The sequence below is a fragment of the Desmodus rotundus genome, chromosome X (genome assembly GCF_022682495.2).
Source record: "Desmodus rotundus isolate HL8 chromosome X, HLdesRot8A.1, whole genome shotgun sequence".
NCBI classification, from domain to species: domain Eukaryota; kingdom Metazoa; phylum Chordata; class Mammalia; order Chiroptera; family Phyllostomidae; genus Desmodus; species Desmodus rotundus.
The window spans coordinates 97130586-98241312 of NC_071400.1; the positions used below are offsets into that span (position 1 = coordinate 97130586).

The 1110727-nt window shown below is 42.6% G+C and overlaps 7 protein-coding genes, 1 long non-coding RNA gene and 2 pseudogenes across 27 annotated transcripts; 3 read left to right on the top strand and 7 right to left on the bottom strand.

The window, feature by feature from the left end:
• Positions 1 to 3075: 3075 nt before the first annotated feature.
• On the bottom strand, positions 3076 to 12881 carry HCCS (holocytochrome c synthase). 2 transcript variants are annotated; one of them, XM_053917561.2, is made up of 7 exons: positions 12753 to 12881; positions 11790 to 11933; positions 9348 to 9490; positions 6901 to 7049; positions 6519 to 6638; positions 5041 to 5127; positions 3076 to 4498 (listed from the first exon to the last, which is right to left on the bottom strand). In XM_053917561.2, exons 2-7 carry the CDS (start codon positions 11899 to 11901, stop codon positions 4300 to 4302), a joined length of 810 nt encoding a protein of 269 aa, XP_053773536.1. In that variant the 5' UTR covers positions 11902 to 11933; positions 12753 to 12881; the 3' UTR covers positions 3076 to 4299. The 2 variants fall into 2 exon arrangements, with proteins under 2 accessions (XP_053773536.1, XP_053773535.1); XM_053917560.2 differs by having other exon boundaries at positions 12707 to 12859.
• Positions 12882 to 98243: 85362 nt separating this feature from the next.
• Positions 98244 to 242019, top strand: LOC123480693 (uncharacterized). Its single transcript, XR_006656770.3, has 5 exons — positions 98244 to 98375; positions 102906 to 103022; positions 123741 to 123849; positions 158310 to 158451; positions 241935 to 242019. It is a non-coding gene; the product is annotated as an uncharacterized lncRNA (long non-coding RNA).
• A 7674-nt stretch (positions 242020 to 249693) lies between these two features.
• MID1 (midline 1) lies at positions 249694 to 601910 on the top strand. 5 transcript variants are annotated; one of them, XM_045203216.2, is made up of 10 exons: positions 249694 to 249781; positions 497997 to 498712; positions 539421 to 539516; positions 562027 to 562134; positions 568852 to 569000; positions 575081 to 575208; positions 583193 to 583336; positions 591215 to 591376; positions 592497 to 592704; positions 597950 to 601910. In XM_045203216.2, exons 2-10 carry the CDS (start codon positions 498053 to 498055, stop codon positions 598296 to 598298), a joined length of 2004 nt encoding a protein of 667 aa, XP_045059151.1. In that variant the 5' UTR covers positions 249694 to 249781; positions 497997 to 498052; the 3' UTR covers positions 598299 to 601910. The 5 variants fall into 5 exon arrangements, with proteins under 5 accessions (XP_045059151.1, XP_045059152.1, XP_045059153.1 ...); XM_045203217.2 differs by lacking the exon at positions 249694 to 249781 and adding an exon at positions 379484 to 379553; XM_045203218.3 differs by lacking the exon at positions 249694 to 249781 and adding an exon at positions 438339 to 438851 and having other exon boundaries at positions 497997 to 498598.
• On the bottom strand, positions 417925 to 420325 carry LOC112313386 (small ribosomal subunit protein eS8 pseudogene; annotated as a pseudogene).
• Positions 601911 to 754484: 152574 nt separating the features above from the next.
• CLCN4 (chloride voltage-gated channel 4) lies at positions 754485 to 805781 on the bottom strand. 3 transcript variants are annotated; one of them, XM_024569809.4, is made up of 13 exons: positions 805623 to 805781; positions 804205 to 804454; positions 787567 to 787722; positions 786818 to 786917; positions 782380 to 782567; positions 780532 to 780654; positions 775096 to 775302; positions 774906 to 774986; positions 773456 to 774001; positions 771714 to 771900; positions 769606 to 770004; positions 763460 to 763676; positions 754485 to 756563 (listed from the first exon to the last, which is right to left on the bottom strand). In XM_024569809.4, exons 3-13 carry the CDS (start codon positions 787690 to 787692, stop codon positions 756473 to 756475), a joined length of 2265 nt encoding a protein of 754 aa, XP_024425577.1. In that variant the 5' UTR covers positions 787693 to 787722; positions 804205 to 804454; positions 805623 to 805781; the 3' UTR covers positions 754485 to 756472. The 3 variants fall into 3 exon arrangements, with proteins under 3 accessions (XP_024425577.1, XP_024425576.1, XP_053773272.1); XM_024569808.4 differs by having other exon boundaries at positions 804172 to 804454; XM_053917297.2 differs by lacking the exon at positions 763460 to 763676 and having other exon boundaries at positions 804172 to 804454.
• Positions 804237 to 811585, bottom strand: LOC112313305 (protein SET-like; annotated as a pseudogene).
• Positions 811586 to 819783: 8198 nt separating this feature from the next.
• On the bottom strand, positions 819784 to 920028 carry WWC3 (WWC family member 3). Of its 8 annotated transcripts, none has more exons than XM_053917218.2 (26): positions 919428 to 920028; positions 885052 to 885161; positions 879463 to 879666; positions 879186 to 879335; positions 876673 to 876792; positions 875356 to 875445; positions 870250 to 870326; positions 869284 to 869363; positions 858274 to 858403; positions 855275 to 855412; positions 853462 to 853535; positions 843703 to 843945; positions 843174 to 843263; positions 841777 to 842342; positions 836835 to 836952; positions 836007 to 836081; positions 835082 to 835168; positions 833798 to 833990; positions 832380 to 832697; positions 831831 to 831982; positions 830553 to 830718; positions 827917 to 828081; positions 824880 to 824972; positions 824450 to 824677; positions 823908 to 824035; positions 819784 to 822385 (listed from the first exon to the last, which is right to left on the bottom strand). In XM_053917218.2, exons 1-26 carry the CDS (start codon positions 919706 to 919708, stop codon positions 822319 to 822321), a joined length of 4143 nt encoding a protein of 1380 aa, XP_053773193.1. In that variant the 5' UTR covers positions 919709 to 920028; the 3' UTR covers positions 819784 to 822318. The 8 variants fall into 8 exon arrangements, with proteins under 8 accessions (XP_053773193.1, XP_053773192.1, XP_053773195.1 ...); XM_053917217.2 differs by having other exon boundaries at positions 836835 to 836955; XM_053917220.2 differs by lacking the exon at positions 879186 to 879335 and having other exon boundaries at positions 836835 to 836955.
• Positions 920029 to 963277: 43249 nt separating this feature from the next.
• Positions 963278 to 964497, bottom strand: CLDN34 (claudin 34). The gene has a single exon (XM_024569841.4). The coding sequence runs from the start codon at positions 964414 to 964416 to the stop codon at positions 963769 to 963771; it is 648 nt and encodes a 215-aa protein (XP_024425609.1). The 5' UTR covers positions 964417 to 964497; the 3' UTR covers positions 963278 to 963768.
• Positions 964498 to 977606: 13109 nt separating this feature from the next.
• Positions 977607 to 1074176, bottom strand: SHROOM2 (shroom family member 2). 6 transcript variants are annotated; one of them, XM_053916870.2, is made up of 10 exons: positions 1073842 to 1074176; positions 1025112 to 1025263; positions 1014885 to 1015010; positions 1010541 to 1012950; positions 1009191 to 1009288; positions 990287 to 991036; positions 986987 to 987526; positions 985664 to 985835; positions 982229 to 982498; positions 977607 to 980319 (listed from the first exon to the last, which is right to left on the bottom strand). In XM_053916870.2, exons 1-10 carry the CDS (start codon positions 1074004 to 1074006, stop codon positions 980053 to 980055), a joined length of 4950 nt encoding a protein of 1649 aa, XP_053772845.1. In that variant the 5' UTR covers positions 1074007 to 1074176; the 3' UTR covers positions 977607 to 980052. The 6 variants fall into 6 exon arrangements, with proteins under 6 accessions (XP_053772845.1, XP_053772844.1, XP_053772849.1 ...); XM_053916869.2 differs by having other exon boundaries at positions 982229 to 982501; XM_053916874.2 differs by lacking the exon at positions 1073842 to 1074176 and adding an exon at positions 1068679 to 1069872 and having other exon boundaries at positions 982229 to 982501.
• Positions 1074177 to 1086721: 12545 nt separating this feature from the next.
• Positions 1086722 to 1106155, top strand: GPR143 (G protein-coupled receptor 143). The gene is made up of 9 exons (XM_071220237.1): positions 1086722 to 1087118; positions 1090483 to 1090598; positions 1091353 to 1091447; positions 1095815 to 1095907; positions 1096810 to 1096919; positions 1098535 to 1098643; positions 1099826 to 1099943; positions 1101092 to 1101335; positions 1105903 to 1106155. Exons 1-9 carry the CDS (start codon positions 1086746 to 1086748, stop codon positions 1105995 to 1105997), a joined length of 1353 nt encoding a protein of 450 aa, XP_071076338.1. The 5' UTR covers positions 1086722 to 1086745; the 3' UTR covers positions 1105998 to 1106155.
• The last annotated feature ends 4572 nt before the right edge of the window (positions 1106156 to 1110727 follow it).

A 1110727-nucleotide genomic window follows, 5' to 3' on the forward strand; every position in this document is an offset into this window, starting at 1 on the left:
GCTTTATGCAAAGAAACTTTATGCTGGCACTCACTCATAAAGAATGCCAAATTCTGGAGGGGTCAGGTAAGGAGAAAAATGGCAAGTGTGAAGGGAAATCTATACCCTTCTAATATCTACCAAAATTGCATCTCTATGCCTTTTATCTTTCATTACTTACTTTCCCACTTAGTGTGAAGTTTTTAACAAACTCTCAGAAACCTCAATTTTATTTGAGAATAGAAACAAAATCTAAAGCAAAGACAGAGTTTCAAAAAAAGAAGGGGGACTAGAACTAGCCTTAGAATCTTGGGAGGCAAGACCATTGGGAGGTGATTATGGCATGGGGTGGAGCCTCATGATGGGATTAGTGCTCTCATACAAAGCACCTGAGAGCTCCCTCCCCCTTCCAACACAGGAGGGTCCAAGGAGAAGATGGCCGGCTGTGAACCGCAAAGCGGGCCCTCCTTATGACAAACCACGTCTGCCAGCACCTTGATCTTGGACTTCCCAAGACTCCACAACTGTAAGAAATACACTCTGTTGTTTGTAAGCCACCATGTTGATGGTATTTTTTTAGTAGCAGCCTGAACAGACTAAAACAGTATTTTGTTATTCTTGTTACAGCTGACAAAGCTGAGGCCTAGAGATATTAAGATCACACAGCAAGTGAAGGCTTGAGCCTTGACTCTGAGCCAGCCATCTGTCTCCAGGACACACAATCTTTTTTTCTTTTTTATAATTGAGGTATAATTGACAGTATATAAGATTCAGGTGTAAGAAGTAATGACTCATTATTTGTGTATATATTGTGAAATGATCACAATATGCCTAGTTAACATCCGTTATCTTACAGTTACAATTTTTTTCTTTCTTGAGATGAGGACTTTTAAGATCTAGTCTTAGGGACTTTCAAATAGGCAACACAGCATTGGTAACTATAACGACCATGCCGTGCATTACATCGCTATGACACGTTTGTCTTATAATTAGAGGTTTGTACTTTTGACTGTCTTCACAAATTGCCCCCACACCCTAACCCCAACCCCTGGCAACCAGCAATTTTTTCTGTATCTATGAGCTTGGTTTTGGGGGCTATATTTGTTAACATTGCACATGTGAGATCATATGGTATGTCTTTCTCTGAATTACTCACTTAGCATAATGCCCTCAAGGTTCATTCATGGTTTTACAAATAGTAAGATTCTTTTTTTAATTTTTATGGTTGTTCAAGTACAGTTCTCTGCCTTTTCCCCCCACCCCAGCCTAACCCCCATCCCTCCACATTTCCCTCCCATTTCCCCCCCCATCCCTGTTATTGTCCATGTGTCCTTTACAGTTGTTCCTACAAACCCTTCACCCTTTTCCCCTGAAATTCCCTCCCCTCTCCCCTCTGGTCATTGTCAACCTTTTCTCAATTTCAGTGTCTTTGGTTATATTTTACTTATTAGTTTGTTTTGTGGATTATGTTCCAGATAAAGGTGAGATCATATGGTATTTGTCCCTCACCTTCTGGCTTGTTTCGCTTAGTATGATGCTCTCCAGTTGCATCCATGCTGTCGCGAAGAGTAGGAGCTCCTTCGTTCTCTCTGCTGCATAGAATTCCATTGTGTAAATGTACCAGTTTTTTGATCCACTCATTTACTGATGGGCACCTAGGTTGCTTCCAGCACTTGGCTATTGTAAATTGTGCTGCTATGAACATTGGGGTGCATGGGTTCTTTTGGATGGGTGTTTCAGGGTTCTTAGGGTATAATCCCAGCAGCAGAATTGCTGGGTCAAAAGGCAGTTCCATTTTTAGTTTTCTGAGGAAATTCCATACTGTTCTTTTTAATGGGCAAATAATATTATGTATGTGTATATATCACATTCTCTTTATCCACTAATCTGTCAGTGGACACTCAGGTTGTTTCCGTATCTTGGCTATTGTGAATAATTTTTCAAGGAACATGGGGGTGCAGGTACCTTTTTGAGGACATTCTTGGTGACCACACAGCCTAAAGCCTACAAAGGACAAATGATCTACAGTGCAAGTCCCACCGTCACCACAGAAGTGAGGCATGAAATGTGCCTCTTCAGCTAAGGAAGAATAACTATGGTAGAGGACAAACTATATTGGTGACAGTACAGAAACTGGAACTACATATTCAAAAATATGTATGAGAACTTGCCCACCTGGATGACAAGGCTGTCTCAATTCTAGTACTTAACTACTTCATTGATAAACTGTCCCGTTTCAGGTCGGGCTGCACTGTTTGCTCTTTGGCATGCCCATGATGATGCAGGGAACATGAATGAATGGATTTTAGTTAGGTAATTAGTAGCAATACACCATGTTAATATGCAATCCCAGTTCAACCCCCTACCTTGTTTGCTAACGCTTAGCCCAGTGTACAGTAGTTTGTTCTGATCCTAAATACAGCCGTTTCCATAGACAAAAGACTTAGTTTCAAACACTGGAGAATATCCAAAATGAATTTCGTTATAAATGAAACCTCCTACCAGAGCAGAGCGGTATTGATCCTTGAATATGATCATGTATAATGTAGACACAAAACAGCTGTGAGCTCAGGCTGTCGTCCTTTCCAGGAGTGGTAGGTGTGTAAGCTGTTGATCTTGTCGTCAGGTTTGCTTGCTAGTTTACTTACAGGTTTTCTCAATACTAAAGCCCTGTGAAAGAGGTGCCTGCCTGGGGCTTACTTTTCAGTTTTTGGTTACAACACTACTTCTCACGATGCCTTACCCTGTACTTTTAAAAGATGCCAACAGTAATGATTTTCCTTAGTACAGGCACACGTTCTATTGTGATTCGCTTTATTGCACCCCATAGCTGTTGTGTTTTTTGTTTTTGTTTACAAATTGAAGGCAAGACCCTCTGCCCCAGCAAAAAGATCACAACTCACTTTGTGGTGCTTGTTTATTGCGGTGGCCTGGCACTAGGCCCGCAGTGTCTCTGAGCTGTGCCTGTGAAGTGTGGTCGGCGGAGGAGAAGATGCCTGCCTCCAGCAGGGAGACCGTGGCATCATTTCTGTAAAGGTCACTGTTGTCTGAAGAAATGACTGTTAAGTGTAATGTTACTCTTAAGAGATTTTCAAAGCCAGTTAACTATAAGCTTTATTTTAAAATATACAAATATCTTGAAATGTAGAAGACCTTAAGGTTGTTGGATTTAAAATAAACTCCACGCAAAGCTGTCACAACAAAGAAATCCATACCAAATTAATCACTGTGGACTGCTAATTCCATCTACTCATTTAACAATTCTAGTATTTAGGAGAAATGAAAGGAGTTACTATTATCAACTCAAAAAAAAGAAAAACCCCAACAGTTACTTATCACATGCTGTTCTAAGAGGAACGACCAGTTTATGGACTACTGGTACCAAGAATTTCAATGGCAAACTTAGAGCTCCCTTAAAGTCTGAACTGAGACAGGGAGTTGATGCAAATACTATCATTTGGGAAAAATATTCTCTGTGAATTCTAACACTCAACAAAATATAGTCATGTTTTAGAGAGGGACCATCCCTAACACTGCCAACTGCAGGCAGAAGGAATGGGACTCCAAAGTGGGCCACCTTGTCAAACACCAGGGACAATGAGACCTGCTTGTTGGGAACAGTTACATATCAGAACAATGAGAGTTCAAATGAAAATTAAAATGTTAAAACATGTATTCTAATGCACATGCACCACCAAATCATGGGGGAATTGAAACTGTGCTGCAAGGTCCAATGGGAAAAATACATGGGGATTTGGAGAGCCAAGACTCATCTCAGTTTTGCCAAGTGTGTTCCAGCGTAAACCTCTGCATTTCCTTCAGGGGTCACTACTATATCGCAGGGACTTTAGAAAGGCTGGTAACACTTTAAAAAGCATAAGTGAACAGCTCTAATTAAAATATTTGACCAGGTAAAAGCTCCTGAGGATCACATGGGTTTTCAGGTCTATATCTCAAGTATTTAAGAGAACACAGTAACAAAAAGAGCAGCTCTCCATATTTTAAGGAAAAGTACTGTTTCAGAGGTTGCTCACTTTTCTAGATTAAATACACAGGCAATACTGCCATTAAAGGGAAAATGAAGGGACTGCCTCCCATCTAAGCTAACTTAAACTTAAAATGACCCGCAATAAACGGCGGGGTGGAAACAGAACTCTAAAGGGCATGTGCATGCTATCTTTCGCTCACTGAAGTGTTAGGCCATTACCCACTTGACCTTCCCGTTACAGCATAAGTGCAATTTAGTTTGGGGAAAATAGTTTAATGTATCCCTCAAGAAAAAAATAGTTTAATATTTTCCCATCTCTAACAAAGCAGTGGTTATGAGGTCCAGCGCCACCAGGCGACCCTCATTCTGTCCCACACCGCTGAAAGCGAATCCATTGCTGGCCGGACGTCCAGGATGGTGAACTGGTAGTCCTCGTTGACCATGCCACCATCGTAGTAGTCAATGACGTATCTGACTTCCGTCCCACAACGGTTGATGATCCAGTCGTGCCTGTCGAAAGGCAACTCATACCTGGAGAGAAGACATGCTGGTGAGTGCTCCTGCTCGCGGTGCCTCCAGCTCTGGTCTGGAAAAGCTGTGAGAAAGGCGGAGACGCAGCACATGGCAAGGCCTGCTCTGACAGTCAAACATCTAAGTGGGGAAGTGAGCCTCAGAACCACAGCCCACAGCACCGAAGGAAGGTGGAGCTGAAGGTCTGTGATGAGTCCAGGTGTAACGACAGCCAGTCCGTCTACAGAGGAACAAGGTCCATGGGAAAGAGTGGGGTTCTGCCTACGCTGGGAGAAAAGGGAGGAGCCCCAAGTGTACAGTCCCAAAGAGGAGTAAGAGGACAGCTCAGTTCGATCCTGTGGTCATCAGATAGGAAGCAACCCAGGAAACCCGAATGAATCTGCCCACCACCAGGCAAACTTCCGGGAGAGGAAGAAACCTAGAGCTGCTCGCTGACCAAGTCGTGGAAGATGGCCCTACAGTTCTCAGACTGCCTGGTCTAGGAGCCCAGGGAGAGTGACCCTGACACAGGAGTGCCAATCACCTTTCCGCATCACACTCACCCCATCCAGGAGCGGATTCTTGCCCGCGGAGAGTACTCCTTGGCTTTACCTCCAAACCGGACCAACGAGGGACCACAAGGACACTCCCTAGAAAGCCCCGAATAAGAAAAGTGTATATAAAGATGTTATTTCCTTTGAAAAATAAATGTTGTAGTTTATCAATAATATGCATTTTTCTTTATGCATTTTACAAGTCAAATTTACAAAGAAAGGTGACTTTGCAAAAGTCAAATATCCCTATTCATTAAAAATGAATTCTTCGGTCACTGATCAGGTATGTTCCCCTCCCTCCACTTCCTTCCAAGTATCTGCACTGCTCTTTGCAGGAGTCAGGAACCAGGGCCTTTCCATTTGGCGTGGGGACAAAGGCCTACTCTCAGGGAAAAAAAGAAGGGTGAAGTATTGGGCATCATGCTTCTCTTTCACATAGAGCACCTGGGATTACTTTTTTTCCAGATGAACATAAGAAAATCCTATACTCTTCTTGGATTTGAAACTAGTGAATGGCCTGCATGAAGAAATAAAATGCAGGATGAATCCCTAGGAACTAATGTAGTTAGTGTCAGTCCAGCTCCTTAAGGAAGTAACTGCACACAAGCAGCTGGGTGACCAGGCCCTGGCTACAAAACCGCTCGCTCTCTGCAGAGCCTTGGCGAGGACTTCCTCGGTGCCAGCCAGCCCACTCCCAGGCGCAGGGAGTACGGGGGAGCAGCACCACACAAGACCCTCCTGCACTGGCAGAGCTCATGGTCAGCCCGCTCCCCCAGAGAAAGGCCTGTGTGCTAGGTGTCTCCTGATCTTGAGGCCTGCTGTGGACTCAGTAAATGTTGTAGAGTGAACATCTCCCTGGGGCCAGAGAACAACTTAGTGTCTGTCCCCTGTCCCACATGCTCTTCTTTCAGTGGACTCTGACACTCCTGTTAAGAGGTGGAGGTCTCTGACCCCTCCCCTTGAACTTGGAAGGCCAGTGACACTCTGAGGCTTCCCCTAGGTCATCAAAGGAGATGCAGCTTCCACCAGGAGCTTTTTGGAACCCCAAGTCTGGGAACCCAGACACTACAGTGTGAGGAAGCCAAAGCAGCCACATTTACAGGCTGTGGGCAGATGTCACGGCCAACAGCCGGCATCACTCACCAGACAAGCAAATGGGGCCATCAGAGGATTCCAGCCCACGACTTTGAAGCCGACCCTGACCACTGGGGTGGGTGAGGCCCCAGACACTGGGGAGCAGAGATGAGCCATCCCTACTCCGCACTTTCTGCACTCGGGACCCACCGACTCCATGAGCATAATGACGTGGTTGCCGTCCTCCACGGCTGCGTGGGGGTGGTCTGCCACAGGACAGTCACTGGAACAGACCTGCTACCTAAAGTGTTTTATTAAAATGACACATCTGAATAAATAGTAAAACTCCAGAAAGCGGACATAAACTAAGAAAGAGGCTGGAGGGATTTTTTAAAGATCTCAAACATACTTACGCAGCATGAAGGGCTTCCCACTTCAAAATCTCCTTCCAAGCCTGCTCGTTGTTCTGATTGTGGATTCTAATGATATTGTACATGTCTTTCTGACTGATGTCGTCATCCTTCCACTTCCACCTAGGAAAGAATGGCCGGTGAGAGTGGACAAACCCCAGTGTCTGTGTGGGCACACGCCCTGTTAGTTCTGTTTCTCCGTAGAATCCTGAGTAAACTGCGGTGGCCTTGCGCTTATCCTCCGGTAAGTCTGAGAATTATTCTAAACAAATTAACTTTTTAAATAAAAACTTACTGTATGTTTGGGGGATAAAAACCTCTTTGGCATTTATTCTTAGATGAATGTGACAAATTTATGTTCTCAGCCATGTGCTCCCTCACTTACCCTTTCTTTAACATCGCGTTCCAGAACATCTGTTCAGAAGGATAAACCCACTTTTTCTCGGAATCTGCTCTTGGAATGGATGACTCCTCTCTCACAGTAGAGAGTGGAAATGGCTGATCAGGGGCCGGTGTCTGGTTAGGTGGCGGCATCTAAATAAAATAATGGAATATTTTTTAAATATTGTAAATGTGTTCTCAAGAAGAAACAAGCAATATAATTAACTACTTCCTGGGAAGCAACACGTGACACAGGTTCTCTTTTGAAGCACTGCCGTCCAAGTTTCAGACGGCTCAGATCCCTTGGCTGTCTTGAAGAGTCAGTGCTGAAGGTGTTTTTCCTTCTTGTCCAAGTTCTCCTACATGGTCAATATGCCTTCTGGTTATATTTTTGGTCTCCTTCTCCTTAAGGATTAAGAAGTGAAAACAAAGACGCACCACAATCCGTAGGCACCTGTACAATATACGTACACCACCACTTCCTATTGCAAAATCCGTTACTTTTGGGATCTTGCTTATGCTTTCAGCTTTTGGGCTGAAGACATTATGGATGAGAGGTGCTGTCCCCACACCAGCATACTGCAGGGAGGGGGACAATGCTTTCTCCCAGACACAGGGACAGCAGTACCATTATGCAAACACTTAGCCTGGCCCAGGGTTTTCTCACTCTTGGCAGTATTGCCATTTCAGCTGGACAACACCTGGGTATCAGGCTCTGCTCCAGCACTGCAGGATGTTCAGCGACATGCCTGACCTCTACCCAATAGTACCTCTTCCCCACTTATGACAACCAATGGCCCCCAAGGGCCAAAACTGCCCCAGGTTGAGAACCACTGGCCTAGAACTCCCTTTTGTAGTGAAAGTATGGAGGATTTCCTAGCAGGTGTGCATAAATTAGGATGTCTCAACATGACCCCTGGTTAGAAAGATGGCAGGAGAGCTGGGTGTGCTGGCCCCACACCAAGCATTTTACTGCATTTTTACCAAAGCAAGTTTAAGAACACAGGTCGGAGGCAGGTGGGGATTCAGTCTGGGCTCTCCCACTTCCTAGGTGAATGATGTGGGGCAAATGGCTTCCTCTCTCACTCTTGGTGTCATCAGCTCTAAAATGGTGACATGAAGACACCTGACTGCACAGAGTTGTGACAAGGATTACAGGAGAGAGTGTATGGTGCTCAGCATACTCCAAAAGATGTGAGCAAAAAAAAAAAAAAAAAAAAAAAAAAAACCAAAAAAACACACCAAACTTCGCTGTTTTTCATAGTCTCACTACATGTCAGAATCCCATGGGGTAAGAGTCAAGGTCTGCAGGATTCCAAAGGCTCATGTTCTGAACCACTAGGGTATCTGAGATGATCTAGACCAGCGGTCTAACAGGGGTGCTTTTGGAAATGTCTGGAGACGCTTTTGTCTGTCACAACTGAGCTAAGCGGGAGCGACTGGCATCTAGTGGGTGGTGACCAGGGGTGCTACTAAATGTCCCACAGTACGCAGGGCAGCACCCTCCGCAAGGAATCATCTGGCCCCAGGTGTCACTAGCGGCAACAGGGAGAAACCCGGGTCTAGTCCACCTTCTTCCTCAACACAGCGGTCTCCTTATAGCTCCTGGGGTCATTACTGAGTGCCACGGAGGAAGTGTTCGTGCCTCCGCCCACAAGACTCACCGAATCTGCCAGCACCTTGACGCTGGATTTCCCAGCCTCCAGAACTGTGAGAAACAAACGTCTGTTGTTTGTAAGCCACCAGTTCATGGTACTGTTATATATGCTACGTTATATTACATATTGCTGCATATATACCTTCCACACCTTTTCTTTTCCAGACTAAATATCTCTAAGTTCCCTGAAATCTTGGTTTGCCAAGATTTCTAAATACTTTTTGAGAATCCTGTGGCCTTCTAAACGACAGGCCCCAGTCTGTCTATCTCTCCATTAAAATGCAATTCCAAACACGAAACCTCAATTCCCTGTGTGGTCTGACCATCACAAAATGGAGCGATGCTGCGCTTGCCCTGTCCCTGCTTTCTCAATGGCATACCACTGCTGGCTGCCACGTGATGCTGCGCCACTCCAGTGACTCACGTGCAGGCTGGCACCCAGCTGTTCCCGAGGCAGCCCCCACAGTCTTACAGTGTACCTACAACGTTGCCCCAGACCAGAAACACCTTTACTAACTCTAGTTGCACTCCTAATGGAACTTCCCTTCTACTATCCCAAGAGGAGATGTTCTCTCGGGATGGCTTATTCCCAGTCCACCCTCTCTGGTACTTTGTGATCACCATTTTCTTTCTCTTCGTAACACATTTGAGATTTTCCCTGTGGATGGACTATGAGATTTCTTTGATTTAAAAGAACAAAAGAATAAACCCTAGCAGAGTGCAGTTTGTCTTGAAATTCCATAAAAGCACGTCTGCATACAAAGTTCCAGGAAGAGGAGCCGAGGGCGGATTACCAGATTAGAAGGATCGAGGTTCTCCTTATTCACAGTCACAGCGCCCGTAACAGGACACTCCACATACTCATACGCGCGTTCTTGGTGGGCAGGCTCGGAGTAGGTTTTGGTCTCATTGGTTGGCTGTGCACTCACTGGACAACCTGAAATAAATCAAGTATAAAAACGGTGTCACCACAAAGGCAGTACATCTGGCTCCCTCAACCTGGGCCCTAAAGAGCTGGATTTCTGACCAGCGATGATCACACGCAAAGTCAGGTGTCTACTGCTAAAAGCTGCCAAAAGCTAAGCTAGCTAACATTCTAATACCCTAAACACCAGGAGAAGGTTCTATAAATTTACTTTCCCTTTGAAAGAGAAACCAGTAGCCCTTCTCTTATTGTGTCATGCCCCAAGCAAAAATACCCCTCCCAAATAACTCAACATTTGCAAGGGAATGCCACGGTTTCAGTAATGGGCTAGAAGGTACCTACCTGGACTTGCAGCTGTGAGCTGCTACAGCGGAACCTAAGTGGGGGCTGGGCCACATTTCACCCTTCTCTCCCTGACTACCTAGTCCCAAGTTCCAGACAAGGCCCAGCCCCAGTCAGGACACAGGAGATGAAAATGAGCAGAGGAACCCTCAAAAAGGCTTCTGGAGAAAAGTCTCAATGCACTCTGCTTGTGCTCTGCCCTAGGACTAAAACAAACCACAGAAAACTACCTCTTGGCTGAGGTTCTAGTCCCCATTAGAAGACAGCCAAGCATTTAGGAAGAAAAGGCAGACATTATAGAAAACATTCCATAATCCATGTAGGATCCAGAGGCCGCTTAGGAGAGGAGGTCTGAACCTAGGAGAGCAGCAGCAGAAGGGCAGTCAATGCCCAAAGATACTGGGTACTGACAGAAGCAAGTGTGGGGACTGAGAAGCTGGTCTATGGCTTAGGGGAGGGGGCAAGTGTCGGGTGAGCTACAGCCCAGGAAGACAGCTGTGCATGTAACAAAATCCTTGTCTGAGGCAGCAGCAATAACACCAGGAATACACTGGATGCTGGATGTCCCCCACAAAAAAAGACAAGTTTCCTTTCACCTGCTTTCCTCTGCTTCTCCTTCCAGATCCATATTATACTTGAGGAGTGAAGGCAGACTTGCTATACCTCCTCTCCTCTCTCCCACTCCCAGTGTCAATCTTTTCTGGGTCACTGATCCCAGCTGGGCATTAATAAAAAATACTGTTTACATTTTTCATGTTATAGAACCCCCAGCCCCTTCAATCTCCTACAACTATCCACATCTTTTACTAATGAAAAAATCTGAGTGACAGCTCTTCTGGATACACAGCAAATGAAATCAAACTGATACACAGGGCTATGATCTCCCTGGGGATGCTCAGGACAGAAGCACACTCAACCTGTGTCAATTCGTCCTGTTTGGAGAGACCCTGCAAGAGAGCTGGATCTGCCCTTGTCCAAGGTGACGGAGCTTTCACTGGCCTTGCTACTTATGAGCTGCATGAGCTCTAAGTTTCCTTAACTATAATACAGGGAGAAAACCCACCACACAGGGTTGAGGATGAGAATGTTAATTCTATCAGGAAAGGGCTTTTGTCTGTTTTATACATTGCTGTTCTCTCGATGCAAACACAAACAAGTGAGACCCATCAGTGCTTGGCACAGAGTGGGCAGTGACTAAGTCCTTGCTGACTGACCAGGGGAATGAAGTGTTAGCACTCAGTAAGCAGGCTGTGTGGATTCCTCCCCTCATGTCTTGCAACAAGAAGTCACACATCAGGCTGATTCAGGCTTGCTTTATATAAACAATCTTTTCCATTTGCACCTAAAGAATGAACAGCAAGTCCATCAGGCAATAACTTATTTTTACATAGATGAATACTACCATGGATACAGCAGTAAAGTTGTCTAGATAAATAAAGATAGCTAGATTGAGACCAAGGTTTCTCAACCACAGCCCTCTTGACATTTGGGGCCAGATGATTTTTAGTTCGGGGGTTGTCCTGTGCACTGTAGGTTGTTTAGCAGAACTACTGGCTTCTACTCACTAGATATACCCACTCCTCTCGGTTGTAAAAAGCTAAAAGGTCTCCAGACATTTCCCTGAGGGGAGAGGGAATCACCCCCCAAGTTGAGAACCACTGATGGAGACACACGCAAACTTTGGGGGTGGAGCTGTTGTGCGGAACAAACATTAAACCCCCACAAATTATTTCAGTTGATCGTCATAATAACCCTGTAAAGTAGCATTATCCTCATCTTACAGATGATGGGTTGAGAAGTAACTCGTCTGTAGTCACATAACCTGTAAATAGCAAGCAACATAAGGACCCAGCCCAGGCTGCCTCACTCGCGGGCCTAGGAGCCTCACTAGTGTGCTGTACTGCCTCTTCCCTAAAATCCTTTTGAGGATTCTCTTTTGTTTTTATATTCTAGACAAAGAGTCGATTACCTTTCATTTTCTCTTCATGCATTGGACATCCTGAAGGTGGGGATGTAGTCTGGTGATCTGAAGCACTTGAGGTCTGGACTGTAGCAGCAGGGACAGATGCAGACAAACCCATGGTTGGAAGCGCAGTGTTGAAACCGAACAATTCTAAATTCACACGTGTCAAAGCAGAGACAGATTAATGCTGATGTGTGGGTTTGACTACTCCCTGGGAATTTTTTTTACGGTTTTATTTATTTTTTGAGAGAGGGGAAGGGAGGGAGAAAGAGAGGGGGAGAAACATCAACGGGTGGTTGCCTCTCACGTAACCCCCACTGGGGAAGCAGCCGGAACCCAGGCCTGTGCCCTGACTGGGAATGGAACCAACGACCCTTCAATTTGCAGGCTGGCGCTCAAACCACTGAGCCACACCAGCCAGGGCTCCCTGGGAATTCTTAATCTGGCCAACCCTTGTTATTCCTGCTTGCGATCCTTACCGGCATTTACAGACAGGGCAGAGTACACTTCCAGCGACAGCTTTAATATATTACCGCCTCTGGGCATTACTAGTGTGACCTGTACACCAGCCTTTGGGGAAATGTTTCTAAAGGTGTGTGGATTCTGAGGGTGAGGTGAGGTGGCCCCTGAGAAACTACGTCACAGTAAGGGGGTTAGGCCGGGGGACAGAGGGTCCTAGGTGGTGATCGCACGGGAGAGGAGAGGTCCACAGGGCAGACTAGACCCCCGGCCCCAAGGCTTAGCGGGGTTTGCGAGTCTGGGAAAAGTGCCGCTAAGTCTGGGAAAGGGATATAGGGAAGGAAGGAAAGGACCGCAGAGGGCAAGGTGCTAACGGTCCTCCTCGCGAGGTCCCCCTGTGTTCCGCCCGCTCCGGCCCCCGGCCTCCAGACCCCCACTGGCCTCGGCGAGCGCGCCCCCCGCACCTGCCCCCCGTCCGGGCCGCTCTGGGCGGCTGGCCCCGCCTCTCACTTCCAACTCCGGCCTGGAGCGGCAGCGCCCCTCCGCCACCGACGCCGCCTTCCCCTCGCTCGGTCACCGCTGTCGCCGCGGTCACCGCCGTCAACGCCGGCACTCGCGCGCGCCGCGACTTCCTTTTCTGAAGGCGGGACTTCCGTGTGTACGGTAGTCAAAGCGCGAGCTGAGGGGCAAGAGCTTCCGTCAATCACGAAGGAGTTAGGCGTGCCCCTCCCTCCTCGGCCGACCAGTGGGAGCGCCTCGCTCTGGCCCCGCCCCTCCAGGCGGAGCGCTTTCCACGCCGGGGCGGAGCGCTTTCCACGCCGGGGCGGAGCGCTTTCCACGTGGGGGCAGATCCCGCAGGCTGAATTTGGTCCGCGCCAGCGATTTCCCTGGAGCAAGGCTTTCACTACAGATGCTTTAAGAGCAGAGGAGTTGCTTTGGTTTTAAAAAGCTCTGTCTTTTAAGTTGTATCTCATCAGTTTTAATCATAGTAATGACTCAAAAAACCTCAGTAGGTGTCCAGAACTGTGGCGGACCCTGGAGATCCAAAGATGAACACAAGACTCCCCCTCCCCAGGTCTTCTTAACTGGGGTTGTGCACTTCAAGGTCTGTATTTTCACTTAACTCTAACAGAAATGGAGTGTTTCTTTTTTTCCATCAGGGATGCAGGCAACAAATCTTAGCAGTGTTAGCCATATGTGGCATAGTTGAAATTACAGAGAAATGATGTCCCATGATTGTTGTTTTTGTCTCAAAATATTAGTCTACACTACTTTGAAATTAAGATAATTTTATCTTGTTATTTAAAAAGTGTTAATGAGAAGCACATGCCTTTCTGCATCACTGCAGTAAATCTGTGAAGTACACTCAGGTGCCCCATTTAGGGCCAGGCAGTCCCAGCACCCCAGGGGTGCTGGGAGTGTTGGCAGGGGACAGCTCAGGGCTTTCTCCAGGATTTGCCCTCAGCCTAAGAGTCCTGCCTCAGACAAATTCACATTCCGTCCCTGTGGCAGGTTGCAGCCGATGAGTGGTCTCTGCAAGGGTACATAAGCACAGGCCCCTAGCCTCAAGGGGCACAACTCAGAAGGGCCAACCAACCCAGCTTCAGAGCTGCTCAGAGAGGATCAGCTGAAGCTTCTATCGCTATGCACGGCAATTCTTTTGCCCAGTCCTTCCATCACTCTCTTAACAGCTGTTCAGGAGAGCACACCTACGTGCAAATCTTTTAATAAGTTCAATTATTATTTAGGTTTGTTAAGGCCAGAAGATTGGGAAAGGACTGCCACTCAAAAGCACAGATTCCAAGAAAGGGAGTACACATCACAGCACAGGGCGCCACACACATGAGGAAGCACTGGGGTCCATCAGTGGGCAGAGGGAGGGGGAGACTGTGGGCAACAGTACTGTGGTTTCCGTGGGAAGGAAGAGGTGAGATAGGGTAAGCAGGTTTAGGATTGGCTAATAGGAATTACTGTCAGCAGGCTCCGGAGTACAGAGTACAGGGGCTGTCCCCAGTTGTGTTGTTCCTGTCCCCGGGGCAATTAGGGCAGGTGTGTAGTGGCCCAGATTGTGAGAACCCAATAGGGGAAGTGGTTGGGGGTGTGTACTCAGCTGCTCAAGAAGAGGGAGCTGACCAGTCTCCTGCCAGGGCCTCAAACCTGAAGACAGCATTTCAAATACTATGATGTATAAAGGCACTGTATATTTCCTGGGGAACCTGGCCTTCAACAGTTAAAATCTGTTTTTTTTTTTTTTTAAAATGTTGATAACTGTACTTCAGTACAATTGGTTTCTTTTGTAAATTCTTGTATTTTGTTTCCTGCATGTAAAAGTATTATTCTGGAAAGATAGAAACCACCAGACTCCAAAGGGGCATACGACACAAAAAAAGCAAAAAGTTTTAGTAATGGTTGAGACAGTCATGCAATTTGCATCTCAACAGACCGACGTGTAGACTATTCTGGAGTGAAAAGGAAGAAGTGGCTGTTGTGAGTGTGCTGTGCACGTACTGGATAGAAAGGAAAGAGTAAGTAGCAAGAATGTTTTACTTACAGATAGAAAAGAAACTAATGCAGAGTGTTAAAGGAAGAGATGTCGGTGCCCAAGACTGGATGGGATGCCTTCTACCCATTTCCCTTCTCTGCGGGCAGTGCTATTTAACTGTTTCTTCTAATTTATCAATCCAAGTTCCAAGAAACATGCACACAAATGCACATTTCCAGTAGTTACACAATTTGGGGGAAAAAACATGGTTTAATATTTACATTACTATGAGTGTAGAGATATTCATAATGATTTATGATAAATTTCTTACTCGTGCAACTTTTTCACTAGATTTTAATATTTACCTTGTTTTTCCCCTTTGTCTGATTTTTAATTTTTATCCTTAAATTTTCTGCCAGCGTTGTAAATCTCCTTTCATTGCACTCAAAGATATCAACTACTCTATATGTCTCATTTTTCCCCTTGAAATCTTACTCTTACATAAGCACCTCACCTCTGTCAGTGCCCAATTCTAGACTGCTTGGAAATGACTTCTGCCAGTTATCTTCCAGCGATTGCCATTCATACTTTTCCTCGATATGTTGGATCTCTAGTTCTTGGGGACCATGTATTCTTCTTCGCATTGTTTTGGGAGCATATCAGTTTTGGAGGTTTCGAAAACCAGAAAATGTCAGTGCTGTACCCTCCCACCTGCTTGGTAGTTTGGATATATAATTCTAGGTTTAGAAATATTTCTCTCAGAATTGTTAAATGGGTGCTTCATTGTCTTCTGGTTTCCATTGTTGATGTTAAGAAGTCAAATGTCATTTCTTCCCCCCCCCCCTTTCTCAATGTTTTCAACATCTTCTCTTTCTTCCAGTGGCCTGAGAAGGTGCGCCTTGACATAGACCTGTTTGCTTTCTTTGGCTTGGCACTTGATGGGAGCATTCATTCTGGAAACCTATGTCCTTCCATGTTGGGCTGTGTCCGTGTATTATTGATTTTCTGGATAACGTGCTTCCCTCTCCATTTCATCATTCGCTCTTTCTGGGAACCTAGATTACTCTTAATGCTGCATTCCTACACTGACACTAATTATCTTACATTTTTCTCTTATTTTCCATGACTTTTTCATTTTTTTCCCTATTCTTTAGGAATTTAAAAAATCCACAATGATTTTGCTTGGTTTATTTTTGCTATCGTGTTTGGAATTTCCCAAGCATATGCGTATGTATGTGTATGTGTGCACATGCGTGTGTATTTGTGTGAGTGTGCATGTGTGTATATGTGTGTGTACACGACCATATACAAGGCAGTGATGTGGGTTTTCCAACCCATGGTGATGTGATATGAACTGCTGCTGTCACACCCAAGGCTTCAGCAGAGGAAGAAACACTGAAGCTGTTTTGGAGTTACAAACTGAATTTACGACTGGTCCTGGGAAAATGAGTCTGCTTTCCAAACCTACAGTTGCTTATGTTTGTAGAGTGCTACCTTTGCATTTCTTTTTTTTAATTAATTAATTTATTTTTATTCAGTTATAATTGTCTGCATTTTCTCCCCATCCCTCCACCCCACCCCAGCCAGTCCCACCTCCCTCCCCCACCTCTACCCTCCCCCTTGATTTTGTCCTTGTGTCCTTTATAGTAGCTCCTATAGACCCCTCTCCCCACTATCCCCTCCCCACTCCCCTCTGGCTATTGTTACATTGTTCTTAATTTCAATGTCTCTGGTTATATTTTGTTTGCTTTTTTCTTTTGCTGATTATGTTCCAGTTAAAGTTGAGATCATGTGGTATTTGTCCCTCACCACCTGGCTTATTTCACTTAGCATAATGCTCTCCAGTTCCATCCATGCTGTTGCAAAGGGTATAAGCTCCTTCTTTCTCTCTGCTGTGTAGAATTCCATTGTGGGATTGGCTGAGGTGGGGTGGAGGGATGGGGAGAAAATGCAGACAATTGTAACTGAATAAAAATAAAAAAAAATTTAAAAATGTAAAAAAATAAAACATAAAACTTAAAATAAATAAATAAATAAAAGAGGGTGGGAGGTGGGGGTGGGAGGGGTGGGGGAAAGTGGTGGTAGGCAAATGGTGACAACTGTATCTGACATTAATAAAAAATGATTAAAAAATAAGAGTGATTTTCAATGGAATTCTATGCAGCAGAGAGAAAGAAGGAGCTCCTACCCTTTGCAACAGCATGTATGGAACTGGAGAGCATTATGCAAAGTGAAATAAGCCAGGCAGTGAAAGACAAATACCATATGATCTCACCTTTAACAGGAACCTAATCAACAACACAAACAAACAAGCAAAATATAATCAAAGACACTGAAATTGAGAACAGGCTGACAGTGACCAGAGGGGAGAAGGGAGGGAATTTCAGGGGAAAAGGGGAAAGGGTTCGCAGGAACAGTTATAAAGGACACGTGGACAATAATGGGGAGGGGTGGTGAAAATGGGAGGGAGGTGGGGAGGGCTGGAGTGTTGGGCTGGGGTGGAGGGAAAAGGCAGAAAACTGTACTTGAACAATTAAAAATAAATAAAATAAAAATAAGAGTGATTTTATATCTGATGAATCGGATAATAAAGAAATTGGGCTTGCATTTTGTTTGTTTCCTCTTTATTTAATTTTATCAATAATTTTTCTTTTTTAAAAAATTTATTTTTCTAGAGAGAGGGGAAAGGAGGGAGAAAGGGGAGAGAAACATCAATGTGTGGTTGCCTCTCGCACGCCCTCTACTGGGGACCTGGCCTGCAACCCAGGCATGTACCCTGACTGGGAATCAAATTGGCCAGCGACCCTTTGGTTTGCAGACAGGCCGTCAATCCACTGAGCCACACCAGCCAGGACTATTAGTAACTTTTCTTGTTTTTTTTTTTTGTACAAAAAATATCGGTCTGTGATTGATTACAAATTTTAAAAATCCAGTCATTCACTACAGATAGTTCAAGTACAAATAGTGAGAGAAGATCGCTTACCTCTCCTGTCAAGTGGAAGCAACAGCATTTGTCTAAAGTTTTCAGTTACCCCAGGTGAATTCAGCTTTATAATAGATTTACTGAATCAACGAGATGAGTACAACTATTCTATTATTTGCAGTAATCATGTAATCAGCCCCTAAGTTTATTTAAGTAATCATTTCAATAATAATGTACTTGATTTACTTTGTGAAGTTGCTTTATGATCGCTCAGATTGTCCTTACACTTTATTTTCTTGCCTTTTGCAGCACTGTAGTGCTGAGCACTGAGCCACCTGAGGTGCTGCCCCCGTGCGCCTTGAGGTCACCTGCAAGGGCTCCACTGCCCCAGCACTCTCATCCTCAGGTGGGTCTGCTGTGATGCTGGTAACTCTAGCACTGACAAGTGATTGCTGAAATGACAGTGTGCCAGTACTCCTTGTGAAACATCGTGAAGTATATATTCTATTGCGTCAGGTAAAATAGAAGCAATGGATTGCAGATTATGCTAGCAGTTAACTATTTAAAAGAAAGTCCAGTTTCTGGGAACTTCTTTAAATTTTTTTGGTTGTAGTGGGTTCATATGCTTTGCTCTGTGTGAGCCCTTGACAATATGTATGTTCTGTGTGGTGGAAGAAGGGTTAAAATTAAGAATATCCTATCTGTTAATTTAAAGACTTCCTGAAAATCGGGCGTGTGGGGCTACTATTTTATTTTCACAGGGAATGTCAGTCTGGCCCCCAAAGTACTGCAGGAAAGCTCCGTGAAAACCATGGTTTCAACCTTTAACTAGATTACATTTGTTTCACGAAAGTTACATCACTAAAATCAAACTTCAGAAGCGTGGTTTGGATGTTCCTTAAGGAGGACAAGTGAGCATTCCATTGTTGATGGTGTTTACCAAAGAGAATACTGGGTCCTTGTAAAAGAATTCTTTTCTCTGCCTCTCTTTCTTTATTGATCTCTCTTCTGCTTTGTTCTCTCCTATCCCTCTGTTCTTCCTCCCTTTTCCCATCACCTTCTCTCCCTTTTGTTCCCTCTTCCCTTGCTTTTAACCAATTATTGCACCAATCTTGCACCTACTATGTGCAAGATATTATGCTAGACACAAAAAGAGAGAGAAACGATGCGCTTTGGTGCCAATAAGGAGGCCCCCAGGCCCCTGGGATGGAAGATCTTGAACAAAAGAGATGTGATGAAGTTTATCCTGCAAAGGCAAGGGGAGAAGGGTGGTCAGAGGAGAATGTTCTGGCGGGAAAGGAGACAAGATCTGAGGAAAGGAAGCGGAAGGACATACATTTCCACTCAGGATTTGGGAGTGTGGCAGGAATGCTTGGTGTGGAGGAGGTTAGCACTGGTTAGTGTTGTTTAAAGGACTAGGAGCCTGGTCTGTAATTTAAAGGGGCATGGGGGTGGGGTATAGCAGGTGGGGAACCAAAGGAATTTACTGTGATTTGAAAAATAAGCTGAAGTGCTAATTCCATTGTGAATGGGGAGACGGGAACCTTCCCTTTTTGAGTTCAAGATAAGTCTCTTCAGTCTTGGCTTGCTTTCCTACATTCCCCTTCCTTTTTTTTTCTGGAAAATGAGAGGAATTCTTTATTCCAGCCACCAAAAAGCATTGACTGTATTTAACATGAATTCGTGAGCTTATTATGCTGTAAGTTCCTTGGCTGTGTCCTATGTATACATGCTTGGCTACAAAATTATTCCTGCAGTGAAGATACGCTTTTTCCTCCTTTGTTTTCCATAGGATACCTTTCTGACCCGGTCTAAACAGATGAGTGGGAGGATGGACTGATGGGTGGGCGGGCACATGGATGAGGGGTTGGGATGATAGGTGGGGGATGAATTAAATATTATACATCAGTTCCCACTGACCATCGAGACTATTCAGTGTCAATAAAACTACCCATATCTCAGGGCAACTCTGCCACCTATTTCTGAGTTTCATCTGGGTGAAGTTTAAAATCACTAAAACTTTTATTCATTTGATTTTTGCCACTTTATATATAATCTGAAATTTGGACAACTTGACAGTGATATTTCTACTTACTTTGTGTGTGTTTGATGTTGCCTTTTGCAAAGTTGTACATATATGGTTTATAAACCTTCATGTTTGGGGGCTTTATATGTTTTCTCACCTCTTTGGAAAATGTTACAAAACATGTCATGATGAAAAAGTTTGCAAACAGAGAACATGAGTTAAAAAATCATAGTTAATCAGAGTGATTTAATTGAACCAGAAAATGGAAGCCCAGATCTAGATCCTCTACATTAAAAAGGAAGTGATTTGGGGTGATCACTTTAATACTGGACATTGCAGCTTTGATAGGTAGAAATTTATTGCAAGGGGCACCCTGATTGGTGAGATCTGCCGATTGCGTGATTCTTGTCAAGTGCAGGAACCAATGACCCTGTGACCCAGAACCTATGAAGTCTACCTTACTAACGCACCTCCACACAAACATTTCATGATCTGCAGTGTGAGAGTTTTAAAAAAAAATTTTAAAAACAGCTTTGGAGGGAAGAAGCATAACCCAAAACCAAATTTTTTGGAGTAAGAAAATCTCCAACAGAAATTGCCACTGGGGGGCGATGGAAGTTCAGAAATTGCTCTGTAGTCCCTGAGGCAACCTAGCACTTCAGCTAGTTTATTTATTCAACTGGAATTTGAACGTGCGAAACACCAAGCTCAGAGAAACTCCTGGATGAGGAACACAGTCCTGGAGAAAACCTACCAAAGATGGAATTAGCACGTTGGCGGACTGCCTTTAGCACAAAGAGCTTTCTTTCCTTGTGCATTTTAAAAATTGACTTCAGTTCCCATCAGTCAGAAACAGAGGGAATCAAGTTAAACCGCAAAGAAATGAGACAACAAAGAACCGTGCCTATTTATCATTACCTGCAAGTGCATATAACTACACAGTTCTCACGTCGTTAAGGGTCACGAGAGCATCTCCCAGCCACTTGGATCAGAGTTTGGGCTGGTGCGGGTGGGCCTAAATCAGGAACTTTCCTGGGAGGAGGAGGGAGTTTGTAGAGTTTATCTTAGGAACCTCCAAGCCATAGCTAACACTTCAGGTGACAGTTAAAGAATCTACTGAGACAGAGTTTAGACAGGTTTAGAAAAGTATCTTTTAGAAAACGAAGGAGAAAAAATGTGGCTTCACCGAAGAGATAATTTTGCAGCCACCTGGTGGTGTCCTGTGGGCTTTGTTTCTCCTTCCCGCTTTCCTCTGCAGAGCTTGGGACCACTGGTAGGGCTTGGACCCAACCCTGGCACCAGACTTTGGCCAGCCTGTGCCCTCAAGCATTATCAATGTTGGGGTTCCAGCCACTTATCGTCCTTGGTCTTTTTTTCTTTCCCAAGACTGATTCCATCCAAGTGTCACCAGCACCAAGGATTTTGTCCTGCTTTGGCTCCAAAGGACAGGGAGACGTGGAACTTAAGAAAGCAATTCCTGGATGTACTTGTGTGCATAACAAGGCATAAATATGTCCCAAGAAATTATGTTGCATCCCATGTCCCATAGGCTTTCCATGTCTAAAGTCCTCTGACCTGGCCGAGGGGTGGCCTGGGAGTTCTGAGTTTGTAGCTAAGATGAAGAGTCATGGATCCCAATGCCCAGTGCCCTGGGCCTTCTAGAAGTTGCTGATGTATGTTTCTGACGATACTCAGAATATCTGGAAGTATGTTTGTATTAGTGAAGACATATGGGTTTTGAGTGAGAAGCCCAATTTGAATTTGTTAAACAGAGCAAGGAATATATTGGTTCACATCCTCAGGAAGTCTGGGGTTGAGTATGGCATCAGGAAGGGCTGGATCTGGGGAATCTGCCTGTCTCAGCCCAGTGTCCCTCTGTGTGATGGCCTCTCTCCCAACTTCTTTAACATTCTGGGCACTTAGCTCCTGTGGGGGGACACACTTTCCCTTGCTCAGTCACTATGTCTGGGGGTAGAATGGGGCAATATGATTTGCGGGGCCTGGGGTGTTATAACTGATAGCCCCCTACCATAGAACCACATGAAGGGGGTGAGAGGGTGTTCCTCAGAGGAAATACTGCTGGACAGACTGAGCAGCATGAATCTACATGCAAATAATTTGTATAGACAGGGAGATCAAGAAGCCAAGTCGTAGTAAGACCCTGTTAGCCAATAGTAAAATTACCCCCAATTGCAGTCTTGTGTCCCTAAATTCTACCATAGGCCCAATGAAGATGGTCTGGATTCCTATATAAATAATTCCCTACTAATTCAAAGAGGACCTAAGAACTGTTTTCTATTGACACATGCCTCTACGGAAAGGGATTCCGAGTTGGAATCAATACAATAGGGAAAGCACCATCAATTCAATAGTGGATGCTGAAAAGAAAAGGAAACATAGTGTCTAATAATGAAAAGGGCCAACAATTGCATTTGGGAGCAACAATCTGAAATGACCCCTGGCAACCCCTTAAGGTCCACAACATAATTATTTGCAAGGTTCCCTGAATGCAAGTGTTCTGCTCACTGTGTATATCCTAATCATTACAAATGCATGCCCTGGTGCAAAACGTAAACTGAAACAAAGTAAAACTTCCAGGAACTCAGGGCCTAAAATAGCTATAAGCAAACACTGATAAGGTATAAATGGAGACAGCAGGACGTTCAAGCTTGAGTGACAACAGCCCGCAAGGCTGACAGGGTTGCCTGAAGCCATTGTGCTGACAAGAAGAATTACTGAGGTCGTAGGCCTGGCCATCACATCTACACAGAATTCCAAGGTCTAGGAAAAAAACTCCAGGCCCAGGGGTGGGGTGGCTTAGAAAGTTCCAGTTCTTCTTCAGGCTCTGAACGTGGAAGTCACTTTGCTTTTCACGATCTCCACAGCCTCATCGGTGAAGTGGCACTTGTTTGGTAATGGGCCAGAAAGGAACTGTTTTGGGCTTTGTGAGCCATTGCCTCAGTCCCAGCACTGCTAAAACCCAAACCCAGATAATCCTGGGGAAACCCTGGTGGTGGGCCAGCCGACCACAGGGCTGCTGTGTATTGCTAGCACCTTGCAATCTGCTTTCAAATCCAGGAGATCATTCCAAACACAGAAGTCTGAGAGCCACTCCATCAGCTGTGGGAAGGAATAGCTGAAAGAATTGGAGATGAGTTTTCAGGAGATAGGGAGAAAACATCGAGTTTCATCAGGTTAGGTGTGTTTGGCTCTGCCTGCCGTTCAGGTAGAACACTAGCGGCCAGGCTCCTGCGCAGTCCTCATCAGTGCAGACGCTTTTTCACTCTAGGTGAGAAGCAGACACTGCTTCTCCAACGCAACATTTCAGTGAGGAATGATGGGAGGTCCCAAAAGATACGAGGTCCTTATGAGGCCATCATTTGTCATCTTGGATCAATGGCTCTATTTTAATCCGGGCCACCGCTTCTCAGCCTTGGCAGCTCAATGCATTCACCTGGGGCAGTTTAGAAATCTGAATGCCCAGCCCAGATTTCATCAGAATCTCTGGGACTCAGGAGCCAGTAATGTTACAGTTTGAGAACCGCGGAGCTACAGCACACTGCCCAAGAGAAAATATGTGAGCTGTGATTTTCTAGTAGTCGTATTATAAAAAGTAAAACAGAGACACATGAATTTTTATGACATATTGAATTTAATACAACATATCTGAACTTTGTCATTTTAACCTATAAGCATGATAAAAATATGAATGGTGCATTTTACATAATTGTTTTTCATGCTAAGTCTTTGAAATCTGGTGTGTATTTTATACTTATAGCACTTCTGAAATTGGATGTGAAATTTTCATAAGAAATACTTTATCTGTATTTAGATTCATATGCCTGAATTATTTCAAACTTATTTTAAAATATTCCAATAACAGATTCAGGTATTCATTTTAATTTAAATTTTAATTAAAAGGAAAAATGCAGTTTCTGTCTTACTAATCACATTTTAATTTCCGAATAGACATTTGTGGCAAATAGCTTTGGTAATGGACCGCCCACATGCAGGGCAGTGTGTCTCAAACTCTAACTTGGGCATAGAGACCACTGGGAAGTTTGGTTCAAATCTAGGTGTGGAGTGGACCCTAAGGCTGCATTTCTAACAACCTCCTACATGATGCTAATGATGCTGCTCCAGGTACCATACTTTGAATAGCAAGGGACTATAGTAACCTTGAATCACAGGCACCTGAACTCTGATTGATTTCTCCACCGGCTTAGTGGTCTTCTCTCACTTCAAAGGCTAGGTAATGTGGGCGTTCATATAAATAAGTAAGTAAGTAAATAAATAAAATATATAGGTATACATACATACACACATATGTATGTTTATGTATCTGAATATATGTGTCGTAACTTGTCTAGGCACATAAGTAGGCTTTGCAAATATAAAGAACACTTCACTTTATTGTCATTCTCACTATTTTCAGTTCACCAGTCTTCTTTGGTTCACTGGAACTAAACAATAGCTGAGTGTTTCATCTTGATTTAGGTCCCTACTGTATTCATTTGTTTGCTTTTTTTAAATGTACGCCATAGGTTCCTGCATTGTCTTTCAATGCTTGAAGGTATTTAAAAGTATTTGATGACCTGGGCTCTCTGTGGTTTTGTGTACAGTGTGAGTAAATCCCAGTTCTGTTTGGTTCCCTTTGTACTAGTAGGTGGAGACTTTGTGTCCCAGTATTTGTGGTTCTTCCTAGAGATGCTTTTTCATTCTTCTTTAGACCTCAGTTTGGAAAGGTTATGAATTACTTCTGAAGTGTTGTTTTAATATTTATCCACTTCATCTTGTCTCCCTGAGCCAAAGCTGATGCAACTCCTAAGCCAGGTTCTAAAAAACAGGCAAATAAACAAAAAAGTCCAAAGAAATTTAAAATTGACTGAGATCTTTTTGAGGAATTATAATCTGAGAAAGTACTTTGAGCATAAATAGCAACCAAAATTGTAGTGAAATTGAAAAAATTTGTTATGCTTTTCCCTTTATTGCCCTTTAGTTTCTTTTACTGGACAAGTTGTTATTTTTTGTGTGGGAAAACACCATTATTTTTAGCAGTTATTGAAATCAGACAAAGGAAGATATTAAGGACATAGCTATTAAAACTTTTGAAAAAACCTAGAGAATTATCCACTAAAGTTGAAGGAAATAAAATGAGGCCTAACAATTGGGTATAACAAAGCAGGATGGAAAGGAAAAATACTGATTTTTACTTTAATCTCAATTTTAATTTCATTATCTATTATTGGCCATGTGAGGAGGGAAAATTGTATTTCTCTTTTCATAATGGACAGAATACTTATTCTGTGTACACTTACAGAGCCAAATAACTATAAGCTTTTGTATCATCCATGAAAATGGCTCTTAATTCAAAAGCTTAATTCACTGGTCTAGATTCTAGAAGAGTCAAATGTCCCAAGGGAAATCAAGCTGGAGCCTAATACTAAATGAATAGTCTATTTATTTTATTTCTTTCGTTTTAACTTCATGGGTATCTCTGAGTGAAGTTTGGGATATGGGACATTTTGTATTTCCTGTGGATCAAACTGCATTTAATAATAGCAACAATAATAGCTAACATTTATTAACTGCTCAATGTATGTCAGAGCCTAATGAATTTATTTGCATTATTTAATTTCTCATTAACAACTTCATGACATAGGTACTGTCAAAGTATAATTTTTAAAGAGCTAAACACATGAATCTCATACAAATTCAGAATAAATACATGTTAAGAATTTACTCAACTCATTAATAATGGAACCCATAAAAAGGTTAAGCTGATTCCAAGAACATTTTGAGGAATTTGGTATTTGTAGGCATTTTGAGAAAAAAAGCTTTGGATAAATTTCTAAGACAGATTAAAAATGGGTTAATGTCCTCCAGGGCAATAAAACCACAACCGTTGGAGTTATCTTTTCTACTGGACAGAAAACTATGACTTAACATGTAACTTCAGAGCAACTAAATTCTAATCCAATAAAAAATAGGAAGTCAAATGCAAGTGCATTCTCTGGACAATTAAAGAACCCTTAGGTAGGTAGGTTAGTGCCCCAGTAAGACTTTGAAATGTCACGCCACAGCCCACTTCACCTCACTCCAAGTTTGGAATAATTTTCTTAACAAATTATAATTATGCACATTTTACCAATGAGGAAATTGATGCTTAGCAGTTTTAAATAACATAATAAGGGAATCACAGGAAGGGCAGAGCAAGACTGGAATCCAGATCCTTCGGACACTTAAACCCACTTTCCTGTACTTGTTGAAATCCATTTTGTCCTGTAAAATCCTCAAATCCTTTGTGTGTGTGTGTGTGTGTGTGTGTGTGTGTGCGTGAGAGAGAGAGAGAGAGAGAGACAGAGAGAGAGAGAGAGGAGGGTGGGGGAGGAGATTTGGAAACTGGAATTTTAAACTGGATATTTTGGGTGCTTTTATTGACAGAGTTATTCAGATATTTTTAACATTTTGACCATTTTTCCTTTTTTTAAAAAAAAATCTCGTTACCCCTTGTCCATTAAAATATTTCTCATTAAGGGAGAAGTCTTCTCTATTGGTTTCTTAGGAATTGGGGCTAGGGCTTGCACTGGACCATCACACATATTCTCTTTGCCCTTGACCACTAGGGGAGTTAGACTTTGAAGTCCTTAAATAGGCTTTTCCTTGGTACAAAGCAAAATGTGTTCATGCAGAATCTAAATCCATGAACCTTAGTCTGTAATCAGCTCAGTTACCCAGCTTAGATCAAAGAAAGTTAATACATGCCTTTTAGGTGTAATTTGAATGAAGATATTTTCTCTCAAATCTAAACTCATTTGAAAGAATGGGGGAGAGGGAGAGATACTACATTAATTGAAGGTAAAGTTAAATTTTGAACTAATCAAGAGGACCAAGGACCAGATTTAAAGGTTAAAACGTGGGGTGGAGGTGGGAGGAGTGTGGATATGGGAGTGTGGTAGTATCAGTGGACTCTGCTCACCTCCTTGGTACTCCCAGTTCTGTCTTTGCCTCACGTGATCCAGGCAGCTGCCAAGAGGTGGGTGATTAGAGCAGGTGAGCTGGGGAGAGCTGGGCTGGACTGCTGCGCAGAGGGGATCACCTGAGGATGACTAGAGGGTGGCGCACTGCAGCTTGGTGTTGAGGATGGATAACGGCCCCACTTGAGTGCTGGGTATCCGAAACCCGCATGAGCATTAGGAGAAGAAAGCTTTAAAAACTAACAAGGGTCACATGACCAGTTGTAGAAGTTAGGATTGTAATAGGCATACATATTTTCTTCTAGTTTTGATGTAGATATATCTGTACATATTCATAAAATTAGTCCTTTCCCCCTCTGGCTATTAAGTAATATAAAGGGTGAGTTAAAACTGTATTTCAGTATTTCAATTGCAGAATAATAGAGAGCTTTTATAACTGAACTAGAAGATAAATAACTACCATTTATGGATGAAATAACAAATCGGACTTTGCGGTTGCACTTTTGGGAAAACCATGAGTAAGTTTTGGATGTATGGGGAATAGTCACATCAAGTAGGACAGAAGCATTATGTCATTTACTTTATTTGGAAGTTAAAAATAGGTGAAAGGAGAATGTATGGATGCTGCATCGACAAAGGGGGGAAGTGTGGTGGATTATCCATTATCAAGTAGGTATCACTCCCACCTCTCCTAAGATCTCTCTTGCATTGCAGAGAAGTTGGGCACTTTACAGTCCTCCTTGCCATATGGTTGTGAGTTAGGGTTTGCCAAAACCAGTAACTAACAAGCTTTCTTTTCCAGGTGAAAGAGAGGTAGAAACCATTAAGTTCAGGGGTGGTTGCAGCTGGCAGTGGGACAGGCAGGAGACTCCGTGGCTTTTCAGGGAGTGATTAAGAAGCAGGTGCTTTCCTTGTGCAGCCTGAGACTGTTGGGGAGAAGTTTCTCAGAGACTCTTGCGAACAGCAGTCGATTTCTGTAGAGCTTCTGTTAACCACCCACATTGCTCTCCCAGGATGAGATACTCCGTGTCTGCCTCCCTGGTCTTCGGTAGGGACTTTCTTGCCCCACTCCCCAGATATTCCAACACTGATGCAAGCCTTAATTCTTATATTAAATATTTTATTCCTGGAGTATTTAGAATGACTTAATTTTCTCGACTGACTCTAAGCTTATGCAGGTAATTTGATGGAAACATGTGCATCTCCATGATGCATTTAGGGAAATGCTATTGCAAGACAAACAGTGTAAGATCCACAGAAGAAGAGGATGTACCACTAAACACATTTTAAAATACAGGAAATTTTTAAAAACCTATAGTTTTCTGTTTGACCTTGAGATCTGCATCTTTTCTTAGGCTTTAGGCAGTTTTGGATCACCATCTACATTTTGTCCCAGGAGTCAGCAAACTATGATCTGTGAGCCAAATCCAGCCTGTCACCTACTTTTACAAGTAAAGTTTTATTGGAACACGGCTGTGTCCATTTGTTTACATATTGTCGGTGACTGCTTTCACCATAATGGCCGAGTTAAGCATTTGCGCAGAAACCATGTGGCACACAAAGCCAGAAAATGTGCTGTTTGGTTCTTTACAGAAAAAGTGTGCTGACTTATTTTATTATTATTATTTTATTATACTTATTTTATTTGTATTATTTTAATTCCTGCTTCCTTCAAAAACTGAAGCTTTCTTTCTCGGTAATCATCAGCCTGGCTCACTTGGTGGGATTACACTAAATAAGAATGTTAATTTTTTTGGCAAAGATTTTGGCTGCCTGAAAGAACCTTGTAACTGCCTTAAAGTGCCCACTTACCAACACTTCTGACTTGGCATAGCCAGATCTCAGGTCCACTCAGCACAAGGAGTCCAGAAGAATAGTTCTGCTAATTGAGTGTCACAGATGAGAGGGTTGCTCACTTTTGTCATAGTCTTCAAAGAATAAAAAGAAACATTTAGATGTAAAAGTGGAACATTTTGCACCTTAAATCCAACATTTTAGAAGCAATTGAAGAGCAGTTTGATACACTACTGGAAACATAGAGGAAGAGTGATTAAAATGTTTTAGAAGCAAAACCCTCAGTGAGTCTGTTCAAATGATCATTTTTTATCAATTGGCCATGGTAACCTTTTTATTAAGTAACAAAATGGAATTTGCCCTCTCCTCTAAAAAGTGTTACTATTAAAAAGAAACTCGAGAAAAGTATACTTTAGGACAAATGTCAGCCACATTGTGATATTCAGAGAGGATTATTTAGCTTTTGGTTATGATATTGCATCTGCTATAATCCAGTGACCTGCAAATGCAAAAGATAATGAATGCATTGATACATATTATCCGTCCGTGTACTCATGTCATTTAAGTCCCGCACATGTGTAATTCATTTAAAAATGTGTGTATTTATGTATGTATTTATTTAGTTCCTTCCATAAAGCTGGGTCCTGCTTTAGTTCTTGGGCATATGAGGACATGGGGCAAATGCTGAGAGAAAGGAAAGTTCTGGAAACCTTTCTTTCACTCATCTTACTTTAGAAACCCCAGATTTGTAGCTATCAAGCTAAGAGCTGTAGTGTGGCTCAGCCGGTCAGCCTCCTCCACACTTACTCCCGGCTTGTGTCTTCTTCCTGTCTTGACTCTTCTCCTAGTAACTGAAAAAACACATAGGAGGATCATTTTTTGTGTGTGTGGAGAGAACTGTAGAGTTTATATTGGACCAGAGTGGGAGCAGCAGGAAGCCTCTTGCACTTCCCCTTCCAGCGCTATAGTCTGACGTTTATTCTTCTTGACAGCAAGATGGACTGCCAACTTTGTTTTTAATTATTTGAATAAAATGACATACATCGTCCTCCCTTTTCTCAGGCCTCCCTCTGAAATCCCATCTTGTCTGTAGCCGATGCTGATGAAATCGCTGGTTTTGGCATTGGCGCTCCTTTCAGCCAAGTGAGATGAGCTGAGTTAATATCCACACCCTGAAAGGAAGCCAGGGACATTTACCCCCGCTTGGTCCTCTCTCCCCCACCCCTCCCCGCCCCTCCACATTTTACCTGCCACCCTGCAGACATACCACATGTCTCCCTCGCATCTAACCTGGCACCTGAGTAAACATTTTCAAGTGTTTTCTAATTCCCTACCTTCCCACATCCTTCTTTTCTTTTCTTTCTTTCTTTTGTGTGTGTGTGTTTTTACAAAATGGTCGAATTCTCTTTTTTTGTGTTCTAGTGTAAACATGGAACAAATGTGTAACTCATCATAATGGACATCTGTTACATGAATAGTGGAGAGCTCATATCTCCCAGATTAATCACTGTTTCTATTCATTTGGAATTAGCAACCTGTGACTTCAAGTAACTCCCTGATGAAACAGAACACGCATTCTTTTCACAGATGTATAGAAACAGGAATAAATCTACAATTTGGCAAATGCTCCAGATACAGAGCACAGTGCATGCTTATAATAGGAAAATATAACTTCTTAGACTAATACATGGTAACTCTGACAAAGGAATTTTTATAGTCGAAACTTCTTGAAAATAGCCTCACCTGCATAAGTGTTTTCTAAACTCTGGCCCTGGAGCCTGTAGTTTCCTGACAAAGTTTTCTCATGTTATTTGTCCTCCTTGGAGACTTGAAATTCCTCATCATTTAGAAGCAAGATAGAAATTTGGAGGCTATGAAGCATAACGGAATAATCGTCTGAAGGAGCCAGGATCTTATTGGCTACCCTTCTTTGTCAAGGTATGTTTTAGAAGGAGTGCATTTCTGTATGCTAGGACTGTGTATCCAAGACATCTATCATATACGGACCATTGAGTAATTGAGTCCGCATAAGCTAATGATTCACAGTTGTATCCCATTGCACATTTAGACAGAATACTGCACTCCAGCTAGAATAAGGAGTGCATAGCACGAGGTATTTGCTGAATTCATTTTCGCTATGAAATAATGCCAGCTTTCATTTGTTCACCCAGTAATCACTCGTGAGTCCTGTTCTATCAGAACCTACTGGTCTGATCCTGGAACTTTCTAATTTGAGATGTAAAGGTGTGAACTTTTTAATTAAAAAATGAATAGTATAATGAAGAAGGCAGACATGTCTACACATGAGGCCAATGCTGTGATCGATCCTTTGATGGGTATCTGCCCAGCAGAATGGTCAACCTCTCTTCAGTGCGCTAGAGGCAGCGAGAAGAAATTCAGAAAAGACTGGTGGGAGAAGGTGGTGTCACAGCAGAGTCGTGCAAGAAGGTTATTTATCTGGGGACTTGGAGAGAGTATTGGACATAGGGTAGGGACAAAGTGGGAATGTTACCCACTGTCTTCTTTAGGTTGTATATAATTTCTGTTCTACTTCCAGAAGCGAGCTTAGAGTATAGAAGATGTAAGTAGGAAAATTATATAGCGTGGTCAAGGTTTGAGGAGAAGAAAGAAGGTACAGTTCAGGCCACTTACAGTTATTATAACCTGATGGTGGGAGAAGCATGAGTTAATTCACCTCTGGCTTCCTATTGACCTTGCTGGCAGTAGACGCGATAATAAGAAAATCATAGATAAAAAATGGTCACATGTCAGTAATTCCATAAGGCACAGTGTACTAGGTATAACATACAGAGAATGAGAAGTATGCATCAATCCTTTCCTTCTCCCCTGCCCATCCATTTCCCTCCTTAGAGATGACTACTGCTGCAGTTCTTCCAAAAAATATTCTTGCCGTATTCAAGCATTTCCGTAATGTGAGATGTTGTTAAAATGGAGCTCTTTCCAGGACTGCTTTTGGCTGAGGAATGAAGCAAATGGGCACTGCATTCCAAGATACCCACAGGATAATGATTCTAGGTAGAAGACTTGAATAGAGAGGACTCGCTGACATGGGAATGCATGTGACTCAAGGGAAGGGCTAGTAAGAATGGATGCCATCAGCAAACCCAGCCTGAAGGGTGGAGGGGGGAGATCAGTTTCCAGGAACACAGAAGTAAGGACAGCTCAGTCTAGAGGAGCCACTAGCTAGGTTGTGAACCTTTGGGCAACAGAACCTGGCGGACACGGGCCTGCAGCCAAGACACTGGGGGAGTTGTCACTTAAAACTCACTCTTCTCACTTTCTCTGGTGTTATACCAGGACTCCCCACTGGGTACCCAATTCATGCAGTTCATGTAGGTCAGCAAATCCTCTCTTCCTCCACTGGGTCCTGGATGATGCACAAAGCTGCAGTGATGGAGAGGCAAGTTAGGAGAGAGAATAGGAGAGAGAGAGAGACCGACCGACCGACCTACCTTGCATGTCTATACTCTACACTGCCCTGGGGTCAAAATACATCACTGCAACTTCTTAGTTTTCCAGATGAGATACACAGTAGAGTGAAACTCTGGGATCTAGTAGAATCGTAAAGTGGGTGGAGTGGGTGAGAGCAGGTGAAGGAGTAATCTGCTGTTTGGTGTTTGCTCTGGAAAGGAGAGGAGTATCAGGTTCGATTCCTCCCCTTCCCCTTTCCCCCCAAATCATGGCTGACATTTTCATGCTAGGTCATATGCTTGAGGACAGCTGTCCTTCTTCTGACACATCTGGATGAAAGGAAGTCCCAGAATTTTAACTCTGGCCCTAATTGAAGAAATTAGTTCTGGGATATTTCAGCCTTGGGAGAAAAAGATACCCTAGTGTTGAAGTTTCTGTGGTTAGTTTTGTTGCAAGAGATGGATGCTTGATTCTCCTCACTGTTCAGTTGTGGGGAATGAAAATGACCACAGTCAACCTTTTGGTTGTGCCAAAGGGAAGCTGTAACTCAAAGCCATCTGCATAAAAACTGCTCATTGGAGGGTTGTACCCTCACAGGAAGGGAACCTGAGGCTAGTAATGAAGCATAAATGTGTTTCCTGTCTCTGGGTCCCAGGAGAGTTTGGTTATGGGGAGACAGTGGTCAAAAGCACCACCACCAGAGGGAGTGGATAGTGGGAGAAAGGCTCTACTCTGCAACATGGTGGGTACTGGGAGCTACACTATTTTTGTATCTGGTTTTAAATTTTCTCTTCTGCATTAGCCTTGGGTGGGCAGTAAAATTTTATTACATCATATAGCCTGGTCTTACCGGTGTTTTGTGACATTAAAGGAAGGGTCATGGTCCCTGTTGGGGGCAAAGATGGGAGAAGAGTTTACGCAGCCTGCTGAGACAAGTTACAAGACCGGAAGGTACTGAATTCCAGGACTGGCTGTAGCCACAAGGGTACCAGCATGAGCTGAAGGAAAAGTCAACAAGCCTTTGGGACTCTCTGTATCAGACGTACCTGGGCTGGACAACATACTGTGGCGTGATGTAGGGATTTGATCACTGCTCCTGGGACATTAAAGGAGCATTTGGAACATCTGGCCATCAGTATTGGAGAGACTTAGTGGCTTCTCTGATACACCATCTTATCCAGCCGCTGCTTGGATATCTGTACTCATCTTTTTGTATTGTTGTGTGGGGTTACTTACTAGAAATGTTTTTCTAATGAAAATTAATTTCAAATCTCTTTATTGGCCCCTTCCTAGCTCACTTTTTATTCTCTTCACTTCAGCACTTTTCACTTAAACATTGCTTTGATCAAGAGGCACAGTATATGGTAGAAGCATTGCTTTGGATTCATGGAAACTCATCTTCAACATCGGGTCTACTTCCTACTGGCTGCTTAGGCTTGCACAAACGACTGAACTTCCCCTAGACTGAGTTTCTACAATTATTACTGATAAAACGGGGATACAGAACTTTAGTTACACTGTTTGATGCTTACATTTCCATAGATTTGAGTAGTGGGAGCCTCTTCAAGCTGGTTCCAGAGTCCTTTTTAAGTGACTCTATTTCTCTTTGAAATCTTACTTGACTTCTGGCAAAATGTCCCATGCTTATCTCATCTCTTCCCTGCCACTGAACCAGATATCGGATCTTTCATTCCTCCAAGAAACTGATAATTTTCAGTGGGAATTGAATTAAAGGCCAAAATCTAAGGGCATGGGCATTAATTTACACTAGTCATTTTAGCTGACAGAGCCAGAAAGTACATATTTTTAAAACTTAAAATTTCATATTAACACTTGCAACTCTAAAAATAGCAGCCTCTCACTTCTTTAATTTTATAACCTTAACTTTTTCTTATATGGAAACTCTTTTTTTGCGTGACTAGTAGCATAATTACTTCTCTGTTTTACTCTACAGAATAAAGAAAATATTTCAGAGTAACAGTAGAAATATTGCTACAAAAAATAAAACAAGGAGATGAATGGTCACAAGAACAGCAAACTACTAATTCAAAAATACCAATCTCATGGAGTTGTGGTGGGGATTAAGTGACCACGTCAGTGATTTTCAATCTTTTTCATCTCATGGCACATACAAAGTAATTACTAAAATTCTGTGGCACACCAAAAAAATTATTTTTTGCCAATCTTAAAAAAGAATAGGTATAATTTTGATTCATTCACACCAGATGGCTATCGTTGTGTTGACTGTTGTCATTTTTCCATGGGACAATCTAAGGGAAAAGAGAGGTCAATGCCCCTGACGAAATAGTCAGGTATTGCATGTTTTAAAAATTCTTGCAGCACACTGGTTGAAAATTGCTGATCTATGTCAGTTTCCGAGAACACCCCTTTGGGCACAGTCAGTTCTCAATCAATGTTAGTCTTCCTCCCTGCCTCCCACCCCAGCCCTTTGTCTTAATCAAACGTTTTCTTAGCAGTCCTCTCACTATTGGATAAAGCCTAAACAGAGCCTGGCATTTTGGCCTTCTCCAAACATCCTTCTATCTGCTCTCCCTGATCCCAACTGCTCCCTTGTGTTCTTGCTGAAACACATCGAATCCTTTCAACATGCCCTGTGCACTTCCGCCTTCTAGTTTTGCTTGCAGTGTTCCATTCCCCTCCTTCCTTCTCTGCCTTCCAAATGCATCATCTATTCCTTTCCTTTTCAGTTGAGGTAAGTGCTCTAACAGACATTAAATTCTTATGTATACTTGGATCTCTTTGTCTTTCCTCATGTTAATACCAGACCTTTTATTATAGGGACTTTACTATAATTTTAAAACATTGTTGAGCAAATCTTTCTTCATTATTACATTTCAACAATTTCTCACAATTTTCTTAAAACTTCATAATCATTTCACCTGATTCAGCCTCCTATGTCCCTGCCTCCTCCTGCAAAAGTCCCACAATCCAAATTAACTTTGCTTGGATTCTTATAGAAATAGTATTAAACCAGTACGTTGGCCTTTTTATTACCTTACCTCTTCTAGAAAAGGAACCTGGTATTGCTCTCCCTTTAGAAGATCTTGTTTTAATTCTTCTAATATAATTTTGTAGTGCTCTCCATGCAGGTTCTGTACTTTCTTTTAAAAATATATTTTAAAGTATTTCATAGTATTTCTTGCTTGCTATTATGATTTGCTTTCAATTTCCAGTTTAATTGATATTTTAAAAGTTATTGTTTTAAAAATAATACTTGTAAAACTATTATCTTATACTTTTACATTCATAGAAAAGTTACAAAGGTAGTACAGAGAGACCCATATACTCCACACTCAGTTGCCCCTATTAGTAACATCTTACGTTACTATGGGACATTTTGACATTTTTCAAAACTAAGGAACTAATATTGAAAACATCATGAACTAAACTTCGTTGTTCGTTCAGATTTTTAAAGTTATTACCTAATGCCCTTTTTCTATCCCAGGATCTTGTCCAGCACATACATTTAGTCATCATGTCTCTTTAGCATCCTCTTGGCTTGTGACCGTTTCTCAGACTTTCCTTGTTTTTGATGACCTTGACAGGGTTGGAGCTCTGGTCCGATATCTTGTAGGATGCCCGTCTACTGGAATTTGTCTAACTTTTCCTTATAATTAGACTGGGCTTGTGGATTCATGGAGGACCACAGATGTAAAGCCCCATTCTCATCTCATTATATCGACACTACGTACTCCAAACATGACTTACCACTGTTGATATTGGCCTTAATCACTTGGCTGAGGTAGTATTTGTCAGTTTTGTCCACTGTAAAGTTACTGTTTTTCCCCCTTTCCATACTACATTCTTCGGAAAGAAGTCACTATGCACAGGTCATATTCAAAGAAAGGAGAATTATCTTCCAGCTCCTTGAGGGCAGTTTATCCATATGAATTATTTACAATTCTTCTGCATGGAAGATTTGTTTAATCTTCCCCCATTTATTGATTCAATTGTTTATTTTTGCCAATATGGACTAATGGACAACTATTTTAAACTTAGGGTTATAATGCAAAACTGCTTTATTTATTTTTTTGTTCAAATTGTTCCAGGCTTATTTTGTATATTTTCTGCCCCAGCCCTACACTTAGCCATTTCTCCCAGGCTCCCTGGTTCCTTTTACTGGAGAATAGTATTAGAAACCAAGATCTGGGCGCTAAGTCGGCTTGTCGCTGCTAGGCCCTCTCAGTTGGCAGAGCAAGGAAATATATGTTTATAAATTAAGCTGTGCATTAGCACATATCTATAAATATTTCTATGTGTGAACATTTACACTTACATTAAGCTAAACATGAAAAGTTGGTTTCTGGCAGTGTCTATTCAGTTTTAAAATAGACATCTATTTTTACTCAACGCTCCCAATTTGTGGAGCTGATTCCACAGAAATAAAACCACCAGTAGATAAACATATATGTAGAGGGGTGTTTATTGTAGCATTACTTTTAGAAACAAATTACTAGAAATAGCTGAGATGCCTTTAAAAATTGGAACAGTGCAATAAACGGTGAATTAATATAATCCTATTTTTGAAAAAAAGTTAAAAAGAAATAGGTATATATTACAGTGAGCCTAAGAAAGATGTAGAAAGATATACTGAACTTGTAACAAAGTTCTGGGATTTTCAAAGAGTTAGAATATTATTTTATTTATATAGCTTAGTATTATATGATTTCCTACAATGACCATGTATTACCTTATTTTATATTCTAAGATCTATGGAAATAATGTAAATCACTCACAAAAATATGGAGGGATGGATTTGGACCTACATTTAAAAAGTGTTTGGTCTTTGCCCTAGCTGGAGTGACTCAGTGGATTGAGTGCCAGCCTGCAAACCAAAGGGTTGCAGGTTCGATTCCCAGTCAGAGCACTTGCCTGGGTTGAAGGCCAGGTCCACAGTAGGAGGTGCATGAGAGGCAACCACACATGGATGTTCCTCTCCCTCTCTCCTTCTCTTGCCCTCTCTCTAAAAATAAAGAAATAAAATCTTTAAAATTAAAAAAAAAGTATTTGGTCTTTATTCCATCTATTACTGTAAGCTCTATGTGTTAGTACAAATAATCTTTGGGGCTGTTTTTTGGAGAAACATACATGATGGAAGTCCCATAAGGGACCTTTATTCTTAGAATTATATAAGTCAGCATAGCATTTCAAAACTTCATTTCAAATATGTGTTATTATCTGGTAAAAGGGTACCTCATTGTATACCAATGACAGTTAATATTTCAATCATGTAAGAAAATGCTTACTTTCTTCATAGTCAATAAAAATCAATTTTTGTCAGATTCTTAAACTGATGTACAAGCCTTCCCCTCATCCCCCAGGTTTGGTCCATTATCATTTTCACTTTTCACTTCTGTGAAATACCAGCAAGAGGGTGAAGTAGCTCATTCAGCATTTATACATTGGTGATAAAATGTAGCCACATCAGGTAAGTCAGCTACTTCCTGCAACTCCCCCTGAGTCTCAGTGGCGTTGCGGGACAGTGGTAGCAGGAGTGTGCTGATTTATTCTCTGGTTGAACATTACTCCTTCTCCTTTTTTCCGAATTTTGTCCTCTGATAAATTGTTAAGTCTTCCCAGCAGTACAGAGGAAAACAGGCATGAAGAGGAGGAGGAGAATGGGACCAATTTTTTGTAGGAAAAAGTCTTCAAACCCAGTGTAAGTATTTTATTGAAAAATTTAAGTTTGTATATATAAGTAGGTCTTTTTTTTTTTCACTTAAAAAAATAATGCACCAAGTCTATTTAGTCAACAGTGGCATCTCCAGGTAATTAAAATACTTATTTTGTTATCACCAAATATCTAATTAATGTTCAAATTTCCCTAATTGTCTTTTGAAAATTTTTTATTGTTCGATTACGTTTGTCCCCGTTTTCCCCCCATTGCTCCTCCCTGCCCTACCAATTGGTGGGGGGGATTGATTGAATGCCCGTGTCCTCCTCCCCGCCGTTGTCCTTGTCCATGGGTCTTTTATACATGTTCCTTGACTTGACCTGGTCCTTTAAAAAAGTGAAGTGGTGCCAACACAAACTTTTGGAAAGTGGGAGGTACTCTTTCTTTCCACCATTTCCCCTTATGAAAAGTTTCATAGGACTCCTCTACTTTTGGATAGAGGGAAAAACCTGTACTTTGGCTTTTTATTAATAAGTAGTAAATGCTGTATTTATTAAAATGCTATCAAGCACTTAAGATATAAAATAGAAACATTAAATTTCCTATATATATGTAAATAATTGACTAATGTTGATCTAGGATTAAGGGGATGTAGTTCTAGGACATTTTTAATGCTCTTGTAACTAATATTTTAGAAACGGTCTTTTCTGTGATATAGTTTGTTCTACTCGTGGTTTATAAATACTTAGGTGGTATTTTTGCATGGTCCCCATTATGATGATATTGCCAACTTCATGCAGTTGGAGAGAGCGTCACGTAGTGAAAACTGCACAGGTTCTGGGGTTAGGTCTGTGTTTAAACGTAGCCTTGGTCAACACCTCATGGATTTGCTTTCTCATATCTTAAATAGAGATGAAAACGTTGTCTCAATGATTAAATTAGGTAATGTATAAACTAGCCAGAGTGATTGTTTCATAGGTGATAATTATTAGTATATGTGTGCAACAGTTTTATAGCTTTCCGCCCCTTTAAGTAACAGGTGCATCAAGACAAAAAAAAATGGCCCAAATGACAGAACACTTCAAAGCTCCAGAAATAATTCAACCAAGCAGCGAACAGATAGCCAACCTATCAGATGCACAGTTCAAAACACTGGTAATTAGGACACTCACAGAATTGGTTGAATTTGGTCGAAAACTAGATGAAAAAATGAAGGCTATACTAAGAGAGACAAAGGAAAATGTACAGGGAACCAATAGTGAGGTGAAGGAAACTGGGACTCAAATCAACGGTGTGGACCAGAAGGAAGAAAGAAACATCCAACCAGAAAAGAATGAAGAAACAAGAATTTGGAAAACTGAGGAGAGGCTTAGGAACCTCCAGGACATCTTGAAACGTTCCAACATCCGAATTATAGGGGTGCCAGAAGGAGAAGAGGAAGAACAAAAAATTGAAAACTTATTTGAACAAATAATGAAGGAGAACTTCCTTCATCTGGCAAAGGAAATAGACTTCCAGGAAGTCCAGGAAGCTCAGAGAGTCCCAAAGAAGCTGGACCCAAGGAGGAACACACCAAGGCACACTATAATTACATTACCCAAGATTAAAAATAAGGAGAGAATCTTAGAAGCAACAAGAGAAAAGGAGACAGTTACCTACAAAGGAGTTCCCATAAGACTGTCAGCTGATTTCTCCAAAGAGACCTTACAAGCAAGAAGGGGCTGGCAAGAAGTATTCCAAGTCATGAAAGGCAAGGACCTACATCCAAGATTACTGTATCCAGCAAAGCTATCATTTAGAATGGAAGGGCAGATAAAGTGCTTCTCAGATAAGGTCGAGTTAAAGGAGTTCATCATCACCAAGCCCTTATTGTATGAAATGTTAAAGGGAGTTACCTAAGAAAAAGAAGATCAAAAATAGGAACAGTAAAAATGACAGCAAACTCACAATTATTAACAACCAAACCTAAAACAAAAACAAAAGCAAACTAAGCAAACAACTAGAACAGGAACAGAACCATAGAGATGGAGATCACATGGAGGGTTGTCAATAGGGGAGTGGGAGGGGGGGGAAAGGTACAGAGAATAAGTAGCATAGATGATAGGTGGAAAATAGACAGGGGGAGCGTAAGAATAGTGTAGGAAATGTAGAAGCCAAAGAACTTACAAGTATGACCCATGGACATGAACTATAGGGGGGGAATGTGGGAGGGAGGGGGGTGGGCAGGAGGGAGTTGAGTGGAGGGGGGAAATGGGACCACTGTAATAGCATAATCAATAAATATATTAAAAAAAAGAGTGAACTAATGCTTGCTGCCATGAAAAACTGCACACGTGAGTAGAAGATGAGAAACTGTGTAAAGGAAATTAAGACTTGGGCCGTGCATTGACATGGGTGTTTAATAAAGAATCTAACTCCCTATAATTAATTTAATTATTATAGCCTATTATTACAACCCTATAATTAATTTCATTGTTATAGCCTATTATTACAAAGAAAATGTCAGTGTTTAAGCAGGCCTTCAAGTTTATCATAGAACTGCATCATATAATGAATTATTTATAACTTTGGTACATACTTTTACCACAACAGAATACATTTTTCTGTAGAAGATTCAGAGCAAATATATTCTTCTCAACATTAATCATATTTTCTTCAATCCAATTAAACTAATTGTTGCCAATTCACAGGAAGTTCAGTTTGAAGAAAACATTTATAATTTTGGGATAGCATTCATTGGAAAGCCACAAAAGTAGAATACAGATTAGGGAAACAGTTTCCAAACCAATGTCTGGGATTTTGTTTGGACTTATCCTCAAAACCCCAATTCTGGAGCTTAACTGGTAATATCAAATGACTTTCCGTGTCAATTATTTCTTCTCTCCCCTCCTCGTCCCTCTTTCTGCCAAATATTTTTCCCCTCTAACTATGGCATTATCCATTCAACGGAACCCTCATGATTGTGAGACAGGCTGAAAACTCACATGGTGTCAGAAGTGGAAATAGTTCGTATTTTTTATTGTGTTACAGTGAGCTATGGAGTATACATGGTAGTTCATTCATGTTGCTTCCTTTGGAAGGCCTTATATAGCACTGGCACATGAAGCCTTCCCGAAGTTGGAAATGTTACATATTTCAAAGAAGCGGTCCTTTATGTTAATATTTGGAACGAAAGCTCCTTGGTGTGTTGTCCCACCCCACCCCTTTCCTGGTATGAAGCTGCATATTTCAAAAATGCGTTGCTTATGAATAACAAGGCAGAAAAGGCACATAAGCATTTAGAGGGGGAAGAAATGTACTAAAGTAGATGAAGAGAAGCATAAATAAATTGTGAAGGCACTGTTTTGTGTTTCCAAAGGAGATTCTCTCCTTCCTTTGCTGTCCCCTCCTCCCAATCCTTATGGAGCTATTTCAGAGCCAAAAAGAAAAAATAGAAAATGACGTTTCAATTTTCATAATATTGCAGTATTCCTTTCCTATCTTCTCTTTGTTTTTCTTTACATGTTGAACAAATAATTCATTTTTATTGTATTTTGCCTGATTCCCTTTTGATTTGTATTGCTAAGCAACTGTAAAAACACTAATAAAAGCCAACTAAACTATAACTGATATTTGGATTTTTCCTATGGCGATCACTAGTGTGTGCCTTCCCTTTTCCTGCTCCATACAAGCAAATCCCTTCTCTCGTCCTTGCCTGTCCTGAAGGGCATTGCATTTCTAGGGTTTTTGTCACACTTATGAAATATTTTGGGACCTTTCACAATTTTGTTATCCACCAGTAATATTTACGTCCTTGAGGAAATTGTACAATAAATAATACTTTTAATTCTATAGTTTGTGTCTGCAAATGGATTTATTTTATTTTATTTTTTTGCTTCATTCTGAATCCTGTTATGAGCAGGAGTACAGGCAAATTAGCTAGGTTTGCCATTTCTGTAATTTCTGAGAAAGGAGAAACCGTTGGATTCAAAGTATAGTCGTTCCCATGAGTTATTAAGGGCTAAAATCACCTATCTTATTGTCCTAATCTTCAGTTATTTTCATCTAGGTCTGTTTTGTCCGTTGCTAAAATTATGTGAGGATAGAAACATCAAATTAAATGAACAGAAAAATCAAGGGGAAGGAGTTCTCTTCCTGTTCTTGTTTGCCACTGCGGCTTTGTCAACTTCTTACTAAGGAGCGATGAAATCAGCGTAAGAATCATTAGTTGCCTTTATAAACGAGGTGGGGGTGGAGGCTTCTGGTTCCTTCAGGAAGGCATGGTGACTCTGTGAAAGGGAGCATCCATGCCCCAGGACAATATAAATACTAAAATGTGAGAATTATTTTTACCTTGGGATCATTTTTTCCTGTTTGGTAGTAGAGTAAAAGAATCACTTTTAATGTCCATCTTTTCTCATTGTTGTGGACCCTTTTTTTCCTTTCTCTTCAGCATGCCACTCAATTATTCTTATGAAATTAACCAGAAGAGAAATGTATCTGAAAAAAAATTTGGTTGTAATAGACCTTGTATCAAACATTCAAGTGATTATCAGCTCCTAATAACACACAGACAAACTCAATTAGAGTAAGATTTGATTGATTGCCTGCAAACAGCAGAGGTTTAAACCTTTAGAACATCCATCCTAAGTGGATGTTTTGTCCTTCCTGACTATACACTGTTATGCCTAATCTGAGATTATTTTAATTCCTAGTGACAGAAAGCCAATTCAAACCAGATAAAGAAAAAAACAGAATATATCGATATATGTAGCTAAGAGATGAAAGAGTTAGGGCTGACTTTAGGCATGGTGGGATCCAGGGAGTCCAGTGATGTCATTAGGACATATATGGGTACATCGTTCTTTCAGTTTGTCTGTCTAATCTTGCTTGTTCTTTTCTTATCCTCAATGATCTTGTGTTTTAAAAAAAAAATGTATTGTGCCCTGGCTTGTATAGCTTAGTGGATTGAGTGCGGGCCAGCGAACCAAAGGGTCTCGGTTCGATTCCCAGTCAGGGCACATGCCTGGGTTTTGGGTCAGGTTCCCAGTAGCGGGTGTGCAAGAGACAACCACACGTTGATGTTTCATTCCTCTTTCTTCCTTCTTTCCTCTCTGTCTAAAAATAAGTAAATAAAATCTTTTAAAAAATGCATTTAGATAAAGTATATATAACATAAGATATGTCATTTTAACCATTTTAAGTGTATAATTCTGAGGCATTAATTACATTAAAATGTTGTGCAACTGTTACCACTGTTTGTTTTCCAATGTTTTCATCACCCTAAACAGAACCTCTGTAATCAGTAAGCAGTCATTCCTCATCCCCCTCTCCCTCCAGCCCCAGTAACCTCTAATCTTTCTGTCTTTATGAATTTGCCGATTCCAGTTATTTTGCATATGGGGAACCATGTAATATTCATCCTTCTGTGTCTGGCTTATTTCACTTAGCATAATGTTTTCAAGGTTCATCCACATCATCGCAGATATCACTAATTTACTTTTATGTTGACTAATATTTCATCATATGTTTACACCACTTTTTGTTTATCCATTCATCTCTTGGTGGACATTTGGGTGGTTTCCATCTTTTTACTATTGTGAATAATGCTGCAACAAACATTGGTGTACAAGTATCTGTTCAAGTCCCTGTTTCTAGTTTTTGGGGAGTGGAATTTCTTTGTATCCAATCTTGATTCCTGTGTCCTCTCTGTGGCTTCTTCCCCAGGCAGGCAAAGACAGCTTGTTTCTTCCTACTTACCTTACGTAAGGGAGGAAGAGATCTTCTCTCCTATTGCTCATGTTAACCCCTGAAGAAAAATTCTCATTACTAATATTCTGATCTGCCCTCCTGGATGGGTCACCTCTACGTAGGGAAAGGCTCCTTCCTGACCGTGTGACTACCAACCAACCCCCTGGGTGGGAGGGCAGTTCTCCATGGAAGAGAGAAGTTTCTAGAAATAGGGGTTGCTAGTGGGCACAGGTGAGAGATGTCCACTGCAGTCTCTTTCCAGGTGTGAGCTGAAAACTCATTTTGGTTGTTTATCAGGAACCTTTAGGTGAATCCCTGAGGATGACATAGAGTTTTGATGAGAACAAAGGGAAACAGAAACTGTCAGTGCCACTGATTGGGATTCTAATTGCTGTCACCTCAAGAGAGAACGTTTTGATGACATTTAGTATGGCTGAAAATGTGTAGACGTTACAACCCAGCACTTCTGTCCTTGATATAGTCCCAGGAAAAATTCTTCCACTTTAGCCTCAGGACATATGCCCACGCCATACTGAGTGTTCAGCAGTTTTTGACCAAAAAAACAGCATGACCCCTGTACCCCACCCTCCCTATTTACCCGATCTTGCCCCAAGCGACTTTTTGTTTGTTTGTTTCCCTGGATAAAAACAGTCCTCAAAGGAAATGTTTTGCCTATGTGCAAGAGGTAGAACAAACAAGCAAGCAAAATACAACCAGAGACACTGAAATAAAGAACAAACTGACAGTAACCACAGGGGAGGGGAGAGGAGGATAACAGGGGAAAGAAGGGGAAAGGTCGTCAAGGAACATGTATAAAGGACCTATGGACAAAGCCAAAGGGGGTAGGATTGAGGGTGGGAGGTGAGGGTGGGAGGGGTGGGGGGAAAGTGGTGGAGGGAAAATGGGGACAACTGTACTAGAACAATGATTTAAAAAAGGGTAAAAACACTAAAAGGCATCAAAATCGATGAGTTCAAGAGTTCAAAAACTGTTTCGAGCAGTGGAAAAAAGACATCTTGATAGGTATATTGCATCAAATGGAGAGTATTTTGAAGGTGACTGAAGTTTAAACACATAAGAGTAAATACAACTTTTTATTAATAAATTCCGTTTTGGGGGGGTTCACCCTCAAAGTGTTGTATTGAGAACATTTATGTATATGCATATATTGGAAAACATACAAGACCATATTGAGCATTGTTTTAGAATATAGGTATATAAAATGAAAGTATAAAACCATATATTGTAAGGGTTCTTATGAAATTAAATAGGCAAATGGGACAAGGAAAAAACTGAAGGGGATTTCAATGTTCTGTGTACTGTTCCCTTTTTCATTTTAAAATTAACTTAGTTAAATTAACCAAATGTGAACAATTGTTAACTTAGGCTGGTTGCTGCTGTATTGTGTTCTTTTCTTCACTGTTCTATATTTTTAAAGCTTTTTACAGTTAAAAAGGTAGCATATGGTTAGAGTTCAATTTTATTCTTTAATCTTAAAATTTTTGGATGTATATACGGATAGAGAGGAGATAGATGATAGAGAGATAGAGAGATAGAGGATAGCTAACATACTGTGATATTTTTACTCGGTGTTTTTTCAAGTATTCGTTAGAACAGGCTCTTGCCAAAATCTCCCCGCTGTGCTCTACTATTTCACGCCATTTTATATCATTTGCGTGTAAGGGTACATTTTATCGTTAATCTTCCCTGTGCCCTAGTATTCCCCTAACCAGCGAAATGCCCAGTATGTTTCCCATTAACCTCAAAATTCCTACTCAGATTTAGTCTCACAGCCCTGACATGCCTCCTATGATTTTAGCAAACAATCAGACCGCTCCCTGAATGTGAAAGCTGGCAAAGATAAACCATCCAAATCAGTGTTCCTATGAGAAGAAAGTCCTGGGAGGGGAAGATAGATTTCAGAAATCCTATTCATACCATGAGGGAAAAGTCATTAAATAATTGTGCGTGAGGCAGTTGGTGACAGCCTTGTCTCTTTCAGTTTTGCACAAAATGCTAACAAAGATTTGCAACATCTTTCTTGATTCTGAAGTGGTTAAAATTTTATAATAGGATCCTTAATGGCAAGAAAAAGAGTCTCAGAAAGAGCATTACTCGCGGAGCACTGACATCACCGTGTGGGAATGAGTATTATCTTACACAACGGAATGTGCCCTGTCCCTCCTCCGAGAGGGAATTTGACTTGGTATGCAAATTAAAATATTGTTTTGAAAAATCTGTTGCATCAAATGACAGAAAAAAAAATTTCTAATCCAGTTCTCTGGTCCACTGTTGGCAAAGCAGTTGACAGCAGGCTCATCCAGCCAGTTTGTCTGGGCCATGCCCTTGGATTTTGTGATAGAGTCCAGTTAAGGAGAATTGTCCTTTGGCCAAGATGCAAAAGAGCCCTAAATTCTTGGGGTCTCTGTTGAAATGGTTTTATCAGGCATGAAAGAAAGGAAAGGTAATTGACTTGAAATACCTGCAAGCCCTTAAAAGCATTTAGAATTTGAGTGTTTTGTTATTTTTTTCTCCCCTTGTTGGGAAGTTGGTGGGTGAGACGGCGGAAAGCTGGCTTGCTTTGGCAGGTCGCCTTCCTCTTCTCCCTTCAAGCTTATTTGAAGACGTGTATCCCCAAATGAAGTCTTTCAGCCTGGAAATAATTTGAAACTCTTCAGAAATGCTATACATTTCACAGCTCTCCTCTCCAACGTCCTGTGACCAGGTTTGAGCCTGAGTTCACGGGTGGGGATTCAGGGAGTGACTGATGCCATCACTTATGCTCATGGCCCCTGTGTCACTGGGGAGCAGTAGCTCTCCCGGAGAACCACTAATGACATCATTTGACTTCCTGGACCCTACCATGCAGAAGTCAGTGCTGATTCTTTTATCTCTTAGTTACACATATCAATATATTCTGGGTTTTGCTTTATCTAGTTTAGATTAGCTTTCCTTCGCTAGGAATTGAAATAATCCTGAACAGCATTATCAGCATCACCTGGGAGCTTGTTGGAAATGTAGAGTCTTGGAGTCCACCCTAGACCTACTGGGGGCAGGACCCACCAATTTTACTTAACAAGCCCTCCCTGTGATTCAGACACACTCAAATTTGAGAAGCCCTGCACTGAGGAAATATGTCTACTTGGACATAGAAAAGCCCAACTCTGAGTCTGTCTGCTCTTCCTCGTCCTGCTATGGCTGAAGTCAGAATGCCAAATTCGTCATCAAATATTGATAGTTTGTGGTAGAATAATATTAGATTGATTGCCATCTTGTGCAAAGGACCCTCAGTGTTATTATTTTAGAGTTTCCAGAGAGATGTTTTCCCTTGAGAAAGTAAGTGTGGTCATCCTTAGTTGTGAAGAGGGGGATGGCAATTTGGGATTAGTGCTCCCTCTGCCTGGCCCCATGTGAGGCCATAGTGTCCAAGTAGCACCCATTGGGAACCCTTTTTTCTTCAAGAGATAAAATTGAAATTAATATTGAAAAAAGTCTTTCCCTGAGATTGTATCACCTCTAATGACTTCTGTCACTGGATTGTGTAGCTTTGTGCAGAGCTCTTTTCAGAAACTAGTTTGGCATTTTAGGTAACTATCTTCAGACAGATAGTGACACTTCTGGTTGCAGAATGTAAATATATCATTTATATAGGAAAACCTAAATGCAAGGAATAGAAAACAATCTCTAGATACTTTGCCTTCTAGTTTTCTTGATTTCTATCTTTTTAAAGGCTCCTTGTAGAAATACTGATGGAGGAGATTGAGGAAGAAAACTGTCATTGATCAAATAGCTAGTACAAGTCAAGTGCTTAACATAAGGTATCTCACTAAGCGTTCCAAACAATTATGAGGATAAGTTACATGGCCCAATTTGCAGATAAAGGGACTGAATTTTTACTTATTGTAGCAGGATATTGGCTGTTCAATGGTGATTTATTTTTTATTCTTTTGTTAATAGAGGAACCCAGAATTACTGTGGGTATCAAGTAGTTATGTGTTCAGGCAAGGAGGAGGTCTCAGGATATAAAATATGATTGAGTTTAAGTCAAACATGATTATTCTACCTCTTTTCCAGTTATTTATTTGGGGGTTACCCAAATAAATCTAGCCAATTAAATGTAAAAGGAAATTGTGGAGACTGCTGTGAAAATCTATATACCTGGATAAAATGGAGACCTGCATAAATAAAAGACCTCATTTCTTCTTACATTAGCCTGCTGTCTTACAAGGATGTGATGCTTTGTTGGAGCTACAGCAGCCATATTGCAACTGTGAGGAGAAAGCCAAGGGAGAGCTGTTGGGATTGGCCTGCCTGGCACTGTTCTGCTTCTGAATTTCTGGTTATGTGAGTTAACAAATCTCTATTGTTTAAGCCACTTTTTGTTAGACATCCTATTACTTGTTATTTCAAGTGTACTTTCTGAGAACATACATGTTTATCAAGAATCAGAATAGGGATTAGAATCCAAGTTTGACTGATTTAACAGCATCCTGATTTATTCTGTCTCTCATCCACCTGCCTTCCTGCCTTTTGTTCTAAGAAATGTGAACTTTGTCACCCATCAGCCTACAAAATTTTAAGCCCTAGAAAAATGACCAACAACAACGAGGAGGTATGTGGAAACATTCTGTTAAGTACAGTTTATGCTAGACCAGATCGTGACAATGAATGCTTCAGCAGTACTGTTCATGTAGCCTGACGTATTTTAGCTATGCATGTGATAAACATGTTCTTGTAAAAGTCCAAATATAACACAAAGCCAAAATTCTCCATCACTTACTCAATCAATGACTTTCCAATGGTTTAGAAATAATCATCTATTGTGTGTTAGGATGATATCTTCCTAGATTATTTTCTATGTATTTATACATTTACGTGCTTGGATCAAGATGATTTTTAGGAAAAAAATTGCATTATACTGCATGTATTATACTTTGATTTTAAAAATTTTACAATATGAATTTTTCCATATAAGTTAATGAAGTGTACTTTATTCTTGTTATATGCAGCCTAGCGTTCTACAGTAGGAGCGTAGCAGTGTTTTATTTGGCTATCCCGTTGACTAAAACAACACCTGGCACCTAATAGGCACTTGATAAACATTTGTTAAATCAATTGTCCTGGAAGTTACTTAGGATGTTTGTAATTTTTCTGTGTTTCAAACAGTGTTGCCATGTAAATTTTAGAGTGAGTTTGTCAATTTGCCTAAGGTTAATCCTTTTGGGCCTTTCACTGGAATTTTATGAGAATTGACATTTTTATAATGTTAAGCTTTTCCATGCGTTTTTTGCATATGTATCTCTGTAAGACAGATAACATTGAAAGAAACTGATGGCTCAAGTGGGATATGAATTTTAAGATGTAATACTGCCAAAATTATTTTGAATAAGGCTTCTACAACTTTCAGTACTGTCAGTCGTATGTGATGGCGACAGTCACGCTGGTAATGGTAGTAATGATGGTGACGGGGTGGTGATGATGATAATGGTGGCGGTGTACTGATGAGGGTGACTGATGGTGGTGATTGTACCGAGGGTGGCGGCGGTGGTGATTAGACTATCTTGCAAAGGAACCCAGTGCTTTTCTGTAATCATTCAGTTTAGCTCCAATTATCCTCAGATATCTGATCACCTTCAGATTTTATTGCTCCTCATTTTGAGTGTAGGAGAAATCCTGATTCTTCAGTTAAAGCTCTGTTAGAAAAATTAGGCTTTCCTGAGAGTGTGCCTTTTATAATTCCTACCAAAACATTAGCCCAGCCCTGCCTGAGTGCTTGTATCACAGTGTTGAGTAGGGCTGAATTTGCTTTTTGTTTTTTGAATGGACCCTTACAACCTTAAACCACTGTCTAAAGTGTTCTAGCAGGGCAGAGGAATACTTCTACAGGGAAAATAAAATAAACAGTTGACAGTCGGTGCACGCTCATACAGCTGTATTTAATAGGGATCCCAGTTTGAACTCCTCAGTGTTCCTGTTCCCCAATGAATTTCCAGATTTCTGTGTACAGGTGGATCCCCAAACCTTAGGGGTAGTGCTGAACTGGCTGCCTCCATTTACAGTTTATTTTCATATTTTAAGCTGGTTATGCAAAATCTAGAACTCCTAACCTTCGTCACAGTATAACTGGCTTATCTTCTTAAACTACCAAAAACTACGGGCAGATTGAAGACTTCTTTTGCTGTCATGTTGTATGTGCAAGTATATTTTAGTTGTCTGTGTTTCTTTTACCAAGTATTTGTGTGCCCAAGGACTAATGCCACCAATCCAGTTAACAATCAACCTGATCAACTGCAATAACTCTAGTATATGACACTGCATTAAACATCAGTATTTACTGTTTTACATATAAAATTCCATTCTCAATGATAAATCCTTAAATGGAATGACTGGGGAATTTATAAATATTCTGAATTATTTAGATTCCATGATTTCAGTGTATTTTCCTAAAATTAAAAATAGAGGTAATATTTTAACTTAAATATGTATATACATATTTAAGTTTAAAAATATATATATATATATATAAAAGATTTAAGACTTTCAAAATATGTCCCATGGGACATCAAGTATCATCATATTGTCATCAAAATCTTATTACCTCTTATAATGCTGTTGTTCAGAAGTCAGCATCTGTTTTCCTTCGTATCTGCCTGAGGAGCAAAACTGTACCCAGCAGAGTCATTGGGAAAAGAAGCTGTGTTTTCCACCTGATTATGGAAGCAGGCCCTGGCCTATTCCAGAGACAGACTCACTGACCTACATCCCTCCTCTCTCCCTCGCTCTCAGGCAGAGCATTGCTGCTAACCAACATGAGCTGAAGTGTTGGCGAGGCTCTGGCATGTGGCCCGTTGCTCTGGTCCCATATGACTCTGGAAGGTCTGTTGCCTGCACTGTAGGAGCTGCTGGTCAATGGGAATTTTGCAGATTGATTACAGGACTACATCAGAGGAGATGCGTTGACTTTCAGTTAATACATGAAAATTACAATGTCTTTCTAGAATGTTTATTTTTGAATAAACATTCCAAAAGCTATTCTTTGTCCACTGCTGGGATCCTCACTTGCATGTTTTGAACCTGAAGCAGTTGAATGAGAGAGGCACCTTCTAGAAACCATAGAGAAAAGAATTTTTGGTCCTTGCAATTCGAAGTGTGGTCCATGGACTAGCAACACCTAGGAGCTTGTTAGAAATGCAGAATCTTGGGTCCCACTACAGATCTTCTGAATTAGAATCTTAATTTTAACAATATTCCTTGGTGACTCTTATGCACATGACAGTGTGAGAACTACTGTTTCAGGCAGGGTGAAGACTAGAAGATGGGCGTTTTCCCACCTGCAGTCACCCTCTGCATAATACCACTTTCCATCTCAGTGTTTGTGAGCATTTCAAAGGAGCCTCATAGGAAAGTGTTTGCACAGACTTGCATAGGAAAGTTAAGAACAGAAATGGCAATAACAAAACAATCAAGCAGTTAATGGTAGAGCTCTAGCAAGCCATACAATTGATAAGCTCTGTGTGGTTAGTGCAGGAATCCCTAGTGCTTTAAGGGCTGACCCTGAACAATTACAGGCCGACACTGAGAGATTATGGTCCTGACACATCAGCAAGTTTGTGTGGATCAACATCAGATAACACTGGCGAGAGAGAAATGAAAGGATAAAGTCACTCATTAGGTGTAAGGTTGTGCCTTTTTTATAGCAAGTCCTGTCGTGTCTGAACCCAACTCTTAAATGAATAAGAGAAGTGCTGTGATTGTTTTATATTGACCTTGGGTGGCCTGCACGACTTGGCTTTTAACTCTTGTGTTATGGACTCAATTTGGAGCTGACTCATTCTCAGTATTCTGAAATAATGATATTTCACCTCATACATTTTGAAAGTGAGGTATAATTAAGCAACAATAAATTGCACAAATCCTCATTTCAATTAAGTTTTGACAACTGCATGTATTAGCCATGCAAAACAAAATATAGAATATTTCCATGATCCCAGAATGCTCCCTGGTGCCCCTTTCTGGTTAATTCAACTATTTGTTTTGATTTTCATCACCATATATTATTTTGCCTGTTCTAGAACTTCATGTAAATAAGTTCATACATATGTACTCTTGTGCTTGGCTTCTTTCACTCAGCATAATGTTTTTGAGAAGCATCCATTTTTTAAAAGATTTTATTTATTTTTAGAGACAGGGGAAGGAAGGGAGAAAGAGGGAGAAAAACGTCAATGTGTGGTTGCCTCTTATGTGCCCCTACTGGGGACCTGGCCCACAACCCAGGCATGTGCCCTGACTGGGAATCGAACCAGTGACCCTTTGTTTTGTAGTCCAGCACTCAATCCACTGAGCCACACACACCAGCCAGGGTGGAATCATCCATGTTTTTGATTGTATCAGTAATTCCTATTTTTTTGCAAATAGTATTCTCTCGTGTGAACATACAAAGTTGTGTCTTTACATGTGGATGAACGTGTAGGTAGTGTCCAGTTTTGACCTTATCAGTAAGACTGCTTTGATCATTTGTAAACATGGTTTTTTGTGGGCATTTTCATTCATCTTAGATAATTATCTAGAGTGGGGTAGCTGGTTTCTAGGACAGATGTATGTTTATTAGAAGCTGCCAAACAGTTCTCCAAAGTAATTATACTATTTTATACACTAACTAGAAGGGTTTGAGAATTCTAGTTGCCCCATAGCCTCACCAATATTTGATCTATGTCCCTTAACTTGGTTTGGGGACTTAGGTGTAACTTGCATTTCCTTGGTAACTAATACATCATTATTTCACTATTTCATGTAATTATTTGCCTTTTCCGTAATCTTTTGTGAAGGGTCTGTTCAAGCAACTCTTTTGCCCAATTTTATTGGTTTTTCTTTATTGTTTACTCGTGGGACTGTCACAGATGGATTTCTCTCCACTTACCTGACAAGTCCCATGCCTTCACTACCTCAGAGCCCAGAGCGTCTCGGATGTACTTGTCTCATTTCTACTTTTGGAGATGCAGTTGAGAAAGGCCCTGAGCTTCATAGGGGGCAGTCCCTCTTCGGCCCTGTCACAGCCCCTGCCACAATATACCTGAGTGCTTGGTGACAACCCATGGGAACGATTTGATGGGTCAATGCAGACTTGCTCTGTGGCTGAGTGCCTTGTCATTCTCCTCTGTCATGCCAGACCACATGCGACCATTGAACCTTTCCCATGGCCTTGACCAATGTCTCCTTATCTCTTCCCAAGTGGATTTCTTTTCCACCCATCATTCTTCTGAGTGACAACCATTTCAGCTCTCTTCTCGCTTGTGAAGGGCAATTATTTTCTCGAAATTTGTTCATTTATGTTTCTTTGCATCCCCCACTCTTGGATGGATTTCATAAAACTTTGATTTTGTAGTTTATCACGTTTGTTTTGGTGGTTGGGGTGAGAATGATGCTCTCTTGTGACGTTTGACAGAAAGACACATTGCTTTAGATAAAACAAACCAATAGGTTCACAATAACCCAGTGTGGGAACCCTGGGGTTAGTAGAAAAACCAAACCAGTATACTTTTATGTTAATAACTTAAGGGTCAAATTGGCACCCAGTAAACCATGATAGCTGTGGACTCTGAGCACGTTACTAACCATCATTGTGACTCAGTTTCCTTGTCTGTAAAATGGGAATAAAGGGAGTACTTTCATCATGGGGGTTGCTGGAGGATTAAACACATTAATGTATGTAAAGAGCTTAGAGGCATACTTAGCACATAGCAAATGCCTGATAAATGAAACGCTAGGTATTATTAATAATAATACTATTAATGATACTAGTTACAGCATAAAAAGTTTCTTTGTTAAGGACTTACTTTTTCTCAGTCAATCCCTTTTGTGTCTTAATTAAACCTTAAGTTAGAACTTTTTCTAGGGATTAGTAAGACTTAACAGATACAGCTAACCAGCACTATAGTCAATATTCCAGTTCCATGAACAAACAGATCAGAATATTGTGGCTTAAAAATTGGGTCCTGTGGTAACAGTTAATATTATTCACCAATGTCTTTGGTTCTCCTGCTTTTGGGTGGGATTGTACCTTTACACCCCTTTGACATGAGACAGAGCTATATGATTTGCATTGCCAGTGAAATGTGACTAGAAATGTCTTTCTTCTGAGCAAGTCTTTAAGAGCTATTTGCAATCCCACATGCTTTCTTTACCCATCCATAGGGACCAGGGACATTCCAAATACAGAATTCTGAGTGAGTGTGATTTGGAGTTGAGTCATAGCTGGCTCCTGATAGGCATGTAGGATAAGCCAAAAATAAACGTTTGCTTTAGAGCAGAGAGAATTTAGAGCTGTTTGTTACATAAGCACCACTAAGCCTATCTTGATCAACTGATACAGTCCCATAGTCCGCGCTGTTTGCTTTGCTCTTGCTGGGCAAGATTGAGTCTAGTGAATGTACTGGCCAAGCAGAGAACTCCTGGAGACCAGACTTTGGATGGAGGGATAGCCAGAGGCTTGGGTGCCGGACAGTGAGTTCAAACCTGCCTAAGATGAGGTGCCAGATATCCAATGTCCCAATCTGTCTAAAGAGCAGGTGTGCAATTAGTAGCAGGAGACAGGAGGTGGAGCCAAAAGGTTTGGAGCTGAGTAAAGGCAGGGATGGAGGAGAAACTGAGGAACAAACCCTGGAACCAGATAAGAGGGTCTGTCCACGATGTTTCATTGCATAGCAAAGGGAGAGCCAAAGTGCAGTCTTATCGGGTACAGCTGTTTGGTGTGTGGTAGGTTGCCTGGCTGAAAGACTCAAGGTCAAGTCAATAAGACCTTGGGGTGATTTCTCTTTGGCTGTACCAGGCAGAGTTCACACCAGCACGGTTCCTTGGTACTCTAAGCTTTGAAGAACGACGCACAAATGTGCTCTGTTCTAGACAACTTTTGTGCTCTTTGTCTTTCTTATGCTGAGGATCTTCAAGTCCAGATTTAAAGGGTGATCACTCTGATTAGCTGGAGAATCACACTCACTCTGCCAGAGAGAACCACTTCTGAGACATCAAAACACATACTTTGGCTCCTTTTTAAGGTCCCTTGTCGTTTAAATCATACAGAACATTACAAATACAGAACTGTCCGTGTATGTTTTTAATTGGGTCAGTGATGTTAACGCAGCAGCAATGTAAGCAGAGCATTGAAAAAAATTCTTCCAGTCCTTTTGGAATTCAGCTCATGGGCTTAACAGACATGTATTGACATAACTAACTTGTTCAACATGTCTTTCTGTAAGTTATAAGTGAGGAGAAAGTAAAGCTTTGCATTAAACTAACAGACGAGAATTTTGTATTAGGGCTAATATACCAATATGATATACACTAATAGGATACATACCCCAAAGTGCAGTTTCCCCAGTTAGTGAAAACTTACCTCCTACTGGGAAATACGGGTTATTTTACAGAAAATACAAATAATATGAAGACTTTCTGGCCAATTAGTAATAAACTGGGATGTGAGATAACTTGACGTGTACCATCGGCCGTGTGCAGCACCCTGTTATTGAGGAGGGTCATCAGGGCTCCTCGGAGAATAGATCACTAGGGCTGGAGAGTGGACAGTTGCTTTTATGATATACCAGAGACCAGGCTTTATAAAAGCTTGTTTTTGTTCTCAGTTGTGTCCGTAATAAACTAGAAAGATAGAGAATGGTTGCATAAGTCTGTTTCCATTTGCGGCTCTGAAGTTTAACATTATTATTTATTCGTTAAGTTGCCTGGGTTGTTTGACAGTTGACTTACTACGATAACAATATGCACTGACATTCACTGGCACATCCACCTATACGGAGTAGATGTTTCATAAATGTTTGTCGAAAGTGATTTTATAAGTACATTTATGAATTTTGAAATCTACACTGTCAGAAAACTGAGAAGAGCCCTTCTGTAAGAAAAAATACAGAGCAATGGAAACATTCCAATAGTTTCGTTTGTAGTATATGTATGTATGATATGTATTACATATGTTATATGTACTTTATACAAAATATTTCTAAATCATGTTATCAAGTAATCTTTAGATGTATAAAGGAAAATGTATACAAGAAAGGTAGATTCAAAGAGAAAAGCTGCCTTAACTTATTTTATTGCTGCTTTGCTAAAGGTATTTACTCAGAATATCAGAGTAAGGCTTTAAAGTCAAGTGTCTGGAGAAATTTAAATATGTGTGAATGCATCTGTTTGAGTTGAAGAAGAATGTTGACAGAAATAAATCACTTTTAGAGAGAATTCCCAGGACCTAGTCCTTTTTACGAAAGCTCTCCTGGTCCTTGTGCAAATATGTAGTCCTTTAAAGTACTAGGCCACATAATTTATGGGTTTATGTCTGTATGCCTCTGTTTATTTTTGGTATGGAAATCCTTGCTTATAAAAAGGGTAGTTGAGTATGGTCCTACGTAACTGTGACCCCTTTTGCCTGACTTCAGAGTTTGTACTTAAGGACATAAAGTAAAGTGGAGGTAATTCAGTTAACATTCCGAACACACAAAGGTATGCTTGCTTCTCAGCTTTAAGGCACAAAGCAGCCCCATTGAATTATAGCAATAATTATACCACATGTACACATTCTTAAATTTTTCATGAATCTCAAGGCCAGGTCTAATTTTCCACGTTTGCCTATCTCTGGAGAATCAACTGAAATAGGAATCTCAAAGCCAAATAGCTCTACTACTTATCCAACCTCACAAAACAAAAACAGTAACCTTCCATTCTCAGACATATACCCAGTTCTCCCTGTTTTCTTACCACACATACTAATTCATCACCAAACTCTACTGTCCATTTTCTTTGCCATCTCCCTGGCTCAGGACGACATCTTTTCTTGCCCCTATTAATGTCAATGGTCTTCTACTTGTTCCCCTGCCTCCATATTGTCTCCTCCGGCCTCTCCTCCTCTCTGCATAGAGCCATACTTTAAATAGAACAGAGTTGCATCAAGAAGGATGCTGCAAGTCTCAACTTAAACATCACTTCCCCAGGCCTTTCCTAGATTCCGCTTCCTTATTCTGCACCTCCCTACTGCACTCTCTGTATTGTAACAAGTGTCACACTTGATTGCGACCCTCACGCAGTTGTCTTTTTCAGGAGATTGTAATCTCTGTGAGGGTAGGGACTGTACTTATTGTGTTTACCCAGAATGTTTGGATTCTAGCCCAGGTGGACTCTCAAATGATGAAGGAATTTATCACAACTTTTTAATATTAGAGCCAAGGTATATACCAACTCTCTCTGACATACTAATATCTTGTCATCATGACAGAACATTTATAGCTCTAAGGGAAAATTCCCCAAGATGGTGTGTTCCTACGGGCCTCATTTTAAGTACTGAGAATAGTAAAATCTTATACATTTCTCCTTGAACTAAAAGTACCAACTTAAATTTCTTCTTTTGACTTTGACTAAAATTTTAAGAATAAGATTTTAAAATATTTTTATTTTAGGCATGATTTATGATATGTTAATATAAAATTACATATAACTATGGTAAAAAATGTGATATGAAAATCTGCACATGTGTGGAATGGGGTATGGCATTGGCTTCCTTAACTGTTAACATGTTAGATGACTTTTCATGTATTTTTCCTATTTCCTACTTTAACACCTTATTTACAAGTTTTTCCTCATGAGTGAAAAATCTGGTTTGGTTTAGGCTAGAAGAATGTGATACAGGAAGAAAAATCACATGTGTCTTTCTGTGTGTATTTGTATGTATGTATGATGATTGATTAATGACTATTACTGGCGATAAGAATAATGGAACATGTGGGAGTTTGTGGAGCAGAAGTTCATTCACAGCTCTATTGTGAAGGAAAGGTCATTATCGGTTCAAATGCAATCTTTCCCCCCAGCTTTATTGAGATATAATAGACAGATAACATTATATAAGTTTAAGGTCAAATGAAATATTGTCTTTATTGGAAATGTTAAAAATGAGTAGTGTTGAACAGATTCAGTCTCTGTTATGAAAATAGTAGAAATAAATATAATTCTCCTTGCAGAAGTCAAAACAAATATTCATGTAATTAGGGCCACTGATAAGTTTTGCATAAAATCTCATGCAAGAAATATAACCTTAAACATACATGTATGTACAGAAATAATTATAGATGAAATGGTAGTAATCCAGGGTGGAGAAGGGAGGGAAAGGGGGGTAGGTGTATGGAGGAACCACTTATTATATCTTAGCTTATCTAATGTATTTCTTTCCCTGAAGCAGTGTGGGATTCCAAATGTGAAGAGATATAAAACTGCATCTGGTGCAACAAAACGACCTGAAGTGTGTGCACGCACCAACATGCACGCATGTGCACACACGGTGCATTGAATTAGCAGTAGTGTTAGAGGCGTTCAGACGTTAGTAAGTGGACGAAAATGTGGCAGTCTAGTGAATAATCCTATGAACTGAAAGATTTTTGGAAGCCTCCTTCCAGAGTGACTTAAAATACATAATGTGCTCCTTGAGGATAAAATTTAAAATAAAATGAAATCAGATGCATTTCTAGGTCTGAAACCAAAGTTTCTTACTACTTCAAATATGTGCCCTTTGTGAAGATGGTTTCAAAGATAACAATCTAAGTATTTTTTTAAATAGAGTCCCCCTAGAGAACTGAAGCATAGCCAAATCCCTCAACGTAGAAAAGAATAATCACTTAAAAGAGAAAAGCAAGTCATCTTGTTTCACTTGGTTATTTTCTCCTCCAAATATGGAATATAAGAATCTAGAAAGCAGGGTAACAGTGAGTTAATATTCACCCGTTTTGGTTATCTTCGCTTTTAAAATACACATTTCTTAAATTTCTGGTTCATGTAATTTCTATATTTACTCAATCAGCCTTATATCTTTTCCAGGTTTTCACTTTAAAGTGAAAATTTTAGTCCATTTTCCTCAGTTTTCCTTCCCTCTTCCCAGACCTTGTTCATCATTTTTCTGAGTCTGTTTACCCAGAGAATGCTGGCGAGATATTTTGTTTTGGAAACAAAATTTAAACGCATTAACACAATCAATGATGTGTAAAATGTGTATGGGTGAATGCAATTACATAATTCAGCTATATCTTCCATAGCTAAATACAGGATGTTTGTTGGTTTGTAAGTGGTTATGCCTTTGATTAGATTATATCCACTAGCTATGCCTATAATGGCATAGAAGTCCTTTCTTTTTGCTGAATTTTCTAGGATGTTGTTTAGGGTTTCTCTGAGACAGCATTCCTCAGATATCAAGGAATCTTCTCAGAAACCTGGCTCTTATTGCTGCATTCAAATGTAGCCGGAGTCAATGTGTCAAGGTAAGCAACACTGTCTGCAGTGACAAGTGACCCACATACCTCCATGACATAACCCAAGCGTGGTTGATATAGTGTGGGGGAAGGCTCTACTTATTCAATCAGTCAGGGGCCCAGGTTCCATAAATTTTATGGCTCTGCTGTCTTCTGAGGCCTCAGAATTTGACTGGATCATCTACAACTAAATGGTAGAAAAGGGGGGGGGGAAAGCATGGAGAGCTGTGCAGGGGGTTCCAGGGCCCTGGTCTTGTAGTGACAGTCATAACTTCCACCCTCATTGTGTGGGCCAGAATTCAGAAATATCACCTGGTGGCATTGCAGAGGAGGCTGAAAAATCCCGAACGTTGTACCTAGGTGGACGAGAAAATGAAGTTTGTTAAGTTCATAGCGCCGTCTCTGCCATTATTCAGGCGGATGGTTTCAATGGTATCATGAAGGTCACTAACGTGCCCCAAATATTCTATATGTGGCAAGCCGATTCCGTGATTCAGCTTGATCAAGGTTGAATGGCAACATTGATTCCTGTTAGGTGAGATTTAAAAATATTTTCTGTCATTTAAACTCTCATGTGGATGAAGAAAGACTTTGAAAGCAGGTCTTGTTCCAGGGTGGGTAGGAAAATTTCCCAGGGATATGGGGTGCTAGCTGGGCGGTGGGAATGAAATACTGCAGGGTGAGCAACATGGCTGACCAGTTATCCCTTACATCAGCAATTTTCAGCCATGGCAGGCACACAGGTGCACCACAAGAATTTTTAAAACGTGCAGTACCTGACTATTTAATCAGGGGCACTGACCTCTTTTCCCTTAGATTGTCAAATTAAAACAATGACAACAGTCAACACAACAATAGCTGTACAGTCTGAATGAATCAAAATTATACCTATTTTTTGTCAGATTGGCAAAAAATACATATATTTTTAGTATGCCACAGAATTTTAATAATTAGTTTGTGTGTGCCATGGGATGAAAAATATTGAAAATTGCTTCTCTACATACTTGCAGTGGCTTAACTACTGACTGCCCAAGAAGGACAGTTTTAAAGGCTGCTGGATCCCGCTCTCTGTCATTACCACCACCACCGTTATTTTCCTCTCCTGTAGTCTTAGTTGGGTTCTCCAGGAAACAGAGTCTGAGATGAAGACTTACACGCAAATAATTTATTGGGGAGTGCCCTTGACACCTTTGGGGGAGAGGAAGAAGTAGGCTAGATAGAGGGAGGAATTGAAATGGTCATGGGTCAAGAAGTTTTGAGCTTAGATGGATCTTCAGCATTGTCTTGCCTTGAGACAAGGGGGACAGGCCTTTATAGCCCTTTGCATTTGACAGTCTTTGGATGCAAGCTGCAGTGAGAGGGTGTGAGCTAGGGTGGGGTGGCTGTCCTCAGCATTGGGTAATGCCTAGAGAGGACCTCAGCTGTGAGTCATCACCATCCAACACTCCTGCCACCTCGGAGTCTGGGCAGCACACTGTAGCATCTACCACACTGGTGGAATCTATCTCTAAGACATAGACATAGGCCCACCAGATGCCAGTAGTTCTTCCCAGATACGACAACCAAAAAAATCTGTGGATATTGCCAAACGTCCACTCCAGGGTTCGAATCATTCTCAGTTGAGAACACCTTGGCTAGAAACTTTAGGAATAGGCAACACTTGCCATGGTAGCAGGTTTTCTATTTCTTTTGTGCAGTGGAGAAATTAGGAGTGTGTTTAATGCTAGTGGAAGTCCAGATGCTGATGCTTTCCCCTGGGGATAATGCACTTGCATTATCTACTCTTGTTGATCTGTCTACCTCACAAAATCTCTACAGTTGAGATCTGGTATATGAAGCTCATTTCCCCCAAAGTTAATAGCTCAGCTTTTTCAAGTGTTTCTTATGAAATACATGGTCATGGAATAAAAAGATCATAGTTAATAATCATTTGTTTATTATTTTTTGGAAACTTTGACCAGCAGGGAAGTATGAGGATTTTGAGAAATCACCAGGGTACAGTGAAAGTTGCCAATAAAAATGTAAAATAATACAGATGTTGTCATGAAGCAGAAACATGTTATGTTTTAAATAAATCAGTATCCTTAACTATTAGCAAGAGAACTTGAGTTTTTCAAAAAAAAACAATGGCATTATAATTTTATTATCTTTTTCCTATACATCTGGAATTCTGGAAACTTTTTGAATAAAAAAATCCCATTAGATTGTTTAAGTCACTCTTCAGTTTAATTATAGTTTGAGACTATACAGAAAAATTCTACCTCAAGTCTCTTTTCCTTTTATAGAATCTTCCTAATTTTTTGAAAGAATTTATCTGTGAGTTATCGCCTGATATATGTAGGTTAAATTCAGATATAGTCTATAAATTTTGTTTTAAAATCACACATTACTTTTCTTTATAAAATTTGAAAAATAGATGTAAGTATAAAAAAGAAAATACATGTAATTTTTAATAGTTTGACATAGTTTTTTAGCCATTTTCTTTGCTTATGGTTTAGTAGCTCTAACTTTAACATACATAAGGATCATAAGGAGAACTTTTTTAAACAGCATCTTCTACCTGCATTACAAAAGGAAGGTACATATTGGGCCTGGGAAACAGCATTTTAACAGATATTTCAGATATTTCTGATTCAGATGGTCTATAAAAAGCAGTTGGAGAAACTGATGTACATTTTTATGCAGCTGTCATATCAGTACCCTACACTGAATGGTTAGGAGAGGAAAGAAACTATGAATTTTTACCTTTGTCTATTCTAAAAAGAGTCCTCTGCCTTATATTCTTTCTATAACAATAGCTTCTATTTATGACACAACATTAATTTTAGTCTTTCAGTAACCTTTTGAGCTATTTTTCATGGATTGGGGACCATTCATTGTTTTTTTGCCTGTGCTATTTAGAACAGATAGGTGAATAATCCATGTGAGAATTAATAATCTCTGAACTCCCAGAATACTTGACCTATACTTCTCTCCAGGCAGGAGGTAATGGAGGGGTGAAACATGAAGTCAGTGTGGAAGGAGAGGAGTGGCGTGGACCTGAATGAGTTGGAGGTGCAAAATCTGTAGTAATCAGCACCTGCTAGGTGCGACGGTGAAGGAGAAGGGGATGCCCTGGATGGCCTCAAGTTTGTGTTCCTGGGCAGCCTGAGAGGAAGGCAGCAAAGAGCTGTGCTGTTTGGGAATTTGGGGGGGTTGGGAATGTAAGAAGGGAAGCATGATGCAGTTTCAGGGGCAGTGGGTCATCTATTAGAGATGTGTACAAGCAGTTTAGAAAATTTGAACCATGCTTAAGTTGATCACAATTTGAATAGAAAAGTAGGAGCCAAAGGAGTGAATGGACTGACCACAAGAGAATAAACGTTTAAAGAGGGCCCAAAACTAAGCTGTGAGGTGGGCCTCCATTTAGAAGCATAGGGAAGGGGAAATGAATAAAATAAATAAATAGGGAGGAAGTAGGAATACCAGAAAAACCTGTCCTGAGATCAGGGGAACAATTTGGGAGAAAGGCAATGTTCAGCAGGGCAGAGCTGGCAGAATTGAAAGAAGGGGAAGAAATAAAGCTGAATTTTGTGGCCAGGGTTTCTTGGGTGACCTTTGATAGAAGGCCAGTTATTTCGGTAGACTCACATGAGCTGAAGAACCAGAAGCTTATGAGAGAATTTAAAACTCTAAATCACAGCAAGAACTTGATTCTTCCAAGTTGACTTGTAATTGGGTTCCTTGTTTTTGTTGTAAATTTCTGTCCGCAAGATAAGTATTCGCCTGCAGTCTTCTCCGGTGACCCTTTCAGTGTCATCAGTTTAGTGACCCCCATTTGATCTCTGGACTGACCTCTTCATGGGATACACCAGGAAGCGAGGGGAAAGTTGAACTAATCTTCTAGAATGCTTTCATTTAATGTCTACAGTACAATCATCCCCCCTTTTGCTCACCTAACACTACCTCAAATATTAAAACCATGCTAGTCAACTTATCAGATCCCTGAAACAACTTAATAAAATGATAGAGTTCAGACATTTGGAAAAGGTATCTAGTAGGTTTGGTGTGTACCTGCTTCCATTCCTTTCTAAGGTTCAAAGCACATTTTTAAGAAACCACTTAATTTTCTTAGGTGAATCCTATTTCATTGTCAGCTTATCTACTGGGAATTATTTCTAACAGGGCAATAAGGCCATGAACCTTTACTTAGCTTTGAAAAGCTAAATTACCCAGAAGTTTCAGAATTGAATTTGAGCCTAGATTGCTCTTACTCAATTGCCAATAATATTTCCATCATACCGTGCCATCTTGAGGGGTCATCTTTCTCTTCAACTTTCACTTAATATTAATGGATAGTTGACATCTTCTCTTTCTGCTTCCTCCTATGGTACATAAAGACAATTAAGAAAACCAAGGAAATACACATTATCAAATTGATTTCATATGACCCAAATGCTTAGGGATGAAAAATTTAGCCTTATACCCATTCATATTGCATGGAAAGAAAACAAGTCCTAGTTTCCTAATGTACCTTTTGATGAGCTAAAAAAAGGGCCATAATGAACTCATGTTCTATAACACATTTCTAATGTTTATAAATATTTTATATAAAGTCAATTTATGGAGTAAAACTCCCACAACCAGATTGCAAAACCTGACAGATCCCATCTTTTTAAGGCAACAGTCTAATTCAGAGGCATCATAAATTATTCATATATAAGTTAAAAATTTTAAAGTCTCAATTTTGGCTTGTCCTCATTTTCAGAGAAAGAACAGGTTGTTTTAGATTGGATAACAAGTTTTAAGTATAGTTATATGAGATAGTAAGTTATTTCCAGAGTTTAGGATGTGGAATACCCCCTAAAACATGCTGGGGGGCTGTGTATTTCATTTCTGGATTTGAATGCTCTGGGGCATGGGCTAGTATAAGTTCGAGGGCACCAAGTCTAGGAGAGGTGTAGGTTTGGTTTTGGATGGTGGATGTGTCCAAGGTAATGTGATCTGGCTGCTGAGTCAGATGGATAGTCACTGGAAGGACAGATTTTGTAGTTATAGATAAATGTGTCCCTCAGAGGAAGACCTTAGGCCGTGGCTGTAGGTCTATGGAAAATGGCAACCACCATTCAAGGGACAAAATTGGCAAGAGTTGGGAATAGGTAGGGATTGCAGCAGAGTTTCACATTGTCCCAGTGGAGAACAAAGAGAAGGACAATTGCCACAGTGGAAATTATGAGAGTCATGATGAGAATTACAATTGGGTAGCTCTGTATCCTCCTGCTGGTAGGACTTGGTACTCCATGGCCACATTGTCTCAGAAACTCCTTGTCATTGAGCCTACAGTGATAATGCAGCTGCAAAGGGCTGAGAGAGAGGGAAGCTGATACCTTCCAAATGATTGGTCTTTGATCCTACTTTATTTTTATGTGTGTATGTGGTTAAGTTTCTCAAAAGTCAACAGAACACAGTAAATATGAGCATAGACTCTGGAGCCAGATTTCTGGGTTCAGTTATGGGTTCACCTTGGACAAGTTACTTGACTTCTCTGTGGTTCAGTTTCCTCATCTGTAAGTTGGGCATAATAGTCCCTACATCATTAGTTTGCTATGAGAGTCATGCTGCATTTTAGGAATGACATGGCTTGTTCTTAGTTAAAACAAAAATGTGATCTGGTCTTCTATAAATGAATTCAATAGAGCAGTAATGTACATATAATTTATTTGAAAAACCCCCCAAAATATTCTTCTACTTCTGTAACTATAAGTGTTTGTAAGATGCCCTTATTTAGGCAAACAAGATGTCCCAATGTATCTTTAGTAGATCATGTGTTAGCAGAAATGTATTTATACTGAGCCATGTTTTTTGGTCTGGTTGCCCTTATTAGCAGTATCATTTATTTTCAAGGTAATTGGCTTCAGTCAAGGACCTATTCCATGACCTTGAAGCAAAGCAGAATTAATTTATGTAGGAAAGGATTTGTTAGCACTTTATCTCAACCGTGAACCCAGATGGGTAAAGCGACCTGAAAAATTAACTGTATGTTCTCTTGCCTGTGGGCTTCTCACACACACACACACACACACACACACACACACACACACAAAAGAAACATTTTTTTCTGCCTCTTCTTTTTAATGTAGGAAATCATGTGTGGCAGATTATATTTTCTAAAAATTGCCACAGCAATATATCCAGTCCCAAATGTTCCTCCAGAGCCATGACACAGTCCTATCAAGAGGTAGAATCTATTTCTCCTACTTTGAACCTTAGCAGAACATTGGGACTGGCTCAACAGATAGAGAGCAGTGGAAGTGACACTGCATGACGGCCAAGGCCAGGTCATAAATAGTGTTATCGCTATACCTGACTCTCTTTCTTTCGGACACTCACCCTTGAGATCCCACCACCATGTTGTGATGAAGCCTCAGCCACATGAGGAGACCATGTGCTCATTCCTCACATTCTTGGAAGTCAGCATTAGATGCCAGAAATGTTAATGTGTTGTCCTGCAGACAATTGTATATCACAGTCCTCATTCTTTGCACAGCCCCAAATTGAAGAACTCTGAGTAAAACTAGAGATGCCATTGCTTAAGATGCTAAGTTTGGGGATGGTTTGTTAATCAGGATGAGAGAACTATAACCCCAGGACTTCCTGTTCTGAAGATGTGTATAGTTTTTGCTTCAGGGGACAGTTAAAAGGCCCTTGTTTTCCAAAATCAGAGAGAACAAGATCAGGGCTAAAAGAGTTCAAAAGGAGAATCAGTAGTCCAGCCCCTAAGGAGCAAAATTCCTAAACCACAAGAATAAGAGCTGGGAGGTCTGAGATCAGTGGAGATGGTGTTCCTCTCCCAATCAGGCCCAGAAGAAGGGCAGGACCTCTGACAGGCTGGCAGCGTGGGGGTCTGTGGACCAAATACTGAGATCAGTGATCTTGGGAGTTATACTAAAGGCTATCACAATCCCTTATGAGGTGTGTGTGTGTGCATATGTATGGTATTACAAAAGCCACTTGCCTTCAGACAGGTGGACAATAACACCCAGAGCAAAGACAAGTGGCAGAGTTATAACCACAAACTGAAACACATCCTTGAAATCTCTGTCAGCCTCTGGGACCCTTGTCTAGTCCTGAGAAGGAAGAGATGCTCAGAATTTATTCTGATGAAGGGTTTATATTTATATATACGTATATGAAAATTGTTAGCCATTTGTTGTAATATCATTTACCAAATGGTTAATTTGCTAGTTAATCATTTTCTTACCAATTTGAAGTATTACATTATCATATACCAAATATTTTAATATATTTTATTGTGCTGTGTTTTGTTCCGTTAATCCATTTGTCTATACCACCAAAATGATTCCATTTTGGTAAATATATATTTATAATTATTTTAATATCTTGTAGAGAAATGTCTCATCATTATTTTTTCCAGAGTTTTCCTGACTTTTTCATAAGGGTATTCCTTCAGATACATTCTCTTCTTTGGTGAGATTTCCACCCCTACCCCCCAAAACAACTCACTGAGGATTTGATTGTGATTGTGTTGCATATAAATAGTTAAGTGTGGCAGATTGAACACATAAGCACTTAACTCTTCTTTCTCCCAGAATCCCACTAAATAAGAGTAAAGAAATGTATAAAGAAGATAGAAATAGGCAAGGATAAAATGAGATAGGAGAACAACAGTGACAGAATTTTTGAAGTTGATAGGCATATAGATGAGAGTTAAATGACTTAACAGACAGAGAAAACTGAACCCTAAGGTGGAACTTGGGAAAGAGGAGTAATAACCTAATGCATATTGCAGAATCCTCCAAAGGAGCAGAATTTGGCAGGTGGAAGAATTGGTTGAAACTCTGTTGAAGAATTTAGTCCCTTATATCTCCATTCCAAATTTAGGCAGCTGAGCAAACATCCTTCTCCCATTCTGGCAGGAGAGTTGAGGTTTATTCTGTAAAGAGGATAAGCAGATGATCTTTGAACTAGAGGATACTAGGCACAGCTCAAACAGAGACCAAGTAGAAAACATGGGGATTAAGGTAAACTTGATATACGGGACTTGAGATCTCCAGTCTTCTTCCCTCACAAGAATTTTGGCAGCCAGACATGTGCATTCTATGCAAGAGTTCAGAAGCATCTTCTCTGGAAACCTATCTTCCAGGAGAAGTGAGCACAAGATACTCAAATCAGAGGTCTTTCAAATATCACCCTAAAGAGGAAAGCATCACTGACAAGCACCCTCTAAGAGCACCCAACATCTTTTTAGTGCCCCACTCTTAATATGACAAGACTGCCAATGACTGCCAGATATTTATTTAAAAAGCAAAACCTAAGTTGAAATACAAATATAAATGGAAAGAAAAGTCTATAATAACTATTATTGATGTTTTAGAGAAGATATAAATCCAATAAGAAAGAAGTAGATACTGTAAAAGGAAATATTTGGTGAACACAAAACCTTAAATATTAAAAATATAATAGCACAAATTTTTGGAAGATAAAAATCAAAGGAACCTCCCAGAGAGTAAAATAGAAAACAATATTTTTAAAAACAAAAATAGAAACTCGGAGGGGGGAGTGGTGGGGAAAAAATGCAGACAACTGTAATTGAACAACAATAAAGTAATTAAAAAAAATAGAAACTCAATTTGGAAGATGGCAACTGAGTAGGTAGAAGCTGAGCCCACTTGTTTGTGCCCCCAGCATGGATTTTTGGTTGATCTGTCAAGTGACCTGAACAATCAGTGGAATCTCAGCTGATAGGAATTTTTCAAGCCAAGGAGTACAGAGCATGCTTTGTGCCATCCAGGATACCAGAAGGTGAAGAAAAGGAACAAGACATAGAAAACCTGTTTGAAAAAGTAATGACAGAATGCATCCCTAACTCGGTGAGGGAAAAAGTCATACAAGTCCAGGAAGCACACAGGGTCCCAATCAAGATGAACCCAAAGAGGCCCACTCCAAGACACAGCATAATTAAAATGGCAAAATGTAAAGACAAAGAGAATCTTAAAGGCAGCAAGGGAGAAACAGCTAGTAACATACAAGGGAACTCTGATAAGGCTAGCAGCTGATTTTTCAAAAGAAACACTACAAGCCAGAAAGGAATAGCAGGAAGCATTCCAAATAATGAAAAGCAAAGAGCTGCAACCAAGAGTACTCTACCCAGCAAGGCCCTCATTTAAAATGGAAGGCGAAATAAGGAATCTCCCAGACCAGGAAAAAAAAAAAAAGGCTAAAAGAGTACATCTCCATCAAACCAGCATTGCAAGAGATGCTAAAGTGACTGCTTTAAGAAGATGAAGAAAAAGAGACAGAGAGGAACAAAGGTACAAAGGGAAAAAATGGCAGTGAATAACTATCAATAATAACCTTAACTATAAGTGGATTAAATGCTCCAATCAAAAGACATATAGGGTAGCTGAGTGGAAAAGAAAACAGAACCCACATATATGCTGTCTACAAGAGATCCACCTCAGAATAAAAGATTTACACAGGCTGGAAGTGAAGGGGTAGAAAAAATATTCCAAGCAATATTCAGAAATAGAGGGCATTATTGTACACCAACAATGAAATATCAGAAAGAGAAACTAGGGGGAAAAAATCCCATTTACTATAGTAACAAGAAAAATAAGGTACCTAGGAATAAATTTTCCAAGGAGATAAAAGACCTGTATAGACCTATAGAACACTGAAGAAAGAAATTAAGGATACAAGTAAATGGAATCATATGCTGTGTTCATGGGCTGAATAATTATAACATCATTAAAATATCCATACCACTCAAAGCAATCTATAGATTCAACACAATTCTTATTAAAATACCAATGGCATATTTCACATATCTAGAACAAATATTTCAAAAACTTATATGGAACCAAAAAAGACCCCAAATAGCCTCAGCAATCTTGAGAAAGAAGAACAAAGTAGGAGGGATCACAATACCTGATATCAAACTATACTATGAGATCACTGTAATCAAAACAGTCTGGTACTGGCATAAGAATAGACACATAGATCAATAGAACAGAATGGAGATCCCAGAAATAAACCCATGTCAACGGTCAATTAATATTTGACAAAGGGGGCATGAGCAGTAAAAATCGCCTCTTGAATAAATGGTATTGGGAGAACTGGACTGGTACATGCAAAAGAAAAAAATGAAACTAGACCACCAACTTACACCATACACCAGAATAAACTCAAAATGGATAAAAGACTTAAATGTAAGTTGTGACACCATAAAAATCCTAGAGGAAAACATAGGCAATAAAATTTCAGATATCCCACGTAGCCAAATTTTTGCCGATATATCTTCTAGGGCAAGGGAAATAAAGGAAAAAACAAATGGGACTATATCAAATTAAAAGGCTTCTGCACAACTAAAGAAACCATCATCACAATGAAAAGGGAACCAGCCATATGGGAGAACATATTTGCCAATGATACATTGGACAAGGGTTTGATGTCCAAAATATAAAAAGAACTAAAACAAACAAACAAATAAAAGTGTTTAAAAAAATAAAAATAAATAAATAAGAAAAAAAAAAAGAAGAACTTATCGGACTCAACACCAGGAAGACAAACAATCCAATTTAAAAAATGGGCTTGCCCTGGCTGATGTGGCTCAGTGGATTGACTGCTGGCCTATGAACCTAAAGGTTGCTGGTTCGATTCCTGTCAGGGCACATGCCTGGCTTGCAAACCAGGTCCCAAGTTGGGAACATGCAAGAGGCAGCCGATGGATGTATCACTCCCACCTCCATGTTTCTCTCCCTTTTTTTCTCCCTTTCTTCTCCTCTCTAGAGAAATAAATTAAATCTTAAAAAAAATGGACAAAGGATCTGAATAGCCAAGTGCTGAAAACAGCCTAAGTGCCCATCAGTAAATGTGTGGATCAAAAAACTGGTTCATCTACACAATAGAATTCTATGCAGCAGAAAGAAAGAACTCCTACCTTTTGCAAGAGTGTGGATAGAACTAGAGAATGTTATGCTAAGTGAAATAAGCCAGCCAGTGAAAGACAAATACCCTATGATCTCATCTATGAGAGGAATCTAATGAACAAAACAAACCAGGAAGATAGAACCAGTGGCATGGAAACCTGGAACAGACTGACAGCTCCCAGAGGGGAGGGAGGAGGGAGACGTGGGTGTAAAGAAGGGGGAGGGACTAGTCAAAGAACATGTCTGAATGACCCATGGACATGGACGACAGTTTGGAGATTGACTGTGGGAGCAGGGGTGGGGGCTGGGTGGAGGAGGGCAAAGGGGGACAAATTGGGACAACTGTCATAGAATAACAGAAATTTTTCTTAAAAGTTTGCCCAGCTAGTTGGAAAATGGTACTCTAAATGGTACTACCCTCACCCCACCTACACAGCTACTTCTTGAAGCAGTAAGTCATTTGCAAATATCCAAAATCCAATCTTGTCATAGATCATGCTTTAATGTGAAAATTGGTTTATTTAAAGGTATTCTCAATGGAAATGCATTTGATGACGTAGTTCTTGATCGTTTCGGGCAGCTTGTTCAGCCAGAATAAAGTTCAGGTACCTAAAATGTATCTGGACGTCATGCATTCAAGAATGCCATAGGTAGGGTATTTTGGATTCTAAAAGGAAACTGTCATCGTCAAAATACTTCAGTCATCTCTTGACTCTTGCTTCTTCCCCCTGTTCCACGTCAAGTCAACTGTCAAAGGACTGCTGACTGTCTCTCTACTGTGTCGCTATCTTTCACTGCCTCACTGCCCTTATAGCTTCCGGTATCTATGCCTTCTCACTTGGATTTGGACATTAAAATGAATTGCATATTTGTTATAGTATATCTCCTTCTCCTACTGGGATTGGATTGTATTTATAGCTCTGGAAGTCACTTCCTTGCTGAAGGGAAAGAGTGTTCCTCACCTTGTTCCTCACTTTTGTTCCTCACCTTGCTGAACAAAAGCCAAATGCCACACTCTTCAATTCAAGGCTACTTGGACTAGCCCTACTTAACTAATCACACACTCCAGCAAATAAAATAATTCAAAATAAATATATATTTAATGATTAGAGAATAAAAGTATCAATTGTTTTGCTTCAGAACATATCATTCTCATACTTAGTAATAGCTAAGCCTTTTTTCTATTGTTAACCAAGTAATGTGTAAAAGCCATTTTATTTAAATACTTTGGAAGAAGGAAGATTTACTTAATTTAAATCGAATACCTGCTAAACCTTTGCAATTAGGTTGAAGCCCTTTTAAGTACAAAACATTCAGAAGATAAGTAAACTTGGATGATTTTTTTTGTTAAAAAATAGAAACTCATCTAGATGTAGAATAATTAAAGTTCTGTGGATACAGGACAGAGATAACATAGGGAAGGGAATCATTAATAAAATAATTCAAAAGGTTTTTCTGGAATTGAAGAACCCGAGTGTCCTGATAAAAAGGGATTAGTAAGTGTCCAGAACAATGAATTAGACCAATTGCAAGGCACATTATCAAGGAATTTTAGAAAGCTGGGGACAGAAAATAGATTCTACAAACTTTCAGGGAGAAAGAAAAACAAGTTTCAAACAAAGTGTCAAATATTAAATGATATCAGGCATCAGACTTATCAATAACAATAGTTGAAAGAGGATATAGGGGGGTAAATGGTAATGGAAAAAAATAAAATAAAATAACCCCCAAAACAATAGTTGAAGTAAGAAAGCAGTGGATCAACAACACACTCAAAATCCTAAGGAAAAACAACTTCAAACCAAGAATTTCATATTCAATGCCTAAAAAACAAAATAAAATTTACTTTCCATATAGTCCTTTTCTGGAAGCTGTTTTAGATATGCGTCTACAAAATTATAGAGTTAATCAAGAAAGAAGAAGTCATGGAGTCCGGGAAGGAGGGACTCCAAACCGGAGAATGGCTAAGAGCATCCTCATGATGGCAATGAAGGGAGATCGCTGGATGGCTTCCAGTTACAGTCATGTACCACATAGTGACACTGTGGTCAAAGATGGACCACATGTATGATGGTAGTCCCATAAGATTATAATGGCGCTGAAACATTCCTGTCTGCTAGTGATGCTGTAGCCCCTGTGACGTCACAGCACAGTGCATCACTCAGTGCTTGTGGAGATGCTGGTGTGGGCAGAGCCACTGTGCTGCCAGGCGTACAGAAGTACGGCACATGCAGTTCTGTACAGCGCGTAACACTTGGTGATACTAATAAATGACTGTGTGACTGATACATGTGTTTATTGTACAAGACTTTTAATTGTTGTTTTAGAATGTACTTCTTTTTTTACTTATAAAGAGATGTTTGATGTAAAACAATATGCTGTGTTAAGCCAGCAGCAACCACATATATTGGGTTGGCCAAAATGTTTATTTGGTTTGTTCCATAACACTTAGTTCTCTTTAACTACATCTGAAACAGTTTTGTTAGATTGTATTGTATTGTCTACGGCCATACCACCCTGAACGCGCCCGATCTCGTCTAGATTGTATTGTGACAGCTGTCGTATTAGTGTGCATTTAAAAAAACTTATCAAAATTGGTGAATTTCTGTGTAGCCATTTTAATATTGAAGATGGAAGAAAATAAACATTTTGAGCATACTGTGCTTTATTATTTCAGAAAAGGTAAAAACACAACTGAAACACAAAAACAGATTTGTACAGTGTGTGGAAAAGATGCTGTGACTGATAGAATGTGTCAAAATTGGTTTGCAAAGTTTTATGCTGGAGATTTCTCACTGGATGATGCTACATGGTCGGGTACACCAGTTGAAGTTGACAGCGATCAAATGGAGACATTAATAGAAAACAATCAATGTTATACCATGTGAGAGAGAGCTGACATGCTCAAAACATCCAAATCAAGTTTTGAAAATCATTTGCACCAGTTTGGTTATGTTAATTGCTTTGATGTTTGAGTTCCAAGTAAGTTAAGTGAAAACAACCTTCTCGACCATATTTCCGCATGTGATTCTCTACTTAAACGAAACAAAAATGTTCCGTTTTAAAACAAATTGTGACAGGCAATGAAAAGTAGATACTTTACAATAACGTGGAATGGAAGAGATCATGGGGCAAGCGAAATGAACCACCACCAACCACACCAAAGGCCTGTCTATATCCAATGATGGTGATATTGTGTAAATGCTAGGATTGGAAGGGAGTCCTCTATTATGAGCTCCTTCCAGAAAACCAAACAATTAATTCCAACAAGTACTGCTCCCAATTAGACCAACTGAAAGCAGCATTCGACAAAAAGCATCCAGAATTAGTCAACAGGAAATGCATAATCTTCCATGAGGATAACACAAGACCGCATGTTTCTTTGATGAGCAGGCAAAAACTGTTACAGCCAGGCTGGGAAGTTCTGATTCATCTGCCGTATTCACCAGACATTGCACCTTCTGATTTCCATTTATTTTGGTGTTTACAAAATTCTCTTAATGAAAAAAATTCCATTCCCTGGAAGACTGCAAAAGACACGTGGAACAGTTCTTTGCTCAAAAAGATAAAAAGTTCTGGAAAGATGGAATTATGACATTGCTTGATGGCAGAAGGTAGTGGAACAAAATGGTGAATCCATTGTTAAATAAAGTTATTGGTAAAATGAAAAATGTGTCTTTCATTTTTACTTAAAGAGCAAACAGACCTTTTGGCCAACCCAATATCGTATGTTTAACCCTTTGTCTTGATGGCATCATTTCTCTTGTGCCTAATTTAATCTCGAGTTGTTCTGTACAGTAACAGACTGCATAGGCTTGCAGCCTAGGAGGGATAGGCTGTACCATATAGCCCAGTGTGTAGTAGGCTTCATCATCTAGGTTTGTGTAGTACATTCTATCGTGTTCACACACAATGAAGTCACCTAAGGATGCATTTCTTAGAACATATCCCCATCAGTAAGGGGCACATGACTGTATTAGGTATAGTAGTAGGCAGAAGTCTAACATGGCTCCCAAGATTTTCGCCCCCTGATGTACATGCCCTGAATAACCCCCCTGTCCTGAATTTGGGCAGGGCCTGTGCACGTGATGGGATATCACACCCATGATGAAGTTATGTTGCATAACGAAGGTTACAAGACTTTGCAGATGTAATAATGTTCCTAACCAGTTGATTTTTAAGTTAGTCAAAAGGGAGATTAACTTGAGTGGGCCACATCTAATCATATTAGCCTTTTAAAAGAGGATTTAGAGAAGCAAACAGCCATTTTGTGGGGAGAATCACATGACAGGGAATGGTGGGTGGTCTCTAGAAGTTGAGGGTCTCAGTTCTATAACCACAAGGAACTGAATTTTGCCAAGAGCCACATGAGCTTGGAAGAGGGCTCTGTGCCTCAGATGAGAATATAACCCTGGCCATCACCCTGACTTCAACCCTGTGAGACGGTGAATAGAGAACCAATTAGGTTGCCTGGAGCTTGACCCAGGGAAGCAGTGAGATAAGAAATGTACATTGTTTTAAGCCATTCAGTTCCTTTCAGTTGATAAGTCATGCAGGTGAAGATGGCAGTCAATCCAGAATGGAGCAGCTCAGACTTTGGAGCAATTTATTCAGAGATGTAAAATTGTACTAATGTGCTGACAGATGCACACAAATTTAGGATAATCAGAAAATGTATTGGTAGTAAATACACACAAAACTGAGCAATCAAACACAAGACCATTGGTCACTTTAAGAAAAACAAAATGTATGTGAAAATAGTCATACTTTGTAACATAACTCAGAAACAGGATTTACAGAGTCATAATAATGTAAAAACCAAGTGACAGTCTAAGCAAAATTATATGATAGATACTGTAGAGGAAGAAAAAATTTCCTTTGATCCTCTTTGAGTCCTTGGCTGGATCTCAGACTTAGACTGACAAAGACAAATTAACAGGATAAAAGCATACAAATTTATTTCATATAAGTTTTAGGTGACATGGGAACCTTCATGAGGAAATGAAGACCCGAAGAAACAGTCGAACTTAGTGTTTCTACGCTAGGTTTGATAAAGGGTGGGACGTTGTAGAAAGATGTGATAATACAAAGAGTATGAGGTAAGTGTAATAAAATCAGGGAAACTTAGCAAGGTCTATAAGTTCACATTCTTGTGTCCTTTCGTCTTCAGAGATAAGGATGCTCCTTTCTTCCAGGTATATGGGGAGGGGGCGGGTGGGGGGGAGCACCTTTCACATAAGGGTTTTATGACCTGCTTCAGGGAGAAGGTCAGAAAGTCTTTCCTGCACCTGCCATTTCTCAAATTCCTTCAGCTATAAATATTTAACGTGATAAAGTGTCATATTTGGGGATAGCATGTCCTGAGCCCTGTCAGTTCACTAGAGGATTGCAGATGGGAAGTGTATGAGGGGGTAGGGCGGAGTGGGGGTGCGGAAGCTTCCTCTTTTGTAGTTAACAGAATAGGTAATGACTGGAATCGAAAAAATCAGAAGTAGCAATATATGTCCATCATAGTGACTGTAGGAAGGGAAAAATTAGAGTTGGGGAGGCAGGTAACTTTTGTAATCAACTGATTAGGGACCTTGTTAAAACCTTGTAGAAGTGCCATGCCTCCTTAAAATATGTACATGCATGCATTGGACAAAAATAAACATGAATCTAAAGCAAAGAATTTTAAGTTCAATATATAAAGATACTTAAGGTTGGTCCTTTCTGTGTGTGTACTTCATTTTTTATTTTTTAATTTTATTTCATCTTTATTGTATTTTTTCCATTACAGTCCCCTTATACCTCCCTCCCCCCAACTTGACATGACATTTGCATTCAATTTCCTTTTCAAATTGCTCCCCTTTATGGGCTGTTTATAAATGAATAAGATTATTAACAGTAAATTCAATGAGCTTATTCCATGTGTGAACAAATGCCACAAAAGAAAAGAATGCCCTTTTCCCAATCACATGCATGTCCTTTGAAAAACGACCTTCAGGAAGCTAACCTGACCAAATAAGCAAGAGCTGCCACTTGTCAATTTCTAGCACGTTATAGGCTGAGAGGGTTGTTGCTCATTACCCTTTGGTTCCTGAGAGTCGTTAAAATGCGGGTGATATATTCCCACTCTCTGGTAAAAGAGCAACCATTTCAGTGTTTGTTTCTTCAACAGTCAACTTGTTTGCAATAGCAGGAACCTAAATTCATTTTCTCATACTTTCCACTCTGTAGAGGCTATGGTTCAGCTAGATCATGAAAAAAAAAAAATGTGGTTGTTTCCACCTTTTCTATTGAGTAGTTTCACTAGCCATGCACCAGAATTTGGGGTGCACTGTCAGTGTGCACCTTTTGCCATTACGTGCACTTGCCATGCAAGTTCCCAAACCTTGCTAAGCAGCTGTTTTCATTTGCATATAAAGGAGAGAGTAATACCAATTCCGGTATTGGTGTTTTGAGGGAGTTAAATGAAATAAGTAGGCAAAGGGCTTAGCACAGTGACTAGCACAAGGTTAGAAATCAACAAGTGTCAGCTGTGATCATTTTTAGTAATGATAATAAACATTTATATTGGTGTTTAATAAATTTAAGGATGAAACTCTAACCCAATAGGAGCTTTTTTATATAAAGTTTTGTATATGGAACTTTCTCCTCCACTCCAGGAGGCAAATGGTAAATTGATCCATTTCTACTCTCTTTCTGAAACTAAATTAAACTTATCAAGCATGGTAATTTCCATATTCTTTTTCATCCACTTTGATACCAACAGTGGGTACATCCATGAAAAACGTGACTTTTCAGACTTAGAACTTAATAACAACTCTTGTTTAAAATCCTCAATGTCTTCGGGAAGTTGGTAGGGAAATTGTGTTTCGATAGCCACTGATTTCTAATTCTCAGCAGATGCAAAAGAATTGATCTTCTGTTATCTAGAAAACCACATTATTACACGTGGTTACTATTTGCATATATGGAACAAGAAGTAGTACTAAAGATTGATCCTTATGAAAACTTGATTCTTTAATCATTAAGGCTTCGGTCAGGAAAAAAATGAGATAATGATAGTTTCTCATCTCAGACTTTTTCAATCACTTTCCCATTTATTTCTTGCTCAGAATACAATTTTAAAGCACAAATATCTGTGCTTTCATATTTCTGAATGAGAAATTTTTAAAACTTCGCTTTAGTTCAGTGGTCATCGTTTCTCAGGAAAAATTCTCAAATATAAAAATAAAAGCCCAGTAAAGACATTGCACTTCTTTTCATTTCTTTTTGTTCCATTGCAATCCCATAAAGACACATGAATTAAGAAATTGGGGGGACAGCTAAGTTGAAGATTTCTCTAGAATGCTTTCTTTCTTTAATAAGCCCATGGAAACTAAATGAAAATACTGTTACCACAATATCTATGTACAGAGTCCAAGTTTTAGAGCAGTTATCAGGAAATCCCAAGGGTTCTACATCCCAATTATGTGGGTGTTGTGGCGTGAATGTAATTTTCTATTCCTCTTCCCCTTATAAATTTGTACCTTGAATGGAGCTATGTTCGTGTGGTAAAGACTGTGTCATAATTTTCCCAGAGTATGTAATGTGGCCAAATTCTCATTGCTCCTAAGCATTTTAACTAGGTGTTTTCTGACTTTTGATTGTTCATCCTTTAAACAATGTTGCATTAATGCATACCATGCAGACTGTCAGCTTTAGAGGAGGAAAAGAGGCTGAGGATCAGGATATGTATAAACACATGGCATCCACAGAAAGCAGTTCAATAAGGCCAGGTTTGCTGTTTGAATAACTATGCCTTTTAGGGCAGTCAGCTCGCCCTTCTAAGCATGACGAGAAAGAAGAGAAGGACAAGTCTTTATATTGTTTCTTAAATAAAAACGGTGATAGGCCTGTCTCATTTATCATTCAGCTACAAAAGGGAAACTTGGCTTCTGTTCACTCACAATTCTAATTTTTTGAGAAGACATGCGCAGATTTGAACAAATTTCACTTCCTCTGAGTGGTCTACATGAAAGGCTAAGGTTTTAGAATATGAAAAAATTTTCAAGTAAGTTTTTAAAAAGTTTCGTTACCATTGTGGTGCATAGTGAAATTGCTGTTAACATAATTCGTTAATATCGTAGTGGATTTAAGGAATACATTTGCTGGACAACTGTAGGAAAATGTGATTGCTGTCTAATAGAATGGATTTTTTCCTGTTTCTTAACTGAGTTATTTTCCCTCTCTATCTCTGTCTGTCTCTCCTACTCTCTGTCTTTCCTTCTCTCCTTCTACCCCCACTCTCTCTTTAAATTTTTCCAAGTGGGACAGAGATGGCTAGAGATGGTAGTCCCAGCTGCAGGTACCTTCTAGATTCTTCCTTTTTTGCATAAATTATCCTACTTCAGAGCCCCAACTTTGTGGATTCACATTCTTTTGGGAATTGGGCCTCTCTTTGTCTCTACTGGCAAAAGAGGGACCATTACCGCTTTGATTCCCAGATCTAATCATTTAATTTGTCATCCAACAGTGATTTATTGCATATCACTCTGTATCTGGCACGTGGATTGCGGTGCCTCGGGGCGATGGTGTATTCCCAATTTCCTGTGACTCCCTGTAGCTCCTCCAGGACGTGCTGCACAGCCTGGCATGGTTAGCAGGCTCCCACTCACTGTGATCATCTTGGACTCCCAATTTTGTTCCCCTACACGCAGAAGACTGTCAGAAGTTCTGTTCAACTTCTCAGTCTCTCTAGTCCCTTCTTGGGGACTGAACAGATGTCTGTAAGGAAGAAAGAGCACCTACGTGGCAGGCTTGCCTCTTTGAGGTTCTGTCTGTTTCCAGTTCCTTGAGCTTAAAATCGTTATTCCCTTGTTAGCTGTTTAATGCCTTCAATCAGCTGTTTCTGAACCGGCTTTCCTTAGGGGGATGGGTGGTCCCGGTGATCTAGTGTGCCATTACCGGAGCCCTTCACCTTTAAGATTCACTTCCACATCCCTCCTTTGTGAGGTTATGTCTCTGATACCCTTTCTTTCATGTCACACTCTGTGCCAGCAAACTCTGGGCACATACCTGGTTGAAGAGTGCATCCATTTTACAATAACTTATTTAAGCATTTGTTTCTCGCAAAAGACAGTTCACGTGTAAAGGGCACCAGTTATGTCTAAACCATGTTTATGTTCCCAGTGCCTACTGTTGATGCATATAGTAGATGCTCAATAAGCACTTGCTGATGTGAATAGTTGGCATTTCATATACATTTCATGTTCATAAACTCACTGTTTCAAATAAAAATCATTTAATAGCTATTCTCCCACAACAAGAAGAAAAAAGAAAGAAGGAAAGCAAAATAAAGGGCAGAACTCCCGTGTCCCTTTTAGGATGCTTGAGATAGGGAAATTTTAAAAAGCAGGTGTCTTCTTTGGATTTGTCAAAGGAAGGATGGGAAAATAGGAAAACAGAAGTATCGTAACCATCAAGGGTAAGAAGAAGGGAAAAGGAAAAAGAAATTCTCACTCAGATTTGGGGGATGATTTTCCAAGATGGCAGCCTGTATGCACTGTCCGACCTCTGCGTGTGCGCCTCTGCCCCGCAGAGGAGAATCACAAGCTACCCAGACATGTGCCTCCGACGTTGTACGATTGTGCAGTACCCGGCAGAGTGGGCTTCAGAAACCATTTGGACAATTGTTCTGAGTTATCCATCTCAACATTTACGTTTTCTGAGTGGATATTTGATCAATGAATTTTTTAGAAATATTTAAGAGTACAGGGAAAAATGCATTTTTGGCATGAGATGCCGGTGGGAAAGAATTAAGCAAATATTAATATTTCCTCCCGGTGGACATTCTTGTGTAAGATAAGAAAAATTGCCTTGTTTGCAGTAGATTAATTACCGTAGACAGCGTAAGGATATGCAATTTGCGTGGAATTCTTCATCAAGTATTATGAAGTTTATACCACAAACAGAATGTTGCCATGGAAAATCATTGCCAGATGTGATATCTTATTTCTTCACCTATTTAATTGTGAAGTAAGTAGAAAAACATGAGTAAAAGATTGAGAATTTGTCTTTAAAGTGGAAATTTTATAGCATTAGATGATTAATGCCAACTCTGTTCTCTTGTGAAACATATAAAGGAATACAGGCATATTACACCCATTTTTACCATTCCATTCTTGTCCCCTTCTCATTCCCTTTTTCTATACCTTCCTCTATAAAGTCAAAGAAAATTAGCACATGGACAATTCCCCTCTGTTTTTTAAGGATGTCCCCTACTCAGAATAGCAACACTACACCGCAATGTTTCTAAATTCAGACTTTCCAGTCAAAACAAAATGAAACAATACCTGTCATTGATAACGGTGTGAGGTCTCTGAAGGTGCTCCTACAATAATGAAGGCAGCACGCTTCACCATCATCCGTTCATTCAGCAAAGTTCTAGTGTTAAGAAAAGAGGGAAAGAAGCCTACAAGCATTGTGAACTTTAACATACTAATCTTATATTGTCCCCAATGAGCCTGTGAGTTAGGTGATATTATCTTCTTAGAACCGAGGAAGCAAGTGTTCTGAGAAGTGTAATATCTCATCCAAACCAAGGGCATGAGAGAAGAGAACTAGAACACAAACTTCAGAATGTTGGCTTTCTCTACTTGACCACACCGATTTTATTAGTGAGGCCAGGCATGGATCGATCATGGTCCTCACATGTAACAAACTCCCCCAATGTAATGCAAAATAAAATGATTGATGCCAACTCCTAAAGTAGTGCAAAAACATCCCATGATACTTTACAGTTTTCTCAGGGTAACTGTTGTGCTTAGTTATTATGGAATGTTAGTAACCAAATCTTTTCAAAGACCCCCTGCCCTTTCTCCCTCTCTCTCTCTCCTGCTTTGGTATTGTCATAAGCACATGCTTTATTTTCCATTTGTGTAAGCTGGTACTTGTCAGGGTAGGAACATTTTATTCTCTGTGCAGCAGAGGTTCTCAAGTAATGTTTATGGACAACTAAGTGGCTGAAAGACGAAAGAAAGATGTTGATGAGAGCCTTGGAATAGTGTGCAAAACACTGTGTATATGAATACTTTTCTGGGGTGAAGCCTAGAACTTTTATTGTCATGCACAATAGCACAACCAGTGCTATGAATGTTGGGGATGCTTGGAATTCCTAAAAGCGGGAGAGGAGACTGAAGAATGAAAGAAGAGAAAGTTAACACAGATTGCTTTTACAAGAAAAGTGTAAGACATTGTACTCATCTACCTTAAATTTTTAAAAAATACTTATTGATTTTTAGGGACAGAGTGAGGAAGGGAGGGGGAAGGGGGCAGAAAGAGAGATAGAGAAGAATGAGAAAGAGGGAGATATCAATTTCTTGTTCCACTTACATATGCATTTATTGGCCGATTCTGGTATGTGCCCTGACTGGGGATTGAACCCACAACCTTGGCATATTGGGACAACACCCTAACTAACTGAGCTACCCAACTGGGGCCTTCACTCACCTGCTTTTAAATTAAGAATAAGGATTATAAGTTGTATTTAATAGCTACCAAAATTAAGGTTATTTTTGCTAAATTATACAACTTTTCCTATGTATGCAGCACTGTTCTAAATAGTTTAAATATATAATTTAATCCTCATAAGAATCCAATGAAGTTAGTATTACTATTTCTATTTTAAGGTATAAAATATCTTGTAAATAAAAATATATCACAATTTTATATCACTACTGTACATAAAGAAGAAAGAAGAGGGGAAGGGAAAGAAAGAGAAATAGGAAGGAAATAGAGCAAAGAAGGGATGACGGATGAAAAGGTCAGGAAGACAAATCGAATACTGAAGTACTGGCAGAAAAAAGAGAAGTCATAACTATGTGTAGACTGGTGTGACCAGAGCTGTAAAAACACAATTCTGCTATTTGCCAAAGCCACGTGCATTAACAGATTAATCATTTTAGAAGAAAAAGTAGTGTATAAGTGGTTAGAATTAAAACATGTATAAACACTGTCAAATTTTATTAGAAGTGTTTGAATTTCAGCCTAATATTTGGAAGTATGGACATTTTTTAATGTTCTCTTTTCTTCATTTGGTGGAGAAAATCCTTTCTCACACATTGTGGAAACAGACTGAGAAAATAGTAGTTCTTGAATAAATATCCATTTTCCACCTGGTATTTTGGACATTAATTAATGGTCCCTTATAGTTCACTCACCCTGTACATTGGTGAAATTAAGCCAAGAACTGGATAGAAACCGCAGATGAATGCTAGTCCACCGATCCTTGCTTGCCGAGTCTACCATGAAATTAAATCTGGGCTGTCATTATTGGACAGTAAGTTACCTATATTGTATCAAAATGTTCTCAATGTGTTTAAAGTAGCCCTGTATGCTCCCTGAGGTAATAAACATACTATTGTAGGTATTTGAGCTGGATGCTTTCTGCTTTTTAACAGAAAATTCAAGAATGCGGCAAATGCATTTAGCGCAGGGAAGTTCGCATGATTTTCCTATCAAATTTAAAAAGATTCATTATGCAAGTGGAAATGGATGATTTAGGCTCAGTGTCAGGTTTCTTATTTTAAAAAATTCATCTTGAAAAATGTGGAGAGAAGAGTGGATTTGAAAATTAAAATGGCCTTTGTTTTTCTACTTTTAATCTCAGTGATCAGAGTCACTATGATGTATCTTTTTCGAGTGTTTTCTGATAAATCTGGTATTTGTTCCATGAAGCCTCCCCTACTTCACTCTCATCCCCCTGATGCATTGTCTTCTCTACAAGACTACGAGGCCATGCTGATGCACGAGCTGAGGGACCCGGGTGGGGCGCCACTAGCCAGGCTCTGAGTGAATTGTCTCACTTATGGTACTGATTCATAACAATTAATTTTGACTAAGTGGCTATTGAAGATCGACATTAAACACGTTGAATTGGCTGCAAATGACCAAATTCTTTTTTTTTAAATTTAAGCATATGTATTTCAAAGATAGAAAGAGAACTTACTTATTCATTGTTCTCTTTATGTTCACTTATAAAAATATGTACTCCCTACTTGCCTGTTCCTTCTCATTGGACATAGGCTGGTGTCACAATCAGCTCATGAAACTGTCAGCAGGTCCATGGAGACCACTTTATGATGTCAAAGTAAAGGCAAAGTAACATTGATGCAAATCCCGTAGTTATTAACGAAACCAACAGAAATCATTTTAAATGACTTTCACAGTTGAGGTCCCCTCCGGATTCTTCCCTACTACCGTGTTTCCATTTCAAAGTCACATCTTTGTTAATAATATCATGGGATTCTGAATTCACATTTGCTTGTGTTTTTGCTAAGTCTTGGGAATACTTATGCTAGAGTTCCAGTTTCCCTTGGACATATTAGAAAACCACAACCTATTTAAAAGGTTTTTAGTATTAGTCAGATACTTGGTGCATTACAATGCTATATTATTGCACCAGAGTTTAAAATCTTTTCTTGATCCAAAAACTATGGTATATTTACACAATGGAATTCTACGCAGCAGAGAGAAAGAAGGAGCTTATACCCTTTGCAACAGCATGGATGAAACTGGAGAGCATTATGCTAAGTGAAATAAGCCAGGAAGTGAGGGACAAGTACCATATGATCTCACCTTTAACTGGAACATAAGCAATAGAAGAAAAAAGCAAACAAAATATAACCAGAGACATTGAAGTTAAGAACAATCTAACAATAGCCAGGGCAGGGGTGGGGGGTGGGGGCGGGGATAGTGGGAAGAGGGTATTACAGGAACTACTATAAAGGACACATGGACAAAACCAAGGGGGAGGGAAAAAAAAAAAAAAATCTTTTCTTGAATTGGGGTATTGAGTAAAAGTGAATTAAGCTAAAGGTATATCACTAAAATATTTGCAGATAAAGAACATTTAAATTAGGATGTCTTTAATGTTTACTCATTTTATTAGGTGCTTATCATATGCCAGACATTGCTACGTTTTATTTTTTTAATATTTTATTGATTATGCTATTACAGTTGTCCCATATTCCCCCTTCACTCCCCTCCACCCTGCACACCCCCTCCCACCCGCATTCTCCCCCTATAGTTCATGTCCATGGGTCATACATATAAATTCTTTGGCTTCTACATTTCCTATACTATTCTTACCCTCCCCCTGTCTATTTTCTACCTACCATTTATGCTACTTATTGTCACTGCCTTTCCCCCCTCTCTCCCCCTCCCCCTCCCCTGTTGATAACCCTCCATGTGATCTCCATTTCTGTGGTTCTGTTCCTGTTCTAATTGTTTGACATTGGTACATTTTAAATAGGGAGAAGAGAATATTGCAGAGAAGGATCAAGAATACCCATGATGCTCAAGGAGTATGCCGCATGAGATCAGGAGCCCAGAGCCGATGGGAATCAGACTGAGGTGATCCAGATGAGAATATTCAAGTATACATGTTCACATGATTTGAAACATTCAGCACATGTACAGAAACCTTTCTTTCCAGAATTTGATTAAAGTTAACAGTTATGTTTTTCTTACCAGGAAATATGAATCACAATCTTTCAGGTGAGTTTTAGCATTGACAATGAAATAGCCTCAAAGGACCAGAGTCAGCTTAGTCCCTACTTCTAGATCTGGAGCTCTTGAGTGCCCTGGTGGTTTTTGAGTACTCAGTTCCGTAGACTCTCCTACCTGGCACATAATATTTCTTCATCTTGGAGAATGCCAGGAGGAGGAAAGCATTCTCCATTCCTGTAATGCATTGTTACCCTTTTGTCCCATCCTACCCGGAATCATCTCTACACTCCCCTTCTGTCTCATTCTCCATCCAAAGAGGAATGGGACGCCCACCCCATTTTCTGGTGTAAGTCACCATCGCTACACATCCCGTGCTCTTTCATCCTACATTTTCTTGGCTTGGCAATCCCCCCTGGTGATTTGTACAATGAATCCCAAGCAAAATCACCGTGGCTTGCATATAGGTTTGTAATGGTAACCAACAGCATTTAATGTACTTTTCTAGCAGCCTTCTGTGCAGACCCAAGAGTGGGGGAAATAGAGGACTGCTATGGGTGGAGGTTGACAAAAGTGAGCATAGAGGACAAATGGCAGGTTTCTAGGGGACTTGCTCCCACAGTCAATCCCCACACTGTTGTCCATGTCCATGGGTCATTTATACTTGTTCTTTAACTAGGCCCTTCCCCTTCTTTCCTCCTATATCCCCCGCTCCTCCTCTCTGGTCCTTGTCAGTTTGTTCCTTGTTTCCACGCCTCTGGTTCTATCTTGCTGGTTTGTTTGTTTTTGATTAGGTTGCTGTTATAGGTGAGATCATATGGTATTTGTCTTTCACCACCTGGCTTATTTCACTTAGCATAATGCTCTCCAGTTCCATCCATGCTGTCACAAAGGGTAGGAGTTCTTTCTTTCTGCCGCTAGTATTCACATTTCTTAAATTCTGTCTTGGCCTAGGTAAAAACTTCCTTTCCAAATTTAGATTATACCATGTGTTCCATTCCATAAAGATGGAAGCCATCAAATACAGTAGAAACAAGTTAGGTGGGTGAGGGAGGGGACAGAGTGGGTGACAGAAAGGAAGAAGGAAGAGAAAGTGGTGAATGAAGACAGGAACAAAAAGAAAAACAGTTTTGAAAAGCTTGCCAAAAAAATTAGAGTGGTTAATTATGGCTGCAAGGCTTTGGGAAGTGGTCATTCGGAAGTCTTTAAGATGTTTAAAAACGATTGTATGGAATTCTGGAGGAGTGAAAAGGGCATTAAGCATTACTGGAGGCGGTGCCAATTTGTTTGGCTCTTTTGGCAAGAATCTAGATTTTGGCAAGAGTCTTAAAAATATTTATACCATTTGGCTTAATATTATACTTCTGGGAATATGGCCTAAAAATATTTCTAAATTTTAAAGAAACAAAGAACTTTACACAAATTTCTTCTTCATAATATTTGCATAAGTAAATAATTGGTGACTACCAATATGACTAACAATAGACATGTGATTAAATAGCCTTATATATTAAGTAATTTCTTTCACTTGATTGAATATTAGTTAGCCAATGAAAGTGATCATTTCAAAGACCATGTAAGATAGAAAATGCTTATATTAAATTGTTAGAAAAACAGGCCACAAAAAGGGTATAGAATCCCATTTATGTTTCCAAATGAAGAAGTAGACACTGTTGGGAAATACATCAGTATATTAATAGTGATTGTGTGTGAGTAGTGAGCTGCAGGCTGGATGATTTTTTCCTTTCTTTTGAACAAAGCACTTTTTAAAAATTAAGGTATTATTTATACATGATAAAAATCCACCCATTTTTAGTATAGAATATGGTGAATTGTGGTGTCCCACACGATGAGTAATCACTGCCCCAATGAAGAAGTTTCCAAATGCCTTTCACCGTGAATCCCCTCTCCCCGCCCCTACCCCGACGGCTAATCTTTTGGTCATTAAAATGTTGCTTTTTCTAGAATTTCACATAAATGGGATTATGTAGTATGTGAGACTATAGTTATTAAGCTTTCTTTAATTTACTTAAAAAAATTTTTTTTCAGTGAATACATTAAAACATTATCTGAACCTAAAACACACGAATTTCAAATTGTGTCCTTTTCTACTAAAGGCAGAGCAGGAATGAAATGAAGAACTGATTACTTAAGAGAAGAGAGAGTTACAACAGACTGGAGTTATCAGGGACCTCATAAAATCCCCTCACTTAGACACCTTAAATAGAGGCCTGCTCACCCAGTGCCCAAGTGCTGACTTTCTTACAAGGCCGAGATAGAGTAGGAGATAACTTTGTAAAGTTTGTTTCCAACCTGATAAGATAATGGAGGAGAGGGACAGGGGAAAGATAAAAACGTTTTTCAGCAGAAAACTAGAGGAGGCCCACTTTTTCATTGCTCTGTATTCTGAAAATGTGCGATTATAAATTTAACATTCTATTTAAAGAATGCAAAGCTCCTGTGACCATCCGCTATGTTTCTTTTTTTCATTTTTAATTTCTGTGCATTAGCCCTTCATGTCAGGCCTTGTAATTGTGAGGCCAATGATGCTGTGAGGCATAATTATGACCACTATGAACTCAAAGCCATTTTTAGTAAAATGATAGTCTGAGTTACTGTATGTAGTGATTTGATTGTCTTCACGAAGACCTGTGTGCTTTAGAGAAGTATGAAATAACAGACACAAAGTTAAATATTGAGTGAGAACTGCTGCACACACATATGTATTTATGCGTATGCATGCAGGGGCGAGCAAAAGCAAGTGCCTTGTGTCACCGTGAGATTCTTTTGAGGTAGTAAAGCTGTTGTAATGACCACAACCTGCGTGTGTTTTTTCCATACAAACAACTGCAAACGTGCTTTTGCCCACCCCTGTATATATCCATATGTATACAGCTAAGAAAGTTAAATGGAAGTTGTTCATTCTTTTTTAAAGAAAGATAAAATTTTGAATGTTTAACTTCTCGATACTCCCCAGTACCTTATTTTTTAAAACTTTTAGTTGTGAGCCCTGGCTAGTGTAGCTCAGTGGATTGAGCATGTGCCTGTGAACCAAAGGGCCGCTGGTTCGATTCCCGGTCTGGGCACATGCCTGGGTTGTGGGCCAGGTCCCTGGTGGGGGGGTGCATGAGAGGCAACCATACATTGATATTTCTCTCCCTCTCTTTTTCTCTTCCTTCCCTGTCTCTATAAATAAATAAATAAAATCTTTAAAAAAAATTTTAGGTGTGGTAAAATATCCATGGCAAAATTTCCCATTTAAATCATTTTAAGTGTACAGTTCAGTGGCATCAAGTACATTCACATTGTCATGCAGCCATCACACCATCACCTCCAGAACTTTTTTCATCTTCCCAAACCGAAACTCTGTAGCCATTAGACACAACTCCTCATTCCCCGTTTTCCTCTAAGCCAGGGGTGTCAAGCACATTTTCACCGGGGGCCACATCAGCCTCGCGCTTGCCTTTATAGGGCCGAAATAATTTTAGGACTGTGTACATGTAACTACTCCCTAACTGTCAAGGAGTTGAAATTATATTCAGCCCTTCGAAGGCAATCACAAGGCTGATGTGACCCCCGGTGAGAATGAGTTTGACACCCCTGCTCTAAGCCCTGGCAACCGCCGTTCTACTTTCTGTCTGGATGAATTTGACTGCTCTAAAGTACTTCCTATGAGCGCAGTCACGCAACATCTGCCTTTTTGTGACTGACTTATTTCCCTCCACATCAAGTCTTCAAGGTTCATCCGTGTTGTAGCAATGTCAGAATTTCCTTTCTTTCTAAGCCTGAGTCATATTCCACAGTTTGATTATCCACTCATCTGCCCATGGATACTTGAGTTGCTTCCACCTTTTGACTCTTGTGACTTTGCTTTTTTAATAGTAGAATATTTCTAGAAACATCCCCCTATGGTGACATAGAGAAGCTGATCCTATAATTATACATAAAAAGATGCCCTGGGCTGCTTTTTCTATGTATAGACTGTTAGAACTATGGCGGCAGTACTGTATCTGTACTTTTCACCAAAATAGAATTAATTAGTTCACTGTATGTTACTGTATAGCCACATAATAAAACAGACCAGGCCTGACCGAAGGACTCCAATGTGTTGGGCACCCGACAGGAATTTTCAGTGTGGAGACTTAAATTATGGAAAATTTATTTTTGCATTATTTCTTACATACTTTTCTCCCCACAGTATTCTGTAGTCTCTCTTTCTGAAATTTTTAATAATTTGGACTTTATACCTCCTGAACTTATCCTTTCGTGTTTTTATCTTTCTAGTTTTTGTTTAACTTTTTGGGGTAATATAATCAACTTGAACTTTTAATCCTCCTAAATGTTAACTTCTATTATTTTAACTTAACTATAGTCTGCTATTTCTTTCTTACTTTTAAAAATATTACCCTGTCTTTTTTCCTGAATGCCATATTTTTTCTTATCTCTTGGATGATATTGTAGTTTTTTAACGTGTCATTTTCCCTGACTTCTGTTTTCTTCGGATGTCTGTCTTTCGTGCTAGAGACTTGCTGGCAGGTCTAGAGACCCTTGGCTCCCAGCTTATTAAAAGGAGCTAATCCGGAGCTCTGGATTCCTGTGTTGGAGGTCCAGAGCCTTTTAGAGTAGTGGGCTTTAGTGTAGGATGGTTGGGATGAGTTATTTTGTGAGGGGCCCCCAAATCTCAGGTTCTGTGAGTCTTTTCTCCGAGTTGAGTTTTCCCAAGGCTCCATCTCCTTCCTGCAGTGGTGGGGGGGGGGGGGCAATGCTGGCTGAAAACTTCTCAGTGAGCAGAATTTTACTGAATTGCCCTGTCTACACTGTAGTACACTTTTCCCTGACCATCTCTGAGTCAAGAGCACCTTCGACCCACCACCTCCTGAGAATGTATCTGCAATCTTTCACCGAAATGAAAGTAGTTTCCATATTACTTGGGTTAGGGATGATATGCATTCCTTTAACTGCTTTTTAAAAAATGAACTAATTGTACTATTTTCTGCCTTGCCTGTAAGCCAATTTTAAAGGTAATCAGTGGCTCCAATTCCTGAGTGATTCCAGGGTCTAGTGGTATGAATTGGCTTGCTTTGAGGGTTTCTCATTGCCATTGCGAATTTCATTTGCATTTCAGCTTCCAAATGTGGTGGATATGGCCTTTTTCCCCTATGTCTTTATCCTTATGAGTTTGGGCCTTTTTATAGCCCTGGAATTTTAGTGGAATTTGGGGAAGGTGTCAAGGCAAATGTGTGTATCCAGGATGATATGTGTGATTGGAAATTAGGTAGGTGATTTTTTCGATTCCTATTATATTTTTCTATCATTTAAAGATTAATTTCTAACAGTATCTTACCGAATTAGGATTAGAAAACATGAGCTGTATGATACTAATTCCTTGGTGTTGAAATTTTCTTTGTGAACTATTACATGGTCATTTTTATAAATGTCCCATGAATATTGGAAAAGAATCTCAATTCACTGATGTTGTGGGGTGCAGGGAATTTTCTAATTCAATTCAGGCTTAATTGTGTCATTCAGATCTTTTATTTGCTTGCTATGTGCTTCGTTTCTGAGAGAGTTATTTTACAATCTACTTCCATGAGTATCAGTTTTATAATTTCTCCTTATATCACTTTTATTTTTTGCCTTATACACTTTGAGACCTGCCCTGTCAGATGCACATATGTTCAGGATCTTTACATATTCCTGGTGAATTTTTTCATTTACCTTTTTATGAAGATGCTTTTTAACATAAAACCTCTTTTGCTGTCATCTATTCTGTTTAATGTGTATCTGCTATCTTTTGGAACATGCCTGTTAAATATTTTTTTTATTCTTTTACTTTTACCTTTTCTATGTCACTGTATATTTTTAATAGTTTTATTGATGTATAGTTGATATACAATGAACTGTACATATTTAAAGCGTACAATTTGATAACTTTTGACACATGTATGTACCTGTGAAGCCACAATTAAACAAAGCTAATGAGCGTGTCCATCATCCCAAGAAGTCACTTTGTGCCTCTTATTAACCTTTCCCTCCAGCCCCTTGCTGGCCCCTACCCCTAAGCAACCACTGATCTGCTTTCTGTCATTATAGATTGGTTTGAATTTTCTAGAGTTTTATATAAATTGAATTATGCAGTGTGTACTCTTTTTTATCGTCATTTTTTAGCTTAATTATTTTGAGTTCATTTATACTGTTGTATGTATAAGTAGTTCATTCCTTTTTATTGCTAACTAGTGTTCCACTACATGGGTACGCTACAGTTTCTTTATTCATCCATTTGTGGACATTTGGGCTAATTCTTACTTGGGCTTTTACAAAGCGGTATGATAGCGTCTGCGCAACACTTTGTTATGACTGTGTATTTCCTTTTCTTCCGGAATGACTGGAGCGTATGTAAGGCATATAATTGTCTTTTAGAGGAACTGCCAAAATGTTTTCCAAAGAAGTTGTGGCGTTTTATATTCCCACCAGCAGTCTCTATGAGTTCAGTTTCTCTGCATCCTTGCCAACACCTGGTATGCTTAATTTTTAAATTTTTAGTCATTTTAATAGGTGTGTAATTGTATTTCATGATTTTAATTTGCATTTCCTTAATATTGAGCATCTTTTTGTATCTGGGTTTGCTATATGTATATTTTACTTTTGAAGTGTCCACATCTTTTGCACATTGGGCTGTTTGTTTTCTTATTATTAATGTTTGTTAACTTTTGAAAGTTCTTTTTAATTGTATATACAAGTCATTTATCAGATATATGATTTGCAATGCATGTCTCCAAGTCTCTGGCTTATCTTTGAGTTATGTCTCTCATAAATATCACAAAACCAATTTTATTATTCCACTCAATTGGAGAATATGCTCTTATAAGTTGATTTAATTTGTTTATATTTTTGTGATTATTTGTTACCTTATTTTCCACTTTATATTTACCAATTTTGTCTCACTTTTCTGTTTGTCTTTAGTTCCCCATTTTTTCTCTGGTTGTTGCAATTATTGCATTTTGTTAATTTAATGTTAGCCTTAAAATTATAAAAGCATACATGACTTCCATGCCAGGTGGATTTCTTCTGGGTCATTACCAATTATAACTGTGTAGGTGGAACAAAGTCCACTGACCTATGGGGATCTTTAAAGACTGGGCTTTTACATGGGAAAGTGAAGCAAGGGACTAGAAGGTACATGTCTCCCTTCAGCCCGCCATTCTACAGAGTCGTCCGTAGCCCACCGTGCTGCTCAGCCTGCAGTGAGTGCCTGTGTTCTTTGGCGGGAGCCTTCCCCTTCCTGCAAGGCAGCGTGGAAAGCATCCTCAACAGTCAGGGCAACACACAGGCTGTATTTCAAGTGCTCAACATCCACATGTGGCTAGTAGCTACCATATTGGACAGCCCAAGTACAGAATACTTTCCATTGTCATAGAAAGTTCTACTAGATAGCCCAGATCTAGACTATTATATTTTATTGTGGATTATGCTTTAGATCAGTGTCGTGGTGCTATATTACAATCTGAATGTAATACTTTCTATTTTTTAAATTGCTTAATAAAATATTTGTCCATCCTTTTATTTTTAACAGTTCTACATCATTTTCTTCTGTGCGTTCCCTAGTAAATAATATGTAGTTCTGTTGCTTAACTATTTTAAAAGTGAGTTTAACAAATTTATATCTATTTTTATACTAATATGTTTAACCTTCTAACATCCTGATTTATGTTGTTTTAAAAATATTTTCTCTTGTCCTTACTGGTTTCCATCTTTGGATGCGTGTGTAGAATGCTGGTTAAGGCCATTAGTTCAAGCATGCGCCTGCCTAAGATTGGCTCTCATTTCACCCTTTCAAGACTGGCTAGCTCTTAAATTATTTGTACAAAAATGTCCTCATTTGTAAAATTTGCAAAATGAGGATAAAACATAGTGCCCATTTCACAGAGTTATTAAGAGGGCTATATAAATAAATGTCTCGATTGTGCCTGGTGCACAGTAAGTGTTTATACTTGTTAGTTAATTCCTAGGCGGTTTTCCTCTAGAAACTCTGAATATATTTTCATTACAATGATTACCATTAAATTTAAAAATATAGCCTATGCATCTCTGTCAGTTTCACAAAGGAAATACAGCTGTTTGAATCCCACGTAAGATGAGGTCATTAACTTGCTTCTAGTTCTCTCTCCCCTAGTACATGCACCTCATACTTTTTGTTGGAATTCTTTGAGATTGTAGAGCCACGTTATTTAATATTGAAACTATTTTAACGTGTGTCCCTGTGCTTTCAAGAATGATGAATTATTTTTGCCTTCTGTAGTATAATCATAAGTATTTGACTAAGTGCTTCCAACACTTACCAACAGACCTTTTAAACCTTCCTTATATTCTTTTTCCTTTTTATGTCTGTAGTTTTTAGCCAAGCAGTACCACCGTGTGTACATTTTGAACCTGCCTTTATTTGCTTAATGACTTTGAGAAGCAGAAACATTCATCCCAAGGGTAAAAAAAAAAAAAAAAATTCAGTTAATATGCCAAAAAAGGGAAATACAAATGTCCAACTTCCTGTATTTATTCACGTAGTTTAAGCCATACAGTTATCTATGCTTGGGTGGTGTCCATTTGGCCATTTCACTATGGGTGTGTCACTCTCTCCATGCTTTGCTTGCAATCTGGAATGCATCTATCCCTCTGCTGGGATATCATCATATATGATTTCATTCACTGTATGTACCTAGGGGACTCCTAAGTCTGCATGTCCATTTCTGGGCTCTCTCTTCCTTCTGGTACAGTAACTCCTGGTTTCAGTATGTTACCTCCACAGATCTGTTATCCATAGGTCATGTATTTCTTCATCTGTAAATAATGGGATTAGATTAAATGATCTGAAAGGCTTATTTCTGGAATAAAAGCCTATGATCTATGGCTGCTATCTCTTTGTTATTTCGCCAGCAGTGCTCTTTAAAATTCTTTTAAACTCTTCCTTCTGAATTTGTTGTTCACTACTGAAGGTAACTGTTATTTACTGGAGCATACAGCCATTGCAAAATACCCATAACCTTTGACCCTCTCAAACCCATTCTGCTGCAATTAGTGGCTTCAGGATCCAGTGTTCAACTATTCACCATTTCCCTTCCTTTTTACTCATCCACACCTGCTCTCAACTCTCCAAGTCACCTGAGAACTTACCTTCGGGTGCCTCTCGAAAAGTGGAATCACAAGAGCTGGTACCTGTAGGATAAGGTATCAGCTCAAGGGATGGTGGTGGTAGCTTTCCATCCATTTTTGTTTTCTCTACCTTTTAAAGATTTCCAGTGGAACCCGACCACCTATCACTGTGTCATTTCTTTCTTGGTTGATGCTGACTTTACTCAGAGGGTTCAAACGACACCCTGTACCTCAGGAGGATCTGCACAGATTTAGTCCAGCAGATAATGGCACATAGCACACTACTGAGAGCACTAACAGAGAAAGGCAAAACTCGCTGGGACTGAGGGGGTCACTGTAATTGAAGGATGATTACCTTTGGGCCAAGATGGTTAAGAGAGTGATCTCTTGACTGCTATCAGGCTCCATGCTGGAAAACTCCTGCACATGAGCTGACACTCTCTCCTTCTTGAGTACTGGCAAGTTGCTAATAGACTCCAACCCTCTTTCTGCTTAAACCCAGAAACCATCTCAGAATCCTTCAGAAAGGGCCTAGGCAGCCACTAGGAAAAATCCATCAGATTCGGCATGTGAGCCAAATCTAAGCAAAGCCCGTTTGTGAGCCCTGCACTGCATGACACAAAGTGCTGTCCATCCCTGCTCCATTCCATGGTTCTCCTCTGGAACTGAGGTTGCAGGGGGCTCCCAGCCACTTGAGAAACACAACAGTGTGGGGCCAGAGGCAGAAATTGAGACTGTCGCCATGATGTTGTCATTCTTGAATGACACATGTTGATGAGCACTCCATATATTTAAACATTGGTTATTTGACTGTGAAGTCAAAAGTAACCCATTTTATACATTCTCCCTTAATATGTTTTTAAAGTATAGTTAGCTCTGTGCTTCCCACACTGTTGACCACACCTTCTCTATTCACTGGAATCCATTCTTGTTCTTTGTAGAATGGGATTTACAGTATTTAGAACTTTCTCAAACTAGAAAGCTTTCAAATCGTGAAATGTACATATGAGAATCACCAGGAAGTTTGAGATAAATATAATTGATGCGAGAAGCAAAGTCTAACTAAAATTGCATTTCCATACAATTGTGTTTTTAGAAAAAAATGTGCATTTATTCTGGTGATGTTGTAAAGTGTGTCAATTCAAGAAGAGAGTCTTCCTGTTGTTACGAATCATTGCCAAAAAGAAAAGATCAATTATCCTCAAGACACGTTTTGTTGAACCTTCTCCCCACATCCCAAACACTATGTTTATGTGAGTTACACATCTGTACAATGCAGCAATTGTTTCATCTTTCTCAAACTAATAGAGATGCTAGAAACATCTGGTAGTTGATAGTTAATTCATTTTTTCATTGCACCTTTTCATAGGAAGCAGGGAATGCAATTCAATATATCCCCTGAGAGAGTCTTGCATTTATGACAGGTGTGTATTTCTTAACAAGTCATTGTTTGACACTGCTGCTTCTCCTAAGTGCAGCTGGAAGTACATTCATCTGGCGAGAGAGAGAGAGAGAGAGAGAGAGAGAGGAGAAAAAGTGAAATTTGCAAGTAAGTTGGAGTGTCAGGTGGTTGTTGCCTAAAGCATCCTGTTCTCTCTAGTAATATTCTACTTATTTTGTGCAATTTCCTGTAACTGCCTTTTACAAGCCTGTCACAGTGATGACTTTCTCTGTTTTGAAAGTTCTTTAGCTGTATACTACTAATTCATTTGAGACGGTATATGTGGAACTAGGAATTGTTTCAACATAAGGCTTGACCTGTGAATAGACAACCCCATCCAAGCATCTGAGTATCTTAACATCCCAGCCCCATCTGAGGCTCAGAAGAACAGAAGGATATGAGTCACTATATCCTGAATTTTCTGATCCCTTCCTAGTATAACCCTTTGATCTCTAAAGACTTTTTTTTTAGTTCCTTGTGACCTCACTGAGATTATCTCTATGCTCTCTAACAGTTATGATTAGCTAAGGTTATTTTTACTAAAAAAACATCTCAAGGATTCAAGTGGGAGGGTGAGGATGCTACATTCTAGGTGGACGCTCCAATGTTTGGAATTCTTCCCTTGATGTGACATAATGAATCTTAATTGGCCTGCCCTTGGGCTGTGACACAGCAACCCTAGCTGGCTGTGCAGCTTAGGGAGGGGTTCAGAGGCAGTTCAAAGAAATGCCATTAGTAGGAAGATAGTGAGTACAGGGCCACCTTGATGACAAAGAATGTGGCATCTATCCTACTGGCTCAGTGACTTTGTCATTGGAGGGCTTGGTTTGCTAGATAGCTATAGAGTATTTATTCCCAAAGAATCCATGCTAATGGTGTTTTTGTCACTCTTGCTTATCTCAAACTTCCCCAACTCCTAGGCACTGTTGACAATCCAACCTTTTAGTTGGCTTAAAGTACTCTTTTCTACACAGTCTCTCTCTCTCTCTCTCTCTCTCACACACACACACACACACACACACACACACTCTCTCTCTCTCTCTCTCTCTCTCTCTCTCTCTCAGCTCTTTTGTTAATAGAAACATTTGATTACTCTCCTTTTAACATTTAGGGTTAGGCAAAATATGATGATTGCCTATTGGCTTGGTGATTTCCTCATTCAGTTTCAGTGACAGGGGCTTGGAATATGGACTACTCCTAATTTGTTCTTCAAAATAGAATTTAAATTTAAAAAAATAGAATTTAAAATACACACAAAATTGTATTATACGATAGAGCAGTACCCAAATCTTCTCATCCATCTCTCTCAGGACTTGTCCATTAGCAAGTTGGCAATAACATTCCCAGTGGACTCATGAGGTCATTGGAGCAATGAGGGGTTTAATAATTTGACCAAGGCCAATTCTAATAAACAAAGCATTTGTGCCTCCACATTAGATTACCCAGGTAGTCCTGGTCATATAATTTCACTTAGCACACTAAATTATTTTGATTTCCTTGAAACATCTATCGTAAAGTGGCAGAACTAATCTAAATAAGCAATTGGATTTAGGCAGCACTGGGAAGTGGTGGGGTGGCTGCATAAACTCAGATGACCTCAGTGCCCAAGCATCTCCATCCCCTCAGGGCCTTCCCTTGCTGATAAGTTCAGGAAGGATCTTGCTCAGTTCATGCTCTTCCATTAGCTGGCATGCCCTCCCTTATCCTCACTGCCACTTAATGGCAATAAAGAAATAATGTTTTTGTGAGATATCCACTTCAAAATAGCTTTAATAATTGCTGTTGTGCTCCTCTAGTCATTTTCTTTCCTCTGTCATGAGGGGTGGTCTGACATTCTCAAGAATGCTACGAATGTGGGGAATGTACACAAGTCTGGGGCTCTGATTTCAAGGCAATTTTACCTGAACTCCCCTCCCCTTCCTTGGTGACTGGAGTAAAGAGAATGTTAGTAATTAGGTTAATCTCTTTAGGAAAAATTTCTTGGTAGAAGCTGTGTGTCACCACTGGAAAAGTCACTACAGAAAGTTGGCCTTATTAATCTTGGCCACTCTGTCTTAAAAGTTTTCTTTGTCTGAGAAACCAATGCAATAGATTTTGGAATGACCTAATGAGTGTTATATTTCTTCCATAGCAGGAAAGAGAGAAATTTCTTTTCCCAACTATGGTCTTCTATTCCTCTTTTCTTTAAGTCCCAAGAGTGGTATTTAATCTTTGAGAACATTATGCTTTGCATATGGTAAAGATTGTTAAAACCATTGGGGAAATTTACCAGGAAATTGGCATGTTTTTTTCCTTCTTGCTTCTTCATAGAACTAACAATGATCCTAACACTCTGCTTTCTGTGATCTAAGACTCATAATAACAGGATGAGCTTTAAGGATTCTACCAAATCTGTACAGACTGGCTTTGCCCATATCTGCTGGGAGTTCCGTCTGAGGGAGATGCGGCAGAATATCCAATAGTTCATTAAGACTTCGAGTGCTGCCTCCTACCCCCGGAGTTTCTAAAGGGAGTCCCAAGAATTTGCCTCTCTAACAATTTCCCAGGTGGTGCTGATGGTCCTGGTTCCTGGACTACAGTGTTTGAAAGGAGTAGGAAGGAAGAAGATACAACAAATGCCCCATTGCCAACATCTGAAGCTACTGTTCTTTGTATTAGGGAAACCTATGGACTTGGTGTGTTGGAAGTGTTGGAACAACCTATGCCACAACTAGGAAGTTTCTAATTCTATTATCACCCTGTTAGGATGCTTGAAAATTGGGCCAATGATATATTTGCAAAATATAACTCTAGCTTTTTAAGAGATACTCAAGACACCTTTATTATTGTTGCTTTTTGTTCCACGTCCTTATGTTGAATTCATCGTGTTGTAAGAAAAATGACTACAGAAGCCACCAGGAAACAAAGGTCTTAGTATGATATTTGGTTTAACACCTCTTGGAGAAGGATTTGTTTTTCCTATGTCACATGGCTTAAAAGGTTAGTTAACCAGGACAAGCCTGGATGTGTCTGCACTGAGCTAATGAGTAGCTGAGTATTTTACCCATAAGTGCAGAGTAATCCTCATGACCATATGATACTACATGGAAAGTAATCAACAGTTTCAAAAACTGACATCACCTGGCCTATTGTTTTCATTTGACTTAACTGATAGTTCCTACATGCCTTAAAGGAAAAACTAGACTAATTAGTAGAAGAGGGAGAAACCATCTGGCAAAAAGGCACGACTCTAATTACATGTGAAATCCCAGCCACAATTTTCAGTTACAGCATGTGGAGATGGGTGAGAAAGTGGGTAGTGAGAAGCCAGTGCCCTGCAAAGATTAGACATAGAGCCTGCTGCCAAGGGACTTCATGACAAGTTTCAGCAACGTCACAGATGCTTTGTGAAAAGAAACAACCAGATTAGAATAGACAGACTGTTATAAATGAAGTTAATGATCATGTCTGTCTCTTCTAGATGACCTCTTGAGAGAGGTGTATGTATGTATATGTATATGTGTGTGTGTGTATATCCTGACAACTTCGTGATGAATCTGTAGTCTCTAAATTCAAAGGTGTAAAGGTTTTTTACAATTTTAGGTGAAAATTAGTTTGTGATATTTAGTAGCAGAAAATGCTACAGAAATATAAAGTGAGAACAATAGGCTAAATAAATTAATTATTGATGGAGAAACTTAATTTTTTATTTTCCAGCTCAGCACCTCTGTATTGTCCAATGAGATTTTTCCTGTTGAGTTAAAGAACTGGAGGACAATTATACAGGTTTTGGGCTCTGGACTTCTCCTACCATAAGCCGCCCCCCATCCTGTTCCAGAAGGCGTCTAAAGAAGAAAGGCCGACAGACGTTGTCCTGGTAGGCAAATGATTATCTCCTGGCACTTCCCATCTCTGCTTCTTGACTGTTGTCCCCTCATTCTGTCATCCTGCCCGTGTTAACTGGTGCCTTCATTCTGTCTTTCTTCTCCCTTGTTGTCCCTGCCCACACCAAAGTCAGAGAATTTGGAGAATCCCAGGGAATTATAGTCTGACCTCTAAATGATCTCAGTCTCAGATCTTCTGGGCTCCCCCATCCAGAGCAGTTTTGCCATTTCAGTTTTTCTCAGTTGCCTCGGACTAGGCTGGAGAGCCTTTGTGTATTCTGTACCTCCCCAAAGCAGCCCCACCCATGAATAGACAACTGAATGTAATAAAAGTCATATCTGACATATGCTTATCACTTAGCGTGGTAGGCAGTTTTATAGGCACTTTAATGCATCAAAGCATTTTACCCGTGTGACAATTCTAGGATGTAGTTACCAAAACTATTCCCATTTTACAGATGAGGGGTCTAGGCGCCATGAGGCTAACTGATACAACTGTCCCCAGGTAGTGAGGGCAGAGCTAGCATTTGAATCCACGTAGTCCAGCTTCAGTCTGGGCTTCTAAGCACATGCCTGTGCTGAGCTTCCTGCCTCTCTGGTGGTGAATTCTCCCCCCTGCACAGATACATGCCCTCTGCATTAAACACTGCCCCCGCTCCCAATAAGGCAGGTGGTCTCACCTTTCTACTCCTTTCTGCTTAGGGTCGTTTCTGGTTTCACATGATATGACCACCAAACCCAGAGTCCTCAGAGAGAGCAAGGAATAAGGCTGTAGGGGGCCTCATGCAAATAAAACACTTCTGCTGTCCTTTATCTTGCGTTTTCACTGAGAAAAGTGATTGACGTATTTCCATGCCAATAATAAGAGCTTTCCTGAAATCTCCTCCCACTCCTCTCAAGTTCTAATTAATTTGAATTTACTAAATAGGTAAACTGGGATGAGAGTGTGTGTTTGTTTATAAAGTGATTCCATTCCATTTGAGTTGCTGAGTATAATTAAAATAGAGACAAATTTTCATATAGTCAAAACATATACAACTTTACAGGAATATATTTGTACCTGTAAAATACTTTATTTTTAGAAGAATAGGTAAAGATAAGAAGTGAGGATTTAAAATTGATTTTATTAAGCCAGGAGACAAGTGAATTTGGTTTACTTTAACAAATTTGATCCAGAAAAAATCTTTCAAAATGAGACTTGTTGGTTTCATAGGAAATTTGAGATCATTCATGTCTTTATCTCACAAATACTGAATTCGTACTCTATGCTCGCCCTGAAGAGGCAGCCCTGAACAAGAGGGTGTTTCCCAGCCTAGTGCTGTTTAAAGTCTTCTGGGAAAGACAAACACTGAAATAAATAATTATGGTAAAATGTGATTTGAATTATGATGGCGGATGATAGATCATCTACGGAAGCTTTCAGTAGGGGACGTAGCCATGGTAGAAGTGAAAGCCTTCCACAATATTTGGCCTTTATGCTGAGACCTGAAGGATTTGGAGGGTCAGCCTTGTGGTGAGTAAAGGGTGAGCATTCCAGGAAGAACCAACAGTATGCATGAAAAATAAGAGGTGAGGAAGTTTCTTGAATATTCATGTAGCCGATGAGTACTTCAGACCTAGAAAGGTGAAGCCCATGTCCGGTGGAGCCAGGTGTAGGATGCAGGTCCCCTGATTTCGAACAGCTGACATTCTGCCACCCACCCCATGGCCTTCTGAGGACTATGTAGACCTTTAAGGAAGGGCTGTTACTAGTTCCTGTTGGCACCTTTGCATGCGTTAGAAATATAATCTGTTTCTATATTGTCATAAAATAAAAATTTTGCTAGAAAAAGTCTGCCAAAAATTATGGCAATAAATATACAAACCTACAGTGTCTGCCATCTTAATGGCTCCCCTTGGATGTACAACACACACAGTCGTGTTGTCTCTCAGGAATCTCATCAATCAAACCTGAAGTAGTGATCTTGGAAGCTTCTGTTGGGAAAGAGTCTCTAGCCATCTCAGTCCAGTGGCTTTTTAATGATTTCTTATGGGATTTCCAGAGTGGAACCATTGACCTTGACCTCCTTTCAGGCATATTATGTTCTCTGAGCTCCAGATTTATGACCCATCGCCTGCTCTAACCTTCAACATTCCTGGCTGTTCACCTGCCTGCTTGCCTCCTGGCTTCTGACTTACTGCTTTCCACAATAGTTTCATTTTCTTAGGCTGAAATGAACGTAATCATCAAGTTAGAGAATTAGACAGACATTTAATTTTTCCTCCTTATTGGGTTTCTCTCCCTCTTCTATTGAGTCTCTTTTTTGTGGTTGGTAATAACCCTTGTGTCTTTCTTTGGGAAGGTCTATGAAGTCTCTCTTTTTTTTTTTAATTAAATTTATTGGGGGTGACATTACATAGGTTTCAGGCGTGCAGTTCTATGCTACATCTGTATCTTGCATTGTGTACCCACCACCCGAAGTTACATCTTCCATCCTCATATAGTTGACCCCCTTTACCCTTTAAAGGACGGTATTGCTGGAGTCTCTCCGATAAAGGGCAAGCTGGGGAAAAAATAAAAGTTGGACATAGGTTAGAAAGGTTAGAATAGATTTTCCCAAGTGCAACACTGATTTTGCACAACGTTCATAGGCATACAATGAAAACAGGGAAGAATCATTAGTCAAATAATCTTGGGCAACTGTGCAGTACAAAGGGCGACCATCTTTCTATGCTTCGGAGTCTTTGGAGTCATTATAATGCTAGCATGCTTACGAATATGCAAGTATATGCAACATTTGCAAGATTTATTTGACCATATAAGTGATGAGGTTCTTGTGCTCAGTGTAATTAATACTCCTGCCACCTGGGATTTGTTCTCTAATTAGGCCATGGAAGGACTTGGTTCAGAAGAGGGAGAGAATAGCTCATTCCTTGATGCCTACAGAGGCATGGCAAAGGAAAGGCTCATTCTGGGTGGGCTCTCCATGTTCCAGGCAGTATTTAGTGGCAAAGGAGGGAGTGTCCAGGGAAGGCTAGTGGTAGAATCCCACCCACAGACATAGAAATGGTAAAGTCTGATGATCATAGCCAAAATGAGAAATCGGAGTGCCCATCTGCAAATGGACTGGAAGATAATGGTAGGGGGTAACTGGTGCTCCTGATGACTGTCAAAAGCCATGGCAGAGTGGTTAAAAGCCCTGAATCCAGTTATACAGACTTTTTTCTTTCCTGCAAGTTTGAGGGAGATTCAGTGGCTCCTTGGCCACCTTGAAGCATAGACAATTATATACGTCATTTTAATTTTTTTACACAAATGGTCGCATACTTATATAGTGTTCTGCACCTTGTTTTTTTTAACCTGGCACTCTATTTAATTTTTAAGCAACAACACAGAACCCTCCTGTACGGGCGTGCTGCAATTTACTTAGCCCTATGTTGGTGGCCATGCATAGGATTTGCTTAAGTGACACCCTTAATAATAATAACCATAATAATATTATTCTGCTGCAGTGAACAGTGCACACACATTATTCCACATGCGAGAGGACCTCTACGGGATAAATACTTAGGGCTGAAATATCTGACTTAAAAAGAAAGTACATTTTTAAATTTGACAGATGTTTCCAAATTGCCCTCCATTAGGGGTTGAGCCAATTTATGTACTCTCGATAATGTGTAAGAGTATATTCCTCAGTTTAATCATTTTTTGTTTGACCCACACGGTATCTTTAAAATACGAATTTTTAGAAAAAGGACATTTTAATTAAAAGTTCATATTTTTGTGTTTTTTGAAAAACTGGGTCCTGGCCCCACGAACGCACAGGCACCAGTCAGCTAGGATCAATAGTGACTGTCGTCTTTATATGGACCATGAGCACTCTGGGTTGCCATGGTCCCTAATATTTCCCATCCTGCCCAACATTGAAGTCCTTTTTAGGTACCATTTATCATCATGTATATGTAAAATGTACTTGTATGTTTATATGGGAGAGTTATACATTTATACATGAAAGAGAGTTAAGAGCAAAGTGAAATATTTCTTGTCTGTAGTAAAGAGGGAAATGTGTGTGGATTGTAGGCCTATTAGATGCAGAGTTCAAACAGCTCTCTGCACAGTGCCCTAACATATAGGGAGCACTAGATGAAAATGTTTATTAATGGTTAGAGGCTGGATTAATTGGGATTGGGCTAGAATTGGCTCTCCTCTTGGGGGCCTTTCGTACCTACAAATAAATGGAGTTGGAGACTCTGGGGCTGATGTTTAATACATGTTTATTGAATGGAATTGAAAAATCTAATTTCAATAACGGTTCTTAAACCTTAGGATGTTTTTGCTAAGCATGCATATATTTTAAATGGTTTAGGTTTACAATCTTGATTTAGAATTAACATCCTGTCGAAAAAAACAAAAGACAGGAACAAGAAAAAGAGTTTCAGATATGAATAATGGAATGTAAGAGATTCAGTGTGAATGCCTTAGGTCTAATATTTTACATTCCTCTAATATATCACAGAGAGCTAAGTTTTTATTTCATCCTTAGGTCTTTGTTTTCACTGTATGTATCCTGCTGTCTGATTCCGCGGTGATTGTCTGGGTGAGGGACGGGTGAGGGACGGATCCTGGGCCCACCTTTGTCTCCTCGTGCGCTGCAAGGCAAGTCAAGCTACTTCAGCTTCACTTTCCCTCACCCTAAGGGAGAGAATTTGACTTAAATGTATTTTCTAATCTGAAGCAGGGAATTGAGAATACAGTGATAAGTACCAATTGGGGATCAGCTAAGTTATAAGACTAGTAACTCCACTCCCTACCCTCCACTGGAGCTGGGGGGGCAAGGGCCATGGCAAGTCTTCCCGGGAAGACTACCTCAGTGTGAGCTGGAGAAAAAGACAGGCACTCATATGTGGAATCTAATGAACGAAATAAACTAACAAACAAAATAGAAACAGACTGATGGATAGAGAATGGACTGCCAATTTTCAGAAGGGAAGGGAGGTAGGGGGCTAGGTGAAAAAGGTGAAGGGATTGAGCAAAAAAAACCCCTCAAGAAAGGAGAGGCAGGGAAATGGACATCCAATATATTCCAAACTACGTGAACATATCCCTAGCAAAGACAGAGAGCAAAGGAAATGCATTGCAAGCCCAACAGTGGTCATCTCTGAGCAGTGGCATGATTGACAATTGCCATTTTTCTTTTTTGTTGTTGAAGTTTCCAACCTTTCTAAAATGAATATTAATTAGTCAGAAAGTTATCAAACTATATTATATCTGTGCAAAAAAGGAAAAGATTTCAGTGACAAGCATCTTTGTTTCTCTGGCTGCTCTGCCTCCACTGCTTGAGTTGTCCCCCCAGCGTACTGGGGATTCCCAGAGGATGTACCCCATACTCTCATAATGTGTCTCTGGTACTGGGTAAGCGCATGTCCTCTCTCCTCCCGTGCTCTAGGCCTCTGTGGGGAGGAATTTGATTGCTCCCAGTGGTCCCAAAGGAACTACTTCCACTGCTGATGTCTCTCAAGGGCATCGGTGCTGCAGCTGAAACCAGTGCCTTCTGTCAAGAGTGTGGATAGGGGCTACCATGTCGCCATCAGAATGAAGCAGCCAGTGCCATCAGTACCTCCAGCAATGCCAGGTCTTCCTCCACAATTACACACCCTCTTATTCTTTGTGCTTCAGTATCCCTTGTCAATTTTGCTGAAACATTTTGGGTTTTAGTAGATATTTATGAGTTTCATTGTCCAGAGACTCAGGGTGAACCAACAGTGACCGAAGAAGGGGGGCAGTTCTAATACAGAACCTATGTTGTACTCAGAATGACCCCTTTCTCTGAAGGCTCACCTGTTGCTTCTGAAACACACTTTTGCTGTTGACCCTTTGTTCTCTTTGGACGACTGCTTTTCCAAGAGGCTTCTTGGTCTCCTTTGTGTGTAGATCCCCGGTGAGTTCACCCTACTGTATCTTCTTGAGTCACAGGTGAAAAAGAGTTGTAGCTCAAGCCTCTGCCTGACTCTGTGATCACTGATGGATGAGAAATTTCGATTCTCAAAAGAAGGTAGAAGAGAAAGAAAAAAAGAAAAATGAGGGAAGATCAAGAAACCCTGAAAGTGTCAGGCTGTGGGAAAGTCATTGGACTGTTCCCTTCCTCCCTCTACCACTCTGATGTTCCTATGATGTTCATTTTAGAAATGATCCAGAGCAAGAAAAGTGGAAGAAAGTGCTCTTTGTTCAGTGCCTGCTGAGAACTGCTTCGTGTTCACTATCTGCTTTAACCCTTGCAGATTCCCTTAGAGGTGTTAGGACTCTGGTCTTGTAGATGGAGTAACTGAGGCTGAGGAACAATAATTGCCTGAGCTCATGTGTCTGGGCAGAGGCAGGCTCTGGATTCTATCTGCAAAGTCCTGGACAGTTCAACTGTGTGATTCTGAGTTTCTGTTTGTTCTTCACCTTGAGTTGGAAGTCCTCTGAAGTCCAGAGATGCCCTGTGCCTGGCTCTGTCCAACTCTGTCCTTGGCCATGTAATCTGGCTGCTTCTGCTTCATCAAGCTGACCTTTAGGAGCGGCTTTTTTTAGGCCCAGGTTTCTCAACCATGGCACTAGTGAAATTTTGGGTCACATAATTCTTGCCTATTGGAGGCTGTCCTATGCATTATAGGATATTTAGCAACATCTCTGGCTTCTACTCACTAAAAACCAACTGTGTCCCCGCCCCCAATTGTGACAACCAAAGGTGTCTCCAGACATCACCCAATGTTGCCTGGTGGTGCATGCAAAAATGTCCCTGGTTGAGAACCACTAATTTAGGGGTTCCAGTTGCAAGGCATCTCTTCTTAGGTGACATCACTTCTCTGCTCATTTCCCTTAACGTTGCCTCATTACTTTCTCTAGCCACATTTGCCGTGCCAATGGCTGGGTCTTCTCAGACGAGGATATAGAGACCTGTGCACAAAATGAGCTGGGCTGAGTAGGCTGCCTGGTCTCCAGACAGAGCCTGGGTAAAAGCAATGACCCTGAGAGATAGAGATAGGCCTGGTGGGGATAGATGGCAGGAGTCCCTGGGTAGGACAGGCTAATGCTCCAATGCTCTTCTTCCTGCTTCCTTCTTCCTGAGTGGGCAGGAAGTGGGGCGGGGTGCAGCTGAGGCCTTGTCCCTACCTGCACCTCTCCCATTCCCATCCTCAATAGATTATGAATTTTTATTTCAGATTGTTATGTCTCCCTTGCCCTGTATTTCCTGTCTCCTTCACTTTTTCCTTCCTTCCTGCCCCTTCCATGGTGAGTTTGGACATCCTAGGTAAAAGAGGAGACTCATGGGGATGACTTGAACTCTGTGTATCAAAGGAAGCATTACATCCTTTAATTGAGTTCATTCCCTCCCAATGACATCGACTCTCTTAACTCAGCAAATTCCACAGTATTACTTGCCAACTGTGATTAGACACATCACAGCACACATGGACACATATGTGCTTTAATACAAACACAGATAACGATACTTTTGCTTCCACTGAAACAGTATATTTTTGTTCCTCTACTCTATTGTTTTATCTAGACACCTCTTAATGCAGGACAGCTTCAAAAGTCACCTTACCTTTGATCAGGTCCTCACCGAACTGCAAATAGCACTCCTGTGTCTGCTTGGCTGTCTCGAAAGGATACTAGAGAGGAGTGACTCAGTCCTGATAGTAGCCTTGGGGGAGGACAGATGGAAGGGCATTTGAGTGCTCATTGGTTGGCCCAAAGAATATAGATGGCAAGCTTTTCCAGCTTGTCTTTTGGAGTCTTTCCATGTTGTGATCGTGTCTGGAAATCCCTGGTGTTGTGGTGATCTGTGCAAACCATTGTGTTACGGCACTTCTTATTACCTGCCCATAGCTGGATGGAGAATTTTGCACACTATGGAAGATCTACTTCAGATCTTAACTTGCTGGTCTTGAAAAATGCATGCACCTTCCCCACTTAAAATCAACGTAAATCAGATGCCTCTTGCTCACATCTTATTTGCAGCCATTATTGTTTTGTAATCTCTTCTTTGTTTTCACTTGGAAGTTGACCTGCACCTACCGCTTCACATTTCTCATTAGTGATCACCCTCTCTAGTCTGTTGTTTTCCCTCTTCTCAGTCTCTTCTTTTCCCTTTCTTTTGTTCTCTGTTTTCTGCTTTTCCTGGTTTAAATTGGTCTTTCCCTCTGCAAAATTCTCTGCATCTGTGTTCTAATTATAGTCAACATTTGTTGATGCTGAATTTGGGCAAGACTTCATGTTAAATATTATGAAAGATGTACATACAGACATGATTTATGCCCTACCATCAGGGAAACTCATGATTTGAATTATAATACAAGAAAAATTATAAAACTATATTTTAGTCCACAAAAAACGATTGAGTAAAATATGTTCGCAGCAATGCTTGAGACATTAGGTGCACACTGGGGAGTAAAATAGTCCCACCTTGCCCTCACACAACTTACAGTCTTAGATGTCCTCAGTTATAAGCTGCAACATCTATTTAATAATAGATTTTTCAGGAATAAAAGCTGAATTAAATGTTCACGGTAGTTGTAAGATACTCCTTGACTTCAGAAAAATTTAATGTGAAAAAAAGGTTTCTTTTTACTTTGCTCCCCAGAAATTCTCAAATGAGGATTTACATGTAAGTGGTTAAGAACATGCTTCCAGATGAAGCAGCTTAAGAGAACAGGGCAAGCAGGCAGCAAGGCAAAAGCCAAGCAGGGATGTGGTGTGAAGCAAAGTTCCACCCTCTTCCATAGAGTAGCTCTGAAGAAGAACCTCAGAGCTTGCCACCTCCCCTGGTGCAAGGGATCTGCACTACCCTTTATGTTAGTTATGAGCGAAGGGTTAAGTCCCAGGATGTAGTGCAGCCAAAGGTGCTCCTGTAGCCCAAGGGCAGTTGTGGATGCAGTCCCTGGAGGTGAAAATGTCCCCAAACCAAGGGAGATGGCCCAGAAAAAGTGAAAATGACCTCGGGGATCTAGAGGGAGCAGAAGTGTTTCCTACAATTTGACCTTAGATCAAGGACCCCTGGAGAGCATTTATAGGTGTATATGCATTCATATATACATGCATACATGTGTGTGTGGATATGTGGATATATATGTATCTATATGTATTTAAATTATTTTATAAAGAAAATATGAACATTGAAAATATTTTTAAAATATGAGAAACAAATTTCCTTATAATTTTAATACCTAGTTGCCAGTTTCCATGGAGATTTCAGTATGTGCCATTTTAGCCTTCTTCCAATTTATGTCATTCAGTTCATTCAGTTTGCAAGAATTGGACTTTTCAGGGGAGTTTAGTCTAATACTCCTACCTACATTTATGGGTATTTCTTGGTAATCAGGAAGGCTGGGCTAGATTCACCCTGCCTTCCAGGCAGCTGTGTACCATGGAAGGAGAGTGGACACATGGTAGCTGATGCTTCCTGCTGTCTCTTCCTCCAAGAAAATGCCTGGTTTCCTAGTTCGGGATAATGATAATTTCAGGCACTATCTTTATTGTTACTGATAGTTTTATCATTGTTATTCTTTTTATTTTTTAACTAATTGTGCAATTACTTAAACAGTAAGTGTCAAATGTATGTGCTACAACTACAGGCTTCTATGAACACTACCTAACTGCTAAGAAAGAGTGGAATGTATACAGATAGACAACCGTGTTAGTGAGGAATTAAAAGACCATGTCCTTCTTATGTCATGTTATAACAGCTCATGTTACATAATGACATGATTGGATTCATTTTAATGTGACTTGACTTTGCTTTAGCATAAATAGGTTTAATTTGAGTGTCAGAAATTTGTAACAATAATTTCTATTCACTGTGATTTTTTTTTTACTTAGGAAAATTCATGTTAGGAAGGATTTTTTTCCAGGAGGCAATGACCCTGAAAAGGTAGGGGGCAAGCCTCATGAGTGAGTCAGTGAGTGAGTGTATACAGATATAGAAAAAAATGACTTTGAGAACAGATAAAAACTCCAGAAAAAGAACTAAGTGATGAGGAGAGATAGCCAACCTATCAGATGCAGATTTCAAAACATTGGAAGTCAGGATGCTCACAGAAATGATTGAGTATGGTTGCAAAATAAAGGAAGAAGTGAAGGCTATTCAAAGTGAAATAAAGGAAAATATTCAGGGAACCAACAGTGAAAGTAAGGAAACTAGGACTCAAATCAATGATTTGGAACAAAGGGAAGAAATAAACATTCAAGCAGAACAGAATGAAGAAACAAGAATGCAAAAATATGAGGAGAAGCTGAGTAACTTCTGGGACAACCTTAAACATTACAACATCTGAATCATAGGGGTGCCAGAAGGAGAAGAGGAAGAGCAAGAAATTGAAAACTTACTTGAAAAAATAATGAAGGAAAAGTTCCCCAATCTGGCAAAGGAACTAGACATGCAAGTCTAAGAAGCTCAGAGTCCCAAATAAGTCGGATCCAAGGAGAAACACACCAAGAACATATCATAATTAAATCACCCAAGATTAAAGATAAGGAGAGAATCTTAAAAGCAGCAAAACAAAAGGAGACAGTTACCTACAAAGGAGTTCCCATAAAGACTCTCAGCTGATTTCTCAAAAGAAACCTTGCAGGCAAGAAGGGGCTGGAAAGAACTATTTGAAGTCATGAGAAGCAAGGACCTACATCCAAGATGACTCTATCCAGCAAAGCTATCATTTAGAATGGAAGGGCAGATAAAGTGCTTCCCAGATAAGGTAAAAGAGTTCATCATCACCCAGCCCTTATTATATGAAATGTTAAAGGGACATATCTAAGAAAAAGAAGATCAAAAACTATGAACAGTAAAATCACAACAAACTCATAACTATCAACAACTGAACCTAAAAAAAAGAACAAACAAACTAAGCAAACAACTAGAACAGGAACAGAATCACAGAAATGGAGATCACATGGAGGGTTATCAGCAGGAAAGGGTGGAAGAATGGGTGGAAAAGGTACAGGGAATAAGAAGCATAATTGGTAGGCACAAAATAGACATGGGAGGTTAAGAATAGTATGGGAAATGGAGAAGCCAAAGAACTTATATGTATAACCCATGGACATGAACTAAGGGGGGGTTGCTGGGTGGACGGGGATAAAGGGAGAAAAAATGGGTCAACTGTAATAGCATAATCAATAAAATATACTTAAAAATGACTTTGAAATAATTAGATTTACAGGGAGCTGTAAAAAATAATTCAGAGATAATACCATACCTATACCGTTTCCTCCAGTGGTGATATCTTATACACATCAGTGTCAAAGTCATGAAATTGACATTGGTTCAGTGTGTGTATAGTTTCATTCTATCACATTTATAAATTGTGTAACCACCACCACCACCACAATTATGATACAGAACTGTTCCGTGACCACCAGGGTCCTTCATGCCGCTCATGCCACTGACCCTCACCATATCTAACCATTGGCAACCAATAGTCTGTTCCCCACCTCTATAATTTACCTAGTTTGACAATTTTTCATAAATATAATCATCTAGTACGTGGGCTTTTGAAATTAGATAATTATCTGGAGAGTCATCTAAATTGTTGCATGTTTCAGTTTTTATTGTTAAGTGGTATTCCACAGTATGAACATACCCGTTTGTTTATCTGCTCATCAGTTGATGGATATTTGGGTTTCCACTTGTTGACTATTACAGTAAAGCTGCTATGAATGTTTTGTGCACATTTATATATGGACATAAATTTTCATCTCTCTGGGATAGATGCCCCTGAGTATTTCACTGGACATTTAGTGTAGGTACAGATGTTATTAAAATATAAAAATGTGACCACATTGGTTAATTTTTTACATCAGCTAGAAGATACAGACTTAGCCAAAAATGTTTTAAACTTTGTTAGAAAATATGAACTTAGCATTAAGATAATAATGATTTTATAAAATAAGGATTTGTCCAAAAGAAATTTTTGTTATAAATGTTATTTTAGTTTTCTAATCTTATCCTATATTTCTAGTCCTTTTTCTAACCTAAACTTCTGTAATAGGCTATGACTCTCCAATTCATTCATTTGGAATGGCCGCTTTCCGCAGTAGGAAACACAATGTCCTTAATCTCAGATCATCATTCCACCTAAATTTACTCTTTCTATGCAACTCCTCATTTCAATGCAGTGAACCTGGGAATTTTGTAAATGTAGCCAGTATATATTGTTTCCTTTTCAAGAGATGGTATATCAGTTTTGAATTTTCTATCTCTGATTTTTGACAAATGTAGTTTTATTTTTTTATTTTTTTTATTACTGTTTTTCAAGTACACTTGTCTCCATTTTCACCCCACCATGGTCCCCCACCCTTGAACCATTCCTGCCTCCCACCCTTGAACCTACCGCCTTTGGCTTTGTCCATGTGTGCTTAGTACGTGTTCCCTTGATGGACCTTCCCCTATTTTCTGCCATTAACCCTCGCCCCATCCACCCTGGTTACTGCCAGTTTGTTCTTTATTTCCATGTCTCTGGTTATATTTTGCTTGCTTGTTTGTTTTGTTGATTAGGTTCCACTTACAGGTGAGTGAAAGACAAATGTCTTTAAATGCCTGTAAAAACTGGCAGTCCCTTATATTCAAAAGGCATTGCAACTTTATGGTTATTGTGTAGGGTTGCTTTCAAGCTTTTAAACATGGTAGAAATAAAAAGCATCATTGTTATCCCACATAAGGCTAAAAACATTAGCTTCCACGAGTAACTCCAGTCCCCCTCCATCCAATGTTGAGAGTCAGCTGGATGAAACAATTTCATGCTATTTGATTTAGCGAAGATTTCAGGTGCTGTCACATTGTGCTTCTGGGATTCTCATCACACCATAAGTCCAGTGACTAAAGCATGAAAAAGAGATACTGCCTACTGTGTCTCAACCTCTGATGGAATCTGTAGTTCACTTCTCTTCCGTGAGATAACATAGAGCATATGTGGCTAGCCTAAACGAATTTTAAGCCAGAATGGATTCAGAACTAGAAGAGAAAATGAAAGGGAAGAGAGAACCTCATAAATTGAGTGGCACTTTAGATGAGGGTACAGCCAAGCTCTTGAAAGCGTATGTCTCAGCCCTGGGATTCTGCATTCCAGCGCTCAGTCCTCCCTGGACAGTTCTATTGGCTTTGAGGTTTAGTATTTATGACTTGCCCTTTATGGAGTATTTATAAAGTTTTAGTGAAGAAGCTTCTGACCAATGTCATGATTAAAGACAAAGACTTAAACAAGTTGACCAAGGTAAAAAGAAGTTAATTGTGAAGTTGACATTAGGTATCTGGCCCTAGCGTTCATCTTCTCAGGCAGAGTTAGCTTCAGTGACCCTAAGACTCAGTTTTCTCAAGGAAGTCTTCATTAAATGGTCCCAATGCAAATATTAATAATGTTCTTTCACTATAAAAAGTTTCTATTTTAGGACAAATTCTAGGTTCACCTTTCTGTTAGCTGTGCTAGTATATCGTTCCTGATTTGTTAATAAAAATGGTTCATCTGTTTTTACTTTATATAAAATAAATGAGTGGTTACCATTGTACCCTTCAAGTCTTTATGTTGATATAAAAATTAGGTTTAATGATTGGTATTTTCTCTTTGTTAATATTAGAATTTCACTCCTAGTTATACACCCCAGGGAAACAAATACACCTATCCAAACAAAGGCTTATACATGTTTTCTTTGCAGTGCTATTCATAATAGTCCCAAAATATTTTTTAAAAACCCTACAAATATCCATTAACAGGGTTTGTGGTATATTTGTGTAATAGACTACTTCATAACAACAAAAAAGAACAAACCATTGACACACAAGATTATATGTGTGAACTTTAGAAACACATTCTGTGGAAGAAATGCGTACAAAGAGTACATGTTACGTATTTTATTTTTTGCAACTCAAAAATTTATTTGATACTCATTTATTATAATCAGATGAAAGTTTGGAGTGATGGTAACAATTTAATGATTATTATGTAGTGCTTTGTTTTGCAAAGTTACATCTACATCTTACACAAAGATAAAGAGTCTTACTTGATGTTTCATTCAACTTGCCTACAGTTTCCTCGTTAGATGAGGGATTGAATGCACCTCTGTGGTCAAGCTCTAAAAAGTCTATGTACTTTCCTATTAAACCTCATGAATTTACGGAGAACATTAAACAAAGTTTGATAAACTTGGTCCAGGTCCTAGCTCTGCTGGACCTTGGGTAAATTTTTTATGCCCTCTGACCTTGAATGTCTTTGTAAATTGGAATGATTATATGTCTATTTGAGAGGTATTATTAGGACTAAATGGAAAGAAAAATCCAAGTAAAGCATTTGACCTAGAACCTGGCACATAATCAACACTCAGTATTTGTTAGTTATTTTTAATGATGTTATTGGTATAATGATTTATGTAATTGGGTTTTTTCCTCATAGCGTGCATTTTAAATACATGCTAAACATGGGCAAAGCCAGTTTTCACTGATAGACACTGAATATTGCTTGTTTTGGGAGGTGAGGGGCGAATATTACCTGGGTAGAGGAAGAGAAATTTTCCGGTGATGGAAATGTTCTAGATCTTGATCTGAGAAGCAGTTGCCTGAATGTATACATATGTAAAAATTCATAGAGCTTTATACTTCAGATTTGAGCATTTTGCTGATCATATCTCACTCTATAAAAGCCAGAGGAGAAATTATATAAGAAGCACACCTATTAAACATTTCTATTACATTTCTATGGCTCGGCCATCATTGGCATATTTAGGGCAGTAACCCAAGCTATGAATAAAAGATCACAACTCATTTTGAGTAAGAATGGGGATTTACCTCTTCCCTATTCCCACTCCCACATCACTATTGTGGAGTGGTGTTATCTTTGGTGTTATCTTTCACCGAAGTTCTGTGGTGTTGGGTGAAAATGCTGAGTAAATGAGGACCTTGTGGCATGAAGTTGGGGCAGGGCCAAGGTGATGTGTGAAGGTTTGCTTGGCAAGTCCTGGAGATCTGAGAGGTTGGTGCTGAGTGCAGGCATCAGAACGAGGTCAGAGCTGAGCATATGAAGCCTTCTTCTCCCATCCCTTCCCTCCCTCCAAACTTCTGCCTAAGGAAGGGAGAAGAGGAGAAAGAGAATTTGAGGTTGGAAATGCACCACTTGACTCTTTCTGAAATTTTCTACAGAATAGTAATATAATTACAAACAGGCAGGCTCTATTTTAATGGTCACAAGAACACACTTGAAGGCAAAAGTGTGGTGGGAGTGAGGAAAGGCATATGGTTGGTTAAAACAACTTTCGTCTTTTTCACCAAAACATTTAAATGGCTTTAGAGCCAAGGAAGGTTCATAGTCAGAGGTGCCAGTGAATTCCTTCTTATCCTACTTTTCATCTCTGCTTTTGTTCCTATTTTGTGTCAAGGTATACAGAGGTGCTGAAGGATTTAGACCAGTGGTCCTCAATCTCGGGTGATCTTGCCCCTTGAAGGGACATCTGGAATGTCTGAAGACATTTTTGGTTGTCACAACTTAGGGATGCAGTGTTACTGGTCTCCAGTGGGTAGAATTCAGAGATGCTGCTAAGCATCTTACAATGCACAGGACAACCCTCGACAGCAAGGCATCATCTGATACCAAATGTCAATAGTGCTGAGGTTGAGAAACCCTGATTCGGACTAAAGTCCATGTCTAGGATTGAGGGTGTGGGTGGAGTGCGTTCGGATCCATATTCCCATCATGAAACTAGTCACTTAGGGATCTTTTTATTTTATAATCCTGCTAGTCAAATATGAATTGCTATCAAAGGGCTCGGGTAGGCCTGACCTTTGTAGAATTTCTTGATGACTTAGTGGGGGTATTAGGACAAGTAGAGCCATAGGAATCAATTTTTTCTTGCTATTTTGAGTCAAGATACACTAAAGCAAATTGGAATGGGGTTATCATGGAGGAGAAAATCAATGCTATACAACAATAAAATATAACGTTCTGCAGGACCAGGGCAATGATAAATGAAAAGGCCATTGGATGAGTCATCAGAAAACCAAGGTCCTAGTGCTGAATTGTCATTGATCTCTGGTTTTGTGACACTGGATGGCTTGGAGACTCTTTCCGGATCTTGCCTTCCTCATTTATGAAGTGAAGAGGCCAAAGTAGATTATTTCAAAATCTCCTTTTACACTAATTAATATTCAATGAATTGATGGGAATCAACTTATCCTTCACTAGAAAAATGATACCATTGGTTTTGCAATATCTCAGACAATGAAATGACTAGAGGGATATAAAAATTGTTATCCAAGGTACTCTTTTTTAAAAAAATTCTCTTATGCGTGTCACATAATGTTCTTTCCCTCTATAGCATCAAAATGTGTCTTTCTAACTTGTTGGTTTAACTGTTGGGCAAAATGTGCTCCAGGTAAAGAAAAATAACTGTGCGGAGCTGTTTAACATTTGTTCCTAATGTTAACTTTTAAACTCGGCTTAGAAAAATAATTCTGTTCAGAAATTTGATCTGTCTGCCTTCTTTTTGTATTGCTTTTGGCTCTTCCAGAACTGAGAAATGTCAATTTGTTATTCATGTTTGCCTTCACTAATCCTTCCAAAAGAATGTGAAAAGGCCTACAGTCTTTTATATTAGGAAATAACTGAGATTAAAACAGATTAAATCTGAGCTCCTTTCTCTTGCTCTATATTGATGTAATGAGTATTATCTCAGCCTTTACAAAAGCAGTGGGGTTTTTCATACAAAACTATCATTTCATTGTATGAGCATTCAGTAGGGGCATTGATACAGTTAGGCCTGGCAACTTTTCACAGGTTAAATGCCAGGATCCTGTGGTGTCCTTCTGAGATGTTGGAAAAGGTGGTGGATGGGGAGGGATTTAGAGAAACAGAGGAGAAGTGTGTGTCAAGTCAAAGGCCTGAAGGGGGATAAGAGGGATCTTGATGGACTGACTTGAGGACTGTTGACTTGCAGAACCAGTGGGAGAGCATAGTGTGGTGGGAGTAGCCAACTCAAGTGCTAATAAACTGAAAGTAGGATTGTTTATGTGAATGTCTTCTACGTAATATCTACTTTTATCACCAAAACTAATAGAATGTTCTCCATTTACATGGAGGGTACTCCAGGCCTCACATCAAAAGGATGCTGTCTTTATTTATTTTCCAGTAATTACAAAGATATGCTAATCTACCCATACCCCTTCATGTAAACCTATTCAGGATTAGACACTGTGACCCAGGACAAAGCTAACCAACCTACAGAGGCTGAAATGGATATGGCACTGGGCTTCAATTCAAGACCCCAAGCTGGCGTGTCAGAGACTTGAAAGAGAGTGAATGCATTATGGTACCTGTTAGTTATTACTCAACCAGATTCTCTAACCCAAAGCCAAGAGAAGGCTAGAACCATATTGTCTGAAGGGTCTGAGAAAAAGTGTTCCCTTGTTAGAGACTCTATGAAAGGGCTCCTTCCTAGAAACCTGAGCTCTATTGTTTCCTGTGTCTGCACTTTCCACATGGGAGGATTTCTTGTGTGACTGTGTCTGCTGCTCTATAGTGACCTTCCAGCTTTCAAATCCATTTCAAGGGGCCACAGGAAATGCCCCTAAGGGCTGTGTGGATTCCTTGTAAAGGAATGGTTTTTCAGGCCTGGGGTGATAGTTCACAGTTCAGCATGGCAACCAACAGTCCAGGATAGAGAAAGCAGGCAGTCACATATATTATTTCTTACGGTTTATTCAAAGATATAGTTGTTATGTCAAATCCATTTTGGTTTCAAATGGGAAAATCAAATTTAAGCTCTCTGTACAATTCAGAAAAGAAACACTTCAGTTTACCCAGCGATTTGCAACCTTTTTCATCGTACACAAACTAATTGCCAAAATTCTGTAGCACACCAAACATATATTTTTTGCTTATCTGAGAAAAAATAGGTATAGTTTTGGTTCATTCACACTGGATGGATATTATTGTGTTGGCTCTTGTCAGTTTTTAAAATTTGACAATCTAAGGGAAAAGAGGTCAGTGCCCTGGACTAAATAGTCAGGTATTACATGTTGTAAAAATTCTTGTAGCACACTTGTTTAAAATCACTGATTTAACTGATTGATTGTCTTCATGTCAGACACCAATTAACCAAAACTCTCTCCCTCTTTCCACATTCCCCTCACCCCACTTGACATTGTTTATATTGAATTGTCCTTTGCTTCTTGGATATTCCATGAATTGAACTTTACAAATGGCTATAACAGAACGAGGAGGGAGGGGTATCTTGTTCATACTGGATTATTTCTTTATCTTTTTCGTGAGACAGTTTGTATTGTTGTTACCTGACATTGAGTTGGCTCTGATTCCTGGTGACCCTATGAATGAGTGACGTCCACAATGTCCTGTCCTCAACAGCCCTGCTCAGCTCCTGTAGACACATTCCTATGGCTTTTTTAATGGGGTCAACCTGTCTCATCTTTGGTCTTCTATTCTCCCGCTGCGTGCTCTCTATTTTTCCCAGCATTACTGTCTTTTCCAAAGAACCCTCCCTTCTCCTGATGTGCATGAAGTAGGACAACTTCAGTTTGGTCATTTTTGCCTCCAGCGATGTTTCAGATTTAATTTTCTCTAGGACCCTTTTATTTGTTCATCTTCCTGACAGTCCAGGGTATCTATAGAGTTCTCATTCAACACCATATTTCAAATGAATCATTTTTTTTCCTATCAGCCTTCTTCACTGTTCAAGTTTTGTAGCTGCCCATAGTGATTGGGAATACAAAGAGGTAGATGATCTTAGCCTTGGTCTCTAATGACACGTTTTTGCTGTTGTCGATCTTTCCTAATTCTTCCATTGCTGCTCTTCAAAGTCACACTTCACTTCAACATCGTATATGGTAAATGCCTCTTTACATGTGATTGCTTGAAATTGTGAATATTTTCAAAAGTTGTTATTTGAAATTCTACTTATTTCAAAGGAGGATTTTTAGCACAATCATAGTTTTGAAACTGCTTGGTGGTCATTATGTCAGTGTAACCACACTCTCCATTTTTTTTCTATTGAATACAAAACAACAGGAAGACAAAACAAACATAAATAAAAACAAATATCTGTTGCTATTCCCTCAAGCCTTGAGTTCTTAAAGTTCAACTTAAAGCATATATATTGGACGTCACCCATGATATATGAGGGGGGACCAAAAAAAAGGACCAGAATTACCATCTGGACGGTGGGCCCCTTGTAGTGTGGGCTTCCCCGTAGGAGAGTGTCCTAGGAGCCCATCTGTATCAGTGCACCAGCTGGCGTTGTTGTGAGGGGCTGCATTCAGCTCCAGTGAAATTTTTTAAAAGACTCTTTCATTGCCTTTGCCTGTTTCATGATGAGTGATTTATGAGCACACCTGCCCACAGCGAACTGAGTGTTCAGCGGTTTTTGACCAAAAAAACCAACATGACCACTGCGCCCCACTCTCCCTATTCACCCAATCTCACCCCAAGCAACTTTTTTTGTTTCTCTGGATGAAAACAGTCCTCAAAGGGAAACGTTTTGCAGATGTGCAAGAAGTGAAACAAAAAACAGCAGAAGTAGTAAAAGGCATCAAAATCGAGTTGAAAAACTGTTTTGAGCAGTGGAAAAATATCTCGATAGGTGTATTGCACCCAATGGAGAGTATTTTCAAGTGACTGAAGTTTAAACATGTAGGAATAAACATGCAATTTTTTTAAAATAAATTATGTGTGTTGGGGTCTCCTGCTGTACTAGTATGAGAATCGTAGCCTTTCTTTAGCGATCACTCAGCCCTGCTGCCTCATAGCAGTCGACCTTGCTGACCACGTCTTCCTTAGAACCATCTCATGATCTTTGTGATGCTCCATTCTCCTTGTTTTCTCATCTCTCTGGTCACTGGTTCTTGCTTCATCTTTTCTTTTCCTTGATGTGGACATTTGTTAACTGTCTCCCTCCCTCCCTCCTTCCTCCCCCTCTCCCTTCCCCCTTCCTTTGTTCCTATGTATTAAATGTTACCTGTGTCCCAGGAATACTGCCTCAATTCATGCTTCCAACCTAGTAATTACTTGCCATATGTGACCATCGATTCCTTTAAATGTGTCTGGTGTGATTGAGGAACTAGAATTAATTTTACTTTCCTTTAATAAATTTAAATTTCAAATGATACCCAGTTCAATTATTGGGAAACATTGGAAAAATGAACCAACCTCCCCTTCTTCCCTTCCTTTCTTTCTTCCTTCCTTCCTTCCTTCCTTCCTTCCTTCCTTCCTTCCCTCCTTCCTCCCTTCCTTCTTTTTTCCTTTCCAATTCTGTACTAACGTGACTTTCACTACTCATAAATGAAGAAACTCAAATCTTACTCGTTATATACTCATCATTGTAGATACATCTAAGCCAGGGTTTTCCAGCCTCGGCACTATTGACATTTGGGGGCGGCCGTGCGCACTGCAGGATACACAGCAGCATCCCTGCCCTCTACCCACTAGACGCCAGTAGAATCCCCCAGTTATGACAACCAAAACTATTTCCACACCCTGCCAAATGTGCTCCAGGGGGTAAAGTCACCATGATTGAGAGCCATTAAACAGACATTGGCCAGCAGTGAGTAGCAAAAAGTAGACACAGGTCTTAGAAGAGGAGAAATAGTTTTGAAAAGAAGTAGACTCTATCTAACAATGAGATTAATTGGTAGATTTTTCTCAACAGTGAGAATTTAACCTTTCCAACAAATTAGAAAGGAAATTTATTTTTGCTTTTTCTCACAGAAGGTAGTTAACTTTGGACGGTCTTTGTTTTCATAAAAAGTTTTTAGTTATAAAAAGCTAAATGATAATAAAGAGAAATGGTGTCCTTAGAATTTTCATCTTAATTCTGTATTAAAGATCACGTATTTGATCATTTTTCCCATGTAAGAACAATAAACTCCTTTAGCAACGTTCTGGAATATACCCAATACTAAAGGGAAGAATCATGTAGTTAAAGGTTAGACAAAGTGCAGGTTTAACCTTTAGACATTTCAATTAGACGAGGCAGACATTCTCTGTTAAGCCAAGTGCTTGTCTCTTTAGTGTCTATCAATTTAATTGTAGCAGTTTTAACTGGCTTTCTAAGAATTAAAGAAACTGTGTTTATATCCTGGCATTTTAGGCTTTAAAGAGGACTGTAGATTTAGGAGACAAAGAGCCTGGGCAAAATAAGTCCGCATTTAGGTTTTACGAGACAGACTTTCTGCCCAGGGAATTTTTTTTATCAAAATTGCAATTTCAGACTAAAAACATTTAAATGTAGGCACACAAAACAAAGAAAACTACCATGAACTTTTGACCAGATAGTTATGCTCCTGGAAAGTTGACTTTATTTTCAACTGTGTTACTGAGGTATATTTTGATTTTTATTAACTTGAAATCTTCATTTATAATAAAAAGACAAGTACCACAGTAATATATTTGTTTCCTATCACTGCTGTAATATGTTACCATGAACACAGCAGCTTAAAACAACACAAAATCTCCTAGCTCTGTAGATCAGAAGTGCAAGTTGGCTTGGCTAATTTGTCTGCTAAGAGGCTCGGAAGGCTGAATGAAATCTAGGTGTCAGCCTCCTGGGCTCTCCTCAGGAGGCTGTGGGGAGAATCTTCTTCCAAGCTTATTCAGTCAGTTGTTGGCTAATTAGATTCCTTGTTGTTGTATGACTGGGGTCCCTATTTTCCTTGCTGGCTGTTAATTGGAGCACTTTGCTCCTAGCCCCTGCCAGCACTTTCTTTTTTTTTTTTTTGGCTTTCTCCTTGGGCCCCTCCAGCAACATTGACTCTCACTCCTTCCCTCATCTTTCTGATTGATTCCTCTTCCTTCCTCTCCTGCCTTTAAGGGCTCATGTGATTCCACTGGGCTCATGTGATTCCACTGGGCCCATCCAGATATTCTGGGAAAGTCTCCCTACTTTAAGATCAGATGATTTGCAACCTTAATTCCATCAGCAAAGTCCCTTCACAACAGTATCTAGATTGGACTGGAGGGAGGTTTTAGAATTTTGCCTAGTACAGCACAGGCTTATGTATGTGTTGCCAGAAGTCTTTCCCAGCTCCTTCCCAGTCATAATGTTCTCTCCTTTTCCACCAAATAAGTAAGCAATATTGTTAACTTCTTGTTACCTTCCCAGGGTTTCTCTATACATATAAAGTATTGAATATATACATTCTATTTTGTTTCCTTCCTTTACAAAACATAACGTTCCACGCATAGTGTTCTTCACCTTGTTCTTTCAAGTATGACTGTATCAGAGAGAACATTCCATATCGGTATTTATGGAACTTCCACATTCATTTTTACAGCTTTAGGGTATTCCAGTGTCTGGATGTACCGTCATTTATTTAACCAATTCACTGGTAGTGGACTATAAACTGGTTTCCTGTCTTTTACTATAACAAATGATATTGAAACATTTATTATTTCATGTATGTGCTGATATATCTATAGTTCAAATTTCTACAAATGGAACTTGTCATTTCAATGGATATTACCAAATTCCCCTCAAACAGGAATGAGCCAGTTCATCATCCTTGCCCCAACAGCACTTGAATGGTGGTTTCCTACAGCCTCATCAGCATAGAGTATTGTAACAATTTCAGATTTTGGCCTATCTCATAGATGATAACTGGTATTTCCTTTTTTAATCTCTAACTTCCTGCAACATGATATTTGAACTTTATAACAAATATTTTTTTAATTTAAAAGTATAATTTTTCTTAGAAAAAAGAAACTAGTGATCCTTGCTACAACATGGATAAACCTTAAAAATACTATGCTAAGTGAAAGAAACCGGTCACAAAAAACCATATACTGTATGATTCCATTTATGTGAAAACTACGGGATGGGCAAATCCACAGAGACAGAAAATAAATTAGTAGTTGCCTAGTGCTGGAGGTGATAAGCGATTACTAATGGGAATGGGGTTTCTTTTTAGGAGGGTGAAAATGTTCTCAAATTAGATAGTAGTAATGGTTGCACATCATTGTAAATCTACTGCAAACCACTGAATTTTACTTTAAAAAGGGCAAATTTTATGGTATATAAATTATATCTTTGAATAAAAACCAGGTGTAGCCCTTATTGCTTGTGTGACATGGGAATTACTGAAACCATTTGACCCCCAAATGTCTCTCTTCTGTAATGGAGGTGGGCTCCCCCCAGGGAAGAAGGAAGGATGGAAGTCGATCCTGTTTGTGGGGCCCTTGCGCATTGTCTGCCCTCAACACACAGGAGTGTGCTGCCTCCTCCACTCCCTGCCCAAGTCCCAGAGAGGGGCCCCATGGGGACACTGAGGGACTAGTGCCTACAGGGGAATAAGGAGCACTAGGGAAAAGGGTGAGAACTGCCCAGTCCTCCATCCCCAACTGGACTCTGCTTTTTCATGAGCTGGTTCTGGTCTTGGGAAAGCCGGGCTGGAATAGAATCAGGAATAGCTCTTTGGAGAGATGACAGGTTCATCAAAGGTCAAATGTATGCAGTCTTGTGCAGAATCAGCATGGCTAAAATAATGTCCTTTTCTTTGTCTTAAATTTTGGTATCTCTTTTCTTTTTAGCCACATGGTTGCCAAGCCCCATATAAGACAAATGGTTTAAAAGAAACTCTTAGAAACTCAAAATGTAAGGTTTTCAAAACAATGAGATGCATTTCTTATGTGAAAGGAAATGATTAAATTGATTGAGTGTTCTTTCTCACTGTGGAGGAAAACAGATAATGAACATTGTCAAATGATTTTCAAGGCATTGATTTACTTAACAAACATTGCATGTCCACTTTGTTCAAAGCATTGTGTTGGGCACTCTTGGGGAATAAAGAATCAGACACAGTCTTTGAACAGAAGGAAGAAGGGAAACCTATGTTTTTGGAGAGGCTGATTCATTTAATCCCTATCCCTGGAAGATGAAAATTACATTATTATTTTCCCATTTTTTAAATGTCAGTTATTTATTTGCAAATTATATACCTATTTTTCTCTATTCAAAGAGAAAATGACAAAGTAAATGTTAAAGTGTACCCAAGCTTCACTTTAAGAAAACAGCTTCATTTTTAGTCCAGATTATTTCAAGGCAAATATCAATACTCTGTATTGTATATCTATAGCACTATTGACCTGTTCACTTCAATCTATTTTCCTGTTTTATTAGGAATGCTTTATTTTCCATCACTTCTCAGCTTCTTGGCTAAGATCGAGTATAGCAATACTTTATCTTTCCAGAGAGTTACACATCTCCTGAACAGTTATCTTTTCTCTTTTATTTACAATGATGTTTGGATATTAACCCTACTGAATGATATCTATCATTCATTCATATTTTTGAAGTTGTTACACCACATTTTGGTATTAATAAGATTGAACTTGTTAAATATTATATAGTGAGTGATCAAGATTCAAGTCTAGATCAGTTTGACTCATGCGTATACTTTCTGTTCACCACTCCATATTGCATCTCTTGTTTAAATTTCTTTAAAGTATTTACATAAATTGGGATTTGAAATGTATTCTAGCACCATTGTTGAAATGGTTTGTATATTTTCACATATATATAAATTCATAGATTGAAAATACAAATTTTGAGAAGGTTAATATATTTAATATGTTTTTAAAATATAGATCTGTGTACTTTACATACACATGCAATTAATTTAAACAAAAAGTAAATAGCTATGTGAAAAAATCTGTATCTTTTCCACAAGGATTATATTTCTGCAAGAGCATAGTTCTGTATTTATTTGGCTAGAATAATTTTAGACATTTTAAAATAAGCAAGATTCTTTTCCCTAAAAAATGTTGACATCTTTAACATCTATGTAGAATCAGTTGGGTTTTTTTTAAATAACCTTTCCCTTTTATGCTTCTTTGTCTTCATCCATGGGCTTCAATTGCCAGCAAAAATTTGTTGGAAGTATTATGTGAGGTTTTTGAAACCTATAACAATAATGTATTAGAGTCAGCAGCAGGAGGCACATAATTCTATATTCAACAATGGGGAGCCATATGATAAAGATTATACATTGATGAAAATAATATTTTATAACAACTTAGAGAGACAGAGATTGAGAGATTCTTACCTGAAGATCCAGCTGTTTGCATTAAAAGTTCTATGGCCCTTGCCGATCACCTCATGGAAAATTTCCATTTCAATGAGCTGCTTTGGCCATTTATTCAATAAACATTTAGTGAGTGCCTATTACATAAAATACACAATTCTTTAGGACTTTTGGGAACAGTGACTGTATTTTCCAAAACAAAATAAGGAATCATTTTATATTTACAAAGACATGAAAACAGTGATATAGAATATTTGTAATCTCCCTGATCTCAGAGAATTTCTATTAATGTCATATCTATATTTTTTCCTGTATGTCTCTAAAAGGCAGAAAAATTGACTATTGACTCTCACTTGAGGACTTCTTCATCCTTAAGGCAAGGCAACACCGTAAGAAGAAATAAGAGAAGATATGGATTTCTAGCTCTGGAGATCTGTAGGTAAAATCTAAAGAATTATTCATCATAGATGGCTTAGATGGTGCTTCCCTGCACGCAGGAGTGGGCTGATGACCTTTGTTCGTGTGCTCGAACTGACAGAAGCTAACGGATAGAGTGAGGTTGAGGAATGTTTGGGATGACATGGATCCGGGAGACACTCAGAGGACATGGATTTCAGGAGAAGGGGCACTGGTTTTGAGACAAGAGGGGAAAAAGAAGTAGCTCAAGGTAGAAGTAAAGATGAAAGACTTTCTCAATCTTCTCCAAAAAGGTGGATTCATCTAAGAGTGAAGTAAGTAGAGGTGGATTAGGATCCCAGGCAGAGTAGAAATACATGTAGCATCTACTACTGAGCCACTAATGAGAAATCTTAAAGGAAAAACATATAAAATCCAGAGTATTATAAATGATCTCAATTAACTAGTTAGGGATTTGCTCCAATATCACTTGGAAACTGATGTGCAGAGATGAAAAAAATACTTTATCATGATAAAAGCCAATCAGTGTTGGGGATTGGAAAGACAGGAATCCAGGCAAGTCCAAAACAAGAATTCTAAGGTGAAAATAAAGGCAAAACTGAATTATGGATCATTGGCACTCTCAGAACTAGGTCAACAGGCCAGTCAGCTGTATGGGTGGTATATTACTTTTTCTATCACTGCTGTAGCAAGTTGCCACAAACTTAGAATATTAAATAAAAAGAATCTATTTCTGTTCTGGAGGTCAGAAGGCAACATTGAGTTTCATTGGACTGAAATCATAGTGTTATCAGGGCTGATTCTTCTGGAAGTTCCAAGGCAACTGGTTGCCTCTTGTATTTCCTAGAGGCTGCTCATATCACTTTGCTCATGGCGGCATCACTTCAGTCTCTGCTTCCATCCTTTTATCACCTTGTCTGACTTTGATCCTCCTGCCTCCCTCTTATTAGTACCTTCATGATTACATTGGGCCCACCAGTATAATCCAGAAACATCTTCCATCCATGGGTCCTTAATTTAATCACATTTGCAAATCCCTTTTGTCATATAAAGTAACATATTCACAGGTTTAAAGGATTAGGACATGGACATCTTTGGGGGGGGGCATTGTTTGTCTGACAACAGTTGGTGATCCACTAGGAAAACAGTGGGGTCAAGGAAGTGGGTGCCATGATGGGGCAGGAAATGGAGCAGGAATTAGGATGTGAAAGAGTTGAAAGGTCAGAAGGTTGTGGCCTATTATATAGGGTTCTCTCAATTTGAGGTCTTGGTAGCAATAAATGGTAAAGTGCATTGTGATGCTTCCTTAGTGGAGAGGTGCCAAAGACATGAGTTCCTAGTGCCCTAGAGGGCAAGGATCTGTGAGTTGTAGTGTCAGAAGGCCTTTGATAAGCTTGTTAGAGCCTTAAAAGGATGATAGCCTCTGAAAGGAAAGACTGGTGGTTGCTTGTCATCTTTTTTGTGTGTGGTACCTACTTTTTTTGATTGTTGTTCAAGTACATTTGTCTCCATTTTTTCCCCACCATTCCTCCCACCCCAGCCATCCCCCCTTCCTACTCCACTTTGGTTTTGTCCATGTGGCCTTTATAGTTGTTCCTGAAAACCCTTCCCCATTCCCCTCCACCCCACCCGTTATCCCCTCCCACCTCCCCTCTGGTTACTGCCAGATTGTTCTTAATTTCAATGTCTCTGGTTATATTTTGCTTGCTTGTTTGTTTTGTTGATTAGGTTCTACTTATAGGTGAGATCATATGGCAATTGTCTTTCATCTCCTGGCTTATTTCACTTAGTATAATGCTCTCCAGTTCCATCCATGCTGTCGCAAAGCATAGGAGTTCCTTCTTTCTGCTGCATAGTATTCCATCATGCTGGTCATCTTAAAGGACATGGGAAAGTGTCCCATAGTGAACTGACAATGAATGGCAATGGAGAGATGTGTTAGAATATGGGAAAGGATTAAAAAACTAGCAATATTATTGCATGTTGGAGGTGGAACAGAAACCTAGAAGCTGCAGAGGAGAGTAGGGAATATTCAATTGTCTCCTCGTCTTTCTACTTCTTCTCCAACTCATGGGAAGTGTGACAAAGAGCAACCCACCTTCCTTTGGAAAGGTTAGGAAGGGAGGGAGAACCCAAAGGATAAAAAGCAGGGGAGGATAAGGCAAGGGCAGAAAGATGAGGGAACCAGATGTTGTAGAGAGACGTTAGCAGTAGACTGTGAACTCCAAAATAATAGGAGTGGAGTTATCTTCTGGGAACTGGGCCTGGGAAAGTTCTGAATGGAAAGAAAGAAGGTTTTCTGGCAATCAGAGTAGGAAGGCATGTGTCCTTATAGCACCACGTGCTGATAACTGAGACAGTGCCCTTTTTTCCTAGGAGGTCAACTCATTCTTTTGCCAAATAGTCCCCATCACAGAGAAGCCATCTGAAAAAAATAAAAAATAAAATAAAATAAAATAAAAAACCTATGTACAGCATCTTTGCACTTAAAATGCTTGTTCACAAATACCATTTCCTTGAATCCTCTACTTGTGTAGTAGGTATTTATGTCATTGTTTTACAGATAAGCCCACTGACCTCAGAAAAACCGACAGGACCAGCCAAAGCACATGTGGCTAATAAATAGGAGAGTTAGGTTCAATCGCCAAGTTTCCTAGTCCAACTCCAAACTTTCTTTTTCTTCTTCATCCGGAAAGGAGAGTGACCTGCAAAATACTGGCATAATTGAAGGGAATGTGACAAAAATAAGGGAAGGGTATTAAACTACCAGATAATTTAAAAACTGCTGCTCAACAGAAAAGGGGAGAGGGTAGTTAAGAGAATTTTTAAAACTTAGAAACGAATATGAAAATGATACCACAAATTCTTGAAAGAGAAACTTATTGCCTCACGAACCACTGTTGTATTGACTTGTTGTTCATTTTGTGGTAAACCGTGAAAAAGTTGGCTTCAGTTTTTCCATGTGGTGTGGACACTGCATTTCTGGCTTCCAAAATTACCAAATCGTTTTTGGAATTTCAAGTGACAGAAAGACAGGGCAGACTCCCTAGCAAAATGGAGCTGAAGTCAGCCTTGCAAGTTCTCGAGGGGGCAAAAGTACAGTTACTGAGTTATTGCGCAGGCACGCGTGTGTGTGCATGTGTGCACTCGAGTGTGTGTTTCCCGATGCCATTTAATTGGGGGTTCAGAAATCACTATTCTCACAAATGAATGTGTCCTTGTTACAAAGCTTTAGGGATAGTTGAATCTGCTCTTGGTCCAACTAAAAGGAAAATCAGATGGACACAATGGAAATACAACACTCTCCTTTTCTTGAATTTTAACTTTGAAGCTGTGACTACTGAGTAAATGCGTCATTTCTTTTAGCCAGGTTTTGAGAGGCTATCATTTAGCCAAGAGTTTAAGCATTTTTCTAATGCTTTTATTTCCAGTTTCTAGTAAAGATATAGAAAATGAAAGGGGGCAAGGCAAAGTTGAAAGAAAAGTTTACATGAAAGTGAGATTTTTTTCTGTAATTATCATGAAAAGAAAATTAAACATTCTGAGATTAGGGAAACAAATTCCTTCAGGTAGATTTTTTTCTTTTTCTTTTTCTTTTTTGTCTTTTCAACAAAATATTTTACCTTAGCTCAATTATTCTGCTGATGTTTATGTGAAATAGGAGGAATTTTAGATTTTATTTCTGCCAATAATTTAATTATATGTCATAAGAGTTTATTTTAGCTCAACTAGTGATGAATACCTTCAGTTTAGGAATGAATCAGAGTTAAAAGATTGCAGGGTAGGGGGATTGCTCATTTAGAACACCTTTAACTTTTTCCTGTGTCAGACGTACCTCCAAAGAAGACCAAATGCAGTAAGCACCTGTAATGGATTTTCAGCACGGAGAAAAATCCCTCTGTGTTGCAGAGGAAATTAGGAAGCCAGTGGAAGGGTTGCAAATCATATTAAAGTTGTATTTTTATGTTCAGATAGAAATTTTGTTTGACAGGCAACCAGAGATCATTACCAAACTCTTTAAACTGCAGTTCTTAGTGAACGCACGAGTACTCTCTTTAATGGAAAAATGATGCATCAATTGCCAAGAAACTGGCTTCCAGAAGTGCATTTCCCAATTGCTAAAGGGATGAAGTGGCATAGATCATAGAAGACAGGTTGCTAGGAAGGAGGGAGGGATATCACACTACACATTCCAGAAGGAGTATGGAACTATAATGTTTTCAGGCTAGGAAATAAGACTATATAAAACATCGTCAGACACTCAACGCAACCTGAGCGATGATGCTCTTCTCCAGAAAAAGTGAACAAAAGGCACTCTCAGTTCAGTGAATAACTGCAATAACAGAAAGATGTGATGTAAACCAATTAGTTCTCCTTTAATTTTGTGAATACAGAAACCTGTGTTGACTATCCTTCAGTCTTGCAGAGTTGCTTCTTCATCTTTCTTCCTTGCCTTCCCCTTGCAATTGCCATCTTAGCTCAACAGTTGCTCCACTTTGGAAGTTCAGACCTATTGCCTCCACTCTCATTTTCCCCATCCTAGTTGTAGTTAGACAAGCCCAGGGTCTAAGAGCCCCTTTTTCATGTGTTACTCATGTCAGTTTTGACATTGTACATAAAACACTTGAGTACCAATTTCTCTTTTCTGAAGAGGAGGAAGACACTGACTTCTCAGGATGTTGTGAAGAGAAGATGAGGAGAAGAAATGTAAACTTTCTGACCACAGAGGCAGGTGTGTTTGATCAATAATATATGTTGATGTTAAAATTTGGAATGCCACCAGTCTTCTACCAGGAGGACTTACAATCTTTCTTTCAATCTTTCTTTTTTTGTTTTTCAATCCTCACCTGAGGATATGTTTATTGATTTTAGAGAGGGAGGAAAGGAAGGAGGGAGGGAGGGAGGAAGGGAAGGGGAGAGAAAGAAACACCAAGTGGTTGCCTTGCATATGTGCCCCAACCCAGGATTGAACCTGCAACCCAGGCATGTGCCCTGGCTGGGAATCAAACCCATAACCTTTTGGTGTATGGGATGATGCTCCAACCAACTGAGCCACCTAGCAAGGGCACTTCCACTCTTTCTTACCTTTACTCTCCTTTACTTCAACGTTCACATTGAGAACGTACCCACCACACTTGTCTGCCAGTTCCTCCACCTCCAGCACTTCATGGGCCACCATCTCCACCTCACCTCTGATGTTCATCACTACCACCACCATCACGCAGAGCTGTCCAGTCTTGAAGCTCTCCTGCTCTGAATGACCACCTGCCTTCTTCTACTTCTTTCATAGATTACATATATTACAGGTATTGACTTATCCTCACAATGACATACTCAAGGCACTGTTGTTTCTGCTGTTTTAAAAATGAGAGTGCTGTGGTACAGAGAGACAGTGTGATTTGTCCAATGTCACACAGCCAGGAAATGGCAGTCAGGATTGCAAAACAGGTTAAATGGCATCAGAGGTCTTAACCATTGCATTATGCTTCCCTGCCTTGAGTAAGGCACTCTAAGAACATACTGCCCATTCAGTAGGAATTGCAGACCTGTGGCTCCTCATCCTCCTCCATCCAGGGTTTCCCCTTCCTTCAACTGTCTCATTTAATGCCTTCATCAGTGTCTCATATGCCTCTTTGAAGACCCGGAAACCTCCAAGAGTGTCAGTTCATTTGTGTGGTTGCTCCCTATCTAGTCTCTTGCATCTTCCATCTCCTAATCTCTCTTACTTCTCTCAGTGAAGTCTCAATTTGCTATCTCTGGCCTCCAAATTTGCATTTCTCACAGCCAACTGCTCCTAAAATCCAACAAAATCCCAGCCCACCCCCCAAAGAATGCATTTTTACACCCATGACTACACCATTTGTCCAGTCACCTACTTTAAAGCTGTGGCCTCCTCTGTCCTCTAACATTCAATGTGTTTTTAAGCTGATGGTTCTAATTCTAGTCTCCTCACATCTGCATCAGGCTTTTTCCATTCCTGCTGCTATCACCAAAATTCCAACACTGAATAACTCTCCGTTTCCTGTTTGTCAGGGCCTCCCAGGGATTCTGCTTATCAAGTGGTACTGTCCCTACCCCCATCTGTCCTCTTCACTCTGCATCTATTAGTCGTCTAAAGCCCACTGAACTCAGAAACTCAGATATTCCCAGATCTTCTTAGAGAGAGACAGAGGTTGTGTTTAGGGAACATGAGGGGCATGATAGGACCTAGAATCCATTTATAGAGGTTGGCATTCTGTATTAATCCAGAAGGCAAGTGGGCCTCATGACTTCCGGAGGAGCTCAAGGGTCAGAAACAACTATCTTAGTGAACTTTAAGTGACAGAAAGAAAAGTGAATTTCTACACATTTGCTGTCTATACAACTAGAGATATAATTTTGTCAAATATATATTTTGAATCGTAATGTGAAAACCAATCTCTAGAATAGATGGAAGAGGAAAACACACATAGAGTAAGTGAAATAAAATTATTATGGTAGTTTGCACTCAGCAGCAAGTTAGCACTTATCCAATTCCAACTGGCATATGGTGTTTTTGCATTAGATATTTAACATGGAATGTTTAGTATAAATCCCTCTGGGTCAACTGTGGAGTACCTGCTTCCGGAAAGCTCTAAAACATGTATATAATGAATATGCTCGATGCAAGGAAATAAATATATGAAGTGAACTAATGAATGGGAGATGGTTAGATTGATGATGTGGAATATGTTAATTTTATGACAAAGAATATTCTAATACAATTTTTTAACATCAGAGAAACAGAAAGTAGACTAAGTCATTAACTTCTCTTTGTCGTTTAGGACTTGATTCAAGGGTCCACTTTCTTCAAATGTATTTTCTTCTCCTGCCCTCTAGCCTCAGGCTGAATTACTTGAGTGTTCTTCCCTTGGAATCCTACTTTGTAGGGCCATGTTCATCCCTTTTTGTGGTACTGATCCCAGTACATCATCACCTTTGATTTTCTTGTCTGCTTTACCATTTGACTTATGTTGTCCAATATGGTAGCCACTAGGTACATGTGGCTATGGAAATTTAAATTAATTAAAATTAAATGAAGAATTCTGTCCCTAAGTTGCAACACGGACATTTCAAGTACTCATTAGCCACAGGCGGCCAATGCTACTGTACTGGACAGTACAGATATAGAGTATTTTCCTTACTGCCAAAAATTCTGTTGGACAGTACTGATTCCCTTAAGGGATTGATTTTTCCATTTTTATTGCTATATTCCCTACATCTGATACATAGTAAGAGCTTAATAAATGTTTGTGGAATGAATAAGTATAGGAAGTTCAAACACTGAGAAGAGAGAAATAATTTATAATCTATATTATTTTGAAGTTATATATTCAGGTTTCTCTTATTTGTTTGGTTACTGTGGTGAACATTTGGTTGTGATTAGAAATGATGGATTAAAGACTAAATTCCTTGAATTGTGTGCAAGATTGGCAAATTTGTGTGCATTCAAGTGGTCTCAGCTCCAAAGACGTTGCGTTGCCCAAGGATTAATGGATATTGTCTCTGGGTATATTGCCACCCAGCTGTGAGAACTGCCTGCAGAAATTTGTTAATAAAGGACATTTCTCTTTTAAAATCTTCAAAATGCCAGACTATTTGCTTTCTTTTGAAGCATCAGGTTTCCAAATGTAGCAGTACAGCTGCTCTATACTATTTTGTATTTTCAAAGAGTAATTTAAAAACTGATTTTAGAAGAGATGGGAAAGAAATACATCTAGGAAGTAACATCAGATAAAAGGCTTCAGTAGCACGCATTCAGAATCAAGACGTTCTCAGTCAAGCTGACTTAAACCATAAAGAGAGGTGTTAGTTCACAGAAAGATATGTTCAGAGATAGAGCATGTTCAGGGTGGTTGCCTCTGTGATTTCATTATGTTATCAAGGGTCCAGATTCGCAACACCATCTGCCTAGGTCATCTTTCTGATTGTTTTAACTTCAGGTAAGATGGCAGCAGGGGTTCCAGGCATCACCAGACACAACACTCTCTAAACAAAGAGGAAAGACAGGCTCTCCCGTTGTCCTCTCAAAGGAATTAGGAAACTTTTCCCAGAAGCCCCTACCTGACATTCTCTCTTTACTCATTGGCTATAATAAGTTCCCATACCCATTTTCTATTTAGTCACTGGTAAGAGGACTAATATATTACCCAACAAACTGACAGTGACCAGAGTTGAGGGGGAGGCTGATAACAGGAGAAAGAAGTAGAAAGGTCAAGTCAAGGAACATGTATGAAGGAGCCATGGACAAAGACAACAGAAGGGGAGAGGATTGAGTATGGGAGGTGGGGGTGAGTAGGGCAGGGGAGAGTAATGGGGGGAAAATGGGAACAACTGAAATTGAACAACAATAAAAAAATTTTTTTAATGAAAATAAGTTCAGTCTCCCTAGCATGAAATACATGATGGCATGGGAGTAAGGATATTTGAATGAAATAGGGATCCCTTAGCAAGGAAGGGAGGGAATGCATGTTGCATAGTCACGTAACAGTTCCTGCCAATAGACCATCCCAATAGTTTATAATATATGACATAGAAATATTCTATACCTCAGTGGAAAAATAGGTATCATGATGGCCACCCCAGAATATTTTGAAAAGTCAGTACATTCACTAATGGTATCAGAATAAATCAATCTTCTGATGTCAATTAAATCCTAAATTCATAATTTGACTAATAGTGTCTCTTATAGTCAATGGATAATAATGAATTGTGAGATGTAGGATAATATTCAAGCAACCAAGTATAGGAGGATAGAATGAACAAGCCTACACACGATTTATAATATCTCTGAATGAAATAATATAATGTTCACACTGTCTTCATCTTGTCCCAACTTCTGGGATGATGGGAAATTACTCAGAATGTAGGCTAGTGATTGTCAGTTGGTACTGAGGTTGGACTGGACTATGGCCATTAGAATCTGTTAGGGGAGCATCTTTCCATACCTCCTTTATCTTTCTTCCCATCCCCCTTTCAATATGTCCCTGCCCCCCTCCCTAATGGTGAGACTGAATTTTGGTAAAATGCTTAATTTTTCTTAATATTCTAGTTTTTCAAAAATTTCCCCATGAACTATTTTTTTAAATAATCTTAAAATAGAAAGAGTCCTCAGGTTGTATAATCAATATTTATTGAACACTTATTATGTGCCAAGCATGGTGTCAGGTCATTAAGTACTTATATAAACTGCACAGAAATTCTCTGGGGAATCTCATTCCTGGATTATAACTCAGACTCAGGATTTGAGAGAACTGCCAGAGGTTCCCCTGCTAGTAAGTAGAAGAGCTGGCACTCAAAACCACACTCTCTATGTGCAAAAGCAGCCCTGTACCCACTAAGTAATTGACACGTTATTCTGAGAGTAAAGTTTTAAGCCCGTGGAAAGTGGAGCACAGTCTGTCCAAAGTCATGGTTTGAGAGTCCAACGTAAAGCTGGTAGTGCTGCCATGGCCAGCCAGTGGGTAGAACAGCAGAACCTCAGCCTGGGGTTTGTTATTGATGAATGATGAGGCCTTGGGCAAAAGATTTCACATCTCCAGGCCTCTCTTTCACAAAAACCTGCAGTAGATCAGGGGTTGATGAGCCATGACCCTTGGGCTAAATATGGCCCATCACCTGTTTTTGTAAATAAAGTTTTGTTATTGGAACACAGCCTTGCCCATTAGCTAGCATATTGTGTGTGGCTGCTTTTACTATGCAACCGCAGAACTGAGTAGTAGTGACAGAGACCATATGGCCAGCAAGGCCTCAAATATTTATTATCTGGCCCTTTACAGAGAACATTTACTGACCTCTGTACTAGATCAGTGAACCTCAACTTTGGTAGTGCCTTAGAACATTTAAAAATTACTGATGTCTAGATCCCCCTACCAGAAATTTTTATTTAATTGGTCTGGGGTAGCACCCAGACACTGCTACATTAAAAAAAAAATACTCCAGGTAAATCTAACATATAGCCAGAAGTTCTCTGAGTGTTAACATTCTTTGTTTAGAGAAAGTTCTTTCTTAACCTAGTAAATTGCCATATCAGAATTTAAATAATTTGAATTTAGATCTCCAAAGTCTGGGCTTTTTACCGCCACTTACTAGTTAATTAGTAGCATCTCTGAACCTCTGTCTCTTCCTTTACAAAATGAGGATAATAAAATTTTCCTGACTGCCTTAATGATCAGATTAAGGCAGTTTGGAATGGGGTATCCAAATGTACCTTAAAAACTGTCCAGTGTTAAATAAATGTAAATACATTCTTGGAAATACTTTATGGAATCACTGGAAAGGAATTTTAAAAGAATATTTTTATTCTAAACTCTGGTAGGATAATTTGGCTTAAATATGTATTTTCCAAATTTCATTCTATTTCATGTTTTCAAGTCTCCAGGTAGATGAACAGCATATACCTCTGCTTTCTACAGTATTTTCAGTGTTCTTACATAAACACATTCACATGTCCTCTGTAGTCTTCATTTATCCGACCTTGTTACATATCTTGGTTTTGTTTTTTTTGTTGTTGTTGTTTTTTTGTTTTTTTGTTTTAATCATTTTCCAACCATTAGCTTCCTGAACCTTCTTTCTGGCTGCATGCCTCTGAACATACGCCAGTGACTGAATGCTTTCCAATTTTTTGGACATTTTTTCCATTTTCTCTTTAATGAAGTGCCTGAACCTGTCTGTATTTTTCCAAGTGTGATCTCATCAGCATCTTCTATAAAGAGGGTCATCTCTTCATAGTCATGGAGTGAAGCCTGTGAGGTGGCTAAACTGTGATGTGGCCATTGGAATTGCTACTACTTGGTCCTTCTTCTATTGTTCTTATCATGGATTCACCTTTGTCTTGGTTTCATTTTCTTTCTAGGCAAAATAACTTTTACTCTAGTGTTTCTGGATTTTTTTAACATTGAATTTTTCTGTTTACTTGTTTTTGCTTTTAACAAAGCAACTATCATTTTTCTGATGCAAATTGTGATCTACACATTATATCAACAGTTAGTAAACTATGGCCTGTGGGCCAAATCCAACAGCTGCTTATTCTTGTAAATAAAGCTTTATGGGAGCACAGCCACACCCATTTATTTACATATTATGTATGGTGGCTTTCATGCTACCAATACGGAGTTGAGTAGTTAAGACAGAGGCTGTATGTCCCACAAAGTGTAAAATATTTACTCTCTGAATCTTTACAATAAAACTTTCTGATCCCTACATTGATATAGTGAGGTCTATCCAGAAAGTACCAGCCCTTATTCCTATGAAAAATAGAGACATTTATTGAAGAGGATACAAGATACAAGACACATTGTACACAGGACAATGGTACCTCAGTCCCCTTCAAAGGAGGCACCTTGGGACCTCACAGTTCTCCCAGTCACCGTCAGCTGCCCCGTCATATTTTCCTGAATCTCATTCGTGGTCTGAAATCTCTTCCCCTTCAAAGGTGATTTTAGTTTTGGGAAAAGCCAGAAGTCACAGGGTGCCAAATCTGGGCTGTACGGGGGCTGAGTCACCTGGGTGATTTGATGTTTCACCAAAAAACTCTGCATGAGACAGAGTTTTTTGCATGAGGGAGCACGTTGTTGTAATGAAGCTGCCAATCACCAGTTGTCCATAGCTGTGGCCTTCTGAATCATCTGAATAGTTTCTGTAGAGGAATGTTTAACCTTAATGCGAAATTGGATGCAGATTCATTGCTCTGCTCACTTAGTCATTTTGAATGTGACGGGTACACAATGCATACACTTACTCAACAGCGTCTACCACCCCCACTGACTAGTACAGTGAAGTTGTCATTGTTCATGCATGTGAATTCCAGTCCACTCTCCTTGGCTGCCAGGTTACATCGATGGGGAGCAAATTGTTCCCTTATATTAACAATGGTTGGACTTTTTCTGAATAGACCTCATACTTATGTTTCTCTTTTATTCATATTATAAAATCAGTTCATCATGTACTGTATTTCATTTATTGTTTTGTCCATTGCAACATGTGTTATGCATGGTTCTGGGTTCCAGTTATGGAGAGGGGAGTGAGATACACAGGTGCCTTCTCTTGTTGGTTTATGTGCAAGTGTGATGACAACACAGACAAGCAAACCCAGGCAGGCACCAAGGTCACTTCAGATGATAAGTGTGGTGAAGGACATAGGCCTAGTAACGTGGTAGAAAGGGATGTGCACACTGGTTGTGTGATGGTCAGGAAAGTGCTTCCAGGGAATTTAATATTGGCATGAAATCTGAATGAACAAAGAAACAGTTATGTGAAAATCAGAGAAAAGAGCTTTCCAGACAGAGGCAACAGCAAGAGCAAAGACCCAGAGGAGGAAATGAGCTTGATGTGTTCCAGAAATAAAGAGACAATCACCCTGCTTCAGATTTGAGAGAGAGAGTGGAAGTGGGAGCTGAGGCAGTGGCCAGACCTTGTAGGGCCATGAAGGTCAGAGTACAGGAATCTAGACTTCATGCTAAATGCGAAGGAGAGCCTTGGGAAGATGGCAAGCATGTGAGAGACATGCTTTGATATACATTTATGAGGAATTACTCTAACTTTAGAATGGATTATGGGGGGTCAATTGTGAAGGCAGGCATCCCAGTTATGAGCTATTAACACTGTCCTCATTTACAGAGGAAACTTAGCAAAATTTAATGAAGCCCAGACCTCCACTTGGAAAGGGAGATCCAGTTTAACAAACTGACAGGTAAAGATGAATAAGCTACCATCCAATGTCCAATTGAGAGGTTCAGTCAAGGAGAAAACGTATGTATGTGGCCCATTCCACTAAGCAGTACTCAGTTACTGGTCATTATTCTCTTTTTGGCTTGGCCAACAGGAAGGGCCAGAGTTACACTTGTTACTCAGTTCCATCAAATATAAGAGTATACATTTTTTCTATTCCCTTCCATAGCCTCAATTACTAGTTTTAATTGGGATTGATGTACTTACCTAAGAGCTGTCTCAAATCCTGCTCTGAAAGAATATGTCTGCAATTTACGGGGTCCACTGAAAGTTCCCAAAGTTGTTTTCCCTTTGTTCCCTTAGGTTCTCTTTGTTTTCCTTAGTGTATTAGTGTACATGGGTTGTGGAAACAGGCCCTCAGACAGGTTTATTATATAAATGATGAACTGACAATTATAATTAGAAGCAAAGCACTCAAACAATTGTTCCTAATTGTTCAAGGAAGCCATGGACCCTTCTCATCACTACTGAACTCAGTACACTTTGTGAAATCAACTTACGTTTACATATAAATGTAAACATAAAAAAGAAGTTCTAATTAGTTCATTAGTGGAAAAGAACTCTGGCTATGACAGATTTCTCTACTACCATTACTACTCTAAACTACATAATTAATTAAGAGGAGAACTCAGGGAGAAATGGCATGTTTAAACAACGCTTTCTTTCATTGGTTAATGGAATGCTGGGCTCGTGTAAGGGATACCTCTTTCTCAATAGAAGCACCATTCTGTTTGAAGTGCAGTCGGCTATTAGATGCTTAATGCAAGGCTGAAATTCAAGATTTCTTTGTGGTGGATTTACAGTCTCAGGCTACACTAGAGAGGTGGAAGGGTAAACGGCACTCTATTAACTGGAGTCTGAAGTCAGATGTGCTGGACTGGCCAAGCAGCACCATCAATGCATGTGGCATAACAGAGACAGCAGGTGCTTGCACAAGATTGCACTCTTGAGTGAAATTTTTTCTTATTCCTCTGTTTTCAGAGCCCCAAATAGGCTCAGCATGGTAGCAATGGTGAAAGGTTATTTGTTGAGTCAGTGAATAAATGAATGATCCTCTAAGAGTAGAGGACGTGTACCCAGATAACCATAATATAGACTAGAATCTGATGAATACCCTAAGGGAGTTATGAACAACAACCTGGAGTAACAGGCAAGGTTTGGGGGGTAGTGAGGAGGAATGGCCTATGAGTTGAGGCTTAGAGGCTGAGCAGGGTAAGGAAGATTAGAGATACTGGGATGAGTCATCCTATACTGGGAGAAAAGCAAAGACGAATACGGTGTATGCACCCAGAAAATAGTTCTAGTTGCCAAGATCCCCAAATCTGAACGGTTAGGTAATATTAGAACCCTTTGAAGGCAATACACTGCTTTCACATGCCCTTAGGAATTCACAAAAGATGTATCTCGTTTTTTCATAGTGCAAATTAACTGGTTTTAAGTAGAATTTATTTAATTTTAATCAGTAGGTAATTATTTTAAAATTTTAATAGCTAATAACTTTATTAATGATATCTAAAGACAAATTTTGTCTTTTCCCACTTAATAAGTTCCCATTTAGAAGTCCTTTAAAATTTATTTTTTAGGTATGTTTTTAAAAATATCTAAGGTCCATGGGGGCAGGGAATGAGGTGGGAGGAAGCATGATTGGTTGACAAATAAATTACTGGCTGTGGGACACTGAGCTCATTGTTCATCACTCACAGTGATCTCATGCGCACACAGAGGCCATAGTGCCTGGTTACAGAACGATCATAAACGTGAAGTAATATTGGATTAGCTAAAAAGTCCATTATGTTTTTTCTGTGCGATGGCTCTAGTAGTGTTTAGTTGTCTTTCAATTCAGTCAAAACAGTTTTATTAGATTGTAGATTGTACTGTGACAGCTTCATATCAGCATGCATTTAAAGAAACAAAACTTACTGAAATTGGTGAATTTTTGTGTACCCACTTTCATATTGAAGATGGAAGAAAATAAGTCATGTTTTGGGCATATTATACATTATTATTTCAAGAAAGGTAAAAATGTAGCTGAAACAAAAAAAGATTTGTGCCATATATGAGGGTGATGCTGTGACTGACTGAACATGTGAAAAGTGGTTTGCGAAGTTTTGTGCTAGAGACTTCTTGCTGGACAATGCTCCTCTGTTGGGTAGACCAATTGAAGTTGATAGTGATCGTCAAGACGTTAATGGAGAACAGTCAATGTTATAACATGTGGGAGATAGCCGACATACTTAAAATATATAAATCAAGTGTAAAAAATCATTAACACAAGCTTGGTTATGTTAATCGCTTTTATGTTTGAGTTCCACATAAGTTAAGCAAAAAAAAAAAAAAATTCTTGACCATATTTCCACATGTGGTTCTCTACTTAAATGAAACAAAAATGTTTTGTTTTTAAAACAAATTGTGACAGGCAATGAAAAATAGATACTTTACAATAATGTGGAATAGAAGAGATTGTGGGGCAAGCGAAATGAACCACCACTGAGCACACCAAAGGCCGGTCTACATCCAATGAAGGTGATGTTGTGTACATGATGGGATTGGAGAGGAGTCCTCTGTTATGAGATCCTTCTGGAAAACCTAATGATTAATTCCAACAAGTACTGCTCCCAATTAGACCAACTGAAAGCAGCACTCGATGAAAAGTGTCCAGAATTAGTCAACAGAAAATGCAGAATCTTTAATCAGGATGATGTCAGACCTCATGTTTCTTTGATGACCAGGCAGAAATTCTTACAGCTTGGCTGGGGAGTTGTGATTCATTTACCATATTCACCAGACATTGCACCTTTGGATTTCCATTTATTTCATTTTTTACAAAATTCTGTTAGTGGAAAAAATGTCAATTCCCTGGAAGACTGCAAAAGGCACCTGGAACAGTTCTTTGCTCAAGAAGATAAAAAGTTTTAGAAAGATGGAATTATGAAGTTGCCTGAAATATGGTAAAAGGTAGTGGAAGAAAACAGTGAATATGTTGTTAAATAAAGTTATTGGTGAAAATTAAAAATGTGTTTTTTATTTTTACTTAAAAACCGAATGAACCTTTTGGCCAACCCAATGTATTGGCAGACAGCTTAGCAGTTATATAAGGTCATACAAATGTAATACTGCTTGGGGAGTTTGGAAATATCTCTCTACTAGTCTAGAGCCTACTGCATAGTCTAAGTGAAAAAGAAGGGAGGCTAGAACTAATGGTAGAAATCTGGAAAGGATCCAATGGATGTGTCTCTTCAGGAATAGTATGGGTCAAATTCACTGGCTAATTAAATGAATAAAGTCTATAGGAGAAGGAGGTCATGAAAATGGCTAAAGTGTTTAACCTATATGATTAGGTAGGTAACATCAGTACACTTACACATTCATATATAAATACACACGTGCATGCAGATATATTCATGTGTGCATATGTGTGTTTAAGGTGAGGATGGAGATACGATTCCAGAGAATGTTCTTCATTTAATTATGCAACAAGAAAAATCTTGTTCTTTGGTGGTTTTGCCAAAGTGTTTAGAGAAAAGTATGTTTGAACTTGACACTTCCATGGAAATGGCCACCATCCCTCAAGTGTGTTTTGACAGTTGCACAAGATAGAAGGTGTGATTGAAGACAATTGTCTTAGCCGTGAGTGTCATGTAGCTTTAGAACAAAATAGTAAGGATGTCTTGGAGCCTCTTTTTAGAGTTTTTAAATGCAACAGATCTGATCATTTACCTAATCTAAGTGGCTTTCAGACAGGGGATAAAAAACTGACTCTATGTCCTCTCTGATTCCCTTATGTACAGATCCACACAATCATCTGTGAGAACGCAGATTGTAATTGCAGAGATGAAGGGAGAAATATGAAAATTGAGCAGAATGCCCAAATTTGGTAACCACTGAATCACTAAGTCACTCTGAAAATACTCATTAAGTATAAAACTGTGCCAGACCCTGGATTAGAGCTCAGGGCAACAACTAGGGACAACCTGGCCCCACTCTCAAGTTCATCATTGTGTAGTGGGGACAAAAGGACAAAGGGGATTGCTGCTGTTTGTAATCCATAAACCCTAAATGACAGTTAAAATTTCTGTCTATTTTCTGCTTTGCCTCTCATGTCTCATCATTCCTAAAATCATTGTTGTCACTCCTAGATGTGTGACAATGTGACTATGTCACAGGAGAGTGTATTATCAGGGCTGAAATAGGCAACCACTTATGTGGTGGGTCCTGACATGTGCCGATAGCTCCACTTATTTAAAAATAGCTTCCCCAACAGCCATCTGGGAGGCCTGTATGTCCTACTTGAGACTCATGCCCTGGAGTATAGTATTAAACCTTGAGAAGGTCCGTTAAACTGTAGTAGTTCCCAATGAGTTCTATGGAATATTCTTCCTCTAGGACACTGAGGGAAAAAGGAAGAGTTCCATATTACACATTACAGAAAAATCTGTACTCCTGTGACCCATCCAAGATATTTACAACAAGTGTTAACATGGAAAGCTCTGTGTGTAAAAGGCTTTGAGAAGTTTTGAATCTCCGTAGTTTACCCATGGGACCCTTCTTTCCATGGGACTCTTGTTAACAGTGGGTAAGGTCCACAGCTTTGGGAGATGCTGCTTCCTCACACTGGGTGGCATCTGCAAAAGCAGAGAGTTAAGCCTCAAGGAAATGGAACAGCAGACAAGTAAATTTGAATGGAAGAGGGAGAGGAGAAGATTCTGGACCTTGCATTCTCCTGGTGGCCTCCTGCCTTCGGTGTTGACTTTGTACACATTGCTGGGCTAAATATCAGCCTGCAAAAATGGAGCAAAGTCCCGTTCTCAGCTGCCTTATTGCTCAAGGAATTTTTAAGAGACAAGGGTGAAGGATTCCAACTGCAAACATATATACATGTGGGTGTAAGAAACATAAACAGAAAAGAGCACTTATGGGTAACAGAAGTACCAGCTGGGACTTTAGAACTGGGTGGTTTGTGTTTGCACAATTTTTTTTTAGTCCAGAGTAGTTCTTAGAGTACATAATCCATATGGTGTGTTTAAAATAGACCACATAGTCTGAAAATGGAGCTCCTGAGAAATTCGCAGATAAAAATCTTAACTGTTATTTTCATATGTAAAAGCTGGAATCATCTTGTAAAGATAATTCAGGATGAAATATTTCCATTTCCATTTGAGCGCAGAATTATTTGGTTTTCATTGCAAAAAGTTCCAGCCAGAGCCTCCTATTAAAGTCACATGCCTGAATCCAGGCATTTTTGAAGTGTCTGTTACAACACTTCAGTATTTAGCTGGCAGGAAAATAGGCAAAGAGAAGATCTGAAATCAAATGTTTTAATACCGAGGCCTGTGTGGGAACAGGGAAAGGTGACCTGTAGGATTATAAGTGTGGAGGGTGCTTGACTTCTCGGCTCTATGGTTAAAAAAATTCCAAGTCACTTTCAATTCTGTCCTTTGCTTAGTAGCTTGAATGAATTCCTGAGAACCATTAAATAAAAGAAGTTTCCATTGGATTAAATAGATACTACATAGATAAATACACAAATAGATGTTAGAAAGGTTTGTTGAAAGTCATTTTTTCTGACCCACTTTCCTTAATAATTTTTCAACCTTTTGAGGCTTATGGCTGCATTATTTTCAAAATAAATTTACAAATAAAGTTGTAGGACAGAAATATGCTTTTGGAAAAACAAAGTTTACATGTGATTATGCTTCAAAATGTGGAGATGGTCCGTGTGGCCAACAACCGTCAGCCTGTTCAGGCCTCTCGCTTGGTGTAAGGGCCAAGCAGAATTCTTTGGGTGTGCATGAAATTTCAAACATGATATACCTAAAATTTCTCCTATATTATTGTATTCTCTGAGTAAAGATTGCTGTGTGAAGCAAAATGTTAACATGTCACTTCTTACAGTTTATTTAGTGTGTTTTAGGGTAAAAAAGTTGATATTCTAGGAGAAAAAAAGAATTTTTCCCAAAGCCATATAACTTTCAAAAGCCATTAAGACAAAAAATAATTAACTGCATAGTTATTAAATATTAAGTAGTAAGTGTCATATGTTATACTTGTTCAGTCTGTATTATAATGATTTCCAGCTCACTTTAAAGAATCGTGCAGTGCACTCAGTGGAAGGATTTTAATTTCAGATAAAAGGATGGGAAAAAATAACTTGCTCAGGGACTTATATCAAATTTATAGGCTTACGATAAATTAGACAACATAACTTTACACCGCAGTTTGGGAAAGATTGATTCCAAACAAGTCAAGCAAAGAAAAATTAGTCTCTTGGGAAAATCTCAGCCTACTCTAACATAAGAGCAGAGCTTTTGTCCAGAATTGGCCGCTAACCAGCTCTGTGGCCTTGGAAAAGTCTCATAGCCTCTGGGAGCTTCTCTTTCCTCATTTGTAATAAAAGAGGAGTGGTTGCACTACATATTCATTAGTTCTTCCAGTATCCATGTTCTGGAAGTTAATAATGTTTTAGTCTCTTAAAGTAGAGAATACAATACATGTGGGATTTCCAATTTCAAATGTCTCCGGCGGTTACAGAGTTATACCTGTACCCAGGCCTGTAAGTATGACCACGCCAATCTGCAGGTAAAATAGAAAGAAAGAGGTTGATTGGAGCATTTTGGGATAAAATCTTTCTAAATCATCTCACACCACCTTCATTTATAGAAATTGTGGGACCCCACTGAGCCCAAAAGAATTTGAGTATTGTATCAGGTTCACAAACATAGAAACTAACAAACCACCCAGAACCTTGAACTGCAAACACATTCTGAACTGGCGTCAATAAATCACTACGTATTGTCAACACCTACTATGTGCAATGCACTTTGCTTCTTGCTTTTGTAATTGTCTCTGGAGCAGTTTGGTGCCAGATCAGTGTTTCAGGAAATTAGTTGCTACTGAGTTTTTCTCAGAGAATTTCCAGAAGTTGGCTTAGTGCCGCATGGGGGACTTTAAAGGTGACATATGCTAATTTATATTGACATAAAAATATAAAAACTGTACCTTCCATGAAAGCAACCAAATCAGAAAACCAAAAATCTGCTTATAAAATTTAAATCTCTTTTTAATTGGACTTATACTCCATGGTCCCGAAGAATGATAAATATTTTAATTTTATTTTTTATTGAATGTATTGGGGTGACATTGGTTAATAAAATTATATAGGTTTCTGGTGCATAATTCCATAACACATCATGTGTATATTGTATTGTGTGTTCACTACCGTAAGTCAAGTCTCCTTCTATCACCATTTATCCACCCCCTTTAACTTTAAATCAGAGCGTCTCAGACTTGGCACTCTTGACGTTTTGGTCCAGGTAGTTCTTGGTTGTAGGGGCTGTCCTGTGCACTGTAGAATGTTTAGCAGCAATCCTGGCCTCTACCCATTAGATACCAGTAGCACCTCCCTTCCATGTTGTGACAACCAAAAAATGTTTCTCCATGTTGCCTAATGTCTCCTGGGGGAGGGGAGCAAAATTGCCCCCAGTTAAAGCCACAGCTTTATAGCAAGATAAGTTGACAATTATATCACAGCACAAAATGTTCTTTTCTTACAAATAGTACATGTGACAAGTAAAATTAGTTTGATGCTAATTGAATCCTGCTTTAAGTTTTCAGTGCTGCTATGCTATATTCTATTTGTGAATGGAATTCAGTGGAGTTAATTTATTGCTCTTTTAAATTCATGGGCAACATGGAGCTAATTCTCAAACTTGGAATAAAAGCTGGTCAGGGAATCAAGAGTTAGTCCATGTATTAAAATGGGTGGAGGGAGATTATCACTGAAATTAAACAAAGAAGAATGTTTTCTTTCCCTTGGAGTGGACCTAAGAAACTTAATTTATGTTGATGTTTCTTTTTTCCTGAAGAATTGGAAGCAAGGAAAATAAATCCAGAACCTAAGAACATTTAAAAATTCATAAATCAAATTCATTTCTTCCATGCTTATTTCAGTTGAGAAAGTCTTCACCAGATGATAATGGATAGACTTTAACCCCTCCTAGAAGGTCATAATGCATTTGCCTAAGTACTTTATAAGTGGTGCAGGCTAGCAGTATGTGAGAACATAGAGTCCTGAGGAGCTGGGGTGTGTATGAGTGTATTTTATAAACCAGTCTTGCAAGAAGCTGAGGGACCAGCCAGGGGACCATTGTAATAATCGAGATGATATTGAAGCAGGTAATTTGGATCTAGATGGCCAGAGTGGAAGTGATGAGAGCAGATGATAGGATTTGCTGATAAATCAAATGTGAATTTCAGAGGAACCAAAGGTGTCTCTGAGCTCCTTGGCCAAAGCATAAAGATGGATGAAGCTGAAATTAACTGAGATGGAGAGACTACGAGCTGTAAGATTGGTAGCAAATTGATATGTTACATTTGACATGCCTATTGGAATCCAATAATGGATGTCAAGCAGGCAGTTGAATTATAAGAGTATGGAGTTTGGAAGAGAAGCCTAAGTTGGAGATATACTGCATGCAGGCATTATAGAAGGCCATATGACTGGAAGAGATCCACTCAACAGAAATGTGGAAATGAAAAAGAAGACAGAAGTGGTGGAAGGACTGAGTCCCAGGGCACATTGATAATAAAAAGTCAGGTGCACAATATCCAGAAGGTGCAAGCAACCCTAGTGTCCATCAACAGGTAACACAAGTTGTGGTCTACCCATACAATGGAGTATTATTCAGCCCTGAAAAGAAATGAAGTATTGGCCTATGGTATAACACAGATGGGCCTCAAAACACTATTTTAAATTAAAGAAACCAAACACTAAAGGTCACATATTATATTATCGTATTTATATGAAATGGCCAGAATACTTAAATCCATAGAAACAGAAAGCAGATTAATGGTTTCCAGGGACTAGGGGTTGGGAGGAATGGAGTGACTGCTTTGTGGGTATCAGGTTTCATTTTGTGATGATAGAAACATTTGGAACTAGATAGAGGCCGTGGTTGTACAACACTGTGATTGTACTAAATGCCACTGAATTGTTCATTTTTAAATGGTTCATTTTATGTTATGTGAATTTCTCCTCTATTTTAAAAGAAATCAGGAGAAGAAACCAGCAAGGAGCCTGAGAAGTAGCCAGACAGGCAGAAGGAACAGCAGAGTGGTGTGGTGTCCCAGCAGCCAGGTACAAAAAGTGTTTCAAAGGGGGCAGAGTGATGAGCTTTGTAAAATGCTAACAAGCCAGGCATGATGAGGACTGGGAGCTGAGGCTGGATTTAGTAATGTGGAAGTAGCTAGTGTGACTTCAGTAGAACAGCCTTGGTGAGTGGTGGCTGCAAAAGCTTCATCAGAAGAGCTTTAATAGATTGAGAGGCAGGAAATTGGAAACAGGAAGTAGAGACAACACTTTGAAGGACTCTTGTAAAAGGAAGTTGAGAAATGACGCAGTATCTGGAGAAGGATTGGGTGATGGAAGAATTAACTGCATGTTTTGAAAGTGATTTTAAAACTTTCACTTATTCCTCTCTCCACCCTGTAATGACTCAAGAGTTGCTGGCAGAGTTTACCCTTGGAAAGGGAATGCACTTGCAGACCAATCCATCAACCTACCCTACTATTATCACTTAGAGAAGCAATACATTCGGTGAGCACAATTATAGAAGTGCAAGATGACTGTGACATTTGTGTACTTAAAGGGTACACAGCACACATATGGGCATATACTCTATTGACTGGCCCTGACTATGAAGAGTGGAAATATGAGGTCTGTCCAGAAGGTATCCAGCCATATAATATGAAAAATAGAGACATTTATTGAAGAAGATACAAGAAATAGTATATAAGTACAATGACGCCTCAGTCCCCTTCAAAGGAGTCACCTTGGGACCTCACGCGGTTCTCCCAGTTGCCATCAGCTGCCCCATCATGTTTTTCTGAATCTCATCAATGGTCTGAAATCTCTTCCCTGCCAATGGTGACTTTAGTTTTGGGAAAAGCCAGAAGTCACAGGGCGCCAAATCTGGGCTATAGGGGGGCTGAGTCACCTGGGTGACTTGATGTTTCACCAAAATACTCTGTATATTCTATGCAGCAGAGAGAAAGAAGGAACTTATACCCTTTGCAACAGCATGGATGGAACTGGAGAACGTTATGCTAAGTGAAATAAGCCACATGGTGAGGGACAAATACCATATGATCTCACCTTTAACTGGAACATAATCAACAAAAGAAAAAAGCAAACAAAATATAACCAGTGACATTGAAATTAAGAACAATCTAACAATAGCCAGAGGGGAGTGGGGAAGGGATAGTGGGGAGAAGGATTTTCAGGAACTACTATAAAGGACGCATGGACAAAACCAAGGCGGAGGGTGGAAGGAGGGGAGGGAGGTGGGTTTGGCTTGGGTAGGGTGGAGGGGTGGGGAGAAAATGCAGACAACTGTAATTGAGCAACAATAAAATAATTTAAAAATTGAAAAAAAAATAAAATGTACAATTCAAAAAAAAAATACTCTGTATAAGACATGATGCATGAGCGGGCACATTGTCATGAGGAAGATGACAGTCACCAGTTGCCCGTAGCTGCAACCTTCTGAATCATCCGAATAGTTTCCATAGAGGAATGTTTAAGCTTAATGCAAAATTTGATGCAGATTTGTTGCTGTATTCACTCAGTCATTTTGAATGTGATAACCGCACGGTGCACATGCTCACTTGATGGTGTCTACGGTCCCCATTGACTAGCACAGTGAAGTCGCCATTGTTCATTCACACATGTACATTCCAGTCCACTCTCCTAGGCTGCCAGGTTACATCGATGTGCAAACCATTCTCATTATATTAACAATGGCTGGACTTTTTCCAGACAGACCTTATACAGTTTTTAAATTGTGTATCATGATGCTTTTTTGGCATTGTACTGGATTCGGACAGGCTTGTTAATACTAGAAAATACTGCTGACTGCAAATAATAGCTGACAATAGATTAATATTTGTGCTGCAGAGTGAAGTTGTAGACAGTATTTTCACTATGATTTTATTGGCCTGTTTAAGGATCCACCAAGGAAGATCATAGCCATGAGCTAGTATAAGAAGCCAGCCTTGAATTGATGCACAAACTTAATTGGAACATGGTCCTAAAATGAGAGAGTATAGGATTTGGAAAGAAAATTATCTTCAGCCTAGAAGCAGAGCTGACTTGTTTTGTGTTGGGGAGGTTTGCACGTGAATGGGTTTTATGGTGAGATAAAGAAATTGTAGTAGTATAAAATGCATTGTAAAAGAGAAATCAGGCTCAGAGTACACACAGTTCTTTAGAGGAGTTATGTTATAAATGACAAGAAATAAAGGAAGCAGTAGCTGGAGGGGAATTGGAATAAATATATTTTTTAATAAAAGAAATGAGATTATTTGTAAAGGTGAGTTTTATAAGTTTAACCTATTCTTCTCTTCACTGATACTTTCTCAAAAATTAGTAGGTGAGCCCTGACTGGTGTGGCTCAGTGGATTGAGCACCAGCCTGCGAACCAAAGGATCTCAGGTTCGATTCCCAGTCAGGGCACATGTCTGGATTGCAGGCCAGGTCTCCAGTAGGGGGCACACAAGAGGCAACCACACATTGATGTTTCTCTCCCTCTCTTTCTCCATCCCTCCCCCTCTCTCTAAATATAAATACGTAAAATCTTTTTTAAAAACTAGCAGGTGAATGCACTAGCAAATCAGTATTTGTTACCTTTGCCTCATAACACCATGTTAGGACAGCAACTTTTACCCTTTTCTTTTACCCTTCATTTGAAAGGTTAAAAGTGTCAACATTTGTTTCTCAAAATAAATAAGAGCACAGCTTAAAAAATCTGCATTTCACGAATTTGTGAGTTTTCCCATGATCATTCCTCAAATAAGAAGGGACACAACTACTGTGTCCATTGGCTAGGACAGTGGCTGGGAGAAGAGATAGCCAATATTGGGTGGCGAGGCGGGGGGAGCAGGTAAACTGATGAATTCTTTGGATAATTAATTAATTTCAGAGGTTTGTGTGGCAGCAAACTGCACGGACATGTTGTTAGTGAGTACGTAGCCCCAGTGTTCGGGACATCCTGAAGCCACTTCGTTTCTCTAGGAGGAAAACACAAAGAACAGGATGCATGGGAGGCAACCCGCCAAACATCTGCATTTAATTTTTCCACTACAGTGACCACCCAGGGGGCATCGGCTTCTTCCCAGGGAAACTCGATTACACCAGCATGAGGTACCTTAACTTCCTAGAGGAAAAATTATACCTTTGGTCAAGCAGAAAAATCTGCTTTGGAAAGAGTTTCCCAAAGTGTTGCCCATGCTTCAAGTTTAAGGAGTTTTAAAGGAAAACTTTCTAAGCCCAGTAGTTTCCCCTTTCCTGTCACTGGCAAGTTCTGGAGGAGGCAGGATAGGTGAGGGGCATTCACTCTCTGGCAAATCAGTCAGCTGGGAGTTGATAAGATCTTGGTTTTTTGTGTGTCCAGTCTGCTGAAGTCGTTATCACTTAAGACCAGAGTGTACTAATTGCATGTGTTCTGGGAAGAATTTAGAACTACATTCCTTTAGGCCAGTGCTTGTCTAGGTCAGCCAGAGCTGGCCTCCAGGTGCTCATATGTGCTGACAGTGTCCTCAAATGTGTCCAAGAAAAGCCATGATGGATTTGGAGAGAGACCCAAGTGATGTTCATGATACCTTGGGTGCCACTAACCATTCCAGAAAGCCTACCCTGCCAGCTACTCCATTTAACCCTTTATATCAAATTGTATTCCCTTTACATTTGCATCAACATCCCCGCACTGTACTCCTTCTCTTCTTCGTGCAACATGTTCTTTACCCATCTTTGTCCACTTGCATGTTACGAGATTTACCTTTATTAGGTCTAAGGCTGAGCCCAACTTTTCTTTTCATAATTTTGATTGAATTTATCTGCTTTAGTATTTCCCACCTGTTAGACTGTAGCACCAGAAGGCAGTGTCTAATTATTCCATTGCTTTTTAATTAAATGGTGACCTGCCCACTGTTCTGCGTACACCATTGCCTTAAGGGTAGAATTCAAGGACCTTGTCTCTTTTGTCTTCAAGCCTATCGTCATGCCTAACATATAGTCACATTCTGTGAATGTACTTTGAATGAATGAGTGAATGAATGAATGGACAAATGGGATGAACTGGAAAAGTCTTTCAGGATCTGACACAAGCTTTCCACACCAGCCTGGTTGAATTATACTGCAGACTCTGACACCGTGCTACCTGGATTTGAACCCTAGCTTCATCCCTTATTGAGTACTATGGCTTTTCTCTGCCCTAGTTTCCTTATCTCTAAAATGGGTGAACTGTAATGCCTACCTCTCAAGCACTGTGACAATTATTAGGAGTTAACAAGCAGCAAGCACTTCTCATGGCATGCATTGAGACTATATAAGGATTAACCATTTTTGAATCTCTTCACGCTGTGTCCCCCACTCTGTGTTCAAACCACATCCACTCTCATAACCAATGCTTTGAGGGTGCCTTCCTGGAATATGGTTGCCCCCTTTACTTACATTCCACAACCTCTAGTTTAAAAACGCCCTTGGCGTCCACAGTGTGCCCGCTGCCTCAGTCATGAGCGAGGATGGCACTGTATACATACCTCAGCCGGAATGCTTATTATTTCATAACTGGCTGTTGTCTGTCCTTCCCACAAAAATGTGAACTCCTGTAGGGAGGGGATACTCTTTTTCACGTGTAGATGCCTGGTGGGGCCCATGAACAATACTGGACCCCCCCAAATGTCGGACATTGAGCAGTGTCTGGACCACAATGACACTTCTGGGTAAGAATATATCCCTGTGTTTGACTCTGACTACGTTTTTGCGGCATTAACTGGATAAAACACTAAAGCAGCTTTCCTCCAGGAGTAACTAGAAGATTCAAAAGACTAAAGCTGAAAGATAATATGTGAATTACAAGGATCTGAAAGAATGCAAAAGCTAGCCAGGAACTTATCAAATTCCAAGTGCAGTAAATTAAATAAAACCAGAGGCTACTGAGAGAGACAGTTTTGAAACTGATATGGTTGGGTCGGTGGAAGGAGACAGCAGCCCAGCCTGCACTGTGCTGGTAACTTTTAGCAAGATTTTCAACCTTCAAAACTCCTCTCAGACTCAGGGTGATGTTATCATGTATGGTCCATTATCGGAATCCCCATCCTCAGAGAAGAAACATTAGCTATGTCCATCATGGGTACAGAGAAAAAACACCTTGTGCCCTAGGGTCAGGTACACAAGTTTGAAAGCCAGGATGGCTGAAATTTTTTGATATCAGTATGTATTTTCTTAGTGCCTTTGGCCAAATTTTAAAATCTTCGGTTCATTTCTCACCAGAGTATTTTGGTTTGGGACATAAAGAGTACTGTGTTTAGTGATATTTTTGTAGTAACTAAGGTGGAGAACTATTTTTATCATTGCTAAAATTGTTTACTAGAATGGACTCCAGAGCTGGATGTCCTCAGTTCAGATCCCAGCTCCACCCCTTGAGGACCTTAGATGAGGTTCTCTGATTCTTCAACCTTTCGGGTTTCATCTGTGAAATGGGTGGCCATCATTCGGGTCGTTGTGAGGTAAACAGACAACAATGGTGCACACGTACCTTCATGGGTAGACACTGGGTCCGAGGGGCCTGCCAGCCTGCCATGGTCTCACTGTGTTTCCAAGGCAAGTCAGAAACCTCTGTCAGGGACCTGTGGATCTTTACTCTCTTAAAACATAATGTCGTCAAGAGACAGGCAATACTTCCCCGTATAGCCTTAGCCTGTTGTTTCTCTTATTAACAGTAGGGAGGTTGACCTCAGCTCACACAGGCCTATAGAATAGGCCTCTATAGGTCTATATAAGTCTATATAGACCTATATTCTAGCTCTGTGGACAGTGTAATGTGATCATCCTCAACCTTGGCTTCCTAGTAGAATCTACTCAGAGCTTGGAACAAAGGCCAGTGTCTGAGCCCCAGCTTACACCAATTACATCAGAATCTCTTGTAGGGGACACTAGGACTTCGGTATATTTTTAAAGGTCTCCAGATGCTTAGAGTGCATAGCCAAGGTTGAAAGGTTGAGAGGAATTATAATGATTGCTTGATGTGGTGGGAAGAACCTAGACAGTTCAAAACTAGACTGTTCACAACTAGGTTGATTAGCAGTTCCTCATACAGTTAAAGATAGAGTTACAATATGACCCAGCAATTCAACACCCAGGCGTATACCCAAGAGAACTGAAAATATGTCAACACGAAAGACTTGCACATAAATGTTTATAGCAGCATGATTCATAACAACCAAAAAGTGGAAACAACCCAAATGTCCATCAGTTGATAAATGGATAAATAAAATATAGTGTATCCATGCAGTGGAATATTATTCAACCATAAAGAAGAATGAGGTAGTGATTCATGCTACAATGTGGATGAATGTGAAAATACGCTAACTGAAAGAAGCCAGACACAAAACACAACATATTATCTGATTCCACTTATATGAAGTGTCGAAAATAGGCAAATCTACAGAGACAGAAAGCAGATAAGAAGTTTCCAAGGGCTGGGAGAAGGGGGGCTAAGGAGTGACTAATAATGGGTACAGGGTTTCTTTTTGGGGTGGTGAAACATCATGAAATTTGATAGTAGTGATGGTTGCACAGCCTTGTGAATATACTAAAAAACACTGAACTGTATGCTTTAAAGGGGTGAATTTTATGGTGTATGAATTTTATCTTTAAAAACCAGGTGTAGCCCTTACTGCTTATGTGACATGGAAATTATTGAAACCATTCGACCCCCAAATGTCTCTCTTCTGTAATGGAGGCCGGGCTCTCCCCAGGGAAGAAGGAAGGATGGAAGTCAATCCTGTTTGTGGGGCCCTTGTGCATTGTCTGCCCTCAACACACAGGAGTGTGCTGCCTCCTCCACTCCCTGCCCAAGTCCCAGAGAAGGGCCCCATGGGGACACTGAGGGACTAGTGCCTACAGGGGAATAAGGAGCACTAGGGAAAAGGGTGAGAACTGCCCAATCACCCTTCCCCAATTGGACTTCATTTTTATGAGCTTGTGGTGGTCTCAGGGATGTCCTGCTGGATGTTATGGGCTGAATGTGTCTCCCCAAATTAATATGTTGAAGCCCTAACCTCCCGATGTGGTGATATTTGAGATGGGAGGTAATTTGGATTAGATGAGGTCATAAGGGTGGGAACCTCATGATAGGAAAAGTGCTTTTAGAGAGCTTGCTGTCTCTATCATGTGAGGACACAAAGATGCAAGCCAGCGAGAAAGCCTTCTCCAGGAACTAAATTGGCTGGCACCTTGCTATTGGACTTCCAGCCTCCAGAACTGGGAAAAAATAAATGTGTCCTGTTTAAGCCACCCAGTCTGTTATATTTTGTTTTGACAGTCCAAGCCAATCAAGGCACTGGAGTAGGATCAGGAATAGGTCTTTGGAGGGATGACACATTCACCAAAGTTCAAGTGTATGAAACCTGCTGCTGGAATATCATGGCTAAAATCATGCACTTTTGTTTTTCTTAAATTGTAGTATTGCTTTCCTTTTTAGCCATGTAGTTATCACAGCCTATAGAGGACATATAAATTAAAAGAAAACTGTGTCGTCTTTTTGTAAAATGGGAAGACATACAACTAGAGGCTGCAAGATGTGATTATTTTCCTTATGTGAAGGAGCCATGAAATTGAGCTTCCGATTAGCTAAGGGGGTTGCATTCCCACCGAATAAGGTGAAAGCAGCATGGTTGTCTAAGTCACCGCCACTTCTCCACTCAGTTCTGGAGAACTCCCAAGCTTCATCTCTTGGTGTTTCCAATCTTTAGAACTCGGAACGAGAAATTAGAATTCTGGGGAATTTCATGAGTTATTCTCTATTTTGCATTATTGTTAAAATACTTGTAACATTCTTTATTCTGTTGATTAATCATTACAGATATTAAAATTGTTTACTAGATAAGGAATTTTCAATTTAGTATTATTTACAGAAATAGTGTCCTATTGTAAACATGTAAACACTGGAAGTGCTGCAAAGTGTTGTTGGGTAGAATCTGAACAACCTTACATTCAGCTCTTTATTAGATTACCAACGCTACCCAGAGTCACACATGGAAACTGGCAACTGGAGGACTTATTTTGCTTCAAAACTTGACATTTTTTAACATCAGTTATATAATTTGTATAAAGTAAATGATGCATATCAACTTACTAATATTTCATTTGCATTGAACACACATGTATAACATGGTGACAGCTGGAGGAAGGCTGAGTGAAGGCATGGCCACTTGTCTGTTCTGCTGTCCCGGTTCCTGAAATGCTGACCTTGTTCTTTGACTCCGTGCATCAGTTTTCTGCTCTTACTTTTGATTTTGTGTTAGTGGCTTTCATGAGGCCAGTTATGTCTCTATGTCGATTGTTCAGTTTTAATTTTCAGAAGAGAATTAGGACGCCTTTTCTCATTTTCTCAATGTCCCAATTAATTTGGGGGTTTTAGAAGCACATAAAAATTCACTGAGAAATGCCAAGAGGGAATTGACACATGCAAGTGCTACTTATGGTAAGGCATGGCCTGGCTGTCTGGTGACTCCATTGGGATGGCGCAGGCTGGGAGATGCTGGGACCTGGAGGGAAAAAAGCATGCTTGCTGGGTGGGACTAGCTCCTTGGGTACAGACCCAGCTTCCAGGGCTAGAAGAAAGCCCAGCCTAACAGGTGGTGATGGCCATGGGCACGCATCTGGCAGACCTGTGACTACAGGGAGTGGATGACCAAGGGCCCCAGCTGCTGCACTCTGGAATCAAGGGTGGGGTTGTGCCCAAGCAGCCCTCCCACAGGCTGTTCCCTCCCAATGGTTAAATGATGACGGGATATTAAGTCAGGCCTAACCCTGAGAGACACAGTACCCCTTTGGTAGATGCCTTTGGTTAAGATGCCCTGACAGCTTTCCCAGACCTTTGTAAGGCGGAAGGGGGAGGCTAGGAGCTGCCACCTTCTCCCCTTCATTGGGAGTCATTGAACATTACAATCTGAATTCTCTACCAGCCTTCTCCACTTCTCTTCCTAGTTCCTTTCACACAGGCATGTCCCTTAGTGAAATCCTTGCACACTTTATCCTGTCCCAGCATTTACTTCTCAGAGGACCTGAACTAGCGCACAAATAGATTTCAGCACTCATCCATTGTGGCTGCAGAAAGCAGGGGTTAGGATATCCAGTGGAGTGTCTGACAAATGGGACATGTACATTGGCGATGAGGATTTCCAGCAATCTAAGCAGCAAGCAGGCAGGAGATTTCAGTAATGTTCTTCTTTCCCGAATTCATGGGTAGTCAGAGTACAGCCTTCCACCACTCTAAAGTGCCGAAAAGGAATGAAGACAGTACATTCCTAAGGAGGCTGAGCTCATCATCCACATTACTGAGATACAGATTGAGCCCAAGGTGAGCCAGGAGGCCACAGGTGAGGCAGCCACAGTAGGAAAAAAAGAAGAAATCCAATTATAAGACCTGGGAGCAAGATGACAGCCAAAGTGGCAGTCAAGCAAATAGGAAAGGATGTCCTAGATATTAAACCAGAATTCCATAAATCCTCCTAACAAAGATAAAAGTTGGTGTTGGTTCTAGAAACTAGCACAGGATTGAACCTTCAGTTATGAAGAATGACTTTTGTAGGAAGCTTGAGGGCTCAGCCATGGGAGAGAATGGAGCTACTGAGGTTCATGCAGAGAAAGGTAAACATTCATATGGCCTGAGGAATAGGACCACCGACTGTGGCGACTATGGCACAGTCATTTTACTGACTGTTCCTGGGAGCTGGGCTGCTTTGGGAGACAATAGAGACCTAGGGACCAGAGCAACAGTGTAGTGAAAATGCTCAGTGGTTTGAGCTGCTTTTTGCAATTGGAAGTATGTTATTTGAAAATTATCCAAGTCACAGTCTGGCCTTACCATATTTTGGCTGATTGATATGGAGAAATATTTATAGAACAATTCATTCTTTTATTCAGAAATATTCACTGGACAACTATTTGCAAACCTAATATGGAAAGATGCTCAATTGTAAAGATATTTATATCTATGTTGTAACATGTCAATTATTTGCACATGAAAAGTGTATTTGCTTTGTGGAAAGTCTCAAGAAATCATGAAAAATTAAGTGTTGAAACAGCCCAGTGTAATCCAAGATCATCAGAATTAAAAGTAACGAGAATAAGCAAATGAGAGGCTTTTAAATCGGTAACTTTATTCATTATTATTGAGTATCCCTACAGGTGAAATCAAAGACTCTAGCATATTTCTCCCAAGAAATATGGGGTACTGGCAGCATTAAATCTGAATTTGTTCTCCAAAGAGACCTGGAGACCAGTATTTCTCTAACTCATATCACTGTTGTCGTGGATGACCAAGTTTGGCATAGCTATTCTGGAGACAGATCTTGTGAGGAATTACAATCCAAAAACCAGGAGAAAATTGGCATTAAAATCCTCTGATGTAAATGCAAGCTGAAAATACAAGGCAAATGATGAAAGCCCACTCTTTTAGGCCACTTATCCTCACTGTTGCTGGCCACATTGTAATGAATAAGAGAAGAGACTGCTGCAATTGTGTTAGGTCACAAGATTGTACCGATTTGCAGTCTAACATTTAAATTTTTTAAGCTGATTAAAATAAATCGAGGACATTCTACCACTGTCATTGCCTACTTATCAGTGGAGATACAAACATATTTTATGAGCTTTCAGGAAAACTACTCTGTTAGTGTCAAGGCAAAGGCTGATCTTGTTAATGGGTTTCAAGCGGCTGTCTCCATGCTCTTCTCCATACTAGGTTTAAAAAACCTGCACGCCATTGTCATGTTCTGAAGCTGCCGTTGGAACCGTGGGTTGTGATGGTTGCCTTTAGTGTCTCAATGATATTACCAAATGTTATGCCCAAACCCATGGCCTAATGTTGTGTTCTGAAAGGCAAAGCTGATTTATTGCTGTGTCTGAAACTTTTATTGGAACAGGATACTATGTTTTCTTTCCAATGACTGCACAAAAACTATACGCTCTCTCAGAATTAGCCCAAGACACCTATAAAGCTACTTTCAAGTGTTTATAAGATTGAAATCAAAACATGAGACCATAAGCCTTTTGCTGCAAATGTCATTATGTATTTAAATGTCCTTTTCTGTGATATTACAATATCAGGAAACTGCTCTTATGCATTCACTAATAGCACAACTAAAATCAGATAACCGGGCTCAAAGGCAGCCTGGGTTAGATGTCTTTGCTGGTTTAACTTCATCGAAAGGCTAGGAAAAGGAAAAATAAAATTCCCAAGTCTTTATTTCAGACAGATTTACCTTAAGTTAGGTGATGGTTTAATTACTTTCTCTCAGTATTTATCGGACACCTACCACACACAAAGAGAATAACAGGACATCGGGAGCTCAGACATCCTCTGTTCCCAGGGGGCTCCCACAATCGAGTGGGGAGTAAAGTACTCCAATTACTTTAGCACAAACCATGAGATTCAAGACAGGTGTCAATAAGCAGAGGCAAAGCACAGCTGTCCAGGTGACTGTATGGAGATGACATCTTCCCCAAGCGGGTCCCGCAGATGGCTCAGCTCTGCAGTGGGCTCTGATAGGACAAATGCGCTTGGCTCCAACGTAACTAGCATCCCAACCGTATCTACTCACTTGGACTATCTAATTCCCATTCATCTCTAATATTTCAAAATAATGATAAATTCCTCTAGGACTCTCCCCTGACCTCATCCAAAGGGACACCCTTCTCTGTGCTTCATGACACTCTGTATTTCTTGTACCACAGTACTTACTGTGCTTTAATCAGGAGTGTTTGCTTCATTATTTGACTCTCCTAATAACGTATTAGCTCCCTGAAGACAGATAATTAATCAGTCTTGCTTACCATAGCCTGGTACACAGCTGACATATGATAAGCAGTCAATAAATGCATAATCGAATGCACATATAGCCTATGATAATTATATAGAAAGCTTCCTGCTAAGGCTGTCAGGGACAGCTGAGCAACTCTTCCACTCCTGGGGACACTATTCACTTCAAAGACTTTGTAAATGGTTCTCCCTGGAGTTGAACAGTGTACAACCAGTACAGTCTTACATGATGGTTTTTCCTCCCATCTGCTATGTATTGCACCCAAATTTTTCTTTGTTGAGTTAGTTGAAACAGAGACTTTTACTGTCTAATAAAAGCCAGAAATTGCATTTTAGCCTGCATGTCCAATGAAACTCAATAAAAATTCCTTGGAACAACTGCATATGACTTACAAATTTAACATTTGCATGGCCCTGCACAAGGATTAAGGTCTTGGGATCTGGTGTAGCAGGAAATTGTTTGTCATTAAAGAAGGCATTCTGGGGGTGGTGAAGGGATATGTTCAAACAAAGGAAGTTAAGACAGCCTTGAGTGAATCAACGTTCTTGTTTTTTACCTGCTTTATTCTGTTAAGAAAACGCAATCCCCTTCATCTCAAATCTTTTAGAAAATTAAGAAAAAACAAGGAATGAAAAGATGGGAAGGAAGAGGAAAGGAAGAGAAGGAGGGAGGGAAGAAGGAAGGGGGAAAAAACAAAGAAGGGATGAGTTTGCAATATTCCAGAATAGATGGATGAAAAAGAAATTCAGGACATGAGTGAAAAAGTTAGAATTTTAATACTCATGTATTTTTTGGTTTGAGATGTTATCTAAGTCAACTAATGCTCATTTCTCTGGTTTTTCCCAAACACAGGAGCAGAGTCCGTCGCCCCGGCCCAAGTCATCTATTGATGTTAAAGCTGTTACTGCCAACTAGGGAGCCAGGTGGTAGCTATGGACAGTGTGGGCCCAGAATGTTATTCACTGGCTAAGACTTTCAGCATCTTTGTCATTTGGTAAGTACAGCATCTCGGGACATAATATTTGCCAGCTGCCCATAGCTTTACATATCGCGCTCTCCAGGAATGTCTTCCTATATTTCAGAGTTGTTCTGTCTGTAAGAAACATTGTGCTCTTTCCCTAAGGATGGCCAATTTCCCTATATTAATCAATAGCTTTATGAGTATAACTTATCTGTCCCCAGAAGACTGGCTCTATTGTCTTTTGCTTGGCTTAGGGCCTTTGAATAATTCTGGTGACTTGAGGACTTGGTTTCCCTGTTAATTCCATTCAGATCTTACTGACTCCTGAGTTCATTTTTCTACTTAAGGATTTAAACTGTTCTTTCGGCTTTTGAAGATTAAAAAACAAATCAGGTTGGGACATTTTGACAATTACTAGTTAAGTTGCTGATGCGGTATGATCAACAACACACAAATATTTATGCCAACGCTAGTTTATAAGTTGTCCTCTTTAACTATAGCAGAATGCTTATTATCCTATACCGCCCTGTCTCTATATTCAACGCCCATCTTTCAGGTGTCTGCTTCCATGGAGGAGGCACAGACCTGATACTAGCTGTCTCTCTTGGAACCAAAGAGTATTCCTCTCTGGGGACGGGGCTGCAGCATCTGTACTGTTCACAAGGTCGTTACGTGCACAGTAACACTGGAGATCTATGCCTTAGTTCATACTTATCTCAACTTACCTATTTTTCTTAGCTCAATATAGTTGTGTCCTGGTCTCACATATCCTGTAAAATATGTCCCTGGAGAATAGAAACTAGATTCGATGCATCTTTACTCTGCAGGTGGGGCGCAGGGCTGTGTGTTGTCCAGAGCATGCATTCAAGTTGACATTTGTTGTGGTGAATCTCATTGAATGTGTGTGAGAGAGATGTGTAGACAAACAAAACAGGCCCCATGTGCTGAATTTCAGGGAGACTTTTAATTCATCAACAAAGGAAAATTACTTGCGTCCTTGGCCATTTACCTTTCGATTTTCCGTATTCTATGAGTTTAGGTATCCCTGGAAGGGTAGGGAAACATACAAGTGCGATCTTAGAGTAAGTTCTAGAGAAGCACAGTCCAACAAAACTTTCCAGGATCAAGGGACTGGTGTAATCTGTGCTGTACAGTATGGCAGCCACATGTGGCTGCTGAACAGATGAAATGTGGCTTGTGTGGCTGAGGCAATGAATTTCTTATTTTATTTAATTTTAATTGGTTTTAATTTAATTAGCCTCTCTTGGCTACCGGCTTCCTTATCGGAGAGAGCCACTCTGGAGGCTAAGTAGATAGTCTTCGGCACTGAGATGACGGACATATTGACTCTTCTCTCTTTTTTTCTCCTTAACAAAGTGTCTGGCATATTATTTGTTTATTTATTATTTGTTTTTGTTAGCCTCAACTGAAAACTTTTTACTCTTTTTTATCCTTGCCTTGCCTCTTGTTTTGGTTTTTTGTTTGTTTTGGTTTGGGCTTATTTATTTATTTTTAATTCATTTAAAAACTTAATTTCCTTCCAGTGTCTTAGGTCCCATTGGTCCTGTTGATGACCTTCATAGATAAAATAAAATCTGATCCAATATATACAGCTTCCCATTTCCCTGAACTTGATAGGGTTTTTAAAATAGAAAACTTCCTTGGGTGTAGGAGTCAGCAAATATTCACGGAAGGTTCTGGATGATTTCTGGTTTTGTCTACCTGAAGGCTTTGATTTCACATCTTAAGGTCACATATGGATTGGCCAAACATTCCAAATGTCACTTTCCCTTTCCCTGGCCAAACACCCTTGCTAATTCAACTCCCCCACAAAGTAAGTCGTCATGCCAAGATAGGTACAGAGATGGGCCCATCTCATTAAAGACCCAGCCATGCAGTTTAAAATGTCAGGCTGTTAAAATGTAGAATTAAATGAAGCAAGTAATCCAGTGATTTCCTAGCCAGGAGGACCAGATGCAGGCACCTGGGCCCCGTTTGTAGATGTTGACAGTGCTGCTCACTTGTAATCCTTTCCAGCTGAGTCCTCTGGTAATGGACTGTGTTGGACGCTGTTTAGTTCAGATGGTTAACTTGAATGGCATCAAGAAGAACAAGGTCACGTGGGTCTTGATTTTCAGGGATGTTTAATAGACACCATCTCCTCCTTCCAAATATGACTTAAGCACTTTGCAGGGAGGGATATTTTAGATATTAGGGCAGTGGTTCTCAAACTTGAGTGTGCCGTGAAGGGCTTGTTAAACACCGATGTTGGTCCCTTCCTCCAGGGTTTCTGATTGGAGGGACGTGCTGAGAATTTGCATTTCTTTTTTTCTTTTTTTGAAAATATTGTCACATTTATTTTACTTTAATCCAGTTCTATGCTCTGCATGTATCATATATACACAAATGTTTGTGGATTAGTTGATAAATAAGCTCTTTGTCCTTTTATTTATTTTTTTAAATTATTTTATTGTTCAGTTACAGTTGTCTACATTTTTCCCCCACCACTCCCCCTCACCCCAGCCAATCCCACCTCCCTCCCCTGCTTCCATCCTCCCCCTTGGTTTTGTCCATGTGTCCTTTATAGTTGTTCCTGAAAACCCTTACCCCCAATATCCCCTCCCCCCTTCCCTTTGGCTATTGTTAGATTGTTCTTCAATATCTCTGGTTATATTTTGTTTACTTTTTTCTTTTGTTGATTATGTTCCAGTTAAAGGTGAGATCATATGGAGGATCTCACCTTTAACTGGAAGACAATCGAATTTGCATTTCTAACTAGCTCCTGGGTCATGCTGCTTGTTCAGGGACCACACTTGGAGAAAAACTCTCTTAGGGCCATAGACTATATAGCCACCATAAATCCTGAATTTTCGGGGTGGTTCTATTATCTTGTCATTTTATTCCTTTCTGCAAAGCTGATTTTGTAAAAATCTGTAGCTTAATATGTGTACATTTGTCAGATATTTTATGAAAATACATATACAAATTAACTCATTTAACAAGTATTCCCACCACATGCTAGATACTATGCTAGCTTCTGGGGCTGCAGATGTGAACCAGACAGACCACCTCTTAGATTCAGAGACTGTGGTAGTGGACGAGGGCAGAGAGTGCAATACGAAGTAAACAAGAAAATATGATAGCGATAAGGTGCTATCACTATCGTAGGAGAAATGGATCACCAAGACTCGAAAGACATGTGACATAGACTTTGATGCTTGGGAGGTCTTCCTGGAGGAAGCAACTTTTAGGTTGACATCTAGTGAATGATAAGTAATTAGGTGGATTTAAAAGAGGAGGTGGAAGATGGGAGGAGGGGAGAGAGAATAGAGAATAAATATGGGGGGCTGGGAGGAACTATATTTTGGTGCTCTGCAGGTAGTAAATGAATCTCAGTGTAGCTAGAGCATAGAGTTTGAGAGAGCATTATGTGACTAGGAGGGGTAAGCAGGCTGAGGACCACACCAAGCCTTGCGAGTAGTGGTAAGGAGTTTGGGTTCTTACAGCCTCAAGCCGAACTTCCTATCTTCCATACCTTTCATCACCTTTTTCATTTGGGAAACTGTGGTCCTCCAGGGAAAAAAAAGCAAAGATGAGGTTTTTTTCCATTCAAATGGCCTGATAAATGTAGATCAAATAAGGATACCAATGCTGCAATCAAAATACAACTTTATCTCCCACACTCTCAATAGAGCTTTATTTGGAAGGGTTGACTATCTCCTGCCCTAAGATAAAAACTTTTCTACTCATTCTTAGGTCACATGTACTTCTTATGCTTATAGAGAGCTGAAAACAGTTTTGGTTCACAAATCAGTATCCAATCCAGGATATTAATGAAAACTCTGAAATTGATTTAAAGACAGCACTTCATCACTTCCTCAGGCTTGAAGCTTCCAGTGGAGGAAGGAGACATGGACTTGGGAGTTCTCCTCTTCCCTAGGCCCCCAGCATGTTGGCCAGAGAGCTCGAGGATCTGGGCATAGGCAAGAGTAGGAAAGGGAAGGGAAGAAGAATAGAGGTGGTCCCTTTGGAGCTGGCTTTGCTTTCTCCATGCCTGGCAGATGTTTAAAGCTGGTTTTCTGTCATGTGGGCCTTTTGGGGCTCCTTGGAGGCTCTATTTCTCTCATCTGTTTGGTCACTTATGTCATCTCCTTCCACTACCCCCATGTAGCGGATGCTCACGGTGCCTTTCATTATGTGCTCTTTGTCTAGCTGATCTCCCTGCAGCTGGGATGAACATTCCACACATTCTGCCAGCATGCCACAGCTCAGTCTTGGTATCTCCTTGTTCGGCTGTAGGGGTTCTCTCCAAAGCAGAGGAAGACCCTTTAGGTCTTGAACAGCCACTGCTCTGAAGTGGGGGGGGGGTTGTTAATGCCCTCAGGAGTGACCCTTATAAAAGGGACAGTGTGAGGCAATAGATAAATTACTTTATTTCCATTTCATTTGATGTGACGTTTCTGAGATCAGTTCCACTGGGGGCCCAAGATGGTCCTGACTGGGCTTGAGCCTCAATTGCCCACACTATTTACCAACTCAGTGACTCATTCTTTTGTGGCCTTTTCTCCATTCCCTTGTTCACTCTCCTCTTTCCCCCTCTTCTGTTTCAAATATCACCTCCCAAATTAACTCCACTCAAGTCATTATCTCAGACTCTGTTTATCTTGCAAAGCAAGATACCCTATTAATTTAGGTTATCTTTTGCTGAGATTTTTCTATTCAGTAGGAAGGACAGTTAGGACCCAAAACCATACCACACTTATTATCTCTCCTGTGTTGCTTATATCATGGACAAAGTAATCATTAATACATCAATACATCACTTGACCTGCAAAACTCTGGGAGAGTGAACAATCCCAATAGGCCAACCCAGCTCTATTTCTGCAACCCAGCCTTAGCTTTCTTATTAGGTAATTATTTCTTTTCAATCCTTGTAATAAGACTTGCGGTCTTATTCCATGGAGACATTGAACTAGAGAGGCTTCAGACTAGGGCAACAACTGGCACATTTTAAGATGGAGGTGAAGGTGAAATGCAAGCATGCATAAAAAATGATGGAAACCTCATTCTACACCCCCACCCAGCCCTCTGCCTCTGCAGGGCTCCCAGAACATCAGAGCCAAGTTGAGAATCCATGGTACATGATTGAAGGTCTTCCAGTGAAGAAGCTAGTGGGCCTTCTAATTGCCCTATAGGAAGCCCACCAGTTGCCAAGATGTATCACTGCTTCCCTGGCTCCACACAGAGCTTTCAGTTGGATTTCTAGCACCTCAATCTAAAGAAGCATGGCAACCCTGGATCATAGGACATTGAGGAAAACCATCCAACACATACATACAAAAAGGAAATTAATTATGTAAACGGCAGGAAAATAATTTTACAAGCTATAATTATTATCCTCAGAGATAAGGAACACATTGAATCAAACATGAGCTATATACTATAAACGAGGGAAATCATAGAAAAATACTCTGGAAAGTAAAAGTATGATTGTTCCTTCCCACTCCCCCACCTTCCAATGTTTTTAATGGAATGGTTGGAAGAAACTTTTAAATAAATCTCACTAGAAGTCAAGGAAAAAGTCAAAGAGAAAAAATAAGAAATTAGGAGATTAATCTGGGAAGTTTTATAAATCTCACTGATCTACATTCCAGAAATTAAAAGCAGAGAAAGCAGTTGGAAGAATATTTCAAAGAAGTGTATCAGTAGGGAAATACTATTATAACAAATAAACTGTGAAGCATCAGTGGCTTAAAAAATTAAGGTACATTTCAAAAAAATTAAAGTATATTTCTGGCTCACATAACAAGTTAATGCTCCTGGTTACTGGCCACCAAGCTGCTTTTCTCCTCATGATTACTAGGGGACCCATGACAGCACTGTCCTGTGGCTCTGCCATACCAGCACTTTGGTATTTTCTTCATCCATCTGACAAACGGAGGAAAAGAGACTAGAGCAATCTACCCACTTCTTCACTGCCTTGGGCCAGAGTAATACATCACTTTTCCCAGACACCTGGGTAGAACTTAGTCTCACCTACCTGGATGCAAAGAGGGGATAGTATCCTGGAAGGGGAAAACCAAAATTCTATATTCTGTCTGAGTCCATTTGGGTTGCTATAACAAAAATACCATAGACTGGGTACCTTAAAATAGCAGAAATGTATCGCTTATAATCCTGGATGCAAGAAGTCCAGAAGGGTACCAGCATGATTGGATTCTGGTGAAGGCCCTCTTCCAGGTTGTAGACTGCCAACTCCTTGCTATGCCTTCATATGGTGAAAGGAACAAACAAGCTTTCCAGAGCCTCTTTTATAAGGGCACTAAGCCTATTTATAAACACTCTGCCACTGTGGCCTAATTACTTCCCAAAGGTCCCACCTGCTAATATCATCACCTTGGAGATTAAGATTTCAGCAAGTGAATTTTGAGGAGACACAAACATTCACACCATAGCAAAGGGGGAAAATACCAGTGCGAGTTTCCTGTCTCTGCCACAAAATTCAAGAACGATTTCTAGAACTCAAGCATATGAATCTCCAGAGTGAAAAGACACCCAACTAGAGCATAATTCAAAGAATAAAAAAGACTCACATTACAGTACATCCTTGTGAAATTGCAGATCATAAATGGCAAGAAGATAACTAATATCCTAGGTAGAAATATCAGGTGCTATCTGAAAAATCAGGAATGAAAACTATTTTGAACTTAGAAACTCCGGTAGCTGAAAGAAAATGGAGCAATGACTTCCAAAAATTCTGGGGGAAATAATTTCCAACCTAGAATGCTATACTAGCCAAACTACTCATTTAAAATAAGAGTAAAACAATTTTTTAAAAAGCTATCTCTCATGCCTCTGTTCATAGCAAGTTTGTGGAGCATGGGTCATACCACACTGCACCAAGAAAAAAGTACAATCCTGGGAACAGGAGATACTGCACAGGAAAGAGGACAAGGTTGACGGTAAAGAGAAGTTTTGAGAAGACAACTGTCAGAAGTCTGAGAGAGTAACTGGTCCTAATGGAACATAAAAATGGAGGGTACTTGGGAGGAAGTCAAAAAGGAGAGAACAGTCACTTTGTGAACTGAGAGATTGGATTGCATGGAGATCTGTGCACGTTATTAGAAGTATAATCCATAGGTAAAAAGATAACTAAGAAAAGTAAATGAGACAATTATTAGCACTAGACAAAAAGTTTACAAGAAAATTACTTTGATCACAGTAAACATTTGACTTATATTTACCCAATAATACTGAATAACAATTTAACAGAAAGTTATCATCTATCTATGTGTGGGTGATGGGTTGAGGTTGAGGTGAAAGGGGGATATAAGAGCCACATAATTATATATTAAAATAGCTAATAAATATATGATGTCACTTTAAAAAACTGGTTCTATTATGAAACTAACTTAATCAGAGCTAATTTTGGATTTGAAGCTTATTATCTTATATAGACTCCCCCCAAGTATTTCCAAAACATAATTAAGAAAGGTTTAGATTTTCCACCTTGATGGCCCAGTAAGTTCATGCTTTGGTGCAGCCTGCTCCAAGCACATGGTAGTGATATACCAAAAAGATAAAAAGAAGGGCACATGATAAAAATGAACATTTCTGTGGCCCATAACTACAGTAGAAAACTAAATTGTAGGCAGAGGTGAAGCAAGGGACCTCTTGGGATGTGGATCTAATAGTAGACAGCAGGACTTCTGCAGAGTAAGGGAGATTGAACTACCCTCTCATTCTCCATCTCCACCTGAGATGCACTAGGATAGCTTATTGCTTAAAGCTAGGGATGAGGTGGGAAATCCTCTCCTCTCACTGATTAAAGACGGCTGAAAAACTTTGTGCTACTCACTGCCTGGGCTTATACCTCACAGTTAACTATAGGCCAAGCCACTGAGAGAACTCAGGCATAGTTGGTTAACTAGGACCTTGACCAAATTGCCAAACGCCTTGGGGCCCAGGTCTGTGATAACTCTTGTTCACTGCAAAGGGCAGACTAGAAACAAAGAACTTTGGGACACTAACCACTCTACTCCAACCAAACACTGCCCACAACATGAAAGGCAAGGTGCAGAGCTTAGACTTCTACCTTCAACAGACTGTAACAAGGCACTCCAACTCCTCCAGCCCTGTTGGAGTGGTGTCAGAAAAATAGGGAGCTGAGAATGGAGAAAATGAGTGTTATGTAGCTGAAAAATATCTAAAGAATGATGAGTCCTCAATTTAAAAGAATGCCTTAAATACCATGGAGGATAAATGGAAATAAATCCACACCTAGGCACATTGTAATGAAATTACAGAACATGAAGGATAATGTACAGAAGCTCTTAAGAGCTGCCAGAGAGAAAAGAAACAGAATGGACCATTGTGTGTTAGATCTCTGGCACATTCCTTCATAATCGGAAATAGATGCCAGAAGATAATGGACTGAGAGCGTCAAAGTGCTGATGGTAAATGTCAACCCAGGGTTCTATACCCAGTTAATGATCATTCAAAACCAAAAGAAAAATAAAGACATTTTCAGTTGCACAAAGACTAAGTGAATTTACTCCCACTCCAAAGACCCTCACTACAGTAACAAGGAGTGAAAGATTTCTGCACAAAGAAATGTAAAACAGAAAAAGTGCGGAGTACAAGAAACAATGAGTAGCATAGAGTTAGTAGAATACATGAATGGATGGAATTAACTCTGACAAGAGATAGTTTATTTTTGGAAGATATAAAAGGAAAATTATAAACAATAATAAAAGAGAGGACACAAAGTTTCTATGGATATTGAAGGTATTGGCGTCCTTGCTATGTCCTAGAAAGGGTAGGACTACCAAATAACCTTAAAATTGTTAGAAAAATTTACAATTGCTATGTATGCTAACATGTCTGAATAGCCACTGAAGTAATATAAATGCAAATTATATCTTTTTTAAATTTTAAAAAATTTATTAAACTTATTGTGGTGATATTGGTTAATAAAATTATATAGGTTTCAAGTGTACAGTTATATAATATATCACCTGTATATTGTATTGTGTGTTTACCACTTAAAATCAAATCTTCTTCTGTAACCACTTATCCTCCCTTTACCCTTTACTACCTCACCCAACCCTCTTCCCCTCTGGTAACCACCACACTATTATCTGGGTCTGTGAGTTTTTGTTTGCTGGTTGGTCTTGTTTATTAATTTGTTGCTGTCAGTTTTATATTCCACATGTGAGTGAAATCATATGGTTCTTGACTTTTTCCATCTGACTTATTTCACTCAACATGATATTCTCAAGATCCATCCATGTTGTCACCAATGGCAGTATTTCATCTTTTCTTACGGCTGAGTGGTATTTTGTGTATATGTACCACTCATATGTAATACTCATTTTCTTTCAAATATTTTTTTAATTTTTTACTTACTGTTGACATACAATATTATATTCATTTCAGGTATATAACCTAGTGATTGAACATTATATAACTTACTAAGTGATAAACCAGGTAAATCTAGTACCCACCTGGCCCTATACATAGTTATTACAATTTATTGACTATATTCCCTATGTTGTACTTTACATCCCTGTGACTATTCTGTAACTACCAATCTGTACTTCCTAATCCCTTCACCTTTTTCACTCATCCCCCAAACCCCCTTTTATCTTTCACCCAGTCCCCCAAACCCCCTCCCCTCTGGCAACCACCAGTTCACTCTGTGTGTCTATGAGGCTATTTCAATTTTGTTTGTTGGTTGGTTGGTTGGTTGGTTTTGTTCTTTAGATTCCACATATCACTGAGATCATATGGTATTTGTCTTTCTCTGACTGGCTTATTTCACTGAGCATAATGCTCTCTAGGTCCATTCATGCTGTTGCAGATGGTAACCCAATCATCTATGGAAGGGTACTGCAGCTGTTTATGTGTCTTGGCACCATAAATAATGCTGCAATGATTATAGGGGTACATATATCTTACAAATAAATGTTTTCAAATTTTGGGGGTAGATACTCAGAAGAGGGGCTGCTGGGTGACATGGTAACTCTATTCTTAATTTTTTAAAGAACCTCCATACTATTTTCCATGGTGGCTGTGCCAGCTTACATTTCCAGCAGTAGTGAATGAGGGTTCCTTTTTCTCCGCAACCTCTTCAACACTTACAATGGCTTGTCTGGTTCATAATAGTCATTCTAACAGGTATGAAATGGAACCAGCTGTGAGGTGGTATCTCATTGTAGTTTTCATTTGCATTTCCCTAATAGCTAGTGAAGTTGAGCGTGTTTTCAAATCTCTGTTGGCTATGTCTCCTTGGAAGAAGTGTCTGTTCAGGTTCTCTGCCCATTTTTAATTGAATTGTTTGAGTTATTATTGTGGAGTTGTATGAGTCCTTTATATATTATAGAATATCAGCCCCTTATTGGAGATGTTGTTTGCAAATATCATCTTCCATTTGGTTGGCTGCCTTTTTATTTTGTTGGAGGTTTCTTTTGCTGGGTAGAAGCTTTTTAGTTTGATATAGTTCCATTCATTTATTTTTTGCCTTACTTCCTTGCCTTTGTGATCAAATTCATAAAATCCTCTCTAAGACTAAGATCCATGAGTTTGGTACCTATGTTTTCTTCTTTGTAATTTATTGTTTTAAGTCTTATATTTAGGTCTTTGATCCAGTTTGAGTTAATTTTTGTGTATGGTGACAAACAGCACATTCCTATATGCTAACAATGAAATTTCAGAAAAAGAAATGAAAAAATTATTTTGCAGTTACAACAAAAAGAATAAAATACCTAGCAATAAACTTAACAAAGGCTGTGGAGGACCTATATACTGGACACTACAGACATTGTTAAAAGAAATGGAAGAAGACACAAAGAAATAGAAAGATATTCTGTGTTCATCGATTCAAAGAATCAACATAATTAAAATGATGATATTACTCAAACTAATATACAGATTTAATGCAATCCCCATTAAAATCTCAATGGTATTTTTAAAAGAATTATCAAACTAATATGGAATCACAAAAGACCCCAAAGCCAAAGCAGTCCTGAGAAAAAAGAACAAAGGTAGAGGTATCACACTCCCTGACTTCAAATTATTACTACAAAGTGACAAAAGTCAATATAGCATGTTATTGTTAGAAAGACAGACATTCAGACCAATAGAACAGAATTGAGAGCCAAAAAATAAACCCACATGTATACAGACAAATAATTTTCAACAAAGGAGCAAAAAGCATACAATGAAGAAAGCCTCTTCAGTAAACAGCGCTGGGAAAATTGGAAAGCTGCATTCAACAGAATGAAACTAGCCTGCTGTTTCTCACCATATACAAATTATATCTTTTAAAAAGAAGAATTGATTAGAAAATTATTAATCCCACAGAAGTCAGAAAAGGAAAGCAAAAATAGTAGCAAAAAGAAAAGTAGAGAAAGAGAGAAAAAAGATAATGGAAATAAATGTAACTTGCCAGTAAAAATAAAAGCAAAAAATTAATATACATATTGAACATGAAGATTATCAGATTGGATAAAAAATAAAATATACCCATGTGCTGCTCACAAGAGAAACAAATTAAACAAAGTGACACAAAATATTTGTAGAAAAAGAGATTTTTAAAAAGATACCCAGGGGAACACCAATTCACAAAAACAAACCCAGCACACTAATGTATTATAAAATAAAATACACATAAGGAAAAAATGTATTAAAAGGGGAAAAGGAGATATTAAAAATAGAATGAGTAAGGAAAAATAATTATCTAGTGAAACTATAAAAAGGATTTGGTATTGGTAAAATGTGTTTGACTAAGAGTTGAATGTATCAAGAATCTAGAGGATTTCTGTATATTTTAAGTATTTTTTGTAGGACCACTTTTATTTTATTTTATTTTTTACAATTTTTTATTAAAAATTAAAAGGACTTTAAAAAGAAAGAAAATTGAAGATTTAAGAGAGGTAGTACAGTGATCAACAAGCCTTTTAAGCAGGCTCATTAAGAAAAAAGGAGATAGGACCAAAATAAACACAATCAGAAATGAAAGAGGAGAGATGACAACTGATAGCACAGAAATCCAAAGGATTGTAAGAAATTACTACAAAGAACTATATGCCAAGAACTTTGAAAACCTAGGCGAAATGGACAAATTTCTAGAAAAATGTAATCTTCCAAAACTCAATGAAGAAGAAGCAGAAAGCCTGAGCAGACCAATAACAGCTGATGAAATTGAAACAATGATCAAAAAGAATCCAACACACAAAAGCCCTGGACCAGACGGTTTCACAGGAGAATTTTACAAAACATGTAAGGGAGAGCTAACCCCCATCCTCCACAGATTATTACAAAAAATTCAAGAAGATGGAAGACTCCCAAACTCTTTTTATGAAGCCTGCATCATCCTAATCCCAAAACCGGATAAAGACATAACAAAGAAAGAAAACTTCAGGCCAATATCACTGATGAACATAGATGCTAAAATCCTCAACAAAATATTGGCAAACCGCATCCAGCAATACGTTGAAAAGATCATACACCGTGATCAAGTGGGATTCATCCCAGGGATGCAAGGATGGTACAATATCCACAAATCAATAAACTTAATATACCACATAAACAAAAGCAAAGACAAAAACCACATGATCATATCAATAGATACGGAAGAAGCATTTGATAAGGTACAGCATCCATTTATGATAAAAACACTTAGCAAAGTGGGAATAGAGGGAGCATACAACATAATAAAGGCCGTATATGAGAGACCTACAGCCAACATCATACTCAGTGGGCAAAAACTTAGAACTTTCCCACTAAGATCAGGAACAAGACAAGGATGCCCGCTTTCAGCACTCCTATTCAACATAGTATTGGAAGTCCTAGCCACAGCAGTCAGACAAGAAAAAGAAATAAAAGGCATCCAAATCGGAAAGGAGGAAGTAAAACTGTCATTGTTTGCAGATGACATGATAGTGTACATAGAAAATCCCATAGATTCCACCAAAAAACTACTCGATCTAATAAATGAATTTGGCAAAAGAGCAGGACACAAAGTCAATACTCAGAAGTCAAAGGCATTTTTGTACACCAACAATGAATTATCAGAAACAGAAATCAGGAAACAAATCCCATTTGATATAGCAACAAGAAAAATCAAGTACCTAGGAATAAACCTAACCAAGGAGGTAAAAGACCTGTACTCAGAGAACTACACAACACTAAAGAAAGAAATTAAGGAAGACACAAACAAATGGAAGCATGTACCATGCTCATGGATTGGAATAATTAACATCATCCAAATGACCATACTACCCAAAGCGATTTATAGATTCAATGCAATCCCTATTAGAGTACCCATGACATATTTCACTGATAAAGAACAAACATTTCAGAAATTTATATGGAACCATAAACGAATAGCTGCAGCAATTTTGAGAAAGAAGAACAAAGCAGGAGGGATCACAATACCTCATATCAAACTGTATGACAAGGCCACCGTAATCAAAACAGCCTGGTACTGGCATAAAAACAGGCACATAGACCAATGGAACAGAACAGAGAGCCCAGAAATAAACCCAAGTCTCTACGGTCAATTAATATTTGACAAAGGGGGAAGAAGCATAAAATGGAGTAAAAATAGCCTCTTCAACAAATGGTGTTGGGAGATCTGGACAGCTACGTGCAAAAAAATGAAACTCTATCACCAACTTATACCACACACAAAAATAAATTCAAGGTGGATAAAAGACTTAAATGTAAGTCATAACACCATAAAGGTCCTAGAGGAAAACATTGGCAGGAAAATCTCAGACATACCATGCAGCAACATCTTCACTGATATGTCCCCTAAAGCATGACATAAAGGAAAGAATAAACAAATGGGACCTCATCAAATTAAAAAGCTTCTGCATGGCTAAAGAAAACAACATTAAAATGAAAAGAGAACCAACCATATGGGAAAACATATTTGCCAATGATACCCCAGACAAGGGTTTGATCTCCAAAATATACAAAGAACTCACATGACTCCACTTCAGTGAGACAAAAAACCCAATTAAAAAAATGGGCAAAAGACTTGAACAGACACTACTCCAAAGACGACATACAGAGGGCCCAGGGACATATGAAAGGATGCTCAACATCACTAGCCATCAGAGATACAAATTAAAACCACAATGAAATACCACCTCACACCAGTCAGAATGGCCATCATAAACAAATCAACAAACAAGTGTTGGAGAGGATGCAGAGAAAAGGGAACCCTAGCGCACTGTTGGTAGGAATGCAGACTGGTGAGGCCACTGTGGAAAACAGTATGGAATTTCCTCAGAAAACTAAAAATGGAACTGCCTTTTAACCCAGCAATTCCACTGCTGGGATTATACCCTAAGAGCCCTGAAACACTAATCCAAAAGAACCTATGCACCCCCATGTTCATAGCAGCACAATTTACAATAGCCAAGTGCTGGAAGCAACCTAATTACCCATCAGTAAATTAGTGGATCAAAAAACTGTGGTACATTTACATAATGGAATTCTATGCAGCAGAGAGAAAGAAGGAGCTCCTACCCTTCATGACAGTGTGGATGGAACTGGAGAGCATTATGCTAAGTGAAATAAGCCAGGAGGTTAGGGACAAATACCATAAGATCTCACCTTTAACTGGAACATAATCAACGAAAGAAAAAAGCAAACAAAATATAACCAGAGACATTGAAATTAAGAACAATCTAACAATAGACAGAGGGGAGGGGGGCGGGGACAGTGGGGAGAAGTGTTTTCAGGAACTACTATAAAGGACACATGGACAAAACCAAGGGTGAGGGTAGAAGCAGGGGAGGGTGCAAGCAAGAGAGGGAGGGGGGTTTGACTGGGGTGGGGGTTGGGAGTGGTGGGGAGAAAATGTGGACAACTGTAATTGAACAACAATAAAGTAAAAAAAAAGAAAGAAAATTGATAGGCTAAGAAATACAATATTTAAAAGAGGTAGTGCAGTGAGTAATTTATAAAGGGCTAAGAACGTGTTTTGTTTACAATTTCCTGGTTATCAGAAAATAAGTTGATCAAGCTTAATCTTGTAGTAATGAAGCATTCAGATTTATTAAGCTCTTATTCTCAGTTTTAATGGTCTGTAGAGATATACCAACCTCTTAGAAGAACAACTGAAGTTTTAAAAGCTCCAAATAAAATATTAGAATTTGTGAATATCAGAATGTGGGAAGATATTAAAAAGGCTACTCTCTGTAATGAATAAAGAAATAAATACTTATGTTCTACAAATATTAAATAGTTTGATGCAGATATACTTAGTTTGACCTGGGAGTCAGATATATCAAGAATCACATTTTGAAGGATAAACTTCAGAGTAGATATGGCAGGAACTTGACTCTATATTAGTAATCCAATTTTAAAAAAATACTGATACTCCAGTAATATCAGTGCCCATTCCCCTAATCTACAGTTGTATGTCTTGAGAGATATGACAAAGAGAGTTGTTTTTGCTGAATTATTTGTCACAAAGCTTTTATAACTTGTCATTATCATATTTGAAGCCTCATACATTATTAACCCTTACATGTTAATTTTGTGCAGGTTTAATTGCTTCACAAAGGTCCTGTCAGTGTTAACACAGCCTTAAAAACAGATATTATCACTCTAAATGTCCTACTGATAGCAGGAGGGCTAAGTAAATTGAGACAATGTCACTCAAATATGCAACCTAATAATTACAGAGAAGAATTAGCAAACATGGAGCCATGTTGATAGGATAGTGTGGAGTGAAAGTAAGACATATGACGCACAATTCTCTACATACTCTGAATGTAAGCATGCAAAATGCAGTAATTATATTAAAAGAGAGTAAATAAGGAGCTATTGCAATTGGGCAGTAAGATTTTAAATGATTTTCTTCTTTTCCAAAATTCTCCATGTAACTATTACTTTTATAATTAAATTTTATACTTTTATAAATTTAATTATATTTTAAAATAACAGTAATTTGTGAAAGAGTGGAAAAATACAAACTTTTGAAGCTGAAAAATATATCAAAGAAAGGAGAATGAACACAGCATTAAAAAGGAGATTCACAATAGCACATTCAGCAGTAAAAAGAATGGGGGGTTCAGGCCAAGGAACAAGTCTAATACTAATGCCCAGAAGAAAAACAATGCTTGAGAGTTAAGCACTTCAGATTTTTTATTAGTTCTTAGTAAATAAAGTAAGATTAAAGGAAAGCGTTGGAGACAGCCAAGAGATCTTCAGACTCCTCTTGTCTTGGCAGTAAGCACGAAGAAATTAAATAAAGACCATATGTTCTATTATTTTACCTGGTCAGCAGGCTGTAGAGTTCTGAAAGAAAAGAAAATAAAGACAACTTTCAAGAGCATTCAGGTGTACAGCTCAACTTGGGGAGCTGAACTTTGTTTTCACTCAAAGTGGTCACTTAATGCCACCAAGAGTGGCCAGTTCTAGAACAGAACATCCACAGCTTCATTTTCCCACAGGGCTTAAGAATTCTACTCATGAGTGCCTGCAGCATGGGCTTGGCCTTTGTCTTCAAAGTACGTTATGCATTCCTACCTTTTAGTTGTCCAAGCCTCCATTCTGCCCCAGTAGTTTAATTTATATATGATAAAGACTGAGGCAGATGAGTGTGCATGTTTCCTAAATTTAAAATGGAAGTGGAATCAGAACAGGATTTTCTTAGTCACATCCATACTAAATAAAGTTTAAGTGTAGCAACTTGTTCTTCAAAAGCCCTGATCTAGTTTTGCAAACAATCTAAGTACAATCAAAGTGAAAAATGATTTTGTCCATGTGTCCTTTATAGTAGCTCCTGTAAACCCCTCTCCCCACTATCCCCTCTCCACTCCCCTCTGGCTATTGTTAGATTGTTCTTAACTTCAATGTCTCTGGTTATATTTTGTTTGCTTTTTTTCTTTTGTTGATTATGTTCCAGTTAAAAGTGAGATCATATGGTATTTGTCCCTCACTGCCTGGCTTATTTCACTTAGCATAATGCTCTCCAGTTCCATCCATGCTTTTGCAAAGGGTATAAGCATATGCTTTTTTAAGATGAAGATTCTGATCATAAGAGTCTCTTAAATTAGTCATTTGGACATGTATTTTTCTTTGCAATGCAACTTTCTGTTATATGTATCTAAACAGTCCCTGAGTCTATATATGCCACCTTCAATTTCCTTCACTTTTGTCATAAGCATTCACATCATCACAATCGTCTGATTGGTATTGTGAACATGCTGCATTGCCATTACATTAAAAATTATTGATGAAAAAAAGTGAAAAATGAGTACCTTGCCAAGAATTCTATGTGGACCCTGTTTACTTTCTATGTGCCACCCCTCTCCCCAGCCCAAGGGTAAAGAGAGGGGGCCATTCTAGAAATAGAAGCACTGATACCTACTCTCAGCCCTGTACAGAGCACGAGGACATGGGGCATCCATCTGGTTCTCATCCTGGATCTTAGCTTCTTGGACTTTTCCTTGTAAGCAGGGACCCAAGAGTGACAATGTAATTCAACTTGAATGCATAACCACATCACTTTCTTTACTTAATATGGAGTCCACCCAGACTCCATCAGAAGAGGCAACACATCAGCAGCTCCCAGTTAAAAGTATCTTTTAATATTTTTCCCCATAATGACATCAAACCCAAACCTCCTGTTCAAGGCTTTATCAAGATACCTATATGACTTTATTAATGAATGTCATACCAATAAATTCAATAAAATTTTAAAAATTTTAAAAATTTAAAAAATAAATCAATAATTTTAAATCTTCCGGAAAAGAGAGCTAACCAGATGATCTTCTGCCCCACCTCCAATTACTGTTCTCCTTATTAGCATGTGAGTTTCTCTTTATAATGGTCACTGGAACAATGTGGGGTTCTTAGTTCCTGGGTAAATGGAATATGTGCAGATCAGTTGTGACATCACCTTTTATGATATCTAGTCAGTTTCCCACAATTTTATTGGTTCCTTGAATTATTGTGGTTGAAAAACTAAAAACTATTATAGCTTTGCCTGCTTTGTCTCCCTGTGTTCTCATCAGTTTGGCTGGCCTGTGCAGGGTCTACTGAATTTAATAATTTAACTTTTACTAACTTTTGTCATCATCGTACACATTGGGAACCCCCCCCCCGGTGATTTATCATTTCCATTCAACAGTATTTTTTTAAAAGATTGGTATTATTTATTTAAGTCTGGGATAACGTTTGAAATTATAGGGACACCTTAAATGTACTCTTTGCCTCTGGTTCATTACTACAGACTTGGGAATACTGTTAGTAAGAATGTCTTCTAAAACTGCCAATTTTCTTGGTTTCAATAAGCAATTTTCTTAGTTTCAATGGCCAATTATAGGATTTCAATAAGCAAGATAACTGTGTTATAGGATGAGGTTGATATTTGTCATGAACTGTTATCTGCTGTATCTCCTCAGGAGTTTCCTTGGAGTTTTTGGTAATCATCAGAGAAAAGCAGTGAAATTACCTTTGACAATCCCGATCATGTCCAAGAAAATCCCAAACAAGAAGTGGTATCCAAATTTTCCTGTTGGATAATTTAGTATTTCAAAGGAGGTCTCTGATAAGAAAAGTGGCTATAGGCAAAGAAAACTCAGCACTGTATTATCATAAGTTTATCATTTCTATGGGTTTTTTTTTTAGTCTGGGAACCATGGTCTCCATAGTCTAAGGAAATACTCCTCAGATTCTTAAAGTTTTTCTATCGAATTGTTAATGTATGTTTTTTCATGTCAATAATAATCTAAAAACAATAGAAACATTTTGAGTTATATTACTGATAATATAACCAATTAAGCAGTCCACAATTTCTTGTGCCAAATCCCTGAAACCAGGTATACTTTAGAATTCACAATTTTTCAGATTTTAGAAAGATTATATGGTGTGCATACTGTATTACATAAAGCCCAAAGTGGAGGCTCTGGAAGCCCTAAGAAATCAATCCTGAACATTTTTGTAGGGAAATATGTGAAACTAAGTATGATAAACAAAATATGAATTTAAAAATATATATGAAAACTATATCTTTGTCCAAAATGTAATTAGACTAGAAATCAATAATGAAAAGCTATCTGGAAAATCCCCCAAATAATTGTAAATGAAATAACACACTTCTAAATAACCCGTGAATCAAAAGACCACAAGGGGGAAATAAAAAAGACCACAAGGAAATATATAATATATAAAATATGTAGGATGCAGCTAAAGCAACACTAAGAGGAAAATTTATAGCTTTAAACCTTTAATAGTAAAGGTGTCAAATCAGTTTCCTAAACTTCTATTGAATAAATTAGAAAAAGGAGTAAATTTAACTGAACACAAATAAATTTAAAAAGTAAACAATAAAAAAAGTAAACAATAATACAAAAAACCTTTTAGAACTAATAGGTGAGTTTAGCAACTTTTCAGGATAAATTTGCTAGTTGGAATGTAAAATGGTTACCACCACCACTATAGACAAAAGTTAAGCATATACTTATTTTATGGTTTAGTAGTCGTCTTCCATACTTGTGTGAAGACATTTCTCTTCATTTGTCCAAACAGAAAACTGAATGTGAAAGTATTTAGCAGGTTTTTTCATAATCATCTAAAGTTAGAAACAATTCAAATGTTCAGCAATTGGTGAATGAATAAATAAGTGGTAGTACATGTATAAAATCAAATACTGCTCAGAAATAAAAAAGAACAAAGTATTGATACTCAGAACACAGGTGAATTAAAAAGCATTGTACTGACTAATAGAATAGTCTCACATGGCTGTATACTTCATGATTCCATTTATATTGCATTCTGGAAAAAGCAAAAGTACAGGATCAGAATACACTTCAGATCAGCAGCTTCCAGGGTCTAGGGATAATGGGCACAAGAAAACCATTTAGTGGAGCGGGGATGGAGTTATGCAGTGAACCACGTCACAGATTCTGATAGCAAAAGAAAAGCAAACTGCCCTTTAGTTTTCCTTTTAATGGAAAAACCAAATGACTGTTCTGATCCTTTTAATATTTAAAGGTATGAATACTTGTAAAATTGTGAAATTAATGTCATCCTTTAAAATCCTCTCTAATTTGTCAAAGCAAACCTAATCTTCATAGGCAAGGCCATGCTAACTAAAAGCAGTTTGTGAAAAGATAGAGGTGTCCAATGGGAAACTTAAATGGAGGAATTTGTAGAACCTGAATTGTCAAGAGCATATTATGGAAATTCAAATGTATTAAAGCTGACGAAATCACCGAATCCTTCAGACACATTCCCTTTAGGGAGGGCTGGGGGTCCTGAATGGAAGCAGTTACTCATTCTGTTTTCATAGTAGCTGGGCTTCAGCAGACGAACAGATACATATTATTACAGCAAGGCCTTCATATTCTAGTGCTTTCTAAAGTAAACACCTACTCTTGTGGATAACACAAAGGTAGTATTTTCTGACGAACTTGTTAGTTAAAGGTAGCAAAAACTGAAATGAGGGGTGTACTCCAGGAGGAGTGTGAATAAGATCAGAGACCTTATTCTTCAGTTGTGAAAGGATGATTGTCTTTGACTGTGTCAAGACTTAAAGGGCAATGAGCTGACAAACAGAAATCCTTTGGCATTCCCCATGGAACCATTTAACTGGTTAGAAAAAATGTTTAAAATCACAGTATTTCCAAAGATCAGGAAATAAACCAACTTCTGTGAAACAGGGAATTTAAAATATAGAGTTTGGTTGGGTTGTTTAAAAATTTGGCTCTATAATGCCTTTTCTTTTTATCTTTAATTTTTAAATATCTCCCATTTGAAAGATCTTCCCTTGGTCCCCACTTCCCTCCAACTCCCAACACCATATCTTTGCCCCTTTACACATATTGTCCCCACCTCACCCTCTCCAAATCCCTTCTTCACCCATTCTAGTCACTCCATTGACATGCCTGTTGCCAAAGTCATGAATGGTGTCAGTGTTTTCAAATTCAGCAGCCAATTCCCTATCCTTAATTCATCTCAAAGCACCATTCATTCAATACAGTTGCTCACTTACTCCTTAAGCTGCTAGGACACTGCAATTTCCTGGTTTTTCTTCCCCTTACTAGCTGATTCTTCTCAGACTCCTTCATGGACATCTAAGTATTGGGTGCCTAAAGACTCATCCCAGTGACTGTCTCTCTTCTCTCCCCAGTAACATAACTGTAAATCCCATCTACTCACCAATGGCTTCCAGAAGCAGAAAATAGCAAGTTGACTTATTCAACACTAATTCCAAGCCCCTCTAGCTTGCTTTCCAGTACTAGAGAGGTTGTAAAGCTAAAATTTTATGTTTTTTTCTTATAGCTAGAGTGTAGACGTGTGACTTAATTTCCTCGACTCAAGTGCACAAGTGCAAGATTTGGGTGCAGTAATGACTTGGAGACACAGGGTCATTTTCATGATGGCTGAGGCATCTACTTGGTCAGATTTCCAGTGCCCAGTCCCTAATGTCACAGTGGGTAGTAGCACCAGTGTTATTTCCATTAGAACTTTCCCATGGCATGGTTGGCCATTTGTCCTGGCTGCCTTGTTTCTGGCTGCACATCCAGATCCTGTGCTATCTAATCTAGAAATTCTTGGAGCTGTGTAACATCCCATTTCTGTTTAAACTGGCTAGCATGGATTCTGTTGTCTGCAGTTAAGAACCCTGTGCAATGCCACTCCCACATCTTTATTTCCAGCCAAGTGTCTAACTTTAGATTCCTATTTCCAAATGGCTACTTGACATCTATGTTCGGATAGCTAACAAGTCCCTCAGTGTTTCCATGTCAAACATAAATTTCCATTTCCTCCCAAACTGGCTACTTCCCTAAATTCCTCAACTCAGTAATTCATGTTGTAAAACTTCATGTCCTGTCTTTTTGAGTCACTTCTTATACTGAATCCCTCTACAAATTCTGTTGGCTCAGTCTTTACAACATATCCCAAATCTGGCCACTTCTCAGGGTCTCCACCCCTGACACTGAGGTCTAATGTAATAAGTTCTTAAGTGATATCCCTGCTTCTAGTCTAGGCCACCACAGTCTGTTCATCTCACACTGTAGAGGGGTCTTGTAAGTCTTCTCCGATCTGCATTGCATTGCTTTTCTCATCATTGTTTTTTATGTGATAGTGTTCACAAAGTGGATCATCTGACTCCCCAGTTTGGTTGCTCTTAGATTACTGCTGAACTTAATGTAAGACTAGGAAATGCATAAGAATGTTACTTTCAAATGAGGAAAGTTACATGAAGAATGATAAGCTCACTTCAGTACGTCAGGACATGTCTGACTCATCTCAGTACTTGTAATTAAAGAAACTACGTTTTCAGAACTTCATACTCCTTTGACCTTTATTTCCTTTGTAATGATCACTTCCTATTCCAAAATCTTATTTATTTTGTTTTTCAGTTTTCCTTTTTGTTCCTTTGTTCCTATTCAAGTTGCTATTGTTATGATAATGTAATTTTTTCATCTGTAGGAAGAATATAAAATAATTTCATTACTATCTCCATGGCTTCAGGTTTTCCTTCTCCATTCTTTCCAGCACAAAGTCACATAGATGATATTTCTAAGTAACTGTTTTGGTCATGTCATTCTCATACTCAAAAAAGCATCTTGAAAGTCTTAGTTTAGCTGCCAAGCTGTTCCACAATAATCCACCCAACCATCCATCCAGGCAGCCAGCCAGGCATCTGTTTGAAGGAGGTGCTAGTCACAAAGAATAAGAAAATGATGAACTGTACACAGCATCTACAAACTGGGTAGTAAGTAATGAATGGTACAATCCCAGTGCCCTGAAAGACCTCAAAAGAGAGTGTAATCATTCTTTGGAGTGGCCACCTAAGTCAAACAAGTGTTCTAGTTTGGGGATTTGTAGACAAATAGGGAAGTTGTGAGCCAAGGCTAGATGAGAGGTCACAGATCCTTAGCCTGTTGCTGACCATGGTTCAGGACTCTTGCTAGGGAGATGTTGGGAATGAAATTAAACTTTGGGCTTCCTAGGCTAATCTATAAGCTCTGTGAGGAAAAGCATCATGCAAGGATCATGTGTAGTACCACCTTGTGTCCATCATTACTACTTAATATAGTAGTTGACTGTGAAATATATTAATGAATAAATAATTCAAAAGACAGAAGATTAATACCTATCTCGCTGGTTATAAAACAGTATCTCTCAACAGGGGGTGATTTTTTTTCCTGGAAGACATTTGGCAATGTCTGTCTGTGGTTGTCACAACTAAGGTTGGGGGAAGGTACTGGAATTTAGTGGGTAGAACCAGAGATGCTGCTCAACATTCTACAATGCACAGGACAGCTCCCTCAGTAAGTAATTATCTGGCCTCAAATGTTCACAGCACCAACGAGGTTGAAAAACCCTGATTATAACACATTGCTTTAGGTATCTTTGTCTCTTTCATCCAGCAGTAAAAAAAACAACCCACAATTCTAATAGAAGGAAGCAATGATTTTGCTAACATGTTTACTCTAAGGAATTTGATTAGTAACATGATATCCCAATGTCTTTGGCAAATGGTTCTGTTACACTAATGAAAAACCTGGCATTGTCCTTCCACTGGTGAAGGTTTAAAAAGATATTCTAAGTTCCAAAAGGAGAACTTGGCAGAAACCAAATATAATTGTGAAAAGCGCAATGCCTTGGGAGAAACCTGCCTTGAGCAGTAAACTAAGTAGAAACTTAGATCTTCAGGTTCTAGTGGTGACTAATTGAATCCATGAGCCGCTGTATGTAGAGTGTCGAGTTCCATGGTACTTAAAATGCCATGTCTCCTAGAACTGCCTTCAAAATGAAACTATAATATTCTTTGAAGCTGAAAGCAATGCAGTTGGCTAAAATTGAAAAGTGAGCAAAAATGGTAATGTTTACTTTTAAGCTATCATGAAAGGTAAATATGTAGACTGCTAAATTGCATGTTAGTTTGGTCAGAGAGATGAATATTCTCCAGGATGAAAACTTACCTTTGCCCTCAGGAAGGGGACATTCCCCATGATGATGACTCCATGTTCTTAAATGTCCTGGCAAGTGATAGAACATATTCCAGTGTAATGAGTCCTTTCAGGACTCTTCTCAGGTTTTCCAAATTTTCTTTGTGTCAACTTTGCCACCAGAAATAAAACTAACATACCTTGGCTCAGATCACCCAACTAATGCAAAACAAAAACAAAACAAACCAAACCCCCCAGAACTCTTCTAAAAGGTTTGTTCTGTATACTAAAAGCAAGAGTTGTACAGTGGATTGGACTCTTCAAAACCTACACATTTTTCAGACACAGATTAAAAAGTGCACCTTTGTTCCTGCCACATAAAAGAAAAGCAAATCTTTGTTTAATGGTTAACAATTTTTGGCAGCTAGTACCTTTTAAACCGCTGCAGGGCCAAGATGACTATCTGAGAAGCAAATTACAGATCACTTAGACGGGAGATTATGCCATGTTGACCCGCTCTGAAGTTTGATTTTAAACAGTGATTATATTCTTATTGTGCAGGCTACGTTTACTTGAGCCTTGTTATCTGGACTAAATGGTAATAGAGCAAGCAAATACATTTGTGCAAACATTGAAATAGAGCTTAGGGGCTGTAAGGAGCCATATAACAGAGCACTACAGTTTGGACTGAAGGCAAGTCTTATTACAACCAGAAATTTATTTTTAAGTATATTTGATCAATGATATTATTACAGTTGTCCCAATTGTCCCCCTTGCCCCCCTCTACCCAGTACCCCTCTCTCTCCAGCAAACTCCCCCGCCTTAGTTCATGTCCATGGGTCGTGAAATATAAGTTCTTTGGCTTCTCCATTTCCTATATTATTCTTAACCTCCTCCCGTCTATTTTCTACCTACAATTTATGCTTTTTAATCTCTGCGCATCTTCCCCCATTCTTTCCCCTCCCCCTCCCCAGTGATAACCCTCCAAATGATCTCCATACCTATGATTCTCTTCCTGTTCTGGTTGTTTGCTTAGTTTGCTTTTTTAGAAGATTTAGTTGTTGATAGTTGTGAATTTGTTGCCTTTTTTATGTTCATGTAACAGATCCTAATTTTTTTAAATTAGGGCAGAACATACCAAATTACTTATCTTCAAATCTACGTATTACTTTCTGGATCGTTGCATGACTCAATTGTGAACTAAAATGGAAGCCATTCAAAATAAAGTTTTGCCTATTTACTAAGTAGAGTAAAACTTAAAACTGGCATGATGAAAACTTTCTTATTTGGGTTTTATTCTAAAACAAAACCCACATTTTTTGGCTGAAGCCCATAGTGCATATTATGTGCATGCTCGCATGCTCGCTTATACACACACATACCACTCTTGATATGATGTTTTATTAGTTATCCTCTTGTATTGAGTCCTACTATGAACAAGTCATGTTTGGAACAATGCCACATGAGAGAAGTAAGTCCTTCTTTCTCGTGGCCAAATAAAGAACCCCTTCTCATACCCCCACCTCTTTGTCTGCTCCACCCTGCCCTGCCCTGGTAGTGCCAACCCATGTGTTCACTGCCAGCAGAATCAGTTGCTGCACTGTCTACTGGTGGCAGGTATCTTTTAAGTGTTTTGATCTGTGGGTTAAATGATATGCCAATTCTGTATTCTTAATATCTGCTTTATAACCCCAAATGGCTGTGTATAATAAAAATATAATTTGGAACAGCTAAATTATAACTTGGGTAAAATCTGAACTAACTTCAAACTATTTCTGAAAATTGAGTGGAACCTCAATTATTTGGAGGAAGTAGGACCTCGGATTTTTTAGCTTCCACTTCATGTCATAAGCAAATTAAATTTAAACAAAGCAGCTTTTAAAAAGAGACTTTTGGGACAATTGAGGATATTTGAACATGGACTAAATATTAGAGAACATTAAGGAATTATCATTAATTTTGTTACTTGTGACTACATTTTATTTTATTTTTAAAGTCATACAGGGCATTCATATTGAAATATTTAACAATGAAATAAAATAAAATATGAGATTTGCTTAAAAGTACTCCAGAAAACAAAGTCTTGGTGGTGCTTGATGAAATCAATTGGCAAAATCATTGAAGCGGGGTGATTGGTTTATGCAGATTTATTATATATTCCCTCTACTTCCATGCAAGTTTTTTTAAATGCTAGAAAACAAATAATAATAATAACAAAACAAGTTATTTGCTGGATAAAAAATCAATGTAAAAAATACCTAGGATAATTTAGAACATCAAAACTGAAAGGGAACACAATGACATACCACTATACACTTATTAGAATGGCTAAAAACAAAAGAAACCCCCAAAAATCTGACAATATTAAGTGTTGGCAAGGATGTCAAGCAACTGTAACTCATACATTCCTGGTGGGAATGCAAAATGGTCAAGTTTTGTTGAAAAGAGTTTAGTACTTTTGTATAAAGTTAAACATAGAATTCTCATACGATGCAGCGATCCCACTCCTAGGTATGTACCTAGAAAAATATAAATTTACATTCAAACAAAAACATGTATATGAATGTTTATAGAGGCTTTATTCATAATTACCAAAAACTAGAAACAGCCCAAATATCCTACAACTTGTAATGAATAAACAAACAGTGCTAGATTCATATAATGGAATACTATTCAGCAACTAAAGGCATAGACTACTGATACATTTGTTGTCTTTGGCACAGTGCTAGATACCTTTCTGATTCTTATTTTTCTTGGTTTGTAAGTCAACCATATCAAAGGAACATGTTTGTATAAAAACACATACATGAATTTTCATTACAGAATTATTCATAATAACCAAAAGGTGCAAATAACCCAAACGTCCATCAACTGAATAGGTGGACAGATTGTGGTCTATCCATGCAGTGGAAAGTAGTGTTCCACTATAAAGAGGAATGAGGTGACTCATGTGACAATGTGGATGAACCTCAAAAGCATTATGCTCCGTGAAAGGAATGAATCACAAATGATCACATATCATATGATTCCATTTCTGGGAAATGTCCAGAATAGGCAAATCCATAGAGACAAAGCAGATTAGTGGTTTCCAGGGCTGGGAGGAGGAAGGAATGGTGAGTAACTGCTAAAGAGTACAGAGCTGTTTTTTTTATTGGGGCAATGGAAATGTTTTAGAATTAGATAGTGGTGATGATTACCCAACTCCTTGAATATACTAAAAACCAAAGAATTGTTCAGTTTAAAATGGTTAATTTTATGGTATGTGAATTATATCTAAATTTAAATTAAAAGACGGAAGCTTCAACAAAAAAGGAACACATTCTTTTGAGGCACATATTCTATAGATCAAGTATCCATCAAGTTTTGGTCTTCAAGGTGAGTTGCAAGTAATCGTGGCCCTTATGTGTTGATTTTATTGTTCTGCCTGTTGGGGTTCTGAGTATAATCTGGTCTCACTTTAATGCATTGCCATTAAGAATAGAAGTTGTTTCTAATTTTCATGAAAACATAAAATTATTGATTATCCTTTATGCGTACAGATCAGTCCTCATGAACTGATCCTGATGATGTAGCAAGAATTTAATGTTCATTAATATTTCCTGAATTAATGATTTTTTGGATGAGAACAAGCTCTGTTTCATTTTAAGAAGTTATCAAATTTCCTCTCCTGTTATTCAATTCCTTCTTTAAAAGAATTTTACCTGAATGTTCCTTCAATTTGGACTGAGTAGCCTTAATTAGAACTGAAAACTTTTCCTTAAAGCTCTTTGCCAGTTGCATGCAGCTCTCTGTGAATTTCTTCCAGCTAAATATTCCATCACTCTTTTGTTCATTAAAAGAAATTAATTCCAGCAGCTCAGCTTTGTAAACAACTTTGCAATAAAAAACAAGTGTTCACATTCAATGAATGCAAACCATTTTAGACAGGAAATGAGCTTCAGGTTCCAAATTCAGTGCCCGTGTTCCACCCAAGAACGTGATTAGAAAAATATTGGAATGGGGATTTTGAAGCTTTTTCTCTAAATAATTAACTGAAGACTTTTCTGTTCCTTCAAAATCGAAAGAAATAATGGGTCTTAAAACTCTTTTCTGTGGCTAAGAAAAGCTTCCTATATCAGACATTGAGGTAAAAATGAGAAGAAACAAATATTACCTTTCATTTGCTGGGATGAGAAAGGTTCTGAAATTGCTTCTGTCCACTGAATACTGTTCCGGGCAGCTGATGTGGATGGGAGTGATAAACTTGAAATAAGAAAGCATGGGCTCTAATCCCAATTCCTTTGCTTTCCTGCTATGTGACCTTGGGACTTTATCAAATGAGGATAATACTACTTCACTAGAAAAGTTGTTGTGAAATGTAATTGATGATAAATAGAGGAAACACATTGCGCAGGGCCTGATAACCCCAGGTGTAATCAAACTGAAATATTTATTGAGTTGTTATTACACATGCAGACCACCATACAAGTGCTGGTGACACCCTGAAGGACAAATCCTTAATACGCCTACCTTCATGGAGTCTACAGTCTCGTGAGGGAACGCTGCCCACTGCTTAGGCAATGGGAACACAAGTTTCCTTTTTTTTCTTTTGGTCTTCATTCATCTGTCTGAGTAAGAGCATGAAGTTTTATATGGTCATTTTCAAGGACACTACAAGTGACCAGGAATATTTTAAAGTAAATATTGTCACAATTAGACAACCAGAGAATCCTGATGAATAAAACCACTAAGTGATATTCTCAGTTTCCCTAGGAAGGTAAGCGAGAAACTGGAACAAACCAAGAAATTCTGTGGACTATTTTACCCAGTAGGAATTACCCCCCAAGTGGGGAACCAGCACCCCTTGAGGAAAAGGTACTGCAATCCTGCCTTGTTTTAGATGTTTCCTTTGTAACTTTCGGACATGTTAATTTCATCAGACCCCCCCCTTCCTATTTTATATAAATGTTAGATTGTAACTCAAAGAGTTTCATAAATTTATCCACAAGTCCTAAAAGCATTGAAGAATTATGTCAGCATCTTTCACATTTATTATTTTTTTCCTTCACAAAGAGAAATCTGGAAATTCACTTTCCTCTCACAGCCAAGGAATTAGAGTGGGAAGTTTTGATCTAGATCAAAGTAGTACTGCTGGTGTGACTCAGTTTTTATTAACTCAAAGCTTTGAAGCATGAGGTTGACATTAGTTTGTTTCTGAAGTTCCTTCATTCCTATTCCCCCGCATGTCTAGGTACTTACTAGATTCCTGTGTGTTTTATGATTTTATGGAATTTATCAATGTATATTATAAATAATGGTGTTCAGCTCCACAGCCCAGGAAATGATTGCGGCTGTGATATTTCCTGTAAAACCTTGGAACATTTTGATAATTCTACATTTACTCAAGAATGTACATATTATTTTCTAAATCAGAGAAAAATACTGTTCAAATAATTGAGCTGATCTTTCCAAGTGAATGACCCACATGAAGGCTTCTCATATATATACCATGAAAAGCCCCTGGGTATCTGGAAGTCAAAAAAAAGAAACTGAAATAGGCTCATGGCATGAGCTGAAAAGCTTTCTCACTCATGACTTACAGATTTGTAGTAATATTGCATCTTGAAAATACTCTCTTGTTTCACATTATTGCCTACTTGAAGCAACTGATTGTTTTGTTTTGTTTTTTTACCTCAAGACCAATATGATGGTAAACCTACTCCTTTTCTCTTGAAAATTCCAAGTGTTTAAGTCAAAACCTCAGAGTGGAGGCCTAAAATTGCTTAGTGGTGAATATTTTTCAGTAAAGCCATATCTTACAACCACATCTGCTGAACCGTAAGGTTTGTCCAACTGTGGTCACCCTGCAAGTGCCCTGACCTACTTAATTCCTGCCCGAAGGGATGCATGAGTATAATAATCAGGGTATTCATAGCCAGTGGGGTGGGGTGCAGGGATGGGGAGAAAATGCAGGTAACCGTCATTGAACAACAATAAAAATTAAATTAAAAAAAAAAAGAATATTCATAGCCCTGAGACTCAAATGCTTCTATAGTGTGTTTACTGGTTTGGGGGTGTGACACTTTTATTTTACTTTCTTCACAAGCTAAAATCAAATCACTTACAAGTTTTTTACATGAAAAAGAATTTGCTTAATATTTCAACTCCAATTCTACAAAATAGTAGATTAAGACGTGGATCAATGTATGTCTTATACCAATATTCAATCGAATGAAATTTAAAACAAAAACATCTTTTTGATATTTTACTGAAATTGACTCTTTTACTTCATGTTAAATCTGCAAAGTGTGACACAGATTTGAAATTAAATTTCCAGGGAACTAATAAGACATTGTGAAAACAAAATATTGAAAGATATTTTTCTCTTTTTATTTATCCCCCCAGATGAGTGGCCATGCATTCTGCCTATCATGCATCCTGTTTGCATGTGTATGACATGCAAGGCTGTTAAAATTATAAAGTATCATAAAGTTAAGTTAGCAAAGAATTCCAAAATGGTTTCTGCTGCTTGAGAACAAATATATGGAAATATCTTCACTGGAGATCCAGTTATAGAGAAGGGATTTATTTCAGAGAATCAAGAAAGGCCCAGAGGGTTCAAGGAAAATAGAATTGATATGTCACTCCTAAAGAGATTAGCTTAATGTTTTCTATATATTCTGCTTCTCTTAGGCTGAAATAACTTCAAGTTCTCCTCTGGTTCATTCTCCTCTATTTGGCCACCATTATGTTATAAAAGCTTATATTTCAGATGTATAATGTTTAAGAAGAACATTAAACAAAACACCAGGCCAAAGATAAGTCAAAGGATGGAGAAAATTTTAGTGTTTCCTTTATTTCAACTTACTGAAATAATTTAAATCAAGAACTTGGTTCAAATTACTCATATCATAAAATTCAAGTTAAGAGGCCATTTAATAATAACAGTGGCTTATATTCAATTTTGGTTCAAAATATCTCAAGAAACCTCAACAGAAGTTATTTCCAAACTTTAACTTCCAAATAAATTTTGTACTGTATGCAATTTGGGGGAATGTATTAAGAACATAAGTGATTTGGTTAAATTCCAAAGTGAAAGTGATGCTTACCTCTCTGTGTAGACATAGAGCAATAACTAGATCTCTTCCTTCGTTATCAGGAACTCCCAGAACTATTGTGCCTTGTTTGAAGTGATTGTAGTCATTTTTTTTAGTTCTCTGCCCCTTTGGGAGGTTTTGTGAGTCAAGACAGGACTAACCAAGAGGTACTGAGTATTGAGTCCAAAGGACATGCTGGCCCTGCGTGCACTCTTAGCTTCATTTGCTTCATCATTGACAAACTAATATCCACAGGCCAAATTTCAGTCATTGCAAGACAAATCCCGTAACACCCATTTCTTTTTTTTTTAATGTATCATTATTTATTCTTCATAATTCAATGAGGGTAATGGTCTTTTTTTATTGTTATGCAGTTACAGTTGTCCCCACTCCGCCCCCCATTACTCTCTCCTGCCCTACCCACCCCCTCCTCCCACATTCAATCCCACCATTATCTTTATACATGTTCCTTGATTTGACCCTTCCCCTTCTTTGCCCCGTTATCCCACTCCTGCCTCCCCTCTGGTCACTGTCAGTTTGTTCTTTATTTCCATGTCTCTGGTTCTGTTTTGCTCTATTGTTTGTTTTGTTGATTAGGTTCCAGCTAAAGGTGAGATCATATGGTATTTGTCCCTCACCTCCTGGCTTATTTCACCTAGCATAATGCTCTCCAGTTCCACCCACGCTGTCTCAAAGGGTAGGAGCTCCTTCTTTCTCTCTGCTGTGTAGTATTCCGTTGTGTAAATGTACCACAGTTTTTTGATCCACTCATTTACTGATGGGAAGTTAGGCTGTTTACAGCATTTGCCTATTGTAAATAGTGCTGCTATGAACATTGGGGCGCATAGGTTCTTTTGGATTGGTGTTTCAGGGTTCTTAGGATATAATCCCAGCAGTGGAATTGCCAGGTCAAAAAGCAGTTCCATTTTTAGTTTTGTGAGGAAATTCCATACTGTTTTCTGCAGTGGCTGCACCAGTCTGCATTCCCACCAACAGTGCACTAGGGTTCCCTTTTCTCCACTACCTCTCCAGCACTTGTTGTTTGTTGATTTGTTTACGTTGGCCATTTTGACCAGTGTGAAGTGGTATCTCATTGTGGTTTTAATTTGCATCTCTGATGGCTAGTGATGCTGAGCATCCTTTCATATGTCCCTGGGCCCTCTGTATGTCCTCCTTGGAGAAGTGTCTGTTCAAGTCCTTTGCCCATTTTTAAATTGGATTATTTGTCTTCCTGGTGTGGAGTCATGTGAATTCTTTATATATTTTGGAGATCAAACCATTGTCCAAGGTATCATTGGCAAATATATTTTCCCATATAGTCAGTTCCCTTTTCATTTTGCTGGTGATTTCTCTAGCCATGCAGAAGCTTTTTATTTTGATGAAGTCCCATTTGTTTATTCTTTCCTTTATGTCCCTTGCTCTAGGGGACATATCAGTGAAAATATTGCTGCATAGAATATCTGAGATTTTCCTGCCTATGGTCTCCTCTAAGACTTTTATGGTGTCATGACTTACATTTAAGTCTTTTATGCATCTTGAATTCATTTTTTGTGTATGGTGTAAGTTGGTGGTTGAGTTTCTTTCATTCTTTCTTTTTTTTTTTTTTTTTTTTGCATGTACCTGTCCAGATCTCCCAACACCATTTGTTGAAGAGGCTATTTTTACCCCATGTCTTTACGTACTGTCTGTGGCTGCATTCACACTATAGGTGAAGAATTGAATTGTTGAACAAGCCCAACATATTTATTCTTTGGTCTTTCACAGGGAACAATTCTGACTATACCAGCTAATCTTTTCTATTTTCTGATACCATCACATTTGTTTCATATCCTTGCTTTTACCCAGACTCCTTAGTGCCCAGTCCTAATCCCCGTGAGATCTTGGCCTCTGTTTTTTATCTGAAATGCCTTCACTGTTCCTGCCACCATTTGTCTGAACTCTATTGGTAGTAACTTGTTTTTTGACCAAACATCCAACTGCCACCAATCTGTTTAACCTTTTCTGCCTATACTCAACCCCAGAAATTCTTCTGTTCCGGGCTAGCATTTCCATCTCCTTCAGATGGACACTGACAGGAATAAGCCCTCTTCACATCTTCACCACCCTGTCATGCCTGCCCTACCTCTAGGTTTACATTTAAACTCTAGGACTTTCCATCTGGTACATGTTTTGCTTGTCCTTAGGGTAGAATCCCATCAGGGGGTGGTGGTGTAGCATCATGTTCTGAAGACCCAATTAATGATGCATGCCATCCTGCTGGTCTACGTAAAACTTATGTAGCCTGTTTCTGTCCTTTTAATCTCTTGTCTTAAATGGGGAATAAGCAACAAGTTTTCCTTACTGAAGAATTCCTAATAAAAGCAGACAGAATGATGGAAATAGAATTTCTAAACAAAATAGTTCAAAATAGAATTATTAAAACCTCAGTAATAATTATCTGAGACAAAATACACCAACCAGTTCTGGCTGGTGTGGCTCAGTGGACTGAGCATCAGCCTGCAAACCAAAGGGTCACTGGTTTGTGTCCCAGTCAGGGCACATGCTTGGGTTGTGGGCAAGGTCCCCAGTGGGGGGCATGCAAGCAGCAACCACACATTGCTATCGCTCTCCCTCTCCCCTCCCCTCTGTCTAAAAATAAATAAATAAATAATCTTTAAAAAAATCTACCAACCAATGTTAAAATGAATGGGTAATTGTCTAAAAAGAAACAGGATATTTGTTTAAATAGTATTTCTCCCAAGATATTTAGTAATTACAAAGGAAAAAATAGTAAGTTTATGACAGAGTATCCTGGCAGATTCCTTAGCCAGGTGATTAAAGTTAACATAATCAGTAATACAATGTAGTCCCAGATATGATACCCTAAGAAAGGCTCATCTTGTGTAGCTTTCATTTATTCCTTCATATTGTGACCGAGCTCAATCAATTCTGAGATCATCCTGATTGCCAATGTTTTGAAATCTGCATCAAATAGGTTGTCTATTTCCTCATCACTTAGCTCTTTTTCTGGAGTTTTGATCTGTTCTTTCATTTGGGCCATATTTCTCTGTGTCAGCACACTTGTTATATTATAAGGGACAGAGCCTTAGGTATTTGCCAGGGCAGGGCAACCCTTTTTGCTGCATTGTAGTGCTGTCTCTGGAGGGGTCTGAGGGGGAACAGTGGCGCTCACTCCCTCTGCTCTAGCCCTACTTTCTTATGAACTCTCCGGTGAGACTGGCAGTTTCTCCCACCATCACAACCCCCACAGTATTTTACAGCTAGAGGTTTTGAGTCTTTAGGTTCCCATTCAGCCAGGCCCACCTTGCCCACATGCGTCCTCTCCTCTTGGCTGCCCATCTGCCCCTCCTGCCAGTCTGGATGAACATCTCTTTAGCTCCTTGGTTGTTGGAGTTCCATGCAGTTAGATTTTCTGGCACTTCTGGTTGTTTATTGTTTTTAAATTGGTTGTTATCCTTCTTTTGGTTGTGCAAAGAAGCAAACTGTTTCTGGAACCTGTTTATTTTTAGACAGTATCGATACTATTGACATTCCTTCCTTCCTTATTCAGTGTATATGTGGGCTCCACCCCGTGTAGGGTGCCATGCTGGTCAGTACCTTGTGACCCATATCAAGTGGTCTCATAGGAGAAGCCTGGGACTGCATGTTGGAGAAGCCGCATTGCAGTTTCGTCTCCACCTCTTTCAGTAGAGGAACCTGAGGGGTGGGGCTGCAGTTCCCCGCAGAGAACTGGCTCTCCAAATTTCTTACACGTTTCAAAAGATACCTTGCCCACCTTTGGAGATTCTGATTTGCTAGGTTTTGTTTAAGATTCTGGCATTTTCAAAAAATAAGGTTTGTAATGTGTAGCCAAGTTTGAATTTCCCAGTGGTGCTTTATTGTAAGCCTCACCAGGGAAGCATTTCAAAACACATGGGCTGGTAGAACCACAGAATCAGTATTTATCCCAGGTTCCATGGGTGATTATTATGATCCCAAAGTTTGGGAAATACTAATCAAGGGACAACATTGGAATGCAGGCTTAAATAGCTGTAGACAGTATGATACAAATGTAGATTTTGTTACCTTTCAGCGTATCCACTGACGACAGGTTCAGCACAACACACTTCCAGGCAAGTGACGGCCTAGACTGAAAACAGTGCTGTGTTCATCTTTCGAGGAATTTGACTTACCTGAGCTTATAGAGGCAGGAGGAGTATATGGAATGAATGGTATAAGAGAAAGGAGGTACCTTCCCAACCAGCAAAATCATCAAGCTTAACCCAGGCAGTCAGGGCACTGACATTTCATAGGTACTATTGTTGATATGCAGACCATCCGAGTAGAAAAGTGATTGTGTTCTCAGGGGATTGTGACCCCACTGTCCAGGGTAAAGTCAGTAGATTTCATGTAGCTCTTCTAACACAGAGTGTCCCAAAGTGCCTTCCATAGAGCATTAGTTCTGTCAGATGGTCATAGTTCTGTAAAATAGATAATTTCATGAAAAAGGAGTTGTGTGGACACGTGATTTGGGAAAACATGGCATTTTATATTCATTTCTTGGAGATCCATAGCACACATTAGCATGTTTAAGGCTATGATAAATCTTGCATGCCTAGTTAACATTGTTTAATCCAATGTTTTTCAAAGTAATTTTAATGTAGAATTCTTTTTTTAATAGAGGGACCTATTTACATCTGGAGACCGTGCTCCTTCAAAAATATTGAGGAACATTGTTTTAAGGTATGAACATTGTCCTGTCAATTAAGAATTATTTATGAGATTTAATATAGATGACAAGGAACAGGCATTTACTCTATTCTAAGGAGATGAATTAAAACAAAATTTAGGTACACAGAAAAAAATGCATTTGTTTAATAGCCAATGAAAAATAACTGGTGGAAATAACGGTAAGAAAAAAGAAAAGAAATTTTGTATTCTGTACGTGCGCCTGTTCATATCGTGCAATTTAGGGAATCCAACAAGTTATGGAGCCCTAATTTCTAAATCAAGCAGCAGGCATGATTAAGTACTACTGGTCATTCTTTGCTTTTAGTTTCTGTGGGTGCTACAGAGGGATATGGGGCACAGAGCTTTTAACAGATTTGTGATGTTAATACTAAATGTTTACTGAGTCCCTAATATGTACTAGGGTCCGGTCTAGTGCTCTGCATATATTGTGTTGCGTAGTCTGCACAATAGCCATATAAGGCAAGTACTGATGTTATGCTCATGTTTTCTGAGGTCTGGTTCAGGAACTTTTCTAAGTCACACTGATAGGAGTGAAGCTGGCATCGTTTCAGAAGCTCTAAGCTTGACCACTATGCTACACGGCCTGCAAACTGCATGCATGGGTTACTGAGCTTGGGTGCTCTTTTAAAATTTCCCACTCTCTATGGGCTTACTTTAAAATCTCTGCTTTGTTCAACCTAAAATATTTATTTTTAAATTTGTCTTTTCATTTATTTGAAAATATATAAATATGTGTGTACAGTATGTTTTCTTTGGTTTAATCAACATGTACGTAATACCTACAATCAATATATATCCAGTACATCCCATGTATTTGCCTTAATGTTCTTATCTCTTCAAGAAACCTCCCATCTCTTGCTTCTGTAGGAACTTTGTATCTTGAAGAAAGCTTGGCCATCCTCCATTAGCGGCAGCCACATGTGTAATTTCAGGCTCGTTTGGGTTCTGCACATGGGCAGATTTCATAGTCTGTCATTATTTCCCAGCGACATGGAACTAAAGACCTTTCCTTGTGTTTGTTGGCAACTTCTGGCTCCTTGGTCATACTGAGGTATTATAAGCATGAAGTGCCCCTGCTGGGATGGCAGGAGTTTCAGTCTAGCATGCCAGATAACATTTCAGGCAAACCCTGCTTGTTCGTTTTCTCTTGGTTGAATTTGGTCTTCTCTTATCCCTTTGGATATTTATTTACGCTTCTGTTGTTTTAGAATGCAGGCTTTCTCGTTTCATGGGATCCTTTCAAAATGTGAAGTCGACCATGAAGATGACAAAACACTCTTATTGAATTATCTTTTCTCATTTTGCCTTATTCCCTGCAGTTTCTTGGTAGGGGGCTACAGTAAGACTTGCTACTGATGGGGTGCCAAGCTGTTCACTGTATCACGTCTGTTGAATGTACACATGGCGAGAGCTCATGTTCAGGGCCAGTTATGTCCTTGGACAAGCCCCTTCCTTTCCAAATCCCTTCTAGGATGACTTTCCCATTTCCTGTCCTGCTGATCCCACCCTTGGAAGGGATTTGAAGTCTGGAGTGTCTTTGATGTTTTCTGGCCATGCCAAAGCCTCCCCAGGAGACAAGAGGCTCTCTCCAGCCTGTGCAAATGGGTTTTAAAGTCAGTGTCTGCCAAGCTGTTGTGTTTCTTTGCTCTCTCTTTGATGTCCATCTAGCGTGGTGCCTTGTATGCCTCACCCAGTGCCTGGCATGTAGCAAGTCCTCATTACCACTGGCTTGGTATGGAAACCTGCATAGAAAATGTTTCTGGAATTCCCCCTTACCCATCTCAATACTATTTCCTTCTTCTCATCCATCTCCTTCCCTCTCCCCTTTACCACTGCAAACAGACTTTTGCCAGATGTGAAGGAATTTCAATATTGAAATAAAGCAAAGCAAACAAGTAAAAGCAAGAAGAGATAAGAGCATGGTTCCTTTAAACAACAGACTGCAGAGTTGGAATACATTTGTGTCACTTTACTCATATAGCAAAAACCTATGGTTTCAAGGCTTCAGATCTTCTGACAAGGTTTTGGAGTCATTCAGGAAGCCCAGTTTAAATATATTCTGTTCTTGTTCTTTCTGAGGTGTGAGAAGGGTATTTATGGAGGGGCTAATCTAAAAATAAGGTGTTAAGGAATTAGAAGATTCCTTTCACATATATTGACATGTACGTGGAAATCTACTGACAACTTTCACAACATTCTTTTTTTTATGCTTATTAGTTGGTTTCCACGTGAACATTTTTTTCATGAAAGTGAAATAAAGCACAAGGCATGCAATTATAAAGGATGCTATGTTAAATTTAGAGCTTGGATAAGGCACTGATCATTAAAAATATACATGTATATGCAGATGCTCCTAGACTTATGATGGGATTACAACCCAATAAGCCAATCATAAGTTGAAAATATTATAAGTTGAAAATGCATTTAATACTACTCTGTCCAGTTGGTGACTGACTCTCCTGATCACGTGGCTGACTGGGAGCTGTGGCTCACTGCCGTTGCCCAGCATCACGAGAGAGTATTATACTGTATATCACTAGCCCAGGAAAAGATCAAAATACTAAATTCAAAGTATGATTTCTACTGAGTACATATCACTTTTGCAGCATTATAAAGTAAAAAAGTTATAAATTGAACCATTGTAAGTCAGCCACTGTCTGCATTTTAATTCCTAGAGTCAGAGACATCAGAATGTTCCAGCGTAACTCCCTGGAGGGGAGGAGTACAAAGAAGGATGTTACGACATGGTGAAGTTTAAGGGACTTGAGTCCAAGGTCACTCACTGAGCCATGTTTTCTCTCAAGACTTTCTCTAAACATTCTCTTCCCTTTTGTCCTGACTGATGATTCTGGTTCTGCTCCTTCTGGGAATCTCCGACATTCTTCTTCCTTTTCAACTTGAATTATTCCTCCTAGTGCATGTCATTCTTTGTTATTTGTTGTTTCCCTCCAACAATTTCAGCAGATGCTGCTCCTCCTTCCTTTCCACTTCTTTGAGTTTATGACAAGCTTGCCTATTTCTACTTCGGTCTCTGCTGTCTTTCTTATCTTGGTTGATATCTAAAATGAATGGCTTGCCAAGTATAGATTATTAAGACTAGTTTAGTGTTGGCAGACTTTAGCACTGGGAGTGTTTCCCAGGGGACTGGTCCAGTTATATAGAGCCGTAAGATTGACAGCACCTTGTTTCTTGGAATGATAATAATAATGCAAGGAGAGATGCAGTGTTTAGGTGAGTAAGGGCAGAAATATTAGTTCTGTTGGATCCTTATTAACTATGAAATGGGGAGGATCAAAGGCACACATAATCCAGATACCAAATTTGAATGTGCGCTTTTTGACATTCCAAACATTCACACTTCAGTCACCAGGGATGTTTAAACACTGGACTGAGCCACTGGGCAAGTTGTCCAGATTACTTCTGAAATCCTCCCTGCAAACCTCATTTGCTGAAATGGGTTCTGTCCCATTCTTTACCACTTTCTTGTAACCCGAACTATTCTCGTCGAAGATACATGTTTTCCTGGTTCAACCTGTCTTCCAAGTGTAAGAGACAAGATCATCATTAGAAGTGTCAGCTCAGCACTTGTGCTACTCTATGCTCCCTCCTTCTGGGGAGGTCATAGCTCAGAAAGTTCTGCCAAAGGAATGTTCAACACACAGAGTGTGGTCTCCGGCAATGTCCTCTTATGGTTATGGCCAATTATGTTTTCAAAAGAAAGTAAATAAATATATAAATTAATACAAAATGTAAAAATATATAATATACACATTTATAAAGTTTGTATATTTATTTATGTATTTATTTATTTAAAAGAAAATCTACTTCGTGCTAGAGTAAAAGAACGATTTGTGTATGATAAAAATCATGGAAAATAAGAAAGAGTTAAAGGAACCATTGGACCAAGTGTCCAAACAAGAGTGTTGCCCTAAATACAGTTTTTCATATTCTTTATAACTATTTATGGAAGTTGTATAATGTTCTTACACTGTCTTAGATATACTAGTGCCTAAAAAATAAATATAGGAGATTATCTTTGCAAACAAAAGCCTTACTATTTTTTAAAAATTTGCATTAGGCACCCAGATGGCATTCAAAAAAAAGTTGAATGAAATAATATGCATTCAAATTATGTTGCTCATAAGAAATAGAGACAAAATACTTCATTTTCACTTAATGCCAAAACCAATACAAATTTAGAAATATTTGCTCAAGAGAAATAGCTCAGAGATTTCTTAGCAATATGTCCCAGCCAGCAAAGCTTATACTATATAATTTACCATCCTATCTTTTCCTGGAATATAATAATAGCAAATAGAGATCAAGAGAAACAAAAGGAAAATTAGGCAAACAATAGGACCATGATTCATTTTAGAAATGTACTTACACTCAACCATGCCCAAAGTTGATTGCAAAATATTAGAATAAATTATAGTCTTTTTTGAAACCCAAATGGGATAATTCAGAAGATGGTCAGAAGACAAATTGGAAGACCAACCAAGCCTGCCTTACAGGTACTTGGTAACCCTGGAATTAAGCTGCTGTCATACACTGAATGCTTCAGTCTAGTATTAAATGTAACTGTAAACATTAAAGGTTCTTAGGCACAGATGTTCTAAGCTTAAACACTGTTTTCTGTACAGAGATTTTAGATGATATTACATTATGTGTTATGGTGCAACAGACAGCCAGTCCTATACCCACAAACGTCTGCTGACTCTTTTGCTATATGGGTTGGTTTTCCTAGGTCTTCTAATATTCAGCTACTGCGCAGGGGTGTCTGGCTGCTGTGTAAACAGTCTGTGGTTGGTAACAGAAAGGAGTACTTTTCCCTTGGGCTTGGGCATTTTGAATGGCTGTGTTACATAGCCCATGACACTAACCCCAGCAATGTTTGGCGGTGATGACACAGGCGACTCAAATTTAAGACCAATTTCTCTGCTGTTGCATCAGGGTGTCCTTGGTTTTGCTTGGCATGTAAGAATGTGGTAGAAGATTACAGACATTGAAATTCCGTTGATTTGTATAGCAGCCTTATTTATGTAGAATAAGAATTAGACTTACTGTGTGCTCAAGGGTGAATGGATCTCAAAGCGTGAAGTTTAACAGAACATAATGTATATGAACGAGTTCCCTAGTTCTCTCTACTGGAAGTCCAACCCCTGCTGTCATGTGTAGATATAAAGTCACCCCATTAGCCATAATTTGGAAAGAAGAGCTTTTCTGCTGCTTGGGTATGTCTGAAACTGAAGATAGAAAGTCAAAAGAAATTTGAGATTGCAAGTAAACCCTGAGCTCTAGAAACCCTTTGTTATAGACAGGAAGGGACATGTGCTCATTATTTGCATGTAGCTAAAAAATAGATGTTCAACTTAAGTTTAAATGTAATTTATCCTGAATTCCTATGGCAACTTATAACAGGTTAATTAAATTTGCCCAGGTGCTTAAATGCACTAGTGGGCCTATTTTTTGTAGTTCTGTTTATCACACTCTAGAAAAACAGCAACTATAGAAGACATATGTACATTTGAGGGGAGGGGTAGCTAATATTCCTTGAATGTTTAATATGTGCAAGATTGGTTCTACTAAAAAAAATCTAAGTAAAATTTTAGCAAATCAAACCCAAGAACATTATAAAAAGGATAATATATCATGATCATGTGGGGTTAAGCCCAGGAATACAGGTTGGCATATATATGAAAATCAACAATGTAATGTACTACATTAACAAACTGTAAAAGAAAAAAACTATGTGATAATCTTAATGTACAGAAAAATCATTTGTCAACATCAAATATTCATTTCTGACAAAACCTCTCAGCAAGTAGGAATAGAAGGGAACTTCCTCAACCTGATAATTGGCATTTATGAAAAACCTATAGCTAATATCATACCTATAGTGAAAGACTGAAAGCTTTCTCTTTAAAATCAGAGACAAGATCAGGATGTCTATTTTCGTCACCTCTATTTAACATTGTACTGGAGATTCGAGACAGAGAAATTAGTTTTAAAAATAAAGATTGGAAAGGAAAAGGTAAAACTCTATATTTGTACACGACATGATGGCCTATGTACAAAATGTGATAGAGCTATAAAAAAGCTATATGGGATGTTAACCTAAAAGCAACAGCTGAACAGACAAGAAAAAGAAACAAAACCTCATAGACACAGACAACAGGATGAGTGGTTACCAGAGGGAAGAGTGTTGAGGGGGCAGTAAAGGGTAAAGGGCATCAGACACATGGTGATAGAAGATTTGGCTTTGGGTGGTGAGCACACAATGCAATATACAGATCATGTATCACAAAATTGTACACTTGAAACCTATATAATCTTTTTAACCAGTGTCATCCCAATAAATTTAATTAAATATAAGTAAACAAGCTACTGGAGCTAACAAGTGAGTTTAGCAAAGTTGCAAGATAAAAGATAAATATTCAAAATAATTGTACTTCTATATGTTGACATGGAAAAATAGGAAATTGAAGTAAAATCTCATTTACAGTAGCATAAAAGTATGAAATGCTTAGGGATAAATTGGACAAAATATGTAGAGGACATATATAGTTAAAATTATACAACATTCTTGAGAGAAATTAAGTAATTACCTACATAAATGGTCAGATATGCTTTGTTCAAGGGTCAGAAAACTCAATAATGTTACAATGTCATTCCCCTCAAAATTGATCAGTAGATTCAATGCAATCCTAATCAAAATCCCAGTGGCTTTTTACAGATAACTGATGAACAGATTCTAAAATTTGTATGAAAATGCACAGATCTTAAAATAACCAAAACAACTTTTAAAAAGTAGAACAAAGATGGGCCAACATTACCAATGTCCAACAATTATTGTTAAGCTACAGTAATCAAGATGGTACTGACTTCTTTTTTTTTTAATTTTTTTTATTTTTAGGCCATATAAAAAAAAGGATTATCTTTTTTTTTTGCCTTACCTGTAGTTTCTAACATTTCAACTATAAGTACAGATAATTCACGAGTTGGATATAAGAAGACAAAGGGTAGAATGACTTACTCAAAACCAAAGCAAACATTGAACAAGCTTATTAAATAATAAAGTTACTGAAATGAAAAAAAAAGATAGTACTGACATAAACATAGACAAATATGTTAATGGAATAAAGAATTTAAAAATAGACCTATATATATGTGGACAATTGAATTTTGACATAGGTGCAAAAAGGTCAGTAGAGGAAGCACAGTCTTCTGAAATAATGGTAATGGAGCAATTCAATGTCCATATATACCAAAAAAATGAACTTTAATCTATATTTCATACTACATATACTCTATTTTTGATCTATGATCAAAATGTAAACCCTAGCCCTAGCTGGTGTGTCTCAGTGGACTGAGTGCCAGCCTGAGAACCAAGAGGTCATTGGTTTGATTACCAGTCAGGGCACATGCCTGGGTTGAGAGCCGGGTCAGCAGTTGGGGGCGTGTCAGTGGCAACTGATTGATGGCTCTCTCACACATTGATGTTTCTCTCCCTCTCTTTCTCCCTCCCTTCCCCCTCTCCAAAAATAAATAAATAAAATCTTTTAAAAAAGAAAAAATGTAAAGCCTAAGACTATAAAACATCTATAACAAAACATAAGATAAATTTTTTGTGTTGGATTACACAAAAAGGCTGCTTAGATACAATATCAAAATATGATCTATAAAAGAACACACTAATAATTGGACTTCACCAAATTTTTAAAAACTGCTCTTTGAAAGTTCCTTAACAATGAGATTTAAAATAGAGAATCAAAAAATAAGTACAGACTGGGATAAAATATTTGCAAATCATATGTATGATAAAGAACTTATACAACTGTAATTGAATAACAATAAAAATTTTAAAAAAAGAACTTACACCCAGATATATAAACAACTCTAAAAGTTAATAAGAAAACTAGCCACCCAATAAAAAAAATTGGCAAAAATTTCGATACCTTAGATGCTCTTCTCCATGCCTAATTTCAGAGATCCATGATCCTTCCATGGTGTGGGTTTGCCATCTTCAACAATTGTTGAAGGGGGGAAAGAGCATGGAGAGTCCATACATTGGGGATTTTATGGGCTAGTGGGTGTGGTGTCACCCCTGCCCACATTTTATTGGCCACACTTTAGTCATGTGATCACACAGAACTGCCCAAGGAAAGAGGGAAATGGATTTAGCAAAGAACTAGTTAATCTCTTCCACATTCTGCATCGTTAGATTTAGCAGTTATCACTAGGCACCTTAAGGTGGTTTATGGCAAATAAAGAATATTCTATAGTAATCCCAAATGTATAAAATCAGTAGCACAATACCATTGGTTTGACTCAATTCAACTCTTTTTCCCTTCCTTTTTCCTCATGACTTCATAGGGGTAAAAAAATACTCTTTCCGGTTCAAGAGGGTTATGGAGATATCTCTTTTTTCATCTGTAAATATGATAATTCTTGTTCTTTGCCCTTAATTATGCATAGTATACACAGTAGAGTTTGGAAAAAATATTTTTCACCCTAGGCTAACAGTTCCTTTTAGGAAGAGAATAACAGACCCCTGGAGCAGATGATGTCCCAATGACATAGTCTGAAAGGGAAGTTAACAAGGATCTAGGGGGTGTAGCAAATATTGAGTGCAGAGTAAACATGAAAGAAATGAGGCAAGGCTGGGAATGTGAAAGATGTGGCAAAAGACTGGAACTTATGGGAAATTCTAAGATGAGGGTATGAACCAAAGATTTTAAGGACAAGGATGCTTGAGATTCAGTTTTACATCATATTGTGTGCTACAGGGTAAACACCATTCTTTGTCTCCAACCTTCAACAAAAAATTGCTGCACACAGAGCCTGTGTCATTTGTACATTGAGTGGTATCTAACATAAGGCAATAAGAAGAACTATGTATTAAATCAGGTCCTCCAAGAAGCAGATGCACAGATGGAGACAGTGGCAGTGAAAGATAAGGGGGAGAAAGACCAGGGGAGTCTTTGATCATCTGACACTTGTGAAGGGAAAGAAGGAAGCTTGGGACAGAGGCCTCCTAGCCTGCAGGGCAGCTCTGAGACAGTCGTGGCCTGGCTGATGCAAGCCCCTGAGCAAAGCTTGCCCATTAGAGAATGCACATCAGACAGGAGTCTGGATCGAGTCCCCTTTTGTGCTCAGTCTTTGGCTGGGAGCAGCCCTGACTCAGTGCAGCCTTGGCATAAATACCACGGTAGATCTGTAGGTACAACAGCTGGCGGCTGTCTGCTAACTACACTCTTGGCAGCAGATTCTCTTGAAGGGAGACCTGAGTGGTGCAACCCCCTGGCCACCAAAGAGGATAAGCTCAGAAGGGTGAGGTGGTCCAAACACTGAAGTAATTCATCAGAAACAGGAATTGGAGTCAGAAACAACCAGGAGAAATCCGAGCCCCACCTACCCCTCCCCCCAGAGGTTCTCTAGTGTAGTTGGGATGCAGATACAACCAATTTAACGAGAATCAAAAGGAAGAGCATGGCTGGGATGACATCTGAGTTATACCCTGGCTCTTCTTATAGAAGAAAATGGGGAAAGTTCAGTCAGTTCCCTTTAATCCATCACCTGTACGTAATGTCTAGTAGTGCCAGTAACTCAAAAGTGGATGTACAAGCTCTCAACCAAAACACTTCCTACAAAATGATCAGTTGTGAAGGAGAAATAAGAGGTGTCTAGTTGTTTTGAAGGTACTTACTATTTAATCTGTGGGTGTAACTACATATGTCCTTTTCAGAGATCTTTGCTTCATACCAGATGCATTTAGATACAGCCCCCAATTTTGGGCGTAGCTGAATGTGGACACCAGCGGCTGATTCAGATATAGCTTCTTTGGAAGTTGCCACAAGGACATAAAATGGGCATTACATTATCTTAGAGAATTCAGTGCTCATAATGATAAAACGAGTTACTTTCTGAATTGCTTTCTGAACATAATATTGCATTTTCACCCACACCATCAATGTTACTCTTCCCCTCATAGCAAAGCACTAAGTTGATGTGCATCTTAGACCTGACATTTATCTTAGGAAGGGTTGGTTTTCTCTTTTGAATGTTGTATTTAGCATATATTGTATTTATATCAATATCCTGATTACTCTGGAGACATTAAACTACAAAAAGCACTCATTTTAAACTTTTAAAACATTTAAGGTTTTATTGTGGTTTCAGAATTTTTTTCTTCCATTTAGACAACTGTGAGCATTTCCAGGGATGATCTCAGTTCTGGGCACATGAAGGACAGTCATGTGTTCCAATATCAAACCCAGATGGGTGCAATTTGTAACACCCATGACAGGTTTTGCTGCTTTAGGCCAACCAGCTCTCCACGATTTCCCAGGACTTTCCCAGGCACTGAACGTCCCACATCTTGGGAACCTCCCCAGTTCTGGGTAAATGGAATAATTAGTCACCCTACCTTGCTCTTACCCTCAAACAAAAGAAGAAAGTGCCATCAGCAAGGTGGCCATTCTTGGCTGACAATTACATTCCTGTTTACTTTCAAAGGTGGTGGAAAAGCAGAATCCCTATAGATATCTTTCATTGCTGTCACATTATTTCAAAAGTTTAAGAATTATACTGATATAGGATACCTAGTAGATTTATTTGTATTTTTGATATATCAGAATATATTCTTCTTAAATTCTGAACATATTTTTAAAATCCTGCTTCTTTTCTAAAAGCAATGAAGGGATGCAAACAATTGTGTTTTCAACAGTTTACATATATATTTACTATTTGTCCTCTCTCTTGAGTTTGATTTCATATATTCAGCTTCTAACTCCTTGGAGTTTCCCTAAATGAAAAAGATCATATTAACAGTAAACTGAAACATGCATACAATTCTTGCTCTTTTTAAAGTTCAGTTTGTGCGTATACATATACATATATGTATATATTTCCTGGCATATCTTGCAAATCAATATATCATAAGGGAGAAAAATGTAAAAAGTAGTGGTTTATTCCTCAAAACAAATTCCATCCAAGTGAATTACCATTTCAGTTCACAATGTGACAAAGCCAATTGGGAATTTCCAGATGCAGAAGAGGTAAAAATGCCAACTTTATTAAAATGTAAGCCAAAGCAGAATCGCAGACTAAAATGGAAATGGGATTGAGGAAAAGACTGATTTTGTTTGGCATGTACTGTAAAATTCTAATTTCATGTAGGTTAAAAAAAAATGAAACTCCCACCCCTATATAGTCCTGGAGGGAAAGACAAGCCGACACTAAGCAGGTTGTCCATGGTTCTTACATTTTTATGTTAATTGATAATTATTGATAACATTTTGGGGTGCAATTAATTGGTAATGGCACTGGAAAATTCCACAAACTAAAACAAATTATTTTAGTAGCAATCATCAGAAGCAAGATACAATTTGATCTTGGGAGACCAGCTTGGACCTACCACATATTTATACATATCCTAAAGATGAAGTCATAGAGAAGTCACATTTTTCGAAAAGATTGGAAGTATGAGTATAACCTTTCCATAAACCAAAGAAAGCCAGGTTTTCTCAGAGTGCTTAAGGTGTGATTTCTCTTACAATATAACCGACAGATGAAAGCATAGCGGAGCTGCACTTTACAAAGATTAGAAGTGTGCATACTTAACAAAGCCAGTCGTCTCTGTGACTTCGGCTGTGATTTCCCTTAGAATGATGACCTGAATAGTGTATATGACAATGAGCTGAGAGTGTATAGTCTGTAAAATGTAAAGTAGTTTCATACGTAGTAAAAGGATCATGAGATTTGGAATAAGGCTGACCTGGGTTCAAATCCCAGTACAATTTTTATATATATAAAATATATTAAACACAGGTAATTGCATCCTGGATCATAGGACTAGTAAGGAGGAAAACAAGCATTTCAATACAAGACATCTCACTTCAAAATATCTTATATAAAAACTAAAAAATTCTGACCAACAAAAAACGTACCATATACAAAGTCAAGAGACAAATGACAAATATGGCAGATAAACAGCTAGTTTTATTACAATATAAAGAATTTTTTATGAATCAATACTTTAAAGACGTATACAGGCAAATCACACAAAGGATAATGTATAGCTTCTTTTTTTAAAAAGATTTTATTTATTTATTTTTAGAGAGAGGGGAAAGGAAGGAGAAAGAGAAGGAGAGAAACATCAATGTGTGGTTGCCTCTCGCACACCCCCCACCAGGGACCTGGCCCGAAACCCAGGCATGTGCCCTGACTGGGAATCAAACCGGCAACCCTTTGGTTCACAGCCTGCACTCAATCCACTGAGTTACACTAGCCAGGGTGACAGTGTATAGCTTTTAAGCAAATAAAATTCTAACTTCAACCATTATTAAATAAATGTATATTAAAATAACAAAATACTCAAGGTTAAAATCATGCCATATATAAGAGAAATGTAGGGAAACAGGTGTTCTCTTTCAGTAGGGTCATTGACTGGGGATTCTCTTTAATATAGCTTCAATGATGATAAGAATGTAAGAAATATTATCCTACAATTAAGAGAATACCTGGGGCACAATGACTGAAATAAGTCCAGGTTTACTTTTCTTTCATAATTCAAACTTTGGAGGTAGCTGGCTGTTGGTCCAGGGGTTCCGGATTGTGCTTGTCTGCTGTGGTTCTCTTAGCCTTCCCTTCACGGTGGATGACAAGATGCCTAGCACAGCACCAGGAACCACGTCTGCAATCAAGCCAGTAAGGAGTAAGGAGGAAAGAAGCGTAGTGCTGGCACATCTGTCATTTTAGTAGGAAAATAAAAGCTTACCTTGACAGGCTCCAGCACACTTTGACTTGTACCCTACTGGCTGGAAGTGTGATCTATTGAACACACTGCAAGGGAGACTGGAAAGTGTTGGCTTAATGATGCAAAGTGAGAGAGAAGGTAGACAGAAACAGTTGGTGGTTCCGACTGCTAGCATTGTCTACACATTTGGAGAACAATATTTTTGAAAATGTGTGTCCCAACTAACCATATCAACTATTGGCAAGGATGGGACCCAGCTGAAATGCTCATACACCATCTTGAGTATAAAATGGCAAAACTATTTTTCAAAACCATTTGACAGCTTCTTTTTTAAAATTTTTATTGAATTTATTGGGGTAATATTAATAAAATTATGTAGGTTTCAAATGTTCAATTCTCTAATATATCCTCTGTATATTGTACTGTGTGTTCACCACCCCAAGTCTCCTTCCGTCACCATTTATCTCCGCTTTACTGTCTTCTACCTCCCCCATCCCCCTTTCCCTCTGGTCATCACCATACTGTTGTCTGTGTCTATGAGGATTTTTTTGGCTTAATCCCTTTACCTTTTCCACCCAACCCTCCAACTCCCCTCCCTTCTGACAGCTGTCAGTCTGGTCTCTGTATCTATGAGCCTGTTTCTATTTCGTTTATCTATTTTGTTCATTAGAAAATGAAAAGTCAACCCATTGAATGGAAGCACATACTCTCCAATGATATATCTGATAAGGGGTTAATATCCAAAATGTATAAGGAACTCATAAAACTCAAGACCAAAAAAACAAACCATTTTTTTATGATTTAACAATTTATTTTTTAAATTATTTAATTGTTCAATTACAGTTGTCTGCATTTTCTCCCCACCACTCCCCCCGCACCCCAGCCAAACCCAGTCCCTCCCTTGCTTCCACCCTCCCCCTTAGTTTTGTACATGTGTCCTTTATAGTTGTTCCTGAAAACCCTTCCCCCTTTTCCCCCTTTATCCCCTCTAACCTCCCCTCTGGTTACTGTCAGATTGTTCTTAATTTCAATGACTCTGGTTATATTCTGCTTGCTTGTACACCCACCTACAGCCCATCAGTTGGACCAACTGCACCCTTGATTGAAGTCTTGAATGTACAATGAAATATTATGTAGCCATTAGAAAACATGGCTATATGGACTTAAGAGGAACAATGGCCAACCTATCATTACAAAGTAAAAAATGCAAGGTTATAATCAGTATCACAGATCTAATCCCATTTATGTTCATAAATATGGAGAGGGGATATGTTTTGTACATTGCATATGCCAGATATTATTTTTATGTGCATAGAATATATAATAGTAACAAGAGTTATTTCTTGGAAGGAGTGGAACCTAGATGCATGGGGTGAAAATTAAATGTAGTTTTCCCTACATATCATGTTATAACTTAATTATTTTTACATTGTGTAAATGTACTAGGCTTTTAATGAAAAGTGGCCAGCTATTTTATAAATAAAATCAGAAAAAGTGAAAAATTAAAGCTTTTAGAATTTGCAGAAACACCATTTTTATTACCCCTTCAGGCTGATATAACAATGATTCTTTTTATTGGATTGGCTTCTATTCTTAAATCGGTAAATAAATCTAGCAATTCCATGTTTTGCTGGGGCCAAATATCTCAATGGCGAATGGGGATCCAAACAGTTTAGTGTGTAACAAACGTGGGAAAACAGAAAGCAAATTCCAGCATGCTCTGGGGGTCTATATTTCTCCCGAGTGCTCCTTCAGAATCGAGTGAATGCCTTTTCCAATTATAGCTCACTTTATGCAAAATACACCACATTTCCCCTAACACTCCCCCACACACCCACATGCACTCATTCTCATAACCACCTTGGGAAATATCACTCTTGCCCTTGCTTTACAGAGCAGCAAAAGGAAACCCAAGACGGTGGTGGTTTGCTGAAGTTATAAAGAGGCATTGGAACTCTGAGTATGTGCATATTCTCATCATTTAACTTTAGATAGTTGAGTTCCATGTCAAATCTATCTCTTAGGGAGAAAGAGAGAACGTTAGTTAAATATAGAACAGACGATGGTTTGTCATGGTTTGTTTTGTAGCTTAATATGTTAGTGGGAGGCTCAGAGGAAAAGAAAACAATTATGAGCCCCTTAACTGCCTTCATTGTCTCAAATAAGCACGAGGATGGGAATCAATGTGACACATGTGGTAATTATGGTGCCAAGCCAGAAGACCGTAGGTGCGACAAGCTCAAAATCATGAAATGAAGTAAGATACCAGTGAGGATAGCACAGATTATTATGCCACATTAACAAACAACCTGGAAATCCTACTCATGTAACACAATGCGATTTATTTTTCAATCACACCTGATAAATGGTAGATGTCTGTGAAGGGTGCTTCTGTATGTCATCCTGCCTCTGGAACCCAGACTAATGAAGGTACCAATATGTGGAACATCATCAGTCATGACAGCAGTGGGAAGAGACTGTTGTAGGGTGTCACAATGGCAATAATATTCACCAGCTGGGCAATGATACAAGTTACTTCTGCCCACAGCCTATCAGCTATTACCAGTCACATATCTCTGTACAGTGGCAAGGGGGGTTGTTAAATGTGTGTCCTCCCACAGTTCTGGGGAAAGGAGACCCAGATGTGCATGACAGGAGAAGTCTAAACAACCAGAATGAAAGCAAAGGCAGAAAGGAAGAATCTGATGGGATGACAACCCATGTAATGTCTCCAACTTGGAGTCATCCTCCATGACCTAAGAAAAATTTGGTTCTTGGACTACATTTTTGATTAAGAGAGCCATCCGTACTACTGAACTTTGAGATCCCTAGAATATTCATACCACATCCACAGGTCGATATGGAGCTCTATTCACTTTTCTCATATTCTGTCGTAGTACAAAGTACCAGGAAGTGGTACTACGTAGTACGTAGTACCAGGAAATGAGTCATCTGGGGAAAGATATATTGGTAAGAGAATTAGACTCAATGAGATAGATGATGTAGATTAGATATATAGATACAGACATATCTCTGTGAGGCTGAAAGCGGAGGGTGTCTAAGAGGGAGTGTGGAACAGCAGTAATTTTAGAGATGCCATATCTGGACCTTGGTTCCATTGTTGGTCATTAGAAGGCCAGGACTACTTTGGGAAGATCCAGATGACTTTGACTAATTCTAAATGTGTATTGGTAATGCAAGATGATGCCATTTCTAATAGTGACAAATTTAACATAGTGAAAAAACTATATTCAAAACTGTAATAGTGGTTGACTGCTTACATATAGATGTGACAGCAATTAATGTATTTGTATCATTATCCCTCTTACTTGTGACCATCAGTTGCTATCTCTGTGGGACCATATGAATGAGGTCAAAGAGGATATTTGGTTTTGTGTAACAGAATGAAGCTAGATATATCTAAGCATATGTCACAGGTTGTTGAAGAGGTTCATTTGTCTTGTGTCAGAGTTACTGCTAAAGACCCCAATGGTGAAGTGGATGTCAGTCAAAATAACAGAGGAAGGATTTCTCTCCTTCGTAGGAGAAGTAATATCACTGGCAAAATATGGTCAGAATTTCTCTTCTCCATAATCTCCTTCCTCTGTAAGAGAAATAATATCATTGACAAAATATGGTCAGAATCAACTTTTTCAGAACTCTGAAAACTAACCAAAGGCTTGCACAAATCCAAGAGCATTTATTCTACAGATGACTAAATCTTCATAAGAACAGTGGACTTTGTGGCATTTTTAAGTTGCACTGTTTCTGTCTCTGCCTCTTCCACTTTGAGAATCCACAATCATGGTGAAAACCAGCAGCCTGATAGCTACTGTAGGGGACGAAATAAAGTTAGATCCCCTTCACAGCATCGTTCCCACAGGACTATCTCTTTAACCTGTTGTTTCCCTAGGAAACCTCACTCACAAGGCTGTTTTCATTTGACCTGACTCACAGGTTACCCTGTGCTAACAGCCTTTGCACTGGGATGTTTGTCTAAAATAATTAGAGGCATCTGTTGAACATCTCAGGTACTTCAGACAGTGGATAACAGTTGGGGCAAATGATAAGCTAACCAAAAAAGCTTTAAAGGAACAGCTAGAGAATGCGATGTCCATGGGCGATTTGTAAGACTCCAGCATATTACTAGGAAAGTGGAGAGCTCCATGCATGTGTAAGGCTGTGTTCATGCCCAGGGCTATACACATGCTCAAAAAAAGACCTGAAGAGGCATTAAACTTTCATGTCTGGCTGACTTTGGAGGCTCTATGCAAATAGGAAGTGAAGGCTAAAACCAAGTTATAAACTGAGTGTTGAAGTTGTGGCCCAACATGTGCATGAAGCCCCTCAGCAAAGAGTGGAAGACTTACTGATTCAGGCATTTAAGGAAATCTCTGTCTAATCATTAGCTGACTATTAAGCTAACTGAGCCAGACACCCCAGTGGCCATGAATGATAAAGAATACAGACTTCATACAGTTATTTCAGTAAAGTCACTAAAAAATATAAGAACAACAAAAATAGCAATGACAGCAAATTGTAGGGAAAGGAAAGAATCTGATTTTCAGGGTTGCTACATTATATTATTTTAAATATCTAGTTTTCAACAAAAATTATGAGACATGCAAAGAAGTAATAAAGCATGGACCATCCACTGGGGAAAAAACAATAAACAGCAACTGTCTGTGATGAAGCCAGATTTTCGCCTTACTGAACAATGACTTTAAATCAGATATTTTAAATATCTTCAAAGAACTAAAGGAAATGATGTTTAAATAACTGAAGGAAAGTATGAGAATGATATCTCACCAACTAGAGAATATTAATGAAGGGCTAGAAATTATTTTTAAGAAAACAAACAGAAACACTGGAGTTGAAAAGTACAATAACAAATGAAATGATTCACCAGAGGGGTTCAGTAGCAGATTTGAGCAGATAAAGACACCCGGATGAAAACAGCAGGCACCAAATGTTTCCACATTCTATCCAAAAATGCCATAGAACTCAATGCGAGCTGGGAGGCCTCACATAGATGCAATCTCCTCACCATCTCCCTCGTCCTGTATAGGTACAAGTCTGAGAATACATTGGAGAATCATTGGAGAACATCTGTAAATTTTAAGTAAAGTGATGGAGAAGGATCTAGAAAATCATTATTAGAGATGGAAGGTGGCATCTCATTTTGTAGTTTGCCTGTGTAACAGACTTGCTGATTTATTCTCTGGGGCTAAGGGACAGGACAATCACTGGAGAGAGACAGCAAGACAGAGACCAAAGAGCATTCACTCTGGGTAAAGCCAAGATAGTTGGGTTTCCCATGAGTCAAACAGACACAAAGAAAGGTACGTGAAAATGTTAAAAAAAAATAAAAATAAAAATAAAAAGAAAGAAAGAAAGAAAAGAAAGGTACGTGAGCTCGAGCCATCACCTCACCCATGATGGCTACCTGCTACACAAGGTATCTCTGGCAGCGTAGGGCTGTGTGGTCACCTCCAAAGGCAGCATTTGAAGTGGGTTCAAACTGAAGTGTATCTTTCACACGTGAGAACTCTGTAGTGGGAAGATCAACCCCAAGGGGCTTGTGGAAAAATTTATCTATGAGCCTCAGGTCAGTGGGAACATTTGTGTTCATGCAGGCACAGGGCCTGCGCAGAGGAGCAGAAATAGTCAACAGAGAAGACCACAATGGCATTTCTTCCATCAGGGATATATCTGCCCCGGGTACCAGCACCCCTGTTCCTTTCCCCCTGAAAACAAGAAGAAAGAACCCAGAACAGGGAAGTGTGAAAGAAGCTGAAAAATCTCTTTCCCTATTCAAAACCACTCAGTCCAAGGCCCAGTGCTGGGGTTCAGGAGGAAGAGTGTGTGATAAATTGAATATAAGATTGAGGTTTTAAACTGGACTGGCCTGGGCATTTTCAAATATAAGAATAAGCAAGCAATAAAGGATCTGCTTGGGATATCTTTGAGGAAGGCAAAGGGGGCTGGGACAAAGAATGTTTGAAAGGAGTGGTTGCAGAAGCAGTATTCTTCTCATTTTCTATAAGATTCCATACAAATATCATGGAAGTCAGTACGGTGAGTGAGTTCAGAGGCCAATACAATTGTGTCATTCTTTTGTGTCTTAGAAGTACATCCACTGTGTAACCGTGACAAACTGAGATTTTTCTCTTCCCTGTGGCTCAGATCACTCATCCAGAAAATCAACTAATTTTACTAAATAATGTCTAAAAAATATTACTTTCCTCTAAATTTCTTCAGCACAGTAAGCAATCATTGAATACCAATAAGTAACCCATGTAGCACTTTACAAATAGCCCAATTCTTACAAACACACTGTGAGTACGTAGGAGAGATATTCTTGGTCCTTTTTAAGATTAGAAAGGTTATGAGACTTAAAGAGACCAAATGACTTGCCCAAGTTCCCCGCCCCCCCCCCCCAAGCTGGTGAATGGCAGAATGAAGGCTGTGAATCAAGCATTCTAACAGAAAAATGTATCATCTTTCCACTAAATCACACCACTTCATGCTTAGTCCAATTCCTGCATTTGTCATGCAAAACATCTTCCAAAGTGCTTTTTTTATCTGTTACTATTTCATGTATTATGAGAGGATTATACTTGTGAGCAAGAGAGAACATTCTGCAAGATTCCTAAGTGGTGGATCAAGTCACTGGTGGTGGTGGAGAGGGCAGTGTTATAAGTTCTCCCTCCTTGAAGGGCCTGGAGACACGTGTCTGGACTGGACAGGAAAAGAGGCAATGGGCTGCAGAGAAGTGAGAAACCTGCAAGTCATCTAAGAAATTTCTTCCACTTGGGCTAATATCAGAAGGAAGTGAGTCCATTGGTTTGACAATAAGATTAAGAAGAGAAGTACTGGAATCTTTTTTTGAATTTACCTTTATAAAAATAAAAAGCCCCTCCACAGATTTCCAAATTTACATTCAACTAGGTGGTGCTGGAAGACGAGGGACATATAATAAGCTCTTCATGTGACAATATTTCTGTAAAAGCTTTTGGAATCACGGTTATTATCCTAAGAATGACATCCTCGAGAAAGTACTTGTTTCTTTGGATTTTGAAATCTCCAAGCATCTTCCATTATGTGAGGCCAGCTCTTATTTACACGCAGGATCACTTTCCAACCTTCTGTCCACTTGTAATTCTTGAAGCACTGCATTACATTGTTTTATCTTGTGGTCATGTGTTTTGGGTTACCCTCATCATAAACTGCAGCTGTAGGAAAGAACTGTGTACCCAGTCTACTTTAAACTTAATAAAATCTTCCACATGGAAAATAAATTAAATCATCCTATTGTGGTACATGTTTATTGTGATGACAAGAGGGGGGGTGCTTGGGTTTCTTTGTTTTGGGTTTAGGACATCAGGCTCTCAAAGTCCCCTGGGAAGTTGTCCTCTGCAGAGGAAATCCACCTGGACCCCAATATTCAGAGATTGAAGTGACTAAATAGGTCTCTGGGGAGAATAAAGTGGAGGCCAGATGATTGAGGGGCTCCATTCCTACCCCTTTCCTTCTCAAGGCTGATCAAATCTGTGAGGTCCCACTCTAAAGTGCCCCCCTCCCCGATAGTTTGTCACTGATCTCTGAATTGCTTAGAACCACCACCACCAAAGCTCAAATGCCCAGAGCAGTGACTTACTAGGAAAACTTTCATGAAATTGTCTATCTCCTCAGAGATATTGGGCCCAATAACAAAATCATGCGCACAGTTACACATTTACATACATAAGATGTTTTTATTTGTGTTCTTTATCTGATATTATACTTCAAACCACAGGATGGTACAGATATAGATGAAAAATGGGAATGAAATGCACCAAGTCTCTGAAAATACTGATCATTGGTTGAGTCTTAGCTAACTGTCCCCTGCTGATATTTCTGAGATGACTTAGTCTGTGTTTCAAGAAGTGGGTGTATGTACCTAACTGAAGAGGGAATGTAGGGAGCAGGAAAAGTGATTGAGAGAAAAATCTTTTGACAAGAGAGTTACCACTTTGATAAATGTAGGACCTAGGACATGGAAGGCCTGGGTGACCTTTGGATTTCTACCGTCCCTTTTCTCCTGGGCATGTATTCTGTTGTGCATGTCAAAGTGTCCGCAATCTAGTCACCACGAAATCCTTAAAGATTATCGGTTGCTTTTTACCACAGGCAATTGATTATGTTAGAACATCTGAAAACCTTGATGCATCTAATGCCCATCCTTAAGAACAAAGTTGCAAAATATTTCATCAGAGTAAAACACACATACTCTTAAAGTATATATTTAACTCTTTAATTCTAGATGTGTTCATACTTATATTTTGGATTTTCTTGGCTATTGAGTAAAGAAAGTAACAATCTCTTTTATGAAATACTTTATCCAATATGAAAATAAGGCAAGCACCAGTGTGACCTAAAAGTGTTTGATGTAATCACAAGAGGCCAAAAGAAACCTTTGTGTTGCTTTGGTGAATGCATGTACATGCACACACACACACACACACACACACACAACTTGTCACTGATCAGACCCTGTAGACTTGGAACTGTATTTCTGAGGCACGGATTTGCAGAGGAATCTTGGCCACTATCCGGTATGAACCAAAGGCACATGAATTACGGCATTGCCTCAGGGATCGTCTCAGATTCCCTGCAGCTTCTAGCTGGAACTGGAATGTTCCTTCCAAAGCACTAGGGAATTGCCACTCAACCCGGATTTTGCTGGATTATGTGATTCTTGGCACCTTAATTATGCTCCAAACTTCACACCATCCTGAAAATCCATTTCAGAGTTCAGAGCTGGGTTGTCCTGTGTATGATTGCTGACAGTCACTGACAAAGGCCATAAATTATCAAATAGTTTAGAACAGGGATCACAAAGTGTGTTTGATAATGCAAGCCTAGAAGTAACAACAAATGCACACGAATCCTAAATATATGTATATCAATTTAAAAATTATATGCATGACTCAGGAACCAGCGTATTTTGTATATTATGAAACATACATAATGGAATAAAGATGAAGTAAGTAAACAACATTTTAAAATGTGTTGCTTCCTGTGATGGCTTCATCCTATGGGAAGGTTGGGTAAGACTTGTCTATAGTGGAAGTGGTTCTCAATACCTGTTTTATATGGCTTTCTTGATAATGTTAAATATTTGTGGTTGAGTTATCTTCAGCTATGAATAGAATCATAATGTGGCCAACCATGGCCTACTTGGATAAGAAAAAGAGTTGCTTCTGACATTTTCTCATTATTAACTTCAGAGCTCAGTGATAGTATTACCTCAACCCACGATATCATTACAGAAAACTTTAAAAGCCATTGGTCCATTATGTGAGGCTTGTCCTAGTAAGAATTCGATAACATAGTCCCTAATTCACTTCACTTGGATTTTAGAAAGCACATTACAGTACTCACAGTGAGAGCGACTATCTGCCACAGGCACAGAGTGTATGGTGCCAATGTAAAAATTGAAATATGGGGAGAACCAAGATGGCGGCGTAGGTAGACACACTGCGCCTCCTCGCACAACCAGAACTGACAGAAAATCGAACGGCAAGGAAGTCCGACACCAAGGAAATAAAAAATAAATATTCATCCAGACCGGTAGGAGGGGCGGAGACGGGCAGCCAGGGCGTAGAGGACTCGCGTTGCTGTGGCGAGACCGAGACTGGCGGAGTGTGGGACGAACGGGACAGGCAGTCTGACCACTGGCAGACCCTGCAGCCCCACATTCGCGCAGATAAACCGAGAGGGCCGGACTCAGAGTGGCGGAGAACGGGGCAGGCAGAGCGGGGGGTAGTACCCCACGGCCCCACATTCACGCACAGATAAACCAGGACGAACGGTGGGGAGCGTAGCAGACCGCGCAACCCAGGGCTCCAGCACGGGGAAATAAAGCCTCAAACCTCTGATTGAAAACACCCGTGGGGGTTGGGGCGGCGGCAGGAGAGACTCCCAGCCTCACAGGAGAGGTCGTTGGAGAGACCCACAGGGGCCTAGAGTGTGCACAGGCCCACCCACTCGGGAACCAGCACCAGAGGGGCCCAGTTTGATTGTGGGTAGCGGAGTGAAAGATTGAAATCCGGAGGAGAGTGAAGCGGGCGCCCTTACTCCCTCTCAGCCCCTCCCCCACATACAGCATCACAGCACAGCGACCAGCGTTACCCCGCCCTGGTGAACACCTAAGGCTCCGCCCCTTAAAGTAACAGCCATGCCAAGGGAAAAAAAAAAAAAAAAAGGCCCAAATGAAAGAATACTTCAAAGCTCCAGAAAAAATACAACTAAGCGAGGAAGAGATAGCCAACCTATCGGATGCACAGTTCAAAACACTGGTTATCAAGACACTCAGAATTGGTTGAATTTGTTCGAAAACCAGATGAAAAAATGAAGCCTATGCTAAGAGAAACAAAGGAAAATGTACAGGGAACCAATAGTGATGTGAAGGAAACTGGGATTCAAATCAACGGTGTGGACCAGAAGGAAGAAAGAAACATCCAACCAGAAAAGAATGAAGAAACAAGAACTTGGAAAAATGAGGAGAGGCTTAGGAACCTCCAGGACATCTTGAAACGTTCCAACATCCGAATTATAGGGGTGCCAGAAGGAGAAGAGGAAGAGCAAAAAATTGAAAACTTATTTGAACAAATAATGAAGAAGAACTTCCCTCATCTGGCAAAGGAAATAGACTTCCAGGAAGTCCAGGAAGCTCAGAGAGTCCCAAAGAAGCTGGACCCAAGGAGGAACACACCAAGGCACATCATCATTACATTCCCCAAGATTACACAGAAGGAGAGAATCTTAGAAGCAACAAGAGAAAAGGACACAGTTACCTACAAAGGATTTCCCATAAGACTGTCAGCTGATTTCTCCAAAGAGACCTTAACAGGCAAGAAGGGGCTGGCAAGAAGTATTCCAAGTCATGAAAGGCAAGGACCTACATCCAAGATTACTGTATCCAGCAAAGCTATCATTTAGAATGGAAGGGAAGATAAAGTGCTTCTCAGATAAGGTCAAGTTAAAGGAGTGCCCTTATTATATGAAATGTTAAAGGGAGTTACCTAAGAAAAAGAAGATCAAAGATAGGAACAGTAAAAATGACAGCAAACTCAGTTATTAACGACCACACCTAAAACAAAAACAAGAGCAAACTAGGCAAACAACTAGAACAGGAACAGAACCATAGAGATGGAGATCACATGGAGGGTTGTCAATAGAGGAGTGGGAGGGGGAGAGGGGGGGAAAGGTACAGAGAATAAGTAGCATAGATGATAGGTGGACAATAGACAGGGGGAGGGTAAGAATAGTGTAGGAAATGTGGAAGCCAAAGAACTTATAAGTATGACCCAAGGACGTGAACTATAGGAGGGGAATGTGGGAGGGAGGGGGTGGGCAGGATGGAGTGGAGTGAGGGGGGTGGAAAGGGGACAACTGTAATAGCATAATCAATAAATATATTTTTAAAATTTTGAAATATTACCGCATTTTAATTTTTTTATTTTCTACATAAATAATAAATACAAGTTCTAATATTTTCTCCCTGTATTCCAATTGATTAGCTTACTCACCCTGGGTAGTACACCTACCCCACTAGGGATCTGAGCTTTTAAGAACCTACAGCATGAACTGCTCATCAACAAATGACAGCTCAAATGTCCCCTCTCTGGAGACATCTTCCCTCTGACTAGCGTCCCCTCCAACACAAACACAACCCAGCATATCACTGTCACCATAGCATTTCCCTTTCTAGGAACTACGCTGCTTGAATATGTATTGGCTCACTTATCTATGGGTGTGTTATTTATCCTCCATTAGAATGTAAGGACCACAAAAACAGGTGCCTCTCTGTTTGTATCACAACTTGTCCCTTGACCTGGCAATCAATTATCCTTTTTTTTTCCTTTTTATTGAATTTATTGGAGTAACATTGGTTAACAAAATTATACAGGTTTCAGGTGTACAATTCTACAACACATCATCTGTACACTCTATTATGTGTTCACCACCCCAAGTCACATCTCCTTCCAACACCATTTATCTGTCCTATACCCTCCTCCACCTTCCTCCACCACCTCCCCTGGCACTCACCACGCTGCTGTCCAAGTCCATGGGTTTTTTATCTTTTTTTTGCTTAATCCCTTTGGCAGCCATTTACTTCATTGTCCTAAAAACAGTGGCACAGTTGTGATACTTTTACAGTGCTAAGAAGTACGAGCTGGCCTTCACCAAATCTTCTAATTACATCTCAGTCACTGCAATGGATAAATATATATGATGACTAGGGGAAGTGTTTCTAGTTCCCGTCTTGTAGAAAGCCAAACCCAAAATTACTTAAGTAAAAATTACATGTAGTCTCAAAAATTGTTTCTTCTGTCTTAATTTTGAAGATGAGAGGATACAAACTATGAAATTATTTCATGGAGGTTTTCAAATCACAAAGTGACATGAAGCCTAAATATTTATAATTATTACTACTGAAATATTTATGTTTCCTAACTCAGGGGAAATACTATATACACAAATGACATATAAAGAATAGGGGACTATTTTGAGCACTGTACTTCAGTAATTTTACCTATATTATTAATTTAAAATTAAAAAGTTAAAACCCTTTGAAGTTATTATTTTTATCCTCATTTCATATGTAAAGACATCAAGGCAACAGAATATGTCTAGGTTTTTTTTTTTAATCTTCATTCAAGGACATGCTCACTGATTTCAGCGAGAGGGAAAGGGAGAGAGAGAGAAACATTGCTTGCTTGCCTCCTGCACACACCCTGACTGGGGATCAAACCCACAGCCTAGGCATGTGCCCTGATCAGGAATTGAACCAGCAACCTCTTGGTGCATGGGATGAGGCTCAACCAGCCGATCCACCCAGCCAGGGCTGTCTAGGGTTTTTTATGATGTAAGGGAAAATTAATGAGACTCATAGGCTTTACTCTCACCATTTTACATTACTTATATCAGCAAAGGCAAAATTTCTAAAATTTTAAATATTTAATAAGTATTATAGTAGAAAGAATAATGGGCTGCAAAGGTATTCACATCCTAATCACCGGAACCTATGAGTATGTTACCTTACGTTGCAAAAGCGGCTTTGCAGATGTGGTTTAGTTAAGGTTCTTGAGATGGAGAGAATCCTGGATTATTGAACCCAGGTGGGTTCAATGTAATTCTAAGGGTCCTGTAAGAGAAGGAGGGGGACAGACAAGGCAGAGAAGGAAAAGTGAGGATGGAAGCAGTGTAAGAGTGACATGATGTGAGAAAGAGTAAGCCAGCCATTGCTGGCTTTGAAGTCAAAAAGGAACAATGAGCCAAGGGATGCAAGTAGCCTCCGGAAGCTGAGAGAGACAAGGAAATAAATTCTCCCTGGACCCTCCAGAAAGAACACAGTCCTGCTGCACCTTGTACCTTGTATGTAGTCCAGTGAGACCCATTTGGGGCTTCTGACCTCTAGTACTATAAAATACTAAGTTGCTTTGTTTTAAGCCACTAAATTTGTGGTAATTTTTTATAGCAGCCATAGGAAAGCAACACAGAATATGCACTTTTAAAAATTCATCGATTCCTCTGTGTAGCTTCTCACATTTAGTGCATGACAAATTTTGATGGATTCAACAAAATAGTTTAGTTAGAGCTCTTGAAATCTGAGCTTTGATCATATTAGAGAATCATTTTAAAATGCAGAGTGGATAATCATGCCAAGTCCTTATGAGCGATTATAACTCTTAAGTTCATATGCAGGTGGCCTACCTGACACAAAGCAATAGTTGTAAACTATTTGAATGTGTAGTCTAAGCCTCCTATTTCTTGGGAATGGAGCAAATAAGACCACGTTCTGTAAGGAGTGTGTGCTCAACAGATTTGACAAGCAACACGAGAAACACAGGTGTCCCCACGAGGTGGTCTTCGGCCTATAGATCTTCCCTGGTTTCAGAGTCTGATACTTGACCATCTACAGCCTGTTCCTGCAGTGGAACTGACGGTATCACAAATCCACTATTATTTCTCAAATAGAACTAGAAATAATAGCCTGGGAAGTGTCCCATTCAATGGAACTGGAAAGAATCATGGTACCTGAAGAGTCTTAGCACTTTGGATGGACTATGATTTTTGACTAATCAAGCCAAGTGCCCCTACCCAGTCTTCAATACAAAGTGCACCAGAAAGCAAGATCTACCAGCAAAATGCTTTAAGAACAATCCATATGGAAACCATTGGCAATAACATATCTGGGCATATGCCAAGTGGTATATATACATATGAAAATAAAAACTGTAAGCATCACAAGCTATTTTAATAGTGAAATCATATGTTCCCCTACCACCACCTCTCCACAAAAGCACAGCAAAGATTCCCCCCTACCCCTCTACTACCTGAGCCTCCCAGCAGGAATGTGAAGTGTGCAGTAATGGCTATGCTTAGTCATTGTACCAGTTAGGGTTCCAACAGGAAGCAGGTGATGCACTCAAATGGGTTTACATGGAGAGTGACTAATGAACTTTTTATAGAGGGTGGGACAGGGTTGAAGGACTGATGGAGAGATAGAAGAGCAGTGAGGGATTAGCAATAGCAGGGATCTGCTGGTAGCAGTCCTAGGTCTGAAGGTGCAAGGGAAGGTGATGTTCTTGCTGGCAACAGAGTGGGCTAGAGCTGTGGAAGTGGGGTGTCCTGACAGGAGCCATGCCTGTAGCAGAAAGCAACCACTTGCAGAACCACAACAAGGAGGAAGTAGGAAGAGTAATTACTGTGACCTCTTCTACCCATCCATCTATGTCTTGCCAGAGGCTCCTCTTGGCCAAACCCAACCAAATTGTAGCTGGTCAGTAGTTTAGATGAGACAGTCCATGCAGGTCTATCAAGGAGAGAGAACTGGACAAAGAAAGGTGAGAATAGATGGAGCATAGAGAATATCTTAACACCATTTTCAATTCAACAGATACTTTAATAATCACTTACTGTGAGCCATGCTGTGTGAGATTCATGTAGTAGAAGTGATAGAAGTGGTTTAGTTTAGTTGCCTTACAAAACTCAGAGGCTGCCAGGGGAAGACAGGTGAGTAAATGGCAATTTGATGGCAATGACAATATGATACAAGAACAGAATATTATAGAAACACTTAAAGGAGCAAGCCCATATATATAGCATTAGTGAAGGCTCCTAAAGGAGAGGTCAAATCTAAGCCAAAACATGAAGAATTCATTGGCCATCACTAATTTTTAGTGAGAACTACTCTAAAGGCTTCACACATTGTAACACATTTAATCCTTCCAAGGACCCTATGAGTGAGGATCCATTATTGATCCTCAATTTAAAAATGGGGAATTTCTTGCACAGGGATGTGACTTGTGCAATGTCACACATGTCTAATTGGTGAACTCAAGTATCTAACTCCAGAGCTGCCTTCTTAACCACAACCCTAGAGTTAAGGAGAGTTCTAGGTAGAGGGAAAAGCTTAATAAGCTAAGGCCTTGGGACATCACAGTCTTTTTGGAAAACTAAAATTTAATCTGGCTGATATAAAGAAGGGGAAGAAGTCAGGTGAAATGGAAAAACAAGATTAGAGGCTGCAGAAGTGAGAACAGATCATGCAGGACTCCATAAGCAATGCAGCAGTTTTGGTTTTAATTGAAATTAAAAACAAACTGACAGTGACCAGAGACGAGGTGGGAGGGGATAATGGGGGGGAGAAGGGTTTTCCGGAACAACTATAAAGGACACATGGACAAAACTAAGGAGGGGTGGGATCAGAGGAGAGAGGTGGGGATGCCTGGGGTGGGAGGGGAGTCGTGGGGGGGAAATGCAGGCAACTGTACTTGAACAACAATTATTAAAAATAACCTAAAAAAAAGAACAATGGAAAGCTTCAGTAGTGTTTTAACCAAGCAAAACAATGCCTGGATTTGCACTTTCAAAAGATCATTCTAGCTGTAATAGAAGGTCTGGAAGTGGGTCAAGACATGAGATAAGTAGAACAGTTAAGACATTGCATCCCCTGGCCATTGTGGCTCAGTTGGTTGGAGCATCGTCCCATATACCAAAAGGTCATGGGTTTAATCCCTGGTCAGGGTGTGTATGGGAGGCAACCAATCAATGTTTCTCTCTCACTTCGATGTCTCTCTCTCTGTATCTCTCTCTTTCTCTCTGTCTTTCTCTTTCTGTCTCTCCCTCCTTCCCTTCCTCTCTCTCTAAAATCAATAAACATATTAAAAACAGAGATTGCTGAACAAAAATTTACTATACAACACAGCAATTCCAATTTTAGAAGTGAAAATTACATCCACTTAAAGATTTGTATGTGAGTGCAAACATTATTCATAGCAATATCACTCATAGTAACCCAAAAGTAAAAAAACAACTCTAATATCCATCAGTGGGTAAGCTGATGAACAGCATATGGTCTGTCCATATGATGGAATATTATTCACCTTTAAAAAAGAATGAAGTACTGATTCATGCTCCAACATGCATGAACCTTGAAAACATTTTAAGTGAAAGAAGCCACTTACAAAAGGTCATATATTCTAGCATTGATTTACACAAAATATCCAGAAAAAGCAAATCTGTAGAGACAAAAAGGTTAGCAGTTGCCAGGGGCTAGAAGTGGGAACAAGTATTAACTGTAAATAGTAAAGGGCTCTCTTTGGGGTGATGGAGATGTTCTAAAACTGGATACACTGATGGTTGCACAACTTGGTGAACTCACTAAAAACCATTGAAATGTACACCTAAAGGGAGTGAATGTTGTTATATGTAAATTAAACCTCAATAACTATTACCAAAACAACAACAACAACAACAAAACAACAAACAAAAAACAGGCTGTTGTGATCATTCAAGAAAGCCAAGATGGTGGCTTGAACTAAAATGAGCGTGGTGGGGATGAAAAGTAGAGACGTGATTTAAATGGGTACTGCCACTTATGGTTTGGAGAGATGCCTGGAAAAATTGACACTTTGACCCAAGAGGCTTTGAGAAAGGGACTATGGCTCTTTGTCATCCCGGTATTGGATATTGGCTTTGTTGGAAGGCAGAGATATCCTGGTTTGGAAGGGAGGTTACCCAGAAGGCAATGCCTTTAGATTGAGCAATACCTCTTTGCTGGTGACAATGCACAGAATTCTTGCATACTAATTTTCTGACATTAAAAGGAAGGCTTTGAGAATTAGGTCAATATTTTGGAGTAAACTCTAAGAAGATACTAAGAACAAGTGTAGCACAATGTCTACGTGGATAACTATGCACATGTATGTCAATCAATTTTCCAAAACAAGAATGAGGCTATCAATATAGTGACATTTCTTATCCCTTGAGAAATGTTTGGGTTGTGAAGTCCCCTAATGTAGTTTTAGAGCCAAGAAAATGTCAGTGATCTTTCTGTTTTCCCCTTGAGCCACAATAAAATCCAGGCTCTGATTAGTTGTTTGGGCGATACCTAGTCTTGTTTTGATGGAGTTTGGTAAAACAAGTAAGAGGATCCATTTTCCCAGGCCCGTGAAATGTATGTAATGGTAAGAAAATTGGGTTACACTGTGTTTTGCCTGCCAGGACATAGAGTTTTCCATGTAGTTCAATACCCCCTGAGGGATGTTCGAACCTTTCAGCATATGGTTAGTTAATCTCTCTTATGCTGGGTTATCAGTGGGTCAGCTGAAAGGTCAGAAGCCACAATAAGAACATGAGAAGACTGAGCTTGGAGTTTAGAATTGTAGGATAACTTTTAAAATCTTGGGATGGAGTGAGGGATGTCTAGGACAGAGTAAGAAGGGAAATTTCCTACTCTATTTTGGCAATTTTTCCTCTATGTTGCTTTTCCTCTTCTAAGAGATTGAAATTATCTGCTTCTCTGGTATCAAATTTGCTCTAGGTATTTCCATTTCTGGCAGCTGGTAGGCAGATGTACTGAAGTGCTGCCCCACAGAAATGTTCTCAGCATATCACTGATTTTAAGATGAGACCTGGGACACTTGATTTAAAGCCAAATATTTCTTCTGGTTAAAATATCTTGAGGGAGATGATTTGAACCAACAATACAAGCTAAGAATTTTGTGCAGAGAAGGATAAACATATGCTGCCCCTCTAATGTGGTTTTTTCTTTGAGGTTTAACATGGGCACGTTGGGGTGGCAAGAAAAGGGAGCTTTGTATTAACTGTTGGTCAATGCATCCTCTTGGTCATATCACATGCTATTCCTGTACCCTTGAAAGTCATCATCCATGGAGCACTTGAGAAAATTTCTTATTTACAAAATATGTTTTCCAGTTCTACTTTGTATTGAAAATAAAGTCATGTTCTACTGCCCTTTTAATAATAAAAACTGAGAAATAACATATTGAAGGAATAGAGCCTGTTTTTTTTTCTTATCTTAGTTCATTGTAAGTGTTCAAATCACATTGTTTGCTTTGACAATACCAAGACTTTTTTCAGCCTGGGTACTGGGAAGCAAGTGAGCAAACTGAATAATTCTGTACTGCCTGACAGAGCACTGAGTATAGGGCAAACTAAAATTGGATTACTGGGTCATTATTAAGAGAAAAGATTTAAGAGGCAGATGGAAGACAACCCAGATTTCTCATGCTGTGTCGAGGACCTGGCAGCTTGAAATAACATATCTTGGTTCCAAATAAACGTATTAGAGAATTACTGAAAGAGAATAAGCATAGAATGTTATGTTCTGGTTGTGAGAAGACTTTGCTGACAATAGCATTTGCAAATCTGGACACAGAAACAAAGAAACCTGAGTCACAGTGATAAAACACTAAAGAGTGACTTTTCACTTTGTAAGTAGGCATAATTGTATTTCTTTGTATAAACCGCACCTACCCACTTACTGCATAATGATTTCATTTTGTGGAAATTCAGACTTGATTTTACTCACAGGGGAGCATCAGGGAAAATATATTTTTGGTAGCAAATTCAAAAGTTAACTCCATTGCTTCTGAGGATAAGAGAGGTTCTTCAGTTTATTTCTGGGCTGAAATACTAACCTTTAGCATTTGTAGCTGTTTCCCTAAGCAATAAAGTGTTTTTGGAAGCATTTCCTTGAAAAAAGCAGCTGATTCCTATTGCACTGAAAACAAATGTAATTATTGCTACAAATCTTATGGCAATCTTAATGAAGCATTATTAAAGTTTTATTTACATGTAGGCCAAAGAGATTGTTTAATTGGAAGATTCTGCTGAGAAGGAAGGTACATGTAAACACATGCTCATCAGGTTTTTTAAAATAGCTGTCCGTGTCTACAGTGAAATGCATCATGTTTAATATCTATTTCAATCTAAGCAACTTTAGAAGTAGCCTGTATAATAGCAGTCTTTTTGAAGTAACTGCCAGATCCTAAGAGAGTTAGGTGAGAATTAAACTCTAAACTTTAGCTATTCTGATGCAGAAAAAAACTCCTATCCATATGGCCAGAATTTAAACTGGATGGATAGGAATGTAAATTGGTTCAGCCAGTATGGGGGAAAAAAAAAACAGTATGGAGATTCCTCCGAAAATTAAAAATAGAACTACCATACAACCCAGCAATTCCATTTCTGGCTGTATATCCAAACAAAACGAAAACAGAGTATTGAAGGGATGCCTACACTCCCATGTTTATTGCAGCATTATATACAATAGCCAAGATATGGAAACAAACTGAGTGTCTGACATCAGATGAGTGGATAAAGAGGATGTAGTATGTGTATACACAAATACATATATATGTATATACACACACACAATGGAGTAGTATTCAGCCAGGAGAAAAAAGGGCGTACTGCTGTTTTCAACAGCATGGATGGCATAGTGCTTCAAGGCATTATGCTAAGTAGGATAAGCCAGACAGAGAAGGACAAATACTACATGCTGTCACTTATATGTAGGATCTAAAAAAGCTTAACTCATGAAAACAGAGAGTAAAACGGTGGTTGCCAGGGGTTGGGTGTGGGGGAATTGGGGAGATATAGTTTAAGGGTACAAATCTGCAATTAGTAGATAAATAGCTACTGGAGATCTAATGCACAGCATAGTAATTATGGAAAACAATACCGTATACAAACTTCAAAGTTGCTAAGACACTAGATCTTATTGTTCTTACCACAAAAGCAAGATGATTATTCTGTGGCATGATAAAGGTATTGCTAGCACTATGGTAGGAATGTATCAAATCATCACGTTGTACACCTTAAACTTAGACAATGTTACATGTCGATCATATCTCAAGAATAAAAATAAAATAAATAAACTGGGTGGAGAGACTGGACTAGGTCATTGCTTAATTTCAGGATACCACATAAAGAAGAGGCCAGGGGTCAACCAAAATTGAAAGGAAGATCAATGCCCTGAGTCCCACCCAGATAAAAGTTGATAGGTCTTACCGAGTCCAGCTCACAGGGTTATAGGTCCTTGCTGAAGGTGTCGCAAACATGCTCCTCATTCTTGTGTGCTTCATAAGTGGGGCAATTGAGTCCCCCCGGTTACATGTGGCAATGAATAGAGACATTTTTGTTTGCCACAGCTCAGGGAGAGGCTACTGACATCTAATCAGTAGAGACCAGAGGTGCTGTCAAATTTCCTGCAAAACCCAAGACAGCCCCTCACAACCAAGAATGCTCCATCCCCTAATGTCAATATTAAGTTGAGAAACCTGATTGTTACATAGTCATGATCATGAGGTCAGTAATGACAAAATTCTAGCAAAGTAACCAAAGTATTGGTTAGAAAATTAAAAATCAAATCTGACCTCATTACTATACTTCCTCCTATGGATTGAATTGTGCCCCCCCCAAATTCATATGTCGATGCCCTAGTCCCCAATGTGATGATATTTGGAGATTTGGTCTTCAGAAGGTAGATTAGGTCATGAGGGTGGGACCCCCAAGATGGGATAAGTGCCCTGATAAGGACAGACTGGAGAGCTTGGTCTCTCTCCACCATGTAAGAAGCACACAGTAAGAAGGTAGCCATCTGTATACCTGTGATAAGTGTTATCTCCAGAATCTGACCATGCCAACACCCTGATCTTGGGCTTCCAGACTCCAGAACTATGAGAAATGAATTTCTGTTATTTAAGTCACTCAATATTTTTTAATGGCAGCCTGAGTTGTCATAACATACTCCTCAAACTGAGGAATATTCAACCAGGACCTGTATCAGAATTTAATTCATACATTCAGCCATATTGCCAAGTTTGTCATCAGTTCATGTTTAGTAACCTGGCATTTGCCTTGTATGTGTGGCAAAGAGTGTTGTCGGATTTGTTTTACTCAGGAAAATTCATGACATACACTTCATAACCTCAATTATCATTCAGGTGTAATAGTGCAATTCTCATATTAGTCATTAGTTCATTTGTCCATTCATTCAGTAATGAAGTAAGTAAGCATTAGTTGAATATCAGCTAAGAACATTTTCTGCCTAAGTCCTAAGTATTTTTACCAAATAATTTTATAACTGATAATGGTATTTTATAATCCATAGGACACCCCAGTTTTAGACAGTCTCATGGCTTTTCTATTGGATTATGCAGGAAAAATGTATTTCTGTTTCTTTGTAAAACATTTCAAACTTGGGCTGATTTCAAGGAAGCTAGCTTTTATAGATGGAGGGAGCTCAGGGTAGACCTCCACCTCTGTCACTATCCGTGGGCCCTTGGCTGAGTTAGTTTTTACTCCTTGTAGACGATTTCATTATACACACACACAGGTGTGCACACGCATTAGTAAAATATCGTCTTTGGAATTAGATTTGTTTCCTAATCCCTGCTCCTCCCACTTATTAGCTGAATGGCAACTTACTCTCTGAGATTCACCTTTCCCATGAGCACATGCCAATATATTACTAATACCTTACCTGAGAAGTTTAAATAAAAGTATATACAATGTAACATGACATGTCAAGTACAAGGCCTCTCACATACTAAATGGCATTATCATGATAGTTCTTATTATTATCACCACTACTATAAAAAAACTTAGTGGGAAACAATGCATTTTCCAGTAGTTGCTTCCTCCAGAAACTGCACAATTGCAAATCAAGATCTTTATTTGATGGCTTACATGTTTTTTTTTTTTCTTCTTTTTAAAAACATGTCTTGGATTTTGACACAAGAGAGGCTGATACCTTAACAGCACTGGCTTCTGTGTTAATGTAGAAACAAGACTGGTCTTGGCCATCACTGAAGCCTCAAATTGAAGCCAGCAATCCACTACCTGGCATGCAAAGTGTGTAGCCAACCTGTGCTTGGGCCAGACTGGCAAAGCTCTCTGGCCTGGGGGCACAGACTGGCAGCAGGGGCTTTTTTCCAGTATCATGATTTCAAGTCAGATGAGTGAGAGTATGGCAATTCCCGGCAATTAACCCCCTTAGAATGAGTGCCTGAGTCAGAATAGGAGGTCCCACTCTGTCATACAAACTCACTAAAAAAACTCTTAATTTCCGCAGAGAACTGGTGTCTAGAATTATTGATCCATGCTAAAGTACAGTTTAGAGGGGAAGAACACAAAGGGAGTATGTTCCTATCACCACCCTCCTGAGCTATTCTAATACATGTCCCTCTATACCTAGCAAGTGACATCTGTCCCACAAGGAAAATAATACAACTGTTTCGGTCAGGGTAAGTAATGTCAGCTGCTATAATGAACAGTGACTTCCCACAACACCTGTTCATTTCTCATTCTCATTTGACTACAGTGAAGTTGGCCAATGACGGTGGAAGAGTAGTTATCTGGGAACCCAGGTTCTTTCAGTCTGGTGGCTCTGTCATCCATCACAGACCTTTCCTGGGTTCTCAACACCTGGCCAAGAAGTGAATAGAGAGAGAATTTCAAGAATTGTGCAGGACGCTTTGGGAGCCAGGCTACCTGCTTCAGGCCAGCTCCATTCCCTGGCCCCACTTAACTGCAGGGGATGGGAAATGTTTAGTTTTACACCCGGGAGGGCTTGCTAAGCACATGCCAATGTTTCTGCCAGAATATCATTTCAATATCTAAGGAAACTGTGATGGAACTTGAAATAGGATAGTTTTTAAAATCAGCTGTGTAAATTGTGAAATAGATTCTCTTTATATTGTGACAGGGCAAAATTTACATATTTGACAAGAAAGTAAAAATAATCAAAACTCATGAATTTCAGAGATGTACTCTTACCATGTCAATTTATCCCCCTCGTCCCTTCACCCTCTCCCTCCAGCTTGTGCGGCTACCCTGAGATGTTGAGGTCAGCTCAGGGACAGTGAGTAACTGAATTGCCAGCAGAGAGGGGCCTGGGAAAAATGATAATGACTGTTTCCAAGTTCCAGACACTATGCTAACCCATAGCATTTGTTATGGGAAAGATACAACTGAGACATCACCAGAGCCCAGAGTCTTGAATTATTTTCCACCCCCTTCCTGTCAAAAGCCTAACCAAAATGGTTGATTCCTTCTAATCATTTATCCTTCTAGGTTAGTGCTTCCCAACTTGGTTCTACACAAGAATCATCTGGGATGCTTTGGTAGACAGACTCTAAGGAGACCCCCAGTGGGCTCCCCCTCTTGAATCCCTAACCTTGAATGTGGGTGGGACCTGTGACTTCTAATCAATACAATATGGCAAAGGTAATATGATGCCACTTCCACGATTACATTACTAAGATTGTAATCCTTGTCTTGCTAGCAGACTCTCTCTCTTGCTGGGTTTTGTAAGGTAAGCTGTCATGTTGGAGAGGACCATCTGAAAAGGAAATGAGGTCAGCCTCCAACCAATAGCAACCAAGAAACCTGGGACCTCAAACTGCTCTTAAATAACTGAATTTTGCCAACAACCTGCATGAGCTTGGAAGTGGATCATCCCCCAGTCAGACCTTTAGATTAGACCCCAATCCCAACTGGAAAATCAACTACAGCCTTATAAGACTGTGAAACAGAGGTGCCAGTTAAGGCATGCCCAGATTTCTAACCCACAGAAACTGAAATAATAAATATATGTTGTTTCGAGCTACTAAATGTGTGGCGATGTCTTTGCAGCAATGATAACTGATATAGATGCTTATTAAAAATACAAATTCCAGGCCCTGCCCACAGAATCTCTTTAGCGGGACTGGAGAAGAACTTGGAAATCTGAAATCTTCACCATCGCCTCAGATGATTCTGATGTACCTGGTTTAGAAATCATCACTCCAAATTCTCTCATCTTTATTCTTACATTTAGTCAGGTGCACCGGAAAGTTACATAACTTAGCTGTATTATTTTTACACCCAACAGAAGTGACCTAAACGTTATACATTTCAATGATTCTTCTTTGGGGCCATTATTTTCCTTAAAGGCCTGTATTCATTTTCTATTGCTGCTGTAACAAACTGCTACAAATTTAGTGCCTTGAAAAAACATAAATTTATTATCTTATAGTTCTGGAGATCAGAAGTCTGGAAATGGTCTCATTGGGCTAAAATCAAGGTTTCGGAAAGGCTGGTTCTTTCTGGAGACTCTACGGGAGAATCTCTTTCTTCCCTTTTCTAGCCTTTAAAGGCTGCCTGCATTCCTTGGCTTGTGGCCCCATCCCAGCAATGGAATCACTGAGACTTCTGCTTCCATCATCACATCTCCTTCTCCATGACTCCCCTACCTCTTTCTTTCCCATATAAGGACCTGTGTGATGACATTGAGACCTCCAGGATGATGTAAAAGAATCTCTCCATCTTAAGACCTTTAACTTCATAATGTCTGCCAAGACCCTTTTTTCATATAAGGTGACATTTACAGATCTGGGGATTAGGACATGAACATCTCTAGAGAGCCATTATTCTGCCTACCACAAAATCCATTGAATAAAATATCTATGTCTTGGTGCTAATAAAGTGCCTGTGTCTTTCTTTATATCACAGAAACATGTAATTTGTCTTGTTCTTTTTTTTCTGCCTTGGCTACCAGGGAGGGCATTCGAAGCTAGTAGTTGTGTTCAGTTATAAAAACTCTGCTGACTTGATTTCTTATCCAACTGCTTCCCTTGGTTTATTATTTTGTTCTTACTCTTCGATCCTTATTTTAATGATTCTGTTTTGTTTGTGTCACTTATTATAAGTTGATTTGAAACATAACTACAATATACAAATCCCTATATTTAGGCTTAACCTTAGGTACCCTGATTTCTAATCTCTTACCCTCCAAGGCCACAAGCCAGTGAAACATTTTCTCTGTTGATACCTGAGCTTTCTGTCTCCTATATTTCCACCTCTCCTTTGTCCTTCCCACAGCCATCCCTGGCCTTCCAAGCCACTCACCAATCTAGTTGTCATTTTTCCCCCAAGGGACTGTGGGGGAGTAGTTTACCCTCCACTCATTCAGTAGATTCTGCTAAGGCCCTTTATGCTGTGATGGATGAACTAGTCCCTGAACCCTTGGTCAGCCTGCCCATGGAAGAAAGTACTGAACTGATTTCAAATACACTGGGCTCATTAAAGTACTTGAACAAATTGCCCCAGTAACTCCCATAATAGCCACACACCTCAGGGAGACAAATAATATTATCCATATGTTAGAAGAGGAAATATTGAGTCAAAGAAGGCAAAGAGAGCCATAGATTCTACTTCTTTGGGAAACTTATCTTGGTTTCAGGGTTTTAGATGACTTAGATGGATGAATCCCAATCCTGGTTTTCAATTTCATCAGTACACCCCAATTATTGTTAGAAGTGGTTTGACAAAATAATTTTCTTAGCCTAATTAAAATATTGATTTCAGATACCATATTTTGGAATGGTCAGAGGAGCAGAGAATGTAGTGCAAACTTTAAAAGCCCCGTGATTAAAGTGTCTGCCAAAATGTTTTGAAGTTAAGCATATATGTTCAACTTAACAAATGTTTATAAAATAAATACCAATATAGCCACTCTCTCCTTATGCCCAAATTCTGTACATGCCTCAAAGACCAGATTCAATGTCCTTAAAAGAGTTGCATAAGCCTCTTATTTGTAATCTTTTTTCCTCAACAATGTATAAGACCATCTTAGAACCTCCTTATGTCACATAGCATCTGTATTACATTTATGTGTGTGTGCGCATGTGCACGTGCACACACACACATTGAATGCAGACTTAATTCCTGAATTACCCTTTGATCTTACACAAGACTCAGTGTCACTATTTAACTATAATTTGAGTATGGCTCATCAGGAAAGCAATGAGTGAATAAATGAGAGAATGAGTGAACGAGCCACAGAGGTCACTTACATCAGGGGTCAAGTTAATGGAGATCACCCAACCCAGAATAAAATAGTCAAGTCCACCATGTTTTGAAAGTTAGATGAGGGTCAGGAAGCTAGGTCAGACAGGGCTGCTCTGGACTTTAGGCTGAAGCTGGTCTTTATTAGCCTCCTGGGGTTAGGTGGCCAGAGAGCCCTTAAACAATGGTCAGTCTTAAAAGTGAATCGGGCATTTTCATGCTCCTGTTTAAGGAGAGATAGGGTGGAAGAATTACCTTGAAGGAGTGGGGTTACTCTACTGCCACTTTACCTGTGTTTATATCATTTTACTCTTGTCAGCAGGCTTTCACATATACTTTCTTGATTCAAGAACATGAGAGAAATTAATTTTGCTACTACATTTAAAGCTGTTGGCCATGGAAGCCAGTCTCCAGAAACATTAAGCAGATGACTGAACATTTATAAAAAGACACTTGTTCTTACTGATCTCATTTCAAACTGAGAAACTTAAGAGGTAGAAATTAGTATCCCTCCCTTTATACAGATGGTGGAATCAAAGAGCCTCAAAGTGTTTCAATGGCATACCCATGGTCATCTGTCTACTTCCTAGCTGAATGTCTGCTTCACTCAGCTGTGGTACAGAGAAGTCTGATACATAATGAGAAAGCAGACTCAGGGATTTCGATTCAAAGCAAGTGATTCAAGCTATTCTAATTATGGTCTTGTTGATGATTAAAATCGAGTATGAAGTGACACCACCAATTATGTAGTGAGATTTCATTTAGATGATAATATTTGACTACTGATTTTTAAATGTTTTGTGATTTCTTTTAGATGGTAAATTTGAGTACTCACAGTATGCATGCCTCTGGGCTCATAGGACAGGGCACCGCACAAAGTCACCCTTTCCCATCTTCCAGATGGGAAAAAATACACAACCCTCTTTGATTTCAGAAACCAAATCTCTCTGGTCCTGTTTTTTGTTGTTGTTTTTTTTTTTTTTAATTTCTTTGGTCTGAATCAGGTGAGGCTCTGGCTCTTGATGTTTTAAGAAAAGCTACTTAAATTTTAAAAATCCATTTCCTCCTCCCCAAAAGCCTAATTTTTAAGTATCAAATGAGCTTTGGTTTTCAGATAATTATGATCTTTTATAAATATATTAACTTGATTCAGCAGATCAATTGACTTATGTGTTCTGGGCAGTATCTGAAAGCAGTGTGCATCAGAAATGTTTGTTGCCACCTGGTATGCAGGAGAGTAATAGGTAGGAGGCATAGGGGAGGGAAACATGGGAGATCAGAAAATATTCTCTTGCATCCATTATATAATATTATAGTTTATTATTATAATAGATATATTGGGTTGGCTAAAATGTTCGTTCTGTTTTTAAGTGAAAATAAACGACATCTTCCATTTTCTTTTTCTTTTTTTTTTAAATTTTAATTTTTATTGTTATTCAATTACAGTTGTGTGCCTTTTCTCCCCATCCCTCCACCCCACCCCAGCTAAACCCCCTCCCTCCCCCACCTCCACCCTCCCCCTTGATTTTGTCCATGTGTCCTTTATAGTAGTTCCTGTAATCCCCTCTCCTCACTGTCCCCTCCCTGTGCACCCCAATGTTCATAGCAGCACAATTTACAATAGCCAGGTACTGGAAGCAACCTAAGTGCCCATCAGCAAATGAGTGGATCCAAAAACTATGGTATATTTACACAATGGAATCTACACAGCAGAGAGAAAGAAGGAACTTATACCATTTGCAACAGCATGGATGGAACTGGAGAGCATTATGCTAAGTGAAATAAGCCAGGCAGTGAGGGACAAATACCATATGACATCTGCCATTTTCACCAGCACTGTTTTGTTCCACTACCTCTGCCATCTTTCAGGCAACTTCAAAATTCCATCTTCCCAAAACTTTTTATCTTTTTTATATTTTAAACTATATTTTATTGATTATGCTGTTACCATTTTCCCATTTTTTCCCACTTTATTCCCCCTCTGCCCTGCACTCCCCAACACTCCAGCATTCTCCCCTCCTTAGTTCATGTCCATGGGTTGTACATATAAGTTCTTTGACTTCTCTGTTTTCTATACCATTTTTTACCTCTCACCATCTATTTTCTGCCTACCCATTATGCTTCTTATTCCCTGTACTTTCCCCCCATTCTTCCCCTCCCCCTCCCCACTGAAAACCCTCCATGTGGTGTCCTTTTCTCTGATTCTGTTCCTGTTCTAGTTGTTTGCTTAGTTTTTGTTTTCATTTTTTTTTTAGGTTCAGTTGTTGATAGCTGTTGAAAGCTTTTTATCTTTTTGAGTAAAGGACTATCCTGGTGCTTTTTGCAGTCTTCCAGGGAACTGACATTTTTTCCATCAACAGACTTTTAGAAAGACTGAAACGAATGGAAACCCAAAGGTGCATTGTCTGGTGAATACGGCAGATGAATCAGAACTTCCCAGCCTGGCTGTAACAGTTTTTGCCTGGTCATCAAAGAAACATGCGGTCTTGTGTTATCCTCATGGAAGATTATGCGTTTTCTGTTGACTAATTCTGGATGCTTTTTATTGAGTGATGCTTTCAGTTGGTCTAATTGGGAGCAGTACTTGTTGGAATTAATCATCTAGTTTTCCAGAAGGATCTCATAACAGAGGACTCCCTTCCAATCCCACCATACACACAACATCACCTTCATTGGATGAAGACCGGCCTTTGGTGTGCTCAGTGGTGGTTCATTTCACTTGCCCCACAATTTCTTCCATTCCACATTATTACAAAGTGTCAACTTTTCATTGCCTGTCACAATTTGTTTTAAAAACAGGACATTTTTGTTTCATTGAAGTAGAGAATCAAATGCAGATATATGGTCAAGAAGGGTTTCTTTTGCTCAACTTATGTGGAACCCAAACATCAAAGCAATTAACATAACCAAGCTGGTGCAAATGATTTTCAGTGCTTGATCTGGATATTTTGAATATGTTGGCTATCTCCCATGTAGTATAACATAGATTGTTCTCAGTTAATGTCTTGATTTGATTGTTATCAACTTCAACTGGTCTACTGGACCATGTAGCATTATCCAGTGAGAAATCTCCAGCAGGAAACTTCACAAACCACTTTTGACACATTAGATCAGTCACAGCACCTTCTCCATACACTACACAAATCTTTTTGGTTGTTTTTTGTGTGTGTGTTTCAGCTACATTTTTACCTTTATTGAAATAACAAACCATAATATGCTGAAAAAGTTGCTTATTTTCTTCCATCTTCAATATTAAAATGGCTACACAGAAATCCACCAATTTTGATAAGTTTTTTAAATGCATGCTGATATTACTGCTGTCACAATACAATCTAACAAAATTGTTTGGCATAAAGAAGATAAGTAAGTGCTACTAGAGCTACCTACAGAAAAAAACTGAACAAACCTTTTGGCCAACCCAATTTTATGACTATTAACATATGCAATAAATTAACTAGTCTTTCCTGCCTTCTCAGTTGATCATGCCAGGTTGAAACTTGGATGTTTTACTATTAAATCCTTTCTCTCATTTATTTCTTCCATGGGTGTATAGGTACATAGAGAAAGAGATAAAGAAAATCAATAGTTCTTACCTGGGGGAGATTCCGCCCCCATACCAAGAACACGTGGCAATATCTGGACACACATTTGGTTGTTGAAGCTGAGAGAGAGTGTGCTGCATTCAAATAGTTGGTAGAGGCCAGGAGTGCTGCTCCACAGTGCACAGGATAGCCCCCTCTCTCCACACACACACACACACACACACACACCAAAGAATTATCCAATCCAAAATGCAATAGTGCTGAGCTTGAGAAGCTTTGAAATAGATAGACAGATGATAGATACATAGATACAGAGGACTAAAGCTAGATATATGCTGAGTGCCAGACACTGTGTTCGGCAGAGAATGACCATGTACTTAATGTAAAGTCATTCTGTCTCTTTTCATCTCAAAATCCCAGCCTTGTTTCCAACCTATGTACAAACCCAATTCTTTATTGAGAAAAGTGAAGTTTGGCCTTTCCCAGGACTTCCTGCATTTCTAATCAGCATTTCTTAAGGAGTAAAACCACCAAAACATGCATTTCTAGGTGAAGTTAATTTTCTGTATAGATACATAGTTCCTAGCACCGATAACAAAGTCAGCAGACTTAATCAGACTCAGATTTGGTATGCTGTTTCAGTGGAAAAGGAAAACAAATATAAGAGGGCACTTTAGAACTTTGGCTCTTGTGAAAGAGTTTATGTAATTTGCTGCATTGAAGTTTAAATCCAAGCTCACAAGAACTTCACGTTTATGATATAAAAGTAATTCAAGATGAAATATGCAGTCCCCTAAGATATCTTTCCAGATCAATCCCCTTACTCTCCCACTTCCAACATGCCAACAATTATGAAAGTCTGAATCAGTTTCTGCATAGAGATTTCTTCCATGTAGTAAGGTATGCAACTTCTCTGATCAATATAAATGAAAGATTTGGAGACCCGTCTGTGAGTATCCCATCCATGAAATACATGTTTGAACTGATTTAGGGCACACAGTGATCAAATACCTTAGATTTGCTGTTAACATCTCACTTTGTCAAGACTATCCTGACTGACAGTTAATACTATTGATATTTCAAGTCCTTTTTAGAAAAACACCACGGAAAGTGCAACTAAGTGCACATTGGTTTGAAGAAATTCTTAGCATGAATTAATTGCATATTAACTGTGGGGTTAAGTGATCTGTAAAACTCCTATGAAATATTGTAGCTCTTCTTTTGAGAAGAGAACCCTAAAGACAACATGTGCAACTGTGAAAACTTTATCTAACATTCGGGATTTTTTAACTATCTTTTTTTCCCCCCACTATATCTATTCCCAGGTAGACCAAAAACTAGATTGATTTCTAAATAGAAATACCTATGAGGGTGAAGTCAAGGCCAATTCTAAATGTATCCTGTTGGCATTGGGACACTAGAGAGTGTAGGATTCTCAAAAAAGAACTCCATTGGCACACAACAGCTTTCATTGTCAAAAGCTTGGTGATCAATCTTTCCAAGGTTCCTGAAAATGTTGCTAACCAAAGCCATTCATTGTCACATCTGTAAAACCTTCAGAATCATGTAGAAAAAAATATCTAACATTTGAAAATAGAAAAAAGAAGTTTCTCAATACTCTGTTTCCAACCTATGTCAAGTCTCTCGTTTTTTTTAAAGAACGATCCTTTTTTCTGATCACTAAAGCTTAATAAAATAGCAGGGAGCCTTGTCATAAGGCCATGGGATTCTAACACTCTCCCAGAGCCCACCAGTGTATTTCTGTACCTGTTGTTCTTTGCATGTCCCTGCCTATGTGTCTCTGTCCTTCTTGGATGGATCTCTTCTCCATCTTGTTTTTTTTCCTTCTTTGGCCACAATGTAAAACTAATGTGGTATATTGTTTGGTTATTCTTGTTTTAGGGTTTGTTTTAATTATTTTTAAGTTTTTCATAATTTTAGATTTCAAAATATTTCAAAGACAGCACAGAGAGATCCTGTATATGTGTTACTATTAACCAAACTCTAGTTTCATTTATATTTTCCTAGCTTAGTCACAAATGCCTTCTTTCTGTTCTAGGACCCCATCCAAAGCACTGCATTGCGTTTGGCCACCATGTCATCTTGGGCTTGCCTGGGCTGTGCGTTTCTGACTTTCCTATTAAAGACTTTCACAATTTTGAGGCATACTGGTCAAATATTTTGTAAAATGTCACTCAATTTAGCTGCTACAATTTAAATGTTTGTGTCCCCCCTAAATTCCCATGTTGAAATCCTAATCTCCAATGTGATGATGTGAGGAGGGAGGCCTTTGGGAGGTGACTAGGTCATGAGAGTGGAGCCCTCATGAATAGGATTAGTGCCGTTATAAAAGAGACCCTACCAAAAAAAAAAAAAAAGCACCCCACAGAGCCCCTCTGCCATGTGAGAACACATCAGGAAGTCTGCATCCCAGAAGAGGGTGTGCACCCAGCCGTGACGATAGCCTGATCTTGGACTTTTGACCCCCAGCAGTGTGAGAAGTAAATTTTTGTTGTTTATAAGCCACCTAGTCTGTGGTATATTGTTACAGCAGCCCAAACAGACTAATACATACGTTTACCTGATGTTTTCTTACGATCAGACTGGGGTTATGGTTTTGAGGAAAAATGCCACAGAGGGGACGTTTCCTTCTCATCACGTCGTCATGGGTGCATGCTTTCAACATCACTTATCACTGGTAATGGGTTCCTGTTGATTTTTAATACCAGTAAATGCACACTGCTTGTAAAGTAAAAACAAGAAAATGGAATGTCTTACATGTTTCACTAAAACGGAACTGTCGAAACTCTTCCAACCTTTAAGTTGCTGTTACCTGCTGTAATACAGCACCGCATGTCTGACACAAAGTACTTACCTGATGCTACTTCGCGAATGAATGAATATATCCGTATCTGTCTCCATTCTCATCTATGCCGTGAGTCAGGGTCCCTGGGGGGAAAACGATGCAGCCTAGATGCTAACCATTTGTCTACCCACTGTAATCGAGCTGGTTTTTAAAGAGTTAATTAAAAATAATCTTGGAAACCGATCATATATTTTCATCTTCCTAAAAGAATGTTCTAAGTTTTCATTTGGTTTTGATATTCAACTGTGGTGTTTTAAACAGTGCTAATGAAGTGAGAACTAAGCATTTAGGAATGAAGAAAAACAGACCTTGGGAAATGGGGAGGTGGTTTAGAATTATTATTGTAAAATTACTTGTTTTCATTGGTCTTTGAGGATTTTCCCTCCTGTGTGGTTTTTTGCCATCTCATTAAAAGAGAAACTCTCAACGACATCGTCTTGAAACATCTGCCTGGCCAAGTGGAAAGAGGCAGCCTTTTAAGAGCTGTGGTTTTATTTTCTCTGTAGCTTGAGTGACTTTTCATGCTTTACCAAAAGCAGTGAATTTTACTTTGCCAACAGACGCAATTGAAAGATGCAAAGTAAAGTCAGTTGTTTAAAAATTCAACTTAATTTTGCAGAACATGCATTCCCTCAAAGCTAACTTTAAAAGGCCAAAATGATTGCTAGCCTTTGCTGGTGGCACTGATGGCTTGGGGAATAGTGAGTGGAAAGTCGGCCTCTCCTGGCCAAGGCATACGGAAAAATCATCTGCCACTGTGGAGAGGTGAGAGGACAAGGCTGAGCCGAGGAATAAGAGTTTCTTTTATTTCCTATTCTCTTCTACATTGGTTGTTAATAATTTTAAACTGTCCTGGCATTTTGCAAGCAATGTAAAGGCTTAAAATCCCTGGAGACGGTGGTGGTTTGTGGGAGTAAAACTGGGGTGGGTTGGAGAAATCTGAAGTTCTAGTGTTGTGTTTTGAGAGTAAACATTCTGAACTAAAAAGAAAGTGCTAAACATCTTCTCTTCCCTATTGACAATGGGTCCAAAGTTCAGATGATAAGTCTGTTAGAGAAATAGGAACGATCTCTAGCCTTTGCACCTTTTGGATTCAAAAAATATTAAGAAAACCATGGGTGACAGAATGGGCTTTTTTCACCAGGAATCAAATACCTAAAAATCAGTTCAAAATAGAATTTCAAAGATAAACTCCTCAGGACAATTCATATATTACAGCAAATTTGGTGTTTGGGTACTTGGACACTGAATCGCAAAGGAAAGGTTTCTCAAGATAAGCATTTGTGTTTCAAATTTCCCCCACTTGGCTCTTTATGATAACAGCTTTCGTAAATAGCATAGCAGTTGAAACATTTATTATTGGAACAGAAATGCAATTACATGCAGATGTTGTCCTGTGATTCATTGCTTTGTGCTACACACATTTTAAAGCTGGAGGAAGGACAAGCAGGTCATCAAGTAAATGCTCTAGGCTGAGCTCCACTTACTCTCTTGACTTGAGTTATCTAATCTCTTTTGTGAGTGTTGCCACAATCTAGGCCTCTGTGGCCCTTCTTGGCAGCCTGTTTCATTGTGCAATTACTCCAACTACCGTCAAAAATGTGTTTTCATCCAACATAAAATGTTCGTTACTTAATCCAAACCTGGTTCTTTCTCCAACATTCCTGTTCCAAGGAATATAAAATAACCGCCACATTAATTTTTTTCAAGTTTATCGTTATTTTCTACTTTTTGTCAAGGTGGGACTTTTCTTCTTTCTCTTTTTTCTTTTTTTGCTTTGCAATGAATGAACTACTGTAATGTCACATAGTGATCAGAGCAATGAAGGAAATAAAATGGGTATATTGCTATGGAACCCACTGGAGGTAGGATGGCTGGTATCAGTCCTGGTTGTCATGGGTGGCCTCCTACTGGACAAGACTTTAGCATAAATTCTGAAGGTTTAGGGGTTAGCAGTGAAGATGCCAGGTGTATTGGTTTCCTGTTGCTGTTGTAACTAATTATCACAAGTTTCATTGCTTAAAATAGTCCAGATTTATTTTCCTACAATTCTCATGGCCAGAAGTCAAACACAGGTCTTGCTGAGCTAAAATCATGGTGTGGACAGGGCTGCATTCCTTATGGAGGCTCAAGAGGGGAATCTCTTCCCAGCTTCTAGAGGCTGCCCATATTCCTTGGTTCATGGTCTCCTTCTTCCATTTTCAAAGCCACCAACAGGTAGTCAAGTGTCTCACATCGCATCACTCTGACACTGATTCTTCTGCCTCCCTCTTCCACATTGTAAGAAACTTGCAATTACACTGGGTCAACCTGGATAATACAAGATAATCTTTTTATCTTAAAGTCAATCAGCAATCTGAATTCCATCTGCAACCTTAATTTCTCACTCCCATTTAACAAACAACATATTCACAGGTTCCAGGGACTCTGATTTGGACATCTTTGGAAGGCCACTGGTCTGCCTGCCACACTAGGAAGAATGTTTCAAGCAGTGGGAAGAACATGGACAAAGGTCCTGAGGTCTTAACAAGACAGGTATGTTGGGGAAACAGAAAGAAGGCCATTGTGGCTGGACATGGTACTATGAGATTTGTTTGGAGAGGCTGGCAGAGGTCACATTATGGAGACTTCTGTGGCCATGGTATGAAACCAGATGGTATTCTAATTATAGGAGAATACCACTGCAGGTTTTAAGCAGGGAAGTGGCATGTTCTGATGTATATTTTTGAAAGATGGTTTTGGCCTGTCTTTTATACACTTAGAATTAAGGGGGGGATGTAAGAAAGATTATATGATGGTGGGAGAAAGCAAGGTTCAGGATAGTTAACAAGATTATGTGCTTCCTTGAGAGTCGTTAAACCTTTGAGGCATCTGGAAAAGATTACTTTTGGCATTTCAAAGGTGTGCTAACCTAGATGCACAAGAATAATGGGTAGGACTGGCTTAAACCTTTCACTGAAGAAGTGTAGGCCCAGGGTGTGACTACCCACCACGGCCTGCCCAGTTAGGAGTTTATGATCAGATCGCCCTGTGAGGTTATTTTTGGTCACTGATCTTGTACATACTCCCTTTTTTTATCCACACAGGGGTGTGAGGACACATGTCAGAGGGAAGGAGAGATGGAGTATAGAATACTAGGCTTTCCTTCAGGCACCCAAAAAGACAAACCACAGGCCTTTCGTTGCATTCTATATGGGCCCTTTACTCTCCCAGTTCCTATGCAGTTCGTGTTTATCATGGTCTGGAATTGTAAATCCTGGGAACCTGGATCCTATTTCCTTCTCCATCACCACTAGCTTGTTAACATTAGACAATGAACCTAACCTCTCTTTGTCTCCATTTTCACCTGTGTTTCATAAGAACAACATTTGCTTCATTAACCTCAACTAGTTATGAAGAACTTGGGAAAAAGTTAAGTTTATGTGTATATGTTCTGCTTTGCAAATTTTTGTTCCCTTTAATGTCATTATTATAATTCTTCTCTAGGTTTTATTGTATCTTTTCATCATTAATATATTTGTACTAGAAAGACAATACAATTGATAAATACTTGACAAATTAAGAAGGTAAATTATATGCTCGATTTTATAACACTTTCAAGAGTTACGTATTCTAATTGTTTTTGAATATTTAGTAAGGAGGCTAGAACAGTAACATTTTTTGGCTAATGTAATTTGTTTTACTAGTTTCTTCACTAGCACCTATATGGAAAACACTATTTTTAAAAAATATATTTTATTTATTTATTTTTAGAGAGAGGGGAAGGGGGGAAGAAAGAGAGGGAGAGAAACATCAATGTGTCATTGCTTCTCATGCACCCCCTACTGGGGATCTGGCCCACAACCCAGGCATGTGCCCTGACTGGGAGTCGAACCGGAGACCCTTTGGTTCACAGGCCCGTACTCAGTCCACTGAACTACACCAGCCAGGGCTGGAAAACACTATTAAAGGATATTGAACAATAGGAAAATGGCCAAAATAGGGTCCTTCTGGCCTTTGAGGCACTTGCAGTCAGTGTGAATACCTCGTCATTCTGGGACACATACTGTAGAGAACAAGAGTCTGCAAAGTATAGCCCAAGGTTGGCTGCCTGGTTTTGTAAATAAAGTTTAACTGGAACACGGCCGTGCCCATTCATTTACATATTATCTGTGGCTGTTGTGGACCAGAACAGCAGAGTAGTTGCATCAGAAAGGCTTATGGCTAGCAAAGTCAAAAATATTTACTATTTAACCCTTTGCACAAAACGTTTGCTGACTCCTGACCTAGGGCAGTTAGTCTTTTGGAAATGTATGTTTTTGTTTCTGGATTGGCTCTGATTTCTTATTTCTTATAATGTGGATCCCCAGTGAAGCAGTACCCTGAAAATGTCCATTTTCCAATGCTTACATGGTTAATACCACTCTACCAAAGGCTTTACAAGTAAAAATGCTAAGCTGCCAATATATATTTAACTTACAGATTAATATGAGCTCAAGATAATTTTTCTACCATGAAGTTTGTAGATCTTTCATTCCAATTCTTTATTTATCACTATGAACACAAGCTTCTTTCTTAATGTCATTTCCCCCCTACTCTTCAAGGTTATTTTGAATTATAATACAATCCCCTGAGGTGTTAGCTATCCAATTTTGCACCATCTGCAAATTAAATCAACTTGTCTTTTATTTCATCACTGTGTAACTGATAGAAATATTAAGACGAGCCTGCCTCAGGACATCTTTTTAAAATGTTACTTCCCCTCAAGGTCCACCCAGAACCACTAATAATCATTGAGTCTACCTTTAAGTTCCCACTCTTATAGAAATTGGATCTAGCTAGTAATTTCCAAACTTACAATGCCAGCCATTATGCCAGAAGGGATATTGAATACGCCTACTAAATTGATCCTTTCCTCCAGCCAAATGATTTGCCATATCTGTCATGTCTTCATTTGTCATGGATTCTATCCATGACTTCTCTCTCTTTCTTTGAAGTTAAGGGGGCCAGAGGACAAGCTCTAGCCAATGAAAGGTAAGCAAAGTTTAAGTATCCCTTATGGAGTGAAGTTTTGAAAGACAGTGCACAGTTCACCAAGTCCCTGTTTCCTGTCTGAGCAACCATGGAAGTATGTGTTGAAAGAAACCTTCATCAGCCTGGGTTCTTGAGTGGCTATGAATAAGAGTCCTGCCTGTTGATCTGTGTAAATAGCCAGCATGAATGAGAAGCACAGTTTTGTTATAAGCCACTGAAATCTTGGGGTTACTTGTTACCAGAGCATAACCTTACTCATCCTGCCTGATACAGCTATTAAGCACCATAACATTTTTCTAGAAAGCTCAATTAAAACTGGGGACCATTCTTTGGTATATTCTTTTCTGTGTGTATCCTTCATAGGCCCTTATCCATAGTATGTACTAATTAAATGTTTATTGCATGGAAGTGAATTAATAATAGATTAGTAGATAGATAACTGGCTATAATATTTAGGAATCTTTATCATGTTTTTCCATTACTCTTTTATACAAAGAGTTAATGAATTTTGGATATTAACTGCTTATAAGATGTATTGGCAAATATGTTCCCCCATTCTGTGGGTTATCTTTTTATTTTGTTGATGTTTTCTTTTGCTGTGCAAAAACTTTTTAGTTTGATGTAGTTCCATTTGTTTCCCTTGTCTGGAGAGATATATATGATAAAATGTTGCTATAAGCTCTATCCGAGATTTTGCTGCCTATGTTTTCTTCTAGGATTTTTATGGTTTTAGGTCTAACATTTAAGTCTTTAATCCATTTTGAATTTATTCTTGTGTGCAGTGTAAGAAGGTGATCTAGTTTCTTTTTTTTTTTTTTTTGCACATATCTGTCTAATTTTTCCCAACACCATTTAATTTTTCCCAACACCATTTAATTGGGTTTGTTTTTTGGGGGGTGAGTTTTGAGCACATACAATGGGCTAAAGACAGTCCATTGCATGTGCTCAAAACTCACCCCCAAAAAACAAACAACCCAATTAAAAAATGGGCAAAGGGCCTGAATAGACACTTCTCCAAAGAAGACAGACAGATGGCCAATAAATATATGAAAAGACGCTCAATGTCACTAATCATTAGAGGAATGCAAATTAAAATCACAATAAGATATCATCTCACATTGTCAGGATGGCTGTCATTAATAAATCAACAAACAAGTGCTGGCGAGGTTGTGGAGAAAAGGTGACCCTTTTGTACTGTTGGTGGGAATGCAGATTGGTGCAGCCACTGTGGAAAGCAGTATGGAGACACCTCAAAAAATTATACATGGATCTGCCTTTTGACCCAGCAATCTCACTTCTGGGAATATATCCAAAGGAACCCAAAACACTTAATTCGAAAGAATATAAGCACCCCTATGTTCATTGCAGCATTATTTATAATCACCAAGATATAGAAGCAGCCCAAAGTGTCCATCAGTAGATGAATGGATAAAACAACTATGGGACATTTACACAATGGAATACTACTTGGCCAGAAAAAACCAAGAAATTTTTACCCTTTGTGACGGATGGACCTGGAGAACATTATGCTAAGTGAAATGAGGCAGTCAGAGAAAGACAAATACCATATCATTTCACTCATATGTGGAATCTAATGAACAAACTGAACTAACAAGCAAAATAGAGACAGACTCATAGATAGAGAACAGATGACAGCTAGTGGGGAGAGGGGGAGACTAGGGGGTAGAGGGACTGAGCAAAAAAGGAAAAAGGACTCATGGACATGGACAACAGTGTGGTGATTGCTGGGGGGAGGGGTAAAGGGTACTAAATGGTAATGGAAAAATACAATAAAAAGTAATTTAAAATAAATTTAAATTTAAACAAAAGTTATTGGTAAAAATAACTCCATGAACATCTAGCTTTCTGAGCATCTTCAAGATGCTTTTCAATTAAATGTGCTCATCCTCTTCAATTGTTAAAGAACATTGTCATGATATCACGCATGCATCAAGTTTTATCTTTTTGTAGTATTTACCTTATTTGGCTCAGCCCAGGTTAACACAGTCTAATCACGGCAAGGCCGGCCTCTGGCCAGTGAGAGTAACTGCACTTACTACAGTGGGAGCACTGGCTGACATCTATCCATTAGTATTTCTTCGTTAACGTGGAACTTAAATTAACCATTCTTGTATTATGGGAAATTTGGAGAAACATTAGTTTCACGTTCCTTAACATAGATGTGCGTAGTCATTCCTGTAAGGTTGTTAGCTTGGGGGAGGGAGGATATGCCTAACTTGCTACTGGCTGTATTCCTAGGACCTAGCAAAATGCCTGCGTCATAAAAAGCACCAATAAATATATGTAGCATGACTTTTTTAGAGAGAGGGGAAGGGAGGGAGACAGAGAAGGAAAGAAACATCAATGTGAGAGAGAGACATCAGTTGGTTGCTTCCTATACACACCCCGGTAGAAAAATTTTCAAAAATCTCATTAGGAACTATTGTTAATCCATGAGATTTACAGCAATTTTTAATTTCCACTTTGGAGGTGAGGCTCAGACATATAAAGTAATTTACCCAGGGTCACACAACCAAGAGATGGAACCATATGGAAGCATCTTCTGACTCTGGCATTTGCTCTTCCTTGAACAGAGTGGTATATCCAGGATGCAATAGAAATAGCAAGTATTCTGGAATCAGATGGGCCAAGATTTGAATTATAGCTCAACTACTCATTAGTTATATGTCATTGGGAATTTCTAAAATCTTTCCTCTGATGTTTTCTTTAAACCACAATGATATTTTCTCCCCTTCAAGTAAGTCTTGTATTTTATTTAGTTTCCCAAAAGTGCTATTTTTTGGCACAGTATAATTATTCAGCTGTAAGTACTCTCTCATTGGGGTCCTCTATGGTTAGGCTGAATTCATGCTGCTTCAGTGATCCAGCCTTTCCCAAACCATTTCTTGAGACTTCCAAAATGGATTTAGCAGAGGGTCCTATTTCCTCTTTGAAATATGCTACTTAGAGATCCAAACTTCATGTTGACCTTCCAATTCAATAATTATAGCCCAAGATATTTTGTGTTTAAGGCCTAAATGATTGTTTGCTTAAAATTGTAAGAACAAATTTGGAGGCCAGATTAAGGCACTTAAAGGTTTAGCCTGCCTTGGGAAAAAGTGCATTCTTTGTCTTGCGTCAACATGTTAATACAGTCTAAAGTTCCTGCATAAACGGAACTCGGCTCGGCGGCAACTGTGAGAACATAAATGATGCAGGATCATAACTGGACTGTGTTAGTGAAAGCCATTTACCTACCATGGCACAGAGCTTTTCTTTAAGATTAATGAAAACCCAATAAGTATAAAACACTAACATTCCTTCTAGTAGGGGAGTCAAGATGAGTCTTAACTCCATACAATAAACACGTGTAACTGTGAACAGAAAAATGTGTGCAATATTTGCCAAGTTATATTTTCATCATATTTTATAACCCAAATTCATATTCAATAAAAATACACTTCCTATCTCATTTTTATGATCTTTCTGGAGCCATTTAAAGGCAGTCATTTTAGTAGTAAGTTATGACTTTATAAAGAGTATTTAATCAGTCACTGTGTTGCATTTAAACTCTCTGGACATATGATTATTAAAAATTATATTTGAACATGGAAAACTGCCATTTTAATGTTCTCTGCCTCTCCAAGTTGACTCTATTTTTGGAAATTCTGTTGGAGTTAAATGGTAGAAGATCTGGGACCTTGGGTGTCCCACAGATTCATCACGATCTCTGCAAGTCGATTTTGTTATCACGGAAAGGAAATAGTAACACACACTTCATAGCGTTCCTGTTGCAATATAAAAAGAAATTGCAGGAGGAAATCTTTGCCCAATATAAAATGCTATTCAAAGATTAGTTACCCTTCCTGACAGTGCAATTTGTGCAATTTACTGCTCTTAACAGAAACTCCGTGTGATTGGTTTGTGCTGGCTGAGGTAGTGTGTAAACATTCCTTCCCTCCCCTTTCCCGAGCAGAGACCTAAAATACAGCACTGAGCTATTTTTACTAAGATTGTCACTGCTCAAGGAGCAGTCACCAAGTGGCTGAAAGAGGAACAAATGATTCATTTTAAAGTAGGTTTTATTTAGCAGGCAGTCTTCACCTCTGACACGCAGGTATTGAAAAGTCTTGAGTCTCTACTTTATAGTAAGACTTCAGTGGAATTGGCTACAATTAAAAAGAATTATTTTACCAGTGGTAGGTAAATATAGGAAGAAAGAGCCAATTATTGGACAATTGATGGAAGTTACATACTTAAATTTAAAAACTATATTTTGAACTTAGAGTTAGGCCTTCCCCAGAGTTCTTTTAAAATTTTTTTTTCTTACCTTCTTAAGTCCAGGAAGTTGTTTAAAAATTTTTACATATAATTATGCAAATTCACAAGTCTTAGATTTCTTTCCTGAAACACTGCAGTATGTGGTCTCAGGAGGGTTATTATAGGGAATAAATAGATGCCATTATGTGTCATTCTGCTCATCAAAGAACACAGTAGCAATTAATGCATTGTAAAGGGAGTAGACTCCAAATGATCACATTGCATTATCTACTAGAGGCCTGGGAAAGTTGAATAAGTATTCGTTACTATGTTCAAATAAAGCATTTGAACCTCATTTGGTAGAGGTTGTTCACATTCTCTTCCTATCATATGTTCTATTCACTTCTTTGAAAATAATTTCAAGGCAAGTTACCCTAGTTTTCAAAACATAAAAGACAAATGATAACATTCTATACTTTGGTTTTTCTCCCTACAATGCCTTCAGATAATACAAGGTTGGTCACAGCTCATGATATAAAATACTAGCCATTGACTCCCAGTTACACTAGAAGGGCCAGTTTTACAGACTGCCAGGATAAAGATGATTTTAATTAAATCGCACAAATCCCTTTGTACTGCGACCAAACCCAACGCGAGCTGACTGACTCTGAGCCATTCTGGCGTGTGTAGAGTTAACCAGGTTACTGGATTCCTAGTTAACTTCTTTCACCAGGAATGCAATTCATGTTTACCTATATAAGGAAACCTGTTCGGCTGACCTGAGTTTGGCGGATTTTTGCGCTGACTGGGAGGCGTGTAAGCACACAGCCTGGAGAGGGGGAGTGATTCCGAGCTGGACAGAGCAAGCTTCCTGAACGCCTCAGCCATTCAGCTGATCCGAGGCAGCCTGCTTGGAGGACCTACAGGTTTGCCTTTTCCACATCACAGTGAGGAACAAAAACCCCGTCCTGGGAAAAATGGGGAAGCTGGTGAGTCTTACCGATCTCTCTCTGCTTGCTTCTGCTAAGTGGTAGCCTCACTGCTCTCACCCAGGAAGCAAAGGGAGAGGCTTAGCTCAGCCTCTCACCCCACAGCTCCTTCCTGAACAAACACAATGCTTTGCAAATGCCTTCAGACAACTTTTCCTGCCTGTTTTGTATACCAGCAGTCCACAGAGGCGATGATTTTAGCACTTTAGACACTCCACAGAGTGTTTTTACTCGGCAGGAGTTTCCAGACCGTCACGATGAGCAAACTTTCTCATCTTTGTTGCACTCTGAAACACTGGGAATGAGCCTTGCGGTGCTGTGTGAGAAGGCTGGGTCCCCAAGGAAGCAATAGTAAATCTAAGTGGGGTTCTTACAACCACAGGCAGTGTGATATTCTGCAGAAGTGCAATTTGTCACTAAAAAGGCAGTCTGAAGGTATCGTTTTTCATTCATGCAGCAGCAAAATCCTTGCATCCCACACATATAATAAAGGACACTTTCTGAGACACTGAGGAAAGGAAAACGCCGGGCTGGGCTCTTTGTTTTAGACAATGTGAAGAAGCTTACTCTTGCATTTTGACAAGTAGTGTATGTCTATTTATATATAAGGCGAGAACGGTGCGTAAAGGCTTTATGTCAAAGGCATTGCAGTCTATCGATTTAAAATTTGTCTATATTCTATATATACACAAAGATCCCAAGATGAATGCAATTAAGTATGGAAATGGGAACGGGTTTAACAGAATTGCAGCAGAACTTTAGCTGTACTTAGGAACCAGCGATTGTGAGACAACTGAAAAAGAAGGAAAAAATTATTCCAGCTGAGTTCTAGGACACAGACACAACTTTTGATGAGAATCTTTTTTGAAAAATAGTATAGCTGTCAAAAGTGATTTGGGAATCAGGTACAAAATTTTATTTTTTATTTTTTTGTAGCAAGGTGGTTTCTTAATTGAGTTAGCTCGAATAAACGTTTTGAATATTTGATGGCTCATCTATCAAAGCAATGCTGTTCTCTGTCACACACAGTGACCTAATGCTAGGAGTTTAAGGAGCAAGATTGTGGCACTGATCACAGCAAGTGATGTGAGGAGCTATTTTTTAATTTCTCATATTAAGAAATTAATTCCTTAAATTAATTTCACCAAAAGCAATCAGTGCAAACAAGTAGATCTGAGAGAATGACTACTTTAAAAATTGCAGTCGTAGTCCATTCCCTAGTGAGGCCACTGATTGAATACAGGGAATAGCAACTGCTTATTCATAAAAACAAAAGCTGTGGCCAGTTTTACCACAGGCCCTTGACTTGAAAAAGTGTAACGATTCATAGTAACTCACTTTAAGTGAAAGCTGCTCACCTCTGTGAGAATGAAACCTAGAAAAGCAGTGTGTGTGATGTACTAGACATTTTTCTAAATAAAATTCTTAGTAGCACAAAAGCAGTCAAACCGAGGAGATTTTTTTTTTACCAACTAAACCAAGGAGATTTTTAAAAATGTTTTAAAGCTTGTTATCTCCTAGGTGCCACTCAAAAAAACAGAAGTCTTGATATTGTGTTGCTTTCAATGGGAATCAGTAACCCAGGAGACACAAAACACTATTTTAAAATATATGCTTAATAACAGATGTTTATACTGGGTTGTCTCACCCCGCCGTTGAGATGGCCCCAAGCCAAATCAACCAGCACGTCCGCCGTTTTTCCTGTGAGTTGATATGTACACAGTTATTATACACTAATTACATCAACAGCCAGGGGAATATATAACCAGAAAGATAGATAAGTCTCCTGGGGCAGATAGGCCCAGGGTGAGGGGGTGAGCACAGGGTTTTTGAATCCCATGTTTAGAGTTCTCCTTGCCAATGGCATATGAATTACTGTAGATGACTGTAGTCCCAGCTCCAGAATCCACTTATCCTTGGCTCCTCAGCAGCTCATTTGGGAGCAATAATAGTGATTATTGTATTTAACGCTTTGGCATTAATAAAGTTCCAGGAGGATTTCTTCTCAAACATTAAAGTTATTTCAGTGTCTGAACTAATCCTCCAATGAAAGGCAGTTAGGACGTGGTATTACATTAACCCTTGCAAGTCACTGGTTCTGAGCGCTTGCGTGGAGGATTTAATGATTCTGAAGCTCCTTACACCTGTGAGATGTTAAAGGTGTGTCTGGGTTAAGGGAGATTAAAAAATACTGGAGAAAAGCAAAGAGAAACTAGTCTTCTCAGAGACTTAATATGTTGCGTATGTGCTAGTATGTGTTGCAACTACCCACAGAAGTGTAGCATGTGAAGTATACTTTGCTGCAAACTCACCTGATGGCTGATCATCCTGAGGAATGTTCTTTAAGACAAAGCTTTCCAACAGATGGGCCACAGAGCCCTGGCAGAGGAGGAATAGGTTCCAGACATGCCCAGATGTCGATGCCTCTTGGCATCTAGGCCACCAAACTCTGCTTGGGCCGGGTTACCCTTGCAAAGGTTAGCTCTGCACTGCAGAACTTCCCCAATTGGCCCCACTCTATCATACAGATAGGATCAATTTCTCTCTGTCATGATGTGTGAGAGCTAAGGCACTGTCTCTGACAACCCAGGCCCTGAATACAGACCATGCAAGTCAAAATTCTGCTACACTGTGTTAACCTGGGTTTTAGGACTCATTGTGAGAAAGAATATACTACCTTTTATTGCCTTTCATGCTCTGGTGGGGACATCAAGGCCCTCTATATGTCTTCTAGTTTGACCTTTTTTTCCATAAAAAATTTAAAGAAGTGTGTGTGTGGTGTGTTGTCCTATTCTGAAACATCTCCTGAAAAGCTGGTGGCAACGTGTTTTTTCCTGGGGTCTTTTGTAACATTAAGTTATTATTTATACTTCCCTTTCTCAAACTGCTATCAGGGCTTATTTGGCTGGGATTCTCCCACCACCAGTGTGGCCTAGTCCAGAGGCAATGACATAAAAGGACCTGGTTTCAAAAGTTATTTATTAAGTGTAAATTCTTTCCTTGGACACAGTACCAAATTTGTACACAGCATTCCTATCCCTGGTGAACTTTCTCTGGCTTTCTCTGCCTACCATTTGACATCAATTACCTTTTCAAAAACATTTTGCATTATTAATTCCTGTTACATTCATTCAGCAAATATTTATTGAGTGCCTTTTGAAGTCTTATGCTAAGTACTCTGGAGAAAAAGTGGATATATAAGAGACAGATGAATTTAAACCAAATCTTCATGCAACCCATAGCATCTCTGCAAAGAAAAATATCATTATTTGAATGGTGTGCAGCATATGAAGTATAGTTTGTTACAAACTTTCTCACCCACTCACTTTTTGCTGATCACTGTTGGGACATTCATTAAGTCAGAGTTTCCCAGCTGGTGGGCACAAAGCAGGTAACGCAAGGTGAAGAGGTTCATTCTCTCAGTGACCAGAGAGAGGCTTTCCATGTCAGAACACATCAGGCAGATGCCAATGAACAAGGTATATGTAGAGATTGTCTATAAGTGACAGAGAGCTGGATGATGCCGCTTTACATTTTGTTAATGTCGTTTTCAAGACCACACTTTCTTGGGTCGTCAGGGGTTCCAAGACACCACATGAAGAACAGATATTTCCAGAGTACTCAGTAACTCAAGAGCTTTTTTAAACAGATTATTTATTTATTTGAGAGAGGGGAAAGGAGGGAGACAGAGAAGGAGAGAAGCATCGATGTGAGAGAAACATCGATTGGTTGCCCCTTGTACATGTCCCATCAGGGGACTGAATACGCAAATTAACCATGTGCCCTGACTGGGAATTGAACCAGTGACCTTTTCAGTTTTGGGGAGATGCTGCAACCAACTGAGCCACTCCAGTCAGGGATTATACTCACTTTTAACCGCTGGACGTGATTAAGGTACAAATTCCAGTGACAATGCTTATGAAGCAGGCAAGAAAAGCTGCTGTTACTTCTCAGGTTGTATATATAAGGCTCAGAGTTAGCGACCATGAATTAATAACCGATGTGCACCAATAGGACTTTCCAAGTATCTAGGGCATTGGCAAAATCAATTCCAATTATATTTATATTTGAAGAAAGGTAGCTGGCAAGGTGATAGGCAGGAGTAGGACATGTAGTTCAATGTAAAAGTACATTTCCATTTCTTAATGCTTGCAGTCACATATAAGGGAATCTTCTGTGAGTGAACCTTTCAAATAAATTGAGTTTCTTTATATATTGTTGCCAAGGGTTCAGTTAATTTTATTGTTTGTTTAAAAGGAAAATAAAAATGGATCACAGTGCTTTGTGCAATATAGCATTCTCAGGTATGCTTGTACTTAATAGTTGTGTCTGCATAACAAATGGCTCTAAATGGTATATGTGCTCACTCTCTTGTGAGTTGCTCTTCACTTGTCTAAACTTGAGACAGAAATGAAATTAAGCAGAACCTCCTCAATTTGACAGTTTGAGTTTTAACACGTGACAGAAGTGGAATTTTGGTCAAACAGCCTGAGCCAGGAAACTGCATTAGTTACAGGTACCGTTCTGCGACAGAGGCCTTGGTAATTAAAGCCCAATTATTTCCCCCCTCCCTGAGTGTCTAATTGTACAGTTATTTAGATCTGTGCTAACATACCCATCATGTATTGCCTCGGGGAACAAAACAGTATATAAACTACTAGAGAACGGATAACAAGTTTACTCAAACTGATATACTTGGCTTAAAGTTAAGAAACAAAAGAATCATGGTGTTTCCCAAGTTTCTTCCAAAGCAGTGGATGGTGTGTTTAGCCAAGTCATCTTAAACTTCCCGGGGATTCAATTTCCTCATCTATCAATAGAGACATAAATACACAATTCATTGGACAGTTATGAGTGTTGAAAATGGTCATGTCTGTGAAAGCACCTAGCACAAGGCTGGGCATGAGGTCAGTCACTAAGTATTAGCTGGATTGAAATGGGTGAGAGTGGATTAGGCGTCTTGAATAAACAATTAAGAGTTTGGATAGAAGTAGACACACGCTAATGGCCCATATGTAATTTTGCCCACTCGATGATTTAAAAATTTGCTTTCCATGAACCACGACGTGGTTTCTAATGTCTTGTAGCAGGTCCTCCTGGTTTATTTTTGTTACCTGTTTGTCCCTTGTAGGGCTTTGTGTTTGAGACCCTTGTTCCAAAGGGTTCTGCCTTCTCTAAAAAAATCTGTTATTTCAAACAAAAGTTTTCCTTTCTAAGGTATTTTTCTAAAACAAATACGTTTTATAAACAAAGTAAAAATACTCCCTTCGTACTTACTAAGTTCACAGCTTTAAAGCATTTCCAACAGGCATGGTAGGAAGGACTGGACTACTTACCAAATTTATTGATAAAAGCCACTTGTTTTGTTCACAAGTAGGACATCTTTCTGGCTTCAGTTCATAATAATGGTTTTCCAGGGGTCTTGAGGATGGACCTCTCTAAAGATGTTATGTCTTCCAAGGTTACCCTCGGACCCCACTCTCTTTGTCTCACTCCCCACCCGCCACAGCCCACACCTCAGTGGAATGGAACATTTAATTTCATGTGGCTCCTATGATGAGGAGAGAGTGTATGCTGTGGACTGATGTGCCCTGATAGAGGTCAGTCCTGGCTAAGGCAAGTGCGAAGCATATGGTGTTGGTGTGATGAAGAGGCAGGGCAGCTGTCATAGTCAGCTCAGGCTGCTATAACAAAATACCATAGACTGAGTGGCTTAAATACTAGACATTTTTTTTTCTTACAGTTCTGGATGCTGGGAAGTTCAAGATCAAGTTGTGGACATATTCAGTGTCTGGTGAGAGCTCTCTGCCTGGCTGGCAGATGGCCACCTTCTTACTGTTTCCACACATGGCTGAGAGACAGCCAACTCTCTCTCTCCCTCTTTCAATAAAGGTATTAATCCCATCGTGGGGGCCCCACCCTCAGGGCCTCAACTAACCCTAATTACCTCCCAAAGGCCTCAACTCCAAGTGCCATCACATTGGGAGGTTAGGGCTTCAACATAGGCAGTTAAAGGAGGGGTGGAGGACACACTTTAGTCTGGAGCAGTGGCTTTATCAAAATGTAGATCAAGTGACTATTTCCGACTTATTTTCAATGAAGTTAAGTGAAGTTAGATTCAACACTAAGAAAGAAAAAATTTCTTCCAATTAGACTATAAGAGTGTTTTCTTTGCATTTAAATATTTTATGCTATATTTGTTGAAAAATTCTTTTAGAATTATTTAGACCATTTTAAAAAATCATATATTCCTCTTCCATATACCCAAAATGGATATTATAGGGAAGATAAACTTGTTAAAACTTCAACTTTTCCAAATCACTTTTCAGTTAGAGTTTCATGCGTGTGTTTTTCCACACCATGACACCATACTTTTTGCCAAAATACAGCATTATTTTTTTTCATTTTTTATTGCTGTTCAAATACAGTTGTCTCCATTTTCCAAACCCCCACTTACCCCCATCCCACCCACCCTTTTCCCCACCCTCCATCCTTCCCCCCTTTGGCTTTGTCCATGGATCCTTTATACATGTTCCTTGATGACCCTTCCCCCTTCTTTCCCCCATTATCTCCCTCCCCCCTCCCCTCTAGTTACTGTCAGTTTGGTCTTTATTTCAATGTCTCTGGTTCTGTTTTGCTTGCTTGTTTGTTTTGTTGACTACGTTCCACTTATAGATGAGATCATACGGTATTTGTCTTTCACTGCCTGGCTTGCTTCACTTAGCATAATGCTCTCCAGTTCCATCCACACTGTCATGAAGGGTAGGAGCTCCTTCTTTCTTTCTGCTGCATAGTATTCCACTGTGTAAATGTACTAGTTTTTTGACCCACTCATTTACTGGTGGGCACCTTGGTTGCTTCCAACACTTGACTATTGTAAATTGTACCGCTATGAACATTGGGGTGCATAGGTTCTTTTGAATTAGTGTTTCAGGATTTTTAGGGTATAATCCCAGCAGTAGAATTGCTGAGTCAAAAGGCAATCCCATTTTTAATTTTTTTTTAGGAAATTCCATATTGTTTTTCACAGTGGCTGCACCAGTCTGCATTCCCACCAACAGTGCACTCGGGTTCCCTTTTCTCTACAACCTCATCAGCACTTGTTGTTTGTTGATTTGTTTATGATGGCCATTCTGACTGGTGTGAAGTGGTATCTCATTGTAGTTTTAATTTGCATCTCTCTGATGGCTAGTGATGCTGAACATCCTTTCACATGTCTCTGAGCCCTCTGAATGTCCTCCTTGGAGAAGTGTCTGTTCAGGTCCTTTGCCCACTTTTTAATTGGGTTTTTTGTCTTCCTGGAGTGGAGTCATGTGAGTTCTTTATATATTTTGGAGATCTAACCCTTGCCTGAGATATCATTGGCAAATAAACCTTTCCATACAGTTGGTTCCCTTTTCATTTTGCTGATGTTTTCTTTAGCTGTGCAGAATCTTTTTATTTTGATGAAATCCCTAGTCTCTATGGTCAGTTAATATTCAACAAAGGAGTCAGAAGCTTAAAATGAAGTAAAAATAACCTCTTCAACAAATGGTGTTGGGAGATCTGGACAGCTACATGCAAAAAATTGAAACTTGACTACCAACTTACACCATACACAAAAAATGAATTCAAGATGCATAAAAGACTTAAATATAAGTCATGACACCATAAAAGTCCTAGAGGAGAACATAGGCAGGAAAATCTCAGATGTTCTATGCAGCAATATTTTCACTGATATGTCCCCTAGAGCAAGGGACATAAAGGAAAGAATAAACAAATGGGGCTACAGCATTACTTTTAAAGAGTCTCTGTGCTGTCTCTGCCAAAAGGTAACAACAAAAACTGTATTTCTTTCTGTAATGGTCCTACCTGGGAATGCACTTGTCCATTTGCACCCCCAGGAATGTCCACCAAGTTACTGCACTTGTTAGTGACCTATTTTTTAACCTGTTTAGCGCTTCCACACATTCATTAAGAACCACATGTTTGGTGTGTTTCACAGATCTAATGGGTATCTGTCCAGACAACTTTCCTCCATCCCCACCTGAGCCGTGAGAGGACCTCTCTCTGGCCTGGGGGAAATGCTCCTCCTTTCCATTTCTTTGAGAGGCTTTTCCTAATGGGTGGGGCTTGTTTCAAATAACGCCTAGAACTCAATGAAGTGACAATAGCATAAACCTCCATGACTGAGAAGGGCAGGTGGGCAATGACAGGATACATTATGCCATGACTGCAGCCTGAGCAACAAGTGTAGGATGTATCCCAGGATCAGCTATATTAAACTGGAAAGAATTTCCCCGGAGAACTCATGGAATAGAGTGTATCTCTCCCATTTAGATGATGCCTAAAATCTCAGCATTAGACAGTCGTTTCATTGTCTTCTAAGTATCAGCAGTGTTCTAGTGGAAACTAAAGGCTCCAGAGACAGCAACACCTGTAGCTGCCGTATGTACTGCTTTGGCATGGATTTCTTTCCCATTAAGACTGTGTAGGAAAACAAGATCCCATGAACAAAGAGCGGAATAAGGATGAAGATACAGGAATGGAGAGAGGACAGGAAAAGAGAAAAACAAAAAGGAGAAACTCAACATTCATTCAACAATATTTATCGAATTCCTGCTGTGAACCAGGCATCACCCTACATGTCAAGACTGAAGTGGATCCTGCACTCAAATATTAACAGTCCAGTGTAGGACACAAACATTGATGAAATATCATGCAAACAACGGTAAAAGTGCACCTAGAATGAAGGGTGTAAAGTATAACTATATGTAAGTCATGAGATTTAGCTAATTGTTGGGGGGAGGGGGGGAATCAGAGAAAACTTTCCCAAGAAAGAGATGCTTAAACTGAGAGCTATGAAAGAATGTGAGTTAGTGTGTTTGGAGGGATAGGAAATGGCAAGACTGTTTTCACAGACATTTGACATTTGGAAGGGCAACATTGACAGCAACCTGGAGAATAGATCAGAAGGGTGTCTGATCTATTTAGGAGTGAACCAGACAGGAGACTAGGAGAGGAGTCCAGGAAAAGATGATGTTTACTTGTAGTAATATCATGGTGGTAAAGATGAGGAGAAGTGGATGGATTGCAGTTATATTTCAGAAGTGAAATAGACAGGAGCAGGTGATGAATGGGACATGGGCAGTGGTGAGGTACCAGGAAGTGTCAAGGCAGACTCCCAGGAGTGTGATTCACCTAACTAGAGGGACAGGGGTGTTGATTAATGATGTAGGCAACAATGAAAGTAGACCCGGTTTGGGAATTAGGAGAGGAATTCTTTGTAGCCTGATGGAATGGAAAATGCACAAATTTTGAGCCTGAAAGTCTTGGTGTGGCTTCAAGTCTTAGGTCACTCATTTACTAGCTGTGTGACGCTAAGTTTCTCTGACTCTCAGTTTTCCATCTTTAAAAATGAGACCATAAACATCTACCTGAAAGGGTTGTTCAGACAATCAAACTAACTTCATATATGGTTAAAGGTCCTACCCACACGAGTTATTATTACTCCACAAATTCACCAGCAGTGAAGCCTGGAAGAAGAATAGCTGCTTTCAATAACTTCCTGGGGTGTGGGGTGGTGCATGAGAGTCTTGACAGCTGAGATCTCAACACTCTGTAAGTTTACCCAAGTGAAGTTTTCTCCTTGTTGATAATGAACAGGGCAGCTATTAACTTCAGTTGTCTGGTGAATTCCTTCTATTTCATTCCAACCTCCTCTCCTCCTCTCCTTCAACCTGGATTAAGGATTCCCATATAGGCATAAGCTACATTGCTTTTCTCAGCTGAGATCCCTTATCACTTGTAAGAGGACTATATGATTTAGGACAATGTAACCTGAGAGTTTGCACTAACAGAGGAGCACACTTGATTAACTTCACACTCCCTGTAGGCTTTGGGTGAAGGTTTTACCATTCTAGTTTTCTACCATCAATTTAGCAAGAATTTTATATGACGTGCGATACCACTGCCCTTGAGTGACCTCAGCAAATTCCTTTCTGGCTTCCAAATATTCTGTCATTAAAGGGAGCCGTTAGGCAGTGAAAACTGCAGCCATAGGGTTAGGAAAAAGTTGGCATAGGCAGGCGGCTGGGAGCAGGGGCTTAAAGCCTGTGGAATGCAGGTATTAGCTTCCCTGTCTGCAGGGGTTCTGACATTGCAGAGTCCAGGTCACTATCAAAAGTGTCCCGTCGCCGCCTTCTACTTCTTTTTCTTTGTTTTTGACACACACTATTAAGTGTCTTTATTTCAGAGTCACCTTTATCTCTCACTGAATTATCAACAATATTAAATTTTTCATCAAAACCCCCTTCGGTTATTTTTCCATGCAAGAAACACTTATTTTCATACAGAAAAACGTGTGGGAGACAGTGGGAGGCATTCCAGTGTGTCATTTCACTGGTATAATGTGTGGGTAAAAGACTGTGAAACATTTGTGTGAACTGTCAGATAACTGGGCTGTGCGTGGTCCTCCATCTGGATGTTTGAGATGTTAGTGTACGCAGCCTGCATGGGGTTTGCGTGTGTAGGAGGAGTGGGGAAGTGGAGTGGAGGCTGTTATCTGAAAGAGAGGTCTTAGGCATGTTTTCACAGAGCTTCCTCTTTCTACTACCTTCCCCTGCCTTCATAATTTTTCTATACACGGTCCATTTGGGTGCAAATGCATTTCAAGATATAAGGGCAGTTTAAAAAGGCAACTCTTAATCTGAATTGTATGTCCCAGAGGGGCTGCCACTTCACTTCATAAAGACTGATTTGGCTTTAGTTTTGCTAACTTCAAAGCAGGAGCATTCCATAGAAACTTCTAATTAGCATGGGCAATAGTAGTTGCTCCAACTCTGGATGTTTTAGGAATCACAGTGCAATAGAAGGAAGCCAAAGCTAGACAGTGTTGTACCAGGGAAAGAGTTCACTTGCCCCTGAATGCAGTTACCAGCCATTAAATCATTTGCCCATAGTTCAAAGATAATAAAGGAACCTGGGAGAATAATCCAGGGTGAAGATTGCAGTAAAAACACATCAGATGTTACAATGAATGAAAAGTGGCGAGAACTTCTGTTTCCAGGCCCCCCAATAAAGCTCTTGCACAGATAAAGATGTGAGCTTCACACACCATCAGGCCTTCTGGTCTCTTTACCCTGCTCAGAAAGACTGAAATCAGGAAGGAGGAAGGCCTCTGCCAACTGATTGTAGGTCATAAATTAGTTAATAAATATGTCCCAGTGTTATCTCTGAAACAGCTTATTTTATATATATACCTGTCCATTTGGTTTATTTGTTTCTCTGCTTACTCAAGGCTGTATTTTGGTAGCATAAGTCAATATATGAGTTTTAGATTAGACAAAAGTTTATTTTTAAATGACCTGCCTTCTGTAGAGAAAATAACAATGGTGTATGTGTGTGTTTTGTGTATAATTTATTGCTGTTGATCAGGAATTTGAAAGTTAATTTTAGCTTTCAATATATAATACTACTGATTCCATTGACATGTGTATGTTGTCATATGCCCAGATATATTGATTTTTGTCATAAAATTAATTTTAATTTCTGTTTTCTAGACCTTTCAGGGCTTATATAGTTCTAGTAGAATATTTCCATGTATTATTACATCTAGTTCTTGTTGACTAGAGTCACCACCAATGATAAAGCAACACTATGTGTATCTATGTACATTTCTGTGTATATTACAGATACAGAGATGCCTGTGCCCATTTGAAAGTTTCTTTATATTAAAGACAATAAGCTATAGCCATTGTTTACCGATTTCTTTCAAATTCAGATAAAAGATATAAGAAAAGAAAATGTCACAATTTATTAAGAGCAAGTGTAATGATTTAGAAAATAATGAAAGTCCAACGAGGTAAGGGAGAAAGGAGAAAAAAACAGGAAAGGAAAAGAGGAGAGAAGCAGAAGACATTAGAAGAAGGGAGGTCCCAAAGCCTCAAAAGTCTACTCACCCCTCCCCAGCCAAGCCCACACTCCATATCCAAACAAAAGGCAGGCTGACAAACAAGTGGGGGACTAAGGGATCAAGGAGAGAAGGGGCAAACCACAAATTGCTAGAAAATACTGGAGACCTCGGAGAGGGAGGGTCAGAGGGAGGGAGGGAGGGAGGGAGGGAGAGGGTAAGGAAGGGGAGGGGGGGAAGAGAGCCAGAGAAAGAGAGAACAGGAACAAAACAAAGGATGAGAATACAACTTCGGGGGAAATGCTTGCAAAGCTAAAGCAAGTCAGCAAAAAGGGAAATGCAGAAGAAAGTAAGAAATGAGGAGATGACATTAAAAAAATCAAGAAGTGTGAAATGACACAACAGTGGTCACTGGGAATGGCTGAGAAGACATTGTTCTCTAGGGGTCTTGATGAAAGGAGGATTAGACAGCACCGAAATGAAGGTGAGTAAGTGGAAGAGAGCGAGAAGAAAGCGAAGGCTGCACTGTTAGCCCACATAAGAAGACAGCCAGCCTAGCAGATCAGAGAATGGCTGCATAATAATGTCCTGATGGGGTTTACTCCAGGGACAGGGGAACTGGCCCCTGGAAGTGGCAGAGCTTGTCTAACCTGTAATTAGTTATATCTGCAATAGTGGTGCGAGTGCAATTTGCTTTTTAAACGTCCCTATCAGAAAAGGCATGTATAGCAGGAATCATGGGCGTCTAAGCTATGTGGTGCTCCACTGGAGGTTGACTATTCCTGATTGAATAAGCGATGATTCTAGGGCCGTGGTGCCCTAGGATAGCTTGGTGGTGGAAAGAGTTAATCCTCCAAATGCCTTCCAGACTCCCAGGAGTCATTTATTTGGCCAGCAGTACCTGGCTTAATATTTATTAAACGCTTTGGATTTCTGAAGAGGAGAGGGAGGGAGGGATTGTCGTATATGAATCCATTTCCACTGTCAAGCTTTACCCAAGTTCACAGTGCTTGACTCGGTAACTGCCGGGCTTAGAGCTTGCTCATGGAATTCCAAATCCAGTCTCTTGTGGGTTTGGACTTGCTCATTTATTTTTACTGTGATTTTGCTCATAATAACTTATGTTTGTAATTCAGCAACCCGAGGAATTTTTTATGGCAATTTCGAATCTTACAGTCAATCGCACGTTTCAAGGTCCATTTCAGGAAAGGAGTTTGACACAGCATGTTAACAGTGAATTATTAAATCTTACCTGTAGCCGGGAATTAGACAGAGAGTGGTCGAAGAACACTCACCAGTTGTTGATTCAAAGTTACGCAGCTGCATTTAAAACTCCAGTGGGCAATTCTGAAGATGGCAAACTTTACTTTGATACAGTGCCATAGCACCTCCATTAGTGCCCTGGTTAGAATGCAAACATCTGCTTGCTTTTATTGCCCATGTGTTACTTAAAATGGTCTGTTTCTTTATGACGTAAATCACTGGAATCAACTGACTATTTTTAAAGACTCTTTTAGTGTTTCCTTGAAACAATCATTCTTTACAATTGTTTAATAGATAATTGGCCCTTTAGGTGCACAAAAATTATAAAGATCGTATTTTCTACTTTTGTGACCTTTTTCAAGGATGACATGGTGACTAAAGTACCCTGGCCCGCTGCGGAATTGGTTGTCTTTGGGGCTGTGTGAAATGTAGCTGTGTGTTAGCACATTAGGTCAAAAGAACTCGTTTCCATTTACTGAATGTGGGACAGGGGATCAGCTGGGGTTTGCCCACTGGTCAGAGCTTTTTGGATTTGCTCGTTCCTTCCCTGCATATTTATCTTACCCTGGCAAGTGCAACCTGTTTGCCCTCCAGGCACGTCCATGCGAGATAAGCTCAGGGCAACAAGGATCATCCTTTAATTCCAAGGCACCAACTATATTCCAGAGTGTTTTGGTGCGCAAATTTATCTTACTTTCATGGCAGTTAAGGGTATGAAGCCAGTGGGACTGCTCAAGAAAATGAGAGGCATGAAACAAAGGCTCCATCTATAGGAAAACCAAAACCTATCAGTTATGGTCCTGGATATGAGAAAAGATTGGCAAATGGCATAATGAATAGTAGAGTGACTCTTCTTTGCCCACTGACTAGAAAGGCTTGGGAAGACGTATCTATACATACTGTGTCCTTGAACTTGTAGGTTGTTACAAAATAGGCCATCTGGAAGGGTACTCACGTGATATTCCTATGATTGCATGGAGGCAGGTGGCTTCCATGGAATTCCCAAGGGAAGAATATTGGAAGATGATAATTTGAGGATTATGAGAGTTCCTGAGATTTGCCAAGGAATTAAGACAAGAACTAATGAGAACTCCGAGAAACCAGACAGAACAAATATGGAAATGTTAGGTTATAATGATTTCCTTCCATAGAACATCTATTTGTTTCTTACTGTCTCTGAGTTCCAAATAGTGAATTACAGAAAGTGGAAGGAAGGAAGGAAATGAGTCTGCACCAAAGAGAAGCAGTTGGGGGTGGGGAAAAGCACACCCACTGCCTCATGGCTGGGAGGAGAAAGAGAATGGGCTGGAGAAATTTGAGACCATTGCGTGGAGTTACAAGTACAATTTAGTTTTTAAGAAAAAGAATATCGTGTTCTAATGCCACAAGTGGAAAGATGTGTGTAAGGGAGATAAATTACAGTTCAAATTCATTTCATTTAATTAGTTGAAAAGACTAGATGAGTGGTCTTGGAACTCTTTCAATATGACTAAGTATATTTATTCTCTCTCTCGCTCTCGCTCTCTCTCTTTCTCTCTCTCTCTCAGACACACACATATGCTAATATGATGCATATTGTTTCCCTCCTAAATAAACCCAAGTAAAACTAATATATACATGTTGCTTCCCATCCACTTAAGGAATGACGTAGAAAAGAACTCCCTTTGATTTCACAGCCCTCAGTTTTCTACAGCCACCATCACTAGCCATTTAATGACTTGTAAGGAGGTGCAAATGGCATAGTTGTTGGAAGAACTAACTCTTGAACTCTGCAGACCTGAATTAGAATTTGTGCTACTTGATAGCTGAACTTCCTGCTCTTAACACTTAACTACTGCCTGGCCTTCGTTTCTTTTACCACCTGCCTGCCAGAGTCATTTGTTAAGACTGAATTAGAAGATGTGTGCACAGTAGTCTGCACAGAGTAAGTGCTCAGTAAATGCTGGCCAGTGTCATCCCCACTAAGTTCCTTGAGAGTGATGGCCTAATATTTCATAATCATGTGAGCTACGGAACTGTCACACTGAAGGACAAATTATATGAAACACACTGCCTTTGGGGAAGAGGGTACCCACTAAGGAGCTTTTGAATTTGTTGGTTAATACTGCTTTTACTCCAAATCACTCAGAATTGTTTAGAGTTCCTTCAGATGTCTGGGGACTTAGGCAGGACTTAGGATCTCTTTGTTAATATAGCTAATGAAAAGGATTGATAGCATGTCGAGACAGTGAGCTGCCAGAGTTGAAAGTGGACATTCATTCCCTATCACCCCATCCATTCAGTTCACAATAGACAGCTTTATACCTTTAAAGAATCTTTCTGAGACTAGATCGGCTTAAAGCTTCGCATGTAAAACATTGCTCAAATAAATTTGAACTAATGCTACTAAAATATTCAGTGATTGCAAGCAAGCAACCGTTGTAACTATGTTGGCTCAAAACTAGCTTTTAAGAATTTTGCCTGGAGACAAATTCTCTGTGAAATGCTTGAACAAATTAAACACAAAGTTAAAATTTGTTTGGAAGATGGTGTTTTCCCCGGACTGGTTTTGTATTTCCTCTTGGATCAGAAACATGTTAGCCTTTTAAAAATACACATGTCCTGAAGACACATTTCAAGAGGGCAGAAACCCTAATCAACAACAAAATTCTATTTCTGTAAATATGCAAAAGTGGCAGCAATATTGAATGAACAAAATTAATATCTGTCACCATTTCCTCTTCCTGTCACTCTCAAAAAAATGTTCTTTGGATGGGAAAGAAAACTCTGTTGAAGTCATTCTAAGATTATTAATAATTGGAAGTTTTTCAAATGCTTCATTGCTGAAGTCTGCTTACCATAAACACTTAATGTTACCTTTTCTCCTGTCAGATTTCGAGGCACAGATAAATGATTTATTGGCTGGCTTTACTGAAAGGTAGACTACAAAACTATTCCTCTGTAGTGTTTTATAACAAAGGCCGCCGAGGACAGCACTTAAGATTTCTCATCCTTCAAACAAGCTATAAGAAAATTAAAGAGCACAGATGAGCTTCCCTGCTAAGTTACCTGAGAGCCTTGCGTACAGTTTTTCCTGCACACACCTGATCTTTCAAGAGCGCTTATTTGCCATAACACCTTTCTGTAAAAGTGTCAGTTCTCTAAATCCTACAGAATCACCAAGGCAGGAAAACCTGACAGCTCAATATCAGAGGGTTTGAAACAGCCCTACCTTAATGCCACAATTTGCATCATCCGGTGAGACTGTAATTCAGTTTTTTAACTAGAAAAATTATGGTAGACACAGAAGCTGGGTGTGCCAGCTCACCTGGCTGAGTATCCATTGCCTCCTTTCTCCTTTATTGTTCCTTGAGGCCCCTTCTGAAAGAAGGCACCTCTGTCACAGGTAACTGTGTTTATCCACAGCCACCCCAAACATGCGTTCAAGTTCCATTTTGTAGGGAACGATGTTTGTTCAACAGTATGCAAAGGGGCACATGTGAAATTCGTTCTTCCCACACGCACTTGGAAATAATGTTTGTAGTAAAATTATTTGGAGTCTATGCAGTAGCACCAAAGATGGAATTTAGTTGCTTGTTATTGTTCATTTTCATTCAACAACTTTTATAAAAACCTATTGTGTTCAGGGTAATCTCCTGGATACTTAAGGATAGTCAGAATATTGTCTAGAATTCAGCATCTTGTACAACCTTAACAGGCACAGTTTAATAGAGGACAAAACAAGTATAATATAAAACACAAGCTATTCATTTGTTCAACCACTATTTATTAGGTACCTAGTTATTAGCCTATGGAGACACACGTCTCCTGCCCTCAAGGAAATTACAGTTTGATAAAGAATTTTAAATAGGTGCTAAGTAGAAGCACAAACGCAACATTTTCATTAGAAACATAACTTAAATATAGCAAGTGTGAAGAAACCTATGATCTGTTGAATGTCAGAAATAACAACTCTGGCTTATGCTTATATCAATATTGACCTCATAAAGGCTGTGTAATTGACAGAAAAGGACTGAAACGGTTTTCTTGGCTGTTCTTATTTAACTTATTTGCACACCATGGTTTACATTTCCATTATCTACTTGAAATAGTTTTGAAGTTGTTGAGGACATTGCTCAAGCTTTAGTGAGTTTCAGAATCTCCAGATAAGAGATGGTGAAGTACATTGCTGGACCCCACCTGCACGCATTCTGACCCTCCCAGTCTCGGGCCCAAGAGTCTGCAATTCTAGCAAGTTTGCAGGTGATGCTGACACTGCTGGTCCTAAGGCCCTATCTTGAGTAGAACTGGTTTAAGATATGTCTGCACCACTGCAGTGCCTCTGAGATTCCAAGCAGAGAGTGAAAGGTGCCGGGAAATCTGCACTTCTGGCCATTGCCAGTGGAGGGAGGAAAAAGCAATTGCCCAGTCTAGTATAGAAATGACGTAAGTTCTTCTTTGGACTGTCCAGGACCTCAGAACTTGTCAGGTAAGGCTTTAGATTTGAGGAATTGGAACTTACCAAAACTGGTTCAATTCTCCCTAGTCAGTACAGTCAACTACATGCCCCCCCGGGGGCCTGATGAAAAGGGTTTGTTTGCTGTAGTCACAGAGCTTTAGGGTTTCCAGTTCCCATGCACATCCAGGACAATTATTAAACATGGTTTGCATGTTCTCACTTTGCTGTCCCTGCTCATTTGCCCATGCCATAAGGCAGTTTCAAGTTACGAGTGGAGAAGCCACACAAGACCCGATGGAGGGAAGATATGGCAAGGACAGATGGTTGGATGTGAGTTTACAATGTCCCTGAGAGTCAAGTAAATCAAGTCCCTTCTTCTGTGATGAGAAACACCCTGTCTTTGGCTGTCTCCATCTTGTCATTTTACTGGTGCAGTGTGATAGGATGAAAGGATTAAATGGTGACAGAAGAAGTGATTTCTTGTCCTGGCTCAGTCCGTACTGACTGTTCTGTAACTTGTGACCCTTTGGAGTCAGTTAGGGTCTCTTGTCTCTAGTTCCTGGCCTATAAAATGAGAATGTGTAATGGCAGGAAAATTTTAAAGGGCTTTTACCATGGCATCATTTGTCATCAAGTGTTTTTGTGATAATGTTAAAATACTTAGTTTGAAATATGAGGTCTGTCCATAAGGTATTGAGCCTCATAATATGAAAAATAGAGACATTTACTGAAGAAGATACAAGATACAAGAAACATTGTACATAGGACAATGATGACTCAGTCCCCTTCAAAGTAGGCACCTGGGGACCTCACACAGCTCTCCCAGTCTCCGTCAGCTGCCCTGTCCTATTTTCCTGAATCTCATTGATGTTCTGAAATCTCTTCCCTTTCAAAGGTGATTTAGTTTTGGGAAAAGCCAGAAGTCACAGGGCATCAAATCTGGGCTGTAGGGGGACTGAGTCCCCTGGGTGATTTGATGTTTCGCCAAAAAACTCTGAACAAGATGTGGTGCATGAGTGGGCACGTTGTTGTGATGAAGCTGCCAGCCACCAGTTGCCAGTAGCTGCAGAGCCTTCTGAATCATCCACATAGTTTCCATGGAGGAATGTTCAAGCCTAATGCAAAATTCGATGCAGATTCTTTGCTCTACCCACTGAGTCATTTTGAATGTGACGGCCACACAGTGCACACGCTCACTCAATGGCATCTACCACCCCCACTGACTAGTACAGTGAAGTCGTCATTGTTCACGCATGTGCATTCCAGTCCAGCCTCCTTGGCTGCCAGGTTACATCGATGTCACACAAACCATTCTCATTATATTAACAATGGCTGGACTTTTTCTGGACAGACCTCATATGTGCAAAGGGAATTTTAAAAATTATAAGTATGAGATTACTATATAGCCTAGAAACTTCACTCAGACGTTTATCCCAGAGAAATGAAGTATTCACACAAATACCTATACATAAACATTCATAGAAACTTTATTCATGTTAGCCTGAACCTAAGAAGAACCTAAATGTCCCTCAACACATATAGGGTTAAACAAGCTGTGGTACATCTATACCATGGTCCACTACATAACAATAGAAAGGAATACACTATTGAAAATACTCAACAACCTGGATGAATCTCCAGGGAATTATTCTGAGTCAAACAAGCCAGTCCCAAAAGGGTATACACTGTAAGATTCCATTTATATAAAATTCTTGAAATGATAACATTTTAGAAATGAAAAACAGACTGGTGGTTGCCAGGATCAGGGATGGGGGGAAAGGAGGGAGGTAGGTGGAGTTATAAAAAGTAACACAAGGAATCCTAGTGGTAATGGAACTCTTCGTCTCTTTGTCCTGGTGGTGGATAGACAACACTGCATATGTGACAAAATTGTGTGGCTCTAAATACACATACACACACCAGTACAAGTACAACTGGGGAAATATGAAATAATCAGTAGACTATATCAATGTCTATATGTTGCTTGTGATATTATACTATAGTTTTGCAACTATAGCCATAGAGGGAAATTAGGCAAAGGGTACAAGAGATTTCTTTGTGTTATTTCTTAAAACTGCACGTAAATCTACAATTGTCGCAATGAAAATTTCAATGAAAAGGCTTTTTTTATTTCACTTAGCATAATGCTCTCCAGTTCCATCTTTTTTACTCTTTTTTAAAATGCTGTCATGAGGGGTGGGAGCTCCTTTCTTTCTGCTGCGTAGTATTCCATTGTGTGAATGTATCACAGCTTTGTGATCCTTCAGTTCATCTCACCTAGAAGTGGAGCCTAATCAACTAAACAGCAAGCAAGCAAAATAGAACCAGAGGCATCTAAATAAAGAACAAACTGACAGTAACCACAGGGGAGGGGAGAGGAGGATAATGGGGGAAAGAAGGGGAAGGGTTGTCAAGGAACATGTAAAGGACCCATGAACAAAGCCAAAAGGGGTAAGATTGATGGTGGGAGGTGGGAGTGGGTAGGGCAGGGGAGAGTGGTTGAGGGGGAAACTAGAGACAACTGTACTTGAACAACAATTTTTAAAAAAACATTTTTTAAAGAAATATAGAACTGTGTTTTTTATGAGCCACCCTAGTAACCAGAAACTGGTGCTAATACAATTTAAAATGTCATTATGCTCAGTAGTTATTAATTATTTATCAGTAGATCTTCTCAACTTTTGTAAACTTTCTGAAATTAAAGTCTTGAACATATATTAAAAAATAATGTAAAGTATGATCCTCTACTACAGCAGAGATTAGGAAACATTGGCCCATGAGCCGAATCCAGGTCGCCATCTGCTTTTGTACAGCCCAGGAGCTTCAGGATGGTTTTAACATTTTTTAATTTGAAAAACTTCAAAATAAGAGTAATATTTTGTGACAAGTGAAAAGTATATGCAATTTGAACTTGTCTCCATAGGTAGTTTCCCTGGCACGCAGCCATACTCATTCATGTATGTATTGTCCCTGGCAGCTTTGGGGCTACAACTGCACAGATGAGTAGTTGTGACACAGACTATCTGACTCACAAAGCCTAAAACATCAATTATCTGACCCTTTACAGAGGAAGTTTGTCTGCCTCTGCCCTGGAGGGATAATTGCCCAGGATTTGCTAGTCTGCCAGGGTAGCCCTGACAAGAGACATGTGGTTTCTAGGTATTGCCTGATAAACAAACAAACAAACAAACAAGCATAAGAAAAAGAATGCTAAAGGTTTACAACATAAACTGAGAAAAAACTGTCCTGAGTGTCACTGCCTGAGTCAATAGAATGTAATCTTGGGTTATTTTGCTTGTCTATTCTGCCGCTCCGGCAGGAACATCGCATCTTTACATACTCAGCCAGGAAGAAAACGGACGTCGGTGTAGAGGGAGAGAGCAGGGTTTCTTGTGGAGCACAGCAAAGAATGTCGTCTCAGAGTGAGACAGACTTGGGTTAAAGTTCAAGTCACCATTCAGTCATTTATTTGCCAGCTGTGTCACCCATCTTTCTGGACTTTCTTTACTCCTTTTTACAATAGAGATAGTGATACCCAGTCTCAGGGATGTTGAGGGGATTTAATGAACTGGCATGTCATGGCTAGTCCAGGATGGGGCACCACTGGTCCGGGCTCTCCGTGCCTCACATCCTTCAGTCTAACTCCGGAATCTACAGAGAGGCATCAGAATCCTTTTTCAAACATTACTCTGGCTCCATTTTCTCAGTATTCTTCACAGGTGTCTATGAAGTATCTTTTTTCGAAACTAGACCATCTCCCTGTTGCCCAGACCTCTCCACTGAGAGACCTAAGTGTAGGCTCTGACACAATGGGATATAAATCAAATCTGTTTTTCAATTATAGGATGAAATATATCTTTAGTGCTGGGAGAAACCTGCAGATTGATGTTATCCCAGTAGGTTCATCACTAGTCTCCAGGAATAGGCCAATTCAGGTTTTAAAATGTTTCCAGGCCTTCAGGTTATAAGGACAACCTCCTCACTGATATCACAGAGTCTAAAGGGAAACATGCAGGGGGACTGACTTGCCAGGTCATCGTAGGCGAGCATTCAATTCTAAGTGGCCTGGCTTGCAATTAATTGTCCACACTGGTTCAATGGGGACTTGGACATGCTTCCCACACAACTTTTCCTTCGGCGAGTCAGGCTGGTGGCTGGGAGGGCTGTGTTCTATGCCACACACTTTGGAAGGACATAAAATCCAGCCTCAGGGATCCTCCCCACTCTGGGCCAAGCAGAGCAGGACTGGAATGACCCCAGCGCTGATGGGGACACGCATCACTGATCATCACTTTGATCCTTCATAGAGATGCTTACAGAGGAGTGTTTTAGGGTGCTAATGTTCATCTAGGTTCTAATCTGGGAGGATATCGGCATGATCGAAGCAGGGTTTAAAAAAGCTGATGAATGGTTTTTTTGATTGAGTCAAATGATTACATTTGGAGTTTGTCAGTCTTTTTTGCTTTGGAGCTATGGCTTAAATTACTTAGTTTCTTTATGTTCTCCATGTGTCTTAAAGATATGGCAACCTAATAACCAGCAGAATGCAACTACATGTATGTAATGAGCCAATACATACTTTTTCTGTGTGGCCACTCAAGTTTAGTTGCCTAAAGATAAATGAGAATTGTCTGTCCCCACTGTACCCTGCCGCCCAACCTCATTGCTCTAACAAAACTGTCCCCCAAATCATGTCACTAATGACCACTTTTGGCTTAATCCACTCAGTACTTTAGTCCTTACTGTACTTCAACTGTCTGTAATATTTTACATTGATTGGTCCTGACATTTCTTATGCATTGCTTCCCAGATCTTTAAATTTCAGGGATCAATCGGATTTTTTTAATGGTAAGGGACTAATATGAATTCTGACTTTATATTTTACCACTAATGATATAACCAAAAAAACCTCTTACACACAAAATGGCAAACAAATGGACATTTTACCATCAAAAAACATAAGTAGGATGTAATCTTAGAAGAATGGTCATTATATTAAATAAGTTTAGCTTTATAAAAAATTATTAAATTGTCCACATTTTCTTTATTTCACTACTCCTCACTTGAAACTTCATAATTAATTGCCAATTAGATTACTTGAAAAGAATATTTTCAAAATTAACTGCAGTAACAATTGTACTTACCAAAAAGGAGCAGTTATTTGCCTATTTCTGATTTGTGTCGTATAATAAGATCCATTATGGTTGATAATGTGAGCAACTTGAATGCCATAATAGAAACACATTTAGAAAGTTGGAGTTCTAGATCCTAGATTTATAGATCTCTCTAGTTGAGAAGAGTGTAACTTGTTCATAAATTTAAAATATTTAAAATATCAGAAACATCTGGTTTCCATTCGAACATGTAAAGGGCTTAGAAACCATCACTTCTGCCCTCTCAACCAGAAAAAAACTGAACAAACTGAAAATCAGTGACTTTGCTTATCTCCCTCAGACAATTTGAATTCACAGGACAAATTTCCATCACCAAAAGTAGAAAGACAGGCAAATCCAGAGACTAGAGATAAGCTTACCTGAAGCAGAGCCACTGGACCCAGTAGCTGGTTCTAACACTGAAACCCTAACTTCAGTGAATTGCTAGTGGCTGCATATGGACTAGCTTGAGAGTTTAAAACTTCTGGGGGCTCAGTCTAAGAGGAGGCCCCAGACTTTTGTGGGTTTCGCCTCCAGGATTCCACACCAAATTCTCATGGGGAAAATCAGAGAAAAATTTCCTTGTACTTTGGCAAGGTGAGGGGAAAGTAACCATTTTGAAATACAAAATTAGTCATTTTGAAATAAGCCCAAGGGAAAAGTAACTAGTTTGAAACAAACCCAGAGCATTCTTCACAGGAAGGGCGGGGAATTTACCGGAGCCTTACCTGATTTGAGAGAAGGGAAATTACCTAATTCCAGCCCCCTCTAGCCTTCCAGTCTCACCGAAGGGGAAAAATAAAAGCTGAAATGCACTTGTGGAGATTAAAGCCCAGGGGCACAGACACACTAAAAAATTAAGGACCAGTCCTAGGATTATAGAATGTTGCCCTCCCCCGCCACACTCCATGTTACTATGGCTTCTGTATAATGACGGTAGATAACAAGTGAAATAACTGCAATACTGAGACTCTACTTAAGAAGGAGTTTCTAGGGAAACACAAAGGCAATAGGAAAGAAAAACAAAACAAGGATATGGAGGAAATTGAAGCCTCTGACACTAACAGCTACAACAAACACCAAACACAGCCTAACTCTTAGGCAGATCAACATAAAACATGTATCTCAGTTCCTCTTATTCAATACATCATGCCCCACTTTCAACAAAAAGATTACCAAGCATTCTAAAATGCAAGAAAAACCACAGTCTGAAGAGACAAAGCAAGAATCAGAAACAGACTCTGATATGGTAGAGATTTTGGAATTATCAGACCAGGAATTTAAAATAACTATGATTAATATGCTAATAGCTCTAATGGAGAAAATGGACAACATGCAAGAACAGACGGGTAACATAAGAAGAGAAATGGAAACTCTGACAAAGAATCCAAAGGAAATGCTAGAAATCAAAAATACCACAACGCAAATAAAGAATGAGGCCTTTGATAGCCTCGTTAGTAGACGGTGCATGGCCAAGAAAAGAATCGGTGAACTGAAAAATAGGCCAGTAAGAAACTTTCCCAAACTGAAATGCAAAGAGAAAAAAAAGAATGAAAAAAAAAAAAAGAAATGTAATATCCAAGGACTATGAGACGATTACAAAATGTTTAATATACACACAATGGGAATACCAGAAGAAGAAGAGAGAAAAGGACAAAAAAATTAATTGAAGTAATAGTGGTTGAGAATTTTACAAAATTAATTACACAAATCAAACCAGAAATCCAGGAAGTTCATAGAACACAAAGCAGGATAAATAGCAAAACTTTCTACCGAGCTATATCATTTTCAAACTGCAGAAAACCAAAGGCAAGGAGAAAATCTTTAAAATACAGTAATAGCTACTTATTATATGCCAAGCATAATATAAGCATTTTACTTACATCATGTCATTTAATTCATATGGAAACCTTTTTCTCAAGGACTTTATATTTATCCCCATTTACAGATTATAAAACTGAGGGTAAGGGAGATTAAGGCCACGTGGTTAGTAAGTGAATTTGCCAGAATTCTAGTTCAGGGCTACTTAACTCCGAAGGCTGTGTCTCAACTCAGTACAAAGAAATAGTGCTGATGGGGCATCGCTTAGTATATTGAATAAGTGTCAGCCACAGAACAGAAGGTTATACACTTGTGCATTTGGTTAATAAAGTTTAGAGCTATGGCTACCCACTAGTATGGAAATCGTCAAACATAAATTGTCACTTTTAATGTTTATACAAAGGAACTGGTATTGAACATAAAAGCCAATCTGTAAATGAAGAGGGAGGCAAAATCAAACAAAATTGGGGAATTTTTAAAATTCCAAGTGAGCTTTGACTAATTTTTAAAGCCAAGAGTAATAACATAATTTCTCATATTACTAAATGTAATTGGGCCAGAATTTTTTTGAGTTTGAATCGATTGACTCCCCATTTATTACAAAATAAAAGCTCTGTAAAAGCTGGAAACTTTCTAATACAAAGGACTATTCCCTGATGATGAAGCGAAGCCCAACAGGGTACCAACATGATTCCCAAGGGGGTGACTCGGCCATCTCCTAGTTTTAAACCTCAATTTAAGTTGGAATTCTCTCTAAGTTCAGCCTGGTCAAATCAAGTGATTTCTAAAACTTCTGTTACTCAGTATGTACTTGTTCTTTGTTCATTTATATTAATCCATTACATCTATGTATTAGTTCACTTTTTCTGCCTAGTGGTTGTACCCTTTTCTGTTTTACACGTTTGACACAGAAGTTAAGCAAAGGTATTAGGCCCCAGGAGGCAATGTGTTCACTGCATTGTTTTTGCCCATTCTCTGGGTATGATATAGTGGGGGAGCTGAGGTATCTGTCACTCTGAAAACCAGCATCATTTTCGTCTGTGGGTCTCAAACTGGTGGCCACATGTGGCAAGCCAATTGGTTTTATTTGGCCTTTCTGTGAGGCCCGTGTATTAGTGATTCATTGCTGCCTAACCAATTGTCCCAGACTAAGAAGTTTAAAACACCACACATTTACTATCTCATGGGTTTTGTGGATCAGGAATCCAGGCACAGCTTAGCTGGGTCTTCTGTTGGGGGCCTTACAAAGCCGTAATCGAGATGCCCACTGAGGCGGGGCCTCATCTGGAGGCTGGGGAAGAACATGCTTCCAAGCTCACTAATGTGGTTATTGGCAAGATTCAGTTCATTGAGGGCTGTTGGGCTGAGGGCGTTATTCCTTTCCTGGCTGTTCACCAGAGGCCACCCTCAGTTCCTTGTCGTGCAGGCCTCTTCGATGTGCCAGCTTGCTTCATCAAAGCCAGCTGGGAAGACAGCCTGCTAGCGAGATGACAGTCGCAATATTTTTTAACCAATCATGGAAGTGCTTTCTCTCAACATTGCCATATTCTCTTAGGTAGAAGCAAGTGATTTAGTTAGTTAGAGCAAGTTACTTAAGGGGAGGTAAAAACCAAATCACAAATATGAGGAGGTAGGGACTATTGGGGACCATCTTACAGGTGTCTACCACAGTATTTATGGTGGTTTGAGGGACAACATAATCAGGTCACTGTTCTGTTACCTAATTTAATCAAAAAGAAGCCTAGAGACAGAAATGAGTTTAAATCCCAGCCCAGCCACTGCCAATAAGTCTGGACTTTGGTAGGGTTTATTGACTTCTTTAGGTCTCAATTTCTCCTTTGGGAAATATGGGGATAAAAACACCGGCTTTGCCTCACAGTTGTGAGGATGGAGGAAAGTGCCTGGTCTCCCACATTGTGGGTAAAAGTATTCACTGCATGGTAATATCCCTTCCCCACCCCCATGGCTATAACTGAGACTTTAATCAGTCTGTTTGATATCTCAACCCCACTCGAAACCTTCTAGAATTTCTGGAAGTATGTTGACTTGCCATGATTTTTGTAATATCGCGCTGGAATCACATACTGAATGACTCAGTAATGAATGCTTTTTGGTAATGACTGTTTCCAATCATAATATTTTTATTAAATAACCCAAGACATTCAATTCTGACCTTATACTATCATAAGATTTTGTTTTTCTGCTACCTTCATGCCATGGCCTACATGCGTGATTAGAAATCAAAGCTTCTTACAAACTCTACAGTGTTCTCCCTCATTGCACTCTGAATGCTGGTCAATAATTGATCATTTTGCCCAAACTCAATACCATTCTCTTTTAAAATATTTTTGAGGGCCCATTATGTGATTAAAAGATATCTAAATCTGCTTGTTCATTATTCCTCACTAACGGAAGGACTAATAAAATTCACATGAAAAAGCTATCTGCAGAAAATAAGGTAGAGACGGCTACATCATATTCATGTTCGTGCTGGTGGCCTGGAGAGAGAGAGCTTTAAGGAGGGATGTCCCTCTTTAATTGAATATTGATCTCTAATGACCTAAAAGTGCTGCTTGCTAATATTAGACATCTTACAAGGTTGACCCTAATACCAGTAAATAAAAATTCCAATGATGTTGAACAAGAAAAAATTCACCCGTAAATACCATCATAGAGACAAAAAAAATCAAAGACACATCTCTTATTTCAGTATGTGATGTGTCTTCTATTTGGCCCCCACAGTATTCACCGTCAGGCTCGGGAACACACAAGTGGATGACTGCTAACTAATGAGTGATAACTACGTGCCAAGTACTTACAAAACACAGTTTCTAAAATTCCTGCAGTGACCAACAAGACTGACTTTCTTGCTTTCCTTTTTTCTTTCCTTCCTTCCCTTTTCCCCTTCCCTCCCTTCTTCCCAACTCAACTCTCTCCTTAGAAATATGAACGAGGACCATAGCAATTAAAGCTGCCCCTTGCCACTTGGCTGGCTAGTGACTCCAAAGTCTGCAATGTTTCTTCTCCACCTTTCTGACTTGCCCTAGAAATCTAGGGGAACATAAATCAATAGTAGAAGCAAAGTGGAGTGAGGTATCAACGTGGTAAATTGCTGTTGTAAAGTTGGGTGGATACTTGAATCAATGATATTTAAAGAATGCAGATGAGAACTTTGAGAGGATGTAAACCTAAATAGGAGAGGGGAGGGGAGAGCAGCATCAATGTGTGACAGGCACAGTTGCCAGACCCCTAGGCAATCCAAACTCATGAGCAGTGTATCTGCTTTGGAGGGACTCCCTATCCTGTGGACAGGATAGACTAGTCAGGACATGTTTTAATGCAAGGTGAGGGAACGCATTGTGAGGAGGGGCGCTGCAGACAATAATTGCTATAAAAGGAAAATACAAGAAGTTTTACAGGTCAGAGGCACAGCTTGCAAAACCCACTGCTAGTGCAGTAATCCTGCCAGCCTCGCTGTAGTCTAGGCATCAGTGACAATAAAACAACTACTGCTTCGGAGCACAGTGCTTCAGTGTGCAGCCCCGTTACTGTACGTGAAGGTGCTTTCAAAGGCTAGCCCTATCCTCAAGGTCTGCTTTCTATCCATTTAAAGAGCTGGCAGAATAAGAAGTAGCTAATTGGCAAAGACTGGAGAAGAAAACAGAATTGACTGGACTTGCAGTGGTGAGATTTTTAAAGAGTAGCAATGCATCGAGCATGGGTTTTTGCACGATTGCTTGTCTCATCAAAGGAGGTAACATATAGAAATCATACTTAGTAACAAGTACTGATACTGTCTAGTGATGCCCTTAATGCTGTAGTGTCCTATCAAATATATATCTGATTTGGCATCAGGGTGTAGAAAAACCTATCCAACAATTCCTGGATCCCATTTCAGTGGTTCCATTCAGCATGTCCTTGCAATGGGAGCCAAGAGCTCTGCGCCACAGGGCAATGACTTACTCTTCCAGGTAGAGTGGGAACGGCTGAGACGGTCTGCTTGTACTGAGCTGGCTTCAAGGCCTGCCTCAGCCCCTTGCTGGCTGCATAAACCCAGCAAATTATTTAATCTCTCAGTAAAGTGAGAGAAATTGCACCTACTCCATAAGGTGAGTAGAGGAGTGAATAAAATAACACACATAGTAGTGCTCATTGCAGGGTTTCTGTTCTGCAGCTGATGGCCAATTTGGCTCTTTTCACAAAGGAAGCTGATCTCAGCATTGGAGACGCTGAGACGGATCTCTGGATGGATTGCTGGAGTCCCATGCATTGCTCGGTGAGCCCTTAGGCAAGCTGAGGAGTGTGCTGCTGCACAGGCCTGACTTATTAGGCCCCACTTGAAATATGACTCCAGTTGTCCTAATACTACATCCTAAAGAGTTAGCTTTGAAATGATTAGTATTTTACATCTGAAAATAGGATACAGAATACAGTGAATGCCTAGACCACCAAGATGGTCTCTGTGTGCTAGTTTGAATGGATTAAATTATGTCCAGTAACCTCAAAATTAGCAACCAAATTTTTGTAAAGAGGTTATACTAATAGACGTATCTTCATTGAACAGGAGGATGAGAGGAAAAACATCACGCTTTCCTCAAGTAGTATTCATTCATTTCCCTGACTTATAACTACAAGATGCTCTTTTTTCACAATCAATTCTTTAAGAAATTACGTAAAGGTTATTTGGAAGCAATTAGATTCCTTCTTCTAAACTGAATCCATCATGTCAGTATGCCCCCCCAAAGCAGCTGTTGAATTCATTGATGGGAGACCTATCGAAAAGAAGGGTGTTTAAGCTGTCATTAATAAATGCTCAAAAGCTCTCTAATCAAGAGTTAGACTGGGGGCCCAGACTTTCCACACACTTGTGAGCAAGTGTGTGGAAAGAACACTGCTGTTAGAGAAGAACGCTGCGCACACACCTGCCTTCTCGGACGAGCCGCACTCTTTCCAGCTGATTGCCCTGAGCATGGCCTGGTTTTGGTTTAGTTAATAAGAAAGGCAAGGTATTACAATAGGTCACAAGATGCAAGCTACTCAGAGAGGGCTTCAAGCAAAACCACAAGTTAGATTGAGGTGGAGTATGTCACATATTTTTTCTCTTCAGCCCCAAAATGTGGGGCTTGTGTAAAGCAAGTCATTAACTCATCAGAAAGGAAAAAAAGGTGAAAAAATGATGCTAATTAACTTTTTGTGTCTCTACAAACATAAATTATACCATTTAAAGAAAGTACACCATTCATGCCAAATATGCATCTGTTGCTAAATCAATAACCATTGGTCAGCGCCTGTGCAGTGTGAAATAATCCGTGTATGATTGTCAGAATTCTGCTTTTAAAATGCACTTTTTCAATTACAAGAAATTATTCCTGGGCAAATAAGAAAATTTATGAAAACCCCAAAGAAAAGCTTTTTCTAAATTCGTGTCAGCTTTACACTAAGTAGCTGACGAAGATTTATGTTCCATTTCTCGTTTATTCTTCCTTTCCACCTTTTGCCTCTCTGTGAACAAACTCACAGCTTCATTCCTCCATGGGAAAACCAGTGTGTGGAGATTTGGTTGATGGCCTTTACAGAAGAAAGTCAGATAAGAAGTTTTATGAGTAGCGAGATTTAGATTTGGAGGATTTACTCTTGGATTATAACCAAGACAAGGGAATGAGGCAGTTGGAACACATTTTCTTTACATTGTCTTTATAGATTGTTTGTGATTAATGGCCTTTTTAGAATTGTAAAGTCTTATAAGGCCGATACCAGGGCTAGTTCTGCTCTTTCTGTTGTTAATCTAAATATATCGTCATTAAGAGAGGTTAGTTATTTTAGCAAAAGGCAGAGACAAACGACTTGTTTCTTCATTGGTTTCAAACTAAAACCAGCTCTCTTCGTTTCCTTTAAAGAGCTCTTCGTACAAATATTATGAGCTTTAAATGTCTGGTTTGAAACCAGTTTTAAGATCCTTCCACCAACTGCACATATTGCTGAGTCTCAGAGGCATTTACAGGTCCTGGTTGTTTTTAAAAAGTATAATCTTGGCATACAATTCTTGATACAGGCATAAAACCCTGCATTGAATTTCAAGGAGTCTTCCTACAAAAGCAGTCCTGGCCTTGTGGCATTTCCGAAAGATGCTGAGAAACAGCCACCACTGAAACAGAGCAACAGGGGCAGTGTGTGTGCATTCTGGACTGGTACCCTGGTAGTATCCAAGAGATAAAATGTGCCGCCGTTTGTTAAAAGAGGAAAACAGAGAGTAATAGCTGATTTTTTTTTCCTCCAGTTTTTTATGTACAGCATCTTGAACAGTGGTTTTCCCTTCCGAGGAATACCTGGCAGTGTCTGGAGGCAATTTTGGTTGTCATAGCTGAGTGGTGGGTGCTACCGGCATCCAGTGGGTGGAGGCCAGGGGTGCTGTTAAACAACCCACCGTGCACAGAACAGCACCCACCACAAAGAATTATCTGATCCAAAATGTCAGTGGTGCCTAAACCAAGAAACCTTGCTTTAGAATCATCACTGAGTCCATGGAAAGTACTGATTGTGTGGAGATGGAGTGGGTGGGTGGGTATGTTTTCATTGCCTCAGTATGTTTGTGAATGAAGAAAAGGTCAAAGGCTTGACATTTTTCACCTTCCAGTCTCTTAATGGATCAACTGTTATTTCAAAGATTAAAAAGGGAAAAAAAAACCTAGGTAAGTGCTGAATTTATAATGAAGTCATGTCCCTTCTTGTTTCTTGATCTGCTTCCAAAGAGAAAAGAAAGGAAATCACCCACAGACTAAAGTTTACATTCATTTTATGCTTTGGTTAATTAGACAGAAAATAAATGGCAGTCACCATTTGGGGGAAAGTGGTAGCCATGTCTTAATTGGAGATTTCTCCAAAATGCATTGCTCTCTGGGTATTGAGTTGGTTACTCTGAGGTGCTGCTGCAAACTGTCATTTTACTCTGATTTATAGGGTGTGTCACCTTTAGTCACTTAGTTCAAGTTCCTTAGCTGTGTGTCTGCTGACTGGTTTCCATGCAACAGTTGATCTTGTATTGGGAGCAGCTGGTTTCCCTTAAAGGCCTGTGTCTATGTTTGCTATATATCTATGACAGTGTGTTCACACCAATATAATTATGACTGCATTAGCACTTGCCCTGTAAACCACATGATTCAGGGCTTTATGAGTAGGTAATAAAAACTCTCTCCAGGCAGAAACTTGTCTCAGACGTGGAACTTTGGGGGTGGGGGCAGTTGTAAATGGTCAGTGCTGGTTAGGACCTTCTGAAGTTTGTGGTCATTAGAACCCTCGTTTATTGCGTAGCCCTTTGCAGAGCCAAGACCATGTGCTGTGGGATTTAGATCTTTAATCATTTAGCTAAACATGGGGCCTTGCCAAGTTTCATCCACAATCATTAATTCTTTCAACAAATATTTGAGTGCCTAAAATGGGCTGGGGCAGGTGATCCTTCAGTGAACAGCAGAGTTCATATTCTCCTACAGCTTATATTCTAGTGGGTGGAGAAGAGGCAGGAAGGAAGAAGGAAGAGGAGGAAAAAGGGATGGAGGAAAAGAAAAGTAGGAAGGAAGGAAGAGAAGGACGGAGGGAGGGAGGATAGAAGGAGGTAGAGGCGGGAGGAGGAGAAAATATCAGATGGTAAGAGCTTTGCAGAAGATTAAAACAGTATGTTTTATTGCTACTTCAGAACAGTAGACAAGGACAGTCTCTGTGGGAGATGACCTGAATAAGGAGTCAGCCATGGAAAGGCATTCCAGGCAGAAGGACCAGCTAGGATAAGCCTCCAAGGCTTTATGTGAAGGAAGGCCTATAGGCTGGTGCAAGAAGGGCAAGGGCAAAGGCAAGATTAAGCACATGTGATAGCCAATGAAGCAGGGCGTTTAGACCTTTCTTAATCTGGTTGAAGGGCTTGGCTTTTTTTTAAGGGTGGGGGCTAATGAATGAGCTGATTGAAGCTTCAGATAGGTCCCTCTGACAGTAGTGAGCAGAAGAAGTGCAGAGAGCAGTTGACAGACTCCTGCTGAAATCTAGATGGTGATATTGTGAACTTGCAGGCGGGGCCTTATATGCAGCCCCTTTCAAGGAAAGAACACAGCTAAGGGACATTCAGGGAGTAAGGAGCAGACTGACAACCACCTCCTGCTAGAGGTACCATCTGGACAGGTTCTGTGAGATTAGGAGGGATGGGTGAAAGAGCATGGCTTTTGACAATCAGCTTGCACATCTGTAAAATGGAGTTTATAACGCACAATCTGCAGAACTGCGGGAAGGCTCAGCAAAGTATAAAGAGCTCCTAGCCTAGTGCCCAGAGATAATCATTTTCTGTGTAGGCAAATCCATCGTTAACTCATATAAACAGATCAAGTATCCATGGCCGTTTTCCAGGGATATGGAAAGGTACAGTGCTACCTTTTAATTGCTCTCAAGACATAACAGAGCCCCTTTTGTGTTCGAACTGATATATATGGAACTATCCCAACTGCTGAAATTATTTTTTAATTAATTAATTACTTTTTGCTGCTTTTCAGTTTTCACATCTTCTTAGTTCCTGTTTTTCTTTGGCTCCTCGCATTCGCAGACCTTTTAATATATATTTCCTCAAATTGCCTTCGAGAAAAATGGAAGTATTATATAAGAATCTCCTAGCCTCTTTAAAAATTGAAATATGCTTATATTGCATAAAATGTACCCTTTTAAATTGTACAGTTCAGTGGTTTTTAGTACATTCACAGAGTTGGGCAACCAGCATCACTAATTCAGAACATTTGCATCATCCCTGAAAGAACCCTGTGCACCTTAGCAGTCACTCCCCACTTCCTCCTCCCCAGCCCCAGCAGCCACTGGTCTGCTTTCTGTCTCTATGGATTTGCCTACTCCGGACATTTCATAGAAGTGGAATCATGCAGTATGTGGCCTTTTGTGTCAGGATTCCTTCATTTAACATCATGTTTTCACGGCTCATCCATGTTATAGTAAGCTCCTATTTCTCAGCTATATATTTATTTATAGCTTTCAAAATAGTATTATTTTTGCATAGTAGTTACAGTTGGTAGGGAATTCTACCGGTAAGTTTTATTTTGTCACAAGATAATATGTGTTCGATTAGTCAGAGTTTTTTGATTTATTGTCATTACCTTCGTATAACTTACAAATAGAATATTCTCCTCTTGCTGCCACTGCAGTGTTGCCATCAATGATGCTACTTTTTCCACTTGTTTTAGAGCTGTCTCCCATGTCCTCCGTTCGTTTTTTTCCTTTCCTTCTCCGTAATCTTGTACAAGACTGACGTACTATAGCTCATGGGCCAAACCTGGCTTCCCGTGTATTATTATGACTAAAGTTTCATTGGAACATGGCCATGACCATCATTTACATATTGTCTGAACGGCAATGTTGAGTTGTTGTAAGAGAGACTGACTGTATGTCTCACAAAGCCTAAAATATTTACTAGCTTGCTTTATAGCCAAAGCTTGCTGACCCTGGTTTAATGACTGACTGAGGACAGGACCTCAGTGTTTATTTGGTTCTAGTCAGAATGATTTGTGACTCGTTGTGACCTCTTTGGGCGGGGCAACTCATAGACAAAATCACGAACATGATAAAAGTGTTTGCTGAAATAACTGTTTTCCTCTCCACAGAAAGGTAAAAAACATTATTTCAATGAAAAAAGATGTTAGAATGTTTTTCAATATTTCAAGACAAAGAATGTCGTTGAACGTAACTGTTACCTTGAGGGTTATAAATGTCACATTATAGTCACATGCACTCATACATACCACCCAGTGGCATACACATGTGTATCAAACTTGACAGCAGGTGGATTACTTAAACCTGCCTGAGCTCAAAAAATGCAAGCTTCCTAGGAACTCTAGCTGGAGGCTTCCACAACCACACCACCTGGGCTCCCATTAGGATCAGGACCCACATGTCTGGATTCTTGCAGTAAAACCCAAGCGATCTTCATGCCATTGCTTCTTTGCCTGCTGATATCAACTGCACCCTTTTATCTGCGCTGAGACATTGCCACAAATCACTATTTGCCTTGGATATTGCTGCTTTCCTTTCCTCCCTGAATTGGAGGGACAACTAACGATTTACAGTCATGTTAGCCCTTATGTTTTCTGAACAAAACTGAAACATCCTCTTATTTTTTTTTAAATTTCCAATGCCTCCCTTGTAAATGTTCAAGATTTCTTGTATAGCAGTCTTGTTCTTGACCCCTTGTGCTCCAGCTTTACTCTCTCACATACCCCATTATCTTTACATTTACATATCTTCCCCACTGGCCTATGGGCCTTTGAGAAAAGAAACTGTTTCCTTTTCATGCCTCTATTCGCAATGCCTAATGAAGAATGTGGAACTGTAAGGTGCTCAGCAAATGGCAGTTGTGTACATGCCTGCATGTACTAAAGCTTCGAGCATTTTCTTCACATGTGTCATTTTAGGCATCCATAAATTCTTTATATTAATGCTGTTTTTATAATAATTTATTTCACTCAAATTCAGGTGTCTGTCTTCAGCAATGACACTGTCTGCCCTTTTAATCCATCCAGTCAACTGCCATTGACAGAACAGCCATGTTCCCTGTGGAACGTATGTAATTTTGCTGGGTTAGGTGACAGATATTACAGAAAGAATTAAAATACTAGCACACATACAGACTTTCATAAAATAGGATAAGAACTCAGTGGAAAAAAAATGACTGAGGGCCATGGAAGAATCTATATGAAGAATAATAAAAAAGAATTTATACTGATTTAGATTGAGGAGTGTGAATGTCAAGATGCTAGCAAGAAACAAAATTCAGTTCATTCAAATGAAAATTTGTTAAGAAAAGCGTTACTTTTGGAGGTGGGGAAGGGTTAAGAGAACACAAGGGAGATGTCATCTTAACCAGAAAGTAGCATCCACTGGAGAGGCAAGAGGCAGGGGCTCAATGAGAGCTGAAGCTCTGGTGCTAGTAAGAGGGAGTCTCTCCCAGAATGGCACCCAAATAGGAAATGGCGTGGGAATACCTGGATGTCCATCTCTTCCAGCCTTCAGATCTCTTACTGATGCTTCCCAATGGCAGAATCCAAATAGGGGCCAGCTAGCAAGGGCACTGAAGTCAGACAGATGACACACAGGGTGTCAGGGGCACAGAGTAGGTTGAATAAGGGTGGAGAATGGATAAGGAAGTGGGGGATAAAGGGAACTGGGAAGTTAGGGAAAGCCTTTTCTAGGGCACATTTAAGTCATGATGTGAAACATACAGATTTAGTGGTGGGGACAGATTTCCAGTTAGAGGAAATAGGGCATATGAAGCCTCTGATTTGGGAAAAGAAGCCATGGATCATTGTGGCTAAAGCAGAGTGAGGCTAAAGCAAGGTGGGATGTCAGGTAGGCACCCTGTAGGTATTAAAGCAAGGTTGAATGTTACCCCAGTGCAGAGGGGATTTGTTAAGAGGGCTGAACAGGGGACAAGCTGATCCTGGTGTGCAGCAGTCTGGGGGAGTGAGAGATGATGAGAGCTTGGCTAAGGGTGGAGCCAAAAAATGGGAATGTATTCCCCTAAAACTGGAGAATCTTTCACCCTTCCTAACTATGTATTATTAGCCCACATTTTTAAAAGTTATATTTTTGTCTTAATCTTATGGAAGATGGAAATAGGATGAGAGCATTCATTTAAGAGTACAACACTGATATCTTTAATCTACTCATTGTCATGGGATTGTAAATTCCTTTGGCTCAGCCGATATAAATTTCCTCATCTAAAAATCGGGAAAGAGTAATATGCCTTAGCAAAGGCATATTACTTAACACTATTAACATTTTGGGCCAGATCATTCTTTGCTGCACAGGCTGTCCTGTGCATTATAGGATTTTTTTTTTTATTAGAGAGAGGGGAAGGAAGGGAAAAAGGGAGGGAGGGAAACATCAATTGACCACCCTCTGTATGTGCCCCAACCGGGGACCGAACCCACAACCGAGACATGTACCCTGACTGGGAATTGAACAGCGACACACAATCAACTGAGACACACCAGTCAGGGCACATTATAGGATGTTTAGCAGCATCTCAGGCTTCTACTCACTACACCCACCCCAAGTTGTGACAGCGAACATGTCTCCAGATATAGTTGAATATCCCCCATACTCTGGTGTTGCTGTTCTTTCTTCTACATGGGGCTATTTTACACCTATTTTCCCAGGGATTTGGAGTTCCCTGAAAGTGGGGATGACGCCTCATTCTTCTCCCTAGCCCCATTTCCTATGCACACAATCAGCAACATATTGGGAGATCAGTATATACTTGTGGACCAAGTGAATGAACATTGAATTGGACTTTAAATGTGATACAACTGTGAGCATGGGATTGGGATTCAAGGAAACTTAAGTCCTTCTCTCTCACTGCTGGTTCTTCTGATTAAAGAAAGGATCTCTAGGAAGAGTGGAAGTCAGTTATTAGAGGCGTCCCAGGATGTATAAAATATTTCTATTTCATACATAATTGCTTCAAATAAATCCATTCAACTTTACAATTTTATTGTCTAGATTGGGTTGATTAATTTCTCTTGTCACATTCAGTTAATCCATTTCTCTGAGATGCATCTCCTTGAGTTGAGGGAATGTGATGGCTGATACTTGAGAATCGGAATTTAGATCAAATTCTGGCCCTGCCACTTACTGCCAGTCAGCCTTAGTTTAGCACGGCTGACCGGCAGTAATGGTTTGGCGTGCCTTAGTTTCGGTTTCCTCATCTATAAAAAGATGATGGTGAAATCTCCCTCACCGTGAAATTAATAGGTGTGATGCTGAATGTGAAGTGCAATTTCTAAACTGCAAAGTACTATATAATCATTAATGAGACTTAGCCAGAAGTCATTAGGAAGGACTGTTTAATTTTTATTATGTTTTCCAAAAAAATTTTTTTAACTTGCTTTTGGTTGTACTAATTTTAAGGGGGGCAATCCTCTGTCAGGAAAAAATATATATTTCTTCTGCTTTTCTCTAAGTAGAATATTCTTTTACTTTCCTAAAATAATACTTACTTTTGGTTATCCAAGTAATACATGGAAACATTTTTTTTATTTTTCAGTTACAGTTGACATTCAATATTATTTTATATTAGTTTCATATGTATAGGATGGTGGTTAGACAATGACATAATTTATGAAGTGATCCTCCCAATAATTCTAGGGCCCACCTGGCACCCTATATAGTAATTACGATATTATTGACTCTGTTCCCTATGCTGTACTTTATATACCCGTGAGTATTCTGGAACTGCCCGTCTGCACTTCTTTTTCCCTTAACATTTTCACTCAGTCCTTCAACCACCCTCCCATCTGACAAGCCTCAATTTCTTCTCCGTATCTATGAGCCTGCTCCTGTTTTGTTTGTTCATTTATTTTGTTCTTTAGATTCCACATATAAGTGACGTCATATGGTATGTCTTTCTATGCATGACATATTTCACTTAGTGTAACGCCCTCTAGATCCATGCACATTGTCACAAATGGTAAGATTTCATTATTTTATGGCCAAGTACTATTCCATTGTACATATGTACTGATTCTTCTCTATCCACTTGTCTACTGATGGGCGCTTGGACTGCTTCCATGTCTTGGCTATTGTAAGTAACGCTGCAGTGAATATGAGGGTGCATATGTCTTTTTGAATTAGTGCTTTAGATTTCTTCAGATAAATACCCAGAAGTGGAATTACTAGGTCATAAGGCAGTTCTACTTTAAGTTTTTTGAGGACCCTCCATACTGCTTTCCACAGTGGCTGCACCTGTCTGCATTCCCACCAACAGTGCACAAGGGTTCCCTTTTCTCCCCATCCTCACAGCACTTATCGTTTGTTGATTTATTAATGATGGTCATTCTGACAGGTGAAAGGTAGTATATCAGTGTGGTTTTAATTCGCATCTCTGTGATAATTAGTGGCATTGAGCATCTTTTTATATGTTTATTGGCCATCAGTGTGTCCTTTTTGGAGAAATGTTTTTTCAGGTCCTTCCTCTGCCTATTTTCAATTGGATTAAATGCTTTTTCTGCATTTATTAATATGATCATATGATTTTTATCTTTCATTTTGTTTATGTGGTGTATTATATTAATTGATTTGCAGATATTGAACCAAACTTGCATCCCAGGAATAAATCCTGCTTGATCACAGTATATGATCTTTTTTTAAAAGATTTTATTTATTTATTTTTAGAGAGAGAGGAAGGGAGGGAGACATCTTACATATCAGTCAGTTGCCTCTCCCATGCATCCCATTGGGGACCTGGCCTGAAACCCAGGCATGTGACCTGACTGGGAATCAAACCAGTGACCTTATGATTCGCAGGCCAGCACTCAATCCACAGAGCCATACCAGCCAGGGCTCTGTGATCTTTTTGATGTACTGCTGAATTAGGTTTGATAATGTCATGTTGAAATTTTTGCATCTATGTTCATCAGGGATATTGACATATAATTTTCTTTTCTTGTAATGTCTTTGTATGGTTTTGTAATCAGGATAATACTGGCCTCATAAAGTGAGCTTGGGAGACATCCTTCCTCTTGAATTTTATGGAATACTTTGAGGACTGGTGGTCATTTTTATTTTTTTATTTTTTTAAATATATTTATTGATTATGCTATTACAGTTGTCCCATTTCTCCCCCTTCACTCCACTCCATCCTGCCCACCTCCTCCCTCCCACATTCCCCCCCTATAGTTCATGTCCATGGGTCATACTTATAAGTTCTTTGGCTTCTACATTTCCTACACTATTCTTACCCTCCCCCTGTCTATTGTCCACCTATCATCTATGCTACTTATTCTCTGTACCTTTCCCCCCCTCTCCCCCTCCCACTCCCCTATTGACAACCCTCCATGTGATCTCCATCTCTATGGTTCTTTTCCTGTTCTAGTTGTTTGCCTAGTTTGCTCTTGTTTTGTTTTAGGTGTGGTGGTTAATAACTGTGAGTTTGCTATCATTTTTACTGTTCCTTTTTTTGATCTTCTTTTTCATAGGTAAATCCCTTTAACATTTCATATAATAAGGGCTTGGTGATGATGAACTTCTTTAACTTGACCTTATCTGAGAAGCACTTTATCTTCCCTTCCATTCTAAATGATAGCTTTGCTGGATACAGTAATCTTGGATGTAGGTCCTTGCCTTTCATGACTTGGAATACTTCTTGCCAGCCCCTTCTTGCCTGTTAAGGTCTCTTTGGAGAAATCAGCTGACAGTCTTATGGGAACTCCTTTGTAGGTTACTGTCTCCTTTTCTCTTGCTGCTTCTAAGATTCTCTCCTTCTGTGTAATCCTGGGTAATGTAATTGTGATGTGCCTTGGTGTGTTCCTCCTTGGGTCCAGCTTCTTTGGGACTCTCTGAGCTTCCTGGACTTCCTGGAAGTCTATTTCCTTTGCCAGATGAGGGAAGTTCTCCATTATTTGTTCAAATAAATTTTCAATCTTTTGTTCTTCCTCTTCTCCTTCTGGGACCCCTATAATTCGGATGTGGGAACGTTTCAAGATGTCCTGGAGGTTCCTAAGCCTCTCCTCATTTTTCCGAATTCTTGTTTCTTCATTCTTTTCTGGTTGGATGTTTCTTTCTTCCTTCTGGTCCACACTGTTGATTTGAGTCCCAGTTTCCTTCTCATCACTATCGGTTCCCTGTACATTTTCCTTTGTTTCTCTTAGCATAGGCTTCATTTTTTCATCTGGTTTTCGAACAGATTCAACCAATTCTGTGAGCGTCTTGATAACCAGTGTTTTGAACTGTGCATCCGATAGGTTGGCTATCTCTTCCTCGCTTAGTTGTATTTTTTCTGGAGCTTTGAAGTGTTCTGTCATTTGGGCCTTTTTTTTTTTTTTTGTCTTGGTGCATCTGTTACTTTAAGGGGTGGAGCCTTAGGTGTTCACAGGGCGGGGTAACGCTGGTCTCTGTGCTGTGACGCTGTACGTGGGGGAGGGGCCGAGAGGGAGCAATGGCGCCCGCTTCCCTCTCCACCAGATTTCAGTCTTTCACTCAGCTACCCACAATCAAACCGGGCCCCTCTGGTGCTGGTTCCCGAGTGGGTGGGCCTGTGCACACTCTAGGCCCCTCCCTGGGTCTCTCTAACGACCTCTCCTGTGAGGCTGGGAGTCTCTCCTGCTGCCGCCCCAACCCCCAGGGGAGCTTTCAATCAGAGGTTTGAGGCTTTATTTCCCCGAGCTGGAGCCCTGGGTTGCTCGGTCTGCTTCTGTCCCTGCCGTTTGTCTGGTTTATCTGTGTGCAAATGTGGGGCCGCAGGGTCTGCCAGTGGTCAGACTGCCTGCCCCGTTCGTCCCACACTCCGCCACCCTCAGTCCCGCCACGGCAATGCGAGTCCTCTCCGCCCTGGCTGCCCATCTTCGCCCCTCCTACCGGTCTGGATGAATGTTTATTTTTTATTTCCTTGGTGTCGGACTTCCTTGCCATTCGATTTTCTGTCAGTTCTGGTTGTGCGAGGAGGCGCAGTGTGTCTACCTATGCCGCCATCTTGGTTCTCTCATTTTTATTTTAATGTTTGGTAAAATTGACCTGTGAAGCCACCCGGTCCAGGGCTTTTGTTTGTTGGGAGTTTTTTGATTACTGATTCTATTTCATTGGTAGTAATCTGCCTGTTCAGATTTTCTGTCTCTTCTTGACTCTTAGAAGATTATATGTTTCTAGGAATTTGCTCTTTCCTTACAGACTGTCCAATTGGTTAGCATATAATTGTTCATTGTATTTTCTTATAATCCTTTTTATTTGTGTTATCAACTGTCGCATCTCTTTCATTTCTGATTTTGTTTAGTCCATTTTCCTTTTTTTTTTAGATGAGTCTGGTTAAAAGTTTATCAACCTTGTTTATTTTTCCAAAGAACCAGCTCTTGGTTTCATTGATCTTTTGTTTATTTAGACTCAATTTTTTATGTCCCCTATGATCTTTATTATTTCCTTCTACTCACTTTGGGTTGTGTTTATTTTTCTTTTTCTACTTCCTTTAGGTATAAGGATAGATTATTTATTTGATATTCTTTTTTTTTTAGGTAGGACTGTAATGCTATGAATTTCCCTCTTAGGACTGACTGCTTTTGCTGTTTCCCATAGATTTGCAGTTGTGTTCTCATTTTCATTTGTCTCAGGTATCTTTTGATTTCTTCCTTGATCTCACTGTTAACCTACTCATTGTTTAATAACATATTATTTAGCCTCCATGCTTTTCAGTTTTTTACATGCTTTTCAGTTTGTTTTTTTCTTTTAGTTCATGTCAACTTTCCTACCATTGTGGTCAGAGAAGATGCTTGATATGATTTCAATCTTCTTAAATTTATTGAGACTTGTTTTGTGGACTAACATGTGGTCTATCCTGGAAAGTGTTCTGTGTACACTTGAAAAGAATGTATATTCTGTGGCTTTGGGATGAAATGCTCTAAAAGTATCAATTAAATCAATCTGATCTAATTTGTCATTTCAGGCTACTATTTTCTTGTTGATTTTCTGTCTGGAAGATCTATTCACTAATGTCAATGGGGTGTTAAAGTTTCCTACAACAGTATTACTGTCAGTCTCTCCCTTTATGTCCATCGAGATTCGCTTTATTTAGGTGCTCCTATTTTGGGTGCATAAAAGTTTACAAGGGTTATAGCCTGTTGTTGAATTGATTCCTTCATTGTTATGCAGTGTCCTTCTTTGTCTCTTTTTATAGCTTTTGTTTTAAAGCCCATTTTGTCTGATACAAGGATTGCTACTCCCAGCCTTTTTTTTTTTTTGTCATTTCCATTTGCGTGAAATAGCTTTTTCCATTATTTTGCTTTCAGTCTGTATGTGTGTCTTTTGATCTGAAGTAGATCTCTTGTAAACAGCATATATATGGTCTTATATTGTCTCTGGCACCCGCTAAACTTGACAGAATGAGAGTTTTTAAGAAAGATTGCAATGTGGGTCCAGGGTGGTTGCCATTAAGAGAACTTCAGGTTCTGCATGAGCTAGGTAGGGTGGGTTCTCAGGGAGTCAGCAAAGTGGAGCTAGGGGAGTTCACCAGGCTGATGCAGAATCAGATTTGGCCATGGGGAGGGGATGAACACAGGAAATATGGCATCCGTCTGCTGTTCAGGATGGGGGCTCAACAGAAAGACAACAGTGGCCATCCCTCCAGCCTTTGCCCTGAAGCCACACAACTCAGTTTCTCCCTGTATGAGTCTGGCACCCCCACCCCAAGTACCTGTCCTTTCAAGGGAGCCCAGGTTGAGTGCCTGTGAGTGAGAGTTTGTGAGCTGACTCTCTAAGAGGACACCTGGGTTTCCAGCAGTCTTCCAACTCACCCAATGGATGGAATCCCCACTGATTTTCACAGCCAGTTGTTATATGGGCTTCTTTTCCAGGCACTGTTGTTCTGTACTGGGGAGCCCAGCATGGGTCTAAGACCACTTACTCTTCAGGAGGGACCTCTGCAGCGGAGATATCCCTTCAGATTCTCCAACCACTTCATGTGGGTGTGGGGTCGACCATGTTGCATCTCCACGACTTTTGCCAGTCTTAGTGCGACTTCTTCTTTATATCCTTAGCTATAAAACTTCTGTTCGACAGTCTCCAGATGGTTATCTAGGTGGATTGTTCTATAATTTAGATGTAATTTTCATGTGGTCATGGGAGGAGGTGAGTAAAGTGTTCACCTACTCTGCCATCCTGACTGGAACTCCTGGAAACATTCTTGTTATAAAGGATTCAAACTAGCAAAAATGCATAAAGTAGATTTAGGAAAAATATATTTATTTCTCATTATCCCCACCACCATTACTTACTCAAAGGAAACTAGTTTTGTCAGTTTGGTGTTCACATTCTTTTTCTATGTTTTCACATATATTTACTTAAGTTTTTTTGTTTTTAATCCTCACCTGAGGATATGCTTATTGATTTTAGAGAGACAGGAAGGGAGAGAGAGGAAAGCATCAATGTGAGAGAAGAACATTGATCATATACCTCCCATACGCACCCCAACCGGGGATCGAACCCACAACCTAGGTATGTGGCCTGACTGGGAATCAAACCCTCAACCTTTTGGTGTATGGAACGACACTCCAACCAACTGAGCCACCTGGCCAGGACTATGTACTTTATTTTTTACATAACAAAGATTATATAAGTTGTACTGTGACATCTTTTTTCTCAGTTATCCATAGGTCTTAAAATATATTTCTCCATTTTGTTCTAATAAATGATGGGTTCTTAAGATAAATCTATTTTCTTGGACTACCAGTCTAGTCTTCATCTAAATTAAGTACCCACTATAAATTAGAAAGTATTGCCTCGAAACCTGCACCCTTCCAAGCTTCTCAGGACAGATTGAGAAGAACATCAAATATATCATATGTGGAGGCTTGTTGAATCATGTGCTTTTCACACCATGGCACAATCAAACTAAAATTTTTGAAAAGACAACCTTTAAGGGGAATTGTCATTGATGTTAGTTGGTGAGTTCCCATAATGAAAGGTACACAGAAAACTGTCAATTGCATTTGACATTCAGGTTTTCAGATCTAATATGAATGCTGCCTTTGCCCATTGTTGGAAAGTAACATACGTTTTCCATTTACTTTTGTGTGAAGGCATTGTGGAGTGTAAGTTCTTTGGAGTGCTGCATTTGTGAGTCAATGTGGGTACGTAATCCCTATAAAAATCTAATGAGGTTTATTACATTGATGGCAGAATATACTTAATTATTAACTACCTTAATGTTTGGTTTGGTGTGGTTAATTTCATGTATTTTAATTTTATAGCTTTGTAAAAATAGAATCCAGTATAGAACTCTAAAATAAAGCAGAATGAAGTGTGTTTTCTTCTCATCTTTTCTATAAAAATAAACATTATTCTTCTAATTTGTAACAAAGTATTGATCCATTTGGAAGTTTAATATCTTTCCTGAAATTGATGGGAAAACTGCTTTTATATCACCAAGAAAACATTTCTCTAATAGAAGTGCCATTTTTTAAAAAAACTACAAATCTGTTTTTAATCTGAAATTTAGTTAAGGAACACTTCTGATGGAGGTAGAGGACTGACTGCCAAAGGAAAATGCTTTCCTGCTGCTAACGCAGTGATGAAGCAGGCACTCTGTTTATTTTTATAACAATGTATTTTGATCCTGTGACAAATGTTGCACCGTGGCTTTAACATTTTTCCTATTCTAAACTAAATTGTATATGTTAACATTTTGATATGTCTTGACTTCTAAGAACACTAGGATGCATTGTTGGTGTTGAAGACTTTTCTTTCTGGTTTCATGTGGGTTTAATTTAATTACATGGTTGATGAATGTGTCCCATTTGCAAAGTATCAGTTAGGTGCTGTCAATGGGATAAAAGACGATTAAACCAACAGTTCTCCATCTGAGGGAGGGCAAACCCATCCCCAAGTAACTTGGGCACAAAGCAGAGAGTGATATGTACTGTTAAGAGAATTAGAGGGAAAGAAAATACTATAAAAGGAAAGCAAGGAGGTAATTTCATTTAGATAAAGAAAATCCTGAAGGTCTTCTTGGAATAAGTGAAAATATTGAAAGATGGGTGAAATTTAATAGATTACTATGACAGTGCTGGGGTTGGAAAACAAATATTCCTGTGTGGACTGCAAAGCTTGAAATGCAGCACAGAGATGACTCAGTGGCTCTCTAAGGAGATACCATAGGAAACAGACCAGTGCTGTCCAATATGGCAGCTACTAGCCACACGTAACTATTCAGGTGTAATGAAAGAAAATAAAGTTTAAAATTCTCCATCATACTAGCCACATTTCAACTGCTTGATAGCCACCAGGAGCTGCAGGGGTTTGAAGGAGTTGTGGAAAGATTGTTAATCTGTGTATCTCAAACTTTAGTGAGTACCTGTAGGGCTTCTTAAAACACGAAGTGTTGGGACTCACCCTCGAACATTCTGAATCCGTAAGTCTGGGTGGGACTGAAATTCTGCTTTTTTAACAAGCTCTCAAGTTATGTGGGTGCCACCGGCCTGGGGACCATACTTAGTGTCATACCGTTCAGTGCTTCTCCAATGACCACAGTTTTATATTTCCTTCGATATACTGATACATATATTTTCGACAGTAAAAAATGAATTATTAGATAAAGGGTATTAACATTTTTTAACTTACCAAATTGAAAACTGTATTAGTAGATTTGGCAGACATATAATTACATTTCAATGAACACAATCAGAACAAATATAGGAAAGAAGGAAAGTATGTCTAGAGAAGTTTCTAAGTGATTACTGCCTATTTCCCTTTTATCTCCATGGTAAAGCACACCAAGGGGTTCATGGACCAAGCCGATCCATGTACCATACTGTTGTTGTTTGGATATTGGCTTATAGAGCCTGCACTTCATGCTGCTTGTAATAGAAGTTCCTCATGGCTTTTGGGCAAGGAAATGATATAATCTAAATCATACGAACAGAAATGCAGTGGCAGTGGAGAGGAGTAATGGAGAAAGGAAACTGCTAAAGTGGAGAGACAATTCCAAGGCCATGACAAGTGTCAGGCAGAAGGAACTAAGGGCAGCAGACAGGGGATCAGATGCCAAACATATAGAATCAACAGGATTGGGAAGCTAATTGGATGTGGGCTGTGAGGAAGAGGAGAGATGTAATGATGACTTTAAGGTTTCAATCCTAAGCAACTGGAAGGGTGATAATGGCATTCACCATAATAGGAAACACAAGAGGTACGTGAGTCACTTTATACTGAGGAGCAGATTCAAACCCTTTTCGTTATCCCTAAGATCAGATTTAAGCTTCATCCATCTATGTGGCTTTTCTGTAGGATATGACGACACTATTGTTTCACAGGTGGACTTTGTAAGTCATTATTGCACACATCAGAAGAGCATCCTGCTGGGTGAGTGACTCATACTGAGATTATTTGTGTGTGAGGTGGACATCTAAAATGCCACAGATAAATAATATTCCAGTGATCCAAAGCACCGAGGGAAAGTACTGTATGGATTGCAAGTGTAGGAGTGGTCTGGAGCCCTTGAAACACCTTGGGAGCTTTATACAACTCAATCTCTTCATATTTAGAAAAATGTATTGTTTTATGTATACAGAAATCACATATCCAAGAACAGTGGATTACACTAGTCAAACTTGCTGTAATGTGTTACTAATTATCCAAATAATCATCCTAAATATCATTTATTTACATATGGTGGTCTAGTGAAGGACGTCATTACTTAGGGACTTATTTTAAACCCGCAAAAGCAAATGGTAGTTACCTTTGAATTTAACAAGAGTTAGGGAATCTTTGGAGACTTTGGCAGCAAAAAATTAATATCATAATGATGCACTAAAAAGGTTCTGGGAAATCTCCTAGGATAACAAACAGCAATTTGATCGTTTTCTTTCTTGTTCAAGATTCATAACACATCTGTCAGACTTAAACCTGCAAACGGCAGCACAACATTCTTGAGAATATTACTTTCAAGGTACCTGCACTAGGCGCATCACTGTCGTAGGTGTTTAGGGCAACCCATGATACCAGGCAAGGGCATTTTATTTTCAAATAAAACTCTAAAGTTCACAAACTGAAGGAGATTTTTTTTGTAAAAAAATTGTTTTCATTAACTCAGGCGAAAACGCTTTTTTCTCCTTTCTTTTTTTTCTGACTTATCTAGGCCATTTCAATACTCCATCCTCAGCTTAAACTATAAACATTCTAAAGTCAGGAATTCATTGTCACTTCCTTCATCCATGTTGAGTCTGGTTGGATTCATTGCTTCTTTCCTCCAAAACTATATTTAAAAATATGCTCCCGGCTGAAATTAATGTTTCAACAATTAGTTTAGTGTAACTCCCAAAACAAATTAAAAGATTTATCTCTCTATTTGGGACCAAGTGCCTGGATTAAGTTTTTTTACTTCTTTGTGATGGTCCCAGCAATTTATACAAATACAGTCCCTACTTTCAACCCTCCACCCCTCCCTCCATCAGCCCTGGTGATGGATAGAAATTGATGACATAAATTGTGGAAGCCACAGGATTGAGAAGACATCTAATTTTCTTAGGTAATGGACACTTGAAGGCTACTTGGAGTTAGGCTCATGTTGTGTGTTCACACGAAACACATGAATAGAGGTGGGCTCTCTCAAAATTGTTACTCTTAAAATTGAGGCTTCCACAGAATCCAGGCTTTATCCACCATTCCCTCTTTCTTACACTTTAATGTCTTTACCCTGCAGCCTATGACATGCTCAGTTAACCCCCAACTTCAAAATTTAGTATAAAAACAAGAAGTACTCAAATACTTCTGCCTCTACCCACCAAGTTCTTGCCCTGTTGTTCACCCAGCTTTCAAGAGAAACTTCTAGAAATCATGGACTGTCATTGTCTCCGCACCCTTCCTCCATCACTATTCCATCTGATCTGCCTTCCATCCCACAGCTGAACTAGAGCTACTTCTGCCAACATCGCCAAAGACCCGCCATATTGTCAATCAAGCCCCATGCCCTCTTCCCACTCAGCCTCAAAATAGACTTTTACTTTGCTGACAATTCCCTTTCTAGCTGTCTCACCCAGGCTTTCTATGACACAGCTCTCTCAAAGTTTCCCTCCCACCTCCTTCTCATGACTTTTTCTGATCCTTTTTCCCTGTGAAATCTTTTGAGCTGCTGTTTTCCAGTAACTCCAGCCATTTTCTGGTTCTTGCTCCTAGTGACAACACCCCCCTCCCTTGGCATCACCATGACCTGTATGCTACAGACTCCCAATTCAACATTTTACCCCAACTTTGGTCCAAATTCCAAGTGAATGCACCACGGACACTCAGAATCAACACGCATGGCCCTGACCAGTGTGGCTTGGTTTGTTGGACATCATCCTGCAAAGCGAAAGGTCATGGGATCAATTCCCAGTCAGGGCACATGCCTGGGGTTAGGGTTTGGTCCCCGGTGAGGCATGTACAAGAGGCAAGTGATTGATGATTCTATCTCATATCAATGTTTCTCTCCCTCTCTTTCTCCCTCCCTTCCCCTCTCTCTAATATAAATAAAATCTTTTTAAAAACTCAACACACATGAAATTGAGTTCTTACTCTCCTTGTTTGCTCCTGTATTAGATTGCTATTGACATTATAACAGATTACCACAAATTTAGTGGCTTAAACCAATGCAAAAAGTCCAAAATGGTTTGGCATTACTGCCTTTCTTCTGGAGGCTCCAGGGCATAAGGTGTTCCCTTGCCTTTTCCAGCTCCTAGTGGTCACCTGTATTCCTTAGCTCATGACCCCTTCCTCTGTCCTCAAAACCAGCAATGAAGCATCTTCAAATCTCTCCTCACCCTCCTCTCTCCCCCACCCCTCTCCTCTGCTTCTGTCATCATAGCTCCTTCTCTGCCACTGACCCTCCCACCTCTCCCTTAAAAGGCCTTTATTATTACAGTGGGTCTACCTGAATAATTGCCAAGTCCAGAGTAAGGACTCCCTATCTCAAGATCCTAACCGTAATCACATCTGCAGAATTCCTTTTGCCATATCAGGTAACATAGTCACACTCCTCTCTCTCTCATCCCTTACATTGAACGTTTCCCAGGTCCTACATGTGCGACATCTTAACGCCCTCATCAGTATATCATCTCTTAATCTTAATCATGATTGCCTGTATTTAGGCCCTCTACTTTTCTACCTCAGACTCATAAAATACCATCCAAATTTGCTTTCCTGCTTCCTGTCCAGTTCTTCTATTTGATCCAATCTCAGATCCTGTTTCCAAGCTACAAGCCTCACTATCCCTATCCATTACCACGCATGTTCATGCTTTTGTGACTTCATTTGTATGTTCCTTTCTGCCTGGAATGACTTTCTCCCTTCTCTACCTGATAGTTTTGTTCACGCTCCAAGGGCCAGCTCAGCCTTCAGCACTGCGATGCTTCCTCAGACGCTCATACGGAGGGAGTCGCTAGAGGATGTGCAGCGTGGCAGCCGATGTTTATAAACACAGTGGCACTTACCACCATTTCTTGTTTCTGTCTCTATGGCTATTGTTCTGTTTCTATGGCTATTGTTTCTATGTGATAAGCTTTATAAGGACTAGACAAGGTGTTATGTAACTTCTCATGCCAGATTTCTCCTCAGTAGAACCTTCTCTCAACTCCCCAGGTAGACATTTATCTCCTTTGCCTGTGATCCCATCGCTCCTTGTATACATATCTCTTTGCCCTAGAAATAAACTCATTTTGTGGCATTGGGCTATTATGTGTTTATTTCCTAGAGATTCTGGGGGGGAAAAGGGCTCATGTATATTTCCATCTGTACGTCCTCTGAACATGGCAGTACAGCGGATCGCACACAGTAGCTGCTTAATATATATTTATTGAGTAAATAATTGAAAATAAGTGAATAAGCTAGTATCCCTGTTGCCACCTTCTCCACCTGGCAAAACCTGGTTCATTTAACTTGTCTCCCAGCTTGGGAAATATGCTGAATGGTAGGGACTGTGTCTAGTTTATTGCAACCTAATCACAAAATAGTATCTAGAACATTCTAGGCACTCAATAATTGTGTGGGGTTGAATTGAATGCTCTTTTTTTTTCATCACACTGCAAGAACTTAATTCAAGAAAGTTAAGTAAAAGTTGAATTAGATAAGAAACATGAAATTGGATGTTCTGGCTGTCCAATAGAATTAAGCCTTCTAAGCTCTGTCTGGAATCTATAACTAACTTGTTTGGGGTGGCCTGAAGTTAATCACTTGACTTTTTCCAGTATTTGTGTCCTGATTTTGAAAACTTGCCTGCCCCCACCTCATAATATTATCAAGATCAAACAGGATAATAATAGAAAGACATCTTGAAAAAAGGCACGCAGTGTTATATGAGTGTAATTTATTGTTATAAATGGCTTTGAAAAACGGTGTTTTGCTTTGTCAAAAGGGTTAAGGCTCCTAGAAATCCTTCTTCATGCTAATGGAGAAGGAATAGAGGGAAAGCCTAAATGCCTTTCTATAATCTGGACAGTTACTGTGGGAATTTAATGTCTTCTCTCCATCTGGCCCTTCTAACTCATGACTAAGTATTCAGAAGAGAATAGCTTTCTTCCATTATCTACCTGTCAGGAGCTGTTTGTGTAGAAACCTGAGGTTAAGACTGTTTGAAGTTATCACTAATTAAATTAGGAGGGAAAAATACCTGTCTCCTTGGGGGGTCATCTGGTTTTGAATCAACCTGAATATACAGGCTGACATTTTTAGGTCCCTTTACCCACATCCAGGAATCCAGGGTATTTCGGAGGCCAAGCCTAGCTCACAGGGTCTCGTATGATACAATTCCTTGACAGGTAGAAAGAAATTCACTGTCTCTGCCTGCTTCAGGGGCTTCATTAATGCCTGCATTCTATTTTGTAACACTTAATGGTATGCTTCCCTCGTGAAGCTTCTCAATGTGATATCTGAAAACAAATAATTCATTCATATCTGCCCTTCCCCTGCCTTCTCCCATGCTAGGGGTCTGCCTGAAAGCACATCTGAGTTTTGTGGTCTTTGGTTTCCAATGTGGAGAAATGTCTAATGTGATGTTTCTTGACCCAAATCCTCCCTTTTCCTTTTTTCTTTCCAATTTGCCTTGCCACCCAAGTAGCCTCTCATGAAGCTCAGTTAATTATAGATAATCTCTTCTCATACATATGTTCTGTAATCCTCATTCTCTAGCCTTCCTCACTCCCAACTCCTGTCTGGTGACCTTGGAAAAGCCTTCATTGGTGTTCTCTCTCTCTCTCTCTTACTCTCTCTGTCAGTCTCCTCACCCCTATCTCCTGCCCGACGGCCCAATGTCGTTTAGTACCTCCAAAAAATATTGCAATTTGCTTCCTGCTAAAAATCAAAGAATGCTAGCTCATCCATGCCAAACAGAAGAGGAGTTAGAATTATACCACTTTAGCAAGGAAAATAAGTATTGAGTTTTGAAATGGATTTAGATATAATGAAGAACCAAAGATGCCATTCTTTGAAGGACCTGAAAAGCTTCAGAGTTTGACAAGAGCCTTTGACCGCCTCCATGTTCTCTTCTAATCAACACAGCTTTCCCTGGAGTATAAAAATTCAACTTAAATGAATTTTTTAAAGTATTCTTTATAAGTTTTAGTTTATTGTTTTTCACAATATTGGGTTTTGGTTATTTTCTCACAAAAAATCTAAAGGTTAATGTTACTGTTACTTGTAAATGGGCTCTGAAAGAACTTTTAAACCAGTGATTTTGAAATTCTTGAACAAGTTTCGCTTAATTACAATTTACATTTAAGCTTCTGAGATGGTTCTTCCCAAGGGCCAATGCTCATTTAGATGCGTAGGCTCCAACATGTATGTTAGCAATAACTCTTGGAGTTCTATGTCCTTATTGTTATTCATGTTTGATGGAACGTGTGCTCCCTGCTCCAAACAACCAACTTAAACCTCAACTATTGGCCTTTATGTGAGCTGGACCTGCTTATATGCTGCATCAACTCTAAACTCTTCAACTAACTTTTGCAACATTTATCAGGAACTTCTTTTACTTTTATGCCTTCATGATCTTTGTGATCCCAAACGAGGCATTTTAAATCAGGTGTGCAGATACCTGAACTATACAGGGCAGGTGTGGAAAGATGAAAAAGGGAACACACACAGACTGATGTTTTAATGCCATGGGTACTGGCTTTGGAGAAAGAGTTAAGCTCCAGGGCGGCCATTTATTAGCTTTGTGTCTTGACCAATTTTACTTAACTTCCCTATGCCTCAGTTTCGTCACCTGTAAAAATGGAGTGGGAAAAAACTAATATCTTTTATATATATATATATTTTTTAATTTCTTAGTAATTAATATAAATACCTACTAAAATATCAAAAATAATTATTAAAATATACATTATTGCCCCCCAACCTTGAATAAAGAAGCACCTCTAGGGCTGCCCTGTGCCTTATGGTGCCCATTAACTACATGTTGCTTTTTTACTTTAAATGAATGGAAATTGGGTAAAATTTAAAATTCAGTTCTGTAGTCACAAGAGCTACATGTCAAGTGCTCTTTAGCCGCCTGTGGCTCGTGGCCACTACATGGAACGGTGCAGATAGAGACCATTTTGGTCATCACAGAAAGTTCTTTTGGGCAGCAACGTATAGAGTGTTACTATTGAGTCTCAGTGTAAGATGATTCTTTGTGATACATCAAGGGACATAATTTCTATTCTTATTTATTCTTTAAGAAAGTGTATTCATTTTTATCAAGTATCTTTTATTACCTCTTGAAATGTTCTTTCTCATTAGAGTATAGAATTCTATGTTGGTGGATTTCCATTTATTGAGCTATCCTGATATTTCTGAAATAAATCATTCTGGTTTGGGTTTATTTTAATTTCAAAGCATGCCTAGATTCTATTTATTACTTTATTTTGATGTTTATTTTTAAGTTCAGGAGTGACATTGTTCACTAAAACTTTTTCTTAAGGTTTTCAGGTTTTAGAATTGAGGCCATAATTATCCCCAAGAAAGGTCTTGCTAACATGCAGAATAGCTACTCAAGAGACTTCAGAAGAATTCACCAGTGAATCCCATAATTTCTTGGTTGCCTTTAGAATTTAGAGTTTGGGATGGGGGAGGTGACTTAAAACTCAATTTCTTGTCTTAGTCATTGAATAAGAGGTTTTCTTCTCTTTACTGTTGAGAATTTGAAGTTGAAGTCTTCTCTTTATTGTTTGATTCTTTATTATTATGTTGATTTGAATTATGGTGCATTCTCAGAATGCCGGGTGTGCACACTGTCGAAATATACCCAAATCCCCAATAAAATATACGTAATTTTAACTTTCTGTTTATTTTAAAAAGATTTCATTTATTTACTTTTTTAGAGAGAGGGACAGGGAGGGAGAAAGAGAGGGAGAGAAACATCAATGTGTGAGAGACACATCGATCAACTGACTCTCACACCCCCCAAATGAGGACCTGGCCCCGACCCAGGCATGTGCCCTGAGTGCCACGCCAGCCAGGGCTCTTTCTGTGATTTTATAAAGCTGCCTAAAGCTTAGAGTTCATTATATAGATGTCACTGTAACTTATACCAGATACTTCCAACATTCATATTAATGAAGATATACTTTATGTTTTAATTAAACACTTTTAGGAAGCTTAATGATTTTATCAGATTGTTTTATCTCAGTTTTTAATTAACTTGGCATGATTTGTTGATTAATTTTTACTTAAATGCCATCTGTGAGTGCATTTTTCTTGCATTTCAATAATTTGACTTCAAATTAATGAGGGCAGGAGAGATAAAAATACTAATTTTAAAGAGCTGGGTAAATGGAATCTTGGAAGGTCTTAGAGGTATGTGCTCTGGGACAGGACAACGGTATTCAGTCAGTATGATCACTCCTCAGCCAGGGATTTGTTACAGGGCCTACCTTGTACCACAATGGAACAAAGGACTGTGGGGGACAGACGTGAAAGCCACATCCTCAATTTGTCAAGAGGGTTCCAGTAAAGCTGAGCAGACTTAACAACGAACAATGCAATGTAAACATAGTATGGAAAACAAGGTAAAATGTAATCAAGAAAAAAAATCTAGTGTTTAAGTTCAGAAAAGGTCAACTATACAACAGCAGAACTGGGAAGATTTGGATTAATATCAGTTCTAGTGAAAAATTCTTGGCAGTTACCAGCTGACTAAAACCTCTAATATGAGACAGTATGACATGGAGACCAAACAGTGTACTCGGAGGCTGTGTTAACAGAATCATAGTGTTTAAAATGGAAAAGTCATCGCAGTTGCTGTTCTCTGCACTGATCAGAACATAGTGACTAAGTGAGGAGAGGCGGGAAATAGCCAGACTTAAAACACATATACACACAAACACAAGAGAACACATACAATGACTTTCAGGCAGTTTACAAACAGCTAATATGTAAATTTCCCAGTTTATTGAAAAATGCCATTAGCACAATCCACAGAGTATTTAAACAACTTCAGTTTAAACAAATTAGTTTAAATGAATTCCACCTTAGTATTTGATGATGGCTTACAAGTACATTTTCTGCACAATTTAATAATTAATAAAGCATTTAGATTCATTCAGAAATGCATTATTTCATTATCAATAATCAAAATAGCAGAATTGATTTTTTCAGTTTAAATTAAAGACTTTTTAATATAATTTAGCTTTGCGGCCATCTTTCAGCATGTTTAACAGTTTTAACCAACATATTTTTGTGATCCATTATGTCTGATTACATATTTATAATTAATGTAGTTGAAAATTGAGCAAGCACTCATTCAACCTTTTCATATGTCCCTCCTGGGCTTTCATACTCCCTTTCTACTCCTTTATAAGATTGTATCTCTCATATAAAATCTTTCAATAAATCTCAACTATATAAACAATAGTTTAATGTTGATATATCATCAAACCATATAATGAATTATTTTGTTAATTTATGAATTTTTGATTTTGATTTTAAATAATTTGAATTAAATTTTAACTTAATTCTTAATTTTAAATGGTTACTTATCTGATGTTTTTAAGTGTGTATTTAAAATTTCTATTTAATTTAAATTTTAATTTAAAAAGCTTTAATTGCTAGATATAGTAGGAAAAGACTGATAGCCCATTAAAAATTAGATAAATTGTTTAAAGTAGAAAAATCAGGGAGTTCCATTTGAAAGCATCCAGATTGAAACCAGAAGAAACTGAAACAGCCCTGGCTGGTGTGGCTCAGTGGATCGAACGCCAGCCTGCGAACCAAAGGGTTGCTGGTTCAATTCCCAGTCAGAGTACGTGCCTGGGTTACAGGCCAAGTACCCAGTTGGGGGCGCACAGAGGCAACCACACATTGATGTTTCTCTCCTTCTCTTTCTCCTTCACTTCCCCTCTCTCTAAAAATAAATAAATAAAATCTTTTTAAAAAGAAGTAGCTGAAACAGTTCCATTCCATGTAAAGTACCAATTGATTTAAATAAAATGGCTTTCCATGCAGTAAGTATACACTGACTTATCTTTTACCAGGCCTTTAACATTTTTAGGGTTCTTATACTACCTTTAGTGTACTTAACTTTCAGAAAATATATACCAGTCACTAATATCCAGCATTCTACTTAAAACTATTAAAGCGATTAAACCTACAATAGGTAAATTTGGCGAATTTGGCTTCTTAGAAAATTAGCTTTTAGTTATTTGGCCTACCTGTGTGAAAGCTAGGTAGAGATCCTAATGTAAGTTTATGAGGTGTAAAATGATTCTTAAGGGAGATGGTGTTGAATCATTTTATACAATTTTAAGACTAGATTTAAAAAAAGAAATGGTTAATTATGATAAAATGAATGATTTAGACTAGCTGTGCAGAATAATTTTCTCTCATAAGGAACATGAATATCAGCCACATAATTGACGAAAGGGATACTTCTCCTGAGTTTTAAAACTAATTGGTTGGCTACATAAACACTGGGCTTGGAAAAGTTTAGTCAGAAATCATTCAGATTTTTCAATAAGTGATTTTCTAATAAATAGAGAATCTTTTGCATACCTTCTTAATATGTTAAAATTACCCACTTGGTAAATACACTAGACTCACCTTCTGCATTACATCACCTCAGGTTTGCCCTGTTTGATCCAAAGTGGAAATGATCACTGTCATTTCCCAGGACAAAGGGTGCAAGGACACAAGATCCCTCTGAAAGCACAGATTGAGTGAGCAAGTGAGATAATCCATTGTGCAAAGCAGGCCCTCGGGGGCTAATTAAACTTGGAGAGAGAAAACTGAAAGTAGGCTAAAGTGCTTCATGAATGGCATCAGTCTTAAGACCTTTCCTCATAGCTCAAAACTCACTGTTTTTAGTGTGTTTGCTGCATTAATTCACTAGCAAGGGCAATTTGCAGTTTCTAATCGAGGGAAAAGATGAGGGTGGACCCTGGCTGACACGTTGCCATAGTGATGACATTTGAGCTTCTTTGCAGCAGTGAATTTGATTAGTCAATTCAGTGTTTTCCCTCATTTCACTTTGTTACACAGGAAAAGAAACTCTTAAAAAGATTGTTTTATGTGTATTTGTATTTGACTGAAATATAAATATTTTTCATGCCAAGTCATCTATAGAAATGGCAAGACAGTCAAAAGCCCAGCTGTATCATCTCAGCTAAGAGTTTACACAAAAATCGGTTTGCCCTGATGCCGTAATGAAATGAAACGTGAAGCCAGTGAGTAGAAGCAAACAGGATGCTTCATGCTAGAGTAGAGTAACTCAATTATCTTTGCCTCCTTGTGTCTAGGCCTTGTGGAGCTTCAATGAAAGATTCAAAGTCTCCATATAATTGTGTGGATTGGTTGGCGAGCTTGCAGTTCATCTCCTTATTGAAAAGAACAGGAGTGGAAAAAGAAAATGAGGGGGGTTAACACAATCTTTATTTGCTTATAAGTATTTGTTGATGGCCAAGCCAAATTCAAGGTATTTTCAGTCCTTGGGTGTGTTAAGGAAGGAAGGAAGAAAGAAAGAACGAAAAGAAAGAGAGAAAGAACGAAAAGAAAGAAAGAAAGAACGAAAGAAAGAACGAAAGAAAGAACGAAAGAAAGAACGAAAGAAAGAACGAAAGAACGAAAGAACGAAAGAACGAAAGAACGAAAGAACGAACGAACGAACGAACGAACGAACGAACGAAAGAAAGAAAGAAAGAAAGAAAGAAAGAACGAACGAAAGAAAGAAAGAAAGAAAGAAAGAACGAAAGAAAGAAAGAAAGAACGAAAGAAAGAAAGAACGAAAGAAAGAACGAAAGAACGAAAGAACGAAAGAAAGAACGAAAGAACGAAAGAAAGAACGAAAGAACGAAAGAAAGAACGAACGAAAGAAAGAACGAACGAAAGAAAGAACGAACGAAAGAAAGAACGAACGAAAGAAAGAACGAACGAAAGAAAGAACGAACGAACGAACGAAAGAAAGAACGAACGAAAGAAAGAACGAACGAAAGAAAGAACGAACGAAAGAAAGAACGAACGAAAGAAAGAACGAACGAAAGAACGAAAAGAAAGAACGAAAAGAACGAAAAGAAAGAACGAAAAGAAAGAACGAAAAGAAAGGAAAGAAAGGAAAGAAAGGAAAGAAAGGAAAGAAAGGAAAGAAAGGAAAGAAAGGAAAGAAAGGAAAGAAAGGAAAGAAAGGAAAGAAAGGAAAGAAAGGAAAGAAAGAAAGAAAGAAAGAAAGGAAAGAAAGAAAGAAAGAAAGAAAGAAAGAAAGAAAGAAAGAAAGAAAGAAAGAAAAGAAAGAAAAGAAAGACAAATGGACCCCAGTGGAAATGGGAATGCTTTTTGTTAGAAGGAAGCCTTGGCATCTCTGTTTCAGAGGGCGTGTGACAGAGAATCCCAGGTCAAAGAGGAAAGTGAGGAGGGAGCGCCCTTCTCTCTTTTCTTCTATCAATTTACCTTTGTTTGGTAGCCCTGGTTAGGAAAAAAAGCCTATTAGCAAATAGTCAGCAGATGGCGCTATTTGGTTTAGTGCTAAATTAGCCTCCTGGTTTTGTTTTGTTTGTTTTTTAAAGGAGGTAGTATAAAGAGGGTTTAGCGTTTATTTTCACCTTACCAGCCTCTCACAGGTCTGTCTAAATACCTGTTCTAGCTGTTATAAAAGTGTCATTACAGGACATCTGGTTGCATTTTCTAAAGTCAGGAAATAAAGGAAAATAAAATAATATGCCTTTTTTAATTGCATGTCATGATATATAGCACAGTGTTATCATTTTTAACTTTTTTATCCTCATTCAAGGACATGCCCATTGATTTTAAAGAGTGGGGAAGGGAGAAAGAGAGAGAGGGAGATAAACATCGACATGAGGGAGAAACATCTATGGGTTGGCTCTTGCACATACCCGGACTAGGGACCAAACTCGCAATTTAGGTGTGTGCCCTGACTGGGAATCGAACCCGCAACGTTTTGGTTTATGAAACAGTGCTCCAACCAACTGAGCCACACTGGCCAGGGCTCATTTTGAACTTTTTGAAGATGATAGAAAATTGAAGGAAAGACTAGCTTCCAACCTTCACTTTTACCTCTTGCACTTACACACACACTCACACACATCACTGTCAGACAGTTCTCAGAAGTGTGTCGTTTCCATATATTTGGTTACATAGAACCTCCTTGCTCATCACTTACTCGTTGAGATTTGTAGCCACTGCTATAGAAAAATTGGCAAATACTGTAGAACAAACCTTACCAAATTAACAAAAGGGGAAGAATGTATGAATAACCCTGTTGGTAATGGCCATTTCACTCCAGGGGGAAAGTGAGGAGGAGGGTGGGGCCTGTGATCTGTAAGGGTCTGTCCAGAACTAACAGACTTTGTATTCTATTTAATGACAACTGAGCTCTCAGAAGGGACCATAGGCAGCACCATTGTCTTTTCTGCCCAGGGTCACAAAATCCTTTTTTGTTTCCTGGAAGCAAATGGGGCACACAGAGTCCACTCTAGAAATCCTGCAGCTTTGGAACCTGGAAAGTGATGACCTCTTTCCCTTTGTTCAACAGTAACTTTATTTCCTAATTGCTAAAAGACAAATTTGGCTGTTATTAATGATTTTCTAAAGTCTAAGGCTGACATTTTCTTTCTCTTTAGCTCTTTCTTCCTTTCTTTCTTTCTCTTGGTGCAGAAAGGGCTAAAAATATACAGTTATTTAGGCTTTAAATTGATATTAAATTATTGAAGTTACAAAAAAACAAAATATTCCTCAAGCTTTTAAGTTCAACTTATAAATCTTGGTTTTTTGCTTATAATTCTGGTAACTTTCTTTGTATATCATAAGAACAAATAGTTTCACATAGTGTTTTGATTAGTGTTGAATCAATTTAGGTTGAACAATCTAAACTCAAACAATTGCTCTCATTTCTAAACTTAATTAGCTAAAATTCTTTATACATTTTAGTCTACATTTATAAAGTTAATATTTTCTGTTTTCTGTTTAACTATTGAAGTACCTGTCTGGGCAAACTTATAACTCTAGCTGGCAGAATCTTTTTAAAAAACTCAAACAACTTTGATAAATCAATGCATGCATTGATTTATTCAACGACTGTGTATATTTAAGTTCATCACCATTTAAACTTTAAATACTCCACCTTCTTCATTAAAACTTTAAGATGTTTAGACTTTTGCCATTTAAACTTTTCAGTATTTAAGTTTGTTAACTATTTTAAATATCCATTCTTATTTAGATAATTGGAAGTTCACTAGAAAGGTTAATATTATTTATCAAACAATAAATTTTGTCATACTTTTCAACTTAGTCACAAATCTAAAGTCAATTTCACATTCAAAATTGGAATCAAAAGGCCAGTACATTTAATCATTTGAGAAATACTGAGTATGCCCATTTCCTAATATGTCAAAATCTCTTAAATATTAAAAGTGTTGGCAGTCACATACCCAGACTGGCACTGCAATTACTGAATTTGTTCCTAAACTTAAAACAAAAGATGCCTATGAAATTCAATTATTAACTCGATTGAGTTTCTCATGGGCTGACTAAGGACGTTAACATGGTGATTTAAGAGTCGGAGATCGAACCCAGAATGGAGGACTTGGAGTCTTCTGTTATCCGGAGTGCGTGCCCTGAGCCTCGAGGGACTTCCTTAGTTTAGAATCACCGCATCAACGTGTGACCCTAAATCCATTTCTTTACCTAGTTTCTTAATCTGATTTGGGTTGAAAGAAGTCAATTTTATTTGTATTGTTCTTCTGGCAAAAAAACTCTTAAAATATTTTAATTCAAGTAGTTACTGGACTGAAATAAGACAGGGTTCACTCACCCAGTGCCCCTTTCAGCAAAGCCAACCCACTGACACCAGGTGGTAGTGAAAGAAGCATTTATTTTAAAGCACTAAACAGTGGGGAATGGAGAGCTTGTGCCAAAAAACCCTGAACTTCCATCTACTTATTGGCTTTAAAAGGTGAAATTGAGGGTAGGGGTCTTCAACGTGTGACCAAGATACTCTTGGGTATCTTGTGATTGGTTGGAGCTGGAGTTACCAGGAGATATTTTAGGATTTCTCATCATCAACCCTTCGGCGCCATCTCGTCTGCAGTTTATGTGGCTGTGGTCAATGAGAGTCAGCAGTTTTCTATCTTGTGGGGGTTCTGGTTCCTGTAAAACAACTCAAGGTATACGTCAGTATGTTATCTGTGATGCCAGAGGGGGAACTAGTGCCCCAAGACCTTGATTTATGCCTGAGAAACTTGACTTAGGTGAATGTAAGGAAAAGGGACTCAAGTCTGGTTTCTTGCAAGTGAGAAACGGGTCTGGGGCGGGGGGTGTGGGTTGCCAAGAAGGGATTCTGGCTCACTTTTATTCTCATCTGGCTGTAAAGATAATTTAAGGTCATTCCATGGTATCCTGTATAAGTGTCAATCCTTTAGTTGTTCCTGAATGAAAGGTTCCCACATGCCCACATCAGCTGGATCCTCAGATCGTCTGCCCTTATATAGGCCAGTGCTCTATAGTTTACCATAGACCCCCCTCCCCAAACAGGGTTTCTCATACAGAGTTTCTCAGGCTCAGCACTATTAACATTTGGGACCAGGTAATCCTTTGTTGTGGGGGCTGCCCTGTATACTATAGAATGTATAGTAGCCTCCTACGTATCCTCTGTCCACTAAGATGCTGGTAGCAGCCCCTCCCTCCAGTTGTGACAACCAAAGATGTCTGTAGACATTACAAGATGTCCTATGGTGAGTGAAATTGCCCCCCCCACACACACACACATTGAGAACTACTAGCTGGGGTGATCGACTGTCCACCAAAAACAGAGGCAGAGCAATAGGACTACTTGTGCCATGACAGTGCGCTCGGGTCTGCTCCTTGCCTGTCTTCCTTTGGGTGATTGACTATATGCTCCCTGCTCAGACCCTAAGGCAAGACTCTGCTTCTGGGAATTGAGCACTGTTTTTTGTTTTTTTATGTTTTGTTGCCTTTGTCTGCGCTGGGACAGTCTCCACAACATTAGATAATATGCTTCCTAGATAAAACAGTTCTTTGTCAGCTTTTAGCTTTGTATTAACAATTCTTACACAAATTCTGCTATTAAAAACATCCTTTTATTTTCATGTGGCATCAGGAAGTGAGCTTTTAAAAGCACTGATATTTCCATACATGCTCATTGTCCAACCCAGGATTCTAGTTTCACATGTATTTCCTGACTCTTTTTTACATTAACAGCAATAAATGAAATTTTTCTTTAAAGCCTGCATTGGCAACACTTTTTGTTGTAATGTTTTCAAACCAAAAATAATCAAAATCTGGGCAATAGAAGAAAATACAAGGTTTTAAAACCTGGGAATAGAGACAGGCTCAGAGATGAAAGGGAATCCTATGGCCTGATCATGCATGCTACATGATAAATCATTTTTTCTGGAAGATGAGAGGAACCTGCATCTTGCCTCACAAGAGGACTATACTGCTCGGTCCAGCTTTATCTCCAAATACCACCCTTTGAAATTAAGGACAGATTAAATTACCCAATAAAATAAATGAGATTGCTGAAACCCATCTTGGTCAATGAAACATTTTTAATGATGGAAACCTGGAAAAAATTCATCTTTAGCTAGTTCACCCTGCAGCAGGCTTAGTGGAGGTCTTTGTGAACCATTCACCAACATCTGCACACCAAACTTAGCTTGCACATTAATGTTTTCTTAAGCGTGTCAGGGCATCCAGGTTAGTGTGAACTCCATGGATGTGCATGCCTTTCCCTAACATGTTTCTTTGCGGCTGAGTGTGTTAGTTAGCCACTCTTCACAAGGATGAGCCACAGTGATAATTGGGTTTGTGTGAGGTCCTGTTAATATGAGGAGGGACTAAATAAAAATGGCATTAGAGTACACATTAATAATGAGCTTCAGAAGCCAAGGAGAGATTCCACATGAACGTCTTTGAGTAAAATACGTATTTCCATTGATAGTCCTGTTCGCTCCCACTTAGAAAACAAAAAGTATATTTTCTAATAGGGTCACCATTGAAACAGGATTGAATAACATCCAAATAGGTAGAAATACTGTTAGATTGATTCTACATAGACCCAATGTTGATATATAGAGATATAACAGAATTAATGTCCTAAATAAAATAATGAGAAAGAAATTGAGTTAAATCAACCTGCCAGAAGGATTTGTACTGAAAATTTCTGTCCTTTAAATGTTGGGAAACTTTGGACCATGAGGATAGACACAGCAAACGAAACCTAACCTTATAGAGACTTCCAGTAAAGAGGGAGGCGAGGGTAAACATGGCTCACCTCCTTGGACAACCACAGCAAAAATTACAGCTAAACTACAAAACAGCTATCACCCAGAATTATCAAAAAATCAAGCTATGTGGAAATCCAACAACCAAGACATTAAACAAGTCACACTCATCCAGACGGGTAGGAAAGGCAGAGACATGGAGACACAGAGATGCAGAGACATGGGAGTGGGTGGTCCCACACCCATTTGTGGTGGATAAAAGTCAGGAGGGTTGCCTCAGGAGTGAGGGCTCCCAGCCCCACACCAGACTACCCAACCCAGAGTTCCAATGCCAGGAAGATAAGTCCCCATAATTTCTGGCTGTAAAAAACCAGTGGGGGTTGGGGTGGTGGAAGAAACTGTGGGTGCGGAGAACCAAGATGGCGGCGTAGGTAGACACACTGCGCCTCCTCGCACAACCAGAGCTGATAGAAAATCAAACGGCAAGGAAGTCCGACACCAAGGAAATAAAAAATAAACATTCATCCAGACCGGTAGGAGAGGTGGAGAGGGGCAGCCGGGGCGGAGAGGACTCACGTGGCTGTGGCGGGACTGAGGGTGGCAGAGTGTGCGAACAGGGCAGGCAGTCTGACCACCAGCAGACCCCGCGGCCCCACATTCGCGCAGATAAACTGGACAAACGGTGAGGAGCAAAGCAGACCGCGCAACCCAGGGCTCCAGCTCGGAGAAATAAAGCCTCAAACCTCTGATAGAAAACGCCCGTGGGGGTTGGGGCGGCAGCAGGAGAGACTCCCAGCCTCACAGGAGAGGTCACTGGAGAGACCCACAGGGGCCTAGAGTGTGCACAGGCCCACCCACTCGGGAACCAGCACCAGAGGGGCCCGGTTTGACTGTGGGTAGCAGAGTGAAAGACTGAAATCTGGTGGAGAGGGGAGCGGGCACCATTGCTCCCTCTCGGCCCCTCCCCCACATACAGCATCACAGCACAGCGACCAGCGTTACCCCGCCCTGGTGAACACCTAAGGCTCCACCCCTTAAAGTGACAGACGCACCAAGACAAAAAAAAAAAAAAATGGCCCAAATGACAGAACACTTCAAAGCTCTAGAAAAAATACAACTAAGCGAGGAAGAGATAGCCAACCTATCAGATGCACAGTTCAAAACACTGGTTATCAAGTCGCTCACAGAATTGGTTGAATCTGTTCGAAAACCAGATGAAAAAATGAAGCCTATGTTAAGAGAAACAAAGGAAAATGTACAGGGAGCCGATAGTGAGGCGAAGGAAACTGGGACTCAGATCAACGGTGTGGACCAGAAGGAAGAAAGAAACATCCAACCAGAAAAGAATGAAGAAACAAGAATTTGGAAAAATGAGGAGAGGCTTAGGAACCTCCAGGACATCTTGAAACGTTCCAACATCCGAATTATAGGGGTACCAGAAGGAGAAGAGGAAGAGCAAAAAATCGAAAAAACTTATTTGAACAAATAATGAAGGAGAACTTCCCTCATCTGGCAAACGAAATAGACTTCCGGGAAGTCCAGGAAGCTCAGAGAGTCCCAAAGAAGCTGGAACCAAGGAGGAACACACCAAGGCACACTATAATTACATTACCCAGGATTACACAGAAGGAGAGAATCTTAGAAGCAGCAAGAGAAAAGGAGACAGTTACCTACAAAGGAGTTCTCATTAGACTGTCAGCTGATTTCTCAAAAGAGACCTTACAGGCAAGAAGGGGCTGGCAAGAAGTATTCCAAGTCATGAAAGGCAAGGACCTACATCCAAGATTACTGTATCCAGCAAAGCTATCATTTAGAATGGAAGGGCAGATAAAGTGCTTCTCAGATAAGGTCAAGTTAAAGAAGTTCATCATCACCAAGCCCTTATTATATGAAATGTTAAAGGGAGTTACCTAAGAAAAAGAAGATAAAGAATATGAACAGTAAAAATGACAGCAAACTCACAGTTATTAACGACCACAACTAAAACAAAAACAAGAGCAAACTAGGCAAACAACTAGAACAGGAACAGAACCATAGAGATGGAGATCACATGGAGAGTTGTCAATAGGGGAGTGGGAGGGGAAGAGGGGGGAAAGGTACAGAGAATAAATAGCATAGATGATAGGTGGAAAATAGACAGGGGGAGGGTAAGAATAGTGTAGGAAATGTAGAAGCCACAGAACTTTTAAGTATGACCCACGGACATGAACTATAGGGGGGGAATGTGGGAGGGAGGGGGTGAGCAGGATGGAGTGGAGTGAGGGGGGCAAAATGGGACAACTGTAATAGCATAATCAATAAATATATTTAAAAAAAAAGAAACTGTGGGTGCCTCTGGTGTATCCTCTTAAATGGCTTGCAATGGACTTAGGACTTATGCAGACTCATTCCCTCTGGGCTCCCCCACGAGGGCAGCAGCTGGAAGGGCACCAATGGCACATGGGGAGAAACTGAAGTGTCTGGCATCAAGGTGAGTGCCGGGGAATAGCTTCCTCCTGGAAAAAGCTCCAGAGGCCAGGCAGTGGCATTGTCCCTTCTCTGAGCCCTCCCCCACACAGAACCACAGAGCGGGGACACCATATCAGAGACTCCACCAACCTGGTTCACATGGGCTGTCATGCTCTGGCGATTACCTAAGGCTCCGCCCCATCCAACTTATGGGTGTGCTTATCTACAACAGGCCATGCTGCTAAGACAGGGAGTCAAAACAGCTCTACCTAATACACAGAAACAAACACAGGGAGGCTGACAAAATAAGAAGACAAAAAAATGTGGCCCAAATGAAAAAAACAGAATAAAACTCGAAAAAGAACTGAACAAAATGGCAATAAGCAATCTATCAGATGCAGAGTTCAAAACACTGGTGATAAGGATGCTCAAGGAACTCAGTGGGTACTTCAACAGCATAGAAAAGACTTAGGCAGAAATGAAGGTTACACTAAGTGAAGTAAATAAAAATTTACAGGGAACCAACAGTGGAGTGGATGAAGCCAAGAATCAAATAAATGATTTGCAACATAAGGAAGAAAAAAACATTCAATCAGAACAGCAAGAAAAAAAAAGAATCTAATAAAATGAGGATAGGGGCCCTGGCCAGTGTGGCTTAGTTGGTTGGAGCATCATCCCCACATTGAAAGGCTGGGGATTCGATTCCCAGTCAGGGCACATGCTTAGGTTGTGGGTTCAATTCCCAGTGAGGGCATGTATGGGAGACAACCAATCAATGATTTTTTTTTACATCGATGTTTGTCTCCGTTACTCTCTCTAAAATCAATAAACACATTTTTAAAAAATGAGGATACGGTAACGGGCCTCTGGGACAACTTCAAATGTACCAACATTTGACCCAGAGGCATGCCAGAAGGAGAAAAGAAAGAGCAAGAAATTGAAAACTTATTTGAAAAACTAATGAAAGAAAAGTTCCTTCATTTGATGAAGGAAATAGACATACAAGTCCAGGAAGCACACACAGTCCCAAACAAGATGGACGCAAAGTGGAACACACAAGATACATCATAATTAAAATGCCAAAGGTTAAAGATAAAGAGAGAATCTTAAAAGCTGCAAGAGGAGAGTTACCTACAAAGGAGTTCCCTAAGACTGTCAGCTGATTTCTGAAAAGAAACTTTGCAGGCAAGAAGGGACTGGCAAGAAGTACTCAAAGTGATGAAAAGCAAGGACCTACAACCTACATTACTCTATCCAGCAAAGTTGTCATTTAGAATGGAAGGGCAGATAAACTGCTTCCCAGATAAGGTAAAGCTAAAGGAGTTCATCATTACCAAGCCCTTATTATATGAAATGTTAAAGGGACTTATTTAAGAAAAAGAAGATCAAAACTATGAACACTAAAATGGCAACTAATTGACAACTATCAACAACTGAGTCTAAAAAAAACCCAACAAGAATCTAAGCAAACAAGAGCAGAAACAGAGTAATAGATATGGAGATCATTTGGAGGGCTATCAGCTGGGTGGGGGGAGAGGGAGAACAAGTGAAGAGGTTGCAGGGAATAAGAGGCACAAATTGGTGGGTAGAGAATAGACAGATGGAGGTTAAGAACAGTATAGGAAATGGAGAAACCAAAGAACTTATATGCACGACATGAACTAAGAGGGGGGATTGCTGGAGGGATTGCGGAGTACTGGGTAGACAGGGGCAAAGGGAGAAAAATTGGGGCAACTGTAATACCATAATCAATAAAATGTATTTTAAAAAAGAAGAGGAAAAAACCTAACCTTATAGTTGTCCTACACAGAACCTTAAAAAAAGCCCAATATTTAAAAGCAAGCCCAAGAGCTATTTATATATTGTGTGGATATTATATTAAAGAACATATTGGACCTTTAGTGTGGCTAATTTTACATTAATAATCATGACTTTTATCTCATAGTTTAGTGTTTATAGTATCTGGCTGCAAACTATGGCCCACCTGTTTTTATACACAAAGTTTCATTAGAACACAATCATATGTATTTGTTTACTTATGGTCTATGATTACTTTTGTGCTACAATGGCAGAGCTGAATAGTTGAAACAGAGACCATGTGTCCCACAAAGCTGAAAATGTGTACTATCTGGCTCTTTGCCAAAGAAGTTTGCCCACTCCTGGAAAAAGCATTTGACAGTCCTTTCCAAACCAAGATTATACCTGTAGCTACAACACAAAAGAAAGGCAAGCGTTTTGTTGTCACTGCTTTATGCGCCATGTGTCATGATTTTAATTAGAAAACATATCACTTTTATCCAATACTTATTTGAGGGAGTTAATGGAAGACAGGAGAGAGAAAATAACATTTGCTTTTTAAGGAAGATATTTCATGACTGCTATGCTTGATTTTCTTTCAAAAGAATTTTATGTTTGCAAATTTGACCACAACGTGAAACTTGTGTCCAGAGCAATATAAATAGCTCAGTGGGACTAACCACTTTTGGTAAGTCATCCTTTTGTGTTCTGGGCAAAGAGAATGGGATACTTTATACTGAATTTTTCAAAAGACCTAAGGTAAAGAAAAGAGAGGAGTTATGTAAGTGAAACCAGAAGAAAATGAGCAAAAAATTAAAAGAAGGAAAAAATGATTAAATACAACTAATGACTCAAGTATAAATAGACTTTGTTTTGCACATTGTACTGAATAAAACAATAGCTAGCATTTATTGTTCTAGCATATGCTAGATAAATTACATACTTAATCTATTGATTCCTACTCTTCAAGCTAAGTGTGGTCATGATTATTTTACAGAGGCACCAACTAAGGTCTGAAAGATGAAGGAACTTTCCCTTTGTATGAATATATAGCCATGTGACTCAAAAGCAATGTGCGTTTCTTTTAGGATTCTCTTAAGATTATATAAGTAATGTTATTACATTATTTTATCAAATTAAAAATAAAGTAATCAAATGAACCACTACCAATCAGGGCCGTAACCCAAATCTGCCCAGTAGTGATTTAATTATGTATCAGTTAGTTAATGCTGCATGACAAACTACACCCACATGTAATGGCTGAAAGCAGTTACCATTTATTATGTCTCCCAAGTTTGTTGTTCAGCTGAATGTTGGCCTATTTGGCCTTGGCTTGGGGAGAGCTCTGCTGCAAGTGCCTACCATCCTTCTCTTGAGACCAGCAGGCAACCTCAGTCATGTCATTCTCAAGGTAATAACAGAGTTTCATGAGAGCAAGTAGAAACAGTCAAGGTCTCTTGAATCTGGGGCTCAGGGCTAGCAAACTGTCACTTCTCCTGATCCCATGGACCAAAACAAGTCCTGTGACCAAATACACCCTGAAGTGCACCCTGCTCACAGTGTACTACAGGAAAGGGCTGGGATACAGGGAGAGGTGAAGCATTGGGGCCAATCTTTCACTCACAGGTTAATAAAAGTACTTTATTACAAATGTTATAAGTTTGGATTATCTGAAAGCCAAACCCAGAATTGTGCTTATTTTTCATTGTAATTACTCTGTAACTAAAGAGGCAGCCAACTATTGTTCTCCACCAAGACCTCATGAGAGCAACATCTGAGGTCCACATGGAGGATCCCAGACACACAACCTCACAGAGTTCCTTGGACCCCTTTCAACTACCTGAGTTCTGTTTTATACTAAACTCTGTCCCCAAAGTAGCCAGCACTTTAGAGTATAAGCATTCTTCGCCTTATTGCACTTTGCTTTACTGTGCTCCACAGATGTTGCATTTTTTACAAATTGAAGGCAAGTCTCTCCAAAAGATTCTGACTTGCTTTTTTGTGGTGGTCTAGAACCGAACTCACAATATCTCTGAAGTGTGCCTGTCCTTGCTTAGAGTACAAGACCCTGTTGGTGACTGGTGGCATAAATGATTATTGATTAAATGGAGAAGTCTATACCAGTTAAAGAAAGCAGCATCTCCTTCACCTATAGAAGATTCAAAAGTGCACAGGTATGTGTGTGCGTGTGTGTGTGTGTGTGTGTGTGTGTGAGAGAGAGAGATGAAGGGACTGCATGTAGGTTCCACATATTTACACTCTTGTAACAATTTACTTGAAAGTACTAGTCTAGCCCTGGCTGGTGTGGCTCAGTGGATTGAGTGTCAGCCTGTGAACCAAAGGGTCACAGGTTCCATTCCCAGTCAGAGCACATGCCTGGGTTGTGGGCCAGGTCCCCAGTAGGGGGCGTATGAGAGGCAACCACACATTGATGTTTCTCTCCCTCTCTTTCTCCCTCCCTTCCCCTCTCTAAAAATAAATGAATAAAATCTTTTAGAAAAGAGTACTAGTCTGTATTTTAGTAAAAGGAATAATTTTCTTACTGTCAGTTGTTCTGAATAAGAAACAATGGTTGATCCCAGCTGTGTGATAACTTCCTGCAGTTATCAGGTACTTACCAAGTCATTAATAGAACAGTGAAGCTTAGACAATTAGTTTCAAGGCAGGAGGTATTGATTGGTGTGAATATTCTATAGATTCTGTTCATGCTGGAAGAGCAAGCAAGATAACTATGGATTTTTCCCAATGATTAGCAGAAGCTTAGGGCAATACAGATATTTTCAAAATTGGTGCAGTTTTCTTTTTGTTTTGTTTGATTGCTGACAAGTCAAAGACGACTTCATATTAACATACCCCCAATAATACAGCCACAAAAGCACCTATAAGTTATAGGATGTTTATGGGATCAGTATAAAAAAGAAATGTAAACTTTTTCATTTTCTTTGCTATCGGAGGCATATCTAAGAAAATTAAAATCATTTTACAGTTTTAGAATAAAGAATGTAAGTGAGATTACATTCTTCTCACACCTCTAGGGAGAGGGAGATTTAACAAGTAAGCCAGCAGAAGAATGAAAAGGGTGAGCAGGACTCATAGTAACCGTTGTGGAAATGATGCAACTATAGATTTATCAAGGACTGTATGAGCTTTTCTTTCTCCTGGAATGAAAGTCTGCATATTGACATCCAGGACTCACGTTGTAGGACTCACTGAGCATTGATCTGTCAGGGGTGTGGTTGTTGGTTGACTTGATGCAAGTATTCAGCTCTGAAAATAGATTGGTTTGGAATAGTGCTTCCCAGAATGGTGGGAGGACTGCACCCATGAAGGCGGTGTGTCCTCAAAGGCGAGGCTTGTGTGAAACGTGCAGACTCCTGAGGGAGCACATTAGGAGGGGACCCGCGTTCTTGGGTGGGGGAGGTCAACTGACAAGTCTAGCCCACATTCACATTGGGCCTCCTCTTGCCTGATATATCACTTAGAATAATTTTGATATTTGTCCTTAAGTTGCATGTTACCAACCACATGGACATTTCTTATGCTAGAGAACTGAGTGCTTGGCAGGCCCCGAAGAGACAAGTTGCAATGGAAACTTGTTCGAATGAAATGGGTACAGAGAGTCGTGTATGACATGGGCAGCACAGTGACATCAATGATGTAGGTGACTAAGGAAAACCAGAGGCAGACGGCGGGGGCAGTGAAAGGCTCGGTTGGAGCACTGTGGAAAACGGAGACTGCATAGGCACTCCCAGGGGAGTGGGTAAAGCAGAGTGGCTTCGCAGAGGGGGTAGAAAATGACTAAAGTTATCTTGCCAGTGGGCATAGGTCACCAGAAACATTATGTCACATCACCTTGGAAATCAGAATTGGGCGTGTCTGTGTTTCCAGCCCCTTCACACTGCAGAAGAAAATTCTGAAAATCATTAGAGCCACTTGCCCCACAGCCTAGAGGCACCACATGCAAATTGAACCTCCCCTTGACCTCCTTCCAATGTACTGTGGTGCAAAATGAAGTAACAGCACTTAGAAGGAAATGTTTCAAGGGCTCACTGTATGAGAACATCTCGTTGCCTATCTCCCAGGTAAATTACTAGAAAAATTGCATGATTTCAGCCACCTTCATCAGTGCACAATTAAAATAACGTACACATGTTTTCAGTATCCCTTGAAAATGAAGTATTTCCTATCTGGGAGCTTCTCACAAAGAAATGAGTGTTTTACAGAATGAAAGATGCAAAATGGGAAAGGTTACGTGTGGGGAACATCTGTAATCATTTGCCTGCCAGTGCAAAATGAACTAAATGTGGACAGATTTTAAATAGTCCACGTCATCTACTCATTGTATAGATATTTGTGATTTGCATTCTTTAATTTTTTTCAGCTCTTCTTAAAGCTTGAGAAAAAATGTTAAATCTATTTGAGTTACATTTGGAGGAGAGTGGCGTGGTAGAAAGTACTGCTGCGGGTTGTTTTCAAGAAGACATGGAGCCGTTTGGAGACCTGACAAAACCGTCAGTGACCTACAGGTTCAGATGACGGTTACCATATTTTGCATGAATAATGTGCGTTTTTTCCCCAAATTTTTGAGGGAAAAATAAGGATGTGCATTATACATGGGTATAATGACTGCATACCATGGATATAATAATCCCGTGTATAATGCACACAAAACATGGGTGCACATTTTACATGACAAAATGCAGTAATAGAGAGAATAAATAAACCAATTTATTTATTTTTTATTTTATTTTTTTATTATTGTTCAATTACAGTTGTCCCACCTTTTTCCCCCATTGCTCTCCCCTGCCCCACCCCCTGCTCCCACAGTCGGTCCCCACCCCACTGTTAAATAAACCAATTTAGAACAACTTTGTATCTTCTCTCGATGGATAAACTGGTCTTTAATGTAAAATCTAAAGTGAATTATGAGAGCAATTGATATACATTAATATGGTTTAAAAGCATTACTAGGATTAATAAACAAAACTTTGAGTTACCCTCAAACTGTATTTAAATTATTTTTGTTCCTTGTACATATTTAGTCAAAACAGAAAAACTACTTTATAAATAACGATACTGTTCTGATAGCAAGCTTGAGCAGAACATTTACTCTCTCATTTTGATAGCGTTCCATATTCTGCTGAAAAATTAAATCCAGTATAAGAACATCCAGCTCAAACTATTAATACTTAGATTTGAAATTAGAGTTCAAATATAAAGTTTATTTTTAACTTTTTTATTTAAAGATTTGAGAGAGAAAGAAGAAGGGGGAGAGGGAGAGCGAGAGAGAGAGGGAGAGAAACACAATTTTTTGTTCCACTTACTTATGCATCATTGGTTGATTCTTGTATGTGCCCTGACTGGGGATCGAACCCACATCCTTGGCTCATTGGGATGACCCTCTAACCACCTGAGCTACCTGGCCAGAGCCAGATATAAAGTTTCAATAATTAAAAAGTTATTTTCTGATGAGGCAGTTTTAGAAATACTAAATTAAACCCAAAAATGACATAAAAATTCCCCATACTTTTTGGAACTGCACACATAAACCTCAACAATTACAGTCATTACTAGTTTAGCTTTTATTACCAAGATAACTTATTTTTTAAGTTCCACCCCATTGATCTTGCATACGGAGATCATTTAAACCCCTCTTTGGAAATGTTTTTCTAATGGAGGCTTGTCAATATTTTCCTGATGGCAATGTTGGAAACCTCAGGCTTTGTCACTGCTTTCATCTGCAGGCAATTGATGCACACTCCATATTTTATGTGGCCTAATAAAGGAGCATGATTTTCATCCATAAATTCAGTAATCCAATTTCAACCAACCTAAATTGTGCCAGGTCAGCGTACTAGATCCACGTGTGATCTGTGCACCAGCAACTTCAGCATCACCCGAACACTTAGTAGAAATGCAAGTTCTCAGGCTCCACCAAGACTTACTGACGCAGGAGCCCTGGAGGTGGAACCCAGCAATCTGGTTTGCAGGCCCTCCAGGGGATCATGATGCACACTCAAGTCTGAGGACCATATGCTAGGATGTTGGGGTGCACACCGGAGCAATGAAAATGTAATGATTGGGACTGAATGTTCTGGGTATTTGTGGCAACGAAGTGATTTTCAGTCTTGGGGCTTCAGGGAGAAAGTAGTTTTTAAACAGGTTGAAAACACCTCCGATTTCTGAGGACAGTATAGAGATAACCCGCCAATGCGATTTGGGTCCAGTCCCCTGGGAAGTTGCTGGTATCCTTTACAAGGGAATTGGGACTCCTCTCATTTTTACTTGATCTTAAAGTGCCACCCAAACTTTCAGCCCACAACAGGGAGGCTTGACTTTACAGTTTAATTTCTCTTCTGTGCACAGCGTGTGTGTTTTCTTCCTGGAGGATGAGACATTGTCATCACCACATGCTGCATTGTTTTCACATTCTCTCTTTCTCTACTGTTTGAGTGTGTATATATCTCCCCCTTCTGATATATCCTTAAATGACTGGACACATAGCCTTGACCCAGGACTACGTGTATGATTTCACCCGGTAGGAATGTCGGGGATCTCAGGCTCCTCGTCTGCAAAGGGAGGAAGTTGGACGGGGGACTCCCAAAGGCCCTTGCTACAAGTCTGCAGACCCTACATGTTTTCACTTGTCTTTCTTTGTTCACTATATAATTTAGCATTTTAATTAACTACAATCAATCTTAATACTCTATTCAAAATGTTCCTCCTGAAATTAAAAGCTCCTTACGAAATTTCTCTGCTCCAAAAACACAAGGTCCTGGTTTTTCATTTCACTGCGCACTTGCAAATGATTACATTACACTTTCATCAAATAATCTGAGAAACTTGTTTGAAAACACTTGCATAAATAAATAAATAGCATGAGATTTGTTTTCCTTCTAAAGGAGCTTAATTTATATGGACTACAGAAGCCTTTTATATTGTAAATAACTGTTTGCTATATGCTTTCGATTTGGCTTTTCTGTGAGACTGTCTGTGTGCCTGGGTGTACACATAGAGAAAGGAGATTATCTCCTTGATATCTCCTTCATTTCTTAAAATGGTGTCACGTCGCCAAGAAAATTAGTGACAGATTCACATCATAGGGCAGAACTCTATTCGTTAGAGTTTTTTACAAAGTGCACCTTCTCTTTCTACTGCCTCATAGTCAGTTTGGGGTGTGTGGGTGTACAAACATGGGAAAGCAGTTAGCAACAGAATAAAAACAAGCCATGTACCCTTTTCATCACCGGTTGCACCCCAATTTTGTCCTTGAATGGATTTCTTTAATCCATTGGGCCATCTCTGCCATTCTGAAATTTCTGGAACTCCTATTCTCTGAAAAGCATAACAAGATACGTTCACAATGCACTCCTAGGCGTCCATGGGTAAATTGCTGACATTCTTTCCTGGTGAACTCGGCTGGCTCTCACTCCATATTTATTAGTTCATCTGAAATTCCACAGCTGCCACCTGAGCTTTTATGCTGTCGATAAGAACCCCAGGCTTGGGGGCTGGTGAGATTCTGGTTTAACTAGGCCATAGTCTGCCTTTTACCAAATGTCTTTGCTAAGAAACAGATAAATCTGTTCTTTTTCTCATGATTCCTGGATAATGACAGGTAACTCCCCTTGCTCCGTGAAACATCATTTGACATTTAGTTTGTTGGGTTTTAAAATTCATTTTTCCATGCTCATTGCCAAGTTTGTTACTATCTCCCACCAGCAACACTTGAAAAGAATGTGTATACTAGACAATGGAAATGATTCAATATATTTTTTTCTACTTTTCATGACTGTTTCAGGAAAGAAAGTAGATTTTTGTTTTCTACAGTCTTGTCTATGAATCTCTTTTACTGCTTTGTAACTTAATGGAGGACATATTTGGATTCACATTGCTTTTGCTTATTTTCCAAAGCATCTCTGTTTAAGTCATCAATGTACAAACAAACTTCAGCCACAGCCCACCTTATAACAAGCTGAATGGGATTTACACTAGCATTTTCATGCTTATCCCTTTACATAAATGTCACTCTGCAATGGCTTTTTCAAACTTTTCCTGTAAATTTTCTGGCATTGTACTTTTGGTATGAGAAACAGCCTGGTTTTAAAATCACATATTTTAGAATCAAACGTATAACAAATATTTTTAGGAAATGTAAAATTCAACATTTTCATGTGTGTACCTAGAAACTAATAAAAATAAGAGTTATAGCTGATATATTCCACAACTGAATAATTACTGGTTTTGAATAATGACACTTTTCGTTTGCAGCGTGAGCTTTCCCAGGGCAATGTTCCCTAGGTCTGAGACTGATCGTGAGATTACAGGGCCGATAGAAAATGGCCTCCGGTCCCACAGGTCAGGCTAGTCCCATCTGCCCCATCGCGCAGTGTACCTCACTCAGGAAATGAATACAGATAGAGGGCGGTTTTCTTCTCAATCCCTCTCTATTTGGGAATTCTTTGTTTGAAAAGATAAAATTCCATTTCAGAGGGTCTCATGGGAGAACATTCAAGTAGAAAAATTGTCTTCATTGCTTCAATAGTTTATTTGTGCTAAGGTTATTTATAAAAGCAGTTTTGACTAAAATAAATATCGCCAAATTCATTTTTTAGTGATTAAAAGCTAATCTTTTAACTCATCTCTCCTGAAGGCGTTCTGTACATTGGCACTCTGATGCTGCTCATGGAGCAGCAGCAGACTAGCAGATGACAACAAAATTATCTTGTTTCTTCTTTTCTAATAACATGATTCAGTGTAAATAGATGTCAGAAAACTCACCTGGTACAAAAGGTCTGGAGTTGAACAATATCTCTCCTTAGAAATTCACCAGTTGGGCAAATATTTCACTTGGACTCAAAATGTTTTTAAAAGCCCTGGCTGGTGTGGCTCAGTGGATTGATTGTGGGCTGCAAACCAAAGGGTCACTGGTTCGATTCCCAGTCAGGGCACATGCCTGGGTTGTGGGACAGATTCCCAGTGGAGGCCACATGAGAGACAAACACACATTGCTATTTCTCTCCCTCTCTTTCTCCCTCCCTTCTCCTCTCTCTAAAAATAAATTTAAAAATTTTCAAAAACAACAACAAAATGTTTTTTAAAAACTGCTTGGTTCTTCCAAACTTTTGATCACTTTAGAGATAGATATCTCTTTCAAACAGTGTCCATCTACTTATTTACATTAGGCTAAAACAGTATCATTTAGTCCTGACTGGTGTGGCTCAATTGCTTGAGCGACATCCTGAAAAGTGAAACCTGGCAGGTTTGATTCCCAGTTAGGGTACATGCCTGGGTTGCACTGATCAATGTTTCTCTCCCCGCTCCCTTCCTTCCCTGTCTCTAAAAATAAATAAATAAAATCTTTTTTAAAAAGTTCTACCACTTATATAGCTTTTATGGAGATTTGCAACAGGGCTGATAAGGATTTGCATTTCTTACTTGGACTTTTGACAACTTCTACTAAGAATATATTGTCCAGGTTATGTGGCTAAGTAGCCTAAAACTTCAAAGGGCTTTGGTTAGTTAAAATTACTTAAATAGCCTCTTTTATTCTTTTTATAATTGTGGCTTTGAAAAGATTAAGAAAAAAAGTTTAACATGCTTTTTAGCATCCAGTTTTCCACCTACCACTGGATACATCCATATTTTCTAAATGTGATTATCTTTTGGCCACAATATGAAAATTTTACAACTTTTCAAAATTTTCCCCAAAATTCATTTTCAAATTCCAGGCCCCCAAAATGTTTCAGACTTAAGGGATTTTAGAATTTTTTTGAGCAGGGCTATATTTTCCCCAAATTGCATTTTTATCCTCTGAGATTTTTAAACACCTTTCGTTTAAAAGTTTTTAAAGCATGTGTCCTGGATATATCTAATGAATAGTCCTTGAAAACAGTCACCTTATTTATACATTCAATTCTCTTTCCATTCATACAAGGAACTTTATCCTTCCTCAGGGCATATAGTTAATAACCATTAATGAAATCTGAAATTATATATGAGCACTGAGACCCAAATTTTCTACTCATTTTTTTTTACAGTGGAAATTTCATAAGGGTTTTGGCATGGGAACACAGCAGACATTTAAGGCAGATGGAATAATACAGTTGGCCACAATGGCTCCGAAGGAATCATAACAGTTTATAATCAATAATTTGCTTACTAGGGAAGACAGTCTTTTTGGCCAAACCAGCACAGAGCATACTGTTCACCCTCCCATGTAGCCACCGTTCTGCAATCTTGTGACTCCCGTGGATGTTACGTGTGGAGGGTGGGGGGTCCAGTGGTCATTTGTTTTGTCTTTTAAGGTTTCTACATCCACCCTTTCTTCCCCACCACACGTCCTGTTCCCATTTCCTCTTAAAACCACAAAACCTATTTGAGCAAACAGGGGCAACAGGGGCCCGATTCAACAGGCATCTGCAGAAAGGGGCAGGACTGCCTTACAGAGGAGGAGGGCCCATTCCAGCTGGTTCTAGGTCAGAGACTGTCAGGTGAAAGAGTCTTTGGGGGGCAGGTAGGGGAAGGGCCTTTGGCAGATCAGATGCGTTTTGATAGAGCATGTTAAAGTTCTTGCACAATTTTTTAAAAGAAAATGGAGAAGACTGTAGTGGACTCCAGACTCTGAAATATGAGGTTAGCTACAGGAAGGCAGAAAAACATGTCTTCATCTAAGGGGCTATGCTACAGAACTGTGTCCCTACTGGGTGCCAGTTGCCCAGCAGAGGATGGAGAATATGGGTGGTCGGAAGGAAATATGGGTCCGGGCAATTGGCCTCCACCTGCTTTTACAAGTTTATAGGTAGAGGGTCTATTTGGGGAGTGGATTGACAATGCTATCTCCTAGGTAGATAGACTTGCATTTTCTCACATCCTTTCAAGAGCTCTGTGATAAAGGAATTATGATTATTCCATTTCCTAGGTGCCAGCCTGAGGCACAGGGACTCTGGGTGACTTGCCTAAGGTCTCACAGTTTGTGAGAGGCTAGGAGGATTTGAAGAGTGTGGTCAAAGCGATCACACTCTTGATCCCTGCACTATACTCTTTACCATGGCATTTTGCAGGGGAAGAAGACTATTTCCTTACTCTGCTGCTAAGTGAAGCAAAGTCCTGTGCAAGAGGAGCCAACTGGCTTCCTATGACTCAAGGAGAGGAGCGGCCACTGTGCAGAGAGCTGGGTGTTTCTTTTGAAGCTTCAGGAGATGACAGAGGGCAAGTTCTGACAGTTTACAAACCATGGGTCCCGAAATTCCCTTTTTATTTTAGGCAATAAGGATACTTGATTTAAGTAAGAAAATTACCTGAGAGAAATCGCATAGCTTGCATTGGCATGAGTGTGGTACTGAGAATACAAATCTATGCCCACCCACATTCTAAATCATGGCATTTCCCCTCAGCAAATGTGTGTTCACCAGCATGCTTCTAAATCAAGACTCATATTTCATCAGCTGCCTTGGATAACTCCCGTCAGGACAACAGCAAATGTAGGTCTATAATTTTCAGTCTTCATGGTCAATAAGTCTGAAGATGGCCATGGATTGGAGAATGTTACTGGGTTACTTAGCAACCAGATCCCAACACTGACAACCATGAAGTTAAAATGACAGCTTAGAACCAGTGGCAGGCAGTAGCTAGTAGGGAACCCATAGTGACCTATAGAAGATTCTTAGGCTTTTCCTCAGGTCAGTGGAATCTGAATATCTGGGATGTGATCTGTAAATATGTATTTGTAAACAGTGGGTCAGATGCCCAACCTGCTTTAGGGACCAATGAGTAGAATATATTGTTCTGAAGGAGTCTTTGACAAAATAGCCAGTTTATCTTTAATCATCTCGTTAGTCACCTTAGTTTCACCATCCTTGTTCCTAACAACACTGTTCTTCTTTCTTCAAAGTCAGTGCAAACATGCATACAAATCATCCTATTAAAAAGCAGACTCTGACTTAGCAGGTCTGAGGTAGGTCCCAACATTCTGCATTTCTACCAAGCTCCCATGAATCACACTTTGAGTAGCGAGGTGCTGGTGTACTCCTGAGGCTCGTTCCTTCCTAGTGATGACATCTTTACTCAAATCCTTTGTGCTTTCCTCTTCTAGATAACATCTGCAATTTATCAGTGTCCTATGGAGACAAAACTCTTTCAGGTCTAGTCAAACATTGAAGAAGGGCCTCTGTAATGGAAATTTCAGAAAAGTTGAAAGAGAGGGTGGGGAAATAGTGGACTATTATCGGAGGCACTTCTGGCATGAAGATATACAAAACACTCCACATTACATAGTGAAGCTATGCACAAGGATAGCCCTAGAACCTCTCAGGAATCTGCTCTGCAGAAATAAAAAAAATATGCATGATCTGAGAGCTGACTGCAGAGGAGCTGTAGAAAGAAGGGAAGCAGCAAAGACTGTCTTGACTTATCACAGCAGCTGAGTGTGCCTCCTATCCCCTAGGGTACTGACATGCCCTGTCACAGGTTTCTCCGGCACATTTAATTAATGAGACTGAAACTTCCAGGGTTCAGATCTCCGCTGAACTTATAACCCACTCTCTACTGCACACTGGCCATTCTTCTTTGGGGTGACATCACATACCTGCTGTACAACTACCAATGTGTGTATTAATAACCTCACAATTGATTTCACATCTCCTCGAACCCTGTTTTGTTTCCCATTTATTCACTTTATTATAATGATTATAGTCCATGATAGCTTTGGGGGATGGGTTAATTCATAACAATAAATTACTCAGGTGATAACTACCCAATGTTATAGTCAATTCATATAAATTAAGAGATGGGTTGTCTTGATGTAAAGGCATCAATAACCTATAAATATGCATTTATTTATAACTCAGACCTCCTTTGGAGTTGTTCAGAATAGTATAATATATAAATCTTGAATGCTAGCAATATTGACTTGCATGATCTCAACTTATTTGTTTAATTTCAGACTTCGCAAAGTTTACCTAATAAATCAAAGGTGAGTCTTCACATTTAATTGTTTTCTGTCCCATGAAGAGTGCTCTAAACTGAACCTGGACCTATGACAGGGACGCCGTGGCCTTGCTGCTGCTGCTGCTGACTCTGTGTCTTAGCAGTGTGACAGCCTACTGCATGGGCAGGGCTAAAGAACAATAGGATTGCTTGAAGGGGGCCTGTGGACACCAAGCATGGGAGAGGCGGCCAGGTGGTAGAAGCTGGAGCCAGCTGTCAATGGAAATATATTAGTCCTGGGGACAGCAAGACGTAAGTTCCTAATGATTTGGGCCACTGGACTCTCATCTCTAGCTCACTAAATAGATTCCAGAATCTTAAAGAACTGACATACCAAAAAAAAAAGTTTCCTCCTTTTTTTCCTACAAGCCCAGGCCTAATGTTTGCAGCTTTAGGTTTTTAAGAGGCATAGATATTATATGAAGAATATTTAGAAAGTGTGGACAGATCTTAAACGTATAAATATGCTTTCCATAAAATAACACAAATTTGGGGTTCAAAGGATGGAATACTTACTTAATGGATACCTTCCAAAGAAGCACAGCACAGAAGTTAATGAGATACAAAGACGTCCATGAAGAAATGAGTTTAAGGCCTAGAGAACATTTTTTAAAACATGCACACAGATTACCCTTTTATTTTCTTATTACCCATACCCCTTTCCTCCATTAGGAAAATACATACAGCAGTTAAATAAGGTCATCAGGTTGTGATTTTGGAATTTCCCTTAAAATTCACAAATATTTGAGATTTGACATAGGCTGTGAATGTTTTTGCTTTTGTTTTATTTCTGTGAGTCTGTCCCCATTTTGCTTGTTAGTTCAGTTCATTAGATTCCACGTATGAGTGAAATCATATGGTATCTGTCTTTGTCTGACTGGCTTATTTCACTTAGCATAATGTTCTCCTGGCCATCCATTTTGTCACAAAGGGTAAAATTTTGTTCTTTTTTATTGCCAAGTAGTATTCCATTGTGTAAATGTCCCATCATTGTCTTACCTACTCATCTGTGGACACTTGGGCTGCTTCCAAATCTTGGAGATTGTAAACAATGCTGCAATGAACATAGGGGTACTTACGTTCTTTCAAATTAGTGCTTTGGGTTCCTTCGGTTATATTCCCAGAAGTGGTATCGCTGTGTCAAAAGGCAGATCCATTTTTAATTTTTTGAGGTATCTCCATACTGCTTTCCACAGTGGCTCCACCAATCTGCATTCCCGACCAATAGTGCAAAAGGGTTCCCCTTTCTCCACATCCTTGCCAGCACTTGTTGTTTGTTGATTTCTTGATGATAGCCGTTCTGGCAGTTAGGAGGTGGCATCTCATTGTGGTTTTAATTTCTATCCCTCTGATGATTAGTGACATTGAGCATCTTTTCATATGGCTATTGGCCATCTGTATGTCCTCTTTGGAGAAGTGTCTAGTTAAGTCCTTTGTGCATTTTTAATTGGGTTATTTGTTTTTTTAGTGTTGAGTTTTGTAAGTTCTTTATAAATTTTTGATATTAACCTCGTATCAGATGTATCAGCGAATATGTTTTCCCATTCTGTGGGTTGTCCTTTTATTTTGTTGATGATTTCCTTTGCTGTGCAAAAATGCTGTGAATGTTTTTGAATCTTCTAACTCACAGATTTCAAAAAAACTTGTATCCCAACTGCCACTGCATTAACTCTCGCTGTCATGCTAGTCCTCATCAACTCTGTCCTCGTGCAAAAATCAAAGAATCAATGGTCAAGTGTGCAGAATCCAGGAAGCTGAACAACTTTAGCAATGGTAACCTACTGGAAATTCCCAAAAAACTAAGCTTCAAATTTCCCATGCTTAAAAGTCAGTTGTGAGCATGGCCAGGGGGTGTCAGTCAATGATACTGAGATTGCAAGGGATACACTGGTCCTCAGCTACAACTAGATCACTTTAGAAAAATGATTAAGGCTGCCACACCAATATATTGTGTTCTAGCCACGGTCATCATGGCCTCTTTGGCTGTTCTCAACCCTTGCACTGTCCTGCCACACTGGGTACGTGAGTACAATTCTCTCCGCTTGGGAGCACCTCCGGCTCCTCTGTACCTGGTGAACATCGAAGCTCAGATCAAATATTATCTCTTTTGTGTCTCCTTCCTTGGCCTCTTCCCAGACATAAACCATTGCCTCTTCCTCTGAGATCCCATTGTCCTGTTAGTCCTTGTGTCTGGGTGTATTTCAGTGGATAGACTGTGAACACCATGAGAATGACAATTGTCATTTATTTCTATAACCTCAAGGTCAATACACAGAAGATGCTCAGTATATTAATTGATGCACTAAATCTTGGCTTCAGCGCTCTTCTTTAAACCGAAAGAAATGGCCTTTGTTATAAATACCAATTCCCTCTAGGAAATTATTGATAATTCTTCCATACATTCTCAAGCTCTCTAGACTTTATAGGTGTCAAAAGATGGTGTCTTCCCAGTAGTGTTGTAAGCACATAGATTAACCTTAGTTTCCACTCCTTCTCAAAGTGATCCTTACTTAGCCTTAAACTGACAGGTGGCAGAATCAGGGCCAGGACCTAGTTTTTGTAATGCTTCTGCCTTGCCCTTTCCATTTTGCTGTTTGGATTTAACTTAGTGAAAACCAGGAATTCTTTGCCACTAAGAATAACTCCATCTGGAGGCTAGAATGTCTGGGTAGTTGCAGCAGCTTGCTTCGTTGAGTCAGGTGACACAGTGATGGTGATCCCTGTCAGCAGTGCCACTCAATAGCAGGCATCACTCTATGGTCACATCATATCCCCTTTCCTCCATCCTTGACAGGCCACTTTCTGCACAGCTCAGTTAGCAAAGGGGTTGAGAAGCAGCTGTTCCAATGAAGTTCTTCACACAAGCATGAGAGGGGAGGAATGATTCTTATCTACCCCAAAGTAATGATATAAACATTTATTAGATACACTGTCAGCCACTATGCTAAAGGTTTTACATGCGTTTTCTCCTCTAATTGTTACCTACATCCTTTTTAAAATTTTTTTATTGATTGATTTTAGAGAAAGAAGGAGGAGGGGGAGGGAGAGAGAGAAAGATGGACTTGTTATTCCACTTATTGATGCATTCATTGCTTGATTCTTGTATGTGCCCTGACTGGGGATCAAACCTGCAACCTTGGTGTAGCGGAATGACGCTCTAACCAATTGTGCTACCTGGCTAGGCTTGTCACCTAGATTTTTGCAAGGTAGGAACCAGGGTGGTGTCAGGGAACTCAAGAACTACAGCCAGGTATTCAAATGATCTGGGGGCTTCTTGCTCTGGTCTCTGCATATCTTTGCTTGTCAATGCTGTTCTCTTTCTCAGTAGACCAGCTTTATCCATGTGATGGGAAATGTGGTTGCCAGTACCCTTGCCAGCTTTACCACTGGAAAGAGGGAGTTTGCCCTGGACATATGTGAACCCATACCCTGATCTAGTTTTTAAATCCCAATAGCATGATTCTGGTCAGCCTGGTTTGAGTCATTGCCCAAATCCTTGAACCAATTACTGTGGCTGAGATGGGGGTAGTTTTGGGGGGGGTGTTGGTATTCTTTTTTTTTAATCCTCATCCAAGGATACGATTATTAATTTGAGAGAGAGAGAGAGAGATGTGAGAGAGAAACATATATCAATTGCCTCTCATATGTACCCTGAGTGGGAATCAAACCTGCAACATTGATACGTGCCCTGTGCCTTGACCGGGAATGAAACCCTCAACCTTTCGGTGTATGGAATAATGCTCCAACCAACTGAACCCCTGCGCCAGGGCAGGAGGTATTGGCATTCTTATTTGTAACCCTCAATAGAGCCTATGTTGACTGGCAATTTCCCCAAAATAAAAGATGGACATCTGTTAATAGAAGAAAGGAGGAAAGTGGTTCTGGGCTGAAAACAAGTATACATTGAAGTTATATTATTATGCCCCTGCTAAACACAGTGAGAACTCCGAGATCTGAGTTTGTGTAACTTGCCTAAGGTCACCAGGTAGAAGGATCAGAACTTTTTTTTTCCATTTTTTAAAGATTTTATTTATTTATTTTTAGAGAGGGGAAGGGAGGGAGTAAGAGAGGGAGAGAAACATCAGCGGTTGCCTCTCACGTGTCCCTGACTAGGGACCTGGCCCACAACCCAGGCATGTGCCCCGACTGAGAGTCAAACTTGGTTTGCAGGCCCACGCTCAATCCACTGAGCCACACCAGCCAGGGCGGAAGGATCAGAATTTGAATCCAGGTAATTAGACACCAGAGGCTACACTCTGGCTCCTGGCCTGTGTTGATCATACCAGTTATATAATGTCCGTTTAATGGTGATTTGGAGCTAGTTATCTAGTTATCTCAGAGCTGAAGTCCCTTTCTCCTTTTGATAGGGCTGATGGAGTCCAGAGCATGGGCTGGCTCTTTGAGTCCTGTTGAATGAACTCACAGGACCCAGATCTTTCAAAGAAGAGCTATGGGCTACCATGTGAGCAAGTAGCAGAGTGTGAATCCGTCCTAGTGCCATCCACCTTCATTATTGTAGAAAATAATGTAAAGCGTACTTTTCCCTACAAGGTGCCCCTAGTACCATCTCAGTATGAGAAGTGCCTCAGGCTTTCATTTCCCTTTCCAGATCTTTCTACATTTTCCCTAACAAGACCACCTTCCTTTCCATGTTCCCCACAGCAATGGCCCCTGCAGAGCTATCCTGCCTGATGTTATCGCAGCTCACACACCCTCTGGCCATTAGTAAGTGGCAGCCTGTGTTCAGTTGCATGTTTCTTAGCAACCGCCAAACATCACGTCCTTTCATTTGCCTCTTCCTTCTCCAACCTAGGGAGCAAATTTAGTAAGAAATGAACCCGTGCCTTCTCAGATTTCTAAGCCATGGAAACGAGAAAATTGACAATGATTACATTTTCAGTTTCTCAAAATGATGACCAATTTCGTGGGCTGGTTGGGGGGAGAGGTTGTTGTGGGGAGCAGAATCTTTTCTCACATACTGGCAATGTGCGATTTACATCATGTGTAAAATCAGCTTTAGGGAAATTGATTTAAACTGGGATTCTTCATAAGATTAAACAAGTCTACTGCGTTGTAACTCGCTCAAGTGCTAGATGTGCATTTAAGCCTAAACACTTTAAAACATGAAGACTGCTTTCTTAAAAGTTTCTATCAATAACAGCCAGTTTCCATAACCTATTCCTTTTCCTATGGTATGCACTCAGTATGGTTCTGCTTGGGAGGAAGCTTCCCAGGGCAGATGCTTAATTTCTTAGAGCTAGCCAACGGCTCATTCTTCTTATTCTGCATACACGTGAATAAATAACTCCACAGACCCCACCCTAAACACAGTTGTCGGGATCCTGGAACATGGAACAAAGACTAGAATGCTTTCTCTCACAAAGCCTGGAATTTTGGCTTTAATTTATATTAATCTGGTTTTGTATGTTTACTTTTAGTTTGCATTTTTAACGCTGCTGTTTCATATTTATCTCTGGCTTATGTGTTCTTCTCCCATTGCCGCCACTTCTCCGTAATTTAATCTCGTTGTTGTTGTTGTTGTTGTTCTCACATGTAGCCTTTAGGTCATTCATCCCCACACACAGTTGGGAAGCTGCAAAATAGTTTATTAGACAGTGTTCCCCACGCAGATCATAAAAACAGTCACCCAGCCCTAGACTCAGCCTCTGTAACGCATCATGTTCCTTCTAAGCCACAGTGGTATTCTTCTGTCTAGACACAGTCTGTTCTCTAGAACAGATGACTGTAATTGAATATGTCAGTTTGCAAGGAAGACTTGTTTCTAATAAGCTTTTAATCCCAAGTAACAAAATTTAGCAAAATGCAAAGACAGTATATTGTTTAAAAGGAGGCTTTTGAAATGGATGTTTTTGGCTCAGCTCTACTAAACTGTTGTGTAACCTTTCTCCTGAACGTAATCTGAAAGGACCAGAAAAGTCAAGTTCACCTCATTTGTTTGAATGTCCCCAATAGGCTTATCTGTAGAACAAATATTCAAACACACTTGGTTTTAGTTCATTTGATAGGTTGGAGTTAACGCATTAGTCATAGAGACTGCCAAAATCAACCAATTGTTCCAATGACTGGAGATTTGAAATGCCACAGGGACACTTATGTTAGAATGGGGACATGCAAATCTCATAGATCTGTGAAGAAAATGAGTCTAATTTTTCTACTGAGAATAATTTGTAATTATTTGAAGAAATCAAGAAGTCAAGGACAAAATATCTTGCCCTCTAGCTGTTTAAACCACAAGCAATTTGTCTTTCACTATTTCAAGTGCTTTTAAGGTACTAACAAAGAAAAGTCCTAATAAGGTCTTACAGAAAATTCCATTTCTTTGCTATCTGAAAGAAAGTAGATTTAGTTTGAGTGGTTGCTAGAAGGACTAAATTCTCCCTTTCTGCAGGAAGCACATGGCGCCTTTGGCAGGTCAATGGTCCAAATATGTAGAAAAGGGATTTTTTTAAATGTACTTTGTTTTTATGAAGACCCTTCTGTTGGCCCCTGCCCTTCTCAAATTCCTTGTATTTCATCTTGCCACTTTCCGGCCACAATCTTGAATGTAATGTAAAATCATTACTTTAGCATTAATCTTTCATTCCTACTAAAATGCAAGTCTGGAAAAGGGGAGGTACAATATGTTGATCTCATATCGGTTTTTATAACTTTAAATGCCAGAGGTTCAGACTGAGATCAAGAAGTAATAACAAATACAGAAGGGAGAGAGAAAATGAAGGCATTGGGCCACAGAGAGAGACAGGCCGAGGGGGGTCTATTGTAGCAACCTGAACCAAAGAGGGGAAAAAGGAAGTAAGTTGGAAGATTGAGGCCTCAATATCAAATTCATCTTATTTCAAAAATTTCCCTAGGTTTGCTTATTCCTACTGATTTCTGTCACCAAGAGCTTTAGAGAAACATACTATGTTTTTTTATTCCCTTGAATATAGCTAGTTTTAGCCACTTTTTCCTTCAGACATCCACTCAGTTGTAACCTTGAGTGTCACTTTTTCACAGACTAATTTTCCTACAAAGCACCTACATTAAATGTCACATATTATTTTTCTTCTTAAACCCCCTTTCTTCTTGAGACATTTTAGAAGTTGCTCATTTAATAGACTGTCTCCCCACACCCATCAGTGGAGTCAAATCTTCTATTCAGTTTTATTTTATGGTGTTTTTACACAAGCCCTGGAAGTTATGAACACTTGTCTTCTTTTCCCAGTGGACAGGCTTGGAACAGCAACATTTCTCTAGATTCCTAGTAGCTCTAACAGGGAAAGAGATTATTTTCAAAGACTGAAATCTTTTTTGTTAACCTAAGAAGGAAAGAATATATTAGAAAGAAATGAGAAAGGAAAGCATATCCTTGTCCTACCTTGCTGTTACTTATATTAGTTCAGGGCTCAGCCAAGAGCCCAGCCTTGATCTGTCTGCATAACTTACCTGCACACAGATCCCTAGCATGTAGATTTCTCACCATCTCAAAACGTTTTCAGAATTCCTCCATCCTTTGACCCTCTTAGTATTGAAATTGGCAGTCTTTATTTATTTCCAAAGTCTATAGTTCCTCCCCAAATTAAATGACAATATCATGAAATGCTTCATCCTCTAATAGCCTATCAACAAAATCCTACCATTAAAAACCCAAGGTTATTTTCTGAACTTTAGAAATTTGGAGGCATTTAAGCAAAAATGATGTTGACAGAGCACAGATATTCCTTTGCAGGCTCACAATGAACATTTTTTTTCATGCATTTCCTCCAGGCCAAACTTTGTCAGTTGTTCATATGCTTGGTTCCCCATATCACGCTCGATTTCTGATCATCTTGCCCACTTTTAAAAAATGGTTAGGAAGTAGTCCTATGGGTTGATTTAACTATACTTTAAGGTAAATTACTTTTCGGTGAAGTTCTTAATCCCTTCTTTCAAAAATGCCTCTAAGAGAGCAAGCCCACAACACAAGAGTACAAAAACAACATTCTAAACTGACGTGTAGCACCGAAGTACACACTTGAAACCTATATGATTTTATTAACCAATGTCACCCTAAGAAATGTAATAAACATATACATATGTAGTCATATATAGCAATAAAAAAAGAACACACACGGACCCATTTTTAAAATCAATGCCAGAAGAGTCATAGTTAAACGGAATCTTAGAAGCCATTTATTCTCGTTTCCCACCTACCATTGCTGCAGGAAGGCACTAATATAGCTCCTGTTGAACTTTTCCAAGGACAGGGAACCCACGCTACCCACACACAGGAACAGGATGTCTGATTGTGCAGTTCCGTTTCCTCAGCTGCCCCCGCCAATCTTATTTTTGCTTTCTGGACCTTCACTCAACTTATCCAACCAATTGACACTCTTCCCAACACATACCAGCTCTTCTGCTATTTGGAGAAGCAAATACATTGCCTTTCTGCCTGACAAAATATTGCCTGAATCAGAAAAGATGCTAGAACTAAAAGCAAAATAAAACAAGACCAAAAAAAAAAAAGAACCTTGGCACATCAGGCAAAAATTTAGAAAAATTTTGCATTTAGCAGAAAATTGCTATACTGTGAAGGTGTATCCTAATATTCATCATTAAATAAATATAAAATGGGAGTGAGACAATGCAATTAGTTAGTGAAAATAAGATAAGAAAATAACTCAGAGAGATAAATAGACCTAAAAGTAGAATTGTCAGATTAAATACAGGATGCCTAGTTCAAGTTGTTTTTCAGAGAAACAACAAATAACTTTCTAGTATCATATGTCCCAAATATTGCCTTTGTCTCTTTGTCTCGGCCACGCTGTGTCTCTCCTCTTCCTTCCCACTTTATCCCCCTTTCCAGAGTGTCTTATCTCTCTCTCCCTCTCTCTGCATGGGACATACTTATCCTAAAAAAGTATTACTTCTACTAAAACATTGTTCATGATTTATCTGAAAATCATATTGAAAAACCTGCATGTGTGTATGCCTAATGACTTTCTGGAGAACGTTCCAGACAAAATATCCTGATACCAGAGCCATTGTCATTTGCTTTTGGGTCTGTGCGGTGCTCTGTCCTGGGCAGGGCCTCCCTCTGTATACCAATGGGAGATGATACGACTGGTAAAGTCTGCCATAACCTTGTGAAAGGCTGTAAGGATTGCTGCGGGTGGTTGTACTTTAGGGTTACAACTTCTGCTTCCCGCTGCATCCCTCCCTGACTTTACTGTAGCCTTTTGTGTCATGAGTATGCTCTTCTTCTGAGCCTAACCAGGGAAAGGAAAAGATAATGCCTCATGTAACTCATCAAGACAGTGAGAAGGCTGGAGCAGTGATACCTACATTTGGTGTGTGCTGAGATTAGGACTGCCTGGTGATTTGAGAAGTGACCTAAGCTCCCTGAACTTGGTCCTCTGAGATTTGCATTTCATGAGAGAAGCAGCCCCAGGGAGAAATCACAAGGGCAATCCAACAGCACGGCTGGGCCACACTGATAGATACTCCTCCCAGCTGCCACCCTGGCCAGTGGCTTAGCTCCCAGCGAGGTCTTGACGGACAGTCTCCCTCTTGCTTCTTTTCTACCCCTCCCTTTGTCTCTGCCAGCCTGCACCTCTCTAGCCTTTGCTTTCTGTCTCCTTTTCCCTTAAGAGTGTCCTTGTCCCTCCATCCTTCCCTCAGTTGTATTTCTGTCTCTCTCTAGTCTCTGCCAGTCTGTCTCTCTCAGTCCCCTACTACTCTCTCTTACACTTTTCTCTCCCATCTTTTTGTCAAGGCTTTTCCTCCTTTTTTCTTCTCCTATCTCCCTTTCCTCCCTCCACTTTGACCCACCCCTGCATCCTAGTACTCCTCTGCTCCACCCTTTTCTTTCTGGTCCTGCCGCTCTTCTTTGTCCCTTCCTCCCCCTTTATTCCTTTCTCCATCTTTCCCATCTGTCTCATGCATTCCCATTGGTGTCACAGCAGAGGTGGCATTTGTGAGACTGTGGCAGGGACCTCCTGTGATATTTGTACTTCCAGGCTCTGCCATTGGCTGCAGTGACATGTTCAAGATGGGTTTGGCCCAAATCTACATGTCAAAACAGCCTAATTGGGCAGCAGGATCCATCCATCCAGAGGGCAGATTTTACTGAAACAAAACACAGGGTTTTTTGTTTTTTTTTTTTCTGGTGGCCTCTGAACATTGATAGGGCCTCATTTGCAAGGGCCTTGGTGTGTGTGTGTGAGATGTATTTGCTTGGTTCTGCAGAAACCAGTTTGGCAAGAATTATGAGAAAATCCATCAAATCACTCTTATCCTTGGAGCTTATGTTTGTTCTTAAGCATATTTTGGAGGGATCGAAATAAGGTTTTTATAAGCTCTTTTTAACTTCTTTGTTGAGAATTAAAAGCAATATTCTAAGTCTCTATTTCCCAAATCTACAGAGGAAATGTAGAGAGTATTTTGAAATAAGAATGTGCATATATATTTGTGTGTTTATATTGCATATATTTATTTATATACAGTGTAATATACAGTACAAATACAATAACTCTATACATGTACTTCCTCAAAATATATTATATATATTTATGTATAAACTACGTCTGATTGCGAATCTGTACTGTGTACATATATATGTACAAATCCTCTAAAGCCTGTGGTTTTATATAAATACTTGATTATATAAAGAGACTGTTTAGGATATTATCATAAACTGTGGTTAGGGAGGAAAGACTGAGGAATTTGGAGTGTTCCGATTTCATTTAAGGATACTATGCCACTTCTTGGTTAACGTTGAAATTAGGTTTAAGCATTGCATTAAAAAAGATATCTTAAGTAGCTCTCACATGTAGGTGTAAAAGGAAATGAGCCCAAGCTCAGAGAATCCGTTGATAGCAGGGCAAGGCAGCCCTGGCAAAAGCAAAACAATTCAGAAATTTGACTGTGGTCGTGAATGCACTCACTCCCCATGGCAACGTGTCTTTTCTGCTTTCTGCTCTATATCCTGGGGTCGAATACAGCCTGGTGACCTGGAGAACAGTGTTCCACTTCCATGTAAACCCCAACACGTGTGAGCAGCCATATCTTTGATTATCTTTGGAAGAGGGAAGTTGGAGTCTTGAACAACAACAACAAAAAACCCATGGCCATGAACATCATGGGCAAAATGTTTCTCTGCTCTTTCCAAGAAAAACTCAGTAATAAAGCCATTGCGAAGTGTTGGTTTAAAAGCAACTCCTCCTACTCACCTCTCAAAAAACCCTCCAATTTCAAAATCCATGTAAAAACAGCAATTAGAATTAAGACAACAATTTTGGATTAAGGATATCATAGCTAACCCTTGACAACTGATTTTAAACTAATTTACAATATTTATTCTATAGTAGAGGTTAGAAAGATATTAGAAGGTCACACACCCAGGCAATATAATAAGTATATAGAATTATATGCAGGAATTCTTTGTCTTTAGAAGTAGAATGTTTTGAAGACTGAACAATAAGAAATTTAAACAAAACCTTTTCGTAAAGATTTTATTCATTTATTTTTAGAGAAAGGGAAGGGGAGGGAGGAATAGGAAGAGAAGCATTGATGTGCAAGACAAACAGGGATTGGTTGCCTCGTGCACGCCCCCAACTGGAGACCTGGCCCACAACCCAGCCATATGCTCTGACTGGGAATCAAACCAGCAACCTTTCTCTTTGCAGGACGATGCCCAACCCACTAAGCCACACCACTCAGGGCTAAACAAAACTTTTCACTTGATACTCACCTGTACATAAAATTGAACCAAAATTCCCTAATCTTGTTCATAGAGAAGAGATAATAGATTTTCTTTTAGTGTGGAGGATAAATGCAAACAACTGCAAAAACAAATTCAAAAAGTGTTTGTACCATTTTACCCTCTTTGCCAGTAATGTATGAAGATTCTTCTGATTTCTTTATATCCTCACTAACATTTGGTGGTTTTAGTCTTTTTAATTTTTACCATTCCAGTGAGTATGAAATGATATCTTGTAGTTTTAATTTACATTTCCCTGATGATGAGTGATGATGTCGAACATTTTTTTCTGTGCTTACTGGTAATTCATACACTTTTAATTGTGGAGTTTCTCTTTATATATCTTACCCATTGGAGGGTGATTGTCTTTTTATCATTGAATTGTGGGAGCACTTTATGTATTCCAAATCAGTTAGTGTGTCAGATACACACATATATAAATATATATAAAATATTTGTCCTAGCCTGTATCTTGCCTTTTCATTTTATTAACAATGTCTTTTTATGGCCACAACTTTTTAATTTGGATGAAATACAATTTTCAACTGTTTTCTTTTATGTTTATTATTTTGGGGGTCTCTTCTAAAAATATTTTTGTACCCTATGACTGTGAGATGTTTGCCTCTGATTTTTTCTCTAGAAGTTTTACAGTTTTCGCTTTCAAGTGTAGGCCTATGATCCATCTTGATTCAATAACTGTATACTGTGAGGTAGAGGTCAAGGTTTATTTTTTCTCATGTGATTTTCTAGTTATTTCAGCACCATTTGTTGAAAAAACTGTTCTTTTCCCCATTTAATTACATTGGTCCCTTTATTGGAAATCAACTGACCGTGTGTATGTGAATAGATTTCTGTACTCAATTTCGTTTCATTGGTCAGTCTGTCTGTACGTCGAAAACAAACTGTCCTGACTACTGTAGTTTTAGAGTTAGTTTTTGAATAAAGTGGGGTGGGTTCTCCATCTTTGTTATATTTTTAAAGACTGTTTAGCTGTTCCAGGTCCTTTGCATTTTATTCAATGTTGGAATCAACTTGTCTGTTTCTACAAAACAGCCTTGGGGCTTTTCAGAGGAATTGCCTTGAATCTATAGACCAACTAGAGAAGAACTGACATGTTAACAATATTGCATCTTCCAAGCCATAATCATGGTATCTCTCCATTGGTTTCTATATTTTTCAGTTTCTCTCAGCAATATCTTAGTTTTCAATCTCAGTCTTGCATAGTCATAATTATATAAATCAGTATTTTATCCTGATTTTTATCCCAGTATTTTATCCTGCCACAATTATGTAAAAAGGTAATTGACTTTAATATTCATCTTGCATTCTATGACATTGTTAAATGTAGTTATTAGTTTGGGCGATTATTTTATATAGTCATCAGAATTTTTCATCTAAACAATGCCGTGATTTTGGGAAAAAGACAGGTTTACTTCCTTTTAAGTCTTTATGTCTTTTATTTACTCTTCTTGTTTTATTGTACTGGCTATAGTATCCAGCACGACACTGAATACCAGTGGTTAGAGCATCCTCGCCCGTTTCTCATCTTGAGAGAAAGTATTCGTTGTTTTACAGTAAAGTACGATGTGAACTGTAAGTTTTCCATTAAATTTTTTCTGCTTTATTAAAAAGGAGATACATGGTTTGTCTCCTTTTGTCTATTAATGTGGTAGATAATATTGGTTGATTGATTTTGAATGTTAAACTAACCTTACATTGCTGGTTATGATATATTATATTCTTTTTACATGTTGCTGGACTTGATTTACTAACATTTAGTTGAAGACTTTCATTCCTGATGAGGGATGTTGATTTGAGATTTCCTTTTCTTATACTATTTATGCTTTGTCATATTTTGGTATGAGATTTATGCTGGCTTCATAAAATGAGCTGTAAAAGCATTTCTTTCCCCTCTATTTTCTGAAACAGTTTGTGTAAAATTGTCAGTATTTCTTCTTCTTTAAATGTATGGTAACATTCACTAGTAACATTCTCTGGGACTGGTATTTTCTTTTGGGGAAGAATTTTTATTTCAATTCAATTTCTTATATAGATATAAGATTAATAAGATTTTCTATTTTATCTTCTGTCAGTTTTGGTAACTCATGTTTTTCTACAAATTTGTCCCTTCCAACTAAGTTGTAGAAATCATTGGCATAAAATTGTTTATAATATTACCTTATTTCTTTGATGCCTGCAGAATACGTTATATCATGATATATGCAATTCATGTTTTCTCTCTTTTCCTTGATAAGAGTTGCCAAGAGTTTGTTTATTTTATTAATAAGTTCAGACCTACCTGGTATGGCTCAGTGCCTGAGCACTGGCCTGGGAACCAAAGGGTTGCCAGGGTATATGCCTGGGTTGCAGGCCAGGTCCCCAGTTGAGGGTGGGAGGCAATCAATCTGTGTTTCTCTTGCATATTGATGTTTCTCTCCCTCTCTTTCTCCCTCCCTCTCCTCTCTTTCTAAAAAAATGACTAAAATCTTTTAAAAATAAGTTTAAAGCATCAACTTTTGGCTTTATTAAATAGCTATTATTTATTGGCTTTCTATTTCATTGTTTATTGCTTTTATCTTTATTTTTCTTTTCTTCTATTACTTTGGTTTTACCATGTTCCTCTTTTTTTTAGCTACCTTAGGTATAAATTTTGATCACTGATTTTAAACTTTTCTTCTTTTTTAAATATTTAGCTCTACAAATTTCCCTTTAAGCAATGTTTTAGCTGCATCTCACAAATTTTGATATACTGAACTTAGTTGTTCATTCAGTTCAAATTACTTTTTAAATTTCCCTTGTTATTTTTCCTATTACCTATGGATTATTTAGGATATATTGTTTACTTTTCAACATTTGGGGCTTTTTAAAAGAACTAAAATTTTTTGTCTAGTTGTTTTATCTGTTACTTAAAAGGACGTATTAAAATCAGCAATTATGAACATAAGTTTATGTTTGCTACCTTAGTTCTGACAGTTTTTCTTCATTTCACTTGAATCTCTGTTATTAAGAATATATAGATTTATTGTTGTATGTCATCCTAATGATTGGCCCTTTTGTCATTATGAAATGTTCCTATTTGTCTCTGGGAATATTCTTTGACTATATAATCTAATATTAATATAGCCTGGCTACTTTTTTTGTGCTATTTGGATGGTGTATGTTTTTCTCTCTTCTTACATTTAACCTATTTGTGTTTTTATACTTAAAATCCATCTCTTCCACATAGCATATAATTAGATCTTTTCTTTTTCTTAATTCAGTCTGATACTTTCTGTCTTTTAATTGGTCCCTTTATATTTAGTGTAATTATTGGCATTATTACGATTAGGTCTATTTCTCAGCTGTTTGTTTTTTATCTGTCCCCTCTGTTTCACGTGCTTTCTTGTGACTTTATTGCCTTCTTTAGAGACTAACAGAATAGTCACTAATAACTACAAATATTCCTTCATCTCAAGTATTTTCAGGATTTAAATTCAGTTTTTTTTTCTGTGCACCTTTGCACTTGAGATATCATATAAATTAAAAGTATGTTAATCATATACAAACAACATAAATTTCACATTAAAAGGCAATCATAGTAATAGAGTAATTGCCTTCCCTAGATTCCAATAAGAAGTGACTTCTTCTCTCTGATCTAGAACTTTGGTTGGTTCGAAACATTTCCAATTTCCTTTATTTGGCATCATTTACTTTGATTGATGCTTTTTTCTTATAAAATCAAAATAATCACTTTTGAACTTATATCTCAATTTTTATTCCTATGCTCATATATTTATATTTTCTCATATTCTTTCTGCAGGTAATGTAAATATTCAAAAATCAGGCAAGGTTTGCATTCAGATATGCCCTGTACTGTTGTGATAAACATATGCTAAGCTGAGGGAGAACCAAGATGGCGGCGTAGGTAGACACACTGCGCCTCCTCGCACAACCAGAACTGACAGAGAATCGAACAGCAAGGGGGACCAACACCAAGAAAATAGAAAATAACCATTCATCCAGACTGGTAGGAGGGGCGGAGACGGGCACCGGGGTGGAGAGGACTCGCGTGGCTGTGGCGGGACTGAGACTGGCAGAGTGTGGGACAAATGGCACAGGCAGTCTGAGCACTAGCAGACCCTGTGGTGTTCCCCGGACCAGCCCCACATTTGCACAGATAAACCCAGAGGGCCGGACTCAGAGTGGCGGAGAACGGGGCAGGCAGAGCAGCGGGTAGCACCCCGAGGCACCACATTCGCCCACAGATAAACCGGACGAACGGCAGGGAGCGAAGCAGACCGTGCAACCCAGGGCTCCAGCTCAGGGAAATAAAGCCTCAAACCTCTGATTGAAAGCGCCCCTGGGGGTTGGGGCGGCAGCAGGAGAGACTCCCAGCCTCACAGGAGAGGTCGTTGGAGAGACCCACAGGGGCCTAGAGTGTGCACAGGCCCACTTACTCGGGAACCAGCACCAGAGTGGCCCAGTTTGATTGTGGGTAGCGGAGTGAAAGATTGAAATCCGGAGGAGAGTGAGGCGGGCGCCATTGCTCCCACTCGGCCCCTCCCCCTCGTACAGCGTCACAGCACAGCGACCAGCATTACCCCGCCCCTGGTGAACACCTAAGGCTCCGCCCCTTAAAGTAACAGTTGCGCCAAGACAAAAAAAAAAAAAAAATGGCCCAAATGACAGAACACTTCAAAGCTCCAGAAAAAATACAACTAAGCGACGAAGAGATAGCCAACCTATCGGATGCACAGTTCAAAGCACTGGTTATCAATATGCTCACAGACTTGGTTGAATCTATTCGAAAAACAGATGAAAAAATGAAGCCTATGCTAAGAGAAACAAAGGAAAATGTACAGGGAACCAATAGTGATGAGAAGGAAACTGGGACTCAAATCAATGGTGTGGACCAGAAGGAAGAAACAAACATCCATCCAGAAAAGAATGAAGAAACAAGAACTTGGAAAAATGAGGAGAGGCGTAGGAACCTCCCAGACGCCATGAAACGTTCCAGCATCCGAATTATAGGGGTGCCAGAAGGAGAAGAGGAAGAACAAAAAATTGAAAACTTATTTGAACAAATAATGAAGGAGAACTTCCCTAATCTGGCAAAGGAAATAGTCTTCCGGGAAGTCCAGGAAGCTCAGAGAGTCCCAAAGAAGCTGGACCCAAGGAGGAACACGCCAAGGCACATCATAATTACATTACCCAAGATTAAATGCAAGGACCTACATCCAAGATTACTGTATCCAGCAAAGCTATCACTTAGAATGGAAGGGAAGATAAAGTGCTTCTCAGATAAGGTCAAGTTAAAGAAGTTCATCATCACCAAGCCCTTATTATATGAAATGTTAAAGGGAGTTACCTAAGAAAAAGAAGATGAAAAATAGGAACAGTAAAAATGACAGCAAACTCACAGTTATTAACGGCCACACATAAAACAAAAACGAGAGCAAACTAGGCAAACAACTAGAACATGAGGGTTGTCATTAAGGGAGTGGGAGGGGGAGAGAGGGGGAAAGGTACAGAGAATAAGTAGCATAGATGATAGGTGGAAAATAGACAGGGGGAGGGTAAAAATAGTGTAGGAAATGTAGAAGCCAAAGAACTTATAAGTATGACCTATGGACATGAACTATAGGGGGGGAATGTGGGAGGGAGGGGGGTGGGCAGGATGGAGTGGAGTGGGGGGGGAAATGGGACAACTGTAATAGCATAATCAATAAATATATTAAAAAAAAATATGCTAAGCTAATTTGTTATATTTTGTTAAATGAAAATATACATTTTAAAAAATCTTTATAAACATCTAGAGTCCCTAAAGTTTCTTTTCTAGAAATAAAAGAATTTCCACTGTACAGTCCGTTTTGATTATTTTAAAGATTCATGTCCAAGTTCTACAACATTTAGAGAGAGTTGTGTTTTGAAATCAACATCTTCAAATGAACAGTTGAGCGATTTAGGGAGAAAATCATTATTTTATTAACAATCACAGGTACCTTTTCACAAGCTGCTTTGGGATAGCATCCGGATGGACTATCATTATTATAGCTCCATTTGCAAAATTAAGAAGTTAAACATTTAATTTTTAAGTGAAATTTGTTTTTCCTTTTCAGAAAGTCACATGATGACATATACTTGCATGGACACCATGATTGCTTTAATTTTTTTTTCAGTTTATTTTCCCTTTATACTCATGACTTACGGAGGGATTATCGTTCAGTAGCCAAGGTTTAAGAATGAAGCGTTGACCCACCCAGGCAGATGTGGTTTTGGAATTTAATTTTGTCAGCCTCTGGTTTAGTTGGACAAAGAGAGGGGAAGGCGATAGCATGACTAGTGCTTGTTGTTGTTGGAAACGTGACCCTATGCTTTTGAACGGCTCCCAGTTTGTCTGCAGGAGCAAGCCCCTGTGACATAGGAGAGCAGTTACAGGGGACAGTGAGTGAACATGGATGACAGAAGTATCTGTGCCACTCATTCATTAGGGACTCACAAAGGGGCATAGAAATTCTGGGCCTTTGTGGGGATTGCAAGCTTCGTATCAAATGTCTGTCGGGTAATTTGATTACATGGGCATGGTAGGAATGACACAGTGCTTACATTAATAAACTGAAGCATTAAAGAATAATAGCCCAGTTATTGCTGAATTATGGGAAACACGCTGCCTATTCATTCCTGGTGATATTAGAAGGGAGAAGGAGGGGGCTTGCTACTTTGCACTCGCAATGCATAAAGAAACAGTTTCTTGCCTCTCTAGACCTGTGGAAAACCTGGTACAGTGGAAGGTCCAAAGTCGCACCCAATAGCATAAGTCTTGCTTTGTTTAAGATGCTTAAAATATCATAAGCTAAGTCTCTTTTTATGGTGCTAAATAAAATTAACTTGAGCCAGACACAGTAATGAGCATGTGCGGCACAAACATCCAAATAGCCTTTCCAGCAAATCCCAGCATTCCCATTCGTTGTCCTGGGACTCTTGTTAATAGAATACATTTATGTCATCATAGGCTGCTAGGTTGGTAGCTTCCTAGGTGGAAAGAAGCAGGCTATCATTTAATAGAAACTAAAGTAATTTTTCATATTCACTCATCCCTTTTGACAGACTGGAAGAAAATGCCCTTTTTCCTCCTGAAGGAGCAAGTAAAAAGAACACACATTTTGTTTCGTATCACTTTTCAAGAAACATTTATTAAACTGCACCAATACTGTTCCAAGAACTGTGATACGGAAGAGGGAAAGACATGAAAAAGATACTGTCGGTCCTTGATTTCAGGTTCTAATAGGGAAATTCATAGCTTAGCAGGTGGCTACTTACTTCCATTTAACCCAAGAAAATTTCTCTGCTTAACTCTCATACTCATCATCTTGTGACCTGAGGTTCTTTCTCGGTTCAAAGAAAATATGCCGATGACTTTCAAAGATCTGCTCCAATTCTAAAATTTGTTGAGCCTATAAATTCTGAAAACTTTATTTCAAGGAGAAAAAAACATTTCACTTTCACAAAAACCAATTACATTGTACAGAGATGGGTCCAAAGACTCACTGTTAATAATGTAAACTATATTTTGTGTTTTGGGGTTTTAGGAAAATCCTTGGGAATTCACATTTTGAACAAGTCAGATAATAGAATCTGAGGGAGCAGATGGCTTACTTTCTTCAACTAAACTAGAATGGTCTGATTTCATGGACCAAATACAATGGCGAAGTGGCCCGGATAACACATTAGCAAGCAAGCCATTTCCCTGGGGAGGCAGAAACTTTAGTCTCATAGAAATCACCTCCATAACGACTCCTTAGATAGATCGAGTTGAGCGTGCGACAGAATGACATGGAAGGCTGGGTAAAATACAGATGCTGAAACCCCACCTCAGATTTCTGATTCAGACTGAGATGGAGCCTGAGAATCCGCATTTCTCTCCGTCTATCTCTCTTCCATGTTGATACTGCTGCCTGGGGGACCACACGATAAGAAGCACTGCTTTAGACAGAACAGTGCTCTTGAGCGTTAAAAGAAGTTCCAAACCCCCTCTACTTCAGCAGAGTAAAGATAATTTTTCACCTCTACCCTCCCCCTTGAGGTGGGGGAGGGAGGTGGGACTGGCTGGGGTGGGGTGGAGGGATGGGGAGAAAATGCAGACAATTGTAACTGAATAAAACTAAATAAATAAAATTTTTAAAAAAGATAATTTTTCATTTAACATGAATCTACATATGGCTCTGATGAGCTAATCCCTCAAAATTCAAAGGACAGAGTTTTAAAATAATAAGGATGAAAGAGAAACAGCACGAATCTCATTCTGCCATGGAACAGAGACTTTACATAAATGGAGATTTGAACGCACACTTAGTTCTTTGCTTCAGCTCTTCTGAGCATTCCATCGGGGTCAAGCAAGTAGACTTAGAGCATTTGCGAATGGTCTCCCTTCCCAGTCCCACTTGGTCTGTGCTACAGGCACAGAAGAGGAATCTCAAGCATTGCCCACTGGCTCCTGTGTAGCCACAAGCTTCAGAAACAGTTTAGTCAGCAGTCCCTGACTCTCTGGCCCACACTAACCACAGTTTGGCCACCAAAAATGTGGGTCAGTGAGTTGCCAGAATGCTGAAGCGTAGTGGTTATAAAGACCAAAAACGCTCAAGTTGGAACATGTGATGCCGCCACATTTCTGAAGATGGGAAATGAGGGCAAAGGTAGACTCTGCTGTCCTTGGACCTGGTTCTGCTTTGATACTCCTTTCTAAAGCCAACTACCGCTTACACAGTTTTGTTTTTCTCTCATACATTCTGCCAGATGGCAATTTCATTCCACCAGGCTTGGCTGTTGAATTTAGTCAAATGTGCGTCTTTATTATTCTGTTCTTTTCTTGGACAAAGAAACACTCAACCTAACTTTACATTACAGACTGGATACCTAACATTCCCAGCCTTCCCTCTGAGCCTGAGTCATAAACCTTGTAGTGTTAAAAATGCTCTACTTCTCCATTTTGATTTTGGCACAAAGTACAAGGAAATAATTCAATTTAAATGTTTCCTCTTTTTCTCTTGCAGGGAATTCGATTATTAGCTTGTTAAAATAATGAGATACCAAAATTTTCTTATATGGGGCAAGCCAAAATTATCAGCTTATAAGAAATGACAAATGCTGCTTAGTGATATCCACAGAGTGTCTGCTTGCTGGTTCTGGTTTAAATACTGAAAAATCAGGCTTACATAAGGCAAAGCTAAAAGAAAAATCTCAAATCTATCATTTATCATATACCTTGCTTACCTAGCTTTATCCAAATCAGAGATTTAAATACACGTAGTGAATTTTTAAAAACTTCAACCTTCCTACTAAGAATCAAGGAGGCTCAGTTCTAGAAATACAGAACATATTAAGAGTAGCTATGAGACAGTACATGGAAGAGAAAATGCTTTGCAAAGTTTGTTGGCCATATTGCTTCTTTTATGCAAATGTTCTTCTTTTTCTAAGGATATTGACCCTAAGCATACCATGTGGTATGTCCACTAATGTACAAAGATTTTAAAAATTCACTATTATTTTAGTATTGAATATTTAACATGGCCAATATCAAAATTATTTTTTTTTAAAGCCCTGGCTGGTGTAGCTCAGTGGATTGAGCACGGGTCTGCAAACCAAAGGGTCACCAGTTCGATTCCCAGTCAGGGCACATGCCTGGGTTTCCAACCAGGTCCCTAGTTGGAGGTGTGTGAGAGGCAAGCCTCTTGCGTGTCCCCTATGGGGGACCTGGCCCACAACCCAGGCATGTGCCCTGACTGGGAATTAAACTGGAAACCCTTTGGTTTGCAGGCTGGCACCCAATCCACTGAGCAACACCAGCCAGGGCTACATTTCTAATTTTTATATCAGATCTTTGAGAATATTATTATATTCCCTTTGCTTTCCTTAAAACCAAATCTCTCTTAGAGTGTTTGCTGGGAAGGCACGTGTGGAAGTTGAGAGAAAGGCAATGTGGACCCCTGGGTACAATGAACAATAGCTTTGGTGCCTGATTTTATTTATTGAGCTTCTTTAGGATCCTGAAGTGGACACAGTTGGATTTCTAGATAGGGGCTTGGCATGCTCAGTGTCACAGCGACATCATCCCCAGAAGGAAAAAGAGTGCGTTTTTTTGTAGTAAGATGGTATGATTGACCCACTCTACAAGGACATGTGCCCTGAATCACTTACACAATGCTACAGATTTTGAGCTCACAGCCATTGTCTCATAACCACAAGGCTCTAACCCAAGGGAGCAACCCCCTTAAAAAATGAAACCCCCCACTGGTTTCATCTGACATCTCCACTGAAGCTTGCCAAGAGGCAGGCAAATGGAATCCGTCCCCCAATTTCTGAAAATGAAAACTATCTTCTCTATGGAAGACTGTACTTTATGAGTAAAGCATATTGGAATCCTATGAATAAAACTCCAGAGTCAACTAAGGTGACTAAGAAAAAGAGTAAAACCACAAAGTGGACCAGATGGCAAAAAGGAAATGCTGTGCTCTTTATTTTCTTTGTTTTTCTATTGTCCTGCAGAGAAGTAGGTACTAAAGAATTTATTTGAAAGTCCCAGCTCAAATGACACCCCAGTCATGAGGCATTTCAGGTTTTCCCAGCTTTACATGGTCTTGCCATCATCCTCTGAACTACAGAGCACCCACACCTCTTTTACTGAATTATTATATTCTGCTACATGTTCTCATTGTTCTTGTACATGTCTTATCTCCTTTCCTAGACTATCCAGTTCTTCAACATGAGCACGATACTTTAGACATCTCTGTGTTTCCTAGGAAGGCCAGCATCTTACTCTGACAGTGCCCCAAACTGCACACACACTGGCCCTGACCGAGTAGTTCAGTTGGTTAGAGCATCGTCCAGATACATGAAGAGTGCAGATTTGATCCCCCGGTCAGGCACACGCACATACAAAAAGCAGCCAATTAATGCATAAATGAGTGAAACGACAAATTCTCTCCCCGCTTCCCCGCTCTCTCTCTCCCCCGCTTTCCCTCTCTCTCCCTGCCTCCCTCCCTCCCTCTTCCTCTCTCTCAAATCAACAACAACAAAAAAAACTACATGCTAAGGAAGCACATGTACAGGCCAGGCTACCTATTTTACAGAGCATAGTGTAAAATGAAAATGTGGGGGCCTTTGTTTAAAAAGTATTAAGAATTTCAATTTCACAATTGGGAAATAAAGAAACTACACCTTTAATGAAATACCACTGTTTTCCTGAATTTTCTCAAATGATTTTTTAAATCATTTTTTGCTCTACTATATATTTCTAAGAAACCTGGTGATGCCGATATAATGTGTACTTTTTGTGGCAAATTCCTGTTACGATATTTAATAGCAGAATCAAGGAGGGTTGCTTAGGGCTGGACCTCATAGCATCCTTCATTCTTGAATGAGGCTTGTTTATGCAAGTCTACAAGAGAGGAACTCGAAAAAACTAAAATGGGAGAGCAAAGTCTGCCCTGGAAAAATTCAGCCACTAGAAATGTGGTCTTGTCCAGATAGTGAGAAAATAATTGTCTCCAGGTTTGATGAAGGGTTTATAGTGCTAACATTTTAGGATGAAATACAGCTGGTTTCCAATTCCACTGTCAACTCAGAATCAAGCTAATTTCATGTGGTTTGGGGTTTTGCAACTACTCCTTTGCAGTATACATCTCAGGACTTTTTGTTGCCGAAACACCCCGCCAAACATTTTATTTTATTTCAGCCGCGATAAACTTACTGGGCGGCATTACTGATTTGCTCCAGCAGAGAGCACCATTACACCTCCATCCGTTCTTGAGGTCCCCATAACTTCAGCCAACCCCTCAAAGAGGTTCCTAAATCCTCAACCTAGACACACAATCTCTCTGATAAGGGACAAATTGAATTCGCAAGGAAAAGACAGTTTTATTTTCCAGAGGCAGTAGCTTCTGCAGTTCTAACGGAGGCTCTCCGTGTCAGAGGTTGCTCTGCGGTTTCTCCTGGAAAAGTTAATTCTAAGACATAATTTGGGCTGAGTTTCTGAGTGCCTGGCCTCCCTTGGTTTATGTCCATTTTTTAAAACACTTTATTTATTTTTACAGAGAGGGGAAGGAAAGGAGAAAGAGAGGGAAAGAAACATCGATGTGAAAGACAAATATCCATTGGCTGCCTCTCACACACCCCCAACCGGGTACCTGGACTGCAACCCAGGCATGTGCCCTGACTGGGAGTCAAACCCAACCCACTGAGCTACACCAGCCGGGTTTTCTGTCTGTTTTCTGAGCTAGAAGATCTCCATGCACCTGAGAAATTCCTTCTGCATAAATAAATAAATACAAACAGACATACATATATAATACAAATTAGCTTGATAAGGTATATTTCAGTTTTCCTATTGAAGACTGATATTCATTAACTCTGCAACTTAAACAAACGAGAGGGGGCTTCTCAACCAGGGAAGGTATTCTGGCAGTTTTCACAGCCAGTTTATTGAGGGAGAACAATTGACTTAATTCCTGTTTGTCTTACATTTTTGTTTTCCCCTCATTGAATTGGTCATTTAAATAGTGCTCAGGGACTATTTAAAGATTTGTCATCTAATAAATAAATGCTCAGCATTGCTAAATGTCTATATCATATAATATATACTTAAAGGGATTGAGACTCCAAATTCACATTTTTTCTGTAATTTTCTATAAGTACATGTTGCATTTATAATAAGTACTTCACTGGGTTAAGCCAGCGGGACAGATCCTTTTACATGGCAAGAGAGAGTATTAGAACTAGAAGAAGCTTCTGAGAAATTTACATTCCTTGTCTCCCAACTCTGGACAAAAAGCACCATCTATGATGTGATTTTTTTTTTTTATTCAGCAATATGCTTACTTTTAAAATTATACTTGGCACAGGAGAACATGACAATATGTTTTTCCTAACCATACATTTACTCGGATGTGTAAGCACATAGCAGGAAAAAAAAAACCCCAAAAAACCCTGTGTGGGTATCCCTGGCTGGTGTGGCTGAGTAGATTGAGTCTTGAGTGCCGACCTGCGAACCCAAAGGTCACCAGTTCGATTCCCTGTCAGGGCACTTGCCTGGGTTGTGGGCCAGGTCCTCAGTTGGGGTGTGCAAGAAGCAGCTGATCAATGTATCTCTCGTACATTGATATTTCTCTCCCTCTCTTTCTCCTTTCCCTTCTTTCTAAAAATAAATAAATAAAATCTTTAAAAAAAACTGTGTGGGTAGCAATTTGAAAATATTTCCATACATAATCCCCAAAACAGTAAGCCTGTGCCCTACAGAAGAAAGTATCCTGTTTTGAGTGCAAAACTACTGATTTGGCCTTAGTTTTCAGAAAGATATATTTTTAGATTTAATCTCCTTTGCCCAAGAAAATAATTGTTGTTTTTGCTAGCATCATTTGTTAGGGAAGTTTTGTGGCCCCTTAATCCTTTTATTCCAAGTTGGACTTTGGATGAGGGGAAATTTGATCCTGTATTTTGGGTGCAGAATGACCGTGGAAAATATTTGTTGATTGATCGATGTTGCTGAAGGCTTAGCAAAGAATGCTGTATCTTTAGATCTGATAAGCCAGAAACTGTCGCAATTGTACTTTGTATGAATTTGTCTCTGAGTTTGAAACATACAATCCTTTTACATCTGTTATTACTCAGCCCTTTGGATATAGTATTGGATTAGTTGCTTTTTCATTCACACTGAGGAAAGCTTCCCTTTAGTTCTGATTAGAGAGAAATCTGTTCCCATGCGCACATATACATAGAAAATGTCCTGTTTACCACAAAAAACCTCTGAACGCCTAACTTCATTTGTAAGAAAACACCAACTTTCTAATGCATGCCAATCAAATTATTTATTTAAAAATTGCAAGATATATAGTATACAAAAGAGAGTATTATGTCTTGATGAGAATAAAATTAGAACAATAAACACTTTTTTGAAATCATCATATTTTACTGATAGAATTTTATTTTATTTCAACAAAACCTGGCATTCTACATGTTATCACTAATTGGTGTAGTAGTTATTTTTTTCCTTTTGACTGATGACATCTTTCCCTTATGTTAGCATCTTGGCAGGCTCCTGGAATATAAAAATCTTTTCAACCTCTACCAGACATGGCTTCATTTTCGTTCTCTTTTCATTATGTTTGGAATATTATGAAGAGGCTACTGGCATGTTACATGTGATTTACTTCCATCCATGGCTCTCTGGAAGCATGAGCAACCGTTAAGTAAGCAATACCACTAATACAATTGCAACACAAACCATGTTAGTATGTTCCAATTTGATTAACAAAAATAGATTGCTCGTGATTTTTAAAGAGCTGTGCTCATTCTACACAAAATCAGCAACTCCTAAAGATGAATCTGTGGCACTTTTTTCAAAAGAGGAATTCCAAATTTGGGCATGAAAGCACTATGAGCTGTATAGATGTCTGGGTTCGGTAGCCACATCGTTAGGGCTCCCTTGGAATTGAGGGTCTGCCATGCCCTCTCCCACTCAACCTGAATTCAGGCTTCGCTCTGAGCTGTGCTCCATCCAGGAGGGCACGCTTCTTCCCTGCTCTTGAGCCGCTCATGCGCTGATGCGTGTTTCTGATTGTTTGGGTACTCAAGCACTGACACAAAAAGAGGCTTTCCCTTCATCCTTTAATTGCATTTTCATTTTCTAAAAGAGTAATCTTTTCAAAATTCAAACAGAAAGCATCTTGCTACAGAGTCTGTAAGAGGAAATTCTGCCAGACCGTAAACTTCCAAGTGTTCTTCTAAGTACAGTGGTGCCCCTGGGAAGAATGATTAAACCAGGTCAGTGCTATAATAGTAACTGGAAACAGGGCGTTCTCTTTCCACTGCATTCCGGATCTCACTGTCACACGGCATGAAAATATCGACATAAACGATGGCATTTTTTCACAGCTTGAAACTGGGATGAATGCAGAGGTAATAGGAGGAATTAACTGTTGTCCTCTTTATCATGAAAAGGCTGAACATACCCAGGAAACTTCATCAAAAGAAGGTACCCCATTGCCTTCTGGCATAAAATTTACTAAAGGGTGACACTTAGTTTTTAAAGATCTTTGGACTATCTCAGCTATTGGGCTTTCAGTTTATATACCCATGAGATCACAAGCTGCACTGGAAATGAGATTTTAAGTGAAAATTCCAACCTAGATTTTATATTTTAAACTTAAGTTGTTGAGGACAAGGGAATATCTTGAGCAACACAAACTTAGAACTTCGGTAAGAAATTCCCTCTGGGGTGGGGCAGGGGGAATGGCGGTGGGGAAAATGGAGACAACTATATTTGAACGTTAATAAAAGTGATTAAAAAAAGAAATTCCCCCTGTTTCTTTGTCTCTCTATGTTGCCACCATTTCTTTAGCTAAGGCAATGGTCTTTAACTTGGGCGTATTATCAGCATTACCTGGAAAATTGGTAAAGCCCGATAAGCCCAGTGCCAGAGATTCTGATTCATTTAGCTGGGGGGCGGGGCCTCAGAATGTGCATCTCTAGCAAGTTCCCAGGTGATGCTGATGCTGCTGGGCCATCGACCACACTTGGAGAACCGCTGAGTTAGTCTCATCATATAGGTGTCTCTTGCTCTTTCAGGCCTTGCAGAAGTGTCTGGCTGGTCTGAAGGAATTACCTTCCATGGGAATCCTCCTTATCCCCTCACCTGATAATAAGAATGACTTTACAAAGGAAGGTAGCCAAACCTTTAATAACTTTTTCTGGAAGCCAAAGATGTATCCAGTGGTCCTTGAAGAATAAATGCACATTTCACATTGATCCTCTTTGTAGTGTTTTTTCCTCAACTACTATCCTTTAGAAGAACTTAATGCTACTGAAACACTGCCCCTCTGTAGAAGTTTCCTGATATGAAAATGAAGACTTCTATCTATAACCTAGGCTACAGTTGACTCTGGTAACATCGCGTGTTGCCACAGCTGATAATGCTTAAAATAATTATTCAAATCAACTTTGAATCCAACTGAATTTGAAGTAAATTGAATTAGAGTTTCTCAGCCTTGGCACTATTGACATTTAGAGCCAGCAATTCTTTGGTGTGGGAGCTGTCCTGCGTATTGTAGGGTACTGAGCAGCAGTCCTCTCTGTTCACTAGATGCCGGTAGAACTTCGCCCTAGTTTTGACGACCAGAAATGTTCCACTGTCAAATGTCCCCTGGCAGGACAAAGTCACCCCTGGTTGAGAACCACTACATTAAATCATTCCCGAAATCACTGACATGTAGGAAAGAATGACAAGGTACATTCATAGGAACCTACTATCATAACTCACTTGACTTCACTGTCAGCGTTTGCCTGGTACACATTTTCATACACTGCCTGCTGCATGTTGACCCTTTGCCTCCTCAACTCGACGATACTAACACTTGCTCCTTCTCTTTCTGTCCAAGAGGAGAAACACATGAAAAGAAAACCAGAATTTAAACACAGTGGAATTTTACTTTGGACCACTTGAAAGAGGCATGACCAGAATTCCTAAACTCCTATGTTGTCTATGGGATCAGTGTGGCTAGGAGTGTTTTAATCATGTTTTACATCATTACACCTTGGTGTGTTCTATTAATTTATAATTATTGCAGTTGTTTGTGTGACTTTAGTAGTTACTGTTAAAGCCCAAGCATTACAGAGGCTTGAAAGAGGTCCATTAACAATTTGAGGCTTCTCAGACTATTCTGGGGCTTAGGTGAGCTCTGAACTTCCTCTCACTAACTCAGTAGCTATTTGGGGGCTCTCTACTTATGACAACACAGAAAACTCATTAATTAACTGTCACTTTCCTTGACAAGAAGACTGTTCTTCTTCCTGGCTTCTTAAAACATCATGAAAACAGCTTGATATAATGGAGAGTCTGCTGAAAGGGAGGAAGGGCACTGAAAGGTTCCTCTAAATAACCCACGTATTCATGTCTCTCCATTGCTTTGGACCTGGGGCTGGGAGTAGGGACGTGGGAGGGAGGTACCATAGGACCATCACTGAGGAGAGGAAAAGAGGAAGAGCTATTTAATGAATTCAGCAGTCAGCCTGAAGATAGGATATGGCTGGTTTCTGTCTCCCAGTTATGGTGACAATATTTTCAGAGCAAAATCAAGGAGCTGACACAAGAATCTGTGTTACCTCCAGATGTGAAAGGCATCTGGGAAAGGGAGATTAGAAGTCGACATGTTGGAATTTTCTATGATATTTATGTGGATTATGTAAGAGGACAAAAGAAGTGAATATACAAACTTATTACTCTCCCATACATGCTGACTAATACGATCAGAGACTTTGTGTCCAATGCCTGAATGTGGTAGGTGATCCATCAATGTTTGTCAGAGGGAAGAAGCCGAGCAGGAAGGAAGTTGGGAAATATAGCCTGGTCTCCTCCACAGTAGGGAATGGCCTGGCTGGAAATTCTTAAAACAAACTAATAACTCTCATATGACTGGTGGGGTTGAAAATAAATGTAAGTTTTAAGGAAATATATCATTCATATTAAAATTGTATTCTATTACCAATCCATCCTACTTCTAGGAATTTATCCTAAGGAAGTACTTGCACAAATATGCTAACATAAGTATAAAAATGTTGATAATAACAATCTATATTAGAGCCAAAATATTGTAAATGATCTAAAGTACCAACAAAAGTGAATTAGCTGAAATAATGAATGGTATATCCGTACAATGCAATATTATATAGCAGTCAAGAGGGAAGATTATAGAATGGTATAATAGAATAATCCCACTTAAAGTATTTATGCTGTGATGGAGTGTGGTATATTTATGTGGGGAGAACTCTAGGAGTTACTACAATAAATTGCTGCTAGCGGCTGACTTTGGAAAGCAGTCTCACTCATAAGCTGTTTTGGTTTACGTCCCTGGATTTTCTAATCGTTCAACAATGATCATGGATTACTTGAGTAATTTTAAGAGAAGAAAAAATATTCTAAAAATAATTCAGTGTGTACCCACGTCTTCGATTTATCCTGATCACTAACTGGTTAACAGAGTAACAACTTTTGCTCAGGAGTTATTCTAAGGAGGGACCATGCCTTTGTTAGATATGTCATCTCACTATGCCCAGGTTTTGGTTACAAACACAACGTTTTTGCCCTTTATGTTGTTGCCCATTGCTTATTAATTTATGTAACTTGCTAATTACATGATTAGGTAATTTATGTGACTTACTAGTATAATACAAATAATCTTATCGAAGAAGTTGGCTGCTTCTTATTTTAGTGTAACTTCTGGGTAAAATAGTCAATAGACACATAAAATTGGCCGTACATTTCTATCAAGACACAAATAACGGATTGCTACATTCTTTTAAAGAGCAGAGCAGAAAATATTAGCTCCAGTAGCTACCTAAACCCTTTACTGGCATACAGTTTAGCTGCCTTCTGACCACCCCATCAATGAACCCCACCCGAATTTCCTGCTGTAGCAATTCTTTCGTTGCCAGCAGTGAGTTCCCACACCTGTAATAACAATTGGCCCTGAATGTTGGATCACCAGGTAGCCTCTTTCCCCAGAGAACTCGAGACGTATAATCTTCCTCAATGGTTAGACCAATAAATTCAGGGCAGTTAAATTGAGCTGTCTCATTTAGAAGTGAATAATCACTTTTTAAAAAGGAAGAATCTGCTGTCTTCCTCTCTCCCCACATCCCACACACACTACCTCCTCCAATCTTCTCCAGACTTTCTGACTTTTTCACTTCCTTTCCTGAAGTTTGCCTTTTGAATCAAAATTGTCAATGCAGTTAAAGATGAGTATACTAAATTCAAACAAAATAAGGAAGTTTCACAAGAGGATTACAGCTTCCAAAATATCATAACATCCCCAAAAGTACAAGATTCAGAAGAAAGAACCCAGTGATAGTTAATAAGCAGCATGTGGATTCTGGACCATGTAAGTGAATCCACTTGTGTAAATTTGGACTTGAGTTAAATTTCAGTGGGTGACAACTGTGATGGCCATCAGGATTTGCTGAGTGCCTCTGGCTGCTGTCACTCAAATAATTTTCCTCTAGTTTCAGAAACTTGTCAAGTCACCAAATTCTTTCTTAGATAAATGAGCCAGAAAGGGTAAAACTTGCCTAGCTCACCTGAAGCCTGCTGCTCTGTCTCCTCCAGATGCTAAAACACTGAAAACTCTACAATATTAAGCGCACAGCTCATTGCACACATGATACTTCCAACAGTACAAAAGGAAAAATACCATCAGCCAACAACTTCATTTTCTTTTGTGCAGCCACGGACTGATCTGCCTTTTTGGCTAACACAGTTGTTCCACATTGGCATAATCAGTTACCGAATTGTTGGACAATGATAATTTTTAGGTCAAAAACTTCTTTCTTTCTTTGTCTCTTTTAATTTTTATTGACTTTATTGGGGCGACATTGGTTAATAAAATTCTATAGGTTTCAGATGTACAGTTCTATAATATATCATCTGAATATTGTATTGTGTGTTCACCACCCCAAGTTAAGTCTCCTTCCATCACCATTTATCCCCTTTACTGTCTTCAACCTACCCCACCCCCTTTCCCTCTCTCTGGTCATCACTGTGCTGTTGTCTGTGTCTGAGTTTCGTTTTTTTGTTGGCTTAATCCCTTCACTCTTTTTATCCAGCCCCTAACCCCCTTCCCTCTGACAGACTGTATCTATGAGTCTGTTTCTATTGTTTGTTTGTATGTTTTGTTCATTAGATTCCACATGTGAGTGAAATGATATGGTATTTATCAAAAAACCTCTTGAGTACTCACATAAAAGAGTGTTGGAGGTCAGAATGGTGGAGGTTTCTAGTACCTCAAAATAATACCCTTTCAATAGTTTGACTCCACTTTTTCCCCACCTGGCTTATTGCAGGGTCTCTCAGCAGGACGTATCTCACTTCACACAAAGGATCTATTCCTAGAAAGCTAAACCTTAAGATTAACCTTGAGAAATTGCCATTGTGTCAGTAAAAAATGGTGAGATATCGTCAATCTCATAGTGTCCAACCTAAATATGTGAAAATAATTTTTATTAAACCAAAGTGTTTTTCATCGGCTCCAGGGAAAAGTCACTAGTTAAATACATTTTATAGTCAATGTCAAGGTAAAGTATGGGATCTTTTGTAAATTTAATAATGACAAATGAATTCATCCCTTTGGTTCCACATTCTCTTTACTTAAAGCAGGGCATACCTGTCATCTGAGAACTCGCTAAATGGAGCGAAGGAAAGTCAGTGTTGGCCTTGTGTTCAAAGCAGGTTCTCACTTCACAACACCCTCAGGAATGCTTTGGAGCAGTGAATTCGTTGAGTTGCGCTTTCTTCTTGTTTCTCCCAGGAATTTCTGTTTTCTCTCTAATAGGAGTCAAGCGGCCTAAGGAGAAATTAACCAATGTGTGGTTTGGCCCAGAGACCCTAGACTTCTCTTCATTGCCCTTTGTCTTTCTGACCTGCTAACCATCCTCTTCTGCTCGAAGCTTACATCAGGCTTGGAAGAGTGATTTGAATCCTGAATTATACAGAATGCATCATGACAATTTAAGAGTAGGAATCATTGTGTTGCTATTCAAATACTTCTTTTTATATGTAACTGAATAAAAAATACATGAATTATTTACACATGTCTGAACCATCAGCCCACATTTCACTTCCCTACAATAAAATTAGTTTCAGAGAATATACATTTTAAGTAACTACTAAATGTTAATATTAATATCTTGGCATAGAATACCCAGGCATTTATTTTCATGATTTAAATAAATGCTAGAAAGATAGAACCTATGATATTCATCTATACCAGTAAAATGACCAGATAATTCTACTAACCATTTTCCAGTTAGCTGATTTATGATTATATCTCTTTATTCAATAGTAAGGTCTTGGCATTGCAAGATTCATTCACATAGCTCTAGCAACACAGTGCACTTATTTAAATCACACTTGACTAGTGGTATATAAATAATCTCCGCAAACCATATTGATTTCCCAAAGGGAATATTAAATGCTAAATAACTTCACAAATTGGAAGCAGTCCTGTCTCTGCCTTCATTTTTGATATAATCAAAAATGATGACATTGTAGCTAGCTTGTTTTTAATAATTCACACATTGAGACCAAAAGAAAATATTACACCATTGCTGGGGGATGTGAACTTGTACAGTACACTACATTTGCCTTTCCTTAATGAATGATAATGGATTGACAACATCAGGATGTCTGCCAGGGATTAAGAATGTGTCTGTTCATAATGCGGCTATAAATTAACACAGTGCATTATTCTCCAGATAGCAGATACATACATAGCACAAAGTCTTTGGGAAGAATGTAGCTTACACATATTCCATTAGTCCTCACAGAATCTTTATAAAGTACATAATATCCTAATTTTTGAAATGACTGAAATAGACAATGTATTTCTCTTGGGCAATGAAAATGATTTTGATTATATTGGTAAAGTATCACTATGTGTTCAAACAACTCTCCTTTCCCTCATGGACATGCATCTGGACTCCATTTCCTGGCCTGCCTTGTAGTTAGTGGTAGTCATGTAACTGAGTTCTTATCAGTGGAATATCAGAATTCTAGTCACGGTCTATAAAACCTCCATTGCAATCTGCACACTCTCTTTTCCCTCTATCAGTGGTGAAGGCTAGAACTCCAAATACCTAAAGGAGAGCAGAGCCATAAGGTTGTCAAAGCCCAAGTCCCAGAGCCTCACTATAGAGAGGAGCATCCCAGAAGACCTGAAAACTCAGTATCATTCGTGTAAGACTGTCATGTAATCTTCATCTTCAGATTGCAACAGCGAACCTTCCAGCACTGACACCACCAATAACTGGAAAATATGTAATAAACCTGCAAGTATTGAACTTAGCAACCCTTGATTCTAGACTCTCCAAATTCAATGCTTTCCTCACCCACCCAGTTGTAGAACTGTAATTAAGCTCCAACTATATTAGGAGTCACTAAGTCTTTATATTCCTTTAAAATATAAAGCATAGTAATTTATGGCACACCCTCTTTGAGGTAAGTTGATTATAAAACATATTTCTGTAGAGCAAATTTGATTGACCTACTTTTCCAAACTAGAGATCGTTCCACCAAAATATAAACCCTTTTGACAGAATAATGTGAAATGTTTTTATGAGGTGGTAATTACAAGACAGAGTCTACGTTATGGCCAGTGAGTGGAGTTTTGTTTTTTAAAGGGAAACTGTATATCTTACAGAAGAACCTCAGGATGAGTAGGAGTTCCCTTATTTCCTTACACACAAGACTCTTAATGTTGTTTTCAGAAGAGCAGTAGTTCTAATTCGAGGTAATTTCCTCCCCAGAAGATATTTGGCAAAGTCTGATATTTTTGATTGTGTGTGTGTGTGTGTGTGTGTGTGTGTAAGGGGCTGCTATGAGTATAGGCCAAGGATGCTGCTCAGCATCCTAAAATGCACAGGACAGCCCTCCGTAGCAAAGACTTGTCCAGCTCCCACTGGCAACAGCACAGATGTTCAAGAACCCTGGGCTGGGTTATGGGCTCCATGAGGGGCCATATCTATTTTATTCATCTTTGCATTTTCAGCAACTTGTAAAGTGCCTGAAACAATGAATATTTAGTAATATTTGTTCAATGAATAAATGAGCTGAGCCCCTTCTATATAAGCAGATCAGCTGGGAGGGCCATACCTGGCCAGTGAGTAAAGCAGGATTTGGAGTAAAACCTTAGCTCTGCTGTTCAGTAGGAATCGGTTCTTCAGTAAGTTACTACACCTTTCTAGGTCTCAGTCCCCTAATCTGTAAATTGGGGATAATAATGGTACCAACTTCATGGAGCTGTGGTAACTATTAAATGAGATGAAGAATTTGGATGCTCAATGCAGTGGCAGAGATACCCTCAGTAAATGGTAACTTATCACCCTGGCCGGTGTGGCTCAGTGCCTTGAGCGCCAGCCTGCAAACCAAAGGGTCGCCAGTTTGATTCCCAGTCAGGTCACATGCCTGGGTTTCGGGCCAGGTCCCCAGTAGGGGGTGCTTGAGAGACAACCACATATTCATGTTTCTCCCCCTCTCTTTCTCCTTCCCTTCCCCTCTCTGTCAAAATAAATAAAATCTTAAAAAGAAAGAAAAGACAAAAATGATAACTTATCATTACTAAGAAAAAAAGGAGCCAATAGTTCCTGGACTTTTATCATGTGTCAGGTACAGAGTTAAAGATGCACACGAGTTCATGTAATCTTCTTAACAATATCTGTGGCGAAGGGCTTTTTTGTTTCCATTTCATGAAAGAGTAAACTGGATTTTAGAGATGTCAAGTAACCTGCCCAAAGTCACTCAGCTTTGAGAGCACAGACAATATGAATCATAACAGAATCATAAGACCCCAAGGCCCACCTTCTGTTCATCATAACACACTGACTTGTTCCCAAGACTCCTGAAAGCCCACTATCTTCTGTAAAATCAAAGGGTGTGAAGATTATTCCTTTTGGCTTTACAAAGCTCCTTTTCTGTGGTATTGACAGTGTTTGTTGAGCTAGGTGGTGATATTCCACTTTCTGGAGGTTTCATCTAACATGCAGTGTACCCTGGCCAACACATTCAGAAGGTTATACATCACTGGTCCTATCTTGTGCCAAGCCTTGGAAATCAAAGTTGTGAATCTTATATTTATAAAAAGGGGGGTACCCATGTTCTTCTCTAACTTTATCCCTGCCTTGTTTTGTCTACTGGAGTCTAAGTTTCTTATAACTATAAACTGTTTTTTGTTCCCTTTGTGGTAATACCTAAACCAGTACTTCTGGCAAGCGTGGTATGAATTTCTCAGAGTGAACCTACAGCCATATTTCCTGGGAGAAAGCAAGTTTACTTGCCTACATACAATTTTCATAGTCGTCTCAATTTTTAAGATGCACAAAAGTCACCTTTATAGAGTACTATAAAACTTACATTGACTTCATAGTAACAAAAGGATTTAATAAAGCCTCAAATTTCCTATTAAAGCTTATCCAACATCCATCCAATACTTAACAAGATTTAGGAAATTAAATTTAACAATGTTTTGAGAATCAAAAAAAAAAGTCAAAAAGAAAAAGAGACTATGTGATTATAATCATTCTCTTTTTTTCTCTCTCTCATTTTTTCAGTTTAATATTTATCAGCTTGTCTCCTTTTTCAGTAATATTTTTCAGGACAATGGCATTTGGGTTCTGTTGTAAGTTTTATTGATATTCACATGCTATATCAGTTTGATGGGGCTTTACTGGCTTCACAAAAGCAAATCACAATAACCTTTAAAAGGGTCTGGAGGCACATAAAGGATAGGAGGGCAGAGCTACTGGTGACGGGAATGGTAGGCCATTTTAAATATGGCTGTTCCATTCGATGCCACACTAACAACCCCCAACTCTGTAGAAATGAAGTGGTCCCTGGACTCTCAGTCAACTGTGTTTTTCTTTTGAAAAATTTCATAGGAAAACTTTGACCTGCTAATGACATAGTAAGTGAGGCCTTCAGCTAAATATGCCTTTATGGTGGGGGTAAAATGGAGACAACTGTACTTGAACAATAATTAAATAATTAAAAAAATAAATAAATGTGCCTTTAAAATGTCACAGTTAAGTAGAAGAACTAATGTATAAATACTTAGGAAAGATTTTGTAGCCACTTCAGAAAGGGAGCTGACTGATAGAAAGGTTACTATGCCTACTGGACAAAGCACTGGGTGGGGGAAAGGTTGGGCTAAGTACTTCATTAGGCACTGGTTTATTTATTCATTCATTTTTAAAGATTTTATTATTTTTAGAGAGAGGGGAAAGGAGGGAGAAAGAGAAGGAGAAAAGCATTAATGTGTGGTTGCCTCTCACATGTGCCCCCTACTGAGGACCTGGCCTGCAACCCAGGCATGTGCCCTGACTGGGAATCGAACCGGAGACCCTTTAGGTCACAGGCCGGCACTCAATCCACTGAGCCACACCAGCCAGGGCAGGCACTGGGTTAAAAGCATTCAATTATATTTCCTTTTCCTGTAAAACTAATACCATATGGTTTTTGCATAAGAGGCAATAACTAGTCTATCAACAAAAATTATAACAGTTCACCAAAATATGTATATTTAAGAAATGTTTTAGGATAACTCTCATTCCTGTTTGTCAGACCTTGGAGATGAAATAAAACTGGCATTTAGTCTTTATGTGTTGATTTTTTTTTAAGGGAACTATTTTGAATTCACCAGAGGAAAAGAAGAAATCATTATGAACAAAGCTTGTCTTTTTTAAAAATGTATTTTATTGATTATGCTACTATAGTTGTCCCAGTTTCCCCCCTTTATTCCCCTCTGCCCAGCACACCCTCTCCCACCTGCACCCCCCCCCTTAGTTCATGTCCATGGGTCGTACATGTAAGTTCTTTGGCTTCTAGATTTCCTATATCATTCTCAACCTTCCTCTGTCTGTTTTCTACCTACCATTTATACTACTTATTCCCTGTACCTTTTCTCCGTCCTCCCTTTCCTCTTTTCACCCTTTCCTCTTTTTGCCCTTCCCTTCTGTCTCCTTCTTATCCTCTTGTGACATTTATTAAGCAGCTACTGTGTGTTAAGCTATATCCTAGACCCTAAGCATGCATGTATGAATAAGACTTTATTATCCCTGTGCTTTCCAATCTAGACGCAGAGACAATTCCTGATGTAATTGCAGTCTGGTGTGATTGGTTAAACTAGATAGAGACGTCCCCAGAAGGGAGTTGCTTAATGTACTACGAGGAAGAAAGCTGTACTTGTTGATGGGAAAGAGGAGTGGGAATTCCAGAGAAGGTAATATCCTACCTGCATCCGAAAGGGCAGGTTTCACCAGAAAGAAGGAGGAAAGTGAGGTTGGGAACAGCTTTCAAAGAAAAGAGACAGCCAAGGTTTAGTGTGTGGTATATTGTGTATGTGTTGGGGGGTGTTAGGCAGGTGCACTAGGAGGGGGTAAAAGGACACTATAAGCAACTTGGTGTCATCTCAATACAAAGAAAGAGACAGCAAGTGGCATTAGTTCTCATGCTTATAGTGCTGGATATCCGAAAAGCCTAGGCACTCCACAAATTATTCAGTCTTGGAATCTTAAAATATTGTACAGTACATTCTTTGTTTTTAAAAAATGGTAATCTGCCTCTATCATAATCTCTTCACAGAACACTGTCATCTCGATTTTACCATGTAAAAAAAAAGTTTACTGTAATTCTGGGGAAAAAATGATGTTCTATAGACCAGAGTTACTGAATGAAAACTCAAAGGAAAACTTGGAGGAACCACACACTGTATTTTTTTTCCTGTATTCCGTTTCCTCTTGAAAAGTGGAAACATAAAGTATGTGTGTTAATAAACTAGGTACAAATCCGTCTAAAGTTTTGATGAATCTGAATGAAGACATGAGTCATCTGAGGTTTTGACCTCTTGCTGCTATCAAACCCAGCCAAAGTTTTGTCTGGGTTTTCATTTATACATTTCGAAGCCACTCTTTTTTTTTTTTTATAAAACAGCTTTTTTGAGATATAATTTGCATACCATAAAATTGATTTGTTTGGGGTGTGTAATTGAATAAGTTTATGAAATTTATAGAGTTGAACAACCCTCATGATAATCCAGTTTCAGAACATTTCTATCTCCCATAATGCTCCCATTTGCCCACTAACTGTCCCTCCCTATTTCCACCACCAAACTCTGGCAACCACTAATCTGCTTTCCATTTCTATAGATTTGCCTTTTGTGGACATTTCCTATCAGTGGAATTACACAGTATGTGGCCTTTTGTAACTGGCTTTCTTTGCTCGGGATAATGTTTTCAATGTGCATCCATGTTCTATATATCAGTTATTCTACATGGCAGTGATTTTCCTTTTTCGTTATTGAATAATATTCCGTTGTGTGGATAGACCACATTTTATTTATCCATTCACAAACTGATGAACATTTAGGTTGTTACCACGTTTTAGTCTTTCTAATTTTTTAATATTTTTTAATTTTTGTATTTATTGATCTTAGAGAGAGAGAGGAAGGGAGAGAGGGAGGGAGGGATTGAGAGACAGAGAGAGATACATCGATTTGTTGTTCCACTTATTCGTGCATTCATTGGCTGACACCTGCAACCTTGGTGTGTCAGAATGATGCTGTAGCCAACTGAGCTACCTGGCTAGGTGGTCTTTCTCATTTTTAAAATGAGGAAATTGTATTGGAAAAAAATGACTCAAAGCACCTCTAAAATTCTTCAGCCACATGTTATTTTGTGAATTGTCCTTCGCCTTTATTTTGTGTTACAAAAAAAGGTATTAAATATTGCCTTTGATGACTTCAAAAAAACTGACAGGATATAATGAACTGATGACTTTACTGTTACTTAGTGAGATAGTATATGCTCATAGCTAAATATGACATTTAACTGTGGATATTGCAAACTATAACATTTTAGCAACAAATAGTAAAAATATAGTACTTAAAGGTTAAAGATGCCGATGGTGTGATATTTGGTTCCTTTTCCTATTATACTCTATATTTGCTTCAGGAATCCTACTGTAGTTATAAACTTCAAGCTAACATTTATTTGTACTGCTAAATTACATTGTTCATTGTAGTCTTAGTCAGCTTGGGCTCCCATAACTAACTACCATGGATTGGGTGACTTAAACAACAGAAATCATTTTCTCACAGTTCTGTAAGCTGGGAAGTCCAAGATCAAGGTGGCAGCTGATTCAGTTTCTGGTAAAGGCTGTCTCCCTGGGTTGTAGACTGCTGCCTTCTCATTGTGTACTCACGTGACCTTTCTTCACTGCATGCACCAGAGAGGGAGCAAACTCTCTGCTGTCTCTTCTTATAAAAACACTAATCCTATTAGCTCAAGGCCCCACCCTTATAACTTCATTTAACTTTATTTACTTACATAAAGACCCTATCTCCAAACACAGGCACATTAAGGGTTAGAGCAGAAAAAAGCAAACTGTCCAGTAGAGTTTTTGATGGCTATCAATGAACTTTCCTGGGGGTTAAGTGTATTTGTATTGGTACAAACCTGAGTTTACCTTCCAAAAACCCAATGGTCTTTATGCAGCCTAGTCATGGATTCTGGAAAAGGCGTGCACTTACAGGCAAATAAGTTAGGTAACTAAAACAATTCTTGAAGTATATATGATCCAAATTATTCAAAAGACTTTTTCATATGGATCTTCTTCACTTTAAATAATAAAACTATGCATCGAACTCAGTTTGAAGATACATCGTTCTGAACAGATGCTTCACATTTTTGGAAACAGACTATAATAAACATTCTTTTTAGAAAAATAATTTCAACCTAGGACTCCTGACAGCTTCATTTGCAGAGCAGTCAGCCAGGATGAACACTGAGCTTCCCAAAGAGAGTTGGGAAAATAGTTTACTTGCTGTAATTAAAAAAGGGGACATTCCTGAATCACAGTTGTCTTCAATGCTAATGTGAATAACCAAATGTTATTTCCAGTGGATTTTTTAATTTCCTCATTCTTGGCAAGGTGATACAGCTTTGTGCAACTGGCAATCAGAAACTTTTTCCTCGAGATAAAAGTGCTCTTTATGTTAAACACATAGTGCTGTAATTTATCCTGCACATTCCCTGTACATGTTCAGCTCAACAATTTCAATATGGAACCCAAGTTCAATGATTTCAAATTTGAACACTTCGCTTTACACCTTTCCTTTTAAAAATCATAGCAACTGTGTACTTCTGACAGAACATTTCATGTGCTCAATGGTATTTACTTCTACAATTAGAAAACAACTTGATTGCAACCCTGTTGAAAATCTTTGCCAAGGTATGAGCTTTTCTTACATTGGATCTTTTTACGAGAAGAGGTAACTTCATTTTGCGATTTTATTTGGTTCTGCTCAATGACACAGTCTGGCTTATTTGACAGATCTTGACACAAAGAAAAAACAAATGCAAGAATTTGGATTACAGATCTTTGCAGATGAACTGCTGTAATAAACAATCAGTGTCCATTGTTCTACAATATTAAAGTTAGTATATCACCTTGGTATTGGGCACACAGATAAATCATTGATAACTTCCAGATGTTTTACTTTTTTTAGCAGCTGCTGCATCTCCTCTACTCTCTCATTTTTGTTTAAATGGAATAAGTTTAATTCGTGAGCTCCCCAAAGAAAATTTTCCAAGTGCCTTTCTAATGGACCAATCACAAAATGGCATCACTGTGTATTTAGGAAGAGACAATGGGGGCCGCAGGGTAAGCTGGGAAGCTGGGGGAGGACAGCTCCTTATTTTGGCCACCTAATCATGCTAAAGGGTTATTTGGGCAAACTTTGGCCACTGCCTATTGTGTGTATGTCAAAGACTTACATGAAGGTAAAGATGCATTTTGAATGGCTTCACCATTTTTGCCTGTCTCAGTGGGTTCTATTTACCAGCCTTGAGATGCAGATGGAAGTAAAATCCTAAATCTGTTCTGGCCGAGATGTAAGGACTAAGGAAGGGATAACACTTCAACACTAATGGGATTCACACTTTGTTAGAAAACAGCCTTGTTGCTCTAACCTTTGCTTGCATCAGCAGCAGCTGCTTTAGAATATTTGCTTTTCTTCTTCCCTGTGAGGTTATATTAATTTCTTTTTCCAGCTTAATGGTCTTCCTGTACTGGATTTTCCTTTTTTTTTTTTAAAGGCATTTCCAGCACTGTGTTCTCAATGGTTTGCGTTCAGGCTTGAAAGCTATTCTTTAGTTGTCTAAAGAAATGATTTTTGTTTTCATAATTTCAAAGAAGTTTGTAGATAGCATTAAAAAATAATGCTAAAATCTACAAACTCATTTTCCCATCGATATTGCAAAGGAACCTTACTGTTGCACATGTAGACTTCACACCATCATAGAGTGGGTTTTGTTTCCTGCCCCAATCGTTTAGTCAAAAATATTGACACTCTTTTAATTTTATCTAAGGCAAATCCAGTTCTTTCCTTAAGCTGTCTCAAAGCTGCCTCCTTCTTTCTTTGCCCTTCTACTACGTAAGATTTTCCCCTTAATCTATTATTTGAAATCCCAAGACATAATGTCAAGACATAAGCTGTGCATTTAAATGAGATTTGTTTTTCAAAAACTAAGATGGACCATCGTTTACATTTTACTTCATTCAAGGGTGAACCACAAATTAGTGTTATGAGTCTGTCTCATTTCTCTGTTTCTTTTGGATGGTTGCAGAGGATGGGGGCGGGACTTACCACATCAGAATGTCAATGTGGGATCAGACTCTCCCCAGTTAATGGTCCCTCCAGACCACAGCTCGAATCTCAGCCTGCCTGACAGGGTCATGGCTCAGCAGCAGAAAATAAATATGTTCTCTTCATCATTGTCCAATTTGTTAAAAAGATTTTAAAAATACACATATCAAGGTATGCATCATGGCCCTTAGGAGTATGAAACAACTGGGAAAAGCCACATCAATAATTTGAAGTGTATGTGTCTATAAATACTGTATTTAAGGTATTACATCACTGTTTCTCAAGAGGAAGAGGAAGGCATTTCTGCCCTTCAGGGGACATTTGGCAAAATTTGAGACATTTCTAGTTGTTACAACTGACATGTGGGCAGTGCTGCTGGAATCTGGAGAGGAGAGTCCAGGGATGCTGCTAAACATCCTATAGTGAACAGGACGGCTCCTACAATAACCCCACATGTCAAGAGTGCCGTGATGGAGAAACCTGCTTTACATCACCATGCACCACACGTCAGTGTGCCTCTATCCCCTGCCTCCCAACCGTGGCTCCAAAAACAAACCGCCACCCCAAGACACTCACAGACACAACACCAGATATTTAGAAAGAGACTAAAGATTTCAATCAATTCATGAGAGTTTCGTGTGTTCTTATTTTTATGGAATTTATTAGAGTGGCATTGGTTAATAAAATTACATAGGTTTCAGGTGTACAATTTATAATACATCATCTGTATATTGTATTTTGTGTTCATCACCCCAAGTCAAGTTTCTTTCCATCACCATTTATCCCCCCTCTACCCTCTTCTACCTCTGCCTGCCCCCCTTTCCCTCTGGTAATCAAGAACAGCATACAGAGTCTTGAAATAAACCCATGACTCTATTATGGTCAACTAATATTTGAAAAAGGAGGCAAGAACATACAATGGGGTAAACACAGTCTATTCAATAAATGGTCTTAGGAATATTGGACAGATACATGCAAAGAATGAAACTAGACCACCTTCTTATACCACATCCAAGAATCAACTCAGAATGGAATTTCATGTGCTTTTAAACAAATACACTGAATCATCAGCAAAGATATTTGAGGTTTTCTGGGTGTTTTAGACAAAGTGGATTTTTCATGGAAAAAAAAAGTCATCAGTAATGAGTGGACCTGGGCAGCCCTGTTTATATCTTCTCCCTCTCTATCCTTATTTTGAAAGCTCCTGGTAACAGAAACAATTTCAGTTCCAAATTCCCCTGCTCCAAGCTTTTAAAACTTTTCTCTGTTTCTTTTGGTCTTGTTTGGATTTTAGTTTGAGTTTAGGGAATGCCCCCTGACGAGGCGGTCTGGGATCCAGTCCTTTGAATGTTGATCCTTGGATGGATCATTAGAGAGCCATTAAGAGCAGGCGGTGGTGTTCCTTTATAGAATAAAGTCAGCATTCTCACCCGCTGAGAGTATCCCCGTTAATTCATTGTTTCTGTTTCTTGGAGGAAATAGCAGAATTTGTAACTGAAAAAGCAAAACCACCTGGTAGATTTCTGAAATAAATTGACTCCCCAGTCTCCCAATTGTTTCATAAATGAGATAAACGGTGGGAACCTAGGGGTGTCCGTGAATCCTGTGTGTTTCTTGAAATGAAGGGAGGGGGTGCCAAATGAATAAGAAAGTACAGGTAGATGAGAATTCTTCTAGTAATGAATTATTAAAACACTTTTCAAAAAAACATGTAGATGGATTGTGAAGAAAGATCAACTCCTATTTGTTTCAGACAATACAATTATTAGCTAGGATGGATTTGTATGAAATTGTTGATAGAGACCACTTATACAGTCAGTGTTATTTGTGGATAAACCCTAACCAGCTTGCCAGGCCCTCCCTGGGATAGTGCAGCACTGTGCAATAGAAGTATAATGCAAGAGCATATGTAGTTAAAATCTTTCAGGTAGCAAGAGTAAAAGTAACAGTAAAAGAAAAAAGATTATATTAATTGTAATAATATATTTTATTTAACCCAATATAGCCACATTATTATGATTTTGACATATAATTAGTATTTTAAAAATTATCGAGAGATTTTATATTCTTACTTCTTACTGTTTGAACTCTGGTATGTAATTTTATGTTTATAGCTCATCTCATTCTTGCTACATTTCAAGTGATCAGTTAGCCACATGGAACTGGTGACTGTCGTATTGGACAGCACAACCTGACCCCTGCCTGTTTCTCTGTTTCCATCTATTTCTTCTTTCTCCCTTGTAAAATTCACATTCTAGACTTGATGAACTTCTTCCAACTCCATCGCTCCAAGTGTTTCTTATTTCTTGGTCTTTGTACAAGCGTCTCCCTGGAACACTCTCCAACATCCCTCCCACCCTACCTGGTGAATGCCTATGTTCTTCACGAAAGCTGATTCTTCTGAAAAACCTGTTGGGGAAGAAAAACTGTTACTCTTACCCTCTTAGGTTTAATGATAGGAGACTTATGAAATTAAGCTGACAAAAGACATTAGTGAGAGACAGAGTTTATTGACATGTGCAATGTGAGCGCTCGGTGATGAGTAACCGAAAGGGGTGGTTAGTTGGAATGTGGGGCTTTTCTACCTTTACTTAGCAGGAAGATGGAGTGCAGAGGGAAGACTTCTAGGGGAAGAACAAATAGGTTTCTTTAGGGAAAGTCGAATGGGTTTTTAGGAGAACAATTGGGATATTGGAGAAAGCTTATGATAAGATGTGCTTATGCAGGTGTGAGCAGTCTTACCATTTTGTGTGTGTGTGTGTGTGTGAGAGACCTTGACACTCTCCTGGAGAGGGAGTTTATGGTAGATGTACCCTTGGTCTCTCTCCTTGGAGTGGAAGCCACCCTCAAGAGGGAATTTATGGCAGCCCTAATGTCTCAGAAGTTTCTGCTTTTAGTCAGATAGCAGAAGCTCTGAGAAGACTCCTATCTGCATCTGCTGAACCTTGAATGCCTTCAGCCTAAAGTAGTAATTATACCAACTCTGGAGGTCCAAGTGGGTGCACACAGAATCATAGAAAAGGTTATATTTTGCTGCTCCGTGCTTTTCTTTTTTTTAGATTTTATTTATTTATTTTTAGAGAGAGGGGAAGGGAAGGAGAAAGAGGAGAGAAGTACCAATGTATGGTTGCCTCTCAATCCCCACTGGGGGCCCAGCCCCCAACGCAGGCACGTGCCCTGACTGGGAATCAAACTGGCAACCCTTTGGTCTGCAAGCCCTCGCTCAATCCACTGAGCTACACCAGCCAGGGCTGCCCCATGCTTTAATGCTACTTGTACCTCCCATTCCATAGTTCTCATTCACTTTGTTTTCCCCTCAAGTTCAGTGTCTTTCTTCCAAATAGACTACAACCCCTGGGAATGCAGGAGCAGCTCTGCATTTCCTGTACGTTAATGTGAACTCATCGTCTAGGACAGCGGGACAGCACATAACACTTAATATATATTTGTGGGGTCATTCAGCCAAATATAAATACTTTTGGAGGAGAGGAGAAATATCTTTTTTAATAGCTTATTTTTATTGTATTTTTTTCCACTACCATTTATCCCCCACCTACCCTCTTCTATCTCCACCCATCCCCTCCTCCCCCACAATCACCACACTGCTGTCAGTGTCCAGGAGTTCTTTTTTTTTTTTTTTTTTTTGGCTTGATCCTGCCACCACCACCCCAAATAGTCCCCCACCAGAGCTGTCAGCCTGCTTTCTAGAGAAATATCTTTATCTTCTACCCTTCTAAGTTCTTAGCAGTGGGTCTGTGTAAAAAAAAAATTCATATTAGCAAGGGAAAAGCATCCCTGGCTGGTGTGGCTCAGTGGATTGAGTGCCGGCCTGTAAACCAAAGGATCACTGGTTTGATTCCCAGTCAGAGCACATGCCTGGGTTGCAGGCCAAGTACCCAGTTGGGGGCGCGTGAGAGGCAACCACACATTCATGTTTCTCTCACAAATTGATGTTTCTCTCCCTCTCTTTCTCCCTCCCTTCCCCTCTCTCTAAAAATAAATAAATAAAATCTTTGTTAAGAAAGAAATATCATAGTTTTAAAAAATATTTTCATTGCTGGTACTCTTTTTTGTTACAAATGAAAAAGGAAGTTATTTTTATATCCTTTAAATACTTAAATAATTTACATCAATTAAATTCTTACAGATAGCTAAACAACAAATTCTTCCAATAAACAGAAAAAAGAAAAGGTACTTTGCCATGGAGCAGTCTAATTAGCTTTCAATTATCTAAAAAAAAAATTAGGTCAACCTTTCTGACAATCAACTTAGATTATTGTCCTCTGAGGTTCGTTTTGAAATATCTTTTAATTTTCTATGAACATTCGTTACAAGAATATTATAAACTCACTATCTTGAAAAAGTTAAGCTATAATCCTATCATGGAAATATAACCCATGTTCACATTTTGATTAGCTTCTCTTAGAATGTTTTTAATATAAATACAAACGTAACACATAATTCATTTCTATATAAGGGTCTATTCAACAAGCACCGAGAACCTATTACATGCCAGTGTTATTTCTATTTTGTCAACTCAGCATTCGCTATCATTTGAATATCCTCCCATGTCAATAAATTTGGATCTGCTATATTATTTTAAGGGCTGCATAGTATAGTAGATTATACTTTCCAAAATGGCAACAACAACCTTTTCACTCACCGCCCCCTCACTTTCTGAATCATGCCATGTTACACCAAGAATTTATGTACCTTTACCCCAAACCTGGATGAAGTCTTATGACTGACTCGTTTACCAGAAGTCACACCACATGAATTCTATGAGAGATCTTAACAGGTGACATAGTTTCTGCCTAGCCCTCTCTTGGGACACTCGCCTTTGGAACCCAGCCGCTATGTTGTGAGGAAGCCCAGGCCACATAGGAGAGGCTGTGTGTAGGTGTTCTAGCCAAGAGCCAACAGCCAGCATCAACTGCTACCCTTGTGATGAGCGTGTCTTCAGATTTCCACACCCTCCAGCCTTTAAGCCACAGTAGCTGAAGCCAAGTAGAACAGAGGTGGCAGTCACTGCTGAACCCTTCCAAACATCACAGATGTATAAGCATATGACTTGTATTAAGCCACTAAGTATCCAGGTGGTTTGCGACAGAGCACTAGATAACAAGAGTAGCACCTCTAGGCATATATTCCACAGAATCACCATCACAAGCGTAAAATGTCACACGTTCAAGCAAAATAATGGAAACCACAGAAATGGCCAGCAGAAGACTGGTTAATCTGTAGCATATCTCCACAGCAAAGTACCATATAACTCCAGACAGCAATGTCAGATGTCTGCTGTTTCATAACCATTGCTCATTTTTTTCCTTTAGGTGGTAGACTTTTTTTTCTCTTCTCAAACTGTAGGCATTCATTAAACATGAAGGACATGGACCCTTTGTCCCTGTTAATCATTTCTTTTGACTTCACTTACGCAGTTTTTTGTGATGTAAAAGTTTTTTATTTTTATGTAGATAGGCTTATCAATGATAGATAGATATAGATAATAGAGACATAGATGATAGAGATGAGATTGTGTCTAGATTTCTTATTCTCCTTGTACTGAACATCTGATATTTAAAGAGATGATTCCTGGCTGGTATAGCTCAGTGGACTGAGCACGGGCTGTGAACCAAAGGGTCACGGGTTAGGTTCACAGTCAGGGCACATGCCTGGGTTGTGGGCCAGGTCCCAGGTGGGGGCCACATGAGAGGCAACCACACATTCATGTTTCTCTTCCTCTCTTTCTAACTTCCCTCCCCCGTTCTCTAAAAAAAAATAATGAATAAAAATAAATAAGTAAATAGATAAATGAAAAGATGGGAGCTGTAAAGAGATTAGAGCTTTTATTTGCAAGTAAGTTTGTATTAGAAGTTTAAATGAATTAATGTATTTTAAATATTAAGACTAGTGCACGCTGGTACAGAAAACAACTAAGACACAGAATAGAGCAAAATGGCCATGGTTAATTCAAAAGCTGTGTATTACTTGATAATAAAAGGAAGGAAACTCTTATAATCAATAAAAATGTGATATTAAACAAGTTACAGTTAAGTCTGGAGTATAGACATACTTTAAATACTTTGCAGTTGCTTGCATATAATTTTATTGTAAAAGTTCTTAAACTGCAAGTAACAAAGACATTAGTACCATTGTGCAGGTGTTTAATAGTGGTTTAAAACACCCAACTGTTTTTTCTTGGCGGGGGCGGGGGGGGGGGGTGTGTGTGTGACAGTTTTGTTGTCAGGTGGTAAACTTTTAGCGTATTGAGATCTTCACTTTTGTTTGGTCTTGTCAGAATTCTCCACCCAGTACGTTCATACCTCACCCTGCTTCTGTCCCCCCAGCCAAGGGTGGTCAGAAAATTGAAGTTAAGAGGGATACATAAGTTACAGCATTTGCTATGTACCTCGGGCTTATTTTTGCTATTGAGATGGCATTATCACCAAACACGCAATTTTCTTTCAAGAGAGGAGAGGCTGGATGGGGCCTGGGCTAGGGGGTGCAGCCAGACCGTGATGTCACAGATTGCATTGTCTCTTGGGAAACTCATCCATCAAACCGTCACCTCTGATTCTATGCAGGGTCACTACAGAAAAAGGCAGCATGCCCCAGCTTGGGCATTCTGAAGTGTTAGTATGTAGTGGAGCTGGTGGTGTGAAGCCAATTTATTTTGTCTCAGAGGCTCGCATGGCATGCTGCCTGCTGCACTCAGGCACAAGCCCAGCAGCATCTCCTTAGAAATAATGACTGCAAGGCAAATAGCCCTCATTGCAAAATCTAGAACTGTGCCATCTGCTTGTCTCCTCTTTGATTTATTCCTTTCGAGGTTTTAGGTGACACAATCCACAGGTAAGTCTTGTTTTAAAAAACTTGAGTGGAGAGGGGGGTTTCCAGATTAGCCATAGCGTATCTGAGATAGACTAAGACATTTGTCTTCAGTTAGAACGAGATTTGGATGTATAAGGTGTGAGTATTGTTGTGAAATACAAGGGTGAACCCCTGTCATCTGGGAAGATAAGGTAAACTTTAGATCTTAAAAAAGATCGTGCCTTACAACTTAGCAATTTTCTTTTATTTAATATCCTAAAAACATGATCTTTGAAAAATGAACTTTTGTAAAAACAATAATTTTCATTATCTTTGTTAGAGATATACACACACATTTTCGAATGTAATGTTCTGCTTTTTCTTGATGTTTTCCTTTAATTTTCAGTTGGGGGAAAATTTGAAAACCAAACAGTGGCTCTAAATGGTCCAGGGCTTTTGAAGCGCTGGGTAAATTGTTCTGTTCTGGGAGGGAGCATAGTAAAGGGGTACAGAACTCAGATGAAGTTTCAGGCTGAGCTGTCCTTCCCATCCCTCAGAGACACCGACTAGCATTTAGGGGATAGAAAGGCCACATGCTCATGTCCATGCCTGGCCAGGGATCAGTCCTGTTCCCAGGCTTGGGACTTCGTGTCCGGTCACTGAGGGGCACAGAGGGCTGAATCGTTGCCTCTCTGAGGGTTGGCCCGAAGGAATTGATGCCAGCAAACACCCCTTCCCCCGCCCCTGCAACTCCCCAGGAGGGGCGCTTCTGCAGAAGTCATTTGGTGTGTGTGCCGGTTTTCCCTGTGAGGGGATTACAGTGTAGGAGAGTGCTTTGTGAGAAAAAGCCTGGAAGAGGTTGCTGGGGAGAAACCAAGCCGAGGGAAGGAAGACTTCGGCTTTCGTGGTCCCCTCATTGAAGTGAGTCTAAGAAACCCAGTTGCCTGACCTAGAGCAGCTGGGGCTTGTTTGCTTTCGTCTGTGGTGGGAGAAACTGGTAAGGCTCCTTTTTTTTCCTACTGCTCTGGGATGCTACTGCAATTGCTTTACTAAAGTGCTGGTGTTAGAAGGAAGGGAAACTGGTTAGCGATTCTTGGTACATTCTGCATTGTCCCTGCCTAATGTATGAGAAAGGTGCTTTTTCCTGCATAAAAGGGCTGCTAGCCATAGCATGATGTTACTTTTCCCAAACTTGATTAGCATCACTTTCGAGCAACTGAGTTAAAACATACGCACATGCAGAAACTATAACCCATACAGGCATACAGTTATTTAAAGGATCATCGTATTTTTAAAGTGTGGGGGCTAAAAAATTAATACTTTTATTTCTACCTTCTAAGATCTTCTAGTTGCGCTACTAATCAAATTAACAGAGACAGATAAGCAGGAAAAAATCAAAATTTCAATACGTGCTCAAGGGGAATTCATAGAAGCATGAAAATTCCAAAGGCAATGAGGCACCATGGGGTAGATATAACATTTTTGGACAAAGGGGAAAGGGGGAATGAGATCTTGGATTTCAGAAGTGGGAATGGGCAATTTACAGGTAGTTGAGGGAGAGAGGAACACACACAGCAGGAAAATCCTTGCTGGGTGACTCAGAAACAATGGGGCACGGGGTATCTAGCTAAACAGACTGCAGATGATTAAGCCGAAGGTCCCTTCCCAAAGCCTTTTTTTTTCTGTCTAAACCTCTTGGGCAGGAAAGGGGGAGGGTCAAAGGTTCTTTCTGAGTCTTTCATTTCTTAATAACCAGCTTAAAATCAACATCCCAAAAAAGCAGCCGGTGACAAAATTTTTGTTTCCTTCAAAAGCATATATATCTAAATGTAATTAGTTTGGGGGTACAACTGCATGGAAGAGAAAATTGAGCCTTTCTGGAAAATTTGACATTGTCTTGTTTCCTGTGAAAATGTATTTACCATCACATATATTACCTGTTCTGTAACTAGTGCTGTGCACACCAAAGCCACTGCTGATAAACCAAGCAGTCCCAACAGTAAGTTCCAAACACCATGACATAAGGGGAGAGAAGTCCCACTAAACAGAATTTTGAGTTAGTCATAAAGAACTTTAAATTCTCAATTTGTTACTCAGTGACTGTTCTAATCAGAAAGAACAAATGAGGAACACAGCCCCCCTACCCCCTGCCAGTCAGAAAGAGTAGGTACCCTGTCTCCTTTAGCATTTTTAAGGGATCAGCTGGCTCACACAACCTTATTTGGCAAACGTTACTTCTTATTCCCTATTTCTACTCTGTTATTTTTAGAACTGACTTTGGTATTTGTGTGGAGATAAAAGGATATATATATATATATATATATATATATATATATATATCCTTTTATTATTTTATTATATTCTGGGAAACTTGAGCCTGAATAGTTTAGAAATATATTAATTCAGTTAAGGCAAATTATCCCTCAAACGAATTACTGAAGCCTTTGTGAGTTGGAGTGTGTGTGGAGAAGATGTGACAGACAGCTGTTGTTTCCGTGATGGACAGGTCTAGAAGCCTGTCCTCAGAGCTGAGAAACAAATTCCTACAAACCCTGCCTGCCCTTCCCCCACCCCGCAGGAGGGAGTAGTAATCTTTGTTGTGGTTGTTTTTCCCTGAGAAAGTCTGTATGCTGCCTAATGTAGCTGACTCCCTGCATTTTTTCCCTCATCATTAAAATAAAAGCCTTGCTTTATGCAGAGTTCCAACGGTACAGATGTTTAGTTTCTGAGCTTAACACATACCAAGTAATACACTTACTATTATTCCAGTTGAATTTGCATAATAAAAACAATGATCAAGTGCAATGACTCAACACCAACTAATTACCTAGGTCTGCAACTTGCCCTTCAATTGAAAGTAAGCCCATAGAATTTTTTCTATTTGATGTTGCAGTCTTAAAATGACCTGATTATTAGAATATTCAGAAATTGAAAATGTGTGGCATTTATTTCATTACTAAATAGTAGGTTTTAAAAAGTATGTAACTATTTAAATAGTTTCTTTGCATGGATAAGTAATATGATCACCGTAAAAATACACATGCTCTTTCTTTAAAATGAGCTAATTATTTGCTTGAGGTATCCTTTGCAAAAAAAAAAAAAAAAAAAAAAAAAGGAAAGAAAGCCCGTTCCCTTTCGATTTTAATTTCCATTCTTCTGCAACTGAAATGCTAATTCAACCCAATAGTTTATCTTTGCCTTTAGCAATTGTTTATGAAATGCAGGCAGTTAATTTGGATCCTGAATGTGAGATAACAGTTAATCAATTTATCTGTGAACTCTGAGGACACTTGGGAGATTTTCCAGGTTTGATCATTGTTATTTACTATTTTCGGCTGCATGCTGGTTCCATCTCCAAAGACTATTTACCTTCATGATATTTGAGCCCAAGAGCAGCGAGTTTATTAGAATTGATTTTCTTTCCAAGTTGATCTTTTAAAATACTCTTGCTGGTCATTTTTTGCTACTACCTTGTGAGATTTTCCTTCACCGGGCATATATTTATTGAGTGCCTGGCTGGTGCAGCCAACATTTGCTATTAGAGATGAAAACCGTATTTTGGTGGGGCTCCCTGCAGAGGCAGCCAAGGCCAGAAGGGGAAAGACCAGCTCTTGCTGTTCTAACAATTGTTTGCATGTCCACATGGTTCAGTTGCAAATGTGGTTTCAGCAACAACAAAAATGCTCATTCTTCTGAATTATTAATACATCAAAATGTATTACCGGCTACTGAGAACTTGGGAGTTGCATTAATCAATAATCCTTTCACATTGCACAAGACGGCCTGCTTGTTATTCTCTTCCCTGGGCATTTAAATAATTCAAAAGTAAGATTTCTCATTAATTCACCTGGCAATTACACAAGTTGGGAAAATATGAACCCAAAATGTTGAATGAGGTTAATTTTTACAACTTAGAAATTACCATTTTTTTCATTTCGCCTTGATATATTACTTTTCTGTTAGGTGCTTTTTGTTTTGTTAAGTGATGTATCACAATGATGGACATAATGTATAACAACATCAATAGGAAAAGGACATGATGGTGAAGAAAATGAAAGGTTGCCAAATCCACCCAGTAGCAGACGCTGCCCTGGGCTCTTTACAAGCATGTTATCACTTAATTTCCTCAATAGTGCTGCAAAATAGATATTATAATGATCATTTTAAAGATGAAGACACTGAAGCTTAGAGAATTTAAGAAGGCAATCATGTCATGTGACTACTAAGATAGCAAACCCAGGTCTGTCCCCTGCTCTTTTTAGCCACTTCTATATTGCTCTCTTAATAGCCATGTCTTTCTTCCCAGATCCCCTATCAATTGATAATTCCCTACAGCTTATCTTATTGCTTTCAGAGAATCCCCCTTGACAATTTCAGCCCCTTCCCTAACTTCCGTTATGAGCTGACAACCAAAAGATGTAAGTACAGATTGGACAGAGGCTGTACATATGTACGTGTGAAAAATGCTCTTCAAACGTCAAGGTAGAAACAACACGTTACATTAAAATATAGAACACGGCACTATAGCTAACACTGCTGTATGATATATAGGAAAGTTGTTAAAGAGGCTAAATTCTAAGAGTTTTATCACAGGGAGAACATTTTTTCTTTTATTTATATTGTATCTATATGAGATGATAGATGTTAACTGAACCTATTGGATAATCATTTCAAAGTATATGTAAATTAAACCATAATGCTGTACAGCTTAAACTTACAGAATGATATATAGCAATTATCTCTCAATAAAACTGGAAAAAAGAAAGGAGCCTATTAGATTTGCTTGGTTAGAGGAAATGAGAAGTAAATTTGGTTTCTGACCATGCCTGCTCTGTTTTTCACCGTGTATTTAGTAGGGGACCTCAGTCTGTGAGAAAGCTAGGATGTAATCCTGTCTCCTCCACTATTTGTATAGAGATGGGTTTCCATCCCCTCTCAGCCTCACTTCCTGCCTCCAGCAGGGAAGTAGAGGAAAGGATAGGGTCATAGATACCTGAAAAAATGCATCCCTGGTCCCCTTCTAGAGGTATTAATTGAGAAAGGAAACAATGGCATGCCACTAATAAAAAACACTTGTAAATGTATCAGTGAATTAGTCTAGCACATTAGTCTAGCATAGAATAGGCACTGATTGACCTCAACACATTTATTTAGTCAGCACTATCAATCCAATTGCCTTGTACATTGCTTTTCTATCACTGCTGTAACAAATTACCATAAATTTAGTGTCTTAATACAACACAAGTTTATTTTCTTACAGTCCCGGTGGTCCAAAGCCCAAAATGGGTCTAAAACCCAAGTGTCAGCAGGACTGCATTCCTTCTGGAGGTCCTAGGGGAGAATCTGTTCCTTGCTTTTTTCAGCTTCCAAAGGCTGCCTGCATCCCTTAGCTCATGGCCCCACATCACTGTGAATTCTGCTTTTATAGTCATGTCTTTTCTGAATCTGACCCTGCTGATTCTCTGTCCCTTACTGTCACCGCTGTGATTACACTGGCTCCACCAGGCTAATCCAAGGAAATCTTTCTATCACAAAATTCTTTTTTAAAAGATTTTATTTATTTATCTTTAGAGAGAGGAGAAGGAAGGAAGAAAAACAGGAAGAGAAACATCAATGTATGGTTGCCTCTCACACACCCCCTACTGGGGACCTGGCCTGCAATCCAGGCATGTGCTGTGACTGGGAATTGAACCAGCGACCCTTTGGTTTGCAGCCCGTGCTCAATCCACTGAGCTACACCAGCCAGGGCCCAAAATTCTTAATCACACCTGCAAAGTACTTATTGCCATATATCATGTATTCACAGATTTGGAGAACGAGAACATGGACATCTTTTGGGGGGCATTATTCTGACTACCACACCTGTGAATATATTTCTTCATAGCTACATGTTTTTTATTTACTCCATGATCTTGTAGGTAATGGGAAGCCATGAAGGATTTCAAGTGGAGAGGTGAAGTAAATAATCAGGTTTCCGTGTTAGAAAGCTTACAAAGAGGACCCTATGGAAATGGAGGCGCAACTAGGACACCAACTGGAATATATGAGAGAGAAATTGTGAACACGACTTGTGACAGTGTCGTAGAAGAGGGGACAGGGAACAGTTTGAGAGATATTAAAAAGAGTGCACTGGTAGGACAGCTGAAAGGAAGAAGTTTGTGACTTGAATAACTTGGGTGAATAGTGGGGAGGTAGAGAGGATGGGTAACTGAGATGATGTAAATACACTGCTCTAGGATCTGGGGATATAATGGTGGCCAGAAATATCTCTTCACTCACGTAGCTCAAAAGCCAGCTGTGAAGCCACCCAATAATAATATGACTCATACTTATCAGATGCTTTATCTTATTCCAAGTACATTTAATCTTTATACCAACTCTCTTAGGTATATATTAGTATCATCATCATCCCGTTTTTCAGACGAAGAAATCCAGAAAAAGAGGTTATATGATTTGCTCAAGTTTCAGCAATTTGCAAACAGAGGGAAGGGATTTGAAGACAAATAGTCAGACCCCAGGATCCGTGGTTTTAATTCTTACACTCTACTGCCTCGCTTAACAATTAATTATGATTTTATGGGATATTTAGTATGAGAACAATCCATACATTTCCATGTGAGGGTAACAGGGATAACAGTTGCTGCTATCGAGATGAACTGTGAAATTTTCTGAGGCAAATTCTTACAGACTCCTGGCCATCAGGAGAATGTGATCTATGTGATAAAATAAAACATTTGTATGGGGCACTTGACTGGGCATAAGAGCACAATTACAGAAAGATCTTATTTCACTGCTTTCTAAGAATTTACCTCCACATGGAGAAAACCATACTGCAATCATAAAAAATAGATGATCAAAACCAAAAATGGTTCCCAGGCCCTCTGGATAAATCTGCACTAAGGATATAGTCCTTTTCTAAAAGGAAGTGGAAAAGAGCAAGGCAATGAGAAAGTCAAGCCGATCAGATGCAGGGGTGTTGCAGCATTCATCGAATGACTCAAGGTGCTCAATGTGTAGAATGACTTTCTACACATCCTCCCATTTAATCCTTACTAGAATGAGATTTGAAGCCTTATAAATGGAGAAATCAAGGCAGAATAATTAAGTTAAGGAACTTGCCCAAGGTCACAACTTGATGATCCACAGAGTGAAATCTGAACCCCAGGGTCTCATTTCTCACTCCGAATGTGTTTGTTAAAGGATGTGGGTTCATTTACCAGCTAGATGAACCATCTTTAAATAAAAACTTTAAATGCCTCAGGAATCCTAAAATGATGTCTATATTTTTAAGATTCTCATATCTTGATATGGTTGTTCTTCATTATTATTATTATTCATTATTATTATATATTATTGTTGGGTGGAGCGGTCCTGTGTGGCTGAAGATTTGAGTATCAGTGTTGAGAATTTTTTTTAAAAAATCATCCTTGCCAAGAAAGATATATGTAAACATCTTTTTGCATCTTTTTATCTTCTTTAAACTATTCAATGATCTTTGTAATTTATAATATGAAATTATAGACCAAGTGCCTATGAGCTCTTGAAATTAATATATATAGTAATTATATATATAGTAATCATTAGGTAACAAATACCAAGAGATATTTTTGGTAGGAATGTGGTATGCTTTTTTTCTTTTATGGATAGATTATCCCAAAGATATGAGAACTTGCCTCTTAATATTGCTCCTTAATTTATGAAACAGAAAAATTTACATTTGTTTAGCCTTTTCTGCTGGATGTTTATTTAACAAACAATTATTTGGTATTCACTGGGTGTTGGGTACACATTTGATTTCATTTGCTCCTGGCAATTTTAGTTAGGAAGGGTCCTCTTCACAATGGAGGAAGGAGAGGCTCACAGAATGACACAGCCAGACTTGAACTTCTGGCTTTTACCCCTTACCCTGGAAGACTTGCTCACATGCCCCTCAACCTACTGAGCTAAAATGGGTTCTCAGGGTTGCTGGAGAAGGACTCCATGATATTTTTCCATTTGGAACAGCGAACTAGGAGAGTTTCGCTATATCCTCATGACCAAAGTTAGGCACATTTTGGGGTCACTATTCCTATTTATCAGATAGTCTGAAGCTTGCTTCAATGAAAGAGGGTATCGAAGCCCATTTATTGAAAGGATAGCTCTGTGCAGTTGTATAATTTGGTTCAAAGTGAGAATTCCCCAAAATATGAGAATTCTAAAAAATAGCTTATTAGCTAATCACTGAGAGATTTACATTCAAGACAACATCTGTTCAGGCTTACACTCTGCTTACATACATGTTGGCAAAAACACTTTTTGTGAACCTTCCAAATGTTCTAACCCCACACTGACTGCTCCCAAAACTCACGACAAGAAGGGGACAGAGCTACAAGTATCATCCCAGAGTATCTGACCCTGGGTTCAGTGCTAAGAGTAGGTTACGATTAGTTTTAGTAGTAAATAATATATACAGGTGCCTTTAGGTATTGGGAAATGGCATTTTAAATAATGATTTCAGTGATATGTTGTCTACAGGAAGATGTCATCATGGAAGCTTAATAGCAGTGTTTAAAGGTGAGAACTCAGTATCATATTGAAAGGGAAAGTTTATTCAGATTTTTCGCCCACCATCAGATAATTGAACATCTCCTAATGCATTTTATATTAATAAGACTATGAGAAAAGAAGCTAAAATCCAATTAAAACCTAAATAAGTACAGTTGTCAATATGCCAATAAGGCATGTAAAAACAAATAGCATGACCCTCCATTGAAAAATTATTTCATTCAGTGAATTTCCATTATGACGTTCAGATACCCTCAGGTCACAGTAATACTGGCTCATTCTTCCCTGTAGTTCTGCACCACAAGGATAGGTTAATGCTTTATCTCTACCAATTCAGGTTAAGGTGATCAACAAATTTAATTTCCATATACATGTGTAACTTCAAATATAGAGAGACTTGAAGCAACTGCAGACACAAGCTTGCTCACTGAATTTCATGCGATAATACCTATCCTCTTGCTACACAACAGGAAGCACAAACATTCTAAAACTCTAAGTAACAGGAAATGATCCATCTTTGTTAATTATGTGAGCTTTCCCTCATTAGTAATGCTCTGTACGGACCCAAGAAAAGTGTGGGAAATTGGCACATAATTGGGACATAATAGGCTTTTAAGCCTTACATTTTTGGAATAAAACTGTCCTAAATTAAAATAAAAATGATATGCAAATGACTTTGTATGGCTAAATGTGGACAGAAGGGCTGTAAAGATCAGTATGTATTAGAACAACATGAATAATTTATTTTATGATGTAAACCCTAATAAAGATTTAATGATCACCCATATGCCTTTAAAATGATGTGAGAAACAGCAATATGGTGAGCAAACATAGGCAACTATCACAACTCTGTCCAAAGCACTGTTTGAAACTCTTCCTATGTTAGTTCCTTTGTGGAGAGCATGGATCACAGAATGATGCAATAAATGGTTGCAAAGAAGTTTCTGTTCCAAAATACTTATTCAGTGAATGCTTTTCTCTAAAACCATGAAATAAACTCTACCTTTGGAATGAGAGTAACCATTTTCTGATGTATAAATGTAATGATTTCAATATCATAGAATAATTTTGGTGAAGAAAAACCATTGTAGTGGCTTACTTTTGCACAAATATTGTTGGTCTGTTGCTTTTGATTCCATTTGAATGCATGCTATGGAGTCGTTGAGTTAAATCCACCGTATCTTGGTTATTCTTCACGGATGAGTTCCAGTTCTTTTGGTGCTAGAACTAAATGCTCACAAGATGCTGTATATCAGCAATGAAACAATTAGTTTTTGAGAAGCTTCGGGAAATCACTCAAGCAGGGAATTAATCATTGTGATTTGGTCTCCCATCGCAAATGCTAGATCTCAGAAAGGATCCCCCTTCCATCCTAGTCCGTGATGCTCTTATTAAAGGTGTAAAATTTCATAAACCTTTGATAAAACATTGTGAAGTATCTTTCTGTGTGATACAACTGATATTTTTTCCAGACTCCTATTTCCATAATTAAACACCCTAAAATACAAATCCCATTATTATTTGTTATGTCTAGTCAGTAATTAGACCTCAGCTGGTAGGGCAATTTCAGAACAGAGTTTACCAATTTACATACTAATCCAGCAGAGTCTGGTGGGACATGATTAGCATAGATTCAGTCAACATCTTAATTAGCCTGAATCCCAGCATGCATTCTGAGGTGCCTTACCTCGCCCCTCCCTCACCCCCCCGCTGTGGATCTTGCTTAGCTGACTTTCTTTCTTCCAAATTCCCACTCTTCAAAAGATATTTTCCAGTGTTCTTTTTCACAGATGAAATGATTACATGTGAAAATGCTATGCCTGGCAAGATATTTTGTGTAAAGCCTTAGGAATGTGATAAATCTGGTCAGGCAAATGATGAATCCACAAGTCTGAAGTAAAACCAAAGTAGCAGAGTGTTATATTAGCATATACCCACTCCCCACCCATTCCTACTGCCTCACCCCCCACACTAGACAACAAGGTCCATAAGCCATCCTAAATATATGAGAATCTTATTTATTTTCTAAGACACTAGAGAAGAATATTCCTTATTTCTGTCCATCAGGAACTGGCTCATTATTTATTATCTCACATGTCAGGAAATCCCTTATACCTAACCAAGATGCCACATGTTGCTCATTGAAGCTTCTGGCCTCTCTGTGCAGCCACAGGGGAAATGGAGAAGTATGAAAAGCCCCTCATGTAGCTTAGGACCATAATTAAATTTCTCCTTAACTTGCCCTTCTTCAGGTTGAATTTTTCCAGTTCCCTGACTCTTTCCTCTTAGGTCCTGTCCTTCAACTCTTTGATCGTCTTTGTGGCTTTGCTCTGAACTCTTTCCAAGTTCTCCACACCCCTCTTTAATTGTGAAGTTCAGAACTAGGTGGAGTACCTTTGAAATAGTTTGAATGGCCAGATTTCCTCAAAATAGGTATTTAAAATGTAGTGTACCTCCATATTCAACTTGCTTCTATAATCAGTACTTGCTATTATTAGCTGGCTACTTTTGTTTATTCCCCTCCCATTAAAAATTTTGTTTTTTTATTTGTGTGCTGTTCTATAACCTAGAAAGGATTACTTCTATTTGCTTTGTAATATTTTATTGCAGTTTATCACATGCATTTTGAGTTTCAATTTCAATTTGCAAAGCTATAAACCACTGGTAACTCCTGCTGAGGTTTAAAGTCATTTGCAAACTCAATTTGGGCATTACCAATGAATTACTTCACAAACCAAGGGCATGGAGACCTCAGTGGGAACTGGGATGATCCCAGGAGGATAACACTCACTAACAGCTTCAGCCCAAGGATTCATTTCTCTTGTTTTTTGCTCTCTGTCACCCTTCCCTACCTTTGACCTTTGTCTCATGATGATCATTTCCACTCCTTTTTCTGGTTCCTTTTTACTCATTTCTTTTTCGTCTTCATCTCTTCCATTTCCACTCACCACCTTCCATTTATCCCTACTCGAGATTGTTTCCCAGCCAGAAAATTTGTCTGATTATCCTGGTGGGAAGTTACACAGGAAGAGACCATGCAAGAAGAGAAGCATCCCACCCAACTTTCCTTTCTAGCTTTGTACCAGCTTAGCTGGAATCAGGCCATGTAGCACACAGAAAAGAACAATTCAAAAGCACCAACTGATGGATATTGTAAAAATCAAAGATGAAGAAGAAAGAATAGCCACTTCAGCCCCATGGAAGTGCCAGCCTAGAAAATATTTACATCCCCTTTCTAGTGTACACCTTTCTAACCACACAAAAAGAGCCAAAGTGTTGCTAGGTTTGTGCATGAAAGAACAAATCTAATTCACATCCAGACTCTTACTTGATTTTTCAGGGGCCAGGCATGTATTTTAAATTCCAGAAGGTGTCCTAGCTTGCCTTAAAAGCCAGGGTCTGTATTGATCCCTGTCTACAAACTTAATCTTCAAGATTTTAAAAGGTTTATTCATACACCTTGGAAGATTTCTTTTAACAGTTATATGTCTGTGGTCAAGAAGCAGGTGTGAGGATTTTTGCATGGGTGTCTTTATAGCCAAAAGTATCTCTTGCTTTTGGAAACTATATAAACAATTCAGATATTTCCTACCTCTTCAGAGGTTACTGATGGAAGAGCAAATACCTACATTGGGAGTTATATTTGACTGGTTGGTTGGGTTAGCTTGTTTTTTTATTTCTGTGTGGCCAGTTGAAATGTTGTGTGTATGTGTGTGTGTGTATTTGTTGGAAAGTTTTAAATTCCTCTCGAAAAACTAGTTCACACTCTAGATGTAGAATTGATAAACACATCCTTAATTTCCTTGTTTCCCATTCTAATTCCTGATCACTTTTCTGAAATCATTGGGAGGTAAATACACTCTGCTACCTTTCACCTGGCCAGACCCACAAGTGTGTGAGAGAACGGACTTTGGAGTTTACTAATTACAGTAAATGACAGGAGCCGTCAGAGTGACTTCTTTAGCTCTGGTTGAGAAAAGGAATTATTTGGTGGGGGATGTAAATAATGCCGTCGTCTTGGAAAACAGTCTGGAGGTTCCTCAGAAAGTTAAAGTTACCATATGGCCCAGAAATTACACTCCTAGGTGTATATTCAAGAGAAATGAAAACATATGTCCACACAAAAACTTGTACATTAATGCACATAAAAACATCATTCATAATAGCCAAGAAGTGGAAACAATGGCAATGTCCATCAACTGGTAAATGGGTAAATAAAATGCAGTATGTCCATATAATGAAATATTGTTCAGCAAATTAAAAAAGAACAGAGCACTGATACACACTGCATTGTGCTAAGTAAGAGAAACCAGTCACACGGGATCATATGTAGCATGATTCCATTTGTATAAAATATCTAGATTAAGTAAACCCATAGATACAAAAAGTACATTAGTGGTTGTCAGGGGCTGGGGGTGGAGGGCGAGGGTAATAGAGAGTGATTACTAATGGATATAAGGTTTCTTTTTATGGGAAATTAGCATGTTCTGAAATTAGATTGTGGTGATAGTTGTACAACTCTGAATATATGAATAAAATGTTGATTTATATACATTAAATGAGTGAATTATATGTATACAAATTATATGTCAATGAAGCTGTTAAAAATGAAAAGAAAATGAGTTATGATATACGGCCTAGTGTTCTTAGGTCATTCAGAAAATGCTTTCATTTGTTCCAGTTTAAAGAGAGACAACTAAATGACATTATCATTTTCATTCAACGTGTTCTCCGAGTGACACCATTGCAGATATCAAACAAGGAGTGGAAGTATGGTTGGGGCTTTAGAGAATGTGTTCCAGAATGAAATACTTTGAGCAAGGATGTGGAATCTGAATTTTTAAAAGAGTAAACCTAAGGCTGGACTCTTTGGAAATTAGCTGCTTATTTTTTCAGTGAAAATAATGGTACAAACCTCTAGCGAGCTCACGGAATTATATTAGAGTAAAATGACATGTGTGCTATCATGGCCCCTTAAAGAATGCCAAGGAAATGCAAAGCCTTATTACATAACCAGCAGTATGTATTATGAATATCAAATATATGTTACTATTTAGGTTGCATTTGGTGATTCCTGTGGTCCTGTCCTCTTGATCCTGACGTTGTATAATTACACATCTCCCCTCCACACACACAATCACACCCAAATGAAATGTGAATGGACTTTACATTAGATACAAGTTTGGTTCGTGAAAACCAAATGAGTGTTTTGTATTCCTGTTTTTAATCTGCAAATTTCACTAATGAAAGTACGGGACCCTAAAGCATGGCTTTAACTTTTTTAAGTTTTTAAAAAGGGAGTAAGAAAGTTAAAGTGAGAGCCCCGATGATACAACTAGGCGTATGGGAATTGTAAATACTGTTTTAATCATTACTGAAAGAGAATCTGAAGCAGTACAAGCAAATAGGTCTCTCATTCATAATTGTTAACAGAATTCATTTCTGAATGAATTGAAAATATGGGGTAAAGAGAATTGTTGAATGTTAACTCACTGTCCAAAACTCCTTTGACTGCAGACGCCCACACATGTGCTGGAACAATATGTCATATGGTTCTGTAATTGTAATTCTATAAGCTCTAATGAGACAGAACATTTCTCAAGTGCAATTCGGGAAAAATACATCTCTATTCTTCATCAAAGTAGATTTTTGCTATAACTTTTATGTGTTTTGAAATAGTTGAAGACACACGAGGCTGAAAACTAGCACAGAGAGTTCCTGGGAAAACTTCATACAGCTTTCCCCAGTGATAACATCCTTCATAAACGCATATAGTGTCAAAACCTGGAAATCAACATTGACACAATAAAGAGTTTCATAGTGGTGAAATTTCCCTTAGAAACTGGGCTACAAATTATCACAGAATTTCAAGTGTCAAGTGTCACAACTGACTGTTTTCATTGCATCAAGCTTTTATTATTAAAGGGTATCATTTGATTCTTCATGTAAACAAATATTGCCCTAGCATTTTTTTAATTACTAGTATTGAAACACAGATAATAGTGCATTTCATCTTATATTTGTATCCAAAAATCCTAATAAGCTCCATTTCAAAATACATTACTATTTTTTAACTGTGCATTGCTTTCACACAACAATTAGATCATTAAATTAGGTCGTCATTGTTCCCTCAGAGGTGGCAGGAGTTATTAAAATGTATTCTGCATATTTTGTTTCTGTAATTATGTGTAATCAATGTGAATTAGTGCTGTAGTAATTAAAATAAAAACACATATTTGAGATAGAAGTGGGAAACAAAAGAGAAACTCTCCTATTTTGCTTCTGAGTGACAGAAACTGATAGAAAGTTGAAATATTAGACAAGACCAGCATCCTGGAAACAAATAATGTGTTAATGGGTAGAGAATGCAAAATTTCTATAGAAATTTCTTGGCTTTAAAACAAAAGCAAGGGCTTCGTCATTGTGTATTCTTTTTCCCCTGCAGAATGCATTCTGAAAGATGTCGAGATCTCATAAATGTGTCCAAAGACCAGTTCACAGCACCCAGGGAGCGAGGCTTTCTGAGAGAAACGCCTTCCCATGCTGCATAAATGGCATGTGTCAAGGGGGAAAGACCCCAGTGCTGTTGTGATTGAGCATGGGCTGCTGTGGGCCCTTTCCTTTGTGCCCTGATCATTTACATGACTTAAACACAACAATGAGCTCCATAGTCAATAAAACAAGACACTTTGCCATAGCAACAGTTTCAGAATGTGGCACAGCTTTGGTGCTGTTCCTGAGACATAGAAAAGTACCATAGAGAAACATTCCTTATGAATATGTTTAGAGATTTCTTTATTCCACTAGTAGTTGTTTCAGATTCCACTGGGCTCAGGTTTTACTTATGCAGCTCATCTTTCTTTTGCTCTGTGAGAGCACACTTTGTGTAGAAGTTGGGGACACAACTGAATGGTCAGAGGGTGGCAATACATACTTGGCTGTGATGGAAATGGAATTCTTCAGTACATTTGCAGAAAACTATGAACGCTATCCAGGAAGCCGTGTAAAACTCAGGAATGTAATAGACATCCCTAAGTCATTGTTGGTCTCTTTGAAGGTACATAATAAACAGACCTTTTAGTTTTTGCACTTTCCAGTTCTATCACGTTGTCAACATGTGCATATAATACAACACATTTTAGAAAATCATAAGGAAATGAACTGCACACTCAATGCTGTGGCCCCAAAGACACAGCACATATGTTATCAAAGGTGTAATTAAGCTCTACTATTTTCCTCTTTTTTCAAGGTCACTTCCTAGCCTGTAAATTTTCCTGTTAGTGAAGTCCTCTTTTTTTTTTTTTAAGCAATAAGCAAACTTTCTACAAGTTTGCTCTAATGCAGTTGTTCCAGTAAAAATTTCACTGAACAAAGCAAATCAGACAGGGAAACCAGATAGAGAACCTTAATGATCAGTGATAACAGTTGGATATATTTTTGCTCTGCAACATACAGTGGGTTTTACCTTTAGGAGATAGAGAACTTTATTGTTGTTTGCTCGGTGAGTCATTACCTTGAGACATTTGTCCTTCTTCTGAAAGATATGTCTTTTATAGCATATGTGCCTTGTCCTTTTTCCTCTTCTCTGTTCCCCTTCATTGATTTGTGGGAAGTAGCCACCCCTTAGCACAGGAGCTGCTTATAGTGATAGATGAGATGCTGAATCTGTGCACCTGACTCCATAGTAATGGATAAATTAGTTATGACCTGGTAATAAAAAATCCTAAGTGTCCCTGCTTCTAGGGGAGCCAGAGACCCCAGGGGTCACCAAGCAATGAGAGATCAAACTGGACTCACCAGTGAAAACACAATGAATTATTTACACACATCAGCGCTTGACACTGGTATCATTTGAATCAGGAGATCCTTTGTTTGTTGCATTGCTGCATTGATTTGTGCTTGGAAGACTGTAAGTCTGCATGCACTCTTGTCAGGCCAAAGGGAGATGAATAGAGAGCGAATGACCAAAGGTAAGTTTTGATTGTCAGATTTTATGCACGTGTTGATGCCATAAAGAAAGTAATGTTGGATATTGTAGTGATATCTTAAGGAGTCTTGAAATTACAAACATTGTTTATGGGTGCAGAGTGCAAGGGGTGGGGAGCTGGAGAAGCAATTCTAATTCTCTTATCTCAGGCCAATGAAGGCAAATTTGTTTAAGCAGAGCTGGGAAGAAGTCTCCAGGGGGAAAGCCTTCCAAGTTAAATCCCACTGGTAAAACTTCAGCAACACCAGACAGGATGTCTCTAATTCATGACTCTTGTTTACTCTGCCGTCCTCTAAAATGATTTCTTGAGCACAGCAGGGCTGGTGAGTTTCATTGCAGAAACTTCTGGCTCTATATCATAGTCCTTTTACATGCTAAATTGTGCATTGTGAGAATAAAGCATGTCCTCCCAAGTCAGGATGCCTCTAACATTTAGCCTACTTCAAAGGCAGAGCAAGTTTGATTCTTTTTGTGAACCTGGGAAGAGGAATAATAATCTTTGTTTGGTAAGTTCTCTAATTTTTGAGGCTTTTTACAGTTGAAGGGCTGCCATTTGAATGCTGTGGATTTGGTGGGCTGTGGCTGAACAATGGGAAAATTTCATTAAGCTGAGCCAAGGCTAATTTTGAAGCAGTTCTAATACATTCCCCATTAAGTAGAGAGATTTGATTCCCTATCCTTCCTTTCATGCTTGAATAATCTTAGAGTCCTTGATAAAGTAATGACTGCAATACTGGCTGCAAGGAAAGAGAGCCTCTTCAGATGGTCAGCATTGCCTCCCAGATGCTGAAATGACTTTTGTTTCTTGGAAAGTTTTGTCATTCAGAAGTATTAGGAGTTTTCCCACTCTTTACTAGAAGAATGGGCCCTACATTTATACAGAGGTCTTTCCCCAATCAGTTCAGACACCTTGATTGCTCACTGCCCTAAAAGATGTAAACATATTCAATATTTAATTCACTTGTACAAGTGAAGAATCATAATTTTCTGGACCACACACAGTCTTTGTACAAGTTTTGGATCTGACCTCTGCTTTTGTACTAATTCCAAAAAAGTCAATGAAGTCTGAAGGCATTTGGCAATAGAACTAACCAATTTAAATTCTGTGCTTTAGCCTATGACCAAAAAATCAATGTTTCATAAATATTTGAACATAGTTATTGGAACACCCCTGGTTAGCTTTTTAAGTTCTACCTTACTCTTACACACACACAAAAACATATCACAGTATCATTCTCCCATAAAAATCTGCAAAGTGGTGCTTAAATAGCTTCACATTGAAAGATATTAAATTCCAAGTTTATTACCCTGTGGATAACGAATGGGCAAAGTGACTGATGCTCAGGTCATAGATGAATCCATTTATAACCAAACATTTGCCTTATATTTATTCTTGGTTCACTTACTCTGCTATCAGGAAAATCACCCAGACTCTTGGAGAGAGGGCAAACAGGGCCTCGTAGCAGCTATTACCCTCTTCATCATCCAAGTGGCTAGTTCTGTTTATCATCATGTTGTAGTGCTCTTTAGCCCCTAAATTGTTGCCATCACCTTTGTAAATCCAGTTCCTATCCTTCAAGGCATCCAATAGGTGGGCTCTTGTCTTAGTTTGGGTTCTTTTGGATGTAGATCCTGAAACAGGATTTTTTAAATAAGATTTTATTTTTTAAAGAGAGGGGAAAGGAAGGAGAAAGAGAGGGAGAGAAACATCAGTGTGTGGTTGCCCCTTGTGCACCCCCAATTGGGGACATGGCCTGCAGCCGAGGCATGTGCCCTGACTGGGAATTGAACTGGTGACCTTTCGGTTCACAGGCCCATGCTCAATCCACTGAGCTACACCAGCCAGGTGAAACAGGATTTCAAGTACAAGTAATTTATTTGGAAGAGAAAGAAAGGGGAAGGAAAGAAACCAATAAAAATGTGTTATCAAGGAAGTTATCAGTATGGGCAGTAAAGCTTAAAACTGTTGGGGAAGTCTGACACACAGTGTAAAACTACCCCTCAGAGGTATATCCCATTCAAGTAACAAGGGAGCTGGAGTATTTATATACTACTCTGGTCCCTCACTAGATGAAGACTTCACAAGGCCAGAGGTGGGAGACTTTAATTCTTTAGCACCTCTGGCCGCAGAGCAAGCAAAAGTTGGCTCCAACACCAGAGAAATCTCTCTGGAAAAAAGATGTAGAGGCTGGCAGCTGTATGTCAGGCAACCAGGCAATGGAATGGAAAGGCTTAAGGAAATATCAGTAGTGCATTGGCCTATCTGGTTCATACTGTTGGGAACGAACCTCACAACCTACCAGCCTCAAAGGTAGCACACACATTCCACGGGTCCCTGAGATAGCCTTGCCAGCATTCTTCTACCCAGAGGAGACATAATGTCCTCACGATTTGTCTTTTTAAAAAGTCACCTTCTAAGACTTCCGGCCAAGATGGAGGCATAGGTAGACACACTGTGCCTCCTCACACAAACAAAAGAAAGACAACAACAATTTAAAAACAAAAAACAACCAGAACTGACAGAAAATCAAACTGTATGGAAGTCCGACAACCAAGGAGATAAAGAAGAAACATTCATCCAGACCGATAGGAGGGGTGGAGACGGGCAGCCAGGAGGAGAGGACATGCGACAAGGTGGCAGCTGGCGGACCCAGCAAGGTAGTGGATTTTGGAGTGGGGTGGGCAAAGCTGCAGCTGGCAGCGAGGCACTAGCTGGTAGACCCGGTGACAGACTGCACAACCCAGAGTTCTAGTATGGGGAAATAAAGCCTTGAACCACTGATTGAGGCTTTATTTCCAGGAATCAGCACCACAAGGGCCCAATTTGATTGTGGGTATTGGAGGAAGTGACTGAAAATCAGCAGAGAGCAGAGCAAGCGCCATTGCTCCCTCTCAGACCTCTCCCCCACATACAGTGTCACAGTGCAGCAATGAGCGTTATCCCGCCCTGGTGAATACCTAAGGCTCTGCCTCTTTATGTAACAGGCGCGCCAAGACAAAAAAAAAAAAAAATGGCCCAAATGAAAGAACAGATCAAAGCTCCAGAAAAAATACAACTAAGCTACAAAGACATAGCCAACTTATCAGATGCACACTTCAAAACACTGCTAATCAGGATGCTCACAGAATTGGTTGGATTTGGTCACAAAGTAGATGAAAAAATGAAGGCTATGCTAAGAGAAACAAAGGAAAATGCACAGGGAACCAATAGTGACGGGAATGAAACTGGGACTCAAATCAACGGTATGGACCAGGAGGAAGAAAGAAACATCCAACCAGAAAAGAATGAAGAAACAAGAATTAAAAAAAATGAGGAGAGGCTTAGGAACCTCCAGGACATCATGAAATGTTCCAACATCTGAATTACAGGGGTGCCAGAAGGAGAAGAGGAAGAACAAATATTGAAAACTTATTTGAACAAATAATGAAGGAGAACTTCCCCAATCTGATGAAGGAAATAGACTTCCAGGAAGTCCAGGAAGCTCAGAGAGTCCCAAAGAAGCTGGACCCAAGGAGGAACACACCAAGGCACATCATAATTACATTACCTAAGATTAAAGATAAGGAGAGAATCTTAGAAGCAGCAAGAGAAAAAGAGAAAGTTACCTACAAAGGAATTCCCATAAGACTGTCAGCTGATTTCTCCAAAGAGACCTTACAGGCAAGAAGGGGCTGGCAAGAAGTATTCCAAGTCATGAAAGGCAAGGACCTACATCCAAGATTACTGTATCCAGCAAAGCTATCATTTAGAATGGAAGGGAAGATAAAGTGCTTCTCAGATAAGGTCAAGTTAAAGGAGTTCATCATCACCAAGCCCTTATTATATGAAATGTTAAAGGGACTTATCTAAGAAAAAGAAGATCAAAAATAGGAACAGTAAAAATGACAACAAACTCACAGTTATTAACAACCACACCTAAAACAAAAACAAAAGCAAACTAAGCAAATAACTAGAACAGGAACAGAACCACAGAAATGGAGATCACATGGAGGGTTATCAACAGGGGAGTGGGAGGGGAAGAGAGGAAGGAAAGGTACAGAGAATAAGTAGCATAAATGGCAGGTAGAAAATAGGGGGAGGGTAAGAATAGTATAGGAAATGTAGAAGGCAAAGAACTTATATGTATGACCCATGGACATGAACTATAGGGGGGGAGTGTAGGTGGGAGGGGGTGTGCAGGATGGAGGGGAGTGAAGGGGGGAAAACGGGACAACTGTAATAGTATAATCAATAAAATATATTAAAAGTGAATAAATAAATAAAAATAATAGAAACTAGAAGCAACCAAAAAGTTCAGCAACTGGAAGAAAAAATAATAAGAGGAAGAGGAGACATGTAGTGGACTCTGAGGTGCGTGAACTGGGAGTTGACCCCAGCGGGGAGAGTACTGTGATGGTGCCCGAGGGGCAGAGGCTGTCAGGGTGATGGGAGAACAGAGAGTTTGCAGCACCGGTTACACCCACAATTCCCACCCCAGGCCTGAATGAAACCATTTCACGTAGAGCACTTGGGGCCCACGGAGAAGAGAGTACTGGCCCTGTGACAAACTCTCTTTTCATGGCAGTCATCTGCTGATCTGTTGGCCTCACATTGTCTGAATAATAATAAAAACTATACTTTAAAACAAACAAACAAAAAAGTCACCTTTTCCTTCTACTGCATGCAATTTGACATCTGGATATGAGAACTCATAGAGATTCATCTAACTTCCCAGGCTCAGCTCTATATCAGAGGATAAAGCAGAAGAATAAGAGCACAGGAATCTGGACCTAATGGAACAGAACATCCCGGGAGGAAGCTGGATATCAGCATTTGGCAGGTGGTTAGCTCTCCTAATTGCAGGAGGAAGTGTGCACAGACAAGTGAAGAGTGGTAACAGTAGTTCCAATGATCAGTAACAGATGGAAAGTCACATTGTCAAGCAGCTGGCATTGAGAAGAGCCAACAGGAAGTGGCAGGTACAGACTTTTGGCAAACACCATGGAAAGAGGTCCAACCTGTGTGTGTTAGTCATGGAGAGGAGTGGAGATGGTTCTTTGGCAGTTTGTGAGGACGAAACATAGGTAGGCAATGGCAGTGTGGGGGTTGGAAGGAGAAGCTTAGGATTTAGGGACATAGTTCAAGTCCCAGAATAAACTAAATTTAAAGAGCACCAAGTCAATGAGGCAAGCACAGGAAGCCCTATCATTTTAGCGAGGACTTCTTTTGGTTGTAAATGGCAAAACAAAAACCAAAAAAACAGTTTTATTTTTTAAAAGGTGAAAGTTTGTTTGTGTTAGCTGTGTGTGAGAGAGTGTATCAGTTATCCAATTCTGCAAAACAAGGCATCCTAAAACTTAGTGACTTAAAATAATAAGCATTTGCTCATGATTCTGTAGGTCAGCAATTAGCTGGACTCAGCTAGGTGATTCTTCTGCTGGTGTTGCCTGGGGCCACTCATGTGTCTGCAGTCAGTTGCCAGGTCGTCTGGAGATGACCGTTGGTTTAGAAAACATCAGCTATGTGCTTGCACCACATACATCATCTATGTAGAGCATACATGTAGAAGCATGGTATATATGATCTGTTCTCTACATGTCTTTCACCTTCCAGATGGCTAGCCTGGACCATGTGATATGTTAATAGAAAGTTTCCTAGAAACAAGAGAGGGCAAGCCCCAAAGCAAAACTTTTTTTTTATGCTTCTGCCTGCTTCACATTTGCTAATGTCCCATTGGCCAGCAAGATCCCTATAGCCGTGCCCAGATTCCAGGAATGGATAGATTTCACTTTCTGATGGAATTTGTAGCCAAATGTTGCAATCTGCTTGAGAGGAGGGGAGCTAAGGACACACAGAATCAGGAATATCACAATGATAGAACACCTTCTGTGCTTCTCATGTTTCTCATCTTTTCTATTCTCCCTCTACCCACTTCAATCTATTAGTCCAACTGTCTTGACAATACGGTCACTTTCAGGTCTTGGGCTCACATCCTCACTGCATCATAGCCTGAGAGGAAGGTATTATCTTGTCTTAGGCTCATTTAAGGAAATTCTGAGAATAAAGGTGATTTGCCTGGCTTACATGTTTCAGGATGAAGATGGGTAGCTTTTTCCACAGGATTTCCACAGATGGAAACAGTACACAGCATGCTATCTCATGGCCCTTAGCTTAAGATAGTCTAGGGTCTGAATTGAGAATTTAGTATACAACAGGCATACACACACAAAAAAAAGATTTGGCAAAAATTATTTCAATCTTCCCAACAATTTTTGATGTGAAGTACTATTTCTTCCACTTTGTGGAAGAGGAAATTCAGGCTCAGATTATTAAGTAACATAGAACAGATTTTGATCCAAGTCAATTGGACTCTGGAAATCAAGGTTTTCCCACTATATACTGGTATCACCCCACAAATACATGTCCAGTGAGTTGAGAGAATCATGTTACCTTCCTAAAAGGTCTTCTCCAACTTCTCAGGTAAATTCCCATTGATGTCCCCCCCCCCCAGTGCCCCTTAGCATATTCTATTTCCCATAAGGTTTATCTCCTAAGATATTATGTAATTCACTTGTTTATTATGTTTCTTCTATATTTGCATTCTACCCTGCTATGGAAACATATCTAAGACAGAGATTTTGTCAGTTTATTTCATTGATGTCCAGAGCATCTAGAACAGTGCCTGACACATAGCAGGCACTCAATAAATATTTGTTGAATCAATGAATGAGTCAGAGAGAGTCTTCTTCAGCACATGATCCTATTGTTGCCCTTCAACTGCCCCCCCACTCTACTGTGGGTTTTCCAGGATTTTATGTATTTTATCTCTGCAGTGCCCTGTTCACTCAGTGTAGAAGCTCCATAAATTGTTCTTAAATAAGTAACTGACTTAACAGCGAGAGGAAAAGTAACTAATGCTTTTAGAAGGGAAAGTTCTTCTCATAATAAAAATGTTTTCTCTATTTAGATTATATTGTCAAGGTAGAGGAAGTATATGAATAGATCTATAATGTAAGATACAACCAAATTCCTTTTGGTTTCTATATTTATATCTACATGTAATTATAACTATATTAATGCCTGTATCTAGATGCCCTAATTGACCCAGCAGAAATTCCACCTTTGCCAGAGCTATCTCTGCTGAGAATAATCTTTTTCTCTTTTGAAACCCAGTATATAAAACATGTTCCCCATAAATAGTCATTGTCTGAATGACCAGAAATGATGCATAGATATTTCTAATGCTTCACTAAAGGGTTTAGTTCGTTGAGGCTAAAAACCAGTTCTATTAAAATATTGGTAGAATTTTCTGTTATTCAACTAGAATGCTTTGCAGGAACAAATTATACAACGTAAATATTTTGGCAATTTTCTTTTTACAAATTTTACTTATTTTTATTTTTAGAGAGAGGGGAAGGGAAGGAGAGAGGGAGAGAAACATCAATGTGTGATTGTGTCTCGCACGTCCCCTACTGGGGACCTGGCCCGCAACCCAGGAATGTTTCCTGACTGGGAATCGAACCAGCAGTCCTTTGGTTCACAGGCCCCCGCTCAATCCACTGAGCTACATCAGCCAGGGCTTTGGCAATTTTCTTTTGCATTCCTATGACCTTAAAAGGTATGTCTGGGAAGTATTTTCTTTTCCAAAAGTGACCCTGGATGTTTTCAAAAGACCATAAAACTTATCATTGTCTTTTTTAAACCTCCATCAACCAAATAATTATTTTTTTTGTTGTTTTCAAATTTTGGGGAAATTTTTTGAAAATTTCCATTGTCATATTTCAATTACTGGATTTTCCATGCGAAAAATGTTTTCTTTTTTTTTAAATGTAGGGTTTCTGCCTTTTTGATCAATAATGTATAACAAAGTTTAAGACAAGCATAGACCTTATCTCCAATTGTCAAGAGCAATTTTCTGAGAAATGCACTGTAGTGATTTTGCATTGACAGTACCTTGTGCCAACAGTATTGTTTTAGAGCGATAGAGAGAACTTTGGCTATTGCATGGAAGTTGATTTCTAAATCACAATGCAGAAATAAAAAACAGGATATGGAAACTATTGAACTGGCGTCTGAACTAATTCGTGCCTTAATTAAGTTTGTATTTTATTCATTAATTTCCATGGTTTTAAAATTTTTTATTGATTTTATAGAGAGAAGGAGAGAGAGAGATGCATTCATTCATTGATTCTTGTATGTGACCTGACTGGGAATCCAACCCAAAACGGTTCAATTGGTGTATTGGGGATGATGCTCTAACCAACTGATGTACCCAGCCTGGGCCTAATTTACATGTTTGAAGGTAATTTACAAGGCTAGAAAAACAGCTGATACTTTGAAATACAAATTCAAGGGCCAGGGGTAACCTCTCTGAAAAGAGCAGGTAGCGCTCAGGGACCTGTCAGGCATGGAGCCCCAACATGTCTAAATCTCTTCTGGATGTTGAAGCTACAGAAGTCAGTTAAACATGTCCCTGTCCTTTCTCAGCTTCTATTCCAATGGAGGAAGACAGACAACACAATGTGTCCTATGTGTCAACGAGAGGTGCTATAAAGACAAATAACGCAGGGTACGGGAGATAGGGGGCTTCCAGGAAGAGAGGAGCGAGGAGGATGTCCTGTCATATAAAGTGTTTAGGAAGGCATTTCAAAAACATGATGATTGAGCAGCGACCTGAAAGCAGTAAGGGTGCGAATCGTGCTGTTATCCCAGGGGAGAGAATCCCAGGCAGAGAGAACGGCAAGTGCAAAGGCCCTAAGATGGAAGCATGTGATGTCTGTCACAGACTGACAGTCTCAGAGGGGCTAAAGAAGCATGAGTCGGGAGACTGGGAAAGATAGTCACAGCAGTGATGATGGCCTTTTCAAGCCCTGTAGGCATTGTATGGACTTTGGCTTTTACTCTGCGGGAGATAGGAACCATGAAGAGTTTTGAACAGAGGAGTTTAAAAGAATCACAGCTTTTAAATAAGCTAAGGGAGGGGGTACAGGGAGGATGTGGGTAGAAGCAGGCACATCAGTTAGGAGGCTTCAGCAGGAATGCAATCAAAAGATGGCAGTGGCTTGGACCAAAACAGTAGGACATAATGAGAGGTCATTAGATTCAGGGTGTGTTTTGAAGGTGAGATTGACAGGATTTCCTGATGAATTGGATGTCGGGTTTGAGAGAAAGAGCAAAACCACGGGTAACTACAAAGATTTCTGTCTGAGCATCTGGCCGTGTTTATAGCTGTCTTTTGCTTTTAAGGATGGCTACATGTATTTGAAGGGCCAGAAATGGAACAGACAGGAGCAAAAGTGTTCTCATTAAACTAGCCACAGTATTCAAATCCAACAACATGAAATGAAAAGAATATCAAGGCTTCCACCAATAAATTAAGTGCAAAATGAAGAAATCTAGCTTAACCAATTAGAGGGAGTGAGTTTAACATGACTTAACAGAACCTAATATATTGTTGATTTGCAGTAATGAATTTACATCTCAAAATGGGATCACTATTGCAGGATGTTTTTTCGTTTTCATTCAAATAACAGAGTGATTGGAGCTAAGAAAAACAAAAGATTGCAGCTAAAAAAAAAAAGCACGAGAAGACATTAACACAAATCACATGAGAACAAGTTGATTAATTGGATGAATAGCCCAGAAGCAAATGTACCAAGAGGTATAACAATTGTCTGTGAATATCTGTAGGTTCATTGTGTGAAAGCAGAATTAAATTTCGTCAATACGACTCAAAGTCAAGCTGGGTCCTATAGGTAAAAGCTACTGCAAGAAACACTTGAGCTCAATGGAAGGATAGCTTTCTATAACAGACACTACTATTGCTCTCCAATATCTGTGAGCTCATCTCCATCCTTGAGACCCTGATACACTATATGTCCTACCCGCCTTTGTTAGCTAGCTGGGGCCATGTACCTATATCAAGCCAATAAAATGTGGGTGGGATTGATATACACGCCTTCTAGGCCTGACCCCTAAAGACTCCTTCAGGATTTTCCACATGCTCTTTGTTCCTTTGCCTGCTGGCCAAATGCAGAAGACCCAGAGGAAAACTCTGAGGTCCTAGAATATGGTAGGTAGAAGGATCCTGGGTGTGTGTGGAGAGCCAGAGGAGGAACTCCATGTAGTATTGTGATATGAACATGAAATAAACCCTTATTGTTTAAAGCTATGGAGATGGGGGAGGAGGAGGTTGTTAGAACAGCTAAATTTACTTACCCTGACTAATATATCTTCTAATTTATATAGCTGTCCAACTGTAGAAGGGATTGCAAGGAAAGGAATGAGTTTCAGGTCCCTGAATATGTTCAAAAACACCCACTTAGATATGAAACTCTTGAGGCAAAATCAAACTAGAGTTAACTAACTTGACCAAGTAACTTACGGTACATTTGAAAATTTTCCACTGAGGTATCCCTATCAACAGATAGGTATGACCTCTTACCCCCGTGTGACAGGGTGGATAGTTTCCAGTGAACTTTCTTTGAAGTCTTTTGTTTGCATAATCTTATCTTAAACATGAATGCAGTTTCTGTATTCTTCTCTATAACCTATATGTTTACTTTAATATGTATTTTTAAAAGTTATGAAGGACATACCATTACTGAAGAGAACTATTTCTTTTTTTTTTAGATTTTATTTATATATTTTTAGAGAGAGGGGAAGGGAAGGAGAAAGAGGGAGAGAAACATCAGTGTGTGGATGTATCCTGCGTGCCCCCTACTAGGGACCTGGCCCACAACCCAGGCATGTGCCCTAGAAAGGGAATCGAACCAGTAAACCCTTGGTCCCTAGGCCCGTCCTCAATCCACTGTGCTACACCAGCCAGGGCGAGAACTATTTCTTTTAAATCTTCCAGTGAGGCAGACACCATTAAGATTAAGTGTTAAAAAGTTAATATTTTCAAAGTCAAGCTATATCAAAATCAATACATTTATATTTAAGCCTTGTTTGAAGTGAAATACAAAATCAAAATTCAAATGAGAATATACATTATTTTTCATCAGGCTAAAGTTTTAAAATTAAAACTATGTTAACGCCTATGTTAACTCAATAGTATTCCATATAATGGAATTATAAATTATAATGCGAGCTAGGGTTTTTTGGAAAAGACTGAAGACATTTATCTTTTAGGTAACTTATATACAAGTTATTTTCATGGCTTTTAAAAAAATTAGATGAATAAACATTGTAACTTCGTTATTATGCGTGCTTACAAAATGCAGTTGCTATAAACACGATGGAACTCATAAAATAAAAACTGTTTGGACATTAGCAACTGCAGGCCTTGTACTTGCTCATATCTCTTTGTAATGTGATGCAGCTCGGAGAGGTGGACTTGTCTTTCGGCATTTTCCCATAAGCCCACGTTTTCCTTTAAACCAGCTCTGCCAGATGGAGTGGAAATGCAGAGACTGTGTTAAAAGCTTCAGGAGAAGGTAAGATGTCTAGGCTGTACGTACTTGAAAAAAAGGGAGAAAAAATGTATTTGCCTAAGGGCATCGTTTTCTTTACAGGAATTCTCTCTGATAGATGTTTAGTCGTAAGTAATACCTACTTAGAGGGACCAGACTCGTTTTGAAAGGAGTAGCTGCTTTGCTTCCCTGGTGAGAATTTGTCCACTTGTTTTGTTTTGTAAACTTTATCTGGTATTTTAAAGATGTTTTGCCATATTTATTTTAATATAGATTTTGAGCTAGCTTTCTTAATTATTAATGTACCTTTATTTTTTAAAGAATTTTTTCAAAGATTTTATTTATTTATTTATTTTGAGAGAAAGGGGAAGAGGGGAGAAAGAGAGGGAAACATCAATGTGTGGTTGCCTCTTGTGTGCCCCGTACTGGAGACCTGGCCCACAACCCAGGCATGGGCCCTGACTGGGAATCGAACCAGCAGCCCTTTGGTTCACAGACCGGCATGCAATCCACTGAGCCACACCAACCAGGGCAATTTACTTTTCATTTTTAAATTAAAGCAGGAAACAGTGAAAGGAGACCATTGTAAAATGAAGGTAATCTTATTAAGTATTTTAATAAACTAAAACTACTCAATGTCCACCTAGTGGCCAGTTTGAACACTTGGTCTCATGCCTTCAACTTTAACAGTAATATGACACTGGAAGAGCTAGTAGGAGGACCTCAGGAAGATCATGTGGGATAGTAATATGAGCCAGGCCACAAATGGATTGCATCACTTTCTTCCACAACTCAGGACTCAGTCACATGATCACAACTTATTCATGTGAGAAATTGGAAAATAATGGTCTTGTGTGTCCAAAAAGAAAACTAAAATCTAACAGGATTTAATGGCCATCTAGCATGGTCTCTGCCATCCTAAGTCTTCTTATGTATAAAACAATTAGCAATAATTGGTATGTACTTACTATGTGTGTACTTACCATCTTAACAAGGTAGATATACTATTGTGCAGATGAAGAAATTCAAGATCAGATGTGTTAAAGGACTTTTCTCTCCCCGAATCACTCATCTTATCTACTCTTATTGTTTTGAATTGAATTGGTTTTCTCACAGTATTAAATTTGGCTTGTGGATGAGTTAGTAAACATTTCAAAGTATTAAAATTTAGGTTTTCATATTGCATATTTTTAAAAGATTTTATTTATTTATTTTTAGAGAGAGAGGGACAGAAACATCAATGTGTGAGAGATACATCTATTGGTTGCATCTCGCACACCCCTAACTGGGCACTTGGCCCCGCAACCCAGGCTTGTGCCCTGACTGGGAATCGAACTGCTGAACCTTTGGTTTGTAGGGTGGTACTCAAACCACTGAAGCACACCAACCAGTGCTATTTTTTGTATTTTTAAAAGCTTTATTTAGATGTACTTTGCATACTACAAAATCCATCCATTTCAAGTGTATAACTAAATGTTTTTTAGTATATTCAGATAAATGTGCAATCATTACCACAATCTAATTTTAGGGCATGTCATTATCCTAAAAAGAAACTGTAAGCATTAACAGTCACGCCCTACTCCACCCTCAATTTCCAACACTAGGTAATTGCCTAATTGTCTTTTCCTTTTAAAAAAATCTTGCACACTTATTTCCAGGTTGGATTCATTCCTTGGCATACCAGTGTCATCAAGAATCTGTTATGTCTGTTTTCCACTCTGCCATCCCCAGTGAGTGAGCTTAATCAGCAAGTGGCTGGAAGGTGGTTGCCCTAGCTCTAGGTATCACCTCCTTACTCTCACATATCCAAAGGCGGTGGGGGGGGGGGGGAATTACTCTTCACACATCCCTTTTTTCCCTTTTAATCAGATATTAAAAGTTTTCCTAGAGCCTTACTAGCAGGCTTCCCTTATTACCTTATTGACCAAAAGTGATTCGAATGCACATGCCTTGGTCACTGGGAAAAATCACAAGATTACCATGATTGGCTTTGACCCCTTGGGGTTAAGGAGAATGCACCTCCCTGAATATATTACTGCCCTAGACCTAATAGTACTTGGGGGAGGATGCTGTTTTCTAACATGAAAAGGCAAGGACAAAGGGCACTCAGCCAACAGTGTCTGCCAGATATAATCTCACCTTTTAATAAGCATTAGAAATTGGCGATAAAATAAGACCAGAGCAGGGTTTGAATCAAAGGACTTTGGAAATTATGTAATTCAACCCTCATTTACAGATGGATAAACTGAGTCTCAAACAGGTTAGTTGGTTTTTCAAGGACATACAGCTAGATAAGGGTAGAGGTAGGACTAAAAGTGAATTTTCTGTTGGCCAGTTTAGTGTATACCTATAGATACCATTGCTTAGTAGTCAATTGACTATTGATTATAATACGCTGACACATTGTACTTGTTTACTAAGGTTTTGGTTTTCACTCAGTGAGTTATGAACTCCTCAAAGGAAAAGAGCATGTTATTGAACTTTGAATCTCCAGTACCTAGTATAGTATCCTATATACAAGAAGAGTATGCTTCAAGTTCGTACAGTGTTTAAGAATTGGTTGCATCTAATTCATACCTAGATGCAGGTGAAGAAACCGAACCAGAGGCTTACCCAAAGTTACACAGTCACTGAGGCATTGTAACAATAGCATAGCTATTAAAACAAATGCTAAAATATAAAGATAGAGGGAAAGCCTCAGGGAAATCTTTCTTATTGTTGCTGCTCAAGTGTACATGTATGAAATCTTTAAAAACTGAACCTATGGCAGTGGAATCGCATATTTTTCTGTCAGAAGTGAAGATTTAAAAATCAGAATTGGAATAAAGCCTGTAGCTGGAGATTATTGAGGACTTCTATTCAATACTTTTTTAAAAACGATTTTATTTATTTTATTTTTAGAGAGAGGGGAAGAAAGGGAGAAAGACAGGGAGAGAAACATCAATGTGTGGTTGCCTCTTGTGCACCCCCTACTGGGGACCTGGCCCGCAACCCAGGCATGTGCCCTGAGGGGGAATCGAACCAGTGACCCTTTGGCTTGCAGGCCAGCACTCAATCCACTAAGCTACACCAGCCAGTAATGTCCAATACTTTTTCATAAATATGATAGGCACACAGTGATGTGTACAAGATAAAAGGAAAACTAAATTTTGACAACTGGATGAAATCCCTAAAATGAAGAATAAAATTTTGCCTGAGTAATTTATGGTAGTCCCATTTCTCTTTCACCTACATATAAGACCATTCTGATGCTCGATGGTTTCACCCAGGACCACACTTGAATGGTGATGAGTGTATTTTCCACGGTCACCCACAAACGGATAGAATTGTTCTCATGAGGCTCACTAAATGTTTTGGGCACATGAAAACAGATGCATCCTTAAACCCACAATTACCACCACCCCCAAATTATAACCTATCTATTTGGTTTTTGTACCATGAGTAGTATATGCCTTGTATTCTTCCATGTCCAAATTATCATTTGTTTCCTTTCAGTTTTGGGGTTTTTAAAAAAATTATCACTTATTATATCCACTCTTCTAGAGTCTAATTCTCCATTTGAAGTTAGAATTACAGACACACAATCATCTTAACACTTTTATAGAGATGATTTTGACCCTTCCCAATGTCGTATATTTCATTTTGTGGGAGTAGTATTGGGAAAAGGCAGGTAGCAAGTAAAATCACAAAATGATTCATCTTTTATGGGATGGTAAGCTAAACAAACAAATTAATAAAGATGTCAAAATATGGATGTGCTGGTGGTACAAATCCTGCATGAGGAACTAGAAGACCTATATCTTATTTCCGGCTCTGCCGCCTCCATCATTTAAACATATGCAAATGTTGACCGTTGTTTACTTTCACTGAAGAGAATGGATTAATGTTCTACTTACCTCCCAAATTGTTGTTGAGATTGAAGGGCGTGTGTGAGATGGGACAATGCCATATAAATCCTAATTCACCGGGCAAAGGTTAGGTCCCTTGTGTATCCTATCCCATAGGATTCTATCAGGATCATAGAGAAGAAGCCTCAAGTATTCACCTATCACATCCTCCAATTAAAACATTCAATTCCTACAAAACAGCTTTCTTTCTTTTCATTATTCTGAGCCTATTTCACACCTTCTTGTTCTGCAAAATGGCCTGTGGAAAAATAAATTAGAGAAATGCTGCTTTCTGAGTCTCCCTCTGAAAGAATCACAATATATACTAATATTTTAAAGGATCAGAGAAAACTTGCCATTTATGAAAAAGAGAGGATGCATAATTTATTTTCCAAGCTTACTTGACAAAGAATACTCCACCCCCCCACACACACACGTGCACAATTGTTGATGTCCCTTGGTTCTGTTCTAAAGGAAGAGATAACGCACTTCTCTCATTTTGGCAACAAGCAAAAATATCTTTCAGAAATTTTTCTTCTGAACTTTAAAATTTCTTCTTTTTTGAGAGAAATGAAGGTGAAAATGCCTTTCCCTTAACATTTTCCTTAACGTCAGAGAGTGAAAAGAAAGAAGAGCAATTTCTGAGTCTTTCTCATTAGCCTATTTCTGTTTAAATTATACCCTGTTATATTTCCTTTCCACTTATATTAGGTTGCCATGTGATGTAGCCAAATACATTTGGGGACTGTACCATAACCTTGTGCCCAGTGGCCTCTTGAAGTCAGGCAAAAAGCTGGAAGTAATTTTCAGTTATTCTGGCCACTCAGCCTCTTCCCAGCCTGTTCTTATTACAAGGACCGCTGGGCAGAATTGAACTTTGCCAGCAAGCAGTTGCAAAACCATCCAAATTTAGAGCAGGAAAGGATGAAAATGTCTCATGTTGAGTAGGCGCTTCTCTTAGTCTGGATCCCCTAGAGCAGATCCTGAAGCACAGCCTCCTTGCAGGAAGTCTCTATAGGTCGTGGCCTCAAAAAGCAGCAGTACGGGAGGAGGAGTGAAAGTGAGAGTGGGAAGTCCATGCCAAGGGCATTATCAAGTTGGCTCCTCTCACAAGCACTCCCAGGGTGTGTTCTGAGGAGCTTACCAAATGTGTCTCACAACTCATCTTTGGGACAGGAGGCTCCTATACCCCACCAGTCTTGGGTGGCCCCATAAGAATCAACTCCCTGTGCTTCTGGGTTGTGCATCCAACAGAGCTGAAATATGAGTCCCATGTCGTGTGAGAAGAGCTAGGGAGGAATCAAGAAGTCCTTGTGACACCCAGATGCAAGACACCATCAAGTCACACTTATGGGAAATTGCTTGAAGCCCATGTGGACTTGACGTGGTGCCTAAGAAGTGTCCAGTATGATGCTCAGTAAACTCTAGTGAAGTCCAACCCCTCACTGCCTTCCTGAGGACTTTGAGACCCTGAGACGTTAACTGGGTTGCTTCAGGACACAAAGCTTGCTGGTGGCAGAGAGAATTGGAGCTGGCTCTCCTGATTCCCTTTCACTGGGGCTTTCAGCCACATTGTACTGCCTCGACTCCACATTTCGCTGTGGTCAGAAAACATGAGAGCAAGGTGCCATGCAGTTGTACCCACAAAGTTTGGGAAGAAGTTCAAAAGAAGTGTCTGGCTTCAATAATGGTAATAACAACAGAGAAACTAATGCAAGATAGAACAGGATCAATAATTAATGGGTGCTACAGTGAGTGTCACTGGAATTAGAGGGAAGGCAAGAGAGGTTTAAGAGGAAAGTGGGCTTGGAGACCTACTATTTGCACTTCTAATCTGTGTGTCTTATACTTTCTGAGTTTAGAAGGGAGTGACGTTTTTGTGTCATGCTTAGAAATTGTGCTGTGTGACTGTAATGGGAACTCTGGACCCTGTTCCGGAGCTAAGAATAGCTGAGATAATAATTAGGTTACTTGAGAAACGCTGGAGAGGAACTCATCAAAGTCCAGAGAATTCATAATAGGATTTCACGGCCAGACCAAGGTTGGCTTTAACTAGGGTTCTTCCATTGCCACGGGCACATTGACTACTGCTTGCTTTCTTACTTGGGAAACAATTTGATGTACTAGAAATCTCTAGTACTTTAAAAAGCAAAGTTTTGATTTTAGAACATTTTTAGATTTACAGAAAAATTGCAGAGATAGTACAAAGAGTTCCCACATACCCTTATGGTACATTACATCTTACGTTACCATGGTACATGTGTTGAGAGTAAGAAATTATCATTGGTACATTCCTATTAAGTCTTTGTACTTTTATTTTTTTTTAATGTTTTATGTATTTATTTTTAGAGAGTGGGGAAGGGAGAGAGAAAGAGGGAGAAAAATATGAATGTGTGGTCACCTCTTGCACGCCCCCAACTGAGGGCCCAGCCCACAACCCAGGCATGTGCTCTGACTGGGAATTGAACTGGTGACCCTTTGGTTCACAGGCCAGCACTCAGTCCACTGAGCCACACCAGCTGGGGCTAAGTCCTTGTACTTTTAAATCGATGCTCTCTATTTTTAGGCATTAATTAGGTGTCCAGATCATTCAAACGTTGATATTTGATTGAACTGGGCTACTTGTGAATGAGCAGTAAATAGGATTTGTGATTTCAACATTGTACACACAGACGTTACCATGGGTCTTTCGTCACACTGTTGTGATCCTATGAGAATTCCATGGCTTCTAGCTGCCCTGGGAAACTGCTAGTTAATTACTAAAGTAAGTAAAACTGACCCCTATTGAGACTAATTTTGAAATAAGTTTGAATATTCACCACAGTTATGTTTGAAACCTTCAAGTCTTTTCTGAAAATGTAGAGTATCTCCTTTTGAACAAAACATTCTAACCTGCTATGGAAGTGTGGTGTGCTCCGAAACATGATGGCTTAGATGGTAGCACTCCTTTGGACATGATGTTTGACACAGGTGACATTGTAAGATTCAAGGTTTTGAAAAGCTCTTGGAAACATCCCAGATGAGATGGCTCAATGGGGACCCTACCAGATGGAATTTATGGGCCTCTGTGTGCTAAACACATGTTTTCCAGCTAGGAAAGCTGTGACAACAAAATGCACCCAAATGCATCTAATGGTCAGATTTACACACACACAGCTTTTTAAAAACTGAAAGTATTTAGATTACTTAAAAATATTCACTGCTTAAAAATTAAAATGAGGCATCCCAGTGCCAGTCACTGCTGGTCCATCACTTATTTGAGATAATTGGAAAGTCAGATATAATTTTATATTTAATATTGTTTGTTTGCTTATCCTTTGTGTTTATTTTATTTTTTAATTAAATTTTTTTTAATATATTTATTGATTATGCTATTACAGTTGTCCCATTTCCCCCCCCCACTCCACTCCATCCTGCCCACCCCCCTCCCTCCCACATTCCCCCCCCATAGTTCATGTCCATGGGTCATACTTATAAGTTCTTTGGCTTCTACATTTCCTACACTATTTTTACCCTCCCCCTGTCTATTTTCCACCTATCATCTATGCTACTTATTCTCTGTACCTTTACCCCCCTCTCCCCCTCCCACTCCCTTATTGACAACCCTCATGTTCTAGTTGTTTGCCTAGTTTGCTCTCGTTTTTGTTTTAGGTGTGGTCGTTAATAACTGTGAGTTTGCTGTCATTTTTACTGTTCCTATTTTTGATCTTTTTCTTAGGTAACTCCCTTTAACATTTCATATAATAAGGGCTTGGTGATGATGAGCCTCTTCAACTTGACCTTATCTGAGAAGCACTTTATCCTCCCTTCCATTCTAAATGATAGCTTTGCTGGATACAGTAATCTTGGACGTAGGTCCTTGCGTTTAATCTTGGGTAATGTAATTATGATGTGTCTTGTTGTGTTCCTCCTTGGGTCCAGCTTCTTTGGGACTCTCTGAGCTTCCTGGACTTCCCGGAAGTCTATTTCCTTTGCCAGATCGGGGAAGTTCTCCATTATTTGTTCAAATAAGTTTTCAATTTTTTGTTCTTCCTCTTCTCCTTCTGGCACCCCTATAATTCGGATGTTGGAACGTTTCAAGGTGTCCTGGAGGTTCCTAAGCCTCTCCTCATTTTTCCAAGTTCTTGTTTCTTCATTCTTTTCTGGTTGAATGTTTGTTTCTTCCTTCTGGTCCGTACCATTGATTTGAGTCCCAGTTTCCTTCTCATCACTATTGGTTCCCTGTACATTTTCCTTTGTTTCTCTTAGCATAGGCTTCATTTTTTCATCTGTTTTTCGAATAGATTCAACCAAGTCTGTGAGCATATTGATAACCAGTGCTTTGAACTGTGCATCCGATAGGTTGGCTATCTCTTCGTCGCTTAGTTGTATTTTTTCTGGAGCTTTGAAGTGTTCTGTCATTTGGGCCATTTTTTTTGTTTGTCTGTCTTGGCACGTCTGTTACTTTAAGGGGCGGAGCCTTAGGTGTTCACCAGGGCGGGGTAATGCTGGTCGCTGCGCTGTGACGCTGTACGTGGGGGCGGGGCTGAGAGGGAGCAATGGCGCCCGCTTCACTCTCCTCCGGATTTCAGTCCTTCACTCCGCCACCCACAATCAAACTGGGTCCCTCTGGTGCTGGTTCCCGAGTAAGTGGGCCTGTGCACACTCTAGGCCCCTGTGGGTCTCTCCAACAACCTCTCCTGTGAGGCTGGGAGTGTCTCCTGCCGCCCCAACCCCCAGGGGTGCTTTCAACCAGAGGTTTGAGGCTTTATTTCCCCGAGCTGGAGCCCTGGGTTGCGCAGCGGTCTGCTTCTCTGCCCGCCGTTCGTCCGGTTTATCAGTCTGGATGAATGATTATTTTCTGTTTCCTTGGTGTTGGTCCCCCTTGCTGTTCGATTCTCTGTCAGTTCTGGTTGTGCGAGGAGGCGCAGTGTGTCTACCTACGCCGCCATCTTGGTTCTCCTCTATTTTTTAATTAAATTTATTGGGGTGACATTGGTTAGTAAGATTATATAAGTTTCAAGTGCATATTTCTATGACACATGGTCTGTATGTGCATTGTGTGCTTACCTCCCAAAGTCAAATCATCTTCCATCACCATGTATTTGGTCCCCTTTACACTTTATTATCCCCTCCACCCCCTCCCCTCTGGTAACCACCATACTCTTGTCTGTGTCTATGAGTTTCAGTATTGTATTCTACATATGAGTGAGATCATGTTCTTAGCTTTTCTGACTTATTTCACTTAGCATGATATTCTCAAGGTCCGCCCATGTCTCAAATGCAGTATTTCATATTTTCTTATGGCTGAGTAGTACTCCACAGTATATATGTGCCACATCTTTATCCAGTTCTCTATCGAAGGACACTTTGGTTGTCTCCATGTGTTGGCCACCATGAATAATGCTGCAGTGAACATTTAGGGTTGCATATGTCTTTACGAATAAATGTTTTGAAGGGGTTTTTTTTCCAGATAGAAGAGGGATGGCTGGGTCACATGGTAACTCTCTTCTTAATTTTTTGAAGAAACTTTATACTGTTTTCCACAGTGGCTCCACATTCCCACCAACAATGAATGAAGGTACCCTTTTCTCCACAAACTCTTCACCATTTTTTAAAGATTTTATTTATTTATTTATTTATTTTGAGAGAGAGGGGAAGGGAGAGAGAATGAGAGGGAGAGAAACATCAATGTGCGGTTGCCCCTCACGTGCTCCCTACTGGGGACCTGGCCCGCAACCCAGGCATGTGCCCTGACTGGGAATCAAACCAGCGACCCTTTGGTTCGCAGGCTGGCAACCAATCCATTGAGCCACACCAGTCAGGGCTCTCCACCATTTTATTACTTGTCTTGTTGATAATAGCCACTCTAACAGGAGTGAGGTGGTATCTCATTGTAGTCTTGATTTACATTTCCCTAATATTTAGTGAAGTTGAGCATCTTTTCATATATCTCTCGGACATTTGTGTATCTTCTTGGGAGAGGCGTCTGTGCAGGTCCTCTGCCTTTTTAATTGGATTGTTTGTTTGCCTGGTGTTGAGTTGTATGAATTCTTTATATATTTTGAATATTAATCCCCTGTTCGAGCTCTTGTTTGCAAATATCTTCTGCCATTTGCTTGGTTACCTTTTTGTTTTGCTGATAGTTTCTTTTGCTGTGCAGTAGCTTTTTAGTTTGATATAGTCTCATTCACCTACTTTTGCCTTTACTTCCCTTGCCTTTGGGGTCAAATTCATAAAATCTTTCCTGCAACCAAGGTCCATAAGTTTAGAATCTATGTTTTCTTCTATGTAATTTATTGTTTCAGATCTTATGTTTAGGTCTTTCATCCATTTTGAATTAACTTTTGTACATGGGAACAAACTGTAGTCTAGTTTTGTTGTTTTGCATGTGGCTTTCCAATTTTCCCAGCACCATTTATTGAAGAGGCTTTCTTTTCTCCCTTGTATGTTTTTGGCTTCTTTGTCAAAAAATTATTTGCCCATATGCTTGTGGTTTTATATCTGGGCTCTCAATTCTGTTCCATTGGTTTGTGTGTGTTTTTCTGCTAATACCATGCTATTTTTATTATTATAGCTCTGCAGTATATATAACTTGAAGCCAGGTAGTGTGCTACCTCCGGCTTCATTCTCTTTCCTCAGGATTGCTTTGGCTATTCAGGGTTTTTTGTGGTTCCATACAAATCTGATGATTTTTTGTTGCATTTCTTTAAAAAAACAACATTGGGATTTTGATGGGGATTACATTAAATCTGTATATTGCTTTGTATAATATGGCCATTTTAACTATGTTGATTCTTCCAATCCATGAACATGGAATATCTTTCCATTTCATTGTGTCTTTTTCAATCTCAAAATAATGCTTTGCAGTTTTCAGTATATAGGTCCTTCACATCCTTTGTTTAATTTATTCCTAGCTATTTTATTCTTTTGATTGCAATTGCAAAAGGAATTTTTTTTCATTTCTTTTCCTGAAATTTCATTCCTAGTATACCAGAAAGGTGTTAATTTTTGTACATTGATTTTGTGTCCTGCAACTCTACTGTATTTGTTTATTGTTTCTAATAGTTTTTTGGTGGAGTATTTAGGGTTTTCTATATACAGGATCATGTCATCTGCAAAAAGTGACACTTTTACTTCTTCCTTCCCAATTTGGATGCCTTTTATTTCTTTCTCTTGCCTGATTGCTGTGGCTAGGACTTCCAGAACTACGTTGAATAAGAGTGGTGAGAGTGGGCATCCATGTCTTACTCTCATTTTAGAAGAAAAGCTTTCAGTTTTTCACCATTGAGTATAATATTAGCTGAGGGTTTGTCATATATGGCCTTTATTATGTTGAGGTACATTTCTTTTATGAATATACTCATTTTATTGAGTGTTTTAATCATAAATGGATGTTGTATCTTATCAGATTCTTTTTCTTCATCTATTGATAAGATCATATGGTTTTTATCCTTTGGGTTTGCTAATCTTTATTTTTTAACCTGACAATAAACACCTTTATTACATAAGCTTTAAAAACAACAACAACAACAAAAAAACAACCCATGAGTTTTAAAGAAAGGAGGGAAGAAGATTTACTTGCCTTTCTGGGCCTTAATTTTCCTCAGATGGACCTCCAGCTCCTTGCCTTATAGCACGTAGCCATCTGCTCCGCCACACTGGCCTGGTCTTGAAGCAAAGCATGCAAGAAGCTTGCCCTGCTGGAACTCTTCCTCTAGAAGACTGCTGATTTTGGCATTCTTTTTCCTTTCATCATATTTCTTCTGAATTTTCGTTGATCACTTTTTGTTTAAAATCTCTTCCTCTTCAGGAGTGGGCTTGGCTCCCTTCTTGCAGCCCAGAGGCAGTGCATGGTGGGATTTGTATGACTGTTGGTACAGGGTCCTGTCAATGAGCACGATGCAGTTCTCTCCTAGGGTCTTGGTACGGACCAGTTCGTTGTTGGATGCATTGCAGACAACATCGATAATCCTTGTTTTGCGCGTACACACTCTGAGCCCCAGGAGAAGTTGCCACGTCCAGCCTCAAGGCTCGGTACTTCTCGTTGCCTCCTTGAACACGGAGTGTGTGTATGCTGCGGGGGCCAATCTTAGTGTGGGCGGCAGGGCGCCCTAGCTCATATATATTTTTTAAATATATTTATTGATTATGCTATTACAGTTGTCCCATTTCCGCCCCCCTCACTCCACTCCATCCTGCCCACCCCCTCCCTCCCACATTCCCCCCTTATAGTTCATGTCCGTGGGTCATACTTATAAGTTCTTTGGCTTCTACATTTCCTACACTATTCTTACCCTCCCCCTGTCTATTTTCCACCTATCATCTATGCTACTTATTCTCTATACCTTTCCCCCCTCTCCCCCTCCCCTATTGACAACCCTCCATGTGATCTCCATCTCTATGGTTCTGTTTCTGTTCTAGTTGTTTGCCTAGTTTGCTCTTGTTTTTGTTTTAGGTGTGGTCGTTAATAACTGAGTTTGCTGTCATTTTTACTGTTGCTATTTTTTATCTTCTTTTTCTTAGATAAGTCCCTTTAACATTTCATATAATAAGGGCTTGGTGATGATGAACTCCTTTAACTTGACCTTATCTGAGAAGCACTTTATCTTCCCTTCCATTCTAAATGATAGCTTTGCTGGATACAGTAATCTTGGATGTAGGTCCTTGCGTTTAATCCTGGGTAATGTAATAATGATGTGCCTTGGTGTGTTCCTCCTTGGGTCCAGCTTCGGGACTCTCTGAGCTTCCTGGACTTCCTGGAAGTCTATTTCCTTTGCCAGATGAGGGAAGTTCTCCTTCACTATTTGTTCAAATAAGTTTTCGATTTTTTGTTCTTTCTCTTCTCCTTCTGGCACCCCTATCATTCGGATGTTGGAATGTTTCAAGATGTCCTGGAGGTTCCTAAGCCTCTCCTCATTTTTCCGAATTCTTGTTTCTTCATTCTTTTCTGGTTGGATGTTTCTTTCTTCCTTCTGGTCCACACTGTTGATTTGAGTCCCAGTTTCCTTCTCATCACTATTGGTTCCCTGTACATTTTCCTTTGTTTCTCTTAGCATAGGCTTCATTTTTTCATCTGTTTTTCGAACAGATTCAACCAATTCTGTTAGCGTCTTGATAACCAGTGTTTTGAACTGTGCATCCGATAGGTTGGCTACCTCTTCCTCGCTTAGTTGTATTTTTTCTGGAGCTTTGAAGTGTTCTGTCATTTGGGCCTTTTTTTTTTTTTTGTCTTGGCGCATCTGTCACTTTAAGGGGCGGAGCCTTAGGTGTTCACCAGGGCGGGGTAACGCTGGTCTCTGCGCTGTGACGCTGTACGTGGGGGAGGGGCCGAGAGGGAGCAATGGTGCCCGCTCCACTCTCCACTGGATCTCAGTCTTTCACTCCGCTACCCACAATCAAACTGGGCCCCTCCGGTGCTGGTTCCCAAGTGGGTGGGCTTGTGCACACTCTAGGCCCCTGTGGGTCTCTCCAGCGACCTCTCCTGTGAGGCTGGGAGTCTCTCCAGCTGCTGCCCCAACCCCCACGGGCGTTTTCAATCAGAGGTTTGAGGCTTTATTTCCCCCCTGCTGGAGCCCTGGGTCGCGCAGTCTGCTTTGCTCCCCACCATTCGTCAGGTTTATCTCTGCGCGAATGTGGGGTCGCAGGGTCTGCCAGTGGTCAGACTGCCTGCCCTGTTAGTCCCACACTCCGCCAGTCTCGGTCCCGGTCCCGCCACAGCCACGCGAGTCCTCTCCGCCCTGGTGCCCGTCTCCACCCCTCCTACCGGTCTGGATGAATGTTTATTTTTTATCTACTTGGTGTCAGACTTCCTTGCCGTTATATTTTCTGTCAGTTCTGGTTGTGCGAGGAGGCGCAGTGTGTCTACCTACGCCGCCATCTTGGTTCTCCCTAGCTCATATTTTTGCTTCATGTGGTGGGGCTTTGTCTTGCCTGAGTCTTGTGGCACTTGTACCAGTTGTCCAGAGAGGTAACCATGGCTTGCTACCAGCTGGAAAGAAAGAACACAAAGAGTCTGGGTTATTTTTTATTGTTGTTCTTTTACAGTCATACTTTTCCCCCATTGCTCTCTCCTGCCATGCCCACCCCTCACCTGCACAGTAAATCCCCACCCTGTTGTCCATGTCCATGGGTCATTTATACCTGTTCCTTGACTAGACCCTTTCCCTTCTTTTCCTCCTTATTCCCCTCCCCCCTCCTCTCTGACAGCTGTCAGTCAGTTCCTTGTTTCCATGCCTCTGGTTCTGTTTTGCTCATTTGTTTTATTCATTAGGGTGATCTAATGCAGATCTAATAGGTGAGATCTGCATTATGTTGAACCATCCTTGTGCTCCTGGAATGAACCCTGCTTGATTGTGATGTATACTTTTTAATGTATTGTTGTATTTAGTTTGCTAGTATTTTGTTTAGGATTTTTGCATGTCTATTTATCAGACATATTGGTCTGTAGTTTTCTTTTTTGTGTGTTATCCTTGCTGGGTTTTGGTATCAGGGTTATGTGGGCCTCATAAAATATGTTAGGAAGTATTGCCTCTTCTTCAATTGTTCTTCTTCTTCAAAGAGTTTGACAAGAATAGGTACAAATCTTCTTTGAATATTTGGTAGAATCCACTAGTTAGGCCATCTGGACTTGGACTTTTATTTTGGGGGAGGTTTTTGATGGTTGTTTCCGTTTCCTCACTGTTGATTGGCCTATTTAGATTTTCCAGTTCTTCATGATCCAGTCTAGGAAGGTTAAATATTTCTAGGAACCTACCCATTTCTCCTAGGTTATTGAAATTGGCAGCATATAGTCTTTCATAGTATTCTAGTATGATCCTTTGTATTTCTGTGATGTCTCTGGTAATTTCTCTTTCATTTTTCATTTTGTTTATATGAGTTTTTTTTCCTTCATTCCTTAGTGACTGTAGCCAGGGGTTTGTCAAATTTATTAATCTTTTCAAGGGAAACAACAGCTCTTTGTTGTATTATTTTTTTGTATAGTCTTTTTGTTCTCTATTTCATTCAATTCTTGTCTAATTTTTATCATTTTCTTTCTTCTGCTGACTTTAGGTTGCTTTTGTTCATCTTTTTTTTTACTTTTTTAAGACATAATGTTAGGTCATTTACTTGGGATTTCTCTTGTTTCTAGAGATAGGCCTGTAATGGTGTAAACTTCCTTCTTATTACTGTTTTTGCTGCATCCCAGAAGTTTTGATATGTGGTATTGTCATCCTCATTTGTTTTTATATATCTTTAGATTTCACCTTTTATTTCTTCTTTGACCCAATCATGCTTTAGTAGTATGTTGTTTAATCTCCACATATTTGTAGGGTTTTCCTACTTTTTGTTTGCAGTAGATCTCTAATTTGAAAACATTGTGATCAGACAATATGCTTGGTATGATTTCAATCTTCTTAAATTGATTGAGGCTAGTTTTGTGACCCAACATATGATCTATCCTTGGGAATGTTCCATATGCACTGGAGAAAAAGGTATAATCTGATATTCTGGGATGAAAGGCTCTGGAAATGTAATTATGTCCATTTGGTCTAATATGTCATTTAAAGCTGATATTTCTTGATTGACTTTCAGTTTAAATGTTCTTTCTGGAGCTGTGAATGGAGCATTTAGGTCCCCTGCTATGATTGTGTTTTTGTCAGTTTCTGCCTTTAATTCTGTTGTTAGTAGTTACTTTATATATTTCAGTGCTCCCTCACCAGGTGTATATATATTGAGAGGTGTTATCTCTTCTTGATGCAGTGTCCCCTTTATCATTATGAAATGTCCATCTTTGTCTCTTCTTAATTTGATATCTTGAAATCTATTTTGTCAGATATAAATATGGCTACACCTGCTTCTCTGTGGATGCTATTTGCTTGAAGAATCATTTTCCACTCTTTCACTTTGAGCCTATTGTTGTCCTTGCAGCTTAGATGTGTCTCTTGAAGGAAGCAAATGGTTGGATTTTGTTTTTTGATCCAGTCTGCTACTCTGTGCCTTTTTATTGGTGAATTCAGTCCATTTTCATTTAGGGTCATTATTGATATACAAGAATTTCCTACAGCCTTTTTATCTTTTATGTTCTGGTAGCTCTATGCCTCCATTGGTTCTTTTCCTTTGTGACTCTGTCCGTTGTTTTTGTTTGGTGATATTTCATGCCTCTTTATTCTGTTTCCTCTTTTTTTTTAATTACCTGTCTCAGTTTGGGGTTTATTGTGTGTCATTAACATTAGGCTCGTGTAAAAGAAAGTTTCATACACATATATACAGTAGTCTTCTTTCTTTTGAATGCATCTCATCTTCATCCTGCTTTTCAAATTCAGACCTTAGTTGATTTGCCTTTTATATTTTTCTTGTGACAAATTATCCCTGGTTATGCTGTAAATTTGTTGGTAATCTTCATAGTTTTGTGACCTTCTGTTCTTTGTTTCAAGTAGAATAATCCCCTTGAGTATTTCCTGCAATGGAGGTTTTACTGATGATAAATTCCTTCAGTTTCTGTATGTCTGGAAAAGTCTTTATTTCTTTTTTATATCTAAAGGATAACTTTGCTGGGTATATTATTCTTGGCTGGTAATTTCTCTCTTTCAATAGTTTGAATATTGGGTTCCACTCTCTTCTAGCTTGTAGAGTTTCTGCTGAGAAGTCCAATGATGACTAATGGGCTTTCCCTTGAGAATTCTTTCTTTGTCATTAATTTTTGACAGCTTGAACACGATGTGCCTTGGAGAAGGCCCTTTCTGATTGAGGTAATTAGGTGTTCTGTTTGCTTCCTGAATTCGGGGATATAGCTTTATCCATTGGTTTGGGAAGTTCTCATCAACTATGTGTGTGAATTGGCTCTCCGTTCCCTTCTCCCTTTGTTGTTCTTCTGCTATGCCCACTATTCTTATATTGCTCTTTCTGATGAGGTCAGGTAGTTCTCATAGAGTTCTTTCATTTTTTTTAATGCTCAAGTCTCTCTTCCTACTTCTGAGTCCTTTACAGATTTCTATTTTTAAGTATTTTTTATTGATTATGCTATTAAAGTTTTCCCAATTTTCCCCCTTTATCCCCTCTCTGCCCTGCCCCCCATCCCTCCAGCATCCCTCCCTTAGTTCATGTCCATGGGTTGTACATATAAGTTCTTTGAGTTCTCTCTTTCCTATAACATTTTTTATCTCTCCCTGTGTATTTTATGCCTACTAATTATTATTATTCTTCCCTATACCTTTTCCTCCCCCATTCCTCCCTTCCCCCTCCCCACTGAAATCCCTCCATGTGATGTCCATTTCTCTGATTCTGTCCCTGTTGTAGTTGTTTGCTTAGTTTTTGTTTTCATTGTTTTTCTTTTCTTTTAGGTTAATTTGTTGATAGTTGTGATTTTGTTGTCATTTTACTGTTCATATTTTTTATCTTCTTTTTCTTAGATAAGTCCCTTTAGCCTTTCATATAATAATAGCTTGTGATGATAAACTCCCTTAACTTGACCTTATCTGGGAAGCACTTTGTCTGCCCTTCCATTCTAAATGAAAGCTTTGCTGGATAGAGTCATCTTGAATGTAGGTCCTTGCTTTTCATGACTTCAAATACTTCTTTCCAGCCCCTTCTTGCCTGCAAGGTTTGTTTTGAGAAATCAGCTGATAGTCTTACGGGAACTCATTTGCAGGTGACTCTCCTTTCCTCTTGCTGCTTTTAGGATTCTCTCTTTGTCTTTAATCTTGGGTAACTTAATGATGAAGTACCTTGGTGTGTTCCTCTTTGGGTCCAACTTCTTTGGGACTCTCTGGGCTTCCTGGACTTTCTGGAAGTTTATTTCTTTCGCCAGATGGGGAAAGTTTTCCTTCATTATTTGTTCAAATAGGTTTTCAATTTCTTGCTGTTATTCTTTTCCTTCTGGCACCCCTATGATTAGGATATTGGAATGTTTCAGGTTGTCCCAGAGGTTTGTAAGTCTCTCTTCACTTTTTTGAATTATTGTTTCTTCATTGTGTTCCAGTTGGATGTTTATTTCTTCCTTTTGTTCCAAATCATTGCTTTGAGTCCTAGTTTCCTTCCTGTCACTGTTGGTTCCCTGAATATTTTGCTTTATTTCATTTTGGGTATCTTTCATTTGTTTTTTCATTTTTCAATCAAGCTCAATCAGCTCTGTGAGCATTTTGATTACCAGGGCTTTAAATTCTCCATCAGATAGGTTGGCTAGCTCCTCATCGCTTAGTTCTGAGGTTTTGCTGCGTTCTTTCATTTGGGCCATATTTCTTTGTCTTGGCACACCTGATAAGTTGTAAGGAGGCAGGACCTTAGGTATTCACCTGGGCAGGGCAACCCTTTTTGCTGCACTGTGGCGCTGCCTGTGGGGGCGGGGCCGGAGAGGGAACAATGCAGCTCACCTGCTGGTCTCTAGCACATTTTCCAACATATGAGACTGGGATGGCAACTACCATCATCCACAGTCAACTCTGAGTCTCAGTTTCCCCTTATGTCATCCCTGCCCACACAGCCCGCTGCCTCACCACAGCCAGCCCTACCTGCCTGGTCTGCTGCCTCACCTCGGTTTTTCTGAGCTGGCCTGTGCTGTCCACTGCCTTACTGGTCTGGTTGTTCTGGTTGATTTTTTCTTTAATTCCTTGGTTGTCACAGTTCCCTGCAGTTTGATTTTCTGGAGCTTCTGGTTGTTTATTGATTTTAGATTGGTTGTCATCCTCCTTTTGGTTGTGCAAGGAAGTGAAGGGTTTCTACCTATGCCTCCATCTTGGCTGGAACCCCCTCAAGATTTCTATTTTTTATTAAATATTTTATTGTTGCTCTATTACAGTTGTCCCAATTTTTCCCCCTTTGCCCTCCTCTGCCCAGCCCACCCCCCAATTCCCACAGTCATTCCCCACCCTGTTGTCCATGTCCATGGCATTTCTAAATTTCTGTCTTTGATATCACTAATTCTTCCATCTGGTCTGCTCTATTTTCTAAGCTTGCTAGTTCATTCTTGATCTCTTATTGATATGTGAAGTTCTTCATCTCCACAATTTCTATTTGGTTCTTTTTTAAAGCTTCAATCTCTGGTAAAGTAGTCATCTTATTTGTTGATTTGGTTTCTGAGTTCATTAAACTGTCTATCTGTGTTTTGTTGCATCTTGTTGAGTTTTTTCAAAACTGCAATCTTGAATTCTCTGTCACTTAAGTAATATATTTCCATGTTTTTAAGTTTGTTTATATTCTGGAAATTTTTTGTCTTCTTTCTGAGCCGCCTCATTACTTTGGTTATTCATGGTATTTGATGGATTCCTTCTCTGTCTAGGCATGTATCTATGTGTGTCACTTCTCCAGCAGATTGATAAGAAGTCTTTCTATTGTTTTTTATTAGGTGACATTGAATCACAAGGTTTTTTTTTTAACTCTCTTGTATTTCTCTGGCTTTTCAGATCTCCACAGGATGGTGCAAAATGGTCTGTGTTCCCTGGGAAAGTGGGAGACTCCCGTGTGATCCAGTTGTTCCTGTCCCAGGGGACCAACCCTACAGGGAATGTGGTGTGCAATAGGGCTCCAAATCCATGAAATCCCAGTGCCGTCCAGAGCAGCCAGATGCTGCTGGCAGTGCAGCCTCAATGTGTGGGGCTGGGGTGAGCTAGAGGAAGTTGACTGGCTCCATTCTTGCTTTGCCATCCCAGCAATGGCAACCTCATACCTCCATGGTGTCCCCCTGTACCTCCACATGACCCTGGGATTAGTTGCAGTGTGCCCTTCACTGAGGAAAAAATTGTTTCTGTAGTATCAGTTCTTGGGTTTTCAGATAATGTGCTCTGCAGCCCAAATGAAGGGTGAGGGGAGCAAGCTCTGGGAGGTTAAGGGCAAGCAGCCAGGCTCCATGACTTTGTTTCTCTGTCTGGAGTGCCCATTGCCAGACAACCATGGCTGCACTTCTGGACTTTGTCACTGCCCAGGTCACTGGGCTCAGCCACAGCTTGTACTGCCCACTCCTGTAGGAATGCTCACTAAATCTCTTTGCTCCCCCTGGCTGAAGGAAGTGCCAACCAGAACCTGATTCCTCCCCTTTCTGGGCTGAGCACTTGCTGAACACTTGTCTGTGGGTCAGCTCAACCTTTCTTCCTTCTCGCCTCCCCCGTTTGCTCCCACTTGGCCACATTAGATGTTTCGATGCATGGATGTCTCAGAATGTTTGTGCGTTGAGCAGGGAATCCTTTGTTGAATTATAGCTGTTCAGATCGTTAAAACTTAAAGGAGAGAAATCAAGGGGATCTTTCATGCTGTCATTCCTCTGACATCATTCCTCTGTACCAAGCTCATATTTAATACTGTTTAATGACTGAGCAAACACAAGAAAAACTCTACCTGTTGTCCGAATAGCCCAATTTATCAGCATCAAATCTCCACATCATCTGTGATAGTCTTTGAGATTTACGAATTAATTTCAATTTCAACCAAGTTAATTCTGGGCTACTGCCTTGAAGTTATTTAAATAGTAACTTCCATTTGCACAAAATCTTAAGAATATCAGGAAGATGGCCTCTGACTTCTTTAGCTTTTGACATTCAACCAGCAGAGGCTGCTCTGAGACCATTATCCTCATTTCACTCTGGGTCCAATCCCAATGGAGAAACCTGTAAGGGCTGATCTGGCTTCTATTGCTTTGAATTGTCCTTGCTCAGTGCACTTCCCTGGTGGTCTGTTGTTGGAGTATATGATTAATTAGAGTCAAGAGGAGGTGCGGAAAGAAGGCAAAAACTACACGTTACTGTTTTGCTCTCCTCTTTATTTTTAAACACTTAATCTTGTTTTATCTCTTTTAAGTAAAAGAGATTTGGGCAAGTCTTTCCTACTGGCATTTGCTAACTTTTAATCACTTTTTTTCCTGCTACTATGTTTTCAAAGAAATTTTCTGAACATTTTTTTAAAAACCTTTATTCAATGATATTTACTTCTATATAGTTTCTATTCTTGTACATTTTACCAGGATTTAATAGTTGCTTTCATGCTGTTCTCTCTGTTTTATTTTTTAAAATCTTTGTCTTTCTCCTTTAAGTCTTTATCTAACAAAACAACCCAAAACTTAGAGTATCTGTAGTTAAGTAAGAAGGATTAAAAATGGTTTTGGTGCCTGTAATGTATTTTGTATTTGATCTTGGACAACTAAGTAGAGATATAGTTTCTTCATATGATACTGTTTTTAGCCTTTGTGTGCAAAGGCATGATCTAGGTAGACATTGATCAGCCATAAAAAAACAAGTGTTTTCATGATAATGTTAAATATGCCACCCTAAGCGGCATACTTCCATAAAAATAAGTTACTACATAAAAATGTAAAGTTTAGACCCATGGCAAATACCAAATTAATAGTTTTATAGAGGCAAAGCCATCAGTGTATAGATGATCTGGAAAATTTCAACACTACAATTCCTGAATTCTAGACTTAGTTTTTGCAGAATTCCATATATGATTAAAAAAGGTATAATTTAGGTGTATCTTCTTAAATATGGCTCATTTTCTACACATTACAGAAAAAAAAATCAACTGAACTTGAAGGAAAGTGAATCCCTATTTCATTAATTTTATTTATAGTAAAAGATAAAAATTTCCAGATTTGTTTTGTTCTGAAATGAAATTCTTTTTTAGATTATTTATTTATTTATTTTTAGAGAGAGGGGAAGGGAAGGAGAAAGAGAGGGAGAGAAACAACAATGTGCTGTTGCCCTTCATGCGCCCCCTACTGGGGACCTGGCCTGCAACCCAGGCATGTGCCCTGACTGGGAATCAAACCAGCGACCCTTTGGTTTGCAGGCCCATGCTCAATCCACTGAGCTACACCAGCCGAGGCTGAAATGAAATTCTTGAGATGCCATGAAATACTCCTAAATGTTTGGTGATGTTATATATTCATAGAATGGAACAATCCTTAGAAGTGTTTGAAATGTTTGATATTTTACCTTCAGTAATTGCAATGATAGAAATTCTTACCCTAATAAATTCATGACTAAAGTAGGATACAAAGTCGCTTATATTTTCAGGCAGAATAATTGCAGCCATGTATATAAATTGGTCCGTATTTCACTAGATGCTTTGTTAAAGGTGGAGTGCCTGTGAAAGTGCCAGATTCCTTCTCTGTGGCAGGTTCTGCTTTTCAACTTGCCCCAACTAAGGAGAGAACCAGAAGTCACTTGCCCATGAGTAATACCTTATTAAACCATCATATTTTCATGTGGTATATTTTTCTCCCAATTTGTATGCCCGACAGTTGACTTTCTAAATATTACATTTGAGCTGAGCCAAAAAAAAAAAAAAAAAGACCCACTGAAGTAACATTAGGTCAGCTTTGTGGGATGCATTAGCAGCCTGTCTGAACAAAGACAAGGGACTCAGGCACAGAAACTCATCACGTGGCCCTGGCCCTGAGAGCCTTGCAGATGCATTGCATGAGTCATTGTTAAACATGCCGGGAACAGACAAATTCCAGGCAAGTGAAGCATCTGCTGATCCAACTACAGTTAGGTAAGTTGCATGATATTTATCTTACTTGCTTTTCCTTGAGGAACTTCCACACAATTTCCAACCACTCCTGAAGGCCGCATGCCAGAAGCACAGAGCAACTGTATTAAGATAAAACTGTTAGTATTAAAGACAGGCACTTGAATTAGTATAACCCTCAGGCCAGTTACACTTCACTAAATTGCACAGGCTTTTAAGTACCTGCACTCAATTTAAAAAAATGTATCCATAGCAACCTCTTTGTCAAGGGAATAGTTACCTGAAAGGATACACATCTTTTCAAAGAAACAGACATAAAACCATATTAGTTAACTGTGGATGATATTACTTGGGTTTAAATTTAATTAGGGGCATGATTCAGGAGGAAATGGGACTTTTAAGAAATCTTTAGCATGTTTCTTTCCAGTAGAATGTGTTTTCATGCCTTCTTTATCACCAAAAGGTTCTTAAGTATAAGACTTTTATTAAAGTGCCATGAAATAACTTTGGGTTTCAGATATTTAAGAATAAATAACAGCCCTCCTCTTCTTCCTGCCCATAGCATGCCTACCATTTTCTTAGATGGCTCCTTTGCTTAGCATACGCCATGGTTATTATCCTGAGACTTTTGCTGCACATGGATCTGTGGTGGTCACTTCATGAGTCTTTGTTATCAGACAGGACACGGGATCATGTAAAAGTCCCCAGTCCTTCTCTTGTGATGTGACCTGATTTAACTCATCCTGTTTCTAAGACGCTGTCTCTGATGGAATGACCTTTCATTTGGTCATGTTATATGACATTGGCTGCAGGGAAAAACCAGGCGAGTGAAGCAGGCTTTGTGATACTGTCCAGTGACAAAGTGAGGTAAGTTAAAGGAGGACTTTAGAACTGAGGAACCTGCAAATCTCAACTACTCCCATCTCTTGGGTAAGGAGTGTCAGGAAGGAAAATCTTCCTCTACTCTCTTAGGTTTACTCACTGGGGTCTGTGAATTAAAAACTAACAAAAGCCAGAATAGCAGGATAAAAGGCACACAATTTAAAAAATATTTACATGCACGGGAGATCACAGAAAAGGAATGAAACTCAAAAAAGCTGTTAGGCTCAAAGACTTACATGCCCTTTTCACAAAGAAAAGAGGATCTGGGCTTCAAGGGGAGACAAAATGTCAGGAAGTGACCAGGAGATAGGTATGTGGGGGAACCAATAGAAGATAAGGGCTATTTCTGTAAGATCTGTCTATGCGTATTCATCTTGGTGTTGACACTCCATCTCCAATGATAGTCTTTTCTCTGTGGTATGGGGGCACCTTCCTCAAAGGGAAATCTATGTCCTGATTTTAGGCAGATACCAGGAGGGCAGAGAACTCTTCCTGCATTTGTTGGTTCACAGTTGCCTTTTGCTGAAACTAATCCTGAAGCCAAAGTGGCATATTTTGGGGTAGCGTATACTGACCCTCTTCAGGAGGTAAACATATCAAACTTGAAGTTCATATTAGCTGGTGTTAGTCAGGACTGGCTTCATAGGCACACATGCCGGCACACAAGGCCCCAAGCTTGGTTTAATGATTGGCTGAGTGTGTGTGGCTGCCTTCCAATAAAACTTTATTTATGGACATGGAAATTTCAATTTCATATACCTTGTATGTGATATGAAATAGAATTTTTGATTTTTTCAACCATTTCAAAAATGTTGAGTGATTCTCAGCTGGTGACCACACAGTAACAGATGGTGAGCAGAATTTGGCCTGAGAGCCCGAGTTTGCAGGCCCCTGATCTAGAGAGAGGTGGTTCCTAAACCAGCATCATCATCCCCACCTGGGAACTTGTCATACATGCACATTTCCAGGCCCCACCCCAGACCTGCTGAATCAGAAACTCTGTGGTGGGGCCCAGTAATTGTGTTTTAACAAGTCCTCCAGCGGATTCTGATGCTTGCTAAATTTGTGAACCACGGATGTAGTCTGACCTATGATTCTCAATCTTGGCTGCTCATTCTAATTCCTTAGTGGAGCTTTTTAAAAATCTCCCCACCAAAGCCCAGCCCAGATCAATTAAACCAGAGTTTCTGTGGGTGAGACCAAGACACCAGTATATGTTAAATCTCCAAGTGATTTCAGTGAGCAGACAAGGCCAACTAATGCTTTCACTGTACAAATAAGGAAACTGAAGCTCACAGAGTATAAGCATCTTGCTTGCGACACATAACAATGAAAAATAGGTATGGCACAATCCACTTTCACTTCTTTAGATAGGTGAGCATTAAAATACTACGTTTGGCTATGGAATGTGTTTGCCAGAAGCTTCACGAGTCATGTTATCTTTTATTACTAGCACTGATTAATTAAAAACACATTGGAAACATGCACTAAATAAAATGAAGGCTTGCTTTAGAAACTCGTTAGGCCAGACAATGTGACTATAATTGGAAGAAATAACTGTGCAGAGGCTGAGGACAATCCCATCTGTAAGCACTTAGGGGCTGAGGCGACACCTTCAAGATCGTGGTGGAGGACAAAGCCCGGAGCTACTTGCCAGTGTGTCTGAGCAATTGTTTCCTGTTCCATATATGGAAAACACCGAGAAGTCACAGCCTTAAATGTCATTAATGACACTGGAAAACCAACAGTTACATGCTTATGATGGGTTTTATGACTCTAGGACTCCTGTGCCTTGGGTGTTTTTTAAAGGGAACTTTAAAATGACAAATGCTTTGTTCTTCTCAGCAAAGGCTTCACCATATCTGTGCAATCCACAGAAGGAAGAACACAGGCTGTGTACCCAAAATAGAGCTGGGGAAAGTGAGGCATGGATAGAAACTGAGTCATGTGATCATTACAAGCAGAGCTGTACAAATATATAACCAACCATTGGATGTTTTTATTGTTTTAATAGTTACATGATCATAGTACAGGTTACAGTTTTTGAGTGTTTACTGTGTGCTGTGTTCTCCTAGTTCTGTGTTTAAGAGCATGTTTTCAGGAGCCAGTCAACCTGAGTGCATAAACCAAGATCTGTAACCCCCTAGCTTAATGAACTTGGCAAATCACTTTGCCTCAGTTTTCTCTCCTAGAAAAGGGAGATAGTAGTACCTATTTCCACAGGAGTAAAGGACAACTAAATGTGCTCACAAGTGTCTGCCACCTAGTAAGTATTCAGTAAATGTTAAATAATATTGTTAAACGAAAATAGGACTTTTTCAAATTTCAAAAAAATAATGATATTGTTAAACAAATCACTGGGTTCAAATCACAATGACTTTGACAGAGAATAAGCAGATGGGTCATATTCATACAGTTAAATGACCAAGATGATATTTGGACTGGGGCTGTTTCTGGAATTGGTGCTCCTAGCCACAGTGCTATACTGCATTCATTGGGATCACTAAACCATAGGCAATGCTTTTCCTCCACGTACAGTATAAACTTTTTGGGTTGTTTCACATATCCCTGGACCCTCTTTTTATCTGGACGATTTTACAGTGTCTCCAACTCCTCTTCTCACAGGAGACTAAAGCAGGGAGGTGGCCTTTCCTCCTAACAGCTTTCCCTGCAGTTGGCTTTATCTCAGTAAATGGCGACTCCAGTTTTTTCTGCTGTTCCAGCAAACAACTTGAAAGTCATCCTAGTCTCTTCACTTTATCTGACACATTCACTCCATCAGCAAATCATATTGGCTCTACGGTCACAAAATATCCAGAATCCACCCACATCTCCCCACCTCCACTGCCACACCTATCCCAATCCACCATATATTAGTTGACCGTACAGGTCTGGGTGTATTTCTGGGCTCTTTATTCTGTTCCATTGATCTATATGTCTGTTTTTATACCAGTACCATGCTGTTTTGATTACGCTCGTACTATACCTTGATATCAGGTAGCGTGATACCTCCAACTTTATTCTTCTTTCTTAAGATTGCTGTGGCTCTTTGGTGTCTTTTGTGGTTTCTTATATAAATTTTAGGATTATCTCTTCTAGTTCTGTGGAAAATGCCATTGGAATTTTGATAGGCATTGCATTGGTAGTATAGACATTTTAATGATGTTGATTCTTCCTATTCATGAGTACAGTTTATGCTTACATTTATTTGTATATTCTTCAGTTTCTTTCTTCAGTGTCTTATAATTCTCCACATACATGTCTTTTACCTTCTTGGTTAAATTTAAACCCTAGATATTTTTTTCAATGCAACTATAAATGCTTTTATATGGAATTCTCAGTTTTAAATTACCTTATCTCAATTTTTATCCCTCCAACCTTCCAGTGTTGCAGTTAAGAAGCAATAATCAATCTATTATTTATATAAAAAAGAGGCTCCTACTAACAGGTTTTTAAATGATTATTATTAATTTTGAGTATTTAGTAAACATTCATTAAACCATACACTCTGTGCTCACTGTTATAGGGATATACAATAGTCCCTTGGCTAGGCTATTATACCCAGTTCTTCAATCAAGGTTTAATTTGAGTGTTACTGTGAAGGCACTTTGTAGACGTGGTTAACATGTATAATCAATTGACTTTAAGTAAGGGAGATTATCTCAGATAATGTGGTTGGGCCTCATCCAGTCAGTTGAAGGCCTTAGTATAAAACTCAGGTTTCCCCGAAGAAGAAATTTTGCCACAAAACTATATGATGAGCTCCTGCCAGTCTGCCCTGTGGATGTCAGACTTACCAGTCCTCATAGTCACATAAGCCAAGTCTTTAAAATAAATCTCAATATACGTTATATATTCTTCTGATTCTATTTCTCTGGAGAATCCTGGCTAATACAGGCCGCAATGACCTCAGAATCTAGGAAAAGGGTTAATAACACAAGTAAAAATTAAATTGTTATAATGGTTTTCCTCTTACAACTTTAAGCACAAAATTATGGTAAAAAATAGATGATTCAGAAATTGAAGAATTAATCTTGGGAATTAGGATATTGTATTGACATGAAGCCATATGTAACCAACAAATAAAAACAGGAAAATGTCAAAATATTTCACCTCCAAAAGCATAAAATTTTTAATAGCAAGCTTTAATTAAAATTTAAAATAATGTGATTTATTTTAATTTCTTAATTGTCAAGTGAGGAAACATCAGGCACAATTTATTTAAAATCTCGGTTGGTGACCAGTTAGTCAGTTCTGTTCTGTCTGAAAGTTTGCTCTTAGGGTATATTGTCCTAAAGGATTCTTCACGGCGTGTCTATTTGTTCTGTATTTGTATTCACAGATTTGTTCACTTCTTTTCAGAATCTGCCATCCAAAACATTCATACAGCAAGCAATAGTTATAAAAAACTTTCCCATCTGTGAGTTTGTTTGTGTTAGTTCGTATGGGATGCTACAACAAAGTACCATAGACTGGGTGGCTTATAAACAGCAGAATTTTATTTCTTATAGTTCTGGCAGCTAAGGGGTTCCAAAGTCAAGGCTCCAACAGATTTACTGTGTCATGAGAGTCCACTTCCAGGTTCAGATGGAAACTGAGTCCTCACATGGTAGAAGGGACAAGAGAGCTCTCTGTGAGGTCTGTTACAAGGGCACTAATCCCAATCATGAAGGCTCCGCCCTCATGACCTAAGCACCTCCCAAAAACACTACCTTACAACTCCATCCCATTGGGTGTTAGGATTTCAACATATGAATTTGGTCGGGGAGGGGACACAAACATTCAGTCCATAATTTGCCCAACTATCCACTGAAAAGTCTTGGGCTTAGAGATGTTGATTAGTTTATCTGCAGTCCATCACCTAATTTACCAGCCACATCTACACTGAAGATGGACTCCAAGTTGCATTTGCCATCCCTGCTGCTGGCCACATTGCTTTCATTAACCAGCTTTAAATGAGTACTTGTACTCAGTGAGTAGAAACTTGTTTCTTTTTTGCGACATCCTATAAGATTTATAGGTGGGGATTTTTTTCTAAGCAGAGACTTGTGTTGTCAACTTAAATTACCTTCACTAATCATTTCAAATACAATATTCCTCGAGCTTTCCTCTGCTGCCCTAAGTATAAAACAACTGGGCTTCTGGAACTTCTGAAGGAGAATAAACATACTCTTTCCATAGCCCCCAAGGACCATACACTTGCATCAGGCACACTGTTCAGGTGGCTGAATAGGAAACTTCATTGATTGTGATGATGTGTTGTGACACATATTTCAGTGAAGTATATGAAGTTCCTGATATCATTTTTGTGTTTATACAAACACTGATCCCATATGCGTTGGCCTATTAGAAGACTGAAAGAGGTGGCACAGGTACTGCTAGCTGTCTTCTAAGGTGCCATACCAATGTCCACCCATAACCAATAGAGCCTGGGAAGGACCGCCTGGCCAGGGACCTATTACATTTGTTGTGGAGGTCTGTTTATAACCAACCCTGCACATAACTACACAGGGGTATCATCTAGGCTGCTTTTTTTATGGGAGATGTGTCAAGACTACAATATCCCTTCAGCTGACATTTACAAATGCTGTTAATCACAGACCGAGCAACAGAACACCCCTTCCTTTGATGAATTTGCTTACTCTGTTTCCAATATGTGGATCTAATCCTCACTTAATGAACAACCCCCCAAGGGCCATGTATTTAATTAGAAATATTTTTAAATTATATTTATTTGTCAATGAAAAATACTTTATTTATTTACACTGTTTGCTTTTCTTAGGAGTTTACTGAATCATTTCCAGATACAGCATATTTTACGATAACAAGCAGAGTAATTCTAATCCTAAATACTAAGTTTGATTCCTGGAACAGCAATTTATAGCAATAAAATGTTGGGTTATCTACTTTGCCTAAATGATCCAATCTGTTCATTTTAGCCTAACAGTTTTAATGCCTACTTTTTGGTATTTTGGTGGAGATTAAAAGATGCACATTTGTGAAGCGCCTGGCAAAAAGGCTTGGCTCATAGTAGGTACTCATAAGTGGTATTCGTTCATGACATCACCGTTAGCATTACGGTCCTTATGTATTATGAGAAGATGGTAGAGACAACCATCATCAGTTACTACCTCTTACCAGAGGAGATGCCCTTTCGTATACCTACTAGAGATTATCATATATACTTGTCCTAGAGAGCTTATAACCTATAAATGATAAGATGTATAATATTATAGACACAAAAGTATATGGTGCCTTCATATAAAAATATAACAAATACACTGTCTCACAAGTACATGCATCAAAAACTGAGGTTGTGTTTTAGAAGGCTGGTCTCTTCTCTTCTACTCTGACCTGGGTATGGCTCAGCTGTGGGAGTGTTAGGATACAAGATAGCATTTTGCTTGTTGTCTTCATAAGTACAGAACAGATATACTAAATTATGGTAAGAAGGTAACCTTAGTAGTTTAATTTTCCAGAAATTCTCTTCCCTTTTTAAATGTGGTAGTGGCAGCGGTCTGATTGGTGTTCATGTCTCAGAGAAGCTGCACATTGCATTTCGTTTTCTTATCACATGTGTCTGTCGACCACCTACATCGGAGGTCCAGTGGCTGGGGTTACTAAGATGAATAGGACACCTTTCTTACCCCTGAGCATTTTATAGATTGGTAGGAGAAACAGACTCCAGGATATAAGATTACAGGACAGCATGGTAGTGAAACAGCAGAGGTGTATCATGGTTTGCTCAAGCTGGTGCTTACCATCTCCTGGCTCAGCACAGCTTTTTCCGACTCTGTTAAGTGTCCTCACCGAGGGAAAGGAGGCAGCGTTTACACCATGGAAATTGGCAAAAGCTACAACAAATTTTGGCTTTTCTTTTTCTTGAGAACTAGTTGTTAAACACTCACCAGCACACCACTGAGTGTCTACAAACCGCTTTATGGGCGTAGAGTAGAGAAAAGATTAATTTGTCCTGGAGCATTTGGGGAAACCACAGAGTGGTGACATTTGACCTTGTAGGATGGTGGTGCAGTGGGCCAAAGGAGAAGAAAAATGGGGGAAACTTTGAAAGAGCACAGTGATTGCAGGCAGCTATCCCAGATCATTTACCTTTGAGGTGATGACAGCAGAAGGCAAATGCAGTCGCAAGAAGCTTCCACTGATAAGGCGATAAATAGATGTGCCTTGGGATTTAACTCCAGCGATATAGCAGCAGCTCTGGGTAGCTCTATGTGTCCTAGGGCTGAGGGAATGCCTAGGGCAACAATGGGTGCAGTATATCTCAAAGTGTACCAGAGTCCTTTGGCGGTGGGATAAAATGCTGATTCCCAGACTCCTCAGACCCACTGACCAGATTCCTTTGGAGCGATGGTAGGAGTTTAGGGATTTGCATTTTTAACAATCCCCCAGAAGTTTCCTTGAGTATTCAAGTTTTAGAACCAGCATCTCAAAGCTGGTACATCAGTGGTTCTCAATGGGGCACGATTTTGCCCCCCAGGGAACATTTGATAGATTATTATTGATCGCCATGACTATGGGGGCACTACTGGCATCTAGTGGGCTGAGGCCAAGGCTGCTAAGCACCCCACAATGCACAGCACATCCCCCACCACAGAGAATGATCTGACCCCAAAAGTCAGTAGTGCTGAGGTGGATAAACCCTAATCTAGGTCAGAATGAAGAGCTCTGAAGTAAATACCAGAAGAGGACGGAAGTCAGCTTGTGCCTCCAGGTGGATTTTAGTCTACTAAAGTGGGGGCTGGGAGGAGGTTATGACCTCCATGCCCAGATACTGTGCTGCCAGATTTCCATAGACCTGCGCACAGCTCACATCTATTGAACCCAAGCAGATGACACTCCTGAAGCTGCCAATTCATTATTTGCTAAGTTGGTTTTTTCTGATATGAAAAATTTAAGAATATTTATTGAATTATTCTCACAACATTTTGGCCACTTCTTTGGGGGGAAAACCTGCCACTAGGTGCTATACCAAGTAGTCTGTGCTCTGCTTGCACTTTTTTGAAATCAGAAAAGTAGATTTGCATTGAAATCACGTTGGCTAAGAATTGAATCGGGTTACTGTTTATGTGGAGTTAAGAAAGCAAACTTTGGAAATTCTTTTTAAGTCTGGGTTTAAGTTTCTAAAAAGCCAGCTTTCCTCCCCTTCTCTTTGAGATGATGTTAATAAGTTGTCCAGATCAAACCTGTAGATAAGGTAAACCATAGCGAATGACAATCCCACTTATTTTACTTATTTAAAATTTTTTTCTTAACCAAACAGCAGTGTTTATTTTACTAATAACAATTTTGTTATCTAAAATTATGCCTTGGGCCCTCAACAGACAAAGATTCTTGTTCATTTGCTGCATTTCAACAGGTTTGTGTGCACATCCTTTAAGATTTTTCTTAGACGGATATACAGTTCATCTATATGGAAATGAGGCAGGTGACATCCGCTCCTTTGATTGCTTGTTTCAGTGTAGGTGTACTACCTAACAATTTGGTTTCCTCCCCAGTAACTTTGCAGAAATAGGACTTCGGGTGCAACGGTTTCAAAATAGGCTTGGGTCTTGAGTAGTTGCACTTTCCTGGCTGAAATAATTCTGCACCTTCCACATGTTCTCGTGTTTTTAGGGACCTCTTAAAGGCAAGGCCTCAAGGTCCGAAGCTAGTTAAGCTTTGAGCAGACCCAGAGCTGTGAAATAAGAATAGGACTCATCTTTTATTTTTGGAGCTTAGGGCAATGTTTCCAGCTGCTTCCAGTCATTTAAATCTTGCTAGTTCTCTAATCCTCGCGGAGGCAGCCTCTCCGGCTCCCAGGGTCCACCCCTTCCTCCTGATTGGCCGGGCTCCTCCAGAGGCCCACACCACCCACCTACGACGTCTCTGAGACCCGATTTGAAATAGGAGCCAGGCGGTCCTCGCTTCCCTGCTCCCGACTTTTCATAGGCTGGGGGAGAAAAGCTTGAGAAACTTGACATTGCCTTGGGCAGAGTGCATGTAGCAACAGATCAAAGGAAAAGCGGAAGAAAACGTGCTCTTTGCTGCCTGTGGATCTCGCTGAGTTGCTTTTGTCTTGCGGGCTTCTGCTGGGTTTGGTGTTTCCCCTCTGAAGACCGCAGCGTGGGCTTCGAGGCAGCTCACTCCCTGCCGGATGGGTCATGGAATTCTAAACATGAGGCAGGTAGGCTGCAGGGGCTGCACTGGCGGGTGGAGAGGGAGGGCGCAGTTTGGGATCCCAGGGATGTTACTCCGGAGCGCTTGCTGGATTGGCAGATGCTTCACCAAGGCGGTCTGTTTGGCGTAAAGACGGGGCTGCATTTCACAAGGGAACCAAAGAAGCAGATTTTCTGAGGTGTGCCCCTCCACCCCTTCAATTCCCCCCTCTCCGCCCCTTCCCACTTTTTCCTTTACTGGTGATTGGTGATGTCAGGCATTCATTGTAAAGGGCTTAAAAGCGGTTTGTAGAATATGTAAATCAACCCCAGTTTGCAGCCCCTGGAATGTATTGTGCAGGATCTATCTCGAGCTTTTAGCCTGTATCCTACGCTTTGGGTTAGAATAAAGACAACTGAATATTTTGAAAAAGAATTACACGGGGCCTCTTATCTCATTTTGGCTCCCCATTCTCAGCACTTACTGGTTTTATGGCTGAGAAGGCGGAACCAGCTCAAAATGAGCACAGACAGCCCTTCCAGAAAAATGCATATCTGTTTTTCTGTTCTAGCAGTTTTGAAACTGTATTGCTTCTGGACGTGAGAAGACAACCCTGAAAGCAGTGAGAGCAGAGAAAGGACTCAAGGACTACTTAAATGAGTCTTTGAAAAGAATTTACACCAGCAGCTTCTTGCTTGACTCCAGGGCATGATGATAAAATTCCTTATCAGCCCAGGCAGAGTTTTACAACTTTGCCATTAAGAAAAAGAAAAAAGTGGGTGTAGGACACTGAGAACAAGGTGTAATTTACAACTCAGTCACAGTTATGGAAGGATCTTATGTCAATATTTAAATATCAAGCTCAATACTCATAAGGGGAAGACAGGACTGGAATAAACCGTGCCAGTAGGCTGGCGAGGGCTGAGAATTACAAGAGGAGTCATCGCTTTTGCCAGCTGTGAATGAATATGGGTAGGAAAAGTTAGCATCTTCATTTTTTCTTCTAAGTTCCCCCACCGGCCACCCCTGTGTGCTTTGGGGGAAGTGATTTACACAGGAAGCAAAGTTTCCATTTAGGGGCCTGGGGCCTCAGGTTTAGAACTTCCTGCCTCTTTCCTACAGCCTAGGGAGGTGAAGTGGAGCCAATGGTCAGGCGCAAAGACCTCTGCCCTCTTGCCTCCTTGCTTGCTTGGTAAGTTTCAGTGAGTGCAGAAAAAGACAGAGAGATGAGCAAGTGCCCTGTGTTTGCGATGAATTGCCTTTGCCTTGCTGGCGACTGGGGCTGAGGCTCAGTTTCTTTAAGTTCTGCAAACTCGCAGTCCCACCCCATTCTTTTTATGTTGAGCAACCAGATGGGATGGGGACAAGGAATAAGAGGCCTAAATGGAAAGGATTTAAGAGGAAAATGAGGAACGTATAACGTTTTTGACAAAGGTCCTTGACTGGAACAAAGAAGTCATTTGATCCTGTGTGGAGCCACCTGTCCTCTCCTTGATGGTGTCTGAGCTCAGTTTTCAGAATCCGTGTTCCCACACAGTTCCTCTGGAGCAGTGGCACTCCCCGTGCTGGAGGCCAAAGGCATGCTATCCCGACCTTGGCATGATTTTTACCATGCCCAGCTCATTGTGGTGTTCATGTGGATTGGAATTCAGCCCAGTATTGAAATGTTAAGGGTATACATGTGGTAACTTCTCGGTTATTTGATTAATGAATGGGCACCTTTTTATCCCACAAGTCTCTATGTCTCAGAAATTTTTGGTTTGTTTAGTACTTGGAAAGAAGGTGGGACCGGTTAGAGTGCAGGGGAAGAAAAGAAGCAAGAGAGGAAGAAAGTCATGACTCATCCAAAGAATCCGGCAGTCCAGCGTTTTGGGAATCTAACACATTGTTCCAAGACAGTTAGAACAAGAATGTGGAGGAGAGTGGCATGGTGGAGATACTGGTGTGGATTAACCCTAACTTTACTTGAGTTTCTTCTGGGGGAACACTGACTGTTGCATCCAGGCAGGGTGGATCACACCTACCAGCCTAGTTGTCAGCTCAGCCCTGCAGCCCCACTGGACTCACAGGGTTAACTCTCAAACAGGTCCGTGTGTCATCAGCTCAGCAATGAAATCCAATCTGTTCACTGAGGAGTGATCGGTCCCTAGAGCTACACAAATGCCGAACAATGGTGTGGTAGCCAAGACCCTTGGCACTGACTACCACAGCGCACTGACTAGCCACAGCGCGTAGCCAGAAACAGCAGAATTAGAAAACTTGTTGATTGATGATGAGATTCAGAGGGGTTTTACCTTCTGCCAGGTTGGCAGAGAAAGAGTGGTGTAGAGGTGTAGTGTTCTTTGAACGTTCCTAAGGTCATGCCAAGTTAGGCCAACAGAAAAGTATAAACCTGATTTGCCCTTTTCAGGAAGTAATTTTAAAATGCGAGCCAACTTTTTTCTGTACTCTGATCATAAGTGGGAAACTTTCCTGAAACTTCCTTGGGAAGGAATTTGCCATGTTCCCAGGCAAAAGGAAAGGCACGGCCACCTGTTCTAGAAGCCCAGCCAAAAACAACAGGTTTCCCTGTGGCATTCCCACAACTGCAAATATCCTCTCCAAATAGCACGCCACCCATTGTCCGTACACATGAGAAGAACAAATAATTCTTTCTCGATCTGGAAAAAAAAAATCAGGTTCTCCAGACAAAATTGCCTACCAGACACATTTTGTGTGTTTAATATCCTGATGACTTTAGAAACTACACCAAGGGAAGAAGGTGTGCACTCTATTTCTAATGGACTAAAACAAATCGCTGCAGTTGGCTTATAGTGTGAAGGGGAAAAGAAGGTAGCTTACCCAGTGCAGCTGCTAAATTCTTGCAAGGACAGGATGGTGCCATTATAAGGAAGCTGTGACTTAGTTTGATTAGCCTGGTTTGCATTCTTTAGATTGGAATTAAAATGCCCAAGGACATCTGGTTTAATAATGAATGTCTTTGTATTAATCTTTCCTTTGAGGATTAGAAAGTCCTTTACAAACACAATCTATTTATTCTCTGCCACATCCCCAGGAGAGAACCGGGGTGGCAATTTGATCCTCATTGAACAAATGGTGAGGTGAAGTCAGAGAAAGGTGAAGTACAAAGATACACAGCAAGTTAGGTGCGAGTCTGAGGGTGTATACTACCCACCCAGAAAAGCAAATTACCTGGGCAGCCTTGGAACCACCAGTGATGGTCTAGGGATTAAAACAGAACTCTCCTGCATGTCCTGTTTCTTACTCTGTAACCAACACGTAGTATCCCAAGTATATTTTGTGGTTTGCTTCAGTTGAAAGTCAAGCCTGTAAAAGTTTAAAAGGCATTTCCGTTCTCATTTGTCCCAGCATTGAGATCAGGCAGCTTTTATGACATCAAATAGAAAGATACCGTAACTAACCGGAATTCCAAATATGTATCTGAGAAATGTTCCCTTTCAGCAGATAAAGTTTTTGCATGTGGTGTGGAGGTCCAGTATCTTAAATAGAGATTAGAATTTCCATTTCTTCCTTGCTATCTCTCCTTTGCAGGGAATGTTATAACCATGAGACTTACCGTCAGATTAAGGATCCTTATTGGTTGATTTGAAATATTTTTTGCTATATTTTTCTTGCCCTTTGTTATGACCTACATTAGTAGTTTGCCTGGCCATGGACCACATGGGCTGTGAGCAAATCCTGTAATTGGTAGTTGCATGTTATCCGCAGACATTCCAGCGAGTTTTAGGGCTAAGCGTGTATGTAGATGTCTCATGGCTTTGATCCCTTGTGTGGTAAATAGACATCCAAGGTAGCTATGGCAACCAGGGCTGTGCGTTGGTGAAGGAGGGGAAGGGATTTGGTCACTGGACAAAGAGTGATTTTTTTTTAATTAGAAAAAGGTGGCGCTGATCAGGACATTTTAAAACCCGCATTATTTGACAATCCCAGTTGATCTGAATCATTTGTATTTTTCTTGATAGGCAAGAAGAATTAACGACTGACTATAACCAGAGTATTTTGCAGATGTAACTTAAATGCTTTTTAATCAAGTGGTTGCTATTTTCATAAAGCAACTTATAAAATGAAAGGGAAGTCCAACATATTATATCAGTATCCCTAATTGTACTTAGTGTGAATGTTTGCATTTTCAGCTTGGTGGCATTTTAAAGAGAAAAGACTACGATCCGATTGGTCGGTGTGTATTTCAGTTATCCACCTGCAGAGGTCAGGCTTGAAGTGTCTATAATGGAAGGCCAGGCAATGGATGCCACTTCTGGGAGGCATCAGAGTCAGAGGCAATTGCTCTGCTTCTTTCGAACAATTAGTTAGCAATTCTTTAATCTTGTGACCAAAGCCACGATGAAAACAAGTTCATTCAAGGGAGAGAGTATCAAATACTCTGTCATTAAAGAAAGGGCTACAAAGCCAGGTCAAACTGGAATCCAATCTCCATTTAGATATGGGACAGTTTATTAACATGACTCTTCTCTGGCTCATTATCAACTTTTATTTCACACGAAACTAGAAGGATTTTTGCCCAGTTTTATGAAGTGGCATGCTCTAGACATTTCTTTAAACAAAAGGACAAAATATTAGGAACCCCTCCAAATCCACAAGATTTCTTCCCTCCAGAGGAAAATGTTCCATTGACACAGATCAGGAGCTCAGAAATTTGAAATGCTGAAAAAATACTTAGAGGGGACTTTCCTAAAAACAAACCACCAACAAAAAAACCCCTAAGAACTTATCTGCTTTGTACTATAAGGTAGAAGTTCTGAGTAAAAAAGGCAAAAATAAAATGGGAGAGGTGCTATTTGTAGTACAAATGGCTTTGAAAATTTTGGATGTATACAGTCAACTGTTTATGATGAATATAATGCAAAGGTTCTCCTGCATTCCTTTTATCATTCAAGGGTTAATATATTCATTAGTTCATTCAGTAAAGCTACTTTAAATGATTATTATCATTTAGCCAGGCCACTTTTAGGCTACAAACGTGATTTTGATATGGTCCCTCCCCTCAAAAAAAGTTTCGAAGACCTGGTATATAGTTTATTGTACCAATAGCACAGTATAAGTTATTCATGGGAAGAATGCCTGCTCATTAATAACTATGGTTATATGGATAAGAATCTGCTTGATAAATTGATCATAGCCAAAACTTTACTGAACTTAGGAGACTTGAGAAATTATTTGTAATTGTGAAAGTTAGTTTTAGCCAAATTAATTTGTACAAATTTATGAATTCCTAGTTAAATTTATCATAATTATTCAATAGGAATTTAAATAATTTTCCTTAATAGAGAAAAATTACTCATAGAAAGTTTCTAATCTAAGAATGCTTTCTACTCTAAGAGTTTATTGTTTGAAAGCCAGAACATTTTCCATTGAGAAATGATGCCATGATTTGAGACAACCTCAAAACACTATTTTAAAAAAATAACCAATCTGATTAATGACAGATTCAGTTCTGAGTTTTGAGTCCATGCCTCAAGAGATGGAACATAGAAGGAGAGAGAGTTGTCATATTTTTGGGAACAGGCCAATCTCTTTTTTGAAATGGGAAAAGTTTGCAGTAGTTTTCACCTTTCATTCTCCATCCTTCTAATATCTTCTGGGTCTTACTGGAGTGTCTCCCAGTCCTACCTTAATATACAGTGAATTGGGTTTTTGGAGTTGTTCACTCTTTCCTCTGCCACCTCCAACCCACACTCCTATTTCCTCTAGACAACCCAGGTGTCAGGAGAGAAGCAACATGGATGAGCTAAAGCTCATGACTCTTAGCCCTTTAACCCTTAGGATGAATCTTTAATTGGGAAAATAGTGGGTAGTAGAGCCTGAAGCCGCAAAAATCATGATTGCCCTTTTGGAGACATTATGTGTGGACATGGTTGTGCCTTTGGCAAGGCAGCACTTGCTGGTGTGTCTGCCAGTGGGGTCAGACCTGTTCACTTGTTTTTTGTTCCTCAGCATCCTGCCTGAACTTCTTGATTCACTGGGGTCTTTGTGAATGACAGCCAGAGAACCATAGGGGGCTGGCCATGTGAGGGGACTGATGGCATTTGGGGGTTTGCATTGTTTGTAGGTACACTCTTTGTAAACTGAACAAGCTGAACACTGTCTATTTGGATTAGAATACATGGAAAGGAAATAGCTGGAGCCTCCTCTTATCCACACAAGTAATTGAAGTGGTGTACATATGTCCAGTTAACCTTTTGCCTATCTTGGGACTGAGTTACTCAAGAACAAAACTTACATCTTAATTACCTTTAAATCCCCATGTCCAAGCACAGTGCTTGGCATACAATAAGAATCACTAAATATTTTACAGGCACATGCTGGATGAAGTTTAGCAGGAAAGAGAATGGAAAATGCTTCTTAAGATCAGAGGGGATATGAGGAAGAAAGGTCATATGAAAGCTTGGGAGAATAGCAAGGACTAAATAAAATGAAATTAGAGAGAAATTAAAATATACTGTAATTGCTTAACCATCTCCTCTGTTGGATCATGTTCTGGGTGAGGACACAACCCAGAACATGGCATGCAGCTTGGCTTGCATTCCGTGTGATGTGGCTACAGAAATGGTTAAGAAATGGGATGTGCCTTCCAGTAGCTCAAAGCCTTAAAGCAAAGATAGAATCTGCTGTGTACTCTTATTGAGCCCAAACTGATATTTTAGGCCTTTGTCCCATGTGCATTTGGTTTATTTTGCCAGGTAAGGGGCATGTCTAAGGTCACTCAGCAACTAAGAGATTGTTTCTAGAAGACTGAAGTCTTCCACCCGCCATGCACATGGCGGCCACATTTTCTGCAGTAAAATTCAAGACATATGCTGGACAAAACATTTTCACTGCTTCTGGGTGTGACAGACCATGTGAGAGTTATGGTCAAAATGATGAAATAAAAAAGTTTCTGAGACATTTAATCGTTTATGGAGACAACAGGACTAATATGTTTTCAAAGGATCCATGAGTTAGATAATATTATCTGTCACGTGTCAAGTTGTGGAATATGGCTTCAGTTGTATGTATTTTGAAGTGGTCTTCTCCAAACAATTAAGAGGGAAGAAGCTGTTTGTGGACAAATGGAATTCATTCAATGCCCTGCTGAGTTACCAATAACTAGATGAATGGACAGTTAAAGCAATATGTCAATGGAAGGCATTACCAAATATTAGAAATCTATTTATTTGCACCAGATCAACTCTTCTAAGGGAGATGAATTAAGAGTTAAGACAGAGTCCTAGTTAAAGGTTTAGTATCTGTATGCTGAAATTTTAGCACAGAGGAAGGCTTTACTTTCTGTCAGGGACCAAAGGTATGAGCAAGTTTATGTCTAGAACCGGAGTCTTCTATACTCCACTCCGCATCTTATTGTCTTTCAACTGTACCATATACCTTCTACTAAAATATAATTTGGATGTTTTGGGGTTACATGCTAATTTAATGTGCTAATAAATTCCAAGACAGTTCAAATGGATTGATGGTTTATAATGAGACAGGAATCAGGAAAGACTGATCACCTTTAGGAGAAAATACCATCGGAAAAAACCAGATAGCCAAATAGTCATATGTGAGTTTTGTGCTTCTTTTGTCTATATATTCTTTGCTTTTAGATAAGTGTGAAAATGTCAGAGAGTAAAAAGTAGGAGGGTTATGTTTATACAGAAGAAAGTTTAAGGAGGGAGATGAGTCCTTTTTTCTATAGATTAATCACCTGTGCTTTCTGGAAATAGTGCAGGTAAGTTAAATGGAACAAACAGAAGGAAGAAGAAAGTGTGAGTCATTTTAGTCAACATATGGGGAAAGCAGAATAGAAAACCTGGCTGTTCGGTGAACGACTCGCTTGAGTTTTTTTCATTTTTGAATTGTGTAATTTGAAGTGGATTTCTAAAGAGATACTGATGCTGCTGCCCTTTTTATATGGCTCTGAGTGAAAGAAAGAAAAAGAGTTATACTAACTGATTGAGATGGGAATGGCTTTCTGAATAGAGAGAGACATGATAGTAGGCTATTAAATAATGAATATTTATTGCTTAATGCTTCTCAGCCTGGAGGAGACAATTTCTGAATATTTTCAACATTTCCCCTTTCTAACGTTTCAGCTGTCAGAATTGAATGGTTCACATGTAAACTATATTGTTTTGGTTTAACTAACAAAGAGAGTGATAGGACATGAATTGTTTGTGACAGCCCCGAACATTGATAACAGAAGACATTAATGCCTGCAGACACAGCCTACATGGTAAAATTCTGGGAGCAAAAATGCTTATTATGTTAGGCCAATGTGCTTTGACCTAGTTTTGCTTTTCTGCTTGGAAATTATGTCAGTATTAGTTACATCATCCCTGAGGATGAGCAATTTCACATTCTTGTTTATTTTAGCATTGACCTCCAAGAAGCCAAACTAATTTTCATTGACTTGCACTTTCCTTTTTAAATGAGTCTGCACAATAGAGAGGATTTTGTGTATTAACAAAACAATCTAAGATGCAGTCTTCAAAGACACTCATTTCTTTTTGATTGGGAGCCACTGCCCTCTTGAATGCTCCAAAAGGCCAGCCAGTTTTCTGCTCTTCGGAATTATTCATCCTTTCTTTGTCTTATGGGGATAGAATAGATTACTGTGCCTAAGACTTCCATAGTTGAAAAAGAAAAAAAAAAGTAAAATATGACAATGAGGTTGATGGGACATCTCCCAGCTCATCATTCTTAAGTTTGCCCATTGCATATTTCTCCCTTATTTATCCAGTAGAAACTAGCCCGGCGTATTTTTCTTATTTAACATTTTTATTGAATAATTTTCTAAATGAATTATTTCCTCAGTTGATTTCAAAAACATCTTTTTGGCCACTTAATGCTTTATATCACCAGGGAAAAGAACCATTTAATTCTTTCACACATTTATGAATTCAAATCTTCAAAGAGTGTGAGTTCTTCCAGTGATCAACTTACATCAAATTTACAAGTATAATTTGCTACTAAAAGACCTTGAATGGCTTTTGGTGCACACGTTTGAGCATTCCTTATTAACAGATGCAATCAGACAAAAGCCTGCAGAATATGTATTTGTGGTTCCTCTTCAAAAATCGACCATTTGCTCTTGTTTTCTAATTTAATCCCTTTGTTGTTAGCTACTTTTCCAATACCCTGCCTGAATGCAGAAAACCTAACAAGGGAGTGTCTCCTTCACATCACTACTAAACTAACTGAACTTTAACCGGGTAAACTGCTGATTAGCTGTGGATCATTTTAACAAACAGTAAGAAAGTAATTGGGATAGGCACAAGTCCTGTGTTCCTAGGAGGCTTCAAACATTTGAGTCAACTCAGTATTGTATTCCATGTCTGATCCTTATGCTAACGTGAACACTAGTATCCTGAAAAAAAAAAAACTTTCTGGAAGATTTCTGGAATCCCTAATTGGTTTAGAAACATTGCCACATATAAGTTGCCCAAAATTGTGAAATATACTGTATGTCTCCTATAGTGATAATACATTTATACATATTGACAGCAGACTCTAGAAATTTTTCTGGTTATTGTAGACAAATACAGTTCCTTTATCTTACATAGATAGTGGCCTTCCATATACACTATTTTCACCCTATTTTTCCACTTTATAATATATCCAGGAGATCTTTCCATAACAGTACACAATGCTTCCCCCCTCCTTTAAGAAGAAAACTGCAGAGCATTCCATTGTGACAGTGTACCATAATTTATTTGACCCTCCCCCTACTGGGCACATGGGCTGTGTGCAATTTTTTATCACTAAAACAATGTGCATAGAAAAGCCTTGTGCATTCATCAGTTTGTGTGGGGCAGGTGTGTCTGTATTATAAATCCAAGAAGTGGGATTGCTGGGTCAAAGGGTGCATGCAGTTTCTAATTTTGATGAATAAGTAAGATTGCCTACCCAGTGAGTACTTCCCCAGAGCCTCCCCAAGAGTGCGTTGTCCAACGTGTATATCTTGGCTTACTAATACACGAAAAGAGGTGTCACTATGTAGCTCTACATTTCTCTTCTAAGTGATGTTGAGCATGTTTGCACATATATAAAGGCCATTTGCATTTCTTGTGCAGTGTCTGTTCACGTTCTCTTTTTCAGGTTGTTCTTGATATTCATTTTTAGGCTACCTCTCTTTATAATCATTCACCAAAGAGCTATATCCTGTTGACTGTCCCCAAGTATATTGCAAATAATCCAAAAGGGACTTCTGTAGTAATATAGCTAGTTCTAAAAATTTTATATGAATGGGAGTGGAGCTGTTTCACAGCAGACATTCATGCAAGAGTCTAGATTTCTAGGTCTGTTCATTACTTTCTTTACTAGTCTTTAGCTAGTGAATATCAAGGGGCTGAGCTTATAAAGCAAAAATAACCTCCGAAGTGTTGAAAGCTTGCTCCTGAAGGTCTAATCTGGGAGGATGCTTATGTTATCAGTACTCAGTTTGTTGGAATCATGACCATTTTCTAAGGAAGTAAGAGGTTCCACTTAAAATGCTGAAGATTCTGGAAAGTCTTTAAGGGAATAGTATCTACTTTTCCTCTCAGAAAGCAAATGTCAAGGTGCATCATTTATAAGAGCAGTTTTAATATTTCTGCACATTCGGGTGGTTCTGTATGAGCCTTCTTAAAGACTGGGGCTTTATGATTAAGACTAACTAGAGGAGAACAGTTGCATGGGTCTGAGATTTCAATGTATGTTCTTTATTTTAATAAGGAAAATCATTTAGTGTTTATAAGTATGCATAACAAGTACTTATCATTTTATGAGACTGATCTAACTACTTAATCATGCGTCATTCCCCTGTAAAATGAAAATAATAGTCATAGTACCTATATTATAGAGAAGCACCTATATTATTGTTAAGATTCATTGAGTTAGTATTTGTCCACCACTTGGAATAGCACCAGATACAGAATAAGTTCTATATAAGTATGTGTTAAATAAGTTATAGATCGGTGGTTATCAAGAATTGTGAAGGGTATGAGACTGTACCCTACTTGCAAGCCAACAATTTGGCCTGCTATGGTTTCTTGGACATTGGCAGAAGACATGAGACTCCTGGGCAGAGACAAAGGACCTAATAACTGACAGCACAAGTAGCATGAGATTCATATTCACATTGGTTCTCTTTGCTTTCCAAATCCACAGGGCAGCACAGGTAGATGTTGTGTGGGTGGTGGGTTTGCCTCACAGGTATGGACAGATCCTGAGCTGAGAAAACCTGAATCTCTTATAATGGACAGTAAGCCCACCTGCCCATTGCTCTAGGGAGAGAGATGCTATCTCTCTCTTCCAAGACTGTTTGCTAGACAAAAATCCTTGAAGAGGTAGTCTGGAGCAAAGGCTGCTAGTGCCTCTGCTTGTAAGATATGCAAAATAGCAGGGATCCATGGAGAATTTTCTCTTAATAGTAGTCCACTGAAGTGTCTTTCAACCTTTGCTCCTCAGAGTCCTAAGAGTTCCACAGAAGAGAACTGCATAGGGCAGGAGGAGAGTAATTTTGTGCAGACGCGGGAAGAGGGAAGACAAGAAGGAACAAAAGCCATCCTCCAGTGCCCTACCATTTCCACACTAAGAGCTGGGTGTTTTGTTCTGCCTTTTGACTCTTCCAAAATATTGAGCTTCTGATTAAGTTTTCATTTAAACAAAACTACCTTTCTTCAAGAAAAAAAAATGAAAATGCCAGGTCTGGTACAATGGTGTTTGACATTATTTTGACAGTGATAAATTTACTGTTTAGATAAGAGAATCATCTAAACAGTAAATTTATTTGAGTATATTTGAGACCATTATACCACAGACCCCTTGGATGAGGATGCTGATGAGTCACTTTCTGGCTTTGTGACATTGGGTAGATTCCTTAAGCTCTCCAAGTTTTCTTACCTATGAAATGGGAATGCTATCACTAACTCATAAGGTTTATATAATTATTAAATGAAGAACCGTGCATAAAAATGAAATATAAAGCACTTAACATGATATAACCTGATGTTAATGTAACCTGATATTGGTTACATATCAGGCATTAAGAAATGTTGTTAGGTTACCTTCTCTCTTTCTGGAAACAACTTAAGGTTTCAGAGAAGTTGGGTTTTAGGGACATTTTCACTTGTTAGCCTCTGAATGCATACACACTCCCCCATACACATAGGCATGCATATCTACACACATGTACACACAGTGGAGTAATGTATTACATGGATATAATGATCTAAAGGCATCTCTTCAGACAGATATCTATGTATGTGTTTGTACATGCATGCACAAATGAATATATGTATTTTTCATATGTAATTCATCACTTTATTTTTTTTGTTTTTTCACATTACTTTTTAGTCCCCTTATACCCCCTCCTCCCAGCAATCACCACACTGTTGTCTATGTTCATGAGTCCTTTTTCCTTTTTGCTCAATCCCTCCACCCCCTCACCCCCTGACTGGCTGTCATCTGTTCTCCATCTATGAGTCTGTCTCTGTTTTGCTTGTCAGTTCAGTTTGTTCATTAGATTCCACATATGTGTGAGATCATATGGTATTTGTCTTTCTCTGACAGGCTTATTTCACGTAGCATAATGTTCTCCAGGTCCATCCATACTGTTGCAAAGGGTAAAATTTTCTTCTTTTTTATGGCTGCCTAGAATTCCATTATGTAAATGTCCCATAGTTGTTTTATCCACTCGTCTACTGGTGGACACTTGGGATGCTTCCATATCTTGGTGATTGTAAATAATACTGCAATGAACATAGGGGTGCTTATGTTCTTTTGAATTAGTGTTTTGGGCTCCTTTGGTATATTTGCATGTATATATAAAAATATCCGTGCAAACTATGAAGAAGCTGTAACTTGTTACTAAAAGTATACTTTTGTACGACAACGAAGTCTCCTAGTATGCTAAAACGAGACCAAATCTCATTGGTGGACATGGTCACTTGCCATTAGTTTTCATGTGTTAAAGAAAAACAATATTCTGACACTTGATACCTCAAAAAATTAAAAATGGAATTGCCTTATGACCCAGTTATTCCACTTTTGGGAGTATATCTGAAGAAACCCAAAACACTAATTCAAAAGAATATATGCACCCCTATGTTCATTGCAGCATTATTTACAACAGCCAAGAGTTGGAAGCAGCCCAAGTGCCCATCAGGAGATGAGTGGATAGAAAAAGCTGTGGTACATCTACACAATGGAGTACCACTCAACTGTAGAAAAGAAGGAAATCTTACTCTTTGCAACAGCATGGATGAACCTGGAGGGCACTATGCTGAGTGAAATAAGGCAGTCAGAGAAAGACAAGTACTATATGATTTTACTCATATGTGGAATTTAATGAACAAACTGAAATCAAGCAAAATAGTGACAGACCCATAGACAGAGAACAGGTTGACAGCTCCAGGATTTGTGGGGGGAGGTGTCAGGTGGCTGGGGAGGTGGAGGAATTGAGAAAAAAAAAGGGGAAAAGAGGAGAAAAAACTCAATGACGTGGACAGCAGTGTGGAGATTGCTGGGGTTGGGGGAGGGTGATGGGGGTAGGTAAAGGAGGGTATGGGGGGCTCAATGGTGATGGACAGAAGCTTAAATTGGGGTGATGAACACACAATACAGTGTACAGACATATGTTGTAAAATTGTGCACCTGAAACCTGTATAATTTTGAGTACCGATGTCACTCCAATACATTCAATAAAAAGGAAAAAAAAACAGTAAGGAAGACTTTATTCAGGACTAATCCAATAGAAACAGGGGAGAGAGATCTAACTCAACTCCTGAATACAGCACAGTCAGCCAGGAATGTGTAGAGTGATGTACAGTTACTAAAAGGGGACATCAAGGGTAGGAGGCTGCTTGCTAAACCAGCCTAATAAGATTGTTACTAAAGGCGGGCCAAGGTGATCCAATGTCAAGGGTAAGGTATTCTCTGTAAGCTGACTCATCAGCAGGATTATTTCTGACACTGGTCTGGGCAAGCCCAGCGCAGACTGTGAACTAATAACATAACATTGACCAACTCTACAACTGTAAATGTGGCCATTTGGGTACTCTTGTTTCCCAGCGCTCTGTTGGTATAAAAATATGGTTTTTAAAAATTGTTTATATTTTCAAATACTTATAGATCCAGAAGAAGTTGTAAAAGTAGGTACAAGAAGATCCTATGCACCCTTCACCCACCCCTGTCCCTCACCCTTAACCACTGGCAACCAGTAATCATCTATTCTTCATCTCTATAATTTGGTCACTTCAAGAATATTGTGCAAATGTAATCATGTAGCATATAGTCTTTTGAGTTTGGCATTTGTTTTACTCAGCATAATTCTCTGGAGGTTCATCCACGTTGTCGCATGCGTCAGTGGTTTGATCTTTTTCATTACTGAGTCGTGTTCCATAGTATGGCTATATCGCAGTCTAACCACTCGGCCTGTTGAAGGATATTGGGGTTGTTTCCAGTTAGGGCTATTATAATAAAATTGCTGTAAACATTTGCAAGAATTGTCAAAATTCCCTGTGATTGGTGGGTCTTCAGTTGAGCCCTCGATAAAATATTGATGAAAAAAATGAGTAGTGTTGTGCAAAATATGTCTTTAAACATTAGATGGGCCTTCAGTTTATACTCTAAGAAACACAGAGAATTGATACTTACTCAAGACATGGCAGACCCACACTTCATGCATATTCACTTTGGGGAAGAGACACATTTAATATCAGGAAGAATTGCCAAGACTATTTAAAACTTCTCTCCCACCCCCGAAATAGGAACGTGATCTATCTCCATTGTCAATGTATGTATAGATGGGTATATATACACAAACACACATTCACAGGCTGTTCGGACTTTTGTCCTAGATGTTCCCCAACACCCAATCTAGTCTCTTCCAGGTCAGGGTTTCAGAGCCTTGGCGTTATTGAAATTTGTGGTTAGATAATTCTTTGTGGGGCTGTTCTGTGCATCAAAGGATGTTTAGCAGCATTCCTGGCCTCTAACCACTAGATGCCAGTAGCAACGCGCCCCCCTCCCACAGGTTTTGACAACCAAAAATGTCTCCAGATATTGTCAAATATCCACTGGGAGCAAAGTAACAACCCCGCAACCCATTTGAGGATCACTGGTCTAGGTAGAAGGAAAAGAGAATGTCAGGCTTCAAGGTAGCTCACTGGGTCGCAGAAACTTGATGAGCATCTCCTTATCATGAGACAGGTTTGGGTCCCCCCTGGTCACTTTTGTTAAATACCACAGTCTCCTTAAATTTGCTTTTGTACATTATGGCTGAAGATTACAGGTTAATGGAAAAAGATATCAGCCCTTGTTTATTAAACAGCTTGTACTCAATACTTTAAAAAATGAATTTTGTTTTATTGTATTTTGTGTTGATACTTGTATATTATGATTATTTCAACAGATATGAACATGAATAGATAATAAAACATCTTTGTTAAATGAGGCACATCTGCATATGCATAGAGAATTTTATAGAGAAATTGGCACAATACTTGATCTTGTCCTGATATAGCTTGTTTCACTAAATTCTCTAATGGTAGAGGTTTTAAGACATTTAAAGAATTCTAAAAGAGGCAAAAAAATACAATCAGTTTTTAAAATTTAAATTATATGGTAAAAATAATTATTATTTTATCATATAAAAAACTACATGTTTTTTACCTTAAATTATATTTGCAGGGTAAAAACAGTATATTTTATGTTTGTTATATGTTAACATATTATCAACAGTAAACCAAAAAAAAAAAAAAGAAAACTGAAAAAAAAAAACATATTATATAACTATTGTTTCTCTTTTAGAATTAAAAGAGGGTAAAAATTATTGTTTGAAATACCATAAATAGCATATTCTTATATTAGAATTAAAAAATATATATCTTCTATTTACATATAAGTTACAAATTATCTGAAACAAGAATAAACTATAACTTAATATAAAATTCAATATTTCTATATTAGTTATACAATTTAAGTTCTACTTTTGTTTTTCACCCTTCCCTCATTTTATTCGTAACAATATAAGTTGTTACAGGGTGCTCAAATTTGGGCATAGTTTTCATTAATTCACAGCTATAATGGCCCTGAATATAATTGGCTATTGAATTGTAATACAAATCCGCCAGGAATGCTAAGTCAATCCAGAGTGAAGCCTTTCTTTCTCAGGAATAGAGATTTATAAACTGCCTGGAGATAGCACTCCTTCTAGAGAAAGGTGTATCCGGAAGTGTTCTTGCTTTTTCTATGTGCCTGTGATCCCAGCAGACTAAACTCAAGTGACACTTAAGTACAGCAAAGGCTTTTAGAAATGTATGAATTTTAATAATAAAATTAGCCAAGAAAAAACACACTGAAATAGATTGACTTCCAAAATCATACAATACATTTGTAAATGTATTAGTTTCATAGTATGACAAAAAATTCTAAAAAATGCTTCAAAATTCTTGATTCTGTTTAAAAAGTGCTCAAAGGGCCCTGGCTGGTGTGCCTCAGTGGATTGAGGGCTGGCCTGTGAACCAAAGAGTTGCCGGTCCGATTCCTAGTCAGGGCATGTGCCTGAGTTGCAGGCCAGGTCCCCAATAGGGGGCATGAGAGAATCAACCACACATCATTGTTTCTCTCCATCTCTTTCTCTCTCCCTTCCCCTCTCTCTAAAAATAAATAAATACAATCTTTAAAAAATAAAAACTACTCAAAGGGATTTATAGATTACGATGAGACAAGGCTTTGGAGGAAGAAATATTCCCTCTGTATGAGCCAAGAAAATGATCCTCCTTTGTTTATAGGATTATATAGCAGACTTTTTACCTCTAAAGTAAGAATACATGTTCTTCCCCTGAAACACCAATCTAAAAGAACCTATGCACCCCAATGTTCATAGCAGCACAATTTACAATAGCCAAGTACTGGAAGCAACCTAAGTGCCCATCAGCAAATGAGTGGATCCAAAAACTATGGTATATTTACACAATGGAGTTTTATGCAGCAGAGAGAAAGAAGGAGCTTATACCCTTTGCAACAGCATGGATGGAACTGGAGAGCATTATGCTAAGTGAAGTAAGCCAGGCGGTGAGGGACAAATACCATATGATCTCACCTTTAACTGGAACATAATAAATAGAAGAAAAAAGGAAGCAAAATATAACCAGAGACATTGAAGTTAAGAACAATCTAACAATGGGCAGGGGGGAGTGGGGAGGGGACAGTGAGGAGAGGGGATTACAGGAACTACTATAAAGGACACATGGACAAAATCAAGGGGGAGGGTGGAGGTGGGGGAAGGAGTGGGGTCAGCCGGAGTGGGGTGAGGGGATGGGGAGAAAGGGCACACAACTGTAATTGAATGACAATAAAAAATTAAAATTAAAAAAAATACATGTTCTTCCAAAAAGTCTCTGTGAAGTTATATAATTTCATGCATCCTTCATATAACTTCATTTAAGATCTATATTGCAGTAATATCGTGCACACTTCTGTTTCCCACGCAGTTGTTATGAACAGAGCAAGAGGTTCACTTATTTTTGGAGTTATGTAACAAAAGGTTGCTAGAATCCAAAATAGCTTACCTCTGCTTCCCAACAATCCCTGACAAACTCTACTGTAAGGTACAGTGTCATGGTATAAACCTAATAATGGCATCTTGGTCCCCAGCTACCCTGATCTTTGCCTTTTTTTATTCCTTTATATGCAAAGATTGTGTAAGGTGACCTTTTAAGGTTACAATATCTTCTTACAAATTGGGATTATTGGCTGAGATTATAACTGCAGTTGAACATTCACTCAAATCCAGAAAATGTCAGTAAAAGGAAAAAAAGCCCTCAATTTTGGGGCAATTGTCTTAGTTACTTAGTTAACTCCTCACCCGAGGATATGGTCATTCATTTTATTTTTTAAAAAGATTTTACTTATTTACTTTTAGAAAGAGGTAGACAAACATCAGTGTGTGAGAGATATACCAATCAGTTGTCTCCCACACATCCCCAAGTGGGGACCTGGCCCACAACCCAGGCATGTTCCCTGATTGGGAATCAAACCAGCGACCTTTCGTTTGGTGGGCTGGCGTTCAATCAACTCAGCCACAATAGGCAGGGCTCATCATTGATTTTAGAGAGAGAGGGAGGAGGGGGAAGAGAGACAGAAACATCGATCAGTTCCTCCTATAAGTGCCCCAACCAGGGATCGAACCTGCAAACTTTTGGTGTATGGGGCGATGCTCCAACCAACTGAGCCATCCAGCCGCAGTTTAGCAGTTCTTTTAAACAACTCTTTGAGTAAGTCCTTGAAATCTGTACAGTGGATGGTCTAATTTTCCTCAATGCCTAGCATACAACTTATTTACCTGTCTGCTGGACGAATGGATTACAGAATTAATTAGTGGAAAGTGAATTTTTAAATGTAACATATTGGGTATTTAGGATAAAATGTCACTCCCATGTAATCTAACATCGTAATTGAAACTGGAGGGGTTTTCAAGTAGTCTAGCTGGTACTAAACTTCATTGGAGCCTCTCAAGTTTTAAAATGATAAGAAAGCCGTGTTCAATAGAGGAAAAGATTTGTCAATCTTACAAATGTACATAGCAGAGCAAAGTCAAGGGTTTTTCTGATCACAAAGCCTTCCAAAAGCATTTCAAACTGTATATTAGTTTTGAGATTTTAAAATTTGAACCAAGGGTAGAAAATGTAATTGTAAGAAATCTAGAGTACTTCTGATTAATTGCAGCCTGAGCCGATGGAATGCTTTTACACTGTAAATTATTGTGTTATTCATAACTAATGTCAAGGTAGAGTCCTCCCTATGGCTCATGATTTTCTTGTAAAAAACACAAGCTGCCTCATGTTTTTAAATGTCAAGTTGTCTCATGGAACTCTTGTCTAATGATAATTTTAAGAATCCATATATAAAGAGCAAGTATTTACCATTCAGTTTTATGTATATGATACATATTTTTTCTTTTAAATTCCAAATTCCTATGTTTTTATAAAAAAGATTCTTTAATTTATAAAACTACACTTTTTTTTAAAAAAAGGACATAGTATTAAATATCTCGATAGGTTAAAAATCTCTAACTACCTATAAGTGTTTACTAATGCTTTCCCTTTTGATCTGCTGAATTGCTGCATAAATGCTTTAAAAATTATGTTACTATTGACATTGAGATGTCGTCTTATCAGTTTCAAAAACATACCATTCTTTGGAGTTGAACCATCATAGCTGCTTTAAATTAAAAATCTCCCCAGCTGGGTTCCTTATCACCAGCCTTGCCACAGACTACATCACTGGGAGTCAGAGGCCTTTGGTTCATGTCTTCGTGTCTTGTCCTGTTTGAATGCTTACAATGTCAGCAGCACCCCTTTCTAATGGCGCCGGGAATGCCAGCGCACAGGGGATTCTCCCAAGGCCCAATCTGATTTAGGACATTGTTTGCAGGTACCTATTTATCCTTAGATAAAATCTCCATATTTCTCCCTGTTGTTTTTACCCATGTTTGGGCCCCTCTACCTAGCACAGAACATGTGCAGTTATTCTGTTCTCTGACAGCACTTCAAAGACAAAGCTAACAGGGCCTTCTGGGGGCAATTTTCCAGGTTAAATATGCCCAGATGTGTTTGATTTGGACTCTATCCTTTAGGATCAAGCAATGTTAGTAAGTACAAATGTCCAACAGTTAAATGATCTGTCCGTGGGAGAGACTCACCTGATTGGAGGAAGGAGATACCATTCAGCTTCTAATACCCAGTGATATGAAAGCCGCTATTTTAGACTCTCACTGCCTGGATTATAGAGATTTTGCCTAACTTACTTCAGGAACGGAAATTCTAAGTCTTTGCTACTGAGTGAGCAATAACACGATGGCAGACATCTAGGTACTAAGAAAAAAATCATTAATGGATAAGGTTGGAATTTTGCTTTCTTTCCCTGCCTAGTACTCTATAGATAATCACAGTATCTTGGTCTATGTTATAGTGTTGAAAACATTAATCAAATAAAGGAGTCCTAAGATGGAAGGGAAGAAAATAAGGGGGTAGATAAGGAAGAAAAGAAGAGGATTAAGAATCAGCTTTCTTCAGATATCTGGAAAGTTGAAGGCAACTTAAATTATTTTGAACATCTTAAAAATTACATCATTTTTACATAAAAGACTAGAACTCTGGAAAATTACATACAATGTGTTGGCACCACAATGTTTAGGAGTTGATAGGTCAAGCCAAGATCTGACAAAAAGTAAGGTTTATGAAGAGCCAGATCTGAAAGGCGTGTCTGTCTTGTTCCCCATCTTGAATGGTACATGGCACATACCAGGCACTCTATGATATTTGCTGAGTGATGGAAGGAGCATATGGTGGCATTGCTCAGACTCTTATGTGTCTCTGTTGACTATAAGAAAAACAATTCATGGGCTATTTTTTACTATTTTGAAAAATTCAAAGGAAATTGTGCAGTCATTATTTTTAAGTGATTATTTCATCAGATACTTCTAAACCTGGGGATTTGTGAAGTTAAAAGTCAAGAGGTTTTAAAAAATATTAAGTGAGAGAAGGCAGTCATAAAGGGCTGCATATTGAAAGATTTATTTGTAAGAAATGCCCAGAAAAAGCATATTTCATAGAAACAGAAAGGGCAATTAGTAATTGCCAGGAACTGGGAGGAGGGGAGAAGGAGTGACAATGTGTATGGCATTTCTTTTGGGGATGATGAAAATGTTCTGGAATTAACTACTAGTAATGGATGCACAGCTCTGTAAATATACTGAAAACCACTGAATTGTACACTTTAAATGGATGAGTTTGTAATATGTGAATTATATTTTAGTAAAGCTCTTTCGTAAAATGATAAGCACACTCCCAGAATTAAAAAAGGTGGGGAGTCCTTTGTGGTTAAAAAGTCAGGGACCACTTGCTGATTTTATGTAGATTTTTTTTTTTTTTTTTTTTTATTTTTTATTTTTTTTTTTTTTATTTATTTTTTTTTTTTTAATTTATTTATTGTTATTTAATTACAGTTGTATGCCTTTTCCCCCATCCCTTCACCCCACCCCAGGTGAACCCACTTCCCTCCCCCCTCTCCACCCTCCCCCTTGGATTTGTTCATGTGTCCTTTATAGTAGTTCCTGTAATCCCCTCTACCCCCTGTCCCCGCCCCCACCCCCCACCCCCGCCCTTGCTATTGTTACATTGTTCTTAACTTCAATGTCTCTGGTTATATTTTGTTTGCTTTTTCCTTCTATTGCTTATGTTCCAGTTAAAGGTGAGATCATATGGTATTTGTCCCTCACTTCCTGGCTTATTTCACTTAGCATAATGCTCTCCAGTTTCATCCATGCTGTTGCAAAGGGTATAAGCTCCTTCTTTCTCTCTGCTGCGTAGAATTCCATTGTGTAAATATACCATAGTTTTTGGATCCACTCGTTTGCTGATGGGCACTTCGGTTGCTTCCAGTATTTGGCTATTGTAAATTGTGCTGCTATGAACATTGGGGTGCACAGATTCTTTTGGATTGGTGTTTCAGTGTTCTTAGGGTATAATCCCAGCAGCGGAATTGCTGGGTCAAAGGGCAGTTCCATTTTTAGTTTTCTGAGGAAATTCCATATTGTTTTCCACAGTGGCCTCACCAGTCTGCATTCCCACCAACAGTGCACTAGGGTTCCCTTTTCTCCGCATCCTCTCCAACATTTGTTTGTGGATTTGTTTATGTTGGCCATTCTGACTGGTGTGAGATGATACCTCATTGTGGTTTTAATTTGCATCTCTCTGATGGCTAGTGATGCTGAGCATCTTTTCATATGTCTCTGGGCCTTCTGTATGTCTTCCTTGGAGAAGTGTCTGTTCAAGTCCTTTGCCCATTTTTTAATTGGGTTGTTTGTCTTCCTGGAGTGGAGTCGTGTGAGTTCTTTATATATTTTGGAGATCAGGCCCTTGTCTGAGGTATCATTGGCAAATATGCTTTCCCATATTGTTGGTTCTCTTTGTAATTTGGTGCTGTTTTCTTTAGCCATGCAGAAGCTTTTTATTTTGATGAGGTCCCATTTGTTTATTCTTTCCTTTATGTCCCTTGCTTTAGGGGATGTGTCTGTGAGGATGTTGCTGCGTGGAATGTCTGAGATTTTCCTGCCAATGTTTTCTTCAAGGACTTTTATGGTGTTACGGCTTATATTTAAGTCTTTTATCCATCTTGAGTTTATTTTCGTGTATGGCGTAAGTTGGTGATCGAGTTTCATTTTTTTGCACGTAGCTGTCCAGATCTCCCAACACCATCTGTTGAAGAGACTGTTTTTGCTCCATTTTATGCTCCTGCCTCCTTTGTCAAATATTAATTGATCGTATAGATTTGAGTTTATTTCTGGGCTCTCTATTCTGTTCCATTGGTCTATGAGCCTGTTTTTATGCCAGTACCAGGCTGTTTTGATTACCGTTGCCTTGTAATACAGTTTGATATCAGGTATTGTGATACCTCCTGCTTTGTCCTTCTTTCTCAAAATTGCTGCTGCTATTCGAGGTCGTTTATGGTTCCATATGAATTTCTGTAATGTTTGTTCTATATCTGTGAAATATGTCATGGGTACTCTAATAGGGATTGCATTGAATCTATAAATTGCTTTGGGTAGTATGGCCATTTTGATGATGTTAATTCTTCCAATCCATGAACATGGTACATGCTTCCATTTGTTTGTATCTTCCTTAATTTCTTTCTTCAGTGTTGTGTAGTTTTCTGAGTACAGGTCTTTTACCTCCTTGGTTAGGTTTATTCCTAGGTACTTTATTTTTCTTGTTGCTATATCGAATGGGATTTTTTTCCTGATTTGTGTTTCTGCAGTTTCGTTGTTGGTGTACAGGAATGCCTTTGATTTCTGGGTATTGACTCTGTATCCAGCTATTTTGCCAAATTCATTTATTAGGTCGAGTAGTTTTTGAGTGGAGTCTATAGGGTTTTCCATGTACACTATCATGTCGTCTGCAAACAGTGACAGTTTCATTTCCTCCTTTCCAATTTGGATGCCTTTTATTGCTTTTTCTTGTCTGATTGCTGTGGCTAGGACTTCCAATACTATGTTGAATAGGAGTGGTGAGAGAGGGCATCCTTGTCTTGTTCCTGATCTTAGTGGGAAAGCTCTAAGTTTTTGTCCATTGAATGTGATGCTGGCTGTAGGTCTCTCATATATGGCCTTAATTATGTTGAGGACTGCTCCCTTTATTCCCACTTTGCTGAGTGTTTTTATCAGAAATGGGTGCTGTATCTTATCGAATGCTTTTTCCGCATCTATTGATATGATCATGTGATTTTTGTCTTTGCTGTTGTTGATGTGATGTATTATGTTTATTGATTTGCGAATATTGTACCATCCTTGCATCCCTGGGATGAATCCCACTTGGTCATGGTGGATGATCTTTTTAATATATTGCTGGATGCGGTTTGCTAATATTTTGTTGAGAATTTTAGCGTCTATGTTCATCAGCGATATTGGCCTGAAGTTTTCTTTCTTCGTTGTGTCTTTATCTGGTTTTGGGATTAGGATGATGTTGGCTTCATAAAAAGAGTTTGGGAGTCTTCCATCAGTTTGGATTTTTTCGAATAGTCTGTGAAGGATAGGGGTTAGTTCTTCCTTAAATGCTTTGTAGAAATCTCCTGTGAAACCATCTGGTCCAGGGCTTTTGTGTGATGGGAGTTTCTTGATGACTGCTTCAATTTCCTTTGCTGATATTGGTCTGTTCAGGTTTTCTGCTTCTTCTTCAGTCAGTTTTGGAAGATTATATTTTTCTAGAAATGTGTCCATTTCATCTAGGTTTTCAAATTTCTTAGCATATAGGTCTTCATAGTAATTTCTTACGATCCTTTGTATTTCTGTGGTATCAGTTGTAATCTCTCCACTTTCATTTCTAATTCTGTTTATTTGGATCCTCTCTCTTTTCTTCTTGATAAGCCTACTTAAAGGCTTGTCGATTTTGTTTATCTTTTCAAAGAACCAGCTTCTGGATTCATTGATCCTTACAATTGTGCTTTTAGTCTCTATGTCATTTAGTTCTGCTCTGATCTTGGTTATTTCCTTCCTTCTGCTTGCTCTGGGCTGTCTTTGTTGTTGTTCCTCCAGTTCTTGTAGGCGTAGGGTTAGGTTGTTTGTGTGAACTGTTTCTAACTTCTTAAGGTAGGCCTGTATTGCTATGAACTTCCCTCTCAGGACTGCCTTAGCTGTGTCCCATAGGTTTTGGGTTGTTGTGAGTTCGTTTTCATTTGTTTCCAGGAAGTTTTTGATTTCTTCCCTAATCTCGTTCTTGACCCATTCATTGTTTAATAGCATGCTATTCAGTCTCCATGATTTTGAGTGTTTTGGGTTTTTACCCTTGGGGTTGGTTTCTAGTTTCAGACCCTTGTGGTCAGAGAAGATGCTTGATATGATTTCAATTTTCTTGAATTTGTTGAGGGTTGCTTTGTGTCCTATCATGTGGTCTATCTTTGAAAAAGATCCATGGACACTTGAAAAGAATGTGTATTTTGCTTCTTTGGGATGAAAAGCTCTGTATATATCAGTTAAGTCCATTTCCTCTAGGGTATTGTTAAGTGACACAATATCTTTGTTAATCTTTTGTTTGGAAGACCTGTCCATTTTTGATAGTGGGGTGTTAAAATCCCCTACTATAATTGTGTTGCTGTCAATATCTTTCTTGAAATCCTCCAAGATTTTCTTTATGTATTTGGGTGCTCCTATGTTGGGTGCATATATATTTATAATGTTTATGTCTTCTTGGTGGATTCTTCCTTTGAGTATTATGAAGTGACCTTCTGGGTCTCTCTTTATGGCCCTTCTTTGGAAGTCTATTTTGTCTGATATGAGTATTGCTACCCCTGCTTTTTTTTCCTGTCCGTTTGCTTGGAAAATTTGTTTCCAGCCCTTCACTTTCAGTCTGTGTGAGTCTTTTGTCCTGAGATGGGTTTCTTGTAGGCAGCATATGTGTGGGTCATGTTTTCTTATCCATTCAGCTGTTCTATGTCTTTTGATTGGAGCATTTAATCCATTTACATTTAAGGTTATTATCGATAGGTAGTTATTCATTGCCATTATTTCCTACCTGTGTTCCTCTGTCTTTCTCTTTTCCTTCCTTTCCTTAAAGCAGTCCCGTTAGCATCTCTTGCAGAGCTGGTTTGGTGGAGCTGTATTCTTTTAGACTTCTTTTGTCTGGGAAGCTCTTTATTTGGTCTTCTATCTTGATTGAGAGCCTTGCTGGGTAAAGTAGTCTTGGTTGGAGGCCTCTGGTTCTCATTACTTGGAATATTTTTTGCCATTCTCTTCTGGCTTGGAGCGTTTCCATTGAGAAGTCATTTGCTAACCTTATTGGGGCTCCCTTGTATGTTACTTCCTTTTTCTCCCTTGCTGCCTTTAAGATCCTCTCTTTGTCTTGGAAATTTGCCATTTTAATTATGATGTGTCTTGCAGTGGGTCTCTTTGGGTTCCTCTTGTTTGGGACTCTCTGTGATTCCTGGATTTGGGTGACTTTTTCTCTCCTCAGATTAGGGAAATTTTCCATCATTACTTTTTCAAACAGGTTTTCTATCCCCTGCTCTTCTTCTTCTCCTTCTGGTATTCCTATTATACGGATGTTGTTACGTTTCATGTTGTCCTGCATTTCCCTTATTGCCTCTTCATTCTTTCTGAGCCTCTTTTCCTTTTCTTGTTCCTTCTGGGTGTTTTTTTCTACTTTATCCTCCAGCTCGCTGATCCGATCCTCTGCTTCATCAAGTCTGCTTTTAATTCCTTCTACTGTGTTCTTCAATTCAGAAATTGTATTCTTCATTTCCTCTTGGCTCTTGTTGATATTTTCTATTTCCTTTTTCATGTTGATATAGTTTGCAGTGAGTTCATTGTAGTTTCCTTGTAGTTTCTGGTAGTTCTCTTTGAGCTCAGAGAGCTCAGTGAGCTTCCTGATGACCATTGCTTTGAACTCAGTATCTGATAGTTGACTTGCCTCTTTTTCGGTTAGTATTCTTTCTGAGACTTCCTCCTTTCCTTTCATTTGGGAGTTGTTTCTTTGTCTTCCCATTGTTTGTGAGGCTCTTCTTGTTGGCCTCTGCTTCTTAAATTGCTTTGTTCTGAATCCCTGGGTTTATGATATGAACTTTTATGGTAGAATGCCAATGGGATTCGGTGGTGCTGTCTCCTTACTCTCCTGTGCTCACTGGTCTTGAGCTGACGTTTATGTGTTTAACACGGTCTAACTCTAGTCTTTTCAGCACTCCAGGTTTTGTTGTCGCACCTGTGGGAAAAATAGAAAGGGGGGGAGAAAGAAAAGGAAAAAACAAACAAACAAACGAAAAAAACCAAAGATGGGAAGGAGGGAAATAGGAAATAGGAAAGGAGGAAAGGGAGGAAGGAGGGAAGAAGGATTAAAGAAAGATCGGAGGCAAGATAAGAAGGAATTTTAACAAAAATTAAAACATAGAAATAGATAAAAGAAGGGAGGAAGAAGACATAAAAATGGTAAAGGATGGGAGGAAGAAGGAATGAAAGAAAAAAAAGAGAGAGAGAGGAAGAAGGAGTTCAGGGGGAAAGGAAAAGGGAAAAAAAAAAAAAAAAAAAAAAAATCTTCTGTTGGCTTTAAACCGTTCAGGTTATTTCTGCTGTTGTCCTGTCTGTGCAACGGGAGGCGGTGGTTGGAAGGATTGGTTTCACTTTTCTTCCTTCCTGGGTCACACTCTTCACTGTTTTGTAGGTGTGGTCCCTGGCAGGCAATCAGGCCGTTGATCAGCCAATCCAGCAGCTTTGTTCTTGGGACTCTCGAGTGGCCGCTCCAGCCGCTTTGGCTCCGGACGCGTGCGCGCGCAGCAGGGGAATCCAGCCGCTTCGGGTTTGTGACGTTATTTGGGCTCTGAGCGCGCAGCCGGCCGACCGATCGAGCCGCCCAGGCTAGGGAGGCTGGCGCGCCGCAAACTGCTGGTTCAGCCGCCTTGGTGTTACGACTCTCGCCAGCCCCTTTGTGCTTGGGAAGTGCGCATCCAGCCGGCCCTACGCTTGGTGAGCGCGCAGCCCGCCGCCGAGCCAGAGGCTCTACGCTTGGGGGCCCGATCCAGCTGTCCGGGGCTTGAGACTCTCGGGTGGGCGGGGCCGCCCTGGGACCGAATCACGCGGTCCTCGGTTCCGAGGTTTTGGGTCTGTGGGTGGAGCAGCTAGTCTCTGCTCCAAAAGATCTCGGAGGTTTCAGGTGTGGGCGCCCCTCCGGGGTTTCAGTACGGGCCCCGTTCGCTAATCTGCGCGCGCGCTACCGCGCGCAACCGGACCTCAGGTGAGCGCCGGTGCTGCTTACCCCGCGTTCCCCGTTCGCAGTCCAGGGGCGGAGGGGGGAGGGGCGCCAGGGGCCTCGGCCACCACCGAGAGTTCTCTAACTAGCCCCTGAGTGTCTCTATTTTCTTTTTCTTTTTGAGAAATTCCTCCTTTTCAAGCCCCCCTGGTCCAATCAAGCACCTGGCTGCTCACAGCGCAGCCTGGCCCTCTCTCAGGACTCCTGCAGCAGCCCCTGCGCCAGGGCTGGCGCCTCTGCAGCCCTTGTACCGCGCGGTCCCGGGTCCCGGGGACCTTATTGTCCTTGAGCACTCTTCTTACCGTCAGATCTTTCAGTGTCCTCTATCTTTGGTCTCTAATCTTCGTATATGCTGGAGTACTGTTGGCTGTTCGCTCTGCTCCTCAGATCAGCTAGGTATTTCCCTGGCACTGAGGGGAAGTGAATTCTGCTCCCACCTATGTTGCCGCCATCTTCCAATCGCTCCGATTTTATGTAGATTTTATTGCAGGTTAATATACTCCTGTTCCATCTCGAAAGGGAGCAAGCACAATTGTCCTGCAGCCATAGAGAATGGAGATAGGCTCTGCTATTGGTGGCTTCCCTCCTTCCTCATCCCCAGCAATTAGGAAAAAGTATGGAGCTGAAAGTGTAACAAGCACAGTGCTGAGAGCTAGGTTGTCAGACTTCCAGGATCTATGGACAACTTCATGCTAGCAGGGGGCAAAGTTGCAAGCTGTTTGCACCATTCTCGTACCATGTAAATCTAGGCAAGGGGTCAGAAAACTTCCATAAAGGGTCAGATAGTAAATGTTTTGGGCTTTGTGGGCTATCCAGTCTCTGTCGAAACTGCTCAACTTAGCCATAAACTATAGGTAAACAATTGGAGGTTACTCCAAAAAAATGCCCTGTGTATAGACACTGAGATTTGAATTTCATATAATTTTCATGTTGCAAAATATTACTGATTTGACTTTTTTCAACCCTTAAAAATATAAAAACCATTTATAGCTCTCAGACCACACAAAACAGGAAGAGGGCCTCAGTTTGCAGACCCCAGGTCTAGGCTAATGGCTTAGAAAGGTATTCAACTCATCAGCAGGTTGTTGTGAAGCATGTCACATTCCTTAAACCAGTGTACAATGTAAAGCAATAAATAATGCTAAGTTATGTTTAAAGGCCGAGCTGTTGAGACACTTAGATAGCAACAGTCAACTTTTTAGCAAATTATGGAAAATCAGCTAATAAGATATTTTCTAAAGAGTATTGAGGGTATAATAATGTTACCTTGTGCAGTTTTGAGATTTTTCTTTTCTTTTCTTACTTAATTTAATTTTCCTCTTTGTATTTTTTCCATTGCCTAGAGATTTTTATTTTCAAGTCAGGAAAGCTATGGTTATCTTGTACCCAGGCCATTAAGAAGTCTGCCAAGGCTGTTCATTTAAAGCCCTGGGAATTTTTCATTGTCCCTGGCTGCTGAATTTTAACAGCAAAGTTATTAAGTTCACATATTTTTAAACTACTAACAATGCTTCTTTATACTTTATCTGTACTTGATGCACTTCCAGAAAGATGACCTTTAATTTGACTAATCAGTGTATTCATTGTCGTTTTGATGACAAGTAATTTACGGAGAGAAAACTCTTCAGCAAGTTTGTCTCATAAATCTGGAAGTAAAGGTCCCCAATGTTCCTATCCATGAAGGAGCAGTGGGTGTTAGGGGGCTCCTACAGGATGCAGCCCCAAAGACTCTGGCAATACCTTCTGGGTAATGAGCTGGAAATGCAAAAGAAAGAAAACAGTTTGAAATATGTCGGCCATTTTATATTATACTTTCTGGGCTTATATTCCAATGTGAGCACCAGTCAGAAGTTGAGGGACATGGGTGTGGTCTACTCCCTGTAACTTCCATATATCCCCCTTGGTTCTATCATAGAAATATTTAGCTCTATTAATTTGAAGGAAAGCAAAACTTATATTCACTAGGATCATAAGAAAATTCAGGAGGAAAAAATCAAATGTTGAAGTCAACAATGTTCAGCATAAACGTCATTCTTTAACTGATTTTTTTTGGTGCATAAGTAAGTCAAGGGCCCACTGGGGCCGCAGTTCTCAGACCATGTAGATATCCAAGGTGAATTAAACATGGGCTCCGTCCTCAGGGGTCTCATGGTTTACTCAACTTTATAGAAAACCCAACAGATACACCCAAACAAATATGGCAAGTGTAGAACTTTCTTCCTAATCCTAAAACTTTTTCCTTATGTTTGTATGTATACATACATAATGTATGTATAAAGTATGTTAAGTATATACATAATGTATATAATGTATATAAAATATAAAGTGTACACATAATGCATGTATAAAGTTATAAATACAGCATCCTAATGTCAAGTGATTATTTCTACATTATACAATACTCTAATTGTCATGTTAAAGTCTGTCTTAAAGAAGGTTAACTGTGGCTTTCTTCTTGTGATCATGGAAGAGATAGAGAGATGGAAAGCATTTTATACAAACTCTGACCCAAATTCTTCTCACAGTGATATTTGAGTGTTTAAATATTTCAGTTTCTGTTATCTGGGCCTTTCCCTTCTTGCAACTCTATGAGTTAAATATTACTATTACTCTTTTACAAATGAGAAAAATGAGGCCTAGAAAGATTTCAACTGGGTAGCAGGTATAAGATGTGATAAAATACTGGGAAAACTTCAACTCAGCCACATGATACCTAATCCTCTTCCTTCTCTTTGCATCTTTACATATATCTTTAATGATTCTCTGCTTCTATTAATCAGTTAATCACTGCTTCTATTTTCCCTACAGAAACCTTAGGAAAATTAAGGCATAGAAGAGTATTCACACTTCCACCTACCTTCTAACATAATCCTTTGAGCAGCTCACTATGGGAAAATGAAGGCATGGGGACTTAGAGAGGCAGATGAAATGTTCTAGATGTGGACAGGAAAGTTGTAAGCAGGTAAAGGGCAATTTGAGTGAACTATATCAGATGGATGCATGAGCTGGAGAAGATGGTAAGCAATAAGGAAACCAGGTGGTGGAGGGCTGGAAGACAGAAAGCACCAAGAACTTGATTATTAAGGGAAGGCAATGAAAATCCCCCTAAGGGACAGTTGATCGGAGCAGGGGTCAAGATCTATGACTTGAGTGGCAGGACTGATTACAAGTTCTCAAAGGATTGAGAAGGTCAGTGAGAGGCCCAAGACTGGAAACTTTATTTGAAGTGTCACTGATCAGGGTCTGTGCTCGGAGACAGACTTTGCCAGGATGCCACTCATTGGTACAATTGGTATGATTGTGGAATAGAGAAAGGAAAGTGTATTAGTTTACTACTGCTGTGTAACAAATTACTACAAACACTTATAGGTTAAAAAATACCCATTTACTAGCTCATGGCTCTCTAGGTCACAAGTCTGGGTAGGGCCCACTGTGTTCTCTGCTCTGAGTCTTACGAAGCTGAATCAAAGTGTTGGCCGGGCTAGTCTCTGATCTGGAATCCTTGGGAAATCCTTGGGAATCTGCTACCAATCTGACTCTGGTTGTTGGCAGCATTCATTTTCTTGTGGTTTTAGGACTGAAGTCCCCATTTCTTTGATAGCCAGAGTCCACTCTTTCTTCCTAGGGGCCACCTGCATTCCCTCTCACGTGACCATCTTCATCTTCAAAGCAGCAACAGCACATTGAGCACACATCAGCTCTAGAAAAACCTCTCAGCTTTTAAAGGTCCATGTGGTCAGGTCAGGTCCATCTGGATCATCTTTCTCCCCTACTGTCAACTGTACTGTAGAACACAATACATCACGGCAGTGATAGCTCACATTCATACCATCTGGGGGTTAAGGCAGTCATCTTTGGGCTACTACTTTACAAATTCTGCCTACTACAGAAGGTGATGAAGGCTCTCAGCTGCTGCTTTGCTTCTTTGTGAGCTGTGTTTCGTATGATAGCAATAGCTCTGTGGGCAGTTGGTCCACTCTCTCCCAGGGCTAAAGAGCAGATGAGAAACTCTACAGCTTTTCCTTCCTCCTGATATTTGCTTCTTCCTTCAAGGACATCTGTATCTTTGGGTATTCTTTTCTGTCTGTGTTCACCTCATGGTGCCAAGAAACACTGGAGGGCAGATGATCCATCAAATTAGGGCAACTTAAAGTTGTTGGGAAGAGGCATGCTAGAGGCCGAGATAGCACAAGAGGGCAGCACAGAGCAAGAGCTGGTAAATGTTGAAATGCAGATTCACCCGTCCTAGGCCTTTTCGGAGATGATCTGTTCATTTCTCTTAAAAGCATCTTCTCACCCACATACGCATCCTAACCCAGGCCCCACTGAGTCTTCAGTAAGAACATGGCAGAAATAAGGTATGTTGACCATGGGCACATCGCAGAAAAATCACTTTGCTAAAGATCAGCTTCATGGAATCCCAGTTTCTCCAACTCACAAATACGCTGGAATTCATTCAAAGATGAGACATTTAGCCCTGGCTGGTGTGGTTCAGTGGATTGAGTGTCAGCCTGTGAACCAAAGGGTTGCTGATTTGAATTCCAGTCAGGGCACATGCCTGGGTTGTGGGCCAGGTCCCCAATGGGGGGCATGTCAGAGACAACCACACATGGATGTTTCTCTCCCTCTCTTTCTCTCTCCCTTCCCCTTTCTAAAAATAAATAAATACTTTTTTAAAGACAAAAACAAAGATGAGATATTTAAAATGGAAAAATTCATCTTTTCAATTCCAGAATGTAAAGACTACTATTTACAAGTCTGATGCTGTAGCACAGTATTTCACAATCTTTCCAACATTCTTTCCTAATCATTCCCTTCTATGGAATTTTAATACTACAAATATATTGTATATATATTTATATATACCTGTGCTTCACACATAAAAAGAAGAAGATTTTTTGCCACCAAGAACTAATTTTCTCCCCAATGGGAGCAATATCGCCTGCATTGACAATACACGTTGTAATAAGAAAAAAGAAATTGCCCATATTTTAATATTTATTAAATCTCCAGCTTACATGACTGTTTGATTTGGCAAGTGGCAGTAATACTTCAGTTGTATTAAAAGGTACTTAAGATTAATCCTGAGAAGTCAGAAGAGGCTTTGAGCATGAAAAATCACCCAATATATTATTATAACATAAAACAAAAACTCGCAAAACAAAACATAAAGTATGGTCTCATTTTTGTGGATAAGATGTACAGAAAAGGTACTACTAGAAAACTTACTACTGGAAAGATCAATCTACCGAATGTGGTTTCTTAGTGGTTAGATCCTTCTCTAGGCCTTTTGCTTTGGGGAAGGGTTACAAATGAATTCATATTATAATTGTGTCAAGAAAAATACTATTAGAAAAGTTAACCCTGCTCGTTGTTGCCTTCAACATTTAGGATTAATGGGAAGTGTAAACTCAATCATTCACATGTAGCAAAAGGAGAAATATTTTGCATGGCCTATTCATGACTCCTGTAGATCTCTAGAGGGCTTCCTGCCTCAAAGTTTATTGTTGCATTCTTCTTAATTCTGGCTGAGTGCATGTACATTATTTTATGCAAAGAAATACCACCTACTAAAGAGTATTTCTTCTCTTCTAGTAAGGGTTTGATATCCCCAGAGCCCCTTTAGTCCTGTTTACTTTGGATATTTCAGGAGTTACTGGAGGATTTAACTGTGGTGAGTCTTTAAGCCCTCTTTTTAAACTCACAAACTGCCTCTAATCTTAGAAAAATGTCAGGTTACACTTTTGAGACACTCAGGGAACTTGACATTTTGTAGCCCAGTTGGGGTATAGGCTGCTTCCATTCTGAGCACCTTGTTCCAATTTACGTCAGAAGGAATTATATACAGGTCAGGGCTGAGAGCAGGTTATAATTAATGGGGTGGACAAGTGGATTTTTAGTGTTTCATAAAATAAAATGGAAATCACATGTGCTTGGAACTGTTGTGTGTTTTAAAATATTTACATTTATTCAGGTAAACATTAATTATAACTGATATATTTCTTCAGTGAACTTGCTAACTGGGAGGTCACAAGCCATTGTTCACTGAGTAGAAAGGTTGGATGACAAGCTATGTATATGTATATGTATATGTATATGTATATGTATATGTATATGTATATACACAGAAAACTTAGGGGAGATATTGGTGAGTGAACTGGTGGAAGCAATCCAGTCTTAGATTTTCCTCCTAATTTTCTCTCACATTTAAAGCACCCACTTGCCAATATGATCCAGATGTCAGTTCTTCTAAGGGAGATTGGGGAGTGCTTAGCTTGTGAAATTCCTGAATGGATCCTGTTGAACATGCATGACCAATGCTTAACTATTAGTCTATTTTTTATTAAACTTTAGAAGTAATTGAAGCACAACCAGAATCTACAGCGTCCAAATTTTCTTTACATTCATACATCAGAAATTTCCAATTCCTTGCAGATGGAGCAGCAACATGTTGCTGAGCAAAGAGCTCTTTAGGAATCAGAAAAACCCAGATTCTAAACTAGACTCCATCATGTGCTAGCTTCATGGCCCTGGGCAAGATGCCTTAACTCTGAGCCTTGGTTTTTTCATCTGCAGAATGTGGAAAATGAGACCTCCTTTTTAGGGTTTGGGTGGGAATTAGAGACAATGTATATAAAGTGCCTGAGAAACTGTAGGTACTAAAAAACTGTCAGCCATTGGTATATGAAGGAATGGTAAAGAAAAGGGATACATTCGAAGGAAGCTTTATATAAATTGTATTACACGTCATTCATTGGTGTTAGGTATAGTAATTCATTCTGTTTTTGTCCAGAAGTGTTCAATTCCCCCAAATAAATATTATTTCTATTAAGTTAATAATTTTTACAGACATTCTTTGTTTTATGCATTGAAGACTCAACATAAGCACACTGTGTATCAGGGCATAATAGTTAACTAAGTAATGCATCATGACACCTTTTTGCCCTTTTTTAAGAAAGCTATTTAAGCATTTAGTGGAAGGGCAACTTCACATGGAGTTAGGAGGTAACAATCTACACTACTTCCTGATTCTGCTCCTACAGATGAGCCAGAAGTGTGTCTGGTGGTTCTAAATGGGATGGGGCCAGTTGTACAGACCCTTGACCAAGGAAGTCATATCTGGACTTCCAGCCAAGATGAAGACATAGGTAGACACACTGTGTCTCCTTGCACAACCAAAACAAGGACAACAGATTTTTAAACAAAAAACAACCAGAACTGACAGTAAATGAAACTGTATGGAAGTCCAACAACGAAGGAGTTAAAGAAGAAACATTCATCCAGACTGGTAGGAGGGGTGGAGTTGGGCAGTCAGGCGGAGAGGACTCGAAGCAAGGCGGCGGCTGGCGGACCAGGCAAGGTGGTAGCTTGCAGACTGGGCAGTCCCACATTTGCGTGCAAATAAACCAGGAGGAACAACTAGGGACTGAGACAGGCCGCACAACCCAGGGTTCCACTACTGGGAAATAAAGCCTCAAAGCCTCTGACTGAAAACACCTATGGGGGTGGAGGCAGCAGCAGGAGAAACTCCCAGCCTCACAGGAGAGTTGGCTGGAGGGACCCACAGGGTCCTAGAACGTACACAAAACCCACCCACCTGGGAATCAGCACCAGAAGGGCCCAATTTGATTGTGGGTAGCAGGGGAAATGACTGAAAACCAGCAGAGAGCAGAGCGAGCGGCACTGTTCCCTCTCAGACCCCTCCCCCACATACAGCGTCACAACACAGCCACATGGGTTGCCCCATCCTGGTGAACACCTAAGGCTCCACCCCTTACTACATAACAGGCATGCTGAGACAAAAAAAAAAAAAAAATGACCCAAATGAAAGAAAAAATGACCCAAATGAAAGAACAGTTCAAAGCTCCAGAAGAAATACAACTAAGCAATGAAGAGATAGCCAACCTACCAGATGCACAGTTCAAAACACTGGTTATCAGAGTATTCCAGGGACTCACTGGGTACTTCAACAGCATAAAAAAGACCCAGGGAGCAATGAAGGTCGCATTATGTGAAATAAAGAAAAATCTACAAGGAACCAACAGTGTCGGAAAAGAAACCAGGACTCAAATCAAGGGTTTGGAGCATAAGGAAGAAAGAAACATTCAACCAGAACAGAATGAAGAAACAAGAATTCAAAAAAATGACGACAGGCTTAGGAACCTCCAGGACACCTTTAAACGTTTCAACACCTGAATCATAGGGTGCCAGAAGGAGAACAGGAAGATTAAGAAATTGAAAACTTATTTGAACAAATAATGAAGGAGGACTTCCCCAATCTGGCAAAGAAAATAGATTTTCAGGGAGTCCAGGAAGCTCAGAGAGTCCCAAAGAAGTTGGACCCAAGAACAAGCACACCAAGGCACATCATCATTACATTACCCAAGATTACACAGAAGGAGAGAATCTTAGAAGCAGCGAGAGAAAAGGACACAGTTGCCTACAAAGGAGTTCCCATAAGACTGTCAGCTGATTTCTCCAAAGAGACCTTACAGGCAAGAAGGGGCTGGCAAGAAGTATTCCAAGTCATGAAAGGCAAGGACCTACATCCAAGATTACTGTATCCAGCAAACCTATCATTTAGAATGGAAGGGCTGATAAAGTGCTTCCCAGATAAAGTCCAGTTAAAGGAGTTCATCATCACCAAGCCCTTATTACATGAAATGTTAAAGGGATTTGAAGATAAAAAATATGAACACTAAAATGACAACAAACTCATAGCTATTAACAACAGAACCTAAAAAAAAAAAAAAAAAAAAAAAAGCAAACTAAGCAAACAACTAGAACAGGAACCGAACCACAGAAATGGAGATCACATGGAGTGTTATCAGTGGGGGAGTGGGAGGGGGAGAGAAGGGGGGAAAGGTGCAGGGAATAAGTAGCATAAATGGTAGGTAGGAAATAGGGGGAGGTTCAGAATAGTGTAGGAAATATAGAAGCCAAAGAACTTACATGTGAGAGAACCAAGATGGCGGCATAGGTAGACACACTGCGCCTCCTCGCACAACCAGAACTGACAGAAAATCGAACGGCAAGGAAGTCCGACACCAAGTAGATAAAAAATAAACATTCATCCCAGACCGGTAGGGGGGGCGGAGACGGGCACCAGGGCGGAGAGGACTCGCGTGGCTGTGGCGGGACCCAGACTGGCAGAGTGTGGGACTAACGGAGCAGGCAGTCTGACTACTAGCAGACTCCGCGGCCCCACGTTCGCGCACAGATAAACCGGACAAACCTAGGGGAGCAAGGCAGACAGCGCACCCCAGGGCTCCAGCTCGGGGAAATAAAGCCTCAAACCTCTGATTGAAAACGCCCGTGGGGGTTGGGGCGGCGGCAGGAGAGACTCCCAGCCTCACAGGAGAGGTCGTTGGAGAGACCCACAGGGGCCTAGAGTGTGCACAAGCCCACCCACTCGGGAACCAGCACCAGAGGGACCCAGTTTGATTGTGGGTAGCGGAGTGAAGATTGAAATCCAGAGGAGAGTGAAGTGGGCGCCATTGCTCCCTCTCGGCCCCTCCCCCACGTACAGCGTCACAGCGCAGAGACCAGCGTTACCCCACCCCGGTGAACACCTAAGGCTCCGCCCCTTAAAGTAACAGATACACCAAGACAAAAAAAAAAAAAAAATGGCCCAAATGACAGAACACTTCAAAGCTCCAGAAAAAATACAACTAAGCGAGGAAGAGATAGCCAACCTGTCAGATGCACAGTTCAAAACACTGGTTATTAAGACGCTCACAGAATTGGTTGAATTTGTTCGAAAACTAGATGAAAAAATGAAGGCTATGCTAAGAGAAACAAAGGAAAATGTACAGGGAACCAATAGTGATACGAAGGAAACTGGGACTCAAATCAACGGTGTGGACCAGAAGGAAGAAAGAAACATCCAACCAGAAAAGAATGAAGAAACAAGAATTCGGACAAATGAGGAGAGGCTTAGGAACCTCCAGGACATCTTGAAACGTTCCAACATCCGAATTATAGGGGTCCCAGAAGGAGAAGAGGAAGAACAAAAGATTGAAAATTTATTTGAACAAATAATGAAGGAGAACTTCCCTAATGTGGCAAAGGAAATAGACTTCCAGGAAGTCCAGGAAGCTCAGAGAGTCCCAAAGAAGCTGGACCCAAGGAGGAACACACCAAGGCACATCATCATTACATTACCCAAGATTACACAGAATGAGAGAATCTTAGAAGCAGCGAGAGAAAAGGATACAGTTACCTACAAAGGAGTTCCCATAAGACTGTCAGCTGATTTCTCCAAAGAGACCTTACAGTCAAGAAGGGGCTGACAAGAAGTATTCCAAGTCATGAAAGGCAAGGACCTACATCCAAGATGACTTTATCCAGCAAAGCTATCATTTAGAATGGAAGGGCAGATAAAGTGCTTCTCAGATAAGGTCATGTTAAAGATGTTCATCATCACCAAGCCCTTGTTATATGAATTGTTAAAGGGACTTATCGAAGAAAAAGAAGATCAAAAAAAGGAACAGTAAAAATGACAGCAAACTCACAGTTATTAACGACCACACCTAAAACAAAAACAAGAGCAAACTAGGCAAACAACTAGAACAGGAACAGAACCATAGAGATGGAGATCACATGGAGGGTTGTCAATAGGGGAGTGGGAGGGGGAGGGGGGGGAAGGTACATAGAATAAGTAGCATAGATGATAGGTGGAAAATAGACAGGGGGAGGGTAAGATAGTGTAGGAAATGTAGAATCCAAAAAACTTATAAGTATGACCCATGGACATGAACTATAGGGGGGGAATGTGGGAGGGAGGGGATGGGCAGGATGGAGTGGAGTGAGGGGGGGAAATGGGACAACTGTAATAGCATAATCAATAAATATATTTTTATAAAAGAAAAAAAAAGAACTTACATGTATGACCCATGGACATGAACGAAAGGGGGGGAATGCGACTGGCTGAGGGTGTGCAGGTCGGAGGGGAATAAAAGGGGAGAAATGGGACAACTGTAATATTAGCATAATCAATATATATATTTTTTTAAAAAGGAAGTCATATCCATTCAACCTGGAAATCACTGTGGTGACAGATGTTGGAGCCTAATCACCTTTCTGTCCCTAACACCACTTTTGAGTATCCTAGCTAATAAAGTCTTTGCAAAATTCTGCAAGGTTTTAGACTACTATTCCCTGAGGGGTCTTTTAAAAGAAGCCTGCATTTCGGTTACTACCCTTCTTCCGCGCAAGACTTGGTGAAAAGATACTGAAAGAAGATAGTACAAATAAAAAGGCAAAATAAATAAGAATAAACATATAATTGATTATGGACAAGGTCTACACTGAGTTATAGATTGAAATAAAAAATATCTACTTAATACATATATTCTTAATACACTTGTGCCCAAGAATAATAGTTTAAAATTAATATATAAATGGGTGTGTTTATGCCTTACAGTAAAGTCCTGTTTTTACAACTGTAAAACAGGTGTAACAACTGTACATTTTCAAAATGGTCATTGTTCAGAAACACCAACACTGCTGCTAAATTTGGCATCATTGATCTAGAAGGAAGTCTTTTGTAGGTCCATAAGTGAAATATGGCTTGTCCCATCAGCTTCTTTCAGTCCTTTGTGGAAATTTTAATGAAAATCCTACTATGTGCTTAGCAGCTAACAGCTCCTGGCAAATAACATGATCTCAATATACATTAGATTTTGCCCAGGGCTACTTTGTGGATGAGTTCATGGTAACATGCCTCACCACCCCCTACCAAAAGGTATATGTATGTGTGAGAGAGAAAGACAGAGAGAGAGAGAGAGAGAGAGAGAGAGAGAGAGACTAGGTGCCCCAGGCTTATTGTTCTACCTACAGTGCAAGGCGTTTGGAATTGGAAATCATCTTAGCTGACATTTTTTTCAATCTTTCATCTAATGAAGGAATTCTTTCTACAGTAACCTTCACCAAAGGAATGGAAGCGTGAGGTCTCTTTCTGTTAGGCAGTTATTTGACTCAATACAGTGTTATTATTTGGTAGCTCAAGGTGGCACTGTATAAAGTTCTATGGGAAATTGGAACCTGGAGCCCAAGTGAGGGCTGGCTCCTTGTGACCACATTGTGGAAGGGAGGACTTTTGGGGACCAGTTTGGAATCACTATTATGTTCTACCATGAAACCTAAATCCTAGTACTTTCTCAGTGAACTTAAATATATACATCAAAGGAATTTATAAAGTCTTTAATTTGTGTTAATAAAATTGATTGGAAGTACTATGTTAAAATTACTTATTTTTACACTTATTGAACATCAAGTAGGGAAAATGGAACTTTTGTCAGTTTCCTTTAGCATGCAAACATAACAAAAACCTCAGTTTATCTAAATTTTGCCAAAAGAGCCAAACCTCTCTATTAACCACAGTTCCTCTGTTATACTTTCCCAAGAGACTTCTGAGGTACAAGGAAGAAGGTGAGATTAAGGATTAATATAAACATTCATGGTGGTGGATACAACTATACATTCAACTCAGTCTCTTAAATCTCCTCTATTTATGATTAAAAGAAGAAAGATCTTTATAATGAAGATCCCGAGGAGCAATAAAATTTGGAGTGACCTAAGAGCCTTTTAATTGGACCCAATATGTGGTTTGAAGTTATGCAAGTAAAGTGGACTCAAGTGTTTTAGGAATGTTTCAACAAAGATTTTTTTAAAGGTTTTTTATTTGGGGTTCAGTTAACCAGAAAATTAAATTAACCAGAACTCTTCCATTTCCAGAGAATTTCAATTAATTGAAATTTGACTCTACTTTTAGTGTAATCTTAGTTCCCATGCAGAAATAAATTTCATCTTCTGACTTATTTCTTGGAAAGTGCCTAACACAATGAACACCTGGAATGAACAGGGCAGTGTGGCTTTTTGTGTTTAGAGTTTAAATATTCCTATATTATCTATGTCTGTACATTTCTGTATGCCTATACACTTGATAGAGACAGAGAGAGCTTGCTGCCAGAGGTGTTAATGCTTAAAGAAATGTGAGTAGTTAATGCTCTCACCATGATTTCTCTTCTATCTTCCTCTTTCAAGTACATTTTGCCCCCTTTGAAACCTGCCATTTAGAATTGGGAAGTACTTTTTTTTTTTTAGAAATACAACAATGCTTTCTACTCTGTTTCTTAAAGTAGTGCACAGAAGGAAATGCATCATGGTAAAATAATTTATAAGTGAAATTATAATGTTTTGCTAAAGATTACGGGGAAATGAGGAACAAAGCCCCTCAAGTAGCAGAGAGGCCAGATGGTTGGTCTGTTTTTTTTTTTTTTAATGTGGTCATTAAGCGGGAAATTTTGCTTGATTAAGTAGACACTGGTCATGATTTTCATACAGGAGTTTTGAGGGCCTTTTTTATGGATATATATACGCACACACAACACACAGTTTTCGTCCAGCCAATTGATCATTTGTGCTATTGTAAGCAAGATTGTGCTGTTGAGAATGTGAAGTCTTAATGACAAAGAAGTAAATGGGTTCCCAAGTCTGAGCTCTGAAAGAACTGGGAATCTGCACAGTACCCTACAAACCCTCAGTCATTACCATCTCCAGCATATTGTTGTAGGGTCTAGTGTTTTGTTTTGTTTTCTTTTGATAACCCAGACTGGAAGAAAGGCTGTGTACCACAGTGGCTAACTAGGGTTTTGTGAAATACAGGGTAGACTCAGGGGGAAAAAAGAGGTTTTGGAGTTCAACACTCCAGGGGGCTAATGTGCATAAAGGACCTGAGTTTAATCCTTGGAGCTGCCAGTCAAGATCATGATGAAGAGGCATCCATGCAAAGAATTGCCTCTGGATGCTGGTGGGTGGGGGCGGGAAGGGGATCAGAGCACCCCTGTTTGGACTGTAATGTTTTGGCAGTTGATGTTCCGATGTTCCGGGGAGGTTGCCTGGTAGTGGCACAACAAAGCCCCCTTCTGGGAAGTCACCCTGCCATCGTCTGGCACCCTTTGCCCAGCGCCCCAGGGGAGAGAGATTTCCCAACCTGAGTTCTAAGGAAGAAAATGAATAGAGTTGTGAAACGGAATATTTGCATCCATTTACAAGACAGAGTCAGTTGGAGGAATTTGTAATGGAAAGAATAGATTCAGACAACTGGCAGAAATGTTTGGAAGCCTGCCCTGAATCAAGTGTCTGCTGGTTCAGCTGAAGAAGCTACATAACAAGGGATAACCCATCGATCTTTACCATGAAGATGATAAATCAGAAAAACGTTTTTTAATGCAATGCTTTCTCATATAATTGTGATTCTTTCTCCAATTAACATTCATACTCATTGTAAAAATAAATATATCTCTACGTTAATAAGATAGCTTAGCCACCTTGAAATCTCACTGTTCTTAAAGCCTAGGTATCTTTTCACAAGTGAATTTTTAAACCGTAGATTGCACCTCAAGTACTAAGTCTTTTCATTTTCATCTTTACTTACATTCAAAAAGCCAGCTTATATAATTTCATTCATTGAAAGGATAACATGTACAAGATGAAGTTCATAGTTTCGCTTAAAGTGAAACTTTTTTTAAGGTTCAAATACTCTTAAACAACAAACAAATAAAAACACAAACCAAAATCCCAAATAACAACAAAAATGCTTAGAGTCAAGTCCCTAACATCATAGCTTTTAATATTAATTTCAAGGCAATGTCTTGATTTCCTGTTTTATAAATTACATGTATAATTTCTCCCAAGCAAATATATTTGGATAATGCAAGAAAAATCTCTCAGAGTTTACCCTGCCCTGAGAGTATTTTTGAAAAGACATTAGAATCTTCATGGAATTTATGGGATTTATCATCCTGTAGATTATATATATATAACATATTTTTGCAGAATATCAAGCCTCCAAAGAAACATTTTAAATTTTAGTTTTCAGGCCCCAAAGTCTTTCAGTTGGGGATAACTCATTCTCCAAGAATTCCTTGCTTTATAACCGCCTCTGTGCCTGCCACTCCATCCTGTCCTGAGCTTTATTTGTTTCAGTAAATAAACAAATAAAGGGAGAGTTGGGGAGTAGCGGGAACCCACCACCCAGACTTCCCAAGCTCTTTCCTGGGCCCCTGGTGCAGCTACAACAGCAATTCTTTATTCTTCCATAACAATTCTCTTTGTGACCATCTTCTAGCTCCTTTAAGAAATGGGTTCTAAAAATCATGATTTGGTTGCTACTGCAATTTCACCAAGCCAGTGAATTTATTTTGAACTACTTTTGTTATTATTATTATCATGAAGACAACAATAGCTCTCTCAGGCAATGGGATCCTCTAGATTTTGTTCATCTTTGATCTTCCAGGCATGGAGCCCTGGCTGTACCTGTTCATTTCCCTCCCACACTATTAACCCACTTCTTTCCTTTTCCTTCCTGAAATTTCTTCTCCTAGAAAGGCAAGAGCAAAACCAATGACTCTTGAAATGTCTCTGCTAATTTCCTTCACACCCTCCCCTGTACCGGTAACTGCATGTCCATGGTTACTTTCAACTTTAGGTTAACATCCTGCCATCAAACACTTAGACATTCAGGGAATTCTAAGTACCACAGTTCCTGTGTGTGTGTGTGTGTGTGTGTGTGTGTGTGTGTGGTGGATTTTTTTCCACTGTGTGATCGTGACTTTTCGCTTTCAAATTTCATTGCTAAAATAAAGTGGTTGCTGCTTTCCAATAATTAATCACTTTGTCTTCTCATGTAAGAAACAGTAAAAGTTGGATTTTAATGTCCTTAAAAAGAAATCGTTACTTAAGTAAATTTGAAACTAAGCATTTAACAACTTGAAAATTTAATTACAGCTCTTTGCCCAAATGCTGGAAAGTTTTATCCTGAAATCAGCATGTTCTTTGCTCGATTACTGGCACAGGGTTGGGGGGAGGGGGAGGGCCAAAATATCAAGAAAGCTTGCAGAGACGTATGACTAGAAATATCTTCTTAGCTAAAGTAGACCTGTACCCACCCCTCTACTTTCTATCATGTCATCTTTTTTATTTATTTTATTTCGTGTATGGTTCTTTGAAATTATCATGTGTTGTCACCCGTTTCCTGGTTTATTTTATGTTTCCCTCATTAAAACATAAGCTCTCCCGGGGCAGGCCTTTGTTCCTGTATTCATCAGTGCACTCCTAGTGCCTAGAGCGTGCCTGGCACGCAGCAAGACCTCCAGAGTACCTGCTACATGAAAGGATAATCAGAGAAATGACCTTCTCTGTGGTTTTACTCCAAAAGCAGTTCTAAAATAAAAATAATGCTTAGTTAAAGAAAGCCAAATTAACATATATATAGGATTTCTAATGTCATAAAAGTAACAAAACTAGCTTACTCTTCCAAACTCTTAAAATGAGTTTAGGTTAAGAGTGAAGAGTTGAAATTACTGACCAAGCACAAGCTGACTTGGGATTCATAAGAAAGTTATTTAAGGGCCCTTTCTCTTAAAAATCTATGCACAGGGCCTACCTGCTCTCTGCCAGGTTTCCTGGTTCACCAGCTGATGTTACAGGATGGTGGGGATGAGGAGCATAGAGCATTTTCTTGGGGCTCCTTTTACCTTTGGTCTACCATGGCTCAAGGGTAATTTAATGTCAGTTAACTGCTGTGGCCAATCTCCAGGAGGAGACGGGAGCTGTGTCTTTGGGAAATAATTCCCCATGGATCTCTCAAGTTTCTGTACCTTACAAGTTTCTTGTAAGCTGAGCTGCTGGGGGCCCCTGTTCCAGACTACCTTTTCAAGGATGTTTGTATAGCGAACAGCCTTGGAAGATGGAGATAGTGTTTCCACATGGGTAGAAGGCAGGTTTGTTTGTTTGTTGTCCATTATAATAAACATAGTGTCTCTCCCCAGGGCAAGTGTCAGGCAGGTTTACTTGCAGTCGGTCCATAATGAAAGAGTTGGGTGTCCTAAGATTGGGTTGCTCAGCTCTGGTACAACCCCCCTGCATATGGAGCATGCACCCAGATGCTCTGTGAGACCTGATGGGACAAGGGAACTCATGTGAACATGAAACACATGCTTGCTGTGCCCCAACTAAAAGTGTCCTTTGTCTCTGATTCAGGGAACTCATGTCTTCTGCCAGCATCCGTGAAACTGGTAGTCTCACTGAATAGTTTGCAAGTAGGAAAAATCTGAAACCCTTCACTGTTTTTGATGGCCTCACTTGCCCCACTCCTGCTAGGGTCCCTTATTTCCTGCAAAGTAAAAAATTCTGGTAAAGAATTCATATGGGGCAAGGAGCAGGGAATTGAAACTTCAAGATCATGGTGGGATCCAATGGTAATGAATAAAGCTATGTTAAACTCTAGGAAATACATGAGATTGCCTATGGGAAGATATTTAAGAGTAATTAATGTTAGTAATAGGAACACTAATTTATTAATCATATACTGTTCCTTCACATAAGATGCTCTATGAATATTATTGACTAAATAAATAGATTTATGTCCTTCCTGTTTCCAAAAGTGGTTTGAAGAGGTTTCCAATAATGTATTCAAAGAAGGGTGGGAAGAGGTGGTTCAGGACTAGAGGGGAAGAAGGATGTGAGAACTACACGTTTGCCAAGCACTTTTCAAACTTTGCCTCACTTAAATCTCAAAGAACCCTTTGAGATTGCTCTCATTGTCACATTTTACAGACACGGAAACTGTATAAGATATGCAGAGAATCTGTGAGTATAAGATACGTTGAGTAGCTGGCTCCTATCTGCCTTTGCTAGGAAGTGGCAGAGTCAGGATTTGAACTCAGGTTTATCTGGTTTCAAGGCATACTTTTGTTTGCATGACACCACACTGATGGTCTCACCACAAAACTAGACCAAGGACAATTGGGCCTAAGTCACAAGTTTTCTGATGGCACATCAAAGAGAAAGCTGGATTAAATGCATTATCTAAAAAAAAGAAAGCCTATCAGTTCATCTCTCATCACAATAGAAGGAAAGGATGGAAAAGAGAAAAAAGAATAGTAGCAGAACACGGAGAAGAGGAAAAACCCTGCAATTTTAGATGCAATACAAGACAATAGTATTTACTTTTTTGAACCCCATTAGCTTAGAGACTGCAATAATAATAATAATAATAATAATAATAATAATAACTCTTATGTGATAAGTCAAATGAACTATAGGAATTCTGGCGATCTTATTAAATATATTGTCATACTAACAGCTTTAGCAGAATTTGCATCAGAAGAAAAGTAGATGATACAAGCGTGATTTGACAAAACCAGTCTGTTATATATAACTTAGTTGTGATTATTTCTCAACACAGAACCCATTGCGTAGCTTCTCTGGGAGTTCTTGAAAGCTCTATTTAAAGTATAAGAGTATGCTCTGAATTAAGGTTTTTTTCTTTCTGTAAAAAATTCAATACCCTTAGTAATATATACTAAGTTAGCTCAGTTATTTGATTTTTTTTTAAAACAGTATCCTATTTTACATGGGACAAAATATAAATCTGGAAATTTCAAGCAGTGGATCATGCATTGAAAAGTGAGTGATTTAATGTGATTTGAAGGCAGTTTTAATTTTGTGATACTTTAAATTGTGTGTGTGTTTTAATGATAACCTAATTTTACTGCCTCAGGCTTAAAGATCTCTTGCTGCCTGGAAAACTGCTTCATCCATCAGTGTTTAAATCTGTTCAAAGTATTTTTGCTCAAATTTCTTTCACGAAGCTCCCACCTTTGTTCTGTAGGGACGCATAGTTCTGACTCTGTTCTTAATATCCTGTTTTCGTTCGTCAGTGCGGTTGTCCTTTTCATTGCCGTGTTCCCATCGTTCCTCTTCTCTCATGTGGTGCTTTACAATAACAATTCGGAACAAAAGAGTCACTCCTCTTTCTGTTGCCTTAAAAAAAAAAAAAAAGGCTTGATCCCCTGACTGTAGGGCTTCAGTGATCACAGGAAATGTTTAAAGCATGTTCTTCATAATAGTTAACCAGGAGTTGTGAATAAAGGTTACTTTTCTTTACTTTTCAAGATCGCAAAGTAGCTTCAGGGTATTGTGAGTATGAGGTTTTTGTGTGTGGCTCACTTTGAAGTTGAGAGAAAAAGTGATTTCCTTTGAGAAAAGGAGCTATCATATTTGAGAGAATTTCCCAATCTGTTCATACAATAGGAATTAGTTACTATGTAACCTTTTCATTACCTCAGTGAGTCACGGGACCGGATTGGCTGTTCCTGTCATTGAACTTAAGCTTTCCAGTGTTCAGACAATTGTGAAATGCCACGTTGGCTATTATCATCAATTGTTTATTGATGTATTTTTCTCCTGGTGGATAATAAGTGGGAAGGGAAGAGTGCACTTTCTCTGCCTTCTAGAGGAGACTTTTATAAAAGAAGTAAGAAAAAGTTTCCCCAAGCGGCAAGTGTTTTTCCAGGTGGAATCTACTTGCCGCAAATATGTAGCTTAACTGTTCTGTCCGTCAGAGACTAGACCTCATATCATTTTGCTCATATCCAGGTAAACCTTTTCAGATATGAGTGGGGGGTTGTTTTTTAATAACAAATTATTTACAGGTTTCTGGTTTTGCACAGAGGAAGGAAAGTTTCTCTAATGCAGGAGTTCTATGAAGAGTGAATTCTATCAAATCCCAAGTAATTTTGCAGAGGTGCTTTTGTATACATGCCGGGGGGCGGGGGGGGATAGATATATACACGTACATAGTTATATATGGCTACAAAAACTAATTCCATTGCAGACAGATGTAGGATTTTATATAGACATAGAAATAGTTCTGAGTGTATATCAAAATGCCTGTCGAACTTTAAATGCACTTGGAAAAGCATTCCAGCAGCAGTGTTGAAGCACTTTTCATCTGTGGCTGATATCACAGGAGTCAATGGCTTCCATTTCTGCCACCGTGCTGTGGGTCTGCTCTCCAGGAGGGTCAACTTAGATTTCTATCAGGAGATTAGGTGTGACAAGTTCCTACTCTCTTCTCTCTCCTTCAAATCTGCTATCACTGCCTTCAGAACCAAGTGCTTGCCTGACACCCAGTCCAGCATAGACCTGGAAAACACCAGCCATTTTCAGTGTAATATAAAATAGGTTCCATTTGCCTTTAAAACTGGATGCTTTATTTCCAAATGTAAACTGTAAAAGATATGAGATGTCCAAGACCCTCTTGACAGTGGAAAATTTTCTGTAAAGGTTGGCAGATTATGCTCTTTAGAAGATTATGAAATTTGTTGTTATTCATCATTTTCTTTTGTTTTTGAGGGGTGGAGTAAATGTTTGTTTCCTGATGTTTTAACTTGAGATGTCCAGGCTAATTTTCCATTACATTGCCAAAATGTCTGAGAAAGTTTGACAACTTCAATATTGTTTTAACAAAAGCAATGCTTTTAAGTCTGTTGATTAAAAGTTCTTTCAAATTCTATATGATGATGTAAGTGTATATCTCTCCTGTGCACAGTAAGGACTTCTTAGGGAAGTCATCTGTATGTGAAATTGAGTAATCCTTTTGTTTAGTGTTAAAAGATAAATGAAATTATCATCTGTATAGGCAAAAGCCAAGAAAATCTGTGTTTGCTTTTTGATGTATAAACATGTGAAGCATGTTTTGTTTTACCATGAGGTGTTGCAATGGCATGAAAAGTAGGCGTTACGATTTGCAAACTGCAACACGAGGAAGCAGCTCTTCTCGCCTTCCGCCTGCCCTTCATTAAGACTGTTCTTTAAACACCTTTGGTGGAGTCCAGATGTCTGGTGTATAAACGGACACATGCAGGTTTTCAGTCAGCATGTTTGTTGGGTTTAGTTGGGCTTTTTACACTTTCCTGAGGTGATTTCTTGTCTTGCGTAGTGATAAGCAACATCCTTGAAAGAGCTGCAGCTCCGAACCCTTTTTTTTCTTTTCTTTTCTTTTTTTTTGGGGGGGGGGGGCATTTGGGAAGACTCCTTCTCCTTCTTCCTTTAGACAACCAATTTTTACAAGATTACTTTCCACTCTTAATTCACTCCTTCTTTGCCATTCTGGAGACCGAAATTTAGGGCACCCATCACAGATTTGCTGTGTGTATGTGTTTACGTATGTATCATATGCATATATATGCACACAATGTGTATGTATGGTATGCTATGTGTGCATAATATATACATATATGTATGCAGGTGTAAAACTGGTGTGTATGCATATGTACATATTTCATCCACACATATTTTCAGTTGTTTATCAGGATGGGAGATTGCAGTTATTTTTGGAAGAATAAATGACTCTGCTTTATCATGTCTGTGCAAGAGATCATCCTTCTTGATGGAACATTTAGAAAAAGTTCTTCCAGATACTGTATTTTAACTCACAAGATAGACACAAAATAGTAAGTATATTATCAACAAAAACAAACCAACATCCACAGCATAATGCGATCACGCGCCCATTAGGACACTGAAAGGACCAAATTGCAAGGAAGGTGAGCGCCCATTACTGACCCCAGGAGCTGGGCGGGATGGCCCCTGTTGGCAGCATGAAAAACTGGCACCCAGTGCTCAGCTGTAGGACACTGACCCACTGCTGGTCCCTGTGAGCAGTGAGGGTGGACAGATCCCTGTGCCAAGTTGTCATTTTCGGGGGGAGGGTGAAGGCCGTGGGTGTTGACCTGACCTGAGCTGTCTTTTCATTTGGTTTCGGTTGAACACTGAGTGGGCGAGGACATAGGGAAGCCACAGCAGGGTCCATGGAAAAGGCATTTGAAAAGCAAGAGGGAGTTTTGATTCTTCAACTCAGCAACCCTGGCAGGGTGGATGAGGTGGAGCTGGCCTTCCTGGAATTGTCGCGTCGATTTTCCTGTTGTGTTTCACTGTTGACGCTCTCACAGACACACAGGACTGCTCCAGCACTGCCTGCCACCCACCATCTGGTCTCGGTGGCCTGTCTGTCATTTTGTGGGTCCCCATCCTCTGCCTACGGCGATGTTTCTTCAAAAGGAACTAGGGTGCAGTCCATTGGTGGGTATTCAAGGCAATCTATTTGTAAGAATCTGGGGAAATGCTAAAAGAACTATTAAGGACAAATGTGCTATTTACTGTTTTTAACCTGTTTATAAGACTTTCAGCAGAATAAATTGCATTTCTGAGACTGTTATGGGGGTTTCTTCGCTATTAAGACAGTGGGATCGGTCAGTTGTTCCTGGAGAAATCAGGATTGCTTTACTGCATTGTCATTTGTGTCTTTTTGCTTGTGTGCTTGTGTAAATGAACTCCAGAAGGTGTATTTAAGCATTCTGTTAAGTAAATTTGGGAGACTAGGTTTCAATTAACATAACAAGACAATGAGACCTAGCTCCCATTTCTCCTTAATTTTTATCATTAAAGCCTTCTTATCCCTAAAGACATCTGCTGTGCTTTCAAATGATTCTTTTCAGGAATGTTCATTCATTATTAATCAGTTTGCATGGTCAAGAGAGTGTGTGATTATTTTAAAGAATGTCCTAGAGATCTAATTATTAAAAAATGAGCACGTTATAGACAGATGTGGAAGTATAGAAGAGGTTTTGTGAACAGTTTAATTTAATTTGCATGAGTTCCACCAGGTGGATGTTTGGTGGAATTAAAAGTCTCCCCCCACTCTCACTTTAGGTATTAGATAATTTTTGTAACTTTTAACTCTCCTTAGAATAAAGATGAAATGACAAGTTATTGAAAATATCTGTTGCACTAATTAGTCATTTTTAAACTTGGGGCTAGTACCTCAGTGCTTATCTGCTTGTCAGGTTTTTTTTTTTTTTTATCAGTCCCTCTGGTGCCCTAAAATTTGGCTGGCAGAAATTCTTAGTCATCTGTCACTGCTGAAGTGAACAAGTTTGAGTGTGTTGACAGTCAGAGGTTAACCACAGTGATTTTTCAGAGGCATGTTAGAGGATCGCTCTTTTTTTCTACCTGTTCCTACTCAGTGTATTATTTATACTGTTGCTTTAAGAACCTCTTTGCATTTTTACTGCTCTCTGCCGTAATCTGGGGTGGAACGTATCCTATATTGTGACATCGATTTCCAGGCTTTCATAATGCCATTAAATTCAGTTGGTGCTTTCTCTCCCCTCTCTCCCTGTCCTCATGAGCCTATTTTATCGTGACTTACTGACTCACCTGTGTGTCAAATCAGCCAAGGTACCAATCAGTAAAGTACAGTAACATTTGGGTAGTGTGTTTATTCTGTGGTTTTTATAACTCAAAGTTAAATACTAAACCATGACTGAATATGTAGACATTCAGTACTTATGTTATTTAAAATACTCTATTTGTGATGAATCATCTTGGATGTCGCATCCGGTTTTTATTGAGTTTCTGTTATATAATGTTTTGTGATGAGAGCTTATGTGATGAGATGACAGCAAGCACCCTCCCTCACACACTAAAGTTAATTTCCAATGTCTCACAGTCCCGAAGTTGTGAATCCTCCGAAAGTCTGCACTTCTGCTGATCCAACACACAAACATCATTCCACTGTTCTTAAAAAAGTATTCCACCTATGGTTCTGTAACAGGCATAATCTCATAGCAAAAATCCAGGTGACAATGAGTCAACGAAAACTTACCCATGTGAAGAGACAGGGTAGGAAATAGACTTGCTTGTGTTTCTGAAATTTAGGGCTCATAAAGAATTAAATGTACTCATAGCATTTCTGATGCTGTCTCTTTTTCACAACACTTTTAGAAATTTTCCTTTCCAAACCATTTGTTTAAATATATTTATTGATTATGCTATTACAGTTGTCCCATTTCCCCGCCTTCACTCCACTCCATCCTGTCCACCCCCTCCCTCCCACATTCCCCCCCTATAGTTCATGTCCATGGGTCATACTTATAAGTTCTTTGGCTTCTACATTTCTTTTTTCTTTTTTTAAAACATTTTTTATTGTTATTCAATTACACTTGTGTGCCTTTTCTCCCCATCCCTCCACCCCACCCCAGCCGAACCCCCCTCCCTCCCCCAACTCCACCCTCCCCCTTGATTTTGTCCATGTGTCCTTTATACTAGTTCCTGTAATCCCCTTTCCCCACTGTCCCCTCCCCACACCCCCCTGGCTATTGTTAGATTGTTCTTAACTTCAATGTCTCTGGTTATATTTTGTCCAAACCATTTTTATATGGCTAGGTATAGTATTGTGCAGTTTTGACAGTATGTTTTTCACTTCAGTTATGTTTTGGTAAATTTAACACCAAGCTTAGTTTCCATACTCCAGAGGATATTTGGGGGGTGGGGGGGAATGGAAGAAGTGCCTTGGGATGCACCCGGGCAGTGGCTAAGAGCCACCTGGTATTAATAATTGATCACAGGCTACCTAGTGTTGGTATCCAAGTTTATTCCTTGGTCCAGTGACTAATTAATTTCCCTCATAGTGATGATTTTCAGAACTGTACAAAGTGAGGGACCAAAAGTAAAATTATTGGTGGCTAGAATACATTCTCTTTTTCATATACTACAATTTAAAAAAATGATTTTTTTCATGGATTCTGAAGATATAACATAGAATACATGTAGGGATGCATTGAGAAACGGGTAGACCTTATGATTAAAATGTCAATGCCTCCATTAAGAGAAATTTGGAATAAAAGAGCTCATGGATGACATGCTGACAATCAAGTATCTCCTTATTTTAGTAGGTGATTGTACTCAGAATTCACATGTTATGGAGACTCCTAATTCTTGGTCATTTCTTGAATATATGGATGAAATTTCCATGTTCTTGGGACTTTGAACCGGAAAGCATGCTCATTGACTTTGGCTATGGGTTAGACCTTGCAGTGCATGCCATCTTCATAGGACTCTCCCAGGTGTTTCTTCAGGGCGCGGGTTATCTTCATTGTTTCATAGCAGAGGTCAGGTGAGACTACAAGGAAAAAAGTGGTAAAACTCTAAACCGAGCTACCAAAATGGTGGCAAGGGTTGTGACAGCATAGGCAAGGCTTTAAATGTTTTCCTGCATTGGCTTGCCAGGTCAATAGTTTTGCCTCTTACTTCAAAAGAGGAGGCAAAAAAGATGAATCCAACAAACATAAACCCCCTTAACTTCCATCTCCTTAGCCTATAACAACAATCCACAAGGGTCCTGAGTTCCCTATCTTCCTTCTCAAGCCCAAACCCTACATCTGAACTCTTTAAGACCCAGTGTCCTTCCTCTTTCACTGGGAACTTTCTCCCTCATTCTGTTTCCTCCCAGATCCTGTACCTTGGACAAAAGAAAGCCCTTCTCCCACCACAAAAGTCCTTCTCCTGGGATGAGTGCTAGGTCAGGCTAATGATGCTTGGAGCCCAGAGGGAGCAAGGGGCCATCTGCCAAGGCAACTGGATTGGCCAGATTACTTTAGCTGTCACTTGGGTACCCAGATCCCATCAGCCCTACAGCCCTGATCCACACCTCTTCATCTCTCTGTTGATTTTACCTTAACCCTGAAAGACATGAGCTTCTTATATTCAGCTTTATCATGGGAGGTTGAAGGAGGGAAGGGTCTTTTGTCTCAAGCTACCCATTCAGATTGGCCCCAAGTTTGTAATGAATGTTATCTCTATATGAGATTTGTGTTTGTGTGTGTACTTGTGTATGCATGCCTGTATTGGCCCCAGAGCTAATCTAACTATTTTGAAAGATTGAGATGGATTATATAACTTTAAACCTAAGTCCCATTATTGATCACTGTTGTGTGCTAGGAAATAGTATTATTCAATAAATACTTTATTTTGTAATTAGTATTATTCCATTGCTTTGGGTTTTCCAGTTAAAAGATTTACTTTGCTAATTGTAAACATTTAAGACATGTCACACTACGGAGAGCCAGCCACCTTTTTAAAAACAATTCTACTTTGTTCAACATGAAATTCCCAAATGTAGTGGTGGTCAGGGCTCTTTGAGCCTCTAGGACATTCTGTTCCCATCTTAGAAAATCCGAAAACAAAAGCAAGAAAATAAATGAGAAACAAGAAATACCTCACAAAGGAAAGATGATGTGTGCTAGGAAGGAAAGCAAAAGCAATTGCCAAGAACGGCAAATGGTCCCATTTACTGGGTCCCCGGTACAGGAGGTGAGTGATTGGGAATAAGGTCGAAGAAGCAGTTTGGGAGAAACTTGGGCAAGGCTTTGAAAAGGAGACAAGGAGTCAGGACTCATGCTTTGGGCAGCAGGGAGCTGCACGATAGTTTCAGCCTTTAAGAGAAGTGACTGGAGAAAGCTGTGGTTTCAGAAGTGTGTTGCAAAGGTGAAACTGAAGGACAAAAGATGAGAAAGTAAATTAGGAAGTTAGGAGATTTTTTTGTAATAGTCTAGGAATGCAGTAAAGAAGGTCTGGATGAATACGCAGACAGTAAGAACAGAGAGAAGGAAGCCAACCAAAGAACTAGTCAGGATTGGCACTTAAATGTCTTAGCTAATGATTTGGATTTGGGGGATGGAGAGTGTATAGTTTCTTGTTGATGCTATAGCAAAGTACCACACACTTCATGGCTTAAACAACACTGGAGGTCAGAAGTCCGACGTGGGTCTCACTGGGCTATAATCAAGCTATCTGCAGGGCTGAGGTTCTGGACGCTCTATGGGAGCATGTTTCTTTATCATTTTCAACTTCCAGAGGCTGGATACATCCCTAGGCTCTTTGCCCCTTCCTCCATCTTCAAAGCCAGCAATGGCCTGTTGAGTCTTTTTCATATCGCATCATCTGACACTACTCTTTTGCCTCCCATTTCCACATTTAAGGGCCTGTGTAGACTGCATCGAGTCCACCGGCTGATCCGGGCTAATCTCTTGGGCTCAAGGTCAGCTACTTAGCAACCTCAATTCCATCTTTCACCTGAATTCTCCTTTGCCTTGTAACCTAACATGTTCATAGGTCCTAAGGATTAAGATGTAGACACCTTTGGGAGTTATTATTCTGCCTCCCATAGAGACAAAAGAGTAGAAAATGTGGCGAGTTTCTGACTTGTGATCAGGAGAATGGAAATACCAGGAGGCATGTGGGGCAGATGGGTTTGGGACGGAAAGCTGATGAATCCCATGAGATGCACACTCTGAGTTAAGGCACTTACAGGAAGTGAAGCACAGAACTGTCGATACTGAACTGGGATTCTGGAAAGAGATGGTATTGTGAGATACACATCTAAGAGTCATTCCCAGAGGCAGAACATGAAATGAACGGGCAACCTGTTTTATTTTGTTTTTTAAGGAAAGCTGTAAAACACCTAGACTTTGATTAGCCGGAAGGAGAAGTCAGTGATTAGAAAGAGAGGAAAACTGGAAAAGCATAATTTCAGTGATGCACAGGATGAGAGGGAGGAAAAGGAGGAATAGAGAGGTGTGAAAACATTTACGTCATTGTTCATCCATTTATTAACTTTCCATTTTAAAGAAGTGCTTTCCTCAGAAGTCTGTAATCTGTAAGTTTCTGGAAAAGATGTCTGGCATTCAGTGTGTTCCAGAATGCAGGTTTTAACTTAGGGATGTGATTAGGATGAGTGCTAGAGGAATTTAAGGGAACATCTGTGGACACTCACCCAGAGACATGCAGCTAATAAATAGCCGAGCTACAGATCATTCTAGATCAGCCGGTCACCCTCAAGCTCTCTTTTTTCACTAACTATTCTGTGCCGTGCTCTAGACTTCAAGCCTCGGACAAGCAGAAATGTGAGCTGTGAGTTGTTGCCATTCCCGGTTTGTTGCAAGGGGTTCCCATGATTACCCACATCCTCCTCTGAATGAGGACCGATCGACCCATTCAGAAAAATGTAGGGCTATAGAATTTCCTGACAATGATATGCAAGTGTGATTTCCTTCCATTGTAGTGACAGTTAAGCAGCTCTCTTTCCTTTTTGAGCCTTGTAAATTAAATTATGGTGGTTCAGAAAAGATAACATTTGATAGAAAATCTACCCACACCCATGTCATGTTCTTGGTGAACTCCAGTTCATCTTCTAGGACCCACTTTACATGTTGCCTCCTTCAGGAAGCTTCCCCATCCTCTTCTCCCTCAGTCTTTGGCATGTGTCTTTTGTTAATGGTGCATAACAATTTGTTCATATTTTCTCTCCCCTGAGATTACTGAGGCAGGGGCCAGGTGTTACCATTCCTTGTCTTGGGATCAAACACCTAAAGGGACTTCAGCATTTCGTGAAAGAATGAGTGGCATTTTCATTCATCAGAAAAGTATATTTTAAAGAAAGCTAGAAAATAAACCATGCTATCTTTTAAGGTGGGGGAATGGAATGTATGCTTACTAGTAACATATTGTTAGGTAATTTAACAAGAATGATGTCTATGCCACGGCAAAATCCCCATAAAAGTAGAAAAAATGGGATCCATGATAGATGTCGAATCAAAAACCCCCTTCCTCCTTGGCAGCATACAGGCAAAAGATTCAGAAAATTGGCTGAACCTCACTTTGCGTCTAGATATTTTGTCATCAATTAATCCACTTGGCCGACTTTTCCAGCGTAGACACTTATACAGAGCACCACGCCAAGTGCTATGGTGATAAAGAAAACGATTCAGTTTTGAGCAGCTTGCTACTAAACGTTTCTTACATGTATTGCCCCATAGCATTCATCCCATATCGCTTCCATCAGTGTCAGGGTGAAACCCTATTGCACATCATTTCCTGATAGTACTGGAAACTTGTTTGTTCTTGTCAAAGTCTTACTCCACCATTGTTGCCATTGTTGCTGTCACGGCATTTTATTGATACTTCTCTGAGGTGATTTTCATTTATATTTTGGCTAGCTGTGCACGTGCCTGTCTTCTAACACATGGGCCATATCCATCTTGCTACCTGTTTTTGTAAACACGATCTTACTGGACAGCCACACTCATTCATTTGCGTATGGTATAGGATTCCTTTTGCATGCTGCAGTGATAACTGAGCAATTGTCGCAGGGACTGTATGGCCTCCAACACCAACAATATTTACTATCTTGCCCTTTATAGGAAAAGCTTGCTGACCTCTATTCTAATATATTGAGAGATCCTTGAAGGTGGTGGCTATGTTTTATTCTTTTTGTTTTAACTTCAACTTCAATACATTTATTAATTCAGCAATGAATATTTGAGTCCTACTATGTGCAAGGCACTGCTGGGACATCCCTCAAACAGCAAAGCAAAGTCTCTGCTCTCAGAAAGCTTATATTTTAGTGGTGCAGTAGTGGGGAGAGATGGAGCAGTGAACAAACTAATACCTATGTCAGTGACAAATGTTCTGGGAAACAACAAACAGATAAGGGAAGGCTTTCTGTGAGGGGTGGCTGGGTGGGTGATTGCGGTGGTAGCAGGGGATTGGTTTTATGTGGGTTCACATAAAAGGTGACACTGGAGCAGAGTCATGTGCATTCCAAGACCTTGTGAGGGAAAGACAGGACGTGCTTGGCATGTTTCAGGAATCACAAGGAGGCTGTGAGCCCAGAGCAGAACAAGGGGGTAGCGTGGGAGGAAATGAGGTCACTGTCTGAGTCTGTGTTTTCCAGGACTGGTTTTATTCTGGTAAACTTCTCTCGGAGTGAGATGGGAAGCCCCTGGAGGGCAGAGAAGAGGAGAGGCAGGCCTTGTCATGTTTTCTCAGGATTGCTGGCTTCTGAGTGGAGGGTAGGCCATGGAAGGAAGGGCAAGAGTGAGAGAAGCCAGGACACTATTTAGAAAGGCATTGTGATAATCCATGTAAGAGATGATGTTGGCTTGGCCCATGATCACAGAGGTGGGATGATGAGGATGTCAGATCTAGCTTCTCAAGCCAGCTTAGTGCTTGGCATTTGATAAATGTCTATTGAGTAAAATGTCAGCATTTCCATTGGAGTCAATAATGGAATCATCTCTAGAAATTGTTTGTGCCACTACAGGGTGTAATCCTGACACCTGTTTAAAAATCCTATCGTCATAGCTCTCCAGACATAATCGATGCTCATCCTTCTCTGTTGAGATCCATCAGTAGGTATTCTCCTTGTTCCACCTGCGAACAAAGCAGACTAAAAGGACTACATTTTTACTTTAATTTACATGCTTGTGGGAAGAGAGAAGAAATTGGAGATAATTCTATTTTTCCATGATTAACCAAAATAATGATTAGTAGGTAAAACCTTTCCACTTCTCTCAAGCTACCTATAGGAAGAGTTGCTGGAACCAGGAGGGAATGATGTTTCTCACAACAGCAGCCCTAAGCTTTCCATTGCAGGTTGTGGAAAGACAAGCCAGCTTTAATATTTCAAACCTCAGCTGCCCATTTGTTCTTTCTTATGTAGTTAATACTAGCAAATGGCTGAAGAGGTTTTTTTTTTAAGATACCAGGCTTCTGTGAAGCCAGCAGCTCTTTAATTTTTAACAAGCTCAGCACACTCTACACTTTTAATGAGCAGTTAGCATTCAGTTGGTAGCAAGATGAGCATTAGTTTAACCAAAGCACCACATGGTATTGCTGAGGGGTGCTATTTCAAAAGGGGTCAGGGTACTCTAGAAACTGAGAATTTTGTAAATAAATGGAGGTGTGAACACAAAAAGGCCAATTGTCAGAATCACTAAACATAGCTGTGGACGTAAAGCCTTCCCATAAATTGGGTTGAGAAAACCCCCCAATTTGAACCCTGTGTCTACCGAGTAAACCACACTATTGTCCCACAGCCAGCCGTGCGCTGCCTCTCATATTCCCAGCACTGTTCCGCAGAATCTGCTAATGGTCTTGAAAGGGAGAAGGTTCACAGAGGCTTGGTTCCCAGGCCTACTAATGAGCATGAGGCCTCTTCCCCTTAATGAACCAGGGCTTTTGTGGGATTCTCCCCGCTACCCTTTTTGAAGGGAAGGCAAGCAACAGTTCACAAAAGCAGTAAGTCTTATGGCAAGGAGAGTGTGCAGCTGAGCCACCCAAAAAGGCCTACAGGAGAGCAAAAAAGGCAGGTGTAGCCAGGGCTGCAGGGCTGTGAGTGTGAGGTTGGACCTCCTCCTGCCAGCCCAGCCAAGGCCTTGGCGGGAGATTTTAGGCCAGGGGGGCTATGCAGGGTCCCTCAGCAGTCTGCAAGCCTCTTCGGAGTAATGTGATTGCCTTAAACTGCTCTCTGAATTGTAATCATTACCACTGTTATAACTTATTGAATAAATAGCAGAGCCATTAAAATGCTTGTTCTAATTACCTAAATCATTATTACTCATTGATACCCAAGCTCCCCGCAGCCACTAAAGAGGCCCTTAGATATTGTTCTCTGTTTTTCTCTGCCCACCCACATCCCACTACTGGATTCAACAATAGATGATTCAGAAGAGTCATAAAAATATGCCAAAAACACTGCCTCTATGACAGTCATGTTTCTGAAAGTCAGTGTTTTTTCTCAGGAATATATTTTGAAAGCTGACATCCCATATTGAAGCATTATTTCTGCAGAAATCGTGTGTTGGATTTTATACACATTTCATGCCCATTTCTACAATAAGTGCCTTTCTGCTTCTCTGAAGCCTGGTTTGGTATTTCAGAGTAAAAAGTCCTTAAAACACATATACATGAACATGTACATTCATAAATTCAAAGTTATGAAAGACTCTATAGTTCATTAATTAATGTTCCTACAGTTTAATTTTCAACAGAAGGTAAAACTTGGCTGTGACACAATAAGATTACTGTGATGAGATACAAATTATGAAAATTACAGTTTCAATAACTTGCCAATTTGGAGTAAGACCCTTTAAAGAACAAAATTGTCCCTCCTTCCCCCCAAAATTGCTGCTTTCAACAGCTGGAACTTTGAGAAAATGTTCGCTGGTATGCTGGCTTAGGGTGTTTGCCCCCTCCCTATTTCCCCAGTGAAAAGAAAGAATTATTTGGAATGTGCACAGATTTACTCTTCCATGAACTGTGTTTGGAATTATCCTGAGATGCATTCAAAGCTGACAGCCCCCCATGGCTGACCCCCTCATACCTAATCAGATCTTATGTTCTGTTTCCAGATAGCTAATCAGCTTCCTTGGAATTTGCTGATGACCCAGGAGAGCTGTGCCTGAAGATGGAAACACTGGAGTCGGAGCTGACCTGCCCTATTTGTCTGGAGCTCTTTGAGGACCCTCTCCTGCTACCCTGTGCGCACAGTCTCTGCTTCAACTGCGCTCACCGCATCCTGGTGTCACATTGTGCCACCAACGAGTCTGTGGAGTCTATTACCGCCTTCCAGTGCCCTACCTGCCGACATGTCATCACGCTCAGCCAGCGAGGTCTAGACGGGCTCAAGCGCAACGTCACTCTGCAGAACATCATCGACAGGTTCCAGAAAGCATCTGTGAGCGGGCCCAATTCCCCCAGCGAGACCCGCCGAGAGCGGGCATTTGACGCCAACGCCATGACCTCCGCCGAGAAAGTTCTCTGTCAGTTCTGTGACCAGGATCCTGCCCAGGACGCTGTGAAGACCTGTGTCACTTGTGAAGTGTCCTACTGTGATGAGTGCCTGAAAGCCACTCACCCAAACAAGAAGCCCTTCACAGGCCATCGTCTGATTGAGCCAATTCCAGACTCGCACATCCGGGGGCTGATGTGCCTGGAGCACGAGGATGAGAAGGTGAATATGTACTGTGTGACCGATGACCAGTTAATCTGTGCCTTGTGTAAACTGGTTGGGCGGCACCGAGACCATCAGGTGGCAGCTTTGAGTGAGCGCTATGACAAATTGAAGGTTAGTCCGATCCGCCTTAAGCCAACCCCTTTCTGCCAGCAAATGTCATAGAAATAAAAAGTGTATTCACTGATAGCTAACATGGCAGGTGAAGGTTTTCTCTTCACCTTTGTTATCTGATTTGTTTTAGCATGTTTTTTGGCAGCCTATAAATGTTACACAATCAGGGTATCTTGTAAAAGTTGACTGCTGCTTGTAATTTTAGCGTTGTCGAGGTGAGGGCGAATTTGAAAAATCTGGATCATTTGCAACCCTCGCCGTTGGGAGAGAGACAGACAGACAGAGGGGGAGAGAGAGAGATCAAGAAGGAACGGCAGATAAAATCTGGCTTTGGGCATTATTTTCCTCACTCATCAGGGAAAACTAATTTCACTGGCATTGTACCTGTATCTAGTTACTGCACAAACAAAAGACTAGGAGAGGAATGCCTGAAGCGAATGTGGGCTTTTAGAGGACATGTGACCTTTTATTCCTTGTGGAAATGGTATCCACCTTGTTGGTGAACTGGAGTGCTCTGGCCATCTCAGGTTTCAGGAGAGAATTCCTTTTCGTAGAGGCTTTTTACCCAGTAAGGTTGCAGACAAGACTGTTTGAACTTCACTTTTAACATGAAATTGTTAACTTAACCCCAGTTTGGGGAGTTTTAATTAATATGACTATTCATCAAATTAAAAAATCTCTCTCTAAATATGGATAGAATGCACCAGGGAGGAAATAAGCCAAGTCTCCAGATGTCTGTTCAACTTCAGATGACGGTGGGTCTAATTATTGCAACCTCAGCCGAGAGAGTTTGCTATTAGTGAGATTCTATGTTCACCAGCTAATTTTAGTTCACAAGATGTCAATTAAAAGGAAAGGAAGTATAAATTAAGAGCTTTGAGTAAATATATATTGAAGTCCTTCCTCTCAGGAAAAAACACACACCGTTTTTGTTGAGCAAACAAAAAAGGAATCACATGATGTAAAGAGTATTAGCACTCAGAGCACATCGCCACCTTTCACAAATGGTTCCTATCACTGCTCAGCGTGAATGGATGCTTGTGTTGCCTGGGACCTCACAGCTTATTTTGTGACGCTGGATAAACAGACCACATCTGTGATTTGGTTTGGCTATTTTTTGATATGATGAGGGAAGTTGACATGCTGAAGTGAATCCCTGCTTCCAAATGTCACTTGCGGAACAAAAGCATCACCTGGGCAGCATGCCTCGTTTAAAGTATCCGATGATGACTGGTGCAAATCTATCTAAACACAGAGAGGAAGTTCAGCCCAAGGATTTAGTGACATAGACAAAGGAAGACAGACAATGACTGGTTTTCTAGGGCAATGCATGGCAGTAGCCAGAAACACACTGCGAAAGTTAGTAATAGCAAAGGCAATGCATGTGGAAATTATGCCTCTAAAACAAATTCTTCAGAATTTGATGTGGCTGTCAAATCTGAGAAACAAACATGATCTCCTTCTCCCCCCTTTTGGATTGGGGACAGAATGTTCAGGATGGTTGGACATAGGTGTGTTTCTTTTCCAAAATGTAAACACACCAAATCTTTCTGAGCCCTTATCAGAAATGTTCCTTTAATTGGATTAACATTGCCTTTTAATGGTCGTTTGTCAAAACGCCACAATGATGTTCGATAGTCGACAACTCCCGGATTTGATACTTAAACCTGGTAGTCAACTTTTTCTCATTACTTGTATGCTGTCACAGAGGAGCTATTGATTATGTATCTAATACCTCCAAATTGATGAGGCGGTACTGTCATGCTCTAACCTTTTTTGCGTTAAAAACGAAACTCATCAATTATAAGCCCCACACACTTGTCTAATCAAGCCAGTGGGTTAGCGGGCATTGATACGGTCACCAGGAGGGCCTGACAATGAACGATGTAGTATATTTTATGTTCTAATTACAGGAATATAAGCATATAAACAGTACCCAATGCACCAAAACACATTTACAGCCGCTCAACAAAATATACTTATGAGCACTTACTTATAGCCATTCCACAAAATGTGTTTATAAGCATTTAAACAAATAACGTGCTAGCGTGGCATGTTTCCTCTAAAAAATTGCACTCATATTAGAGTAAAAGAATCATAAGCATATATGACATTTGGGTGCCTATGCTATTTCAGTTATTACATATTTATGAACATATGTACTTCCTTGCTTTTTAAAAACCTTAGTACAACATAAACATTGATTTTTGAAGAAAGTAACAGCATCCAGAAAAGACCTTACTTAACCAAGGAAGCATATTTTTGTTAATTATTACTTTGGTCTGAAAAAGTGAATGCGTCTGTAAGTGTGTACTTTCCTGGGGCTTTCACATCTGAGGATGCTTTCATCGATAAGATGATAGATTCGCTTTATTGATCTTGGATATATAAGGACTCAGGTATCTCCTGTTTGAAATTGTTTTTGTCCTTCTGTTAGTAAAAGTCCATTTCTTTGAAGAGGGGAATTCTGCCGTAATTATGAAGAATAATCATTTCTTGCAACAGCACTGGACCTTGGGGGACATTTTGACTCATATTAGGTGTCAGTATACATGTGTTTATATAGGGAATTGGCACATACCTTTGTACAATTTTTTCTCTAGGCATAAAAGATAAAAGTCTCATAAAAGTTCCAACATGCAGAATTCATGCAAATACAATCTTCCACATCATCTAAACTAGCATCATGTCAGTAACCTACTACTTTCAGAGACTATGCATTGGAAAGCACTCATAAAATATTGAAGCAAAGAGAAAATGAAGCCAACATTTCCTGAACTCGATTTTAAGATAAAAACAGAAAAGTCTTCATGCCAAATGAATAAGTCTCTAAATGGAGCATATCCTAAGGTGGACCTTTTTACATCATTTTAATTGAATTTTGAGAAGCCTCTCAGTCCTCCACAAACTTGGATTAAAAGTTTGATTTGTGAACACATATCATATAAGAGAATTTAATATAATGCATTCCAGAGTTTTCAAGGAATTACAATGCATAACTCCTTTTCTTCTGTTCCAACATACAACGTTGGAGCTCTTGTTTCTTTTCTCTAGTTACACCTATAAAAATATACAAACTGAGAAAAATTGACCTTTCCTTGACCTTCAATTTCGGCATAGCCCCACTTCAAGTTAGCTGACACCGAAGTTTCAAACCATTGTCTTGCTATTCTGACTCTAAAAGTTGGCAGAGGGAGTGTATTTGTACAATGCTTATTTCAATGGATCATCCCATTGGAATTTTGTAATAGTTTGATAGAGGTTCCAATTAAAGCTCAGCTTTCCTATGTAGCCCTTCTCATCTGGAGGTGAAGACTTGGGATTTCACTCTTGGGTTTCATTTACAGATTGTAAGGTTTTGTATTTTTGAAAGTCTTGTACTTTATTTGAAATTGGGAAAGTTGTAAGTGGACACTGAGTTAGACATTTTTTAGTTTTCCTCAGAATTCTTTAACTGGTTTCTTCTTTGGAAATAGTAGCAGGCATAGTACGGGTTCCAGTGAAAGGAGTGTTTGTGGTGCGTGCAGTGGCCAGAGGCCAGGGATGCTGCTACACCTTACCATGTGCAGCATCTGCTGTCCACCACACAGAATTGTCTGGCCCCAAATATCAGTAGTGCCAGGTTCAGAAACCCTTGTCTGTGAGAAGATTTTAGTGTTTGTCACTGTGTTAATTGGCTAGGGCTGCCATAACAAAGGACCACAAACTAGGTGGCCTAAGTGATAAAATTTATTTTCTTACAGTTCTGTACACCGGAAGTCCAAAATCAAGGTGTCAGCAGGTTGATTCCTTCTGAGGACTGTAAGGAAATGATGTGCTCCATGCCTTTCTCCTTGGGTTGTAGGTGGCTGTCTTTTCCCTGTGTCTCATTACCTGGCATTCTCCCTGTGTGCTTGTCTTTGTGTCCAAATTTCCCCTCTTTATGAGGAAACCTGTCATATTGAATTAAGGGCCCGTTCTACTCTACTATGACCTCATGATAACTAATTACGTGTGCAATGACCCCATTCCTAAATAAGGTCACATTCTGAAGTATTGGAGGTTAGGACTTCAACAAATGAACTTTGTGGGGGCACAATTCAACCTATAACATTCATTTACTGTGGTGTATACCTAGTTATCTACTCAATTGAACACATGTTAATGTCTCTATCATGGGTTTAATCACCTTAAGTTAGGCAGAGACCTTTGGCTCACACTATCATCACTCACCTATGACTGAGCACAGGATCTTGTAGATGATTAATTCTCAATACGTATTTGTGAGCTGCTTCATTAATCATCAACTATTACCCCTACATAAAAGTTGAAACTAAATTCATAATGACATTGCAGATATTCATTCATATTATGACAAAGCACCTGTAAAATAATTTCTAAATAAAAATGGAGCCAGATATTATATTTTTATTCCATTGGACATGAACCATTATTTTGGTATACATTGCATTTTGTTGGCTTAAACTTACTGGTGTGAATTTGGATAAACTAGATCTCAAATAATTTAGAACAATTTACATTTCTTTCATGCTGATATGTGATAGACATTATTTATTTTATCTATCCTACCAACAATCATATCTGGCATATAGGTGTTTTAGAGACATCATGAAAAAAGTTAATATGTGCTTAATAAGTGAAGCCAATATGAACACAGTTCCCCTCCTTCATGGAACTCGTAGTCTAGTACAGAATTCCAGGAGGTAAATATTTTCTCCGGTGGTGGATGTGGACACATCATGCCCAAAGCAAGGACACCAACCCCAGACCTGAGAGATGAAAAGGGACCATTACACCTATCATTTCCAAGCCTTTTATTTAAGAACAATATCTAATTACGAGATATCTATACATTCTCTGGTATCAGTCTCTTTTATTTTTATCATGTATGGCATTCCGTCGTGTAACACTACACATTTTTCAAGCTAGTTCACAATAATTTAAGGCTAGATTTTAATCTAAAATGTAGGTAGATATACTTTAGGATGTTTCACCACATAATGCTGTGGGATATGTAAATAAGTTAGTCACATTTCTCCTAAAATGTTTTGATTAAATGGGGTCTCACCAGTTCCAACTGGCTCCTTCAAAAATGCAATTCTGCTTGTTATCATTTCACGGGAACAATTCTTCAGTGTGCACTATTTGTTTTTAAAGTTCCCATGTGATGAAAATATTGTTTCCCACCAATCCAAAAGAACCTATGCACCCCAATGTTCATAGCAGCACAATTGACAATAGCCAAGTGCTGGAAGCAACCTAAGTGCCCATCAGCAAATGAGTGGATCAAAAAATTATGGTACATTTACACAATGGAATTCTATGCAGCAGAGAGAAAGAAGGAGCTTATACCCTTTGCAACAGCATGGATGGAACTGGAGAGCATTATGCTAAGTGAAATAAGCCAGGCGGTGAGGGACAAATACCATATGATCTCACCTTTAACTGGAACATAATAAATAGAAGAAAAAAACAAACAAAATATAACCAGAGACATTGAAGTTAAGAACAATCTAACAATAGCCAGAGGGGAGTGAGGAGGGGACAGTAGGGAGAGGGGTTTACAGGAACTACTATAAAGGACACATGGACAAAATCAAGGGGGAGGGTGGAGCTGGGGGAGGGAGGTGGGACTGGCTGGGGTGGGGTGGAGGGATGGGGAGAAGATGCAGACAACTGTAATTGAACAACAATAAAAATTTAAAAAGAAAATATTGTTTCCAAATATTTTCAAAATATGTTCAACCTATATTTTAAGTTTCTTAATTTGGTTCAAAATTACTTATGATATGTGGAGTAAAATAAAACATCTCCAGGGATATGTTTTTAACAGAAAGCTCAAGACCACATCCTTCCTCTCTCTCCGTCTCACCTATCTGTTCCTCCTCGTGAACTCCATCTTCCTTCTTTCACCAGAGGAGAGGAATATATTATTGCCTGATGATTTATTATTATTGGAACCATTTTTGATAAGCTCAGCAAGTTGTGAAAACTGCACAGGCAGGTAAAATACGTACACAAGGTACCTTTACTCTTGTGAATGTGTAAACAAATGTAATTCTTGGGCATGTCGCCTAAAATTCCTGTGCTGCGCAGTACTCATCTGTAAAACAGGGCCAATAATGTACTTACTTACATAGAAACTTTGAGAGAACAAAATCAGATGTTTCATGTATACCCTCGTCATTTGGCCTAGCACAGAAGCAGCCTGAATTATGTGTGAGAACATGTTACCAAACAGGGGATAAAATGGTGTGATGGTTAAGATGTGGACTTTGGAGGTGGACTGTCTGCCTATTATTTTTTAACCACTGCTTGTGTTATTGGAATGTGAGATAAGGATTCATGTTGTTGCTTTAATGTGTTTTGTAGTTTTGTTCCTAAAGCCCCTGGCAAAGGACAGAGGCACAACAATGAATAAACACTTGTTGATGGACATGCAGAATTGATGCGTTAGGAGTGCTTCAGGATTTGGAGGAGGAAGAGATGATTCTAGTGTTGAGTAGACAAGAAACCTTGCTTCAGGGTGGTGGGATTTAGCTGCCATGAGAGATCAGTGGATTATGCATCAAAGAAGAAGAGTGAGGCATTCCTTAGGTGTGAGGCCAGCAGAGACCTGTTGGCAGGAATCTGCAAGACAGCTTAGGGATTCTAGACAATGCTGGCTAGAGCACAGGGTGCTGATTGAGGGGCCAGGAGAGAGAATGTTGGAAGAGTCATGTTGGGAGAAGATTCTGAAACTCTTTGAATGCCAGGTTAAGAGTTTGGGGCATTTCAACACCGAAGTAATTTTGGTTTTGAGAGAGGCTGATGTATATGTTCTGAAGGTAAAATCAAATAAGGATATCAGAAGGATTAGGGTTACTGTGAGCACAGAAGAAATAGAAGGGGGACATTCACATTACTCTAGGTTTTGCCATAGTTCTTTTTACTCAGCAAACTAAAGTAGTATTATAGGTCAAAACCCACCACACTGTCAGCAGAAACATGCAAGGATGTGAGATTCAATGTCTTGCCCATGAAGACTAAGAAGAAATAGGAGGCGTCATTGCTGATTGGCTCTTGGATCCAGGCATGCGTGCAATTCTTTTCCTGTTTCCCTAATGCAGCAACACACTGACAGTGACGTGTGCTTATTTCTTCCAGCTTTTTGTTTCACTATAAAGGAGGATGCTGTCCCAACCTCTCAATGCCTAATACAAACCTAAGTAACATTTTAGAGCCCGTAACAACCTTGGAGCTCGTGTTGTTTCACCCCCATCCTACGGATGAGGGAATTGAAGCTCCGAGTGGTAAAATGGAGTTGCTCAAAATCACACAGTGAGATGAATCTCAACTAGGAGTGGAACACAGTTCCCCAGCTGCCCAGTTTGTTCTGTGTCTCTCTGGCTACTTCCTGTTGCAGCCAACAGTGCCAGTTCAGACACCATTGCCTTTTGAGCAGTCCCATCATATCTGATGTTTCTTTTAAGGTTTTGAGACTAAATCCAATGATTTTATATGACTTTAAACACGCACCTGGCTTGGCTGTATGCCACTAACATAGATGTAGAATGATGCCTGTAGAGCCACCAAAAAAGACGCCTTAAGATACCCCCATGCTGATGTTTTCTACAGTTGAGCCCATGTAGACTAGGTTATCTTGAAGGGCCAGACCTCATGTCAGGAGCTGGGTTCACATAGAGGAAAGAGATGCTCATGTGGAAACAAATGAATCATAATTACAGCTTACATGGGCTTCCTACTTTCCTTCTTAGAGTAATTTTTTTCCTGTCTTAATATACAGATAATTATTGAATTTCATTTAAATACGTAAAGTCAGTAAACATAAGTGAGGAGTGTCTGTGCATTGTATTTGAACTGAAGTTGGAAAGTTTTGAGAGAATACAGTTCATCTTGAACAGTTACAAAGTTAAAGCTAGTATAATTTGCTGAAATTACATTAACTAAATATTTTATTTTTTAAGGCTGTGCTATTCAAAAGTCTCTTTCATTCTATGTCATTGACAAGCCATAAATTAGGTTATTCTTAGAAATACTGGTAAATTTTTTGACACTGGCTAGGTAAATAATAAAGAGGATATGAGGGGCCTGAAAAGTGAATATAGCTAAAGATTTTATTTATTTTAGTATGTGATGTAAACATTCTGGAAAAATCTGATAAAGCTGCATTTACAAAATCCACTTCAAACTTACTCACTTTATGTTTTTGACTTTTGGGCATAATATTTAAGGTGTTTCAACACCCATGAGGATAGCTTTCCATGAGGAAAACACATTTTATGTTTCTCATCAAAAAAGAAAATGCTTGTAAAGTGTTTAGCATGGTGATTGGCACATAGTAAGCATTCCATGAACACGAGGTATTATTATATCTGGGCATTTACTGTGACAATAAAGACTTCATTGGTGTGATTCAATCATGAATTTCCTGACAGTATCATAAATTACTCAGTCGTTATAGGGCTGATTGGTGTTTCTGGCTGACATGGGACTTGAACAACCCTCAGGGGAATTATAATTGGGTGGAAACTTTGATTTGTCCTTCTTTCTAAACCAAGTTAAGTAGTAAACTGGACTTTTAAGAAGCAGTGAGTGGTAGACGGAAAGAAATGGCTTTAAAGACAAGCACCATTTTGAAGTTCATGGGGGATGAGCTGGTCTTTCATGTTCTTGATTTAACTGACAGAACCAACGCCATAGGTGTTGATAGAGGACCTACAACTGCTTCCTAGGAAAGAGAAGCTAGCATTCGGGTTTATGCTATGACTGCCACATTCAGACATGTATAGACAGATGTAACAAATATATGTGACATCATACACAGGCAGCCTGGAACAATCACAAGCTTAGTTTGTTAGCTTTCTTTTTTGTTGTAGGTTGCCTTGGCTTTGTGAATGAAGAATGGACCAAGTAAGACTTGGACTGTGTGTTAACAGCTATCTCCCTTAGAATAGGAAGGAGGAGGGTTTCAATATTGGTTACAACTAGGGAAGGAGGAAAGTATAAAGTGAACGAGCTTGCAGAAGAGCAGAAAGCATAGAACAGCAGTATTATCATCAGCCTCTTCCCTTATATCTATTTTACTGTTTACTGGGGGGGAAATCAGGAAAATAATGGTTTTTATTCACACTGGGATAGACTGGGTTCTTGTTACTGAAACAATATGGAAAGCATGAAAATCTTCTGTCCCCTTCGTGCCTTTTCCCCCATCTGCTTTGTCAAGTGCTGCCTTAAACAATAGAAAAGAACACTTATTCACCCAAGGAATATTCGTGTGTAGCTAATGAGATAAGCACTGGGTAAACTGTAGGAATACAGAAATGAAAAACAAAGATAAATCATTGCTTCCATGGTCTAGGTGTAATTATAACTTGTGATAAGAGTATATAAAAGGGCTATGAAAAGAGTTCCATGAAATTCAATCCATGAGATAGTTTTTAATATGAATAATAGGAAAGAATTGCTGACTTAGGTGTTGCTATCTGGAAATCACCTCATTCCGAAAGCTAAAGTGAAAACTCATTTCAATGAAAAGCAATGTTCAGAGAGGACAAGCTGTGCATTCCTTTGGAGTGGCAGATAAGGGAAAACATGAGGGTTCCAATCCATGACAAAATCTGGGCCAGATCCTTTTTTATTAAGTCTACTGTTCATGGGCTGGACTTTCTTCAGAGGTCTGTGTTTCCTTCCTGAACAGGGCTAGTAAGTCAGGTAAATATCTAGGCTCCGAAGCAGTTTATATCCTTTCCACTGTGAAAGGACCCATCTCTAAGAAGATGTTGGGAGCAGCAGCTGGAGGAAGTGCCATTGTGTTGCCAAGCTAGCTGGTTGGTGGGCGTACTTTATCTATTAAGGAATTTTTACAAACTTAGGTGTTAGGATGAATATCCTGGCCTGGTAAGAGAGGTTCATTTCCTCCCTTTTTGCCCCTTGCCATGGCTGTTCAGAGCTCAGTTGCTCTAATTTGGTGTCATCAGATTTAAGGCTGAGAGGAGTGAAATGGGCAGGCTTTCAGAGTCGTGCTTATTATGACCTATTGCTTCTGGAAGACATAGGAAACATAGGGTACACATACAAGCCCCACCAAAGGAGCTTGGAGGGACAGGGTTTTTTTGCCCCTAGATTGCTGGGTCAAGTTCTAGACAGTTCCAGCAAACAATGGTCTCATCCATTCATAGTATTTCAGTTCATTAAGTGAAATGGTTCCACTTTTTCTTTTATTGTAGAAATTCATCTGGAAACATATTAGGCAAGGCTATCATACTGCTTCCATACTTCCAGAAAAAAGACTTGTAGGCCAGGGCTGGGTGGTAGTAGAGGGAGGAAGAGTTATCTTTCAAGATGCTGCTTTAAGTTGTTTTGAGGGTGTGGTTTCAAGGGTATTTGTGGATTCAACACCAAGAACTAGCTATTACCAAGAGTAATAACTACCATTTGTAAATGTCCAGATTGACAGTTTGCAAAGCACTTTCAAGTATTATTTGATCCTTGGAACAACCGTGCATCCCCTGCAAAAATATGAGAATGATAATACCTGCTCATTAGGGATCTAGGGTGGATTAAATGAGATAATATATAGGTCTAAGTGTCTAGCCCAGCGTCTGGTGGATGGGAGTAGCTTGGTAAATAGGAACCTTCTTAAACATGCAGAACATGAGGCCACAGGAAATTAAATAGCTTAACTATGGTTAGAGAAATTGAAGTTTGGGAGCTCAGACCCAGGGACCCCATGTTGCCCCTAACTAATCATCACCTATGATTAAGGCAGAAGGAACTATGGCTCAAACATGCCGCACTTCAAAACATTAGCAAGAAGGAGACAGAGCTTGGGTGATCGAGATATAAAATACTTTTGTATTAGCTTTTGAAGCTTTTGACACAAGGACTCCCTGGACTGAGCCAAGTTTCCTTTAAAATGGTGACCGTGATTGAAGATGATCTATTTTCAGTTCTAATATAAACAAAGAAGTAAAAATATAAAGTTGAAGTATGGGTCCGTGTGGAATAATTTTTATTTACTTACAGTAATGCTGAATTGTTTAATATTCATCAGCTTCTCTAAACGTAAGTGTTAAATGAAAGAAAGAATGAATCTCTGATGATCCCTAAATTCATTTCATCGGTTCAAATATTATTATTTATTTGCCCTGGTTAAAAATAGAAATTTAGAGTCTTGCTCTATGAGTTTGACATTTCAAATCTCTTAAGAGACCTAAATGAGTCCTTATTCATATTTGGTTACTTTGACACAGCATGGATGCAATTAAAAGTGGTCACCACGTGTTAGTCACTAACAAAGCTTTTTGGTCTGTTACCCACTCTTCTTTCTAGAATTGCTTACCAATCAGAATCGTAACTTTAAATTAGTTTCTTAGACCAGAACATCTCAATTACAAATGTACCCAGGAACCACTTGAGCATCTTGTTAAAATGCAGATTCTGGTTCAGCAGGTCTGAGACTGGTTTGGAGTCTGATTACAACTTATACCCTGGCCTTGCCATTTCAGAGTTGTGTGAACTCAGGTTGAGGGAAAAAACAAAACTAACTTACCTAAGCCCCATTTCCTTGTCGGTAAAACAGAGGCAATAATTTAGGAATGAACCCTGTAATGCTTGACCCTTGGGAAGCCCTGGACAAAAGAGAGTGGCTCTTCTCCCCATTACCATTTTATGCCACTTACATCTCTCCCACTCCTTATTCCAAATTTGAAGCCTTTTCTGCAGTTGTAAAGACAATACAGGTTCTCCTAATAAGTCAGACAATCCAAAGTTTATATAAATAAAAGTGAACAATTTCCCTTCTCAATCCTTCCATGCCTTCCCCTATTAACTCCAGATTATTCTCTTTTTTCTGTTAATATTCTTTTCTTTAATTTTTTATTATTCAATTAACTCCAGATTATTCTTAAAGGACCAACTCTTGGCTCACTGCAGCTACTCTAGCATAGCTTTCCATAAAATTATTTAACCTCAGACATTCCATATCTTTCTTACCACTCCTTTGTAATTACATAGTATTCCATATTATTTTATAAATATTCTTTTTTTTACCCACAAACAGGATTTATTATGGTTTTTTGTTTGTTTTGTTTTGTTTGTTGAATTTATTGGGGTGACATTGGTTAACAAAATCATGCAGGTTTCAGGTACATAGTTCTACTGTTACAGGGCAAGGGGGGTGGTTCACGATAAATTATTACAGAAAGGATTCCCCCTTTCTGTCTCTGGAGGTTCCTCCCCTCCCCACGCCCACCTGCTAGGTTCGCAATGCCCGCCACCAGAGGAAAGACGTCTCTCAATGCCAGAGACTGGTGAAAAAGGAAAGGAATTGTTTATTTAAAAGTTACACAGACTTAGAGTAATGGCTTAATGTCTGCAATAAGATACTAAAGTCCTCTAGAACACCCACAGATGCACAGTCCTTCCCTCTCCCTGTGCCCAGTCCGGGGTACCGTGTCTCAGGAAAAGAAGTAGACGTCCGTGATTCAGGCTCCCGGCACCATCAGCTGTGTGGCTGCTGCGATCTCCAGTTAATCCAAAGCCATGTGGCACCTTCTCATGGCCCACCAGCAAGAGTCCTTTCTCCCCTTTTCTTCCCAGCAAAGTCTCTTCTGCTGCCTAAGCCGCGTGGCAAAAAGAAGCACTCCAAAACCACATGGCCCTCTTCCTTTCCCCTCAGAACCTCGTGGTACTCTCCTCTTCGCTCCAGAACCGTGTGGCCCCCTATTTACTTCAGAGCCGCGTGGTCTACTCTCTATGGCTGCCGGGCCTAGGTTTAAATCCCAGCGCCCATCTTCCTTTGCAGCCCCATTTCCGACTCCTCCTACAGTCAGCTACACCTGCCAGCATCCCCGTATTCTTCCAGCTTTACTGGGCTGCCATAGTAAGTCTGGGCAGGTGTGGCCCCATGGCATGGAGCCAATCATCTCCACGCTCTCACACAGGGCCTGTAACCAGGGGGAGTTGCTTCCCAGTCCCATCTTGGGTGGAAGTCACTCCCATCTCCCTGGCTCAAAGCAGGGCCACAGCTATTTAACATATCCATGAAACCAGTTAAAGGTTATAGATATGTTAAATAACTGCCAGGGGTTAGCTGCAAAGCTCTTGCTACCGAAAACAGCTCTGAATGGCCCTGTTCCCTGTGTCCCATCCCCCCTGGCTCAGGCCTGTGGGGTTGAGGACATCCTATATACATTTTTCTGATATTTCCTGGACACCCCGAGTCCTGGACCCCATTACAAATCCCCTCTTGGCTGCACCCTGCTTCACTACCACACATCATCTGTAGTTAGTTTTACTTAAGCTTTGTAAGAGATGGATTTTTCCCCCCTCTAATTTTATTGTTATTCAAATACAGTTCTCTTTCTTTTCCCCCCACCCCAGCCTAGTCCCCAGCCCTCCCCACCTCCCTCCTGTTTCCACCCCCCCACCACACCCCCCCGTTTTTGTCCTTGTGTCCTTTATAATTGTTCCTACAAACCCTTCACCCTTTTCCCCTGAAATTCCCTCCTCTCTCCCCTCTGGTCACTGTCAGTGTCTTTGGTTATATTTTGCTTGCTTGTTTGTTTTGTTGATTAGGTTCCTGTTAAAGGTGAGATCATATGGTATTTGTCTTTCATGGCCTGGCTTATTTTGCTTAGCATAAAGCATGATAAATATTCTTTTTTTATTTTTATTTATTTTTAAAATTTATTTATTTATTTTTATTCAGTTACAATTGGCTGCATTTTCTCCCCTTCCCTCCACCCCACCCCAGCCAGTCCCACCTCCCTCCCCCACCTCTACCCTCCCCCCTTGATTTTGTCCTTGTGTCCTTTATAGTAGCTCCTATAGACCCCTCTCCCCACTATCCCCTCCCCACTCCCCTGTGGCTATTGTTGCAATGTTCTTTTTTTAAAGATTGTTTTATTTATTAATTTTTAGAGAGGGGAAGGGAGGGAGAAAAAGAGGGAGAGAAACATCAATGTGTGGTTGCCTCTTAAGTGTCCCCTACTGGGGACCTGGCCCACAACCCAGGCATGTGCCCTGACTGGGAATCAAACCGGCAACCCTTTGGTTTGCAGGCTGGTGCTCAATCTACTGACCCACACCATCCAGGGCTATTTTATAAATCTCCTTGATCATAAGCCTCCTTGCCCCAATCATTCATTTATTTCTGAAGCCCAGTGACTATATTTTGTAGTTCTTTTGTATCTGATTACTCATTTTCAATGACTAGAACATTTTTAGAAGTGACAAGGTATTTTTATCTGCAGTAAATGCTTGTTGAAACACATGAAACAGCTCATAATAATTTAATCATATTATAGTCTCTACTATGTTGGTAGAATTTGCCCATCAGATAAAAAAGACAAACCACAGCCCACCAGCCATTCTTTGCAATTTTGAATACATAAACAAGCAAAATACTGTCTTTCAGACCTCTGCATTCATTTCTGAATCTACAAACTGCTCCCCAATGATTACAAAAAGACCATTTGATTTTTCTAAACTTTAGTTCAGGCAGGGGTGATGAAATATTTGCCGTATTCACAAGATATATTGCAAGAGATACTCACAAATATTCGTAAGAGACAGAGCAAAATAATGCTGTATACATATACATACACACTCTTATACACACACACACACGCAGATACACCAGAGACAATTTTTATGTATATACTTTGTTCCTTGCTATCTTAGTACAGTTATGTTTACTTCCATTTTGAGGCAGGATGATAAGAAATCATGAAGACCTTAGAGTAAACTTAGCAGTACACAATTGCCTTATTATCACAAGTTGAGGATTGAGAGGGCTGATACGGGCATCTAGTGGATCAAGGCCAGGGATGTTGCTAAAATGTCCTGAAGGTACAGGACGGCCACCATGGCAGAAAATCCTTTTGCTCTACATGTCACTGGTGCCGAGGCTGAGACACCCTGAATTGAACCAAAGCATTTTTGCCGGCAACACAAAGGAAACACTCAGCTTCACTCTCAGGTATTTACTTGTTTGTGTGACCTCCAAAACCAAATCTATTTTGAGAGATAAAAAGCACAGCCTTTGCAGAACCCCCTGCACCATCTGTGGCCGCCCTGAGTGGCAGGCTGGCAGCCACCCCTAAAGCTCTGTGCATGGCAGGCTTTTTCCACCCCAGGCGCCCAGCCCGTCTTGAGCAGTCTGGGCCTGCACATGCTGTCCTTTGAGCTGTTCAGCAATATTCACACCTCCAAAGGCTTATTAAATATTCTTTAATCCCTTCCCAAAACTTGATTTAGGTGCAGTTGATGCTATCTGCTTTCCCCCAGATTCCCTAGTTACTGCAGCTCATGTTCAGGACTACCTTCCAGGTGTAGCTGTCTGCATCGGAGACAGCCCAAGGCTTTCTACCAAGTGGGAAGTCTGCAGAGAATAGGCTGGCAGCTGAGATGTTCACACAAATGGCTTATATTTGATGCACAATAGTTTTAATTGTGATATATTCAAAGTGAGTTATTTCCATAGATCAAAAGTTCCTCGTTAAATCTCTTAGTCTATTTTAAATCTGTCTTCCTAAGGAACTGTTTACATTTGCATAGCTCTGCATCTTTATCTGTGCAAAACTGTAGATTCTAAACTCTTGAAGCTGAAGACTTGGAATGGCATAAATCAAATGTGAGTCTTCAACTCCAAGGTTAAAATTATTTAGGCATAGTTTCCAAGCATTTGTTTTTGCAGGCAGATACTTTATATTTCACAAGAGGTTCATGTTGTCACAGCCCTGAGCTGGAAGGACCTTGGTCATTGTCTAGTCCAGTGGTTTTTGTCCTGGCTACACACAGATCACCTGGAGCAAGGGTTCAATGGAACATGATCTGGGGTGCAGCTCAGGCCCTGGAATTTTCCCAAAACTTGCCAAGTGATTCCAATGTGCACACTTGGTTGAAAACTTTAATATTAACCAACCTCTCAGTTACAAATGGGGAAACTGAGGCCCAGATTAATTCATAACGGCAAGAGCTAGCAAACGTTGTATAAGAAGCAGGTACTAAAAATTGTCAGCTTTGTAGATTATATGGTCTCCACTGGAACTGTTCAAATCTGCCCTAGTGTGGAAGCAGCTGTAGACGATAACATAAACACATGGGCATGGCTGTGTGCCAATGAAACTGTATAAAAACAGGTGGCTGGGTGATTTGGCCCATAGGCCATAGTTTGCCAACCCATGGTTTAGGCTTCATAATTGATTAGTAGAAACCCATATGCTAGACCACAAATACACCAACCTTCGGTAACTGTTCTCCTGCTTGATGCGGTCTTCCCGTTCGAGGCAGTAACCTGGAGCATAGAAATTTTCATTATCTGTGTTCTTATGAGAGGTCATCATTTTGAAGATATTTATCAAATTTAAGTTAATAACCATCACAATGTCTCTGTTCTACTAGAGTTATAAGCCAATCATAGTATCTCTGCCCAACAGATTTTTCAGCTAGAAAATCAGAAATACAATGGTGTGATCAGAATACCAAAACAAGAAGGGACAAAGAATGCCATTCTGCTAAGGAAAATGGGATCTGATTTTATTTTCAAGTAGTGAAGAAATTAGTTGTAAATCTCTAAATCTTTATCATTGTGCTGATGACCAAGGAGGGGATATTTTATTTAGATTTCTTTTGAATAAATCTGAGCAAATTTGAATGTTATCTCTAATAGCTAGAGATGCTTTGTAGGAGTTTTGGGGAGTGATTATGGAGTTAGGCCAAGGTGGTGGAAATGAATCCATCACAATTAATGTGGGAAGTTATGTATTTGGCTCTTATTCGCTGTTTGTGTAGCCCTTCCTTCAAAATGCACTCACCTTTACCTGGAACATAATCAACAAGAGAAAAAAGCAAACAAAATATAACCAGAGACATTGAAGTTAAGAACAATCTAACAATAGCCAGGGAGGAGTGGGGAGGGGATAGTGGGGAGAGGGGATTACAGGAACTACTATAAAGGACACAAGGACAAAATCAAGGGGGGGGGATAAAGGTGGGGGAGGGAGGTGGGATTGGCTGGGGTGGGGTGGAGGGATGGGGAGAAAATGCAGACAATTGTAACTGAATAAAAATTTAAAAAAATAAATTAAAAAACAAAACAAAAAATGCACTCACAAAAATAGATTTCTTAGAAGGTCAAAAGCCATTGAATCTGCTCATTGTTCTTGGAGATTGATTTATCTGTATTTGGTAATTACCTATATTTTTCAGAGAAAATGACTTCACCCTTTCATTTTGTGCCTAAACAATACATTTGATAAAAGTTCTTCCTGTTCTAAAAAATATCATGGTCATATTGACAAGAATAAAATCACTTTCTGTCGATGATTTCTCAGGGTGGATACATACTAGAGATGGTGGAACAAAAATAATCTGTCTCCCACGGGAAGTGTCTCTTGTCCATCTCTGGGATCCCCCACTTTATGATGCCCTCCCTTCATATTGTTTGTTCCTCTTTGTGCTGCCATTGTTGAACTGGGTTTACTGAAGGGGCATTATAGAAGCACATCATAGGTAATAATATGAGAGAGAGAGACATCACAGATAATAGCAGCAGAGAGAGGGATCTGCCAGAGGGGACATAGGAGATTAAAGGAATCCAATACTCCATCTGACCACATAAATAATAGTGATTATACTTTATGAGGCCTACCCATACTAATTATAATATGCATAATAATAACAGGTCATTTTGATTTTATGCTTATATCGTGCTGTTTTTCCCTTCTTGCTTATTTCTATGATATTCATGGTCATTGGCCTACAAGTTTTAGAAGGTACTGGAAACTGGTTGAAATGAATGGTTTCTCTGAGGCTTTGTGCATAATCTTCCTGGCATTATTAAGTTTTCCTGAATCATATTTGGTTAGAAGAGATTTACTGTTCCATCAACCATATTTGAGTTTTGTCTCTGCTTCAGACAAGTTTGCTTTTGAGGTTTCTGAACATCTCTAAACCTGAGTTTCCAAATTATAAAACTAGTCCTAATAGCTGCTTCTCATGGCTTACGTGAGGAATACATAGATCCTGCCTCTAAATGGTTGCGTAGAATGCCTGGTAATCCAGAAACCTTAAACAAACAGTGGTAAATTAATTATCTTTAGTGCTATTATGTTTATTCTACTCTTTGACATAAGGTGGTCTGTGGCTTCATCACATCTGTGTGTAAGGTTAGGAGAAATGCAAGAGAGAGGAACACACTGGAGAATGAACTTACCCCCCATGAATGTGAGGACAGCTATATCTAAGTCTGCTTTCTCCACTTTGCTCACTCCACCCTAGTAAAACTTTACTGCTGCCTTAATCTTTGATTCTTGAGGCTCAGGGGAAGTCATTTTTCCAGTGCTGTTGAGAGTTATATAGCCCTAAGTGATTTTTATGAAATAACAGTGTTTCAAAGGAGTGTTATAGAAGATGAGTGATATAAGTTAATACCAAGCATTTCTTCTGGCAAGGAAGTGTTAAGTGATAAGAGACATGCTGAAGGTCGAACTGATCTTCATCCAGACAAGTTCTGCCCTTGAGGTTGTCTTTGTAGGATGGTTTATTTGGGAGGGTTTTGCTGTTACTGCTTAAAGAATAATTATTATGTTAAAATATTTTTAAAATTTTTTCTAAGTAATAAGTTCCATGCAACAAAAGACAACAAGCAGTGATATAATGCCAGAGCATTTCAGGTGTGCCCTAAACGTCATGGCAGGATTGAAGGCAGAAGCTCATGGGGCCTGGTTATTTAACTTCTATAAAGTCTTAAACTACCATCAGAAGTCCCTGTAGGACGCGGGTGCCCAACCCCTGGGCTGCATACCAGTACCAGCCTGGCCAGTTAGGAACTGTGGTGCACAGCAGGAGGTGAGCTTGAATGTAATGTACTTGAATCATCCCAGAAACCATCCCCACCCCCTCCCCCTGTCCCTGAAAAAATTGTCTCCCATGAAACCGATTCCTGGTGCCGAAAAGGCTGGGGACTGCTGCTGTCGGACATGCTATTGTTTGGAAGTTCTGTTTAAAATACATTGTCAATATTCAGTATTTTTTAAAAGTTCTGGATCTCTAAACTATAAGCTTACTCAAATATTTATTTATTTACTACAGCAGCCAGTACTCCCAAACAGAGCTCAAGGAGAAAAAAATTAAAAAAAAAAACTAAATAGAAGAATAATTGACTACTATTAACTGGTAAACAAAAGTTTTACAAAAGCAATCAAACAAAACAACACAGCATTGTTTGAAGACATTAAAGTGGCATTATTTCAGATGTGTTTCTTTTTCCTCTTCCTCCTTGTCCATTGCTCCCCTCCTCCTTCATTCAGAAATAATCATCTTTTACCATAGGCACACCTCCCGTTTCCTCTCTTTTCATTTGTGGCCTCCATATTGGTATGACTTTCATCCTTTGAGCAGACACAAGGATTAGTAGATGCACTGAAGGAAAATATGAGCCTCGCTATGATTGAAGACAAAGCAAAGTGTAAAGACCAAGATTTTATAATCTTATTTCAGTCATGTAAGACAAGACACAGGCTCCCAAAATTACCTTAAGAATTTGTTAGTTGGTATCATGATAGCCTACTATGTGTTGAAAGTCTCACTCATCTGGGCTCAAGATACCACCTTTTTAAAGAAAGAAGGGCTGAATGTTTCCACAATGTCCTCTACCCTGGGTTTCCACAAACACAGTTATATCTAGATATTTTTTTGTTAAAATCCTCAAGTAAGGCAAGGTGTACATACTTGTATGTACTGATCTAATACTCATTTTTAAAAGGACAGCCTGTATTTCACAAATTCAAGTTTATACTTATGTTGAATTTTTACTGTTTGGGACAGCACCATTTTTCACCTGGTTTGAGTTCGTCTGTTATCCTTTCCTTACAAATTTGGATTCAAACCTTCTCATCAGACTAAATAGATCTTCCCTATAATTGATAGAGATCTAAATAAGAATTAACCTTTTATAGAAAAGTTTCAAAGAAATCTCTGGTGTTAAGAGGTAATGATAGGAAATACTATGTCTATTTTCACTCCTAAATTGGATTCAGTCCTGTTATTATTTATGAAACTCTGAATTAGGTCAATGGCCTAGGACTGGTTTTATTTCTAGTTACTGGGATATTAAAATGGAGCAATATTTTCCTTCTTCTGAAAATTCTGCTAATAAAAAATTTAATTCATAGTATAAAAGCATTTTCTGAATTAAGGTCTTTTAATTAAGTCCTGGCAAGCACTGCCAAGCATGTCTCTTCCCAGAAGAGTTTCTTCCACATGGCTCAGTTAGTTTTGACTGAGGTGTCAAATCCTCTATGTTCTAAGCAGTGTCACTTAGATGAAGCCTTGCTTATTTGCTTTTTCTCCCGTAAGTATAATCTTGCAAATCCTAACCATCTCTTTGAGGTACTGACTCCCTTTGGCATTTCAGTTTGTACAACCAGTATAATATGTTCTACTTACAACAAGCATTCTCTAGAGATGTTACAAGGGGGCAAACCAAATGAATGAAAGGATTTGGCTTTTTAGATGATGATGCCATAAGAATCAAGACATAAATCTACTCCAGAAGTCAGATGGTGTGGGGGAAAACAGGCTTTGGAATCAAATGGAACTAGGCTTGGAGGCCATGTTCCAGCATTCACCAGCTGTGTGAACTTGGGAAAATGAGCTTGAGTATGTTTGTCCATCAGTAAAGATTAGAGTAAGAATACATTCCTTATAGCATTATTAAGAGGGTGAGAGATAAAATATGCAAAATACTCAGCACATAGTTTTATGTTCAGTAAGCAGTAGCTATTACCATTACTGCTATTGGAGTACTTCTAATAGGCTGCTATTATGGCCACTGCTATTACTAATATACTACTACTATTATTGTTACTACTGTGATTGCTACTGTGTGAGAAGGGCTGTGTGGAAAAGAATCCTCTCCTCCAGTTCTAACAAATGAGTTGTTACCTCATCCTAGCCCACCCTTCCAGTTGGGATAGGAGAATGACCGAGTGCTTTGGAATCACATAAACATAAAAAAGATATGAGAACCCATGTATGCTCCCAATGCTGAGTCTGTGTGGCTGTGAAAATTGTTTTTCCAAAATTGAATATTGTCAAAGTTGTTGAGTTTATTCCACAGTCAATATTTGATGTTTCTAAGCTGACCAATACTTAACACACTTCAAAATGGATTAGAAGCATGCAGACTTGGTTGTAAAGATACTATCGTGAGCATTTATATACCAGTGAGTGAGTCACATGGAGAAAATTATTATGGTTGCTACATGGTAGTTGAACTGAGAGGTCCACTTAATGAACTGGAATGGAATTGCACTAAAAATTATTATTTTTTAATCCAAAAGAAGAGCATACTCAAATGTAGTTATGATGGTATGTGACATGGTTGGAGCATCTTTGAAATGTTTTGAGTTTGAAATAGAATGGAATGGAGTACTTCAGTACTCCACCACCAATGTCCATATATATAGTCCAATGCCATTCAAACATTTATTAATTGTACTCAATGTTCGGATGGGAAGACACTAAGATCAACATGGAGATACCGTTATCATTAAGGAGGTTACTATCTGGTAGACCTGGCTGCTATATTTAATCTATGATATTTTTTAAAAGATTTTATTTATTTACATTTAGAGAGAGGGGAAGGGAGTAAGAAAGAGAAGGAGAGAAACATCGATGTGAGAGAGAAACCTCAATCAGTTCTCTCTCGCATGCGTCCCAATCAAAGACCAAACCAGGAATCGAACCGGAGACCTTTGGCTTTGCGTGACAATGCCCAATCAACTGACCCACACCAGTCAGGGCTCTATGATCATTTTTAAAAAGTTATTTTCATAATAAATTCACATAATGGTTGAAGGAAAGAAAATATTTACAGCAGCAAAGGTTCAAGTTCAATACTTTTATTCTTTAACTTTTTGTTTAGACTCTATTTCTGATGTTAATCACTACATTAATTGTTAAGTTTCCCACCCCAGCCCTCATCATGACTTTCTCATTTCTTAAAACTGATAGACGTGGGTAAATAATGAGCTACAAGATTTTTTAAGGTCTTGAGAATTTATTCCAACAGTACAAAGTACCCTATCGAGACGTTGCATACACTGGTAGCAATGAGCAAATGTTTCTTTTATTTTTATAATTGTTTTGGAAAACTATATGATTGCCAAAGACAGCATACACATGGTCAATTTGGATTCATCCCAGCCTTTAAAAAAATCTGCAAAACACATTAATGGTTGTAATATATACAGTTGAAGTTTTTTTAAACATGCCTTCCAGCTGTACATTTGTAATGTTTAATTTAGGTGAAAATTCTATGAAGGATCTAATTTATATGATCCAGAAGTTTGTTAACTATTTTAAATGGCCAGTGATTTTTGCCAAATTCCATTCTATGTCATAAGAGCATTGTCCACACTAGGTTCTATTAGTGGTGATAAAACTCCCCTGATAGAGTTGACTCAAGCCAAATGGTAAAATGGCTGCCTGGAAATAAATGAGCCACAGTCCTGGAGAGTCTGATTAGGCTCAGAAAATCTGGTGGTAATACCTACCTAGCTATGGAGGTTTCCAAAAGTCTTCAAAGTAAGGTGTTTCTCCCTTAAAGACCCCACTCTTACACCCATCTCCCAAATTCCTCTGTGAGACTCTTCATTTGCTCTGCCTGTACTCAGAAGATTCACGCTTGGGATTTTTATTTTATGATTTAAACTCATTTTTGCAATTTTCTTTTACATTTCTAGAATAATTCTTGAAACAGACACTAAACTACAATTTTAGTCTTGTGTGTTTAGGAGATACTTTGTTGTAGTACAAAAGGCAAATTAAAAAAAACTACTTTAGTGTCCTCATTTTTAAACCCTCATTATACCTTAGGACTAAACAGAAGAAATTGCTTCTCAATTAACAACTTCCTGTATTTTAATCTTGATATATGTGATTGGTTAACTAAAGGGATGGTGTGCACATAGCCTGCTTCAGAGTACAGCAAAGAATATTTTCTTCAGATTCAAATTTTGCAGTTAGTGATTTCAGGCACTGAGAAGTTATAATAACCAGCTGTGAATCACTGGAGGGAAAACCTCTTACCAGACTTGAACTCAGTGTTTTCTTTTTGTCTGTAGTCCAGAAACAAGTGTTTACTAATTTCACCTGCTGATGTACAACACCAACTTTCTAGGTGAAGAGTACAAGAGGTAGCCCTGGCAGTAAGACCCTTTTTTTCAGCACATGTACAGGAGAGATTTAGGTTTCAGAGCAGACAAGGGGACAAGTATGCCTATTGCCTTTGGTATTTTTCATAGAACGTCAGAATGCCCAGTAATTAGATCCTTCCAGAAAGTTCTTGGTACAATCACAAGCACCCATTTAAGACAACTGGAAAAACTTCCAACTCCCAGGCAGTACCACAAGCATAGTTCTGTAATCTGAGAACATTCTGCATGCCCTAAATTCATTCTCAGGATTTGGTACCAAATTGTTTTCCTTAACTCTGTAGAAGCCCCAATTCATCTCCCTTTCTATCCATCCAGCCACCTACTCACCCACTCACTCTTTTACCCATCCATCCATTTCTGTTTTTTAAAGATTTTATTTATTTTAGACAGAGGGCAAGGGAGGGAGAAAGAGAGGGAGAGAAACATCAATGTGTGGTTGCCTCTCATGCACCCCCTACTGGGGACCTGGCCTGCAACCCAGGCATCGAACCAGTGACTCTGGTTCACAAGTCCAGCGCTCAATCCATTGAGCCACACCAGCCAGGGCTGGTCCACTTCTTTAGCAGATATTTGTTGAGAATCTACTATGTGGCATGCATGATATTGGGGTACTTTGAATCCAATGGAAGAAAAGAGAGACAGGAATGCTGTTCTAGTGATGATTTCCCTCTAAGGGGGTTCATGAGTCTTTTCTACCTGAAGTCCTCTGACTGTAAGAAGAAGCAGGGAGAGTCTCAGTATATGTTACTAGAGAACATTGGCACTGGTTGATTTAATGTTCACCGAATTGATTATTTAGGTGGCATCCTCATTGCCCACACCATGTATTCAACTTGGATGGAACCATCTAAATTGAAATAATAGACCTTCATGATTTTTGATGTCAAGGATGGGATACTGGGTCTCACATGATCAAGGACAAACTGATTCTCATACTTTAAAGCAATGCACCAGACTGTATAATTGAGCTGGTTTAGCTCTGAACCTCTTTCTGTGAACTGCAAAGCATTCTGCAGACAACAGTTAGAACTGTTTGTGTGGAATACTAACAAACATCCCAGAAAACAGGCTAAGGTAACAAGCAGAACTCTATGAACTGATTTCATAAGTACTTGGTGCTATGAAGAAATTGGGAATTTCCCAGATCTTGGAACCTTGCAAGGGCCCTCTAATGGGGTCTACTCTCTAAACGTCTTTAGGCAAAATGCAGGAGTCTGCCCCTACCTGAGCTTCCAATCCCATCTACCAAAGTACTTGCATGATGATGGTGAAAAGAGGCCCAGTCACCATATCTGTCATCTATATGACAGGAGTGTGGTAGAGTCACTTCTGGTATTGTTGTGTCCAACAACTGTTGACCCTGATTTCCTCTGTAAAGTCTCAAGAACTAAATAGTCATTAAGATCCATGCAAAAATCCCTGACCAGTGTGGGTCATTTGGTTGGGCATTGTCCCAAAAAGTGAAGACAGGTCTTGGTTTTGCTTCCTGGTCAGGGCGCATACTTGGGTTGCGGGTTCAGTCCCCGGGGTGCATACAAGAGGCAACCAATGGATGTTTCTCACATCAATATTTCTTACCCTGTCTTTCTCCCTCCCTTCCCCTTTCTCTAAAAATAAATAAACAAATAAAAGGATTTACAAGCAGATCTGGATTCCACAAGGAGCCAGGAACCCACCTACCCACTATATTTCAGCCTCCCTCCTACCCCAGGGGCTGGCTTTAGCTAGAATCAAGCTCTTTGGCATTCCATCCTCAAGAGGGCTTGTTAAGGGGCTCTCTTTTCCACACCTAAAATTTTGTCTAGGGCTAAAGTACTCTTTGGAATCCAGAGACCCTACAGCAGGAGTATCAAATTCTCCAGCAATATCAATCCATCTTCACAAACCAAAATGTGTCTTTCTGATTGGTATACCTCCAAGCTGGTCCACATATATATTGTGGAATAATTATATTAATTGCTCTCAGGGTACATAGGGTTACCTTTGTACCCTGAGCACCAAAGATGCTATGTTTATTAAATCGACATGAAGTTCTCTTTTGGTACATTTCTTTTTATTTTAAAATTTTTATTGGTTATTGGGGGAACTATAGCTGCAAATGGTGTTAATTTTCAAGAAACTGGTTAAATGATAAAATTCAGGAAACCATTGCATTCAAGTTTAATCATGAAGAGAAAGTTAAATATGTGGCTCAGTTTCTTTAGTTATCATTAATTAAAATGAATAACATTGCAAAGAGAAATCAGATAAAAAGAATAGAAATAACAGGGCTAACATGTGGTTGAAGCAGTATTGTAGGTCACAGGTAGTGTAAATTCTCTGATGATTACCAGACAGAGAGGAGCTTTATTTTAGGGAGATGGATCATTATTAAGTCATCTGTCTGATCTAGGGCCAGCAATATGACTTAATGATTTCATTCCTGGATTATTTTTAATATATAGAATTAGAGATATATGGGGAGCATTTGCTGTTATTTTAATAGTACAGTTTCCTTCCTAATTGCTTTTGTTAAGTAAAATAATGTTGCATTGGAAGAGAGTGTGTATTTTCTTAGTAATGCTTCACAATTCCTTGTCTTACAATCCAATAAATCATCTTACACCTGTCAGCACCTATGGTCTAAGTTTGTTGCCCAATCCATTGAGTAGCGTACATAGTTCCTTGGCCTGAGAACAATTCCTGAAACTAATTTAATCAAAGTGTTTTTATAGTATAGTGAACTCTGGTTTGATGTCTCAAATATATATTGATGTCTTCAGAAAGGTGAGATTTAATCCTATCCAATATTGAAATAGAATTAAGATTTAGCTTTATGTGGTTTCTATTAGAGACAGGAAATCTTTAGTTACATTAATATTATTCATGTACTCTTATTGAGCAAGCATTTATTGGTGTCTTTACTTGCACAGCTAGACTTCTGCTAGATTCTGAGATGATGCAGGAGAATTTAAAAAATTCTTGGTTGGTGGAAAGACACAACCAAGGACCCAGGAGCAACTGACATGGCAGTTATTGGTCTATAAGGAATCCAGGGTAACTGAAGTCAAGTGTTAATGTTTTGGTAGTGGTGATTATAGCTAGCTTTTACTGAGGAAATTCTAGATCTACTGTAGTTTTGAGGACTTTGCATGGCAACTTGGGAGTTTTGATCCTTTAAGAATGGATAGCTTTTGGACTTTTGAGAATCTGATGTTATATTTATACAAGCTTGCTGGGAAGATTACTTGGGTGGCCTCTAATGGACCCAGTTGGCTGGGCGAAAATTAGAGGAATGGAAACCAGCAATTCAGGGAAGAAAATGGCTAGACTGGTAATCTAGTGAAGAAAAGGAAGGCTGACACCAAGAGATCTTTTAATGAACAACCAAACAACATTGGAGAGTGATTAAGGTAAAAAGCATGAAAAAGAGGTCAAAGTTTAAGATTATGTTGCAGTTCTAACATTGGAGAATGGCAATATCTTTTGTAAAGATTAGAGAGTGGGAAGAAGAAGCAAAAGGGCAGATGATACAGTTTAACAAAGTTGAGTTTAAAAATAACGAGGGTAATAAGTGGAACCTAATCAACAAAACAAACAAGCAAGCAAAATACAACCAGAGACATTGAAATAAGAACAAACTGACAATAGCCAGAGGGGAGGGGAGAGAGGGATAACAGGGGAAAGAAGGGAGAGGGGCATCAAGGAACATCTATAAAGGACCCATGGACAAAGCCAAAGGGGATAAGATTGAGGGTGGGAGGTGGGGGTGGGTGGGATGGCAGAAAGTGGGGGTGGGAAAATGGAGACAACTGTACTTGAACAACAATTAAAACATGATTAAAATATAAAAATAACAGGAGCATCAAAGCTGAAAGTTGGTATAGAAGTGGGAATGAGAAACCAAAGTTTAAGTCAGCACTGAGATCTGCGATTGAAATTTGAATATTACCAGGACAGAGTAGAAAGTTGAAGCTGTAAAAATGTTCGTGTTTACCGAGGGAATGTGTATCTGTGAAGTCACTGCTTTGACATAATTGTTTGGAGATGGAAAGAGCATGTTCTGGTGGAAAACTCACTTGCAGACAAAATTAGTCAGTGCTAAAGTCTGCCTTTAATTACAGTAAGTGCGTTTCATTTGAAAATGTATTTATTAGCCATAGAAGTGATAGTTCATTCAAATAAAAGTAACACATTGGTGAAAGACAATGGTTAGTGGAAGCCACTATAGGATTTACTATCACCATTTAATTATTGAGCTGTCTCTGATGTCATAGGTTAACGTTCTGCCTCCCTGGAGTGTCCTATCACAGTGGTTGGCCAAGGTCACAGACATTTGAAAATCAAATGGCAAAAGTCACACTAAAAAGTCCTGAGAATAAAGTTTAACATGGTTGCTTTCAGCTTGATATGTTTTGTGTCAGGCCAAATCTTAAAGAGGTGCACTGACTCCAACCAGTGGGGGGGAGAGCATTATTTTTTTCATCATAAACAGATGAGTTTGGGTCCTCTGCTGGCTGACTGCCCTCTCCCCCTTTCAACACCACTTAAATTTTTTTAGACTGCATTTATAAATAATTGAGAATACACTAGGACAACTTCACTAAGACTGTTTTCTTTCCTGGAACAGTCTTAACATCTGAGTTGTATCTGATTTTATTAGAAAAAACAATTCAGAATTGCTAATGGTAATGGGGTAAAAAGCATGCTTGGCTGAGGTGCACATCCATTCCCAAACCTTACTTCGGCTGTGATGTTTGGTCACATCCTCCCACCTTCCCAGTTCTCCAGCCCTGCCTCTTTCCCACTATGTCTTGGCCAACACTCTTTCCATTATGCTTCTTATTCCCCAATAGAGACTGAAGGAAGTAGAGAGAGGCCCACAAATAGGACCCGATGATAAAGATTGAGTAATTGGATAAAAAGGTGTCCATGAGAGAGGGAAGATGAAAAAAGCAGCACGGGTATCACTATCCATCCGCACCTTAGCTTCTCCTCTCATTAAAACTTGTTACCCACCTCCCCACACACACACACACACTGAAGATGGGAAGGATGTTACAACCTTCCAGTAAGTGGTTCTCAAACTTGAGCACCCAAGAGAATTGCCTGGAGGACTTACTAAATTACAGGTTGCTGGGCCCCACCTCTAGAGTTTCTGATTCAGCATGTCTAGGGCGGGGCCCAAGAATTTGCCTTTCCAAACAGCTCCCCAGGAGGCCGCTGCCACATTTTGAGAGCTCCTGGTCTCCGTTCTAGACTGTGGTGGGACAGGATGAGATGTTATACTTCATAATTGTTAAAACTGGCAGGTCTCCTCCCAGTTCTTTGAATATTGGACAGTTTTCTCTCATTGGTTTGAAACCAAATGGCTTTAAATTTTTTTCCTAAGCCACATTTATTCTTTTACTTCCTCTTTCAAAAAAGCATTGAATGTGCAAAGTGAAATATCTTCCAGGGAAATGAGAATTAGTTCATTTCCAAAATATGTTGACCCTTAATTTGTCCTTAATCATATATACTCAAACACAAACCAGCTGTGGGAAAATGGCTTAATAATTTTTTTTGCACAGCACCACAAATTAAATAATTAACTCTCCAGATTTTGATTTTTTATTTTTGCAAGTGGAGAGGTGGCCATCCATAACAGAGACAGAGTGCTGTGGACAAATATGGAAAGAATGAAATGTTATTACTGTGGTTTCCATCATTGCAAATCTTTGCATTTTACCTGTTAGACTACAGAAGAGTTTCTAGTCTTCAGGGCAGTTGTATTGCCTGAGGTGACCTTTAAAAGTATATCTGTTCTTTTATCATCAGAGTTCTTAATTTTTTCCCCTAAATCTTTGATTTACTGTGTAAAAAAATCTTGTTGAGTTATAAACATCTATAGTATACTTCTGTTACATTTCTGGTGAAATAATTACTGTTAAAATCAGCAAACCAAATTTGTATGATAGTAACTAATACTGTTGCAGAATATAAATTGAAGGAACCATTAAGGAGTTCCTTTTAGACATTAGAAATACTTGAATGACTTAACAAAGCATTCCTCCATGTTTTCGAGTCAAAAAAAGCCCTCTGAGCTCTGGCTGGTGTGGCTCAGTAGATTGAGCGACAACCTGCAAACCAAAGGATCATCAGTTTGATTCCCAGTGAGGGCACATGCCTGGGTTGCGGGCCAGGTCCCCAGTGGGGAGTACACAAAAGGCAACCACACATTGATGTTTCTCTTCCTCCCTTTCTTCCTCCCTTCCCCCTCTCTAAAAATAAATTAATTAAATCTTCTTTTTTAAGTCCTCTGAATTCCTTAACATGAATAATCAGTATTCCCTGCTAAGCACTGTTTCATCAAAGTTCCTGGGATTTACTGTGATAAAGTTACATAAATTCATACTTCTAGCTACTTCTACATAAAATTTTATTCCTATACTTATAGATGTATGCTACATTCCAAAATATTCCTTTTATTCTGTATAAATCTTAAAGTGTAAAGCTGGTAAATTGAATAAATTACTAATTATTGTTCGCTGTATCACAGATCCAACAACTTAGGAACTAATTCCTCAATTTTGAGCCATAGTTCTTATACATGGCTGCACATTAGAATCTCCTGAGGAATTTTGAACATCCCGATCCTTGGATCTTAACCTATTCTAAGCAATTCAGACTCTGTGGCTGAGAAGTGGCTGTAGACTGAGGATGGTGTTTGTACAGTTCCCCAGGCGATCATAGTGTGCAGACCAATGTGGGAACTAGTCACCTAGTGGATGGTCATCATCTTCCTTCCCTCATTCCATAACTTTCATGTTTCTTTTCGACTCAATCAAAACTACCTTGATTGGACAAAGATAGTGTCAGTCCTACTAAATGAGAAGGAAATGGCTGAATAGAGGTGGTGAAGTCAATGCAAATGATGCAATGAATTTAGGGAATTTGAAATTCAAACATCTAAATCCCAAAGAAGATTCTGTCTTTGATGGTTACTCAGGGCTGGGAAACAATGGCATGCTTTCATATTCATCTTTGGTTCTCTAACTGTCCCAAGCAGGGGATTCCCTTACATAACATTGATTTTGTAAATTCTTAACAGACCAGACCCACTTTGGATAGAATAGAATTTTAATCTATTTTTTGAGCCAAAGAGTGTAACCGCTCTTGGCTTTAATACTTTTTGCACTACCCATATGGGGATATGAACTTTCTGAACAACATGAACCCTTCCTGGGAATGCTACAAATTCAAGAGCAAAGCTGACCATGTATTGAATTTTAACAATCATTGTTAACAGCTGGTCCAAAAAAGCCAGGTTCTTCTAAAACCTAAAAATTTGAGGCAATAAATATTGCTGTAGAAACACAGCAAATAATAGTTACCCATGCAAAATTGTTAGATCAAAGACTCAACTATATTAGCTTCAAATGTATTCAGTGTATTCACTTCACCTAACATAAAGTATCTGCAGAGTGCTGAAGTACTGGCTTAGAAAAAAATTTGGTCTTCCCACAGTATCTTAAAAACAAAAATGTATTTCTATTCATCGAAGGCTAAGTATTCACCATAAGACATTCAAGTCTGGTAAAAATGTTTGATGGAATATCAGTTAAAACCCTATTTAAGTAGAAAGGCCAGAACATGTTCGTTAATGAGTATCTGGCAATGTCATCATCTCCTTAAGACAGAGAAAAGGGGATATGAGATATGATCAAAATTATTCAACCTCTGAGTGATGGAGGAAGGAAAGCCTGAAGTGACATATACAAATGTGTATGATATCCATCAACATCAGGGGATTTTATAGACATTAATTATCTAGTGTTCTAAGCCCCACTTTGAGGTATATTTTATGATTTATAAACAAAGAAAATTAAAATGAGGGAAACAGCAATCAGTGAGTAATAACACATTCAGTGTGAACGTATAAACCCAGCACCTTATTTGCAAAATGGAAAGAACTAATCTTCGTGCCGTGCCTTCTTTACCCACTTTTGACTATGTTCTTACTATAGCAACCATCATCCAATTTAAGATCCTTTCTTACTCTTTCCCAGTCTGAATCTTCTCCTTCTCTGAACAAAAGTTGATAGACGAATTTATTCAGACTTTGTATTTTACCCACGATTGATGCTATTTTTTCTGTTGTTCAGAAGTTGAAAATTGTTGTGGTAGCCATCAAAAATAGACAAAGGGATCTTCTTTAGAATTTTGAGTACGAGAATGATCAAAATTTTAGGCATATTCCTACACTCTGATAGCATGAGTTCAATGTATTAAGTGAATTGAATGATATTAAAATTTTTAAGTGGTTTGGACCAACAAAGAAAATATTCTGTATTAATAACTAAAAGCATTGGATTATTTTATAAAATATAATTTTTTCAAGGAGACAGCACTTTTATGTAAAGGGCCGGTATTCAACTCTGTCACTGCAGCTTGCAAGCAGCAACAGACAGCCCATAAACGAATGGGAGTGTCTGTGTTCCCATAAAACTTTCTGGGCACAGAAATTTGGATTTCATATACTTTATATGTGTCACAAATTTTTATCCTTCTTTTGATTTTTAAAAATCATATAAAATGTAAAAAACTTTTTTTACCTAGCTAGCCATTTAAAAAGAGGCAAGCGAGCAGGATTTGGCCTGCGGGTTGTAGTTTGCAGACCCCTGGTTTAGGAGATTAAATATTTCCCCAACTTGAAATTTTTCATTTGAGCAAAAATAATAAACTATTAGTTTGTTTTCCAATATTGTCATAAACCTTTCACCATTTAATTCTTGACTGACAAATCAGTCGCCTCTTTTGAGTCAATACCATGGATATTCTGTGGCAGCCCAGAGTGCTGTGTTGAGAAGGATTCAAGAACCCAAACAGGGGCAAATAAATGAACAGGGAAAGACAGCTGGAGAGGTGCCAAATTGGGCCTTCATGGCTTTTATACCTGTGCTATAATCTTATGAAATGCTTCCTGTGTGTTCCATTGAAAAAGTTACAGTCGTCTTTTTCTGAAACATTTCTCTCCAGGCATAAATTTTGCAGTGAAGGTCATTATTTTTAAGTTAGAAATTTTCAAAGGTTCCTAGGAGTTTCGCTTCCTTTACTCAATGTTGATTGTCAAAATGACAAATGTGTTTATTGCTCAGTTGCTCACCTCTCCTATTACAGGCAGAAATAGGCCAAGGGATGAGGAGTGAACAAAGAGGGCCATTCACATCTCTAATACCTATAAATTAGTAGTCATCGTCGGAGCTGCTAAAATTATAAATAAATGAACATAACTATACTAAGATTTTATTTATCTTCCTTAAAATTTGAAAAGTCTTCTAGACCATAAATGCTATTTAGAAAATACTAAACACTGAACTCCTGATGATAGAATTTATAAATACATAGAACAGATTCTGTGCAGTTAATATAGAAATATTAAATAAAACCTGACAAGGTAAATACAGTATCACATATCAAAATGGCTTTAAATTGTAGTCCATGGAACTCTAGATTTAAATCTGTATGCAGATTATGTTTTTATTATCTTTTTGAAGTTCCCTGGGCGACCTCTCTTGCCAGGGCATTTGGAAATGTTAACTATCGTAACCAATGAAAAAAAAGCATTAAAAAATAAAACCGGCATAAATCGTACATATTTGCGGTCTGTCGTGTGTTGAGCCTGAAGATAGCCTTAAACTCCTGCAATGTAATTAAAACACCTTAAGAGTTTAGTTACATATAAAGAATTTATGCTTTTATGCAGGTGGCATGTGTTAATACGGGTGTGTTTTCATATTAGGGGTTGTGATTAAAGTTTCTTAGAAGAAAATATATGGCTTGTGGCACTCAACATGTTCATATCCTGATCATGCTGGAGTGGTGGTGTTGGGTGTCAGGGCTACAAACACAGTTCCTGAATGTCGTTCTGAATATGATGGAATGAAACAAGCCAGATCTGTGTTTGCCTTGAAAGGTATCCAGACTTAATATTATACTTTAAAGACATTCTGAAGCATCGACTTCGGAATAAGAGCAAACATTCTTTAAGGCCTGGACAAACCCTAAAGGAATTACTGAAATCTCCTGTTTCAGGCATACATTTTAATAGTAGTGTTCGATGGCAAGTCATTAATTCCCTGCAACCTGACTCTTAGATACAGGTCTCCAAAGGCTGAAATTAGGGGTATTTTTATCTGCTTACCTTGCTCTTTGATTGGGTATCAGTGTATGTAGAAGTACAAAGCTCATCTGTTAAGTTTGATTTACTATTCTCTGTTGGTGTCCATATCCATGCCTAAAGGCTCATATTGGGATTGGTGTAAAATTAGCTGTCCTCCCATGAATTGTTAAATTATCGACTCAGATCAGTCTCATTAAAAACTATAAAACATAAAGGAGGTTGACTATGGCTCTATGAAAATGCACCAGAAGTGTATGCATTAAGAATAAACATTATGGGAAAAATCAACCATCCTTTCTGTATAAAGATACAGGGGTGCTTCACTCTCTTAAGGAGCACATGTTTTATGACTTTGTCTTTTGCAAGTTTGACTTTTTGCTTGATACTAAGAACCCAAATCTGCCTCCTTGCAGCTTTATGCTTAGAAGGATGATCTCAAATTACTTATATTCTTCTTCCTTACTGGTGGTGGTAATAGGGGTGTGTTGAATTCCATGAAATAGCTACACACTTAGGAAAACCTTATCCTTCTCAACAAATAGCCTGAGCACATCCTTTTCTTTCACAGAGTAAGAGTACAATGGAGTGGGAGGGAAACCTAAGGAAGAGGCAGTAAATTAATGACAGCAGCAACTTGACTTTGGTTTTAGATAGAATTTGGGTCCATGATCATTGATAGACTATCTGTTTATATAAACTTCTGTTTATAAAAATTTACTCAACCATGTAGTATTTGCCTTCCTAGAAATCTTGTGGTCTGATGGAGTTATATAGTATTTAGAATGCTTCTGATCTATCAATCCCTCTTCTTAGGTTCAGACTTACCATTACCAATGAGAAAACCCCTCAATGATAGAAGACATTGTTTTAACAGTCTATAGTATTTGTTAAATGAACTAACTAGATATAGTTGATTTACTCCATTAGATTTCAGGAGGATAATCCAATGAATATTTGATTTTTCCATGTTAATTGCTCCCCCAATGAACATCCGAGGATTTATAATGGGAAGGGACTAAGCAGTGATAGGTATACAGTAGGTACTGAATACATACTATGGTTTTGTTATGCTCTCTCCATAGTAGGATTATTTCCTGCTACGTGGATGAATTCCAGAACAGAATGTATATGCCAAGGCCCGGGAAGGAGCTTAGCCTACGAGCCAAATCTCACTCACCACCTATTTTTATAAATAAAGTTTTATTGGAACACAGCCCTGCCAACGATTTACATATTGTTTATGGCTACTTTCTTACTACAACAGCAGAAGAACTGAGTAGTTGTGACAGAGACCATATGGCCAACAAAGCTTAAAATATTTACTACCTTGCCCTTTACAGAGAAAGTTTACTGAGCCCAGTTCTAGGCTCTAATACTGTGCTCTCCAATAACGTAGCCATTAGCTACGTGTAGCAGCTGAGTTTTCTGAGATGTGGCTAATGGAACTGAGATGTATTATACATGAAAAACACATACCAGATCCCAAAGACTTAGTAAAAAGAGAGAAAAAGGAATGCAAAATAGCTCATCAGTTTTTAAATATTGGCCACATGTTGAACTACTAATATTTTTGGATATTGAGATAAGCGAAATGTATTTTTAAAATTAGTTTTACCTGTTTCTTTCTAAATCTAAAAAAATTTTATTGCTGTTCAAGTACATTTGTCTGCCTTCCCCCCGCCGCCCACCCAAGCCATCCCCACCTCTCTCCCCTGTTTCCACCCCCCCCCCCTTGGTTTTGTCCATGTGGCCTTTATAGTTGTTCCGAAAACCCTTCACCCCTTCCCCCCATTATCCCCTCCCATCTCCCCTCTGGTCACTGTCCGTCTGTTCTTAATTTCAATGTCTCTGATTATATTTTGCTTGCTTGTTTGTTTTGTTGATTATGTTCCAGTTAAAGGTGAGATCATATGGTATTTGTCTTTCACCACCTGGCTTATTTAACTTAGCATAATGCTCTCCAGTTCCATCCATGCTGTCGCAAAGGGTGGGAGCTCCTTTCTCTCTGCTGCGTAGTATTCCATTGTGTAAATGTACCATAGTTTTTTGATCCATTCATTTACTGATGGGCACTTAGGTTGCTTCCAGCACTTGGCTATTGTCAATTGTGCTGCTATGGACATTGGGGTGCATAGGTTATTTTGAATTGGTGTTTCAGAATTCTTAGGGTATAATCCTAGCAGTGGAATTGCTGGGTCAAAGGGCAGTTCCATTTTTAGTTTTCTGAGGAAATTCCATACTGTTTTCCATAGTGGCTGCAACAGTCTGCAATCCCACCAACAGTGCACTTGGGTTCCCTTTTCTCCACAGCCTCACCAGCAGTTGTTGTTTGTTGATTTGTTTATGATGGCCATTCTCACCAGTGTGAAGAATGCTATATCTCACATGGTGTGAAGAATTTTATATCTCATTGTGGTATCTCACTGTGGTTTTAATTTGAATCTCTCATATGACTAGTGATGCTGAGCATCCTTTCATATGTCTCTGGCCCCTCTGTATGTCCTCCTCAGAGAAGTGTCTGTTCAAGTCCTTTGCCCATTTTTTAATTGGGTTGTTTGTCTTCCTGGAGTAGAGTCGTGTGAGTTCTTTATATATTTTGGAGATCAGGCCCTTGTCTGACTTATCACTGGCAAATATGTTTTCCCATACGGTTGGTTCTCTTTTCATTTTAATGCTGTTTTCTTTAGCCGTGCAGAAGCTTTTTATTTTAATGAGGTCCCATTTCTTTATTCTTTTCTTTACGTCCCTTGCTGTAGGGGACATATCAGTGAAAATATTGCTGCGTGAAATATCTGAGATTTTCCTGACTGTGTCCTCCCGAAGGACTTTTATGGTGTCATGACTTATAGTTCAGTCTTTTATCTACCTTGAATTTATTTTTGTGTATGGTGTAAGTTGGTGATCAAGTTTCATTTTTCTTTTTACATTTTTAACATGACTATTAGAAAATTTAAAATGTGACATGCATTTGTGGCTCACATTATAATTCTAATGACCGTTCTGGTTTAGAGTTTAGCATTTGGAGAATATGTGACCTCTAGAAAAAAGTAGGAAGACAGAAGATCGGGAAAGAGATAATAATCTCTTGTATTTGAAAATACCTTTCAAAAGCAATAAAATCTATTAATTTGGCTATTTCTCATAAGAAGGAATGAATGGAATAGGTTGTCCATGTACAAGGTTTTAGTTGAGTTCTCCCAGAAGAAGACCCTGACTCAGAATTCAAGTTGGGAGGCTATCTGGGAAGCATCTGTCAGGGAAAAGGGAAGCTGGACAGAGAGAAGGGAAGGAAAGAGGGTGTGATCATGAACAGGTTGTTGCTTTGGGCACCTGAGCTCCTCCCAGTGGAGGTCTTTGAGGGATTTGATGAAACAGGACTCAGAGTGGCCCCACCAGGCAGTTGAAGAACCTGGGCCGTTCATCTACTAACTGCCACTACTAGTCAGTTGCTGGTTCAGGGCTGTGTTTAGGGGCATTAGCCTCCCCTTGTTCTCTCCTCAACATTCCAGCCTGCCCTGCCTGGGGCCAGGATAAACCCTGGAGCTGAAAGGAACTCTTGTTTGCAGGAAAGAGCCATCAGCTAGCTTCAGAATGGTGACTGCCTGAGGCATGAGGTTGGGCCCATAGAATCTTATACTGACACAGAACTGAGTGTTTTATCTTCTAATCTATGATTTCAACAAACATTTGTATAGTCCCTGGTGTATGTGTTCATTTTCTCCTCTGATCTTAACAATAGCACAGATAGGTAGGTAGATTTATCATTATCCACATACTATGAACGGGAAAAGTCAGTCCAAGAGTCATTTGTCCAGGAGAATTCAGCTGGGATGGTAACTCCAGTCTCCTCACTCTGCATGGGTGGTCACTTCTGCCTAACTTCTTGGATTGCTACAAAGCTCAGCTCCATAAGGAGATGTAAATATAGTGATGTTCTTGAGGTGAGAACAGGAAACTCAAACTTTTGGGAGGAGGTACTCTGTGGAATTCCTTAGATATCCACAGGGAAGTAGATACTTATATCTGCTTAGTCCCAAGACTCTTATGCCAAAAAGCGTTATCTCTCTTTTACACAAAACACAGTCAAAATCAAGAGGTTATAGGACCTGCTGACTGCCACACAAGATGTTAGTGATACAGTTAAATTCTAGAAAACTCAACAGCAGTCCCCATAGTGGAAGCTTATGAATGCATGGTTCATTGAGGACTGGATTTTGTTACCTTCCCATTACCCGGGCTCTCTTCAAAAGTGTTGTCAGTCCCTTTGGTGCCTCTTGGAAACAGTGTCTATCCCAGCTTTGTTTCCCTTTGTTATACTTCTAACTGACTCGGTAATTCTTCATGGACTTCAGTAACACTTGTACTATTTAAATTTGAATAACCCCAAAGGATGTAGATAGGTCAATATGTTTAAACCACAGGCTTTAGTCTACATATTAGTTGATTAAAAACAGATTGTATACATGATGTATACTTAATCAAGGGAGGGGAAAGCAAGCAGATGTTTGTAAAATCTAAATGTGTTAGGCTATATTTATTTGGCTCTCTTGCTGACTAGCTTTAGAAAAGTCATACCTATGACAATTGAACTGTAAACAGTTAGATGATGTGTTTCCCTAGAAATTTCCTGCTCTGCAGGGTCAGCCAAAAAGAAAAGTAAAAAGATTCCCTAAGACTGACATACCAAAAGAAGTTGACAAATATACCATAACGTGGTCATATTTAAATAAAGGATATTGAATAACGAATGCCTCAAAATTATGCTGTACTCTCTCACCATGAACTGACTAGTGGTTGCAATTCATTTAATACAAACAGTAGGAAAACTTTGGCTTTTGTTATTGTTGTGATTAAGAACTTTGAAAGCAAGTTTTTCTTCGATGCAGACATGAAATTATTAAGTTGCACTTAAATCACTGGGTCTGGTTTATTCTCCAACTTTTTATTATATGTCATCCTTTAACTGATCATTTCTCTTCCTTTGAAATATTTATATTTGAAACACTTTGCATGTTTCATAGCTAAAATTGAAGTTTTTTATGGGTCTTCCAGTCCAGGTAAAATATGCACAAAACCTTCCTCTGAATTCTGAACACATGAGAATTATAGATAAAATATTTTAAATGGATTTTAAATTATAACAACCAAGCTTAAACATAAGTGGAAATCTCCAGAGACCAGAAGTCAAAGGAAACGCAAAATGGTGAAGGGAGGCTGAAGCTGGGCTTCTCAAAGAAGCAGAGAGAAGCTGGGGCAGCAAGGACCTGAGGGGAAATGTGATGGTGTGTGTCCTGCACGTGGCACGAGCCTCAGACCACCTAGTACACCTGAAGGCTGGGATTCCCCCTTGTAAACTCTAGGCTCAACGAGTACCTTCCACCTTCTCTGCCATTGGAGCCAGACAGAATTCTCGTGGAAAGAAAGAGAAGCGCTGAGTCAAACCAGTATTGGAGTCTCTATGGCACATGGGTGTCTCGTGGGAGGGCCCACTCTGGGGAAGCAACCTCAAGCCCTAACAACAGAGTGAGCATCTCACCTGGCTGGGCTATGTCACTCCCATAATCACAACACAGGGAACAAAGTTCACATCAGATGATCTCTCAGACAAAAATTGTAAGACACAAGGTAAAATCAGATTTGGGGGAAACGTTATGCAAACACAGGAAAATATTAACTGCCTTTTCTAAGAAGAGCTTAAGAATAAGTATGTTTACTTTCCTTGAAATCATGAATGAGGGAATTGCATCCTGGGAACATAAACAGAAAGTAATTCAGTAAGAAGAAGATGTAATAAAGAACCTAGTGAAAATGAAAAATGTGGTCATTAAAATTTAAAGAATTGTTAATAGGATAAACACCAGATTAATAAGCATAACTGTTAAGAATGACCAGAGATTTGTGCTTCTGACTTGTGCCTTTTAAGTGAGAAATAAAGGTGATTCTTTTACTGAATATACCTTTCTAAATCTAAAATTCAGGAAAGGAAAAAGAGTAAACATTTTCAGAAATAAATTTCACAGCATAATGAACGATTATCACCTTTATGAAATTGTTAATTTTCAAAATCCCCTTCATGCTCTTTCCAAATCCTTTTTCTCATGTGGTATTACAAATCCAAGATCTATTTTCTTTTCAATGAAATTTCCTCTCATTCCATATCTTCATTATATTTGTGGAATTGTCTATGTGTTACACACACAGATGCCCTAATGCTTTGCCCTCTCATAACTCTGTGATCTTGGTGTATGACATTGTCCTATTCCTTGACTATGGAACACACTTCCACATGCTCACCTGCACCTCCAATCCATCTTCTCAAGAAATTCCCACTCTGGTTCATCAAAAACTTCCTGTCCATCTTTCCAGCCTCTGTGGAAAGACTGTCCTCTTGGAAACCTTCTCCAGGCAGCTCTGACTCTTCTCTTGATTACAGCATCTCTCTCCCAGTTGCATAACCATCTCCTTATGGACAGGGAGTATATATTTTTTGTTCTGTTTCCACAGTATGTTTCTCAGAATCTGGCATATAGTAGGAGCTCAATACATACCTGTGTGAGTGGATAAATAAATTAACGAAAGTTATAAATGAAGAGCGTACAGAATGAGAAGCAATGGAGAACTCTTAATGAATCTTCTACAGAATAGATTACTGTAGTTGAAAATAAGATATAATAGTCATTGTGGGGAACTTGAAAGTTGATGTTCTAAAGGAATAGGCAATAATTCCAGATTCTTAAGCAGGCTACTGATCTAAAAAAAAAAAATGTAGAATTGGAAAAAATTTCATCTGGCATCGGTCTGTTGGTGGACAAAGAATAAAAGCCTGTATCATAAAAAGGTACTAAGAGTGAGTAAACTTCTTAGAAATGCCTATAAATGACCATAATGTCAGCAATAGCTGGACAATTAATCCCTCCCTTCAAGGGATTAACTCAGCCAATCCACAAGATGGTAAACCCTAAAAATCCAATAGTAGTTGATTTGATGTAAGATTATATTCTACATATCATTGCCATTTCTGATTCAGATAAAGGAATAGAAATTCAATGACCTCCTTTCTCCCCAGTTCATGACCTAGGAGTAACCTATAACTAATCGTACCTGAGTTAGTACAAGAAGCAGGACCCAAAAGGATGACATTTGTATATTTTTAAAGGTTCTTTTAAATATGACTTTTCAAAATCCAGTTTAAATCTATAAATACTTGAAATTGCATAGATATCATTGAAGTTTCTGAAAAAAATGTATCAGTTTTCCTGAGTATGAGTAATTTTGTGTATAGTAAAATATTAAAACTATGCAGAATAATATTTTTCCTCTCTTTTTTGAACAGCAAAACTTAGAGACCAACCTCACCAACCTTATTAAGAGAAACACGGAACTGGAGACCCTTTTGGCTAAACTCATTCAAACCTGTCAACATGTTGAGGTGAGTATCTGTGTGTGGTGTGTTTCATTTGAAAACTGCTAGATCATAGTTTTTATACCCTCAACCTTTCTATTTTTAAAACTGGAATCTTCTTAAAACTAGATCCTTTGCAAAAGCTAAATGTGTGAGATGGATGAAATTGGAAGGAGTTAGAACCTTAGAGAATCTCTTCCCATCGACTGCTTGCCCTGATCCAGCTTTACTTAGCATTCCTAATATTGCAGACTCGAATACAGCCTACAAGAACAGCCAGGAAGAAGCACTAATTAAAAGGCATTGTATTGGCTGCCGTAACATATTACCACAGATTTGGATAGTGTAAAACAACAGAAATTTGTCTCACACTCTGGAGGCCAGAAGTCTGAAATCAAAGAGGTAGTAGGGCCACACGCTCTCTGAAGGCCCTAGTGAAGTCTCCTTCCATGCCTCTTCCCATATTCTAGTGGCTGTAGGAAGTTCTTGGAGTTTCTTGGCGTGTAGCTGCTACGGTCTAGTCTCTGCCTCTGTCATCACATGGCATTCTCCCAGTGTATCTTTGCATTTGTGTCCAAATATCCTTCTTCTTACAAGGACACCAGTCATTGGATTAGGGGCCACGCCACTCCGGTATGAACTCACTTTAACTTGATTACATCTGCAAAGACCCTGTTTCCACATTAGGTCACGGTCACAGATACCAGGGGTTGTGTCTTGGGGCATACCTTTTGGGGAGACACAATTCAGCCCCCTACAAGTGTGGATTAAATGCATCTTGGTTAGGAATGCTTCTATGAAAATGACCACAATTGGGACGTGTTGGGATTAATTAAGTCAAGAGTGTGCAGGCAGGAGTGATAGCAAAAGCAAGTTGCAGAACCCAGATCTTTCTGATCCTCTGATTAGATGGATTCGCTTTTGAGCCTTGTTGATTAAACAACATTGTAAATAATAGAGAACAAGCATAATGCTTTTATTATTGTAGGGTAAAGCAAATATGTATTATAGGAATAAGTGGGTGAACAAAATGGAATAATCCTGGTGCTATATTTTATTTTTATGATGTGATGGTATTTGATGTTTAGGACAATAACAAAGAATTATTTCTCTTCAGTAAAAAAAATTACCTGCATTTTATGGGGAAATCTTATAAATGCCTTATGGCTTGGGTAATTATGGCTTTCATTCAATTTTAGATAGTTACTACTTAAAGCATTAGTGTCTGGTTTCCATTATGGCCTGTAGTGGTTTCAGAACAACTGTCTTGCTTCTAATGCAGTACTAGTATGGCTTGACTTTACAAAATGCTATTCATCCTAACATGCAAAATTACATTCTAGAATGTTCAATAATTTCAAACAATAGATAGATGTATCATTGAAGAAATTTATAAGCATATTTCATTTTCATGTCAGAAGATTACCTATTTAGTTGAGATAGAGGCTTTTAAAACAAACATATTACCGAATTAATTGTAGCAGACTTGCAAATAGACACATACAAGCTATTAAAAGTTATTGCAGACAAGGAGTAAACAATATTAATTCCTGTCACTATTGTTGTTCCTGTATACATCCTTTAAAATAGAACGAAATGTTTATGGTTGAGTAAATCTGATATTTGGGAAATTTATTCTAGATAAAAATTAAAGAAAATTAATTATCAGTAGAAAAAGTATATTACTAGCAGTACTTATTTTTCCATGTTCCCTTAGTCATAATTATTAATACCCTGAAAGCATAATTTTCAAAATAATTGAGCATTCAATTCTCATATGATAATGCAATGAGTCTACACTGCAGATTTATTTAACTGATTGATGAAGGAACCAGCAAGATTGTAAAGCTGGCCTAAAGGAAGATAGCAGAAACTGATGCACACAAATACTGGGGGAGGAGGGTAGTAGGAGAAAAAGAATGATAGAATAAGAGCTAAATTAGATGCAAAACTGGTTAGTAACCTGAAGGGTAATAAAGTCATAACATTTGGGCAAAATAAGTTGTATATCATCAGTTTTCTCTAATTCAGCATTTAACTTTGCAGAGACTAAGCCCCAATCAATAGTGACTAGAAAGCCAAGCTCTGCTGTATCCCAGCCTGGAGAATCAGATAGCCCTTGCTTAGGCTGGCTTGATGTAGTATGTTGTAGTATGACACCAAAAGGGCTCACAGTCTTCTCTTTGCTTTACTTCCAAATTTTGGTTAATTTAGTTTAACATGAGTTTCTGTTTATCCTGTTCTAGACACAGTTGATCTCTGAGCTGTGTTCACTAAACAAGTATTTCTGGATAAGGGTGTAAATGTTTGCCTGTGGTCAGTTACTTTGGTTTGTTAAAGGGTCACATTAGTTTGTTCTACCCATTAGCGTGTATGGAGCATCCACTGTGCATGTGTTGCACTGTGCTAGGTGCCAAGAACCCTGCCCACAAGGAGCTTACCATCTTGACTAAGACAAAAGAGCAACTATGGTATATACAAAATAGAAAACTAATTGCCATAAGAAAGGTGTGGATTGTATACTTCAGAATTTCAGAGAAGTAAGAAATTTCTTCCAGATGGCAACTGGCAGAGATAGTGCACAATCTGATCTTGCCTTGAAGGGCTGGTAACATGGGCATATGGAGGGATGGAAAAGTCATGGAGATAGAAAAATGAAGAGTGTGTACATGAAGCAAGTAGTTCATTCTGTGGCAACAGAAGGTGTGGGGAGGGGAATAAGTAGAAACTGGCTTTAGAGAGATGAGAGCTGGGTAGACTTGACTATTGCATCTGAGTTTGTACTTTATTTCATCTTGAAGGGTTAGTGAGGGCTCAAGGAACACAAAGACCTGTGTAACTTTCACAGTTACAATCAGCACCCCTAATTCTTTTCAGGAAATGATATTTTTGGTTATGGGGAAAATAACGTGGATATCTCGCTGCAAAATGATGGTATGTCCAAGGGATAACATCACAGCACTAGTAAACTCCAAAAAGTAGTTGAATTTGTTAGGCGCCAGCATGATAGTCTTTTAAATCAGTGCAGTGGAAGAGAATTTCCTGGTTCACATCCTATGTTCCTAGACTGTATTTCTTCCTTTTCCTCTTCCTGAAGGTGTCCTTGTGTTTGGGTATGAGCATTCCTCGGGAAAATAATCCCCATGCCAGCTGGAGCTAAAAAACTTAAAGCTCTCAATTGTTGTAAAAGAAATCAACAAGTTCCCACAGAATCTTGAGGAAATGGCACATCCTTATAAGTCCACACCTCCTTCCTGGGATTCACTTCTGCTTTTCTTTTGAATGAAAAGGGTTTCAAGGTCTACCCCCATCCCCATTGTTTTTATAACTTGTTTTGAAAATAAGGGTAAACAAATGAAATGCTTTTTTTTTTTTTGATACTAAGCACCAAATCTTTTAAAAACTAGAGTGTGGAGGATATGAAGGCCAAGGCAGCTTAGGACTCAGGAGGTAGAGGCATTGAAACAGCAGTATCAGCTAGATTCTCCAAGAAATGCTTGTGTAATTTGGTGTTGGGATTCTAAAACCTAGTGGGTTTTTACTCACTGGGTTTTGTTTTCTTCAAGAGAGGAATACAGTAGAAAATTCCATTGGGATGAGTTTGAAGTCAGTTATGGGGTACAAGACAAGCCTACCTATGAGAAGTAATCAAAATGTGGGTCAGCTGTAGAACTTAACAATTCTAGGTCAAATATAGACTTTTTCTCTTCATCATCTCCTCCTGTTTTTCTTTTAAAAAGCAGAGGACCTAGCTTATTAGCTAAGCAAATACTTAGAATCACTGATGTATGTCAAATTCTCCTCACATTCTGAGAATTGAGTTCTTTCACAGGGAATACAACACCTGGGCATACAATAGATGCTCATTTTGGGAATTACCGGTGACCAGTGACTGAATCCACAGTGAGATGGTAAAGAACAACTGCAAAAGGGTAACTAATTGTCCTAGTAGTTTGGAGAAGATAAAGGCTCAGTTGACCTCATCACCCTTGCCTGAGCTCAACCTGGGAGGGCATCTTCTAAGCTAACATCCTATCGAAGTCCTGGCATTAGCCTGTTTGGCTTATTTTGCCTTGTTTGTATCACTTTTTAAAAACAATTTCTTTGCTCTTGTTTTTCATACTAAGTTTTTAAACTATATTTTTCTTTTATTTTAGTGGAAGGGTTGCTCTCTTACTTTTTCTGAGTTTTTCCAGTGCTAGGTGACCATGGGGAGTGACAACTTTCTTGTAGGTAAATTAAGTACCATTTAGTTAAAATTTTGTTCAGACGTTGGGCTCTCTAAATTGAAAGGGAAGAGGATGATGTGTCGTGGTACCTTGTAAGAAATGATGAAAATTGATTTGTGGTCTCTAAAAGATTTTTTTTCAGTCATTCTCTAAACCCTAAAGGCATTCAGTTGTAAACTTATTTGAAATAAGGGGGTGAAATCACTGGGAAGATGAACTTTTATGTTTAAATTAATTTTGTTGTGAAGTTTTATGCCAATGCACTCTCTCTATGGAAAATGCTTCACCTAGAGCCATTGGATTCAGACCAGCATCTGAACACCAGACATGGTGTCTGATCTTGGATGATGTGTATCCTGCTAGGGGCCAACTTGAATGTCCCCAAGTCATAATCCATTCTCACTTGCAGATAAGAGTTAGATTCCCACCCTGTCTGAGCCCTTGTGAGAAAGCTCTTAAGGTATAATTTGAATCAGATTCTGGGCTTCATTAAACCACATCAGGCAACCCACAGTCATCCATGGTTCTCTGTGTAAATGGCTCTGGGATGATGATAATGTGATAGTGTAAATATGATGGCATTCAGATGAGCCACTGTGGTAAACGCTGATCTCCCAAGTTCAAGTTTTAGGATTCTCAGGTCAAAGAAGAAAAGGAACTCTCAGCTGCACAGAAATTCATTGTTTCTGGAGAATATTCATGTTTTGACTCCTGCATGTGTATAAGGGCTATGTGTCCAGTTTACTCTGTTTGCTAAAACTGACAACTCATGAAGGAAATTTAGCTTTGTTTGGTGGAGGTGGAATTTACTGTTTATACAAGTAATTTGTTGCACACACTTCAATGTCTCCCTTAGATTCAAAGCTCTTGCCTTAAAAAAAACTGATTTATAAAGGGTGTTGGGTCCTGTTACCTTCTTAGTTATTATATTCATAAAGAACAATGAGAAGACATCAGTAGAAAGTATTCTACAATGGCTGAACCAGATTTGAACAATAAAAAAAAGAAAGTCTTCTAGTATTTTGGAATAAGAGATTAATCTTATGAATGAGTGAATATAAGACTTAGTGTGGCCTTACTTTCAGAATAACATTTCCAAGTTTCAGCTTTCAAACTTTTTTTCAAAAGTTCTCACTATCTGCCTCTCTGTTCATTTTGGATGGAACGACTATTGTGTTATATTTACAATCCTCCCAGATGGCTCAGATTGGAGTATGATTATATGTATGTTCCTCTGACGACAGTCCCTCTGACATATTTGAATTTAGTAGTGCAGCTTTCCAAAGCTAATATTTAGATGCGAAACAATCAGCCTTAATTGGGGGCCAAATGGATGAGCTGTAGGAATGAAGAGAGAAGACATGATTTTAGTGATGTATCTTAATGTCATTTCCCTACAGGAATTCTTTATCATATCTCTCCTACACTATCCCACATACAATTTCCTTGCCTTGAAATACTTACATGCTTGACTAGAGCAGTAGGGATGATGTTTCTGACATGATATAAAGAATAATAAGAACAGGTTGTGACAAATTTTATTTATTCATTTTTAGAGCGGGGAAAGAGAAGGAGAGAAACATCAATGTGTGGTTGCTTCTCACGCACCCCCAACAAGGGACCTGGCCCACAACCCAGGCTTGTGCCCTGACAGGGAATCGAACCAGCGACCCTTTGGTTTGCAGGCTGGTGCTCAATCCACTGAGCCACAGCAGCCAGGGCAGGTTGTGACAAATTTTAAAAATGGCCATTGTAATTCTAACTCAGCTTTCACGTGAGATTGTGGTAGTTGGGTGGATCCAGGTGAGAGATTCAGAGATGTGAAAAGAATGATCTCACATGAGACAGCGACGGTCAGGTAGAAGATTGGGTCCCATTATTGGTCCCATGTATGGTATTCAGAGACAAGCATGATCCCAATGATGCATTATTTTGTTACGGAACCAACCTCTTTAGTTTCTAGCACTTAATATCTAGTTTAAGTTATTTTTCTCAATAAATGAATGTAAAAGTGCTTTTATGATAATCAAGCTGAAATTATCTTTGTTACAGATTCTGAGAGAAACAGGACACATCATCTTTTACCTTCATTTGATTGGCTTCCATTTTTAATTGCTAAATGCTATAGTGAAAACTGAAGAGCTTTGTTCTAATTTTGAAATTCCCCAGCAAAATAGTTGAGTCATGCATGTAAAATGTTCGTTAACAAGAGCACAATTGTAGCACTGCTTGTTTTTGTTTGAAACAGAAAGATGAAAATTTAAATTCAGCTATTTAAAAAGCCTGAGGCTACCGCCGAATGAATGCAAAGGGCTTTCAGTGAGGAGTAGCACAAATAAAGATTTTAACAACCAAGTGAGGTAACTTCCCGGCATAGGAATTTACGATAGTTTTTACTATGCTTTTTAAAGTATTTTCACTAGATATAGCATGAAGTTCATATATATGAGGTGATAAAAACGATCATAGTAGCCTAATTCTTTAACTAGGCAAGCTCCATATTAGGCTGTGGTAAGGTTGAAGGAAGCCATAGGTTAGGAAGATGGTGTATCACCTGTCCTTGCAGGTCTTAGGAGATGATGACTGTGTTGATTGGTTACAGGTCCACAACAAGGAATAGCCAGTAGTGGGGGGAAAAAAGCGAAAGTGGTAGGACTTAATGCAAATGTAGACAAAAAAACAATAACGACAAAGCTTCTCTCACTTTTTGATTTAATCATCCCAATAGCCTTTTGGGGTAAATGTCATTCAGATTACCAGAGGAATGTGACTTGAAGCCAGACACAACAAGAATCAGCCAGTAAAGAAATGGATCTAATCCAATCAAGTAGTAAAGCAACTGGAGTTGCTTTAAACCAGGTGCCAGAGTTGAAAGAGATGATTAAAAAGTTATATTCCTAGGGGAATTCTCATGCAAGAAACAATCCCATGTGCTGAGGAATTAGAAACCCCGTCCAATCCACCATTAACAGGTGCCTGATGAGTATGCATCTGTGGTACGAGTAATACCAGTTCTTGTGAATTATTCTCAAATTTTTGGCCATTAATCCTTAATCTGCTAACGTCAATTTCTTTGAGATGATCAATTTGCTTTCTTTAGCAAGTAAAGTTCTTTTGTTCTTCCTTCCCAAGAAGTTTGAGAATTATGTATAAAGATGAAGACCTAAATAATATCCATAGAATCAATATTTTGTGTAACAATTTAGGACTAAAACATTTGTTTGTATCTTAAGGGTTTGTAGCATTTAAGACTATATGGCATATTATAGAAATTTGACAGGTTAACTTTGAGATTCCAATCTGAAACATGTGATTTATTTTAGACATGTGATTTTAAGTTGTAAGCATAAAATAGTTTGTTTCAAAGCAAAATTGTGATGTTTAAGAGAACTTGAGTTTCATTACATTTGTAAAGTTTAATTTATTAGATTTCTAAGACCTACTTAAGGACTTGGAAGGTTTATGTTGTCAGGATTTTATTTTTACCCCATTAGGCATTTAAAGTGCTTATAAAATAAATTGAATATGTTACATTTATAAATGCCATTTAAAATGTTACAGGAATTTGGTGATCAAAATCTGAATAATGGTTTTTATGCAGATTGGATGAGAATTGACTGGAAGAGGGCCTCAAGGGTACTTCCTGGGGTGATAGAAATATGTTGTATCTCATCAATAGCCACATGCTGTGTGCTAAATGCAGGAGGTACTAGGAAAAGAAAGCTACTGTCCTGCTTCCCAAGGAGTCCAACCAACTAGGAGAGGGAACAAACAGACATGCACTTAAAGACCATGAGAATTTTGGCCCAAGGACTGTCTCTACATCAACAAATCACTTTGTAGTTTTCCTTAAGCTTTTAAGTTCAAATTATGAATCTCATTATTCTACTCATAAATCCAAGAAATTTTATAAAACCAAGAATAATCACTCTCAGGAGTCCTTAAATCAATGTTTGATTAACTCAAGTTGAACAGACTCCACTCCATTAAACAATCAACTCCAACTATAAATTGATTGACTAAGTTACCATAAAGATTTTTGTAAATTGAGGTAAAATTTACATGTGGGCCCTAGCATGGTGCTTTGCACGTTGCGGACACTCAACAGGTCCATAGGATTGCATCATGCATTGTCACTGGGACACTGGTAGCAGTCTCCTTATTCATGGAGAAATCAGAGCACCCTGTCTCCTCTCACTGTCATCCCTTAGCCACTAAGACTATTGCAAAGCACTCTGGAAACCAGTAGCTTTAGCCACCTATACTTTAAGTGGAGAAAGAAGTAAAACTAGACACCAAGAACCAGGGGCTGCACTGAAAGTTTAGTTTGTAGCCAGGATCATAATAAGCATTTAATGAAAATTTGTGTGGTTCCCAGTGTTATAAGCAGGGCTTCCAAGGGGATAGTATTGGCTTGTTTCTTTTTGATGCAAAACATTTCTTCTTTTACCATGTTATCTGAAAAGAATGATGCCAACAGGATGAGATCTTAAAGAAAGGTGTGTTTTTTTTCATATCTCTGACATAGCCTCGAGCTAATCTTAATGAAAGAATGGGTACCTGGGTAAAGAGTGCCAACAAATGCCCGTGTCAAGAGAACACATGCCGATGCTAACCTGGAGTCACACTCTGGCTACTTAAACAAAGGATTGTTTTAATTTTTGCAGAATAAAGTACTTTTTTCCTTCTGTTTTTCATGAAATGGCCTTAAAGAATTCCTCGTTTGTGGTCTCAAAAAAATTAGAGCTATGCCCATGAGGCCAGCTTTTAAGTGTTCTATTAAACAACAAGAAGGCTTTGTTCTTGGTGATAAAACTAAAGCAAGCAGTGTTTGCATTACCTGGCAGGATGCCGCCTCAGCCAGTTGTAAATGGAGCATTCTGCTTCTCAGGTAGGGAGGTGAGAAGGCAACATCTGTCAGGTTTCCGTATAGAAATATAGCTGACCTTTCAGATAGTGGAGTAAGCCCTAACTCAAGTTTTTTCAAATCCAGTTTTACTACAGAAACTGTACATATTGAAGCTTAAAGCTGTAAAGCCTTTGTTTTGGAAAGACAATAGTTTCACAATGGGTTGAAATGATGGAAAAGTGACGAGTCTCTAGATAAAGAAATGTATACATTTTAGGCTGACTTACTAGATTTCATGTGTTTTCTTTCCTAGGCAACTTTGCCTGCCATTGCTCAGATTTGGACACATTTATGGTCAGTTGCAAATGAACATCTGTAGGTAGATTGTGGCCCCATAGTAAAGAATGACCAAGGTTAGGATAGAAAACACCGGTAAATGCAAACTCTGTTCAGCTCCGCGATTAGTCCTAAGTCATTGGAGCTACAGAACAGAGATTTTTAACCAGTCTGCCACAATGTTTTTTAAAACATGCAATACCTGACTATTTAACCAGGGGCACTGACTTCTTTTCCCTTAGATTGTGAAACTAAAAAATGACAACAGCCAATACAACAATAGCCATCTGGTGTGAACAAATCAAAATTATACCTACTCTTTTTGTCAGATTGGCAAAACAATACATTTTTTGGTGTGCCACAGAATTTTAGTAATTAGTTTATGTGTGCCACAAGATGAAAAAGGTTGAAAATTGCTGCTATAGAATGAATTGGACAAGTGGGACCCCAGTGCCCTCTGACATCCACGAGAGCCCTTGTTAAACATCCAGATTGTAGTCCCCTCTAATGGAAACACTCCTGTCTGTAACTGTCTGTGCCCACAGAGCACTCACCAGTCCTTTTCCCCTGGCCTGAGAGCTTTCAGCTGCAAACCTGCTTGAGGGCTTTTTCTGCTAACACCCCCAAAAAGTTAATTCCAGAGGGGAGTTAATGCCCATCCACTGCCAAAAGCCTTCAAAGAGCCACGGATGGAGGGTGTTAGCTAAATACCACTCTTCCTCCCCATCAGCTGGAGTGTTCTGCACTGGTTCCCAAAGTTCCCCGTGGGGATTCATTTCCAGTTGCCCACAGTGGTAAGGCACACTTCAGTGGCTTTGTCCCTTTCCTTATCTGACTTCCCCACTCCCTGCTGGTGTCTCATGGCAACAATTTGTGCCTTCATCCTAATTTCATGCCCTACTTCGAGAACAGAATCCGCAAACCTCCTCTAAAATGGAATGATAACACAAATCTCTTTATCCCCAGTGTGATCGCAGCTCACATGTTTAATTTCCATAAACTCTCCTCTTTCACTGTATTTAAATAAATGTGAATATTAAGCACTAGGCAACAAAGATATTTAAATATCAGTCTACCAGCTTCTGTTGGTATCCTAGAGTGACAATAACCAGGCAAGTTATTTCATACCTACCACTGGTGCATCAGGAAGACAGAAACAGAGCTTAGCATTTTCCAGTTCTACTTCCAGTTGCAAGCTTTATCAGAGATTTAATCAAATATAATTCACTTGCTACAAAAAATACCAAAGAGCAAGGACCCAGCTCTCTTTCTTCACATCTTTGCAGGGGAGCAGATGGCACCTATACTTGAGTAACTCAAGCCTGGATAGGAGCCCAACTTTGTATTTTTCCAGTACATCTCTATTCAGGAATCATGGCAAACAACTAAAAAGAGTACCACTTAATGAGAAATGGCATGTAAGATTGAAAATGAGTAACAGAAGGTCGCAGGATAGAAGCTTCCTCTTTCCATTAGAAATGACTTCCCTTCCCTGAAACACATCACCTCCATCCTCCCTGGCCATCCTCTTCTGTAAGTGATTTTTTTTAGCTTTGACCACAATGCCTAAAGGCTAATTTTTGCTAAATACATTTATTGAATATTACTTGAAATTATTACTTTACAGAAAATTTATGAGTATGAAAAGAACTTGATAGAGACAAGTGCCCGTGACAGGTTATTTTTTTTTTCTTTGTGTCCAACCCAAACGGAAGGGTGTGAAACATTTGTTTTATAAAGTGTGTAATTAATAAGAGAAAGGAAGGGAGGGGTTTATTGTTTTTGAATGAGTTATGAGCAACACCTTCCATTCTGCTGCTTCTTTTTAAAACTGCTTTGAACAGAGTTGCCATTAAACACAAAAAGAAAAGTCCGTGGTATTAATGCCAAGAATGTAAGATTGAATTCAGTTCAGTGTACTCAGAAAAACATCCTGGGAAGAGCGACACGTATGGAAGTCAGCAGGACATCGTGGGAATAGTATAAAAACCATACTGCAAGTATATTTTCCTTTTTAAATTGAAATTCCATGAATTCAGTAATTGCAACTATTCATGCCTTAAAGTAAGAAAATTAATATATCAACTATGTACTATATGCCAGATAGCCTACAGATATTTTCATGGAAAGTATACAAATCAAGAAATATTCTCACAGAAATTCAGCACATTTTCCATACCTTCAGGTTTTTGACTGCAAAGTTCATAATCTTTTCCTCTATGCTAGAGGTTGGCAAATTATGTCCCTAGATCCAAATCTGACTCATCACCTGTTGTTGTAAATAAAGTTTTACTGGAATACAGCCACCCCCATTTGATTACAGATAGTCAGTGGCTGCTTTCCTACTACAGCGGTGGCACTGAGCAGTTACAAACAGAGACCACATTGGTCTACAAAGTTAAATATTTACTAGCTATCTCTTTACAACAAAATTTCCCAACTCCTGTTCTACATCGTGGAAGACTTTTTTCTCGGCCTCCCTCCCTCGGCCCATTGCACCATGAAGAAGCCTTTAAGAATTATTTTTGGGATTTGAAAGTAACTCCCAAAATTATGGAGTTAGTACTCATCTTATACCTTCCAGAGCCATTGTTTTAGTGAAAGCTGTAGACAGCTAAAAGTTTTGATTCATGCTAAAAAGTCTCCAGGTAATCAACACAGGCTGCCTGGTGCTAGAACTCACCATGCTCATTCTATACAGACATTCCAAATAAACAGTTTGTTAACAATAGTGAGTTAACATTTATTGAGTAACTACTATGTGCCAAGCATTTTTCAATGGCTTTTCATGTACTAATTCATTTAGTTCTCACCACGGTCCACCCAGGGTTTCTCTGCCTCAGCACTTGTGACATTGGGTCACATTGGATGGATAATTTTATGGTATGATGGGCAGTCCTGAGCATTGCTGAATGTTTAGCAGCATCTCTGGCCTCTACTCACTAGGTGCCAAGAGCACACCCTTCCCCTTCCCCCCCACTTCTGCTCCACCCTCAGTTGTGGCAACTGAAAATGTTACCAGCCATTGCAAATGTCCCCTGGGGGAACACCTGGTATACCAGTTAACAGTTGCTGTTTTCTTCATTATACAGATGAGGAACTTTAGAAATGGATAGTTGAGGCAAATGTCCAAGAACTCACAACAGTAACTAAGGAAGAGCTGGCATTCAGTCTAAGGAAGACTTCTTCATGACCCTGAGTTCTAAGCTACTGCCTTCTCTAGCCCTGTTCACTCTAAATTATTTCACCTCATTTGACGATTTTGTTTTACTGAAAAATTAACATCAACAACAGCTTGGATGAACATGTTGCACATACTACTGTTGGGAGAAAAATTCCTTATGTGAAGCTTCAGAGTTTTAGGCAATAACACTGGCATTTTGGTTGAATAGTTTCATCGTATTGTTACAGTTGTGTTTCATTTATAAGAAGACTTTTATTGTCCAGCTTACTACAGTGTGTTGCCATTTTTAATAGCATCTCACTCCTTATCCAACATTCAAGCTTCATAATCTTAGAAACCTTAAGAAAAGAGGATTTATTATGAGTTCCTGGGAACTATTTTTTTAAGATTTTATTTATTTTTAGAGAGAGGGTAAGGGAGGGAGAAAGAGAGGGAGAGAAACATCAATCAGTTGCCTCTTGCGCACCCTGACTGCAGGCCAGGCCCACAACCCCCGCATGTGCTCTGACTGGGAATCCAACAACCAGTGACCTCTCCATTTGTGGGAGACACCCAACCAACTGAGTCGGACCAGTCAGGGCTAGGGAACTATTTTTTGTTCTCATCGCAGAAACATAGCAAAACCCCATCTGGATAGTTAATCAATATATAGAATGGATCTCCTCTGGGCCAAATCACTTTCTACCACATCACTCTGTAATAAAGGCCGGAGTACACGTAGCTTCTTTCCATGCCCTCACTACTGCTACTACTTCCCACCAACAACACTTTATGAAAAGATTCCACTTTTATTTTTCTGAAAAGCCTTTCTTGGGATTTAAAAGTTTTGGTCAAAGTTTTTCAATATTAAATTCATATATTAAATATTTTAAAATATTGTCCTGTACTTTAGCTTCTTCTCCAAAGACAGGGACTCTGGGAACTTGACCATTCTTCTCACTGTCATCTGCCTGAGCAAGATTCAAAAATATTTGACTTTGGTGTGAGAGAACTTCAGGGTGAAGATTACATGTAAACATATTAGATGAATTACAGTAATACAGTCTGCTCTTACTCAATTCTTCTTGGCTCAGTTTTATATACAAACTCAAGTATTAGAGAGTCTCTTTCATTGTTCCTTCTGGCAGCTCTAACTTCTGCCCCGGGGTCTGGAATGTTCATCACAGCTGCCTTTGGCAATAAAACCCAAAGCGCCCTCAGATCCTCATATTTCTCTTTGCACCTGGTCAGCAGTCCATGGCAGAGCATAGAGCCCAATTAAGTACAGGTTTTCCTTGTCCCCTCTTCTTTCTGGCCAAATGTTTGGCTTATCTTGCAGCTCATTTGTGTTGCTCCAGCCCTGGGCAGAGTGCAATTAAGGCCCTCAATGTTTGTCTTTTTGAGCATAATGGAATTGTTATAGACATCATAACATATAACAATATGAAATAACAGTGCTATTAGAATACTATAACACCAATCCCTTTATATTTGTATGCAGGCTGAAAAGTACACATTCTTATTAAAAGAGAAAAGTGCTATCGAATTTAAACAATAATAACATCACCATAGCATCGGATATAAAAGAGTTTTAACCTTTCTCAAGGTCACCTTCATTTGAATCATGGTACAGCATTGCTTTTGCCATGAAGACCAATTTTAGGCAAATTTGTAAAGTATACATTTGTCTTTCATTTTACAACAATTTTTATCGTATTTTTTACGTTACCTTTTAGTCCCCTTATACCCTCCTGCCCCCAGCAATCACCACACTGTTGTCTTTCTCCATGAGTCCTTTTTCCTTTTTGCTCAATCCGTCCACCCCCTCACCCCGCCCCATCACTACCTGTCATCCTGCTCTCCATCTCTGAGTCTGTCCTCATTTTCCTTGTTCAATTTGTTTATTAGATTCCACATATAAGTGAAATCATATGGTATTTGTCTTTCTCTGACTGGCTTATTTCACTTAGCATACCGTTCTCCAGATCCATCCATACATACTGTCACAAAGGGTAAAAGTTTCTTTCTTTTTACAGCCAAGTAGTCTTCCACTGTGTAAATGTCCCATAGTTGTTTTATCCTCTCATCTATCCCACTGCTGGGAACATATGCGAAAACACCCAAAACATTAGTTCAAAAAGAACATAAGCACCCCTATGTTCATTGCAGCATTATTTACAATCACCAAGATATGGAAGCAGCCCAAGTGTCCATTTGTCTTTTGAACCCCCACTATTGTTGGTAGGGATTTAAAGGAAAGCAATATTTGGAGTCTTACATCAGGAAGGTTGCGGTTTGATCAAGCAATTTCAAGAGTGCAGCAATGGCAGGCCAGTGTGGTGGGGGCTTTTCTGGGCTGCACAGGTCGAGGGGGCACCATTCTCTTAGAATTCAAAGTGAATGATGGGCTCTGGAATTGTGCAATGCAAGTGCCCATCTTTCCTCAACACCCTGAAATAAAATTTCCTTTCTCCAACACATTGGGGTTATCTGCTCCTATTGTTAGTGCTTTAGTGTTTGCATCTGTGTATGAATAGGAAGTCATCTATCAAATCAGCATATCCTTTTTACAAGAGGAATTAAAAGGTTTTATTCTGAAAATCTAGAGATGGCTAACTCATCGGAACAAAATGAGTTAATGAGGATTTCCAAAATGCATATTAATAAGCTCAACTTCACTGTAAAATGTAGCCAGATATATTCACCCATTAATGTTTCCTTCTAAGAGTTCCATAAAATATTTCTAACAATGTTAAGGCCGTACATGTCTGAAATCTAACGATGTTTATACTCTGAATTGAACATCTCATTTTGCAGTTGAATACAAGTCAAATGAAGAGAGCAACTTTTTCGAAATACTTAGGAACTGTTTACAGACTGCTAGAGAACATTTCACAGACACATAGTCCAACTTTTAGTGTGTGTATGTAATTAAATCCCTTTAATGTTTACACATACATGACAAGAACAAAATAATAAATGCTCTGCTTCACCCCACCCTTCTGTGAAATACTGTAACACTATTATACCATAAAACTTAGCAGTGGGTCCCTTTACTGGGCATTGCTAACCAACTACTCCGGAGAAAATAGCCAACCCATTTATGTTATCATTAATTAATCTGAGGAATGAGCACACGTAACTGCGTTGCTAGAAAAGGCAGATAAGCTGTGTACCCAGTGCCAACGTACACAGGACTGCAACTGATTATTGGTATCTAATAGGAACAGTAGTGAGGCTGAGTGGCCCTCAGTACTGAATTACATCTAAGGGCTAAGAGGGTAAGACATGAGTGTTGACCTTCTATTCTCGCTTCTTTATTTGACTTTCTAATTTCTCTCTCATTAGGCTATAACAGGATCAGAAAGTCATAGTCTGTCAGAGAGAAGCAGCAAAATAACCATAGGAAGAGGAGACAGTGTTAGCCAGTTCCTACTAGCTATAGAAAACTCTGTTCTTCTGTTTCTTACTTACAGTTTCCCTTCCCAGTCTACCCATCCTGCCCTCAAAATACTTAGAACAACTGTGGATACACTAGGTAGTAGGTAAATACAATGAATTCTCATTATTCGTAGTACATATTTTGTATAAAGTCACCAGGAACACTGAATTGGCTAACACTGAACCGTTGCTCTTAGGGGAAACACATACACACACCTCACATAGATTATAATCCCCAAAATAAGTTGTCCTCGTAGATTCTATTGTTTTTATTTTATAAAAGAGCAAAGGAAGTTCTGAAGTGTTAAGTGGCTTGTCTAAGGCTGCCTCACAATAGATGTCAGAGTTGGGACTCAAACCCCATTGCCTTAGCCCCAGAGCCAGAGCTTCTTGCACTGTACTGGCCCTGTGTCTCTCTCCTGTGGGTCACATGAGAGCTGAAACAAGAAAGCCAAGTGTCCTTGTTTGACCTCAACTGGGTGCTGGTAGAGTGTCTCAGATATTTCATGTTTTGAACATATGTGCAAATGGATGTGAAAAGGCCACAAGTATTGACTTGGGGCTTATAAATTAATTTTTAAATTTTAGCAGGTTGCCAAATCTGCAAATACAGAATCTGTGAATAATGAAGAAAGACCATGTAATTTGTGAGGAGGCATAGCCTGTTAAAAGCTGAGGCCCATTTACAAAATGGAATACTACTCAACCATAAAAAAGAAGGAAATTTACTTTTTGCGACAGCATGAATGGACCTGGAGAGTAATATGCTAAGTGAAATAAGCCATGCAGTGAAAGAAAAAGATCATATAATTTCACTTACATGTGGAGTCTAGTTAACAAAATAAATCAACAAACAAAACATCGACAGACTCATAGATACAGAGAACAGACTGGCAGCTGTCAGAGGGGCTGGAGGCCTGGGTGGAAAAGGTGAAGGATTAAGCAAAACAAACAAACAGAGACAAGAGTATGGTAATTGCCAGAGGGGAAGAGAGGGGAAGGTAGAACAGGGTAAAGGGGGGTATATGATGATGGAAAGAGACTTGACTTGAGGAAGTGAGTGCACAACGTAGCGGCAGATGATGTATTTTAGAATCGTGCACTTGAAATCTGTATGGTTTTCTTAACCAATGCCACCAAAAAACATTCAATAAAAAGAAACAAGAAAGCAGAGTCACGAGTGCTTGCAAACACCCTTTCCACATCTTTTGGCTGGTTCCTTTTCATCCCCTGGCAGACTTGTTAGAGAATTTTTGTCTAACCACCAATATAAAAGACCCTACTCTCAGCCATGTCCATTAACAGGGTATGTTACTCTTTAATTTCCTTTATACACATGTCATGATTTGAAATATTTGTTTATTTATTGAGTTGTTCAGCCTGTTCCTCTGTGCTTACATGTAAACTCTGTGATAATGAGAACTTTGTCTCTCTTGGACCTCACCGTATGCCCAGCACCTGGAACGCTGTCCGAGACACTGTGAGAACCGAGCCACTATTGTTTGTTGGATAGATTAAGAAATCACTTGTTGCATATAGCTCTTTCAAAGTGAGAGGCGCAAGTGTTTTGTAAGAGCAGTCATGACTTGAGCTTGCATGACATCAACTGTGGTGCTTGAAGCCTCACTAAAGGTGTTTGGGCCTTTAAAAAGAAAGCATAGTAACTCCTAAAAGAAGAATAAATCCTGAAAAAATTGAGATGGAATATAAGTTTAGAAGACTTAATTTAGAGTATTTTCTAAAGAGAGGAAGTTAGTACCAAGGATTAAAAGACAACAATGGGTAGAAAATCTTGCATTTCCAGATGAGAAAGTAAACTGTAACTCCAAATGTCGAGGAACATTCTCGAACATTGTGCATAGGGGTGTGGCCCAAATGGGATGAGGTGAAAGTGACTGGGAATAATTGACATGAGAAAAAAAGTAACAGTGAGGTGCCTGGAATGGGAAAGAAGCTCAATTTTAAGCTATATTTTGTCCAATGACATCAAAGCCTCTGAAGGATAAGGGCCCCATTTCCACTGTCATCCCGACGTGGCTTACAGTAGTCACCTCTCCATCATTACTAATTATCTCCATTCTTGCGTTTAGGTTAGAGACTGAGGAAACTTAAAACACAAAGGTGGAAGTATAGGTCTATGAAAGTAGGTTTTCTGGGATTGTTTCTTGCATCCTTAGATTGTCCCCACCCCATGCACTTCCATCAGGTGTAGTGATTTCTGAATCAAAAGATGTTAATCAGAAATGAAAGCTAAAATCACAACCAGGGGCTGCCAGCTTCCAAACCAAACTCAGGAACTAAAAATACCTGAACATACTGCAAATAACCAATAAACCCTGCCATATTTGAATTAATAGCCCATTTAAGAAATGAAGTCCAATCAAATCATTTACTTTTTTTAAAGCATTATATGAAACAGCAAACTGTGGAAAACTTCTTTGTAGTAGAAGAATTTTGGAAATGTAGGATAGCAGATAGTGTTCAACTTATTTTATTGTACCTTTTGGAATATAAGAATGCTAGAGTTACAAAATTTGGAAAGCTTCATCAAAGTAGAAAAAGTGATTCAACTTTCCTGGTTTCAAAGGAGAGTCAACTCCATATTCTTTGAAAGGTCTAAGGAAAATAGTTGGCCTAAAATTAACAGATCATGTTTCTAAATTTCTGGGAATTTATAATTTGGGCCAGTGGTGGTTGTGGTATGAGTTTTCTTAAAACATATTTGACTCAACAAAGTAGATCTCAGTCCATGCTTTTTTTTTTTTTGTAAAACCAAGCTATTCATTGTAAATATTGAATAGTCAGAATTTGGATTAAATTGAACATATGTTACAATGGCAACTGGGGCAGTTTTCCTCCAAATCCCAGTGATTTGGAGAATGAAATAGATCCCAAACCAAATCATAGTCTGTTAACAAAAGTACTTCTCAGTTTAGACAATACTACCTCAGATTTGTTCATGGCTTCATAATGTTAATTATTTCCTCACATATTATTTCATACATTCACCACAATAATCCCACAGGGCTGAAAGAGTGGATATTATTCACCTCATTTTACAAAATAGGAAACCTAGAAATGGAGGTATTCCTTTCCTAATATCATCATATGAGTAGAGTTAATAACCCATACATTTCATGGCACCTAGTCTAGGCTTACTACTGGGGCCTCACCAGGTTTAGTCAAAACCAGAATATCTTTAATCACAGAATATGTTAGCAACAATATCAAAACCTGAGGCCCTCACGATATGGTCAATTGATTTTTGACAGAAGTGCTAAGATACTTCAATGGAGGACAGAACAGTCTTTTCCGTAAATAGTGCTCAGACCCCTGGATATTTATAAGTAGAAAAATAAAGTTGGGCCCATACTTTGCATCACACACAAAACTTAACTCAAAATGGCTCATAGACCTAAATGTAAGAGAAAGTTTTAGATGAGAACAGGTACAAATCTTCATGACCTTGGATTAGGTTTCTTAGCTGCAACACCAAAAGCACAGGTAGCAATAGAAAAATAGATAAATTGGACTTAATAAAAATAAAAACTTTTCTTCTTCAAAGGACACCAATAAGAAAGTGAAAAGACAACCCCCAGAATGGGAAAAAATATTTGCAAATCACATATCTGATAAGGGACTTGATGAATACATAAAGATATCGTACAATTCAATAATCAGAAGACAAATGACCCATTTACAAAATGAGCAAAGGGTCTGAATAGTCATATTTCCAAATTAGACATTCAAATGGCCAGTAATCACATGAAAAGATACTAAACATAACTAGCCACCAGGAAAATGCAAATAAAAACCATAATGAAATACCACTTCATACTAACTAGGATGAATTTTTTTTAAAAAGACAGTATCAAGTGTTGACAAGGATGTGGAGAAATTGGAAGCTTCATATATTTCTTGTTGGAATATAAAATTATGCAGCCACTTTGGAAAACAGTTTGGCAGTTCCTCAAAAAGTTAAACATAGAATTGACATGTGACCTAGTAATTCCACTCCTATACTCAAGAAGAATGAATACATATGTGCACACAAAAATTTGTACATAATGTTCATAGCAATAGTATTTATAGTAACCCAAATATAGAAATAACCCAAAGGTCCATGTACTAAAGAATGGATAAACAAAAAGTGGTATAGCCCTAAAATGGCATATTATTTGGCATAAAAAGTAATGAAGTACTGACACGTGCTACAACATAGAAGAATCTTCAAAACATGATGCTGAGTGAATATGCCAGACAAAAAGAATCACATATTGTTTGATTCTATTTATATGAAATGTCCAGAACAACAAAACCCGTACAGAGACAGAATGTAGATTAGTGGCTCTCTAAGCCTAGAGGTGGGTAGGTAGTGAGACTGTGGAGTTACTGCAAACGGGCATGGGATTTCTTTGGGCATGTTGAAAATGTTCTAAAATTAGATTGTGACAATGATTGTATAACTCTGAATATACTAAAACCCACAAAACTTTACATTTTATAAATGGATGGATTTTATGATATGTGAAATAAAACCCAATAAGGCTGTAAAAGAAAGTCAACACCCCCCTCTCCACCTCGCTAAAAATCCTTAGGACATAATTTTGTGTCCATATAGTCCTGGAAAACTGCATATTAAGTGCTTGCAGTATATCATGATAGCTAGTTGCTTCATTGCATTTTACCTTGCCTCTTCTTGGAGGTCATTTTCACTATCCATTCATTCAACAAATAGTTTTTGAATGCCTTTTCTGTGCCAGATATGCCACTAGGTGCTTGGGACAGATGCCTCATTTAATACAGCCACCAAAGATCCTTGCCCTTTGGAACTTGCATCCTATTAAATTTACCTTGGTTGTATGCTTGCATATGCTCGCATAAAACTCAGTTCTTAGGCCTCATTCTAGGAGACACTTTTCAAGTATAACGTGCTCCTTCCCAGAAATTATACTTTCTCCATCATGATATGCCCATCATTTCAATATGATGCCATCCTTTTGCAACTCAGTTGTAGTCAGTTATTAAATTGAGTTTGAGGTCAAAAGGAAATCCAAGAAATTTCTTGGAAATGGTGGGTTTCAAGTAAATGTTCCCATAGATATGTAAATGTATTTGGGAAACCTCAAGGAGAACTAAAAATGGTGACATAAAAGTAATATGTAAGGCAAACTGAGCACACTGATCAACTTCCTTGAAATATTAGCCTAAGTTGTACTTTCTGTACTTGCCCATCAGATGCATTTTTAATTTTTTCTTTTGTTATTAAACATTTAGCAAATATGTCTGTGTACTAATCTGACATAGGACGTGATCCAGTGGTCTGCTGCAAATGGCCAGCGACTGTTGTCTTCTCAATAAGAAGATGTCTTGAGTAGTCTCTCTGCTGTGTCTTACAATGATCAGGAATACAAGTCAAGGAATCCTGGCCTCTGGAAACAGAACATGATTTCTCTGAACAACCACCAGTGGATTTTTATCCTGAACTCCTGACCCTAATTCTGGTTTATCTCATTCATAGAGAATGAAATTACTTCAGCTAAATAAAGTATTCCAAATCAAAAGGACTTAATGACTGGGCCAGGTCTCCTCCCTGCGATATGCTAGAGTAATCAGTGCTGTTGTCATTCTTTATAACACTGCGGATTCTCCTGTGCTGTGTGAAAATCGTAAAGCTCATGCATGCTATCTCCATTTCCCACAGCTATGATTTCTGGGCTTCTGTGAATAAGCATTTTGGAATTGTCATGAGATGGAGGAAATAGCATGTGCTGAGTGTTTCCCAAGCCCATTTGCCAAGAATGAGCTAATTCTGACCCTCCCTTGTATACAATGAGTCTTAAAAATTTCAAATACAAGCCATTCTATAATGATCCTTTCCAGGAGAATGGCATGCTTTCGTTGTAGAACCTTGGTCTTTCAAAAATATGCCAGAAGTAAAATTTTAAATTGTGTCATAAGATTAATAAAATATTTAACTATCCTGGGCCTTTAAAATTTTTTATACTGATTAAATACAAAGCTGATGTCTGTGCTTAAAAGTTAAATGAATGTGATGTTACCTTGCTACTTTGCTTTTGCACAATTTGTCCAAAAGACACTGATAGTAATCTCTCCTCCATAAATGAATAATATTCATTTTTAAACTTACTTTTGTTTAACATGCCAGAATCGCACTTTTATTCAAAATATAAAAGCAGGCATTGCAAATAAATTTCAAGTGTCAGTTTCCAACTAATTGGTAATAGCTATGTACATGTTGTATTAATAAGAAAAATTCTGAGGCTGAGTCTGGCTTAGCAAAAACGCTGCTATCATTGGATAATAATTTGTTTTCTAGGAATGCAAGATGAGGAGCGAACGTGTAAGTCCTATATTTACTATCCCTGCATAATTGGAAGAAGAGTTAACATTTAAAGTATCTTTTCAATGATTACCAGAAACATACTAGTCTATATTAATAAGATCATTAACTGCAAAAAGGCCAAATTAATGCTTACCATTTTATTTATCCTGTAGGTCAATGCTTCACGTCAAGAAGCCAAATTGATGGAGGAGTGTGATCTTCTCATTGAGATCATTCAGCAAAGACGACAAATTATTGGAACCAAGATCAAAGAAGGGAAGGTACGATTTCTAGGGCAGAAGATTTCCTATTCTATAGCTAGAGAAAATATACTTCCATGCACTTCAATAGCTTAGGAAATATTGAATACCCCCTTGTTCTGTATTTTCTATAACCTCCTCAGAAGTTGTGAAGATGTAGTTCAAAGCCCCTTGTTTGGCCATTTTTTTCTCCACCCCTTTTTTTGTATTATCATGGTCTCCTAGTGAACATATGAATAGCACTTCTTTTCTAATGTTTCTATATTTAAATTTCCTATGATTTTATAATAAACTATATTCAAAAAGCAGTTTACAAATGTATATTATTCTTTATGGATGCTTTCTCATTTATTAAAAATTCATTTAGAAACTTCATAATCACTTTACTTATTTTTAAATTACTAATATTTATATTGAAATACTTATGGTCCATTTTATTTTACCTATTTCTCTGCCACCCTCAAAAGATAATTTTGTAAATATTTAAAATAGAGACACTCATAAATTCATGAATTTCTGTTATTATTGGTCATAACTATACTAAATCATGCATGATTAAATCAAATTAGCAAGTATTAAGTACGCAGAGATTGTAATAGCTAATGTATGTGTTCTTCTGTTTTCTACAAAATTTTAAAGGTGCTTCTAATGTTGTGTAATGTTTAAATTACTTTTCCTATATAGATTGAAAAACACTTATACATGTACATTGTGACGGTGATCAGAACAGTTAAAGTAAAATCAAATTAAATATTTGTTGAAGCTGTTACCATGAATTTACAAATTAATATGAACTTCTTCCCTGGCCAAGGACTGACTCAGATGAGTTAAGAAACTACTTTTCCCCACATACAAAGTGTACAACTTAGAAGAGCACCGAGTGTCAGCCCAGAATCCTTACAGGATGTATTTTTCTCTTCCATCGTCATGCACTACGTGTGTATGGCTGTTAATACCTGACATCTTCCAGGGTCTCAGACACACGACTGCCTGAAATACAGCTGGGTTCATTGTTAATATGCATACAGAGGGTAATTCGATGCTTTTACATGGTTGTGTACAGGGATCAGCTCTCAGTGCCCGTGTTAGTTTCTTATTGCTGCTGTAACAGATTACCGCAAACTTGATGGCTTAGAACAACAAAGATTTAGTACCTGTCCTTCTAGAGGTCAGAAGTCCAAAATCAGTCTCACTGGGGTAAAGTCAAGATTTTGGCAGTGCTGTTTCTTTCTGGAGGGTCTGCTGCAGAATCCATTTCTCCTCTTTTCCTGCTTTTAGAGGCCAGGCACGTTCCTTGGTTCATGGTTTCTTCATTATATCATTCCGCCCTATGCTTCTATCCTCAAATCTTGTTTTCTGACACAGATTCTCCTGATTCTCTTTTATAAGTCCATTGGGATCACCCAGATAATCCAGGATAGTATCCCCCATCTCCAGATCCTTAACTTAATAACACCTACAAAGTCCTGTAAGGTGATATTTATTTGGTGTTTTAGTTCTTTTTTATTAAATTTATTTTGGGGTAACATTGGTTAATAACGTAAATTTTAGGTGTACAACTTTATAAGATGACATCTGTATACTCTGTGGGCTCAGTACTCGATGCCTAGTCTTCTCCATCACCTTGTATTTGACCCCCTTTATCCTCTTCGTCCTCCCCCACCCCCCTTCCCCTCTGCTAACCACCATTCTGTTGTCTGCATCTATGAATTTTGTTTTTCTTCCATTTGTTTTGTTTATTCATATGTTGCTTTCCATTTTATACCCCACATATTAGTGAAATCATAAGGTTCTAATCCTTTTCCATCTGACTTATTTTACTTAGCATAATACTCTCAAGATCCATCCATGTTGTTGCAAATGGCAGTATTTCATCCTTCTTGTGGCTGAGTAATATCCCATTGTATATATGCACCACATTTCTATCCAATAATGTTTCAAGAGACACTCGGGTTGTTTCCATGTCTTGACTGTTGTGAGCGATGCATTGAATTTGGTGGTACGTACATCTTTCAAGTAAGTGTTTTCAAATTTGGGGGGTAGATACCCAAAAGAGGCATTGTTCGATCATATGGTAGTTCTAGTCTTAGTTTTTTGAGGGACTTCCATACTGTTTTCCATGGTGGCTGCATCAATTTACATTCTCACCAACAGTGTGCTAGGGTTCCCTTTTCTCCACATCCTCTCCAACACTTGTTATTCCTTGTCTTATTGATAATAATCATTCTAATAGGTGTGAAGTATGATCTCATTGTGGTTTTGATTTGCATTGCCCTTATAACTAGAGATGTTGAGCATCTTTTTATGTGTCTGTTTGCCATATGTATTCTTTCCTTGGAAAAGTGTCTATTTAGGTTCTCTGCTCATTTTTTAGTCAGATTATTTGTTTTGTTGTTTTTGAGTTGTGCGAGTTCTTTCTATATTTTGGATATTAGCCCATTATTGAAGGTATCATTTACAAATATCTTCTTCTACTTAGTTGGTTGCCTTTTGGTTTTATTTATGGTTTCTTTTGCTGTGCAGAAGCTTTTTAGTTTGATGTAGTCCCATTCAACCCTGAATTTAAGAGAGTATTTTCTTCTGGAGGGACACACAAAGGCTTCAATGCTGTCAATATTTTTTTACTTCATTTTGAAAAATCTGACACGATGAAAATATTGAGACTTAGTAAAGCTGGTACTATGTACAGGGAAGTTGACCATATTACTTTTTAAATTGCCTGTTTGAACTATATCACTTTTTAAAAAGAGCATATTTGCTCAGGGACATTATCTCAGAAGGCAATATTAGAAAGCAAACATTACTTAGAAAAGATCAAGGTCCTTTCAGCTTTCTCTCCAGTTACTGTTTGGCACATGACCAAGAAGTAGTTGGTCCCAAGCCCTGGAATTCCCAGTGATTGAGTCCCTGGCCACAGCATGTGGTGTCAGTTATACATTTTGAAGAAGAAGAGCGCAGGCACCAACACCCTGGAAACGTGAGGTGCTAAGCAGAGGGGGCAAGTATGGTTTGGTGCCCAGTGAGGATGCCCAGGGTGGCGGCTGGACAGGCTGAGGGCACTGAATCTAGAGGAGGGCCCTCTGACCAGCACTTAGAATTGGGGAGCTGGAGGAAGAACTGACAGAATCGTTGAGACCACAAAGGTTAATTTCATCTACTTTGTGAGTGCCTCCATCATGTCTGGTGCCAATCACAAGGCCATTAGACCTGGTGGGAACAAGCTCACCACAAATCCCCTCACTGGGGAGGTTGCCAAGCAGGCGATGTTGTTACACGTCAGTACATACTGGTCATTCCTGCTCTCAGAACACTGTGCATTCTTTGAAATAAGTAGCCTTTATACTTAACATGAACTGCAGAGTCCCAAGCCATGAGACACCCCGGGAAAGAATTGTCTTATTTCTTCAGTAGTAGAGGATAAATTTCATGTCAACACATGAAATGCTTATGGAAAATTCCAGATTAAATAAATGATGCATTTTATGTTCAGATACAGATCTGTGATAGAAGGCCACAGCTAAAAAGAAAAAGGGTCCTTCTTTTCATTGCTTTTATGTACTCTAAATCTCCATAATTTAACTTGGACTAAATGTTCGGGCTTTTCTATAGCCTTATAGAAATGCTGAATACAGGGCTCATTGTCAGTTCAGATACTTGTGTCAATTGAAGATCAATTGTTTGGACATGGCAATTTTGGAATGGGAATCATGTATATGTATTTAAAATACATTTAAGGAAAAATAAAGAGCTACTTTTAAAAGCATATGTAAGGTATAATAAACAACCAGTAAAATGACATAAATAGGTCTATGTCCCCAATAAAAGGACATTCCAACAGACAGAATATTTCCATGATGAATATGGAATGAATTCTAAAAATCACAGTGTGTCAATCATACTTCCCAAAGAAGAAAAAAACAGTGCCGACTTGGAAAAATTTCCCCTGCAGGAGTAACACATGCATACAGAGAATCTCCTTATGTATTAGGATCAAGTTATTTCTATATAAAAAATCAAATTTCATCTTGTCATATTTTTCAAGTAATATATTTAGAAAGGGTTTTCTTATGAAGAAATTAGTATTTTGCTAACTGCTCAGTGTCTAATACTGAAGTGTGCTACCATATAGGATATTGTTTTGCAGAGTGTGGTTCAAATCAGTGCCATTTGATCAGAATCATTTAAGTCAGCAAACTTTTTTTGTAAAGGTCCAGGCCAGATAGTAAACATATTAGGCTTTGCCATATGGTCTTTGTTGCAACAGCTCACCTCTGCCCAGAGTTGTAGTGTGGAGTCAGCCATAGATGATTCATAAATGAATGAATGTGGCAGTGTGCCAATAAAACTTTATACAAACAGGGTTCATGCTGGATAGGACCCACAGACCATAGTTTGTGAACTTAGAGCAGTGGTTTTCTCTTTTCTTTTTTTAAAATGAAACCTATAATAAGAAATACATACGACATCAAATTCAGCACAGACATACACTCATGAAAAAGTTTTACAAAACATAACTTGCCCTTTATAACAGGAATGCACTCTGCTACTTTCTTTTCTCCTCCTTTTTCCTCTTCTATTTAGTTTTTCAAAATGCTAGTCCTGAGCACACTAATGATTCACCTATAGATCAAAAAACATTGATTGCTTGTTAAAATGCTGATTCCGCTGCTCTGCCAATTATAGCTCCTTACCTAGGACATTGGAGACTGACTACAAACAACTCATTTTTCTTTTTTAAAAAATCTCCAGCTGATTCTTGTGCACACTGGTTTGAAAAGCCCCAGTCTAGTCTATTAGATGGAATTGTACACTGAACTAAAATTAAAATTATGTCAACAATTGTTTTCTGTAAAATATTCCACGTTTTCAAAGGAGGCTCTCATTTTGGCTTGCTTCAATGTATGCATGATTTAGGGCTTTTTTTTCTTTTCCACTTATGTCACTTTTAATTTCCAGTATCATGACTGAAGAAAATAAAAAATGGAGTTCAAGCATTGTTTCATTTGCAATCTCTGCAGTCACTAATAGGCGTGCCAAAAGAATAAGTGATTGACATAAAGATATTCTAGTGGAATATTTTGACCTTATTTGACCTTAGAATTGTATTAAACATCTTCAATTCTGCCATGTAATTGAAAGCATTCTTCATGTTGTATAATCATATATTCCATTTACTTGTTTTGTTCTAAGGACTCAAAGTTACTTTTCCTTCCTCTGACAATTTCTCATGGACATGTTCTCATACCTTGAAATGTACACTAGATATAATGATGTTAGAAGCTAAATCTTAGCTTGGTGTAAAATAAGTGTTACTGTATTTTATTAAACTAATGAACACAGTTAATCTGCTACAGATGGTCCCTAAAATTATAATGAGTTAAGTCTTTTATCAGGCTTAAATCACATACTGTTTGCCCCAAAGTTTTGACACTTTCCTTAAATCTTTACTTTCAAGAATTTTTCTCACTCTTGCCTGAAATCTGTGGCTGCTGCCTCTCAATTCAGCATTCATTTCCTTTGTTTTCTCAACTATGACATAGCTGGAATCCGATGTTCCTCTGAGGCCTCAAGCTCTGACATCTCCTTCCTTCCTTTTCTTCGATTAGAGTTGCATGAGGATGATAATGATGACTTGGAGAAAGAAGGAATTTCTTGGAGTTAGCAGGAATTCTGGAGGGAGCCTGAGCCCGCCTTGTCTGGAAGACAGATGAACTGGCCTCCTCCCTACCCTTTCACCCAGGGCTGTTTTCCATTCCGGAATGATCAGAAAGCCGGCCAAGACCTGTCCCAGGCTGTGTGGATGGGGGCACTAGGCACACGGCAATTCCAATTAGCAGTCTAATTTTATCTTGGCTTCTGGCCAGAGGGCTTCATCTCATAGCACATTTCAAACACCAGAGTGAGCGGTCAAGTGGGTTACCATGGACTTATCTGGGCCTGCCCCAGAGGTTATGGTCAATTACGTTTGAGGGTCGTTTTTGAGTAAGACAGAATCAGGAATTGGAATGGAGGTTGGAACCAAACATGCATTTTTATCCCAACTGGGGAAATGCTTATCAAAATAGTTCTTAGTTATCAAGCAAGCACAAAGTGCCTGGAAATGACGTTCCCAGTGAGGGGAAACAGCCCAGCTGTGCTTTTTTTGGCTTTCTCTCATCTGCTCAACAGGAAAAATATTAATCAATGGAAAAATGCTCCCTTTCTGTTAATTTAACACGTGAGTTTTAGATAGTGTGGGGAAATAGCAATACCTAATGTTTTTATATCATAATTTTATAACATAGATTGTGAAGAACTTTTTAGAAAATGGCTGTACTTAAGCCACACACTTGTGCCTGTGGAGATGTGTTATTTTCTTGATGGCACAGCTGAAAAACTGAGATAAAATAACGTTCCAGGGTTCTCTACGATCTTACAGTAGATGGGTGTAATAGTCAGGGGAAGAGGCCTGGTGACCCTCTGTAACAACAACTTTTTTCCCCATCAACAGGAAAGCAATTTGCAATTCAGTGTTTCCTCATAAAACAAATCAGTGACACTTCTCCAAGGAGAGAAAGAATATCTCAGTCAAGAGTCCCATAACAATGCCACATTTCAGTATCTCTCTATGCCTACTTTTTGAAATTTCATAGAAGGGCAACTTACATACAACAAAATGCACACATCACAAGGGTCCAGCCTAATGCATTTTCACTACACAAGGACACCCATGTAACCCTCTCCATGCTTTTGTTCAAGGTGATGAGGCTTCGCAAGCTGGCTCAGCAGATTGCAAACTGCAAACAGTGCATTGAGCGGTCAGCATCACTCATCTCCCAAGCGGAACACTCTCTAAAGGAGAACGATCACGCACGGTTCCTACAGACTGCTAAGAATATCACTGAGAGGTGAGTGCAGGGACTGCTGGGAAATTCTCAGTGCTGGTCTTCTGTGTCTGGGGTGTGATTGGTTGGCCTCACCCTCTCCTTGCTTTTGTTTTCATTTTCAAGGCTGAGTACCAGAAAAAGTAGACATTTTGAGTTGCTTTGTTCCAGCTGAAGATGCTTCCCTTTGACATATCAAAGCCTTTCAGTAGCAGCCTGGAGTTCAAGGCCTTTGAAATAAGACTCCACCAGTTAGAAAGAATAAAATCTGCCTGCTTTTTTTGGGGGGGAAGCTTATGATGGCACAAAAACAGCATTATTGTGACTCTCAGACCTGATCTTATTGTGCGCTTGATAGTAAAGAATCAGAAAGAAGGCAAAAACATAAAAGGAAATTTTTTCTTCCGTTTTAGGGCTCATCTACTAAAGAAAAATGGTCCAGGTGTTGTTTTCTGTTAGGCTTGTTTTTATTTGGTTGAGAAGCTTCACCTCTCCTGAAAAGGTCAAGACCAACTCACATGAGAGAAAAAAGACCAAACTGTCAACTTCATACCTGCTGCTTTTAAAATATCCTTTATTCCAGTATAGGGAACATAAAAATAGCATTATGTGAATGTTTACTTCAGCAGTAAAACTGGCAGAGGCTCAGTGCTCCTTCAGTACACATACTTCACTGGCATAAAAAGTACTGGCCTTCACTGATGAAAACACCTATAGCAATTCTAGTGGAGCCAAAGAAAAGCACCGAACACCACCTTAGTCGCATCTCCAATCAATGTCAATGGCATTGACTTCTTATTCATTCTAATTTTCAGTCAACTGCCCCTAAACAAAGCGATAGTAGAATCCTATCACTAGAAGACCCCAGACAGCTCGTTCATGCTGGTCTTTCTTCTAGAGCAGGAGTCTGCAAACTTTTTCTCTAAAGGACCAAAGAGTAAATACTTTCAGCTATGCTAAGCTAAGGTCTTGGTTACAACTATTCGACTCTGTCATTGTAGCTGTACAACAGTCTTTGCAGATAATATGGAAATGAACAGACATGGCTGTGTTCCAATAAGCCTACGAAAACAGGCAGCAGGCCAGATTTGGCCCACAGGCTGTACTTTGCCAAACCCTGGCCTAGGAAAAAAAATACTCACCATCTTAGGACTTGAATTTCTTCAAGGAAGGAGAAAGAAAACTAACATTTATTAAGTGCTTGCTTATGTTGGACACTGCGCCCTAATTCGCAAAATATCACATAGAGGTAGGCATGGATATTTTCATTTTCACTGTTCTTTCAATGAGAGTAATGTACAGTATTTTTACAAGTCTGATCTGGTATCCAACTGTGTTATTTCTTACAGTTGAGAAAATTTCCTCCTGTGGCTGGTTAGATACTTATCTCTTCCAAAGCACATGGATAAGAGCTGATTATCATCCCTTTTATATCCTTAAAGTGATCTCTTCCCTTCTCTAAGAGAAGCCAGTTTCTTTCCTCATGACTCCTAGCTCCCAAGTGTTTAATTGTCTCTGCTACTCTCATCTGGACTCTATCCAATTCCTTTATACTCATCTGAAAATTAAAAATTGCCAATAGCACTAGTATTCCTGTGTACCCAGGACACTCTACAAAACAGTGATTATACATACATTATGGTTTCCAACTGGGATCCAAGAGTACTTTTCTCCAGCTGTAAATTGTGAGATATCCAAATGAAGTGGCTACTATGAGCCACATTTCTCAGCAAGCCCTAAAAATTAGATCAAGTATAATGAAAAAATTCTCACCTAGTGAGGAGAGAGAATGTGATCCCATAACAGTTAATATAGAACATTCTGAAAGAAGACCGGCATTTGAAGTACAACAGAAGCTCATTGATGCCCACATGTGATCTCCCTCAGAGATAGCAAACCATATCTTGTCCCATTCAGCTCTGCCTATAATAAGCCCATTCATCAAGAACAGAAACATGACTGATTTCTCTTTCTACAAATGAGTTGTGTAATATACCATATTCTCAAGTCTAATATATAGTTCTTGGCATGATTGTATGTAGACTTGTATAAAATTATGTTAAGTAAGCAAAACTATTCACTAAATCCAGGCATAAGGAAGTTGGCCTACTGCTTATAAGAAGTATAAAGCACCATCAAGTTTGAACACACACTGCCTGTAAAAGTGTGCTAGGCATCTTTGTCCCTCTGCTTCTGCATCCTCTCTCCCTCTTTCTCTCTCTCTTCCCTTCTCTCTAAAAATAAATAAATAAAATCTTTTTTAAAAAAGGAAATTCCTTCTGAATAATATCCATCTTTCAGAGCTCGTATTGGAGGGTCTCAAACTCCACAAGATGACCTCTGTGACCCTCACCACCACAGGCAGTTCAAGAATCCATCAGACTTCCAGAGTACAAAGCCAAGAACTCCAGTTGTCAGCTCTGGGGAGATGCTAAGAATCAGAGTGCATCTTATGAATGGTTTTTGAAGTGTGTTCTGCAGGGTGTTGATTAGTATTAACACAACAGAGTTCCTAAGCCAAATGCATTTGGGAAATCCTGAGCTGACCAGAGTAAGCCACGTTTTGTTTCTGTGGGACCTTACCAGGTTTTACCATGCTGATGTGCATTGTAGACCTCCCCCCGCAACAGAGGCCCGGTTAAGTGCCATTGTCAGGGGTTGGGCACAGGGCGGGGAGTGCATATTAGGTGGGAAGGCTAGAGCATCTTCCTTTGGCATTTGCTATTTTGCAGAAACCCTGTGAGCGGTGTAGCTCTAGACATATCCACCTTCTGGAACAGTAGCCCCATATGGCTGCTAGCAGCCAGTGTCTTGGAGATTGGGGGTGTGGAAATGGACATAGGAACAGGGAGTAATGTGCAGCTTCCCCTCTTAAGCCTCAAGCTGCGGCACAATGCCTTTATTTGCCCCAATATGTTAAGAGTTTAACACGCATACCCACAAGCATGCGCACACGCACACACACACACACACACATGAGTGTAAAAGCAAGGCATTGAGAAAGTGGCATACACTGATGGCCCGGGTGGATTTGAGCAACCCATCTGAAAGACCAGAAGATGGGCAGCAAGGATTTGGGAAATAAAAACATGGCCCAAAATGTTGACTTTGGCAGCTTTCCCCTTGCCTGTCATTCCAATTAAGAATTTGAAATTGTAGCCAAATATAAATATCTTTCCTTCCATCAAAAAATGTGTTGGTGTTAAGAGCTGCAGTAATCTCCAAAGAGTCTTGCTGTCAGTCTCTGCTTCCCAGGCTTAGGAACTTTTATCCTTTCCATTCCCACTCCCCAAAGTTCCTGCCATCAAAATGGTAGGCATTTTTAAGAGTGTCACTTGACCAAAGCATGTCGTATTTAGTTGTTTGTGGACCATAGAACCAGGAGAAACTTGGGAACGAAATCTGCTTTGGATGAGACTATACAGAGGCTTCTGCCACTGCGCAGGAAAAAAGTGCTAAAGCAAGTTTATCTGTTCAGAGCAATTGAGATCCTCTCACCTGTTGAGCAGAAGATCGCCCACACGTGCATTGGCAGCGTGATACGATCGAAAGTTAGGCCCTTGTTTCATAACAACTTACTACAATTCTCCCTACATTCATCATGAAACAGAATGAATGAGGGTTTCACTTTGCAATTTTTATTTGAAATGTTCAAATAGCACTATAGCATTTCTTTATCTAATTTTATTTCTCAGAGTTTAATTCAGTATTATTTTGTATTAGTTTCAGGTGTATAGGATTTCTTTTAACTTTTCTGCACTGTTGCAGATATTTCGGACTCTTCAGTACATGGTGTACTTTAAGGGCTTAGTAAGTGTTTATTGGATATTTGTTGAACAATCTTAGGATCTCTTCGAGTTTTAGGAGTTTTCCTGTTTATGGGTCATAAGGAAAACATTTTTAAATACAGTTTGACCATCTGTGAAAAAAATACCTAACAGCCATACCTTTATCCATTAGTTTAATTAGTAGTCATTAGTCACAATAATGAGCCCAGTTCCCTTTGGTGCGATATTTAGCAAACAAAATCAAAACTCTGGTATTCACTGCTTCTTGGGGAAAGGGTCAGGTGGTAAGTTTAGATTCTCTACTCTTATTCAAACACTTGAACTTTTCTTTTGGGTTCCAATGTCTATTACATTGTTAATTTTTTTCTCTACTTCTCTCCCACTGTAACACTGAAAATGCACCAGAAATTATAGAAACTTTTAATTGCACATAGAATGCAGTTATAGAAACTTGATTTCTAAAGATTTTGAGCATTTCATAGGTGTAAGTTTTTATTGGGGTGAAATTCACCTAACAGAATTAACCATTTTAATATGTACAGTTCAGTGGCATCTAGTACATTAACATTCCAAAATATTTTCACCACCCCACACCTATGAACAGTTACTCTACACTGCCTCCTACCCCCAGCCCCTGGCAGCCACCAGTCCGCTTTCTATCTCTATGAGATTGCTTTTTCTGGCCATTTCACACAAATGGATCATATAATGCGTGGCCCGTGTTGTTTGGACTCTCTTTCACCTAGTATAATGTTTTCAAGGTTCATCCACATCATAGCATGTATCAGTATTTCATTCCTTTTCTTTTTTAAAAAGCTTTTTTAAAGCTTTTATTTATTTTTAGAGAGAGGGGCAGGGAAGGAGAAAGAGAGGGAGAGAAACATCAATGTGTGGTTGTCTCTCACACAACACCCACTGGGGGCCTGGCCCGAAACCCAGGCATGCGCCCTGGGCTAGGAATCAAATCAGTGACTCTTTGGTTCACAGGCCGGCACTCAATCCACTGAGCCATATACCAGCCAGGGCAGTACTTCATTCCTTTTCATGGATGAATAATATTCTATTGCATGGATATACTCACAAATGTAGTTTTTATAGCCAAGATATATTTATAAAATCCAAAGCTGTAAGAGCCATTAGGAAATGTAAAAGGAGATACATCTTTTGGGGTATCCAGACTGACCTTTTTCTAGATTAAATGGAAGAGTACAGGCCTGGAATTCTCCTCCTGACTTCTGCCAGGTACCTTTGTGGCCTTGTATAAATGAGTATCAATGCCCTTAATTAGAAAATTAGTAACTAGATTTAGAGCTGAATCATTTCAACATTGTTTCTTTGCTCAAAAATCCCCAGCACCCTACATAATATCCTACTACACATAGTGAGTACTTGGTGGTGTTTACCAAAGTTAACAAAATACCAAAATCAACAAGATTATGAGTTTGGTGCAGTTCGATATGCTCACAGAGTGGTTTACATCATGCCACAATTTTCTTGTTTTTAAGAGAATCACTTGCATTTTTTTAATGAGTCCAAATGTTCTGACTAATCAACTTGAGAGTCCATAGCAGGAGATTGATACTTACCAATACCTGGCTTTATGGTTTATAAATGAGAAGCGTAACTAGCAACCCTAAATGAAAAGGAGAAACAGTACATCCATGGGGGGGAATTTGTGAGAAAGCTCATGAATATTTTCCATGCCATCTGCTAGGAATATGGTACAAGAAAATGAATACAAGGGGAATAAAAATGAGCCAGACAAGAACTCCTTTTTTAATGTTTATTTTAGAGAGAGGCTAGTAATTGATTAAACTAATCCAATATCTGGAAACATTCTTTTTTAATCTTCACTTTGCCTTTTATGCAGTTTGAAATTTTGGAGACTCCTCTTTGAAGTGGAGCATGGTCGGGTCTGAGAGGAGCAAACAGTTTCAAACAGTTTCCCGGACAGATGTGTGAAGAAATGCCTGCAGCTATGTGCTTCCTGCTGGGGTTACATGTGATGGGGCCAGGCTGTTAAATACACGGCAACACGAAATATGAATATTCTTTTACCTCCACGGGGACTTCCCACCCTCTATAGTACAAAGGAAGGGGGAAAGCATCGTGCTGTTTTTCCAGTTCCTTTGCCTTTTCTCTAAACTTGAGTTCATTTGCATTGTGTTGCTGTGTTGTGCTGTCTTTTTAAGGCTCACATGTAAAAACTGCACTATTTTTAAATGATATTGCTTTTCCGTGATTTTTTTCATTCCTATGCACATAGAGTGAAAGCCACCTTGACATTTCTAAAAAGTTGTTTTGTTTAAATTACAGAGTCTCCATGGCAACCGCATCGTCCCAGGTTTTAATTCCTGAAATCAACCTCAACGACACATTTGACACCTTTGCCTTAGATTTTTCCCGAGAGAAGAAATTGCTAGAATGTCTGGATTACCTTACAGGTATTGTCTTTGTGAGGGTTGTTGTTTTTTTTTTTTCTTTTGATGTCATGTATATTCGGTGACACAAATACTTTACCACCACATCAATTCTCTAAAAACCAGAGATGGAGGCTCCTGCTTTAGGAATGGAGTCTAGTGTTCCTGGAAACCATTTCTGGCCCTCTTTTTCTTCAACCAAAACAACATAGTCCAAGACTAATTGAAGGTGCAGGAAAAAAGAGTGTCAGGCATGAAACGCATGCTTACTTCCATTCTGCTCCCTCTCGGAGTATGGGAAATACAGATAACAGCCTTGTTGCTCACCAAAGAGATGCAGAGGGTAGTGCGGCTATTTTCCATTTCATGTCACCAAGGCATCTGACACAGTGCCTTGGCAGAGAAAAAAATGATAGCTAATTTTGATACTAACATCACCTTGCTCCAGTTCTTTGTATCTGCGACCTTGTTTAATCTTTGTACCATTAAATTGGAGGATTATAATCCTCATTTTGCAGATGATGGAGGTCATCTATCTTGCCAGTGGTTGGAAAGCTAGGGAGTGGCAGAATCAGGATTTGGCTTGGGTGTGTACAGACTCCAAAGACTTCTGTTCTTTCTAGTAAAAGAATGAATTTTACCTTGGCAGAGGTCACCATGGCAGACATCCCCCAAATCATGTTTGAATTGCTGGTGCCATGTTTCAATCCTGAGCTTTCTGATAGGTATGTTTGGGGAGGGGCAAGCTTAAAAAACCAAAGGACCAATTATAAAAGAAAACCTCAGGCTGCTCCCGTTCCTAACCGTGCTTCCAAGCTTTTATTTGCTGTTAGTTAACCTCTAAAGTGGGAACTGAAAACATTCACTAGTAGAATGTGGACTGTTTAGATGACCTTGTTTGTGTTAGCCAAAGCCACCAGTGCCTATGACTGCAGGAAGGTTCTGTGAATACAGTGAAGCCAGATGTGCACTAGGCTCAGGCCACGTAGCCCTGGAGAGACCACATCCCTAACTTAGAGCAACATCAGCTTCTCCACTCTCATTCCATGTGTATGTGCTTGCAGGAAAGCAGAGCAGGAGAGAGGAATCATTGTGTGATGTTTGTTTTTACAGTCTGTGCATAGAAAGCAAGGAGTTCTATATTCAAGGAGCACTGTACCCAGATCAGTTTTTTCTCTGCAAGGACCTGAGGTACTGTTCTTAGCCTTTCTGCATTTACAAGGGAGGCAGGCCATCCTGCAAACTTCTTATGTCATTCTTCTTTCAAACCATACCACTGTTATTAAGGAATAAAGAAATCAACTCACAAAACATTTTCCATAAAGAGCCAAACTTGGTTTCAAGTATTTCTGAAGATAATGCTATCCTTTTTAAGCTTTTAAATCTGAGCTCTATGTAAACTAACATGATCTACTAACACTTTATGGGAAACATTCTGTATTTGTGCTGTCCAATATGGTAGCTGCTAGTCTCATGGGGCTAGGGGGAACTTGAAACATGGATAGTGAGTTTTTACTTTTACTTAATTTTATTAAATTTACTTGAAATTTAGAGAGCCATGTGTAGTTTGTGACTAATGTATTCGACAGTCCAGGTATAGGAATTTCTCTGACCGAGCTGTTGTTCATGATGGCATCCTGTTAAAAATCTCCTTTGTTTTCTTATATCAGTTGGCAATGAGTATGTTGCAACAACAGAAAATCAAATTAGCAGTGACTACAGCCATCAAGGAGTGTTCATATCAAGAAACAGGAGAACAGGGGCATGTGATCTAAGGCTGGGCAGCAGTTCAGTGATGACCTTGGACCCCAGGCTTTCTCTTTTTCTGCTCTGCCACCTTCATTGTGTTGCCTTTTGGCCACAGGATTACAACACGATGATTCTACCTCCAAGTACTATATTCAAGTTATACACAAAAAGAGAGGGGAAGAGGGGAAATGATGACCAAAAAAACACCTCTGTCAGCCAAGTTTGTCTTTGTTTATCAGGAAAACAAAAAACTTGCGCAGAAAACTCATCTAGCAAACTTCCACTTGTCTCTTGTGGGTCAGATCCATCTTGCAAGGTCATGCCCAAGAGCTGAAAAGACTGAAAAAATATTTGGCTGGGCTCATGGCCACTCTGCACAAAGTCAGTGTCTTATCGATAAGAGTATGTGCTCCCCATGTTTCAATAGTTGTTTAATAGTATTTCAATGATGTATGCCCATTGTAATCTTCATGTGAATGCCCAAGTGCTGATTAAAGGGGAAATTGTGAAAGTAGTTTGCACTGACGAGTAACATGAACACCATATATCATCCCGATGGCTGTTTATGCCAAACTAAAGACCATATGGGGTACCTGCTATTATGCCTTCTTAGCTGTCAACTTCAAATACAAATTTGGCCCATTTCTAGACATAACATCAATTCTGGCCATAACATATGATGCTTGGCTGATATTGCCAAGTCAAAATAGTTTATCAGACATTTGTAAGCAGGAAATGAAGTGTTTGCAGAGTATTAGCCCACCATTCCTTCTGTCGTGTTTATGATAGAGGCAAGAAAATCCTACTTCTGGTACTGATGCTGTGAATATTGAAATTGGCAGCATGCTCCTGTTCTCATTTACAGTAAATTGGGTATTGACTTTTCAGGACATACCCACTGGGTTTCTAATCAAAACAGGGTTAGCCTGCCTGCCTGTAAAAACAAGATTTTTTTCCCTTGTGACATGCCTCTAAGTGGTATGTCAAGCTAATAACCCAGAGAGGTGACATTTCCTCCATGACTGCAGCTACTGCCATGTGTCCCACAGCTACTTGCCTATTTTGAACATAAGTTTTCTTTACATTTAATCATATATTGCAATGCAGAAAGAACAAAATCTTTCCACAATGGTTGATGGAGAAATAATTCAATGAACTATTTAGATTATGAGGGAATAAGTATTTCTCCCTGATCCGTGCAGGATGACCCCACACTAATAGGGACCACACAGACAATAAGTATGTTTTACAATACAGCTGGGCCTCTCCCACAGAATGCTGCTTCTGAATGCTGTCCCTGATTCATCCACATCAAAGTCACTGCACACGACGTTACATCTTGCATGTGGCTACTTCAGGAGACAAATATATAAATATATATTCCAGAAATAATGCTTTAAGGGCTCTGTAGAACCCTCTTATTGTAATGTACAACTGAATGCAATGCCTGCCACATGTAGGTATTCAGTAACCAATAGACAAAGCTGGGCTAATTGACTTTACACAGCAGTCATAAAAGAGACTTGTTTCATGTGATACTTGTCCCGGATGTCTTCAGGTGGCAAAGTGAAGAATATTAAAATAACCAGAGTTTTAAATTTACCGTTTTCATAAAACTTTCCCTGCGTCTTTGGATTTGTTGAGAACTCTTGAATCCTAATCAAAGTTTAGAGCATAAACAAACTCCATGATAGTGTAAGCAAAGGTTGCCACTAACTTGTAGAATGCAGATATGTTTCTCCTTTTGAAGTTAGGTTATTTTTTATTGACTTTATTGAGATGACATTGATTAATAAAACCACACAGATCGCAAGGGTAAAACTCAATAAAACATCATCTGCATTGTGCACTTATGCCACCATTTATCCCCCCTTGCCCACTTCCCCCTCCCCTCACCCCCTTTCCCTTTAGCTATCACCATACTGCTGTCTGTATCTATGTGTCATATATATATTGTTTCATCCATTCACCTTTTTTTACCCAGCTCCCCAACCTCCTCCCCTGCCCTGACAGCTGTCAATCTGAAGTTAGGTTCTGGTGTACAGAGTGGAAATAAAGGCCTGGATTGATTCTCTAAACCAGCAGTCAGCAAACATTAACTGTAAAGGGCCAGATGGCAAATATCTTAGGCTGTACAGGACATATGGTTACAGCTAACTCAACTCGGCCATTACACAAAAGCAGCCATAGACGATACATAAATGAATGGGCATGGCTGTGTTCCAATAAAACTTTATTTATAAAAATAGGCAGTGGGCCAGATTTGGCCCAAAGACATAGTTTTCTGACCCCTGATCTAAAATATTATTGCCAATGCAAAGCACTCACTGCCTAGTCTTTTTCTTGCTTACAAACTCTTCTCATAAAACCAGTTACTGAAATCAGTCCAATAGAAGTCAACTTAAAATCATTATTTTGGTAGGATTTAGACTTTGCTGCTTCAGAATGTGCTTGAGACATAAAACAGCAGCCTTCTCCAGTGATAAACTTAACCAAATGTCAAAGAACCATGTTTTCCTTGGGGAAGGAAAATGTACTTCTTAGATATGATGGATTGTTAATCTTGTTCTTAATTTGAAACACCACCTATAAATTGAAAAATGAGAAGAAAATAGGGCCACACTAATAAGTTTTTTTATACGGAATCAAAACATTTAATAAAAGAAAATCTTCAAACAATTATTTGGTTTGTTTGTTATGGGATAACAAATTCTGTTATTATTCCAATTAGGTACCATTTTAAATCTAAAAATGTATTATAGAATTGTACACATGAAACCCATATAATTTTATTAGCCAATGTCACCTCAATACATTCAATAAAATTAAAAAAATAATAACATGCTAATAATAGTGAAGTTAGCAGACACCCTTTCCACACTAGACATAATGTTTACTTTGGAACTGAGTTTAGTCTATTTATCAAGTTAGGTAATTCTTCTTTCATTTCTGTTTTATTTTTAAAAATTTAATTTTTTATTGATATTTTAGAGAGAAAGGAATAGGGTGGAGGGACAGCGAAAGAGACATTAATTAGTTGTTCTGCTTATCCATGCATTCATTCGTTGATTGTTGTATGTGCCCTGACCAGAGATCAAACCCACAGCCTTAGCATATTGGGACAACATTGTAACTAACTGAGCTTCCTGGCCAGGGATGTTTTATTAAAATTAAAAAATAAATTATGTGGTATCACATAGCTCCAAGGTTGGCAAACTTTGGCTCCCAGGCCAAATCCAGTCCTCACTTGTTTATGTAAATAACGTTTCACTGGAACATGGCCATGGCCATTTGAGTACAAATTGGCTGCTTTCGTGATGCTAAGGCAGAGTTAAGGTATTGCAACAGAGGGCACAGATTCTAAAATATTTACCACATAGCCTTTTACCAAAAAAGTTTTTCATCCCCCACCAAGTGGATGAAATTACAAAAGTTTATCTTGATTAGTTTTTAAAATTGCATTGATTATGCTATTACAGTTGTCCCAATTTTTCCCTCTTTGCGACCCTCCACCCAGCATTCCCTACTCCCTCTAGCAATTCCCCCTCTTTTGTCCCTGTCCATGGGTCGTGGGTATAAGTTCTTTGGCAACTCCATTTACTATACTGTTCTTAACCTCTCCCTGGCTATTCTGTAACTACCAATTTGTACTTCTTAACCCCTTCACTTTTTCCCCCATTCTCCCCCAGACCCCCCTCCCCACTGACTACCATCCCAATGTTCTCCATATTGGTCATTCTGTCTCTGTTGTGCTTGTTTCCTTAGTTTGTTTTTTAGAGTCAGTTGTTGATATTTATGTATTTATTGCCATTTTAATGTTCATAGTTTTAATTCTTTGTTTTCTTACGTAAGTCCCTTTAACATTTCATGTAATAATGGCTTGATGATGATGAACTCCTTGAACTTTACCTTGTCTGGGAAGCTCTTTATCTCCCCTTCCATTCTAAATGATAGCTTTGCTGGATAGAATAATCTAGGTTGTAGGTCCTTGCTTTTCATCATTTTGAATAATTCTTCCCAATCCCTTCTAGCCTGCAAAGTTTCTTTTGAGAAATCAGCTGACAGTCTGATGGGAACTCCTTTGTAAGTAACTATCTGCTTTTCTTTTGCAGCTCTTAAGATCCTCTCTTTATCTTTAACCTTTGGTATTTTAATTATGATGTGTCTTGGGGTGGGCCTCTTTGCATCCATCTTGTTTAGGATTCTCTGTGCTTCCTGGACTTGTCTGTCTATTTCCTTCACCAAATTAGGGAAGTTTACTTTCACTATTTTTTCAAATAGTTTTCCAATTTCTTGTTCTTTCTCTTCTCCTTCTGGTACCCCTATGATGCAAATGTTGGAATGCTTGAAGCTGTTCCAGAGGCTCCTAACACTATCCTTGATTTTTTTAATTCTTTTTTCTTGCTGTACTGACTGGATGTCTTCAGCTTCCTTATGTTCCAAATGATTGGTTTGATTTTCAGCTTCATCCACTCTGCTGTTGATTCCCTGTAAATTGCTCTTTATTTCAATTAGTGTCTCCTTCATTCCTGATTGGATCATTTTTATACTGTTGAAGTACCCACTGAGTTCCTTGAGCATCCTTATAACCAATGTTTTGAACTCTGCATGTGATAGATGGCTTATCTCTCTTTTGTTTAGTTCTTTTTCTGGAGTTTTGTTCTGTTCTTTCATTTGGGCCATATTTCTTTATCTCCTAATTTTGGCAGCCTCCTTGTGTTTGTTTCTATGTATTAGGTAGGGCTGCTATGACTCCCTGTCTTGGTAGTGTGACCTAATATAGTACGTGTCCTATAGGGACCAATGGCACAGCCTCCCCTATCACCCAAGCTGGGTACTTGGGGTGCGCCCTTCGTGTGGGCTGAGTACACACCCTTCTCTTGTAGATGAGTCTTGATTGTTGTCAGCAGGTCAATGGGAGGGATTTTCCCATGCCAGACAGCTGATAGGACTATCTGTGCTCCTGGCCAACAATCACCTCCTTCCGTGACTTGTGGAGGTGGTTAGGTGGTGGTGCTCAAACATGGTCTGTAACTGTTCACTGGGTGTGCAGGCCCTGGAGTTTCCTGGGTGGTGTAGGCCAAGGTCAGCCTCCAGCTGTGTTCTGTCTGGGGCTTCTTGGCATAAGCTATAAAGCAACCCGCAGATGGCTGCTAGTGCCAGGCCTGGGGCCACTCAATAAGAGGTATGGGGTCTGGGCTGAACTCTTGCTTATTTCAATATATTTAGGAAGGTCTGAAGCCTGCTTCTAGCCCGGCCCTTCATATGGAAAAGCCACTGTTACCAGCTTGGGTAGGCCAGTAGGTTGGATGGGGCAGAGCCTTAGGTAATCATCAGGGCAGGGTTGTCCGTGTGAACTAGGTTGATGGAGACTCAGATATGGTGATGCCACTTTATGGCTCTGTGTGAGGGAAGGCTCAGAAAAGGAAAAATGGCTGCTATATATGGTTTTGGGGGGAAGCTGTCCCCCAGATATCTCCATGATGCCAGACATTCCAGTTCCTCCCTATATGCCACTGATGCCCTTCAAGGTGCTTCCGTGGTGCTGAGGGAGCAAGTCTTAGTAAGGGAGTGTGTGGAGCCCTCTAAGAGGAAATGCCTGAGAATCCTACAGTTTCTTTCACTGACCCAACCCCCACTGGTTTTTACAGCCAGAAATTATGAGGACTTATCTTCCTGGCACTGGAGCCCTGGGCTAGGTGGTCTGGTGTGGGGCTGGGATCCCTTGCTCCCGAGATATCCCTCCACTTTATTTCTACCATATGTGGGTTTAGGACCAGCCTGTTCCACATCTCCATGTGCCCACCCTTCTACTCCTCCTACCCATCTGGATGAATGTGGTTTCTTTAATTCCCTATTGTCAGACTTCCATACAGCTTGATTTTTTTTGACAGTTCGGAGTGATATTTGTTCTGTAGTTTAGTTACAATTTTGATGTGGTTGTGTGAGGAGGTATTTCCATCTTGACTGGAAGTCCTGTTTACTTTTTGTTTAACATGTTTTTTTTTTCATGGATGAGACAGTATTATTTACTTAATTTTCTAAACATGCTTTCAGGATAAATAGAGATAAGTTCACACTGGCAGTTTGAAGTCAGAGTCCTGATTAAAATCACACATAACAAACCTACCAAATGTTGTTTAGATTGGGGCCACCTGATGGACCTGTTCAGAAAGGCCTGCTTTGACTGTCAAACATCTCTGAAATGTATCCCAGAGGTGAATGCTTCTCCACTGATGAACGTTCTTGATGCCCACAGCTCCCAACCCTCCCACAATTAGAGAAGAGCTCTGCACGGCTTCCTATGACACCATCACTGTTCACTGGACCTCTGATGATGAATTCAGTGTGGTTTCCTATGAGCTCCAGTATACCATATTCACTGGACAAGCCAATGTTGTTAGTGAGTATCACACACCCTATTGATTTCTCTGTTTGGTGACTATTTTCTGCTTAGATTGTATTTCTGAATTTAAACATCAAGGGAAGACAAAGAATGCACAATATTTATTGGCTTGCCTTTCATAACCAACAAGATGATAGCACTCACTTGTACTATACTAGTAAAAATAAGTGTCCAAATAGTGATGAAAATTAATGATCTCTAGTAAACCACATGGATGAATCTTACAAAGTATTGTTAAGAGAAAGAGGCAGGAAAAGAAAGAATATATGCAGTATGATTTCATTTATACATTCATAACTTAAAAACAAAAATAAACTGTTTTGTTTAGAGATGCATATGTAGGTGGAAAAACTATAAATAAAAGTCAGGATGATGGTTACCTCTGGAATGGGAGGGGAGCAGCACCACTGGAAAGAAATACATGGTGGTTCATGGCATCAACAGCATTTTCTGGTTATATTCTGGTTATTTCATTGTTATATCATACATTTAATTTCATGTACTTTTCTGAGTGTTATTTCAAAATTTTTCAAAGCAAAGGATTTAATAAAATGAATAGCCAAAGAACACCAGATACCTGGTCTCATTTGAAGGGGAGCAGGGCCATCATTTGAAATGTTAGTAATTGGCCTCCACCTGGAAAGAACTGCAGACCTTACTTGAAACACAGAGAGGCCTCTCTCTCGCTGAGGCCCACGAGCTGTTAGATATCGGAGACAATTCAATGATTTCATGGCAGTAGCTGGCTAGAGAGACGATAACAGAGTACACTCCTCCCCACCCACAGAATTATTTAATTTCTCTTGAGTAAATGGCAAAGGACCAGAAGAATTGACATTTCAGGAGAGCAAGTTTAAAACTTCTTCTTTTTTTTTTCCCCCTCGGGGATCACCAAAAATATAAGCTTTTTTTTTTTAATTTTTATTGTTATTCAATTTACAGTTGTATGCCTTTTCTCCCCATCCCTCCACCCCACCCCAGCTGAACCCACCTCCCTCCCCCACCTCCACCCTCCCCCTTGATTTTGTCCATGTGTAAAACTTCTTTAACAAATAAAAACAGAATATGTCAAAGTAGAAGCCGTTTCAACAAAGAAATATTTTGAATAAATCCATATCAACTTAATGTCCTCTTATTGTATAAACCTATTCTCTCTTAGCTACACTGTTCTTTCCTAGCAGAAGTAAATCTGAGGTACGTGATGCTTAAAATAAAAAGTTGATTTAAGATTACTTAAAAGAGACACGCCAAAAGGCTCCACTTCTAAGTGACTGAAGTACACGTGACCCATGCCCAACAAACGGTTCCTCCTGTCTTCCACCTATTCCCTTTTCTGATCTTCCCCTCCTCAACCCTCTGTCCTTCCACTCCCTAATTGGCCAGGCTTGGAAGCTTTTATGAAAATCCTACCAGAGATTGTATCAAACATTCATTTAAAAAAGATGAAATTCAAAAGATGGTCAGAAATTCCAAGACAGTCACAACAGGACATCATGAAGTTCTGAGAAGAGCAGATACAAAATGGAGGGATGATTTGCTGCAAAAAAAAAAAAACAAACTGGGATCAATAAGGATTGTGTCAGACTCAAAAACAGAGAAAGTTCTCTGAAAACACACAGAGGATTGATAGGAGCAACATCTGTTGAGCGAATAATGTAACCAGAAAAAGAAACATTTGGAGCCACTTTATACCTAAAAATTGCTTATTAGCCCACATAAGGAATGTTATATTTCTCTGAAGTTGTTTTTGCTCAATCAAGGAAAAATTATATCAGTTTTGTATTGTTGTATAAGAACATTTCCAAAACTTAGCAGCTTAAAACAACACACAGTTATTATTTTAGTTTCCATGGGTCAGGATTCTGGGCACAGTTTCACTGGGTCTTCTTCTTAGGGTCCATAAGGCCGAAATAAAAATGTTGGCTGGGCCAAATTCTCATCTGGAGGTCCAATTAAAGAAGAATTCACTTAGCTCCCTCAGGTTGCTGTCAGAATTTATTTCATTATGGTTGTGAAATTCATGGAAGCGAGACGCACACACAGATGAGAGAGAGAGAGAGAGAGAGAGATGGTTTGCTACTTCAAGTCTCTCATCTCTAAACCCTTTAAAGAGCTTACCTGATTAGCTCATACCTACCAGGATAATCTTTGGTTTGATTAACTCAGAGTTAACTGATTAAGGACTTCCGTTATATCTGCGAACTCCCTTCACCTTTGCCATATAATGTAATATCACAGGAATGATAAAGAAGATAAGACCTTTCTCCTTTGCCATATCTGTTAGTTAGAAGCAGTCACAGGTCCTGCCTACACTCAAGGAGAGAGAATTATACAAAGTTATGAATAGTATGGAGTGGGAATTATGGAGGCCACATAAGGACATGTCCACCACAGATAGTTGTCTCTCTTGAAGTTTCTTGATTCAAATTACTGTGGGCATTTAGACAGTACACATAGCTTTGGCCTGATGGGCCCTGGATCAATCAGTTTTTGCTGAATAGCCAACAACCACAAAACCTAAGTAGCATAAAACCATAAATGTTTATTGCTTGTACACCTGGAATCAGCTAGAGGTCAACTAAGAGGTCCTGCTGATCTTGGTTAGGCTCTGTCACATGTCAGGCTAATAACTGGGGCAACCCAAGTATTGCACAACTCTTTCCTGCAATCGATTTCAAGCATGTTCTCCTGGTGATTGCACAGGTGAAGGTGTAAGGACACAGCCAATTGCACACATGCTTTCCAAGCCCCTGTCTCTGACATGCCATTGTCCAAGCGAGTCCCATAGGTGAACCCAGAGTCAGAATGGGAGGATCTACAGGGTTATAAGGGTGAGGATAGAGGGAGGAGTGTGGAAGTGGAGCAAGGAGGCAATCTACTCTAGAACTCCAACTTAATATCAGCTCCTCACTCCATCCCCTAAACAAAAGGAAGATATCTATTGCTTGAAACTTAGAGTTTCTCAGGTGGCTAAATATTGCTAATTTGACTTCCATGTTGTTGGCATGGAAAATAATACCAAAATAAGACATATAAATGGAATAGATAAGAATAGGCAGTGCCTCCAGAAATCCAACAACAGCAACACTGCTGAGTATAATGAACTCAGAGCTTTATGCTAGGTGATTCCAGAGAATGTATTTTGTTTCTGGAAACCAGTTGCTACAAGAAAATAAAGGCAAATGGCTTGGTGAAGATTATGGACCTGACTTATTTAATGCACAGATGCCACAAAGGCCCACTTTCCCAGGATGAATGGAAAATAATGAAAGTGCAGGTTTTCCCATCTAACCAGGATGCTCTCATCAGCTTGTTGGTATCAGCATTTGTTCATCTCTTTAATGTACAGAAAACCAATGCACTAATGTCCTGATGCCTTACAGGATTAAATTGCAACAAAGAAAGAATTTAGATAAAAAGATAACTGAGACACAAGCATTTTCAAATTATTTTCTTTTTTAATACTATACCTATTTGTAGTGACTGAGGGAGACCTGCATTAGCTCTACAATTTAGGGCAACTAATTTAACATCCTCCGAATCAGTTTTCTCCTCTGTAAGAAGAGGTAATGTTATAACCTCATATAGTGGAGGTAACAAAAATAAAGGCCTTAGCTCTGTGTTTGCCACAGTGGTAGCACATGGACATTCACAGTTATTATTTCTACAAAAATATAGACTACACTCACCTATCATTGCATTTTTTAAAGGCTGATATTTTTGTTATATGATAAAGGTTAATAATGTAATCTGCCAGGATTATCTACATGATAGCATTTTACACAATCTTCAAGTGAAAGCCTTTCCTTGAGTGTTGTTTGGCCATCTGTCCTATCATTTGGAGGAATGTCCTTTGATGAAAGTGTACTGGAAATTAAAAGATATAACGCCCCAAAACTGTCTGTAGCTTCTTATGCCACCAGTAAATCTACTGTCTCTATTTCATGGTTCCTTCACTTGTCATAATAAATTCTAGTTAATTCCCCCAACTGACTTTATTGAAGGAGAATTACATAATATCTATGGAGCTTTTTAATCTTATAAAAAGGCTCCCACTAACCAAATTCATACATTCAAATGCAGAATTAATGATGTTACCAATTTTTATTTTTCATTTTTATTAACAGACCCATGGTTGCAGATGTTAATGAATTTATCAAGAAATAGATATGTACTTCATTTTATAGTGTTGTCCATGTTGTTTATTCAAAACTACTTTTTAAAATTTTTTTAAATTGTTGTTCAACTACAATTGTCCCCCTTTTTTCCCCATCACATCCAGAACTACTTTTAATACATCATTTAAAATCTTAAATTAGTGCCTTTCTCCTGCAGTTTATTTTTGTTATTAGTAAAAGTCAAAAGATTCATTTCTTCAAGATTTTAAGGCAAAGAAGGTATCTATATTTAATTTATTTTAGTCATTTTGAAAACATTCATGGAAGTTATTAAACATATACTGTTTTTATAGAAAAGAAAGAAAACAATGTTGACTTCTGTCCAGCCTGTTAGACAGAAGATGTTAGAAGTGCTGTGCGGTCTCTCCAAAGGGTGTCCATGTTGCACAATGTTTTATGGCAAGATGACAGTTGTTATACAAGGCTATGAAATCCCAAATGTAATTAGGATCTTGTAATGAGCAGCATTGTATGGGGAAATGCTTCTGACCCATTGTGAATGAGAAAAAGTGTACAAAATTGAAAAACTCAATTAAGCTTTATTATAGACTAATTATCTTCTAAGTTCCATTGTTGTTTTAATACTTCAAGCTGAATTGGAAAAGGTGAGTGCTGGAATACCCTGAAAGATGATTGGAAATGAATTTGGGGAAAAGTGAAGTTTCAGTCAGGATGGTTAGTGGGTGTTTCATAAAGAGATGAATAAAATGTGGTCAATAGTCCCCACACAGTGGGGTATCGAGGCAGAAAAGTCTGGCGCTTGGTGCCATGTGCAGAAAGTTAAGTGGTGCTGGCGCAAGACCAATGCTAGCAACGCAGTAATGGTGCACTCCAAGGCACCCCACTTACTCCATCCCCCAAAAGAAAATGGTCAATGTTGCTTTCTTGGCATTTTTAATCAACTTCTCAATTATTACTCTGGCAATGGCAATCATATAAAAACTAAGTCTAAACAGTAATAGTTATCAGTATTTATGAAGCTACATTGTGCTAGTGTGAAGCTATCCAATGAAATTTTACTACTTCATAAACATTTGTTCTTTTAATATTCAAGGAAAAAAATTAGCGACCTCTTCAAAGTAATCAGGATAGCCAGAGTCTGGTTTTTTGTGTTTGGAAAAGGTTCCTGAAACATTACATCTCCTTTGTTGAGTTAAGACTTTGGATTGTAGGCCAAATCGCAGTTTGCAGCAATTCCAGACATCTGCTTTATGATGTTGCTGAAAGCAGTCCCCTACCACATTAAACCCGGCTTTGGGTTGTACAGTGATGTAAAGTTTATTGAAACATTTTTACATTTGCTTTCTTTGACCACAATAGTCATTTTACTGTAACATATGCAATTAAACGGGAACAGTGTAAATGCAGTGACATTGATAGGATTCTCATTGATTGCACTGAATGCTATTATTGTTTTCATTCGTGCCTGGGTGCTATTGACAAAGGTCTAGGAATATGAGTAGATTATCCTAGGCAATAGAAAAGCTCATTGTTTTGTCTTGTTGCTATTATAATGTTATTATTAAACATCTAAAGTAAGTTACAGGCTTCTTGGGGCCCAGAACTCAGAGTTCAAAATGACCATTCTTTGCTTGGATCAGAATCTACTCTTTGGCTGTGGCACTATCCAGAAGTATTGAGTTTATTACAGCTATGTTCAAGCAGAAGGTAAGGTGAGAAATGAGCAAAAGCGATATGCGGTAGGGAGATTCCCATGTTACTAAACTATTTGTGATTGTTTTCCACAGTCTTACACAAGTAAGAATTTGCAGGAAAACAGAGAGCTAAGAGTTGGGGGAAATTGAGGGTGAGGGTGAGGGGCGGTGGTGTTTTAGCTGCTCTGCTGTATCTCAAAACACAAATACGCACATACAACTTCTTCTGAGCTTCACATTATTTCCTTGCTTCATGCTGGCTTTGCCAAATCTGGTGGTCCTCCTGGTGAAAATGTTCGCAGGTGGAAATGTAAAGAGGTGACAGAAAATTCCCAAAGTCAAATACATATGTTTGTATATATATATATATTTTTAAAGACTCGCTGAAGTGTGTCTGAAAACATGGTACACCCAAGATGCAAATCATATGAAGGGAATTTTCACAATTGAAAAAGTACTTTTAAGTTCTTCTCAACTGTGAGACTACCATGAGCAATGTTTAACCCAAAGGCTGGATAAAGTATTTAGTAGGATTTAAAGACAGGTTTCCTGAACTTCTTTCTACAGAAATGTTTTATTAGATTCTCAAAGGGGTGAGACCAAAGAAAGATTAAGGAGCTGCTTCTTGAGAGTGTGATAAGGTATAAGTTGACTCGAGATCAAAAGAACTAACCCTTTAACTTGCAAATCCACTGAAAGGAAGGGATGGAGAGGTGAGTTTAGAGCCCTCAGGAAGTGCAGGGGCCAGGCCTTCTACCAAAAACTGGTGAAGGAAACTCACCACAGTCAGGAAACTTCATGGCAGCCCAGTCACCTAGGAGCTGGGAAAAGGTTCTATTAGAGTGGAGATTGGCAGGTAGAGAGGGGAGAGAGGAAAGTTGGACCCAATACCAAAGAGATGTTTTCAGCATCAGCCAGCTGCAAAACAAAACAGGCTTCCTTTTTCCTGCATGTTCCTCCAAGCATCATAAATTCTCAGCCTGCTCCCCAACCCACAGCCTGCAGAATGCAGCCAGAGCAGCAGCCCACTCTACTCTGAAACCAGCCATGCTAGGGATGCAGTGGGTCAAATCCCTGTGGATGCTTTTCTAAGACCCACAACTGGGACCTGAGCTGCCCATTAGTGCCACTGCTGCAAAGTGTTCTCAAGGGAACATGTCTCCTGAATCAGTTAACTATGGCCACACTGATGATGGATCACAAATAACCCCGATGATCATTTTCTTAGCTTCCCTGGCAGAAGTTAGCTTGGAGTTGGCCAGTCTCTGTTGGCTTCCCTCCTGCACTGGCTGGACAGTAGAGCTGTTCCCTGCACCTCATCCTATCTGGATGAGCAGACTCTCTGGGGAATGTTCTCCTTGTGACAATGGCAGAGGCACTAGAGGGCAACAGATGCTCTAAAGATTTTGTAATGCCTACTCTTGCAACTGGCACCTTGGCATTTCAGCCTCAACCAATTGGTTGAAACGAGTCACATGGCCATTCAAAGCCATGTAATAAGGGAATATATCCCATCCATTTACATTTACAGGAAGCAATTGCCAAGTCTCTTAGGCCTGGATCCAGGGTGGGGAGGTGAATTAGAGTCAAAAATGCCATCTACTACATCTACTTTAGTAAAGTGAACTTCTCATACATCACTCAGGTCTATTCTCACCTTCTGTGAGTCTCAAAATTGGTGATATTTAAATATTTAATGATCATCATAATGACAATGGAGGGGAGGAATCAGTGGTGACCCATAGCACATCATCTGCTTAAGGTACCAGACAGAACCATCTTTGCTGCTCTCATCCATACCGAACAGAATTTGCAATGTAATAATTTTAAGTGTTTTTTTCCATTTAGAGCATAAAATAGGAATACACAATAATAAATACAGGTTGAACTACTGGCGGCAGGACACTGAGCATTCAAGTTTATTGGTTGTCTCCCTAAGAAGTGAGAAAGCACTCCACTTATGGTTCAAATAACTTGAAATTATGCAAATGTTGCCCCATGCTTGCACCAAAGAACTGCACCACATCTGGTTGGCTTTGCAGGTCTCTGTAACTCGGCGGATAGCTGGATGATTGTGCCCAACATCAAGCAGAACCACTACACTGTACACGGTCTGCAGAGTGGCACCAAGTACATCTTCATCGTCAAGGCCATCAACCAGGCAGGCAGCCGCAGCAGTGAGCCTGGGAAGTTGAAGACAAACAGTAAGTCACATAAGTTCAGCAGAACTGTAGTGTCTCCTTTCAGCTGCCTCTGTTCCCCTTTCTTTTCCTTTCCTCTGTCTTAGGCATCACCGCCTGTCTCAGAAAGCAAGTAGAGAGTCAGTAGGGACTAGTGCATTTTGCATCAAATACCACTGGATTCCAAAACTGACTCTACTCTTAAGGGCTGTGAGACCATTAACTTCTCTGTGCCTCAGACTTTTTAATTTTTTAAATAAATAATCCTGGAAGGGTTCTTGTGAGAATTAGAGTGTGTGTGCGCATGTGTGTGTAGGATACACAGTCGGTGCTTTGTAAATTGCAGATATTTTCTGTAGCAGATCAGCAAATTAATAACTCCTGCAGGAATTTTTTTTATTTTACTGATGTCTGCCTATGTCTATGGTTCTCAATCAGGGGGGATTCTGCAACACCCCACACCCCCAGGAGGGGATATTTAGCAATGTCTGGACACATTTTTGGTTGTCACAACTGAGGTGGATGCTACTGGCATCTAGTAGTTTGAGGCCAGGGATGATGGGAAACATCCCACAATACACTGGACAGCCCACAACAAAGAATGATCTGGTTATACACGTGTCTCATAACACTGTCGTCTCTCTCTCTGTCTCTGCCCACATGTGTTTTGTTTTAGCCTCTTTCTTTTACATCTTTTGATCTAGAAATATTATGTTATATAACATGGTATTTCTTTACATTAAGACCTCCCAAGAGAAAGCAAATTGGAGTGTGTCGGTATGGTGCCATGTTATAGGATTGCCAGCTAGCCAGTCAACAGGAACAATAACTGTTGTTCTGGAGGACCCTCATTTAATTCAAATCCTTTATTTCAGTAGTCAAATAACTTTATTTTACTGCTGACAAACACATACTCTCAAACATCAAACTAATTTCTCCTCTCAGTATTTCTGCTGGTATATGTTTTTAGAGAGTAAGTTGGAAAAAATGAATAAATACATACACTGGGGTTAATTCTGTAAAATATATCTTTGAGACATGTCATGGCTGTTTTAAAAGTCTGATTCTGAAAATATGTTATTGGTCATATTAAATAAACAGTCCTTTTCTTCTTCCTCTTTTTCTTTTGTAAACTTGTTTCTAGGCCAACCATTTAAACTGGACCCCAAAACTGCACATCGAAAGCTAAAGGTGTCTCATGATAACTTGACAGTAGAACGTGATGAGTCATCATCCAAAAAGAGTCACACGCCTGAACGCTTCACCAGCCAAGGGAGCTATGGTGTAGCTGGAAATGTGTTCATTGATAGTGGCCGGCATTACTGGGAAGTGGTCATAAGTGGAAGCACATGGTAGGCAATTATATCTGTTGTCTCCGACTATAAAAAGGCAGTCTCACTCTATACCAGAGCATCAATCCATACCAGAGTCCACCTTGAAGAATAACATGCAGAAAACCTCTGTCATATCAGTCAGCTGTTGCTATAGTCGTGCTGTATAACAAACACCCCAAACTTCAGTGGCTTCAAACAACAATCATTTATTATTGCTCATTAACACCTACATCTGTGGGTCAGCTAAGCAAGGCTAACCTCAGCTGGGCTTTGCTTTAAGCCAGTGGTGTCAGACTCATTTTCACTGGGAGCCACATCAGCCTCACAGTTGCCTTCAAAGGGCCGAATGTAATTTTAGGACTGTACACATGTAACTACCTCTTAACTAGGGGCAAGGAGCTCGGTGCTGCCGCCGGGTAGAAACAAGGTGCTGGACCAGATAGAACAAGGTGGAGGGTCGGATTCGGCCCAGGTGCCTTGTGTTTGCCACCTGTGTTTTAAGCTGTAGGTTGGATCTAGGTCTGTTCTATGTGTCTCTTCATCCTTTTTGGATGTGTGGGTTACCCAGGCCATCTTCTCAAGGAGCCCAAGAGTGCAAGCCCAACTGTACAGGCACAGTTCAAGCCTCTGCTTGCTTCATGTCTACTAACTTCTCATTGGCTAGACACATGGCCAATCCCAAAGCCAACGGTGCAGGGAAGTATATTCCTCCCATGGAGGAGAGAAGAGAGAGTATTTGCCAAGTAATCATCTAACCTACCATTCAACCAGTCCAAAAAATAACTTGTTTTAAGTTCATCCATTTTTTATTTATGGCAAGAATTGCAGTTATGATAGATTCCTCATCCCCAAGGAGACCTACTATGCTAACAGTGCTCTTTCATGCCTAAAAACATGGGTCAGCAGACTACAGCCCTTGAGCCAAACCCGGCCAACTGCCTGTTTTTGTAAATAAAGCCTTATGGGAACACAGCCACGCCCATTCTTTTCCATCTTGTCTATAGCTGCCTTTGAGGCACACAGCGGAGTTCAGTAGTTAACAGAATCCTATGATCCATAAAGCTGAAACATTAACTCTCTGGCCTTTTATAGAAAAAGTTTGCCAATACCTACATTAAAACATTACTCTTCATTACTTAAAAAAAACTGATTTCTGTTGCCCTGTATGTTTTTTGATTCTGGACTGGGCCAATTGGTGCAAATGCCTGAGAGCTGAAGGCTGCAAGGAAGCAGTGATCATGGGCTGGGTGGGAATCACTTCAAAAGGTCTGGTAGATCCAGTCCAGGGACTTTGTAAGCCTAAGGGTGAAGGTCAGGGTACAATCTACATTTGAATTAGTTTACCTTGCCAGGTTAACCTCACAAAGCTGACCTTGCCTATTCCACAGCCATAAACTGAACACCTTACTCTGGCTGGCTGTTTCAAAAATTTGTGTTTGTTGTGGCTCAAAAAGGGAGCTATTTTATTTTTATTTAGCCAGTCCTCATCTAGCACAACTATGCACCAAGAGCTTGTCTAAGCATTTTACAAATGTTGACTCATTTATCCTAACCCTACAAGGGTAGGTACTAGTATCCCATTTTACAAAGGGGATGAATGGAGCACATGCCCAATGTCACAAAGCTCATAGGTAGCAGAGTTAGGAAGTCTGCAACCAGAGTGCAAACTCTTAGCCAAGGGTCCAATTTCTGATTTTGCAGGCCAGGTGATTTTTGTCACAATTATTCAACTCTACTTGTAGTGAGAAAGCAGCCACAGACCATGCATCCACAAATGGGTGTGTCTGTGTACCAATAAAACTTCATTTGTAAAAATAGGCAGAGGGCCACATTTTGGCCTGCAAGTTGTAGTTTGCTGATCCCTGCTCTTAACCAACATGCTGTATTTTTGAAACATTATGATTACTTTTCAGGGCTTACAGTGGTGTACTTAAGAAGTAATAGGTTAATCCTTGCCTAAAAAAAACTTAAAACTGCATAACCTGAAGACAATGAATATTATAAGTTGTTTTTGAGATAGGGATGCTAAAACACTCCTCACTTATTAAAAAAACTTTAAATTCAAATTTGTGCAAATAATGTTTGTATAAGTCAACTGAAATCTAAGCGAAATCATAGGCTTGGATGTTTCATGTCTCCCAACAGTAGTAACTATATTGGCCAACCAAGTAGGTTTTCTTCTGTTGTGATCCTCACATTTCTCTTTGCCCAGAACCTTTTCCTGTTCCAACATCCTGCTGGAGGATGGAAAATGAATCCTTCCACTTCATTCGGCTCTGGTCCAGACTGGCATTTATAGTTTTTAGCTCCACAGGGGCGAGATAAAAGCCCAAAGGAAAATACAATGAATTGTTGCAGGTGCAGAGGAGCAAACATTTCTAGTTAATTAATGTGCTGTATTAATCTGGGATGGAATCCAGTGTCTAAATAATTATAAGTCCATTAATAATTATTTATGATAAATGATACCTGATCATTATGATCTTATTCCCATTGATGAATGGTGTGGGAAACTCTGCCAGACCACTTCAGTTGTATAAACACAGGTCAGCATTACCTTGGAAACACCCTCCAGATGTCAAAACCGACTCGTACGGGGGGAAATTTTTAAATTAATTGCCACACTTTGGTTTTTTACAAACCTGATTGTGTCGATTTCAGAAAATTCTCATGTAGAACATAATTGAACATTTCCTGGGTGGTGTTAGCGAGCAAGGGAGTGACCTCTACCATCAAATTCCTACGACGCCTTGATTTACAAGAGCTAATGACACATATATTTTCTCATGAAATACAGTCTTGACTTTAAATTAACATGCATGTTATGATCCATGCAATGGGGCATGTTAACATTGCTCTGAGAAACATAATTTTTATCCTTTTTTAATTCTCTGAGTCCCACTGCATAACTTAATGGAATGTCACCTTCTGTCTGCTCCTTTCGAGTTCAATAGAAATACGTGCATAGTTTTTCAGATTAATGATAATATAATGGTATTTTCCTTTGCTTAATGGACTATACGTGTAGTTCTTACTGTCTAATGCTGATAATGTGCACTTGGTGTTTTATGAAATAGTGTTAACTAAATATGGGTTCATGTAAAGATTACTGGGCCAGAAGTCAAGGGGAAGAGGGCAACATCCTGGATTTTGCTCGTAATTTTAACCTTCTCTGTGTTTTCCCATTTGCTGAATGAAGTCAGTCATACCTGCAGTAGCTACATCATAGGGGGTTCAGTTCAAATGGGGAATAAATGTCAAAGTTCTTTAATAAAAAAATAAAAGTGGTATGCAGCAACAAGAAGGCAACAATACAGATATGTGGCTATTTCGTGTTGCATATGTAGATTCCACATTATCTGAAAAAATGGCAACATTGTCTACCAGAGCATAGAGAATGTCCATGGGGAAAATACCCAAAAATTGCAAAACAAAAACCTTTCCAAGGTGCCTCAGTTAGGCTTCAATAGAAAAACAGAAGTTAACCTAGGTTCTCCAAGGAGGAAGAGAACCAGGGGCTTCCTGGAGCTGAGGAAAGGCTGGGAGCTCAAGTCAGGGAGCCTGCCATTCCAGTCCATGAAGCCTGGATATGCTGTGGGTGCTGGAAGGTGACCCACAGCCCAGAGGCAAGTGTGCCCAGGAGCTCGTCCAAAAGCTTCCATAAAGCTCACCTCTGCTGTCTGCTGCCTGGAAAAGAGTGTTTACTCTCCTCTTAGAACTTCTGGGTCTTGTGCAAGGGAGTCACAGTGGCAGAACCTGATCCTGACTCCTACTGGAAAGAGGATTATGGGAAGTGCGGCCCCAGGATTGCCCCTGTGATCTAGGGCAGGATTTGTGAGAAGGAAGAGAGGAGGTTGAATTGATGGCAGACAGGTTAACACACTGGAATTAATGGATTATCAATTCCATTCTCTTTTTTAACTCAATGATTTTTAAACAAAGCACTTTTAAACGGATTATATTTTAAACCCAACATATGATTTTTAAAAGAATGTCCTCTTATCAAAGACCAATGAAGTTTTTCTCTCTGCATGGGTATGGTATCATATGTCAATCTCTAATTAGACTAGTTTCTGTTATAACATTAAAAGTTGAGCTCTCAACCATTCACTCTTTACTAAGAATGATGGGTTTTGCTTATCTTCATAACTGAAATACTATAAACATTATAGAGCCGTGCCTCAGTGGGGTAAAAAGAGATTAAGAAGCTTAGAACATTGTGAAAAGAATTCTTAACATGTTTTTGAGCAGTGAGAGAACATTTAGAATAACCAGGATATCCATCTGCTCAAAGACATTCAGGATTTTTTAAAGTGTAGCAGGAAATATAAGCAGAACATCTCTTGGCAGGGATGAATGACACAGTTTCTGGTGAGGGTAGGTATTAGAAAATGTTGTTGCTGGCCTTTTGAGTGATCATAGGTTTAAATTCTGAATCTGTTACTTATGAATAATGTGTCAATGGACAAAAATAATAAAATAACAGTTACTGAATGTCCCATGCCGGCCTTGTGCCCAGGATTTTACATGTATTCTTTCCTTTACTCCTCAAAATAACCTCCAGATGGAGACTGTCATTGTCCCTGTTTTACAGATGAGAAAACTGAGACTGTGTGGTAACAAGAAACTTATCCCCATAAAAGAAAATCATTCTGCATTGATTGCCTTCTGCAAAGTGGACTTGAAGTTGTGGAAAATGAGAAACATGGCATCAGTTAAAAATTTCAATGGTCAGGAGGAGAAGTCTAGAGTAGTGCTGTTCATGTAGCCATGGGCCACATGCAGCGTTTAAATGATTTCATTTAATTAAATAAATATAAAGTTCAGTTTCTCATTCTTAGGAGCCACAGCTCCAGTGCCTGCTAGGCACATGTGGCTCCTGACCACCATTGAACATAGAATAACATTTAAATCATTGCAGAAAGTTCTGTTGGATGCTGCTGGTCTAGAGAATTCACTGTGTGAGTCTTCATGACAATATTTTTTAAAAAGCAGCAAAACACAGAGTTCAAATTCTCTCATAATGTCTGAACTGAAAACAGGGATGTGGGTCAATACAATGGCCCCTTTCTGCCCACTATATGTTTGGGAGGGAAGAAGATGAGGAACATATGTGTCAGGGCTCTTGCCAAGCTTTCACTGAAGGAAATGAACAGGGACAACAGAGGAAAACATTCTCATGACCCCTGAGGACCATAGAAAGTATTTCACTTATCTATGCAATGTGCTCATTGTTTTTCCTGTTGCTGTTTTGTTTCTGCAGGTATGCCATTGGCCTTGCATACAAATCAGCCCCGAAGCACGAATGGATTGGGAAGAATGCTGCTTCCTGGGCACTGTGCCGCTGCCACAATAACTGGGTGGTGAGACACAACAGCAAGGAAATCCCCATCGAGCCAGCCCCCCACCTCCGGCGCGTTGGCATCCTGCTGGACTATGATAATGGTTCCATCGCTTTCTACGATGCTTTGAACTCCATCCACCTCTACACCTTTGACATCACATTCTCCCAGCCTGTGTGCCCCACCTTCACCGTGTGGAACAAATGTCTGACCATTATAACTGGGCTTCCCATCCCAGACCATCTGGACTGCACAGAGCAGCTGCCCTGAGCACCTGGCCACGTGGAGCTGCTTTCTGGGGAATAGAAAGGCTCATGGCCACCATTTAGGGGACACAGAAAGCACAGGCTTCCTGAGTGTGATTAAATCTCGCCAAAAAGTATCCAGGAATTAGCTACAATAGGTCTCAAAACAGGCAATTGCTTGCCTCCCCTTTACTGTGTTTTGTATTAAGTATAGTCTTTAATAATTTCTTCAAATTTTTTTGTATTTACAGGAAAATTTATAGATTATTTATAAAAGAAACATAATGGGGATTACGACTCTTTTAGGAATTACTTGGTTTTGCACATTTAGAGGCCCATACATTTATCAGCTATTTACAATCTTTATTTCACCATAGTCTATGACAGTGCATAACAGAATATGCAACTGCTTTAAAAATAAAACATAGTTTTTAACCTACTAGGGAAGTAAAATGGGAATTCTTACTCTGGTTTATCTTGAGGTATTTTAACTGTGATGTAAGAAGCTTTTGTTAGGTCAACTAAAATGGAGAGTGAAAGCGAGAATGGAAAGAATTGAATTTGGAGCTTGGGGTCTGCAGTGGCCAAGTCTTCAATTACCTTCAGCTGGAAAGAAAGGTTCTGAAGCCTTTGGCCATATTGTACCCGGCTTTCCCCAGGATTAAGGATCCTGGGAGAACATTAGGAATGAGATTGCGATTGAAAATAGTCACTTTGAATCCTACTGATTATTCAGAAATTCAACCTGATTTGTGTTTCATTAGAAGTAGGATTCTATTTTGTGGTATAAATCTATTTCATTCTTCCTTTTAGTAGTTTCTTTAGTCCTGTGAAGTTTCTTCACTACATTTAATAGCTGCCCTATCCCCCGACCCCCACCCAAATAATTTTTCTGTTGTCACTGGGGCTGAAGAAATAAGCATTTTCTGCCACTAATGGCAGCACCACTGTGCATTGGTTTTGCTCTCCAGGACATGGCCCCAATCACCACTGCCACATCCAAAAAAAAAAGTTATCCCCAAAACATTTAACATTTATGACAAAGGACATTGCATAAAATACTATTTGCTAGTATACAGGCCTCAAAAGTTATTATAAACTGGCTTTCATTAAATACATCTTGAAAGATGTAGAAGTCCCTCTGTATATTCTAGTATAGTTTACCATAGAGTTATAAAACAAAATCAAATTTGCTATTCCCACACTGGAACCTGCCAACGGAACCTGCTAATAGAATGTTAGGTGGGAATTTTGGCGTGCTGACCTGACATGTCAGAATGGTCCATGGAGTAAGGCTTTCTCAAGCAGTCCTTGGACCTGGAATCTGGCACTAGTTCTACCTTGATGAAGGGCATGACACCTACAAATCATTTCATGTGCTAAAATATTTATCTGGGCTACTGGGTCAGCCATTTTGACTGAACAGGCTAGTGGATTTAAGCATAGTTTTTAGTGATTTGTTTTGAAGAAAAGCAACCAATTATTCTCCTGCACTCACTCCATCCATAGACCCGCTGTTTCAACATCACATTATGTGATTTCGAGTTTGGACTTCATGGCGACTTCCCGTGCTTCTGTCCTCTTCACTGGCAGATGCTCTCCTTTTTCTTAACAGATAGAGTCTATATATTTACTATATTATTTATACCCAGATGAATATTTTGATAGCTACTTAGGGCAATTTCACATCTAAAAGATGAACACCTCAATGGAAAAAAATCATTCTCTGGAAACCTAATAGGAGCTTTTTTATAATATAAAAACAATGTGTATTTGCCTTCCCAGAATAAACTGAAAGTGTTGTCTTAGTAATTTTTACATACTGTTTTTGGTAGCTGAATGATGAATATTTTAATGCACTTTGTACATTAACAGGTTTTAAATAAAAGGGTCTAAAATTCATGGTCTCCAGGTACCAATAAGTGCTACAGTTTGCCTTACGATGTTAATGTAAAGCATTTACCAGAAGGACAATATTTCCATGAATATAATGTTTTTCAATATAAAGCAATTACTACTCAAATTTTCACTGCAAGCCGTTTAGGTTATGTTTTGAATATTTTTATAAAGATAAGGGATTATGTTATAATTTCATTGTGGAAGTCTCACTCTTTGCTAACTTAAAACATTGTGGATAATACCAGTTATGTCCATGTTGTCATATGTACCAGAAAATATGTATATGGTGGGAGTCCACATTGTTTACTTTCATTACTGTAATGATGCAGAAAAGATTTCCATGTGGAGTTTTTTTGAAAGTCTAAAAAATATATGGTATATACACTTGCTGCAGTACGATTCTTTAAATGGATCAAGGTCACAGTATTTTGTTTCTGAGGTCCTTACTTCACAAGAAGCATTGTAATTCAGGGGAGAAAAAGATGGCAGTGCCAATTAAATTAATACAACAAAATTGATGCAGTGCCAGCTGAGGCTGCCGGGTCCATCATGTTTATGTCAACAGTGCTGTCGCCATCTTGAGATTCTTAATAGTTTTGAACAAAGGGCCTGCATTTTCATTTTGCACTGGGCCTCAAATTAATTACCCAGCCAGTCCTCATAACAAAACTCAGAAATACGGCACCTCTCTTCTTGGTGGATACGAGTGAAGAAACCTGGATCTAATGTCAAAGTGGCTGGCCATATAATTCAAGTAGGAATCTAAATAGATTAATATGAGAAAGATCTTGGATAAAGATTTTCTTCCCAGCATGAAAAGAAAATGACTTCAAAAACTGACTGCAAATATTAGTGATGGTTTCTGCTGGAGAAGAGGAAAAGAGCAGATGACAAACAGGCGTTTTATTGTGGTACTGATATATTGATCTTAAACTTGCCAACGAACCAAACCAGCACCCTCCAGTGAACGTGGAATTCCATTTTGGCTCCAGGCATATATGCATTGCTTGCAGAGACACACATATATGCTCATTTGCATGTGCTTTTAATGTTGGGAAGTTGAAGATCTGTCTGGTCTGCCCTTATAAAATGTTAAGAAGAATACAAAGACAATGGGGGAGGAAGGTTATTTTCAAAATAGTGCTTCTCAACAAGGGGGCAATTGGTAAATGTCTGGAGTCATTTTTGGTTGTTCGAACTTGGGAGAGGGTGCGCCCGACATCTCATGAATAGAGACCAGGAATGCTGCTCAACCTCCTACAATGTACAGCACAGCCATGACAAAGAATTGTCCAGCCCAAAATATAAGTAGTGCCGCAGATAAGAAACTCTTGTTCTTTGGGGATTTTTTAAAGCAAAACTCTCACAAATATTTTCTACTTTTCCTGTAACTGACTCAATGCCTGATATATCAAAAAGAGAAGAAAAGTGGACACCAAAATCTTCACTGCACTGGCTCCTTCACTTTCAAAAATATTTACAACATCATTACAAAATCTGAAAGCTGAAAAGCAATCCAAGCCAGTGTAAATGGGAGTCCACTGATTAGTGTCATGAAGATGTGGTGGTGATTTGCTGAGTTTGTAAATGGAAAATCGATTCTCTGTGTTGCTCTCTTCACCTGGACAAATTCAGTCCCTGGTACTCGAGTCACACTGCCAAGACCTCACCCAGCCCATGCTATCTCTTCATTGCTGTTGTTTTCTGCTTCAAAATAAAATGATTTTTGTGGTTCCAAGGCCCTCTGACTCCGCCTGTCTCTGTTCCTTTTCTTCATTTTGTGTTTCCACATTCATGATTCCCACAAATATTTATCCAACTTACTACTTTGCGACATATAATCCATTTTCCTTTTTGTCTGAAATTTGCTCGTGTGTACCATCCTGCCTCTCTCCATTCAAAATAGTTACTTTACAAGACTCAAAATAGTACCCAAGGATTTTTAAAAAACACAGTAAAAGAGAACCTATACGGCAGTGAAGACCTGGAACAAGAATGGCTTGATTTTGAGTCTTATAGTTGGGTGGGGGAGGGGAGGACAAGGATGATTTGAGCGGAGTTGTTGAAGGTCTTTACAGTGTGGTCTGGAATATTCCCAGCAGTTGGTCCATAAATCTATCCCCAACCCCATCCCCTTGTTCACAGAACTTGACTTGCTCTCCCATTACAGATGCAGGCCCCTTTGATCTAAGTCAGTGCTGTGCAGTGTGGTCATGGGTCTGCAGCATCAGCACCACCTGCGAGCTTGTTGGAAATGCCAGTTCTGCAGCCCCACCCCAGACCTACTCATCAGGATTTCGGGGGACAGGACCCAGCAAGCAGATTTCTAACAAGCTCTCCAGGGAGTTATGATATTAGCAAAAAATTTGTGAAGTCCAGCTCTGGAGTGCTTTATCCAGTCTTATATCCCATATGAAAATGTACTTAGATCCTGAAATGTGTTTTCAAGGTAATGTGCTTTATAAGCAGCATGATGTAATGCAGTGATTCTTGACCTGGCTGAGCATTAAAACCACCTTTTTTTTTTTTTTACAAATGCTAATTCCTGGATCCCATCCTGAAAGATTGGAGATGAAGTCTAGAGTACGGCCCAGCACCCTGTACAATTTTTGGAAGTGATTTTAAAGTGCAGCCAGGATAGGCAGCCAATGTTTATAAAGGTAAGATAGTACATATTTCAGGGTTTGAAGGCCATACTGTGTCTGTGGCAACTATTAAGCTCTGCAACTGTAGAGCGAAAGCCAACTGTAGAGCAATAGAGGATGTGTAAATGAATGGGTGAGGCTGTGTTCCAATGAAACTTGATTTACAAACAAGCATGGGGCTACATTTAGCTTCTGCTGTATTTTGCCACCTCCTGCTGTAGCAAATATGAAACCAGAAAAGCCAGCATTCATGCTGCCTGTCACTACTAGAACCAATAAACAAATGGGTTGAATCTTTATGGGTACTTTATTCAGATGGCTAGCAATCTGAGCAGGTGGCAGGTTATGTACCCTAACAAACCATCTTACATTCTACTTCAAACTGACCCTTTTGATAAGGACAAGAAAGGTGTAGGTAAGGGGTTTGGAATTCAGGGAAAACGTTAATCAGATAAAGCGCTACAGCATTCTTTCTTCTGTGTCCTGGGCCAGGGTCTTTATGTGTGTCCTGGGTGGTGGGTGTCTTACCCTGGAGCACAGTGACTCAGATACCATCTCAATTGCTTGCAGTCCTGGGACACAAAGGTGGAACTGCTTGTGGTCTCCTGGAGTCATGGCGGGTCATACCTTCAGTTCCTGAAATAATAGCTTTTTACATGCACTGATTGCTAAGTTTATTGACTAGTATCTAAAATTAAAATTTCCAACTCTTCAGTCTCCCCTCAGACACAGTACTAGACTGGCAGCACAAAGATCTCACACTCCTCACTCACTGACAACTCAGCCATGTCTCCTCATGACTCTGGGCCTCAATGAGCTCTCAAGTCCTTTCCATCTTTGAATCACATCAATTCTGAAATCACAGAACTCATGGAGAATTAGAATACTTAAGACAAGGCCACTCACAGGTTATTAGAAGATTCTTTTATTCAACAGAGCAGGGTATGCGAGTTCTAATGATTAGCTTTGCCTCCCTCATAATTTTGACTTGAATCAGCCCTTCTCTGAAGTGACAGGTGTGTAAAATATATTCCCTTTAATAAGAGTTTTGAAGTGCATTTAATTTGAACTTTGAAACTGAACAGACACTGCTGTAATTAATCACCTTTCAAAGTCAAGTTGAAGGGCATGTCATAGACTCCAGAGAGTAGCCTGCCCTCTTTTTAAAATTACTTTAAAAATGTAGAAGTAAAATATGATGAAGAACATAGTTGCTTGTGATTATAGTAGGAGCATGAAAAGGGAGTCATGTGGAACTTGCCAAATCCTTTCCCCATGAGTATCATTCTTACTGTGGGATGCACATTCAAGAATGTAAAATAAAATGGGGTTGAGGACTTGTAGTTGTGCTGTCTTAATACGAGCGATTTATGGAAAGGAATTCAGGTCTCCCTTTGGATCTTTTCAGCCATGTTCTAAGAATTATAAAAGCGTGATTAAATAGGCAGTATAGCAATTAACAAGCAAATATGTCATGGCCAAAAACCAATTACTAATTAAGGAGAGACAGAAAAAAATGGTTTAATGAACATTGGTTCTTTTGCACAGTCTATTTATTCTCAACGCTCAATTTTTGATTATGTTCATTCAAAGCTGTTCGGTTTCAGTTTATCTCACCCCTTCCATAACTTTATTCTTCAACATTTTCCCTCTTTCACCTCCTCTTTTCTGTCAAGTTTTTCAAAGGGCTGTTCAGATGTTCTGCATCTGTTTCCTCACCTCCATACCTTCCCATACTCCATCAGGCATTCAGTGTCTTCACTCTACTCAAACAACACTGACTGATGTGAAAAACTGTCCACAACATCACAGTCCCATCAGTGTTTGGCCTCATCTTGACACACAGCCTCCCGTGAGATGTTGACCACTTCAGTTCTTTCCTAATCTGTTCTTAGACAATACCATCCATACTATCTCCTCCTTCCCCATTTTGTGCAGGTTCCCCCCAATTTAAATCTCTATATCTAATTTCTCTATTGAGTTCAACCCTATATACTGACTTCTTTTTGGATGCCTAAAGAGCACCTCAAATTTGACATGTTCAAAACTGCACTTAATGATCTCTCCACAGAATCTTGCTCTATCCAACCAGTGGCATTAATCAAAATCCAGAAATTCATACATGTCTTCCTCACACTCCATGTCCAATTGATCATCAAGTCCTGTTGGTTTTATCTCTTAAATATCTCTTCAGCTGATTCACTCCTCTCCACATCTACATGTGCCCTCTGACTTTGGTGCCCCACCTTCTTCACAGTTCCATCCAATTTCCCAGAAACCAGACTCCCTGTTCTTTATGACAGCATCACAGAGTCCTGGCCTCCTGTCTCATTTCTTCTTGGTAGCTGGATTCTCTGTCCTTGAATTCCCTCTAACATGATCTCTAGCACATACTCTGAACTTCTTAGGCAGCAGCAGCCTTCCTTTTGGAATTTCACCCAATGCCTAAGTTGCCTGTTTGTTCAACTTGACCTTACGTCATTAACTGGGTCTACTGCCATGCTTCTTTTTCTGGGTTGATTTCTCTTTTTCCTTTATTACTTCTGAGTCTGTTCCCATGTTTCCAGGTCTATTGCCTTGCAGCCCCTTTAAACATACTGGCCACACCCATGTTTTCCAAAGATATGGTGACTCAAGAACAATTCCAGGCTCACTTATCCTACACTATATTTAATATACAAGAAAACTCACTTTAAATAATAAACATATATGTGGATTAAAAGTAACAAGACGACAAATGATATAGCGTGGAAAACACTAATTAAAAGAAAGCTGGAGTAGCTATGTAAACAGCAGACAAAGTAGATGTCCAAACAATGAACATTCCCTGGGAGGTGATTCACTTAATAAATAAAGCATAATTTCTTTCTATTCCCATTCGCCTCCATGCCCAAAAGAACAAGAGCGAGACCAATGACAGGGTCAGTTGAAGAAAACAGCATTTGGAGTTGGAAATTTTGGAGCAGGCCTAAAAAATGGAATTGGCTATGCAGCCTTTTGGTTGGGTCTGCTGCTTTTCAGAGTCTGTTGTTACTACCCAATAAATATGTTACTGTAGATGGTGAGAGATGAATAGCCTTGGTTTAAATTCCCATGTCAAGCCTTGTGAATCCAGTTTGGTGAGACCAAATTCAGAAGCAGCAAGAGACAGACAAGAATGAACATCCAGCTGTCAGTGTGGAACAATGAGTCCAATCAAAGCTACTGACCTTTGGCCCCTGGGGAACTGGTCCACACAGAGAAATGAGGGGAGGTGTCCAAATCACAGCATCTGTTATCGGTTGCCTCTTGCTCCCTTCCCACATTCCAAAAGTGGCATTCAGGACATCCTGAAATGGAGAAGGTTGCTGTTGGGGGTATGTTTGAAACCTTCAAGTGATTGACTGGAAGCAGAAGTGCCAGGGCGTGAACCTTCGACCCCGGAGTTCATGGGGGCCAACCAGCCTGCAGAGCCCAAGCCCTTGATCCCGCCGGACAGGCAGTTCTCATTAAGCAATGCCGCTAGATTCAGTGCCAAAAACAGAAGGCCGCCTGCTCCCTCCTGAGCCTGGTTTCTAGGCCCTGAAATACATGTATTTTTTTTCATTTCCAAGTCAATCAATCTTTTCCTTGGTGGAATTTTTCAAGCAAGGCTAACACTTGTTGGGCAAGGGATGAGAGTAAAAATTTTCTCACATATAGCCACATGAGAAACATCCTGGGCATGAAGGACAAGCCCAGAGAAAAGCTACAGGCCTCCCACTCCCTGCAGGGAACCAGGCAGGAGAGACTCTTCTGGACCAACACAGAAGTACCACTCTGGGTTTCTATTTGTATGAGTTCAGACGGCGACTGCACATGCTGGGGCAGCTGACTTTCAAAGGTAGCTCATTCTTCCTGAGGTTTTTGCCCTTAACACCAGGAAGTCCTCTGGGATAGCTCTGACTGGAGGAATATCAACACAGCTCATGATAGCATCCGAGACACAAATGTGAACAATTTTCCTTAATGCTGTCAGGCACAGCCGTGGAAAACATCACCCAAGTGTAATGGCTAGGCTCTGGGTTGCAGGAAAATTCCACTGCAGGGAGATTGAAATCATGACACCTTTACAGCTCTGGAAGGAAATGAGATGACTGAGTGTTAAAATGCCCTGGTGAATTGGGTAAAAATTAGGAAGTTGTTCATTCTTGCTAATTATAGTCTGGGTGTCAGGTTTTCATTTTCAATTTAGGCAAGATATTACAAACTTTGCTTGCTTATGTATTTTGGGTCTAATGAGATTACCAAGTATACTCTTCTACCCTCATGAACACACAGGACAGGAAAGGCAGTATCTGTTAAATATATTTTCCATACGTACTTCTTTTCCCCTCACTTCACTCGTTCCATGGACAAACTCCTCTGATGCCCTGTTGTTATCATTCAGTCTTTTCCCTAGCTGTCCCTTCTGTAAAGCAAAAGTTCTCCACCTCAGCATCATGGACACGTGGGGTTGGACAATTCCTTGTTGGGGGGTTGTCCCATGCACTGTAGGATGTTGAACAGCATCCCTGATCTCTGCGCTCTAGATAACAGTAGCATCCCCCTCCCAACTGTGACAATCAAATATCTAAATATGTCTCCACACAGCACCAAATGTCCTCCAGTGCCAAATGTCTCACTCCTGTTGGAGAACCACTGGCCCAGATGAACACTTTAATCATAATATGAACATATATCACTAGAATTTTATAATGTTATATAAATGTTCTATCATAACATTCTTTCTGTCCACAGAATCCTTTTATGTCACCTTCCTACCAATTTTCTATCCCTTCCTCTTTGTTCCCAGGCCACTGAATTACTTGTAGGGTGTCTATTGATAATGTAGTCATTGTCAAGCTCACTAGTTCAACTTTCCTGGTGTGCTCAGGGGGCTATCAGTAAAGTCAAGAGAGAGGGAGGTAGGGATGTGGGAAGAATAAACACCTCCAGCTTCTCCTTGGATCTGGAAGCTGCCAATAAGCAAATAACCAAGAGATCTGACTCTAGGTATACCTGGAATTCAGTTGGAGAAGTTTCGGTGTGCTTTCTGACAATGTTATACAAATTATTTTTCCTGCAGGTGGAAAAAAGAGATTGACATTACAATGTGTGTTTTTAAAAGTACCGACAACGAATATACTAAGGTCTCAAACTATTTCTTTGCATGGCAAAAATGGATTATTTCCAGAGTTTCTTGCAGCACAGGAAATATTGGTACCCTCACCTTCCAAATTACACCTCAAGGTACATTATTGCCTCTGGTCATGGCTATACTTTGGCTCTGCTGTAAGGAAGTTAAGCTTGTCTGCCCAAAGCTAATGAGAGAATCGTTTTATAGTTTTTCGTTTGTTTGGTAACAGCTATAAACATATTCTACATAGAATATGGGGACCTGCTTTTTGAACAGCCCCAAAGTACAGCTATTATCTTTTCTTTCTTTCTCTATTACACAGTTCAGAAGAACACACCCATTTCTGCCTTCCCCCGGGGAATTTTTTCCTATTAGAACATAAGCTCCATGAAGGTAGGGATTGTGCTTGCTACTTCTTAATACATCTGGTACCTAACACAGCCCCTAGTTTGTTGCATGTCTTCAGTGGATGTTTACTACAAGTAGGAAGAAAGGAAGGAGAAAGGCAGGGAAGGAGAGAGGAAGAAGGGAAGGGAGAGAGGAAGAAAAGAAGGGAGAGACAGAAAGGGGGGAAGAAAGGAGAGATGGAGGAAGGAAAGAAAATAGAAAGCAAAAAAGAAAAGGAGGAAGTGAGGGACAATATCAATGTTAGATTTATCTATTATTCAATTCAAATTTCTTTCAAGATCTAAAAAATTTATACCATTAACAATAAGCCTAACTCACTCTCATTTGTTGCCATCTAACCCAGAGATTAGTAGTGCTTTTGGCATCCAGCAGCTCGTACAGAGCAAAGCTGGTTCAGATGGTCCAAGAGATGTGGGGGTTTTTTTTCTTTACCTTTCTTTTCTTAAGTATTTTTTGTTGATTATGCTATTACAGTTTTCCCAATTTTCCCCTTTTATCCCCCCTCTACCCTGCCCCCCCATCCATCCAGGATCCCCCCCTTAGGTCATGTCCATGGGTTGTACATATAAGTTCTTTGAGTCCTCTGTCTCCTATACCATTTTTATCTCTCCCCATTTATTTTATGCCTGCTAATTATGCTGCTTCTTCCCTGTACCTTTTCCCCCCTATTCCTCCCTTCCCCATCCCACTGAAATCCCTCCATGTGATGTTCATTTCTCTGATTCTGTTCCTGTTCTGGTTGTTTGCTTCGTTTTTGTTTTTGTTGTTTTTCTTTTCTTTTAGGTTCATTTGTTGATAGTTGTGAATTTGTTGTCATTTGACTGTTCATATTTTTTATCTTCTTTTTCTTAGATAAGACCCTTTAATGTTTCATATAAAAAGGGTTTGGTGATAACGAACCCCTTTAACTTGACTTTATCTGGGAAGCACTTTATCTGCCCTTCCATTCTAAATTAAAGCTTTGCTGGATAAAGTCATCTTGGATTTAGGTCCTTGCCTTTCATGACTTCAAATACTTCTTTCCAGCCCCTTCTTGCCTGTGAGGTTTCTTTTGAGAAAACAGCTGATAGCCTTATGGGAACTCCTTTATAGGTAACTGTCTCCTTTTCTCTTGCTGCTTTTAGGATTTTCTCTTGCTGCTTTTAGGATTTTTTCTTTGTCTTTAATGTTGGGTAATTTAATGATGATGTGCCTTGGTGTGTTCCTCTTTGGGTTCAACTTCTTTGGGACTCTCTGAGCTTCCTGGACTTCCTGGAAGTCTATTTCCTTCGCCAGATGGGGGAAGTTTTCCTTCATTTCTTGTTCAAATAAGTTTTCAACTTCTTGGTGTTGTTCTTCTCCTTCTGGTGCCCCTATAATTCGGATATTGGAACATTTCAGGTTGTCCCAGGGGTTTGTAAGACTCTCTTCATTTTTTTTTGAATTCTTGTTCTTCATTCTGTTCCAGTTGTATGCTTATTTCTTCCTTTTGTTCCAAATCGTTGCTTCGAGTCCTGGTTTCCTTCCTGTCACTGTTGGTTTCCTGAATATTTTGCTTTATTTCATTTGGGGTATTTTTTTTTTCGACCAAGCTCAATCAGATCTGTGGGCATTTTGATTACTAGAGCTTTAAATTCTCCATCAGATAGGTTGGCTAGCTCCTGATCGCTTAGTTCTCTTTCTGAGGTCTTGCTCTGTTCTTTCATTTGGGCCATAATTCTTTATCTTGGCACACCTGATAAGTTGTAAGGAGGTGGGGCCTTAGGTATTCACCTGGGCAGGGCAACCCTTTTTGCTGCGCTGTTGTGCTGCCTGTTGGAGAGGGGCCAGAGAGGGAACAATGCAGCTCGCCTGCTCATCTCTAGTGCACTTTCCATCTTTCAGACTCTCGTGTGAGACTGGGCTGACGACCACTGTAGTCCACAGTCAACTCTGAGTCTCAGTTTCCACTTAAGTCAGCCCCGCCTGCCCAGTCTGCTGCTTCACCTAGGTTTTTCTGAGCAGGCCCACGTGGTCCGCTGCCTTACCAGTCTGGTTGTTCTGTTTGTTTTTTTTTCTTTAATTCTTTGGTTGTCGGAGTTCCATGCAGTTTGATTTTCTGGCGCTTCTGGTTGTTTATTGATTTTAGATTGGTTGTCATCCTCCTTTTGGTTGTGCGAGGAAGTGAAGGGTTTTTACCTATGCCTCCATCTTGGCCACAAGTCCCAAGAGATGTGGTTGAATGCACACTGACCACAAGAGAAACTAAGCAACTATGACAAGTTGGTAGATGCTCAACTTTGCTAGTTACACATATTCTGATTAATTTATTAGAAAAGAGGACAAAGGCTTCTGCTTTGGAGCCATAAAAAAGAAACAGAATTAGAATTTTAAAAAACAAGATTAAAAGTCCTCCAATCTATCCCGCAACCTTACAACAAAGCCAAAAATTATCTTTTTTTATTTTCCTTTTCTGCAATTTTTGAAGATAACTCTACTTCTTGAAAGGTCCTCTTTAAATCACATCAATTTTTCAACTCTGAAATTTAGTCTCTTTTCTCCACTCTAGTAAAGTATATTTATTGAAGAAAATTTTGAAAAATATCAAAGAACACAAAGAACAAAAATAAATGCCTGTGGTGTTCCAGGAATCATTTAATCAATGAAATTTTTATTTCTGAAAAAACCCATTTCTGCTACATATTATATGAATCATTCTGCCTTTACATCCTGATTCAAAACCCACTTCTTTATTCACCATTAATGAGAGTGTTGTATATTTTTGAAGTGTGTTTAAAAGTCTTATTTTAGGACATGGGCCAAAAGGCAAGGTTCTCCAACTCATTAACCTGCTCCATAAACTTTAAACCACTGTTTCCTACAGGAGAAAAACATACCTGGGAATAGAGTTACTATTTTAATTCTTTCCTTCTATTTCAAGACCGGTTTATCCCCATTTCATCTGAATGAAAATTACTTGAGAACGTTTCCTCCCTTGTGCAATTGGGACTTAACAATTTAATTCTGGTTAAGAAATCCAATTGCTTCACTCAGTCAAAGAACCAGAAGCTAAACAAAAATTAAGAACCAAAGGAAATCCGTCATGACGGTATAGGGAGTCCCATGGAGGGTGTCACCAATCAGAGAGACCTTTGGATGGATTGTACCTTCTGACCTCATTTGTTAACTCTGCGCAGAGTTTCCTCAGGCTTCTGCCATAAGAAGAAGGAAGGAAGTTGCCCCTGTATAGTTTGTCTACAGCTATCTCCCAACCTTTTCCTTTCCAAAGAGAAAAGGGAATTGTTGGGTTCAGTTTGTATGAATTTCATTTGTTTTTCTACTTCAGGATTATGTTCTTTGGCTGGGAATTTGGGAATTCTGCTTCTGCAGGCCTCAGCCTGAAAGCCGTCACTTCTCCAACTTATCCAGGTGGGAGCTGGAGTGCAGGCCACTCAAGGAGCCTTCTCGGCTTCCAGGGGGCCTGAAACCAGGGCTTCCTGCTCTGCTTGGGGAAGCCTGCTCATGGATCCAGAGGGGGGCTGCTTTCCTGGACCTAGCGCTGGGTCCATGCCCACATTTTAATGACAGGCTGGAGCCAAATACTTTTGCTGATTGGGAAAGCTATATGCTTGCTTAGGGCTTTTTAGTCATAAAAAGCCTTTGCAGGCTTTGTTCCCAGGCTGTTTCCACCTTGGCCTTGGGGTTTTGAGCTTAATAGTCTGCACACTGTTATCAATGGTCAAAATACTCTGCCAACATATTAGGGCTCTCCAGTGTGGTCTGGCCTTGCACAGAATCAATAAAAGACATAACCTCTGTCTCAAAAACCTTGTGCCCCGAAAGCCTGGTAAGCATATGTAGATATGAATGCCGATAATCAATCATTGACAAACATCTGAAACGTAGTAAAACCTTGTTAATCCACTATTGCTGATCCCAAATAGCATGTAATTCAAAGCAACTGCTGTTCCTGCCCTCTATTTTTCTTTAATGAATATATTAAATAACTCTAAACTGGTGGTGGGAGGTGTATTTTTTCAAATTCCTGGCATTTCAAATTTTTAGGATGTTGCTCTAACTTTGTTTTCATGATTAAGTAAGTGACATTATTTTTCTGTATCAACGATTGAAGTTCTCCCTAACAAAATTTTTCGTTGTAACTACAATGGCATTAGTGTTTTCATGAGAAAGGTAAGTCTCACATTATCCAAAGAAATTGTTAACATCAGCTAGAAATCCAAGTGTGGTTAGTGACTCCATTTTGTAAAGGAATTTTTATGTGATTTTAAAAATGATACATGTTTATGGCAGGAAGTTTTGAAAATGAAAAACACCACGAAGGAAAAAAAAATATGTCCATGATCCCATACGAAGAGAAAACATTGGTTTATTTACCTTAAGGTCATGGATATATTTACCAGAAGAGATAGTGTAGGGTAAGTGGAGGCAGTCTGGCTTCCTCACCCAGGTGTGTGGGTAGCTAAGGGGAGCAGTGTTCCCATAGCCTTGAGACTGGGTCTAATAAATTATTCCCATAACATGAAATGAGCTCGCATGCACAGAATTATGTTATGTTATGTAATATTCTGGCAGTTTTCCGGCTTTTTTCCCCTCTAGCACTTAAACAGGTAGGGACTCCCTGCTGGGGGCGATGATGATCAGAGACACACGCAAGGGGACAGGTGCCACAATGGGTGCCACGCGGGGGAGCAGGGGCCCCGACATGAGACATGCAGATAGACACGCAGCTTGCGGTGTGCGTGGCTCGCCCAACCGTGAATAAAGGCGTGCCAGACATCCCAACAGATCCGTGAATATTTTTCCATCTGCATGGTTACTATGAACCTGCCTGGCCTCGAAGGGTGGCAACACAGATGGAGAGAGTAAGAGAGTAAGAGAGAGTCCTTTACTATCTGCTCTTTTCACTTATCAAAAAAACTGATACCTCCTTTACACTAATTTGAATCCAGAGTAGAGAATTTAGTCATTGTTGCCAACATCATAATGAACTCTATTTTTCACAAAGCAGAATTCATGATAAATTAGACACACTCCCATTTCAATTTCTGAAATAAAGAAATACTCATTCCAAGATGGCCCCTCACACAATAAGTGAAAATACACGCTGAGACCCAAAGACAATTTTACATGCTCATTGCTACATTGAGGGAGATTGTGTTAAAGCAATGGTTCTCAACTTGTGGTGATTTTGTCCCCCAGGGGACATTGGCAGTGTCTAGAGGCATTTTTGGCTGTTACAACTTGGCACGGGGGCAGGGTGTTATTGGCATCTAGTGGGTGGAGGCCAGGGACATTGCTAAACATCTTACAGTGTACAGGATGTCCTCTCAAACAAAGAAAAATGATTCAGCCCCAGGTGTTCATAGTTCTGGGGTTGAGGAACTCTGAGTTAAACTCATCCCATTCTTACCCATAGAGAATCACAGTTTGAGAGGCCACAGAGATTCAGAGAGAACAAGAGACCAAACTGCCTGCCCTTCCAAGGACTTGGAAGGACAAATATTCTGACAGTGTAGCATAATGTTTAGAAGCACCGGTGTGAAGATTAAATGAGTATGAAATAGTGTAGTGCCTGGCACATTGTAAAGTCACTGTTGCCATTGTGGGCTAAATCCAGCAACTTTTGACACTTGGCTTCCAAACCGAGATGCACATTTGAGATGTCCTCTAGCCATGAACAGGTCGATAAAGGGCTCAGGAAAAAACCGCAATCATTTCTTTAAGAGTTCATTTGTGTTCTAAACAAGAGCAATGCATCATGTGGATGGAAGCCTTTTCTTGGTTACCATTGTTCTGTAATCATGGTATAATCAAGTGGTCTAAGAAATTCTTCAGGCTACAGATTGCTTACCCAATGCTAAGCACCTTCTAATGGCAAATGCTAAATGAATTTGTGGCAAATGGCATAATGATATTCTGTTGAACAGTTTTCCAGCCAAGTAAATCTTTGGTTTTAGAATTCTAGACAGCTATCATCTGGCTGTCCTTCCCAGCATTAACTAATCACCAGTGAAAAATACAACTGTCATTCACAAATCATATCAAAGATGGGAACAGCTGGAATCAAATTCAAGAGACTGCATCATTTTATCATCTTGACATTAATCATTCTATATGGATAGTACAGGCAATCTGGAGCAAAGAGTAATTTATGCTGCAATATAAAAGTTAACCATTTAGACCTGAGAGACTCTCATCCCACTCCCTCCTCCCAACCCAGAATATTCTTAGAGACTCAAGTCCAAGGATTACATGCAAATGTTTTATGAAAGATTACTTATAAAGTAGTCATGAGAGCTGGGGTGAGAATTTGCATATAAACAAGGCTGAGTCATCTGATCACCTTGGTTAGGAGTTAGCAAACTACAGCTCATGGGCCAAATCCTGCCCACTGCCTATTTCTCTATGGCCTGTGAGATTAAAATTTGGTGGCATGTGAAATTTATATGAAATTCAAATTTCACTGTACATAAAGAAATCTTTATTGGTACATAGCCGTGCCCATTTGCTTACATAATGTCTACAGCTACTTTCGTTCTACAATAGCAGAGATGAATAGTTTTAACAGAGACCATATGGCTCACAAGTTCCAAAATATCTAACTGGCCTTTTATAGAAAAATGCTTACTCACTGTGATCTAGGGATCTAGTGACTCACCATTATTTTTTCTGTGCAATAATTACAAACTTTATGAAGTATCTATTGGGTTTTACCTGCCTCACCACTGCCCCCCAATAGGACAGCACTCTAGCACCCTGATGGGCAATTACATGTACCCCATAGTAAATGGTCTTGGTGAAAAAATAACTCTCAACTCACCCAGCCAATATATCTGCTACTTGCATCTTAGTGTCCTTCGATCTGCACCTATGACTTCGGAAAGAACTTCCTATGAATTCTTCATGTATTCATTTGACAAAATGTATACATGTATTTGACAGATGTATTCATCTATGGACCATCTCCTACTTTAAGGTCCTGTGCTAGACTCTGCATACAATGTATCAAGTCTTAGCACCCATGAGTGTATATATCTAGGATAGATGATAAACAACCAACCAAATAAATAAACAAGTAACTTTAGGTAGTGATCAGTGTTACAAAGATAATCAAAGTGGCTATTTGACAAGGAGTGGGAGAGGTTGGCTAATGTAAATTGGCAGTAAGGAATGGCATCACCAAGGAAGGCATATGAAATGTGGACTGCCATTGACAGGGACCTGGAAATGTCAAGTATACAGTTTTTAGCTCAAAGGAGACATTAAGGCTGAAGATCTAAAATTGGAATTTGTAAGTCTATAAAGAGAAATTTAAATCCTTGAGCATCTAAGGAGAGAGGATAGAGGAGTAAGGTAAGTGTGATCTCCAAGGAGACAAAAGGAAGAAATGCTTTAAGAACTAGAAAGTGACTCTGATGAGGGCAAATTTTAAGGCAGGTCTATAATGGATGGGCCAGCACTGGTTTGATGTAGATTGCTGGGTGTTACAGTCCCAAATGCAGGCAGTCCTCAGGGACAGTGGAGAAAAAAAAATCCCCTCAATGTGCAGTCAAGGAGGACATCTCCTTTCCCCCTTTTCCTGGGATAGGAAGACAGAAGGCCTGAATTAGTTTCAATATTCCATCACAGGTGGTAGCTAAAGGTCGGGATGGATGGTTCTTGGGTGGAAAAAGCAAGAATAGAGAGATTGGTGGGAAGCAACAGTCATTACCGAATGGGCCTAGAACATTAAAACTTTCATGTCACACTTGAATGCTAATCTGGCCAAACCGTTGCAGTGTTCAATTTCCCAGATGCAGCGTGTCAGAGAGTGCAACTGTCCACCAAAAATTTTTACACTCTCTTCTTAGTATAGAATTGTCACTAGGAAATGGCCACTGAGCCAAAGGCTGCATTTCCTAACCCCTCTTTGGCTCCTTTTGTTACACAATTAGTCTACCCTAACCAATATAAACCTGAACCTGAGATGAAATGACATACACCAGCCACCCCTATCTGGCTAGCAAGTTGCAAGTTAGAGTCTCATAGAAGTGACTTCCCATCACCTTTGCCATATTTTATTGGTTAGAAGCAAGTCACTAGGGCAACTCAAGAGGAAGAAATTACACCAGGGCATGGCCCACTCCACTAAGTAACATAAAGTAGTTGCAATAATGGAATATTAATCCATCTCTCCCTCTTTATGATAAAGTGATTGACTTGAAGTAGAAAAATCAGCAAAGAACTACGTTTAACAAGAGAGGTTTTGGGTTTGTTTTTGTTTTTTTTTGGTAGGGTGGGTACTATAAAAGGACAGGGCCCCAGTAAAAGGATAGGACTGCCACAGTGCACATATTTCTTTTTCAGATGAACAAGATCTTCCTGAGTTGAAACTTGAGATTTTACATGACCTTTTCAATGCTTCTTCCTTTTCTTTTTCCCCAAATTGCCTCATAAAGCAAGCAAAATAGTGAGACTCCAGGTGGAGCCAAGTCACGATCAACATGTGTCATTAACTTGGGATATATTAGCCTATATATTTTTCACAGTTAAACAATTAAATAATTTTGAATACCAATAAAAAGACTGTTTCAATCCTGAGACTCTTCTATGTTGGGATCAAAGGCAAGAAATTTGGCACATATGGTACCATTGTTTTGCCCTTGACCCCAACAAAAATTGACTTCTGTTGGCTATTTTATTTTGTTTTTAGTTCCTGGTGCGAAAAAAATCTCTAACTAGGATACACTAGATGTGAGAGATGGGGAAATGAAGTGAGTTTTCTCTAAATTATTTAAAGATGCCTAGAAGCCATTTGTGAGGGCCAAATGAGGTGAATGTAAACAGTGAAGCGCTACCCTAACTTATAAAAATTCTTCAAATAAAAACTTGCAAGGAAGTCTGATCTATAAGACAGATAAGCCCAGAGCCATCTGATTAAAATTTGGGTGGGATGTGTAGAACTCCATCTGTCACAGTCCTTTTACTTCCCACAAGTAAGCACTAAAGATGTTCTGTAGAGTGAATTTGAAAACCACTGGACTACACACTGGAAGATACTCTTTGCTTATCTTTCTGTGCATTTAATCTCCAAGGTAAGTTTGGTCTGCTTGTTCACCCTGGAGATACTGGCAGGCCAATGTTTGTTAGATAAGACCTACAAGTTGCATTTGGAAAGGGTGTTTTGGAAGAAGTTGGATGTATTGGAGCTGAGAGTCTGCCCCTATTTGAGACTTAAACAAAATGGGAACAGGGGCTTTCTTAAACTCTAAGAGGGCTGAGCTTGGAGAAGGATGAGGTGTAAAAAGAAATGCTTTATGGAAGATTCTGGAAAGTACCATGCAAAATCACTTCTGACCCAGCCTTGGAAACAGATGTCTCTAGTTTCTTGAGATACACTTTCAGAATCTAAAATATCAAATTTCATTAAAAATTTTATGAAAATGTGGGAGGCTCCCTTGTTAAAATTTTTACAACGGTGTGTTAGCATGGACTCCACCAGTTCAGATTCTTCCTTTTCTTTGGATTCTCTTTGCTATTTTAAATTTATATACATTTTTAAATTTCTGAGGACTTCATATAATCATTGTATTTTGCTCATGAGCCCCAAACTTAAATTAAGCCATTTGAACAAGAAATTCTTGGAATCTTTACGTACAGTGTTTCTTTACATTATCATATGTTTTTGCTGTATTAATGGTGGTGACTATAAATTTTTGATAATGCCAAATTAAGCATTATTCAATATAAGAACTTTTCCAAAGAAAAGAACTTTCATAGCTGAGTTTAACTCAAACATTTGCCTGCTATTTTTTCCAGTTAATGATATTGACATTTTACTATATTAGTTCATTAGAGCATGAAACTTCCTGTCTTGTTTCTAAAAAGCTATTTTAGTACTTCATATAAAAGTAACTCTATACCACTGGGACATAGCAAATGCAATGAAACGATCAACCACTCAGTGAGAAAAAAAAGCATTGCAAGCCACTAGTCATTATTTTAAATGGAGCACATTTTAGATCTCTCACCTCATAGAGGCAGTCCATACTTTTTACCACAATAGGTTCCTCACAATATCTTTAAATACTAGAGTGATAAAAAGTAAATCTTTTTCTTTTTTACTTGTTTTGTTATATTTGAAGAGCTTGCTCCCCCTTGCCATAGGTTTGAGTAGATATGTTAATTTTTTAAAAGAATATATACCTACCTGTGGCAAATTCTATTTTTCTAAAGTTGGCCATAACCTTCATGTTCTTCTTAAAATATGTCTTAGTCTAGTCTCCTGTCAAAAAGTAGGAATCTAAGGTTCCTTCTTCTTGAACCTCATTGAACTTATGACTGCAATCACTTCCAAGCCTGGTTATATGGAAGGTGTTTGCTCTCGGAATCCAGACACCATGCTGTGAGGAAGCTCAAGCAGTCACACAGAAGGGCCACATGCAGTATTCTAGTCCCTGCCAGATGTGTGAGTGAGTGAGCCTCCAGATGATCCCAGCCCCAGCTATTGGGTCACCCCCTCTGCCTTTGATTGTTCCCAGTTGAGGCTCTAGATGTTGCAGAGCAGTCACAAGCCATCCATCTCTGCTCTATCCAAATTCCTGGCCCATAGAGTTGTGACATAATGAAATGGTTGTTTATGGCACTAAGCTTGGGGTTGTTGTTATGCAGCAATAATAACAGGAACACTGACTTCCCATTTGGTTGTCAATTTAGTGACATGATGGTGTTCTTTCATTCCTCAAATATCTACTGAGCACTCCAAGTGTCCCAACCCACTCTGTGGGTACCAGAGATGTGGAAACATAGGAGAGGTGGCTCTTGAATTCCAGGAGTTTACAGTTTAGCAGGGAGAGACTGTTTGTAAACAAGTTAGTAAAAGAGTGGGTTTTAGGTAACATGATCCATTTTTAGGGCTCAAGAAAGAGTTCATATGGAAGCCTGTCCAAATCATAGGCCCTCCTCTTCCCGTCTCCCTCCAGCTCCATTGCGAACCACGAAGGCCCTCAGGCATGAGAGTGGACAACCCAACTTGCACCTCAAGGGCCATTTGAACATTCTGCAAACAACTTCCCCTTGGCCAACTCTCAGGCCTGGAGGTGTACACAGCAGAATGGTCTGCTCTCTCCTCTTGGATACATGAAGAACACTGGGAAGAATCTATGCAGGATTAGAAGCAGGCTTGGACATTTGGTCACAGAATGCCTAGGTTTCAGGTACAGGGGTGTAGTCCAGAAGGGGACCCCACATCCATTTAGCCCAATAGAGTGCTGGGCTTGGGGAGAGATGTAGACAGAGGAGGACCTTCAATGCATGAGGCCTGAGGCTCAGGCAGGTCCCCTGGGTCTAAAGAAGACATGCTAGGGGTACAAAGTGGAAGTATCATTCTAACTTAGCCACTTAGAAAAGCATCATGGACTAGATGACACTTGTACTGCTTCTTGAAAAATGCATTAGTCTGGAAGCATGATTGTTGGTATCAGTGCACATTTTAATATTGGTATTATTCAGATTAACTGGTACACAGAACACCAGGTAGTTGAGTAAACATTTTCCTTTTACATTGGTTTTGGTGTAATGTAAGAATCACGACCTCAGACACAAATAGTCATCACAAGGGGACTGACTGGAATTATAAACCTGAGCCCTCTTCTGGGCTCCTACCACTATCTGTATGTGCAACTTTATCAAGGCAACTAACCTCTCTGAGTCTGGGAAAAGAGTTCAGGAGCCTTGTACCAGATGTGCAAATCTACAAGCAAACAGACTGTTTGAAGGAAGGTATCATACAAATGGACTGCAAAACTACTAATTAATCATTGCTCAAAAGGAAATGAGCACCAGAAAATAAAATAAAATCTTAGACTTTATTAATTAATGATGTTTCAAGTTAAGGTCTGGTGTCAGCATCACTTTCTGTAAAAGGAAAAAGAGAAATACGTTTGGCTTTACTAACCATATAGTCTCAGTTACTACTACTCATTGCTGCCATTGTAGTGCAAAAATAGCCCATAGACAATGAGCATAGTGGTATTCCAACAAAACTTTATTTGCAAATACAAGCAGGGGGCTGGATTTGGCTTAAAGGCTGTGGTTTGCCAACTCCTGCTGTTTGTTTTTTTAAAAAACCTATCTGGGGTAATTCCATTATGAAATGAAAATTTTCAGTCATTATATTAAAAATAAAACTAAGCAATATGACTCATCTTGGCTAGGACCTCCAGAATGTGCTGGAAGTAATCAACGATATTAATGACACTTTTGCCTTTTTTGTGAGATGGTTTGTTTTTAAATGAAACAAAACCTTTATCATCATTAGACACAGCACAGATCATTGGGGTTCTGTGCTCACTGAGTTAATCATATAGGGTAAATATTAGAAAAACAACGTGAAAGAGAACATTTTTCTCAAAAAAGGCTATTTTTATTTCTTAGATTACTTATCTTTATTTGGAATGTCATTTTTCCTAACACCATTTCCATCTCCCAAGTAAGAATGGAGACTGTGTTTTACATTTTTTAATTAAAAATATGTGCAAGACACACAGATTAAGTCATAGATCTCAAAAAGGTTATAATCACATAGGAGAGAGAAAATAAGACTGGAAACTACTGCAGTACAAGACAGAGCAAGGAGAGCAAGGCCAGTCCCTGTCCACTAAATGCAAAGCCAGTACCTAGGCTTGCATTGTTTTGTTACATCTCTGAAAAGGGGAGTTCTTAGTTCTCTGCAGACATACCATGTCCCAGGGCCCCTACTTGGTCAGGAAAATGCAACTCTTGGCAGGGAAACCAGGCACTTGCCAGGCAAGCCTGCTGTGCTAACGTAGCTGCGACAGAGGAGTCACACTGTGTTCATGGCCCAGTTCTAGCAATGCAGAACCTGGAACAAGGGAAGCAAAACCAGTTTCAGATCCACAGGTGGACTCGAGATTGATGAAACACTCACTCCTAGTCAGGGCTGGCTCAGAAACTGCTCAGGAAAGAACATAGAGTGGCAGTCCTTGAGTTAGGTTGGGGAGGGAAGGCAGGATTGACGATGGGTGATAATGACCTGTTATTCTTGATAGTATAGGGCCAAGGAGGTTAGTTGATTCTTAAGACCCTTCCTGAAGTTGCTTGGTAAGGATTAACAATTTGCGCAGAGAAGGTTCCTGTTTAGTGTGGCACCTAAATGTTTAAAATCTGGAACAAATTCCCTGAGTATAACAAACTATGCAGAGACTAGGAGGCAATAATATTTCATATCACTTAAGTTTGTCATTGGCACCAATTCAACACCAACAGGAATTCCCAATTTGTGGTACGATGAAGAAGGACATTTTATTCAGTGCAAACAGCTCAACAGTGATAGAGCATAGCTATAAAAACAGCACAGCCATGGAACAGCTCTGCGGCCAGGTGGCCCTGGGGTCAGGCCCCTGTCCAGCCAGACAGCTCCGCTCTGATGAGACATTTTCCGTGTTTCAGCACAGCCAAGGAGATGCAGTCTTCAGTCTTCAGTGGAAAGGGAAAATGTGCTCTCTGAGCCAAAGGGGAGATGGCTTATATGGACAGGAGTCCCCGCCCTTGGTCCTTAACTGGTCTGTCCTCATGCAAATGAGGACTCCAGATTCTTGCAGTTTGATTGGTCCAAAAGGTGCTTTCCTAATTGATCAGAACAGAGCTTCCCTGGCCAGAACTGCTTAGCTGCAATTGGATAGGGAAATCCTCAGTCCAATTGCTTGAAATAGGACTGCAGGAACTCCTTTATAAGGGCTGCTCAAATGGCAGGAACACAGTATAGAGGCAAGCAGTTCATTGCAGGCTTCTCTGTGAAGTGCAGTTTATGTGAGAGGTCCCTATGTAGAAATGGCTGCTAGGCTCCGTTTTTTCAAAATTTGAACCCAGTTAGCCACCAGGAACCCTTCTTAGTAGGTGTCTTTTTTCCCTCAGGGTTCACAGGTTAAATAAAATGTGCTCTGCAAAGAGTATGTTCTACCCTCTCTAGTCTCATTTTCACAGTGCTGTTTTAACTTGTGTCATTTTGAGCAGGTTATTTAATTCCTTTGTGCTTTAGTCTTCTCACCTTACTAAAATGGGGGAAAGCAATGGTTATCCACCTCATAGGGCTGTTGAGGCAATTAATGAGCTCACACCTATAATGTGCAGTTGTGGGCAGCTATAGCTTTGGCTGCTCAGACTTCATCTACTTGCATTAATTATGTTGTTATTTTCTGTGTTTTATGATGCTTTGACATATGGGCTCTTGCTGATCCTGGAGAGACTACTCCTCCTAGAGCTAGGTAATTACTAGAGACAGCAAACCAATCAATCCACAGCCCATCCTTGTGAACTACCTCCTTGATTGAGCTGTCACAATTTGAGCCACTATCCCAGTTATAGTCTGACTTCTGTCCCCCCAAAATTCATATTTTGAAATCCTGTCCCCCAAAATGATGGTATTAGGACATGGGGACTTTGGGACGTAATAAAGTTCTGAGGGTAGAACCCCATGATGGGATTAGTGCCCTTATGAAAGAGACCCCAGAGAGCTCTCTTGCCTTCTTTCCACCATGTGAAGACACAGCAAGAGTCTTCAAACTAGAAGAGGGTTCTCACTACAACCTAACTATGCTAGCATTGTGATCTCAGACTTCCAGCCCTCAAAACTGTGGGAAAGAAGTTTCTATTGTTTATAAACCACCAACTCTATGGTATTCTGTTAGAGCAGCTTGAATGGACTAAGACAATTCCCCTGCCATAATATCATCCCAAGGCCAGCTACCAGGCAACAAGGGGCAGTCCCTACATTCTGAAACTCACTAAAATTATTTAAACTGGCCAATCTCAAGTCTGTCTACCCTGCTTTAGCCTTTCTTTGCTATGAAAACCACAATAAAGACTTTGCCCATGCTTTTTTCTGGCCCCTCTGCCTCCTGAATAACTCTGGTCCTTCTCCATGTGGCCCTGTGTGGCATGTTGGGACTCCTGTTTTTAGAGATCTGTGAATATGAACTTCTTCCTTCATGGCAATTATTTTCATGTCCGTGTATCTTGCCATACTTCATTAAAACAAATCCCAGGTACATTTTAACATAGTACCCTTCTCCAGTGTCTGTCCCCATATTTCTCTGGGGCATTGTATTGGTTGTCTACTGCTACATTACAAATTACCACAAACTTAGCAGCATAAAACAATATGCATTTATTATTATACAGTTTATTTAGGTCAGGAGATCAGCCAGGGCATCTCCTCTGCTAACTGGGTCCTCTGCTTCACAGTCTGTCACAAGTCTGCAACTGAGTGGCTGGCCAAGGCTGGGGTACCTTCTGAAGGCTTGACTGGAGAAGGATCTGCTTCTAAGTCACATGTTTGTGGGCAAGATTCAGTTCCTAGAGGGTGGTTGGACTAAGGACCTCCGTTCTTCAGTGGTTATTGGCTGGAGGTTGCCTTCAATTCTTTGTCATACGGGCCTCTCTAACATGGAAACTTGCTTCATCAAAATGTGCAAGCTCAGAAGGCAACAGAGTCTGATAGCAAGACAGAAGTCACTATCTTATATAACCTAATCGCAGACATGACATCCCATCACCTTTGCTGTATTCTGCTGATTACAAGTGAATAACTAGACCCAGCCTTGCTCAAGGGGATAGGAATACACAAAGACATAAATACCAGGAAGCAGGAATCACAGGGAGGCATCTTAAAAACTGCCTAACTACAGGAATCATCCCTCCGTCGTTCTTAGCCCACAAGTTTTAGATGGAGCTCCCCTGATTCCGGAGTGGGGAATATGACTAGGCTGCAGCCAATCAGAACACCACATTCCCCAGGCTTTGTGATTACTGATCAGTTACAGTATGGGCACATCACCCATTAAGCCTCAATAAGATTCTGAAAAGGCACCTCTCACTGTTTTCCATGAGCTTGAACCTAGGAGGGTACAAAAGTCTAGTCAGCTGTTCCCATGTTGCAACCAAATGAAGTTTGAGGTAGAAACAATATAAAGTAGATGGAGCCAAGAAATTGAAGGTGAGAAAAGGAGGAGGCAAAAAACATCACTGGAAAGCTAAATAATTTAATATGGCTTGAAACATTCATCTCATGTTGACAGAACTGAAGGATGTATCTTTAAGCATACACCTTTCTTCCCATTCTCAGCCCTTTATAAAAGCTGAGCTGAACACAAAAGTCTCCTTATTTTTTGATGAAAAAAAGCATCAAGTCTTCTGTTTAACAAATAAAAAAGCAATGTGCCTTACTTGGCAAAGTAGACACAGCATAAGATATTTTAATTTCTAAAAATAAAGTTACATACAATCCTTTGAGGTGTTCACCAGTTAATATTTAGACCTGAGGATTTAAAAATAATCAGCATCCATGGAAAGCAATCCCTCCCCCTTTTTTCTTAAATGCTTTTTTGACCAAAAGTGTTTCGTAGACTGAGCTCTCTAATGAGGGAATATTTATATGACATACCAAAGCAGATGTGAGTCTCATTTTATGAAATCCAAACCCAGATGGTCTTTTCTTTCCATTGTCTTATGTAATTTATATGAAAGCAGAACATGAAAAAAATTCAAATGTAATTTCTTTTCCACCATTTATGCTTAATGGCCCTGTAATCACTTTCATGGCCTCAGTTTCTCTGCCGAGTCTCCAGAGGGTCTGTGGATTACTTCATGTCACAGAGGTGCTTTGCAGCAATTGGAAATGCCCAGCAAGAGTGGAAATGTCTGTTATCATGAAACATGCATTTCCAATTTAGGATATTCCACCATGTGTCCTCCGTAGAGAGTCCAAAATACTCTTCTAATTTGAATCAGCCCAGAGGATATAAACTAAAAGAAAGACCCGTAGATGGAAAAAAATGAAATAAAATAAAAAATTGACCCTGAGCTCAACTTCTTTAAATGAGTTTTCTTGGGGAACATTCTATTTCATTTGGTCATCTATGGGGAATGGAAAAGAGGATTGAGGGATGAAAGAAGAGAATACAAAAGGGCTAGAGAGGTGTCTAGAAATTTCTTTTTGCTTGAGAATTCCTGGAATATGATGGTGAGAGGGTTTACTTTTTCTACTTGGCTTAGTGACAGTTTCTGCCACCTTCCCAGACATTACCTTGACAACCAATTCATGCTGCGTTCTTGAGAATTCGTTAGCAGGCTCAGAACAGAATAATAACACCCATTTAGTTATCCTCTATTTAAAATTGTATTTGTAAATGTTGGCTTCAAACACTCTAAAGGGCATTTGGAGCTCCATGGATTGCATTAAATTGGACTGTGTAATGTAGTATATTTTCCAGCACCTCATAAATTGTACAGTATTCATATATTCACAGTGTAGAGATATCTCAGATTCTCTTTGAAATTAAAAATTATTTTCTTTTTGTTTCTCCTTGAATTCATTTCCCACTCTCCCAAGCCTGTGAGTGATTGAGTGAGCAAGAGAGCACTGAGTTCCTCCACCAGTGACCAGTTATCTAGAGAGTTTCAAGAGGGGGGGAGTCAATGATTTGGGGTCCTAAGTGACTATAGGTAGGTGCAGGCAGGGAGGTCTGAGCAGCCAAAAGAAAATTAATATAGGGCCTTGGGCATCTCGGGTCTGGAAATTTCCACAAGCCAAGGAGAGCTTGTATTTGGATGTTTTTCTGAGCACAAAATTCTCTGCGTTTAACTGAAGGTATTTAGTGCTTTGTATTTTCCTCTTTGTGCTTCTAAAACTACATGCAAAAAAAACCTTTTCCACATTTGCAGGCAACAGCTAAGAAGCAACAAGAGAGTTAAAAAAATTTACACACCATTAAACTTAGAGTCCCTCATAACACTCTGAGCTTTTATGACAGATGCTGAAAATATGTACCGCCTGAATAGTGCTGGGGATCAGGTCAGGTCCTTCGCCATTTCACTCTCTTTTAAGTTTATTTTTTCAGGAGATGGACCTTAAAACATCTTGTATTTCCCGTTCACCAAGTCTGTCCTTCCAACAGCACCTTGATTCCCCTGACAGCATCCTGTCAGCAAATATAAGTCAATAGAAGCTAGTTCTACCCAGCAGGTCCTGTGACTTCATCCAATTCTGAGCACCAGCAGAGCTGTGTTCACTTTCCCTGCCTCAGAGACATTCCCATTGGACTTGAGTGTTGAACACGGAGTCCCAAAGAAAACTTATGTGGATAAGGATTACAAAGTCACAACTGTTGAATATACCCAGTGTGCTATTGCTTTTCCTACTGGCTCGCTGTGGAATGGGTCCAGGTCTCAGGGGGACTGTGAAAGTAGATGAAAAGCACAGGAAGCAGTGGAGGTGACTGAATGGACTCCTCTGTTTTGTAAATGCGGATGAATTAGAAGCAAAATTGTCATGTTGGTGAACTGTCCACCTACAGGCCAGAAGTCCCTGCTCAAAAGCAATTTAACCATGCATGACTAATATGTCCCTTTTTATATTTACTTAGCAGCCACTGCATGCGGCAGTTTTTATGTGGATGTCCTGATGTTGGCACAATGACACAGTTCACCAGTCCACTGTTAGAAAGAAACTTACCTCTTCTTCTAAGTGAAGAAGAAACAAGGACATTTGGCAGTTGGATGATTTATATCTCCTAGGCAGCTTCACATATTTTTAGAGTTATATCAGTGACTAAAACCACACAATAAATATCTCCAGATTCAAAGGACTCCTTAATTTTTTTAAATACAAACCTTCAAATCTACAAAATGTTTTGGTCATTTCCATAAAGCACAATTGATTTTAATAATTCAATTACCTTAAAGAGAGCCTTAATGAGTACCACTGCTCCCCTTAAATGGAAATAGTTCTGAATTTTAAGATCTTATAAACATAAAAGTATATTATTTGATGATTTTTTATGTAAATAATGTCTTGTATATTTCAGCAGCCTGCCATTTCCATAGCAAATGCATTTTGGTAGTGAAACCATATTTTCTCCATTAGAAATTTTGTTTTAAATGAAGCCTCCCCCATAAAAGAAAAAGATAAGCATCTAATTGGAGAACGCTGGGAGTTTTAAGTTAGAATTTTTGTCATGCAGCTTATTGCTCTCTTTGGCTGAAAATGTCTGGATATCCGCACACAAAAGCACACTGCTCTGTGCTTGTCATGTTTTTAACTTTAATCTCTGCTATAAAAAATTGCATTGTTGGCCTTTGAAAAGATTTCACTGTCAAAAGGAAATATAATAACCATTCCTACATAGAGGCCAGGTGTCCTGCAGTAACAAGCCTGGTGATAGAGTGGTGCCTCCTCTCTGATGACTATGTGGTACTGATCTTGCTGGGTTGCAGTCAAGACACTAACAACCTTGGGCTAAGGACAGCTGGGCACACCACAGCATCCCACACAATGGAGCTGTGCTGTGGGGGGAACTGCTGGGAGACTTGGGAAATACAATAAGCTTGATCTCTCATGTGGGAAAATCCATGGTGTTTAAGAGCTTCATAAAGTGGCATGCTTTTGTCTCTGTGTATAAAAGTCCCCCAGTAAATTCTAACATTACCACCATTGTAAAATACAGCAATGGAAACGTTGAGCTGTGCTATGTGATCCCCAGTGGCAAAGGTTAGGAAGAACCAAAATTCATAATGACTTCCAAGAAAATACTATTAGAGTGTAATTTAAGTAGGCTTTACGGCCATAATTTTTGGTGTGATGCAAAATGTGCTTTCGTGACATACACACCCCCACCAAAATGGTAACCCTTCACAAGGAAAATTGACAAGAATAAAAAAGATGAAAGGTCAGTCGGGAAATTAAGAGGGTGATCATTTGCCACAATTGGCTCCGGTGCAGGAGTTCATGAAAACAGACCATGCGTTGTTTCATAGAATTCTATGACAGAGCGGAAGGATCCACTGTCCACATAAAGGGACACTGCTTTCTTCGTAACTGAAATTTCAGCATGTACCTCGAGCCTGTGATTTGAAGCTGAGACAGGCACTTCCATTTAATTATCATGTCTCACGTGCAGTGGATACTAGTCACTCAGACTTATATGAAAGTGGTAATCTGGGTTTTCCCATGTATGGACCACAATTCATGAACGTGTATCAATTTCACTGTGAGGCGGGGCTAGTCAATGAGGAAGTGAGAACAAATTCTTTCATAAGGCTACTGGCAAGACAAAACTAACAGAGCAAATGCTTTGCTATCAACTAATTTGTGCAGTGGGGTATTATGGTTAACTACCCATCTTAATTTAGGATTAGCTTAAATGTTTCAATTTTCTGTGAAATAAAGGACTATAACATATATTTAATATAAAATTAAAAATTCAATAACATCCACAATTTTAGAAAATACATTTTATTTGAAACTTTGTCAACCCCTGTTCCAGGAGCAAATAGTAAATATTTTGGGTTTCACAGGCTATACAATCTCTGTCTCAACTACTCAACTCTGCTGTTGTACAATACAGAAACAAACGGCATGGCTCCAATAAAACTTTATTTACACAGACAATGAGCTGAATTTGGCCAGTAAGACATGGTCTCTCAAAACCTGGTCTAGGATAGCCCTGTCCAATACAAAGAAATGTAACAGCAGCCACAGAGGTAGTGTTAAATTTTTAGTAGCTACCTTAAGAAACATTAAAAAGAAACAAGTAAAATTAATTTCGATAATACATTTTATTTAGCCCAATATATTTGTATCAAAAATATTATCGCAAACGTGTAATCAATTAGAAATTATCAATGAGATATTTTGCAGCCTTGATTTATACTAAATGTTTGGAATCCAGTGTGTATTTTACAAATACAGCACACTTCCATCTAGATTGATCATATTTCAAGGGCTCAAAAGCTACAAGGATTATTGGCTACTGGTTTGGACAGTGCAAATTTAGAACCTTTGCCACAATCGTAACTAGTTCCATAATATTAAGATTTTGTCCTCTGCTATGCTAATTAATGAAGTTAGAATTACTGATGTGAGGTGTTGTATGGGGTCCTTCCCCAGAACCAGAAGTTGGACCCACTGCAGAGAAGATGTGCTGGGTTCCCATACCCTGAGCTCAGAGGACTGCCAACTGCTGACAACCACCTGAGCCCCTGGGGATACCCTGACAGGGGCTTGTCAGCAGAGTGGGCACAACAATCCCACTCCATATGATGTGAGAGAGGTCATTATGAGGGATGCAGGTTTAAAGACAAAGATGCTCTCTCCTCTCCTGGAAGAGATAGATGCTCCTAGACCAGATTCTTTTCCAAAACCAAGGGAGGGAGCTCCCTAAAAAGTGTCTCACAACTACTTGCAAGAGGGGAGCTGAACACCCCATTCCATGGTGGAATACTTTCTTAGCTACTAGACTTGCAGTCCTCCCCATTGTTCCAGGAGTAATGAGAGGAACCCTGGGGAAAGGTGGAATAGTCCAGTGAACAGAGGGGCAGGGGCAGTTTCTCAATGAGTTTGCAAAATGGATCCCACCTGTGTGTGTGGAGCCTCCTTACAAGTAACTGCCTACAGAGACTAGAACCACAACCCTAACCTTGCGCTGCAGAGAAGGAGAGCTGTGACGGGACTTGGATAGTGCTGCCTTAAAATGCACAGGACTGTGTCATCTCAGCCAACATGAGAGAGTTGAAATAACCGCAAGTGGCAAAGTAATGAACTTAGATTCAACTGAATATTTGGAGAGCCTGCTGTTCAGGGCAGTGTGTTGGCTAGCAGTTATTACAAAAAGTAAAATCATTTGATCTCTATCCTATGGGTCAAGACTCTCCCAATAACGTGGTCTCTATCCATAGGGTTTTTCATTCAGTGGATACAGGAAATTGGAGGTCTATTAATTATAAAAGCTTGAGAAACCTAAACTATTATGGAACCTAAACTAAATTTTCCATATAAATGAAAGCTGTGGCAATACAGTCGAGATAATTTCAGATAGAATGACTGTTGAGAAAAAGAAAAGGAGCCCCTGACATGTGGGAGCAGGCAGGCACTCCCAGCCAGGCCTGGGTGTTCTGCTCTTGAACATGAACAGTTTCACAGAACATCAACATCAGACAAGGCCACCCTGTGACCGTGATGGATCAAGACAAAAACAAGAATATTATGTAATTATATTAGAATACAAATGAAACACAAACACTGTCCAAACCCTCCCCCTCTCCTGGTTAATATCAATTGCTACTTCTTTGTCAATTACAGCTTTGGCCTTTTTCTAGTTGTCTTTCCTCCTAGATGAGATTTATTGTGATACCCAATCCCAGAATTACCCCCACTTCCTGAGATCATGTAATCCAGAGCAAAGTCCTGCTTCCTTACACCCTCTCCAAAGTCACCTAACATAACTTCGAATCTTATAATAAGTGTATGAGGGGTCCCCAAGACCACTCCCAAGTTTGGTGATTCACTAGGGCTCATGGGACTCAGCATATAGTCATACTCATGGCTAAGATTTGTTACAGTGAAAGGATACAAAGCAAAATCATCAAAGTGTACATGAGTGAAGTCCAGAGGAAATGAGGCACAAGTTTCCAGAGTCCTCTCCCTGTGGAGTCACACAAAATGTGCTTAATTCCTCCACTATTGAGTTGTGACAACATGTGAAATGTCACCAGTGAAGCTCGTTAGACACTCAGTGTCCAATTTTTTTTACTGGGGCTAGTTACATAGGTACTCCCTGCTTACCATGTACCAAAATTCCAGACTTCCAGAAGCAAAGCAGGTGCTCAGCATATACCACAGTGCCTTCATAGACAATTTAAGCACAGTGAGCTACTCTTACCAGTTGGTGAATGGTGGGAACACATCCCCAGAGTCCATATTCCCAGATGAAAGCCAAGCCAGCCTTGCAAACAGGCCTTTGAAAGCATAGCAGTCTCAGGCCTGCATTGTTAACTGTTTTCTGCACCCTTTTGTGGAGATGCCCCACTGGTGGTCCCCAAGGTGTGTGTTCTCTCTGCAAGTAAGAAACGCAACGTGTTTAACTCCAAGTGTGTTCCTAAGGCTCTTTGGCTGGAGGTCATTGACATTGTCCAGAGTCAGTGTGGAAGGATCTGCATCAGGTAAACCCTGAAATCAGTCCTAATCAGTCCAGCGTTAGCCCTAGAAGCCCCTCCAGGTGTGGGACTGCAAATCTGACCAGACCATGGACAACAGGTAGCACAATGCTAAGGCAGCAAAGCAAGATGAACACATCCTGTGGCTGTGAATATGCATCACAAGCAGTCACACAACCTATATTTATATATTGAGCACCTACTGTGGATAGAACACTCTGCAGAAGTAGAGGTATGGTCAGGCTTTTTCCCCACAATGAGGGAAACAAGGCATCAGAAGCAAAGAAGATAAATAATAAAGGATCCAAGACACACAGGCAATGAATGATTCAATTATTGCTAATTGAGTAAGGGGAATAGGCAGGTGGGAACCAATGCTGGGTGAGCTATATGTCTGCCATATATTATCTGCCTTATTCCTCATAGCAATTGCCTGAGATGACCATTGTGTCCCCTTCATCCTGGGTAGCTGGATATCGAAAAGGACCGTTCACCCGTCCACGGTCCAAGAGTAGGTGGCAGAGCTAGAGCTTGATCACAGGGTCAACAGGCTGCAAATCCCATGCTCTGAGAGTTTTCATCAGCTCAGATTATGTGACTCCCATGGCTCCACATTGTAGAGGAAGTAGGATGATGGCACCAACGGCGTGAAGGAAGAAAAAGGCAGATATCTGTGGAAGAATGCTCCAGAGAGGGTGCTTGTTTTCAAGCAACTGAAACTCAACTCGGGATCTTATTTTATTTTTTTTAAGTTGGAATTTTATTTGAAATCATACTTTTGTCCCATTTTCTTTCCCAAATAGCATCCCAGTGTATTTTTGGCTAAAAGTTTCTTTTTAAAAAGCATATTTTATTGATTATGCTATTACAGTTGTCCCCATTTTTTTCTTTGCTTTACTCCCCTCCACCCTGCATTCCTCCACCCTCCAGCATCCCCCCGACTTTAGTTCATGTCCATGGGTCATACATATAAGTTCTTTGGCTTCTACATTTCCTATACTATTCTTAACCTCTCCCTGTCTGTTTTATGCCTAACAATTATGCTTCTTATTCCCTGTACCTTATCCCCCATTTCCCCCTCTTTCTCCACCACTGATAACCCTCCATGTGATCTCCATTTCTGTGATTCTGTTCCTGTTTTAGTTGTTTCCTTAATTTGTTTTTGTCTTTTAGGTTCAGTTGTTGATAGTTGTTTGCTGTCATTTTACTGTTCCTAGTTTTTGATCTTCTATTTCTTAGATAAGTCCCTTTAACATTTCATATAATAAGGGCTTGTGATAATGAACTCCTGTAACTTGACCTTATCTGGGAAGCACTTTATCTGCCCTTCCATTCTAAATGATAGCTTTGCTGGATAGAGTAATCTTGGATGGAGGTCCTTGCCTTTCATGACTTGGAATAGTTCTTTCTAGCACCATCCTGCCTGCAAGGTCTCCTTTGAGAAATCAGCTGATAGTCTTTTTTTTTTTTTTAAGATTTTATTTATTTTCAGAGAGAGGTGAAAGGGGGGAAACATCTGACATGTGAGAGATACATTGATCGATTGCCTCTGGCAAGTGTCCAATTGGGGGCCTGGCCTGCAACCCAGGCATGTGCCCTAACTGGGAATCGAACCAGTGACCTTTCATTTCAGTTCGCAGGTCAGCACTCAACCCATTAAGCCACACCAATCGGGGCCAGCTGATAGTCTTATGTGAACTCCTGTGTAGGTAACTGTCTCCTTTTCTCTTGCTGCTTTTTATATTCTCTCCTTCTCTTTCGTGTTGGGTAATGTAATTATGATGTGCCTTGTTGTGTTCCTCCTTGGGCCCAACTTCTTTGGGACTCTCTGTATCTGGGGATCTTATTGAGAATGCTAATTAATTTGGAAGTTGAAAATGTAGCACAGACACTCAATGGGATGACTTACAGAAATAGACCCAGAAAACCAGGGGGCAGGTGGGGAGCTAGAGAACCAGAGGGGCCTGGTAACAGAGCAAAGTCTGGTATTTATACCCTATTCATCTGTTGTTTGTTTTTTTTTTTTACCTCTCTTCATAGGTTCATCCTCTTATCAGGAAACACAGACTGGGGCACTGAGGGCTCCCAGGGCAAAGGAGTGTAGCCACTGCCCTCGAGGGTATCACAAACTAACAGGGGAGCAATCATTATGTAACAACAATAAAAGCAGTAGTCATGGTACAGCATCCATAAAAATGCTAATGGAGTAACAAAAAAGGAGCAATTAGTCCCACAAGAGGGGCACAGGAGAGCTTTATGAAAGTGTCTGTATTGCCTGAGAAATGTTCTATTTCCTCACCTTTTTGTGTCAATTCCCAAACCATATTGGAAGCCATTCAACCATAAGGACTTTAATTTCTAATCACTTCTCAGAGAAGAACTCCTACCATGGTGTGAGGATGTGTGTCGGTGCACAGGGCACACATCTTTAGCCCTGATTTGATAGCCGTCTTTCCCTACGTGAGAGTAGGCTCAGCATCCTGACCGACACAGTACTGCATTCAACAGCATTTGACACAAAACATAACAGTTATTCTTCATTGTTAGTGAGCACACTATGGAAAAAATTAAAGTTTGCTGCTTTGAATCACTGGCATTTTATACATTTTACTTGATTCCCAGATTAATAAAATGCAAAATAGCTCTATTCAGGTTAACTGTTTTCATTGACAATAGTTACCTCCTTCAGTAGTTTAACTGCATTTGGTGGAATGATTTGATCTACACAAGAAACTAGAGACGTCAGAGTGTAGCTTATCAGATGATTTAGTTAGTCCACTTTAATTACTGAAATCACAATGTCCCTATTTTAAATACTTTAAGTTCACATGAAAAATTCCTTTTGGAAACCAGGTACTTTGTGCTGTTTTATGGAGTATTATTTTTACTGTTGCAAAAGTGGAAGTCCTTGCAATTAAATTGGTAAGAAGATTCTTAACAAGCAGAGGTAGTTCCTCCCAAGTAGGAGGGAGTCAGAGTCATTTTGGAGGTGTTTACCTGGTGCATATGTCCTCAGGAAATCCTAATTCCCTTGCTTCCAATGGGTATCCTTGCCAGAGTAAATTCCTGTTGTTTTGGAATATTCCCCCAAAGAAAGGTGGGAATGTGGTTTAGGGAGAGAGGCCAGCTTGTAGTTCAGACAGAGTATATAGCTATGCACACCTTGATGGCTTGCTCACAACAAGGTCTAGGTCTTGGATAGTGAGAACATCATCTCCCCCACCCAAAACAGCAGTGATGACACAAGGGCAAAATATTTACATTTTTAATAGACAGTCTCCCTGCAGCCCATCCCTTCTCTGTTCTGGCAACTTGATCCTGGCTCAGCCACCATAATAAAATCAGTTTGAATTTTCTTGATGAGAGTAGGAGGAACTCCTAGCATATCAGCAGCTCATTTACAAACCATCTCTTTGTCTTCTTGTTTCAAATGGCCAGTTTTCTCCATTTTGATTTTTATTAGCTTTGCTTTCAGAGATTTATATTTCTTCATCTTTTCCTAAATGCAGGGTGGATCCTCCCTATACTGGAATGGAGCCTTTTTGCATCAACTTTAATAGCTGACCACCCCCCAATGGCTGATTCTCCTAGAGCAAATGGGATTGCTCATCTGTGGGTTTCATAATTATAGGAAGTAATTATAGTTACCTTTTAAATGCAAGATACATTATTTCTTATTGTTTCAAATACTTCAGAAACCACCTCATGTTATCAAGACTAATCCCATTCATAAGCATGAGGTCAGTGTTAGAGTCTAAATTTGGAGGTTGTCTGGGGTTTTAAAAAATATCTTCTATTATCTGATTATTGAGCGTAGCCATCAGAGCCAGTCAGTCTATCTTTCTTAGTCTAGTTGTAACTTTTTCTGAAAATGTTTGGCTTACTTAGAGTTCCCTATATCTGGCCTTCTCTACTAAAGAGAGGAAAAAACTTAAATGACACTTTATAAATAAGCACATGCCTAACAGAAGTACAAAACACCCTTTTAAATCAATATCCCTTATGTAATAAAATTAATATAGAATAAAATATTTCCCATTACTGTAATTTTTATTTTTTATTATAACTTCCTTTGGACACTTTTTATGTTTTTATCATGGACTCATAGCCTTTCATAGACTCAGCTTTCTGATAAAAACAAACATTTCATACTCACTTTGTTTTTCCCTCCAGCGAGATATAAAACCTGATAGTCACAAAATCTCTTTTAATGGAAAATAGAATTAGAAGCCCAAATCTGCATATTCAGAGCACATAGTAAGGACTTATAGTGATTGGCTTTCAGGTCACTTCAGTGATAGAGCTAGAACAATTTTTCTATTTAAGGTCATGACTTAATATGGCTATTTCCATTATAATGCTAATGCTAATAAATCTATTTTTAAACTTTTGTTTGCATCTAAATTTTTAATCTTTATTTTCTGTACAACATAACAACTCAAACTTCTAAATCCTTTTCCATGTTGTAATCATATCCCTTCTCTCTAGAATTCTTCACATGTCTGTTTGACCACTATTTTGTAATTACTCTTTTGACCTGTCTGTGTCTATTGAGAATTACAATATCTACCTCACTGGGTTGTTTTGAGGACTCAGTGAGACAATGTCAGTGAAACTTTTTTTGGTAAATTGTCCATTTTTGATTAGCATACTGATGTATAAAAATAATCACATAGCTTCCACAAAAGTAAAATTGAGAAGACATACTCCAGTTGAAGTTAAATAGTTTTGAATCTACTCATAGCTAGTCCCTTATATGTAATCACTTTTCTCTCTGTTCTTATGTATGTAGCAAGCCTTAAATGCATAATGAGATATGAATCCTGAACTGTTTAAATATACTTCAATAGCACATTTTTCTAAAAAGCAAGGTCTGAGTCCTTGTGACAAGTAGACAAAATAAATTCTGAAGTCATTTTCAGTTTTAACCATCTATGACTCCAGGGTTGTAGATTTGCATCTTTCTCAAGAGGTAACTATTTCTCCACTTGCAAAATATATTTTAGTGAGGATACCACAAGGAAAATGAGGAGTAAAAGACAGAAGCCTAGGAAATCAAGGGGACTTCATAGAAATAAGTGTGGAGAGTCTTCGTTTACATGCACAGATAGCAGTGAGATGATACATCAATGTTTTCTTTAGCTTAGATTTTATTTGACAACATTTTTACTCCAATGTTCTAAAAAGATATGAAATCAATGCAATGCACCTCATTAAAATAATGATAAAAAACCACATGATCATCTCTATTGATGAAGGAAAAGCATTTGACAAAAGTCAACACATTTTTATGATTAAAAACACTAAAAATAACTAGGAATAGAAGGAAACAATTTCAACATATTAAAGATCATATATTTAAAAAACACAGCTAACATTATATTCAATGGTGAAAGGTGAAAACTTTTCCTCTAACATCAGAAATAAGACAAGGATGCCCATTTTTACCACTTCTATTCAACATAGTACTGGAAATTCTAGCCAGAGCAATTAAGCAAGAAAGAAATAAAAGATATCCAAAATAAAATAAAAAGACATCCATTGTAAAGGAACAACCATCTCTTCACAGATGACACGACCTTATATATTAAAAATGCTAAACATTAACAAAATATTGGAATTAATAAATTAACTTGAGCTAGTTGCCCAATACAAAATCAGCATGCAAAAATAAGTTGTGTTTCTATATACTAACAATAAGCAATCCAAAAAGAAAATTTTAAAAAATCATTTAGAATAGCATAAAAAAGAATAAAACACTGAGGAATAAACTTACCCAAGGAGGTAAAAGACTTTTACACTGAAAACTATAAAACATTGCAGAAAGAAATTAAAGAAGACACAAATAAATGGAAAGACATCTTGTGTTCATTGATTGGAAGACCTGATATTGTTAAGATGTCCATACTACCCAAAGTGATCTACAGATTCAATGCAATACCTATCAAAAGCTCACCAATGTTTTTTTTTTTCAGGAATAAAAAAATTCATCCTAAAATTAATATGGAATCTCAAGGGAATCCAAATAGCCAAAACAATCTTGAAAAAGAGAAACAAATTTGGAAGTCTCACACTTCCTGATTTCAAAACTTATTATAAAGATACAGAAATCAAAACAGTATGGTACTGGCATAAAGAAAGATATATAGATCAATGGAATTAACTAGAGAGCTCAGAAATAAATTCTTGCATATATAGTCAAATGAATTTTGAAGAGTGCCAATACCATTCACTAGGAAAAAGATAGTCTTTTCAACAAATAGTGTTGGGAAAACTGGATATTCATATGCAAAAGAATGAAGATAAACCTTTATCTTGCATCATAAACAGAAATTAACTTAAGTGGATCAGACTTACAAACATAAGACCTAAAACTATAAAGCTCTTGGAAATTCTCACACTTGCTACATATGAATGAACTTTGAAGACAGCAGGCTAAGTGAAATAAGCCAGTCACAAAGGGACAAATACTGTATGTTTCCACTTATATGACATATGTGAAGTGGTCAAATTCATAGAGACAGCAAGTGGAATGGTGGTTATCAAGGACTAGGGGAGGGGGAAAATGAGGAGTTAGTATTTAATGGGTACACACTTTCAGCTTAGGAAGATGAAAAAAGTTAAGATGGATGTTAGTGGTGGATGCACAACCATGTGAATATACTTAATGCCACTGAACTGCACACTTAAAATGATAAATGTTATTATATATGTGTTCTATTATAATAAAAAAGATATGGAATTAAAGACTTATACCATTTGAGATGCTCTTGAAATATTAACCAATATGTGAAACTATTAAATATAGCGTTCCTATTTCACACACATTTTGACCAAATGCAAATATACACATCCTCAAGAGGCCAAATTCATTCTGGGAAACTTTGGAGATCTATTTGACCAGGATTTCTTAAGGTGGGGTTCAAGTAGGCCTTGAAACTCCTGTAATTTAATGCACATATTAAGTGTGTATGTGCTTTTTCTTCTGGAGTCCATGGTTTAATTCAGATTCTCAAAGGACTAGGACACTATAACATTTAAGGATACGTGACAGCATTGATACCTTGAGCTTTGACTACAATATAGTCGCTAAGCTGTCAGTAAAGCTGACATGGGGATGAGGAACCAAATGAGAAGATGAAAGTACACCCAGGCCAGGATGAGCTAACATGCATTTTCCAGTGCCCACATGGATAGTCATTCCAGTTCTCCATGTTCTCCTGCACATGGAAATACAACATATAACCCTGCCTTCATACTGAACCTGTGTCTGTGTGATTATGATACATTTACTGGGAAAAGACCCTCATTGTTTTAGTTTTTATTTCATTTGCCTGATTATAATTTGTTTTATTTATTCAGGGGTTATGGAGTGGATTTTTCACATTGCTGCTGGATAAAAAGGAAGCATTAAGCTCACCATGAAAACTTGTCACTATTCATTTGCGGGTCTTTGATAATATTTTTCAAACTGTCTTCAGATAAGATTGTGAGAAGGTGTTTCAGATGTACATAGGGAGGGAAGGAAAAACCAAGCTGGGTCTCCAGATTTCCAAAACACCTTCACAGTACTTTTGCTTCTTTGTACCTGTCTTATAAATATACACACTTTACTGGAAAATTCTATGAACTTTTTTGAATTATACAAACTCCATCAAGTATCAAGTTTGGATCAGTCAGTAGAAACTAGATTGTATTACAGTAACACACAGCCTCCAAAATCTCAGGGCTTCACCAACCAAAAACCTTGCTCTCTCTCATATGTCTGACATGTTTGTATAGGTTTATGCTCATTGCAATCACTAGGGAACCAGGCTGATGCAAGATCCATCTGGACAGTCTCCATAATAAACAAGGTAGGCAAAGGGGAAGTGCTACATTACACACTGACTCTAAAAGAATCTCCTCCTATCTTTGTCTTATAATCCTCACTGAAGGATATGTTTATTGATATTAGAGAGATAGAAAGAGAAAGACAGACAGACAGACAGACATCAATCAGGTGTCTCCCATATATACCCCAACCGAGGATCGAACTCATAACCCAGGCATGTACCCTGACCTGACCAGGGTCAGGGCACCCCAACCAACCGAGCCACCTGGCCAGGGATCCTCTCATTTTTTTAAATCAGTGCTGCTCACCTGGCCACATCTACATTCAGGGGAGTGAGAGGAGTGAAATCCTCTGGCATGCCAGGAAAGAGAGGAGAATTAGGATATTTGTGACAGCATGAACAACGTCCACAATGCTTGCATTACTTAAGTCACAATCATATAAGAAATATTTTACAAAAAGATTAATAGGAGTTTACTTAAAGTTCTGTTTGGAATTATATAATCTCAAAAGATAAGGAAAGTCTGTAAAGGAATTACCCTACAAAGTGTTTTTTCTATTTTTTGGAAGAGGAAAGGTTAATAATCAAACTAGGAAATTTTTATCATCAAACTAGGAAAAATTTAGGACTCAGGCAATGACTACATTTGCTCATAAAGTGAATTCCACACCAGTGATAACTTTGTACCAGTCAGCATAAGCTAGTAGGAATACTACTATAATTTGCTGAATTTGTCTCCTTAAATTTGACAAAGCACTTGTGCCACAGTAGACTCACTCTTCCAACTACCCTTACCTGCCACTTCTCTGAATGGACCCAAGAAGAAAGTGAACCAATAAGAGGTCAAAATCTGAACCTGTGAAAGGGAGGGGCCAGTAAAGAATGACCCAGCCTTCTTCTAATAGACAGCAGTGGGAGTGGGGCAGGGAAAGCAGGTAAAGGTCTGAAGCCAAGGCCACTAGCATTGAGGTGTTACATCCACTATTTTCACATGTTTCCATAACACCTAATTCTCCTTCTCTGATTTTCTCAGACAGGAAAGATGAGGACAGAACCTCATGACCCAACCATGGAACATGAGAGAGGATTAATACCACACCAGTGTAAGCCACATCTCAAAGGAAAGAGCAACTCATCCATTAAAGAGCCAAGGTGGGAGGCAACTAATAGGCTTATTATTTATACCCACTTCCCTTTTAAGTGCTTTAGGTATGGACAGCATAATTAGGTGGAAACATGACATATTGGTTGGTCTTGGGACTACTTAAACAGGTTGACTTTAACTCAAGCTAGTGCAAAAGTACAATACAAAATAACCAATATTCAGGACTTCCAGCCAAGATGGAGGTGTAGGTAGACACACTATGTCTCCTCCCACAACCAAAAGAAGGACAACAACAAATTTAAAAACAAAAAACAGCCACAACTGACAGAAAATCAAACTGTATGGAAGTCCAACAACCAAGGAGTTAAAGAAGAAACATTCATCCAGACTGGTAGGAGGGGCGGAGTCAGGCAGCCGGGTGGAGAGGATTTGCAGCAAGGTGGTGGCTAGAGGACTAGGGCAGGCAAGGTGGTGGCTGACAGACCGGATGAGGCGGTGGCTTGTGAACTGGATGGTCCCACATTCACGTGCGGATAAACAGGGAAGAACAACTGGGGAATGAGACAGACCACACAACCCAGGGTCCCAGTCCCGGGAAATAATGCCTCAAAACCTCTGACTGAAAATACCTGTAGGGGTTGAGGCAGCAGCAGGAGAAACTTCCAGCCTCACAGGAGAGTTTGTTGGAGAGACCCACAGGGGCCTAGAACATACACAAACCCACCCACCTGGGAATCAGCACCAGAAGGGCCCAATTTGATTGTGGGTAGCAGGGGAAATGACTGAAAACCAGCAGAGAGCAGAGCGAGTGGCACTGTTCCCTCTCGGACCCCTCCCTCACATACAGCATCACAACATAGCTACTTGGGTTGCCCTGCCCTGGTGAACACCTAAGGCTCCACCCCTTACTATGTAACAGGCACGCTGAGACAAAAAAAAAAAAAAAAAAAAAAAAAGACCCAAATGAAAGAACAGTTCAAAACTCCAGAAAAAATACAACTAAGCAATGAAGAGATAGCCAACCTATCAGATGCACAGTTCAAAACACTGATTATCAGAGTATTCCAGGGACTCACTGGGTACTTCAACAGCATAAAAAAGACCCAGGCAGCAATGAAGGTTGTATTATGTGAAATAAAGAAAAATCTACAGGGAACCAACAGTGCCGGGAAGGAAACCAGGACTCAAATCAAGGATTTGGAGCATAAGGTAGAAAGAAACATTCGACCAGAACAGAATGAAGAAACAAGAATTCAAAAAAATGACAATAGGCTTAGGAACCTCCAGGACATCTTTAAATGTTCTAACATCCAAATCATAGGGGTATCAGAAGGAGAACAGGAAGATTAAGAAATTGAAAACTTATTTGAACAAGTAATGAAGGAGGACTTCCCCAATCTGGCAAAGAAAATAGATTTTCAGGGAGTCCAGGAAGCTCAGAGAGTCCCAAAGAAGCTGGACCCAAGGAGGAACACACCAAGGCACATCATCATTACATTATCCAAGATTACACAGAAGGAGAGGATCTTAGAAGCAGCAAGAGAAAAGGACACAGTTTCCTACAAAGGCGTTCCCATAAGACTATCAGCTGATTTCTCAAAAGAGACCTCACAGGCAAGAAGAGGTTGGAAAGAAGTATTTGAAGTCATGAAAGGCAATGACCTAAATCCAAGATGACTTTATCCAGCAAAGCTTTAATTTAGAATGGAAGGGCAGATAAAGTGCTTCCCAGATAAAGTCAAGTTAAAGGAGTTCGTTATCACCAAACCCTTATTATATGAAATATTAAAGGGACTTATCTAAGAAATAGAAGAAGATCAAAAACTATGAACCGTAAAATGACAACAAACAACTATCAACAACTGAACCTAAAAAAAAAACAAACTAAGCAAACAACTAGAACAGGAACAGAATCACAGAAATGGAGATCACATGGAGGGTTATTAGAGGGGGAGTGGGAGGGGAAGAGAATGGGGGGAAAGGTACAGGGAACAAGTAGCACAAATGGTAGGTGGGAAATAGACAGGGAGAGGTTAAGAATAGTATAGGAAATGTAGAAGCCAAAGAACTTATATGTATGGCCCATGGACATGAACTAAAGGAGGGGAATGTGGGTGGGAAGGGGTATGCAGGATGGAGGGGAATAAAGGGGGGGAATGGGATAACTGTAATAGCATAATCAATAAAATATATTCAAAAAATAATTAAATAAAACAAAACCAAAAAAAAGCCAAAATAACCAACATTCATTCATTCATCCAGTCATTCAACATACACCTATTGAGTGGGCACTAGCACTTCAACATGTCAATTGAATACACATATTAGTCACTACTCCTTCCTACAATCCTCATATTAAGGCAGCTCCCTATCTGTACTCCCCGAATACTATGTTATAGATCACATTCTACAACTGGAAAATGATTGGCTCAGCTTCACATGAAAAACAGCAAACTAGAATACACATGTACCTCTCTCCCTAAATCCCTTTCTGAACTCCCATGACTATACATACATTTACAAAACAAAAGGCAGAAACCCAGAACAACAAAGAACAGAGAGGAGATAATAGGATCAAACTTTTAGCAGCTGGTGAGCAGATGGATATGATCATTTGTTTAGCAGGCCCAAAAAAATGGAAACCTAAATCAGCAATGGAGAAAGCCAAAGGAAAAATCAGTATTATGGGTCCCCCACACCCAAGGCTCAGGAATTCATTTGCTCAGATACTACAGCAAAAACAGCACAAATGTGGAACTAATGGTAGAAGGGTTGGTGGAATCATTATTTCACAGAATTAGAACAAATAATTCTAAAATTTGCACGGAAACAAAAAAGACCCCAAATAGCCAAAACAATATTGAAAAAGAACAAAGCTAGAGTTGTTACACTCCCTCATATCAAACTATGTTGCAAAGCCATAGTAATCAAAAACAGTAGGGTACCTCACAAAAATAGACAGAGAGATAAATGGAAGAGAATAGTGAGTCCAGAAAGAAACCCATATATGTAAGGTCAATTAGTCCACAGCAAAGGAAGCAAGAATACACAATGGGGAAAAAACAGTCCCTTCAATAAATGGTGTTGGGAAAACTGGACAGCTACAGGCAAAAGAATGAAATTGAACTACTGTCTTGCACCATACACAAAAATAAGCTAAAAATGGATTAAAGACTTGAATGTAAGACCTGAAACCATAAAAATCCTAGAAGAAAAATAGGCAGTCAGCCTTTTGACATCAGACTTAGCAATATTTTTTTGGATGTCTTCTCAGAAAAGAGTAACAAAAACAAAAATAAACAAATGGGACTACACCAAACCAAAAAGCTTTTGCACAGCAAAGGAAACCATCAACAAAATGAAAAGACAACCTACTGGATGGGAGAAGATATTTACAAATTATTTAATGTCCAAAATATATGAAGGGGTTAATGTCTAAAATATATATAAGAACTCATAGAACTAAATATTAAAAAACGAATTATCTAATTAAGACTACGTAGAGGACTTTAAGTACTGGTAGGAAAACTGAGAAAATTTGCCACAAAATTCCCCTAAAAGACAAAGATGGATGTTCTTGCCCCTCAATATTATGGGGGCTCACCCATCTCAAAAGTTTATGATGGCCAAGTTGGATTGCCATCTAAAAGCATTCAGTATGGCAATTTGAACCAAGTTTGTAGGTTTTGGACTGAGTTCATGATTTTCAAACTGGCCATCAGGAAGCCAAGAAATAAATGCTGCAAGAAAATCAACAAACTTCCTAGATGCGACCTTGACCTGTGCAGATCAAAGGTGAAGACAGGTCAGGATGTTGGGGGCTTTATTTTATACACAGAAGATTCCAATCTTCAGGACCTGCCAATCACAGAATCAACACAAACACTAACTCATGTAAACATACTCGGGGCTTTTTTCTCCCTGACTACACACACACACACACACACACACACAATTCATATATGTACATGACCACACACACACACACATAGAATTTTTCTTGAAATCATAGGTTTCCCTGAACATCACATTTTATCAAACTCATAGTTCTCTTTGACATGATGTAGGTTAGGAATCCCATGTAAGAGAACTTGCCCAAATTCTAAAGACTGGTTATTGCTCTCCTCTATGTTGATGCTGACATTACAGAAAATGGGAAACTGGTAATAACAAAAGCAAAAAATAAACAAATAGCCCTCCTTTCTACACTTTGTCAAAATAAATATGTACCCTATTCCTTATTATAAAAGTAACATGAGCATTGGAATAAACCTCCAACACTAAGAGCATAAAATAGGTAGACACACAGAAAAGCTTGTGTACCATGTGATACATTATTCCAGACACTATTCTATGTGTGAATATATTTTAAAGCAAAACTGAAATCATTTAATATAATCTCTTCAGAGATCTGTTTTCTCACAGAGTAAACATTTTTTAATATATTTATCGATTATGCTATTACAGTTGTCCCATTTCCCGCCCCCCTCACTCCACTCCATCCTGCCCACCCCCTCCCTCCCACATTCCCCCCCTATAGTTCATGTCCATGGGTCATACTTATAAGTTCTTTGGCTTCTACATTTCCTACACTATTCTTACCCCCCCCCCGTCTATTTTCCACCTATCATCTATGCTACTTATTCTATGTACGTTTCCCCCCCTCCCCCTCCCACTCCCCTATTGACAACCCTCCATGTGATCTCCATCTCTATGGTTCTGTTCCTGTTCTAGTTGTTTGCCTAGTTTGCTCTTGTTTTTGTTTTAGGTGTGGTCGTTAATAACTGTCATTTGTAGTTTGCTGTCATTTTTACTGTTCCTATTTTTTATCTTCTTTTTCTTAGGTAACTCCCTTTAACATTTCATATAATAAGGGCTGGGTGATGATGAACTTCTTTAACTTGACCTTATCTGAGAAGCACTTTATCTTCCCTTCCATTCTAAATGATAGCTTTGCTGGATACAGTAATCTTGGATGTAGGTCCTTGCATTTAATCTTGGGTAATGTAATGATGATGTGCCTTGGTGTGTTCCTCCTTGGGTCCGGCTTCTTTGGGACTCTCTGAGCTTCCTGGACTTCCTGGAAGTCTATTTCCTTTGCCAGATGAGGGAAGTTCTCCTTCATTATTTGTTCAAATAAGTTTTCAATTTTTTGTTCTTCCTCTTCTCCTTCTGGCACCCCTACAATTCGGATGTTGGAACGTTTCAAGATGTCCTGGAGGTTCCTAAGCCTCTCCTCATTTTTCTGAATTCTTGTTTCTTCATTCTTTTCTGGTTGCATGTTTCTTTCTTCCTTCTGGTCCACACTGTTGATTTGAGTCCCAGTTTCCCTCACATCACTATTGGTTCCCTGTACATTTTCCTTTGTTTCTCTTAGCATAGGCTTCATTTTTTCATCTAGTTTTCAAACAAATTCAACCAATTCTGTGAGCATCTTGATAACCAGTGTTTTGAACTGTGCATCTGATAGGTTGGCTATCTCTTCCTTGCTTAGTTGTATTTTTTCTGGAGCTTTGAAGTGTTCTGTCATTTGGGCCATTTTTTTTTTTTTTTTTTTTGTCTTGGTGAGTCTGTTACTTTAAGGGGCGGAGCCTTAGGTGTTCACCAGGGCGGGGTAATGCTGGTCGCTGCGCCGTCACGCTGTACGTGGGGGAGGGGCTGAGAGGGAGCAATGGCACCCGCTCCACTCTCCACCAGACCTCAATCCTTCACTCCACCACCCACAATCAAACTGGGCCCCTCTGGTGCTGGTTCCCAAGTGGGTGGGCTTGTGCACGCCCCAGGCCCCCGTGGGTCTCTCCAACGACCTCTCCTGTGAGGCTGGGAGTCTCTCCTGCTGCCGCCCCAACCCCCACAGGTGTTTTCAATCAGAGGTTTGAGGCTTTATTTCCCTGCACTGGACCCCTGGGTTGTGTGGTCTGCTTCGCTCCCCGCCGTTTGTCCGGTTTATCTGTGCACGAATGGGGGGCTGCGGGGTCTGCTAGTGGTCAGACTGCCTGCCCCGTTCATCCCACACTCTGCCAGTCTCGGTCCCGCCACAGCCACGTGAGTGCTCTCCGCCCCGTGCCCGTCTCCACCCCTCCTACTGGTCTGGATGAATGTTTATTTTTTATTTTCTTGGTGTCAGACTTCCTTGTGGTTCTATTTTCTGTCAGTTCTGGTTGTGCGAGGAGGCGCAGGGTGGGGAACCTACGCTGCCATCTTGGTTCCCCACCCAGAGTAAACATTTTTTCTGTCAATTCACTCACGCTTTCTCAACAACAACAACAAAAAAATATGTAAAAGGCAAAAATTTCTCAAGTGATTGAATTTTTTAAGATTTCCCCTTATTATCTGGTTGATGAATCTTCTGGTCCACATAAGAAATGCTATAGTGGCAAGTTTCTGAGCTGGAAATCAAGCAACTTTACTCATATCTCTGGGCTTCTTTGCTTCTATGTAAAATGAAGAGTTGGAAGGAAATGTCTTTAAGATAGCTTCTTGGAGTCAGGGGTGTCAAACTTTGGCTCACCCCATACTAGACAGGAACCTTGTGCCAGTCACTCAGCTTCACTAAGTGTTGCTGTCCTCTTCCACATAAAGGACTGAAATTAATTCACTTTAACAGGCTGTTGCATGGGAATTTCCCTGTCTGGAATTCTGGCTGGAGCCCAAAGCTGAAGACAGTAGATAATGCTAGACTATCCATGAAGGATTTGTTAAGTGGCTTAAATCTGACTGTGTGACCCTTATTCATTGCTCACCACCTGCCTGCACATGAGAGGAGCCAAGGCATCAAGGCAAAGGAGGCGTACATAGAAAGGGAGGAGAGGACCACGAGTTTGTTCTCCTCCCCTTTTAGAGAACAATCAGGCTGCTTTTCTACTTCCTGAAAGGGTAGAAGCCAGCCTCAGGAATCTCTGTTCTTCCCTCTGTCCCAGTGTTGGCGCCACAGAGACTGGCACCTGACTCTTCTCTTGCTGGGCAAGTTTAAAGATGAGAAAAGAAGTCAGAGGCTGGGGTTGGCACAGCCTATACCTCTAGAGCTCTGTGGGAAAAGGAGAGGAGTTTTCTGAGTCTAAGACAGTGATGCCAAAGGTAGCTGCACCAGACTAACCTGCCCAAGGACAGTGTGATGACCGCAATGCAAACTGGCCATGAGGGGCCCATGGTCAGTGGTACGCTTGAGAGAGAATGGATGGAACTGGGAAGCTAGGAAAAGTCTGAGGTCCCACAGGGTCACAGGGTACTCCACATTCTACAAAAGCACTGCACATGAGGAAGACCCACCTTTGGGATGGCTGCCCACACGGAGCCCCACACCAGACTGTGAGAGTATAAGACCAGGGAAGGTTTTGCTCCCTGATCTCCCTCCTTCAACTGGACACTGTGGAGAAGGCAGAAGCTGCAGGCAGGTGGAGAAGGGACAGGCTGAAGATGGAAGTGAGGAAAAGAGACCATGCCCATTTTCTTCACTAAGGTTTCCAATCTGGGCAGGCTGTGAGCAATGGGAAATCTGAGAACCTTTGAATTGCATTTGCTATCAAAATATCAATTTAGATGGGAACAGACTTCTCAATAGCTAAAAATAAGACTATTCTAATGCACCCAGAAAAAACAAAAAAACTAGGGGCTCTGCCTGAGATTTGCTCTGGTGGGACAGGGAGTGGGAAAGGTAGATGCAGCCCAGTAGGCAATGAGGGGAGGAAAATAGACTTGTTCCCTTATGAAACCCTACATCATTTATCTCAGGGCTGCTCACCCTGTAATGTGCGTATGCATCACCTGGGTCTTGTTAAAATCCAGATTCTGATTCAGAAGATCTGGAACCAGAAATCTGCATTGTTAAGAAGCTCCCAGGTAATGCTGGCATTGCCGGCCCATGGAGCGCACTTTGAATAGCAAGAATCTAGACCAAAAGTTGGCAAACTCTAGCCTGTGAGCCAAATCTGGTCAACTGCCTTTTTTTGTAAACAAAGTTTTATTAGAGCATAGCCTCAGTTATTCTTTTTTTGTATTGTCAATGGCTACTTTCACACTACAATGCAGAGTTCAAGAGTCATTTCAGAGCTCTATAACCCACAAAGCTGAAAATATTTACAATCTGGCTCTTTATGAACATACCCCTCACCTACCAGAGAGGAAGGGGAGGGTCTTTTTTGCCATAGTTATATCATGTATTTCTTCTACAAGAACAATGGGTGTCTCAGTGGCCCAACCAAGATGGTGGCCCAACAATGAAGTACCCTGCCTGTCTCATAAGTACGCTCACTCCCTAGTTTCCACTCTAATTTGGTAATCTAGGAAACAAAGGCTTCTTTAATGCTGTCTGCAGAATTGGATGAGCCTTGTTTTGGGGGGGGGGGGGGTTCAAATTATTTTTAATTTTTTAAAATATATTTATTGATTATGCTATTACAGCTGTCCCATTTCCCCCACTCCCTCCCACATTCCCCCCCTATAGTTCATGTCCATGGGTCATACTTATAAGTTCTTTGACTTCTCTATTTCCTATACTATTCTTACCCTCCCCCTGTCTATTCCCACCTGCCATTTATGCTACTTATTCTCCGTAACTTTCCCCCCTCTCTCCCCCTCCCACTCCCCTGTTGATAACCCTCCATGTGATCTCCATTTCTGTGGTTCGGTTCCTGTTCTAGTTGTTTGCTTAGTTTGCTTTTTTTTGTTTGTTTGTTTTAGGTGTGGTTGTTAATAACTGTGAGTTTGCTGTCATTTTTACTGTTCCTATTTTTTATCTTCTTTTTCTTAGGTAACTCCCTTTAACATTTCATATAATAAGGGTTTGGTGATAACGAACTCCTTTAACTTGACCTTATCTGAGAAGCACTTTATCTTCCCTTCCATTCTAAATGATAGCTTTGCTGGATACAGTAATCTTGGATGTAGGTCCTTCCTTGCCTTTCATGACTTGGAATACTTCTTGCCAGCCTCTTCTTGCCTGTAAGGTCTCTTTGGAGAAATCAGCTGACAGTCTTATGGGAACTCCTTTGTAGGTAACTGTGTCCTTTTCTCTTGCTACTTCTAAGATTCTCTCCTGTGTAATCTTGGGTAATGTAATGATGATGTGCCTTGGTGTGTTCCTCCTTGGGTCCAGCTTCTTTGGGAGTCTCTGAGCTTTCTGGACTTCCTGGAAGTCTATTTCCTTTGCCAGATGAGGGAAGTTCTCCTTCATTATTTGTTCAAATAAGTTTTCAATTTTTTTTCTTCCTCTTCTCCTTCTGGCACCCCTGTAATTCAGATGTTGGAACATTTCATGATGTCCTGGAGGTTCCTAAGCCTGTCCTCATTTTTCTGAATTCTTGTTTCTTCATTCTTTTCTGGTTGGATGTTTCTTTCTTCCTTCTGGTGCATACCGTTGATTTGAGTCCCAGTTTCTTTCGCATCACTATTGGTTCCCTGTACATTTTCCTTTGTTTCCTTAGCATAGCCTTCATTTTTTCATCTAATTTGTGACCAAATTCAACCAATTCTGTGAGCCTCCTGATTACCAGTGTTTTGAACTGTGCATCTGATAGGTTGGCTATGTGTTCGCTGCTTAGTTGAATTATTTCTGGAGCTTTGATCTGTTCTTTCATTTGGGCTTTTTTTTTTTTTTTTTTTTTTTGTCGTCTTGGCGCACCTGTTTCGTAAAGGGGCGAAGCCTTAGGTGTTCACCAGGGCGGGGTAACGCTGGTCGCTGCACTGTGACACTGTAAGTGAGGGAGGGTTTCGAGAGGGAGCAGTGGCACCTGCTCTGCTCTCTGCCAGATTTCAGTCACTCCCTTCACTACCCACAATCAAATTGGGACCCTCTGGTGTTGATTCCTGAGTGGGTGGGCTTGTGCACGCTCTAGGCCCCTGTGGGTCTCTCCAATGACCTCTCCTGTGAGGCTGGAGTTTCTCCTGCTGCCGCCTCAACCCCCACGGGTGTTTTCACTCAGAGGTTTGAGGCTTTATTTCCCTGCACTGGAGCCCTGGGTTGCGTGGTCTGTTTGGCTCCCCAGCCGTTCCTCCCGGTTTATGTATGCACAAATGTGGGGCTATGGGGTCTGTTAGCTGCCGCACTGCCTGCCCTGTTCCCCACCAGCCACCGCCTTGCTGCGAGACCTCTCTGCCCCAGCTGCCTGTCTCCGCCCCACCTACTGGTCTGGTTGAATGTTTCTTCTTTATCTCCTTGGTTGTCGGACTTCCATGCAGTTTGATTTTCTGTCAGTTCTGGTTGTTTTTTTTTTTTAATTGTTGTCCTTCTTTTGGTTGTGCGAGGAGGCGCAGTGTGTCTACCTACACCTCCATCTTGGCTGGAAGCAGGCCTTGTTTTTTTTCATTGAGCTCAGTGCAACATATATCAGGCATTGGTGGTCATCAGCTCCCACACCCAAGGTCACTCTGGAAATAGTCATATTTAGAAAAAATGCCCTTTTTTTTTTTTAAGATTTTCTTTATTTATTTTTAGAGAGAGGGGAAGGGAGGGAGAAAGAGAAGGAGAGAAACATCAATGTGTGGTTACCTCTTGCATACCCCCTATTGGGGACCTGGCCCACAACTGAGGCACGTGCCCTGACTGGGAATTGCACCAGCGACCCTTTGATTCTCAGGCCAGCACTCAACCACTGAGCCACACCAGCCAGGGCTCAATGCCCTTTATTTCTTGACTTCAGGGTGACACTCTCTCCTCACAAATACCAGAACCCTAACCTAGCAGTCCCGCAGGAGTCTGTCAACACAATTTATCTGCCTTAGAGCCTCTCTTTCCTGACCCAAAGGTCATAGCAGAGACACTATGGAACTTCCTATTTTGTCTTCTTTGGTCCTCCTTGATTGTTTCTGAAACAAGATCTTGTGAAGGTCACAGATTCTTCAAATCTTACCTTCCTGCCACCAAACAGCTGTATCTGGCCCAACACTGCCTTCAAGTCAACACCCTTTTAACAAGTATTTATGGAGTAACTGGTGTATGATGAGCACTGTCCTCTGCTGTGAAGAGGACAAATACCTGGCCTTGTCTTCAGTGGCTTTCCAGTCTCTGCTTCTATATAATAGTGTCAGGGGCCACTGGGGCTTTAATGATTGTCTCCATGAGATCTTTAAATGGAAGTTCCTTTTACTTAATTTAGCTTCATATCAGTTTGTCTCTAAATTCACATATGATTTGGGGAGAAATATGACTTTGAGAGTCTGCAAAAGAATGTGCCAAACCTGGAATGAATTATAATGCTAACAAAGGTGATTTAGGCCTAACCAAGAGATGGAAGATAGAAATACCAATATAAATACTAGTGAAAAGTGAAGTATTTGTCCATAATTGCTTTGGAGAAGCAATTGTCCCAAAATGGAAGGGGTCCTTCCCAGTGAAATGTGACTAGTACTCTCTGGTCATTATTATATCATTATTATATCCAACAGACCTACTGCTCATTGGAAAATTCTTGTTGCTTAACTTTTAAAGGGTGAATTTCAAAGACCTACTGAGGGTTTCAACCACAGGCTCCACTGGTTTTAAAGGCTATGTTTGATCAAAGCCAGGTGGTTATGATTTCAGTTGGAGTTTTCTAAATGATACCCCAATGTCCATATAACTGGATATGCTATATGGATATGGAATATACCATATATGTGGTATATGGACTCTATGGTATAGAGTCCATGTATACCACTTCATTCTGCAGATAAGAAGGTAGTCCTATCTAGTCTCTAAACATTCCAGTATTAATAAGTAACAGGCTGGAAGGTGTCCATGCCTCTAGGACATCTTCTTGTTCCTTCCCCCACTCTGCCCCTGCTGATACCCAGAGGGACTCGTGAGTGTTCTAATGCTAATGGTATTCTCATGCATATCTTCTGATCATTCCCTTTTTAGCATCCACATTTTCAGGTCCTCTGATCCCCCCTTCATTTTTCAGTGTCTGAAGATGCTCTGAATGTCCTCATAATCCTGTTTTATGGGGGTTGGAAATAAAAGACAGAGCTCCAGTGACTTGCTCTGAGATATCAAAGTAAATACTCAATTAGAATGCAGGTCTCCAGGGTGTTTTGTTAAACTCTTCCCTTTATTAAATGTTACACATAATAAATTTCCAAGGCAGCGCCATTCCTGGAATGTACAGTATACATTACCCAGAGCCCAGTAGAGTTAACTTTGCCACAGGCACCTTAAGACTCATTTCTATGTTTACTTCTCTGTTGGTGGGTTTTTAGAGGAAACATTAAGTTTCCACCCACATAGACAGAGAACATTACTTCCCAGAATGGTCTTTGAATGTACCTGCTCCTTTTCCAAGTTTATTGTCTTAGAGATGACTCTTTTCCAAAGAGTTAGTCAGCCCAATGGAAACAGTAGAACCAATTATTAAAAAAAACAAACCAACAAAAAAAAAAACCACCACACATACAATTATCTACATACAGACACCATTCATTTAAATAAGTAAACAGGTTATTTTCCTCCAAAAGGCTTTGGGATTCTATGGTCCATTTTAGTTAATAATAAAAACAGATGGAATTTTTTAAATTTTTTATTGTTCAGTTACAGTTGTCCCCATCCCCCCCATTACTCTCCCCTGTCCTACCCACCCACCCACATCTCTCACCTTCCATCCTCCCCCTCCTGTTGTCTTTGTCCATGGGTCCTTTATACATGTTCCTTGATGACCCTTCCCCTTCTTTTTCCTGTTATCCCCCTCTCCCCTCCCTTCTGGTTACTGTCAGATTGTTCTTTTTTTCAATGTCTCTGGTTATAATTTGCTCAATTGTTTATTTTGTTGATTAGGTTCTACTTAAAGGTGAAATCATATGGTATTTGTCTTTCACCACCTGGCTTATTTCACTTAGCATAATACCCTCCAGTTCCATCCATACTATCATGCAAAGGGTAGGAGTCCCTTCTTCCTCTCTGCTGTGCAGTATTTCATTATGTAAATGTACCACCGTTCTTTGATCCATTCACTTACTGATGGGCACTTAGGTTGTTTCCAGCACTTGGCTATTGTAAATAACGTTGCTGTGAACTTTCAGGTGCATGGGTTCTTTTGAATTGGTGTTTCGGGATTCTTAGGGTATAGTCCCAGCAGTGGAATTGCCAGGTCAAAAAGCAGTTCCATTTTTAGAAACACAAATGAAACTTATTTAGTGTATACCTTTTGACAAGCAGTGTGCTAGGTACTTTACATAAATCTATTTGTAAACCATAATTCAAAGATACCATTATTTTCATCATGTACATTTTATAAATAAGAAGCTGAGGTTTTGAGAGGGCAAATAATTACCCAAGGTAATGCAACAAGGATTTGAATCCATGGAGTCAACTTCAGGCTGCCTGGCAGCAAAACTGTGACTCTCGGCCACCTCTGTATCTTTTTTCTCTGGTTACCACAAAATCTTTCAGGGACAGCTCCAATTATCTATTACTGCATAAAAAACTACCCAGCTGATGGGAAGTTTGAGCTCAGCTGATGGTTCTGGCTCAGAGTCTCATTTTATCTTGGGTGGTGGCTATCAGATGATGGTTGGGGCTGGGGTCATCTGAAAGCTTTGTGCTCACACACGTGGTGTGTAGGATGGCTGGGATGGCTGGAACTGGTTGGTCATCTCTCTGTCCATGCAGCTTCTCTATATGGCTATCCAAGCTTCCTCACAGCATAGTGGCAAGCTCCCCCCCACAGCAAGAATTCCAAGAGAAACTGGCAAGGCTTATTCTGTCCTAGCCTTGGAAATTCCAGTGTGTCAATCCTACCATGGTAAGTAGAAATGTTCTCTTTTGACTACTGTGTTGTTCTATTTTGAGAAAAGAACAACTGTTTTCCGATAATTTGGGGTTTCTTTTAATGGAAATGAAATAGAATCCTACTCTGAAAAGAGATTAGTTAAGTTTTTTAAGATGACTGGTTTTGTTTTTATTGCTCTTTTTATGTATAGATTATCATTCCATCTGTCTTCTTAAACTTTCTAGTTCATTCTTGAGCAAGTTAAAGATATTAATATTTCTCCAAACAGAGCTCTGAATTTTCATTCCATAGCCAGAAAAACCACCATCCCCACTGTCAACAATGAAACAACAAAAAGTTCTCAGTTGAGTCCACCACAAAAAGAATGCCACTTTGGCATGGTTTTTATTGTGTATAGAATCATTTGTCACTGATCCCTCAGCTCCCTCATGGCCTCCAGCTGAGCTTGTGGGTTTTAGTCATCTGAAAGCCACTCTATCATTTACCTGACAGAATGATCCTTTGCAACAGAACATGTCAAACAGCAAAGGAAACGTGAGAACCAAGGGAGTTAGATTTCTCCAACTTTGCCTAAAAAGGTAGAAGAAGGAGTCTTAACCAAAGTTTAAGTCTTGGTGAAAATTAGAGTAACATCCCACTTTTCCTACTCCAGCCATTTTGTGGTGGTAGAGACAGTATCAGACCTCTATCTGCCTCTACTTTTGTTTTTATTTGTTTCATAATGCAGGTTTTCTCTAAAAGAACCCAGAGAGTAAATCTGGGAACAAAGATGCTTTTAAATAAAAAACCTTGTCTCTGTGGAAACATGTGTGACTAGAGACTCTACCATAACCCACGGCTGTGCTGTGGGTCATTGGGTCTGCAGCATTCTTTTGTCTCTAGCCGACAAAGGCAGGAGGGGGAACCATCTGGTCTGCATCTATTGAATAAAATACATCTGGATGATAAAATATTCTTTTTATAAAAACAAAACTTTCAGAGAGGTGAAGTTGACTAAAAAAGGGATTTTGTTTGTTTATTTTAATGAGATTTCAAATGTTGTTAACCTATTTCACAGGTAAGACTTGGCCCAAGAATAAATATTACTAACTTCAATGGATGAGTCAGCCATGCCCACCTTCCAGTTGCTTGGGATTAGGTTCTCAGTGATGTGATTATCTTCTCAAGAATGGAAGAGTGAACATTCTCCTTCCCATTTGATATCTTAATGTTTACTAAACAAGAGTGATAGTGGCCAAAAAACCAAGCTCTCTTGGATCACTGCAGGCCTGGCATGATGTCAAACACCCTGCAATGCAGAGGACAGGCCCACAACAATTATCTGATCAAAAATATGAATAATACCAAGGTTGCAAAAATCTACCATAGGGTGCCCAACTGGTGCCCCAAGATCCCCCAGGCATCTCCCAGAGGATGCCACTTTCTGCCTCTGGCCTCTGACCCATGGGGATGATCTCAGCTCATCCTATCCCTTTTGCCTGTTCTAGTCCCTTTAGCCTGGGTGGGGGTCAGAACTCTTCACCCCCCACTGGAAAGTCATCCTTTGGGTTATAAAGAACTGACTTCCAGGCAGTACCATCAACAAGAACAAAACAATTATTTCATTCCATGGTGCTTCTTGAGTCTTTATATAACACATGCTTTATCATAGGAGCAAAAGACAAGATCACATGTGCTTTATACTTTGTTCCAGCTTACAACATCTAGGATAAATGGACCTTTGGGTGCCCTATCTCTAGACAGAAAGCCAGTCATGAACATATACAAAAGATTTCAAAAACATTTCTTCAGTTTTTTACTGAGTGGCTTCTTAGTTAGAGTCACCAGGTAAAATAGAGTCTAACTCAATTGGAATTTCAGATAAACAATGAAGTATTTTAGTATAAGTATGTCTCATGAAAAGTAAGATCTCAGCAATGTAAGAAGGCCATATTTGAGATATATTTATCTCAAAAAATATTCCTTATTTATTTCAAAGTCAAATTTAACTGGGTATCCTGTTTTGTTGTTGTTGTTATGGTCATTTTTGGTGGTTTTTAAAATTTTTAAATTTTTTTTTGCCAAATATAGCAATTCTATTTTCTGTATATCAAGAGCAGTATCAAGTATGAGCCTTGAGTTCCTCCTCCTGCTGGCTTCTTCCCTTTTTTCTCTTCCCTGCTTCTGAGTTCCCCATCCCTCTTCCTAAGATGGGTGCAAACTCTCCTTGCAGCACCCTAGACCACTCTCCTGAGTAAATCTGACACATTTTTAAATCCCCCTTTCCACCAAAAGTAGGTCAAGTTGAGGAGTGAAGCCCAAAACAGCAGCAGCAGTAGGCATCAGAATCCTTATTCTGAAAAGTCCTATATTAGGAAAATTAAATGAATTGAAACACAATGTAAACACATTATTGTTTTCATCAAACCTTTTTAAAAGTTCTGCTTTACAACAAGTATGAATTATTAAATGATTCAATTCTTCATATAATTCCTTTATATAGAAAATGTCCCTTGCACATTCAACACCTGATTTAATTTACTAATTGAATAATATACTTTTTTCAGAAATATATACTCAAAGAATGTTGGAGAAATAAGTATGGGAGAAAAGATGGAAAAAATAAATATGGGACAAGTAAAAATTTTTGCACCAAAAAAGAAAATGAGTAGTACTTGACAGAAATTACTTGTAAGATCTCCAAATTAAAAGAAGAAAGAAATGTGAGTGGAGAAATCAAATTATAAGACATGTGTGACCTCTGTAATCAGATAATAAAGTTCTTAAAAATAAAGAATAGGTGATAGGATACAAACAATGATATGAATACTCTATTTAGAGTATACTCCAGTGGTTTCTACAATTTACCTGGGCTCTACGTTTTGCCCAGAAAGGATAAACTATGTTTCATATACTGATCAATGTCCCTATGATTCATGTAAAGGAAAGGTGAGTTTCAGAAATGATATCATAATACTAATGGTTTAGAAAATAGATTCATGAAGGTAGGGATGTGCTTTGTCATGTTTCACTTCTTTTCCCCTAGTACCTACAACAACACTTAGGCAAAAACAAATACTTGTTGAATGAATGCTTATATAAGCACAATCATTATATTATGTAAACCTGCCGTTATTTACACTTCCTGTGAAGTCAATGATGACAAAGCATTCCTTGCATAATAAACAGAGTAAGTCATGGTATTGAAGGACATGTGGCTGATTCCCCCACACCTTCACTTACCACCAATCACACTCCATCCCCAAGGGCTACAGTGCCTAAAATTCTTACATTTGTGATGCCTTCTCTTCAAGGTGAGGTGATGTCTATGAAGATTTATTAAGTATCTTTCCACTCTGCTGGCCAGTGCAATAAGTACTAGAAACAAAGCTGCTGTCTTCAAGAAAGAAGAGCAAGAGGTAAAATATTAGTTTCAACTCATAGAACTGAGTAACCTATCTACATTTATAACAAACCAAGGCACACCAGAAGCCCATAGCAGGAAGAGTGCATAGAGGAGATTGAGCTAAATCTTGAAGGTTACATACAAGATTACTGCAATAGTCAACACAGGCAAACTGCTGTAACAAACAGCCTCAAATCTCAGGGGCTTAATACAATAGAACTTGCATTAACACAAAGTCCAGTGAGATGCCCCCCCCCCCACACACACACACAGCTGTTTTGAGCAGCTCTTTTTCAACCAGGCTCTTTCTGTTTTGGGCTTCCACCAACCTTTACAGCTTCAGAGACATCCAGAGCCTTGACTCACCCTGCTGAATTCTCTCTAACTGGCCAATCCAGGAAGGAAGGACAAAGGTGGAAGATACTGCAGCACTTTGAAGGGACCAGGCCTAGAAGTGGCAAACATCAACATTGCCCCAAATCCTTCATATATACATTATCTGATGGCCCACTCAATGCAAGAGTTTTCCTGTGGGCCCAGGAAATGGAAACCACTTTATGAATTATGCATCAATGCCTCCACAAGACAAGAAATGGAAGAGTAAACCAAGCAGAGGAAAGTCCTGATCAAACGAAAACAGGGGAGAAACCAAGTAAGGAGCAAAGTTAGAGAAGCCAAGAGCTCTGAAGGAAGGGGACAAGGAGCCATGTGTGATATAATATAAGGAGGGAAAGTAACCCCTAAAAATAAAGGCAGAGGAGTAGAACTGTGCAATGATCAAAGAAGGAGGAATGAGCCACTGATATTTTCCAGAAAGAGAGATAAAGACAGCTACTCTTGCTCCAACTGCCTTCAGTTATGCATTTACTTATTAAATCTTCATAAAATTATAGGAACATAGCCCTGATTTATACAAATCTAAGACTTCTTTATACTTCTGATTTCCTCTTTCTGCAAGTTATAACAACAAGAAGCTTTGAAAGTGGCTAATAAATATACAGGAATGTCGTCCTTCTGGAAAAGCCATAGGGGAGGGACTGAGTGTACCTAATATTTATGTAAATTTTAACCACATAATGAGCAACTGAAGAAATAATGATGTGACTGCTGGGACCAATGGCTTGAACTGCAAATCATTTGATTCACAAGAAACAGCCTGCTGCTCTATCAACAGTGTAGGCTCTGCATTTAGATCAGTTTTGGTAGGAACTGAAAATAGCAAACCTAAATATTAATGGACTTAGTGATGTTTGTAAAAAAAATGAGCAATTTAAAAATGGATGTATAGCATGAAGAATTGTTGGTCACACTGAATTCTAAAAGTGTCAATATAATAAGAACGTGCTACTTTCTGGAACATAAAAAAAGTTGACCTTCGAGACGCCAGATTTACATGTTTTCTTTTGCTTATTGTGTGCCCTTTTTGTTGCATCAAAGAGTTGGAGAAATGTATATGAAAATGTAAAATTCCTCTCCATACTGGATAGTTGTTTGAGAAATGAAAGACTTTGTGAGACAATAAAATGAATGCTTGAATATGTTATATAAGGCTGGAAGGGAAGTAAGCAGAGTATTCATTTCCTTCCTTTTATTTTCCTGTAATTTTCCTACTTGTTTGTTCTTCTGTGTATGTAGTGGTTTGCATCTGTTCTACTTATGCTCCTACATTTCAATATTTAAATAGTGCCTCTCTGTTTTTCCCATTCTGTCCAGAACTAAGAATTTATTTGCATTATTATAATGTGCTCCTCAATTTTATTGTCATCTTCAACTCTTTGCAAGTGGCTTGTAGATCTTCTCCTACCATAAGTTCCACTTAAAATTTAAATTCTCATAAGAGTCACTTGCATATTCCAAACACTCCTAACTTATAATTTTATGTTTCCTCAAAGGAGGCACATGTATTATTTTAAGAGCAGAGACTAGTAGACACAAGAGTTCTCAGGAGCCTTGGGCTCCTGGTTTGGGTTTGTGCCTACTCGACAGTCAGCTTGATTCCTACAAAGGAGAGTGAATAACTGGAAATTGCAAGTAGGAAAGTACTCCTTGGTGTATCACTCTAACAATTTAGTTAGTCAGTCCTGTTTGATTTTAAAACAGCAATGTTTGTTTCTGCAAATAAATATGATCTAACAGAAAAGCCTTAAAAAAAGCTAATGTATTTTTAATGGTACATTTATTACTACTCTACTGCTCTCATTATAAATATAAAAGGTCATTAAAATGTAGAAGACTCTTTGTCAGATTATTTAGCTCTCAGGACAAAAATAAGCATTTAATAGCTGGTGGAAATTAACAACTTGATCCCTTACCAGGAAACACGTCAGTTCCTCTCTATAATTCCTCTTAAACATCATAACTAGTCAAAATAGATTTACACTTGAGAAGGTCACACATATTCCCCTGGGAAACACTCCCATTCAACTACATTTTGATGCATGACTTTACGAAGAACAGTACACTTTACAGCACTTTCTGACTTCCCTTTCTCAGCTTGGGAACTGAAAGGCATGAACAACAATGGGAGATGTCATTTAAAGCAAAGACAGTTGAGTTTGGTTTCGTTTAAAGTTAATTGTACATTTTGAGTGATTTGGTTTTGGCAAAATCCAAAGCATATTTTGCAAATCGCTTTTCCCATTAAATGCTAAAACTCTTTATTTTTAAAAGGAAATGTAACCCATATGTTTGGAATTTGTTTACACTAAAATTATAAAAATATATATTTTATTCATGTTCCAGAAGCTTTCTGCACCATTTTGTACCTCTTTCAAAAATCAAGGAGTCATGTATTGCCAAAAACTAATGAGAGCAAACCCATAAATGTTAGAAATATTGATTTTATGATTCCTTCTGGTGTGACCTTAGAAAAACATGTCTTTGGTTTTTACTCACCCGTTGTAGAGAAAAATGCCCTTTCTTTGGAGAAACCTGTACCAAACAGGCCTTTTAAGGGGCTGAATTCTTGTTGCATATGAAGGTTTTATTCCACCTACACTTACCAAGCTGCTTGACCAAATTAAATTATGAAAATAATTAAATTCAGTCAAAAACCCAAAACTAAAAATTGAGAACTTTTTAAATGCTTATTTATTTAAAAACATATCCAAAATTGTCAACTTGAACTCAGGGGGTTCATTAAATATAAAAAGGTTTCTTACAGTCAAAAATCTCCCATCAGAAAATAAGGAAGGCCAAGAGGATATAATGACACCAGATGTTCCTTTCCAAAGAGGTTGAATATGAAGATGAATTTATCTTTGTCTAGGATCATGAAATTGTCAAAGTAGGGATCTGACAACTGAAAAGGACATGATAATATTTTAGGCTTCGAAATCACATAGTTTCTGTCACAACTACTCAATTCTCCTACTATGGTGCAAAAGCAGTCACAGGTAATACATAAATGAATGTAGAAGGTTGTATACCAATAAAACTTGATTAACAAAAACATGGGGAATTTGGCCCATGGCCATAGTTTGCTGAGGGCCATGGCTTAAAGCTACTTAACAACATACACAATTCTATTTGATATATATCTAAAGTCACACTTGAAGACATTGACTTTGGATGCCGAAAGACAAGACTCAATTTTTCATCTCTTCTACTATTTGCATTCTTGGGACTTTCATTTTGAGACACAAAGAATTAACTTGTGGAGAGTCTGAAACCTTGTTCTTTTTGCTCATAAACATTAATCAGATGCGTAAAGTTACCAGTGTGGATTTAACCCTTCTGAAGTTAGTGTATTTGCAGCCTACTCTGTACTTTTAGACCTTGTATGATGGATGTCATATTCTTAATGAATATGAACATTAAGATGTTTAAGAAGTGCTAGTTATTTTCTGGCATGAGGTAGTATTTTTATTAGCATGATCCTGGTCTGGTTATACTGTCTCCAAAGTGCTTCTACTAGCCTTTTTGCTTAATAAATACACTATGTTGACTTGTGGTCAATGGTTTCAAATCTGAACCTTGGACCAAAGTCTTATGCTTGTATAGCATGGTCACTGAGAGCACAGGCTGTTGTGGTGCCAGGCCATGCTGAATCTAATATCTAATCTGCCACTTACTAGCTGTGTGACCTTGGAAAGATGTCAATGTCAATGTTAGTGATTCTCTTCTCTCTTATGGTAATAAACTCTTAATGTTTGTCAGGGCAAATAGTTCTGAATAAAGAATAGAATAAAAACATACTTTTCAGCTTCTCCTTCATGTAGTTGTATCTATTTGACCAAGAACTAGATGATGAGAATAAAATTGATATGATTGATTGTTTTCTCAAGTTTAATAAGATGTGTTTATATGTAGATTCTCTTTTATCTTGCTCGGGATTCAGTGAGCTTCTGCATATTGATGTTTTTCATCATTTCTGAATGTTTCTCAGCATTCATCACTTCAAAATTACTTCTCTCCAGATCTCAGTCCCTCTCTCTCTCTCTCTCTCTCCTCTGTTTCTGAAACTCCAAGAAAATTTATATTAAGCTTTATCACTATCTTCTGTCTCTGTTCTGAGTTTCATCCTTTGGCTTTGTGTTCTTCGTTTTGGAGTATTTCTTTGAGGTTATTCTCAATCTATTGTTAATATTGTTTTTTTTTCTATTGTAATTTTCAGATCTAGAATTTTTACTTGGCTCTTTTACAAAGTTGCTATGTCAATTTTTAGAGCTTCCAGTTCCATGTCAAGTTTTTACAATTTTGTTTTTATAGTCTCCAATAATCTTCGTTGTTTTTATAGTCTGAATCTGATAATTCCAATCATTGTAACCTGCAGGTCTTTTTCTCTTGTGTGTTGTTTTTGTTGGTTTTTGCTTGCGTGGTCTTTTCTCCTTGTTTGTCTAGTTAACTTTGATCATGTGCCTCACATTACATTAAAATTATTATTTGTGGAAATAATTTGAAGGAAATGGTGGCACTTTCTTAGTTATGTTTATCTCTGTAGGTGCCTGGGCTGGTGCTTACAGTTTAGTATCACCTTGATCTAAGTTTTAGATTTGAGATTTTCTGAGGGGAAAATCATGTTTTTGCAAAGCTGGCTTTCAGATGAGGCAAGGGTTAATTTATTTCCAGTTTACCTTTACTTCTAGAACACAATCCTTTGAGGCTCAGCCTAAAGAGGATTCAAATCTTTGTTCTTCTAGTCCCTTAGAGTCACAAAAGGGCAACTAAGCATTCCCTAGGACAAAGGCAGCTCCAAGTGCTCGCTCAATTTTTCTGAGCTCTCAGCCTCTCTAGGTTGTCAGGTCAATAATTTCTCAGCAACTTAGTAGCTCTTGGATGCTTCTGAGGTTTTAAAAATAACCCATACAGCTTTTTTAGTTGTGGGAGGATTGGTTCATATTACTAGAAGTGGAACTCAAGATTTCCACTTATATTATTAGGGGAAAGGGGAGGCATACTTTTCTTCCCTCCCTAATAGCCATCTTTACTTTGAAACATCATTGAAGTAATGGCCAATCTTAGACCATGCAAATCAGTACACCTCTTGAAAGGAAGGCAGAGAAATCAGATAAAAAGAGTCCAGATACCTGGAGGCCTTGTTGAGCCCAACAAACATACAAGCCTGAACTGCTTATCTTTAGACTATTACATGGAGTAATAATAATTCACTGGTTTTTTTGGATCTCATTACATATAGGCAACAACCCATATTCACCCATATTGTAAATAAAGGAACAAGTCACTTAATCTCTGCAGTAGATGTTTGTAATGATGGTCCCAATTCTTCCCCTGACTTCAAGAAAGCAGGACGCAAACAGGCTTAAAAAGCACTTGTGCATTTCTCATCCTATAGATTGCTCAAGCACCCCTGCCTCTACCATGGGAAAATGCATAAGCTAGCTTGCAGAAGGCATGTAAGAGACATGTGGAGGAGGGTTGACATGTAGTGGAGTCAAGCCAGCCGAGGCCATTCTACATTCACTGCCCAGGTGACCTGCAGCTCACTGTAGATGAATGAGCAGGCCCAGACAAAATCAGTAAAACCCCCCACACACTCAAAAGCCATAATAAATGGTTGTTATAAGCCACTGAGTTTTGGGAAGGTTTGTTACACAGTATTAAGCATGGCAAGATCCAATGATTACATGGGGATAATTATAATACTTACCTCATAGTTTTATTTTTAGACTTAAATGAGTTGTTTCAAATATGCCCCTTAGAACAGTCACTAGTCCATAGTAAGCACTCAGAAAGTATTATGTACTCATATTATGGTGACTCTTATTATTATTATTACTATTACTGAGATCCACAGTTTCTCCAAGCCAGGAGATTCTGTGTTTGTCAGATATAACTGACTCCAATGTCTAAATCACCTCAATTTTCTAAGGCACTGTTATTCCCTTTGTTCTTTTTCCTTTTTCCCTTCTTACAAAATCTCACCTCTCGTATCACCTCAAAGATAGTTTTGCTATTTCTTTTGAACATTGCATAGATGAAGCACATGAATACTTGAGTGAGTTCTTTGGTGTTTATCCCAGATTTGGCAGAGGGAAGAAACAGTCTGAGTGGCAGATTGCTGAGGCAGGAGTCATAAGGCAGAGTGTGAGTCCTGCTTTCTTCACTGAGTGGTTGTAAAACTTATGTAAGTCACCTCAGAGCTTCAGGTTAAATTTCTTCACACAAGAACTGAGATACTTAATGGCAGACTGGATCTTACTTGTCATTGCATCCCTAAGGCTGAAACATTATAGATGCTTGGTGAATGTTTGTTGATATTATTGAATGGAATAAAATCAAACTGAATGCATTGAATTAAGGAAATTGGCTAAACCTCAGAAAGTTCCTTTTCAGCTTAGTTTTTCTATGATTTACCACATTTCTTCTTTTAAATCTCTTTTAAACAACACTTCTCCATTACAAACAAATGAAATAAAATCAGGTTGGCTTCCAGTAGAAATCACTTTCATCCTTCCTTCCCAATGGATGTTGTTCTTTGAAGCAAACTGCTTGGAGAAAAAATGTGAACATGAGTCGTCTTCTGTGTATCCATAGACTTTGTTTTCCTAAAGTGACAGACTAATTTCCTCCTCTTATCTCTTCTACCAGTGACTATGCTATGGAAACAAGATGAGCAGGGCTCCAGTATCAGGAGAAAGGACATACTTTCTCTATTATTATTTATTTATTGCAAAAAATAAATTTTAATAATTATGGAGAAATCATGACATGTGAAAAGCATAACAGCCCTTAGTTTTCCACCTTGGAACATCAAACCACAGGAAGCAAGCCTACAAATTGGCCTCCTTCATGATGTTTCTCTTCAATACATGTACTTAAGCTTTTCAGTATGTTTCCTATTGATTGTTTTGTCTGAATTTTAAAAATAGTTTACTGTGGATATACCTGTATGTATGTTACTTTTGCAAATAAAATAAAAATTAATCTTACTGCAAGAACTAAGATACACTATGTTAACACTGTCAGGAAGGTGGGCATGAAGTTAATGGGGAGACCAAATGGTAGAATAGCCATTAAGATGACAGATTTGGTTTTGAGTAGGGAGGAATTCTGTACAACTCTGTTTCATTTGTATTTTCCTGATACCAACACTGGGAAATGCAAGGTCTGAGTTGTCTGAATTGATAAAATGTCAGGTGTGATTTTATTTGGAAAGTTTTTGACACTAACCTGATGACGTTTTGAAATTAACCATAAATATGGCCACAGACCCAAAATATTTACTACTGGGGTCTTCAGGTTTTGAGTTAAAATAAATATGTACTGGTGACCATTCTTGTTCCCTCTGACTCTCCCTCTTCCTTTCCTCTTTCTTTCTCTCCCTTTGAAAAATGCCAATTTTTGTTCATTAAACAAAGACAGAAGAAACATTTTACACCTGTCAGGACAGGTGAGGGAATCAGTGCTCTGCTCATTGCCAGGTACAGAGGTAGCAGCAAGATTCACTTTGTTTGGAAGTCAGGAAAGGGTCCCCACAGCTGGATGACAAATGAAAACCTGGTGCTGTCCTGTCTGACTTTCATCTGCACTTTAATGTACAGTCAAATCACCTGAGACCTAGTTAAAAAGTAGATTCTGATTCAGTAGGTCTGGGGTGGAGCCTGAGAGTCTGCATTTCTAATGAACTCCCAGGCGATGGCAATATTTCTGGGTCAAGCACCACTCTTTGAATAGCAAGGAGAGCACTGGTTCCCAAACAAGGCTGCTCTTTGCAATTCCCTAGGGAGTTGTAAAAAAATGTGAATGCCTGAGTCCTGCCTCCAGAGATTCTGATGAGTTTGGTCTGGAGTCTGACAGCCGGGGCATCGGCATGTGCAGAGTTGCCCAGATGATTCTAATATTTGGCAAAGTTTGAGAGAGACTGTTGTAGAGTTCAGGAGGTGAGTATTGGACTTGGATCAGTGATGACCAATTTGAAAATAGATTATTGGTAATTATGAAGAAAGATAATATTAATTCTACAATCAAATTGACCATCTACCTATCACCCATCACGTGATTTCTATAAACCATCCTCCATTATAAAACTAATTTGGTCTATCAGGGGAATCCATGTAATTCAAAGCTGGATGCATTTTACAAATAAGTGATCTGGTTTCATTACTCTTTTTCCTGGGAACTGTGCCTGGCCAAGCTGTGATCAGCTTCCTGCCTCTCATTGTATCAATAAATACATCAGCATCAGGCCACTGGGACCTCATCTACAGAGAGCAGAGTATGCAAGATGATCCAACAGTTAATGTTTTAGACTTGTCTCTTCCCATTTCTAAATTACATACTTATTGTATTCAGGCAAAATCAACATGAGGCCAAGTCTGCAGATGTTTGAAAACTTCCAGATGATTCCTTAAGTTGTTCGTTTTTTATCCTGATGTAAAGATGCCTACATTTATGGTCTTCATTGTATATGTTTAAAGTGTTCCAATAAACCCAAGTGTTCCATTCCTATCTTCCATGTCTCCAGACTAGGAGAGAAGACACATAAATGTTTATTAACAAGACTGAAATGCTAGTTGATGTATCTACACCCCCAATCTGGCCTTTTACTGCCTAGGTCTATCTGGGCTACTTCTCATATATTATAGACTTCAGAACCTTGTCTTTTATTCCTTCAAGTATTACAATCCATTTTTAAAACAAGTCCCCTTATACCACCCCCCCACCACTACTACTTGTATTCTTTTCGTTGCAGTCTGTTTTCTCTCGGTAATTGATCCAGTTCCCAGCTTCTATCACATAAAAAAAAGGCTACATCTGATAAGCTTAACTATTTTTATCTGTGCTGTACAACCTGTCAAATGTGGTTAATCCAATTAGTGTTCAGTGGTTTATATCAATTGTTCTTAAAGTGGGTCCTTGGACCAGCAGCATCAAGAAGCTTCATACGAATGCAGAATTGGGGCTCCAACCCCAATTCTCAACTCAGGGTTTCCGGGGGTGGATTCAGGAATCTGTGCTTCACAGCCCTCGCAGTGACTCTGATGTCAGCTCAAATCTGAGAAGTGCTGTAGACATTAACTGCAGTTACTCTGTAGCTTTTGTGATCCTGCTCTCACCAGGTGTATTAGATTAGCTATGAAATATGCCACCATCGAATCTCAGTGGCATACAACTACAATCAGTTCTTTCTTACTCATGGAGTACTCACTGCTTCTGCAGGCCAGCTGGGGGACTCCTCTTCAGATGGGGGGTTGAAGCCAGGTGTGATCCATACTTCTTATTCTGGGGCTCAAGCTGGAGGAGTGGCAACTACTTAGGCATATAACTCTTGTGGCAGAAGTCAGGTCTCCAGAGGACCAATCTTCTTAAGGCTTCAGAACTGAGACATCATCTCTTTTGCCCTCATTCCATTGGCCCAAGCTCCTCACATAGCCAAGTCCAGTGGGATAGAGAAATATAGTTCTATGCTGGTAACTGAGAGCAAGGGAAGTGAATATTTGCAGAAGAAAACTCTAATAGAGTATTGGGACAGTGAGTAAATAAACCCAGTGTAGGTCTTTCCAGTTACAAAATGCAAGTAAATTCTATTAGGTTAACAATGGTAATCAAGTGAGAACAGCAGATATTTCAGGAGAGTAGCACTCAGCTTAAAAAGAGTTTTTTGTCATTCTTTCATATTCATGTGATAAACCCTAGACAAAGAATTTCCATCCACATTTCCTTTCTGATTCTACTTCTATAGAACATATGCAGTATGTAGTTTTTTAAAAAAATCAAGGGAAATACCTGCTGCAGCACTTTCCCCTATGGTTATTTCCACTTTGAAAAGCTGACCAAATATTTTTCTCTCCTACTGTGTTTTTTAAAGAAAACTCTCTTAAATTCCCATCATTGACTCTCTAACCACATTCAACTGGCAAAAGTCAAAAAGAAACATATCTTCCCTGAAGACATAGTGAAGTCTGCCACTACTAACAGAATTAATCATGTGCCAGTCACGGAATCCTTACAGGATCGGGGACAACACCATCAATACCCTGGGATGTTGAGAAGGCAATTTTAAAATTCGCTGATGACAGGACTGAGAGAGATTTCATTTCCCTAGCTCAGTGGTTTGGACATTGGGCCCAATAAATGTTTGTTGAAGTGAAAATGCATGAATTCTGCTCAAGATGTCAAGTAAATGGCAAATTCTAAGCTCAATGTAATTTACAGAGGGGGGGGGGGCAAAAGGAAGCCCACCTGCCATGAGCCAACACTGAAATGTGAATGTGTCACTATGTAATGGACATGTGGAACAAAAGCAGAAGCATTCTACCCAAGAGGGCAATGTGAAGTTTCCTGAACACTTTTTTGTGGGTTAGAGCTAGTCGAAGAATTTTTAACAGGGTGAGACAGTCTAACACCTCTAGAAGGAACTACGTGTGCAGGCTGTGTGCACAATCCTGGTTTATCTGGAGCTGTGGGCAGGACAGGTTTTTCAAAATGAATCTATAAGGAGTAAGGTGGGACTTTTTGGGAAAAGTAGGATGCTTTCTTAAATGCCTGTTCTGGAATTCCAGCTCTGGCCTTGTTTCTTACATTGTTAGACACTAGGCAAGTTATGTAAACCTTCTTCTGTAGAATTAGAATAATATATCTGGGTGGCTCTGAAGCTCAGCTGGCTTTGTATGTGAATAGATCCATTGATATGCAGAATATTCTTACTAGGAATAATGCTGACACTGGGGAGAATAGGGTGAAGATGGACTCTCTTCCCTCAGAGGGAGTGCTTGGAACAGACATTGTTGCCTATGTAAATGGCACCCCTGGGGTTATACAGTGCACAACCACTACAACTGTATGTTTGGCTGCCTCATTGTCCATCTAAAGGCCACACTGATGAACAGATTTTCAAGGATGGTACAAACATACCAAGAGTCACCACCATATTCACTGAGCGAGTTCTTGATCGTGGTTGGTATAAAAAAATACTATATGTCACATGTAATAATAATTTTTAAAAACTTCACACACTAGTAGAATGATTCCCACAATCACTGAGGTGACAGAAGCAGCAGAGTCAGCATTTTTTATGATTTTGAAGTTTTCTTTTAACTTTGTAGATGTTATTATTCAGGGTTTCATTTGGAAGGTAGCAGGGGAAATATCATCCCTTTAATTCCCTTCCTGTTTTCCTCCAGCATCATCTCTCACAGAAGGGAGCAAAAGGGGGCTCATTCCAGAAGGATCACTTTCCTGAGTTCCTTACATACCTGCTATGACCCAGGCCCTCAAAGATAAATAAGGTACAATATGGAATGAAGCAAATCTTGCCCCATTTCTCACTATTTGTGGTGGATACACCATAAGATGACCCCTAATGAGTCACTCCATTGTATAATTTCCTCCTTTTGAGTATGAGTAGAAGCTGTGATTTGTTTCAAACCAAAAAAAGATGGCAAAAGTGAGGGGCTGTCACTACTATGATTAAGCTGTTATATGGCAAAGGTGACAGAATGTCATTCCTATAGTTACATTGTAAAAGACACCATCTTAGTAGAATGAAGAGAGATACTTTCCTGCTGGCCTTGAAGAAGCATAGTCACGTTGTAAACTGCCTATTGAAAGAGACGCATGACAGGAAACTGCTGGCAGCCTCTAGCACCTCAGAGCGGCCACCAGTCAACAGCCAGGAAGATAGCAGGACCTCAGTCCTACAACCCCAAAGAGACAGATTCTACCAACAACCTGAGGAATCTTGGAAGCAGAATCTTCTCCAATCAAACATCCGATGAGAATGTAACCTGGCTGGCATACTGATTCCAGCCTTCTGAAGCCTCTAAGTTTGTAGTAAGTTGTTATGCAACAATAGGAAACTAATACATATAATACTATATTGAATTCTATTGTTATTATAATAAGTCATCATTTTAATTCTCTAATAGATTAGAATCTGAGGTGTGTCCTATTCAGAGAGAGAAACCCACTGTGGACTTTTAACATTGCATGGAAAAGAGAAGATGGGCTTTTCCACCCCACAGCTCTTTTCCTATAAACATGCACACTGCTCAGAAGTCACCTCTGCAGAGTGGGAAATCCCTTGGGTGTCTGCCTCACTCACAGCCCATGGCCAGAAGTCCACTGATTCTCTGGGTAACATAAAACCACACAGACTCCTTTATGATTATCTAATTTGATTATTATTGCACTAAAGTTACCCTCAAGCAGACATTCACCTTTCAACTCTCATAACATTTAAGGAGCTTATAGTTAGAAAATATTCTGTTTTTCCCAGGTAGGAGAGAAACCCTGCAGGTATGAATTTTGAAGAATTGTGAACTTTAGCATGCTTTGTGACATTTGACTTGTTTTTCAAAATAGATTCCAGGTTTCTGGTTTGATATTTAATAGCTTACAGAAAATAGAGATGTTGCATATGGTTTTTTAAATGTGGTCCTTTAGAATAAATTGCACATACGCACACAAAGTGTATAGTAGCTCTGATTTAAAGTGGTTCTTTTATTTCTAAATTTAAATCACATTTTTATATCATGGGTAGCAGTTTCTATTCTTAGTCAAACTTTTGATCTGGCTTGATAATTTAAACAATAAAAAGATCAATCCTTTTGACCACAATTGAGAACTGATTTCATTTGTAAATATCCCCAAACACCCAATTCTTTCTCTACTCTACTTGATATGGTCATGGATTCCTTAAATAAATGGCCACTGAGTATTACCAAACTACATGAAAGTCTTCTACAAAATGTCAAGTTGAGTCCTAATACAAAATAATTCATTTTAATCCCTGTTTTATCCTTAATGTGGTATGTGACTGTGGAGGATATTATCAACTCTCATGTTCAATAAACCCATAAAAGTTTCCAATGTCTCCAAAGTCCCATGGTAAACACTCCATAAATTTTACTTTTCTTCCTCTCCAGGGTCTTATGGTTTGAACTTAAATGGTCACAATTGGTCATCTAAATTTATTACATTTTTGTAATATTTAACTGTTTTCAGAGACTGTCTATATGTGAGGAGAAACATACAAGCCTGTGATGCAAATCTATGTTATAAGAAAGACAATGTCACTTTGAATTTCCACTTGATTCTGACCTTGAGGTTAGCATCAGCCATGGCAAAGAGGACTTGTCTAATGCCATTTAGACCAAGGAAATAGTTTTCACAGCCTTGCTACTCAAGATGTGGTCTATAGACCAGCAAGCATGAGCATCACTGGGAGCTTGTTAGAAATGGGGAATCTCAGCCCCCTCCCAAGACCTGCTGAATCAGAATCTATATTTGAGTAAGAGTTTCTCATGTGCACGATAATGTCAGAGAGGCTCTGTTCTATGGTGCACTGTAAGTCCAGGTGGGTTGGACTTCCAGCTTTTGTTACCAATTCCTCTCTTTTTCCCAGTCGTGTAAACTAGATGTTGAAATGCTGAGCTTACATTTGCAATGGACTACCTCCAAAACACTATAGACTTGGGTGGCTTCTCAAGTTCTAGCTATGGTCTTCACATACTGTCCAAGGACATTGGTGCTAACAAGAAACAGCAGGGCAGAATGAGATCTGCATGGAGCAAAGGTCATTGGCAGCAGAGGCTTCCACGTCAAAATATTCAACAATATCGGGTGCAAAGAACAAGGAAAGCCATTGTTGTTAAATTCCAAATGCCCTCTGTTTATTTATGAGAAACTGTTCTCAAGGTGTTAATAGCAGATGATATTTCAAGGTCCAACATTTCATTGTAATTTGGGTGTCATGAAAAATTAAGAGCAATGCCATGATTATGTAAGATGGTAGCAACAGGGAAGCTGGGTAAAACATATTTGGGAATCAGTACTATCTTTGCAACTTTTCTGTACGTTAAAAATTATTCCAAAATAAAAAGCTTACTTTTAAAAGAAATACAGAATTTGGCTTGCAATTTAGGAAATCTTTTCAAATAATCTTATTTAAAGATCTAAGTACATAAAAAGTGGGAAAATATTAAAGCAATGGAAATAAATTCACTTCTTACATATTCGCCACATTTTTTCACCCTATGTCAAAACAGAATATACCTATTTGCTTAGCAAACCCAATGGGGCACAGGAGCATGGAGAAAAAAAAAGAAGAATGAGTAATCATAACTACAGTGACATACATTTGATTAATATATATTAGGAATATGAAATTATGGCAGAATCTCCCTTCTGTAGTTTTTCTCATCCCTTCCTGCATGATATATACAAAAAAGATTAGTGGAAAAAGACAGTGAAAAAAGTATATACTTAAAAGGAGCTATATCTATTATCCCATACATGAAGTATTCAAATTTTATTTTATTGGTCAGGATTCTGACTGGCAAACAATGGAATCCATTCTCTGGTGAGTTTAAGCAGGAAAATGGTTTATTGAAAAATATTCAGTAGCTCTGGAATCACTGGGAGGGTCGTAGAAACAAATCCAAGGCATAGCTTCCAGGAAAAATGCCAAAACCATGCTGCAGATTAGCCTAATTTTGGGGTAGACACCACTGCTGCTTTGTTATTGCCACTACCGAGCCCCTAGTTCCAGGACTTCAGCTTGATTGCAAATGATTGGACCTCTAGCCTTCAGCTCTTCTGCGTCAGCAACTCAAACTTGCAGCCACTGCCCCACCCAGGAAAGGCAGCCAGCAGGAGGGTCATCTCTGCCAGCAAATGGAAGCTCACTGCAAACCTGTTTTCTCCCTAACTCAGCTCTGAATCCAAGTCTTAGATGGGGTTTTTATTCTAAATAGCAGAGCCTTGGTTACATGCCATATCCTGGCCCTCAAAGAGCCTGGGAATGTGAGTTCTGATTCTACATCTGAGAGATACGACCTTGGGTGACCAGCTAATCCCCACTTGGCAAGGATTCACCTGGATTTAGCAATTCAAGTCCCACATCTTGGGAAGCCCCTCAGTCCCAGGCAAAGCAGGACAATTGGTCACTTTAGTGAGACTTCATAACCTGTGCATTTCCCCAAGTATAGAAAGGCTTTGAAAAAGATGATGGGTAGCCACAATTATGATGCATATCACCTACAATAATCAATACACATTGATGGAAAGATAAAATTCAGGCAATTGCATCTGTGGTCAAATTGGTCACTAGACTAACTCACCAATATTTGTGATAACCTGACTCATCTCCCTTTCTGTTCTCCTTATTCTTCCCCAACTCAAGTGTCCTAGTTTGTTCCTGTTCACACATAGTTATTTGTATAAAGTGCAAATAATTTCCCTAGTTACTTTGCATTTCTAATGTAGGCTATTTGTACCTGAAAATTGCTGAAGTGGATTTAAAGTGGCTTTTACATTTTAAACATTCCCCTCCTGCCCTGGCTGGTGTAGATCAGTGGATTGAGTGTGGGCTGTGAACCAAAGGGTCACCGGTTCGATTCCCAATCAGGATACATGCCTGGGTTGTGGGCCAGGTCCCCAGTGGGGGCCATATGAGAGGCAATAACACATTGATGTTTCTCTCTCTCTTTCTCCCTCCCTTCCTCTCTCTCTAAAAATAAATAAATAAAATCCTTAAAAATAAAAATAAATTAACATACTTCTCCAACCACCACCACACACACACACACACACACACACACACACACACAAGCTTGTTTTCATGGCAGGTACTGGAAACAGTTCAACCCTCATTCCATTTGACTTTCAGCATAGGTTCCTATAACAGATGCTGTGATGATAAAAACCTTTCGAGACTCCTTTGCTGCTAGGCTTTTTTTGCACGAGACCTAGAGTCCTCAGAATGGCTATCAGTCTCTGAATGCTGCAGCCTCAGGTATTTCTATGCATCATCTCAACCACTCTTGCCCTTGTTTGTTCTGCTTCAGCCACACCACCTCCTTGTTTTTGCTTGAACACTCTAGAGATGCTAGGGCTTTAGATCTTTGCACTGGCTGTTCCTTCTGCTTGGAATGCTCTTTCCAAATATTCAAATGGCTTGCTCCCTCAGTCCTTCCGGTCTTTCTCCAATATACCTATACACTGAAGCCAACTCTGGACACTTTTTCTTAAAATTACAACCCATTCCAGATAAAAGACCTGACTCAGAAAACTACATAATATTGACGAAAGAAATTAAGGACAACACAAATAAATGGAAGCATATACTGTGTTCATGGATTGGAATAGTTAACATCATCAAAATGTCCATACTACCCAAAGCAATTTATAGATTCAATGCAATCCCTATTAAAATACCAATGACATATTTCACAGGTATAGAACAAATGCTTCAAAAATTTATATGGAACCATAAACGACCCCAAATAGCTGGAGCAATTTTGAGAAAGAAGAACAAAGTAGGAGGTATCACCATACCTGACATCAAACTATATTACAAGGCCACAGATATCAAAACAGTCTGGTACTGACATAAGAACAGACACAAAGAGCAATGGAACAGATAGAGAGCCCAGAAATAAACCCAAGTCTCTATGGTCAATTAATATTCAAGAAAGGGGGCAGAAACATAAAATGAAGTAAAAATAGCCTCTTCAACAAATGGTATTGGGAGAACGGGACAGCTACATGCAAAAAAATGAAACTCAACCACCAACTTACACCATATACAAAAATAAACTGAAGATGGATAAAAGACTTAAATATAAGTTATGATACCATAAAAGTCCTAGAGAAGAACATAGGCAGGAGAATCTTAGATATTCCACACAGCAATATTTTCACCAATATGTCCCCTAGACCAAGGAACATAAAGGAAAGAATAAATAAGTGGGACTTCATCAAAATAAAAAGCTTCTGCATGGCTAAAGAAAACATCAGCACAATGAAAAGGGAACCAACTATATGGGAAAATATATTTGCCAGTGATATCTCAGACAAGGGTTTGATCTCTAAAACACATAAAGAAGTCATGCAACTCCACTCCAGGAAGACAAATAATCCAATTAAAAAATGGGCAAAGGACTTGAAGAGACATTTCTCCAAGGAGGACATACAGAGGGCCCAGGGACATATGAAAGGATGCTCAGCATCACTAGCCATCAGAGATGCAAATTAAAACCACAATGAGGTACCATCTGACACCAGTCAGAGTGGCCATCATAAACAAATCAATAAACAATAAATGCTGGCGAGGTTGTGGAGAAAAGGGAACCCTAGTGCACTGTTGGTGGGAATACAGACTGGTGCAGCCACTGTGGAAAACAGTTTGGAATTTCCTCAGACAACTAAAAGTGGAACTGCCTTTTGGCCCAGTAATTCCACTGCTGGGACTATACCCTAAGAACTCTGAAACACCAATCCAAAAGAACCTATGCACCCCAATGTTCATAGCAGCACAATTTACAATAGCCAAGTACTGGAAGCAACCTAAGTGCCCATCAGCAAATGAGCAGATCAAAAAACATTTACATGATGGAATACTACACAGCAGAAAGAAAGGAGCTCCTACCCTTTGTGACAGCATGGATGGAACTAGAAAGTGTTATGCTAAGTGAAGTAAGCCAGGAGGTGAGGGACAAATACCATATGATCTCACCTATAAGTGGAAGCTGATCAACAAAACAAACAAGGAAGTAAAATATAACCAGAGACATTGAAATAAAGAACAAACTGACAGTAACCAGAGGGGAGGGGAAGGGGGTAACAGGGGAAAGAAGGGAAAGAGTCATCAAGGAACATGTATAAAGGACCCATGGACAAAGCCAAAGAGGGTAGGATTGAGGGTGGGAGGTGGGGGTGGGTGGGGCAGGGGAAAGCGGTGATGGGAAAATGGAGACAACTGTACATGAACAACAATAAAAAAAAGAAAAAGAAAAAAATACAACCCATTCCCCCATATTCCCAATACCATATTTCGGCTTTAATTTTCTCCTTAGTACCTCCTACCATCTAATATACTATATCGTTTACTTGAGTCTCTTTGTTCTCTATTGCCTCATTCTCCACCTAAAATGTTTATCCTCTAAGACAGTATTTTTTCTGTTTTGTTCATTGTCCTATCCTTGCACTTGGAACACTGCAAAGATGAATAGGTGCACAATAAACAATTGTTGAATAGGTGACTAAAGATGTCAAGTTGCCCTGGATTAAGCCCAAAATGCAAAACTATTTCAATAAAAATGCCAATATTTTTCATAGAAGAGCCAAAGTTGATATGGAAAACTAAATAAAAACATATTGAGAAAATTTCTTGAAAAAATAGAATATAAGGGGACTAACCTTATGACATATTAAACACATTATAAAACCACAACACCTTCAATAAGATTTAGTATGGAGATATTAAGAAATAAGTCAACATTGAAAATCCAGATATAGGCCCAAATACATCCAAGAATTTAGTATCTGATAAAATCGACATCTCAAATCAATAAAAAAGGATAGATTAGTCAACAAATTTGGCATGGTATAACATTAAGAATCTGGGGAAAAATAAAAATCCAAGAAGTTCCATAATTCACATGTCATACAAGGATAAATATTGGATAAGTGAAATATAGGTACTTTTATGTTTTATATATATACCTAAACATATGTATAATATGCCAGTACTGGAAGAAACCACAGGGACCCTGGCCAGGTAGCTCAGTTGGTTAGAGCCTCATCTTGATATGCCAAGGTTACAGGTTTGATCCCTGGTCAGGGAACATACAGGAAGCAACCAATGAATGCATAAATAAGTGGAACAAAAAAATCAGTGTTTCTCTGTCTCTCTCTCTCTTTCTCCCCCTCCTCCTCTCTCTCTAAAAATCAATTTTAAAAAAACAAGGGGCAATGTTTTAGATCTCAGAGTGTCAAAGACTTTTCAAAGCATCTATTGATATACAAGGTCCGTCCAGAAAAAGCCCAGCCATTGTTAATATAATGAGAATGGTTTAGATGACATCGATGTGACCTGGCAGCCAAGGAGAGTGGACTGGAATGCGCATGTGTGAACAATGATGATTTCACTGTACTAGTGAGAGGGGGCGGTAGTTGCCATTGAGTGAGCATGTGCACTGTGTGGCTGTCACATTCAGAATGACCGAGTGAGGAAAGTAATGAATCTGCATCACATTTTGTATTAAGCTTGAACATTCCTCCACGGAAACTATTCAGATGATTCAGAAGATCACAGCTATGGGCAACTGGTGATTGGTAGCTTCATCATGACAATGTGTCCGCTCATGCATCACGTCTCGTGCAGAGATTTTTGGTGAAACATCAAATCACCCAGGTGACTCAGCTCCTCTACAGCCCAGATATGGTGCCCTGTGACTTCTGGCTTTTCCCAAAACTAAAATCACCTTTGAAAGAGAAGAGATTTCAGACCATTGATGAGATTCAGAAAAATCTGATGGGGCAGCTGATGGCAACTGGGAGAACTGTGTGAGGTCCCGAGGTGCCTACTTTGAAGGGGACTGAGGCATCATTGTCCTATGTACTATGTTTCTTGTATCTTGTAACTTCTTCAATAAATGTCACTATTTTTCTTAGTACATGGCTGAGTACTTTCTAGACAGGCCTTATAATTACATGATTTTTCTTTTTTAGCCTGTTGATTTGGTAGATTATGTTAATTGATCTTCAAATGTTGAACCAACTTTTAATACCTGGAATAAATTCCACTTCATTGTGGTGTGGTGTATAAATCACTGTATACATCATTGTATTCAATTTGTTAATATTTTGCTGAGGATTTTTGCATTTATGTTCATATACACAATGGAATATTACTTAGCATTAAAAAAAAAAAGAAATCTTACCATTTGCAACAGCATGGATGGACCTAGAGGGTATTATGCTAAGTGAAAGAAGCCAGTCAGAGAAAGACAAATACCATATGATTTCACTTATATGTGTAATCTAATGAATAAAATATACAAACCAACAAACTAGAAAGAGACTCAGATATAGAGAACAGACTGACAGTTGTTAAAGGGGAGGGAGGTTGGGGGGCTGGGTGAAAAAGGTAAAGGGATTAAGGGAAAAATAAACCTCATAAACACAGACAACAGTATGGTGATTACCAGAGGGAAAGGAGGGTTGGGGGAGGTAGAAAAGGATAAAGGGGGAATAAATTGTGATGAAGGAGACTTGACTTTGAGTGATAAACACACAATATGATATACAGATGATGTACTATAGAATTGTATACCTACAACCTATGTAATTTTATTAACCAATGTCATCCCAACAATTTCAATTTAAAAAAGACAAAAAAAATTATTTTCTCTTCTACTGGTTTAGAAGTAAAGCCTTAAAAATTTACCATGAATACTTAACAAAGTATAAAATGAATCAATATCTTAACTCTTTCCCAACAAAACCAAAGACCTTAGAATACAACTCTAAAAATTTTTTCCCACCTGAAAGACTACTTCTCTGAAATATTTCAGACAATATTTTCATATTGTTAATTTATAAAGATAATGTGCATTTATATTTTCATATGCTTTTATAAATGTATATGATCACCATTTACTCTGTATCTTAAACATTTATTCTAAATTTATTTTCCTTCATCCTAAATAAATCCCTTAGAAGCTCCTATAATTCACCCTTGTCCCTGAAGTATAGTTTTGCTGAGAATACAATGTTAGGTTGAGGGTTATTTTCTGACAACATTTAAAAGATCGTCCCCTTTATCTGGCTGATTCTTTTATAGGTGAAAATGGTTTTTTTCTCAATGACTGCTGTTTTATAACTGTATCTTTAGGAGGAGATTCCTCTTTATTTACCACTGTTGGTACACATGGTGTTACTTCCATCTTGAATTCATGTTTTTCAGTTTGGGCAAATCTCAGCCATTATTTCTTCAAATATTTCCTCATGCTGTCTGTTCTTTTCTTATGGAACTCCAATTAGATGTACAGTATGCACCTTGTAATGACATTTTGGTCAACAGCCAATGACATCATATGATGGTGGTCCCATAAGATTATAGTGGAGCTGAAAAATTCCTATTGCCTAGAGATGTTATAGCCATCATAATGTCATATAGCACAGTACATTACCCACATGCTTGTGGCAATGCTGATGCATAGTGTTTATAAAGTCTACAGTAGTGTACAGTAATGTCCTGGGTCTTTACATTCTCTCACTACTCACTCACTTACCCAAAGCAACTTTCAATCTTGCAAGTTCCATTCATGGTAAGTGCCCTATACAAGTATACTATTTTAAAAAGTCTTTTATACTGTATTTTTACTGTACCTTTTCTATGTTTAGATATGTTTAGATGCACAAATACTTACCATTGTGTTAAAATTGCCTGTAGCATTCAGTGTAGTAACATGCTGAACATGCTGTGCAGGTTTGTAGCCTAGGACCAATAGGCTATACTATACAGCCTGAGTATGTAGTAGGCTGTACTATCTAGGTTTGATGTTCCCATAATGACAAAATCACCTAATGATGTGAATTTTGAGGGAACATGAACATTCAGTCTAAAGCAGTGTATAAAACATAAACTTCAGCAGATTAAATAACTATAAGTCCAACATCTGTGTAACTCCGTGCCAGGCCAAGGATTAAGACATTACAAGTACTCCAGAAATCTCCACTTATTCCTATTCAGTCACACATCTGGTCCTCCCCACTACAGGAAATATTTCCCTCCCATATCCTGTGATCTCTTCCTTACTTTTGCTTACAGTTTTACTACCTATGCATGATATATCTAGAGTTTAAATTACAATGATTTTTTTTCATTTCTAAAAGTTCAATTTGGTTCTTTTGAAAATCTGTCTGGATATTCTTTATTATTTCCTGCTCCTTGGCATTGTTATACCATCTGTAAACATTTCATAGACACAGAGTATTTGCCTAGTTTTTACCTGATAATCCTAGTATCTTCTGTCCTGGTAGCCCACATCTCTTAGTAATTGTTATTGCTGACTCAGTCATATTGGCTTGTTTTCTCATGTATTTAGTCATTTTTTATGGTGAGCTCATATTTATTGTTCTTTCCTCTATCAAGATTTATATTGACTTCTGATGGACTCTAGGAGCTACATTCCTGGAATTTAATTTAATTTATTCACATTCAGGGCTAGCATCAATTTGAACAGCAGAATCTAAGTTATATCAGGTTCATGGTTGTAGATAAACAAGGAAGACCTCAGTACAGTCATCATCATCATCATCATCCTTATTAATATCATCATGATGTTATTCTTCACCCATATCTCCCTCACAGGGTCTTGGCTCATGCAGGAGTTCCAGGGCCAGCAGCCCCATTTCCCAGTTTTCTCCCCTACTCAACCCTGCCTCTGCTAATATTAGCATTTTTGCCCAAGGCAACTCTAAAACTTCACTTTCTTCTGTTCATATCCCTGGTCTGATCACTCTTGTTGTTATTATTGTTATCACCATTTTGCCTTTATAATTTCCTTCTCTTCTTTTCTTTTTTTTTTTCTTTTTTTCTTTTTTTTTTTTTTAGTTTACAGGTTGGCACTCCATCCACTGAGCCACACCAGCCAGGGCTAATTTTCCTTCTTTTTATTGGATATCCAGCATTGCATTAAAAAGTACATTGTAATTTATCCAAAAATTGCATGTGTTATAGCAACAGGAATTTTCACAATGTCTAGTACCCTTGAAAGCAAGTTTCCCATGTCAAAAATGACTTTTAACAAGTGAAAAGGTAACAGGAGAAATGCAAATTAAATACACATTGAAATACCATTCTCATGTATTAATTCAACAACTATAAAAATAAGTTTGATAATAGACCACTGGTAAGAATTTGGGGAAATAAGCACTTATTTCCGTATGTTGCTGGTGGGAGTATAAACCACTACCACTTTTAGGGAGAGCAATCTAGCCATTTCTGTCATAGTTATATATATACACACTGTCTGACCTGGAAATTACCTTCGGGAATTTATTTTACAAGTACAGTACATGTAAAGCATATTCATTGCAGCATTACCTGTAGTAGCAAAATATTTGAAAGCACTTACATGTCTATTAACTATTTTGGTAAATTATGTCAATGGGTGGAAAAGGTGAAGGGATTAAGTACAAATTAGTTGTTACAGAATGGTCACAGGATGTAAAGTACAGCATAGGGAATATAGTCACTAATGTTCTAATAACTATGTATGGTGTCAGATGGGTACTAGATTTATCGGGATGATCACTTAGTAAATTATATGTCTAACCCTGGGGTGTACACCTGAAACTAATATAATATAGTATGTCAACTGTAATTGAAAAATAAAAAATGATCCAAAAAAGAAAACTGAAAAAAATGAAAAAGCAATCAAGATGCAAAAATAATTATGCATTATTTTTACAAATAACATTTTAATATACTCATATGATACAATATTCAAGATATATCTTCAATGGAAAATGGAAGGTGTAGGACTACATGCATTTTATGCTGTGTTTTTAAAAACATATTCACATACTTGTTTGGATAGTCCTAAAATATTATTGGAATTGTGCATAGAACATTCTCTCAGTGTCTGCTGCCTCCAGGTTAGGGAAGTGGGTGCCTGAAGAAGAAAGGTAAGACAAAGAGTTACCACTGTAACCCTTTTTGTACGTTTAGCATTTGAAACCATGTGAATATATCATCTATTTGAAAAGGATTTGTCAGGTTGTGGTTAGCCTTCCATGGGCAAGTGTGTTGAAGAGGGAGTGCCCAAGACAAACTATGCTTTCTTCTTCATTTGGCCTAAGGCAGTTCCCACCCCAAGGAAAGAGGGGATGTGGAGAAACCTGGAAGCCAGGTTGTCCAAGAAAGACTGGGCAAGTTAGTACTGATTCATTGTTCATGCACACGGCCTCCTGACTTCCTCAGGTAACTTGGAACAAATCATCCGGCTCTTTGTTTTATTGCCTTCCCCCAGAAATTTGGAATGTTGTAGATGACTGAGTTTTGACAGGAATTTAATACATACACAAATGTACAAAATTCTAGAATGAAAGTCTTTAAAAGCACCCATTCTCTCTCCTTCTCTTGCTTAGGTCCTGTGTTTTGTGTCTGGTGCTCCTGACCAACAGCTTGGACTTGAGACATACTGTATTACCAGATAATACTTCTTGACATTGCTCTGAAGGAATTTCATTTTTTCATCAAAAAACTTGGGAAGGGAAGGAGATAAGTAGGTTTCTGAAGTGAGTGCAATCAGACAGCATGCACAACTTTGGAATTCAAAATTAGAACTAGAAAATCCAACATTTGAACTAGGAAGTTTAACATTTAAACTGAAATTCCATCACAGGAAAAAAAAATACACATTCCACCACTTGATTGCACAATTCTGTTCAAAAAAATGGCAAAAATATGAATGTTACAAAAAACCTAATCTTTTGCTTTGTTTTGTTTTTACTTTTTTTCATTTCTTAGGATGAAATGTCTTAGGTATACTGAAAAGTAGAGAATATTCAAAAGAACATCCATGCACCTACAGTAAAACTTTGTCAAATCCTAATCTTTTGCCATATTTACTTCAGATAATTGTTCTAAAAAAAGAAATAATTCTGGATGTGGTTTGAGTCTCCCATGCCCCTCTCCCTTCATTCATCTGTTTCCCTCCCTCCTGAGAGGAAAATATCGAGGCAACTGCCTTTCCAGACTAGGTGTTTATCATTCCCATGCATGCTTTATGTTTTTACAGCATGTGTATGTATTCATAAACAATCTACAATACTGTTTTCATGTTCCAAACATTATATACATGATCATCTGGATCCGTCATTCATCAGCTTCCTTTTTGCATTTGACTTTTTCTGTTGAAGAATCTATGAATTATTTCCATTTTTCCCCTTTACCAAAAATGCTGCAATAGACATTTTGTACTTGTCTCTGTGTATACATGTGAGGCACTTTCTCTAAACTGGTATTTGGATATGCCTCTTCTTAATGTTTCTAGATAACAAATTACTCTCAGATATGGTCAGACCATTTTACCCAAAGTTTTCTGTGTATGATTCCTAGCTTCAGGGAGTAGCAGAAAATACATTTTGCATCCAACTACTAATTTGGCAAATAAATCTGCAGCAGGCACTGTCAGCACCCCACCCATATCCCCTCACTCTTAACACTTTAGTGCATATGCCAACTCCTAACTGCCAGTACCTGCATTGTTTTTTGCCTGAGAACATTCTCTGGCTGCCAGAGATAGCATTACTGTTGGATCAGCAACAGCAATTGGGATGCCTGGAGAATTTACATCTCCTGGGAGCTGTCTTAAGCAATGATTAATGGGGGTTGGTATATCAATACCTCAGCTCCCTCATTCTTTAGGCAGAATAACTCTGAGGCTGCTGTGTCTTCTGCTTCCTGCTGCCAGCTTCACTGGCTCTCCCCAGAGTCCTCATCTCCTGCTGCTTGCATCCCCTCAAGGTCTCCGCAAAGAGACTTCCAACAAACTGTCCCTTCTCTCCTCTGCAAGCTCCATCTATAGCATCCCTGTTTCTTTATTCTCACTCCTTTGCCCTTCTAGTCCACCAATCTTTCATGTTATGTTTGTTTCCCTATGTTGAGCCACATTTTTCTCTTCTGCTAACCCACAAAAATACCTATAGAATAACCCAGACAGAAAGTATGAGTTGTTATATTTCAGGAAGACCTCAAATAAAGATTGTAACTGTTGCATATTGAAATCTTATAAGAGCTTCAAAAAATCACAGACATGTTGCTCTACATAATGCCCTTATTTTTCAGCTGGGGTGCATTTGACTTGAAAATGCTTTTCATTGATTTGGAGGCCACACTTGCTTGTGGCCACTGTTAGCTCCAAAGAAGTTAAAAAAATCATGAGTCCAAGGCTGTTGACCATGTACTCTCCCTATCCTTTCAGAAGCAGCCAGTTGGAGCAACTTATTAATTTCTCTGGAGGGAGGGGACTTGTTAGGTTCATGATTCAATGATCATTTGCCTTCTACAAATTATAAAATGTCCCTCTATTCTACTCCTTTCTCTATCTCTCTTCTCTCTTCCTACTAGCACAGAGACTTGTATTTCCTACCAAATAGGTTGGCACCAGGTAAAGACATTCAAGAGAATTAAATTAATGTATCAGGCTCCCTCAGACTCCTGTGTAAAAATGGATTGGGGGCAGTATGGCAAACAATAGTTAGGCCACTGCAGTAGTTCAGTAAGGGACTATGGTGCCCTTGGCTGGGGTGCTCTCAGTATATGGCATTTCCTAATGGGAGTGGCTAAAGAATCAGAACATTCATATGAGCACAAGCTCTAGAATTACTTAGCTCTATAGTCATTTGGGAAAAGATATTTCATCTTTCTAGGCATTAATTAGGAGCTTTATCAGATTAAGAGGCCAGAGTCAATATTGTCTGAGGGCCTTTCCAATCTGCCTCCCTACCTTCCTCCCTCCCAAAAATGCTTCGTATCCAAAAATAAGCTGGTGAAGGTGATTCAGGGACCAGTCTGTGCTCCCCATACCTACTGTCTTATAGCAGAATGAGAAGAAAAATGAATGCATACCAACCTCAGTATATATGAGCAAGTCACTCCAGGTATGTGCAATTAGCAAGAAAAAGCTAATAGAGCACATACCTGCCTGCTTTGGAGTTACAAGCAGGAGGCCAATGTTTCTGACTCTGACCAAGTTATAAAAGAAGGTTCTGATCCTTTCTAATAGTCAAGTCCAGAGTAAGTGGGCAAAGATATTCCCACATGCATTGACAGCTCATTTATACCAGCACTTGACAAATCATCTCCCTGAATTATCAGTGAAACCCTTCAGTTTCTGATGGGACAACTCCTGAATTGATCTCTGTGGTTAGGAATTGCCACAATCTGATTGGCTTAGGCATAAGTCATCCAACAGTGACTAAAGCCGGGGATTAGGATTGGTTTAATCCAGTCAGAGGCCCACAATGAACTTTGGAGTCAATGCTGCAAACTGCATAGCTCCTACATAACGGAGTAAGGTAGAAAGGATATTGGGAATCCACCATAATGCCCCTGTATAGGGTGCATAAATATCTAATAGAGTAAGAGAGAGTACTGTCATAAGACATAGCACGATAAAGTGTTATGAGTATTTAGGGCTGACCCAGAAAGTGCATTTTTTAAATTTGAACCCAGGGTTCTTCCCATTGTCCCAATATGGCACACATGGTTGTCTACCTGAATAGTATGCAAATAGAATTAATCTGTGTACCATTAGCTCACAATACCCTATACCCCAATATCTACAAAGACATGATTCATTTCATCTACACCAGCGGTGTCAAACTCATTTTCACTGGGGGCCCATCAGCCTGGTTGAAGGCAGCCTGGTTGCCTTCAAAGGGCCGAATGTAATTTTGGACTGTATAAATGTAACTACTCCGTAACAGTTAAGCAAGAGCTCGGCGCTGCTGCTGGGTAGAAACAAGTTGCTGGTCTGGATAAAACAAGGTGGAGGGCTGGATTCGGCCCTTGGGCCTCGTGTTTGACACCTGTGATCTACACAGATGATGCAAACACCATGTAATATTAGCACTGGGCCCAAACAAACACTCAGAGGGTGAGGCTGTGCCTTTCCAGCAGAACCTCACTGGATTACAATTTTTTACTTACATGCTGATCTCATCCATTAACCTGTGGATGTTTCATACTTTATAACCAGGGGGTGTTCTTATCTTTGAATATATCACAATGTTCCATTAAGCAAACATCAACTCTGAGGCTATTTTATCCTTTTATATTAATATTGTCTTATCAGAAAAGGATATTTGAAACTTAAAAAAACTCCAAAACTCCCAATTCTCTTAATTATTTGACTATGTAAGAATAAAACATGCATTAATCTGATTTTTAGATAACAAATGCAAAACCTGATAATGATCCCTGCAATGGCCTAACATGATTTTTCTGATACAAGTCAGTGTTTCCCAACCTTGCTTACTCATCATGCTTGCTAGACAACTTTTAAAAATCCAGCTACCCAGGTCCCATCTTGAAATTCTTACTTCATAGATCTGAAGTCAATCAAGGCATTTGCATTCCTTAAATGTCTCTGTGAGATGGTATAATCATAAAAATTCTCTGTGGCTCCCTAGGGAGAGCCATACCTCACAGACCCACCTTGGAAACTAATGAACTTAGATCCTCTGCAGAGCCATCTCTCTGCCATAGCATACTGGACAGGTTGGCAGGGCCATGCAATAGCAGAGGGCAAAGGAAGGAAAGGGGTTGCCAGCAAAAAACACAACTTGGTCGGCATGCATAATACCACGCACCAACTCCGTTCCTCCATCCTCCCTCCCCACCAGTGAGCCTGACATTTCCCTTCCTCATTATGCTCTTATGAGAGCTCCTAAACCAATGCAACCAATGGCCCTGGATGATGATGTTTACAGAAGTCCATGGAATGCTTCTGCTTCTTGACAACTAAACTGGAGGGCAGCCTGGGACTACAGTGGGGTGAGGAACTGTGAGGACCAGTGAAGCCCAAGAGGTGATTACTTCTGGGCTGCAGAGAAGGGTCCCAATGGAATACTTGATTCTAGCAAATCCTAATTTTAAAAAGGCATCAAGAGACTCTAACCCAATCCTAAGTGGACTCAGGTTTTTACCACAAATAATGCAGCAGAGGATTTCTACTGTAAATCAAAAAACTTTTACATTTTCTCAGAGGACTAGTATTCCCTTTATATGTGTAGATTTAAACCTCTAAAAGGTGAAGGCAGGTGTACCTCTTCTTAGACCACAAACAGGAGTGGCCATTTTTCAGCTCGGTAAACATAGAACTACCTATGGCCATTCCTCTCATGAATTCCAGAACCTTTTGTGTTGTGCAGTCCAAACTATATGTCAACTTACGGTTCCAAAGTCTGAATCTCATTCACTATACTGAAAATGTACATAAGAGTTCTGCATGGATTTTGTGCATCACTCAGCCTGAAAACAACCCTTGCTTGTCCCAATTCTAGCAATTCTCTGCCTCTCTCTCACCCTAACCTCGGTTGACTGAATCAACTCTGACATGCTTGTGATAAAATCAAACATAAATTGGCTGATTGGGCTTCTTGCTCGCGCTTCACTAAACACAGCAAAATCTGTTTCACCTTTTCAAAGGTCAGAGATTGCCTGACCACAAAGTGGACAGATCACCATAAATTCATTAGTTGACTACTTTATCAAGAAATGTGTATTTCTAGGTTCATTTAAGCACAATTTTAACATTAAGTGAATAAAAGGAAGTAAAAAGAGGGAAAAAGGGGGCAATGTATCACATGTACAAAAAAATAAAAAAGCAAATCTTAGACATTCTGAAAGAAATGCTCAAAATAGACAGAAAAGCCAGGACTATTTTTATTCATGTTTGCATGCATTATTTCTAAAGTAGTATTTGATGTTGCATCTCCTTGATGTTCTCTCTCAGATGAAAATAAGTAAATGTGTCCTTTTATTCTTAAGATTCATTCCAGGGACTTTGTGAATTCGTTGGACTTAAATACTAGTGGCAAAGGAAGGGGGTCTTTCTCATTTTTATTTTCTGGAGCAAGTCACAAGGCAAAGAGACTCCTACAGTTGTTTCTGGACATTTTGTAATTACAAGCATGTTGGAGATATAAAGGAGAAAGGAAAAGGGAAGTGTCATTAAGCTTCAAAGAATTACCATTAAAAGAAATTTAAACTAGTTTAAAAATGCAGGTTAGCAGGCTTGGTATTAGACTTTACCTTTGGGGTTAAATTACATACTAATTATATCAATTTTATCAGAGGTAGGGTGCCCTTCCATCATTAAATAATGAAAAGTCTGTTTCTACCCACAAAGTACATTTGTATGTGAATGTACATAGAAATTTCTATCATCAAAGGCTTAACTAGACATGCAGGACTCATAAAGGGAGAAAATATGTGCCTTAAATATTAGAGTTTTAAAACTTGAAACAAATTTGAGTTATGAATTTCCAGCTCTGGGGCAGGAACATGAGAGATGGGGTGTCTGAGTGATTTTCCTGCACAACATGCAAACCATTGTTTTGCATCGCTGTAACTGAGTACCGGGGTGGGAGTGAGCAGAGTCAACATTGAGGTGTTGTGTTTCTGCAAAGAAATTTAATCATAAGAGACATTGTGTGCTAAACACATCATCCTTCAAGCTCTCCTAATATAATACATGAGACAAACTACATCAATTAAAATAATGTAACAAAACACAGAGGAAAGAGAAAATTGCTTGTGGTACTTCAAAGGTACCACATGTACCCCGAATTCCCAGGAGGATTTCCTGTATGGTAAAAAAGCAATGTGAGCAAGCATGCCTTCCAGCTGCAAAGCCCAAATACAGAGACTGATGAAGAGGCTCCAGGTTCTAGCTCTTCAAATAAAACTCCAGGTGTTTACCTCAAGGATTGCCTGGAAGAAACAAGTACAACTGGACGCCTAGAAATGAAACTAAAGGAGCTTAAATGTGAAGTAAGACACATCCATCCAGAATTGACTTGCAGCCTCAGCACAGGGGATGCAAGATTGGGGTGATGACCAGCTCAGCAGGTGGAAGGATCTTCTGGAATGCAGGCCCTGATCCACACCAAGGGAAAATACAACTTCTCTCACCCTGACCCCACACCTCCAAAATCAACTCATATGCATATTTCAGAATAAAAGAGAACTCTAACTCACATTTGATGGTGCTGAAATTTTCTTCCACAGAAGAGACTTTTCTCACTGTGCTATTAATTTAAAAGGCATCTGGCCAAACTATTTATGAAGGTGCAGCCTCCAAGGAAAAAATGAAGAAAAGGGATTCATTTTTTTTTAACTTTTCTAGTAAGGAAATGGTTTCTGTTTGCTTGCAAAGTTGGGAATTTGTGTCTTATATACACTTCCCTGCCTGTTTTTTGAGCATTTCCAAAAGAATGTGCTAAAGAGCATACAAATGTTGGGCCTGGTTACAGTTGTAAGGTTGACAAGGTTCTGGAAATAAGAACTGCAAATCAGTGACTTTCCACACACCGGCCGTGACTACTGGGGTAATTTCATCAAGTGATGAAAGGCTGCAGAGATACAACCCAAATAGCAAAGAGGACACATGGGTGCTCAGTTTTATGAGTGGAATGATTAGTTTAGGGTTGGGATCACTGCCAAGTCAGGCCAATGGGTGGTGTGGAAATGAACTCTTATTATTGTCACAAGCACATTAATTGACCGAGGCATTGTGAATCCAGTGGCTGCGTTAGAGACTGTGGTGTTCTCATAAATTCATACTTGGGACTACTGATTTATTCCAAATGAAAAATGGGCTTTTCTTTTGATCAATGAAGATGATCAGGATCATAATTCAGATAATTCAACCTTCACCTAGGTATGTGACTTTCAGAGAGAGTTAGAACAATCATTGGGTCCAATTCTCAAGTGCCTAAAAGTTTTCAGTGTCTTCTGTCTTCTTGTCTATTTGATGTGTCCTTGGGCCTCATTTTCCAAGCTTTAGATGATTATTTTGGTAGTTTCTTTACCTTTGGCATTTTTTGGTCCATTCAAGCCTGATTTTGAAGATCATATTTAACATAGCTTGAGCTCTTATGCACTAATCCCTGCCCTTGAGCTCCCTTTATGCTAAAGGACATTTATATTTCTGACTTCCCTAGTAGATAATAAAGCACTAAAAGACAGGGACAGTGTTGTACTTGCCTTCCATCAAAGTTTTTCCAACATTTTTTAAAATAAATTTTTCAAAGAATTTTTGCAAGAATGAATAAAGGATGCACCAACATATAATTCAATATTAAGTGGAACACTTTGGAAACTAATATTTTCACAATTTAGCTTCTATTTGTCAAAAATTCTAAAATATTTTAAAACACCATTTACAAAAAGAAACAGATTCTCTATTTTCTAGTAAAAGGTGCTATTAGCTGTTTGTAATCCACAGCAGCATGTTTGAAAGTGAAAAATTTGGCAAACTCCATGGCTTGTGTGGAGGCAGGGGAGGCCCCAGCTGGGAATGACTTGAAAATATGTAAATGAAGTTCTCTGACCAACCATCTTTTTCACAGGTGACTGCTGAAGATGTGTAAAAAGAGGAAGCAAAATATGTGAAACACAGGAGAGAGGAAAGCCAAACTGTGGTTCCAAGAGGAACTGGACACAGAGAAGAGCAAGGGCCCTGAGCACCTGGACGGGGAGACACCTGGGCCAGGTGGCTACCAAATGCAAACATGGCCTCCTCTTCATGTTGCCTGCATGCCCTTTGCCTAGTGATGCTTATTGTGCAGGAAATTCTAAGGCTTTGGAGAGCTGTGAGCCGGGAACTGTGGATAAAGACCAAATATATGTGAGAAATATATTTCAGTCATCTAAATGACCAAATATATATTTTTCATAAATCACAATATTGCAAAGGCATAGAACAGCTCCCACCACAAATAACTATCTGACCCCAAATGCCAATAGTTCTGAGGTTGCAAAATCTTGGTCTAAAGAATAAATTAGAACTCACACATGGGGGGAATTTAAATATGGTTTTAGAGTGATATGTAAAGTTGGGCAATTAATTAATGGGCAGGTGTAGATCAAGGTTCAGGAAGGAAACAGAAAGCCAACTGAAATACTGCAGTTCGAGAAGATTTGAATCAGGACCATGCTCTCAGTGATCCACCCACATCCCTTGGGATTTCTGTACCATGTTCTGTGCACACCAGCTCCCCAAGTCTTAGAACCAAATACATGAAGAGTTTCTGCATATATGTAACAAGAGGACAAAGATGCAGTAGAAAAGTAGGCAAATGTTGTGGCCAGGTAACTTGTAGAAGAGAAAACACTGGACTACAGTATGGCTATGGAGATGCATTGCTCAGATCTCCTTTCAAGAGGGCCTCCTCTGGGGAGAAGAGCTGATTGACAGCCTAAAACTAGAGCATACCAAAGCAATCTTGAGAAAGAAGAAAGCTGAAAGTGCCACACTCCCTGATACCAAACTATACTACAAAGCTATAACAATCAAAACAGCATGGTGCTGGCACAAAAACAGACATATAGATCAATGGAACAGAATAAAAAACCTAGTAATTGACACATGCTTATATGGTCAATTACTCTATGACAAAAGAGGCAGGAATTTATGATGTGAAAAAGACAGTCTCTTCAATAAATGGTGTTAGGAAAACTGGACACATACATACAAAAAATAAAGCTGGATCATTTTCTTACACTATACACAAGTAACTCAAAATGCATTAATGACTTAAATGTCAGACCTAAAACTGTAAAACTCCTAGAAGGAAACATACGCAGTAAACTCTTTGACACCACTCTTAGCAATACTGTTCTGGGTATGTCTCCTCAGGCAAGGACAGTAAAGCAAAAACAAACAAATGACACTGTATCAAACTAAAAAGCTTTTGCTCACTGAAGGAAACCATCAACAAAAGAAAAAGGCAACCCAATAAATGGGAGAAGATATTTACAAATGATATATCCGGTAAGGGGTTAATATCCAAAATATATAAATAACTCATACAGCTCAACATTAAAAAACAAACAAACAATCCAATTAAAGATGGGCAGAGGACCTGAATAGACACTTCTCCAAAGAAGGCATACAGAGGGCTGACAGACATATGAAAAGATGCTCAACATTTTTAATCCATCATATAATTAACTTTCTAAAATGCTGCTGAAATCCTGGAGAAGAATCACAGGAGATGAAGGCCATGGCTGCTGCCTTTACCAGAACAATTTACTCAGTTAAAGGCCTCATTTTAAAATACGCTTAAAATGACAGAAGTTTAAAGTGGGACTAATGCTGGGAAAGCTCCATCCTTTGTTGAGCTGTTTTGGGCTCGACCTTTGGACTCACGTGTCATTCTTCTGTACCCAAAGCTAGCATTGGGCAGTTTTTAAAAAATGGGTTCTCTAAGATTGGACAGCATTTCAAATTTCCGTAATGGGGGTCATTACACACTTTTAAGACTTGAATAGCCCCACTACCTCCTGGCTGGCTGTTTAAAAACACAAAGGGTTGGCAGAGTTTAGGTGAATTGCTCACATTTGGGGTTTTTATGTATAATTTTTAGACATATGAAAGACAAAATAAGGTGCAAAACCCCTTTCATAAAAGGCCCCATCTGCTGCAAGAAAAATATTGTTATCATGTGTGAAAATTCAACTACATGGTTAAGGGGGAAAATCAGAGCATAATCTAAAAGTAAAAAAGATCACGTTTCCTTAAATTCCATCTCTTACTCTGTCTCCTCCAGTTCATTCCGGTATAAGATACACACAGCAGACCTTCAGTTCTGTGCAACCGTGGCACCAAATATAGCATTTGTTTTGAATCATGGAAAACTTGATTTTCATTCATTTAAAACCGAGGGTAACCACGAACTTATGTGAGAGTTCAGAGTGAGGCGAGAGATGCCCTGGGCCCGCCCCCTGGAGAATCTGATTGGTCTGAGCTTTGGGCTCACGGTGAATTGCTTTCACCTGCGGGGTGTCAGCTGGTTGACGCTGACTCATGCTGCCAGCGAGCTCTGGGAGAGTGCTGAAGACAGCTAATGGGGCGCCTGAGCTGTGACATCTTAGAGGCCTCTGCTCACTTGATGTTTCCAGTGCTAAAAGGTCTCTGCCTCACTGCTGGATTTACTCCCTTGATCCTCCCTGAGAGGAGGTGGAACAATGACTTATGACCAGCAGGATTTGAAAAGACAAACACTGACTTACAAATCGCCAACTTAAGAGATTTGTCAGAGTTTGCAAATGCAGTCTGAATTTAAGGTTATAGTCAAAATAATAATGTTGAAGAGCTGTTTTCCATCTTAAAATGCTAAGAGTATAAAGAGATGTTCTAGACAGGCTTTTATCTTAGGGGAAAAATGTAGCATTAAATGATACCACCATTTACCTAATTGTTCAAAACAGGTATTCATTCCCAGCCTTCCCTGCCCAATGAGACCGAAGTTTTGTTGAGTTATCAACTTGTCTTTTTATTGTGTTTATTAAGAACTGAGTAAACACAAAAGAATATGTATACTATGTTTTTTTAAATCATTATAAAATATATTCTTGTGCTTGCATTACTGAATTAATTCCAGAAAATGAACATTATTGTTATTTTGTTCCTTTCATGCCCCCCCCAAACCCACTGCCTTTCTGGAGGTTTCTCAACCTCAGCATCTATGCTATTTGGGACTGAGTCATTGTTTACTGTGGGAGGCTGACCTGTGCATTGTAGAATGTTCAGCATCCCCGGTTTCTACCCACTAGAACGCCCTTGGCACCTCCCAGACAAGAAAACCAAAAATGTCTTCAGATGGTGCCAACTTTCCCTTGGGAACGAAAATCACCCCTGGTTGAGAACCATTGCTATAGAGGTAAATCTTATCATGAATCCTGTGTTTGTCATTTCTGCCTTATAGTCTTATCACATATATTTACAATGTCAGCTAGTTTTGCTAAATATCCTTTTTAATTTTGCTAAATATTTAAGAATTTAAAAATTCTTATAAATCTAATTGTTAAGAAAAGTATAGCCCTGGCTTGTGTGGCTCAGTGGATTGAGCGCCATCCTGCGAATCAAAGGGTTGCCCATTTGATTCCCTGTCAGGGCACATTCCTGGGTTGTGGGCCAGGTCCCCACTTGGGGTGTGTGCGAGAGGCAACCACACATTGATGTTTCTCTCCATGTCTTTCTCCTTCCCTTCCCCTTTGTCTAAAACTAAATAAATAAAATCTTTTTGAAAAAAAGAAAAATATAGAACAAACTTACAATTAAGGTAAAAGGATGCATTGAATCTATTCATAAATTGGTAGATAACTGATAACTTTATAATATTGAGTTTCATGGCAGTTTAAAATATGTCCAAAAACTCTTTGACATTCCCTTCAAAATATAGAAGCTATTTCTCCTCCTCTTGAATGTAGGCTTGACTTAGTACTTGTTTCCAATAAATAGAAAAAACCAGAAGTGTGAGAAGTGACAGTATGACTTCAGAGACTCTCTCTTTGGACCCCTCACTGGTGGAGAGGGGGCATGGTTAGCCAGCTTTCAGGTAACCTTACGGAAAGTCCCATGTGGTGAGGAACTGATGCCTCCTGCCATGTAAGTGAGCTTGAAGTGGATCCTCCAGTGAAGCCCTCAAATCACTACATCTGCAGCTGACATCTTGACTGCAACCTTACAAAAGACTCTGAGCCAGACTACACAGTTAGCTGCTCCTGAATTCCTGACCTATAAAAACTGTGAGAGAATAACCAGTTGTTGTTTTGAACCCTTAAGTGTGGGATAATTTGTTATGCAGCAAGAGATAACGAATACATGTTGATTTCTGTGAATATGCTATGACTTTCCATTTTATTAATCTTCCTGAATGATATTCAATAAGTCTTTGTAATTATTTCCATAATGCTCTGTGGAAATTATTCCCAAATACTTTAAAGTTTTTATGCTGTTGTGATTTTTTCTTTTCTTTGTTTTCTGTTTGTTACTGGTGAAGTGAAATATAGTTAATTCTATGTGCTTATTTTGTATTCAGCAATTTTAAACACTTATCTGCTAATGATCTGGGGTTTTCTACATAGATAATCATATTATCTGTGAATAATGAGACTTCTTTTTTTTAAATTCCTATAATAATTGTGCTGACTAATATCTCCAATACAATGATGAAAAGACTACCAACAGCAAGAAATTCTTTCTTACATGTGACTTTAAATGGAATACATTTAATATATCATCATTATGTGTAAAATTTGCTGTAATTTCTTTATAAACATTCTTTATTAAACATTAGGGAAGTTTTTTCTATTTCTTGTTCACCAAGATTTTTTTATAATAAATGTTGAATTTTGTTAAAATCCTTTTATGCATCTATTGACATGATTATATGATATTTCTCCTTCAACTTCTTAATAACATTTCTTGATTTATCTCATTAAAAATATTACATTTCTGAACTAGACATTTATGTCTAAACAAATTGTCTCAATTTTGGAAACAGAAATGAGGGTTCAAGACTTAACTGCCCCACCAAAGTGGTTAACCATACAATATAATTGTAACCTTAGCAAGCAGGGAAATATAACTGATTTTTGGTTTTATATGTATTCATAAAACAATTTTATTTATTATTAATGATCCCAAGCTACTTTAAAAGGGAATTTTCTCCAAGTATAGGACATTCTGGAAAAGGAAAAACTGTGGAGACAATAAAAATATCAATGGTTGCCAGGGGAGAGAGGGATGAATAGGTGAAGCACAGAGCATTTTTAGGGCAGTGAAACTCATCTGTATGATATTATGAAGGTGAATACATGTCATTATACATTTGTCAAAACCATAGAATGTACAACACCAAGAGTGAACCTTAATGTAAACTATGGACTTTGGGTGATAATAATGTGTCAATATAGATTCATCAATTGTAACCACTCTAGTGGGAGATGTGGGTAGCCGGGAAGGCTGTGCATATTGTGGGGGAAGGCAGTGTATGGGAAATCTCTGTACGTACTACTCAATTTTGCTGCAAATGTAAAACTGCTCTAAAAATAATGTATTTTAAAGGGTGCCTTTGGTTTTTGTTTCATGTTGTAACTGTATATTAGAGTGATTAATGAGCTCTGGGTTTATTCCTAAAATTGACACACACTGAAACATTCTTGAAGCATGCTTTTATAGTTTTTCATTTAGCAAAGGATGGAGTCAGGTAGAGGGGAAGTGAAGGAAAAGAGAGATGTAAACAGTTTTGAATATTACATTTCCATGATTGGAGACTTTAACACTACATTATTATTGGAAAATATTTATGTTTACAAAAGCCTGCTATCACTGAGGATTGTTTTGATTTGTATTGCTTTTTTTTCCTCAAGAAAACAGAAACAATTATAAATAACAACCCACTCAATGCCATAGATGAGTTAATGTTGCCAGATTTTGTGATACTGTATACTTGAAATTATATCTTGAGATTATAATCATAATTAAGTCTTTCTCATGTATATTTTTGCTATTCATTTTTTTCTCTATCCTGCTTCCTGCTCTTAGTGAAAGTGAGAAATCTGAACCCACAATTTACTGGATTCTAGTTGTTCATTTGTTGTGTGGGTGACACATGTAAGGCACCATGTATAAATGCTGTGGTTCAGTCCTTCTAGAATGAAATACAAGACCTCATCAGAGGGTTACCAAGCTATGCTGGCATCTGAACAATGTTTCACTCACAGTCTCAAGTCAAAAGGGTAGAAGGATTCTTGCTAAAGGCAGGCCAAAGACTTAGACATTAAAAGTGGGGGATGAGGAACTTGGTCAGATATCAAGGGTGATCGGATATCAAGCCTGGCAAGGACAGGATGGACCCAGAAGACCAAGGCAGAGGCCTAGTCAAGAACGGGGCTCAGGGGAACCTAACTAAAGTTTGGTCAAAGAGAGAATCTTTGTCACCTTCTACATATCAGTCAAGATTTAAATCCTCCTATTCTGGCAAACTCAAGGGCAAACATTGATCTTTCCTAAGATCTCAGTTGAAAATGACTGATTCGTCTGGTATGGTCCACATGCACATTTTTTAACCAACCATCATGTCTAGTATGATATACCATGATTGGTCAAGCTTGGTTTATGTTTCCTCCCCTGTGAATAACAAAGAGCCCATAGTGGGACCATATAGAAGAGGGGAAAAGATTCTCAAAGGAACTAGAAAAAAGGACATGAACAAAGGAGCTTTCCCCAGCTAAGCGCCTCTACCATCTGCATGTGATAAACCACTCTTAAGTCACCTCTAGTTATGAAAGCCATGCCCATCCTCCAGGGCCTCAATATAAATGCCATCTCCACCATGCTGCTTTTTTAATGGGCATGGTGCATGTCTCATCATTCACAACCCTGCAACCCCCTTAGATTGTGAGTTCTTTAAGAACTGTGTCTCTTACAGTGTGGTGTACACCTTAGACAGCTTCAACATAGTTCTACAATTGAAGCTGAATTTCAAAGAAAATTTGCTTAATCAACTAATATATTGATTCCCATTTCTTAGGAATGCATTCTGAATGTATAAACTCTTAATTCTTATCTTTCCCAAAGCTTTACCTTAAACTGAATGATTATTTATTTTGGGGTTCACTTATATGACCATCTGTAAGCATAGTAAGAGGATAGTTTAAGGCACTCTTTGTTAATCCTTTGGAACTCTGTCTTATCACAGAGCAAGCATTCAACTGGGAATCAGAACATTTGGCTTCTAGAACCAACAATGTCACCTATGAAGAGTTGGACCTGGTCAAATTATTGATTCAGTACTTCTCATCAGTAACTTAGAGGATACCCCCAAGGTTCTTTATGGCTTGAAAACATTTCTATGGTTTCTTATTGTTCCCTGTGTACTTGTGGTCCTTTGTCATCTTACAGACTCTCTTCACAGTAATTACTTTTAATGTTGTAGGCCCACCAAACTGCCTAATTCTTTCATGATGTAACAATGAAGACTTATATCTGTATTGCACTAAATACTTTATCAAGAGACTTCACAACAACTGCATTTGGTTTTCATAAGAATGCTTCCTGGTAGATATTATTTTCCCCATTTTAATGATGAGAACACTGAGTTTCAAAGAGGTCCCATGACTAATAAGTAGAATGTCAAGTGTTGGACCCACATCTTTCAACTCCAAGTTTAGTGCTCTTTCTACTACTCTACAAGGTCAGGAAAGGGCCTAGAAGGACATATTTTTTGTGCTTTCTATAAGATGAACAAGAATATAAATTAGTATTTCAATATTCATTGTAAGACTGGCCTGATCTTGAGAGAAAAGCAAGTAGGACTCAGATCACATGGCCTCAGTTCTCAGAAACTGGACTAAGAGTTGGTGTCTGGAAGTGGAAAGGAAATGATGCATGGACTCTCAGCCCACATTTGTTTTTATTTTACATGAAATTAGAAATAATGTGCAAATATGCAGAACGTCAAACAACAGTGCACTTGAAGAAATCTCCAGGCAGAAGGACACTGATGGACAAACACACAAGCCTGTTTATGATAACCTTGGAATACTGATACAAAACCTAAGAGCATTTTCCTTTGAAAGAGCACCCCTATTTTACCTGTCTTTCCTCTTCTTCCATCTTCTTCATCTCTTCCCCCGCCAGCCTATCTAAACAGAAGCCTGACAATTTCTTTCAGAATGGCCCTCCATGGAGCACTCCCCTAGGGATTATCAATTAATTTTCGTGGAGCTTTGAAAGCCACTCAGCCAACAGGACTCTATCCCTTTTTTACTGCCTATTTTTGAGGTTATTTTATTCTCATCATTGTTATTGATGATCCCTGAGATGTGAGTTATAATAATACCTACAAACCCTGCCCTTGATGATCACATCCCCACTCACCACTGTTGACTATCACTCAACTGGTGTGACCCTCAAGCGATTTCTTTCAAATCAATATGTTTAATATGGGCCAGTGGCATGATGTTCAGAGACAAAGCTGTTCTCATTAGGTTGAAAAGGGAAAGGCAATGAGGGAAGATTAACACCATCTGTGAGGAATAACTGAGGAAATAAATTTAATAGCAAATTTACACAACAGTACTGACCATTAAGCCATTTCAGCTACGAGAACTGAGCCAACTCAAGAATGAAATGAAAATAAAGAGGGGATCGATGAAGATGAAATATGTTTCAAGTATCTAATGTTCAGGTGCTTCATATTTTCAAAATTCAACTGGTAAACTCATTCCAATTTGATCTTGCATCTGCCTCTAAAAAAATGAGGGAATTCAGATTTTCCAAACATCTACTATAGTGTCAACCAAATGAAAATACACAGGAATTTGTGTGTGTGTGTGTGTGTGTGTGTGTGTGTGTTGGGAATAGGGGGTTCCTCACATTCTCCCTTGGAAAGAACAGTAGGTTCCTCTCTCAAGATTGCAACTAACTAGCTTTTTTTTGGCCCTGTGCAAGTTATTTATTCTTTCTGATCCTTAGTTGCCCCACATGTAAAATCGAGGTAGTTATACTGGCTTCAGAAAGTTCTGGTAAGTAATAAATGAGGTATGTGTGGAAAATACCCAGTGCAGTTCCAAGCAGAATGGATGAGCAATTATAGAAAGGTACTGTATTTTTATTGCTGTTATCAAAAGTTCTGCATGTCAATATCTAGATGCTTGTCAATATCTAGAACCAAGTCTAGTTCTGTATATCAATATTTGAATATCTGTATGGCAACGCATAGCTATCTGTAGGTCCGTATCAAAAACCAAGGACCCTGCCACCATTCTTCCATCCAGCCATGGGAACTGAGAAAGATTTCTTAGCTAATAAATTGCAGGTTAAGAAATTAGGAAAATATAGTATATAACAACTTTGTTTTATGGACTACATATTATTTGCCTTTCAGCTGGAGAACCAAGGCCCAAATGACATTAAAACAGCTCTAATAAATGCTAAAGAATATAATATATTTTGTATCAAATATTTGGAACTTTAATACAAATATATGGCCTTAATTGGTAAATATGTTCACATACCTCACATTTTAACATGTTGCTCTTATGTAAAGACTGCATGTGGTAGGCTGAATAGTTACCCCAAAGATATCCATGCCATAATTCTTTGAACCTCTGACTAACTTATCTGGCAAAAGGACCTCACAGATGTGATGAAGTTAAGGATCTTGACATGCAGAGAGCATTCTAGATTACTCAATTGGGCACAGTATAATCACAAGGGTCCTTAGGGAAGAGATGGGGAGAGAGAAAGAGAGACAAGAAAGAGAAGGCGAAAACATATACGGATGGAAGTAGAGTTCAGAGAGGGGAAAAAATGCTATACTGCTGGTTTTGAAGATGAAGGGAGGGCCCATGAGCCAAGGAATATGAATAGCCTCTAGAAGCTCGAGGAGATAAAGAAACAGATTCTTCCAAAGAGCCTCCAGAAGGAACGCAGCCCTGTGGACCTATTGTAGACTTCTGACCTCCAAAACTGTAAGACATAAATCTATGTTGTATTAAGCCACTAAGTTTTTGTATTTTGTGGTGGCAGCAGTAGGAAACTCATACACTGCAGAAATATGATGACTCAGCACCTCTCATTGACAGCCTTAGAAACATAAATTGCTATACCTTGCACTTCTCTTTGGACAAGGGTAGGAAGTGTATTACCCATTTGTACCTTGAAAATTTGAAAGCTGTGATGTTGTATTGGAGAAATGTCTAGCAAGCACCACCACAGCACTACTCCGTCATTATTTTTACCTGACTGTATGCAGATAAAAGTATCCTGAAACAAAGATTCTATGTAAATATGACCTGGAGTTTTAGATGCCTATTATCATATGTCAAATCTCTTGTTTGCAAATTCAGTTGAACCATTTATTAGAGCAGATCAAGTCACAATTTATAAGAAATACAGAGATAACTGGGGTCAGCAGTGATCTACTCTTCCTGGTCCCCAAGGCAATATGGAAATGCAAATAAAAAAGGTACTACTTTCTTTCTCATTATAGTAGGTTTTTGACCCTCAAGTATTAATAGCCACCAGTTCTCTACAACTCTCAGGGTCATTCACAGTGTTTTCCTTGCTGGGCAATTTTTCAAGAATTTCCCCACTTACTTTTCTTTATGGTGGTTTCTCCCCTTCCCATTTTCTCTTCATACTCGGTATTATTTGACTAAAGAATAATCTTCTAGCAAATTAGAGGTCTAGGTGAGTGAATAAAAGAGTCGTGGTACATATGTACAATGGAATATTACTCAGTGTTAAAAAAAATGAAATCTTGACCATGTGTGACAGCATGGATGGACCTAGAGGGTATTATGCTAAGTGAAATAAGCCAGTCAGAGAAAGACAAATAACATAGGATTTCACTTATATGTAGAATCTAATGAACAAAATAAACACAAAATTGAAACATGAAACATAGCTATAGATACAGAGAACAGACTAACAGTTTCCAGATGGGAGTGGGGTTGGGGACTGGGTGAAAAAAGAGAAAGGATTAAGAAGTACAGATTGGTGGTTACAAAATAGTCATGGGGATGTAAGATACGGCATAGGGAAGAGAGTCAATAATATTGTAATAACTATGTATAGTGTCAGGTGGGTACTAGAAATATCAGGGAAACACTTTGTAAAGTATATAATTGCTTAACCACTATGCTGTACACCTGAAACCAATACAAAATAATGTTCAAAGTCAGCTGTATTGAAAAAATATATAGCAAATGTGCCCCAGCTGGTGTGGCCTAGTGGATTGAACATTGACCTGTGAACCAAAACGTCACCAGTTCGATACCCAGTCAGGCACATGCCTGGGTTTCAGGCAAGGTCCCCAGTAGGGGGTGCACCAGAGGTAACCACACATTGATGTTTCTCTCCCTCTCTTTCTCCCTCCCCTCCTCTCTCTCTAAATATAAATAAAATCTTTCTTAAAAGATTTTTAAAGAAGAAAAAATATATAGTAAATGAATAGCTGTGTAGTCAAAATAATAGTAATAAATAAAGTTGTTGGTTAGAAAAAAAATAGGAATCTAGATGAAATCCTGCCTGGTGCTATACACCTTCCTGATTTCTTTGGAGTAAATGGGATCCTAAAAGAAAATTTCCCAGGCTTTTCTGAAACATTTCCTGGCACTAAAAGAAAACTTATGGATTCCAGGCCTGTGGCATGTTTGATCCAGGACTGGTCCAGAAAGAGCATTTTCTATGCATTTACATTTCCTGGTCTACTGTCCACTGGTCCATTGCCTCAAATCCTCAATCAATTCTGTTGGTTATGTCAGCTCCCTCCCTCCCTTCTTTCTTTTTTTCTCCTCTCTCTCTTTTTTTCTCTTTCATGTTCTTCCCGTTTCTGTCTTTCTTTTTCTTTTTCTTTTTTGCTTTCTTTATCTCTCTCTCACTCTGTGCTTTGACCCAGGCCATTTAAATCAGGTTTTCCTAACCCTCAAATGCAGAAGGCTTATCATAAGACTTCATTGGAGCAAGTCAATTTTCCAAGGCCACATAGTTGGTCGTGAGTGTTGGAAGCTTTGGAAGGCCCTGGAGAATTTTTAACAGACTCTCTAGTTGGAATTAGCCATTCCCATGTTAATGTCAGACTGCAGTAGGGAGGCCTACAGATGGTGATTTGGAGGGATTTATACCCCCATTAACTTCATAGATTAGACTTGAGGTAAAGAAATCCCCATTTGCACAAGAGAAAATAAATTACTAAATAATGTGGCATCAAATGGCTAGACTAGTTCTTTTGGAATCTTATGTTTATAAGATTACGTCCTACAAACATACAAGAAAATTAAAAAATGCTTCCTGGGCAGCAGGAGAGTGAGTGTGAGGTTACTGACTTGTCTGCCTTCTCAGGGCTTGAGATGAATTCTTGTTTTGCCACTGACAAGCTTTGTGACTTTGAACAAGTTAATTCAACTCTCTGAGTCTCGGTGTGCTATTCTAAAAAATATCTGCATAGGGTTTTACTTGCCTCATAATGTTCCGAGAATTAAATGAGAAAGGGCATGAAAAATGCTTAGCATGGTGTCTGCCCCATAATAAAACCTAATAATTAGCAGCTATTATTGGTTTATCATTGAGAGCTGCTGTAACAAAATACCACAGACTGGGTGGCTTATAAACAACAGAAATTTATTTCTCACAGTTTTGGAGGCTGGAAATCTGAGATCAGAACACCAGAATGGTGAGGTTGATGAAGGCCTGTTCCGGGTTGCCGACAGCAGTCTTTTCACTATGTCCTCACATGGTGGAAGGAGTAAGGAGCTCTCTGGGGTCTTTTATAAGAACATTAATCCCACTCATGAGGGCCTACTGTCATGACCTAATTACCTTCCTAAGGTCCCACTTTCTAATACCATCACATTGGGGATCAGGATTTCAACATATGAATTTGGGGGAGGAAACAGAAACATTCAGACTGTAGCAGGGAAAGTAAAAGAATTTTTAGCCTCCCCAAGCATATATAATCTAAGTTAATACCCATAACAACTCCACCCAGTACATCCTGTTAAGTCAGAAACTCTGGAGAGCCTGAGACCTTATCCTGCTTGATCCTGACCGGAGGCACTAGGCTTTCTGGATTACAGAACAGACAATTTATTACTCAAGGCAAAACAACCAGAGCAGCATTTTAGCACCAGTTCCCCAATCCTTAACCCCCATAGGGTGATGGAATGGAGGCCAGATGTTACATCCTCATGCAACATGGTTCCACCCTCTAAGAAGAACCCCCAAAGTAGGAGACTTGAAACTTATATAGCCGGCTGGCATATCTTTCCATCCTCCCCTCCAAAAAAGAAAGATGACTCATGAAGCAAACCTCACCCGTCTAAGGTCGGGGAAGGTCTCTAGCTTCACTACTTTGAATGTCAGCAGGTGGCTCTGAGCTCAGTCCCTAAATCTCTCTGACTTCAGGGACACAGTAGCTTCTGAGGCCTTTGCTCAAAAAACCTGAACCATGCAGAAACATGAAAATAGTCATGGAGAGTCATCTCCTGTCTGGTGCCAACCACATTATATAGATATAACAGTTGTCCCCCTTGGGATCAGGAGTAGGAGACACTGAGGCTGGGTCATTATGCCAATTCTGCTTCTTTAATTTGTCCCCACAACCCATAAATAGTATTATTTATTATCTTTGTAACAGCCAGGTCTTAAAGTACTTAATTCAGCTGAACCATTTGTGTGTGGTATGGAAAGCAAAATAGGCTATAAATTACTGAAGTCAGTCCATGGAGATTTTTCCTGCAACATACCCCTATCATTTGGACTTACTCCTTCTTATCCAACCTTAAAATTGAATATTTTTCTGTTCCATTTCTTTGGGGAATTTTAAAATAATAAGAAAAATAAAAATTTACTTTGAGTATTAATGGAATCTAAAGAATTTGTATTTCACATGGAACACTGTTAAGAAATATCCCAAACTTGCAAATCATAATGAAAGTTCTCAGACAAGCAGATATTTTGGTGGAAGGATATGTCTCACACAAAACACATCTCCAATTAACAACTACAAGCACATTCATATGCATTGTTTTATTCAATCCATTAAAATACCCAGGGCAGAGGCACTTCAGAGGAGGAAATAGAGTTCAAGGTTAAGTGTGTCTTAAAGGTTAAGTAGAGATAAGCTGCAACATGGATCCAAGTCTTCACATTTGAAAAATGCTAGACTTTTGTTAGCACTTTAACATCCCAAACCAGTGATTCTCAACTATAGTGTATATGTGTTGGAGACAGTTCTTTAGGAGGGTCACCATGTCAGATTCACCTGGATGGGGGTTCAGAACATGACCCTTTCAGAGATTTTGCTGTCCTCCTTGAATGAAAGCCACATTGGTTTTGGGAACCTTGCTACTGATAGGATAGTGACCTAGCCCAGGGGATGTTCAGAAAGAAAAATTCCTGAGAACCACTAATCCAGTGTTATAACTAACCAACATACTTTCAAATGGTTAATAGAAATAATTCCATGTAGTCATAGAGATATGATCATAAAATGAATACAGAAGTTTTTAGTGCATTCTATTCCGGAATGAGTGGTTTATACAGCATGCACATAAATATTCATATTACTATCTGCATAAATATTTTTCATTCTTGATTTCCTTTCGTTTAACCAGGTGTATAATAGTTTTACGTCTGTTTATCCTTTTACAATGACAACTAAAGGTTACATCTCAGAATGTGGAAGTCTGACTTAAGTGTGGTACTTAAATTGTAATAATAATGAAAAATAACTCATCAGTGGGTACCCTTTTGGAGAAGATCACTCAAGGAGAAAATTGTTCTTGACAGTGTTAAGAGCACTGCTCCACTCCAACAACAGGCAATCATGGAGCATGAGAGAAAATCGGCATTAGCATCAGATAACATTCTTCCAGATGCCATCAAAATTCCTCTCATCTTCCACAAGTACAATACTCTGTTCCTCACCACCTGTTTCATTTGAATTAGTTGCCAGAGAGAGGACAGGAATGGTGTACATTTCACTGCTCTGCAGTTTCCCAGAAGCCAGACTTTATAATGTAAAATATTTGAGTTTTGTATATTTCTTGAAATGGGAACATCAAAGGAAACCCAAGACAAACAAGAGGCCTAGGTTGTATTCACCTTCTGCTGAATTTGAAGTGCAGGACTGTAAAAATGATCATGCAAACTGGGGAAGGAATTATGATTCTACTGGGAATTATACCATTTGTGTTAAAATATTAAAAACTGTCAGTTATAAATGTACAGGGAAATAAAACATAGCAAAACTAATATTTGTTAAGTACACTGTCATTAGAAACATTAAGAATCAAAGTGTTTCATTGATTTGTAAAACACTCAAATAACTTATAATGGAGCATCTTTTCTGGGCCTTGGGAAATTGTCATACACCTTTCTAAAATTGGATTGGCCGCTAACATCTTATCCTTTGTACCTTCAATATCATAGACTATGTCTGAGAGTTCATTCAGTGTGACGATTTTTGCCAGCATCCTCTGGCAACATGTTCCTCTGGGACATGTTCATTTTTTCTGTCATAGCTACTCTCCTCATTTATGTTGCTATGTTTGAGCTTTCCCATGTTTGGTATGAATTTCATTTCCAATGTCAGCACATTTGCTTTCTTTGCTTCTCTTCCTTTTTTTTTTTCTTGACCAATTCCTTCTCTCAATTATCCATTTTGTATAATATCATGTGAGTTTATCACTGGGGGAAAAGAAGGCAACACAACTACCTGCTTTGCTGTCTGTGTGGAAACTGAATGGCAGATATACTCATCAATAAAGTTTGAAAGAAGTGATTGCCAACTAACCAAATGCCCCATATACCAAATGGCCAATTTGTTTAATTGAAAGATCAATTTTCAAAATGATAATTTGCCAAATGACCAACTGATTGAATTTGCCAAAATTGCTCATTGCCTAAAACATTCCTTTAAGGGATAATAGTCTTCTTGAATACATGCAATGAAATAAATATTTTATTTTTAGGATCATATTCTTGCTAACTACAGTAAATAAAAATATTAAGTCATTAGGTTTTAGAATATAGTCAAGAATATAGTCAGTATATTTATAATATAAAATCTTTATAATTATTAATATATTCAATAAACTTTATTAATATGGTTTCCCACAAATATGAACATTAATGGAAAATATATTCATGAAGTCAAAACCAGCCTAAAACCAAGAACTTTTGACAAGTTAATGTCTCTAGGAAAAATACATTAATTGACTATACTCAAGAAGAATATTCTTAAAATAAATGTTTGGTAAACTTATAAACTTTGATGAATCAGCCATTAGGTATTAAGTGTTTTGGTCATTGGGAAATTAGCTCTCAGCAAGCTGGCTCTTGGCAAACTGGTTTTCAGCAAAATGTCTTCCAGCCCACCTCTCTGTCCCCCACAATATCCCTCCTCTAGGCTGTTTTTGGTGTCCCTGCCACATGCCCCCTGATGTCCTGTACTCCTCTATCATGGTAAGCATTGTGCTGTTTTTAACCTTGTGTGTCTGCCTCCCCTTTTCCTGACCTGCAAGGTCCATCAGGTTAGACATCCAAGTCTGTCGTGTTTATCTTTGTGTCCTAGTACCTAGCACAATGTAAGTACCATTCCTATAGGAAACATTGAATTCTTCCTCCAAGCTGGGCATCATATTGGTGCTTTGCATGTATCATTTCATTTATTCTTCATGCAGTCCTAGGAGAAGGGTGAAATTATTGTTACCATTTTGTAAATGAAGAAACTGAGGCTGAAGTAACACAGTAAATACATGATAAAATAAATTTCAAAACTTGGTAAGCAACTTTTCAGTATTAGGAGTTCATAAACATATGTTGAATCAAATACTAATGTTCATTCATGGAGCAGCTGCATGGGAGATTATTGTATGCCAGGAACTTCTGTCTGCATCAACTCCATGTAGCACAAGCAGGATCTCTATACTGCAAGAGCAGGCTTTGAGCTGGGCCCCCAGGAATTACCTCTGAAACCCACTGCAGAACTAGTTCTGCATGAGCAGTGCTACCTCTCTTAGTAAAGGGGGAGACCAGGAAGCCACCTCTGCAACTGTTGGCTCCAGGGGCTGCATCATACATGCTAGGTCTATACCAAAAAGAAAAGAAAGAAGGATGCCGTGAACCCTGCCTATCAACTGGTACACTGAGATCTTTGGTAATGTAGAAACAGAGAACACTTTACATACATGACCATAACTGGCTTTGCCAACAAAAAGAGCAAAAGTGAGCTCTACCTTGCTTCTCCCTTCTAAGTTTCTCATGAGTGCATCTGATTAGAGGAACCTAAGGCACACCTGAACCAAGCTGCAAAAGAGACTGTGAATTGTATTTAGTTTTTGGTGTTCCAACCTAGATGGAGAGTAGGATAGATGGTACATGCCAATTTGCTACCTTTACCATCCACAGTGAACTAATCCTGATGTTGTCACAATGCCACACCCTACAATGATGCTAGCATGTCTACCTAATTTCTTTGTGCAAGAGATGGGAAGAGTTGTCCTTGACTCATGTATACTCTCAATACTAACCTAATTGTTATCTAAAATACATAATTAAGGGAAAACCAAGATGGCGGCGTAGGTAGACACACTGCGCCTCCTCGCACAACCAGAACTGACAGAGAATCGAACAGGAAGGGGGTCCAATACCAAGGAAAAAAATAAATAAATATTCGTCCAGACCGGTAGGAGGGGCGGAGACAGGCACAGGGGTGGAGAGGACTCGCGTGGCTGTGGCGGGACCTAGAGTGGCAGAGTGTGGGACGAACGGGGCAGGCAGTCCGAGCACTAGCAGACCCTGCGGCCCCACATTCACGCAGATAAACCGAGAGGGCCAGACTCAGAGTGGCGGAGAGCGGGGCAGGCAGAGCAGTGGGTAGCACCCTGCAGCCCCACATTCACGCATAGATAAACCGGACCAACGGCGGGGAGCGAAGCAGACCCCGCAACCCAAGGCTCCAGCTCGGGGAAATAAAGCCTCAAACCTCTGACGGAAAACACCCGTGGGGGTTGGGGCAGCAGCAGGAGAGACTCCCAGCCTCATGGGAGAGGTCATTGGAGAGATCCACAGGGGCCTAGAGTGTGCACAAGCCCACCCACTCGGGAACCAGCACCACAGGGGCCCAGTTTGGTTGTGGGTTGCGGAGTGAAAGATTGAAATCCGGAGGAGAGGGAAGCAGGCGCCATTGCTCCCTCTCGGCCCCTCCCCCATGTACAGCGTCACAGCACAGCGACCAGCTTTACCCCGCCCCGGTGAACACCTAAGGCTCCGCCCCTTAAAGTAACAGACAGCCCAAGACAACAACAACAACAAAAATGGCCCAAATGACAGAACACTTCAAAGCTTCAGAAAAAATACAACTAAGCGAGGAAGAGATAGCCAACCTATCGGATGCACAGTTCAAAACACTGGTTATCAAGATGCTCACAGAATTGGTTGAATCTGTTCGAAAACCAGATGAAAAAATGAAGCCAATGCTAAGAGAAACAAAGGAAAATGTACAGGGAACCAATAGTGATGCGAAGGAAACTGGGACTCAAATCAACTGTGTGGACCAGAAGAAAGAAAGAAACATGCAACCAGAAAAGAATGAAGAAACAAGAATTCAGAAAAATGAGGAGAGGCTTAGGAACCTCCAGGACATCTTGAAATGTTCCAATATCCGAATTATAGGGGTCCCAGAAGGAGAAGAGGAAGAACAAAAAATTGAAAACTTATTTGAACAAATAATGAAGGAGAACTTCCCTCATCTGGCAAAGGAAATAGACTTCCAGGAAGTCCAGGAAGCTCAGAGAGTCCCAAAGAAGCCGGACCCAAGGAGGAACACACCAAGGCACATCATCATTACATTACCCAAGATTAAACGTAAGGACCTACATCCAAGATTACTGTATCCAGCAAAGCTATCATTTAGAATGGAAGGGAAGATAAAGTGCTTCTCAGATAAGGTCAAGTTAAAGAAGTTCATCATCACCAAGCCCTTATTATATGAAATGTTAAAGGGAGTTACCTAAGAAAAAGAAGATCAAAAATAGGAACAGTAAAAATGACAACAAACTCACAGTTATTAACGACCACACCTAAAACAAAAACAAGAGCAACTAGGCAAACAACTAGAACAGGAACAGAACCATAGAGATGGAGATCACGTGGAGGGTTGTCAATAGGGGAGTGGGAGGGGGAGAGCGGGGGAAAGGTACAGAGAATAAGTAGCATAGATGATAGGTGGAAAATAGACGGGGGGGGGTAAGAATAGTGTAGGAAATGTAGAAGCCAAAGAATTTATAAGTATGACCCATGGACATGAACTATAGGGGGGAATGTGGGAGGGAGGGGGTGGGCAGGATGGAGTGGAGTGAGGGGGGCGGGAAATGGGACAACTTTAATAGCATAATCAATAAATATATTTTTTTAAAAATAATAATAACATAAAATACATAATTGACATTGGGAAGACCCAAGTTTGGGAAACAAAATAAAGCAGAGTAATCTGGCTGATCTGGATTTTAAACCTACAATCCTAACTTTATCAGTACAATTTCCCCATGAGCCTTCTCACACTAGACAGTAACAGTCAGTAAAGTTATTTCATCAGTCAGCTTCAGCCCCCTGCCATCACATAACCATGTGTGCATTCCAAAAGAATGAGCATTCGTGGTCCCATCCTCAGAGAGACCTCAGAAACATGATAGGTAGAGTAAAGGGCAACCATACAGACATAGAGGAGCCCATTTGCAGTGAGGCTGTGAACGCTTTCCCAAGAGCCACAAATAAGTTAAATATCTCCAGGAAAAAAGAAGGATGAAAGTAATTTAAATGGAGTTGTTCAATAGAGAAGGGGAAAGGGTCATGAAGAGCAGTATTTCCTAGGAGGTTATTGTGCAGATTCATGAAGAAGGAGGTAATCCCTCGATTAACAGCATGCAAGCAAGAGTGAAGCACAGAGAAATGACCCTGGTCTGTTTGACCCCAGCACAGTTCTCCTGCTGTGACCACCAGACCAGTCAGACTCAGGCTGATCCTTGTGAGCCCAAGAGACATATGGAACCTTCTGGCTGTAAACTGGGAATGTGATACTTGTACCCAAACTTTCCTCTGGTGTAACCATCTTGTGAGGTTTTTACTGGATTGGCCAAAAAGTCCCTGTTTTTTTCCATGAAATAGAAGGCACATTTTTCAGTTTCACCAATACTTTATTGGTTTGGATATTTTGAGTATGTTGGCTGTCTCACATGTGGTAGAACATTGATTGTTCTCAATTAATATCTCAATTTGATCACTATCAACTTCAGCTGGTCTACCCATCCAACCATGGAGCATCGTCCAGCGAGAAACCTCCAGCATGCAACTTTGCAAACCACTTTGACACGTTCAATCAGTCACAGCACCTTCTCCATACATGGCACAAATCTTTTTCAGTTGCATATTTACCTTTCTTGAAATAATAAAGCATAATATTCCAAAATGTTGCTTAGTTTCTTCTATCTTCAATATTAAAATGGCTACACAAAAATTCACCAATTTTAATAAGTTTTTTTAATGCACACTGATATGACAGCTGTCACAATACAATCTAACAAAATTGTTTCAAATGAAGTTAAAGACAACTAAGCGCTACTAGAGCCATTGTACAGAAAAAACCAAACAAACTTTTTGGCCAACCCAATAAATTTAGATTTTTAAAAATATATTTATTGATTATGCTATTACAATTGTCCCATTTCCCCCCCCACTCCACTCCATCCTGCCCACCCCCTCCCTCCCACATTCCCCCCTATAGTTCATGTCCATGGGTCATACTTATAAATTCTTTGGCTTCTACATTTCCTACACTATTCTTACCCCCCCCCCGTCTATTTTCCACCTATCATCTATGCTACTTATTCTCTGTACCTTTCCCCCCTCTCCCCCTCCCACTCCCCTATTGACAACCCTCCACGTGATCTCCATCTCTATGGTTCTGTTCCTGTTCTAGTTGTTTGCCTAGTTGCTCTTGTTTTTGTTTTAGGTGTGGTCGTTAATAACTGTGAGTTTGTTGTCATTTTTACTGTTCCTATTTTTGATCTTCTTTTTCTTAGGTAACTCCCTTTAACATTTCATATAATAAGGGCTTGGCGATGATGAACTTCTTTAACTTGACCTTATCTGAGAAGCACTTTATCTTCCCTTCCATTCTAAATGATAGCTTTGCTGGATACAGTAATCTTGGATGTAGGTCCTTACGTTTAATCTTGGGTAATGTAATGATGATGTGCCTTGGTGTGTTCCTCCTTGGGTCCGGCTTCTTTGGGACTCTCTGAGCTTCCTGGACTTCCTGGAAGTCTATTTCCTTTGCCAGATGAGGGAAGTTCTCCTTCATTATTTGTTCAAATAAGTTTTCAATTTTTTGTTCTTCCTCTTCTCCTTCTGGCACCCCTATAATTCGGATATTGGAACATTTCAAGATGTCCTGGAGGTTCCTAAGCCTCTCCTCATTTTTCTGAATTCTTGTTTCTTCATTCTTTTCTGGTTGCATGTTTCTTTCTTTCTTCTGGTCCACACAGTTGATTTGAGTCCCAGTTTCCTTCGCATCACTATTGGTTCCCTGTACATTTTCCTGTTTCTCTTAGCATGGGCTTCATTTTTTCATCTGGTTTTCGAACAGATTCAACCAATTCTGTGAGCATCTTGATAACCAGTGTTTTGAACTGTGCATCCGATAGGTTGGCTATCTCTTCCTCGCTTAGTTGTATTTTTTCTGAAGCTTTGAAGTGTTCTGTCATTTGGGCCATTTTTGTTGTTGTTGTTGTCTTGGGCTGTCTGTTACTTTAAGGGGCGGAGCCTTAGGTGTTCACCGGGGCGGGGTAAAGCTGGTCGCTGTGCTGTGATGCTGTACATGGGGGAGGGGCCGAGAGGGAGCAATGGCGCCTGCTTCCCTCTCCTCCGGATTTCAATCTTTCACTCCGCAACCCACAACCAAACTGGGCCCCTCTGGTGCTAGTTCCCGAGTGGGTGGGCTTGTGCATGCCCCAGGCCCCTGTGGGTCTCTCCAACGACCTCTCCTGTGAGGCTGGGAGTCTCTCCTGCTGCCGCCCCAACCCCCACAGGCGTTTTCTTTTTCTTTTTTTTTTTTAATTTATTTTTTATTGTTATTCAATTACAGTTGTATGCCTTTTCTCCCCTTACCTCCCCCCACCCCAGCTGAACCCACCTCCCTCCCCCATCATCCCCCCCCGATTTTGTCCATGTGTCCTTTATAATAGCTCCTGCAATCCCCTCTTCCCACTGTCCCCACCCCACTCCCCCCTGGCCACTGCTAGACTGTTCCCTCCCTCAATGTCTCTGGTTGTATTTTGCTTGCTCTTTTCCTTTGTTGATTATGTTCCAGTTAAAGGTGAGATCATATTGAACAGACACTTCTCCAAGGAAGACATACAGAGGGCCCAGAGACATATGAAAAAATGCTCAGCATCACTAGCCATCAGAGAGATGCAAATTAAAACCACAATGAGGTACCATCTCACACCAGTCAGAGTGGCCAGCATAAACAAATCCACAAAAAAATGTTGGAGAGGATGCGGAGAAAAGGGAACCCTAGTGCACTGTTGGTGGGAATGCAGATTGGTGAGGCCACTGTGGAAAACAGTATGGAATTTCCTCAGAAAACTAAAAATGGAACTGCCCTTTGACCCAGCAATTCCGCTGCTGGGATTATACCCTAAGAACCCTGAAACACCAATCGAAAAGAACCTGTGCACCCCAATGTTCATAGCAGCACAATTTACAATAGCCAAGTACTGGAAGCAACCTAAGTGCCCATCAGCAAACAAGTGGATCCAAAAACTGTGGTATATTTACACAATGGGATTCTACGCAGCAGAGAGAAAGAAGGAGCTTATACCCTTTGCAACAGCATGGATGAAACTGGAGAGCATTATGCTAAGTGAAATAAGCCAGGCAGTGAGGGACAGATACCATATGATCTCACCCCACAGGCGTTTTCAACCAGAGGTTTGAGGCTTTATTTCCCCGAGCTGGAGCCCTGGGTTGCGCGGTCTGCTTCGCTCCTTGCCGTTGGTCCGGTTTATCTGTGCACGAGTGTGGGGCCCTGGGGTCTGCTAGTGCTCGGACTGCCTGCCCCGTTCTTCCCACACTCCGCCAGTCTCTGTCCCACCATGGCCTCGCGAGTCCTCTCCGCCCCGGTGCCCGACTCCGCCCCTCTTACCGGTCTGGATGAAGGTTTATTTTTTTATTTCCTTGGTGTTGGAAGATCTAAAATTTTGTGTACCAGGTCATGTTTGTATTAATATTCCCCATTTTCACTCACTTGAGAACAAGTTAAGAGTAAAATGTACCTGACACAGGAATATATTTCTTTAATGTCTTCATTATAAAAGCCAAATGAAATATCCCTAATATTCTTTCTGCTAGCATTTTCATAAATTTTCAAAGGAGGGAAATGTGACAGTGAAAAACTACTCTCTGACGTGATGTCCAGTAAACATTTATTGCACACCTTCCCCTTTACAGGCATGGAGTTAATGTTGTGCATGTAGTGACTTAAATACATCAATACTCTGAAGAAGCTCTATTCTCGTTCCTGTTCTATAGTTATGGAAGCTGAGACATAGACAAGATGAGTAACAGACCCAAAGTCACACAGATATGGGGCGTTGGAACCCGGCAATTCCCTTCTGATTCTGAGCTCCAGATTTAATCATTATCCTTTATTTCATCACTGCATTTCTTCAACAAGCAAGTATGCAGCATCTTCTCAGGTGAGAACCTATGCTAGGTGTTGAGGGGCAAAGCTAAGACCCAGCAGCTAGTCTTAAAGTGCATGCCCTCCACTTGGGGGTTATGACATATAAACAGGCCACCTGGCCCCAGGTCTTCACTGTTGACTATTCCATATCCTTCCACTAAAGACATTTGTTTTCATTTCTTCGGTTACTTCAAAATTGTACTTTTCCATAAGGATGACTAATAATTCAAGTTTATTTCTGAAACTTGTTAGTTTTTCTTCCCCTGCTGGGAAATGGTTTCCCAGGAAGACTGCAAGTGTTTCAAAGGCATAATTTATACACAGAGCCTCAGAGTTCACATCAGCTGGTGGCTCGGTTCCTTTTGCTTTGCTTTGCTTTCCTTTTCAAATGATGGAAGGGGGTCAAGTAGGCATTTCTAAATAGCTGAAGTCCAGGGAAATGGAAATTAATTCAAATTAACACAAATATTTACTAGGGTGACTTTAGAATCTTACAAATGTTGAAATATCAGAGAAGGAAAATGAATTATGGTGGCAAAGTATATTTGCTAATAGTCTTTGGTTGCATTTGGCAAAAATCAGCTTGAGCTGGCCTAGTCAGAAAGGGGATTTATTATAAACCTATGGAGTGTCTCATAGAACCAAAAGAAGGAATAAAGTTAGGCCTTGGGGAGGAAATGCAAACAAGAACCAGAAAGGAGACCCAAAATAGATTGAGGGGTGTGTGTGTGGATGCACATGTGTATACGTGCATAGCATTGATTGGCTTTTTCTACTTCACTATTCTTGTGGCAAAATATGACTAATCTAACACACCCTCAATTTAAATGCTACTATTCCAAGAACACTGAATTCAACTGTTTTGTTTTTTAATGCCAATTTAAGTTCCCAAGAAAGAATCTCATTGGCCCATTCAGTCATGTGTATAATCCTGATCTCATCAGTTTCAGACAGAGTGGGTATGGTCACATATCATACTCAAGGCTTCCCAGAGGGTCATTCATTCATCCAATCTTCCAACAAGTATATATTAAGTGCCTAATAGACCAGGTATTGGGGAAACAGCAGTGATCACACAGACATTTTCCTTCTTGTGGACAGTTCTTAAAGGGAAAGGATAGCTTATGACCTACACAAACTCCCCAAAGATTTCTATCATACAGCCTCTAAGATTTTTTTAGAGAGAAGGAAAGGGAGGGAGAAGGAGAGGGAGAGAAACACCAATGTGAGAGAAATATCCATCAGTTGCCTCTTGAATACGTCCAGACTGGAAATTGAACTGGTGATCTTTTGCTCTGAGAGATGCCCAACCAACTGAGCTTACACTGGTCAGGGCTCGGTCTCTAAACTATTTTAAATTATTTTAAATCATGAAAACTTACTACATCATAGGGTTTCCCTAAAACCCAAATCTTAATCTTTAGCTTTTATGCATTTATTCCTTTTTTTCAATAACATTTACTGAGCTTCTTCTGTGTATTAGATGCTAAGGAGACTAGGATGCCATAATCTTTTTTTTTTAATTTTTTAAATTTTTAATTTTTTATAATGTTTCATTGTTTATGCTGTTACAGTTGTCCCAATCTTCTCCCTTTGACCCCTCTGCCCAGTCTTCCCCCAACATCCACAGTAAATCCCCACACCATTGTCCATGTCCATGGGTCCTTCATATATGTTCCTTCACACATCCCTTCACACAGTCCCCACTTCCCCCATTGCCTCTTACCACTGCCAATCTATTCCATGATTCTATGCCTCTGGTTCTATTTTGCTCATTAGTTTATTTTGTTCATTAGATTCCTCTTATAAGTGAGATCATATGGTATTTGTCTTTCACCAATTGGCTTATTTCACTTAGCTAATAGTCTCCAGTTCCATAGGATACCCTTTTCTTGAAGGGCTTAAGTCCTTTATGAGGGACTCAGACTTTTCAACAAAATTCAGCCAGGAATTTATTAAGGTGCAAATACAGATATATACATGAGAAATATTGGAGAACCAAGAGGCAATGAGGTTCTTTCAATCCTGGGGCAAAAAAGGGATAGAAAGTTGATTTTGTGTTGCTCTACCATTATAATATTTAATTCTTATATATTACCCAATAATATTTCATTATTCTTGGAGGAACCTTAAATGCACATTACTAAGTGAAAGGAGCCAATCTAAAAAGGCTACATACTGTGTGATTCCAACTCTATGGCATTCTGGAGAAGAAAAAAACTATGGACACAGTAAGAAGACCAGTGGTTGCCAGAGGATAAAGTGGGTGGGGAGGGGTGAACAAGCAGATCTGGGACTCCCTGCTGCAGGATGGGGAATTTACCATGGACCATCACACCAAGAGTAGTGTAAAGTTCAGTAGTATTAAGTACATTCACATTGTTGTGCAACCACCACCATCACCATCTCCAGAACTCTTTTCATCTTCCCAAACTGAAACTCTGTCCCCACTAAACAATCCATTGTTCCCTCCCATGGCCCCTGGAACCCACCACTCCACTTTCTGTCTCTATGAATTTGCTAAAATTCCTTGAAGTGTAAAAGTGGATAAACCCAAACCAATTGAGATTGTAAGCTAGCATAAAGACCAGGGGAATAGAAAAGATGAATGGATGAGTCTGGTATTTACCAAAGCTAGGAACACGTGCTGGTGTAAATTTCCTAATAAGTGATGTTGTTGCCAAGGAATCTGCCCTAACACCCTGTCACCTTCTTCCTACGCTGCACATCTCATTTCTCACCAGATTCTAAACAGTCCTTGTGGCATATTCATCTCCTTAGACTTAACTCTAATGATCAGGTAAGAGCAGTGGAAAACCAAAATACTATGATGCTCATTTTTTCCCTTTTCTTTTGTTCTAATCTTTGAAAGCTGATATTACTAAAGAGTCTGAGAAGAATCATGTCATCAGTATCAGATGTAGAAAAAACCCTCCAACAGGCCAAATGTGGGTGATGATGCCAGCCGGGTTTAGGAGGTCACAGCGCAGGAGTGAGCCAGCATTCCTCTGGATGCCTGGATGCAGAGTTCAAAGGAAACTCCAGCAAACTCTAACTTTAGTAAATCCCCAGGCCAAAGGTAGACTTTTCAGTAAATTAATAATCTCTGAGTGACATTCGATGAGTTCTTTCAAAGACATTTCCCTTCATGCTGCCCTGACCCCTAACCTTACTAAATGAATGGAGCCCATCGCAGTGACTTTTCCAACATGACTCTCTCTCTCCCTCTCCCTCTCTTTTTCTCTCTCCACAAAGCTTGAGGATGCCAGCTAATCAATTTATACTTAGGCCTTTCTGAGAAAGCTGAATGTTTAGTGACTTTAATGTTTATGTTATTGATTTTAGAGAAATTTGCTTTAACAAAAATTTAAAAAGTGAAAATTCAGATGAGAAGCAAAATGATGTTTCATGAATGCATTTGGGTATTTACCCAAGTAAGCAGCTCTCAATGGTTTTTAATGCCATACTTTTCTTTCCCTAATAATATAGAAGGTTAATATTGTAAAAGTCAAAAGTGAAAAATTATGGGTAACTATAAATGCATACCTCAAGGCTTAGTTCAGGGGTTAAGTTGTATATTGCATTGCAATCAAAGAGGAAATAGCAACCTGGCATTAAGGGAAAGAGAACTGACATTTTCTGAGTCCTACCATGAGCTAGGAACTCTGCTATACCTTGTGCTTGACCCTACTACCACTGAAACAGCTACTACCCTCCATTTTGCAGATGAATAATTTGTTTAAGGTCACATAGCTGATAAGTGGCCAAATCAGAATTCAAATCATGTTCTTTTTATTCATTTCTTCATTTAAAATTACTTATTGGGTCCCTAGGGAGGACTAAATGTGGAGGGTCCATCATTAATCTTCATGGAAGCCCTAATATGTACCAAGCACTCCTTTACATGAATTATCAAGGGTCCTCATACTTACCCTTGGAACTAATACAAAATAATTTTGAAAGTAAATTGAAAAAATTAAAAAAATAAAAGAGTCTTCATACCAACTCTAACAGTCAGGTGATATTACTATCTTTGCATTGCCTATGGAAGCTAAAGAGGATGAATAACTTGTCCAAAGTCACATAGCAAGCAAGTGATGAAGCTAGGTTTTGAATATAGGTTTGTCTGGTTCAAAAAGCAATATTTTAATTATTGTGTTTTAATTAAAATCTCTGAACCTCAGTTTCTAGCCTGAAAATGAGACTCACAATAGTTCTGCTCAGAATAGCCAAAAGGTTAAAATGACCCAATGTCCATCAAATGGTGAATTCAAAAGCAAAATGTGGTCTATCCATCCAATGGAATATCACTGAGCCATAGAAAGGAATGAAGTACTAACATATGCTACAACATGGATGAACCTTAAAAATACTATGCTAAGTAAAAGGAGCCAGGCATGAAAGACCACATATTGTGTGACTCCATTTTTAGAAACGTTTAGAATCATAGGGACAGAAAGTAGATTAGTGATTGTCAGGGGCTGGGGGTAGGGGACAAATGGGGAGTGACTGTTAAAGGGTACAAAGTTTCTTTTTGGGGTGATGAAAATATTCTGGAATTAGTGCTGATGGTTGGACAACCTTTGTAAATGTACTAAAAGCACTATATTTTACGCCTTAAATGATGAATTTTACAAAATGTGAATTATCATCTCAAAAATAAATAAATAAGGTTAACTTGCATACTAATTACTCAGACTGTTGTGAACATTAAATGAAGCAATTTCAGGGAAGTACTTGGCACTATCTAGGGCTTTTTAGGTACATAAAGTCCTCACCAACTTTATTATTATTATTATTTTAGCCCTTGCCAACTTTAAACATTAAAACTTTGTGAGGGGAATTCTGATTTGGCCACTTATGAACTATGTGACCTTAAACCGGTTATTCATCTGCAAAACTAAGGGTAGTAGCTGTCACAGTGATAGTAAGTGAGGTCACATGAGGGGAAGGGCTGGATTTTGTGTGCGGTCACAGCCTTGCACTGGGTAACTTTCTGCCCCTTGTTCCTTCCTCTGGGAGAGCCCTTTGTCCATCTGTCTGTCTATGGGACCTTGAAACCACCACCCCACTGCCAGTTTCCCTCCCTGTCTGCCCTTGTTACTGCTTCTCCTCCAGGCCAATGAGAGCAAAGCAAGAGCAGCCTCTGGATGTTCCTTGTTTGGGGCTATGGTTCCTTAGTTGTGGCCTCATATCATGCTGCTAACTGGACAAAAGAACTCAGAGCCCGAAGTAAGAATTCACAGGAAGGGGGTAGTTAACAAATGCCAGTACATGTGCAGTTCTTAACAAGTGAGGAGAGACAAGGAAAATGGAAATAAATGTGAATGTGCAAGCTATATTTGAGGAACTGTGAGGAGGTCAGACACAGCTAACTCAAAGATTCCCATGAAAAGAAGAAAGGAAAGACAAGCATGGATGAGAGTATGAGGGGTCTCATAGTCTCTGCTATCATGTTTGAACCTCATCCTAAATATCCTGGGGATCTCCTGAAAGATTTGATTGAGGGAATGCTATGGTCACATTTCTATTTTAGAAAAAATATTCTTGCAGCATGCAGCAAGTAACAAGTCTATCAGTAGAGGAAGAAATTCAAGGGGAGAGACGGGGGACAATGCTGAATCCAGTTTGGGTCATTTTGAGTTGAACAAGCCTATGGGAACTGGAGATGGAGCTTTCTGGGAAGAGTTGAGTGGCTGATTGGAGCATTAGAGGGGTCCCTAGGAGAGAATGTGAAGAGTGCCATGTGGTAGAGGAAGCATGAGTATTGAGATTCCCAAAGGGAGAGAGACAGAGCAAGACACAAAAGGGGCTGTGGTGGGGCCTCCAGCAAGTGCTGACATTTGTGGGCAGTGAGAGCAGAGTATTGAGATCATCAGTTTTTAAAAGACAGCTGCACAGATTTCAACATGAACAAATGCTGTGATGGGCAGGTGGGTGTAGAGGAGGCACGCAGAAATCAACTGGCTACAGCGTAATCATCTCTTTAGTCCGCCATAGTTTTCATAGATTTTGGGTTTCATTTTGAAATGACCATCATTTTCACACTGCTACAGAGCAAATAACACAGAAACATATTGTCCAATTTCCAAGGCCAACTGCACATTATTGTGACTGTCCCCTCACACGTCTAAGGGCCAAATGTTTTCACCTCATGAAGTAGAGGCATGCAGGAACTACATTGAGAAAACTAACAAGTCAGGTCCCTCCCTACTTCCTTTTGGCCAGTTTAGCCCACTCTTTTTTGAGCCACATGATTCTCTAGCAGCCCAGACAATAAGGGAGCAAGAGTTGAAAATTGGCCATATTTTAAACTCTTTCCAAGAAATTACTTGCTTTTTTTGAAACATATATATTTCAAAAAGAAAAACGAGTTTAAAATGTTGCTAGTCTCAACATATTCCAATTGAGCCAATGTAAAGGAATATGTTAAATCTGTTCTTAAAGACTATGCCCATTCCAGACACAGTCAGATGTGATAGAGCACTTAAACTCTTTATCATAAATGTGAGCCCTCCTTAAATACCACTGATTACCTCCTCCATGGCCTGTCAGTTTCATCAGAACCAAATATAGCCCCAGATTCCTTCTTCCTTTTGGCTGGAGAATCCTGGACTGCAGCATACACAGCCATCTGGTTCCCCTTCGGAATTGCCGTGTATTATAATATATACTCACATGTGATAAAAGAAAACACAGGGAACATATGGTGTGAGGGTCCAAAGGCATTTGAATGATTGCACCAACAGCCACTTTTAGCTCATTTTATACATAGCCAGAATTTAAAAAAAAAAATTTTTTTTTGCAAAGTCATTTGCAACAGTGTATTTGTTTGCCCAGCATGATTGCGTTCTTAATCCACCCTTTTGATGTTAAATCAGAAAGTGACAGTGAAGCAGAGGGACCATAAATCAACAGGTAACGACTGGGTCTCTCTGGCATTCTTCTCCACTCAGAATGTCATGTCAACCAGCACATATTGAGGCAATTCTATAAATTGGGTTATCTTGAGAAGGGGAGAAATCAGCAAGAAAAAGGATGGGGGGAAAAGAGCATAGCAAGCTTAAAGAAGCTTGAAATTCCTTATTCGAACCAGGATGCCTTAGTGTATAGGATGGACAGCTTTGTCCGTCCTATACACAACTTGGCTCCAGACTTTTCAGGATATATGTCTCGATTTCAATGACCCACAATAACATACTGGTAGGAACAACTTACCTTGATTACAGAACAAAACAATGTATTTTCCCAATAAAATATCTTTCTTTCCTTTCAAAGCAGAATCTATTTGTTCTGTCAACCCAAGACTCCTAAACATTATCTTATTTTTTATTTATCAATTAATTACTTAGGAGGGCTGGGTGAAAAAGGTGAAGGGATTGAGAAGTACAGATTGATAGATACAAAACAGTCACAAGGATGTAAAGTACAGCATAGGGAATATAATCAATGATATTATAATGTATGGTGTTGGTTGGGTACTGGAAATATCACAGGGAACACTTTGTAAAGTATATGATTATCTAACCACTATGTTGTACACCTACAATCAATACAAAATAATATTGAATGAAAACTGTAATTTTTTTAAGTTTTTTAAAATACAAAAATTAAAAAACATTTACTTATACAGCAGTTTTTACATGCCAGCCATTGTAATGAACTATAGAAATGATCCCTGAAAGTATAGTCTTACATGCCAGCCCTTGTTTCAAGGGATTGCAAGTATATTAACTCTCATGATATAAATATTGTAACACTGAAAACAATTATATGACATAGGCATAATTATTATTCTCATTTGCTGATGAGGAAACTGAAGCCCAGAAGTAACCTGCCCGGACACAGAACCAGTAGTGGGCAGACCCGGGACTCAAATCCACTTTTTTTTATTTTTTAAGATTTTATTTATTTACTTTTTAGAGAGAGAAACATTCATGTGAAAGAGAAACATCAATCAGTTGCCTCCCATATACATCCCAACTGGGCATCGAACCCGCAACCTAGGTATGTGCCCTGATTGGGAATCGAACTGGCAACCTATTGGTGTACAGGACAACACTCCACCTGAGCCACACCAGTCAGGGCTCAAAGCCATTTGTTGAATCATCTTGTTGGAAACAAAGAAAAGAGACACACTTGGTTATCTCAGGTAAAAAGGGGCATCTCATAATGCACATGGACTAATTGGAATTAACCCTGGAACTGAAAGCCTCTGGGCAGCACTAGACTAGAACTGTCTCTGCCTTTCTCAGTCATGGTCTGTGTCTCTCAGAACCTCCCCTTCTTTCTGCACATCTCCATGCCTCCAGCTTGCTTGTGGCCACTCATGGCTCCTCTTCTTCCTTACAGATCCTCGCCCTTTTAGTTACACTGTACACCATGCTCCTTCTCCCTCTCTCTCTGCTTTTGACTCCATATTCTTCAGAAAATGGCTGGTAGCTCTATCAGACCAAACCACATTGTAGGTCCCTGGAGAGCCTAGCATTGCCGTCCTTTGATTTGAATCTTGAGTCCACTCCTGCCACTAGACTAATTATTGATACATGAGTATGATAACTAGTCCCCAGAGAGGGATCCCAAGAGTTCTGCCCACTCCTGTATGTGCATGCTATGAGAGAGGAGTCCATTTCCTCTCCCCTTGGATCTGGGCTAGGCTGTGGTTTGCTTTGGCCAATACTTTGTGGAATTTACTAAATCCACTTGTGCAGGTACCGTCTGGAAGTTCAGGGGGTTAATGTGCTTACTACAACTCTCAACTAAGAAGAGTTGGGAGTTAGTGGATAAATGCCTCTACCTCCGATGTTTCAGAGTGGTGATTCTTAGCCATGTTCTACACAGTTCCATAGGAGAATCTGGTAGGATTGAGTTTATTGTCCACAGCTGTGACCCGCTCACTAACACACCCTTTATTAGTTTCTCCACCCTCCCTGCCTCCCTCTCCCTACTCTCTCACTCACCCCTGCTTCCTGTGATCACCTCTCAAATTTAAAAAACTGCATCTAAGTCCTTATCACAGGCGCTCATCTCAGGGACTAAGACTGAGATACAGCTGGAAATGAGGGAAAGAAAAGATGAGGTGCTGAAGGAAAATTACACACTTTGGGTGAAAGGCGAGAGGCTGATTGAAGCCAGAAGGGTCTTTACAAAGACAAACCTCCTAGATCTCAGATTGCCCCATGCCTGACCTTGCCTAAAAACGACCTCCCCATTATATGCTGAAGAACTGAGCAAGAACTGAGCATTATATGCTGAAGCAACAGTTGGCTGAAATCTGAACACTCCAGTTAGGGCACTCTTCAAGAAAGTCTCTTTCTACTAAATGATGCGGAAAGTCACTAACTATTGATACACTCAACTTGGATGGATCTCAATGGTATGCTGAGTGATAAAGCCAATCTCAAAGGGTTACACAATACACAATTCTATTGATATAACCACCTTGAAGTGATAAAATTATAACGAGGGAGAACTGATCAGCTGTTGTCACGAGCTGGGGTTGGAGGAAGAATGTGACTATTAAGGTGTAACATGAGGGGATTTTTTGTGTGTGCTGATGGAGCAATTCTGTATCCTGATTGTGATGGTTACTTGAATTTACATGTGTGATCAAATTTCATAGGAACACACACACAAGAATGCTTTAATAGAATTGCATCAATGTTAATTTCCTGGTCTTGACAATGTGCTCTTTATATGTTAGTATTGTTGGGGGAAGATCAGTGAAGGGCACGCAGAAACTCTATTATCTTTTCAACTTCTCCCTCTCAAACTATTTCAAAATAAAAAGTTATAAAACTGAAAAACATTTGAAAAAATTGAATGCCAGAAGCCAGAGAGAGACAGAGAGAGCACGCACTTTCCCTTTCATCTCTCTCAAACAGCTGTTTTGGCCATATTACCGGCACCCAAGGATGAACTAATGAGATAATCCATGTCAAGGGCCTGCTCCAGTCTGTTCAGAATAAACTTTATCAGTTATTATTATTGACAAAGATAATACGAATTGTTACGCCAGCCACCTAATCAGCCAATAGGCTAAGAATATAGTTCAGGCATTTATTGTACTGCTTAAGATAAGGGAATTGAAATATTATCTGAACATTTTCCTTATCCTGATTCCCCTTGGCCCCAACTGCTAAAGAGAATTTCAACTTGGCTGAACGTGATTCAAATTGAAGCTGGGAAATGGAGGGGCTGATATCAGTGACCAGGAAAGCAGTCTTTGATCGGGGCATCATCCAGTGAACTTTATGCAACAGTTGCATTGAACCTGATCCTGATGAAAAGAAGATCTGCCTGCCATATGCATGGTTTCCACACAGAAGGCTCTGGTCTGAAATGTAGGTGCAGGCATGCATGTCTGAGAGTCTGAGGGCATAAGAAACTATGCCTTGACTAAAAGCCATATGATGGGGCAGAGAGTTGGGGCCAGGTGGTGAGGAAAAGGCTAGCAGCCATATGATGGGAGAATCAGTCACTAGGAGCAGATGTTAGAAACCAAAAGTAGGCTCTTGGAAGGCAAGCAGAATTATCAGAGACCCTGCAAGGTTTAAATCTTTTCATGTAAGCAATTAAGCAAATCATCAATGTGAAATGTTTAACAATATTTTTAAAACTATTTTTGTCTCTTAAGTGTTAAAGAAAGCTTGACTATTAAAGCTGTCAAATTTTAACTTAAAAAATTCTCAAAGATATACATTCCATGGCCATCTCCCTTGGGCCATTTATCTTTTAACAGATTAAGGGCTAAAAGTTCACCACAAGTCATGAGAATAGGGAAGAGAGAAAATCCACAATGAAAACCATGAACAGAGGGTAGGCACAGTGTTTTGCCTGGCTTCAAAATGGAAACCTCCCAACCAGGGTGACAATAGCATCAGTAGGAAGTCACTATGAACCCCAACAGAGAGCCTGCAAAGGCAGAAAATCAAGGCCATGCCAAGAGATATCTAGCCACTCACATCCCCAAAAGCAGACTTCAGAGCAGTGTTTTCCTCATCCAGTTTAAGCGATAGACCTGCCCCAGCACTCTAAACTCTCTATGCTAAGACCACTATTACTAAGGAAAGGACAAAGAAAAGAAAAGTGGTAGGTTTGAGGGTGGCAAAAATATGCTGGGCTGGTTCAGGAACCAGAGGTTGGAACAACTGATTATGAGGATAAAGAGTGACTTGTGAAAAGACATATTAGAAGGGGATTCCATTTTTAGAGTGAAGGCTTCAAGAGAGGTAAGAACCATGTTACAAGTAGCAGGACCTAAGAGAGGACCCACCAAATTTCTGCCACATAGTAGGTACTCAATGAAATATTTATTGGATGGATGGATGGATGGATGGATAAATAGATGGAGGAACATAGGTATGAAAGGAAAGAACACTGTGTTTCTAATTCAGGTAACACTAAAGAATGACACTAGAGAAGCTCCTTAATTTTTAAAAAAATAAAATGCTTTAGAGGGTAGGAGGCAGGGATGGGTGGGGCAGGGGGACATGGAGGGGGGAAAATGGAGACAACTGTACTTGAACAACAATAAGAGAGAGAGAGAGAGAGAGAGAGAGAGGGAAAAAAAGGAATATTAGAGTGAAAAGCCACAAACTAAACTAAACTAAGCTAAAATAAAATGCTTTATGTTTTATTAAAATCAGAAAAAGGAAAATCTTTTCTTCTAGAAATACATGAGAGAGGACAAGGAAACCCATGTGTCAGTTCTCACAATAGAGCTTGCCATATACCACCAAATTCTTTTCTCCAGTGGTCATTCCTGAGCCAACTTTGAGGCTCCTGAGAGTAGAGATGTCCAGGAGAGAGGATTCTGGGATTGGGAGCCCAGCTCTCAGGAGAAAGATCTGGGTATAAAGCAAAGTTTTAAAGAAGATTTGTAGCTGGCATCACAGGAGTGACTGGTTGACTCTTAGTGGGGTTAGGTAAAGTGACAAGAAAACCAAAGGCAGAGCCATGGATGAACACCAGTGTTCACAGGATGGTGAGAAACAGAGGGTTGATAAGGGGTCCAAGAAAGACAAAATAAATAGAAGTAAAATGCAAGACAGTAGGAAAACACGTTTCAAGATGGAGAGAATAATGCCGAACCATGAACATTTTTTTGTTTTCTGTGAGCTAAAGAAAAGGTGCCATTTAGAAAACAGGAAGATCAAGAAGAAAAATATTCAATTTACCAAAATTAATGATGATTAAAATCTTTATAAAATAAATGTGTTATTGCATCATGTCCTATAAATGGTTGAGAGGTTTTATATAACTTCCTGTGTGTGTACATAATTTATATACAGACCCTTTTGTGCAGATGGAAGACTTTAAACATAGGGTCAGTACAATAATCAGAGGGGAGGTGGGAGGGAATAATGGGGGCAAAGGGGTAAGGGTTTTCAGGAAAAAATATAAAGGACACATGTACAAAACCAGCAGGGGGTGGAATCAGGGGAGGGAGGTGGAGATGGCTGGTGTGGAGGGGAGTGGTGGGAGAAAAATGCAGACAACTGTACTTGAACAACAATAAAATAAAATAAAATAAATAGGGTCAGTAAACTTATTCTGTAAAGGGCCAGATAGTAGATATTTTCAGCTTTGCAGGCCAGACAGTCTCTGTCACAACTACTCAACTCTGCTGTTGTAACCCCCAAACCTCCATAAACAACATGCATTTGAATGAGCATGGAGGTGTTTCAATAAAGCTTTATTTACAAAAATAGGAGGTAGCTAGATTTGACCTGAGGACACTAATTTGATGACTCCTCATCTATAGTAATATGTTGACAGATCTTCTCCATCTTCACGATCAGTTGCCAAAAGGAGGAAAGTGAATAAACCACATTCAGAAGAACATATCTTTTCACTGGAAGTAAAGACTCATGCTGAAAACATCATGTTAACCTTTAACCATCACAGACACTAGTAAACGTTCATGAGAATTGAGAGGTACTTTTTTAAAGATTTTATTTATTTATTTTTACAGAGGGGAAGGCAAGGACAGAGGGAGAGAAATATCAATGAGAAAGAGAAATATTTATGTGTGGTTGCCTCTCCAGTGCCCCCTACTGGGGACCTGGCCCCCAACCCAGGAATGTGGCCTGACTGGGAATCGAACCAGGGACACTTTGGTTCACAGCCTGCGCTCAATCCACTGAGCTACACCAGCAGGGCTGGAATTGAGAGGTATTTACTTATGACAGAAAGTTCTTCTATCATCAAGTATGTGCTGTGTCTACAAATTAAAACACAGAATTTTTACTCTAAGCTCCATCTATATACAAATGCCTTTGTTTTGTTTCTTTCAACTACTCATGTTGTAAGTCACTTTTAATAGTCTGTGTAAAAACAAAAGAATTCTTATTAGATATACACATGTATGTTTTAGTTCTTTCCACAAACAGGATTTGTATACAATATGTCAAGAAAGAGGAAGGTTTTGAAGTCTTAAGAGGAAGACTTCTCAGCAAATTCTTAAGTGTATTAAATATAACGCAAGATTGCAACTCAGTTAAAATCTTGGAAATGTTGTATTCCCTTTAGGGAGAAAAAAGTCAGTATTTTATAAGTGTGTGTGTTTGGTTCTGACAGTGAGTCATTTGAGTTTTGACTACTCATGCAATGCATATACTAGACTTTGTTAGTGCTGTACATTAAATATTCCTAACATACAGTAGAATTGCACTTGTTGCCTCCTTTAAAGGCACAGCCATCTGATTTGTCTTGGCCAATCAAATGTGAGCCAGTGTGGTGTGTCACTTTCAGGCAGAAGGTTTAAAAGCCATAGATGGCTCTTTTCCTTGGCCACAGTGACCAGTAAATTACAGATGGTAAATGTTCTTTCAACCTAGGTTCTTGTTTCTAGTATTAAATTCTCATCTGTCAGACACTCAGTTTTTCTGACTAGATAGACCCTGACTAGTAAAGGAGCTGGACTAATTTAATACCCTTATCTGAACAGCAGTTCTACTAAAGCATGGGTTAGACAGTTTTTTCTGTAAAGGGCCCGAGAGGACAGTAAGTCCTCACTTAATATCATCTATAGGTTCTTAGAAACTGTGACTTAAAGCTAAACAACAGATAATGGAATCAATCTGACCATAGACTGATTGATATCAAGAGTTAAGTTCCTACAGCATAGTTCTGGTCACAAAAACATTGTCAAATTTCTAAATAAAGACCCAAACACTTTAATATGAAATATTGAAATACATGTGAGCTACACACACATTTGAGAAAGATGAATAAACACAAGTAGAAGAATGATTTTCCAACCCGCAGAGTCTGGTTCATGGTCAAGGTGGCTAGAGCCCCTCCCAGCATCTCAGAGCAGCAGGCAGGAGCCACCCGGACAGTTGCCCTTCCATTGCAGGGCCCCTCACCCCCACCGCCGCACTCAGACTGGGACAGTGTAGACACGAGAGTTCCCCTCACAGGCACATCTTTGCAACATGGGAGGAAACCAGAGTCCCCAGAGAAAACACACAGAATATAAGACTGAGTTACATTAGAGCCCTTGGAAAACTACATCCTGTGCATTTCCTCCTGGTCAGGGGAGAGCTCCTACACACTCTAAGGAAGGAGATAACCAGAGCTCAATGGCCAAACCTATTCAAGCTTGTGTGTCCCAATGGCTGCAGGATGAGCCTACCAGAAATAAAGGACCACAAAAACTACATGACTCAAAGTTTAGCAGAAGTGGAAGTACAGAAACTGCTATGGAAATAAATGTGGGTATAAAGAATTGTTTATACAATTATGTGTACTTTTGTATTAATTCAAAATTTCCTAAATCTCTAATACAATACTTCATGGAACCTTTTTTAAAGATGATTTCTGGGAATTAGTATAATTCATGGCTTTATATTTGGCAAAATTCACATAAAAGAACATTATGGCTGGAATCATGGCCAGTATTTTATCTCAGAATAGCACATACATTTTGTTTTAATGATTTCTCTACTCCCTGAGAAACTATAAGGGCTCAGCTGGCCCCTTAATCTATGTGACATTTTTATGACAATTAAAATATCACCCCAAGGAGGGTCTTTCATTCTATTGTCAGATTTTATTGGGCTATTATAAGCTAACAAAGCAGAATAAAATTATACAGCTAATATTATATTTAAAACATGAATTTATTATATTTAGGGCTATACCAAAAAAATACATTGGTCTTTGGTGTCAACCAAACAAAATTAATCAAACAGATGTTTAATATCTGATTATATTTTCTCCCTAAGATTAAGTTTCTTTATTTGGATCACAGTTAACAAGATTCATCCTCCCAAACATAATGAGAGTTTTAACAGCAACTAAAAATCATCTTACGTGATTTTGTCAGTCCCTTTCAGTATAGGTGCCCCCCATTATCCTTGGGGGATACATTCCAAGACCCTGAGTGGATGCCTGAAACCTCAAATAGTACTACACCCTATATATACTGTGTTTTTCCTAATCACACACACCTTTTCCCTTAGAGGAAGCACTTTATGGCTTCTCGTATTTGAATAGCCAGCATCACTACCCTTCCACATTGGGGCCATTATTAAATAAAATAAGGGTGACTTGAACACAAGCGCTGCTATACCATGACAGTTGATCTGCTAACTGAGATGGGTACTGAGTGACTAATGGGTGAGGACTGTCTATAGCATGGAGATGCTGGACAAAGGGATGAGTCATGGCCCAGGCAGGATAGAGTGGGACAGCACAAGATTTCATTATATTGTATCATTATTGTTATCCATAATAAGTATTAGAGAATTGCTAGCTCTTTTTCTTTCTCTAGAACCACTAGCTTTTTTCCAAAAATTCACTAACCCCTTGATCTAGTTCCATTACCCATAAATTATATTTGGCCGAAGATACGGGGCCTAGTCCTAGAAGATTGCATGTCCCTGTGTGGTCTATTATGTGTTAAATCTAGCTAAGCTGTACAACCAACATGGGGCACTTTAAAAATACAACTTCTCTGACCCAACCCAAGACCTACTGAGTTGCAAGCTTCAAAGACAGTGCTCAGAAATCTCCATTTTTTAAAATTATTTTATTGTTGTTCAATTACAGTTGTCTGCATTTTCTCCCCACCTCTCCTCCCCACCCCAGCCAAACCCACCTCCCTCCCTTGCTTCCACCTTCCCCCTTGGTTTTGACCATGTGTCCTTTATAGTAGTTCCTGAAAACCCTTCAGGGAATGGGGAGGGGACAGTGGAGAGGGTGCAATCAAGAGCTCCGATGTAGCTCTTAAGCAAGTGGCCTGGTATCATCTATACAGTCTGTTTTGTTGTCACCTATGTGGCAGGGCTTATAATCAATGTCAAGATCCATTTCCTTAGCCACAATCTCTAGATGCTTCTCACACCTCTATACAATATCCAAACTTCAACTTCTCAGAAGACAAACCTAAGAAATGCAAGAAAAATACAAGAAATGCTCCAAAAAATGTTTTTGTAATGAACTGCTTTCTTCAAACATCAGCATTTTCATAAGGAAGGAAGACTTTAAAGTCTATATAAACTGGAAGAAGAAAGTTAAAGAGCATAGCCTCCCAAAATGTCGCTGATATTGAGGATGGTGGCCACTGACATTACAAGGTTCAGGGTACTATTCACATTCGATTATTCCTCTTCAATACCAACCTTTTTCTAGTTATTCCTTCAGAATAAATGCCATCTAGGGGTGCTGATTTTTCAAGCAATGTCAGTTTTCATTTTGCTTTTCATAAAATCATATTGTCCCAAGAAGACAGACTGGCAATAGAAATCATATCCCCAATGTATATATAGTAAAAGCCTGAGTGCACAGCCACCAGCAGATGTCCAGCAGCATCTGCCTGGGATTGGGGAAGCTCACAAACACCAGGCCAGTTTGGCACTCCTGGGGGTCAGGTATAATGACAAAATAAAGCCACATTCCTCTTTTTACTTTGCTTACCCCCTAATACAGTCTTCTTTTTTCCTTTACTCTGTCTCTGCAATGTTTAAGGGGTGGTCTTGATCAGAGTTCACATTAGCCAAACAATAGCAGAAGCACCAGCACCCTATAAAAACAATTTTCCTCTTCTGGTCAAGATGAAGGCCTAGGTAAACATGATTTGCCTCCTCACACAACAACAGAAAGAATTACAACTAGACCTCAAAATAAATAACACCCAGAACTGTCAGAAAAGCAAGCTGTATTGAAGTCCAACAACCAAGGATTTAAAGAAGCCACATTCATCCAGACACGTAACAGGGATGGAGACATGGAGATAGGTGGAGAGACATAGAGACTCGGTGTGACAGGAGACGTGGTGGCAGCAGAATGAGCAGTCCCACATTCACGTGTGGTGGATAGAGATTGGGATGGATACCTTCAGAGAGACAGATCCCAGCCCCAGGCCAGACCACACAGCCCAGAGTTCCAGTACCAGGAGGATAAATCCCATAATCTCTGGCTGTAAAAACAAGTTGGGGTTGGGATGGTGGAAGAAACTGCCAGATTTTCAGGAGACTCTGCTTAAAGGGCCTGCATGAACTTAGAATGTACACAAACCCACCCCCTCTGGGATTTACCACCAGAGAAACAGCTGGAAGGGTTCCAGCTATATAGGGGGAGAAAGTGAAGTGGCTGGAAAAAGGGCTAGTGCCAGGTAAACCTCCAGAAGCCAGGCAGTGGTACTGTCCCCTCTCCAAGCCCTCCCCCAACACAGAGACACAAAGCAGTGAAGCAGGTTGCCCTGCCCTGGTAATTACCTAAAGCTCCACCCCACACAATTTACAGGTGCCTTTTCTACAATAGGCCACACTACTAAGACAGGAAGTAAAAGCAGCTCTACCTAATACAAGGAAACAAACACAAGGAGGCTGCCAAAATTGAGGAGACTAAGAAATGTGGTCAAATGAAAGAACAGAACAAAACCCCAGAAAAAGAACTGAACAAAATGGAGATAGCCAACCTATCAGATGCAGAATTGAAATCACTAGTGATCATGATGCTCAAAGAACTTACTGAGTATGGCAACAACATAAAAAGAAAAGAAAAGAAATGAAGGTTACACTAAGTGAAATAAAGAAAAATCTACAGTGAACCAACAGTGGAGAGGATGAAGCCAGGATTCAGATCACTTGGATTTGGAACATAAGGAAGAAATAAGCATCTGACCAGAAAAAGCAAGAAGAAAAAAAGTATTAAAAAAAAACAAAGATAGTAAAAGTGGCCTCTGGGACATTTCCTAATGTACCAACATCCAACACATAGGGATGCCAGAAGGAGAAGAGGAAGAGCAAGAAATTGAAAACTTATTTGAAGAAATAATGAGAAGAAACTACCCTAATTTGGTGAAGGAAATAGACATACAAGTCAAGGAAGCACAGAGAGTCCCAAACAGGTTGGACACAAAGAGGACCACACCAAGACACATCACTATTAAAATGCCAAAGGTTAAAGATAAAGAGAGAATCCTAAAAGCAGCAAGACAAAAGCAGAGAGTTACCTACAAAGGAGTTCCCATAAAACTATCAGCTGATTTCTCAAAAGAAACTTTGCAGGCTAGAAGGGACTGGGAAGAAGTATTCAAAGTTATGAAAAGCAAGGACCTACAACCTAGATTACTCAATCCAGCAAAACTATTATTTAGAATGGAAGGGCAGATAAAGTGCTTCCCAGACAAGGTAAAGCTAAAGGAGTTCATTATAACCAAGATAATTATTACAGGAAATGTTAAAGGGACTTATTTAAGAAAAAGAAGATCAAAACTATGAACATTAAAATGGCAACAAATTCACAACCATCAACAACTGAATCTAAACAAACAAACTAAGCAAACAAGCAGAACAGAAACAATCATAAATATGGAGATCACATGGAGGGTTATCAGTGGGGAGGAGGAGGGGAGTGGGGAGGATGGAAGAAAAGGTACAGGGAATAAGAAGCATAATAGGTAGGCAGAAAATAGACAGTGGGATGTTAAGAATAGTATAGGAAAAGGAGAAACCAAAGAACTTATATGCATGACCCATGGACCTGAACTAAGGGGGGGATTGCTGTAGGGAATGGGGGTACTGGGCAGAAGGGAGCAAAGAGGGAAAGTTGGGACAATTGTAATAGCATAATCAATAAAATATATTTGAAAAAGAAAGAAAGAAGAATTTTCCTTCTTTCTTTGAATTATCTTTCACAACAACCCTAAAAAATAATAATGTTGTCCTCTTTTAACCAGTCAGGAAAGTGAGGTTAGTAAAAGTCTAAGTGGCTTGTCCAAAGGCAGGAAGCTATGGGGAGAAAGGTCAATAGTCTCCCAGGATGTAAAGCTCTTGGCACAGCCTACCTCCTTCCACTTGTCTCTGGTGTAAAAGGGTGAAGTTGGCAAGCTTGACTTTGCCTTCCTTTTCATTGGGTCGATTTCAAGAGTTAACCATTCTAAAATATTTATACTAAATTGGAGAAAGGAGGATTCTTGGGGACCAGAGAGTTTCGAGGACCCCATTGAATTTTAATGAGAGAAAGGGAGAAAGGAAGGAAGTGAGGGAGGGGAAAGAAAGGGGGAGAAAGGAAGAAAGAGGAAGGAAAGAAGAATCTGTCGCTGGTGGAGACAGACCAACCAGAGATAAACTTCACAGTTGAGCCACCCACATGTCCATCTGAACAGTCCTGATTTTAAATGGTCCCCTCCCGCTTCAAGAAATTTGGTCTGATTCCTTCAACCAAAGCCAAGCTTAGTCGCTATTTCGCTCCCAGCCCACTAACAATTGTCAGGGTTTGTTCTTGTTAAAACAGTGTTTCCTAAAGAAAAAATTATATGTGTGTATATATACACACACACACACATACTGAATACACACAGTTTGGTGCCTTAAGCAAATAAATTACTTATACCTATTTTACTCAAAGTAATTCATATGATTGATTTACACTATCATAACTTCTCTTTTTCATGTTGTTAAATGTTGATAATTTTTGTACTATCAGCTAATGCCCTATTTTCACTGATGGCTAGCACAGTGGAATCCTTTTCTCACAAAAGACAGGCATGTGACATGGGATGTTTATTGGACTGGGAGGAAAACAATTCAATCCTGTTTCCAACTCAGCCGCAAGCCTTTGGTAACTCACCCAGTCTCCCTGGGTCTTCATCTACTCCATCTACACCATCTATAAAATGGGTGGGGAGATCCTAATTCTTTGAAGTCTGCTGCTTGGACTAGCAGCATCAGCATCACCAGGAAACCTGATAGAAACACAGAATCTCAGGACCTATCACAGACCTGCTGACTTGGTATCTGATTTTAACAAGACCCTTGTGATTTGAATGCACGGTTAAGTGGTGAGGCCTTAGGGTAGATGGCTTCTGTGCGTACAAGGGTACCTCACCTGAGGCTCTCTACATGGCCTGGATTCTTGGCTCTCACTGAACATTAGAATCATTTGGGGAACTTTTAAAATTCTGATGCCCAGGCCAGTTAAATTCGAATATCTGGCAGTGCCAACCAAGCAAGAGTACTGTTTAAATGCCACCCCCCCACACACACCGTGATTCCAATATGCAACCTTGGTTGGAAACCTCAGCCTGAGTAGTTAGTCTCTTCTTGAGTGCCCTGTAGCTCATTGTCTTGTGTGTTATTTACTCTAATGTGCATGCTTTTTCCAGTCTCCAACAGTAAAACAGAATTTAATCCCTTCAGTTCTGACCACTCTCTTTGGCACAACTGGCTGCAGGGAGTTGACAATGGCAGCCTTCAGCCACCAAGTCCAGGAATTTAGCACCCACTTTGGGCATCTCAGACTTTGATTTAGGAGCAGCCAAACAATATTTGCCACAAAACCACTAAGAATGGAACCACCACCAATAACAACACCTATTAAGCACCTCTGGGTTGTGAAAACAATAGAACGCCAAGAAGTGGAACACTCGTGCATCCCTTCTTATTTCTATACACAGACACCCTTTCTAGAGCACTCAGAAGAGAAGATCAGCAGAAGTGGAAAGAGGGAAGGAACGAGGGAGGGAGAGAGAGAATCCAAACCACATCCCAAGGAAAGCCATTCTTGCAGCTGCCTGGTGAACATCACTGATGAACAGGTCCTGGGATGGGCAACAGGACCTCCCAGAGTAGTTTTTTATAGTTGCACGTGGCTATGCCCCACATATCCTTCTTTCATGTTCCTAATATCTTGGGTTAATGGACTCCATCATGGATTGTTATGTGCAGACCAGGGTGTGGGAAGCAGAGTAACGGCCCCCAAAGATGTCCACATCCTAATCCCTAAAACCTGAGATGGTGTTACCTTAGATGGCAAAGGGGATTTTGCAGATGTAATATAGTTAAGTGTCTTGAGATGGGGAGATTATCCAGGGTTATATGGACCCAATGTAATCACAAGTGTCATTACAACAGGCAAGTGGGAGAGTCAGAGTCAGAGAAAGAGATGTGATATCAGGGTCAGAGTTTGGAGTGATGCCACTGCTCTCTAGAAGGGAGGCAATGAGCCAAGGAAGTAGAAAAGGCAACAGAGGGGTTCTCCTCTTAGCTTCCATTTAGTCCCATTTAGACCCATTTTCAGACTTCTAACCTCCAGAACTGTAAGATAATGTACTTATGTTGTTTCATGCCACTAAGTTTGGAGTGATTTGTTATAGCAGCCATAGGAAACTAATACACCAGGAATAAGAGCAGCCTTCCTATCATAGCCAAGATTCCTCAGCCTACAGGGAGCAAAACCAGGTTCCTGGCCACACTGACAGAGTCTCATGTTAGGAGCATATCATTCATTGGGATGTGCTTCACATGACACCAAGACCATGGTCCACTGTGCCTGAAGAGGCTCTCCCTAAGACACCAAAGGACAGGACAATTTCTCCCTGTCCCCACCCCCACCCCCACCCCAACCACTTTTCCTACTTCTATAAGTAACAACTACCACAGTCAAAAGAAGTCAGGCTTCCCAATTTGCCTGAACATTTAAAATATTTTAAGAAAAATAGAGGATTATTTTGCCACAGAACCCTTTGTGATAGATTTACATAATCCAGACCATCAATTTTAATCAGTAGTTGGAACAATTAGTTCATCTGGTAAGATCAGAAGAGTTCATGTTGCTATCTATGTTGAGTACAATTACATAGCTATTCCATCATATATAACATCCAATATAACATCAAAAGGATGCTCCATCAAGATCCTATAATTTTCTAAATGTTCCACTAGGCTTGACAAACTTTGTTAAGGTTTTGCTATACCTTTTGGTGTATAAGTAACCAATGGTAGGCTTTAGCCAGAGCATGCAATCTTTCATTTCATGTATCCTGATGATCCTGTCAACTACTATGTCATTTTTCCAACACCAGGCAGCTCTCTCATTTCCTACAGTAACTGGATGTGCTGCAATTTAATTCAGTTGAGGCAATAACTACCCAGAGTTAGCAAAGACCACACAGGTTAAGGTTCAGTCCCACAAAACTGCTCTTACTTCAGATACCAGTCCCAAATGAGGTTCCCAGGCCACTGACACTTATGCCTAGCCAACTACAAATTTGGGGGTTCCCACAACCTGCCCCTCTTCAGGTTTAATATTTCACTAGAATGACTCACAGAACTCAGGAAAGCACCATACTTACAATTCTACTTTATTGTAAGATACAAATGGACAGCCAGATGAAGAAGTTCATAAGGTGAGGTCCAGAAGGATCCTGAGCACAGGACCTCTGTCCCCCTGGAATTCAGGTGTGCCACCCTCCTGGTACATTGATATGTCCACCAACCAGGAAGCTCCCCCAAACCTCATCATTCAAGATTTTGGGAGCTATGAGCCAGCAACCATGGACTAAGACCAAATATATACTTCTCTGATAAATCACAATATTGCAACATCCTACAGAGAGAATGGAGAGAGAGAAAGACCTTTCCAGTGGTGAATGGCTGCGCCCAGCTCAGCTTTGGGAGAGACAGACTGAATGACCTTCTCTATTTTGAAAAGGTCAAGCCATCTGTGTCAAGCTACTTACAGCTTATCTTGAATATGTTGTGCCAAACAAAGAACCTAAGCCATGTTCATGGCTTGAGGAAGACACCAGCCTCCACAGCTTTTGGCAGGAGGTGTGAATATTTTTTTTCATTTTCAAGTCAGCATCAGAATGAGCAGAACACGTCCATTAGACATGGTCAGAGACCCGCAGGTCCAACATGTGTAATTTGGCAGCTGTGTGTACCAGGAACTAGAAGGTGCTATTTCCCATAAGTAAAATTATGGGTCATTAGTCCCTGGCAAGTGAAAACCTATTACTCAGAATTTATGAATTGATAATTCTATTTATCACAAGGATATGATGAGTCATTATTTTCCCTCCCAGAAAGAAAGCAAGTTTTTCCTTTCTTGTGGTTTCCATTGAACATATTTTGATTGTAAGGTCAACTGAAGAGGAACTGTTGCCCTTTTTATCATCTACAGGTGTGTCTCACTTAATGCAATAGAATCCAGAAAATTATGACTGCATTAAATTTCTGAATAGGGAGTCATATTTTAAACCCGCCGGGAGAACAAACAACTTGAATGAAACTTGTAGTGAATAATTACATACTTTATTGCTAAGTCCTTGTTCTTTCACATGGGTTATAATAATGTTATAGAGATAGCTCCCATTTCTTTCAGGCTGCCTCAAACCCTTTTGTAAGGCAGGATAATGAAAAACAGACTAAGAGCACTCATTCATTAATTTTTTATCTCATACAGAAATGAAGACTCTAGCACAAGAACAACTGACAAATCACAGCCTATTTTTTAGTTTTGCAAGCTTTTAAATTTTTTTTATGGCAAACACTGGGCAAGTAAAAGGCCAAAGGTTGGCAAAGTCTTCCAATTAACTGGGCATTAAAATTCTCTGTGTGTGTCCCTCAAAATTGCAACTATCTCCAGAGGGCTTCAGGGCCTGGGGCAAGTCACAGGGGATAACTGAGTCCTCTAGTACTGAAATACATTTCCTCAGGCAAAATCTGGTTCAAATGAACTTCAAAGCCCTCAGGTCAGGAGAAACCAGAGCATAAATGTCAGGCTCCAAAGACTGTATAACACCATGATTAAAATAAAAGAAGTTATCACAAGGTAGGAAAAGTCACAAAGAGCAGTATTCAATTATTTGTTTGCAAATGATTCCTGGGACTCTCCTCACTATCTCAGAGGATGAAATTCAACAAGGAAATAGGCACTGCTGCATATTTCAAGAAACTCACAACACAGCAATGGAAATGTATACACATGTACCATGAGAATAAGTCTCTAGTTAGGTGCTAAAAAGCCTGGTGGATCATGGAGGGCTTCACAGGAGTGTGCATCCAAATCTTATTTTAAAATATCCATAATCTTAAAAAGACGAAAATAAAAAGGTCCGTGTGCATATATGCAAATGGATACACACACTTCTGAAGCTGTGCATTACACAATCCTGAAATAAATGTGACTTCAGACTTGTTATTCTGCAGCCGAATTCAGTCTCCTCATATCCCTTGAATCATATATTAGCAGCCCCTCTTGAAAATACAGCGTGCCCACATTTGCATTCTGTGTTTCCACCCCTTCTGGTTCTAAGTTCTGGTGGAGAAAACCAAGCTAAAGGGAATTAGGAAGTTCCCGGACATGTCATTATAACACAATATTCATAACACGGTAATGGAGCATACCTACCTCTTTAACTGGGACTGGAGATAGGATGTTAAGTGAGTAGCTTCTTCCAGCTGCATAAGTAGGCAATTTCGTTTTTCCTGAAGTAGAATTCCTGTAAGAAAACAACACATTGGTGGGTTTTAAAGAGAGTGAGTATATTTTCCTAGCAAGAAATTCAACTGTAAATTCCTCCCCCCAAATGATTTCAGTTTGAATGGCTAAATTCTGAAAAGCACACTAAAGTCATAAATGCCAAAATAACAGAGGCTTTTTTTGTCTTGCTAGAAAATGTACCACCGGCACCCTTAACAATGGCCAGTATGCTACAGGAGCTCAATAGATGGGTGGATGGGTTGGTGGGTGGATAGGGTGTTATCCTGAGTATAACACCCCGAGTTTTTTGGTCAAACAAACAAAAAGTTCAAATCAGCTCCTTAAAAAGTAGTACCTGGAAGTTATAACACAACCCTATAGCATACGGTTTGGAGTTTCACGTATTTAACTTACTATTAAAATGGATATAGTTCTCTTTCCATAGCATAATTCATTTCTTCTCAGCAATATACCCAGAGTGGGGGCAAAACAGGTGGGTGACAGCCCTTGCATATTTTTGTCTCCACCAGCTTTATTTCTGTCCAGATGTACTCCATTTCCCTTCTGCTTTGCCTAGTGCAAGGTCATCTTTGCTGTTGTTCATACCTGGAGATCATCACACTGTCTATTGTGAGTGCTGAATCATTTCTCAAGACAAGGACACTAAAAGCAAGCAGAGTGTTTCAAATGCAACCTGATTGATCTCTATCCTCTGATAGTGGTTTCTGGCCTAATGCTAAGGAATTGCTTTCTCTTTCTATTGAGTGGCAACTGAATCTCCTTTTGCAACACACACTGGTATTTTTATTGATTTGGTGCAACTGTCTAGATGCATCAAAGCTTTATTCATTTAGCCACTTTCTTTGACCTTTGGGTGAGATACTAGGAGTAAGGCAAGGGTTCCTCCTCATCCTCTCAAAGGGTGAGGTCCCCTCAATACCCAGCGTTAACTTAGTCAATAAACCTTTAAAGCCTGCAGCCATACTCATATGCCCAGGCAATGTTTGATCACTCCCCTGAAAGAGCTCATCATGGCTTAAGATAGGAAACAGAGAGTTAAGTGAATAATTAATTTCATTTAAAAAAACCCCTTCTGTTAAAGAAATATTTGCCAAGGCTCAATTATAAGCATGAGAAAGTGGCCACAGTAAGCTCCTGAGCATAAGAGCCTCTCCCGGACCTCTTTGAAACCAGGTTTCTACGTTCATGACTCAAAACACAACAATGAACAATCCCAAGGGAGGCTACAAATCTAGCCCAGTACCTAAAGAACAAGGGCCAGAAGATAGTTGATAGGAATGCAAGCTGGTGCAGCCACCATGGAAAATAGTATAGACCTTTCTCAGAAAATTAAAAAAGGAACTGCCTTATAACCCAGTGATTCCACTCCCAGGAATACATCTGAAGAAACCCAAAACAGTAATTCAAAAGAATGTGTGCACCCCTATATTCATTGCAGCATTATTTACAACAGCTAAGACTTGGAAGCAACCCAAGTGCCCATCAATAGACAAATGGATAAAGAAGAGGTTGTACATATGTACAATGAAATATTAGTCATAAAAAAGAATGAAATCTTAATCATTTACGATAGCATGAATGGACCTAGAGGGTATTATACTCAGTGAAATAAGTCAGAGAAAGACTTATATGATTTCATTTATATGCAGAATCTAAAGAACAAAATAAACACAAAGCCAATACAGAAACAGACTCATAGATACAGAGAAAAGACACATGGGATGGGGGTTGGGGAACTAAGTGAAAAAGGTAAAGGGATTGACAACTACAAATTGCTAGTTACAGAATAGTCACAGGATGTAAAGTACAGCACAGAGAATATAGTCAACAATATAGTAATAACTATGCATGGTGTCAGATGGGTGCTAGACTTATTGGAGGGGGGTTACTTCATAAATTATATAATTGCCTAACCACTATGCTGTATACCTGAAATTATTACAAAATAATATTGAGAAATAAATTTTTAAAATAATTAAATTAAATTAAAACAAACAAAAAGAAAAAAGCCAATATTATGCCCATAAGAATGTCAGGTACTAGAATCATTAGATACAGGATATAAATTAGCCATACCCATTCAAAACTTGGGATTCTCTCCTCTCTCCCTTTATCTTTCAAGGTCTCATCCCCTGAATGAACATCGGTTGCTTCCTCATCTGCCCGTATGCCAGTTGAGTTCTCCAGGAAGCAGGCACTGAGATGAAGTTAGGAATGCAAAAGGTATATTGGAGAGTAACCCCTGAGGAAGTAGGGTTGGGCAGAGGAAGCTGCCAGACTTTGATGTTGACCTGACAATCTCTCCGTCAACCCAAGAGGGAGCTTCAGAGCCAAGATTGGCCCTGGAGTCCTACATTGGGAAAACTGAAGCCTTTGTAGCATTGCCTTGTTCAGTCCTTACCAGGGACTGCCCTATGAAGAGCATGATCTTGGCTCTAAAAGTGAGGGAGTAGGCCAAACACACTCCTTGCAACTCAGCAGTGACCTTTTTCTTGAAGGCTGAAACAGGATCTGAGCAGCACACTTCCATGTCTGCCATAGCCAATCACCTCTCCATTGAGAAAGAACCTCAACGCCATGTAATTCTAGCAAGGCAAGGAGTCAAGACCCTTTGCTTTCCTGGTCACAGAGATGAGCACGTGCCCCAAGGAGGGGCCATCAGAACCCATTTTGAGCATTATGCATAAAGTTGTGATGAACTCTAAGGACCATATAAGCTTGTTGCTTCTTGGGGACATCTTGTCACTATGGGGACAAACCTGTCTGAAGATCAGTCAGATGCAAAGAGATGGAGCAAAAGAGAGGGAGATAGGGCTACACTGGTGGTCAGTAAGACATCTCTATGAACCACTTGGAATCCTCTTGGCCTCTGTTCTCACTCTTCCCACCGTGACTGAAATCAGCTTTGTGCAGGGTTTGACCAGCCTCATGCAGAAGCAACCTGACAATGTTTGCCACCATAGGACTTCTCTGACCCTGCTAGGAGTTCACTTTCTACCCTGAGGCTTCTTTCCTGTGGGACATCTATGGAACCTGCCCAGCACCCACATGTGCAACCCATAAATGTGGGAGGAGTCAACACCCATGGGGTCATACTTGATGAATGGGGCACAGAGCTGATGAATCAGTGCGTTCCTTTTTGTCTCTGGAAAGGACAGTCTTGAGAAGCACACACTCCAGTTTCCCATACTGCCAGGCAGCTCACTCGTGCATCTTTCACTTAGTTCTCCCCATTCCCTTTTCAATGCTGTGCCAAATAAACTACCAGCATACAAGCCTTTGTCTCAGGTTCTTTTACAAAGGAACCCAGTCTATGACAGATAACATTATTTGAACACTGGGATCCAGCTGTTCCTCATACTACTCCCTTGGACTCCCTAGTTTATTGAGCCAATAAAATTACAAAGTTCTTTTTGCTGTTGTTGTTGTGTGTATATGTGAGTATGTGTGTTTAAGCTACTTTGAGTTGAGTCTTTGTGACTTGCAACCAAAAAAGAATTCACCTCCACAACTTCATTTTCCCGTTTTAAGTCATTCATCACCCCATCACATTACCACCACTTCCACCTTACCAACTCTCCCTACCTCTCAGTCAGCTCCAGTATGGTGAAGCATCATCGGTGGTTCCTCCCTATCCAGAGGCCAAATTTTGCAGCCTATTAGAGTTTTTAATCTGAAGTGTCTCTTTGAGACAGCACATTGAATTTGAAGTTCCTTGGGGACCTCCAGCTGTATTCTGAACAGGAAGTTAGGGAAGCCCATCTGGATTTCCAGAGAATCAAGGCCAGGATGTGTGAGAGATGATCAAAACTGAGAGCCTGGGTGATCTTGCACAGACAAGAAGGCCAAGACTGGAGCCCTAACAAGCACCATATTTATGGGTTAGAAGAGGATATTGTTTATTTTTGCATGTCACATAGGCCCAGAAGAAATTTCAGCAGCAAAATTTCAGGTGCTTCAAAAGGTAAAGAAGAATCCAGGAGGTTGCAGAAGCCTCACTGAGTGCTCCTTTCCTCATATCCAGACTCCATCTGAAAGGGCATCAGCAAGGATCTGGATGACAGAGGTGGCAGCGAGCCCTTTTAGCATCTTTAGCCATGTCTCTGAGTATCAAGCCTCCTGCCGAAATAGTTCCCTAGTCATTGCCAATCAGATCATTAAGACTGTTGACTGAGGCAGGAGCATGGTTTTGGAAGTCTGAACCCCAATTTCTGCCCTCTTTCCTAGGCTAAAGTATCTCATTTGTTATATTTGACTTTCCATTTTCCATTAAAACCCTGTCAAGTTTCTGGTGGTTGTTAATCGCTTCCATGGCAGAGCGGCAGGCCCGAAATCTACTTCATTCTGAATTCGTGTATAATTAAGGGTTCAGGAAAGGTCCCCAGGCTTCACAATTGTACTCAAACTGTACCATGAGGAATTTAAGAGGGGACAGGAAAAGAATGAACAGTTTACAAACCTGATCAAACTTAGCTTAGAGAGGACTGGGAAGCACACATTGGAAGCAGGATACAATATGAGATCAGATGAATAAAATGGGAGGTGACAGCTGATTTTTGAGAAGACATTTTAATGAAGTTTCTAAGTGAAAGAATAGTTGCTGACAGCAGTCGCTACTATGATAGCAGATGATTTTCTGGGGTTTTAACTAAGAAGGCATTTGGTCTTAACCAACACGTCCACATTGCACATGCAGCCCACGGTTCATGACATTTGAAGCTTCGGGTGTTGGCCTTCTCTGCTCTTTATTCTTTCCAAACCTACCGCTTCTAATATTTGCTTTTCAGGATTACATAGTAAAAGACAGGATAAATTCATTGGTCACAAATTCTAAAACATTAGTTTGCCAAAACTAAACTATATGTCACAAAAATAAATAGAAGCTTAGCCTCAGTGCTTGTGTTTTTGCAGGATATGTGCTCCAAAAAGATGGCTGGGGAGGTGGAAGGAGGGTGAAGCTAAACTTCAAAATGCAAAAGGCAAAAACATTCCGTTCACCTCCCTGGTTCTGGGTATCTCCTTGGCCTGCACACTCATTTTTCTGAGTTTTGATGTACTATCTATAAAATCTGTGGGCTAGCTTAGCATGGGGTGTCAGATGGTTCTTACTTCTTTCAATATCACGATGTTGGCAAATGAGGTGTACAGTTTGTCAAGCCAAAAAGGATGATTTAGTATCTGACATAATGTCAAACCAGAAAATGGCAAACTAGGGCCCCTAGAGCCAAATCCAAATCACCACCTATGTTTGTGTGGCCCACAGAGCAAGCTGTCACTGTGATCCAGGGGATCAGGCAGGGCATCATCCTCCACCCCTATTCCCCTTCTGCTCCCAGAAGTGACTGCTGCTCAGGGTCCATACTGGTTGCCAGCTACACATTGGGGGCTCTGCTGTTGGCAACTGCTGGGCAGTGAGCAGCCCAGGACCCTCCAGCCTGCTTCCTATTGAGAGGGTTCGGCTCCTCAGGAGGAGGGAAGAGTGTGCTGGGATCTGGGTGGGGGTCACTGAGGCAGAGCTTGAAACTGATCAAACAGCATGCCCACCCTCAACCCACCACCACACCCCTGTTCTGCTCTGTGCCAGACCCCAACCCTAGGGCTGATCACTCTTCCTCTGGAAGTCTCCAGCAGATGGCACTGGGCACAAAGTTGCCCATCACCCAAGACCAGCCACCTCAGTAAATGGGACAGGGCATGGCAGGACCTTTCTCTCTTGTTATATCAGAATGCATACAATATCTTCAGTTTTGCCTCTTGGTTTTCAAAGTCAGAGATATTTACTACCTAGCCCTGTGTTGGAAAATCAGAAGTTCTTAATATGCATTCGAAAAAGAAATACAAGATATGTATTATATGTATACCAAAATACACACACTTCTGAAAGCTGCATTAATTCTTTACCTTTTGTGTCATTTGCACACCAGCCTTGGTTATACTGGGTATTTGAATGCCACCTACTGGGCACAGATGGCCTCCACTCATTAGACATGATCATTCACCCTCTAGAACAGGGCAGTGACAGCTGTCATGTGCTTGCATTGCTTGTGCTGGGTCACACTCCACATGACAGCTGTCTGGAGGCCTTCAAACAAACCAAAAGGTATTCTTGGCCACAATCACCATTTATCACTCATGGACAAGCAGGGTTCCTCTGCCTCTTTGTGGCAGGGGCTGTCCCATGCTGTGTAGTATGGTTCTCAGCATCCCTGGCTTCTACTCATGTAGTAGGTTCAATGTGTCCCCTTCAAAAAGTATGTCCAAATCCCAACCCCTAGGACTTGTGAACATGACCTTATTGGTAAACAATGCCTTTGCAGATGGAATTAAGTGAAGCATCTTGAGATGAGATCATCCTGGATTTGGGGTGGGCCTTAAATCCAATGATAAGTGTCCTGCTAACAGAAAGAGAAGGGATATTTGAGACACACAGAAATAGAGGGAAAGACCACGTGAAGGTGAAGGCAAAGAATGGAGCAATGCAGCCACGAGCCACAAAATGCCAAGGACATCCTCCAGAAGCTAAGAGAGAGGCACAACACACATTCCCCTCAAAGTCTTCACAAGGGACCAACTCTGCCAACATCTTTTCAACTTCTGTTATTCAATAAACTTCTGTTATTTAAGCCATTCAATTTGTGGTACTTTGATAGAGCAGTGTCAGGGCACTAATATAACTCACTAGATGCCAGGAGCTCCTTATCCCAGTTGTGATGAGCAAAAACGTCTCCAGATATTGCCAAATGTCCTCTGAGGAACAAAATCACCCCCTGGTTGAGAACCACTGGGTTAGCATTACAGACTCTAAAATGTAAAGGGAAGAAATCTTCCATTCTAACCGGACAGTAAATGCTAGCCAGCCATCACACCAACTGAACCCAGGTTAAGACCTTCCACCTACTAGCCAGATAGGAAAGGCAAGTATACTGAGGGAGTTGAAATGTGGAAACAATCAGTATCTTTCTCTCCGTTCATTAGACATCTTCTCTGAACCACCATTGGACAAGAGCAGGAATCCTTTTTTACCCGTTTTGATCACTAAACATTAAGAGAATTATAACCATCACTTGTTTGCATGGTGGGGTGGGGGTGGTAGAGGTAAAGTCCAGCGTCCTGGAGCTCAGCACCCTTCCACACTCAGGGAGTCTCTCCTTCACAAAGGTGTGTTTTGGAGAAAATGCACCAAGAGGCTGCTTTGCCTCCTGACCCTAGGCCTCTTCCACTACCAGTTAAAAAGAGATGCTGACTTCAGCTCTATCCCTGGGGAAAACAGTAGGTGACAGTATTGTTGCTAGTTAGAAGTGAGTTCAAGAGTCATGCTGCCTGGTTTCAAGTAGAGCTTCCGTGAGCCCCCAAACCTCCCCAACCCCCACAGTCCTCATCTGTACAAGGGGGTAGCCATGGCCTACTCGGCTCAGAGTGAATATCCAAACATGAAAACATGGTGAATGTAAAAAGAACTCAGCCTGGAGTCTTACTGGCAGAGCAAAGGAGTCAGGAAATATTTGCTAGTATTAAGGAGAGTGAAACCCATTCTTACATTACCGCACCAATTTGGTAATAGAAAATAGAAATTACTGGTGCTTTGAAGGCTCAACTGGAGGTGCACAGGAACTACAACACCATTTTGCCTCAGCCTCCTTGAATCCCCAAAAAGGAGTCAAGTTGCAGTGTCCTGGGATTTGCCTACCAACCCAGGGTCTCCCTGTGAGAATTTTGGGCTGGTGGACTTCAGCCACCTTGGATGTCACTTCTCTAAAGATTACTATGCTCTTTCTATTTCTAGCTATATTTTTATTCCCCTATAGACCTGGCTATTAGACGTACCTCTTGGATATTTTTCTACTAAGTAAATAGAATCACTTTCTTATACTTAAAAGAGAGAATCTATTAACCAAATCCAGAAATACTGAAATTTAATCTCATTTGTATGCTCTCTCAACACTGAACACCAAAAGAATTTTCCAGTTGGTGGAGCATTTTTTTCCCTTTGATGTGACAAGTTCAGCAAAGTCATTGGCATGGATTTCCTGAGCTGCTAGTCTCTGCAGATTCAGTTTGATCAAAGATGCACCAGGGCTAGGAGAATCTTCAGATTCCACCTTCACATTCTGTCTTTGGAAGTTCAAGATCTCGCAGCTGAGCAGCCCTTCTCAGGCTGGGAAACACCAAGCTGATTACCACTTTCTTTTGACATGTGACATTTTACACAATGGTGGGTCTGTCTCTTGTGAAGAAACACTATATATCCCCGGAAAATTCTGCCAAGATTATTTCTTTAAAGATTTTATTTATTTATTTTTAGAGAGAGGGGAAGGGAGGGAGAAAGAGAGGAAGAGAAACATCAATGTGTGGATGCCTCTTGCACACCCCCACTGGGGACCTGGCCCTCAGGAATGAGTGGGAATCAAACCAGCAACCCTTTGGTTTGCAGGCCAGCACCCAATTCACTGAGCCATACCAGCCAGGGCTATTTTCTTGATTTGTTCTAAAAAAAAAAACAAAAAAAAAAAAACCCAGAACTGAAGAACAGGTTTTCAGCACTTATCCATTCTGCAAAAATATGTAATGATTACCATCAATATACAAAATACTAGAACTGACACTGAAGAAAGGCAATGGAGACAGAGCTCCTTGATCTTGAGAAACTCATAGATTTGACCAACCAATCCCAGTTTTCCCCTTCAGAATTCCCACTTTAGGAATCAATACTCTATATTAGCTCTGATCTGAAGAAATAAACTAGAACCACAAGTTATCACATCTGCTTCCAGAGACTGTGCTTTGGAACTTAAAATTAAGCTATTATGTAAAGCAAGGCCTGCTCTCATGAACTCTTAGAGTCATATCTGAATGTCAAAGTGCAGACCTGAAACCATCACCAGCTCACATGGTCCCACCCATCTTGGAAACAGCATGTGCTTGGCAGTCGCAGTCTCGAGGCCCAGTAATTGCACAAACATGCTCAGCTCGATGGCGTTTATTTCCCCCACAACAGCCCTTGCTAGGAGTCTGCAATCACTGTTTATCCTTTCCCATGTCAGTCTGCGGGAGGCCCCCTCTCTGCTTTTCTTCTCCCCTTGGCAGCTGGTGCTGTGTATGTTTGGTTGAAACAAACATTCTTTCCCAGGGCATGCACGTCTGTCCCCTCGTTCTCAGCGACCAGCACAAGGCCTTGAATTATGTATGTCTTGGTGCGGTTTTCACATGGGGAATGGCAATGCTTTGGAGGGGAGGCTCTGAAAGGGACTGAGGACAAGGCTGGATTCTTTCACCCTCATGCCACACTGAGGTGTCCCCTCCCCTTGACGAGCCTTGACTGATGATGCCTCTCTGTATTCCATCTCAGGGACAATTTGGAGCTCACATTACAATATGACTTCTGGAGCCTTTGAAGTTCCAGCTGCAGGGGCAAAAGCACTGTAGTGATTAGGGGCCCGGCCCTCTCTGGAAGGGGGATGGCTATACAATTGAATACGAAATGCAATTAAAAGGAGCACCTGTGCTGAAATAGAAGCAAAAAATGGGACTTTGGCTCCAAGCAGAAGAGGGCTCATTTAATCACACAAGAATGTTCATCTCTAAAAAGGGCTTGATTCAGGAAAACCCAAAACTTTACAAAACAAAAAATGAAACAAAACCAAAAAGCCCCTCCGACTTGCCAGCACAGGAAAGGGATGCATGAATTGTTGCTAACAGCTCCTGGGCACACACAGTCCAAGCATGTTAGCAGAGGCTCCCTTGGACGCTGGTGAGATCTTGACTTCTTCCTGCTGCCCTGGTGTCTTTGTACTCTGCCTGGTGGCCTTGGATTCGTACTTTTTCCATCCCTTCTCACATTCATTCTGCCCCTGTACATCCAGGGATAATTTCCCAGAGGCAAGGCCTGTTCCAGGTGCATATTCTCAAACTTGAGCTGCATCCCAATCAGCTGTTCAAATTCAGGTCACTGGGCTCTGTCCCAGGACTTTCTGGTTCACTAGGTCCTGGGTGGGGCAGAAAACATGCATGTCCAACAAGCTGCCAGTGGACCCTGCTGCTGGTGGGCCAGGGACTGCACTTTGAGAACCAGTGGGTTAGGCCGACCTGTTTGACTAAAAGACTTATGTGAGCAAAGGTGAGTTGTCATGTTGTAGGGAAAAGAGCCTAGACTTAAGGACACCAAGAAGAGCCAAGCTTCAGCTCTAATCAGACTACTTCCAGGCTATATTTACTTGGGTGAGTCCCTGGAGCCAGGGGTTCTCAAACCTGACCATGCTTTAGGTCTTGATAAAGGTGATGCCAGACCCCACCCAAGAGCAGTTGAATCAGAGTGTCCAGGCATGGCCCCAGGGCGCCAGTGAGCCATAAAAACTCCACAGCTGACTCTGCTATGCTTTAACCTCTTCGAGCCTCAGCTTCCTACCCTGAACAATGGGTATCATCATTTTTACTTCACAGGACCTTTGAGAGGAATAAACATAAATAAATATGAAAACCCCTTCAAAAATGACAAAGTGTGAGTCAGAGGTTAGGGGTTGCTTTCCCTCACAGAAAACATATTTAAATTTAATAGAGATCACTGATACCTCTTCATATCCAAGTCAGGACAGAGATTTCTGGCACAGGTATAGCTGTGGGGGAAACTTGGAAGATTGAAAAGCATTTGAACATGTTCATCCTGTTCCACCAACATGCACATCTTTCCTTGCTTCTGTTTTAAAAGCTCTTCATATTTTTCCATCCAGTCTAAGAAAGAAAGTTATATTACCCCTGATGGCTATCCAGTGGCTTGGTGACCCTAATCTACTCTAAATCAGGAGTCGGCAAACTTTTTGTGTAAAGAGCCAGATAGTAAATATTTTAGGCTTTGCAGGCTAGGCAGCCTCTATTGCAGCTGCTGAACTCTGCCACTGTAGCTCAGAACGAGCCACAGACAATTTGGCAACAAATGGGCATGGCCATGTGCAAACAAAACTTTATTTACAAAGATGGGTGGGTGGCAAGCTGGGTTTGGTCCGCATGCTGTAGTTTGCCAAGCATGGCTCCAAACTTTCAATAAAGACACAAAAATGTTCAGAGTCAACTCAAGAAACCAGCTGGGAATCTTTCTAATGAGATGCAACAAGCAAAGATCACTGAGGAAGGGGGACAGGGCAGATCATGCGGCCAGCTGAACCGGAGAGCATTCACTTCAAAATCCCCAGTTGGAGTGAGAAGTGTGCCCAGGTAAGATAACTGTGATCTTTCTGGAAGTACTGTTACGTTCTCAGAAAGAGGCAAATGGCCCTCTTCCGTAAATTTTTGCTTTCTGCTTAAAGGTGGGGGACACTCTTACCCAGACACCCAGACACACTGAAGCCTGTCCCTAGGCCTTAGACTCCCCACCTTGTCTTTGCCTACCACCAAGGAGTTTCATCCAGCTTTATGAAAAACTCACCAAAACTCCTGGACCCTCCCACTGCTGGCCCCATAGCTGGGCTTCCCAAGGGCTGGCCTTTGGAACCCCAGTCCCATGAAATGAAACTTACCGATTCAGTTAGCCACAAAACCCACTCTTTTCCTCCGGCACCTAGCAGCATCCTGCAGAAACACTGCCTCCTGGAAGCACTTTGGGAAGTGCATCCCCACCAGGTGGCAACCTGGTGGTCCTCCCCACTCTGTAATACATAGCTGAGACTCCTGCCCCATGGAGTAACTGGGCACTGGGCAACGTCCTGGAGAAAATTCCTTGGTGATCATGTAAACCACCCATAGCCATTCTTGGAAAGGCTCTAGTCTTTCTGGGAACAGGCTGGGTTTGAGAAATGCCTGAAAAGGAAATCTGTTCATCAAAAGAAAGCCAGTACCAATTTCCGCTTGGGTTAGTATTGGCTGGAAACAGGTGGAAGCCCTAAGAGTGGGTGTGAGTGTGTGAAATAAACATGGAGCCCTGCGGAAGGCAGGAATGTTATACCACCAGTGAGTGTCCTCTGGACGCAACCTGTCAGGCACTCTGCAGGACAAGAATATATGTATGTGCTTTCAATGCTCTGACACACTCTGTTTGGATTGAAGTCGCTGTTTAATCTTCGACATATGTGTTCCACAACAAGCGCTGGAATTACATAGAAATTGCTCCCTTCATTCTGCGAGCCAAACCCTGAGTTTGGGGGTTTGGAAATCCCCACAAGGTGCTCTTTGCTATTGCTCATTCGGAAAGAAAAAAAAGCATTTCTTTAATGAAATGCAATTGTTAAGAAACTGCCAAAAATAGATGCTCCCTATCTGCCTTCACAGATGGTAGCTTCTTTCTAGCCAATTAACTACCGATGAACTGGGGAAGAGCTATAGCAACAGGCATGCCAGGTTCCCCTTTGCTCAGCTGGCCTGATTGTCCCGGGGAGACACAGAAGTTTCTGGTCCTGTCTCAAGTCATGAAAGCTCAGGAAGAAGCCCGCCCGACCCCAACATTTCTGTGCAAGGCCATTCTGGTTCACTATAGCTAAGCTCCCAGAATTAAACCTGATGGGTTGTCACCTTTCAGACAAATCCTGTTCATTTATTTTCCCTCTCTGGTTTTTAACTACATCGCATTGAATGGAAATATCCAAGGCCCACAAAGGGCTGGTTTTTCATGACTTTTACTAATGAGATTTATTTCTACATTAACACCATGCTGGTGATTTTTCTGTCTGGAAGTGCAGTGGGTATTGGGTTTTACATTGTCTGAAAATAAGCAAGTTACACACAGTCTTGTGTTTCATGAACTCTTGCTCCAAATTTTAAGCTAACCAAGAGCTCAATATTTATACATATTTATGCATTTCTGCCCCCCAAGCCAATACAAAGCTGCAGAGAAATGGAATTTCCTACCAAGTGGTTTCTTTTCTAATGATTTCCCATTAATTTGGAGTCAGAAAGAATTGTTTTTGACATCCCTTAAATGATCTGAGGTTTAGCTTGTTTTGTTTCACTTTGGTTTTTGAAAAACATGACCTCAGAAAGAGTTGGAAACACAGGCAATTGGTTAGCCCAATCTGTGTTTACTTGTAATTAAACTAAAGTGTAATATGTCCTTTAAGGACATAAAGTTAATTACTTAACAATTAAAGCTACTGGGAGGGCTTCATAACAGGAGATGATAATATCTACCATTTGTGTGGTCTATTCCAAGCCAATTGTAAAGCCAAGTGCTTTACAATAATTAAATCACTTAATTCTCACAGCTATGACAATGGTCAAGAATGGTAGTTGACTCTATAGAGATGGGGAAACCCAGGCTCAAAGGGGTTCAACCCCTTTGACAACGTCACACAGCTAACAGGAAATGGAGCTGGAATTCTAGTGGAGTCGTCTAAGTCAGTGTAACTCCCTGAAAGCTCAATACAGTATTGAAAGTTGGTTAGAATGCTGGCTATGTTTGCTCTTAGGATACCATTAGACCACAGAAGTTTCCAGATATAGCTTTAATACCACTGATATACCAATGGCTTGATTTATGTCTCCAACCCTAATGATTCCCCTGAACTCTGCACTTGAGTGTCCAACTAATATCTCCAATGTAGCACTTCCAAAATAGAGCTGTTCACCTAGTCTAGCCTATCTCAGTAAATGCCAAATTCATTGTACCATTTTATATCCACTCCACCAGCAAATCTGTTGGCTCTATCTTGGAAATATATATGGAATTGAAGAACCCTGGGGAAAGATTCCATCATAACTTACTTATTGGCAATAGCCTCCTAGCTTGTAGTGTTGTTTTACGACATCCGGAATGGTTCAGGTACAATGCAAATCAAATCTCATCCCTCTGAATACCATGTCTTTACCTGGCCCTATGGGCCCCTGAAGCATATACTTATGTCTACCCTTCTCCAAGGCAAAACAAAACCAACTTCAAATACCCCACTCCCTCCCCAAGGACCCCACATCCTGCAGCCACTCACCCTTAGCAGGTACTCAGCAAGCTAGGCCTGTTTCCACCTCAGGACATTTGCACTTGCTGTCTCCTCTGCTGAGGATAATCTTCCCCAAGCTGTCCCTGGGGCTGGCTCCCTCCCTTAACCAGAGAGGACTCTTCTCTCTGCCTCTTCGAGGTAAAACATGTGTGGGCATTCTTTGTGCTATTTTGTTTCAAATTTTCTGTGAAGTTGAAATTTTAAAATTAAAAAAAAAAGTTAAGAAAGAACATATTCAAATCCTATGTTCCCAAAGTAATAAATAAAAATTTTCTGTTGAAAGAATGAATGTTAGACCACTACTAAAGCTGTGCTCCCAGGCTCCATGCAGAGCAGACACACAGATGGCCTAGGGACAGTGGTCCTACCCCATATTGGGAAACTTGTAGCCTCAGTCTGAATGTTTATCTGGCCATCATCCACCAGGCTAAGAATAATAGATTTTAAAGCTGACCAAACTAATGTCACAATCTTGCATGACAATGTTAAGGCAGGTCTCTAACTTGGCCAGATACTATAGCAGTCACCAGAATCAAGTACAAATGCTGTGAAATCAGCATCTCTTCCATTTATACTGTGCTTCTTGAGAAGTCTGTGCTTGTTACATTTTTTAAAATAGAGTTTAAATATTTAATTTTTAATAAGGTGCCAATGTTTACACAGAGTGTTACAATTAAAAAATTGCTTTGTGGTTGTTCCAAAACCAAATGCAAATAGATCTCATAAAAGTCGCACATAGGCTCATTCCCAGCACACCGAGGCTGGTGAAAAGCTCGTTATGACCACACGGGTGAAAATGGAGTCTGCTTCATACTCCCTGAGTTAGGCACACAGGCTCTCCCCTCCTGTAAATCATTGCAGAGGTTGGAAGCTGAGTCTGATAAGGCACTGCCCAGTGAGATTAAAACAGAGGTGTACTATGACAATTATGTAATTCACTTCTCCAACTGGAGTTTCTTCTCTCTTCCAGCTCATCACCTGATAATGATCACTGAGCAGTATTTGCATGTGTTGATCATTTAAAGTAACCAGCTCTCACCTAAGTAAAACAAACTGCCCAAAGTTTTTCAATTTCTGCGACTTATTAGGGCCAAAAATGTATCTACTGACCTGTCTTCTCCTTTGTGAGGTCTTTGGGAAGGACGGAATGGAGAAATTTGAGATTGCCTTTATGTATGTAACAGCAAACACTGAACGCTATTTGCTTCTAGCACGTTCCCTTTCTCTAAAAGCCACACACACACCTGCATTTCCAGGTGGTGTCTGACTTCTATGACACAGTTCCTCCATAACAGACAGAGCAACAGATAGGTTGATGAGCCTGCTTAGAGAACTCCTTTTCCATTGTGTACTTATGTCTATTCACATAAAAAAATGATTCAGAAAGAATCCAGTAAGTTCTACAAATGTCTAAAGCCTTTGGTTTGGAAACGTTCCTCTGAAAAATGTTTATTTCATCTCCACATTCCAGCTCTACTCCTCTTGCTCATTAGATCACCGGGTTAAGTGATGAAGTGCTACAGTAAATACTTTGTGAATCCCTACCCGTGTGTTTTTTAACAAGGAGTGACAAAGCTGAACAGCATGTTCCCCGTGGAGTGTGATGGGTGGGTGAATGCACTGCAGGGCTGAGTTAGGGCTCCAGATGAGGAAGGCAATTGGCTCTGATAGTCCCTATTACAAACTCCCCCATACTTGACCTTAACCTGCCTGTCTGAACCTGGCCTTTAGTTGAGAAGAGCCTGGACCCCACAACAAATTGGAGGTTCAACTTATGAAGGAAAACAAGGTTAGGTTATTTAAGTCAAGTAACACTCCCAACTGTTCCCTGTGAATTCACAGATGTCTCTATGCTAAGCATTGGGGTGAAAGACAACTTCCCTTGGTGGCTTTGGCCCAGAGGGAAGTACCCTCTCGTCCCTCTATGGGCTCAGCTGGAGGAGAAGGGCATTCTCTGGTGTCACTGACCTTGGGCTGTCTTTTCACTGTTTCGTGTGTTCCCTAATGAAGCTCCTTGTTTTCAGCTAAAAGGCCGTCCTGGATTATCTAAATCCAGGCTATGACTAATACTCTTTGGAACGCCATATGGGAATAAGAGGGGAACTACATGAAGAAATCCTTAAGACTTTTTCAGATTTAAAGTCCAGGAAACTCCAGCTTCACTTGCATTTGTTCCATTGAAACCCAATAACAATACTAATATTAGGATCTGTTACTCAATACATACGTGCCATGGATAAAACAACAAATTTCGTTCTATTATAAGAGTGAACACTGAATTCCCTACTTCTGTATGTCCATACTGAAGTAGCCATCTGATATTATTTTGGAGGGAGCCAATTACAGAAACAAATTTTCCATAGTTTGTCAGCATGATCTAACTTAAACTTTTTAAACATATCAACTAGAAGTTTTCATAGAAAACCACTTTTAGGTAGATTTTTATCCAAGATTAACATTTTTATTTGGGCTAAGAAATTATGCATTCTGATTAGGAATTCTGTGTTACATCTGAGAGAGGAGTGGGGACTATAAGGTTAGAAGAGAGTGTTCAAAGGGCTTCAGCAAACAAAGGTAAAGAGGACAGGAAGGACAATGACAGGGGCACAATGATGGCATCCAATAGAGCAGACAACACCCCCCTCCCAAGGCCCAATACCCCTTCCTCATTAAGAGAATCTAAATCTTGTTCAGAGAGTAATGTGCCTCACTGAACATTGTCCTTCCCAGACTCACATGCAGCTGGGGGATCCATGTGACAGAATTCTAGCCAACGGGTGAAAGCTGTGCATTTCTGGGACAGCTTTGCTTTCTCGATATTATCATTGCACCTATTATTTGCCTCTTCCTGCTTAGAAAGCAGACATCATACTAGCAGTTCAGTAACCATCTTGAGACAATGCCACAAAGGATGGTGGAAAAAAATACCAAGGAGTGTGGACCCTTTATGATACTATGGAGATGATAGTCCTGAGTACACAATCCCAGGTTTCCTATTCAGCTCGTCACTGTTCATTGGATTTTCTTTGATTTGCAGCCAAATGCACACCTGATACATCAATATCTAATAATGATGTTGAGAAGGATGAGGATAACGCAGTGAAAAGAGAACAAAGACTAAAGAGAAAGCGCAACCAGGATAACTCTTATTCACATAGATCATACAGTGGACCTAAAAAACATAGCTTAATTCCTTCCCCCAGAAAAGACAGAAGTCCTGACTGGAAGAATAAATGCATCATTACGTTCAATATAAAGATGCCCAATGCACAAATTGGCTGTCTAGAATTTAACTCTGTCCTTCTGTGCTTTGATTGCTGGTATGAAAGTGCATGCTTATACATTAAAGCTGGGCATTTTGCATCCTACAGAGAAGAGAATGGAACAGATTTAGAATCAATTTAGTATTTCCCTTGCAATCCATTTGGAGGAGTTCCCACTGAGAACTCATATGCCTCACCCTCTCTGCAGCCGTATTTCTTAATATCTGAGAGGGAAAATAAGTAGTAACACTGGGTAGCCTGTTCTGATTTTTGTATAGGCTATTTGGAAATTAAAGCACACTTATCGCAAGCCGGCAGCATATAGGATATGGCCCATAGAAAGTGCTGGACTGATCAATATTTAAGAATGCACAGGCAACAGCAATAAATAAATAAGCAAACACGATGAGGATGCAAATCAGTGATTGGGTGTATATACTCTCAAAATAAGAATGAATCCCTTTGCATGGAAGGGAATACAGTGCAGCACTAAATGTTCCAATAGTTCATCAGGCAGTCCCAAGATGCTGGACTTGCACAGAGAAATGACTTCTTCACACTCATAACCGGTGATCCTTATGTGGACTCAGAAACTCATGGATAAGTAAAATAACAGACTTGAGAACAGAAGCAAGAAATGGGATAGACATGCATGAACCCATACTTAGAGTTTTCACTATGTTCAAATTTAATTTCTTTTTCTATTCCAACAAAGTAAGTGCAAATATCTTTAGTCTGATTCAGTAACATAGCAGCAAAACTTCAGGAACCAATAAATAAGGACACTGACACACCAATAGCCCTTTGCCTTATGGACTCAAAGCTTTACAAACATCAGCCTTGAACAGAAGGGCAAACGTTTGTTGATTCAGCATTTGTGTTCCATGTCCCCATATAAACCACATAATTTACACCCACCCACATGCCCCCATAGCAGTTAGTAAAGTCATTAACAAACACAATTTGAAACTTATAAGGGGTTAAAGCTATAAAATGCCTACTCATTGATGTATTTTTTTTAACAAAAGGTTTCATTTTTCTTTCCTTCCTTTCAAACAAAGTTTTTGGATCATTCTTTAGAATTATAACACATCATTTGTTTACTTCTTTTAAAATGACACAGTTGTTGTATTTTTCTCATAATAATTGCCATCTTGTTTCTAATTAAACATGATGGATTCAGGGTCCTGGTTTGCCATCTGGGCCATATGTCTCAGAACATCCTTTTTTGTGATGATGCCAAGAAGTCTCCTGGAGAAGAAACAAAATAGAGAAAAGAGGTCAACCTTGCAATACTGACTCGTGTCTGTCCCTAAAAACCAGTGCCTTTTTCACTTTTCACCTGAGCATACAGAGACAACACTGCCAGCTTCCCTTACAGTTAGATGTGGCCAACTGAGTGAGCTCTGGCCAACGGCATATGGGTAGACATGAGAGATGCCCCTCCCAATTTGCCCACAGATTTCCTCACACACTCTCTCCTGATCTACCAATCAGAGGCAAAGGAGCCAGTGAAGGACTCCGAGGTCACATGGGATTGATTTAGGAGCCCGCAGATTCAAAGACCTGATCCTTGAATGACTGTGTGTTTAGAGCCCACTGCTGCTACAACCCACACTTATGTGACACGGGAGGAAAATAAGCCCAACACATCAGGCCACTGAGATTGCAAACTTGTTTATTCCAGCAGTAAACTTGTGATGACTAATACTCCTAAATTTCAAGATTATAACCAATAAAATAAAAGGGTTTTTATCGAAGCCATTGTCAAAACTTGCCCACCCCACAGAAATTCCAAGTATAAAATATTTTAAGTATAGTAACTGATTCTATTTTAAATCTATCTTACTAGAAGGGTAAAGTTTCACATTCACCTCTGAATATATCTGTAAATTACCTCCTGTTCCAAAATTCCATTGCTTTCAACTTAGAAAAACACCACCACCTACCAGGGTCACTTGTGTAGGGCCACCTAGACAACACATTGCGCAACCCCAGGGAGAGCCCTTCAGAAACACTACAATGTAAACAGTGCCCCCTGAATTATGCAGTACACGCTTGGACATCCATTCACGACGGCCCTTGCTTTGCTCTTGATTTTATTAAATATTTAAACGACCACCTCTGGAACAAAGCATGCCTTCTAGCTAAGTAAAGTGAAGGGCTTGAAAGAAGGTGATATACACAACTTCTTTGGAGAAAAGAAGTTCCATTGCCAAGTTAGTTTGCAAAATGCTGCTCACCATATCTCCATTATATCCAAGAAAAGGGGAATGGAGAAGTAAACTATGGCAGTCTAACACTGGGATACTGTATAGCTATTAAAATGACCAGCTTGTCTGTATCTGTGTAAAATGATGATGTACAAAAAAAGCAGAAAACACAACTGTAACACACTGCCATTTGTCTAATTAAAGCCAAATCAGTCAAACTCATCTCTTACTAATAGAAAGTAAATATTCAAAGGGAATTCAAGTATTCAGAGCAGTATTCAGGTCAGTTACCTCTGGTAAAATGCACACTGGTTAGTAAAATTGTCGCACCAAAATTCTGACTTCTTTGTCCCTGATCACATTGGACCTTAAGAAAGTGATTGATTTCTAGTGTTAGTTTCCCTCTCTATCACACCAGGGGAGACAGCAGATACTACCCCTTCCACATTATCTCATAGGAACAACTCAGCAGAGAGGAAAAGAGCCAAAAGTGGCCTTTAAAAGCATGCTAAGCAGAAAGAATAATGACAGTATGGGTGACAAAACACTGAAATAAAGCATCATGACTCTATCGTGATAATCAAAAAATTAGGAAAAATGTAGAAAGCAGAATAGAATTAGAAAACCAACATTTTGCAACTACAATGTAAGAATTAGTTCAGTAACTAACTACCAATGGATTCCAAAACCACTGGGTAAATGGCTGCTGGAAAACAGAAAATTCACATGGTCTCCAACCATCCCTCCACAGATTACGTACAAAAAGAAAAAAATGTCCCTTTACAAGTGAGGGTTCCGGCCATCACCACCTCATCCAAATGATGGAGCTTATCACCAACAAAGTCGGAAAAGCTGACATTATGACATCATCTACTTTGAAATGTTGCCAAAAACTACTTAAACCAAATCAAACCATGAGGAAGCAATCAAACAAATTCAGAATGTGAGACTACTGGTCTGGACTCTTCAAAAAAAAAAAATCCATGTCACAAATAACAAACAAAAAAAGGCAGGGAACTATTTTAAACGAAAGATGAATGAGGCAAAACAACCAAATGCAATCTATGAATCTTGAAGGAACTCTGGATTGAAATTTGGTATGAACTAAATATTGAGTGATAAATTGAGTTATTATTAATTTTGTGTAATTATGGTTTAGTGCTTATGTAAAAAGAGTGTCCTTACTCTTAGAAGATATGTGCTTCATTCATAATTTCCAAAACTTGGAAGCAACCAAGATGTCCTTTAGGAGGTAAATGGATAAACAAACATCCGGACAATAGAATATTGTTCAGTGCTGAAAAGAAATGAGCCATCAAACCAGATAAAGACATGGAGGAACCTTCAATGCATTTTGCTAAGAGCAGCCAGTCTGAGAAGGCTGTGTGATTCCAATTATCTGACATTCTAGAAAAGACAAAACTAACGAGACAGTGAAGAAAAAAAAACAGTGGTTTCCAGGGGTTGTGGGAAGGTGAGAGAAGGGGAGATGACCAGGCAGAGCATAGAGGATGTTTAGGGAATTGAAACTACTCTGTGTGATACTATAATGGTGGGTACATGTTGTTCTCCATTTGTCAAAACAAATAGAACATGCAACACTAAGAGTGAACCCTAATGTCAACTACAGATCTTTTCACAACAATATATTGCCATTGGTTCATCAATGGCAACAAATATAATACACCAATGAAGATGTTAACAAGAAGGGAAACTGAAGGTACAAAGAGAGGGAATATGGGAACTCTGTACTTTCTGTTCAATTTTTCTGTAAACCTAAAACTGCTCTAAGAAATAAAGTCTATTAATTAAAGAAAACAAAACCCTTGGAGGGGAGGGTTTGGCTAAAGGGAGGTGGGTAGTGAAGAAGGATAAAGTCTGGAATTGTTTTTCATTCTAGCTGTTTAGAGCTACTTGACTTGAAACATGTTCACATGGTACTTTAAATATATTTCTGAAATTTATCAAAATGCAGTCAAACTGATGATGCCCCAGAAAACCAGATGCTGTTTACTAAATCTGCCAAGCTGAGTCTGAGTCCTGACTCAGTCTACTTGAGCTGCCATAACAAAGCACCACAGACTGGGTGGTTTAAACAAAAGAAATGTAGGTTCTCACAGTTCTGGGGATTGGAAGGCTGAGATCAAGGAGCTGACAGGGTTGATTTCTGCAGAGATCTCTCTCCTTGGATTGCAGACATCTGCCTTTTTGCTGTGACCTCACATGGCCCTTTTCTCTGTTTGAGCATCCCTAGTGTCTCTTCCTCTTCTTATGACGACACCAGTTCTATCAGATTGAGGCCCCACTCATGACCTAATTTAATCTTAATTATTCCCTTAAAGACCACATCTCCAAATAGTCACATCAGAGGTTAGGGCTTCAACATAAAAATTTGGAGTGTGGGGACGACATAATTCAGTCCATAACAGCCTTCAACTCCCTTTAATATAAAAAAATGAATAGTTAGAAGGCAAACAGAATGCCTATAACACACCACTAAGACAGTGTGATCACAACAGAAATGGGAGCAGGTGTGAGCAGCTGGGTTCATAAAGGTATGTCTGGACACAGTGGAAAGAGGTTCTGGTGCTGGCAATTGCTGGCTGATAGACAATCCCTCAATTTCAAATGCTCTTTTGTTCTCTTTGAAATTTGTTTTCTACTTGGAAGGCTGGCTCAGGACATGCGCCTCTGGAGCACCTGGGTAACACCACTTAGATTATATGCATGTCCCTCAGTAGATGACAAGCCCCTTGGTTTTATTTTTTAAACACTTTTTGAGCATTCTCCAGGTCTCAAATCAAATAGATCCTCAGTAAAAATGATCAAACCAATGTTGCTTTTAAAAATATGACTTGTTGGTGTTTGCAAAGTGCTGAGAACTTGACTATACCACACACACACACACCACTCCTCCCATATCTTTAAAGCTTGGTTTTTATTTCCTTATCTTTACCCTGGAGACAGCATCAAAGATCAGGCTTTTGCCTAAAGCAGTCCTGACAAGACCCCCTTCGAGCTCTGCAACTACAGTGTCTGAAAGTCAAGCTGGTTAAAACGGTTCGGGGCAAATACAAATTCAGGAGCTGCCTTGGATGCAGGCATCAACTGTGCCCTGGCCCTCGACAGTAATTACCACAGAAGAACACTGCACATCCGTCCAGAAGGAGGTGACATCAAATGGCATAGGGTTCATTAGTACTGTGAACTAATGTCCCGTTTGATTTAAATCAAGAGTTTGTACTTCCAGCCCTTTGGGTAGTAGTTTAAATGAATCCAGTAACTAATAAATGGCCAATCTATGACCATGAACATAATTCAGATTAAAGCAGCTGAACTCTTCTGGGGTCACCTAGCAGATCTTGGGAAAAGCTGCCACCATCTCCCTAGCTCCCTTGTTCTTTCTAGATCCCATGTATGGAAAATCCCACCCAAATTCACTCTTTGCCACTGTAGGCTTCCCAGACTCTGGCATTCTGGGGACAAAGACTTCTCTGGTTCCTGGTCTGGTTTCACAACTACCTTGGACCCAAGGCCCCAAGAAATCCTGTGGATGATGCAGGCCAACAGGATGAGCTGGGCTCTCAGCGACAAGCAAGGAAGGCACACAGCAACAGAATAATCAAAAACGCGCGCTGGCTTAAGACGTGCCTGCCCTGGCTGAAAGCCCAGGGAGATGAAAGGCCCTGCACACAAGGACCCCTTGCCAGCACTAACTTATCAGCATCTGTGTTTGTTTAAAGTATGTAGAGTGAGAGCAAAAGAGAGAGAGTGAGAGAGAGCAAGAGAGAGTGATTTTGTTTTCTCATAGAACATTCGGAGCCAATTTCAGCACCCAAATCTTCACAGGAAAACCTCATGGGGCTCCATGAGGTGCGAGCGGGTGTTAGGAGCAGAATTTCCTGCCAGAACTGGAAATTCCAATGATAACTGACATTGGATGATTATTTTAAGGGAAAGAGAAACTGCTATGCACTTGAGACTACATGGGTGATCACAGTAGTATTTATGCCAAGTGCTGGAAATTCAAGTACAATATATAAATGGGCTTCAGTGTTTTGCAAAGTGGGGTCCCCTGACCAATAGCAGCCCTTTGGAGCTTGTTAGAAATATACATTCTCTGCCCCCTCCCCAGACCTGCAATGGGGCCCAGCACTCTGGGGTCCACTTGAAGGTTTAATCCACGGGGATTCTGATACACACTGAAGTTTGTGAACCACTGAGTTCCATTAAGTCACAGCAAAAATAATCTCTAGCCTTAACCATCTGTTTATTTGTTCCCTATTGATTTCCCTTCCCAAGTGTAAGACACCCCCCACCCAGCTGTTGTCATAGCTAGGAGGACACTGTCCTGTTGGCTAGGAGTTCTCTGGGTCAATGTGCAAATCCAACTGCTTGCAGAGCCCTGTGCTGCTGTTTGCAAGACAGTGGGAAGAAGGCTGAATGAGTAAGGATTGCTCACTTGGTTATTCTCTGGCATCCAGTCCAGGGTCACTCAATTGCAATCCTAGTGACATTTTGGGCCCAATGATTCTCTGTTGCAATGGGGGCTATCCTGTGCATTGTAGGGTGTTGAGCAGCATCCCTGGTCTCTACCCACTAGATGCCAGCAGCATCCCTTCCCCCCTAGTTGTGGCAACCAAACTCTCGGGGTGGGGATGAGGCAAAATCATCCAGATTGAGAAGTGCTGGATTCAACTGGAGTGTGCTGGCTCTGGAAATGTAAACTATGTCAGGAAATAAAGCTTCTGGAGTCTATAAAGGCCTAAATTATACTTAGGAGACCAATGTCTCTACAACCCACAACCCACACCTCCTACCCCCAGCCCATAAAGGAATGAACTGGGCAGACAACCAGAGACTCTAGCCTACCCTGACACAGCGAACCTCTTCCTCCTACCAAGCTTCATAGGCCATGGAATTTGGGGTACACCTCTGAGCCCAAAGAATGGCCCTAGGGGCATTTCACTGCTCATGCCATCATGACCCTTTGATCTTTGCAGTGCTGCTTGCCTGGTTTGCATAAACACAAAGCAAAAGGAATATTGCTGCCACAGAGACAATACCATGGGGCCACCAAGTCTCTCCCAGCTTTCCCATAACGTTTGTGTTGAAAACATGGACTTGTTTTGAACACACTGATAAATTAGGGAACAAGCTGGAAGCAGAATAGATAGGGTAAGCATAATAGAACTTCACATTTGCTTCTGGTGATTTCATCCATGAGGTACTCCAGGTGAGTGCAGACAACTGCACCCAGCTGGGCCCCAAGGCACAGGAATACACAAAATGCTCGGGAGCCATGGCCCTTACAACACTCAGGTCCACAAGCCAACCTCGGGGTCTTTCAAGGTGAAGTGAAATATTTATTGTCACATTGATACATTTCTTAATCATTTAACGTGTCTAAAATGGTACTGCCATTTTTATTGCCTTTCCATCTCTCTTTTTTTAATGTGTCACTGATGAAGTTTTTGAGTATTGTGCCCCTAACTCTATTTTTTCTCACAAGCCCTGTGCTTTTCATCGCTCATTTTTTCATATGATCAGCACCATGATTGTAAGGAATGAATGTGTCATATTATAGCACAACAGGTTGTACCTTTTCCTTGAGCCAGGTGTCACCTGGGTAGTAGAAAAGCAGCCCCAAGCTCTCTGCTTTGCCTCCTTCCCTTTTTGGCTCAACCTACGGCCTCATGCCAGACAGCAGCCCCACCTGGAAGCTTCTCCCACCTTCCTGGGCTGTACTAGTCCCCATGTTAAGTTCCCACAGCTCTGTCATTTTCTTCTCAATGCACCCACAACAACGTACCGCCATCCTCTACCAAGTGCTGGTCCTTGAGTGCCCTAAGGACTGAGACCATGTCTCATTCATCTTGTTCTCCCAAGTCTGGCCACAATACACATTCCATCAACACTAATCCAGCCACTCACCCACTGCGTGTCACCAGGCACTGCCGGAGCCCCAGTTTCCGGAAGATATCCACCACTGTCTCCATGGGCGTGTGGTCCGTGACCGTGAAAGGGCTAAGATTTAGGACACGACGCAGCTTCAGGGGTTGGGGGCTATTGGCCGGCAGCTCGGGGGGCTCCTCCGTGAAGTACATGATGGAATTGCTCACGATGCCCTCCTGCCTCTGTCTGGCGTTCTCTAGAATGGGCAAGCAGAAGGATGAGCCACACCAAAATCCCTTGCTTAGCAACTGTCCCAACCCCAAATCCACAGGAACACACATCCTTCCCACCACCCGCATCCTAGAATCCCACAGAAAAGGGGTTCAGAGGGCAAACTCCACATCCTTAATGAGGGGCTTCAGCCAAACATCTGTGAAATCAGCCATCGCTGGGCTAGAGTCCCTCTGCTATGACCCAACCATTCACTGCCAAAGTCTTAAAACATGGGCCTGACCATGATGGCTCCTTTGGGGGAATGCATTGCTTCCCCTGAACTCCAGGGCACCCAGAAGGCCCAGAGCCCTCCACTCTCACCTTTCTAACTCTTCTTCACCTCATATCATGCACTAAAGTTTGACATGACAAGAGACCTCATTTAGCTGCCTAGTGACCTTAATGCATTGGTTTGGGTTTTTTTTTACAAACTAACTCACAGTTGGCCCAAATGGCATTTTGAGTCCTGAAAGGAACAAGAAATTAATAGGGCCATCCCAGGCTCACAGCCCAGAAATGCAGCTCAATCCCAAATATAACCTTTGGAATCAAAGAAATACCCCTAGAAAAGTCGCATCTCCCTCCCCTTGGATCTCCATTCTTAAAAGGGGGCCATTTTGAGGATTTCTCAAAGAAATATAGTAAAACTGTTATGGTAACAATTAGCCTATTTCTTTCTATAGGCGAGGGTATGTGAAAGAGAGCTGAAGAAAAGTGGGGTAACAGGAACTCATTAGAATACAGCTTTATGCAGTACTAGAAACCCATGCTATTTTAAGTCACACATGAAACAAATCCATCGGTCTGAGGATATTTCTCCAAGGCAATTTTCCTTCTGTTGGAATTTTAATCTTTCTTTTGGTTCATGGGAAAAGGTTAGGAAAAATGTACAGTGAAGCTTGCCTTAAAATGAATCCTGCTTTCTATAATACAATTCTTGCTTTCTCAAAGACTACAATTCACCTATATTGTTCAAACTGCCTGCTCTAAGGCCATTAACTGCATAGAGTACTCTAATGGAGAACTGGCAGGATTCGGGGTCAGGCGGAGTTGGAAAAAGGGTCTCTTTTTAAAAGAGAAACAGGGGGCCCACTGAGCAAATGCCTGCACATTATTTGGGTCAGGTTAAATCTAGTTACCTCAAATGGGATATGATTCAACCACAAATGCCAGATGACATTGAGATACAACATGTTTTCAAACGGAGATGCTACATGACGCACACCACCCACTTCTCTCCTAAATCAAGATGGCTCTGTCCTGAGCACTCAAGTGGGAGGCAAGAGTCAACACATACTTATTGGCTCATTTTCATACACCAATGGATTCTCCAAAACTCCCACATAACGAGAACCCCATCTCTTTCAATAATCTGGTAGAACATTAGAAATGGATCAAGCCACACACATCAGTCAAGGACTGATCACATGAATTTGCTGATCCCCTTATAAAATCAAATGCAACTTAGTACACTGTCAGTCCACTTGTTGAAATAAATGAGCTTCCATTTCCTTGGCAATCTACTGATTGGGTTAGAAGCCCTGATTCTAACAGCAGCTAATTCAGTGAATTTTTACTCACCAGTGCATTTCCAGTGCCTGGACGATGCCTAGTATACAGTAGACACCAAACACATATTTGCCAAATGCATGCATGAACCAATCAATCAACGAGTGAGGAGTGAGTAAGCCTACTAAATGTTGGTGGACTTGGCTTTGCCTGTCATGTAGAACAGAGCCTATTGCACGTAGGAGGCATTAGGAAGGAAATCCCATGAGCTAGTCAATGCTGGAAAAAGAATAAAAGGCAGCAGGTGGGGTCAGAGCCGGAGGCCTGTCCCTTGCTATTCCAAGAGTGCCAACTGCTGCGCTCTCTAGATGAGCTCTGCTAGGCCACTTCAGAACTCCATTAGAAAGACATGTTAAAGCTTTGAACTCTGGGTGTGGAGGTCCTATGCACAGGCCAAAAGCTGGTGAACAGAAGAAGAACCAGCAAGAAAGCTCTGCGCATGTCTCCATCAGGGTGAACCATCTACTCTCAGTTTGGACAAGAACTCTTCATTAGTCACCAAAACGCCTGCAACAAACTCTAACATGTAAGGTCACAGAGGGTCACCCTTGAACTCTAGTTCCTAGGACTGTCAGGGCACATGGTGGACACGTAAGAAATATTTCCTGTGTGAAAGGATACACTGACTCCTCTCCCAGGGAAATATCTCATGCTATAAGAGACTCTCCCACCCCAAACATTCGTGGCAGCCTGTGTTAGAAAAATAACACCACCCTCCAAAACACCCAATGTTTACACATGTAAAAAACAAGAAGGAAATTCACCAAATATTAGCCATGGCTTTCTATGGCTTTGAGAATGTGGAGGCCTTTTTCTGTTTGCTATTTCACTTCTGACTTCCCCAATATTCTCTAAGTATGTATTACTTTCACTTTTAAAAATGTAGTAAACTTCATTTTTAATTGTTTTAAAGATCAAGTAGTTAAAGTGTTTTTAATAAGGAGGTTTACTGTACATTGTACCAGAACTAGTATTAATGACCATGGCTTCCGAAAAATGATGTACATTTTAGGAGCACCTGCTAAGGTCATTTGACTTGATGTTCCACTTTCTAGCAGCAATATGATCATAATGCCAGGTGCAGAGAGGATAAGAAAGTGTTGATAAAGTGAATTTCACAAACTATGATAAACCAAGAAATTTTAAAAGACTAGACATAATCACATATTCAGTAAGCTATTACAATGGCTTTAGAGCAATGGTTCCTGATCGGGAGCAATCTTGCCTACCCTCAGGGGACATTTAGTAATATCTGCAGATACTTTTGGTTGTCATAGCTGGGGGATGGGCTTCCTACTCACATCTACTGAGTAGAAAGCAGAGATTTTGCTCAACACCCTACAGTGCGCAGGACAACCCCTCTCAATAAAGAATAGTCCAACCCCAAATATCACCAGTTTTAAGGTCAAGAAACTCTACTTTAATTATGCTTTTAGGGTAGTAATACTCTATCATCCTTCTCATTTAAAATGTTTCCACAAGAACAGATGTAATTAACAAGAAAGATTAAAATGGAAAATGGGAAGCAACTATAGTGGTGGTCAGTACAAAGATAATGTGATAGCAAAGTAAAAAGTATTTAGAAGAGAAAGCAGATTATTTTATGATGTTATAGCTTACTAAGGCATGGAGAAGTCCCTCCATATATATGTTTTAGTCCCCAGCAGAAAGAAGCAGATAACACCACTGTTCTCCTGGCAAGAAACCTCTTCACTCCTAAACAGCCCTTCTAACAGATCTGACATTTATCTTTTTATTCAGTCCTGGACATAGATCCCTTTCTGCAAGTAAGCATCTTCCACATGATGGAGAATCATCATTAAATCATCTACCAGACAAAAAAAATCAGAGTCCCCTTAACTCCTGCCCATAACTCTAACTTTCCATCCCTTTAATCATCTTTGTGGCTTCCCACTGAGTCCTCTCTCAACCGGTCCTCACTTAATTGCAGAACTCAAGACTTGGAAGAGCCTGAGCCCTGCTGAGCACAGAAAGAGCCTCATATTTGCAAGTGGCACTGAGGGGTAAAGTCCCATTTACCAGGAATTTGAACAGGGGTCACATATGGCCCTGTATGCTAATGTGTGATGGTGAAGAGGGCCACACTTCCTAGATGGTACCAGTGAATTGTTCTCTAACAAAGACGACAGCCATGGTTGTCACATGAGCAGCTGCTGCAATTTTTAACATGACCTATAAGAAAAATCCTTATTTGCCTTATTTACCATTCTTGTCTTATCCAGACTATCTCTGATCTATCTATAATTTTTGCTCCTAATTCCCCTGAAAGTAGAATCTGCATAGAATCATTACTAGTTAAATGCTAATGTCATATTTCCATATTCACAAAAGGGCATATAATTTTGCAAATATAGGTCACAAATTTCTCCACCAGAATACAGAGTCTTCTATTTCCACAGACCAGGAAAACAGCTTTTCTGATTGCTCAGAATGAAACACTCCTTGCCTTTCCACAAATCATGTAAATAGCAGCTTCTCTACTATCCTTGGTCTGATTGAAAGCATATAGGTATTATTTACACTGTGTGTTGCCTCTTCAGACATTCCAAACATAGCTTCTAGGGGAGCACTCAGTTGGCAAGCTTAAATTTCTTCTCTAACTGGTTGATGACAATTGCTGCTTCCCACTTGATTACAGTAATGGCTTTCAGCAAAATTAGTAAACTGTCTCTTAGCAGGTGTGCCTGGAGCTACACAACAGGTAATGGATTCTGTGACATTTATTACTTTACTTTTTTTTTAATTTCAATCTTTGCTTAAAGGATTTTAGGAATTGAATACATTTTTTAAAGGTTGCTGATTACATTATTTTAAAACAAACTCAATCCTTGTTATACAGCTCTTTAAATTTTGGGGGGTTTTTATAAGGTGATATTTATGGATAAAAGGCACCTACCTGTTAAGCAACAGGACCTATAAGAGAAGCCTCACTGAGCACTTAAGCACAAATGTGCTATCATGTCTAAAATAGACAATCATTTATTGCTCCGTGACAAGTACATATGTTTGAGCAATAACCTAAAATTATAGGATATAGTTTATCTAAAGTTATTTTATAAAGCCTTTGATGAACTCACTTTAAAGATATCTCCAAAGCTATTTAACATGTGAAGAGATTTGGGAATTCAAAGGGAGAGCCTAAGACATAGTTAACAAAGGGTAGGGTGAAACAAAGGGTTGTCCAGTGGGGCGTTCTGCCTTCATACCCAGGTGAGTCCCACTGGCAAATTTCATAAACACTCTGAAAGATGGAATATATAGTAAAATCACTGCCTGCACACCTCAGCCACATCATGGGCCCCAGCCTACGGTGAGATGCTGGGATGGTGTACAAGTCACAGGGTGGGCACGTGAACAGGATGGCATTTGTGATTGCCATGCGTTGCAGACACACTCAGATGCTCCCTGCCCCGCTTCATCAGGAGGTCCACTGGGACTCCAGTGGAGTGAGCCCCCTGAGGCTCAGTGTTCCTCCTGGCTGGGGCCTCCAACCATTCACACCCAGGCTTTGCTCTTTGGAATCCTTCTCTTCCTGCTCCCCTTCTAATGCAGTCATTGCTAGGATGATGGGGCCTGCAGGCATGCTTGTCTGAGCCACCTGTCTTCAGGGCATGGTCCCCTCTCTCCTCTCCCATCTCAACAGCCTGCCCCTCAGCCCAGCTGATTTTAGTTAGCACATGAGGAACTAAATGTGAGGAAAAGCATCACATAGAACTGACATGACTTCTGCTCATTAACCCATGTGGGCCTCGAACTAGTGGAATGGGACATAATATCATAAAATGAAGTAAAAGGCTTGTGTTGAGCCAAGGGAGGCACCCAAGGTAAACAACTCACCACCTCAGTAGTTAGCCTGCCTGAAAGTCTGTCTGACAGCAGCTCAGCCTAGGCCATCCCGCTTTCCCATAGCTTCCTTCTGAGCTTTGCCCAACAATTAATTCCATAAAAGGCAGCCACTGATGCTTGCCTCCTAGCAGGACTGGGGCCCAGGTAGCTGCTTGCAAACATGCTGGTCATCTTCCAGCTAAGCATGCCCTCTAAAGACACTCCTCCTCACAGTGTGACATGGGAACCAGCAGCACAGTATTAATGGGGAGCTTGGCAGAAATGCAGAGTCTCGGGCTCCACTGCAGATCTACTGAATCAGAATCTGCACTTCAACCAGATCCCCAGATGACACAAATATACATTCAAGTGCAGGATCCCCTGGCTGAAAGCCCTCTGGCCTTTGTACATTCTCTCCACCTTCTTTGAGAATGTGAGGGGTACAAAGGCTGCCATTTGTCTCTTAGTAGCATGAAAGCTTCCTTCTCTTTACTCACTTATTGCAAGAATCAGTTCCCTCCTCTGGGCAAATCCAATGAGGCGCTCGGAGTCCCTGGAGACCACCACGGGGAAGCCGTTGTAGTCGGTCTCTTTGATGAGCGTCTCCACATCCTCCACGGTCATACTGTCCTGGGTGAGCACAGACAGTGGCGGCTCTCCCCGGCGAGGCCGCATGACATCAGTGGCCAGGGTGCGGTGAGTGAACTCATCCTTCACATCCAGAAATGGGTACCCATTTAAGTGGATGTGGGCCTCATAGATGCCTTCTTTCCCAAAGGCATCAGCCACCCACTTGCTGGTCACAGCTGCCGCCATCAGGGGTACAATGTACTCTAGACCACCGGTTAATTCAAACATGATGACCACCAATGACACTGTCATCCTGGTAACTCCACCTGTAAGTGAGGAGAGGAGTGAAATTCTGAAACTCAACCCCAGACACTCAGGAGGGCAGGAATTGTGTAAACTGACAAGTTGGTTGTAAATTCTCCTGACAGGGGAGTATCTAAGGAGACAGTCCAAGCCTGCCTCTTCTAAGGGGAGTGTTCCACACGTTGCCCATGTCCAGACCTCTGGAACTGCCGCCAGGCTCTGTTAAATGCAGCCTCACATCAGGGAGCCATGAGTCACATCTGACTGGAGGGCTCTTCTGCAGTGAGGGACAACTTGATTCTCTAGTCACCTAGGACCACATGCCTTGCTTTTTGGTATGGGGATCCTATGTGGGCTATGCAGGTTTCTGACTAGCCCACATAGGAGCAAATGTGAAACCTGGACCCCATAAGCTGCAAAACTGTAGAAACTCTTATGGGCCATAGACTGGAGAGGGACCCCTCCTTGTGTCCTCTGGTATTCAAAGGGAGAATCCATACCAACTCCTAATCTTCCAATGAGCTTAAACTGGGGTTTGTTGACCTCAGCACCAGAAACATTTGGGACCAGATCATTCTTTGTTGTGGGGCTGTTCTGTGCAGTATAGGATGTTTAGCATTATACATGGCCCCTACCCACTAGATGTGAATAGGACTTCTACCCCTAGGTGTGACAGCCAAAAATGTCTCCTCTATTGTCCAGTGTTCCTGAGAGGCACAAGAGCCCCCAGTTCAAAACCACTATTCTAGATGGTACAGCTGCCAGATGGTAGAGACTCCATCGGCATCCATGAATCCCTGAATGATGACTAAGTGGAGAGAAACCCTCTGCTAACTCACACTATACACCCACACCCACACACAAGAGATGATTCTCATTATTTGTAGTAGTTATGATCTATAAAGTCACCACAAACACTGAATTACCAAATTCTGAATCACTGCCCTAAGGGAAACATAAGGTTAGGGTTCTGTGAGCCTCTGGTCACATTTTTGTCAAAATCAATACAAAACTTTATTTTATGTGCATTTCTCTTCAGAGACATCTTATTTAATATATGTGGCTGATTCTTTAATGTTGAACTCACAGCCAACAGCACTGTGTAATTTGTGCCTGAAGGAAGCTTCTGTAGCACATGTATATTCTCCTTAAGGCACATCCCAGGCTTCTCACCCTAAGAACCTCAGACAGCACCTCGGTGCTACGCTTGGAGGCCATAGTAAACAGAAAATCATTAATGAGAAGCACAAAAATGCAAAACACATGGCAGGCACTAAATAGGCCATTAGAAGGACATTTGTGTACAATCTGAGAGCTGAACCAAGAGGGTAGACCTTCAGCTTGGTCAGCCTCCAATGGGGACGAACATCTGTGTCGGATAACTCCAATTTTCCACTGCTCTGTGACTGTCCAAGAGTGACTATGAAAGCCCCATAGCTATTGATTTAGGGATTATAAACAAATTTTAGCAAGTAGACAAATTCCCAATTACAGAATCCATGAATAATGGGGATCAACTGCCTATCATGGACCAGATGTAAGCCTTGGTGTGTTGAGCCACTGAGATTTAGGGGTTTCCTTGTCACAGCAGCACAACCTCTCCTATCCTGAGAATGCAAGTACTCATGTATTCCTTGTGACCAGTCCTCTAACCGAGATCAGCCTTTGTGCTTGATCTGTCTCAACTTTCCTTGCACTTCTCACCCCCACCTTATCCCACCTCTGGCTGTACCTAGACAGGCTGCCGCTCCCACCATTGCGTAAAGTCCTGGGGTGACACAGTCTGCTCCAGGCCTGCACCAGTTCCTGAAGATGATCCAGTCATGGTGATGGTAAGCCAGCTGTTCCACGCCAATTCCCACCATCCTGCCTGCCATGGCTCCCACAGCCATGCTGGGGATGAAGAGGCCTGATGGGATCTCCAGGGAGCACATACAGAAAAGAAGCATGAGGCAAGGTGTCCAAATTCCCACCTCCTCACTCACAGTACACACTATGCCCCTTCAACATGCTTGCATTTTGCTTCAGTCCTCAAAGGAGGTGCAGCACTTCAAAGTAGGTCAGCTGGGAAAAGGTAGGACAAGTGATTGCTCCTACTTAGTCAGTCCTATCTACCGTGACTTGGAGAGAATGCAATTTTACACTTTCATTTCCTGGCCTTCAAAAGCCAGCCTGGTTTGCCTGCTGTGGATTAAGGAATGATAAGCCCCACTGCAAATAGCATTCAAAGCAAGCATCTGTCACTTGAGATACTCACCACTTTCTTGCTCCCCTTGCGTGTCCTCCAAATTAGCTTTTAAAATTAAATGTCAAGCCACAGCATGAAAATGGAAAAGAAGGGCCTGCGACTGTTCGCAGGTAGAATAAAGAAGCTGAAAGCACCAGTGCCTGGATCTCCCAAAAAGCTTTCAACGGCTTACCGGCCTCTTGAATACAGAGTGGTCAAACACCTTTCAGGGGCAGGGGGCAGTGCCCTTTCCCTGACAAAGTCCATTTTCCAAAAACTACAGTGAATATTTTCAAGCCAGGTTAGAGGTAGCAAAGACATAGACTATGTGAACTAAAAGATCTTGGTAATAGTGTGCTTTCGATTTTGCTGTGTGAAAATACATTCTAATTTATCCAGTGATCAGACATGTGCTACGGAACACACATGAAGACTGCACACGAATGCAATGCTGACTGGGAGCCGAATTTTTGCCCAGCCCGGACTGTCATCAGTCTCAGGATGGAGGTGGATCTTTAACCACATTCCAGGTGAGTCTGGATCCTTCAGTGTGACTTCTAGAACTTGGGACATTCCTGAGGAAATTGTTCATTTCTGAGCTGCCCCTTATCCCACAGCCACTTAATCCCCTGTAACTTCAAAGTCCACTCCCCCCAGTAGGCACCAGAAGATGTGGCGAGTGTCTTCCTAACACACAAAAATAAATCCCTTCACTAGGAGAGGATGGATCAGAGAGTCAGTTGTTTAAGAAAGTCCATCCAACATTGTTCTCAGGGCAAAAATTCAGGTTTGTGTTTGACCACTACACACTCAATGTGAACTCTATACATGGTTTCTAACACTTTTGAAAAAGGAACAAATCAAAAAGTAGCACACAGAAAGCAATGGTGATGGAAACAATGGAGTTCTGGAGGAGTCTCAGTGTTCTGCTTCTGGTGCTGGATGCTGGTTACACAGGCGTGTGTTCTTCACGGATGTTCACCAAGCTGTATACATCTCTATATGATTATTGTCCTCTGAGCCTCGGCTTTTTCACTCGCAAAATGTGATTAAAACCTCTATTTCATATGCTTGCTGTTAATCATAGTTTCTTGTTGATTAAAAGAATTTCAAGTACCCAGCACAAGCCAAAATTCCATAAAGATCAATCCCCCTTTCCTCCCATCACAACGTTATTTTAGCAAATAGGGTACTGTCCCCAAAAGGACATGGGTGCCCCCCCCACATCTTCCTTCCCCTTCATTTACCTTCATGCCAAAGGTAAATATGGTAATGACGATTTTGAAGATCAGCGCCAGGGCCAGCTGCCACATGGCTGTGTATACCCCGAGCCCAGCTGGCCGGTCAGGAATGTCATCCACAGGCCGGGTCATGTTGGGGTCGTTGATATAGTCACAGAGCTGGGAGGACTCAAGGGCCCCACAGTCATTGAACAGCTCAGAAATGAGCTCGCTCGTGCTCTTGCGTGTGTAGGGGTTGGGGTAGGCGATGATGGCTGTGATGGCAGTCACCACAATGACCTCCAGCACCGGGTACTTCCCCAGCTTGGTGGTTTTGCGCCTCCTGCACCAGGCGATGTTGCAGCGGATAAAGAGGGTTCCCCACAAGCCCCCAAAGACCCCCAGCAGGATGAAGGGGAAGAGCTCGGCCATGTACCAGGGCGTGTGATATTCCACATAAAAGAGAACAAGGCGGCTGTTCCCAAAGGGATTGATGGATCGCAGTGTGAAGGCCGCCACCAGGGCCGCAAAAAAGGACCTCCACAAGGTCTTCAAGGGAAAGTAGTAACTAACCTGGGACAAACAAGGAGAAAATTAAAGACGGGCCAAAGATGGGCAGTACTCACCTCCTCAGTCTAGGTTTAATTATGACCCAAAGGCACCAACAAAGATATTTAGAGGACTCCATGACTCTGTCTAAAAGTGGAATGGATACTAGTCAAGGTGTTTTGGAGTTATTTTTAAGAGAAATAAAAATATTGAATCATAATTCTGTTTATGGCACAGAGACCCTCCTAAAAGCAAATAAACCTCTGAATTTGATTCTACAGACAACAGACTAGATCAAGGGTTGGAAAACCCTAGCCCAGCAAATGTAGCCGAATGCCACATGAGTTAAGAATGAATTTTACATTTTTAAATAGTTCACAGGGAGTATTTTGTGACATGTGAAATATTCAAAAGAATGCAATTTTGTGACATGTGAAAATCATATAAAACTCAAACTTGAGGGTTCATGAGGAAAGTTGTGTTGGAGTGCAGTCATGCCCAGTCACATATGTGTCATCTGTGGCACCTTTCCTGCTACATGGCTGGGTTGAGAAACTGTGACAGAGACTGGGAGACCCGCAAAGCCTAAAATATTTACTATCTGGCCCTTTAGAGAAAACGTTTGCTGACCCATGGAATAGATCTTTCGGGTTGCCGAAACCAAAAATGCTTAATTAAACTGGTTATGAGAAAGAGAGGACACTGCAAATCTTCCCAAACATTTATATTGGCAATTTTTTTCAGACAATTCTCGAAAGCAGATATTTAGCAGCAAAACTCATGGCTCCTTAATGAGCTGCAGGAATCATGTCAATGCTCCTTTGAGTCTAGTCCTCAGAGGGCTTTAGATGGAGGCCTACCGCTGAGCTAACCATCCACGTATCCCTCAGCCCTCAAAACTCACACTCCCACAGCCTCCCATGCTCACCTCTTCTAGACTGAAAAGCACACCCCCAATTGGAGCACCAAAGGCAACAGAGACACCAGCTGCAGCCGCTGCTGAAAGTACCTGCAAGGCAAAGTGTTCTGTGTAGCCCAAGGCCTTTCATGAAAATAAGCGTGTGCAGGGGGTAGTGGACAGGGACACCTTCCAGAAGATGGAAGCTGGGCATGCTCACCTCACGCCTCTTGCCCTCATTCTTGCTGTACTTGGAGAATAGGCTGCTGAAGAAATTGCCACAGCAACAAGCCACATGTACCAGCGGCCCTTCCTTCCCAAGGCTCAGGCCTGAGGACACAACCAGCACCAGGGTGACAGTCTTGATCAGCAGGGTCCACTTGCCCAAGTAGCCCCTGATGATGAAGCCACTCAGAATGGTCTTGATCTGCAACAGACAACAGAGATCAAGGAGGCGTGAGCTACTTCAATGCCACAGCTGAGAATTAATTCCCCTGAGAGGCAGTTCTCAAGCTTAGAGTCACTAAATCACATGGAAGAGAGCCTCCATTCAGTTTGATTTAGCTGTACTTTTACATTAACTGAACTTATATTAATATATAATTTTATATTATATTAATAGAAATGTGAAATAATGCACAGTAAATCTTAATTATTCCTAGAGTAGAAAGATCATAATGAGGGCCAAATAAGTTAATTATCAGGGTCTCATTTTATTCCTGCATTTTATCCTGTTCACATTACCTTCTGTTATGTTGAAAAGAGACATGAAGCTATTGATTTAACTGTTAATTTTTGACTATTGAAAGATGTCCCAGATGGAGACAAAGCACATAGAACAAAAAGTCAATGGAACTTTAGGTCAGATCTGTGGCCCAAATGCAGCCCATTGCCTATTTTTGTATGACACACATGCTAAGAGTGCTTCCAACATTTTTATATGTAATACGTAAACAAGACTCCTAGTCTTTTCATGAGAAGAGTTGCTTGATTTTGTCTCTTGGCTTACAAAGCCTAAAATACTGACTCTCTGTCCCTTTCCAGAAAAGTCTGCCAACCCCTACTGCAGGCCATGGGTATATGGGTGTTTACAGCCAATTCTTTCAACTTTTCTGTATGTGTGAAAATATTTGTAATATCATGTTGGGAAAAGGAGATGCTCAATATTTTCTAATAACACACCTCTGGGGGATTTAAAGATGTTTGAATCCATGACGACCTCCTTTCTTCCAATGATTCCTGCCCTCCTGTGTTGAGAAGGACTTTGACTACTGGTAGAGTTATCTTGCTCCATTTTCACACCTGCCACATGTTGTAAGTGCCAAATAATGGCTTTCTTCCTAAAGGTGCACATGAATTTGCCTAATGCTTTTAGAATTCAACTAGGTGCCAATCTCAGTGACAAACTTCATATGTTGGAGTCCTCTTCCCCCAAAACTGTATTCTTCAGGATACAGAAGCATCGCCACTGGGTAAAGAACTTTTTACCTGAATGGCTTAAATGGAGCGAATGTTTACTGCTGAGCTACCAATTTAGAAACTTGCAATTATAAATGAGTTAAGACACCGAGCAAATCAGCCAATAAAATTCATGGTCTATTTCTGTTCTCCCATTATATAATATCAATAAATACTGGGACAATGTTATCTCTTGTCAGTGTTAGGATATTTATGTCACTTCAAAGTGCCTCCAGGTGGGCATTGCTCTGCCAAGGAATCAATTTCTCAAATAGTTGTTATAGTCCTTTTCAACCTTAGCACTCACTGGACTCCCCTAAAGAATTAAGAACCCCAGAGATGTGATGTAATTGGTCTGAGGTGTATCCTGGGCCTGAGGATTTTTACAGCCCTCCCAGGTTATTCTAAAATGCAGCCCAGGTAGAAAAGCATTCACTGCTCTGTCCCCCAAAAGACCAGTACAGGTATTCCTAATTTCTCAATAGTTAAGGGACCACCCTGAAACCCTCATCGGCATCATGTCACCTTTGGCAATTTGGAGAGGGTCATGAAGTGAGCTAATCCTCAAAATTTTAAAGGGGTGTGAATGGACCATTTTCATCTCAGAATCGATAGAGATCTGTTTTTTACTTCCGGGGAAAGATCGAGAGCAAGTGTGCGCAAAGAACTCAAGGTGCTCCTTCCCACAGAAAATGAGTGAGGTGTTCTAGCGACACAGTCAGATGGTATTTCTTGCACTTGCCTTTAACTAATGGCAGACAAACTAGCAGTGGTTAAACTGGCCTTCAACTAGTAGTACTTGGCCTATTTGAGCCTGCGCTTTGGGCATCTGTGATCTGTTTATTTAAGGGATGTTTTATTATGCCTGCCACAATCCTGCCCTTTTGTGTTGCCTCGAATAAAATTATCTCGAATTTTTTGTCAGTTAGTTAATGTGGATTTGGACCCTAGGGGAGAGCTTAAAAGCATAATACCATTTAGAAAATTACAAGTATCTCAATTACCTGAGCCTCCGCCAGCCATGACATGTGGTGAATTGAACAATGTAATAGGTATTTTGTAATTCTCTAAAATGATTTTATAAAATTGTCATGATCAAATTAGGGACTAAAGAAAGCAAATCCATTCCCAGTAAATGCCCAAATCCAATCACTTGCTTTAATTTGAATAGAGACTAAGTCAAGCAAGGTTTTAATGAGATGAACTGCAGCAGATTGTGACTCAGTGGGGTTAACTTTAAACCCTTTCCGGGAAACGAATATCTGTGAGAGTGTCCAGGTTTTGTAATGAAAGACCAACTCAAAGTAAGTTCTAAGAGGACAGGATTTCTTACACAGTTAATAGTGGTTCTCATAATGGAGCAAACAAAATAGAAAGTGGGCCCCCCTTGCCTGGTCCTCTCTAAATCCCCAAGCCCAAGAATGAGTGTTCACTTGTAAATGTGCTTTAAACAGCTTAGACAAGAGTATTTCCTACATGGAAAACCATTCTCTAAATTTGCATTTAAAAAATGCTTCCAAAGGAATCTTCATTCTAAGTAATCAAAATGTGTCAGAGGCAAATGCTGGGGAGGACAAGCAACTTTTTACATGCGCACAAGCTCAGTGCGGTCACTGTTTGGCTGACACTGCACACCCTATGTAGCAGCTTCAAGCAGATCTGCTCAAACACCAGGCACATTTTCTAAGTATCTCAGTAAGTATCTTTGCTAAAACCAAGGAGAGGGCCCTGTATCTCAATTTGAGAGAAGTCATTGCACGTAGTTAGTTGGGTCTTGACTGGGGGAGGTTCTTTTTATCCGGGACCTATTTATTGACATTTACTTTTTACTCTGCCCCTTCTCTCCAAACACCGAGGGTAGGTGCTGCACCCTTAGATGGCAAGTTTCAAGTTCTATTGTAGTAATGAAAATGTTGCTGTTACTGAGTCATAATAACCAAAACTTAATTATAAAACCTCTACTGGGTTTCTGATACTTTAAAAAACTATCGTGAACTCTTTTATGAATGCAGAAATGGGTGGTATATAGTATATGTGCTTAAAAGCATAGGAATAAAACAAGCACCCATGTACCCCCTGCCATGGGTAAGAACACAGACCTTTGAAAGCCCTGTGTCAGCTTCCTCAGTAGAACCTCCCTCCTGCCCCACCCCAATGTATAGCTGTGGCACATGTGTGCATCACTAAAGTGTGAAGTTACATCAATAGAATCGTACTTTGTATATTCTTTTGTGACTTAGTTCTGTCTCTTGACCTCACTTTTTTGCATTTCATCCCCATCAATGTGTTCCTTGCACTTCGTAATATAGGAAGCTTAATGCTCAGCATTTTAGCCCTTTTCAGAAAACTTACACACAGAAAGATGCCCACTTCGGATGAAGACCAAGTTCGGGAACCCCTCCCACACAGAGCTCAGATTCCAGCTCCCTGTCTGCGGGATCATAAGCTAAGCCTGGCATGTCTGCTTCATGGAAGGGGAAGATGGCAGTGCCCATCACACCTCTCAGGACCACTTTGAACTTCCTGCCAATTCCCCATTGGCCATCTCCTTATTTTGACAAGGTAGCTTGAATCAGAAAATGCATACCGTTGGCAGCGGGATCCCAAACCGAGATGCCAACAACAATCTGTTCCTTTTAACGTCCGGGGTGCCTTACATCTTAAGTATCAAATAAAATACAGTCAGTTCTGCCATAACATTTGTTTGGAAAACACAAATTTGTTCCAATACATTTCAGGCATTAGGGAAGAACTTGAGCATAACAAATTTCGTGTCTGTTTATGCACAATTTCATCTGGGAGAAACACGGCGTGGACACAAAAAACCGGCTGAACCCAGCCGTGCAGGAATGCACAAAATGCACACAGGCACGTGCCTCAAACACCTACCAGGTCACGTGTGCACTAGGGAGCATGCATGTATTCCTTAACCATTGAACATGTGCAAAATGGTGCTACTGTTTTTATCAGGCTCCTCTTTTTTCCATGTGTCACCAACGAAGTTTCTGAGGGCTGTGCCCCTAAGCTCACTTCGCCAGCAGCTCCACGTTCGTAGTACTCAATGGCGTATAGCATTGGGACTGTGAAGAATGCAGACTGCGTTAGGGCAAAACTGGCTGTATTAAAGAAATGGGATGGTATTGCAGCTTGTTTTTTGAGTTCCTGCAACAATATGTTAATATAAACCATGAAAAAGTCAGTGTGATATATTCAGTCTTTTTTGTTTGTATTGTTCCTGGAACAAGACATGTCAAGCTTTTCTTTCGACAATCTTTTAATTACTCCAGCCCTTTCCATGAACCGCCTGGGCCAGCAGCAGTGTTGGCAGCTCCAACGAAGAGTGTGGGTGCAAGGAGCGAGGGGCAGCGTGAGTCTGTCACCATAATCATTCACATCTTGAAACTTGCCATCTCCACTGCCTCTGGGCATGGCTGAGGCACCAACCCAAAGAGAACTGAACTGACTGCTTACAGTGATCATATACTAATTTAAAGAATTGTTTCTGGCAAAAATGTTCAGTGTCTGGGCTTTTCAGGAATTAGCTCAATTACCCCTATTCTACCAAGAGATCATCCTAGGTTTGAAGTCTAGTATCAGGCATTCCTTCTGATCAGTGAGGTCACTTCCCTCACACTTTGGTTACATGGAAGTACTGGAAAACATAAGAACTCTGAACTCACAGGGGTACATTCATAGTGCATGCCTTGACTGTGGGATTAAGTTTTGTAAACATTGCTATCAGCTTGTCACCACAAGAGCAAATCGTGGCGACAAACCTCCACTATTGTCTATTTCCACATTACATCACAGATGTACTTATGAGTTACTAAAGTGCCACACGTATGGGTGTGGTTCATGAATTCTGACTCCACAGGCTTTGAGGGTTATGCATGGTTTGCAAACACAAGATTTTAATCATCTGAGAAGCACTAGAGCCGAAATCCTGAATATAAAGCATAAACCCTGAGTTCAAGTCCCAAATGACAAGTTTAGTGACCTAGGGTAAGTTACTTAACCTCTGTGTACTTCAGCTCCTCAACTATAGAATGAAGAATAGTAGTACTTACCTCATAGGTTCATTATGGGGACTAAATGAGTTAAGAGATGTCAAATGCTTGGAACTGTGCTTGGCCCATAAGGGCTATGAAGTATTTGCTGTTCTCATTATGGGCACAATAGAAAGTCAGCCAGCACTCACCTCCGGTATACCAGAGCCACAGGCGTAGGGCGCAAAGACACGCACCAAGGAGACAGCCAAGAATGCAAACAGCAAGGCCCACAGGATGTACAATAGGTAATTCAAAATGTAAGCACTGGCACCCTGAACAACAGACACAAAACAAGAGAGAACTGGTGAGCCACAGCAGACCGAGAGTCCCGCCGTCCACTGTGACAGCAGAAACACGGACCAGATCAGGTAGCTTCTGTTTGGGTCCCGTGTCAATGAAAAGCAATGTTGCTTTTATCAGCTCTTGCTACTGCCATACTTGCACCCGCACACACAGCCAGGGCTTCTCCACGAGCAGTTTACACAAGCCTTCCACGGGATGAAATCTCAGTGACCATAGAAACCAGGAAGGAGACTTGCTTTTAATCACCACTTGCGCTAGAGTTAATGAAAGGTGTGATGCAGAAAATTCTGTATTCAAGCCCCTAAAAGGTTTGTTTTGTCCTGTCTACAGTGGATCAGCCTCCCTTTGCTTTCACTGAGGCCACATCTATGGCAGCCATAGTGCCAGTGACTATGAGAACTGCTGCTTAAATGTGTGCCTGGACCCTTGGTGGTCTGCACCCCCGTGTCCCCTGGCAGGACAGCAATACAGAGTCCCAGGCCCTGCCCCAGAGCTGCTAAATTAGACACTCCAGAACAGGTGACTGGCAAAGTATCTTAGTAGGCTCTCCAGAGGGCCCAGTCTGTGGTTCACCACTACACCCTGTGCCCAGACATTCCCACCATAGAAGACCCAGAAACATCCTATGCCACGTACTCCTAAAATGCATTGAGAGATCACTTAAACCACAACGAGATACCACTTCACACCTGCTAAGATAGTGAGAATCAAAACCAGATAATAACAGGTGTGGGTAAGGATGTCAACAATTTGGAACCCTCATACACTGTGGGTGGGTGTGAAATGGTGCAGTCACTTTGAAAAACAGTCTTGCAGCTCCTCAAAAGTTAAACATAGAGTTTCCATATGACCTAGGAATTGTTCTAGTACACGGGCATCAAACTCATTTTCACCGGGGGCCACATCAGCCTTGTGGTTGCCTTCAAAGGGCCGAATGTAATTTTAGGACTGTATACATGTAACTTCTCCTTAACTAGGGGCAAGGAGCTCGGCACTGCCACCAGGCAGAAACAAGGTGCCAGGCTGGATAAAACAAGGTGGAGGGCTGGATAAAACAAGGTGGAGGGCCGGATTCAGCCCGCGGGCCTTGTGTTTGCCAGCTGTGTCCTAGTAGATATATACCCAAGAGCAATGGAAACATGTCCATACAAAAACTTATTCACAAACGTTCAAAACAAAATCATTCATAATAGAGTGAAAGTGAAAGCAACCCATGTTCATCAACTGATGCACGGATCAATCACAAGCGGGCTTCCCACACAATGGAATGTCATTAAGCCATGAAAAAGAACAGACTACCAAAGCTGTTATTTTATTTTTTTTAATTTTAATTTTTATTGTTATTCAATTACTAATTTTTTTTAAGATCATATCTTATTCGTTAATTAGAAGGTATAAAAATCAACCCTATTTCTTCAGGAAACTACTCTTGGTAAGAAAAATAAAACCAAACACAAGACTTTTAGAAATATATACAAGTCTTGTGCACATGAAACAGTAGGGAAGCATTTTTCAACTGAAGCTTGAACAGTAGAGCTAGAAAAAGCGAAGTCGTACCTGTAGGAAGCTGTGGGTGATCATCAGAATAGACCCTCGAAGGTAAAAGTGCAGACATTCACACAGCGCCCAGCAGTGCCCCAAAGCACCTGCTGGACGGCAGGCGTTTCCAATCCAGACCCTGCCCAAAAACCCACCTCTGACTGATTCACCAACAGCTCCGACCATTTCTGCCACAGGGGACACTTGTCCCTGTCCTCAAAAGTGGTCTCAGTGGAAGTCCAGCAGCATTGCTCATGGCTGTACCAGAAGGCAGACAGGCAGATTCCCTCCTTCAAGTCGGTCATCCAGTCGACGGCGAGATCAATGACCCCAGCCAAGGTGCCTGGAAGAGACAGCAAAAGCCACCTAGAGGAATTGCCACATGATGACACTGTAAGGACACACAGCATGGGGCCAGTGCAGGAGCACATCAGCCAGGAAGGCCACACACCAGAGAAGGACATGAACATGCCACAGGCTGCCACACATATAGGAAGTTTCTTCATTAGCCATGAAGTCCCTTGGGTATTTAGGATGTGGGCAAGGCAGTGCCCAGCCCCATGAGATACAAAGGCCAATGATATGTGGCCAATGAAGACATGCAGGTCTTCACTCATCACAAGCCACTGGGGCCAAGCAGCTTGCAGAAGGCATCTCTTACAAATTTCAGGAATAGACTATATGTACCCTACAAAGGATGTAACCCCACAGCATCTTCTGAGGCAGGATGCTGGGGTCACACACATTAAAGTTCCCAGGAAAATGTGACAGCTCGGACAAAATGGAGGCATGATGACTAATAGCCTCATTATTTAAGTAAGGTTTGGCCCCCAAATGGGAACTGAACTTGGAAGATCTCACTTATTAGAACTCTGTGGATTTTTAAAATTATTGTATAAGGGATTGTGGATCTATATAAGTAAATAACTACTTTAAAGGCTAAGAGAAGTAGGATGTAATAGACTATAGAGTAGGCCACAAGGGGCTACCTTGGGTCTCTTTCTGCAATAAGCCAGTGTAGTCTTTTATGAAGGCAAGGAATACTCTCAGCCTACCAAATTTTCCAAACTTTTATTGAATACTTTTTATAATATCACTTCCATACCTGTATCAACACCAAAGGCATCCATGTACCTGCATCAGGGCTCACCTGTCCCTGTCCCTCCCGTTACATTGCAGCTACATGTTGTTCTTAGGAGAATGCCTCAATTTTCAACAGGTCACAGACTTGAACAGCTGGTCTCTTGTACCTCCCCAGCCTCATCGCTTTCCATCACTAACTCTCATGCCTGCGCACTCCACGTTCGTGGAGCCCAGCAGCTCTACTCTCTGCACCATCTTAGGCAGCACTACCCTCCCCGCACCTGGCAATCTCGTATTTATCTTCCAATTCTGGAATTTACATCACCTCCTTCAGGAAGCCCTCCCTGATTTACTAAATTTGGGCTAGGTATTCACCTATCACCATACCTATCATATCCTGATGCCATGATTTTATTTATGTAATATCTACCTAATATATAATATCATTATTACAATATATATGTATACATACAAAAGCATATCTTATTGAGCATTGCTTTATTGTACTTGACAGATGTTGCATATTTTACAAATTGAAGACAAAACCCTCCTCCAGCATAAAGATTTTACCTTGCTTTTATTGCAATACTTGCTTTATTGCCCTATTTGCTTTACTGTGCTAATCTGGAACTGAATCCGCATTATCTCTGAGGTATGCCTGTTTACTCCCACTAGTGTCTAAGTTGGGGTAGGGGGAGATTCTATTGTCTGGTTTGCATGCCACTTGGGGATCGGGCCAGACGTCCATGCCCTGTGTCCGTTCTAAGTGGCCTTCAGGTACACGGTTAGAAAGGTTTATCTATTTGAGTGAAGGAGTGAAATAAATGAGTGAACATCCAAAAACTCAGGCCCATCAGTTGAGCACCAGTCACTATGTCATGCCCTGAGCAAAGCTGACTCAGGTCCCTGCTTTCATGGATGAAGAAAGAAACGCTAAACAAAATAAGTAAATCAAGAGCTCTGTTTGAAGGTGATTAGTACTGCAGATAAAAATAAAAGGGTGGGCAAAAGTAGATTTACATAATACAAATAAATAATATAATAATTAATAAATAAATAATAGTACCAGAATAAATTCTGTGTTTGGTATACTCACGACTGTAAGCCTACTTTTGCCTACCCCTGTAGAGCACGCTACAATGATGTAGATGCTTTGGAAAACAGTGTGGAAGTTGCTCAGAAAGTTAAACATAGAGTTACTATCTGATCAATCAGTTCTACTGTAGGTGTACACACCAAGACTTGCACACAAATGTTCACGGCAGCACAATAGCAAAAAGTAGAAGCAACCCATATGTCCATCAATTGCTGAATGGAGAAATAAAATGTGTTCTATTCAGACAATGGAATAGTATTTGGCAACAAAAATGAGTGGAGTTATGGTACAGCATGGATAAACCCTGAAAACATCATGCTGAGTAAATGAAGCTAATCACAAAAGACTAAATATTTTATGACTCCATTTACATGTTATGTCCAGAGTTGGAAAACCATAGAGAGGCAGAAAATAGATGGGGGGCTGCCAGGGGCAGGGAGGAGGCTGGGGACACTGGGGGTTGATAGCTAAACAGTACAGAGGTTCTTTGAGTGTGATCAAAATATTGTAACATTGATTGTCATGATGGTTGTACGACTCTGTGAATACACTAAAAACCACTGAATTGTATACTCTAACTGGACGAATTGTATGGTATGTAAATTATACCCCAGTAAAGCTGTTACATACATACATACAACACATACATCCAGGGGGCGAGGGGGATGAGGCTCAGACAAGGGGAGGTGTACTTCAAGAAAAGGTGATCAGGGAACACCTCAAGTCAAAGATGACATTTGAACAAAGAACTAAAGAAGGTGAGGGAACGGTCCTGCTGATAGCCAGGGACCAGACACCCCAAATTCCACCACCACTCATTCACTCGTCATCACATTATCCTGCACCCAATCTTCCTGGCTGACTGCTTCTCACAGTGCTGGGAGTTTCAGCTGCCTTCTGTGTATAAAATAACTACGACGCCCTGTGGTGACTTCTGAGAAACACTTTGTTTGTGGAGCAACAGCGACACCCAGTGGTTACTTTTAATAAACGCTCCGTTAATGCTTTCTTTTGTGGAGCAACAGTGACACCCAGTGGTGACTCATAATAAATGCTTCGTTAATTCTTCGGTGAAGTTTTGTTTGGTGGAGCAATAGCGACATCCAGTGTCAAGTCTTTGTAAATGCTCTGCAGAAAAGACTTTTTGGACCTGTCCTTCTCAGAAGTCAGAATATAACGTCCAGGGCACCACTGGGCAATGGGAAAGTCAATGGGGTGCACTTTGCTGTCTTTCCCTTCAAGCTACACCCAGATCAAAAGAACACTTTGGCCACCTTCACTGCTAGTATCCTGTCACGCTTGCCTTCCTCCTATATTCATTTGCTGATGTATCCAGGGGCTAGCCTTTTTCCAGCGGGTTCTTACCCAAGCTGCACATTAGAATCACAGGCGGAGGAGGATAGGAGGAAGTGGGCTTCTTTCCTCAGTGCTAGGACATCATCCCCAAATATACTATTTGAAGCCTCAGGGAGCATTATATGTTTTTAATTCCCCAGGTGATTCTCCCTAAAAGAACTGATGGAAATCAGGTTGATAGTGAAGCTAATTGGTTAATATCAGGTTAAAGACAGCCCAGTCAGACTCTTAGATTAGTCAATAAATCTACACTGTGCTGTTTACTCCAGCAAGATGGCACAAAATCTATTCTGGATTTCTTCATTTCTCTATTCATGTCTCCTTCCTAGGAGCCAAAGATAACGACCCAGCCCCTAAGGTGTCTCACATTGTTTTCAGTGTCTTGGGTTGCTCACAATTCATCCAGGGCCTGCCAGTCTTAGTAGAGGCCAGCCTCATGTGGTATTTTATTATTAGAGATTTTTTTTAATTTTCCATTCTTTCTTGCCTTCTACATAGCCAAGTAGTACAGAATGTAAAATGTGTGCTTTTGATGAAATCCAGTATGGCCATAGACCTTCGTCCTGTGTGGAAAAGCCGGCCAGCTCTCCAATTACAGCTTTGCAACGACAACACTTGGGCCCCACCTTCAGATCGTGCCTTATGGATGACAGATTTTTTATTATTTTTTAAATTTATTTTTAGAGAGAGGAGAAGGGAGGGAGAAAAAGAGGGAGAGAAATATGGATGTATAAAAGAAAACATCAATTGGTTATCTCTTGCACACCCCCATCTAGGGACCTGGCCCACAACCCAGGCATGTACCCTGACTGGGAATCAAACCCACGACCTTTCAATTCACAGGCCTGTACTCAATCCACTGAGCCACACCAGCCAGGGCTGGGTTGGGGATTTTATGTTAAATGTATGGTCATGTATTTTGCAGTCAGGCATTTCAAGCACTAAATTCCTTGCATGGGGTAAAAGAGACACACTCCGTCTTTAGAGTACCAACCCAAACAGCTAGCGCTTTGGGGCTCAGCAGCTCAGCTTTGCCCCGGGAGCGCCCTTCCACGCACCTGCCAGCAGGCCGATGAGCAGCATGACCACCCATCCTGACCAGGCGTCCAGCAGACCCTTGATGAACTCCCATACAGACTCTTTGCTTTTGCTGGTTATCTAGAAACAGAAAGACACAGTATCATCTGCATGCATTTTCTAATTCAGGCTTCCTTGCCTGAAACCTTCCTCAGGAAAGGGGGTGCTTGAGAAAACAAATGTAATTAACCAACCGATATCCCACTACATCCTTCTTTCAGTTACCTACCACAATGATAAAATGGACTTTCTAGTTCAAAAAAGTCACTTACTGAAACAAACTTATTACGTGTGATTTGATCTTTGATTATTCAAAAGCCACTTTGAAGGGAGACATAGATTCAGTGCCACCATTTTGAATAGCATTCTTATTTTAATCTACATCGTAACGCCTCGTTCACAAAAGCAGCTCCTTAAAAAAGATATCACTGACTTCTTTCATTTTCCACGTTCAATGTTAAACACAAGAACTCTGGATTCTCTAGCATGGATCGCACTCACGAGGCAGGTGGATACGTATAAACGCATTGCAAAGCACCCATTTGCCTCCCTGTCTTAACAGAAGCCTACATTCCTCTGACAGTCAATATTTTCAGGCTGCCTCTCCCGCAGCCCCTCCCTTCCTGAGATCCCAGCCTACCGATGACACAGGAGCCTATGTCTGATCTCAATAACTGTCCAATGAAAGGAGGGGAGCTCCTCCAACATGTCTCTTATGACTGCCACCTACCTTTCTGTGTCTGTCAGTGTCCCGTGACTTTTCCCTCAGCCAGTCAATGGTGTGGAAGTCCTCATATGTCCCCACGTCAGGGAATGGCTCATCGAGAAAATCCATCAGGTTTCCAGAGCCGCTCATCACTCGTGCATGAAACCATGCTAGTTACACCTGGGAGAGAAAACCTGTGGTTAAAAAAACAAGCAGGATATGTGCACACACCCGGCAGAATAACACACTTGTACCATTTTCTCATATGAGGAAGAATTATTTCAGCACAGGCATCTCTGCTGTAATGAAATACACACGTGCGCACACAGTCTGTCTTAGCTGATACGGACTGCTGTAACAAAAATACCCTAGACGGGTGGCATTAAGAATGCGAGAGGTACTCCAGCACTGAGTCTCAGCACCATTGTAAACAGTGAAATCACCAATGAAAAGGCATAAAAATGTGAAACATGTGGCACTAAATAGACTGGGAAAGGACGCCTGCTCACAGTGTGAAAGCTGAAACAAGACTGCAGAGTACTGCCTTCTTCAACCTGAGCTAGACACGTGCAATGCTGGAGACTCAACCTTCTTGCCACTGCACACGCACGTGTGTGTGAATGAAGGGCAGGTGCCACGTGCACTGATGTGGGGCTTATGAATAAATTTTAGCGAGTAGGCAAATTCATGAATACAGAACTACAAATAATAACAGTCAACTATACACATTTCTGAAAAATCTCATGTTCTGCAAAAGCAAGGTGTCAAAACGAGAGGGCTGCAGGGACAAATGAGGTTGAAGCATCAAAATCAAATCATTGTAACCAAACCAATAATTGGTTGTCCTGGCAGATAGACCACTCAGGCAGACGGCCTGAGCAACAGTAGAGTGTACGTGCTGGCCACACTTGAACTAACTGGTGGGAGCCAAGGTAATCTGCGGAGGATTCCATGGAGGTGGGCAAGGGGACGGACAAGGACAAGGACGACCTGCCACACAAGCCATGCTGTAGTCTGAATGTTTGTGAACCCCCGCCCAAATTTGTATGTTGAAATCCTGACCCCCAATGTGATTGCATTAGGAAGTGGGGTCTCTGGAAGGTGGTCAGGTCATAGGGGCAGAGCCCCATGAATGGGAATACTGTCCTTATAAAAGAGACTCTAGGGAGCTCCCTTGTTTGTCCCTTCCACCATGTGAGGGCACAGCGAGAAGCCTGTGCCTGGGAAGAGGGTCCTCACCCAACCACACCGGCACCTAGATCTCAGACTGCCAGCCTCCCGATCTGTCAGAAGTAAATATCTGTTGTTTATCAGCCACCAGCCTATGATATTTTGTTACAGTGGCCTGAATGGCCTAAGACAAGCCAAGAGCCGCGCCAAGCAGGCGATGCTCTGCCCTGGGCCAGGAGCTCTGGGTGCACATGCTCAGTTTTCATTTTTCTTAAAATACAGTCAAAAGGGCTCCAACTGCTAGGACAGTAGCAAAGTTGAGGGTTTACTCCTTTCCTGCATAACAATTCCACTCCCACTATTCTGGCTCCTCTTCTCTGAAAAACAATTGCAAATAAACCAAGACATCGGCCATGTTATACCACCATCAGAGCCTGATTACAAATCACATCGGAGCTAATTTGAGAGGAAGAAAATGCTTTGCAGAAGGGCCAGTGCTCACCAGCAGTTAGCAGGAAAAATATCACACTCTTACAAAGACAAGAGGTTGGAATAAGCACTAAATAAAAATTCCTTTGGCAAGGAGTATGGAAATTTGAATTATAGGACGAGAACCACAAAAGTGCTGAATAAAGAGGTGAAGGGTAGTTATAAAAATATTGAAGTGCAGGCCTCTCGCATTGCCTTATGTATTTTTATATCTGGAGGGCTCAACAACGACCTGATGAAACTGCATTTTAATCAAATTGAAAAGTCACTACGGGCAAAGTGGAGTAATCACCTTACAAGCAATAAAGTGGCTATAGTGATTGATTTATCGGCCATCTGCACAACTCAGCTGCCTTAAAACTTTAAAAGTTTGAGGTTTGAGCCATGCCAAGCTGAAACATATACCGGCTGATGAGTGCCCAGGGAAGAATCATGTTGCATAAGTAAGTAGCCACCAATAATAAAAGGGAAAGAGTAAAATTAGAAAGCAAAGATTTCACTCTCGTTTTTACAGAAACAAGATGGTAACAAGCCTCATATTATATGTGGTGAAGAAAACCTCTGATGGGAAAAAGAAGATGGCAGACTGTTGACCCACAAAGGGAAGCCTCCAGGAGAAGGGCTCGGCCTGCAGATGGAAAACTTGCAGACTTGCACACTGTATCAAAGCGGAGTTCACGTTACCTGAGATTCAACCAGATCTCTAGTGAAGCCACAACTGCAGGCAATAATGGCTGAAACAAAAACTCACTCTGCCCAAAAACATCTGGCACAAGCCCATACATTGGAGCGGCGATTTTCAACTAGTGTGCCACAAGAATTTTTAAAACACGCAATAGCTGACGATGTAGTCAGCTAGGGGCACTGACCTCTTTTCCCCTAGTTTGTCAAATAAAAAAAATGACAACAGCTAACACAACAATAGCCGTCCGGTGTGAAGCCATGAAAATTACACCTACTCTGTGTCAGATCAGCAGAAACAGAGTATGTTTTTCGGTGTGCTGCAGAATTTTAGTAATGAGTTTCTGTGCGCACTGAGTTGGCTCTGAGCGCGCTGTTTCCTCCACCTGGGCCAGCTTTCCTGTCCTCTGTTTGAAAAGCTCCTATTCGCCCTTGTGACTCTGACCTGTTTGACCCCATCTGTGGAATGTGCATTAAGTTCTCCAGAGGGAGCTGAGGGCTTCCTCCCTGGCGATCCAAAAGCACGAAAACATGAATATGTCTGGCGTTTTAAATATCTTTTCCTGAAAACTCCTCCGAGTGTTTACATTATTACAGACTATTCTCTTCGTTCAAAAGAAATCCACCTATTCATGACACAGAGACCGTACGTTAGTGCCAGCTCCTTGCACCCCCCGCAGGAACAAGCAAACGTGTTTTAATTAATCAAAATTATTTGTCTCTGCCCCAGATACTGGTTAAGCCCATGGGACTTTCCAGAAATTTCAGAGCTATCTTCACTGCCAGCTCTTTACATCAGCCATTACAAAGCAGAAAATCACTAAAAATAATAATAATACTCTTCTTCGCTGTTGACAAAATTAAAAGTTTGGATAGTCTGTGTGATCATCTCACCCATCGTAAGGTATCATAAAATCTGTGACCCTTACTGCCTGTAACACTTAGAAGTGGGCACCAGACAGTGTGATTCAGAAGAGATCGCTAAATACACACAAATATACATACAAAGAGCAAGCAGCAGCTAAGCAGTGCGGTATGGTAGCAACTGGCCCGAGCCCGCGGGCATGCTCGTCAATGGGAATTCACACCATAGCTGCTACAAAGACTCTGATTTCTCCCCCCTCGGACCGAAGGAAGACAGACATTAGGGAAATGGGGATTGAGCTCGGAAATCATCACAGGGCACATCCAGGACCGAGTTCTCCATAACCTCTTAGTTTGTCCTGTTTTTTGTACAGTTAAAGTTTTAGTAAGCACAAGGAGTAAATCTAACCCATCCATTTTTGTTACATTGCAGAAACTACGCTGAGCTACAACCAGCCAAATGTGGGCGACAGGTCTGGGTTAGCTTGTGGTAAGCATTTTAAGCACTTCTTTTTTCACAAAAGGAACACACCCACATAACCAGCACCCAGATCTAAGAACAGAACACGAACAGTCCTAAAAGCCCCCTCGTGGCCCCTTCCAGGTCCTGCCCCACCCCTAAAGGTACCCGCTGTCCTGACCCTCACACCACAGAGTGATTTTGCCTGTTTCTGAACTTCATATCAATGGAATGTTTTATTACATTACTTAATAAGATCCATCCACATTGTTGAGTGTAATTATCATTTGTTCATTGTCTTGGCTCCTATAACTGCAAATTTCTTCTATTTAGGGCCAGATAACAAATATTTGAGGATTTGTGGGCCATGTGGCCTCTGTTGGGATGACCCAACTCTGCCATTGCCACATAAAAGCAGTCAGATGCAATACACAAAGTAATGACTGGGACTATTCCAATAAAACTTGACTTACGGACACTGACATTTGAATTTCATATAATCTTCATGGGTCACAAAATCTTTTGGTTGCTCTGTAATCATTAAAAACTGTACAAACCATTCGTAGCTTGGGAGTCATACGGACTTGCCTTGGCCTTCAGGGTGATCGGTTGTGGGAATAAATCCCTATGGATTTCCCCATTCTACTGTGGAGGGAAAGACCTTTGCATACCTTTCCACTTGGAACCGTGACATGTGGGCTGCCATCATTTTGCATTTTTTACACCTACTTGTAGATGTGTCATTGTAGGCTTTCCACCGTCCCCTCCTCTCTTGGCCCAGCAGTGACCAGATGCCTTAAGAACCTGACTACCTTTACGCCAGTGTCCCTCTCCCAAACCAGACCATGTCGTCTTATCTGCCACCTTGCTCTCTTCACTGATCCTCAGATGACTTGGGCAGATGGACCAGAAAATCATAACTCAGATTAAAAGACTAAAACTCTCCAATCAGCAAGGAAGGCTGGTCACCACGGGGGTAAGTGCCAGCAGATTCCTTTGCCACCAACAACTCCTCCTGGTTTCAGAAGACTTTCCAAAAAGCTGTCCTTGTCACCTTTCTCCTTTGGAGGTTAGCTGTTTCCCGCAAAGAGCCAGACGGGAACTATTTTCTGTTTTGCGGGCCATACAGCCTCTGCCACAATTACCCCACTCAGCCACGGGCGTGGAAAGCAGCCCCAGAGTGTATGCGTGTGGCTGTGTGCCTGTGACACTGCATTTACAGGAACTCACGGTGTGCTGCGGCTGTGGTTTGACAGCCCCTGCCTTAGGCCAAGCGTGTATCGGACATCTGTGACCTGTCAGGCCCCAGTCCAAGAGACCAGAGGGTTCCACAGACCTACAACCCTCACTGAGCAACAGAAGCCAGCAAACAAAGCCCCATGACCCACTGGGAGAAGGCCAGAGATAAGTAGGCACAGTCACCCCTCACAGCGGTACTGGCAGGAGGGATGATACTACAGAAATGCAACTAAAGGACCTTAGTCGCAATGCATCAACCTGGAAGCTTTGGGAAAATAAAAGGTGGTCACATGCACACATGCACACACACACACATACACACTTGCACATATATACATGCACACAATTTGAGGTTTGTATGATATCCTACAACCAAAAAAGTTTCTCCAATGACTTAGCTATTTAAATGCTGCAAGATCCCAGATACCCTTGGTTCACAAATAAAAATACGACCACACCATTGCTCTATAAACTGTTCACAGCCCACAGAGCTGGAGGTCACCCACAGCAGAAGACCCCATGAAAGGTTTTGGGCCCAGGGAGGAGAGCAGCTGAGAGAGAACACAGAGTTCAGAGCCAGACCTTCGTTAAATGGCTGCTAAAGAAAAAAAAAATAGTTCCCAAAAGTTTCATTTCTCACAGGTTTGCCAGAAGTTCCAACAACAAATCACGAGCAACCTTTACAGACTTGCTCTCCTTGCAACCCACATGGATCATACACAGCACTAAGCTCAGGGGCTGATTGTCTGCTGGCTGCCAGTGCCTTGATGCTGGCGGCTCCTCTGAAGGCCACCATGCTGGGTGCTCTAGGTCTCATCTTCGAGGGGGTGTCATTGCACCACATGGCCACCAGATGGTGCTCTATGAGCAGCTCTTCTGCCTGTAGTAGGTTGGAGCGGCCAAAAAACACAGGCAGGGAATGCCTCCTCCTTTCTCCATGTGCTCCAATATCTAACTCCCACCTCCACTCAAGACACGGCAGGACACCTTCACACCTTTCAGTGGATTCTCTTCCTCTCCCCCCTCTATCTCAAATGGTCCCCCAAATGTACTGGCAACAAAAGAGTCTTAAACACAGCGTGTTGACCAAGTCAGACACATCAGAATACGGTGTGTGATTCCACCTATATAGAATCGTATTGATGATGTCAGGTGTCAGGTGGTGACACGGATGTGGCTTTTACAATCTGTGAAGCCATACATTTAGGTGTTATGTGCTTTTTGGCAAGTTTGTGATACTTTGCAATTTTAAGAAGTGTGAAAGTGTGGCCCGCCCATCAGTAAATGCAGGTTGTTAGGCAGTGTTTTCACGTGCGGTTTCAGCCACCCTTCTTCTGGCGTCACTATTGTCACCTTTCCTCACAGCACAGACTCCTCCCCACTCTTGAGGTCCTTGGGATTCGGGTAGAGGGGGCTATGCTGGAAAGAAAACCCCTGGACATGGGAAGGCATTTCAGGCTGTCTAAAAATGCTCACTTTCACCCTGACTGGCATGGCTCAGTGGGTTGAGCATCATCTCAAAAACCCAAAGGTCTCTGGTTCGATTCCCAGTCTGGGTATATACTTGGGTTGCAGGCCAGGTCCCCAGTTGGGGATATGTGAGGGGCTACCAATAAATGTCTGTCTCACACATTGATGTTTCTCTCCCTCTCTCCTTCCCTCCCCCTCTCTAATAGTAAATAAAATCTTTTTTTTTAAGATTAAAAATGCTCAGTTTGTTTTGAGGCACACTTTTGTTGTGATTTGTTGAGGTTTTTTGTTTCAAGAAGAGTGGGGTGCTCTAACACAGGTGTCTGATAGCAATGTGGGGCGTGTCCTGGAGAGGACAAGGACTTAAAGAGGACAGGAAAGCACTAAGACTGAAAGTGGGGCTGCTGGGGGCAGGGAAGCCCCGGGGCCCCGCAGTTAAGTGCGGGCACATCACCGTGTTTTACAGGTGAACATTCAGCACCTCCAACAGCCTGGCACAATGCCTGCCTATGGGGTACACATGGCACCCACCCAGGGCCACGCAAGTGCAGTGGAGAAAAAGGAAGTTTCTCTTTCCAGGGCTGGTTAACCTGGGAGCCGCAGGAGGGGGAAGGGAGCCAGGCAGCACAGACCAATGAAAATACACCCAGCAGAGGCAATTCTGCCTGCAGGGGATGCTGGGCAATGTCTGGAGAGAGTTGTCACATCTGACAGGGGCACGACTGGCATCTAGTGGATAGACACCAGGGATCCTGCTGAAGCCCCTGAAATGCGTAGGACAGTGCCGTGCAAAGAATGACCCCGCCCGAAATGTCACCAGTGACAGTTGAGAAACTGAACAAACAAGGAAGCGATTCAGAAAGATGCCTTCCAGTGCCTGAGGCCTGGGCAGGCCAAGCCCTTGTGTTCTTATCCAGGGGCGTTCTTATCCAGTTCTTGCCCAGGTGCAGGACGTGAGAGGGGAACTGCTGTACAACTTTCTCAAGAAGTTTCTCTGAAATCAATTTGGATTAGCTGATTAGAACATTACTACAGGAAATCCCTTCCTATACAAAGATTCGGAGTGTTAAACTACAACCCCACACATACAAGAAGCTCAACAAATCCCTATCACGAAAAAAAAAAAAGAATAAAACAACAAGATATATCATGATCGAATTGTTAAACCAGTGAAAAGGAAGATACCTGAAAAGCAGCAACAGAAAAAAGATACGTGCACCAGGACAATTATTCAACTGAAGTGCCTGTGAAATACTTTCCTTCTCTTGTAAAATGCCTCTCCCATCACCTCTTACAAAAATGATCTCCCGCTGAAATGATTCAGGTCAAAAGCTGGGGTTGGCATGCTTTTTTTTTTCAGGACATGGCCTCCCTGCGGTGTTACAGGTCAGATCATGTTCACTAGGAAAACGGGAGATGCTACATAGAAATGCCAGGGGCCAGAAGAGACGGCCAGACATCCAAACTCCATTGGCATTTAGGGGCTACTGCATCGAAGTGTCCAGGCCGTGAAGATGGACATGCAGATGTACATTTTCATGAAATATAGGCAATTGTCCATTAACTTAAAATCAATACACTCAGACTCATCATCAATATGCCCTAACATAGCATCAATATACCCAAACCTTTCATGCAGCTCCTCTCCTGCCCTCGCTGAGAGACAGGACACAAACCAGGAACACCCGTGGAGCCATCAGAGAATGGCGGAGCTTCAGAAAAGGCAAGACTGCGGCAGCCACAGGCTGGGGAGCTGACCTCTTCTCCCAGAAAACTTGGGGCTATTACCAGTTGTATTTGCTACCCATTGCTGCATAACAAGTTAGGCCAGAACTCAGCAGCTACACATAAACATGTGTGATCTTACAGTTTATGTGGGCCAGGAAGTCGGGAGGAGCTTGGTTGGGTCTTCCTGGCTTGAGGTCTCTCAGGGGACTGTGGTCAAACTGCTGGCCCTGTCTGAAGGGCTGACAGGGGCAGGAGGCCCCACTTTCCAAGTGGCTCCCAGACATGCTGGCAAGTTGGTGCAGGCTTTTGGCAGGAGGCCTCAGCTCTGCTCCACCCTGCAGCTCCACAGGACTTCTTAGTGCCCTGAGGACATGGCAGCTGGCTTTTTCCAGATTTCTCTTGTGACCCAGCTTTGGAAGTCATATACCATCACTTCCACAGCACCCTATGGGTGGCACAGGTCAGCTCTGAGTGACCAGGGTGGGAGGGAACTACACGTGGGCATGAGCACCAGGAGGCAGGGTCATCAGGGCCTAGCTTGTCACGTTGCTTTGCCTGCAACCTCACCAATTTTATATTCCCCTGGGATCGTGGAGCCTCCCTTTTTTCAGCACAGACACCTTTAGAATACTGAGGGGCCATGGTTCATTCGCCCCTTCCAACTAATCCTCCAGACCCCAAGCTGGGATCCCCAGGAGGGAAAAGACCAAGGGGTATTGACAGAGCAGATCTCAGTGGCCAAGTAGAGAGGGGCCAAGGGCCACAGGACCCAGGATAGTATCGAGTCCCAATAAGACGGAAGCTGAGAGACAAAGGACATGTAGAAGGAGATGTGAGAATTAAAATTTTTCCATTTCAAAATTTGGCCTGAAGCCAGTAGAGTGGGAAGGGTCACTTCCTCCTCCTCCTCTTCCTCCTCCTTCCTCCTTGGCCCACCTCCCAGGCCCAGGTGCTCTGTGCTCCTTCAGCCCCAGCCGGGTGCCACAGGACTAGGGAGCTGGTGTGGCCCATGACCCTTCCTCTGGGGCATGGTTCCTACGGCTCCAGGGCCATGCAGCTGTCTCATTTTGGAACAGGGTATGTGAATTGGAAAGGGACTCGGGCAAAGTCCTGTGACCTTGGGCGAAACAATGGAGTCCGTGTTGTCACATCCCCACCCCAGGGGGCAGGGAGAAGGGCATGAGGGCTCTGAGTCTCAGAGACTCCTCACCATAATACCAATGACAATGAGTTGGTCTAGGGCATCCTTCTAAGCCTGTCTCCCATATTCAGTCCATAGGGCTGTTGACGCTCTCTGAATGAAATACTGCCACCCTCAGCCCTATGTTAAGCAAACTGAAGCAGAAGAAAGGTGAGGTCACAGGCCCAAGGGTTCCATATCAGAGGCCCCAAAGGCCCTTCTTCCACAATAGCCTAGCATGCCTTGGGGACAAGCAAAGGCCTGCTGGGTTCCCTGTGACCTCCCAGGTGGGTGATGGCTCACACTTCCTTGAAACCACCGCCCTGTTCATCCCCTCGGGCTGCCAGATACAGCGCCAGAGCCTGGATGGCTCAAATAACAGAAACGATGGCCTCACAGTGCCGCAGGCCACAAGTCTGAGGTCACTGTGGTGGCAGGCTTGTTCCCTGGTTCATGCAGGGCTGTCTTCTCCGTGTGTCCTTTCGCAGGGTCTTTTCCCTGGGCCTGTGTGTATGGAAACTCCCTCTTCTTAGGAGGACCTCACTGAGACTTGGTTAGGGCCCCCTCACGACATCATTTTACCTTGACTGCCGGTGCAATGACACTGTCTCCAAATAACGTCACACTCTGAGGGGCTGCAACCTTTACATATGGATTTTGGGGGACACGATTCAGCCCATAACAGCTGCTCTGTGTCCCTTACTCACCTGGAACTCCTGCACACTCACCCCTCATGGACCATTTTCTTCCACAACAATCTCTGTTCTGCTCACGTGGGGTACACCCCCTCGTGGAAAACTCAGGTTTAAACAGCTCCTCATCACTGGCAACTTTTGTAAAGGTTAAGTGCAGGGAGTCATCAAGTACAGCCCTGAGGTGTTCCTCCCACTGTCCTTGGAGCAAGGCCACAGAGGAACATGGCCGCAGGGTGGCTTAACCATATTCTAGCTAGGTTGCCAAGGACAGGGCTGAAATGGCAGTCAATTCATAAGCTCGGGGCCAAAGACGTGCTGGTAGAAGGCATGACTAAGCTAAGAGGAAAAATGACTCATCTGTCATCGAGGAGGTCAGCCCTCCTAACTATTAACCACAAAGCCTTTCTAAGCAGCCAGCACCTCCAAGGGTTACAGTGCAGGGGAAAAATAAGTTTCACATTTAGTCATCTACAGCCAGAAAAGAAACGAAGAACCAAAAGGCAGGGAAGCACAGTCAGCCCATAGACAGACGTAAAAACCACTGCGTGGGCACAAGGGAAAGAGGCCTGGCCACCGCCCAGGCCACCATGGCCACCACGGCCACCAAGGCCACCAAGGCCAACAAGGAAGGGGGAGGAGCAGAATGCAGCCACTTTGGGCATGTCTCCCTCTGGCCAAGCCCCAGATCCACCCTGGGCATTGGAGTTGCTGCTGATGGGAGGGTCCAGGGCCTGGCCTGGTCCTCCCAGATTCCCCTGAGTGACTTCAGTCCCCTCTCCCAGGGAAGGCTCTGGCCTGGAGCTTTCATCAATCCAACCAACAGCCGGGCTCCCTGCTCCTGATAACCACAAAAAGACCAGCATGACAGGAAGCAAGTGAGAAAAGCTGCAGAGGGACATAGGTCCAGGAGGAAGGAAATCCAAGATGACCATGCCTGCCAAGGGGAGGGGGAGCTCAGGTCAGGCCCCAATGGCCCGGGAATGATCTGGGTGGGCCAGTAAGTGGCCTAAAGACTTAGCCCTCAGGCCCTGAAACAGCCATCTCACGGAATGTCCTGGGCTCAAGGGGCAGTAATAAAGCTGTCTGCAGGCAAAACCATGACCCCAACAACCATGGCCACCCAACTGTGCCCTGAGGACTCAGGTGACTTCATCCACAACAGGACAGGCAGAGGGAGACATTTCTATTATCATATGGAGGACGTACATGCCAGTTCCTTTGCTGTCCCTGTGGCCACGGTCCCTCAAGGATAATGCTGCCCTGACCTGGGGCGAGAGGCCCATTTGGAAACAGGGTAATTATAGGAGCAGAATCCACCTCCTTTGGTGGTAAGGCCCCCCAGGTGCCTAGCACAACATTGCTGCTAAGTAAGTGGGAGGCACAGGCCAGCTCACTGCTCACCAGCCACCCTGCTTTCTCCCTCAGCCACCTGTGAGTGAGCCACCCTTTTGAACTCAAGTCTCAACATGTCACTCCCGTACCCAAAAGAACCCAGTGGCCTCCCATCACACCTAGAATGATCCAGGGTCGATAGCCCTACTGTTGAGCTCCCACATGGTCTGCCCCAGCAATACCTCGGAGCGAGCGCCCTCTGGACGCACCGACCCCACTGTGGGTCCTGAAATATACAAGGCCCTGCCTTGCCTCAGGGCCTTTGCACAGGCTGTCCCCTCAGCCCTGGGCTCTCAGCTGCCTCGCTGTTCACAAAATTCTCCCTGACCTCCTTCAAGTCCCTGTTCCCATGCTAGCCCTCAGAGAGGCCCTCGTGACCAGCCTGTCTAAGTAGCATTCTCTATCCATTGCCGGCAGTCTTGGCCTCCTCCTATATTTCACTGGGTAGCAAAATATAGAAAATGGACTTACTTTCTCTTTCATTTCCACAAGGGAATGAACCTTGCCCATTTGATTCTAGTACATCCCACTGCCTAGAGCGGTAGGTCTCCACCAGGGGCAAGTGTGCCCACCAGGGGACATTTGGCAATGTCTGTACTTTGGCTGTCACAACTCGGGGGTGGGGCAGCGGTTACTACTGGCATTGAGTAGGTGGATGCCAGGGATGCTGTCTAACACGTGGCTGTGCACAGGACGAGCCCCCCATAGAATACCCGGTCCAAATGCCCAAGGTGTCAAGGTTAAGGAAGCCTGACCTACATACACAGCAGGGACCCAACAAGTATTTGCTGCTTGAGTGCATAAGTAATGAATATCGAGGCTCCCATCTATGGAAATGCCTGTGCAGTTCTTGTGATACTGACGGTCTCTTCTCAGGATACTAACATTTCACTTATCTCTTCATTCAACAAATGTTCACCGAGCACGTGCTGTGCCACGTGCTCTGTGCTGCGTGTGCAGTGGTGAACAGACCATACGCAGGCCCTGACGTCTGAGCCTAGAGGGAAAAAAGGAGATTCTGTAGAGGCATCCAGGGACCTGTGTGCTTCTCCAGCTCTGTCACTATCGGTCACACAACCTTGAATAAGTCACTCGACTTCTCTGGACATCTCTTGCTCATATGTAAAATGCAAGGGTTGCTTTGATGCTGAAGCCCGCTTCCAACATCTAAACTCTATGCATTTAATTGATCATGGAGGATCAGTTCCTCTTTAGCATTTTTACATTCATACAATACCATTTGCATTGATTATAAAAGCTTTGGTGAGCCACGTGTCCTGCAATAGGGGACTGGTTCAATGAATGACCACGTGACAGAACACACTGTGAGCGTTCTCCTGTAAAACCATCTCCAAACAAAGGCGCCTGGAGCTCAGGAGGAAAACCCCCCTCAGCCCCAGACCTCCTGAGTCAGAATCTCCCACATGTCCCAAGAGTCTATATTTCTTTTCTCTACTTTTTTAAACCTTAGTATGAACATTTTCAGGTACACAGAACATCATCCAGAGGAGCCCAGTGAAGAGCACCGATTGACCCAACGAGTGTCCACTTACCAGAATCATTTAAAAGTCAGTTCTTGATCTAGAGCAGTGGTCCTCGAAGTGTGATCTGAGGACACCTTGTGGGTCCCCAAGACCTTTTATGAGGTTCTATGCTGTTAAAATATGTTTATAATAATCTTAAATTATTTACCTTTTCCATTCTCATTCGCCCGTGAGTGTACAGCAGCATTTTCCAGAGGCTACACGTAGCTACATGAGTCGGGTATGACAGTTCATCTGTCTTCTATTCAGCCAGTCATTAGTGGTTTCTAAAGTGTAAGAAGTAACTTATTCTATCATGACACATCCCTCCCGACTACGACAATATGCAACTCCAAAAAAGAAGTCTCTGCGTACACACAGTGTATCTATCTATTGCTGTGTAAGACAGTAGCTCAAAATATGGTGCCAGAAACAAACATTGACTGTTTCTCCCTCTGTCTGCCATCCGAGACGGGCTTAGCTGGGTGTCTACCACACCATAAGATTGTCACATCTCATAAACTGTCCAGTAGTTGCCTCATATCAGCTAATAGGCAGTCACATAAACATAACCCAGCTGTCCCCAAATGCCTTTAATAGATTTTTGTTCAGGCCAGAAGCCAATCAAGAGCTACAAATGATATTTGATTATTGTCAAGGACTGAATGTGTCTCCTCCAGATTCACATGTGGAATCCTCACACCCAAAGGGATGGTGTTAGGAGGCGAGGCCTTTGAGAGGTGATCGGGTTATGAGGGTGGAGCCTTCATGAATGGGAGTAGTGCCCTTCTAAGAGGCCAGAGAGTTGGATGGGTCTCTTCCTGCCATGTGAGGACACAATAAGAAGTCAGCCATCTGCAACCCAGAAGAGGGCTCTCACCAAAACCGGACCATGCTGGCACCTTGATCTTGGACTTCCAACCTCTAGAACTGTGAGAAATAAATGCTGATGTTAAGCCACCCAGCTTCTGGAACGGTCCATCACAGCACAGCTGAGCATGACAGTTACTCAGTCTCGTAAGTCTCATTTGATGGAGAATCTTCCCTTTTTATTTTTTTGCCTGATACTGACTTGTTGCAAAGACAGGGCCCGATGGCTCACTGAAGGTGCCAAGCCCTCTAAGGCACACGAGGGTGCAAGGGGCCACTCTGGGGTACAGGATCAGAGGAGCTACCCGGACAGCCTGGAATGTGGCCTGTAAGGACAATGGCCAGCAGAGGATAAGGGGGCTGCTGGTGCCCAGCCGTCTGCACATCAGCTCTTTCACACTGAACATCAGCCCTCTCTGGGAGACCAAGTTTTAAGGGGCCAGGAGAGTCTAAAAGAGAGCTGATGGCAGGGCAATGGGCAGAAGGACACATTACAGTCCCAGGCCAGAGTGGGGGGGACAAGGACAACTATGCCCCCACCCACAAAGCCACTGCCATCACTGCTTCCTGCCTCTTGGGAATTTTCCAGCATGTAGACCCCCTTACATCTATCTGATCCCCGCCGAAAGGCAAGGAAGCAGGACCGGCGCATGCAGTTGGTCCCATTTTATGGGTATGGCAACTGCTCTGCGGGGAAGGGCCGCAGCCAAAGCCACCCTGCCAAGTGGCAGAACCAGACTTTAGACATAAGTCCCACATGGATGCTTAAAGCATGTGACCCCCACTGCCCAGAGAGGGTATCCACATCAGGGTTCGGGGCCAGCGTGCCTTGGCCTCCCCTACCTGTGGTGAACATCACACCATCAGCGCCAGCAGCGCGGGCCTTCTCGTCTCCTGCTTACAACACCTCTGGCAGCACCACTCAGCCCACTTGTGCAGATAAAGAGAGGCACTGAGCAGTAGCCCACACCAGGTTCCCAGTGGCCCCACACAAGGACAACGCCCAGGTCTGCCACATGCTGAGTCCAGCAGTGGTGGACACACATTGACCTACTGCCTGCAGGTTCCTTTTCCCCTGACACCCCTTCTGCTGAGGTGGCTTCCCAGCTACAATTGGCACACAAATAAGCCACCCCTCTTTGACAGAAGCTATTTCTGCACCCCACAGCATAAAAAAGCCTTCACATTGTATTGCCTCTATATATAGCACTGCAGAAGGGAATCAGACCCCGAACTCTGACCAAGGGCTCAACATCAAACAAATCACAGGAAAATGAATTCTAGAAAACTGCAGCCAGAAGAACATTTAGAGACCCTCTAAATCATTGGTTCTCATGCAGCCAATGGAGCCCCCTGACCCCCCCACCAGGGGGGAAGTGTCTGGAGACATTTTTCATTGTCACAACTTGGAGAGAAGGGAAGGAGCGCTGCTGGCATCTGGTGGGTGGAGACCAGGGCTACTGCTAAACATCTTACACTGTGCAGGACAGCCCCATGACAAAGAATGATCCAGCCTAAAATGTCACTACTGCCGAGGTGGAGAAACCCTGCTCTAAACTCCTGGGTTCCTTCAAATACGAGAAAACTGAGGCCCAAAGACACAAAGTGACTTGTCCAAGGTTACACAGCCCGGAGCCAGAAGTGGAATCCATGTCTCCACCCACTCCGTCTCCATTGTCTGTTCTCAGGTTGGGCTGGGGGAGAAGCGAGGGTGGGACCTGAAGGAAGTCAACCTGCGCCAAGTGAAGAAGACAGCAATAAAGAAATTACGGGTGTGCAACCTCAGAGAGGAATGCCTTCTTCAATTATCAATGACAACGGCATTGCCTTGCAGGTCCCCCAGCAGTGGCTGGTGGGTCACACTATTCACCATGTGAGTTCCAACAGAGTTCACTGCTGCCGCAGCTCCCAGAGGGCACCCTGGTTTACAGGAAAGAATGCCATTTTCTCCTCCTACGGGTGCCCACACCTGTCCTAGCCTTGGCTGGGTTTTGAACCAAAGGAAGGCATCTACACACAGGTCCAGACCTCTCAAGAGTCCATAAAAAAATCCCACTGAACTGAAAAGTCACCTGACCCCCCCCTTCCATCTGCCGCTGAGTCATCATCGGCCCCTTCTGTCAGCAAGCTCATTATTCTGCAAGGGGATTCACAACAACGCTGGGAATTCTTGGGTTTTTGTGCTTGCCTCCACCCCCATTCTCTTCCAAAGACCATTTTGTTCTTAAGAGAGCTGATTCACTCTCTCTTGCCCTCACGTGTTATCTTTAGAGGCTGCATTGTATTGTAGTTTATTTTATTGGATGCTGTTATTTTTAAATCTACTTAAAACACCTGAAGGGGGGAAATACATTTATGAGATATCCCCTTTAAATGCCAAAACCTTGCAAAATAATGCAAAAACGTTTTGGATTGCATATCAAGCTATTTAAACTGCTAATGAAGAAGTTTCCATTCCATTCAAAGCAAAGCAGCTTTTGCTTTAAAGAAATCAGGCTCAATTCTGAGGACAAACCCCTGTCAGAATTAGTAAATGGACCACTATTCAAGAAGCACAATGACAGCTGGAAATAGTTGATAGTTATCTTGACCAGGCCCCACTCTCTCCTTATAAAGCATGTATTGGTGATCATTCCAGATTTCCCCTTCCTGAGCAAAAGACCAAGTCTTCCTGCCTGACCGCTGCCCACTTTCCCGGGATGGGCATGCAAAAGACCCAAGTCACGCTGGCCTGCAACAGCCCCTCTCTCCCCCGCCCCCGCGCCTGGTGCATGCAAAACTGAAGCAACCAGAGATCCCGCTTTGCCTTCCTGGGGCGCTGCGGGGCTGCAGGCCCGCGGGCGGGACTCGGTGGCGCGCACCCCTTACCTGCAGTGCCGCATGGCGTAGCCGGCCACCCACCTGCACAGCATCCTAGCTAGAGCATCCTTTCTTCAACGCCAGGGCTGCGAGCGCGGTGACGTCACCGGAGGCGGGTCCCACGCCGCCACGTGACACCCTCGGGGGCCCGCGGGAGGTGGCGAGAAGTGGTGGGCAGGCAGGCTGGGCTTGAGGGAGACCCTGGGAGTCTCGAGGTGAGGAGCGAGTGGCGGGGAAGCCAGCTCCAGCCTCCCTTCCGGGCGCTGAGCTCGCTGCGCGCAGCTGGCTTGGCCTTCCACCAACGATGGGAAACGAACGGCAAAGAGGGAGAAATGCAAATAATTACAGGCTCCACGCACGTAATAGGATTTCAAGGGAGCTAGCAGTAAGGTGATTAGTAATGAAAGGGAATAATTTAGTGTTTTATTTTAAAAAGTCTTTATCAAATGCAGTGGAGAAATAAGCACGTTTTCTGTAAATGAAATTGGCAGTGAAAAATATAGAGTGCAAGGCCATACTTTACACAGAGAGCAATGTTTCCAATCGTATATGAAACAGGATAGCAAACACTTGCATTTGCAGCATATTCATTATGGAATATTATACTAATTGCACTGATGAATAATGCTCTTAATTACTCCCAATAGCTACATCCCGGCATTAACCTGTATTTGTCACAGAAAACAGTAGTGACGACACATATTTATACTACTTCCTTGAACATCCGATTATTTAAAATAAAGCCCTATTGCCTGAGCGTGGTTGTCCACATGTCTGCGTGTGTTTTCTTAAATCTGTCTTGAGATGACAGAGTTAATTCACAGTAGCTCGTTATTTCACGTTTTCTAATTTTTATCACATTCTGCAGAAGTGAGTCACTGTACTACTCTAGAAAATATGTACAATGTCAACATTCCTCGCGCACAATCGACAACAGCCTTGCCTAGAAAGCCTGAGACAATTCCAACTGTGGTCATTTTGTAAATTAGAAATGGCGTATTTCAAACTCAAGCAGTGAACGTATCAACTTTGCTCGCCAAACCACATAAATGTTTTTGAACTGTGAAAGGACAAAAGCAAGAACTGTTTTTATTTGTATTCCAGTTCCACATAGACTAGTTTACTTGCCCTCGCGTTGGAATCACCATTTTAACATTCCCTTCCTCGTGCCCCTGGAGGGGATGCGAAATGGATTGTTTTACAAGCAGGCCAGGCTTACTTGCTATTTATTCCAGCAGCTTTCGTGGCCTTCTATTTTTAACCCCAGGCACTTGACTGCCATTCCCTCCAGATGAACACAATTTCTGTTCAGAATGCCAGCCTCTAATTTGGGGGTAAATATGACCCTCTCTCAGCCATCAATTATTTTCAACACCAGATTTTAAAAATCAACCAAGTGGCCATGTGGTTTTCTAGGTCACTCTTCTCAAGTTTGTTTTTTTGAGTGATAAGCAACTTACCTTCTGCTTTCAGATGCCTCAGATATAGAGTTAATATGCTACCGAAATCCCCTCTCTTGTGGGTTCAGGGTCTCATGGAGATAGAAATTGACAGGCTCACTCTCCTGCCAGAGGTGACAGTCGATTTCAACCTCACACAACCAGGCCTTCCCACCCCACCCCCAGCCAGCTGGGCAGTGTCACGTGCTCCGCCCAGCCACTCAGCCCTGCCCAGCCAGCTCTGTCACCTCTTGTCTCTGGCAGCCGGTCAGGCCAATTTCCTTCGCCTGCACTGGGGCATTCTTCCCCAGAGAGAGCCCGGCATCCCCAGCACAGGAAGCCCTTCGTAGCTGTGCAGACCACTGCGACACAGTTCCAAGAATCAGTGCGGGGCGGGGGTCCTATAAAATGCCATCCTGTGGTCTGAGGTAATTTGCTCTGTGTTCCGGATTGGTGGAAATGTCGAAAGTAGAGCCACCTTCCTCCTCGTGGGTGACTTTTTTGCCCATTGCTTAGTTTCACCTTCTGTTTTCAAGGTGATTGCTCAAGTGTAAAAGGCATTACAGCAAATAGGCCGGAAAACTGCAGTTTTCAACAGCATGAGATAACTCTTCCAACATCCTCCATGCCCCCCGTGAAACTTGTCATTTTGGCAAAGATTTTTTTAATTAAAAAAAAAAAAGATACCACCCATGAGAATGTAAAATCGAACAATCTTCCTGGTGGGCTGTTCAGCATTTTTTACCAAGAGCCTTACAAGTCTTCATGTTTGAAAAATACTGTGGTCCCCATGACTGTGGAGTTTTCACGTAGCGGGGAAAGGAAGGGAGTACAAGCAACCACTCTGGGAAAGTTCGCTGCAGCATTATTTATGACCTCAAAGCACCGAAAGCAAGTAAAATCTCCAAAAACAGAGGATGGGTTCAATTATAAGACATCTGTTCAACGGAAGACTTGAAATTAACACGGAACTAGATACTTTTTGACGTGGAAATACCTTCACAGTTTATTAAATGAAAAAAAGCAAACTCTAAAGTATTATGTGTTGATCGACCCTTCTAGTGTACTAGGTGTGATACATTCCTATCTGCCAAAGACTGTGATATATGAACATGGAAAACAACTAGGAAGAGAATTCACAAAAGTATCAAGCTATCCATCTAGATAGGTTTTCATGACACTTTGCCTATTGATAGAATAGTTTCATTTTTAAAGTTTTATACATCAAATAGTTTTTAATTTGACCAGGCTGCCCATTAATTTATATCTGAAAAAGTTAAGTGGCATTTCATTTTTTAGCTACTATATTTTACAGCATTAAAAAGCATACGTAGCCCTGGCTGGTGTGGCTCAGTGGATTGAGTGCTGGCCTGCAAACCAAAGGGTGGCTGGTTCTATTCCTAGTCAGGGCATGTGCCCGGGTTGCAGGCCAGGTCCCCATTAGGGGACGTGTGAGAGGCAACCACACATGGATGTTTCTCTCCCTCTCTTTCTCCCTCCTTTCCCCTCTAAAAATAAATAAACAAAATCTCTTTTAAAAAGCATAGGTATTAGGTAGCTTCTCAAAATATTGCTCTATTTAATGTTGCTCTATGCACAATGGCATTTAGCAGACAGAGCAGAGCCCACCATCTTGCCCAGACTCACATAGACGGGTCTCGTTTGAGAATGATATGCTAAATAGCTGGTACTGAGAGACAAAAGTACTCCTGACCTGAGTTTCTTAGCCACCAATATGGACTTCTTATTGAAAACCTGTCTTCTTGGCCACATTTTATAGAGCCAATGAGACATGCCAGCAATAGCCCCACGTGTAACTCAGCTTTAGAGCAGCAGGTCTGTCTGATGGTGGTGGCAGGCGCTATTACTGTACTCAGGTACATATACACCCACTTTTTAAAATACCAACTTGAAATACAAAATTAAGAGTACAATATGCTCAGAACCGAGCTTTGAGCAATCTGGTATCCTGAATGATTTAGAGATTTGAGAAACTGATAGCAAATTGTACCTGTAATATTTTCCAGCTATGCAGACATTAATGCATTGATTCAAATCCCTTTACTCCGTGAACATAGCCCTGGAGTCAGCCTGCAAAGACTGGGGATTGAACCCGCAACCCTTTGGTTTGCAGGACGATGCCCAACCAACTGAGCCACGCCAGTCAGGGGTAGGATGACAAAGTTTGACAATATGTTATGCAATTCAAACTTGAAAGGTCACACGTGTCCTGAGAGGGAAGCATCACATCCTTTGTGTACACATTTAGTTTTATTGTAACAAAGCAACCTGTGTACTTTTAACATTTAAAACTGAGCGTTGCCTTTCCTTTGCAGTGAAACAGAAATTTTAAAATGAACAGGAACAAAATTACAATAGAGAAATGTCAGTCGTGAATAAGATGACACAGGTTCTGCTGATTCTCCCATTGAGTGACAGTGTTCACGTCTTCGTTCGGAGAGAATTTTATTTTAAAAGTGTCATCTTCAATTGCAAGGGTGTCCACTAAACATTACAATTAAACATGCCAAAGGAGAAGCTGGCCTATAACCCCTTTTATTTTTTAGTTCCTTTTTTTAAACAAGAGAAAGTAGACAGATACGCGTTGGTAAATGCTGACTGTCGACATTCACATGGAGACACAGTGTAGTCCCTGAGCCCAATATACGGAGAAAGGAGGAAAAAAGCTAGAATTCTATTCGCTGCTGCACAGGGGCCTAGCGCCCTCCAGCTCCCAGCAGAGCCAAGGGAGCAGAAGGTTTTTCTTTTTCCCCACAGAACATGGTGTGTTGATTCCATAGTGTCTGTTGAGACAGCAAGGGATACAAATGAATTTGGAACAGAAAGGGGCCGAGATTCTTTTCCCACTGCATTCTGCTGAAGGTACAGCACCCCCAAAAGGAGGCGAGAACCATGGTGTAAAGGAGAGAAAAGAGACCTCAAACACAGGGAGACTGAGCACAAGAGAAAAACCAAAACCAAACAAAAAAGACTGTCCCCAGGGACTGAAGAAAGTTAAAAATGAAGGTTGGAATCCATCAGTGTTCCATTGGTCACCTTCTCCTTCACCTTCCTCTCTTTCTTCCCCCTCACCACCATCTTCATCTTCTTCTCCTTCACCTTCATCACCATCATCTTCTCCTTCCCCTTCTTTATCATCCACATCAGGGACCAGCTGGTATTGCAACCATTGCTGATGACGTCTCCTGACTCACTGCGCCTGCACTGGAACGGCCGGTAAAGCCGGCGAAGAAGTTCTCTGGCTCCTCAGGCGGCCTGGCTTTACCCTTCGTTGTACTTGAATGTTTTGTAGTATCCTTCCCAGATTTCCACTTAATGTCAGTGGATCACCACTCTCATCCAGATGAAATTCTCCGGAGAGAACTTCACTTTTGAAGCAGGGATTTTCATGAAAATAATAACCTATCCTGTAACCTGATTTACTATCTTCAAATTCTGTCACTTGAACTCTTGTCAGATAACGCAGCGCCTCTTCGTCCCCTTTTCCAAGCAGTGCGGACACTTGTGCGTGGTTGACAAATGTCGTTACCCAGAAGTTGTGGATTTTGGTGATCAATTCTGACCTCTTCTGGAAAAAAGATAGTTGGCGGAGTTTGTTATATTCTGTTCTACTTTCAAAATCTCCTCCCCGGATTGTTCGTTAGTCTGTTTTGTTTGTGTTTTGTCAGTACGTTTGATTGCTTCTTGCTGTCCCTTCTCTCCCTTCAGTGCTGAGAGGTCGCAGTTTTTCTGGCTTGGGGACAGGAGGCAGTCCCTTTTTTGATCTAGGTGGGAGCGAAGACTGGAGTTTGGGGGCCCTGCTGGGAGGCAAGTGTGAGAATGAGGCCGCAGGGAAGTTACACGTCTGGAAGAAGAAACATCAGCAGGAAGGAAAACACCAGCCAGGAGCTGCTGTTACTGTTCAGTCATGTGGGGGACCAGGCTCCAGTTCCCCCCATTGAAATTCACTTCTTATCCTGCCCTGTGCACAGAAAGCTCATGGTCGTCATCCTGCATGAACAGATTCCTTAAATACTTATGTCATAACATTTGAGCTTTCCTTTCTCCACGCTGGCGCCTTCTCCTTTTCTCAGATTTCTGCTTTTTATCCCTTTGAATCTTTTTCCTCTGAATTATCCACTGCTGGGACATTTGGCAATGTATGGGGACATTTCTGGCAGCCACAACAGGACGGGGGTGCTGCTGGCATCCAGTGGGTGGTAGTCAGGGATGCTGCTCAGCACCCCACAGTGCCCAGGACAGCCTCTCAATGGAGAATGTTCCAGGCCACGGTATCATTAGTGCTGAGGTGGGGAAACCCTGCTTTAGAATGACTTAAAGGTGATACTCCCGGCAGGTGGAATATTACCCCCTGTCTGTTCATACAGTGTTTCCCAATCGATGCACAGGACACTGCCAAGGGTGGTTACTCTGGGGCCAAAACCCAGTGGCTGTGGCATAGAGGTAGAAGGGAAGTTGTCATACACATGGAAACACATTACATAGTAAAAACACTGGTTTTACATTACATTAATGCCACCTTACATCAATGCCACCAATATCACTGGATTCTCACAGCAGCCTGAGAAGGTGGGGCGAGCAAGCTGTGGCCTATTTTGAAGACAGCCCTGACCTGACAGTGGTCACCTACTCTGCTGCCTGGGTCCTCCACCAGGTGCCCAGGCTTGTCACTGTGGCACCATCCCAGCTCCCTGGGGCCCTCCACAGCATTTGCCAGGTTACATCCAAATCATTCACTCATATGCACGCCCAAGCTCCTGAAGGATAACGGAGAGCTGGGCTTACCTGTCTTTGAAAGCACAGTGATCAGCACTGTCTCTGAAATACAATGTTACATCAGAACCAAAATTGTCTCCAGATGTTCTCAGCCAAAATTATCACCTTTTATCCTACACCCGTCTTGAAGCAGGACATGACCGGATTACAGCGTTATCGTCTGGTCTATTGTGCCAAGCCTCTGCCAGCTTCCATTTCCCCTCGTGTCAAGTGGGGAGTGGTAGTCGTCGTCGCAAGAACATTCTGCAGCACAGAAAGAACAGGCAATGCCTCGCAGAGCTGCAGCAGAGCCTGAGACACAAGGCAAGTGTGTACCCCTGAACATGCTTGTCAAAATATCCTTCCCCCCAAAAAAAATCCTCCCAGATTTTGAACCAAGTGGATGAAGTTAATAAAGACTCTACAAACACACACTCACTACTGTATGTAAAGCCCCATGTGGACCATATTTGCACACCATTGTCAACCACATAAACTCACTCTGCGGGGACCTACAGGGTGTATAACCCCTGGCTGGTTAGGAATCACTGTTTCCCTTGCCCAATAATGCAGAGTTGTCAAACAAGAACAGCCTGTTGTTATTTTTTAATGTGACATTTTGCTCACAATAAATTTTTCCACCAAATTTGGTTTTTATAAATATTATCTTTATTACTGATTTTTTTCTTCTGGTGCCCACATAAATTTTGCAGCCAAGGTAAGCACCTACCTTGCCTACTCTAAAATTCCAGACTGAGTATCTGGTAAATTATTCTATAAATGGTGGGTCTTCTAAAACCTACAAGTGAGGACCTCTTTCTTCTGACCTTATGTCCTTGGCTCCTTCGCATCTAGGCACACTCTCCAAATGAATAAATGAATGATCCCACATGTAGCTTGGTGCTATCCACGTGGTCAATGCCATCTAAGACTTGAGACGTGGTGAATGACGCATACTCCCGGAGTATACAATCTAGCCTCCCCCATGCATTCTGAGCTGTGGTCATAGACCGTGGTTGCCATGTGAAAGCTGCAAATGTGACCATCTTATCCTGATGTCTATCCAAAGGGACGGCCTTGGGTGAGGTGACAAACAACAGCTTTGAAAGCCCTCTGCATTTTTGCTGTGGAGTTGTTGTCATGGGCGCCGTCCATTCTAGGAAGCCTGGGAAGACAGCCTGGACAGCACTAAGGGCCAAGAGAACCATGCTTCCCCTAAGGAGCCCCTCCACCATTTTCCTCTCCGACAGTGAGCACTGTGCAGTTGACAGCGCCTCCTTTTTCTCCTTGGGTGCCAGGAAACTCAGGTTGTCCTAAGGCAGTTCAGTGTGCCTGTCTCCTCACACTGGGTATGCTGGTCCAGGTTCCATAACCCAGCTCTCTGAGGGTGGGGAGTGAGGGGGCCCTGGTTTGTAGCATTTGCAGAAGCCCATGGTATAAATTCTCCCACCACGGCTGGCTTCAGGCTGCTGAGCGCGGAGTTGGAAGGTGATACAGCCTGTCCCCTGGACCGAGGCAATGGAAGTAGGCTGTGTGACTGCAACTGGACAAGGGGCACCATCTCCCACCCTGGCCTTTCAGAAAAGCTGGTACTTGTCCAGGTGCTTTGGATTGGAAAGATGAGTTTTGTGGAATAGCTCTGCTTCCATGTGGTAGCACAAGTTTCTATTTATATTTAAATTCATTCAAATTAATCAAACCTAAAACCTAGTCCCTCAGTCGCAGTGGCCACCTGTCCAGCAGCCGATAGCCTCAGTGGATTAGATACAGCACAGTTCCGTCATCGCAGACAGTTTCATTGGATGGTGCTGTAAAGCATCGATTTTAAATTCTTTCCCAATTTATTAAGTAAAACAGTTTGTGATTATTACCCAGGGGATCCTGCCTGTGATTGCAGAAAAGGAAAAGCCATCTGGCCAGGCTGTCTGCTGCTGAGAAAGGTAGATCCCAGAAGTCTGCACGCCTCTAGCCACAGGGCCCGGCGGAGATGCTTCCAATGCCACAAAATGTGAGAAGGTAGCATCTGACCTTCTATTTAAAAGCAAAAATTGAGACGCCTGGTAAGAGCACACACATATTGGGATAAAGCAGCAGGTCCTTCAAAAATGAGTGCTTCTGTGGACAGCTGAGTAATGATGACTCCCCCACCTCAAAGAGGTTCCCTGCTCAGTTCCCGGGGCCTGTACATTTGTTACCTGCTGTGTTTAGGTCGTAGCTCCTGAGACAGAGAAGTGACCCCGGGTGATGTCATCACAAGAGCCCTTACAGGAGGGAGGCAGGAAGGGCAGAGTCAGAGAAGGAGGTGTGACCACAGAAGCAGAGGTCGCAGAGACAGAGTTTTGAAGATGCAACACTGCCGGCCTTGAAGAAGGAAGCAGGGTCGTTAAGCCAATAACCACAAGTGGCCTCTAGAACCTGGAAAAGGCTAGGAAACTGATTGTCCCCCAGAGCCCTGCTGACACCATTATTTTAGCCCAGCGAGACCCACTGGACACTTCTGAACCCCAGAAATATAAGAGAATAAATCTGTGTTGCTTTGTGCCACGAAGTCTGTGGTCATCCGTTGCAGACATGATAGTCACCCGACTCATTGATTCACTGGCCTGTGTGCAAGGCTCCAGGGCCAGCCATGCTTTGTGGTGACCCGCTGCCCTGTGCTCAGAGCTCACCATCCATCGATGGGGGCAGGCTCTGATGAGGGATGTGAGGAGAAATACAAACACTGCCACGCATGGTCAATGTGCCCAGTGCAGCCCCAGTAGGCAAGACCCGAGTAAAAATACAGCAAATGCAGACTTGATCAGTAATCAGTAAAGTAGAGCTGAGTGCATGTACATATGTGCAGTGGGCTGAAGAGTGTCCCTCCAAATTCATGTCCACAGCAAGCTCAGAATGCGACCTTATCTAAGGGTCTTCAAGGTGAAATGTATGGGGCCCATAAGTTCAAGGACTGGCATCTCTTAAAAGAAAGGGGTCCTGGCTGGTGTGGCTCAGTGGATTGAGTGTGGGTTGTGAACCAAACGGTTGCCGGTTCGATTGCCAGTCGGGGCACATGTGTGGGTCGTGGGCCAGGTCCCCAACAAGGGGTGCATGAGAGGCAACCACACATTGATGTTTCTTTGCCTCTCTCTTCCCCTCTGTCTAAATAAATAAATAAAAGCTTTGCAGAGCTTGGAGCCCCCAGAAGCTGCAAGAGGCCAGGAAGTACCCTCCTAGAAACTTTGTTGGGGGGTGGGCAGTCCTGCCAATGCCTCGATTTCGGCCCTCTGACCTCCAGAATGACAAAGAAGAAAATTTCTGTTGTTTTAAGCCACCTGGCTTATTATAATTTATTATGGCAATCCCATGAAACTAACACAAAGGGGAACCAAAAAAAACAGGGAAATAAAGAAAAGTGGCTCGGGGTGAGATCACGTGAAATAGGGAGGGTGGGGCACAGGGGTCATGTCGGTTTTGCTCAAAAACTGCCAAATACTCAGTGATATGTGAGCAGCTGTGCTCCTAAATCACCCATCATGGAATGGGCAAACATGTTGAAAGAGTCTTCAAAAAATTCACTGAGGCCAAATGCAGCCTCTCACAACACTGCCAGCTGGTGCACTGATGCAGATGGGTTTCTGGAACACTCACCTAGTGGGGGAAGCCTGTACTGCAAGGGGCCCACTGTCCAGAAGATAATTCTGTTTTTTCTTGGGTCTCCCCTCATATGTATGTATGTACGTATATATGTATATATGTACATATATGTATATATCAATCAACCAATTTCAGAACCACAATCTGCCTGCTTTTCATGGAGCATTCACAAAAACTAACTACATCATTGGCCACAAAGAAAACCTCAGTAGATTCTAAAGAGTAAAAAAAAAACAAAAAACAAGCAGGATATTCTGACTATTTTGCAATGAAAGTAGACATTAATAACAAAAATTTGTAAAGACCTTTAAATCTGGAAAAAATTTTAAAGGCAAGTTAGTAAATACTTCTTGGATCAAAGGGGAAATACAAAGTGAGATTATAGAATTTCTTAGGAATAATGATAATGAAAACTCAACGTATTAGTTGACAGATAAAAGTTTATAGCAGGGGTCCCTAACCTCCATCCTTCTGGTCCAGTCTGTGGACACCACTTGCATTACCGCCTGAGCTCCACCCCGTATGTCCCCGCCCTGTGGAAAAATTGTCTTCCATGAAACCGGTCCCTGGTGCCAAAAGGGTTGGGGACCACTGGGTTATAGCACTAAATTGGTTTAAAATAAAAATAAACACATTCAACTCACACAACTACAAGAAGACAATTAAGTAAGACACACACACACACAAAAAAAAAAACAGGAAAAGAAGAACTAATGAAAATAGAACAGTATTTCATGAGTTATAAAACAAACTATGGAGAACTGCCCTGGCTGGTGCGGCTCAGTGGATTGAGTGCGGGCCTGCGAACCAAGGGGTCGCTGGTTAGGTTCCCAGTCAGGGCACATGCCTGGGTTGTGGGCCAGGTCCCCAGTAGCGGGTGCGTGAGAAGCAACCACACACTGATGTTTCTCTCCCTCTCTTTCTCCTTCCCTTCCCCTCTCTCTAAAAATAAGTAAAATCTTTAAAAAAAAAAAAAAAACTATAGGAGAACTAAGAAAACCAAAAGCTGTTTCTCTTTAAAAAGGAAAAATTTCTAAATTAACCCAATAACTAACCTCATCAGGGAAAAACAAAGGAGAAAATACAAGTGCAAAAAGCTGGAAATGACAATGGGAAAAGACCCATCAAAATGAAGAAAATTACAAAACATTCCTCTGTGCAGCTCTCTACAAACAACCTGGGAAACATAGATGAAATGAGGCATTTTTAAGAAAAACAGAACTTACCAAAAATTAGCCTCAAGAGCTAAATCTAAAAAGCTCCATTTCCATTGAGGAAATAGAGAAAATTGTTTAAGGAGCCCCATGTGCACGAAGCATGGAGCGCACCCAGGTGTTTCCACAGCAGCAATCTCCCAAACGTCTCTTCTCTGAGCCAAGAGAAAGAAGAAAAATGGGCACGTTGGTTTTGTGGAGTAAAACATTGATCACCTTGGCCGATAATGCACTGAAAATAATTACAGAGTATCAACGCAAAAATCATGAATAAATCACTAGCAAACCAACTCCGAAGCACATTCCTATCTGCGTATCATGACCAAAAGGGTTTATTTTACAAAAGGAAGGATGGTTCTCCATTAGGAAGTCCATCAATATACTCAATCCTGTTTTTAGAATGAAGGAGGGAGATCATTTGAACATCTTATAGAGATAGAGAAAAGGAATTTGGAAAAATCCAACATCCATTCATGTGAAAAACACATCATGTTGATAAAAACACAAAATGAAATAGGCAAAAACCTGTCAAGAAATATCCAAAATGTATGAGTAAAAGTGTAAAGCATTCCTGACAGGCCCAGAATGAGTCTTGAACAAATGGAAATACACCAGTTAAAAGAATTCAACATCATAGGATGTTAGTTCTCCCTAATTTGTACATTTAATGCAATTCCGGTAACAATGTCATCATTGGAGCTAGATAAGTTGATTATGAAATCCCTCTTGAGGAATGAATATGCAAGAATCACCAAGAAAACCCTGAAAAAGAAGAAAGGGAGGAGGGCCAGCCTTAACAGATATTAAAACACACCTGTGAACACCTCTCATTAAAGCAGCGTCACTCAAAGAAAAGCACACTGATGTCTCATTGCTCAGCTCTGCACACGGCAAAGCCTCACTAGTGTGACATGATACTAGTGACGATGTGGGGAAACTGTGGCATGCATTGCTGGTGAGAATGCAAAGTGGTCCACCCCCAGGAGGGAAAGGTGGTGATACCTGGCTGAATGCCACATGCATTTTCCCCTCTGACCACGGGACCCCACGACAAAGCATCTATCCCGCAGAAACCCTGGCAAAACCATGGAGAGATGTCTGCACAGCATTGCTGAGATCTTTTTAATAGCAGAAAACCAGAAACACCGGGAGATGGTGGAGAGGTGATGGAATAAATTGTCACCTCCACTAATGCAGAGTGCAAAGGTGAAGACAAATGGAGACTGTACGTACCGCCCTGGGGACATGGGAGCAGGTCAGTGGAATGTGTGTGGGATGAGCGTGAGTTTGGGGAGCCAGAGGGCAGATGGCCGTGGTTCAGTGATGACCATCCAGAAGTATGCCCCTCTGGGACATGTGCATGTGACCTTATTTGGAAAAGTGTCTTTGCAGTGGTCATCGAAGATCTGGAGATGAGATCATCTTGGATTAACTAGTGGCTCCTAAATCCAAGGACTTGTGTTCTCCTAACAGACAGAAGGGGAAAGGGGGACATAAAGAGGGGAGGGCGGTGTGAAGATGGGGGCAAAGGTTGAGCGATGGCTGTACAAGCCAGGGATCTCTGAGGACAAGTGGGGGTTGGCGGCCCCAACGCCTGGAAGAGGCAGAAAGGGGCCTCACCCAGAACCTTCGGGCGAGCCCTGCCAAAGCCATGATTTCAAATTCTGGGCTTTAGAACTGTTGGGAATAAATTTCTGTTGTTTTAAGCCACCAAGTTTCTGGTAAATTATCAGAGCGGCCAGGGCAGGTGTCGGTGGGTTGTTGAGATATATCTTTAAGTGACAAAAGCCAGATGGAGAAAAGTCCGTTTGGTGTGATACCACTTATCAGAGGGCAGTGAATAGAAACATAGATGTATACATATTTGTGTATATATATTCACATGCGTGTGTGTGTACATTTTGTGCACATGCTTGTACATGTGTATATATACTTATATATCTACTTATATTAAAAATAATGCAAGGAAAAACAATATTTCTTAAATGGTCACCTGTAAGGAGAGGGAAGAATAGGGTAGCAGGGCAAGAATCAACACTAGGCCCCTCTGATATACTTTGTCTGTAGGTTTGCCTTTGTACCCATGTCAATATTTTACACGATTATAAAATTTTAAATCCAAAATAAAATGAAATATGTATGTATCTGATAGCTGAACCACACAGAAAAGAAATATTCCGAGTTACTTTAAAACACAGTAATCTGATGACATATTCCTAGTGAGATACAGAGAAATGTCAGCTTTCAGCAACTATGTGCGTCAGGAGTCATACTGGTGCTGTGTCTGTGATATGGGACAAAGCAAAGGGGTAATTATGTGAGATTCTCTATTATCCTTTTTTTTAATCCTACCTGGAAAAAAATATCATCTACTGAAAAGGCCTAAAAACAATAACTGACCCAGCAGCAGTGAGCACCCCCGCCACCAAACGACCAAGTGTCACTGGAGGTGACCATTTCCCGGTCAGAATCGTCTATCTGGTCATGCAGGGTAGCAAGAAAGCCATCTCAGACTCCTGCGTCCATAACGTAAGGGCCCATGAGCCCAGCAGGAGAGGCTCCCCAGCCAAAGACAGGGGAATTTGAGCACAAATCAGGATCGCTAACTCCAGTGGGCTGAAGCACAGCGAATACATTGTAATCCATGCACTAATGGTATTTTTTAAAAATCCCCCAAACCAAAAGCAAATTGCTCGCCACTGTACAACACTACCGAAACAATCCCTTGTTTTTGAAACTGGACAATAAAGACAAGAATCAAGCATTTATCTTGCTTCTCCCACACAGACTATCACTGGGTAACCAAATAGATGAGGAACTTTCTCTTTCCAAATGTGTATCAAAGTAAATAATATTAAGTTTTGGAAAAAACGATAGAATTAAAACTATCATCATTTTGCAACCCTTAGTGAATTCATGGATCGAGGTATTGCTCAATGTCGCAAACATTACAGAACAGACATTACAAGCCGCCCGAAGGATGAGCGTATGAATGTCTTGCCGCCCATTTCCCCCCAAAGAAAGGGAAAACTGGAAAATGGACCAAGCTTCCAGATTCAACAGCTTTTTTCCAGTATTCATTTATAGGAAATAAAGTTCAGGGGAGCAGGAACATAATCGGCAAAGTCCAGAATGTGGGGACTAAGAGGACATGCACCCTTCTTTCTCCGACAAATGACGGGTGTGTGCGGGGAAGGGGATTGATCCTGCAGATTAAAAATAGACACAACTACAGTGAGACACCATTTTGCACCTACTAGCATGGCTGTGATTAAAATGACATTAAAAGTGTTGGCCAAAATGTGGAGACATCGAAACCTTCAAGTCCCAAAGGTGGGAATGTAAAGTGGTGCAGCTGCTTTGGAAAGCAGTCTGGCAGCTCCTGACACAGCTCAACATAGAGTTATCATATGACCCAGCAATTCCACTTTTAGTTTGAGACCCAAGAGAAATGAAAACATCTGTCCACAAAACTTGAACACGAACGCTCACAGCAGCATTATTCATAATAGCTAAAAATATCCACCTGGCAGATGGATAAACAAAATGTGGCTCATCCATACAATGCAGTATTGTTCAGCAATCAGAATGAATGGAGTTCTGACGCGTGCTGCCACGCGGATGAGCCTGGAGAACATGATGCTGAGTGAAAGAAGCCAGACACACGAGGCCACGTGCTGCAGGATTCCATTGATTTGAAATGTCCTGAACACGCAATTCCAGAGACAGAAAGCAGATTAGGAGTCACCAGGGGCTGGGGGAGGGGTAAGTTGGGCATGACTGGTAATGGGTGCAGGGTTTTTGCGGGGGATGATGAAAAAGTTTTACAATGGATTGCAGTGATATTTGCACGGCTCTGAATATACTAAACACTGTTGAATTATATGCTTTTAAAAAAGATTTTATTTATTTAATTTTCGAGAGGGGAAGGGAGGGAGAGAGGGAGGGAAACATCAAGGTGTAGTTGCCTCTCATGCGCCCCCTACTGGGGACCTGGCCCGCAACCCAGGCGTGTGCCCTGACTGGAAATCAAAAGGGTGACCCTTTGGTTTGTAGGCTGGTGTTCAATCCACTGAGTCACACCAGCCAGGGCTGAATTATATGCTTTAAAATGGTGAAATGTATGATAAGTGACTTCTATGTCAAGGAAGCTGTTACTCAAAAAAAACAGGTTGGTGGTTGCCAGAGGCAGGAGGTATGAGGTGGGAGAAATGGGTGAAGGGTTTAAAAAATACATAAAGATTTAAAAATCCCAATAAACAGACCATATTTGGATTCCACTGAGTTTAAAAAACAATGACCTATGAAACAACTGGAAAGGTGACCCTTGGACAGTTAATGACATTGAGTTGGTGAATGTTCGGGCGTGATAAGGGCAGGGGAGGCAGGTGGAGGTGTAGACAAAACATCACCCACGCGGAGTCCGTGTTGAAGTGTGGGACGGCTGCGTATGTGTTCATTTTACTATCTTCATACCTGTATTTTTATGTTGAAAATATGATATATATGTGTTTGTCTCTGTAATTAAATTTTCATTTTAAAAAATCACACATTTCCATTTTGTTCTTAAGGCAGATTAGTTTAATTTTATAGAAGAAATAGTTTCAAGCAATACAAATGACACAATCAGAACAGAGATGACTACTGATTAGAACTTATTCCCACAACAGAAGGTTACTGATTACAGCGGTGACAGTTCAGCGATCAGTGAAGTGCAGATGAAATCCCCTTTTCCCATCTCTGGACTACGACTGCGGACGAACACGGCAGAGTGCAGACTATCACACGGCACAGCGCAGGCAAAGCTAAACAGGAGATGAAACTACCCCTTAAAACGACAGAGCTTCACTTTCTGCCGCATGGGTGTTCGGCTTGCGGGGGTGCGGGGTGGGGGGGTGGGGGGGTGGGGGGGTGGCAGTCTTAACTACTCAAAAGCTGCAAAATCAAGTCATGAGTGAGAAGCCGCTCAGGCGCTCAAGTCCTCTTGCGTGACCGCCCCAGCTGTCACTGGCTATGTGCCCTTTCGGGACAGGACAGTAGGGGATGGGAGAGGGCCACCACAAGATTGCCTCAGAAAGATAGCAAAGCAGGCTTGCATTGGCTTCCGGGTTTCTTTTTAAAACCCTCGGGTGGGGAGGCGCTCTGACTGTACATCTGTGCATGCTGGGCAGTGACATTTACTGGAAACCCTTGCTGGAGAGCTTTATGCACAGGCATGGCAGGTTTCCCCCACAGTGCCACTTAATGGGGGGTGGCAGAAAAGTGGCTTCAACCCACAGGCCCACTGAGAGGCAGCTTCATGTGGCAGCTGCTGAAAAGAAGTGGCCAGTCCATGTGGCCAGGGGACTCCCCCACGGGAGGAGCTGTGCACCCGAGGTGTCAGTGACTTGCGCCCGCCAGCGGCAGACTGTTGTTGGTTCAAGTTTCCCAGCTGGGGCACAGAGAGGGCCTGCCATTGTCCTCGTGCGCTCAGCAATGCTGTCTGTTACGGAACCACAGGGCTTTGCGTGTCTCTATCTCTGTTGTGGGTATGTTCACAGAGAAATTAGCCCCAAAAAACAAAACAAAACAAAAATCCAGCGAGACTTGAGGCAGAAATACATAGCAGAAGACGACGACTGTGAAAAGCATAGAGGTTTCAGTCTTACCACCACTGACAAAGTCCATTGCCCGTGACAGGTCGCGTGTCAATGAAATGCTTTTACAAAATTCACTTTTAATAAATGCAAAAAGGAAGGTGGATTATACAAGGGGGACAATTACGGACTAATGAGAAGAGAGACGTTGATTAAAAGGTGGCATTTCCAAGGGAGGGGCAGAGAAATCTAGGACAAGGGAGTTCTCTTTGCTATTTCATGTGACCACCTCGTTTCCTTCTCCGAGGCCTCAGAAAGGAGAGTGCATTCCGTATACAATAAATATGCATGAGGCAAAATAGGTATATCATTTGGCATTTTAAGAGAATAATGGTATTTTTTTAATTACATAAAACATTTTTTTCATGAACTACTTCTAAGATTTGTTAAGAAATATTAGGTACATTCCAGTACCGGGGAGAAGGATTGTGATTTAAATCAGATGAATCAAACACTCTCCTGTTAAGTGACTCGCTGGGTAACTGCGGTTACCCGCGTGCGCTTCCTTCCACAGAAAAGCGCCTTCAGAGGTCATCACATCTATGGCAGAACCGCTGTCCGCATCAGCAGGTTCACGGACTGATGCGAGGGCGCGTTCCTAGGTCCCTTTCACTTTCCTTCATGACAGAGCAGTAGAACGGGAGCCCCGGCACCGCCTTCCTGGTCGGTCACAGTCGGATGGGGCGCACCGGAAGGGCGGGCGGCCGGGCCGTACAGGGCAGTGTGGACAGCTGCCGTGAACAGGCAGGACCCGGTCAGGGCACCAGGGAAACTGGGGGGGCACAGAGCTCTGTGCGTGCTGACACGACACAGAAATGAGGGGCTCTCGGCACACAGGCGCCGTGGGAGACAGGGCTCTGCGATGCACACGCACACAAGTGTGAGCGACGACTGAGCCCCAGGTGGGATCTTAACAGAACATGAGTGTGACAGTGGACAATGTACATGAGAAGCTGGTACAAGTGACAAGTTTAGCACAAAGTGTTTGCATTTCCGTGTCAGAAACAAAACCGGCCCCAGAGTTCCATTCTACTGCATGACAAATACTGAAGAACAAAATTTCAGTCTTAAAATACATCTTAAAGTCAGTATTTTCCTTCAAGGAAAAAAAGTACTATAAATAAATTACAATACAGTGAATTTGCCTGAACTCACTTCGTTTCTGTCTTCCAGCCTTTAAGTCAAATAAAACAGCGTAAAAACTGTACACTCTTAACATGATAGTTGATCTTTTATAAAATAACTTGTCTTCAGAGATGTCAATTTCACAACAAGGAAAAACCAAGCCCTGTTGCCGTCACTATTATAAAATATATATGTATAGATATGTGTTTTTTTACAAAATGTGTATATTAATAGCTTTGCACAAATATTTTAAAGACAAATTTAGCTATTCTAAGAACTTCATGAAAACAAGACAGGAAGATAAATACTTCACGTGTACAAAGCACTACATCAAACATCATCGGCGGGCAGAGGAGGTACATTAATCCTTGGTCTTGTAAAAAATGCTATCTTCTCCCTGGGATTGGAAAGAATTACTGGTTAGAAGCTGCTACAAATGCATCAAAAGCTGCTAGGAGGCTCTCAATATCAATGACAGCCTTTCTTACTCATAGAACAAATTGAATTTAAACCGGAACAACACACCTGTTGAATATAGAGTCTCTAAATTTTAAGGGAAGTTACAAAGCCCCATGAAGGCAAGGATTTATCTCTAGTGCCTAGAACAGCAGCCGGTATATTGTAAATAGTAGGTGCTCAGTAAATATTTGCTTTATTAATCCATCAATGAATAATAGCTATACAAATGGAGTCATTCTACATGATAATTGAAGGAAGATAGTTAAGCACTTTGTTTTTTTTATGATGGGGATGTGAAAATTCAGGGTATAAAAAAATTGAGAGTATAAGTTGGGTGCGTATTATTCAGCCATAAAAAGGAATGAAGTCCTGAGACATGCTACAATGTAGACGAACCTCAAAACCATTGTCCTCAGGAGCCAAGCACAAAAGACTACGTAGTGTATGACTCCACTTACATGAAATGTCCCGAATTGGCAAAACCATAGAGACAGAAGCAGATTGCAGGGGGCTGGGGGCTGGCGGAGGGACGAATGGGGAGTGACTGCGTAACGGGTACTGGGTTTCCTTTTATGGTGATCGAAACGTTTTGGAACTAGACAGAGGCGATGGTTGAAGGACACTGTGAATGTTCCAAATGGTGTGGAATTGTTCGCTCTAATTTTTTGTATTTTATCTATTTATTTTAGAGAGAGGGGAAGGGAGGGTGAAAGAGAAGGAGAGGAACATCAATGTGAGAGAGAAACATTGCACGTGCCGTGAGCAAGGACCAAACCCGCAACCCAGGCCTGTGCCCTGACCAGGAATCAAACCAGCAACCTTTCGCTTTGTGGGATGACGCCCAACCCACTGAGCCACACCAGTCAGGACTAGAATTGTTCACTTTAAACGGCTAATTTCCTGCTATGTGAATAGATTAGGGAAAACTCATCTATGCTATTCAGATTCAAAACAGTGGTCACGCTGCTGCGGGAAGCCTGAGGTTGCATTGTCTGTGGTAGTTCCCGGAACTAGTCCACAGCTACGATGCGCACACTTGCCAGGAAGCACAGTGTGCTGCAATCAGAAGGTAATGAAAAAGGCCGAGGGGCTACATAGGTGTACATATAAATAAATGAATGTGTCGTTTACAATAGGAAACATTTGGAAAGAAGTGAGGTTATAAAGTAGAATATTCATGTATATTATATCTACTAGGTGAGCCACGACAGCCAACAAACATAACAGATTGTGTGGCAACACAGGCTATCTAATTTAAACAAAGCTAAATGCACAATTGAACCCACATTATTATTACAAGTAGCATGCAAAAAAGTGTCTAGAAAAAAAGATCAGAAGAAAACATGAAAATGCTAATAGCACTGGGGATTCCCGTTTCGTGGGTTTTCTCAAGGCTTTCGTGTTTCTGATGACAAGTAAGACGGTAAAGAGCGGGAGAGCGAGGCCTACGTCCTCCCTACCTGAACGTCTGCACTTGGATGGGCTCTTTGTGGTTCTGCCCACGCAGCTGGCAGACCCCTTTGGAGGCCTTCTTCAGCATCTTCTCAGCTGCCTGTTCTTGATGGAAGTCAAGTTTGGTCTGTCTTGTCTGCAACAGCAACGTTGGATGAACAAGACGTTTTACTACCACTTTTAAGGAAGAATGAATGAAACCACTCTCAACTCTGGGGACCCAGAGGAGGACCTACTCCCCCCCAGGGAATCTTCAGAGCACCTGCTCAGGGTCCCTGGGGTCATGGCCTCACAGACGCAGGACACAGAACATCCCATCACAAAGCAGGGAGTGAGGGTGCTGGCAGGGAGAACCCCAATGCGCCCCTGTGTGGCAGCTGCAAAGCATCCAGATATGCGTTGGTGCTGCCCGAACAGAGGGAGAAACCCAGCTCCTTAATAGGAGTGCCTCAATCACTCAAGTAGTTTTATCATCTGAAATGTTTACTTGTGAGCCACTAGCACTGAAGCAAAGGGCAGTGACGGTGTGGCCAGGCCCTGGGCATCTTACCTGCCTCTCTGCTTCCTTCAGCAGACTCCGGAATCGCTCGTCACGCAGCACCCAGTGCGGGAGGTCAGTCTGGCCTCGGAGCTGGGCATCTTCTAAGCGCTGCCTCAGCTCACGGAGGGTGCAGATCTCCTCGTTCAGCTGCCTCTGCCGAGTTCTCGATGCCTGGAGGTCCAGCTCCAGGTCCAGAGAGGTGCGGGCCATGAGTTCAGCCAGGGATGACCTGCAGGACTGCAGGGGGCCATAGCCATGAGCACGCGTGCTAACCAGGCATGTGGGCACCACGTGGCCAGCAAGCTTGGGCCTTCTAGAAGGTTCTCCCACAATTAAAGAACACAGGTGAACCAGTCGTCTAAAAGATCACCTTTTTATGGTTTCTAAAAATAACTCCCAGGGTAAGTATAGATCCCATAGTAGCTTACGCAGCACGCACCTGCTTATAGCGAAGGGTCCGTCTTTCCAAAGTGTTTCGGACAAAGGGGGACTTCCGGGGCAGTGTTGAACTGTCGCTGTCACTGCGATAGAGCTGCACCAAAAAGAATGCGGTTCACAAACACTTTCTTGGAAATTCAAGATTCCTTCTGTTTGCACTCTGAATTAGATTATTTTCTTTCTCCTCATAGGCACTCAAATGTATTTATGAATTACAGTGCTTTTACCAAGATTCCTGGTTTCAGTTACAAGACTTTTAAGTAAAACAAAAGACAAAGAAAAACAAACCAGTTAAGCATACCAAGACTCCCCGCTCCCCGCCAACCCAGCCCTCCTTCATGTCCATCAACCGAACCGCAGGAACTTTCTAGGCTAATTGAGTCCACAAAATTTCTGTTCCACCAATAGCAAGTGTGACTTGATATGATGTGTGATGCTCATGAAAGCCAGCACTGTCCTCAGCGCTTGGCACTCTTCGTCATTGTCATCTGCTGTGTTTCTGGTTTTGGCAAGAGCTGGAAAGAAAGTGCTTTCCAAAAGCGAGCCTCGTTCCTGCAGCAGGGCACGGCAGCGGCCCTCACGCCCGCTCTGCCAGTCAAGGGGAGAGGTCTGCCTTGGAAAAGAAAAATAAATAATGCCTTCTTTATGGGAGCCAAGACATCATGTATTTCATTTGGTGGCGGGTTCTCGCTTCAGGATCAATGTGAATCTGTGTGAAAGCCAAAGTCCTGGCCTCCGTGGCCTTATTTTCCACGCCAATTAACCCGGAACACTCAGGCAGAGCCATGCCGCAGTGGCGGCCATGCCTCCTGACCATGATAAACATATATGAGAACAAAGCAGCCTCTGACAGCGCCGTCAGGAAATGCGTGCTTTTAGGCAGGGCACCAAACGCAGGCAGGCACTGGAAGCCTTCATCCGGGGAAGGAAAGGCTTTCCTCGTCCACCACCTCTCTTTCGCAACGAGCAGGCTTGAATCCGCTCCACAGTGTTTGGCAAGAGTCTTCGGAAGGCCCGAGGATGGCCTTCGAGCTAGCGCCTCCAGCCGCCTGATTCATCAGCACTGGCTCGCACAGGGTTGAATCCTCCCCCGCCGTCCCCCAACTTTGATAACTTCTGTCACCTCTCTGAATTCAACATCATTCGATACAAAAATCCACACGTTACCGCAGAATCTGTACATATTTAGAGAACCCCGGAAAATGACTGTCCCTGAGCCTCTGAGCCAATGCTGAATTTACAGCCCTGTCAAACTGAAGTAGAACTGGAAGGGCAGGTTGGGGAGTGATCTGTTGAGACTGTATGACCTCAGCGAGGCTTTCCTGATGACTGTTTCCCAAAGTGGTATTTCTGTGTACCTGACATGCCATGACTTAGGAGGAAGAAACTGGTTTTCTTATTCAATCTTGCACTGAGGTCCTGTGGGGAAGGCGCTTCCCACTGCAGAGCAGACAGAAGCAGCAGGGCCAGAAGCCCAGCAGAGGAGCTGAACCCTGACGGGGAAGGAGTGCCTGGGCTTCACTCTGTGCCACCCAGGGCAGCCGTGAGCCAGACACCTCACTTCTGCGCAAAGAAAAGCAGCAAGTCTCACAAATGTGACAGAAGGGCAGCCTGGGCCCCTAGGTGCCACCTCCTGCTGTTCAGTGCATGCAGTAAAGGATTAACATTGCCCCAAGAAAGGTCCTTAGCCAGCTCCTGGGAGGTCACCTGGAAGGCCCTGGAATGTGCTGCCTAAGTGTCTTTGGGGACCTTGGGCCAGGCTACATAGTCTCTGTTGACAATGTGATTTATGGTAGGGACCTCTGGCCATCAGCTTGACCTCTGGAGGGCCTGGAGACCACAGTCAGCCACTTCAGCCACGTAGCCATGGACTAGGACAACATGGCCAAGCCCACAGAAACCCTGCACACCAAGGCTCAGGTGACCCTGCCTGGTGGGCAGTACTCTGTGTGCGCTGCCACCTGTCACTGCTGGGAGAGATACAGGATGTCTGCACAGCTCTGCTGGAGAGACCGACCGGAACCTTATGCCCTATGTGCCTCTTCCTTCTGCTAACTTTGGTCTGTACCCTGCACTGTGAACAACCGTGATCACGAACACAATCATGGCTCTGCCCTAATGGAGCCAGCTCCTTGGCATCCCCTTCAACAAGTCCAATTCAGAGCAGTGGGAAGGGTCAAAGTTCTCCCCAATCCAATGTCCCTTTCAGGGCACTGTGTCAGAATCATTTATGCTTAAAAATCCCTTCTCTGTCCTCGTCTGTGCTGTCACTATCACACTGTCGTTGCCTGCCAACCTCCAACAAGCTGTCCCTTCTTTAAGGACCACAGGGGATTGGGCCTCCCTCTCCAGTTATTCAAGGTTCTCAACCCTGTGAGCACGCTACATCCCAGAGCTCCGATGCCCAGGCGCCCGGCATGACCAATGACAACCCCTGGGGACGGAACCCAGACACTGGCATTTGTGAAGGCCCCCAACGTGACTGCGCTGCAAGGAGCAGCTGGGCTTGAGAGACAGCCAGCACCTCCTGCCATCGCCCGTGGGGGCACGACTTTACATGCAGGGAGGCAGAACCGGCAGCCCCAGCCCCCGAGTGTTCAGGGTGGCCATCCTCCCTGGGCCTCCCACATGGCCATCCTTCAGCACTTCCGACCCACAGTGAGCTGACTTGCTGATCTCAACCCCAGTCAGGATATTCCCTGTTTCAATTCATTAACCCTCAGACTGATGTACAAAGGAGTCACCCTGCTTCCTGACCTTGAGTCTGTGCATACATTGCACTGAAAGTCTCATGGGAAAGGGACTGGGATCCAGAAGAAATCCAGTTAGATATGCATGGGACGAGGTAGGGCAGGTGAGAGCAGCTGGATTTCGTATCACAAGGAAGCTGCTCACTGATCGGGATTAGCTCTGAGAACACCTATGTCTTTTAGCATAAAGAATAAAAATGAAAACATAACCAAGGGAGGGGGGAAAGCAAACTTTTTTTTTTTTTTTTTTTTTTTTTTTTTTTTGGTGGCAAAGGAATTCCAACTTACTCTGCAAACATACTGGCTTCGTGCCCCAGGCGAGAAAGTCTGGGAACGGACAATGGTGCTACTGCGGACAAAAGGTGACCCACGGGCCCTGCGGCTGGCCCGCTCCTTCGGAAGACTCGCTACTTCTTCTGGGAAGAGGTCTTCGGTGTTGGTTTCCTTATCAACCTAGACAGTAATTCATTATTACCACCACTTTTTCTAGAACACAGCAGTAAACTTTGTGCGCACAACCACGTCCTTGCCTTCTCTACTTGGAATTCTAACTGCCATGCCACACTTAACACATCTGAAACTGAGTTCCAGTTATCTCCCAACCCGTCCTCCTCTGACAAGGGTCTCTACTGGTCAGTTTTCATGCAAAAAAAAAAAAAAAAAAAAGCCTTCATGTCATCCTGGACTCTTGTCCTCTTTCACACACCCTGTATCTGGCCCAAAATCAAGTCCTGTTGGCTCTACATTCAAGATTACACATGTTTTGACCACCTGTCACTAACCCTCCATCTGGGTCACTGCGGTCTTATGCCCAATGAGTGCAGTAGGCATCTCACCCATCTCCTCGATTCCATGCCTGCCCCCCTTCCATCTCCTCTGCACACAGCACCCAGGAAGACCCTGCTAGAAATGCCAGATGCAGCCACTCCTTTCCTATGAGTATATGGAAAAGACCTGAAAACAGGAGTTTGCTACTAAGAAAGGAAAGGCTGTGTAAGCTGCCCCAACCTGATCAGTAACCAGGGGAACAGCAAATTCCTACCCGAGGCCTTCCGTGGGGCTGGTCACGTACACTCTCTAACAGTCCCAATTACGAAGATAAATGATTCTAGGAGGCAAAGCCTGTTCTTTCTACATCCTGATAAAGGTTTCAAAATAATTGCTTCCAGGCCCATTCCCATGACTCCCTGACTCCACACACTAATGACCCCACCTTATCTGCACGTTCCCTCCGCCTGAGGTCGTCCATTTCCTTGAATGTATGGGACTTACTCAAACTGCTGACACATAGCTGTCTTTCTCTGTGTCCTCCTGCCCACAGAAGCTCCCGTCACGTGCTTGTCTAAAGTTGGACACTGTTTCAAGGTCTCTTGGAACTCTGCTCTCGGGCATGTCCTCAGTTAGGCCCACATAAAAGTCTTTTCTTAAATCTACAAAGGTTCAAGTCTTCTTTTTGTGGACAAAACAAGTTTTTGCGCACGAATGTTTTCACAGCAGCATTATTCAAACAGCCAAAAGGTGGAAACAGTCCAAACATGCACAAACAAGTGAGTAGATAAGGAAATGTGGTGGGCCCAGGCAAGGGAAGACTGCTCAGCTAGGAACAGGGCCGCAGTCCTGAGAGACGCCGCAATGCGCGCGGATGAACCCAGAAAGCATTAGGCTGAGTGAAAGAAGCCCGACACGAAAAGCCACATATCGTGTGATTCTATTTACACAAAACATCTAGAACTGGCAAATCCATACAGACAGAGGCACAGTGAGTGGTGGATGCTGGGGGAGAGGGAGTGAGGAGTGACTGCTCATGGGGACGGGGTTTCACTTTGGGGTGACAGAAGTGCTTGGAACCCAGCAGAGGCGGTGATTGCACAACACTGTGAATATCCTTAATGCCATCAAACTGCTCACTTTGAAATGGTTTGTTTCATCTTACGTGAATTTCATGTCAATAAATTAGAAACAAATCAACGAAAAAAACTGAAGTCAGATCATGTCACCCCTGGGCTCAAACCAGCCACTCTTCCATAGATTTGAAGTGTTTTAAAATGAAAAGTTGGAGGAGTGGGCCACACCACACTAGCTTCCCATGGCCTCTTGCCGTGATCCGGGCCAGTGCTTTCGCAGGGGCGCGAACTCAGACAGCAGCAACGCCGCAGCCCAGCCCTGCCATGTACGCGCCCCGGCCTGGGAAGCTGCCGAGGGGGTGGGTTTCACTTTGAGTATTTGCATTGGGGTGAGCTGAACAGGTTGGGAACAAAGTTTCAATAGAGTCTTAGTAAGTTATCTTCCAACTGCACTGGTTTCCTTAGACATTTGTCACTGCAAGCCTGAAAGATGACCTCCCTGAAGATTTGGGGATGAAAACAACTAAGGTCAGGCGAAAAGAAGAGGCAAAAGGATGCTTTGCTGTTCTTAACATCCCGAAGGGAGAAAAGCAAGCGTCTAAACCCGTGGGACCCCCAAAACGGCCTGCGCCTGGCTGGCCCTGGAGGCGGGACTGGGTCATTGCCGGGAGGCATGTGAAGGAGTTAAAGTAAACCCTTTTTAGTTGTAGTTGTCCTTTGTTTTTAATTTAAACTTGACACACATTTCTATGGGCATGTTTATTGACATTAAGCCAGTTCCTGCTTTTCCTCGGCTCTCATCAAAGAAACGCCTTCACTATGGGCCCTTAATTCAACAGCACTGTGCATTTCAGACCACACTTCCCACAGCCACTGTCAGTGGGCTCTCCGTCGCTCAGCCAGGTGTGGAATTTTACTACTCCTGCATCTGAGCCTCTCAGCTCCGCTCTCCTTTAGCCCTTCTACCCACCGATTCTCATGGTTTCACCTGGAGGGTGCGGGGCATGCATGCTTTCCTGCCAGGCACTGGGCGACAAAGCATGTGGGGTTCCAGAGACCCCCTTGACCTTAACTACTTACCTTTAGAGGAGGGGGCTGAGGTTTCTCAGGGCTGTGAGCATCTGCCTGTCCCGCAAACGGTTGTCCATGGATGGAGTCCACAGTGGTGCAGCAGGGCTCTGGGTGCGGGGGGCTGGTCTGGGTGCAGCTGCTGCAGCCGCTGTCCACCGAGTCGGCCTGCCAGCTCCTAAGGGTGCATATTGCAAAGCCCACAGAATGCTCACCCAAGGGACCGTTCCCTGCTGCACACAGAGCACAGCAGCAGAGATGCCCCATATTCACTTCCAGCCTTTCCAGACAGCTGCTTTTCTCATAAAAGTGCACTTATGTTTTCTAAGAGGACAATGTCTAAGAGGCTCTGTCTGTCCTCAGTCCCAAATTGCACCTGCTGAAGATGCCAGTGTCCTGAAAATCCCCCCAGGCCTCTCGCAGCTTCCCGCCCGGCCCCGAATACAATACTGTCCCCCTCGGCCGTGCACCTCCCTCCATAAAAGAAATTCCTCTCAAATAAATCCAGAAAGAGCTACTGGAAGAAGTGGGAAGCTTTAGAAACATGACACTCTTTATGGAAAACCATGGAAGGAAGGCAAATGAAAGTGCCTCTGGAAAGGTTTAGACAGAAGCCAGTCCACTAGAGGTGCTGGGCATCTCAGTTATTCTTCTATAGCAGGCAGCTCTGTACTGAGTCAACGGTTCACCAACAGGCCACTTCCGGTAAAACAGAAAGGAACATCACACAGCTGCACTTGGATGAAATGCCCAGACCAGGCAAATCCACAGACACGGCCAGCAGATTAGCAGTTGCCAGAGGCCAAGCAAAGGAGGAATGGGGGTGACGGCTAATAGGTATGGGGTTTCTTTTTGGCCTGATGAAAATTGATTATGGTGATGATGGCACAACTCTGTGACTGTACGAAAAACCACTGAATTGTCCACTTTAAATGGGTGGATTGTATGGTAGGTAGATTGCATCTCAATACAGCTGTTAAAAAAAAACTTAAAGGGACCTTATTGTATTCGCTCCTGGCAGAGTGGAGTCATTCAATAGTCCTGCTCTTTAAGAGAAATCCCGGAACAGAAGGAGAAGGTGAAAAGCCTACACAGAGAGCAGGGGGAGAGAGGTCAAAGTTCTGCCCTCATCCAGATCAGCATTCAGTTTCCCAGGAGAATCCCCACTTCTCTGAGTGAGAAAAGCAACTTGCACCCAAAGGCTCCCAGAACCATGACTGACAAACACAGTGCCGGCCTTGTCCCCAACAAAAGGCATGTCACCTCGCTGATAGTTCCAAGGAGCCTTACCGCTCGGACACAGCCTCCACCTGCTCCTCCTTCCGTTCCATCTCCAGGATCCCCTCCTCTGTGTACTCCAGCTTCACGCGCTCCTCAGCCAGCTCTCTCTCCACCGCCTGCAGCTGGGCTGTGGTTCTAGCCAGCAGCACTGTCACTGCATCCTGCGGGAGAAGAGAGACGTTTGAGAACCAGCTCAGACCAGCAGGCCTGGGGCCCACCCCTCAGTGAGGTCCCTTCCTCCAGGCTGGCGGCTGTCCTTCAGCTGTCTCCAATGGGAAGAAGTCCACCCCATTGTTAACAGCTAAAGGCTCAAATTTTAAGACAATAAATGTGCCACTCATGATCACAAACACGTTTGTGTTGAAAAACACTATCATGAATGGCCACGCACATCCATACCTTCCACGTGTATGACTTCCCTTGCAAGTCTGCTGCTTCACTGCTACTTTCTAACACTACATCTATACAGACTCTTCTTGGAGAGGACCTCCCCCGGGAAAAGCCAGTCCCAAGGCCAGGAAGCAGGAGGGAGCTGCTCTGTAGGCCAGACACACGCACCGTCTTCCCAATGGCGGTGGCGGTGGCGGGGGTGGCAGCAGTGGCAGTGGCAGCGGCAGCGGCGGCAGCAGTGGCAGTGGCAGTGGTGGTGGCAGCGGCAGCAGGCAAGGTGGCGGTGGCAGCGGTGGTGACAGCAACAGCAGCAGCAGCAGCAGCAGCAGCAGCAGTGTGCACAGGGTCCCGGGCCCCGCTTTTCTCAGCCCGCTGGCTTTCCCTCGTCCTGGGCAGATCAGGGCTGGTGAACACCTGGACTGGGTACCAGTGCAGCTGCATTTCGCTCAGGCTGTTACAGTTGGCCAAGTTAATTTGAGCAATGCCCTGCACAGGTGTTAAAAAAAAAAAAAAAAAAAAAAAAAAGACAGAATAGGCATGGAGTGATTTCACCTTAACAACCAACAGGAATCTTCTAAAAACATCAAGGTCACCCCCTCAATCCTGACCAAAAAGCAGGTAAGATGTTTCACTGCCCTTCAACTGACTGCAGCAAAATGAAAGTGGTCACATAGGAGCCTAATGGGGATGGTCGTGGCTTCTTGATTGCTTGTTCAGCCCAATCAGAAAATGCTAGAGAGGGAACAGGGCCAGAAAATGGCCAACCTGAAATGGTGGGCTGGGCTCAGGCACTGCAACTTGATGGGGTTGATGCTCTTGGGAATTTTTGAAAGCAGAGAGGCCTGGCTGAACTCTACAATCCCTAATTCTGCTGCTGAGGGGCCAGGACCAAAGGGCAATATTCCAGCCTTGCAAGGAAACCACTCTGGCCTCCAAGTCTGGCTGGGCAGTGGATGGCCAGGGGACTGAAGGCGAAGTGCCAGGAAAAAAATACAGGGCCATCCAGGTAAGTCTGAAATGCAAACGAGCAACTTTTTTTTAAAGCATCAGTATGTCCCGAACACTGCATGAAACATACTTACACTAAAAAAGTACCTGTAGTTTATTTGAAATTCAAATTTAACTGACCATCCTATATTTTGATTTGCCAAATTTGTGTACCCTACTTAGTTCCTTCGACTAAAAATGGGGATAATTTAGAAGCTGTCGAATAGGAGTTTTGCAAGTACTATTTGAGATAATACAATATATTTAGACTACAAAACGCATGACAAGATAACTGGTTTTGTCATCCTTTTCTGTAGTCCCAGTTACAGAGACCCTTCTTAAATTAACATGCTGATTTCTAAGCAACCCATGACCGGAAACTGGAAGGAGGGGACAGAGACAACAGGGGAAGAGGGAGAAAAGCAGAGACACAAAGAAAAGAAGACAGAATGGCAGACTAAGACTAAGAAAGAGAGAGAGAGAATGACAAAAGAGGCCTGAAGAAGAAACAGGAGACAAAGAAAGACGGACTGATGGAAAGACAGAGCAAAGAAGGAGGGAGACAGAGAAGGGAGGGCTAACGCATGCGCAGGTCATACCAGCAGTTCTTCCTGCAGCTGCGGATTCACTGAACACACATATAATTGAAGGGACTTCAACGTCAACGTGCTTGAATGCACAGGGATTCTGAAAACATCATTAAATACCAGGGGGGGCTGGAATTCCACAGACTTGGAACAGTAAGTGTCTGGTGTGCCAGAGTCCAGCGATGGCAAGTAGACACGGATATGTCTGCAAGCAGAGAGGAGAAAGCAGCAGGCAGTCAGGCTACAGATGGTCTGCATGATACCACATACGAACATGGGCGCGCGCATACACGTAGCCTCTTTGAACGCCCGTGGGCAGAACTGCGAAGTCTTCTGGAGAAAGTCCTTTTCTCCACAAAAAGTAAGGCCGAGGAACTTACATGCCCCTGGAGGTGAGAGGGAAACCCAGGCACAAAGAGAGAGACTTCAAAGGCAGTCGTCAGGGCTGAGGGGAGTCAAGCTCTGTTCTCCTGTCTTTTGGGGAAGACGTCTGCACTGATCTCCTCAGTGCACCTTGGCTCCCTCTTCAAGCTCCGCCTGCCTGGCCATTGGGGCTGGGTCTCCTGCCCTGTCCACCCCAGCATGGATGCCAGCACACTGGGGGCGCTCAAGAACACTGGTGAACACACCAAGTCCACCATGGGGAGAACAAAGTCCCGGGGAGCCCTCAGCCACTTCTACCCCGGCTGCTTCCGAGGCCTTTAGAAGACTAGTTTATGAAGGAGACTCACGGAAGGGAGTATGCCCTTGGACTTGAATGCATCATTCCAGGTGTGCTCATCCACCTGGGTAACTGGGACCTCCATCCAGCACCCACCTTCGGCTGTGGAGCTCACAGAGGTAGCATCTCTCAACTGGTGACAACTCGTATTTCCTTTTCCTCCCCTCAGACAAGGAGCCCTGTTTCCCAGCCAGAGGCCTCTTCAGGCACCTCATTGGATCACAGAGCCAAGTGTGGCTTCGTTACCACCCAGCCCCGTGACCCGGATGGACAACTTAAGCCCAAATGTAGCCAATGATGGGCACTTGGCACTTTCTTGGTATCACCGCAGCACGTGGGTGGCCCGGCTCCATTTACTTCGTCTGCCTCAAATAATAAAGCAGACTCTTTCTTAAAACTTACAGCCCTACTTTTAAAGACAGACATTCCCTGGTTTTGTTGTAAACTGCGGTTCCAAACTGGTCATGTCCCCAACCCAAACTACTGAGTGGAGCAGGCCAGCGAGCGGCGCTGCAGGCAGCAGGCCCGGGAGGCCATGGGTGGTGGACGGGGCGCCCACTGGCCCAGGAGCTCACATTTTGCAGTCTTCCTTCACAACCAGCCCGGCCAAGTTCTTCAGCTGGAGCACGTTCACGAGGAGACATTCGCTGCCACTGTCGTGCCTAGAAAATGAAATACTAATTCAACAACCACCAATTCCCCAAGGTGTGTAAGCGCTACTGGCTGAACTACACCAGCGGCCCGCAACTGAAGGCAGTTCTGCCACGCCCACCCCTGAGGGACATGCGCCATGGCTGGAGACATTTTGGTGGCATGACTGGGCAGAGGATGAGCTACTGTCATCTGCTGGGTGGAGATCAGAGATGCTGCTCACCATCCCACCGTGCACAGGACAGCACCCACAACAAAGAATGATCCAGTCCCAAATGACCCCCCGTGCCAACACTGAGAAACACTTGATTAGAATGACAAGAGTGAGCAAAAGAAAACTTGGGCCGTGAACATCCTGCCTCGGCATAGTCTGAACACTATTGAAAGTAACTAGAAACCAAAAAGCCACACGCTGTATACCAGCGAGTGGGTTACTGCCTCTGGGAAGCAGGAGGCAGGCCTGCTGTCTGCGCTGCAGTTCACACAAGCGACTCTGCACAATAACATGAGAACTTCCCCAAGACCCCACCTCGCCAGGGGCTTTTAGTGTTTCAACGTGACGGCCCCGAACCTCTGGCTCCATGAGGTGACAGTTCCCAGTTGTGACTCTCAGTGTTGGAGGACAGCAATGGAGCTGCTCTTCTCCAAGTCTCCCTCCTACCACCTGTGTCCCCTCACCTGGGACCACGGTAGCAATCTCAGGGTATCGAGGCCGGTGAGCAGCCCCCAATCTCGTAGGTTGGCCCACCCGTCCCTCCTGGCCCCTGCGTGGAGGTGAGTCGTTGTGCAGGCCCCAATCTACAGTAGACCACCTCCGCAAGCGTCAGGGGAGGAGCCTTCTATACTCACCAGAACCCGACGTGGATCTGGGGCACTTCGATCACACAAGTGTCTCCATGCGCAGGCTCCTCAGCATCTTCACTCCTGAGCACAACCAGAAAGTCCCAGAGGTTACTCCGCAGGCCACCGGTGACCGCAGGGTTAGCACACGCTCTCTCATGTGAGGGGTGCTTCACACTGAGAGCAGCTTTATTAAATTGTGACGTAAGTAAATAAATGCTTCAAGTGACTGCAGGTCCCCGGCTCCATGACACATCTCACTGGGCACCTGACTCTGAACTGGTATGTTTTCAAAAACAACTTCGCATACCTTTCAAAATCACATGTGGTACTTGGAACAAAGTTCAAAGATGAACTTCTAAGAAGTTCGCAATCAGTGAGATGAAACAATGACGGTAAAGATTCCAAATAAAAGGAACCTCCAGATCCCAAAGGGTGCTTTGTCATTGCAAAGCGATTCCTCTAGCTCGGGAAAGGAGGAAATTCATTTCTAATGAGTGTCCTTTCTAAAAGCAAGTCAAGCACGTCTCTCTTGTACATGGAGTCTCTTTTTCCAGGTCTCCTCAGCTTAAGAATTAAACCTACCAGGGCCAGAGAGAAGTCATAGAACCACAGGATGAAGGCCAGCCACCAAACCCCACGCAGAAGCCAGAGGAGTTTTCTCTGCAGGTTTCTAAGGCCCAACCTCCAGTGTGGAGAGAAGCCAGAAAAAGCCCCACCTGGGTACACACCAAGTCTCAGTACCTGGGATTCTCAGGATGGGTCCCTTTCGTGCTTACCAGCAACGCTGTGGGATGGCTGCTTAGGGAGAAGGAGATAATAAGATCAGCTTCTAACCTTTTGCTTGGCGGTTCAAATACCCCGCTATCAGTGGCTAGCGAGTAATCCGACAGGCATGCAGAAATGCGGCGCGCTCTCCTCTCCAACCTCTTGGCGCTGTCTTCTCGAAGAGTCACTGCTACAAATAAGAGACATACAGGTCAGGAGGACACAGCACGGGAGGCCAGGGACCGTGGTGCCAAGAAATGAATTCTAAGTTCAAGCACATACATGGTTACTGTGCTTCAGAGACATGCCGTATGTACACGCATGTGATTATACATGCTGTGCTCAACTTTCCTTTTAAACACTAAAAAATCAAAGAAATACACTTCTGCCTACTTCTTTGAAAGCTCCTTGAACTATCACAAATCTCTTCTCGCCTCCTAACTGAGGAGCAGAGAACATGAAACGTCAGTTGGGAGCCCCTTCGTGTCGCACTGAGAGACTGTCACAGTCAAACGACTAGGAAAGCCATGTTACCCCAAATGCACGCAGCAGCTGACTCCCCAAGTGGGGGTAGGTATTTTCATTTCCTTCTTTATGCTGTTTGGCCTTTTCCATACTTTATATAATAAACGTATACTAGCATCTTGTAATCAGAAAACATAAAGAATTATCTAAGTAAACCCTAACCAAAATGTAGTGACTTTCAAGTCAGAGGACATACCTGACCCCAGACACAGCCTTTGGAAACACACCCTTGAACATCTGTCCATCTAACTGCAGTATTCCCCATAGCCCAGGTTTGCTTCCAAAATTGCTTTCCTGGGGCTAGAAAGCGACCGTTTCTATGCAGTTTCTTTTCACCTCATATCATTTTTAATTGAGAACCAAAGATAACCACTGATATCTTTCCTTTCAGCATTTCCTCAAGTGTTTCTACTCATTCCCTCATAGCACCAAGTTCCTTTTAACAAAACCATCCCGGGACAGGCCCATCATCTGTCACTATGTCCCCAGAGGGCCTTGATGCGCAACTGAGCCTCACACTGACATGGCAGTGCCTCCTGTTCATAACGCACCTCCTCTGTTGTCTCTGTGCCTCTCTTCAGCCATCTAAGCTCTAGAAATTGAAAATCTAGACATCTGTGTACCCCCTAACTTGAGGGAAATGGTGAATCTACCTGTGACCATCTCCCTTTTCAATCGAATTACTATTCACACACCAATTGAATCCAAACATGTTCAACAAGACACAAAACACATGCGGCTATGGTCCTTGGTCCCATAATCTCAACTGCAGACAACAGCTGACCGTGCAAAGGCCTGCAGGGCCAAGCCGGGGGACTACCAGCTCCTCTTCTACTCAGGGCCAGAGCCACCTCCATTCTGGGGTGGCTGGAGGCACCGACTCTCAAAGCGTAGGTCAGGATTCCTAAGTGCCACTCCTCTTATCTCTCCTGCCATCTGGAAGAGCCCAAAGTTCCCAGCTCTGAATTGCAGATGGAACCCCTCAGTTTAATGCACAGATCCTAGCAAATGACAACTGCTATTTCCACTCGCAGCTCTAACACTTGACACAGCTCCGACATGGCTTTGTGTTCCTTTAACACCTTGCAATAAGCACTTCTAGTTAACCTGATGGTGTACTCTGACAGTTTCTCTCTCATCGCAAGGAAGGCGGATGAAGAGACAAAGGAAATGAAGCAATTACTCTTCAGTGATCCCAGGATCAGCCCCTGGAACCACGGAGAAACCGGAAGCAGAGCTGACTGAAAGAAGTGCGGTCAGCAGTTGCCCTAGGTGAGGGAAAGAAGCGCACAGCAGACCCCCCGCCCCCGGCTCCCACATGTACCCCAGCCATCTGCTCTCAGGCTCCAAGGCAATGAGATGGACCATGGGAGCAAAGCCAATGAACTCAGGAGTAAACAAGCTTCCAAACAGTTGCTTTTGAAATCTCTACCTTTTTCATCCTTAAAACACAGACAGACAGACAGACACTGAGACCTACGGACATCAATGCTGCTTGACAGAGAGGAGGAAGACAGAATGAAAATCACACTGTAAGCCAAGCTGCCACCTAGCATATTAAAAATAATGAAAGCCATTAAAAGTCTGGGGGAAAGTATATAGAAGAATAAACACTTCGAGCTTTTCTTTCTTATACAACTTTAGCTGGCATGATAAATACTAATGTTGAAATAATAATGGTAATCATTGAACTTCACTGGAGTACAACTATGAGCTATGCCCTCGTGGCCGCGCCCCAACCACCCTGAAGACATTGATTCATGGCACAAAGACGTGCCGCAGCCTGACCAACAATGTAAAGGAAAATTCCAAGGTCACTTACAGCGAGCGTTTCTGTGGAGTTGCATGAGAAAAAGAGATAAAAGCACAAAGTGAAAAAAACTTCAGAATTTAAGCCAACAATTTTAAACAGTATGAACATCATAAAAACATCAAGGAGTAGATAAGCAAAGTCAAGGTCTTCATGGCTTTAGATCAGCAAATACCAATGGGAAATAAAAACTGGAAAGTATTTCAAAATGATGGAACATTTGACTTTTAAAATTCAGGGAAGATAAAACTGTAGTAAAAATGTAAAAAATGTTCCAGATTACAATCTATTGCCGTACTTCCCTGTACCGCCTTCTGTTCCTTGAAACTGATTTAAGAGAAATTATATTCTAGGGCTTGTCTTGTAGGTTTGAGCAATTTTGAATGTTATCTTCCTAAAATTTTATCTAACTAAACCTTGTTTGAGGTCAAACTTGGACTGTACTGTTCCTAGCCACACTGGAATGGAAAGTCAGAGGGAACTGTGTGACCGTGGGCTTCATAAATGAGGGGTGGAGCAACATAAGGAGTGCTGAGACCCTCGCTAACTTTATGAAGCCATGATGCTCCCAGAATCAGAGACGCAAGAAGTCACTGTGTCCATGTCTGAAGCTGCTTACCCAACCCAGCCCTCCGGGAGCCCCCACCAGGACCCATTTGCTGGGTCATTTCTAGTTTGTAAGGATCTAAGTCAACTGACAGTGTCATAAAGGAATATACCACCAGGTGGCAGTATATGACCATACCATATACAAATACCTTTCAGTCTAAAAAGTTGGAAGCCTTATAATGTTGGCCACAAAGTGGAAAGGAAAAATTAAATCAGGATCAGAAATTAAGTCAACTCTTCTCTTTCCCACCTTGCCTTTCTACTGGCCCAAAAGGGCCCTTGGGCCTAGTGTGGATTCTCTGCATAATGAGACTGATACTACTGTATCTCAACCTTTAAAGAGAAGTTCGCATGGGAGGTAGGGGCACTGAGAAACTGAGCTTAAGTAGCAACAGATTAATTCAGTCCCTATTTTGTATTTTCTTTTGGGAATGAAAGGAGTAAACATGGAGCCCTGAACTTGTGCCGGTGAAGACCACCTGTATGTGTACCCTGTATCTGGGGATACAAAAGCTGTGTTTACAAACACAGAGGGGAAGACACAAAATGACAGAGATGCCAAAAGCCCTGGAGCTGATGAAATATGTGTTAGCGGAGACCATTATTCATATTAATACATATGTAGTGACCAGCGTGGTTATATGGAAAACCCCATGGGTAAGAGAATGGTGGGGCATGGAAGGGCCTATGAAGATCACCTCATTGCAGGGCAGGGAAGCTAAGACTCAGCCGCATCCAGGAATGCGCTCAGGGTCACCAGGGTAGCAAGTCAACAGGGCAGGGAACAGATTCTGGGTCTCTAAGCTGCTAATCTAAAGCTGTTTCCACTACACTACTTGCTTAAGGTCAAACTTGGTTTTGTAGTCACATTTTATTTCTACCCTTTACTTTTAAACTATTCAACACTACATGACCAGGATTTCTGAGCCTCAGTACTAGTGACGTTTGGGCTGGATCATTATCTGTGGTGGGCACTGTCCTCTGCACTGTAGGGTGCTGAGCAGCATCTCTGCTCTCCCCCACTAGATGGCAGTAGCACCTCCCTGCGGGAGGGGGGGGGGGGGAGCCGGTTGTGAACACCAAAACTGTCTCCAGACAGAGATTGCCCAGTATCTCCCTGGGGGCCAAACGCCCCTGCTCCACTCCACGTCCACTGTGCTATACTAATTATCTGGTGCTCACGTGACAATGTCTAAAGCAGTTTGGGTGTGCAAGTAAGTTCATCAAATGGGCTAAACTGCAGGAATGAGAGAGCTTATTCTTGATCTTCTCTCAAACCTGAGGAAGTTAAAGTTCCTGGAGGCTGGCTTAGAAAAGCAGAAGGGGTCCAGATGAGGAGGGCTGAAGCCCAGGCCCTGCTTTGTGCACAAGCCATCAGCTGGAATATTCTCTAGAACAGCAGTTCGGTTTTCTACATGAACTATAAGCTGACAGACCCTGGTACCAAGTTAACGGTGACTGGAGGGATGAAGTTCCCCGTGGCTACATGTTTCTCAATTTGAAGACCACCAGAGAAACCGATCCGGTAGAAATGACTGATGCTTAACGGCTCATGTTTTGAAATTATGCCAATTATTTTCATTTCCACTTTGGATAGAACTACGACCTTCAAAACTATGAGGACAAAGGATGAAGAAATGAAATCATAAAGACAAAGGAAGTGGAGATTTCCCTCGGCTACAGGCAGACACCAGTGTGCGTGCGGGTCTGGAGCAGCACACAGGGAACATTCCGTCTGGACACACCCTGAGAGCTCACTGAGGCCCTAGCGCCTCTCTCAGTCCTTCAACGTGGAAGACTGTGTCATTCTTCCCCTCCTTGTCAGCAATTAAGTACCTCCTGAAAACAAGCCAAACACCTGGGAAAGACTACTTTGCCAATTTCAGTGACCTTTCCAGGATACAGCCGGCCAGTGGCCCCCCTCAGCCTAGCAATGGTTCAGAAATTAAAGCTCGCTGTGTCATTGAAACACCAGCTGGCTTCAGTGCCCTTACACACGATGTCTTCCCTGAATTTGAAGCCTTCCTCCCAAGACCAGGAAAACCCGCAGGACTTGTCCATACTTACTTGTACCGGTGGCAATGGCAGCCACTTGGGGTCCTCGCTCACGAGGTCCTTCCCCATCAGCAGGGAATGTGTGCGGCGGAAGGGATGCCGCGCCCTGCAAGTCTTCCTCTCCCAGAGCAGAGGCCTGAGCCCGCAGTCTGTCCAGGGCACCCAGGCTTGGCACCTCCAAACTGTCCCCCAGCGGGGCCAAGGGCGAGTCACGAGAGGCTGGGAGGAAGGGTGTATCCAAGGGCGAGCTCGGGGGAGACAGGGAGGACAGGGAGGAACGGGAGGACAGGGAAGCCAGGGACTGTGGTGTGTCCAGGGAGCGCCTCTGCTTGTGGAAGCCGGAGGGAACCGGGGGCTCTGAGAGGGGAGCATCCCGTCCCAGGGTGTCAAAGGGAATCAGATCAAAGCGCAAAAGCTGGCTGCACTCGGCGTCAGGTTTCTCATACTGTGGCAGGCCGTAGATGTCAGTGAAGCTGACAGAACTCAAGGAACCCCGACTGGAGGCCAGCGAGCCCCGGCTAGAGGCCAGGGACCCACGGCTGCTCCCTGAAGACATGGTCAGGGTGCTGGCAGACAGGCTGAAACGAGAGAACCCATGCCCTTAGGAAAGCAGCCCGAAGATCGGCACTGGAGCCCTGCTGTTCACGGTGAGGCTGAGCAACAAGTCTGTTCCCAGTGGAACAGACTCCTGCCTCATTCTCCCATGAACTGGAGCATGTCTTTAAAACACCTGCGAACACTGTAAGGCACCTTCTTTAATATTTCCTTTGTTTCCTTTGAATATCGGTAGAGAGCAGTAGTTAACATCAAGGAATCATGTCTGAGTTCAAAGCCCAGCTCAAAGGCAGACTAGCTGAGTCCATGTGGCCAAGTTATTTGCCCTTTCTGAGCTTCCCAGTTTCTCACTGGGGGCTGTGACAAAAACAGTTCCTATCACCTGAAGCTCTTTCAAGGAATAACTGAGAAAATTATAACAGAAAGCCCTGACCATTATACTTCACGATACAGTAAGTACTTGAAAACAGGAGCTATCATGGAGCATCCAAATCTTATTTTAAAATATCCATAACCCCCAAATCCATAATGGTTTTTAAAAACCCAAAATAAAAAGGTCCGTGTGCATATATGCAAATGGATACACACACTTCTGAAGCTGTGCATTACACAATCCTGAAATAAATGTGACTTCAGACTTGTTATTCTGCAGCCGAATTCAGTCTCCTCATATCCCTTGAATCATATATTAGCAGCCCCTCTTGAAAATACAGCGTGCCCACATTTGCATTCTGTGTTTCCACCCCTTCTGGTTCTAAGTTCTGGTGGAGAAAACCAAGCTAAAGGGAATTAGGAAGTTCCCGGACATGTCATTATAACACGATATTCATAACACGGTAATGGAGCATACCTACCTCTTTAACTGGGACTGGAGATAGGATGTTAAGCGAGTAGCTTCTTCCAGCTGCATAAGTAGGCAATTTCGTTTTTCCTGAAGTAGAATCCTGTAGGTTAAAAAAAAAAACAGCCCATTGGCGGATGTCAAGGACATCAAATATATCTTCCTAACGAGAAATTAAACTATAAATTCCATCCCCCAAATGATTTCAGTTTGAATAGCTAAATACTAAAAAGCACACTTAAGTCATAAATGCCAAAATAACAGAGGCTGTTTTGGTCTTGCTTGAAAATGTACCACCGGCACCCTGAACAATGCCTGATATGCTGCAGGAGCTCAACAGATGGGTGGACGGGTGGAAGGACAGAAGGTAAGGCACACACTCCCTCCACCTTCTCTCTGCTGGGCAAGGAAGGTGGCCAGGCAGTAGTTGCCCTGACAGAGACCCTTCTCAATCCATGCACAAGTTTGCCAACGTAGCTTTTTGGGTTAGTTCTTCACTAGAAGCTGGGCCCTGCTCCTGGAAGTCTGGAGGGCAAGCCCACCTTTCCGTGGCACCCTGCACAGAGGTGGCGCGAGCACGCTGGATCTCCTCCTCCAGGCGCCTCCTCTCCTCCTCAAGCCGGGCCACATCCTCTACCGGCCGCCTCTGCTGGACGATGAGCTGCAGCTCCTGAAGCAGGGCTTCCTTCTCCTTAATGAGCTGCAGCCGGTCCCTGTCGGCTTCGGCCATGCCTGGCCAGGACTCATTATCAAGCTGGGCCAGTTGCTGCTGGATATTTGAGACTCTGCAAGAAATGGAAAGAAAAAAATGCAGGAACTTACAAAACCGTCTCCACTTGTTCTCAGCACCATCACACTGACTCTAGAAAGTCACTCCACTAAGTAATACTGAAATCACTGCACCGAGTGACCGTGAACTCATAAAAATAAAGAATTTGAAAATATGTGTATAAAAATGAGTGTAATTACCCTGTATATGAGATTCAGGGTGACCACATCATGCTTGTTTCAAAGAACTGACAAAAAGGCTGGCAGTCCTCCACACACCCATGTGTGGTTTCAGATTCGCGGTTTCCTATGCAGTCCTGTCCCAGAGCAGGAGGGAGCCGGCTCTTTTCTCCCCAACTCCCATCACCACCAGCTAAACACCACTGCACACATGAGAGGGGCTTCCGGCTTCCTGCCCACTCGGCCGTGCCTAACTGCCAACACCCACCGTGAGAAAGTACAGGACAGACATGCACCCATCACAGGGCTCCTGAATGAGGAGCCCTGAAACCCGGTGCTCTGTGGGCTCTCTCCTGCCCAGGAGACCTTGACTGTGTGCAAAATTCCAAATGCCGTGCGGAGAGCAGAGAGCCAACAAGGGCTGAACGCATGGGGCAGTGAACATACACACCAGCAAATGTATGTAAGGGTGACTGTCAGCCCCAGTGAGCATGCGTGGTATGAGCTACTCTGAGTGCAACCCAGTGAGCCGCACTGTCGGCACCGCATCCTCAAGGTGCAAAATACAGACTCTATCGTCACTTTCCATGGGCCTACACGTCCATGTGTTTGCCCGGCAAATGGACTGCACCACTTTTTGCGTCCTGGGGTGTTGGTGAATGCAGATCAAGTGAAATAGATATGACTCATATTTTCAGAGCATCGTTTTAAAGCAGGAGTAGAATGTTTTTAAGTTTAGGTGGGCTAAACATGAGCATTATCTGTTTCCAGGCAGAAACAAGGAATGCCAGACTCAACCAGAACCCAGCGCTGTGGAGGACAGAGGTTGGCACGCATGTCCAAAAACCAAATCCAAAGACTTCTCTGAGGTCACAGAGAGCTGCAAGGGAGGCCAATGGCAGGCACACACAGTCCTGCAGCCTCTAAGGCAGCGGTTCTCATGGTGGGGTCCCTGATCCATAGCCTCTTCATCACCTGGGAACTTGGTACAAATGTGAACCTTAAGCTCCACCCAGACCTGCTGAGAGTGGTACTCTGGGGACCAGGTGGGGCAATCTGGGTTTTGACAAGCCCTCCAGGTGCTTGTGATGCCTGCTTAACTTGGATACCCTCTGCTTTCAGGCAGCCGGACCTCATCTGGAGGATGCTCATTGTCCTTGGGGCTCTTAGGAACTTGCATTAGGCACCATGCGATGATCCTCACCAAAATGAGAACAGCAAAAGTGCTCCTGAGACTCCCAGTTCCCGTGCCCAGGGCACATGTCACTAATCAAAGCTGGCGTCCTGCCTGCTGGGCCCAGATTGCAGAATGAGGATCCTCAACACTGTGCTCCCTGCAGGTACGAACAATCAACCGGTACTGGCCCGCGTGTTAAAGCCTGTCAGCCAGCCCTGCACCAAGGCGGGCTCCTCCTGAACCAGACATGAGCACGGGAGCCAGTCAGCCCGGCCAGAGGACCAGGCAAGATCCCCTCCTCAAGTACCAAACCAACCAGAAAACCCAGTCAACTACTTTAAATGTATGCATTTACTCACCTCCAATTCCCCAAGAAGGTAAAGAAAATAGTTGAATGTCAGTAGCTTTATTAGACAAGTTCTTTTCTAACTTAAAACTAATTTCCTGCAAATGTGTTGGAAAATGGTGCCAAATCATGTCACTGAAAAAACTAATGACAGACGCAGCTGAATAGAGTTAGGGATCCAACTGCGCTTAGGCGTCCACCTCTGTCTAATTAGCGTAATGAAAATTTATGGCCATCATATAACCGAAGCCCGAGGAAAATACACTCCAAGCAGACCCATAAATAAGTTAGCGCCAAATCAGACACTATACCCAATGAAATTTCTGGAACATTCTACTATAGATCAGGACAAGTCAAAGGTAAGGAATACATATAAAAGAGATGAAGAACAATGAGCAAATCCATTGTGTCCTCAAAATGTTTCATTTCAATGTAGTGGACCCACAGGAAAGCCCATCAGCCCAGCTAAAGTTAGCGCCATTGCCTTGTAATGCATACTAACTCAAACATACACTACAAGCAGGCGTATTTTAAAAGCACTCTTTTTCAGATTTCTGAGGTTTACACATGGGATCAAGATTTCATTTGAGTTGGGTCCAGGTTAGCCGCTGTGCTGCAAGGATTTGAGTTGCTGAGGGTGATAGAAGATGCAAACCTAGATAGTCCTACTCTTTCCCAGAAAATCTCAAGAAACGTCCACTATCAGAACAAAGAATGAGGGGACGGAAAAGGAATTGCATGAGGGAGGGGAGACAAAGGGCAAATTTCAAAAGATCTGCCCACTGCAGGCATCAAAGAAGTAGTACTGTGGCCCAACTTAAACACTGTAGTGTAACTTTCCACAGCTTGACAGAAAAATATGCAAGGACATATGGCGAGGGACAACCTCAGGAGCAGAAACAAAATCTGGAAGAAGCTGACTTCACGCAACCCATCTGGAAAAGTTGTGTGGGCTGTGCTGAACACTAGGTAAACATTTGTGTGCTTAAGACTAGTGCTTTTTAAAAAATTATTCCCTTTCCCAATGATGCAAATGGCTGCATGTCCATTTCAGAGCCATATATGACTCTGGGAGAATACTGGCATCTATTGCAAGATGCTATTTCTTTCCCTGTATCTACATTCTGGAAGCAAACACCCAAGACCTGCCCTCGGCCAGGTCGAAAGAGACACACGTGTCTGTCTGTCTGCACTGGAAGCCGAAAGCTCTAAAAGGATTCCCTCAATGATTTCTTGTACATTCGCCAAGGGATAGGCAAGACAGCTTTGCATTTAAAACAATATGCCTTGTCTAGCACACCACTGGCCTGGAGACAAGCCACCCTTAAGGAGCAACTGTGGCATGTTAGGGTTACTGGAGGAAACAGACTCACCACCTAAGGCTAAAGCTAATGTAGTTCTAATACCCCTTCTTCTACATCCACGCCAAACAGCTGACCCCAGGGTTGCAACCCCAATCCTGCGACTGCCATCATTCCAATTGTGGGTAAAACAAGGAAAAAAATGTCCAGAATGGTTGTTTCCTGAAATATTACTTCAGTGAAATTAAATACATGGGAGCAAAGCAAGGTCATGATTCAAGTTTACAAAAAAGAAACTTTTCCCAGTTCATTTTTAAAGAGAACTAAGAGCCACTTAAAATTGGCAAGGGTTCTTTTTTCCCTACAAGTCAACTGCATTTTTATTGATTCTTATTTGGGATATGGAATACATTTTATGGCCTATACATAATCTCTCAAAACTTCAAAATCTTTAAAATCTATGACCTCGTGCTTGCGGCAGTGAAGAAATGAAAGCAAACCGTCAGTCAAGCATTCAGGTTTCATATTTATTATGTGATTTCCAAATTCTATTCCCTGAACAGGTCTAATGTGGACAGAACTAAAATAAGAATCATTTTTCCTTTCCTAGTTTTGCCCAAACACCTTTCCTGTTACAATCCAGGCCCCATTAAACCATGAATGGAAACCTGCATTCATACTGCAGACGCTACTCGGACCTTCACAATTCACACGGAAATCTTAAGTACGATTTGCATTTTTCCAAGAACACATGCACTTTCTATATTACACAGTTTGGAGGCATTTTTACATAGCCAGAGTAATCCCCAATTATTTGACTTACAGCAAATTCTGCTGTCTACTATATAATTTCACATGTTCCTAAAATACTGTGGCTCTCTGGAACAGAAGTGGCACTCCAGGCAAGCGGCGGGCCCACGTGACAGTGATGAGACATGACGGGTCCCAATGCCGCATTCCAGGACGCGGTGTCAGCTTAGAGCCTCAGGCCTTCAGATTTCAATTACAGCTACAGATGTGATACTCTAGGTTTTTCTCCTTAGTTTTCTTTTTGTAAATATCCATTTAAATAAAAAGCGTAACCTCAAGAAAATCTCACCTGAGATCTAAGACGAACGAGGAAATCACTTCAGCTGATGGAACTAAATATCGATAAGCCAGCGTCCATTCAGCCCAACTCTTTATCCTACACTGGAAATTTGAGAAGTCTGAATCTAGAATATGCGGCATAAGGGTCTCCTAATACCCCAACATTCCTCCCTGCCCTCACATCTTTTCCCCTTTGAATGTACAGATCTTCAGAGAGCGACTTCCTTAAATGAAAAGCAGACCGTCTGCAGGCTTCTTTCTCTTGGCCTGAATGGGGAAGAGGGCGCCACAACGTCAAGGACCCTTTCCTTTCTTTCTCGTAGCCAAGCCCCACCCCCAAAACCCAGATACACAGTCACTTGAGAAATGAAGAAAAAATCCAAGCGACTGATCAAATTCCACTGGAATCCTAACACTACCCTGATTCCTGACAACGGATGAACAGCAGGGCCCATCCTGGCAACAAACACTAAGACACAGAGAAACTGGATGGGCCGAATGTTTTGTTCCTATCTGGACGGCGAGTGTTTCTATGGAAACAGCTACAGTTTGTGCACAGTTCTGGAACAAGTGCTCTTAGGTTAAAAATAAGGAGCTATCTGCGTCACCGGGATTGCTTCAAGAAGACTTGCTCTTCCAAATTGGCTTTGAAAAATTCTACAATTTTTAACCAATAAATCCTAACCAATATTCCCATCCTATAGTCTGCCTTGAGAATCCAAAGTGATGTTCCTGAAGGGAAAGGAAGCAGCGCTTGTTTGGGCGCCTCTCACATGACCCAGAGTTAAGAACACAAAGCTAGCCATGAGAGTGCTGGTTTGGTCTGGAGAATTCTCTAGAAATCACACCACCATTTGGAATTATGAGTCGCATTTCCACAAACATCCTTTAAATTCAAATATACATGAAACCTCTCATTGTTCACAACACTGCATTTTGATGATTTCCGAACTGTGGAAAAACACTCACATCTAGATATATAAGGACAGACTTCTCTGAGGTACTTAAATACAGAAACTTCTCCTGGTTCAGAAATACCAAAGCCATCCTGACCAGGTGGCTCAGTTGGTTGGAGCGTTATCCCACAAACCAAGAGGTCGACGGTTCCCAGTCAGGGCACAAGCCTGGGTAGTGGGTTCAGTCCAGGGCACGTGCAGGAGGCTACCGATCTGTCTGTCTCTCACGTGGATGTCTCTCTCCCTCCCTTTGTCCTTTCCTTCCCCTCTCTGAAATCAGTAAGTATGTCCTCGAGTGAGAATTAAAAGGGAGGGAGGGAGAAAGGGCAAAGCTCCGGAGGTTTTGCAGGGGGTAGTTTTACTTTGGATGACACTGAGCCCATCTGCATAATCCAGGATCATCTCACCATCTCAGGATCCCGCATTTATCAATCCCACCTGCAGAGTTCCTTCTCTACCTGCTCCTGCAGGCCCATGTTGCCTACAAACAGTAGAAATTTAGGAGCAAGACAAAAGCAAGATTTCTCAACTGCGGTGCTACTGATGCTCTGGGCCACCTAAATCCCGGCTGTGGGGTCGTCTTGAGCATGCTGGGTGTTTGGCAGAATCCCCTGGCTCCACCCACTCGATGACAGCAGTCACAAGAACCAAAAATGTCCCCTAGGGGCCAAAAATTGCCCTGTCAATGGTTGAGATCCACTACGAACATAGGAATGATGGGATCTCACGTGCTTTGAAAGGATCATTTGTCTGAAAAAAAATTCAGACCCGGCAATTTAAACAGCCCAAAGTCACACAAAATTATGTTGAGCTGCACCACCAGTGCAAAACTGCACCACTGTGACCAGGGAAAGCATACGACAACTGAGAGAATGTCTCCGCCCATGACATCAGTAAAATTTACAAAGAACAATGATATTTAATGATGCCAAGGAGACATAGAAGCCAGTACTCTCGATCGTCATAGGTGGCAGTGTGAAGTGGTTAAGTCATTTTGGAAGGCAACTGGGTGACATCTCTCAGAACTCTCTATGCACGTGTTTCTAGACACAGACAGCTCATTAGTAAGTATGTGAGGAAACAGTCACCTCTGCCAGGCTGGGTCCGTTAACAGCCGTGCTGTTTGTGAAAAGGAAAAACTGGAACCATCTAAATGTCCATCCATAGACCAGTGGTTATCACATGACAGAAGCTATGCATGACATTTAAGTACACTGGTCTGAATTTAGTTAAATGTTCACATAAAACACTGGAAGGTTTCACACTCAACCATTAACGACGGCATTAGACAGGGGAAAATGGATGACCTCTATGACAGTGCCTTTGACAAAAACAACAACAATGTATGCATGTATTATTCACATAATAAAATTAAAATACATGTGCATACATGCACACATATGCAAAGATGCATGTGTTGTGTGTGTACAAGCACACATATATACCCTGGCATGTGTACTCATATCCAACCAGGAGTATCCCCACTCCCAGGCAGAACCCCTGGTTCTCCTCACGTATTTTTGTTAGTTATGAAGGAGTTTATCTCCCAAACAGGTTAAAGACCACATGTGATTACACCACACAAACCACTCGATATCCTCGAAACACCTGCAACATGGCAGCTATTGAGAAGAAGTGCAGTCTCCCAGTCCCCCAGCAGCTTCTCTGTGTGGATGAAGCTAGCAGGGTCACCCACACAGATCAGCCATTGGGAAATCATGCAGTGATGGCCCCGCTAAGATGCCACAATTGTCCAGCACAGAGCAGGGGTCCGCAGTCTCGGTACTGGTGACACTGGGGGTAGGTCATTTGTGGGGGGCATCCTGGGCACTGTAGGGTAGTGAGCAGCATCACTGATCCTCCCCACCAGATGCCAAATGCGCCTTCCCCAGAGTTGTAACAACCCAAACTGTCTGTAGCCATGGCTGGAAGTCCCCTGGAGAGTTCCCCTTGCCCCTGCTGGGAACCACTGCTCCTGGGGAAAGGACAGGCAGGGCCACCCCAGGACGTCTGTACGGTGCAGCCCAGAAAGGCATTTCTGAGAAGCTCTTACTGTCCCACAAAGGCTGAAACACTGGGGACAGGACCCTAGTCTGTAGCTGCAGTGTTTTTCATACCGAGGTTCCAGCAATCTTGAAATACCTCTTTCACTCAACAGATACGAGGAAGTGCAGTGTCCTCCCCTGAATACGTTTCTCAAATACTCAACTGTTTACCCAAATGTATTATCTTGACATACCATCTCTGGAAAACAAAGAAATCACTTGCTATGTTTGGTAAATGTCACAGCGAAACACGTAACAATTATGTTCCCAAGTGTAGCAACCACCTAGTTTCTGCGTTTTATACAACACAGCAAATTCCAGCGCCCACATAGTGCAGTTCCAGAAGAAACATGTGAGAATGAGCAGAGGAACACTCCAAAGGGACAATCCCCTGACAAACCCCAGGCAGCTCAAGGGAAGGCCTGAGCCTAGATGGGGAATCTGAGCTTGGAGATAAGCAGCGCGGCCGCAGGGGCTTGGCCACGGTCCCCGGCCAAACAGAAAGCCCACCACGAATACCTCGGGAAAAGACGACGGGAAGGATGGGGTAGAGGCCTGGGCAAACAAAGGCCCATGTCAGTCCCAGCCTGCCCTCCAGTGGGGAGTCAGATGATCGGCTTTTGTTGCTATTTTTACATTTTCTAAAAAGGCAACGAAGTGGATTTCCAGACATCCATGAATGATACAGTATACTGAGCAGACCCAACTACTAAGCTTCCAGAAAGGACCCCTCACCCCGCTTGGCATTCTACTCCTCTTTCCCTACCCCCTAAGACAAAAGAAACTTTAAAAAGATATGCTTTATAGCTTTCTAAACTATATATTTTCAAGTCATTTGGTTTTAAGACTCTTTCCAGAATGCCAAAAAAACCAAAAAAACCAGAGCGTGTCTAAAAGGAGGACATGAGTGCTAGGCCAGGGTCAGACTATTGAAACCAGGGCCCCTGCGCACATGGGGTGAAACAGGACATGCTAAAAGTCCCGCACGCCTGTGAGGACTACGCACCACCTCTCGATTTTGCCCGTGCCCTATGGTTAAGACTGGGAGGGAGGGAGGGAGAGAAAGACAAACTTGAAAATGCACAAACAAAGTCAAGTCTAGATTTTCAGAAGGCAGATGATTTACAACACAGGTTAACAGAAACAATGGCCTTTAGATTCTCACTATCAAAATGAAATAGATTAGGTCACAGGTGGCAAACACAAGGCCCGGGGGCCGAATCCAGCCCTCCACCTTGTTTCTACCCAGTGGCAGCACCAAGCTCCTTGCCCCTAGTTAAGGAGAAGTTAGGTGTATACAGTCCTAAAATTACATTTGGCCCTTTGAAGGCAACCACGAGGCTGATGTGGCCGCCAGTGAAAATGAGTCTGACACCCATGGATTAGGTAATGCCAGCACCTGTTGACCTAATCTTTATTAAACTGTCTTTCAAACCAAGATACGTGACTTTTGCCATTAACCTATGGAGTTAGAAGCCACATATTTAAGAGAGAAAACCATTTGCTTACGGTGGTCTGAGGGACTGGCGCTCAGATGAAAGGAAGGACAGAGGGTATGAAGGGAGGGAGGGAGGCAGGATGGTAGAAAGATAGGGAGGTAGGGAGATAGGGAGTTCCAAGTACCTGAGAGGATAAGGAAAGCCAAAAAAGTATCTTTTTATTAAATCATGTTTATAACTATTTGCAATTTTGAGAACTCCACCATTTTAAACGGACGCAAAATTTTGTTACAAGGAGGGACCCCCCAAAAAACCCAGAATTTATTTGTAACAATTGTGTATTTATTCTTACATGTTTAAATTTCAGTCACCTTCAAAATACTCTCCATCTGATGCAATACACCTATTGAGACACTTTTTCCACTGCTCAGAACAGTTTTTGAAATCTATTTTGATGCCTTTTAGTGCTTCTGCCCTTTTCTGTTTCACCTCTTCCCCATCAGCAAAACTTTGAGGACTTTTTTCATCCAGGGAAACAAAAACAAGTCGCTCGGAGCGAGATCAGGGGAATAGGAAGGGTGGAGCATGGGGGTCATGCTGTTGTTTGGTCAAAAACTGCTGAACACTCAGCACGGTGTGTCCAGGTGCACTCTTCAGTCACCCGTCATGAAATGGGCAAATGCATTCAGTCTCCAAAACAAATTGCTGAAGCCAAACCCAGCCCCTCACCACACCGCCAGCTGGCCTGCTGATGCAGATGGATCTCTAGAATGCTCACCTAGCGGGGGGAGCCTCTACTACAAGGGGCTCGCCCTTCAAAAGATAATTCCAGTTTTTTGGGTCTCCCCCTCATTTATATTAAGAAGCTACTTTATTTTTTATTCTATCAGACACTACTTTCCAAAAAAATGTGGACAATGACACAGTGGAATACTAGAAAGTCTTTGCATGGGAGAAAGCAGGTGAGTGGAAAGCAAGATTTGAAAAAGGAGCTTCTTACCTCTTTCTGGCTTCTTCATACTGCCAGTTAAGCCTGACTCGGTCTACAAGTCTTGTTTTATCGTCGAAGACAAACTTTCCAAAACAGAGTGGGGTAGGGGGGAAAGGAAAGCATATTAAAAATATATTTTCAAAATAGAAAATTCATTTAAACTTTTAGCAACAATGAAGAATATTTGAATTCATCTTTCCATTTCCACTTTTCAAAGGTCTGGAAGAAAACACACCAAACGCTACTCAGCGGCTACCTCTGATCAGTGGGGCTGGGGAGACTTTTGCTTTCCCAACACTGGTGGGGTTTTTTAAACAGTGAAAGTGTACTTATTTATTGTGTAATTCCAAACAATAAATTACGTTTTAAGAGAAATGTGGAACTACTTGATAAAAGTTGGTACAAAGGCAAAACAATTCATCCCATTTTGTGCAGTAGATTCTCATCAACAGTGCCAATTCACCAGCCACTCTCCCCTGACATTTCCACAAAACCAGGAGAGAACCTTCGACCTAACCTGTTTCTCTCAAACCAGTTAAGAGTCTCTAAATTCTAAGTCTAACCTCATGATGAGCAGCAATGACTGAGTCACACAATTCACTGAGTCTTGTACTTCTTTCCTTCCTTCCTGCCAAAATCTCTGGGCAAAAAATGCCAGACATTTTTGACTTACAGATTCTTCTCATGGCCACCACATTCTTTAAACCAAAGATGCCTGGTCACAAATGCCCGATCCTACTTCAAAAAACAATGAGGGCAAAACTGAAAATAGGACTAGTCCAGAACATTCAAGACATAAGGAGTCATTATTTAAAATATTAGATTCCCCTCAAAGAGGCACTATCTACCAAAATTTGAAAATATTAGCTAATTATTTAAAACCCAGAGGTTTTTGTCAATGGTTCTTCCCTTTTTTTTCTTTTTATTTAATTTGAGGGAGGGCATTCTGCATTCCATTGATAGTTCATCTTTACTTAAGAAGCCCAAAGGAAAAGAAGCCATCCAAACTGTTTTCCCATTTGTAACAAATAAATGATAAACGTCACTCAATGGCATTACAGTAGTAGTGTTTTCAAGCATCTGCCACCCTGCTTCAAATGACGATTGCCAACTTTATTTTTGTGGCTAACTCAAGGTTTCACTAATCATCAAAAAAGGGCATTATGAAATTCTTTCAAGTCCCAAACAAAATTAATTTTAATTCAATTCAATTTCCTGCCGCTGTTTTAGAAGAGTAAGAAATAGCAACAAAGTATAAGCCAAGGGTGATACAGCCACAAAGCCTTGGAAAGTCGCTGGTCTAAGCCAGAGATCAGCGAACTAAGGCTGGAAGGCTCAATCCAGCCCACCACTTCTTTTTATAAATAAAGTTTTATTGGAACACAGCCTCACTCATTATTCACATATTGCCTATGTCTGCTTTTGCATTACAACACAGGTGAGTAGGTGTGGCAGAGACCGGATGGTCTATGAGGCCTAAGGTATTTACTATCTGGACCTTTACAGAAAAAGTTAGCTGATTCATACTCTAGAAAGTTATATGTCTGTCAAAAAAATCATCTAAACTCAACTCTCAAAAGGATTCTGCCATTTTTAAAAATCTGAATCACAAAGTTAAGAGGTAATAAGCAAATAAATTGTATCCCAGGCCACTGAACCTTCACAGCTGGATGTGAGAACAAATTTTTTTCTTCAAACTTAATGTCACAAAAGCCAAAACATTTCTGAAGAGAAGGTGGGAAATTAAAGCAAATGAATGACGGCAATGTAAAAGCAGCCCTTTTCTCTCGACCCACCCGGTTCTGCCCCGCGGTGAGCATACCTCTCCGATGATGTCGGTCTGAGACCCAGCGTCACAGACCTGGTGAGACTCGCCAACAGCACCCTGATGGTGAGGGAACTCTTGCGGGTCATTCAGAGAAAAGTTATTCCTGAACCCGTCAGTGAGCTTGGCCAGGCTCTGCAACAGAACGAACAAGCCAGTTGAACAGAGATGGTAATGTGCCTCTCTTTCTACAAGCAGTCGTTTCGCTCTGGTTGCAGGTCAGCCGCTTCTTCGCTTCTTCGCTGCGGGGCTGGACACCCCGACCCCATTCTCGTTAGATTTAAAAGAAATGCCCAGCACTGCGTGTACCTGTAATAAAATGCTCAGTGATTTAAATCAGATAGCAATTGAGTCCTCCTGGCACCATGTGAATAATATCAAGAACAACTGTGGGACCGTTCTTCCTGCTTTTCAAAACTTTGTGTCACCTTAAAAAAAAAACAAAAAAAAAACCCATTCCCTCCCCAAAACCCCAAACTCCTTGAACAGAGAATAGTGGTTGCCACTGCCAGGGCCTGGGGGGAGAGGGAAACAGAGAGATGTCAGTCAAAGGGGGTAAACTTCCAGTTTGATGACTAAGTCCTGGGGAAGTAATGTGCAACATGGTGACGACAGTTAACAATACTGTACTGCACACTTGAAACTTGCGTAGAGAGCAGATCTTAAAAGTCCTCATCACACACACACACACACACACACACACACACACACACACACACACACCCCAAAGGTAACTGTGTGAGGTGATGGAGGTGTTAACGAATTTTATTGTGGTGATCATTTCACAATATATATTATCAAATCATCCCATTGTACACCTTAAATTTATACCATTTTCTTTGTGAACTGTACATCAATAAAGCAAGGGGAGGGGCTTTCACATCCCAAATGTTCTATCAATAAATGAGCCTGAGATGAATGCTACCTTGACATCTTTGTAAACCACACAGAAGGTGAAAACAGCTTCCAGACGACATTTACACATTTTTATAACCTAACTTTTCAAGCATAATTCTACGTGGTCAAAAGTCATGTCATATATGTATGTTAGTTTGCCAGAAATCAGAGGAAGCATGTATTCTGGCACGGAGAACCCCTTTGAGCGAAGGTTAAAGAGAAATCAATTTCCTACAATTTTTTAAAAAGACTATTTCTGCAGACACCAGGGCGCCCAGGTGCAGTCCAGCACGTGCAGCTGGCTCTGGATATCGACAAAGGCATCCTGGAGTGGGCCGATATTGTTAAGGTCGTATTAAGAAAAACAAAACAGCTTAGTAGATTTTACTAGAAGATGTTGCCCTGGAGCTTCTTAGAGAAGATGCTGACATCTGAAGCTTCTTCAAGAAATTCTATCTCCAGCCTCCACAGTGCAGAACCCAATTCAGGCAACTGGGTGGCTCTGCCCCAGCTCTGCACATTCAGAAAGGCCAGGGCCCAGGCACCAGCTCAACCACCTAGGGTGAGGCCTCTGTGTCCCCGCGGTTAAACACCACCTGGCTCAGGCCTGGGGTTTGGGCTTGGACTAGATGGATAGCATCCAAAGAGCGCCTGTGCACTGCGCACAAGATGCCTCAATGAATGACAGCTGTTCTCCTTCCTACCAGTGCTTGGAGAAAAGCTGACAATTGACCATTTACCTCTCATGACTGGGAAAGGGTGCCTGAAAATACAGATTTCTGGACCCCTCAGCCAGAGAGTCAATCCAGTAGGCCTGGGGTAGGGCTAGGTAACCTGCAATTTAAAGAGCACCCTGGGGACACTCTGCAAGTCTCAGCTGTCCTTGACCTTAGGAAGTAATACCCTGCAAGGCAGTTATATGTGTACCTGTCTCGTTTGGCCAGTGAATCTGAGCTTTGCTTCCCATATCCTTCTGCAGAATCAAGACGAATGCCTACCAGGTGCTAGGTGTGAACTTAGTGTGTTGAGCCAAAAATAAAAGTCGTAACAGAAACAATTGCATGCATGCCAGAGTGGAGTAAAAAGAACAGCATGTATCCATTTGTAAAAAGTCAACTTTTTCTAAAAATAAGAGAAACTACAAAAACTGAAGGTGCAAAAAAGTAAAACAACCTAAAAGCTACAGTGATCCCAGTCATATAATTACATCCATGCACGTGGTAGAGCGCTACGCAGCTGTATCAAGGATGAAGGAGCTCTTTGTGCACAGATATGGGAAAAGGTGGGTTCGATCGTTGTGTGACGGAGCCGGTGCAGACCAGCAGACACAGTCCTCGCTGTCTGTGAGGGCAGCTGAGCGTACGCAGAAACATGAGCGGTGCGAGAAGGGGGAAGATAGCAAAACTCCCTAGCATTGACTTTTTGAATTATTTTGATTACTGAACACTGTGAATGTATCACTCATTGTTGTGGCTTGAACTGTGTCCTCCAAAAAATGTGATCAAGTCCTAAGCCCTGGAACCTATGAATTTGAGCTCATTGGAAACAGAGTGTTTGCAGATGGAATCAAGTTAAGACGGGGTTATACTGCTTTAGACTGGGGTCTAATCCAATGACTGGTGTTCTCATAAGAAGAGAATATTTAGACACAGAGACACAGGGAGAACATCATGTGACAATGAAGGCAGAGATTGGAATGATGCATCTACAAGCCAAGGAGTGCCAGCAGCCACCAGAAGCTGGAAGAGGCAGGAAGGAGCTTCCCCTAGAGCCTTCAGAGAGAGCGCCGCCATGCTGATGCCTTGATTTCAAACTTCCAGCCTGCAGATTCTGAGAAAATCAATCTCTTTGCTTCTAAGCTACCTGGTTTGGGGTACAGTGTTCTGGCAGCCCTAGGAAATTAATATGTGTTATTTTAAATATGTATGTATACATACACATAAAAGATATATGCATATGTAATATTATATATACACATGTCTTAGAATATACATGAATCATACACATAATAAATATAGAATATGTTTTAAATCCTAAATGAGGGAAAGAGACAAGTGACAGACAGATGGGCAAGGCTCTGAAGAGCCCTGGCCTCTTACCTGCATCAGGTCCCGCCTCTCCTTCTCGCCTGTACAAATGGCTTTCTTGATGGTCCGGAGCTCACTCATTATAGCCTGCGCCTCATCCAGTTTGTAGCTGGTGTGAGCATTTGACATCTTACGATCAATCCTGGTTGGAAGAGAAAAATATTGTCATTGCATGCAAGATTATCGCATTCTATTAAACATGACAAAAACCTCAAAAGCTTCATAGAAAGGTAGGAAACAGTGAAAACAAGGTTTTGGCAAAGGAGGACAGAGACCACATAGAGCCCCCTCATTGTGGTGAACACAGAGATGAGACTTGTGCCATCAGGTGAAGACGATGTACAGTCGGGGTTCCACTGATGATAAGACGAGGTCACCAGCTTGAATAACTGCCTGAGATTTGAACTCCCCTCTCTGAGAGGAGGATCAGGTCTTATTCACTTATGCCCAGCATCTGGCCTAACCATCCACTAAATAAACACACAACCAAGCTCTGTGTGCAAGGAGGATATATGGGAATCAGCAACAAGTAGTGACCTTTCATTAAGGATGCCTTGTACAAAAGTTGAAAACTCGTATGTTTCCTCTATGTATCTCTTTCTTTTATCTCATGCTGGTTCTAATTTATCCTTCTCTCTCTACTACTCACCTCCTCAATTCTTTCCTTCAATTCAAACTCCCTTCCCTCCCTTCCTCCCTCCCTCCCTTCCCACCTGCCCCCGTGTGCACGAGGCCTGCTTCTGGGTAGCAGAAGCAGAGGACTGACCAAGATGAGGCTTGGCTCTGACCTTCCAAGAGCACGGAACCTCCTGTACCATGTCCTTTGTCACATCTTCCATACCTAAGTCTTGAGTCTTAGAAGACCTCGGGGCTAAAGAAGTTGGAATCCTTTGTTCCAGAAATGGAATGCATTCCTCTGGAGAGTCACTAGCGGACATGGCAGGTTCCACCTCCACCATTACACCGCTTCCGGTTCTAAGTTGTTGCCCCCGTGTTAACTGAAAATCTAGATCTCAACGGCCAGTCCAAACGCCCTTATTTTCCACTCACACAAAAGCATCCTGGCATGCTGGTGGGTACAGGTGACACTCCAGCTCTACAGTGGGACTCTGGGCAAGTCACTTCACCTCTTCAAACCTCAGTTTCCTCATCTCACATGCAGATACTAACGATGTTTCTCCCACTTAATAAGAAGGTGTAAGGAAAGGGCTGATCCGGCAGAGGCCTGGTGTATGATGTTTGTGGTGATTATTACTATTATCAGGACAATTCTGGATCTACTTACTCACAGGAGTAAAAGTAAATAATTCACCAACTCTAGTACTTTATTATCATTAACAAATTCCTGGCCACATGCGTCACAACTCACAGCAAAACTCAGCACCGGAGCTGATCTGAGCTGTCAGCACCCCTGGAATGAGAGAAGGACAAATAGAACAAGCAGGAAACCATCCCCTCCCTTTGGAAATGGGCTCAGGGGCTCAGCAGCAGTGCTGTGACTGCCATCAGTTTCAAATCAAATATTTATGAAAACTGCTCCCAAGTCCTCTTCCACAGACAAGCGGATGCAGGCGCACCATAGGCCCCACACATTAAATGGGGACATCCCTAAATCCCAACATGGCCTGGCCATGTGTTTTTCCACTTCAGCTTTTCTATGGAGAATCAAGAGTCTCTAACACAAGACAGAAATAAAAGGCCATCCATCTCACATCTGCCAAGGAAGTGGCCTGACTTTTCTCGCAGAAAAAAATCTACTCATTTACATAATAATGTCTTCTCATATTCATCTTCTGATCAAAGACTTCCCAATACATCTCATTTATGGCGCAAACCACAACCCACATAGACTGATGAACTCTGTAGAAAAGGATTACAGCATTTCCAGACTGAAAAAACAACAAAAACCTAAGACCAGAAAAGTCCAATTTGTCTGTAACAGTCAATGACCACAGCCCCTGCTAACCAGGTCTACTGGCTACTCCAGAATGAAAAATACAGCCGAGGGCTCACCACCTAACACCGACACCCATATGGAGAAATGAAATTCAACTACTTTAAACAAAGTTATTCCACTGCCCGAAAATCCATGCTAGTCCAATAGCCACAGACACACAGCCACGGCTCAGGCTGCAGTGAGGGATGCCAGCTATGCGAGCCCCAGCTTTGTACTTAAGTGTTATGATTTCCTTTTCACTTTTAGCAACTATAAAGCCTAAGGGTGGCCACCAGGAAACCCAGGGACAAAGCCAGCAGTCTCTTAAGGCACCAGCTTCTATGCTGGGAATGGCTGCCACACAGAGGAAAATGGGCTGCGATGCCCATCAGGCAGAGGAATCAGCACCCTGTAATCCATCCTATCAGTGGACACCACACAGTGCCTAAGAGAAGTTCAACTTCACCACCACAGACATGGGCTCCGGCCTGAGCTCTAGCCGAGCGCTCTGAGACCTCGAAGAAGCACGAAGACTGGCCTAGAGCAGCTGTTTTCACTCAGTTCCAAGGATATACCCACGTGGTGAGCAGGAGCAGCTAAAGGGGGAGCCTGCTAGGGCTTAGGGACCATCAGCCCTGCTTCAGCAAGTACCTCCCCTGCTTTGCAGTCTCAGCTGTTCTGCTTCTACAGAAGATGATGCTTGTGGGGAAGGGAAAGAGATGCCACTGTTTAAACAGTGTGAAAGCTATTGGAGAACATGATCTCAATGTTCTAGGAATCTCTGCAATATTGTCATTTAAAAATGGTTATATATTACTGTAGAACATATCATTATATAACAAAAATGTCACTATATAAGTATAACCTTATATAAATATCTTATATAGTATATATTATTTGATTACATTATATAACTATATAAATAGCATATTAAAATAGTTTAAAGTCTGAAGGACCCGCTAGGTGACAAAGTGTTGCTGTGTGCTTTACATTTGTCACCTCTTTTAATCTCCTCAATGGCTTTACAAGATAAGCATAATCTTCTGAGATTTTTTTAAATGAAAAAATTGAGTCTCAGAGAGATTAACTAAGTGGCCCAAGATGACAAGCTAAAATCTGGCAGAGCTGGGACTCAAACCCCCACCTCCTAATTCTCAAGTCTGCATTGGAGGCCCCCTGATACCACAGGTGTACCCTTACTCAGAGCGGCCAACGTACAATCCACAGGCTTATATATACAGGCAAGCAATGCCCCACAGAATTCAAGCCAGTTCCAGTTTTCAAATGTGGTGGATTTTCACCTAACAAAAACCTGAAAGGCCAGACGACCTCTTCTTTTACATCTGCAAGATCACGTGGGGGGTTCTCCCCCTTTTTGTCAAATTCTCTCTAGAACTTGGGTCAAATTCAGAGGATGTGCTCAATGATTTGGTATTTTCTAAAATATCAATATATTACATTTCCTAAAGAAAATAATAATTTTTTAAATTTTTAATAGTTCAAGACAGTGCTTATACATCTCAAATAAAATGATCGGAAATTGATAACTGCCCAACAAAAGGCGGTACTGGAGTGCGCTGTGGTCTGAGTGTTTATCCTGTCTCCCCCCGAAGTTCACATACTGGAACCCTAATGCCCACTGTGACAATGTTAGAAGGTGGGGCCTCTGGGGGGTGATCAGGTCATGAGGGAGACATTCTCGTGAATGGGGTCAATGTCTCTACAAGAGGGACCCAGAGAGCTCCCTGCCCCTCTCACCACGTGAGGACACAGTGGGAAGGCGGCCATTTTTGAACTTGGAAGCAGGCTCTGAGGAGACCTGGCCATGCGGGCACCCTGATCCTGGACTGCCAGCCTCCAGAACTATGGAAAATATAATTATGTTGTTTACAAGCCACCCAGTCTGTGGTATTTTGTTATAAGAGCAAGCCAAATGGACTAAGACACACTGTAAAAAAAAAAAAAGTCTAGTACTTGGAATGCTCAGTCTCTACTTTTTACCTCTCGACATTTTGCTGCAGCTTTGGGGAGGTTGAGTGACTTGCTGAAGGTCACACAGCCAGTAAGAGGCACAGTGAGGTTCCCACTGAGGCCCGTCACACTAGCCCTCATGCGTTTCATCACCAGGGGGTTAATACCCTTCAAGTCAAGGCCTCCAAACTCACACTGTGTCAAATCTCAAGGCCACCCACACAGCCAGTCAACTGTCGTCCCAGACTAAACCTTTTTGGTCTTTATGGTCTGCTCTCGAAAGAAATGGTGAGAGAGAAGAGGAGAGGCACAGCCCCAAATGATGACCGTAGTACTATTGAGAAGGCATTTTTGAGATGTTTATCATTGACCTCTTCCTCCTGCTGCCCTCGTTTCCATATTTGTTGTTCAGTTCAAGATGTCAAGAGAATTGCACTGGCACAAGTAAAACCAAACGACTTCTTAAACCCACATCTTGAAGAAAAGGGCTGCCAGGCCTCTAAAGATATTCCATGTTAATACCACACATTACAACCCAAAAGAATGAGAAGTTTTGTTACAACTCTACCTTTTACATCACCAGCTCTGGCAGGGGGCCTTGAATGAACCTCAGAAAGCTTCCGGCAGCTTTCTATCAACAGCAGGTCCTGTGTGGAACGCCAGACCTGTCCCGCAGCAGGAACAATGCTCTTTTTGTTTCCGCCCCCATTTCTGTGTGTTTTACTGTTACCTGAGTAGGGCCGGGGTTCTGCATGGGCTGTGCCTCATGTGCTATGTTAATGGGATATTGTTGGTCTAAGCCTGTTCTAACTGCGAACAATCTTACTCTCTTTTGAAACCACTAAATCCCCTCGGACAGAAAACGCTAATGCCAATATCTAATACCGCCTCATTCTGGTATCGAAGGCTCAGAAAAGAGTAGGGACTCTTATTTAAGGAGACTTGGGTTTAACTTCACTCATACCACCCCAATCGGAAAGTAGTTCATCAAGTAATTAAAAGGCTTGAAGTGAAGAGGCCACCTAGCTAAGAATGTACCTCATGGAAACTGCTTATTGGAACATTTAGTTTACAGCCCTTTTCTGTGACTCGAAGTGCAGTAATAAGGAATAGGATTTCTTAAAACACGGTATGTAGCAGGGAAGGAAATGCTAGAGGGCAGTTAATGAGAAGGTGACTGGCCAATTTACAGAGACCTCCCCGAGATCCTTGCAGCCCAGGCCTTCACCCCAAGGGTCCCAGTGTCCAAGAATGCAGTGAACTGTGGGAGGGCTCCCAGCAGGCAGGAGCAGGAACAGCAGCTACTCAGCACAGCACCCATGCTATTCCCAAACCCAGCTTTCTTTTTCTTAGACCACCAATCACTGCCTGACATAACGATTTCCATTTTGTTGTCTGTCTATCTCTTTGACTGACATCACGCTGCAGAGACCAGCAGGGCGGCCACAGGGTGGCCAGGGGGTTGGCACAGGCGAGTGACAGTGATACCAGAGGGAAATGAGGTCAGGACAGGGGGTCAGCGCATCTAGAGTGTGGACTGTAGTCTAAGGAAGAGTGAGAAGGCTGCTGAGAGTCACCAGCAGAGAAGACATTTTAGAAGAACCCCTGTGGCCAGAGTGTGACAATGGTGAGCCACCAACACGGCACAGCTGAGCAGTCACAGTGGAAGTTGTGACAATGGAGTGGGTGCCACATCTGGAAACAGTACACCATGAAAGACAGATAGTAAGAAGGGAGCTGGGACAGTGCCCACCCCCACAAAGTGTCTTGGGCCATCGTGCCTGTATACGGGGACATTATAGGTGTCATGGCGGAAAAAAGCTTCAATGGCACATAAGCGTGGGAAACTCGGAGTGAAGCAACGTTAAATGAGCTTCCTGGCTGCAGGACAACTCGGAATCTAACACGAGGTACATTCCAGATCTGCAAGAGATCTAGCATAACTAGAGAGGGAAATCTCCCTACACCCATTGGCACACTTGGCACATTCTCGTGCATCACCCATCTGGGAAACTGCATACAGACTAATTCTGGGTCCTCCCCCTTTGCCCCTGGATGCTGAGTAAGATAATTCTTCCAAACAAGCTTCAGAAACCTCACAGCAGCACAGCCCAGTAGCTCCTTCACTGGGAAAGCCCAATTTTTCTGAAGACTTTCATTAATCAAAAATGTCGCTCCTATTTTCTGAAGACTTTTTTGTAAACGGCCTCAAGAGAAATGCAAATGACAACTGCACTGAGATACTATCTCTCACCTGTGAGACTGGCAAAAATGCAAAAGCCTGACACCACATTCTGTTGGCAAAGCCGTGGGAACAGGAACACTCACGTATTAGTGTTGGGAATGCAAAGTGGAGCGACCCCTAGAGAGGGGAATCTGGAAATATCTAATAACACCAGTGATGCATTTACCCTTTGACCCAGCAAACCCAGTTTCAGGAACTTGTTCTAAATCTTTCGTATCTACATGTGCCCAGTGTCAGATGGAAAGCTGATGGGCAACAGTATAAATGGATGTACCAAGCAGACAATGACAGAACCTACCAATCATCTTCACACCACAAAGAGAGACCACAGGAGGGTGTGTACCTCCTGATAAAAGTAATACCCTCGCCCACAAAACATACATACCCCCCAAAAAGGGGAGAAAAAGAAACTGAACTTGAGTCAGATGATGTCCCGCAAACTGATGACCCCCGTCTGGATAAATAGCGGGGGCTAAACAACACCATGTGCATTCAAGCAGCCAAACCCACTGTTGGGGAAATTCTAGTAGGAAAGCAAATTAGCTTCTTCAACAAAGTTTTCAGAGGGAAAAACACAGGAGAGGAGGGGAGATGTAGAGACACACCAGCCAGGCGTACTGTGTGGGCCTCGTCTGAACCTGGACCCGAACAAACCAGGGAAACGGGCAAACTTGGTTGACAAGGGACAATATGAAGAGACTACTATTAAGTGGGGTATTGGTATTATAGATATGTTTACAAAAGAGTCCGGAAGTTTGGGAGAGATATTTATGGATTAAACATGATTCTGGGATTTGCTTCAAGAAGGTACAGCTTAGGGGATGATCCAGTGTGAGAACAAACAAGATGGGGTGTTGTGTGTTAGTTGCTGAGGTGGGACAAGGGTACTGGGAGGGTCCATTATCCTGTCCTCTCTACTTTTGTGTAGGTTTGACATTTTCCATCATTAAAAGTTTAAAATATATATATATATCTCACATGTACATATTCTATCATTAACCCAGAGACTGTGCTCATGGCCAGCTCCCATCTACAAAAATTAACAACATACATAGACTTAAAAAAAAATACAAAAGGTTCTTTTTTCCTCACTTGGACCCAAGTGTAATGATGGATTTTCTTGCTAGCCAGGAAAGTTCACCAAGATAAACAAGTTGAGTTTAAGATGTTATAAGCGGCCAGACCCCTGGTGAGGTACTCTGGAAAAGAATACACTGGAATTCTGGGAAGCGAGAACAGCAGAAATGTTTCTGGAGGAAAACCTAGGGTCTCTGCCTTAAATCGAGGTTGGCAATAATATCTGAGAAGCCCAATTATGGACAAGAGCTCATGTATTCTCTGTGCTTAGAGTTAGAATCTGACAGCAGGGGTGGGGCAATCACCTTATCAATGCCTACCAAAGGCTTTCAAAACTTCCCAATAAATAATACCAAGCTGCCTGATCTGATCCAAACCTAAGAGCCCATCTTTAGTACCAAAGAAATAATGAGGCTGTCGCCATCTCACACATAGCCTGTGTAACTCAGAGGAAGGGACCAGGTGACTTTCACTGGCAAAGAAGTTGAAGCTGTGAGGCTGTGTCACAGAATAGAACGAACATGTACAGTGACAACACACCATCTGATTAAATACTGCCTCTCGAGGCTGCTCTGTCTTGAGAGTTGGGGTGGGTCTCTCAGGACCAAGGGAAGGTCCACAACTTTCCCCCACGCCACTCAGCCTCCACCAGGCTCTGGCAGGAAGTGAGGACTGTCCCCTGGGCAGGGGCCTGTTTACCATCGCTGCTCCCAAACCTAGGATCTTACTTGGGAAAGTAGAACATGCAGGCAGCACGGGGCCTTCTCTCTGCAGGAGCATAGCTCATGCTCAATGCTGGCTGCAGGTGTAAAGTTACAACCCCCCCCCGCCCCCCCCCCCCCGCCACTGGCTTCTGCTTCCTGTCCAGTCAACCTGGAGAAACCGAGGCCGCCTTTTCCTATTCTTAAAACTACTTCGAGTATGAGCTGAATTGACTTCCTAGCAATGGCAAGGGCCTAAGCCCTGGCACTTTTTATTTTCTACACCAGCAATTTTTAACCTTTTGCATCTCAGGGCACACATAAACTCATTACTAAAATTCTGTGGCACACCAAAAAATACATATTTTTGACAATAGGACAAAAATAGGTATAGTTTTGATTCATTCACACTAAACGGCTATTGTAGTGTTGGCTGCTGGCATTTTTTAATTTGACAATCAAAGGGAAAAGAGGTCGGTGCCCCTCACCAAATACTCAGGTACTGCATGTTTTAAAAATTCTTACAGCATGCTGGTTCAAAATCACTATTCCAGAGTGTTCGATCTTAGCTGACGTTGCAATATAACCTCTGTCTTCAAATAAGGAAATGGAGGTGGCCAGAGTGACTGCAACCAGGCAGAGGAACAGGAGCCAGGCCTGGCAATCCCGCTATAGAAGCCAGAGCCGGTGAAAGAAGGTGCCAGACAGACTCCCTTCTGAGGCTCAGGGGTCCTGTGCCCCCTCACAGCACTCCTGAACCACCCTAATCACCTGCACAGCCCACGTGATGCCTGGCGCGAAAAGTCAGTATCACCTAGAGACATCTCCAAGTCACGACTCTCCCTAGTAATGAGAGAAAGCAATGGCCACATGAGAGAAGGAAAGCAGACTCCAATTCAACGGGTGAGTCCTAGCAACTTTCAAGGACCTACCAAATTAAATGATTGTCTCTGCTTACTTCTTATCCAGCCCCTTAGCATTAGTGGCCAGGAGGACGGGACCACCACACACACAGAAGCACCCTGGCAGGTGTCCGTGCTCTGGTGGCTGCCTGGGCTGTACCTTGGGGTACCCCAATTTTACCTTGGGGTAAAATTACTGAGCACACAGCGGTGCAATGGGAAACACAGCCACAAACAGAAAAAGTGAGCAACAACACCGATGGCTGATATGGAAAAAGCTGCTTGATTTGCTTAAGCAAAACTTTTTAAAAGTTGTAGTAACTGGGGCTAATTTAAGGAAGCCCCACTGCAGGTCCAAACTGCAGGAGAATGAGCACGCAAACCACTGGGCAATGGTGGGGAACGCAGAAGGCTGGCTCTAAGGGTAAGATTGCAGCTCACGCTAAGCGTGCACCAAAATCCACACCTGGCAGGGCCTGCAGGGGGCAGGACCAGGTGTCAGCACCAGAGAGAGCCAAGCCCCTCCAGACAGGACCCAGTTCACCTTTCTGTTGTGTCTGCCAGGTGCCTATAACATGCCCTTAATAAAGAAATGGACGAATGAATCATCACCCAAATCAATCCTGGATGATTCAAAAAGCGAAGCTGAACCTAGTGTTAAACCACAAGGTTTGACATGCCCGGTAATTACCCTTTATGTGAGGCAGAGATAGTTACGTTTGTCAAATGCTCACATTCACACAGCACCTCCCTATAAAGAGCAATAGCGTAGTCACAGCTGACACTGTCACTGCATCTGCACACAGCATGCACGAGAGAGGCGTGCTGCCCACCTCACTGAGAACACCGCCCCACAATTCCCGCTGTCTGCCGAGGCTGACTAGGTAGCAGGCGCTGGTGCCGCCTTCCGGAAGATTTAGCCCAATGATTGATAGCTGCTAGGGACTGGATCGTGCTGCCCCTCTCCATTGGGATGGTGTTTAGAGATGGGGCCTTGTGTGGTGATTAGATTTAGACAATAAGGTCCTGAGAGTAGAGCACCAAAATGGGATTAGTGTCCTTAGAAGAAAAGGAAGCGATAACAAAGACCAGAGCTCCCTCAACATCCCCACCCTGTGAAGGCACAGCAAGAAGTAGGAACTGTGAGAAGTAAATGTCTTCTGTTTACATCCCCAAGTCTATGGTATTTAGCAGCTAAGCTGGCTGAGGCAGGCCCCATTGACCGTGAGAAGAGTAGGCACAGAAGCTGTAAAGCACACGCCCAAGTTCAACACGTGAAACGAGGCTCTGAAGGAAGAGAATCTTGACCAACAAGCATACAATACCCTTTCTTAAGAAAACTAATTTTTGCTGACCAACAATATCACCGCTTATAAAATAACTTTTGTTCATTGAATTTGCTGACTTAATAAAGCTCACAAATAATAAGAAACTCATCCCGAAATTCTTAGTAGGGATGAAGTTTTAATTGTAAAGATGCCAACAGGAAGAAGACCTATAGACCAGACTGTCTAATAGAATGGTCTGTGGTGATGGAAATAGTCCATGAACTGTGCTGTCCAATGCAATAGCCACAAGCCCACTGGTTCTCAACTGGGGGCAAATGGGCCCTCCAGTGAACACTTGTCAAAGTCTGAAGACGTCTTTCGCTGTCACAAATGGGCGGGAGGGTGCTACCAGCATCTGGGGGGCCAAGGCCAGGGATGCTGCTAAACATCGATGATGCACAGGACAGCTCCACCACAAAGAGTTCTCTGGCCCAAAGTGTCAGTGGCGCCAAGGTAAAGAGAGTCTACAACTGAGCATTGGAGATGTGGCTACTGAGACTGGGGGGTGTCATTTTTTATTTTATTTAATTTTAATTAATTTGATTTTAACCTTTAGAATTAAAAAATGTAACAGACTAAAACTAACAAAACTGGGATTCCAATTTAAACAGCCATGTGCAGCTATTGAGAATGTGCATAAATATAAAATAAAGGTCCTATTTCCCCAGCAGTTTCATTTAAAGGAATGAAAACTCTTCAAGGAAAAGAGAGATTCGGAGGCTCAGAGTTGGGAACAAAGGAGCATAAACAAAAGCACAGGAGCAGTTGCCCCTGAGGCGTTAGGACTCATGTCTAGGCACCAGTGAGGTCAGCACAGAAGGAAATCATGGAACGCTCCCTTCTATAACCGCGGGCAACTCACTCTTGCAGGGTCTCCACCCCCTTTTCTTTGTACTGCAGTTCTTGCTTCATCTGGGTCAGCTCTCGTTTCAATCTGGAAAGCTAAAGACAAATAACATTTTTTTCACAAAAACTTGCTGTGAAAAATTATTTCTACAGTTGTTATCACTGTCATTGAGGTTTCTGATTAGCTTGCAATTCACTGGGTCATCTACTGTCTCCATGAACTTCCTTCTATTCACACACATAAAAAACAGCCACCCTGGAAGAATGAACTGCTTTGCTTACAAACCAAAGTCCCAGACTGCTCCTACGCAGGTGGAATGGCAACTATTTTCCTTTCCGAGGTATCCGTACCGATGTGCTCTCGTTACAATTAGCAAACTGTGTAACACTTTGTCCATCTTCCCTTGTACTTGCTACTCGCAGAGCCCAGTATGAAGCCCGGCTGCTGAGAGCACGTTCTTATTTAAGCAGGTTCTGGGACCTGCCCCAGGCCTGTGTTAAATAAAGTTCAGGTGGTGGGCCCAGGAGCTCACCTGGCTAACTCCCCCGGGTGCTCCTCTTAGGTGCACTAGAATTTGAGAACCACTGCCCCAAGAGATACCCTCTGCTTCAGGGACTGAGACACCAACCACAGCAGGAGGCTTCATCTCCAAGGTGTCTCCCAGGCTTCGATGCCAATGCAACAAAACAGACCCCCTCCCCCAGCAACCAAGACCAGGGGCTGAGGGGGAGAAAGGTGGGTACACACAGGAACACAGGTGACTCTTTGTTAGATGGGCTGAGGTTTTAAAATGAAACATTTTCCCTCCTATTGGAAACAAGTGGAGAGTACAACCAAATATAATAATGGTCCATGAAATCAAAAATCTTATTAAACTACGAGTGTTAGATACACTGACCACCCCAAAATAAACCAGGATAAGCGATGTTACATAAAAATACATTTGGGGCATGTAGTTGTGAGAACACTTCTTTTACTTACCCTATCCCGGCGACTTGCTATTTCCGCTTTAATCTGGTGTGGGTCATACTTTGTATTTGCTGAATATCCAGAGAAGGCTAAAGAGAAGGAAAATATTTTATTTTATAATGGATCCTTTGAAATAAACAGATACACATAGATAGGAACTTCTGATTCACTGTATTAAATAATTAAGTCTCAGATTTACAAGTTTGCACTGGCTCCTAAAGAATCAGCACTTCCCAACCTCAAGTCTGGATGTTTGATTTTTGCATGAGGCCTTTCTACAGGATCCCACATAGTAAGATAGGTGGCTACAGATAAAGCGAAACTCTGCTTACTTCGACTACAAAACTAGTAGGCTTAAAAACCACATACACATGGGGAAGGAAAGGTATGATTAACTATGGAAAACTGCTCTTACTGTGTGAATAGTACATGTACTATGAATCATTTTTACTTTCTTTTAAAATGCACACACACGGAAGTCTCTGGAAGGATAGAGCCAAAAAGTCAACTGTGGTTATTTTCAATGGTTTCATTACAAAAGATTTTATTTTTACTTCCTTCATATCTGTAGTCCCCAGATAAACAATTTTTGACATAAGAAAAAAAATACTAAAGATCTGTAAAATGAAAAAGACAACTTTCTAGTAATGTGCCAGTAGATGACAGGCTTGAGAAAAAGCTATTCTTCCAGGCTGTTCCACACAAACTAAAGAGAAGCACCCGTCCTTTTATTCTGGCACCTTGTTTTTGATGGCTGTTTAGCTAAAGCACATCACAGAGCTAAATGTGTTTTTAAATGGTGTAGTGCACTGGCCTTAACCTCCTTTTACAGCCACGGCATCTCTATGAGGAGCCGATACCTGGGGGTAGATGAGACACAAAGAGATGTTCACCTGTGGGTGCTAAGCAGTTAGCCAATTTCCATCTGCACAGAGAGCTACAAGCCCCTCCTGCCACTTCAGCAGCTGCAGCAGCTAGTAGCTGCTTCTCATTCCATCACCCTGTCACCCCTGAGCATGGCTAGCTCCTGCTGTTTCTCTATCCTTGCTCTCAGGCTCCTCAAGCCATCAGCTTCTGGGCTACAGTGACTTGCATTCTACTCCCTCCTTAGGTGGTATAGCACTCCTCTGTCTTGATCTATGGTCAGCCCACACTGGTGTCCTCCGCCTCCGGGTCATTTTCATTAACATCACCTGCTCAGAATACCCACCCACAGGGCCAGCGTCCTTTGTTTTACTCCTTTGATCTGGGGACTGAAGGCTGTCATTCAGATAACTAGCTGCCGACACCTAGAAACTAGTTCAAAACCATGTCCTGACTTTCTATGGCAAAGGATGGCTCAAAGCCATCAAATGGCTTCAACAGCAAGATTATTTAACAGCCCTAATTATATTCAAAGTTAATTTGGGCAGTTGAGATACCTCTTTTTAAAAAACCAGTTCAATGGCAAATCTACTCTGTCAGAATTTTGAACCACTAGAATCTACTAGAAACAAATATCTGGAGGAGCTAAGTGTTTGGCAACTTTATGTTCTTATATTTAGAGTCGTAATCCCTCAAGACATGGAGTAAAATAGTTTTTAAATAGAATTCTTTCTTAGATGAAGAATGTCTATTTCCAAATCCTACAAATTCTATTTTGTCTGACTCTCTGGTTTCATTGAAGATCAGTAATGAAAGCAACACTTCAAACAATGCCCTGAAGAGGCAGAAATCATTTCTATAAAATCTCCACATTAAACTCCTGGGACTTAAAAGTTTCTCAGACCTGAGCTTAAGGGGCTTTCACTTGGAAGCCAGACAATATGCAAAGGAGCCTAAGGTTTGCTGACTCCTCACTTCCACTGTGTCCACTTGTCACCCTGCAGTTGAGGAAGACCACGCCAACAATTACCACGTGGGATATTTCCCACTGGGGTACAAAGTAATCCCACCACCAAAGTCCAGGAAAGTTGACTGCAATGTTAGACATCAGTAACAATGATCTGAAATCATTGCCACAAAGCTTGAAATGGGAGGTGTGGCAGGTACACTTGGACAAATACATGGCAACCTGCCCCACCTTCTCCTTCCTAATTACCAGTACCCTGGGGTTGTCGGGTATCCACCACTCCTCCCCAGGGAGACTCAGCACGGAGCCAGGCCTGGAAGTAGAGCTTGATGAAACACAACATCCCTGAGCCACCAAATCCACCAACAGGAAGCCACCCCACCTTGGAGGACTTCCTTACTGTCTAGGCCCATGGGAGTCAGTCTCGTCTGTGACTTAACAGCTGAAACCATCCTAAATGATAGACTAGGTTTTACTTCCATTGATACCATTCGTGTTAGCTTTGCTACAGCCTCTAAAATTATAAAATTCCAGGACTGGGATGAAGGAAAAGTCAGCTCAGGTACCTAAGACCGTGAGTACACCTTATCTTCAAATGCTAAGGAGAGTTGTGAACACTAGCCTAACTTTTAATAATATAATTCGATTTATGTAAATTCTCAGTTCCTTATGTCTGCCAGTAAGTCGAATGGAATCCATTTCTGGAATCCAAGAAGTAACTCAGGAGTCTAGACTCCGTTTTTAACAGCATGTGCTCTACATCATTTAGAGAAAAACTATCTTCCTCTGTTAAGACAGGTCTCCAATCTCAGGGTTTATGATAAATACCAGACTTTCACCTCTGAAGCTTTTTTCTCTGTTGAAGAGCTGAGTGGGCAGAGCTATTAAATAGCTTAAGGAGTCCACTCAGGTACACACTTTGTTTTCAATGATATAATAACAAGGTTTTAGTTCATCTGGACCACAACAATGTAAATTATTGGTGCTTGCTATTATAGGGTGCCTTTCACACTTATTTCATCTACTCTCATAAAAATCTTTGTGAGAGATGATGATGATGCTCCCCCACTTTACAGATTCAAGACTGGGTGTGCAGTGACTTGATCTGCATTATGCCATCAGTCACAGAGGGAACTGTGTCTGGAACTTGGCCTCCTATGGGTCAGCTATCCAACATCCTCTCATCAGATTAGCTGTTCCAGTGGAAGAAGAGATGGTCCTCTGGCTCTCCAAAGCCCATCGCCCACTAGGGGAACTAGACTTGTGTATTTCACACTCAGAGTGCTACAGACCACAGTACTCATCATGGATTTCAATCGTACAGGTTATTGAAAGAGGGAAACTGTGTGTGTCTGTCTCTGTCTCTCCAAACACATCCTCTGGACAGATGGCTCAGGACCAGGGGCACCTCCAGCAGCAGCTCTGTGAGGGGTTGCTCAAAGGAGCCAGCGAAGACTGGAGGAAAGGAGGCAAGCCCTGACCGGCTCCATGCTGACAGGTACTAATTACCAGAGCAGGGATAACTGAGGCCAACAAAGGAGGGCATGAAAATTTTTAAAAGGCACCGTAAGCAAAGGATCAAAAAAATCAAGCCCACTCAAGACCTACAGAAGTAACGCAAGAAGCCACCAAATGCAAAGAGGACAGACTGGGGGATTCTCTCTCAGCAAACGTGTGCTCCACTACAACTTCAAGACTGAGTCTTGCCAACTAATACCTGTGAAAAATGCTGTGTGATCTCTTTTTCCCCTGCCTGCTCCAACATGCTCCAATGAGGGAAAACAAAAGGCTAAATGGATGGACTTTGGCCCGAAGCCTAATCTAGATAGTAGATGAGAAACCCTTTACCAGAGAACTAAAGGAAGATAGTCTTTGTGGGAGGGCCTTGGGGCTTCAGAAAGAATGTTGGCAACACTGATCACTGATAAGGTCAAGCTTCACCACCACCTAACTCAGGAATTCAGGGTGGATCAGCACTTTCCCAACAGAGATAAGGCTGACTCTTTCCCAGCCACCCCAAGAGACTTCTGGTGTGGACTTCTGGGAGCTCCTAGGAGCCAAGGTAACAAATAAAGCCATATTACTGCTGCTAAAAGAATCAATCTAGACTAGTGGATCTCAACTCTGGGAATCACTTGGGGAGCTTTTTAAAAAAATGTCTGGTCCCACTCAAGACCAATTAAATTAAAATGCCTACCCAGGCAGCAGTGGATTTTAAAAGCCCTTCACATTTCCATGTGCAGCCAGGCATCATTGAGAATCATTGCTGTGGACCAGGGGCTGGGAAACTTTCTCTGCAAAGGGCCCGATGGTGAATATTTTTGGTTTTGTGGGCCATAGAGTCCCTGTCTCAACTCAACTCTGCCGTTATAGCTGCTACAGACAATAGGTAAATGGACAGACGTGGCTGTGTTCCAATAAAACTTTATTTACAAACACCCTCAGTGGACAGGCTTTATAGTCTGTGGGCCATCCAGAATTTGTTGAACTGTGGTTAAGACTATAGTTTACCCTATGCAAGAATCACTTCCAAAAGATGCTGTAAATGGTCATATATTTCATCTGAACACATCTGGAGGCTAGACTTTCTCAGGAAAAATGAAAGAGTAACTCCAGAAAAAAAAAGTTTCTGAAATGACTAATGTATTTGGTGGGAAAAGGAAGGCAAACAGAAGAATATATTAGCATAAACAAAGTAGACGAAAACCCTGCAAAGTAGAAAACATATCAGGACTGGGCACCAAACAGCTATCTCACAAGTTCACACAAATAAAGTTGGGTTCTTAACCTTCTGGGGACATGCATGCTCGAAGCCACCACAGTGTCTAAGTTTGCTTTGGTCAGGGACAAAAAAGTCAAGGCTTACATATTCTTAGATACCAGATGGTACAATATTGATACAAAATCTTTTATCTCCAATGAGTGGTGTTTTATTCTAGTGATTTCCACAACCCTGGGAAAATCTGTGAAGGGTATGAGCAAGGCGCACTTCCCCTCCCTCCACCCTCCCTTATACCCTTCTGCCCCAATATGAGAAATGGCTGTTCCAGTTCATTCCTTTGTTTACCATTATGGCTCCATTTCCCCCTATAATTAGCCACTAGGCATAAATTGGGTCCCCAACATTTAGTGTATAGCAACACCGGGTGCTACATAAATATCTCCTGAAAACTAAATGAATAGTTTAGCAATCCTACCGTGGACCATGAGAAAGTCAAAAAGTAGAAAGTGCTCTGCCTTCCACTTGCCCCATTTAGTGTTGCAAAAGAGATGACTTGTCAACTTACAACCGGTCTTTATTTCCAGATAACTTGAACAATGGGAGGGCAAGGTGTTCCAAAAACACAATCGGCTCTTGTAAGCTGCCTCTTCCATATCTAGGAAACAGTACAGAGCACTGAAGACTACATACACAACCAGATCTGGATTCAAATCCACGTTCTACCATTTACTGGGTATGTAACCTCGAAGTAATTTAGCCTCCCCAATTTTCAGCCCCTTGTGTGTCCAATGAAGATAACATCACAATGTATGCTTCACAATGTTGCAATCATAACAATGCACAGAAAACAGTAGTTCACTGAATATTGCTTCCTTTTGCTTCAAGTCATTAACAATGAAAGAATAATGGGAAATGAGTCCAGATGTTATTCTGTTCCTAGGAGCAGAGCAAGGGCACGCCTCCCCACTTTAGAGGACTAGCACTGAGAGTGGGCTAGGCTGTGAGGGACCTGGATGGCCAAGTGCAGCTCAGGAATGCTTTGGACCCTACCACCAGCAGCCCCTGACGTGGGCCCAGACCTCTACAGGCGACATCGGTTAGATGATGACGATTCAAACCAATGGGATCATGCTCTTGAACTTTATTTTGTGGCCAAAAAGAATTCATTTGAGTCATATCTAAGAGTTTTCCTCATTGTGACTGGTAGTTCACGTTAAATGGCAAATTGATAGAGCTTGCTCAAAACCCCAGGGGCAGCGGAAACCTGATAAACCACCTGGATTAACTCTAGATTCCATTCCTAGTCTCTGACACAGGACCCGGGCAAGATCCGGTGGCATCTCCAGCCCTTCATGAAAACAGGCAGGCCCAATCTGACCTCCAAGGCAACCTACACAAGTAGATGCAGAGGTTGCATCTACGCAGAGACTTCTAGTGGGTCAGGAAATGGAATCTGACGAGCATGTTAGAATTTCGTGTCAACACCAGAGTCGCCTGCTTCCTGTACTGCAGGTTTCTTCATACGCCCCTCTGAAGACAGCATCTTCAGAACTTCTTTTTTACTGGGCATTAATAAAATTCCCTGGAGCACAGGAAGGAATGTAACTGACTGTGATTCCCCACTTGCCCAAATGTGAAGGGAGTGCAAAGCCCATGAAAATATAAAAATGGATGCCAATGGATGTCCCAGCTCCATAGGACTACAAGTTCTGAATGCCCTTAACCTATAGTCTCACTCCCCCTTGGGCTGGGTGTGGAATCCCAGGCCTGCAATAAGGTCCCCCTATATTTGCATCCTCAAGGGCTCCAGTCCTGAGTTCCCACGCTCACTGCAACTGATGTCCTGGCTGCCCTGGTATAGTAGCCAGTAGGTAAGACACACCTTCCCTGGGCAATTTTTCCTTTCCGTCACTGGCAAGAAACTTCCTTTCAAGTTTTCCTGATATGTCCTTCTCTCCCGTTCCATCCTTGGAAACACTGATTGGAGAGCCTCTTTGGAGACCTAACCAAAAGGGACCATGGAACAGAAAAGGTGTCTGAAGGTTGAATCATATGAAATTACCAATATTCAGCCCATTTTAAGCTACAGAAATGACAACTTTATATGGTTCAACCTAGCTTCTACTGAGTAACTTTCTGAAAGGTTTAGAATCACTAACTGTATGTTCTCAGAAACAGTTACAAGCCAATGCTTCAACTGGGTGTGACTGAGGCACCAAGTCCATATGGGCTTCCAACCCTACGAGATTCCTTAAAAGGGACCATGTGCTGGGCCATAAAGGTTGTCTTAATAGATTTCAAAAATCTGAAATCTTACACAGTGTAGTCTCCGACCTCAGTGGAATTAAATTAGAAATCAACAACATGACACCTTTAAAAAGTCCCAACAACGTACTTTTACAGAACCCATGGGTCAAAAAATAAATCACAAAGGAAATGAGAAAATTTCTGGACTGACTGAAAATGAAAACACCAAATTTTGAGGAATGCAGTTACAATGATAGAGAAGAATTTATACCTTTAGAGTCCATGTGAGAAAATAAGAAAGGTCTAAAATCAATGATCTGAGTTTTCACTTTAGGAAGCTAGAAAAGGAAGAACAAATTAAAGTCAAACTAAGTAGAAGAAAGGAAACAATGAAGAGGAGAAAGCAATAAAATAAAAACAGACAAGAAATAGGGGGGAAAAGGTAAACCAAACGCCAGTTGATTGTAAAGATAAACACAATTGATTACACGTCAGCTATGATGATTAAGAGAAGGAAGAAGACACACACGATAAAGATCAGGAATGAAAGAGAGAGGACACCACCTCAGAGCCCCCAGGAAGGAAAAGAACTATAAGAGAACTCCGAGGAAACTTGACAAGCCTGACTAACTCCCTGTGGGCTAATTCCAGCTTGTTACCTGCTTTATACTTCTCTCGGAACAAGCCGCACACACGGTCTCTGGCTGCTTGTGCAGCATCACAACAGGGTTGAGCGAGTAGTTGTGACTGAGACCATGTGGCCCACAGAGCTGAAAATATTGATTACCTGACCCTTTAGAGGAAAGTTTACTGAGGTAGGATCAGATGAAGTAGACCAATTCCCTGACGCATACAAATACTAGAACTGATTGAAAAAGAAACAGAGAATCTGAACAGACCTCTATCTACGAAAGGAACTGATTTTGTACTTACAAACATTCTCACAAAGAAATCCAGACCCAGATGGCTTTTCTGGTGAATTCTAGCAAATGGCCAAGGAAGCATTATTACCAATCCCACACAAACTCTTTCTGAAAAGAGAGGTGGAAGGAACACTTCCCAATTCATTCTGTGAGGACAGTGTTATCCTGATACCAGAATCAGAGAAACACATTTTTAAAAAGGAAATAAATAAAAACTATGGAGATAAGAAACCAGCCTCTAAAATTTAGCATGGAGCTAAATTCTGTGGGACTCGTCACATTCTGTTGGGAAGTTAAAACAGAAAAACAAAAAACAAACAAACAAAAATCTAGGACATACCAATATCTGAAGAACAAGAGACGAAACAACATACCATTATACGTGAGGCCCTACATTCTCTAAGGCACGGGGTAAGAGAACAATCCGAAATTCCCGTTACGGGCTGGGGGAGAAACCTCACCTCTCTCTTCCTCACAGCTTGTATGGTTTATTCGCCTTCAACAACAGCTACAATAAAAAAAGACCTATGGCCCCTTAGCCTTAACTCCATTCTGACTTGCAACACAGAATGAAAGCTCTGACCATGTCTCTAATGTTCAGGGCTGTGTCACCAGAGCCAAATACCTGGCAATATGGCAGTCATGTCACAGGTACGTCTTTTCGTGTCTCAAGCAGACTTAGGTTTTATAAAATAAAACCTAGTGGTAGCAGTTTCATTCATCTCCCCAGGCTCCCTGGCACCCAGGACAGCCACGGCCGTGCGTACCTGCGGTGGGCTGTTAAATGTGGCCACGGACTGACTCAGGCAGACTGATGGAGTTCATAACAGAATGCCTTGACTTCCGAGACTGGACCTGGCTCCTTCAACACCTGAGTATCTACTGAGTACTAGCGAAATGGGGGCCTACCTTTGGCAGCTTCCTGAACTAAGAGGGGTTCCCTTTGAGAACATCAGTGTGAGTCCATCTAACTAGAGGGGCAGAAAGAGTTCCCCACATTCCCTGGGTTATACTGAGTTCCTCCACCTTTGGTGGTTGCCCAAGAAAGGACCCAACAAAGAGACAGTACATGACATGTGAACCATTGTGTGGATTTCCCAAGGATCACCCAGCACAGTCCTAAATGCAGAGGTCTCAGGTAAAGGCCTTTTCCACACTGACAAACGGGAGACACGAGGTTGTTTCACGCACTACCTGAAATGTGCTTGTTTTCCACCTTCCCCACCTGAATGTAAGCTCCACGAGGGCAGGGGCCCGTCGTCTCTTAGGCGCCACGGTATCGCAGTGCCTGGGCACAAAGTGGGCACTTGATAAGTATTTGCTAAAGGAGTGGCTAGCAGGTGACCATCTGATTCCACTGCGGCCTGCTGATGACCTAATGGTACGGGAATAAAAAATTGATGAAGCACTCTTGCCCGAGTAAAGTTTGGTGTTTGCAGATAACCTAGCAGAGAAATGGCTTTTAAATGGCACATGTTAACAGAAGGAGTCGGTCAACTCACAGCTGGCGTACGAGCGGCTGGCGTCCTCACACATTTTGTGCAGCTGCTGGTACTCCTCCTGAGCCAGCTCGAACCGCTGCTGCTTAATCTGGTAGATTTCTTTCTTGGCATTGAGAGCCTCCTGGGCTACAATTAAATATTCCTTCAACATCCGTTCCTGCTCTCGCCTCCACTGTTCTCTGGGGTCCTCAATCTGGGTCAGCTCTGAAATGAAAAGCATGAGATGTAAGTAAAACACACACGCACAGAGAATGCAAGTGACTTCAAAGTCAAATCTTGAGGTTGACTAATAGTCGTGCGGTTATGGGACGCGTCAATATGAAAATGAATTACCAGGATACACATTATGAGAGAGTCTACATAACAAACCTCCCCAGAGTGTGGAACACTTCTATTTTTATATCTGCAGTTAAAATAAGGAGAAAACTCCATAAACATGAAATAGTTCAATGGAGGGGGAAGACAATACTAGATAACTTTTCGAACTGTAAACAAATGTTGGCAGAGATGAACGATTTCCAGCCCTCTTCTCAGCAACCTCTTTGACGAGGGTGCCGGGCTCCGCTGCCCTCAGGCCCAGATTGCTCCCACACCACACCTGCAGCCTGTCTGCATTCCTCATGGACTTGCTTGTCTCCTCCGATCCATAAACTCCCCACTTCCCAGTCCACCTTTCTCACCCTACAAGCTCCGGTAAGGGTTCACACTGCCTACCTCTGGCTCCAACCTCTCTCCTGAGCTCCCGTCTTTGCTCCCCAACTGCCTCCTCGATGCTTCTCCACCTGGACAGACCCAAAGCAATTCTGAGTCCTTTGTCCAAAGCAAAACTCATTCTCACACAGCGCCCTTCTGGTCCCCAAACCAAAATCAAAGTAAACAATGACACAACAGCAAATGCCTGCTTCTCCTGCCCTCTGTCTCAAAGTGAGGGGCATCATCTGGATGCCCACCCTTACCCAACCTGGGAATTCAGTCTGGACTTCATCCCCAGAGAAGCCCTGCTCCTCTCCCTCACCCCAGAATAGGCCATGAGTCATCAAGAACTGGTGACTCCTGCCCCTAGATATAATGGCTGACTGTGTACCCTTCTCTCCATCCCCCCTTGGTTCAATCAGAGCCTCGTGATCTGTCTGCAAAAACACACAGGCTTCCAGTCTCATCCACCAAAAGGCATCCTCCGTGCACTCACCAAAGCTGCCTTCCTACCTCTGCTTGAAATTCCTGAACACATGAACCTCGTTTAAAGCACAAAGTCCGACATCCTCCACATGTTATATGAGTCCTGAAACTCAGTTGCCAGCTTCTCTGTCCTTTTCCCCACAAACGTCCTCTAAACAGACTGGCTTTTTCCCCAAGTCCCCATCTTTGGCATTGCTCACTGTGCATTTGTTCCTGCTGCTCCTGTCCTTCTGCCCACCAGGGACCTTACCCTCTTCCAAGTCCTTTTGCCAAGACACCTCTTTTTTGAAGCCTTCTCTGCCCTCAGGGAACACAGGTCTCTATGCAATGGTTAACACTGCTGTTCTTCCCACTAGCACGTAATTGTTTTTATGTTTCTTTGTTTGCTACATAAAGTGTGAACCCCTAGAAGGCAGGCACGCAGCCTCAGTCATCTTTATATTCTCAGGACCCTTCATCAGCCTGAAACGCAGAGAGCCATCAATGTTGCCTGCGGGCTCACTGAATGAGGGGCAGAAGAGACGGTCTGCTCAAGGGCAGAGGACTACAGTCCTGAAATCAGACCCTTGCACTAAGGGGGCGAACGGAGCAAACGGGCAAGACACCCAGATTCAGGAAAGGCTAACTCTCTTCATGCAAGAACTCTGCTGGTGGTGGTGTCAACACAAGTGAAAAATGGAAAGCAATGTCCCTGTTCCATGTTTAGCGTCCCCAGGCTATGGCAGCTCTGCTAGAATGCTGACATATTGATAAGCACATGCAGGCTGCTGGCAGCCGAAACAAAATAGGAGTGTTCATAGGAGAGAAAGGCTGGTCCAATTCCTCCCACCCAAACCCTAAATACATATGCAAAATAATCCCTGTAGTGGGTGCTGGAGCAGCACTGTCACAACCCTAATTCCCCCATCTAGTGAAGAATGGATGAAAAGGTGTAACCTGTCCAACCGTGGAGTATCAGTCAGCCGTAAAAAGGAATGAAGCACTGACACAGGCCCATCGTGATGAAAAGAAGCCAGATACAAAATATCACAAAGTATTGGGTTCTATTTACATGAAATTCCAGAAGAGGCAAATCCGTAAAGATGGAAAGGAGAATGACTGGTGGTTGCCAGGGGCTGGGAGACTGAGGGGAAATGGGGAATGGCTGCTCACAGGTTCGGGATTTGACCTTGGGGTGATGAAATGTTCTGGAACTAGACAGGGGTGCCGGCTGTATAATGCTGTGAAGGCACCAAACTCCACTGGACTGTATACTTTATAATGGTTAATTTCATATTCTGTGCATTTCACCTCAAAATGGTTAAAAATGAAAATTTTATGTCTGGTTTACTTTTAACACACACACACACATGTGAATGCTTCCTAGGATGTTTCAAGCAAGTTCTTCTTTTAAACCCCCTCCCACCAATACCCCTCACCCCCTCTTCACACTGCCCCCCCCCCAGGACCCTCCTAGGAAGCCATTCCAGGCCTTAAAAGCTCACGTGGGGAAATAAGAAACCAGGAAAACAGCAAAAAGCAGGGTCTGGCCCTAGCCCCAGAGTTCAGATTCAGCGGGCTTGGGGCAGCAGTCACAACTGTCTGTCACTGCCCGATGTCTCTGACGTTTGTTCAGCTACGAGACCCACAGCGATGACCAGCATTTTCAGCGCTCTGTCCAGTGCGCCGGAGGGTCCTGGGCTCCCCAAGGTGCTCAACCCAGGGCCCCTCTGGTCCCTATCCCACTGTCGACCTGCACAGTTCCAATTTAAAAGAATTGCCTGCTCGGGTTCTGTGCTTTCTGAAAGCTATGCTACCAAGAGTTGGCTTCTCAGGAGTTGAGTTTTCTGGAATGGGGTCTTTGGCCCCCTGTGTACAAATTATTACAATGATAATTTTTCTTATTCCTGAAAAAAAGAGATGGGTTCTCTGAAGACCTCAGAGGGAAGAGGTGGCGTGCCCCTGGAGGTGATGTGTTTACCTGTGTCCCCTCTGGTGCTGTGTCACCCCAGTTACTCTCAAGGTGGCATTAAGAAAGTTCTTAATGTCTAGAGTGTGCTGTTGAATCCTTGAGGGTGGAGACTGGGTTTCACTTGCCTGCATCCCCAGGGCCTAAAGAGGGGCCAGAACAGAGAGACCTCTACAACACTTGCTGTGATTCAGCAGCAAACGAGCAAGGGGCCATGGAGGGATGAGTTTATGAGGGACGAGCCAGGACAGGTCCTAGGCCTCAGCAGCGGGCAGGCTGACTTTCCAGAAAGGTTGTGTAAGGCAGATGCCTTTGCTGCTCAGTCACACCACCTGGGCCCTAGAGGTGGAAGCTTGGAGATGAAGCTATGGTGTGCGCAGGCCCATAACACAGCGACCTGGCCGAGCAGCCCGCACCTGTGGGAGTGGCCTTCACCTGTGGGAACTGCCCTCCCTTGTGGGAGTGGCTCTGCCCTGTGGGAGTGGCCCTCCCAGTGGGAGTGGCTCTGCCCTGTGGGAACTGCCCTTACTTGTGGGAGTGGCTCTCTCCTGTGGGAACTGCCCTCACCTGTAGGAGCTGCTTTCACCTATGCAAGCTGCCTTCACCTGTGGGGGTGGCCCTCCCCTATGGGAACTACCCTCCCCTGTAGGAGCTTCCCTCAACTGTGGACGCTCCCACCAGCAGCTGGGAAAGCAAGCCCAGATGGCCAGACACCCCAAAACCACACTAGCGGGTCAGCCGGGGTGGTGAATCCACCTGGAAGCCCTCTTGCCACCCGGATTCCTGCCTGGGAGGCCAGGCAGTACCGATGCCAAGTGCCCAGTCTTTGGGTAAGAGCTACTAGAGCGCGAGGCCAAGTGCCACGTATCAGAAATGGCACTGCCCCAGGGCTGACACGGGAAGCCTGGCCATTCAGGTTTCTTTTTTTTTTAGCTCAAATTTTTTTATTATCTGATTCAATGAACATAAAATTAAATTTCAATAAATAGGACTAGAACATAAAAGGGAAAGAGAAAATTATTAAAAAACTTGTTCATTAAAAATGTGCACTTAAGATTAATACTGAGAATTTCTACAACTCATTTCTTGTTCTTCAATTGTAACTGAAGAAATTATGCTTGAATTAGTAATTCTCTAGATTAGACCATTTTTGCATACTTTGAATAAACACCATGCATATTAATATTTTTAAGTTTTTAATGTAACAAATGAGCATGTTTCTTTCTTGTTTAACTGTCTAATCCAGATTGGGTGGACCACAATGCTATCCTCAGGGAATGATATGTATGTATCTAAACCTCTTCTATGTTTTGTTTTGTTTTTCAATTGCAGTTTACATTCAATATTACTCTGTATGAGTTTCAGATTAAATACTGGGAGGACCACTCTGTAAAGTACATGACTGCCACTCAGGTTTGCCATTAAGAAGGTGACTTGGCAAGTGACAATGAAGGAATTGGCCCTAAAGGCACCGACCTGGGCCAGTCACACTAAAGGGGACATGCAGAGCCATGGGACTAGAGTGAGGGAAGAGCGTGGAAGTCACTCATATGAGGGGCGTGGGGCATCGTCGGGCCCTCTGGCCTGCCGCGCACTTAACACACCACAGGACAGAGAACACAGTTAGGGGAAGCCATGCTTTATGCCCCTGCTAGTAAAAAAGGACAATGACAGAAACACTACAATGAGTCAGCGATGGAGAACAGATCTAGAATGAAATGGGGCCTATGAGGCAGGGTGCGTCACCCGCGGCACACCCTGACATTTGGGGTCAGCACATTCTCTTGCGGGGCCACCCTGTGCTGTGCACTGCAGGTTTGGCGGCATACCTGGCCCCTACCCACTAGACTCCAGGAGGCCCCTCTGCCATGTGTGACAGTTGACTATTACCAGATATTACCTAGTGTCCCCGGAAGGCAAAATAAGCCCTGGTGAGAACCACTGCTCTAAACAGCCCTACAAAGCAGGCGGGCGGGGTCAGGGACCCGCTGTTTTAGCTGTAGTCTTTACACCATTCCCTCCCTTCACAGAGATCAAAAAGGTTTGATGGATTCCAGTTACACATGTATAAGCCAAAATGAAGTTAAGGTAACCACTTGGGCAGTTAATTATTCCAAGAATGTGTGAGCCTCCACTTTGTGATAACCACCCTTTTCATTACGAGAGGTGTTTCCAGGTCCAAACTGTCTGGAAAAGATATTCCTTACATTAGATGTTATGACCCTCCGTTAAACATAGGGCATACAGTCCTCAGCAGCGTACAAGCAAAGCAGCTACATAACTGCTTCATTTCTTTTAAGGAGTCAGCTAATGAAAACTTCAGATTACATTTATAAAATCCAGTTTAATGATGCACTGGGCAGTAAAGATCATTTTGCTCTACAAAAAGAGCTTTTAGCATCTTTGAGATCAACATGAAAACTCACTCACGTATAATAACTCAAACATGGCATTCTACTTACTATTTATGTGGTCCATGTAATAAATTCCAATTTGTTTATCATACACAGTTTCCCATCCTAAAGGAAGTTCATCTCCAACACAATCAGCAAAAGTTAGTGGCTTTGTTATCCTGCAAAATAAAATTACAAAAGCAAATTTGAATATCAGGTCAATTCTGTGTAAGTTTGCTGAATCAACTCTAGAATCAGGTTTTAATATGAAATGATATATTATTTCATTGACCGGTGTTGCCCCCGACTGTTGGAAAATTAAATCACCAACTTTGCCTAAGTAATAATCAGTAACAATATCAGTACTCTCACAGTTAAAATCATGGCCATCTCAGAGTGCAACTTTAAATACCAGCAAAAACATATCGAAAGTTACAAAACAGGTAAGACAAGCATCTTCTTCCAAGCAGTGCGTGTAATGAGGCGATGACAGCGGAATGCGGCTCTTCCACAACAGGACAGCAGCCCCGCTTTGTTCTCTATTCCAGCGAAACGCTCCCCCTCCCAACTTTCCATATATTACAGCTTCGATCTAGCCAAAATGTAATCTTTCTATGGCCGGTGGTCGTAAGTTAAGGAGTTAAACACAACAGTTGACCAAGCACAAAAATCCAAAAATGCACAGTAACAATACAAGGACATGCCTGGGTGCCTGATGCAGTTGAAATCAAGATTGGAAAGGGTCCTTCTTGTTTTCTGCAGAAAAACAACAAAAGCACGTTGTCTACAGACCTCTCTCCTTGAAGTAAAGCTGATTTAAAACCTTCGCTTGACACAGAGAGATAAAAGAAAGGTTTCCAGATGGGCTTCTTTAAGTAGAACTCCCCCTCCCCACACCTCACAATCACACTGATTGACAAGACAGCTCTGGTATAAAAACGGGCCACGCCTGTAATGGTCTGAGTCTGGGCAGCTCTCTATTTGGTCATCTCCATAAATGCACGGACTGACGTGCATGGGAAGCCGATAACCTAAATTTCACTACCTCAATCCTCCCATGTCCTCTGTTTGAGTCCCTGGCCCCAGGAAAGTGAGAAGCCACATCCACGGCCAAACCCCATAAGACCACTCTAAATTCTGAACATGTTATTGTCCTAAACTGGCGCGGCAACAAGGCTTTGTCTCTGCCAGTGGCATTTTGAAATTGATGAACACCATCAGAAAGGCACTGACTGGAATTCGTCTTCATTTTAAACATATAGTTTTAAGAAATTAGAGCCCATATCAAAACAGAAATATACAAAAGGTAAAAGTCACCATAGGCACCCTCCCAAATACGATGCACTCAAAACCCCACAACATCACACGAACCTACTGTGTGCTGGTCCCATCGCACAACACAATGTCCACAGCCAATTCCTTTACGAGTCGGGAACAGCGCGCCAGTGGTCTGGCTCCAAGTCAGGCAGGTAACAGCAGGATTTGGTGTGTGATTCAAGTCATAAATGGGACAAAACCACAACAAAGACAATGCTACTTTAAGATGAACTGAGTCCTGAGCACACCTCTGCTATCCTAGATTCACGAATAAGCCTAGAGAAAAGTGCCCGGTCGCAGGCATAGCGGAAGCATGTTTGCGTACGTGATCTCATTTAATTCACAGACCCAGGTGGGAGACCTGACCTCACAGTACTGCTGAGCCTACCTCACTCACTTCACAATTCAGAACTGTTATGAAACTATTCTAAGTTCATATTTTTCAATTTTTCTGTCCAATAACCAATGCAGGTCATTATAATAACACTTCCATACTCCTTGCTCCAAAAATAAACTGATACATCTACCATTTTGGTGAATGTTATTTTGGCTTTCTATAGAGTTCACGTCCCTGATTCCATTTCCTTTCTAAACAAAGCATGGGGTTTGTGTGACCACCCACAGCATCGGTGCCTCAAAGCGGGCCGATGAGGAGCCATGGCTCTCGGTCTCTGCTCCCACAGAAAAATGACCAAGTCCACAGGCCCACATTTTGAGCTCATGTACTCTCAGTTGACAGCAGCTTGGACAGTGAGGAAGTTTTCTGGCTCTCTAAGACAAAAGTGGCAAGGACAGGGATCCCACGCATCAAAGGGGGAGCTGCTAGCATGGAGGAGCACGTACACCCACTCACTAGATTCACCCGTCGCACTGTGAAACACAGCGCCTGCAGCGGCACACCCACGGCGGCCAGCTTCTAAGATGGCTCCCAACGCTTCTTGCCCCCTGGTGCTGTGCCCTTGTAATCCCCTGCCACACTGAATAGGGCTGACCTGTACGACCAACAGGGTATTGTAGAAAGGACAGTGTGTGGCCTCCAAGGTAAACTCATAAAACACGCGGTGCTTCCACCTTGTTCTCTTGGATGGCTGGCTCTGGGGGAGAGCAGCACCATGCCATGAGGACACTCGAGCAGCCCAGTGGAGGGACCCACATGGAGAAGGACTAAGGCCTCCTGCCAACAGCCAGCCACATGAGCAAACCTCCTTGGAAATGGCTCCACCGGCCCCAGTTAAGCGTAGGAATAAAGTCTAGGAATAAATAACTCCCATTTTTTACAAAGAGTTCACTAAGGGGATTCATATAATTTATCTAAACACTCTCCTACCTATGGGATAGCTATATTATTTTCTAATTTTCACTAGTATAAATATTCATGAGAGCTGCTTGGAAAATAGTTCAGTGATTTTTAAAAAGATTTTATTTATGTATTTTTACAGACAGGGGAAGGAAGGAGAAAGAGAGGGAGAGACACATCCATGTGTGGTTGCCTCTCATGCACCCCCTACTGCAGACCTGGCCCTCAACCCAGGCATGTGCCCTGGCTGGAAATCAAACTGGTGACCCTTCGGTTCATAGGCCAGCACTCACTCCACTGAGCCACACCAGCCAGGGCAGCAATTTCTTAAACAGTTAAACAAAGAGTTTCCATATGACCCAGCAATTCTATGCCTACATGTATGCCCAAGAGAAACGGAAGCATGCCCACCAAAAGAATGTCCATAACAGCATTACTCACAACAGCCAAAAGGTGAAAACAACTAGGGTCAGCAAGTGATAAATGCATATGTAAAACATGGTCTATCCATACAATGGAATATTATTCAGCCATTAAAAAGGATGAAGTATTGACACAAGCTACAACACAGATGGACCTTAAAGTCATTGTGCGGAGTTAAAGAAGCTGATACAGAAGGCTGTGTGGTTCTATCTATAAGAAATGTCCAAAAGAGGCAAATCCACAGCCAGGTAGTGGACCAGTGCCGCTGGGGGAGAGAAGGAATGGGAGTGACTACTAATGGGTACGGGGCTTCCTCTGGGGGTGATAAAAAAGTTCTGGAACTAGACAGTGGTGATGGTCACACAACTTTGTGAATATACTAACAACAAAGCCCTGTACAGCCCTGGCTGGTGTGGCTCAGTGGATTGAGCGCGGGCTGTGAACCAAAGGGTCGCTGGTTCAATCCCCAGTCAGGGCACATGCCTGGGTTGCAGGCCAGGTCCCCAGTAGGGGGCGTGTGAGAGGCAACCACACATGGATGTTTCCCTCCCTCTCTTTCTCCCTCCCTTCCCCTCTCTCTAAAAATAAATAAATAAAACCTTTTGTAAAAACTGTGCACTTTAAATGGTGCATGTTATGGTACATGCGAACTATATCTCAGGTTTTAAAGCTACAATGAAAGGAACATCTCTGTGTGTAAAGCTCAAAATCTGTATTTACAATTATTTTTTGAAAGAGTCCCAGAAGTAAATTTACAAGATCAAAGATGTGAAGCTCCTTCAGCCAGCCACATCTTAAATTTAATGTGAAAAATCCAAACAGTCAAGTATAAAGGAAAGGACATGAAGTCACCTATAATCTAGAATCCCTGCTTATTTTCTCTCCTCCTGCTTCCTACATTTTTCCACAGCTGATATCATACTAGATACAGTTTCATACACTGATTTCTTTTGTTTGCGTATTTCTTCAGGCTCTTTAACTCTTTGTTAGCATCACTTTCTATCGTGTTGGAATCTTCCACTGTGTTCAGTAAACCATAATTTATTTACCAGGCACCTCACGTCATCTATCTAGGCATATTCCAATTTTCTGCTCTTTATTGTAAAGAACAAATATGAGTTTACAGTAAACACTTGATGTGTATTGCCAAGGTGCTTGACCATCAGCATACACACCTACCAGCGAGGTAAGTGGTGGTCTTTTCCATCTCCCTCTGGGGATATCTTTAACACATTTGTTCAAGGGCTCAGAATAAATCCATATGGCACAAGCACGCTTTACTTTCAAGGAACAAGCTGGTAGGGAGTACAGTGTAAGTTTAATAGCATTTTCAGAATGTGGAGGAGTTGGAAAAACATGGTGAGCAATGAAGTGATAAGCAGGGTACCCACTGTTCCCACGCTTCAAAGCGTGCTCTAACATTGTATCTCAAGGTCCCCGGGCCAGCTCTCACTGATCTCCTCGTTCCGCCTCCCTATCTGAGCAACCTCAAGCAGGAGAGACGCCCCCTTTCCGTGCTCCAACCCCCACTCAGAGATATTCCCATTCCTGGCCTCAGTACAGAAAATGGATACATTTTGGATTCTTACCAGAGTTGGTCCACAAGGAGGGAGAGAAGGATGGGTGGCACCAACACTGGACTTCTTTTTATTCCCTTTTGCCTGTTGCATCCTACAGGGCTATTTTAGAAGCAGCCCTGGGCCATTTCAGTCAGTGACAACTCCAAGAGAGACCGGTTCCCTAATCTTGAAAATGGGGATGATCAGACAAACCTCACAGGGTCACGTTAGCTGGGACAGCCTCTTCAGTTTCTGCAGACACCAGCTCTGTCCACTCCTCCTCCTGCGTCCCTCTCATTGCCCTAGTACACTTGCTTCACACTGTTTGAGTTTCCTTTTGCTGCTTAACAGAGGACCACAAACTTGGTGGTTTTAAGCAACACAGACTTATTATCTTACAGTTCCAAAGATCAGAAGTTTGGGTTGGTTTCTCTGAACTTAAACCAAAGAGTCAATAAGACTGTGTTCCTTTCAGACACTGCAGAAGGGAATCCATTCCCTTGCCCGGTCCAGCTTCTAAAGGCTGCCTACCATCCACAACAGCTTTCTCTGCCTCCAAAGCCAGCCACGGACAGCTGAGTCTTTCTCAGGAGGCCTTGTCTCTGGTTCTTCCTCTTCTGCCTCCCTCTTCCACTTACAAAGACCCTTGTGATTACACTAGGCGCCCCCTGAATAATTCAGAATTATCTGCCCATTACGAGATCCTTTAGTTAGTCACATCTGCAAAGCCCCTTCTGCCATGTAAGGTAACATATTCACCAGTTGCAGTCCTAATCAGGACACAGACATCTTGGGAGGCCATCATTCTGCCAACTACAGACAGCTACTGAGGAGACCGCAGGGCCAGAGGCTGGGCAGAGCAGGTGGCAGTGCAGGGTCTCGAAGACCATGCTCATCTTCCTGGCCAGGCTCAGGGGCCTGGAATACCTGACATCAGCTACACCAAACTGCAGAAAATTAGAGGTGGGCAGCAGACGGTGGGAGCAGAGAGAAAAGTATGAACACTGATTCTTAACACATTTTCTTATTAAAAAAAGGCCAGGACAACCCTATGGCACATGGACAACACTGTCCAGTTTGCTGGAACAAGATGACCTTTCTATTTCCACATCCTACTTGTTTTTAGTATTCTATTCAGAGAGGATCCTCTTCATTTACAATTTCAGTTCCAGACCAACCTTCAAGAAATTATAAAGACTTCTTCCACCTTTTCTAACATATCCAGCTCACGGAGAGTTTCAGAGCCCGCCAGAACATGGACACCATGAGGTGACTTAGGTCCCCTGTGCTGTGCTAGTTGCCTTCCCAACTCCCATGACCTAACGTCGACACTCAACAGCCAGGGTTCTCACTTAGCACTGAGCGGGCCCCTGAACTCCCTGAAATTGCACTAAAACTGATAAGCACAGTCCAGGACTTTCAGCATATCCCCAGAGATGATAATCACCCCCCAGAAACAAAGTTGAGAAGCTCTTTAATTTTTTTATTTTAATTATTTTATTGTTGTTCAAGTACAGTTGTTTTTACCCCCCCACCACCACTCCCTCCGACCCCAGCCATCCCCACCTCCCTCCCCTGATTCCAACCCCGCTTGGTATTGTCCATGTGTCCTTCATAGTTGTTCCTGAAAACCCTTCCCCTCTTCATCCCCCATTGTCCCCTCACACCTCCCCTCTGGTCACTGTCAGATTGTTCTTAATTTCAATGTCTCTGGTTCTATTTTGCTTGCTTGTTTGCATTATGCTAAGTGAAATAAGCCAGTCTGTGAAAGGCAAATACCATATGATCTCACCTTTAAGTGGAACCTAATCAACGAGAGGCTCTTTTAGAAAGATTCCTCATTTCTCTATCAAGGCTAAAAGAGCAGTGAATGTACCACAAACCTGCCACATTCATCTTGAAAAGTCACTCAAATAATCACATTTACATTTTAACCCCACATATTTATTTGTAACAACATATTGACTGGCAATTGTCATCGAGTTCCAACTCTAGAATTTAGGGTAAACAGTAATCACACCTAGAGCTCAGTCAAAGCATTGCAATTGGCATTTCAGTGTATTAATGTAGCATGAGGGACCCGATTTTAGTGCTAAGAATTTTACAATCATTCTTGAATTACATTCATGATTTCTGTGTGAAAAGATTAAGTCTTCTTGAGAATAAAAAATAAATTATACATCAGTCTTTTCATCAACTTCAAGAGAAATCTAACAGTTATGGTTCATGGACAAATTTCCAGACTAATCTAAAGAGCAAACGGCTCCTCAAAGACATCTCCAGGAAAGAGAAGACAAGGAGGTTTTATGAATGGCAGTGCAGCCACAAGACAAATGACCACAGAGAACAGGATGTGGGTGAATCCCTTTCCCCAAGTAGGCCAAAACTGCATTTGTAGGAGACCTCCAGTCTCCATGGCTTCATTTCAAAAAACAAAAGGTCCACCACCAGACTCACTGCTTTAGTATCGACAGGTTTTACCACTAGCCTTTATGCCTCAACCAGGTACATCTCACTCAGCTTCTCCCAGGTGTCACTCCTCAGAACAAAACATCATTTGCGATGCATTTGTCTTCCTGAACTTCCACATGCAAAGCCAGGGGCCAGCACATTCCGAGGGGCACAGCTTTTCATGTCTCTAGTGGAGACATGAGCTGACTAGCCTGAAGGGAGATGGATGGTAGAGTCTGTTCACAATCAATTCACCTGAGTTCAAAGGTCAATGCTGCTGATATTTCAATGGGGATATTAATCAGGTCACAGCACTCCACTTCAAATCATGCCAAATGCATCTTTTCATAGTCACAATAAAATGGCCATGCCCCATCAGGGTGAGCTGATATTTAAAGGCTGCCTCTGGTAAGTTAGCATTCGTTCCCCCAAAGCAATGGAGGAGCAACAATGCAACAATTACACCAAACCCCTCCTTCATTCTCCTCTTGGGCACACAGAAATAGCACATCTCCCCACCTCCTGGGTCAAACCATGAGACCGGGCTCTAGCCAATGGGCTGGGGGACAGAGGTAATGTAAACCCCTTCCTGGCATGTCCCATAAGCTTCTTGCAGGACCCTCCATGCCCAAAATCAGGCAAGCCAGTAGAGAATGGCCACTAGGGTCTGAATGTTTGTGTGCCCCCAAATGCACATGTTGACATCCTAATGCATGTCACCCAGCAGGGTCCCTCTGTCACAAAAATAACAGAAAAAGAATTTCTCATCAAGCCCATCAAGTATACAGTCCTCAAAACACTGCTCATTTCCACATGTAAGCTCCAACAATACAACTTAAGAGTAAAATAAAAGCACACTTCAACCCAATTGGTAAAGAGGATTTTCTAGGGCAGCATTGTCTAATAAAAATACAGTAAGAGTCACACAGTTATTTCAAAAACTTCTAATAGCCACACTTGAGAGTAAAAGAAACCAGTGAAATTAAGTTTAATAACATATTTTATTAGACCCAATATATTAAAAGTACTATCAACATGTAATGATTATAAAATTATAAACAGGGTATTTGGCATCCTTGTTTTTCATGCAAAATCTTTGAACTCCGGTATGTGTTTTACACTTAGAGCCCATCGCAGTTCAGGCTCACCAGAACTCAGGCTTTCGTTCACCCACGTGGCAGTGCCAACTGCACCAGACAGCACAGCTTGGGGGCCTCACCTAGTTCTGTAATTGACTCTATGAAGGATCACAGCGAAATCCGCCAGCTGAGACTGAGAGCACTTAAGAATTATCTGGCCTGAGAACCACCTTCCACCAGCCCCTAGCGGGAACCTTAAAGAGTCAAGTTTCTAATACTATCAAACCTTATGCAGGGAAGTCTCAGCTTCCCGCCCCACCCACTTCGGTCCCTCTGTATTTCCAGCAACCTGCGAAACCCACTGTGGCCCAAAGAGGACTGTTCTCTCCCTTTGCCATGCTTTCCTCCCCCAATTCATGTTCAAATCCTTAGGCGTCTTCCCAGACCTGGCCTGGACTCCTCCTGCCCAGGCCCAGTCCATCCCAGTGGGAAGTAAGCAGTCCTTTCTTTGGCCAACCTCAACACTTTCTCTCTCCTCCTGGACATTTATTAAAACTATAAGGAGAACTGTGAGTGGTTATTTGTTCACGTTGCATCTCCCCTAGTGTTTGTTAATTCTGGGCAAGAAAGGCCTTTCCTCCAGCGCTGTCTGACCTGCCCAGTAGGTGCTCCGCTACAACACAGGATAAGCCACAGACTTGACCTGAGCCATGGCGAGGGGAGTCTGCCACCAAATCCATAACTACGGCAGCTCTACAGCTGTTTTGGGGTGGTGCTGTCTTAAGGGAATATATGCCCATGAGCAGGTGTGCAGATTTGGGGCTTGAGAGACTGGATCTGAGAGAGTGGGCTGCAGCGTGACGGATACAGCTCTTCCTCTTCGGGGATGGGACTAACAGGTGCTCAGGATCTACTTACCAGCGCGATAGGAAACACAGGCTTGTCGAGTTAGGAACAGCATCCTGGACAGACAGTGCTATCGCAGGAGAGCAAGTGCAGGCTGGAAGGCCCTCGCAAGGAGACCCCAAAGTGAGCTCCGGACCTGCCAGTATTCCACAGCTGCCCCCTCCACTGCGCACAGACCAGCCCTCAGTAGCCATTCTTCTCTGGGTGGGTCTACGTGGGTACTCCTCCCTGGGCCCCCAACTGTGGGAAGCTGGCCACCAGGGAGAAGCCTGGCCACTGCAGTTCATTCGGCAGGGAGGGTGAAGAAATGATGACTCCCAGGAGAGCCTGACTCCTGGAAGCCGCCTTTCCGAGGAGGAACCAAAAAGCTGGCGTTCCAAAATACACACACAGGCAGAAGGCAGATCAGTGGTTGTTGGGAAGTGGAACAAGAAAGGGGACATGGGGGGGCAGGGATGATGGGAGGTGAGAATGTTCTAAAACCAAATCACAGTAGTGGTTGACCAGCCATATATATTTACTAAAATTCATCAAACTACGCAAAAATGGGTGGATTTTGTGGTATGTAAATGACACTTCACTAAGCTGTGTAAAAAATGCACGCACATGCACTCATGAACACGTATTGAGGTTTCTGGGGGCTTTTTTAATCTTAATTGAATTTTTTTCCCATTACCATTTCATCCCCTTATACCCCCCTCCCATTTTGAGGTTTCTAGTAAGAACTTCATTTACAGTTGGAAGAAACGATTTCAGGATGCAAAGTCATCTGAAACACTCGGGAGAAGAAACCAATCAGAAAACTTGGGTACTGTCGTAAGCTTCACTGCCACCTCGCTCACGTTAGGCCGTCACACACAGCTGGTGACTCTGATCCACAAATCCCAAGTCATACTGTCATGAAACTGCTTCTGGTGTGTGTGACATGAAATGGCGTCCTTCCTTTCCGAAGTAGTCAGAGGCACTTGGAAAGGCAGTGCTCCAGGCTATGCCTACAGGCAGGCACGTCCAGTCACACAGCACCAGAGAGGTCAGTGCACAGGTTTCGCAGACGGGACTAAATGCATGCAACCACACCCACCAGCCCTGGGCAAAGCCCGAGTTGTGCTCAGCCAGACAAGGAGAGTGTCCTTTAATCGACAGTTTAAAGAGGTGGGTCCATTATCCCAACCCCACTTTACCGAAACAGAAACTGAGTTTGGAGATGCACACCTAAGAAGTGGCGAGTCCTGGGCGCAAAAGTGGGCAGTGGAGACTCAAAAGAAGCCTGTTCAGGTATCCAATGGCTCTCTGCACTCCCACTGAACTCAGGGAAGAATTTTCAAGCAAAAATCAATCGGTTCCAAGAGCCAATCAGTCAAGAAACCACCATCCCTGAGGAAAACTAGAAATAAAGATGCTGCATGACTGCTATAAGAATAAGCAGACATGTACCATTTTCCACTTTTTAATAATTTTGTACCTCCCTTGCCCTCCTGACAAATTTGTAATGATTCCTCTGATGAGGGTACAGGTAGGGAAGTCATGACCACCGCCTTTTCATTTGTGCGAAGTACTACATGAAGGTCTCAACACGGTCCTTTAAAATAAACTACATTATTATAAAAGTTTGGTTAACTTACTACTGAATATAATGGACAGGAAGGGATATGTAAAAATTAAAAGGGGAGGTTTTAAGGAAGGATTTTGGGGAAAAGAAACAAATAGTGACAATTGACGGAAGAAGTCAATTCAGCTGAAATGGGAGAGGAAAGCGGGCCTGGCCAAGGGGAGTGAAGAGGCCCAACAGCCACATTCTTTAGAAATGGCATCACAGGAGGAGGCGACCCAGACGGTTCTGGCCATCTGTTCAGACAAGCGGCACACAGCAGCAGGGACGTCACAGTCCTTGGGGCTCTGTGATCTCACTTTGAGCTTTGCAAATAGCGCCAACATCAAACTCTCCCTGTGTGTTGTGCCCAGTTGCAGAAAGTCCTGTGTTAGGCTTCTAAGAGTAAGAGCAAAAGGATTTTATCGCCTGCCCTTTTCTGCATTAATTCACTCCCCCTAGCCCACCCCTCAAAAACAACTTGCAGCAGTCACTTCATCTGTTTTCTTTCTGGCATGAGAATTCCACTCTTTACAGATGCCATCTTTGCAAACATCACCCACTGAATCCGTAAACCAAAGCACAGGGGGAAATGCCTGAGCATCTAAGACATTCAGTCATCCATCACGCTCATGAGAAATACCATGTGCCAGGAAAGGAGAGCTTGCAGGGACAGTGGTGCTTTTAAGTCTTGGATCTCTCTGGGAACCTGAGATAAGCTGTCAATCTCCTCCCTAGAAAAATGTGCCTGCACATACACCCAAAATGCTGCCCTCATATATGTGCAAAATGCTGCCAGTCCGGCAAGTCCAGTTTCGGGGTGCCTGTTTCCAGTTCCCCGCCCAGGGGAAGAGGCACCAGCTAGAGAGCACAGCAGCTCCGGTGGGGGAAGGGCTGGTTTCACCGGTGGTGGGGTCAAGGTCTCAAACCCACCCAAGAGAGCCACTTATAACCTGCCCAGAAAGGGCAGAAGATGACACTGATGGACTGTGGACCTGCCCTGGCCCCATGCAGCTGGGGTGAGGGTGGGCCCAGTAAAAGGAAGCCTCCCCACACCCCCTGAAGGTGTGGGCTGTCCAGACAAAGATCAGGGAATGGGAGGCAGGGCGGGGGCTATCATCAGATCTGCTTTGTAGAAAGATCTTTGGGCTGCAGAGAAAGTGGATAGCAGGGAGTGGGGCTGGAGTTGTGGGCAGAAAATGATGACACTTGAAGACTCCTGGGTCAGGGAAGCAGTGACAGGGCCTAGGTCCTTGAGCTGCTACGAAGCCATTCACCGGGCCCGAGCAAGGCAAGGTGTGCATCGTCATCTCAGGTGTGTTCCATGGAAGCATGACGGGAACATGAGCATCCTTTGTAACCATTTGTGCATACTTCCATGACCCTAATAGTTTCCCTTCAAAGGGCCATGACAGAGGCACTGAGTCGAGGTCTTCTGCAGTATATCCGCTCTAACGCATGCCTGCCCAAGGGATAACTCGTTATGGGTGTAAAGGTTTCTGCCCACACTAGCCTACCCTGAGACTCTCCAAGGAGGGAGGAACAGGGGCTGCTGCCTCTCTCTCAGCATCCCCTGCGGGCCCTGAGACATGGCTGCTCAAACAAATGAATGAGTAAGGCAGTCCAGGTGTAACCAGGCAGGACCCAGGGCGTCCGTCCTGTAACATCTTTAAAACCCCCACTAGGAAGCCTGTGTGATCGTCCCTTCAACCCTGCAAATGACCATGGGGGAGCCCATGCCTGTGGCCGTTCCTGGGCTCCCCCTCTCTGCCGATGCACATGGCTACCGGAAGCTCTGGCCCAGAGGTCTGGCTGGGTAGCACTCCGGCCCATTAAAACAAAAGCACAACACCCGGCTGTCTCCAAACCAGAAAGCAACACTTCGAACACATAACTCATTATTTTTCTGAGAGACATTTGTTCTGTCAAACTTATCAATGCGCATCCCTGCAACCATGTCACCTGGAGCTTGAGCCAGCTCAGCAGAGTTCAGTACTGTTATGAAAAAGCAGCGATAAGGTAAATGGGACCTGCTTAACTACCCATGCAGAATGATCTGGTCGCTCACACTAAGGGAACACTCTATCAAGACTCTATAGTGAGTTCTTTCGCTGAAGCAAACCTCATGGGCCAGAGATCTGCTTCGGGGTGGCAGAGGGACATGAGGAAGCAAGGAGTTATTCCCAGGACCAGAAACCAAGGAAGACCAAAGGGTCATACCTGCCTGGCTTTTGGACATAATGATCAGGCAACCCAATTGTAGATAATGTGACTGCAAGGACACAGGTCCCTGTCTTTGTACCCTCCAACAATCTGGCACAATGCTCTGAATCCAGAAATGATCTTAACTCATCTTCTGGCTCCAAGCATCCACAGCCCCCTTTCCCCAGAGAGGCTGCCTCACCACAAGCCCAGAAAACCTGCCCTCAAAATTCTGCTCTGCTCTGAATCTTCACTGAAGGGCAAATGTCTTCAGGTACCCCAGCTAGACTTTGCACACCACAAAGTCAAGTATTACAGTGGTCTCGCCCTCCCTCCTCCCCTGGTACCTAACACAGGCCCTGACCCTGCAGCAGGAGTGAACTAGACTCAAATGGACGGAGAAATGGTGTGACAGAGAGATGGATAGATAGATGGAGGGAGGGAAGAAAGGAGGGGTGGACAGATAGAGGGAAAGGAGAGAGAGAAAAAAAATAGATGGAGGGATGAATAAAAGGAAGAAGGGATGAACTGAAAGATGGACAAAGGGATGGATGCAGGGATAGATAAATAAAAATTTGGATCAGTGGGTGGGTCAATGGAAGGATGGATGGATGGCTAGGCAAACAGATAGATGAACAAAGGATGAATAGGAGGATGGATGAAAAAATGGATATGTAGACAGAAGGATGGATGAAGTATGGATAGAAGAGTGGCAGGAAAAAGGGAGGAAGGAAGAAAGGGAAGGAGGGATGGATGGAGGGGCAGGCAGACAGATGGAAGAACCCATCTACATAGGCCAGTGGGGAGGAAACCTCTTGAAAAGGAGGAAGCAAATGTTATGAGTCAAGAGAAGACTCCCACCTCCCATCAGGTCTCTCCTGTAAGCCAGAATTCCCAAAGCAGGCCCCTCAGGACTTACAGGCAAACACATTCCAGGCAGGTTTACAGGGCCGGAGGGCAGCCCGGTTCCTTCCTATCTCAGTTGTGCTTTCTTCCATAGATCACTTTCCTAACTGGGACGCTGGAAGGTAACAAAAGAAGGGGCCAAACCCAATAGTAGCCACACCCCAACCACGGAGAAGCTGCCCCCAAACTTGCTAGTGATTTGATTTTCAGCAGAGCCACTGTGAAAATGGGTGGGTTATTTTAGGGTGCCACAGATTTTCCTGCACTGCCCATGTGGCAGTCCCTAGCTACACGTAGCTATTTAAAGTTAAATGAATTAAAATGAAGGAAAATGGAAAGTGCATTCTTTAGTTGCACCAGCCACAGTTCAAGTACTCAAGAAACAGGCAGCCAGTGGCTGCCATACTGAGTACTTCCCTCATTGTAGAGTGTCCTCCTGGAGAGCACGGCTGTACACAGTCCAAGGGCAAGGAGAGGACACTGGTCTCTCATGGGAAGGAGAACACGGGAAACAGGGGAGTAGGGACAGGCAGCAAACAACAGTTCACTAAAAGACTTTCTCCAAGCAACACATATTTTAAGGTTCAAAATCTTAAACATATTGGCATCCTTCTGGTCACAAACCCCACTAGCATAGTGGTTCTCAAACCAGGAGCCCTTTTGCCTCATGCGGACACGTGGCAATGTCCGAAGACACTGTTGGTTGTCCCAATTGCTGAGGGAAGGTGCTCCTGGCATCTGCTGGGTGGAGACCAGGGATGTTGCTCAACATCCTACAATGCCCAGGACAGACCCACCACAGAGAATGACCCAGCCTAAAATGTCAACAGTACCCCTATGAAAATGATCTAAAACATGTAAAGACTTAATGAATTAGGAGGTGCATCACAGTACTACGCACGGTAACAAGAAAAAGGAGACAAGCCAAGCAGGCAACAATAACGATGGGATCCAAAAGAGTGCCGCAAACCAACAATCATCTGAGAGTTATTCGCTGAGTACCTACTATAATACACTCCAGGCTCTGCTCGGGTGCTGTGGATGCGTGGAATAGAAACTAAACTCAATTCCGATCCATGGGAGGTCTACCTGGGATCATTTTTAAAGTGTGCTTAATAACACTCTCATACACTGTGATAACTTGTAAGTGCTTTGGTCAGGGAGAAAGGAGGGCCATAAAATATATGATCAAGTTTGGGATCGTTTGTTTACAAAAACAAAACAGCCCAATGAAGATACCCAACACAGCAGTAATTGCAGGTAGAGGGCTGGAGGGGACTGTTTATGTAAATAAAATGATTCATTTTTTTTAAAGGAGTTTACCCAGAATCCAGCATGGACTCTTTTCTTCTTCCCATGAGCCTCAAGGACAAGTGTGGCCACCACTGCATGCTTCCTGGGTTCCTGCTCCTCTCTGCCTCAGGGGAGGGCAAGCCAGGCAGCGAGAGCTGGAAGCACATGACTCCAAGACCGCCCAGGGCCATCTCGGCCTACTGACATGTTCTTTCTGGTTTGCCGTGCTGGCCCTAGGAATGTTCTCCCCGAACCCCAACAGGTTACCAACACTTAAACTCAGGAGATTTTATTACAAACACCTGGATGTCTAACTCTCTTGAAAATGAGAAGAGCTGCAACACAGGGATTATAATCCCCAAAGACAGAAACTAGCTAAAGCTGACCAGGGCCACTCGCTAGCTTTCCCAGTGCCCACTACTCTGTTACCTCTGACATCTGGCCACGTGGTTGGGAGCCCAGCCCTGGTGGGCGTTTGAGCCTGCAATTACCACCCCAAGGTGAGGCGCAGAGGTGGGAAAATCTTTCCTCAGGAATGGCCTGGAAAACAGAAGGTACGTAAGGGAGCGCCTGCCAAGCGGAGGCAGGCATGAAGCCTGGTACAAATGATGCTCACGATCTCAGGCATGTAATCTTGGCTAAGGATGAGAGAACTTGGGGACCCCACCCTAGGAGAAGCACTATGAAAACTGTAAAGTGCTATTCATTTGTTTAGAAATTCACTGCAGGAACGCTATTTGAGATGCTAGATGCCAGGAGTTAACCTCAAGGAATTCAGCTCAGCCAGGGAGCAAATAAACAACAAATCACCACTACATGATAAATTCCCTGAATGGCAGGGGCACAGACAGAGGGCTGTGGAAATTCAGAGGAGGAAACGATTCAACATTAATATAAACTATGTTTATGGTCAGCAAAATATCAAACCCATATCCCCATCTCACACTCCAAAACAATAATGCAATGGCATTTTATAGCTATTTGACCTTTCTTTCCCCTTTTACAAACTTCAACATTCCTAGTTTCCAAGGTCAAGGCTTATCCGCCCGAGTTTCATGCAGGGGTTGACATCATCGACAATTATTCACTTACTACTGTGAACAAGATGGAGTCCCGTAAGACAGTGGATTCCCATGATGGCTGCAGTGAGAATCACTGGGGACATTGGGATCGGCCCAGGAAGCTGGGCTTCACTGATCTGTGATGGAGCATGAGCAACAGTAGTTTTTAAAGGTTCTTCAGATCCTCATAACTTGAAGTCTGGGTTGATGCTCAAAAGTAAACAGTCACTGTGTCCTGCAGCATGGCAGCTCCACGGAGAGGGAAGATGGCAGGTGAGTGGAGTCAAGAACCATACATGGGGAGCACATGATCATTTACTGTCATCAGTCTCTGCTTTTCAAACTGAGAATTCCACCTTAAATATTTAAAATATCTTTAGGAACTGTAATCAAATAATTATTGGTTCATCTACCCAGGGGTGAGTGATGGCACTGCTGTGTGCCAAGTGCAGGAAATGCTCTGGGAAACAAGAGAGATGAGGACAAGCCCCAGACAGTCTGGCAGGGTGGGGGCAGAAGAAAAGCCCCAGGGAGACCCACGGACACGACGCGCTTCGTGATGGTATACGTCGGCATGGTAAGATGCCACACCTGCCCCGGGAAGGGGGATGGTGGTCCTACAATAGTCATCGATTTTAAAAACTGGCACAGGGAGCACATCCTAAGCATGAGATGTACAGCTAACCAGGAGAGTATTCGAACCAGGTTCGTTTGCCTTCTTTCCCTAAGGTTGGACATGATTCGGCACGTAAGTGAAATGATCTATAAAAACCGCCCAGGCAAAAATACCCTTCACCCTGACTTGAAATTTCAGAAAACACAAGCACTTCTATGGAATTGAATCCCTGGGTGGTATGTTCTTGTTCTCCCTTCCTGCCCATCAAAATCTGTTCTTAGGAATCCCTGCATTGTTTCCAAAGTTTGGGTGCAATAAGTCATCTTAGATCAGCAGGAGACAGGGGAGGGCATCCAGGTGCTGGGCTGGAGCAGGGGGTCTGCACAGGGAATGTGGCAGGCCTGTAGTGCCCAGGAGCCCAGGTGCCAGAAGAGCCCCACTGGGATGAGAAAGGATGCCACAGGACACACTGCCTGGTCTGCCAGGGCCTTTTCTCTTAAGAGACTGCTAGAAGCAGAGAACCTGGGGGATCCCACCCTCTCCTGCTCCCATGCCCAGCTACCTACCACATGAGATCTTCTTTCACTAGAAAGCTCCCCCACCAGCCCCAGAGCCATTCCACCCTCTCAGCTATCCTCCGGAACTAAGGGTACTTGGGGTAGGGGAAGTAGGCTGATGGTGTCTTTCTTCGGAGGACAGAGCCACGACACGCCACACTCACATGACTGAAGTGATGTTTCTGGCAAGCAGTGCTCTCTCCATCGAAGAACGCGAAAAGAAATGCATGCAGAGCTCAGTGTCTCACATGTCAATGCCACAGTGCCCTTCCCATAGGCTCAGAGGAAACCAGCAGACAAAATGGCACGTCCTGAGAGGCCTGCCAACATGACAAGTCTTGGTGGGACTTCAGGAAGGCTAGGCCAGCCTATAATGCAAGGAATCATGATGAAGAGCTGGCACTGCCCATTTCACAAACACTCTGCACAGAACTTTCTGGGGAATGGGGAGCAGGGAGCTGCAGCCGGCCAATTCTCTGTGGAAGTACCAGATTCTGTGTTTGGGGGTGGAGGAGGGGCTTGTAAGAACACCCTGGGCAGTTTGAGGCTAAGGGGCTGCATTTGGGGGGTTTTTGTTTGGTTTTTAAGAAAGCTTCCCAGGTGTTTTATAGGAAACCCCGAGAATCACTGGTCCAGATCAGGGGTTCTTAAGCCTGGTTGCTAATCAAACCCACCAGGAGAACATTTTAAAAAGGGACACCAGTTGCAAATCATACATCTGATAAGGGTACAGTAAGCAGAATATATAAATAACTCCTAAAACTCAACAACAAACCAAAGCAAAAATGGGCAAAGGACTTGAATAGCTATTTCTCCACGATCTACAAGGGGCACCAGGCGCATGAGAAGATAGATGCCCACTGTCACTAGTCATCAGGGAAATGCACATCAAAGCCACAATAAGATGCCACTTCACACCCAAGAGGATGACCATTTTTTTAAAAAAGCAAACAAAAAAACCCCAGAAAATAACAACTGCTATCTATACTATAACGAAATGGTATTCGGCCATGAAAAGGAACGAATCCTCATCCATGGGACAACATGGATGAACCTGGAACACATGCTAGACACAAAAGACCGTATATTCTCTGATTCTATTTGGATGAAATGTCCACAGTTGGCAAACCACAGAGACAGAGAACAGACTGGTAGTTGCCAGGGGCTGGGGAGGAGGGAGCAATGGGGAGTGACTGCTTAATGGGTACAAGGTTTTCTTTTCTTTTCAGTGGTGAAACTATTTTGGAACTAGATGGAGGTGGTAGTTACACAACACTGTGAATGTACTAAATGCCACTGAATTAACCATTTCATACGGTTAGTGGTTAATTTTATGTTATTGAATTTTATCTCAATCTTTAAAGATTGGAGGAAATTAGGTCCCTGGCCGGGTGGCTCACTTGGTTAAAGTGTCGTCCTGATATGCCAAGGTTGCGGGTTCATTCCCATCAGGGCACACTCTCAACCAATGACTGCATCAATAAGTGGAACAGAAAATCAATGTCTGTCTCTGTCTCTGTCTCTCTCTCTCTCTCTCTCCACCCCCCACCTTCCTTTCTCTCTCTCTCTAAAATCAATAAATAAAAAATGTGGGGAAATGGATATCAGGGGGCTACCTGGGCCCTACTGACCAGAATCTCCTGGGGTAGGGTCGGGTATATATGTAGGTGTGTGTACAAATGCAAATATATAGCTCCCCAGGTGAATCTTACATGCATCTAGGACTGAAGAGCACGTAACCTGAAATTTTTATAAAAATGAGGGTACTTCTGTGGCTGAGACCTCAGAAGCTTACCTGATGCAACACTCACCATGGGTGAGGAGGGTAAAGAGTATGGCATGCTGCCCCATCCTTTCTCTGAAAAACAATCTATGCATTTTAAAACAACAGAAATAGATATGTAACATTCATAACAATGAAGGCAATCACGGCTATGAGGCCTGCAAGAGCAACATAACCAAGAAGGTATATGAATTCAAAATCATGCCCCCAGAATGACGGAAGGGCCCATAGTTTAGTCCACAAAGATGAGCACAAAACAAATAAGAGAGGTGTCCTCAATATCAAGGAACAATGCTGTGCTGCTTACAAATACCAAGTCAGGGCAAACGTTGACAGACTTTTATGAGAAACGACAATGGCCAAAGGGGTGGGTGAAGCTGTAGCCAAGACCAGCTCAACAAAGAAAGAATGACTGAATCCTGAGATGGCTAACAACCCATGGTTAGAGATGTCACTGGGCAGGCAGGACCAGGACACCTGACTACTGATGGTCACCATTTAGTCTGTGATTCCTGTGGAGCCTGATGAGCAAGACTGGGCTTGAAACGGAAATACTGCCTGTGGCTTCAAGCCTATGATGTTCCAATTCTGTTCACCGCAGATGGTTCCTGTGGGTATTTCTGCAATCTGGCTTTACTAATATCGATCACAGATGATGAGACACTGTTTCATTCAACAAGTCCAATGCGGTGGAGGTAGTCCTCACTATGCATGGTATTCCTTTGCTCGTTTATAAACGAGCAGTTTTTAGTACAAACTGTGCTACAGTTGAGCCTCTCTCCCCAGCACTTTCTTCTTGCTTGTGGAGAGTTCTGCCTGTGATCCTATCTTTCCAGTAAATGTAAGACCTAATTCAAAAGTTTGATGGCCTAAAGGTCACACTTCTGTCTCACCTTTACTTTCATGGGAGGGAAAAAGAACTGAACTTGTTTCTTTGAAACCCATTGATTAATACAAGAACAGGAACTCTGATGTAGGACTGCTTTTTTGGTGAGAGAAAGAAAAAACTCAACCACTTCTTAACACCTCCCAGCTTTGCCAACATTACCAGCCAACTGCTTCCCAAAACCAATTCCAGTAACTCATACGTCTGTTGTACCACTATGTCATTGGTTTGCTTCACGGAAAATTTCCCAATTTTCATTTATTTTAGTATTTTGGAACATGCCAAGGCACCTTCTTTAGCTCCAGGTGGAGAGAGGTAAAGCAAGCAACACCCCTGAAACATCAGAGACCACATGGAAGAGAGGGAAGACAGTGAGGCATCGTGTTGTTTCTCTTACAGAGTCCACGACCTCTCCGCTGACGCTGACTACCTGCTGTGGAATCCAAGGTCAGCTCTTGCTCCTACCCCACCACCTGGTTGGGATTAATTCACAAGGTTTTAGAACTCCAAAAAGGATCTTTAAAAAAAAGTAGCATCTGTCCCCAAAGTGACATGCTAGGGTATTATTCTGAATGGTGCAAAAAGGGATGGCATCCGCTCCACCCATTGAAAGAGTGGCTACTAGCCACCCTGAAACAGATGAAGAGCCAGTGATATGTTTCTCTACTTTACTTAACAAGATAAAAATTAGCCCATCTGAAGGAAATGCAGACTTTGGACTCCAAATATTTACTGAGCTGGCACTAGATTTAGAACTGAGTTGTTGACAATGACTCAGGAAAAACAAGTATTTTATTGGTTACATGTTTATATAAAACTGTATAGTGATCCATATTTTTAAAGGAGCTGGGTGATAAATGGCAGAAGAAAAAGAATTCTCTCTATTAATAATTTCAAAGGCATGATAAGTACATGAGCTCTGATTTAAAAATTGAAAGTATGTCTAAAGCCCCAAGATAGAGCTGAGGGTTGGGAGTTGCTCCAACAGGAATTATTGGTTCTGGCCACTATGGTAGCACTTAAAATGCAAATGCTACTCCGTACTTCTCCCCTGAGTACATGTGAACTCAAGAAGCTATTTTTGGTAATCCTTGACATTTTTGTCAATATGCCATCTGCATGGTGACATTTTGGAGGTTTATAATATTGGAGGGGGGAGGGTTTGATTTCTGGTGCCTTGGCTTTTAATAGTGAGATTAATGACATGACAATCTGGGGTTGACCTGAGCCAAAGCAAGCACAGAATGACCTATCTGAGATGTCTTCTGAAGCATACAAAATGGTGTCACGGTGCTTCTGAAGAAAAGTCACAATGTGAAAAAACTCTGTGGAATTGGCCACCATGTGCTGGAGCCATATCATTTTAGATCCCAAACCACCCAACCATTCAAAAGCAACTATCCACCAGTTTTTCTTTAACTAATAATAAAAAACATCAGTTTCTAAGCACAACAATTTGTGACATTGTACGGGCATTCCAAAAGCATATCTAAATCTTCTCTAAAGACATATTCTTAAGGTACACAGTTCAACGCTAAAAGAACAAGAACCAAATATAGCCGTCACACATTTCCTGTTCCAAACTGTCCTACACCCAAATTCTCCCAGCAACTAAAACTCTTTGTAGCATTAAACCATTGCTTTTAACTGTGGATTTTTTTCAGCTTTATTGAGATACAACTGACATATAACACTGTAAGTTTAAGGGATACAATGTGTTGATTTAATACTTATTTGTTGTAGTATGATTACCACTGTAATTAGCTAACACTTGCATCACATCACGTAATTATCATTTCTTTTTTTATAGTAAGAACACGTAACATCTACTCTCTTAGCAGCTTTCACATATGCATTACCAATATTCACAATCAGATCCCCAGAACTAACTGTATTTTTAATGAAAATCCGTCTAAAAGTGGTTATTTTCCTGCCTTATTATATGAAGTAGTCTTACTGCCTGTTATTTAAGTGATCTAACTTCCCCTGAATGTCTTATGACAGATGCAACATCCTTTCTTTTGCAGGGGGGGAAGAAGCTCCTACTAAGGATTCCCTGACTAACGGGTCCCCCACTGGCCCCCACTGGCTCTTATGATTCTGAGCCCCTTCTCTCTTGTTGGTTAGACTTCCCTCTGGGATCTTCTTATGCTGAACCCCACATCCCATCCACCCCCACCGCCACTGACCAATGGTTACCTTGATTAGACCCCATATTTTCCTAAGATCAGGGGTCAGCAACTGTTTTCTTAAAAGGCCAGATAGTAAATATTTTCAGCTTTGCAGCCACAGGGTCTCTGTCCAGTGACTCAACTCTGTCCTTGCAGTACGAAAGCAGCCACAGACAATAAACACGTGAGCATGGCCGTGCTCCGATAAAACTTTATTTACCAACACTCAAACTGGAGTTTCGCATAACTTTCACAAAATACTTACTATTCTTCTGTGGATTCTTATTCAACCATTTTAAAATGGAAAGCCCGTTCTTGTCTTGCAGTCTATACATAAACAGATGGTAGACTGGATTGAGCCCCTGGGCTGCTTTCTGAAAAACCTTGTCCTAAGGCCCTCTGAGGTCAGCCATCATGATCATTTGGGAAAGAGTTTCCACTCAAAAACTGGTTCATCAACTGATAATAAGCATTGTCATTCTCATGGTACATGGAAGGAAATCTAGCCACGGAGAAACTCAGCCACTTGCGTGGAGGCATGGTGCAGGTAGGAGCTGACTACCCCATCTTGACTCCAGGGCTGACCCACCCCCATCGTTGGGTTACTATTTTCTGTAGGTCTTTTGTTTCCCGCCTGCCTTCTCACCTCCTTGAGGAAAGGCCTAAGTGAGCTTAATGAGTTTTTATGCTCCATCGCAGCACTAATGTCTTACCACACATTAGTTTTTTGGCTTCCTGTCCCTAATTTCAGAAAGAAATGTGAAATGTGTTCTATTTCTCTCTTTCTCAAAGTAATGAACTAAAAGCTAAATTAAGTTGTTGTCTTTCCTTTGATCCTCAATTCATTTTTCTTAAAGGGTGCCGGCTGCTTCTGTGGGCAAAGTTCGCACAGCTGCCCTCGGTTAGGATCACAAGATGGTGTGTCCCCTGCATTAAACCAAAAGCAGAAGCACAAAACCAGATCCCTACACCATGGATGAAACTCAAAAACATGATGTTGACTTAAAGAAGCCCAACACAAAATGGCCACATATACTGTGGGATTCCATTTATATTAAATGTCCAGAATGGGCAAATCCATAGACACAGAAAGCAGACTGCTGGTTGTCAGGGGCTGGGGAAGAAGGGTGGGCTGTGACTGCTCATGGGTACAGGGCTTCCTTTTGGAGTAAAGAAAATGTTTTGAAACTAGACAGAGGGGGAGGCTGCAAAACACTGTGATTGTACTGGATGTCACAGAATTGTTCACTCTAAAATGAATAATTTTGTTATGTGAATTTCACCTCAATAAAAATACACTTTTAAAAAGAATGGTGGTAGCCCTTGCTGGTATGGCTCAATTGGTTGGTGTGTCATCCCATACACCAAAAGGCTGCAGGTTCAATTCCCAGTCAGGGCACAAATGGGAGGCAACCAACTGATGTTTCTCTCTTATATCAATGTCTGTCTGTCTGTCTCTCTCTCCCTGTCCCTCTCAAATCAATATATTTTTAAACTTTTTTAAATAAAGAAAGAAAAAGAAAAAGAATAGTGGTAGATCTGTGGATTCTATTTTCTTCTTAGGTTGACACGTAACACCATTTTCGTGTCAGGTGTGCAATATGATTTGATATATGTGTACACTGTAAAATGATCCCCAGAGTAAGTTTGTTAACATCCATCACCACACATAGACACAAAAATGCTTTTCTTGTAATGGTAACTTTTAAAATCTACTTCTTTAGTATCTTTCAAATACACACCATAGTATTGTTAACTGGTCACCATGCCGTAGCTCTCTATACTCTGATGATGGAAAGAGCACCTAGACATACTGTTCAGTGAAACTGGCAAGTCACAGAAAAAACACTAGTAGTATAATCCCATTCATGTAAAATCCCAAAACAAAAGTCTGGGTTTATGCACATATAGTTAGATGCAGGTGCAGAGAAGGGACTAACATGGGTGTCCAAACTGTGGCCTGTGGGCTGCATGCAAGCCAGGACAGCTGTGAATGCAGCCCAATACAACATCGTAAGTTTACTTAAAATATTATGAGATTTTGTGTGTGAGATGACGTGTCGCAATGTATTGAATGTGTGGCCCAAGACAACTCTTCTTCTTCCAGTGTGGCCCACAGATGCCAAAAGGTTGGACACCCCTGGACTAGAAGGACACAAAGCATGGTGTCGTTCTCATATGTCAAGAATGCTTCAATGGGTCCTTGTGTAACAGAAACAACACCCCAGGTCCCTGTGGACCTGAGCATTTTAAAGGGCATCCACAGTCAGTTCCAAGCACTTCCGCACTGGAGTGCAGCACCAACCAAGGATTGAGAGTGAGGTCTGCAGGAGACGAGCACAGCTGGTTGCAAAGAAAAACTCAAAGCAGTTCTTTGGACACCATGATGCTGAGCGAGATTCATCGCAATGCTTTCTCTGCATCACTTGGTTAATCAGTCACGTGCAGTGCATTAAACTTCATAGATGAGTACAACGGGCTTGCTAAGAGCCTACTATTAGGACACCTTACCTCCTCTTTAAAAACTTTAATTTTGTCTTAGAAGTTGGCCAGTGTGCACGAAGGACATTTCAGAATAGAAGAAAATGGAGGGGAGGGTGTGAATATGAGCACTGAAGCCAGAGCATCCCTGAGCGGGTCTCCCAATGCCAGGCCCCATGCTGGAGATCGAAGCCTGGCTGACCAGCAGGACGTGCCCCTGGCCTGGCCTCTGACCTACAAGCAAGGTTTGCCGGTCGTCTTGGGCCAGGAAGCCCAAAACTGCCCCATTCCAAACCCTCATGGGCTTCACTCAAGCATGTCCACCTGTCCCAATATAACTGCCACTTCCAAAAATTACCAAAGACCCAGGGAAAAAAAGGGCAACAGAAATTTTTCAAAAAAGATGGAATAAGCAATTCTCATGTGGTATGCAGTAAGTTTTTGTTACAATATTGAAATTCCAAACGCACAGTGACAAACTGAAGATATCCACCGAAGATCAACATCGTCACACTGTACTGAGCTGTCAACATAGCCGTTAGAAACCCAGCATGCTCAAAGCTCAAGTTAGGGAATAAAAACTTGCCTGAGGAGTGTACCTGCAAGAGACAGAGTTAGATGAAGGCAGGGGCAGTGGGGGATGGAGGAGGAGGAGCAGCAGCAGCAGTAAGCACTTCTTAAATTCACATGTATAATACCACCCTGTTCTCCCAGACCCATTTTTTTTTCCATTTAATTCTTTGAAAAGTTCATGTATTCACATGATTCGAAAAGCCAAAAGGATAAAATGATCTATTGCGCATCCCAGCCCCATCTCCCCCGTTCCCACCACGTCTCCCAAACAGGGACACAAACAAATTTGAATATAGACATTCATTCCTCCCTCTTAAGGTATGCATGCCCGGCCCCTTCGGCACCTGTACACGCTGTGGACTTCCTCATCTCTGTCCTCCAGACCAGAGACTTTCCAACCCAGCTGCAATGTGGTATCCTACATGTGAACCATTCAAGCTGCCTTGTGGTTGGGGCTGCTGGTGTGTGGGATCCAGGCTCTGCACACGGCCCCCCTCACTCATGGGCCTTCTCCACAGCCCACAAGGGCCCCAGTTTCTATGGGAAGAAAGCAAAGCTGAAAGAGCTTTGAAGGAGGCCCAGTTAGATAAATGACAGCCACAACCCTAAGGCAGGTTTGTCCAGCTGGTCCACAGAACAAGGGCACCTTCTCCTTGAAAAATAAACAAATAATCACCTTTGCCCATTTTGCAGAGAAAAAATTAATCAACTCGTAAAGTCTCTCATTTTAAGATTTCCAACTCCAATTTGGTTAAATGCCAACACATCCCATATCACTTTTCCACTAGCACTGGCACAAAATGGTTGTGACTCTTGGCTACACACTGTAATCCCCAGGGGAGCTTAAAATGCAGGGCTGCCTGGGCCCTGAGGGCAGAGGATGCAGGGATACCTGAAGCTCCCAGACCAGGTTGACTGTGCACCGACTGCCCCAGCAGGAAGGCCCAGTCCTGGTTATCAAGGAACCGAAGCCAGCAGCCTACGAACAGAGCAGACAGCTGACCATGGCCAGCCCAGATCTCGTTTTTCCATCGAGTCCACGAGGTCATGTTTATATTCTGACATTGTAAACATATGAATGGTCATTTTTCTGTGAGTAAAACAGTTGGGAGTTGACATAACGGAATCCAAGACATAGCCATTTCCTGTATTCTGCAGGGAACGCCTCAACAGGGAGGGCACCTCAGGGCGGCTTCCAAACGCGTTCTCGCCACACAGTGGAACAGTACTTGGCAAGGAAAAGAAATGGAGCGCGGTCCGTGCTGCGACACAGATAAACCTCGAAAACATTATGCTGAGTGGGCTCAGCCAGACGCAAGGCCACAGAGTGTATGGCCGCACTTATGCAAAAAATCCAGAACAGGCGAATCTATAATGACAGAGAACAGATGAGTGGTTGCCAAGAGCTGAGGGAGATGGGGAGTGACTGCTCATGGGCACAAGGTTCCTCTTTGGGATGATCAAAATGTTCTGGAACTAGATAGTGGTAGTGGTTGCACAACCTTGGAAATATATTCAAACCACTACATTGTGTATTTTTAAATGGTGCATTTTATGATATGTGAATTTTACCTCAATTGTTTCAAATAGATGGCAATAATTTTCAGGACAAATCCAGTCCACCCACACACTCAGGGCTCCCCCACACTGGAGATGGGCACCTTCCCACAAAGGGAGCTCCCAGAGGCAAAAAGAATCCATCTCCTGCAATGGCTACCTGGTGTCCTGCCTGAGCTCCACGTGGCCTGGAAACATACTTGGCTTGGCCGTGCTCTGTCTCCTGGTGGCACTGGGGCTAGTGTGCAGGGTCACTCAGAAGATCTCCGGCCTGACTCTTAACCCACCCAGCAGACCGCAGGGCCTGTCCCCTAGGAGTTGGCCAGCTCCCTTCCTCCTTCCCTCTCTCCCTCAGCCCCTTGAGCTTTAAGGAAATAAAAAGGCCCCTCCAGATGGGAAACATTGGTGATTCCACAGCTCCACAAGCAGCCTTTCAAGACATCCCTGCCCTGTCCTTCTAGGGCTTCTGAGCAAAGGTGGAGGCAATCCTCGCACAGCTTTTTCGTGCACAGAAGGAACTGGAATGTCTCGGGGCATCTCAGGCAGACCACTACCTCCACCCACCCACCTACCTACCCCCCCCACACACACACACAACCCAGGCTGGTGCTTGGGGTTGCTGCAGAGCACTGCAGTTTTCCCAGACTCATTTTCTTCTGTTCCGCCATGTATGTGTATACACTTGACATTCAGGAACAACCTATCAATTGAGAACATTCTCAGAATTGAAGAACACACTCATACTACAATACAGCCCCAAAGTTTCATATGTTGGTATTACTATTTGTTGTGGCATAGTAAATTCAGGGTTCTTCATATAAGTATGTTTAACATCCATTCTTCATGGAAACACGCAAATCAGGCCTTTGCAGTCTTCCTCTCTCTTACATAACAGCTCAATAACTGTCATGTCAATCTGCTTGAAACAAACTCAGCTCCTAAACCTGAATCACTGTACCCAAGTAGACAAAAGTAGTTCAAGGTTTGCAACCAGGCTATGCTGCCCCCTAAGCAAACACTTAGCAATGTCTGAAGGCAGTTGTGGATGTCGTGACTTGGAGGGGTGTGCTTCTGGCATCTATGAATAGACACCACGGATGCCGCTAAACCTCGTACACTACACAGAACAGCCGCAACGAAGAATTATCCAGCCCCAAATATCAATAGTGTCAAGGCTGAGTACTCTGCTTTAGAGCAACACCTGCCCAAGTCTAGCCACATTTTAGGACACTGCCCATCAGCAATAGAGTAAGGTGAGCAACTCAACACACTTCCCTATGTAACCAGGCCCCTGAGCACACACAACCAACAGCAGTGGCCAAAACAGTGAAGATTTATGAGTGGGGTTAACAGGAGGCCTTCGCGTTGACCACTGGTAAGTCTCAGCTCCTCCTAAGGTGTCAGCAAGATTCCCTTGCCCCCCTTCTGATTCCACCTGCCTTCATTCAAGCATCAGCTGAATCCCGGGCACTTCTTGCTGCCTTCACAATTCCTTTGACATAATCCCCGCCTTTTCTAGGCCTAGTGCCCCGGATCTCTCTAGCTCAGGCCCATCACCATCTGTGAAAACCGCTGATAGTTTCCAACTGGCCTCTTCTGTAGGAAATCCACCCCACCCACCATCCCATATTAGGCTAGCTCATCAGATCTCACTTGGTGCCTAATGTGAGCAAGACTCCAGGCTCAGCCCACAAGAAATGAGGACCCCTAGGGTTGCTGTCAGGGGCCAGGGAGAAACAGATATAAAATGCTTAGTATGATACCCCCTAAGCACACAATGAACATCAGCTACTGTGGTTGTTAGCAAAGACACCAGGCTGACCAGATGCTCCCGCACTCACTGGGAAACCATAGCACGGAGTGCATTAGTTTTCCATTGCTGCTGTAACAAACTGCCGCAAACCGAGTGGCTTACAACATCAACAATGTGTTATCTCATGGCCCTGGAGGTCCAAAGTCCAAAGTCAGTCTTATTCAGCTACACTGAGGGGTCAACAGGGCTGGGTTCCATCTCCAAGGTCTAAGGAAAAATCTATATCCTTGCCTCTTTCAGCTGCTAGAGGCTGCCCGTATCCGTGCCTCAAGGCCACACGATTCCCAACATCTGCTTCTGCTGTCACATGTCCTCTTCTGACTCTACTCTGACCCTCAGGTTTCCCTCTTGTAAAGACCCTTGTGATTACATTGGGCCCACCAGATAATCCAGGATAATCACCTCATCTCAAAATTCGTAACTTAATCCCACCTACGAATGTTATTTGCCATGGAAGGTAACTTATTAACAGGTTTCAGAGACTGGGACATGGATATCTTTGGGGGGCCATTATTCTACCTACCAAAGGGAGGGATTAAATATCAACAATTAATGCAAAGTAAAAATAACTGGTGGGTATAACACCGTGCAAGGGGCAGAGACCTATCTAGCCAAGGGAGGGCTGAACTCTAGAGTTGGACAGATACTGCCCCTCACTGGCTATGGGAAGCAAAGTTACTAAGTCACCCTCCCTTGGCCTAGTTTCATCACCTGTCCACCTACACATGGGCAGCCATTGTGGGCTTTCAGTAAAAGCATCCACGCAAATGCCTAGGGCACTTGGCACATGGTAAGCACTCCACATATGTCCACCATAACCACAGACCCAAGGGATTCCAGTGGGGGAAACTGGGAGGCAGCAACAGCATGGTGAGGCCCGGAGGAGAAAGACACCAGCGAACTGTAAGCCCCATGGAGGTAGGGACCTGTCTGGGGGTGCGCGCCATGGAGTCCTGAACCCTGAGAGACTGCCTAAGACAGAGAGGCTGTGCAACAGTGAGTGGAGGGAGGGAAGGAGGGAGAGAGGGAGGGAGGCAGGGAGGCAGGGAGGGAGTAGGGGTTGGGCAGTTGGGCAGCATAGTGGAAGTTCCTGGTCAAAAGGCACAGCTCAAGTCCCTGTCCTTCCAACTCCCAGAAGGACGCACCCTTTGACTGTGGCCCTCAAGTGAGAAATAAGGAGTTTGAACACGGGCAGCCCTAGCTCTTTCAGCCCCAACACTGTAGGATTCTAAGTTATGTGTGGTCTTGCCCAAGTCTTACCTCCCTTACAAGGACTCTGGGACAAACTCTCTGATCCCCTCATTTACTCTGAACACACCCAGCACTTCCTCATCTCCGAACTTCAGTACTTCTCACATTTCCACTTTTCTTCTCTGGCACAGAGAAAGCACAAGAAACCCTAAATCCAGGGGAGAATGGACAAGAATAAAGATCCCCCCAGGCTCAAGTGAGCCCTCCCTCTGTTTCCTGGAAGCCATTACCAGCTGATAATAGCACCTGGTAACTAGTATTGTCTTCATTGTCTTTATCTCTTATCTCCCAGACGAAGTCTCCATCTACCACCCCAGCACACAGGAGGCCAAGAATCTCTGTTAATAGTTCTTCATTTTACTAGATTTAAAGGGGAATCAACTGAACTCAGTAGAATTTAACTCCACTTTTATTCCATCAGATTAACTTTATTTTAATTTATTGGAAAGGCAGCCAACATTAGCAAAAGGACCTGGGCTAGAAGCAGCTTGCCAGGCTCACCAGGTGACCTTCAACATGTCACTTGACCCAAGGGCTCCTGAAGTAGAACCTACCAGAGAAGGTGAAGCACATTATTTCCATTTCCAAAATCAGAGTGAAAGGGGAGAAAAGGAAACTTAGAGATTTCCAAACATCCGGGAGCTATTTTTGGAAATGAATGACTTTTCCATTCACTTAAAAAAGAAAAGGAAGGAAAGAAAAGGAAAGATATTAGACCAAGAACAGACCAAGAAGTGACTGTTGATCTTCTAAATGGAAGAACGTTCTTCTAGGATCCCACCCCTATGTCCTTAAAATCAAGACACTCCCCCACGTTCGTACAAACACTACCTGTAAGTGGAAAATGGAGAAATCATTACTTGTTTATCAGAGAGTTTCTATAATCCCAAAATAAACTCTGTGGGGTAAATATAGTAAACATCTTATTAATTAATACTAAATAAGGGTTCCAAGAAGGGAGCAATCAATGATGTCATCTGGCTCTGATCGATGGGGCTCCAACCTGGCAAATTCCCAAACCAAGGATTGTTTTCTCCTTAAAGCAACAGCCTGTCCAAAGGACTTTTAATATGCCACAGAATTCCTTTGACGCAGGTCAAATCCATCACGTGAACAAATGGGTCCCTAAAAGCTTCTGCCATGGTATCATCTGGGCCGTCCACCAGCATCGTGATCATTTACCACGTGATCGTGATCACTCTGCTTTGATCTCAAATGTGATATGCTCCCCATTCTTCAGCTGCTTACACTTGGCATTGCCAGTAGTGTGCAATAAAAACTGAGCTAGAAAGCCCTGGCCAGGTGGTTCAGTTGGTTGGAGCACTGTCCCATACACCAAAAGGTTGTGGGTTCGATTTGAGGGCAGGGCACATACCTAGGTTGCAGGTTCGATCCCCAGTCAGGGCATGTACAACCAATCGATGTTTCTCTCTCACATCAATATTTCTCTCTCCCATCAATATTTCTCTCTCCTCTCTCATTCTCTCCCCCTCCCTCCCTCCTCCTTCCTCTCTCTCTCTAGAAAAAAATAACCAATTAACATATCCTCAGGTAAGGATTAAAATATGTAAATAATAAAAAATAAAAATAAACTAGCTAAGGCAAACAGAACAAAGTTTCAACCACCCAGTCCATCTGCAGGGTAATATCGACACGATCCCGGAGGAAGCACACGTATATATACACAACCATCGAAGGCACTGAATTTTTCCAAAGGAAGCAAAAATGTTCTTCCCATATTTTCCGCCTAAATGGTAAATACCTTTTTATAAAGTGGTCATTGAACTCTGAGTTAATACATGTAGTATACATATGTGCCATTCATGTAAACCACATAAGACTGACCCACAGAAACTACCAGCCACAGAAATGGTGAATTAACTGTTTTTTAAGAAAGTTTTTGGGTACAATCCCAAAAACTATGAAAGTTATACTCACAGTACTGATCTGGAAAGATAGTAAATTTAAACCTAAGGTGGGTTGATTATCAAACTAAAAGAATTCTGTTATGAAAATAGTGGGATGTTTATAGCCACATCTGTAAAGATGTTTCCTTAGGCTTGCAACCTCTTTTTTGTGACTTGAAAAAGAAAGTACAGCTACAATAATTCACCAACACACCCTGAGCTGCCAATATCAAATGCTGTTAAATACAACAATGAATGGAATGAATAGAAAACTCTAGGAGAGATTGTTTACCACCCTTGGCCCTCAGTTACTTGGCTTACAGCAGTATATTTTATGCTACTACAGTTCATGCTAAATTATATATGAAGTGTTTCAAGTCAGCAACAATTTGCACCTAACCTACTACATTGAAATTCCTCCATAATTTCAATTACATTTTTCATTTTCCTTAAAACCCTATTTATTTGCCTTTCTCCTGTCAGTTCTCTCTTTGGGAGCTGTTTGGGGGAAAGTCCTCATTTCTTTCTTGAATACTGTTTTCTGATCGTGTGAATCAAAGGTGACTCAAAGGGGGTTTTAACTGTCAGATGCACATGGAGAAAACATGCTCCAACACAGTTTTTTCCATATAATAAAACAATTCCAACTTTAAAGGATACCCGGTCACCTATAAAAATCGGCAGGGTTCTGTTTTGAAAGAAGAAGAAGAAGAATGACTATTACACCCTTTACACCCTTCAGAGACTCCCCTTAAATGTTTGTGGCTTGCCGAACATTCCATACATATTTCGGGCAAGGTATTATGGGAGCTGAAGTGCAAGCTGTCCCCTGCTGAATTTTCACTCACTATAAAAACAATGTCTCATAAAAGTATACACATGTTTTTACTTTACAAAAAATGTAAAATATCCACTTTTGTTCACTCAAACGACACTTTTAGCATTAGAAACAAGACTTTTTAGTATACGTGCTGCCGAGGCAAGCACTGGAAGCAAGACTTTTTAGAAATCTCTAACATAAGCGATGTCTGCAAACCGGGGAGAATGTCATTGGGTAACACATTTCTGGAAGGAAAGACACAGGAAACGTGCATGAAATGCGCGGAAAGGAGGATTCTACAAGCTGCCTTGTGTAGGATCTGCTTACCTATGTCCTGGGTCACACCATAAAAAGGGAAATTCTTACATTTACACTTTTCATCGTGAATCCCCACTCCAATGTAACCACAACTGTTTTATATTACCCTCATAAAATGAGCCTTAGCCTTTTCTAAGCAAAACGGTATTTTTAATTGGTTCATTTTCCAGTTGTTTGGGTTTTTAACACACATACAGCGTAAAAGGGCACCACATTCCAAGCAGTTCTAGCAATTCCAGAACCACCCAAGGCCTGATCAAACAGCTGTGGCTCTGGCCTTTGGTTAAAATTATAATATGATCTCACCTGATTTTCAAAATAACTAAGCATCCTTTTAATCCATAAAACTGTGCCAGCATTATCTAAGTTTCTGAGTTCAGAGTTTGCAATGTTCAGAGAGAATGTTAGGGAAGCACAATCCTTTTGCTTTGTTTTGCTTTGTTTTGCTTTTCCCTATCTGAACCCAGGGAAATATTCAAACAATAATTCAGCAGCTTCCCTCCTCCAACATTTATTTTCAAATGCTAGTGCCATGCAGCGCTGCCTTTCCTGTGCAGGTAGGAGGAAGCAGGCGCAATGTCACCACTCTTGGCCTTTCCAAGCCTTAAAATCACTGGGAAACCTGGAGTATATTTCCTTTCTGGCACCCAAGCAATGGACAGGAGTTGCTCCAAACAGGACAAGATATCACATAACCACTGGAAACACTCAGCTTCAACAGAATTCCCAATCCGACGAAAAATGCATCTCTCCAAAAGCTGCTGAACCATTGAAAGAGTGTAAGAAAAGCACCATCATTACATGAACATAATTAAATGCAAGAATCCGCTTTTTTATTGCATAGGGTTTATTTACATAAATAATAAGATAACGCAGTGCCCTATCCATATCGTGCACAAAGAGGAAACCTAAAATCCAACTCTTGTTTTTCGATTTTTCCAAAAGCATCTGGGTCTAATCATAATCCATTCTGGCCACAATACACAAGGCTGTTTCAATCAGAATTTTAACTCAATGTTTAAGGCGCTACAGAGTACACTAACCATCCCAGTTTGGTAAGAGGCTCTCCCAACTCACACAGAACTGGGAACCCCGGAGGTGTCCCGACTGGCAGCAGTCTTTGGACGGAAACGAGGCTGAGCCCGCCAGACAAGGAGCCCATACCACCAAGCTAGGGCGCACGTTCGTGCTCCAAGGTGACAGCTCATCTGGCCATCGCGAGGACGGGGTGCTGCGGGGCCACAGCCGGGGGTGGTGGGCCGCAGAGGCCCGGCAGCGATGGGCGAGGCCGCGGCGGAAAAAGGAAAAGAGGGCCATCCGTCAGCCCCGGGAGAGGAAATTCCAGGCGCCCAGCTCCCAGGCGCCGGTCAGCGGGTGACGTGAGGGAACCCAGTCAGTGTGTCCGCCGCGGCGAGGACCGGGAGGAGGCTGGGGCTCCGCGTTGCGGGGCTCGAAGCCGGGAGAGGAGGCACCTCGATCCTCGGCCAGAGCCCCGGAGATGGGGGCGTGTGGGCACCCTGTTCGTCGCCCAGATCCGGAGACCTCCCCGTGTCCTCGAGCGTCTCCCAGAGCCCAAGGAATGGGACGTCCGGAACGGGGCCCGGGCCCGCACCCCCGCCGGCGCCCTTACCGGTCTCGGGGGTCGATCCACGACGTCTGGCGCGTGTTGTGGTCGATGTAAAAGACGCGGCCGTCGTAGTCGCGCGCCTCCTCCCAGCCGGCGGGCAGCGGCAGCTCGGCGCTCTCCCGGGCCCGCAGCGGTGCCGCGGAGGGCGCAGTGGACGCGGGGACCGCGGCGGGGGTCGCGGGCTGCGGCGGCTCCCGCGGGGACTGCGCGGACGACGGCGGCTCCCGCGGGGCCTCGCGCGTCTGTACCCGCCGCCGCCGGCGGCCGCCGCTCAACCACGGCATGACGGCGCGGGCCCCGCCGCCGCCCGGCCGCCCCGCGCGCGCCGCCTCCTCAGCCAGCACTAAGGCCGGGCGCCCGAGGCGCGGGGGCGGCTGCGGGGAGCCGCCCGCCGCGCCCGGTGCATCCTCCGCCCGGCGCCCGTGTACGGGCGCCCACCCTCCGCCCGGTGGTCCGGCGCGTCGCTGTCTGCGCAGCCGGGCCGCTCCGCTCGGATCGCTCTGGTCGCTGCCGCGCGTGGAGTCACAACCCAGAAGCTGCCGCTGCCGCTGCTGCCGGCGACTCGTCAGTTCCCGCGGCGCGCCCGGCCATCTTCGTTCCTCGGCGCAGCCCGGCGGCGATAGGCGGGGCGCTCGTGGGCCCCGCCCCCGCCCCGCCCTCGGTCCCTCCCCCTTCTGCTCCGGTCCCAGGCCCGCTGCGACGCCTTCCATCTCCCACAGCTGCTCCGCCTCCATTCTCCCCTGGGGCTCCTCCGCTCTCCCCTCCTCTACCCCCAGCCCCCACCCCATGCGCCGCTTCTCCTCCTCCGCCCAGGCCCGCTGCTCCTTCTCCCCCCACCCACTGCTACTCTTCCCCACCAGCGCCCCGCGCGCTCCTCCCTCTCCCCTCCCGCTCCACCACCTCCTCGGGCCTCGCCGGGAAACCGCACGGGGGCCAGGATGGGCGCCACCGCGTCCGTCCGCCCCCGGGCCACCGCGGAGAGGAAGGGGGGCCGGCGGGACGGCGTCCCACCCGGGCTGCAAGCGCGGCCTGCCTGGGGCTGACTCCTGGGGCCCAAACAATTCCCGGGGGAGAGGGCGGTCACCTCACTTCACCCACTGCCCGAAGCCTGGGGTCCTCCCCTCTGTCCTGTTGGGGTGTGGGGGGACTGTGCCCTGGCTCTCCCGAATACCCAAGATGGTCTCACGAATGTGGGTAAAGCCCCCGAGGGGAGACCGACGGAGCTGCACTCATAGCTAGAGGAGGAACCCGAGGCCAGTCCTCTTGGGTGGGGCAGGGAGGAATACCTGGAAGTGGACAGCTGGGCAGGTGGCCACTTTGTGTCCCTGCCAGGAGAGCCCCAGAAGGACTCATTCTGAATCGCCCCTGTGGGCCAGGCCCCCTGACCTGCCCTAAGCATTTCCATCTTCCAGTCTGGAAGATCCCATAGTTTGAGTAGAGACCCGAGTAGGCCCCTGCTGGGGACAAAGCCAGGACAACTCCTAAAACGTGAAACCTCAATGATAATTTATGTTCCAGTCACATCTCATAGCTGGAAAACTGAAGTCCAAATTTAGGGTTCTCTCCTGCTCCAAAACCCCCAGATACTTAGTGCTCCAGATCCCTGGCCGCAAGACTTAATGTCAGGAAATGCAGGAAACTATCAGGGAGGTTATAAAACTGTTACAGTGACACAAAACTATCTAGTAAAAACTCCAACAGGGACCCAAACGGAGATACACAGAGAAAGAGAGTACAGGGAAGCTGTCCAAAATGCTTACAGTCATTTGCATTCTTTCAAAGGGATGAATTTTTTTAATTATTTACCTTCCAAATTGTTTGTAAAATGGTAATATTACTTTTAGAAGGGGAAAGTTGTTTTTTAAAAAGAAGAATGTGAAGGCATGGAAACTGTTCATTGGGACATATCCAAGGAAGGCCTTTCCTCCCTCCTCCCGCCACAACACAGAAACTCCCTTGCTGCCCGAGTATCTGCACCCCCCACCCCGCCTGTTATATGCCGGAAATTCCATCACTGGAGTCCTTTTAGTGAAACCTGGACGGTTATGAAATGTCCAAGGGAAAGTGGGGAGAGTATCAAAAACCCAAATACTTGGTGATTGTGTAGTTCCAGGGAATGCTCTGACATCTGCCTGATGATTGGCATGATCTATGGCCCAGAGGGCTGCCACCACCTTCTCTTCCCCTCTCTTCCTGATCCCCTGCAGACACCTTACTACCTGACATGGCCCTCCCAAGCATCATGTCATTTCAGAATGTCACAAATCTGGGTGCTCTCACTGGAAATTGCCCTGAATGGGGCTGGAGCATATTGGAGTGCAGCCAGCCTCTACAGAGGGAGACGGAAAGAGAAGGAGAACACCCCTACACAGCAACAACTCCCAACTCCGGGAATAAAAGGCAAACCGAGAAGCATCAACAAAGAGGAAGGGGCCCTGGTGGGTTAGCTCAGTTGGTTAGAGCATCATCCCTGATACACCAAGGTTGTGGGTATGATCCCCAGTCAAGGCACATACAAGAATCAACGAATGCATTTAAAAGTGGAATAACAAAGCAATGTCTCTCTTTCTCTCTCTCTCTCCCCCACTCCACATCCCCAGAAGCTCCATCCATTAGGAGCTGAGGCCTTTCACTGAGAGTGACAGGTGTGATGTAGTCATTCAGACTGGCAGCGAGGATGTGCTGCAGACCTACTGTGTGCAGGCATTGTGCTGGTGTTGGAGTGCTGCAGAGAACAGGACAGAGTCTGTGCACTACCCACTGGCCAAGTCTGGCACTACACAAACAAATAAGCACTTATGACTTTGACTTGTCTACAGATGAAGCCAGGGTGCCAACCTCAAATTGGAGACTCAGGAGGCCTTGGGAGACCAAAAGGAAGGTGTCTCTGATGAGAATACCAAGGTACTGGGGCTCAGGTCTTCAGACTCCTGAGTTCTGAGCCCTTATTCCTCCACACGTGGAGCTGCTGTCATCAAACACTTGTCAATTTGCAAATGCAGCACCCCACCCAGATCTCCTTAGCTGGGGCTGCACCCTTTCAGAGGATTGCCAGGGGCTGACAGATGTCTGAAATGGTCCGCCCACCCTGCAGGGACCCATTCTGCACTATGACAGCCCAACTCCCTTGCCCTGGTGGGACAAACACTAGTGCACCTCATACTCCAGAGCTGCCAAGGGCTACGGTGGCTTTGCTAGCTCCTCCCTGCCCTAGCCTACCTCCATGCCCGCATCAGCCAGCATCCCCAATCAGTCACACACTCGCGCAAGAAGCCCCAGCTCACGCACTGCTTTGAGGAGGCCTGACGTAGGAGAGTCTGCTTCCCTGGCTGTCTTCCGAGCACTTAGCAAATACGAACCGTTTGATCATCAAAACAACATCTACAGGTATCCCTAACGGCACTTGCCAGATTGTAGATGTCACTGAAGAAGCTTTATCTGCGGCCCCAGGACCACTCTGATGCAGTTAAGTGAAGGAGGCTCATTGCATTTGTCTTCCTAAAATGAGCCAATTTAGAAGATGCCAGAACTTGGGGTGACCAAGGCCTGCCTACCGGGCCATTAATCCTTTTGACTTGTAATGTTTGTCCAGGCAGCTGCTGATTAGCCCTAAAGACCTGTGCGGGGCGGGTTGGAATGGAAGAGAAGTTGGGAGGGGGTTAGGGTCTCTTAACTCCGCAGTTTTGCCATAAGTTGGGAAATCGTGTGTGCGTGTGTTAATTGTTAGGGAGAATAAGGCCTGTCTTTCTTGTAGTTGAGTGGGGCTTTCCGTGTTGGACAAAAAACACATGCACACACAACTGTAGGGGAAGGAATCTTTAGTCTTAGCTGAATGCACAATTATGCATTCTTTATTGCCTCCATATGAAAACCTCAGCCTCGCCAACGACAAAAGCACAAACATTGTAGTGACCTCTCCTCCCACCAAGATTTCTGATGGAAAAATGGCTCAGGGAAAATTCACTTGGGCTCTGGGTAATCGAGATGCAAATACTAGTCCTCCTCGCAGACCCTCTGGGAAATCCCTTGCAGAATATTTTCTTTAGAAATGCTTGTTAGGGAGTAAACCCAGCACACTCCTTGCATGTCAAACAAGCAAGTACAGAGTTTGAAGATTTTTTTACTCTCAAATGGATTCAGCCTTTTCTCCCTGTCCCTCTTCCCAAGGAGTAACCTTTGTTTTAAAAAGGAAGGTACAAAATTGCATCTATACACATTCAATACTTGAGAGGCTTCTAGAAAGGAGAGCACCGTGAAGGCTGCAATCATCGTGTCTAAAACGAGAGAAATAAATACTGCCAAAGAAGTTCTTGCTTACTTGTGTAAACAATCAAGTGTTCTAGGAAGTGACACATTGGGTAATTCTGTACAATGTGCTAAGGGGAAAACGGAAATGGGCCAGATTGGGTCTGAAGAAGAAATGGCTCATTGTTTGGCATTCTTCAAATGCTGTAATAATTACTCGGTTATGGGCGCTTCCCATATATTTAAATAATGCAAATCCACACACTTGGGAGGAGATTAGATGTAATTCTTGCTAATTCCTGTCTTGCTGGTTTAAGAACTGCAAAGGAATAGAAAAATGCCGAGGTACCTAAGTTCACACCTCCCCCCACCCTCTGGCTCAGGAATTGGAATGGGGAAGGGGTGGGGTTATTCCTGGAGCCTTTATTTCATGCCTTTATCTCTTTAACTTTAGACACTTATTTGACTTGTGATAGGAAAAGCCGTTGTTTAGATTTGATGTGTGGACAGGGAGACTGGGAGCACTTTTCTCAAATGGGACTTCCTTGATTTGTATAGATGCATCCCGTCGTCTGGAGATGAAGGGTTTTTCTCATTTGCTAATCTTCCGCTGCAAAGAGATGCAGGGTATTCCGGAAAGGTCAGCCGTGTGGCGAAGCCAGGCGGTCTGTGTTTGGTCCATTTTAATGTTTTATCCTGCTCTGTGTCAGCTTCTCAGAGCAGAGCAATGTCCTTGGAACTGGTCCATGGCCGTCATATTGTAGGCGGACTCCATTTGTACCTGGGTGATTAAAATCCAGATTTAAAAAAGTGCTAGACCAATTTCTCTCCCAAACTTAGAACACTCCTAGTCACCCATTTCCTTCACGTCCAGGTCTCCACTCCTGAAGCTACATTCTTACTTCTTTTCCTTCGCAACCCGGGGGTTATGTTCAACAAAATGCTAACAAGCCCATTGGAAATGGATTCCAGGCAAACCATCATTTCAGGAAGACACAGCTGCCATGAGCCAGCATACTACAAAATGCTTCCTCCTGGCTGCATTCTCTCCTGTTTAGGATTATGACTCTGGTCCCCTGTGTATTTGGAAAAACAGATTCTTAAACTGCAGACCTCTGCTTTCTGAGCCAAGCAGAGCAGCTTGGAAGTCTCAGCCTTACGGAAACAAGCAGGAGGATTTAGCCAACACAGAAATGAACAGTCTCTGGGTCATTAACAATTTTTTTTTCATTTGATGACACTAGCGTTATAAATTAGTCTCTTTTGTAGCATGAATGGAACAGTTCTGGAACACATGTAAACTGACTAGATCCTAGAGCAACAACCGAGATGGTGGTTATATATTAGCGGTTGTCAATGGGGCGACTATGGCCCCCAGGGAACATTTGGCAGTGTCTGGAGACATTTTTAGATGTCATGACTGGAGGGAGGGGTCCTACTGGCATGTATTGAAGTTCAGCTACCCCATCTGAGCTCCATAGTGGTCATGGTTCTCCAGAGAAACAGAGGCAATAGGATGTGTGTATATGTGTCTGTGTATAAATATCAGGATTCGTTATAAGGAATTTGCCCACGCGATTCTGGAGGCTGACAAGTCCCAAGATCTGCAGTCAGCAAACTGGAAACCCAGGACAGCCAATGGCATAGTTCCAGTCCAAGGCCGGCAGGAAGAACTGATGTTTCAGGTCAAGTCCAAAGGCAGAAAACACTGATGTCCCAGTTCGATCAGTCAGGCAGGAGCAGCTCCCCCTCACTCTCAGGAGAGGGAATCTTTCTGTTGGGATGGGGTCTTCCACTAATCAGGTGAGGCCTGCCCACCTGTGCGATCCTTAGTCTACTGATTCAGAGGTTCAACCCATCCAGAACCACCCTCACGGATGCACCCAGAATCACATTTGACCCAAGGTCTGGGCACTCCGTGTCTGGGTCAGGTTGGCACATGAATGATCCATCACACCCCCCGGCTCCATCACCAGCTGCTCTGCTTCTAGGATTCATTCTGTTCACGAGTGGTTTGTGCAACAGCAGCACGGTGGGGGACCTCATTGAAAGGCCCAGCCTGGCCCCGTCACTTTGTGAAGCCCTGTATTACACACACAGAAGAGGGTGGGCATGTGGCAATCAAGAAAAGTGATTTGACAATATTGAGTCGGAGAGCCATCTGGGTAGTGTTCTCACTGCTCAACCTCATAATCAATAGGGGCATCTTTTTCAGCTAAGAGGTACCAAGCCCTAGCAATGTCACCAAGCAAACCCTCGCACTCACTCTGCAAAAGTACATTTAAGAACCTAGATCTGTTTGGCACTCGGCTGTAGGCCACGTCTCCATGAAGTTCAGCCAGACTTACCTAGCACGGAAGTAGAAATGGGCAAAAAGCCAGCTCCAAGCCAACCACACTGTAAGCAACGCTGGAGTTTTGCCCGATTGGATTTTCCTGGTGTCCCCACTCAGGACTGGCTGCATAATTTGGGGTCTATGTTTTGTGGTACAAAATGAAAATATTGGCCCGTCTTAGTCCATGTGGCTGCTTTCACAACATACCACACACGGGGTGGCTAAACAACAGAAATTTATTTCTCACAGCTCTGGAGGCTGGGAATCCAAGATTAAGGTGCAGGCAGGGCCGATAGACAACCCTCTTTTGGGTCACACATTTCTGGTCGTGTCCCACATGGTAGAAGGAGCAAGGGAGCCCTGTGAGGTCTCTTTTAAAAGAAGATTGATCCCGCCCTGGACAGTGTGGCTCAGTTGGCTGGGGCTCATCCGGTATGCCAAAAGGTTGCGGGTTTGATCCCCAGTCAGGGTACATACCTAGGTTGTGGGTTCAATCCCCAGTCAAGACATGTATGGGAGGCAACCAATCCATGTTTCTCTCTCACGTGGATGTTTCTCTCTCTCTCTCTCTCTCTCTCTCTCTCTCTCTCCCCCGCTTCCTCTATGTCTAAAATCCAAAATCAATGACATCGTTTTTAAAATTTAAACATAAATACGTGAAAGAACACGGATGCCACTCCTGAGGCCCCACCACCGTGACCTAAGCACCTGCCAAGAGCTCCACCTCAGAAAGCAAGGATGGGGGAGGGCAGGGACTACTCTATAATTTGCAATATCCAAAAACGTACGTGCTCCTGTTGAAGTCATAAAAATAAGGACACTGAGATATGAAATGCCTCCAAGGAAGGAAAGATCAGCACCTATGAGTTAATTTTGCCCCGAGATCCAAACCCAATCTTATCAAAACATCTAGAAAGATTCCAGGGATTCCGAAGGTCTCATTAGCAGATAAAAAGTGTATCTTAGGGTTCTTAGAGAGCAAAGGTCTTTAGAGCTGGAGGGAAAGCACATATTTTGAGAACAGGTAAATGCAAAATCCAGTCCAGGGGTCAAGCTGCCCATCCTACAAATGTCCCTGGGTACACGGAAGAGTCAATAATGGGTACAGCTTCAAACTAAGGGTCAGGGTCTTGAGGCTACCCCCTGGGAAGTAGAGCATTGTGGACACAGCAATCATTAATAGGCTTCAAGTGGCCCATTAGGGTCACTGACAAGAATCTAGCTTGGGCGTGTGTGCAGGCCAGTCACAGGATGGTTACTACCACCGCGATGGGGGTGCCTCTCTGAGCTCCAGGAGCATTGAGGACAAGTACAGAAGCTTTCAGAGACTCAAAACTATAGATTTCACATTTGAGGTGAAGAAGGAATGTTTGCATAGTTGATATTTTTTGCTTTTGTAAAGTTTCAAGGAATTTCTGAGCTTTGGAAACCATCGTAAAGTGTACAATTAGGTCATTAGTATAAACTTGTGATTGTAATTAAAAACGAATTTTATATACAAGAGTGGCACATTTTAAGAGAACTTCAGTTTCATTATATTTGTTGGTTTAATTTATTGGATTTAAAAGTTATTTGCATACTTGGGAGTATATTTGTTGAGACAACTGAAGCGATTAAGAAGACAGCTGAGTGCAGCACACTAAGAGTTTTAAATATATGTGGAAATTCATGGAAGTGTTAAATTAACTAAGTTGGCAGGTGGAATCAAGTGTTTTCCAAAGGCCCCTTAAAAGTCACTGCTATTGTTTGCTAGGCTTCAAAATGAACTTTAAAGCAAAGAATAATGAAGATTCTAAGCTGAACTTAAGAGGTTAAAGAAAGACTAGGCATCTGAATTTGTAACTTAAGTAACTTGACTGTGAAATTCGTAACACTAAATAAATCTTTTTGTGTGCATACACACACACCACTTTTGAGAGCTGTAACCACCACTTCTGAAGGGCTGTACAATGTCCAAATTACGGTGCTTACATTAAAAATGTCACAAGTCCATCTTTGCAACCCTATGTCAATAATATGATCAAATACCAATATTGTTTATCAAATACATTCCACCCAAACTCAGAAGCCTCGCTCAGCCCTCCAGAGTCTGCTCAAAGCCGATAAGGTCTGATATGACTCAAGTTGCATTCCTCCTAAAGTGCTTGCCTTTCTGGTTTTCTGCATGGACCTGAATCTAATTTTCTGCCCTTGTCATGTTCTCATCCATTTATAGATTTGTGTGTGTGTATGTGTGTGTGATTGGTTGTCATCAGAATACATTATTTCATCCTTAACCGACTGATTTATGTTTCTTATAAAGGACCAGCTTAACTCTAAGCCAATTTAACCAGGGGGGTGTTTGCACCAGTGTGTGCTTTGGAAGGTACTGAACTCCAACTGATTGAATTACAATGTGGTCTGATTGTGCCCAACCATGGTGAGCGTCACACTCTGTGGCCCACAGAGCAGCACAATCAGGCCTCACTCCACACCTACAGAATCAGAAAGTGCTTTTTAACAAGAGCCCCAGGTGATTCCCGTACACATTAAAGTTTGGGAAGCAGTGGTCCAGACCAGAGCTCAGGCGGCAGCGCTGTTATGGTAATGCTGTGTTGCTTGAGTTTCACGCTCAACAGAGTAGATCGTGGCATTTATTTTCAATGAAAACCTGACAAGTTCCAATTCAATTAATTCCATAAACTGTCTCTACAAATTATTAAATTATGTGTGCATTTGTTAGTGAGTTAGTGCAAGTGGCACTTGGATGGTTGGAACATAAGCATGTTACATTAATGGGTCAACAGAAGTCTCTCATACCATGGAAGGGGCAGGGGATACCTACTGTAATCAGTTGAGGCTCTAGCACCCTAGGAAGTGTGGTAAGTTCCAGCCAGCTCAGCTTCTATCACCCTAGATAAAGTTCTGGATGGATTCAAGAAGGTCACAAATGCATTTCTGTTGTTCATATCAAGAGAGGGGGTCTATTTGCCCTCGTGTTGAATGAGCACACCTCATGACTTACTTGCCCAATCTAATATGGTGGAAGTGATGGTCTAGGACTTCCATCCCCAGGCTTAAGAGAACTAACTGGCACTTCCATATTCTTGCTCTTGGAAGTTAGCCACCACGTAAGGAGCCTGAATACTCTGAGCCTGTCATGCTAAGGACAGCCATGTGGGAAGGAGCACTGAGAAGTCAAACTCTGTAAGTTAAGGTTTCTTGTGCCTCCCGTCCTGGACAGCTATGCAGCCCAGGGCATGACTACAGCAGAAGCATCTCTTAGCTGAGCCATGCCTGACCCACCAAATCATGGGTTGTTTAAGCCATTGATTTTGGAGGTGATTTGTTACACAGCAATAAATATCTGTCACAAATGCATAGACCTCTGTAACACCAATCTACTTCCTAAGAGGAGTTCCTCCCCCTAACACGGGAGCAAGGGGAGGTAGTAAGGATGGAAAGCAATGAAAGCTGAAATATAGAAGAACTAAGAAACAGAAAGTGAGAAAATGCAGAAGAAATGTTGGTCTGCTTTGCCCTGGCTGGGTAGCTCAGTTGGTTGGAGCATCATCCCGATACGCCAAGGTGGCAGGTTTGATCCTCAGTCAGGACACACACAAGAATCAACCAATGAATGCAGACATAAGTGGAACCACAAATTAATGTTTCTCTCTCTCTCTCTCAAAATCAATCAATCAATAGCTGTTGGCCCGCTTTGATTTAACTATATGTTCCCAAATGTGACCAAGGGGTGCCCCTGCCCCCATCACATTTCTTTCTTTCTATAATTTTTGTTGAAGTATCACTTGCCCACACGTAAATGCACAGATCGTAAGTGTGGACCTCAATGAATTTTCATGAAGTGAACCCACCCATCTAACTCGCACCCAGATCAGCACTGGCAATACCCCCTCGTGGCCTCTTCTGGTCACTGAACTGTCCTTCACAGGGTTACCACTCTCCTAACTTCTATCGGCAAAGGTCAGTTTTGCCTGTTTTTAAATGTTCCATCAACAGGATACTTACTACACGTATTATTTTTGTGTCTGGGTTCTTTTTTTCAAGTTTATGTTTGTGAGATTCGTTCATATTGTTATGTGCACTTGTAGTTCATTTGGTCTCAGTGATGGTGTCGATACCATGGTCTGACTGTACTCCAATGTACCTGTGCATGGGCTGATTTTATCTAGAACAAAGGCTCGCAAACCTTTTCTGAAAATGGACTGATTGTAAATATTTTAGGTGTTTCAGCCCATAGTCTCTATAGAAACAACTCATCTGCCACTGTAGCTTAAAGCAGCCATAGACAATATATAAAGGAATGGATACTTTTCTGTGCCAATAAAACTGTCTTTATTGACCCTGAAATCTGAATTTCATATCATTTTCACATGTCACACAATTTTATTCTTCTTTTGATATTTTTCTAACCACTTAAAATGTAGAAAATAATGTTTTCACACTTTATTTTTATCTAACTAAATGGTAATTTTTTAGAAGTTCCCAAGTGTCAGAGAGGGTGCAGGAAAACAGGAATTCACAGGGAATGTAAAGTGGGGCATTCTTTGGGGTTGGCAATGGGACATTATATATATCAAACACCTTTAAAATGTTCATACTCTGACCATTTCTAGGCTTTTCTCCAAAGAAAATAACCAGAGATGTGCATAAAGATTAATGGGCAAGGATATTCATCATAGCATTATTTATAATATTAAATAATTGGAAACAGACTACAACTTTCAGTTCTGGCAATTGGGCAGATTGAGTAATGCATCCCATGCCCCTCATATTTCTGCGAATACATAGACATGTTGTATAAAATATAATACAAATATGAAACACACAAACTAGCTGGAGAGAAACAGCACTTCCCTGGGTCAGAAGGGGACTGTACCCCAAGACAGACCGTCACTATTAAGGGCTGGGGTTTTAATACCATCATAGGAATAGAACACATGACATTGACCTACCAAGATCAGGAGTGGTTTTACCATTTTACATTTTACTACTATGAGTGGTCTGGTTTCTTCCCATCCCAGTCAGCAGTTGGCGTTGCCACTATTTTTTTTTTTTCATTTTAGCCTTTCTGATAGCTGTGTAATGATATCTCATTGTACTTTGAATTTGTATTTCCCAAATGGCTAGTGATGTTGAACATCTTTTCATGTGTTTGCCATCTGTTTATTCTCTTCAGTGAAATGTCTCTTCATGTCTTTTGCTTGTTTCCCAATGGGCTTGTTTGTTTCCTACCGTGGAGTTTGGAGAGCTAGCTTTAATTTGGTCTCCCCTGTAGTGGAGGCTTTGGGTTGTCTACCCAGCATCCACTCACTCGCCTTTCTTCCTAAAAGAGTCCAAACGTTGCTCACGGTGCACACCCCGCCCCCAACAACTGCACGGCATGTTTCTGAAAGGGACAGCCAACTCCTTCTCCTGCTTGAAGAATCAACTCAATATGACTACTCTGTTATCTTCTGCTCTATTAGTGATGTGTTCAGGAAAGCCGGTATGACCCTACTCTAGCCACTGAGAGATGAAGAGAACCTGATAGGAGGGCTTCTGGGAGAAGTTTGTTCTCTTTTTGAGAGAGTCATCAAACAACAATATTTATCTCTTTGGATGACACACTGGGAATGGCTACAAATGTCTTGTTCCCAACATGATTAAAATAAGGAGGACAATAGAGAAGAGAAATGGTTGAGTCCAGGTCCGTCACGCCACCAGGAAGCTGGTGATTCCACCAACCTTGGAGACAGCCACGTCTGGACTTCTGATGAAAAGAGATCAACGTGTCCTCACTGCCTGACCCAGAGAAGTCATGGTTTCTGACACTTGCAATGGCAAACATTGGGACTCCTGCATGTTCTTACTGTGGAGTATTGTAGCTCCACTTTTCTTCTTCTTTTTTTTAACCAACCCCCCCCCCCTCCTACACACACACACCCTGCTCCAATTAGTTTCTGTTACTTTTGCCGTTTATCTTGAGCTAGAGGCCATACTCAGAAGCCAGCATACAACAATTAGTCGATACACACGTGGAACATTTACCGATATGGACCAGGTACAAGTACATACAGCAAGTCTGAATGTATATCCAAAAGCCAATATCGAGCACACCATCTTTCCGTAGGAAAGGCAAGCCATAGCGCAAAAGAGGAAATTTGCAAAGCACCAGACCATTTACTGTGCCTGAAGGCTTTCCTGTGCCCCTGTCCAACCTCCACCTGTCCAACCTGCTCTGTGCCTGCAAGGCTGACCTGTGTGACCTGAGCCAGGTGCTCCAGTCCCCTCTGGTTTCCAGGTGGAGCACTGGGGGAGCCGGAAGGCAGGTGGTGTGTGTTTACTGCCCCGGCTCCTGCCCTGGGGACAGAGCTGCCTGGGTCCCACCACAGAAACTTAGCTCCTGTTAACACAGTTACATTTCTCTGGGCTCTGCACACTTCTGGGAAGTCATAAACTATGAGGGCTCTGAGGTTTTGCCCTGTTACAAGCTGACCAGTCAGTCAGCCTGCCCAGTTTCAGGGGCAGACCCTGACGGAAGGCACCAGAGCGCTGGTCAGAGACACAGGCTGTTACAGCAAAAAGCAGCAGCTGGAGCGATATCTCGAGTTGGTACCCAGCTCCACTGTTCCCTCAGGGCTACGTGACAAAGGGCCCATGTTCACCTGCTCCGGTGGGAGGAGGCAGGTCAGGAGAGGAGCTCTGAGTTAGGAAACTCGGCTGTTATCAGGGCTGCCTCAGGCCTGCCCATCCTCCCCTGCAGACAGATGCCGCCATCCGGAATGCAAGCAAATCTCCTGAGGGGCCTAGGGGAGGGCTCTCCAGGTCTGTTTCCCCAGGAGGTGAGCAAAGGTCTCACGGATGGGAAGGAGAAGGCTTTAGGATCCTGCAGTGTCTCCCCGAGGGCTAGTTCTTTATCTTTATTATGTCCACTATCTCCGGCTCTCAAGGCTGGCTGCTATCCAATCATCTTTGAACAAAGCTTCCCAGCGCCCTTTGCTCAGAAGAGCCGGACCAGGCGGAAACGCCCAGAAACCCTGGGAGAATTGTTGCCCAGCACTTACGGGGCCACTTCCAGCCCGAGGCGGTGAACACTGCTGCCTGCTACCCACTGTGGATACTGCACTGCCCCTCGCTCGTTTCCCGAACCTGCCACTGCTTTTGTAAATAGTCCCTCCATTAAGTTCACCTTAAATTACTGGGTCTGCGCATACCACATGCTCCCTTTAAGGGACCCAGTCTGAATCAGAAATATGTAAAAAAAAAAATCTATTGTACAAATCAGTGAGAAAAGACAAACAACTCAAGTGGATAATAAGCAAAGGGTACGGAGTGAAAATGCTCAAAAGACAAAACTTGCTGGCTAATCAGTGTGAAAAGATGCTTAACCCTGAAGACGCTATAGGAAAGCCATGCCTCATACCACACATAGGATGTGAGGAAATGGGACTCGTTTCACAACTGGCTGAATTATAAACTGGAGTACTTTGGCAGGGCGCCTCAGCAGTGTGCAGCAGAACGGAAGAGGCTCACCGTGTTGAATGAGCCCTTCGTTCTTCTCCAGGCACAGCTCCCAGACTAAGCACGCACACCTGCCCCATCAGGAGAGCAGCGGTCCCCAATCACTAGAAACAACCTAAACGCGTACCAGTAGGGGAGGGTTAATAAAGACCATAATAAAGCAGGTAAAATTAACTAGGTCTGTATCACCACAGGTAAATCCTGAAATCGTGTGAAGTGAATAACGAATATGCACTCATACTTACATTTATGTGTAGAATTTAAATACTCAAACAATCCTATATTGTTTATGGGACAAGCTTTTGAATTAAAGCCTGAAAATCAAGGATGGGAAAATGAAAAGCCAACTTCAGACTAGAGGTGACAGTACGAAGGAAAGATAGAAATTTATTGGACTGAGACACCTTCAACTCTATCTTGTAAACTTTTCTTTCTTAAAAATATGTGAAGCAAATGGTAAAAATTAAAATGGATCAAATATGAGTACTGATTAACTGGGTAACTGTTATTTCTTTCCATGTGTATCATGTACCTGGGAAAGCATTTAAAATTTAATGCCAGTTTTAAAAGCCCACCTGACCAATTTAAACCAGTTCAACAAGTTACAATGTGTCCACAGGCTGGCAACACCAGGCAAACTATAAAAACTACCATATCTAATAATTTAGGGAAACAGGGACATCCTCAAGACACATTTGATGAGGAAGGGTAAGTTAGAAAACAATTGTATACAGGGCACATTTAAAACTGTACAACTTCCTCTTTTCATCACGTATCTATAAGCATGAAGATAATTACCACGTCGTCAACCTTGTCTGTATCCAAGTAATGTGACTAGAAGTGACATGCTTTCTCCTATATATCAGCTTTTACAATTCATATAAAATATCTTATCAGAAAAATAAACAATATTTTGACATTATTTTATTATGCAAATATTTAAAAAATTCTTATTGTTATTCAAGTACAATTTTCTGCCTTTTCCCCCCACCCTCCCCACAGAAAAATAATTTAATGAATAATTTGTTTCTTCAAAATAAGTCAAAATCACTGAAATATTCATAAATTAGGCAGATTCCATTTCAGACCAAATACCCTAAAACCATTTTTTGCTATTTATTTAATGTTCCTATGCTGCCACCCAGTGGAAGAATAGAGAAATGCTCCATGAATGTACAATAATTTCAGTTTCAGATTGAATACCTTGAAGCCATTTTTGCTATTTATTGCATGGGCTTATGCTGCCACCCTGTGGAAATATAGAGGAATGCTTCATAGATGTAGCATAATTTATAAAATCCAGATGTGTTCTATATATGGATAAAGATACCACATGTAAGTTATTAGTAATTAACATACACTCATAATAGAAAATCTAGAGTACCCAGAAAAGCATAAAGAATGAAAAAAATCACTGATAATCTCACTTTGCCCTTGGTTCAGCACTGAGTTCCTGCTCCGGGGAGACAGAAAGCTCAAGGTGCAGTTGTTCTTCCGTATAAAGTCAGATTTTCAATTACTTGGGTGCTAAACTTGAACTTGGTCTTGATACTTGATTCTTGCTTTGCTCTCATATCATCAAGACTGTTAGAAAAAGGTACTAATTTGACCCTGTTCACAGATTGGGTGCTTCAAGTTTTGTCTCTTGCGTTTGGTTTTTGTTTTGTCATTTGCTGTGATGAAAAATTTTTTTCAATGAACATTGTATATATAATATATATGTAAAATCACATAACTATAGTGTAAAGTCCAAACAGGGTCTTGTTCAGTGGGTACATGCATTCATAAATTTATTACATATTGCCCTGGTTGGGTAGCTCATTTACCTAGTCCACAGGTGGCAAACACAAGGCCTGCGGGCCCAATCCAGCCCTCCACCTTGTTTTATCCAGCCCGGCACCTTGTTTCTGCCCAGTGGCAGCGCCGAGCTCCTTGCCCCTAGTTAAGGAGTAGTTACATGTATGCAGTCCTGAAATCACATTTGGCTCTTTGAAGGCAACCAAGAGGCTGAAGTGGCCCCCGGTGAAGATGAGTTTGACACCCCTGGCTTAGAGCATCGTCCTGATGCGCCAAGGTTGTGGATTTGATCCCCAGTCAGGGTACCAATAGAAGCAACCAATAGGTGCATAAATAAGTGGAACGAAATTCATTACTTCTCTTTCCTGCTCTCACTGCCTCTCTCACTCTCGGTAGCTCTCTCTCCTTCCTCTCTCTCTAAAACCAAACGATAAATTTAAAAAATTTTAAAGTCACTGAGCTATATAACAGGTGTGTTTGATTTCAGACCAAATACATTGAAACTGTTTTTGCTATTTATTTGATGTGCTTATGCTGCCGTCCTGTGGAGAAAAGAAGAATGCTTCATGAATGTGGAATAATTCCAATTTCAAGCCAAACACCCTCAAGACATTTTTATTTCATGTGCTTATGCTGCCACCCAGTGGAAAAATAGAGGGATGCTTTATGAAAATAGAATGACTCATAAAATCCAGATCTGTTCTTTATATATTGATAAAGGTACCACATATAACTTGATAAAAATTAATAAATGGTAATTTTATAAAATTTAGACTACAAAAAAAGTATAAACAAAGAAAAATCACCGATAATCTCACTTTGCCCTTGGTTCAGCACTGAGTTCCTGGGCAGGGGAGACAGCAAGCTCAAGGTGCAGTTGTTCTCTGTGTGTGTATGTGTGTGTACATATATACAGTCAAGATTTCTGCTACTTGGGTGCTGACCTTGAACTTGATTTTGATATTTGATTCTTGCTTTTTCACCTATCATCAAGCCTCTAACAAAAGAAAAGTGCTAGTAATTTGACTCTATTAAGAGACTTTGGTTCTCCACGTTCTCTCTCTAGTTATTGGTTAGGGGGCTTTTTTTGTATGATTAAAATATTGCAATAAACATCTTATATATAGTTTGTGAATATATTTGTACATATGTCTTGGAGAAATCAAGAAATTGGAAATCTATTTGAAAAAACAATGGAAGAAAACTTCCATAATTTGGTGAAGGAAATAGACATACAAGTCTAGGAAGCACAGAGAATCTCAATCAAGAGGGATGCAAATAGACCAGCACTAAGACACATCATAATTAAAATGCCAAAGGTTAAAGATAAAGAGAGGATCTTAAAAGCAGCAAGAGAAAAGCAGTTAGGTACCTACATGGGAATTCCCATAAAACTGTCAGCTAATTTCTCAAAAGAATCTTTGCAAGCTAGAAGGAATTGGCGAGAAATATTCAAAGTGATGAAAATCAGGGACCTACAGCCAAGATTGCTCTCTCCAGCAAAGCTGTCATTTACAAGCGAAGGGCAGATAAAGAGCTTCCCAGACTAGAATAAACTAAAGGATTTGATCATTACCAAACCATTATTATATGAAATGTTAAGGGAACTTATTTAAGAAAAAGAAGATCAAAACTATGAATAGTAAACTGGCAATAAACATATACTTATCAACAATCAAATCTAAAAACAAACTAAGCAAACAAGAAGAACAGAGACAGAACCATGGATACAGAGAGTGTTTTAATAGTTGCCAGATGGGAGGGGGCTGTGGGGGAGAATGGGTCAAGAAGTGACAGGATTAAGAAGTACAAATTGGTAGTCACAGAATAGCCTTGGGGAGGTAAAGTACAGTATAGGAACTGGAGGAGCCAAAGAATTTACACACATGACCCATGGACATGAACAATGGTGGGGGGATGGCCTGAGGGAGTGGGGGTGATGTGTGCAGTGAGGTAAAGAGGAAGAAATTGGGACAACTGTAATAGCACAATCAATAAAATATAATTTAAAGGAAAAGTGTGCAGTTGTTATTCCATATGAAGTCAACTTTTCTGCTGTTTTGGTATTAAGATTGAAATTGGTTTTGTTACTTGAATCTTGCTTTGCCCACCTATCATGAAGCCTCTTTAAAAGACAGTAGTAATTTGATCCTGTTCAGAGATTTGGGTTTTATTCAAGTTCTGTCTCTTGTTTTTTATTATCGTTTGGTTATTTGCTATGATAAAAAAAATTGGGTTTATGGTCAAGATGGCAGTGTAGGCAGACATCGCTCACCTCTTTGCACAACCACATCAAAATGACAACTAAAATATAGAACAACCAACACTCAGGAACATCGGAAATCAAGCCTAATAGAAGTCTGCACACTATGAAATCGAGTTGAATGGAAGTCTGACAACAATGGAATTAAAAAAACCACATCCATCCAGACTGGTAGGAGGGGTGCAGATGCAGAACAGGCTGGTCCCACATCCACGTGAATAAAAAATTGGGAGGGATATCTCAGGAGAGAGGAGACCCAAGCCCCACAGCCCAGGATTCCAGTGCCAAGGAGGTAAGTCCCCACAACTTCTGGCTGTAAAATCCAGTGGGGATTGAGTCAGTGGAAGAAACTTCTGGAGCCCCAAGCAGTTCCTTTCAAAGAACCCACACATGGACTCTCCTACTCAGACTCACTCCTTCGGAGTCCAGCACTGAGGTAGCAGCTTGAAGGGCACCAGTGGTATACAGAGAGGAACTGAAGTGTCCGGCATCAAGGTGAGCAGAGGCCATTGTCCCTTTGCTAAACCCTCCCCCCACAGAGCCACAGAGCTGGAGCCATATGTTAGACTCCACCAACCTGGCTCACACTCTTTGACCCACTGTGGAGATCCCCAGAGGCTCTGTCCCACCCAATTTACAGCCCCACCCAAGTTACTTTTCCTTAAGAATGTCTGGTCTTGGCTCCTAAATCCCATCAAACAAGAAACAGCTGGCTTCAGTGCGCCCTACTGGCAGCTAGATTAGATTCACAACTTGGCTTCGCCTGGGAACCTCCAAGCCCAGCACAAGTAGCCACCATCTCAGATTGCTTTACAGCTCAGGTGGAGTGGCCCCAGGCAAAACACAGGTGGGGTCTGACCTTGGCCTGCAGCATCTGGGAAACCCCAGGGCAGCACACCCAGTGGACAGCTACAGACCATGTCGAAGCACCACCGCCCTGCCCCCACACAGCTGATCCTCCACAGAGGGCAGAGGTTGGTGGTGAGTCGTCACAGCCAGTACTTGCAGCTGACTAGTCTGGGCAAATCCTCCCATTGATCTGCCAACAGCAACCAAGGCTCATCTACAAGAGGAGAGTGTACTTGGCTCACACGAAGGACGCACCTTGAGTACCCAGCTTGGGTGATAGGGGAGGCTGTGCCACTGGACCCTATAGGACACCTACTACATTAGGCCACACTACCAAGACAGAGTCAAAGCAGCTCTACCTAATACATAGAAACAAACACAGGGAGGCTGCCAAAACGAGTAGACAGAGAAACATGGTCCAAATGAAAGAACAGATCAAAACTCCAGAAAAAGAACTAAATGAAGTGGAGATAAACCATCTACTAGATGCAGAGTTGACAACACTGGTTATAAGGATGCTCAAGGAACTTAGTGACAACCCAGCAGCACAAAAAAGACCCATTCAGAAACAAATGATACAGTAATTGAAATAAAGAACAATGTACAGGGAAACAACAGTAGAGTGGATGAAACCAAGAATCGTATCAATGATTTGGAACATAAGGAAGCAAAAAACAACAACGAAGAAAAACGAGAAGAAAAAAGAATCCAAAAAAATGCGTATAGTATAAACAGCTTCTGGGACAATTTCAAGAGGTATGACATTTGCATCGTAGGGGTGCAAGAAGAAGAGAAAGAGCAAGAAATTCAAAATCTACCTGAAAAAATACGGAAAGAAACCTTCCCTAATTTGGTGAAGGAAATAGACATGCAAGTCCAGGAAGCACAGAGAGTCCCAGTTATGATAGATGCAAAGAGGCCCACTCCAAGACACATCATAATTAAAATGCCAAAGGTTAAACATAAAGAGAATGTTAAAAGCAGCAAAATAAATAAATAAATAAATAAGTTAGTTACCAGATGGTTGCCAGATGGGAGCAGGGAGGGGTAGAATGGGTGAAGAGGTGAGGGGATTAAGAAGTAAAAATGGGTAGTTAGAGAATAGCCATGGGGATGTAAAGTACAGTGTAGGAAATGGAGCAGCCAAAGAATTTATACACATGACCCATGGACATGAACAATGGTGGCGGATTGCTTGAGGGAGTAGGGGACACTGAGTGGAGGGTAGGCAAAGGGGCTAAAATCAGGACAACTGTAAGAGCATAATCAATAAAATATAATTAAAAAAACATTTCAATGAACATCTTATATATAACATTTGTGTGTGTATGAGATGTGATCTATCTGAAAAATGTCCAGCCATTGTTAATATAACAAGAATGGTTTGTGTGACGTCAATGTAACCTGGCAGCCAAAGAGAGTGGACTGGCATGCGCATGTGTGAACAATGATGACTTCACTGTACTAGTCAGTGGGGGTGGTAGATGCCATTGAGTGAGCATGTGTACTGTGTGGCTGTTGCATTCAAAATGACTGAGCGAGTAACAAATCTATATAAAATTTTGCATTAAGCTTGAGCATTCCTCTGCAGAAACTATTCAGATGATTCAGAAGGCCATGGCTATGGGCAACTGGTGACTGACAGCTTCATCACAACAATCCACCTGCTCATACATCACATCTCATGCAGAGTTTTTTGACAAAATATAAAATCACCCAGGTGACTCAGCCCCCCCTACAGCCCAGATATGGTGCCCTGGGACTTGTAGCTTTTCCTAAAACTAAAATCACCTTTGAAAGGGAGGAGACTTCAGACCATCAGTGAGATTCAGGAAAATACAACGGGGCAGCTTATGGTGAATGGGAGAACTGTGTGAGGTCCCATGGTGCCTGCTTTGAAGGGGACTGAGGTGTCATTGTCTTGTGTACAATGTTTCTTGTATTGTCTTCAATAAAGTATCTATATTTCATATTACACGGATACCTTCTGGACAGACCTCGTATATATCAGTAAAATTATATAACTATACTTACAGTGTAATTCCAAACAGGGTCTTGCTCAATGGCTACATGCATTTATAAATTTAATAGATATTGCCCTGGCTGGGTAGCTCACTTAGAGCAATCCAGACACGCGAAGGTTGTGGGTTCAATCCCATAAAGGACTAATACCAGAATTAACCAATGAATGTATAAATAAGTGGAACACAAATCAATGTTTTGCTCTGTATAGCTCTCTCTCTCTTTTTTTCCTGCCCCTCTAAAATCAATCAATCAATAAATTTTTTTCAAAATTACTGAACTGTATAATAGACTCATTCAATATCAGATGAAACATTCTGAGACCGTTTTTGCTATTTAACATGCTTATAATAGATGCGTTCAGTTTCAGACCATATACCCGGAAACCATTTTTGCTGTCTATTTGATGTGCTTCTGCTGCCATCCAGTGGAAAAATAGAGGAATGCTTTATGAATGTAGAATAATTTCAGTTGTAGATCAAATACCCTGAAACCATTTTTGCTATTTATTTCATGTGTTTTTGCTGCCACCCAGTGGAATAATAGAGGAATGCTTCATGAATGAATAATATATGAAATCCAGATGTGTTCTTTATATATTGATAATGATACCACATATAAATTAGTAAAAATTAATACATGCTCATTCTAAAAAAATCTAGAGTATCCATAAAAGTACAAAGAATGAGAAAATCTCTGATAATCTCACTTTGCCCTTGGTTCAGCACTCAACAAGGTTCTTCCGTATAGAGTCAGATTTTCTGTTGTTTGGGTGCTAAACTTGAACTTGGTTTGGACATTTGATTCTTGCTTTGCTCTCTTCTCATCAAGACTCTTTTAGAAAAACTACTAGTAATACAACCCTGTTCAGAGACTTTGGTTGCTTCAAGTTTTGCCTCTTGTGTTTGGTTTTGATTTTGCTTCTTGCTGTGATAAAAAAAAATTGTTGCCATGAACATCTTAAATGTAATATATAGAAATACATTGGCAAAATTACATAACTATATTCATAGTGTAAATTCCAAACAGGGTCTTCCTCAATGGCTACACACATTTATAAATTTAATAGATTTTGCCCTGGCTGATTAGCTCCCTTAATTGGAGCGTCAGACTGATGCGCCAAGTCTGCAGGTTTGATCCCCAGTTAGGTCACACACAAGAATTGACCAGTGAATGCATAAAAAGTGGAACAACAAATCATTGTTTTTCTCTCCAGCTCTCTGTCTCTTTTGTTCTCTCTTGCTCTCTGTCCTTCTCTCTCTGTTTCTAAAATCAAACAATAAATAAAAAATATTAAAAATCACTGAAGTATATAGCAGGCGCATTCTATTTCAGACTGAACACTCTGAAACCATTTTTGCTATTTCATGTGCTTATGCTGCCATCCAGTGGAAAAATAGAGGAATGCCTCATGAATGTAGAATAATATATGAAATCCAGATGTGTTATTTCTATATTGATAAAGATACCACATATAACTTAATAAAAAGTAATGCATGCTGATTCTGGAAAATTTTGAGTAGCCAGAAAACTATAAAGAAAGAACAAATCATCAATAATGTCACTTTGCCTTTGGTTGAGCACTCTGAGTTCCTGAGCAGGGGAGATAGAAGGATCAAGGCGCAGTTGTTTTTCTAGCTAAAGTCAACTTTTCTGCTACTTAGGTGCTAACCTTGAACTTGGTTTTGATACTTGATTCTTGCTTTGCTCACATATCGCCAAGTCTCTTTTTTTAAAAATAGTATTTGACACTGTTCAGAGGCTTTCGTTGTTCCAAGTTCTGTCTCTAATTATTGGGTTTTGGTTTGTTCTTGTTTTCTTGTTATAATACAAAATGTTGCCATGAACATCCTTATATATAGTACATCAAGCTTATTGCTAGGTTTTCGAGTTTGTTGATTTTGTGAAAGGACCTTGCTTCCATTCTGTTTTTAAAAATCGTTGATTTTTGTGTACTTAGTGTCCAGCTGTGCACCTGAGCTTTCTGGTGACTAGAATAGCTGCTCCTGGCATTCTCTTGGGCTTTTTTTCAGCATGAGATCAGTGCATCTGAACAGTGATTTATACCCCCATCTAGCACGGTTATACCTCTTTGCTCTGTTTCCTGACTTAAGTCACCCTGGCTAGAACTTCCAGAACCATCTTGTGTTAACAGTGCTAATGACGAGTTTTCAAGCCTGGGTCCTTATTTTCCAGGAATTGCTTTAACACAGTGATTCACAGATGGGGACTCCAGGGTCAGCGGAGCTGAGGGGGGAGCCCTACTCACTTGCAAAAGCCCTACAAGCGATTCTGAAAAGGCCCCCACCACACCAACATTAGGAAAACCTGTATCAATGTTTCCCTCTTAAATATGTACGTGTTTATTTAAGATAGAAAACATCAAGTGAAGTGTCTTTGTTTTTTTGAAGTGTCTTTTGTTTCTTAGTTTACACAGTGTTTATCAGGAATTAGTCATGTAATAGTGTTCCTCTCTGGCTGTCTACATGATAGATATATAGATAGATAGACAGATAGATAGATAGATAGACAGACATAGATATAGATAAATAATAGATGGATAGATACATGGATGATAGACGGATAGATAGTATAACAACTTTACTGAGCTATAAGCCATTTAAAGTGCATGATTCAGCTGGGTTTTTTAAAATATATTTTATTGATTATGCTATTACAGTTGTCCCATTTCCCCCTTCACTCCACTCCATCCTGCCCACCCCTCCCTCCCACATTCCCCCCCCCATAGTTCATGTCCATGGCTCATACTGATAAGTTCTTTGGCTTCTACATTTCCTACACTATTCTTACCCTCCCCATCTATTTTCTACCTACCATTTATGCTACTTATTCTCTGTACCTTTCCCCCCTCTTTCCCCCTCCCACTCCCCTGCTGATAACCCTCCATGTGATCTCCATTTCTGTGGTTCTGCTCTTGTTCTGATTGTTTGCTTTTGTTTTGGTTTTGTTTTTAGGTGTGATTGTTAATAACTGTGAGTTTGCTGTCATTTTTACTGTTCATATTTTTTATCTTCTATTTCTTAGATAAATCCCTTTAACATTTCACATAATAAGGGCTTGGTGATAACGAACTCCTTTAACTTGACCTTATCTGGAAAGCCCTTTTTCTGCTCTTCCATTCTAAATGATAGCTTTGCTGGATAGAGCAATCTTGGATGTAGGTCCTTGCCTTTCATGACTTTGAATATTTCTTTCCAGCCCCTTCTTGCCTGTAAGGTCTCTTTTGAGAAATCAGCTGACAGTCTTATGGGAACTCCTTTGTAGGTAACTGTCTCCGTTTCTCTTGCTGCTTCTAAGATTCTCTCCTTCTGTGTAATCTTGGCTAATGTAATGATGATGTGCCTTGGTGTGTTTCTTCTTGGGTCCAGCTTCTTTGGGACTCTCTGAGCTTCCTGGACTTCCTGGAAGTCTATTTCCTTTGCCAGATGAGGGAAGTTCTCCTTCATTATTTGTTCAAATAAGTTTTTTCGATTTTTTGCTCTTCCTCTTCTCCTTCTGGTACCCCTATAATTCAGATGTTGTGAACGTTTCAAGATGTCCTGGAGGTTCCTAAGCCTCTCCTCACTGTTTTTGAATTCTTGTTTCTTCATTCTTTTCTGGTTGTATGTTTCTTTCTTCCTTTTGGTCCACACCATTGATTTGAGTCCTAGTTTCCTTCCCATCACTATTGGTTCCCTGTACATTTTCCTTTGTTTCTCTTAGCATAGCCTTCATTTTTTCATCTAATTTGTGACCAAATCCAACCAATTCTGTGAGCTTCCTGATTACCAGTGTTTTGAACTGTGCATCTGATAGGTTGGCTATCTCTTCATAGCTTAGTTGTATTTTTTCTGGAGCTTTGATCTGTTGTTCCATTTGGGCCATTTTTGTGTGTCTTGGCATGCCTGTTCCGTAAAGGGGCGGAGTCTTAGGTGCTCACCAGGGCGGGGTAACGCTGGTTGCTGCGCTGTGACTCTGTATGTGGGGGAGGGGCCAAGAGGGAGCAGTGGTGCCTGCTCCACTGTCTGCCCATTTTCAGTCACTCCCTCCACTATCCACAATCAAATGGGGCCCTTCTGGTGCTGATTCCCAGGTGGGTGGGCTTGTGTACGTTCTAGGCCCCTGTGGGTCTCTCCATGGAACTCTCCTGTGAGGCTGGGAGTTTCTCCCGCTGCTGCCTCAACCCCCACAGGTGTTTGCAGTCAGAGGTTTGAGGCTTTATTTCTCCGCGCTGGAGCTCTGGGTTGCGCGATCTGTCACCCAATCCACCAGCTACTGCCTCGCTGGACAGCTGCAGCTCTGCCCACCCCGCTCCACAATCCGCCACCTCGCTGGGTCCACCAGCCACCACCTTGCCGCGAGTCCTCTCCACCCCAGCTGCCCGTCTCCGGCCCTCCTACCAGTCTGGATGAATGTTTCTTCTTTATCTCCTTGGTTGTCGGACTTCCTTACAGTTCAATTTTCTGGCAGTTCTGGTTGTTTTTTGTTTTTAAATTGTCGTTGTCCTTCTTTTGGTTGTGTGAGGAGGCACAGTGTGTCTACCTATGCCTCCATCTTGACCAGAAGTCCGATTCAGCTGTTTTTAGTACACGGGTATTCACAGTGAAACATCTCCACAGTCAGTTTTAGAAGTTTTGTCACCACAAAAGCACACCTTCTCCCATGAACAGTCACTGTGCATCCCATGTCCCCCCTCCCAGGCACTGGTAGCCAGCAGCCCACCTTCCTCCTCTCTGAATTTGCCATATTTGTTCTATTTCCTGCCAATGGGACCCTATCATTATGGCCTTTTGCTCCTGCCTTCTTTCCCTTCGCATCATGTTTCCAAGGTTCATCCACGTAATTTTAGGAGAAAAATTAAGCCATTTCCTGACTTCCGACCAAGTTCAGATGGTTCAGGGAGCTGGTGATGCAAACAACATGGCAGTGTATATCCTCATGGATGTGGGGCACCCCATCCTGGTTTGACAGTGTCCTAGCTGAGCCCCATTCACTGGCCCAGTAGAGTTCTTGCCCTCACTTTGGTTTGGGATCTATAAATACACCCTCTGAAATAACAGTCTGCTCACAGTTATCCAAACTGGTGGGTCCGTATCACCAGGCAATTGGAGACTTCAGGTGCATTTGTCAGCCAAGATCTTCCAAGTCTAGTTTTGAGTGGTCTCACTCAAAGCTCAAGCACAACAGGACAGGCCAGTGAGTGCATAAGTTGCTCAAAGGAGATGCATGGGTTTTGTCTTTCGTCACCACACTTGCTTATCCTCTATTTCTCAACAACCCCCAGTGCTGGCACTTCTGCCTCCTTGATCTGTCCCTCTTCCCTCTGCCGCCTGCCATGTCCTTGGCTCAGCCCCACCACCTACACATTGTTGTCCCACCCTGGCAGCAGCCACTCGCCCCGGCTCTGCTCTCCCCGAATTCTGGTGGCTCTCCGGCCACTTGCCCTCAGCCCTCTGGATGCCACCTGGGAGCATGACAGGCAGCAGGGCTCTGTCTCCAGCCATGTCCTTCACCACATCCCACCCATCTCCTCCGCTCCCAGGTCCAACAGTTAGGCTCCTACCTCTGGGCCTTTGCACGACCTGTTCCTCCTCTCCTGGAACAGTTTCCAGACCCTGGCATCCCCTCACCCCTGCCCTGGCTACAGGCTCCTCCTTTTCCAGTGTGGCTTTAAATGTCCACCCTCCCCAGAGCCCTTTCTTCCCAGTCTCCCTGGCCAGTCTGAAGGCCTCCACTGTCCCATGCATGGGGCTGGTCACACCCATGATAGCTGGTATAGTTTGCTGGGCTGGTCCTATGGGCCAGCACTGTGCCACAGCATACACGGTCCTTTCACCCTGCCACAGCTCCATGAGGTCATCTTACTGTCAGTGAGGGAACTGCCACTCACAAAGTGTTAGCAATTTGCCCCAAGTCCCATAACTCATGCATGGCAGAGGGACAATTTGAACCTAGCTCTTTCTGACTCAAAGCCTGGGCCCTTAGTTGTTGGGCAATGTGCCAAGAGAGTGCCTGGTACTGGGGCATGTTTGCTGGGACAGCCCAGAGGGGACAGCCAGAAGGGGACAGCCGGGACATCGGTGGTGTAGGGAGCTCCTGCCAGAAGCTATTGTCTAGACACACCTGATACTAGTAAGGGGCAGAGCCTTAGGTGTTACCAGGACAGGGCAACCCCCATCACTGTGTTGTATGTGGGGAAGGGGTCCAAGAAGGAACAATGCTGCTTGCTCGGCTCTCGCCCCCTTTCAGTCCTTCCCTCGCTACCCACAAGCAAATTGGGCCCTTCTGGCGCTTATTCCCAGGTGAGTGGGTTTGTCTACCTTCTAGGACCCTGTGGGTCTCTCCAACAAACTCTCCTGTGAGGCTGGGAGTTTCTCCCACCACCGATTTTTACAGTCAGAGGTTTTGAGGCTTTATTTCCCCGCACTGGAATGATGGGTTGCGTGGTCTCTCCTACTCCCCATTTGTTCCTCCTGGTTTATCCACACACAAATGTGGGACCACCCAGTCCACCAGCTGCTGCCTGGCTGTGAGTCCTCTCCACCCCGGCTGCCCATCACTGCCCCTCCTACCAGTCTGAATGAATGTTTCATCTTTAACTCCTCCATTTTCGGACCTCCATACACTTCTATATCTGGCAGTCCTGGTTATTATTATTTTTTTTAATTTGTTGCTGTCCTTCTTCTGGTTGTGTGAGGAGGCAAAGCGTATCTACCTACACCTCCTTCTTGGCCAGAAGTCTCCCCCAGCAGTTCTTGATGAGGAGCAATTTTGTGTCCCCCAGAAGACATTAGGAAATGTCTGGAGTCATTGTTCAGTCTCTACTGGAGGGAAAAGGGTGCAACCACTATCTACTGGGTAGAGCCCACATATGCTGCTAAACACCCTGGAATGTACATACGGCCCTTCACCCCCCAAGGAACCCCAGGCTAAAGTTTCAGCTGTGGTGAGGTGGAGAGACCCTACTGTAATGTAACCGGTTAGGATGTCCTGAAGATTTCTAAGCTTTATTTTTAAAATATTTTATTTATTTATTTTTAGACAGAGGGAAAGGGAGGAAGAGAAGCATCAATGTGTCATTGACTCCTGCATGCCCCCTAGTGGGGACCTGGCCCACTACCCAGGCATGTACCCTGACTGGGAATTGAACTGACGACCCTTTGGTTCGCAGGCCAGTGCCCAATCCACTGAGCCACACAAGCCAGGACTGTAAGCTTTAAATGTGATGATCGTATGTCAGCTTATTTACAACATCAGACTTGGTTGTGTTCATTGATACTGTGCCTGTGTGCCCACAGGCAGATGCCGGCACTTTTTGCCTGCCTTTGAATGTTGACCGTCTCTACAGAATATACTTGCCTACAGATTTCAGGACATGAAAACCTTGAAAGAAAGGAATAGTTTTGCAGAAAGAGCAGGAAATGAGCACATAAACTTCAGACACGCCCTGGGAAACCAAGTGTCTTTTATTGGGAATGTCTGAATGATGAAAATAGGATGTGTACATAGGAAATGTCCTGAAGAAAACAATCGCCTCAGCCATTCCAAAGAGAAGGCTCTGCATTCAGACCTCTTTTTCTGAATCTGTCAGCATAGGAGTTGGCTTCATTTGGAACCACTGTATGTTTGAATACCATTCATAGGAGAACATCAGGGCACTCACTAGCGCGAGGCTGGCCGATATGACGCCCAGCGGCAACACGTAAGAAATGTACTTCACTTTTACCATTTCTCTTCCCACCGGGAAGTCAAGTGGGAACTCAAGGGTGGTCTCGCCGTAAATGTCGACGATGAAATTCCAGCCCGTGGTAAGAGTGATGCAAAAGCAGCTGAAGAAGAGAAACAAGGCAGATATGTTGTAGCAGACCTGGAAGAAATCTGGGTACAGAGCACTGGACCAGCTGGCCCACACGGCCAGGGAGCCAAAGTACAACGTGACCGGCGTCATAAAGTTTGCCAGCAACATGAGATCCTGCCCATAGTAGATTTCGTCTGGAATGTCCCAGCTGTCGTTGAATGCGGCATGCACGGGCAACTTCAGCACATAGCCAGATATGTTAATTCTTTGCACGTAGGAAATTTCCCAAAGTCCAATGTACATCATGGGAATAACATCGCTGTCAAATTCCCACACACGCCAGGATTTGCTGAAGGCTATGCCTAAGCTGCAAGCCCAGGACACATAACTAAGGACCAGGGCCAGCCTTTTGATGAAGAAGCGCATTGATTAGGGTTCACTGAAGACGAGGCCAAGGCATCACCAAGTCAAGCCAGGAACAACCAAAGGAAAAAAACAAAAAACAAAAACAGACTCAAGGAGCCATTGATGGAATGCTGAAAGTTTACATCTGGTGCTTGTCATCTCTAAGTTATATTTAGGGGGCTCACATACAGATTGGTCTTCAGTTAGTGTTCTAAATGTTTGATATGACAATAAAAGATGCCGAGAAATCTGTGACCCTGGTGAGGGCATTGAATTGCCAGGCATTTTGGAAACACAATGTGACAATAACTTAAAAAAGGTGAAATGTTCATACCTCTCCTCTACCACCTTTGATCCCAAGAATAAGATTTTCACAACTCTTATATTGTGAAAATGTATGTGGAGAAATGTTAGTTTTATCACCATGTATTACAGAGAAAAATTGGAAATAACCTAAAAGTTTGTTAATAGAGGAATGCTTACATAAATTATGCTACATGCAGGAATATAGTGGCCATTACCAAGAATAAACTGTCTGAAGAAATTTCTGCATTATACTGAAAAAAAGCATGAAGTGAATAAATAATACATATGATATGATCATTTGTGTCAAAAGAAAAACAGGTGTAATTTTCTTTATTGATACAAGTAGATATGCGAATTTTTTTATTATTATTATTTAGAAGGGTGCTCACCAAGGCAGTAATTCTAGGCAGATGAGTTGAGAGGGGTAGACTTTCAGTCTTATTTATATATTTTTTCTGTAATTTGTATGGTTTTTCATGAAAGAACACATGTACTTTTGTAATGAAAAATAAGCATGACCTTGACCATCTATAATATGTTGCATACAACAGGTCACACCTGTTTACTTTCTTACCCATCACTTGCTCAAGACTCCACCTTTAGATGTTGGCTTCTTTTGGGAGGGAGTTCAAAAGACTCTGACGCATTTTGCATGAGGCAAATGCATTCTACGAAGCAAACTCTAGATTGTGGACCAACTGATTTGGGTCTCTTTTCGATTTGAACCCCTGGAAGAAGTTGCTGGGCTAATCGAAAAACGGTGTGCCCAAGGGCTTCTCTCTCTGCTGATTAATTCAAAGGAGTGAGGCAGGGTCCGCTGAGAGGGGAGACCTTAGGCACGTGCCCATTCAGAAGCACTCAGCGCCCTCCACCCCCTACCTCCTTGCCCTGAAGCCCGCTAACCCCAGCAGGGTGCCCACTCTTGCACTGTCTGGGGAATGCATCTTATAAGTGCACGAGGCTGGCAGCGTCACACTTGGGAAGTTCCCAAGTTCCCAAGTGTTTCCCTGAAGACTAAACTTGAAAGACTCCGTGTTTCTTAGTTTAAAATGTTACCAGCTGTGGACGTGGAAGGAGTGAAGCTTTGAGGAAGATGGGAGCACAGCAGATGTTGTTCGTAGCAGTAGGAAATGTTGAACGGGAAGGGGAAGGTCCAGCCCACATTAAGCAATCCCCAAACAGAGATGAGTCACCTGCAGTGGAAGAAGAACGGTTAGGTAGAGTCTGGGGCTCTGAACAAAGCCTACCTGCTCCCTGCCCCTCACTGAAGACTTAACTCTGCATGGACCTTGTGTTTTGCTCAGGTCATGCCCTATTTCAAATACCTTATGAATATTAACACATTCAGTGCTCATGACCACACAGTGATAGGTAGACAGCTGTGATCCCCATTTTATAGGAGCCAGACTCAGCACAGACCAGTTAAGTAACTTAGCCAAGGTCACACAGATGCAGCCAGCAAACCCGGGATCCAAGGCCCTCGTCATTGGCACAGAGCCTTCTGGCTCTCCTAATATCAGGTGACAGTTATTCACATCAAAAGACTATCAACAAAAAGATAGCTCTGTCCTGACCGGTGTAGCTCAGTGGGTTGGGCATCATACTGCAAAGCGAAAGGTCGCCGGTTCAATTCCCAGGCACAGAACACACCTAGGTTGTGGGTTCGGTCCCCAGTCAGGACACACAGGAGAGGCAACCGATCCGTGTTTCTCTTCCTCTTTCTCCCTCCCTCCCTCCCCGTCTCTCTAAAAGTAAATAAATAAATTATTTTTAAAAATACAGGAGCGAGACCCTGTGGTTTGGCACCTCCATGCCTTCCATTTCTAAGGTCCACATTAGGCATTCGCTGTCCCACCCGCGCACCCCCACCCTGTCACTGTCCCATCGAAGCACATGTGAGGGTGGAGACAAGATCACCCAGTGTTGAGAGTCATAATTCACACTCAAAAGATACTCAGGTGGCTTCCTTTGACAAAGCTACAAGCAAAGAGGCCCAGAAGCAAGGATGCTCTTTTCTGTCCAAACAAAGTCATCCTGGGCTCACCTCTTTGACAGAACCGTCCCACAACAGGGGTAACCTCTCCACAGAGCACACGAAACGATGAAACTAAAGGGAACCCCCACCTCCCGCAAAAATCGCCATGCTCTTCTTGAGCAGGGCAAAAATAAACAAACCACAATGGTTCCCCAACGAATAAAACAAGGCAGGGGGAGAATTTGTCAGAGGCCCAAACGGTAGTAACTGCCAAGGTTAAACAGAAATAGGGAACTCCAAGCATTCTTACGTTTCCATGGCTACACAGCTGGTCCTTGACGAGAGGTTTCTTAAAGGGCCAGCGTCTCATGGACCCTCCCAACCCCGCCCTTGAAAAGTTAAGTCTCTCTGGAATACAAATTTCTTTTTTCAGGTCCCAGACCAAAGAGTAATTGTAATTCATGAGAGCCTTAAGGAGAACTGTAAGCAGAGCCTCAGGGATTGTAAGAAAGGTGTGTCGTGGTGGGAGCCAGGGTCAAGGCCAGCAGGAACAAGGCTTCCTGAAGGGTCCTGGACAAGCAGCCATGCATCCACACAGCCAGGGGCCCCCATGTGTGGCGTGGCTTTGTCCTGTTCCCATCACACAGATCAGTGTTACTCTCCCCACCCTCTACTCTCCCTTCAATGTGGCTGCCACCTGTCAGTGCTCACACTTCTAAATGTACACAGTTTTGACCGAACCCTTCCGTCTAGAAACTCACAACGCGAAGCATGAACCTGGGATACAAGTGGGCAGAAGGTGGGGGAAAAGGCAGATGGGAGATGGCAAGTAGGGAGAAAGTGGGAAAATCCTGTGGATTTATTTAAAGTTTAAGTTTCTTCATTGACCATATTTGATAAGATTTAATTTAAACAAATTTTAATCCTCACCCAAAGATATGTTTACTGATTTTAAGAGAGGGGAAGAAAGAGAGAGAGAGAGAAATATCAATCAGCTGCCTCCCGTATACTCCCAAACCAGGGATTGAACCCTCAACCTAGCCACATGCCCTGGCTGGGGATCGAACCCACAACTTTTCGGTGTATGGGGCAGTGCTCCAACCAACTGAGCCACTGGGCCAAGGCTTTGTAGTTTAATTTTTATTTTTTACTTCTTTGGGTTTTATATTTTACTTGAGGTATAATTCACAAAGAGTGAAACATACTAATCTGGAGTGTGCAGCTCAAGGAATTTTTTTATTCAATATTTTATTGTTATTCTGTTACAGTCGTCCCAGTTTTTCCCCCTTTGCCCTTCTCTACCCAGCCCACCCCCCACTCCCACAGGCATTCCCCACCCTGGTGTCCCTGCCCATGGGTCATTCATACATGTTCCTTGTCTAGTCCCTTCCCCTTCTTTCCACCCTTATCCCCACCCCCTGCCTGTGGTCGCTGTCAGTCTGTTCCATGTTTCCATGCCTCTGGTTCTGTTTTGTTCGCTAGTTTATTTTGTTCACTAGGTTCCTCTTATGGATGGGATCATATGGTGTTGTCTTTCACCGACTGGCTTATTTCACTCAGCATAATGCTCTCCAGTTCCATCCATGCTGTCACAAAGGGTAGGAGCTCCTTCTTTCTCTCTGCCGTGTAGTATTCCACTGTGTAAATGTGCCATAGTTTTTTTTGATCCACACATCTACTGATGGAAACTTAGGCTTCCAGCACTTGGCTATCGTAAATAGTGCTGGTATGAATATTGGGGTGCATAGGTTCTTTTGAATTGGTGATTCAGAATTCTTAAGGTATATTCCCAGCAGCAGACTCACTGGGTCAAAAAGCAGTTCCATTTTTAGTTTTTTGAGGAAATTCCATATTGTTTTCCACAGTGGCTGCACCAGTCTGCATTCCCACCAACAGTGCACTAGGGTTCCCTTTTCTCTGCATCCTCACCAGCACTTGTTGTTTGTTGATTTAATGATGGCTGTTCTGACCGGTGTGAGGTGGTATCTAATTGTGGTTTTAATTTGCATATGTCTATGGGCCCTCTGTATGCCCTCCTTGCAGAAGTGTCTGTTCATGTCCTTTATCCATTTTTTAATTGGATTGTTTGTCTTCCTGGTGCAGAGCCATGTGAGTTCTTTTTATATTTGGAGATCAAACCCTTGTCCGAGGTATCATTGGCAAATATGTTCTCCCATACAGTTGGTTCCCTTTTTCATTTTGATGTTGGTTTCTTTAGTCATGTAGAAGCTTCTTAATTTGAGGTAGTCCCTTCTGCTTACTCCTTCCTTTATTTCCTTGCCCTAAGAGATACATTGGTAAAAATATTGCTACATGGGTTATCTGAAATTTTACTGACTGTTTTCTCTTAGGACTTATATGTTGTCACAACTTACAATTCTTTTATCCATTTTGAGTTTATTCTGGTGTATGGTGTAAGCTGGTGGCATAGTTTCATTTGGGGGGATGTACCAGTCTAGTTCTCCCAACACCATTTATTGAAGAGGCTATTTTTACTCCATTGGATGCTCATGCCCCCTTTGTCAAATATTGACTGTAGAGACATGGGTTTACTTCTAGGCTCTCTCTTCTGTTCATTGATTTATGTGTCTGCTCTCATGCCAGCACCAGACTATCTTGATTACAGTGGCCTTGTAGTATAGTTTGATACCAGGTATTGTGATCCCTTCTACTTTGTTCTTCTTTCTCAGAATTGCTGGGGCTATTTGGGGTCTTTTTTGGTTCTACATACATTTTTGAAATATTAGTTCAGGTAGTATGCACATTTTGATTATCTTAATTCTTCCAATCCATGAACATGGGGGCGGGGTGTGTGTGTATGTATGTATGTGTATATATATCCATTTATTTGTGTCTTCCTTAATTTCTTTCTTCAATGTCTTGTAGTTTCCCAAGTACAGCTCTTTTGCCTCCTTGGTTAAGTTTATTTCTGGTACTTTATTTTTCTTTTTGCTATAGTAATGGGATTTTTTTTTCTAGTTTCTGTTTCTGCTATTTCATTGTTGATGTACAGAAATTCCCTCGATTTCATGCCCTGGCTGGTGTGGCTCAGTGGATTGAATGCTGGCCTGTGAACCAAAGGGTTGCCGGTTCAATTCCCAGTCAAGGTACACGCCTGGGTTGCTATTAGGGGAGACATGAGAGGCAACCACACACTGATGTTTCTCTCCCTTTCTCCTCCCCTTCCCCTCTCTCTAAAAATAAATAAGTAAAATCTTTGAAAAAAGAAATGCCCTTGATTTCTGAATATTGACTTTGTATCCTGCTATTTTGCCAAATTCACTTATCAGGTTGAGTAGTTTTTTGGTGGAGACTGCAGGGTCTTCTCTGTACACTATCATGTTGTCTGCAAACAATGACAGTTTTACTTCCTCCTTTCCAATTTGGGTGACTTTTATTTCTTTTTCTTGTCTGATCGCTGTGGCCAGTCAAGGAATTTGTATGCGCGTTCCCCTGTAATCTCCACTCAGATCAAGAGACAGAATATTCCTGTGTCTTCCCAAATTCTTTCATGCCTCTTGCCAGGCAAGGGCCACAAATGCCTGACCCCTCTGCCCTCACCCCTTCCCACCAGCTTTGGGTTCCCTTTGCTCTGCATCATGTCTTTGAGAGCCACCTGTGTTGTTAGTGCCGCACCACTTTGTTTATGTTTATTGTGTAGTGCTGCAAGTGGGCACATACCCAATCTGTATAGCCATTCTTCCACTGATGAAGGGGCAGGGTGTCTCCAGTTTGCAGCTACTATGGGGAGAAATTTGTCTATCTACACATGTATTTATTTATTTATTTATTTAACTTTAGGAACAGAGGAAGAGAAAAAGAGAGAGAAAAACACCAACTTGTTGTTCCACTTATTGACGCATCCATTGGTTGAGTCTTGTATGTGCCCTGACCAGGGATTGAACCTGCAAGCTCTGTGTATCGGGATGATGCTCTAACCAACTGAACTACCCAGCCAGGGCCAAGGAGGAATTTATTGATATTTCAAGAAGAAGGCAATGTTTTCTCTGTAATTTCATGCCTATGCTTCAACAACAGGAGGAAATCTGTGCTTTGTATGTTTAGGTTTCTAATAGAACTTGAGGCCAGTCAGGAGTCTTGGTAGCCTTTTGACATTTCCCAGAGTGCCATGCATGCTACCGTGGCTGGCCTGGTTGCCTCTGTTGGGGGAACCCCCTCACCCATACCCTGAGATGAGGACTCTAGGCAAGGCCAAGAGGGGTGATCTTCCATCTGCTGTGACCTGTCTCCCAGAGGGAGAACAGGTGTCTTAAGGAGAATATGAAGAGGACATTGTGACGATGTGTGACATCTCCAATCAGCCACCTCAGTTGTGGGAACAATGACCTTCGGGGTCAGAAAAAATCTCTCTAGCAGATGCTAACAGTATTACTTGCTCTGACTATGATGACAATGGACTGCATCGAGAAGACCTAGGGATTTGTCCCAGCGCCACCTCTGACCAGAGAAAAGCCACTTGGAGCCCCTGCATTTCAATCCCGCATTGGGAGATGGAGCCACCTGCTCAGTGTCCTCTCTGTCCCAGGAACACCAAGCCTCCTGTCGCTCTAGCCAGCCTTGCACAGGCCCCAGGGCTACCCGGGGACTGCCAGGAAGAGAAACATCAAAGTGACCCATGAACCATGAGACCCTCAACCCCCTGGGCATTCTGACAACTGTCACCTGCGGGTGTTTCCAGGGAGTCCAAGCTGGGACTGAGGGGATGGCTGGGGCAGGAGATGGGCATGGCCAGCAGTGACCTGTCCCACTCACTCTGCTCTGCCTCCTGCTGCGAGTGCCATCACCAGGGACGCCTTCCTGCCTGGTGTCGACAACACATGCCCTGGCCTCTTCCATGTCTGCCTGCAGCCCAAACACCAGGAGGCACCCTCTGGCTCCTGCTTCCCTTGGAAGGATTTCTTGGGGGAGGAAGAATGAAAGAGACTCTGCCAGGCCTCATGGAACCTTTGGTATTGTATTTCACTAAAGGGAAATGCAGAGGACACGTTGCCTTGCCTTATTCCTGTAAAAAAATAACCTGAGTAGCCCTTAAAAATCTCTCCAAAAAGTCCTTCAGAAGGTCTTGAAATTTTCTTCCCTGCTACCCTAAAGCAGACCCTGCCAAGGTGGTCCCCTTCCCCCCTTTTTTAAAATCCTCACCTGAGAATATGTTTATTGATTTTCAAGAAACAGATTGGTTGCCTCCTGTTCACACCCCTCCCGGGAATTGAACCTGCAACATAAGTAATGTGCCTGAGTGGGGATCAAACCCACCACCTTTTGGTTTACAGGATGGCACTCCAACCAGCTGAGCCCCTCAGCCAGGGCTCCCCTTGCTTTCTGTGCCTAAAGCCTTCAGGATCCATCACCTTGCTCTGTGTTGAGACTGAAGGCAGAGGAAGATCAAAAACTATTTTTCACAGCCCAAACCAGTTCCATCACTTCCCCCAGTGACCACCAGTTGGCAGACGTGCCACCCTCTGCATGGTGACAATTCGAGCAACCTTCATAACAACCGTGTCTCCCCAAAGCTTCTTTTTTTCCCAAGTAACCCGTGGTTTGATCCACTCAAATAACACGCATCCTCTTTCAACCCTATATGTAAGGTTGGCCTTAAGTAGACCTACCATGAGGGTAAGATTTCATTGGAGGAAATGAGATGTTTACCTAAGAAGCATTTTATAAACCATTCTTGTAGTTGCATGGAGAATGGGTAAGGCTGAGGCCAAGGCCAGCCCTGCAGGTCCAAAGGGGACTCAGAGGTCATGCAGCTCCTTCACACACATGCAAAGGAAGCCAGGATCTGTAACTAAATGCAAAACTATGGGGTTCCCTCCCAGTTCTAAGGACATATGCAAATAGCGGCCAGCAGGGAAAGGACGCTTACTAAAGAATGCTGTCACAATTTTACAAAATCTCCATCAGAGAGGAAGAGCCGGTTGCCTACAAATCAGTTCATTGCAACATTATTTACCATCGCCAAGATCTGCAAGCAGGCCAAGTGCCCTTCAGTAGATGAGTGGATAAAAGAGCTGTGGTGCATTTACACAATGGCATATGACGTGGCCATACAAAAGAAGGAAATCGTACCTTTTGTGACAGCATGCATGGACCTGGAGATTACTGTGCTGAATGAAATAAGCCAGTGAGAGAAAGACAAGCACCACAGGATTTCACTTATATGTAGAATCTAATGAACAAAATAAACTAACGGACAAAATACAAACAGAGGCATGGACACATGGAACAGATTGACAGCTGTCAGCGGAGCAGGGGGCGGGGACTAAATGAAAGAAGGTGAAGGGACTAGCCAAAAAAACATATACACATAACCCATAGACACAGAGGGAAAGGGGGGTATGTGCAGGTGGGCACAGGGAAATAAATGGGGATGGAAAGACTTTGCTTGGGACATCTGGCACATGGTGGAGTGTGCAGATGATGTTTCATTGAGTTGTACACTCAAAACCTGTGTGATTTTGTGAACCAATGTCACCCCAATAAACTCAATTTAAAAAAAGAGTTTAAACCCCAAAGAGGCAAAGGGTCTATTGAACATTTTAGCAGAACACCCAGCCTACCTGGGATCATAGGCAGTGTTTTGAGAACACGTATTTAAATAGCTGATACACTAGCCCTGGCTGCTGTGGCTCGGTGGATCGAACACCAGCCTGCAAACCAAAAGGTTGTGGGTTCGATTCCCGGTCAGGGCCCATGCCTGTGTTGTGGTCCAGGTCCCCACTTGGGGGCACATGAGAAGCAACTGATTGATGCTTCTGTCTCTCTCTCTCTCGTTTTCTCCCTCCATTCCCCTCTCTCTACAAATAAATAAATAAATAAATAAAAGAGCTGATAGACTTCTGTCATGGGGAAAATTGTTCTCAAACACCGTGCTCTCACAGACTTGAATGGGTTTTGCGATGAAGGACATTTCAGGTCAGCCCTCTGGTTTCTCTCCTGGGAACTCCACAGGACCCTCTGTGAGCGACTGAGAGATTGAAGGGAGAACGTCTAATTTTTAACCTACGAACGACTTCTCCCCCAAGTCATCTGTTTAGTTTGGAGGGAGTCCTTTTAAACACTGGAAGAGCTGTGAGCCATTAAGCAGAGGTTTGTGACATGTGTGTGTTATGCCCCCAAGGTTTTTGATAGAATGTTTTGGGAGGCACGTCCCACGTGAAAGACGTCCAATTAATATTTGCTGAAAGAAGCCATGGGCGAGTGAGGCAGCTGGTTCTTGTCCCTCCTGAGTTGGCCTTAAGCATAATTTTGGAATGTAATCAATCGAGGGCATTAAAGTTAGTTAGACCACCCATGAAATGTGAGAGAAAAAGGCATCTTTTTTCCCCACAAGGGTATACACCTGTTGCATGGGGCTCTGGGAGCAGTTACCGAGATTTGCATAAACAAGACCTATGCTTCTAAAGCAAATGTCGTAACAGTTATGTGAGTGGTTGTATTACGAATCGCCAAAAGAGAAGAAATACCAGCACCACCCACAAATAAGTACAGATGCTGAATGGAGTAAGTGACTATGGATGGAAGGTGTGGGAATGACCCACCACACGGCCCAGCCCTCCCGCTGCACTGTAACCAGAGAGACAAAAGTTTGCACTGATGCATAAGTCCAAGCACACTTGTGTACAGTAACTTTTTTCATAATATCCCCATTCTGGAAACAACCCAATGGAAAGAAAACTGCTTTACACATTCCTCAAAACACATTTAAAAACTTGAGTCAAAGGCAAGACATACCACGTTCTTGAAGAAGAGGAGTCAATATTATGTCAATTTTGCCTAACTTAACATACGCTTAGCATCATCCTCATAAAAATATTAAGACTTTCTTTCTCAGTCTGGAGTAAAACAAATTGATTTTTCTTTTTTCTCCCCATAGAAAAACATCAGATATACTCAACACAGGGACCTGCTGGTGGGAGCTGCAGTGATTGGCTTCCGTCACTTTCTCCAGTGTCTGTGAGCAATGGTCCTCCTCACCCATCCCAGGGGGCAGCTCCAAGATTCCCCTCCTTCGTGCTGGTGACACTCACGCAGCATAATTTCTTGGGGGTGGGGGTGGGGTGCGGGGGCTGTCCCGTGCACTGTGGCTGTTTAAGAGCAAACCGGCTCTCTATCCACCCAGTCCAGCCCTGCCTTCCCAGGTGCGGCAACGAAAATGTCCACAGACATTGCTGAATGTTTCCTGGGGAACACAGTGGCAGTTGAGAATCTTTTCTGTAAAGACAGGAGGTAGTTGCAAAGCTTTATTTATTGATTTCTTGGGATTTGTTTGTTTGTTTGTTTTTGGTTTTGAGAGAGAGAGATGAGAGAGAGAGAGATTTGTGGTTCTAATTATCAATGCATCATTGGTTGATTCTTGTATGTGCCCTGACCAGGGACCAAACCTACAACCTTGGCATATTGCAAAGATGCTCTAACCAACTGAGATACCCAGCCAGGGCCCTTTTTGTCCATTTTAAACTGTCTGTTCTTTTTCTCTCTTTAGCAAACGTGCATTATCTGAATTTGTCCCCCTGCAAGCCTCTGGTGCTCTCTGCTAACTAGTTGAGGGACCCTTTTGAGAAGTTTGATCCTTAAGCAACTTCAGCTAAATGGTTGCAGACTGCAGTCAGGATATTACTGACTCCACGTTACAAATGAAGCCAAATATTCTTCGACAGGATGAAACCGATCTTGGGGGGGGGGGGGAGGAAATCAGTGTGAGGAAAAGAGTTAGAGAAAGGGGAAGTAGAGTCCATTACCGCCTGTGCCCCTCAGAGAGTTTGTCCTGTTAACCGAGTCCCGGTGTTCTTGCATTACCAAGGTCACTGGGTCACCTTCCAGGGCACTGATAAACAGAACTCCTCACAGCATGTTTTATAATTCAGACTCCATTACAGTATCTTAGTGTGTCTCTTGTAACAATTCCCGACACTCAGCAAACTTGTTTTGACTACTTTTCCTTCCTTGTACATTCTACTACAAATTTTCTGACTTCAAAAGAATGATACCTTTAGGACTTCCAGCCAAGATGGAGGTGTAGGTAGATACACTGCCTTCTTGCACACCAAAATCACAAAAAAATTAAAAAAAAAAAAAACGAGAACTGCCAGAAAATCAAAATGTAGGGAAGTTCAACAAACCAAGGAGTTAAAGAAGAAACATTCATCCAGACCAGTAGGAAGGGCGGAGATGGGCAGCCAGGTGAAGAGGACTCACGGTAAGGTGAAGGCTGGAGGACCTGAGCAGGCAAACAGGTGGCTGGCAGAGTGGGCGGTCCCACATTTGCCTGTGAATAAACTCGATGGAACAACTGGGGAGCAAGAGAGACCGCACAACCCAGGGCTCCAGCACAGAGAAATACAGCCTCAAAACCTCCAACTGAAAAAATCTGTTGGGGTTGAGGCAGCAGGAGAAACTCCCAGCCTCACAGGAGAGTCCATTGGAGGGACTCTCAGGGTCCTAGAACATACACAAAATCACCCACCCAGAAATAAGCACCAGAAGGGCCTAATTCGTTTGTGGGTAGCAGTGGAAGTGACTGCAAGCTGGCAGAGAGCTGAACAAGCATCATTGTTCCCTCTCAGGCCCCTCCCCCACATACAGCAATGTGGGTTGCCCTGCCCCAGTGAGCACCTATGGCTCGACTCACAACTGCATAACAGGCAAGCTGAGACCAAAAAAAAACCCCCAAAAACAGATGGCCCAAATGAAAGCATAGATCAAAGCTCCAGAAAAAAAAACAACTAAAAGTGATGAAGAGATAGCCAACCTATCAGATGCACAGTTCAAAACACTGGTAATCAGGATGCTCACAGAAATGGTTGAGTATGGTCACAAAAAAGAGGAGGAAGTAAAAGCTATGCAAAGTGACATAAAGGGAAATGTACAGAGAACCAACAGTGGGGGAAAGGAAAATGGGACTCAAATCAGCAGTTTGGACCAGAAGGAAGAAATAAACATTCAACCAGAATACAATGAAGAAACAAGAATTCAAAAACATGAGGAGAGGCTTAGGAACCTCCAGCACTACTTTAAACATTCCAACATCTGAATCATTGGGATCCCAGAAGGAGAAGAGGAAGAGCAAGAAATCAAAAACTTATTTGAAAACATAACGAAGGAGCACTTCCCCAACCTGGCAAAGGAAATAGACTTCCAGGAAGTCCAGGGAGCTCAGAGAGTCCCAAAGAAGTTGGGCCCAAGGAAGCACATACCAAGGCACATCATCATTACATTACTCAAGATGAAAGAGAAGGAAAGAATCTTAAAAGCAGCAAAAGAAAAGGACACAGTTACCTACAAAGGAGTTCCCATAAGACTGTCAGCTGATTTCTCAAAAGAAACCTTGCAGGCAAGAAGGGGCTGGCAAGAAGTATTCCAAGTCATGAAAGGCAAGGACCTACATCCAAGATGACTCTATCCAGCAAAGCTTTCATTTAGAATGGAAGGGCAGAAAAAGTGCTTCCCAGATAACATCCAGTTAAAGGAGTTCATCATCACCAAGCCCTTATTATGTGAAATGTTAAAGGGACTTACCTAAGACAAAGAAGATGATCAAAACTATGAACAGTAAAATATTAACAGACTAACAACTATCAACAACCAAACCTAAAAAAACCAAAAACGAACTAATCAAACAGCTAGAACAGGAACAGAATCACAGAAATGGAGACCACATGGAAGGTTATCAGTGGGGAAGGGGAAGAGGGGAGTAGGGGAAAAGGCACAGGGAATAAGAAGCATAAATGGTAGGTAGAAAATAGACAGGGGGAGAGTAAGAATGGTAAAGCAAGTGTAGAAGCCAAAGAACTTATATGTACGACCCATGGACATGGAATAAGAGGGGGGAGAAATGCATGTGGAAGGGGGTGTGCAGGGAGGAGGGGAATAAAGGGAGGGGTAAAATGGGACAACTGTAATAGCATAGTGAATAATATATATATTTTTAAAAATAATACCTTTGGACCTGCTTCAGAGGCAATAATGATATTTGCTTTAGATAATTATTACAGTTTTCTAAATAGAACCATATTATTTAGAATTTATATAGATTTCTATGCTGATAAAAAAGTGTAAAATAAATACACTGGCCAACACCAAAGGTTAACGAGGGCATTTTCCCTCCTTACGCTAGAAATTGAACAAATAGAGGGGGGAAATGATGCACTTACCTTGCCTTTTTTAATATGAGCTGAATTTTAGAATAACCAAGGAGTCCTACGTGGTGAGGGAAAGTTTTTCTTTACAAAAGCCTCTCAGCTGATAAATCTGGCAAGCATGGTCCCGTTGGATGGCAACCAACCGCTTGTAACCCTCAGCGCAATAATTGATTCAAACGAGGAACATCATTCCGTAGATGGCCGGTGAGGTGGGAGTTTGATCAAAGTTACAACAGGGATTGGGCTGTCCCCTCCGGGGTCCACCTGTTAACCTCAGCATCACTAAAAAGGACAATTACCATATGTCATCGGGATAATGATACAAGGCAGCAACTTTGAAATACTCTTCCTCAAAGCACTGACCCGGAATCTAATCAAACCTCAAGAGGTAATCAGTTTAAAGATAGGACAATTGAATCACTGTCTTCTATAAATCGGTCTTTTTTTTTTCTTTTTTAAAAAAATTGTTGTTCAAGTACAGTTGTCTCCATTTTCCCACCACCATTTTCTTTTCTTTTTATTTTGTCCACACACACACACACACAAAAAGAGAGTGTAGTAGAGGAAGTGCTTTAAATTAAGACTTAAGAGGCAAGGTGACTGCATTCTGTGAAAAAATAATAAAATTGTAGAATTCCTTTTGAGGCATTTAAGAATTGTGGTAAGTATTTGATGATCACTAGAAATAATTGTTACTTTTTTAGGTATAATATGGTTATGCAAGGAGATGTCCAATTTTTTTAGACAGTAATATTTAAATGTATAGGAATGAAGACCCCTGATGTCTGGGATTTGCTTTAAAGTCCTTTGGAAAGCCCCAGCCGGTGTGGCTCAGGTGGTTGGGCATTATCCTGCGAACGTAGAGGTCACGGGTTCAATTCCCAGTCAGGGTACATGCCCGGGTTGCAGGTTCAGTCCCCAGGTAGGGCGCCGACGGAAAGCAACCAGTCCATGTTTCTCTCTCACATCGATGTTTCTCTCCAAAATCTAAAATAAAATTCTCAGAACATAAAGTCCTTTGGAAAATGGAAAATATAGGGTCTGGCACAAATAACACCCCTTTTTACCATAAAATCTTTAATTACAAAATTATTAGTATGTAATTCTGTAACATAACAATATTACACCAAGTATACTATATGACATTTCAGGTGAAATGTTGAAATTAAAACTATAAATTATTACACCCGTAGTATTACCCTACCAACCACAGTCAAGCAGGCGTTACTTCTGCGGGACCCTGTAGATTAAGAGGGGAAGAAAGGAGAGATTAAGGTGATACGGCAGAATCTTGGTAATTGGGGGGCATTCCTTATACTACTGTACTTTTGCACATTTGGAAAATTTTCCATGATACATATTAGTAGCATGCCACAGGAAATAAGGTCTGTTGTTTTTAGCTGAAGTGTAAGAGATGCAAGGTTCTCAGAAACTCTTATTATTTACTCAGCAATAACTAAAACTCGGATTCAGTAAGACAGGTAGACAGTTGGTCTTTGGGTACTTTTTAATTTTTTTTTAACCAAAGGGCCTGAAGCAACCCGTGAGCCCCATCTGCTCCTAGAGCGAAGGGCCACTTGGCCGCGGTCTCCAGCCCTTGGAAATGTTTTCTAGAGCATCCTGATCACACTCCCCCTAAACACCTGGTACACCTGCCTTTGCAGAGCTGACGCAAGCACGAATTTCATATGTCTGAAATGACAGGATGCACTTGGCTCTCGGGGGGCACTTTGTAGAAGAAGGAAAGCAGCCCGCTCAGCAGCAACATGAGCGCGGCCAGCACCGCCACGCCGCAGGTGCCCCCCACGTGCTGTGCCTTCGGCTTGAAGGGCAGGGCGAAGGAGGGCGGGAAGGCGATGCCCGCCGCCCTGACCACGGAGCAGTAGTTGCAGACCACAGCCACAGAGATGCAGGTGCCAGCACTGACCTTCAGGATGCCCGCGGTGAGAAAGAGGTTGTGGGCCTCGTCCGTGCGCAGGCTGCCCACGAAGACGTGCCGCAGCGCCAACACGAGCAGCCCTTTGCCCAGGAGCCCCAGGACGCTGGCGGCCAGCAGCAGGCTTTGGGCAGCGCGGACGTCCAGAGGCAGGTAGGTGTCCGCGTAGTGGTACAGGTGGCAGGCGATGTCTCTGCCGGAGTACCTGCTGTGGCGGTAAATGCAGACTTTCCACATTCCAATGCAGGCCAGGCCCGCGGGGGAGGGCGGCGCGTGCTCCACGTGCCACACGCGCCACTCGGTGAGGCCCATGGACATCATGCAGAATATGCAGCCCAGGGTGCCGACCGCGAAACCCGCCACTTGGCGGCGCGCGCTCTGCACAGGCAAGCTCATGGTGGCCACGTCTCCGGGGGAGCTGCAAAGCAGTACAAGGGTTCATGAGCGTGGGACCCACAGGCTGGCACAGCCCGCCCCCTCCCCTGGGAGCAGCCACGCGCCATGTCCGACGAGGCCCACGGGAGACCCTCGCACGCTCTGCGACAAAGGACAGCCACTCGCAGTCCCACAATAGGCTCTGGTTAGGAAACGCCCGCGCTGCCCATGCACTGGAGCTCAGCGTTAGGCTACGTGGCCGGTCTAACTGGGATCCTCCCGCTGGGATATGTCTTGTCTGCCTCCTCTCACTTTGCCTAGGGTTCTTAAGGCTCACCCACATGGCGGAGCAGTGTTCAGATGTAGAGATGCACCATAGTTGGTCTATGCATTTGTCACTTTGGGGGTCGTGCAGATGGATTCTACATTTTGGCTCTCATCAATAACGCTGCGCTGAACATCTGTATAAAACCTTGTACGAACATAAATGTTCTCATTTGTTGCGGCGGGTAGGTACCCAGGACTGAGACGCGTGGGTCCTACTGCGTGTGTGTGTAACTTTGAACAAACTGCTAAGCCGTTTCCCCAAGAAGCCGCCCTTCTGAGATGATTGTGGGAACTGCCGGTCAGGAGCTTTCTACATTCCCCCCAGCTACGTGTGAGGGTTCCATTGTCTCCGTATCTTCTCCAATATTTGACCGTTTTAGTCCTGCTGATGACAGCCATTCTTTTTGCCATTAAAACATAACGTGACCAGCCCCAGCTGGTGTGACTCTGTGGATGGAGCACTGGCCTGTGAACCGAAAGGTCACCGGTTGGATTTCTAGTCAGGGCATGTGCCTGGGTTGCAAGCTGGGCGCTTGGGGACGTGTGACAGGCAGCCGATCGATGGGCCTCTCACACATTGACGTTTCTTTCGCCCTCTCCCTCCCTTCCCCTCTCTCTAAAAATAACTAAATAAAATCTTTTTTAAAAATCATGCTGTGACCAAACAGAAAATGTTCGCAATATACCAAGCACAAGCAGCACGCTGCAAAGTCACGTGTACAACAGAGTCACGGACATGAAGAGCCTGGGAGTCTCTGTGCTGACTTCCAAGGACATTTTCAGTGGCCTGCAGGGGTCATGGGTTTGTCAGACTCTCTGCATTGGGAGCAACTGCACACACGAAGAAAAGCACAAAATCTAAGTGTACAGCAAAAACATGCACGGCCACCAGTCGGCTTCAGAGATTCGATATCTCCCGCATCCCGGCTGGTCATTAGTTCTTCCCCTCAGCGTGTGTCCCCAAACACCTTGGTTCAGTTTCTGCCTGATTTTTTCTTTTTCTTTTTTTCTTTTTTATTTATTTTCTCAGTGTGTGGTTGCCTCTCATGCACCTCCTACTGGGCACTTTGGCCGGCAACCCAGGCTTGTGCCCTGACTGGGAATTGAACTGCTGACCTTTTGGTTCCCAGACTAGTACTCAGTCCGCCGAGCCACACCAGCCACGGCTCTGCATGATTTTCAAGACAGCAACCGTGCTGTAGTTACCCCTGAGTGACTAGCTTCCTGCCGTCCAAACGGTGTTCAGGACAGCAGATGATGACTTTTTTTTAAAGTACTGTGTGGCTGAGCAACACTTTCAGATATTTGTCATGACTATACATATATATATATATGAATTAAAAAGAAAGAAACTTGTGAAGTAATGCAGCATTAATTCTGGCACATAAACACACTGCAATACCTGGTAGGAATTAAAGTAATTCGTTTAGACTTCCGGCCAAGATGGAGGCATAGGTAGACACACTGTGCCTCCTCGCACAACTAAAAGAAGGACAACAACAAATTTAAAAGCAAAAAATAACAAAAACCACCAGAAATTCAAACTGTATGGAAGTTTGACCACCAAGGAGTTAAAGAAGAAACATTCATCCAGACTGGTAGCAGGGGCGGAGACAGGAAGCTGGGCAGAGAGGACACATGGGAAGGCAGCAATAGGAGGACTGGCTGGGTGAGGCAGTGGCTGGTGGAGCAGGCAATCCCACATTTGTGTGCAGGAGGAACAACTGGGGAGCGAGACAGATAACACAACCCAGGGTTCCAGTACAGGGAAATAAAGCCTCAAAACCTCTGACTGTAAAAACCTATGGGGTTTGTGGTGGTGGGAGAAACTCCCAGCCTCACAGGAGAGTTCATTGGAGATACCCACAGGGTCCTAGAATGTACACAAACCCACTCACCTGGGAATCAGCACCAGAAGGGCCCAACTTGCTTGTGGGTAGCAGGGTAAGTGACTGAAAGTGGGGCGAGAGCTGAGCAAGTGGCATTGTTTCCTCTCGGACCCCTCCCCAACATACAGTGCCACAATGCAGCAAAGTGGGTTGCCCCACCCTGGTGAACACCTAAGGCTCAGCCCCTTACCACCTAACAAGTGTGCCAAGATAAAAAAAATAATAAGGCCCATATGAAAGAACAGATCTAAGCTCCAAATATAGAACTTAGCAATGAAGAGATAGCCAGCCTATAAGACGCACAGTTCAAAACACTGGTTATCAAGATGCTCACAGAATTTGTTGAATCTGTTCGAAAACCAGATGAAAAAATGAAGGCTATGCTAAGAGAAACAAAGGAAAATGTACAGGGAACCAATAATGATGGGAAGGAAACTGGGACTCAAATCAACGGTTTGGGCCAGAAGGAAGAAAGAAACCTTCAACCAGAACAGAATGACAAAACAAGAATTCAAAAACGTGAGGAGAGGCTTAGGAACCTCCAGCACTACTTTAAACATTCCAACATCCGAATCATAGGAGTCCCACAAGAAGAAGAGGAAGAGCAAGAAATCAAAAACTCATTTGAAAACATAATGAAGGAGAACTTCCCCAATCTGGCAATGGAAATAGACTTCCAGGGAATCCAGGAAGCTCAGAGAGTCCCAAAGAAGTTGGACCCAAGCAAGCACACACCAAGGCACATCATCATTACATTACCCAAGATGAAAGATAAGGAGAGAATGTTAAAAGCAGCAAGAGAAAAGGAGACAGTTACCTACAAAGGAGTTCCCATAAGACTGTCAGCTGATTTCTCAAAACCTTGCAGGCAAGAAGGGGCTGGAAAGAAGTATTCCAAGTCATGAAAGGCAAGGACCTACATCCAAGATGACTCTATCCAGCAAAGCTATCATTTAGAATGGAAGGGCAGGTAAAGTGCTTCTCAGTTAAGGTCCAATTAAAGGAGTTCATTGTCACCAAGTCCTTATTATATGAAATATTAAAGGGACTTACCTAAGACAAAGAAGATAAAAAATATGAACAGTAAAATGACAACAAACTCACAACTATCCACAACTAAACCTAAAAAACCAAAAACGAACTAAGCAAACAGCTAGAACACAAACAGAATCACAGAAATGGAGATCACATGGATGGTTATCAGCGAGAAGGGGAGGGGGCATTTTGGGGAAAAGGTATAGGGAATAAGAAGCATAAATGGTAGGTAGAAAATAGACAGGGGGAGGCTAAGAATAGTATGGGAAATGGGGAAGCCAAAGAACTTATAAGTACAATCCATGAACATGAACGAAGGGGGTGTGGAAATGCTGGAGGGAGTGGGGTGCAGGACAGAGGAGGTATACAGGGGGAAAAAATTGGGACAATTGTAATAACCCAATTGTAATCTATAATATAGACTTAAAAATAAAGTAATTCATTCACTGTGGTATGTAGCAGACATTAAAATAAGAGTATTCGGTACCATGGGAAATGTCTGTGGTGGAGCACAGTGAAAATGAGGGTAATGAGCTCAGTAGAGTAGAGCATCGTCCCGCACACCAGATGGGTGCAGGTTCGATCCCCAGTTGCAACACGTACGGGAGGCAACCGACATATGTCTCTCTCTCTCTCAAATCAACAAACATATCCTGGGTGAGGGTTAAAAAAAACTATGGGTAAGAAAACTGTAAGCATGTATCGGGCATGAGGTTATTTTTTACATCACAGATTATGCAAAAGATAAGACAACTGGGATCACTAGTGATTTTTATCTTGTCTTTACATTTGAAGGTAACAGTCCATTCCTTTTTTTTTTCAGAGGAGAAAACAGGGTTACACAGAGCAATAAAAAGGACAGAAAGGAGTCAAGGGCGAGCACAAGGGTAGTGGACATTGAAGCTTGCTCACGGAGCACATTGAGGGGTACAGATTTTATCCCGTGGCCCCAGGGCGAGAGATCTTCGTGACCGATGCCAGGAATCCCTTCGCGTGGCCAGGCATTCATAGAAGATGCATATATAGAAAGATCATTCCTTTGGGCCAAGTAGTCCTGAGCAAACTCCTTGGAAGGAACACTTCAACTGGCGTGTTGGCAGGAATGAGGCAGTCAGCTCGAGTGTATTGAGTTGCCTGGGAGCATTTCTTCTGCGATAAATGCAGAAACTGGCAGCTAGCTGCAAGCTGGCTGGTGAGGGCTGGAGAGCAGGACCAACAAGCTCAAGTGGATGGAAGGTGTTCCAGAGGAAATGCCAGTGCGGGGAAGAGACAGCGTGCCACCTCTGCTGCCACAGGCTCAAGTGGCTTAGTCTGTCACCAAGAGACAGGGGACCATTCAAGCCCACTCACCTTTTGTATGGGACAGTGAAGAGAATAATCCCCAGAGGGACATTGAAAGTAATGGACATGTAAGTCCTGGGCTCCCTCTGACATCCCAGGCACGGGCCAGAGATTCTGGGCACTCCAACCCGAGGGCTAAGCTGTCCTATAGTGTTGGCAAAGCCACATGAGAGAAGTCCCTTCATCCTCAACTCGGCGGATTCTTCCAAACAAGTTTGTATGGCAGCCCTGGCTGTCCTGCTGAGCAACCCAACAGAATAAGGACTTCTAGGGACATGTGTCTGCCTGGTTAGGGGGTTTTGCAAGGCAGGGAGAGTGAGGGCAGGTGAAGGAGGTTTGTGAGGGAGCGGGGATGGTGAAGGACCCCCAGAACATGTGCAGGAACAGAGGGACGAAAGACCTGAAGGGTCATCGTGGACAGGGTGCTGGAATGAATTATGATGTCCACGCTAAAAAAAAATTTTTTTTTTTTTTTGGATAACGATTTTCTGCCCAGGGCTGATGAGCTGTTGAATAAGAACTTGTAAGAAAGAAGCCCAGCGTCTCGGCCACCCAAGCCACAAGGTCATTGCAAGGCACAGGACAACTTTATCACTCCAATATATATCTTATAAAACTCCAAGAGCTGGAGTGGAGTGGGGGGGGGAAATGGGACAACTGTAATAGCATAATCAATAAATATATTTAAAAAAAAGAAAAAAAAAAAACTCCAAGAGCTAATGCGAAGGAGGTGGAAAATAGACACTTTTGCTTTTGGCTTCAGATGAGGCTTCTAGCCCTCACGCTGGGGTAACTCGCCCTAGAAACTTGACGTTCCCCTCACACATAGGCTGGCCCCTTTTCTGCTAATGGGCCGCTTTCAGCCCACCCCCTGACAAGACCACGGGCACTTGAAAGGGTGCTGCCACACTGGTCTGGATGTCCCCTCACCAAACTTCTGGGGGTCACTTATGTACCAGGTGCGAGCTACACACTTTAAAACCCTTTAAGAAAATTTTGCTGGGGTGGGGTGGAGGGATGGGGAGAAAATGCAGACAACTGTAATTGAATTACAATAAAAATTTTTTAAAGAAGAAGAAAAAAAAAAGAAAGAAAGAAACTTTTGGAATACGGAGGCCCTGCGACGTGGAGCTGAGTGGAAAGGGGGGTCACTTTGTGGGTTCTGTAGTGTTGGCTCCAGGGCAGGACAACCTCAGAGAGAATCATAAAGACAAGACACAGTTCTGCCGTGGCTCCCAGGCGCCTACAGCTCATTCTTTTGCCCCCCTGGGCACATTTGTACCGTGGCTCCATTGCGTTTCCTTTGTCAAAACAGCTTCACAGACACATCATTCACACACAGGAAATCCAGCATTTGCAAGCCTACAATGCAGTGGTTTCTGCATCTTCACAAGCCTATGCACCCATCGCCAGTCTCTCATTCCAGAATGTTCTCATCACCTGTGGGCGGTCACGCCTCCTTCTCTCCTAGGCCCTGGGGCTCCCCTGCCCCGCTCTCTGTGTCTGCGGATCTGTCTATTGCAGACACTTCGTATAAAAGCAGCCACACAACCCACGGCCTTTGGGCCCGGCTTGTCACCAAACAGTGTTTTTTGGGTTTATCCTTACATGCATCGGCACTTCATTCCTTCCCACAGTGCAGGTGTATCGCCCTGTGTGCACCCTCCAGCTTGTTCATCTGTCTATAGCAGTGGGTGGGCAGCTGTTGACACTTTGGGGCATCTGTAAATGATGCAGCCATGGGTATTCATGTGTGAGTCTCTGAGTGGATGTATTTGCTCAATTGATTTTGTCTTTCTTTTTTAATCCTCCCCGAGGATATATTTATAGTGATTTTAGAGAGAGAGGGAGATGGAGAGACACAAACAGCAATGTGAGAAACATCGACCGGTTGCCTCCTGCACGCACCCCAACCAGGGATCGAATCCACAACCTAGGCATGTGCCCTGACTGGGGATCGAACCCACAACCTTCGGTGTGTGGGGACGACACTGCAACCAACTGAGCCACCTGGCTAGGGCTGCATGTATGTTTTAATCTCTCCTGGGCATGTAGATAGGAGTGTAATTGCTGAGTCACAAGGGGACTGCATTACATTTCGAGGGCCCCTCCGTGTTTCCCAAAGCGGCTGCACCATGTGACAACTCCACAGCCACATGTCCATCCCCGAGACACTTGTTCCTTCCTACCTGCTTTGGCTTTGGTGGCTGCACATCTGGAATTGCTATGTCCTCTTGGTGGGCAGGAACCTTGGGGATGAGGGGCACTTTAAGAGTGATTAAAACTCAAATATCTAGCCAGACTCCGGCTCATAACCTGAAAAGCCCACGGCGTCCCTCCTTTGAATTAAACACGGCTCTAGGAACCGTGAAACGGTTTCCCTAAGATGCGGAGCCTGTCCGTGCAGTGTCCTGGGGCATGTTGGCTCCCGGTGACAATGGCCATATAAGCCCTTACACGTTGCTCGAGTTCTGAGGTGTCGCTGGCTCAGGTGAGCATCTCCAGGAGCTGAGGGTGGGGGACAGAGGGCACAAAGCGCCTCTTCTCAAGGGCGGCCTGATTTTGTCCCTGCTAGACTAAATGGGTGTTAGATAACTGGGAACATACAAGAGAAAGGGGGATGAGATCAAGAAGACACGCAGAGAAGCAATCGGGAGAGGGGGATGTTGTCGAATGTGTAAATGACCTTGAACCAGGGCCGTGAACTACCATAACCTAGAACAATTCGGACGGCTGTTTGACGATGACATTATGAGGGTGCCCTGTACCCAGGCTGCAGAATGGAGACAGAACCTGCTAGGTGCCAAAGCGAGATTAGATGGCCTGGTGGGAAGGGCGCTGTGGTCAGGGACTGGTTCGCTGCTTCCACCGCCGTTAGTCTCCACAGGTGAGTAACACTCACCTGCTGCTGCTTGAACCTGTGTCAGAAGAAGCCCACGAACGGGAATCAAAATGTAAATGACACACAGACGCAGCCGACTGCCATCGAGAGTGAGTGAAACAAGCAGCGTGTGGCCAGGGCCTCAAAATACAATAAAGAAGGACCGAGAAAGCACAACGTCAAGTCCCAAAATTCATCGTGGAATCACCCCCAGATCCAGCCACCCCACTTCTGGGCACATACCCAAAAGAAGCAAAAGCAGGGATTCACACAGACATTCGCACACCCGTGTTCAAAGCAGCGTTATTCACAATAGCCAAGGGGCGGGAACAAGCCCTGTGTCCAGCAATGGATATCTGGATACGGAAACTGTGGTCTGTTTACACTGGGGAATAGTATTCAGCCACGAAAAGGAAGGAAACTGTCGTACATGCTCTGGCATGGATGGACGAAGAAGATACTGTGCCACGTGAAACCAGGCAGTGACAGACACAAATACGGTCTCATCCCACTTACACGAGGCACTTGGACCAGTCAAAGTCCTCGACACAAAGCGACAACAGGTGCCCGGGGGCCGGGGAGGGGGCCGGGGAGCTGGCGTTCAATGGGGACAGACTTTCCGTGTGGGAGGGTGAGCACGTTCTGGAATGACAGCAGCACTCGTGTGCTGGTCCTGAGTAGCAGTGAACTGTGCCCCTCACAAACGGTGACAGGGCACAGTGCTGTTACATCAGCCTTCCCACGACGGACCACACAGCACAGCACGCAGAGCCTCCACTGACCAGTGCGACGTCTCCCAGCACACGGGCGTCTGCGTCGAGCCTGGGGGGCGGCCAACCCTGCCACTCCGGGAGGTCCTCTCAGCCAGCTCCCAGCTGCGGGCCAACCGGATTCCCCACCACTCCGCAGGCTTCCGGCCTGTTACCGCGTTCCATCCCACCTTCAAGATTCTCAGTTGCTAGGCCCCACCCCCCTTACAGCTGCCACTGTGGTTGATGACCACAGCCTTGGCTCCTTTTCATCAGTGTGTCCCCGCTTGGTCTGTCAACTTGCCAGGGCCAGAAGGCGGGCGGGCCAGGGTGGGGTAGGCTCAGCAAGGGTCCATCACAGTCCTTTCAGGGTGTGCTTGACTTCAGCCATGCCTTCCCACCACGCTCTCTCGTCCCCAGAAATGGTCCCTAACAGATCCCCTGCTTGAAAAGCACAATGACAACGTACCTAAGCAGGTGTTAGCGGAAGTGGCTGCCAATGGGTGAGATGCAGTGAGCAAACACCAGGGACAGGGAACACTGGAGGAGACACACTCTTCGACCGAGTTCTTGAAACCTGGTGCACGTGAGCCGGACAGGAGGGGATATGTCAGGTGATGCCTCCCACTGAGAAACTGGCCGGCTAAGATTGGGGATGGTGGCAAGTGGGATTTTTAGTAATAAATGAGGCTACCAAACGGGCACACGGGGTCAGCTAGCCAGCACTCAGGACTAAATTTTTTTTTTAATTTTTAAAGAGATTTTATTTATTTTTAGAGAGGGGAAGGGAAGGAAAGACAGAGGGAGAGAAATATCAATGTGTGGTTGCCCCTCGTGCGCCCCGCAACTGGGGACCTGACCCGCAACCCAGGTATGTGCCCTGACTGGGAATCGAACTGGTGACCCTGGGGTTTGCAGGCCTGCACTCAATCCACTGAGCCCCACCAGCCAGGGCTCAGGACTAAATTTTATATGGGGGTCCAAGTTCCCCTGGAATCTTCTGCTTACACTTTCTATGATCTGGATATTATTCTAAGCAAATGAGCGCAGAGGGGTACAAAGATGTACCTGAAAAACACACCGAATGAACTTCCTAGCTGAGGTTACAATGGGGACAAATAGAAAAAGAATCTTGAAAACCCCGTTTAGAGAATGTGTTCAGTGAACCATTTTATGTCTTTATAATGACACATTACACAGGAGTTCAATGTTACGTTGAAGAATAATTTGGGGGAAGAGTTTCTAACAGTGTTAGTAAAAAGCAGATTCCAAAACTATGGGATCAGTCACTGCTGGTGTGGCTCAGTGGATTGAGCACGACCTTGTGAACCAAAGGGTCGCCGGTTCGATTCCCAGTCAGGGCACGTGGTGGGGGAGGTGGCAGGCCAGGTGCCCAGTAGGGGATGTCTGAGAGGCAACCACCCATTGATGTTTCTCTCCCTCCCTTCCCCTCTGTAAAAAATATAACCCTGTTTCTTTAAAAAACAAATGGGGGGGGGAGAGAGAGAAGGAAGAAGATGGAGAGAGAAAGAGGGGGAGCAGGTACATGATGTATCACTGGGTCCCCGGCACTGCTGAAGAGTCTCAGCGTCACCTCACAGGAATGAAAATGACCACCACAGGGGTGGCATGGCAGAGCACCCATGTAAGGCCAGTCATTTCTCCAAGCATCCGGATGCTGGTGCTGCCTTGTGGCTGCTGGCATGCTGCACGGGGCTGCTGGCATGCTGCATGGCACAGCTGGTGCAGCTGGCGCAGCTGGCACAGCTGGCAGTGGGGAAGGCGGGGCCGCTGGAGAGACGGATGTGGGAGAAGGGGTTGCAGCCAGAGACCTGCCATCTAATGCCAGCTGTGCCGTCACCAGTAGGCGGCTCCACGGAGAGTCCGAGATGCCCAGTATGTACCTGGCACACACGTGTGGGTAAAATGTATTGTTAGCTCTGGACATACACACACACACATGTGGGTGTGTGTTTTCTATCATGCCCAAAGCTTATTTGGATAGAAATCTACACCGTACCACGCTCTGAAAATCCCTTGGAAAGAAACACAGGGAGTCCTTCCTTCCCGTTGTTGGCAGGTTCTCAGACATGGAGACTTTAAGCAAAACAACATCTGACAAAACCCATTTCACTAACCGCCAGCTACTGGATATAAACAGAAGTGCCGACAACATAGTTCTGGTCCCAAAACACCACCAAGCTTCAAAATAAAGACCCCAAACACTCCTGCAGGAAATATTGAAATAAACGGGAGCGACACGTACATTTAAGAAAGACACACACACACCAGCAAAAGAATGACTTTTGATTTTCTGACCTGCGGAGTCCAGTTCAGGGTCGTGGCGGCCGGAGCCCCTCCCAGCAGCACAGGGCGCCAGGTGACACCCACTTGGACAGGTCCCCTGCCATCGCAGGGCCCCTCACCCCCATGACAAATGTAGGCAGCACCTGTTGCTCCACGGACATGCCTCTGAGATGTGAGAAGGTGCCAGAGTGCCCGGACCAAACCCACAAAGCCGTGGTAAGGATGACACTTTGCGCCCAGACAGCGGCCTCCGCCGGGGCGTGATTTATCCCTCTGTCGACAAAATATTGGAACTCTATTTTTGAAAGATTTTATTTAGTTGTTTTTAGAGAGAGGGGAAGGGAGGGAGAGAGAGAAACATCAGGATGAAAGAGAAACATCAATCCGCTGCCTCCTTCACGCGCCCTGGCAGGGGACTGAACCCACAACCCAGGTACAGCTCCTACTTGGAAGTGAACTGGCGATCTTACACTTTGCAGGATGACGAGCCACACCAGCCGGGTTGGAACTCTCCTTAAAGCCCCTCGGAAGATCCCAGGTGACAGCACTAGACTTACAAGATAGGAGAACGGGGGTCTTTGGAAGAGGCCAAAGGAAAACTGCCCTTATTCAACTTTCCATTCTGAAATAATTTCTGATGTGCAAACAGACGTTGCAAAGAGCACAAAGACCTCCAGGTATTCTTCCCCCAGACTTCCCGACAGGAAAGAATGTGCCGGACCCCAGGGCAGCAGAGAGAACGCAGACGTCAACGATGACACAGCGGCGTGACCCACAGACCCGATTCCACTCACCCCTGGGGTCCGACTCCCGTCCTCCTGCCCGGGAAGCATCCAGGAGCAGGGGTCTGGCTCTTGGCAGGAGCCTACGTTCCCTCCCGTTTTGAGCCACGTGTGGGCTTATCTGCCATCACCTTTTCCTTGCTTTGGCCCCTTTCGGGAGAACCGGCCTGTTTTGTTTTCCATTTACCTCACTTGGGGTTTGTGCGATGTAGTCTGGGCAAGATGGTGTCCGAATGGAGTGCCTTCGTCCCGGGTCCACATCTCACTCCTGTCAACTGTGCCCACAATGCCTCTCGACATGGTTGTGTCCTGGTATTTAGTTGTTTTATACCTGGGTTTAAACTGGCCACAGGTGCCCCGGGCAGCCCGTAAGCTTGAGCTTCGGGGCCTCTCGCCGTCTGCTCCTTCCCAGCTGCTGGCGGGGCCAGCGACCAGCTCGCTCAGCCCTATGCTTTGGGGAAACTTGCCAGAGATGGCGAAGTCACGCCTTCAGTTACCTCCCGTGTCTTTCTGCCCCACCCCACCCCCGCCTTCCTCTCCATCTCCCTGTCTGTCTTGGTGGCAACAGATCCGCTGCCCTGGTTGCCTTTTTCTCACGGGACATGCAGAAAACAGACTGGGCTGGCAGGGTCCGGGGTGGTGGTAGAACAGCAAGCAGGGCCAAGCACAAAGCGACAGCCGTCTCCCTGGGTGGTAGACTGTGCCTCTCCACCACTTTGGAGGGTCCCAGATGTGCAAGGGCCCACGCCCAAGTGCAGACGAACCTCCGTCAGCCTGCGCCCACAGGTGCTCCTGGACAGCACGCTGCACACAGCCACCGATGGGCCACGGGACGCGGGTCACACAGCTGCACGGCCCGACGTCACAGCCCTTGAGGGACTAACTAGAACATGTATGCTCTGTGTCCACTACTTAAAACATGTAACTTGCATTAATTGCTTCCCGTTCTACAAATTCACTCCTTTGATGGATTTTATGAAAAAGAAGCCCTGCTTCTCAACTGTCTGAGCTTCGGGTCCCGCAGACATGCTCCGTGACAAGCATTGCTCACCCCTCCGACCAAGGGCAGCCCCCGTGTGTCGGGGGTGTTCAGGCACGAAAGGGGCTTTCCCACACCCAGGCTGCGGTGCGAAAACCGAGGGACACAGGCTTATCTGTGCCGGCCTGGGTTCTAAAACACGTGCTCACATCAGCTCTTCTCCAAACACGAAGGGGGAAATGGAGGCTCAGGGAGGCGAAGCCACGAGGGACGGGGGAGGAGGGGCTCTGCTCCAGGAACTTGGGTTGTGGGTCAGGATCTGCGGCAGCCATTCTGCATGTGCGGGCCCTGGTGTGGGGGTGCAGTCTGGGCGGCCCCAATTCTTCCCTGTAGCCGCCCTGTTGGCCACGGGACTGGACAGGTCCTTGCACGGAAGGGGTCCAGCCTGCCCCGCCCCCTTGGACCTCAGGTTTGGCTGGGGGATGTGCTTTCTCTACGGAAGCTCAGCAGGTGCCGAGCCGTGAAACACACCTTTGTCCCTGGTCTCTTTTCGGTGCATACCTGCCACCTGATGTGCCCTGGCCAGGAGTAAGAGGACAGGCACCTATGGACCACAGCCTGCTGATCTACATGCACGTCCGTGAGCTAAGAACTACTTCGCCCTGGACACGGCTGGCGTTTTACAGCTGCTAGTCACGCAGTGTTCCTGGGGCAACAGCTAACCCACATCCCCCGTCCCTGATGTTTCTGGACTGTGAACGGATTGGCCTGATGTAGCAGCTGGCATCAGCAGCCGCACACGCATCATCCCATCCCACAGCGAATCAACGGTCTTGGGATCCGACCAACGGGGAGGACTCTGGGACTGTTCACAAAAGCCGTCATTGTCACGTCGGTAAATCAGAGACACGCGCCATGCACTCGGAGACACTATTTATTTCGTGAAAGTCAAGCAGGACGATGTGTTGAGAGGTAAGTGTCGGGCGTGACACCTGCACGTTTTCCACAGTGAACCGCAGGCAGGGGCTGCCCGGAATCGGAGCGTTCCGCAGCGGAGTGACGCCACCGGCTCAGGAGGCAGCCCCCACCCCTCCAAGAACGCCAAGGGCAAACAGTAGCACCAGACGGGTTCTCTAGGCAATAATGGAACTACGTACAACGTCATGTATATACACCGAGTCGCCGGAATCTTTGGGTACCCCCTAACCCAGACACTGAACAGGCCAACAGGAGAACAGCACTGCATGTTGCCACATATGAGAAAGTGCGCGGGACACATCGAAGGCCGGGGACAGACACACAAACTCTTGTTATTCACACTGGACACATAGAGCATCAAAAGCAGCACAATACTGTATCGGAGGGGAAGGGATCGCAGATAAAACTGTGGTCTAAATTAACAAGCAAACACACGGAAATGAGTGGGCTGGCCTCCCCGGGGAGGGAGACGGGACGGAGGTCCGCGAACAGGCAGCTGGACCCTTTCTGACGTGGCCAGTCTTCAGAGCAAGCGGCCGAGTGCGAAGGAGGACACTTCCTTGGCGTGGTGTTCAAGTCACAGGGCTGAATCCGGTGGGAATAAAGACGCATTTGTCCTTTTGGGGTGGATCGGTTGCCAAAGAGAGGCTTATTGCCTGCGTTAGCGGGGCGTGCCCGTTCAGACCCCTCTGCGCAGCAAGGGGACGGGGGCACGGGAGTCCGGCTCCCCAGCTCTGGCTCCTGAAGGTCGGACACGTGCCCTGAGACATTTCTGTGTGTGTGTGTTTTGGTAAGGCGGCGGTCCCCCCTGACAAAGACACGTCTCCCCACCTGCTGGAAAACTTCTTTGACGGGAACAAGGGGCACTGGGTAAGGAGACGACCCCTCCACCCAACCGATGTCCAAATGTTACCTTCGCATGAACTCATCCAAGGGGTTCCCCCGCCATTAACCAGGTGCGTGGTCAGACGGGCATCCCTGGAGACACGCACTGGCTCTACGGCAACTTAGGTAGAAATCAGGAAGTTCCAACCAAGCCGGCGGCGGTTCCCCACCCTTCCCCTGTGCTTGTGTGCCGCGCAGGTCCTCTTTGGTGAAATCTTTTGGCCACGCTTCCACGGGGCTGTTTTTCTCTGATGGTAGATTTTTATAGAGTCCTTTCCTATCCTGGAGACAATTCCTTTGTCACATGTGTGATTTGCCAATATTTTCTCCCAGTCTACGGCTTGCCAACCAGAAACGGAGAGCAGGACGGTGGTTTTTGTTTTGTTTTGTTTTGTTTTGTTTTGTTTAAGTGAACAGACTCTCTTTAGAATTTTGCCGTTTCAACCCAAACAAAGGGCACAGAGTCCCTAGACTCGGTGGCAGGCTTGTCCCGGCGATGGGACCTCTGAAAAACCGGAGGCCGGGTTCTTACAGGAAACGGATCGGAGCCTTCACGGCTTGCTGGTCGATTTGAAGACAGAAAAACAGGAAAGTAGCTGGTTACCAGAAATGGGACCGTACACACACAAAGTAACTGTCCTGGGGGAAAAGGAACTTAGGAAACACCTCGTTGGAGTCATGAGACAAATATCTAGCGAGCACAAGACAACCAGACACACGTTTCACCACGTCACTGCATGCCGCAGGAAACCATCCGCCCCGTGCCGCCAGGGCAGGCGGGCGGAAGGTCTTCGCCCCGTGCACGCGTGTGAAAGCATGCTCACAATCTGCGCTGCGGGTTTAGCATGAGGGAAAACCCAACATACACGTTACGCATTTCACAGTTGGTTTTGAACCACTGGCAAAGTAGTCACCTTTACAAAATGTTAATAAATTATCATCACCATCATCATCACCACCACCACCACCAGTCTTTGCTAGGTCAGGGCACATCATTACAGGAGACAGACAAGGAACACTAACGCCGTCGGACAGACGTGGATGAAAGAGGGCAGCCCGTGGCCCAGAGGAGTCCCACGAGGAGAGGTGGACCGGGGTCTCCCGTTGTGCACCCTGCACACGCCCTCAGTTGCTTCCTGAGCGGCTGGTTCAGCAACAAGGTGGGAGGCAGGACCCACCGACCACTGCCAAGGAGCCCTGCATGCACGACAGGCCCGGAGCCCAAGGCTGCAGGGCAGAAACTGCCACGAACCACCGACTAGCGCCACGTCTGGTTCCTTGGGAAGGAGAACAGCTGACCGGGAGCCACGGGGCTCCACGTTCTAAAGGGAAACCAACACCTCCCATAAATCATCCCAAATGCGGGAGTGACTGCTTTCCTCAGGGCCACTTCGCCACGGGAGGGTTCTGGCTGCGGGACATAAATACGGGCTGTGCTTTGGCTTGCAGCCCGGGGACCGCAGCACCCAGGCCCCGTCTCTGTGCCCCGCGGGGGACAACGCTGTCACTTGCCCCTGTCGGGCTGCAGGCTGTCCACCAAGCACCTGAGCTGCTCCTCGCCCAGGTGGATCTTGTCCTCCAGCTCCCGCTGCTCGATGATGAGGGCCGACTTCATCTTCACGAAGTACTCGTAGTCCGCCAGGCTCTCGTCGCTCAGGTAGCTGGCCAGGATGTCGAACACGATGCGCTCCCGGCGGTCCAGGTTCTCCTTCAGCTCCTTGGCGTCCTCGTGCTGCTGGATGAGGACCCGCTGCTTCTGGAGCAGCGATTGCTGTGAACAGGGGGAGACACAAGCCTGTGAAGGGCCACAGTGAAGGCAGGGGGCTTTGGCTGATGCCCTGCCAACTCCAGTCGCTCGGGGACCGGTGCTACGCAGCCCTGACGGGCCCAGCACAGAACGCTGGAGAATGTGCGCAGAGCGGACACACAGCTGTGACAGGCCCCAGTCCAGTCCTCATGTCCACCCCCCAGCCACCCACTGCTCTTGGGTCTCCCCCACCGGCCCACTCCCAAAGGCTAACAGAAATAGCCCCAACCAGCCCAAGAGTGATCAACACACTAAACACAACAGAATTTGGTCCTGGCTGGTGTGGCTCAATGGATTGGGTGCCGGCCTGTGAACCAAAGGGTCACCGGTTCAATGTCCAGTCAAGGCACATGCCTGGGTTGCGGGCTGGGTCCCTGGTTAGGGGCTTGTGAGAGCTGACTACCCATCAATGTTTCTCTCCCTCTCTTTCTCCCTCTCTTCCCTGCTCTCTAAAAATTAAAATCTTAAAAACCAATTTAAAAAAACCCAATACAAAAATAAATTTAAAAAAAAAAACCCCGACAGAATTTGGACATGCTCCAAAGGTGCGAAGGACTTAGGAACCCTACCTCCATCGAGGGCCTTCCCGTGACAATATAGTGGCAAAAGGAATAGATTCTAAACAAATTCTCAGGCGGGGTTTCTAAACTCTTCCGGTAGGAAGGAGCCTGAGGGTAGAAGACTTGCAGACGAGGAGGCCAGAGGGAGTAGAGACGGGGGTAGGAGAGACTTGCCAGGCTGTGGGAGGGTAGGTTCCCTCTCTCCTTGCAAGAGTCTTGCTCTGGACACACAGACGACCCCATCCCCAAAACGGGCACTCACAGTCACGCTCTACCCACAGAACACACGCGTCGGTTCCCTAGGTCCCCCAAAAGTCATGAACGCGGACAGGGGAAGCCAGGAAGGCAACTCCAATGTCAGCGGGGGCCAGGGGGTGGGGAGTGTGCCAGGAATTCTTTCCTCGGTGTGACTTCCTCATTTTCACTTGGCTGTGACACAGGCTCCCTGCTGCCCTGCTGCTTGGGGAGCTTGGGCGGAGGACTGTTGGCTACGGCCATGCGCCAGCGTCCGGGAGGCGGGCGCACTCCGCAGCATGCCGACACAGCGAGAGCTCCGTGAAGGCGAGGCGTTCTTCAGCGGGGGCTGCCACAGATGCTGCTATGGGTGTGCAGCCCCTGAGCACACACCGGGCCAGGGTGCACCACCCGCCCCTGGGGACACCTGCACTCAGGTGCTTGGGAAACAAGGGTGCCATGAGCTCGGACGGAAAGAGGGCAGGCTATGCCAATGAATTCCAAGCCAAAAGGGAAGGAGGTCGTAATGGAATCCAGAAATCCAGCTCAGGCTAAAATCGGCTGGGCTGCCCAGTGACTGGACACTGCAGACACGGTGGGGAGGACCTCGTGGGTCTGTTTGTGTGTTCACTGCCCATCTGGAGACATGGAGGAACCCTTCTAAACCTCACTCCACGCCTCCTCACTCATCGGCCTGTCTCTGAAACCCTGAGCTGCCCCAAACCCACACGGAGGGGCTTGTCCAATCCCAGCCACATCGAAGACCTGGCTGCCAATGGGCGCCTCAACGTGGCGATGAAAGGTGGGAGGCGAGGTAGCTGTATACAGCCACGGGGATAGTAGCCCATCTGCTCCGAGGGACGCTGGGAGGTGAGGGTGGTGAAGCCGGGACCAGGAGGGCCACGTTACCCCTGTATGACAGGAAGAGAGGGCCCGCCCCACTTCAACAGCATCCTGTACTATGAGGTGGACAGGCCGCTCCGTGAGGCTTCGAGCCACTCACTCAACACCCCGAGGACAACCTGGCCACGCCAGCCCCCCAAACCCGTGATTTCCAGGTCAGATGCGGCTGTACATACCCGATCACCGGGAGAAGTACTGTCGTCCAAATTGTTGAGGGCGTTCTCCACCCGGGCCAGGCGACCGGACAGGGACAGCAGGAGGTTCACCACTTTGTCCAGGTCCCCGATGAACATCCGGAACTTGTCGAACTCATTGGGCTTGCAGACGCCCTTGGCAATGGCCTCCACCTCGTCCCCGAGGGCACTGTTGGCCTGGATGTCCTCCAGCAGGCTCTCACGGGCTTCCCGGAGCACCTGAAGCTTGCGGCTGATGCTGTCGATGAGCTCCTGCTGCGGGGCACAGGACTCATTGGGGTCACTGCCCCCAGCCCTCTACCACTATGGCTGCATCGGGCAAACCACATCGGGCCTTCGGCAGCATCAAACCACAGAGCGTACATAAGACCAGGGGAAGGATACTGACTCCCGGTTAAATCATTTAGAAATAAATGATTTAAATTTATTTGAATTTGAATAAATTCAAATTTATTTGAATAAATCATTTGAATTTAGAAATAAAATAAACCTCCCGGGCTGGTGTGGCTCAGTGGATTGAGGGTCGACCTGGGAACCAAAGGGTTTGATTCCCAGTCAGGGCACATGCCTGGGTTGCGAGCTAGGTCCCCAGTGGGGGGTGCGTGAGAGGCAACCACGCATTGATGTTTCTCTCCCTCTCTTTCTCCCTCCCTTCCCCTCTCTAAAAATAAATAAATAAAATCTTTACAAGAAAAGAAATGAAATAGACCTATTCTCATCCTCTTAATGTTATGTTGGATTATAGAGAAGCTGACTTCTCTGGGCTGCTCATGGTAAGCCTCACTTCAACCTGAATCTTTGCAGAAATTCTGAGGGTCCATGTGAAACTCCGTGCTTCATATTCTGGGAATTCCCAATTTAAAGACTTACATGTACAGAGGGAACTGAGACTTCCGTCCAGTACTGAATCCCATGATTAAAAAGTATGCTCTACACAGAATTAGCAATTAAAAATTTAGACAAGCCCTGGTCGTATGGCTCAGTTCCTTGGAGCATCATCCTGCCCATCAAAAAAGGTTACAGGTTCGATCCCCTGTCCGGGTGCGTAAGGAGGCAACTGATTGACGTTTCTCTCCTTCTCTCTCTGAAAAAATAATTAAGAGCCATATCCTCTGTCCCTTCCTTCTCTCTAAACAAACCAATAAACCTATATTCGGGTGATTAAGACAAATAAAGGGACATCGATGAACTTAAATTAAGTCTTTTAGAATAACCTACTGGTTTCAACTTGACCAACATACAAATACATGGCTGATTTTCTACTGTGGTACATTAGATACAACATAAAATTTACCATCTTCCCCACTTCTGAAAAGTGGTATTACATACATTCCCGTCAGCATCACCACCGTCGGCCTCTAGAAAGTTCTCATCCTCCCAAACAGAAACTCTGACCCTTCCACACTAACTCCTCATTCTCCCTTCCTGCCAGCCCTGTAAATGATTAATTTCAAACAGTAAAACTAAAAAGTAAAATGTATTAAGACCTTTAAACCGGCCACCGTCCCAAAGTGAAGCGCACCATACAGTCTGAGGTGACCCGCCTCCTCCTCCATCATGCCTGAGAAAAACGACAGGAATAGCTCAGAGAGAGAACAGCGGGTGACCCTCGGCCCGGAACGCACTGGAAGGAAACAAAAGGACCTCCGAGCCCGCCAGTGGGCCTGTGAAAGTCCCACGACAAAAACTCTTCATTTTCATTTCCTTCCACCACAGCCATAGTTTCCTAAATTAAAAGCACGTTTCTTTGTGTGCGACTCTTGCAACACGGCTCTCGGACAACATCCACCGTACTTGCGAGCGTTATACATGGGTTGTACCAATTCCGTATCTACACAAATGTTTTTAATTCCTGCATTTTATGCTTATGTGTTAAAAGGGTAACTCTAGAAAGCAATAACGATATCCGTTACGTTCAAAATTAAATGCTAAAACTCCTTTATAATGCAAAAAACAGGTATTTAAATATAGATGGATAAATAAATAAATAACTGAGTCAAAAATTAAGACGATAGATGTTTTTTTCCCCCTGAAAGTCTGGGCCAACAACGTGGGTGTGCATTATACTCGGGAGCAAAATACGGGGCAAGCACGGTCTTCTCTGAAAGTCACGTGCTTGGGCAATTTCTTCACCCCTCTGTGCTCTAAGTATTTCTTGCAAAACACAGGTTGTCACCTAGACGTCCCAGGTCGGGTTTGCCGACGAGCTCTGAAGACTGAAAGCCAATTAATACAGCAGTAGTGACGGCGGCCCAGGTGCCAACAATTCTGTCTGCAGCATGACCACGGGGCCTCCTGCCTTACACTCCTCGGCCTCACCTCCAACCCCCACTCCCCCGCACACAGCTCTGCCACTGGTCTCGGCTGCCTCTCCAGCACGCCACCAGGCTCCTCCCCCAGGCCCCACGTACTTGCCGGACCTCCTCCTCGGCGTGTGCAGGCCCCCACGGGGCCGCCCCTCCCATCACCCCAGGACCCTGGTCAATGGCGCCTCATCGGAGCCCTTCTACAATTTCACGACTTTGTCCCCCTTCACCCAAGCGGCTCTCTTTCTGCACAGCTTTGTTTACGAAGGAGGTGGTGGCCCAGCTTGGGCCCGTGGGCCGTGGTTTGCTGACCTCGTGCTGTACATCTCTTTTTCAAAAAATTTTTTATTGATTGACTTTAGAGAGAGGGGAGAGAGAGAGAAACATCGGTAAGTTCTTCCACTTATTCATGCATTCAGTGGTTGATTCCTTTTTTTAAAAAACATTTTATTTATTTACTTTAGAGAGAGGGCAAAGGAGGGAGGGAGAGAGGGAGAGAAACATCAATGTGCGGTTGCCTCTTATGTGCCCCCTACTGGGGACTTGGCCTGCAACCCAGCCATGTGCCGTGACTGGGAATCAAACCCACGATCCTTTCATTCACAGGCCCGCACTCAAAAGCCACTGAGCCACTCCAGCCAGGACTGCATTGGTTGATTCTTGTCTGTGCTCTGACTGGGAATCGAACCTGCAGCCTTGGCATAATCGGGAGGATGATCTCACCAACCGAGCCACCCAACCCACAGCTTGTGCTTCTTTGTCTGTGTGCTGGCTACCTGTCCTGTGAGGGCCAAAGCTTCTTCCCAGAAGGAAGGGCTCTGTTCTCTCTACCACTATATTCCCAAGTACCTGGGGGAGTTCTTGGAGTTGATCAAATGATGACGAAAGGTGGAAAGGACCTTTCCTCATCAGGTGGAAAGGACTGCTGTTAGAACAGAAGACTAAGCAGAAGGGCTTAATACAACCGCCCAACTGTGACTTTCAGTCACAAAAGACAAACTCAGACGCCCCCAACACACAGTGTAGGGCCCACGCCGGGGGGTGGAGGCGCCTGTCAGCCCACCCCTGCCTGCCTCCCAGCGCGTTCGCATTTGGGGCCCCTCTTTCCTACCTTCTTCACAGACAGGTCATGGTCCAAGTCACTCCCCGAATCCTCTTCGGGCTCCTGCTGCTCTTGCAGGTCCTTCATCTTGATCAGCAGCTCCGCCTTGGGGGCCGACGTGCTGTAGTAGGCGGAATTGGTGGCCAGGAATGCGGCCGCCGGCACGCTGGGCTCCTCTCTCCTGGGTAAAAGCGTCAGAACGTCAGTTAGCCACCAGCATTCGCTGACAACCTGGGACACCACGGAAGGACACCCGCCAGGGTGGTGACACAGCCAAAGCGGAAGAAGCAGATGGCAAGATCGGGACCACATGTACCTGGCCAGGTGCATACTCATACGATCTAAGGCACGTGGTTTGTAAAAAAGGGGACAGGCCAGTGAGCCAGGGTGTATAAACATCTGCACACGGAAGGGAAGAGGACAGACAGACAGCTTTCCCTGGCAGCGTCCGAGGCCCACGAGCACAGTGCGAGGGATGTCATCCATTAGAGACGCGCCCTCTGTACCCCCCTATTGGTGGCCACACTGGCTCCCTGTTGCTCTGGTCCCTGCTGCGCCCTGTTTGTCATCTGTGGCCCTGTGCTGGGACTCCGGCACTCTGTCACGCACTTGGACCCAGCGCACCTCAGTAAGGGACAGACGGCCCCACGTGCTCCTCTGCAGGCAGAAGGCTGCGTGAGGCCCTGAGGGTGGCATGTGCAAAGCCCATGAAAACTACTTCTTTCACTCCCATGCACACACAGCTGGCTCTGCTCTCTGCTAAACACGTCTGCTCATGTACACACCTTCGATCCTCTTGGGACAGGTGTCCCAGCCTCCTCACTGTGACCCTGGGGTAGCTGGCCCTGTGGCAGGGCCAGCGCTGTGCACTGCGGGACGTTACAAGCATCCCTGGCCTCCACCCAGCAGTCGCCAGGAGCCTCTCTCCCACTGGAGAGCAGAAAAAGCGTCTCTGGACATTGCTACCCATGCCCTGGGGGAGCCCGCAGCCCGCTAAGAACCGCTGTGCTGTGAGAAAGGAAGCCCACGGGACATCACGGAAAGCCACCCTGGCCTCGAGCCACAAGGCTCAGAACCTACGGTGTGTGTAGATCATTTCTGTGCCAGACCCCAGGTCAGGAAGCCCAGGAACGGTGTCAAAATGCCTGACCTTGTCTTTAGGGAGGGTCAGTCACACATAGCCAAAGCAGGCTATGCACATGGGGGCTGGTCCTGAGGGACACCCACACCCCCACAAAAGCAATCGAGAGAGAACACAAACACCTAGGCCCCCCGCCCCCACCCGCTGAAGCCCAACAGGCCCTGGCAGAACGGAGCGTAGCCCCTACTCACTTCTCCTCCGTGGTTCTGGGCGAGGGGATTTTGGGGAGCAGCTTCCTGCGCTGCTGAGCTTCCTCCAGGAGGTGCTCGTCCTTGGGGAAGATGCCCTCCATGAGGTCCCTGGTGGTCTTCATCTTCACGCCGGGATCCAGGATGTCGGCCAGGGACTTATCCTTCCCCACGATCTCCCGGGCCAGCTCCTCCGACTTCAGGTCTTCTGCTGTCCGCTCTTTGGCCTTCATGTAGCTGAGCGCGGGCGGGGAGGCACGGCCGTCCGGGGCGCCGGGTGGCGCGGGCGGCTGGGCGCAGGGCTCGGGCTCGGCGCCCGGGCGGCTGTACAGGCAGAAACGCGAGTAGGACTGCTCCGACGTGCTCAGCGTCTTGATCTGGTCGCGCTCCAGCCCGCTGGGCAGCGCGGGCGGCTCGGCGGCGGCGGCGGCGGCGGCGGCACGCGCCAGGCCCTGGCGGCTCTCCTTCTCCGGCTGGCTCTCCGAGTGCACAATCTTGATGGGCACCATCTTCACTGTGGTGTTGTCGATCAGCCGCTCGATCCTGCCGAGAGAGGAGCCGGCTGCTGGAAGGCCAAGTGCGCCCGGGGCCACCCTCCCACCCAGGAGGAGAGACCAGCGGGGTGTCCCTCTCTACCTGCGTTCCACACGGCCACCACCCAACACTTGAAGCCAAGCTGCGCGCACAGCGTGTCACACAGGTGAGATAATTAGGGCCTCGCAGCAAACACGGGGCATGCTGCTTCTGGATTATCTGAAACCACTCACTAAGTACACAATTTTCCCCTTTTTTGTTGTTTTTAATCTTCACCCAAGGATATGTTTACTGATTTTAGGGGGAGAAAACGCACGCTGCGGGGAAGGGGGGGGGGTGCGGGGGGCGGGGAGAAGCGGAGAGAGAGAGAGAAACGGAGAAATATCCATTGGTTTCCTCCTGTATGTACCCTGACCGGGAATCAAACCCACAACCTAGGCATGTGCCCTGAGGGGAATAGAACCTGCAACCTTTTGGTGCGAGGGAGGATGCTCCAACCAACTGACCCCCCTTCCCCTACTTTTCCTTTTAAAAAAGAAAAAAAAAAAAAACTATCTTAGTACAAGAAGCTGGAGAGGCATGCAGAGCACCCACAGGAAAAAGATGATGGACAGAAATAGTCTGGCCAATACAATGGGGCTGCGTTCTGGACACCCCGGATGGCAGCGGGTGTCCCCGCTGCCCCTCGCTGGGCCATACTCTGGGAGGCCCTGCAGAGGACCGCTGCCAGGACAAAAAGCTGTTCCCACTACTTTTTAAGGACATATGGGAGAAAGAGAGCCCTCTAGTGGTGCCCAGGAAGAAAGAAAAAGGAAAAAAAAAAAAAAAAGCCAAAATCACAAGCTCAACTCCCAGCTTATTTCCAACTCAGTGGGCTTAATCCAACTTCTGCAACGTGACCCTGGCAGACCTAGCTTTACGGGGCCCGTGGGACGCTCTAGGCTCCAAATACAATGCTGTTCTCACCCTGTACCTGGCAGAGGGGTGTTTCTCCATTCATAAGCATGCGGTGTGCAGGCTCACATGGAACAAATGTGTATTCTCTCTTCCTCCAGTGCAAACGTTAAGAGCAGACATGTTTAATATAGGCATTTGTGTCCCCTCCTTGTAACACCGCCTTCCCGTGCAGATTTTAAAAGCCCAGCTACGCGGTCCTGGCTGGGTGGCTTAGTTGGCTGGAGCACCAACCCACGCACCAAAAGGTTATGCACTCAATTCCTGGTTAGGGCACAAAGGTTGTGGGTTCGATCCCTGGTCGGGGCATGTATGGGAGGCAACTGATTGATGTTTATTTTTTTCTCTCTCTCTCCCCCCCATGCCCCTTCCTCTCTCTGTGTAAAACCAATAAACATATCGTTAGGTGATGATTAAAATTTTTGCTTAAACAGGCTAACTGCAGAAAATACCATCTCGCTTTGCTGAAATTTAGAGGGAAAATTCTGGCCTGTTATCCAAGCAAGAAGAAACAAGAGTCCCTGTTCCCTCCTTCTATACTGCACACTTCCCAGCCCCCGACACCAGCTACCGACTCCTCAGGCCGGCCACAGCTCCCCACACGGGCGTAGAAACACCGTTTCGGAGGAAGGAGCAAGTACTGGGAAAACAAAGAAGGCAAGCAGGGCGGCCACGGGTGGGCGTAACCTCCCAACACAGCATCTCTTCCTGGTCACGCCTGAGCACCCAACACTTCCTCACAAAGAGTTTAAGAAACGGCCACTTTGAAATGAGCAGAAAATGGATGAGACCTTACCGCCGGCAGATCTCATCCAATCCTAACCGAGAGGGGCCGGGCGAGGCAAAGCGCAGCAACCTCTTCGGGACTCAGCAGCCCTCAGAGGGTGATCCCTGGAGGTAAGTCACCTGCCGCCCACACAGGCCAGCCCCCAGCATCGCACAGGCCACCCTGCTCCGCACACACAGCTGCTTCTGGAGCTGGTCAGCTTGCACGCCACTCTGGGTCCGGTACACTCCACAACCCACTCAGGAGACTCGAACACGATGCTCGAAGAACCAAGGATAACTATTTTGCCCAAAGGACCGAGCTCTCCCACGCGGCCCAACCCAGAAGCAGGCTTCAGGAAGACACCCCGGACATGCAGGGGCAGGTCAAACCCCGGGGACCCAAATCGCCCCCCACCCTCATTTCAGAATGAGACAGAAACTCTCCACTTCTTTCAGGTCTCACTTCTTCAAAGGCACTAAGACAGGAGGGGCCAACGCCTCGAGAGTCAGAGCCCTTAACTGGCCGGTCCTGGCTCCCCCACCCCCGGCATGCACCAGTGCCTCCGCGGGCACTGCCGACAACCGCGTGCCTGACAGTCTGGCACCAGCACCGGGGGACGAAAGCAATGTTTCTCCTGCTTTCAGACCAGGCGCATGCCAGCTTAGCGTTCTCCCACGGCAAGACCCAGACAAAAAGGAGCATGGAGGGGCTGCATAGCATGAAACACACCCATGTCATTAAAACAGGTTCTGATTACAAGCAGAAAACTGCAGATGTCTGTGGACATCACAGACATCACAGGCTAGGGGCTTGGGGGAAGGGGATGAGGAGGGCCTATACCCTCCTTTGCATCCCCAACAGGCCCGAACCACTGGAGCTGTGGTTCCCTCTACATTTGTCCGAAGGACCAGCTAGAGACCCGGCATCTGGGGTGGATGCAAGGCTCCACTCAGGCACCGCGCAGGAAACACGCACCAAAAACCTCCGTCGGTTGGAAGGGAGCTGGTGGAAGGAGAATGCATGAGGCCCCCGCCCCAGAATGGTACCTGGTTGAACTGTCATCCTGGATGAGCAAGGGAGGTTTGTCCGTCAGCTTCTGGGGGGCGAACTGAGGAGAAGGGGAGCGAGAGGTCTCCATGCTGGACGTCTGCGGGGGCTGGGACTTGGAAGGGAGCGGGGCTTCCCGCTGAGGACAGGCTGGGAGCTCCTCTACATGCTGCCGGTCCAGCTCCCCAGCGGGCTTTGTGGGGTCTGCGTGCTGGGCGTTGCTCAGCTTCTCTGCCAAGGCACGGGGGCTGCGGGAGAGGGACAGGCGGTCCACACACACCTCCAGGGACTCAGGTGACGGCGGGGGAAGGGGCGTGCTAGGCGCAGCCAGGTGATTGGCCACAGGTGTGCCTGCAGGTGCGCCCAGGTCAACAGCCGCAGGTGTGCCTATGGGAGTGGCACCAGCCGGTCCCCTGAGATGTCTGGGCTCGCGCTTGGGCGGCGGCGGCCTCTGCGGAGCAGGTCGCTTGACGAGCGGCGTGGCACTCAGAGGCCGGGGGTCTGGCACTCGAGCATGCAGGGCCGAGAGGCCACTGTGCGTTTGGGATCCTGGGGCAGGCGGCTGTGGGTGTGCAGGGGTGTGGTCCTCTGAGAATCTGTAATCACACGGGAGGGTCCCGGCTCTGCTGCGGCCCTCGTGGGGCACCTCTGGACTGTCCTGGGCATGGGACGGCTCAGAGCCCCGGGCCAGGGGCCGCGGGTCCCGGTGTGCTGCTGGACTGACTTCTGGACCCTGGGCATCTGCTTGTCTAGGGGAAGAACGAAGAAAGGTGAGCAAGCGAGTCCCAAACAGGACTGCAAGGAATGAAACGCACAGGCATGCTCTCCCACCTGCTCCCATGGCAGTTCCTAATACAAGGTCGGGAGCCCCGACACAACCCAGGCACCATCCCGCTGCGTGTTGGCATGCCCTGCAATGGGGTGTGAGGTATTAAAAACACACGCACCCGCCCTGGCTGGTGTGGCTCAGTGGACTGAGTGCCGGCCTGCGAACCAAAGGGTCCCCAGTTCGATTCCCAGTCAGGGCACATGCCTGGGTTGCGAGCCAGGTCCCCAGTAGGGGGCGTGTGAGAGGCACCCACACATGGGTGTTTCCCTCCCTCTCTCCCTCACCTCCCCCTGTCTAAAAATAAATAAATATTCTTTAAAAGCATAAAAAATAAGAACACACACACCCATGTTAGATACAGACACACGCAAATGTACACAGAAAGTGCCTTTGGGGGCAAAGACCACTATTTCCACACCCACTTTGGAAAACAGTGTGTGTGAAAATTCTCAAACCCAGCTCTATTCAGAAATATCTAGTTCCCATTGCAATAATACTTTTTGGTGGCTTATTCCAGGAAATTGCCATATGTAACGGGAAAGGGTTTTCTAAGGTGGGCTGCAAACTAACGTATTAATAAAAGCATTAAAATCAGGAGTGTGTCAGCAAAAATTAAAAAAAAAAAAACTTTTGTAAATGGCGATGACTTAACGATCTTTTCATGCTCTTACCCATTTCCATATCCGAAATCTGCTTCTTTCTTTCCGTAATAGGTACATGTGCATGTATTTTATGTGCATACACATGCACACAAACATGCCTGCAAAACCACGTGTGCGTGCTGCATACATGTTTGTCTGCGCCGCAGCCGGAGCCCACAGCCTAACAGCTCTCAAATCTGCAACACATCAGCCGGCCACATCTTTGCCTCTTGCAACGCGACACAGCAGTAACACGAGCCCCCGACCGAGCCTCCCAGGCAAAGCAAGAGGTGTTTTCGGTCGGGAAGACCAGCTCTGCGTCACTAAAGGAGAGCCTGGCCAGGGCAGTGGACAGAGAACCAGCAGGTAAAGCATCTGTATAACCTGTAAGGACCAGGCTCTGACGCGTTGCCCTGGCCACCAGCGCCCCCTTGTGGTCCAGGCGTGAGTCTGCAGCCTCGGACATGAACCTGGGCTGGGCAGTACAGGTATGCCATCCCCGCCACTGTGCCACCTGCCATGTGCCAGGTCCATGTCTCTTTCGCTACGTCCTCAGGAGAAAAGCCCCTTCCAGGTTTGGTGGATGCTCTACATGCTTTCAAGTAGAAAGGCAGGTATCACGCCTGAGGCCGTCCATCGCCCCTGCCTCCCTCGTCAGCCCCCTGGGGCTGCACTCCCCACCCTGCAATATCCAGGTAGACAGAGAGGACCCGGCCCCCAAGCCGGAAACGGGCTTCCTCAGCATGTCACAGATAACAGAAAATGTCACGTCCCACCGGGACCCCGACAGAGGACAGGCGTGTTCTCTGCTCCCCGGAAACTGATGATACCTCGTCCGCTTAGAAAACAAGCTGTGAGCAAAGAGTCAAGTGTGAGAGCTTCGGCAAATATTACGTTTTACAGAAATGTGTACTAGGCAACTAAAACTGACCTAAGCAAGTTGAGCAGAGCAGCGAAGGGTCGCTCAAAAACAGACACCTCAGTGGACAACGTATTATGGGGGTGCAGCTGCAGCCTCCAGGGGCCGGGAGGCCCCAGTGCTCCCGTCCTCCAAAGGCACTGAGCTGCTCCAGACAATGAAACGGCTGACGCCTATTCAGCAGTGTGTGCCCAGTATCGCCGTCCACAGACTCCAGGGACACCGAGACCTCTTCCTTCCTATCCTGCTAAAACTCTTGCCCGCTGATAAAAGCACCGGGTGCCCGCTATTTAATAAATACTCCCCACCCCACAGAAATGCAGAATACAATTCGAGACAATTTACTGCTCATATCTCGGTGCCTCTGACCATCTGCAGTCACACCGAGTGTGTTAATTGAGATGAGTTCTGCAGGCAAAGTGCCTGACACTGGCTAGGCTGCCAGATGCAGCCGGATGTGGGCGGAGGGCTCACCTGCGGGAGCAAAGACCCGCTGTGAAGTAAGTAACAACCCAGAGACAAAGCCCAGCTGCCCAGGGCGGCTCCGTCCCGCCTTCGTGCCAGGGCACGCTGCTCCCCAGGACAGGGCACGCTGACGGTCGCTGCTCACTCTCAAGCGGGAAGTGCTTCCCCGTGCTGCGGCCCTACACCTCACTCAGTTCCATTCCCTACACACAGCAGTTTCGGGACCAGCCCACCTTCCATTTTCTCCTCCTCTCCCCCCAGACCTGCAAACTCAAAGGCATCGAAGCAGGAACTGGTTTTATTTATTGTCCCAGCTGGTAAGAACTCAGGAAATCAGGGCCCCCCCCCAAAAAAAAGGAACAACAGTGGGAATTGGGGGTTCTGCTAGGGTCACGTTCCAATCCGTGTTTCTAATAGGTTCCAAGGGACTGCAACATACAGAGTCTGTGTGTTTCTGTCTGTCTGGATCGTGTGCCGTGTATGTGTGTGGGTGTGCATGGGAGGACGATTTCTGACTCTCTGGATGACGGAAATCACACGCACCAGGGGGCCATCACGCAGACAACATTCACCACCTGGACGGGCAGACGCCCGAGATGCTGAAGGAGAGAGCTGCTCCCACAAGTTCGACCCCAAGGCTGTGTCTTGCAGACCCGCGTCCGGGACCCGGACTCAGTCACTTCTTTACGGCGGGGGCTCCACGCAAGCTGACGTCTCGGCACCAGCCCCAACCGGGTTCTCCTCCGTGATTCTGATGCCACGTGGGGAAAGCAATGCCTTCAGAAAACCAGGTGACTGTCACTTCCCTCCCACTCACGATATCCCCTGCCCTGACGGGGGGCAACATTTTTAGTTCTACACGTGGGTATTAAAGCTTTGTGAGCAAGAACGTTTCCACCGTGTGCAGGAGAGAACACACGGTCCATTCCCCACGTCTCCAGGACGCAGAGCCAACCATCTTGGGCTCGTGGCCCGTCCCCTTTTCCTCAAGGGCATTCTGACGGGAAGTACACTTGGGCGTTTGAGACGCACGAATCCAAGCTCTCCGGAAACCCAAGTGTTCCATCAGAAAGGCAGGCCTTGGGCAGAGGTGGGGCCCGGCGAGGAAGCCTCTGTCTCGGATAAAACCTTCCAGGAAATCCAGATGGCCAGCCAGCAATGGCAACCCGCTGTGTGGGGCCTCCCCTGCCCAACGGCTTGCCCACTTGTCCGCCCGCGTGTCCACCCACTTGGCTGTGAAGACGAAAAGCCACTCCTGAGGTTCTCTTTGGCTTCACATGCCCCCCCCACCAACGAGATTTTCATCGCCGGGAAAAAACGGTGAGCTGGAGCACCCACCAGGCCTGGAAGGACCCATCCTACTCCTCCTAACCCAGAAAGGCGTCTCGAACCCTGGGCCCAGGGATGGGGCCCTCGGCCTGTATATTTGCTGACCCCCTCGGTCTAAAAGGCAAGCCATGTGTTTAAAAAAAAAAAAAAAAACGCAAGCACATAATTGCTCATTTTCATAAGTACTCCGAACAGGATGCTAGGGAAGGGAGACGGAAGAGAATATTTACACGCAGTGGTGGGTAAAATGAGTTTTTAAAGCTACACTGTTGAACTCTGCTGGCCTCTTTTTCGCCACTAGAGGGAGCACCGGTGCCGCGAGGCAGCCGGTGTGTGGAGCTAGCGGAGCTCCGTGGCCTGTCACTGGAAGTCGTCACCATCACAAGGCACCACCAGACCCGCGTCCCCTGGAAAAGTGTTACTTTGTGCGGCAGACGTTCCTTCAGCTCAGCCATGAAGCTGAGGTACGCAGTGTCCATGAGGTATGATCTGTCGCTGATAAAAACGTAGGTTAGGGCCCCGGTCGCAAGCAGTATTGGAATCTGGGTTCACGTTAAATCTGGCCTCTGTATCTACACACTCTGCTTCTGAGTCACTTCACTTTTGTTTTTGTTTTGGTTTTTTTGTTTGTTTGTTTTTGTTACTGTGTGTTTGAATGCCCAGAAATCTAGCTTTGGACCTAGAAGGTTTTCACGTGATCCAATCTTTCCAAGTCCATTCCTCCCCGCACCCCACCACGAGATGCAACTTACGTACCATAACACTCACTGATCGGTGGGCCGTGTGCCGTCTGGGGAGCCCGCGTAAGTGTACAGAGTGCAGTGTTCACGCCCCCAAGTCACAGCCGACTGCAATTCCGGTGCCCGGAACATTCTCCCCGGCCCTCACTGTGTCCCTGCCTAAAACTCTTCTAAACGATGCAACGTCCTCACCTGCAAGGGTGGCCAGAGTGAGGCAGGTGATGCCCTGAGGTCCTAAATTCTCTCCCACAGACGTGACGGGGGTGGGGAATCACCCCGTGTCAACAAATCACAGGGTGACTTTATTGACAGCTTTCGCAACTTGAATTTTGGGAGGCAAAGTCAGCCGAAAGGGAGGGAGGAGGGAGGAGGAAGGGAAAGAGGGAGGAGGGAGGAGGAAGGGAAGGAGGGAGGAGGGATAGAGGAAGGAAGGGGAGGAGACTGGAGGGGAGCAAAGCCAGCCGGCGAATTTTTAAAAATTTAATCTTTAATGTAGTTTTCACGTTCAGCATGTACATTTACAGAAGTCGCCACGCTGTGGTCCACATCCATGTTCCTTGTCCTTTTTGCTCCACCACCCACCCCCACCCACCTGCCGCCCACCTAATTTCTTGAGCCTTCCGACCACCCAGTGCCGCAGCCACCTACGCTGCTGCTGGGGACTGGATGCTGCGTCCCCTCCAAATTCGCCTGTTCAGACCTAATGCACAACAGGATGCCACCAGGCAGGAAGCTGTTTGGGACGTTGAGGATGGAGCCCCATCCGTTCCAGGAGGGCTCTTATAAAAGACACCTCACAGAGCTTGCTCCCCTCAGTTCTCCACCACGTGAGGGCAAAGCAGGAAGACGGCCATGGGCAAAGCAAGGGATAGGTCCCGCCAGGAACCGAACTGCCTGGCGCCTTGACCTTGGCCTTCCAAACTCCAGAAGCGTGAGAAATCAAAGCCTGCTGTTTAAGCACCAAATCTAGGGCCATTCGTTGGTGTCATTTTCCCTAACGACAGAGGACAGCTCCTTCCAGGGAGCTGCTGTCTGTGCCTCATTGGACTTTGTAGGCTCCCCGGTCCCCAGCAAAATCACACACCCATAACCAATGCAACAATATGCCAATGGCACCTAAGAAACTGTCTCCCGAGAAGGCGGTTCTTCTGACTTAGCGGTTCTTCCGACTCAGCGCTCCCGGACACGGAGGGGCCGCCGAGCTAACCTTGGAGGGCACCTGTGCCAAGGCTCAAAGCTCTGGGCAAGGACGTGTCCCCCAAGAGGCATGGGCGGCCCCATCTCCACGCCGCCGTTCCCGTCTTCCAGTTCAACATCACGCACCCACACGCCACTGGCAGACGCTAATTAGGTGTGTCTGCCCACGAAGGGCCATTTGAAGTAACTCAATCTCTCCACAAAGCAATGACCCTATAAAAGTATGAAGTGGTTACTGGGAAGCCCTTCCCCCTTGTCAGTCAGTTTCCATCAGTGGTGATAGGACCTCTATTTATTTTGACACATTCGCACCCCGAATGTTCAAATGCAGTCAGGTGGCTCGCCGAAGGGAAAACTTACAAAATGTCCTCGGGGGAGGATTCGAACAGCATCGCTATAAATTAACCGAAAAATCATTGGCTTCGGCTGTCTTCCTTTTTAAATTTTATTTTCATCCCCACCTGAGGATATTATTTTTAACTGATCTTTAGAGAGAGAGGAAGGGAATGCCGTGTCTCCCCCTAAATTCACCAGGACAGGGAGGGGGAGACAGACAGACAGACAGACAGACAGACGTGGGTGTGAGAAAAACCAGTCTGTTGCCTCCTGTACGTGCCCGGACTGGAGACTGAACCTGCACCGCGGGTGTGTGCCCTGGCTGGGGATCGAACCAGCAGCCTTTTGGTGCGTGGGAGAATGCTCTAACCGATTGAGCCCCCCACCCAGGGCAGGTGTCTTCCTTTCCGTCACAACTGCAGGTAACCCCAAATGCTGAAACTCGCACAGCTCAGGTTACTGTCGGAGTACTGCCACTCAGGTGAACCACATTTGGAAAAGAACTCTGTATCCAATAGACTCCAGATATGTATTGCACATGAAAGTTAACCTGATATGCTCTACTATTACATGTCTATGGCATGTGTATCTGTGTGATGTGTATGCATACATATAAACATACATATGTGTGCACATGGGCATAAATGTTAAATGGGTATTTGCTTTGAAGACTTTATTTATTTACTTTCAGAGAGAGGAGAAGGGAGGGAGAAAGAGAGGGAGAGAAACAGCCATGTGTGGTTGCCTCTCTCACGCCCCCTACTGGGGACCTGGCCCGCAACCCAGGCCTGTGCCCTGACTGGGAATCGAACCGCTGACGGTTTGGTTCCCAGGCTGGTGCTCAATCCACTGAGCTACACCAGCCAGGGCAGGATGTGCAATTTCTAAATGGGAATTCAAGTCCTGCCTTCTCTCCCAGGGAATCAAAAATCATCACAGCTCAAAGGGGCCTCAAGAATCATTTCTCCCAAATGCCTTATTTGATGGATGAAAATAGGGAGGTCCGCGTGCATGCAGCGTTGGTACCCGCGTGCCCGGTCGCTCAGCCTGGCTGGGGGTCCCCGTCCTGCATTCCCGGGAAGCGCAAGCTGGAATCCCTTGCCTCTGCATTGCTGGCACAGCAGACACGTGATGAGCAAGTTAATGAGAGAACGGGCTGAGCCGGCAGCTTGCAGCAGGTCTACATGCGGGCCAGGCTCATCTGTAGGACCTGCCACGTCGCGCGGGGTGGGGGATGACTTCGCAGGAACCCACCGGTTCAAGACCAACCCTACTGCACATAAGGGCCACTCCACACATCAGCCGCCCTGTGAATCCAGTCCCAAACGCCAGCCTGCCTGTTGCAAAATGAGCCTGGCACCTGCAGGGGAGGCCCAAGGCACTCGTGTCAAAAGGCTGTGAACTTCAAGGCATTAACTGAAAGCATTCTGCAAATACTGTTTCAAGGCGGGAAAAACGGAATTAACTCAAAGATCTCGGCCTCCGAGTCTCCTACAAATGCCCCAACTGCCCAACTCCTGGGGGCAAATCGAGCTAAAAAACGCAGCCATGCAGGGACTGGGGGAAAGACCGGTTAGAAAGGATGCACAGAAAGCAACGGCCCGGGTTTCGACTGCTTCCCCACCTGGATCTTCTTCCACCGTCATGCAGGGAAGAGGTAAAGACTTCCAGGCGGTGAGAGCCAGGAAAATGCATTGTGACGGCTGCATGGAATATTAGCGTCTCCCACCCCCCCCATTCAGGGGTGGACTCTGGGAGAGGGGGCAGTCCCTGCTTAGAAAGCAGCAGCTGGGGCGCACTCACTGGGGGGGCGTCTCTCACTGCAGCTGGGCCGCAGCGGCCCATGTAAAACCGCTGTTGTGTGCATGTGGTTCATGCTACCTCTGCAGATACTTTTCCTTAAGGGGTGTGTGTGTGTGTGTGTGAGCATGCATCCCTGTGTGTGTGTGTGAGAGAGAGATCACAAAGTGTAGAATGTTTTCCCTATGCGTGACAAAAGCATAGAGCTGCCCCTCTTTCTACCACCCACGAAGTAGTTTTCTGCAACACAATCGTAAAAAAAACAAAACAAAAAAATGTCTACGATATGCCCTCAAAGGCCCTGCTCTGCAAAGGAAAGAGAAGTATGCCGGCCAGCCATCAAATCTGTCCCCAAGCTTGTTAGTTTTTGTGACACGTGAAAATACTGGGGTTTTTCTCACACACTCAATCGGTCCGTGTTCCGACCGTGTGGAACACCGCCGGCCGGCCGTTCAATTATCAGTGCTGCCCGGTGGATGGGTGAAGCTGTTCCTTCTGCCCTTTCACCTGGCATGACCAGTAAGCATGCATTTCCCAACGACTCCTACCCGTGCGAGCCCGCACATGCCGAGCCCGTGTCTGCACGCATGTGCACACGGGACTATGCAGCAATTTCCCTGTCACACGGCACCCTCTGTCCGCACACAGCAAAGCACCCGTGAGCAGACACATTTCCATCGCAGAGAAACAGAGCCGAACGTAATAACAATGTTTCTTTTATCAGACTACAAAAGGCAATAAAAAACAAACAAACAAACAAAACCCCAGAAAATGACGGCACACGTACAGCAAATTTAGCCTCTACATGGTCAGCACACCAAGGAGAGCGGAGCCGAAGCACCAGAAACTGCTCGGCACCAGAGTCCATCTTCCCCAATGACATTCCGCACCGCAGCGAGCCGGCCGCCTGTGAATCTAGCCTCAGAGCGTTTTCTTCATGACCGAACATGCACACCTCGCTTCATTTTTTTTTTCTCCCCAATTCGATGCAGCTGACTCACCATGTCCTTTCAATATCCACATTCAACGCCTCAGTAGTAAGAACGCTGATTTCTCCGGGCCATGCAAAAGCAAAAGGCAGAAAGCAAGGGAGAGCGGGTCCTCTCGCGTGGCTGGCATCCTGAGCCAGCCTCCTGGGCCGACCACCAGCCCTCTGCAGGGAAGGAGGGTCTGCACACCTCACCGGAGCCGCCCCCCACCCCAGCACAAGCGGTGCTCAGAAGCACTGCCTTCTCGTCCCAAGGCCAAAGCCAAGCTGCTGCAGCTGCCAAACTGCATGTATCTGCAGGCACACAGGCAGCTCGGACGCGCGTGCGCGCACCGCCGCACGCCGAGCGCGCGTGCCCGGACCCTGCACCCCGATGCGCACGATCTTTCATCTTCAGGCGGAACAATAGCGCGGAGACAGTGTGCAGATGTCCCCGGGCCTCCCCGTCCTCACTGCGAGCTGACAGCCCGCTCCAGCAGACGGGAGAACAAAAGAGGCATTGCAAGCCCAGGCGGCAGGCACCGGGGCGCGTCCTGGACATGCTGTCCGGAGGACACGGGGCTGTCTTACCGGGCTCTCTGCGCGCTGCACCGGGCACATGCAGCTCGCTCCAGGGACCCGCAGCCCCTGTCGGCCGCTGCCCTTGTGGGTCACTGCTTGCAGCAGCAGGGAGTCTCGAAGCCACGCTCCCTGCGGCTGGCCTGTCCGTGCCTGCTGCCTGGTGACAGGCAGGTTCACGCAGGCTCCGACAGCGCGCTGCTCCGTGACTCAGCCGCCCTTGGATTTCATGTTACTTCCCGGCCAACTCCTGACCTCTGGGGACACTCCCAAGGCTCCTGCGCTCCAACCCTGGGGGGCTTGGAGCCCTTTTACACCCACCCCACCCCCCAAGGCTTAAGTGCCCTCCTTTTTCGTGTTCAAGGCTTTCTCTATTCACTACGGGGAATAATCACGTAACGTCTGTCATCCACGGCTCAACTCTGCAACCCTAACAAAAAGTGCGATGGGGTAAGGAAGTTTAAAGAGACACGTTCAGAAGCGCGTTTCACATCCATGCGTATGTATGCAAGTCTCCGGCTTATTACGCACTCATTAGGAATGTAGCCTAGCAAACAAGGAAGAAAGTGTCTGCAGAAGTTTCACTGTGGGCCAGGCATTCAGCGGAGCAGACAAAGGAGCCGCAGGCTGACCCTGACCCACGCACTCTGTCCCCCTCACAATGATCTGTATTGAGAAGCCCCTGAGCGCTGCCCCCAACCCCCATGCAGCTGAGAGTTCCGTGTCCCCGCTCTGCCCCGGAAGTGCCGCTCCCCCCGGGGTCCCTCCCAGCCCCTTCCCACTGGAGACCCCCACCCACCCCACACCCAGAGTCCTGCACTTAACCTTCGGGGTGGACTTCCTCTTTTCTACCTGCTTCTTGGAACCTGTTCCCCAGTCACAGCAATTATTTCTGACCCTTGCTCATTCGCCCCAATACTACACACTACACTTCGCCGCACACAGGGGTGGCACCAGGCGCCAGCAGGGCAGAGCAGGAGGACACGAGATGTCACCACACTGCTCAGGATGGCGCACGGTGTAACACCTACAAATTGCTGAGGTGTGCAGTGTTCCACTTACTGTTTGGGGGCCGCAGCCGACCTCAGGTAACTGAACCCATGGTAAGGGTGGGGGGCACTACTGCACCGTGAAATTCACCCTCTGAAAGAGTAGAATTCAACACTACAATTCTGAGCTGGGGGAAGGGACACAGGGAGCAGGGCCATTCAGAGCTGTTTCGTACAGCAACAGCTGTGTAGCTAACCTCTGGCACGGTCATTAACATATCTATACCCTTTAACTGGTTTCATGGATATGTTAAATACCTGTGGCCCTGCTTTGAGCGAGGGAGATGGGAGTGACTTCCACCCAAGATGGGTCTGGGAAGCAACTCCCCCTGGTTACAGGGCCTGCGTGAGAGCTTGGAGAAGATTGGCTCCATGCCATGGGGCCACACCTGCCCGGACTTACTATGGCAGCCCAGTAAAGCTGGAAGAATACGGAATGCTGGCAGGTGTAACTGACTGTAGGAGGAGTCAGAAATGGGGCTGCCAAGGAAGATGGGCACTGGGATTTAAACCTAGGCGCGGCAGCCATAGAAAGAGTAGACCACACGGCTCCGAAGTGAATAGAGAGTAGACCACGCGGCTCTGAAGTAAATAGGGGGCCACACGGTTCTGGAGTGAATAGGAGAACCACGAGGTTCTGAGGGGAAAGGAAGAGGACCACGCGGTTCTGAAATGGGGAAAAGGACCACACAGTTCTGAAGGAGAGTAAAGAGGACCACGAGGTTTTGGAGTGCTTCTTCTTGCCACGCGGCTTAGGCAGCAGGAGAGACTTTGCAGCCATAGAGAAAGGGGAGAGAGGACTCTTGCTGGTGGGCCATGAGAAGGTGCCACATGGCTTTGGATTAACTGGAGATCGCAGCAGCCACACAGCTGATGGTGCCGGGAGCCTGAATCACGGACGTCTACTTCTTTTCCTGAGACACGGTACCCCGGACTGGGCACAGGGAGAGGGAAGGACTGTGCATCTGTGGGTATTCTAAAGGAGTTTAGTATCTTATTGAAGACATTAAGTCATTACTCTAAGTCTGTGTAACTTTTAAATAAACAATTCCTTTCCTTTTCACCAGTCTCTGGCATTGAGAGATGTCTTTCCTCTGGTGGCGGGCATTGCGGACCTAGCAGGTGGGTGTGGGGGGGAGGAACCTCCAGAGACAGAAATGGGGGGATCCATTCTGTAATAATTTATCGTGAACCCCCCCCTTGCTCTGTAACGCTATATGCACAGCTTGTACAACCATCACGGCTATGGAATTCCAGAACATTGTCCTGCCCGCTGCCCGTCACGCCCCGCCCCCCATCCCTTAGTTCCTGGTAACCGCTCATCTAACTTCAGTCCGTCTGGATTCGCCCACTCCGGGTGTTAGGAACGTGTCAGATGCAGCAACACATAGCTCCGTTTATCTTTCATTACGTTGCTAATAGTGCCTCAGTATAAAATACCTACTTCGTTATTTCTATAGTCCTTAGAGGATCCAACACAAAGCAACCTGTAAGTTACAGGAGAGAGAAACGATGTCTCCACTACTTTGACACAATGGCGGGTTGCAGGGAGCCCGGACACCCCCAGTCCGAGGCCGAGGCTGCCAGGGTCGTGGGGGTGGGGGACTGGACTGTCCACATCATTCAATACCGCTGCTGGTTGAAGTCAAACATTTAAAACAATACATAAATGAAGGGAGGGGCGCCTCGGGGTTGCTGAGAGCGAACCGTGACTCTGAGCCCCAGGCACTGCCAAGGGGTTTCTCCTGGGTTGAGCTGCCTGGGCTCCTGTTGCCACCACATGATGCATCGCTCATCTTTTGACGAACAGCACGCAGCTCTGTCGGCCTGTCACCCCGACGTCCTGTCTCTTGTCTAGAGCCAGAGCTTGGTTTACACGGGACAGCCTGGCCTTCCTCTGTCGTCCCACAAGGGACGACGACGTTATCACCACGGACAAGGAAACACACCCTCTACACACACACACACACACACACACACACGTACACACACACGGTGTGGTCATGCACTTCACCAAAAACATCAAAACTGCAAGGCGCGCAGGCTGCAAGCGCTGTGTGTGAGGAAACCTCAAGGCTATGCTACTTCTCAGGCACCTGCTCTGTGTCTCTGCCTGCACCTCCTGCACCGCCTGCACCTCCCTCTCCTCCCAGTCCCGGGGCTGCTGCAGGTGGTGGGGAGCTCTGTCGTGGGCAGGGGCAGGAAACAAGGCTGCAGGGGGCGGGGGGAGCTCTAAAAAAGGTGCCGACGTAAAAAGTGCTCCTGACTGTCCCGCGCCCCTTCATGAATTCTGGGGTACGTGTAGGTTTTCACACACTGAGAAATAGGTGCATGCATTTATGACTGCTTCGGAGAAAGAGGTGGCTCAGAACCAGTCTCCTTTTTCATTGCCAGTGTGTGGGCTTTCAGACAACTGATGAGGTGAATCCGTCGGTGAGACGAGCTACACAAAACCGACCCCCCCTCAACACGGAGCGTGCGGGGAAGGGATTCTGAGGGCCAGCCTCGGGCAGCAAGAGCGCATTACTACGCACACTCTAACGACAGGCACAGGGCACCGTTGCGAGTTCAGCGTGGAAAGAAACCCAGTTCAGGGGTGACCGCTGAACGGACACCAAGTTTCCCACCGGGATGGCAAAGACGCTCTGGGACTCCATAGTGGCAATGGCTGTGCACCGCCACGAAGAATGTGGCTGAGCTACACACGTCCATTCGATTGGTAAATTTTACACGATGTGGATCCGACCACAATGTAAAAATAAATAATAAAATTTTTTTAACAGCCCACTTCAAAAAAAGCCAGTAACGGCGAGTAAGTTAAAAATTAAAGCAAGTCTTGGGGAGCAAAGTGGGGGTGTCTGAAATAGCACGGACAATAAAGTTTAAAAAAAAAAAATTAAAAGCAAGTCATCAACATAACCTTACAGACAAAGACGGTAATGGCCTTGCACTCGCCCCACATAGAGAGGCTGCCTGCCTCGGGGGCCTGCTTTCCGTCTGTCCTGAAAATGCAGGAGGCTGCAGGCAGCCCGGGGTCGGGCAGCAAGGATGCACCCACGTGGCCGGGCCTCTAGGGGGTGGTCAGAGACGACCTACCTCCTTATCTCCGTTGAAGCAGGTTTCTACTCTTTCCTGCTTCCCTAACACCTGCTTTCGAGGTGATGCTCAGTCTTGTCACCGCCCTATGAGGACACAATAGTGTCTGTTGAAATCCGGATGGCTACGTGAGCGGCCGCTGCCTTGTCCGTCTCGGCGCTAAACCACGGACACTGGCTGAAACCCCGGCACAGGGAAGGAAGCATGGCTGGAAGGATCCAGAGGTGCCGGGTGCCGGGGTGCTCGGATGCAGTTCTGGACGAAGGCACGAGCACCGCAGGATATAACTTCCTATGCGACGTCAACCCAGATGCACCGACCAGGCCCGGAGCAGAGCCATCGACAGATAAAAGGAGACACGAGCAGAGTGGTTATGGCCTCGGGAACAAGCCATGGACGCCCATCCAACTCAGGAAGAGAGTGCCCTGGACTCCTGCCTGCTTCATACAGGGTTGGAGGGGGAGCCCTGGTGCCGTCCCCAGGGTGGGCACCGCCCGTGGAAGCTGCCGCTGTCTGCAGGCCTGGACAGCAGCCACCCCACCCACGCATGTCAGAATCCCACCAGAAGGCCCGCTTCCCTACCCTGTCCACACAGACGTCAGGGTTCATTCAGTGTGGGTCCCCACTTCCCCCCGCTTCCCCCCAGCTTCCGCATTTCGTGTAAGGGATTATCCCAGCCTCCTCTGCACCCTCTGCTCCTCCTTTCTCCCCAGCCTCTCTCTCCCCGGCCCAACCCCAAGCCCCATAACCCTGCAACCACAGGCATGAAAAGCTGCCTCCCGAATAACATGAAGCCACACGACCACACCAGCAAGTCAGCAAACCTGCGGCCGCCTGCCCTGACTCTGCGTTTCCTAAAACCACGTGGGCGGAGATGCGAGGAGAAAACAGAGCTGCCAGTGAAGACGCAGAATCAAGCCAGCACCCTGCCTGGGAGCTCAGAGCATGGTCCTGAGGTGCTCAGGTTGCAAGTTCAAGCCCAGTCAGGGCACGATGTTTCTCTTTGTAAAAAAACCATTTAAGTCCTGGCTGGTGTGGCTCAGTGGATTGAGCGCTGGCCTGGGAACCAAAGGGTCACCGGTTCAATTCCCAATCAGGGCACATGCCTGCGTTACTGGCCAGGATCCCAGTAGGGGGCGCTTGAGAGGCAACCACAGATTGATATTTCTCTCCCCCTCTCTCTCTCCCTCCCTTCCCCTCTAAGAATAAATAATCTTTAAAAAAATTAAAAGTATACGAACATATATAAACACACACACACACACAGAGAACACTAGCTAGCAGACCCTGGGTACAGAGTTGTTCCGCCGGCTGCTGTTTCTGACTTCTCAGATGATGAGAAGTGCACACAGCATGCGGTGGGAGGACGCCAGGCCTGACGGGGCTCAGCCCTGCAAGTCCCCCAAGCCTGAGTTTCGCCCTGTTACTCCAGCTTCCTAATTACCCAGCCAGGCAGTTCAGAATAGAAAGCTTCAATTGCCCCTCCTGTAATTGAAGGCCCGGAGACGTAAACGCCCTCCTTAAAGCCACAAACGAGGGGGAGCTTGGATGGGAAATCTGTCTGTCTTCCCCTGAAATCTACTCATACACGAATAACCACTCTCGGCCCTCACCTCTGTCCAGCAAGTTACCTCTCACATGGTAACTTGTGGAAAAAACACAAGGGAAGGTGACCCTCAGGTGGGTTTTAGCTTCCTTATGAATATGAAAGCAGCCCTAGCTGGTGTGGCTCAGTGGGTTAAGCGCTGGCCTGTGAACCAAAGGGTTACTGGTTCAATTCCCAGTCAGGGCACATGCCTGGGTTGTGGGCCAGGTCCCCAGTAGGGGGCGTGCAAGAGGCAACCACACACTGATGTTTCTCTCTCTTTCTCTCTCCTTTCCCCTCTCTCTAAAAATAAATAAAACCTCGATTAAAAACATATAAATAAATACATATGAAGGCACATCTTCCCTGAAGACCTTGATTTCATTTGGATTCCATTTAGTGGCTGTGATTGCGATTGGGGCTAAGTGGTCATTCTCGACCTCCTCTCCCATCTGTGCGAATGGAATATAGCGGTGCCGCTCAGCACCAGCCCCTCACACACATGGGGTGCAAGTGGCCAGAAGGCGGTGAAGAAGAAGGGACCTGCCAGAGCCTCCAGCCCCTGAACTGCTCCACCCCCAGGTCCCCTTTCAGCTTCAGCTCCAGCACCTCCCAGAACACAATGCTCATCCCATTTGCTCCGAGTGGAGCAGCAATAATCAAACGTGGAACTGCTCTGCTTTCTTACACGTGTTATAAACACCGGCCCGGAAAACACACCCATGCTTCCCCACCTGTATTTTGAGATGTTTGTGTCTTCATTCCAAATGGCATGTGAGCACAGAAGGACAAGGAAAGGAAAGCCCATTTCACTTCCACTCATGTACTCTACAATCTAAACAGAACTTCAGCTCCCAAAGTGGGCCAACAGGGAATCGCATTCACCGTCATCTACAAGGACTCACTCAAGGAACCTCAGGCTGGTATCCGTCTTTTCATCCGTTCACCCACCAATCAGTCCCTCCTTTCACCCACCTGCCCACCCACCCATGGTTATGATGGCCACTCTGACCGGTGTGAGGTGGTACCTCATTGTGGTTTTAATGTGCATCTCTCTGATGGCTAATGATGCTGAGCATCTTTTCCTCTGTCTCTGGGCCCTCTGAATGTCCTCCTTGGAGAAGTGTCTGTTCAGGTCCTTTGCCCATTTTTCAGTTGGGTTGTTTGTCTTCCTGGAGTGGAGTCGTGTGAGTTCTTTATACATTTGGACATCAAACCCTTGTCCAAGGAATCATCAGCAAATATGTTTTCCTACACAGTCGGTTTCCTTTTCTTTCATTTTGAGGCTGGTTTCTTTAGCTGTGCAGAAGCTTTTTAATTTGATGTAGTCCCATTTGTTTATTTTTTCCTTTATTTCCCTTGCCCAAATAATCTTATTTTAATGCTCTTCTGTCATCCCAAAAAAGGACGACAAAAAACTTTTTATACTCATGTACCGTGTACCAGATCTGCAATTTATACAATTTGTATTCTTTATACAGACTGGTTTACATTACTTTAAACTTATGTGAAATATCTGCACATCTTGAAATCTTTGCATTTATAGTTTTTGGGGGTGAGTGAGTAAAACACCGTCCCTTGCCTGAATTTTCATTCCTTTCACTATCAAATTTAATGTTTCCAGAGCAATATTTCTGGCCAACACTTCAGAAAAGAAACGCTGTCTTGAAAAAAGTTAGAAACCACTTCTCCATAGTCCTGTGCTAGCATTTCACTGCGGCTTGCCAGGCTTTAAAAGCACCCACAATTCTGAAAATTACTAGGTCTGTAGCTCAAAAGCAGAAAGCTTCTGGAACTAATTTCTGCAGAGCAGAGCAGTTACGCAGTCTGCTGGAAGACCCGGCCGTGACACAGGGAGCGTGCGGACCCTCCCCCTTCCTGTCGACCTTTTCGCTATTGATAGAGCCCCTTACAACACAGAATACGTCCATCCCGGCTGTTCACAGGGACTCTGCTCACAGCAGGGGGCTCAGCTCCAAGCAGCACACCAACCCTCTGCAGCTTCAGTTACACACTCAAGGGTTGAGCGCAGAAGCAAGGCCAGACCCACGGGTGCAGGGGGCCCTGGGCAGCTGCACCCGAAGCCTCGGCCGCACCCACGGCACACCCTCCCAGCAGGGCCCAGGATCGGGCTCTGAAGAAAGTCCAGCCAGCACTCGGCTCTGACTTGTTTGGAATCCGCAGGAATAAAGCTGTATTTGTGCCCCTCACACTCTGTAGGTGTATTAAGCATCGGCCTTTCCCTCTTACCCGGGGCTTCTCAGGGTCAGCCGTGCAGGGTGCTTGGTTCCTCACTTCCCATTCTCTCTCTCTCTCTCTCTCTCTCTCTCTCATACACACACACACACAATACCACTCCCGGGTCCGCAGAGCCACAGAAACACCCATCCCCTCGTGTGCGGCTAACAGCACTCAGTTTCCAGGCAAGTGAAATACAACCCCATGCCATCCAGCTCTCAAAAGCAAACATTTCACTGGGTTACTTCTGCCAGGGAACCTGGAACGTTGAGGGTGGTGTCTGAACATCGCACCCATCGGCAGAGATTCCCAAGGTGTGAGAACACTCGGCACGCAGCGGGCCTACCGTACACGTGTATTCCCGCCCCTCCCCTCCATCCGGCCTGTTACATGGGGTCACGCAACAGCTCCCGCGGGCACCGATCCTTTCTCCTCCGCATCCCTCCGGCGTGAAGGGCAAGGGACACTATGTACTTAATGTGAACTCCTTCCTCGCTACGATGAAACAGCTATACCTGCAACACTTTACAACTGTGGCATGCAGCTGTCCCTCCCGCCGCCACCCACGTCCTTACAGGTGCTCTGAGCTTTCGTCGGGAGCCAACGGCCTTGACGTCTACGATGAGGCTCAGAATCGACTCATGAGATACGCCCAATTCAGAGAACCCCTATTCCTTTCTCACTGACAAACCCTGGAGGCAACTTGGATTCGGAGACCGCGCCCCTGCAACCCAGCTGCGAGCGAGGTCAGGAAAGCACCCTTCCGTCGGCATCCTAGATGAAGCATTTCATTCAAGTGCGTGACACCGGGTTTCTCCTGCCGACATACAGAACCTTACTACACACAACACGCAGCAGCCATGTTCGGAACGGAAAACACCGCAATGGCATGAGAAGGCTTTGCTGCCCTTGGGGCTCCTCCCCAGGCAGCATGTGGGGCTGTGGCTCCGGCCAAGACTCGCAGTGGAGGGCAGGGCTGAGGGGCACCCGGGGACACTGGAATGCCGTTAGCAACCCCTTTGGGTTTCGCCGAAACCACACGCCCAACCCCGTTCACCAAGCAACTACCCCCATCAAGATGCCCACCCCCGGAAGCTCTCTCGATAACCCCAAACCCAAAGTCAGGCGCCTACCTTGGGGCCGGACACTGCTCCTCGTCCCGGACTGCGGAGGCAAGTTCTCCGTGCTCCCCAGGGTCCTCTGCTTGTCGCCGCGGCTCAACAGGCGCTTCCTGCCAAGGGCGGCACAGGGACACTCGTGTCAACAAGCCGCTTCCTTCAAGACATCTGATATTATGAACCCTGTCATTGTGGGCTTGCCCTGTGAGCCAGGACCACGGGGTCAGTGACGCAGCCTGCCGCCTTGACTGGCACTCGGCCACAGGGCTGGGAGCTCAGCTCCGCAAAGTGCTGTACCAGGACGACACGGCCAGACCCTGCGTCCACTCCATGAGGTCTGGTAGCCGTGGGACACAATTGGCTCCAAAAAAAAAAAAAAAAGAAAAGAAAAAAACACACCAAAACCCAAAAAACCCACAACCAAAGTGAAATGCAACCCAGCTGCTGCCGACTCGCTGCAGCAGAGCCCCGAGCCCCAGACATGCTGAGTCTGGGATTCCTGTCTCCTGACAGAGCGAACGTGGAATTCTCGGCGGTCCTTCTGCACAGGCCACGGGCCAGGGCACCCTCAGGGCAGAACACAGTGCTCCCCGAGCCCACGGGCCCAGGCCTCTCTCCCTCGCACACACTCCCTGTGCTAATCCTGCCGCTCGCTCTTTCCGAGACTCACCAGGGGCTGCCACAGGAAACCTTTTGTGGGACACACAGACGGGCAGGTTCGGGAGCCCCAAACGCAGAGACAGAGAGAGGGAGACGGCAGCTATCGACTCAGAAGCACTGATACAAAGACGGTGCTTGTGCGAAAGCTTCCCGTCAAGTTTGACCATCAACACTCTCGCCTCAAAAACAGTGCAATTCTGTATAGTGTAATGCAGGGCTTTTTCATTACGTTTGCCCCTGAGCAGTCTTTTAAAACATCGGCAAAAAATAAAAAAGAATACTAAAAGAACAGACACTAAAAATACTCAATGGCACCCACGTTTGAAAAGCGGCTATTACTAGTTTTCTTAACCGTTTACCTAAAACGCCACTTTTCATTTCTGAAGACAAGGCACTGTTTTCCACAGTTTCCTCCCAGGTCACAGGGACCAGCTCACGGGGCAGAGGGAGGCAGGGGAGCCACGGGATGACAGCAACAGGGCTGAGAACTCCAGGGGAAATTAGGGCCCTGAACACTGTCGTCGCCCTGGCCCTGCGGCTCAGCGCCTTGGAGCACCCTCCTGCGCGCCAAACAGGTTGCCGGTTTGCGCCCCAAGTGGGGAGGCAACTGATCGATGTCTGTCTGTCTGTCTCTCTCTCTCTCCCGCTTTCCTCGCTCAGTAAATACACATCGTCAGGTGAGGATAAAACAAGAGCGAGGCTCACCTGTTTGTAGAGCTCCGTGGACGGCGATGACCGTGACCGCTCGTGCACGTGCTGCAGCGGCTCGCGTGGGCCCAGGCTGGCGTCCAGGATGTCGTCGGCGGAGTGGTACCGCCCCGAGGCCCTGGCGTCCGGGCCTCTCCTCTGCGTCCTCCAACAGGCCTGATACTCCGCAAAGGTTCCCAGCCTCTGCGGCGCTTCCGGTGTGCCCACCTTTCCCGCCTTCCTGGGGCCGCCAGCACTTTCCCCGAAGGAGGTGGTGCGGGCCCTTCCCTGGAGCCGGGGCTCGGGGCCCTGGTCCCCGGGGCCGGCGGCCCACGGCCTGTCCAGCTTCTCCTTTGGGCCTCCGGAGAGCACCTGCCTCGGGCCAGCCCTCTGCGCAACAGACCTGCTGGTTTCCTCAAAAAACTTCCACCGGTCGGCGAAGGTGCCCACGGTGTCCTCGGGGTGCCGGCGGGGGTGCCGGTCCCCAGAGAGCCCCACCTCATTCATCTTCTCTGGCTCGGAGTAGGACTTCAGTTTCTGCTCGGCTGTGAACCGCCTGCGGCCCCCGATGCGAGCCACGTGGGGCGCGCCACCTGCGCACGGGGGTGGCCGGGCTTGGCCTGCCTCCCAAGTCGGGGACACAGGGCTGGGTTGTGGGCGGTGGCTCCCGGCCGTGGGTTCTGGGGACCCTGTGCAACGCTCCGCGGGGCTGGGATCCAAGTCGCGGCGCCTAAATGATGTGGCCCTCAGGACGCGGGCTTGGGCCTCCTTCACGTGGTCCTTGTAGGTACCTAGGAAAGACGGTCCTGGGGCAGCAGCCCCCGGCCAGCCGCTGGCCTCTCCCTCGGCCTCATCGGGCCCAGCCAGCGCCACGGTGCTCCTGCTCTTCTGCAGCCTGGCTCGCCGCTGCTGGATCTCGTTCCGCAGCGTGGTGGCGAAGCGGTCACTCCTCCGCGTGGGTTTGCCCACCTGAGCATCAAAGGGCGGAGGCCTCTCAGTGCCCGCTTCCTGGCCCTCCGCAGGCCACCGGCTGCCTTCCTGGGTCAGCGAGTGCAACATGGGCGTCTTGTGGGCGGAGATCTTGCCACTGTCCCCGTGGGCCCACTTGAAGGCGTCAGCGACTTGCTTCACACTGGCTCGGTCGCCGTGGCTGGCCCCAGGGGGCTCCTCCATTCCCGAGGAGCAGCCGCCCACTCCTCTGTCCCCTGGGTCGGCCCTCTCCCTCTCCTGGGCACCCTCGTGCCGCGGGAAGTGACCGCGGGGCTTCTGGCCCACCAGCTGTGTGGCGGGACCATCCAAGGCACCCAGAGGCGAGCCGCAACGCCAATAGCTGTCACGGGGATGTGACAGCTGAGGACCCCCTGGAAGGCCCTGTCTGGTGCTCACAGAGCGGTGGTAGCTCTGCCCACCGCTACCCCCCTTCCGGTCAGCAGCATGGGGCCACTTGGCTTGAGAGGCGTTGTCATCCTGAAAACGCTGGGCAGGAGCCTCCTGCCGAACCCTGGCGAGGACCCCACGCAGCTGCCCTGCCGGCACCGTGGCAGCCCCGGGGACCTCATGCAAGAAGGGACTCTCGTCACTGTACTGGCGCGGGTGCTGGCACCCGTAGGCAGACGGCGGGAAGCGCACGTCGGTGCTGGACAGAGAAGCCTGCAGCCGGCTGGGGGCCCCGTGGGTGGTGGACGGCCATGAGCAGTCCAGGTGCCCATCCGCAGCACAGCCCGAGCTGCCAGGTCTCCTGCTGTCTCCCGGGCGTGCTGGCCTGCGCTGGGCATCGGCGGGCTCTGCTCGCCAGTCGCCGCGGGGCTGGGCCCGCGTCAAGCCCGCCAAGTGCTGTGTGGCGGTCGCCTCTGAGAACGCAGGGCCCTGGGCCTTCTCGTGGCTCTTGGTGGCAGCAAAGCTGTCGCTGCGCAGAGGGGGCGGGGGCGGGGGCGGGGAAGCGGGGGCTTTCTTCTTATCAGGAACGTACCAGACAGGCCCAAAGCTGGACCGCCCCGATGTGGGCAGCTTCGGCTCGGGCCCGTCCTCTGGCCTGGGACTCCTGCTGCGCTCGCACGGCAGCCTGCACGCCAAGTGCCCGAGCCGGTCCTCCAGGCCCGGGGGGTCATGCCGGCTGCCAGCCGGCCGAGAGGCCTCCCACAGGCCCACTGTGTAGAGGATGTTCTCCGTGGAGGAGGCGTCCGCCTTGGGCAAGGTGTGGTCAGGCGTGCTGCAGCTGGTGGAGAAGGAGCCATAGGCCGAGTCCCTCTTGCTCGGGCCGCCCAGGTGGTCGATGCTGCTGTTGGACTTGGCAGCCGAGAGGCGGCCAGAGGGGAAGGGCTGCGAGGGCTGGTCCAGGCTGTCCACGCTGCCCAGGGAGCTGAAGTGGCCCGAGGTGCGCTGCAGGGTCGTCTGCTCCCACGCGCCCGACAGGTCCTGGGAGGACGAGCTGGGGACGAGAAGAACCACAGGGTTTCAGGGCTGGCACTGTATCCAGGCCGGCCAAGTGGTTTCAGTCACGCTCAGCAGATCTAGAACATTTGTGCTTCAAGGTGAAAATCGACAACAAACAGCCCTGGCTGGCGTAGCTCAGTGGATTGAGCACAGGGCTGCAAAGCAAAGGGTCACAGGTTCGATTCCCAGTCAGGACACATACCTGGGTTGTGGGCCAGGTCCCCAGTAGGGGGCGCATGAGAGGCAACCACACGTGGATGTTTCCCTCCCTCTCTTTCTCCCCTCTCTCTAAAAATAAAATAAATGAAATCTTAAAAACAAACAAAAAGCCCCACGGCTAGGTTGCAGAGGACCATGATGAGTGAGCAGGAAGAAGCCAGGGCGGTGTGCTGGCTAAGTCATGCGAGGGAGGCAGCTTTGCGTTCTCCGCTGTGCAGACAGACCAGGCACCCCTCACAGAAACGGAGCCTGTCCTCTCCACCCTCCCACCAACAGTCCTGAGCTCACTCTTCCATGACATCCTATGGGCAAGGACATACAAACGTGGCCGCACATCTGTCTGTTCCATCAAGAAACCACCAAATGTGGGCTTCAATGTGGGCTTCATGGAGATCCTAGAATATGAATCAGCTCCATCACAAACTAAAAGGCGCACTTTTCACCGGGGCTTTACCACTCGGCAGAGAGTCGGCGGTTCTCCAAACCTGCCTGGGGCTCCCTCACCATCACCTCCTGTCCCTTTGAAGAGCTCGTGCTGTATTTGGCACGGACGGCCGTCACTTCCCACGAGGTCGCTTCCACGATGCAGAAGACTAGTGCCAGCTGCCCAAACCCGACCTGACCTGCTTATGGCAGCCCCAAACACACACACCGACAGGCACAAGCACACTTATATAGATACGCGCGCTCACACATACACGGGCACACAGGTGCACACGTGTGCAGACATGCCTGCACTCACATGCATACAACATGAGCAAACAAATGCCGGTAGACACACATACGTGTGCACACTGGTATGCACGTGTGCAGATGCACACGTGGGTGCACACGCACGCACACATGCAGGTGTGTGTGAGATCGCACATGCACATATGCATGAACAAATGCAGTGTGCTCGTGTCCTGGCATGCATGTGTGCTTGCACGTGTGTGTGAACATGTGCACACGCAGAGACCCACAGCCCAGCACACGGATTCATGGGCGTGCACATACACACACAGAACAGCCACACTGTTACTATTACTGTCATCCTTCTGGCACACTGGCCGCTACGCTATGACGAGCGGGAGCCCCATGAAGCCGCAGTGCCCAGGTGCTGTGCCCTGCTCGCCTGGCTTAGCCTTCTCACCTTGATGGGCTGGGTCAACCAGCACAGCCTCTCCCACTGAATGGCCACCTTCTCCGTCTCTCACTCAGTGAGGAACCGCTGGCGGGAAGGCGGGCTCAAGGCCGGTCGCCACTGGGGCGTGCAGGCTCTGAAGCCCCGGGCTTCCCTACCTCCACAGCAGCACCTGGGCGAGCTTCTGCACGATACACCTGCTCAACCCATGTTGCTCTGACCTTTCAATGTGCGTGGAGACATCTCAAACGCAGGGTGTGGCTGTGGGCTCACGGTGGCTCAGAACTCCTGGCTCAGCTAGCCCAAGGACATCAGCCCCAGGCTCTCGATTGGTCCATTACACAATATAAATGAAGAGCAAGTTGTTCGTCCTTGCTCTTGGTATTCCAGGGTTTGTTTTCAAATACGGCATACCTGCCCGCACCGTGCACGGATTTAGTGCCTCCTACCAGCCGTGGGGTGTCAACCAGCGGCCTTTTCTCCTCTGAAAACACAATCACTGAAGGCAAGGCGGACACCGTCATGACAGAGGTGAGGCTGTGCGCCAAGCATCCAACTGCCCCTGCTAGCCGGAATCCCGGGCCTACCTGGTGTGGTGTCCGCCGTGCCAGGAGGGGCCGGCGGAGGACAGCTGACAGGTGGACATCTCGGCGTGGCTATCGGAGAACTTGGTGGCGTGCCAGGAGTGAGGCCGCCAGCTCAGCTCGTTCCTCCTGAAAAAGAAGGCAGATGACTCAGGGACGCCACCCCCACCCAGGACAGCTCTTCGCCAAGTGTGGAGAGAAGCCCCAGCTCTTTCCACCTGCTGGAGAGCATCAATTTCAGGTTCTTCTGCTTGTCCCTGGGCACGGACGCTGTGCTGAAACGTCTCTTACGCCAGTGTAGAATGCCGACCACAGGCTCCGAAAGGGGAGCCAGCCCTTATTCTTCCAATGTATTCTAGCTAAGTAAAACAAACTGGCCCTTCCCTCCCACAGTAGGACTGCAGACAGAACCTCCCCGTCTTCCCGTTTCGGAGCAGCTTTGGCCAGGAGCAAAGCACCAGGGCTGGAGAAAAGCGCAAGGAGTCACCCGCTAGGCTGGGTCCCCGTTGGGATTGCTTCTGTTTATTTCCTCCCTGGAGTACATGTGGCAATGTTGTAGTTACCTCAGATGAGCAGACATATACGCCTCCGAACCTCTCGGGGTGTCTGGGATGTGAACCACCGGGCCCTGTTGAGGGACTCACGATGCCCTCGTTCACCAGGGCCAGGCCACGGCTTCTGAACGTGGTGTGAGCCTTCCCCACCCTTCGCTCCACGGTCCCCACCATCCCATGGGTGGTCTGTTAGTTTTCTGGCCACAGCTGCCCAGGTGTGGCAGGTGCGCCCAGGAGGAAGTCCCTCCAGGTGCGGTGCACGCATAACAGAGCCTCCAGGCACCTCTGGCATTTGCAGTTCCTCAATTTAGCAGAGAACGAGCCTGGTAGTGGCCAGCACACAGCCCAAAAATCGAGCCTCGTTGGGTCCCTGTAGAATATCAAGCCTTCTCCCAAGCAGGCAAATGCAGTCAAAGGTATCATGCAATAAAGGCTATTCGAGAGGAAAGACCAAAAAGCATTTCGAACATAAACCACCTGACAACTCTGGGCATTAATGAGGAAGAACACCTGGCGGGCAGAAGGGGGAATACACTGACTTCATGACAGTTCCCCGTGCACCGAAGCAACAGACGAACACAGCCCACCGCGGAAGCACACGGGCGGCAGAACCAAGACTGTACCTCATGGCGTGCCGCAGGATCCTCGTCAGGAAGGTCCTGGCCACCTGCATGGCACGCTCAGAGGGCGTTCTCTGCGCTACCACGTCCGCGACCTCCTTCATCGTCCTTCAGGGCTAGCTAATGAAGGGAATCGCCCCGGCTGATTGGAACAGACAGCGAAGAGGAAAGGCAGGCTTGGGAGGAAAAATGCCTTCCACGTGGGCTAGGGCTGCGGTTCCTGGACCACCACTGCAGGGGTAGGTATTTTCTTCCTTCTAGAAAGCTAACCCGCAGGTCCATGTGTGTGTTGCAAGAAGACACGGGTGCCCTGGCCGGGTGGCTCAGCCGGCTGGAGCATCATCCCAGAGCATGCACCAAAAGCTGCAGGTTCGATCCCTGCTCAGGGCGCATACAGGAGGCAACGGATCGATGTTTGTCTCTCGCCCCCTTTCTGTCTCTAAATTCAATAAACATATCATTGGGTAAGGATTTTGTAAAAATCAAATAAAAAAATAAAAGGCACAATCAACAGTTACAGTACTAATCGGGGCTGTTTTTTTTTTTTAAGAATAAATAAAAGAAAATCCAGTGGAAAGGCTTACACCTGCAAGGTATAGCCGAGAGTGTCACTGGCAGAGGGGAGAGTGGAATGTTCCTGAACTGTATGTGCTTTTGTCAAGCACTGTAAACACCCAACGACCACCTCTGGGGACCGCAGGAGGTTCCTGGGGTGTGTGGGCCAGCACCCTGAGGCCTTTAACGGCGGGATTGACAATCAGCGCCGCGCTGTGGGGACAGAGAGGTCTGGTGCCACCTAGCGTCCTCACACAGTCATCGCCCCTGCGGGCAGCTTCACAGCCGCGGATGCGGCAGAACCGAGGGCAGGCTGAGCACCCTTCTGGCCCCATCATTCAGGTGTTTTCTTCCCACGCTCGGTACCCAGTCAGGTGGCTTTAAACCGCCAGTCCCTGGAGATGTGGGAGGAGCACACAGACGGGCCACAAGACAGGGGAACAAAGCGCCCTGCCGGGATAGCCTGGGAGACCAGCACCAGGCTGTGCTGGTTCGGAGGGGGAGGCGGGGGTGGGGGGAACCCTGCCCTGCCTCCTGACGGAGCTGTGAGCATTGCAAGCGAAAAAACGCAGCCAGCTGATGCTGCAAACCACACCTGAACCAGGTGTCCGCTAGGTCAGGAGACACACTCCCACACTCAATAGAAATGAATGAGTGAATGGGAGAGCCACCCCAGAGGCAGACTGGAAAGGCTGGGAGAGCTGCGGATCCATACCTCCAGCCGTAGAGGGAGGAGAGCACAGGTCAGCCCAGACACAGTGCTTCTGCGCAGGGACCCCAGGGAGGAACCTAGCGAGGGGAAGGGCTGACCCCTCCCCTGCACAGACCTCCCCCACCACCGCAGCAGGACAAGCCCACAGTCAAGCCCCCTGGAGACACTGCTGAGGCCTCCTGGTCATCCCAGTGTCTATATTGCAGATTCTTCTCAGTCAAAGGGCTGCTGTGTCTGGACATCTTATTGTACAAAACACGGAACACTTAAACGTGGAGAGCCCTGCCCCAGCCTGTGTAGTCCAGTTAGCTGGGGCGTCGTCCCCATTCGCCAAGGTTGTGGGTTCGATCTCCGCTCAGGGCACACACAAGTCAACATATAAATGCCCAAATAAGTGGAACAACAAACCGGTGTTTCTCTCCCTCTCTCTCTCTCTCTCTCATTCTCTCTCTAATCAACAACAAATTTTTAATGAAAAAAAATTAGGAGGCCTACGACAAGACAAAAGGGAATCCCACATGATGTAAGGATAACCCAGGACACATCTCTGTGCATTTCCTTCTGGGTGTTTTTACACAGAAGAGATCGTCCCGCACAGGCCGGGTCCCTCGCATCCTGCAGCCCAAGGGCTCTGGGAGCATCCTCTGTACCACGGCCACCCTTGCAAAACAGAACCTTTAATCAGCACAGAGCATAAGAGTCCTCTCGTCCAATTACCGAAAAGCCATGGTATGGCCAATTCACATTCGGTTTTACGGTATTCCAGGTAAAATCACTCATTCTAATGAGGGCTCCCCATGAAACCTTTCCCGCAAACTGCACAACAAAGCTAATCTAAACTTATTTCAAAATTTAAAAATAATTTTGCCCTGGCTGGTGTGGCTCAGTGGACTGAGCACCGGCCTGCGAACCAAAAGGTCACAGGTTCGATTCCCAGTCAGGGGCACATGCCTGGGTTGCAGGCCAGGTCCCCAGTAGGGGGCACACGAGAGGCAACCACACATGGCTGTTTCTCTCCCTTTCTCCCCACTCTCTAAAAATAAATAAGTAAAATCTTTAAAAATAAGGATAATAATTTTAAGGACACGAAATATATGGCGATGGAAGAACATGTCCGTTTGGTTAGTGGGCACACAATGCATAGACAGGTGATGGATCACAGAACTGTACACTTGAAACCTGTAAAATTTTATTAACCAACGTCACCCCAATAAATGTAATTAAAAAACAACCACCTTACATGCTATGTAAACACCCAATGACCACCTCTGGTCTTTTTTTTTTTTTTTAGAAGGACAGGGGTTACACCACAAATCCATAAAAATGCTAGGACATCACTCAGCGTTAAGAACTAGATACCAAAATTCATTTTTAAAAAATCAATTAAGATAAGTGCTTCAATGAAATACTTGTCATTCCCCTAAAGACCAGAACTGCCCCTCCAAAAAATAAACACAAAAAATCCCGTTGAGTGCTGGGGTATTTCTCTAACCTTTTCCAAGGAGGCCAACAGGCACAGCCTCACAAAATAAACAAGGGCTGCATTGCTCCCCATGAACTTGGGGCGTCTGACAGTATCAGTCTGGTATGGGCTGGGAGGCCAAGGTGTGAATGTGGGGGGCTGGGAAGCCCTGCCAAGGGTCCGTGCAGGGAGATGCAGGGAGACCCCACGACTTAGGCACGGGAGAGGGTGCAGGGAAACAGAGCAACAAGTCCCTGACAGGTACAGGCCACCTGCCTACCGCCTGCAAGACCAATGTCCCTGCCCCTCAGTCTGGCCAGTGCTCAGCCTCTCTCCAAAGCCTTCATCTGCTCCTGCTTTCCACAGAAGGAAGCTCATGCTCCGGGGCCCCAGGCACCTGGCCCAGACCCCTGGCCTTTCAGCCGCAAGCCCAGGCCTGAGAAGCCCGGTGCCAGCCCGGCCCCCTCACTGCCCCTTCCCCACACTCATTGTGGTGCATTGTCTGTGGGATCACTGATGTGCGTCCACGCCTGGGTCTCGAAGCTGGCTCGGCCTTGAAAGAACAGCTCCGTGATCTTTCCTCAGGACAAACTGCAGACGGTGTGCGTCCTCCCGTCCCTCTGCCGGGGGCGTGCCTGCCAGCCTAATACTCAGCCTCTGGCCCCCCAGAGTGCAAGGCTCAACAGTGTGAGCTTAACCACCTGCCGGCCGTGCTTCTTACATACGTGACATGCATGCAGAAACACAGGGCAGAGCACGGTATAAATGACCACATATATTTACCCTAAAAAAATTCCCAGCCCCTGCCAGCCTTTTGGGGAACTCTCTACGGCACAGAGTTCTCAGACAGGGCAAGGCTGTGCATGGGGTGATCACACTTGATAAAACCTACAGTCGTACGGGACGAGGGGCGAGCAGTTCCTGCCTCTACACGTGAGGAGAATTAAGGAAAGATACAAATTCCCAAAGGACCACAGTGGCTGGCACGGACAGAAATCATCAACGCTGCATTTTAAACACACGCCAGGGCCAGCAGCATCCCCATGGGACAAACCTGGCGGGGTGCCTCTGCCCCAGGCCCACACCCCTTATCTGCCCCAGCAAGGGGAGTGCTCGGCTCTCGCTCGGCCTCTGCAGTTCCTCCGGGCTGCTTTAGCAGAAAAGACCACGTGGAAATGTCACGTCATGAACCCAGGCAGCACTGGAGCACAGTCAAGAGATTTCCGTTTTTTCTATTCACTCGTATCATCTTCCCATCGAGAAACCTGTTCGTGTTGGGGAAAAAGCAGCACAGACCGTCTCACCAGCACCAGCAGCGCTGAAAAGGCTTTGTCCAAACCACGCGTCCACAGTGCAGCACCCCAAATGTGTGCAAGGGCGCCCACACGCTTCCACGCCACGTTTCAGCGGAGTGGTGTCTTTGCAAAGAAACGCAGGACGTTCCAACCAATGTGTAACCATTCACGTAACTAATTACAAGTAGGCGTAAGGATGAGCGGCAGGGCTGAGAGTCTTATCTATTTGTAACAACCAAGGAACAAAACTAAGTGAAACATTTTCTGCATGTCCTAATAGAGTACAAACCAGCAATGTTTTCGAAGGAAACTTTACAAACATCGCTTTCATGCCTTGCTGGGGAAAAACATCTTCTTACCTGCCTCGACTTGACTTAGAAAATGAAACATCTCACATAATTAGAGATTCATCTGATTCAGTGCTTATGCCATACGCAAACTCTAAATCTCAACACAGGCAACTTTCTCCAAAATGAAACCATTCTGATCTCCATGGTGTTTTCTCCCCTCCTGATTTTAATAAAAGCTATACTGTTCTCACCCCCAGAAAATGATTTGTAACTCTGCGTGGTGACGGCTGTTAACTAGACTCACTGTGATCATTTTGCAATATGTACATATATTGAGTCATTACGTTGTACACCTGAAACTAATATACGTCAGTTATATCACCATTAAAAAAAAAAGCAATAATGGAAAACAGCCCAAACAAGTCAGGGTGTCTCTCCGGCATAAACCTCCAGCTTTACTCTGTTTTATCACGAAAACAGGCACAGGAGCAACTGACGATCATCTCCAATATTCTCAAAATGCAAACTTTCCCTTGCAACTTGAACAGATGATCTCAGACTCCGCTCCCCCAAGCACCGACGTTTGCCAGCTCCCACCAGCACCCCCGCTAAGATACGAACCTTCCTTCAGAATACACACTGTTTCCTGCCCCCAGGAAGAGCCCACAAACAGGGGACGGTGGGGAGACACAACCTGCCAAAGGGCCTGGCCGCTCAGGACAGCGCCAAGGAGCCAGGCGTGGGGGACACGGTGCCGGCCGCGTGCGCAATTCACTGCAACCGAGGGACATCACGAACCCGTGCGTGTTGTAAGGCACACGCTCCTATCGGTGCTGCCACCAGATCTGGCCTCTCCTTTCTCCCAGGGCATCACCCGCCACTCCGTCTGCCTGACCCCACAGTTCCTGCCAGGAACCTCCTCCCAGGGCGAGTTCACCAGCTCCTGGACGCCAACAGAGGGGACGGATGGAATCAGTCACACGGGCTTCAAGGCGGGCAGCAAAGACGTAGGAAATGAGCTGAATGGACCCTCTTGATAATTTGGCCCTGGCGAAATTTTTCGATCAGGAGTAAGACTGGAAAAAAAAAAGCGGGGTGGATGGGGGGAGTAAGATCTCTGGTGAAGTATCCTTGTACACACAGCAAAAGTCACCGTGTAAATTTCGGAAGATGGGAATTCTCATAACAAGCTGTACGAAATAGTTTGTAACATGGTATTTAAAAGAAACTTCCCCCAAGGCGTTCGACATTGTATGTCGTAATTAAGAGCTGGATGTACGGTGATTTGCCTCTGAAGTGACAAAAATGGGGGAGTGTGTCCCACAGGGACAGCCCTAGCCACAGGGGCGCACAGGCCACTGGCCTCTTGCCCGGCCGCAGTGAGGGGCTTACCTCCTGAGCAGCACTAATCGGCATTATCAGCAAGTGCCGCTGGTGACCCAGTTTCTGGTCTTAACCTTTTGCAAGCTCATTGGCTTAAAGCAGCGGTACAACCACTGGCAAAATCTCCTGGGGCCGACTAGGACCATACTGGCAGCCCAATCCACTGCAGAACTCACCAGCAGGGTCTCCGGGGGCTGCGGCCTGCACACCCAGGACAAAAATGCAGGGGACAACCAGCAAGACAGACAAAGAAAAGGTTACCCCGTGCGCCCTGAGCTTTCCTGCCCACAGCACCTCCTTGGCCAAGCAGAGATGGAACAGCAAAGCACCAGGGAGGAAGGACAAGGCAAAAACCTCCTGCTCAGCCTCTCCCGCCGGTGTGACGGTTGCTGCAGCACCTGGGCAGAACCCCCGCCCTCCAACACGGCCTGGGCACCCCAAGGAGAACATCTGTGCACTGGGCGAGGCTCCTGTTACAACTCTTTGTTTCCAGCTGGCAGCACAGCGGGGAGAGGCAGCGCTCGCTCCTTTGTCTGGGGAAGAAACTTCACTGGGAGAGAAAGGGATCCTGTGTCTCCTCATGCACAGCTCCCCAGGCCTGGCTCCTGCAAGATGATGAGATACACGCGGCCCAGGCCTCCTGAAACCAGACGCCAAGGCTCTGTGAAACCGCCCCACCTGCGCCTGCAGGGGGGCCCTGCCCGCCACACACACCCCCCCCAAACCACACCGGCCTGCGGGGCAGCAGACTCAGCAGCTGCCCCCAGGCTGGAGGGAGTCAGGACGTGGGCCACGGTGCCCATTCCATTTCCAGAACCGTGGGTGTTTTACACACAGGCACACACACCTCTCTCCCCACAACAGCCACACCTGGCCCGCCCCCCTCCCCACACCGCTCAGAACCCTAACTTCTGTGTGTATCACAAGGCTACTCTTTCTTGGGGCGCCTCAGGCAGGCAGGTGGTTGAACCAGATTCAACAAAGCCAACTGAGTACTCAGACACACTCTTGGGTAAGAGCAAGATGACATTTCTGTGTCTGTGGCTCCGTCAGTGAATTATTCACACAGGGCCTTTAAATAAAGTCACCAGCTTTCCCAAGAGCACACGATCCACTCAGCACACTTTAACACTGGTTAAGACAGTAAATTTGGTATGTGGACTTTACCACTATTAAAAACAAACAACTTTTTTTAGAGACGGGACATAGCTATAAATGCATGTGTGTGTCCCATCCAAGGGGACTTTACAAGCAGCCTCCCGCGTCTATCAAAGCTTTCAGCGTTCCTAAGTGTGGATGTCCCTAAGTCATCTGGGGAACCTCCCTCCGCTCAGTGTCTATGGTCCCAGAAATAACATTCTGCGTCCACGCTCTGCCTTTTGAAACGGCACTGCCAAACTGCTCGCCAGGAAAAATGCCTAATTTGTCACTGAATCAGCATCCTATCAACTAAGTCCTTGTCTTCCCACACTTTCACCAGCAGGCGGCGCTGCTGCTCTATGACATAACTTGCAACTCAAAACCCAGGGTCTCGTTTTTAAATAGACGTTGATTCCTACAAGCTTGTTTCCTATTTACACCTCTTGCTGCAGGAACTGCCAGCGTGTGTCTTTCACCCAAGTTCCTCCTGGGGTGCCAACCAATCCCATTGTCTTCCTCTATTACCATTTGCCAACTTTGTTATTTGACATGTGCTTTTTGGACCCTAGAATAAGACCCAACATCAACCAAACATTTTGTCTGATCTCGTTAGATGCAGTGGGTCAAGACAGTCTTGTCTCCCGATTCTGTCCCCCACTGTCAATGGCTCTGCCCCTGGTATTTGCTGCTGCCTCCCAGGGCTGGGTGGAGTCACACTGACAGGTGTTACAGAACACACACCTGGGTCTCAGCATCCCCATCACATAGAGAGATGCTCAGTGATGTGCATCCAGGTGCTGTCCACCTCAATTCGATTCAACATGACCACGTCCTTCCTTCGTCTTTGTGCACCATGCACTTGCGGTAAGCAGCCTCAAGTTTGCCTGCGGCAACCACGAAGCTGGCACCTGCCCTGCAGAAGGAACAACTCTGTCCCCACAGGCTCGGAGTTTCGGGGGCCCTGGCAGCTCTACCACACAATGGAGAGACAGAAGGAGAGGGGCCCGCAATCAGCCCAGAGATGCTTCTAACTGCTGCCTGACCTCTGAGGCCATCTTCCCTCAGCATCCTCACCACCACAGCACCACGTCTACCTGCACTGTGGTGAAACACACGGCCCGCGTGAGGAGGCTCAGTAAGGCGGCCAAAAAGGAATAATTATACGATATGGCTGCACCTCTCATGCCCCATCTTCCCCAAAGGGCTCCGAAACGGCCATCCTGCGATGTCATTTTTTCTGATTGACAAGAAGGATAGCCTATACCCCTTCGAGATAAGGTTGCTAAAGTAATTTGGCAAAGAATGAAAGCTTCTCTTTCTTCATTTATGAACCCCCTTCCTTAAATGCTGTTTTTGTCCCCAAAAGGTTTTTGAAAAGGAAAGTCCTTTGGGAATTTGTCTTCAAGTCTGCATTTAAAAAAAAAAAAAAAAAGAATTGAAGGAAGTGCTTGAGTCCATTTATTTTTTAAAATTTACAGCCGGCTTTGGAAAGACCGCACTAATCCTGCTATTAAAAAAAAAAAAAAAAAAAGGCATGCTTTCCTGGGAATTAGAAAACTAACAAACGCAAGGTGGAGAATTATTTCTATGTGAAAACAAGTCCCCAATACCTTTGTGGAATTCAGGGACACTGACATAGTTCCTGTGTATGAAACCGCCAAGTCCTTAATTTCACTTTCTAACGTCTCCACATCATCCAAATTGCTACCAACAGTCTAATTTCTAGGAACCGGCCGCTGGCCACCCTCAGACTGGGCGCAGCTCTGGGAACACCTGGGAGCTACTTTCCGGTCCACCTGCAGTAACACAATTCTCGCCATAAAACCCCAAATCCCAGCACACTGCCACCCTGTGGAAGCAACACGCAACCACACATCACTTCATTTGGAACAAAAAGCACAGTTTTTTTCTGCCAAGAAAATAATCCACACATTGCCAAAGAAAGATACAACTATTGAGATTCACTTAACAAATCAAAATAAACAAGCAGTGGTCATACAAGGAATGTGTTTAAATGTTTAATGCTTAATTCATCCTTGGCCAAGAGATAACAATCTCATATGTGTGCATGCATGAATGCAGAAACACAGCTATGTACACCCATCCCCCCCTCACACACACAATTTAAGTCCACATCAGGATGGCCACAGACGTCCCGTGCTGCTGCTCCACTCCGCGCGGTGTGTGCTGGTAACCGTGCTAGGAGGAATGGGCCTTACCTTTTTACCACCAGCTTCAGGGTCTTATGGGACCCCTTCACCAGGCAAATCGCTTCCTGTCGAAACCCTGAGAGCCCGATGTCATTGATGCCCACGATCTCGTCTCCGGCCAGTAACTTGTCCACCGCGGCGGCTTTACTTCCCTCCTCGATCTGCAACAAAGAAGCATGTCCGGTGAGCCCCCCGAAATCAGCAAAGCCGGGGCCCAGGGCTCAGCCAGGAGGACAACATGCCAGCCACCCACAGGCCCCATGACTGACTGGCCTGCAGTTCCGAGGAGGGAAAGGGGTCCTCTGGCCCCAGAGGCTGGGCGGTTTCTACACAGGGTCTGCCTCCGCCAGGACACACAACCAAGCCCGGTGGGTTCAGACACTCTGATACATTCTCTGAATCTCCTTTATGCAAACAATAACGGCGGGTCATTTGCATGACTCACGCACAATGTCTCATGCTTTCATCCTGGGCCTCCTTAACATGATGTGTCAGAGCTGTATTGGGATCTAATTCAAACACCCCGCCATTCAACCGTATCAATACCCAATATAGTCACAGACTTGTCAGAGACCAGCATCATCCATGTTGGCACGCGCCGCTAACCCACAAGAAACCGCAAGCCCATGAACTTGTCTGTTCCTGACCCTCCTGGGGCCCCTGCAACCATTCATGTACTCTCTGTCTCCACAGCTTTGCAGTCCTAGGGGGGCGTCAACCAAATAAGCTATACAATGTTGCATTCTGTGCCCAGCTTCTCCCCCCCCCCCCCCCCGCACCAGGCCACGTGATGTTTTCCAGGTTCCCCCACAGGAGGCAGGTGTCAGAGGCTCATTCCCTCCCATGGCTGCGTAACATTCCCTTGTACGGAGGCGGCGTTTTCTTCATCCACTCGTCAGGGGGTGGAAATTGGACTTGTGTGTGCATTTGGGCTATCTGCTGCTACGAACACTGGCGTCCCAGTCTCTGCGTACGTGTCCTCACGTCCCTTGGGTGTCTGTCTAGGAGTGGAACTGCCGGGTCCCATGGGAACGACAGTGAGCATTCTGGGGACGTGCCCCGCTGCTTTCGCAAGCGCCTGCCTCACCTTCCATTCCGCATCAGCGTACGCAGGTTCCAATTTCCCCCAACCCTGCACCTTCGTATTACCTGGGTTCTTCAAGTATGGTCGTAACGACAGCATTTTTACCATATTTTCTACTCAGGGCTAAACACATATGCATTAATATGTATTCATGGGCTTCCTGGAAGCGTGACTGTTACCCATTCTGAGAAATCTTGATGTTTAAACCCTTACCCTCGTTTTTCCGACCTAGTAATACTCCCATTCAGTATCATTGAAGCCAGCCTATTTTCTGTACTACTCTTTGGCCAGCGTCGGCCCACGAGCACATCCAGGCAGCTGCCTTCTTGTTTTCGGGGCGGGAAATGCAATTTTATCGGAATACACCACCATCCACGTGTTTACACGCTGCTACAGGACGGATCCGAGAAGTTTGGCCCACAAAGCCAAAACTATTTACTGCTTGGCTGGTTACACAAAAAGTCTGCCAACCCCAGCTTTGTACCAAAAAAGCCATTTCTTTACAAACCGCTAGGAAAACTCGTGAAGAAAAGGAACAGTCAGGAGCACAGCGGCGTGCCGTGTGCCAAGTTCACAGTCCCGGAACTGGACACCACAGAGAACCTCTCTGGAGCTAGGTCAAGGGCGCACCGGCCGCTGAAGCGGTCGGTTTTCCTCCGAGAGTTCGTGAGCTGGGAACTAAGCCCCTGACGATGCCTCGATTCTGAAACCTCACAGTTTCCCAAAATCTCCACCTCGACCTGAGGACAGCGGACCCCTTCAGTTAATAAAGCCATCTTGCACCGTGTACCAACACCACAGACGAAACTGAAGACCACCCCCAACGCACACAGGAAGCAGCTCAATCACTCCACAACAGGTTTCCAAAGTCTAGACAATTGCATCCCCACCTAGTAATAGACGGATTGTAAATAAATTTGCACCCACCCAAGATGACCCCTCAGCCACAGGAGCCAGGGTGTCGGTTCCTCAGGGTGGGGGGCTCAAGGGCGAACATGCCCCATGGGAGAGGCCAAGGGGCCGCCGACAGGGAGGATGCAGTGAGCAGCTGGGTGGGGGAGGGGGTTCCCATAGCAAGGTGACCCACAGATGGAGTGACCCCCGGCAGGAGGTATGTAAACACTGGAGAGGTGGGGAGACCAAAGAAGGCCACGTGGACAGGAGACAAACCACCAAGGACAGATTCCTGGGCCTCACCCATTTAGAATTCTGGGGAGGGAGGGGCCAGACAAAAGTGCAGGGGACGGGGAGGGGGGGTCTTGAAAGAGACAGTTTGTACCTGGAAGACACATACAGGCGGGTGGACCCGTATTTCTCAAACGACAACGTGCAGGCAAATGCCCCAGGTGTCCGTGAAAAGGCAGGTTCCAGCCCCAGCAGGTATAGTTTGAGTGCCCTTCCCACGAAAACGGGCCTGGGTTTGGGAGAGGAGGCAGCTGGCTTGTGTTCCTCCCCGTGGCTTCCTCGCCAAGAGAAAGTATCTCTCTGACCTTTCTCGTGCTGCCAGAGAAACATCTTCAGTAAAAGAAAAAGCAGCTTCTTGAACGTCCCTCCTCTCCCGTGTGCCCCGCCCCTTGTCTCACATGACGTGGAACTGATCACACTTGAACTTGGTGAGAAACAAAGCCCAACTTGGCACTTGCTTCACAGCCCGAGGGCTCTGCCAGCTGGGACTCCACAGCCCGCTCCACAGACAGCGATGCTCATTTTGTCACCGCCCATGCATCCGCAAGCAAAGCCGGCACTTGGTCTTGGCACCCCCTTGCGGGGGTGGGGGGGGGGCGTGTACAGCTGATCACACACAACACAGTGAAAGGCAGTCTGCAGTCCCAGTCTACACTCACTATGTCTGGGACATTTAAAGTTACCTCTTCGCTGGCTGGTGTGGCTCAGTGGATTGTGCGCAGGCCTGCAAACCACGGCATCGCGGTTCGATTCCCAGTCAGGGCACGTGCCTGGGTTGCGGGCCTGCTACCCAGTAGGGGGCGTGTGAAAGGCAACCACACATTGATGTTTCCCTCTCCCTCTTTCTCCTTCCCTTCCCCTCTCTCTGAAAATAAATACATAAAATCTTCATAAAATGACCTCTTATCTCCATGTTGTTTTCAGTACTTTTCCTAATAAAAACCACTGGGGGATCTTGGCCTGTCCCTGTCCCAGGGCACAAGCATCCAGTTTCCCAAGTGCCTTCACTAATTTGCTACAAAAATCAGAACGGCGGCATGTCGTTTCCTGATTTGGAAGTGTGAGAGCGTGGGACGGATGCGTTTGAAGATAGCGGTACTTCATACTCTGTAGCAGGGGTGTCCAACCTGCGGCCCGAGGACCGCATGCGGCCCAGGACGGCTGTGAATGCGGCCCAACATCGTCAATTTACTTAAAACGTGATGGGATTTCTTTGTGACTACATGTTGCCACGTATTCCACGCCGAGACAACTCTTCCTCTTCCAGTGTGGCTCAGAGACGCCAGAAGGTTGCACAGCCAGCCCTGCAGTGGACTTCCCCATGTCACCTTGGAACGTCGTTGCAATAACCCTTCAGAAAAGAATCGCAGCTCCGTAACTTAGGTTGTCGGCACGCACCACCGTCAGCATTCTGCACACGTGGAAATGCCTGCGCACCGATCCTCCCAACAACCCATAAAATCTCAACCACGAGAGAAAAATTCCTTTCCTCATGGTTGACCACACACACAAAAAAAAACAACCCAGAAAGCAAGAAAAACGAGAGAACAATATTTTTTGAAAACTAACAAAATAAACCCTAACCCCACCCAGATGAACAAGTCGGTATTCAGCCCAGTGCCGAGCAACAGGAGGCTGTGGCCTGAGCGTCTAGAAGGCCACTTCCAGCCCCCCGAACATCGGGCGGCAGTGGGGCCTATGACGAGAAAGGTGGACGTGGCCCAGCCGGCCGGGGCAGAGCCAGGCGAGAGCGAGCTGCGGAAGGCCAGTGCTGGCGGGGTGACCAGCACCTGGGCAAAGGGGACACGAGGCCACCTGAAACATCAACAGAAGACTCGGGGGAAGACGAAAACAAGATTTGGAGACTGTGGAGGCCGCCATTAGCAAGTTGAGGTCAAGAGAGAAACTGAAGAGAGCAGACTGAGCTCCAGGAAAGACGAGGAGGGACAGCGGCCAGGGAAGGGCCTTGGCCTCAGGCAGTCGGGAGGGGCAGCGCGGAGGCCAGGACCACTGGACTGCACCCTGAGGTGGCACCTTCATGGAGGGCCCGTGGCCCCAGGGCCCATGCGGGCAGGGCGAGGCCGAGGGGGTGCCTCCTCTGCAGACACTGGGCAGCTCCAGGACTCTGTATTTTAAACACCACACCCTGACAGGGGAGCTACAATCCAGAAGCAGGAAGATGGGCGAACAACCGATTCCAACACCGTCCGTGGAGCACAGAGAGCCTGCAAACACGCCCGTCGCTGTCCTCCACTGGGAGAGGGGTGCAGGGCTGAGAGCATTTCTCCCCACCTCACCGGCTGGCTGGCACCCGGTAAGCACGGTGTGGCAGTAGGCGGCGCCGGCGGGACGCTGGCAGAGCACAGGCTTGCAGGAGCAGCCTGCGTTCCTGGCAGCCACCGTGTGGAACGGCGTGGCACCGCCCCAGAGCCACTCCCCAGAAAACCCCAGCGGCACTGCCGTGGGTGCCTTCCCAGTGACTTGTATAGCAGCGCCTCGGGTGGCCTCCCAGGAGGTTCCAAGGGCACGCCAGCCCGCTGTCTGGCGGCTCCCCTGGCACCCCAGCCAGCTGGCCTGTGCACTGGACGAGCCTCTCCACCGTCCGCGGCTCAGTCCCACCCAGTCCGAGTACACTGAGTCTGCGAGGGCTGGGGTTGCAGCCGGCTCCCTGAGGGAACCGACCTGCCTCAGCCCGGGCTGAGGGGTGCTCCTCAGGGCTGCGATTGCTAAGTTCTTTACAGTAAAGAGCCACGCAGCAACAAATATTTTAGGCTTTGCGGGGCCTTGGATGTCGAGGGCGCAGGCTCCACCGAGCCTGACAGACAACACATGAGCAGAGGGCTGTCTCGGGTGTTTGGCCAGTTTGCTGGATGCAGCTTTATATTAAGTGTCCCCGGTTCAAATGCACTGTGTGGCTTCCACCTCCTAACTGGGCCCGGATGGACATAAATTCTCTGTGACAAGTGCCGTAACAGAGACACGCCCGAGACCCTGGCAGCACAGGGCAGGGGGGAACAGAAGTACAGGGTGCGGGAGATGGCGTGGAGGAGCAGCGGAATATCGGGGAAAGCTTCAAGAAGATGAGGGGCGATCCAATCCAAAAAAACCCGCCTCCACCACTTACTTAACTATGACATTGGGATAACGTCACCTAATTCCTCTTTGTCACAGTTTGCCACCCCCAAAACTGGCAACGAGAGCTGGCTGTCTGACGTCCCGGGACGATCGGGGGAAACGAGCTGACATAACCATGAAAAATAAACTGTAAACCCTCGGGAACTGCACGAATATGTTTACAAACTGTTCTGTGTGTTTTAACACTTTTACTGTCCCAAGCAGCGGCACAGCCCACGCTGAGCTGTTTGCCTCTCAAGTTCAGGCACAAACAATCCCCTTCTTGCAACATGAGGGAAGTAGCAACTCAAGCGCTCCAGCAAGACAGCTTCATGTCCCAAAAGCCAAGGTGTTTACTGTAGCGTGGTTTCTAACGAAGTCCTTTTATACAGATTGTTTGCCAGGAGAAAAAAAAAAAAAATCCCAAGCTCAATTATTTAGATGCTCTTACTCTTTACTTTAAATGCCAAGTTTCTTTCCCCCCTTGTTTAGCTACTGTAGCATTACGGGACACGTCTAAACCACAGAAAGTTACAATTTACAAAAGGGGTGTTTTGGAAAAGCTCTGCCTAAGTGGATCATGTGGACGCCAGGCCACATTTCCGCCATAAAAACAACATGATTTAAGTGGTAGTTAAGTTCTCAGGCTGAGACACAAATACCTCTTTAAAATATGTCATGCTTTAAATAGTTGGCATTGCAACCAAGCAACGGGGTGGTGCGGGGAGAAGCAAGCCTTTCCGCAGACGGCCTTTTGAACATGTCCAGCATGCAAGGTCGGGTGTTCCGCACTGAGCCACAGAAGCAGGGTCTCTTGGTTGAACTAGGACTACGATTTCCAGAGTGCCCATCCGGATGGCCCTGCGTTAGACAGAAGACCCTGTTGCAGCTTACAGTACGGAGGAGCAGTACCCTACTGTCTGCCTCGCCGGTATTTTATTTACCAGACGTGTGGGTGCTTTCCGGTTTTCAGCTACTATGGACGATGCTGGCGTGATGCTGACGACGCTGGGTGTGGGCCTTTTGCTTAACACAGGGACGCATCGCTGATGGTAGGGTGTCCTGGCTGTTTTCCCAGGTGGTCAATTCAAGGTCACATGAGCAATGCAGGTGTCGGGAGCAGCCCAAGTCCCCATCGGCAGACGAGAGGATAAAGAAATGAGGCATGTGCATGCTGTACGATGAAATAGTCTTTTAAAATAAAAAACAATTTTACATTGATTTTTAAAGAGTGAGAGAGAAGGGCTGATTTCTTGTTCCACTTACTGATACCTTCACAGGTGGATTCTTGCCGGAGCCCTGGCCGGGGCCCACACTCAACCTGGGTGGGTCGGAGACGACGCCGTAATGGATGGGAACACCCAGCCAGGGCTCCGCAGCAACACTCTGAAGTCTGCGACTGGGCGGCCCTCCGCTGTGGGGCGTGCCTTGTACCGCAGGAGATTCCTCAGCAGCGTCCCGGGTCCCCGCCCCCCCAAGAGGCCAGTAACCGCAACTTGTAATAACCACAGATGTCTCCAGGTATTACTCAATATCCCCTGGGTGACCCAAAACATCCCCCTCTTCCCAGCTGAGAACCACTACTGCAGAAAAAGGATCGAGTATCTGAGACGACCTACATAAAACAAGACACCTCTACCATCCCATTGCACGGCCCGCCCTGCACCAAGCTCCAGTCTCCCCGCCTCTTCTCCAGCAAGGGCCTGCGACGGCGCTGGGCACAGCCACCGGCCACCGCGTGGACTCAAGCCACAGCATTACCATGCAGGACAGGCCTTGCGGTTCTGGACACCACCCGTCCGTCCCTGCATCACACGTCCCAACAAAGCAGCCTTTCTGCCCAGAGAAAAGGGTCTTTCTTGCCTGCAGGCCTTCTGGACAGGGTCCCCTCTGTTCCGCCCCACCCCCCGGGCTGCCCGAGCACACACTCCGCCCGGCTCGGCCCTGCGGACGCCACAGCAGGGCCCACGGCACCACAAGACCAGACCCCTGCCCTGGCCCCCGCGGCACGTGTCCCAGCTGCTCCTGCAGCCCCACAGCAAGGCCACCGGCCCCTCTCCCTGCAGGACGCCGAAGCGGTGCCTCTGCTTCTCCCCGTCCGAAGCCAGTGCCTGTCACAGAGCAGCGGGCTGCATTTCTACCCAAGAATCAGCCAAGATTCTGACGTCCCTGCCTACAGGCCTGCTCCCACCCCGAGGCAGGGGAAGGAAACCCCCCCCCCCACCATCCTGTGCTGTCTGGTTGGTATTACTGTCGGCCAAAACGCCTGTTATGTTTCTTCCATGAACTAAAAGGCACGGTTTTCATTTTCACCAATAACTTCAGCGATTTGGATGTTTTGAGTATGTCAGCTGTCTCCCGCTATGGGCTTCTGGTGGGCAGAGGCAGGGGTGCTGCTGAACATCTTCCCCTACCTAAGACAGCCCCACAGCAGAGAATTATTTGGCCGAAACGTCAACAGTACACGAAACCTCGCAAACTACCTTTGACACGTTCCATCCGTCACAGCACCTTCTCCGCACACAGCAGAAATCTTTTTTCTGCATTTCGGCTGTATATTTATCTTTCGTGAAATAACAAAGCACAATACATATGCTGTAATGTTGTGTTTTTTTTCTTCCGTGTTCAATACTGAAATAGCTACACAAAAACTCAATTTTGATAAGTGCTTGAAAAATGCACACTGATAGGACAGCTGTCACAATACCATCCAACAAAACTGCTTCAGGTGAAGTTAAAGATAACCATCAGTCAGAAAAAACCAAGCGCACTTTCTGGCCATGGCCACCTCAGGAACGGGCAGGCACGGTCAGGGCCGAGCGCCCCCGAGCCTGGACACACAGCCCCACCGCTCCTTGCCGACTTTCTGGACACCAGCAGCGGGAACATGTAAAGCACCGGTTCAGACAGGCATTATTAAGTGGCATGATTTCATGCTGCCGCTTTCAAAGCGAAACAGGAATCTGACAGATCAGCCGATAGGCAGTGAAGAAGCAGGAAAAGGAACTGCCGGACACGAGAACAAAGTGTCCCTGCTTTGCAGAAGCCGCGGCTGTTTATTTTTAATGGCCGTTCCCAGCCTGCTGATGTTTCAAAGAGGCAGCCGCCTGGCTTGTTCCTCCAGATAACGCGGCTGCTCCGAGGGACCCCCGCCAAGGCCCCCTCACCATGCCTCTGGGCGACGCATGCAAAGTCCTCTTCCTCTTTTTCTTGGGCAAAATGCAGGCGATCTCACCCACCCTGAAAGCTGGCTCTCTTTTCGAAAAACCCTTTTCAGGGCGGAAAGTATGCGTTTCCCCAAAACTGACTTGGGAGGAGGTGGGGACTCCGGGACGTGGCCCTATGCGTGGAGCCCTCCTCTGTGGCACTGGAGTTCTTACAAGGGAGACCCCCGGCCTGGCAACATCTGCAATGCTGCTTGGTTCCAAGACACCCGGCCTGGGGCATTTTGCTCCAGCAGCCCAAGCAGACACAGACGGACATCGAGCACACTGTGGGGAACACAGGAAGGCCTGCATGCAGCTGCCCGCCGGGGAGGGGCTGCACGGGCACCTGACCTCGAGAGGGGCCCCTGCAGACATGGCAGGGAGTCCCCTGCAACGAGGCAACCCCTACCCACAGCTGGCCACTGGGGGCCCCATGTCCATGAACACCAACACCCCAAATGGGCAGGGTGCCGAACTTCCTCCGAGTTTTTCTGGTTTTGTTTTTCATTTTATTTATTTTTAGAGAGATGGAAAGGAAGGGAGAAAGAGAGGGAGAGAAACATCCATGTGTGGTTGCCTCTCGTGCGCCCCCTACTGGGGGCCTGGCCCGCAACCCAAGCATGTGCCCTGACTGGGAATCGAACCGGCAACCCTGAGGTTTGCAGGCCAGCACTCAATCCACTGAGCTACACCAGTCAGGACAACATATGTTTTATTGGTTTTAGAGAGGAAAGAGCAGAGAGAGAGAGAGAGAGAGGGAGGGAGTGGGAAAGAAACATCTATGTGAGAAATATCAACGGCATCCTGACCAGGGATAGAACCCACAACCGAGGCATGTGCCCTGGCGGGGAATCGAACCCGCAACCATTCCGTACCTGGGACAATGCTCCAACCACTGAGCCACCGGCCAGGGCACCCTTTGCTTTTAAGGCCAGAACAGACCAAAGCCAAATCATGTCGGAAGGTCACCCACAAGTCACCCCAAGGCACTGTGGGTTTGGGTAATTCCCGGCCTGTGTCTGCGGCACACACTCCCCCATCCACGTGCGGACCCACGGTGCCACGTGGGAGCCCCACCCACCCAGCCAGCCGGGGTGCTCAAGTCCCTGCGACTCCTCTTTGTCCGGGACCTTGCAGAGAGGCCAACCTTCGTGTCCCCTCCCTGCCTCTTCAAAGGAGACCTCTCTTGGAGCTTCGTTCAGGCGCCAAGTTCTCCCAGCTCGCACATGGCGTCTCTCAGAAGCAGCGCCCCCCCCACCATGCCGAGCATCTCACCATCGCTGGTGGGCAACAGCCCTGCTCTCCCTGAAGCTGGAGCCTGCCCCCTCCACCCCCGAGCCAGTGGCCCGTGCGTGCAGGAAGGGGTGGCCCACGCAGGCAGGGCTGGCCCTGACATTCCTGGCAGGAGAGGGAAGCCGGCGCCAGCTGGGGGCTTTGAGGAAAGCCTTGGGCTCGGCATCAAAGGGGCAGAGACATCTGGGGCCACTCTGTCCCTTTCCTCTGGCCGTGAACAAAGACACATGCCCACAGAGGCAGCAGGTGCCGGGCAGCCAGGACGGAGAGACCTCATGTGTCCCAGAGCTGGGACCAGAGCCAGACGCCGCCTGCGCAGCAGCAGCGAGCTCCCCCCCAGCCTAGGTGACCAGCCCGGGGCCTGCAGCCAGGGGCCAGGTACAGTGTCCACCCAGAGGAACTCACCCACAGACATGGGTACTGCAGAATGAGTCAGTATTCTTTACAAACCCACAGCACTTCCCCAACGTCTGCGATGTGTAAAACTCACCACCACACAGAATCCGTTCAAAACAGCAAAGTGTTGTTAGCTTTTATAATGGGGGAAAAAAAAAACATTGAGAGGTATAATGTATCACCATGGCGGAGAAACAGGCGAAGAGAAACTACTGTGTGGCTGTGGTTATGTTTTTATTCAACAGTAACACACGGAGCACCTGCCCGAAAAATCTACCTACCAGCTGTGAGTCACTACACTTCTGCCCATCTGGTGCTATACTCCTTGCTGACCCACGGATGGACTGGTAGAAGGCTTTCTTTAAAAAAAGTCCTCACCCAAGGGTACGTTTATTGATTTTAGAGAGAGGGAGGGAGGGCAGAAGGGGGAGAGACAGGGAGGGAGGGACGGAGTGGGAAGGAGAAAGAGAGAGAAGGAGGCAGAAAAGCATTCATCAGTAGCCTCTTATTCGTACCCCGAGCGGGGATGGAACCGGTAACCTTTTGCTATAATACGGACGATGCTCCAACTAACTGAGCCACCTGGTCAGGGCCAGAATGCTCTTTTTACAGTAATACCACACTGCAGGGGAATGAGAGTTAGACACTTACAAAAACTAAGTAGTGTAAATGTAACAGGACTCCATGAAAGCAGGGTTTATATTACACTAAACACATTCCCCGTTTCATCGGTAGTCTCCTTTCTCTACTGCACATTGAAGCTAGAATGAAACCAAAATAGCCAGATTATTATCTAACTTGTAACCCTTCTCTGTCACATAAAAAAAGGAAAGAAAAAAAAAAGGAAACACTAAACATTCACACCACCACTCCATTCATGAGGAGACCGTGCGAGGAACACTTTGCTGTCTTTTCCCACGAGACGACACCTCTGCTCCGTGAGTCCCCTTCACAGCTCCCGAGCTCATTCACAGCTTCAGCAGGAAACAGAAACAGTCTCAAATCTTTCAAATATAAAGTCTCAGCCCTGGCTGGTATGGCTCAGTGGATTGAGCACGGGCTGCGAACCTAAGGGTCACTGGTTCGATTCCCAGTCAGGGCAGATGCCTGGGTTGCAGGCCAGGTCCCCAGTAGGGGGCGCACAAGAGGCAACCACACATGGATGTTTCTCTCCGTCTCTTTCTCCTTTCCTTTCCCTCTCTCTAAAAATAAATAAATGAAATCTCTTTTTTAAAAAGTACTGTTCAAGGTATAAAGACTCAAAGCCGCTTAAATCTTCTGACACCATCATGCTGCTTCCACCGCGGAGGCAAGGCACGTTCAGAAGCCTTTTGGCCGTTGCTTTGGGGGCCGGGGGTGCAAACTTCGACCAGGGGTCAGAACTCACCTAGGAGCCTGCCTCTACTTTCTCCCGAGTGGAAAACTGAATTGCTGAGCGCCACTTTCGCAGCTGGCCACAGCCTGGCTTCATTCCACCTCCTGCACCCTGTTCCATCCGTTTCGGGACAGAACTGGACGCGAAACATACACTTATCTGTTAGGGCGGATAAGGAAATATTTCCGAGTTCCACTTACTGGGCTGCAAAACAGGGAGGGGGCGGCTCTCTCCCAGGACAGATTCTTAATGAAAACAAAACCAGCATAGGAAGGTGAAGGATTCCAAACATAGCTGCTTTAAAAAAAAAAAAAAAAAAAAAAGGCCTATTGACAAATCTTGACATTGAGGGCACCATCCGAAGATAAGGAAAGGTACATTTTAACAGGCTCCCTTAAAGAGGCAAAGAGGCCCTGGATCATCTCGGGACCGTCCATGGCTTTGCTGCACATGAGAGACGGTGAAATGATTTGTGCTATTTACCTGGGATCAAAGCGTCCAGGAGGGTCTGGCAGTCAGCGGAGGCCCAGATCAGCCCCTACCAAGGAGCCCCAGGAAATGCCTTCCCACAGAGGCTTTCCTTAAAAGGTGTGGAGTGTTTTTACAAGTACTTGGGTGTTTTGTTTTGTTTTTTAAGACTGTCTCTTCTATTCCTTCTTCCGGGTGTAAGGTTTCAAGTGTGATTCTCCACGTCAAAACCTGCTCATGTTTTTTAATGCCTACAATGTGAGCACTTTAAAAAAAATTTGTTTAAATTATTTATTGACTTGAGAGAGAGAGAAACATATTGACTTGAGAGAGAGAGAAACATCGATTTGTTGTTCCCGTTATTTATGCATTCATCGGTTGATTCTTGTCTGTGCCCTGACCGGGGATTGAACCTGCAAACTTGGCGTATCGGGACAACGGTCTAACCCACTGAGTGACCCAGTCAGGGCCACAAAACTTTTTAAAGCTAAGAGAGAGCTTGACAAAAGTCAGGGCTGAACTGATGATAAAGACGTCGAGAGGCCCAGCAAAGGTCCATGGTTTGCTCCTCGTCTGTGTCTGTATCTCTGGGGAAAGCGGGAAATCTATGCTGTTTCTTCAGTCCCTGGCACCCCACCGGTGAGATCTGGTCCATGGGTGGTGTGGTCCTCATATCTGCCTCCCCCTGCGCTCACCCTACTCCCAGACCCGGCACCACCAGCTTCTACTTACAGAGCCCTGGTCTCTCCTCCCCGGGGCAGGACTGTGAGCCTCCAAGGCGGGCAGGGCGCACTCCCCCACCTGCTGGGACCCAGAAGGCACGGAGCCAGCAGGAGGGGTGAGGCTGCAGGGCCAGCTGTGGGTTCTTCGGGAAGCCCAGGCTTGGGACCACCTGGTCCCATCTGGAACAGTCAGGTGGCCGTGCCGGCAGCTCCTTGTGCTGCTGGTCTTGGTAGCCTTTTCTTGTGGCAAAAGGAAAGGTGTTTTAGGGCTTCTAGTAGCCCAAAGCCAGCATTTACTGTGCCACAGTGCTGGAGGCTGCAAGCCTGAGATGAAGCCGTGCTCCCTCTGAAGGCTCAAGCAGGGGGCCCGTCCTTGCCATCCCAGCTTCTGGTGGCTCCAGGTGCTCCTCAGTGTAAGGATGCATGTAGTCCGTGCTTCTGTCCTTACATGCTGCTCTCCCTCCCTGTGTGACTCTGTCCGAAGAATGTCCCTCATCTTTGGGGCAGGGCTCAACCTCATGCAGTGGGCCTCACCTTAACGTGGTCTCACCTGCAAAGACCCTCTCTCTTTCCAAATAAGGTCACATCCACGGGTTCGAGAAGTTAGGAAGTGCACCTATCTTTTTAGCGGACACAATTTTGCCCGTACAAGAGGGTAATAAATGCTTTTCCTGAGATATAATCCATGTGCAGAAAATTTGTCACATGCCCGTGGCCAGGCAAGTCAGTGGGTTAGACTGTCGTCCCAATACACCAAGGTTGCAGGTTCGATTCCCAGTCAGGGCACATACAAGAATCTACCAATGAATGCATCAAGAAGTGGAACAACCCATGGATGTCTGTCTGTCTCTCTCCCCTTTCCCATCTCTCTTTAAAAATGAATTAAAAAAAAAAAACTTTTGCAACTGCAATTCCACAATCACCATTCTTCTCGCAGGTCTAATTCAAGAGTCTGAAACTGGCCCTGGCCAGTGTGGCTCAGTGGATTGAGGCGCAGGCCTGCTAACAAAGGGGTCGCAGGTTCAATTCCCGGTCAGGGCACATGCCTGGGTTGCAGGCTGGGTTCCCAGTGGGGGGTACATGAGAGGCAACCACACATTGATGTTTCTCTCCCTCTCTCCCGCTCTCTACAAATAAACAAAATCTTTAAATAAAATAAAATAAATAGTAAAAAGAGCCTTAAACTGAGTGCACGCAGATTGCGCACTAGTAAGTGTGATGTGAGCCCCAGGGGAGACTGGACGCACTAGCAAGCTTGTGGCAGACGCAGCCCGAGTAGAAATTAGGTGGTGGCCCAAGAACCAAGCCTCAGAGGCCGTGAGAACCCCGCCCGCAGGAGACAGACCTCAGCTGGACAATGCCTGTGGGCAGTCTGGGCAGCGGCAGGGGGCGCTTTAGGTACCTGCAACGGGGCCAAGGCAGGGAGGAGGTGGGAGGATTCTTCTTAAAAGCAGAGCATGGAAAAAAAAAGTCTAGTTAATTCACAGTGCCAATTAATCAAAGCGTCCACTGAATGTGCTGCCGGGAGGTAGTCTCGGGTTTTGGGGGACTATCGTGTAGCCTCTTCTCGGGCACTAACCGCCTGCAAAGGACTTGAGGGACTCCGGTACTCAGGCAGCTGGCGGTCACGCCCCACAGTGCCACACACCTCCGTCCACCTCCCGAGAGTCTGCCTCTCACAGGCAGGCCCTCTGCTGGACCCCGGCCCTCTACGGGCCCAGGAGGAGGCAAGGAGAGGCCTCTTCCCCACAACTGCGACCACCAGTTAATTCAAAACTAGACTCCGACACGAGAAAACAGACTCCAGCCACCTGGGGCACCTCCGCGACTTCGAGTTCAAGTCCAGCCTGAACGGTCGGTAAGGCATAGCTGGACCTCAGGAAAAGGTTTTGAACTTTGTCTCTTTGTAAAAGCAGAAGCTGAAGAATAACACCGTGTAACCAGAAAGGGGAGGCAGCAGTATCTGGACGAGCACAGGACACAGGACTCGCGGGCGTGTGTCCACTTCTCCACGTGCCCCCGGAACAGCGCTTACCGTCTGCACACGGGAACTCCCACGGGGTCGGGCAGGAGCGCAGGAGCGTGAGTTAGAAGCACCCCCAGTGGCTTCTCTCTGAGCGCGAGCCGGGCGGACTGGACCCAGGGAGCACAGGGCTCTGGGCCCCGGGCCATTCCAGGCTCCAAAGGCAAAGGGGGTTTATCATAGTAAGGCAGGTAATCAGGGGGACCCCGCAGAACTATGAACCGTCCCAGGAGGTGCCAGGGAGAGGAGGGGAACAAACAGGGACATCAGCGACGTCCAGGGCAGAAACCGGCCCCAGTCTCAGCTCGCTGCCCACACCCCCACACAGCCGCCGCCGTCCGGAGCTCTCAGAAACAAAACACCAGCCCCAGATTCTTCCACGGCACAGTAGTATGGACGACCACTTAGCACACATCCTGGACAGGGCTCCATACACCCAAAATTTGCGGGTTCAATCCCTGGTCAGGGCACGTACCTAGCTTGCAGGCTTGCTCGGGATTAAAAAAAAAGTGGGAAGTTCTGTGCGTTGGGACCCTAGGTTGCATCTCTCAGAAACACCCCGCCACCCTCACACAGCCTGCCCGCACGCCGCCCAGCACAGGACATGACAGCCAGAAGCCACAGGCTCCCACGCCGCCCAGCGCCACGGAAACAGTCACCACGTGCCTGGGAATCAATGAAGGGTCTGGCAGGCAGAGGCCTACCACGGGGCAGCCAGGCACGGGCGCAGACACCAAGTCCGTGTTCAAGACGGCTCTTCTCTGGGGACGGGTGACAAGGGACCGCAAGAAGGCCAAAGACATGAAAGCTTTTCAGAAATGCCCTCTAAAAAAAAAAAATGAAGAAAAACTGCTCAAGTTTAGCAAAGAAAATACATAAACGATGACAGCTATCAGCCATGATATGATCCTCAGAAACATCACATTGAGTGAAAAAACGTCCATGCAAGAAGTCTATTTACTCCACATCTACAAAGGTCAAACAGACGCAAAGGTGTGACAATTCAGGGGAGCTGTTATTGACGTCTTTTCGGAGACGCTGGGGAGCCCCGTGGGGCCAGGTAGCAATGTTCCACATTTTTTTAAAAATTATTTATTTATTTATTCTTAGAGAGGGGAAGGGAGGGAGAAAGAAAGGGAGACAAACATCAAAGTGTGGTTGCCTCTTGAGCGCCTCCTAGTGGGGACTTGGCCCACAACCCAGGCATGTGCCCTGACTGGGAATCAAACCAGCGACCCTTTAGTTTGCAGGCTGGCGCTCAATCCACTGAGCCACACCAGCCAGGGCATGATGTTCCACTTCTTGACCCGGGGAGCAGATTACGGCGCTACGTTCATTCCACAAAAAGGCCTCCAGCTGTTCAACTCATTCTTGGGTCACTTCCCTGAACGCAAGTTACACTTGAGCACAGAAATATATTAAAAACGGAGGCGAGGCTTAAGTTTCACTGGCGGGAGCACTTCCCCAAGGGTAATAAACACATCCTCACTGTCCTTTACCAAGTGCACATCCCTATGTCAGCCGCTCCTTTCTGAGACACCAGCCACTCAATACGACGTACAGAAAACCCCTACAGAGTTAAACTGAGCTTCAAGGACTTTCCAACAATAAGCCCGATTCCTAGAAAGTTCTCAGATGTCCTGGTTGAATAGAAAAACGAGGCCCCGCCCAAGAACACGGCCTGTAAAGGTCTGGGAGCCCCCAGGTCAGCCTGTCCTCGGCCAAGGGGTCTGCTGAGGTTCACCCTTCCCCTGGACTTAAGAAGGAACCTACGCTCTAAAGCTCTAAAAAGTACCTTCGCTCCTTCAGTGCCCCCAGACAATAGTTCCTGAAACGCTGGAATGTGTGTGCATGATAAGGACTGATAACACGACCCAAGGCAGGAGGAGTCGGAAAACCTGGACTGGCCCCGGAAGGGAGTGTGTAAGCTTTACCTGTTTCCCACTCGGCACCTGGGTCCCCTACTGCAGGATGGGGACCCCTGCCCTTCCTGAGACTGCCCCTGGTAAGAAAACCAGGGGTCCGTAAGCCCCCACTGCAAACATCCCACCAGGCCACAGAAGCGGGAAGTGTTACCTCCCTTAACGGGGTCCGTGCAAACTGACATGGGCCCTCCTGTCCCCAGGGGCCCACCCTGGTCCCTTCACCCCTGCCCGATCCCCACAGAGGCACCCACCAGAGCTCCCGGCTCACCGCTCAGCTGGGACAAAAACACATGAGAGTTCCAAAACCACCATCTGGCAAGACACAGGGGTCCCCACCATACCAGCAAGGCCCACCAGGGTGGGGGGGACACAGCCCAGGGAACGCGGGGGCTCGGTGACCCCATCGGGAGGCAGAAGCAGCATCCCCGTGGCTCCACACATCCCCAGAAATAAACACCAGGCTGCACAGCCTGACCCAACAAAGGTCCACGGGCCGTGGGAGGAAGAAGGCATGGCCACTGGGGATGAGCAGACAAAACTCAAGGGAAAGTGGATTTCCGGGGTGGCGTTCAAGAATGGGTGAGGTGCAGGGCGCTGTAGGGGAGGTAACACATGGAAGAAAATGGGGTGGCAGAGAGCACCGGGGGTACTGCAACTGAGGAGCTCACAGGGATACTTAGGAGGTCCATAGGCCTGAGGAAGGGCAACACAGCCAGCCCACACGGGCTGGGGGGGGAGCGGGAAAGTGGCCCCCTTTGCCCATGGTTACGTTTAATGGCCCGTGGAGCAGAGGCCATTCCCAATATAGGGAACCTGCGTGCATGAACAGGACTGGGCCCACGGACATGCTCACATCCCCTGCTGGAGTGAGAAGGGGCAGGGCAGTCAGGAGGCCGCCGAGTCCTCTGGAAGATGGGCAAGGTGGCAGAGGCCACGGACAAGATGGGACGGCCCTGAGAGCCTGCCACCAGTACCTGGGCAGGGCAGGGGTTGGGGGAGGTTGGGGGGGACAAACTGGGAGGGGCAGACAAAGGCAGAAAACACAGTGGGGAACCAGCGAGTACTGATGGCCCGGTGCGGTCCAGCCCCTGGACTCTCAGCCGTTTGACTCTAGAAGCTTCCATGTCTCCCAGCCACCTCTGGTCTAGGGTGAAGAGGCACGCAGCCACTGTGTGGCCTGGCAGTGGAAACTCCCTCCGGAGCACCCAGCCAGGCAGATGCTTCAAAGGAAAAGAAAGGAGGATGTTGCAGAGAAAGCTCTCCATGTCCCACATGGACGTCCACAAATCCCTTTAACCAACAACGCGTCCATCATTAACAGCGCAGCAGGTTAGGAGGGAAATGGTCCGCATCCCCTCAGTTTACAGGAACTGAGAGAAACGAAGGGCGGGAAGTCATCGACCAGAGAAATGTGCCACACGGAGCGCCTGTGCGTGGCGTTGCCAGATGACAGACGCACTCCACGCAGCATCGGGCTCCTCCAACCCAAAAGCTCCAGCTCCATGGCCGCGTACAGGCAACACCCGTACCCGTTCCGCGCAGGGCTCATTCTGAGCTACGGCTGCATGGTGCCCAGCATCACCCACCTCAACCCTTTCTGCCCCGCGCTGAGCTGCATGACCTTGGGTGAGAAAGAGGCTACACGAGCCCTCTGGGTGAGGGACGATTCTGTGACCACCTGTGTGTGGCACACAGCAGAGCAAAAACGATAAACAGGTCTCGCTCTTCTACCTCGCCCACTGCTTTCTCCCCCGGCATCTCCTCGTTCGCTTCTTAAGAATGCAAGGTGGCCCAGGGTTTTACCAGCTATGACGTGAGACAAACAGAGAAGGGGTTGGTAAACATACCGAACGGTGTGTACAATAATTTATACATTTTGTGCATTACAAGCACCTCTGCATATATACTATTTTACCATATTCAGTGCCATGAAGGACCTGAAGAAATTTTTTAAATTTTTTCATGATTTTGGAGAGAGGAAGGAAAAGAGAGAGAGACAGACACATTGATTCATTGTTCCCCATATTGAGACATTCATTGGTGGATTCCTGTAGGAGCTCTGACCAGGGATCGAACCTGCAACCTTGGCTCATCAGCAGGACGACACTTTAACCAACAGAGCTGCCCGGCCAGGGCTGGACCCGAAAAATTGTTAAAAGAGAAACAAATCTTTCAGTCTTCAAGAAACACACTGCTTGGAGAAGCCAGGTATTTTGCAAAGCAAGTTTGTGTAGAACAGTAATGTGCTTTCTTAAGACGTCTTCAGTACGGGACATTTTTAAATTGCATAAAAACACAAAGACGTGGAAGGGAACACTCACCCACGTCCCGCCTTTCCCTCAGTGTTGCATACGCAACGTTAAATTGTAAGCACGGTTGGTCGTGTAAACTCCTCATAAACAGCAGCTGCAGTGGCCGCGGAACAGTCCACGGTCTGAACCAGTGCACAGAATTCTCAATCTGCTTTCACTTAGCAACCATGGAAATTCAGGCGGACAATTCTCACCCTGAGGTGAAAGCGTTGGCTTGCTAAGCATACCCTTCTCCAGAATTTCAGATACGGATCAAGGGCGTAGCCTCCCCGGGGGTACTTTTCCCAGACCTGGTGGTGGTTCCTGAGCTCTTAGGTCCCGAGGCGGCGAGGGGTTTCCGCTGCAGTTTGCAAAGACTCACTCTCCCCAGCTTGCTGGCTTGCCGGAGGATTAGGGGGACAGGGAAACTCAAACCTCTGGAGAAGCCAGACTGCAGACAGGGTTTCCTCTCTGGCCAGATTCTGGATGAAGGCAGGTGACAAGAGAAGGTGACCAACCCCTAACCATACACTGCACTCAAACCAGAGGTGCCTGGCAGCAAGCCTGCCCCCCAGCCCCACCGACTACAAGCCACCTGGTCGCTATAGAAACCCAACCCCAGCTGGCCCCCTGCAGGGTACACAGTGGCTGCCGGGAGAGTACAGCGCACCCACCAGGAAGTGGCAGAAATAATTAATATTGGGGGGTCACCTGACACTCCCCAGGGACGGCGCTCTCAACACAGAGAGCCCCCTGCTGAAATTTCAGTCCAGAAAGTGACTCCATGCTTGCAGGCCTGCGGGTTTCCGATGTCCCCCCCCCCCCCCCAGGGAAGCGGGACCGCGGCCCCTTGGCGGTGGCACCAGACAATGTGCGCCCGGCCCTCCCTGCCCGCCACAGGCAAGTGGCTTCCAAACTCAATCGAGGCCTGAGGAAGGGGTCTTAACAAGCCTCCCGTTCGAGGGCTTTTTCTTCCTCTTGGCTTAACTCTGAAAGACTTAGATTTGGACCTGGTGTAAATTTTTCACAAGAAACAAAGGATGTACTGTGAGGAGCTGCTCCCTAGTCCACCTAGTTCCGTGCAAATCACTGTGACCTCTCCCTCCTTAGCAGACCGGGCATTTGAATCCCCAAGCTCCGCGACACATAATGAAATGCTCCAGCAACCCCAGCCCCGGCCAGCTCCATACTTATTGCCTGGCCGTAGTGCTCCTGCCCCCGCTAAGGAAGTGGCCGAGGCCACCGATTCAGCTCCTCCACTGACCCACCACAACCCCCCTCACCCAGTGGCCTGGCCCAGGTTGGGGGCACAGCCATCACGCCCCATCCTAGGCTGGGAGGGCTCGCAGAGCCCCACGGAAGGCACCCCACCAGGCCACAGGAGACTTGGGGGCCCTGCCACACTGTGACCCCACGAAGGAGGGGCTGGCGCCCAAGAGGCACGGGGTGGGGCACGCATCTGGCTCCGTCCTGCCAGCTCCAGCCCACAAAGAACATAGGGCCACGCAGAGGAGGAGCCCTGTGCAGGGCGCGACCCACGGTCACGCACCCCCGGCAGCCGCCTCTGTCAAAACGGCCTTTTCTTCATTCGTACCACATTCTGCACTGGCGGGAGGGCCAGACAGGGCATGTGCACCCCCCGCCCCACCCTGCATTTTATGTGAAGGAAACCTAAGCAGAGAACAGGCCTCCCCTTCAGAGGCAAAGGCCCTCCCGCTCGGCTGTCAGTTTGATGAAGCCGGGGATTTTTCTCCACGCTGCAAGAATTTAGTTACTTCCTGAGGTCAGGCCGACAGCCGACATGAAACACATTTTTCAAATATTTGCTTTATTAGGTTTTTCTAGCAATCCTCTGATAGCTTTAAAAAAAAGAAAAAAAGAAAAAACCCACCATGCCTGCTTACAAGGGGGAATTGATAAAGACCGGAGCAACCTGCCTCCCCCAGGCCCCAGAGCCCGGCCACCTCCCGGAGTGCCTGCAGAAGGTGGGACCCGCCTCCACGGCTGTTCAGCGTGGCGCCAGAACTGCACACTCAGAGTGGGTTTTGATGTCGGCCCTGGCCGCGTAGCTGAGTTGGTTAGAGCATCATCCCAATACGCCAAGGTTGTGGGTTCAATCCCCGGTCAGGGCACATACAAGAAGCAACCAGTGCAACGACAAATCAATGTTTTTCTCTCTCACATCATTTTTTTTTAAAAAAAAGAATTTTATGTCCTTATTCAAAGGACAACAATCCACGGATTAGGGAGGACAGTCCCTCACCCCAAACTTAGTGAACATCCCGTACCTGCCTCAAACTGTGATGGAAAAGGGAGGGGCCGGATGACAGGGAGGGAGAAAGAAACAGACACCGGCCAGCCGGGGCGTAGACCAGGCCGGCGACACAGGGACAAAGGGGCAGCTGGCACGGGAGAGCAGGTGTCCCACAGGTGCCCAGGTGAGGCTCCCAGGTGTTCTTACCTATTTCGAGCTCCCATGGGTCGGGCACCATCTAAACATCAGGCAATGCGGGACGCATCCCTCAGATAACAGAATGAACGCTGCAAGGTAGGGTTTCCCGCCCCCTTGTACAGGTGAGCAAAGGGAGGCTGACAGTGGTCACATATTTCACCTGAGCTCCCTGTCAAGAAAAAGTGGAATAGAGGGACTGGGGCCCAGGAGTGGGAGGAGGAAAAGCAGAGGGAGGGGGAGGGGAAGGAAGGCGGGGGGTGGGGAGACAGGGACAGGAAGAAGGGCACAGACAGATACACTCATTCCCAGGGATTAGTCAGCACAGACAGACACCTCCGTCCCGGGCACGTTCCTCTCCCCCCACCACCGTTCTTCCGTGGTCCGCTGGTCCTCAAGCCTCCCCCAGCCTAAGGGATGTGTTTTACAGGAGGTCACCTGTCGAGAAGGAAAGAGTCAAATTTCCTGACTCCCAATTTTGAAATGGAAACAGTAGGCTACCGTATTTACAGTCAACCTGGGTACGGTGTTTTTCCCAAATCCGTGGGCTGTTTCCAAGGTTAACAGGGTGAAGGCTACTTTCCCTGGCGGCCAAGCTGTCTGTAAGCCTTTGGGCGCTGGGACCAAGGAGGATGAACGGAGATGACCTTGACTGGCCCCGCAGGACCACCTGGCAGGGCCCCTCCTAACGCCACCTCCCTCGGAGTCTGCTGGTGAAACTCGAGAACCTATCTCAGGGCAGCTGCCTGCGCGCTCCATGCCAGCAGCCAGGCCAGACGGTGCCCCTAGCAACCCCCCCTTCCTCCCCAGCTGGTGCAGGTCTGCGGCAGGAAAGCCAGGCCCAGGAGCGGCACACCTGCCACGTGTCTGCGTGGAGCCTGGTTCCGTGTGGAAACCTGCACCACTCTCAGTGCTCCGGCCGGCCCGTCTGGGGCTCCCTGTTCCTCCCGCACATCCTTGTCCTAGCCTCTCCCGGAGCGGCTCCAGGGGTTTCAGGGAACCGCCCACAACACCTGCGAATTTGCAGGTAGTCACAGGGAAGGCAGGGTAGGAAGCCTCCCACCACAACACAGAAAACAGGCTCCTTTGGGCCGCTGTGATTCCACCCTGTCCGCTTTCCTCTCCTTTGACTGCTTGCCCGTCCGCGTCACCTGGTCCTGTGCTCCCACCTGCACCTTCTCCCTCACCTCCTCCCAGTCTGTGCCCATTGCCTGGTCCTCTCCACCCACCTGCACCTGCCCCCTGACCTCCTTTCTCCCTTGCCCACTCCACTGTCCCTGGGGATTCCTCTATCCAGCAGCACCCTTCCCACCAAACTTGACCTGCAGCCCTTGACCTTGCTCCCCGACACCTCTTGAGAGAGGGCATTTCCAGCCACGCCCTGAACGCCTTCACTTCCAGAGGAAAAGGCAGATTTCACAGCAGCAGAGGCCGCAGCGTGGAATGACTGCGAAGCGCTGAACCACACCTGAGTCTATAAACACAGCGGCGCTAAGCAGAGATGGAACCGAGAGCCAGCGGTGCCCGATGGGCACTGAGAACCCAGACAGGTGACCGCACAGGAAGGGAAGGTCCCCGAGGGGCTGGCTGTGCCGAGAGAGCAGAGACACACATCAGCTCCCAGGAACGAGAGGACAAACCCGCGGGGGGGATGGAGCAAGACGTGTCGGAACAGAGGGGACAGCTGTCCCTTTTAGTTAGGTGACAACACTCCCGGGGACACGGTGGGGAGCAACACAGACAGGAGAGAAGCTGCAGTCCAGGCAGGAGGCGGGTACACGGGGACAGGGGCTAACTACCATCACCTGACTCATTTTGAAAATGTCAAAATTTCATTCCGTACCTAGGAACAATTTTCTGCTCCACGAGAAATGTGAAAATCAGATGTTTTCAGTGCTAAAAAGAAACACACCACTGAATTATATATTTAGAAATGGTTCAAGTACTTCATTTTATTTTCCACATCTTCTGCTGTAATAAAAAGTCCCTGTTTCTTAAAACCTAAAAAAAAAAAGCACTACGAAGCCATGAGAGGATGCGGAGGGACCTTAATGCACATTTGTAAGTGAGAAAAGCCAGCCAGAGCAGGCTGCACGCTGTGCGATTCCAGTTCTGGAAAAGGCAAATCTACGCCAGCAGTACAAAGATCAGCGGCTGCCAGGGGCGGGAAGAAGGCAGGGGTGAGCAGGGGACCACAGAGGGTACCGCGCAGGGAAGCCCCTGTGTGAGGCTGCAATGGTGGGCACACTTGCGCACGCCCATCGGCTGCACGGCACGCGGACCGAACCCCAAGTACACTGCGGACTCTGACAGACTGTCAGTATCGATGCCGGTCCCTCCTGAGAAGGAAATGTCCCCCGCTCTGAGCAACAATGCTGATGATGGGGGAGGCCGGAGCTGGGCGGGGAAACCTTTGCACCTCCCTCTCAATTTCACTGTGTATCTAAAACTCCCGTAAAAAAACAAAGGAAAGTCTTAAAACAAGGTCGCCCCGATAACTTCATCTGTCCAGCCCACACACTTGCAGCTGGCAAAAACACTCCACAACGGAGAGACAGCAAAGTAAGAAGCCTGCAATGAATTTACGTGCATCTCCGAAAGCCGGCGCTAGGATGACTAATTTTTATGACTCTCCAGAACTACTTAATTTTGTACCATTCACATAAACCTTTTTTAAAGGACCCAGCCCGAACAGACCGTCTTTCAGGCATCCTTGGGGTCAGTTGGACGTTATTCTGCTGTAAGCCGGCTACGTGACCTTGGGGCACATCCTTTATTTATGCCCTTGGACTGTTTTCTCCATCACATGGCAGTGTCCCCAGGTGTGTGGATGACACATGAAGAAAAAGACGGGGTGACCTCCCAGGCAGGGAAAAGGAATGGAAGCTAAAATGGCTCGAAGGTTTGTACAAACAAAGGCAAGATGGAGGAAGAGGAGGAGGAGCAGGGAGGAGGAGGGGCAGGCAGGAGGGTGGGCGGGGCACCCAATGTCATTGGTGACCAGCATCAGATACTTTATTTATCTGTTTTTAGAGGGAGGGGAAGGGAGAGAAACATCCATGTGTGGTTGCCTCTCGTGCGCCCCCTACTGGGGACCTGGCCTGCAGCCCAGGCACGTGTCCTGACTGGGAATCGAACCAGCGACCCTTTCCTTTGCAGCCCCACGCTCAATCCACTCAACCACACCAACCATGGCAGGTGTTTTATAAAGCACTCATGAGCAACCCTTGCTTCATCTCGTCCTGTGTCCACTGAGCTGTCCGTCCGCACTTTAAGAGCTGGGCACATGGACGGCTCATATCACTGTGCTGTGTGTATGGGGCAGTGTGGAGCGAGAGATGGGGCCAGCACACGGGTCCTGCACTCGGCCCTGCTGACACGAGGGGTGGTCAGCCGCATCCCTGGCCTCCGCCCACATCCTCACACCCCCACTTGCTGCAACCAAACACGTCTCCGGCCAGTGCCAAACGCCTGACGCTTGCCGCACAGCCGGGAACCTGAGAGGCTGGGCGGGAGTGAAGGACCATGCTCAGAGCTGAGAAGTAACGCCTGCAGGAAGGAGACAGCAGATCCAAGTGAGTGGGGTGGGGGTGGAAGAGACACGGGCGCGCCCTCTCCCGCCAGGCCTGACGCATCTTGGAGACCTCCCAGCTGGGCGAGTCCACGCATCCCCTTCTCCACCGAGGGTGTGGATTTGCGCTTTGGTTTCTTGCAACCAAAACAGCTTCTGAGTCTCTGACGTCGTCGGCTCAGATAGTCAGGCACACGGAGGAGCAGGCTGTGGGTGTCTTCTCTGTGCGCACTCCCCAGGGCTCCACGGGTCCCTGACTCAGTGCTCCGAGCTTCCTAAGTGCTTTCGCTGTCTAGGCGTCCAACAGTGAGGCCCGAGGAGGCTGAGATTCACAACAGATTCGGGGAGCAACCACCGCCTGCCAATCCAACACCACCCACTGCTTTGAACCATTCGCAGGCCTCTCCTGGGAGGGGAATTCCACAAGTACTGAGACAGCGCGGAACAGAACGCCCAGACGAAAACCAGACAGAAAGCAGGCAGCCGTGCGGGCCTTCCAGCACGGGGCAGTGGGGACCAGCAGTGCCAGAGGCCCACAGGTCCACCTGTCACAGCAAGGCTAAGGGGCTGCCATGCACACAGAACAGTGCTCGAGGCGCCTCCCAGGAGGCTGCGGCTTTGTCCAGGCCTGTCCTTCCCTAGCAAACAGAGCCGTGGATCACCTGCCTCTTCCTGCGGCAGAACTACCAGAAACCACCCGCTCGCCAGCAGCAGGGAAACACTCTCGGCAGCCCGGGCACCTCCCTCCTCCCATCTCTCCTCTCCTGTCGGCCCTGAAGGGCAACCTCCCGTGAAAACCCTCCCACCTGGCCCCCTTCGGCTTGGCTTCGGGAACCAGGAGACACAAGTCTCCTCACCCTCCCTTTGACCCTGGACGCGGTGGATTTCTACTGCAACCCCGACACAAAACAGACAGCTCACGCACTGGACAGTTTGAGCTTCACCAGGGAACACCTGGTGGACCAGCCAGCCAGGTGTCACGGGCAGGGCCCCACCGCAGTGTGCATGCTTTGCCGTCCAATAAGGAGCCGGTGACTCCCGGCCCCGCCACACACCGATCTGCACTGGGCACAGCCGCACCTGCTGGCTAGTCGGGCTTGCAGGGGAGCTCCCCTCTCACAAGCCACACCCACTTCCTCCCCAGCTGCCACTTCTCAACAAACGGCTTCCTAACCCGGACTGCCTGAGAGCACCCTCAGCACGCCCCACAATGGGCATCTGCGCTGTGGTTACCCGGCACTCTCAAAGGCTGATCCGAGCTGCGTGGGCTGGCTCCACATCCCTAACTCCGCAGGCTATGTGGGCTTCCTGCTTCCTCTTAACCCAATCATGCCAACGAAATCCAGACAAGTGCCTATCCTGGGTCCTCCAGGTGCAAACCCTCACAAGCACCTGGCCCGACCACGGGGCTGTGAAATAAACTGACAGACTTTCTGGAACCATTAACCAAGAATCCTCAAGAGCACGGGGTCGGAAAGTCTGCCAGCTGAACCTGACACTGAATCATCACGTGAAGTCTGGGGCCTCGCTTTTCTCACCCTGAACACAAGCAGAGTAAGCACTCTGGGTTCCTGCCCCCTCTAGAATGTTCTCACAAGCGTGTTCAGGTAACTCCGTGGCAACCAACAGGTGTGCGAGTTTTCCAGGCTGAGTCATCCTTTCTGCCTGGCCTCAGGACACCTTTTATTGCTGGTGAGTCCCCTTCGGCCAACAGGAATTTCTCCACCCTGAGGTGCTCTGCCCACTTCTCACAAGTAGGAAAAATGTCTCGCACCGGGACTGGCTCTCCCAAGCTTTCACCCAAGGACCCTCGACGTGCTCTTGTCGGCTGAAAGCCTGAAAGGGAAGCAGAGAGCGCGCAGCCAGCCACCTGCTGTCTGCACACACGGCAGCCCCCTGCAGCTGTTTGTCCCACTGCGCACAGTGAGGGGCCAGCGCCAATCACTGCCACCACACTGCCCCGGGGATCAGCTCCTGCGCCAACGCTGCAGTCACGCCTACTGCTAGGACGTTCGGAAAGGGGAGGACCTGCGAAGGTTTGCTGGAAATACCACGTCCAGCCACAGGTGTGCACCACGGTGGCGCTTCCACACACACTGCAGCCCACTACGCACACCACCCCACGCGTGGTTATTTTCCCAAGTTCAGGCGTGGAAACGCTGCGCTCAGAGAGTTTAAGGGACTGGACAAGGCCAGTGCACGGGGAGGGGTTCCCATCCGGTTTTCTGCCCCCGATTCTGGGGTCTTCATGCTGCACCTCGCTGAGGGTTTTGGTTTGTTTTGGTCCCTGACTGGGGTACGTACAAGAGGCAACTGATATTTCTCTCTCACATCAATTGTTTCCCTCCCTCTGTTCCTCCCACCTTTCCTCTCTGTCTAGAAATACGTAAATAAAACCTTTTAAGAATAAAGAAATAATGGATTAACCAACCACCCGAGCACTGCAGTTGTGCATGAAGTAGAAAGGGAAAGTAACCCATCTCCCACATCCCAAAGGTAACCCAACGTCCCAAAGGCCCAGATCAGGTTTTTTTAGAAGCTAGACACCTCACACCACGTGCGGGCCACACGCTCCCACACCTCCGTTCTTGTGCTGCTGTCAAGTCTGGCAGTAGCCGTGCTAAAGGGGAACATGGGGAGCAGGGGCTGACCAAGCGAGCTGCCCCACGCCCGGGAGCCCGTCTGCAGACCCACAGGCACCACCCCGGCCTTGGCACGTGGCTCTGCCGTCTACCAGCTTCTCAACTCGGACTAAAATACCCCCGGCCTCGGTTTCCGACAGCTGGAATGTGTAAAACAGTACTGATTCCCCCAGTCTGCAGGGGAAACATCAGCACTTCCATAGGTCGGCGTGAGGAACAGACAAGATACAGCTGAGGTTCCCCAGCCGGGGCCCGCACCCCCATTTCTGGCGCAGCCGGCCTGGGGCAGCACCCAAGAGTCTGCATGGCAGACGAGCTCTGCAAGGCGGCAGCTGCTGTTTCTCAGACCCAGCTTGGAGAACCCCTGCTGTAACCCACTGCACCCCGCACCTGCCACCCACAGTGGTCCCAGGGCCCTGTGCGACACAGCTCATCGCCCTGACTCTCTTTCCAGTTCCAAATCCCCCCACTGCAGCCTCCTCAGCACAGAGACCACCCCTTTCCTTCCCATGACCCCGTGGCCACCAGAGCCCAGGCAAGTCCAGACCCTGCTCCCTGCCCAAAGGAACCGACCGACATGGCCTCCCAGAACTCACAGGACACACCTGTTCAGGTTTCCCTCTGGCCAGGTAAACTGAATTTTGTTTTTTCTTCAGCTTTGCCACAAACTCTTGAGGCCCGTCTATAACCAAACACGAGTTAGGGCAAAAACGTGAACCCCTGATTCTCCACCTTGGCTGCATCTTTGGCATCTCCTGGTGAGATGTGGAATCCTGGGCCCCTAGACCTCCCCGAAGCTCCTGACTGTAGGGGTCTGGGATGTATCCCGGCAGCGACAGCTTTCAAAGCCCGGCATCGCCACCCGCCCCAGTGAATCGAATGTGCACCGGGGTTTCCATACACTGCGCCGGGAGAAACGGGAGGTCCTTCCTTGTCATCTAGCTACCCAAACCCACAGGGAGGTCTCCACGAGTCACTTGTTGCGGATTCTGAGCTGCACACAGGCCCCGAGACTCAGTCAGCAGGTCCTGTTTCGAAGCATTTGTGCCTCTGGTTGACCTTTCCCAAATCGGGCCCCCCCCGTGAGAAGTAAGCAGGCGTGTAGTGATACCGCTGTTGTTACTGTTTTATAACGACCGATACCAGCTAAAGGACATTTATTTTTTGGAATAGAGATTTTAGAAAGTATAATGGGAGCTACCCACGAGCGGTTATTTGCAATGAACTTCCGATATTCCAAGAGCCTCAAATTACTCAACCGCGTGGGCCACCCAACGCCAGCGGCGATGCAGAGGCTAGGTTTACACACAAACGGCATGGCTTCCATGACAGAAGGGCCTGCGACACCCGCCGTGCAACTGAACATGAAGAAAAGAAAGGCATCCTTGACTTTGACCAAGGTCGCCGCACGGCACGTGCACAGAGTACGTAAAACGTGTCAGGCGCTGGGCGAGGAGTTGGGGACGCTGATCCCAGGGGAACCGTGCCCCTGGAGTTGCTAGTGGGGGAAGCTCATGCTGAAGGGGCCAGCACAGCTGCAGGCCAAGGTGGGGTCGCCTGGAGAGCTTAGGGCACAGGCGGTGGTTCTGGGTTCTGGTGGGACTGCAGCCTGAGAGGCCCACCCTGTTTCAAGGTCTCGGGGCGGCTGCCATGTGCATCCAGGGAGGCTGCGCACCAAGAGGTAGGAGATCCTCACTTTTCTCCCTGGAACACACACTCCCTGCCTACAGGACCATGAACGTGGCTGGAGCACATGGTGTCTAATTAAAAATAAACAGACTCCCGACCAAGATGGAGGCAGATACACTGTGCCTCCTTGCACAACCAAAAGAAGGGAACGACAAATTTAAAATCAAAATATAACCAGAACTGCCAGAAAATGGAACTGTATGGAAGCCCGACGACCAAGGGGATAAAGAAGGAACATTCATCCAGACCGGTAGGAGGGGCGGAGACGACTCACAGCAAGGCGGCAGCTGATGGACCAAGGCAGCTGATGGACCCCGGCAGGCAAGGCAGAGGCTGGCATAGCAAGCGGTCCCACATTCACATGCAGATAAACCGGGAGGAACACTGTGGAGCAAGACAGACCAAGCAACCCAGAGCTCCAGTGCGGGGAAATAAGCCTCAAAGTCTCTGACTGAACACACCTGTGGGGGTTCAGGTGGCAGCGGGAGAAACTCCCATAGGAAAGCTCCTTGGAGAGACCCACAGGGTCCTAGAGTGTACACAAGCCCACCGACACAGGAATCAGCACCAGAAGGGCCCAATTTGCTTGTGGGTAGCAGGGGAAGTGACTGAAAGTTGAGCGAGAGCTGAGCAAGTGGCACTGTTCCCTCTCTGGCCCCTCCTCTCCCACATACAGTGCCTCAAGGCAGCAACCTGGGTTGCCCCGCCCTGGTGAGCACCTAAGGCTCTGCCCCTTACAATGTAACAGGTGCGCCAAAACAAAAAAAATGGCCCAAATAAAAGAACAATCAAAGCACCAAAAATAGAACTAAGCGATGAAGAGATAGCCAACCTATCAGATGCAGAGATCAAAACACTGGTAATCAGAATGCTCACAGAATTGGTTGAGTATGGTCGCAACATAGAGGAAAAAGTGAAGGCTATGCAAAGTGAAATAAAGGAAAACATACAGGGAACCAACAGTGACGGGAAGGAAAATGGGACTCAAATCAATGGTTTGGAGCAGAAGGAAGAAGGAAACATCCACCCAGAACAGAATGAGAAAACAAGAATTAAAATAAATAAGGAGAAGCTTCAGAACCTCTGGGACATCTTTAAATGTTCCAACATCTGAACCATAGGGGTGCCAGAAGGAGAAAAGGAACAGCAAGAAATCAAAAACTTATTTCAACAAATAATGAAGGAAAACTCCCCCAATGTGGCAAAGGAAATAGACTTCCAGGAAGTCCAGGGAGCTCAGAGAGTCCCAAAGAAATTGGCCTCGAGGAAGAACACACCAAGGCACATCATAATTACATTACCCAAGATTACACAGAAGGAGAGAATCTTAGAAGCAGCAAGAGAAAAGGAGACAGTTACCTATAAAGGAGTTCCCATAAGACTGTCAGCTGATTTCTCCAAAGAGACCTTACAGGCAAGAAGGGGCTGGCAAGAAGTATTCCAAGTCATGAAAGGCAAGGACTTCCATCCAAGATTACTGTATCCAGCAAAGTTATCATTTAGAATGGAAGGGCAGATAAAGTGCTTCCCAGATAAGGTCAAGTTCAAGGAGTTCATCATCACTAAGCCCTTATTATATGAAATGTTAAAGAAAAAGACAAAGAAGAAGATCAAAAACTATGAACACTAAGATGACAATAAACTCACAACTATCAACAACATAACTTAAAACAAAAACAAAGTAGGCAAACAACTAGAACAGGAACAGAATTGCAGAAATGGAGACCACATGGGGGGTTATCAGGGGGAGGGGGAAGGATGGGGAAAAACGTACAGAGAATAAGCAGCATAAATGGTAGGTACAAAATAGACAGGGGGAGAGTAAGAATAGTATGGGAAATGGAGAAGCCAAAGAACTTATATGTACGACCCATGGACATGAACTAAGGGGGAGAATGCTGGGGGGGGGTTGGGTACAGCATGGAGAGGAATAAAGAGCAGGAAAAAATGGGACAACTGTACCAGCAAACTCAATGAAATATATTTTAAAAAGTAATAAAGTAAATGTCCTGGAACTTCCACCTCGTAAGAGCTGTGCGAGCAGATCGTTCTTAAGCCCCACGCTCCCGAACACTAAGGGGGACCCGGGTGCATCTTCATCAGCAGGACGAGGAGGGGAAGGAACAAGGGCGAACAAGGGCGTAACTGTGAAATGCCAGCCCCTTCCTTCTGTCACCCCCCACTGAGTTTATGGGAGCGGAGCGCTGAAAGGTTCTCACCATTTTCTGAGAGCCCCAAAAGCCAAAATGGAAATTTCATGCTGTCATGGGATCGTGTGCACAGAATTCTTTTCATGAGGCAAGGCCTTTCTGCACAGTGAAACTGTGGTCTCTTGGGATGGGGTGGTCACAAGGGCAGCGAATGAGGGAAACCTAACATACAGTCCACGTGCTTTCTCTCCTTTTGGACCAAGGGTGGGGTACTTTTCCCTTCTCTGTCCCATTATTCTCCTGGGGACCACAGCTCTCCTCCTCCTACAACCCTTATCCTTTCCATCGGTACCTGTCCCTCCCACAGCACACTATATGTCCTCCCACAACATCCCTTAGCTACCAAGTCCCCCTGAGGACCACGTGTGCTTTCTCCCACAGTCCCCTTTGTCTTCCATAACCTACTGTGCCCACAGTCCCCATTTTCCGCATCCCATTGTACCCACAATCCCCTTCTCTTCTGCACTCCATTGGGCCCAACAATAACTCTCTACAATCAACCACCCTATCTCTTCCGCATCCCGCTGTACCCACAATCCCCTTCTCTTCCGCACTCCACTGGACCCAACAATAACTCTCCAGTCAACCACCCTATCTCTTCTGCATCCTATTGTACCTACAACCCCTATCTCTTCCGCATCCCGCTGTACCCACAATCCCCTTCTCTTCCGCACTCCATTGGACCCAACAATAACTCTCCAGTCAACCACCCTATCTCTTCTGCATCCTATTGTACCTACAACCCCTATCTCTTCCGCATCCCGCTGTACCCACAATCCCCTTCTCTTCCGCACTCCACTGGACCCAACAATAACTCTCTACAATCAACCACTCTATCTCTTCTGCATCCTATTGTACCTACAACCCCCATCTCTTCCGCATCCCGCTGTACCCACAATCCCCTTCTCTTCCGCACTCCATTGGGCCCAACAATAACTCTCTACAATCAACCACCCTATCTCTTCTGCAGCCTATTGTACCTACAACCCCTATCTCTTCCGCATCCCGCTGTACCCACAATCCCCTTCTCTTCCGCACTCCATTGGGCCCAACAATAACTCTCTACAATCAACCACCCTATCTCTTCTGCAGCCTATTGTACCTACAACCCCTATCTCTTCCGCATCCCGCTGTACCCACAATCCCCTTCTCTTCCGCACTCCATTGGGCCCAACAATAAGTCTGTACAGTCAACCACCCTATCTATTCTGCATCCTATCGTACCCGCAACCCCCTTCTCTTCCGCATCCCATTGTACCCACAATCCCTTTCTCTCCCCGCACGTTATTTGACCCACAATCCCCTTCTCTTCGGCCACCTACTCTACCCACAATCCCCCTCTTCCGCATAGTATTGTGCCCACAATACCCCTCTACAATCCCGTTCTCTTCTGCATCCTGCTGTACCCCAAATTCAAATCCTCCTTTCTCTTCCTCTTGCTATTGTACCAAAAATAACTCTACAATCAGCCCCCCAGTCTTCCCCTTCCTATTATACCCACAATCCCCTTCTCTTCCGCATGATATTGGACCCACAATCCCTTTCTCTTCCGCACAGTACTGTACCCACAATACCCCGCTACAATCCCCTTCTCATCAGCATCCTATTGTATCAAAAATCATCCTCTACAATCAATCCCCCAGTCTCTTCTGCATCCCATGGGACCCACAAACCCCCCAAAGAAAATTTTTCAAAACCTTAATTTTTCTATATAAGTCTTTTAAGCTATAACAAGCATATATTATTGCTCCATAAATTCCACAGGGTGATATTCAGGGACTATTTGTCCAAAGATCCGTGGAAGGAGAGTGAACTCACCCAGAAGAGAAATTTCCTGCCACGACTGTGGCCTCTGAACACGATATACTCCCTTAACGGAAGTAAAGCTGCTGCACTGCCCGACCTCCTTCCTCCCCAGTCCTGAGAAGTCCCCGCGGGAGCTCAGGGGCGCCTGCCCCCAGGAGCCATCTGGGGTGGGGCGGGGATTGCAGCCGCGACGCCTGCGCTCCCCAGGCGCTGAAGCGGAGTGCCGTGTCCTACCAGAAGGGAACGGCCGCGTTAAGGGGCGCAGCCCAGTTCAGGCACTGCACAGTTCCCAGGGCGGGAGGCCTGCTTGCTGGGATCTGCGCCGCCTAGCGGGCTGTCGATCGCACGCCGACACGCCCACACCCAGAGCGCCCCCCGCAGCCTTCCCTGCGGTGCCCGGGACTGGGCGCTGAGTTCTGCCGCGGGTAAGGGAAGCTGTCCGCGGGGTGTTCAAATACATGATTCCTGGGCGGTGGGAGAACCACTGGAAGATCTCTAGCTTGATATATGCCAGGTTATATGGTTTTTCTTACTAGAAATCAATGGTCCTTTAACGTTTAAACAGTTGAGCTGCCCTGGCTGGTGTGGCTCAGTGGACTGAGCACCAGCCTGCAAACCCGAAGGTCGAAGGTCACTGGTTCGATTCCCAGTCAGGGCACATGCCTGGTTGTGGGCCAGGTCCCCAGTAGGGGGCGCGCAAGAGGCAGCCACACATTGATGTTTCCCTCTCCCCTTCCCCTCTGTCTAAAAATAAGTAAATAAAATCCTCAAAAGAATAAAATAAAATTTAAAAATACTAACTTTATTAAACAGTGGAACTAAAAACATTTGAGGGGAAACTGAGACTGTACCAACCTCCTTCACCTAAACCCTACACGCTGCTTCTCCATTTAAATCAGAAACATGACTTCATGATTACTACCAAAACCAAACCAAAGCCATAAACAACAGCACCTTTGTACCCTCCTCCCCCTTTGTGAGAAGAGTAACGCATACCTGATGGAGTTTTAAGGCACGTCATACAACTCCACATGAATTAATGGCATGACTACAAAAGTAAAATGTAATGAGGACAATTCAAACACAATCTTAGGAGGATGAAGACTAACAAGAAATTTTTGAGAACACGGATGTCTTGGATTGCACAACCGGTTTTTATTCCAGAGTGGAGTTAATTTGGCAGGAGCCACAGAACCAGAATGGTTATGAACCTGGACAAAATTAGACAGGTGACTCATCTGATGAGTTACAGTTTCGTGGTGATTAACACACGTGTATCGGGATACAGCTTGCGGCTGCATTACAGGGCCAAGCCTGGCCTTCAATGCTGCTATTGTACCTGGGGCCCCAAACCTGTTTAATATTCATTCACTCTGCCTTCCCGTTGGTCTGAACTTGAAATTACCTTCTTCTCTATTCAGGCCAAAGGTCACTCCCATACCTGCCCGGTAAACCCTGAAAGCAGACAGCACGGTGCACACAGCCCCACTCTCCGTGTCTGCTAGGGCGCCTTCAGCTACCTTGCCTCTTCTTCGCCTACAGAACTCCTAACTGGACACATTCCGTCCACCGGAAAGAGCAGGCTGCATGCTAGTTTTTTTTTCAAAAAAAGGAAGACTGTCATCTTTGCTTCCAGAGAAGCCCAGCCAACACCTCTCCTGCACTTGCGTGGGACATCCTTACTTGGCTCCTGTTTGAACTGCTTCCTTTAGGAGCAGTAGGACCGAGCACAGAAAACACGCACGTAAGACCAAAGAAAGCCATGTGTTTGTCAGGAACCGTGGGGAAGGGCCAGTGCCCTGGGGAGCCACCCCAGCACACCTGCTCCACACAGCCCTGAGCAGGTGGGTCAAGACCGCACCTGACCATCGTCCAAATGCAGCTTGGGCACAGGGAGATCCGGGTATGCCCTGGACGCACCTGTTCCCCCCACAGAACTTTCTAGAGGTGCCTCCCACATTGTCGGAGCTGGGGCCCCCATTCCTGCTCAGCCCTGAACTCCACAGGATGGGTGGGATGGGAGAGGCAGTGGCACCTGCAGCCACACCCCTAGTTCGGGTGCCTTCTGCAGCATCCCCCATGCAAACGTGGGTGGGACCTCCTGTGCCTCTGGGGGACCACCCAGACCCCATCACTTCATCCCCACCAGCAGCCTGAGCCTCCCCGATTCCTCCACACCCCTGCACCCATCTGCCCTTCTGCTGCCCCAGAGATCTCCGCCAGCACCTCCTGCGCGCTCCATATATATGAAATTAATTTTAATAAAAGACTTTATTTAACCCAAAAAGAGCCAAAATACTACCATTTCAACAGGTAATCACTCTAAAGGAATTACTAATGGGATACTTTGCATTGCCCTTTTTTTCAGACTAAGCCTACAATCCAGTGTGTATTTTCACTTGCCGTACATCTCATTTTGGACACGCCACATTTCAAGGGCTCAAGAGTCACATGGGACAAGCGGCTAACGAAGGGACGGTGCAGGCCTAAAGGACCGAGGCCGGGGAGAGGACACGGCAGACGAGGCTGAGAAACAGGAGCTGAGAGAGCGAGAGCCGCGTGGACCCAGCTGAAGTATTCGACGAGCCGTCGCTGAGGTCACGATTCCTGACACTGGGTCCCAGCCAGGGCGTGAGACATTCGGGAGCCCTGTGCGGCTGGACGTCTGCAGGCATCAGACACATGAAGAGTCGGAGGCAGGGGGCCCTTTCAAGACCACTGCGACTGTGCACACAAGCAATAATGCAGACAGGACATCACGGGAATGAGAAAGAAGCAACAAACAGCAGGCACTTGTCAAGCTCCACAGCACTTGGGGGTCAACTGGCTGCAAAAGGTCAGGGAGAGAGAGTCCGTACTTGGGGCTAAAGCTGAGCACAGGACTGGCAAAGCAGGGGAATGAAAGGAGGCGAGGCAGATGGGTGGACGAATGGGCACCATCTGGATCCCACCGAGTTTGCAGGGGCGTGCCCGGGGCTCGGGAGTGCACACAGGCGTGCAACAGCGGTCTGAGCAGAGGGACGAGACATCAGGAGAAACCAACACTGCAGTGGACGGCAAAGGGGAAAAAGGGCCCGCGGAAAGACGTATGAGCAAAACAACGACTTTCCAGGAGACAAGAGACACCGTTTTCAGGGGACAATACCACCAGGGGTCACTTCAGAATGCCACCCTGGGGAAGCAAACCCACTTCCTGTCCCAGGACACAAGCAGGAGCCCCTCAGTCACCAGCAGACAAGAACATCAAGTTTCCGTTGGTGGGTAAAATCCCACCACCGGGCACCCCGCTGTGAGGGTGTAAAGCCTTTCCTCAAGAACACCCCCCCCCAGAAATGGGGAAGGAGCCGGAAATAGGGCTACCCCACCCCTCCCCCAGCCCCCTATGCCCTGGTGGCATCAGCTGTGTGAGATTTTTGCGGTCACAGGCACACCAAATAAATCTGATTCAAGCAGCAGCAGGCCTATCTTTACAAGTCCAGATGTTTCCTTACGAAGCTTTTCATTCCAGATTCACAGCATGTCGACATGAAGGGAAATGAAAAGCCAGCCACACATACCATCAAAAGCGCAATTGTTTACCCACTGACATGCCTGACCAAGAGAAAGGACGCACTTTTCCAGAAGTTGCAGGCGGTTTTTAGTTTTGTATGGGCCTGCCTAGAAAAAGCTAAGTGATAAAACGCAATATACTCAACAATACAAAACGTGTCGTGTTTTAAATTCCAAGTGGCGGTCACAAAACTAAGCCTCCTTTAAGCGATCAGCTGATTTCCAAAGAGTGTCGGCAAAGTCATTCTGTTTTTAATATTGTAATTTTAGAGAGGAGAAGGGAGGGAGGAAGACAGGGAGAGGGACATCAGTGCGAGAGAGAAACATTGATGGGTTGCCTTCCGCACACACCCCGACCGAGGGCGGGGTGGACAACCCAGGCAGGTGTAACCTTTCAGTCTTCGGGAGGACCCTGAGCCACACTGCCTGGGGCGGCAATGTAATTTTTTTTTTTACTTGATTGTTCTTCAATTACAGTTGTCTGCAATTTCGCATTGTAATTCTTAAGAGAATTCACCTTCACCCTGGCTACATAGTTCAGTGGGTTAGAGCATCGTCCCAATACACCAAGGTTGGAGGTTCAATCCCCAGTCAGGGCACATACCAGAGTCAACCAATGAATGCATAAATAAGAGGAACATCCTATCAATGTTTCTCTCTCTCTCTCTGTCTCAAATTACCATCAATAAAAAGAGGGAAAACTACCCTGAAGCAATTAATAATTAGATCCATTTTTAATATATGGTGCAAAGCAAAGAATTCCACAGGGAGGGAAGAAATCAATACAGCTATACCGCCGGAAATAATATAATTCTATGTTTTGATCACTCTTTTCCTTTATCTTCACTTTTTTCCAAGATGGTTTTAATGTTTCTACAACAAGAAAAAACAGTATCCCCATGCGTACAAATTTACAAGCCTGTGTACAATTAGCCCAGATAAACATCGCAGTGCTTACAAATGTACTAACATCCGCCCAGTGAACGGAGACAGAAGCAGAATTTCCTCAGCCTCAGCATCTGCAAGCCACAGGCAAGGAAGTACCTTCCCGTCCTGGGAGCTACCACTCCCAGGCTCTGAGCACCCCCCCTCATCCCCACTCCCCCACACTCAGATCCCCAGCACCAACTCCACCTTTCTCTCCTTTTCTCTGATGGTCTAATTCATGTGTCCCATGCTCTGGCCCCCAAGGGGGAAAACAGTCTGCCAGCAAACATTATCAGCTCATCCATCTGATACAGGCAGCCCGTTCATGAGGACTGAATGAATGTATAACCCTCCCAGGCAACATCTTCTGCGCTCCAGCCCAGGCAGTGAAGGAAAGGAGAATGCAACCAGGAAGGTCCTGTCCCCCACATCACACCAGCAGCCGGCACCCAGCCTCCTTGCCTCGCCCGCCCTCTGTGAGGGCTCTTGGCCTGGCCGGGGGACGCTCTGCTCCCTGCCTGCTGCCTCAGCTCTCCATAGCTGCCAGGCAACCCTCGGCAGGGAGGGGCAAAGCCAAACCAGGTGAACATCCCACTAGGAGCTGAGAGAAAAAGCTAAGGGGGAAGGAAGCCAACACTGTGGGCATGCAGGGCTCCTTCTGGGGCATCAGCTGGGCGCTAACTGGCCATCCGGCCCAGAGTGGCTGCTTCCACGAAGGAGAGCGGCACGGCACCCTGCGTGGGTGCACAATCATGTTAAGCACTACACATTCCATCTCTTGAAGCGAAGTGGATTCTCAAAAGTAAAATGCATTTTCCTCTAGATTCCATTTGTTGGAATAGCCTCACTCTTAGAGCAAATAATGCAAGAACCGGGTCACGGCCCAAACACTACGGACGCTTATGGATTTCTTGCTCAGATAGTGGTACTCCTGGGAGGGTGTCCAAGTCTGGAGCAGCTCCCTGCTGTCATTCAGGCACCCAGGATCAGGGGCGGTCCTAGAGCCACCTTAGTTCCAGACCACCAGCGGCAGGGACTGCAGGGACGGCTCCCACAGGCAGCCCTCACTCCCAAGTTCACCTGATTGGGCAGAACTGTCACATGCCCAGACCTAGCTGCCAGGGAAGCTGGGAAATGTAGTCCAACTGTGTGCAGAAGGAAGAAGACAGGTGCACAGACCTCTCCCATGCGTGGTGGGGTCCAACTCTACACTTGGGAGACCTTCTAATATGTGACCTGATTTGAATTGGTCTGAAGGAGCTATCCTTCACTAATATCATAAAAAGAAAAAACATTAGAAAAAGTAACATGGGGTTATTGTTTAGAAAGGAGGAAAGAATCACTCCAGTGGGTGGTAAATAGCACAGTGAACGTGTTGGTGATTGACAAGAGATGTCCTTTAATTAAATGCTTTCTTTCCAGTCCATACTAAATGCTCAAAATCAGTAACAGAATCTCTACCACATGCATTAACACGTTCCCATACAAAATCCAGCCTCAATTCTTTACATATTGGTGGTCCCATACATTAACATTATTTAGAGTTTCCCAAATTCTTAACGAAGCGGGATCATATAGGGAAGTGGGGGGAGGAAGCGCAGAGAAGAAATTTACTTCACTAGGGGCAAGCTTTACGTGTAACCTCATTTCGTCCCCATGTTAGTACAGTAAAATGGGGATGATTCTACTGTGCTGGCCTGAAGGATTAGGGATTAGAAATGCTTAGGGACAAAGGGCAAGACCCAGCTCTGCCTCCAAGCACTGCCGCTTCCAGTAGCGAGCACCTTCCCCCCAAACCGGAAACGCCGTGGCCAGAGTAGGGGGCAGGTGACTGGCCCCTCTCACCTCCCTGAACAAATTAGGGCTCCTCTAAACCGGCAGAGGTCCCCGAGACCTCACCTCCCCTTTCAGATCTGCTGGTGCCAGAAACTTATCTTCAGTGGAGGAAAAATCATGGCTGACAAGGGCAGGAGCAGCCAGCCGGGAAGAGACACCCAAAGCTACAGCCTGCAACGAGCCCCAGGGAAGCCCTCTCTCCCTGCACAAGGCCTCCACAGCCGGCTGCACCACCCACTCTCAACTACCTGCAGCAGCAAAGACACGGGACACTGGAGACGGCCTCCAGCAGAGAAGAGAGAAGCCAGGACAAACAAAAAGCAGCAGAGGTCAGCACTTGAATCCATGCAGAAAAAACATTAAAAACAACAACTAAATATCCTCCACCATGGGGAAAGAAGATCCCTCTGGTATCAACAAGGAACAGTCGAGAACGACAACAAGTTTAGAAATTGCAAACAACCAAGAGCACACATTTAAAACCCAGTGGAAAAATTGGAAGATAAAGTTGCACAAAATTCCCCTAGAAGAACAAAAAAACTAAGAAATGAAAACATCAGATTGAAAAAGTGAGAGCTGGGTCGAAGGGTCAAGAAACAGAAAGGCCGGCCCTGGCTGGTGTGACTCAGTAGATTGAGCACCGGCCTGTGAACCAAAGGGCCGCTGGTTCAATTCCCACTCACGGCACATGCCTGGGTTGCAGGCCAGGTCCCCAGTAGGGAGGGCATGAGAGGCAACCACACACTGATGTTTCTCTCCCTCTCTTTCTCCCTCCCTCCCCCTTCTCTCTAAAAACAAATAAATAAAATCTTTGTAAAAAGAAAAACTCTTTTCTAACCAAAATGATAATGTAAGTACACATTGGCAGTGTAGGGACCCAAAAAAGGGGCCTGGGTAGTTAGTTTGTGGCAGAAGGAGGTGTGGGGGCAGGGAGGCTAAATCCCAGTCTGCTACAGCAGGAAGTCACTAGTTTACCTCCAATGAGAGCAAACAAAAGTAGCAGCAATACAGAAGGTGAGCAAATGCCAACAGAAATCGGCTACAAAGTTTCAATGGCTGTCTCCAGGGAACAGGAAATGAGCTGGTGTGCTAAGGACAAGCCTGAGGAACTTTCTGATTATTTAAACTGCACAAGAACCACTCTGATAAAAACAAAAACTCAAAAAGATACACTAACATTTTGGCCCTGTCCTTCCTTCTAGGGAGAAGTAAAAATGTTGACTTTCAACCTCTCAGACCCTCCCTTGCCTGGGCTGGGGCTGACCTTCACATTTTGCCTTTGATCTGAAAATCTCAGTCCCTTTGGCTCAAAAGAAAGATAATCTGGGAAACACTTTCCCTCCCATCCCCACCCAGGGGAGGCAGCTGATAGTCCCTACAACTAAATACCCTAGAGATTAAAAAAAACAACAACAACAAAACAGCCCAGGTAAAAAGTGATACTTTTGCTTTGCACTTCAGAACATGTTGGCTTTGCAGAACAACCCCAGTCGTCTGAACCTAAAAAAGGGTTAGTCCAATCATTTTTTTTAACAAAACTCTAGGCTCCTTCTACTAAGCTCTGTTCTCCGGGAAAAGTAGCCTTGACATTCACACGGTGGAACAGAACCGGCTCGATCTACCGCAGGACAATGCAAATGTCCGCTGGGGGAAGATAACGGGAAACAGTTCCTCCAGGATAGACCCCCTTTGGTGGGCACTGGCCATATTTTACAAAGGCCAAAGACTCCTGACCCCTGTGACTTGGTTGGTTGGGCGTTGTCCCAGAAAGTGAAAGGTCGCTGGTTGATTCCCAGTCAGGGCACTTGCCTGGGCTGCAGGTTCGGTCCCTGGGTCCGGGGCGTGTACGAGAGGCAACCTACTGATGTTTCTCTCCCTCTCTTTCTCCCTCTCATCCCCCCCTTCTAAAATAAATAAGTTAGTAAGTTTTATCCCATTAAAAAAACAAACACAGCACCATGCAGCAGCGAGCTCTTTCCCAATCCTCCCTGCGGGGGGGGGGGGGGGGGAATAGGTGTCAGCTCGGGAGAACTTGGGGGGCAATTTCTGCTCCAAGAGCCACCCTCCTGCCTGGCCACAGGGTTTGAAAGTGAAAAGACAGACCTGAATAAAACGTCTGTTCAGCCTTCAAATCCTTAAATGATCCTGCCGACCGTGTACACTGTGCCCAGCGTCCAAGAAAAGCTCCACCGAGCCCGGAAGAGAGCCACAGACCCAGGTTTATTTGCATGCTGACACAGAACCACCACCCCGGCTGGGGGTGGGGGGGTGGGGAACGACCTCACAGGCATTCCTTTGGCCATGCAACAGACAGGTGAGTTCAGAAACCCCCGCCTGTCTCCTCGGGACTGGGTAAAACACTCTTTTCATAGGCCTTTTATTATCGCACTACTCTACATTGAGCTCTCAGGCAAACTCGTTCTAGTCTTCCCCAAAGACAACTGTTATGACAAGTGAAGAAACACTCAGAACTGAACCCGGGAGAGCAAATTCAGGGCTGTGGAGAAGCCGCCTGCAGCTTTCTCACCACACAAGCCTCTGCATTTATAGAGGTTGAGTCCCACTAAGTTAACGTCTCCTGCGAAAGACTTTTCTCCATGGGTGGAACCTCAAAACCCTAGGCACCAGCCCCCCCCGCCCATGGGACCGGAGACTGCCTGCCGATTCCCCACCCTGCACCCAGCAGCCTGCAGAGCAGCCGGGGCGGAGCTTGCCTGGCCAAGGCAGGCGCAGGCTGGGACAGGGCAACACAGAGAGATCGGAGTGCCCACTGGCAAGCTGGTTGGCCACGGAAAGGGTCTTTGAGCACAGGAAAAAAAAGTCACCTCTTTCCCCCCACTCCCCCATAATACTTCTATACCAATGAGTCTTCAGAATCACTCATCCGACTGTGGCTGAGACCGCAGCACCCACAGCACCTGGGTGTGCTGCCTCGGGGGAGCCCGGCCCTCACCACCGCTGCCCCTTAGCTCTGCCCGGCCCTGGAAAAGCAGCAGCAAACCTCAGGGCCGGCGCTCGACCCAGAAATGCAGCGAAACCCCCGGAGAGGTTGAGATGCGTCAGCCCCTGAGGACCTGCTCGATGAACACACCCTTCGTTCTCCAAACCCTCAGAGATCACCAACAAAGGACTTGGCTCTTGGGAGCAAATCTGACTCCATCAGGACAACCTGTTCTGATCAGGGTGTCTGAGTCACCAATGACACCATGGCCCCATACAATGAGGCCCCTTCTCAAACTTCCAGGGACGGCACATCAGGTGCCAGTGCCTCCCACTGCCACCCATCACCAGAGGCCCTCCCACTGTGCGCTACCCAGAGATCTGGCCGTGGTTACTTGGCACATTGCCACCTGGCTGTGAGACAGCCCCTTCCCCAACATACCAGGACTCCCTTCAGTCACCTGCAGGACCCAAACTAGAAAGGACGTTGAAGGCCTTCATCTGCCATGTACTGAAATGTTTCAACAGTCTGAAGCCCCTGGGACGGTGAGTCAAGGTGGGGGGCACCCCAGCCCATAGCCTCCCACCCACTCCAGGGCGGTTCTGGGTCCCCGAAAGGCACCCTGAAATCAGGCGCAGCCAGGCCCCTCTAAGGGTGCCTGAGAGGCCGCTGGCCAAGACTCTGGCATCCTGAGATGGGGGACTCCAAGAAATGCCGCAAGGAGGGGCTGGGGCTCCATTCCTTCCCCGGCACAGACATTCCTGAGGCCACAGGGGGCCTGCTGACACCCAGCTGGGGCCCTGAATGCTTCCCTGGAATTCTGACCCCTCCACTGACATTTTAGAAATCGGCCCCCCTCCAATCCATTCCTCACCCCCGCGGAAGGTCTCCTTTGTGGAACAGACGGAGAGAGGAACAGGCAGACATAGCGGGGTTTTCGGTGTCTTATCTCCTTACAGTTGAAGATATCCCACTGTGAAGGCAGTCCCAGGAATTCAAACCAGTGAAAGGCTCCGCAGGCCAGGGGCAGGGCCGGACCCTCCCAGGCAGCAGCAGGGAGAAGCGGCTGATGTCTCTCCTCTGCCTCATCAAATGGCCAGCTGCAGTGGCAGCCCCGTGGTACTTCACACAGGTGCTTCAAATGCCAAGAATGCCACTCCCGGGCAGTGGGTGTCCCCTTCCCTAGAGGAAGCCAGTCCCTACCCAGCTGGTACAACACAGTGCTGGGCAGCTCCTACTCCATTTCCTTGTTCCAGCTACAAAAGTGCAGATGAAGCAAGTATCTGTTTGTGCTTTGCTAGGTAAATAAAGCCTTTCATCGGGGCTAGAGCCTGGGAGGGAAACAGCCCTAGACGCGGGCCCTGGCCGCGCCAGGGGCCTCCAACCACAACCAGGAGATCGGACAAGGCCGGTGTCTCCACAGAGAATGACTCACGGGCTTTGCAAGTGGACGTGCTCCCAGAGCAAAGGTGGGAGACACACAGTTAACACAACGAGGGCAATTTTGCACCCAGGAAACATGGGACAGCCTAGAGGCTTTTTTTGGTTGTCACAGCTGGAGAAGGGGTGCCCGTGTGGGTCGAGGCCGGGGACACCGCTCCACATCCTACCACACACAGGACAGCCCCACGCAAAACTACGCAGCCCAGCATTCCACAGGGCCAAGGTTTAGAAACTGGCATGCCACGGGCATGACAGTCATTCCACGTGGCATGGCAACCGATCCCACACGGGAGCAGACGGCAGGGACTGCACAAACAAACAGCACGGACGTCCAAGGTCAAGACCTGGTCCGCAAGGTCCTTCTCCACACTTGCCAGGGCTGTGGCCCCAGGGCCCATGTATAAACTGGGCTACGGCAGGCCTCCGCCTCCGCCTGCAGACTGGGATAGGAGCGGCCCTGCTGGGGCATGCCTTCCAGTTTCAAGGTGCTCACGGCCCTGAGGTTAAAATGAGGCCTCACTGCCAGAAGACGAGTGTGCTTCCCACGCTGGGTCCAGCCCCTTCCACCTCAGTGCTGTCAAACAGGAAGTGCGTGGGGCAGGAGCCCAGGGCTAAAGGTTGTATTTATTTACCTCTAGAGAGAGGGGAAGGGAGGGAGAAAGAGAGGGAGAGAAACATCCATCAGTTGCCTCTCACACCCCCCAACCAGGAGACCTGGCCCACAAGCCAGGAATGTGCCTGACGGGGACTCGAACCTTGTCTATAGGGCTGACATGCAACCCACTGTAGAGCCACAGCAGCCAGGGCTAATCACAAATTTTTGTAAATGCACAGCATATCAAGCCCTGGTCACGTGGCCCAGTTGGTGGAAGCGTCACTCCAGGCACCAAAAGGTTGAGGGTTCAATTCCCAGTTGGGGCACATACCTAGGTCACAGGTTTGATCCCAGTTGGGTTGCCCACGAGAGGCAACCAATCGATGTTTCTCTCTCATACCTATTTCTCTCTCTGTCTCCCTCCCCCTTCCTCTCTATAAAATCAGTAAACATATGCTTGGGTGATAGTTAAAAAAAATGCACAAAATCAATGAGAAGAATTACTATCTAATGAGCCCTGAAGATTTTTTCTGTAGCTATAGGAAAAGATTAGAAACTGGGTGTAACCCAAATTGTTGGTGAAACATTCACAGGCAGTCTCCATCACAAAAGTAGTCTATTTCCATTCTTGAAGTGGTTACAAGTAGACACACTTTGCTTCATCCTTTCTACTAACGAGACTGTTAATAACCAGCAATTGTTACACTGTAAGCCAGTATCACTAATAACCAATCCAGAAGAAAAGACGAGTCTGTGAGTAATATGGGCAATACCACTTATGAGTGTGCAGAAAAACTCATACACAACTCCCACACTGTTCTGAAACCTCTGCAGTGGATTGAGCACTGGCCCGCAATCTGAAAGTTCATGGGTTCGGTTCCTGGTCCCGGCACATGCCTGAGTTGGGGGTGTGCAAGAGGCCACTGATTGGTTCATCTCTTGCACATTGATGTTTCTCTCCCTCTCTCCCTCCCTTCCCCTCTCTCTAAAAATAAATAAAGAAAAGAAGCTTCAGTCCCATGTAATTTAAAAAGCACACACACAACTAAGCAGCACTTTAAGGGATGGACATTATGAGCACCTCAGAGAAGGATCAAACATGCTGTATTTTGTGAAATCCTGAAACACAATCTGGAAGGGCTAAACACAGAGCCAACCCACAGGCCAAATCAGGAGCAAAGTGTCTCATATGTGTGCCCCCCCCCAAGGCCCCAGGCTGTCCCACCTTCAGTTTCTAGAATGGGGGCCACTTGGACAGGGAGAATGGGAGCCCACTAAGAATACACGGGATTTTTTAGAACTTGGGGTACCAGTTACCAGATGGATACGAGACTTATCGGAGTGATCTATTTGTAAGTTATATAAATGTCTAATTACTAACTCGTAAACCTGGAACAGACACAGTACTGTCAATTGTAATGAAAAAAAACTAATAGACTGTTAAGCAAAAACAAAAAAAAAAATCAAGATTTTATATATTTATTTTTAGAGTGAAGGGAAGGGAAGGAAGACGACGGAGAGAAACATCAATGTATGGTTACCTCTCGTGCCCGCTACTGGGGATGTGGCCTGCAACCCAGCCATGTGCCCTGACTGGGAACCAAACCCACTACCCTTTGGTTTGCAGACTGGCACTCAATCCACTGAGCCACACCAGCCAGGGAGCAAATTTTTTTTTTAAAAAAAAGAGGTGGCCCCTGTCCAGTGTGGCTCAGTTGGCTGGTGCTCGTCCTGAGAAGTGAAAGGTTTGCTTCCCACTCAGGGCACATGCGAGGGGTACCGTTGGTTCCAGCTTCCCAACACTGCTTTGGAGCATGTTGGAGAAGCCACCCATTCACGTTTCTCTCTCACATTGGTATGTTCCTCCCTCGCTTTCCCCCTCCCTTCCCGCTCTCTAAAAATGAATAAAATCTCTTTTAAGAAAAGAACTCGGGGTATCTATATATACAAGGAGGTGGTTTAGAGTCCCTTTACCTAGCTTCTGGTAAAACAACTACTTTTTTTGTGAGAGAGAGAGAGAGAGAGAGGAACGAGAGAGAAACATCAAGTTGTCGCTCCACTGATTAACGCATTCATTGGTCACTTCTTGTATGCGCTGTAACCAGGAATCAGACCCACAACCTTGGTTTCCGGGGATGATGCTCTAACCAACCGAGCCACCCGGCCAGGGCTAAAACAAATCCATTTTAAAGTGACTCCCAGCTGCGTCACACTGTCTCAGGCCAAAAACCCAGACCTCCCCTTAAATCATGTTTTACAACTCATTGCATCGTCTACCAAGGCAAGTATGAAAAAGACGCACGGCGAAGCAAAAATAGGCTTACAATCGCGAGCACACAAAACAGACTTTATAGTTGTATTAATATTTATTTTTGTTATTTTTTAAATACTTTATTTTTAGAGAGAGGGAAGGAGAAAGGGAGGAAAACATCGGTGTGTGGTTGCCTCTCATGCGCCCCCTACTGGGGACCTGGCCGGCAACCCAGGCATGTGCCCTGACTGGGAATGGAACCGGTGACCCTTTGGTTCACAGCCCAGTGCTCAATCCACTGAACCACACCAGCTGGGACCTGTATTCATTAATTATGGCATTATTTTCCATACAAAACAACCGCAAACCTCCTTTGACCTCCTGTAACGGTGCAGGGGCTGTGTAGCTCTTAAAAAGTGGCATGAAATACTACAGGTCTGAGTCCTTTCCCCAACATGTTTTGAACTTTCGGCATCAGAAATGCGCCGGCAAGCCTTTATTGAAAAGGCCCAGGCCAAACACCCTGTAACGCACCCACGTGCGGGCAAAGCGCCCTTGCTGGACCCTCCAATGACCGCCCACCCTCTTTTGCAAAGAACCCAGCTCAACCTGAAGCCAGGACCCACCTACCCAACCCTCCCCTCAACATCGCCAGATGTGTAAATAGAAAAACGAAGAGAAAACACAGAGGAGAAAGGTGTGGTGTCACAGCCTCCGCTTTCTGAATGACAAAGCGAGACTCATTTCCCCAATCCATCACCGCGCGGGGCGGGGGGGGGGGTCGGGAGTCGCCAGATTTCTTCCTGCGGCGGCCGAGCCCGGAAAAGCAGCGAAAACCAGTAGGTCACCTTCAAGCGCTTCCAGCAGCCAAGCGTTTTTTCCATTTTAAAGGGACCTTTGTCCCTAGCAAGGATCCGGCCCAACCCTTCCCAAAGGAGCTGACCAATCCGCACGTTTTAAGCCGAAGGTACCCAGGACGGGAGATGGGACGTTTTCACAGGTTCCGCTGGCCCGTTTCAAGGGCGGCCTTTCTGTGTCCAGACCAGAAAAATCAGTTCAAAAGTAGCCCCTCTTATCCGCACATTTGCAAAAACCACCTTCCTAGGGAAGCACATCGAGGCATTTCTCTTCTTGTGGGAGTTCAAGCTCCACTTTCACAAAAGGCGGCCGAAAAGTTTCTGCGCGTCGGCGCAAGTGCAGCCAGCCATGACCCTGGGAGCCGAAAGTCAGTAAATATTGATGGGCTGATGGCAATCGACACGCCGCGCTGGCAGCAGCTGCTGCTCTGGGCTTCCCGGGGCTAAGCGCGCAGGTCCGAGGGTGCGGGACGCGGGGGTCCGCAGCGGCAAGCACCGGGGGCACCCGGGGCTCTGTCCACCCCTGGGCACCCGGGGCCGTCTCTGCCAGACCTCGGGGCAGCCCCACAGGTGCGAGACCCGCAGTGACCGGAGACCCTGCCGGGCCCCTTCCCGGAGGGGGAGGGGAGGGGACCCGGAACAGAAGCCATTTAAACTCTCCGCGGCGCCGGGAGCCAGCGGGGCTGGAAGCCGCCACACGGCGGCGGGAGTGGCGTCCGGACCACACACCTATGAGTGGCCCGGAGCCCCGCTCCCCACAGCTGATCCGAGCACACGCGCGCCCTGGAGCCGAGGGGGCGCGATCGCGCGGCGCCGTCTTCTGCCCCCACCCGCTCCGAGCCCCCCGCCCGCCTGCGGGCTGTCACCGTGCGGGTCCCGCGGTCGCCTCACCTTGGTGATGACCAGCGGCTCGCCGTGCTCGCGGCCGCCCTTCAGGGTGAAGCCCCACGGGGCGCCGCCGTTCAACTGCACCTCCACCAGGCGCCCGCCGTCGGCCGTCCGCGCCTCGGCCTCGGCCAGGCGCTCGGGCCGCGCGCGGGGCTCGGCGCCCTCCATGGCGCGGGACGCGCGGGCTGCGGGGCCCCTCAGCCCTCCGGGCCCTCGCGGCCCGCGCCCATGCACTCGGGGAGCCCCGGCTGGCCGTGGGCGAGGAAGCTCCGAGCGCCCTCCCTGCCGCCAGCCACCAGCGAACTTGCGCTGCAACTTGAGAGGAAAGTGCCGGCCGGGCCGGGAGGCAGCCGGGAGGACTTGCGGCGGGAGGGCGGGCCCGGAGGGGGCGGGCCAGCGGGGCGGGGCGGGGCGCGGAGCGGTGGGCCGGCGCGCGGGGGGCTCGCGCCGCTCCGCGGGCTGGGGGTGGGGCGCGCTCGGGCCTGGCGAGGTGCCCGCGGGGGCAGCGGGGCGGAGACAGGCGCCGGGGCGCGCGCTCGGGTCCCCCGGGTTCCCGGGGCGGGAAGGGGGCGCGCTCAGGGTGCGCGCTGCTCTCCCGGGCCGGGGGCGCGCGATCGGGGCCGGGGGACCGGGTCAGTGGCGCGAGGCACCGCCCCTCCGGCTCAAGCACCGCCCCCGGAGGCTCGGGGCGCGTCAGCCCGCCTCCCGGGAGACCGGGGCGCGGCAGGTGAGTCGGCGGAAGCGCCCGCGCGAGGCGGGCCAGGCGGCGGCTGGAGCCCCTGGCGCCTCCATCTTGGAGCGCGCGGCCCGCCCTGCGCGGCCGCCTTTGTTGGGGCGGACCGCGGGCTGCGGGCGGCCGCGCAGGTGAGGCCGGAACTGTCCCGCGCGCACGCACCTGGCCCCCCGCTAGCGCCCAGGCTGCACCGGCCGTGAGCCCCGACCCGCTGGAAGGGGCGACCCCCGCAGCCAGGACGCCAGCGCTGGACCTGTCCGCAGGAGGGACTGCCCGTCCTCCCACCAACTCCCTCCTACAGCGCCCAGCCCAGATGAGAAATGGGGCCTCTTGCCGGCCTTCCTTATAGTTACATCCCAGAAAGTTGGTCCGTCCAAAGCCTGTTCTCCCGGTCACGAAATTCTGTCGCTGGGACTTGGTGACCCACGGCGGCATCCCCTACGGAGGCGAGGTGCTGGTCTGGAACGACAGAATGTGTGTGAATGGAGCTCGTGCCGCCTAGTCCCGCTCGTCTCCAATGTCCGTGCAAGTCCGGAATAAAGAAACACCTGTCTTGGTGGGCATTGGCCCGCTTTGCAGACCACAATTTTGTAGTGTTAGCTGCTGTGTAGCTGGACGCTGACGCACACCTGTTGCCTCCGAGCCGTTCCACCCGGGCACTGCGAGCTGGTGATGACCGTGGGAGTAGGAGGCAAGGACGGGAGGGGACAGCACTGGACAGAGTATGAGGGACCCGGGTCCTTGCCTGGGCTCTGCCGCGGCACCGCCAGGGCGGGCAGTTCGAGCTCGGGTCTCTTTCTTCAGCGGTCCAGTGGCGACGGGTCTGCACTCCGTGGCCCGCCCTGCGGAGCATCCAGGCAGTTGAAATAAGGATGCAGACTTACCTAGCGCCTGTGCTGGCTGAGCAGTGCTTGCTGCCCCGTGAACACCTTCCAGCCTGCAGTGTCCTGAATGCCTGTAGTTACGGCAATGATGCAATTTTTTTTCTCCCGTTTCCACCGAGACTTAAGGAGTGCGTACGCCGGGAAGAATCCCTCTGAAGTGTACCTTAGCGGCGGTGGCCACCCGAATCCCCACAGACCGATGAAATTGCACAGAAGTAAACAAGCACGCACGGGAGGACACGTAAACGGCGAATCTGGATACACTCGGCGCATTGTATCATTGTATCAACGTTAATACGTTGCTCCGCAATTTTGCAAGATGTAACCATTGGGAGAGGCAGGGTGCAAAGGATGCCCCTGTATTATTTGTTGCATCGATATGTGAATCTGTGATCATCTGCAAATAACAAGTTTCATTTACAAAGTGGATGCCTATGATAAGCCAAATGATAAAGGACCCTATTACACACACACACACACACGTAGAGTTTTCCGAAGTCCCCAGGCCCCCAAACAGCCACCTGTTTCCATCCCCCCCACAGGTGGTATTGACTGAAATCCCAGTTCTCACCCAGGGCTGCAATTCAGGCCACTGCATTCGTTAAAGCAGGGATACCAATGTCATTGTCCATCACAGCCAAAGCCGTCTTTAACATTTTATGTTCCTTGTGTCTCTGTGATGAGATTACCCATCTGTCACGCAGAAGGGCTGTTCTCTTTGTTTCTTAAACTGCGGTGCAAATGTACACTCATCTTTAACACCACTTTGCTGAGGGTTTTTTTTTTTAAGATTGTATTGATTTATTTTTAGAAATAGGGAAAGAGAGGGAGAGAAACATCAATGTGTGGTTGCCTCTCACATTTGCCAAATTGGGGGACCGGGCTCACAGCCCAGGCATGTGCCCTGACTGGGAATTGAACCTGTGACCTTTCAGCTCTTACTGTAAACGTTGCAATTTCACTTTGCAGCAGATCTTGGTCCTGGGATGAAGGCTGAATGCCCCAGGCCGCCGCCCACCACCTCCCCTCCCTAAGGGTTTGCCCAGGGGTCTTGTTAGTTGGAGTCTTTACAGACCTGCAGGGGAGAAACTTCCTCCCGGGCAGGGCAGTGAGGGACAGACCCGTGGTCTCCGCCTGTGCTGGCCCCCTTACCTACTGTGCAGACCCCTTAACTTAACGTGTGGAGTTTGCATCCGAGGGCCCCGCGCTCGGCTGAGGAAGAAAGCAGCCAGAGCCGCTAGGAAACAGTCGTCCTGGTTAACTTTGGCGCACTTTCTCAGGGCGTGCCTCGCCCCCTGCCCCGAGGGATTGCACGGTTGGCCTGAGGTCACTGACCGTTCCCCTGGAGGGCGCATGCGCTTCCCCTGCTATCATTATGGTGCAGTCCACGTCTCCTTTTATGTCCAGCAAGGGAGGGCAGTTTTCACTGAGGGAGTGGGTGGACCTCCCTCCGTAAGAAGTTTAGACACTGGCCACATTGCAGGGCTCCCTTCACCTGCAAACACCCACTTACAGGAGAGAGGCTGAAGCCGACTGCTGGGGAAGCTTGGCCTATAAAACTGGGTGCCCCTCTAGCTGTGTTTCAGCTCCAATTCCGCTATGTTTAGGACTGCTCTTTAAAATGTGGTACGACATTTAAAATTTAAAATTTAAAATTACGACATAATAAAAATTTAAAGGGCCACGAGTGGACACTTTAAAGAATATTTACTGCCCTGGCTGGTGTGGCTCAGTGGATTGAGCACCAGACTGTGAAGCAAAGGGTCGCTGGTTTGATTCCCAGTCGAGGCACATGCCTGGGTTGCAGGCCAGGTCCCCCCTAGGGGGCGCATGAGAGGCAACCACACATTGATGTTTCTCTCCCTCTCTTTCTCCCTCCCTTCGCCTCTCCAAAGATAAATAAATAAAATATTTTAAAAATATAAAATAAAATAAAATAAAATAAAATGTATTATGTAACCAGCCAAGTTACCTGATGGGAACTAGAGAGGAGTAAATACATGGGGGCTAAAACACATTTTTAATTGCTTTTCAAGAGAAACACCAATACATTGTTCCCCTTATTCATGCATTTGTTGGCTGTTCCTTTTACAGGCCCTGCCCGGGGGGATGCAACCCACAACCTTGGTGTATCCGGACGACACTTTAACCAACTCGGCTACCCAGCGAGGGCTAAACACTTTTAATATACAATGTTACCAATAGGAAATTAATTAATCAACACGTAAAAGGCAAACTGAACCAACTTTCAAAGAATAGTCAATGGCTAATCCACTTTATGAAATATATACACGTATGTATAAAACACACCACCCACCTCTCCAAATCAGGAGTAGTACTTAAGAGGGAGCACCTGGCTGGCGCTACTACTTTCAAAGGTTTTATATTTTAAGAGATAGTTTTAGAAAGACATTGGCTAGTTGTCCGTTTGGTTTATGTTTTTGTTTTGTTTTTTTTACAAGGTAGCCAATGAGCATGCATTTCTAGAGAATTTTTTAGGCCGGGTCCTGGGGAGAGGTGCGGCAGGAATGTGAAGGATGCAGGAAATATGGAACATTAACTTGAGCTGTGAAGAAAAAGCAACCAGCGGGCATGAAACAATTAGAGTGCATGCAGTTCCCGGCCCAAGGGCCGGTGACTGCCAGCTTTCAGCAGGACACAAAGCAAACAGAAGAGAAGAAAAAACAGTTAAGAACACCAGAGGGGAATTTCTGTTTTAATTTTTCATCTTACGTGGTGGAGATTGCCAATGGACACAGAAGTAAAACTCTTGTTTTGTCCCTGCCGATTTCTTTTTTTTTCCTCTAAAGTATTTCAAAGCAAACCCAGGACAGAACAAATGAACTTTTATCTTGAAGGCTGACAGGAAGTGGGGCCAGGGTTCAGCGGGTGGGAACCGGGAGCCAAGGAATGCTTTCTTGTGGGGAGGTGGAAATCTCGTCAATGAGTGTAGAAGTTGCTGAGTGAGTCTGGTTCGTTTTGACTCTCTCTCCCCGCTGAGCCTCAGCTTCCCCTCCCGGGGCGGGGGGGGGGGGGGGGCGGGAATGGAGGGGGCATCAAAAACAAGAGGTATCCTGGTTGAACTGACCGAGCTGAGTGGCAGCTGACCCATGGCAATTGGTGGCCCAAGGACAGGTGAGGCACGACAATCAGGAGTTTCTCTGGAGCACGTGGAAATCTCAGGTGCCTCCGGGATGCTGCTAGCTTCCTAGGGCTGGCTCTTGTCACAAATCACCATAAGCGGCTTACAACAAGAGATTTTTTTTTTTTTTTTTTTTTTTTTGCTTCCTAGAGGCCAGAAGTCTGAAGTCAAGGTCAGCAGGGCCGTGCCCCCTGTGGAGGTTGTAGGGGAGAAGCTGTCCCCTGCTCCTTCCAGGTCTGGTGGCTGCTGGCATTCCTGGGTTGGCGGCCGGCCATGCCCCTCCCATCTCCTCCACCTCTATGGTCACACACAGTGTTCTCATCTTTTATCAGGGCCCAGGCTCCTGCCGCTCTTCTAGCGAACACTAGTGTGCAAGGCCCCTTTAGGACCCCCCCTGGAGAAGCAAGGATGGTCTCTTCCTCCCAAAATGCCGAATTTAACCTCACAAGCAAAGAGCAAAAAGCCTTTTTCCAAACAGGGTAACAGCTCCAGGTTCAGGAGGGAAGAAGACCTGTTATCTTTGGGAACGGGAGCCAGTTTCCTACAGACACCCAGATGGAAACCAGGCCAGGTACTCCAAGGCACTCTGTTAGGGAGAACTGTGGGTAAAGCCCCGAAGCTCAGGCTGCTAATTTTACGTTGCTGCACAGCAAGGCCAGTTATCTGCTTTCCCCCCAGGGCGCTTGGGGAAAGGCTTGTCCTGCCCTCAGCCCATAAAGATAAGAGAGAGAAAGAAAGGGACTTTACTACCGCAATTAACTGAGTCCTCATTAACGTAGGGATCGCCTTGCCAACCAACTGCAGGGCCTGAGTCCCCTACATCATGCAGGGGGGCTAGTGAAAGCCAACACGAGCCATTTCAAGCAGCAAAAAAATACTTCCACATGCAAGAGTTCAGCGACTTCTCCAACACACTGCTTCCCAGGGCGCAGGGCGAAGCTTCCACGGCTTCCGTCTGATATCACTCGTGGTCACGGAATGCCTTTCCAGTGCCACGCATTGAGAGGAAAAATAATAAAGATACTTCTGTGAGGCTCTCGGCAAAGGCACGTGAACGGGCCCTTCTGACCGGCTCTTTCGGGACCGTGGAATAAAGTGACTCGGCCAGCAGAGTCCGCAAACGGCGGGAGCTCAGTAACAGTTACTTCATTCCTTCCCTCTCACCCCACAAATCAACCACGGCCACACGTGCCCTGGAGAAGGGACTGTCTGTGCATCCTGAGACCTGAAATAATTCGGGTGCTGCAGCAAGGGGGGGCCGCCGAGACCCACTGCTTCTCGGGGGCCTGCTAATTTGAATTCAGGAAATTCCTCCCCTGGCTGCCTGCCAAAATATGTGTCTCAATGGATCTATTGGCCTGAACTTCAAGGAATGTAGGCGTATTTGGCTAGCAGCAGAAATACCGGGAAGTAGCGGAGGACGACTCTCTGCAAGGTGGTACAATTTTTACTACAAGGAACAGATTCCTTCTGGGCAAATGTACGAAGTTTCTACAGCCTTAATTGATCGTGATAATTCTTTCTTTAGAAAAACAGATTTTTTAATTTATTTTTAGAGAGAGGGGAAGAGAGAGAGAAAGAGAGGGAGAGAAACATCCATGTGTGGTTGCCTCTTGCACATGCCCTACTGGGGACCTGGCCCAAAACCCAGGCATGGGCCCTGACTGGGGATTGAACCGGCGACCCTTAGGTTCACACAGGCCAGCACTCAATCCACCAAACCAAGCCAGCCAGGGCTGATTGTGATCATTCTTTACTTTTGCATAATTATACAGTGTAGGAAGGAGCACGGCAAATATCCCATGAATGACTTTTAAGAAAACATAAATTATATGTTATTTCGGAATTATTTGAGATTGACAGGAAAGTTGCCACGGAAATAGAGAGGGGGCTTGTATACCCTTTACCCAGTTTCCCCGAGCGGAACGTTAACGTTTTTCATAGCTCCAGTGTTTGCGTCAAAACTAAGAAAGCAGCATGAATACATTGCTACTAATTAAACTCGCAAATTTAGGTGGGTTTGCCCGCTCTGGGTCCCCGGACACAGGGGCCTCTAGCTGTCCTGTGTCCTCGGGCTCTTGGCCCTGGGAGTTCCTCTGTCTTGGTTTGCTCTTCTTGACCTCGACGGTTCGGAAGAGGGCTGGCCGGGCCGTTTGTAGCACGGAGCCCCACTCGGGCTTGTCTGGCTCCTTCCTCAGGTCTGCACTTGGCCATGGCTTTGAGGAACGAACGCACAGACGCGATGTTAGCATCTCAGCCTGCCACGCAGGAGGTCGCCGCCAGGCCCAGGGCCGGACAGTGGTGACAGGCAGCTGGGTTACAGGGTGAGGGAGTGTGGCCAGGCCCGACTCCGTGCAGCCGCAGGGGAGGTTTTCCCTGTCCTGATTGGCTCTGTCACCCTGTGGCTTTCCCGATGCACAGGAGTTCTGAGAGCGATCACCTGGATACAATGGTAGCAGCCACGGTCCTAACTGGGCAGGGTATCAGTGAGACCAAATAAGGATGCCGATGCGGGAATCACACTGTGGATTCAGTCTATTTAAAGCACAGAAACAAAGGGGAAAGGGGGGGGGGGTGGTAGGAGGGAGGACAGGTGGATGCCTTTAGCCCAGGATGCTGGCTGGGGGAAGGGGCCACAGTGCCTTAGGCTTGCACTGCATAACTTTGCATGTCCCCTCGTTCCCTCTCTCTCTCTCTGTCGCTGTCTCTGTCCCAGGCTCTCTGCCTTCTGTGAGGATTCCGGTGTCCACATCTCCTGGGTGCGTGTCCGCAGTCCTTCCGAGACATGCGCTCCCGCACAGGTCAGTTCGATGTCTCTGCGGTGGGCGCGACCACGTCCACACCTGGTTGTGTTATCTACGGGCCCGCTGGCGTTCCAACCACAAGCCCAGCCCCTGAGGTCAGTGTGGGTTTCCTATTCCCTTCCCACGGGTACCCTATTCATTTCCCTTCGCCCGGCACCCTGCCCCCTTCCGGGCACGTACAGTTATAGTCCCGTGGCATCTCATGCGGCTGTCTGCGCCCTGCCTCCAACTTCTGCAAACCGCATGCCTCGTCAAGATGGGAAGGCGCATTTCCTCGGTCTGACTAGTTTGTAGACTTCCAGGTGACAGGGATGGGAATCTCAGATTCCCCCCCGGGGGGGAAGTGCTTACTACGGCCACCCCATGACCTTGGGCAGGTTTCCTCCTCTCCTGCCCTGCCTCACACGTAAACGAGACACAGAACGATGAGGCACAGCGGGGCGGTGAGCCTTACGCAAGACGCCAGGCACCCAGGGCCCTGGAATGAGAATAGTCACGTCAGTCCAGTTTTCTTCCTCCTGTGGAGGCCCACCCCGCCCCTCTCCTTCCCACGCTGGGTCCTGTCTCCCGTCTGCTCAGGCAGAGAAGCCTGAGCTCACAGGACTCGCTGCCTGAAGTCGCTGAGCTGAAGTTACCCCCTAGAGCGCGGTGTCTCAACGCCTGAATTTCTGTTGTTTTTCGGCGGGAAGAGCAAGGCTCCTTCAGAATGCACACGCTCCTGTTTCAAGGCCAACAACAAGCCCGCATCAGGCTCCTGGGGCTCTTCTAAGCCCAGATCCAAAACCTGTTCATCGTGTGGCATATCCGCTACTCAGTTCCCTGGGGCCGTGGGCACAGAAAAGGGGTCAAGGCCAAAACAGGAGGGACAGATACTTTTCCCCTTGGAAAGCTCCGTAGACGACCCCGAGCATCTTTATCCACTTCGTGGGGTCAAGGGAAGCCCCTCTCTTTGGTCTCCCTCTCCCAGGAGTCACACTCCTCCACCCCTGCTGGCTTTCCCTGGAAATTCCCAAATACGTGCTTCCCCGGGAATCCCCACGTCCGGTTCTGGTGGGAGGGAGCCAGCCAGCCACACGCAGCCACACACAGCCACACGCAGCCACACGCAGCCACGCTGAGGACGATTCCAAGTCTTTCTCTGCATCTCGCCCCTTTAGTGCCAGCACTGCACGATTAGCTTCAGGAACAGTCCTCCTCATGAAGAATAATAGAGCAAGGTCCTCAGACGTGTAAATGTAAGGGTGATTGTTTCTTACCTGCGAGGACTGGGGAATGAATCATGCTCTCCTGCACACCAGAAAACCCTCAAAACATGCATTTGCATTCACAGGTAAACAAAAACACCGTCCCTGACTTAATTTAACTCATCATCCAACTACTGTTAATAGGTCATGCTCGCCCATTTATTTTCAGCTTCATTCTCTTGCTCATTAAATATTTATTTGTTTATTTATTTTTCTCCTCACCCGAGAACGTGCTCATGGATTTTAGAGAGAGGGGGAGGGGGAGAAAGGGGGACAGAAAAATTGATAGGCTCAATTCTTCCCCATAAGCCCCACTAGGTGATCGAATGCACAGCTCGGGTATGTGTCCTGAGCAGGAACCGAACCTGTGACCTTTATGGTTTATGGGCCGACGTTGCAACCAGCTTAGCCACACTGACCTAGTGGAATCAGCCCACATGATTTAGCCACAGATGGGCCTCAGAGCAAACCTGGGGAAAGCTGCACGGAAGACTCGATTTCATTAAATAAAAGATTTAAAAATATGAGAGCTATTTTATTAAAGAAAATATTTGTTTTAAAACACTAGCATTAGCTACTCATCTCACCAGCGACCTCCTTTTGGTATATTTTCGGCTTCCTTTTATTTCCCTTCGTCTTTATTCCATCGCCGAGGTCTGTTGCCACTTTCTGGGCAGCTGCCTTTGCTACGCCTACTTCGTCGGCCTGCTCACGGTTTCTCTTCCTTTACGGAATGGTGGGTTAGGCCGTGATGAAAACCGAATCTGTCGGGCACTCCCGGAGGGAAGTGAACCGCTCTACCACACGGAGCCCTGGCCTCTCCTGTCTCCACCCAGTGACCTTTCTTTAGCTTTCCTCCGAGAACATTCTCAGGACGTGCTCTCTCTCTCAACACAAACCCCTTGTTTGTCTCCCCCAGCCCTTATCTGGCTGCTTCCTCTTCCACGCGCTTCCTTTTCCTCCCAGCATCCTGAGCCAAGCGACTCCCAGGCATTTCTTGCTGACGGGGCTTCCGAGCCAGAAGGATGTTACTCATCTCTCCGAACCTCCCACTTCCACCCCTGGCTGGTCCTGTACGTTTAGAACTGTCTTTGGCCTAGTTGGCTGGTGATCAATCTGTCAGCCTCTTTTTTAAAATTTTTTTTCAGGATTTTATTTATTTATTTTTATTTATTTAATTTTTTTGTTACAGAGGGAGAGAAACATCAATGTGTGGTTGCTTCTTGCACAACCCCCACTGGGGACCTGGCCAGCAACCCGGGCACGTGCCCTGACTGGGAATCAAACCCACGACCGTTTGATTCACAAGCCAGCACTCAACCACCAAGCCATACCAGCCAGGGCTATTTATTTATTTTTAGAGAGTGGAAGGAAGGGAGAAAGAAAGAGAAACATCAATGTGTAGTTGCCTCTCGTACACCCCCTACTGGGGACCTGGCCAGCAAGCCAGGCTTCTGCCCTGACTGGGAATCGAACCAGCAACCCCTCGATTCACAAGCTGGCACTGAATCCACTGAGACACACCAGACAGGGTGTGTCAGCCTCTATTTTGAAAGAAGCCCTCCCCAGCTTAAGTGTGGCCGGGGTGTTGCCCCCCCTTTTTTTTCCACCCTGACGTACAAATGCTACCGTGAGTCAGAGAGCCTTGGACACCCACCCCAGGCATCCCGGAGCAGAATCTGCCTTTCCATGAGATCTGCGAGGGGAATGCCTGGCAGAGTGGATGAATTCTGTTGTCAGGTTGAAAATTATTTCAATGCCTCTCTAGTCTGGAGAAGGTACAGTTTAATTTTAAATGATGCTCAACCCCTAACTCTTTCCACACTCCCTCCCCGTGGATGACTAAGCCCTTTACTGGGTGCTGGCCATGCGGTGGCCTTGCTGTTGGGACATCTCGATGGCAGGGGACGGGACCCCCTGGGCCTCTCCCAGAGGTCGGTGTGCCTGAGCACGTGGACAGGGCAGGCAAACTGTGGATGGTGGAGCGAAGAGAAATGCAGGATGGAGCCCAGGTGCTCACGTGGGAGGGAGGGAGGGCGAGGCAGGGGGTGGACGCAGAAATGTCCTCCACCCACCTACAGGCTCTGAGTGCCACGGCACCGGTATCTCTGCCTTTGTGCTCAGTGCAGTGTCAGCTCGTGCTGCTTGCCGTGTCTGTGGTACTTCTGGGTGCTTCTGCCAGTGCGGGCTTCACCTGTTTACCTTTCTGCATGGTGTACTTTCACTGTTTTACAAAAAAGTCTCCGTTTTATTTTCCAGGCTACTTTCGAGTTCCCTCTCACGGGTGTGACAGTTCAGAAATCTCTTGTTTTTAATTCTTAGAAACGGATTTGAGAGAGAGAGAGAATGAACCCCCAACCTTGGATGATGCTCTAACTAACTGACCTACCTGGCCAGGGCTCCAGAAATGTAGCCTTACACCCATCCTTCTGCAGGTTCGCTCTGAGGCCCATCTGCAGCTTCATTGTGTCACCTGATTCCACCGAGGACGCTGGCCAGGGCATGGACACCTGGGCACGGGAGTCACGCAGCGCGTGCAGACTGGCCCGCGGGAAGCGGAGAGGTGGGGATGCGCACCCTGGACAGAAAGCACAGGCTGAAACGCAGACACCTGGGCGTGGGCCGGCCACCCCAACCCTCGGCATTAGGGCCGATGGACAGGTCTCTCACTTCTGTTTCAAAGCGCATTCCACTCCCTCGTCTTCAGAAGCGACCTCGGCTTTCCCGGCGCGCAGGCCGGAGGAGCCGGGCTGTCTGAAGCAGATGGCAGGACTCGTGCTTTCTAAAGACCGAGGCTCGGACAGGACAGCCGTTCTATAGCCCGAGCAGTTAGGCCTTTGACAAGGTCGGCCTGCCCCGGACTCCAGCGAAGCAGCTGCCGGGCTCCCAACGTGCGGGGGCGGACGCTTTTGAAGTGGTGGCCCTGGCAGCCCTTTGTTCCCGGCTCTGCTTCCCATCTGGCCGCGCGAGCCTGCCTGCCCTCCCCGGGGGCCGACAGGAAGCCCGGGCTCCGGGTCTGCAGGAAGCAGGCTCAGCTCTGAGCCCGCGCTGCATCTCCGTGCTCGGAGCTGCAAAGCCGGGGCGCAAAGGTGGGGGAGCCGCCGGGGCGGGGGGCGCTGCGCTCTAACGCTTCACATTTGTCTTCAACGAGAGAAGACGGAGGAAAACTGACCTTTGGCTCATTGGAGGAAAACTGAGAAAGCGGCCCATTTCCTGGGGGGAGAGGTCGAAGGGGATCTGCTTCGGGGTTGCCGGTGGCCCTACTAGGTTTATTCATGATGAAAAATCGAATAGCTTTTGTCTCTTTTTAAATAAAGCTTTGGTTACTAAAGCCGTAACCTGGAGGTGCCTCTTCTATTTCCAACCTCGACCAGCTTTTATTCTTTTTAAGCTTCACTCCGTACTTTGTTATGAGTACTGATATAATTTGGAAACTTGTGCACAGAGAATCAAGTAGGATTTTCTGCGTACCATGGAATACCTAGAACAATGATAGCCGTTCAGGAAATCTGAATAAACTTCAATAACACTCCTTTTTTCTAAACGGAACCACTCTTGAAATGTCATTGAGAATGTTACAAACGTCACCCCATCTCGTCGAGCCGAGGGAAAAATGGAACGGAGCTGAACGGGAGCGCGCAATTGTGTGACTGTGTTAGGCCAGCCAGTTTCCCTTTTCTTTAAGATTTTGTGTTGTTGTTGATTTCAAGTGAAACTCCTGCTGCTGTGGCATCGCTTCCTGGAAGGACAGGGGCCATAAAAAAAGCAGTATTTTAACACCGAGCACGGCAGTCCCCGTATACGAACGCGTTCTGGCGCCTGTCGCGCAGCAAACTAGGGATGCTGAGTCGCGGACGGGGAAGACCTGGAGGGTGCGACTGCGGGGTTGTGGGTTCTGGAGAGTTAAGCCCGTGGGGAGGCTTGGTGAAAGAGGAGAAAGCTGACCCGCCGGCCTCCGGCGCTTCCCCTCCCCCACCCTCTGCTCCCAACCAGGCATGTCCCTCGTGAGGCCTCGTGGCGTTGCAGAGGGCGCACAGCCCCCACCGAGCTCCGGGCCTGGGGCGTTGGGGGGGGCGGGTGGAGGCAGAGGCCCGGAGCACATGACGCCCCCCCCTCCCCACCCCGCCCTGCCCGCCCGGCGCATGACCCAGGCCGGCCGCCGGGGTCCCCGCAGACCCGGGCCGCGTCCTAGAGAACCGGTTATTATGGCCTCCCCGCGCCTCGGGACTTTTTGCTGCCCCACGCGGGACGCCGCCACGCAGCTCGTGCTGAGCTTCCAGCCGCGGGCGTTCCACGCGCTGTGCCTGGGCAGCGGGGCGCTCCGCCTGGTGTTCGGCCTCCTGCAGCTGCTGCCCGGGCGCCGGCGCGCGGGCTCCGGGCCGCCCTCCGCATCCCCGCCCGCTTCGGCCCGCGCCCCGGCGTCCACCCGAATCCTGCGCGTCGCCGCCGCCTGCGACGTGCTCGGCTGCCTGGGTAAGGGCGCACGGCCCGGTGCACAGTTAGGGGCGCGCGGCCCGTGGTTGGAGACCTGCTAAGAGCTGCATCAGGAGGCGCGGCCCGCGGGTGGCGATCTGCCTGGTGCGTGGGTGCGGGCGCGCGGCCCGCGGGTGGAGATCTGCTCAGTGTGTGGATGCGGGCGCGAGGCCCGCGGGTGGGCAGGGCGTCTGGGCGCTCGCAGAACCGAGAAGGGAGCACCGGTTCCCCAGGGAGCGCACTGGAGGACTAGAAAGCAGACTTTGCAAAACAAAAGGTCGATAAAAGTGACTCCCAAGGGTCATTTGTTTCTTTAAAAAACCCAGCTTACTGTGTTGGGCATGCGAAGTTGACTGGAGAAACTTTAGGGCAATTCAGCCAAACCCAGAATATAGGATGGATGCATCATTATTCCGCCGTGGCGTGCACTTTTTTCTGTTCCAGGTGTGGGTTTCACACCCCCGCGCAGATGCAAAACAAAATTCCACCTGCTGCTCTTCTAACTGTGCACCATGAGCTGAGAATGGATTTACGTTTTTAAATAAAAAAGAATATTATTTCTCGCATGTAAATATCCCGTGAAATTCAGATGCCGGTGGCCATAAGTGAACTTTTATGGGAACGCAAGCGGGCGGGCGTTGCCTGTGGTCCAGGGCCGTCTTAGCCCTGCTGGGGTGGAGGTGAAGGTTGAGGGAGAAAGTATGGCCCATGGACCCTAAAATATTTCCTGACTGGCCCTTCCAGAAGCTTTACCAAGCTGCTTTAACTATGGTATGGCGCCTTTATAACGTGGCGCTTTTTAGAGACCTCAAGCTAGATGTTGCCGGCCGTTTTATCTTGGGAAATTTGTAGCGCACATAAACGGGGGGAGGGAGCGCTGTGGAATGAACCCCCCATCTCGCTCCCCATTGGATTAATTTGAAGCATCCATATACTTGTCCACGATCCATATACTTGTCCACCCATCGCAGCCGGCTGATAGGTGCTGACCAGTTTGGAATTGTATTTTTCAGTAATGTTTCCTCTTTAAAAAAAAAGACTTTATTTATTTTTAGAGAGAGGGCAAGAGAGGGAGAAAGAGAGGGAGAGAAACGTCGATGTGAGGAAGAAACATCAATCAGTTGTGTCTTGCATGCTCCCTGATCAGGGATGAGACCTGCAACCCAGGCATGTGTCCTGACTGGGAATCGAACTGGTGGTCTTCTGCTTCGTGGGACGACACCAACCAACTGAGCTATAGAGAGAGAGGAAGGTGGAGAAAGGGAAGCACAGATTTATTACACTTATTTTTGCATTCACTGGTTGAGTCTTGTATGTGTCCTGACCGAGGATCAAACCCACAACCTTGGCGTATTGTGATGACGCTCTACCAACCGAACTATGCGGCCACGGCTCCTAATGTTTGCAGAGGCCGCAAACAGTATTTGAACTGCCCTCCGTCTGCAGGCCCCAAGTTTGTTCTGCAGCTTGCAGAGGTATCTGGGCACAGGTGCCTGTGCCAGCCCCAGGGCCCAGTTCTCCCATTCTTGCCGCTGTGATGGGAGGCACTCAAGAACCTTGCCTGCAAACACACGCTACGGAACACTAGTCGCTTTCCGAGACTCAAGGGAGTATGACAGGAAGCAATAGTTACTTCCTATTAAAGTCAGCCCGGTGCAGGGATTAAATCCAAAATTGGTTTTCTGCCCCATTCTACTGAGTCGTTTTGGAACAGCTTCTTAATAGTGACTTAATTCCTGTAATTTGAATATGTAGAAATAAAGAGGCCCTCAAACGTCTTTTGGGCCGGTGAAGTAATATTTGCATATTCTTTCACCTCCAGAGGGGAGGTGGATAGTGTGGGTGAGTGAGCAGAGGCGGAAGTCACAAAAGCCGGGTGGCCGGAAGCTGTCACTGGAAAATAAGAAATGTGCGTGCCTGTCTCACAGGGGGTTCATCGGGCACCACGGAGCGCTACCGGCTGAAAGCGCGATCTTTTTTTCTAGAGAAGTAAAGCATTGTTTTTGGTAACAGTGCGTTGACAACGAGAAGATCCACCGTCCTGTGGTGTTTGTAGTTGTGTAGTTCACATTTAGTGGTGTGTCCCGTAGCCTGTATTTAGTGCATGACACGGTATATGTGCACTAGTGTATCACACAGTCTACTAGTGTTCACTAGTCCATGGTGCACAGCTTTGGGCTGTGCGACAGGTCCCCTTCAGCAGACTCTTACCTAGTGTATGCCTAAAACCGGGTATTGTAACCCGTGTACGCTTGAACCAAGTGTTGTATCTACTGTAGGCTTTAAGACAAGCATTGTAGCTAGTGCATGCCTTAACACAAAGCATTGTAGCTAGAGTAGCATTTAATACAAAGTATCGTAGCTAGTGTATGATTTAACACAAAGTATTGTAGCCAGTGTAGGATTTAACACAAAGTACTGTATCCACTGTATACTTTAGCACAAAGTATTGCACCTAGTGTATACTTTAACACAAAGTGTAGTAGGTAGTGTATGCTTAAACACAAGTGTTGTGTTACTTAACCAAGAACCTCGTTCTATACTTTAAGGGTGTACAGTGTTTTGAGGAGAATTAGATATCTGGGTCTATTAGGAAAAAAAACCTCGCAAATAATAAGTGCCAGAAGGAAATTTGCAACAGCTAATTGGTGAAAATCTTAAATGTATTTGTTCAAAGAATGAATCAAGTGTCTTTTTCAACCTCAAAAGTGTGCTTTTTTGACCATTCTTTTTTGAATGGATACGAGTGAATGTGGCCCTGGCCGGGTGGCTCGGTGGGGGCATCATGCCGTACACCAAAAGGTTGTGGGTTCGATTTCCGGTCAGAGCCTTCACTTGGGCTGCAGGTTCGATCAACCGTCAGAGAGCAAAGTTTGTCCCTCACATTGATGTTTCTCTTGCTCTCCCCTCCCCACCTCTGTCTCTCTCTCAGAAATCAATGAACATACCCTCAGTGAGGATTAAAAAAACCGAGCCAACATGGACATGAAAAATGTAGCTGAGAAGTACTGATTGTTATTTCTATAATCACTTCTTAATGCCAAGCACACACGATATCGGGGCACGGTGATGCCTAATGATGGCTTTACTGGAAGTGCCAGCGCCGGGCGTCGCTTTGCCTGAACCGCGGTTATTTTCTGAGTAACTCGGTCTCATTTGTCTCTTTCTGTGCACAGACAACAAGTGTGTTGCTTTTCTCCCTTTCTCCCTCCGATCTTTCTGTCTCTCTACTAATCAGCCAATCAGGTCATTAATCAATGTATCCATGCATCCATGTATCATTTTTTTTGCCGAGTAACAAGTGAGCTTTAGACATGAATTAGGACCAGATACAAAGGAACTCTCGCGTTGCATTCTCGCTCAGGTATCGTCGTGCGGTCTGCCGTGTGGTTAGGATTCCCTGATTTCGTGGAGAACATCTCCAAAGAAAATGAAAACGGGACAGACCTTTGGCCAGACGCCTTCTGCGTGGGGAGCGCGGTGAGTGAGCCCCCCCTTGGTTTGCCCGTCCCCCTCCCTGTGCGCCTGGTGGGCTTCTCCAAGAGGGACGCCCCCCATCACAACCACCAACCGCAACCCCAGCACTGGGGTTCGTCAGAAACGCAAATCCGACACTGAGCTCTCTCTGCAGAGCTGAGGATCGGGAACCCTGGGGAGGGGGCCTGGGAATACACTGCAGTTCCCCCTCCCCCGCCCCCCCCTTCAGTCCTTCCTTAGATACAGCCACCATCAGAAGCAGTTGGCAAAAAAAAAAAAAAAAAAAAAAAGTATTGACTTATTGGGTCTATTGCTGCGTGAACACCCCCGCAGAGTGTGTGCGTCAGGCCAGACCTGGACGCACGTGCCCCTCGCGTGCTTGAAACCTAGGCCCCCTGACTGCCCCTTCCCCTGCCAGGGCCTTTCCGAGTCCTTCTCGCCCACACGCCTTCATTCTCGGCAAACGAGCCCGTGCCACTTGAACCGCCCCCCTGACGCCTTGCTCTGCCGCTGCTTTGCACCTCAGGGCGGGGTTTGCTAGTGCAGTCGGCTGAGCCTGGGCCTCCGGGTTGGACGCACGCGCCTGTCGCGGCCACGCGCAGCCCCACTTTGCGCACTGCCCACGTGGGTGCGAGGCTGCCACCCCCGGCCCCCTGACGTCTGAGGGAGGGCCTTCCCCAGCCCATCTCACACGTTGGCATCGGGACAACCTGCGGCCCAGTCCCTGCAGCTCGGATGCTGCCGTCCGTCCCCACAGGTGTGGATCCAGGTGCTGTACAGCGCCTGCTTCTGGTGGCTGTTCTGCTACGCCGTGGACGCCTACCTGGTGATCCGGAGGTCGTCGGGGCTCAGGTGAGCACGCACCAGCCGGGCCTGCTGCCCTGGCTGGCGCCCTGCGCTGTGGGCCCCCGAACACCCTCAGACCCTGTCCGCGGGCCCCTGACCCAAGCGCGGCCGCTGCTGTTTGGAAAAGGCCGAATCCAAATAGTGCGTCTCTTAAAACCCTGAAGACACGGGAGTCAGTACACGACATGTTTGGAACTGGACAAATACTGAAAAAGAATTGGCATGAGGATAGCAAAATCCTCATGGACTCTGAAGGTTCAAGGCAAAGAGTCTTTACGCCCAGTACGGACCGGAGAATGCCGGTGTGCAGAAGCTGCCTGGGGCGGGGCCTCCCAGGGGGTAGCGCCGCCCTGCCGGTGGCTTGAGGCCCTGCACCCTGCCTGCTGCCGATTCTTGTACTCCCTGGGCTGCGCGGCTCTCTGCGGTGAAACCCCACCCACCTCACAAGGGTGCTGTGGACAGAACGTGGTGATTGGGGGCCACTGGTCAAGAACTGGGCACCTGGCACGCAGCAGGCTCTGGGCAGCCGGTAGCCGAGACCGTGGCTGGGGCGCACAAGGGATGAGGAGACACAATCGTACACAGCCTAAACGGCAAACAGGAGCAGGAGGGTGGCGCAGGCCAGTGTCCGGAGCCTGGCTGCAGGTCCGGCATGCTTTGGGCCCTCACCAAGTTCATGGTCCACTTCAATGCCCTTGGATGGGCTCTGTTTGCCTTTTTAAAAAACAGCTTTGTAAAAGACCACCCATTTAAATGTATAAGATCCATTGCGTTTTCCTGTATGCGCAGAATTGTGTGACCATCCCTCCCCATTCTGCCCCGCTCCTCACACTACTAATCTGCTCTCTATCTCTAGGTTTGCCTCTTCTGGACATTTCCTATAAACAGAATCCAGCTTCTTACACTTAGTGTCAGGTTTCTGAGGTTTACCCATGGTGTAGCACATGTCAGCACTTCATTCCTGTTCATTGCTGAATAATATTCCACCGAAGGGTTATGGCATTTTCTCCATTTATCAGCTGATGGGCATTTAGGATGTTTCCATTGTTGGCTATTAGGAATAATGCTGCCACAAACATCTGTTCATCGTAGACTCAGGGGTGTACAGCGAGGAGTGGAATTCCTGGGTCACACAGTAACTATGTATCACCTTATAACATGTTGCCAAGCTGCTTTCCAAACAGCTGCACCATTTGGCATTCTCACCAGCAATGAATGCAGGTCCCACTTTCTCCACACCTGTGCTAACAGCGCTTGTCGTTTTCTGGGTATTTGTTTGGTTGTGACTCTTTTTAGCCATCCTGGTGTTTCTCCGTGTGGTTTTGATTTCCCTGATGGCTAATGACGCTGAGCATCTGTGAATGAGGTCTGCGATCCATTTTGAATTGATTTTTGTGTGTTGGTGAGGAAAAGTTTACCTCTATGCTTTTTTATGTAGATTCCCATCTGAGCACAGTTTGTCGAATGAATTCACTTTTAAGATCAATACAGTAATCAAGTACGGGTATGGTCAGGCTATAGACCACACTGGGCAGTCTTAGTAGGTCCCTGCTCTGAAATATCTGTTCTTCCATATGTATATGACATCATTAACATGGCCTCACTGGTCTGAAGTTCAAGGCTTACTTCGTTTTTGTGCTTGTTCTTCCTACCTTTTTACTTTAATCCCCAAGCTGTTACATATCTGTGTAGAACCTGCCTATCTCTGCTTGTAAAGATTCTCTAGGGAATGTAGTTAAAGGTAGCCAACCAGGTGTTTCAATCAAACTAACCAGGTGATTAGTTTGTGCTACATAAACTAGTCATGACTTAAAGAAGATAGGAATGTCTCTATCGTGTTAAAAGAGGCCAGAGTTAAGCAGTCCAGGCCTCATGATGGACATCAGGGACCCAAGCTCCTTCTATTTTCCTGCTCCACCATCCTATTATGTGACTTCCATCCTCAAGGTGTCATGGCCCAAAATAGCTGCTGAAGCTCCAGCCTTCACATCTGCATTCCAGGCAACAAGAAGGGAGATGCGAGCAATGCAAAAGGGATCTCCCTTTAAGCAGCCTCCCTGGGAGCTTCACACCCTTCCACTTTTACATTATTCACCAGAACTTAGTGTCATGGCCACACTTAGCTACCAGAGAAGGCGAGAACAGTTGGTTAGCCAAGCACGCTGCTGCTGTGCATGCCATCCAGGTTCTACTACTAAGAGAAGAAGGGAGAATGTTTGTGGGTGGGCAGCTAGCAGCTTCAGGGAAAAAGTCCTTTTCCCTGAAGCCCAGTGAGAGTGTGTGTCTTTGTCTGGTGGCCCCCTCACCCCGTTTGGGAGGGATCAGAGCTCTGACACACTGAGAGCTACAGACCACCACATGTGGAGACCAGAGGAGCCTCTGAGCACCAAGAGGAAGCTGGAAGAGGTGTCTGCTTCCTGCTGTTATCATAGGCAGGGGCACAGCCTCAACCCCGCCCCTGGGGGACTGGGGTCTGACAGGGCAGCCTGGCGCTGTCTGGATGTGGACGACAGGCTGAGCCCGGAGAAGCCCTCTTCTCTGCCAGAAGCGTTTAGAACCCACCTGGAAGCTCAGTGTGAGGAGGCAGAACGCTGGGGAGGTGCCAAGGGTGGCTCCCAAGGGCTTGCCCATCCCGCAGGAGGCAAATATCCAAGGATGCAAAATGCAAAACTCGCCGATGCCTCCCAAGGGCAGGAGCAAGGGCGGGGCGGAGTCCACCTGCAGGTGGCAATTAGGAGGCTGCAGCTGGCGGGGAGGGGTCCCTGAGGAATTCCAGGGCAGGGCGCCAGGCTTGGCAGGGGCGGCGGGATTAAACTCTGCGTGCCCTGCTAGGGTTTTCCATTCCTTCGCTATTTTCTTTGGCATGGGATTGTTAGAAGAATCGTTCCTTATACTCCGAATCCTAAAAAAGGTCATTAAAAGGTAACATTTAAACTGCTACTTTGGTTCCATGCTTGGGATACGCAGGTGTCACAACAGAAGGCACTGGAGCCCTGGCCAGGTAGCTCAAGGTTAGAGCATTGTCCCCATATGCCAAGGTTGTGAGTTTGATCCCCAGTCAGGGCACATGCAAGAATCAACCAATGAATGCATCAGTGAGTGGAACCAATGAATGCAAACTGGCCCGGCCCCTGGCTCCCTCCCTCCCTGCCTGCTGAGGATTCCGTGCAGACTGAGGTCAAGGTCTAGGATGGGGCGACGGAGGGCTCTGTGTGGCAATTCAGCCCTGGCCGAAAGCCGCCCATTTTTCTGAGTCACATGCAAAGCCTCTGGCTTCTGGCCGCGCCACACCCGAGACACAGCCGTCCCCAAGCAGCCCCAGAGTTGGTTATAATGTGGAGGCAAAACGTGCTGTAGCATTGCCTTGTGAAGCTCACGCCCCAAGTGCCGTCTCTGGGTCTCTTCCTCCCGTCTCCTTGTAGAAGGGCGTCCTTTCTCGCTGATCCCTGACCGCTCCCCATGTCTACACGGCTGGCCTTCTGAGTTAAAATCCTGAGGAGGTTGGGGCTGCACCCTTGGCCAGCAGCCTGGCCCCCAGCCCGTCGCCCACGGGAGGCGGATGCAAGGCTGCACTGGAACACTTGGGATGGTCTTCCTGCGCCGAACGCCTCCGTCTTCCTGGCCTCACCTACCAGGCTGGCCGCCTCGACTCCTTTGGGGGAACAGGGTGGGGAGGGTGGGAGTACGGAGATGAAGGCTAGAGACTGACGGAGAATGCGACCTCTGCAGGGTGGCTGGGGAGTGGTAGGCAGCAACGGAAGCTCCCTGCTCTCCGGCTGCATCCTCAACACCCATTCCTTCAGAGACCTTGTCGGTTGGGAGCGGGCTTCCAGACACATGTGTTAGTTAGGTACAGGGGTGACCCGGGGAGATCGGGGATAGGAGCAGCATGCTTTGAGGGTGAGCCAGGCACTTAGGAGTTGCTGACCCCCTCACCCTTGAAAGGCTTATTTGAACAAAAAAGCAGCCAGACACAAAGGCCACATGGTGTATGAGCTCACTCAGATGAGATGTCAGAACTGGCAAAGAAATGCACGGAGACAGAAAGTGGGCTCGGGGTTGCCAGAGGCTGGGGATGGGAGGAAGGGGGGCGAGTGCTCCGTGTGTCCAGGGTGTCCTGTGGGGCGTGGACCATGGTTTGGGGCTGGGTTGAGGTTACAGCGCATGGCGCCCGTACTGAATGCCGTTCACTGGGTCGTCCACTTTACCATGCTTAGTTCTGCATTCTATGAATTCCACCTCAAAAACCAAGAACTCAGAGGCAAAAGAAGGCAGCTCTCTGGCCGCCCTCCGACCCCCAGGAGCAAGGAGTGGGTGGGAGCCGACCAACCCAAGTGTGCTCTCTCAGCCGTGGCCGTCTGCTGCTCTCCTAGCATCCTGGTGCTGTACCACATCCTGGCCTGGGGCCTGGCCGTCCTGCTGTGCGCCGAGGGGCTGCTCATGCTTTACTACCCGTCCCTGTCCAGGTAAGCCAGCCTGCCAACCGGCCGGCTCACTTGGACCCTCCCCGGGTGGGGGGATGGGGTGTCCTGTCCAGCGGGTCAGGCCACAGTCAGGCCATGGGAGTCCTGTCGGGCCGTGGGAGTCGGTGCTTTCCGGCTGTGCTGCTGAGCCCTAGTAACTGCCACCTGCCTGCGTTTCCCTGCCTCTACCTTTCTGCTTGGTGTGAGTGGCTGGCTGGGCGCACAGTGTGCCTTCAGTTCTCTCTCCCTCTTTGCCGTTTTCCCTCTGTGTTTTTGCACTTCTCACCTGCCAAGCTCCCACCTTGGTGCCATACCTGTGTGCGACCGATGACGCCCCTGACCCATCTGTGCAAAGCCGGGTCCCTCTGCCTGCAAAGATCCAGTGGGGCGATGTTCTCCCTAACCATGAGACCCGTGCCCACTGAAATACAAAGCTGGGGGTCCCAGTTCCTCAGGGAGAGCCCCCGCCTCCATTCGTGGGTCGGCCGGGCAAGGCAGGTACAGCGCAGAGCAGATGCTCAAAACTGAATGCATTCTTTGAGTACCTTTGTGTTACCTCAATTGTGCGTCTTTTCCTTGCACAGAGCCTGTGGGAGTCTTCCATGCTAGGGGTCTTTTCCTTTCTCTGCCGTTTCCCAGCAGGGAATTGTAGTGTTTCCCCACAGTGCAGCCCTAGAGGTCCCCCCCCCCCCCGACAGAAAAACACAAGCAAGACGGGCCTGCCTTGCTCTTCTGGGAGGCCTTGCTCATTCACGGCCGTGAGCGATGACTCACGTGTCCCTTGGCAGCCAGCAGCAGACATGTGCAGGTGTGCCTTTCGCTTTCATCCTTTTGCTTTCATCCTCTCACCTCGGCTCCCAGGTGAAGTGGACACCTTCCAGAATCACCCGGTTCTCCTCCTCCAGGTGTGAGAGGGGCCTGGAGCACACCATCCCGCACTACGTCACCACATACTTGCCACTGCTGCTCGTCCTAGTGGCCAACCCCATCCTGTTCCGCAAGACCGTGAGGGCAGGTAAGCAGTGCGAGCATTCTCCCGGAGCGCGGCCCCGGCGGCCGTGCCTTGGGTTCACATACTGGCACGCGTTGTCCTTCTGGGACTCTTGAGGACTACGCATCGCCCCGCAGAGACAGAAGCAGCGTGCGCTTGGAGAACGTGAGCGGCTTTCACCCGTGAAAGGGAGCACTCCGGCTTAGGGAGGGGCTACCCAAGTTCATAGTCAGTGTGAGCTCAAGGCCAGCACCTGTGGGCTTCTCTGCCCCAGCTCGGCTTCTCCTGGGTCTGCCCGTGGCGGGATGTGGGGGGCCCAGGAGAGGCTGTGCAGCACTGTGCAGGCGACACAGGAGCAGGAGGAGAGGACAGGGGTGGGGGAGGGCATGGAGAGCCGCCTCAGGTGTCAGGGGCCTGGGTACTCCCAGGGTGTACTTGGCCTCCGGTCTGTTCTCCGCCCGGCAGGAAAAGGAAGTAATCACAGGATATGAGTTGGAGGCGGTGGTAAGAACCAGGTAGGGCGATGTTGTAACTCAGCAGAACTCCCCAGAAATATGTCTGGGCTGAGTCGGGGGACTTGCGTTGCAGCCCCCGCCCCGCTCCAGGCGCCAGAATCTCTCCAGTGCAGAGTGAGGACCCGGACAGATGCGCCGACGACGGGAGAGCTTCAGCACCTGTGATGCATGCTACCGCTGGGGACAGGAACTGATTCCCGCTGTTTCTGTCACTCTCTTCATCTCTCCGTTTAAAAATAGTGTATTAGATGTCACGTTTTTTAAACAAAATTGCACTAAAGTAGTGACGCGCTTATATCAAGCAAAGGAAAATGACAGGGAAAGGAAAGAGATACACAACGATGCTAACAGCAGTCGTTGCTAGGTGGGCAGGGGTCATTCATTCTGGACACTGTCTTATATTTTCCCACTCGTCTATAAGGAAATGTGGTAAAGCTTTCAATGTTTTAAAATAGCCAGCATGCATCGTTTGTATAATAGAAAATATAAACCTTTAAAAAATAAAGTTCCCTGCCCTGGCTGGTGTGGCTCAGTGGATTGAGTTGCCGTCCTGCAAACCGAAAGGCTGCCGGTTCGATTCCCAGTCACGGCACATGCCTGGGTTGCAGGCCAGGTCCCCAGTAGGGGGCGCATGAAAGGCAACCGATCCAATGTATCTCTTGCACATCAATGTTTCTCTCCCTCTCTTTCTCCGTTTGCTCCCCTCTTTCTAAAAGTAAATACATAAAATCTTTAAAAAAGAATAAAGCTCCTGAATTAGTAAACTGCAAACACCAATCCAGACTTTAACGAGTAGCACGGCACCCACGTCTGTTTCCTTGTGACAGAGGGGACCGCAGTCACGTAAGATGGAACTTCAGGGGAAGCCGAGTCCAAGGGAACACACTTTTTGTCTCACGTGCGCAAATCTGACGTAAATCTAAACTTGTTTCAAAGTAAATGTTTTAAACGTCCCTCCTCCCTTGAGTCTAAGAGAACGGCTGTGAGGAGACAATGCGGTGCCTTGCCCGGCTTCGTGTGCACCCAGCTTTGCTCCTGGGCTCCCGTGGACCTTGCTTCGCCTCCCTGTCACTGCGGTGGTGTCAGGAATGACGTCCTGTGCCCCTCTGCTCTGCTCTTCACAGTGTCCTCCTTACTGAAAGGGCGACAAGGCGTGTACACGGAGAAGGAGCGACGTATGGCAGCCAGGATCGAGACCCGGTTTTTCAAGATGATGCTGGTTTTCGTAGTTTGGTCAGTAACCTTCCTTCCGTTCTCCCTCACTGTCGCTGGGAAGGGACACGCACGCCCCTGGCCGTGTTGCTTTTCTGCGTGTGAGCTGAAAGTCCCAAAGGGAACAGTCTTTGGGAAAGAAAGCTTTGAAACAGTGCTAGGGGCCCATGAGACGGGGCGGCAAGCCCACAGCCTGCGAATCTCCGCAGAGTCAAATCTACTGAAATTAGATTATAAAGCCCCAGCTGTACACCTCTGATGTCGTACCCCCTGCTAGGGTTAACAGGGAAGTACAAGCCTGGCCATGCCTTCCAAATCCACCCACTTGCATCTGCCCTGACTCCAGGATGCCTGTATCTAGGAAGATACAAGGGTAAGGGCACGTCTTCTGTGAGATGACCCCTAGCTGAGGCCGGAAGGGTAGAGAGCAATTTTCGTCCCCTCAGCTTCCCCACCACAGCCATTCTGCCCCAGTGTTGCCGGTGGACGCCTGCAAAATAGACCTGTGGTCCACGCAGAACAGACGGGAAGCAGAAAAGCGTTAGCTGCCACTCTCTGACAGGATGGCGTTCGGACATTCTCCTAGGAGAGGCGAAAATGAGCTCGTAAACACACCGCCAGTGCCCTTGCGGCCTTACGGGTCTGCCCACAAGAGCACCAAAGAATGCAAACATAACCTGCGAAGTTAGGGTTTGCTTTGGCCTCTGTCAAAACGTGACATTCACCTTCCAGTGCAGGCCAAGTTCTGGGCAGTTTGACAGACGGTTCCTCTGTGTCTGCTTGAGTCCGAGAGAAGCAGTTATATCTGTTAGTCAGATTCTGCCCACGCCTTTACGGGCCATTACTGTGTGACAAAGGGGGCCTGAGCTTACAATGGAGTAAACACAATCTCTTCATTCACTGGTGTTGGGAGACCTGGACCCGTGCATGCCAAAAAAGGAAACCACACCATGAACTTACACCACACGCCAGAATAAACTCAAAATGGAGAAAAGACTTAAATATAATTCCCGACACCATAAAACTCCTAGGGAAAAACATAGGCAGGAAAATTCCAGCTCTCACACGTAGAAATATTTCATCCAATTCTGATGCCTCCTCCCTGCTGGCTCCCCCCGCAGGGCTGTTCTGGCCCGCCCCCCCTGCAGTAAAACACATCCTGCTTCCTGTTCTCTTAACCGCGGGCCATGTTCTTTCTAACAGTTGGCTGTCGAACATCATCAACGAAAGCCTTTTATTCTACCTTGAGATGCAAGAAGACATCCACGGAGCCTCCTTGAAATATGTGAGAAACGCAGCGAAGACCACATGGTTTATTATGGTAGGTCGATCTTGAGTTTTAAATTTTCTTCTTGGAAAAAAAAAAATCGGGAGGGAAAAAAAACCCAACCCCACTCAGAGGTATGATGTCTTGTTATTAAAACATACGGGTTGGATAGGTTCCTGGAACAACACTCGGTGGGCACAGCTCCGGGAGACCCGTGTGGGCCAGTGTATCAGAGCTCTTCGGGCAGGGGCAGACCTCAGGGAGTCTATCCGGGAGGAATGTTTCAGGCTGTGAGGAAGCCAGGGCGGTGAAGGCACTCCTTGTAAAATCATGCGTAATCACAAAGCATTAGAGACGACCTGAATATTCCAACAAGGGGAATGAGGAGGAAAATTCTGATCTTTCGTCTTGCTGGAATATTACACCGATGTGAAGCATGACAATTATGAAGGCTGTGGTACTAGGCGAAAAAGGCAGGATATAAAAATGATACCGAATAGCCCCGACTGCGGGGGCTCAGTGGGTTGAGCGTCGCCGGTTTGATTCCCAGTCAGGGCACACACCTGGGTTGTGGGTTCAGTCTCCAGGCCAGGTGTGCGCGAGAGGCAGGCAATCGATGGTTCTCTCCCTCTCTTTCTCCCTTCTTTTCCTTCTCTCTAAAAAAAATAATAAATAAAATCTTTAAAAACGTATGCTAAATACAACCAGGTAGTAACACAGGCATGAAAAAAATATTGGCCAGAAACACATGAGACGATAAGGCGGAGACACGGTGGGTGGGCCCCCCCTCCCCGTGTTTCCATGACGTTGCATTTGTGATAAAGAATAGACGCAGGAGTTGTTCGTGGAGACAGGCAGGTTGCCCTGCACAGAAGGCACATTCACGGTGCTTCAGAATTGGGGGAAGTCTGATGCGCAGGACTTGAAAGTGAGACCTGCATTCAGAGCCTCTCTCCCTGCGCTGCACTCTGGAGTCTGTCTTGCTTCCTTTGGCTCATGTCCCATGTACTCGCCACATTCCACTGAGGAATGCTTCCCGGAGCCGCTTGTTGCCTCACGAGCCTCTGTTCAGTCAAAACCAGCTGGCCCAGGTGAGGCCAGCCAGTGGGCATCCTGGGTGGCACCTGCCACTCCCCACGCGCCCAGGGATGTAAGCCCCGCCAGCCTGCCCTCACCGCTTGCTCTTTCTGTGCCCCTCCCAGAGCATGCTGAATCCTGCCCAGGGCTTTCTCTTGTCTCTGGCCTTCTACGGATGGACCGGCTGCAGCCTGGACCTGAGGTCTCACAAGAAGGAGGTCCAGTGGGAGCCCATGATACCCTCTGCCACCGAGCAGGCCTTCCCCACGCACGAGGGCTCCTGCGTGCCCCGAGACAGGCCCGCTCCCAGGAAGGTGGTGCATGTGAACGGGAATACTTCTGACGAGGCCCTGAGCATGCTGTCTGGAGGTAAGGCTCTGCTGCCAGGGCGGGCAGTCCACGGGGAACGGTCCGGGACTCCCCCGAAGTCCTTTTGCAAACAAAGTGACGTGGGTTGTCACTTACTTCAGAGTGTGAACAGAACGTCACGGTGGCCCATGTTGACTGTGATCTTGGATTTCATCTCCCACCGTGCCTTGCAGTCTTTTAATGGAGCCGTCTGTGTAGTTATTAAGCACTGTAGCCTTGCGTGAATTATAAATGCTCCCCCAACCCCGCCCCGGAATGGAAGGCGTTTTGAATAGGAGGTAAATTGCCCCTTGGGACCCGTCACTCACACTTGCTGTGATTCGTAGCAGTGGTAGTGGAATCTACCCATGACCTCTGGGGATCGTAGGGGGCTTGGCCAGGTCACGTGGGGGGTGCTGAAGAAGAGAATCCAGCGAGACAGCGACAGCGTGGGCTCTTTGTTCTTTGCACTTAAAGACCACCGCTGTGACCTGAAAGCGTGCCCTGTGGAGCCCTAACGTGGTCCTTCAGGTGTGCAGAAAACAATTCAAATCCCATCGCAAACTTCCCATGAAGCTCCAGGAAAAAGCCCTCACTCTCAATCACGTTGGTAGCCGAACACCAGCTCGGGGCCCACCCACCTGTTATCTTGTCCGACCAGGCTGGCCGGCTAGTGTGCGGAGCTCAGACTAACGTTCGCCCACCCTCTCCGGGACAGTGGGCCGTCCCGGGGTGGCACGCTCAGCTACCTCAAACCGTCACACTTCAGCTGCGTAGCCACTGAAGACCACATTTCCTTCATGTGCTGCCATCACGTGAAAACCACGAGAAGTGAGGGGTTTCAGTCGGTGCACTGTCCTGGAGGCGTCGAGTGTTCGGTGTCAGAGCGGCGTGTTGCCTGAGGTCGCTGTCGCAGCTACGCGTGCTTAGGTTTCGCACGGCAGTCCTAATGGTAACGTAAGTAAATCTTTGCCCACGGACGATGCCTGTCTCTCCGTGGAAGGGTTCCTCGCACGGTTTCGTTGCGGCAAACACATGGCTTGTGATGAAAAAGGGCTGGAACTCACTGCTCCGCCACCCACGAAGTTTTAACGGATGTGGCGATTTGGTGACGATTGGCCGTGTAGAGGCAAATCGATCCTTGAGCGAGGAGGTCTTTGGCAGCTCTGGTTTCATGGCAGCCCACTGGTTGTCTAAAGAAGAGTGTGGGAAGCTGAGCGCTGGAATGTTGAAGGACGTTGAGTGTGTCCCGGGTCTAGAGCCTGCTCTTCTTTCCTCAGCTGGCGCTGGGGTTGGGTAGAAACGGCTCTGAATTCTCCGTTCAACCCGTCACCTGTCCACTGTCAGAGCGGGTTGGCCCCCTGGGCACCGTGGGCACTGAGCGTTGGGTGACTCTCTGCGGTGGGGCATCCTGGGTGCCAGACGCTGTTGAGCAGCCCCTGGTCCCCACGCACCAGATGCTGGGAGCTCCATCCCAGTCCTGACCACCAGAACTGTCTTCAGACGTCAACAAACGTCCCCCTGGGGAGCACAGTGACCCAAGGTCAGGACCAGGGTCTCCGAATCATTAGGCTTCCCAGAGCTCAGATCCACAAATTTGCTGTGCCCAACGTGCTGTCGGAGCTAAATGCAGACACAATCGTAAGCTCACACAGAGCCAAAGACACCACCCAACGCAAACCACTCTGTGCAGAGATAACGTGATTTGTAGCGAGGAAAACAGGCCTATGACTTCAGAGTGTCATTGCCTTTTGCGTTCCTGCTGTTCAGATACACTGAAGAAAGGTTTGTTCTCAGGCAACCAGCTTGCTTTATACTCCCGGGCGCAAAACCACGGTAATTGGGCACCTCGAAGGGAAACAGTTGTTGTACTGAAGCTACAAGATAGAGACTGTGTGTTTGCAGACTCAAAACTGGTCCAATCCTTCCTCCAGGACGAGGGACCCACCCATGGAGTCGCTGATAGCGTGGTGGCCACCGCCTGGGGAATGAGCCAGAAATTGTGTCTGCAAATTTCCAGCTTTGTTGGCATCCCCATCCGGGCGTTTGAAAGCGCTTGAGGCCGTCTTGGGAGGTCAAGGAAACGGAAAACATTGCAAGTGACAATGAAACTGCACCCCAATCTGCCCGTGCCCCTGTGGCCACCAGAAACGGGGATCAGTCAGCACGCTGCCTCCGTCCTGAACGCCAGCTTCTCGGGCCGGCAGCCACGCGTGTGTCGCCCTCCGCAGGAACGTCACCACCGCCCACCGCGTGTAGATCCCTCCGCACGTAGATCCCTCCGCACTGCCCCTCCCCCGCGCCCCGCAGGAATCTGCATGCACACGCTGGACAGAACTCGGAGCTGTGTGATTCAGCAATTAAGTCATTGCAGCATTTTGCCGCTTAGCACACTTCAGGCCATTGAGGAACAGCCCCCCGTGGGCTTTGGGGCTGTCACCACCCGTGACCCCTGGGGTCAGCTATCGGATTGCTGCACATGCGCAGGTGCCCATGACGTCATCGAAATCAAAGGCCGTTTTCTCCCACAATTCCATCGTCCTGACATGGGTCCCTGTCCTTCCCACAACTCTCTACTCTACCCACAATGCCTTGCAGCCCCACAATCCCCCAGCCATCCACAATGTCACCTCTCCCAAAATTCCTCGGCTCCCGGTATTCCCTAGGTACCTAAGACCTCATTCCCCCCCCAGTTCCCCAGGTGTCTACGACCTCGTTTACCCCATAATTCTGTGTCTCCCACAATCCCATTTCTCTCCCATGATCCCCTGACACGCCTACACTTCCGTTTTCTCCCCATAATCCCTTGTATTCCCACAATCCCTTATTTCTCCCACAATTCCACTTCTCACCTGCAATCCTTTATCTTTCCCACAATGCCTTGGCATTCCCACAATTCCCCAGGTACCCGTCACCCATCTTTCCCGTAATTGCTTGGGTCACGACTCCCCTGTCTCTCCCACGATCTTTTTGTCCCTCCCCGAGTTTTCCTGTCCCATGACCCCTTATTGTTCCCACCAGCCACCAAGGGACACCCCACCCCAGTGTCTTTTTGGAAACGGGACAGAAATCAAACCTGAGTTCCCTCGAGCCCCAGGCGTCCTGATAAACGGTGGGGGCCCCGGGAGGATCGAGGGTTCTGGGGCATGCGAGCACGTCACTCCAACTGGCTCCTGGTCCCCGGGAAAAGCAGGGCCACTGCTCCAACGCAACGCCTTATGTCCGCACCCTTGTTGCAACCCGGGCTGTCCCCAGGCTGTGCACTCCACCAGATGCCTCCACCCTTCTGCGTGGGGTGCCTGATGCTGGGTCCGGCTCGGACCGCATTCTCCCGGACTCACCCGAATCCCACCCTGGCCGCAAGCCCCGAGCGCTGCTGCCCCCACGCGCCCTCGTGCGAGCTGCATGCACCGTTCTGCGCGCTCGGCAGTAGCGTCTCCTTTTCTAGCCGCCCACATTCATTTCCAAGCACATTCATCTATTGCCACAATGTATCTCACCCACGCTCTCTCCTCCCTGAAGCATCCTCCCAGGGCCTGCGTGTTTTTTTTTTAAATTCTGCTTGTCCTGCTGTTGTGCATACTCGCCAGTCTCCACGCTCCAAGGTTGCGGATTAAGGCTGTGTCGCATGGACGTGAAGCCACCTACCCAACTGTGCCGATCCACTCCACACGTGTTTATTGAGCACCTAATGTGTGCGGAGTGTCACCTGAGGCACTGGTATGACTGTGACAGGCACTGAGGTGCTCCATTCTACCAGAATGGACAGAGAATAAAAATCACAACTGTATTCTATTCCACGTACTGAGAAGACTCTGCAGAGAAACAGTGAGGAGGGTGTTTTTAGGCAGGGTGCCCTGGACATGTCCCTAAGGATGAGGTAACACGGGACTGGAGACCTGAATAAAGTGTAGGATGGAGCCATGAGAACATCTGGAGAAGTTTTGCAGGCACAAAAAAAGATGTGCAACGGCCTGTGGCAGGGGTCAACTTGGGGCGGAAGACAGAACGAGGCCAGGGTGCCAGAGGGACACGAGTGGAGGCCGCAGTTGTCAGCCAGGCATCTGGGTGCAGGGTGTGGGGGTGCTGGCAATGTCTACGAAGGGCAGTCACTTGCCCCAGGAGCAGCTGACAAAGCCACCGTGCTTTGTGGCTCCCATCTCTGTATTTCCAGGCACAGCCCAGAACCGGCCTCCCAGCTGGATACTTGCAGAACGAAGCAACAATTTGGACACCTGTTCCAAAGGATTCCCCCAGCTTCTGAAGGACAGTGTGTTCCTGGAACGACCACACAGCCCTCCAGGATGACTCGTAGCAGGAGGGACATTTGCTTTTATCCCCCTGATCCCATGCCCCACGTCCCAACTCCTGAAAGCATGTGGCATCATCCTTGAAAAGACAACTGGGGGATGTCTTAGACAGGGGGCGGTCTCTCTCTCTTTGGGCACCTCCTGGCGTTGTATGCAGGTGACCAGACAGCCATGAATGTACACTATGATTGCACTTGTGAGTGTGACCCTTTGGAGGAGTGTGAAACACCTTCCAAACCATGGACACCAGCACAATCTTTTTCTCATTCCCCTTCCAGGTTCTGAAGCCAGCACAGTTGAAATCCATATTGCCAGCAGGTCCCGCAACGTGAATGAGGCCGAATCGGTTCCAAAAATCCAGGGAGACCTGTGAGAGGGGAGTGGCAGGGGGCCGACCCTGTATCCTCCGTTCTACATTTCTCACGCTTCAGAATTGGGTCCTCACCTTCCCATCTCTGCTCTCTCTGCACGATGTTAGAGCATCTCCCCGAGGACCCTCTTTCTGTTGAGAAATGACCCATGAGCGTGCACTTGGGAATGGAAGAATTCCTTCTAGACCAGCGATTTTCAACTGGTGGTGCGCCACGAGAATTTTTAACATATGCAATACTTGACTATTTAGTCAGGGGCACTGACCTTTTTTCCCTTAGATTGTCAAATAAAATAAAAGAAAAGAAAACAGCCAACACAAAGGCCATCTAGTATGAATGAATTAAAATTATACCTATTTTTTGTCAAATCAATAATTTTGGCAACAATTATATTTTTTGGTGTGCTGCACAATTTTAGTAATTAGTATATGAGTGCCATGAGATGAAAAATGTTCAAAGTCACTGTTCTAGGGCAAATACTCAGCAGCTTCTGTAAGTGCTGTGTTGTAATGCCAGGTCCAGGTCCTTGGGAAAGTTAATAAAGTCGTTGTATCCAAGCTCCCAGTCTGAATTCTGTCTCAACAGCACTCGCAGCACATGCTCTTGGGTAAAGTTATGGTAACGCCAAAAGGCAGCAAAGTGAGCTGCAAGTTATCAGTGAACCACTGGAGGGCACCAAAGAGTCAGCTTTGACCTGGAATTCTGCCTGTGGTCCCCATATGGCGCTGCATGTTCTCAGTGAACCACTGGAGTGTGCCAAAGAGTCTGCTTTGGCCTGGAATCCAGCCTTTGGACCCCATGTGGCTCTGCATGTTCTCAGTGAACCACTGGAAGGCACCAAAGAGTCAGCTTTGACCTGAAATTCAGCCTTTGGGCCCCACGGGCGCTGCATGTTCTCAGTGAACCACTGGAGTGTGCCAAAGAATCTGCTTTGGCCTGGAATCCAGCCTTTGGTTCCCATGGGCGCCGCATGTTCTCAGTGAACCACTGGAGAGTGCCAAAGAGTCTGCTTTGGCCTGAAATCCAGCCTTTGGTCCCCATGTGGCTCTATATGTTCTCAGTGAACCACAGGAGGGCGCCAAAGAGTCCGCTTTGACCTGAAATTCAGCCTTTGGTCCCCATGGGCGCTGCATGATCTCAGTGAACCACTGGAGGGCGCCAAAGAGTCAGGTTTGACCTGAAATCCAGCCTTTGGTCCCCATGTAGCTCTGCATGTTCTCAGTGAACCACTGGAGGGCGCCAAAGAGTCAGCTTTGACCTGAAATCCAGCCTGTGGTCCCCATGGGCGCTGCATGTTCTCAGTGAACCACTGGAGAGTGCCAAAGAGTCTGCTTTGGCCTGGAGTCCAGCCTTTGATCCCCATCTGGCTCTGCATGTTCTCAGTGAACCACTGGAGGGCGCCAAAGAGTCAGCTTTGACCTGGAATGCAGCCTGTGGTCCCCATATGGCGCTGCATGTTCTCAGTGAACCACTGGAGGGCGCCAAAGAGTCAGCTTTGACCTGGAATTCAGCCTGTGGGCCCCACGGGCGCTGCATGTTCTCAGTGAACCACTGGAGGGCGCCAAAGAGTAAGCTTTGACCTGGAATTCAGCCTGTGGGCCCCACGGGCGCTGCATATTCTCAGTGAACCACTGGAGTGTGCCAAATAGTCCACTTTGGCCTGAAATCCAGCCTTTGGTCCCCACGGGCGCTGCATGTTCTCAGTGAACCACTGGAGGGCGCCAAAGAGTCAGCTTTGACCTGAAATTCAGCCTTTGGTCCCCATAGGCGCTGCATGTTCTCAGTGAACCACTGGAGGGCGCCAAAGAGTCAGGTTTGACCTGAAAGCCAGCCTTTGGTCCCCATGTAGCTCTGCATGTTCTCAGTGAACCACTGGAGGGCGCCAAAGAGTCAGCTTTGACCTGAAATTCAGCCTTTGGTCCCCATGGGCGCTGCATGATCTCAGTGAACCACTGGAGGGCGCCAAAGAGTCTGCTTTGGCCTGAAATCCAGCCTTTGGTCCCCATGTGGCTCTATATGTTCTCAGTGAACCACAGGAGGGCGCCAAAGAGTAAGCTTTGACCTGAAATTCAGCCTTTGGTCCCCATGGGCGCTGCATGTTCTCAGTGAACCACTGGAGGGCGCCAAAGAGTCAGGTTTGACCTGAAATCCAGCCTTTGGTCCCCATGTAGCTCTGCATGTTCTCAGTGAACCACTGGAGGGCGCCAAAGAGTCAGCTTTGACCTGAAATTCAGCCTTTGGTCCCCATGAGCGCTGCATGTTCTCAGTGAACCACTGGAGGGCGCCAAAGAGTCAGCTTGGACCTGAAATGCAGCCTTTGGGCCGCAAGGGCGCTGCATGTTCTCAGTGAACCACTGGAGAGTGCCAAAGAGTCTGCTTTGGCCTGAAATCCAGCCTTTGGTCCCCATGTGGCTCTATATGTTCTCAGTGAACCACAGGAGGGCGCCAAAGAGTCCGCTTTGACCTGAAATTCAGCCTTTGGTCCCCATGGGCGCTGCATGATCTCAGTGAACCACTGGAGGGCGCCAAAGAGTCAGGTTTGACCTGAAATCCAGCCTTTGGTCCCCATGTAGCTCTGCATGTTCTCAGTGAACCACTGGAGGGCGCCAAAGAGTCAGCTTTGACCTGAAATCCAGCCTGTGGTCCCCATGGGCGCTGCATGTTCTCAGTGAACCACTGGAGAGTGCCAAAGAGTCTGCTTTGGCCTGGAGTCCAGCCTTTGATCCCCATCTGGCTCTGCATGTTCTCAGTGAACCACTGGAGGGCGCCAAAGAGTCAGCTTTGACCTGGAATGCAGCCTGTGGTCCCCATATGGCGCTGCATGTTCTCAGTGAACCACTGGAGGGCGCCAAAGAGTCAGCTTTGACCTGAAATTCAGCCTTTGGTCCCCATAGGCGCTGCATGTTCTCAGTGAACCACTGGAGGGCGCCAAAGAGTCAGCTTGGACCTGAAATGCAGCCTTTGGGCCCCAAGGGCGCTGCATGTTCTCAGTGAACCACTGGAGAGTGCCAAAGAGTCTGCTTTGGCCTGAAATCCAGCCTTTGGTCCCCATGTGGCTCTATATGTTCTCAGTGAACCACAGGAGGGCGCCAAAGAGTCCGCTTTGACCTGAAATTCAGCCTTTGGTCCCCATGGGCGCTGCATGATCTCAGTGAACCACTGGAGGGCGCCAAAGAGTCAGGTTTGACCTGAAATCCAGCCTTTGGTCCCCATGTAGCTCTGCATGTTCTCAGTGAACCACTGGAGGGCGCCAAAGAGTCAGCTTTGACCTGAAATTCAGCCTTTGGTCCCCATAGGCGCTGCATGTTCTCAGTGAACCACTGGAGGGCGCCAAAGAGTCAGCTTGGACCTGAAATGCAGCCTTTGGGCCCCAAGGGCGCTGCATGTTCTCAGTGAACCACTGGAGAGTGCCAAAGAGTCTGCTTTGGCCTGAAATCCAGCCTTTGGTCCCCATGTGGCTCTATATGTTCTCAGTGAACCACAGGAGGGCGCCAAAGAGTCCGCTTTGACCTGAAATTCAGCCTTTGGTCCCCATGGGCGCTGCATGATCTCAGTGAACCACTGGAGGGCGCCAAAGAGTCAGGTTTGACCTGAAATCCAGCCTTTGGTCCCCATGTAGCTCTGCATGTTCTCAGTGAACCACTGGAGGGCGCCAAAGAGTCAGCTTTGACCTGAAATCCAGCCTGTGGTCCCCATGGGCGCTGCATGTTCTCAGTGAACCACTGGAGAGTGCCAAAGAGTCTGCTTTGGCCTGGAGTCCAGCCTTTGATCCCCATCTGGCTCTGCATGTTCTCAGTGAACCACTGGAGGGCGCCAAAGAGTCAGCTTTGACCTGGAATGCAGCCTGTGGTCCCCATATGGCGCTGCATGTTCTCAGTGAACCACTGGAGGGCGCCAAAGAGTCAGCTTTGACCTGGAATTCAGCCTGTGGGCCCCACGGGCGCTGCATGTTCTCAGTGAACCACTGGAGGGCGCCAAAGAGTAAGCTTTGACCTGGAATTCAGCCTGTGGGCCCCACGGGCGCTGCATATTCTCAGTGAACCACTGGAGTGTGCCAAATAGTCCACTTTGGCCTGAAATCCAGCCTTTGGTCCCCACGGGCGCTGCATGTTCTCAGTGAACCACTGGAGGGCGCCAAAGAGTCAGCTTTGACCTGAAATCCAGCCTTTGGTCCCCACGGGCGCTGCATGTTCTCAGTGAACCACTGGAGGGCACCAAAGAGTCACCTTTGACCTGGAATTCAGCCTGTGGTCCCCATATGGCGCTGCATGTTCTCAGTGAACCACTGGAGGGCGCCAAAGAGTAAGCTTTGACCTGGAATCCAGCCTGTGGTCCCCATAGGCGCTGCATGTTCTCAGTGAACCACTGGAGGGCGCCAAAGAGTCAGCTTTGGCCTGAAATTCTGCCTTTGGTCTCCACGCCGTGTAGAGCAAAGACACTCTCAGGAATCCTTGGAATCTGGTTTATGCTCATATCGTCTAGGTCTCCATATTTCCATTGGTTGAAAAAATATATATCTTGCCAGAGATATTGTAGTATGCATTGGAGTTGTAAGCCAGGCTGGTGTCCATAGCTAATCAGGATGCTATATTCTGAGGATGCTGCAGAAAGCTCCACCATGGGACACCTATTAAGTCAAAGTTAGGACTTCCTTTTCCTCTAGAAAGGTTCTGCAGGATGCTCGGGGGTTTGTACTTTGGGGGTCCTGCAGCCACAGATGGATCCAGGGCCC

Bases quoted from the DNA above. Each gene is read 5' to 3' on its own strand.
- SHROOM2 (XM_053916869.2), bottom strand. From the start codon at position 1,074,006: ATGGAGGGCGCCGAGCCCCGCGCGCGGCCCGAGCGCCTGGCCGAGGCC. The intron at 1,025,264-1,073,841 runs GTGAGGCGACCG...TCTTTGTTGCAG, and splicing joins AGCCGCTGGTCATCACCAAG to ATCGAGGAGGGAAGTAAAGC. The intron at 985,836-986,986 runs GTGAGTAGGGGC...GCTTTTACCCAG, and splicing joins CCCAGAACCACGGAGGAGAA to GAGAGAGGAGCCCAGCGTGC.
- MID1 (XM_045203216.2), top strand. From the start codon at position 498,053: ATGGAAACACTGGAGTCGGAGCTGACCTGCCCTATTTGTCTGGAGCTC. The intron at 539,517-562,026 runs GTGAGTATCTGT...TTTATCCTGTAG, and splicing joins AAACCTGTCAACATGTTGAG to GTCAATGCTTCACGTCAAGA. The intron at 591,377-592,496 runs GTAAGTCACATA...ACTTGTTTCTAG, and splicing joins TGGGAAGTTGAAGACAAACA to GCCAACCATTTAAACTGGAC.
- CLDN34 (XM_024569841.4), bottom strand. From the start codon at position 964,416: ATGAGCTTGCCTGTGCAGAGCGCGCGCCGCCAAGTGGCGGGTTTCGCG.
- WWC3 (XM_053917217.2), bottom strand. From the start codon at position 919,708: ATGCCGTGGTTGAGCGGCGGCCGCCGGCGGCGGCGGGTACAGACGCGC. The intron at 879,667-885,051 runs GTAAGTAGAATG...TTTTCATTTCAG, and splicing joins TTACATGGACCACATAAATA to AGCTGACCCAGATTGAGGAC. The intron at 842,343-843,173 runs GTAGGTATGCTC...CTCTCGTTTCAG, and splicing joins CTCCAGTCCCAGTTAAAGAG to CCTGTCTGCCAGCACCCTGA.
- CLCN4 (XM_024569809.4), bottom strand. From the start codon at position 787,692: ATGAGCGGCTCTGGAAACCTGATGGATTTTCTCGATGAGCCATTCCCT. The intron at 774,987-775,095 runs GTGAGCATGCCC...TTTGCCTTGCAG, and splicing joins ATGAGGGCAAGAGGCGTGAG to GTACTTTCAGCAGCGGCTGC. The intron at 770,005-771,713 runs GTACAGCCAGAG...CCTCACTTACAG, and splicing joins GGGAGCGGCAGCCTGTCTAG to GTGGAGTTACCAGGATGACA.
- GPR143 (XM_071220237.1), top strand. From the start codon at position 1,086,746: ATGACGCCCCCCCCTCCCCACCCCGCCCTGCCCGCCCGGCGCATGACC. The intron at 1,099,944-1,101,091 runs GTAGGTCGATCT...TGCCCCTCCCAG, and splicing joins AGACCACATGGTTTATTATG to AGCATGCTGAATCCTGCCCA. The intron at 1,101,336-1,105,902 runs GTAAGGCTCTGC...TTCCCCTTCCAG, and splicing joins CCTGAGCATGCTGTCTGGAG to GTTCTGAAGCCAGCACAGTT.
- HCCS (XM_053917561.2), bottom strand. From the start codon at position 11,901: ATGGGTTTGTCTGCATCTGTCCCTGCTGCTACAGTCCAGACCTCAAGT. The intron at 7,050-9,347 runs GTAATCCGCCCT...TATTTTATTTAG, and splicing joins ACCTCGATCCTTCTAATCTG to ATGCCGCCACCTAACCAGAC. The intron at 6,639-6,900 runs GTAAGTGAGGGA...ATTCTTTCCTAG, and splicing joins AACGCGATGTTAAAGAAAGG to GTGGAAGTGGAAGGATGACG.